A 1,153,433-nucleotide genomic window follows, 5' to 3' on the forward strand; every position below is an offset into this window, starting at 1 on the left:
ATCAGTTATTTGCATACATTCTTAATTTCCTTGCCCTTTTTTCACTTCCTCTTACTCACCTGGGAAAATTCCAACCCTGCTTTATCTTAGATTCTGAGCTTTGACTTGTGCAGCTGAATGTGGGTGGCGAAAACCCCACAACCGTGCTGCTGTGTCTCAAACGTGCCGCTGAGGCATCTGGTGGGCTCTGACTGCTGCTTGATAATCAGAGTACATGTTCTTGGTCCTTTCACCCTCCTGCTCTTCTAAATGACTTCATGTTTTCACTTTTACCTTTGCACTCCAACGACTCTACATATTGTCCTCAAGCCCCCCAAAATTTACTGTCAGTTGATGAACTTGCTTCCTATATATAGAAAAAAAGAATATATCATCAAATGGAAGAATGAGTTGTCAGTCTCGTATCCCGTGACCTGCCTTCTCTTACTCTTTGGCAGCCATGGAGGTGCTCTGCTTAAGAGAATTTGCCATGAGGTGTGTAGTTGGCTGACAGCCTCCCGCTGATGAACTTGTGGTTTCACACTCAAAGCTCTTTTCAGGGTTTATAGTCAAAGCTCTTTCTTCCTCTTCCCATATGACTCTCAGGCCCCTCCCAGCCAGGATACTAGAGCTGGGTCATTTTTGCCTCACATGTGATTCTCCTAACAGGCAACCTCTGTTTTGCTATCTTTTATTGATCTGATAAAGACTTTCTCATAGTGGCACTATGGTCTAAGTCTCCTCCTACCCAATCTTCCTCCTCCTTTTTCATTCTTTAAGCCTTTTTGAGATTTAATTCACATATCACACAATTCACCTATTTACAGTGTACAATACTAGTTTTTACTATAATCAGAGTTATGCAACCATCGCCACAATCAATCTCAGAAAATTTTTATCATCCAAAAAAGAAACCCATACTCTTTAGTGGTCACTACCCAATACCCGCCTCTCCATGCTCCAAACCCTTATGGCCCCAGACATCCACTAATCTACTTTATGTCTTTATAAATTGGTTCCTTCTGGATAATTCATATAAAGGAATCATACAATACGTGGTCTTTTGTGAGTGGCTTCTTTCAGTTAGCATGATGTTTTCAAGGTTCATCCATGTTGCAGCATATATCTGTACTTTGTTCCTTTTATTGATGAATAATATTCCATTGCATGGCTTTATCACATTTTATTTATGCATTTGTCAGTTGATGGACATTTGGATTGTTTCTACTTTGGGGCTATTATGAATAATACTGCAGTGAACATTTGTGTACCGGTTTTTGTGTGGATATTTGTTTTCATTTCTTTGGGTGTATACCTAGGGGTGGAATTGTTGGTTCATATGACAACTGTGTGTTTAACATTTGGAAGTGCTACCCAGTCCTCTTCATTCCCTTTCTTCATTTACAGCCCTCAGACCTGCATCATAGTCTGAAGGATCTCCCCAACCTACACCTGCTCTCTTTTCCATTTATTCTTCACAGGTGTTTCTCCCAAAATCTCTTGCACATGTAATTCCATCCTGACATCTGCTTCTCATAGTACCCACACTTACACATCCTGGTGAATACTCTGTGCTCCCATCTAAGGCCTAGATCCTGTCACCTTTTCCTACTCAGGGACATTGCTCCAGCAATTCCTCTTCTCCTTGCCTCATCATTAATTGTTACTTTTCCAGTGGACCATTATATAACTTACATGTTATTTCTCAGAATCAATTGTTTAATTCATCGAACAATTTTTCTCTTGGCTCCACTTCTTTTTCCAGCACTTTTCACATTTCTCTCTTCTCCTTTAATAAAAACTTCTCCCTAATAGTTGTCTACACTCTATATTTACTCAATATCTTGACCCACTAGTTTATAATTGCTTTTGTCAATGGTTCAACACAATAGACAATTCTAAGCTCTTATCTTAGTTGACATAGCAATATTTCATGCAGTCAATTCCCCCTCCTCTTTAAAATATTTGGCCTTCTGCGTGTTGGCTAAAAACAAAATAAAATAAAAAACTTGGCCTTCAGATGATAATATTATTGATTTTTTTCCCTAGCATACTGGCTCCTCATCAGTCTCATTTGCTGGTTCCTTCTACTGCCTCCAAACTCTGAACATTGGATGGACTATCCCAGGTTTTTGTCATTGGATCTCTTCTCTTTTCTATCTATATCTACACTCAGTCTCTTGGTGACTTCACCCCATACCATGGTTTTAAATACCTATTTTTATGCTGATGACTGCCAGTTTTATTTCTCTAGCTCAGACATCTCTCCTGAACTCCAGTCTCATATATTTGACTGCTTATCTGATTTCTCCTCTTGCATACCTAATAAGCTTCTCATACTTATTTTGTCCAAACTGAGCTCTTAAACTTCTTCTTACCCAGTCTTCTTTATCTCAGTAAAAGACAACTTTATCTTTACAGTAGCTTGGGTCAAAACCTCAGAGTCGAGTCATCTTTGACTATTTTAGTTCTCTCACACCCTAGATCTAATCCATTAGCAAATCCTGCTGACTATCTTTGGAATGTATTCTGAATCCTGTAACTTCTCACTGCATCCAAGGACATCACCCAGGTCCAATCCAAAGTATTTTCCAACTAGCTATTGCAACAGGCCCCATATTGGTCTTGTTGCTACTCTTGGTCCCTATAGTCTTGGTCCCTATAGATATTAAGAAATTATTGTTAATTTTGGGGGCTGTGATAATTTGTGGTAATTATATTTTTAAAAAGTGCTTATTGGTTAGAAATGCGTATAGTTAGACATACATACTAAAACATCTATAGGAAAAAATCACGATATCTGGGGTCTGCAAACATTTTGGGGGAAGCAGAATAAACAAGATTGGCAAAATGTTGACAGCTATGAAGGTGAATTATGGGTTAAGGAAGGCTTAATACTATTATTGATAACAGAAGAGATTAGAGAAATACAGTAGTCCCCCCTTATCTGCAGTTTCACTTTCTATGATTTCAGTTACCTTGGTCTGAAAATATTAAATGAAAAATTCCAGAAATAAACAATTATTAAGTTTTAAATTGTGTGCTGTTTTGAGTAGCATGATGAAATCTCTACTGTCCTGCCTTGACCTGTGCAGGAAGTGAATTATCCCTTTGTCCAGCATATCCATGCTGTACATGCTAACTGCCTGTAAGTCTCTTAATAGCTGTTTTGGTTATCAGATCGTTGCAATATCACAGTGTGTGTGTTCAAGTAACCTTTGTTTTACTTAGTATTAGCCCCAAAGCTCAAGAGTAGTGATGCTGGCATATTGTTATAATTGTTCTCTTTTATTTTTAGTTATTGCTAATCTCTTACTGTGCCTAATTTATAAATTAAACTTTATCATAAGTACATATGTATAGGAAAAACATAGTATATATGGGATTCAGTACTATCCAAGGTTTCAGGTATCCACTGTGGTTCTTGGAATATATGCCCTGTGGATAAGGTGGGGACTACTGTACCTTGAAAGTTCTTAAGGAGAAGAAGCACAATCAAGAAATTTACAGCCAGGCACGGTGGCTCACGCCTGTAATCCCAGCACTTTGGGAGGCTGAGGTGGGCGGATCACGAGGTCAGGAGATCGAGACCATCCTGGCTAACATGGTGAAACCCCGTCTCTACTAAAAAATAGAAAAAATTAGTGGGGCATGGTGGCAGATGCCTGTAGTCCCAGCTACTCGGGAGGCTGAGGCAGGAGAATGGCGTGAACCCAGGAGGCGATGCTTGCAGTGAGCCGAGATTGCGCCACTGCACTCCAGTCTGGGCAACAGAGCAAGACTCCATCTCAAAAAAAAAAAAAAAAAAGAAAAGAAATTTACATGTAGCTAAACTTAAGTAGAAAGGAAACAGGAAAACATTTCTGAACATGCACCAATTAGAGATTAGTTCTCCTGAACTCTTCTTGAATAAACTAATAAAAGATGAACTGAGAGATGAACAGAGAAACTATAGCAAAATGACTTGTGAATGTTGAATGTCTTATATTGTAGGACTAAGAATAAAATAAATGTGGAGATTATAGCTACAGAACAGAATGCCAGTTTTTAGAAATGATGTAAGTTACAAAAGTAGTCTCAATATTATTCTGTTTATTTATTTATATTTTTTTGAGGCAGAGTCTTACTCTGTTGCCCAGGCTGGAGTGCGGTGACACATGATCTCTGCTCACTGCAATCTCCACCTCCTGGGTTCACAGAATTCTCCTGCCTCAGCCTCCCAAGTAGCTGGGACTACAAGCACGCACCACACCTGACTAATTTTTTGTATTTTAGTAGAGACAGGGTTTCACCATGTTGGCCAGGCTGGTCTCTAACTCCTGGCCTCAAGTGATCCGCCCACCTTGGCCTCCCAAAGTGCTAGGATTACAGGTGTGAGCCACCATGCCTGGCACTATTCATTTTTCAAACTCAAATGACATCTACTTTAAGAGAACATACTTTGTGGGGAGACAGATCTAGATTCAAATAGCAACTTTAATACTAGAAGTTATGTCAGTTTGGGTTTGAAATGAAATTCAGGCAATTTCTGTACTTTATTTTCTGTAAAATAGAGATAATAATACTTACCTAATAGGGTATAAAACCAAATAATAAAAATTTCAGTCATTTCAATATTTATTGTACCAGGCACTGTCCTACGTATTAGGTATATATGGTAATGAATAAAATAGACCTGGAACTCACCTCTCCTTGAAAGAAACAGACAAATAAATAAATGAAATATATTGTATGTGAAGTGGTAATAAGTGCAATGGAAATAAACTAATTAAGTGTTTGGTGTAGGTTGAGGATGGAGAGGCATTGAAATTTCAATTGTAATTGCATCTCACCTAAGGAGGTGATGAAGTGAGCCACGGGGATGTGAGAACGTGGGAGAGGGGCCAGGGAGAGTCACTGTTCTGATTCCTGGCTGCAGCTGTGATTACTGCCATATCTCTTGTAATTATGCATGTCGGCTTCCCTGAAACACCAACTCTGGCCTTCTACAACTTCAGACCAAGGTCTCCCAGTCGAGTGCCTTCCTGTTTGCATTCTATAACTGAGCCACAAACAGCCCTGTCTTGAGCTCTTATTTTCTTATAAAGTTTCTGGATATATCTGTATTTTATTTGGTATGCTCTTAATTATAGCCCTCTCTCCCCATTCCTCTTCTCGCTGCTGGAAGGTGGTGGATGGCTAGGCTGGAAGGCTATCCTGAGCAATACCGTCTTATGTTGGTATTTATTATTTGGTTTTATACCCTATTAGGTAAGTATTATTATCTCTATTTTACAGAAAATAAAGTACAGAAATAGCCTGAATTTCATTTCAAACCCAAACTGACATAACCTCTGGTATTAAATACCAATTATCAGTCATCACACCTCCTAATACCCAGTCATTTTATCCAGGCTAAGCTTCTGCACCTCAAGTTCTTCCCTTAAGGTGAATTTTTTCTATAGCGAGACCTCTGCCCAGGGAGTTAAGTGCTAACCTGTTTCCTGATAGCTTAGGGGTATTATTAATACGGAGGATTTGGCCACTGATCCTCATTTTGTCCTGCTATTGTTCTTATTCATTAATTCATTTATACAATGGCACTTATTTAACATATACTATGTGTCAAACTTGCATTGATACTGGATATACAATAGGGAATAAAACAAATATAGTTCTGCCCTCATGGTCTACAAGGGTTTCTTTGGATTCTTATAGAATACACTCTTCCTCTGCCTACCCTACCAGGTAACAAATAGGTATATTTCTTGGGCTGCCTCATCTCTGCACACTCCATAACTTGTTGTACATGTATTTATATCTGATGATTGTATCTAATCAATTATCTCTATGATTTGTAAGGTCTTTCAGCAGCAACATTTGTGATTTTAGAATTTGATTGATTTGTAATAAGTGTACTCAGTGCTATTTGACTTAAATTTGTTGCACTGCAACTTAGTGTAGCCCTGATAAAACTGGGGCTCCCATGTGGTCTGGCATATACAGTAAATGCCTTAAAAACACAAGCGTTATAATCAAGAATACTTGAAGAAAAAATTTAAGGTTTTATATAAAGGGAATGAAAGTAGGTCCACTTTATAAGTTAAAGCAAAATGTTTTAAAATTCTCTATTGCCATCCACTTCTTATTCCCATCTACATACTGAAGCAACTTGAAAGAAAGATCTCTTCTTTTTGTTCATTCTTCAAGTCAAGGTACTGCATCTGTGCCTCACTTATATTTTATTCCCTAACCCCTCCCCACCATATCACCTGTTATGAAAGGCAACCTAAGTTCTTTGGCTTATTTATTTTCTTTTACTTTACCCATTACAAGGATTCTCTACAACAGTGGTTCTTGAACTTTAGTGTGCCTCAGAATTGTCTGGAAGGCCTGTTAAAACACAAATGGCTGGACCCTACTTCCAGAGTTTCTGATACAGAAAGTCTGGGTTGGGGCTCAAAAATGTACATTTCTAACGTGTTCCCAGGTAATGCTGATGCTGCCTGTCCATGGACCACATTTTGAGAGCCACTCCTCTACAGTATAGCATCTGGGAGCCATTCCAGCAAATAAGAAATCTATCCATGGATAGAAGCCTTTGCTATATATTATACATAAATATTGTTACCTGATTGCCTATATATTAATATGAAGCTTATGAATTTAATGAATCATCTTCCATCACCACGTTTAAAATTCTGTGGGTTGGGGTGTATACTTGGGATAGGCTCAGCTATAAGCAAGAAGAGTAAAGGAAATAATATTTATTACTTGCTTGTCTATTCAGGAGATAGTAGAGTGTGATTGTTAGAGGAGTTAGCTGTGCAGCCAGGCCCTTTGGGGTTCAGTCTTAGCCCAGCAGGATTTCTGAGAGACACTTGAAAGACATTTAACCTTTTGTTCCTCACTTTCTTTTGAGATGAGGATAATGCAAGTAACCACCTCATAGCCTTGTGGTGAGGCTCAAATGATTTGATACATATAAAACTCTTGAAGATGCCTGATATGTTGTATGAACTGTGATGTTACCTATTATTGTTATCAGGAATTTGTTGAGTGTTTTCTACATGTTATCTCATTATAACCTCAAATCAATCCTAAATGCAAGTGCCCCTATTATTCTCATTGTAGAGACTAGAAAACAGAAGTTTAGAAAAATTGAGTAACAGATTAAAATCTCCCAGCTAGTAACAATCTCTGGTCTTTGTATTTTTCCAGCATTTTCCCAAAGGAATCATTTCCTCCTGTAAGAAAAATGGTTCAGGAAATCTGTACGATTCAAAAGCATATTTGAAGATAATTGGATAATTACTTGATCAGTATGGTTGATGAATTTTATAGTCAATATTATTGTGTCTACTTTAAAATGTAATCAAGGCAAAAATGGAGGCAACGATGGGTAAAAGAGTGGTTGTGTAACACACTAGTGAGTTTCTAACATTTACAGAGTACCGTTACATAACAGGCGTTTAATAAATACTGGTCAAACGACTGGGATGAGTGTGTTTTGGAACTAAAATTACCTAAAATTAAAGATTCATAATATTGAGTTAGTGAGATTATAGAGAAATGAGCATTGATATACTACTGTGGAACTTCTGGAAGTTGATTTGACAGTAGTCAACAAATTTTAAATTTGTATTTCCTTTGGTACAGAGAGTCTAAGTGTCTATCCCAGGAAATACATTTTTGCCCATGAAATGCATGTTCAATGCCTTCAAATTTAACACTGTGTAACTGGAGAAATTAGAAACCTAAATGTTCATAAATAAATTATTTAATAAATTATTAGCACCTGTTTTACTGACACAGTATAAGAGTTAAAATGAATGAGAAAAGCAATACATATTGACATGAAGTATCTCCAAGGTATTCTAAGTGAAAAAAATGTTAACAGAAAAACATGTGTAGAATAACCCATTTTATTTATTTACCAAGCTCAAAACTATATCTATAGGAGATATGTAAGAAAATGCATTGGAAAAAGTTTGAAAGAGTAAATCTCAGATAGTTATTAATGGTGGCCTCTGGAAATTGAAGAGGGCTGGGAGAAGAGGGTCAAGAGAAATTTCCACTTTGTACATTTTTTCTTCTATGTTGTTTGGATTTTCCACAATTGCTATGTATTTATGTTTACTTGTGAAATTAAAAATGAAAAAAAGTAGTTTGCTCAACAAATATACTTAAAAGCCCTTTAATAAATATAATAGACATTAATATGTACAACAGTAAGTTTTCATGAGCCTTAAAACATATCTATTCTGGTAATACGCATTTGTTTTCAAAAACCTCCAAAGTCATCACTGTTACTAAAATTTTATTACTTGTAATGCTATTGAGTCCCAGAATATTTCCTGTGAGTAGTAAAAGAGCTGAATTAGCATCTGAGTGGAAAGCACATGATACTAAAATTCTTGTAGGATTAGACTGCTCAGCCAAAAGAGCTTGCCTTAGCACTGTGACATCATTTTATGCTTGATCTATAACAGGTGGAGATGACAGTAAACATAACAAAGCACCATTACACAAAAGGAGAAAGCAAAGAACTGTTTTTCCCCTCCAAATGGACAGCTATATCATGTTCAGTGGGGGACACTGTTAGATGTGGATGGGAAACCTAAGTATGTGGATAAAGTAAGACCACCCTAATAAGGGCGCTCCCTTAATACCAGCTGCCTTTTCTAGAAGGAAAACACCTGCTTTCCCTCTGATCAACTCTCATGACATAGAGATAAAGAGGTACAGCCTCAAACCTCAGAAGGATAAGGCATTCAGGGAAAAAAAGGGGGAAGGAGAAGAGAAAAGTCTAGTTAAGGACAAATTATGGACATTTGGAGGTATATGGCCAAGCAGGAGTAGAAGTTAAAATGGAGAACTGTTTCATGCAGCATTTTCTGGTCCAGTTGTGTATTTTGTAGTTGAAATGGAAATACACAGTATTCCACCACATCAGTATGATACTTTAATATCAAATCAGATTTTCCTTTGGTCAATAGCATAGCTAGAGTGGAATGACCACAGCAATTCCTATAGCTACAGCCCAGAAAATTCACAAAATTATTAAGTTACAGAGAAATTAGAGTGAAGCAAGTGAGAAAAGAAAACAGAACAGGGGTGAAGGGTGTGGTGGTTGGGAGAAGGAGGCGTGGGTGAGAAAAATTTCACTGTAGTAAACGTCCATCATAATCAAAGAGGGCTTATCTTCTGCTAACCTATGGGTTATATGTAATATCTCAGATTATGACTAATACTTGCATAGTTCTGCTTGGCTTTATGATTGAAGATAGACTTCCACACTTTGTGGGTGAATCATACATTTTTTTTAAATATACATTTTCCCTGTTGTAATTTGACAGAGTATTTTTCTCTCTCATCAGCTTACTATGATGTCTCCCTTACTCCTGGTTATTTCAGTTGTGAGTACGCTGACACTACTAGATCTAACTTAAGTCAAAAGGAGAAATTTGTCATAAGGAAGTATTTTCAAGATAGAAAATGCATGAAGTTTTGGTGGACCTTATAAGAAAGAGGGAACTGAAAAGCTATGGGGACACATACTGCGCACATTCTCTCTCTCTTCTCTTCTGTGGCATTCTTCTCTCCTATAGCAAATCAGCTTTCTGTGCAAGAATGAAGATGGTAACCTCATAGTGGCAGCCTTAACTTTAGAGCATGGGTAACCTCATTTCAAGTGAACAGAAAAGTCTGATTTGCTGTTTTTGAATCCCAACTCCAAATTCCCCAGGAGTGAGACTCTGATGGCTCAGCTTGGTCCAATCAAGGGGTTGTGGGAAGCAGGGTGTCACAAACTAGAACGTAGGTGCCAGAGGCTGGCTACTCTGGGTGAAGAGGACAGTTCTCAGCAAAGAGGACAGAATCCTTAGTCTAAATTAGGACTCAGGAATTAAGTCTCTGAGTCTCTGTAAACTAACAATTATGCTAGGGATTTATTTTTATTTTTTATTTTATTTTATTTTATTTTTTGAGATGGGAGTCTTGCTCTGTTGCCCAGGCTGGAGTGCAGTAGCATGATCTCGGCTCACTGCAACCTCCACCTCCCAGGTTCAAGTGAATCTCCTGCCGCAGCCTCCTGAGTAGCTGGGACTATAGGCACATGCCACCATGCCTGGCTAATTTTTTGTATTTTTAGTAGAGACAGGGTTTCACCATGTTAGCCAGGAGATCTTGATCTCCTGACCTTGTGATCCACCCACGCTGGACTCCCAAAGTGCTGGGATTACAGGTGTGAGCCACTGCGCCTGGCCGAAATTTTGTTTTTAAGAGTGAATGCTGGCATGAATCCTTTCACACACACAAAAAATGTTTTTCGTGAATAGGCAACTATATGTCTAACAGTTTTAAGTTAAATTTTTTAAAAGTAGCACATAGTTATAATGGTCATTTTACATATTTTGCCAAATAATTATCCTCACTTGAAAGAGGTTATTAATTCTTGGCTTACAAAGGGAAAACTGTTTTGGTTTTCAAGCACCAAAGTTTAATACATCCAGTTATCTCAAGGGAATGAGGGATCTGTTCACTGGCAATATCTTTTTTGTTTTCCTTTTCTTTTTGTGATTGAAAGTAAGGATAAGGGAACTGATGTAGAGACAAGGACATGCTGAAGTACCGAGGAGGTATTGGAAAATTTCTTTGCCATAGCCAACCAAATTTTGGAATAAATGGTACTAAAATATCTGGATGATTTGTAGTAAAAAAAACATTGCTTGCTTGTCTGTCTACTTGATTAATACCCCTTGCCTTTGTCTTTTGGCTTATAATCCTACATTTGGAATAAATAAGCCTCTTTCCATATTTTATTCCTTTCTGCCTTCAGGAAAGTACATCTTCCCTGTTTTGGAAAGAAACAAACTAACTCCTGGACTTCTCCCCAGCCCTTCGTTTGAGCCTGTTTCCCTTTCCAAGGACTTTCCTGCATCTTTTTTTGTGCTCACATTTATGTCCCTCCTTAAGAATGATGTTTTCAGTCTCATCATTTAATGATATAGTTCTGTTTTTTAAAATTCAAATGGAGATCTTCACATTTATCTCTATTACAACTCAGCCCTTATCCTACCAGCCCACACAGTCCTGTGTAGTGCAATAAACTGTGACAAATACTTCAATCTTCCTAATAAAATTCAACAAATTTCTTATACCTCCCAGCTTGGTTATATCTGTAAATTGGTCCTGCCACAGATATAATAGACATTTGATAACTGTGCTAAGGGTTTTAAAATACTTTTTCACCTAATCTTCAAAATCTCTCTACAGGGGAGATTATTATCCTCATTATACTGATGAGGAAACAGAGGCTTAGAAAATCTAAATAAACTTTCCTGGCAAAAGCTGTGATTGAAAGAAACCTGGGTGGTCTGGACTCTTAAAGCGTAAGTTCTTAAACCCTTGGCCATGGATTTTCAACCGTGGCTTTATGTCAAACCACCTAAAAATGTTAAAAAGTTATAGAAGCCAATGCGCCATCTCACACTTACTGAGGCAGTCTTGTTGGGGTGGGGGGAAGGTTTGGGCATAGCAGTCAAGAATCACTGCTGCCATGCTGGCCAACACTGGAAGGACAAAACCTCAAGACACTACACACAGCCCCACAGTCAACAACTAGCTGTTAAGTTTTCCCATTAGATCTTGCCACAAAGTTTTGAATCTAAATGTGTTACCTTACAGCTCATATTTCTTGTTTCTTCATATTGTATGAATGTTTTGAAAGACTTGGTCAAATTCCTTGGAATTCTTTTCATCATTATCAAAGAATAAGGGAAATTTCCTGAAATGTTTGCCTTGAGTAGCAAATTTCTAGTGATGCCACTACCAGGAATCACATAAAGAGCTCAAAAGTTCTGTTAATACAGAGTGAAAAAAGCTCAACATTCCAGGTTAGCATTGACTTAAAATCATGTCTTAGTGATGAGGGAGGCTTTCACTTTCTGAATGACAGGAGGCAAGTTGCTTCATCTTTCTATGTGGGGAGACAGAAGATTTCTCAATTCTATAGGCTTATGAATAATATACCCCTTGTCCACCTTGTCTTCCATACCCACATCTCTAATATTAAGAAAATAACCTGCTCCCCCACAAAAATATCCTCAATATTCACCACTTCCAAATGGCTTCTCCCTGCAATTCACCAATTTCAAATGGCTTCTCCCTGCAAACAGGCTGTGGACAGTAAGAGATACCATGCCTAGTTACATAAGTATATCACTGCAAAATATAGAAACATCACTTATAATGAAAGTAATACTGTTTCAGAGTTCTAAAACAAGCATTTTCTTCCCCTCACAAAATATCACATTTCCATTTCCACAGTTGTGATGCTTTTCATTTACCCATGACGTTAAGCTCATCTTTAGCTCTTCTTCATTATGTGGGTCTGTGTTCTAGCTTTTACCTCAGTAGCAGTTTTTGTTTGCAGGAAAAAAGGAACTCTTTTGGTAGTCACTGTTTGTAATTGCGGCCTTGATATTCTAAGCCATTGAGTCACAATTAATAATTAGAAATTCTTACTAACTTTGCCCATATATTACCTATGAAGCAGTAGCCGTAGGAATGCAATTTTCCTGTAAATCCCTCCCTCTTATACAGCTCTAGTTCATTATTTAAAAGATTCAGGGTGAATTCAAGTAATTTCCTATGCTGCTATCATTTGCTTAAAGACCTTTTGCAATGGGTCTTATGTAAGAAGAAATGCAGGAGTTGCTTTGGTGAGGTTTATTTAAAGAAACCATTAAGTGCAAGACAGACCTGAAGAGCAGCATCAGTTGTGTATGGGGAAACAGGAGCTATGAATGCGTCACTTCATTTAGGTTGACAGAAAGAGGGCTAATACTTGAAAAAAATCCCTACACGATCTGGTGCCAGGCTACTTCTTTGGCCTCACCTCTTACCACTGCCCCCTCCTTCCGTGTCCTCCAGCCACAGTGACCTCTTTCCTGATCCTTGAACTTGCCAAACACTTTCCCTTCTCAAGGTCTTTGCCTTCAGGAGTCCCTCTGCCTGAAATTCTTTTCCCAGATAGTCATGGGACTGGTTCATTCTCATCCTTCAGATCTCTGCTCAAATGTCACTTATTCTAGGAAATCGTTCCTGGCCACCGTAAAATAGCACACCCCCTCCTCACTTTCTACTCCTTTTCTTTGTTATTATGTATATGGCAGCAGAAAACTATGCATTTTCTTAGTGGCAATTACACACCCCGCACATTATGCATTTAAAGCGTTGTTTGTTGTTTTGTCGCTTCCATCAGAATACAATCCAGTAGGGCAAGGAGTGTGTGGGGTCGTGTTCACCTGGTATCTCTGGGGACCTACAGCCCGGCACCTAGTAGACACTCAGTAAATATTTGAATGAATGAATGAGGCCCTTTGGCAGCCGGGAAGCCCGTCACAGCCGTTGTCTCCACCCTCTCCCGGGCTACACCAGGCCACGCCGGTAAAGTTGTTTCTCCTCTAGGAGAAACATTCGCTAGGCCTTGTTGCCAACCCGCAGGCGGCTGGGCGCTTCATCCCACCCTCACCCCTTTCCAGCCAAGGTGGCTGATGGGAGTCAGGCTCTCGAGGGCGCATTGCCACGAAACAGCGTGTGTGAGCGCGTTGTCCCCGGCCCCCGGCGCCACTTCCCCTCGGCCTAGCAGCCTGGACTGGGGAAGGACGGGTCTGCTGTACCCGGGAGGTGGAAGGAAAAGCCGAAAGCGGAGAAGTGTGCGGGAGGGGAGTCTCCGCGCGGAGGCAGCCCGGCCTCCTCCAGTGCAGGCTGCGCGCTGGGGAGCCAGCCAGGGTGAGTCACTCCCGGCCGCTTCCCTGGAGGGCGGCGGCCACACACACACCCGCCCATCTAGTGAGGGCCGGGCCCAGCGCTGGCGCCTAGCTCCAGCCGGGCACCAGCGTTTCGCGAGGCGCCGCCGCCTTAACTTCCTTGCGCGCTCACGCCCAGGGGCCGTCCCAGGAATCTCCACGCGCGCTCGCCGGCTTCCCGAGAGGCAGCTGCCCTGCGTGGCCCGCGCCTGCCGGTCCCGCGACCAGCACCGAGCGGCGCACGCGCACTGCAGGACGCGCGTCCGGCTCTCCCCCAGCCTCTATCCGGCCCGGTCTCCTGCCATTCGGGGAGACTGCAGGCCAACCGGGAGGCTGAGTTCGAAGCTAGCAGGGCGGCGAAGCCAGTGTCGCCCGCGGCGTTGAGAAGACGGTGTGGCCCCGGAGAGGGTGGAGACAACTGTGACGGGCTTCCCGGCTGCCCGAAGTGGGAGTGGTGTGGGGCTGCAGGAAGGAGAGAGGAAGAGGAGCAGAAGGGGGCAGCAGCGGACGCCGCTAACGGCCTCCCTCGGCGCTGACAGGCTGGGCCGGCGCCCGGCTCGCTTGGGTGTTCGCGTCGCCACTTCGGCTTCTCGGCCGGTCGGGCCCCTCGGCCCGGGCTTGCGGCGCGCGTCGGGGCTGAGGGCTGCTGCGGCGCAGGGAGAGGCCTGGTCCTCGCTGCCGAGGGATGTGAGTGGGAGCTGAGCCCACACTGGAGGGCCCCCGAGGGCCCAGCCTGGAGGTCGTTCAGAGCCGTGCCCGTCCCGGGGCTTCGCAGACCTTGACCCGCCGGGTAGGAGCCGCCCCTGCGGGCTCGAGGGCGCGCTCTGGTCGCCCGATCTGTGTAGCCGGTGGGTGTTATCTCTGCCTGGCTTCTGGGTGGGGGGCAGCAGCTGTCTCTCCACCCCCTTCCTACCTTTTGGTCCCGCCTGCCCCCTGCTAGTGGCAGCAAACTTCTGAGCCAGAAAAATCTTCCTCTTTAAGACGACACCTAGAACGAGTCTTGCTGGTGATATTTGCTTCCATTTGTGTCTTATAATTCCCTCGCTCCCGCCTCCTTATTCCTTTTTAAAATTTTCTAGACACTTAAACAGCCTAGAAAAAGCATTTGTTTCCCCTGGATTTATGTGGTAGTAGTTAACTGCTGCTTCTGTTTTTAGGTTTCAGAAGCAGGCAACAGGAACAAGATGTGAACTGTTTCTCTTCTGCAGAAAAAGAGGCTCTTCCTCCTCCTCCCGCGACGGTGGGTGTGCTGTCCTTTATCGCTGCAGTAAAGGCGAAGGTGTCTGGAGCTGGGAGTGCGTGCGTAGGGAAGGTTGGAAGCGTGTGAAGAGAGGCAGGGCTCATTGTTGCTTACTCTTCTGAAAATGTCAGTGCTAAACTTTTAATGTTGATCTGGGAGAGTAATTTTGGGGTGTTTTGTTGTTCGTCTTGGATCCTTTAAGAAACATTTTTTTGTTGGCTTTACACATAACGTGACTTTGCAGAGAAACGAAAAACGTTGTCCATTACCCTTTCTTCTTAAGCAGCCAGAGATTCTTAATCCTTTAAAGAGGAGTATTTCCAAGCAATAAGAGATAGCTTTTGGGAGAACACGTTAGCTATTCTTGCTGGGGTTTCTGCTACCACATTGAATGTTTCCTCATGGTTTTATCTGCCTAAGCTTGCTGTGTCGGTTGAATTTACCCAGTTTGTTTTCCAGTAATTACTAATCTGTTAGGAGAAACTCCATTTCTCTGAATGAAAGGGTAGGAGCGGCTGAGTATGGAGAAGGAAACTGGAAGTGGGAATAAGGGAAATGATTGCTTTTGGTTTCATAATAAGTTTGTACAGTGAGTTGTTGGGCTACTGCAAATAAAGATTTTGTATCCCTTCTCCAGAATGCTTGGGACCAAAAGTGTTTTGGATTTTTTTTAAAAATTTTGGAATGTTTGCATATACAAAATCAGACATCTTGAGGATGGGACCCAAGTGTAAATACGAAATTCGTTTGTTTCATATAGACCTTATTCACACAGCCACTAAGTCATTTGCAATATTTTTAATACGTCTGTGCATGAAACAAAGTTTGTATTAAGTACCTATGCGGGGAATTTTCCCCTTGTAGCATCATGTTGGTGCTCAAAATGTTTCAGATTTTGCAGCTTTTCAGATAAGGGATGATCAGCTTGTATTTTGATATAACACCCAGAACATTTGAAGATGAATAATCAATTTTTGGCCTCCCTTCCCCCATCCGCCTCACCTTATACCACTTTAAGTGTGAGAATTATTTGCTTGTACATGCATTTGTCTGTTGGTGTGTAACGTATGTACAGACTGGATGTATCCAGCACTTGCCTTAATAGTACATGTATTTACCTGAATAGGAAAGCTGCAGTACTTGCTGGCCAGAAGAGCACACCATGCTTGTTTTTGCTCTAACTGAATATCCTGTATTTGCAATTTATAGCAGTTTTAGGGACTCATTAGGGAATTTTGTGTGTGTGTGCCTTTGGTGATTTGAGACAGGTGTCTCAGATATGGGAAGGGAATATGACATTGTTTCTCTTTCACCTGGCTATTACTGAAAGGTGGGATGCTTTTGAGGCAGAATAGGAAAGTGCATTGGCTTTGGAGTGAGATCTGGATTTGAATCCTGGTGTTCTTGCCACTTAAGAGTTGCATTATTTACGGCTGGTCATGGTGGCTCACGCCTGTAATCCCAGCACTTTGGGAGGCTGAGGAAGGAGGATCACTTGAGGTGAGGAGCTTGAGACCAGCCTGGCCAACATGGTGAAACCCCATCTCTACTAAAAATACAAAAATTAGCCGGGCGTGGTGGTGCACACCTGTAATCCCAGCTACTCGGGAGGGTGAGGCAGGAGAATTGCTTGAACCTGGGAAGTGGTGGTTGCAGTGAGCCGAGATCTCACCACTGCACTCCAGGCTGGGCAACACAGCAAGACTCTGTCTAAAAAAAAAAAAAAAAAGAAAGAAAAAAAGAGTTATATTATTTACGACTCTTTTAGCTTCACTTTCTTATAAGATTGTTGTGAGAAGTGAGTAAGACACATGCAAAGTGGTAAACTGCCTGGCTGTCATAAAAGTCTTGGCTACTATCACGGCTGGGAGGCAAAGGAGATTCAGAGAAGGGCAGAATGACTGCATAAGGTGATCTGCCTGTAACTCGTGTTTCCTCCTTTCTAGTATAAAGAGATAAAGGACTTCAAGGTCTTAAACTGGTGAGGGAGTATTACAGCCTTTGTATGGAAAGGTTTGACTTTGTGTCTCTGCTTAAACCCCCATTGTGTTGCCCCTACCAATTATTGTGCTGCCCCCTTGTGGTTAACTGTGCTAAGACCTTTCTTTTGCTCTTCTCCCATTACATTTCCCACCCTTCCCCACTCCCTTTTAGACCCCTCCTCTTAGCTCCCAGTTTCCCAAACTGTGTGCCAAGGTGCCCAGAGCACCTCAGGCTTGAACTTGTGTTTTGAGTTGGTTCATGGTTTCAATATTAGATACCTACACCCGTTTCTACAATGTCATGTCTTTGTAAAGATGTATTTTCAGAGGTTGCTCCGATAAAAAGCAACTACTACATGAAAATGAATGTAGAACAGGAAATGACAGTGTGGTATTGTCCAATTTGATTCTAAGGTTTGATAAGTTCTACAGTGCTCTACACTAAGTTGTAAGGACATAACTACTAAGTAAGTTGTTCAAACCTATTTCTTTTGGCCTGGGGGTGTCGTGAAAAATTTGCTAAGACTCAGAGCTCCCTGAATGGGTTTGGAAACCTCTGCCTTAGCTTTTAGTTTGCTTTTCTGATAAAATTATTGATATAAAGCTAGTACCAGCTGATCATGGCTTAATATATTTCCTCTCCTATGTAATATGTTTATAACTTCTGCCCAGTTCTTTCATTTTAAAACTAATCCTATTGCTAACTTGTTGTACTAGTCACTTCCTGGTTTTTCCTGTACTGGTCTTCTGCTTCTACTTCTGTTCATCTCCTTAAACTCCGAATGCCCCAAGTGAAAGTTACCATTTTCTACCCCTTAATTTTCTTCTAATCATGTAGGCTTTAAATTAGGCATCATCTTTAAACTACTTCTTTCATTTACCTCTTATTCCCATTCAAAATGTCCATATTTCCTTTCTTTCTCATATCTCTGCTTTCCCTCCTTTACTGTGTGAATCCCAGGACACATTTCCTGAGCCTAGAATATTGAAAGTCATTTGAACTTCTGAGAATTCAGTGTCCCTTCCTTCTGTTTATCCTCAATAGAGATTCCACTCTAATACTCCTTATTATAGCATTCCCTTGCCCCAAAACCTTCAGTGGCTTACCATTTTCTACTTATTAAATTTTCCTGACTTTTAAGATAGTCTATTATCAATCCCTGCCCTATTTATTTAGTCTTTTGTCTAAGGATCTCTAGTCCTTAAGCTTGTAAGCTGATTTCCACACTTTCTAATAATAAGCTATGCTTCTTCTATCCTTTAATTTTTGCCCATGTTCTCCATCCCTCTTTTTTTTCCTCTATTTCTGTAGCTCTTTAGTCTTAGAACATTTTCACATGGTTTAATTATATGCCATGCTTTAGTTGTTTGATAGTTATTTCCCTAGTGTTAGCCATATCTTTTCAAGTTGATTGTGTATTCTTTGAGGAGCAGTACCTTAGATTAAAAAAAAACCACAACACACAGTGGAGAGCACATGGGCAGCATTCAAGAAATACATGTTGATTGTGTGATAAGGAACTGTAGTCACCAAACAAATATTTGTTAATACTTGCAATGTAAAAGGTACTTGGCTGTATTCAAAAGAGAAATAAAGAAATATAAAATAGGCTCCTTTCCCTAAGGACTTACAGTATAATTGGGCAGATAAGCTAAATAATAAAAGTTACAGATATTTAAGACCACTTGAGTTGAGCAGAGATTTTGCATAATAGGAAGGAACTGGTAGAGGGGGTAAGCAAAGGCAAAATATGTATATATGTATGATATGTTCAGAGAGCAGTACATAAATAACTTGACTGAAATGAAGATTTGTGTGAAAGAGTAGTAAGAAATTGTGTTAAAAATGTAGTTGGAATTTGATTATGGATGTCTTTAAATGCTAGGATGAGAAGAATGTACTTTGACCTGTAGATATGGAGAAGCTTTAAAAGTTTTGAATTGAGAAAGAGTTTGCTGAAATAAGTATTTTAGGAAAATCAAAGCAGCACCAGTGCTAGGTCTCATATGAATTGGAAAGAGAATGGTAGAAAGAGGTAGGAAAATAATTGAGCCCTGAAGTAATGAGGACTTAGAAATAAGTCAGATTGCAGAGATGTCACAAGACATTATTATGGATTGGATAAGAAGGGAGAATGGAGGGGAGAAGAGTGATTAAAGATTACCTTACCTTGAAGGTTTGCTTTTCAGTGACGGAGGAAATCAAAGAGTGTTGACTCTCCAAGACATCTTAGAACATCTAAGTCTATATGTTTTGTATATTAGGACTCAGACCAGAGAGATTTAAAAATGTGTCCAAAGTTACTCAGCTAGTTAATGACAAAGAAACTGCCGTTTGATTAATGGCAGTTACTAACAAAAATAGTTATGGCAGTGTTAGTAGCTGGTAGAGGGGATGTAGACAGTTGAGCGTATATTGTGGATATGTTGAGTTTGCGGTGGCCGTGGGATGGGCAAGTGAAAATTGATAGCATACAGTGGGACATATGACTAGAATTTGTTAGCGAAGTTAAGGCTGGTGCTGTGGTACTTAAGAGAAAAGAGTGGGATTGCCCATAATTAGCGGGTGGGTGAAAGGAGAGGAATGGGTAAAGGAGACAAAGAAAAAAACAGTATGAGAGGCAAATTAGTGGATAGGTTAGGAGGCGGAATGATCAACATGTTGATCATTGGCAAGAAATGAGAAGAATCAGATCCAAAAAAAGGTCTTAAAAAGATGTATTCGTGTTTTTCCTAATAAGAAATCTATAAAAACAGAAGAAAATTGCTTATACTTTCCCTACGTGGAAATAACCACTGTTAATATTTTGTTCTCTCCGGTTTAACAAAAGACCTTTGGATTTGACAGTTGGGTGATCAGTGGAGACTTTTCCAAAGCTCTCCATCACTAGGACTAAGGATGAGAATTTTAGGCATAATAAAACCTAGGAGATATTTTTCAACAGATTGTCATTCGTCTGTATCGTCTTATATATCACACTGTCCAGGTACTATTCTTCCTGTGTGCATTGGTTCTGTGTTTTTTTCTGAATGATAGAAGGTTAGACAAGCCATCTCTGGGTGCTTTTGTGCTGGTAAAATTTGAATAAAGTGATAAAATATTTGTTTCTAAAAGGAAGGAGAAATTCTTGGTCGATAACTTATAAATCTGAGGGTTGAATGATTGATGAAATTAGGGGTACTGGAAAGAACAAAGAGAAGCATTATTTATTTTGAAGCTTTTCTGTATAGTTACAAAGGGTTAACTAGGTTAGAATGGTCCATGGGCTGTTTACTTTGCTTGCATGTTTATTTTGATCTTCCCAAGAACATTCTTCTGTTCATCTTTTTAGTATGTTATTGGAAACAGAGTACTCATTAGTTCTTACTAAGTGGTTTTAGTTTAATAAATTATGATTATGAAATAAAATGCTATTAGGTAATATTTTTATAATATAAAGGGCCATGTGATGTGAGTAAGTGCACTGTTTTGGAAATCAGGGGATAAGGGACTGACCCTGCTCTCAGCATGGTATATGATTTCAGGCAACTCACGTAATCAGTGAGTCTTGTCTATTGAGGGAATGGACTAAATCTTTTCTAGAAAATTTAAAAAGGTGGGATCACATGGTAAAATGTGTATAAAGTTTAAAAAGGAAATGGTTTACCAATGTTTATGACAAAAACCAGCAAACTCTTTCCCACCCCCCCACCCCACATCTCCTTTTCTAGTCTCTAATTCCTGTACACCAGGCAACCACCTGTCCTCTGTACTTTGCCGTTTTCACCTTTATAATGAATGAATTGTTTAGCATCCCCTCTAAAGCCTCTCCATTCAGTTGTGTAGAAGAGCTCATCCCCTTTGCCTTCAAGGGCTTTACCATTATATTTCTCTCCTCTTTTTCTTGCCTTCTCAATTCTTCCCTCTACTGGATTATTTCCATCAGCATTACTCTGATTGCTATTGCTGTGTAACAGAAACTACCCAAAACTTAGTGATTTAAAACAACTACTTTATTAGGCTCACAGATACCATGGGTCAGTAATTGAGACAGGGCACACCAGGGATGACTTTGTTTTTGCTCCACAATGGCTACTAGGACATGAGTTGGGAAGAATTGCCAGCCAGGGGTGACTTGAAGGCAAAGGACTGGAATCATCTGGAGGTGTCTTCACTCACATGATGGGTAGTTGATGCTGGCTCTTGACTGGGATGTTAGCTGGGCTGTTAACTGGAGCATGTACATGTGGCCTGGATTTCCTCACAATATGGTGGCTTCAGGGTGGTCACCTTTCATAGTGGTGAGTAGAGAATTAAAAGTGAGTGTGTCTCAGCATAAATCTTTTATGATTTAGCCTTGGTAGCTGCACAGTATAACTTCTGCCATGTCCTACTGGTTGTAAGGGTCAGAAGCCTGTCCAGATTTGATGGGGGAGTGGCAAGTTCACACTGCAGAAGAAAAACATGTGAGATGGGAAATAGTGTTATGGCCATCTTTGGACAATTATTAATACTATTGCCATAGTTTGCCATTTTGCCAAACTTCACATCCCTCCTGTATCTGAAATACACGCAAAATACACTGAGCTTCTCCTCAAAGGTCCCTAATTCACATCCCATCATGACAGTAACTCAGAGTCCAGTATCTCATCATATAAATCAGGTCCAGGTACAGAATAGTTTTCTTGGGTATGGTTAATTGGATATGGTTCTTCTTGAACTGAGGACCCATGAAGAGACAGTTTATATGTCCCCTGCATACTTTACAAAATGGAAAAGGCACAGGTTATCTGCAGTAGACATTCCTCCTCAAGAAGCATGCAAGGTAGGCACAGTCTGTAGCAATTCTGCAACCTCACTGGGCACATGTTGCCAGTTCCTTGATTAGGTCTCAGTCCTGCTTCCTGGAAGTCATTCTTAATAGGACATAGGCTTCTTCTGTTTTTGGGTTTACCTTCTGAATTATTTATCTCCCCCACCCCTGCACCCAACCCATATAAATTGCTTTGTATTTGTAAGAGTAGCTTTCTGAGCTTGCTTCCTGCCTGTAGTGCTCCAGAGTCCAAAGGCCCCCTTTTATATAGCAACTGTCCCTTTCATTCCAAGCTAATACAACTCCTTTAAAAACTTTGTGGACTTCCTGTGTGTAAGTTTATAATCTGTACTGCCATACCCACAAATCTCTTTTGAGAGGAACTCTTTCCTCCCCTAAGCTCTGTGTGAGTCTGCTGTGGGACAACACCCTTAAGATCCTTAGATAATATTTCGTCTGAAAGGATCTATGAGGTACTGATTTAGATCTTAAGAAAGGATCTTATAATCACACTCTAGATTGGATCTTTGCTCTGAGGCCCTTTTTATTTGACACTTTGCTGGCTGAAAAGATTGTTCTGAGTCCATTACATCTCCTTGAAATTCTACTCAAAAAATGAATAGCTTATTCTTTAGTTCATCTCTCTGTTCTCTCAATTATAAGGGCAGCTAGAAGAAGCCAAATTGCTTTAACTTCCTGCTGAGAATCTCCTTAATTCATTAGGTCAGGTATGTATTTTATTTTCCATGTTAATGTAGGTGACAGTTTTGCTAAACTTTGCCCTAGTATGTAACAAGGGTGTCCTCTTATTCAGCTTTCACTATCATTTCTCTCACTTTGCTTGAAGTCCTCACTGACAGTCTCCTTGAGGGCTCTTAGGCTCCCATGAAGTTTCCTCAAGACCCTTTACATGTGTGAACACAAAGGGTCCTTATCTGTTCCTGGCTATATAGCAGGTCCTTGAATAACTGTCATTTCTTCATAACGTTGATAAGAAAAAAATGGATTCCTGGCTGGGGCCACTGTTTGTGTGGAGTTTGGACATTCTCCCCACGTCTGTGTGGGTTTTTCCGGGTGCTCCAATTTCCTCCCACATTCCAAAGATGCATATGTTAGTGGATCGGTGTGTCTAAATGGTCTCAGACTGAGTGATCATGTATGGATGAGTGTGCCTTGCAGTGGGTGATGTCCTGTCTAGGGTTGGTTCCCACCTTGTGCCTTGAGTTGCTAGGATAGGCTCTAGCCACTCGTGACTGAACTGAATTGGGTTAATAATTATCCTACTTGTTTTTATTAGTCTTTCTTAAATGTGTGTATAGCTCACATTTATTTCAGTGTTTAATAATCAGAGTGTTTGGAATCTTTACTTAGAAGTTTGATGATGTTTTTGTGGCCATAAATATGCCATAGGAACTTCCTTATCTCAATTAGCCTATGGAAAAATGGATTTTGTTACACATTGTTTCACTTAAAGTCACAGTTTCCAAGAACCTATTGAAGACAGTGAGGATTAACTGTACTAGAACTGTTTCCTAACCCACTGGTTCTTATCAGAATTACCTAAAGGACTTATTGAAACACAAATTGCCGCTGGGCCCCACCCCCAGAGTTTGTTTCATTAGCTCTGGAGTGGGACTTGAGGATTTGCATCTGTGAGTTCCCAGGTGATCTGATAATGTTGATCTGGGGCCTAGATTGTGAGAATTACTGATTTAAACCAGGGATTGGCAAGATTTTTCTATTAAGGATCATAAATAAAATATTTTAGACTTTGTGGGCAAGATTGTTTCTCTTGCACCTACTCAATTCCGCCTTTGTGGTGCAAAAGCAGTTATAGACAATACGTAAATGAACAGACGTGGCTCATGGCTGTGTTCTCATAAAGCTTTATTTACATAACAGGCAGCTGGCTAAATTTGGTATGTGTGAACTGTGCTCTGCCAATTCCCAATTTAAATCATTACTTGACTCCACATCTCTTCAAGCTATGGCCCCATTTTTCACTCCCCTTTGGAACAAAACTCTCTGAGAGTTGTCTGTATTTGTCTCTTTTTATTCTTTCATAAAAAAATTATCTATTTTTTGAACACATTTAAATGTCTTAGAATTCAAAAAGTAGTAAATATCTTTGTACATTTGTCAGGGCGTGTGTGTGTGTGTGACTATAACTAAAGATTAAGTAGAAGAGGAGTTGCTGATTCAAAAGTGGTATATGTTACTAAGTTCAACAAATATTGCCAAATTGACATAGAAATACCAAGTTATGCTTTTCTACACCTTTACTAACATTGTGTTTTCAGATGACTTGATTGTTGCCAACTTGAGACGTGAAAAATAGAATCTCATTATAATTTTAATTTGCTTTTTATTCTCCTTTTTTAGGGAACTCTTCACTCATATCTTGGCCCACTTTCTATTGGATTTGTGGTCCTTTTACTTTGCTTTGTGGGAGCTCTTATACTAAGGAAGATAGCTTTGAGTTTGCGAAATGAGTTGTTTTCCCTAGGTTGTCTCTTTATCTTTTTGATTCTGTAGATAGTGTGATTTTGTTGTTGTGCATCTAGGTAGGTTCCTTCTAACCCTGAAATTATATTTTGAGATTCTCCCTTGTTTTCTTGTTCCATCTGGAATTTATACTGATGCAAGATATAAGATGGGACGCAACTTTTTTCCCCTAGATGGTTGTCCAGTTTCAATACTATTTGTCAGATAATCCTTCTTTTCTCTGCTGCTGTGAAATGCTGGTGTTTTAAATTGTGTATGTAGTTGGATCTATTTCTGGACTTTGTTTCATTCTAAAAATGGCTCCTCTGAAACCATATTGTGAGTTCTTGGGTAGTGAACATTTCTATTTATTTGTTTCCAAGTCCTGTATAATATTTATTAGCATATGGGAGGCATTCAAGTACTTGAAAATAAAATGAATAAATCAAGCATTTAGGAATAGAAGCAGATCTTTTTGCCAATTATTCATTTTAGTTATTCTATTTAATTCTCTATTTCTGATTTTAAACTTGAATTTAACCTTGGTTTTCCATTTTAGTTTTACCTTTTTTTTAAACTTTATTGTGAAGTATTAAGTTATTTTTTGTACTTACTGAATGGGCATTTGCTAACTTATGTGTCTGCTCTTATTAGTCTATTTTTGGCCTCAAATTGTTAAAAATTCACAGTATAGTTTTATTTGTATCAAATTTGCTACTGAGGGAAGCTTGTCATTTCATAATGGCAATCCATAGGATAGGTCAAGTCATTTGAGATTGGAACCATTAAGGATAAGTTCATTTAACATTGAATTATTAGATCTGTGGTTAATTGGCCAGGTTAGAGAAGACAGAATTACAGGGAAGTCTGGATTTTACAACTTATTATTTTAGAGGGTCAAATTTAGAATAATATTTTTAAGCTTTTTAAGTAGAAGTATATGGATCACCTGAGGTCAGGAGTTCACCACCAGCCTGACTAACATGGTGAAACCCTGTCTCTACTAAATACAAAAAAATAGCCAGGTGTGGTGGTGCATGCCTGTAATCTGAGCTACTTGGGAGGCTGAGACAGGAGAATCGCTTGTACCTGGGAGGCAGAGGTTGCAGTGAGCTGAGATCGTGCCATTGCACTCTAGCCTGGGCAACAAGAGTGAAACTCTGTCTCAAAAAATAAATAAATAAATAAATAAAAATAAATACATAAATAGAAGTATACTATTCTGATTCTCTTATTTATATGTATAATTTATTTTTTTAAATACATGAGGTATTGTAGATTTTTTGGTTTTTTTGAGGAGGGGCGGGGGTGATGTGAAATATAGTTTTCATTGCATCAGATCTTCAGTTGTAATGATATTGCTGGAATCCACCATTTAGGACCCTGTCTTGTTAAAAAAAAATTATCCTTGCCTTCACCCCTACCCCTCCCTGCCACAGACTTTTAAAGGTAAGTATTCTGCGATAATTGGATTATATTTACTATTATGAAAATTTAAAATTATTAGAAGTAAAATGAAATATACCTCCATTGTAGTAAGTTTGATTCACAGTGCCTCTGGTTATGGTGGTCAGTAAAAGTAACACTGTATTAGGAACAGTCTTCATGGTGGGAGTTCTCTCCTTTTACTCTTCTGTTAGTTTGTTCTTTTTTTTTTTTTTTTTTTTTGAGATGGTTTCACTGTCACTCAGGCTGGAGGACAGTGGCTCGATCACGGCTCACTGCAGCCTTGCCTTCCCTGGGGTCCAGTGATCCTCCTACCTCAGCCTCCTGAGTAGCTGGCACTGCAGGCGAGTGCCACTAGGCCTGGCTAATTTTTATATTTTTTTTTGTAGAGATGGGGTTTCACCGTGTCACTCAGTCTGGTCTTGAACTCCTGGGCTCCAGCAATCTTTCTGCATCAGCCTCCCAAAGTGCTGGGATTATGGTTCTGGAGCCACCGCGCATGGCCTGTTAGTCTGTTCTTGCATTGCTATAAAGAAATACCTGAGGCTGAGTAATTTATAAAGAAAAGAGATTTAATTGGCTCATGGTTCTGCAGGCTTACAAGCATGGGGCTGACATTTGCTCAGCTTCTGGGGAGTCCTCCGGGAGCTTTTACTCATGGTCAAAAGCTAAGAGGGAGCAGGAATATCACATTTCAAGAGCTGGAGCAAAAGAGAATGTGGGGAAGGTGCACACACTTTTAAACAGCCAAATCTTGCAAGAACTCAGTATCTTCAGGACAGCACCAAGGGGGATGTTGCTAAACCATTCATGAGAAATCCACCCCCATGATCAAGTCACCTCCCACCAGGCCTCACCTCCAACATTGGGGATTACAGTGCAACACATGAAATTTAAAGGGGACAACATCCAAACTGTATCAACCTTGCTGTACCCCTCAGCCTCATTTTATAGGCAACAATTGAATATATTGGTTTTATAAAGGTTTGATATGGAAAGATTCATTAGGAGTGGATTTTAGGACTTGGGGAATGACTCAGAGAAGAAAATAGTGCATGATAGTATAAGTCTATCTGATTGATGAGTAACTGGAAATCCTTCCAAAACATAATGCTTCAGTGTCTGCAGAATTGTTTCATTTCCATGTTTATGTATTTCTTATTGTTTCCTTGTTTATCCATAGGTGCTTAATTTTTTTTTAATCTGAATGCATTATGATAATCTTTAAATAATTATTTCAGAGGAATATCTGAAATATTCAGTGTTCTTCTAGCATGGCAGTATTTTAAAAATCATTATGAGCTTAAATTCATACTGATTTAAACAACTTCTAGATTTTTTTGAATATCAATAGCAGAGGGTAGTTTTAAATATTTCACGAGCAGAATTAATTAAATTTCCTGTGCAATTTTATTTTTTATAGACAAACTCGTCACTTCTTAAAATCTTTTAAAAATGTCTTGGTAATACAGGCTTGGAATATGATGGTATTGAAATGAGATCTTAAGGGAAAAAAAACTCCAACGGGTTTTTTTGTTGTTGTTGTTGAGATGGAGTCTTGCTCTGTCACCCAGGCTGGAGTGCAGTGGCATTATCTCAGCTCACTGCAACTTCTGCCTCCCAGATTCAAGCAATTCTCCTACCTCAGCCTCCCGAGTAACTGGGATTATAGGCGCGCACCACCACGCCCAGCTAATTTTTGTATTTTTAGTAGAGACGGGGTTTCACCATGTTGGTCAGGCTGGTCTCGAACTCCTGACCTCGTGATCCGCCCGCCTTGGCCTCCCAAAGTGCTGGGATTACAGGCATGAGCCACCATGCCCGGCCAAAAACTCCAACTTTTAGAGGCCTATTTACAGCACTTGTCCCATATTTGTTCACACTTTTTCTGTATGTGTGTTGTGAATTATAAATCTGGCTTTTCCTACAAATGTGGCTTTTCCTGTGTAGTCATCATTAAGCATGATTCTAAGAAGTAGCTCAAAATCTCCTAAGACCAAAAACCACAAAAAACAAAAAAAAAAACAACAAAAAACCAAAACCAGAAAAGGGATACATTTTGCAGAATAATTTATATTTTCTTCTCTTCATGGCATCAGTTTTCTCAGGAGTTCTTTTTTTGAGATGGAGTCTCCCTCTGTCACCCAGGCTGTAGTGCAGTGGTGCGATCTGCAAGCTCCGCCTCCCGGGTTCACGCCATTCTCCTGCCTCAGCCTCCGGAGTAGCTGGGACTACAGGTGCCCGCCACCACGCCCGGCTATTTTTTTTTTTGTATTTTCAGTAGAGACGGGGTTTCACCGTGTTAGCCAGGATGGTCTCGATCTCCTGACCTTGTGATCCACCTGCCTCGGCCTCCCAAAGTGCTGGGATTACAGGCGTGAGCCACCGCACCCGGGCTCAGGAGGTCTTTTAAGCTTTTGCCTGTCATGTGTGTACTTCTGACGCTGGCCCAAGGTAAAATGATTACATTTGACTTCGGTAGCCCTTAAATGTATGGCTGTTCTTAATCTTTTCTAAAGCCTAAAAGTTGAATTAGTATTCATCTTAGATTTCTTGTTTCTTAAGTGAAAGAATCATGACATTGTATTAAAATATCTTATTTGCATGTATTTTATATACTGTTTTAATAGGCAGTAGTAGTATACAAGCTTTGACCAAATGTCTCTTCATATAAAAAATTCAAGTGAATAAAAACAGTCATTTAAAAATGACATTAGTCAAAGGGGCAAAAAAGATTACAAATGCTTATTGTGATTGACAGAACTTGCTTAACATATTAGGGTTCTCTAGAAGGACAGAACTAATAGGATATATATATGAGTTTATTAAATATTAACTTAAATGATCACAAGGTCCCACAATAGGCTGTCTGCAAGCTTGAGGAGCAAGGAGAGCCAGTTCAAGTCTCAAAACTGAAGAACTTGGAGTCTGATGTTCAAGGGCAGGAAGCGTCTTGGCTAATCCACCCATCTTGGCCTCCCAAAGTGCTAGGATTACAGGCGTGAGCCCCCGTGCCTGGTGTACATCATTTTTAATATCTTTATAGTATTCTGTTGGCTAAGTTGCCACAATTTATCAGACCCCTTTAATGTCATTAATTTTTTCCCAATATTTAGACTTGTTTCATAGAATTATTAGATATGCATGCTACTACTCCTGTCCTTTTTCAAAGGACAATTATTAGATATTCTTGTTTTCCTCATATCTTTGCCAACACTGGGTATTGGCATTCTTCTTGTTTACCAGTCAGCTAAGGAAGCTAAGGAAGAAACAATATCTCATTTTTATGTACTTTTCTCTGATTCTTAATTATGTTGACCATGTTTTCATTTCTTTTGTGAAATGCCTATTTATGTTCATTTTCATATTAAATTGTAAGAGTTACTTGTATAAATATATTAAACCTTTGTAGTATATATTTTTTCTGTTTTTTTTTAAAGTTTTGATTATAGTGTTTATAATATGCAGTCAAATTTACCCATCTTTTATTTCCTCTATCATTTTTCACTTAGATGTGGGGTTTAGAAAGGAGGTACATAATGTGACAGAGTTTTTGGTATAGAAATAACTGACATAGTTAGATATAAAACATACCAAGGAAATAGTCGGAAATGTCCAATTTCGAATGTGTAAGGAGACCAGTAAGAAAATCATGAAGAACAGCTAACAGCAGTAATTTTTAAAAGGGTATTTACAAACACTTGAAAATGTTTATGTAGTTTAAAGGAATGATTCAAATATAAAGAGAAGCGTAACATAAAAATGAAATAAAGGCATATATATAGTCATTGTGTAGATGGTTTTCTAGTAACAGTTATACCAAGTTTGAAATGATTTTTAGGCTTTGTTATGCCAACTTTTAGGAGTTTTCTTTTTAAACTTTTTGAGCTTATGTTTCATCATGGCCAATTTTTATAAATTTTCCCTATATGCTCAAAACATTTTTTTAGTGGAAGGTTTTAATACGTCTGTAATTTCTCCGGTGTCTTAAAAATAATTAGTTTGTGGAGCTCTTTGTGTATTGGAGATACCATCTTCTTGTTTGATATATTTGTATATGTATTAAGTAAGAACTGGATAAAGAAGGTGGTTGGGATATGTATAAATATCAGGTAAGAACTTGATAACGTATTGGTTGGTTTGCATATGAAAAGTTGCCCTCACTGTCAGGTTCTTTCCTGTTTCTAGGAATTGGCTAGCCCTGGAAGGACTGCCCCTTCCAGGGTCAGCAAATTCCCAAGATAGCAAAGCATCAAAAATACAGAATAAAAAGACATGCTTAGTAGAGTATATAGAAATACAATTGGTTTTGTTTATTTTGTGATGTATCCTGTGATACTGGTAAATTCATTTATAAGTTCTAGTAATTTTTTGGTAGAATCCTCAGCATTTTTGATAAATACAATCATGTCTGCAAATAAAAAGTTTTATTTCTTTCATTTCAATCTCTATGTCTTTTATTTCATTTTCTTACCAGATTGCATTAGGTAGAACCTCCAGTGTTGAATAGAAATGGTGGTGGTGAGCATCCTTTCCTTGTTCCTGATTTTATGGAGAAAGCATTCAATATGTAATCATTAAGTAATAGAAGGTTGTTTGTAGATGATCTTTATTTTATTGAGGAAATTCCCTTCTTTTTCTAATTTATTTCCAGAAATTTTATCATGAATTGGTGTTGACTTTTGTCAAATGCTTTTCCTGCAACAATTGGGACGATCTTATGGTTTTGCTCCATTATTCTGTTAATGAGGTAAATTGCATTGATTCATTTTCAAATGTCAAAGCAACCAGTATGACTGGAATAAAACCCACTTGGTGATGGTGTTCTGACCTTTTTATATGCTCCTGGTTCTATGTTCTATTATTTTGTTATGTTCATGAGAAACATTTGCCTGTAATTTTTTTTTTTTTTTATGATGTGTTTTTGCCAGGTTTTGGTATTAGGATAATTCTGGCCACATAAAATGATTTGGAAATTATTTCTGCCCCTCTGTTTTCTGTAAGAGTTTATACAGAATTGGTACTATTTTTTCCTTAAATAGTTGACAGACTTTCCCAGGGAAGTCACTTTGGCCAAGAGTTTTCTTTGTGGGTATGTTTTTAATGAAGAATTCAATTTATTGAAGAGATATGATACTATTCAAGGTTTCTGTTTCTTCCTATGTCAGTTTTGGTAATTTTTGTCTTTCAAGGAATTTGTTCATCAAATCTAACTTGTTAAAGTCATTGGCATGAAGTTGCTCCTATCTTTTTATATCCACTTACTGTTTATAAAATCTGTAGCGATATCCTGCTTTTTTTACATCATATGGGGCACATATTGGTAATATGTGTTCTTTTCTGTTTGTAAATTGATCATCTTAGAGGTTTATCAACTTTTTAAATCTTTTCTAAAAACAAAGTTTTGGTTTGATTGATTTTCTTTATTGTTTTATATATTATTAATTTTTGTTCTTTATTCTTTCTTCACTCTCTGGTTTTGTTTTCTAGCTACCTAGGAAGCTTACATAATTAATTTCATATCTTTCTTCTTTTCCATCATAAGCATTTATAGCTATACATTCTCTCTAACCACTATTTTAGCTGTATTCCCCCAAATTTTATTGTTTATTATCATTCAGGTGAAAATAATTTCTGATTTCCCTTTTAATTTCTTCTTCGAACCTGGGATTATTTAGAACTATGTTAATTTTGCAATACTGGGAGATTTTCTAGATAGTTTTTTGATATTTATTTCTAATTCAATTTTGCTATGGCCAAGAATATAATTCATATTAATTCAGTCTTTTCAAATGTTTGAGAATTGGTTTATGGACCAACCTATGGTATAACTTAGTGAATGTTCTGTGAGCACTTGAAAAGGATGTATGTTCTGCAGTTGTTGGGCATTGTGTTCTGTAAATGTCAGTTATATTTAGTTGGTTGATGTTTAGGTCTTCATTATTTTTACTGATTAAAAAAATTTTTTTTGTTAATTCCTGAGAAATGAGTATTGAAATTTTTAGTGTAATAGTTGTTTTATTTCCCTCTTTACATTTTTGCTTCATGTAATTGGAAACTATTATTGTGTGCATATATATTTAAGAAGAGTAATTTATAAATCTTCTATGATTAGTGTTTTTATGTTCTGCTTACAAGAGGTCACATTGGTCTGTTTTCCATCTTAAATTAATATTTGTGTACCGTATGAAGTAGATAGAAGTTAAGGTTATTTTTTGCCCCATATGAATAACCAGTTGACTAAGCCACATGTTTTGAAATGACCAATATTTCTTCACTGAAATGCAATGGCACATCTGTTCCAAATTAGGTAACTGTATGTGAGTATGTTTTTTTGGACTCTATTCTGTTCCATTTGTCTATTTGTTCATTTTTGTGCTAATACCAATCTGCTTGTTCTATCTTTATGATAAATCTTGATGTCTGATAATATAAATCTTTAGTTTGCTCTTCAAGATTGTTTTGGCTATTGTAAATCCTTTGTTTTTCACAGACTTTAGGATCAACTTGTAAATTTCCACAAAAACTGCTAGGATTTTAATTGGAAGTGGGTTGAATCTATAGATTAATTTGGAAAAGAACCGACATCTGAACCATACTGAGTTTTTCTGTATTCTTATATCAGCATGGTCTATCCCTCTCTTATTTAGCTAGCATTTATTTTTTGTAGAAATGTTTTACAGTTTTTATTGCACAGTTTTTACAGATATTTCCATAGATGTATTCCTAGGTATTTGATTTTTTGTTACTATTGTAAATGATACTATTTTTAAATGTTCATTTAAAAAATTGTTTGCTTCTGACATACAGAAATGCAGTTGATTTTTATATATTGGTCTTGCATCTTGTGACTTTGCTAAATTCACTCAGTGATTGGTAGATTCTTTTAAATTTCCTACATATACAGACATGTCCTCTATGAATACTGACAATTTTACTTATCCTTTCTAATCATCATAACTTTTATTTAGTTTTCTTGCCTTATTGCACTAGCCACAATGTCCACTATGGTATTGAATAGAAATCATGATTTTAGACATGATTGTTACGTTTTTGAACTCTAGAAGAACAAGATCAATATTTTACCATTAGGTATATTGTTTTTTTACTGTTACCCTTTATCAGAGTGAGGAAGTTTGCTTTTATTCCTAGTTTGAGATTTTAAAATCATGAACATTGGTTAAATTTTATTAGGAGTAGTTTCTGCATCTATTGAAATGATCATATGGTGTGTTTTCTCATTGTGCTAATAATGTAAAATATATTGACTATTTAAAAAATTTTTTTCTAAATTACATAAAAATTGTATATATGGTGTACAACATGACATTTTGTTATATGTATACATTGCAGAATGGCAAAATCAGTCTAATTAACATATGTATCACCTCACATACTTATCTTTTGTGGTGAGAACACTTAAAATCTACTCTTAGCAATTTTCAAGTATACGATATATTGTTATTGGTAATCACCATGATGTACAATAGATCTCTTCAGTTTACTCCTCCTATCTAACAGAAATTTCGTATCCTTTGACCAACGTCTCCCATTCCTCCTAATGGGACCCTCAGCCTCTGGTAACTGCTGTTCTACTTACTCTCTGCTTCTATGATTTCTACTTTTTTAGATTCTATGGATCAGTGAGATCATACAGTTTTGTCTTTCTGTGCCTAGCTTTATTTCACTTAATATAATGTCTTCCAGGTTCATCCATGTTGTTGTAAATGACAAGATTTTCTTCTTTTTTTAAGGCTGAATTATATTCTATTGTGTACATATGCTGTATTTTCTTTATCAGTTCATCTGTTGATGGACACTTAGGTTGATTCTTTATCTTGGCTATTAAGAATAATGCTGCAATGAGCATGGGAGTGTAGATATTGCTTTGACATATTATTTTTAGTTCCAATACCCAGAAGTGGGATTGCTAAATCATATGGTAGTTCCATTTTAATTTTTTGAGGAACCTCCATTCATTTTCCATAGTGACTGTAAAAATTTACATTTTCCCACCAAGAGTATACAAGAGTTTCTTTTTCTCCACACACTCACCAATGCTTGTTATCCTTATATCTTTTTGATAAGGCTCATTGTAACAGGCATGAGGTGAGATCTCACTATGGTTTTAATTTGCATTTAGTGATGTTGAACGTTTTTTCATGAACATGTTGGCCATTTACATATTGTCTTTTTTTTTTTTTTTTGAGACAGAGTCTTGCTCTGTTGCCTAGGCTGAAGTGCAGTGGTGTGATCATAGCTCACTGCAGCCTTGACCTCCCAAGCGCAAGTGATCCTCCTCCTTCAGCCTCTTGAGTAGTTGGGACTGCAGGCATGTGCCAGCATGCCTGGCTAATTTTTTTTTTTTTTTTTTTTTTTTTTTTTTTTTTTTTTTTTTTTTTTTTAGGTACAGGGTCTCACTGTGTTGCCCAGGCTGGTCTTGAACTCCTGGTCTCAAGTAATCCTCCCACCTTGGCCTCCCAAAGTTTTGGGATTACAGGGTTGAGCCACTGCACCCAGTCTGTATTGTCCTTTGAGGAATATCTGTTCCGGTCCTTTGCCCATTTTTAAATCAGGTTATTTGTTTTCTTGCTTTTGAGTTGTTTGCATTTCTTATCTATTTTGGATATTAACTCCTTATCATATGGATGGCTTGAAAATATTTTCTCCTGTTTTATAGGTTGTCCCTTCACTCTGTTAATTGTTTCCCTTGCTGTGTACAAGTTTTTAAATCTGGTATAATGATTGATTTCTAAATGTTAACTTTGCACTCCTGGGGGTAAATTCATTTGGTCAAGATGTATTCTTTTAAAGTGTTATTGGATTTAATTTGCTAGTATTTTGTTTAGCATTTTTTTCCAAATATGTTTATGAGAGAGATTCCAGTGTAATTTTTTTCCTTTTCATGTCCTTACATATTTTGGTATCATGTTTATACTCTCATTTTAAGAATGTGGGTAAGTGTTTTTTATTTTCTATTTCCTGAGAGAGTTTGTATAAGCTCAATGTTTCTTCCTCAGACATTTGGAAAAATTTACCAGCAAAGTCACTGGGCATTACATTTTCTATGTGGAAAAGTTTTAAATGGTATATTCTGAGGGCTCTGTTCTGTTCCATTGATCTATATCTCTGTTTTGCTACCAGTACCATGCTGTTTTGGTTACTGTAGCCTTGTAGTATAGTTTGAAGTCAGGTAGCGTGATGCCTCCAGCTTTGTTCTTTTGGCTTAGGATTGACCTGGCGATGCAGGCTCTTTTTTGGTTCCATATGAACTTTAAAGTAGTTTTTTCCAATTCTGTGAAGAAAGTCATTGGTAGCTTGATGGGGATGGCATTGAATCTATAAATGACCTTGGGCAGTATGGCCATTTTCACGATATTGATTCTTCCTACCCATGAGCATGGAATGTTCTTCCATTTGTTTGTATCCTCTTTTATTTCATTGAGCAGTGGTTTGTAGTTCTCCTTGAAGAGGTCCTTCACATCCCTTGTAAGTTGGATTCCTAGGTATTTTATTCTCTTTGAAGCAATTGTGAACGGGAGTTCACTCATGATTTGGCTCTCTGTGTGTTATTGGTGTATAAGAATGCTTGTGATTTTTGTACATTGATTTTGTATGCTGAGACTTTGCTGAAGTTGCTTATCAGCTTAAGGAGATTTTGGGCTGAGACAATGGGGTTTTCTAGATATACAATCATGGTATATTCAATTTTTAAATTACTGTATTTGTTTGTTCTCATATTGCTATAAAGAGCTATCTGAGACTGGGTAGTTTTTAAAGAAAAGTTGTTTAATTGACTCATGGTTCCATAGGCTGTACACAAGGCATGGCTGGGAAGGCCTCAGGAAATTTACAATCATGGTAGAAGGTGAAGGGGAAAAAAGTACATCTTCATACAGCAACAGGAAAGAGACAGCAAAGGACGACATGCTGCAAAAATTTAAATAACCAGATCTCATGCAAACTCACTCACTATCATGAGACTAGCAAAGCGTAAATCCATCCCATGACCCAGTCACCTCTCACCAGGCCACTCCTCTAACACTGAAGATCATAATTCAACATGAGATTTGGGTGGGGACACAGAACCAAACCATATCAATTATATATAGAATTATTCAAATTTTATATTTCTTCTTGTGCTAGTTTAGGTAAATTGTTTTAAAAGGAACTTCATTTGTTTTTAAATTGGAGAATATTCCTGTTGTCTTTTACATGTTTCAATATTGTAAGCTCTGGTAATAATGTCTACTTTTTAATTCCCGATATTGATAATTTATGTTTTATCTTCTTTTTTTCTTGATCAGTCTTTCTAGTGTTTTATCAATTTTAATGCTTTTAAAAAGCCAACGTTTTACTTTGCTTTTCTTTATTTTATTTTTATTTTTCTCTGATTTCTGCTCTTAAGTACTTTCATTTTTATGGTTTTTGGCTTAATTTGTTGCAACTTCTTGAAATGAAAATTTATTTAATAACATTGTTCAGCCTTTCTTCTCGTCTTGTGTATGAATTTAAGATTATGAATATCTTAGTATACACTTTTACTGCGTTTTACTCATTTTCATTATTGATTCAAAGTATTTTTAAAGTTATTCTTTGTACCATGGGTTCTATGAAAATATATTGATTAATTTACAAATATATGCGGGTTTCTAGTTATTTTTCTGTATATGCTGTGGTACTTTTGTCAGTGGTTATATTTTCCATAAGAGATTTTTAATTTAGGTGCCATTGGCAAATTTCCATTAATTCAAATGCAGAACTTCACATTTTTCAATGCATACGTGAGTTTTTTTTGTTGAGGTATTAAGAATAGCATAAATTTATAAAATATTAAGTAATCATTGAATGCAAAATATGTCCTATTTTGCAACTTAATATACTTTTATTAGGTTGACGCTAAAGTAATTGCGTTTTTTACTCATACTTTAATGGCAAAAACCACAATTACTTTTGCACCAGTCTAATAATGAGAATTATTATTATTATTATATTGTCTTTTTTTTTTTTGGAGTGGAGTCTCACTCTGTCACCCAGGCTGAACTGCAGTGGTGTGATATCTGAGCCTTGGCTCACTGCAATCTCTGCCTCCCAGGTTCAAGCAATTCTCCTATCTCAGCCTCCCAAGTAGCTGGGATTACAGGCACGTGCCACCACGCCTGGCTAATTTTTGTGTTTTCACTGGAGAACAGGGTCTCACTACATTGGCCTGGCTGGCCTGGAATTCCTGACCTCAAATGATCCCCCCGCCTCGGCCTCCCAAAGTGCTGGGATTACAGGCATGAGCCACCGCGCCTGGCCCTAATAATGAGAATTCTTATCAAACTGTTTACACAGAATAACATGAGTGGGTAATGGTGAAGCTGAGTTTCACATTTTTATGCGATATTCTTCAGTGTTGCTATTTGTTCAGTACTTTTAAGAATTATATAAATTTTTTATAGTCTATACATAAAGTCAATATTATGGGTCCCAAATATATAAAATGTTTGCTTGTTCCATTGTTTATGTTTTGAATACAAATTATATTTTGTATGATTTCATTAATAATTTGTTGAGAATTTTATGGCCTAACATGTGGTCTACTTTCTAAAATATTCCAGCTTCATTTGAAAAGGATATGCATTCTTCAGTTGTTAGGTGTTTGCTTTTGATTGCTTGTATTTCTCAGTCAAATGTAGGAAGTGGAGATTAAGAAAAGGGCTGGCACTTTTGGTGATTGAGGAGGAGAAAGTATGAGATAGTTGTCTTGGATAGTGGAAGAGTAAATGTTCTAAAGAAATATAAAATGATAGTTGAGCAGCACTAAGGGCCCATTTGAGTATGAATCTAAAGAGGGACCAATCTGAATGCATGTGTTTTCATCAGTGATTTTTATATGTGTGGGTAAAAGCTCTGAGTAGACAGAGATAAACTGAACTCTTTTAGAGTTTCTTTGTTATCTTTGGTGTTTGGATCCTTTGCTTTGATTTGTATCGGTACAGTTTTTAAAAAATTAAATGTTATCTCCTCTCAGCAGATCTTTTTAACATGAACCCAGCATCTTTAACACCAATAAAATTTCTTCTATTATTTTTCTTCCCTGTGTTTTCATTCGTCCTCCATCTAGAGCTTCTCTTTAGAATTGTACTCCCTGGATTGATCCTCTTATTTCTTACTTTTATGCTCATAATATTTTTTTCTTTCTGTCTGTCTCTTTCTCTTTCTGAGTCTAGGACCTGGGAGTTTGTCTTGACTGTCTTCCAAATTATGAGTTTGATCCTTTGAGTCGTATTATTCAACTCTTTCACTGAATTGTCATCTATCTCTTTTTCTTTAATGTATAGAGAATTTATTATGCACAGCCACTTGCAAACTTTAACAAGTATGATTAGAGCAGCATTTTCTATAACAGCAACACATAAGTTGGAACAACACAAATCTTAAAATAACTGGAATGGATGAGCAAATTGGGTGGTCCGAGGCTCAGACATCAGCAGGTGTTAAACACCTGTGGGAAAGGAGAGAACGATCCATTTATTTATTTCTATAGGAAATGCAAAAGAGGCAAAATTAAGAAAAATACTGCTTCATGATAAAGAATAAAGCCGTGAAGAATATCCACAAAATTGTGTATAGTGGCTACATCTGATACAGAATGGAAACAGCCAGGATAGAGCAGCACAGGAACACTATGAAATGCCCAGGCTGTCTTCATTACTAGTCAGGATTTTTTTTTTTAATTTTGTAAACTTTATTTATTCTCTGCTCCTTTTTCATAATCTAGTGATGCTTTATGTTTTCAAAATATTCTTAAATCTCTCTGAGAATACCGAGAAAGATTTTAAACCAAGTTATCTTCCCTGCATTATCTGTTTCTTCTGGGGTCAGTTGTTTTCTGGTCCATTTTGGTCTTACTCTTTTATTCCTACAACCCCTGCCCCATCCCCATCCTAACTGTAATAATCCTTGATAATCATTGCATATTTATGCTTTTTATGTGTGTGCAGACAACTGTTTTTATGCTTATAGATGCCTTCCTCTGTGTATTTTTTTTCTTCAGTTAAAATTTTTTTTTTTTGCAGTCACAGTCTTGCTCTGTTGCCCAGGCTGGAGTGAAGTGGTGCCAACCTAGCTCACTGCAGGCTCAAACTCATAAGCTTAAGCCGTCCTCCCATTTCAGCCTCCCAAGTAGCTAGTACTACAGGTGCACACTACATGCTGGCTAATTTTTAGATTTCTTTTTTGTAGAGACAGGGTCTCGCAATGTTGCCGGGGCTAGTCTTGAGCTCCAGGCTCAAACGATCCTCTCGCCTTGGACTTCCAAATTGCTGGGATTGGAGGCATGAGCCATCGCACCTAGCCTATGTATGTTTTAAATAGAGTCTATTTCCTCTACTCTGTCATTCTAGTCCTATCTACTTTTGATCTTCCTGGAATTACTGTAAATTTCTGATTTGCTGATAGCACCTTTTCTTATTTGTCGGAGCCGCCATGAATTCGTTTATATAAACTTTTAATTTTACTCCTTTTAGCTACTGTTGTTACCTGTTTTACTTTTATATCTATTTTAAGCCCTACCATACACCGTTATTATTCATGCTTTAAACAATTGTCAGTTGTCTTTTTTTTTTTTAGACGGAGTCTCGCTCTGTCGCCCAGGCTGGAGTGCAGTAAACATGACCTCCGTTGCAACCTCTGCCTTCGGGGTTCAAGCAATTCTCCTGCCTCAGCCTCCCGTGTAGCTGGGATTACAGGCGTGTACCACTATGCCCGGCTAATTTTTATATTTTTAGTACAGACAGGGTTTCACCATGTTGGCCAGGTTGGTCTCGAACTCCTGACCTCAGGTGATTCACCCGCCTCGGCCTCCCAAATGCTGGGATTACAGGCGTGGGCCACCACGCCTGGCTGTCAGTTGCCTTTTAATACATTTAATAAATGGAAGAAGAATAATATTATAATTAATCACATATTTACTATTTTTGAGCTCTTCATTCCTTTCTGTAAACCTGAGTTTACATGTAATATTTCCTTTAATCCACATGATTTTCTTTATCAGTTCTTGAGTGTGAGTTTGTTGGTGATGTACTCTCTCAGCATCCATTTATCTGAAAACATATTTGTTTTGCCTTGAATTTTGAAAATTCTTATTTTTTATAATACAACAGATCCAGTAGTATGAGAATTATTTTTCAGGATTGTAGAATTCTGGGTTGACAGCTTTCCCCCTCTCCCTACCAGTACTTTGTCTTCTGGCCTCCATTACTTCTGAAGCGATGTCAGTTCTATTTCTTGTCTTGGTTCTCCTGTATGTATGTGACTGCTTTTAAGATTATCTTTTTGTCTTTGGTTTTTAGCAGTTTGGCTATAATGTGACTTAAGTATGGATTTGTATAGATTGGATTCAGATGAACTTTTTGGATCGGTGGTTTGATTTTTTTAAACAAACTTGGAAAACATTTAGCCAGTATTTTTTCAAGTATTTCCTCTGTTCCACTTATATGTATCAGACTTTGTTACTCTTGTTGTTCAGTGGTGTGATCACGGCTTTCTGCAGCCTCAAACTCCTGAGCGCAAGTAATCCTCCTACCTCAGCCTCCCAAGTAGCTGGGACTACGGGCACAGAGCACCATGCCCAGCAAATTAAAAAAAAATTTTTTTGTAGAGATGGGGTCTTGCTATGTTGCCAGGGCTAGTCTTGAACTCCTGGACTCAAGCAATCCTCCTGCCTTGGCCTCCCAAAATGTTGGGATTAAAGGCATGAGCCATGACTCCTGGCCTAGATTTCTTGATATTGTAGAGTTTACATATGGCTTCTTTATCTTCATGCATTATATTAATTTTTTACTGTAAATTCTATTACATATGTATCATAGTAAACAAAGTCTTTAAAATAAATTCTAATATTTGGGTCTGCTTTGGGTCCATTTCTATTATATATATTCTTCTTTTCATGTTTAATAAGTTTCAGCTGACTATTGTACATTGTGGGTGATACAGTGTAGAAACTCCGGATGATGTGGATTTCAATCTTTCTCTGAAGTAATGAGTTTTGTTCTAGCAGGCAGTTAAATTTACTAGCAGACCAACTTGATCCTGCGGAGGCTTGGTTTTAGGCTTTGTTGGGACAGGTCTATTTCAGTTTTGCCATTACTTCTGGTAAGTGGCTCTTATTCTTCAAGTGTGGCTTTTCTGGCGTTTCAGTGGAAAGCCTGAGATATTTACCAGTTCCCTCTAACACTAAATCCTGACTCTCCAGGACCAGATAGCTGTTGAAATCTCTTCCCAGTTCTTTCAGATTTCTAGCTATTGCCTGTCCCTGGGCTTCGATTTTCATCCTATGGATGGGAATTCAGGAGTCAGGCCCCACTGACTCCCATTTTCCTGAGATTTCTGCCCTCAATTTTTGGCTTTTCTAGCAGCTCCAAACTTCATTCTCTGATACTTTCACCCAGTAAGACTGCAGCTTTTTACAAGAGCTCTGTCCCCTCCTCTGGCCCCTGCCTGTACACAACAGACTGTGTATGTAGTTGTCTCAGGATGGAAGAAGAGTAAGTATGGGCCTCATTCAGTGTATTCCCCTTCTTTCAAGGGTCATATCCCCCCGATTTGTATCTGCTTTTGTTTCTTTGACAATGCCTTCAAATGGTGTTTTTATAAATATATATTTTTAAAAAGTTTATAATTGTCGTCATCAGGAACATTAGTGTAGTATAAACTACTCTCTCATTATCAAAAATCTGTATGTTAAAAATTACTTAAAATTGTTGTTATTTATCATTTCCTTGGTGTTTGGGGCAGAAGGGAATGCACATGATTTTTCTGAACTTCTCATTAAGGGAGGCAACCCAGCCTTGGTCTGGAGATCCCGAAATTATACCGTATGTATAATAAAATAATTATTTTGTTATTTTTATGAGCATAGCATTAATAAATTAAATATTTAGTAAGATTTGTATCTCAGGATTTTTCTACCTGCTAAGAATAGATCGTTTGACAAGGCAGATGAGGTTCTTTGTTGAATTATAAGGTATTGAAGCCTATAATTTAGTAGTGGAAAGAGCACATAGCAAGAGTTGTATGATGAGGTTGGAGAGGTAAGCAGCAAACAGATAATGGAATTTTAGTCTAAACATTCGTAAAATATGAGGGTGGCTCCTGTGGGAGATTAGGTTATTGGGAGGCAAAGTAGACTTAGGGAAAATAGTTAGGAGGACATTGCAATAGTTCAGGAGAGAAATAATAGCTGTTTAGTGTATGATGGTAGTTGTGGAAAAAAAAGCCAATGGATGGATTTGAAATATAGTTTGGAAGTAAAACTATCAGTACATATTGATGGACTGGATATAGGGGTGAAAAAAGAGAAGAATAAAGGTTGACCAAATTCTTTATTATCTCAAAGTATGAAAGCTTGTTAAGACCTCTTTTCTGTTTGTATTTTCTTTCTTGCTCAATAAGAAAACAACCCAAAGCACTTTTTTTCTAATAACTTATATCTTCTTCTTTTGTGATAAAAAAAAATAGGAGTGGTCTTTAGAGTACAATACAAAATTCTTTTACATTTCACCTCACCATATTTAGGTTTACCAAAGTAGTATAGGAATAATTGTAGGAAAAACATAGTATATCTACTTGGACTATAAAATTTTGGTATACTAAAGAAAGTAAATCAAAATGGTTATATCTTGCAATAGAATGCAAAATCACATGGATATTAAAGGTAAACATTTAAATGTATTTTATATTCTTGGCTTCTTCTTCAGACCACTCCATTGCCTTTTGGGACATTTCTGTGGAAAAGTTGAGAAGCACTGACCTATCTGAACCTTCCAATCCAGCCAAACTTGTCTCTACTTTGTTCCAGGAACATGCTGTGTACATTCCTCTTTCCATGTTTTGCATGCTTTTCTCCCTGCCAATAATGCCCTGTTTTTCATTACTTGTCAAAATTCTATTTTCCTTTTAAGGTCCAGCCTATGTTTTAATTGTTGTGTGAAACTTCTAAAACCTTTCTTTGTTTTAAATAATTATGATCATTTTCTTCTTGTCATTTTGTAGCACTTAATTTTTAAAATTTATTTTGTACTTAGATGATGTGTAATTTACTATAAATCATAGATTTTTAAGAATTGGGAGGAACAGCGGAAATTTAATTAAGTAATTTTATTATACAAGTGAGGAAGCTGAGATTCATTTGTCATGTAAGTAGTTTGCAATAAGAAAGGATGAAACTTATTTTTAGGTCTCTTGGCTCCCAGGTTAGTAATTTTTCTAATCTACTGCATTACTTCTTCATGTATATTTATTGATCTGAAAAGTTGTGTCTCTTAGAATTATGTAGTATATGAGTAAAGTTTGAAAATATGAACTTTTAAAATGTGATATTTGAGGTACTGGTTTTTGAGTGTATGTGTACAGTTGATTAAAATTTATTATAACTTTTATTTACTCTTTCTTTTTTTTTTTTTTTTTTTCGTAGAGACAGGTTCTCACTATGTTGCCCAGGCTGGACTTGAACTCCTGAGCTAAAGTGATCCTCTCACCTTGGCTTCCCAGAGTGCAGGGATTACAGGTGTGAGCCACTGTACCCAGCCTCTTATTTACTCTTTATTCAACAGATTTGTTAATCAACACATGTTGACCAGACTTAATTACAGCTTTTATATACTCTTCATTTATTCAACAACTTTCATGTGTCAGAGAGTATCCTAGGCACTGAGTGCAGTAGTAAATAATACATTAAGGTTCTTACCTTCAAGAAACTTTCATTCTAGTGGTACAAGACAATGAGCAAAATCATAATCTAATCTATGGTGGGAAAATATCAGAACAGCTGTGGCCACTTGAGTGGTTGGAGCAGGGACTGATGGAGAAGGAGCATGGAAGAACTTTCTGGGATGCTGATAATTTCTTAGGGCTTTGGGTTACATAGGTATATGCAGTGTCCAAACTTATTGACTGGTACACTTAAGATTTGTGCATTTGATTGTATTTAGGAGGGAAAATCCTGTAAAACTAGAATAGATGTAACTTATATGAGAGTTATAAATGACAATATGTTAAACACCCATGAAACTACCACCCACCCCAGGAACTAGAATGTTGCCAGCAATTTGCACCTACATATGTGTTTCTCCCTAGCTATTCTCCTGTCTATCTTGCAGAAGTAACCATTGTGTATTGTATTTTGGGATTAACATTTCCTTGATTTTTTATTTTTTTTTTGCGGGGGCGGGGGGAGATTTGTTTAACACATGTATATGCCTAAACAATGTACTATTCAGTTTTGCTTGTTTTTGAAATTTAGAAAAACGGTATTTTACAGCTTACAGTTTTCTATAATTTACTGCTTTTGCAACATTGTATTTTTAAGATTTATCCATGTTGCATAAAGCTATAGTTCATTTATTTTAACAACTGAGGAACAGATTCTGTAGTATAAATGCACAAAAGTATTTACCTATTTTCCTGATAGTTTGGGTTGTTTGCAGTTTTTGCCATTGGAAGCTGAGGCGCAATGAATATTCTTGTAATGTGTCTCTTGGTGTAAATATGCATGAAGTTTGTAACTAGACGTAGAATTGTAGCAGTTCTCAGAACGTGGTCTCTAGAGGATGCCTGGGTATCCTAAAAACCTATTCAAGGGTTTAATGAAATTAAAATGATTTTCATAATAATGCCAAGATGTTAAATGTCTTTTTCATTGAGTTGACATATGCACAAATGGTACAGAAGTAATAGTGAGTTAAACGGCTGGCACCTTAGCACAAATCAAAGCAGTAATGCTGGTTGTAGTTGTGATCATTGTATTCTTTTTCTTTTTCTTTTCTTTTTTTTTTTTTTGAGACAAGGTCTCACTTTGTTACTCAGGTTGGAGTGCAGTGGCATGAGCACAATCACTGCTCACTGCGGCCTCGGTCTCCTGGGCTCAAGTGATCCTATTGTTTTCTTTCTCGTCATGTACTTCCAGGAAAAGAAAAAAGCCAATTCGAGTCACTTATTCTTTTGATTCTTTTTCGTAGCAAAGCATCAATGCATTTTCTAAATGATTGAATTCATTTAAATTCGGGAAACATTTACTGAGTGCCTATGGAATTCTGGGATATGAGTGTATGTTTAAGGCAGTGTGATTTCCAGTTACCATCCTTTCTGTTCTAAACACGATTGTGTCATATTAAAATATAAAAAGAGTAAAAAATATCCTGAATAAAAATAGATCAAGCTGTACATATATATAGATTATAAGTGCAAAATACTGAGTGTGGTTAAAGCCTATGCTATGCTTGCTGGGTTTCCTGTACAGAAGTAGGCATTGGAGACAGTTTTGCTCTTGTGGTACAACATGGATGACTAGAGGCAGGTCCAGGATGTTACTTTTACTGCCAGCCGTCGCTTCCCTCCAAATAGACTATTGGAAGGGGAACCTCCCGCCAAACGCTGCCTACTGCTATAGTGTTGGATAAGTTGCAAGCTTAGGAAGATGAGATGACATGATTTAGGAACTTCAGGATGAAGTGAAGTATCTCCTGCCTTGTGACTGACTGGATCTGCATCGTATCAGATACCTCCTCAAGGCAGGAATTTTAACCTGCTGTTATAAGACCTGGTTCTATATATGGATAGCCCAGGTAGGCTAAGTTGTGGCAGCCACAGATTGTTAGATGAGGAGGGACACCACAGACTGTGTATGTGTGTGTGTTGAGGGCAAGGTGAGGTGAGGAATGGTGCAATGAGCCTGCAAACCAAATTGCAAAATATATGAAGAAATGTAGTGCTAAGAAAAATAGTCAACAAAATTAAAAATTGAAAAATGAATTTTTTCCTGATAAAATTTAAAAATGTAAGTAAACCTCTAATTGAAGTGTAACACACAAACAGGAAAGTATGCTACTCATAAATGCACAGCTTAACAAATTTTCATAAAGTGAACACACCTTTGTTAACCACTACTTAGATCAAGAAATAGAGTATCACCTGAATTACTGGCAGGAGGCACCCCAGAGGTCTCCCTGTACCTCCTGCCAGTTATTCTCCATGCCCTCCCACTATCCCAACCCTGCCAAGCTAACCATTATCCTAACTTTTTTTCACCATGAGAAAGAAATGGAAGGATATGGAAGTGAGCTTGAGAGGCCTCCATGGTCAGTGAACAGTTCTGCTAAAATAATTTAGAGGGAATAACAAAGAAGTAGCATTTGACGGCATAGTAGCTGAGAATTTCCTAGAATAGAAAAAAGACATGAATCTTTAGATTAAAAGTATGTAGTCATTTTTGATCAAGATAAAGAAGAATCTACATCAAAACCTTTCCAAAAATATTGCAGAACATTGCTGCTAATGCAAACAAGTTTTAAACTACTTGAGGGAAAGCCATGACATGTAGGAGTGATAGCAGACTTCATATTTATGTTAATAGATACCACAAAACAATGCAGTAATATCTTTAAAGTTCTGGGGAAAGAAAATTATAAATAGGATTTTGAGAGTGAGGGCAACATATTTTTTTCAAAGACTACAACTTAAAAACCCACAGAGCCCCACTGAAAGGTCTACTAAAAGATACATTTCAGCAGGAAAAAGTGAGTCCTGAAGGAAGACCCAAAACAATGATGAGCACAAAACAATCCAAAGTCAGTGGTGGGCACAAACTGATAAAATTCTAGCAAATTTACTCCTTAATGCTAAGAACTTCGTTTAAATTAACTTTCTATCTTTTCAGAAAACCAACTCTTAGATTTGTTAATCTTTTCCATCATTTTTATAGTTTCTATGTCATTTATTTCTGCTGTGAACTTCATTTTTTCCTTCCTTCTGTTAGCTTTGGGCTTTGTTCTTCTTTTTCTAGTTCCTTGAGGTGTAATGTAATGTTGTTTGACATCTTTCTTCCTTTTTGATGTAGGTATTTATTGCTATAAACTTCCCTCTTATAACTGCTTTTGCTGCATTTAATACTGACTATAATAAGATACGATGTAATAGATTTCAAGGAATTATGTATTTTTGAATAAATTAATTCTTTAAAGTTGCATATCCAGTTGCAGATGAACTTCAAAAATCTTGCAGTTTTATATCTGTTACAGTAATTGCCAGGTTTTGTTGTTGTTGTTTTGATACATTAGAAGTTCTAGAATTGTTATATCCTCTTGATGAATTAATCCCTTTATCATTCTAGAATTACCTTGTCTCTTTACTGTTTGTGACTTAAAGTCTGTTGTATCTGATATACCTTTGCATGGAATATCTTTTTCTATCCCTTTACTTTCAGTCTATGTGTATCTTTAAAGGTGAGATGAGGTTTTGTAAGTGGCATGTAGTTGGGTCATGTTTTTTAGTCCATTTAGCCATTCTCTATCTTTTAAGTGGAAAGTTTAATCTATTTACATTCAAGTTTATTCTTGATATGTGAAGGCTTATTCCTGTCATTTTATTAATTGATTTCTGGTTGTTCTGTAGGTCCTTTGTTCTTTTCTTTCTCTCATATTGTTTAGCATTGTGGTTTGTTGGTTTTCTATAGTGATAACATTTGAATCCTTTCTTGTCTGTGTGTGTTTGCTTTACCAGTGGGTTTGATACTTTCGTCATCTGTTTTTCATAATGGTAGTAATTGTCCTTTTTGTTTGTTTGTTTGTTTCTTTTTTGAGACAGGGTTTTGCTCTTGTTCTGTCCTCCAGGCTGGAGTGCAGTGGTGTGATCATGGCTCACTGCAGCCTCGACCTCCATGGTCTCAGGTGATCCTTCTGCCTCAGCCTCTCAGGTAGCTGGGACTACAGAAACCTGCCACCATGCCTGGCTAATTCTTTTGTATTTTTCGTAGACATGGGGTTTTGCCATGTTGTCCAGGCTGCTCTTGAACTCCTGGGCTCAAGCAGTCTGCCTGCCTCAGCCACCCAAAGTGCTAGGATTACAGGCTTGAGCCACTGTGCCTGGCCTGACATTGTTCTTTGACTTCCATATGTAGAACTCCCTCAAGCATTTCTTGTAGGTCTGGTCTAGTAGTGTTGAATTCCTCAGCTTTTGCTTGCCTCAGAAAAACTATTTTTCCTTTGCTTAATGAAGGATAATTTTGCTGGGTATAGTATCCTTGACTTGCAGGTTTTTTTCTTTCAGCACTTTTCATATATCGTTCCATTCTCTTCCTGGCCTGTAATGATTCTGCTGAGAAATCTGCTGTTAGTCTGATGGAGCTTCCCTTAGAAGTGACTAGACTCTTTTTTCTTGCTGTTTTTAGAATTCTCTCTTTGTCTTTGACAAGCTGTTGTCTCTGACAACAGTTCTCTCTTTGTCTTTGACAAACTGTTGACAGTTTGACTCTAATGTGTTGTGGAGAACCTGTTGGAATTTTGTCTTTTTGGGGATCTCTGAGCTTCTGTATCTGAATGTCTAAATCTCTTGATATACTTGGGTAGTTTTCAGCTATTATTTCATTAACCAGGTTTTCTATTCCTTTTGTATTTTCATTGTCTTCTAGAATACTGAAAATTCTAATATTAGTTTGCTTTATGGTATCCCATATGTCATGCAGGCTTTGTTCATTCTTTTTTCTTTATTTTTGTCTAATGGGGTTATTTCAGAAGACCTGTCTTCAAGTTCAGAAATTCTTTCTTCGTAGATGCTCTAGAATGTATTTTTTATTTCATTAAATGAATTCTTCAGTTTCAGGGTTTCTTGTTTTCTTTTTAAATGATATCTCTCTCTTTGGTAAATTTCTCATTGATATCCTGAGTTGTTTTTCTGGTTTCTTTGTATTGTTTATCTGTATGCGTTTGTATCTCCCTGAGCTTCTTTAATATCATTATTTTTAATTCTTTTTCTGGCATTTCATGAATTTCTTTTGCATTGGAATCTTTTGGTAGAAAATTATTTTGATCCTTTGGAGATGTCATATTTCCCTATGTTCCCATGTTTCTTGTGACCTTACTTCTTTGATATCCACACATCTGGTGTAATCATCACTTCCATTTTTTTGAATTTGCTTTCATAGGGTAGGACTTTTTCCTGAAGATTTGACTGGGGTGTTTGTTGGCCAGGGCACTTTGGGTTTGAATCTGGGTGCATGCAGTAGTGTAGTCTCTGTAAGATTTTTTTTCCTTTGTAAACAGCATCAGTGGTGTCTGTGATTTCCTCAGTGGCATAGTGTGTGGTTGTGGAGGCTGTGGTGAACTTTTGCTGGGGATGGTGACACCAGCTGGACTGATCCTCAGTCCTCAGTTGTGGCAGCAGTTGGACAACCATGCCTGTACATTAGCCCCAGGGTGGCTTACATTAGTAATGGTGTTAGTGGGTCCAGGCAGTCCAATTTTTGGGTCTCCAGGTGACTTGTTTGGGTACCAGGAGTGGCAGTGATGGGCTGGGCAGCTGAGTGGGTCCACAGGCCCCTGGGCAGTGAGCATGGCATGGGTTATGTCAGTAGCAGTGGTAGGAGAACCTCTGGCTGTCCAGTTGTCTGTGCTTATGTCGGCAGTGACGGCGATTGGCTGGGTAGGCAAGTCCTAAAACCTGCAGGTGGCAAGTGTGAGTGGGAACCAGCTGTGGTGGTAGTGGCAGGTTGGGTGGGCCACATCCTCAGACCCCCAGGTGGAATGCTCAGTTGACACTGGACGTGGACAAACTGGTGCGATCCCAAGGCCCCCAGATAACATGCTTGGATACGTGGGAGTGGGGTGCTGAGCTGGGCAGGGTGAGAGTATCCTCAGGCCCTCCAGTGGTGTTAGCAGGTGCTGTTTGTGGTGGGCAGGAGCAGGATGATTTCCAATTTCCTGGTGGAATGTTCAGGTGGGGGCAGCAGTGGCTGTGCTGTGCCCTGATGCTGGGGAGGGTGCAGTTGCTGTCAGTGGGAGCAGTTGTAGGGAGTTGGCTAAGGAGTGTGCACTGCAGCTGCAGGTGGAGGCTGTAGATGTGATGAAGCTGTACTCAGGGTGCATGCAAATTTGCATTTTGACACCTAGCGGCAGCAGCCTGCAATGGTGGCAGCTGTAGGTGGTAGAGCTTGTCCTCAGGGCACATACCAATATATGGCAGCCCTTCTGCTGGGAGCAGTGGGGTTATTGCCAATGGCTTGTGCTTTGGTCCCAGAGGCGGCAGCCAGCAATGGAGGTGACTGTCGGTGGAGGATGTCAGTGGGGCTCTAGGGGTGTGGATATGCAGGGGCTGTTGGGCTCCAGGGTAGGAGGCATTCTGGTGTGGGTTGGGCTTTAAAAATGGCACCGTGCTGTAGCTGCTTAGGACTCAGGGGTGTGTTGGACCAGCATAAGCTCCCTCTCTAAAGCAATGTCATTGTGCAGTCTCCAGGCAGCTCCCTATGTTACTCCCAGGGCCCATGAAAGTTGACGGGCTCTCTTGTGTCTGGGATTGCAGGAGTTTGCAGTGAAAATGTGGGCCACTGGGAGTCTCTCACTTACTCTTTCCCCACATTGTGCAGGCTCTCTAGGCTTCTGGCTGATCCTGGCTGAGCAGGCTGCCCCACTTCCCTCTCCTTCCTTGCATTAGGTGTTTTCTATCACTTCTCTGTTGAATTTCCGTGTTCTCTCTTAGATGACCTATTCAAAGTGTGATTATCTACTCGCTATTTTGGTTCTTCTTTGTGGAGCAGGTGAGTACCAGATAACTCTAGTCAACCTTCTGGACCCCTCTTCCCCCAATTTGAGATCTCTTCTTCTGTTGTCTGTAACTGAGTTTAATGCTTGTTTGTTCATGTTAGGATTTTATATCATCGTCCTCAATTAGGTTGTTAACTGGAATTTTATAATCTTTGTCCACAGGAAGTTTAAAATGTATGATTTCTTGCATTGTGCTTTGTATGTAGTAATACACGATATTTATCCAGTTAATGGATTTGACAGCCATTGCTGTCAAGGAGCAGTCCTTCTTTGTGTATGAAGGGTGCCTTATCAATATTATTTCCATTTGTAACTTTATTTATTTATGTATTCATTTTTGAGACAGGGTCTTGCTGTGTCACCCAGACTGGAGTGCGGTGGAGTGCGGAGGTTTGCTGCAGCCTCATCCTCCCAGGTTCAAGCAATTCTTCCGCTCCACTCCCAGAGTAGCTAGGACTACAAGTGCGTGCTGCCACGCCCAGCTAATTTTTTTCTTTTGTATGTTTTTGTAGAGATGAGGTTTCACCATGTTGCTGAGGCTTGTCTCCAACTTCTGGGCTCAAGCTATCTGCCCGCCTCGGCCCCGCAAAGTGCTAGGATTACAGGTGTGAGACACTGCGCCCAGCCCATTTGTAACTTTATTGTTTTCTCTTACAGGCAAATGTTCTGAAAAAGACTCTGCATGGGAATGGCCTGCCTTACGATGACAGAAATGGAGGGAACATCCACCTCTTCTATATATCAGAATGGTGATATTTCTGGAAATGCCAATTCTATGAAGCAAATAGATCCAGTTCTTCAGGTGTATCTTTACCATTCCCTTGGGAAATCTGAGGCAGATTATCTGACCTTTCCATCTGGGGAGTATGTTGCAGAAGAAATCTGTATTGCTGCTTCTAAAGCTTGTGGTAAGTATTAAAAAACAGCATTTTCCTTTTTATGCATGGATTGTTTTAATTATGCTATGCTAATACTAGGTACATGCATAATATATATTTTTATTTTTTTAATGCTTGTATGGCTGGCGTGTGTGTTTTCACATGCATAGAAAATGAAAGTGTTACTGGAGTACAATTTATGGTGAATCTGCCTTGGGCTAGGTATCAAAACAAATTGATGCCCATAAATGTTTGCTGACTATTCTTTATAATTACATATAAGGTGGTTAAAAAATCCTGTCATGGGCTATCTCATGACATAAGGTAATATTAAAGCTAGATCCTGAGAGCAACATGAAAGCAAAAAATTAATGTTTTGAAATATGTATTTGATTTAAAATCTTGATTAAATGGCTGACAAACCATCATTTTCTTCTAGTTAGCTTCTGAAGACCTCTGCCAATCTTTCCTCATATATATTTCTTATGTCTTTGGTGTATCTTGAAATCATTTTTACTCTTGAGACCTGATTATATTATCTATGGACCAAAACTGTGAACCAGAGAACTCTTTCTATAGAGCTAACACATTTTACTAGACCACTGAGGTTACTATAGAGCCTACTATCATGGTATCTCATTTTTAAATGTTCTTTTAATAGAAAGACTAGTTGACACTATTTTGAAGAATAGTCGTATGATTTTATTTGTAGAGGCAAATTAAATGTCTAATATAGTATTTATAAGAATGTATGATTACATCAATTTATTCTCTTATTTAAGATCAGTATAGGTCAGAATAACCATTAACTGTAAGTTGGAGGAAGCTAGGTACATTTCAAGTTCCTTCTAGCTATTTTGAAAAATACAATACATTGTTGTTAACTATAGTCACCCTACTCTTCTATCAAACATTTGAACTTGTTCCTTCTGTCTGTATTTTTGTGCCCATTAACCAACATCTCTTCATTTCCCTCTTCCCACCCATATAACCTTGCCAGTCTCTGCTACCAATCCACTCTACCTTCATGTGATCAACTTTTTAGCTCCCACATATGAATGAGAACTTGTTATATTTGTCTTTCAGTTCCTGGCTTATTTCACTCGACATAATGACCTTCAGTTCCATCCATGTTGCTGTGAATGACATGATTACATTCTTTTTTACGATGCCACTGGGCCCCAGGGGAGTACGCATTCTGTTGTGAGCTGGGCTTCAAAATATCACCTTGCTGTAGCTGCTTAGGACTCGGGGGGAGCGTGGGACCCAGTGTGAACTTCCTCACTGGAATAGGAAATGCTTTTGTGCTGTCTCTGGGCAGCCCTCTATGTGAATTTTTTGTCCTGCAAGGGGCTAGGGTCTCTCCTGTGACTAAAATTCCAGGGGTTCACAGTAGGAATGTGGACCATTGGGCATCTCTAACTTAACCTTTCCCTGTGTGGAGTCTCTCCTAGCTTCTTGCCAATCCCGGCTGGGCAGGCTGTCTTGTTTCGTCTCCTTCCTTGCTTTTCTGTTGAATACCAGTGTTCCTCTTGGATAATCTACTCAAAGTGTGATTATATACTCATGGTTTTAGTTTTTAGTGGGGAAGTGGATATGAGAGACCTCTGGTCAGTTATCTTGACTATATTGTAAAGTCTGTATTTTTTGTTGTGTGTAGTCTCTGAAATCTCTGATCCTTTAGCTTATAGTAAGATTTTAGCTTGTAAGATTTTTTTAGCTTTTAAGATTTTTTAGCTTGTAAGATATTTTTTAGCTAGTAAGATTTTAGCTTGTAAGATTTTTAGCTTGGGCCGGGCACGGTGGCTTACACCTGTAATCCCAGCACTTTGGGAGGCTGAGGCAGGCAGATCACAAGATCAGGAGATCGAGATCATCCTGGCTAATATGGTGAAACCTCATCTCTGCTAAAAATACAAAAAATTAGCCAGGTGTGGTGGTGGGCACCTGTAGTCCCAGCTACTTGGGAGGCTGAGGTGGGAGAATGGCATGAACCCAGGAGGCGGAGCTTGCAGTGAGCCGAGATTGCGCCACTGCACTCCAGCCTGGGCGACAGAGCGAGACTCCATCTCAAAAAAAAATTTTTTTTTGGCTTGTAAGATTCATTTTTAGCATGTAAGATTTTGCTTTAGCTTGTAAGATTTTTTTTTGACAGATTTTATTGAATTCCTAGGGCCAAAAGAAAATAATAGAAAAGAACAAAAAACTCTTTCAGTCTTTGCAGATTGGCTCTGTGTTGGGGCTCTCATTCAGTGTTTACCCAGTCCATTTACAACTCTGCCTTAGCCTTCCCTTCCTGCTTGTGCTGACTCTAAAGAACAGCTTGAGGTGAAAGCTTAGGGTCTTTTCTTCTAAGTTCTGTTCCTTGGGCATGCATATGGCTTTTCTACTCTCCAATACATAGAAATGCTTTTCAGTGCTGTCATTTCCCAAATAAACTCTCCTCTGTCATCTCTGTTTTGGTTTTCAGTGTGTTTATTGTTTGCCTCAACTTTAGACCTCTGCCCCAGATAGCAACAGCTTGTTCATTTGCAATGTTTTCAATGAATATCTTCTGTGAAGCTGCTTTTCTGCCCTGAGAAAGTCCTGAATTAAGTGGAACATAGGTGTGCTCTTTGCATCATTTCTTCAGTCAGTCCCCAGTCAGGGCAAAAGAGAGAAAAACAGTTTTTTGAGATTAAGGTTGGCTCTGTTCACTCCAGAGCCAGGGACCAGAGTTTCACACTGGGAGCACCAATTGCCATCTTCAAGACTTTGCTTAACTAGGGGGAGTGGAGCCGGGGCTGGTGGGCAGGACATGGGCGTAGTGGGTGGTTAAGGGAAAGTAAAAATGCTGCACAACTTTCCTGCCATTTTTAAGTGGCTGTTTTCTTGATTCAGCATTTATCTGATTGCTGCATATCTTTGCCTATTTTCTGTAGTTTATATGAAGTTCATTCTGACAGTTTTTACTCATTTTTTTTTTCCTGTTTCTGGGAGAAGGATAGGTCCTTGGAACTACCTACTCCACCATTTTCACTGATGTTACTCTTTTACTTTTCTAATCATGGAAGTAAAGTTTAAGATTTTTCTATCTATATTGGTGAGATTACCCTTGGTATCGTAGTCAAACTAAATTCACAAAATGTGTCAATTTCTCTGTTCGCTCTTGGTCTATTCTCTGTGATAGTATACTTAAGATGGAATTGTCTTTCATGTTTGGTTGAACTCAAATATAAATCTTGTCTGGGCCTGATGGTGGTTTTTTCTTTCTTCATTGTTATTTTGTTATTCTTCTTCCTTCCCTTCTTCTGTCTCTTTCTTGCTCCTTCTTTCTTTTCTTCTTCTTTTGTTTAAGTGGATAGAGTTTGTTTCCTTTTTTTTTTTTTGAGACTGAGTCTTGCTCTGTTGCCCAGGCTGGAGTGCAGCAGCATGATTATGGCACACTGCCACCTCCGCCTTCCAAGTTCAAGTGATTCATTTCCCTCAGCCTCCTGACTAGCTGGACTACAGGCACCCACCACCACACCCAGCTAATTTTTGTATTTTTGGTAGAGACGGGGTTTGCCATGTTGGCCAAGCTTATCTCAAACTCCTGACTTCAGGTGATCCACCTGCCTCGGCCTCTCAAAGTGTGTGAGCCACTGCACCCAGCCAGAATCTATTTCTTTAATGGTTATAGTTCTGTTGAAGTTTTAAATTAATGAATCTTTTTAAAGTTACATTTTCACAAAAATTGTCCATCTGTCTATATTTTCAAGTTTATTGGCATAATGTTGTTCTAGCACTCTTTGTCTTCATAACTTATAATTATGCTTTTTAAAAGTTCTTAGTGTTTATCTGTGCCTCTTTTTTTCTTATTATCCTTGACAAAGATCTATTTTGCAAAGAATCATCTTTTATTTTGTTACTTCTCCCTATTGGATTTTTATCATGTCCATCTCTAACCTTTCTTTGGGATTACTCTATTGTCTTCTACTATATTGAGTTAGATACTTAGATCATTTGCTCTTATTTTCTAATATAAGCAGATAAAGCTACAATTTTTCCTCTTGAGTTTCACCTTAGTTGTATTCCACAATTTTTAGTACATGATATTGGTAATCATTATTCATTATAAATGCCTCCCAATGTATTTTTCCTTTGACTTCTGAGTTATTTGGAAGTTATTTGTAAATAAAAGAATGAATGCAAGTATACTGTTTAAAAGTTGCTGCTAAATAATGTTATTATAAATAACTTACCGAAATTATTACACATCTGTAAGTAGACGGTCGTGTTAATAATTTAAATTAAGAATTTAAGTCTTTCTTGTCAGTTTGTCATTTGTGCCGTTTCTATCTACAGTGGAAAATAGTGAAAACATAACTAGAATAAAATACTTTTGTGTTCTGTGAGCCTTATGTTTTAAATATATAGGATTAAAAAAATTTTACATATTCATTTCTGATTTAATTGAAGTGTGGTTAGAGAACATGGTATGAATGGTTATTCTGTGGAACTTCTAAAGACTTGTTTTGAGTTCACGTGATTGTTGTGTTTGTGCTTGTGTGTGTACGTGTATGCGTATGTGTGAATGTTCTATATATGCTTGAAAATAGCTTGTATTATTTACTTGTGTGGTTTAGGTATTCTCTTGGTTTTTTAGTTCAGTGGCTTTCAACCATTTGTTGATGTACCTTCTAAAATATCTTTTAAGAAATTACATATGCACTCACATTTTAAGTTGATATTTAAAATTTTTCATTGTAAATTAAAATAGCCCAAAGGACATAATTATTAATGTATTGTGTAAAACTTGACACATTGTTCTTTTAAGAGTATTCATGACTTCTAAATATTTTTGTGATTTGATACCTATTAATTAAAACAACTCCTTCTGTGCAACCACATGCAAGCATGGATTTTTATTATACCTCCAGTTCAGGGAAACTTGAAAATTTGAACCAACCTTTCTATAGAGGACAACTGAAGAAACCAGATGAAATGTTTTAAAAATATCTGCTTGAAAGAGTCTCAGCAGTTATATTTTAAAATACTGACACACCTCGGAGATATTGTGGGTTTGGTTCCAGACTATCGCAGTGAAGCAAATATTGCAATAAAGCAAATCACATGAAGTTTTAGGTTTCCCAGTGCATATAAAAGTTATGTTTAAATTATTCTGTAGTCTGTTAAGTATGCAATAATATTATGTCCAAAAAAGTACATACCTTAATTTAAAAATACTTTATTGTCAAAAAGCACTCATAATCATCTGAGCCTTCAGTGAGTCATAATCTTTTTGTTAGTGGAGAGTCTTGCCTTGATGTTGATGGCTACTGACTGACCAGGGTGGTGGCTGCTGAAGGTTGGGTGGCTATGGCAATATCTTAAAATAAGACAATGAAGGTTGCTGCATCAGTGGACTCTTCCTTTCGTGAAAGATGTCTCTGTAGTATGCAATGCTATTTGATAGCATTTTACCCGCAGTAGAACTTCTTTGAAAATAGGAAGTTGATTCACTCAAACCCTGCCACTGCTTTGATTAAGTTGATGTAGTATTATAAATCCTTTGTTGTCATTTCAACAATATTCACAGCATCTTCACCAGGAATAGATTCCATCTCAAGAAACCACTTTCTTTGCTCATCCATAAAAAGCAATTCCTTATATGTCCAAGTTTTATCGTGAGATTACAGCAATTCAGTCACGTCTTCAAGCTCCACTTCTAATTTTAGTTCTCTTGTTACTTCTACCACATCTGCAGTGACTTCCTTCACTGAAGATTAAATCCCTCAAAGATACCCATGAGAGCCAGAATCAGCTTCTTCCAAACTCCTGTTAATGTTGACATTTTGACCTCCTCTCATGAACTACAAATGTTTTTCATGACGTCTAGAATGGTGAACTCTTTCCATAAGTTTTTTTATTTACTTTGCTTAGATCTGTGAGAGGAAACACTGTGACAGCCATAACCTTACTAAATGTGTTTCCCAAATAATAAGATTTGAAAGTCAAATTGCTCCTTATCCATGGGCTGCAGAATGGATGTTGTGTTAGCAGGCATGAAAACAACATGAAATTCAATGTACATCTTCATCAGAGCTCTTGGGTGACCAGGTGCATTGTCAATGAGTAATAATACTTGGACAGGAATCTTTTTTTCTGAGCTTTAGGTCTCAACGGTGGCTTAAAATATTCAGTAAACCACGCTATATACAGATGTGCTATCTTCTAGGCTTTGTTGTCCCATTTATAGAGCACAGGCAGGGTAATTGAGCATAGTTCTTAATGGCCATAGATTTTCAGAATGGTCAATAAGCATTGGCTTCAACTAAAAGTCACTTGTTGCATTAGCTCCTCAGAAGAGAGTCATTCAGTTCTTTGAAACTTTGAAGGCAAGCACTGACTTCTTTCTAGCTATGAAACTACTCCTAGATGGTATCTTCTTCCAATAGAAGGCTGTTTTGTCTACACTGAAAATCTATTGTTTATCAGTGATCTTTGTTAGATCTTTGGATAACTTGCTGCATCCTCTCCATCAACACTTGCTGCTTCACCTTGCACTTTTATGTTAGGGACATGGTTTCTTTTCTTAAACCTCATGAACCAGCCTCTACTAGCTTCTTGCTTTTCTTCTGCAGCTTCCTCACCTCTCTCAGCCTTCACAGGTTTGAAGACAATTAGGGCCTTGCTCTGGTTTAGGGTTTGGCTTGAGGGAATATTGTGGCTGGTTTGATCTTCTATCTAGACCACTCAAACTTTTGTCACATCATCAATAAGGCTGTTTTGCTCTCTTATCATTTATGTATTTACTGCAGTCGCATTTTTAATTTCATTCAAAAACTTTTTCTTTGCATTCAGAACTTGATTGACTGGTGCAGGAGGCCTGGCTTTTAGCCTCTCTTGGCTTTTAATAATACCTTCCTCACTTAGTTTAATTATTTCTAGCTTTTGATTTAAAGTGAGAGATATGAAACTCTTTAATATATGAAACTCTTCCTTTCCCTTGAATGCCTAGAGGCCATTGTAGGATTATTAATTGGCCTAATTTCCATATTGTTGTGTCTCAGGGAATAGAGAGGCCTAAGGAGAGGGAGAGACACAGGAATGGCTGTTGCTGGAGCGGTCAGAACACACACAGCATTTGTTGCTTATGTTTGTCATCTTATATGGGCACGGTTCATAGCGGCCCCAAATGATTACAATTGTAATGTCAAAGATCACTGATCACAGATCATCATAACTGATATAATAATAAAAAAGTTTGAAGTATTGCAAGAATTACCAAAATGTGACATAGGGACACAAAGTGAGCACGTGCTGTTGGAAAAATGGTGCTGACAGACTTACTAGATTCACACTTGCTCTAAATCCTTATTTTGTAAAGAAAAAAACCCCACAATATCTGCAAAGTACAATAATGCAGGGTGCACTAAAATGAAGTATGTTTGTATAAAAAAAGATTGTGATTAATAATTCAGTTGTAGGGGTTGGTATATCAAAAGATTTCGACTGCTATTACATTTTGTTCCGATTTTAAGAGTTGTTACTTTAGCTTCATTTCAAATTATAGGTGCTATGTAAAAATATTCTGTTGTGTACCTTTAATAATTCCTTTCTCTGCTTCTTTTCTAGGTATCACACCTGTGTATCATAATATGTTTGCTTTAATGAGTGAAACAGAAAGGATCTGGTATCCACCCAACCATGTCTTCCATATAGATGAGTCAACCAGGCATAATGTACTCTACAGAATAAGGTACTTTCTTCAGTAAAGTAACTCACTTAATGCTAAAAGGCAAAATGGGAGAAATTATCAAATATTTTTTAATTGCAAGGTACTTAATACCAGATACCTGAACCAATTAGTTAGCACTCATTTAAGATTTCATTTAAGATTCTATTCTGTTTCTCCATCAGAGAAACTGTTTATACATGTTGTGTAAGTAGAATACTCTGAGAATAAAGCTGTTTTGGTGGGATGCCACTTAACTCCTTATGATTATAATTAAATAAGTAAACAAAATCACAGTGGCCTTTATTAACAAAATCCTAAATGTTTGGGATATTGCTGGTTTGTGCAGCGTTTTGTGCAATAGAATGCAATTTCACATCTTATCTTTATAAAGAACTTTTTAAAAAGTTGACGTGAAGAAAAGAGACTTTTCCCAGTGTGTATTTGCAGCCTCAAATTGTAAGTTAATTTATATAATTTATGGTAATGTGTAATGCCTATTTAGAGAAATCTAGAAGTATTTTTTTGCTCGAAAGGATGAAACAAAGATACGTTTGATTTGTGTCTCACAAATACCTGTGATTTTTCTAAGCATTTATATACATATATATATAATTCATCATAACTTCATGAGGTGTTAAGATTTCCACATTAAAGATAAAGAATTTGGAGCACTGAGAAGTAATATTACTCAAATTTATTCATGGTCACACAGGTAGGAATTGGGAGTCAGGTTCAAATCCAAGCCTGGTTTGCTTCATAAGCTTGCCTCTTAATCACCTCATGTGTACTTCATTAAAGAGATAATGTATATATAATATTTATTATTGTGCCTATCACTTGGTGCTCTCTCAATAAATTTTAGTATTGTTTTGCTTCTTTCTCTTCCCCTATTCTATATAAAAATATGCAGTTGGATGTGTTTGCATTTACTGATGTCTAATGTATAATTTGCACTGAGTTCAAAAAAATATTTTTTATATAATTATTGAAAAGACAATTGGTGAAAAAAATAAATGTTCAAAGAAATAATAGATGTACAAAAATCAACAGCATTCTTATATGCAAGCAACCAGTTATATAATAGATAAAGAAGATCCTATGCAGTGTAGCTACAAAAACCCTTAACTAACCAGGAATGGTCTTAATAAGAAAAAACAGAAGACAGTATAGGAAAATTAGAAAGTTATTTGAAGAATATGAAGAATTAGGACATAACATTGGAATGGGGAGATGGAATATTACAAAGATCAATTTCTCTTATGCTATATCCTTAGCTCTAAGCCAATCAAAATCCTAACAAAGGCATTTTACGGAATTTGACACATTACTATGTAAATTGAGAATTATTAAATAAGATAGCCATGAGAAAGAAGACTTACCTGGCAATTGTAAAATATTTTGTCCCAGGAGATATTTTCACATTATATGAAACTACAAAATGGTATCTATTATTAAAGCCACATAATTAAATTCAGAATCATAAACTAAATAATGAGAATGATGGGGCCAGTATATCTTGAAAGTACTCCTTCATACATATAGAAACATAATAATATGAAGAAATCTTTTCATATTAACGTGGAAGGGAGAGATTAGTCAACAAATGGTGGTAGAATAGTTGATTAGCTGTTTGAATAAAATTTTAGCTTCTTACTTTATAATGTATATCAGATAAATTATAGATTGATTAAAGATCAGATTGATATGTAAATAGAAATGTAAAGAAAATCAAACTATAAAAGTCTGAATTGGAACTGAATTCAAGTCCTTGGGAAAATACCATTTAAGTTGCAAAACAATAGAAAAAATCATATGGGAATGACTGCAATTGTCAACTATAAAAATTTTCAAATGTCTGAAGGTTTCCTCTTAAAATGAAAAGGCAGGAGGGTGGAGCCAAGATGACTGAATAGGAACAGGTCCAGTCTACAGCTCCCAGCATGGGCGATGCAGAAGACGGGTGATTTCTGCATTTCCAACTGAGGTGTACCGGGTTCGTCTCACTGGGGAGTGTAGGAAAGTGAGTGTAGGACAGTGGGTGCAGCACACTGAGCATGAGCCGAAGCAGGGCGAGGCATCGCCACACCCGGGAAGCGCAAAGGGTCAGGGAATTCCCTTTCCTAGTCAAAGAAAGGGGTGACAGACGGCACCTGGAAAATCGGGTCACTCCCACTCTAATACTGCGCTATTCTAACGGTATTAGCAAATGGCACATATCCCGCGCCTGGCTCAGAGGGTCCTACGCCCACGGAGCCTCGCTCATTGCTAGCACAGCAGTCTGAGATCAAACTGCAAGGTGGCAGCGAGGCTGGGGGAGGGGCGCCCGCCATTGCCGAGGGTTGAGTAGGTAAACAAAGCAGCCAGGAAGCTCAAACTGGGTGGAGCCCACCACAGCTCAAGGAGGCCTGCCGGCCTCTGTAGACTCCACCTCTGGGGGCAGGGCATAGCCAAACAAAAGGCAGCAGAATCCTTTGCAGACTTAAATGTCCCTGTCTGACAGCTTTGAAGAGTAGTGGTTCTCCCAGAATGCAGCTGGAGATCTGAGAACGGACAGACTGCCTCATCAAGTGGGTCCCTGAACCCCGAGTAGCCTAACTGGGAGGCACCCCCAAGTAGGGGGAGACTGACACCTCACATGGCCGGGTACTCCTCTGAGACAAAACTTCCAGAGGAACAGTCAGGCAGCAACATTTGCTGCTCACCAATATCCGCTGTTCTGCAGCCACTGCTGCTGGTACCCAGGCAAACAGGGTCTGGAGTGGACCTCCAGCAAACTCCAACAGACCTGCAGCAGAGGGTCCTGACTGTCAGAAGGAAAACTAACAAACAGAAATGACATCCACACCAAAACCCCATCTGTATGTCACCATCATCAAAGACAAAAGGTAGATAAAACCACAAAGATGGGGAAAAAACAGAGCAGAAAAACTGGAAACTCTAAAAATGAGAGCACCTCTCCTCCTCCAAAGGAACGCAGCTCCTTACCAGCAACGGAACAAAGCCGGATGGAGAATGACTTTGACAAGTTGAGAGAAGAAGGCTTCAGACGATCAAACTACTCCAAGCTAAAGGAGGAAGTTTGAACTCATGGCAAAGAAGTTAAAAACCTTGAAAAAAAATTAGACAAATGGCTAACTAGAATAACCAATGCAGAGAAGTCCTTAAAGGACCTGATGGAGCTGAAAACCAAGGCACGAGAACTACGTGATGAATGCACAAGCCTCAGTAGCCGATTCAATCAATAGGAAGAAAGGGTATCAGAGATGGAAGATGAAATGAATGAAATGAAGTGAGAAGAGAAGTTTAGAGAAAAAGGAATAAAAGGAAACAAACAAAGCCTTCAAGAAATATGGGACTATGTGAAAAGACCAAATCTACGTCTCATTGGTGTACCTGATGGGGAGAATGGAACCAAGTTGGAAAACACTCTGCAGGATATTATCCAGGAGAACTTCCCTAATCTAGCGAGGCAGGCAAACATTCAAATTCAGGAAATAGAGAGAACGCCACAAAGATACTCCTTGAGAAGAGCAACTCCAACACACATAATTGTCAGATTCACCAAAGTTGAAATGAAGGAAAAAATGTTAAGGGCAGCCAGAGAGAAAGGTTGGGTAACCCACAAAGGGAAGCCCATCAGACTAACAGCAGATCTCTTGGCAGAAACTCTACAAGCCAGAAGAGAGTGGGGGCCAATATTCAACATTCTTAAAGAAAAGAATTTTCAACCCAGAATGTCATATCCAGCCAAACTAAGCTTCATATGTGAAGGAGAAATAAAATCCTTTACAGACAAGCAAATGCTGAGAGATTTTGTCACCACCAGGCCTGCCCTAAAAGAGCTCCTGAAGGAAGCACTAAACATAGAAAGGAACAACTGGTACCAGCCACTGCAAAAACACGCCAAATTGTAAAGACCATCGAGGCTAGGAAGAAACTGCATCAACTAATGAGCAAAATAACCAGGTAACGTCATAAAGACCGGATCAAATTCACCCATAACAATATTAACCTTAAACGTAAATGGGCTAAATGCTCCAATTAAAAGACACAGACTGGTAAACTGGATAAAGAGTCAAGACCCATCAGTGTGCTGTATTCAGGAAACCCATCTCACGTGCAGAGACACACATAGGCTCAAAATAAAGGGATGGAGGAACATCTACCAAGCAAACGGAAAACAAAAAAAGGCAGGGATTGCAATCCTAGTCTCGGATAAAACAGACTTTAAACCAACAAAGATCAAAAGAAACAAAGAAGGCCATTACATAATGGTAAAGGGATCAACTCAACAAAAAGAGCTAACTGTCCTAAATATATATGCACCCAATACAGGAGCACCCAGATTCATAAAGCAAGTCCTTAGAGACCTACAAAGAGACTTAGACTTCCACACAATAATAATGGGAGACTTTAACACCCCACTGTCAACATTAGACAGATCAACAAGACAGAAAGTTAACAAGGATATCCAGGAATTGAATTCAGCTCTGGACCAAGCAGACCTAATAGACATCTACAGAACTCTCCACCCCAAATCAACAGAATATATATTTTCAGCACCACACCACACCTATTCCAAAATTGACCACATAGTTGGAAGTAAAGCACTCCTCAGCAAGTGTAAAAGAACAGAAATTATAACAAACTGTCTCTCAGACCACAGTGCAATCAAACTAGAACTCAGGATTAAGAAACTCACTCAAAACCACTCAACTACATGGAAACTGAACAACCTGCTCCTGAATGACTACTGGGTACATAACGAAATGACGGCAGAAATAAAGATGTTCTTTGAAACCAACGAGAACAAAGACACAACATACCAGAATCTCTGGGACACATTCAAAGCAGTGTGTAGAGGGAAATTTATAGCACTAAAGGCCCACAAGAGAAAGCAGGAAAGATCCAATTGACACCCTAACATCACAATTAAAAGAACTAGAAAACCAAGAGCAAACACATTCAAAAGCTAGCAGAAGGCAAGAAATAACTGAGATCAGAGCAGAACTGAAGGACATAGAGAGACAAAAAACCCTTCAAAAAAATCAATGAATGCTGGAGCTGGTGTTTTGAAAAGATCAACAAAATTGATAGACTGCTAGCAAGAATAATAAGAAAAGAGAGAAGAATCAAATACATGCAATAAAAAATGATAAAGGGGATATCAACCCGATCCCACAGAAATACAAACTACCATCAGAGAATACTATAAACACCTCTACATGAATAAACTAGAAAATCTAGAATAAATGGATAAATTCCTGGACACATACACCCTCCCAAGACTAAACCAGAAAGAAGTTGAATCTCTGCATAGACCAATAACAGGCTCTGAAATTGAGGCAATAATTAATAGTTTACCAACCAAAAAAAGTCCAGGACCAGATGGATTCACAGCTGAATTCTACCAGAGGTGCAAAGAGGAGCTGGTACCATTCCTTCTGAAACTATTCCAATCAATAGAATAAGAGGGAATCCTCCCTAACTCATTTTATGAGGCCAGCATCATCCTGATACCAAAGCCTGGCAGAGACACAACCAAAAAGGAGAATTTTATACCAATATCCTTGATGAACATTGATGCAAAAATCCTCAACAAAATACTGGCAAACCGAATCCAGCAGCACATCAAAAAGCTTATCCACCATGATCAAGTGGGCTTCATGCCTGGGATGCAAGGCTGGTTCAACATATGCAAATCAATAAACGTAATCCAGCATATAAACAGAACTAACGGCAAAAACCATATGATTATCTCAGAGGCAGAAAAGGTCTTTGGCAAAATTCAACAACCCTTCATGCTAAAAACTCTCAATAAATTAGGTATTGATGGGACGTGTCTCAAAATAATAAGAGCTATCTATGACATACCGACAGCCAATATCATACTGAATGGACAGAAACTGGAAGCATTCCCTTTGAAAACTGGCACAAGACAGGGATGCCCTCTCTCACCACTCCTATTCAACATAGTGTTGGAAGTTCTGGCCAGGGCAGTCAGGCTGGAGAAGGAAATAAAGGTTATTTGATTAGGAAAAGAGGAAGTCAAATTGTCCCTGTTTGCAGATGACATGATTGTATATCTGGAAAACCCCATCGTCTCAGCCCAAAATCTCCTTAAGCTGATAAGCAACTTCAGCAAAGTCTCAGCATACAAAATCAATGTGCAAAAATCACAAGCGTTCTTACCCACCAATAACAGACAAACAGAGAGCCAAATCATGAGTGAACTCCCATTCACAATTGCTTCAAAGAGAATACCTAGGAATCCAACTTACAAGGGATGTGAAGGACCTCTTCAAGGAGAACTACAAACCACTGCTCAATGAAGTAAAAGAGGATACAAACAAATGGAAGAACATTCCATGCTCATGGGTAGGAAGAATCAATATTGTGAAAATGGCCATACTGCCCAAAGTCCTTTATGGATTCAATGCCATCCCCATCAAGCTACAGATGACTTTCTTCACAGAATTGGAAAAAACTACTTTAAAGTTCATATGGAACCAAAAAAGAGCCCACATTGCCAAGTCAATCCTAAGCCAAAAGAACAAAGCTGGAGGCATCACGCTACCTGACTTCAAACTATACTACAAGGCTACAGTAACCAAAACAGCATGGTACTGGTATCAAAACAGAGATATAGACCAATGGAAAGAAATAATGCTACCTATCTACAACCATCTGATCTTTGACAAACCTGACAAAAACAAGAAATGGGGAAAGGATTCCCTATTTAATAAATGGTGCTGGGAAAACTGGCTAGCCATGTGTAGAAAGCTGAAACTGGATCCCTTCCTTACACCTTATACAAAAATTAATTCAAGATGGATTAAAGACTTAAATGTTAGACCTAAAACCATAAAAACCCTAGAAGAAAACCTAGGCAATACCATTCAGGACATAAGCATGGGCAAGGACTTCATGTCTAAAACACCAAAAGCAATGGCAACAAAAGCCAGAATTGACAAATGGGATCTCATTAAACCAAAGAGCTTCTGCACAGCAAAAGAAACTACCATCAGAGTGAACAGGCAACCTACAGAATGGGAGAACATTTTTGTAATCTACTCATCTGATAAAGGGCTAATATCCAGAATATACAATGAACTCTAACAAATTTACAAGAAAACAACAACCCCATCAAAAAGTGGGCGAAGGATACGAACAGACACTTCTTGAAAGAAGACATTTATGCAGCCAAAAGACATGAAAAAATGCTCATCACCACTGGCCATCAGAGAAATGCAAATCAAAACCACAAAGAGATACCATCTCACACCAGTTAGAATGGCGATCATTAAAAAGTCAGGAAACAACAGGTGCTGGAGAGGATGTGGAGAAATAGGAACATTTTTACACTGTTGGTGGGACTGTAAACTAGTTCAACCATTGTGGAAGTCAGTGTGGCGATTCCTCAGGGATCTAGAACTAGAAATACCATTTGACCCAGCCATCCCATTACTGGGTATATACCCAAAGGATTATAAATCATGCTGCTATAAAGACACATGCACACGTATGTTTATTGCGGCACTATTCACAATAACAAAGACTTGGAACCAAGCTAGATGTCCAACAATGATAGACTGGATTAAGAAAATGTGGCACATATACACCATGGAATACTGTGCAGCCATGAAAAATGATGAGTTCATGTCCTTTGTAGGGACATGGATGAAGCTGGAAACCATCATTCTCAGCAAACTATCGCAAGGACAAAAAACCAAACACTGCATGTTCTCACTCTTAGGTGGGAATTGAACAATGAGAACACATGGACACAGGAATGGAACATCACATACCGGGGCCTGTTCTGGGGTGGGGGGATGGAGGAGGGATAGCATTAGGAAATATACCTAATGTTAAATGACGAGTTACTGGGTGCAGCACACCAACATGGCACATGTATACATATGTAACTAACCTGCATGTTGTGCACATGTACCCTAAAACTTAAAGTATAATAGAAAAAAATGAAAAGGCAAATTGTAAAGATAGTTTCAACAAATCAAATAAACATAAGGTTAGTATTCTTGTAAGTATGAAATTTAAAACAGTGTATCCATTTAACAATTACTTAATGTACATGAATATATAGCGTCACTAGTTATGAGAATAATGAACGAGATTGCTTGCTTTAGCACATAGTTACAACTATTCATTATTCTTATAACTAGTGATGCTGAGAATTTTTTGAAAAGGCCATTAATGATTTGTTCTTCTTTTGTTAAATATTTCTTCATGTACATTAAATAATTGTTTAATGGATACAGTGTTTTTAATGCCAACAAATTAGAGGATCAAGATGAAATGGACAAATTCCTAGAAAGACACAAGTTATAGGAACTGCTAAAAGAAAGAACAGAAAGTTTGAATAGGTCTATGACAAATAAAGAAATCAAATTAGCAATTTTTATAAAAGCCCAGGCCCAAGTGGCTTCACTTGTGAATTCTATCACACATTAAAAAAATTATTACTAGTTATTCACAAAAAATAGAAAAGGAAGGAGGATTTCTGAGCTCTTTCTGTGAGTTCAGTATTACCCTGATAACAAATTCAGACAAAGATGTCTAGAAGAAAAGAAAACTACAGACCAATGTTGTAGGTAGAAAATCAACAAAATACTTGCAAACCGAATCCAGCAATACAGCTTGAATATGTCTTATCTGAAATGCTTGGGACCAGAAGTGTTTTGGATTTTAGATTTTTTTTTTTTTTTTTGGATTTTAGAATATTTGCAGAGTATACGCTGGTTGAACATACCTAATATAAAAATCTAAAGTCTGAAATGCTCTGATGAATATTTCTTTTGCACATCAGGTTAGCGCTCTAAAGGTTTTGAATTTTGGAGCATTTCGGATTTCAGATTTTCAGGTTAGGAATGCTCAGTTTGTTTATAAAAAGATGAAATACTATGACCAGGTGGGATTTATCCCAGGAAATACAAGGCTAGTGTAACTTCCAAAAATCAATCAATGTAATACACCACATTAATAGAATAAATGACCAAAACCACATGATCATCCCAAGAGACACAGAAAAAGTATTTGATAAAATCCAGCATCCCATCATTATAAAAAAACTCAACACAATAGGAATGGCAAGGAACTTCCTCAATTTGTTAAAGGGCATCTGTAAAAAATTCAAAAGTAATGTCATACTTATTAGTGAAAGACTGAATGCCTTTTCCCTATGATCAGGAATGAGATGAGGATAGCTACTTTTACCACTTTGATTTAACACTATACTGTAGATTCAGGGTAGGGAAATTAGGCAAGAAAAAGAAATAAAAGGCATTTATATTGGAAAATAAGAAGTAAAATTGTAGTCATCCCGCTGTATCCATGGGTTTCACATCCATGGATTAAACCAACTGCAGATTGAAAATACTTGGAAAAAAAGTTGTGCTTACACTGAACATGTACAGACTTTTTCTTGTCATTACTCCCTAAAGAATACGGTATAACAACTATTTACATAACATTTACATTGTATTAGGTATTATAAATAGTCTAGAGATTTTAAAGTATACTGAAGGATGTGCACAGGTTATATGCAAATACTATGCCTTTGTATATCAGGAACATGAGTATTTGCAGATTTTGGTATGTGTGGGAGGTTCTGGAACTAGTACTGCATAGATACCAAAGGATGATTGTGTATTCACAGATTACATGATCTTGCATATTAAAAATCCTAAGGAATTAATAAAAAAACTATTAGAACTAATAAATGAGCTCAGGTCAGTTGCAGAATAGAAGATCAATATATAAAAATCAGTTGTATTTCTATACAGAGACAAAGAACAATCCAAAAATGAAATTAAAAAAATTTCATTAACAATAGCATAACAAATTTTTAGGAATAAACTTAAAGAAGTGTAAAATGTATACACTGAGAAATATAAAACATCATTGAAAGAAATTAAGGAAACACCTAAATAAATGGAAAGATATCTCATAGAGGACTTCATATTTTTAAGATGGCAATACTCCTTAATTGATCTGTATGTTCAATGCAATTCCTACTGAATTCCTAAATGTCTTTATTGCAGAAATTGACAGGTTAATCATAAATTTATATAAAAAGCAAAGGGACTTAGCATAGCTAAAACAATCTTGAAACAATACAAAGTTTGAAGACTTATACTTCCTAATTACAAAATTTATTACAAAAGGACTGTAATCAAGACAATGTGATACTAAAGGATGAATATACAGATTAATGGAAAGGAATTGACAGTCTCAATATAATTTCTCACATTGATGGTGATTGATTTTTGATCAGGGTGCCAAGACAATTCATGGGCATAGAATAGTCTTTTAAACTAACAGTGCGGGGACAACTGGATATCCACATGTAAACTAATGAAGTAAGACAATCTACTTCACACTATATACAAAAAAAAAAAGCTTAAAGTGGATCATAGGCCTATATATGAGAGCTAAACTTATTAAAACTCCAAGAAGAAACACAGAAGTCTTTGTGTACTTAGATTAGGCAGTGGTTTCTTAGATATGACACCAAAAGCTCAAGTGACAAAAGAAAAATAGTTAAGTTAGGCTTTATCAAAGTTAAAAACATCTGTGTGTCAAAGCACACTATCAAAAATGCGAAAAGACCACCCACAAATGGGTTCCACAAAATGGAAGCAAATGTTTGGGAATCATATATCTGATAATTGTCTTATCTCCAGAATATAAAAGAATTCTTACAGCTCAACAAGACAATGACAACTTAATTTAAAAAGTAGGCAAGGGACTTGGATAGACATTTTTCCAAATAAGATATACAAATGGCCAAAAAGCATGTAAAAAGATGCCCAACAGGTGGGCCCCTGAGCGGGCGTCCGGGACCGTGGTGTGCCAGGCGCCTTCCGCCCTTAACATGCGGTGGCTGGCCCAGGCGGTGCAGGAGCTGGAGCGGGGCCCGAGTGGGGCGCCAGAGCCCCAGCGCGAGCAGGAGAGGGGCCGGAGCGCGGATCCGCGCCGCGCTGCTGAAGCCTGGCCGGCCACCCAGACGCTGCCGGCAGCCTGGCCATGGCGGAGCCAAGGAAAGAATCTCTATACAAACAAATATGTGGCTATCAAATTGGAGCTGATCAAGTTCCGGACCCCGCAGCTGCACCTGGGTACCGGTTCTACAAGCAGCTCAGCGCCATAGAGGGCGTCCCTCAGGTCTACTACCTACTACAGCCTGGAGGACCTGTTCGACCTTCACGCCCAAGACGGTGCTCCTGATCGCCATCCGGCTGATCACGCGCATGGATTATGTGCACACCAAGAACCTCATTTACCAGGACGTGAAGCCCGAGAACTTCCTGGTGGGGCGCCCGGGGACCAAGCGGCAGCACGCCATCCACATCATCGACCTCGGGCTGGCCAAGGGGTACACTGGTCTCAGGACCAAGAAGCACATCCCGTGCAGCCAGCACAAGAGCTTGACAGGTACGGCGTGCTACATGAGCATCAACATGCACCTGGGCAAGGAGCAGAGCCACTGCAACAACCTGGAGGTGCTGGGCCACATGTTCATGTACTTCCTGTGCAGCAGCCTCCCCTGGCAGGGGCTCAAGGCTGACACGATCATGAGCGGTACAGAAGATCGGGGACACATAGCGCGCCACGCCCATCGAAGTGCTCTGCGAGAACTTCCCAGAGGAGATGGCTACGTACCTGCACTACGTGCGGCGCCTGGACTTTGAGAAGCCCGACTGTGACTACATGCGGCGCCTGGACTTTGAGAAGCTCGACTACGACTACCTGCGGAAGCTCTCCAGCTACCTCTTCGACCGAAGCGGCTTCGTGTTCGACTCTGAGTACGAGGGGCTCGGGAAGCCCTTGGCGACCCCCATCAGCAGTGTCCACACCGACCTGCCCTCCCAGCCTCAGCTTCGGGACAAAGATCAGCCGCACAGCAAAAACCAGGCGCTGAACTCCACCAATGGGGAGCTGAACGCGGACGACCCCATGGCCGGCCACTCCAGCGCCCATCAGGGCGCCTGCAGAGATGGAGGTGGGCGATGAAACGAAATGCTGCTGTTTCTTCCCCCTGAATCTTCTCCGTGCGGCCCCTTGGGGAGCGAGCTTGTGTGAGGGCCTTGGGGCCCACCCACAGCGGCCCAGGGCCAGACGCTGGCTGGAAGCCAGGACACAGACTGCAGGGTCTTGGCCGGCGGCCCCATCCCCGGGACGAGGGGTCACTTCCTTCACGTAAGACTGGCCAAAATTTCTTTTTTTTTTTTTTTTTTTTTTTTGAGACGGAGTCTCGCTTTGTCGCCCAGGCCGGACTGCGGACTGCAGTGGCGCAATCTCGGCTCACTGCAAGCTCCGCCTCCCGGGTTCCCGCCATTCTCCTGCCTCAGCCTCCCAAGTAGCTGGGACTACAGGCGCCCGCCACCGCGCCCGGCTAATTTTTTGTATTTTTAGTAGAGACGGGGTTTCACCTTGTTAGCCAGGATGGTCTCGATCTCCTGACCTCATGATCCACCCGCCTCGGCCTCCCAAAGTGCTGGGATTACAGGCGTGAGCCACCGCGCCCGGCCAAGACTGGCCAAAATTTCTACACCTGTGTCTAGTCCTCCCCTCCAAGAGCATTAACTATTTAAAACAAGGAATAAAGGAAAAAAAAGAAAGGCCCCCTCCACCCCCACCCCTCCATTACTTTGCTGAAGTGAGTAGTGGGATCCTGGAGGCCCCCAGGGCTGAGGCCCAGCCAGCTGCCCCCGTTAGCGTCATAAAGTCCAGCTTGTCTCCCTCATCCAAAGGCCGTTTTCTCAGTGGGAGGGCAGGCCTGGCCTGGAGGGGTGCTGTGGGGCCATCTTGCCCAGGCCCACCTGGGAGGGACACAGGCATTGCTGCCAGGGGTGAGGCTGTGCCCCAGGCCTCCCCAAAACTAAAGGGGAACGGAGGGGTGGGGCCGCGGCTGAAGCCAGCCCCGCAACCAAAATGCTGCACCAAAGCTCGGTCGCCACAGGCACGGCCACCGCAGCCTTTCACAGCCTGGCCCCGGCGAGGGGCAGGTGGGCCCTGCTAGGAGGGTGCTTCTCGAGGCACCTGTTCCCCGAGGCTGTGCTCCGACCCTCAGAAGCTGAGGGGGGTGGGCCGGCTGGCGTCGCGCGGCTCGGCCCCTGGGCCCTGCTGTGTGGAGGCGCGCGGGCTCGTGGCTTCCTGTCTCTGTGCTCCGCCCCCTGGCAAGCAGCCGCAGACAAAATGCCTTAAAGCCCCCGACCCAGCCCCGCAGGTGTATGTGCAGGGGGGTCTGCGGGCGGCCCTGGACTGGCTGGCGGACTCCCAGCGGGTCAGCTTGAGGCAGTGCCCAGGGCGGTGGCCGTGAGTCTGGTTTTTGCTTTACCAAGTGTACGGAAATGGCGTTTACGTTTCTCTGATGCTCTTTTGAAGCCATACAACTTAGGGGCTTTAAAAAAAAAAAGGAAAAATGAAACCCTCCGAAAAAAAGATGCCCAACATCATTGGTCATTAGAGAAATACAAATCAAAACCACGATGGGATAATAATAGGTCTACAAGGATGGCAAAAATCAGAAAGACAAACAATAACAAGTGTTAGAGAATTTGGACTAATTTGGATGCAGTATATTGCTGTTGGGAATGTAAAGTGGTGCTGCTACTTTGGAAAACAGTTTGGCCATTCCTTAAAAGGGTAAACAAAGAGTTACCATATGACTCAGCAATTCTACTTCTAGATATATATGCAATAGAAATGAAAACATATCCACAAAAACTTGTACATGACTCTTCATACTAGCGTTATTCACAATAGAAAAATAATAGAAACAAACCCAAATGTCTGTCAGGCGATGAATGGATACAGAAAAAGTGGTATATTCATACAATGAAATATTAATTTGGCAATAAAAGGAAATGAAGTAATGATACATGCTCTAATGTGGATGAACCTTGAAAACATTATGCTGAGTGAAAGAAGGCAGACAGAAAGGCCACATGTTCTAAAATTAGATTGTGATATTTGTACAATGCTATGAATAAACTAAAAACATTGAATTTTACACTTTAAGTGGGTGGACTTTATGGTATGTGAATTATATCTCAATAAAGGTGTTACTAAAAGACAATATAGAGTGTTCTTTGTTTCTCTGAAGGACAAGTTTTTAACTTCCATTTCTCCAAATAAGCAATTATTTGTTTTTATACCAAATTAGCATTTTCAGATTCCCTACTGATGTTACTGGATTAAGCTATGTTTTTAACTTTTTGTTAATTTCTACATTTTTTGTTTCCTACTATTGCTTCTACATTTTGTGCACTGAAGGAGGTAGTATATTGATTTTACACTTACATTTCTTGTACTTTCTGCCTATATTAGTGTTATCCACATATCCTTTTGTCTCACATTTATATTTAATACTGTTAGCTGTGTTTTCTAAGTATGGGATAATACCTTTCAGTATGCTGTAGGTGACTATATATAGATAGTACGTTTGTATTTGAACTATTTGGAAGCTGACCAAATGTTTTTATTATCTTGTAGATTTTACTTTCCTCGTTGGTATTGCAGTGGCAGCAACAGAGCCTATCGGCATGGAATATCTCGAGGTGCTGAAGCTCCTCTTCTTGATGACTTTGTCATGTCTTACCTCTTTGCTCAGGTATGATTATATTATCTTACTTGTACATGAGTTAAATGATAAATATCTTGCTGTTTAATAAGTCACTTAATCAGGAAAAACTTTACATATGGGAAAATTGCAGTTCTGTCTTGCACAGCAGGTGCAGAGAAGTAACAAAATTGAGTCTTTTAGCACTAGTTTTTAATCCCATGGTTTATGGATAATAGAATCTATTTTATAAAGTTTTTTTGGACTGATCCTTTTGAATTTCTTTCTTTTTTAGGACTTTAGATCATTTTAAGGATTTCGCAAAGTATAGACTGAGGTTTACAACATGATTCATGTAGACATACGTGGCTAAAATATTAGTAACATTTCTTTATGGTTTTTAAAAAAATTTTTGGACAATTTCAGGCTTACACAATGGACAATGAACTGTAGAGAAAGTAGGTTACATAAAAAAATGAGCTCTGATAGTTTGTTTAGCTGTTTATAGGAAGGTGACTGGATGTTGATACTTAGTCTAAGAGCTATATTCAAGTTATTTGTTCACTAATACAGTTATGTCAAATTTTTGTATTGTGTTGGTATTTCATAATGCTTTCTTCTCTATTACCTTGATTTAAACAGTAATTGAAATATTTTGTCATTAAATAACTTGTTTTTATGTGCTGCTAGACTAGTAGGAATAGAAATTAAAGGAAGAAAATATATTAGTGCTCTTGGGTAAAAATAGGCACTTGGTATCCCCAAGGTATCAGGAGTTCTAAATCAGATTTGCTAATATTGTAGGAAACAAGCCCACAGATCCTCATGGCTCGCATTTCTGAGAGGAAGCCTAGTAAGCCTAGTTCAGTTTATGAACAACAAAAGGAAAAACATTTCTCTATTGGGGTATGAGACCAACAAACTTTATTTTTATTGTGGTAAGAGATATATAATAAAAATGACCATTTTAACCATTTTAAGTGTACAGTTCAGTTGTATTAAGTACAAATACATTGCTGTACAACCATCACCACCATCCATCTCCAGAACATTTTTCATCTTCCCAAATGGAAACTTCATACCCATTAAATAATAACTCTGTATTTCCCACTCCCAATGGCCTTTTGCAATCACCATTCTACTTTCTGAATATAAATCTGCCTTTTCTATGTACCTCATACAAATGGAGTTATATAGCATTTGTCCTTTTTTGACTGGCTTATTTCACTTAGCATAATGTCTGTCAGGTTCATCCATGTTGTAGCATGTGCCAGAATTTCTTTCCTTTTTAAGGCTGAATAATATTCCATTGCATATGTATACTGCATTTTATTTGTTCATTCATCTGTTGATGGATACTTGGGTTGCTGCTGTGAACATGGGTAAACAAATATTTCCTTGAGTCCCTGTTTTCAGTTCTTTTCAATATATACCCAGAAATGGAATCGCTGGATCATATGGTAAATTTATAATTTTTTTTGAGGAACTGCTACATTGTTTTCTGTAGTGGCTGCACTATTTTTCAGTCCTACCAGCAGTGCACAAGTGTTCCAATTTCTCAACATCCTCAACAATGCTTTGCTTTGTTTGATAATAGCCATCTCTATGGGTTTGAGGTGGTATCATTGTGATTTTGATGCATACTTCTCTAACAACCAGTGATCATGAGCATCTTTTCATATGCTTGTTGGCCATCTGTTTATCTTCTTTGCAGAGATGTTGCTTGTTGGCTATTTGTTTATCTTCTTTGCAGAGATGTCTACTGAAGTCCTTTGCCCATTTTTAAATCAGGTTGTTTGTTTGTTGTTATATTATAGAAATTATTATTCTGGATCTTAACTCCTTATAAGATACATGATTTGTAGATAGTTTTTCCCATTCTCTAGGTTGCCTTTTCATTCTGTTGCTTGTCTTTTGATGGACAAAAGTTTTAAATTTGGCTGTATTCTAATTTATCTATTTTTTGTTTCCTATGTTTTTGGTGTCATATCCAAGAAATCATTGCCAAATCCAATGTTATGAACCTTTCTTTCTGTTTTCTTGTAAGAGTTTTATCATTTTAGCTCTTACATTTAGGCATTGGGTCCATTTTGAGTTAATTTTTGTCTATCGTGAAGGTAAGGGCCCAACTTCTTTTGCTTGTGAATATCCAGTTTTCCTAGCACCATTTGTTGAAAGACTGTCTTTTCTCCATTGAATGGTCTTGGCACCTTTGTTGAAAATCATTTGACCACCAACCTACTTTTTTATACAGCTCCTTTATCTGTATAGCCATTATGAAAAGAGAGGGGAATGGAGAGAGGCTTCTAAGAATAGCCTTTTGAAAACAGGATATTATGAGGTTACAACTTTCTGTTGCTTTTACGGGTATATTATTTCACCTGTGCTGCAGAGCTAGTATATTTTGGGGGTAGGCTAGTTAAGTCCCATTTATAAGCCAAGTTTTCCCAAACTATTCATTCAGCTACTTTAGCCTAATATTAATACTGCAATGTCTAGTATTTTTGATCTAGAAAAATTTTGGGTGATTTCAGAATACTCAATTTTATCCTTCTAGGAAGGATTGTCTTATCTAGCATGGCAAGGTAATTCCACCATATAATTCTAAATTATGTCTAGATAGTACCACAAGCAATTTTCTATTTTTTAATGTTTTTACTTCTCTAAATTTGTGCCCAGAAAATATGATAGTATTTAGATTACTCTAAGATTGTACTGTTATCATTTTATATTATATGCATGTTGTAGACTATATATAGCAAATGTGACCAGTGGCATTACCAGAGTGTAAGAATATCTTGACATCTTTAAATAACCAAAAAATAGATAAGCCACTGAACTGTCTTTAAAGTTCTTAAGACAGTACCTGTAGGAAGACAGATTTGGAAAAGGTAAGCAAATAAAAATCAAAAGTAAGATGGCCCTTTTAAATTCAGTTTCCTCTGGGAATTAATTGCCTTTATATCATCAAATATGGCTGCTAAGCAAATAAACTGCTGACATGTGAACAACTTTTAATTAATTCATATCTATTCAACAACAATTGGATGTTTACCTCATGTTCTTGGCATCATTTCTGATTTTGTGACTGTGACTGTTTTTTATTTCCCTGGCTAATGAAGATGTAAATTTCTTAAGTTCAAATTTTGTCAGCTACTCAAATGAGAAAAGGTTTTCTTTCTTATTTTATTTTTTTATAGAGATTGAACTCCTGGGCTCCAGTGATTGTCTTGCTTCAGCCTGTCAGCCTCCTGAGTAGCTAGGTACAGGTGTGTGCCACTATGCCTGGCTAATTTTTTTAGTTTTGGTTTTGTGGAGATGGGGTCTCGCTCTATTGTCCAGGCTGGTTTCAAACACCTGGCTTCAAATGATCCTCCTACCTCAGCCTCCCAAAGTGCTGGGAGTACGAGTGTGAGCCACCACACCTGGCCTGAAATTTTTCAGTAGTTCTAATTAAATGAAATTTCTGAGGGTACATACTATAATATTTAAGGAATAGTATTTATTATGTTTTGGCATTTGAGACTCTTCCATTTGTAACTTTTCTCTAGTGAATAGTTTATTATGTTTTTAGTATTGCCATCACTCATTTTTCATATATTTATTGTCTTCTGATCATGACTTCCATAGAATTTCCACATGAGCAGAATTTGTTATCTACCAGTTCTTTTCTTTTCTTTCTTTTTTTTTGAGATGGAGTCTCCCACTGTTGCCTGGGCTGGAGTGCAATGGCGTGATCTCGGCTCACTGCAACCTCTGCCTCCCAGGTTCAAGTGATTCTCCTGACTCAGCCTCCCTAGTAGCTGGGATTACAGGTGCCTGCCACTACGCCCGGCTAATTTTTTGTATTTTTAGTAGAGATGGGGTTTCACTATGTTGGCCAGGCTGGTCTCGAACTCCTGACCTTGTCATCTGCCTGCCTTGGCCTTCTAAAGTGCTGGGATTACAGGTGTGAGCCACTGCACCCAGCCCATCTACTAGTTCTATAGGGAACCAAGGCAGGCTATTAAAAAGAATCTACCAAGTCATTGATCATCTTCTACTTAAACAGTATAACTTACTTGCCTGTTCTCAAAAGTGTGGTGAAATAAGTGTTTAAAATTGAGCAAAAATCTGTCTCCTACCCTGAATTAATTTTGTATTAGCAACGTTTAGGCCTTTGTTTTGGGTGATACTGATTATTTGATGGTGTGGTTCTTAATAGTTTATTTTCTTATATGAAAATATCTTCTATATTTTATTAATAGAAAAGCAAATATACTTTTAAATATGTTTCTTTTAATAAAATTAGTTTAAAAAGGTTCCAGTAAAGCTTTAATTTCATGAGACAAGTTATTACATCAAGAGAAGAGAAATACAGATGTAGAGTATAGAGGGCCCTTGTCCGGTTTAAAACCTTGATTCGCATTGTTATTTTAGGTAATATGGCTCTTACCTTTTTTTCTACAAAGAAAATTGGTATTATGTTTAGAATATTTGTACTTCTGCTTTCTTTTTCTTTCTCCCATTACATGTTCAGTCAGATTTATCTGTATTCCTAAATCCTCCAGGTCAAAATCGTAGAACCTCTGTGTTTCTCTCTTCTTCATTCTTTAGACAATATATAGTTAATAAAGTTATCAGCCTTTTTTCAGAATCTTTTAGTATCTTCTGTTTCCTGGATCAGATCCTTATTATTTCGTATCTGAGCCATACACCAGCCTCTTAAAGAGCCTCCGTAAATACACTTTATTTTCTTCAAGCACTTCTATCATTGCTACTACTCTGCCAATGGAAGAGACATGATGAAAACAGATCTCCATAGTTTCTAGGATCAGGTCATTCAAGGGTACCTGCAGTCGGACCCCAACTTACTTTTCTAAGTTTTAATCCACATTATTTCTTCACATAAACTTCAGGCCCTAATCAAATTAGTTTATGCATCTGAACATATCTGGTGCTTTTGTGTGTGTGTCATTCCTTCTATTTCTTTACCCTGTTTTGTGTCCATCATACATTTCTTTATTTTTAAACACACTGTGAAGTTTCAAATCTTCCATGAAACCCTCCTTGATTACTCCAGCTGAATATAATCTTAACTTTCTCCAAGTTCCTGAAGGAGCTTTTGTGTGGTGCTTCCTATATCATGTCTGGTGTTATAATTATTTGCTTCTGTTTCGCTTCTAAGCTAAATTTTGGTCCCCTTGATGACTGAGACCACATCTTATACAGTCATGTGTCACTTACTTATGGGGATATATTCTGAGAAATATGTCGTTAGGCAATTTTATTGTTCTGTGAATATCATGTATTGTACTTATACAAACCTATATGTTATAGCCTAGTATATGCCTAGTCTGTATGGTATAGCCTATTATTGCTCTAGGCTACAAACTTATATAGCATGTTGCTGTACTGAATATTGTAGGCACTTGTAACACAACGGTAAGTATTTGTGTAGTTAAACATATCTAAACATAAAAAAGATACAGTAAAAATGCAGTATTACAATCTTATGGAACCATCGTTATATATGTGGTCTGCCATTGACCAAAACATTGTTATGGGGCACATGGCTATTTCTTTGTATCCAACACCACTTGTAGTATGATACTTCCAACATAATTGGAGTTCAGTATATATTTAACTCAGTAATATCTACTTTAATTTAGGTAATTTTTATGTAGAAGATATAATTTGAAGATATATTTAATGAAATAGGTTGATGTTATATGTACTCTGTAATTGGGAACCCAGTGTAAATCAGTTTCCATTTGCAAATGAACTTTTATTAAAATTGTATCGCAAAATGAATGAAAATTAAAGGAGGAATTTATGCCATTTATTTATTTATTAATCATTTTAGAGACTGGGTCTTGGTCTGTTACCCAGACTAGGGTGCAGTGGTGTGATCATAGCTGAAGAGATCCTCCTACCTCAGCCCCCCAAGTAGCTGGGACTGCAGGTATGTGCCACCATGCCTGGATAATTTTTAAATTTTTTGTGGAGATGAGATCTTGCCATGTTGCCCAGGCTGGTCTCAAACTCCTGGGCTCAAGTGATCTTCATGCCTTGGCCTCCCAAAGTTCTGGGATTACAGGCATGAGCCACTGAGCCTGGCCAATTTGTATCTTGTAAATGCATATGTTCTGAAAATTATGATTAAAATATAATCATAGATTAAAACATGATAATGAAACTTACGATGAGATATTTCCTTCAAATTTTTGGTTTTAGTGGCGGCATGATTTTGTGCACGGATGGATAAAAGTACCTGTGACTCATGAAACACAGGAAGAATGTCTTGGGATGGCAGTGTTAGATATGATGAGAATAGCCAAAGAAAACGATCAAACCCCACTGGCCATCTATAACTCTATCAGGTAATTTTCTTTTGCAAATCCTTACACATAAGTGTGAGTAGAGATTTTATATAATTCGTATATATTTTCTGTGTTTACCCATGCCTTTTGATTTTGTAATACTAGTTAAGTACTCCTTATCTAAAATGCTTGGAATCAGAAATGCTTCAGATTTTGGATATTTCCAGATTTTGGAATATTGGCATTGAACTTACCAGTTGAGCACCCCTAATCCAAAATGCTCTAATGAGCATTTCCTTTGAACATCATGTTGACGTTCAAAAAGTTCTGGATTTTGGAACATTTCGTATTTCAGATATTTGCAAGAGGGATAGTCAACCTATAATAAAAAATCATATGGGTAAGTTTTATATCTTGGGAGTAAAACACACTTTGTAAGGTGAAATTATTTAAAGAGTTGTACTACAGGAAATATCATAGGTATTAAATATCTATTATTTGATTTCATTTATTCTGAGAAGGCTAGGGAAGTTCAGAGGAACAGAAGAAACACCTGGAGGCATACTTTTTGATAGAAGATCCTCCAGTTGGCTATATAAATGACCTGAATAAGTATTTCCCAAATGGTGGTGTATATTTTATTTGCATTAGACTCACGTGGGGGAGCCTGTTAAAATCAAAGATTTCTGGGTCCTAATCCAAGAGATTTGGATTCAGTAAATCTGAGTTGAAGCCCACAAATATGAATTTTTACAGATGCTCTAGGGTATTCTTATACAAATGGTCCAAACTCTGCATTCTTCAAATTATTCTTCTGCATATTGAACTTGACAATCATGGCTAATATAAAACTGCTTTTTAAAAAGGTATATATAAGAATGGTTTAAGTTTGAAGGCAAATATGTATTTTATATATTACATACTTCCCAGATTAAAAATTTGAGTACATCATGAGTGTGGTTAAAGCTTCCTTTTTTGAAATTGTTCTCCCAATAACTGGCTTCAGTCATTTCTTTGCCATGTCATCAAAACAGTTACATACCCAATTTGCAGAGTATCAATTTCTGTATTTCTCTCTTTGGTTTTAAATATTCTTGTTTTACTTTCAGATGTCTGTTAGGTCTTAACCTAAGGGTGTAGGCCATAGGGTATAATTTTAGGAACTCAGAAATCTAGAAGATTCCAAAGCCCAAAGGAAAAAAAAAACACATTCATTCATTCAACAGCTACTTATTGAATACTTGCTGTATGCCAGGCTATAGTAGAACATAGTTGGAGGAAGAGTATCTTAGATGTCGTTACATAGAAACTGAAGGAATTCAGGGGAACACAGTTGAAGAACAGAAGCTTTGACCCATTGAAGATGAATGTTATAAATATGAAGCCATCTCTAGACTTAAGCTATCGTGGAATATTTCTGCTTTGGAAACCATGCTGTCATCCAAAGTCTTGGCACAATCTTTCTATGTAGATTGTAGTTTCTTCCAGTTTGAGAATCATGTCATCTATTGCTCTTATCCCTACATTATTTAGTCTAGTGTCCTAAACCTAATGACTATTTAGTAACTATTTATCTGATTCTTTTAACTCATGCTCTTAGCCAGGATATAAACACAGATGCAAAATGCTGCATCATTTTTTTTTACTGCTTTACTTTAAAAATAGTGTAGATATTAAACATTCATATAAGATTCCATGATATTTTAAAAGAGTTTATTGAGATAATTTACAAATCATAAATCTCACCCATTTAAAATATACAATTTAATATTTTGTATTATATTCACAGGGTTGTATAAAGATGACCAGAATCTAATTTTAGAACATTTGCATCCTTTCTGAAAGAAACCCCATGCCCATTAGCATTCAGTCCTCATCCCACTTTCCCCCAGCCTCTGGAAACCACTTATCTTTTTGTTTGCGTGGATTTTCCTGTCTCAAACATTTCATATAAATAGAATCATGCAAAATGTGGTGTGGCATTTTTTTTGTCTGGCTTCTTTCACTTAATATGATGTTTCCAAGGTTCATTCATGTTGTAGAATGTATCAGTACTTCATTTCTTTTTATTGCTGAATCATTTCATTATATAGATATACCACATTTTGCTTATTTGTTCTTCACTTGATGAAAATGTGGGCTGCTTCCATGTTTTGGCTATTGTGACTAATGTGGCTATGAACAGTTGTATATGAGTAATTTTGTGGATGTATTTTTTTCATTTTTTCTTGTGCATATATTTAGGAGTGGAATTCCTGGAACATATGGTAACTGTTTAACTTTTTGAGGAACTGCTTAACTTTTCAAAAGCAGCTGTGCCACATTACATTCACACTAGCAGTACATGAAGAGTTCCAACTCTTTCCGCACTTGTTTCTGTCTGTATTTTATCCATCCTAGTGGGTGGAAGTGCTGTCTCATTCTAGTTTTGATGTTCATTTCTCTAATGACTACTGATGTTTGGCATCTTTTCATGTACTTTTTGGCCATTTGTATGCCTTCTGTAGAGAAGTGTCTATTTGAATTCATTGCTCATTTTTTAATTGGGTTATTTGTCTTTTAATTATTGAGTTTAGAAAATTCTTTTTATATTCTGGATACAAGTCTCCACATATAATCATATTTATGATTTGCCATTATTTCCTCCCATTCTGTGTATTGTTATTTTACTTTCCTGAAGGTATCATTTGTAGCACAAAAGTTTTAATTTTGAAGTAGTCTAATTTGCCCCATTTTTCTTTGTGTCTTGTGCCATGTGGAAATGTGGTTTTAGCAACATGGATGTCTTTCTTGGTTTTAGCAAGAGCAGTTTCTCTTGAAATAATGGAACAGAAGCCAAACTGGAATGAGTTGAGGGATAAATGGAAGGCAAGAAAATGGAAATGGCTATGTACATGCTTTCAAAAAGAGGCCAGATAGGCTGTGGCCAGAAGGAAATGTGGGATTAAGAGATTTTACATTTTATACGGGACGGACATTAATTTAGCAAGTCCTTTGTGCCTGTGGATTCTACATCTAATATGCCACAGAATGAGGTCCAGAAAGGCTTCCTGGATTAGATGGTACTTGAGCCTTGTCGAATGAGTAACTAGATAGGAGATGGATGATTGGAAGAAAGATTAGCATATATTACGGCATGGAAAATTATTTAATGGTACTTCAGAAATAAAATGTTCCTTAGAAGCACAGAAATAAATTACCTTCTTTAGAATATTGTACATAGAGATGAATGTACAGAAAAGTCAGAATATTTCTAAATGGAATTGTTTTGATCACAAAGGAATTATTAGGAGTTGAAGCTGGCCTAACAAAATAATATACAGAAGTATGTTTGCATAATGAAAATGGCTTCCAACAAAATGTAACAATTTCCAAAATTCAGGTAAATGTTGGAGCACAGCATCATAGGAAATATTTGTAGCACAGTTCAATATATGCCAAAATATTATCTTATAAACCATTAACTCTGGTATGTGAAATAGAGAAAAGGAATTTTTAGAGATTCTTATTAACTAGACTGAGGATTCATTTCATTAGGGGAAGAAGATTAACATCTTCTTTTGTAAACATTGATGATAACTTAGAGTGTGTGGATATATTTATATCATCAAACAAAATCTTAAAGTTTTATACTGTATGGATGGGGGTTATGTCAACTTACGCCACTTGGCCACTGTGTTGTAAGGCCTACTTAATCATGGAAAAAGGTGGTAACTTCTTTTTCAATTTTTAGATTTATCTTCCAATTTTTGTTTTGTTTTGTTTTTCTGTATGTGCTTTTTTATCCCTAGCTACAAGACATTCTTACCAAAATGTATTCGAGCAAAGATCCAAGACTATCATATTTTGACAAGGAAGCGAATAAGGTACAGATTTCGCAGATTTATTCAGCAATTCAGCCAATGCAAAGCCACTGCCAGAAACTTGAAACTTAAGTATCTTATAAATCTGGAAACTCTGCAGTCTGCCTTCTACACAGAGAAATTTGAAGTAAAAGAACCTGGAAGTGGTCCTTCAGGTGAGGAGATTTTTGCAACCATTATAATAACTGGAAACGGTGGAATTCAGTGGTCAAGAGGGAAACATAAAGAAAGTGAGACACTGACAGAACAGGTAATCCTTAATGATATGTTCTTGTTCTTTGTTATTTTAAGTACAATGGAAATAAAAACAAAGTAATTTTAATCATTTGCAACATGGTATTGCACTTCTCCCATTTGATAGAAGTGGAAGTTTTTAATAGCGTGAACCTATCAAGGTCATATAATTCTTTGCCTACTATTCTTAAATGGTTTTTTCATTTAATTTTTTATGACAAAATAATTACCAATGACTATATTATAGTTTCAGAAAGATGTCAAATTCTAAAAGTGATTTTAAAGGAGTTTTGCCTTTCACTACTAGTGATAACAGAAGGCATAATTATAAAACTTGTTAACTAGAAAAGATTGATATTAATTGATTTTATGATAATATATACCTGCTAAATAATGAATTTATTTTAGGTTTGCATTGCAAGTTTTGAATTTGTTAATATCCGTGTTGTTCATAGATTGTTACTAGAGATTTAGAGGGATCATTTTTTAATTTTTCATCTTTGGTAGTCACATTTCCAGTTTTCTGGCAGTGGTTTCTACTAATGTTAATTGAATTGAAGAGTGCCATAGCACATTTTAGATTCCTGGCATCATTTAATGCCCTCATTTTTAAGTCAAGCAAGATACAGCATAGTCTTAGGGTTAGATTGATAGAGTAAATCACGTTTAATGCTTATCTATTGTTATCAATACCTTTTTTATTTTAAAGAATTTGGAAAGAATGTTGTCTTCTTAAGTCTTGTTTTAAAATGGCTCTGTAAATTCTACCCGTTTTTAATTTTACATGCTTTTAATTATAGGATTTACAGTTATATTGCGATTTTCCTAATATTATTGATGTCAGTATTAAGCAAGCAAACCAAGAGGGTTCAAATGAAAGCCGAGTTGTAACTATCCATAAGCAAGATGGTAAAAATCTGGTAAGTTTGCTTTATGATTGAATAATGGTTTCATTTTATAGTTCTCAGAAATGTGTATTTTAGAATCTTAGTACCAAAATTATTTTCTGGTAGGAATTTTGATTGTAGTTTTAAATATAACTCTAAACATCAGTTCAGTAAACTTTTTGATAACATCTAGCTTTTTGTATTACTATCAACACCATCTTCCTACAGAGTTTCTTGTACATTACTGTACTTTTTTTACTCATTTTTATGATTAGCAAAGCACCAGTTACTTTCTCCCCCATCCCTACTCTAGATTATACTAGTTCTCTGATGTAATGCTCACCCCTGACTAAAATATTTTATCAACAGGGATGTATATGTGCCAGTTATACTGCCTAATTAAAGGAGAAAAAATAAATCAATGATGTCTGGAATTTATATAACAAAATGTAAATCAATCCCAGGTCAGCCCCACCCAAGCTGTAGGACATGGTTGATTCTAAAAGATTAACGCTTTCTCTTTTTTTAAATAGCTTCAGAAATCTAATTTATTTTAATGTAAATAGGAGAAATGAATTATTTTATACTTTGCTCTTAAGTTTCTCATTTATCTTCTCTGTCTTCTTTTTAACTCAGATGCTTCTTGACCCTTCCTGGCTTAAACTAGTCCTATTAATGTTATTTGTCTATTTATCTTAAGTATTTATATGGCTTACCTGTCTGGCTGTTCCAGGGTTATATTACCAAAATTGTAACTAACTTGCAACTCACTTAATTCAGCATAGTTTTCTGTTCTTAGATAAAAATATGATAGTACACCTACTGCCTAGTAGACTGTGAGCCTTTTGAAGGTAAGGATCATATTTTTATGTGTGTTTGTACCCCCTACACCTTGCACAGTACTCAGGGCCTAGTTTAGAAAAAGCTTGATAAATATTTTATGGATGCATAAAAGGATGATTAACAATTATCAACCTCAATGTGGATATATAATAAATGTTTCTGGGAGAGTTTATTGATCTTAATGTGAACAAACTGTAGTAACCCAAAGAACTTCTCCATGGGACTGTATTTGGACTTGGCTTAATTTTAAGTCTGCAATACAGAGAAGTTAAGTAACTTTCCAAGGGCACAGTGTTAGTTAAGTGGTAGGGCTATTTAAACTCAAATGCATGCTTTGAAAACCTAAGCTCTTAAGTGTGACACTAACTTCTTTGCTAAGTATCCGTAAAGCTCCTTAAAAATATTATACTGACATTTTGTTGGAATTGTGCAACAAACTGGGAAGAGTTGACATTTCTTTCTCATATTAAATTTTTTATTTTAGGGATACATTGTATTTCTCCTTGTATACAAGTATTATTTTATGTTTTTCAGTAATTCTTGATCATTTTATTCATATTGATACATCATGTTTCTTGCTGAATTTTATTCATGATATGTTATGCTTTTTCTGTTGTTTATTAAAATTAATACTTCTTCTCTGTGTATTTTCCTACCAAATTATTTATGGATATAGGAAAGTAATTTTTGCTTATTATTGCATTTTCCCAGTGTATTATGTGTTAGTAACATTTTGTTTTTACTGTCATTTTCCTCTTCATTCTGGCATTTATTTCTCTTTATAATTTTGGTAAAATATATATAAAATAAAATTTAGCATCTTAACCATTTTTAAGTGTACAGTTTAGTAGTGTTAAGTATATTCACTTTTGCATCCAATTTCCAGAACTCTTTTATCTTGCAAAATTGAAGTCTACACCCATTAAATAAAAACTCACCATTTCCCCCTCTTCCCAATCCTTGCAACCAGCATTCTACTTTCTTTTTTTTTTTTTTTTTTTTTGAGATGAGTCTTGCCCTGTCATCCAGGCTGGAGCACAATGGCGCGATCTTGGCTCACTGTAACCTGTGCCTCCTGGGTTCAAGCAATTTTCCTGCCTCAGCCTCCCGATAGCTGGGATTACAGGTGCACGCCACCATGCTTGGCTAATTTTTTGTATCTTTAGTAGAGACGGGGTTTCACCATGTTGGCCAGGTTGGTCTTGAAGTCCTGACCTCATGATCCGCCTGCCTCATCCTCCCAAAGTGCTGGGATTACAGGTGTGAGCCACTGTGCCCAGCCCCTCTACTTTCTTATTCTATGAATTTGACTACTCTAGATACCTCATAAAAGCAGGCTGAAACAATACTGTCTTTTTGTGACAGGCTTATTTCAGTTAGTATAATATACTCAAGGTTCATTTGTATTACAGCATGTATCAATTTCCTTCATTTTTAATATATGTATGTATTCTGTGTCATGTATATACCACATTTGTTCATTCATCCATCAATGAATATTCAGGTCACTTTTTTACTTTTTGACAATTGTGAGTAATGCTGCTGTGAACATGGGTGTACAAATATCTCTTGAAAACTCTGCTTTCAATTCCTTTGGATATATACCTTCTATTAGTCCGTTCTCACACTGCTATAAAGATACTACCTGGGACTGGATAATTTATTTAAAAAGAGGGTTTAATTGACTCGCAGTTCGGCATGGCTGGCCCAGGAAACTTAAAATCATGGCAGAAGGTGAAGGGCAAGGAAGCCATGTCTTACATGGCAGCAGAAGAGAGACAGTGTCCAGGGGAAAGTGCCACTTTTAAACCATCAGATCTCATGAGAACTCCCTCACTATCATGAGAACAGCATGGGGGAAACAACCCCCATGATTCAGTCACCTCCCACCATGTCCCTCCCTCGACACATGGGGATTACAATTAAAGATGAGAGTTGGGTGGGGACGCAGAGCCAAACCATGTCATACCTAGAAGTAGAATTGCTGGATCATATGGTAATTCTACTTGTAATTTTTTAGGGAGCCACCATGCTGTTTTCCATAGCAGCGGCACCATTTTACATTCCTACCAGGAGTACATTCTCCACATGCTCATCAAAACTTGTTATTTTCTGTTTTCTGATAGTAGCCATCTGATGGGTGTGAAGTAGTATCTCATTGTGATTTTGATTCACATTTCCCTAATGATTAGTGTTGCTGAGCGTCTTTTCATATATGTATTGCCATTTGTATATCTTCTTTGAAGAAATATATATTCAAGTCCTTTGCTCATTTTTTAATCAGGTTTTTTTTGCTGAATTATAGAAATTATTTATGTATTCTGGATATTAATCCCTTTTCAAATATATGATTTGCAAATATTTTCTCCCATTCCATAGATTGCTTTTCACTATGTTGCTTGTGTCCTTTGATGCGCAGATGTTTTAAAGTTTTAGCTAGTTCAACTTTTGTTGCCTATTTTTCTTTTTACTTTGTTGAGATATAACATGAACCCAGTAAAGCACACTAATCTTACGTGTATAGCTCAATGAATTTTTACATATTTGTACATCTTTGTAGCCACACCCACCTCAAAAAACAGAATAGTTCTCTTACTCCTAGAAGGTTTCCACATGCATCTTCCCACATATTCACCTCCACCCCTAACTTAAGATACCTATCATCTACCATCACTTAGTTTTATCTATTAATAAAGGTTGTATAAATGGAATGATACTGTATGTATTCTTTTAAAATCTAGATTCTTTTAGTTAGTATAATGTTTGGAGATTCATTTATGTTGTTACATGTGTCAGTTCATTCCTTTTTATTGCTGGGTAGTATTGAATTGTTTGACTGTACCTCAAATTTTAAATGTATTCTGTTGATGGACATTTGGGTTGCTTTCACTTTGGGGATTTTAGGGATAAATTTACCATGAACATTCTTATACATATTTTTTGGTGGACTTATGCACTCTTTTTTTGTATATATATATCCTAGAGATAGGATTATTGAGTCATAGTGATAGCTTTAGTATACTGCCAAACAATTTTTTGTAGTTCTATCAGTTCACTCTTCTTTCAGTAATGCATGAAAATTACAGTTGTCTCATATCCCCATCAACTCTTAATTTTGTCAGTCTAAAAATGTCTTAGTTTGTCTGGTGGATGTGTACTGGTAGCTATTGTAGTTTTTATTTTCATTGCCCTGGTGAGTAATGATGTTCAATACTTTTTCACTTACTTATTGTTCATCTGAATATCCTTCTTATGAAGTGCCTGTGACAGTCTTTTGCACATTTTTCATTGACTTGTCCCTTTCTGATCAATCTGTAGAGTCTCTATAGATTCTAAGTCTTTTGTAGGATGTTTGTAAAACGTATATAGACATACGTCAGAGATATTTCTAGTTCAGTTCTGGACCACTGCAATAAAGCAAATTTTGCAATGAAGTGAGTCACATAAATTTTTTGGTTTCTCAGTACATATAAAAGTTATGTTTACACTATAATCAAGTCTACTAAGTGTGCAACAGCATTATGTCTTAAAAATTAATTTAAAACACTTTATTGCTAAAAAATCCTAATGATAATCTGAGCCTCCAGAGAGTTATAATCTTTCTGCTTATGAGGGTATTATTTTGATGTTGATGGCTGCTGACCGATCAGTGTGGTGGCTGCTTAAGGTTGGGTTGGCCAAAGCAATTTCTTAAGATAACAATGACATTTACTGCATCAGTAGACTCTTCATTTCGTTAAAGTTGTCTCTGTAGCATGTGACATTGTTTGGTAACATTTTACCCACAGTAGAATTTCTTTAGAAATGAGTCAGTCCTCTCAAACCCTGCCACTGCTTTATGTACTAAACTTTATTCTAAATCCTTTGCTGTCTTTTCAACAACATTCACAGCATCTTCACCCAGGACTAGATTCCATCTCAAGAAACCATTTTTTTATGCATAAGAAGCAACTTATCTGTCCAAATTTTATCATGAGATTGTAGCAATTCAGTCACATCTTCAGCTCTACTTCTAATTCTAGTTCTCTTGCTATTTCTACCACATCCTAGTGACTTCCTCCATTGAAGTCGTGAACCCCTCAAAGTCATCCATGAGGGTTGGAATCAACTTCTTCCAAATTCCTGATAATGTTAACACTTTGACCTTCTTCCATGAATCACTGATGTTCTTCCTGGCATCAAGAATGGTGAATCCTTTCCATAAGTTTTTCTATTTACCCAGCTCCATCAGATGAATCACTATCTATGGCAGCTTAGCCTTACAAAATGTATTTCTTAGATAATAAGACTTGAAAGTTGAAATTACTCCTTGACCCATGGGCTACAGAATGGATGTTGTGTCACCAGGTCTGAAAATAACATGAATATCCTTGTACATCTCTGTCAGAGCGCTTGGGTGACCAGGTGCGTTGTCAATGAGAGTAATACTTTGAAAGCAATCTTTTTTTCTGAGCAGATCTTAACAATGGGCTTAAAATAGTCAGTAAACCATGCTATAAACAATAGATGTGCTGTCATCCAAGCCTTGTTGTTCCATTTATAGAGCACAGGCAGAGTAGACTTAGCATAATTCGCAGAGCCCTGGGATTTTTGGAATGGTAAATGAGCGCTGGTTTGAATTTCAAGTCACCAATGGCATAGGCCCTTAGCAAGAGGGTCAGCCTATCCTTTGAAGTTTGAAGGCAAGCACTGACTTCTCCTCTCTAGCTGTGGAAGTCCTAGATGGCATATTCTTCCAACAGAAGGCTGTTTTGTTTACATTTGAAAATCTGTTTGTTAGTGTCACCATCTTCATCAATGGTCCTTACTAGATCTTCTGGATAACTTGCTGTAGCTTCCACATCAGCATTTGCTGCTTCACCTTGCACTTATGCTGTGCACATGGCTTCTTTTCTTAAACCTCATGAACCAACCTCTGCTAGCTTCCAACTTTTCTTCTGCAGCTTCCTCACCTCTCTCAGCCTTCATAGAATTTAAGAGCATTAGGGTCTTGCTCTAGATTAGGCTTTGGCTTAAGGGAATGTTATGGCTGGTTTGATCTTCTATCTAGAACTTTCTCTGTATCATCAATAAGGCTGTTCACTTTCTTATAATTTATGTGCTCACAGGAGTAGCACTTTCAGTTTCCCTCAAGGACTTTTCCTTTGGATTCATAACTTGCCTTTTTAGTGCAAGAGGCCTAGCTTTCAGCGTGTGTTGGCTTTCAGCATGCCTTCCTCACTAAGCTTAATCATTTCTAGCTTTTGATTTAAAGTGAGAGATGGGTGAATCTTCCTTTCACTTGAATACTCAGTGGTCATTGTAGGATTATTAATTGGCCTAATTTCATTATTGTTGTGTCTGAGGGAATAGGGAGGCCTGAGGAGAGGGAAAAAGAAAGGGAAATAGCTATTCGGTGGAGCAGTCAGAACATATACAAATTTATCACTTAAGTTCACCATCTTATATAGGCCCAGTGTGTGGTGCCCCAAAACAATTACAGTTGACCCTTGGACATCACAGGTTTGAATTGTGTGGGTCCACTTATATGCAATTTTTTTTCAGCCAAACATGGATGGAAAATATAGTATTCACAGGATGCAAAACCTGCATATGTGTAGGGCTGACATTTTGCATATATGGGTTCTGCAGGGCTGATTTCAGAACTTGAATATGTTCAGATTTTGGTATATGCAGGGGTCCTGTAACTAATCCCCCTTGTATTCTGAGGGACAACTGTACAATAGTTACATCAAAGGTCATTGATCACAAATCACCGTAACAGGTATAATAGTAATAAAGTTTAAATTTTGTGAAAATTACCAAAACATGACACATAGGAAGTAAGCATATGCTATTGGAAAAATTGCACTGATAGACTTGTACTTGCTCCACTTAAGTTTGTCAGAAACCTTCCATTTGTAAAAAAAAAAAAAAAAAAAAAAAAAAAAAAAGGTCATATCTGCAAGGAGCAATAAAGGGAAGTGCAGTAAAACAAAATGTGTCTGTATATCAATAAGAGGGATACTAGTTAGTGAACTGCTAGTTCAAAGGGTATGAATATTTACAACTTTGATAGATTATTAAAATACTTCTCAAAAGGTGTTTCCAATGTATCTGTACACCTGTTTTCTTGTATCCTTTGCCAACACTGGATGTTATCAATCTTTTAATTTTTCTGCCAAATCAATGGGCAAAATAATGCTGTCCTGTTATATTTCATTTCCTTAATTAGAACCTGAGATTGAGCAATACCTCATGTGTTTATAGGTCAGCTTTAATATTTATACTTCTGTGGATTGCCTTTTCATGTCCTTTGACTAGTTTTCTTTTTTTATTTTTAATTGTTTTATACGTTTTATTCCCACAATGTATGTTAGGTATATTCCTTTGTTATACATGTTTGTAATCTCCAAGTCTTTTAATTTTGTTTAGGATACCTTTTATAGTACTTGTTTTTTTGGCTATTTGTGTTAGCTAAATACCTTTTATAGTTCAAACATGTCACATGCTTGTCTCTTTATTATAATTTTTGGTTGAGGACTCTATTCTGTGTTCTCTTTATGATTATGTAAATATTGTTCATTGCTGGGCCAAGAAATATGCTGTAATCACATTTTCGTTCTTATATAACTTTTTCCAGGAGTTAATTATTGCTTTATGATTTTTCCTTTGTATCTAGCTTTATTTTCATTTTCTACAAGAACTCTGTAAAGTAGTGGACTTCTCAATACAAAATTTCACATAATCAAACCTGTCATATATGATAGCATTTTTACTTCTTTTCTGGAGAAGTACCTCTTCGATCACAGCATCTTACTTTGTAGTGTGGACTGGAAGTTTTCTGGGTACAGCTATTATTTTGTCAGCTGTAATTTTTGGTCATTCCTTTCTTATCCTGGTAACTATGTTTTCATCTCTCTTATATTGGATCTGATTTTCTAAATCTCATGTTTGCCCTGTTTTTCTAGGTACAGCCTCTGGTATTTGTTGGTATCTTTAATGTGATTGAGACAAATTAGAAAATTAATTTAGAGAGGATTTTTACATTTTTATGATATTGAATTTTCCTACCATGGTTAATCTTCTATATATTTAAATAAAAAGTTGCATAAGAGTGTTTTGAAGTTTTTGTTAATTATTGATATTGCATCCTCTTTGTTACAAATGGGGCTTTTTTCATTATATAACTGACTTTTTGTATGTAAAAATATAATACGTCTATATATTTTCCCATGTAAGTAACATGCTGCATTTTTGGCTGACTACATGTTCACATATGTATTAAGATACAATCAGGCCGGGCATGGTGACTCACGCGTGTAATCCCAGCACTTTGGGAGGCCAAGGCGGGCGGATCATTAGGTCAGGAATTTGAGACCAGCCTGGCCAACATGTTGAAACTCTGTCTCTACTAAAAATACAAAAATTAGCCGGGCGTCTTGGCGTGTGCCTGTAATCCCAGCTTTTTGGGAGACTGAGACAGGAGAATCGCTTGAACCCAGGAGGCAGAAGTTGCAGTGAGCCAAGATCGCGCCATTGCACTCCAGCCTGGGCGACAGAGCAAGACTCTGACTGGGCGGGGGCCACAAAAAAATCATAGCATAGCTACATATCCTAACATTTTAGTTTGTAGCATGAATACTTTAGCAGTATGTAATTGGTATGTAGGGCTGATGCCGTGGCTCACGCCTGTAACCCCAACACTTTGGGAGACTGAGGTGGGTGGATCACTTGAGGTCAGGAGTTGGAGACCAGCCTGGCCAACATGGCGAGAACCTGTCTTTACTAAAAATACAAAAATTAGCTGGGCATGGCGGCATATGCCTGTAATCCCAGCTACTCATGAGGGTGAGGTGGGTGGATCGCTTGAGCCTGGGAGGTGGAGGTTGCAGTGAGCCAAGATTGTGCCAGTGCACTTCAGCCTGGGCGATGGAGCAAGACTCTCAAAAAAAAAAAAAAAGAAAAAAGGAAATGCTCATGATTTCTAATGTCAACTTTTATATCATATTAAATAGATTTCTAGCTGAGATAACTGGTATATTAGTCTAAGAAGGACATTGGAAAATAAAGTAAAATGATGGCTATAGAGTGAACTATAACTGGGAAGGTATGATAATCTGTATTTAGGAGGATCTTAAATATCAGACATGAGAATTTGTAATTCATATTGAGTACTGAGCCATAAAAGATATGAGCAATTTAGAAGAAAATTGTATTTAACATGGAATGAAGAAAATTTTCAATATTTAACATGGAGTTGACTTTCTAAAAGGTGCTATTTCTTTTTCTTTTCTCTGCTTAGGAAATTGAACTTAGCTCATTAAGGGAAGCTTTGTCTTTCGTGTCATTAATTGATGGATATTATAGATTAACTGCAGATGCACATCATTACCTCTGTAAAGAAGTAGCACCTCCAGCCGTGCTTGAAAATATACAAAGCAACTGTCATGGCCCAATTTCGTGAGTAATACAGACTTAAAAGTAAATTTTTAGAAAAGTAAATGCTGTATTTACAAAGAAGATTTAACAGAGTGATACATGTATGTTTAGAAAAAAATAATTTGACAAGTTTTTTTTAAACAAAAGGCTATTTGCAATCAGATTACATAATAATTAGAATTATTTAGTGTATAATTTACCATCTGTATCCCAATCTATAATATTTATAAGTTGTACAAGTTTAACATTTGTTAATCATGCCTATGTGTGATTCACTCCTGCATGTTACTAAAAAAGAAAGATCTCCAATTTATGTTTTATTAATTTTAAAATACTGCAAGGAAGCCACAGTGCAAAATTTGAAAATTCTTTATGTTTGGATAGTCCATCTCCTTCTACTGAAAGGTTCAAACACAAGATATATATGATGTCCACATTTCTAGACTAGTGCTATGTAGAACTTCCTGCAGCGATGAAAATATTCTATATCTGTGCTGTGTAACACAGCAGCCACTAGCTACATGTGGCTGTTTAGCATTTGAGATGTGGCTAATGCAACCGAGGAACTGAATTTTAATTTAATTTTAATTTCTTTACATTTAAATAGCTACATGTGGCTAGTAACTATCACATTGGCTCACACAGTTGTAGATCCTTACTTTAATACTGGGTAAAGCTAGCTATCATGCATAACATCTATTTAGCTTAAGTCCTAATGATCTCTTAGCTAGGATGTGGTTTATGTTGACAACAGATTTGAATAACTCGAGCAAAGGGAAAATCTGGGATCATGAGCATATTATGTTCTTTGCATTTAACCTACCCCTAAATATTTGAGAAAATACATCTTGGGTAATATAAAGAGTTGATTTAGTCTATGCTTAATATTTATTTAGTAATGAATATTGTTGCTATGAAAAAGTTGTACTACTTGAACTTTATGTCTGTAATTTACATGTTTAATATTTTTAAAACTCCTTGCCTTTATTCATGTATCCATAAATTCATTCAAACATTCTTTTATTTATATTTACTGAGTAACTACTATGTGCAAGCATTGGTTTGTATATTAGAAATATGGTGATAAGTGAAACAGAATGATTCTTTCTTTTGTATAGATTATATTTTGCTTTTCTTTCAGGGTGTGCAGCTTCAGAAAACATAAAAAATTTTAAAAACCAGTAGTCTTTGTCAGTTGCCATGGTTCTTCTCTTAGACTTTGTTATCGTACTGAATAATAAAATCATGCATTCAGATTTTTATGTCAGTAACTGCTATGGTAGTAGAGATATAAGTATTTTCTGATATATAATCTTTATAGTTAAATGAAGGTTTCTGAGAGTATGGTTTTAAAAATATTAACTTTGTAATCAGCAGGCAGAAAAATCAAATGAACAAATTGTTCTTTGTGATTTTGTCTTATAAATACCTTTTATTGGTTTTTAAAGCTATATAATTGTCCCTTGAAGTGGTTTGAACTTACTGCAAAATAGCTTGGTACTTTGATTTTTTCCTTTGAAAGATTATTGCTAAACATATAAAGTAGAGGAGACAATTCTGACAGTTTTAGATTTGACTTTTGATTGTTTTAGATGACACTTGGTCATAATATTATGGTGCTTGATATATTATTCAAATTGCTTCTTCTTTACCTTTAGGATGGATTTTGCCATTAGTAAACTGAAGAAAGCAGGTAATCAGACTGGACTGTATGTACTTCGATGCAGTCCTAAGGACTTTAATAAATATTTTTTGACTTTTGCTGTCGAGGTTAGTATGTCACACTTATTAGTGGTAACACTTTATTTAGTTCATTTAATTTCCTCTCCATATTTATTTACCATATTTCCTTTTTAATACTGAGAATTATAGCTTTGGATATGATAACTAGTATAATGCTTAATTTCCTCAGAGATTCTGTACAAATAAACAAGTTATAATTCCCAGGGTTTATATAAAAATATAAAATAATTTATAATGTCTATCTTTTTATTTTGCATTTATTTTATTTTCTGATGTTTTGGTGTTACCAGTGTGTTAAAAGGTATTTCATCAAGTGTCTTGATGTTTCTTTGTTTGCAAAACTGGAAATCTTTGCCACATCATGTAGAACAAAATAAATCGGAAGCAAATTTTCTGTTTATTAACAGTGGTTGCAGAATTAGAGGAAACAGAATTAGAGAAAACTAGGTCAATAACAAACAAATAGAAACATTAAAGCACTTTTAACTGATGATTTTCTAATATTTTTAAGAATAGTGGTCTACAATGCATGTTTCAACGGTAAAACTGCAATGAAACCCCACTGTTAATACAGATCATTTTGGATCTCATCTATGATTATATACTATCACTTATGAGGCAATTTCATGGTATAAATCCTAAGAAACTATAGAAGCTTGCAAATTTATCTTGCTTTTTTAAAACAGAGAAAAATAAGAACTTTGTTATTCAATTATTTTAATTTTTATAAAATGCAACTTATATTTGGCATATGTAGAGGGTAGATTACTTACAGAAGGGAGGTTATGCCATCACTTTACCTTTGTGTAAAACTGGTAATCTATCCTAATTTCAAAGTATCCTGTTACTATAACAGATAATAGTACATTATATTCAAGTATGAATTCAAAAAAATATATATATATATTTTATGTTCACTGTATGTGCCAAGCCTAATATGAGAGCTATGTATTATAGAGTTTATGCTACAGCCCTACCTTCAGGAAACTTATCTACTGGACAAACAAAAATTTTCAAATATACAAAAAATTCTAAATCGAACATTGTAATTATCTAGCATAGGCAAATATAGACAGTAACAGACAGGTTTACAATTATTAAGAAAGGGCAGCCAGGTGTGGTGGCTCACACCTGTAATACCAGCACTTTAGGAGGCCAAGGCGGGTGGATCACGAGGTCAAGAGATTGAGACCATCCTGGCCAATGTGGTGAAATGGTGAAACCCTGTCTCTACCAAAATTACAAAAATTAGCTGGGCATGGTGGTGCGCACCTGTAGTCCCAGCTACTCGGGAGGCTGAGGTAGGAGAAGCGCTTGAACCCGGGAGGTGGAGGTTGCAGTGAGTCAAGATTGTGCCACTGCACTCCAGCCTGGCGACAGAGCGAGACACGGTCTCAAAAAAAAACAACAACAAAAAAAAAAAAAAACAAGAAAGGTTATTTGGCATAGGAAGAACCTGATTGACCTTGAGGTATTGGTAGATTTTATATAAATGTTTCTGAGTAGAATGAATATGTTTATAAAATGCACCTTAAAAATAGGTGAACAAGTTCATAATATAGTGCATAAGACAAATATTTAAAAACTGCAAAATATTAAAAATGTAATATTAAAGATAATTATACAAATACAATGGTGGTGCAGTGGAATGGCTGTATGTTCACCTTTGCTTGTGCAAAGAGGTGAGCATTAGAGAGGACCTCTTAGAAACAGTGGTACTTGAACTGAGTTTTGATGAATGAATAAAGGTTCATTGCTCAGAAGAAGTGGGTATACATTCTTAGGTAGAAAGATAGCATGAAGAATTATCAAGGCATGAAGCAGCATGGCATTTGCTTGAAATGATTTAAGTCATTTAATATGGCTGGAACGTAGGTTGTATGTTGGCAGTGGCAGGAGCTGAGATTGGAGATGGAGGCAGAAACCAGCTCATGGAAGGCTCTATATGCTACATTTGTTTTAGGCTTTATCTTATAAATGATGGAAAACTATTAAGGATGGTATTGTTGCTATTAATTATCATTGCCTTCTTACATGCTTTTTCATAAAATCAACTTTTAAACCACTTTTGTAGGCTGAGAAATTGTAAATTGCCCTTTTGAGGAACTAAGTACTTCTATCACTATACTGGCACTACATCGGATTCATGGTTCAAATGTTTATTCTGTTGCTTGTTCTTGTGATATCATTTTGTCAGAATAATCACTGTGATGTCCATTGTGACTATCCCTCCCTTTCTTTATAATTAAACTTATACAGCGAGAAAATGTCATTGAATATAAACACTGTTTGATTACAAAAAATGAGAATGAAGAGTACAACCTCAGTGGGACAAAGAAGAACTTCAGCAGTCTTAAAGATCTTTTGAATTGTTACCAGATGGAAACTGTTCGCTCAGACAATATAATTTTCCAGTTTACTAAATGCTGTCCCCCAAAGCCAAAAGGTAAGATAATTTTCTAGTTATTTTTAAATTACTGGTCATGGATTGTTTATGTGGCGTGAAGTATCTTCAGTACATTGATTTCAAAGGATATATGAAAGAAGCAGCTCTAAAAGTTAATTTTATCTTATTCTATTGTACAAGCATCATCAAATAAGATTGTTTACTTTGGTTTTGGTGGTCTAGAAGTGACTTGAAGTTCAATTATTCTAAAATGAGATTTTAAACATAATGTGTGGTATGATGTCATTTATTGAACTGGAAGATCTCACTACTAAATTCTTATGTTGTTTTAAGTAAAAATTTTCATATACTTCGAGGATTTTAATTTCTGTATTTTAAAAATAAAGACAGTAAAGTTGGAAATTCCTTGAAATAATGAGCCTTACTATTAAAAATTATTAAAATTCCTGAAAAATTGTATGAGTTAAGGAAGTTACTATAATTTTGAATTAATGAAATAACTGGCAGGAATACATCAAAATCCAAATTACATTAGTTAAGGAAGTGATTATAATTTTGAATGTATGAAGTAACTAAGAAGAAATATCAAAGTTCAATGAGTTGACCCCTAAAATAATTTTCTATTATAAAAAAAGAACAATTAGGAGTTATTAAGCATTTCTTATACGTAGAACACATTTCATTTTACTCCTCTTTGGAGCAATTCATACTTTCAGTGTATTTTGAAGTGATATATATGTATTTTATTTTTTCAGATAAATCAAACCTTCTAGTCTTCAGAACGAATGGTGTTTCTGATGTACCAACCTCACCAACATTACAGAGGCCTACTCATATGAACCAAATGGTGTTTCACAAAATCAGAAATGAAGATTTGATATTTGTAAGTCATTAGATACTCATTACTGTCTTTTTTGTCCTTTTAAAACAACATCTGTTTTCTTGATTTACATTCATGTGACATTGGAATTATTTTGTTATATACAAATTTAGTTGTGATTTAAATATTTTTCTTATGAAAAATATGCCAACCTTGTGTTAGATGTTAGCAAAATTAATTATCTTAATTATCCTAAGAATGGAATCTTAATTTTCTTTTTGGAAATTTAAAAATGATTCTTCACAAATCTCAAATTAAAAATTAAAAATCTACAAAGACCTATATCGCAACTCCCAAGTTCTCAAGAAAGTAAGGGAAATTCAAGGGGTTAAAAATAAAGAAGAAACTGAGAAAAAAATCCAGCCATCTCTCAGTGTCCATGAGGGATTGGTTCCAGGACTACCCATGGATACCAAAATCTGAGGATACTTAAGTGGAACCTGTGGATATGAAAAGTTGGCCCTCTATATACATGGGTTTTGCATCCTATGAACACTGTATTTCTTTTTTTAAATAACTAATTATTTTTTAAAATTATTTATTTATTTATTAGAGCAGGACTTGCTGTGTCACCCAGGCTGGAATGCAGAAATACTATATTTTCCAACTGAGTTTCCTTGCAGATGCAGAACCCGCCCTGCCAGTACAGAGGGCCCACTGGATTTATTGAAAAAAACCCACATATAAATGGACCTGTGCAGTCCAAACCCATGCTGTTCAAGGGTCAACTGTAGTACATAAGATCTGATAATCTGGCAGTCAGGTGGTGAGGGTTGATGATCAGCCACATTTATCAAGGGGGTTAAGATTTAAGAGCAATTTAAAAGGGCCAGGTCTCAGACCTGTGCAAGGCCACGAGTTAAAAGTGAGACTATCCCTGAGTAAAACCAGGACACTTAAGTAAATACATCCTCAGTAAAACAATATATAGAATGTGAAAAATTCACCCACTAGCAAGCAGAGAAGAAAAGGAATATTGTCATTTTTAACTGCGCTTCTGGTGAGGAAAAGGAGTCTCTCCTAAGAATTTGTCATCATAAGCTTTGGAATTTGGGCTTCATTATACTACCTACATAGACTGAGAAATCCTAAATTAAAAGTGGTACTCTCCTAATATTGTGTGGTGCTTGGAAGAAACAAAAAAATCTTTTCGGAACCACATACTCTTAACCTAGGCAACCCATAATTCCCACAGATAAAAGCATTGCAAACACAAGCTTTTAATAGAAAATTTAGAAACATACAAGGAAATAATGCAGGATTAATTAAGAGTCAGTAGACCAACAAACATCAAAATTAGAACTCCAGGAACTTCCTATCACAGAATTTTCAGATACAGACTATAAAATACATATACATGTTTAAAGATAGAAAAGGAATTGAAACCACGGAGAAATAACAAGACATTGTTTTAACAAACAAAAAAGATGTCAGGAAAAAGGCATAGAAATGATAAATATCCTCATTGACATTAAAACAGAATATACAGGATGAAAAGTAAATTACTTATAGCTGAAGAGAGATGTAGTGAACCTCAAGACAGATCTGAAGAAATTAAGAATGCAGCAGTTAGGGAGAAAGAAATGGATTATATGAAAGAGGGATTAAGTGGCATGGAAGGCAAAATGAGAAAGACCCAACTCATATCTGAGCTCTATAAGGAGACAATAGATAGAATTAGCCAGAATGGTAAAGACAAGCATCTTCATGTGAGTAACAGGAAACAGAGTGGCCAGGTAACTTGACTAACATTACAAATCTAATAAATAGTAGACCTTGGATTTGAACACAAGCAGCCTTACTGCAGAGTGCAGGCTTTCAACAATTACTTTGTAAAGATATGCAAGAAATACTAGTATTAGTAGTAATAGCTGATACTTAATGCACATTTACTATGTGTCATGGACTGTGCTAAGTGCTTTTATGTATTTATTCACTTATTGATCATAACAATCCTATGGGAAAATAGTTATTATTCTCATTTTTCAGATGAAGAAACCACGACAGCTGCAGCACAGAGATTAAATAGCCTGTACAAGGTCATACAAGTGGTAATAAGAGAAAGTCAGATATTCTGCCTCTGCAGACCACATTCTCTAGTGTGCTAGTAGGAAAGGCAAAGAAAATGATTCCCATGTAAGCAAATGTAGGTAAACACTGACTCTATTTTTAAAAAGTGACAATTATAGCCCATTCAGGAGATTTCAAAACCGAGTAGAGCCAAAATACACTTAATTCATTAATCCTTGTTTTCTGTCTCTTATTACTATTTAAGGAAGCAGAATAAAAGCATTAATTTGGAGTCTTAAATCTGGATTTAGATTCTAAGGAAAATACTTGCTTATGGATTTAAAAAAATTCTTCCTCATTGAATGTATTTTCTTGTTCCTACTTCGTTCTCCATCTTTACTCATTCTTTTCTTTTACCTTTTTCTCTTGAAGAATGAAAGCCTTGGCCAAGGCACTTTTACAAAGATTTTTAAAGGCGTACGAAGAGAAGTAGGAGACTACGGTCAACTGCATGAAACAGAAGTTCTTTTAAAAGTTCTGGATAAAGCACACAGAAACTATTCAGAGGTGTGTATGTTCTTTATATTGTTCATGTAGTTTATGCTGTTTAAAGATGTGCTCTCATATGCATACAACGTACTCATGTGTGCAGCTTTTCAAAATTGTAATTTTTAAATGTGTCAAGGACTTTTCTGAGGATACATTCTTGTGGGGCTATAGAATTACAGGGTTTGAAAATTACCGGATTAAAAAAATTAATTCCAAACTAATTATGTTTAGCATTATGTTAGGAGTGTTATTACATTTCTGCATATACTGTGGCCTTGATTTTCAAACTTGGCTCCCCAGAGCTTTATGGGTTACACAGAGGCTCCTCTACAATTACATTTATTTGAAAAAAAAACAAAAAACCAAGTTTCAAAGGCACTGTACTAAGGAACATGCTTAGTGAAATCTAGATGCCTCTGGGCATCATCCAGAGATGCTAGCTGGCAGACCCCGTGGCCAGTTGCCAGAGCTCTGAACATAGCAAGATATGATACTTACAATATCTTAAAGGGTGTTGGTGTTAGAAGATGATGTGAAAAGTTCAAGCCAAAGAGTTGTTCTAATCCAGAATACCACAGTATTGGTGATTGTGATTCACTAATCATACCCAGGGGTTCTAGTCACAGTTTAGTTGAATTAGAGTGATGTTAAAACTATGCTAGTATCCTGACACAGATGTCGTGATATTTTATCTGCACATTCTTAATTCTTTAGCAAGTGTTATTTAAAGGCTACATCCATCTACCTCAGTTTCCTATATCTATCTCTGACATCTACCTCTAGTTGTACTTCTGTCCTCTATTTCAGGTGTTATGGGTCAAGCCTGTTTGACTGGCATTATTCATGATTCCTGTACCACTCTTGCTCTCTCTCACTTTGATCTCCATATTCCAGGCTTACACAGGGGTTTCCTCAGAACGTTGATGGCAGTTGCAGGTCCATATAAAGGGACCAAAGCACATTGTATCCTCATCTATAGTCATGCTGAAAGTAGGAGAAAGTGCATCTTTATTATGGCAGAGAGAATTTTCTGAACTATTTATGGACAACAGTCAAACAACAATTCTTTGTACTTTTTTTTTTCCTTAGTCTTTCTTTGAAGCAGCAAGTATGATGAGCAAGCTTTCTCACAAGCATTTGGTTTTAAATTATGGAGTATGTGTCTGTGGAGACGAGAGTAAGTAAAACTACAGGCTTTCTAATGCCTTTCTCAGAGCATCTGTTTTTGTTTATATAGAAAATTCAGTTTCAGGATCACAGCTAGGTGTCAGTGTAAACTATAATTTAACAGGAGTTAAGTATTTTTGAAACTGAAAACACTGTAGGACTATTCAGTTATATCTTGTGAAAAAGGAAAGCAATGAAGTTAAAAGTAGAAGGTTACAATGCCCAAACAATAGAGTATTATAGTAAACAAATGTCTATAAAACATTTTGTGTTCATGATAGCAAAAGAGATTATGGCAGGTTCAACATAACATTGGAATAACTGGCCTTTTCAGTACAAACTTATCTGGAATTATGAAGACAAAGCATATAAATGATACACTTAATTTTTAATGGAACTGACAGAAATGATTATGTTGATATGATACTAGATATATTTTTTGGCTAAATTTAGGTGTTCACAGAAACTACTAAAAGTATAAATCGTACCCCATGCTTTAATACTATACAGGCATGCCTCATTTTATTGCACCTTGCTTTATTGTGCTTCTTAGATATTGTATTTTTTACATATTGAAGGTTTACGGCAACCCAGTGTCTAGCAACTCTGTCAGCAACATTTTCCCAACAGCATGTGCTCATTTCATGTCTCTGTGTCATATTTTGGTAATTCTAGCAACATTTCAAACTTTAAAAAAATCATATGGTGATCTGTGATCAGTAATCTTTAATGCTAGTATTGTAATTATTCTGGGGTGTCCCAAACAGAGAGAATATAAGAAGGCAAACTTCATAGATGAATGCAGTGTGTGCTCTGACTGCTCCATCAATGAGCCATTCCTCTGTCTCTCTCCCTCTCCTGGGGCCTCCCTATTCCCTGAGACAACAATATTAAAATTAGGCCATTTAATAATCACACAATGGTCTTTAAATGTTCAAGTGAAAGGAAGATTCACCCGTCTCTCACTTTAAATGGAAAGCTAGAAATGAAGCAGCAAACGCTGATGTGGAAGCTGCAGCAGTTATCCAGAAGATCTAGCAAAGACCATTGATGAAGATGGCTTAGAGAGGAAGGCATGCTGAAAGCCAAGACAAGCTGAAAGCTAGGCCTCTTGCACTAAAAAGGCAAGTTATGAATCCAAAGGAAAAGTCCTTGAAGGAAACTGAAAGTGCTACTCCTGTGAGCACATAAATTACAAGAAAGTGAAACAGTCTTATTGATGATACAGAGAAAGTTCTAGATAGAAGATCAAACCAGTCACAACATTCCCTTGAGCCAAAGCCCAATCTAGAGCAAGATCTTAATGCTCTTAAATTCTATGAAGGCTGAGAGAGGTGAGGAAGCTGCAGAAGAAAAGTTGGAAGCTAGCAGAGGTTGGTTCATGAGGTTTAAGAAAAGAAGCCATGTGCACAGCATAAGTGCAAGGTGAAGCAGCAAATGCTGATGTGGAAGCTACAGCAAGTTATCCAGAAGATCTAGCAAGGACCATTGATGAAGATGGTGACACTAACAAACAGATTTTCAAATGTAAACAAAACAGCCTTCTGTTGGAAGAATATGCCATCTAGGACTTCCACAGCTAGAGAGGAGAAGTCAGTGCTTGCCTTCAAAGCTTCGAAGGACAGGCTGACCCTCTTGCTAAGGGCCAATGCCATTGGTGATTTGAAATTCAAACCAGCGCTCATTTACCATTCCAAAAATCCCAGGGCTCTGCGAATTATGCTAAGTCTACTCTGCCTGTGCTCTATACATGGAACAAGAAAGCCTAGATGACAGCACATCTGTTTATAGCATGGTTTATTGACTATTTTAAGCCCATTGTTGAGACCTGCTCAGAAAAAAAGATTGCTTTCAAAGTATTACTGATCATTGACAATGCACCTGGTCACCCAAGAGCTCTGATGGAGATGTACAAGGATATTCATGTTATTTTCAGGCCTGGTGACACAACATCCATTCTGTAGCCCATGGATCAAGGAGTTATTTCAACTTTCAAGTCTTATTATCTAAGAAATACATTTTGTAAGGCTAAGCTGCCATAGATAGTGATTCCTCTGGTGGATCTGGGTAAAGTAAGTAGAAAAACTTATGGAAAGGATTCACCATTCTAGATGCCAGGAATAGCATTCATGGTTCATGGAAGGAGATCAAAATGGCAGCATTAATAGGAATTTGGAAAAAGTTCATTCTAACCCTCCTGGATGACTTTGAGGGATATGGTACTTTAATGAAGGAAGTCACTGCAGAGATGGTGGAAACAGAGAACTAAGAAGTGGAGCTTGAAGATGTGACTCAATTGCTACAATCTCACGATAAGCCCTGAAAGAAGGAGGAGTTGCTTCTTATGGATAAGCAGAGAAAGTGGTTTCTTAAGATGGAATCTACTCCTAGTGATGATGCTGTGAACATTGTGAAATGACAACAAAGGGTTTGGAATTTTACATAAACTTGATTGATCAAGCAGTTGCAGGGTTTGAGAGGACTGACCCTGTAAAGTTCTACTGTGGGTAGAAGGCTATCAAACAGCATTGCATGCTACAGAGAAATCTTTCATGAAAGGAAGAGTCTGCAGTGAATTTCATTGTTGTCTTATTTTAAGAAACTGCCACAGCTACCTGAACTTTAAGCAGCCACCACCATGATCAGTCAGCAGCGATTAACATCAAGCAAAAAGATTACAACTTTCTGAAGGCTCAGATTATCATTAGCACCTTTTTTGGCAATAAAGTATTTTTAAAAAGATATATTCTTTGTTTTTTTTAAGATATAACGCTGTTGCACACTAAATAGACTCCATTATAGTGTATATACAAGTTTTATATGCATTGGGATACCAAGAAATTCATGACTTGCTTTATTATGGTAGTCTAAAACCAAACTGGTAATATCTTCGAGGTATGCCTTTATTTTAGTGCCTCACAAAGTTTACATTCAAGAAAATTGTTTATATAATTCCCTATTTTCCACTAGTAATGCAGATTAAATACACATCTACACTTGTATGACATTTTTTCATATCTTTGAAAATTGATAATCTTCTCAAAAGCAGTGGTTTGGAACCTGTTATATGGAGGTATCTGAGAGGCTCCTGTGGACCATGAAGGAATCCAGGATTGTTTTTGGAAGCCAACACTTGTTTTTCTGGCAAAATATGTTTTATATATTTTTTTAAAAAAGTTTTAAAGATAAAGCAGCGCAAAACATTTCTGTATTTTTTGCAGAATTAAAAGATTAAATGGAGCTAGAACTCAAATTCTCCTTTATGTCTATAGTACTATAGACAATTGTTAGTAATTTTTGTGTGTAGAAGAACTTCAGGAAGGTTTGAATGTCTAAAAAGTTATGTGGAAGAGAAATTGAGAAATTTTCATTTATTTTTAAAAACCAGCCATAATTCAGTACTAATATATAAAGGTGTGCTGGTATATTATATATTATACATTTATGTTATATATAATAATATATAATTGTTTAGACTCCTACTCTTGCTGTTGTAAGTAAACTAAAAACCAAAAATATAATGCTGTGTATCCATTAAGTTTTCTTTAAAGTTGTGAGTTTTGCCAATTTAATTTCTTTACCTATAATGGTCACATGTAAGTATAAAGATTTAAATTACATATATTTAATTATATTTATACTTAAGCCTTATTATTATTACTTATATTTTAATGCAGATATTCTGGTTCAGGAGTTTGTAAAATTTGGATCACTAGATACATATCTGAAAAAGAATAAAAATTGTATAAATATATTATGGAAACTTGAAGTTGCTAAACAGTTGGCATGGGCCATGCATTTTCTAGTAAGTAGTACAACCTTTTTATCAAAAGATACTATTTTATTTTATAAAACAATATACAAATTATCTTTACCTGGAAACAAAAAATAAATCTGTAATTGGATGCCAATTCATGTAAAATAGTCTGTGTTAGGTGATAAAAAGAGATTACTTTAGGCATATGTTTATGTATGTAAAATCACTTTTGAAAAAAAAGTTTTGTCATCCCATCAATATCTTAGAACTACTAATAGACAATCTGTATGTTGTGTCTTTTGGATTTAGAAAATTCAACCAAAAATTATGCAGAAGTATGTGCTTCTGTATTTTTGGGCCATTGTACATTATGGTCCATGAGAAAGCGGTGTTGACAGAGAAGAATACCAGGGGGACTGCCAGTCATCAGACCCCTCAGGGTGCACCTATGTCCTGCTGCAGAACTGAAGTAGTATTTCTTAATGTCAGCTCCCATCCAGAAACACAAACCATGTCAGCCTTAGAACTCATGTGAAATGGCATTGGTAGTTTTAATTTATTCATTTCATCACAAGCATAGATTATTGTGTTATTTAAAATGTAAAACAGGAAGCATAGGAGTCATAAATTTCCTTTTTTCTCAATGCATGCCTCCAAATTATTATACTATCATGTATTTTTCTTCTTTAAATCTGTTTTGGGGGCTTGAACATACTAAATGCTCCAGTACTTGTGGACTGATATTTGAATATATGTGCGTTTAACTCTAATAGGAAGAAAACACCCTTATTCATGGGAATGTATGTGCCAAAAATATTCTGCTTATCAGAGAAGAAGACAGGAAGACAGGAAATCCTCCTTTCATCAAACTTAGTGATCCTGGCATTAGTATTACAGTTTTGCCAAAGGACAGTAAGTTCTAGAAGGATTATATATAATGTTACTAAGCTTTACTTGGGCAGTGGTGTAAAGGGCATGTTGTTAATTTTCCTTGAATTCCATTTAATTTGTATGTTCCTGATTAATAATAAAATTATCACTTTTAGCAATTTAAATTGTTAGTTAAATCTTAGTCTCTATTTTTCTTTCTTATAAGCATATAACCATGGACTGTGAGGTGATTTTTTAAAAACAGTTTTAATCTCTAATTATGTATGAAGGATAGGATTTTATCCATTTTTAGTATGAAGTTTTGTAATATTCCTTGAGCCACAAGTAAATTTTCTAAATATTCTTTTCTTCTCGTCACTAAATAAAAATTTAGCCTGAGATTTTAGGATTTTTTTCTATCCTCTGTGAAGAAATTAGTTTAATTATCCAGCTAATTCTGACTTTTTAAAACCTTAAAAAAACTTTGATTTGTGTTTGTTCATCTTTACTACTTAACACAGTGGGTTAAAAATACAAATTTCAGTCAGATAGTTGAGAGGGGTTTTTTGGGTCTAGATAATTATAACTGAATTTTGTTATCTTAGATAATTTCTCTAATTGGATGTTCTAAATTTAGATTCTAAATTGATCAATTTTTGTGCACTGATGTGTCCTATTTAAGCTAATAGTACTTAAACTTAATGACTTATCTGACAGTGAAGACAGTGATAACTGGGCAGTAGTACAGGAGTAGGGAGTATGGCAGAAAATTCTTACAGGGTCTTACATCTGGTATCCTGGAAAATTTTATCCTTTGGAATCGGAAGTGAAGATGGAAAAAAATGTATTCATATGGTGAAGGTATTTGTCAATCAATCTATTTGTCTGTCTGTCTATGTCAGAATACCAGAAAGTAGGGTTATATTGCTTCTTCCTTTCTTGAATACAGTCCTTCTGGTGGAATCAAAGACCACAGAAACTTTACTTGAGAAATTCCGTGATTTGAGCAGAGCCCACCTATATCAATTCCATATATCTAGAATATTTTGGTGCAATTTAGCCTTCCATCTGCCATAAATGCTTGTTGGTCCTTGGGTTTTTTTTTTTATCTGCAAGTGGGAATTGCCATGGCTATTAAATCATTAGAACATCTCTGAATGATGTAACATTACCTTTACTACTTACGCATTATGAAGAAATACCAAAAAGTATCATGGGGCAATTTTAGGATAAACTATATAAAAAAAAAAGATTTGGCCAGGTGCAGTGGCTCATGCCTGTAATTCCAATGCTTTGGGAGGCTGATTGCTTCCTAAAGCGCTTGGGTGGATCACTTAAGCCCAAGAGGTCAAAGCATAGTGAGCTGCAATCGTGCCATTGCACTCTAGCCTGAGTGACACAGTGACACCCTGTCTCAAAAAAAAAATTTTTTTTTTTTGAAGGTAAAACTAATGGAAAGAGGTTGAGAAAATGGTATGCCAGTTGAGACACTATGGTTTAATGGAAAGATTAGTTGATTCAGAACTCACTGTACAGGATTCTAATTCTGTCTCTGCTGCTAACAAATTGTGTGGCTTTGGGCAGATTACTCAATCATATGTCTCCATGTTGTCATTGTTAAAGATGAAATATTGAATTAGATGATCTTGAAGGTCCCTTCTGGTTCTTAAGCTTATGCAGTCATGTGCATGTGCACATCCAACCCCTCCAAAATAAAGAAAATAGGCCTGATTATTCAAATGATTTGAACTTTAAAGCTATTTACATATAAAAGATTGGTTTACTTGTGAATTATTTAACCCTACTCTGTTCGTATCATTTAAAAGTTCTTCAGGAGAGAATACCATGGGTACCACCTGAATGCATTGAAAATCCTAAAAATTTAAATTTGGCAACAGACAAATGGAGTTTTGGTACCACTTTGTGGGAAATCTGCAGTGGAGGAGATAAACCTCTAAGTGCTCTGGATTCTCAAAGAGTAAGTTTATATAGACTAAGTTAGAATTACTCTATCTCTGAACTTTCATATTTCTTTCACATGATTTGTATTTTTTAGCCCATCTAATTTTAAAAAGAAGGTTGGTGTGGCATTACACAATTTATTCTCAGTTTGTGGTTCTTTAATTATAGAAGCTACAATTTTATGAAGATAGGCATCAGCTTCCTGCACCAAAGTGGGCAGAATTAGCAAACCTTATAAATAATTGTATGGATTATGAACCAGATTTCAGGCCTTCTTTCAGAGCCATCATACGAGATCTTAACAGTTTGTTTACTCCAGGTATGTATTTGAATGATCTTATTGATTTTCCAGCTTTCTATCTTTATTGTATTTAATGAATCATTACTAATTTTTAATTCCTTTAAAACATTTTCTTGATGTCATTTGGGCCCTCTTAATTTCTTATGTTCATATGGCTTTTCATGCTTTATACATATTCTAATCTCCTTGACTGAGAATTATTTTCATTTTTATAAAAAGACCTTTTCTTTTTTTTTTTTTTTTTTTTTGAGATGGAGTCTTACTCTGTCGCCCAGGCTGGAGTGCAGTGGCGCGATCTCGGCTCACTGCAAGCTCCACCTCCAAGGTTCACGCCATTCTCCTGCCTCAGCCTCCTGAGTAGCTGGGACTACAGGCGCCCGCCACCACACCCGGCTAATTTTTTGTATTTTTAGTAGAGACGGGGTTTCACCGTGTTAGCCAGGATGGTCTCGATCTCCTGATCTTGTGATCCGCCCGCCTCGGCCTCCCAAAGTGCTGGGATTACAGGCTTGAGCCACCGCTCCCAGCCAAAAAGACCTTTTCTTTCAGTAACCTAATTTTAGTTTTCCATTTAGTGAGTTGTAAATTATAGTATTTTTTTTTTGCTTAAATTGACTTTTAAAAAACAATTCTCTTTAACATTTCTCATATTTTATAATTGATTGATTCTCTAAACATGAGCTGTATTTGTTTTGCTTTGTTCTCTCCTTTTTCAAAATACTGAGCTGAAATGCATGTGTTTGACCTATAGGTGCTTTCTACCCCAGTACTACTCACCTTTCTCACAATAAGTATCAGTATATTACCTTACTTTATGAATACTAAAACTTCTTATTTTGGAAAACAAAATTTTATCCTTTGCAAAGTCTCTCTTGAAGGCCTGTCAGATTATGGGTAATGATTAAAGGCTCCCATTAATATAATTGAAACTATTTGAGTTTCCCTGTATCATTTAGTATTTTTAACTCACGATTATTTTGGTCAACTTGAATGTATATCAGTTTAGTCCAGAGAATGTTATTTGCTAATTTAAGGTGATAATATTCTTTATTTCTCCAGATTATGAACTATTAACAGAAAATGACATGTTACCAAATATGAGGATAGGTGCCCTGGGGTTTTCTGGTGCCTTTGAAGACCGGGATCCTACACAGTTTGAAGAGAGACATTTGAAATTTCTACAGCAACTTGGCAAGGTAAATTGTCAGAATTTTTTCAAATAGAGTATAATCATTTCATTTAGGAAAAACTTAAGAGCGTTTCTAAAGTTCACTTTCTACAACATTTTAAGGAGTGCTTGTAGAAAAAAAAGGTTTGGTTGTCAGATGTTGGAGAAATGCTGTGTTAAATAAACAGCTATCTTTACTGAATGAAGGGGGCCAGCCCCTCCACACCTGTGGGTAATTCTCGTCAGGTGGGACCAGAGACTGAGAAAAGAAAGAAGACACAGAGACAAAAGTATAGAGAAAGAAAAGTGGGCCCAGGGGACCAGTGCTCAGCATATGGAGGACCCGCACCAACACTGGTCTCTGAGTTTCCTCAGTATTTATTACTGTTTTCACTATCTCAGCAAGAGGAATGCGGCAGGAGAGCAGGGTGATAGTGGGGAGAAGGTCAGCAAGAAAACATGTGAGGAAAGGAATCTGTGTCACAAATAAGTTCAAGGGAAGGTACTATGCCTGGATGTGCACATAGGCCAGATTTATGCTTCTCTCCACCCAAACATCTCAGTGGAGTAAAGAATAATAAAGCAGCATTGCTGCCAACATGTCTCGCCTCCCGCCACAGGGCAGTTTTTCTCCTATCTCAGAAATGAACAAATGTATAATTGGGTTTTATACCGAGGCATTCAGTTCCCAGGGGCAGGCAGGAGACAGTGGCCTTCCTCTTTTACTAATCCTCCCCAGCACAGACCCTTCACGGATGTTGGGCTGGGGGACGGTCAGGTCTTTCCCATCCCACGAGGCCATATTTCAGACTATCACATGGGGAGAAACCTTGGACATTACCCGGCTTTCCAGGGCAGAGGTCCCTGCGGCTTTCCGCAGTGCATTGTGTCCCTGGTTTATTGAGACTGGAGAATGGCGATGACTTTTACCAAGCATACTGCCTGTACACATTTTGTTAACAAGGCACATCCTACACAGCCCTAGCCTTAAACCTTGATTCCATACAACACATATTTTTGTGAGCTTCAGGTTGGGGCAAAGTTACAGATTAACAGCATCTCAGGGCAAAGCAATTGTTCAGGGTACAGATCAAAATGGAATTTCTTATGTCTTCCTTTTCTACATAGACACAGTAACACACTGATCTCTCTTTCTTTTCCCTATAACTGAAGAACTTTTCAGAGGCTTTAACATGTAATGTGCATGAACATCTTCAAGAGGAAGATGAATTAGGCAGTATTATTCAAATTGACTTGACCAAGAGACTGTTCCTTGGTAGCAGGAGTTCATTGTTAAGTGATTCAGTGAAATACAGAAAGGAATACATAAGCTTTTCTGCCTGCCTTTCTGCCTTTAGTTATCTCAGGGAGAATTAATCTTATTGCTTAGGGTCTAGGATTTTGACTGTGCCATATTCACTAGCAGAGACTCTGTCTATTAAAACGTCACACAGTCATGTATAACCTACATATTATAAGTAAGACCAGGGAATGCTCAGTTCTTAGTAGGTCCAACCATAGTGGTAAGCTCTTTCTCGCATAAGCTTGCTAGGATAAGGTTCTCACTAGTAAGTACCATGTTAGTGTTGTCTGTTATTATCAGCTATTCCTAAATTCATATTTTCCTGAAATATCTCCAGATGTCATTGATTTTCCTCTTTTCTGGGAACTTATAGCATTTATTGTTTCTTTTATACAACTTAATCACAGTCTTCTGTTGTTTATTAGATCTTGGTTTTTGTTTGCTTGCCCTTTTTTTCCTTGACTTAAAAAAAGTTCCTTTAGATCCCAATAGATTACTAGGCACACAATTTTGTCATATATTGTCAAAACAATGGAATATATACTGGTATTTAAGAAGTAGACATAACAAAGAATACATCAAAAGATCACTAATTTAGATTAACAAAAGGGAAACAGCAGACTAAATTATAAAGTTATCTTTTCAAGTAATTTTTCTAGTTATGAAAGTGATATACTGCTTATAGAGAAATTGGAAAATATTACAATGAAGATACGTTCCATTTGTTGTAGTCTCTGCACAACTACACAATTTCTTTCAATAGTGAAACCATTCTATATATACAATTCTATATCTTGCTATTTTTCATATATCAAGATTTTCCCATTATTAATATTCTTTTGAGACATAATTTTAAGTGAATATACCATAATTTATTTACAACATTCCCCTTTATTGTAATTTTGAGTTAATGTTCTTTTGCTTTTTAACATTTTTAGTGTTTTCCATAGTTCCGTGAGCTTAAAATTCTTTTAAACATAAGTAAATTGAAGAGACTCTAAGGAAGGCGTTTTCAAAATACATGTACAATGAAATATATTTCTTAGTAATTTAGTTTGTAGGAAATGAAAGGTAAATGGTGTAATCATTAGTCAGTCATAGATATTTTAATGTGGATATTTCCTATCTGTATTTAACACCATAATTTTACTTTCATCTTTGTTTGTTTGAAGTAATTGATGTGTTCAGTGGTTTGTCTAGATATTTGTACTGCCTTACTGAAACAATCAAAATGCCATTCCTACAAAAATGATTGCATGTCACCTTTCCATTTTATAAAAATTAGCTACTGTATCCCTTTGTTATCCTTTTCAATTAGTGGTATGGTGAAAATATTCCAAAGAGGGATATATATTTAAAATTATTTTCATATGTTTTAAGCCAAGAGAAATAATGGTATATTTTTTTATTTTTTAAAAAATATTTTCATACTGTTGTAAAAGGAGCCAAGAAACTATTGTGAAATCTTTTCTTTTGCTATTTGAAATCTAGAGTGTTTTTTGCTTTCTTCCTTTATCCTCATGCCCACATATACTTATATTCTTTTTTAAATTAATTTTAACATGGATTATTTGTGTAATAGCCTTACATGTGGATATTAACAGTGTAAACAGTACCACATATAACCATCAAGACACCTCAATTAGAATTTATAGGACTAGAATGACAGATTCAGATGGTTTAATTACATTTAAAAAGTTTTCTGAAAAAACTTTTGCAATAAAACAAATTGCCCATCAATAAGTTTGATATCTTTTAAAATGATTTTTGGTTATCTGCACATGAAGCAAACAAAGTGTATTCCACAAAATTCTTAGGCACAGTCTGAGATAGCTGCCAGAAAGAACAGAAAGAGTTGTCATTTATGTCTTGTGAGTACAATTTCTGAAAGTTGAATGAGGGCGTCTCTTTCTGGGGATGAGAAGTTTACTGCTCTCTCTTATTGCTTCATGGCAGTACTGCTGGGCAAGGTAGGTTGTTTGTTTTACACCATCACTCTGTAATACATACTGTGGAGCTCTGTCTACATCTCCCGGCAAACTGAACCATCTCATGATCATAGCATTCATTTCTGGGAACTGCTGACAGGCAAATAGGACAGGACCAGTGGCTAACCTGAGATTCACATCAGCTGATGTTGGTTTGCCTATGTTAGAACATGAGGTGAAGTCGAATACATCATCTATTAGCTGAAAAGCTATTCCTACATTTTTTCCGTACTGATAGGTGATCTCATGCACCACTGGGTCGGGGCATCCTAGAACAGAGACTGCTTTACAACTGTTGGCTATCAGGCTCGCAGTATTCTTGAAGGTCTTTTCAAGGTATTGTGCAAATCTCTCATGCTCATTTTCTTTTGACCCGAGCTGAAGAAATTCACCACACACCAAATCTTCAATAACTCGGGTTAAAATAGATATAACAGCTGTATTTCCAGTTTGTGCCCCACCTATAGATACTACAGAAAGAATTAAATCTCCAGCAAGGACAGCCTTCTTTTCACCCCAGATCTTGTGTGTTTTCCTTTTCGAGAACGTGCATTATCAATAACGTCATCGTGAACAAGACTAGCAGTGTGGATCATTTCTGCAATTAAGGCTGTGGCGCGCTGGCTAGCTTGCACATGTCGGGAGTTATTATGATGAATATTACATGCTCGGGCCATTAGTACCACAATAATTGATCGAAAGGCTTTTCCTTTTACATCAAAGTAGTACTCAGAGATTTCCTTAAGTTCTGTTGTTGATATGAGCGGTTCCTTTCTAATACCCTCATACAGACCTTTCAAGTCTCTCCAACCGAGTTTGAAAGGATCGGTGTATTTCTCACCACTGTGTGTTTTGCTGTACGGGGTTGTGTGATGAAACTGTGATATACTATATACATTTGGACAGGCAGGTGTTAAATGCTTCACAAGATTAAAATAGGGTATCTGAGACAAGTCAAGTCCCTTCTGCCTATGAGCCTGCGCGGGCATCGGCAGCGGCGCGCGGCCCCGGCGGCCCCGCAAGGCTCGGGGAGCGGTCTCCACGCCGCCGGTCTCCAGCAACAGCCGCGCCGCCCCCGCCACCAGCGCGAGGCCACGGTCGGAGTCTGAAAGTCGCGGTAGGATGGTGGCTCCGCCTCTGGCCCGCGATCCTCCTGCCAGGACCTGGAGCCTGAAACCTCTTATATTCTTTATATCCTTTACCTTCTCGCTTCACTCCTAGCGGTTTTGAAATCCTCTTTATTCCTTTTTCCTCCATGGTGCAGATATGGGATTCAGAGATCAGGATCTTAGTGCGACTACTTTGAAATTATCAGCATCATTCTCAATCTTCTCTGAATATGATTCTTATTTTCCTCTCTTCCCATCATTAGCTAACATCTTGGTCCACATTCCTTGAATACTTTTAGTACTCATTGTTTTCTCATCACCTTACCTCCTGCCATTATTTTGGATGCCCTTCCAATACTTAAAAAAAAAATTCCTTGGCTTCTCTACCCCAAAGTTATGATTATGTTAAATGAGTTCCTTTGAACTCTATAATCCCATGTAATAACCTTACTTAGAAAATTTCCTACCCTGAAATCTCCCTGTCTGACTATAACTTTATAGCCTTTGGCTTTTTTCAACATAAATGCCTTCTTTTTGATATCTTTGGTATTGCTAGTGTCTTTCACACTTTCTTCTTATTGGAACGTAAATTGGTGACCCTTTCTAGAGAGCTTCTCATAGAGCAGTTTGTATCAAGCGCGTTTAAATGTTCATATCTTTTAAACTACTTTCGCTGGTATCCACAATTATATCACCCCCCCTTCCCTTGATTATCTGCTTCACTTTCCCTATTATTTCCTAGTACGGGAACAATACAACTTAGCATTTTTAAATTGTGCTTCCATCCCTCAAACACTAAAAGAAAAAAATCAGATATAAATCTTTATTGTTTTCATTGAAAATTGGTTTCCAACATTGGTTAGGCACTTATGACTCTTACTGGTTGTATTAGTCTGTTCTCACGCTGCAAATAAAGACATACCCGAGACTGGGTAATTTATAAAGGAAAGAGGTTTAATTGACTGACAGTTACCCATGGCTGGGGAGGCCTCAGGAAACTTACAGTCATGGCAGAAGGCACCTCTTCACAGGGCAGCAGGAGAGAGAATGAGTGCCAGCAGGAGAAATGCCAGATGCTTACAAAACCATCAGATCTCATGAGAACTATCACGAGAACAGCATGGAGGAAACCACCCGCATGATTCAGTTGCCTCCCACCAGGTCCTTCCAATGACATGTGGGGATTATGGGGTTTACAATTCAAGATGAGATTTGGGTGAGGACAATGCCAAACCATATCACTCCCTTACTTGATTTCTTTCCTGGTCCTATCTCAAACCCTTCTGGTTTTCTATCTTAAATCTTTCTTTTCGCTGTATTTTTCTTCATCTCCTTCTTCCATAAGAAAAATAGAGGCATTCCGAATTAAAAGTGAGACTGATTTTTGCCTATCAAAGTGACAAGGATTTAGAAAAAGTATAATGATCATTGTTGGCAGGGATGTGATAAAATATACATTTTCCCACTGCTTATTGGAACATCAAATGGTAACCACTGCCAGACAGCTTCTAATGCAGTGTGTATCAAGTCCCTTTGAAATGTTCTTATCTTTTGAACAGCTAATTAAGTATCCTTAATAGAGATGTACACAAATATTTATTTATAAGAATATTATTGCAATGACATGACTGTATTTAAAAATTTTTCTTAGTGTACATTTATGTTTCCAATGTTAAAATTAGTGCATTCGTGTGACAATATACAATAATTAAAAATTATTAATTTCAAGGAATATATAGTGGCACTAGAAAATAAATTTTATGAACACATTGTTAAGTAGAGGGGAAGAAGATAAAACTTATTTCCTACTTTTGTTTTCTAAAATGTGTTTTGGAATAATTTCTCACAACAGCCTCATGAGATAGACATTTTATTATTCTCCACTTTAAGGATGAAAAACCTCATTTTAGGGAGTTCTGAATTGTCCGCGGTCACAGAGAGAGCAAGTTGTGGATCAATATTCTAGTTCCAATCTGACTTGAGAGTCCTGGGTCTTGAGAGTCCTGGGTCTATCCACCTTATTGTGTGGCCTTCTAAACTGTGTAATTAAGAGATTTAACTTTGAGCCTACATGGTCTAGGTTTTTTAAAAAACTGACTTCAAGTATATAACTGAAAATATAGTCACTTAGAATCTTGTAACTCAAGAACTACATTGTTTTATCCTGTAAGAATGCAATAATATCCAAAATACACTAATTTGATTAATATCAAAAACCTATACTTTATTTAAATGTTATAGCAACTTACCAATTCTATGTACTTAATGAGTTTTAGGTAAAAAGAGTGGATTTCTTTAAAGACATCTTCAAAAAAAAAAATGTAGAGTCATCCCATAGGCTAAAAGTTTCTTACTTCTTAATTTGCTTTGGCTGCTATAACAAAATACCATAGACTGGGTAGCTTAAACATCAGACATTTATTTCTTTGAATTCCAGGGCCTGGAAAGTCTGAGATCAAAGTTCTGGCAGGGATTGGTTTCTAGTGAGGTTTCTTCTTGGCTTGCAGATGGCCATCTTCTTGCTGTGTCCTCACATGGGAGAGAGAGATTGCTCTAATGTCTCTTCCTCTTATAAGGGCACTAGCCTTGTCACATTAGAGTTCCACCCTTATAACCTAATTTAACTTTTATCACCTCCTCACAAGGCCCTATCTCCAAATACAGTCATATTGGGGGTTAAGGCTTCATTATATAAATTTTGGGTAAGGGGTCACTGACATTTAGCCCATAACAGACACATTCCATCCAGATCACTGACAGTGATAGCAAAAGGTATTTTGTAAAAAAGGAAAATTCTTCCTGGAAGTTAGTGACAAAAGTTTAGGAATCCTCAGCATGTCCCTTGGCTTATCTTGACAATTAATGCTCATCATTTATTTAAATGCTTTTTTGAAGTAATTTATATTTCAGCCTATAATTCCTTTTGAAGAAATTAAATTTACAGATTTACTACCCACCTGTTGAGATAGTATTTCCTTTTCTTGTTCTAAGAGTTCCTTAATATAAGCTTAAAGATAGTCTGCTGCTGGGCATGGTGGCTCATGCCTGTAATCCCAGCACTTTGGGAGGCCGAGTTGGGTGGATCACCAGGTCAGGAGATCAAGACAATCCTGGCTAACACAGCGAAACCCTGTCTCTACTAAATATACAAAAAATTAGCTGGGCGTATTGGCGGGCGCCTGTATTCCCAGCTACTGGGGAGGCTGAGGCAGGAGAATGGTGTGAACCCAGGGGGCGGAGCTTGCAGTGAGCCGAGATCGTGCCACTGCACTCCAACCTGGGTGACAGAGCGAGACTTCGTCTCAAAAAAAAAAAAAAAAAAAAAAAAAAAAGACAGTCTGCTAATTCCAGCTACTAGAATTTTCTATATAATTATAAAATTTATTTGTAATTTGCCTTGAAAACTTGGTATTTCCATCCTAATGTGATGTGTCATTTAGGGTAATTTTGGGAGTGTGGAGATGTGCCGGTATGACCCTCTACAGGACAACACTGGGGAGGTGGTCGCTGTAAAAAAGCTTCAGCATAGTACTGAAGAGCACCTAAGAGACTTTGAAAGGGAAATTGAAATCCTGAAATCCCTACAGCATGACAACATTGTAAAGTACAAGGGAGTGTGCTACAGTGCTGGTAAGCTGCCCATTGAAACCTATTTTAAATTCAAGGTATGTGTTTGGCATCCTGTGTAATATAAATGTACAATGTCTTAACGATCTGGACTTATGCCAATGCCCAGAGGGAGAGGCATTCTATAATGACTAGAGATTGTGTTTGGTGATCATAGACTATAACTATAGGAAGTATTTGGCTAGTTGGTTAAACATTCTTTTCACCTCTTGCTTAAGCTTACCAAGAAAGTATCATTTTTAAAGGAATTGTTTTTGTTTACATTTTCTATAAAAATATTTTTGAATTCAATGTTTTTTGTTCGATATCAATGAGGAGAAAGGAAGTTTTCTCATCAGTTTATTTTGGTTTGCCTGAAGAGTTATAGAAAACTGAAACGCAAATAGTTTCAAAGCTTTTATTCATTCAAAAGTTTTTGATTCAAAAAGACTATGTTCTTAACAACTATATCACCTTTAATGTATAATAAAGTTTTGTCATCTTAGATTTCATATATGTTTAAGTCATTTATGTATGATAGTTTTCTAATATTTAATCAGTATAATATGGCAGAGTAAAACATTATTTCCACCTTTATGTTAAAAGGTCGGCGTAATCTAAAATTAATTATGGAATATTTACCATATGGAAGTTTACGAGACTATCTTCAAAAACATAAAGAACGGATAGATCACATAAAACTTCTGCAGTACACATCTCAGATATGCAAGGTAACTAATATCCTGATTATTTGCTGTAGATGAAGCAACCGTGTTGAAGTAGACATTAGGAAATCATCTAGACGTTTTCATAGATAATAAAGGGAATATATAGGGTTAAGACCATTTAAATTGTTTATATTTATAAAACTAGCTGAAAGAAAAATGTTTTATCCATAGGGTATGGAGTATCTTGGTACAAAAAGGTATATCCACAGGGATCTGGCAACGAGAAATATATTGGTGGAGAACGAGAACAGAGTTAAAATTGGAGATTTTGGGTTAACCAAAGTCTTGCCACAAGACAAAGAATACTATAAAGTAAAAGAACCTGGTGAAAGTCCCATATTCTGGTGAGTATATTTCAGTATGATAAATGAAATTTTAGAGCACAGACTTCAAACTTTATTGTTGTTATTTAATAGTTTGCCATTTCTATATTTACAGTAACAGTGAACATTTAAGTCTTTTAAGTCTTACATTTAACTTTTTTTTTTTAGGTCTTATAGTCATGGTTATAGTCCACGTGGGAAAATGGCATATGCTTTATTTCTATTAAGTGTTGTCTTATTTATAGGGATTGTAGGTTTTTCTTCAAAACTGTCTCCTATTTATTGAGGCTTAGGGGTAATTATTAGTGGTGCTGTGGGTTGTGGTATTGTGTTGAATTTTGGTGGGGCTTTCATGGGGTTAATAGTCTTTTTTATTTACTTGGGTGGTATAATGGTTATTTTTGGTTATACTCCAGTGATAGCTATTGAGGAGTATCCTGAAACATGAGGGCCAAGTACTGATATTTGAGGGGCCTTATTATTAGGATTATTAATAGAGTTGATACTGGTTTGGTGAATAGTTGAATATGATGGGGTGGTGATCACGGTTGATTTTAATAGCATAGGGAGTTGATTTAATTTTTGAGGGGGAGGGGTTGATTCATGAGGATTTTGTAGGTGCAGCTGCCTTGTATAATTATGGGTGTTGGTTGGTGGTTGCTGGTTGATCATTGTTAGTATTTTTGTCGCAATTGAAATTACTCAGGGTAATAGATTAGATAATTAATAGTAGAGTTTAGGCCTTTTTGGTCAGATACAGTAATGGAGGCTGAAGTTTGGGTTCGTGAAATGGTTTTTGGTATAGACTTTTCTAGTCAAACTGGGTCTAGTAGAAGTGAAGCTAGATTTTGGCTTATGAATAGGCTTAAGTCGGGGGGCTGAATGGTGAATTGTAGCTGAATAAAAACCTAGTATACTGGAGAAGTTAAATGTCTATAATGGGTACTTTAAGGTTGTTAGTTATGAAATTAAGCTCTATTGCTAGTAAGAGACCTAGGGTGGTTACACCTAGGGCTGTGAGCTTTAGGTGGAGTGGTATAGTTGTTTGGGGGGATGAAGTAGGGATAATACTGTTAGTGATGAGGAATCCGGCGAAGATACTGCCGATTGCTAGGTGCTGAACTGAGTTAATTCGGAGAGGATTATCATTAATAACAATCAGAATTGTAAAACAAGGTTGTCCTATTACAGCACCTAAGGTTATAAAGTAAGCACAAGTAAATACATAAAAACGTTAGGTCAACGTGTAGCTCATGAGGTGGCAAGAAATGGGCCACATTTTCTACCCCAGAAAATCTCACGACAACCTTTATGAAATCTAAGGGCTCAAGGAGGATTTAGCAGTAAACCAAGAGTAGAGTGCTTGGTTGAGGTTGAATAAGGCCACGAAGCACGCACACACTGCCTGTCACCCTCCGCAAATATCATTCTAGAAATATTATTTAAATTCTCTATACATGAATAGAGGAGATAAGTCGTAATATGGTAAGTGTACTGGAAAGTGCTCTTGGACAAACAAAGTGTCGCTTAACCCAAAGCATCCAGCTTACACCCGGAAGATTTCATCACAACCTGGTCACTTTGAGCCAACCCTAGCCCCAAACCTCACTAAAAATACTATTAAACCATCGTAATCAAACCATTTACCTTAGACAAAAGAATAGGCAATAGAAATTCTTATCTTGGCACAATAGATACAGTACCGTAAGGGAAAGATGAAAGAACTGAGCAAAGACAAGCCCTTATACCTTCTGCATAAAGTATTAAGTAGAAATAACTTTACACAGAGATAGCCAAGTCCCCCGAAACCAAATGAGCTATGCAAGAATGGCTGAAAGAGCGTACTCACCTACGTGGCAAAATAGTGGGAAGATTCATGAGTAGTGGTGATAAGCCTATCAAGCCTGCTGATAGCTGGTTGTCCAAGATAGAATCTTAGTTCAGCTTTAAACTTACCCACAGAATTACTTAATGTCCCTGTAAGTTTAACTGTTAATCTAAAGAGGGACAGCTCTTTAGACCCTAGGAACCAACCTTCCTACAGAGAGTACAAAATAACATCGCCATAGTTGGCCCAAAAGCAGCCAACAATTAAGAAAGTGTTCAAGCTCAACATCCAAGTATCTTAAATTCTAATCACTCTACGGAACTCCTAACATTACACTGGTCTAATCTATTATTTAATAGAAGCAATAATGTTAATATAAATAACATGAAAATATTCTCCACCGCATAAGCTTACATAAGACTGGAATAACCCACTGACTGACAGTTAACAGCTAGATATTTTACAATAAGCATCCTATTATTTATACTGTTAATCCAACACAGGCATGCTCTAAGGAAATATTACAAAAAGTAAAAGGAACTCGGCAAATCTTACCCCACCTGTTTACCAAAAACATCACCTCTAGCATTACCAGTATTAGAGGCACTGCCTGCCCAGTGACATATGTTCAACGACCACCATATCCTGACCTTGCAAAGGTAACATAATCACTTGTTCCCTAAATAGGGACTTAGAAGAATGGCCACATGAGGGTTCAGCTGTCATGAGGGTTCAGCTGTCTCTTACGTTTAATCAGTAGAATCTGACCTATTGGTGAAGAGGAGCTTATAAGCAAATAAGATGAGAAGACCCCATGGCACTTTAATTCATTAATGCAAATAAAAACTCAAAAAGCCTATAGGCCTTAACCTACTATCTCTGCATTAAAAATTTTGGTTGGGGTGACCTCATAGCATATTCAACCTCCGAACAACCTAAACTAAGACCACAGTAGTCTAAGCGAGTTAATACACATTGACCCAATAATTTGATCAACAGAACAAGTTACCCTAGGGATAACAGTGCAATCCTATTCTATCATATCAATAATAGGGTTTACGACCTCGATGTTGGATCAGGACATCCTAATGGTGTAGCCGCTATTAAGGGTTCATTTATTCAATGATTAAAGTCCTATGTGATCTGATTTCAGACCAGAGTAATCCAGGTTGGTTTCTATCTGTTTAACATTTCTCCTAGTATGAAAGGACAAGAGAAATACGGCCCACTTCATAAAGTGCCCTCCCCCCATAAATGATGCTATCTCAATCTAGGAAATCACCACACACCCAAGAACAGGGTTTCTTAAGATGGCGGAGCCTGGCAATAGCATAAAACGTAAAACTTTACAATCAAAGGTTCAACTCCCCTTCTTAACAATATGCCTATAATTAACCTTTTCCTACTTATATTCCCACTCTAATTGCTATAGCATTCCTTACACTTAACAGTTACGCAAAGGACCTGATACCGTAGGCCCCTGTGGACTGCTTCAACCATTTGCTGACCCAATAAAACTTTTCACCAGAGAACCCTTACGACCCTCAACGTCTACTGTTACCCTTTATATCATTGCCTCCAACCCTGGCCCTTTCTATCACCCTCCTCTTCTGGACTCCCCTTCCTATACCCCATCCCCTAATTAATTTTAATATAGGCCTCTTATTTATTCTAGCCACATCAAGCCTAGCAGTCTATTCCATTCTATGATCAGGATAAGCATCCAATTCAAATTATGTACTGATCGGCACACTACGAGCTGTGGCCCAGACAATTTCATATGAAGTCACCCTAGCCATTATCCTGCTATCACTACTACTGCTAAGTGGCTCAACTTATATGCATGCATCACAATGCCAGAATTACTCTGACCGCTCCTACCATCATGACCCTTAGCCATATTATGATTTATTTCCACACTAGCAAAAACTAACCGAGCCCCTTTTGACTTAACAGAAAGAGAATCAGAACTAGTTTCAGGCTTCAATGTCGAATATGCTGCAAGTTCATTTGCCCTCTTCTTTATAGCAGAATATATGAATATTATTGTATAAATGCCCTGACTACTACTATTTTTCTAGGAGTACTACACACTATGTATTCACCAGAACTCTGTACCATAAATTTCATTACCAAGACCCTCCTTTTAACCACCGTTTTTATGAATCCGAACAGCATACCTCCAATTCCACTACAACCAACTCATATACCTTTTATGAAAAAATTTCCTACCACTTACATTAGCATTCTGCATATATCTCAATGCCTTTCCTAATTTCCAGCATTCCACCCCAAACATAGGAAATATGTCTGACAAAAGAATTACTTTGATAGAGTAAACAAGAGAGGTTAAAATCCTCTTATTTCTGGAACTATAGGAATTGAACCTATCCCTGAGACTCCAAAATTCTCCATGCTACCTATTAAACCATATCCTAAAGTAAGTTCAGCTAAATAAGCTATTGGGCCCATTCTCCTGAAAATGTTGGTTATACCCTTCCCATACTAATTAATCCATTAGCTCAACTTATTATCTCTCTTACTATTTTCACAGGAACCCTCATCACAATGCTACGCTCACACTGATTTCTTATCTGAACAGGCCTAGGAATAAATATAGTAGTTCTTACCCCCATCTTGATTAAAAAAACAAATCTCCACTCTACAGAAGCAGCCACCAAATATTTTCTTACACAAGCAACTGCATCTATAATTCTCATGATGGGTATCCTTTTCAACAACCCGTCCTCCGGGCAATGGACAATAATAAACACTACTAATCAATTTTCATCCTTAATAATAACAGCCCTAGTAATAAAGCTAGAAATAGCCCCCTTTCACTTCCGAGTCCCAGAAGTAACCCAGGGAACTTCTCTAATGTCTGGCATACTTCTCCTCACATGACAAAAACTAGCCCCTATCTCAATTATATTTCAAATTTTCCCATCAATAAACACGACCAGTCTCCTATCTATCACAATCCTATCCATTAACGTAAGCGGTTGAGGAGGACTTAATCAAACACAATTCTGCAAAATCTTAACCTACTCCTCAATTACTCATATAGGTTGAATGATCCCAGTACTAACTTATAATCCAAACGTTACCATTATAAATCTGATTGTTTACCTTATTTTAACAACTACCACATTTCTAGCACTTAGCCTAAGTATAAGCACTACAACCCTGTCACTGTCTCACACTTGAAACAAATTAACATGATTAACACCTATAGTTTCACTAATTCTACTATCCCTAGGAGCTTTACCTCCATTAACAGGATTTCTGCCTGAATGAGTCATCATTCAAGAATTTTCAAAAAACAATAGTCTTATTACCCCAACCATTATAGCTATCATAACACTACTCAACCTGTAGTTTTATATATGCCTAATTTACTCCATCTCAATGACAATATTCCCCACATCCAATAATACGAAAATAAAATGACAATTCAAAAACACAAAACCCATATTACTCCTCCCTCCACTTATTTCTTCTACCTTCCTCTTACCCATCTCTCCACTGATTCTAGTTATAACTTAGAAATTTAGGTTAAATAAGACCAGGGACCTTCAAAACCCTTAGTAAATGAATTATACTTAATTTCTGTAACAAACCCAAGGACTGCAAAACTCTATTCTGCATCAGTTGAACGCAAATCAACCACTTTAATTAAGCTAAGTCCTTGCTAGATCGGTGGAATTCAAACCCACAAAAATTTAGTTAACAGCTAAATACCCTAATCAACTGGCTTCAATCTACTTCTCCCTCCATGTGGGGGGAGGGTGGTAGGCCGGAGAAGCCCTGGCAGCATTGAAGCTGCTCCTTTGAATTTGCAATTCAACATAAAAAATTACCTCAGGGCTGGTAAAAAGAGGTCTTGACCTCTGTCTTTAGATTTACAGTCCAATGCTTACTCAGCCATTTTACCCTTTTTTCCACTTATGTTCATCAATTGTTGATTGTTTTCAACCAATCACAAAGCTATCGGAACACTATACCTGCTGTTCGGCGCATGAGTGGGGATAGTGGGTACCTCCTTAAGCCTTCTAATTTGAGCAGAATTAGGTCAACCAGGAACTCTGCTAGGAGATGACCAGATCTATAATGTTATTGTTACCGCCCACGAATTTGTCATAATCTTCTTTATGGTCATATCAATTATAATTGGGGGTTTCGGCAACTAACTAGTCCCTCTGATAATTGCTGCCCCTGATATGGCATTTCCACGGATAAATAATAATGAGCTTTTTACTTCTCCCCCACTCTTTCCTACTCCTACTTGCATCCTCAATAGAAGCCGGTGCTGGAACTGGCTGAACAGTTTATCCCCCTTTAGCTGAAAACCTAACACATGCAGGATCCTTTGTGGGTCTTACCATCTTCTCACTTCACTTGGCAGGTATTCTATTTTAGGAGCCATTAACTTTATTACTACAATTATTAACAAAAAGCCCCCAGCCATATCCCAATATCAAACACCCCTTTTCGTCCAACCATTCCTCATTACAGCAATCCTACTCCTTTCTCTCTCAGTCCTAGCCGCTGGCATTACCACAATATTAACTGACCGTAACCTCAACACTACTTTTTGACCCTGCTGGTGGGGGTGATCCTATCTTATATCAACATTTATTCTGATTCTTTGGTCACCCTGAAGTTTATATCCTTATTCTATCAGGCTTTGGGATGATCTCCCATGTCGTGACGTATTACTCTGGAAAAAAGGAGCCATTTGGGTATATGGGCATAGTATGAGCCATAATATCTATTGGCTTCTTAGGGTTTATTGTATGAGCACACCATATATTTACAGTAGGAACAGACATAGACACAGACACATGAGCATACTTCACCTCCGCTACCATAATTACTGCTATGCCTACTGGCATCAAGGTCTTTAGCTGATTAGCTACACTGCGTGGTGGTAACATCAAATGATCTCCCGCAATGTTCTGAGCCCTAGGATTCATCTTTCTTTTCACAGTAGGAGGTCTAATTGGCATTGTACTAGCTAATTCATCACTAGATATTATTTTACATGATACATACTATGTTGTAGCTCATTTCCACTACGTCCTATCACCAGGAGCGGTGTTCGCCATCATAGGAGGCTTTACCACTGGTTCCCCCATTCTCAGGTTATATGCTTAATCAGACCTACGCTAAAATTCACTTCACCATTATATTCATAGGTGTTAATTTAACCTTTTTCCCACAGCACTTCCTTGGCCTATCCGGTATGCCGCAACGTTATTCCGATTATCCTGATGCATACACCGCATGAAATATTATCTCATCCTTAGGCTCATTTATCTCATTAGCAGCAGTTATGCTAACAATTTTTATAATCTGAGAAGCCTTTGTTTCGAAAAGAAAAACTATAACAATTGAACAACCATCTAGTAATTTAGAGTGACTTTATGGCTGTCCACCACCTTACCACACATTTGAAGAGCCAACCTACATTAAACCCTTAAATGAAAAAGAAAGGAATTAACTTCCAGAAACTGGTTTCAAGCCAATCAAAAACCTCTGTGACTTTCTCGATAAGATATTAGCAAATTCATTACGTAACTTTGTCAAAGTTAAGTTATAGGCTAAATCCTATATGTCTTAATGGCTCATCCAGTTCAATTAGGCCTTCAAGACGCTACATCCCCTATCATAGAAGAACCGCTCACTTTCCGTGACCACGTTCTTATAATTATTTTCCTAATTAGTTCCTGGTTCTATACATTATTTCCGTAATACTCACAACAAAATTAACTCATATTAGCACCACAGATGCCCAAGAAATTGAGACTGTTTGAACTATCTTACCTGCCATTATCTTAATTTTAAGGCCTCTCATCCCTACGTATTCTGTATAAAACAGATGAAGTTAATAATCCTTCCCTTACTGTCAAAGCAATTGGTCATCAATGATATTGAAGCTATGAATATATAGACTATGAAGAATTAAGCTTCAATTCCTTTTTTTTTTTTTTGAGACAGAGTCTCGCTCTGTCGCCCAGGCTGCAGTGCAGTGGTGTGATCTCAGCTCACTGCAAGCTCTGCCTCCCGGGTTCACGCCATTCTCCTGCCTCAGCCTCCCGAGTAGCTGGGACTACAGGCGACCGCCACCATGCCTGGGTAATTTTTTTGTATTTTTAGTAGAGACGGGGTTTCACCATGTTAGCCAGGATGGTCTTCATCTCCTGACGTTGTGTTCCACCCACTTCAGCCTCCCAAAGTGCTGGGATTACAGGCGTGTGAGCCACTGCGCCCGGCTTAAGCTTCAATTCTTATATAACCCCAACACCAGACTTAAAACCAGGAGAACTTCGACTCCTTGAAGTTGATAACCGAACAATTCTCCCAACAGAAATACCCATCCATATATTAATCTCATCTGAAGACATCCTGCACTCATGAACTATCCCCTTATTAGGCCTCAAAACAGATGCAATCCCCAGATGCTTAAATCAAACTACCTTAACCACTGGGCGACCAGGTCTTTACTATGGACAGTGCTCAGAAATTTGTGAATCTAACCAGTTTTATACCTATTGTCCTAGAACTAATCCTCTTAAAATATTTCAAAACCTGATCCACATCTACACTAAAATATCACTGTAAAGCTATTCAGCATTTACCTTTTAAGTTAAAGATTGACGGAGTCTACACCTCTCTGCAGTGAATGCCTCAACTAGATACTTCCACATGATCCATTATTATCCTGTCAATAATCATAACTTTATTCTCCATTATTCAGTTAAAATTATTAAATTTCATTTATATTATCCCTACACCAAAAATAATCAAAACACAAAAACACAAGGCTTCCTGAGAATTAAAATGAACGAAATCTATTCATCTCTTTTGCTACCCCTACAATTCTAGGCCTACCAGCAGTAGTATTAATCATTCTGTTTCCCACTGTTTCCAACCTCTAGTCATCAAATTAGTAACCGATTATTTTCTATTCAACGATGATTAATCCAACCTGCACTAAAACAGATAATAATTACCCATAACATTAAAGGACAAACCTGATCCCTTATAATAATATCCCTAATTATCTTCACTGCCTCAACCAACCTCCTTGGGCTTCTACCCCATTCATTTACACCAACTATCCAATTATCAATAAACCTGGGTATAGCAATCCCCCTGTGAGCAGGCGCAGTAATTACAGTCTTCTGCTTTAAAACGAAAAACTCCTTGGCTGGCTTTTTACCACAAGGCACACCTATGCCACTTATCCCTATACTAGTAATCATTGAAACCATTAGCCTATTTATTCAACCAATAGCATTAGCTGTGCAATTAACAGCCAACATTATAGTCAGTCATCTACTAATACATTTAATTGCAGGAGACACACTAGTACTATTAGCTATTAGTTTTCCCACAGCTTCAGTTGCTTTTATTATTCTAATCCTACTGACTATTCTCAAATTCGCCATAGACCTTATTCAGGCTTATGTCTTCACACTACTAGTAAGCCTTTATCTATATGACAACACATAATGACCCACCAAACACATGCTTGCCATATAGTCAAACCCAGCCCCTGACCACTAACAGAAGCTCTCTCAGCTCTACTAATAACATCTGGCCTGGCCATGTGATTTCACTTTAATTCTACTACTCTTTTAACCCTAGGCCTATTAATCAACACACTAACTGTATACCAATGATGATGTGATATTATCTGAGAAAGTAAATTTCAAGGCCACCATACAACAGTTGTCCAAAAAGGCCTCCAATATGGAATAATTCTATTTATTATCTGAGAAGTATTCTTCTTTGCTGGTTTCTTCTGGGCATTCTATCACTCTAGTCTAGCCCCAATGCCAGAATTAGGAGGACACTGACCCCCCAACAGGCATTTTTCCCCTCAAACGCTTAGAAGTACCTTTCTGAATACATCTGTATTATTTGCATCAGGAGTTTCAGTTACTTCGGCTCATCACAGCCTGATAGAAGGAAATCGAAAGCAAATAATTCTAGCACTATCCATCACGATTACCTTAGGTATTTACTTCACCCTCCTACAAATCTCAGTACTTTGAGGCCCCTTTTACTATCTCTGATGGGATCTATGGCTCAACATTCTTTACAGCCACAGGCTTTCATGGATTTCATGTTATTACTGGATCAACATTTCTCACTATCTGCTTCCTCCGCCAATTAAAATATCACTTTACAAGATGTCTGAATAGGAATAGCTCCAGTCTGCAGCTCCCAGCATGATCGACGCAGAAGATGGTGATTTCCGCATTTCCAACTGAGGTACCTGGTTCATCTCATCGGGACTGGTTGGACAGGGGGTGCAGCCCACAGAGGGCAAGTTGAAGCAGGGCGGGGCATCACCTCACCCAGGAAGCACAAGGGGTCAGGGGATTTCCCTTTCCCAGCCAAGGGAAGCCATGACAGACTGTACCTGGAAAATCAGGACACTTTTGCCCAAATACTGTGCTTTTCCAACAGTCTTACCAAATGGCACACCAGGAGATTATATCCCATGTCTGGCTTGGCAGGTCCCACACCCACGGAGCCCTGCTCACTGCTAGCACAGCAGCCTAAGATCCACCCGTGAGGCAGCAGCCTGGCAGGCGGAGGGGCGTCCGCCATTGCTGAGGCTTGAGTAGGTAAACAAAGTGGCCAGGGAAGCTCGAACTGGGTGGAGCCCACCACAGCTCTGCAAGGCCTGCTGCCTTTGTAGACCACACCTCTGGGGGCAGGGCATAGCTGAAAAGGCAGCAGAAACTTCTGCAGACTTAAACGTCCCTGTCTGACAGCTCTGAAGAGAGCAGTGTTTCTACCAGCATGGTGTTTGAGCTCTGACAATGGACAGACTGCCTCAGGTGGATCCCTGATGCTTCTGTAGCCTAAGTGGGAGACACCTCCCAGTAGAGGCCAACTGACACCTCATACAGGTGGGTGCCTGTCTGGGACGAAGCTTCCAGAGGAAGGATCAGGCAGCAACATTGGCTGTTCTGCAATATTTGCTGTTCTGCAGCCTCCACTGCAGATACCGAGGCAAACAGAGTCTGGAGTGGACCTCCAGCAAACTCCAAGAGACCTGCAGCTGAGGGACCTGACTGTTAGAAAGAAAACTAACAAACAGAAAGGAATAGCATCAACATCAACAAAAAGGGCATCCACACCAAAACCCCATCTGTAGGTTACCAGCACCAAAGACCAAAAGTAGATAAAACCACAAAGATGGGGAGAAACCAGAGCAGAAAAGCTGAAAATTCTAAAAACCAGAGGGCCTCTTCTCCTCCAAAGGATTGCAGCTCCTTGCCAGCTGGATGGAGAATGACTTTGACGAGCTGACAGAAGTAGGCTTCAGAAGGTTGGTAATAACAAACTTCTCCAAGCTAAAGGAGGATGTTCAAACCCATCGCAAGGAAGCTAAAAACCTTGAAAAAAGATTAGACCAATGGCTAACTACAATAAACAGTGTAGAGAAGACCTTAAATGACCTGATGGAGCTGAAAACCATGGCATGAGAACTACAGGACGCATGCACAAGCTTCACTAGCCGACTTGATCAAGTGGAAGAAAGGGTATCAGTGATTGAAGATCAAATTAATGAAATAAAGCGAGAGGAGAAGTTTAGAGAAAAAAGAGTAAAAAGCAACAAGATAAAGCCTACAAGAAATACAGGACTATGTGAAAAGACCAAATCTACATTTGATTGTTGTACCTGAAAGTGACGGGGAGAATGGAACCAAGCTGGAAAACACTCTTCAGGATATTATCCAGGAGAACTTCCCCGACCTACCAAGGCAGGCCAACATTCAAATTCAGGAAATACAGAGAACTCCACAAAGATACTCCTCGAGAAGAGCAACCCCAAGACACGTAATTGTCATATTCACCAAGGTTGAAATGAAGGAAAAAAATGTTAAGGGCAGCCAGAGAGAAATGTCGGGTTGCCCACAAAGGGAAGCCCATCAGACTAACAGCGGATCTCTCAGCAGAAACTCTACAAGCCAGAAGAGAGTGGAGGCCAATATTCAACATTCTTAGAGAAAAAGACTTTTCAACCCAGAATTTCATATCCAGCCACACTAAGCTTCATAAGTGAAGGAGAAATAAAATCCTTTACAGACAAGCAAATGCTGAGAGATTTTGTCATTACCAGGCCTGCCTTACAAGATCTCCTGAAGGAAGCACTAAACATGGAAAGGAACAACCAGTAGCAGCCACTGCAAAAACATACCAAATTGTAAAGACCATCGATGATAGGAAGAAACAGCATCAACTAACGGGCAAAATAACCAGCTAACATCATAATAACAGGTTCAAATTCACACATAACAATATTAACCTTAAATGTAAATGGGATGAATGCCCCAATTAAAAAACACAAACTGGCAAATTGGATAAAGATTGAAGACCCATCACTGTGCTGTATTCAGGAGACCAATCTCATGTGCAGAGAAACACATGGGCTCAAAATAAAGGGATGGAGGAAGATCTACCAAGCAAAGGGAAAGCAAAAAAAAAAAAAAAAAAAAAAAAAAAAAAAAAAGCAGGAGTTGCAATCCCGGTCTCTGAAAAAAAAGACTTTAAGCCAACAAAGATCAAAAGAGACAAAAAAGGCCATTACATAATGGTAAAAGGATCAACTGGGCAAGAAGAGCTAACTATACTAAATATATAGGTACCCAATACAGCAGCACCAAGATTCATAAAGCAAGTCCTTAGAGACCTATAAAGAGACTTAGACTCCCACACAATAATAATGGGAGACTTTAACACCTCTCTGTCAATAATAGACAGATCAATGAGACAGAAGGTTAACAAGGATATCCAGGACATGAACTCAGCTCTGCACCATGTGAACCTAATAGACATCTACAGAACCCTCCACCCCAAATCAACAGAATATACATTCTTCTCAGCACGACATCACACTTATTCCAAAATAGACCACATAGAAGTAAAGCACTTCTCACCAAACGTAAAAGAACAGATATCACAACAAACTGGCTCTCAGAGCACAGTGCAATCAAATTAGAACTCAGGACTAAGAAACTCACTCAAAACCGCACAACTTCATGGAAATTGAACAACCTGCTCCTGAATGACTACTGGGTAAATAATGAAATGAAGACAGATATAAAGATGTTCTTTGAAACCAACGAGAACAAAGACACAGCATACCAGAATCTCTGGGACATATTTAAGGCAGTGTGTAGAGGGAAATTTATAGCACTAAATGCCCACAAGAGAAAGCAGGAAAGAGCTAAAATCGACACCTTAACATCACAATTAAAAGAACTACAGAAGCAAGAGCAAACAAATTCAAAAGCTAGCAGAAGGCAAGAAATAACTAAGATCAGAGCAGAACTGAAGGAGATAGAGACACAACTCTTCAAAAAATCAATGAATCCAGGAGCTGGTTTTTCAAAAAGATCAACAAAATAGATACACTGCTAGCAAGACTAATAAAGAAGAAAAGAGAGAAGAATCAAATAGAGGGAATAAAAAATGGTAAAGGGGATATCACCACCGATCCCACAGAAATACAAACTACCATCAGAGAATACTATTAACACCTCTACACAAATAAACTAGAAAATCTAGAAGAAATGGATAAATTCCTGGACACATACACCCTCCCAAGACTAAACCAGGAAGAAGTTGAATCTCTGAATAGACCAATAACAGGCTCTGAAATTGAGGCAATAATAGCCTACCAACCAAAAAAAGTCCAGGACCAGATGGACTCACAGCCGAATTCTCCTAGAGGTACAAAGAGGAGCTGATACCATTCCTTCTGAAACTATTCCAATCAATGGAAAAAGAGGGAATCCTCCCTAACTCATTTTATGAGGCCAGCATCAGCCCGATACCAAAGCCTAGCAGAGACACCACAAAAAAATAATTTTAGACCAATATCCCTGATGAACGTCGATGTGAAAATCCTCAATAAAATACTGGCAAACCCAATCCAGCAGCACATCCAAAAGCTTATCAACCACGATCAAGTCGGCTTCATCCCTAGGATGCAAGGCTGGTTCAACATTTGCAAATCAATAAACGTAATCCATAACATAAACAGAACCAATGACAAAAACCACATGATTATTTCAATAGATGCACAAAAGGTCTTTGACAAAATTCTACAGCCCTTCATGCCAAAAACTCTCAATAAACTAGGTATTGATGGAATGTATCTCAAAATAATAAGAGCTGTTTATGACAAACTCACAGCCAATATCATACTGAATGGGCAAAAACTGGAAGCATTCCCTTTGAAAACTGGCAAAAGACAAGGATGCCCTCTGTCACCATTCCTATTCAACACTGTGTTAGAAGTTCTGGCCAGGGCAATCAGGCAAGAGAAAGAAATAAAGGGTATTCAATTAGGAAAAGAGGAAGTCAAATTGTCCCTGTTTGCAGATGACACGACTGTATATTTAGAAAACTTGGTCATCTCAGCCCCAAATCTCCTTAGGCTGGTAAGCAACTTCAGCAAAGTCTCAGGATACAAAATCAATGTGCAAAAATCACAAGCATTCCTATACACCCATAACAGACAAACATACAGCCAAATCATGAGTGAACTATTCACAATTGCTACAAAGAGAATAAAATACCTGGGAATCCAACTTACAAGAGATGCGAAGGACCTCTGGACCTCTTCAAGGAAAACTACAAACCACTGCTCAATGAAATACAAGAGGACACAAACAAATGGAAGAACATTCCATGCTCATGGATAGGAAGAATCAATATCGTGAAAATGGCGATACTGCCCAAAGTAATTTATAGATTCAATGCCATCCCCATCAAGCTACCAATGACTTTTTTCATAGAACTGGAAACAACTACTTTCAAGTTCATATGGAACCAAAAAAGAGCCTGCATTGCCAAGACCATCCTAAGCCAAAAGAACAAAGCTGGAGGCATCACACTACGTAACTTCAAACTATACTACAAGGCTACCGTAACCAAAACAACATGGTACTGCTACCCAAACAGAGATAGACCAATGGAACAGAACAGAGGCCTCAGAAATAACACCACACATCTACAACCATCTGATCTTTGACAAACCTGACAAAAACAAGAAATGGGAAAAGGATTCCTTATTTAATAAATGGTGCTGGGAAAACTGGCTAGCCATATGTAGAAAGCTGAAACTGGATCCCTTCCTTACACCTTATAGAAAAATTAATTCAAGATGGATTAAAGACTTAAATGTTAGACTTAAAACCATAAAAGCCCTAGAAGAAAGCCTAGGCAATACCATTCAGGACATAGGTGTGGGCAAGGACTTCATGATGAAAACGCCAGAAACAAAGGCAACCAAAGCCAAAACAGACAGATGGGATCTAATTCAACTAAACAGCTGCACAGCAAAACAAACTACCATTAGAGTGGACAGGCAACCTACAGAATGGGAGAAAATTTTTGCAATCTACCCATCAGACAAAGGGCTAATATCCAAAATCTACAAAGAAATTTACAAGAAAAAAACAACCCCATCAAAAAGTGGGCAAAGGATATGAACAGACACTTCTCAAAAGAAGGCATTTATGCAGCCAACAGACATATAAAAAATGCTTATCATCACTGGTCATCAGAGAAATGGAAATCAAAACCACAATGAGATACCATCTCATGCCAGTTAGAATGGTGATCATTAAAAAGACAGGAAACAACAGATGCTGGAGAAGATGTGGCGAAATAGGAACACTTTCACACTGTTGGTGGGAGTAGTGTAAACTAGTTCAACCACTGCAGAAGACAGTGTGGCGACTCCTCAAGGATCTAGAACTAGAAATACCATTTGACCCAGCCATCCCATTACTGGGTATACACCCAAAGGATTATAAATCATGCTGCTATAAAGACACATGCCCATGTATGTTTACTGTGGCACTATTCACAATAGCAAAGACTTGGAACCAACCCAAATGCCCATCAATGATAGACTGGATAAGAAAATATGCCACAAATATCCCAAGGAATACTATGCAGCCATAAACAAGGGTGAGTTCATGTCCTTTGCAGGGACATGGATGAAGCTGGAAACCATCATTCTCAGCAAACTAGCGCAAGGACAGAAAAGCAAACACTGCATGTTCTCACTCATAGGTGGGAGTTGAACAATGAGAACACTTGGACACATGGCAGGGAACATCACACAAAGGGGCCCGGGGGAGGGATAGCATTAGGAGAAATACCTAATGTAAATGACGAGTTAATGGGTGCTGCAAATCAACATGGCACATGTATATCTATGTAACAAACCTGCACATTGTGCACATGTACCCTAGAACTTAAAGTATAATAAAAATATATATACATCACTTTACATCCAACCAGCACTTTGGCTTTGAAGCCACTGCCTGATGTTGACACTTTGTAGATGTAGTATGACTATTCTTATATGTCTCTATCTACTGATGAGGATCCTACTCTTTTAGTATAAAGAGTACCATTGACTTCCAATCAACTAGTTTCGATAATATCTGAAAGATATTAAATAACCTGACACTAGCCTTAGTAACCGACACCTTACTGGCCCTACTACTACTACTAATTACATTTTTACTTCCACAAATTAATATTTATATAGATAAATCCAGCCCCTATGAAGGCAGATTTGACCCAATAACCTCCAACTGCCTCCCCTTTTCCATAAAATTCTTCCTAGTAGCCAACACATTTCTCCTCTTAGACTTAGAAATCGCTCTAATACTACCCCTGCCATGAGCTATTCAAACAAATTACCTAACAACAATAATCACCACAGCCCTTATACTAGTTATCATTTTAATCCTAGGCTTAATTTACAAAAGAACTCAAAAAGGGTTAGATTGAATTGAATTGGTAAATAGTTTAAGTCAAAAGAAATGATTTCGATTCATTAGATTATAATAAACCATATTTACCAAATGCCCTCTATTTACATCAACATTATATTACCATATACCATATCACTACTGGTAAAATTAATCTATCAAACCCACCTAATATCATCCCTATGTGCCTAGAAGGCATAATACTGTCAATATTTATCATAATTACCCTTATAACTTTAAATATACATTTTACTCTAGCATCTATAATACCCATTATCCTCCTAGTATTTGCTGCCTGTGAAGCCGCAGTGGGCCTTGCCTTATTAGTTTCAATCTCCAACACATACGGCCTAGATTACACACAAAATCTAAATTTACTTCAGTGCTAAAAATTATTCCGACAATTATGCTGTTACCAATAATATGATTCTCTAAAAATTCTATAATCTGAATTAACATGACCATCCACAGCCTACTTATCAGCCTCATCACCCTATTGTTTTTTAACCAATTCAACAGTAACTCATCCAACTTCTCACTAGTTTTCTCTTCTGATCTGCTGATGTCACCCCTCCTAATTTTAACAGCCTATTACCTTTTATAATCCTAGCAAGCCAATATTAACTGTTCAATGAATCACCCCCACAAAAAAGCTCTATATTTCTATATTGATTTCCCTGCAGATTTTTTAAAATTATAGCATTCACAGCCACAGAACTAATTATATTTTATATTTTCTTTGAAGCCACACTAATTCCTACCCTAATTATTATTATCACCCGCTGAGGGAACCAACCAGAACGCCTCAATGCAAGCTCATATTTCCTATTGTACACACTAGTAGGGTCCCTTCCTCTACTTGTTACACTTGTCTACACTTTAAATACTTCAGATTCTCTAAATATGCTAGTAATGATATTTACTGACCAAGAACTGTTAGCCTCCTTATCCAATAATCTTATATGACTAGCATGTATTATGGCCTTTATAGTAAAAATAACTCTATTCGGACTTCACCTGTGACTCCCAAAAGCCCATGTAGAAGCCCCTATTGCCGGCTCAACAGTACTTGCAGCGGTACTCCTAAAACTAGGCGGCTGCGGTATAATACGGCTTACCCTTATCCTCAGCCCCCTAACAGAATATATAGCCTACCCCTTCCTCACACTATCCCTATGAGGGATAGTTATGACAAGCTCCATTTGTCTACAAACCGATGTAAAATCAGTTATTGCCTACTCCTCTGTAAGCCATATACCACTTGTCATCATAGCTCTCCTAATCCAAACCCCTTGAAGCTTTACAGGTGCCGTCACCCTTATAATTACCCATGGAGTCACTTCATCCCTGTTATTCTGCCTAGCAAATTCCAACTACGAGTGAGTCCAAAACGGAATCATATACTTACCTGAGGCCTTCAAATACTCCTCCCACTGATATAGCCTCATGATGACTTCTAGCAAATCTCACTAATCTTGCCTTACCCCTACCATTAATCTAGTAAGGGAACTCTCTGTGATCATGGCTTCATTCTCCTGATCAAACATCACTATTATGCTTACAGGACTTAATATACTAATTACAACCCTCTACTCCCTACATGTACCAATCACAACACAATGAGGGACACTTACATATTACATTAACAGTTAAACCTTCCTTTACACGAGAAAATACATTAATATTTATACATGTTACACCTATTCTTCTATTATCCTAAATCCTAAAATTATTATGGGCTTTACATGCTGTAGCTATAGTTTAACCAAAACATTAAATTGTGGATCTAATAATAGAAGCCTGCAACTTCTTATCTACCAAGAAAGTATGCAAGAACTGCTAACTCATGCCCCCATGCCTAACAATATGGCTTTCTCAACTTTTAAAGGATTGGAGTCATCCGTTGGCCTTAGGAACCAAAAACATTGGTGCAACTCCAAAGAAAAGTAACAAATATGTATTTTTCCACTACTATAATAGCCCTAATCGCCTTAATCACACCAATTATTACGTTAGTCAACCCCTGCAAAAGAAGATTCATACCCAAATTACATAAAAATAGCCATCACATGCGCCTTCACCATTAGCCTCATCCCAACGTTTATATATACAGACCAAGAAGTCATTATCTCAAACTGACATTGAATGACAATCCCAACTCTTAAACTCTCACTAAGCTTTAGACTACTTCTCCATAATATTTATTCTAGTAGCACTATTTGTTACCTGTAGAATTCTCAATATGATATATAAACTCAGACCCTAACATTAATCAATTTTTCAAATATTTTCCTCATCACAGTATTCTTCCAATATTCCACCAACAAACTCTTTCAACTCTTTATCGGATGAGAAGGTATAGGAATCATGTCTTTCTTACTAACTGGCTGACAATATGGCCGAGCAGATGCTAATACAGCAGCCCTCCAAGCAGTCCTGCACAATCGCATCGGCGACATTGGTTTTATTTTAGTTATAGCATGGTTCCTCTTTTCCTCCAACACATGAGAGATTCAACAAGCATTCATTCTAAACCCTACCTCTAATCCCCTTCCATTAATTCGCCTTCTCTTAGCAGCAGCAGGAAAGTCAGCTAAATTCGGCCTCCATCCCTGACTTCCATCCGCCATAGAAGGCCCAACCCCAGCCTCAGCCCTGCTCCACTCCAGCACTATAGTTGTAGCAGGAGTTTTCCTGCTCATCCGCTTCTACCCTTTAATAGAAAATAACCTCTGAACCCAAACCTTTACATTATCTCCAGGGGCTGTTACCACCTTATTTACAGCAATCTGCGCTCTAACACAAAATGATATTTAAAAAATCATAGCATTCTCCACCTCAAGTCAGCTGGGCCTTACGATAGTCACAATTGGCATTAATCAGCCACATCTAGCATTCCTTCACATGTGCACCCACACCTTTTTTAAAGCTATATTATTTATATGCTCAGGCTCCATCATCCACAATCTCAATGATGAACAAGATATTTGAAAAATAGGACTATTCAAGACTTTACCCTTCACTTCCTCTTCCCTTATTATTGGTAGCCTTGCACTTACAGATATGCCTTTCTTCACAGGCTTTTACTCTAAAGACCTTATTATCGAAACCACAAATACTGTCATATACCAACGCCTGAGCCCTTTCTATTACTCTTACTGCCACCTCCTTAACTGCTGGCTATAGTACCCGTGTTATTTTCTTTGCTCTGCGGACTGGCCATGCAGGAGTGGTAAGGGCCCGGGCCACGCGCGACGCCTGGGGGCCCTGCTGCATCGCCCGTTTGTTCGGGGAAGGTGGGGGGGACGCTTCATGCCGCCGCGCCCAGCAGGGTTTCCATGTCTGAGATGCCCGCTCTGGCCCCAAGAGAATGAACCAGCCGCAGAGGATGGCATCCGTGGACACGGACAAGGAGCTCAGTAACCTGGACTTCAGCATGATGTTCCCGCTGCCCGTTGCCAACGGGAAGGGCCGGCCCGCCTCCCTGGCCGGGGCGCAATTCAGAGGTTCAGGTCTTGAGAACTGGCCCAGCTCAGGCTCCTGGGGCAGCGGCGACCAGAACAGCTCCTCCTTTGACCCCAGCTGGACGTTCAGCGAAGGCGCTCAACTTGCTGAGTCGCACGGCAGCCACTCTCCATTCACATTCCTGGGACCGGGACTCGGAGGCAAGAGCAGCTAGCGCGGGCCTATTCCTCCTTTGGTAGAGACGCAGGCGTGCGCAGCCTGACTCAGGCTGGCTTCCTGCCGGGCAAGCTGGCCCTCAGCAGCCCCGGACCCCTGTCCCCCTCAGGCATGAAGGGGACCTCCCGGTACTACCCCTCCTACGCCAGCAGCTCTGGCGGACAGAGGCGGACAGCGGCCTGGACACGCAGCCCACGAAGGTCGGGAAGGTCCCGCCTGGTCTTCCATCCTCGGCGTACCTGCCCAGCTCAGGTGAGGAGTACGGTAGGGATGCCGCCGCCTATCCATCCGCCAAGACGCCCAGCAGCGCCTGTCCCGCCCCCTTCTACATGGCAGATGGCAGCCTGCACCCCTAAGCCGAGCTCTGGAGTTCCCTGGGCCAGGTGGGCTTTGGCCCCATGCTGGGCGGGGGCTCATGCCCCTCGTCCCTCCCGCCCAGCAGCGGCCCTGTGGGCAGTGGCGGAGGCAGCAGCACGTTTGGCGGCCTGCACCAGCACGAGCGCGTGGGCTACCGGCTGCACGGAGGAGAAGTGAACGGTGGGCTTCCGGCTGCATCCACCTTCTCCTTGGCCCCCGGAGCCACGTAGGCGGCGTCTCCAGCCACACGCCTGTCGGCGGGGCCGACAACCTCCTGGGCTCCCGAGGGACCACAGCCAGCAGCTCTGGGGACGCCCTCGGGAAGGCCTGGCCTCAATCTACTCTCCGGATCACTCAAGCAATAACTTGTGGTCCAGCCCCTCCACCGCCGTGGGCTCCCCCCAGGGCCTGGGAGGGACGTCGCACTAGCCTGGAGCAGGAGTCCCTGGTGCCTTATCACCCAGCTACGACGGGGGTCTCCACGGCCTGGAGAGTAAGATAGAAGACCACCTACCTGAACGAGGGCATCCACGTGCTCTGCAGCCACGCCATGGGCACGGCTAGCAACGTGCACACGCTGCTACCCGGCCACCGGGCGCTGGCCTTGGGCTTCGCCGGCCCCATGCTGCTGGTGGGGGCAGCACGCAGGCCTGGTTGGAGGCGAACACCCTGAGGACGGCCCTGCGGGCAGCGCCAGCCTCATGCACATCCATGTTGCCCTCTCCAGCTAGCCAGGCGCCCTCCCCGACCTCTCTTGGCCTTCCGACTCCTGCAGTGGGCTAGGGCGAGCAGGCCACTGGGGAAATCAAGCGGGAGGAGGAGGATGAGGAGAACACGTCGGCGGCTGACCACTCAAGAGGAGAAGAAGGAGCTGAAGGACCCCCGGGACCGGACCAGCCCAGACAAGGACGAGGAGGAAGATGACCTTTTCCCCCCAGAGCAGAAGGCCGAGTGGGAGAAGCAGGTGGCCAATAACGCCAGGGAGCGGCTGCGGGTCCCTTAAGAGGGCTCTTAAGGAGCTGGGGCGCATGTGGCAACTGCACCTCAACAGCGAGAAGCCCCAGACCAAACTCCTTATCCTGCACCAGGCCGTCTCGGTCATCCTGAATTTGGAGCAGCAAGTGCGAGAGCGGAACCTGAATCCCAAAACAGCCTGTTTGAAACGGCGAGAAGAGAAGGTGTCGCGCGTGTTCGGAGGCCCCCAGATGGTGCTTTCAGCTGCCCACCTGGGCTTGAGTGAAGCCCACAACCCCGCTGGGCACGTGTGAAAGGTACGCCTCCGTGGGACGAGCCACCCGCCCTCAGCCCCGTGGGCTGGGCCCAGAACGCCCACTTGAGGCCCTGGGCTTCATCCACATCCACACCTCACACAACTGTTGTCAGCATTGAGCCAACACCGACCTGATGAGGCTCAGAGTGATGGGGGCAAGGAAGGTGAGTGATGGGGGTGAGGAAGGTGACGCTGGGTCCAGGAGCTCCCTGGGACCCCGGCTCACCCCTCACTGCCCTCGCTCCCCCTGCCCCCGTATCTCAGCCACCATGTCACCCTGTGACCTGCCCCATGGACCCTGAAACTGCATCTTGGCCCTGTTGTCTGGGCTGGCAGGAGCTTTTTTTTTTTTTTTTTTTTTTTTTTTTCCAGTAAACAAAACCTGAATGCAAGCAACAAAACATACACTTTGTCAGAAAAGAAAAAAATGCCTTAACTATAAAATGTGGAGAAATCGTAACATATCACTTGAGGGAGATGCTGTGGAAACTTGGCTTATTCTTCAAAAGCCAGCAGCAAATTGTGCCTAAGCGTAATTTTTTTTAAGGAAAATAAAAAGAACATTAGTTATTTAAAAAAAAAAAAAAAAAAAAAAAAACCCGGACTGACCTTGGCCAGGCTGGATCAGACTGGCCTAGAGTAGACTTCAGAGGGTGACTCCCCTGGTGGGCTGGTCTCAGCTGATCTTGACTGTCCCGCCTCCACACAGGGCCCATCCATCTTCCCCTTGATCCCCTGCTGCAAAGACATTGCCTCTGATGCCACCTCCATGAACCTGGGCTGCCTGGCCACAGGCTACTTCCTGAAGTCAGTGACTGTGACCTGGGACACAGGCTCCCTCAACAGGAGCGCTGGGACCTTCCCAGCCACCACCCTCACGCCCTCTGGCCATTACGCCATCACCAGCCAGCTGACTGCCTCGGGTGCGTGGGCCAAACGCTCACCTGCAGCGTGGCACACACTCTGTGGTCCGCAGACCAGGTCAGTACCTTCAGCATCTACTCCAGGGACTTCACCCTCCCCACCGTGAAGATCTTACAGTCCTCCTGTGATGGCAGTGGACACTTACCCCCGACCATCCAGTTCCTGTGCCTCATCTCTGGGTACACCCAGGTGCCATCAGCATCACCTGGCTGGAGGATGGGCAGGTCGTGGATGTGAACTGGTCCATCGCCTCTCCCATACTGGAGGATGAGCTGGCCTCCACACAAAGCAAGCTCACCCTCACCCAGAAGCGCTGGCTGCCCGACCACACCTACACCTGCCAGGTCACCTATCAAGGTAACACCTTTGAGGACAGTGCCAAGAAGTGTGCAGATTCTAACCCGCAAGGGGTGAGCACCTACCTGAGCCGGTCCAGCCCCTTCTACCTGTTCATCCGCAAGTTGCCCACAATCACCTGTCTGGTGGTGGACCTGGCACCCAGCAAGGAGAACGTGAAGCTGACTTGGTCCCAGGCCAGTGGGAAGTCTGTGGCTCAGGTCATCCTAAGGCAAGAGAAGCAGTGCAATGGCACGTTCACCATCACGTCCACCCTGCTGGTGGGCACCAGAGACTGGATCAAGGGGGAGACCTACCAGTGCAGGGTGACCCACACCCACCTGCAGTCCACGACCAAGATCAGCGGCCCATGTGCTCCCCCACAGGTCTACGTGTTTGCAACGCTAGAAGAGCCGAGGAACCAGGACAAGCGCACCCTCACCTGCCTGATCCAGAACTTCTGGCCCAAGGACATCTTGGTGCAGTGGCTGTACAACGAGGTGCAGCTCCCGGACACTTGGCACAGCATGACGCAGCCCCGCAAAACCAAGGGCTCTGGCGTCTTAGTCTTCAGCTGCCTGGAGGTTACCAGGGCTGAATGGGAACAGAAAAACGAGTTCATCTGCTCTGTGGTCCATGAGACAGCGACTGGCTCACAGACCGTCAAGTAACTGTTGTCTGTAAATCCCATTAAATGTCCTCCTGCCTTCCTCCCCACTAGGGCTCTGTCCAGCTGTGTGGTGGGAAGGGCTGGCCAGACCTTCTGTCCACTGTTGCAATGACCCCAGGAAGCCACCCCCAATAAACAGTGCCTGCTCAGAAAACAAACAAACAAACAAACAAACATAAAAACCCTAGAGGAAAACCTAGGCAATACCATTCAGGACATAGGCATGGGCAAGGACTTCATGACTAAAACACCAAAAGCAATGGCAACAAAAGCCAAAATAGACAGATGGGATCTAATTAAACTAAACAGCTGCATAGCAAAAGAAACTGATCAGAGTGAACAGGCTACCTACAGAATGGGAAAAATTTTTTGCAATCTAGCCACCTGACAAAAGGCTAATATCAAGAATCTACAAAGAACTTAAACAAGTTCACAAGAAAAAAACAACCCCATCAAAAAGTGGGTAAAGGATATGAACAGACACTTCTCAAAAGAAGACATTTATGTGGCCAACAAACATATGAAAAAAAGCTCATCATCACTGGTCATCAGAGAAATGCAAATCAAAACCAGAGTGAGGTACCATCTCATGCCAGTTAGAATGGCGATCATTAAAAAGTCAGGCAACAACAGATGCTGAAGAGGATGTGGAAAAACAGGAATGCTTTTACATTGTTGATGGGAGTGTAAATTAGTTCAACCATTGTGGAAGACAGTGTGGCAATTCCTCCAGGATCCAGAGTTAGAAATACCATTTCACTGAGCAATTCCATTACTGGGTATATACCCAAAGGATTATAAATCATTCTACTATAAAGACACATGCACATGTATGTTTATTGTGGCACTTTTCACAATAGCAAAGACTTGGAACCAACCCAAATGCCCATCAATGATAGACTGGATAAAGAAAATGTGACACATATACACCATGGAATACTATGCAGCCATAAACAAGGATGAGTTCATGTCCTTTGCAGGGACAAAGATGAAGCTAGAAACCATAATTCTCAGCAAACACAGGAACAGAAAACCATACACCACTTGTTCTCGCTGATAAGTGGGAGTTGAACAATGACAACATATGGACACAGGGAGGGGAACATCACACACCAGGGCCTGTTGTTGGGTGGAGGGCTAGGGGAGGGATAGCTTTAAGAGAAATACCTAATGTAGTTGATGGGTTGATGGGTGCAGCAAACCACCATGACACGTGTATACCTACGTTAACAAACCTGCACCTTCTGCACATGTATCCCAAAACTTAAAGTATAATAAAATTTAAAAAAAAAACAGTGAACATTTATTGTAGGCTTACATTGGGCTAAATGCATTTTATGGATAATCTCATTTAATCCTCATAACAACCCTTGGAGAACATGTATGATTATTATCTCTATTTTAAGCATGGAGAACTGAATAGCTTACCCAAGGTGGCATGACTAGTAAATCACTGGACCAGGATTTAAACCCAAAAAGTCTGATCCCAGAGTTCATGCTTATAAGCCTTCCTAACCATGATAATGCTTTAATCTGGCATTAATTGTTCTCTAATTTGGGTAGGTTTGAAATTTTTCATAATAAATATTAAAAATACTTTTTGAGGAAATGTCGTCATGATAAACATTAGAACTGCGTTCATCTAATTACTTTTAGGGTATGAGTGAAACTAAAAAGTAAGACTCATCTAAAAATAATCATCTGTTTTGGCCATATCCCCAGTGATACATGAATTTAATTGTTTTTATTGTTTTCAGAATGAAAAATTAAAGAGGTTAAATAAAATTAGCTGGCAATCAAAAAATATTAGTTATATGAAGATTCAGAGATTTGGTTATACTTAATGAATACAAGCTAATAAATATTTATTAAGACTCTACTGTGCTCCAAATACTATACAGGGAGGTAGGGATATGAAGATAGGCTTAGCATCAGAAAAGGACTGTCCCTTAGTAGAAAGGCTGAACTAAAAGGAAAAGTTTGACGTGATAGGCAAATTCAACTGACAGGTCCACTACCCATAGTCCCTTCAAGAGCTCATAATTAGGAAAAGTCATATGTATAATATGGCACTTTCAATAATTAAGTGCAATAAGTGTAAGTGCAATAATTAAGGTACTGGGAAAACATAACAGTACAAATAATTCAGCTGAAGATTTATGTAAGATAACTAAGATGACATTTCAACGATTGGTTGAATTGACCTCTCCCTCATGAATGGGATTAAGGCCCTTATAAGAGGCTTCATGCAGCATTTGGCTCCTCTTGCCTTTCCACTTTCATCCATGTGAGGACACGGCATTCCTCTCCTCTAAAAGATGTGGCAACAAGGCTCCCCTTGGAAGCAGAGAGCAGCCCTCACCACACACCTGAACCTGCCAGCACCTTTATCATGGACTCCCAACCTCCAGAAGTATGAGAAATAAATTTCTGTTCTTTATAAATTATCCATTGTCAGGTACTCTGTTATAGCAGCATACATGGACGCCCAGTACATCATGTTAATGAGTTCAGACCTTCTTTAGTAGACAGTGCGTAAGGTGGGAAATTAGAGGCTTTATCCAGGGGAATAACATGGTGAGATTCATATTTTAGAAAGATAGCTCTACTTTTGTTATAGAACAGCAGTTCTGAAAGTGTGGGGACTTTAGGGTGTCTGTGAAGTAAAAAATATTTTCATAATAATGGATGTTATTTGCTCTTTTCACTCATTTTTTCATAAGTATAGTTTTCCAGAGGCAATAAGATATGTTTTCTATTTAACCAAACATTGAAGAGACTTGCAAAAATGTAAAACAATGTGACTCTTATCAAAGTTTATTTTGGAAATAGTTGTTTTCCATAAAATACATTACTTATGTTAACAGGTAATGGTTTTATCTTAAATAAATTAATAAATATTTTTATATTTTATTAGCTTTAATATTTAATATGGTAAATACTGGTAGATATAACTCACAGAAACAAAAGTTTTTTGGCAACCTCAGTAATTTTTAAGAGTATACGAGGAAGCCTGAGATCAAAAGCTTTGAGAACTACTGACAGAGGGGACGTTGTATTAATGAGAGGCTAATAGTAGAGAGGCAGCTAATTAGATTTTATGAGGATCTAGGCCACTGGTTTTCAAACCTTTTAAGTATATATGCTCACTAAAAGAATTTAGAAAAACCACATCCTCTTACACATTTTTAAATTGATAGCTAATTTTTTTCTTTGTAAGTAGTTATAATGTATTTTCTAAAGTACTGTAAATATTGACATTTAAATAACAGCTATGTCAATCCTTTAAATGTGTCCAACTGAATCTAAATAGTGCTTGCAGTGAGCGGAGACCTCGCCACTGCACTCCAGCCTGGGCGACAGAGCGAGACTCCATCTCAAACAAACAAATAAATAGTGCAGCAATTTGATACCCACTTATCACCCACTTAAAAAGATTATATGAATAGACTTTTATTTTTTTGTACAAACTTTGTATCATTCCTTTTTCTCTTTAAAATAGTATTCCCACTTCCCTTCTCATTCCAAATTTTGCATAATATGTTACACTTTGTATTTGGATAATCTTATGATCACCTATTTTCTTTGTAACCAAGATATGTATATAAGTAAGTTGAAATTAATTAAAAATTTTCCTGTGACCAACAAACTTGTAACTATTCACATTTTTCTTCTGGGTTATCATTGAAGTTACTAGGATACAGTTTTCCAAAGCAATGTAAATAACAAATTTGGATAATTGCTTTAAAAATTTTATTGGTGAATGGAACAATCCCTCCCCTCCAATTGGTTTGTATATCCTCGGATGAATATTATTTATTTCTATAATGGGACAAGATTAAGCATAAATTCTGTGTTCATTTTGCACTTTACAGATGTAAACGCTGAGAAAACTTGTTTGTGTAAGTGAGTGGACAGGAATGGAAGGAGTTTTGTTATAATAGTATCATTCATTTCTATGACGCCTTCTGAGATATGCAGGAAAAAAGTACAGTAATATACCATTAAAAATTATCTGTTATTGGGCAGTTTCATTTGATCAGATCCATTATGTTTCAATTTTATTAAAAGCAGAGAATTAAAACCACTTGACTTTCAAAAATGAGTTTACTAACCAGTCATCAGGTTCATCTGTTTTCTCAATTTCTGAAAAGTATACCAAAAAGCTTTTAAAATTAATTCCAACTATATGTTACACTTTCACGTGGATGTACCTTGTTTAAACTAATACATTCAGAAAAGTTTGAAAAAACAGACTATTATTAATACATTATTATTAACATATTTTATCATGTTTTAAATATATGATTTAAACACAGCAAACCTCTCAGCTACCTCAAAGGTTGAGTAGATTTTGTGAAGAATGTCCTTCATACAACCCATTTGGTAATGCCAGGCATCAAACAAATCACTTAATTTCTGGCAGAAAAACTCAGACTTCATTTTTCAAGTCACTAAATATATTAATAATATGTGATTTTTTTAAAACCTGAGAAACAAATGACAGAACAAATGCATGGAGGTATGTTTATTATGAAGCTAATGAAGCATATCCAGAGGTCCTCCTTCCAAGGTTCCTTTCTAATTTTAAATAGAAAATTATGCACTTTCATGTATAATTTTGTATTCTTTGTCATAATGAAAGCCTAAAAAAAAAAGGCTTCAAATTATATAAGCTTTGGGACCTGTATCTCTGCCTATACATGTGAAAAAATCATGAGGGCAGTCAGGATAAGCTGAAGATGATATATATATCTGGCATAATTAATTTCATATTATGAAAATAAGATAATTTCTCATTACTTAATTTGCAATAAATAATACAGAGTAAAATATGGCTAAGATTATAACTTATGAAGTAAGGTATATGGTACATGGCATGGTCATTCCTTCAGTAAATGTGTTAGGGGGAGGTATGAAGTGAATTCTGACTTTGGGGAATAATTAGAAGCAACTTGTATGAAAATCAGAAATAACTTATTTTTCCTCATGATCAAAATTTTCATATGTACTTAATGAACACAAAAAATATATACTGCTAAAAGCAAATCAGGCAGTTAGCATATAGTTTTATTTTTATATTTGCAAGTAGAAAATAAATATTTTATACAATGAAATGAAGTTCATTAAATTTTATGTAAATATTTTAGAATATGAATTGATAAAATAAGTTTGAGCTAACTTATTGAATAATAAACACTGTCTTAGTCCCTTTATGCTGCTATAACAGAATACCTGAAAATGGATAATTTATAAAGAACAGAAATTTATTTCTCACACTTCTAGAGGTTAGGAGTCCATGAAAAAAGTGCTGGCAGGTTCAGGCGTCTGGTGAGAGCTGCTCTCTTCTTTCCAAGATGGAGCCTTGCTGCTTCCTCCTTCAGAGAGGAGGAACACCATGTCCTCACATGGACAAAAGTGGAAGGGCGAGAGGGGCCAAATGCTGCATGAAGCCTCTCATAAGGGCCTTAATCCTATTCATGAGGGAGAAGCCCTCATGGCGTAATCATCTCTTAAAGGCCCCACCTGTTAATACCATCACATTAACAACACCTGAATTTTGGAGGAGACACATAGCAAACACTAAATCTGAAGTCTGAAAGAACTCAATTTTTATTCACAGGATTTTGCCCATGATATCATTTTTTTAAAAACTCAATTTCATTTAAAAGAAACTTTGTTATCTATATTGTTTTTCTTGTTCGAAAAGGCTCTTTTGTTTTAAGCTAACAATATGGTTGACGGTAATAACTGGGGGAAAAAGTGCCTCTGCTTAAATGTTGTAAAAAATCGGTGAAACAGGATTTTGGACTCCTGGAGGATCCTTTACTCTTTTTACTACAGAAGTACCCATTGGATGATCTTTGTACATTATTCTTCACCTTGTGTGAAGACCTCTGTGCTAGTCATGAGATAAGGATGTGATGTAAACTGTAACAATGGGTTAGGAGACTGATTGGAGATATTTCTAAGCTATACTCTAAAGGGACTTAGTGGGTCATTAGACACTGGAGTGAAAGATGCGTCAAAAATAATTAAGATTTTCAAATTGAGCAGCTAAATAGATTGTGATGCTATTTATTGCATAAGAAACAAAATAATCAGCAAGTTTTGGAAAGAGGATGGAATTCTGTTTGCCTATAGATCTTTAATGTGGAAATGTTCTAAAAGTCTGGAGCACTAAACAAAGGTCAAAGATATGGTTATAAATTTGGGAGACTTTAGTATATAGGTGGATGATACTATCTAAGGGAAAGTTTTTAACCAAGAGAGGAATAAATCTGATGAAGAGACCCTGGGAAACCTTCAATTTAGAAGAGGCAGAATAGTAGTAGTAGTGTTGGGAAAGTATAATTGAAAACAAAATCTTCCAACCCAGAAAACCTTTCCACAAAGATAGAAGGAAAACAATTTTATGATTGAGTAAGCATTAGAGCAGGATGTGATGTGTATCACAAGCAGTCCCCTAAGAGATTTGCAAAGACAGAAGGAAATCTCACCCTTTTATATAGCCAACCTGATATAACCCCTTTCATTCAAGTTCTTAGGATAAACATTAACTAGTCCTCAAGTAAGAAGACTTGACAGCACTATTTGCCACATACGTAGTTTATTCTAAATTCACTTGGTAATTGGAGTGACTTTGCTAATTGGCTTTATACAAAGGAAAATACACTTTTCATATCTTCATGACAGGAGGTAGTTTTGCAGCTTGGAAGGAGGCTCCTGCTGAAGTTAGGCTTCTACTCCCACAGAAACTGGGAGTAAGGGTGCTATCTTCCTTGATGACTGAATTCCCAAGAGATAGTTACACGTTCTTGAGAAAGACATTCATGGGTCACAAAACTGGCAAGAGGCTTTGAAGCAAGAGATTTTTAAAAGATTTACATACACTTCAAAAAGACAAAGAATTTACAAGTTTTCTGAATGCTCTAAGAACAAAGAAGGAGGAGTCTTTCTTCTTATTTTCAACAAGGGGAATTAATTTTGTTCTTTTTAAATTTGTATTTACCCTTACATAAGTGATAGAACAGACAGAAAAAAACAGCTGTGGAAATGTGCGGGAAATTACAATGAGTGCTATATGAAAACCAGAGGAAGAGCATATTTTGCAAGGAGTGAGGGAATAGTGCTGTCTTCAAGAACTTTGCATTCCCCTTGTGGAATAAAACTAACATACATTTGATAATAACATAACTAGATATGTAAAATTTGTAAAGACTAAATGTAAAAAGAATATAGCATTAGGATGTTTAATTACGTAGTATGGACTGCCAGTACTATAGGAATTCAGTGGCCTGAGGGCAATAAGACCTGGAGTAGGCAGGGAAGGATTTGTGGAGATTAGGAAACTTAAATGGGATTTTGAAGGAGAGATTAAATCTATGTAATTCACATTTTTAATATCAGTCTAAAACACATCTCTGTAGCTGTCTCTATAATAAAGATAAACTTAGCAATGGAACCATGATACTCACAGTCCACTAGGCCAAAACGTTCCCTTGGATAGTGTTAATGCTTGAGTGAACAATGACACCATTGCTGTGACTTTTTCCTTTCTGTATTCCTTAGTCACCCCTCTTCTGGTTAACAGGTTCTTTCTTTTATAGCTTTAAGTCTTGCCTTGGAACCAATTTTTTTCTCCAGCATATTTATATGGATTCATTTAAAGCTTAACTTGCAAAGAGCAGCTTATTTTCACTTCTTAGAAGGTACTCTGCAGTTAACCTTGGTGCTGTCTACAGAGACAAAAATAAATTTCTTTGGATTTTAGTTATCTTTCTATGTCAGAGATTCCCAAGACCATCCCCAGGTTGACGATTTGCTAGGAAGACTCACAGGACTCAGCATATATCCATATTCATGGTTATGATTCATTATAGGGAAATAACATAAAGCAAAATTAGGCACTCTCCGCCTGGCACATACTAAAGTTACATACTCCCAGAAGAAAAGTAGATGTCAGCATAAACCGTATTGTTTGTACAAACAATCTAGGCATAGTGAGTCACTCTTATTTAGGGAATTGTGGAATCCCTCCTGAAATCTAAGTTCACAGGTGCCAGGCAAAAAGGCCCTTTTAATCATAGAAGCCTCAGGCCTGCTGTGATAACTCTTTTCTCTACATGTTTTTTTTTTTAATTTATACAATGATTTGCAGGTAAAATCAAGAGTCCACATATCAAGTAACTGTCTTTTAAATGTTATTCATATATTTACAGGTATGCTCCAGAATCACTGACAGAGAGCAAGTTTTCTGTGGCCTCAGATGTTTGGAGCTTTGGAGTGGTTCTGTATGAACTTTTCACATACATTGAGAAGAGTAAAAGTCCACCAGCGGTCAGTGTGCTTTTTATTTACTTTCAGTTTTTTGTTTGTTCGTTTGATTTTTATAAATTTATGGGGTACAAGTACAATTTTGCTACATGCATACATTGCATAGTGGTGAAGTCAGAGCTTTTAGGGTATCCACCACCTTAATAACATACATTGTATCCCTTAAATAATTTCTCAGCATCTACTCCACCAATGGCTCACCCTTCCAAGTCTCTATTGTCTATCATTCCACATTCTACGTTCATGTGTATACATTATATAGCTCCCGCTTATAAGTGAAAACGTGGTATTTGTCTTTCTATGGCTGATTTGTTTCACTTAAGATAATTACCTCCATCCATGTTGCTACAAAAGACATAATTTCATTCGTTGTTATGGCTGAATAGTATTCCATTTTGTATGTATACCACATTTTCTTTATCCAGTCATCCACTGATGGACACTTAGGTTGATTCCATGTCTTTGCTTTTGTGAAGAATGCTGCAATAAACATACAGGTGGAGGTATCTTTTTGATACAGTGATTTCTTGTCCTTTAGGTAGATACCCCATAGTGGGAATGCTGGATCGAATGGTAGTTCTATATTTAGGTCTCTGAGAAATCTTTATAATGTTTTCCATAGAGGTTGTACAAATGCACATTCTCACCAACAGTGTATAAGAGTTCCCTTTTCTCCACACCCTTGCCAACATCTGTTATTTTTTCTCTCTCTCATTTTTTTTTCCATTCTGACTGGAGTCAGACATATCTCACTGGGGTAATTTTTTCTCTTTTTTTTTTTTGTCATTCTGACTGGAATAAGGCATATCTCATTGTGATTTTAATTTGCATTTCTCTGGTGATTAGTGATTAGCATTTTTTCATATGCCTCTTGTCAGTTTGGGTGTCTTCTTTTGAAAATGTCTATTGATCTCCTTTGTCCACTTTTTAACACGATTATTAGGGGGTTTTGGTTGAATTGCTTGAGTTCCTTATAAATTCTGGATGGTAGTTCCTTGTCAGATACAAAGTTTGCAAATATTTTCTCCGATTATGCAGGTTTTCTGTTCATTCTGTTGATTATTGATTTTGCTATGCTGAAATTTTTTAGCTTAATAAAGTCTCATTTGTCTATTTTTGGTTTTGTTGCCTATGCTTTTGAGGTCTTTGCCATGAATTCTTTGTTTACACTCATTTCCATTAAAGTTTTCTCTAGGTTTTTTTTCTAGTATTTTTCTAGTTTCAGATCTTACATTTAAGTCTGTAATCGATCGAGTTAATTTTTCTATATGGTGATAAATATGGGTCCAGTTTCATTCTTCTGCATATGGCAATCCAATTTACCAGCACCATTTATTGAAAAGGGTGTCCTTTCCCATACTGCGCAAAGCAATCTGCAGATTCAATGCAGTTCCTATCAAAATACCAATGTCATTTGTTCACAGAATTAGAAAAAACAATCCTAAAATTCATAGGGAACCAAAAAGAGCCCTAATAGCAAAAGCGATTCTAAGCAAAAAGAACAAAGCTGGAAGCATCACATTACTTGACCTCAAATTATATTATAAGGCTACAGTAACCAAAGCAGCATGGTACTCATATAAAAAACAAACACATAGATCAATGGAACAGAATAGAAAACCCAGAAATAAAGCCACAAATTTATAGCCAACTGATCTTTGACAAAATCAACAAGAACATACATTCAAGTTTTTTTTTAACATGAGAAAGGATTTATCCAAAGAATAGTAAGCCTAGGACTCACTTTAGAGCTTTTATTGCTTATTTTTAAGGCAATATCAAACAAAATAATCCCAAACCTATTCCTAAACTAGCTTGAATTTTTAAAAAGGGGATATTGGGAAGCTAGTTAGTACAGTCTCTTAATATTACTTTTATTAAATCCAGTAAGCTAATTCATTCTAGGAATTATTGCATAAGTTAAAATAAACCTTCCAAAGTAATTTTTCTCTTGGTCATCATAGAATTTTTTTTAATATGGAAAAGTATGAAAAAATAAAAATCATCTCTAATGCAATTACTCAGAGAAGACCACCTCAATATTGTGGTATGTTACCTTTCAGGCTTCATTTTGTGTATAAAAGTATATACAAAGAAGTATATAAAACTTTTATAACTTTTATAAAAGTTCACTTATATAAATATATATTATTTTATAAAATTAAGGTCATACTGTGCAGTTTGCTCTCCTTCTGTTTCATGAAGTATTACAGCATGGGTAATTTACTGTATTAGAAAAATGTACTGCAAATATGTTTTCTAATTGCTGAGTAGCATTCCATCATAAGGCTATATATGTCTGAACAATCATTTTCCATTCTTCAGTCTTTTAAGTAACACTTCAGTGAACATAGTGAACATCCTCATGCATAAATATTTATATTTATCTCTGATAATTATCTTAGAATAAAAGTATAAGTAAAAGTTATGAACTATTTTAAAATTTTTTTAATTTCAAAATGCTTTCTAGAAAAGCTGTGCCAAATTATATCTCAACAGCAATGCATAGGGATGTACATTTCATCATTTGCCACTATTGGTTATTATATTTTTATGTACTTTTGCCAAGTTGATAGGGGAGAAGTTATATATATTTTAATTTCCATTTCTTTTCTTAATGTGGTTGACTATATATTTGTTGGGTGTTTAGGGTGGGTATGTATATATGTGAATTATCTCTTCTGTGCTTTGCCTATCTTTATATTTGTAATTTTTTTTCCCAATTTATAAGAGCTGTCTATATTGAAAATAAGTAAATGATGTTTAAGTATTTTCCTAGCTTATAATTCAGATTTTAATTTTATAAACTTTGACATATGAAAGTTTTCTTTGTTGTATTTATGCTTATTCATTCATTTTTTCTTATATTCTCTTTTATATTCAACTTTTTATTTCAATTGAAATGTAATATGATAAAAATATGAGTTTTTTAACAACAAAAAACTCAAAGGAAATATGTTTTTAGTTCATGTGTTTTGAGCCCTCCTCAGGGGATTTGTGTTGAGTTTATTACAGCTATGGAAATGGAAATTATAGAAGTTCCATATTTAACAGCCTTATGTTTTTGATCCTAAAAGTAGTTTGTTTTGAAAAGGTTTGAAAACATACAAAAGCACACATATACTAAATTTTTTCCCATTGACTGGAGGAAATTGAGAAAGAATTTTGCTACAAATTAAATGTACAAAAAATATTGAAAGTGGGTTTGTTTTAGGAATTTATGCGTATGATTGGCAATGACAAACAAGGACAGATGATCGTGTTCCATTTGATAGAACTTTTGAAGAATAATGGAAGATTACCAAGACCAGATGGATGCCCAGATGAGGTAACAATTTTTTTTTAATCCAGGGTAGTCATGCATTTTCTTTTACTTTTTACTCAAGGACTTCAGTTCACTTCCTGAAATTTAATGTGCGGAGCTTCCAGATAAACAGCATAATCAGATGACTGTGGAACAAGGCATGGTTATGACATGTGCCCTGTATTGAAAATTAATGTCTTCCACCAATTAAAAGATGGCCCTTAGTGTTCATTTAATTTTGGTTTATTTTCTCCTTTACAGATCTATATGATCATGACAGAATGCTGGAACAATAATGTAAATCAACGCCCCTCCTTTAGGGATCTAGCTCTTCGAGTGGATCAAATAAGGGATAACATGGCTGGATGAAAGAAATGACCTTCATTCTGAGACCAAAGTAGATTTACAGAACAAAGTTTTATATTTCACATTGCTGTGGACTATTATTACATATATCATTATTATATAAATCATGATGCTAGCCAGCAAAGATGTGAAAATATCTGCTCAAAACTTTCAAAGTTTAGTAAGTTTTTCTTCATGAGGCCACCAGTAAAAGACATTAATGAGAATTCCTTAGCAAGGATTTTGTAAGAAGTTTCTTAAACATTGTCAGTTAACATCACTCTTGTCTGGCAAAAGAAAAAAAATAGACTTTTTCAACTCAGCTTTTTGAGACCTGAAAAAATTATTATGTAAATTTTGCAATGTTAAAGATGCACAGAATATGTATGTATAGTTTTTACCACAGTGGATGTATAATACCTTGGCATCTTGTGTGATGTTTTACACACATGAGGGCTGGTGTTCATTAATACTGTTTTCTAATTTTTCCATAGTTAATCTATAATTAATTACTTCACTATACAAACAAATTAAGATGTTCAGATAATTGAATAAGTACCTTTGTGTCCTTGTTCATTTATATCGCTGGCCAGCATTATAAGCAGGTGTATACTTTTAGCTTGTAGTTCCATGTACTGTAAATATTTTTCACATAAAGGGAACAAATGTCTAGTTTTATTTGTATAGGAAATTTCCCTGACCCTAAATAATACATTTTGAAATGAAACAAGCTTACAAAGATATAATCTATTTTATTATGGTTTCCCTTGTATCTATTTGTGGTGAATGTGTTTTTTAAATGGAACTATCTCCAAATTTTTCTAAGACTACTATGAACAGTTTTCTTTTAAAATTTTGAGATTAAGAATGCCAGGAATATTGTCATCCTTTGAGCTGCTGACTGCCAATAACATTCTTCGATCTCTGGGATTTATGCTCATGAACTAAATTTAAGCTTAAGCCATAAAATAGATTAGATTGTTTTTTAAAAATGGATAGCTCATTAAGAAGTGCAGCAGGTTAAGAATTTTTTCCTAAAGACTGTATATTTGAGGGGTTTCAGAATTTTGCATTGCAGTCATAGAAGAGATTTATTTCCTTTTTAGAGGGGAAATGAGGTAAATAAGTAAAAAAGTATGCTTGTTAATTTTATTCAAGAATGCCAGTAGAAAATTCATAACGTGTATCTTTAAGAAAAATGAGCATACATCTTAAATCTTTTCAATTAAGTATAAGGGGTTGTTCGTTGTTGTCATTTGTTATAGTGCTACTCCACTTTAGACACCATAGCTAAAATAAAATATGGTGGGTTTTGTGTGTGTGTGTGTGTGTGTGTGTGTGTGTGTGTGTGTGTTATTTATACAAAACTTAAAATACTTGCTGTTTTGATTAAAAAGAAAATAGTTTCTTACTTTATTTTTACTGGTATGTTCTACTTTTTTGAAAGTTGTACTGAAGACTTCTGATTTTGGGTTGAAGGGAAGGAAAAGGAAGAAATGTTTTTTACATTCATTATTATACTTAAAGCATTTTTAAAGCATTTTAATAGTTCTGGATGCAGAAATCATCTAAAATGACAGTGAATTAGGTTTTAAAAAGATTTTAGATTTTTTTGAAAGTTTAATTTTTATTTGTAAAGACTCCTCAAGGATTTGTATATGCAACACAGTAAGGAGATCTTCCATTTTACTACCTTTCAAGTGAAAAATAGCCTATCATACAATATGCTTGATTTCAGATTTTCATACTAAAACTTAACTACATACTTAAAAGTAGGTTCTTATCAAGGGTCTCTAACATTGCTTTTTAAAACAAGATGTGAACTAACTTTTCTTAAACATTTTTTTAAATGCTTCATCTTTTAGTTTTATATAAAGAATCCCACATGTACATTCTTGTTTTTAGAATGGGGTGACTACCTTATTATAAAATTCCAAGTTTCCAAGAGACTTCTTTTCATTGAGGCTTCGTAAAGTTTTCCATTTTGATTCTGACTACACATAAAAATAAGATAACCCTGTAGTTATTAAGTTGGTTCTGTACAAGAAACAGGTAAGTAATTATTGTACCAGTTAATGCCAAAATATTTTTCACGTTAATATTCTTCAGAAACAAGGGTAAAGGTATTCTTAGAATTATGTAATTCTGTAACTATTCCAGTATATTAAGTTATACAATCTTTATATAAATGACTTTTTCCATGGGTACTTGTTTGGAAAATAGTCACTTTTTCACGCTATTTATATATGCTGCCAGTAACACTATAATTTGCTATGGAAGAGTGTTCTTTTAACCTAAGGCTTCTAGTTTACAGTCAAGTGTAATTTTCATCACAACTATAACTTCTGGTATTTAAATTTTATTTAAACAGCTACAAAAGAGTTAGCAAATACCTACAGTTCTGTATCTATAGAGCCAATCTTGATGGTGGGTGTGGCATTATGTGCTCACTTTATTGAGCCTATGTTAATTTCTTTAGCATGCTCCCCCTAAATTGAAATAGTGATGTAGTAAATATTCAGAAGCGATTTTCTTTTGCATTTTTACCTAACCAAGGAAACGGGCCACACACCTTGGTTTAGGGATGTTGTGATAGCTTACCTTCCAGTTTTTAAGAAATGCTTCCTACAACTGCTGTCAACCACTGTATTGTCTTTAATGAACACTGTTGTATCCCATCCTAATTCTTGTACTGAAATTATTTCTCATGAAAGTTTCTCTAATATTTCTAATGAAAGTTTCTCTAATTTGGGGGCATAATGTACTAAGAATCAGTTTGCTGTATATTAGAATAAATAGTAACAGTAAGTCAGCAGGATTATCCAAACAAAAGACTAGGTTTTATGAGATAAGCTTGATTTAAGAAAAAAACAATTAAAGTATGAATATCAGAAATACTGTGTGTTTACTCTCAGATTTTAGTTGGTTGGATTTAATATCAAGATAACTAGCTGCTAAGCGTTTCATAATTCTCACAGTGATATTAGATTTCAAAATGACACTGAGAGAACTGAAAAACTACATCAGTCAAATTCATGTATGTATATCATATAGCCTTTAACTTTTTACATTAATCAGATTCTTAGTAAAATGCAGACTGTATACCTAAATATTAAAATATTTACTTTTATAATCTTACCTTTTATTTCAATATAAATAAAATTCTTCTTAGGTTAAAAAATTAATTTCAGTTGTGTTTATGCCAGATGGCATTGCTTAGTTGGTGCAAGCTCTCAATATGTTTCATTCTTTTTTATAGTCTTTCACATTTATAAGGAAAAGCCTTATCTCCAACTGAAACACCAGTCTTACTACTACGGTTTTAAAAGTTGTTAATGATCATTATCTATTATAAGGCCTTTATTTACATAGCAAATTGCTTAACATTTTATTTTGAATATAACAGATTTTTAAAACGAGACCTTTAAAGGAGCTCTAAGAGTCCCTGTTCTAGTTATTTGTATTATAAGCTTCTGTGAATGTTTTAATTTTAATAGCAGTAGTAGGAAGATATATGGCAGTAGAAGCACTCATATACATGCTATTTATTGAGGTAAAGTAAATCATCTTTGAGCAGTGTGAACAGACAGAAGCATAGCTTTTAGATCTGAATTATTGGTAAATAACAGATAGATCAAGGTGGTATGGAAAAATGGTAGAGCAGGCATATTACAGAGACAACAGGCAGCTAAGAAGGCAAATTATCAGTTGCAGATGATAAGACTTGTCACAATAAGCACTAAAAACACAAAGTGTGAAATGGAAAAATCTGTTACCAGTTATTTATTTTCAAACACAGTTGTATACATAGATGAAAATGTTTAGGTGCTTTTCATACACAGATAATTAAGTACATGGTATTTAATAATAAAAAAGTTTAAGGTCCTCCAAATACTTGAGGTATATATTATGGAAACTCAGAGTATGAATTTTCTTTTTTTTATTTTTTTTATTTTTTATTTTTTTTTTTATTTTTTTTGAGACGGAGTCTCGCTCTGTCGCCCAGCCTGGAGTGCAGTGGCGCGATCTCGGCTCACTGCAAGCTCCGCCTCCCGGGTTCATGCCATTCTCCTGCCTCAGCCTCCCGCGTAGCTGGGACTACAGGCGCCTGCCACTACACCCGGCTAATTTTTTGTATTTTTTAGTAGAGACGGGGTTTCACTGTGTTAGCCAGGATGGTCTCGATCTCCTGACCTCATGATCCGCCCGCCTCGGCCTCCCAAAGTGTCGGGATTACAGGCGTGAGCCACCGCGCCCAGCCCGAGTATGAATTTTCTAAGAGCATGTAGTATAAGATTGTGAGTTGGAATTTATTTACTGAAATGAAAAACAATGAAGTTAAAGAAATCAAAGATACTAAAGCAAATGGAAAGATAAACCTAACAAGGCACTCAATAATGAAAATACTTAGTGGAATACTACTTGAAGTATACATATCATACTTTCTTCCTCTGCTTAATAATTTTGTTGAAGGCTGTTATTACAGTGAGCTTTTATTGGCTATCCTAAATTTTAAGTATATTAGAACAAAATTTATTATTATGTCCTTAGTAACATTTAAGACCCCTCAATTTTTTATTAGAGAAAAAAAGTTGTTTACAGAATCAAAGACTTCATCTTGATTTTTAAGAACAAATAGCTGAATTCTTTAACACCACCAGTTAACAATTTTTTTTTTTTTTTTTTTGAGACAGAGTTTTGCTCTTGTCGTCCAGGCTGGAGTGCAATGGCGTGATCTCGGCTCACTGCAACCTCCACCTCCTGGGTTCAAGTGATTCTCCTGCCTCAGTCTCCCGAGTAGCTGGGATTACAGGTGCCCGCCACCACGCCCGGCTAATTTTTTGTATTTACTAGTAGAGACAGGGTTTCACCGTGTTGGTCAGTCTGGTCTTGAACTCCTGACCTCAGGTGATCCAACCGCCTCAACCTCCCAAAGTGCTGGGATTACAGGCATGAGGCACTGCGCCCGGCCCAGTTAACAATTTTAATCTGCATAACCAAGGTATATAAGCCGTCATGTGCAGGCTGTAGGGAGCCCACAGCTAAACGACAATAATTGGATTGTATTGATTGATAGCACTTACTGACTACAGTTAAGAGGCATTTAAAAATTAAAATAATAGTATTTCCCACAAATTCTGCCAGAATTGTTTTTTTAAAGGCTGTTATAAATCCTTGTTTCTATCAATAATTTTGAAGACAGTGTGAATCTCATGGTACCACTTTTTTTTACCTTTATTACTTTTATAACTGCTTTGCAGTTTGTTGAATAGAAATTCTTGGTAATAGGAGTAAAGGTTGTTGTTGACAAAGAAACTTGAAACTGAGTTTTACCTTCTTATTGAAGGACTTTGAAAAATGTTGAAGTTGAATCCTAGAACAGTGAGCATACCATTATTCCTTAAGAAGGCACCATTCATTTTTAAAATTATTTCAGAGGAAGAAAATTCTAAAAATTGAGACTTTACTGTACAGAACAATCCTTTTCTAAAACATAGTTTGGAAATCTGAGATCTAAAGAATGATGAACATGGTGCTAGGAAAAAAGAATTTCAGTTTCTATCATCTAAGATCATTCACATTTAATGGGAATTTTTTTCAACATCTTTAATTTCTCTTATTTTAAAACTACTGTCCTAAATGTGGAAGGTGAGAGTATGGACAATACAATCAAATGCCAAAAATACCTTGGTTCTAGTAATTGCCTAGGCCATTCTCTCACAGTTGCTCCAACAACTTAGCTGTTTAACAATCAGATTCTTAGTAAAACATTTTTTCTTTTTCTTAAAAAAAAAAAAGACTATCCATATTGCATACCACTTCAGACTTTTCTACATAGACATTCACCCATCAATACTGACAGTGCAAGCTACGTACAACTTCAAGTTGCATCAGATAACTCATATTAATGGTTGTAGTAGTGAAACTGATCTCCTAAGTATGTTGATAAAGTCCTAAATCTTGTTCAACATATTAAGAATAAAGAAGAGTAGATAAACCAATTATGGATGTAGCAAAGGAATCCTGGATAATCTTACTTGAGGGTGAATCCTGATGGTGTATCAATTTAAAATTCCCTGTTAAACATTCAGACAAAATTAGAAGATTACAACTTTCAGTTCTGCTACCGCTCTGGGAATATGAGCCCTAATCATAGTTTTCAGGGAGCCTAATTTGGTGTGGCCTCAAATAATCTCATCATCCATAAAGATCCCAGAGGAAGGGTATGTTGGACCTGGGGTAGTGAGAGTTGGAATTTCATATATTCTTTCTAGGGCATGATTTTTTCAGCAGAGGTGTTATGCCTCCAAGAGTGTGAAAACTGATGTTGGAGGATGAAAAAATCATATAAAGCACAGAAATACAGTACATAAACAGATATGCAGTGATATTAGAGTGTCATGGTAGAGGAAATTAGGGAAAGATGTCTAAAATGTTCCTGGTGGGAAAGTTGGGGGAGGATAATGCAAAAAAAAAGTTGAGAAACACTACTTTAGAGTGTGCTCATATAGACATAGGTCAAACCAGCACTACCTCAGAAATAACCTCAATATGATAAGCAGATACGACAGTGTCAGAAAAGCTAAGAGTACTAGATCTTTAAATAAATACTGAGCCAAAAAAAATAGTTTACACATAATCTTTTTAAAAAGTTACCTTATGTCACTCATACAGGAAAGCTCTGGCTGGCATCTAGTGGGTGCCCCTCTGGGATGAAGCTTCCAGAGGAAGGAACAGGCAGCAATCTTTGCTGTTCTGCAGCCTCTGCTGGTGATACCCAGGCAAACAGCATCTGGAGTGGGCCTCCAGCAAACTCCAGCAGACCTGCAGCACAGGGGCCCGACTGTTAGAAGGAAAACTAACAAACAGAAAGGAACAGTATCAACATCAACAAAATGTCCACTCAGAGACCCCACCCAAAGGTCACCAACATGAAGACCAAAGGTAGATAAATCCACTAAGATGGGGAGAAACCAGCAAGAAAAGGGTGAAAATTCCAAATGCCAGAATGCCTCTTTTCCTCCAAAGGATCACAACTCCTCGCTAGCAAGGGAACAAAACTGGACTGAGAATGAGGTTGATGAATTGACAGAAGTAGGCTTCAGAAGGTTGGTAATTACAAACTCCTCTGAGCTAAAGGAACATGTTCTAACCCAATGCAAGGAAGCTAAGAACACTGAAAAAAGGTTAGACAAATTGCTAACTACAATAACCAGTTTAGAGAAGAACATAAATGACATAATGGAGCTAAAAAACAGCACGAGAACTTCATGAAGCATACACGAGTATCAACAGCTGAATCGGTCAGGCAGAAGAAAGGATACCAGAGATTGCAGATCAACTTAACGAAATAAAGCAAGAAGACAAGATTAGAGAAAAAAGAGTGAAAAGAAACTAACAAAGCCTCCAAGAAATATGGGACTATGTGAAAAGACCAAATCTACGTTTGGTGTACCTGAAAGTTGACAGGGAGAATGGAACCAAGTTGGAAAACACTCTTCAGGATATTATCCACGAGAACTTCCCCAACCTAGCAAGGCAGGCCAACATTCAAATTCAGGAAATATAGAGAACACCACAAAGATACTCCTCGAGAAGAGCAACCCCAAGACACATAATTGTCAGATTCACCAAGGTTGAAATGAAGGAATAAACGTTAAGGGCATCCAGAGAGAAAGGTCGGGTTACCCACAAAGGGAAGCCCATCAGACTAACAGCGGATCTCTCTGCAGAAACCCTACAAGCCAGAAGAGAGTGGGGGCCAACATTCAACATTCTTAAAAGAATTTTCAACCCAGTATCTCATATCCATCTAAACTAAGCTTCGTAATTGAAGGAGAAATAAAATCCCTCACGAAGAAGCAAATGCTGAGAGATTTTGTCACCATCAGGCCTGCCTAACAAGAGCTCCTGAAGGAAGCACTAAACATGGAAGGAACAACCGGTACCAGCCACTGCAAAAACATGCCAAATTGTAAAGACCATCGACACTATGAAGAAACTGCATCAACTAAAGGGCAAAATAATCAGCTAGCATCATAATGACAGGATCAAAGTCACACATAACAATATTAACCTTAAATGTAAATGAGCTAAACACCTCAATTAAAAGACACACACTGGCAAATTGGATAGAGTCAAGACCCATCAGTGTGCTGTGTTCAGGAGACCCAGCTCACATGCAAAGACACACATAGGCTCAAAATAAAGGAATGGAGGAACATTTACCAAGCAAATGGAAAGCAAGAAAAAGCAGGGGTTGCAATCCTAGTCTCTGATAAAACAGACTTTAAACCAACGAAGATCAAGAGACAAAGAAGGGCATTATATAATGGTAAAGGGAATCAATGCAACAAGAAGAGCTAACTATCCTAAATATATATGCACCCAATACAGGAGCACCCAGATCCATAAAACAAGTTCTTAGAGACGTACAAAGAGACTTACACTCCCACATAATAACAGTGGGAGACTTTAACACCCCACTGTCAATATTAAACAGATCAACGAGACAGAAAATTAACAAGGATATCCAGGACTTGAACTCAGCTCTGGACCAAGCAGACCTAACAGACATCTACAGAACTCTGCACCACATAATTGGAAGTAAAACACTCATCAGCAAATGCAAAAGAACAGAAATCATAACAGTCTCTCATATCAGAGTGCAATCAAATTAGAACTCAGGATTAAGAAACTCACTCAAAACCACACAACTACATGGAAACTGAACAACCTGCTCCTGAATGACTACTGGGGTAAATAACAAAATGAAGGCAGATATAAAGATGTTCTTTGAAACCAATAAGAACAAAGAAACAATGTACCAGAATCTCTAGGACACATTTAAAGCAGTGTGTAGAGGGAAATTTATAGCACTAAGTGCCCACAAGAGAAAGCAGGAAAGAGCTAACATTGACACCCTAACATCACAATTAAAAGAACTAGAGAAACAAGAGCAAACAAATTTAAAAGCTAGCAGAAGATGAGAAATAACTAAGATCAGAGCAGAACTGAGCAAGACAGAGACACAAAAACCCTTCAAAAAAAATCAATGAATCCAGGAGCTGGTTTTTTGAAAAAAATCAACAAAATAGATACACGGCTAGCCAGATTAATAAACAAGAAAAGAGAGAAGAATCAAATAGACTTAATAAAAAATGATAAAGGGGATATCACCATCAATCCCACAGAAATACAAACTACCATCGGGAATACTATAAACACCTCTATGCAAATAAACTAGAAAATCTAGAAGAAATAGATAAATTCCTGGACACATACACCCTCCCAAGACTAAACCAGAAAGAAGTCAAATCCCTGAATAGACCAATAACAACTTCTGAAAGTAATGAATTAATAGCCTACCAGCTAAAAAAAAGTCCAGGACCAGATGGATTCACAGCCAAATTCTACCAGAGATGCAAAGAGGACCAGTACCATTCCTTCTGAAAGTATTCCAAACAATTGAAAAAGAGGGAATCCTCCCTAACTCATTTTATGAGGCCAGCATCATCCTGATACCAAAACCTGGCAGAGACACAACAAAAAAAGAGAATTTTAGGCCGATATCCCTGATAAACACTGATGCGAAAATCCTCAATAAAATACTGGCAAACTGAATCCAGCAGCACATCAAAAAGCTTATCCACCATGATCAAGTCGGCTTCATTCCTAGGATGCAAAGCTAGTTCAACATACTCAAATCAATAAACGTAATCCATCACATAAACAGAAACAATGAGAAAAACAACATGATTATCTCAATAGATGCAGAAAAGGCCTTTGACAAAATTCTACAGCCCTTCATGCTAAAAAGTCTCAATAAACTAGGTACTGATGGAACATATCTCAAAATCATAAGAGCTATTTATGACAAACTCACAGCAAATATAATACTGAACGGGCAAAAACTGGAAGCATTCCCTTTGAAAACTGGCACAAGACAAGGATGCCTTCTCTCACCAGTCCTATTCAACATACTATTGGAAGTTCTGGCCAGGGCAATCAGGCAAGAGAAAGAAATAAAGGGTATTCAATTAGGAAAAGAGGAAGTCAAATTGTCTCTGTTTGCAGATGACATGATTGTATATTTGGAAAACCCCATCGTCTCAGCCCAAAATCTCCTTAAGCTGATAAGCAACTTGAGCGAAGTCTCAGGATACAAAATCAATGTGCAAAAATCACAAGCATTCTTATACACCAATAACAGACAAACAGCCAAATCATGAGTGAACTCCCATTCACAATTGCTACAAAGAGAATAAAATACCCAGGAATCCAACTTACAAGGGATGTGAAGGACCTCTTCAAGGAGAACTACAAACCACTGCTCAAGGAAATAAGAGAGGACACAAACAAATGGAAAAACATTCCATGCTCATGGATAGAAAGAATCAATATCATCAAAATGGCCATACTGCCCAAAGTAATTTATAGATTCAATGCTACCACCATCAAGCTACCTTTGACTTTCTTCACAGAACTGGAAAAAAACTACTTTAAATTTCATATGGAACCAAAAAAAAGAGCCTGCATAGCCAAGACAATCCTAAGCAAAAAGAACAAAGCTGGAGGCATCACACTACCTGACTTCAAACTACATTACAAGGCTATAGTAACAAAACAGCATGGTATTGGTATCAAAACAGATGTATAGACTAATGGAACAGAACAGAGGCCTCACAAATAACACCACACATCTACAACCACCTGATCTTTGACAAACCCTATTTAATATATGGTGGTGGGAAAATTGGCTAGCCATATGCAGAAAGCTGAAACTGGATCCCTTCCTTACACCTTATACAAAAATTAACTCAAGATGGATTAAAGACTTAAATATAAGACCTAAATCCATAAAAAACCTGGAAGAAAACCTAGGCAATACCATTCAGCACTTAGGCATGGCAAAGACTTCATGACTAAAACACCAAAAGCAATGGCAACAAAAGCCAAAATTGACATATGGGATCTAATTAAACTAAAGAGCTTCTGTACAGCAAAAGAAACTATCATCAGAGTGAACAGGTTACCTACATAATGGGAAAAAATTTTTGCAATCTACCCATCTGACAAAGGGCTAATATCCAGAATCTACAAAGAACTTACACAAATTTACAAGAAAAAAAACCCATAAAAAAGTAGGTGAAGGATATGAACAGACATTTCTCAAAAGAAGACATTTATGTGGCCAAAAAACATATGAAACAAAGCTCATCATCACTGGTCATTAGAGAAATGCAAATCAAAACCACAATGAGATATCATCTCATGCCAGTTAGAATGGTGATCATTAAAAAGTCAGGAAACAACAGATGCTGGAGAGGATGTGGAGAAATAGGAATGCTTTTACACTGTTGGTGGGAGTGTAAATTAGTTCAACCATTGTGGAAGATAGTGTGGCTATTCCTCAAGGATCTAGAGTTAGAAATACCATTTGACCCTGCAATTCCGTTACTGGGTATATACCCAAAGGATTATAAATCACGCTACTATAAAGATACATGCACACATATGTTTACTGCAGCACTGTTCACAATAGCAAAGACTTGGAACCAACCCAAATGCCCATCAGTGATAGACTGGATAAAGAAAATGTGGCACATATACACCATGGAATACTGTGCAGCCATCAACAAGGATGAGTTCACGCCCTTTGCAGGGACACAGATGAAGCTAGAAACCATCATTCTCAGCAAACTAACACAAGAACAGAAAACCAAACACCACATGTTCTCACTCATAAGTGGGAGTTGAACAATAAGAACATATGGGCACAGGGAGGGGAACATCACACACCTGGCCTGTTGGGCAGTGGGGGGCTAGGGAGCTATTGCATTAGGAGAAATGCCTAATGTAGATGACAGGTTGATGGGTGCAGCAAACCACCATGACACATGTATACCTATGTTAACAAACCTGCACTTTCGGTACATGTACCCCAGAACTTAAACTATAATAAAAAAAAATAATAAAAGTACTGAATCCCACTGATTTAATATCTAAAAAAATAGTTACCTAATTACAATCTCTAGAATTTAAAGATCTCCTTCCTAGATGCAAAAAGTGCCTCTTTTTTCAATTGAAATACATCCCCAAGTACTCTTCTGTCGGGTTGTTTTTATATAGTCACAAAAAAAATAAATATAATAATCCTCTCAAGAAAAGCAGGAGATTTTAACAATATGCACCATGTTAAAAAACATTTCTTGGTTGTTCAAGGAGATAATAAAGTATCTTTCACTATTAAAACCATATGTTATATTACTGTGTATTAAAATAAAAATAAAATTTCCTCAAACAGAACATTTTTGAGAAATAGGAAAGAAACTAATAATGCCAAATAAAGGTCATATCTTTGCTATGAAATTTACCCAGAAGACAATGTGCTCTTCTTCTTTGACTTAAAAATGCTGCCTTTTAAAAGAATTGGAGGCATTCTAATGGGTGTGTAGTATAGCATTGTGGCTTTGAAGTATATTTTTTTAATGATAAGCAATTTTTTCACGTGCAGTTTAGTGGCCATTTGTTCATAGTTGGATTACTACATCCTATCCATCAAACAAATTAATTGCACAACAATTTGATAAAATGTTGACAGTCTTTGTAGAAGGAGCAATGTAGGGGATAATACTGCCTTTTGCTAGATGACAAAGAAAGTTGAAAGTAAATGAATTTTTAAAAAGCTTGAACTGGATGACTTTTGCCTCAGAGTATTGGGTGAAAATAAAAAGAAGTGTTATTTAAATTAGACACTCTCAAGTCTAGACACATCCCTGGTTGCTTGAGGAAAGGAACCATATTTTCTAAAAGGTATCATATCTGCTACATGAAATATAACTAGAAGAGTGCTACTGGAGTGGTAGAAGAGAATCAGAGATTTAGTTGAAACCATTTATGAGCTATCTGAAGAAGCTAAGTCCAAAGAGGTTAGCTTGACTTGCTCACATCAAAGATCTGCTCAGGAACACAGCCAGGCTAGAGCCCAGCTCTTCTGATTCTGATTAGTGCTCATTATACAACAACATGCTAAATTATTTTATTTTTAAAGAAATGAGCCTAGGTTGTAAACAAACCACAAATTTTAATCATTTAACAAATCTTTTTTGAAAGCTTGTAGTGAACATGGCACTGCTAAATACTTTTGGTGAACAAAAATGTGTCAGATGTCTTTTCAAGGGATTGTTAGTTGAAAATAGACTGAAATGTATCTTTAGAAAGCATTACAAAGATGACTTGCAAATAACTGGGAAAAAACCCACAACATTAAATAGTACATTTCTAAAAAGAAGTTTATTCTGATGAATTTACAGAAGCAAATGACAGGTAAAATTGAAGCAGCATTAGTTATGCATTTAGGAAATATATTTAATCTATTTAAGTCAAATCAATAACCTGGGAAATATTAACCTAGAATCAATACTGCAAAACCATTTTGTATAAAAGTGAATGACACCAACTAAAGCCATATATAAGAACATTCACAGCTATCAGATCAGAACTCTCAGGCAGAACTCATCATATTTTCTCCAAAAAGCAGCCACCATCCCTAATGTACCTAATCATAATAATGACACCACACTTATATTAGTCATCAGAGCTCCGAAACCCTAAGTAAAAACTTTTGACTCATTTTTATTACTTGCACTTTCTTTCCATTCTCTTTCAATGCTTCATCAGTCTCTTCTTTTACACTCCCCCATAATTTTGTGTTGTGATTATTATGATAACCTTCTAATTAGTCTTCCTACCTTCTCTCATTAGTCTTGCACATCACTATTAGGTCATTCTTCCCAAAGCACTATTATAACCATGTCATTCTTTTGCTCAAAAGCTTTCCAACTTTCTCCATTTCCTACAGGATAAAGTCCAACATCCCAGACTGTCACCAGTGGCAGAGCCAGATATTAACTTCAAAAGTAAGGAAACCTGGGGTGGGGATTCATTTTTTTTTCCCCTTAATTTTAAGTTCAGGGTACATATGCAGGTTTGTTACACAGGTAAACTTGTGCCATGGGGGTTTGCTGTACAGATTATTTTGTCACCTAGGTATTAAGCCTAGTTATTTTTTCTGGTCTTCTCCCTCATCCCACCCTCCACCCTCTAATAGGCCCCTGTATGTGTTGTTCCCCTCTTTGTGTCCCTGTATTCTCATCATTTAGCTCCCACTTATAACTGAGAACATGCGGTATATGGTTTTCTGCTTCTACATTAGTTTGCTAAGGATAATGGCCTCTAGCTCCATCCATGTCCCTGCAAAGGACATGATCTCATTCCTTTTTATGCTGCATAGTACTCCATGGTGTATATGTACCACATTTTTTTAATCCAGTCTATCACTGACGGACATTTAGGTTGATTCCATGACTTTGCTATTGTGAATATGTTGCAATGAACATATGCATGCGTCTTTATAATAGAATGATTTATATTTCTTTGTGTATATACCCAGTAATGGAATTGCTGGATCAAATGGTATTTCTGCCTCTAGGTCTTTGAGGAATAGCCACCCTGACTTCCACAATGGTTGAACTAATTTACACTCCTACCAGCAGTGTAAAAGTGTTCCTTTTTCTCCACAACCTCACCAGCATATGTGTTTTGACTTTTTAATCATAGCCACTCTTATTGGCATGAGATGGTATCTCATCGTAGTTATGATTTACGTTTCTCTAATGATCAGTGATGTTGAGCTTTTTTTCATACGATTGTTGGCCACATGTATGTCTTCTTTGAAAAGTGTCTGTTCATGTCCTTTGCTCACTTTTTAATGTTTTTTCCCTTGTAAATTTAATGGGTTTTTTCTTTTAAATTTGTTTCTAAGTTCCTTATAGATGCTGGATATTAGACCTTTGTCAGATGCATAGTTTGCAGAAATTCTCCCCCATTCTGTAGGTTGTGTGTTCACTGTGATGATAGTTTCTTTTGCTGGGCAGAAGCTCTTTAGTTTAATTAGATCCCATTTATCAATTTTTGCTTTTGTTGCAATTGGTTTTGTCATCTTCACCATTAAATCTTTGCCCATGCCTATGTCCTGAACGGTATTGCCTAGGTTGTCTCCCAGAGTATTTACAGTTTTGGGATTTATATTTAAGTATTTAATCCATTTTGTGTTAATTTTTGTATATGGTGTAAGGAAGGGGTCCAGTTTTAATCTGCATATGGCTAGCAAGTTATCCCAGGAGGATTTATTGAATAGGTAATCCTTTAGCCATTGCTTGTTTTTGTCAGGTTTGTCGAAAATCAGATAGTTGTAGGTGTGAAATCTTATTTCTGTGTTCTCTATTCTGTTCCATTGGTTTATGTGTCTGTATTTATACCAGTACCATATTATTTTGGTTACTATGGCCCTTTAGTGCAGTTTGAAATAGGGTAGCATGATGCCTCCAGCTTTGTTCTTTTTGCTGAGGAATGCCTTGGCTATTTGGCTCTTTTTTGGTTCCATGTGAATTGTAAAAGTTTTTGCTAATTCTGTGAAAAATGTCAATGGTAGCTTAACAGGTATAACACTGAATCTGTAGATTGCTTTGGGCAGTAGGGCCATTTTAACTATATTGATTCTTCCTATCCATGAGCCTGGAATGTTTTTCCATTTGTTCATGTCATCTCTGATTTCTTTGAGCAGTTGTTTGTAGTTCTCCTTACAGAGATCTTTCATTTTCTTAGTTAACTGTATTTCTAGCTATTCTAACTGTGAATGGGAGTTTGTTCCCGATTTGGCTCTCAACTTGAGGTGTTGTTAAGTGTACTGAAATGCTAGTGATGTTCTGCAAATTGATCTTGTATCCTGAGGCTTTGCTGAAGCTGTTTATCAGCTTAAGAAGCTTTTGGGCTGAGACTATGGGGTTTTCCAGATATAGGATCGTGTCATCTACAAACAAAGATAATCTGACTTCCTCTCTTCCTATTTGAATACTCTTTCTTTTTCTTGCCTGATCACCCTGGCCAGAACTTCCAGTACTATGTTGAATAGGAGTGGGGAGAGAGGGCATCCTTGTTTTGTGCCAGTTTTCAAGGAGAATGCTTCAAACTTTTACCCATTCAGTATGATATTGGCTGTGGGCTTGTCATATACGGCTCTTGTTATTTTGAGGTATATTCCTTTCAATACCTAGTTTATTGACAGTTTAACATGAATGGATGTTAAATTTTCTTGAAAGCCTTTTCTGCATCTATTGAGATAATCATGTGGTTTTTATCTTTAGCTCTGTTTATGTGGTCAATCACATTTACTGATATGCTTGAACCAACCTTTCATCCCAGGGATAAAGCCTACTCGATTGTGATTGATTAGCTTTTTGATGTGCTGCTGGATTCCGTTTGCCAGTATTTTGAGGATTTTTGTACTGATGTTCATCAAGGATATAGGCTTGAAGTTTTCTTTTTTTTGTATTTCTGCCAGGTTTTGGTATCAGGATGATGCTGACCTCATAGAATGAGTTACAGAGGAGTTCCTTCTCCTCAATTTTTTTTTTTTAATAGTTTCAGTAGGAATGGTACCAGCTCTTCTTTATACATCTCGTATAATTCAGCTGTGAATCCGTCTGGTCCTGGGCCTTTTTTGGTTGCAGGCTCTTAATGCTTCAACTTCAGAGCTTGTTAGTGGTCTATTCAGGGATTCAATTTCTTCCTTGTTCAGTCTAGGGAGGGGGTATGTATCCAGGAATTTATCCATTTCTTCTATGTTTTCCAGTTGATTTCCATAGAGGTGTTCATAATATTATCTGATGGTTGTCTGTATTTCTGTGGGGTCAGTGGTAATAACCCCCCTGTCATTTCTGATAGTGCATATTTGAATTTTCTCTCTTTGCTTCTTTTTTAGTCTAGCTACTGGTCTATCTATTTTATTAGTTTTTTCAAATAAACAGCTCCTGGATCCTGGATTTGTTAATCTTTTTTTTTTTTTTCAGATGAAGTCTCACTCTGTTGCCCAGGCTGGAGTGCAGTGGCATGATCTCAGCTCACTACAACCTCCACCTGCTGGGTTCAAGCGATTCTCCTGCCTTAGCCTTCCAAGTAGCTGGGATTACAGGCACCCACCCCCACACCCTGCTAATTTTTGTATTTGTAGTAGAGACAGGGTTTCACCATGTTGGCCATGCTGGTCTCGAACTCCTGACCTCAGGTAATACACCCGCCTCAGCCTCCCAAAGTGCTGGGATTACAGGCGTAAGCCACTGCACTGGCCAATTGGTTGATCTTTCGAATCATTTTTCCTGTCTGTATCTCCTTCAGTTTAGCTCTGATTTTGGTTATTTCTTGTCTTCTGCTAGCTTTGGAATTTGTTTGCTCTTGGTTCTCCAGTTATTTTAGTTGTGATGTTAGGTTGTTAACTTGAGATCTTTCTAACTTTTTGATGTGGGCATTTAGTGCTACAAACTTCCCTTTTAATACTGCCTTAGCTGTGTCCCAGAGATTCTGATATGTTGTTATCTTTCTTCTCATTAGTTGCAAAGAATGTCCTGATTTCTCCTTCATTTCATTATTTACCCAAAAGCCATTCAGGAGCAGGTTATTCAATTTCCATGTAATTGTATGGCTTTGAGTGAATTTCTTAGTAGTGATTTCGAATTTTATGGCACTGTGGTACGAGAGACCGTTTGTATGATTTCAGTTCTTTTGTATTTGCTCAAGAGTGTTTTACTTCTGATTACGTAATTGCTTTTAGAGTATGCCAAGTGGTGATGAGATGAATGTATATTCTGTTGTTTCGGGGTATCTATGAGGATCCATTTGATCCGGTGCTGAGTTCAGGTCCTGTATATCTTTGTTAATTTTCTGTCTTGATGATCTAATATTGTCAGTGGGGTGTTAAAGTCTCCTATTATTGTGTGGCGGTCTAAGTCTCTTTGAAAGTCTCCAAGAATTTGCTTTATGAGGGTGTTCCTGTGTTGGGTGCAAACATATTTAGGATAGTTCCATTTTCTTGTTGAATTGAACCCTTTACCATTATGTAATACCCCTGTCTTTTTAAATCTTTGTTGGTTTAAAGTCTGTTTTGTCAGTAACTAAGATTGCAACCACTAATTTTTGTTTTCCATTTCCTTGGTAGATTTTTCTCCATACCTTTATTTTCAGCCTATTTGTGTCTTTGCATGTGAGATGGGTCTCTTGAAGATAGCATACCAATGGGTCTTGGTTCTTTATCCAGCTTGCCACTCTGTGTCTTTGGGGGCATTTAGCCCATTTATATTTAAAGTTAGTATTGTTATGTGTGGATTTGATCCTGTCATTATAATGCTGGCTGGTTATTTTGCAGACTTGTTTATGTGATTGCTTCATAGTATTACTGGTCTGTATACTTCAATGTGTTTTTGTAGTGGTTGGTACTGGTCTTTCCTTTCCATATTTAGTCCCTCCTTCAAGAGCTTTTGTAAGGCAGGTCTAGTGGTAACAAATTCCCTCAGCATTTACTTGTCTGAAAAGGGTCTTATTTCTCGTTCACTTATGAAGCTTAGCTTGGCCAGATATGAAATTCTGGGTTGGAATTTCTTAAGAATGTTTAATACTGACCCCCTATCTCTTCTGGCTTGGAGGGTTTCCACTGAGAGGTCCACTGATAGTAAGACAGACTTCCCTTTATAGGTGACCTGGCCTTTCTCTCTAGCTGCCTTTAATATTTTTCCTTCATTTTGACCTTGGAGATTCTGATGATTAAGCATCCTGGGGTTGATCTTCTTGTGGAGTATCTTACTGGGGTTGTCTGCATTTCCTGAATTTGAACGTTTGCCTGTCTTGCTAGGTTGGGAAAGTTCTCATGGATGATATCCTGAAATATGTTTTCCAAGTTGGTTCCACTCTTCCCAGCTCTTTCAGATATACCAATCAGTTGCAGGCTGGGTCTCTTTACACAATCCCATATTTCTTGGAAGGTTTGTTTATTCCTTTTCACTCTTTTTTCTCTATTCTTGTCTACCTGCCTTATTTAAGAAAGGCAGTCTTCAGGCTCTGAGGTTCTTTCCTCTGTTTGGTCTATTAATACTTGGGATTGCATTATGAAATTATTGTAGTGTAGTTTTCAGCTCTATCAGGCCGGTTACATTCTTTTCTAGACTGGCTATTTTGTCTTTCAGCTCTTTTTATTATGATTTTTAGCTTCCTTGCATTGGGTTACAATATACTCCTGTGGCTCAGTGAACTTCATTCCTATCCATATTCTGAATTCTACTTCTGTCATTTCAGCCATCTCAGCCTCAATCAAGTCCTTAACTCTTGCTGGAGAAGTGATGTGGTCATTTGGAGGAAAGAAGGTACTCTGGCTTTTTGAGTGTTCGCATTCTTGTGCTGATTCTTTCTCATCTTTGTGGGCTTATCTACTTTCAATCTTTGAGGTTGTTAACCTTTGGGTTTTTTTTTTCTTTTATCCTTTTTGATGACCTTGAGTGTTTGATTGTGGTATAAAGTGAACTCAGCGAATTGGCCTTGTTTCTTGAAGATTTTAGGGGGCCAGTATTCAGCTCCCAAATCCTGGACTGTGTGCTCTGAGAGACTTGAATTGGGCCCCAACATTGTTCTCTGGCTCCTCAATGTTTGGAGTCTACTGTGCTGGGTAGACCAAGGTGTGGCAGCTGCATCGGAGTGCTAGTGGATTCAGGGGTGCCTGCCTCCCTGCAGGCATTCACCACAGCAGTGGGAGCAAGGCATTGGTGAGGAGCAGGGGGCCCCTCCTGGAGACTGTGTGCACTGCTGCACTGGAAGTAGTGTTGGTTTGGGGTGGGGTGCTGGATAGCACAGGTGTGGGTGGCCTTCTCTGTGCCCCATAAGCAGGAGTGATCACTCAGGGTGTGGGAGGATACCCTGTTCTCTGTGCAGCATTAACACAAGGGTGGAGCACTGGTGGGGGTGAGGCTTGCTGACTCTGTGCCCACCAAGGCTCCATCTGCAACGGCAGTCAACAGGGGTTGAGAGGAATACTGTACTCCTGTGTGCTGGTGGGGCAAGTAAAGCAAAACCTGCCTATGCAGACATGTGCCAGCAAAGCAATGTAGGCAGTTGTGTGGGTTTGGGGGAAGCTTCAGTATGGGGATGAAATGTGTGGGCTGGTACACAGCCATAGGGGCTGCCTCATTGGAGCTTTCCACCAGTCAGGCATGGTCCACTGGTGCAAAAGCTATGGTGTGGGCCTCAGGGCACCTGAGACTTCCCTGTTAGCAAGCATGACCAGGATGGGGCCCCAGGAAAGGCCAACAGCAAGGAGCGTTCAGGTAGGACCAGCCCTATCTGATGTGCAAGATTACCCTTCAGAGACCAGGTCCAACAGTTTCCCTAGAACTAAAGTCTCTTATGGGAGCAAGCCAAGCCTAGAGGGGTGGTCATCTCTGGCCACATTCTGCTACAGATGCTCCTGCAGCACATCAGTTAGTTGCTGCTCTACCACTCTGCTTGTCTCCTGGGGGCTCTACCCCAGAGTGATGTGGGTCAACAATTTCTCAGTGCAATCAGCCCAGGATGGAGGGTCTGTGCTGTGGAACTAAACCAGGGGGTTCCCTGTTTGATGACAAGCAGTGGGGGATATGTGGGGCCCACAGGAGACAGTCTGGACTCCTCTCCTTGGGTCGACTGCAGCTTGCTGGAGGTGTGGATAAGGTGCTTAGGGTTTTTGCTCCTTTGTTATTCCAAGGGTAGCAAGGAAGGTTCTGCTGCAGAGGCAATGGCAGAGAACTTTCAGTTGCCCCTGGAGGCTCTGTCCAGGGAGTTGCCAAGTTGCTACTGGCTTGATAGCTCTGGCAGGGAGTAGCTAGAGGCCCAGGCCTGGAAGACTGCCTGGTAAGGAGATTTCGGAATGGGGTTTCTTGCTGGAGTTCTCTGTATTTCTTGGATTTATATGTCAATCTCTCTAATGAGACTGGGGAAATTTGAATAGACCATCTTCAAATATATTTTCCAAGTTTCTTATTCTCTTTCTCTCTCAGGAATGCTGATGAGTTGTAAATTTAGTTTCTTTACATAATCCCATATTTCTTGGATGTTTTGTTCATTTTTAATTCTTTATTTTTGACTGCGTTGATTTGAAAAACTGGTCTCTGAGCTCTGAGATTCTTTCCTCGGGTTGGTGTGTTCTTCCATTAATACTTCTGATTGTATTATGAAATTCCTGTAGTGAACTTTTCTCCTCAATAAGTTCAGTTTGAGTCTTTCTTAAAATGGGTGTTTTGCCTTTCAGCTCTTAAATTGTTTTACTGGATGCCTTGGCTTCCTTGGATTTTCAATTTTCTCAATCTTGATGAGCTTCCTTGCCATCCAGATTCTGAATTCCATATCTGCCATTTCAGACAATTCAGACTGGTTAAGAACTCACTGCTAGTGAGCTAACAGGCTCCTTTGGAGGTTAAGGGGATACTATTTTTTAATTGTCAGAGTTTTTATGCTGATTCTTTCTCATCTGGGAGAGCTGGTATTCCTTCAATTGTGGTATAAACTGAGTATAGTCCACTGACTTCATTTCTGGAAGTTTTCACAGGACTAAGGGTCAGTACAGGGTCTTTGTTGAATTTTTGCACATGGTTACGTAGAGAGGAGAATTAATGATTTTTGGTGTTATAGTTTCGGCTGTGATCCAGGAGATGGTGCTTGAGAGCAGTAGGTTCTTAGTTACCAAGTTCCTGGCTTTTGCAGCTGTATTCTGCCATGTGAGGGAGAGAGAGGTGACCCCCCTCACCCGGTCGGCTCATGGACTTTGGGGGAGCCATCTCTGATCACTGGCACTGTGCTCACAATTTTGCTGTCAATATTATTAGGTATTTCGGGGCCACAGGGCTCCCTTGGGGAGAGGCCAGTTAGGGAAATAGGCCATACCCTTACAGGACCAGCCCTGTGGAAGGAGGTACACCTAGGCCCCATACCAGCCTGCAAGCCTGTGCAACTCATCTGTTTCCTGAGAGTGTGGGCTCCTTCCCAATTCAAGTGTCCAGCAGTTCCTGGCTTGGCACTCCTGAGCTGCAGACTGCAGCCCTGGGGCACCAGGACCTGCTCGTGGCTCCCTTTTCCAGACATTTGGGGTTGGGTTCCTGGTGTGGTGGGAGATCCAAAGGTTTCCCAGGCTGTCAGAATGTACTCAGGTAGAGCAAGGCACCAGGCTGTGCATCAGAGGCTTCACTGATTACACTACATACTCCTACAGGGCAGCCTGGCAGGGACCCTGGGAGGTGCTGGTGGGCAAGCTGGCCTGCAAAACAGACATGCTGCAGGCCCTGTTCTCTCCCCAGCAGTTAGCTGGGGCCAGAGTCTCTCAGAGGGAGACAGGCAGCCTTGAGGAGTAGGCACTTATGGCCAGTCTCTGCCAGAGCTGCCCCAAAGTCAAAGGTCCCTAGCTCTGAGCTTGCTTTAACTCCATCTCTGTCGAATCTCTGGGGAGATCCCCCTGCCACTTCACACATCTGTGGGAGTGTGGGGTCCCCTGTAGCAGCTAAGATCCTAGAGGTACATGGCGAGAGTGCCTTTTGGGGCCAGGAACCAGCCATAGCATTTAGGCACCCCAAACGGGATTCCCAGCTCCCTCCCTTTTCAGCCTCAGCAACTGTATCTTTTTTCTATTCACCTTCAGTGTTTTCTTTCTGAAGATCTGTTCAAATTTTGTTGGTGTAGTCTCTGTGTAAATGACTTTTCACAGCTGCATCTACTCAGCCATCTTGCTTACCTTCCTACCCACCATGATCTCAGCAGCATTTCTATACACCAATAATGATCAAGCTGAAAACCAAATCAAGAAGGCAATCCTATTTGCAATAGCTACAAAGAAAAATACCTACAAATACAGTTAACTAAGGATATGAAAGATCTCTATAAGGAAATCTACAATGCAGTGATGAAAGAAATTATAGATGACACAAACAAATGGAAAAACGGCTGATGCTCATGGACTGAAATATCTTTAAAATGACCATATTGCCCAAAGCAATATACAGATTAAATACAATTCCTATCAAAATAGCAATGTCATTTTTTCACAGAATTAGAAAAAAAAATCCTAAAATTCACAAGGAACCAAAAAGAGCCCATGTGGCCAAAGCAATCTTAAGCAAACAATAAAATAAAAATTTAAAAGCTGGAGGTATCACATTATGTGACTTCAAATTATATTACAAGGCTATAATAACCAAAGCAACAGGCTACTCATATAAAAACAGACACATAGATCAGCAGAACATAATAGAGAACCCTGAAATAAAGCCACATACCTACAGCCAACTGATCTCTAACAACGTTGACAAAAGCATACAATGGGGAAAGATCAGTCTAGTTTAAAAATGGTGCTAGGAAAATTGGATAGCCCTGTGCAGAAGAATCAATCTGGACTCATCTCTCTCACCAAATACAAAAATTAACTCAAGATAAATTAAAGATTTAAATGTCAGAACTGAAACTATAAACATTCTAGAAGAAAATCTCAGAAAAACTTTTCTGGACATAGGTTTAATCAAAGAATTCATGACTAAGTCCTTGAAAGCAAATGCAGCAGAAACAACAAAATACAAATAAGACATAGTTATAAACTAGAAAGCCTCTGCACAGCAAAAGAAATAATCAACAAACATACAACCTACAGAATGGGAAAAATATTTGCAAGCTATGAATCTGATAAAAGACTAATATCCAGAATCTACAAGGAACTCAAACAATTCAACAAGGATAAAACAAATAATCCCATTAAAAATTGTGCAAAGGACATGAACATTTTTAATGGTCAATACGCATATGAAAAAATGCTCAACATCACTGATGTTCAGAGAAAAACAAGTTGAAACTACAATAAGATGACATCTTACACTAGTCAGAATGGCCATTATTAAATCGTCAACAAATAACAGATATTGACGAGGATGTGGAGAAAAGAGAACACTTATTATTTTGGAATGTAAGTTAGTACAACCTCTATGTAAAATAGTATGAAGACTTCCCAGAAAACTAAAAATACAACTACTATTTAATCCAGCAAACTCACTACTGCATGTCTACCTAAAGGAAATCATTATAGCAAAAAGATACCTGTATTTGCATGTTTAAAGGACCACTCTTCACAAAGGCAAAGATAGGAAATCAACCTAAGTATCCATCAACAGATGACTGGATAAAGGAGACACACACACACACACACACACACACACACACACATCATGGAATACTACCCAGCCATAAAAAGAATAAAATGTATTTTGCAGCAACATGGGTGGAACTGGAGGCTATTATCTTATATAAAATAACTAAGAAACAGAAAGTTAGATGCTGCCTGTTCTCACCTAAAAGTGGGACCTAAATAATGTACACACATGGTTGTAAAGTATGGAATGACAGACAATGGAAATGCAGAACTGTGAAAGAGGAGGGGGTGGAGGTGGATGATGAGAAATTAACTAATGGGTACAGTGTACACTATTCATGTGATGGTGATACCAAAGGCCCAGACTTCACCACTATGCAATATATCCATGTAACAAATCTGCACTTATACCCCCAAATCAATATTAACAATTACATAGATTCAACATTCAAAGCAAAAATGACTGTATAAGTAGAAAAGCATGAAAAAGACACTGCAGGAAAAATCTGATATTAGAATAAATATTTTCCTTTGGAAGAATGAAAAATAAGAAAATAATGCGTGTACATGGCAATAATCTCATTAAAAGTATATAAATAAAAAGACAATTGATTAAAACAAAGTAATAAAAATGTTTGTGTGGTTTATAATGCATGCAGCAGTAAAATGTATGGCACAAACACCAGAAAAAAATGGACGGGGGGTGGGGATGGAAAGAAAATTGAAGTATACTATTGTAAAGGTCTTAAACTGCCTGTGAAGTGAGATCTCATTATTTGAAGTTAGTCCGTGATATAAAGATGTATATTGTAAATGCTGAAGCAATCACCAAAAACGAAAGTTTAAAGATAAATAAATAACCAATAGGAGAAACAAAATGTAATTATAAAAAAATTCAACCCAATAGAATGCAAAAAAGGACAAAATGCAACAGATCAGATGGAACACATAAAAAAGCAAGATTGTATATTTAAACACAAATCATATTGATAATTACATCAATAAAATATTAAACACTCCAAATGAAAAGCATACACTGTGAACTTGATGAAAAAGCAAGAACCAATGACACGTTGTTTACAAGAAACTAATTTTACACATGAAGATACAGATAGGTTAAAAATAAAAGATTGGGAAAATGATATATGATGGAAACACTAATTATAAGAAAGCTGGAATATTAGCAGTGATAAAAGGAAATATAATGACACAAGAATCAATTTACCAAAAAAATGATATGCAGCTAGCAAAATAATTTTGAAATACATTAAGAACGAATGCATGAAAAAAATATAAATGACCTGAGAAGGCAAATAGGCAAATCCATTATTACAGAGATTTCAACACTTTTATCTCACTAACTGAGAGAACAAGAAAGCAAGATCAGTAAAGACATAGAACAATGAATAACACTGTCAACTAACTTTACCTAACATCTACAGAATATTCCATCAAAAAATAGCAGAATACACGTTTGTTTCATGCACACATGGAATAATTACCACAAATTATTATTTATGGAACATAAAACAATTCTCAAGAAATTTTAAAATATTGTCAACAACATATTAAATTAGAAATTAATATAAGAAAGATATCTAGTAAATACTGAAACATTAGCAATTTTAAAACAAACCTATATAACCCATGGGTCAAGAAAAATCACAAGAAAAAATGGAAAATATTCTCTAATGAATGAAAATGAAAATGACATGTAAACTTAAAGCTGTGAGTACAGTGAAATTTATAGCTTTAGATGCTTCTATTTAAAAAGAAGCGTCTAAAACCAGTAATTTCAGAAACTAGAAAACAGCCTTAATAAGACTATTAACTTGATAATCAGGAGGAAATAATAAAGCTAGAAGCATAAAACAACAAACGAGAAAAAGGAAATGGAGAATATCAGTAAAGGCAAAAGGTGATGATCTGAAAAGACCAAGAGTTGCTGGTGAGATGGCCAAACAGGAACAGCTCCAGTCGGCAGCTACCAGCAAGATCGACGCAGAAGGCAGGTGATTTCTGCATTTCCAACTAAGGTACCACATTCATCTCATTGGGACTGGTTAGAGAGTGGGTGCAGCCCAAGGAGGGCGAGCTGAAGCACAGTGGAGCGTCGCCTCACCCGGGAAGCACAAGGGGTCAGGGAACTCCCTCTCCAAGTCAAGCGAAGCCATTAGGGACTGTACCCTGCACTCCAGCCCAGATACTGCACTTTTCCCATGGTCCTCGCAATCCGCAGACCAGGAGATTCCTTCCAGTGCCTACACCACCAGGGCCCAGGGTTTCCAGCACAAAACTGGCCAGCTGTTTGGGCAGACACTGAGCTAGCTGCAGTTTTTTTTTTTTTCATACCCCAGTGGCGCCTGGAATGTCAGTGAGACAGAACCGTTCACTCCCCTGAAAAGGGGGCTGAAGCCAGGGAGCCAAGTAGTCTGGCTCTGTGGGTCCCACCCCCACGGAGCCCAACAAGCTAAAATCCACTGGCTTGAAATTCTCGTGCCAGCACAGCAGTCTAAGCCCCACTTGGGACACTCGAACTTGGTGCACGGAGGAGCATCCGCCATTGCTGAGGCTTGAGTAGGTGGTTTCACCCTCACGGTGTAAACAAAGCCACTGGGAAGTTTGAACAGGGTGGAGCCCACGCCAGCTCAGCAAGGCCACCGTGGAAAGACTGCCTCAGGCAAGAGAAAGAAATAAAAGGTATTCAATTAGGAAAAGAGGAAGTCAAATTGTCTGTTTGCAGATGACATGATTGTATATTTAGAAAACCCCATCGTCTCAGCCCAAAATCTCCTTAAGCTGTAAGCAACTTCAGCAAAGTCTCAGGATACAAAATCAATGTGCAAAAGTCACAAGCATTCTTATACACCAATAACAGACAGAGAGCCAAATCATGAGTGAAGTCCCATTCACAACTGCTACTAAGAGAATGTAATACCTAGGAATACAACTTACGAGGGATGTGGAGGACCTCTTCAAGGAGAACTACAAACCACTGCTCAAGGAAATAAGAGAGGACACAAACAAATGGAAAAACATTCCATGCTCATGGATAGAAAGAATCAATATCGTCAAAATGGCCATACTGCCCAAAGTAATTTATAGATTCAATGCTATCACCATCAAGCTACCTTTGACTTTCTTCAGAGAATTGGAAAAAACTACTTTAAATCTCATGTGGAACCAAAAAAGAGCCTGCATAGCCAAGACAATCCTATGCACAAAGAACAAAGCTGGAGGCATCACACTACCTAACTTCAAACTATACTACAAAGCTACAGTAACAGAAACAGCATGGTAGTGGTACCAAAACAGAGATACAGACCAATGGAACAGAACAGAAGCCTCAGAAATAATACCACACATCTACAACCATCTGATCTTTGACAAACCTGACAAAAACAAGAAATGGGGAAAGGATTCCTTATTTAATAAATGGTGTTGGGAAAACAGGCTAGTCATTTGCAGAAAGCTGAAGCTGTATCCCTTCCTTACACCTTATACAAAAATTAATTCAAGATGGATTAAAGACTTAAATGTTAGACCTAAAACCATAAAAACTGTAGAAGAAAACCTAGGCAATACCATTCAGGACATAGGCATGGGCAAGGACTTCATGTCTAAAACACCAAAAGCAATGGCAACAAAAGCCAAAATTGACAAATGGGATCTCATTAAACTAAAGAGCTTCTGCACAGCAAAAGAAACTACCATCAGAGTGAACAGGCAACCTATAGAATGGGAGAAAATTTTTGCAATCTACTCATCTGACAAAGGGCTAATATCCAGAATCTACGATGAACTCAAACAAATTTACAAGAAAAAAAGCAAAGAACCCCATCAACAACTGGACGAAGGATATGAACAGACACTTCTCAAAAGAAGACATTTATGCAGCCAAAAGACACATGAAAAAATGCTCATCACCACTGGCCATCAGAGAAATGCAAATCAAAACCACAATGAGATACCATCACACACCAGTTAGAATGGCAATCATTCAAAAGTCAGGAAACAACAGGTGCTGGAGAGGATGTGGAGAAACAGGAACACTTTTACACTGTTGGTGGGACTGTAAACTAGTTCAACCATTGTGGAAGTCAGTGTGGCGATTCCTCAGGGATCCAGAACTAGAAATACCATTTGACCCAGCCATCCCATTACTGGGTATATACCCAAAGGACTATAAATCATGCTGCTATAAAGACACATGCACACGTATGTTTATTGCGGCACTATTCACAATAGCAAAGACTTGGAACCAAGCCAAATGTCCAACAATGATAGACTGGATTAAGAAAATGTGGCACATATACACCATGGACTACTATGCAGCCATAAAAAATGATGAGTTCATGTCCTTTGTAGGGACATGGATGAAGCTGGAAACCATCATTCTCAGCAAAGTATCCCAAGGACAAAAAACCAAACACTGCATGTTCTCACTCCTAGGCGGGAATTGAACAATGAGAACACATGGACATTGGAAGGGGAACATCACACACTGGGGCCTGTTGCAGGGTTGGGGGAGGGGGGAGGGATAGCATTAGGAGATATACCTAATGTTAAATGATGAGTTAATGGGTGCAGCACACCAACATGGCACATGTATACATATGTAACAAACCTGCACGTTATGCACATGTACCCTAAAACTTAAAGTATAATTTAAAAAAAAAACCTGGAGGTACCTAGCAGAATAAATACATAGAACTACTAAATAAAAAAAAAAAAGAAAAAAGAAAATGTGGCAGATATACACCATGGAATACTATGCAGCCATAAAAAAGGGTGAGTTCAAGTCCTTTGCAGGGACATGAATGACACTGGAAACCATCATTCTCAGCAAACTAACACAAGAACAGAAAACCAAACACCGCATGTTCTCACTCATAAGTGGGAGTTGAACAATGAGAACACATGGACACAGGGAGGGGAACATCACACACCGGGGCCTGTTTGGGGGTGGGGGGATAGGGGAGGGATTGCATTAGGAGAAATACCTAATATAGATGATGGGTTTATGGGTGCAGCAAACCACCATGGCACGTGTATACCAATGTAACAAACCTGCATGTTCTGCACATGTACCCTAGAACTTAAAGTATAATTTAAAAAAAGAAAAAAAAAGACCAATACATTTGTAAACCTCAGCTAGAATAATCAAGAGTAAAAAAGAAAAACCACACATTATCAAAATCAGTAATAAAAAAAGGATTAGCATTTATACAGATCCTATAGACATTTAAAGGATGGTCAGGGAATATGATGAAAAACTTTATGCCAATAAATATGACTAAGAACTTTCATGCAATTGACAAATTTCTTAAAAGGAAAAAAAGGCCAAATGAACTTAAGATACAGAAAATCTAAGTAGATCTATAACTTTTCAAAAATTTAATTTGTAATTAAAACCTGCAAGCCAAAATAACTTTATTGGTGAATTTCAGCAAGCAAGAAATAAATCATATAATCCTAAACAGATTCTTTATGAAAATAAAGGAGGCAACACTTCACAGCTCACTTTAGCAGGCCCCCATTACTCTGATATCAGAACCAGATAAAGACATAAAACTGTAAATGAATATCTCTATGGCTATTGATGCAAAACCCCATTCCTATTAGCAAACATATCTGGATTCCTCAAATGATCAGAATAAAGAAGAAAGCCCCCTACAGGGATTTCCATATATGCAGAAAAAGCATTGGACAACATTCAACACCTACTCATGATTAAAAAAAAATTCTCAGCAAACAGAATATAAAAGGAAACTTTTTCAGCTAGATAAAATGTATCTACAAAAATCCTAAAACTTTGCCTAGTTAATATTGCATTCTCTAGTTAATGTTGCACTGGAAGTCCTAGGCAATGCAATGAGTCAATAAAAAGAAATTAAAGACATTATATTGGAAAAGAAAAAATAAAAGTCTCTATCCACAATAACAGGACTGTTTATAAAGAAAATCCCAAGCAATCTAATGAAATATTAACAAGTTACAAGAATAAGTGAATTTACAATGTTACAGGATACAAACACATACTAGCAACAATGAAAACATTAAATTTTTAAAATACCATTTACAATAGCATTAAAAAAATAAAATACTTAAAGGCAGGAGAATTTCTTGAACCTGAGAGGCAGAGGTTGCAGTGAGCTGAGACTGCGACACTGCACTCCAGCCTGGGTGACAGAACAAGACTGTTTCAAAAAATAAAATAAAATAATAAAATGCTTAGAGGTACATTTAACAACATATGTATTATAACTGTACATTAAAACTACAAAATATTGCTGAAATTAAAGAAGACCTGCAAAAATGGAAAATATATAATACCATGTTCATGGATCTGAAGGCTCAATTCTCCTCAAATTGATCTGTAGATTCAATGCCATCCTTATCAAAATCCCCAAAAAGTGTTGTAAAAAATAGTAAACTGTTTCTAAAATTTATATGAAAATACAAAGGCTCAACAATAGCCAATACAACTTTGGAAAAGAACAAAATGGTTGGAGAACTTACACTATTTAATTTAAAGATGTAATATACATCTATAGTAATCAAGAAAGTATGGTATTGGCATAATGATTAATGGAAAGATTAATGGAAAAAAAGAGACTGTCAGAAATAAACCCACTCATATATATAGTCAACTGATTTTTGTAAGGCATAGCCTTTACAATCAATTTGCTGGAACTACCAGTTAGGAATTTGCAGGAAAAAAAAAGACCCTGACTTCCATTTTCACCACACAGAAAAATGAACTCAAATGTATCACAGACCTAATATAAATGCTAAAATTACAGAACTTCCAGAAGAAAATGTAGGGGAAAATCTTAAGAAATTTGTAATAAGCTAAAATTTAAGTGAAACACCCAAGTTCCTTCAAATAACTGGAAAGACTTCCCAAGACGGACTGGTACAAATAAACCCAGACTGGGAAGACTACAATAAATACCTCACTCTTGAATGCTCAGATACTAATGAACATCCACAAGCATCAAGACTACCCAGGAACACATGAGCTCACCAAAGGAACTAAATAAGGTACCAGGGGCCAATCCCACAGGGATAGAGTTATGTGACCTTTCAGATAGAGAATTCAAAAGAGCTGTTTTAAGGAAACCCAAATAAATTAAAAATAAAACAGAAAAGAAATTCAGAATTCTAACAAATAAATTTAACAAAGAAATTGAAATAAAAAGAATAAAGCAGAAATTCTGGAGTAGAAAAATGCAGTTGACATACTGAAGATTGCATCAGTCTCTTAATAGCAGACTTGATCAAGCAGAAGAAACAATTAGTGAAACTGAAGACAGGCTATTTGAAAATACAGAGTCAGAGAAGACAAAAGAAAAATGAATTAAAAAAATAAACCATGCCTACGGCCTCTAGAAAATAGCCCAAAAAGGGCAAATCTAAAAGTTCTTCGCCTTGAAAGGGTGGGGGGAGTGGTCTAGAATGTTTTTCAAAGAGATAATAACAGAGAACTTCCCAAACCTATAGAAAGGTATCAGTGTTCAAGTACAAGAAGGTTAGAGAACACCCAAGTGAATTTAAGAAGGTTAGAGAACACCCAAGTGAATTTAAGCCAAAGAAGACTGCCTCATGGTAATTAATAATCAAACTCCCAAAGGTCAAGGATAAAGAAAGGGTCCTAAAAGCAGCAAGAGAAAAGAAACAAACAAGATATTAATACAATGGAACTTCAACATGTCTGGTAACAGACTTTTCAGTGAAAACCTTACAGGCCAGGAGAGAGTGGCATGACATATTTAAAGTGTTAAAGGAAAAAAAATCTTTTGCCCTACAAGAGTATATCCAGCAAAAATATTCTAGAAACATGAAGGAGAAATACTTTCCCAGCCAAAAAAAGGAAGAAAGAAAAAAAGAAAAAATGCTGAGGAGCTGCATCAACACCAGATCTGTCCCACAAAAAATGTTAATTCTTCAACCTAAAAGAAAAGGATGTTAATGACCAGGAAGAAATCATCTGAACATACAACACTAACTGGTAATAGTAGGTACACAGAAAAAAAATAAAATATTATAACTGTTACTATGGTGTACAAACTACTCATATGTAGAAAGATGAAAGATAAAATCATCAAAATAATGACTACAAGAACTTTTCAAGACAGACAGTATAATGATATAAATAGACACAACAAAAAGTTAATGAGGAGACAAAGTTAAAGTGTAGAATTGTTATTAGTTTTCTTTTTGCTTGTTTGTTTATGCATCAGTATTACATTGTCATTACTTTAAAGTAATGGATTATAAGATATTATTTGCAAGCCTCATGGTAACCTAAAATCTAAAAACATACAACAGATACACAAAAAATCAAAAAGCAAGAAATAAAAATATACCAACCAAGAAAATCACCTTCCCTAAAAGGAAGACAGGAAGAAAGAAAAGGCAGAGAAGATCACAAAATAACCAGAAAATATATAACAAAATGGCAGGAATAAGTCCTTACTTGTCAATAACAAAATTGAATGTGAGGGGACTAAACTCCCCAATTAAAAGACACAGAGTGTCAGAATGGATTTTTTTTTTTTAAAAAAAGGATCGAACAACCTCTTGCCTACAAGAAACACGCTTCATGTATACAGACATACATAGACTCAAAATAAAGGGATAGAAAAAGATTTTCCATGCCAATGGAAACCAAAAACAAGCAGGAGTGACTCTACTTATATTAGACAAATTAGGTTTCAAGACAAAAACTATAAAAAGAGAGAAGATCATTATATAATATTAAAGGGGTCAATTCAGTAAAAAGATGTAACAATTGTAAATATATACGCATTCAACGCTGGAGCACCCAGACGTATAAAGCAAACATTGTTGGAGCTAATGAGAGAGACCCCAATACATTAAAACCTCAAGACTTCAACACCCTGCTTTCAGCACTGAACAGATCATCCAGACAGAAAATCAACAAAGAAACATTGGACTTAATCTGCACTATAGAACAAACAGACCTAATAGGTATTTACAGAACACTTCATCCAACAGCTACAGAATACATTTCTCTCCTCAGCATGCGGCTCATCCTCGAGAATAGACCACATGTGGCCAGGTGTGGTGGCTCACGCCGCCTGTAATCCCAGCAGGTTGGGAGGCCAGGGCGGGTGGATCACCTGAGGTCAGGAGTTTGAGACCAACCTGGCCAACATGGTGAAACCCCATCTCTATAAAAAAATACAAAAATTAGCCAGGTGTGGTTGTGGGTGCCTGTAATTCCAGCTACTCAGGAGGCTGAGGCAGGAGAATCACTTGAACCCGGGGGATGGAGGTTGCAGTGAGCTGAGATAGCGCCATAGCACTCCAGCCTGGGCAACAAGAGTAAAACTCGGTCTCAAAAAAAAAAAAAAAAAAAAGTTAGGCCACAAAACAAATCTTAAAACATTCCAAAAAATTGAAATAATATCATGTATCTTTTCTGACCACAATAAAACTAGAAAGCAAAAACAAAAGGAATTTTGGAAACTATACAAACACATGGAAATTAAACAACATGCTCCTGAATGACCAGTGGTCAACGAAGAGATTAAGAAGAAAACTTTAAAATTTCCAGAAACAAAAATAACGGAAACACAACATACCAAAACCTATGCGATACAGGGAAAGCAGTACTGAGAGAGAAGAATGTAGCTAAAAGTGAAGTGCCTACATCAGAAAGGCAAAACTTTAAATACACAACCTAATGATACACCTTAAAGAACTAGAAAAGCAAGAGCAAGCCAAACCCAAAGTTAATAGAAGAAAATAAATAATAAACATCATAGCATAAATAAATGGAATTGAAATGAATACAAAAGATCAACGAAACACAAAGTTGGTTTTTAGAAGTCAAACAAAACTGACAAAATGTTAGCCAGACTAACTTAGATAAAAAGTGACAAGACACAAATAAATAAAATTAGAGATAAAAAGGAGAAATTACAACTGATACGCAGAAATTAAAAGGATCATTAGAGGCTACAATGAGCAACTATATGCCAAAAAACTGGAAGACCTACAAGAAAAGGATAAATTCCTATACACATACAACTTACCAAGATTAAAACATGAAGAAATCCAAAACCTGTGAATAGACCAGTAACATGTAATAAGATTGAAGCTATAATAAAAACTCTCCAAGCAAAGAAAAGCTCAGGACCGATAGTTTCACTGCTGATTTTAACATTTAAAGAAAAACTAATACCAACTCTACTCAAACTAATCCAAAAAGTAGACGTGGAGGGAATACTTCCAAACTCATTCTATGAGACCAATATTACTCTGATACCAAAACTAAACAAAGGCACATCAAAAAAGGAAAACTACAGGCCATTATCTTTGATGAACACTGATGCAAAAATCCTCAACAAAATACTAGTAAACCAAACGCAACAACACATTAAAAAATCATTCATCATGACCAAGGAGTATTTATTCCAGGAATGCAAGAACGGTTCAACATTTGCAAGTCAATCATTGTGATCTATCAAGAGAATGAAGGACAAAAACCATATGACCATTTAAACTGATGCTCAAAAAGCATTTGATAAAAATAAAAACCTCTCATGCTAAAACCCCTCAAAAAATTGAGTATAGAAGGAACATACCTCAACATAATGAAAGCCATATATGATAGACCCACAGCTAGTATCATACTGAAATAGGAAATAGGGAAAAACTGAAAAACTTTCCTTTAATATCTGGAACCTGACAAGGTTGTCCCCTTTCACTACTGTTATTCAACATAGTACTGGAGGTCCAAGCTAGAGCAATCAGACAAGAGAAAGAAACAAAGGACAACCGAATTGGAAAGAAATGAGTAAAACCATCCTTATTTACAGGTGCTATGATCTTATATTTGGAAAAATTTAAGGACTCCACCAAAAAATGATTAGAACTCATAAACAAATTCGGTAAAGTTGCAGGATACAAAATCAATAGACAAAATTCAGTAGCACTTCTATGTGCCAAGAGCAAACAATCTGAAAAAGAAATTATGAAGGTAAACCCAGCACTTTGGGAGGCCAAGGTGGGAGGATCACTTGAGGCCAGGAGCCCGGAGACCAGCCTGGGCAACACAGCAAGACTCTGTCTCTACAAAAAAAATATAAAAAATTAGCCAGGTGGTATGAACCTGTAGTCCTGGCTACTCAGGAGGCTGAGGTGGGAGGATCACTTGAGCCCAGGAGGTTGAGGGTGTAGTGAGCTGTGATCACACTACTGCATTCTAGCCTAGGCAACAGACCCTGCCTCAAAAAAAAAAAAGGATAATTTCTACTTAAGATTTTATTGACATCAGTAGTACTGAGCAAGATGTTAGGATTAAAATCTTGATCCAGTTCTACCACTAACAAGTAACTTAACATGGAGCCTCAATATGTTGCTTAATATCAAGGTATCTCAGATTTTTTTTTTCAATTTGGGATTGCTCTAAGGAGTCTATAAATGTGACTATTCTATCAAAATGTACCACATCATTAGTGCAATTTTAAATATTAAAAGGCTGACATTAAACCAAAAAGCAAATTAAATACAATCTAACATACAAATTATTAAAAAATGTGTAGGGAAGTATATAGCTATGCAAATAACACACTTGGTTAATATCATAATTTTCTAATTGGGACTTTTGTTGTGTGTATATAAGTAAGCTAACAAGCTGCACTTTATTCTTCAACTACAAGTACAGACCTATACCCTTTTAAACTGGATCGTGTACATGGCTGTATTTTAGCCAAAGCATAGACAACATGGAGCATTTTCATCTAATGCTTAGCAGACCTACTCTACCACTGAACCGTAATATAATCTGTCATTTTGTATCTACATGGGTAGCTCCCTATATCTACAGATAACTGAATGCAGACTGTACCCTGAAACTGATTAAAAACATTCAAAAATATTTATTAATGCAAAGTATGTATGACACAGATATAAGTGGAAAAGAACCTTTGTTCTAAGAATTAACAAAGCCAAATAGAAATAAAACATTTAAGAACATTATAGTATACATTTCAGAAAGAAACTAGAGAACGATCTCAAATGTTGCTTATCAACTAATTAATGGGTACGAAGTAGGAATTCCATTTTGGGTTCACTGGGTTCTGTTTTGCTCTAATTTGTAGTACTAAAATTATGTCATGTGTGGACAGGAAAAAAAACACCAAAAATTTAGTATTGTAACATCTATATTGAGTTGAGATATGCAAGCACTTCAACAGTAGGACTTCAACAATAGTCATACATTAACTCCATTACTAGTGGTTCTTGATCTTTAACCTACTTCAGAATAGCCTAGAAGCCTTATTAAACACAGATTGCTGACCCCCATACCTACAGTTTCTGATTCAGTAGGTTTGAGGTGAGACTTTAGAACTGCATTTCTAACAAGTTCCCACGTGATGCTGATGCTGCCGATTTGGTAAGGGACCACGCTTTAAGAATCTTTTCTACAGGTTTCTCAAACATTGAGATTTATGTTGATTCAGATTATATCAGTACCTTCAAAGCAAAGACAGGGTATCTTGGAGAGATTTTAGTTTAGATTCACTAAACTCTCTTTTAAGTTCTCAGTAGAAATTGTGAAGAGAAACTGACTACTATAATAAAACTCAAGGAATTAGAAGTGTAACTACTATTACAGCACAAGGGCTTCTACCAGGAATGGTAGTTGATTCGTTATTTTTAAGTTGGTGGGACAGATGGGTCGACATCTTGGAGTAAGTATAAGCCTAACAGTCATGGGCATCAGTTTGTGTGTCATACAGATGGAAAGCAGAAGGTTCCATAATCCATCTTAAAACACAGCTTAAGAGAGTTTCAACCGTAATGACAAGTGAACAGGTAACTCTTAGATGTCTGCATGGATCAAACCATCTCCAGATCTTCAAAAAGCGTATGAAAACTAAGGAAAACAACAGGGTCACCAAAGAAAATACTAAGATACCTATTACCACTATAAGGTATGGTCAAGTGCTTGCAAGTACATTCAGACATTTTTCACATCATATCACTTATATGCACAATTACAAAAAAAAATAGAGTTAAATAAATGTATTAAGCTTTTATTAGGTTAGAAAAAATTCTAAGATGGTTAGTATATCTTAGTTACAAGTGATGATCTTTTTTCCTTTAGCCTTTTAAAATCAATATATGGAAGACATGCAATGCTAAGTTCTTCTTTTGTACATCCTGTAAGACAACACTTTTCTGAATATCCTCTGCGTTTTCTTTGGGGATGATGCCCCCAAAACAAATTGCTTAAGGTTTTAATTTTGTTTCTACGTTTCTTCTGAAATTTTGCATTCTCATGAATATATACATTGATATTATGTGATGAAGAAAATTCTCTTGTCTTACCAAGGGGTGAATATCCCTTTTTATCCTTATACTCAGGTAGTGACTGCATTTCCCAACTGTTTACTGCTTCTTCCCAAGAAGTAGACACTGTTGAGAGAGAAGAAAATAAATGCTCCTTTATTAAAATCTTCCTTTAGATGAAAATTTAATATTGGAACAGTAAAATCAGCTAATTATTAAAAAACAAGTAATCACATTTTAAATAAAGAATGGAAAGTATGGTTATTCAAAAGCAATATTTAACTAAAGTAGGTGTAGTGTTTTCCTATTAAAAGGCTGTACGCCTTTGTACATTTTTGTATTAACAATTTGAGATATCATTCACATGCTATAAAATTAGTCATTTTAAAGAATACAATTCAGTGGGTCTTAGTATATTCGCAGGGTTGTGAAACTATAAATCTAACTCCAGAACATCTGTATCCAAAAAGAAACCTATGCCCATTAGCAGTCATTTCCATTTCCCTCTCCCACTATCCCCTAGCAATCACCAATCTACTTTCTGTTTCTATGGATTTGCCTATTCCGTATATTTCATATAAATGAAAGCATACAATACATGACCTTTTGTGTCTGGTTTCTTTCACTTAGCATGATGTTTTCAAGGTTCACCTACATTGTAGCATGTATCTTTTTATGGCTGAATAGTTTTCCAATGTGTGGATATTCCACATTTTGTTTATCCATTTATCAATTGATGGACATTTGAGTGGTTTCCACTTTTTGGTCATTATGAATAGTGCTGATGGCCCAGCATAGTGGCTCACGCCTGTAATCCCAGCACTCTGGGAGGCCGAGGCGGGCGGATCACTTGAGGTCAGGAGTTCAATACCAGCTTCGCCAACATGGCGAAACCCTGTCTCTACTAAAAACACACAAAAAATTAGCCAGGCATGGTGGTGCACGCCTGTAATACCAGCTACTTGGGATGCTGAGGCATGAGAATCACTTGAACACGGGAGGAAGAAGTTGCAGTGAGCCGAGATAGTGCCACTGCACTCCGGTCTAGGTGACAGAGCAAGACTCCATCTCAAAAAACAAAAAAAAAGAATAGTGCTGCTATGAGCATTCACACACAAGTTTTTGTGTGAACATATGTTTTGAATTCTTTGGGATGTAACCTAGGGATGGAACACTGCATGATATAAATTTGTTTGATGTTTTGAGGAACTGCCAAACTTTTCCACAGTGGCTGTACAATTTTTCAATCCCAGCATCGGTACAGTAGAGTTCCAATTTTCCCACATCCCCATCAAAACTTGACATTTTCCATTTTTTGATTATCACCATGGATGCACAGTGGTAGCTCACTATATTTTTGATTCGCATTTACCTCATGGCTAATGATGTTAAGCATTTTTTCATATGCTTATTATATATCCTCTTTGAAGAAATGTCTCTTCAAATCCTTTGCCCATTTTCAAATTTGATAATTTGTCTTCTTATGCACATCTTACAACTGAGCAGTAGAAACCATTTTGTTCTTTATTAAAATATAAAGAAATAGAGAAGTGGTAATATGCTCTAGGTACAATGAACTGATTGTCACTGTTATGCTGCTCTTAACTCACTTAGCAATACTGGATACTGGAAACCAAAATAACTCCAGAAGGTAATTATTTGAAGACTTATTGTACTTCCATTATGGCCCTTGCTCATCTACAGTACCTTCTAGGAGGATATATTTGCCAATAGTCTCTACTGTAGAGCCAGCTCTTAGGCAGCCATGTTCTGAACCATGTGACTCCACCCTCTAGCCACAGTGGAACAAACTGGAAGTTGGCACCTGACCCAAAAGAAACCAATCTGTCACAATGGCTAGCAATCCACGTCATGTGAAAAACATGAATCGACCCAATCAGATTTCCTCAGTTTGAAACTAGAACTAAGAAGTAACGAGAAAAAGATGAGTTAGTGAGAACCAAAGCTAGAAGGATTCTATGAGGTTTGTCATGACAAGCTAAAGTCATAAAGGAACATAAACACACGGAAAAGATTCACAGAGAGAGAGGAAGGCAGAAGATTTTTGTTTTTGTTTTTGTTTTGTTTTTTTAAGAGGTAATATGATTTCTTAGGCTTTACAAAGTCTTTCTAGGTCCACTTCTATACCTTGTTTGTTTTTATAATAACTACTATCCCCTTTTATCTTGAGGTTATTTAGGTGAATCTATATTCTTTGCAGTTAGAGGCCTATTAGAGCACTCTTTAATAACTTTTTATTTAATTAAAAAGTTGCTTGTTTAAAAGAATAAGATAGAACTCTATCCAGACTAATCAGGAACAAAAAAGATGGAAATGAACAAAATACAGCAGAAAAAAAGAAATAAGTAAATACAGCCAAGTTTTAAAATAAATATTATGAATGCTTACACATTTAAAAATAAAGATTAAATGGATGAATTCCTAGAAAAATACAAGATGCCTTAACTGGTACACAATGACACAGAAAACCTAAGTGTACCAACAATATTCAAAGAAATGAAAAGGGTAGTCAGAGTTATCACCTTCAAAAAAACACAGATATGGGTGGTTCCACTTATTTTTAAAAAACAGTAAATTCTAATAATATACAAGTTGTTCCAGAAAACGAGCAAAAGCTGCCCAGCTCATTTTATGAAGCTGGCATAATCTTTATTCCAAAACTAGGTAAGAACAATATGAGATTTTAAAATATTTAAAAACTCATTTGACTTTCAAATGTTGATTTCAAACTCCTAAATATTAGTTAACTGAATCCATAAACACGTTTTACAAATACATTAAGAAACGGTTCGGGGAAGCAGCCAAGATGGCTGAATAGAAACACCTTTGCTCTGCAGCTCCCACCGAAAAGGACAAAAATGGCAAGTGGATTCTGCATCTTCAATTGAGTTACCAATGTTCTCTCATTGGGACTGACTAGGAGGTTGGCGTGACTCAGAGAGAGCAAGGAAAAGCACAGTGGAGCTAGGGCCCACCTGGGAGCCAGCCACACAGGGCAAAGGGAGCTCCCTTCCCCAGCCAAGGGAGGCAGTGAGGGATTGTGCTACCCCTCCCTGAAAACCATGCTTTTACCATGAATCCTTGCAACCTGGGGATCAGGAGGTCCCCTCATGAGCCCATGCCACCAGGGCCTTGGGTTCCAAGCATTAAGCTATGCAGACTGATGGTGGCTGCTGAGGTGGGTGGCACTTGAGCAGGCACTGAGACCACGAGTTCCTGGGGGGAAGAGGCAGCTGCCATTACTGTGTCTTCAGTCCACCGTTTTCCCCTACCATGATGCCAGTGCAGTTTGGATGGGGAGCAATTCCCCCACAGCACAGCACAGCGGCTGGGACAGTTTGTGGCCAGACTGCTTCTTTAGGTGGGACTCCAATCCATTCCCCCTCACGGAGCAGGGCCTCCCTGTGGGAATTTTCACATCCCCAGTGGAGGGTTTATGGATAGAACTCTGATATCCCTGAGAAGAGGCTCTAGGAGGAGGGTTGGCCACGCTATCGTGGATCAGCCATTTTAGTCTTTCCTGCCTACTGGCTCTGGAGAGGGAGATTTCTGCCAGCACAACACACCTGCTCTACCAAGGGGCAGCCAGACTGCTTATTTAAGTGGGTCCCTGATCCTATTCCTCCAAACTGGGTGAGACCTCCCAACAGGAGTGTTCTGCTGGCATCAGGTTAGCACCCCTCTGGGACAAAGTTCTCAGAGGAAGGAGCAGCCTGCCATCTTTGCTGGTCTGCAGCCTCCACGGTGATACCTCCTGGGGTGGAAGAAACCAAGGTGAATAAAGTCTGGAATGGACTCCCAGCAAACTGCAGCAACCCTATGGAAGAGTGGCCCTACTGCTAAAATAAAAACAAACAGGGAGCAACAACAACAACATAAACAAGAAAGACTTCACAAAAACCCCATCCAAAGGTCATTGGCCTCAAAGATCAAAGGTTGATAAACCCATGAAGATGAGAAATAATCAGTGCAAAAACGTTGGGAACTCAAAAAGCAAGAGTGCCTCTTCTCCAAATGATCGTAACATGACTCCATGAAGGGCACAGAACCGGGCTGAGTCAGAGATAGATAAATTGACAGAAGTAAGCTTCAAAAGATGGATAATAACAAACATCCCTGAGCTAAAGGAGTATGTTCAAACTTGTTGCAAAGAAGCTAAGAACCATAATAAAACATTACAGGAGCTGTTAACAAGAATAACCAGTTTAGAGAGGAAGACAAGTAACCTGATGGAGCTGAAAAACACAACACGTGAACTTCACGATGCAAACACAAGTTTGAAGTTTGTAGCTGAATAGACCAAGTGGAAGAAAAAATATCAGAGCTTGAAGACTATCTTGCTGAAATAAGGCAGGCAGACAAGATTAGAGAAAAAAGAATGAAAAGGAATGAATAAAACCTCCGAGAACTATGGGATTATCTTACAAGACTGAACCTATGACTAATAGGGGCACCTGAACAAGACGGGGAGAACAGAAACAAGTTGGAAAACACACTACAGTATATCATCCAGGAGAATTTCCCCAAATTAGCAAGACAGGCCAAAATTCAAATTCAGGAAATCCAGAGAACCCCAATAAGATACTTCATGAGAAGATCAGCCCAATGACATATAATCATCAGTTCTCCAAGGTCAAAATGAAGGAATGTTAAGTGCAGCCAGAGAAAGGTCGAGTCACCTATAAAGGGAAGCCCATCACACTAACAGCAGGCCTCTCAGTGGAAACCCTACAAGCCAGAAGAGACGGGCGGCCAATATTTATTTGATTTTTTTTTTTTTTTGAGATGGAGTTTCACTCTTGTCACCCAGGCTGGAGTACAATGGCATCATCTCGGCTCACTGCAACCTCGGCCTCCAGGGTTCAAGTGGTTCTCCTTCCTCACCCTTCCCAAGTCCCTGGGATTAGAGGCATGCGCCACCATGCCCGGCTAATTTTGTATTTTTAGTAAAGACAGGGTTTTGCCATGTTGGCCAGGCTGATCTCAAACTCCTGACCTCAGGTGATCCACCTGCCTTGGCCTCCCAAAGTGCTGGGATTACAGGCATGAGCCACTGCACCCAGCAGATATTCTTAAATAATTTCTAACCTATAATACTGTATCTGGCCAAACTAAGCTTTATAAGCAAAGAAGAAATAAAGGATTTTCCAAACAAGCAAATTCTGAGGGAATTCATCACCACCAGACCTGCCTTGCAAGAGCTCCTGAAGGAAGCAGTAAATATGGAAAGGAAAAACCATTATCAGCCACTACAAAAACACACCAAAGTACACAGACCAGTGACACTATGAAGCAACTACATAAACAAGTCTGCAAAATAACCAGCCAGCATCATGATGACAGGATCAAATTCACACATAACAATATTAACCTTAAATGTAAATGGGCTAATCCCCAATTAAAAGACACAAAGGGCAAGCTGGATAAACAGTCATGATCCATTGGTGTGCTGAATTCAAGAGACTCATCTCACATGCAAAGACACACATAGACTCAAAATAAAGTATGGAGGAAAATTTACCAAGCAAATGGAAAACAGAAAACAGCAAGGGTTGCAATCCTAGTTTCTGACAAAACAGACTTTAAACCAACGAAGATAAAAAAGACAAGAGCGTTACATAATGGTAAACAGGTCAATTCAATAAGAAGAGCTTACTATCCTAAATATATATGCACCCAATACAGGAGCACCCAGATTCATAAAACAAGTTCTTAGAGACCTACGAAGAGACTTAAGACTCCCACACAATAATAGTGGGAGACTTTAACACTCCACTGTCAACATGAGACTGATTGTTGAGACAGAAAATTAACAAAGATATTTAGGACTTGAATTCAACTCTGGATCAAATGGACCTGATAGATATCTACAGAACTCTCCAACCCCAAACAACAGATATAGATTCTTCTTGGCACCACGTGGCACATCACATAATTGGAAGTAAAACACTCCTCAGCAAATGCAAAAGAACTGAAATCATAACAAACAGTCTCTAAGACCACAGCACAATCAAACTAGAACTCAAGATTAAGAAACTCACTCAAAACCACATAAGTACATGGAAATTCAACAACCTGTTCCTGAGTGACTCCTGGGTAAATGATAAAATTAAGGCAGAAATCAAGAAGTTCTTTGAAATCAATGAGAACAAAGAAACAACGTATCAGAATCTCTGGGACATAGCTAAAGCAGTCTTAACAGGAAACTTTATAGCGCTAAATGCCCATATCAAAAAGGTAGATCTCAAATCAACACCCTAACGTCACAACCAAAAGAAGTAGAGAACCAAGAGCAAACAAACCCCAAAACTAGAGAAGAAATAACCAAGCTTAGAGCAGAACTGAAGGAGACCAGAGACACGAAAAACCCTTCAAACAATCAATGAATCCAGGGGCTTTTTTTTTTTTTGGAAAAACTAATAAAATAGACCACTAGGTAGGCTAATAAAGAAATGAAAGAAGAATCAAATAGACACAATAAAAAGGATAAAGGGGATATCACCACTGACCCCACAGAAATACAAACAACCATCAGATAATACTATAAACACCTCTATACCAATAAACCGGAAAATCTAGACACAATGGATAAATTCCTGAACACATACACCCCCACAAGACTAAACCAGGAAGAAGTTGAATCCCTGAATAGACTAATAACAAGTTCTGAAATTGAGGCAGTAATAAATAGTCTACCAACCAAAAAAAGCCCAGGACCAGATGGATTCACAGCTGAATTCTACCAAAAGTACAAAGAGGAGCTGATATTCTTTCTTCTGAAACTATTCCAAACAATCAAAAAGGAGGAACTCCTCCCTAACTCATTCTATGAGGCCAGCATCATCCTGATACCAAAACCTGACAGATACAACAACAAAAAAACTTCAGGCCAATATTCCTGAAGTACACCAATGTAAAAATCCTCAATAAAATACTGGCAAACCAAATACAGCAGCACATCAAAAAGCTTATCTGCCACGATCAAGTTGGCTTCATGTCCAGGGTGCAAGGGTGGTTCAAAATATACAAAATCAATAAATGTAATTAATCACATAAACATATCTAAAGACAAAAACCACAAGATTATTTCAATAGATGCAGAAAAGATCTTCCATAAAATTCAACATCCCTTCATGTTAAAAACTCTCAATAAATCAGGTGTTGATGGAGCATACCTCAAAATAATAGCCATTTATGACAAACCCACGGCCAAATATCATACTGAATGGGTAAAGCTGGATTCATTCCCTTGAAAACTGGCCCAAGTTAAGGATGCCCTCTCATCACTCCTATTCAACATAGTATCTGAAGTCCTGGCCAAGGCAATCGGGCAAGAGAAAGAAATAAAGGGTATTCAAATAGGAAGAGAGGAAGCCAAATTGTCTTTGTTTGCAGATGACATGCAAACATAGACACCCCATCTAGAACACACCATCATCTCTGCTCAAAAGCTTCTTAAGCTGATAAGCAAATTCAGCAAAGTCTCAAGATACAAAATCAACGTGCAAAGGTCACACACATTCCTGTATACCAAGAACAAGAAAGCAGAGAGCTGAATTATGAATGAACTCCTATTCACAATTGCTACAAAGAGAATATACCTATGAATACAGTTAGCGAGGAACATGAAGGACCTCTTCAAGGAGAACTACAAACCACTGCTCAAGGAAATAAGGGAGAACACAAACAAAAAAAAATTCCATGTTCATGGATAGGAAGAATCAATATCGTGAAAATGGCCATCCTGCCCAAAGTAATTTATAGTTTCAATGCTATTCCCATCTAACTACCATCGACATTCTTCACAGAACTAGAAGAAACTATTTAAAAAGTCGTATGGAACCAAAAGAGCTCAAACAGCCAAGACAATCCTAAGCAAAAAGAACAAAGCTGAAGGGAGGCATCACACTACTGGACTTCAAACTATACTACAAGGGTACAGTAACCAAAACAGCATGGTACTGTTACAAAAACAGACACCTAAACCAATAGAATTTCTGTTCCAGAACTCAGAAATAAGACCGCACATCTATGACCATCTGATCTTGGACAAACGTGACAAAAAATAGCAATGGGCAAAGGATCCGCTATTTAATAAATGGTGCTGGGAGAACTGGACCACTTCCCTACACCTTATAGAAAAATTAACTCAAGCTGAATTAAAGACTTAACTGTAAAACCAAAACTATAAAAACCCTAGAAGAAGATCTAGGCAATGCTATTCACAACATAGGTATGGGCAAAGATTTCAGGACAAAATCACCAAAAGCAATTGCAACAAAAGCCCAAATTGACAAATAAGATCTAATTAAACTAAAGAACTTCTGCACAGCAAAAGAAACTACCATCAGAGTGAACAGACAACCTACAGAGTGGGAGGAAATTTTTGCAATCTATCCATTTAACGAAGGTCTAATATCCAGAATCTACAAGGAACTTAAACAAATTTACAAGAAAAAACAAACAATCCGCTTAAAGAGTGGCCAGGCCAGGTGCAGTGGCTCACGCCTGTAATCCCAGCACTTTGGGAGGCCGAGGTGGGCAGATACCTGAGGTCAGGAATTCGAGACCAGTCTGGCCAATGTAGTGAAACCCTGCCTCTTCTAAAAGTACAAAAATTAGCTGGGCGTGGTGGTGTGTGCCTGTAGTCCCAGGTACTCGAGAGGCTGAGGCAGGAGAATTGCTTGAACCCAGGAGGCAGAGGCTGCAGTGAGCCGAGATCATGCCATTGCACTCTAGCCTGGGTGACAAAGCAAGACTCCACCTCAAAAGAAAAAAAAAAAGAGTGGGCAAAGGACATGAAAAGACATTTCTTAAAAGAAGGCATTCATGCAGCCAACAGACATTTGAAAAAAAAGCTCAACATCAATGATCATTAGAGAAATGCAAATCAAAATTACAATGAGATACTATCTCACGACAGTCAGAATAGCAATTATTACAAAGTCAAGAAACAACAGATGCTTTTGAGGTTGCAGAGAAATAGGAACTAATTCCTACTGTTGGTGGGAATGTAAATTAGTTCAACCATTGTGGAAGACAGTGTGGTGATTCCTCAAAGATCTAGAACCAGAAATACCATTTGACCCAGCAATACCATTATTGGGTATATACCCAAAGGAATATAAATCATTCTATTACAAAGATGCATATGTTCATTGCAGCACTATTCACAATAGCAAAGACATGAATTCAACCCAAATGCCCATCAATAAGAGACTGGATATAGAAAATGTGGCACATATACACCATGGAATACTATGTAGCCATAAAAAGGAATGAGATCATGTCCTTTGCAGGGAAATGGATGGAGCTGGAAGCCATTATCCTCAGCAAACTAAGGCAGGAAGAGAAAACCAAACACAGCAAGTTCTCCCTTATAAGTGGGAGCTGAACAATGAGATCACGTGAACATGGGGAAGCAAAAAACACACAATGGGGCCTGTCAGAGGGTGGGGTTGGGGGAGGGCCAGCATCAGGAAAAATAGCTAATGCATGCTGAGCTTAATGCCTAGGTGATGGGTTGACAGGCACAGCAAACCACCATGGCACACGTTTACCTATGTAATGAACTTGCACATCTCGCTCATGTACTGCTGAATTTAAAAATAAAATTAAAAAAAAAAAAAGAATGAAAGGGTTCATCCCAGAAACACGAGGACAGGTCAAGATCACAAAACCTATCAACTTAGTTTACCATGTTAATAGACACCCATCCTCAATCACAGCTGGATTTGCTTTCTACTTCAGGAGAAAATTGATGCAATCTGAAAAAGAACTTGCATCGACTCCCTTTGCCAAATTTTTAAATTCATCTCTTAACAGGTACACCCATATACTCTCCCTTTCTACCTATTTCTACAGATGAACTATACACTCTAAAGCCAATTTCTGCACTTACGTATTACATCTCTCCTCTTGCCTACCCTAGGACACTACTCCAGCAATCCTTCTCCGCATTCTTCATCAGTTTTTAACTTCTATTGAATCACTCTTACCAGAAAACTTATTTCTCCCACTTATAAAAACACACACACAAACCCAAACACATTTCTCTTGGCCCCACTTACCATGCCAGCTACCATCGTATCTATTTTCTCTTTTCTGTAACAAAACTCCTTGATAGAGTTTTCTATATTTACTAATTTGTTCCTCTTCTCTCACTGTCTTAAACCCACTCTAATCAGACTTTCATTTCATCACTCTACCAAAACTTCTCTTATGAAGGTCACAAACATATTGCTAAATTCAACAGCCATTCACATCTTAATTGATTTATGAAATACACCTCTTCCTGACATACTTTCATCATTTGGTTTCCACGATATCACACTCTCTTTTCTTCCAACCTAAGTAGTTGTCCCTTTTCTGTTTCCTTTACAAGTTCTCACTCCCCAACTTATTATTGTTGGTGTTTCTGAGGACTCAGTTCTTAGTACTATTTTCTATGTACACTTACTCTTCTGGTGATCTCCTCTAGTCTTACAGCTCAAAAAATTATTTATCTACCTACGACTTCTGAACTTCTATCTGCAAACAAGATGACTCTTTCAAACTCCAGATTTATATACCTTACTTCCTACTCAACAAGTCCACATTAATGTTTCAAACTCAACATTGTCTAAAACTCCACAAAATTCAACATGTCCAAAACTGAACTACTGATACCGTCTTCCAAACCTGTTCCACTTCGAGGCCTTTCCTATCTCATTTATGACAATCCCATCCTTCTAGGTGTTCCACATACAAAACTTCAGAATTAACAATGTTTTGGAGTCATTCTTTTTTTTTTTTTTTGAGACAGAGTCTCGCTCTGGCGCCCAGGCTGGAGTGCCGTGGCGTTATCTCGGCTCACTGCAAGCTCTGCCTCCCGGGTTCACACCATTCTCCTGCCTCAGTCTCCCGAGTAGCTGGGACTACAGGTGCCCACCACCACGCCCAGCAAATTTTTTGTGTTTTTTAGTAGAGATGGGGTTTCAACGTGTTAGCCAGGATGGTCTCGATCTCCTGACCTCATGATCCACCTGCCTCGGCCTCCCAAAGTGCTGGGATTACAGGCATGAGCCACCGCGTCTGGCCATGGAGTCATTCTTGATTTCTCTTCCTCATATCTCACATCAAATATGGCCCGTGTATAACTAGAATTTAACAGTTTTCACTATCTTCACTTCTATCATCCTCATCTAAGACCCTCCCTAACAGGTCTCTCTGTTTCTACTCTTGCCTTTCTACAGTCTATTCTCAACACAGTAGCCAGAGTGATCCATTTAAAATGTCAATTATGTCACTTCTCTGCTCAAAAATCTTAATGACTCCTTGCATCACCCCAAAACAAAGTCTTTAAAATGATCTAAAACAGGGGGTCCCCAACCACTGGGGACTTAACTGGTCTATGGCCTGTTAGGAACCAGGCCACATGGCAGGAGGTAAGCAGTGGGCAGGCGAGCGAGCAAAGCTTCATCTATATTTACAGCTGCTCCCCATTGCTCGCATTATCACCTGAGCTCTACCTCCTGTCAGATCAGGGACAGCATTAGATTCTTATAGGAGTGTGAACCCTATTGTGAACTGCGCATGCCAGGGATCTAGGTTGCACGCTCCTTATGAGAATCTAATGCCTGATTATCTATCACTGTCTCCCATCACCCCCAGATGGGACCATCTGGTTTCAGGAAAACAAGCTCAGGGCTCCCACTGATTCTACATTATGGTAAATTGTATAATTATTTCATTAAACATTACCATGTAATAGTAATAGAAATAAAGTTCACAATAAACGTAATGCGCTTGGATCATCTGAAAATCATTCCCCTCCCTGGTCCAAGGAAAAATTGTCTTCCATGAAACTGGTCCCTGGTACCAAAAAGGTTGGGGATTACTGGCCTAAAATACCCTATTTTATCATGTCTGCCTATTACCTCTCCTACCTTATCTTCTACTACTTTCCTCATTTTCTCTGCTCCAACCACATTTGGACTCTTTGCTACTCCCTGTATACATCAGGCAGAAGGGCCTCTGCTCCACTATTTCCTCTGCATAAATGCCCTTTCTCCACATATCCACTTGGATAATTCCCTTACCACTTCTTTTTAAATCTCACCTTTTCAATAATTGGTCTACCCTTACCACACTGTTTAATACTATACCCCACCTTTCAACTCCTTGCTCTGTTTATCTCCCTTATCCTGTTTCATTTTTCATTTTTCTGTAGCTCTTACTACTTTCAAATATTTACTTAATAAAGCTCCATAAAGCCTTTGATCTTTGTCTGTTTTGTCCACTGACATATTCCCAAGATTCTAAAATTGTGCCTGGATGCTTAGTAGGTACCCAATGAGTATTTGCTTAATAAAAGAAAAAATCATAAGACTAAGCAAAAGTATGCGAAAAGAAGACCTTAATAAAGTTCAGCCCTATTTACGATGATTAAAAAAAAATCTCTTAGCAAGCTTCCTTACCTTAATGAAGATTATATAGCATAAACCTACAAACATCATACCTAATGGAGATATTTAAATGCGTGCCCTTTAAGCCTGGGAACAAAACAAGAAATCAAAGCAAAAAAAAAAAAAATGGTATAAGTTTAGCAAGAAAGTGATATAACTATCATTTTCAAGTGATAAAAAACCTATAGAATCAACAAACTATTAGAACTATGAAGATAGTTCAGCATGGTTGCTGGATAAAGATCAACCTATAAAAATAAGTTGCATTTCTCTAGCCAAGTCACTAACTAGTAAATATAATTCACAGGTATTTACAATAGCTAAAGAAAAAAAAGTATTAAGCATGAAATTAACCAATGATACTGTAAAAGTTTCCATAAAGAAAACTTTAAAATCATAAGAATAGAATATAAGTAATTTCATGACTTTGATTAGGATGACTTTATGTAATAAAGAGGTCAATGGGGTCGGGGGGAGTTGGGTGCACAAGATGGCCAATTAGATGCAGCTGTGATCCATGGCGCTCAGGGAGAGGAATAAAAGAGTGAATTCAGCACCTTCAACTGAAATATCCAGGTTCTCACATTGGGACTGACTAGGCAAACAACTTGATCCAGAGAGAAAGAAGAAATGCAGGGTGGAGCAATGAATGGCCTACCAAGGAACAGCAGGGAGCCAAAGGAAACTCACCCTCAGCCAAGGAAAGTGGTGAGTGATTGTGCCACCCCGCCCGGGAAATCACATTTCTCCCAGAGATCTCTGAAACCCAGATCAGGAAATCCCATCTTTGATCCCAGATCTTTGCAGATCAGGAGATCCCATTGTGAGCCCATGCCACTAGGGCCTTGGGTTCGACACACAGAGCTGTGTGGAGTCTCAGCAGAGCAAACGCTCAGGCACACAATGAGGCCCAGGAGTTTTACAGATTCTGGCCCTGGGATCCTGGCAAGGCAGAAGATATGACAGTGCATATCCCAAGGAAGGGGGCTGAATCCAGGGAGCCAAGCAGTTGTTCTGCACGTCCCACTTCCACAGCACCTCACAAATTAAGACCTGATTTGGAATTCCAGCCACCCAAAGCAAAAGCTGGAGTCCACCTGAAACGGGACAGAGTTCCTGGGAGGAGGGGCAGCCGCCATCTCTGGGAAAGGTCAACTCAGCTGTTCCAGCCTCCCAGCTTTGGAGAATCCAAACAGTCCAGAGGAGGAAGGTACCCCACAACACAGCACAGCTGCTGTGCCAGACTGTGGCCAGACTGCTTCTTTCTTTTTCTTCTTTTTCTTTTTTGAGTTGGAGTCTCGCTCTGTCACCCAGGCTGGAGTACAGTGGCGTGATCTTGGCTCACTGTAACCTCCACCTCCCAGGTTCAAGCGATTCTCCCGCCTCAGCCTCCCAAGTAGCTGGGATTACAGGCACATGCCACCATGCCTAGCTAATTTTTGTATTTTTAGTAGAGACAGGGTTTGCCATGTTGCCCAAGCTGGTCTTGAACTCCTGATGTCAAGTGATCCACCCGCCTTGGCCTCCCAAAGTGCCAGGATTCCAGGCATGAGCCACCACGCTCAGACTGCTGCTTTAAGTGGGACCCCAATCCATTCCTCCTCCCTGGGTGAGACCTCCTTGTAGGGGCTTCAGCCACTCCAGCCAGGGTTACAGGGACAGAGCTGTGATCTCTCCCTAGGACTGAGCTCCTAGGGAGGAGGGGCTGCCGCCATCTCCACGGTTCCCTTTACTCAGCTGTTCCAGCTTGCTGGTTGGCATGAGAAAGGGTTCCCCAGAAGGCAGTACAGCTGCTTTGGCAGATTGTGGCCAGACTGCTTCTTTAAGCAGGACACTGATCCATTACTCTTCACTGGGCAGGACCTCCATGTGGAGGCTTCAGCCACTCCAGCCAGAGTTATACAGACAGAGCTCTGATCTCACTCTGGAACAAAGTTCCTGTGGGGAGGGGCAGCCACCATCTCTGTGGTTTCCTACATCACACTACCCAACTTCAAACTATACTACAAGGCTACAGTAACCACAACAGCTTGGTACTGGTACAAGAACAGATACATAGACCAATGGAACAGAATAGAGAACTCAAATAAAACCACACACCACACACCTACAACCATACGATCTTGGACAAACCTGACAAAAACAAGCAATGAGGGAAGAATTCTCTATTTATTAAATGGTGCTGGAAGAATTGGCTAGCTGTAGGCTCAAAATTGAAACTGGACCCCTTCCTTACACTCTACACAAAAATTAACTCAAGATGGATTAAAGACTTATGTAAAACCCAAAACCATAAAAACCTTAGAAGAAAATCTAGGCAATAGCATTCAAGACACAGGCACAGGCAAATATTTCAAAACAAAAACACCAAAAGCAATTGCAACAAAATCAAAAACTGACAAACGGGATTTAATTAAACTAAAGGGCTTCTGCACAGCAAAAAAAAAAAAAAATCATGAGAGTGAACAGACAACCTACAGAATGGGAGAAAATTTCTGCAATCTATCCATCTGACAAAGCTCTAATATCCAGCATCTATAAGTAACTTAAACAAATTTACAAGAAAAAAACAACCCCATTAAAAAGTGGGCAAAAGACATGAACAGAGAGTTCTCAAAAGAAGACATATATGTGGCCAACAAACAAAAAATAGCTCAACATCACTGATCATTAGAGAAATGCAAATCAAGATTACAATGAGATACCATCTCATGCCAGTCAGAATGGCTATTATTAAAGCTAAAAAACAACAGATGCTGGCAAGGTTGTGGAGAAAAAGGAACACTTTTACACTGTTGGTAGGGTTCAACCATTGTGGAAGACAGTGTGGTGATTTCTCAAAGACCTAGAGGCAGAAATACCATTTGACCCAGCAATCCATTACTGGGTGTATACCCAAAGGAATGTAAATCATTCTGTTATAAAGATACATGCAAGCATATGTTCATTGCAGCACTATTCACAATAGCAAAGACATGGAATCAACCTAAATGCCCACCAATGATAAACTGGATATAGAAAACTTGCTACACATACACCATGGAATACTATGCAGCTATAAAAAAGAATGAGATCATGTCCTTTGCAGGGACATGGATGGAGTTGGAAACCATCATTCTCAGCAAACTAATGCAGGAACAGAAACCAAACACCACATGTTCTCACTTGTAAGTGTGAACTGAACGATGAGAACACATGGACACATGCAGGGGAAAACACACACTGGGGCCTGCCTGACAGGGGCCCTGGGGGAAGGGAAAGTATCAGGAGGAATAGCTAATGGATGCTGGGATTAATACATAGGTGATAGGATGATCTGTGCAGCAAACCACCATGACACACATTTATCTATGTAACAAACCTGCACATCCTGCACATGTACTCCTGAACTTAGAAGGTGAAGCAAAAAAAAGAAGTCAATCCTCTTCAAATTAGTGTATATATTCTGTTGTGGGAAGTCAGGGACCCTGAACGGAGGGACCGGCTGGAGCCATGGCAGAGGAACATAAATTGTGAAGATTTCATTTTAATATGGACATTTATCAGTTCCCAAATAATACTTTTATAATTTCTTATGCCTGTCTTTACTCTCTTAATCCTGTTATCTTCGTAAGCTGAGGATGTATGTCACCTCAGGACCACTGTGATAATTGTGTTAACTGTACAAATTGATTGTAAAACGTGTGTTTGAACAATATGAAATCAGTGCACCTTGAAAAAGAACAGAATAACAGCAATTTTTAGGGAACAAGGGAAGACAACTGTAAGGTCTGACTGCCTGCGGGGTTGGGCAAAAAGAGCCATATTTTTCTTCTTGCAGAGAGGCTATAAACGGATGTGCAAGTAGGGAAGATATCACTAAATTCTTTTTCCTAGCAAGGAATATTAGTATTAATACCCTGGGAAAGGAATGTACTACTGGAGGGAGGTCTATAAACAGCCGCTTCGGGAATGTCTGTCTTATGTCGTTGACATAAGGACTGATATACGCCCTGGTCTCCTGCAGTACCCTCAGGCTTACTAGGGTGGGGAAAAACTCCACCCTGGTAAATTTGTGGTCAGACTGGTTCTCTGCTCTCAAACCCTGTTTTCTGTTATTTAAGATGTTTATCAAGACAATACATGCACCACTGAACATAAACCTTTATCAGTAGTTCTGCTTTTGCCCTTTCCCTTGTGATCTTTATTGGACCCTTATCAGTAGTTCTGCTTTTGCCATTTGTCCTGTTCCCTCAGAAGCATGTCATCTTTGTTAGACCCTTATTAGTAGTTCTGCTCTTTGCACTTTGAAGCATGTGATCTACTCCCTGTTCTTACACCCCCTCCCCTTTTGAAACTCTTAACAAAAAACTTGATGGTTTGAGGCTCAGGCCAGCATTAGAGTCCTACTGATATGTGCTGTCACCCCCGGCGGCCCAGCTGTAAAATTCCTTTCTTTGTACTCTTTATTTCTCAGCCAGCGGACACTTATGGAAAATAGAACCTACATTGAAATATTGGGGGCGGGTTCCCCTGATAATATTCCACGCATCCCAAATAAAATTCCATGTGGACTTTTAAAAAAGAAATTCAATAAGCATACTTTTAAATATATATGAAAGAATAAAGGTTGAAGATTTAGGTTAGTCAATCCTAAGGGAAAAAATAAACATTGAAGACTTGTCCTGCCAGATAAATGACATCCTATAGAGTCACAGTATCAAAAATAGTAACGATAAAAGGCCAAATAAATGACCAATTAAATAAAATAGAAAGCTCAAACTTATCAGTAATGGTTATCCCACAAATTAGTGAGAAAAATAATTGATTAGTAGAAAGTGTTCAGAAAACTAGCTCCCTATGTAGAGAAAAAAAGACTTACTGAGAAAGTGAGGTAATATTCCTACCGAGACCAGAACTAAAAATTAGCCTAATAATTAAGGACTTAATGTGAAAAGTAAAACTGAAAAGTTAACAGAAGGACAGAAAAGGACCTCTAATACATAAGGCAAAACACTTACTGCTTAATTATATAAAAGTTAAGGCTTTCTGTCAAGCAACAGCAATAGACAGATGTCAAAATGGGAGAACATATTTGTGACATCTAAAACCAACAACTAGTTGTTACTGTATCTAGATTTGATTAACTCCTATAAACCAACTGGAAAATGATAACAATTCCAACAAGAATTGGGCAAAATATATAAACAGGAAATTTTAAGAGAAAATCCAAAAGGTTAACATGTATATGAAAAGATGTTCAGACCCAGAGCAAGTTAAAATAGAAATATAGTGTCATTTTACATCTATTACACTGGTAAAAGTTAATAACTGTATAATGCTAATTGTTGACATAGATATGAGGACACAGGATTGGTGGTGCAACTATACATTGGTGTAGTCACTCTGAAGAGCAATCTGATACTCCTCAGGCAAATTAAACATACACATACTTCATGACACAGCAATTCCACTCTAGATGTGTATCCCAGAAACACTTCTAGGTTCATAAGGGGACACATACAATGATGTTCATGGCAGTGTTATCTGTAGTGGTAGGGAGTTCAAGGCTACATAGGTTAGGTGTTCAAAACTGAATAAATCAGTAAAATGTGAGGAATGCACATGAGTATTATGCAGTAGTTAGAAGCAATGGACTAAATGTTCACATAGCAACAATAAGATATAGATCTTAAATGCCTTTTAGATATATCTTAAAACATATGAACAGGAAAGAATGCATAATTTGCAAAAACTTATAAAAACAAAAAATATATAATAAACACATTACAACAATTGCCAAGGAGAGGAGGAGAATGGGAGTGGAGAAAGGGGCTAAGTGAGGATAATCACCTTCTGTAAATTATAATTTACTTATGTTAATTGTCTATCTTTACTATTCTGTAGGCTTCATGAGGGTAGGAGCCTTCACCGTTTACTCTAACATCCCAATCACCAAGAAGAGTGCCTAACACATGATAGGTACTCAAATTTTGTTGAACTAATATATAAAGAGAAGGGCCCTTTACAGACTAGTTGTGATGATATCTGAAACATAAAGAAACAAAAAAAACAAGAATATGTGACATGAAGACTAAGAATATGGGAATATGATTAATCTAACTGGAATAGGGGTTACAGATTATGAAAAGCTGATTTTGAAACATTAATGATTTCACCTGGCACTAATATCTCGGAAGCACAATACTCAGTCGTAATTTAGAAATATGATGTCAACTTCATGGTGCCACATTACGGGGTAGGTCTTGGAGATACTGCCTCCACCTTCAGGGTCCATTAACAAGAAGCACACAATTACAGATTCAAGATATGTATAAGTAGCTTTGAAAAAAAGCATTTTTTAATAGCAGCGTAGCAAATTATATTTTTCTGTGTCAGACTCAAGTAGATCATCAGGATATTAAAATTTCAGACAACTGACTTGATCTAACACAACAACTTGTCCTGCTGGTAAAAGTGAAATAAAAAGTAATCAACTTTCCAGCCATATTCATATATAAAAATGATGTCATAATTATGTATTCTATATTAGAAACATATACATCTCTGCAACTTCTAAATTATTTCCTAGAAATTAACAGGACAGAATAAATGTCATCTTCCCTTATAGATTAATAATTTTTAAAATTATAATACAATTCATGTTGATAACCTAACCCATTTTTCCTTCCTCTACATATTTCAATACAACTGTGGTTTTACTGTTACATAGTATTTCCACTTCAGCAAACTGTCTTTTACATAGTTTCCATAGTAGCAGGTTTTGTGGGTATAACAATTTTCAAATATTTTCAGATACATTTTTATTTTCTACAAGTCTTGTTTCATTGCAGCTTCCTGCTCATTATTAATGACATTTATTCTTCCAGGGGAGTGTGAATAATACTTAAAACAAAAGGATCATTAACAAGCTGAGTTTTAAGGTTGAACATTTTTATTAAGAAAACTGTCTTTAGAGCACTTTGTTGAGAAAAGGCATTCCAACCTCTCTTTAAATAACAGCCTCAAGCTTGGAGGTCTAAAAATAAAATTTTGACTACAGTATTATAGCATAGGTAGTGAAAGCACAGTATTTGATGTGAGAGAAATGCCCACCCAACATAAAGCAGAAAGGGAAGGCTCTCCTTGCACTCCTGGGAGAAAAGAACAAGAAAGAGGAGTTTAAAAGAAAAAAAAAAGAGAGAGACAGACAGTAAACTGGACCTTGTTACTCAAAAGTGTGGGCCACGAACTAGCAGCACCTGGGAGCTAGTTAAAAACGAAAAATATCAGGCCCCACCCCAGGTCTACTAACTCAGAGTCGGTAAATTAACAGGATTCCCAAATGATTCATATGCACATTAAAGCGTGAGAGTCACTGAACTAAAGTAAAAGTAGAAGACTGGGGAGAGACACTTCCTTCATTATAACAGAAGGACAAGGTGAGGTTTGTATGTGGGTTAGTTTGATGGGTCGGTTTGAAAATGATCATGAATCAGTCTCATGGTTTCTGTCTTTAAAAGTTTTTATTCTTTCAGCAACAGTGACTTTATAAATTCTATTCATTCATTCCAAAAAAGCTAATGAGTGCCTACAATGTGCATTGTTTGACTTTTTTCAGTCCTCTACATTAGGGTCTCTTTTTGGCATGATAGTTTACTCATTTCCTTAATTTCAGAAATCTTCACTTTTACAAGATTTGTCCAAATCAAATCAACTGAATTACTGTAAAAGGCAGTAATCTTCTTCCTATGGATACACTATAAACAAAGTGCAATTTCTTTTAAAATGACAAATCATACTGGGACTAAAATGTCTTAGTCACAAAATGTAAAAACATAGTAAGATATACCAATGAATCTGGAACAAGAATATCCTTCCTGCAGACTGCTTGAAAGCATCAAGTATAAATTCAGCGCATATTAAACACATGCGATGTGCTAGGCCATCTGCTAAGCATTTCAGACAAAAATATGCATGAAATAGTCCCTATAATACAGTATGGTATATAGGGCTGACTTTATGGGACTGAAACCTATGTAGTCACACAGGCCTTGCATTTGGTTTAAATGTTCCTTTGTTGTTCTGAATAAATTTACCTTTGAAACTTTAAGTGAATGAAATACAAGTACGTAAACTCTTAAATGAAGCCTGATAGGAGAACGGACCAGGCCTATCTCCTGGTACGTGACCAGGGGATATGGACAAGTAAGGAAAACAGTTTTATATTTTACTACCTTTATTTTCATGGCCCTTTCCTGCTTTTTTGAACAAGGTACTCTGCATTTTTATCTTCTACAAGGTTGGGCTGATTCTGTAGCCAATGACGACAGTCAAATACAACTATGTGCTAGATACTGTGGTAGAAAGGACAATGGAGCCATTGGCCATGAAAAGGTCAATGATGACTTCACAGGGAAAATGATACTTAAGTTGGGCTTTGAAGGACAAAAAGGAGTTTGCCAGATGACTGGCACTCCAGAAAAGAACAACATTCTTACATAAATATGTAGACTTACAAGTGTACATTTATTTCCTCCAAGTTAAAAAAAAAAGCGCTTCATTGAAGTTTTGTATATTTTCAATACACTGTTTTTTACAATTTTTTAAAGAGCTGTGTACTAGGCACAAATTCCACTTCCTGGGGAAGCTCACCTTCTGGCAGAGCAAATGCAGGAATAAGAAATATACAGAGGTGAACAAACATGCCTTCGGTTTCGATTTTTACCTGGGTTTGTGCCTCTTCCCCGGGCCGGGGAAGCGGTTTGCGGGCTTTCGAACTGGTATGGGCTGTAGGCTTCGACCTTCTCCGAGGCCTGTGCAATCAACCGTGAGAAAGGGGTTTCCTCCTCGAAACGGAACTGGCTCCAGTTGGCATGGCCGCAGAGTTTTTCTATTTCTTTCACCAAGTACCTGCCGCACAGCTTCCTGGCACTGCTGATGTCGCTCAGTTCACGAGAAAACCGAACCAGCAGGAGTCCAAGCCACAGCAGGGACAAGCGGAGGAGCCGCGGCATCCCTGTGACCCCAGGCTAGTCCTCCGCGTTGTGCAATGGCGGTCGGCCGGACCCTGCTCCCTGTCTGCGCCTGCGCCAGGCCGAGCGGCGCGCACAAACACTGCGGAATTCCGAGCGCGTGGGGGCGTCGCCAGAACTTCAAGGGAAGGCGCGCGCCGGCTGCGTCAAGGCTTTCCCGCCAGCTCAGGGGTCTCAGGTGGTCGAAGGTAGCAGGCCCTGGCTCCTAAAATGAAAGCCAAAAATCCCCTCACTACCCCGCCACCCCCTAGTTTGATTCATTTTTCTTTCCTTCCTCAATGGGAGATTCCTCACCAAGCGTGAGAACATAGGATCCCTGTTACCTGATAACGTAGGTTAAAAAGTGTTGCTCCCTCCACCTGGAATGCGTTTCTCGTTCTTGTTTGCCAGGTTGTTAATAAAGCTTCGTCTCCCTCACAGAAACCCCCTGTCATCTCTTTCACGGTGTTAATCGACCTGTTTCCATTTGTGGGCGTGTAACCTCTTTCCTGAGACCCCCGCTTCATGAAGGCAAGGGCCTGCGTCTGTTCTTGCTTTCCATCGTACCCCGGGATCTGGCATTTAGCTGGCAATCAAATATGTGGTGAAACGTTTAAGTGTTGCATATGGCCATGTGCGTTTAGTCAGGTTCAAAGCTTCTTCAGAAAAATCCTACTGGTTCACAGGGAGGCATGGGCCTTAGCCTCAATCTCCAGAAAAAAGAAGTAGGGACGCTGTCTTGAGGTACCTGGGATGGAAATCTGGTTCTTTCGGTTAGATAATGTAGAGGATTGTGTATTACCAAATTAACTTGTGACAGGGACCCCTAGAGGATTTGCCTTGTAAGAATAACAGCATGCAGCATGAAATGCTCATTTAGGTGAGATAATTTTGCTCAGTTAGGAGGGAAGGGGCAGGGAAGCGAAGCGCAATCGGCATAGGTAGCTTTATCATTTTAAATGAAGTTCTGTGTTACTAGTGTGTTGGCGTGGAAGGATGTACTATCGGCCACAAGAGGGCATTCGGTGGCTGTCTCAGGAATAAGGTTCAGGATGCTGAAGCCACAGGTGCAAGCTTATCAGTGATCTCACCATTTCCCTATACAATTTTATTTTTTTCTCCCTTTCTTTTCTGTCTTCTGACTCTATGTCTTTTTCTTAATTTTCCGTTTCCCTATCTTTTCCCTGCTTCCCAGTGGCATCCATGAATGCTGTTAAATTAACTGCCAATTGGATTTTTTAAATGGTTGATATAATATAGATTAGTAAAATTTAATCACCTTCCTTAAAAAATAACTTATGTCCAAACTATAGTGGGCCATGAGTCCTAGTCAGAACTTTATCAGGTAAGGTTTTTGAGAACGGAAAATATTAATCATACTGAGATGAATGTAAGCCTTGTGGTAACCACAAGGCAAAACCTATAGTAGATATATAAAAGATAAAAAAGAAGAAATCAAGCATACCACTACAGGATATCATCTAATCACAAAGAGAACAAGAGAAAAAGAAAAGAACAAAGGATCTACAAAATAACCACTAAACAATTAACAAAATGCAGTAGTAAATTCTAACCCATCAATAACTACTTTGAATGTAAATGGATTATGTTCTTTGATCAAAAAACAGGGCTGAATGGATAAAAAAAAAAAGACTCAACTATATACTGCCCACAAGAGACTCATCAAAAGACTTGAACTATACTTTGGAACAAGTGGAGCTAACAGATATTTATGGGACATTCCATCCAACAGCAACAGAATACGCATTCTTCTAAAATGCACAGAGAACATTCACCAGAATAGATCATATGTTATGCTACAAAGCAAGTCCTAATAAATTTAGAAGAATAAAATAATATCAAATATCTTTTCTGGCCACAATGGAATGAAAGTAGAAATCAATAAAAGGAGGAACTTTTGAAAACTCACAAATATGTGGAAATTAAAGAACATGTTCCTAACTACCAGTGGGTCAAAGAAGAAATATAAAGGGAGTTTAAAAAATATCTTGAGACAGGCTGGGCTCAGTGGCTCATGCCTGTAATCCCAGCACTTTGGGAGGCTGAGGTGAGTGGATCACTTGAGGCCAAGAGCTCAAGACCAGCCTGGCCAACATGGTGAAACCCTGTCTCTACTAAAAATACGAAAAATTAGTCAGGTGTGGTGGCAGGCACCTGTAATCCCTGCTGCTCAGGAGGCTGAGGCAGGAGAATGGCTTGAACCTGGGAAGCGGAGGTTGCAGTGAGCTGAGAGGGCATCACTGCACTCCAGCCTGTGTGACAGAGTGAGACTCCATCTCAAAAACTCCAAAATGGAAACACAACATACCAAAATTTATGGTATGCAGCAAACACAGTGCTGAGAGAGAAGTTTATAGTAATAAGCACCTATGTCAAAAAAGATCTCAAATAAACAACTTAACATTGTATTTCAAGGAACTAGAAGAACAAAGTAAGCCCAAGCTTAGCAGAAAGAAGAAAATAACGAAAGTCCAACAAAAAAATTTTAAAAATAGAGGCTAGCAAAACAATAGAAAAGTTTAACAAAACTAAAGTTGGTTCTTTCAAAAGATGACCAGGATTAGGGACCCACTTAAATAAGCAATCTAGCTGCCCCTTGGCAGGGTGGATGTGCTGCACTGGTGGGAATCCCCCTTGTCTGGGCTGCCCTTACTCTTCAGAGCCAGCAGGCAGAAAAGACTAAGATGGCTGATCCACAATACCACAGCCACTTCTCCTCCCAGGGGCTCCTCTCAGGGATATCAGAGTTCTGTCCATGAACCCCTGGCTGGGGATGCTGAGATTCCCATAGCGGGGGCCCCTGCCTGGTGAGGAGGAGTGGATCAGGATCCTGCTTAAAGAAGCAGTCTGGCTACAAACTGACCCAGCAGCTGTGCTGCACTCTGGGGAATTGCTCCCAATTCAGACTGCTGAGTCTCGTTGGCACCAGTGGCATGGGAAAACTGTGGACTGCAGCCATAGTGATGGCAGCACCCCCTCACTCCCACGAACTCAGTCTTTTTAGGCAGTCTGTAGCCTGCCGTGCTGGCCAGAGAGGATTCTAAGCCAGTAGGTTTTAGCTTGTGGGGTTCCGTGGGAGCAAGACCTCGTGGATCCCTGGCTTCAGCTCCCTTCCCATGGGAGTGGGTGGATCTCCTGCATCGCGGGAGTTTCCAAAGCTGAAGTATGCAAATATTCCTGTGTCTCAGTGCCTGCTCTAGTGGCCACCCACCCCAGCCACCATCATGAGTCTGTACAGCTTTGTGCTTGTGATCCAAGTCCCTCGTGGCATGGACTCACAAGGGGACCTCCTGATCTGCAGGTTGCATTGATCCATGGCAAAAGTGTGGTTTTCAGGGTAGGGTAGCACAATCCATCACTGCCCCAGATGGCTGGGGGAGGGAGTTCCCTTTGCCCCATGCAGCTCCCAGGTGGGCCCTCTCTCTACCTTGCTTTTTCTCACTCTCCGTGGGTCGCACCAACTACCTAGCCAGTCCCAGTGAGAGAATCTTGGTACCTCAATTGACAATGCAGAATTCACTCTCCATTTTCATCCTCCTAGGTAAGAGCTGCAGAGTGAAGCTGTTTCTGTTCCGCCATCTTGGCTGCTCCTGGGTTCAAGGAATTTGCCTATCTTCTGTTTTATTTAGCTCCATTGTAATCTTCATTTTTTATTCTTCCTTCTTCTGGCTTGTTCTTTTTCTACCTACTTAAGGTGTACCTACTTATTAGTGCTGATATGGTTTGGCTCTGTGTCCCCACCCAAATATCATCTTGAATTATAACTTTGCAGAGGAAGGGATGAGGGACATGGGCCAGGGACAGGCTCGATCTGGGAAGCTGCCTTTTACTTCTGGGGCAGCATGTTTGTCTTGTTCTAGCATTAACTTTACTGGGCATTGTCCTCATCCTTTTGGATTGCAATCAGTATTTCAGACAGCACTCTTGCTGGCTTTATCCCAGGTAGCTGATGGTCTCTGAGGTTCTGAAGCTCTTTTCTGAATTCCCTTCCTCATAGCCTTCTATCTGTACCATCTTCCAGTCTCCACTTCATCCAGTCAGAGGTTCTTAGAGAAACTCATTTTGATTTATGATCATATCTGCCACTTTTTAAATTTCATGATCAATTTCTTACTAACAACTTCATATTTTCTGTGAATTCCTCACTGTTTTTCCTGACTTGACAACAGGAAACAATTTACATCGAATCCCTAACAACTTCTAAAACTGAAGTTTCTGGTTTTTAACAAATTAAATTTTAAATTTTGTGATAATTACAGATTCACACATGCCAATGTAATAAATAATTACTAGACCCTTTCCAGTTTTGCCAAAAGGTAACAGCTATGAAACTACAGCATGTATCAAAATGAGGATATTGACAGTTGAACAGTCATGATATAAATCTGTTCCACCACCATAAGGATTCCTTAAAGTCATACCAACTTCCAACCTGCGCCCTAACCCACTCCTTAAATTTTGAAAAAAAAGATTTTCCATTTTTAAATTTTATCATTTTGTGAATGTTTTAGAAATGAAATCATAAGCATGTAACTTTCTGGAGTTAGTGAAAAAACTCAGCCTGATCTCTGGATAGTCATGTGGCTTGATGCACTTGTCACTAGTTGGCTGTTTTTATTGTTGAATCTTATTCAATGGTGTGGATATACCACAGTTTGTGTAACTAACATGCATAAAGAACATTTTGTGTAGTTGCAGTGTTTGGCGATTACAAATCAGCCTATATAAACATTCATGTGCAGAATTTATGTAAATATTAATTTTAAATTTCTGGGAAAATGTTCAAGAATATAATCTCTGGTTTGTAAGATGGTTGCATGGTTACATGTTTAGTTTTTCTTAAAAAGTCACCAAAATATTTTCTGGGGTGGCTGTACCATTTTGTAGTCCCAGGAGAAAATTTTGCCTCTGTGTCTTCTCAGAAGAGTGGTTTATTTTTATTTCTGTGTATCAAGGGAGGGAAGAGAGGTAAATGAGCGTATTCTTCACCACCCTGACTGTCCTGTCTGGATTTCTCCAGGCTCTGTTATGCATTGAATTGTGTCCCCGAAGTGATCCACTGAAACCATAAATACCTGTATTTCAGAATGGGACCTTTATAGACCCTAGCGTGGCTGTAGATGTAGTTAGTTAGAATGAGGTCCCTCTGGAGCTGGGCCCTATATTCAGCAGGATGGATATCCTTACACAAAGATAATGTGAAGACAAAGGAACAGAGAGCACCATGTGTCAAGAGGGACAACATTGAAGAGCTGCAGCTACAACCAAGGAATGCCAAAAAGCAGCAGCAATCCATGTGAAGTTAGGAAGAAGAAAAGAGGATGCTCCCCAAAGGTTTCAGAACAACATTGGCACTGCCAACACCTGGATTTTAGCTTGCAGCATTCAGAACCATGAGAAAAAAAAATTCTTTTGTTTTAAACCAGTTTAGGTTCTTCGTTACATCCACCCTGGGAATCTCACAGTAGGGCCTTAGAGCTATTCTAGGAGTCTGTCCTTTTACTTCAATTGTCACACTGATTTATAAAGAATATTAAAACTAAGAATAAAGGGAAATTTATATCTTCCAAATGTCCTCCAGGAAGCAAAGCTTTGAACATTTCTTGGTTAAGAGATTTAAAATTATATATACTAGTAAAATTATGAAACTTCATCTATTATCATTTTTCCCTCACATCTGGACTAATGCCAGGGAGAAGGAAAGGCTGAAAAGGTTAGTGATCAGTGTGTGTGTTAGGATAATTTCTTGAGATGTTATCCTGGCTTGGCATGATACTGTATTATTCCGTCTCACATTTCCATTCCCCAGCCCAGTTCAAGCAGGCTGCCTGGGCCTTGGTTTTTGCCCGTCTAGCTTACTTTTGAAGGGCTATGCTAGAAAGGAGATGCCTAAAGCTGCACTTCCAATTGTTTATAAATGCCCAAAGACATATAAAAAGTTATACAAGTAACCCTGATAGGACTTGAGCCAGAGAGAGAGTGAAATACAGAGACAGACACAGAAAAAGAAACAGAAGGGAGATAATATGATTATTTCCTTAAATTACCCTGAGGTTGAAACTTCCCTATCCAAGGGAAGAGATATGATCCTTGTCAGCATTCTTTCTGTCCCCAGTGAGGGACACAAGTACAGAGGTGAGAGGACCATGTGGGATTGCACTGAGTGTTGCAGCGGTAGCCATTGAGGACAGTGCAGCCCAAGGATCTTAGTGCTTTGGCGCTAAGACCCTGGGTTCAGTGCACACCTTCATGGGTGTCCCCATTAGAACAATGTCTGATGTTGAATTCTCTACTAAGTAACAGAATTGGGATTGCTATTGATTTAGTAAAGAAGAAAGGTGGATATTTTCTGCACGTGAGAGACTGTGCCTTAAAATTGATACCTGTTGCGCAAAAACAGTCTTTGGGAATAAGAAAGGTAGGGGTCATGACACATCTGGGAAACTAGAGGGAAAAATGGAGAGAAAGATAGGCTAGTAGTAGGAGTATGTACTGGTGCAGACTGAGGCAACTACTTCAGTAGATAGTAGATAATAGTGACAGCCCTCAGTGTTATCAGTTAAGGACGAACTTGGAGAAAATGTGTTCTGGAATGGACAGTGAGCTGTGTACTGCAGATAAGTAAGTCTGAATGCAAGAGTTACAATGAGCAACAAAGGTTCCACCATGAAAGCACAACTCTTAAAACATGTTGGCTTTCTCCCCAAACAGTTACATTCTGTCGTTCTCTGCTCTCTCAATGAGAAGAAGCTCTCCAGGAGGGACTAAGAGAGGACATGATAAACCTTAGAGCCTTGGTTATGATTGACCATGTATGGAACTTTGGAATATAGGAACTTCTATGTTAGTCTCCTATAATTCTGTTTACAGACATTTGATTGAAGCAATTTACTTTTTCTAAAGTAAATTTTTTCTAAAGTGCATTTTCTCTGTAAAGGCTAGCTAATATGTATGGATACAGAGGTTGAAGAAACTGACTAAATTTAAAAATGATACCATGATGTTTTACCAACTCTAAGAAATGCTCATATTATTTCATGGTTTGTTTTACTTACGTAAATGTTCTGTAAATTCTAAAATGGTAGACTTGAATCCATTTCCTCGCTAGTTCTTTCTGAGACAAAAAATGAGTTATTTATTCAGTTATCTCTATGATTATATATTTATTTAAAAGCATAAAAAACCTTACTAGAGAAACAGTTGAGTTCATTTGGGCACAAAAATCTGAATATATTTATTGTCAGTTCAGCTTGCTTTCAAATAATATTTCACTAAGCCCCAAACCCTCCCACTTCCAATGAAGTAAAATATTGCAGTGTTTGTGGTTTTGTGTTCATGTAGTATACGTTGACAAAATTGATTAAATAAATGTATAACTGTTACATGTGGTTGGTGTCAGTTATGTATAAAAAGTTATTATGTTGGTTAAAGTAATAAAGCTTTTATAATCATTATATAGTCAATGAGATTCAAAAGCAATTGATTTACATATACTCTCAATAAAAAAGAGAAAGAGACTTTTTCAGCAGAAAAAAGATCAATTTCATAGAAGTACAATAGTGAAAAGACTATGGTGTTACAGAGCAAGTGAAACATGTAAGCATTAATAATGATTTCTCACATTCTAACAATCAGTGGTCACTGAATTGGACATCACTGAATGTTTCATGGAGAATACATAGGAGGTTAGGTGAGAAGTTCACAATTACTTTACTTTGTGCATACTTTCAGAAAAGTCCCTTTGTCACAACATTCTTCACAGCATAGTTTACTGGCATCATCAGCTTCACTTCTCTTTTGTCAGGAAAGTAGTACCTTTCTCAGTGACAGCTACCCCTCAGACAGAATTGCCTTCAGCTCCTGTGACAAATTAGGAATGAATCCCAACGTCATATCTAAGGTCCCTGCATCTTTATTAGTGGTGGATGACATCATCTCTGTGAAGTCAAAAAGGAGGGGTGAAAGGTGAGGAAAAACATTCATTTCAAAGAGGATTAGAAAAATTACAGAATTTTGCCTGGATCGCATTGTAACCATTGCCTCAATGTAATTAAACACCAAAGAGAATCAGCAAGTATCCTAACATCTAAACAACTTAGCTTACTTAGAGTTGGGCACCTTGAAGTACTACAGTATTATTAAGGATCTGCTAACTTCACTCTCCTGTCTGTGGACTCTTTCCGTGACAATCAAGATGCTTGCACCATGGCACTTTTGACTTTCTCTAACGCTATTTTGATTGATAACTTCCAACTGCGTTATGGACTAGATAACACTAAGGAAATTTCTTTCATAATCACAAATTTTCCAATAGAAAGACTCACATATTTAAGTCTCTATTCACATATAACTGTACGTCTATATCTACATCCACCCCAATGCCAGACATTTAACATTGATTTTCTATGTGTGCTTTCCATTTTTCTTGTTAAATTCATCTACAGTTTTCAAAGATTTTTAATGACCATTTTCACTAATTTATTCAGAAAAAGTGAAAATTAAACACAAATTATACTACAATCTACTCTTCCTTGGCTTGCATTAGTAATTTTCCTAAACTCAGTTTTATTTTTCCCTATTTTATAATAAAATAAACAAACTCTGACCAACAATGTAGGAAAAGTAAATAACTCTGAAATCATGCTGTGAATCCTATAAAAAGGAAGCAAGTGTTTGCTGTACATGATGACTTTAAATGGGGTCATTTAGTGATTTAATATGGGTTATGCATATAGTCTACAAGATGTAATTTTGGAAGGCAGCCGTGTGCACCACGATACCACCAATGCACTTACAAGATGTAATTTTGGATTCACACATTGCCTATTCAAAACCTGTTTCCTCTACATTAAATGTAAAACAATAATTAGTAATTTACCTTGGCTTTTCAGAATTTAATGCGACCTATTAGACTGACTAGAGTGGCCTCTATAGCTTTTGAAAGCTGCCCTTGCTAATTCTAACTTAACTTGCAATTTATCTTTATGACTACCCTGTGACTTGGTAAAGTTTAAATACCATTCTGGTATTGAACTACCATTCTGGTATTGAACTATGCTCAACTCTGAAATTTCACTTTTAAAATCCATTGCAGCTTCAAATGTTGAAAACATTAATCAGATCTTCAGCTATAGTGGTCTGAAGGGGTAGCTTCCCTTGTCTCTGGTCCTCTCCAATTTCTCCTCTAATGATCCAGGCATCTTTCTCTTACAACTCTTGTCCCTCAACACCCTATAAGACCCAATTAAAAAATATGCGAGGCAAGGCTCTCTTGGAGTGCATTTAAAACCATTAAAACAAAGAGAGAGATTGGACGCTTTTAATTGCTTAGGCCACAGTCTAGCTTTTGGACAAAAGAAGAGTCATTAAATCTAAGGTCCTTCCTGTCTCCCATTCGAGGACCCTAACAGGTCTCAGAGTCCCTGTGCCTGTCCGGCATGTAAAGCAGCTTGATAACCAGTGCACCACCTCTCTGTTTGCCCACTTTTCTCTCAATTCGAAATTTGCTATCCAGGTGCCTGTCCTCCTCACCCCCGGCACCTTCCTACACCCCCCACCCAGGTTCTACCTCCTCCCAGCTGTCCCACTGAGACTCTTTCAATAAAAGTACATTACAAAGGAAAAGCCCAAACTTCAGGTATCAACCTCTGTGGAGTAAGGACTGGGCAAGAGCAGCTACAGAGCTGTGGAGCCAGGCCTTGCAGGCTGCTGTTCCAATTGATCGGTTGCCCTAATGCAACCAATAGGAAGTGTGGGATGGCCAGGGATTGGGGGGCCATTTGCCTGTGAGTGGTCCAGATACCTGCAGAAGCTCCTCCTGGATGCTGGAGATTCTGTCCTGGGGATCCTTGTACATTGTGGTCTCTTGGAATTCAGTGCCACTTAACTTCACCTTTTCATCACTCACCCATTTCGTGGGGTTCTCTTTGAAGCTGACTTTGCAGTAACCAGAATACTGGCAGACAGGACCAGAACAGTTGAGTATGCTGGAGCTGGTCTGTCCTGTTCTGGGCATTTCAGTCTTTCTTTAGGGAGTGTCCCTGCTGTTGCCTAACAGCTTGTGCTTATGTGCCAACCTGGGCTTCAGACTACTTTCTATATCTCTTCCTAGAGCTATTACTGACCTTTTGAGTCAATGGTCCAAGTTCTACCACTTTTCCACCTACCCACAAAGAACTTTCTCCCTCAGCTCTTATTCACCCACCCTACCTCCACTCCTCATATCCCTTGTCATCTCCCTGCTCCCAAGTTCTACTCTTTGCTCAATTTTAATTTAAATTTTCTACTTCTTTTTTCTTTCCTCCTCCATGAGTATTGTTATGTTTACTAAAATATTTGTAATTTTAAATGTCATTGCTTATTTAAAGGCATGTCCTGGTCATTATGGAAAATTCAGGCAAAATAAAAATGAAATGTAAGCTCATCAGATAGAGACCGTCTCCATTAACACTTGCTGTATAACATTTACTATTCTTCCTAACTTCCCCCACATTTGTTTTTATTTCTTCTTCAAAGCAGTTAGAGATTATAATTAGATTGATTTCTATAGTGCCTTGTTTATTCATCCTCAGTATTGTGATAAGTGGATGGAGCAATTGCTCACAAAAGAAAGAAAACTGATGATATTTAAACAAAGTCCTGCGAACATTATTAAAATTTCAATAACATAACTTTAAGCTTGTATATAATAATATTTAAGGTTTACAAGGCAATTTCCCATTCACAATTGTATAAACCTGAAATCTTTTTCTTCCACTTTTATTTTGGATTCAGAGGGTACATGTGCATGTTTGTTACACAGGCATATTGTGTGATGCTGAGGTTTGGGGTATGGATGATCCCATCACTGAGGTAGTGAGCATAGTACCCAAAAGGTAGTTTTTCAGCCCATGCCTCCCTACTTCTCCACCTCCTCTTGTAGTCCCCAGAGTCTATTGTTCCCATCGTTATGTCCATGTATACTTAATGTTTAGCTCCCACTTATAAGTGAGAATGTGTGGTATTTGGTTTTCTGTTCCTGCGTTAACTCACTTTGGATAATGGCCTCCAGCTGCATCCAAGTTGCTGCCAAGGATATTTTTGTTCCTTTTTGTGGCTGTATAGCATTCCGTAGTGTATATTTGCCACAGTTTCTTTATCCAATTGATTACAGAGGGGCATCTAGGTTGATTCCATGTCTTTGCTATTATAAATAATGCTGCAATGAACATAAAAGTGCATGTGTCTCTTTGGCAGAAGGATTTCTTTTCCTTTGGGTATATACCCAGTAATGGGATTGCTGGGTTGAATGGTAGGTCTGTTTTAATTTTGTTGAGAAATCTCTGAACTGCTTTCACAGTGGCTGAACTAATTAACATTCCTACCAACAATGAATAAGCATTCCCTTTTCCCTGCAGCCTCACCAGCTTGTGTTGTATTTTGACTTTTTAATAATCATCATTTTGACTGGTTGAGATGGCATCTCACTGTGGATAAACTTTAAGATTTCAACTTACAGGGAATTTCAAAGATCCATACTTTTATCTGTCCTCTAGAAATCCTGTCAAGGCTGAGAAAACACAGAGATCATAGATGCTTGACTGTTAAGTCTTGGGAGAGCACCTATGGAGGTCTTCTTAAAGTGGGGGAAAATTGGACTGTTTCTACCAATTTATTTCTTTGAACTCTCTTGGGTGATTGGTGAATTGTTTTGGTTATCTAAATATTTTAATTTGATACTCTAATTATTAGTGATACACATTTTCATGCACAAAAATCTATCTCTTTATGATTGATTTACTACATACTGTGTGTGTGGTAATTCATGAACAGAAATTTTATTTTTTAAACTTAAAAACAAGTCAACACAGTTTTGGGGCAATGGGCTTATTAGATAACTCTCAAAGTATTAGTAAATCTTAAATGCAAATAGTACCACTTGTTTATATGCATTGTTTGGAAAGAAAACCTAGTCAGACCAGATCTGTTCTATTCAAGTAAGCCTGAGGGATTGATGGACATTATGGTATTTTGGAAATAAATTAATAAATCCTCTTTCTTCTCAATAAAAAACATGATCTATGTTCCTCATATTGGAGGAAGTCCCAGTCATCATGCATCAAATGCTGATATTGTATAACTCTTCAAACAATACCTGCTAGGACTACACAATGATCAGAATAAGTGATTTTAGCTGTGTTTTCACTAAGACAAGGTGCTTGGGAGAGGCTTCTCAAAACTGGTGTTTCACATTTCTTTATACAGATTGATGAACTTTGGAGAATACTCTATGTGCAATGCTGTTCTACAACATAATTGATTACATAAAAATGAATTTCTAGGTGTCTCCTCATATTATTCCTTTCTAAAAATTATTTTCTATTTTGTATGTTCAGGATATTCAACCTTTCTGCAGGAAATAATTTATGATTATTTTCCACCATTTTCTAAATTTTCATTTTACTCTTTGGTAGTATCCTTTGACACAAAAGTTTTAAATTTTGACACTGTCAAATATGTATGTTTTCTTTTATTTCCTGCTCTTTTGGTGTCATATTCATGAAATCATTGACAAATCCAATGTCGAGAAGATTTTCCTTTATGGATTCTTCTAAGAAGTTTATGTTTAGCTCTTACATTTTGTCTTTGATACAGTTTAAGTTAAACGTTATATATGGTGTGAGGTAAGGATCAAGTCCTTCTTTTGTGTGTATATATCCAGTTTTCCCAGCACCATTTGTTGAAAAACTGTTCTTTCCCCATGGAATGGTCTTGACATCCTTCTCAAAAATCATTTTACTAAATAGCAGTGACTAATTTCTATTCTCTCTGTTCTATTCCATGGGTCTATATAATTGTCCTCATGACAATAGCTCATTCTTTTGACTACTGGATCTTTGTAGAAAGTTTTGAAAACAGAAAGGGTGAGTACTCCAACGTTGTCCTTTTTTTATCAAGACGGTTTTGATTCTTTAGGAGTCTCTTGAGATTGCATATTAATATTAGGAAGGGTTTTCCTATTTTTACTGAAAAACATCCCTGGGATGGGATTTTGATGTGGATAACATTGATTTTGTAAATTGCTTTGGGTAGTATTGACATCTTAACAATATTAAGTCATTTAATTCAGGAAAATCTGTGAATATATGTGTTTTCTGCTATTTATGTCTTCTTTAGTATGTGCCAGCAATACCTTGTAGGTTCTCCTTAAGTATATTCCTAAGTATTTTATTGTTTTTAATGCTATTAAAAATAAAATTGTTTTCTTAATTTTGTTTCTGGATGTTCATTGGCCATCAATTTTTGCATGCTGAGTTTTAATCTTGCTTCTTTACAGAAATTATTTATTAGTTCTAATACTTGTTTTCAAAGCCTTTGTTCTTTTTACATATAAGTTTATGTCATCTGAAGGCAGACAATATTTTACTTTTTCTCTCTAATTTTCTTGCATTCTCCATGTTTTTCTTATCTGATTAATTGGTTAATCAGTTTGTCTGGCTAAGACTTCCAATACTATGTGAATAGAAGTGGTTAAAGTGAACACTTTTGCCCTGTTTCTGATCTGAAAGGATAAGCTTTCAGTTCTTCATCATTGAGAGTTATGGTAACTGTGGGGTTTTATATGTTAAATAAATTAAGCTTACATGTATAAGTTTCTTGTGACAGTCTTAGGCATGGTTTAGTAGCACTTGAATTATATATTCTAAAGAGTGAATATGCTTCTCTTTTTTATGTCACAATTAATATCTCTCCAACTACCTCATATATCCTATGAATTCCTACTATATTGTGTGGCTGCCAACAACAATTAACCAACACCTAATCCCAATGCCTCTTAGGACTTTGAGGAAGTTTTGAAGTTAATTTTTGAATTTTAAGATAAGGTAGAATCACACATGTGAAGGTCTGAAATAATGCAAAATAATCATATCTATGCTTTACTTGGTTTTTGATAATGATAACTTACTACAATATAACAACTGGGATATTGACATTGATACAACCAAGATATAAAACCATCCTAATACCACAAGAATCTTCATAGTCACACTCACTTCATTCCCATGCTCCACCCTCTAGCCTTAACCCATGGAAAAATTGTTCTCTAATTCTAAAATGTTTTATTTGAATACTAGTTTGTAAAGCAGTCACAAAATATGTAACCTTTGAGGACTGGCTTTTTTCACTCAGCCAAATTCTGTGTTGGTTCTCCCAAGTTGTGTGTATTAGTTGGTTAATTAATTGGTTACTTTTTTTTATCACTGACTACTATTCCATGATATGGATATAACACAGTTTGTTGAATGACTCACCGGATTTTTGATCCACAATTATGTATTAGAAACAAAATAGTAAAGGCCATCCTGTGTATCTGGACACTCTTCCTCAGTGGTCCATTTTCCACCCTCCCACACTAAGCACTAATCCTGCCCAGGGGATTCTCCAGTGTTACAGCACATTAGGTTCCCCTGGAAGCTTTTAATGAAATCCCAATGCCTTTGTTGTATGCTGAAATAATCACTTCATTGTGTCCTGGTGTAAGAGTCAAACATCATTATTTTGAAAGATCCCCAGTTGTCTCCAGTACGCTGAAAGGCAAAAAACCAATGCATAGCCACATCCCAGTGACCCTGTTGCAATATATTAAGAGTATTTCAACTGCTTTTGTTGCCTATACATCTCTCAAGAATTGATAAAGTTACAACCTTTATACATATACCAGTCATTAGCACAAACGGGCAAACTAACAGAGAGCAGTCAGAGGGAATCTTCTTAAAGCTACTCTTCCCATCATTTGCAAATACTTGATCAGCCAAAATGTTATGCAAGTATCTCTAACAAGATATAAGATAAAGAGAAGAAGAGAGAGATACAGATAAAGGGATAGATTTTTCTATCTATATCGAGATTTTTCTATCTATATCGTCTATATCTATCTATCTATCTATCTATCTATCTATCTATCTATATCTAGTTCAGGTCTTGGTTTCTGCTGTATACTGCTCAGTGGTGGTGCCATCGAGAGTTGAAGACTCCAGGGTAGGAGATGTATAGTACCCTAGAGAATAGATGGCAACTTTTGGCAAAATTCCCCTGCAACCAGGAGGAGAGACAAGCCGCAAATGAGAGGACCGTGCAGACCAGCCCTCAGTGTGTTGCAGTAGGAACCGTTGAGCACTATGGGCCCTGAGAGCTTTGATGCTTTGGTGCTAAGACCCCAGGATTCAAGATAAAGCTCAAACGGAATAATTGTAATAAAATAATCTCTGTGAAAAGATAGAGGTTATTCTACTCAGTTTAATGGGTCCTATAAAATTCTGAAAAGCCAAGGTGGATTCCCAACTATTGTTTTACATTTGATATAAATGGTACAAGTTTCACATAGGAAGTAAGTGAATCCAGAACTGCTTCTTGTAAGCCATATGCACGTCCTACATTAAGTCACTGAACGACCCCATCTACAGTTATTGTGCTCAATAAACAAACTTTCATTTTATATGGTACATAATGATTTCAAAGTTATTTCCTTTTCCTACATTGTTGGTCAGAGTTTGTTTTATTTTATTATAAAAATAAGTGAGGAATACAACAGAGTCAAAACACTTTTCTAATGCAAACGAAGGTTAAGCAACTGTACTATAATTTGTATTTAAACTTCACTCTTTCTTAGTAAATAAGTAAAGTGCTCATTTAAAGACTGAAAAATACAGATAAATTTAATAAGAAAAAAAGAAGGTACACATGAATAATCAATGCTAATGTTTGGTATACACCTATAGATAGAGATGTACAGATTTCTGTAGACATAGATTTAAATATCTGAATCTTTCTATTGTTGTTAAAAATCATGATAATAAAAGAAATTTCCCTACTGCTACCCAGAGCATAATGCAACCGGAAGTTATAATATCAATAAACAGTGTCAGAGAAAAGTTAAAAGTGTCACAGTGCAAGCATTTAGAGGGTCACGAGAGGAGTTCACAGAGGGACCACTAGAGATAGCACAAATTCAGTGATGTTCAACTCAATCACCACTGATTATTAGAACATGAGAGATCATCATTAGTGCTTACATATTTCACTTGCTCTGTATTAACATAGTCTCTCCACAATGGTATGTTCTTTCAAAAATGAACCATTTTTCCCTGCTAAAAGAAAGTCTCTTTCTCTTTTTAATTGATGGCATAATTATATGAATTGCTTTGAATCTTATTAACTTTATAATTATTATAAAAGATTTTCACTTTAACCAATATAATAATAATTTGTTTTATACACAAATGACACCAGGCACATATAACAGTGATAAATTTCTTTAATTTACCTTGTCAACATATACTATATGAACACAAAACCACAAACATTGTAATTTTTTACTTCAGTGGAAATGAGAGTTTTTTTGGTCTCAGATAAATATTATTTGAACACTGTCTGAATTGATAAATATATTGGGATTTTTGTGCCCAAATAACTGAATTGTTTATCTAGTAAGGCTTTCTTTTAAAGGTTCTAAGAGATTCAATAAATATTTTTTAAATGACATAAGTATGTGATTGTACGGATAACTGAACGGATAACTCAGTTTTTTTCTCTTAGAACTAGTTGAGTAAGGAAGTGTATTCAAGTTTACCATTTAAAAATTTACAGAACATTTATGTAAGCGAAATAAATCATGAAATGATATGAGCATTTCTTAGAGTGGTAAAGCTTCATGAGATCTTCTTTAAATTTAGTCAGTTTCTTTAACCTCTATACACATAGTTTTTAGCCAGCCTTTACAGAGAAAATACAATTAGAAGTTAATCTCTTTGATTGAATGAATGTCTGTGAAGATAATTATGGAAGATGAGCACAAAAGTTCCTATATCTCAAAATTTCCATACATGGTTAATCATAACCAAGCCTCTGAGGTTTATCGTGTCTACCCCTCGGTCCTCCTGCACAGCTTCTTCCCATTGAGAGGGCAGAGATCAACAGAATGTAACTCTTCAGGAAGAAATCCAATGTGTTTCAAGAGTTATGCTTTCACTGAGGGATCTTTGTTGCTGATTGAAACTCTTGCATTTAGACTTAGTTATCTGCCACACATTGCTCACTGGCAATTCCAGAATTCCATTCACTCCAAGGTCCCCCTCTTCCTTCTAGTCTTCATCTCATACTTAACTGATAATACTGAGGGCTGTCACTACCATCCACTGACTCAGTTACCTCCATCTTCATCAGTACATACACCTACTCTTAGCATATCTTTTCCTGTTTTTTATATGAGAATTACCACCAGAAGGCCACTCCTCTACCTGCCCAGGTATGTTATGGCCCATGCATTTCTTATTCCTGAAAGACTGTTTGTCTGTTAACAGGTATGAATTTGCAAGCACAGGTTCTGGTGTGCAGAAAATATCAACTTCTTCTGCTTTAACCAATCAATAGAAATCCAATTTCTGTCACTTGCTATGGAATTCAGCATCAGAAATTGTTCTAATGGAGATACCCATGAAAGTGTGCACTAAACCCAGGATCTTAGCACCAAAGCACAAAGCTCCTCAGGCTGCACTGCTCTCAGCTGCTACCACTGCAACACTCAATGCAATCCTGCATGGTCCTCTCAGCTCTGTGCCTGCTTCTATCTCTGGGGACAGAAAGAATGTCAACAAAGATGATATCTCTTCCCTTGGGCACAACATTGTCATTTATTCTAAGGTCTTTGCCTCTTTAGGCCATGGGTACTGAACACTGCACAGCAAAACCAGGCTTTCTACCTCAGCAAAGTATAAAGAAATTATCATATTCTCTCCCTTCAGTCTCATTTTCTGTCTCTCCCTGCCTCTATTTCTTTCTCTTTGACTCAGGTCTTGTCAGGGACACTTGCATAACCTTCCGCTTGTCATCAGGCATTTACAAACAATTCCAAGTGCTGCTTTAAGTACCTCCTGTGTACAGCCCTTCAAAGATGGACTAGACAGGCAAAAACCACCAAGACCCAGAGAGTCTGCTCAAAATGAGCTAGGCAAATGCAGATGTGACAGAATTGTAAGATACAATGAGACCAAGCTAGGATAACTCAAGAAATTATACTAACACACATGCCAATCACTAACCTTTTCGGCCTTTCCTTTTCTCTGGTTTTCCAATATTATTTTCATAAACAAACACCAATCATTTTCCTACGACACTTCAAAGTATCTCTCTGAAGTTCTCCACATCTCATTACCTGTGGATCCCACTGTAGATAAGCTTCCCTCTGACACTCTGGTCCTGTCAGATGCCACAATGGTCCCCAGTGCCCAAATCCAGTGGTGACTCTTGGCTCTTGTTCTCCTTTACTCCTCTTTCATATTTCATCCTGTGTTACTATGATTGGTGTATTAGTCAATTCTCACATTACTATAAGGAAGTATCTGAGACTGGGTAATTTATAAAGAAAAGAGTTTTAATTGACTCATGGTTCTGCAGGCTGTACAGGAAGCATGATGCTGGCATCTGCTCAACTACTGGGAAGTCCTCAAGAAACTTCCACTCATGGCAGAAGGTGAAGCAGGAGCAGAACTTCACATGGCTAGAGAAGAAGCAAGAAAGAGAGGGAGGGGGGACTACACACATTTAAAACACCAGATCTCATGAAAACTCACTCACTATCACAAGGACAGTACCAAGAGGGGATAGTACTAAACCATTCATGAGAAATTCACCCCCATGATCAAGTCACCTCCCACCAGGCCCCACCTCCAACACTGGGGATTACAATTCGACTTGAGATTTGGTGGGGGACATAGATCCAAACCATAACAATTGGAGTATACAGTACAAAAAGTTATAATATTATGTAATATGCAGGGATAAATAAGCAACAGATGCAATTGAATTACTCCTAAAAATCTCCCTGTAGGGTCTTTGGGGAATAGCTAGGTGATGTTTCCTGTATTTTTTTTTAGCACACTAGAAGCCATTGGGAATCTTTACAAATGCAGAGGGCTGGTTCAACCGCCAGTCATAATGACTTCATTGCCTCAGCGTGCGGCATAGCAGGTGGAGTTCTTAGAGATCGCCAGGAGATTCCAATGTGCTGCTATGTTGGAGAACCACTGGGCTGGGGTAAGGATGCAGGTTGCAGTGGGGGCCAGGAAAAACTGGCTGATCTGAGAATGATCAGGTGTCATTTTAAGGAAGAGATTCCAGGGTATAGGTGATTGGACTTTACTATAAAGTTAGTTTTCTCTAAGCAGGAGAAGTACAAGCTGTGTCATTCCTAAATCATGTGGAAACACAGCAGTCTTATTGTGAATGCACGGAAGATATGCAGGGAAGACGGTTAACAAACTACTGGAAAAGGCATTTGAAGTCCTACATATATTTACATACAGGCAGATCTGAATATTTCCCCCTTTCTCTTGGGTAGAAAGCATGCAAGAACTGGAATAGGTACCTTCTTTGGTTTAATACTGGAACTAAAGAGTATGAAAAAGAACTAAAAAAGTGATTTGGTGGTGAGAAAGAAATAGGAATGATTACCTCAGGTTACACCACAAGCAACTTTAAAGCCCTATTGCCCTGGACTTTTGCCTAATACAGACCCTCCACTTTCCTCTTGATCACCTTTTCTCCAACTCACAATTCTCTGTGACTTCCTCTTTTACCCACAGCAACTACTTCAGTTCCTCTCTTCAAAGAGGTGAATCATCCTAGGATGGGTCCTCCTGTGGCATACCTAACCTCATCCCTATGTATCACAGAATTATTAATCATACAGGCTTTGCCTTTTTTTAGTTCTACTAATAAGAGCACTTAGTACACTTTTCACTCTGTAGCCAGGTTCTATGGTTCCACCATCTTCCTACCCATCAGCCCCAGAAGCTGCAAATATCTCATGATCAAGTGCAATTTCTTTTAATTAACATGTGTTGAGCAGCTATCCCACAGTCAGCTCACAGGAGCTCACTGTCTAGTGTAAGAAGCTGATAAGTAACAGGGGAATAAGTGCTATGAGATCAGAAGAGCATAATTGAGAACATAATGAACCCATAGGGAATGGGGTCCTCTTCATTGCCATCATGGGAAGAAGGAAACCTAGAGGAAGCAACATAAGGGAAGAAAGTTTGCATAACCAAAGACAACAGGAAATCTTTTAAAATACTGATGCCTGGTTCCCACACTTGGACACACTGATTAATTTTTGCAGCATTCCAGTTGATTCCATAGCAGTTGATTCCAATATGCTACAAATTTGTAATACCAGTGGGATGGGTAAGGGCCCAGGTTTGAAATGGGAGCCATGGATGACTGGCTGATCTAAGAGGTCAGTCATATTACTGAGAAAGAGATTACAGATAATAGGTTATGTGAGTATAATCGAACATTAATTTTATGAAAATGTAAATTGTGACATCAAAAAATAAAAATGTTGGAGAAGGGAGTTAATTTATACAGAATTGAGGTTTTAATTTTTTTATCTATTTCTTTTCTTTTATTGCAATCAAAGCTAACTTGGTATCAGTTTTAAATATTTGGTATAACTATAGGATGATTTTGAAAGTCATATGGTAACCCAAAGCAAAAACTGATATAGATACACTAAAAATAAACAGCAACAAATTAAAACATACTGCTAGAGAAAAATCACTTAATCACAAACAAGTCTCAACAAATTAAAAAATGTCACTGCTATATCAAGTATCTTTTCTGTCCATAAGGGAATAAAACTAGAAATCAAGAAGAGGAAATTTGGAAATTTTACAAATACATAATAATTAAACAATATTTTCCTGAATGACCAATTGTTAATGAAGAAATTAAAAACAGAACAAAAAAAATTTCTTGAAACAAATGAAAATGACAACAAAACATACCAAAACCTCTGGGATACAGCAAAAATGGTACTAAGAGAGATGTTTATAGCAACAAATGCCTACATTAAAGAATAAAAAGACTCCAAATAAACAACCTAACAACACACTTCAAGGAACTAGAAAAGCGAGAACAAATCAAATGCGAAATGAGTAGAAGGAAAGAAATAATAAAGATCAGAGTAGAATCAAACAAAAAAGAGACTAAAAAACACAAAAGATCAACAAAATGGTTGGTTTTTTGAAATGATAAACAAAATTGACAAACCTTTAACTAGACAAACTAAGGAAAAAAGAGATGACCTAAATAAATAAAATCAGATATAAAAAAAGAAAATATTGACCGGGCACGGTGGCTTATGCCTGTAATCCCAGCACTTTGGGAGGCCGAGGAGAGCAGACCACTTGTGGTCAGGAGTTTGAGACCAGCCTGGCCAACATGGTGAAACTCCGCCTCTACTAAAAAAATACAAAAATTAGCTGGGTGTGGAGGCATACACCTGTAATCATCGCTATTCAGGAGGTTGAGGCAGGAGAATCACTTGAACCCGGGAGGCAGAGGTTGCAGTGGGCCGAGATGGAGCTACTGCACTCCAGCCTGGGTGACAGAGCGAGACTCCATCTCAAAAAAAAAAAAAAAAAAAAGGAAACATTACGGCTCACACCACAGAAATACAAAGGATACTTACAGATTATTACAAATAACTATACACCATCAAGTTGGAATACCTAGAAGAAATGAATACTTTTCAGGACACATACAACCTACCAAGAATGAACCATGAGGAAATAGAAAACCTGAACAGACCATTAATGACTAACAAGCAGTAATAAAAACTCTGTTGTTAAAGAAAAGTGCTGGACCTGGTGGATAGTGCTGGACCTGGTGGATTCACTGCTGAATTCTACCAAACATTTAATGAACAAATAATACCAATTCTACTCAAACTATTTCAAAAAATTGAATGAGGGTAAATACTTCCAAACTCATTCTACAAGTCTGGCACAGCCCTGTGACAAAAACCAGGCAAAGACACATAACAGGAGGAAACTAAAGGCCAATATCCCTGATATGTTGCAAAAAATCCTCAACAAAATTCTAGTAAACAGAATTCAACAACACATTAAAAAGATCATTCACCATGGACAAGTGGGGATTCATCCCAGGGATGCAAGGATTTCAACATATGCATATCCATAAATGTGATACATCACATCAACAGAAACAGGACAAAAACCACATGATCATTTTAATAGATGCTGAAAAAATATTCAATAAAATTTAACATTCCTTCATGATTAAAAAAACACACATGACAAACTGGGTATAGAAGTTACATATCTCAAGATGGTAAAGGCCATATGTAACAAACCCATAGCTAATATCATACTGAATGTGGAAAAATTAAAATCTTTTCCACTAAGATCTGAAACAACACAAAGAGGGCCACTTTCCCTGCCTTTATACAGCATAATACTGGAAGTCCTGAGCAGAGCAATTGGGCAAGAGAAATAAATAAAGGGCATCCATACTGGAAAGGAAAAAGTCAAATTATCCTTCTTTGCAGACAACATTACCTTTGAAAAAAACTGAAGACCCCACTAAAAGCCTCTTAGAACTGAAAAATAAATTTAGTAAAGTTGCAGAATGCAAAATCAACATAAAAAATTAGTAGCATTTCTATACACTAACAGTAATCAATCTGAATAAGAAATCAAGGAAGCAATCCCATTTACAATGGCTACAGAAATAAATACATAAAATACCTAGGATTCAATTTAACCAAAGAAATGAAAAGTCTCTCCAAGGAGAATTATAAACCTTTGATGAAAGAAATTGAAGAGGACACAAAACAATGGAAGGCTATCCCATGCTCATGGATTGAAAAAATTAATATTGTTAGAATGCCTGTATTACCCAAAGTAATTTACATGTTCAATGCAAAGCCTATCAAAATACCATGACATTTTTTACAGAAATAGTAAAACAATCCTAAGATTCACATGGAACCACAAAAGGCCCCAAAGCTAAACCAATCCTGATAATGAAGAAAAAAGCTGGAGGCATCACATACCAAATTTCAAAATACAGTGTAAACCTATGGTAAACAAAACTGTGTGATATTGGCATAAAAACAAAAACATAGACCAATGGAACAGAATATAGAACCTAGAAATACATTCATGTACTCATTTTAAATGAAGGTGTTAAGAACATATACTAGGGAAAGGACAGTCTAATGAATGATGCTGGGAAAACTGGATATCTATATGCAGAAGAATGAAATTATTTCCTCATATTTCACCATATACAAATATTAAGTTTTATTTGGTTAAATTGATTCCTAGGTATTTAATTTATTTATCTATTGTAGCCATTGTAAATGGGATTGCTTTCTTGATTTCTTTTTCAAATTGATCACTGTTTGTGTATAGAAATGCTACTGATTAAGGACTTAAATGTAAGACATGAAACTATGAAAATATTAATAGAAAACATTGAGGAAATACTAGAGGACATTGGTCTGGGTAAAGATTTTTTGGTAAGACCTAGAAAGCACAGGCAACCAAAGCAAAAATAGACAAGCAGGATTACATGAAACTAAAAAGGTTTTGCACAGCAAAGGAAACAATTTAAAAAGTGAAGAGATAGTTTACAGAGTAGGAGAAAATATGTGCAAACTATCCCTTCCACAAGAGATTTATAACTAGAATATATAATGAAATCAAACAACTCAATAGCAAAAAGCCAAATAATTCTATTAAAAAATGAGCAAAAGATCCAAATAGACATTCTTAAAAGAAGACATACAAATGACCAACAGGTATATGAAAAAATGCTCAGCATCACTAATCACTTAGGAAATGCAAGTCAAAACCACAATGAGATATCACGTCATCTCAATTAGAATGACCATTATAAAAAAGACAAAAAAGTAAAAAATGTGGACAAGGATCCAGAGAAACGGAAATGCTTGCACACTGTTGGTGGGTATATAAGTTAGTACAGCAGTTATGGAAAACAGTATGGAGGTTCCTCAAAAATCTAAAAAGAGAACTACCATATGATCCAACAATCCCACTGGTAGGTTTATACCTAAAAATATAGGTATATCAAAGAGATATCTCTACTCCCGTATTTATTGCAGCAGTATTCACAATAGCCAAGGTATGGGACCAACCTATGTGCCCAGCAACAGAATGGATGGAAAAAAAGTGGCATTATATGCCACGGAATGTCACTCAGCCATAAAAAAGAAAAAAATACTCTCATTCGCAGCAACATGGATAGAATAGGAGGTCATTATGTTAAGTGAAATAAGCCAAGCACAGAAAGAACAATATTGCATGTTCTCAGTCGTACATGGGAACTAAAAGAGTAGATCTCATGTGGACAGAGAGTAGAGTGGTGATTACTAGAGGATGGGAAGAAAAGGGAGGGAAATGAACAGATGTTGGTTAATGGGTACAAAAACACAGTTAGATAGAAGTAATAAAATATAGTATTTAATAGTATAGTAGGGAAATTATACTTAACAGTAATTTATTGTGGATTTCAAAATAGCTAGAAGAGAAGAACTGTAATGACCCCAGTACAAAGAAAAGATGAATATTTGAGGTGATGGATATCTCACTTACCCTGATTTGATTATTCCACATTGTATACGTGTATCAAAATATCACATGTACAACAAAAATATTACAACTATGATATACCAATAAAAGATTTACTAGAAATAAATTTTAAAACTTTTACACATAGAAGCACATACGTTCACATACACACACTCAGGTCTGCATTTTCCTCTTTTCACACTGGAAAGGATGCAATTGATAAAACATCTAACTGTCTTTACTTTAACATGAGCACATAGCAGGGAGAAAAAGCAGTGAAGGAAATAATTTGTGGGAGAGGCATTAGGCATGTTTGGCCCAAGGTAACCCCAGAAACTTCCCTAAAACTTTACCCAATGCATACTGTCCACCTGCCTCTCAGTGTGCTGTCTTAAGACCTTCAATAATTCTGTAAATTCCTCTTTTATCCCCAGGATTACTCCATGTTCCCTCATCAAAGTGGTGAATCTGCAAAAATATCGGCCTCCTCCCTGTGTGTCTCTAAATCCTAAATCAAAGAGTACTTTTTTACTCCATCAGTGAGGCCCTACTAGTTGTGTTTGTTTGTTTGCAGGCCAACTGACACTGCTACTATCTCATTATCAGGTCCTATTAACTTACTTCAATTAACATGATTTGAGTAGCCCTCTGTGTCTGCCCACAAAGTGCTCTGAGTCTAGTTTGGGACATGGACAAGTAAAGGAGGATAAGTGCAATGATACTTGTAGGTCATCATAGAGACTGTAATGATCCACAGGAATCAGGGTTGTGTTTAATGCCAATGTGGGAAGGAATAAATGTACAGGGAACAGTGTGGGTCAGAGGAAAGAGCAAAATTTCCCTAAGGAAACTGATGGCTGATCTGCATCTTGAAAGACATCTAAGCAGAAGACAGTGCAAAAAGGGACAGGGAGAAGCCCAGGAAAAAGCACAAAGGCCTGGAAGCACAGCATGTGTGGAAACAGCCAGAGTCAGCAGGGCAGGAGGTGGTGTGGAGAAAAGGAATTGTCAAGATCTGGTTGGAATGGAGACGGGAGAGAGGGTCTCAAATGATCCTACACAATACAGCTAAGGGGTATAGGCTGCATCCTGGGGCAAGGAAGAACTGCTCATGATCGTGATGCATCTCTCATAAAGAACTTTTTCCTACCACTACTGTGTTGACGATGAAGAGGGATCATGGGAGTCACAGGGCAGAACTCATAGATTATACTGTACAGTCTGAACTCTACCACCTGGTTTGCCTAGGATCCTCTAGGATATTCTTTGAGAACAAAGGGGAGGAGCACATAGTTGTATTTCTTGACACTAGTGATGATCAATCAATATTTTGGGTATCTACATTATTCATAATCAATGATTAAGTTTCTTCTATGTGCCATTCATTGTTCTGGGACCTTAGGATTAATGAGAGAGAAAATAATAATAATGCTTACATTGAATTTCTACATAGGCACTTGACTACATCTAAACTTTCCCTTGACACCTGCATTCTATACATAATTCTGTTCTTTTAGTAAAAATAGGGGTGTGAGAAGGGGATAATAGAGAAAGCTCCATAATCTTATCTGGTGTCTATTATTGTCAGTCTCTTAACTAAGAAATATCCAAAGACTGCCTCCATGTGGATTTTTAGAAGATGCAAATGTTCCCTCATTCTTTGTGCTATTGTTTATAAAGCTGTATGACAGCCTAATTAATTTATGAATCCATGAATGTATTAATCCATTTATGAGGGCAGAGCCCTCATAATCCATTCACCTCTTAAAAGCTCCACCTTTCAAAACTGTCACATTGGGGATTCAGTTTCCAGTACATGAAATTTGGGAAAACATTCAAGCCACAGCTGTTGACTGGGACTGTAGAATGTCTTTTACAGGAGTTAACTGAACCAATAAGACATCCAAAGGAGAATCTGAGACAGGACAAAAAAGGTGCTAAAAATAAGACACTCATTTACCTCTCCACCCTCCCTCTACAAGTTACTTAGAAATAAAAATAAACCATTCTGCAGAGGACATGGAATACATAAACATTTCTCCCAGGAATATAAAATGGTACATGGAATCTATTTTCTTAAAAAAGAAACCCCAAAACTAATATAAAATACTTTACAACACAGAAACTGCAGTAGATATTTACCAAATGTTTTAAAGCACATGTTCACACAAAATCCTATACATGACTGTTCATAATATTTCATTTGCAGTAATAAAACCCTTGAAACACCTCAAATGCCCTTCATATAGGAAGATTAAATAAAATATGTACATTCATATCATAGAATACTACTCATCAATTAAAATGAGCCAAGTATTAATACATGTGACAACCTGAATAAATTTCCAAGGAACTAGGCTAAGTGAAAAAAACTAATCCCTAACGATTACATACTGTTGATTCCTTTTTATGAAATGTTCTTGAAGGAACAGAATTACAGAAAGAAAGAATAATTATTTCCAAGAATGAGGACAAGGAGTGGGAATTGAGTGGTGAGTGAGTATAATTATAAAAATTGCCTGTGGTGCTGGAATGGAGTCATATCTTTCTTGCATCAAGATCAATATTTTGGTTGTCATATGGTACTGTTGTTTGGCAAGATATTACCATTGAGAACAACTGAGTAGTGTGTACTCAGGATCTCTTTGAATTATTTCTTACAGGCACATATGACCCTACAATTATCACAAAATTAAAGCTTTAGAAACAACAAGAAAACAAACAACCTAGATCAAAAATGAGGAAAGTACTTAAATATATATTTATATATATTAATTATACATACAAAATGAATGTGCTTAATACCCCTGAACTGTACACTTAACAGTGATTAAGATGATAAATTTTATTTATGTGCATTTATTCAGAATTTTAAAATCATCAACATGGATGAAATTGGAGAACATTATTTGAAGGGAAATAATCCAGTCAGTCACAGTAGGACAAATACTGCTTGAACTCACTTATATGTGGAATCTAAAAAACTCAGAATTGTAGCAGAAGAAAGTGGAATACTGGTTAGCATATTATTCAGTGGAGAGAGGGATCTGGAAGATGTTGGCCAAAGAATACAAAATTTCAGACAGGAAAAAGATGTTCAAGAGACCTACTGTATAATATAGTAACTCAAGTTAATAAGGTGTTGCATACTTGAAATTTGCTAAGAGAGTAGATTTTAAATGTTTTCACCATGAAAAATGGTAACTATGTGAGATAAACCATATGGAAATTAGCTCTAGTCATTCTACAAATTTTAAAACATCATGTTGTACACCATGAAATATACAGTTTTTATTTGGAAAATGATGTCAGCAAGATAGTGGAATAGGAAGCTCCAACTCTTGATCTCCTACAGAAACTTAAGAAAACACCCAGAAACTACTGAACTAACTTTATAGGAGCTCCAGAAAAGTCAAAGACTTGCAGCAACCACATGAATGGCCAGTCAAGAAAAAACCAGTTTCAAAATGGTAAAACAGCTTTGCAACAATTTCCTGCCCTTCCCACTCCACCTCACTGGTGCAGCAATAATCTTGGTCTGGAAGTGGTGGCAGCCCAGTTGTTAGTTTCTTCTCCCAAAGTGAAGGGAGCAGAGCAAACCTCATTTTCAAATTCTTGTGTACAGCTGAAGGTTAACTGAATGACAGGACTGTGTTTCCCTAGTTTGAATGTTAGGCAGGAAAAGCAGTGAGCACTGCTCATAAAACCTGTGGGTAGAGAACAGGAATACACACACACAGCTGCCTGGGCAAGAACTACAGATGAATACATGCAAAAGACTATGGAGAAATGGTACAAAACTCGGTGGGAAATTAGAGCATTCAAAAGCAGCTGCTCATACTGGGAAATGGAGAAAATAATACAAACTGCCCAGGCATCACACATGCTCAGACAAGACTCCGAAGACTTTAAATTTTCACTTGGCTTGGCCACTAGGTTCAGTGTAAGTAAGCTCCATGTTGAAGAACTGCAGCAGTATGGAGTCAATCTGCAAAGACTAGAATAGGTGGCTGTTGATTCAAATGTCCTTTTTTTTTTTTTTTTTTTTTTGAGACTGGGTCTCACTCTGTCACCCACACTGGAGTGTACTGGCACGATCTTGGCTCACCGCAACCTCCACCTCCCAGCCTCAAGTGATTCTCCTGCCTCAGCTTTTCTAGTAGCTGGGATTACAGGTGCATGCCACCATCACCTGGCTAGTTTTTGAATTTTTAGTAGAGATGGGGATTCACCATATTGGCCAGGCTGGTCTCGAACTCCTGACCTGAAATGATCCACCCACCTCTAGATCCACCACTCCAGAACAGCGCCGCTGAGGCCCCAGGCATTAGGCTTGTCCCATGCTGCAGAGCAGCAACTACAGATTCCAGATCTAGGCCAACACCCATCATCCAAGGCACCAGTCTTTCCTCAGGTCCAGGCCCACCCCAGGTTCCAGACTGGTCCCCATGGACACAAACTCCAGAGAAACCAGGATCCAGGCCAACTCCAGTAGATTCCCATGCTGGGCCAAACACCATGGACTCAGGCTACAGGACCAACCATATAGACCCAACCTTCAGGCAGATCCCCATGTTCTCATTACTCAGGCATGTCCACAGACTCAGGTTTTATGCTTGCCCACTCACTGACCCAAGTATCAAGTCAGCCCACATGCAGACTCCTGCTAGAAGCATGCCCATGGACTTCATCAGGTGGCCTGCCCAGAATCTCTGGATGGACGGACAGGTGAAGGGTTTTTCCTGCCAAATATAATCTGTAAAGACTGGAGAAGGTGACTACTTCTTCAAATGCACATGTACCAACTCAAATCAGAAGGATCATGACTGATTAAGAAAACATGACACTACCCTAAAACCATAAAAACTCTAGAAGAAAACCTAGGCAATACCATTCAGGACATAGGTGTGGGCAAAGACTTCATGACTAAAACACCAAAAGCAATGGCAACAAAAGCCAAAATTGACAAATGGGATCTCATTAAACTAAAGAGCTTCTGCACAGCAAAATAAACTATCATCAGAGTGAACAGGCAACCTACAGAATGGTAGAAAACTTTTGCAATCTATCCATCTGACAAAGGACTAATATCCAGAATCTACAAATAACTTAAATTTACAAGAAAAAAAACAAACAACCCCATCAAAAAGTGGGCAAAAGATATGAACAGACACTTCTTAAAAGAAGACATTTATGTGGCCAACGAACATGAAAAAATGCTCATCATCACTGGTCATTAGAGAAATGCAAATCAAAACCACAATGAGATACCATCTCATGCCAGTCAGAATGGTGATCATTATAAAGTCAGGAAACAACAGATGCTGGAGAGGATGTGGAGAAATAGGAATGCTTTTACACTGTTGGTGGGAGTGTAAATTAGTTCAACCATTGTGGAAGACAGTGTGGCGACTCCTCAAGGATCTAGAACCAGAAATACCAGTTGACCCAGCAATCCCATTACTAGGTATATACCCAAAAGATTATAAATCATTCTACTATAAAGACACATGCACACATATGTTTATTGTGGCACTCTTCACAATAGCAAAGACTTGGAACCAATCCAAATGCCCATCAGTGATAGACCGGATAAAGAAAATGTGGCACATATACACCATGGAATACTATGCAGCCATAAAAAAGGATGAGTTCATGCCTTTGCAGGGATATGGATGAAGCTGGAAACCATCATTCTCAGCAAACTAACACAAGAACAGAAAACCAAACACCACATGTTCTGACTCATAAGTGGGAACTGATATCCCACTGATAAAAGCATCAGATCTCATGAGACTTATTCAATATCATGAGAACAGTATGGGGGAAACTGCCCCAATAATTCAAATTATCTCCCACTGAATCCCTCCCATAATATGTGGGAATTGTGGGAGTACAAGTCAAGATGAGATTTGAGTGGGGACACAGAGCCAAACCATATCAAGCTGGTACTGTGACCTGGAGGACTGTCAGGTGAGAGTTCCTACTCATGACTAGTTCTGTACTTTCTATTGGTTGCCCTCAAGCTACTGACCAATTGGAATCACTGCTCACAGGGCCCTACTTGATATCTCATTGGCTGCCCACACTTAATCCTCACTCTGCTATTGCTGGTACCCAAAAGTTTGGACTTTTCCCTGTGACTTGCTGTTATTGAAAGGATGTCACCTGGAATCTGATCAGAGGGAGGGAAAATTGCAGAAACAGCAAACAGCCTTACCTGAGAGGCTCTTGGTGCCCTTTTCACCTGGCAGCCAGGGTGATCGGGTAGGGAGAATGGAGAAACTCAGAGGAGGTGATACTATCCTAAGACCCCACAGGAGGAAAGGTGTTCTGCACTGTTTTGATATTTCATTATATTAAGGAAATGCTGTCCTTTTCAACTATAAAACCCGTTATAATTTTCTGACTCTACTTGGCATTAGTATTTTTTTTTCACAAATACCTCTCCCAACTTTTTACTTTTGAGTCAGGGTCTCACTCTCTCACCTAGACTTGAGTGCAGTGGCATGATCATTCCTCACTACAGCCCCAAACTCTGGGCTCAAGCAATCCTCCTGCCTCAGCTTCCCAAGTAGCTGGGACTACAAGCATGTGCCACCACACCCAGCTAGTTTAAAAATTTTTTTTTGTTGAGATGGGGTCTTGCTATGTTGCCCAGGCTGGGCTGGTCTCAAGCTCCTGGCCTCAAATGATCCTTCCACCTAGGACTCCCAAAGTGTTGGGATTACAGGAATGAGCCACTGTGCGTGGCTACCACTTTTTTGACCTTACAGAATTCCTGTGAGCCTCCATCCACAAAAATATGGAAGCCTTAAATATTTTGGTTGAATTCATTCCTAATTTGCTACAAGGTATGAATGCAACATTTTCTGACAGAGAGTCATTACTGAAGGACCTACAACATTCAAGGGACTTGCTATCATTTCTTCTTCCTTTTGGTTTAGTTTCCTGTACAGTAAATTATGTATGAAAAATTAAGAATAAATTATATGATAGATAATAGTAATTATTTATTTGTTATGTAATCATTCTTTGCAATCTCTATTATACCTTTGCTGATGTCCAAGTCAGTCACCATGGGATATTAGAACCATGCAAAATCAGACTTAGTGTTTGCATTTTCATATGTCCGTAAGAAACAGTCTTCCCAAAACTTTGTGTCAACAGTTAATCCTTTTTGCTAAAGAAGTTGTTCTGTCTTTTTATTAATGATATGAAGATATCAATAGTTTTTAAATCATATTTACTTTAAATTAATCATAAAGTTTTTTTAATTACATTAACAAATATAATAACTTTATCCTGCCTAACTCCAGGTGCATAAAGACAACAAAACTGTTTTATGTACTTTGTCAATTTAAATCATGTGAAAATAAAACCTCAAACCTTGCAATTTTCTGCTTGTGTCAGAGTGGACATACTTTGTATTATGGACATATTATTCGGAAACAACCAGAATATTTCCCAAATCTATTTTATTTGGAGTCTCATACCCAAATAAATTTGATTGTTGTTTAAAATAGTGGCCTTTTATGCTTCTAAGAGATCCAAGTCTGTATTGTTATATCAGAAAATCATTAGTCTTAAATGATTGCTTCTGTGTGTAACAGTCATAAATTAATAAGTGTATTCTCTGATGTGTAAGAAATAGCCTACTTCTTTTTAATAAATGAAAGAAATTGAACTCTTCCACTGGGTGAAAAATTAATCTACAGACTTTTTTTTTAATGTTTTCCCTATTGAGTTGTGTCATGAACCCTGGGTCTTAGTACCAACGCATCCAATATCTCAGGGCCCACCATGTTCAATGGCTCCTGCCTCAACACTCTCAGTGCTAATCTGAATGGACCCCTCTCTCAGTGATTTTCTCTCTGCATGGGTGCAAGAAAACTTTGTCCAAAGTTGCTGTCTCTATCCTGGGGTCCTACACATCTCCAACTCAAAGGTCTTCAACTCTCCATGGCTCTACCACTGAGCAGTGTACAGCAGAAACCAGGACTTGAACTAGATATAGATAAGAAATATTAATCTGTTTATATAATCTCTCACCTCCTTTCTTTGTCTTATATCTTGTGAGAGACCATTGCACAACATTTGGCTGAACAAGAATTTACAAATCATGGTAACTGTACCTTTAAGACTCCTTTTGACTTCCCTGTGATAGTTCACTCATTTGTCCTACTGGTTGGTGCATATGTCAAGGTTGCAACTTTTCCATTTCTTGATGGATGTATAGGCAACAAAAGCAATTAAAATACTCTCAATATATTGCAACAGGGTCTTTGGGCTGTGGATTGGATTGGTTTCTCAACTTTTCAGCACACTAGATAAAACAGGGGGTCTTTCAAAATATTGGTGACCAGCTCTGATACCAAGATATACTGATTTGATTGTTTCAAACAGGCAACATAGGCACTGGGAGTTTTACTTAAAACTTCCCCAGGGAATGAAATGTGCAGTAGGAACGGAAAATGACTGAGCAAGATTAGTGACTAGTTTGAGTAGGAGAAGATAGACCATTGGCTGAGCTAAAGTCATGCTATTGAGGAAGGAGAGTTCAGATTAAAGAGGATAGTGTTATTATTCTTTCTGTGAACAAATGTGAACCTGAAAGAGCCAATCTTTCAAGATGTATCCCAAGTGGCTAATTGAGCCTAAATTTTAAAAGAGCTAAGCAGTCATTTTCTGAATAGAGGTCCCACACATATGGCTACTTCTTTAAAAAACTGCACTTTTTCAACTTCGAAAGACTATCAGACCTCACCTCAACCAACAAATCAGAGTTCAGCTACCCCAACCAATAGGGGCTCAGCTGTGTCAACCAATCAGAACTCAACTATTTTGACTAATTAGAAGTAAGCACATTTGAATCCTTCATTTGCATAAACACACTTGATTGGAAATCTCAATGGGAACTTTTGCTATAAAACCCCAACCCTCTCTTTGTTCTCTGGAATCACCTTTCATTTTACACGGGAGGCTGAGTCTTCCCAGTATGCAATTTATTTATTAGAATAAAGTATCTTTTCTCCAAATTCCTTTGCCAGACAACTTTTGTTTACATTTCTTATAATTCTGAACTCAAAACCCAGAGAGTTATTTAACAAATGGTGTTACATCCATATTATGAATAGTTGTCAGCAAGAAGAAGCAACTAAGTATTAATGCACCAGTCAACTAAGGAGAATCACCACAGTTGTAGGCTGAGTGAAAATAGCCAGTCCTAAAAGGTTACATTCTGTATGACTGCATGATAAAATATCTTGAAAAGACATAATTATAGAACGGGAGAACCATTTTACTATGGGTTAAGGCCAGTGGGGTAAAAAGTGGGAGGGAGGAGTGTGCGATTATGAGAACTTTTGTGGTATTGGAATCGTTTTATGTTTTGATAATATCATGTCAATATTCTGGTTCTGATATTGTAATATAGTTTTTCAAGATGTTGCCATTGAAGAAAAGTGGATACAATGTAGACAGAATATCTCTCCACTATTTCAGATCTTCACATGTGTGATGCTACATTATCTCAAAATTTAAAAATTAATTTCAAAAATTTATCAAAGTCCTATGTGTAATAGGTATTGGGTGTGGGATGGTTGATGTTGGAAACACATAAAAAAGTAGCTATTCTAGAAAATATGAGGAAGTAGGAATGAATTTGATTAAGATATGTAAAAGATAAGGAGATTCACCCAAGAATATATAATAGAAGTGCTACTAAAGTATGCCTAAAACTACCATGAGAAACTGATACATCAGCTTAATTTATTTTGCATATATAAATGCACAGTGACTATGACTCTAAATGAGGACAAAAACAAAGAACAAGGCAATAATGTTTGCTTCAACCACTTGTATTTTGCATAGTAGTGGAAGACTTAGCCAGACAAATCAGGTGAGGAAAAAAGGCATGAAAATTGAAAAGGAAGAAATACGTATTCTCTCTTTGCAGATGATATAATTACATATGTTGAAAAACTGAAAGATCTAAAAACAGCTAATAGAACTAATGAACAATTTCCATTAAATGACAGGATACAAATTCAACATGCAAACATTGGTTTCCAATGAACATAAAAAATGAAATTATGGAAAAAACTCCATCTTCAATAGCATCAAAAACAATAAAGTATTTTGTCATATATTTAGAAAAATATTGCTGAATGATATTAAAGAAAACATAAATGTTGGGAATAGGCCTCCCAAAATCTGGCCATAAGCTGGCCCCAAAACTGGCCATAAACAAAATATTTGCAGCACTGTGACATGTTCATGATGGCCATAATGCCCACACTGGAAGTTTGTGGGTTTACTGGAATGAGGGCAAGGAATACCTTGCCCATCCAGGGCGGAAAACCGCTTAAAGGTGTTCTTAAACCACAAACAATAGCATGAACAATCTGTGCCTTAAGGACATGTTCCTGCTGCAGATAACTAGCCCAACCCATCCCTTTATTTCGGCCCATCCCTTTGTTTCCCATAAGGGATACTTTTAGTTAATCTAAAATCTATAGAAACAATGCTAATGACTGGCTTGCGGTAAATCTCTGTTCAGGGCTCTCAGCTCTGAAGGCTGTGAGACCCCTGATTTCCCACTTCACACTTCTGTATTTCTGTGTGTGTGTCTTTAATTCCTCTAGCGTCACTGGGTTAGGGTCTCCCCGACCGAACTGGTCTTGGCACATAAATAAATGGAAACACCTGTCTTATTCATAGGTTTCCTGGATTAGTAGACTTAACATTGTTAAGATGTCAATACTACCCAAAAGGGGTCCACAGGCTTGCTATTATCTCTATCTAAATCCCAAAGGTAGTTTTTCTTTTCTTTTTTTCTTTTCTTTTCCTTTGCAGAAATAGAAAAAAACCTTCCTAATATTCATATGGAATCTCAAGAATTCCCAAATAACCAAAACTGTCTTTTAAAAAGAACAAAATTGGAGACTCACACTTTCTGATTTTAAAACTTTCTACAAAGCTACAGTCATCAAAAGATTATGGTGTTGATATAGAAGACTCATATGGACCAATGGAATTGAATAGAGAGAACAGAAACAAATCTGATATTTTGTTAAGTGACATTTGACAAAAGTACCAAGGCAATTTCCATGGGGAAAGAACAGTCTTTTCAACAAGTGATGCTGGAAAAACTGGATAGCCACATGAAAAAGAAGAACTTGAATCATCACCTCACACCATATAGAATATTTAACCCAAAATATATGAAACACAAAATATAAGAAATAAGCATAATGTTTTAGAAAAATCCATAGGGGAAATTTTCTTGACATTGGAAATTGTCAAGAAAAAATTTGTCAAGAAAAAATTGGAAATTGTCAAGAAAAAAATTTTCTTGATGTTGGATTTTGTAAAGATTTTGCAGATATCATGCCAAAATAACCCCATAAATATTCAACTTCATTGAAAACTTTTGTGCATAAAAGAACACTAACAGAGTGAAATAAAAACACAAAATTAGAAGAAATGATAGCAAATCATGTGCCAGATAAGGATTAAATATCCAGAACACATAAAATAGAAAACAATTTTTAGAAAACATTTTTGCATGTTATGTAGAGACACCTAGGAATTCATTTTTAAATAATCAATTACATTGTAGAACAGAATTACATATGGACTATTCTCCAAATTTTGTCAACCCATAAAAATGCCTTCAAAACATCACTTTTGAGAAGCCTCTCCCAGATACTATGTCTTGGTGAAAACTCATCTAAATCACTGACTCTGACATTCCTGTAGCCCTAGACAGTTATTATTAGAAGAGTTACACATGCTCAATGTTTGATAAATGATGAGCGGGCCATCCTCAAATTTATGAGGACCATAGATAATTTTTTATTGGGAACAAAAATAATTTATTAATTTATTTCAAGTAAGCCCTCCAGCTTATATGAGTAAAGCAGATCTGGTCTGAATAAACTCCCTTCTTAAAGAAAACAGACTTATAAACAAGAAGTCCTATTTGGATATAAAATTTTTCTATACTTTGAGAGTCATCTGATGAGCCCATTGCCCCACAACTTTGCTGACTTGTTTAAAACTTTAAAATGTGATGAGGTAGCTACCATCTCTGTGGTTCCATATCAACTGTTCCAGCCTGCTGGCTGTGAAGAGTGCAGATGGCCCAGAAGAGTAGCTGTCCCCACCCCTACCACCCCATGGTGCAGTGCAACTAACTTTCCAGATCATGGCCAGACTACTTCTCTAACTGGGTCCTGACCCACTCCTCCTCTCTAGGCAGGTCTTTGGTTCTGTGGACAGAGACTTGATCTCTCCCTAGAAGGGAGCTCCTGGAGTGAGAGGCAGCCCCCATTTCTATGGTTCCATAAACTCAGTCATTCCAGCCTGAGCTGTTCAACCCTGCCAGCTGTGAAGAATACAGGTGGTCCAGATGAAGAAGCCACCCCAACCCCACAATACACCTGCTCTACCAAGAAACAGCCAGACAGCTTCATTAGAAGGGTTCCTGATTCTGTCCCACATGTCTGGGTGAGATCTCCCATTGAGGGTCGCCAGCCATCTCCTGCAGGTGCATATATGCCAACAGCAGGTCAGTGCCCCCTAGAATGGAGGTGCCAGAGGGTAGAGTTGGTTCCCATCTTTGCTGTTTCACGGCCTTCACTGGTGATACCTCCAGAGGTGGGAGAGGCAGGAGACTGGGGTCTGAAGTGGACCCCTAGAAAACCAAAGCAGTCCTACAGTAGAATGGCTTGACTGTTAAAAGAAAAACAAAGAACAACAAGAACAACATTAACAGAAATGACCCCACAAAAACCCCTTTCAAAGCTCAGCAACCTTAATGATCTAAGGTAGTTAAGCCCACAAAGATGAGAAAGAATAAATGCAAAAATACCGAAAAGTCAAAAAGGCAGAGTGCCTCTTCTCCTTCAAATGACTGCAACACTTCTGCAGCAAGGGCACAGAACTGGGTTGAGGCTGAGATGGCTGAATTGACAGAAATAGGCATCAGAAGGTGGGTAATAATGAACCTCACTGAATTAAAGAAGCATGTTGTAACCCAATGCAAAGAAGCTAAGAATCAGGATAAAACAATACAGGAGCCGATAGCCAGAAAAGCAAATTTAGAGAGGAACATAACTGACCTGATGAAGCTGAAAAATGCAACATGAGAAACTCACAATTCAATCATAAGTATCAATAGCAGAACAAACCAAGCAGAGGAAAGACTCTCAGAGCTGGAAGACTATCTTTCTGAAATAAAACAGGCAGACAAGAATAGAGGAAAAAAGAATTTTTTTAAAAATAACAAAATATCCAAGAATTATGGGATTATGTAAAGAGACCAAATCTATGAATGACGGGGGTACATGAAAGAGACAAGAAGAATGGAACCAAGTTGGAAAACATACTTCAGGATATCATTCAAGAGAACTTCCCCAACCTAGCAAGACAGGCCAACATTCAAATTCAGGAAATGCAGACAACCCCAGTAAAATATCCCATGGGAAGATCAACCTTAAGACACATAATCCTCAGATTCTCCAAGGTCGAAATGAGAGAAAAAATGTTAAGGGCAGCTAGACATAAAGGCCAGGTCACCTGCAAAGGAAAACCCATCAGAGTAACAGTGAACCACTCAGCAGAAACCCTACAAACCAGAAGAGATTGGGAGCCAGTATTCAACATACTTAAAGAAAAGAAATTCCAACCCAGAATTTTATATGGAGGAAACAACAATAACAACATTACCAGCCACTACAAAACACATTGAAGTACACAGACCAGTGACACTATGAAGCCCACACAAATAAGTCTGCAAAATAACCAGCCAGCATCAGGACAAGATCAAATTCACACATAACAATACTAACCTTAAATGTAGATAGGCTAAATGCCCTAATTAAAAGATACAGAATGGCATACTGGATAAAGAGCAAAACACCCATTGCTATGCTGTCTTCAAAAGACTCATCTCCATGCAAAGACACAATAAGCTCAAAATAAAGGGATGGAGGAAAATTTACCAAGCAAATCTATAACAGAAAAAAGCAAGGATTTCAATCCTAGTTTCTGACCAAACAGACTTTAAACCAACAAAGATCAAAATAGAAAAACAAGGGCATTACATAATGGTAAAGGGTTCAATTCAAAAAGAAGAGCTAACTATCCTGAATACATATGCACCCAACACAGAGCACCCAGATTCATAAAGCAAGTTCTTAGAGATGTACAATGAGACTTAGACTCCCACACAATAATAGTAGGAGACTTTAACACCCGTCTGTCAGTATTAGACAGATCATCGAGACAAAGTTAACAGATATTCAGGACCTGAACTCAGCTCTGGATCAAGTGGACCTGATAGATATGTACAGAACCCTCCACCCCAAAACATTCTCATTGACACACAACACTTACTCTAAAGTTGATCACATAATTGAAAGTAAAATATTCCTCAGCAAATGGAATAGAAATAAAGTCATAAGTCTCTTAGACCACAACACAATCAAATTAAAACTCAAGATTAAGAAACTCACTCAAAAGCACACAACCACATGGAAATTGAACCACCTGCTCCTGAATGACTCTTGAGTAAATAATAAAATTGAGGCAGAAATCAAGTTGTTTGAAACTAATGAGAACAGAGACAACATACAAGAATCCCTGGGATGCAGCCAAAGCAGTCTTAAGAGAGAAATTTATAGCAATAAATGCACACATCAAAAAACTAGAAAGATCTCAAGTTAACAACCTTACATCTCAACTAAAAGAACGAGAGAACCAAGAACAAACAAATCCCAAAGCTAGCAGAGGAACAGAACAACCAAGATCAGAGTCAAACTGAAGGAGATAGAGACATGAAAAACCCTTAAAAAAATCAAAAAATTCAGGAGCTGGTTTCCTGAAAAAAAAATTAACAAAATAGATATATTGCTAGCTAGACTAATAAGAAAAGAGAGAAGAATCAAATAAACACAATCAGAAATGATAAGGGATATCACTACTGACCTCAAAGAAATACAATCAACTATCAGAGAATACTATAAACACCTCTATGCACATAAACTAGAACATCTAGAAGAAATGGATAATTTCCTGGACACATACACCCTCCCAAAAGTAAACCAGGAAGACACTGAATCCCTGAATAGTCCAAAAATGTGTTCAGTAATAAATACTCTACCAACCGAATAAAGCCCAGGACCAGAAGAATTCAGAGCTGAAGTCTACCAGAGGTACAAAGAAGAGCTGGTACCATTTCTACTGAAACTATTCCAAAAAAATTGAGGAGGAGGGACTCCTCCATAACTCATTCTATGTGGCCAGAATCATCCTGATACCAAAACCTGGCAAAGATACAACAACAACAACAAAAAGAAAACTTCGAGCCATATCCTTGATGCACAATGATGCAAAAATCCTCAATAAAATACTGGTAAACCAAATCTAGCAGCCCATCAACAAGCTTATCCACCATGATCAAGTTGGCTTCATCCCTGGGATGCAAGGTTGGTTCAACATACACAAATCAATAGATGTGATTTATCACATAAACATAACTAAAGACAAAAACTACATGATTATCTCAAGACATGCAGAAAAGGCCTTTGATAAAATTCAACATCCCTTCATGTTAAAAACTCTCAATAAACTAGGTATTGAAGGAAAATACCTCAAAATAATAAGAGCCATTTATGACAAACCCACAGCCAATATCATACAGAATGGGCAAAAGCTGGAAGCATTCCCCTTGAAAACCAGCACAAGACAAGGATACCCTCTCTCACCACTCCTATTCAACATAGTATTTGAAGCCCTGGCCAGGGCAATTAAGCAAGAGGAAGAAATGAAGGGTATTCAAATAGGAAGAAAGGAAGTCAAATTATCTTTGTTTGCAGATGACATGATTCTATATCTAGAAAACCCCATAGTCTCAACCCCAAAGCTTCTTAAGCTGATAAGCAATTTTAGCAAAGTCTTAGGATATAAAATTAATGTGCAAAAATTGCTAGCATTCCTGTACACAACAGACAAGGAGAGAGCCAAATCACGAATGAACTCCCACTCATGATTGCCACGAAAATAATAAAATACCTAGGAACACAGTTAACAAGGGAAGTTGAAGACTTCTTCAAGGAGAACTACAGACCACTGCTCAAAGGAATCACAGAAGATACAAACCAGTGGAGAAACATTCCTCGCTCACGGATAGGAAGAATCAATAACACAAAAATGGCCACACTGCCCAAAGCAATTTATAGATTCAATGCTATTCCCATTAAACTACCTTTGACATTCTCCACAGAATTAGAAAATACTATTTTAAAATTCATATGGAACCAAAAAAGAGCCCAAATAGCCAAGACAACCCTAAGCAAAAAGAATAAAGCTGAAGGCATCATGCTACCCAATTTAAACTATACTACATAGCTACAGTAACCAAGACAGCATGGTATTGGAACAAGAACAGACACATAGACCAATGGAACAGAATAGAGAAGTCAGAAATAAGACCATACACCTAGAGCCATCTGATCTTTGACAAACCTAACAAAAACAAGCAATGGGGAAAGGATTCCCTATTTAATAAATGGTGCTGGGAGAACTGGCTAGCCATATACAGAAAATTAAAACTGGACAGACCCCTTCCTTACACAATATAAAAAAATTAACTTAAGGTGGATTAAAGACTTAAATGTAAAATCCAAAACTATAAAAACCCTAGAAGAAAATCTAGGCAATATTATTCAGGACATAGGCATGGGCAAAGATTTCATGAGAAATATACCATTGGCAATTGCAACAAAAGTAGAAGTTGACAAATGGGATATAATTAAACTAAAGAGCCTCTGCACAGCAAAAGAAACTATCATCAGAGTGAACAGACAACCTACTAAATGGGAGAAAACTTTTGCAATCTGTCCATCTGACAAAGGTCTAGTATCCAGAATCTACAAGGAACTTAAACAAATGTACTAGAAAAAAACAAACAACCCCATTAAAGAGTGAGCAAAGGACATGAACAGACACTTCTCAAAAGAAGACATTCATGGGGCCACAAAACAATTGGAAAAAAGCTCTACATCACTAATCATTAGATAAATGCAAATCAAAATTACAATGAGATACAATCTCATGCCAGTCAGAATGGCAATTTACTACAAAGTCAAGAAACAACAGATGCTGGCAAGGTTGCAGATAAATAGGAATGCTTTTACACTTTGGTGGGAATGTAAATTAGTTGAACCATTAAGGAAGGTGGTGTGGCAATTCCTCAAAGATCTAGAACCAGAAACACTATTTTACCCAGAAATTCCATTAGTGGATATACACCCAAAGGAATATAAATCATTCTATTACAAAGATACATGCACGCTTATGTTCACTGCAGTACTATTCACAATAGCAGAGGCATGGAATCAACTGAAATGCCCATCAATGATAGACTGGATATAGAAAATGTGGTACATATACCATGGAATACTATGCATAAAAGGGAATGAGATCATGTCCTTTGCAGGGACATGGATGGAGTTGGAAACCGTTCTCCTCAGCAAACTAACACAGGAACAGAAAACCAAACACTGCATTTTCTCACTTATAAGTGGGAGCTGAATGATGAGAACACATGGACACATGGTGGGGAACAACACACTCTGGGCAACTGTGGGGGTGGTGGGGCAAGGGAGAGCATCTGGAAGAATGACTAATGGATGCTGGGCTTAACACCTGGGTGATGAGATGATCTGCGCAGTAAACCACCATGGCACACATTTACCTATGTAATGAACCTGCACATCCTGCACATGTACCCCTGAACTTAAAGTTGAAAAAAAAAGGAATAGGAAATAAATAATAAAATGTGATTTAAAAACCCTTTTCACAAACTACAACACACATAGTATACAAAAGTTGATCATAAAGGTATACAATTTTGTGCATGAACATGTGTTACCAATATGTTCTCCCTGAAACTGTTGAATTCTTCTGCTCTTTTCTTGCCTTTTTTGGTGTGTGTGTGTGTGTGTGTGTGTGTGTGTGTGTGTGTGTGTGTGTGTGGCCTCCAGCTCCAGACTCTAGAGACAGTAATTGTAGTTTCAAATTAAGTATTCAGATAACTGGTAACAATTAATCAATCACCCATGGGAGTTCAAAGAAAGAAATTCATGGAAAGATACAATGTGATTTCTCCCAAGTATAAAAAAAACCTCCATGGGTGCTCTCCCAAGACTTAACAGTCAACCCTATAGGATGCCTGTGTTTCTCATCCTTCTCAGGATCAATGGAGGGCAGATGTAAGTACATACCTTTGAAGAAAGTTCCTTGTAAACTTCAAACATTGTTATACAAGCCTAAAGTGATGTTATTGGAATTTTAATAGTGTTCACAGGACCTGGTTTAAACATCACTAGTCGTCTTTCTCTAATGAACAACTGATCCATCCACTCATCAAAATACTATGGATAGATACACAAGACAATATAGAAATCAATACAATATATTTTAATGTTTGGAAGAAAAAATACAAATAAATACGGAGTAAGTTAGGAGAAATATTAAATGTGGGAGTTGAGTCAGGCTGGTGGGAAAAATTTAAAGATAGTTATAAGAAAAAGATGCAAACCTTCTTGGAAGGCTGGAGGTGTTGCATAAGCTCCAGTAATAGATCAGGCTGGAGGCAGCCTAATCCTTACCTTGAGTTAATAGCTTAGGGCACAGATACAAAGGAATGTATAGTAGTTTATCTAAATAGCTTGTTTACACATGTGGTCTTAAGACCAACCTTTGATCAACCGCAGGTGCATAATTGCTCTCTACTCGGGAGGGTGGCAATGTCTACACTCTATTGGGCTCATATCTTAGATCCACTTTTCTTTTGCCCTGTCACTTGGGTATACAACCCCTTCCCAGCCTTTAATAACGTGACTGCTTAGCTAGGAGGGATAGATTTACCCCCAGTGGGGTTCCTCAATAATGGCACACATTGGACTAAGGTGCCAGATAACACTACAGATCACTCTACTATCCTCCCATTGTGTGTAAATTATAAATGTTCTAACCCTTAGTGTGCACCTACTGAAACACAATTATGGCTACATCATGGCAAAAGAAGTGCCTTAACAGTCTTAGCTGCAGGTAGCCTCAAAACGGAAATCAAGTCTGCTTTCCCAAACATTCCTTCCTGTGCTAAAGAACAAAGCCGGAAAAATAACGGATTCCACTTTAGCTGGGAGATCTGTCATGGGGAATAAGCTCATAGCCTCCAGTTAGGCAATTATAACATCCTAGACTGGAGCCCCTGTGGCCATTTGTAGGGCAGCCTTACTGATATCCTCATCCATCATGGCATCGATCACAGTTTCATAGCCTCGTCCCATTCCCTTATGATTTGGGCCGATGGGAGGATAGGATATCCCAGACCCCGAGTAAAGTTGATGCCTCCCCAAGACACTTTATGTTGCCTGGGACATCTTAGCACCTCCCTTGACACCTGGCATGGGACATATCATAATTACAGTAACAACTATACTATAACCTTTATTCATAATCACACTGATCAGTCCCTAATTTGCAACTCCATCCATATGTTTTCCTTATGGGAACTAATATTTCTATTACAACCCAAAATTCCATGTTTGTGACCCGGGTGCAAGGACAGGCTTTGTTTGCCTCATGTACCACTAATTACAATATATCTAATTTAAATACTACTAGTGTCATGGTATTAAGGAGACAATCTGAGGCATTCCTACCCGTCAATTTGACACACTATTGGCAAGGTTCCTCTTCCTTTGCCACCTTAGAATGTGCCCTATCCCAGGTCAGACCCAAAAGATTTATAGGCACACTTATAACCTTTATAGTCTCAGCCATAGTCATCCTAGCAACTGCTAGTGTGGCTATAGCATCTACTACCGAATCAGTGCAAACAGCTGCTTTTGTAGACAATTTGGCCAGAAATGTGTCTAATGAACTTCTCTTACAGCAGGGTATAGATCAAGAGATTCTTGCACGTCTGCAAGCCCTCGAGGCTGCCTTGGAATTTGTGGGGGAGCGACAAGATGCCCTAGCATTCTGATAGCAATTAAACTGTGACTGGGAGCATAAACATATCTGTGTCACATTTTTACCTTGGAATCAATCAATACATAGTTGGGATGAGGTGAAACAACACCTCTGGGGAAACTTTCATGACAATTTAACAGCAGACGTAAAGCAACTTAAAACTAAAATTTTAGAATCCCTTCACATGATAGATCTACATACTCAACAAACAGCCATATGGAAAGGTGTGCAAGATCATTTCTCCTGGTTATACCCCCGATCCTGGGGGTCACACTTTGACTGGAAAGGAATGTTACTAATTATACTCATGATTGTCTTACGTTATTTGCTAATTCTATGATGCAAAGCCGGAATAAAAGCAAAACCTAACAAACCTGTTGCTGCACACATCTGTACTCTTAAGTCAACAGAACCCGATGCAAAGAACAGAAAGGGGGGAGATGTGAGAGTTCAGTCAGGCTGGTGGGAAAATTTTTTCAGATAGTTATAAGAAAAAGACGCAAACCTTTTTGAAACGCCGGAGGGGTTTGTATAAGCTCCAGTAATAGATCAGGCTGAAGGCAGCCTAATCCTTACCTTGAGTTAATAGCTTAAGGCACAGATACAAATGAATGTAGTTTATCTAGTTTGTTTACTCATGTGGTCCTAAGACTAATCTTTGATCAACCGCGGGTGCATAATTGCTCTCTACTCGGGAGGTTGGCAATGTCAATTACCTTCTAGTGGTGTTTACTCAAGACCTTCGTCATTTAATCTATGCTGAATAAATGTGAGCTTTGCTGGCTGATCGGGGCCACGGCTGCAACTCTTTACAGCACCCTCCTTGGTGTCTGTAGGTGGCCCGGACCCTCAGCTGGACTGACAGGCAAACTATCTGTGTCAGTGTATGTTATTCATCCGTCGTTGGGTCAGGGTCTGTGGGACAGACCCCCGCAATTAAAAGCTTATATGCCAAATGTTAACTAAGATAATTTCTAGCCAATGAGCTTACAGGTCAGTTCTATTTTTATTTCATCTAAGCAAAGGACATTAAAAATTACCATTATTTTAGTAAGCATAAAAATAGTATTACAGGAGGAAAGTTAAGAAAAAGAAGTAGAACAACCAAATTCAAAACAAGCAAAGTGCAGCAGCACATTGGGAGCAAAGAGGGATATGAGAGTGTGGGTAGGGCAAGTAGGGAGACTAAATAAGAACTGAGGGAGAAAGTTCCTTGTAGGTGGGTGGGAAAGGGGTGGAACTGACACCATTGACGCAAAAGCTGAGTAATAGCCCTAAGCAAATAAATGCCTGATGAAGGCATGCAGAAAGCAGTCTGGAGCCCAGAAGGGACACACCAGCACAGTCTGGTAGGCTACAGCAGCAAGTCTCTAAAGAAAGGCTGAGAACACCCAGAACAGGAGAGTTCAGGTCCAGGATGGCCAGCCTGTTCCGGTCCTATCTGCCAGCAATCTGGCTGCTGCTGAGCCAACTCCTTAGAGAAAGCCTAGCAGCAGAGCTGAGGGGATGTGGTCCCCGATTTGGAAAACACTTGCTGTCATATTGCCCCATGCCTGAGAAGACATTCACCACCACCCCAGGAGGGTGGCTGCTGGAATCTGGACGTCCCAAAGGTGAGAGCCCTGGACTACCAAACAATCAGAATGAGGCCTGAAAAAACAGGCTCCAGATCTCATTGACTGCCTGTAGTCAACTCAGACTCTACTGTGGCTAGTGCCTACAAGTTTGTGGTTTTTCATTGTAATGTGCTTTTATTAAAAGGGTCTCACCAGAAATCTCATGGGAAGTTGGGGGTAGAGGAGAAGCTGCAGGAAAAACAGAAGAACAGCCTCACCTTGGAGGCTCTTGGTGCCTTTCCCACCTGGCAGCCAGAGATACAGGGTGGAGAAAACAGGGAATCCTCAGAGAAGGTGACTATTCTCAAACACCAGCAGGAGGTGAGGTGTACTCCCAGACCCCCAGGAAAGCTGGGCAGGCCAGAAAACAGGTGTGATTGCAATGAGATGCCTGGGCCAGGCATCTTCAATTAAGAAGAAAGGGGACAAACAGTGAGGTGATGAGCTGATTATCATTTCTGTTTATGCACCTATTGGCCTAGGGGCAGCACACTGAGACCTCTGTTAGGTTCCTGGAATGTGAGATAAAGGGGGCTTAGATTTAATAACTCTCATCCTTTGTCATTAAGCTGGGCAGTGGTCTATGTCACCAAAAACGTCCTCTTACAAAAAAGTTTTTTTTAATGCACACCAACAGAGCACCTTGCCTCCCATTTCTTTGAATCTACTCTTGTAGTGTGTTGAGAGAGATGAGATGAAGAGAAAGAAAGTGGCCTGGATGACTAGAGGGGAAATTGAAGGGGACCAGAGACAAGGGAATTTCACTGTTCAGACCATCATAGCTGATTTGATTAGTGTTTTCAACATTTGAGACTGCAAAGCATTTTCTTTAAAAGCAAGATTTCAGAATTGAGGAAAGTTCAATACCAGGATAGTTTTCAAACTTTACCAAGTAACAAGGTATTCATAAAGATAAATTGCCAGCTAAGTTAAAACTAGCAGGGGCAGTTTCGAAAAGAGATAGAGGCTACTATATTCTGTCTAATAGGTCGTATTAAGTTCTGAAAAGCTAAGTTAAATTACTAAACATTGTTTTACATTTAATACAAATGACACAGGTTTTGAACCAGCAATGTGTGACTCCAGAACTGCTTCTTGTAACCCATATGCATACACTTCATTAAATCATTAAATGACTCTGTTTAAAGTTATCGTGCACAGTGAATGCACTTGGATTTTGTGTGATTTATATAACGATTTCAAAGTTATTTCCTTTTTTTACATTATTAGTCAGAGCTTGTTTCATTTTACTATAAAATAAGGGAAGAATACCACAAAGTCCAAACAATTTCTAATGCAAACTAAGGAAGAGCATGCTGTACTATAATTTCTATTTAAATTTCACTTTTTTTCAGTAAATAAGTGAAAATCCTCATTTAAATACTTTGACAAATATAGATAAATTTAACAAGAAAAATGGAAAGTATTCATGGATAACAAATGTTAACATTTGGTGTCGACACATATAGATGTATGTTGCTTCTCAGCCTTTTAGCTAAGATCCACTGATATAGATGTATAGATTTATGTGGATCAGATTTGAATATCTGAATCTTTCTATTAGAATAACTTGTGATTATAAAAAAAATTCCCTATTGCTATCCAGTACATAATGCATTGAGGTTATCAATCAAAACAGTGTCAGGGAGAGTCAAAAGTGGTATGGTATAGGCATTTAGAGGGTCATTAGAAGAGTGCATAGAGGGGACAGGATGAGGAGTTAGCATATCCTTAATATTGTAGTATCTTAAAGTGCCCTACTCTAAGTAAGCTAAGTTGTTGAAATGTTAGGATACTTGCTGATTCTCTCTGGTGTTTAATTACATGGAGGCAATGGGTACATTGTGGTCTAGGCAAATTGTATAATTTTTCTGATCCTCTTTCACATGAATGTTTTTCCTCACCTTTCATTCCTCTCTTTTACTTCACAGAAATGGTGTCAACCTCCAACAACAAAGATGGACAAGCCTTAGGTACGACATCAGAATTCATTCCTAATTTGTCACCAGAGCTGAAGAAACCACTGTCTGAAGGGCAGCCATCATTGAAGAAAATAATACTTTCCCGCAAAAAGAGAAGTGGACGTCACAGATTTGATCCATTCTGTTGTGAAGTAATTTGTGACGATGGAACTTCAGTTAAATTATGTACATAGTAGAGTAATCATGGACTGGACATCTCATCCATTCTCATATGTATTCTCAATGACAAATTCACTGATGCCCAATTAAATGATTGCTGTTTATTAGAACATGAGAATCATTATTAGTATTCACATGTTTCACTTGCTCTGTACTAATATAGTCTCTCCAAATGGAGGAAGTTAGATAGATGGAATAAGTTCTAGTAGTTGATAGTACAATGGGGAAATTATACTTAACAATAATTCACTGTATATTCCAAAATAGCTAGAAGAGAATTGTAATGATTCCAACACAAAAAAGATGAATGTTAGTTTGGATGCATATCCCAATTACCCTGATTTGATCATTACACATTATATACACGTATCAAAATATCACATGTACTACAAAAATGTGTATAACTGTAATATGTGAACTACAAACTTACTGGAAATAAATTTTTAAAGTTTTACACACATAAACACATACGTTCACACACACTCACTCAAGTCTCTTCATTTTTCCTCTTTTCACACTAGAAGAAATGTAAGAGATAAAGGATCTAACCATCTCTAACATCAGCTCATAGTACGGAGGAAAAGCAGTGAAGGAATGAACTGGTGGGAGAGGTATTAGGCATGTTCACCCTAGGGTAAACCCAGAGACCTCCCTAGAACTTTGCCCAATGCATATCCTCCACCTGCCTCTCAGCACGCTGCCTTTAGACCTTCAATCATTCTATAAACTCCTCTTTTGTCCCTGGCATTACTCCACATCCCCTCATCAAAGTGGTGAATTGGCACAAATACTGGCATTCCTCTGGCTACACATACCTCCTCCCTATGTGTCTCTAAATCCTAAATCAAAGAGTACATTTTATACTCTGTCAGTGAGGTTCTACTAGTTGTGTTTGTTTGTTTGCAGGCTAACTGAAGCTGCTACTACCTCATTATCAGGTCCTATAAACTTAATTCAAGTGGCATGATTTGAGTAGCCCCCTGTGCCTGCCCATAAAGTGCTCTGAATCTAGTGTGGGACATGGAGAAGCAAAGGATAATAAGTGCAATGATACTTGTAGGTCATCATAGAGACTGTAATGATCCACAGGAATCAGGGTCGTGTTTAATGCCAACATGTGAAAGAATAAATATACAGGGAACAGTGTAGGTAAGAGGAGAGAGCAAAATTTCCCTAAGGAAACTGATGGCTGATCTGCATCTTGAAAGACATCTAAGCAGAAGAGAGTGCAAAAAGGGACAAGTAGAAGCCCAGGAAAATGCACAAAGGCCTGGAAGCATAGCATGTGTGGAAACAGCCAGAGTCAGCAGGGCAGGAGGTGGTGTGGAGAAAAGGAATTGTCAAGATCTGGTTGGAATGGAGACAGGAGAGAGGATCTCAAACGATTCCACACAATGCAGCTATGGGGTTTAGGCTGCATCCTGGAGTAAGGAAGAACTGCTCATGATCTTGATACATCTCTCATAAAGAACTTTTTCCTACCAATACTCTATTGAAGATGAAGAGGGATCATGGGAGTCATAGGGCAGAACTCATAGATTATACTGTACAGTCTGAACTGTACCACCTGGTTTGCCTAGACTCCTCTAGATTGTTCTTTGAGAACAAAGGGGAGAAGCGCATAAGGTGTATTTCTTGACAGTAGTGTCGATCAATAAAATATCAATATTTTGGGTCTCTACGTTATTCATGATCAATGATTGAGTTTACTCTATGTGTCTATCAGTTTTCTAGGACTTTAGGATTCAGGAGAGAAAAAATAATAATTATGCTTTCATGGAGCTTCTACCTGGTTACTTGACTGACTCTGAACCTTCTCTTGGCACATGCATTCTATACATAATTCTATTCTTTTAGTAAAAATAGAGGTATGAAAAGAGGATAATAGAGAAAGCTCCATAATTTTATCTGGTGTCTATCATTTCAATCTCTTAACCAGGAAATACCCAAAGACTGCTTCCAGGAGGATTTTTAGGAGATGGAAATATCTCTCACTCTTTGTCCCACTGCTTATAAACCTGCATGACACCCTAAAGTGACAGCAGGACAGGCACCTAGAGTGGTTCCAAGGATGTATGAAGTCCTTCAGCTGCTTTAAGAAAGTACACAAACTGGTGGCTTAAGGCAATTGAAATACATTTTCTCCCAGTTCTGGAGGTTAGACATAGAAAGATGATGCACTTTCCGTAACAGGTACAGTATAATCCTCACTGGCTTCTGGTGGTTTGCTGTCAATCTTTGGCATTCCTTGGCTTGCAGGTGCCAATCTTCAGCCTCCACACTGTCCATACATGGTGTGCTCTCCGTTTCTGTGTGCACATTGTTTTCTTATGAGTACACTAGACATTTTGATTTAAAGGTCCACTCAGGCTATGATGACTTCATCTTAACTAATTATATCTGCAACAATTATTTTTATAAGCATATTCTGAAGGATTATTATCTTAGTCCATTTTCTGTTGCTAATAACAGAACACCTGAAATTGGGTAATTTATAAAGAAAATAAATTTATTTCTTACAATTAAGGAGTGTAGGAAGTGCCAGAGCCTGTCCTGGCATCTCATGAAGACTTTCTTTCTGATGGGAAATCTCTACTGGGTCTTGATGTGTTGCAGAGTATCACACAGCAAAAGTCCAGAGCATGCTAACATACTTGCTTAGGTCCCCCTTCCTCTTTTTATATAAGCTACCATTTCACTCCTCTGATAATCCACCAATCCTTTAATTCATGAAAGGGTTAATCCCCTCATGAGAGCAGAGCTTTCATGACCCAATCACTACTTAAAGGCTCCAACTTTAATTCTGCCAAAATGGAGAGTAAGCTTCCAACACATGAAATTGTGGGACACATTCAAACCATGGCAAATGTTGGTTATGACTACAGTATGTCTTTTATGGGTCCTAGCTGAACCAAAGATACCTGAGGGAACACAGCAATTTACCTCTCCATTCTCTCTCTACAAGTTATTTAGAAATAAACCATTCCTCAGAGGACACAGAACACAAATATTTCTTCTAGTAAATATAAAATGGTACAGTGAAAATGGAAAAGCATTTGATAGTTTTTTTAAAAAAAACTAAATATGAAAATACTTTATAACCCAAAACTTTCACTACTAGATCTTTACCAAATATTCACACAAAATTATTTATATGAATGTCCATAACAATGTTGGATTTTTTGTTAACACTTGGGCATTATGGAATGTCCATCATTATGTCTATAACATAACTATGAATGCTTCTTTATAGTAATGAAACACTGGAAACACCCCAATGCCCTTCATATATGAAGATTTAACAAAGTCTGGTATATCCATATCATAGAACACTACTCATCTATTAAAATGAGCCAATTATTAATACACAAAACAACCTGGACAAATTTCAAGAAAACTAGGCTAAGTATAAATCATCGGTCACAAAAAGTAACATTTTGTGATTCCTTTTTATAAAATGTTCTTGAACAAAATTATAGAAAATAGGAATAATTTTTCAAGGTGAAGGCCAGGGAGTGGGGCACGAGTGGGTAGTAGGTGTGACTATAAGGATTGCTTGAGGTGCTGAAATAGATTTATATCATGCTTCTATCATGGCCAATATTCTGGTTTTGACATGGTACCATTGTTTGAAAAGATATAGTCATTGAGGACAACTGGGTAAAATGCATTCAGAATCTCTGTAAATTATTCCTTACAGGACATATATGACCCTACAATAATCACAAAATTAAAACTCTGGAAACAACAAGAAAACAAACAAGCTAGTTCAAAAATGGGAAAATAACTTGAATATATATCTTGCATAAGAAGATACACAAATGACTTACAAGCACCTGAAAAGATGCTCAATATTATTAATCATTAAGGAAATGCACACAAAAACCACAATTAGGTATCATTTCACATTCATTAGGATGGTCACTATAAAAAGAACACAAAAACATAATAGAAAACAACAAGTGTTTGCACATACATGTAGAAATTGGAAATCTTGTGCACTGTTGTTGGGAATGTAAAATGGTACAGCCATTGTGAAAACAGTATGGTAGTTCTTCAAAATAGAAAATGGAATTATGATATAAGCAGTAATTCCATTTTCAGCTATATATCCCAAAGTATTGAAAGCAGGGCCTCAACTAGATGTTTATAGACTCACGTTCAGAGCAGCATTATTCATATTACCTAAAAGGTGAAAGAAATACATGTATCCATTAATGCGTGAATGCATACACACAATTTGACATATACATACAATGAAATGCTTTTGGTCTTGGAAAGAAATTCAGATACATGCTACAACATGGATGAACCATGAGGTTTTTATGCATACTTAAATATGCTAGTCACAGAAGAATGAATATTATATTATTTCACATATATAAGATACGTAGAATACTAATATTTACAGAGACAGAGCATGGAATGGTGTTTTCCAAAACAAGGAGGGAAAAGTGAATAGGGATTCATTGTTCAATGGGTATATAGTTTCAGTTTTGCTAAAAGAAAAACAATATGAATGTAGTTAATACCCCTGAACTGGACATTTAACAGTGGTTTAGATGGTAAATTTTATGTTACATGTTTCCAATGTATTCACAACTTAAAAACTCATCAACATAGATGAAATTGGAGGACATTATTTGAAATGAAATAATCCAGTCACAGAAAGAAAAATACCGCTTAAACTCACTTATAAGTGAGATCTAAAAAACTCAAACTTACAGAAGGAGAAAGTAGAATACTGGTTAGCACATTATTCAGTGGAAAGAGGAATTTGGAAGATGTTGGTCAAAGAATACAAAATTTCAGATAGAAGAATGATGTTCAAGAGACTTACTGTACAACAAGGTAACTAAAGTTAATAAAGTATTGCATATTTGAAATTTGCTAAGAGAGTAGATTTTAAGTGTTCTCACGACAAAAAAACTATGTAAGATAAACCATATGGTAATTAGCTCAATTCAGTCATTCCACAATGTATACCTCTTTTAAAATATCATCTTACAATTTTTATTTTTCAATTTAAAAATTTAGAGAATGATGTCAGCAAGATGGTAGACTAGGAAGCTCCAACTCTTGTTCTCCTACAGAAACATAAGAAAACACCCAGAAACTCTGGAAATAACCTTATAGAAGTTCCAGAAAATAGTCAAAGACTTACAGCAACCAAATAAATTGTCACTCAAGAAGAAACCAGTTTCAAGATGGTAGAACAATTTTGCAATAATTTCCTGCCCTTCCCACACCACTGGTGCAGCAATAATCTTGGTCTGGAAGTGATGGCAGCCCAGTTGTTAGTTTCCTCTCCCAAAGCGAAGGGAGCAGAGTAAACCTCATTTTCAAATTCTTGTGTAGAGTTGAAGGCTATCTGAATGACAGGACTGTGTTTCCCCTAGCTTGGATTTTAGGCAGAAAAATCAGTGAGCACTGGTCATAAAACATGTGGGGAGAGCACAGGAACACACACACACACACACACACACACACACACACACACACACACACAGCTGTCTGGGCAAGAATTACAGATGGATACATGCAATAGGCCATTTAAAGACCAAGGAGAAGAGGTACAAAACTCTGTGGGTAATTAAGGCATTCAAATGCAGCTGTGTAAACTGGGGAATGGAGAAAATAACACAAATGCCCAGGCATCACACATGCTCAGACAAGATCTCAGAAGGCTTTAAATTTTCACTTGGCCTGGTCACTAGGGTATGTATAAGTAAGCTCCATATCAAATCAATCTACAAAGACTAGGATAGGTGGCTGTTTATTCAAATGTCCCATTTTTAATAAAAAATCAAAAGTTATACAAAGACACTGGAAATATGACACATCCAAATGTACAAAGGAATTGGACGAATACCACCCCTGAAGAAGCTTAGTCATCAGATTCACTACTAAAAGTCTTTTTTTTTTTTTTTAATGTTTTTTTTTTTTTTATTATACTCTAAGTTTTAGGGTACATGTGCACATTGTGCAGGTTAGTTACATATGTATACATGTGCCATGCTGGTGCGCTGCACCCACTAACGTGTCATCTAGCATTAGGTATATCTCCCAATGCTATCCCTCCCCCCTCCCCCGACCCCACCACAGTCCCCAGAGTGTGATATTCCCCTTCCTGTGTCCATGTGATCTCATTGTTCAATTCCCACCTATGAGTGAGAATATGCGGTGTTTGGTTTTTTGTTCTTGCGATAGTTTACTGAGAATGATGGTTTCCAATTTCATCCATGTCCCTACAAAGGACATGAACTCATCATTTTTTATGGCTGCATAGTATTCCATGGTGTATATGTGCCACATTTTCTTAATCCAGTCTATCATTGTTGGACATTTGGCTTGGTTCCAAGTCTTTGCTATTGTGAATAGTGCCGCAATAAACATACGTGTGCATGTGTCTTTATAGCAGCATGATTTATAGTCCTTTGGGTATATACCCAGTAATGGGATGGCTGGGTCAAATGGTATTTCTAGTTCTAGATCCCTGAGGAATCGCCACACTGACTTCCACAATGGTTGAACTAGTTTACAGTCCCACCAACAGTGTAAAAGTGTTCCTATTTCTCCACATCCTCTTCAGCACCTGTTGTTTCCTGACTTTTTAATGATTGCCATTCTAACTGGTGTGAGATGATATCTCATAGTGGTTTTGATTTGCATTTCTCTGATGGCCAGTGATGATGAGCATTTCTTCATGTGTTTTTTGGCTGCATAAATGTCTTCTTTTGAGAAGTGTCTGTTCATGTCCTTCGCCCACTTTTTGATGGGGTTGTTTGTTTCTTTCTTGTAAATTTGTTTGAGTTCATTGTAGATTCTGGATATTAGCCCTTTGTCAGATGAGTAGGTTGCGAAAATTTTCTCCCATGTTGTAGGTTGCCTGTTCACTCTGATGGTAGTTTCTTTTGCTGTGCAGAAGCTCTTTAGTTTAATTAGATCCCATTTGTCAATTTTGGCTTTTGTTGCCATTGCTTTTGGTGTTTTGGACATGAAGTCCTTGCCCACGCCTATGTCCTGAATGGTAATGCCTAGGTTTTCTTCTAGGGTTTTTATGGTTTTAGGTCTAACGTTTAAATCTTTAATCCATCTTGAATTGATTTTTGTATAAGGTGTAAGGAAGGGATCCAGTTTCAGCTTTCTACATATGGCTAGCCAGTTTTCCCACCACCATTTATTAAATAGAATATACATTTTTTTCAGCACCACACCACACCTATTCCAAAATTGACCACATACTTGGAAGTAAAGCTCTCCTCAGCAAATGTAAAAGAACAGAAATTATAACAAACTATCTCTCAGACCACAGTGCAATCAAACTAGAACTCAGGATTAAGAATCTCACTCAAAGCCGCTCAACTACATGGAAACTGAACAACCTGCTCCTGAATGACTACTGGGTACATAACGAAATGAAGGCAGAAATAAAGATGTTCTTTGAAACCAACGAGAACAAAGACACCACATACCAGAATCTCTGGGACGCATTCAAAGCAGTGTGTAGAGGGAAATTTATAGCACTAAATGCCCACAAGAGAAAGCAGGAAAGATCCAAAATTGACACCCTAACATCACAATTAAAAGAACTAGAAAAGCAAGAGCAAACACATTCAAAAGCTAGCAGAAGGCAAGAAATAACTAAGATCAGAGCAGAACTGAAGGAAATAGAGACACAAAAAACCCTTCAAAAAATCAATGAATCCAGGAGCTGGTTTTTTGAAAGGATCAACAAAATTGATAGACCGCTAGCAAGACTAATAAAGAAAAAAAGAGAGAAGAATCAAATAGACACAATAAAAAATGATAAAGGGGATATCACCACCGATCCCACAGAAATACAAACTACCATCAGAGAATACTACAAACACCTCTACGCAAATAAACTAGAAAATCTAGAAGAAATGGATACATTCCTCGACACATACACTCTCCCAAGACTAAACCAGGAAGAAGTTGAATCTCTGAATAGACCAATAACAGGATCTGAAATTGTGGCAATAATCAATAGTTTACCAACCAAAAAGAGTCCAGGACCAGATGGATTCACAGCCGAATTCTACCAGAGGTACAAGGAGGAACTGGTACCATTCCTTCTGAAACTATTCCAATCAATAGAAAAACAGGGAATCCTCCCTAACTCATTTTATGAGGCCAGCATCATTCTGATACCAAAGCCTGGCAGAGACACAACCAAAAAAGAGAATTTTAGACCAATATCCTTGATGAACATTGATGCAAAAATCCTCAATAAAATACTGGCAAACCGAATCCAGCAGCACATCAAAAAGCTTATCCACCATGATCAAGTGGGCTTCATCCCTGGGATGCAAGGCTGGTTCAATATACGCAAATCAATAAATGTAATCCAGCATATAAACAGAGCCAAAGACAAAAACCACATGATTATCTCAATAGATGCAGAAAAAGCCTTTGACAAAATTCAACAACCCTTCATGCTAAAAACTCTCAAGAAATTAGGTATTGATGGGACGTATTTCAAAATAATAAGAGCTATCTATGACAAACCCACAGCCAATATCATACTGAATGGGCAAAAACTGGAAGCATTCCCTTTGAAAACTGGCACAAGACAGGGATGCCCTCTCTCACCGCTCCTATTCAACATAGTGTTGGAAGTTCTGGCCAGGGCAATCAGGCAGGAGAAGGAAATAAAGGGTATTCAATTAGGAAAAGAGGAAGTCAAATTGTCCCTGTTTGCAGACGACATGATTGTTTATCTAGAAAACCCCATCGTCTCAGCCCAAAATCTCCTTAAGCTGATAAGCAACTTCAGCAAAGTCTCAGGATACAAAATCAATGTACAAAAATCACAAGCATTCTTATACACCAACAACAGACAAACAGAGAGCCAAATCATGAGTGAACTCCCATTCACAATTGCTTCAAAGAGACTAAAATACCTAGGAATCCAACTTACAAGGGATGTGAAGGACTTCTTCAAGGAGAACTACAAACCACTGCTCAAGGAAATAAAAGAGGACACAAACAAATGGAAGAACATTCCATGCTCATGGGTAGGAAGAATCAATATCGTGAAAATGGCCATACTGCCCAAGGTAATTTACAGATTCAATGCCATCCCCATCAAGCTACCAATGACTTTCTTCACAGAATTGGAAAAAACTACTTTAAAGTTCATATGGAACCAAAAAAGAGCCCGCATCGCCAAGTCAATCCTAAGCCAAGAGAACAAAGCTGGAGGCATCACACTACCTGACTTCAAACTATACTACAAGGCTACAGTAACCAAAACAGCATGGTACTGGTACCAAAACAGAGATATAGATCAATGGAACAGAACAGAGCCCTCAGAAATAATGCCGCATATCTACAACTATCTGATCTTTGACAAACCTGAGAAAAACAAGCAATGGGGAAAGGATTCACTACTAAAAGTCTTTAAAACAACTGTCTTATATATACTAAAAAAGCCTAAGGAAAATGTGGACAAACAACTAAAAGAAATTAGAAAACTGATACATGAACAAAACAAGTATATCAACAAAGATAAAAATCATAGAAAGGAAACAAACAGAAATGCAAGAACTGAACATTATAGTAACGCATACAAAAAATTCACAAGAGTGGTTTCACAAAATATTCATAGAAGAATTAACAGAGACATTCTCAAACTCTTCCACAATTTTGAAGACATGGGATCACTATCTAACTAAATTCTATGAAGTCATCATTAATGTCACACCAACCTCAGACAAAAACTGTTAAGAAAAACAAACTACAGATCAATATCTGTTATTAATACTGACATAAAAACTAATATTCAAACAAGAGCACATTGAATTTAGTAGCATTTTAAGGCTATTATATATCAGGTTATGTAGAATTTATTCCTGAAAGCATGAAGGTTCAACATGAAAAAAAAATCAATATAAGATACCACATGTGTAAAATTAAGGGAAATAACTACCTGATTGACTTCATTTACAAAAAAATGGCAAAACCAACAGCCTTTCATAAAAAAATTCAATAATGTACAAACCAAATAAAATTTCTTCAACATGACAAAAGCATGAAAAACACACAGCCAACATCAAACTCAATAGTAAAATACTGAAATCTTTTCCTGTACATTAAAGGAGACCGGAATATTCATTTTTCCCTTCTATTCAATAGTTTTGGAAGTCTTAGACAGAGTAATAAGTTTGAAGAAATTATAAAAATGATAAATATTAAAAAAGGAAAAGTAAAATATTTTGGTTGCAGAAGACATGATCTTACATGCAGAAAATCTTAAATATTCAATGCAAAAAAAGTTAGTGTAATAAATGAACTCAGCAAAGATGCATAATACAAAAATCAACATGAAAAAATTAGTTACAGGTCATAGGCTGCTGGTCAGCCCCTCCAATCTCAAACTACAGGTCTGCTCCAGAACATGGCCAGCCCTACAGCTCCGGCTGGAAGGCCAGTCCACAAAGATTTGGAATCCAGTTATGTCTAGACTCTAGAACAGCCCCAGTGCTGCTAAGGCCCCAGGTGTTAGGCTTGCCCCAGGCTGCAGACCAGCAACTACAGATTTCAGATCTAGGCCAGCACCCATCATCCAAGGCACCAGTCTTTGCTCAGTTCCAGGCCCATTCCAGGTTCCAGACTGGTCTCCACAGACACAAGCTCCAGAGAAACCAAGATCCAAGTCAACCTCAGTGGATTCTAGTGCTGGGTCAACCATCACAGACTCAGCTACAGAACCAACCCTGCAGACACAATCTCCAGGCAGATACCCATGTTCTCATTATTCAGGCTTGTCCACAGACTCAAGTTCTAGGCCTGCCCATTCACTGACTCAAGCATCAAGTCAGCCCACATGCAGACTCCTGCTACAAGTATGCCCATGGACCTCCTCAGATGGCCTGCCCAGAAACTCTGGATGGGCTGATTGATGAAGGGTTTTTCCTGCCAAATCCAATCTGTAAAGATGGGAGGAGGTGCTTACTTCTTCACATGTACACGCACCAACTAAAGGTCAGAAGGATCATGACTGATTAGGAAAATATGATACTACCAAAGGAACAAAATAAACCACCAGTAACCTACCCTATAGAAAGGGCTACCTATGAACTGCCTGAAAAAGTTTTCAAAACAGTCATCTTAAAGAAGCTCAATGAGATAAAAGAGAATACAGATAGATGACTGATCAAAATCAGGAAAACAATACATTAACTAAATGAGAAATTCCACAAAGATATAGGAACCATAGAAAGGTGCCAAACAGAATGCTGCTGCTGAAGAACACAAGACTAATGTGAAAAACTTCATAGAGAACTTTAACAGCAGACTTGATAAAGTAGAAGAAATAATGAGTGAGCTCAAAGATAGGTCATTTGAAATTACACAATAAGAGCAAAAAGAAAAAAGAAAGGAAAAAGGTGATGAAAATCTATGAGACATATGGAACACCATCAAATAAAAAAACAAAATATAAATTATGAGAGTCCTAGAAGGAGCAGAGAAAGAGAAAGGAGCACAAAACCTACTTAGAGATTTGAGGACAGAAAACTTCCCTAATCTGGAAAGAGCCATTAACATTCAGATCCACTTAGTCCAGAGAACCCAAGATAGATCAAATATAAATAGATGTCCACTGAGATACACAAAAAAGAAAATTCTCAAAAGTCAAGAAGAAAGAGAGGATTTTCAAAGTGGCAAGAGAAAAACAATTGATCATATACAAGGTAACCCCCATTAGTTTAGCAGATTTCTTGGCAGAAAGCTTGCAGGCCAAGAGAGAGTGGGATGATATATTCAAAGTGGTGAAAGAAAGAACAGTCAACCAAGGATACTATATCAGGCAAGCCAGTCCTTGAGAAACAAAGGCAAGATAAAGATTGTGCCAGACAAACAATGCTGTGAGAATTCATCACCACTAGATATGCTTTACAAAAAATGCTAAAGGGATTTCTACAACTTGTAGCAAAAGTACTCTAACTATGGACATGAAAACATATTGTAAAGGAAAGAATGTAGTCAAATTCAAAATACTCTAATACTATAATAGTATTGCATAAGTTTTTAGACTCTAATATAAAAGTTAAAAGTCAAGACTGTTAAAAATTTCAGTAGTTACAATAATAGTTAATGCATACAAGATATATAAAAGATGTAAATTGTGGCATTAATAGCATAAAATAGGTAGCAGGGGAAGAGAAAGTAAAGAGTAGAATTTTTGCATGCAGTTGAAGTTAAGTTGTATTCAGCTTAAAATAGATTACTGCAACTATAAGATAGTGTATACAAGCTATAAGCCTCATGGTGAAAAAAAAAACGTGTAGTAGGAACACAAGAGACAAAGAGAAAGGAATAAAAGCATACAACTACAAAAATTTCATCAAATCACACAGGAAGACAGCAGGAGAAGAACTGAAAAACAGAACGGCAAAACTTTCAGAAAGCAATGAACAAATTGGTAATAGTAAGTTCTTACCTATCAATAATTACTTTTAATGTAAACACATTAAATTCTTCAATAAAAAGTTACAGAGTGGCCGAATGAAATTTTTAAAGTTATACTTTAAGTTCTGTGATACATGTGAAGAACGTGTAGGTTTGTTACATAGGTATACACGTGCCATGGTGGTTTGCTGCACCCATCAACCCGTCATCTACATTAGGTGTTTCTCCTAATGCTATCCCTCCCCTAGCCCCCGAACCCCCGACAGCCCCTGGTGTGTGATGTTCCCCTCCTCGTGTCCAGGTATTCTCATTGTTCAGCTACCACTTATGAGTGAGAACATGCGGTGTTTGGTTTTCTTTTCCTGTGTTAGTTTGCTGAGAATGATGGTTTCCAGCTTCATCCATGTCCCTGCAAGGACATGAACTCATCCTTTTTTATGGCTGCATAGTATTCCATGGTGTCTATGTGCCACAGTTTCTTAATCCAGTCTATCATTGATGGGCATTTGGACTGGTTCCAAGTCTTTGCTATTGTGAAGAGTACTGCAATAAACATACATGTGCATGTGTCTTTATAGTAGCATGATTTATAATCCTTTGGGTATATACCCCGTAATGGGATTGCTGGGTCAAATGGTATTTCTGGTTCTAGATCCTTGAGGAATAGCCACACTGTCTTCCACAATGGTTGAACTTATTTACACTCCCACCAACAGTGTAAAAGCATTCCTATTTCTCCACATCCTCTCCAGCATCTGTTGTTTCCTGTCTTTTTAATGACCGCCATTCTAACTGGCGTGAGATGGTATCTCATTGCAGTTTTGATTTGCATTTCTCTAACGACCAGTGATGATGAGGTTTTTTTCATATGTTTGTTGGCCGCATAAATGTCTTCTTTTGAAAACTATCTGTTCATATGCTTCACCCACTTTTTGATGAGGTTGTTTGCTTTTTTCTTGTAAATTTGTTTAAGTTCTTTGTAGATTCTGGATATTAGACCTTTGTCAGATGGATAGATTGCAAAAGTTTTCTCCCATTCTGTAGGTTGCCTGTTCACTCTGATGATAGTTTCGTTTGCTCTGTAGAAGCTCTTTAGTTTAATTAGATCCCATAAAAATTAGGACCCAACTCTACGCTGCCTACAAGAGACTCCCTTTATCTTTAGTGACACACATTGGCTGAAAATGAAGAGATAGTAAATGATATTTCATGGAAATGGTAACCAAAAAAGAACAGGGGTGGCTACACTTACATCAGACAAAACGTACCCTAAGTCAACAACGGTCATAATTTAAAAATCATGAGATGTGAGGACAGAAGATGGCATATAGGAGGCAGGACTAGCTTGCTCCTCCTACTTGGATTGACAGAATAGTGTGTGGAGACTCACATTATAAACTTTTGATTTAAAAACTACTGCAGGAACACACCAGAAAGCCAAGAGAATCCACAGATGCTTTGAAGGAACTGGATCACACCTGCAGGATCACACCAAAAAACTGTGAGTCTGCTTGCTTTCTCAGTGGGGAGGCTGGTGGTCTGGGTCAAGTTCTCAGCCCTGGTCACCGGCTGCCTGGAAACAGACTAGGTGCTGTTGTGCAGGTGGGGTGGGGGGTGGCACAGTGGGAGTGAGACTGGCCTTTAGGACTGTGGGTTGCATGGGAGCAAGGTGAGACCTGTGACTGCCAGCTTTCTCCCATCTTCCTAGTGATACATATGGCTCAGCAGAGGCAGCCATAATTCCAATTCCCCTGGGAATAGAACTCCATTGCACTGGAAACCATAACTCCATCTCCTACAGCAGCCGCAGCATGCCCCACCCAATGAGAGACTGAGCTCAGACACATCCATCCTTGCTCCCACCTGGTGGTCTTTCTTTATCCACCCTGGTAGCCAAAGACAAAGGTCATAATCTCTTGGGAGCTCTATGGCCCTGCCCACTACCTGAGAAACCTAAATACTTAACTAGGTGTCCCTAGGGCAAGTTTGCATCCTCCCTGTAGGATTGCAGCTGATGTGCTCTTGAAAGCACCACCTCTCGGCTGGAGGCAACCAACACAAACCAGCCCACTAAACAAAAACACAACCAACGACCAACACAGATTCCACTTCACTCCCCTGCTACCTCTACCAGAGTAGGTGATGGTATCCACAGCTGCAAAGACCTGAAAATGGATCACATCACAGGACTCTTTGCAGACATTCCCCAGTACCAGCCCAGGCCCAGTAGCTCCACTGGGTGGCTATAGACCCAGAAGAACAAAAACAATCACCACAGTTCAGCTCTCAAGAAACCCCATTCCTAGGGGAAGGGGGAGAACACCACATCAAGGGAGAAGCCTGTGGGATAAAAGAATCTGAACAGCAGCCTTCGAATCTCAGATCTTCCCTCTGACATAATCTGTCCAAATGAGAGGAACCAGATAAACATTTCTGGTAACATGGCAAAACGAGGTTCTTTAAAACCCCCAAAGGATTATCCCAGCTAACCAACCCAAGACAAAATCTCTGACTTGCCAGAAAAAGAATTCAGAAGGTCGATTATTAAGCTAATCAAGGAGCCACCAGAGAAAGGTGAAGCCCACCTTAAAGAAATCAAAAACATAATACAGGATATGAAAGGAAATTTCTTCACTGAAATAGAGGGCATAAATAATAAATAATCACAACTTCTGGAAATCAAAGACACACTTAAAGAAATGCAAAATGCACTGGAAAGTCTCAGCAATAGAACCAAATGAACAGAAGAAAGAACCTCAGAGCCTGAAGACAAGGCCTTTGAATGATCCCAATCTGTCAAAGACAAAGAAAACAATTTAAAAAATGAATAAAGTCTCCAAGAAGTCTGGGATTATGTTAAACACCCAAACCTAAGAATAATTGGTGTTCCTGAGGAAGAAGAGAAATCTAAAAGTTTGGGAAACATATTTGAGGGAATAATCAAGGAAAACTTTCCTGGCCTTGCTAGAGATCTAGACATCCAAATACAAGAAGCTCGAAGAATACCTGAAAAATTCTTCCCCAAAAGATCATTGCCTAGGCACATAGTCATCAGGTTATCTAAAGTCCAGATGAAGGAAAGAATCTTAAGAGCTGTGAGGAAAAGCATCAGGTAACCTGTAAAGGAAAACTTATCAGATTAACAGCAGGTTTCTCAGCAGAAACCGTACAAGTTAATGGGATTGGGGTCCTAAACTTTAGCCTCCTTAAAACAATTATCAGTCAAGAATTTTGTACCCAGCATAACTAAGCTTCATACATGAAGGAAAGATACAGTCTTTTCCAGACAAGCATATGCTGACATAATTGACCACTATCAAGCCAGCACTACAAGAATTGCTAAAAGGAGATCTAAATCTTGAAACAAATCCTTGAAATACACCAAAATGAACATCTTTAAAGCAAAAGACCTCTACAAGGAAAACTACAACACACTGCTGAAAGAAATCATAGATGACACAACAAATGGAAACACATCCCATGCTCATGGGTGGGTAGAATCAGTATTGTGAAAATGACCATACTGCCAAAAGCAATCTACAAATTTAATGCAATCCCAATCAAAATACCACCATCATTCTTCACAGAACTAGAAAATACAAATCTAAAATTCATATAGAACCAAAAAAGAGCCTGCATAGCCAAAGCAAAACTAAGCAAAAAGAACAAATCTGGAGGCATCACATTACCTGACTTTAAAGTATACTATAAGGCCATAGTCACAAAAACAGGATGGTACTGGTATAAAAATAGGCACATAGACCAATGGAACTGGATAGAGAACCCAGAAATAAAGCCAAATACTTACAGGCAACTGATCTTCAACAAAGCAAACAAAAACATAAAGAGGGGAAAAGACACCTTATTCAATCAATGGTGCTGGGATAATTGACAAGCCACATGTAGATGAATGAAACTGGATTCTCATCTCTCACCTTATACAAAAATCAACTCAAGATGGATCAAAGACTGAAATCTATGACCTGAAACCATAAAGATTCTAGAAGATAACATTGGAAAAACTCTTCTATTCATTGGCTTAGGCAAAGATTTCGTAACCAAGAACCTGAAAGCTAATGCAACAAAGACAATAATAAATAAATAGGACTTAATTAAACTAAAAAGCTTCTGCACAGCAAAAGAAATATTCAGTACAATTAACAGACAACTCACAGAGTGGGAGAAAATCTTCACAATCTATACAAAGGACTAATATCCAGAATCTACAAGGAACTCAAACAAATCAACAAGAAAAAACAAAAAACAAAAAACAATCCCATCAAAAGTGGGCTAAGGGTATGAATAGACAGTTCTCAAAAGAAGATATCCAAATGGCCAACAAGCATATGGAAAAATGCTCAACATCACTATCAGGGAAATGCATATCGAGACCACAATGCAAACCATCTCACTTCTGCAAGAATGGCCATAATAAAAAACATCAAAAAATAATAGAGTTGGCATGGACGCAGTGAAAAGGTAATACTTTTACACTGTTGGAGGGAATGTAAACTAGTACAGCGACTATGGAAAACAGCGTGGAGATTCCTTAAAGAACTTAAAGTAGATCTACCCCTTGATCCAGCAATCCCTCTACTAAATATCTACCCAGAGGAAAAGAAGTCATTACATGAAAAAATACTTGCACGCACATGTTTATAGTGCATAGGTATAGTGCATAGGTAAAAATATGGAACCAGCCCTAATGCCCCAAAGAAAATGTGATACACACACACACACACACACACACACACACACACACGCACTATAGAATACTATTCAGCCATAAAAAGAATAAAATAATGGCATTCACAGCAACCTGAATAGAAATGGAGACTATTATTCTAAGTGAAGTAACTCAGGAATGGAAAACCAAGCCATAGTTCTCACTTATATGTGGGAGCTAAGCTATGAGGACGCAAAGGCATAAGAATGACATATTGGGCTTTGGAGACAGGGAAAAAAGTGGGGGTGGCAAGATATAAGACTACACGTTGGGTACAGTGTATGCTGCTCGGGTGATGGGTGCACCAAAATTTCAGAAATCACCACTAAAGAACTTATTCATGTAACCAAACACCACCTGTTCCCCAAAACCCTATTGAAATAAAAAATTTAAAAATTAAAAAGTCATTATATAATGATTAAAGGGTCATTTCATCAAGAGGACATAACAATTGTAAAAATAAATGCACTCAACATCAGAGCAACTAAATATATAAAATAAATACTAACAGACCTTAAGAGAGAAATAGACAGCAATACAATAACAATAAGTGACTTTAATAGTCCATTTTAAACAATGGATAGATTACCCAGACACAAAATCCATAAGGAAACAGTACACTTGAATAATATAGACCAAATGGACCTACAGATATATACAGATCTTCCCATCCAACAACAGAAGAATACACATTTTTTTCAACACACACAGAATTCTCCAAGACAGATTGTATGTGAGGTAAAAAACCCAAGTGTTATCTAATTCAATAAGATCAAAATTCATACTAATTATTTTTTTCCAACCACATTGGTATGAAATTAGAAATCATAGGATGAATTTCAGAATATTCACAAATATGTAGAAATTAAACAACATGCTCCTGAAGAAAAATGGACCACAGGAGAAATTAAAAGAAAAATTTTAAAATATCCTGAAACAAATGATTATGGACATACAACCTAACAAAATTATGGAATGCAGCTAAAGCAATCTTAAGAGGGAATTTTATAGCAATAAACACCATAAGAAGAATATGGATCACAAATAAACAACCTAGTCTTTACATTTCAAGTAACCAGAACTCAATAATATGAGGAAAACTGAAAAATTCACAAATATGTGGAAATTAAACAACATCTTCCCAAACAACCATTAGGTCATGCAAGAAATCAAAAGAGAAACAGAAAGTTAACTTGTGACAATTAAAAATAGAAACACAACATACCAAAACTTATGGGATGTAGCAAACACATATCTAAAGAAAAGTTTTTGGCATAGGCCTAAGTCAAAAAAGAATGATACTAAAAAACAATGAAACTTTACTTCTGAAGAAACTAGAAAAAGAGGAACATAGAGAGTAGAAAGAAAAAGTGTGAAAGATCATAACAGAAATAAATAAAATAAAGCTAGGACAATAGAAAAGATCAATAAAATAAATATTTTTTGTGGTATAAACTGAAGGGGTATATATGCAGTTTTGTTACATGGCTATATTGCATACTGGTGAAGTCAGGGCTTTTAGTGTAACCATCATCTGAATAGTATGCATTATATCCACCAAGTAATTTCTCATCTTTCACCGCATCCCCCTCCAGCCTCCTACCCTTTCATCTCCAGTGTCTGTTATTCCACACTTTATGTCCATGTGTACCCATTGTGTAGCTTCCACTTATAAGTGATAACATGCAGTATTTGACTTTCAGTTTCTTAGTTGTTTCACTTAAGATAATGGCCTCCAGTTCCATCCAAGTTGCTGCAAAACGCATGATTTCAATCTTTTTATGGCTGAGTAGTATTCTATTGTGTATATATGCCACTTTTTCTTTATCCAATCATTTGCTGACAGACACCAAGGTAGATTCCATATTTTTGATATTGTAAGTAGTGCTACAATAAACATACAAGTGCAGGTATTTTTTGATATAATAATTTATTTTCCTTTGGGTAGATATGCAATAGAGGGATTGCTGGATTGAATGGTAGTTCTATCTTCTGTTCTTCGAGAAATCTCCATACTGTTTTCCACAGAAGTTGTGCTAATTTACAATCCTACCAAAAGTGTATTAGCATTCTCTTTCCTCCACATCCTTGTTAACATGTTATTTTTAAATTTAATTTTTAATAAGAGCCATTCTGACTCATAAGATGATATCTCATTGTAGTTTTAAAATGCATTTCTCAGGTGATTAGTGATGTTGAGCATTTTTTCATATGCTTGTTAGCCATTTATATGCCTTCTTTAGAAAAATATCTATTGATTTCCTTCACTCACTTTTTAATGAGATTATTTGTTTTTGTTGTTGTTGAGTTATTTGAATTTCTTATAAGTTATAGGTATTAGTCTCCTGTGGGTTGCGTGGTTTCCAAGTATTTTCTCCCATTATGAAGTTGTATGTTAATTTTGTTGATTATTTATTTTGCTATGCAGATGTTTTTTATTTTAGTTAAGTGTTATTTATTTTCATTTTTGTTGCCTGTGCTTTTGAAGTTGTAGTCATGAATTCTTTGCCAAGACCAATATCCAGTGGAGTTTTCCCTAGATTTCATCTAGTATTTTTATAGTTTCAGGCCTTACATTTATGTCTTTAATCCATCTTGAATTTATTTTTATATATAGTAAGAGATACGGTTTCAGTTTCTTTCTTTTGTATGTAGTAATCCAATACTCCCAGCAACATTTATTGAATAGATTGTCTTTTACCTAGTGTGTTTTTGTCACCTGTGTCAAACTCAGTTGACTGTAGATATGTGTCTTTGTTTCAGGGTTTTCTGCTCTGTTCCTTTGGTCTATGTGTCTATTTTTATACCAGTACTATGCTGTTTTGGTTACTATAGCCTCGTAGTATAATTTGAAATCAGGGAATGTGATACCTCTAGCTTTGTTCTTTTTGCTTAGGATTGCTTTGGCTGTTTGAACTCTTTTTTACTTCCATATGAATTTTAGCATTGTTTTTTCTAAGTCTGTGAAAAATGTCATGTGTATCTTGATAGAGATTGCAATGAATCTGTAGATTTCTTTGGGCAGTATGATCATTTTCATGATATTAATTCTTCTGATTTGTGTACTCTACAATTTCTTTCATCAGTGTTTTGTAGTTTTCCTTGTAAGATTTTTTCAGAAGAATCTTTAGAGGTTTCTAGGTATAAAATCATATCAGTGAACTGAGATAATTTGACTTCCTTTTTTTCTTTTTTTTAAATTGTACTTTAAGTTCTAGGGTACATGTGCACAATGTGCAGTTTTGTTACATAGGTACACATGTGCCATGTGGGTTTGCTGCACCCATTAACTTGTCATTTACATTAGGTATTTCTCCTAATGCTATCCCTCCTGCTGCCCCCAACCCCACGACAGGCCTTGGGGTGTGATGTTCCCCGCCCTGTGTCCAAGTTCTCATTGTTCAATTCCCACCTATGAGTGAGAACATGAGGTGTTTGGTTTTCTGTCCTTGTGACAGATTGCTCAGAATGATGGTTTCCAGCAGCATCCATGTCCCTACAAAGGACATGAACTCATCCTATTTATGGCTGCATAGAATTTCATGGTGTATATGTGCCACAGTTTCTTAATCCAGTTTATCATTGATGGACATTTGGATTGGTTCCAAGTCTTTGCTATTGTGAATAGTGCCACAATAAACACACGTGTGCATGTGTCTTTATAGTAGCATGATTTGTAATCCTTTGGGTATATACCCAGTAATGGGATTGCTGGGTCAAATGGTATTTCTAGTTCTAGATCCTTGAGGAATCACCACACTGTCTTCCACAATGGATGAACTAGTTTACACTCCCACCAACAGTGTAAAAGCATTCCTATTTCTCCACATCCTCTCCAGCATCTGTTGTTTACTGTCTTTTTAATGATCGCCATTCAAACTGGTGTGAGATGATATCTCGTTGTAGTTTTGATTTGCATTTCTCTGATGACCAGTGATGATGAGCATTTTTTCGTGTATCTGTTGGCTGCATAAATGTCTTCTTTTGAGAAGTGTCTGTTCATATCCTTTGCCCACTTTTTGATGGGGTTGTTTGTTTTTTTTTCTTGTAAATTTGTTTAAGTTATTTGTAGATTCTGGATATTAGCTGTTTGTCTGATGGGTAGATTGCGACAATTTTCTCCCATTCTGTAGGTTGCCTGTTCACTCTGATGATAGTTTCTTTTGCTGTGCAGAAGCTCTTTAGTTTAATGAGACCCCATTTGTCAATTTTGGCTTTTGTTGCCATTGCTTTTGGTGTTTTAGTCATGAAGTCCTTGCCCATGCCTATGTCCTGAATGGTATTGCCTAGGTTTTCTTCTAGGGTTTTTATGGTTTTAGGTCTAACATTTAAGTCTTCAATCCATCTTGAATTAATTTTTGTATAAGGTGTAAGGAAGGGATCTAGTTTCAGCTTTCTACATATGGCTAGCCAATTTTCCCAGCACCATTTATTAAATAGGGAATCCTTTCCCCATTTCTTGTTTTTGTCAGGTTTGTCAAAGATCAGATGGTTGTAGATGTGTGGCATTATTTCTGAGAATTCTGTTCTGTTCCATTGGTCTATATCTCTGTTTTGGTACCAGTACCATGCTGTTTTGGTTACTGCAGCCTTGTAGTATAGCTTGAGGTCAGATAGCGTGATGCCTCCAGCTTTGTTCTTTTGGCTTAGGATGGTCTTGGCAATGCAGACTCTTTTTTGGTTCCATATAAACTTTAAAGTAATTTTTTCCAATTCTGTGAAGAAAGTCATTGGTAGCTTGATGGGGGTGGCATTGAATCTATAAATTACCTTGGGCAGTATGGCCATTTTCATGATATTGATTCTTCCCATCCATGAGCATGGAATGTTCTTCCATTTGTTTGTGTCCTCTTTTATTTCATTGAGCAGTGGTTTGTAGTTCTCCTTGAAGAGGTCCTTCACATCCCTTGTAAGTTGGATTCCTAGGTATTTTATTTTCTTTGTAGCAATTGTGAATGGGAGTTCACTCATGATTTGGCTCTCTGTTATTGGCGTATAGGAATGCTTGTGATTTTTGCACATTGATTTTGTATCCTGAGACTTTGCTGAAGTTGCTTATCAGCTTAAGGAGATTTTGGGCTGAGATGATGGGGTTTTCTAAATATACAATCATGTCATCTGCAAACAGGGACAATTTGACTTCACCTTTTCCTAATTGAATATACTTTATTTCTTTCTCTTGACTTCCTTTTTTTCTAATTTAGATGTCTTTTATTTCTGTCTCTCGCCTGATTGCTCCGGCTAGGACTTCCACTACTATGCTGAATAGAAGTGGTGAAAGTGGGCATCCTTTTCTTGTTCCAGTTCTTGGGGAGATTGCTTTCAATTTTTCCCTGTTCAGTATGATGTTGGCTGTGGGTTTGTCATAAATGGCCTTTATTAATTTGAGGTATGCTCCTTCTGAGCCTGGTTTGTTGAGATTTTATCATAGCTGTGAAATTTTATGAAACACTTTTTCTACATCTCTTGATATGATAATTTTTTTGTCTTTAAATCTGTTTATGTCATGAATCACATTTATTAATTTGCCTATGTGGAGCCATCCTTTCATGCCTGGAATAAAACTCACTTAATTATGGTGTATTTATCTTGTTGGTGTGCTATTAGACTTCATTTGCTAATATTTTGCCGAGGACTTCTGCATCTGTGTGAATCACAGATATTGGTCTTTAGTTTTCTTTTTTATTGTACTTTTGTCTGGCTTTTGTAACAGGGTAACACTGGCTTTATAGAGTGAGTTAGGAAGGATACCTTCCTGTCCGATTTTTAAAAAACAGTTTCAGGATGATTGATACCAGTTCTTTTTTGTATGTTTGATAGTTTGGCTGTGAATTCATCTGGTCCTGGGCTTTTTTGTTGCTGAAATTTTTTTTTTTATTGCTGATCCAATCTCACTACTTGTTTTGTTTTTTATTTCAGGATTTCTATTTCTCCCTGGTGCCATCTTGGAGAGGCTGTGTATTTTGAGGAATTGATTCATTTCCTCTAGGTTTTCCAGTTTGTGAGTATAAAGATGTTTACAGTAGTCTCTGCTGATCTTTTTTATTTTTCTGGTACCAGTTTTAATGTCTCCTTTTCATTTCTGGTTGTGTTTTTAGGGTATTTTCTCTTCTTTTCTTGGTTAATCTAGCCAAGACTAGTTTATCTTCCAAATAACAAACTCGTCATTTTGTTGAACATTTGTCCCAATTATATTTAGTTCTGTTCTGATCTTTGTTATTTCTTTTCTTCTGCTAGCTTTGGGTTTTTTTTTTTCCTTGCTTTTCTAGTTCCTTGAGGTGTAATGTTTAGGTTGCTAATTTATGACTTTTCTGTTTTTTAAATGTAAGCATGAAATGCTGTAAAATTCCCTCTTAACACCACTTATGCTGTGGCCCAGAGTTTTTTGTATGCTGTATTTCCATTTTCATTTATTTCAAAAATTTTGTAAAATTTCAATTTTAATTGCACTATTGACTCAAAGATTATTCAAGAGAGTGTTGTTTAATTTCCATGTATTTGTGTAATTTTGAGAATTCCACTCAGCATTGGTTTCTAGTTTTATTCCATTTCATTCCATTGTGGCCTGAGAAGATACTTGACACTTGATATGATTCAAAATTTTAAATACTTATTGAGTCTTGTTTTGTGACCTAACATATGGTCTGTCTTGGAGAATGTTCTATGTGAATGAGCTAGATAAGATAAACTTAACTGCTTAACTAAGCAGACTCTTCATTAATCCCCTACAGCTGAACTTCTATAATACCCAATATTTTTGCCATAGGCTGTAAGTGCAGCAGCTGCATGTATACTTTTCCGCTTAGCCATTTCTATCATTTAGCATAACTTTCACAAGAGAATTTAAAGTCTGCTGTGTAACTATTGCCTTTGCAGTAGAATCCGTTATAGAACCTATTATGAGGGATACGTCTCTAATCATTGCCTCTTTTATTCGAAACCACAGAAAAAAGACCTAACAAATGATGCCCTTCTATTATAGAAGAGTGAAGGCCTCCTGGCAATGTTCTCTTTAACTCATGATGCGGGTTAAGAAAAGTGAATCAATGTTCTGTTTCTGACTAATTATGAGGCAACATATATACCATTACAATTTCTCACCTATACTGGGCCTTCATATTTTACATATACATGGTTATCCATGTGTAAGGCTAGCTGAAAAATCCTTCACAAATAAAAGTATACCTTGTGAGTGTATACAACAGATCCCCTTTTCATTTCTATTGTTCATAGAGGCATAAAGAAGAAAAATATTCAAAGACATGAGTCTCCTGATAGTAGAAGTCTTGACCTGTGATCTTGGGAAAAGCTGTTCACATCAAGGATGCCATCTTCTTCTGGGGAGAGACTTCCCTGTTTAGCTTTACCTTAAGTGTTCCAATGAGTGTATAGTTCCAAGAGTGTGGAGGAACCCTTCTCAGTTGTGAGATTATGAACCCAAAGTTCAAGTTTCCAAAGTTTTGCTGTAGTGTGGATGGCAAGGACACTCTTTCTCTGATGTTTTCAGAAGATCCAGTCTTTGGGTTGTGAAGATTGTGAAAGGGTTGATTGTCCTCAGGGAACCATAAAAAGCTTTCTTTACAGGGTGAAAATACACTGTGTCATAATAACTTAGTATTATAATATCAGCCCTCTTGCATAGGAGAGCAATTATACATCCAGAAAGCTTGCATTGAAAATAACAATTAAATGAAATCCCTTTATAAAATGTGTAAGCGGCCCATCAGGTGACCAAATGTACCCAAAGCTTTGATTGTTTTCCCAGGAATATGGGACCAAACATTGGTTATAAACTATTTTAGCGATTTATAAGTCACCACACCAATATATTCAATTTGGATCACTTTATCTTTTCCATGATGCGTCATGGTGTTGTGGGAAGTCAGGGACCCTGAATGGAGAGGGACCGGCTGAAGCCATGGCAGAAGAACATAAATTGTGAAGATTTCATGGACATTTATTAGTTCCCCAAATTAATAGTTTTATAATTTCTTATGCCTGCCTTTACTGCAATCTCTGAACATAAATTGTGAAGATTTCATGGACATTTATCACTTCCCCAATCAATATTCTTGTGATTTCCTATGCCTGTCTTTACTTTAATCTCTTAATCCTGTCATCTTCGTAAGCTGAGGATGTATGTCACCTCAGGACCCTGTGATGATTGCACTAACTGCACAAATTGTTTAAACAATATGAAATCTGGGCACCTTGAAAAAAGAACAGGATAACAGCGATGTTCAGGGAACAAGGGAGATAACCATTAGGTCTGGCTGCCTGAGATCCGGGCAGAACAGAGCCATATTTCTCTTCTTTCAAAAGCAAATAGGAGAAATATCACTGAATTCTTTTTCTCAGCAAGGAACAGCCCTGAGAAAGAGAATGCTGTCCTAGGCAGAGGTCTCTGAAATGGCCGCTCTGGGAACATCTGTCTTTCACAGTTGCAGATAAGGGATGAAATAAGCACTGGTCTCCCGTAGCGCTCCCAGGCCTATTAGGAAGAAGAAATTCCCACCTAATAAATTTTGGTCAGACCAGTTGTCTGCTCTCAAACACTGTCTCCTGATAAGATGTTATCAATGACAACGCATGCCTGAAACTTCATTAGCAATTTTAATTTCACCCTGGTCCTGTGATCTCGCCCTGCCTCCATTTGCCTTGTAATATTTTATTACCTTGTGAAGCATGTGATCTCGTGACCCACACCGTGTTCGTACACTCCCTCCCCTTTTGAAAACCACTAATAAAAACTTGCTGGTTTTGCGGCTTGGGGGGCATCACAGACCTGCTGACATGTGATGTCTCCCCCGGCCACCCAGGTTTAAAATTTCTCTCTTTTGTACTCTTTCCCTTTATTTCTCAGACTGGCTGACACTTAGGGAAAATAGAAAAGGATCCACGTTGAATTATCAGGGGTGGGTTCCCCTGATATCATGGAATACAGAACTATTAATAACAAAAGCTTTAAGGACTCAAGAAGTACAGGGTGGCTATCCTGGTTCTCCATGAGAGCATGCTGAATTAACATTAGACTTATATCCTCTTGAATACCAGTTGTTTCTTTAAATTAGGTACATAGCATTCATAACAGTTGGGTTATCATAGGTAATTTGACTTAGACCATGGAGTTCATTCAAATTGTATATCTAAACAATTTCAGTATCAGCTGATTTAGCACATAAATATGGCAACGTATTTTCTAGATATTTAATTAATTTTTGTTCCTACTTGGGTTAGCAGTTTTATAACACAGTCAGTCTTTTCATTAAAATTCCAGGAATTCTTACCCATTTCAAATGATATGATTCTGAAGTTATTAGAAACCTGTATTCAAGAGTGCTTTTTAGGGTACTTTCCATCCTTTCATAAACCTCCTAAAAGACATCATATTCTAGGATTTTGGATGTTCGTGAAGTTTTTAGAAACTGCATCAGCAGTAAGCAAATAACAGTGGAAATGACTTTAAGTAGTTATAGTTAAAAACACAAGGAAATTTGGTTATTTCTGTGGTCTACAATAACTCAATAACCATAATTATGATTGACAGCATATACTCAGACATATTGGAATTTTACAAATCCCATACAATTTTGGAACATCCATTAACATCATTCACTAAAATATATCAGGAAGAAGATTAAAATATTTTTACGATGCTTCCCATGTAACTAAACATGTCAAATAATTCTGTTTACGTCTCTTTTGGATGCTTCAGGGGCCCTCTGTAGCATGTCCAAGTTAGAGGTCAGAAAAGATAATTTTGAAGCTGAAATTTGATTTTGGGAAGCCTATCAAATATGTTAAAGGTTTAAAACACTTGACATTATGAAACAGAATTCCAAGTTACCATAGTCATTCATTTAGCAAAAATGATGACTCAAAAATTTTTTAAAGGGCAAAAACCTTTACTCAGTGATAGAGGGAAGACTTAGATTTCCAAACAATCTGTCTCTTGTCTTTCCCTTCTTTTTTTCAGTAGTTTATTCAAAAGGCAAACAAAAATATTTCATTATCTTTTAATATTACATGAATATCTTGTTCCAGAGAAAAAGCCAAATTTCACCCTTGTATTAGTGTACTATTAATGTCAATCCCAATTTTTAATAAACCTTATTGACAAATCTTTCTGATCTTAATCCGTTTGACCATAAGGTGAGATTCTCATAAACCTTTTATAACCTTTTACAAATCTTTGTTAAAGAGCAAATCAATGCTTTAAGAAACTGGTTTGTGCTTTTATTTCAATGTTCACCTTACGGAAAACCCAGAAAATACTCCTTTAAATTTAGTCAATATATTCACACACATAATTATTTTTTTAAAGATTAGTTTTTCACAGACCTTCCACAACTTACTTAAACCTTCAGCTTTACCCTAGCTTAAAACAATCCTTTAACTTTCTAAACTTAGGCGAGAAATCCACAGTCCCATGCCTTCTTATAAACTTTTACCAAAAACACATTTCACATTCTTTACTTTGCATGTAAAACTGTTTCTATTTCCCAAAGATTACTTTAGTCACGTGAACTAAAAGGCATTACACTTTTAACTTTTCTGACAAAGTATTTGATTTAAGCTCTTATTATTATTAAACTAATTAATAAAAGCTCTTTTGTATAAAAGCATTACACACACAACACATGTATAACTACACAGAGAGAAGATCCAGTAGTTGTAAGATTTTTCATTTGCCAGTTTTTAAGTTCTTTTAAATTGGATTACTGGGTTTAGTCTAGAGGCCTTGGAAGAACAGGGCCAGGAAAGCATGCATTTTCTAGGGCCTAACAGAATAAGCAGGCACAGCTGGAAGGCAAAACAGATCCCCAAAATTAAGGGTCCCATTTTTATATCAGATGTTGCTTCCCCCACCTCCAAAAAGAAAAACAGAGCCTTAGATTTTGAGGGGGTCTATCCGTTTCCAATTCCTGGGGTTCGTGAGGAAAACAGGATTTTTTTCCAAAATGGGGTCTCTGGCACCTCCTCTTTTCCCCAAGGAGTTCCAGGCTGCTAGAGCTTGAGTATCCACTTTTAATTAAGCTGACTTTTAACTATAGTGTTCTTTTTAAAAAGTCCTTTTAAATCTTTTGTTATCCAACCTTGGCTAGGCCAAATGGCCAATATTTGCTCAGAGAAAGGAAAATTGAAGATGGCTCATGGAGGGGAGGAGAATCAACAAATGGTGTAAAGGTCACACAGGTATCAAATCAGAAAGTACTCATTCCCTAAGCTGGGACTTGAACCCTGAACCCAGGAAACCATTGTGAAAAGAGAAAGCATGGCCACATGGTTACGAGGTTGAACTCCCAAGGACATGACTGACCAGTTTGCTGGGCTGTCTTGAAGAGCAGGCTTATGGGGTCCTAGGCATGCATTTTACCTCATGGTACCCCTCTTTACGACAGAACAATACAGAAAGACATACAAAGCACACCAGATTCACTACAGCTTAAGACCAGCCTCAGAATTCTTTTCTATATTAATCAAAATTTAGAGGAGATAAACAGTGACTTCTACCATTCAATTAACCAGTTTGCACAGACAGAGACAGAGGCCAGAGTCTGACTGGTAAGAAATTATTACCCTTTTGCTGTCATGCCAGGCTTCTGGGTTCCCTTTCCCTGAGTGGCTCTTGTGACCCTGCTTGCCACACTATAGCCCTGGGGGCCAAGTTGCATCATAAAGAAAAATCATCTTTTTCGTTTTGTTTTGTTTTGTTTTGAGGAATCACAGGCAAAGCCCTGTCAGTTTTGCAAGTTACCACCCAAGGGGTTGCAAGGGGTAACCCAATGAACATTTTTCATTCTGGCCAGAGCAAAATACACGTGACAAAACATAGACCTTAGCCACTCTGCTTAGCACTCAGTATTGAACTTGCAAGGCTCAAACTTGCCCCGGGTTGGGCCCCGTCATCTTTAATCCATTTTTAGCCATGAGGGACCTTACTCACGGGAGGGCCTCTAACCCAATCCCATCCTTTACTCTGGTAAAATATACCTCATTACGTATCCAAAGTCAGCCAATTGGTGCTGCGGTCTATTTCCTTTGGATTAGGACAGTAATTAAGCTGAAAGATTAGCAGACTTAATTTTGGGGATCCCTCATTTTCAAATGCACTTCAGTGTGTTGTGTTTTATTTAGAACATTCTGCTATAAGTTACCTTTAGTAAGATTTTGCTGTTTCTGTAAGATTTCGCTGCTGCTGTGCCAAACACGTAAGCCGAAGGAACTCAGTTTTTCAGAAATTAAGGATCCCATTTTTACCTAAAATATTGGCTTTGTTCTCAGGTTTCCTTGATTAACTTAGCCAACAATTTTTTTTCCCTACCTAAGCATGCAAGAAAAATGAAACAAAGGGGGTAGAACACAAAAATTCCTGTGAATTTTTAAAAGCCAAATTTTACACCTCTACTATATTATCATTTGCTACCAGTTTCTTTCTGACCCAGTCAGATGTTAAGAGGCCTCTAACTGGATCCAAGGCAATTAATTCCCATATCAAATCCATTCCTGGACCCAGTCCAGTTTCTGTTGTGACTTCCAAACCCAGTTTGGAGCAGAAATTTGCTCAGAGAAACTCAGAGGGCTCAAAACACAAATCTGTGAAGCTCTGAAATCCAAGAGAGAACTTACTCATGATCCCCAGCTGCTCTGAGATCAGTGGACACAAGTGGGTCCTGAAGGTACCTTCCTCGTTCACTCAGCACTCCTGAGGGTTGTTAGAAGCTCTACTCCGGACCTCACTTCTGACACCTTCTGGTAAAAGAAAAACTTCAGCTGAATTAAATTTAAAGGAGTAACTGAGCAATGAATAACTCACAAATTGGGCAGCTCTCAGAGTCGCAGCAGATTTAGAGAGACTCCAGGGGTGCCTTATGGTGAAAAAAATTTATACACAAAAATAGTAAAGTGACATACAGAAATCAAAAGTGAGGTACAGAAACAGCTGGATGGGTTACAGCTTGGCATTTGCCTTATTTGAACACAGTTGGAACACTCAGCAGTGTATGACTGGTTGAAGTATGGCTGCTGGGACTGGCCAAGACTCAGCGATTGTTACAGGCACACACTCCTAAGTTAGGTTTTCAATCTTGCCTGCGTATTAAGTTAGGTAATAACTTACTCAAATACAGAAGTACAGAGTCCTTCTCAGACCATCAAACTAAATATAGTTTGCTTTTACAATGCTCTGGTGTTGGGTGCATACATATTTAGGTTGGTTACATCCCCTTGTTGAATTGACTCCTCTATCATTATATAATTACTTTCTTTGTCTTCTTTTTTATTTTTTTTACCATTTTGATATAAAATCTGCTTTATCTAATGTAAGTATAACTACTCCTGCTTGCTTTTGGTTTCTGTTTGTGTGAAGTATCTTTTACCACTCCTTTACCTTTCACCTGTAAGTGTCTTTACCACTAAGGTCAGTTTCTTGTAAGGAGAATATAGTTGTTTCATGTCTTTAAATCCATTTAGCCAATCTGTATCTTTTAATTTATTTATATTAATTTATTTACAAATATTATTTACATTTAATTTATTTACATTCAAGGTTAATATTGGTATTTGAGGTTTTATTCCTTCATAATGTTAATTGTTATCTAATTGTTTTGTAGATTTTTTTTCCTTTTCCCCTTCCTATCTGTTTGTAGTTTAGTGGAGTTCTTTCATGTTACCATTTGATTTCTTTCTCTTCCTCCTTTGTGTAATTGTTTTGTAAGACCTATGAGTTTTTACTTTTATGTGTTTTATGATGGTGAATAATGAACTTTCATTTCTATGTTTAGAACTCCTTTGAGCATTTCTGGTCTGGTGGTGAATTCCATCAGTGTTTGCTTATCTGGAAAATACTTTATTTCTTCTTCATTTATGAAGCTTATTTAGGCAGGACATAAAATTCATAATTGACATGTTTTTCTTTAAGCACTAGGAAAATCCTGATCTCTTCTGGCTTGTAAGGTTTCTGCTAAGAAGTCCACTGTTAGTTTCATGGGGTTTTCTTTTTAGGTGACTAGATGTTTTTTTCTCACTGATTTTAGAATTTTTTTCTTCATATTGACTTTAGACAGTCTGATGAATATATGTCATAAAGTCTATCTTGCAATGTGTATTTTTCTGGTGTTCTTTTGGCCTCTTGTACCTGGATGTCTAAATCTTTTGCTAGACTAGGCAAGTGTTTGTCAATTATTTTCCTAAACAGGTTTTCTAAACATTTTGCTTTATCTTCTCCTTCAGGCATACCAACGATTGGTAGGTTTGGTCACTTCATGTAGTCTCATTGATTGATTTTCTCATTTCTTTTTATTGGTTTTCAGATTTCTTTTGGATCTCACTGAGATTCTTTAAAAATAAGTTTTGCATTATTTACCTGGCATTTTGAATATTCCATTTTGGTTAGGATTCATTGCTAGATAATTATTCATTGCTAGATAATTCATTGCTAGATAATTTGGTTAGGATTCATTGCTAGATAATTCCTTTGAGGGTGTCAAGATACTCTGCTTTTTCATATTTCCAGTATTATTACACTGATTTCTTCACATCTAGAGAAACCGTTGCTTCTTCTTATATTTGAACTTACTTTCATTAAAGTAGGGCTTTTTTTTCACTTGAGTATGTGACTATGATGTTCATTAAGTAGTGTCATTTGGCTTTGCTTCTGGGCCTGTCTAGTGGTAAAGACTGTATGATTTACTTGCTTATAGACAGCTTTAGTGTGGTGACCTTCTCAAATGCTGGTTGTAATAGTGATGTACTGAGCAGGTGAGCAGGTGAGCAGCCTCCTGGGTAGCCAGGGTAGCATGAGTGATGGTATTAGCAGAGGTTGCAAGACGCTCATCTCCTTCCCAAGCACTATGCATTTATGTCAGCAGATGTTGTAATGAGCCCTTTGGGTCAACCTCTGGGCCAATAGATGGCACTTGCTGGTGAAAGCCAGCTGCTGTGGCAGCAGTAGGGTTTACACTTGACCTTTGTTAACTAGGAGAAGCATGTGGGTGTCCTGGGGGATGGAATGGGCTGTGGAACTCTCAGTGGTCTGCACTCTGCTTCTGAGGTAGGGAGGGCAAAGCTTGTTGAGGTGGGCCAGGTAAGTCCACACTCAGGCCCCCTAGAGGCAGGCATAAGCACTGGTCCCAAAGGGGTTTGTGGGGCAGTCCTCAGGCCTCCAGAGAAGCGCCCAGCAAGGAATGGAGCAATCACTGCTGTGCCAAAGACATAGGAAGGAGGTGCAGCTCCACCTGAACAGCCTAGAAAGTGGCAGTGTTCTCAAGCTTCAGGCCCAGCAGGTCTCATTTGCTCATGGCTTGACCTCAGCAGTAAGTCTGGACAGTTAACCAAGTTAGATGCAGTTTGCTTTCAGTCAGCAAAACTACTGTCCCAGGCCATAAAACTCACTGCCTGGGCTAATACTATATCCCCTAGGCAAATCTCACTCTGCTCTGGTCCCATTAAGGGGTGGGGAGTTTGCCCAACTGGAGTCCGTGCAGCTGGGGCCCATGCCACACCTGTTCTCAGTTCTGGCTATAGGGGACCCTCCCCTGCTCTAGACCAAATTGCCAAATCCCCTCCTGAGACTCTCCAAACCAGTGACTGTTGACCCTGCCAGCTGGAAGGTTCTTGTGAATCCCTGTATGAGCTATGTTCAGGAATGGCCTCCTATTGGTGTGCATATCTGTGGGAGAACCTGAAGAGCACACCACAGGGCAATTCCTTCTCACAGTCTCCCAACTGCTCCCAAAGTCATATCCAGGGCCTGGTAGGGTCAAGGACCTCTCTCATGGCCTGGATTTCCTGGCTTCTCAGTGAAAATGGGTATCAAGGACATACTGTCTCCCCATAGCATGCACTGGGGATTCACTCATAGTTTTCTACTGGACCCCACCATGTAGGCTTCTGCTTGCCTTATTTTTCCCAGTATCTGAAGTTTTCTTTCATTTTCTGTTGAACTGACAAGCTCCTTCTTGTACAAAAGTTCACAGTGTGAACCCCTACAAACTATTTTGCTATTTCCAAGTGGGTATAGCAAGCTGGCAAAGCCTGTCTTCTGCCATCTTGGAAAAAAACCTGAAGAATTTCTTGTAATATTTAATTCAAGAAAGGTCTAATAGCAACAAATTCTCTCAGTTTTTGTTATCTGAGAAAGTCTTTATTTCTCCTTCACTTTTGAAAGATAATTCCACAGGTTCCAGAATTCTAGATGCATGGTTTTTTCCTCTCAACACTTTTTATATTTCATTCCACTCTTCTTGCTAGCATGGCTTCTATGGATAAGTTAGATGTAATTCTTTTCTTTCCTCTTCTAGAAGGTAAAGTTTTATCCCCCCACTGGACATTTTCAAAAGTTGTTCTTTATCATTGTTTCTATAATTTAAATATAATGCACCCAGGTGTAGCATTTTTTTCATTTATTTTGCATGTTGCTCTCTGAGTTCCTTGGATCAATGGTTTGGTGTCTAACATTAATTTCGGGGAATTTTTAGTCATTCTTGCTTCAAATATTTCTTCTGCTCCTTTTCTTTTAATTTGTCTTCTAATATTCTTATTAAGCAAAAGTTACACCTTTTACAGTTGTCACATAGTTCCTGGATATTCTGTTCCATTTTTTCAACTTTTTTCTTCTTGCTCTTCAGTCTTTAAAGTTTCTGTAAAGACATACTCAAGCTCACTTTCTTCAGCCATCTTCAGTCTACTGTGAGCCCACCAAAAACAATCTTCATTTCTTTTATAGTGTTTTTAATGCCTGGCATTTCACTCTGGTTTTTTTTCTTAGAACTGCTATCTCTCTGCTTTCATTACCTATCTGTTATGCATGCTGTCTACTTTATTTATTAGCACCTGTAGAATATTAATCAGAGGTACTTCACATTCCCAGTTGTTCACATTCTGAGAAAATGGAGGTGAAATTTTTAAAAATTCCCCATTGTTAATTCCAATTTCTTGTCACACCAGGTTCAATTCTAATGGGTGCTATGTCTCTTCAACTAAGTATTTGCCTTTTAGTATGTCTTATAATTTTCTCTTGATAGGCATAATAAACTTGGTAAAAAGAACTATGGTAATTATTAAGAATTGTTGTAGTAAGATGTGGGGGAATTTGAGACTGGAGTTGGGAAGGTGAACAAGAGCTGAGTAAAAAATTCTAAGAAGGCAAGTGGTGAAAGAACTGGAGCTGGAACCACTGACTCAAGTTGAGTGACAGACTGAAGGTTATAAAAGCCCAGTTGAGCCAGGAAGAGAGAGCAGCATTAGGCCCAGGATAGGCACACACACACAGGTTGGTAGGTGACAACAGCAGTTCCCAGAAAAAGGCTGAAGGTTCAGAGCAAAAGAGTCTAGGCCCAGGAAGCTCAGTCTGTTCTTGTCCAACCTGCTAAGAGTCTGGGTGCTACTGAGCCAGTTAACCATTTAGATCAAAGCCAGCTCAATTAAATGTCTGCCTAAATGGTCATGTAACAACACAATTGTGAGTGGCCTTGAGGTCTTCCGCAGGAAAACTTAATGGAGGATCTTCAATATCCAGGAGAAGCTGGTACTGGGACCTGGAGGACTGTCAGGTGAGAGTTCCTACTCCTGACTAGTTCTGTACTTTCCATTGGTTGCCCTCAAGCTGCTGACCAATCACTGCTCCCAAGGCCCTACTTGAAATCTCATTGACTGCCCACACTCAGTCCTCACTCTGCCATTGCTGGTGCCCAAATGTTTAAACTTTTCCTTTGTAACTTGCTGTTATTGAAAGGATTTCACCTGTATTGAAAGGATTTCACAGTAACTACTTTTAGTAGCTATTAATAGGTCCTTGATCATGAGTAGTTTCAGTAGTCTAAGAAGTTGTGAAAAGCCAGATTAAATTTAAAGTACACAAGTCTTTAAAGTCTTTAATATGTAAACAGCCATTGTTAACATCTAAGAGGATAATATCGCCATTTTCTATTATTATTATTATATTGGTTCACCAAACTAGCATATGTAACACAGCTTTGGACATATTGCATTTAAATATTGCTTCACTTGTTCTATCTGTTTTTAAACTATTTTGAAGCAATTTTTAATATTTGCATTACCAAACCAAACTTGGGTCAGCTTGACTGCCACAGCAAAGGCAAACACACACTCCTAGGCTTATAGAGAGATTAAAAAAAAAAAAAAAACAAACAAAAAGGCATTTATTGCAGAGCAGAAAACGAGGAGAACTGGCAGGTAACATTTAAGACCAAAACTCCCTGATAGCTTACAAGCAAAAGATTGTTAAAGGCTGAGGTAAGGGGGCTCTCTAAAGTGAGTTAGGGCTGAGGAATTTCTGGAATTTCCTCATCTACTTTCGGGTTCCGGTCTGTCTGAGGTTCCATTCTGTTTGAGGTCTATGTGACAGCAATCAGCATTTTTCGTGCAGTGGTAGTCCTTGATTCTGAAAAAAATTCGAGGATATATGTCAAGATGTTACCACTAGGTTATACAGGAAACCAAACATCTTGTGACTCTAATTTACACAAGGTTGATTGTCTAAGTTATTATTACCTTCTTGCTGAGCAGGTTATTTATTCACGTCACCAGTTGCTGGTTGCAAAGGAAGCTAGATGAATGGAATTTCCCTTGAAGGGACCCAAATCTTTCTGTATTCCCATGCTTTGAAGAGGCGATAGGGACCTGGCAGGCCCTTAAGAGGCATTCCTACTCCATCCAATATGCAATCTCCCTCTCACTGTAAGAAAATCTGCCAAATCTCCTTCAGCAATCCACATTTTGATTCACCAACAGTAGGTAAACTAATGGTTTGCAAATGTGCTCTAATGAAAGAAATTCAGTAAGATTGATAATAATAATAAAAGCTAACATTTGATACTTTTTTGCTAAATGTCAAGCATTATGCTAAATGCTTAACATGATTTATCTAACAATTCTTACAACAATGCCACAGAGTACATATTATTGTCCCCATTTTACCAATGAGAGGACTGAGGCACAGTGAGGTGAAGCTAATTTCTTACGGTAACACAGCTAAGTGGTTGAGTAGGAATATAAACCAAGCAGTCTGATTTCACAATTGCCACTCTTCAAAAATTTTATACGCCTTCCTAATCAAATTTATCTATGGAACTCCTTTCCAGCTCACATATTCCTTAAGATGTCATCATTTTATAAAATAGCTTGCTCCTTTCTTTCCATGGACCCTCCAGTAATCCATAGTTGTCTGAATGGTATCTCTGTATAGATGAGTATAGGTCTCTTTAAGAGGTCACCACGAAGTAGAATGACATTATATACATCTGCCTCATGAAAGTGGCAGCCAGGGAGGATTTATTTTAAAGTACTTACTCGTACTAAGAGATACAGTAGCTAGTTGATAACTCATTTGAGTTTACCTATTTTGAACATACTCTGTCTTCACTTTTATCAGAAATAACTGGCTTTTCTTGAGATCCAGTTTTCTATCTATGAATAAAGATTACATGTTTCCTAGCTAATAATTTTCTGTCGCAATTCTGGGTATCTTTCTATCTATCTATATAGTCACACATCTCTTAACTATGGGGAAAATGTCTCCAGGGAACTTCAGAGATATTCAGGGCAGCACCCCCACACCTCCATCACAGGTCTAGAGGCCTAGGATGGAAAAATGGTTTCGTGGGCCAGGCCCAGGGCCCCACTGCTCTGTGCAGCCTTGGGACATGATGCCCTGCATCCCAGCTGCTCCAGCTCCAGCTGTGGCTAAAAGGAGCCAAGGTATAGCTCAGGTCACTTCTTCCGAGGGTGCAAGCCCCAAGCCTTGAGAGCTTCCACAGGTGTTGGGCCTGCAGGTGTGCAGAGTGTGATAGATGAGGTTTGGGAACCTCCACCTAGATTTCAGAGAATGTATGAAAACACCTGGATTTTCAGGCAGAAGTAGGTTGTAGGGACAGAGCCCTCATGGAGAACCTCTACTAGGAACTGCAGAGGGGAAACGTAGGGTTGAAGCCTCCACACAGAATCCCCACTAGGACACTGTCTAGTGCAGCTGTGAGAAGAGGACCACCTTTCTCCAGATGCCAGAATGGTAGATCCATCAACAGTTTGCACCATAGGCCTGGAAAAGCTGCAGGCACCCAACACCAGCCCATGAAAGCAGCCTCAGGGGCTGTATTCTGCAGAGCCATGGGGGCAGAGCCGCCCAGAGCCTTGGGAGCCCACCTCTTGCATTAGCGTGACCTGGATGTGAGATACGGAGTCAAAGGAGATTATATTGGAGCTTTAAGATTTAATGACTGCCCTACTGGGGTTCATACTTGCTTGGGGCCTGTAGCCCCTTTGTTTCGGCCCATTTCTCTTATTTGGAATGGGAGCATTTACCCAAGGCCTGTACCTGCCTTATATCTTGAAAGCAATTAACTTGTTTTTTTATGTTTACAGGTTCATAGGCAGAAGGGACTTGCCTTGTCTCAGATGAGACTTTGGACTTGGACTTTCGAGTTAGCGCTGGAATGAGTTAAGACTTTGGGGAACTGTTAAGATGGGATAATTGTATTTTGCAATGTGAGAAGGACATGAGATTTGGGAGGGGCCGGGGCAGAATGATGTGGTTTGGCTCTGTGTCCCCCCCTAAATTTCATGTCAAATTGTAATCCCCACACATAAGAGGAGAGATGTCATGGGAGGTGATTGGATCATAGGGTGGATTTCCCTATGCTGTTCTTGTGATAGTGAGTGAGTTCTCATAAGATCTGATGGTTTAAAAGTGTGGCACTTTCCTCCTTGCTCTCTCCTGCTGCCATGTAAGACATGCTTTGCTTTCCTTTCACCCTCTGCCATAATTGTAAGTTTTCTGGGGCCTCCCCAGCCATGTAGAACTGTGAATCAATTAAACCTCTTTTCTTTGTAAATTACCCAGTCTCAGGTATTTCTTTATAGCAGTGTGAAAATAAACTAATACATTGATGTAACATGAAGACAGTACTGTAATGCACCCTACCTCCTTCAGGTCTCTAGGCAGCACTTCCTCCCCAAAGCTTCACCCTCCTTGGTGAGAAGAGCACCGAGAGCCTCTCAGTCAGGCAGCTTGCTGTTTCCACAACTTTCCTTCCCTTGGTGAGATTCTCAGTGAGACCCTTTCAATAGAAACACATTACAAAATAAAAATCCGATCTTTACCACCACAGTAGAGTGGGGACTGAGTGTGAGCAGCCAATGGGATCTCCAACAGAGTGTTTGGACTGTGGTTATGACTGGTGGATGGGGCGTCTGCCCTCCAAAGATCCTGACAAGGTTGAGAAAATACAGGGGCCTCTAGAGTTGATCTTAAGTCTTAGTGAAGTATTGACTTGGGGTCTTTTTACTTTTTACAGTGGTGGGAAATCAGATTCTATCAGTTTCTAGTAATTTCATACTTTCCTCTGACTCCTCTGGGCAATTGGTTGATTGATAACAGTTGTGATTATTTAAATTGGAAATTGTATTTACCCTTAGAGATTGGAAAACACACACCCCTAGCAAACACACACACACCATAAAATTACAGGGGAGGATGATCATAATTCTGAAAGACAATCCCAAACACCATCATCCCAGTTGTTGAAATCCTGAGAGATCAAAATCTATAAAGCCAAAAATCTCAAAAATTCTAATCCTGTAAGATCAAAATCCCAAAAATATAATTCTAGGAAAAATAATATACAATTATTTAAAAGACACTTATTTACATTTTAAAGAGGGATATATCTGAAAATATAAAAATACAAGAGAACATTTTATAGGCCACACTGCACAATAAAATAGACAATAATAGCATACATACTTTTGCAAGCATGAACACTCAGATATACCTATGGTAGTTGCATGAGTATGGGCAGATGAACTGTATTCATTTTTTTTAAAGGCCATAAAGTGAATTGTACAATGTATTTCACTATGATTGGTGATTGTATGCACCCAGCTTTATAACTGCAATCCTCTGAAATGACATGATGTACACCTAAGTGTTTGGAGGAGAACAAGCAAAAACCATGAAGGGCCATCACATATTCAATCACTCAAAGAGCTGAAATCTTGAGAAATTTCATCTTTCACAAATGCAGATTTACAAAAAGGACATCTTTTCATTTATTGAGGAAGTTTCAGTGTTTTCACATACATGCAGAATGTTAACACACAAAGTCAGTGGTGTGATAATGGACTTTAGTGGAACCAAATTTCTGATACCCAAAGAGCAGAAGAAATGTCTATCCCAGCTCTCAGAGACCAATTTGCCTTCTGTGTTTGTTGTCTCCTAGCCCTGGGCTGATAGATTGTTGCCCACCAACACTGAGGCCAGATCTTCTGTACATAGTCCATTGAGATTCACACACTAATCTCTTCTGGAAAAACCCTCACAGACACACCCAAAATAATACTTTGCCAGATTTCTGGATATTCCTTAATCTGGTCAAGTTGACACCTAAAATTAAGTCCACAAGACTTAATTGTCAACTTGGCAGCCACACACATCTCCTTAAACCATTCTTAAATTCCAAATAAAAAGAATAACAAGGTAATAGTTTCATTTAATATAATGCAACTGTCCTGTGAGAGTGATTGTGGGCATTTCAGATGTTAGGGATTTTAGACATTAAGGATTTCAACTTTAGAGATTTGTATTTTTAGGGATTCAGAATTATGGCATCCAGGATTATGTCTTTTAGGATTATGATCCAAACCAAAAAAACAGTAGAATTCCACAATCCAGAGAGAACACGTTGGCAACACATATTCTTGCAAAATAGTTAATACACATGATCACTTCCTGTATTCTCTGTGTGTTTTGTATGAGAAAGAGTAAATTTTTATCATTTTTAAATGTTAAACAAATCAACATAATTTTCTAGGCAATGGATGCTGTAGAAGACTATCAAATTATACATTGATCTTTTAAATGCAAAGAGGTTCAATGTTTTTACACCTGATGTGTTTGAGTTCAAAATCTACTTAGTTTAGCTCTGTTCCCACAGAAGAGTCTAATAATTTGATATAAGTTAGGATATTTCTGAAGCAAACTAGTAAATATATTAGTTCCCACTAAAAAGTATGATCTAATTTTCTGCAAATTGGAGGAAGGTTTTGTCATCATTCCTCAAATGGTGAGCATCAGGTAACTGGTCAAATAATAACTGTTTAAAGCTAAGGGATAGTTGGAGTCATGGCTTTTAGATGTGTTTTCCCTATGGCAAGCAGTTTGGAAGAGGCTTCTCGGAACTGAGGTTTGGGAGGCACTTTTACAGTGTGAGTATCTAAGGAGAACAAGTCATTGCTTACTTAAAAATAAATTTCCCACTCTCCATTTAATGTTGAATTTTCTTTTTAAAAAATTATTTTGGGAGACTCAGCATCCAGGCTGGCATGTAAGAAGTCACTATTTCATTCTGACAATAAGGAAAAAGCTTGACAAACTGAAAAATTAACAACTCTTAGACTCATGACAGAAGTGGAAATTTAAGGCACATTTTGCCTCCAAAATTGGAGAGAGTGACAGGCAAATACAGAGAATCACAAGTTACTAGAGAAGAAACCCATGGGAAGAAACCTCTATGGGAACCAGCACTGGGGTAGGAAACCTCAACCGTAATGAATGAATTGCTGTGGGGGGGCCCTGTGGATAATTCTAAGAATTAACGCTTCCATGGGGTCTGAGTTATAGGAGGCCTGGACAATTTTTTAACTTTAGGAGTTCTGCCAGGTTCCACAGTGAATATTTTGAAGAATATTCTAATGCTTCTGACAGAGGAGAGGAAACATAACCTTTTTGAAATATGCCAGAGTATTCTGGTCTTCTTAATAAGACCTGACCTCAAGAGAAACTACTTTACCACAAGCTAAACTATTGGGTTGCTATTTTTTTCTAGAGCCTAACCAATGAAGAGGAAAAGATATATCCAATTCAAATGCACTCTAGCAATCCTGTCACACCTAAACAGAAAAGGTGGTCACCTGAGGAGAAGTTGTGAAGTTCTCAGTCTAGAGGGACAAACTTACTAACCACTAAGAGCTAATAATAAGACTATGAATGCTTCCCCTTCCCCTACACCTACGCCATTACGATTCTTACTATTTGTCACAATTCCTTTTATCCATTACATTTTGTTTGATTATCACAAAGACTAAAGTAACATCAGCCCACACAGATGATAAAGGGTCAGCAAAAGAACCTTGGCAACTCAAAAAGCCACAGTGTCTTCTTACCTCCAAATGACCACACTAGCTACCCAGCAGTTGTTCTTAACCAGGATAAAATGATTGAAATTATAGACATAGAATTAAAAGTCTGGATAGCAGTGAAGATAATCAAGATTCAGGACAAAGTGAAACCCGAATCCAAGAAATACCAAGAATCCAATAAAATGAAACAAAAGCTGAAAAATAAAATAGCCATTTTAAGAAACAACCAAACTAATCTAATAGAGCTGAAAAACTCACTATAAGAAGAACTTCATAATATAATTGGAAGTATTAACAGAAGAATTGACCAAGCTGAGGAAATAAATCTCAGAGCTCAAAGACTGGTTCTTCAAATAGACTTAGTCAGAAAAAGAAAATTAAAAATTAAAAAGAATAAACAGAAGCTCTGAGAAATATGAGATTACATAGAAAGACCAAATCTACAACTCTTTGGTTTCTCTGAAAGAGAGGGAAAGAGAGCAACCAAGATGGAAAACACATCTGAGGATATTGTCCATGAAAATTTCCCCAACCTCACTAGAGAGAAAGACATTCAAATTCAAGAAATTCAGAGAATGCCTATAAAATACTATACAAAACAACTATCCCTAAGAAAGAGTCATCACATTCTCCAAAGTCAATGCAAAAAAAAATATATTAAAGGCAGCTAAAGAGGAGGGACTGGTCACCTACAAATGGAACCTCATCAGGCTAAATATGCATTTTAACGGCACCCCACTGAGAGTAGCCCTGATCCAGATACTTTAAAGATTTTTTTCAGCTTGCTATAGTTTGGATGTTTGTCCTTCTAAACCTCATGTTGAAATGTGATCCCATATGTTGGAGGTAGGGCCTAATGAGAGGTGTTTGGGTCATGGGGACAGATCCCTCATAAGTAGATAAATGCCCTCCCTGAGGAGGGGTAGTGAGTGAGTTCTTGCTCTGTTAGGTCCCATGAGAGCTGGTTATTAGAAAGAGCCTGACACTTCCCCTCTCTCTCTTGCTTCTTCTTGTCATTTGATCTCTGCACAGACCAGCTCTCTTTTACCTTCTGCCATGAGTGGAAGCAGCCTGAGGCCCTCACCAGAAGCCAAGCAGATGCCAGCACCATGCTTCTTGTATAGCCTGCAGAACCATGAGCCAAATAAACCTCTTTTCCTTATAAATTACAAGCAATGGAGAAAGGACTCCCTATTCAATAAATGGTGCTGAGGTAACTAGCTAGCCATATGCAGAAGGTTGAAACTGGACCCCTTCCTTTCACCATATACAAAAATCAACTCAAGATGGATTAAGTACTTAATGTACTTAAATGGAAAACCAAAAACTATAAAAACCGTAAAAGAAAAGCTAGGAAATGTTACTCTAGACATGAACCCTGGCAAAGATTTCTTGATGAAGACTCTTAAAGCAATTGCAACAAAAACAAAAATTGATAAATGGGACCTAATTAAACTAAAGAGCTTCTGCACAGCAAAAGAAACTATCCACAGAGTAAACAGACTACCTATAGAATGGGAGAAAATACTTGCAAACTGTGCATCCAACAAAGGTCTAATATCCAGAATCTATAAGAAACTTAAACAAATTAACAAATGAAAGACAAAAAACCCATTCAAAAATAGACAAAGGACATGAACAGACACTTTTCAAAAGAAGACCTACATGTGGCCCACAAACAAATGAAAAAAATGCTCAACTTCACTAATCGTTAGAGAAATGCAAATCAAAACCACAATGAGTTACCATCTCATACCAATCAGAATTGCAATTACTAAAAAGTCAAAAAATAACAGATGCTGACAAGGTTGCAGAGAAAAGGGAACTCTTATACACTGCTGTTGGGAATGCAAGTTAGTTCAGTCACTGTGAAAAGCAGTTTGGAGATTTTTCAAAGAACTTGAAACAGAACAGCCATTTGACCCAGCAATCTCATTACTGGGTATGTACCCAGAGGAGTATAAATGGTTCTACCATAAAGACACATGCACACTTATGTTCATTGCAGCACTCTCACAATAGCAAAGACATGGAATCAACCTAAATGCCCATCAATGGTGAGTTGGATAAAGAAAATGTGGTATGTATACACCATGAAGTACTATGTAACCATTAAAAAAAATGAGATCATGTACTTTTAGCAATACAGATGGACCTGAAGGCCATTATCCTAAGTGAATTAACACAGGAACAGAAAACCAAGCACTGCATGTTCTTACTTATAAGTGTGTGCGAATTATTGAATACACATGGATGGACACAAAGAAGGAAAGAAGAGACACCATGGTCTAATTTAGGATGAATAGTGGGTAAAGGATGAGGATTGAAAAACTACATATCAGGTACTATGCTTATTACCTAGGTAACAAAATAATCTACAGCAAACCCCCATGACATACATTTTACCCATGTAACAAACCTGCACATGCATCCCCTGAACCTAAAACTTGGAAAGAAAATAAATAAATATGACACATATATAGAAAAGTAAATGGATTGAGATAGAGATACCATGCTAATACGAATCAAAAGAAAACAGCAATAGCTATAATAATTTCAGACAGAGTAGACTTCAGAGCAAGAAATGTAACCAGTGGCCACTCAGGGATACTACATCATGATTAAGAGTTCAATTCTCCAAGAAGTCTTAACAATTCTGAACACATATGTGGCTAACAACAGAGCATCATATATGACAGGCAATGCTGATAGAACTGGAAAGAGAAATAGATTAACCCACTGTTGGAGACTTCAACATCCCTATATCAGAAATACACATATCCAATAGGCAGAAAATCATTAATAACTCAAAAACATGATAAATCACCTGGATATAATAGACTTTTAAGACTATTTCATCTAAGCAGAGTACACATTCTTCTCAAGCTCACACAGAACATTCATCACGACAGAGCACATTCTGGGTCATAGAGTATATCTTCAATTTAGAAGAAGGGAAATCAGAGAATGTGTGCTCTCAGAACACATTGGAATTAAGATACCTGGAAAATCCTACAATACTTGGAGATTAAACAATATACTTCTAAGTAATACATGGGTCAAAGAAGAACTTTCGAGAGAAACAAAAAAAATTTTTGTTTATATTTAATGAATACATTAAAATGAAACTAAATGAAAGCTAAATGAAAATGAAAATACCATTTATAAAAATTAGTGGGAGGCAGCAAACATATTCTTAGAGGGAAATTTATGGTATTGAATCCATGCATTAGGAAAAAAGTGTTAAATTGAATTCAGTTTGGCCTAAACCTGCCTCCATACATAGTTTAAGTTTCACCTAAACGTCTCTCTGTACATAGTAAAGTGTAACCTAACTTGATGTGTAAACAGACTGTGATCTACTCTTGTAACAAGTAGCCAAGTCTCAGCAAATCATAGCAGCTGAGTTTTGGTCATTCACAGGCAGCCAACTTGTACAATTGTGTTCAGATAAGGCAAACACCTACTTGCAACCAATCCACCTGTTTCTGTACTTCACTTCTGTTTTCTGTACATCACTTCCTTTTTTTATGTCTATGAATGTTACTGACCATGTGGCAGCCCTGGAGTCACTCTGAATGTATTCTGGTTCTGGGTTCTGCCTTGTTTGATAATTGTTCTTTTCCCAAATAAATTCTGTTAAACTTAATTTGTATAAAGTTTTTTCTTTTAACAGAAGAAAGATCTAAAACCAATCATCGAAGCATTCACTTTAGGAAACCAAAAAAGAAAAGAAAAGAGCAAATTAAATCCAAGGTAAGCAGAGGATAAGAAATAATAAAAATTAGACCAATTATTAATAATATTAAAAACAGTAATGAATAAAGAAAATCTACTAAATCAGAAACTGGTTCTTTGGTAAGATCAGTAAACTTGATAAGCCTCTAACCAGGCTAACGAAGAAAAAAAAAAGAAGACACAAATTGCCATTTAGTAATATCAGAAATAAGAGAGGGCCGTGCACAGTGGCTCATGCCTGTAATCTCAGGACTTTGAGAGGCTGAGGCGGGTGGATCACTTGAGGTCAGGACTTTGAGATCAGCCTGGCCATCATGGCCAAACCCTGTCTGTACTAAAAATACAAAAATTAACTGGGCATGGGGGTGCGTGCTTGCAATCCCAGCTACTCGGGAGGCTGAGGCACAAGAGTTGCTTGAACCTGGGGGGAGGAGGTTGCAGTGAGCTGAGATCGTGCCACTGCACTCCAGCCTGGGAGACACAGCAAGAGTCCATCTGAAAAAAAAAAAATCAATTCAATACTTAATAATCTTCCAAAGCAGAAAGTACCAGTGCTAGAAGGGTATAATGATAATGTATGCCAAACTATTTGGAAGAAATTATATCAATTTTCTATAATCTCTTGCAAAAACTAGAGGTAAAGTGAATGCTTTTTAACTCATTCTATGATGCCAGCATTATCCTATACCAAAACCAGACAAAGACGCTACAAGAAAAGAACACTGAAAACCAATATATCTCATAAACATATTTATGAGATAAATATGAGATAATTATCAACAAAATATTAGCGCATCGAATCCAATAATGTTTAAAAAGAATTATACAGCCAGGTGCGGTGGCTCACGCCTGTAATCCTAGCACTGTGGGAGGCTGAGGTGGGTAAATCACAAGGTCAAGAGATCGAGACCATCCTGGCCAACATGATGAAACCACGTCTCTACTAAAAATATAAAAATTAGCTGGGCATGGTTGTGCGCACCTGTAGTCCCAGCTACTTGGGAGGCTGAGGTAGGAAAATCACTTGAACGTGGGAGGCAGAGGTTGCAGTGAGCCGAGATCATACCACTGCACTCCAGCCTGGTGACAGAGACTCCATCTCAAAAAAAAGAATTACACACCATGTCCAAGGTACACAGGTCCGATTCACCAAAAGAAAATCAACTCATGCCAACATGACTGAACTAGAAAGAAGTCAAATCCCTGAATAGACCAATAACAAGTTCTGAAATTGAGGGAGTAATTAATAGCCTACCAACCAAAAAAAGCCCAGGACCAGATGGATTCACAGCCGAATTCTACCAGAGGTACAAGGAGGAGCTGGTACCATTTCTTCTGAAACTATTCCAAACAATATAAAAAGAGGGATTCCTCAATAACTCATTTTATAAGGCCAGCATCATCCTGATACAAAATCCTGGTAGAGACACAACAAAAAAAGACAATTTCAGGCCAATATCCCTGATGAACATCGATGTGGAAATACTCAATACAAATACTGGCAGCACATCAAAAAGCTTATCCCCAATTATCAAGTCGGCTTCATCCCTGAGATGTAAGGCTGGTTCAACATACACAAATCAATAAACGTAATCCAGCACATAAACAGAACCAATGACAAAAACCACATGATTATCTCAGTAGATGCAGAAAAGGCCTTCGACAAAATCCAACACCCCTTTATGCTAACAACACTCAATAAACTAGGTATAGATGGAACATGTAACTATTTATGACAAACCCACAGCCAATATCATACCGAATGGGCAAAAGCTGGAAGCATTCCCTTTGAAAACTGGCACAAGACAAGGATGCCCTCTCTCACCACTCTTATTCAAAATAGTATTGGAAGTTCTGGCCAGGGCAATCAGGCAAGAGAAAGAAAGAAATAGTATTCAAATAGAAAGAGAGGAAGACAAATGGTCTCTGTTGGCAGATGACATGTTTGTATATTTAGAAAACCCCATCATCTCAGCCCAAAATCTCCTTAAGCTGACAAGCAACTTCAGCAAAGTCTCAGGATACAAAATCAATGTGCAAAAATCACAAGCATTCCTATAAACCAATTATAGACAAACAGAGAGCCAAGTCATGAGTGAACTCCCATTCACAATTGCTACAAAGACAATAAAATACCTAGGAATAAAACTTACAAGGGATGTGAAGGACCTCTTCAAGGAGAACTACAAACTACTGATCAAGGAAATAAGAGAGGACACAAACAAATGGAAAAACATTCCATGCTCATGGATATGAAGAATCCATATCATGAAAATGGCCATACTGCCCAAAGAAATTTATACATTCAATGCTATTCCTATCAAGCTACCATTGACTTTCTTCACAGAATTAGAAAAAACTACTTTAAATTTCATATGGAATCAAAAAAAGAGCCCGCATATCCAAGGCAATCCTAAGCAAAAAGAACAAAACTGGAGGCATCACGCTACCTGTCTTCAAGCTATACTACAAGGCTACAGTAACCAAAACAGCATGGTACTGGTACCAAAACAGATATATAGACCAATGGAACAGATTAGAGGCCTCAGAAATAAACCACACATCTAGAACCATCTGATTTTCAACAAACCTGACAAAAACAAGCAATGGGGAAAGAATTCCCTATTTAATAAACAGTGTTGGGAAAACTGGCTAGGCATATGCAGAAAACTGAAACTGGACCCCTTCCTTACATCTTACACAAAAACTAACTCAAGATGGATTAAAGGCTTAAACGTAAGACCTAAAGCCATAAAAACCCTAGAAGGAAACCTAGGCAATACCATTCAGGACATAGGCATGGGCAAGGACTTCATGACTAAAACACCAAAAGCAATGGCAACGAAAGCCAAAATTGACAAATCGGATCTCATTAAACTAAAGAGCTTCTGCACAGCAAATGAAACTATCATCAGAGTGAACAGGCAACCTACAGAATGGGAGAAAATTTTTGCAATCTACCCATCTGACAAAGGGCTAATATCCAGAATCTACAAAGTACTTAAATTTACCAGAAAAAAAAACAACCCCATCAAAAAGTGGGCAAAGGATATGTACAGGCAATTCTTAAAAGAAGACATTTCTGTGGCCGATAAACATATGAAAAAAAGCTCATCGTCACTGGTCATTAGAGAAATGCAAATCAAAACCACAATGAGATACCATCTCATGCCAGTTAGAATGGCAATCATTAAAAAGTCAGGAAACAACAGGTGCTAGAGAGGATGTAGAGAAATAGGAATGCTTTTACACTGTTGGTGGGAGTGTAAATTAGTTCAACCATTGTGGAAGCAGAGTGGAGATTCCTCAAGGATCTAGAACTAGAAATACCATTTGACCCAGCAATCCCATTACTGGGCATATACCCAAAGGATTATAAATCATTCTACTATAAAGACACATGCACACATATGTTTATTGTAGCAGTATTTACAATAGCAAGGACTTGGAACCAACCCAGATGTCCATCAATGATCGACTGGATAAAGAAAACGTGGCACATATACACCATGGAATACTATGCAGCCATAAAAAACGATGAGTTCGTGTCCTTCGCAGGGACATGGATGAAGCTGGGAACCATCATCCTCAGCAAACTCATACAGGAAAAGAAAACCAAACACCACATGTTCTCACTCATAAATGGGGGTTGAACAATGAGAATACGTGGACACAGGGAGGGGAACATCACATACTGGAGCCTGTTGGGGGTTGGGGGCAAGGGGAGGGATAGCATTAGGAGAAATATCTAATGCATGCAGGGCTTGAAACCTAGATGACGGGTTGATGGGTGCAGCAAACCACCATGGCACATGTATACCTATGTAACAAATCTGCATGTTCTGCACATGTAACCCAGAACTTAAAGTATACTAAAAGAATAAATAAATCAATAAATACATAAAAATAAATGGTGAAAAAAAAAGAAAATCAACTTATGCAATACATCATACTAACAGGCTAAAGAGAAAACATCGCATGATTATATCAACAAATTCTGAGGAAACATTTGATAAATCCAACACTCGTGCATAATAAAAGCTTTCAGCCAACTAGGAATAGAGGAGAACATCCTCACTTGATAAAGAATATCTACAGAAAACCCATAGTTCATATTGTACTAAATGGTTGGATACTAGAAAATTTCCTGCTAAGGTGAAGAAGAAGAAAAAACGTTTCCTTTTGTCCTTCATTACACACTGTTCGTGGGAATGTAAATTAGTACAGCCATTATGGAAAACAGTATAGAGGTTCCTCAAAAATTTTAAAATATAACACTATATAATCTAGCAAGTCCACCACTGGGCATATATCCAAAAGAAATTCAATCAGACTATCAAAGAAGTATCTGCATTCCCGTGTTTTCTCTAGCAGTATTCATAATAACCAATATATGAGATCAACTTAAGTGTCCATCAACTAGAGATAATGCACTTTATATGTGCAATGGAATACTATCAGCCATAAAAAAGGAGAAATTCCCGTCATTGTGACAATATGGGTAAACCTCAATGACTGTATATTAAGAGAAATAAGTCAGACACAGAAAAATATTGCATGATCTCACTCATAAGTGGCATCTTGAAGAGTATTTCTACATCTCATAGAAGTAGAAAGCAGAATGGGCTCACTAAAAATAAGAGACCTAATTCTAGGACTATAAAACCCATATCTCCTCCCCCCACACACCTACCTTGCAATCACATCAATTGCACCCTAAATAATAACAGTGGCTTACAAGCAAAAGAACTGTAAGCCTCAGACCTTATTTAAGAAGTCTTTGGGAATATTCAAAGATAACAGGGGAGACAAAAGCAAAGACATCAGAGAATTTTAGCCTCTGAGACTTACAGCTACAACATAAGTTAAATATACCAAAGACCTATTTACATCAGGTCCTTTACCCATCATGTTTGGCTTTTAACAAACATTACAAAGTATACTAAAAGGCAAAAAATACAATTTGAAAATACAAAAAGCATCAGACCAGACCCAGATATGGCAGAAATTTTGGAAATATCAGACTGGGAATTTAAAATAACTGTGATTACTGTACTAAGGTCTCTAATGGAGTCGACTACATGCATGCACAGAAGCATAATGTAAGTAAAGTGATAGATGCTCTAAGAAAGATTTTTTAAATGACAGAAATTTAAAACACTAACAGAAATTTAAAAATGCTTTTGATACACTTATCATAGATTGAATGCAGTCAAGGAAAGTACCAGGGCCTTAAGGATATGTCATAGAAACCTCTCAAATGATAAGGCAAAAATAAAAAAGAAACTTTAAAGAATGGAATACAATATACAAGAACTGTAGAACGAGCACAAAAGGTATAACATATGAATTGTAGGAATGCCACAAAGAGAAGGAAAGGAGAAAAGAACTGAGAAACATTTAAGAAATAATGACTAATAATTTGCCCAAATAAATGTCAGACACCAAACCACAAATCCAGGAAGTGCAGAGAATGTCAAAGAGGATAAATACTAATCTACAGCTAGATACAACATATTCAAACTGTAGAAAATCAAAGACAGAAAATTTTGAAAGAAACCAAAAGAAGAAGAAAAAAAAACATGTACAACACACCCACAGCTAATATAATATTGACTGTGGAAAAACTGAAGGCCTTTGCTCTAAGATCTGGAACATGACAAGGATGCCCACTTTCACCCCTGTTATTTAACACAGTACTGGAAGTCCCAGCTAGGGCAATCAGACAAGAGGAAAAACTAAAGGCCTGGGAAAGTGTGAAGAGGCTCCGCTGCTGTGGGGTGGGGTGTCACCAGTTGGTGCAGACCCCAAGTGGTCTGATCCTTGGACTCCCAGTGGGTCCAAATAAGTGCACGGTGGCTCTCCTGCTCGAGAGGGTCAGCTCTCAGGCTCTGGGGAGCATGTGCATCAGCTCCTTCTGTATTGGGGTTAGCCTGCCCCTTGTGCTGGTTAACTTGTTACCTGGGATGCCGGGTGATGATGTGTGGGCTCGGGTGCATGGGTTCATGGCTGCACTGCTGGGCCCAGCTGGAGTCATGGTACTGCAGCCTTTTGCGTGGATGTGATGGGATAATGGCAAAGCACTAGGGATGTACAGATGTATGGGGTCATTGGCCCCTGGGCAGAATGTGCTCTGACAGTGGTTTCATTCTCAAAATGGCACATGCTGCAGCAGTCTGAGTCCTGGAAATTCTGGGAGCATCAGTGTGATTTCCTCCCTGGAGTAATGCAGTCACGTGGATTCCAGGCAGCTCTCTACCCTGAACTCAAGGCCTGTGAGGATTATAGGGCTCTCCTGCAGTTAGGATTACAGGTGTCTGTGGTAGGAATATGAACTTCCCGGGATCTTCCACTTATCTTTTCCCTGCAATAAAGAGTCCTTCTTGGCTCTGAGTAGATCCCAACCAGATGCTTTGCCTACCTCCCTATGCTGCCATCCCAAGTTTCCATGCCTTAAAGAGTCTTGCTGAATTCTGTTATTCTCCCCTAGAACCTCTATTTGATGTATGGTTATATACTTGTTATTTTTGCCCTTCTTTGTGAAGAAGGTGAATGCTGGGCACCTCTAGCCAGCCATCTTGATGACATCTCCTCTCTAATAGGGAGTTATTGATCAAAGGGTGCAAAGGTTCAGATGACAAGAGGAATAGATTTCAAGAGCTGTTGCACAGCAGGGGGTCTATAGTCAATAATAATGTATAATATATTTCAAAATAGCTAAGAGAGTACATTTCAAGTGTCTCATAAAAAATGATAGGTCAGCAAGGTGATGAATGTGTTAATTAGCTTGATTTAATAATTCCACATTGTATACATATATCAAAACATCACATTATACCCCATGAATGTATATAATTATGATCTGTCAATTGAAAATAATACAATAAAAGAAAAAGAAAAGAGCCCAATGATATACTACATCACGTCCATTAGGATGGCTCTAATGCAAAAAGGAAAATAACAAATGTCAGAGATGTAGAAAAATTGAAACATTCATGCACTATTGGTGGAAATGTAAAGTGGTGTAGCTTCTGTGGAAGACAGTAGGGTAGAGAAGACAGTAGGGTGGTTCCTCAAAAAGTTAAAAGTAGAAAGACCACATGATCCAGCAATTCCATTCCTAGGTATGTACTCCAAATAATTAAAAATAGGCAGTTGCACAGATAGTTATATACTAATGTTCACAGCAGCATTATTCACAAAAACTAAAAAGATAAAAATAAACTAAATGTCCATCAATGGACAAATGAATAAACAAAATGTAGTGTGTGTGTGTGTGTGTGTGTGTGTGTGTATGTGTGTGTATATATATCTATATAATACATGTATTTATATATATAATGAAACATTATTCCTCCATGAAAAGGAATGATCTTCTGACACATGCTGGAACATGGCTGAATCTGAAAAATGGTAAGTGAAATAAGCCAAACACAAAAAGACAAATATTCTATGATTCTATCTACATGAAGTAGCTAGAGTAGTCAATTTCACAAACACAGAAAGTAGAATAGTGGTTACCAGGGGCTTGAAGTGACAGAATGGGGATGTCATGTTTAATGAATACAGAGTTTCAGTTTGAGATGATGAAAAAGTTCTGGAGATAGATAGTGGTGATGGTGTACAACAATGTGAACATACTTAATGCCACTAAACTTACACTAAAATATAATTAAAATGGCACATTTTTGGTATGGGTATTTCATCATAATAAAAAAATGCAAAATTATAAAACTCTTAGAAGATGACATAGGAAAAAACTCTTAAGTGACATTGGGCTTGTCAATGACTCTTTAGATACAATACTAAACACAGTCTGAGAATACAAAAATTGATAAATTGGACTACATTAAAATTATAACTTTCTACTCTTCAAAAGATATGCTTCAAGAGAATAAAATGACAAGCCATAGACTGGGGCAAAATATTTGCAAAATATATCTGATAAAGGACAATTACTCAAAATACACAGAGAACTCTTAAAACTTAACAATAGGAAAAAAATCCCAATTTTTTTCCGACTTTTATTTTAAGTTCAGGGGTACATGTGCAGAATGTGCAGATTTGTTACATATGTAAACATGTGCCATGGTGATTTGCTACACAGATCATCCCATCACCTAGGTATTAAGTCCAGCATCCATTAGCTATTCTTTCCGATGCTCTCCCTCCTCCCGTCCCCCATTTTCTGACAGGCCCCAGTGTGTGTTGCTCCCTGCAACCCCCATGTGTCCATGTGTTCTCATCATTTAGCTTCTGCTTATAAGTGAGAACATGTGGTATTTGGTTTTCTGTTCCTTTATTAGTTTGCTGAGGATAATGGCTTCCAACTCCATCCCTGTCCCTGCAAAGGACATAATCTCATTCGTTTTTATGGCTGTATAGTATTCTATGGTGTATATGTACCACATTTTCTTTATCTAGTCTATCATTGATGGTCATTTAAGTTGACTCCATCTCTTTGTTATTGTGAATAGTGCTGCAATGAATGTACACGCGCATGTATCTTTATACTAGAATGATTTATATTCCTTTGGGTATTCATCCAGTAATGGATTGCTGGGTCAAATGGTATTTCTGCCTCTAGGTCTTTGAAGAACTGCCACACTGTCTTCCACAATGGTTGAACTAATTTACACTCCCACCACAGTGTAAAAGTGTTCCTTTTTCTCTGCAACCTCACCAGCATCTGTTGTTTTTTGACTTTTTAATAATAGCCATTCTGGCTGGTGTGAGATGGTATCTCATTGTGGTTTTGATTTGCATTTTCTCTAATGATTAGCAATGTTGAGTATTTTTTTTTTCATGTTTGCTGGCCGCATGTACATCTTCTTTTGAGAAGTGTCTGTCCATGTCCTTTGCCCACTTTTTACTGGGGTTGTTTGTTTGTTTCTTGTAAATTTGTTTAAATTCCTCACAAATGCTGAATATTAGTTCTCTGTCAGATGGATAGATTGCAAACATTTTCTTCCATTCTGTAGGTTTTCTGTTCATGCTGATGATAGCTTCTTTTGGTGTACAGAAGTTCCTCAGTTTAATTAGATCCCATTGGTTGCTTTTGCTTTTGGCAATCATTAAATCTTTGCCCGTGCCTATGTCCTAAATGGTATTGCCTAGATTTTCTTCTAGGATTTTTATAGTTTTGGATTTTACATTTAAGTCTTTCATCCATCTTGAGTTGATTTTTGTACATGGTGTAAAGAAAGGTTGCAGTTTCAATTTTCTGCATATGGCTAGCCAGTTCTTATAGCACCATTTATTGAATAGGGAGTCCTTTCCCCATTGCTTGTATTTGTCAGTTTTGTCAAAGATCAGATGGTTGTAGGTGTGTGGTCTTACTTCTGGGTTCTCTATTCTTTTCCATTGGCCTATGTGTCTGTTTTTGTAGCAGTACCATGCTGTTTTGGTTACTGTAGTCCTGTAGTGCAGTTTGAAGTCAGGTAGCATGATACCTGCAACTTTGTTTTTTGTTTCTTTGTTTGTTTGTTTTTTAGGATTTTCTTGGCTATTTGGGCTCTTTTTTGGTTCCACGTGAACTTTAAAATACCTTTTTCTAATTCTGTGAAGAATGTCAGTGGTAGTTTAATGGGAATTGCATTGAATCTGTAAATTGCTTTGGGCAGTATGGCCATTTTCACAATATTAATTCTTCCTATCCATGAGCATGGAATATTTTTCCATGTTTATGTCATCTGTGATTTCTTTGAGCAGTGGTTTATAGTTCTCCTTGAAAAGGTCTTTCACTTTGCTTCTTAGCTATATTCCTAGGTATTTTATTCCTTCTGTAGCAATCCATTCATTGAATGAATAAGACTTCACTCATTCATGAGATTTCATTCATGATTTGGCTCTAAGCTTGCCTGTTGGTGTACAGGAATGCTAGCAATGTTTGCACATTGATTTTGTATTATGAAACTTTGCTGAAGTTGCTTATCAGTTTAAAAAGCTTTTGGGCTGAGACACTGAGGTTTTCTAGATATAGGATCGTAACATCTACAAACAAAGATAGTTTGACTTCCTCTATTCCTATTTGAATATCCTTTATTTCTTTCTCTTGCCTGATTGCCCTGGTTAGGACCTCCAATACTACGTTGAATAGGAGTGGTGAGTGAGGGCATCCTTGTCTTGTAAGGTTTTCAAGGGGAATCCTTCCAGCTTTTGCCTATTCAGTATGATATTGGCTGTGGCTTTGTCATAAATGGCTGTTATTATTCTGAAGTATGTTCCTTCGATACCTAGTTTATTGAGAGTTTTTAACATGAAGGGATGTTGAATTTTATTGAAGGTCTTTTCTGCATGTATTGAGGTAATCAGTTGGTTTTTGTCTTTAGTTCTGTTTATGCGACGAACTACGTTTATTGATTTGTGTATGTTGAACCAACTTTGAATCCTTGGGTTGAAGCCTACTTGATCATGGTAGATAAGCTTTTTAATGTGTTGCTGGATTCCGTTTACCAGTATTTTACTGAGGATTTTTGCAATGATGCTCATCAAGGATAGTGTCCTGAAGTTTGCTTTTTTTATTGTATCTCTGCCAGGTTTTGGTATCAGGATGATTCGGACCTCATAGAATGAGTTAGGGAGGAGTCCCTTCTCTTCAATTTTTTGGAATAGTTTCAGTAGAAATGGTACCAGCTTTTCTTTGTACCTCTGGTACACTTCAACTGTGAATCCATCTGGTCCTGGGCTTTTTTTTGTTGGTAGGCTATTTATTACTGCCTCAATTTCAGAACTGTTTGTCTATTTATGGATTCAATTTCTTCCTGGTTCAGTCTTGGAAGGGCGTATGGTGTCAAGAAATTTATCCATTTCTTCTAGACTTTCTAGTTTATGTCCACAGAGGTGTTTGTAGTAATCTCTGATGGTTGTTTGTATTTCGGTGGGGTCAGTGGTGATATCCCCCTTATCATTTCTGATTGTGTTTATTTGAATTCTCTCCCTTTTCTTCTTTATTTGTCTTGCTAGTGGTCTATCTATTTTATTAATTTTTTCAAGAAACCAGCTTCTGGATTTGTTGTTTTGAAGGGTTTTTCTTATAGAGACAAATCCCCCTCAGTTAAGCTCTGATCTTGCTTATTTCTTGTGTTCTGCTACCTTTGGGGTTTGTTTGCTCTTGGTTCTCTAGTTTTCTTAGTTGTGATGTTCGATTGTTGACTTGAGATCTTTTTAGCTTTTTGATGTGAAAAATCCCAATTTTAAAATGGGCAAAAAATTGAAGAAATACTTTACCAAAGAAGATATGCTGATGGCTAATAAGCAAGTGAAAAAAAATTTCAACATCTTATATCATTTGCAAATTGTAAGTTAAAACAACAATGAGATATCTTTACAGAACTATTAGAATGGCTAAAATCCAAAATGCTGACAACACCAAATGCTGATGAGGACATGGAGCAACAGGAATTCTCATTCATTGTTGGTAGAAATGCAAAATGATACAGCTATTTTAGAAGACAGTTTAGCAGGATTTTTTCAACTAAACATATTCTTACCATGTGGTTTAGCAATCACATTTCTTGGTATCTACCCAAGTGAGCTGAAAATTTATTTCAGCATAAAAACCTGCACATGAGTGAGTATGGCAGCTTTATTCATAATTTCCCAGACCTGGAAGCAACCAAAATGACTTTAAGTAGGTGAATGAATAAATAGACTGTGGTGCATTTAGACAAGGAATACTATTCAGTGCTAAAAGGAAAGAGTGAACAAGCCATGAAAATACACTGAGGAACTTTAAAAGCATATTACTAAGTGAAAGAAGCCAATCTGAAAAGGCTGTATCACGTATAATTACACCTGTATGAGGTTCTGGAAAGGCAAAACCATGGAGACAGGAAAAAGATCAGTGATTGTCAGGGATTTGGGGAGAGAGAGGCATGAACAGGGGGAGCATAAGGAATTTTTAGGGCAGTAAAATCTATTTTGAATAATTCTATAAGGAGGATACATATCATTAGACATTTGTCAAAACCCATAGAATGTAAAATACAAAGAGTAAACCGTAATGTAAATTATGGGCTTTGATTAATAATAATGTCAAGGTTCCTTCATCAGCTGTAACAAAGGTACCACATGTAACAAACTTACAGATGATGTGGACTGCGGTAAGGGGATATGGTTGGGGGAGTATGCAGTAACATTCTGTATTTTCTACTTAAATTTCCTGTGAACTTAAAACTACTTTCAAAAGTCAATTAATTTTTAAAAATCCATAGAGTGTACTCTAAACAGTAAAATCCAAAGAGTGAACTCTAATGTAAACTATGGGCTTTAATTAATAATAATAATATATCAATATTGGTTCAGTTGCTGCACAAGTACCACACTAATGCAAGGTGTTATTTATAGTTAAAACTGTTTTTGTGGTGAGGTGAGGAGCCATATGGGAAGTGACTCTACTTTCTACTATATTTTTCTGTAAACCTAAAATTACTTTTAAAAATGATTTTATTAATTTAAAAACAAATATAAGTATTTTCTGTCAAAAGAAACAAACACCTTTTTAAAGAGAAAAAAAATATGTCTACACATACACCTGGTAAGTGCCGAGGCTACAATTCTACCCATGTCCACCGGATTCCAAAAAGGTCTTTCTTTTTTCCACAATATCCCATGGATTTACCTGCAGTTGAAGTCAATCTAATGGTGAAGGGTAATAGACAAACATGAAAGTCTTTCAGACAGTAATTACGGATACAAGAACAGAGAGCGTGAGTGCATCTATAAGTTAACTATGCCAACCTCTTTTTCTAGAAACTTCTCCCTAGACTATCTAAACTCTTGAGGCTATAAGTGCTAGATACGATTTCTCAATGTTTCTTGCAGGTAGCAGTGTCCATATGACACAGCTCTTGCCAACATACCATGAGCACAAGTGAGGTTTCTGGAAAAGCCTTTGCTTTTCTCTTCTAGGCATTAAGCCCTCTTGTTTCCCCCTTTCTTTCCTGCCTGAAATGCAGACCGAGAAAGGAAGAGGAAGCAGCCATCTTGGGACCCACCATGTGGTAGGGAGCATAAGGAGGAAGGCCTCTATGCTAGGCACAGGTGACTGGAAAGTTGGGAGGAGCCTGCTGGTAGCATTCAGAGGCTAAACAGGGGCAGATACTTACTTACTCCATGGGCCTCTTAGAAGCTACTTTTGTAGGGTATTCTGTTATTTACAGAGAACACAGTCTTAACTGATACATAGTATCAATAGAGTAAATGTTTTATTTGAGACATAAGTTAAACTTACAAGTTTTTCATGACAGTTTTAGGTGGACTTTAGTAGCACTTGAAATATACATTTTAAAGGTTGAAGTAATTATTTACATTTTTGTAGTAGACAGTTAACCATAAATTATCTTTGAACCACTCAAAAAGCGGACATACCATCAGAAGCAGTAAATATGGCTTCTAATTCAGTGACTCTGCCTCCATGGAATTTGTGAAGGAGCAGATGTGAAACATGGGCTCAGACAGGGTCTGGGTAACAGCCTTCTGTGTCTGGAGGTGCCTCTCTGTCCTGTAAGAGCTGTAAGTTTCCTGGGCATTGTCCTCATTCTTCTAGGTTGGAATCTCCATATCAGACAGCACTCTTCCTTGCTTCATCTGAGGTGGATTATGATCTGTGAGGTTTTGCAGTCATTTATGAAGCTTTGCAAGGTACCCTTGGTGAGGAATTAATAAATCCTAGAGACTTGGTTATTATTAGTTATGTATGGGAATTTGAAAAGCAGGAATTACTATCTTCATTTCTTAAAATTGTTTACAGACATTTGATGGAGGAGATAAATGCAGTTGTCATTGAACTGCATTTCTTCTATAAATGCTGGCTAAAATGCATGTGTATATAAATAGACAGAACCAAGGAGGAGGATTCAAGATGGCCAAATAGGAACAGCATTGGTCTGCAGCTCCCAGTGACATTGTCACAGAAGATGGGTGATTTCTGCATTTCTAACTGAGGTACCTGGTTCATCTCACTGGGACTGGTTGGACAGTGGGTGCAGCCCACGGAAGACAAGCCGAAGCAGGGCAGGGCATCACCTCAACTGGGAAGCACAAGGGGTGAGGGAATTTTCTCCCCTACCCAAGGGAAGCCATGAGGGTCTGAGCCTGAGGAACTCCGGCACAGATACTGTGCTTGTCCCATGGTCTTTGCAACCTGCAAGCCAGGAGATCCCCTCTGGTGCCTACCCAACCAGGGCCCTGGGTTTCAAGCACAAAACTGGGCGGCCAATTGGGCAGACATCAAACTAGCTGCAGGAGATCTTTTTTTTTTTTCCCCATACCCCAGTGGTGCCTGGAATGCCAGCGAGACAGAACTGTTCACTCCCCTGGAAAGGGGTGCTGAAGCCGGGAGCCAAGTGATCTGGCTTGGCGGGTCCCACCTACACAGAGCCCAGGAAACTAAGATCCACTGGCTTGAAATTCTCGCTGCCAACACAGCAGCAATCTGAGATCCACCTGGGACATTCGAGCTTGGTTGGGGGAGGGGGATCCACCATTGTTGAGGCTTGAGTAGGCAGCTTTATGGTCACAGTGTAAACAAAGCCACTGGGAAGTTCAAATTGGGCAGACCCCACTGCAGCTCAGCAAGGCTGCTATGGCCAGACTGCCAGATTCCTCCTCTCTGGACAGGGCATCTCTGTAAAACAGGCAGCAGCCCCAGTCAGGGGCTTATAGCATACTTAAACATCCCTGCCTGATGGCTCTGAAGAGAGCAGTGGACTTCCCAGCACAGCGTTCAAGCTCTGCTAAGGGTCAGACTGCCTCCTCAAGTGGGTCCCTGACCCCTATGTATACTGACTGGGACACACCTCCCAATAGGGGCCAACAGACATCTCATACAGGAGACCTCTGGCTGGCATCTGGGAGGTGCCCCTCTGGGTCGAAACTTCCAGAGGAAAGAACAGGCAGTAATCTTTGCTGCTCTGCAGTCTCTGCTGGTGATACCCAGGCAAACAGGACTGGGAGTGGACCTCCAGCAAACTCCAGCAGACTGGCAGCAGAGGGGGCCTGACTGTTAGAAGGAAAAGAAATAAACAGAAAGGATTAGCACACCCACTCAAAGACCCCATCTGAAGGTCGCTAATATCAAAGACCAAAGGTAGATAAATCCACAAAGATGGGGAAAAACCAGTGCAAAAGGCTGAAAATTCCAAAAACCAGAATGCCTCTCCTCATCCAAAGGATCACAACTCCTTGCCAGCAAGGAACAAAACTGGATGGAGAATGAGTTTGACAAACTGATAGAAGTAGGCTTCAGAAGGTGGGTAATAACAAACTCCTCCAAGCTAAAGGAGCATGTTCTAACTCAATACAAGGAAGCTAAGAGCCTTGAATAAAGGTTAGTTGAATTGCTAACTGGAATAATCAATGTAGAGAAGAACATAAATGACCTGATGAAGCTGAAAAACACAGCACGAGAACTTTGTGAAGAATACACAAGTACCAATAGCTGAATTGATCAAATGGAAGAAAGGATATCAGTAATTGAAGATTAACTCATTGAAATAAAGAGAGAAGACAAGATTAGAGAAAAAAGAATAAAAAGGAATGAACAAAGTCTTCAAGAAATATGGGACTATGTGAAAAGACAAAATCTACGTCTGATTGGTGTACCTAAAAGTGAAGGGGAGAATGGAACCAAGTTGGAAAACACATCTCAGGATATTATCCAGAACTTCCCCAACCTAGCAAGACAGGCCAACATTCAAATTCAGGAAATACAGAGACCACCACAAAATACTCCTTGAGAAGAGCAACCCCAAGACACATAACTGTCAGATTCACCTAGGTTGAAATGAAGGAAAAAATGTTAAGGGCAGCCAGAGAGAAATATTGGGGCAGCCAGAGAGAAAGGTCAGGTTACCCACAAAGGGAGACCCATCAGACTAACAGTGGATCTCTCTGCAGAAACCCTACAAGCCAGTAAAGAGTAGGGACCAATATTCGACGTTCTCAAAGAAAAGAATTTTCAAACCATAATTTCATATCCAGCCAAACTAAGCTTCATAAAGGAGGGAGAAATAAAATCCTTTACAGACAAGCAGATGCTGAGGGATTTTGTCACCACCAGACCTGCCTTACAAGAATTCCTGAAGGCAGCACTAAACATGGAAAGGAACAACTGGTACCAGCCACTGCAAAAACATGACAAATTATAAAGAACATCGATGCTATGAAGAAACTGCATCAACTAACAGGCAAAACAACCAGCTAGCATCATAATGACAGGATCAAATTCACACATAACAATATTAATCTTAAATGTAAATGGGCTAAATGCCCCAATTAAAAGACACAGACTGGCAAATTGGATAAAGAGTCAAGACCCATCAGTGTGCTGTCTTCAGGAGACCCATCTGACGTGCAAAGACACACATAGGCTCAAAATAAAGGGATGGAGGAATATTTACCAAGCAAATGGAAAGCAAAAAAAAAAAAAAAGCAGGAGTTGCAATCCTAATCTCTGATAAAACAGACTTTAAACCAACAAAGATCAAAAGAGACAAAGAAGGGCATTGCATAATGGTAAAGGGATCAATTCACCAAGAAGAGCTAACTATCCTAAATATATATGTATCCAATACAGAAGAACCCAGATTCATAAAGCAAGTTTTTAGAGACCCGCAAAGAGACTTAGACTCCCACACAATAATAGTGGGAGACTTTAACACCCCACTGTCAATATTAGACAGACCAACAAGACAGAAAATTAACAAGGATATTCAGGACTTGAACTCAGCTCTGGACCAAGCGGACCTAATAGACATCTACAGAACTCTGCACCCCAAATCAAAAGAATACACATTCTTCTCAGCACCTCATCGCAGTTATTCTAAAATTGACCACATAATTGGAAGTAAAACACTCCTCAGCCAATAGAAAAGAATGGAAATCATAACAAACAGTCTCTCAGACCACAGTGCAATCAAATTAGAACTCAGGATTAAGAAACTCACTCAAAACCACACAATTACAAAAAAACTGAACAATCTGCTCCTGAATGACTACTGAGTAAATAATGAAATGAAGGCAGAAATAAAAATGTTCTTTGAAACCAATGAGAATGAAGACACAAAGTAACAGACTCTCTGGGACACATTTAAAGCAGTGTGTAGAGGGAAATTTATAGCACTAAATGCCCACAAGAGAAAGCAGGAAAGATCTAAAATTGATATCCTAATATTAAAAATAAAAGAACTAGAGAAGCAACAGCAAACAAATTCAAAAGCTAGCAGAAGACATGAAATAACTAACATCAGAGCAGAACTGAAGGAGATAGAGACATGAAACACCCTTCAAAAAATCAATGAATCCAGGAGCTGGTTTTTTGAAAAAACTCAACAAAATAGATAGACCGCTAGCCAGACTAATAAAGAAGAAATAGAGAAGAATCAAATAGACACAATAAAAAATGACATAGGGGATATCACCACTGATCTCACAGAAATACAAACTACCATCAGAGAATACTATAAACACTTCCACACAAATAAACTAGAAAATCTAGAAGAAATGGATAAATAACTGGACACAAACACCCTCCCAAGTCTAAGCCAGAAAGAAGTTGAACCCCTGAATAAACCAATAACAAGGTCAGAAATTGAGGCAGTAATTAATAGCTTACCAACCAAAAGAAGTCCAGGACCAGATGGATTCACAGCCAAATTCTAGCAGAGGTACAAAGAGGAGCTGGTACCATTCCTTCTGAAACTATTCCAAACAATAGAAAAAGAAAGAATCCTCCCTAACTCATTTTATGAAGACAGCATCATCCTGATACCAAAACCTGGCAGAGATACAACAAAAAAAGGAAATTGCAGGCCAATATCCCTAATGAACATCAATGAGAAAATCCTCAATAAAATACTGGCAAACTGAATCCAGCAGCACATCAAAAAGCTTATCCACCATGACCAAGTTGGCTTCATACCTGGGATGCAAGGCTGGTTCAACATACACAAATCAATAAACATAATCCATCACATAAACAGAACCAATGACAAAAACCACACGATTATCTCAATAGATGCAGAAAAGGCCTTCAATAGAATTCAACACCACTTCATGCTAAAAACTCAATAAACAGGTATTGATAGAACATATCTCAAAATAATAGGAGCTATTTATGACAAACCCACAGCCAATATCATACTGAATTGGCAAGAGCTGGAAGCATTCCCTTTGAAAACTGGCACAAGACAAGGATGCCTTCACTCATCACTCCTATTTAACACAGTACTGGAAGTTCTGGCCAGGGCAATCAGGCAAGAGAAAGCAGTACAGGTATTCGAACAGGAAGAGAGGAAGTCAAATTGTCTCTGTTGGCAGATGACGTGACTGTATATTTAGAAAACCCCATTGTTTCAGCCCAAAAACCCCTTAAGCTGATAAGCAACTTCAGCAACGTCTCAGGATACAAAATCAATGTGCAAAAATCACAAGCATTCGTATACACCAATAACAGACAAACAGAGAGCCAAATCATGAGTAAACTCCCATTCACAATTGCTACTAAGAAAATAAAATACCTAGGAATACAACTTACAAGGGAGGTGAAGTACCTGTTCAAAGAGAACTACAAACCACTGCTCAAGGATATAAGAGAGGATACAAACAAATGGAAAAGCATTCCATGCTCGTGGATACAAAGAATCAATATCATGACAATGGCCATATTGCCCAAAGAAATTTATACATTCAATGCTATCCCCATCAAGCTACCATTGACTTTCTTCACAGAATTGGAAAAAACTACTTTAAACTTCATATGGAACCAAAAAAGAGCCCGCATAGCCAAGACAATCCTGGGCAACAAGGACAAAACTGGAGGCATCGCACTATCTGACTTCAAACTATACTACAAGGCTACAATAACCAAAACAACATGGTACTGGTACCAAAACAGATATATAGATGAATGGAACAGAATGGAGGCCTCAGAAATAAACCACACATCTAGAACCATCTGATCTTCAACAAACCTGACAAAAACAAGCAATGGGGAAAGAATTCCCTATTTAATAAATGGTGTTTGGAAAACTGGCTAGCCATATGGAGAAAACTGAAACTGGACCCCTTCCTTACCTTATACAAAAATCAACTCAAGACGGATTAAAGACTTAAACGTAAGACCTAGGGCCATAAAAATCCTAGAAGAAAACCTGGGCAATTCCATTCAGGACATATGCATGGGCAAAGACTTCATGACTGAAACACCAAAAGCAATGGCAACAAAAGCTAAAATTGACAAAAGGGATCACATTAAACTAAAGAGCTTCTGGACAGCAAATGAAACTATCATCAGAGTGAACAGGCAACATACAGAATGGGAGAAAATTTTTGCAATCTGTCCATCTGACAAAGGCCTAATATCCAGAATCTACCAAGAACTTAAACAACTTCACAAAAAAAAAAACCCCATCAAAAAGTGGGCAAAGGATATGAACAGATACTTCTCAAAAGAAGACATTTATGCAGCCAACAGACATGAAAAAATACTCATCATCACAGGTCATTAGAGAAATGCAAATCAAAACCACAATGAGATACCATCTCATGCCAGTTAGAATGGCGATCATTAAAATGTCAGGAAACAACTGATGCTGGAGAGGCTGTGGATAAGTAGGAATGCTTTTACACTGTTGGTGGGAGTGTAAATTAGTTCAACCACTGTGGAAGACAGTGTGGTGATTCCTCCAGGATCTAGAACTAGAAATACCATTTGACCCAGCAATCCCATTACTGGGCATATGCCCAAAGGATTATAAATCATTCTACAATAAAGACATTTGCACATGTGTTTATTGCGTCACTATTCACAATAGCAAAGACTTGGAACCAACCCAAATGTCCATCAATGATAGACTGGATTAAGAAAACGTGGCACATATACACCATGGAATACTATGCAGCCATAAAAAAGGATGAGTTTATGTCCTTTGCAGGGTCATGGATGAAGCTGGAAACCATCATTCTCAGCAAACTATCACAAGATCAGAAAACCAAACACCACATGTTCTCACTCATAAATGGGAGTTGAACAATGAGAACACATGGACACAGGGAGGGGAATATCACACACCGTGGCCTGTTTGGGGGTGGGGGGCTAGGGGAGGGATAGCATTGGAGAAATACCTACTGTAGGTGATGGGTTGATGGGTGAAGCAAACCACCATGGAACATGTATATCTATGTAACAAACCTGCACGTTCTGCACATGTAACCAAGAACTTAAAGTATAATTTTTAAAAAAGAAAAAAAATAGACAGAACCAGTAAAATACTAAGTTGATAACTACGTCAGTTTACTTTTCTAACAAGTGTTCATACTATTTCAGTAATTTTGCTTACAGAAATAGTTTGCAAATTCTAAAGAAGTGAACATAAATTATGTTCCTTCATTATACTATTTCTTCTGTAATATATGATATGGACTTGTTTGTTCTGTTCTATATTATGTCTATTCCTTTTTATCCTTAAAAAATAATTTACTTTTAAGTTTCTTAGACACTGGAACTGAGAACAGAACCCTAGCTTGAAAAGTACTTGAGTTCCCTTCAGACTATACTAGAAAAAAAGGAAATTAAAAAGGAAAAAAAAGCGTTTGAGTTTATATGGTCTTAACTAAATTACATTGGTTTAGTGTCCAATCCGATTGTTTGCAATGAGTATTTCAATATGACACAAAAACCTTTTGTAATCTATTAGGAAAGGTCAAGTTTTATGGCTTTATCTATATCCAATCTAAGAGTTAATATCAATAAAACATTTTGGTCCATTTCATGTAACTGGTGTTAGGTATTGTTACTACTATATGGTGTTAGGTATTGTAACAACTGTATTGTTACTACGTATGGTTAAAGCGGTAGAGGTTTTATTGTAATTTTAAGTTAACAGCATTAAAAAGAATAACACAACATAATCATGCTGTTAATAAAAAGACAAAAAGGCTTTTCAGCAAAAAAATGTGTCATTTAATCACACAAAGAACATTTTCTTACACATCAAATAAAAAAATCTAAACATCAACAAAGATGTTTAGATATTCTAAGAATTGATGGGACCTAATATCTAACAAAGATTCTTAGATATTCTAAGAATTGATGGGACCTGATAGAAGCATCAGTGAAATGTCATTAAGAATATGTGTGAATATTATACGAGATGTGCACAATTAGCTTCATCTCAGCAAAATCTAGCAAGAGATCTTTTGGTACAACCAACATGGCAACATTTATTAGCCAATGCACTGTAGAGTTGTCTCTTTTTTCGAGAATGAGTATCCAAGCCTAAGTATTTTAATTCTGAAGGACTGCTGTCTGCGGCTTCACTTTGTCTATTGCGAATAAGTTTCTTAAATTCTTCAAAGAGAAGACTGGAATCTTTTAATACAGGTACATGTTGTTGTAGCTGTGGTAATGCTGGCTGCATCTCAGACAGGGTTAACTTCAGCTCCTGTGGCAAATTAGCAACAAATTCTGACATCATATTTATGGTTTCTGTATCTTTGTTGATGAAGGATGGCACAATTTCTGTTAAATTTAAAAAAAAAGGTGTATGTGAGGGTATATTCATGTCAAAGAGCACTCAGAAAAACTATGAATGTTTGCATAGACAAAAAAGCATTGCCTCAGTATAAATTAAACATTGAAACAAAATAAGCAAGCATCCTAATATCTAAACACTTAGCTTACTTACAGTTGGACACCTTAAAGTACCATAATTTTACCAAGGCTCTGCTTTACCCCATTGGTCCTCTCTCGTCTCTCTTCATGATCCCCTCAGTGCTTTTATCATAGTACTTTTGACTCTCCCTGACATTAATCTGTCATCTTTCTGAAGTCATGTAAGTCACTGAAAACAGTTTGACCACAGCTAGTGGTCATTTTCTTGGATTCTTCTTAGTTAAGTCATTTTCTTCCATTGCTATGATTTATGATATTATGAGTTGTAATAGTAACCCTTGAAAAAGATATTACTTTAAGCTATTGAATATTTCATGGTGGGAAGTTACTCCTGGAGGATAAAGTTAAAGAGGCAGAATTTCCAACACCTCTGATCTAATCAGCAGGAGAAAGAAGTCTCTGATGTTCCTTAACCATCTATTTAACAATTTGTCTTCCCCAGAGTATTTACTCCAAAACAATAGTATTTTATATGAAAGAGAGAAGTGGGTTAAAAGAACACTAACCAAAAATCACTGATTTAAGAAGAGATTTGTATCTGCTGTGGAGTATGTGTACTGACTAATGTTTTCTGTTTGATATTTGTTCCAAAGCTGCAGATCATGCACTATGCAAGATCTGTGTGTCTCCTAGGAAGGGAGCCTGTTCTTACACAGCATCCCAGGCTGGCCAAATGTGAAGGCTGGGACTTGGGCTGGGAACCTGCTGGACACCCAGCTGACATCTTCCTCCATCTTTGCACCCATTCAGCTCAGTTGAACATTCATTACCTGTTTCCATGTCTCTGGCACTGCCAGTTAAAAGATATAAATTTATTTAAATGTTTCTTGCTCTCAAAAAGCTTACAGTGAGTTAAACCCTCTCCTAACCTTAACTGTCCTAATTATACAACTTAATAGTTTTATTTCACAAAGAAATTAGAAACACGATGATGTTTAAATTACAGTGAAAACCCATATCAGGTCTTGCTGCTCTTCTTCCTGGACAGGAAAACTCTCCATTAACAAGGCATTACTCTTGAAATAATGAAAATAAAGAGAAGAGGGGAGTAAATCTAAGTGCGGGAGGCAGACACCTGGTTAACCACTGATGCCTGCTGATCAGAGGAAACCACGACCCTTCACCTAGACAGCGGTGGTTCTGGGGCTGATCATTTCCTGAGTTTTCTGGCAAGAGATTCAGTTGTTCCCCTTCTAGCCAACAAAAAAATTCAACAATTGGAGTTTGACAGAGGAATAAAAAAAAACAAACTGTAGTATTTCATCCTTCCTCCCAACACTCTCCCTCATTCATGTTCTAAACTGGAAATGACAGATGAGAATTTATATCGTTTTTGGTTAAATGAGAGGTTTTGGCATTTCCCCTCAGTAAGACATCCTAAGTTTAATTCAATTTCATCATAAAAACCTCTCTTTGATCCAACCTAAACTTTCTGTAGTTGGGGCCTTATTAAATACTGAAAGAAGCTGATGGTAATTTTCTATATACTTAAAGCCAGTTAAATGAGTCAGCCAAAACAGTTATAGTTTGTATTAGGTTTGTTCATAGGCTGTGTATTTTATACTTTTATTAAAATTATATTTTTAAACCTGTTTTGAAATATTTCATAATCCATAACACCTTTAGCTATGGAACCTAGGCTCAAAGAAAATATTCTGTCTGAATTCATACAAATACCCTTATTCACTTATTATTTTGGATGTAAATCTCACTAAAATAGGCCTCTTCTGGTTTAAAGGGTATCTTATTTTTAAAAGGGATGCAGTGAATATGATTTTAGCACATATTGTAGGATGAAATGGATGGCTAACAATGTAATAATGTGGAAGCAAATAGCAACTACCTAACAGTAGAAGTCTGAAAACTCAAATTAATCACAAATTACTGACATGTACTTCCAAAACGATTCCTACCTAGTAATGGTAAACATTTGTCTTAATCTCCACCTGCAGGCAATATTTTCTGAGGTTACTTTCAGTTAAATTATACTGCACATCAATAAAGAAAATTCTTTAAAAATACTTTGTAATCTCATGTCTCTTCAAAGGAAATAAAAATGTAGCCATATCTATATACAAATGTGCTTAATGAAGTATTTTCAGCAACAATTTAGAAATAAACTAAATATCCACCAAAGAATCCTTAAGTGTATGTGGCAGATTTATGACAAAAAATACTACACAGGAATTTCAAATTGTGTTTTGGGATAATAACAATGTGAGAAACTGCTCAAAGTATAATGGTGAGTGAAAATGCAAAAGATATATACATATACCTATCCAAATGTTAACATTTCTTTCCACTTACTTGTTTAATATAATTTCATTTTCTCATAAAATTCACATATACTTTTCAAAGTCCTTAATATCTACGAGTGCTTCTCATTTTTCACGCTGCATTAATGTACATTTGTCTTTAATATGAGCATTACTACTTTTATAGTCAGAAAATGTGGAATAATAAAGCAAATGCAATGCAATCCGGTCTTCTCTACTTTTTATCACTAAATTCCTAGACGTTGTGGTATTTTTGTACTAATGTTATACAAAAGTCATGTAAAAACTGCCATTAAATAAATCAAACTCTAACAATGTAGAAAAGTAAATAACTTTAGAAGCATACTTTAAATCTCATAAAAGAGAAGTAAATGTATTTCTGTTAGAGTCATTTATATATAGTATATGCATATAGCCTATAAAATTTAGTTGCGGTTTATCATAAATTACATGTCATACTAATACAAAACACTTAGTATTTGCAACTGCGGTTACTTTCTCTGAATTTAATATGACCCGTTACACTTCTTAGACTAGTATATACCTCCATGAGTTTCCACTGCTACTTTATAAATACTAAAATATTTTTAAAAGCCATTTCAGATTGAGCTGTACTCAACTCTAAGAGCTTGCCTTTAAAGCAAACCCACTGCAGCTTCCAAATGCTTGAAAGCATCAGTAGGGTCTTCAGCTATGATGGTCTGAACGGCCTGCTTTCCTTGTCTCTGGTCCTCTTGAGTTTCTCCTAAAGGCATTCAAGCCTTTCCTTTCTCTTCCATCCCCTGCCTCACAAATGAACTTCAATACCCAGATCAAAGAAGCGGGAGGTCAGACTCTTTCCTTTGGGATTTTCTGTTTGTTTATTTTAAAGAACGTTTCCAATGGCAAAGGCCACAGCCCAACTTCTGGACTAGGAGAGTCATTAAGTGTAAGGCCCTTCCTGTCTTCCCATCACGGGACCCTCACAGAGACCTCAGAGTGTTGCCCCGTCCTACAGGCGCGCAAACAGGCTTGATAACTAGCGCGCCGCCTCAGTGTTTGTCCCCTCTCCTCTCTATCCGAGAAGCCCTGTTCAGGTGCCCCCACCAGCACGCCCGCTGTCTGGCCGCCTGGCTTTCCTGTGGGGTGCAGGAGTGCGCCCGGCCTCCTGCGGGTCTCCGGGCGGCGTCACCTCCTCTGAGGCTTCCCCTCCCTTTCCACCCCGTCGCTCTGACTGCCTTACGGAAAGGGCACCAAGGAACTCTCGGGTGAAGCAGCTTCCTGTTCTCAGTGCTTTCCCTCCGTCCGGTGAGATTCCCAGTGAGACTGTTTGAATAAAATCACCTGGCAAAGGAAAAGCCCAAACTTTAGGGACCAGCCACGGCTGAGTAGGGGCTGAGCGGTGGCAGCCAATGAGATCTCGAGTCGGACGTGCAGGCCGCCGTTCCAATTGGGCGGCCGCCCCAGAGTAACCAATGGGAAGCGCGGGAAGGCCGGGAGGGGGCGGGAGCTCTCACCTGCCACTGGTCTAGGTGTCTGAGGAGCATCTTCCTGGCTCAGAGACCTTTTGCTCCAGGTGCTCATGCCGCAAATGGCAATCTGCGCGCGAACTAATTCGCGGCCGCATAATTTAATAACTTCCTCCATCCATGAGTCCGCGACTGCTCTGGAAAATTGGTTCAGTAGTAAACAGACTCCTAGCAGGTGGAAAAAAAACAGGCGAGGCATCCTGGGCCTGGTCTCTCCTGGAGGTCGGGACGTTGCAGCCTTTCAGGACTGCAGCTGCTGTGGCCTACACACCTGGGCCTGTGTGCCTGTCCCGGGCTTTAGGCTGCTTTCCCTACCCGGCTCAAGCGGTCTTTTGTATCCCTTGGGCTATCACTCAGCTTTTAAGGCAAGGGTGCCAGCTCCACCCCTTTCCCACACCCCTCCACAGAATTTTCCCCCTCAGCTCTTGGTCTCCCTCTCTGCCTTTCCTTCATTTGCCCATCCCTCTGTCCTTGGCCCTTTTACAGTTGTGTTCTTCTCATTCATTACCCTCAAACAATTTAGTATACTGAGGTAAAGTCATTTTAGATATGAAGCCTTTCCTTTTACACACACAGAAACAAATTTGAGATCACCCATATTCTTACAACTCAGTTTTCTAGAGTGAACATTTGCCAAAAAACCCTTCTAACCTAAATAAGATTATAGATTATCTTGTAAATTGGGTTAATTAGTATAGTGTTGGGTATATCAATCCATAAAAATATAAAAATAGAATGGATGAATAAATAAATTGTTGATGACAGGGAAAACTGATGACTTTTAATCTGAATGCAGGTAAAAACATTAAAATCCCCAGTAACATCATGTTAGGCTTGTGCAGTAATGTCTTTAATTTACAAAACAATTTCTCCATTGCACTTTCCTTCCACTCTTGGGGATAAATTTGATTGTAACTAGTTATCTGAACATTTTAATTTAAAATTCTAATCTACATCTCTGGAGACTGGAGAACATACCACACACACACACACACACACACACACACACACACACACACACAGAGAGAGAGAGAGAGAGAGAGAGAAGAAAAAAAAGCAGTGGAAATCCCACAATCCCACAAAGAATATTTTGGTAACAAATTACAGCACAAAGATATGTTTGTTTGTTTACTGTATTTTGTGTTTGCTGCACCTGGTAAGAGGTGATTTTTTACCATCATTTAATTTAACTTTCTAAAGATCCACACTGTTCTAGGTAATATGGTTAGTAGACAACCCTTCTACCTGTAAATTTTTAGTACAAGTAGGTTCATTTTTTAAAATAACTTACTTGCTTGTGTTCATAATATACTCAGATTAGTTCAGCTCCATCAGATAAACTGGAGACATGCAGGACATTAGGGTAGCTTTGAAATAAAAGAATAACAATCTCTTAGTTACAAACATAACTATGGAATCAAATAATTCTAATTTCTAGATTGCTGGTGATGTCAGTAGGCCCACTTAGCATTGGTCAAATGCCAAGCAATGTGTAATTCTTCAAAAAATACCTGACCAAGACTATGAGATGGTCAGATGCAATCAATGCTTTTAAATGAGTTTTCATTAAAACACGCAGTTTGAGAGAGGCCTCTCAAAACTGAGGTTTGAAAACATTTTTGTGGGTTGACAGTCCTTGTAAAAACAATCCATGTGCAAGGCTGTACTCCAAAGTAATTGGTCGTTAAAAATGTAAATTTCCAGGGATTTCTTTGTTTTTGTTTTTTGTTTTTTTTTTTTTTTTTTAACAGAATTTGGCTCTTGTCGCCAGGCTGGAGTGCAATGGTGTGATCTCAGCTCACTGCAACCTCCACCTCCCAGGTTCAAGCAATTCTCCTGCCTCAGCCTCTGAAGTAGCTGGGATTACAGGTGTGCACCACCACACCTGGCTAATTTTTGTATTTTTATTAGAGACTGGGTTTCACCATGTTGGACAGGCTGGTCTGAAACTCCTGACCTCAGGTGATGCACCCACCTTGGCCTCCCAAAGTGTCCAGGGATATTTTGATTTTTTATGTTGCCTACATGGTTTTATAGAGTCCTTAAAACTGTCCAGTACAATGCCCGCTTTCCCATTTTACAGAAAGAAGAAACAGATTGAGAGTTGTCATGCACTTATTCAGGGTAATTTTGGCCAGCACATATGCCAGATGTGGGCTTACCCTACTGCTAAGGATCACAGGCAAATGCAAGATTCACAGTCTTTACAGGCACAACTAAAAGGCATTTCAAGTCCTTTAAATAAAAAGGAAATCTTTTTAAGGAGAAACAATAAATATGTCCATGCATACAGCTGTCAATTGCTGGAGTTTGGGTTCCAACCCATGTCTACTGGATTCCAACGCCCCCTTTCCTTCATTTCCCTATATCCTAGATCCAGTTCCAGTTGTAGTTCATCTGAATAGTGAAGGTTAATATGTACAGAGTAATGTCTTTGAATGTAGGACAGCAGGAACATTCGAGGCTGTAAGTGCTAGACATGGTTTCCCAGTGTCTCTTACAAGTAGCAGTGTCTATGTGACACAGTTCTGTCTAATACAACCTAAGCACAAGTGTGGAGGTTTCTGGGAAAGCCTTTATTTCCTGATTCTAGCCCTAAGCCTTATTTCTCCTTTCTTTCCTTCCTGAAGCAGACATAGAAAGGGAGGTGAAGTAGCCCTCTTGGGACCATGAGGTGTGGAGCATAAAGAGGAAGGTCTATATGCTTAGACACAGCTGCCTGGGAGGGTGGGAATAGCCTGCTGGCAACATTGAGGGGCTAAATGGGGTTGGATGCTTTTTCTCACAGGCTCTTATAAGTAACTTTTTAAGGTTTTTCTGTTATTTACTCTATCCTGAGATAGATAGATGATAGATAGGTGATAGATAGATGATAGATAGATAGATAGAGGATAGATAGATAGATAGATAGATAGATAGATAGATAGATGATAGATAGATAGTGTGTGTATATATATATATGTGCAAAATACATTTTTATTAAGAAATAAACTTACAGTCATCAGTTTCCTATGAGAGTTTTAGGCATACTTTAGTGGCACTTGAATTAGATAGTCTAAGGATTGAAGTGATTATTTGAGTGTTTATACTAGATGGTTTACCACAGGAAATCTTTGTACCACTGAAAGAGGAGTCATATATTGAAAAGCAGTGAATACAGATTCTGGGTCCAGAAGCCCTGCCTCCACGGATTTTGTGGAGGACAGGATGAGGGATGTGGGTCAGGATGGGCTCTGCCGAGCTGCTTTCTGCATCTGGGGGTGCATCTTTGTCTTGTCCAAGTTGTAAGTTTCCTGGGCATTGCCCTCGTCCTTCTGTGTTGGAATCTCCATTTCATAGAGCACTCCTTTCAGCTTTGTCCCAGATGACAGGTGGCCTCTGAGCTTCTACAGCCCCATATTGAATTCCTTTGCTTGTGGCCTTCTACCTGCACCATCTTCCAGCGCCAACTTTGTCTATAGGGCTTTGCCAACAGTTGTAAGAGAAACTTATTTTTAAAATATATAAAACCCTGCTCTTTTATATTTTACCACTAATCTCTTTTCCTAGTTTTGTATTTTCTACAAAATTCTTATTGTTTCCCATGATCTGTCAACAACAGGCAACTCATACCTGATCCCAATGACAGTCGGTGCTACATTGGATCTGTTTTTTTTCTAGTTTTTTTTTTAAATTATTATTTCATTGAGATTTGGAGAATAAGAAGAAGTAAACACTTTTATTCAAGCCTCCAGTGCTGACTCTCCCCAGATGCCTTTGGAACTGCTCCAGATGTTTATGCTTTCCTTTCAGGTTATCATGCTGCTTTATCCAGAAGAATCAAACAAGAAATGAAGGGCCATCGTGATCTTCAAAAAGTCTTCTTCTCAGCAAACTGCTGGAAATACCTTGGTTAAGAGATTAGGAAAGATAAATAACTTCATTAGTTTTTTCCTCACTTCTTACTTCTACTCAAGTAATAGCGTATGTATGGAAAGAAAGTTCAGAAAGAATCACCCCTGGCCAGGTCTGGTGGTCCCAGTAATCATCACCCAGGCCTCAGAGAAATTCAAAAACAAAAACAAAACAATAAGATGTCACTGTTTGCTTTTATTGGGGTTTGTGGTTTTACTGTTATGCTGGGCATTGGCTCTCACGTGTGTTCTCCAGTCTCTGACCATACAATCCAGCCATTGCCACAATCACATATGGAACATCACAAGGGACCCCAGAGCCCGGCTCTTCCATCTAAATTTAGGTTAAAATTAATGTCAAAGCATCAAGGGTTGATCTGTTCTATAAGGCCTAAAATTAATCCCAACATTATGTGCTGCCCTGACATCTGGTAAAACTGGGATGGCCTCACATGGCCTGACCACAAGTTTCCTCCCTCACTCTGCTCCTGCAAAAAACCCTCCACTCAAGAGAGCCAGACACAGTTCCTGCTTATTCCTGAATAGCAAGTTTCAGCTCTCTGCCAGCCCTGGAATTATTCAAAGAAGGCAGTCACATCCTTTCGTGGTAACCAGGGGTCACCTTACCCTTTTGATACTGCAAAGCCTGCCTCACACGGCCCCTCTTATTCAGTCTGTTCCCAACTGCAACACCCACGTGGCCCTGCATGGCATTTAGTGTCCTTATCCTCCATCCTGTAATTCTATGTAATTAATAAATTTCTGTCAGTCTCATTAGGCCAGTATCACTTGTCATATGTTTGGCCATGTGCGTAATCCTAAGGCAGGAATCCCTCCCACTCCAACAGGGTGAATAGGAGGTGATTAAAACAACCAACTACTACAACATATCTCCTCCTCTTCTTTGTTCCTAGAGGGACAGAGGAGCCAGTTCAGACTGTATATAATGTGTTCTATGGTTCTCAGGATCTCTTTGCTACCTCTTCCCACATCCCTTCTCACTCTCTGCTCAGCGTTGATAGAAAATTAGTCTCTCTAATACAGAAATCATGATCCTTTTGTAACCCCTTCAGCTATTTCCCATTACCCCTAGCATGTAGTCTAAACTTCACAGCTGGCTTCTACAAGGTTCTTTAAGATCCCCTCTTCCTGTCTTCTCTCCAGGAGCATTTTCCTTTCCCTCTTCCACAACCCAGTCCTCAGTCCTACTCACTCCCTGACAGTTCCCCTACATTCCATGCCCTGGACCATCGGCCTTGCCACTCCCTTTGCCTTTCCCTGTCCCTCCTCCGCCTCTCTTTCTTTGCTTATTTTCTTTTCAAAAGCAGATCAAGCATCAACTACATGATGGATCTTTTGCTAACCATCTCTTACACACTCAGCACCGCCCATCCCAGTTCCTCTACAGTCTGTTCCTTTTATCACAGCACTCACAACTCCTTACTTGTAGGTCTTTCCTGCTAGACTGTGAGCTCTTTGGGGGCAGTGGCAAGCACACAGTGGCTGCTCAACACATCTGGGTTGAAGGAAATTTATAGATCTCATAATGAGGTGTGCGCAGCTTCCCTGGGGGTTGTGGGTGGAAGCATGGGAGCACCTAGAAGGCCCTGGCTACAGAGTATAAAATGAACTGAGTCCCCAGATTACTAGAACTAGGGAAAGGCAGAGCCCCTGTAATTAAAGACCCTGTGACACACAGTGAGGAGATCCAGGCTGCCACAGGAGCACCAATCTTAAGGTGAGTCACATCTTTGAGGAGGGGGAGTGGAGTAGTTGTGTTGGGTAAAAGAGGAATCCACAGGATTGTGGATGGGAGAGCAGGGTGCAGGAAGCAGGAGGAATATCTGTATTGGACTAAGGTCTAAGGAAGCAGGGTTTTAGAGAGGGCTTGGGGTTATCCCAGGGCAATCATGCCTAATTCCTCCCTCCACCAATTTTTTGCACCCTATTTAGTTCTGGTCTTTAGGTAGAGCAGGTTAGCTGCTTTAGCTCTTGCATTCTTTCCACTCTAGAAAGAGAACAAAACCACGAGATTCTTGTGTGTGAAGCTGTGTTTGTGTGTAGGACTTTTTGTTTTCAGTAATTTCATACCCTTCCTCCCTGTACCTCTCCCCTACACCCCTGCCCAAACTGCCAAGTTTCAAAGGACTTAGGATCTATACTTATTTCCTAGGAAAAAACTAACATTCCATTGAAGTTCCATTCCTATCATTTAGAGTCTCTTCCTCGCTAGGGTGACAGATCTTTCAGATCCCCCAATCGTGCATGGCTCCCATTCCCCATAGTGCATAGCTTCAATCGAACCTTTAATATTATTACCTTTTCTCTCCTTTCTGAACATATCAGTTATAACTCTTTTTGAACTATTTTTAGAGGTTGCCCAAGAATTTGCAATATACATTTACAATTAATCCAAGCCCACTTTCAAATAACACTAACTTACTTCACTGGAGTACAAGTGTTTTATAATAAAAAGTAATTCTAATTCCTCCCTTCCATTTCTTGTATCATTGCTGTCATTTATGTCACTTAAACAGAAACATACACTAAGATATATATAAGCATACATAATCTAATACATTGTTTCAACTATTATTTTGAACAAAGTGTTCTGTTTTATCAATTAAGAATAAGAAAAATAAAAATTTTTGTTTTACCTTCACTTATTCCTTCTCTGATAGGCTTCCTTTCTTGATTTAGATCTGAGTGTTTGCTCTGGAAAGCCCTACTTGCAGAAACAAATGTGGTTCTAGCAAGAGCTAGATCTCAGTCCAAGAATTCACCATGAGCTCATCTGGCTGGAGAAAAAAATGCACTCTAAGATGATAGGCCATCACCTGACTCAAATAATTGCTTCTTGACATACCATAACTTGCAACAAAGTGAAATCTCTAAGATTAGGAAAAACTGAAGATTGGACCAACAACAGGAGTAACTGAAGGTCAAAACCAAGATATTTTGAAGAATTTATTTCACATGTACAAGATGAGAGTGGGGGGCGGGGTATGTGTATGTGTGCATGTATATGAGTGCATGAGCAGACATGTGATGGGAGGAAGGACATAAACCTCACTGGAACTAATGTAGCTGATAGGGAAAACAGCCGGGGCTCTCATTGGACACATTCTTAATACAAGAATACAATTTTTAAGTACATCACCACTGCCAGCATGCCCAAGAGAAAGGCTGAAGGGGATGTTAAAGGAGATAAAGTCACGATGAAGGATGAACCACAGAGAAGATCATGAGGTTGTCTACTAAACCTGCTCCTCCAAAGCCAGAGCTCAAGCCTAAAAACGCCCATGCAAAGACAGGAGAGAAGATACCCATAGGGAAAAAGGGAAAAGCTGATGCTGGCAAGGAGGGGAATAACCCTGCAGAAAATGGAGACGCCAAAACAGACCAGGCACAGAAAGCCGAAGGTGCTGGAGATGCCAAGTGAAGTGTGTGCATTTTTGATAACTGTATACTTCTGGTGACTGTAGAGTTTGAAATATGATTTTTTTATCAAGTTTTATAAAAATGCAGAATTTTTTTTTTTAGTATTTTTTTTCTTTTTTTTTTATTATACCTTAAGTTTTAGGGTACATGTGCACATTGTGCAGGTTAGTTACATATGTATACATGTGCCATGCTGGTGCGCTGCACCCACTAACTCGTTCAAACAAATTTACAAGAAAAAAACAAACAACCCCATCAAAAAGTGGGCGAAGGACATGAACAGAATTTTATTTTACTTTTTTTTTAAGCTATGTTGTTAGCACACAGAACACTTCATTGTTTTTGGGGGAAGGGGCATATGTCACTAATAGAATGTCTCTGAAGCTGGATTGATGTGGGGAAAACACCTTTCCCTTCTAGTTTTGAGAGACTTCCTCTTGGCTCCCAAGAGGAGGGATCCCCTGATTTTGACACACATGGCCACCTTGGCACAAAGCCTTGTGGTATGGAAAAACAAATTCGTTTTATGTCTTCTTCTCCCTTTCCATCTTTCAGCGTAGACTTAACTCCCTTAAGCCTAGACATCTATTGGGACCTGACCCCCAATCATTGGTTACAAGTGTGTCAGGCAATCTGGACTTTCCAGTGATGCCACTGAGATGGCAGCTGTCAAAAGAGAAGTGGTTCCGTTTCTAGATTGTGGATCTTCAGATAAATTCTGCCATTTTCTTTTCACTTCCAGAAAGTCAGGGTCGGCTTGTGAAAAGTTGTTAAACAACATGCTAAATGTGAAATGTCAACCCTCACTTTAAACTTTCCCTGTTCAGAGCATAAGATGAATACTTCATTGGGTTTTATAGTGGCTTTCTAATTTTTGGTAGTCCGTTGAAGAAGGGAGTATAAAAGTTGTTGTATACTGTTAATGATTTTCTGCCCATGTCCTGCCTGAAATACCATGATTGTTTATGGAGAGTATCTTTAATAAAGCTGGATACAGTTTGCTTGGAAAAAAAAAAAGAATTGCTTGTGCTGCATCCCGTAAGTTTTGGTATGCTGTTTCTATTTTCATTTGTCTAAAAATATTTTTAATTTCCTTTTTATTTCCTTCTTTGACCCATTGTTTAGGAGGAGGGGGTCTAATTTCTACGTATTTTTGAATGTTCTGCAATTCCTTCTCCAAATTAACAATTTGATTTCTAGTTTCATGACATTGTGGTATCAAAAAATACTTGATATGATTTCAATTTTCTTAAATTTGTTAAGACTTGTTTTGTGACCTAACACATGATCTAGCATGAAAAATGTTTTGTGTGTGCATGAAAAGAATGTGTATTCTGCTGCTGTTGAATAGAATGGTCTGTATATGTCTGTTAGGTTCATTTGACCCAAAGTGTAGTTCAAGTCCAAGTTTCCTTATTTTCTATCTAGATGATTTTTGTGTTGCTGAAAGTGAGATACTGAAGTCTTCTGCTATTATTATATTGCACTCTATCTCTTCTGATCTATTAATATTTGTGTTATGAATATATAGATTCTCTGATGTTGAATGCATATGTATTTACTTTATATCTTCTTCATGAATTGACCTTTTTATCTCATTATATAATGACCTTCTTTATCTCATTTTAGTTTTTGACAATGTCTATTTTTCCTGATTTAAGCATAGCTACCACTGATTTCTTTCGGTTTCCCTTTGCATGAAGTATCTTTTTACAACCTTTCTATTTCAATCTATGTGTATTCTTAAAGGAGAAGCAAGTCTCTTGCAGAGAGCATAGAGTTGGGTCTTGTTTTTTAATCCATTCAGTGACTCTATGTCTTAAAAACTTTTTATTTTATTTAATTGACAAATAATAATTACATATATATTTATTGGGTACATTGTGACAATTTGATACATGCATACATTGTGAAATGATCAAATCAGGTTCATTAATATATTCATCACCTAATATATTTGTCATTTATTTTTGGTGAGAGCATTTGAAATCCACTTTTTATGACATCAGTAAGATAACCTAACTAGAAGCTCCCAATACTCACCACCACCCTCCCAAAGATAGCCAAAACAATAAGTAAGCAACTACATTTAGAAGAAAATAACTAAGGGAGGATGTTAGAATACATTAAAGGTGTATTAGAAACTCTGTAGTGTGCAGAAACCCAAGATGGCCACATAGACAACAGAAGGAAACACCTCACCTCCACCACCCTATCCCTACATCAGGATCAGTTGGAACCAGGGGGAAATTCTCCTTGCAGGGAAAAGGTAAGGAAGAGGACCACAGCAGCCCCCATCACCACCTTAGGCACCTACAGTCCTCACCTCTGGTGACCCCTGCAGTTCTCACAGGCACTAAGCCCAGCTGAGGGAACTCCCTGGAATCCACACAGCTACACTCCCCACAGAGGAGGAGAAAATACTCACCACTGTGACCCACGTGGCTACTGCATTTGAAATCAGAAACATTGTTGGAATGTGTCCTGTTCTGGGGATAGGTAGCCACAGTACACTTCCATCCCACCAGCTTTGTTGCTGTTGAACCGCCCCCAAATTGTTGCGCACCATCCACAAGCTGAGCTGCTGCTACATCCTATTTCTTGGGGCCAAGCTGCAGTGGAGATGCTCCACCCACCCCTCCAAGTTGCTTTTGGCCCTGCCCCGTGAAGGCTTGAGCTGAAATGGCACTCAGCCTCCTAAAGAATTGGCTCCTTGGCTGCTCAGGGCAGTCATGCACCCCCATTCCTGAATGGAAGCAGCACCTTGCCTCCAGGAAATCAGTGTCATGGCCAAACCCAATCAGTTGCACATCTCAGGGATGAGATGACATGGTATTTTACATCTTAGCTAAACAGAGCACTGACTGAGCTGGGTCACCTCACCCTACAGGTTGAATAATTGTAGTACCCTGCTTTCCTGGAACTGGACTAGCCCATTAGAGTATGAGCTGCTGAGATACTCCCATCCCCAAGGAATGGAATCATTGCAGCACTGCTCCCTTCCTTCCAGGGCCCAAGTGACATCTGCCCTCTGCTATTCCAGGGTCCTTGCTGCTGTCACACCTGGCTTCACAGAATCTGGGATACTTCTATGTCCCACTATCCCCAGGTCCAGAATCCCCACCATGCAGTCCCTCGTGTCCTGGGGCCTAAGTTGCAATGGTGCCCTATTGGCTCCGTTTCCCAAATTGCAGCTGTACCTTCTTTCTGGGTCCTAACCTTTAGCTGGGCCAATGCTATGCCATGCCTTCCAGAGTCAAAGTCTTTCCCTACTAAAGGCACTCTCTAAAGTTTGGAAGAAGTGCTGTTCCACCAGATGCACAGACATCAATGCAAGGACATAAGAACTATTAAAAAGCAAGAAACATGACACCAATAAAAGACAAGGTGCCAGTAACTGACCCCAAAGAAAAGGAAGTTTATGAGTTGCCTGAAAAGGAATTAAAAATAATAATCTTAAGGAAACTCAGATAGATCTGAGAGAATACAGATAGACAATTCAGCAAAATCAGGAAAGCAATTCGTCATCTTAATGAGAAATTCAATAAAGAAGAAAACAGAAATCTTAGAGCTCAAGAACTGAGTGAAGAAAATAAAAAATACAATAGAAAGCTTCAACAGCAGACTAGATCAAGCACAAGGAAGAAACTCTGCATTTGAAGATAGGTCTTATGAAATTACCCAATGAGAAGGAAAAAAAAAAACGAAAAGTGTGAAGACAGCCAATGGGACATACGGGACATCATTAAGCAAACAAACTTTTGCATTATGGGAGCTCTACAGGGAGAAGAGACAAATGTGCAGAAAGCTTATATAATGAAATAATTGCTGAAAACTTCCCAAGTTTTGAAAGAGATTTGAACATCCAGATTCAAGAAGCTCCAAAGTTCCTAAACAGATTGATCTCAAATAGGTCCTCTCCAAGTTGCATTACAACTAAACTGTCAAAAGCCGAAGACAAAGAGAATTTCAAAAGCAGCAAGAGAACAGCATCAAATCATATATGAGAGGATTCCCATTAGACTATCAGCAAATTTCTCAGCAGAAAACTTGCAGGTCAGGACAGATGAGATGATACATTCAAAGTGCTGAAAGAAAAAAATTTTCAGGTGAGAATACTATACTCAACAAAGCTATCCTTTAGAGATGAAGGAGAAATAAAGTCTTCCCCAGACAAACAAAAGAAGTTGAAGAAATTCATTACCACTATACCTGCCTTACAAGAAATGCTTAAGGGAGTCTTCAAGTGGAAATAAAAGGACACTAGTTACTAATATGAAGATATAAGAGAGTATCAAATTCACTGGTAAAGGTAAATACATAGTCAAATCCAAAATACTCTAATATTATTATGGTTCTCTGTTAAGTCATGTATATCTTTAGCATGAAGGTTAAAAACCAAAAGAGTCAAAAATAATAACTACAATAAGTTGTTAAGAAGCACATAATTTTTGAGTATATATTTGTACATCTGTACTTATTAAGTATATACTTATCATTGACATATATATGTATATATGTGCAAATAACATCTTTAGGACTTTCTTCTGCTTTTTTGTTATTACTTTTTTATTGTTTTCCTTTCACTGATTTCTCTTTTTTTTATTACACTTTAAGTTCTGAATGTACAGGTTTGTTACATAGGTATACACATGCCATGGTGGTTTGCTGCACCATCAACCCGATATCTACATTAGGTATTTCTTCAAATGCTATCCTCCCACTAGCCCCTCACCCCCTGAAAGGCCCTGTTGTGTGATGTTCCCCTCCTTGTGTCCATGTGTTCTCATTGTTCAATTCCCACTTTTATGAGTGAGAACATGCAGTGTTTGGTTTTCTGTTCCTGTGTTAGTTTGCTGAGAATGATGGTTTCCAACTTCATCCATATCCCTGCAAAGGACATGAGCTTATCCTTTTTTATGGCTGCATAGTATTCCATGGTGTATATGTGCCACATTTTCTTTATCCAGTCTATCATGGGTGGGCATTTGGGTTGGTTCCAAGTCTTTACTATTGTGAATAGTGCTGCGGTAAACATACATGTGCATGTGTCTTTATAGCAGAATGATTTATAATCCTTTGGGTATATACCCAGTAATAGGATTGCTGGGTCAAATGGTATTTCTGGTTCTAGATCCTTGAGGAGTCACCACACTGTCTTCCACAATGGCTGAACTAATTTAGAAATACATAATGTAAAAATATGTAAATTGTGAAATCAAAAATATAAATGAGGAAGTTTAAAGTCTAGAGTTGTTGTATGGGATTGAAATTAAGTTGCTATCAACACAAAAGAGTCTTATAACTGTAAGATGTTTTATGTAAGCCTCACAGTAACCAGAAAACAAAAGATAATAGCAGATACACAACTGATAAAGAGAAAGGAATCAAAACAGTACCACAGGAAAACATAAAATCACAAAGATAAACAACAAACAAAGGATCTATAAAATAACCAGAAAACAATTAACCAAATGGCAATAGTAACTCCTTACCTATCAATAATTACTTTGAATGTAAATGGATTAAATTCTCCAATCAAAATACATAAAGTGGCTGAATGGATAAAAAACCAAGATTCAACTACGTGCAGCTTACACAAAATACACTTTAAGAACACACATACCCTGGGAGGCTGAAACAGGAGAATTGCTTGAACCCAGGAGGCAGAGGTTGCAATGAGCTGAGACTGCATCATTGCACTCCAGCCTGGGCAACAGAGTGAGACTCTGTCTTAAAAAAAAAAAAATAGCTGGGCTACACTGAGAACGAAGAGCTCTGAGGGAGAACTGGCCCTACTAGATATTACACCCTATTTCAAAGCCTATATAGGTAAAGCAGTTGGTATTAGTACGAGAAAAAAACCGCACACACATTGTAATCAGTCAAAAGATGGTATTAAATTGAAAGAAAATATTTGCCACATCTATTACAAATACAAACAATGGTTCTAACATACAAAGACCTTTTTAAAATTGAGAGGGAAAAGACCAAAATTCTAGAGAAAAATGGGTAAAAGACACAAATTAGGCAACTTGCAAAAGATGTAAATTGGTCTGTGAACATGTCAAAAATGCTCAGTTGTATTTATAATAAGAGAAATGCAAACTAAAACCACACTAAGATACCATTTCTTACTCATTAGAATAGCAAAAATTTTCAACTTAATACACTGTTGACGAAGTGTGGGAGAGACACTCATCTATGCCAATGGGGTGGTGGGAATGCAAAATCGTACGACCCTTTTGGAAGAGAATTTCACAGTATTTAACAAAACTATGTGTGTGTGTGCGTGTGTGTGTGTGTGTGTGTGTCTGTATACACACAGTTAGAAATAGTAGAGACAGGGTTTCGCCACATTGGCCAGGCTGGTCTCAAACTTGTGACCTCAGGTGATCCGCCTGCCTTGGCCTCCCAAAGTACTGGGATTTACAGGCATGAGCTACTGCACCCAGTCAAAATTTCTGGATTTTAAAAATTATTTGCAACATTATAATAAGATGACTTCACCCTGCCACTTTTATTTTCTCCCTCAGTGAGTGAAGTCAGGATAAACAACATCCCTTTTTTGTTCCTCCTACCATGAACAAAGTAACAAGAAATAGCTGGTTGGAAAAATGAACATCTCGTAATAATATGAAATACATTTAAAAGCCTTCTATTTCCTACACCTCTTGGTGGTTTTTTTCTATGGTTACTGTGAAATATGTGGATTTTTAAAAATAGCTCTAGCAGTTAAATGATGCTGTAAAACCCCAATATGGTAAGTGTAAATAATTCTAACAGTAATTTCTTGTTACTATACCTTTCAAAGAAGTTTATTCTATAATTTAGTAAGGTCTCTTAACATTAATGTTTTTACTCAGCAACAGATATGGACCTTCTCAAAAAGAATCACAGAACAAGAGAATTAACAATCTTAATTTTCTTCTTACCTATTGATTGGTAAGAAAATGAGCTGTGCTGCTCATTTTCAACCTTTTGGATTCAGAAATTCTGTTACTTGTTTGTAGTTTTTGCTGAGGATTCTATTTTTTTTTAAATAAGCTGGGAACAGGATCAGCTAACTCAAGGAATTAAGTAATTTATTTCTAACAATGTTTAACCATTTGCTGATTTAAAGTTGAGCTACTATTTTTTCTGGGTTGATTCCAAAGAGAATAGATTTCCGTTTTAAAGATTTTTAAGATTGGCAATAAGAAAAGGGCCAATCAAATACAAATCTGTGCCCTCATGGAAATGAACACTGAAAACTATACCCAGATGTTTGATGATCTGGGAAGAAAAGCCTCTTAACCTTATAGTGAGATACATTCTCCTTCAGTTGGTGAATCTCTAGAAATGACCATCTCCCTAGCCCAGCATTCTATCTAGTGTTGCTCTTTTTATCATTAACACCAAGTTTCATACACATCCCTTTCCTAAGGAACTATAAACACGTTCACTGCAAGTAACCTTTGGGAAGTGAAAGTTTCAAAGGCAAAATGATCTAGATTTTTTGATGTGGTGACTAAGATTTCTTTAATTCCTGGGAAGCAATACAGGAAGCCTACATGACTTCCTGATGAACTGAGGGTGAGCAGGGAAGGCAGAGGAGGCAGACATATTTACCACTTTCTAACATAGCCATTGAGAAAAGAACAAGACGAATGGCTCAGGTGCAGGGAAATGAAGAACGAGGGAGAAAACATGAACTGAATGGAACGTCCCATGAGGATTTTTTATGAGAAGTTTTTTTTAATGTAACTTTTCATTTAGGAAAAAGTTCAAATATCAGATGCTATAAACAAAATTCACCATCCTCCAGTGGTAGTTAAATTCATGCACAAATACATTAAGCTGACAAACTTTTACTAGGGTTTGGGTAAAGTTACCGATATATGCTATAAATATATGAAACTATAAAATGAATCTCCTCTATGGGATCATTAGTCAAAGGCATGATGTTAGTTTATTTACAATAATTGGCAAGCAAGCAACTCAGTGAATTACTGGTATTTCAATTCTAGACTTCAATTCAGAAGCCACTGAAATCCTGGACAGTAGTTCTGACCATCTCTCTGTGTAAATAACTTTGCAGAATTATGGAGCAGGACTCATTAAGAAATAAGAATAACATTCTTTATGAAGTCAGAAAATATGGATTCATGTAGTAGAAAATAATAGAAGAGCAGGTGAAAGAAGCACCTTTAAAGATGTTCTTAAACTTAATTTTTTTATTTGATCAGATACCATTAAGAAATGCACTAAGGTTCATCCTCTAAGCTAACACTTTTTTTTTTTTTTTTAAGACGGAGTATCACTCTGTCACCCAGACCAGAGTGAGGTGGCACAATCTCGGTTCACTGCAACCTCTGCCTCCCGGATTCAAGCCATTCTCCTGCCTCAGCCTCCCAAGTAGTAAGGATTACAGGCACCTGCCACCACATCTGGCTAATTTTTGTAGTTTTAGTAGAGATGGGGTTTCACCGTGTGGGCCAGGCTGGTCTCAAACTCCTGATCTCAGGTGATCCGCCCTCCTCGGCCTCCCAATGTGCTGGGATTACAGGTGTGAGCCACCACACCCGGCAAACCTAACACTTTTAATTAAACTTTACAATTCTGAAAGAATCTCTCCAGTGAATTTTGGACACTAACAAGGACACAACAAAATTATTTATTTTTTAATTTTTTGACACAGGGTGCCACTCTGTCGCCTAGGCTGGAGTGCAGTGTCATGATCTCGGCTCACTGCAACCTCCACCTCTCAGGTTCAAGTGATTCTCCTGCCTCAGCCTCCTAAGTAGCTGGAACGACAGGTGTGTACCACCACACGCGGCTACGTTTTGTGTTTTTAGTAGAGATGGAGTTTCACCATGTGGGCCAGGCTGCTCTCAAACTTCTGACCTCAGGGGATCCGCCCACCTCAGCCTCCCAAAGTGCTGGGATTATAGGCATGAGCCACCATGCCCAGCCACACAAAAATAATTTAAATGAAACATTTTCACATATGAAAAGTTATTTTTAGTATTGCATTTAAAGACTCTTTATATTCAGAGGGCATTTAAAAATACTAAATAAAGACTTTTTGAAGAAGCACACAAACCTGGAAGAAAGATAGTTCTGTCTTCTAGCTACTCTGTGCTGGAAGACTGGGTAGAAATGATGAATTTTATCATTATCATCTGAATGTAACAGATGGAAGCCAGCTATGGATAAATCTACAACTGCAACAAAGACTGGAACAATTTATCTCATCAAAATTAGGCAGCACTTCATTTTCAGTGAGTTGAAGAATCACAACATGATTCTCATCTTAAAATTATACAGTTCAATGTGATTCATACTTCACAGTAACAATAAAGGCAAACATAAGACTATTCTTCTACTAAAGCAGAATTTTTGAAAATCACAGTTTTAACCAAAAGTTTAAATTCCAATCTTACTTTCTCATATGAGTAAATTTTGATGCTGGAAGCAAATATTTTAGTGGTAAGTATGAATGTGAAGGCCACAAAACAAAATTGTAGGCTTCCTCCTAGTGGCAACAGATTGAACCAACCCATTAGAAAATGAGCTCATGGACTTTCTTCCAGGTAAGATCAAAGAAGTGAGTGTGCTTATTACCTCATCTTGCACATGGCTTTCCCCTCATTTTATTCACGTTTTTATTCAAATACTTCTTTCCCAAAGACAGCTCTTCCCTGACTCTCCATCCAGCCTTAATGTTCATCATAGCACTTAGCTTGATTTACACTTTGTATTTCTTTAGATACTGTCTGTCATTTTTACTAAATGTAGGCTGTATATGAGCAGTGACTGAGCACAATTCTGTGTCCCAATCACCTTAGATAAGTGTTAATCAAATATTTGTTGAAAAAAGGAAGGAAATAAGGCAGGAAGGAAGGAGGGATGGAGGGAAGGGATGCAGGGTGGGGGGAAGCAATGGAGAAAAAGAGGAAGAAAAAGGAGGGAAGAGGGAGGGAGGGAAGAAGGAAGCAAGCAATGGTCTGTGGCTTGGAGGCATCTGCCTAAACACATGCACTGTGGCTAAGGAAAAAGGAGAAAGCAAGAACACTGCAAGCAGCTGTCCCAGGTGCTGCCCTCAGGTCACTGAACTTACAGAGCATAAAGATACAGGGAGCATTGGCTGCCCTTGGTGTCAGCTGTGCTCAGTACACTGGAGTTTGTGAGCTTGCTCCTCTTCTCTATCTCTAGCTTTGAGGCAGCCCTGAGAACGATGGTCACTTTCTTCTCCTCCTTATTTCCTTTTATTTCAAAACTAGAACAGGAAGGTATAGAATTTGAAGGAGGACATAGCTGAGATCTGTGCAAATAGGAACTCTGTAGCTTGGTGCCCAAATCCGAATGGATGGGTACAGCAAAGCCTGAACCACACTGAGGAGTAGAGCAGGTAGATTAGGATATCAGTGGATGGACAGCAAAACGGGAGCAGACAATGAATAAGATCCCTTCCAAGTGGGAGCTTCTCTTTGTGACTCTGGGAAAGCTGATAGGGCAGCAGCTGCACCCTTACCACTCAGCAACCCCCAAAGGAGAAACATCAGGGGTGAGTTACCCTCCAGCAGGGCTTTACTGCTCAGATTTAGGAAGGTGAGAAACCTGCTGCCCAGTCATAGGACTGCAGCATGCCAGGGACCCTCCAGAAGCAATATGCTTTTAATCACAGATGAAAAGTATTTAATAGTTACTGAACTACATAAAAACAACGACAAGCAATCCAAGGAGAGAAGTTAATTCTGTTAAGCCAACCAAGTGACACAAGGTTTTGCCTGTAGGAAGGAAAACAGAGAAGCAAGCTGTGATCTTCCTTTTTTTTGTAGCAAGTGCTTTGAATCTCCTTGGAGAAGGAAGTCCACAGAGAACAATTTGATTTCTAAGTGAGTAATAATTAGATGCTCTAAGTTTTCAATTTGATAAAGCTACAAACATCCTGGCATTTCTTCTCCACTGCATCCCAACCCACAATAGAATATGGGGGTATAAAGCCTTTGGGATCCTCTCACTGGAGATGTCCATATCTGAGATACCTCATTTTACATCATAAAGCTTTGAGGAAATTATATCATGTTTAAAGACTTTTTAAAAGAAGGCGCCACATGATGTTATAATATTGGGTAGCATTTTACCACCAAGTAGTGATGGGATCAGAACAAGTCATCCCAAAATATGCCACTTTGATGTATTATTTTGAGCTAAAAGAAACTGAGAACCAGTCAATGCAGAAAAAGCACTTCGCCTCCCCATCTGCTTAAAGTATAATTTCCCATTTGTAAAGGACATTTTTATTAGTAAATGTATCTATCTTTGCCAGAAAGAGAGTTACTCATAGATAACTTTTTCTCACTGGAGAGACTTTTATCTGCATAGCAAGGTAACCTTTATTCACCACACATTTCCTCCTCTCGCCTTCCCACAATTCATCTCTACCACTCCCCAGTACCCCCAAATCCTTATTCCTATTCCTTACTCTAGCTTAAGATAGTATCTGTCTCAGTCATCTGGCTGCTTCCTGGAGTCTCATATTTTGGTGGGACTCCTGTGCATATGTGAGTAATTAAATGTTTTTTTCTCCTTTTAATCTGTCTAATATCAATTTAATTCATAGACCAGCCAAAAAACCTCAAAGGGTACACAGAAGCAATTTTCCCTCTCCTACAGTAGTTTTTCTCCTAATAAAATATATAAAGAAAACAAATTCCTTGTCATCATCATTATTTCATCTTATATAACTTCTGTTATATAAGGTTACTTGTTCTTCCCTTTTATATGGCTCAATAGGCAGATTTTTTCCCTTTTCTTTAGAGTTGTGCATTTTTAGGGTGTCCAGTCCTTGCAACTGACTGTTCTTGAATATGAAAGCTCTAATTGCTGTACTTATTAAAGGTACACAGCAACAAACTATTACTTAGAAATGAATTGATTTTCAGAGGTTTTAAAATATCTAACCTAATAGAATTTCCCTTACTTGTAAGTGTACTAATGTCTTTAAATATGCAAATGTTTAAATACTAAAAATATATGCAAAATATGGAATTAAAATACACAGGCCAGGCACGGTGGCTCATGCCTGTAATCCCAGCAATTTGGGAGGCCGAGGTGGATGGATTCACTTGAGGTCAGGAGTTCAAGACCAACCTGGCCAACATGGCTAAACTGCGTGTCTACTAAAAATACCTAAGGTTAGCCAGGTGTGTTGATATGTGCCTGTAGTCCCAGCTACCCAGGAGGCTGAGGAAGGAGAATCACTTGAACCCAAAGGCAGAGGTTGCAGTGAGCCAAGATCACACCACTGCACTCCAGTCTGGGCAACAGAGTAAGACTCTGTCTCAAAATAAATAAATAAATAAATAAAAGATGTAATTCCAATCAGCTCTTAAGGTGGTGGTAGTCATTTTTATTGTTATATGTGCAAAAAAAATCACCAATATTTGTGGGTAGATTAGCAGTTACTAATGTTAAAGTGCAGGGTCTACAGCTGAAGTTCTCCTTGTGTTTTTTACTTGTTTATGTACATTAAAAAGAAAATATATAATCACAGATAGATTTTCCAAGAGAGGAAAATTACGCATAATCCCCACTCAATATAACTTCTAATACTCAGAGGTCTTCATATTCAAAATTCCCTCAAAACAAATGTGGCTTCAAATTGTGGGGTGCATAACTGAAAATAATCATTTTACATTATAATTTGACATTTAAGTCATGTAAAATGATTTAAAAATCAGACCAAGTGTAAAATAAATTCCAATTCCAATGACATAATCCTATTACCATAATGAAATAAATCCCTAACCTGATGGTCCCTGTATTTCTAATTTGTCTTTGGTAAATATACTTGAACTGAACCTAACCAGGAATTTAACATCATAAACCTACCAAACAGATTCAAAGATAACACAAAATTTGTGTTTACTGAACATCATCCAAATATTTCTTCTTCTAAGAAAAGCACTGAGTAAAATAATTTGAACCACCAGAACATATAAATATTATAAAAGTACGCAACCTTGCCTTTTCACCTTTATATCCTCATTGAATAGTACAGAGGCTGGCGTATTATTATTGTGTAATAAGCATGGAATAAGTAAACCAGTATTATTCTCTTTGGGGTTCTATCCTTAACATAAACAAAGGTGAAGACACAAATAAAAAACTCAACATATTCAATTGCACTGCTATTCAGCCATATGATGTAATTCCAACGTAATTTTTCCAGAAATATTCTGAGGCGTTGCTTTGCAAATTCATGCCTAAGTATAAGGATAAGTGTAGGAGAAGTGGGGTGTTGGGAAACTTTACCCTCAAAAACCCCAGAAACCAAGTTAGATAAGATCTTAAGACAGTTGGCTTAAAAATAATAATATAACATTTTTACTTTAAAATTTTATTTTTTAAGGAAAAATAACTGCTATTGCTGGCCTTAATTATTACTATTATTTTGTGGGGACAGGTGGCCGATAGGGGAATTTAAGGCTGTCATTTGCAAGTATACAAGCTTAGTGTTCCATTACCCAGTCTACACAAGACACAGGACTATAAGCTCAAGTCACAGAAACTACTGGAAGTCCATCAAAGACATAAAGAAATAAGAAAGGCAACAAGAATTTTAAAAATAGGAAAGGCTAGAAAAAAAAACTAGATTATGCTTTTCTAGAAAACTGCATTAATTTGTTCACATTAAAACTTTGTCTAACACTATTTTGTTTTGCATGGCACTCAGAATGAGGTAAATACACAATAGAACAAACAAGAGAGCTTAATAAAGCAATAGAGAGAACTCGTAATTAAGATTGTTAACCTCTAGCACAGTTCTATGGCCTGTATCACAAAGAAAGATTAGAAATGACTACAATATACCAAATAAGCTTCACAGATGAACAGGAAGACTTGGTCTCAAAAAAATATCTTTTAAGCAGAGCCTTTCATCTAAAAACAAGATATACTACTTATAAATAAAATAAGCCAGCATTATTCACTTCGGTTTGATGTAAATTTGTTAATTGTTATATGAGGAAAATGGGTATTCACAAGCCAATATCATCTTAATTTATGTTCTAGGTGAAGACAAGGGTTGTAGTTCTATAAATTCTTTAAGGTTGCAATATCTATATCTGAAAGGTGACATCAATTTTTTTTTAATTTTTCCTTCCCAAAGGCGATGTCAAGGGAACATCAATTCTATTGTGGAAGCAGCTTCTCTGTTGTAAAATCCATGTAACACACTGGAAAGTTCTTTTCTCTTTAGTCAACAGACACTTGTCTCATTTCAAGTGTGGATTTTTTTAAATTACCACAGTTATAATGAAGTCTGACCCAAAAATTTAATTTGTAATTATGGCATGTATTAAAGCAGTTTAGGAGCATCACATTCAATCTAAAATTGCTAGAAACCTTGTTACAGTTTAATAAACAATTATTTTAAAATGGACCTTTTTAGTGTTCCTTATAAATGCAGGTTTCTGTTAAATTTTTTAAAATTGTTTATAACAAAAACACAAACATACCATTATTTTGTTTGAGTAGTGTCAATGGTAACCTCAAGGGATGAAAAGGCACCCAGGGGCTGACAGTAGCAGGAAACCATTAACTCTTTTAGGCTAGAAGGGGAAGAAGGAAACAGTATTAAGCAGATCCAGTGACAGGTGGAGCCACTGAAGTGGTACTGCCTAAAAGGATCTGTGGCTTAGGAACCCACTGCCATAGGCAGACCACATACCTAAACTCACTGTCTCCCCACCCTAAAGACTCCTGCTGGTACCCAGACTGGCTGATCTCCATCAGAAGCCAGAGTGTGGGAGCCTGGGAAATGCAGTGTGGAGGGTCAGACTCAGAGCATAGGGCAGTGATGGACAAGGAAGAGCAGGGTATGGAGGAGCCAGGTGGGGACAAGGGGGGAGGGCATCAAACAGAGAATGCCCAGGTCTCCACCTGATTTATGTCAAATAGTGATCTGAATCAGCATGACAGACTATTTTTAGCGTTCTTGTTTAAATCAGCTTCAAAATTTTTATAAAGTGTAAAAGGAGGACAGGAAAATTAAGTCCTTAATGTTTTTTAAATTTAGGAAGAAATGATGGTTAGCACAAATCAGAATTAGTTGTAAAGTAAATACTAAGTATTGAAATAGAAGGCAAATGTCTTGACAAGAAAAAATTGATAACAGAAATGAGGAAGGGGCATTAAAAATATAAAATAAAAAACTGGTCACTTCCAAATGGCCCAATAGGAACAGCTCCAGTCTGCAACTCCCAGTGAGATTGATGCAGAAGACAGGTGATTTCTGCACTTCCAACTGAGGTGCCTGGTTCATTTCACTGGAACTGGTTGAACAGTGGGGGCAGCCCACAGAGGGTGAGCTGAAGCAGGGCGAGGTGTCACCTCACCCGGGAAATGCAAGGTTGGGGAGGATTTCCCTTTCCTAGCCAAGGGAAGCCATAACAGACTGTAGCTGGAGAAAGGGTACACTCATGACCAAATAGTGCCCTTTTCCAACAGTCTTAGCAACCGCAGACCAGGAGATACCCTCCTTTGCCTGGCTAGGCAGGTCCCATGCCCAAGGAGCCTTGCTCACTACTAGCGCAGCAGTCTGAGATCGACCGGCTACGCAGCAGCTTGATGGGGGGAGGGGCATCCACCATTGCTGAGGCTTGAGTAGCTCACAGTGTAAACAAAGAGGCTAGGAAGCACAAACTGGGTGGAGTCCACCGCAGCTCAACAAGGCCCACCAGCCTTTGTAGACTCCACCTCTAGCGGCAGGGCATAGTAGAACAAAAGGCAGCAGACAACTTCTGCAGACTTAAACGTCCCTGTCTGACAACTCTAAAGAGAGCAGTGGTTCTCTCAGCACGGCATTCGAGCTTTGGGAATGGACAGACTGCCTCCTCAAGCAGGTCCCTGACCCCTGTGTAGCCTGACTGGGAAACACCTCCCAGTAGGGGCTGACAGACACTTCAAACAGGCAGGTGCCCCTCTGGGATGAAGCTTCCAGAGGAAAGATCAGGCAGTAATATTTGCTGTTCTGTAGCCTCCACTGGTGATACCCAGGCAAATAGGTTCTAGAGTGGACTTCTGGCAAACTCCAACACACCTGCAGCTGAGGGGTCTGACTGTTAGAAGGAAAACTAATAAACGGAAATGAATAGCATCAACATCAACAAAAAGGACATCCACAACAAAACCCCATTTGTAGGTCACCAACATCAAAGACCAAAAGTAGATAAAACCGCAAAGATAGGGAGAAACCAGAGCAGAAAAGCTGAAAATTCCAAAAAACAGAGCACCACTTCTCCAAAGGATCACACCTTCTCAGCAGCAAGGGAACAAAACTGGACAGAGAATGAGTTCGACAAGTTGACAGAAGTAGGCTTCAGAAGGTTGGTAATAACAAACTTCTCCTAGCTAAAGGAGCATGTTCTAACCCATCCCAAGTAAGTTAAAAACCTTGAAAAAAAGTTAGACGAATGGCTAACTAGAATAAACAGTGTAGAGAAGATCTTAAATGACCTGATGGAGCTGAAAACCATGCCATGAGAACTTCGTGACGCATGCACAAGCTTCAATTGCTGATTCGATCAAGTGGAAGAAAGGATATCAGTGATTGAAGATCAAATTAATGAAATAAAGTGAGAAGACAAGATTAGAGAAAAAAGAGTGAAAAGAAATGAACAAAGCCTCCAAGAAATATGGGACTATGTGAAAAGAACAAATATACGTTAGTTTGGTGTACTGGAAGTGACGGGGAGAATGGAACCAAGTTAGAAAACACTCTTCAGGATATTATCCACGAGAACTTCCCTAATCTAGCAAGGCAGGCCAACATTCAAATTCAGGAAATACAGAGACCACCACAAAGATACTCCTCGAGAAGAGCAACCCCAAGACACATAATTGTCAGATTCACCAAGGTTGAAATGAAGGAAAAAATGTTAAGGGCAGCCAGAGAGAAAGGTCAGGTTACCAACAAAGGGAAGCCCATCAGACTAACAGCGGATCTCTCGGCAGAAACTCTACAAGCCAGAGGAGAGCGGGGGCCAATATTCAACATTCTTAAAGAAAGAATTTTCAACCATCAGCTAGAATTTTCAACAATCAGAATCTCATATCCAGCCAAACTAAGCTTCATAAGTGAAGGAGAAATAAAATCCTTTACAGACAAGAAAATGCTGAGAGATTTTGTCACCATCAGGGCTGCCTTACGAGATTTCCTGAAGGAAGCACTAAACATGGAAAGGAACAACCAGTACCAGCCACTGCAAAAACGTGCCAAATGGTAAAGACCATCAATGCTATGAAGAAACTGCATCGGCCGGGTGCGGTGGCTCACGCCTGTAATCCCAACACTTTGGGAGGCCGAGGCGGGTGGATCATGAGGTCAGGAGATCGAGACCATCCTGGCTAACAAGGTGAAACCCCGTCTCTACTAAAAATACAAAAAATTAGCCGGGCGCGGTGGCGGGCGCCTGTAGTCCCAGCTACTCGGGAGGCTGAGGCAGGAGAATGGCGTGAACCCGGGAAGCGGAGCTTGCAGTGAGCCGAGATTGCACCACTGCAGTCCGCAGTCCGGCCTGGGCGACAGAGCGAGACTCCATCTCAAAAAAAAAAAAAAAAAAAAGAAAAGAAACTGCATCAATTAACAGGCAAAATAACCAGCTAACATCATAATGATGGGATCAAATTTAAACATAACAATATTAACCTTAAATGTAAATGAGCTAAATACCCCAACTAAAAGAGACAGACTGGCAAACTGGATAAAGAGTCAAGACCCCTTGGTGTGCTGTATTCAGGAGACCCATCTCATGTGCAAAGACACACATAGGCTCAAAACAAAGGGATGGAGGAAGATCTACCAAGGAAACGGAGAGAAAAAAAAAAATGCAGGAGTTGCAATCCTAGTCTCTGATAAAACAGACTTTAAATCAACAAAGATCAAAAGAGACAAAGAAGGCCACTACATAATGGTAAAGGGATCAATTCACCAAGAAGAGCTCACTATCCTAAATATATATGGACCCAATACAGGAGCACCCAGATTCATAAAACAAGTCCTTAGAGACATATAAAGAGACTTAGACTCCCACACAATAATAATGGGAGACTTTAACACCCCACTGTCAATAATAGACAGATCAATGAGACAGAAGGTTAACAAGGATATCCAGGACTTGAACTCAGCTCTGCACCAAGCAGACCTAATAGACATCTACAAAATTCTACACCCCAAATCAACAGAATATACATTCTTCTCAGCACCTCATCGCATTTATTATAAAATTGACCACATAATTTGTAGTAAAACACTCCTCAGCAAATGCAAAAGAACAGATATCACAACAAACTGTCTCTCAGACCACAGTGCAATCAAATTAGAACTCAGGATTAAGAAACTCACTCAAAACTGCACAACTACATGGAAACTGAACAACCTGCTCCTGAATGACTACTGGGTAAGTAACGAAATGAAGGCATAAATAAAGAAGTTCTTTGAAACCAATGAGAACAAAGACACAATGTACCAGAATCTCTGGGACATTTTAAAGCAGTGTGTAGAAGAAAATTTATAGCACTAAATGCCCATAAAAGAAAGCAGGAGAGATCTAAAATTGACACTCTAACATCACAATTAAAAGAATTAGAGAGGCCGGGTGTGGTGGCTCACGCCTGTCATCCCAGCACTTTGGGAGGCAGAGGAGGGCAGATCACGAGGTCAGGAGATCGAGACCATCCTGCCTCACACAGTGAAACCCCATCTCTACTAAAAATACAAAAAATTAGCCAGGCATGGTGGCGGGGGCCTGTAGTCCCAGCTACTCTGGAGGCTGAGGCAGGAGAACGGCATGAACTGGGGAGGCAGAGCTTGCAGTGAGCCAAGATCACACCACTGCACTCCAGCCTGGGCGACAGAGCAAGACTCCATCTCAAAAAAAAAAAAAAAAAAGAAAAAAGAAGAAGAAGAATTAGAGAGGCAAGAGCAAACAAATTCAAAAGCTAGCTAGCAGAAGGCAAGAAATAACTAAGATCAGAGCAGAACTGAAGGAGATAGAGAGACAAAAAAAAAAAAAAAACCTTCAAAACATCAATGAATCCAGGAGCTGGTTTTTTGAAAAGATCAACAAAATAGATAGACCACTAGCAACACTAATTAAGAAGAAAAGAGAGAAGAATCAAAGAGATGCAATGAAAAATGATAAAGGGGGTATCACCACTGATCCCACAGAAATACAAACTACCATCAGAGAATACTATGAACACCTCTACGCAAATAAACTAGAAAATCTAGAAGAAATGGATAAATTCCTGGACATGTATACCCTCCCAAGACTAAACCAGGAAGAAGTTGAATCTCTGAATACACCAATAACAGGTTCTGAAATTGAGGCAATAATTAATAGCCTACCGACCAAAAAATGTCCAGGACCAGATGGATTCACAGCCAAATTCTACCAGAGGTATAAAAAGGAGCTGGTACCATTCCTTCTGAAACTATTTCCATCAACAGAAAAAGAGGGAATCCTCCCTAACTCATTTTATGGGGCTAGCATCATCCTGAAAGCCTGGTAGAGACACAATAAAAAAAGAGATTTTAGGCCAATACCCTGATGAACATCGATGAGAAAATCCTCAATAAATCACGCTACTATAAAGACACATGCACACATATGTTTATTGTGGCACTATTCACAATAGCAAAGACCAACCCAAATGTCCATCAATGATAGACTGGATTAAGAAAACGTGGCACATATACACCATGGAATACTATGCAGCCATAAAAAAGGATGAGTTCATGTCCTTTGCAGGGACATGGATGAAGTTGGAAACCATCATTCTAAGCAAACTCTCACAAGAACAGAAAACCAAACACTGCATGTTCTCACCCATAGGTGGGAATTGAACAATGAGAACACATGGACACAGGGTGGGGAACATCACACACAGGGGCATCTAGGGGGGTGGGGGGCTGTGGGAGGGATAGCATTAGGAGAAATACCTAATACAAATGATGAGTTGATGGGTGCGGCAAACCAACATGGCACATATATACCTGTGTAACAAACCTGCACGTTGTGCACATGTACCCTAGAACTTAAAGTATAATAAACAAACAAAGAAAAATAAATAAATAAACTGGTGCAACCTCTTTGGAGGGCACAATTTTGCAGTATCTATTAATATGAAAAATGTATTTATCCTTGACTAAGTAATTCCCATTCTAGAAATGTATATTATGAAAATACATGCACAGTATGCAAATGTATACAAGTATAAGGGTGTCCATTGTAGTATTATTTGTGTTAATGAAAAAAATGGGATGAAGGCAAATGTCTATTATAAGAGATAGGATAAAAAATTTAGTGTATACTCATATATTGAAATAATATTAAGTCAATTAAAAAAACAAAACTGATCTACGTGTGTGGAAATGAAATTATTTCCCAATTTAATTTGTTGAAATTTTAAAAAGTAAGACTCACAGTGGTGTGCAGGTGTACTCCCTTTTTTATAAGGAAAGATGCATATATGTACATATGTTTGTATGTGCAGAAGTAGACTGGCTTTCATTTTTATACGCTTTTGTACTCTGAAGCTTTCTATATGAAGTGCATGTATTACTTTTTCAATAAAAAATCTAATCAATAAAAGATTTTTAAAAATTGAATAAAGAAATTTATAGGACAAACCAAACCCTAGCAGAAAAAATAGTATTGTCCCCTGGATAACTGGTGCTGGAAGCCTGGCTAGAAATAAGGTTTATTTTGTTGAATTTACATCATTATTGGTCTCAATGTAACACATGGAAGGTGGCATTGGATAATTTTAAACAGACAGCAGATTGGAACAATTTATTTCACCAATACTTGATGCTTTGTTATGGAGCAAGTTGAGGGGTCACTGAATGTGCTTTTTTTTTTTTTTAATGTGATACAGTGTTTCACTCTTGATGCCTAAGCTGCAGTGCAATGGCGCAATCTCAGCTTACTGCAACTCCCGGGTTCAAGCGATTCTCCTGCCTCAGCCTCCCGAGTAGCTGGGATTACAGGCGCACACCACCACTCCTGGCTAATTTTCTGTATTTTTAGTAGAAACGGGGTTTCACCATGTTAGCCAGGATGGTCTCGAACTCCTGACCTCAGGTGATCCACCTGCCTCGGCCTCCCAAAGTACTGGGATTTCAGGCATGAGCCACCGCGCCCGGCCATGATTCTCATTCTTAATGTTGTACACTTTCAAGTGATTCATACATCACAGTAAGGATAAAGGCAATGATAATATTCTTCTACTAAAACACAAGAAAACAAGATCACAGTATTAACCAGAAGCTTAAAATTTAATCTCATTCTATGTTCTCTATTGAGTAAACTTCTATCCTGGAAGCAAATATTTTAGTGATGCGTATGAAGGGGAGGACTACAAAACAAAATGGTGGACTTCTTATTAATGGTCACAGATAAATCAACCCATGAGAAAATGCGCTCATGCACTTTTCTTCACATAAGATGACAGAAGGAAATACCATTTCTCTGGCCTCTGCCTGTTCATAGGTTCCGCCTCATCCTACAACACTGATAAAGAAGAAAAAGGAGAAGATTCAAATAAACACAATCCAAATGATAAGGGGGATACTACCACTGAACCCACAGAAATACAAACAACCATCAGAGAACACTACAAACACCTCTATGCAAATAAACTGGAAAATCTAGAAGAAATGGGTACATTCCTGGACACATACACCCTCTCAAGACTGAACCAGGAAGAAGCTGAATCCCTGAATAGACAATGAGTTCTGAAATTGAGGCAGTAATGAACAGCCTACTAACCAAAAACAGCCCAGGTCCTGATGGATTTACAGCTGAATTCTACCAGAAGTACAAAGAAGAGCTGGTACCATTTCTTCTGAAATGATTCGAAACAACTGAAAAGGAGGGACCTCTCCCTAACTCATTCTATGAGGACAGCATCATCCTGATACCAAAACCTGGCAGACATACAACAAAAAAAAGAAAACTTCAGGCCAATATCCCTGATGAACATCGATGCAAAAATCCTCAATAAACACTGGCAAGCAAAATCCAGCAGCACATCAAAAAGCTTATCCACCCCAATCAAGACGGCTTTATCCCCAGGATGCAAGGTTGGTACAACATACACAAATCAATAAATGTGATTCATCGCATAAACAGAACTAAAGACAAAAACCATATGATTATCTTAACAGATGCACAAAACACCTTTGATAAAATTCAACATCGCTTCATGTTAAAAACTCTCAATAAACTAAGTATTGAAGGAACACACTTCAAAATAATAAGAGCCATTTATGACAAACCCACAGCCAATAGCATACTGAATGGGCAAAAGCTGGAAGCATTCCCCTTGAAAACCAGCACAAGACAAGGATGCCCTCTCTCACCAGTCCTGTTCAACATAGTGTTGGAAGTTCTAGCCAGGTCAGTCAGGCAAGAGAAAGAAATAAAGGGTATTCGAATAGGAAGAAAGGTCAAATTGTGTTTGTTTGCAGATGACATGGTCCTATTTCTAGAAAACCCAATTGACTCAGCCCAAAAGCTTCTTAAGTTGAGAAGCAACTTCAGCAAAATCTCAGAATACAAAATCAAATTTACAGACATTTGATGGAGGAGATTAACTTGTCATTCAACTGTATTTCTTCTATAAATGCTGGGTAAAATGCATGTGTATATACATAGATGGAACCAGTAAAATAGCAAGTTGATAGCTATGTCAATTTACTTTTCTAACAAGTGTTCATACTATTTCAGTAATTTTGCTTACAGAAATAGTAAATTCTAAAGAAGTGAACATAAGGTATGTTCCCTCATTATACTATTTCTTCTGTAATATATGATATGGATGTTTGTTCTCTCCTCCATTATGTCTATACGTTTTTCTCCTTAAAAAGTAACTTAAGTTTTATGGACACTAGAACTGAGATCAGAACCAGAGCCTGAAAAGTACTTGAGTTCCCTTCAGACTCTGCTAGGAAAAAAAGAAATTAAAAAGGAAAAAAAATACTTGAGTTTACTTCAACTAAATTAAATTGGTTTAGTGTCCAAACTGATGGTTTGCAATGAGTAGTTCAATATGCAACAAAAACCTTTTGAAATCTATTAGGAAAGTTCAAGTTGTATGGCTTTATGTATATCCAATCTAAGAGTTAATATCAATAAAAACATTTTGGTCCACCTCATGTAACTGTTGTTAGGTACTGTATTGTTATTATGTATGGTTAAAGTGGCAAAGGTTTTATTGTAATTTTAAGTTAACAGCATTAAAAAGAATCAACACAATTATACTGTTAATAAAAAGACAAAAAGACTTCAGCATAGAAAGTGTCATTTACAGAAACTACAATCATACAAAGAATATTTTCTTACACACCAAATGAAAAATCTAAACATTAATAAAGATTTCTTATATTCTAATAATTAGTGGGACCTGACAGAAGCATCAGTGAAATGTCATCAAGACTATGTGTGAAAATTAGACAAGATGTGCACAATTAGCTTCATCTCAGCAATATTTAGCAAGAGACCTTTTGGTACAACCAATTAGGCAACATTTCTCAAACAGTGCCACGTAGGGTCGTCTCTTTTTTTGAGAATGAGTATCCAAGCCTAAGTATTTTAATTCTGAAGGATTGCTGTCTGCGGCTTCACTTTGCCTATTGCGAATAAGTTTCTTAAATTCTTCAAAGCTAAGATTGGAATCCTTTAATGCAGGTACATACTGCTGTAGCTCTGGTAATGATGGTTGCCTCTCAGATAGGGCTGCCTTCAGCTCCGGTGGCAAATTAGCAATGAATTCCAACATGATAATTATAGTTTCTGTATCTTTGTTGATGAAGGATGGTACAATTTCTGTTAAGTTTAAAAAAAAAGTGTATGTGAAGGCGTATTCACGTCAAAGAGCATTCAGAAAAACTGTGAATGTTTGCATACACAAAGAAAAGAAAGCATTGCCTCAATATAAATTAAACATTGAAACACAAAAGCATCCTAATATCTAAACACTTAGCTTTCTTACAGTTGGACACCTTAAAGTACCATAATTTTACCAAGGCTCTGCTTTACCCCATTGGTCCTCTCTCGTCTCTCTTCATTATCCCCTCAGTGCTTTTATCATAGTACTTTTGACTCTCCCTGACATTACTCTGTCATCTTTCTGAAGTCATGTAAGTCATTGGAAACAGTTTGGCCACACATAGTGGTCATTTTCTTGGATTCTTCTTACTTAACTCGTTTTCTTCCATTGCTAAGCTATGATTTCTGATATTACGAGTTGTAGTAACAACGCTTGAAAAAGATATTATTTTAAGCTACTCAATGTTTCGTGGTGGGAATTTACTCCTGGAGGATAAAGTTAAAGAGGCAGCATTTCCAACACCTGTAATCTAATCAGCAGGAGAAGGAAATCTCTGATGTTCCTCAATCATCTATTTAACAATTTGTCTTCCCCAGACTAATTACTCCAAATCAATAGTATTTTATATGAAAGAGAGAAGTGGGTTAAAAGATCACTAACCAAAAATCACTGATTTAAGAAGAGATTCATATGTGCTGTGGTGTAAGTGTACTGACTAATGTTTTCTGTCTGATGTTTGTTCCAAGGCTGCAGATCATGCACTATGCAAGATCTGTGTGATTCCTAGGAAGGGCCTGTTCTTACACAGCATCCCAGGCTGGCCAAATGTGAAGGCTGGGACTTGGGCTGGGAACCTGCTGGACACCCAGCTGACATCTTACTCCATCTTTGTACCCATTCAGCTCCGTTGAACATTCATTACCTGTTTTTGTGTCTCTGGCACTGCCAGTTAAAAGATATAAATTTTTAAAAATGTTTCTTGCTGTCAAAAAACTTACAGTGAGCTAAACTCTCTCCTAACCTTAATTATCCTAATTATACAATTTAAGAGTTTTATTTCACAAAGAAATAAACACTGACAATGTTTAAATTATAGTGTAAACTCAGATCAGGTCTTGCTGCTCTTCTTCTTGGACAGGAAAACTATCCAATACCAAGGCATTACTCTTGAAATAATGAAAAGAAAGAGAAGAGAGGAGTAAATCTAAGTGCGGGAGGCAGACACCTGGTTAACCACTGATGCCTGCTGATCAGAGGAAACCACGACCCTTCACCTAGACAGCGGTAGTTCTGGGGCTGATCATTTCCTGAGTTTTGTGGCAAAAGAATCAGTTGTTCTCCTTTTACCAACAACAAACTTCAACAGTTGGAGTTTGACAGAGCAATAAAAAACAAAACAAAACAAAACAAAACAAAAAACCTGTAGTATTTTGTCTTTGCCCCTAACACTCTCGCTCATCCACATTCTAAACTGGAAATGACAGATGAGAATTTATATCATTTTTGGTTAAATGACAGGTTTTGGCATTTTCCCTCATTAAGACATCCTAAGTTTAATTCAATTTCCTCATAAAAACGTCTCTGTGCTCCAACCTAAACTGTCTGTAGTTGCAGTCTTATTAAATGCTGAAAAAAGCTGATGGTAATTTTCTGTATACTTAAAGCCAGTTAAATGAATCAGCCAAAACAGTTATAGATTGTATTCAGTTTATTCATAGGCTGTGTGTTTTGAACTTTTATTAAAATTATATTTTTAAACCTGTTTTGAAATATTTCATAATCCATAACACTTTTAGCTATGGAACCTAGGCTCAGAGAAAATATTCTGTCTGAATTCATGCAAATACCCTTAATTCACTGTATTTTGGATGCAAATCTTACTGAAATAGATCTCTGGTTTAAAGCGGATCTTATTTTTAAAAGGGATGCAGTGAATATTACTTTGGCACACATTGTAAGATAAAATGGTTATCTAACAGTGTAATAACGTGAAAGCAAGTAGCAATTACCTAACAGTATAAGTCTGAAAACTCATATTAATCACAAATTACTGACATGTACTTCCAAAGCGATTCCTACCTAGTAACGGTAAACATTTATCTTAATCCCACGTGCAGGCAATATTTTCTGAGGTTACTTTCAGTTAAATTATACTGCATAGCAATAAAGAAAATTCTTTAAAAATACTTTGAAATCTCATGTCTCTTCTAAAGAAATAAAAGTGTAGCTAAATATCTATATACAAATGTGATTAATGATTTTCAGCAACAATTTAGAAATAAACTAAATATCCACCAAAGAATCTTTAAGTTTATGTGGCAGATTTATGACAAAAATACTACACAGGAATTTCAAATTATGTTTTGGGATAATAACAATGTGAGAAACTGCTCAAAGTATAATGGTGAGTGAAAATGCAAAAGATATATACATATACCTATCCAAATGTTAACATTTCTTTCCACTTACTTGTTTAATATAATTTCATTTTCTCATAAAATTCACATATACTTTTCAAAGTCCTTAATATCTACGAGTGCTTCTCATTTTTCACGCTGCATTAATGTACATTTGTCTTTAATATGAGCATTACTACTTTTATAGTCAGAAAATGTGGAATAATAAAGCAAATGCAATGCAATCCGGTCTTCTCTACTTTTTATCACTAAATTCCTAGACGTTGTGGTATTTTTGTACTAATGTTATACAAAAGTCATGTAAAAACTGCCATTAAATAAATCAAACTCTAACAATGTAGAAAAGTAAATAACTTTAGAAGCATACTTTAAATCTCATAAAAGAGAAGTAAATGTATTTCTGTTAGAGTCATTTATATATAGTATATGCATATAGCCTATAAAATTTAGTTGCGGTTTATCATAAATTACATGTCATACTAATACAAAACACTTAGTATTTGCAACTGCGGTTACTTTCTCTGAATTTAATATGACCCGTTACACTTCTTAGACTAGTATATACCTCCATGAGTTTCCACTGCTACTTTATAAATACTAAAATATTTTTAAAAGCCATTTCAGATTGAGCTGTACTCAACTCTAAGAGCTTGCCTTTAAAGCAAACCCACTGCAGCTTCCAAATGCTTGAAAGCATCAGTAGGGTCTTCAGCTATGATGGTCTGAACGGCCTGCTTTCCTTGTCTCTGGTCCTCTTGAGTTTCTCCTAAAGGCATTCAAGCCTTTCCTTTCTCTTCCATCCCCTGCCTCACAAATGAACTTCAATACCCAGATCAAAGAAGCGGGAGGTCAGACTCTTTCCTTTGGGATTTTCTGTTTGTTTATTTTAAAGAACGTTTCCAATGGCAAAGGCCACAGCCCAACTTCTGGACTAGGAGAGTCATTAAGTGTAAGGCCCTTCCTGTCTTCCCATCACGGGACCCTCACAGAGACCTCAGAGTGTTGCCCCGTCCTACAGGCGCGCAAACAGGCTTGATAACTAGCGCGCCGCCTCAGTGTTTGTCCCCTCTCCTCTCTATCCGAGAAGCCCTGTTCAGGTGCCCCCACCAGCACGCCCGCTGTCTGGCCGCCTGGCTTTCCTGTGGGGTGCAGGAGTGCGCCCGGCCTCCTGCGGGTCTCCGGGCGGCGTCACCTCCTCTGAGGCTTCCCCTCCCTTTCCACCCCGTCGCTCTGACTGCCTTACGGAAAGGGCACCAAGGAACTCTCGGGTGAAGCAGCTTCCTGTTCTCAGTGCTTTCCCTCCGTCCGGTGAGATTCCCAGTGAGACTGTTTGAATAAAATCACCTGGCAAAGGAAAAGCCCAAACTTTAGGGACCAGCCACGGCTGAGTAGGGGCTGAGCGGTGGCAGCCAATGAGATCTCGAGTCGGACGTGCAGGCCGCCGTTCCAATTGGGCGGCCGCCCCAGAGTAACCAATGGGAAGCGCGGGAAGGCCGGGAGGGGGCGGGAGCTCTCACCTGCCACTGGTCTAGGTGTCTGAGGAGCATCTTCCTGGCTCAGAGACCTTTTGCTCCAGGTGCTCATGCCGCAAATGGCAATCTGCGCGCGAACTAATTCGCGGCCGCATAATTTAATAACATCGTCCTTCCATTTGGCCGCGACTGCTCTGGAAAATTGGTTCAGTAGTAAACAGAATTCTAGCAGGTGGAACAAGAACAGGCGAGGCATCCTGGGCCTGGTCTCTCCTGGAGGTCTGGGTGTTGCAGCCTTTCAGGACTGCGGCTGCTGTGGCCTACACACCTGGGCCTGTGTGCCTGTCCCGGGCTTTAGGCTGCTTTCCCTACCCGGCTCAACCAGTCTTTAGTATGGGCTATCACTCAGCTTTTAAGGCAAGGTTGCCAGCTCCACCCCTTTCCCACACCCCTCCACAGAATTTTCTCCTTCAGCTCTTGTTCTGCCTCTCCGCCCTTCCTTCATTTGCCCATTCCTCTGTCCTTGGCCCTTTTACAGTTTTGTTTTTCGCTCTTTTGTTACCCTGAAACAACTTTGTATACTTAGGTAAAGTTATTTTAGATATGAAGCCTTTCTTTTTACATACACAGAAATAAAATTGAGATCGCCAATATTCTTACAACCCAGTTTTCCAGAGTGAACATTTGCCAAAAACCCTTCTAACCTAAATAGGATTATAGATTACCTTATAAATTGGATTAATTAGTATAATGTTGGGCATATCAATCCATAAAAATATAATGGATGAATGAATAAATTGTTGATGAGAGGGAAAACTGATGACTTTTAATCTGAATCCAGGTAAAAAGATTAAAATCCCCAGTAACATCATTTTAGGCTTGTGCAGTAATGTCTTTAATTTACAAAACAATTTCTCCATTGGACTTTCCTTCCACTCCTGTGGGAGAAGTTTGATTGTAACTAGTTGTCTAAATATTTTAATTTAAAATTCTAGTCTATGTCTCTGGAGACTGGAGAACACACCACACACACAGAGAGAGAGAAAGAGAGAGAGAAAAGAAGAAGAGAAAGAAGAAGGGGAAAAAAAGCAGTGGACATCCCACATTCCCAGAAATAATATTTTGATAACAAATTACAGCACAAGGATATGTTCATTTGTTTACTGTATTTTGTGTTTGCTGCACCTGGTTAGAGGTGATTCTTTTTTTATTACCACCACCTAATTTAGCATTTTAAAGATCCACACAGTTCTAGATAATATGGTTAGTAGACGACCCTTCTACCTGTAAATTTTTAGTACAAATAGGTTCATTTTTAAAAATAACTTACTTGCTTGTGTTCATAATATACTCAGATTAGTTCAGCTCCATCAGATAAACTGGAGACATGCAGGACGTTATGGTAGCTTTGAAATAAAATAATAACAATCTCTTAGTTACAAACATAACTATGGAATCAAGTAATTCTAATTTCTAGATTGCTGGTGATTTCAGTAGGCCCACTTAACATTGGTCAAATGCCAAGCAATGTGTAATTCTTCAAAAAATACCTGACCAAAGCTATGAGATGGTTAGAGGCAATTAATGATTTTAAATGGATTTTCACTAAAACACACAGTTTGAGAAAGGCCTCTCAAAACTGAGGTTTGAAAATATTTTCGTGGGTTAACAGTCCTTGTAAAAACAATCCACGTGCTAGGCTGTACTCCAAATTAATTGCTCATTAAAAATGTAAATTTCCAGAGTTTTTTGTTTGTTTTTGGGTGATTTTTTTGAGACAGAATTTGGCTCTTGTCACCCAGGCTGGAGTGCAATGGTGCAATTTCGGCTCACTGCAACCTCCACCTCCCAGATTCAAGCGATTCTCTTGCCTCAGCCTCCCAAGTAGCTGGGATTACAGGCATGTACCACCACACCCGGCTAATTTTTGTATTTTTGGTGGAGACTGGGTTTCACCATGTTGGATAGGCTGGTCTCGAACTCCTGACCTCAGGTGATCCACCTGCCTCGGCCTCCCAAAGTGTCCAGGGATGTTTTGAAATTTTATGTTGCCTACATGGTTTTACAGAGTCCTTAAAACTGTCCAGTACAGTGGCCACTTTTCCATTTTACAGAAAGAAGAAACAGATTGAGAGTTGTTCAGGGTAATTTTGGCCAGCACATATGCCAGATGTGGGCTTACCCTACTGCTAAGGATCACAGGCAAATGCAAGATTCACAGTCTTTACAGGCACAACTAAAAGGCATTTCATGTCCTTTAAACAAAAAGGAAACCTTTTTAAGGAGAAACAACAAATATGTCCATGCATACAGCTGTCACATGCTGGAGGTGGGGTTCCAACCCATGTCTACTGGATTCTTCTACAGTAATGAGAGAGGACTTTAATACTCCACTCTCAACAACATACAGATCAAAGACACAGAAAATTAATACGGAAATATTGAAACTGAATTGCACTGTAGACAAAATGGCCGTAACAGATACATGCAGAACATTTTATCCAACAGCAGAATCCGCATTTTTCTCTAGTGCACATTCTCCCGGATAGACCATTTGGTAGGGCACAAAACAAGTCATAATAAATTTAAGATCAAAATCACATCAAATATTGTTCCTGACCAAGATGGTATGAAACTTAAATCAATAACAGGAAAAATATACGGACATTAAACAAAATGCTCTTGAACAACAAATGTGTCAAAACAGAAACAAAAAAAAGGAAATTACAGAATATCTTGAGACAAATAACATTGGAAACACAATATACCAAGACCTATGGGATGCAGCAAAAGCAGTTTTAAAAGGGAAGTTTATGTAATAACAATAAATGCCTACATTAAAAAAGAAGAAAAGATCCCAAATAAGTAGCCTAACATTACAGCTCAAGGAACTAGAAAAAGATGAAACTAAACCCAACTTTAGAAGAAGGAAAGAAATAATGAAAATCAAAAAAAGAAACAGAAAAATCAATACAACTAAGAGTTTTTTTGTTGTTTTTTGTTTTTATTTTTTGAGACAGAGTCTCACTCCATCATCGAGGCTGGAGTGCAGTGGCACAAGCTCAGCTCACTGCAACCTCCACCTCATGAGTTCAAGCGATTCTTGTGCCTCAGCCTCCGAGTAATTGGAATTACAGGCACGAGACACCATGTCTGGCTAATTTTTGTATTTTTAGTAGAGATGAGGCTTTGCCATGTTGGACAGGCTGGTCTCAAACTCCTGACCTCATGTAATCCACCCTCCTCGGCCTCCCAAAGTGCTGGGATTACAGGCATGAGCCACTGCACCCAGCCTAAGAGCGTTTTAAGTAAGCAAAACTGACAAACCCTTAACTAGGCTAAGAAAACAAAAGAGAGTACTCAAATATATAAAATCAAAAATAAAATTGGAGACAGTAGAACAGACACCTCAGAAATAAAAAAGATCATAACGAACACTAGTTCGTTATGAATAATTATATGCAAAAAATTTGGTAATCTAGAGGAGATATAGACATTCCTAGAAAAATACGAACTACCAACATTGAATCAGGAAGCTGTAGAAAGCCTGAACAGATAATTAACAAAGAAATGGAAGTAGTGATTTAAAATCTCTCAACAAATAAAAGCTCAGGACAAGATGGCCTTACAGCTGAATTATACCAAACTTTCAAAGAAGAATTAATGCCAATATTTCTCAAACCCTTCCAAAAAATAGAGCCAGAGGGAATACATTTTAACACATTTTATAAGGCCAATATTACCTTGATACCTAAGTCAGACAAAGACGCAGCAAGAAAAGAGACCTACAGGCCAATATTTCTGAGGAACATTGATGGAAACATTCCCAATAAAATATTAGCAAACCGAATTCAACAACACATTGAAAGATTATATGTCATTATCAGGTGGGAATGTATCCCTGGCATGAACAGCTGGTTTAACATACACAAATCAGTCAATGTGCTATATCACATGAACAGACTAAAAGATTAACCACATATGGAACTAGCCCCAATGCCCATCAGTCAACAAGTGGATAAAGAAAATGTGATATATATATACCATGGAATAAAACGCAGCCATAAAAATGAACAAAATAATGGTATTCACAGCAACCTGGTGGGAATTGGAGACAATTATCTAAGTAAAGTAACTCAGGAATGAAAACTCAAACATCATATGTTCATACTCATAAGTGGGAGCTAAGCTATGAGGGTGCAAAGGCCTAAGAATAATACAGTGGACTTTGGGGACTCGGGGGGGAAAGGGTGAGAAGGGGGTGAGGGATAAAAGACTACACACTGGGTATGGGTACACCGCTCAGGTGACCGGTGCTCCAAAATCTCACAAATCACCACTAAAGAACTTATTCATGTAACCAAACATCACCTCTTCCCCAAACCTACTGAAATAAAGAAAAATAGAGTAGTATCAAATTTTTAAAAAAAGAAAAAGATAAAAATTATCAAGGTCATCAAAAACAAGGAAAACTGCCACAGCCAAGAGGAGCCTAAGGAGACGTGAGCGCCAAATATAGTGTGGTATCCTATGGGATCCTGAACAGAAAAAGGACTTTAGGGAAAAACTAAGGAAATATGAATAAAGTACAGATTTTAGTTAATAGTAATGTATCAACATTGGTTCATAGGTGTAATAAATGTACTATACTAAGTATAATGTTACTAATTAATGTTAACAGTAGAGAGAACTGTGTGTGAGATATGTAAGAATTCTCTGTACTGTCTTCATAATTTTTCTGTAAATCTAAAACTGTCCTAAAATTAAAAGCCTATTAACATAAAAAAACACATGATTATGTCATTTGACACAAGAATAAAAACACTGGACAGAGTTCAACAGCTTTGTTTTCTTTTTTTCAAGTAGGTATATGACCTTAGGTAATTTATTTAATCTCTCTGAACCTCAGTTTTTCACCTATAAAATATATATCTTAACTGGATCAAATTCTGTAAAATTGTGTTGAAGGTTAGTTGAAATACTTTATCTAAAGCACTTAGCACAATTCTTAGCACTTAATAAAAGTTGCTACTCAATGAAAGGTCGTTATAATCTACAAAATAATTTTATAACAGTTCTTCAAAAACAAAGCTTCCAAGTTTTCACTCAGTAAAATATTTTTTGATGAATAAGAAAAAGAAATTAATAAATAAAAAGAATAAGAAAAAGACATTAATAGACATTTCTCAAAAAAGATATTCAAATGACCAACAGGTACATAAAAAAAATCCAACATCACTCGTCATTGGGGAAATGCAAATCAAAACCACAATGAGATATCACCTCACTCCAGTTAGAATGGCTAAAATAAAAAAGATAAAAGAAAACAAATGTTTGTGAGGATGCAGAGCAAAGTGAATGCTTACATACTGTTGGTAGGAGTATAAATAAGTACATCCAGCATGAAAAACTCTATGGAAGTCCCTTAAAAATTAAAAATAGAACTACCATATGGTTCAGTAATCTTACTATTGGTTACATATCCAAAGGAGGGCAAATCAGTATGTCAAAGAGACATCTTCACTCCCATGTTTATTGATGCACTATTCACAATAGCCAAGATAAAGAATCAATCCAACCCAAAAAGGGGTGGTTTAAAAAGTGTGATATAATACATATTCATATATATACATATTCATATATATATGAATACTATTTAGCCCTAAAAAAGAATTGAGTCCTATCATTTGCAACAACATGGACAGACATAGAGGACATCATGTTAAGTGAAATAAACTATACACAGAAAAACAAATACTACATAATCTCAATCATGTGGAATCAAAAAAAAGTTGATATCATAGAAGCAGAGAATAGAACAGTGGTTACTGGAGACTGGGGACAGGAGAAGGACAGGAGTATGAGGAGAAGCTGGTCAATGAGCACAAAATTATAATTAGATAGAAGGAATAAGTTCTGGTATTCTGTTGCACAGTAAGGTGATGATGGTTAATAGTAAAATATAATATATTTCAAAAGACCTAGAAGAGAGACTTTTGAATGTCTTCACCATAAAGAAATGATAAATATATGAAGTGACAGTCATGCTATTTGATCATTATACATCATATATGTATCAAAATATCAAGTTTTACCCTATAAATATATATAATCACAATGTCAATTTTAAATATAATAAAAATCTCAACATCCTTTCTTGATAAAAATTCAACAGTTTAGGAGTAGAAGGAAATTCAACATAACAAAAGCCATTTATGAAAAACTCATAGTTAATGTCATGATTATTGGAGTGAAACTGAAAGCTTTTTTTTTAAGATCTGGTACAAAGCAAGGAGGTTCCCTCTCAACACTTCTATTCAACATTGTACTGTAAGTACTATCAAGAGCAATTAGAAAAGACAAAGAAATAAGAGAATCCCGATTGAAAAGGAATAAGTAAAATTATTTCTATTTGCAGATGACATGATCCTATGTGTAGAAAACCCCCAGTTCACCAAAAAACTGTTAGACTTAACAAATGAATTCAGTAAAGTTGTAAGATACAAAAACAACATGTGAAAGTCTGTGGCATTTCTATGCACAAATAACAGCCTAGCTGAAAAAGAAATCATGAAAACAATCCTATTTATGATAGTATTAAAAAATAAAATACTTAGAAAAAATTTAACTAAAAGGAGAAATACCTGTACACTGAAAACTGCAATAACATTGATAAGAGAAATTGAAGGAGTCACAAGTAAATAGAAAGGTATTCCATGCTCATGGACTGAAATAATTAATATTGTTTAAATGTCTATACTACCTAAAGCAATATATAGACTCAATGCAATCCCTACCAAAATCCCAATAGCCTTCTTATAGAAATAGACAAAAAGTTTTAAAATTTGCATGAAACCACAAAAGCTTCTAAATAGCCAAGCAATTCTGAGGGAAAAAAGTTGGAAGCATCACACATCCTGATTTAAAATTATATTACAAAGCTAAAATAATTGAAACAGTATGGTACTGGCATAAAAACAGACTAATAGACCAGTGGAACAGCATAAAGAGCCCAGAAATAAATCCAAACACATATGATAAACTAATTTTTGACAAGGGCCACAACAAGACACAATGAGAAAAGAATAGTTCCTTCAATAAATGGTGCTGGGAAAACTGGATCTCCACATGCTAAAGAATGAAATTGGATTCTTATCTTATACCATATACAAAAATCAGCTCAAGGTGGATAAAAGACCTAAACATAGACCTGAAACCATAAAACGCCTAAAAGGGGAAAACACAGGGGAAAAGCTCCTTGATATTGGCCTTGGCAATGATTTATTGGGCATCACACCAAAAGCTCAAGCTATTAAAGCAAAAATAAATAAATGGGACTATATCAGACTAAAAAGCTTCTGCACAGTATAGGAAACATTCAACAAAATGAAGAGGCAACCTACAGATTGTGAAAAAATATTTGCAAACCATATCCAAGGGATTAATATTCAAGGTTTATAAGGAACTCATACAACTCAGATAAGGAGTTAATATCCATGATTCATAAAGAACTCATACAACTCAATATAGCAATAAAACATATAACCTGATTGAAAAAATGGGCAGAGGACTTGAATAGTCATATTATAAAAGTTGACATAAAAATACCCAACATACGGCCGGGCGCGGTGGCTCACGCCTGTAATCCCAGCACTTTGGGAGGCCGAGGCGGGCGGATCACGAGGTCAGGAGATCGAGACCATCCTGGCTAACATGGTGAAACCCCGTCTCTACTAAAAATACAAAAAATTAGCCGGGCGCTGTGGCGGGCGCCTGTAGTCCCAGCTACTCGGGAGGCTGAGGCAGGAGAATGGCGTGAACCCGGGAGGCGGAGCTTGCAGTGAGCCGAGATTGCGCCACTACACTCCAGCCTGGGCGACAGAGCCAGACTCCGTCTCAAAAAAAAAAAAAAAAAAAAAAAATACCCAACATACATGAAAAGGTGCTCAGCATCACTAATCATCAAAGAAATGCAAATCAAAACCATTGTGAGAACTACCTCACACCTGTTAGGATAGCTATTACCAAAAAGATAAGAGATAAGTGTTGGCAAGGGTGTACAGAAAAGAGAACCTTGTACACTGTTGATAGAAATGTAGATTAGTGCAGCCATTATGGAAAACAGTATGGTGATTCCCAAGAAAATTAAAATAGAACTGCCATATGACCCAGCAACCCATCTTCTGGATATACATCCAAAGGAAATGAAATGACCACCTTGTTAAGATATCTGCCCTTCAATATTTATTGTAGTAGTTTTCATAATACCCAAAACATGGAAACCACCTAGGTGTCCACCGATGAGCAAGTGGATAAAGAAACTGTGTGTGTGTGTGTGTATGTGTGAAAGAGAGAGAGAGAGAATATTATTCACCCTTCAAAAAGGAGGAGCTCTTGCCATTTGCTACAACATGGACGGATCTGGGGAAACTTAACGCTAGGTAAAATGAGCCACACACAGAAAGAAAAATATTGCATGGTCTCATTTACATGTGAAATCTTTTAAAAAGAAGAAGAAGAAAGTCAGATACAAAGAAATAAAAACAAAACAGTGGCCACCAGCATTGGGGTGAGGGGAGGAAATAAGAAGATGCAGGTCAGAGAATACAAAGTGGCAAATATGTAGGGTGGACAAGCCAAAAGATCTAATGTACAGTGTGAGGACTATCACTAATAATAGTATATTGTATTCAGGATTTTTGCTAAATGAGTACATTATAGTTGCTCTTGCCATGAGGGAAAAATGGGTAACTATGCAAGGTCATGTATATATTGATTTTTTCCACTATAGTAACCATTTTACTATATACAGTTGGCCCTCCATATCCATAAGTTCCGTATCCATGGGTTCTGCATCCATGGGTTCAACCAACTGCAGATCAAGCATATAGTATTTGCTGGACGTGGGACCAGTAGAAATGGAGGGCTGATTTTTTTGCATTGATGATTCCACAGGACCTACAGTGAGACTTGAGCATCCATGAATTTTGGTATCCTCAGAGTCCTGGAGCCAAGCCCCAGTGGATACCAAGGGATGACAATACATGTATCTTATAACATGTTATATACCTTAAATGTACAAAGAAAATTTTATCTCTAAAAAATACACTCTTTTAGCAGTTTTGAAACATATAAGATATTATTATGTCTTTTAGTTAGGAAATTTAATCCATTTAAATTTGGGTGTAATTGGGTTACATAAAACATCTTATAACACTATTAAACTGATAAAAATTTAACTTCACATACAAAAACCACACTTTTACTCCATCTTCCATCTTCCATTTTTATTTTTTGATGTCACATATTACATCTTTTTATATTGGGTATCCTTTAACAAATTATTGAGCTATTCTTATTTTTAATAGGTCTGCCTTTTAACCTTTATACTAAAGATATAAGTGATTTACACATCACTTTTACAGTATCATAGTATTCCAAATTTGACTATGCACTTACTTTTACCAATGAGTATTATACTTTCATGTTTTCATGTTACTATTTAGCTCTCTTTCAGCTTGAAATTTTTCCTCTAATATTTCTTATAAGACAGGTCTTGGCTGGGTCTGGAGGTTCACACCTGTAATCCCAGCTACTTAGGAGGTTGAGGCACGAGAATTGCTGGAACCCTGTAGGTGGCGGCTTCAGTGAGCCAAGATCATGCCATTGCACTCTAGCCTGGGCAACAGAGGGAAACTCTGTTTCAAAAAAAAAAAAAAAAAAAAAAGGTCTGGTAGTGATGAACTTCCTCGGCTTCTGTTTGGCTGGGAAAGTCTTTAATTTTCTTCATTTCAGAAGGACAGCTTTGCCAGGTACATTGTTCTTGGTAGGCAGATTTTTCTTTAGTGCTTGGAAAATATCATCCCACCCTCTCCTGGCCTGAAAGAGCTCTTCTGAGAAATTCTCTGCTAGCCTTTGGGACTCTCTTATAAGTGCTTTATTCTTTCCTTTTGCTGCTTTCAGAATTCTCTCTTTGTCTTTGTTGCTTGATAGTTTGATTATAATTGTCTTGATGTCATTTTATTTGAATTGTATCTGATTAGAGACCTTTCACCTTGCTCCTGGGAATTTATATCTTTACTCAATTGGTAAGTTTTCAGCTTTTTTTTTTTTTTTTTTTTTGAGAGAGAGTCTCGCTCTTTCACCCGGGCTGGACTGCAGTGGCACTATCTCAGCTCACTGCAAGCTCCACCTGCCGGGTTCATGCCATTCTCCTGCCTCAGCCTCCCTAGTAGCTGGGACTCAGGAGCCTGCCACCACACCCGGCTAATTTTTTGTATTTTTAGTAGAGATGGGGTTTCAGGGTGTTAGCCAGGATGGTCTCGATCTCCTGAATTCGTGATCCGCCCGCCTCGGCCTCCCAAAGTGCTGAGATTACAGGTGTGAGCCACTGCACCCAGTCGTTTTCAGCTATTATTTTAAAAATAATCTTTCTGTCCCTTTGTCTCTCTTTCTTAAATTCCTATAATTTGAATATTTGCTTTTACGAGGCTGTCCCATAAATCCTGTATGCTTTCTCTATTCCTCTTCATTCTTTTTACTCCTCTGACTGTATATTTTCAAATACCTGTCTTCAAGTTCACAGATTCTTTCTTCTGATTAACCAACTCCCTGTTGATGCTTTCTATTGACTTTTTCATTTTTTATTGTATTTTTCAGGTCCAGATTTCTATGTGTGTTTTTAAATAATTTCAATTGCTCTATTAAAGTTCTCATTTTGTTTATTATTTTTCTGATTTCATTGAATTGTTTGTATTTTATTGAAGTTCACTGAGCTTTCCTAAAACAAATATTTTGATTTTTTTGTTAGAAAATTCATATATTCCCATTTATCTAGGGTCAGAAACTGAAAAACTATTGTGTTCTCTTGGTAGTGATATGTCTTTTTGTTTTTTCATGTTTCTTGTTGCATTGCATTGATGTCTACACATTTGTTGAAACAGTTATCTCTTTCAGACATTTGGGCTAGTTTCACTGTGAAAAGGCCTTCCTCAACAGGGAGGAGTAAAGGCTCTGGATGGTTGGAGTGTGGCTCCTTGGTAGTAGCCACATAGTTCCGTCAGCTAAGATCAGTGTTGTTGAAGATTACAGAATCCTCAGCAGCGAATGCTGTGAATGTCCACAGTAGCAGTGAGGGTTGTTAGGGTTTTCATGACAATGGCTTCTACAGTCCTCCCAATCTTTTTCCTCCTGCCAGGGAAGTTGTAGATTGGGGCAGGTCCCTCTTGGCACTGGGACCAGCTTTCAGGCCCTTTTGCAGTAATGGTGGCTCTGGTATCTGATGAGTGGCACCCATGGAGCAGCCACAGAGGTTAGTCCTAAGGCATAGGCACACATCCTGGCACTATAGCTCTGGGCTGTAGGCAGTAGTGGCACTGGTGCCCAGGGAGCAGGTACCCCCACTGCTGTATTGGTAATGGTATGTGTTGCACATATGCTTGTGAAACAGCTGGGGAGCTGAGAATGGCAGCACAGGTGTACATAGAGTTATAGTACTTGGGAGCTGGGGTAAGATCTAGCTCTCTATGGCAGTTGAGCCTGGGGCATAGGCATGCTCAGAGTGACCTTGGCACTCTAAAGCCCAGAATGTGAACTAGCTTGCTATAGCAATGGATCCAGTGTCTAAGATGTGTTCAGGGCGGTTAAGCCACAGAACACAGCTCTAGAGTGTGGGCGCTCATAAGGCAGCTGCTGCTTGGGAGTTGGGGCACACAGGGTTAAAAGAGGTGGCAGAGGGAAGTGCAGCTATGTCTTCCTCTCTGAGAGTGGTAAGAATGGCTGTTGGGTACCTTAGTATCAAAAGACGCTGGTGTCCTTTGCAGAGAATGCTGCTGGGGACCACAACAGTTAATTTGGCTAATACCAAAAGCATCTGTCTTCCTTCTTTGTTCCTGTCTTCTGGAATCTCAGGTATACAAATCTCACCAGTGATCCTTTCTAAGTGGATAGTTTCCATTTTATTTTGCTCTACTGTGCTGCTGCAGATTCTTTAATGGCCCTTGAGCTGTCTCAGGGCTATAGTGGTTTGTGGAAATAGCTGTCCATGTTTGTGTGTGCGTGTGCATGTGTGTGTGTATGTGTGTGTGTGTGTAGGGGAGGATTGAAGGCTTATATCTCCTACTCCACTATCTCGATGATATCAATCTCTCAACTTCTACCATGTTTTTAAACCTACTAAATATATTCTTCTGCATATTGTAATATTTCAATCAAGATTAAAGTTTTGATATCTATCTTTTTAAAATGCATGTAGTTTCAAAAGTCTAGCAAAATCAGGTTTGCTGATTGAACAATTTAGAAAGTACTTTGGCTTTTAAAAGCTCTTTATTATGAAAAACTGTTTATTATGAAAATTTCAAATATGTACAAAGTAAACAAAACAGTATAAAGAATCCTCATGTCCTACATTATACAACTGCAATGGCTATCATTATTTTTGTCATTCTTTTTTCACCTGTATCTCTCATTTATCACTATATACCTATATCTATCACTACATATATAACATACCTTGAAATGCCTACATATTAGCTTTACAATTTTGACAAATGAGTACACCAGAGTAAGCCACATCTTTATTATGATATAAAACAATTCTCTCTTCCCAGATAACTTCCCAGATAACTTCCTCATATCTCTTTCTGATCAACCCTCAACCCTTAGGGTAGGCACTATTCTGATACAATTAGATTTGTTTTGCTTTAAACTTCATATAAATGAAATCATAATGCATTCGCTTTTAATTTAAAGGAGAGTTTGCCAGAACTGGTCTTTCATCATGAAATCAGATTAAAAAGTGACAAGTGAGAATAAAAGTTGGACATTGAATAGTATTGAAGCAACTCAAGTGTGTAATGAGTGTGTTTAGAAAAAGCTAGTCTAATTAAAATCATCACTGATGTATACTTGAGAACAGTAGGTAAGAGTGTAAATATGTAATATGCAAAGCTCTGAATTTATAGTTAGATTTCTGGCAGCATATGATGTTTAATTTAACAAAATAATTCAGCAGGAACATTATAATAGAATTTTATGAAGTTCTTCTTTGCTCTTAGATAATATCCACACTGATGGGAGGGATAAGAAACATTAAGATAAAGAAACACAATTCAACCTGCTAAAGTGGGCTTTATGCTTAGAAATGCAACAAAGTCACAGCAGTGAAAAATACATCTACTTCTTGGTCAAAAGACATTGTACTTTTTATTTAATGTATTGCAACTTAGAACTGTTTCTAACAGGTTTCCATGATGCTGTGCAAATAAGCAGCTAGAGTCAGGTTAAAAGAGATCGAGCATTTCCTGTGAGAGGTCCTTAGAAGGAGAGATTAAGGTGGGACCAGAGATGAGCTTGAAGGCAAGTTGTGTTTCCTGTGGGTCTGGTTTCCTGTCCCACTCCACCACACCTTTCCTCCAGCTATGACCAATGAGCTACTTGAAATGTTTCCTTTTCCTAAAACACTCCTACTCTAATAGGAAATTGATAATCTGTTTGAGAGACCATGTCCAAGTCTGAAACTGAGCAGAACCCCTTTGCTTACCTAGATTTTTAGGATGCTTCAGAGGTGTCAGGCTTTGCAAAAATTCACCTGTGACCTGTCCTAAGCTGTCAGTTCAGAGAAGAAAACTGGCTGCAAGGTCAATCCAGTGCCCTGTGTCTTCCACAGCTACTGAATTTGAGAGAAGCAACTATTCATCAGCACAAACTTTATTCCAACCCCAAGTGTCTTTTTATTATCACTAGTTTGAAATAGATAGCATCAGTTGGTCTGCTTCCAAAATTCTTATTTCTTTGAAGATGAAAAGAAAAACATTCCAGAGACCAAGTTTTCTCTGAAGTATTTTAAGGAAGTATGAAACTGTTAAGTGCCTCAGAACCCATCTTGGGTTCTTAGCTTATCTTTCTTCAAAATCACCTTAGTGGATAAAGTTGGTGCTACCTTCAAGTCAAGTCAAATGTTTATCAGCAGTAAATTAATGGTGTGGGAATGGTGGGAAGAGAAGGAAAAAGTCACTCGTATTTCTCAAAGTCTGATCAAATTATTTTAACATTATCCTGACAGCCTTTCACAGGTCTCCCTTATCACACTTCAATATCTACCACTATCTCTAACCCATTGACTTTCACATACATTCAATGGCCATTTACTTCCTTACTATTTTTTGAAACCTTCACCAAGCTACAGTCCTAGATTTCTGATCCTTCCTACAACATGGACTCTGTTCTCCCAACACCAAATGGCATGCTTAAACTAACTCCAGGTCAGGGTCTACCTCCACCTCAAGTGCAGAGAAGAAAACACCCATGGAATGCTGCTGACCACAGATGGAGTCCTTCGAGAAAAAAAATAAACTAACTAAGGCTAACACTCCATCACTGAATCCTTGACACTTGTGGACCGAGAAATTTTGAGGCAGAAATGTTATCCAAACCTCAGACTTAGTGATGCCACTGAGTTCTTATCAGTGGGATACAGTTTCCAGTTGCTTTTATTCAGTGGTAATGATGAATTTGTGCTGCCCCAGCCACACTTCGGTCATTTGAGTAACCAGAGGAACAAGTTAACACAGCAAAATAAACTGGCCTGTGAGGGATCCCATTGGTGGCTTTGGTCTTTGGATTGGGTTGGTGGGTTCAGCTCCCCCAACCAAGCCAGGAGCTGAACCCTAACAGGCATTCTTGGGCTGTCTACTGTCGGAGGCAGTTGAGTCAGCTCCATCCCATTCTTCCTTGGCCCCCTTCTTATTTTCCAGACTTTTCTCACTTCGCCTCCTTCCATTCTGCCTGTGTCTCTTAGTACATCTGCAGCCCAGATACTGCTCCAGACAGACTCAGAGTTATCATTAGAAAAATCAGTGGAGATGCTAAACAGCCAGACAGTGATGATAAGCAGGGTACTTCCTGAAATCTCCTGTGGGCATCCACAAGGCCAAATCTAAGGGAGCATTTCCAATCCTCTCACAAAACAGACACACTCCAAGGTCAAGAGACACCACAATGCCTGACCAATGTGCTTTATTTAATTATATTTTCTCAGTAACAATTTATTCCTTTCCAAGAATGGTGGGGCAGAAAAAGTATCAAGGTTCTGGCTTGTGTTTCTAGAATATCACACTTGAACATTCATATATTAAAATTGTGGAAGTCTATAAAATATATTATCAATTTCAGATGGCTTATATTTAGGTTACATTGGTCATAGATTATTTTTGCAATCTGTGTCTATTCCTTCTCACTTCTCTTCTAACCAATGCCCTTCTAACCCCACCCTAGGACACTTCATATGGCTCTGAGACTGAATGTGTGTGATAATTTTTTTAATTATATTTGATTTTGACTTTGACACTATTTTTTCTTGATCAGGCAGCATGTTGTATTGAAAAGAATCCTGCCAGGGATACCAAATACAAAGGTTTTAGTGTAACTACCATTACTAGATATAAAACTTTAGGTCAATCACAAAGGGCCTCAATTTTTTCAAGTGTAAGGTGAGGGCTTAGACTAGACTATTTCTAAGTGTCTTCCCTTCTTTAAAATCCTTGATCATAACTTCACTATTTGTCATTAAAACAACTTCGGCTTATGGGAACTTTCTCACAGCCTTTCCAAAGTGCAATGAGTACCACACCATAAAGGAACCTTCAACATTACCCATAAACACAAATTCAGATTGGTTGAACACCATATAAACTTGATTTATTTGTAAATTTCAGACCCTGATATGTTATTTTTGTTTAACTGGGAGAACAATTCTCTCATGTAAATGTGAATAAGAAACATTCAAAACACTTAGGTAACGCAATGTTATAAACTGCATTTTTACTATTATACAGTGATTGTCAAGAACAGTCTTTCTGTTGCAGAGAATCTCTGGATCCATATTTATATCCCTTAACTATGACAGACTCCACATATACTTAGCAGTCTCTGCATTGCTTTGGCTGAGCCAAGAATGTCTTGGGAAGAACAGAACCACATGGAGTGTAGATAAGTTTTCCTCCAACTTTATTCCTAATAATTGACAAAGAGATTGAGTGAGGTTATCATTATTTTAATCTCTAAATCTTTGTTCATAATGAAACCTGTTTCTTATCCTTCTCCTAATATACTTTCTCATATTTATTTCCTCATTCTTCTTGCAATATCACAAAAGTTTGTGATGATTATAAGCTAGTTTCTTATAGAAGACCATATAAGTTTCAGTATTTGGAAACATCAGATGTCTAGTTGGTAATTAGGGATTAATCATAAGCATAAATAAATATTTAATTAATATAAATGAAGAAATAGCTCAGAAGCATCACAGCAGAAATGTTTTTCCTTTCAACAAAAGGACAATGTAATAATGAGAGGAAAAGCTTTGGATAATCAGCAGTTATAACACTGAAAAATGTTACAACATACTTGTGCTGCATGGTCATTTTTAATAGCTCCACTTTGATTTTTGCCTCACTATACAATTGGGAGCAAACAACAGTATGAGTGTAAGTGTGTGCGTATGTTTTTCAGCAGGGCCTCTACTGAGGTAGAATTATTAATAAACTCAGTGTCAGTGCCAGAGGAAGAAGCCAAGAAGCCAATACAATTGAACAGCCTGGTGTTCTTAAGGGGGCCCAGGGCCTGGCTATGTTGCCAGCAATGAAAATCCCAGATAAGGTCTTGAGCCGATCAGCCTTTGCAGAGGCATCAAACCTACTCTTGGTGAGCTCTGGCTAGACTATATCAGGAACATTTGAATAGCATGATTGAATTGTGGGGAAAGAAATACAATTCCAGATTCTGGTGTGACCTACAACCAGCACTAGGTCTTGGGCATTCATGAGTCCACCAGTGTTCCTCCCAGTACTTCTTCTTTCCCATGTTCTCTAGGGGCCTTAGATAATCCACACAGATTAAAAATGCAGGGAAAACAACTCCCACTCTGTGACCTCAAACTGGTTTCCTGGTACTGCTATTCTCTATTTTCATAATCTTGAGTCCATTCCCAAGGCTGTAGCCTTAATTCAGGCCACTGGTCAGCACTCAGATGGATCATTGCAGCTCCTCATTACTTGGGATCTGGGATCTTTCCCCTCTAATCTACAAATTTGGGTAAAAATCCCGTTTTGCATTCTTTCACTGCTATCACCCTCAGGAAAGAGTCCAAACTGCTTGCTGTTACATCCAAGGCTCTTCAGGAATTGAATTGTACTTCCACCAGGATCATTTCTGAAAAAGTCTCCCACATGAGGAACCCCTTGCTGCAGCCAAATTGAATGACCTGCAGCAATTCCTTGGATTTGGCTTGCACGGTCCTGCCTTTGTTCAAGCTGCTTCTCCTGCTTGGGGCACCCTTCCTCTTCAATGTTTACCTTCATGGAGAACTTCTATGCATCCTTCAAGACTTGGCTCAAGTTTCTCTAAAGCTAAAATTGTAACAAAACACATGTTGATACGTTGTCAGCTCCTTGAAGGTAGGGACCACATCATATTCATGCTTGTTCCTACCTTAATATTTAATCTCCTATTATTCTTCCTGGGCTTCTTTCTATTATTTGGCCATGCCATGTCTCAGTTCAAATGTCACCTCTGCAAAGAGGCAGTGTCTGCAGTACCGATCTAAAGTAGCACCACCTCATTAACCCAATCATTCTCTTATCACTCTGTTTCATTTCCACTGAAGCATTTGCCAGGATTAGAAATGATCTTATTTATCTTGATGTTAATTTGTTGCCCGCCCCAATTATCCCACCCCTCACTAGAATATATTCCTCTGCCCAGGATATAGGACATTGTCTACTTATTCACCGATGTAGCTCTAGTGTCTACAACAGTGCCTGGCACAAAGTAGTATCAATAAATCTCTTTGGAATGAGCATATTATATGTAGGGTTCGCATCTGAAGAAATACTTATATATAGGAGTATTTTATGAGGAGTTTTCCCAGTGAGTCTAAATAAAAAGGCAGTCATCCAAATCTACCTCTCTCTTGTTTCCACCTCTCTAGCAACTATGCCCTGAGTCATTATTTGAATGTTGTTACCTTTTCCCTTTTATAGCTTTTCTTTGCAGGTTAAGCATCAGTTAAGGCCTTGTCAAGGCCTTTTAGAGCACAGCCACTGGAGCCACACTTGTTCAAATCCAAGCCCTGGCCAAGTATGGCTTTGGCCCAGCCAAATTGGATGACCTGCAGCAACTTCTTGGATTTGGCTTGCGTGCTTCTGCCTTTGTTCAAGCTGCTTATCTGTGCTTCAGTTTCCACATTTATAAAATGATTCCTGCTTCATAAAATTATTGGGATGATTACAAGAATTTGTACAAAACACTCAGAACAGTGCCAGTCATAGAAAATGCAGTATATATGTTAGTCAAACAATACTGTTTTCTGTCATGTAGGGGCAGGACACAATTGACAAATCCAAAATACAGAAGCATCTGTGGAAATGGAATGTGGTATGGAAAGTATGTGTGACAGAGAAATGAGAGCAGCTGGGCATTTGCTTCCAGGAATTCAAAACAATTTATTAATTTTACACTTAGATATTGGTAATGCACACAGAGAGAGGAAATCTAAAAGTTATTTAGAGCACCTCCATGATTTTGTGTTGAATGTTATAAATTTTATTTTAAAATAGCTCAAAACTATCTTGCATTTTAATATTTTAAAATAAAATCTATAATATCAAAATCTTGAGCATTTAAAAAACTGTAAAAACCATGATTCAAGTCAATAATTCTGTGCTTTGAGATTTGATTGGTAAGCATGATTTCATTTGTCTATGAAGAATCTACTCTGTTCCTTTCTGGCTTTTTCAATGCTTTCAAAAGTGATCATTCCTCTTGGCAGCTGCAATTTACTCTTTTCTGTTTCCAGTATGTCCTCAGCTTCACCTTAAATAAAGTACAGAAATACACAAGGTGACAAAGGGGTCATCAGCAATTTGTGACAAAGCCTGATTGCTATATTCCTTGACAGGCTCTAACACCGTATGAGCCATGTCCCCAATCTCACACTTAAACATTTTCCTCAGGAGAAGTAATATACTTCCCAGAGGAAACACAGTGATGAATTCTGAACACCCATAAATAAATCAGGAGCTACAGATGGTATTTTTGACATGTAGAAGAGAAAGAACATCAAGATAAGTAATTTTTTCCCTTGAACCAAAGTCAGGATTCGTATTAATTCTGTTTGGAGGGATTTGGGTAGAGAAACCACACATAGTCTTTCCCATTGTCCTTTAATATAAGTGACAAGAGAGAAAGTAAAGTTTACTACAAATTCTAATTTTTCAGAAAAGCTAATCTTCAACCTGACATTACTTGTAAACACTTAAAATAATATTAAATGTTCTTCAGTCTGTATACATACAAATATACATATATACACATCTTTATAAACAATTCCTCTTTCAAAGAGCTACACAACGCAGTAATTTCTTGGGCCCAGTGACATTTGCCAGGTTTTATTGTCGAAGACTACTTAGCACATTGTAAAAAATTGTATTACAGTACATGTTTACATTTTATAAGCCTCCCTTGGGATTAAAAGGTAACACTTTCTGTGAGTACTCCTCTTTTAACACACTATTTTATTTTTTTTTTTTTTTTGAGACAGTGTCTAGCTCTGTCGCCTAGGCTGGAGTGCAGTGGTGCAATCTCAGCTCACTGCAGCCTCTGTCTCCTGGGTTCAAGTGATTCTTGTACCTCAGCCTCCTGAGTAGCTGGGACTACAGGTGGTGTACACCGGCTAATTTTTTGTATTTTTCATAGAGACAGGATTTCATCATGTTGGACAGGCTGGTCTCAAACTCAAGTGATCTGCCTGCTTTGGCCTCCCAAAGTGCTGGGATTACAGGTGTGAGCCACTGCACCTGGCCTTCCTTTAACACACTATTAATTGTACTCCAAACCCAACAGAACAGACCATAGTTTTCAAATTATAAGAGCATTTCAATCATCTGCAAATGTCTTATTTTTTTTACCTCTGTCTCAAATAGCAAGTAAAATTCATTATAAAATTATATGTAATTAGGTTGGCCATTGATGACAGACTAGATGTTTTCCACGTGAGAGAGCCTTTCTTCCAGTTGGTAAATTCTCATCATGTGTTAAAAGAATGGCTGATGATAAACTCAGTCGAATAGGGATTGTATATTTTAGGGTCATCACTATTAACATGGAAAAAAACTATAATCTACATTTTCTAATGTGATAAGTTTTCTGATGAATTTGACTTTTTTTTAAACAGGAAATTCCCACAAAAATTTCCTATTAAATTTCTGTGCCAGCTGGGTCAAATTCCAGGGCAATAAAAATCAGGATTCTGTGACAGCAGCAGTATGCTGGTGAATATTTACCAACCAGTTCTCTGAAAATAAAATGTATATAAATGTATAATATATATGTTTATTACACGTGTTATACATGTTCACTATACATAAAAATATGTATCATAATAAAATGTACATAAAATTCCACATACTAAATTGATTCTCACAGAATGCTTTCATTGATTTTTATGGAATGCTTGAATCTGTAGCCAGCCTATGTTGCAGCTGATGAGAGAGTATAATGGATGATGGTTGGTGTTTTCATTTACACTAATGAGTAGGACAAAAGTGAAACAATTGTTTCCTTCAAGACAAATGTTGGAACTTCATTTATTTGAGAATGATGTAAACAACTTATTTGCTGAACTGGATAATAGTTTTTCAATATTAGAAGAATATTTCACCAACTTTTATGCTACTTACAATGTAATAGTTACAGACAAAGCACACTTTTAAGCTTAATCTGCATTATTAGCATTTTCTTCATCAAGTTTTAAAATCTAGACCATAGGTTGGCAAACTGTCTTAAAGGGCCAGACAGTAAATATTATAGGCTTGTGGACTCATGTTTCTGTTTCAAGGATGGCTCTGTCATGGTAATGGGAAGGCAGCCACAGACAATACATAAATGAATGAGCATGGATGTGTCCCAATAAAACTTTATTTTGGAAAACAGGTGGCCAGCCTCAGGCCATCATTTTTCAACCCCTGGTCCAGACAATCAACAAAATAAGAAGTCAAGCCTTGATTTGGCAACAACAGATTTCCATTGTGTAAATATTCCCACCAAGACCAACTTCAGGCTACCAATGGGATGTCACTGAAACTGGACTGTAGCTGTATTTTGTTTTGTCTGTGTATTATATCTGCATTTCTATCACATAGATACAATAGCTATAAATAACCAGAGTATGGATAATAGTAAATATTTAGAAACAGATGAGTTCTGTTTATTACCTTTGTTTTAAACACAATTTAATATTATTTATTTGCTGTAATTTATTTATTGCAAGTTTATAAAAGTTTTAATACATTAAGTGACTATGTTTAACAACCAGCTTACACAATCCCTGAAAATGTAGCGATTGGTTCTTGTGAGCTGGTATGAGCTGGCTCTAGGACACCACTGTGTGAAAGGGAGCAGAAATGTTGCTCATTGGAGGTTCAAAGAGAGAGTCTTGTCAGAATCTTTATAAGTCAAAGGTTCCTAAGGCAGGGATCCTTGAAATGGAAAATAAATCAGCAAATAGAAACTCTAGTTTACCAAAGACTTACCTTTCATTCTTTCTAAAAGGGTTCCATAGCCCAAGTCATACTGGTAGGTGAGGATAAAGCTTAATGGAACAATCGGGACCAGGAAGGCTGGCTTCTTTTTTTTAATCGCTCTGTTTCAAGAATTAAAAGAAGAACCAATATCAAAAAATAACCTGTAAATACATATCTGTATACTTAAAGAAAAAAAAATACCTGCTTTTTGGAAGAATGCCTTTTCCTTCAGAAGTTACTTAACACATTTGATAATTCTATGGAAATAGGATTTCCTTACCCAATACCCCTAACCAGATTCTGCAGTTCTCAAGGGCAAGGTCTGTGACTTGCTCATCTTTATTTGACTCTGAAGCTCAGGTTCCTTGTTTTTAAAATGAGTAAGGATTGGTATCTACCACTAAGGGATTGTGGAGATAAACACATAGAGCCCTTCTTGGTGTCAAGTTGGTGCTCTCTCTCTCTAACTAATAAAGTAGAGAAAAAGACAGAAGCAACCTAGGAAACTAAATTAACTGTTACTGCCTTGCTTTCACAGAGTTACCCCCAAGGACTAAGGTTAATAGGTTACTTTGGTTACATACACTATTTGGACCAAAGTCTTATTCTGGCCAACTTCATAATAAAATGGTAATGGAAAACACAAAAAGAAGTAAATGACTGAAGAAAATGTTAAATAGCAAACATACCCAGCTGTTAAAGAGATGGCTGCAAGGCCAAAAAAAGTTCCAAAATATTTGAGGAATTCCCGAGACCACGCAATCTGCATGGCCATTTGTCTTTCCCTCATTTCACTCTGCATGATGAGCTGCCTTTCCAGCTAAGGACAAAACAAAAGACAAAGTAAAGTTACTCATCTTTGGAATCTGAACAAATAGTTAATAATCTGTTTTTCCAGCGGATTCATTCTTCAATTGCTTTAATTCATGTTTTTTCAAAAAAATCTCAACAGACTTTGACTAAAGTTCCTTTGGACAGCTCTCACCAACTGTCACCTTGGCAGTGAAATCTTCCTGGAATAAATACAGAATAAATATCAATATTCCATTTTTACACCCTGAGGTCTTGACTGCCTGTGGTCTGGAGCTTTAGCCAAGTCTCAAATAAATGTCCAGCTTTTCCTATTGGATGTGTGGAAAGATCTATGGGTCTTTAAATGTAGATACATCTTATTGGCCTTTATTTCTACTTGCATGGAAATCTGCCTTCCAAATCCATTCCAAATTGAAATTTATTTGGAGTATTTATTTGCTCCATATCATACCACAATATCATAGTAGATGGGTGTTGTTTTGAGACATCTATAGAGATTTTTCTTTGCCACATTTTTCTCGCCTCAAGTTCTTCACCACTTTGTTCAGTGCCTTTCACTGCTTTGAACAGAAGGCAGATGGCTCAGAACAGAGAAGGAAACTGAATTTCTAAATTGATTTTTAGAAAATACTCAGGAGAAGCAACTGTCTGTAAACCCAAGCCCATTATTTGAAGAGAGTTATATTCTTGACAGAGAAAAGTGTTGTTGGCATTGTTGTTGATGTTTTAATTCTAAAATCTTGGCACTACATGTCATTAGCCAAGCTAGAGGGCAATACACAGGGAGTTCATGATGCAAGGAAGAGGAGAGGAAGGACTAATAATGTGATTTAGTTTTCCCTCCATGCCCTCTTTCTACTGAGGGGAGTAGCTGGGAGGGGCGAATGATAGTTTAGATGTAAAGATGGGGCTTGGCTCCTTGGCCTATTTGGGAGGTTAAATCACCAGAAGATATGACGGAAGCCTCAGATGGGTTTGGGAATCCCTAAACAGAGAAGACTTGTGGCCTTGCTTCCTGCGGAGAATTCTGGGAGGGAGCAGCTACAGCACAGCAGAAATGGTTTCAGGGCAGACCTTGCAGAGAGCACACCTAAGAGAGGCCGCTTCCATCTCCCTCAACAGCCAAGGGGTGTGGAGGAAGTCTGCAAGGTTCTCACATCAGCTGGAGAGGGGCACAGAAGGTAACTGCGGATTGAGAGCAGGGGGACTACCAATGAGTCCAAAACCTAGAGCCAGCGGACCCCATAACAGACACTTGGGGAGTGAACATAAGCCAGTGGCTGGGTGGGGAAGGCCACTCACTGGATCCCAGAGGATCAGCAGCACCCGAGAGTGCTTTTCTGCTTTGTTTTCTGTTCAATCAACCTGGACAGCGCCACATGATGTTCCCTAAGGGCATGTGGCCATGTTCCAGGCTGGCGTAACCATCATCGCCATACTCTCAGGTGCTACTGATCCTCTGGGATCCAGTGGCCTTCCCCACTCAGCCACTGGCTTATATTCACTCCCAAGTGTGTGTTATGGGGTCCCCTGGCCCAAGGTTTTGGACTCTGGTAGGCCACCTGCTCTCAATCTTCAGCTACCTTCTCTGGCCCTCTCCAGCTGATGTGAGAACCTTGCAGACTTTCTTCACACCCCTTGGCCGCTGAGGGAGACGGAAGTGGCCTCTCTTAGGCATGCTCTCTGTGAGGTCTGCTCTGAAACCATTTATGCTCTGCAGTACCTGCTCCCTCCCAACATTCTCCACAGGAAGCAGGGCCATAATTCTCTGTCTGGGGATCCCCAGATGCATCTGGCTAGATGTGCCTTCCCTGATGCTGGTGCCACCTGAGATCACCTGGACCCAAGCCTAGGTCATACCAGGGAAAAGATGAACGGAGAAGGGGAGGAGGAAAGCTGAATTCAACTATTTTCTCCCAAAGAACCGAGTTTTAAACTAGAAGTAATTGAGTAACTTTGACTTGTCAAAATTAAATTTGCTGTCACCAAGAGAAACTGAGGTTCATTTTGAGTTCAATTAGAGTTTAAAAATAGATGTGTTTTTGCACAAGATTAGTGTGTGAAATTCATCCTTGCCACATTACTTATTTACAAAACTTACATACTGATTCATCATATCCCCCAAAGTGATGTAAATACAGCAATTAATTATTTGTGTTTTTATCAAAAGGCAGCAAACAAGAAATAGAGGAGTCCAGACTGGTTCTAAACCTTTGCTGCACATCATGAGCATCTGGGGAGATTTTCAAAGGTCTAGTAACCAGATATACCTCCCAGACCAACTAAACCAAGTGGGATCAATTAAGTCAGGATCTGGAGGTAAAATCAGGCATCCATAATTTCTAAAGGCTTCCAGATAGTTCCCGTGTGCAGCCGGGACTGAGAACCGTCACCTGAAATGAAAGACTCATAGCTCATATTTTTTTTCCCACAAAAGATCAACCTGAGATATCAACCTGAAAGAGATTACCTGGGAACTCTCAAAAGATTGTGAGCAGAGGGGCTTTCAGGGTGATGGAGTTAATCTGTATGGTACTATCGTGGTGGATACATGACATTCTGCATTTGTCAAAACTCATAAAACTTTACAGCACAGAGTGAACCTTAGTGCATACAAATTTTACAAATCAGCCAAAAGGGCAAGGGATGCACAAGATGGAATGGGGACTGTGACAAAATAATCTGACTGTGCTACAAATGTGTGGCACAACCTCAATGAAGGGTTGGGGGAAAAGAACTGATCTATCTTTGGAAAATGGTATTTTGACTAAAAACTGTAAAACTAAAGACAAAGGACTATACATAAACACTGTACTCTAGTGAGTAAAACTGTCTCTCACGAGTTACAGATTAACAATTCTGAAACTGCTTTACATGTCTACTGGAGATGAGCAACAAGTAAATTGACAGAAGATGGTGGAAGCCAGGTTTCTTATTATTAAACAGGGAGATTACAAACAAGCAAGAGGAAAAGACTAGAATGAACCATGTGGTACTGGATTAGAGCCAATGACATCCGTATGAACTCATGCTTAGTGCTTGATACAGACATAGACAAGGATGAAATTATAGATATGCATATCTATATGCATGCATAGATTAGGCATTCATGGCTTAGTGTAAGTACATACATTTTCTCAGCTCTGTCCACTGACAGGGCATAGAGGCAATAACAACCCCTTGCAAACAAGCATACCTAACACCCAGAAACACCCAGACATGATTTCTACTCTCCAAAAAAAAATAAATAAATAAACCAGGGCTCCTTAGAGAAATAGCTGGCCTAGGACTGGGGCAAGAAATGTATAAGAGGAGCCTACAGAATCTTATAGTGCCAGAAAGTCAAGAGATACTAAAATAATAATAATGATGATGGAGTATGTCAAAGGGACACAGGGGTCAATCTGAAAGAGCTCCTAATGTCCAAAGCTGGAACAATTTTATCAGCAAAATAAATAACATAGTGTTGGATTATAACCTAAAGTACAAAATAAATATCCATAAGCCTATACTAACATAAATGGAGAAGAGACAAATATCCTGTACAGAAGAATTCCAACTCATTTATATACATACTCCTCCTCCCTCTTCAAAGAAGTGGAGCTTAACTCCCACCCCTTGATCTTGGGCTTTGCTTAGTTACTTGCTCCCAATGAAAACAGTATGAAAGGGCAGCGTGAGGGATGAAGAAGCTAAAGAGACAAGAAGACTAAATGTCATGTGGCATCCTGGGTGAGATTCTGGGACAGAAAAAGAACATTAGAGACAAACAAATGAAATCTGAACGTGGGATGTATTGAATAGTAATGGATCAATGTTAGTTTCTTATTTGTGGCAAATGTGCCATGGTAATGGTAAGATGTTAACAGCAGGGCACAAAGAATGTAGGGTATTCAGGAATTCTATATGCCTTTTCTAAAAACCTAAAACTACTCTCAAATTTAAGTATATTTAAAAAACTAGTCATGAACAAATATTATATTCTGAGTCGGTTCCCTTACTGTTAAGAATAAAGGCAATCTTGTCCATCTTTCATAGATAAATTATGAAAATCAGCAAGGTTGTGTATCTGTGATAAACTATGGGCCTAGAGTGAGAAAAAATTCCATGCAGACTCTCTCCATGAGCAAAACATTCTAATGAAAGATATTTTGATCTATAATGTTAATTATCAATTAAAATGTTATTAACTATTCTAAATTTCATAAGATTATGTTTAAATTCATAGGTCTATATCTGCACACATCTTAAAAATCAAATTAATAAACTTGACTGTCAAATTTTTCAATAACCATAAAGGGATAAATGAATTAATGCAATTGTTAACTTACCAATAATTGGCATCCTTTAACTATGTGTACATTCATTTTCAACCTTCCTTCCCAATTACTGACATTAAAAACAACAAATAAAAGCAAAACAGAACATGTGCAGCAAGTTCTCTTAATGGTTGTTAACACAAATCCTAAATACAAAATTCTTTATCGTATTTTAAAAGAAATGTAGACCTTTTATAATAATAATTTTCTTATCTCTGGACCTTTTGATACTGCTCTACAGAATAATTTGAAATCAAAATGTTCCTGATTATAACTTCACACTCTGAGGATTTTACAGGCTTATCTGATGCTAGTTTAACAATTAGAGAACCACAATTAATTTCAAAGAGAGCACATAAGACGCTCCACAAACTAGGCATCGAAGGAACATATCTCAAAATAATAAGAGCCATCTATGACAAACTCACAGCCTATGACAACATCACTGAATGTGAAAAAGCTAGAAGCATTCCCCTTGAAAACTAGAACAAAACAAGGATGCCCCCTCTCACCACTGCTATTCAATGTAGTACTGGAAGTCCTAGCCAGAGCAATCAGGCAAGAGAAAGAAATAAAAGGCATCCAAATGGAAAAACAAGTCAAATAATCCCTCCTCACTGAATATGATTCTATATTAGGAAAACCTAAAGATGCTGCCAAGAGGCTCCTACCCCTAATAAATAGACCTAATAAACAACTTCAGTAAAGTTTCAAGATACAAAATCAACAAACAAAAATTAGTAGCATTTCTACACACCAATAATGGTCATGCTGAGAGCCAAATCAAGAATGCAATCCCATTTACAACAGACAGACAGATACACACACATACACACACACACACACACACACACACACACACACACACCCCTAGGAATGAAAGAAATCAGAGACAGCACAAACAAATGAAAGAACATTCCACGCTCATGAATTGGAAGAATCAATATCATTAAAATGGCCATACTGCCCAAAGTAAAATACAGATTAAGTGCTATTCCTATCAAACTACCAACATCATTCTTCACAGAACTAGAAAAAAAACTTTTCTAAAATTCATATGAAACCAAAAAAAGTCCAAATAGATAAAGCAATCCTAAGCAAAAAGAACAAAGCCAGAGGCATCACACTACCTGACTTTACACTATAGGGCTATAATAACCAAAACAGCATGGTACTAGTACAAAAGCAGAAACGTATGCCAATGGAAAAGAATAGAGAATTCATAAATAAAGCCACATACCTACAACCATCTGATCTTTAACAAAGCTGACAAAAATAAGCAACAGGGAAAGGATTCCCTATTTAATAAATGGTGCTGGGATAACTTCCTAGCTATATGCAGAAGAATGAAAATGGACCCCTACCTATCACCATATACAAAACTTAACTCAAAATGGATTAAAGACTTAAGTGGAAAACCTTAAACTATGAAAATCCTAGAATAAAACCTGAAATAAACCATTCGGGACATTGATCTTGGCAAAGAATTTATGACTAGGTCCTCAAAAGCAATGACAACAAAAACAAAAATTGACAAATGTTACCTAATTAAACTAAAGAGCTTCTGCCCAACAACAACAAAACTATCAACAGAGTAAACAATTTACAGAATGGGAGAAAATATTTGCAAATTATATATCTGACAAAGGTCTAGTATCCAGAATCTATAAGGAACTTAAACAACTCAATAAGCAAAAACCAAATAATCCCATTAAAAAGTGGGCAAAGGACATGAACAGACACTTCTCAAAAGAAGACATATGCTTGGCCAACAAGCATATGAAAAAATGTTCAACAACAATAATCAGGAAAATGTGAATCAAAACTACAATGAGATACCATCTCACACCAGTCAGAATGGCTATTAAAAAGATAAGAAATAACAGATGCTGGCAAGGCTGCAGAGAAGAGGGAATGCTTACACTGTTGGTGGGAATGTAAATTAATTCAGTCACTGTGGAAAGCAGTTTAGAGATTTCTCAAAGAACTTAAAACAGAATGACCATTTGACCCAGCAATCCCATTACTGGGTATATATCCAAAAGAAAATAAATAATTTGACAAAAAAGACGTATCTACTCATATTTTCATCGCAGCACTATTCACAATAGCAAAGACATGGAATCAACCTAGGTGCCCATCAATGGTGGATTGGCGAAAGAAAACGTGGTACATATACATCATGGAATACTATGCAGCCATAAAAAGGAATTAAATCATATCCTTTGCAGCCATATGGATGCAGCTGGAGGCCATTATCCTAAGTGAATTAACAAAGGAACAGGAAGCCAAATAACTCATGTTCTCACTTGTAAGTGGCAGCTAAGCACTGGGTAACTATAGACATAAAGATGGCAACAATAGACACCAAGGACTACTAGAAGGGGTAGAGGGGGAGGGAAGCAAGTGATGAAAAACTACCTGTTGGGTTCTATGCTCACCATTTGGGTGATGGAATCATTCGTACCCCAAACTTCAGCGCCACACATAATAAACCTGCACCCCCTGAATCTAAAACAAAAGTTGAAATTATAAAAAATAAAGATACCAAAACGGATATATAGACCAATGGAACAGAGCAGAGCCCTCAGAAATACCACCACACATCTACAACCATCTGATCTTTGACAAACCTGACAAAAACAAGCAATGGGGAAAGGATTCCCTATTCAATAAATGGTGTTGGGAAAACTGGCTAGCCATATGCAGAAAACTGAAACTGGACCCCTTCCTTATGCCTTACACAAAAATTCACTCAAGATGGATTAAAGAGTTATACGTAAGACCTAAAGCCATAAAAACCCTAGAAGAAAACCTAGGCAATACCATTCAGGACATAGGCATGGGCAAGGACTTCATGACTAAAACACCAAAAGCAATAGCAACAAAAGCCAAAATTGACAAATTGGATCTCATCAAACTAAAGAGCTTCTGCACAGCAAAAGAAACTATCATCAGAGTGAACAGACCAACTACAGAATGGGAGAAAATTTTTGCAATCTACTCCTCTCACGAAGGCTAATATCCAGAATTTACAGAGAACTTAAATTTACAAGAAAAAAAGAACTCCATCAAAAAGTGGGCGAATAGACACTTCTCAAAAGAAGACATTTATGCAGCCAACAAACATATGAAAAAATGCTCATCATCACTGGTCATTAGAGAAATGCAAATCAAAACCACAATGAGATACCATCTCATGCCAGTTAGAACGGTGATCATTAAAAAGTCAGGAAACAACAGATGGTGGAGAGGATGTGGAGAAATAGGAACGCGTTTACACTGTTGTGGGAGTGTAGATTATTAGTTCAACCATTGTGGAAGACAGTGTGGTGATTCCTCAAGGATTTAGAACCAGAAATACCATTTGACCCAGCAATCCCATTACTGGTTATATACCCAAAGGATTATAAATTACTATAAAGACACATGCACACATATGTTTATTACAGCGATGTTCACAATAGCAAAGATTTGGAACCAACCCAAATGCCCATCAATGATAGACTGGCTAAAGAAAATGTGGCACATATACACAATGGAATACTGTGTAGCCATAAAAAAAGGATGAGTTCATGTCCTTTGCAGGGACATGGATGAAGCTGGAAACCATCATTCTCAGCAAACTAACACAGGAACAGAAAACCAAACACCACATGTTCTCACTCATATGTGGGAGTTGAACAATGAGAACAAATGGACACAGGGAGGGGAACATCACACACCAGGGCCTGTCATGGGGTAGGGGGACTAGGGGAGGGATAGCGTTAGGAGAAATACCTAATGTAGATAACGTGTTGATGGGTGCAGCAAACCACCATGGCACTATGTAACAAACCTGCACATTCTGCACATGTATCCCGGAATTTAAAGTATAATAAAAAATAAAAATAAAAGTAAAAATAAAAATAAAAAACATAAAAGGAAGCTAGCATATCATAGCAGGAGGAACCACATTCTAAACACATTCATAAAATTGTTACATCAGCTCTTTCCTGTGTATTTTCATTCTTCAATTTCTTTGTTTAAAAAATATTAAGAACAGCCACAAAATTACTGACCTCAGTAATTTGTCAATCTGTTGAGTTTCCAAAGAGGCAATTATGTAAAGGTCCACAGACTATTTAATACAATTTTCCCCTTAATAAAATAGTAAAGTTATTAAATTTCATTTGGACACACAAAACATTGTATAACACAAAGGCAATGACATTATCCAAAATCATTCTTATTGCAGTTTTAATTTCATATTTACTGGAGCCTTCCCTATTTTTGAGAAATAATTAGGCCAACTCTGAGAAACAAATCAGTTTACTACTATGTTTTAGTTTCCAATGACATTTTAATTTATGCACAGTATATTCACATGACAGAAAAGTTTGGTTTTTATTTGCAAAACTTTTATTTGCCAAAAAGTTATTCTACATGTTCTACCACAAAAGGTCATGTAGACCTGTTTTTGTTTTGTTTTTATCCGAAATGAGAGTATTTTATATTTATCTATGCCTTTGTTAACTTAATAGAAACATTATTAATACCTTCTAAACCAAAAGAAAATCGATGTTTCAGGTAAAAACAAAACATAAACTAACATTGTTAAAACAAAGCAGCCATAATGAAAGCTGTGGCAAGTGGCATTTAACCTTAACTTGCTTGACGGATATGTTAAATGTTCAATGTCCAGTCTAGGAAGAATCTCAATGAGGAAATCAGTAGTAATTTGAAGTTCTTTTTGCCTTAAGAAAAAAAGTCCCCCTTTATCAATAACTTATAAAAATAATTGAATACTAACCAAGTTGTAGTATTATTCAAAGGCTTAAAAGCTGTGGTAACAGCATCTTATTATATATCTTCCAATAAAGATTACAACATAATTACATCCATTCTTACGCGTACATGTAACATCTTATTATAAACAATAAGGTTGCCATATGTAAAAATGAGAATTTCAGTTTGGCAAAAACCTGTGTTTTATGCCAAATGCCGTATTAAGAGGTAGATTCCAAAATAAATATTTAGACTTTTTCTAAAAAGATCAGAAGATGCCAGTAAGTTGAGCAGCTGACAGAACCTAGGAAAGAAACAACAAAAGACCATCCACTTCTGATATGATTTGGCTGTGTCCCCACCCAAACCTCAACTTGAATTGTATCTCCCACAATCCTCACATGTTGTGGGAGGGAACCAGGTGGAAGTAATTGAATCATGGGGGCCAGTTTTTCCCATGCTATTCTCATGACAGCGAATAACTCTCACGAGATCTGATGGGTTTATCAGGGGTTTCCGCTTTCGCTTCTTCCTCATTTTCTCTTGCCACCGCCAGGAAAGAAGTGCCTTTTGTCTCCTGCCAGGATTCTGAGACCTTCCCAGCCATGCGGAACTGTAAACCCAATTAAACCTCTTTTTCTCCCCAGTCTCAGGTGAAATCAGCAGCGTGAAAATGGACTAATACAACTTCTCAACCATTATCTAAAATTCTTGAAAGTCACAGCTCCTAACAGTGTCTGGTAAGTTATTAGCACTGTCAACTGAAGTTGAAGACAATTCCAGATTGTCTATTGAGTAAAAACAATAAGGGTGTTTTCATTTATCCTGTATTTCCTCATTTTAAAGAGTACATATTTCATAGTATGATAGCTAATATTCCACTATGTCATTCCCAACAGTGCACAAAAGACCTCTATTCTACAATACTTAGGATACCTAAGTATTATACTCTATAATAATTAGGATACCTAAGAATCTTGGAACCAAGACGTGCTGCAAAAAACAATATCAGAAAATCCTTTTTTTTTTTTTGATATGGAGTCTCGCTCTGTCTCCCAGGCTGGAGTGCAGTGGCGCGATATTGGCTCACTGCAACTTCCGCCTCTTGGGTTCGAGCAATTCTCCTGCCTCAGCCTCCCAAGTAGCTGGGACTACAGGCACACACCACCACGCCCAGCTAATTTTTGTATTTTTATAGAGATGGGGTTTCACCATGTTGGCCAGGATAGTCTCGATCTCTTGACCTCGTGATCTGCTCACCTCAGTCTCTCAAAGAAAATTCTTAAGAAATTGCAGCATGCTTGATTTTATTACAACAGGTGATGCACTAATAAAAATAATAATGTGGCTCACCATGTGCACAGTATATGCAAGTTACATATATTCATATTCTAATATGCCTAATCTTCCCCCAAACCCTATGAGGTTAGTCTATGAGTTGCAGACAATGGAATCCATCCTAAACAGTAGTTTGAACAGAACAAGATTGATTTCAGGGTATCTGGCAATTACAGAATTTCTGGGGGAGCATGGAAGTAAGTTTGCACTCTACATTATCAGGAATGATGCAGCCATTCTGGAGAAATGTTCAGCCAGAACGTGGGATTCTCCTAGGGGAACTCCACAGCTACTGCCTCCTGCCACAGGTGCTCAGGACTAAATATTGAAATGTCACCTCTGCTACTGTGCTTACAAGAGCTAATGTCGTCTCGAAGCTTTTCACTGCCCACTTCCACCTCCCAAGTCTCCTTCAGGGGTGCCTACTTGGCAGAACCAGGTCAGATGTAAAACCCAGGTGCGAGGGAGTCTGGAAATGTTCTCTGTGGCTTTCTAGCCTCTGTTGTATAGGCAGGCATGCTATTAGGGAGTTGGAATGGAATCCAACTAGTATTACCTGCCACTGAAGGTATTATCTCAGTTTACAGCTGAGGAAACTAGGGATCAGAATTTGAGTGATTTTCCCCGTGGTCACAGTTATTAAGTGACAGATCTGGAATTCAAACCCAGGCCTGCCTGCTCCAAAGCCAAAGTTTGCCGTCTACTTGCAATAATCACGTTAATATGGAAAATTGGGGTGGAATGGACAGTGTATCTGATTGCCATCTCAAAATCCTTCACCTTTCTATATAATTAGTGCAAGAATTTAAAAAAGGCACATATAATGAGCTCTAAGTTGATCTGGGGTATAGACTGACCCAAATTATTCCGTTTAAATCTCTTTGAAAGAGCCTGTATACTCATTGCCTCCAATTTCTCACCAGCATTTTATGCCCCTATCCACTGTAGTGTGTAATTTTAGCGACTACCACTCTCTGAAATTAAGCCTTCCATGGACCTTGTGACTTCCTCTTCCTTGCTTATCTAATTCCTCAGAGAACTAACTGGGAGAAACCATGACGTCCAAATAATGACCACATTCTGTAAACTCAACTTTCTCAACATTTCTTGAGGGATGGCCTTCTCTACTCTGCTGCACAAATGTGGGTCTGGGGCTCTGAACCAAGACCCTGGGAAAGACCAGGTCAAGCTTTTGGCTCTATGAGAAAATTAGGCTGAGCACAGTGGTTCATGCCTGTAATTCCAGCACTTTGGCTGGCTGAGGCAGGAGGATCGCTTGAGCCCGTAAGTTCAAGACCAGCCTGGGCAACATAGTGTGACTCTGTCTCTAGGAAAAATAAAAATTAGCTGGGCATGGTGGCACACACCTGTAGTCTTGGCTACTTGGCAGGCTGAGGTGGGAAGACCACTTGAGCCTGGCATGTCGAGGCTGCAGTGACAGAGTCTGGGTGACTAGAGCAAGGCCCTGTTTCAAAAAAGAAAAAGAAGAAAAAAAAAAGAATTGTCTATGCTTAAGGTGGGGACAGAACAGGAAGCTAAGGAAGTTCTTCTAAAAGGGCAAGTCTTGCTCCCCTCCCATAACTAAAATACAAAGGGAAAAGGCACCTCCTAAGAACAGCCAGGCATTGGAGCCTTTTCCAGAGAGGGTCCCTCTTCAAATCCCATATTTGTTCACTTTCCCCCAGAATGTCCTTCTCAGACACCTCCTTTTGGTCTTCTCAGTTCCTGATAATAGCATCACCTTCTGGGCTCTAACCACTACTTCTTGCTGATGACGTCTACATTCAAATCTCTACCTTAGAACTGTTCTTGGCTGTAGGCTTATATTTCTAACTGTCCTTTGGGATCTCCACTGGGAAATGGAGAGCAAAATCTAATTATAATATCTCTGAGTAACTCTTGAACCAAGTCTCCTATCTGCAGCCCCTACTCCAGTTCAGACCATCATTACCCATCAATAGAACCACTGAGGTGATCACTAAACTGTGTTTTCTGTTCTTGGTTTCTTCCCCCTCTAATCTACTTTTTATGCTACTGCCAGATTCCTCTCTCAAAAATGATCTGGTGTTGCTTTCCTGCTTAAAAATGTTCAGTGGTTCTTTAGCTCCTAGACAAGACATGGTCTTTAAAAATCCCATCCCAACTTAACAGTCTAGCTTCATGTCCTGCCAGGCTTTTCCTTGACCCCAGGCTTCAAGCCTCACTGAGGCCACACATGCTCACTTCTCCACACCTTTTTGCTTATGGAAAGAACACACACTTTAGAGTCACATGAAATTGGGTTCAAATTCTAGTTCTATTATGTGATTGTGGGCAAGGTCCCCAAACTTCCTGAGCTTCAGGACTCATGGTGCAGGTTATTTCCAATGCTAAATAATTTTAGGCAAGTCTTTAAGCTAGAAATTTCTCATTTAAGCCTGATTTTAATATAAAAACAAAAGTAGATTATGGAAAGTATTCATTTTTAGTTATCCATTTCTGGAAAATAATACTTCCAACATTCATATTCCTATATGATCACAAAAATAACATAGCATCTCATTATTTTAGAAAATACCATTAATTCCTCAAACTGAAAAAAAGTCATTATTTTTACATGCTATTATGTTCTGATTTGTATAAATCTAAGATTTCTACAGAAAGGTCAGCTTGACCCAGTTACAACCAGCAAATCTTAGATTTGTTACTATTTAATCCCTGTAGACACTCACCACGCCCCAACTTCAAAGTAATGCTAAATAAAAACCCAAACTGAATAGCCACAGATAAGGAATGAGAGGTCAACTTCAGAAGCATAAATATAAATGTAATTAAAATTCTATACTATAAAACTTTTCTGGTCCTTTGAATGTTTTTCCTTAATAAGAAAAGATGTACATTTTACATTATGAGTTGTTTAGTCACACTGACTTCCTTTGCTGAAACTGAAAGCCTAATTTGATAGTATTGACATGCGAGCTAAGATATGAAGTGTTGAAAACAATAGTGGTTCATTATGGGCCCCAGGTATGTGTGGGGGAGGTGGGGAGGAGCCACAGAAATGACAGGATGGTGGAAAGGAAAATGCATGAGCTTCCAGGAACAATGCAGGCATCACTGGTTTTCAGTTTGGGGGAAGACAATTAGTGTGCCCAGTATCAAATAAAACAGAAAATGAATTCCAGATAAATCAAAGCCCTAAATGTACCAAATGAAATAATAAATACATGTAAAATTTTGAAACTGCTTGTATAATCTTAGAGAGGCAAAGATGTTTTCAAGGAAGGCAGGGAAAATAAAGGAAAATATGGACATACTTCATACATTAAAAATAAAAAAATTGCCACTTTCTACCCAAGAGGATGACTATTATCCAAAATAAAGCAAACAAACACACAACAAAAACAGAAAATAACCACTGTTGGTGAGGATGTGAAGAAACCAGAACCCTTTTGCATTGCTGGCAGGAATGTAAAATGATGCAGTTGCTGTGGAAAATGGTAAGGTGATTCCTAAAACAATTAAACATAGAACTAACATATAATCCAGCAATTCCACTTCTGGGTCTATACCCAAAAGCAATGAAAGCAGGGACTTGGACAGATGCTTGTACACCTCCATTCATAGCAGCATTATTCACAACAGCCAAAAGGTAGAAGCAACCCAAGTGCATATCAACGGATGACTCGGTAAACAAAATGTACATATACACACAACAGGATATTATTCAGCCATAAAAAGGAAGGAAATTCTGACACATACAACCACATGGATGAACTTTGGAGACGTTTTGCTAAGTGAAACAAACAATCACAAAAGAACAAATTATATAATTCCACTTATACCTAGAGTAGTCAAATTAATAGAGAGAGACAGAAAGGAGAATGGTGGTTGCCAGGGACTGGAGGGAGTGGAGAGTGGGGAGTTTGTGTTTAATGGGTACAAGGTTTCATTTGGTTACGATGGAAATGTTCTGGAGATGGAGGGTGGTGATGTTTGCACAAGGCAGCACAAGGGAGAGGCGCAGTGAAGGGGCCACGTCTGGGCCTTGCAACCAGACTGTCTGCATTTGCATCCTGCCACCACCACTTATTAGCTTTGTGTCCATGGGTAGGTCCCTTAATCTCTCTGTTTCCTTATCTGTAAAATATGGGTAATAATACTAACTACCTCTGAGGTTGTTTTGAGACTTCATTATTAATGAGAATGGCATATAAAAGTAGTACAACCCTATGGCTGAATTTGGAAACAACAACATTAAAATTTAAAATGCACCTACTCTTTGATCTAGTAATTCTACTTTCCAGCAGCATCAGCACTCAGTAGAAACTGTTTTTCTCCTTTTCCTCCTTATCAACATCATCATCATCATCATCCCTATGCAGCTACATGTCCTGATGTGGAAAATTCTGTAAGGTATTGTTAAATGGAAAAAGCAAGGTACAGAAAGGGTATAGTAAGCTACCTTTTGTCATTTCTGTATATACATACACACATACATACATATAATCATATTCCAATATGCCTAACTATGTATAGACTATCTTTGAAAGACTATTCAAGAAACTAGGAATGGATGTATCTGAGGAGGTGAACCAGGTGGCTGGGGACAGGGGTAAGAGGAAGTTTTCAATATATACCTTGTTGTTCTTTTAGAATTTTGATTCATGTACACATATTAACTATTCAAAAATTTATAATTTTTATAAAGAAATAAAATCCCTTAAGCCTTCATTTCAGAATGAATCTGTACTCAGGCTGCCTGGGAAGTTAGAGATCTGTTTCCCTGTCCAATTGCAGGGCAGTGGATAAGGAGGTAATGAAATACAACAAAATATCCTGCAACCGTTACAATGACTTTCCTACATTGTGAAGGCTAGCCACAGTGCTGGAAAGTGCTTAGACACACTGTCAAGTGCAAAAAGCATAATATAAAATTCTTTTAGAGAGGATAACAAGTAAACTAAAAAAAAAAAGATAGCACAGAGAAAAAAACTGAAATATTAAACAAGGCTGTTTTGAAATAATAGTACTATGGTAATCTTTTCTTCTTTCCATATAAATGTATTATATAATCTTTTATTTATTAGTTCACTCATTATACTAAAAAATACATTAAAAAGGAAAAATGTAAGCAGGGATTACTGGGTAGTGACATAAGAGACTATTCATTTTTTTCTCCTTTGTATTTATCTATATAAAAATAAGCTAACAATATTTTTTAAAAGAATATCTCCATAATGGTGCTGGAAAGCAAGAACATTTTCAGAAATGTTGAGAAATTTCTGAAAGAGAGAAAGCAGATGGGATCAAAATGATGGTAAAACCTGTAGGAGTTTCTGTAGAAGAAACTACAACCTAAAGCAGACTCTAGGGAGGACTATTCTGCCTATAAGAATGCCGGAGAAGCTCCAAGCTTGGAAATAATTTAATACCTACCCACGTAACAACAAATGGTGCCCCTCCATTCCAATACACACAGAGGTGGCAGTGTTTGTCCCCAGCCAAATTTTCTCCAAAGTGGCAAATCTCTTGGGGGAAGCTTTTATTCTAGGGGATGGGGTCTGAAAGAGAAGAGCTGATATCGAGGCAATTCTGCACTTCGACAGCAGACAAGAAAGAAAGAAAAAATAGAAGGCAGTACCACTGAGACCTGAAGTATGACACCATGCTTCGTCCCAGAGTAAACCTTTGTTCTCTGGCAATTGTGGGGTTCTTCAGCCTGCTTCTTGCTCATCCACCCTAAAGGGAAGCTCTTGTGTTGGCACATGTTGCACATTCCAAAAGGCCCACAGACTGCACAGAAAATCCATGCCAGCTCCTCAAGATAGTCAACCTGGTTCTTCATCATACATTTGAACAGGCAACCAAGGGCTACCAGACATTTGAGGGAAACCAACAGCGTAATAGATAAGGATAAAGGTGCATAAAGAGAACATCTGGAACGGGAGATAATAAAGGTAATGCAGAACAGAAGAAAAGAATGCAGCCCAAGCGATGAGAACCTTCCTTCCCTATTCCCAGATGTATCTCTGAAGGGAGACACATGCCCCTCATGTGCCAGCATGTTTTCTCTATCTGGCTTGCAGTTTTAGCTCCTGCTGAGGGAGTCCAACAGAAACTGTGATAACACCGCACACAATATGAATGAATCTCATAATCCTAATGTTGAACAAAAGAACCCAGACACAGAAAAGGATAAACCAGAAGTAAAAAGATCAAAATTAGACAAAAAACTAGCCCATGCTCTTGGAAGTCAGGATAGTGGCTATCCTTAAGTGGGGTTAGTGACTGCAAGGGGTTGGGATGCAGCTTAAGGAATATGTTCAGTCTGTGTAAATTAATTGAGTTGTACACTTTAACATTGATAAAAGGCATATATAATTAATGAAGAAGATAGAAGAGTTAAGAATTTTTTATAAATCAGACAAAACATTAAATGACATGAAGCAAAACTGTTGGGAATACAAAAAAAAATTACAAATTATAAATAATAATGGTAGGATTTAACCATCTCTTTCAGAAATATACAGGTTAAATTGGAAAAATGTAGTGATATTAAGGATTAAGCAATTAAATCAACAAGCTTAATATGTGTGTATCTGTATAGCCAATAAATATTTTTAAATTCTTTATAAATATTTAGGGAACATTGTATTATGCCACAATAAAACATCCCAATAAATTCATGAAAGTTGAAATCACATAGGCCATATTTTTTTAACCATAGTACAGTAAAAGTATAAATAAATACAACTAGATAATGATTGCCTAGCTTTAAAACTCAAGAAAATAAACTGAACAAACTATTAGAATCAACAAGATTCTAATCAGAATCAGCAGAATGGTTGAATATATAATCAACACACAAACATTACAGATTTTCTATATGCCAAAATCCATTAATAGTTATTCACAATATTGTAAATATAATACCCAGGAAGAAATACTAATCAAAATCTGATCAGAAATTACTTTAGTGAACTTTACAAGCTCATTGTAAGATTTCCTTGGAGAGGAAAATATACAAAAAAAGAAAACTTTGAAAATTGTCTTACCTGCCAGACATATAAAGTTACTACAGAGATGTGCTGTTCAACATGGTAGCCACTAGCCATACTGAATATTTACATTAAGATTAATTAAAATTAACAATTTAGTTTCTCAGAGGCACTAGTCACATTTCCAGTGTTCAACAGCCACATGTGAGTGGATATGTGTGTGTGTGTGTGTACACAAATACATAAATATAAACTGATACTTTCAGCCTATCATATTTATATATATGATTTAACAAATAATAGTAAAGAAAATCTACAAGCCAATAAAGTTAACCCAATAGAAAAAGGGCATTTCACTGAAGAATAAATACAAATAAAAAATACATTATGAAAAATGTTGAACTTCATTTGTAGTAGAAAAATAAAATTTAAACAACAAACATCTCATTTTTGAGTCTCATATAGATAAAAATTGATACTATCCTTTGTTGGTGAGAGTGCACTCATGCACTATTTTTGGGAAAGCAGAAGAGTACAGTAGTTTTAAGGACAATTTGACAGTATCTGTGTGATAGAAAATCTTCATGCTTTTCTCCCCAATAATTTCATGTCCGGGAAGTTACCTACTAAAATATTTATGTATTTGATCAAAGAAATGCATACAAGACTATTCAATATAAACAGTATTTGTAATTGAACGAAACTGGGGACCAATTAAATGTCTACCAGTAAGAGAATGATTAAATAAATTCTGATATATTCTTGCTGTGGATGAACAATTTAAAACAAAAAGAATAGGCTGGGCGCAGTGGCTCATGCCTGTAATCCCCGCACTTTGGGAGGCCGAGGCAGGCAGATCACGAGGTCAGGAGATTGAGATCATCCTGGCTAACACGGTGAAACCCCGTCTCTACTAAAAATACAAAAAAATTAGCCAGGCGTGGTGGTGGGCACCTGTAGTCCCAGCTACTCGGGAGGCTGAGGCAGCAGAATGGTGTGAACCCAGGATGTGGAGCTTGCACAGTGAGCCGAGATTGCGCCACTGCACTCCAGCCTCGGCCAAACAGCGAGACTCTGTCTCAATTAAAAAAAAAAAAAAAAAAAGAATAAAAATAATAGCTAATATTTATCCTGTATTGTACTTATGATGTGCCAGATACTATTCTATTAACTCATTTACTCCTCATTTAATCATAAATCACAATCCTACGATTTGGATGTTACTATCATCAAATATCATTTTCTCAGTGAGGGCTTCACTGATTCCACTTTTTAAAACTCCAAGTGCTTCACCCCCTAAACACCCTTTTCCTTCCCTGTTTTACTGAACTTTTACCTTCAGATATACTATATAATTCACTTTTAAATTTTATTTTATCTTTTTCCCACTTCTAAAATGTAAGCTCCATGAGGGCAAAGTATCTTTTTCTCTTTTGTTCTCTTGCCATAACCTTGGTGCCTAGAAGAGTGCCTTGCACATAATAGATACAAAATAAATATTTTGGATTGAATGACTCATCCCCTAATATGGTTTGGCTCTGTGTCCCCACCCAAATCTCATCTCAAATTGTAATCCCTATGTATAGAGGGAGGGAGCTGGTAGGAGGTGATTGGATCATGGTGGGTGGTTCCCCCCATGCTGTTCTCATGATAGTGAGCGAGTTCTCAGAAGACCTGATGGTTTAAAAGTGTGGCACTTCCCCCTTTCTCTCTGTCTTTCCTGCCACCATGAAAGATGTGCGTTGTTTCTCCTTCACCTTCTGCCATGATTGTAAGTTTCCTGAGGCCTCCCCAGCCATGCAGAACTGTGAGTTAATTAAACCTCTTTCCTTTTTAAATTACCTAGTAACAGTATGAAAACAGACTAATACAGAAAATTGGTAGTGGGAGTTTGGAGCCAAATGTTAATAGCCAAGACAATGGGGAAAATGTCTCCAGGGCATTTCAGAGCTGTTCGTGGCAGCCCCTCCCATTACAAACCCAGGAGCCTAGGAGGGAGAAATGGTTTCACGGGCCAGGCCCAGTGCCCCACTGCTCTGTGCAGCCTTGGGACATGGTGCCCTGCATCCCAGCTGCTCCAGCTCCAGCTGTGGCTAAAAAGGGCCAAGGTACAGCTCAGGTCATTGCTTCACAGGGTGCAAGCCCCAAACCTTGACAGCTTCCACGTGGTGTTGAGCCTGTGGGTGCACAGAAGTCAAGAACTGAGCTTTGGGAACCTCCACCTCAGTTTCAGAGGATGTACAGACATGCCTGGATGTCCAGGCAAAGTTTGCATTTACAAACGTGCAGATGTGTGGCCATGAGAAAGTTACATAAAATGGGGATGTATTATTCCTTTTTCACACGGCTATAAATAACTACCTGAGACTGTAAATGCAGAGATCTAAAACACGCTTTAAAAGGGGTCACCTCTTGGGAGGAGATGAGACTGTGCTAAGAGGGTGAGCAGGTTCTTCACTTGTTGCCTCTGTGTAGTAGGATTTTATTGTTTGGAAGTTGGTCTAGAAACATGGCCAACAATTGTAGTTTTAAAAAATACATAAAGCAAAAACAACAGACTAAATTTAACTAACATACCTTCCTCACAGATCCTTAAGTTGTACCAAATCACAGAGGGACCACATCATGAGAGGAAGAGTCTGCTCCGAGACAGGGCCTCCATGCCTGAGCCAGCTCTCAAGCACAAGGCACTCCTCCCCTGGCTTGTTTACCCAGTCACAAGACTTAGCAGTTGAAAATGTGCACCCTGAAAAAAAAGTCATATTAGCCTCACAACTTTCCTGTTTTATTCTTAGAGAAATTCAGAATTATTCCTATAATAAATCGTTGGAAAATAAACTATTCATGATGACTCTCTATTCATTCCCTCACTTGCCATCCATTCATGGAGAGTTCAGGCAGTCTCCGGATGCTAAGGATGGAAGACAGCACCTGCCCTCATCGAGTCTAGTCTAGCAGAGGCAGAGAAGTATTAAAGAAGAAATTTCAATGTTGGTCATCACAGTTATGACAGGCACAATTCAGGGCATTATGAAAGTGCATGGCAGGGCTGCCAGAGCTAGTTAACCAGTCCTGAGAGGCCTCTGTGAGGAAATGACGTTGAAGCTGAAGATCTATAGGAGTTAGCCAGGTGAGGGGAGATAGGAATGAGGGGCGAGAAATGGGGAGCACTTCAGGCAGAGGGAACAGCATGGGCCAAAGCCTGGAAAGAAGAATGAGCATGGTGAATTTGAGGAAATGAAATAAATCCTACAAGGGCTACTGAAGAAAACAGGAAAGAGTCGACTGAGGTAATGGAGGAAGGAGGGCAGGCCTGGAGGAATTTGCAAGCCATGCTAAAGATGTTAGACTTCGTGGGGAGCCACAAAGTCACTGAAACAGAACAGTGACATGATCAGATTTGCATTTTAAATGCCCTCTGGCCGCCCTGTGAGGAATAGAGGGGAACAGGACTGAACACAGGTAGACCCACTAGGGAAGTGTCCACTTCAGACAGGCAGGTGCTGATGTTGCCTTGAAGTAGGATGGCACAGACAGAAAGAAGTAGATGGGCACCAAAGGACATAGAATCAGTAAGAACTGTGGGAACCTGAATGTGGGTGGAGAAGGAAGGGAAGAGTAGGGGTTGACTCCCTATAGTGGGTTAAATGGTGGCCCCTAAAAGGTAGGTCCACATCCTAACTCCAGAAACCTAAGAATGTGACCTTATTTGGAAGTCTTTGGGGGATATAATTAAGGATATTAAGATGAGATCACTTTAGATCACCCAAGTGGGCTCTAAATCCAATGACAAATGTCCTTATAAAAGACACACAGAGTAGAGAGGCCAGGTGGAGAAGGCTGTGTAAAGATGCAGGCAGAGATTGGAGCAATGCAGCCACAAGCCAAGGAACGCCTGGAGCCACTGGAAGCTGCAAAAGGCAAAGAAGGATTCTCCCCTAGAGCCTTCAGAGAGACGGTGGGCTTGCTGACACACCTCGATTCAGACTTCTGGCCTCCAGAACTGTGAAATAATCATCTTCAGTTGTTTAAAACTAGCACACTTGTTGAGGCAGCTCTAGGAAACCAATACACTCCTCAGCTGCTAGCTGGATCAGCAAGCACAGTGGTCCCCAACCTTTTTGGCACCAGGGACCAGTTTCATGGAAAACAATTTTTCCATGGACCAGGTTGACGGATGGTTTCAGGATGATTCAAGTGCATTATATTTATGGTGTACTTTATTTCTATTATTATTACATTGTAATATATAATGAAATAATTATACAACTCACCATAATGTACAATCAGTAAGAGCTCTGAGCTTGTTTTCCTTCAACTAGACGGTCCCATCTAGGGGTGATGGGAGATAGTGACAGGTCATCAGGCATTAGATTCTCATAAGGAGCATGCAACCTACATCCCTCACATGCACGGTTCACAACAGGGTTCACACTCCTATGAGAATCTAATACTGCCCTTGATCTGGCAGGAGGTGGAGCTCAGGTGGTAATGCTCACTCACTGCCGCTCATCTCCTGCTGGGCAGTCCGGTTCCTAATGGGCCAATGACCAGTACCAGTCCGTGGCCCAGGGGTTGGGGATCCTAGAGTTAGTGGATACAGGTGTGCCATTTATTGAGCCAGGGAATGGAGGAGAAGCAATTTGAAGGCCAGATGACTTCAGCTTCAGATGTGCTGAATTTGCGGGGCCTGGGAAACAGTCAGGTGTAGGCATCCATTTACATGGAGCCACTCCACTGTCACAGCGCCTGACCATTTGTGGCAGCCCTGGCTCCAAAAGGCAGTGAGATAGATGGATCTGAGACTCAGGCAGGAGGTCCACATTGGAGTTCTAGGTTTGAGAACTTCCAGCATATATCCCTAGGTTAAAGTGATGGAAGTAAAAGCCATTGTTGGGGGAGATCCCCTAGAAGTGGAAGGCCTGGGACTCTACCCTGAAGAGTGGCAAGTATGTGAGCCACTGGGAAAGGAAACTGAGAAGGAAATGAAAAACGGTCAGGGGATCAGAACAGAACAAGACAGGGGAATCTTTTAATTATTCCAGAGTTAAAAAATTATCTTTATGAAATTTCAGATAAAGTTGATAAAAATAATTCACAGTTTTTTTAGAGCTTCCATTAGTAAAGAAGAAAAAGTCAGTAGTGCATGCTATATATCATAGTTCATGCTAGACATGGAGAGGAATAAAATCTCACCATGACATTGCTATACTTTGACTGTGACTGTGTACTCAGAAGGTAAAGTCAAAATTTCATTTAAAATCTTCTTTTCATATCAATACTTAGCTACTCTGGAGATACTGCTCTTGATTAGACTGAATCATCTGTGGAAGAGAAGTCAAACTACACAGAGGTAAGATAAAGGAAGAATGACCATGTAAACATGACATGAAAAAGATCTAAGGTCATGATAGGTTAAATTGGGTCATAAGTTAGAAATTCAGAGCTACCTCTTAACTAACCAAGCAGAAGAAAAATCATCACTCCCCACACAAAAACCAGCATGAAAAGATGCACAAGAACCCAGCATAGCCCCTCACACACAGCAAGTGCCTAAATAATGTGAATTTCCTTCTTGTTTCCTAAGGTCTTTCACTGAAACTTATAAATTAAAATATAATAATTTTGATATGTGAATTCATTTTCCTCTGATATTTGGTATTGCTTACACCTTTATTTAACAAGAGCAACAGCCAAAGTGAGGGAAGATGAAGTAGAAATGAAGTCACCAAGGTGAGATGAGGTCAGATGGAGGTGGGTGGGGCCAGGGGAGGGCAGATCATGTGGGACCTTCCAGGCCATTGTAAGTGTTTTAGATTTTATTCCCAGTGATACTGAAAGCCTGTGGAAGGTTTTGAAACAGTGTGATTAATATTATTTCAACAACAGTACACATTTATGAATGAATAAATGTTCTAAATCCATCAGTATTAAAACAGTAAATAAGTATTATAAGAACTTTTTGGATTGCTTAAGCCTTCATAACTTTCCCAATGTTTGTTATTCTTGTGGCCTCTCATCTGCTTGAGTTGAAAAGGACATCTTGGTATATGTCTTTTATCCACCACACCTGGCTAATTTTTTGCATTTTTAGTAGAGACATGGTTTCACTGTGTTAGCCAGGATGGTCTCGATCTCCTGACCTCATGATCCTCCTGCCTCGTGATCCTCCTGCCTCAGCTACCGCGCCTGGCCAAGATCATTTTTTAACTCTGGAATAATTAAAAGATTCCCCTGTCTTGTTCTGTTTTGATCCCCTGACCATTTTTCATTTCCTTCTCACTTTCCTTTCCCAGTGGCTCACATACTTGCCACTCTTCAGTACCTGTGTGTTTTGGAGAAAGTAAGGAAGAACAGGGTCTGCTGTGTGAAGTCTCATGAGTAAGGAGGAACCCCCAAGACAGAGAGGATGGTGGAAAGGAAAGGAAAGCAGCCAAAATTTGTGGTCTATTTTTGAGAGGCAATTCTCCACGGATCTCCCACATCTCTGTATGCCTTTCGAGCAAAGACACTGACAGTGTTTCCTCCAGAATATATTTCCTAGGATGTTTATACAGCAAAACCCTTGGAAGACAGAGATGGTGTCTCTCTCAAGAGAAAAGGAAAGGCATGCTTATTGCCCATTAGCATTATTTTAGTAAAAGCACAGTTATGGGTCAATAAATGTTGGTTCTTTATATTTGGATTTGGATTCCTTATGTCAGACTTCATCTCATGTAATGCAATCCACTGCCATATCTAGTATCTCCTGGCCCTGATCACATAGCTTCTGTGGGACCTGAGGACAAGGAGAACAGATGCAAGAAAATGCGAATGCACTGGATGTTACCATTGATGTCAGTAAGAAGTCCTTTTTCTCTGACCCAGGAGTCATGTGTCTTCCACCAGCATCTGTGAAACTATGGCAGGCTGACTTGCTGGCCTGCATGCAGGATAAAAATCTCAGACCTTCTACAGTTGTTGACACAAATGAGAGTAAAACCAAAGCCCAGCAGTGGTCAAGAACTTAAGTACAGGTAATTCCCTGATACCTTTAGGATATTTTAGCCTCAAAGTAGTGGTTCTCAACCAGGCATGATTTTGCCTCCCAGGGGATATTTGGCAGTGTCTGGGGACACTTATGATTGTCACAATTGAAGTATGCTACTGGCATCTAGTGGGTAGAGGTCAAGGATGCTGCTGAACATCATATGATATGCAGTGGACCCCCACACACACACAACAAAACAATTTTCACTTCCAAATGTCAATAGTGTTGTGGTTGAGAAATTCTGGCCTCAATTAAAGAGGCCATATAATCAACACAGGCACTATAGAGGCCAAAGAGAAATGTGACTCTGCTCCTGCCCCAGGGGAGCTCTCAACCTCACTCCAGCCTTCATCTTTTCCTTCTGACATCTGTTTCTGTTCATCCCACCTGCTCTCTTTCCCCCACCTCCCATCACTGCTACCTGCTGTTAGTCATCCTATGTCCATCACCCATAATTATCCTCTGAGTTCATTCATTATGGGCATAAAAAGTTAGAAACCATACCACAAAATTAAGGTCACACAGGAACCCTATGACTGGGTCAGGAAAGGAAACTGCTCACCAGGTCTTGCCCAGACAACCCCTCAACTATGAAATGCCTGGGGTGTTTAAGAAACAGCAAAGTGACCCATGTGGACAGCATGGAGTGAGCAAGGGAGAAAGTGGCAGAAGACAAGGTTGGATGGGTGATGGCAAACGGACAGACTGCCAAGGGCAGAGCTCCTCAAACTTTAATGTGTGTGTGAATCACCTGGGGGATTTGCTCAAAGCAGGTTCTGATTATGTAGACCTAGGAGGGACAGGTGATTTTCTACTTCTAAGGAGCTCCAATGTCAATGCTTTTAGAAAATGGACCATATTAGAGTACAGGAGTATAGGGTCTCGTAGGCCTTTGCCAGAACTCTAGCTTTTACTCCGAAAAAGATGGAATGCTGCTGGAGGGTTTGGATCAGGAAATGTAATTTGACATTTCAACAGGACCATCTGACCTCTGTTTTAAGAATATTGAGTACCCAAGAGGAATGAACACATTTTCATTCATAGCAACAATTGCCATAATAGACTCAAACTGGAATTAATCCACATGACCATCAACAGCAGAATGGATAATTATGGTGTATTCATATAATGGGATACTATAAAACATGGAAAAAATAATGTATTACTTCTACAAGCAACAATGTAGATGAATTTCACAGATGTAATGTTGAATTAAGAAAACAGACATAATAAAGTATATACCATATAGTCCCATATATAAGGAGCGTTAAAATAGGCAAAATTAATTTATGGGGATAGAAGTCTAGAGAGTGGTGACTTTTAGCACTGAGAGAGGCGGGAGGAAGCCTCCTGCGGGGGGGCTGGGAATGATCTATCTTTTGATCTGGGTGTTAAGTACACAGGAATAAACATCTGTAGAAATCAAGCTGTACTCTTAAGATTTGTGCACATCACTATATCTATGTTATACTTTAACATAAGAAGAAAGGAAGGAGTATTGCAGATGGGCAAGGGTAACAATAGGGAGAGCAGTTAGGAGGCTATAGCACTAATCCAGGCAACAAACAGGGGTCTGGGGTAGAGTGACACCAGTGAAAATGGTGAGAAGTGGTTGGATTCTAGATATATTTGGAATTGGGAGCTGAAATGATTTTCTGATGGACTGGATATAGGTGACATGATGTGTCAAGCAGGCAGTTTGGTATAGCAGTCTGTAGTTATGGCCAAATTCTGGGTTAGAAATATTAATTTGAAGGCATCAGTTATGCGGGAGTTATTTGAAATTATGAGACTGGATGAAATGCCCCAGGAAGCGAGTATAGATGGTGAAAAGAAGACAATGGCAATCTGAGCCACAGCCACTCCAGGAATGTGTAACAGTCAGGAAGAAGAGGAGGCAAAGGAGACTGAGACAGCACAGTCAGAGAGACAGGGAGACAGGCTGCAAGTGTGGTTTCCCAGGAACAACTGAGGAATGTTTTTCAAGGAGGGAGAGATCAACTGTGTCAAAAGTTGCTGAGAAATTGGGTGAGATGAGCACTGAGATATCGCAAGCTTGTCATTCATTAGTAAACATCTAAAATTCTGCCTGTTACAGAGAAAGCACTCAATAAATATCATAGGATATATGCAGATGATACATAAAAATCTATATAAACTCACTATTCTTGCCAAGAGATCATATTTCTGCATTGAAGAAAATAATAAGTCTTCACAAACTGGCCTACTCTTTCACTCTTTCCCCAGCCCTTGAGGTTTTGACTTAAAATGAGGAAGTAGAGAGGATCTTCTCCCCATTTGGAATAGCCCAAGGGCATGAGCCTAGCCCTCAGTCGCCCTGGTCCTAAAGGTCATGGAGAAATGAAGTGTTCTCTTGGCCTGTTCTGTAATTTCTGCTAGAACTTGTGATGAAATGTCCCTCTTTAGAGAAACAGGACTTCCACTTAACCTCTCTGTGCTTCAGTTTCCTCGTCTACAAAGTGGGAATAATAAAAGTGTCAATCTCATAATTTGTTACAAAGATTAAAGGCGTTCATATATGCAAAGAACCTACAACAGCATCTGGCACATAGCAAGTGCTAAATAAGTATTAGGTATTTATGATATTGTCATGATATTGACAACGTCCTCCAGCTGAAGGTACCAGGAAAATACCTACAGTTGATAAAGTTGGCTTATTGACTTGTGCAATGAAGAAGACATGTACCATGGGGAACTGTGGGGTGTCTCAGTAAGAGGGTATTAGAGAGGACTTAACATAGGACATGGACTTGTGTTAGATATTTGGAGGAGGGCCCAAAGATTACCTGGATTGGATGCTGTCAGGAAGTGGCCATAGTTATATGATGGGATATCTTAAGATTTACTTAGAAGCAGGAAGAAAAAAGCAGGCAACAGTGAAAAATAGTAAGGCTGCAGGAGCACTGCTATTAGTCAGCAGGGGGGATGCTTGGTCATTTCTGTGGTTTTGACAACGTTCATGTGGTTGTCAGTGCCTGGCATGATTACAGAATGGTCTTGTTTTATGTCTTTGTTCATCACAAGTCACAGCATGGTCTTGTCTGATGGTGCTGATCTATGAAATTGTTTATGTTCTGCAGGAGAACATGACGGTCTAGCTGATAGTGCCAGGTCAGCCCCCACCTGTCAGGGTATGTAAAAAATGCCATGTGCTTTGAGGGGATCATTAAAATACTTTGGAAAGACTTTCCATTTCCTCCAGTACCATCTGGATAATGAGTCATCAGAGAAAACCTGGAGAGGTGGGCAGAGAGGAGTAACTGATCTAGGAAGACCCCAATTGCTTAGTCCTAGACATGCTCATCTTCTCTGCTTCGCAAATGATTCACTGAAAGCTCTCAGAAGGGGCTGGGAATTTTCTAGGTGACCCAAAATAAGTTCATGAAGAAAACAGGAAGAGATAGGAGTTTGTTAGCCTGCACTCCAGGATAAAATGGCATTCTCCCTAATGACCGAAGGCCATTATAAGGACAAAGTAGAGAAACCAGCTTCATAGTATGTGAAACGGACCTTCATTGAAGGACAACACCTGTGGGAACTCCCAGCCAGAAAGCACATCAGGAAACCTGAACTGCCAGGAGAAATATCAAGGAGGAGTGAGGAACAAGGGTGTGATTTCCAGGGTCCTGAAATGAAGAATACCCAGGAAGGTTGGTACATCATGTCCAGAAGCACCAGGAAGGTGCCACTGGGGTCAGACAGTCATTGAGGAAATCTAGTGGAGTCAAAGGAACCAATGCAGGCCATCTAGAAGATTCTAAAATCCAGATACCAACCCTCGTCTGCTTCAGGATGGGAGGGTATTTTTGCTTAAAATACCAGCAATTCTCAACTCTGTGACTAATTCAGTTCTTCTGTGTGAATGTGTATATGTGTGTGCGTGTGTGTGTGTGTGTGTGTATGTGTATATATATATATATATTTGCCTTTCTCCATGTAAAATTAGGCCTGAAAAACCACAAAACTGCCAGACGAAGACCTAGACATGTGACACTTTTATCAGAATTTATCAAGGTAGCCTCATGCTGGACCAGTTTCAAAATTTGAAAGATCACAGGAGAGGCCAAACAGAGTGGTCTCAGGCAGAGAGAGTCAAAGAGGCAGGCTGAGGGGGCTGAAGACCCTTCCCGCCTTGGCTGTCCCCACAGGGTCCAAGGGCAGAATGCAAACACTATCACATCATTCTCACCTTTCCTCTACAAATGATGTTTATTCTCCTTGGCATTTGATAATTCAGCAAATCAAGTTGGGGTTAGTGGCTTTGGAGCCAGAGAGACCCAGATCTTTAACTCAGGCTCCTTCAGGTAATCATTGCCTGATCTCAACCATGGCATTCCTCCAAACTGCAGCTTCCCCAATGTACCCAGTCACTCCTACCTTGCAAGGCTGTTGTGTGACTTAGAGATAATATAGGTAAAAAGGCAAACCCAGGTGTAGCCAACAAAGAAAAATAATATCAAGTCAAGTTTATAGCTATGCTGCTTTTTGTATCTCCACTGGAGATTTTTTAAATGTCTTCAAAACACAAAATGACTAAATCTTCAAAAAGAAAAAAGTTCTATTTACTAACATAATTCTCAATTGTCAGAAAATTATAATAAGGGGGACATTAGTGGTTGGTTTTGGGTTTTCTTGTTTTTTGTTTGTTTTTGCACTATTCGGTCTCTCCACCCTAAATATCAAAGCAGCAGGATTTTCTAAGAACAATTAAAAGATACCTAGCACATCCCAATAGCCAGAAAAGTACTTTGCGGAATTGATGTTGGTCACAAGACTTTAAAAACTTGACTTAAATGGTTAAATGCATGTGTGTGCATAAAGCATCATTAACTTTATCTAAAAATCACTGATTTGAGGCAACTTTATATGATGCGATATGGTTTTGATTTGTGCTAAGTCAAAATAAGATTATTTATCTTTGAACCAATTGCAGTTTATGGCACTTGGTTTCTTGGAGTGGAAAAGAAAACAGCCAACATGTCTTGAAAACATTGCCGGGGAAATAAAAGCTAAGATAAGAAAAGAAAGTCATCCTGCTGCAATACTAATTTCACCTAGATTATCGCAATATTTCTCTTGAGGATAGCATACTTTGATTTCATATCAGAAAATTCCATAAAATTAGTTTGTTACATGTAATGAGCTGTGCTTCTGGGTACAAAGATGACATCACACTGGCCACATCTTTGGCCTTTGGTCAGAAGCAGTGATAAACTGGTGTAGACCGAACTCTGCTTTCTCCATGTCACCCTGTAATCAGTGACACACATTTTGGAGACTGTCCTCCAGAGTAAAAGGCAGAGTTTGTGGCATTGAGGCAAGAGTAAGGCTAGCTCTTCTCCATGGATGAACCAATAAACAAAGCAAGCAGCCCCACAGGTATCCTGAAAGGTTCAGTCGTATTCATGCTTTGTCTAATTTAGCTGTCCTTAAACTTTTAGCAAGCCAAGACACCTCAAAGCTAGTGACTTATTAGGTTCTCTGTAGGAATTAGGGGAAGGAATGTTGGCTGGGAAAGCCCTGCAGGTAATTTAGACGCACCTCCCCTCCCTCATCCTTCCATGCAGAAGTAGGGATGGGCATGTTCCTCTCAGTTGAACAATTCAAGGCTGATCTCCTTAGCTGCAAGGATGCACAGAGAGGAGAAGTTGGTCTGGCCTGGGCAACACTAAACTCATCTCTTAGAGCTCTGACATATGTACCATGAGACCTAGAGGGGGAAAGTGTGTGAGGCAGCAACAAGGCTAAGCATGCTGAACACACTGGGACAAATTGAGTTTTCTGTGCCTTTGGGTTTTTTTCCACTTAAATCTCAGACGCTGTAATAGCAGTTATATTATCTGGTCTCCTCAGGACTACTCCGGAGAGGTACTTTTAGGACAAATGGGTATTTGTCAAGTTGTTATGGATGTTCACAATAAAGATATGATCATAGTTCTGATTAATTGCTTAGGGTTAATATATTGATATAAATGAACTGCCATTGACAATCAGTCCCAGAGGAATGTATTCTTTATTTCTACAACTTATCTTTAATTGTGTCTTAAAACTTCTACTAACACTTCCTATTCACTGTATCATTATTGTGCAATTATAATACAGTTATTCATAAAGCAAATTGCTTAAGGCTAACTCACATTCTCACATTAGCATGTCTCGGCTTTTGCATATGTCTCATGAATATGTGAAGCAGGAGGAGATAAGCATTCCAATTCTGTAGTCAGGCTCCCTGATTTGAATCTGAGCTCCCCTACATACTAGCTGTGTGACCTCAGGCAAGCTGCTTTTCATCTTTGGGCTTCAGTTATCTCATCTATTAAAAAGAAATAAATAATTAGATCTCCTTACTGGGTGATCATAAAATAAGAGAATACATAAAATGTTCAGACTAGTAACTGGCATTTAATAAGCATTCAGTAAAAATTAACTACTATGAGTATTTTTGGCATGCCCCTTTATTTAAATTTCCGGATTGATTTTTATTTATTTACTTTATTTCATTTTATTATTATTATTTATTTTTGAGACAGAGTCTCACTCTGTTGCCCAGGCTGGAGTGCAGTGGTGCAGTCTCGGCTCACTGCAACCTCCACCTCCCAGGTTCAAGTGATTCTCCTGCCTCAGCCTCCCGAGTAGCTGTGATTACAGGTGTGTGCCACCACACCCGGCTAATTTTTGTATTTTTATTAGAGACAGGATTTCACCATGTTGGCCAGGCTGGTCTCAAACTTCTGACCTCAGGTGATCCACCCGCCTCAGCCTCCCAAAGTACTGGGATTACAGGTATGAGCCACCGCACCCAGCCAAAATTTCTGGATTTTAAAAACTATTTGCGACATTATAATAAGATGACTTCACCCTGCCATTTTTATTTTCTCCCTCAGTGAGTGAAGTCAGGATAAACATCCTTTTTTGTTCCTCCTACCATGTACACAATAACAAGAAATAGCTAGTTGGAAAAATGAACATCTTGTAATAATATGAAATATATTTAAAAGCCTTCTACTTCCTACACCTCTTGGTGGTTTTTTTCTATGGTTACTGTGAAATATGTGGATTTTTAAAAATAGCTCTAGCAGTTAAATGATGCTGTAAAACCCCAATATGGTAAGTGTAAATAATTCTAACAGTAATTTCTTGTTACTATACCTTTCAAAGAGGTTTATTCTATAATTTAGTAAGGTCTCTCAACATTAGTCATTTTACTCAGCAACAAATATGGACCTTCTCAAAGAGAATCACAGAACAAGAGAATTAACAATCTTATTTTTTTTCTTAACCATTGGTAAGAAAATGAGCTGTGCTGCTCATTTTCAATCTTTTGGAATCAGAAATTCTCTTACTAGTTTGTAGTTTTTGCTGAGGTTTCTATTTTTTTAATAAGCTGGGAATAAGGACGAGCTACCTCAAAGAATTAAGTAATTTCTTTCTAACAATATTTAACCATTTGCTGATTTAAAGTTGAGCTACTATTTTTTCTGGGTTGATTCCAAAGAGAATAGATTTCCGTTTTAAAGATTTTTAAGATTGGCAATAAGAAAAAGGCCTATCAAATACAAATATATGCCCTCATGGAAATGAACACTAAAAACTATACCCAGATTTTTGACCATCTGGGAAGAAAAGCCTCTTACCTTATAGTGAGATACATTCTCCTTCAGTTGGTGAATCTCTAGAAATGACCATCTCCCTAGCCCAGCATTCTATCTAGTGTTGCTATTTTTATCATTAACACCAAGTTTCATACACATCCCTTTCCTAAGGAACTGTAAACATGTTCACTACAAGTAACCTTTCGGAAGTGAAAGTTTCAAAGGCAAAATGATCTAGACTTTTTGATGTTGTGACTAAGATTTATTTAATTCCTGGGAAACAAAAGCAGGAAGCCTACATGACTTCCTGATGAACTGAGGGTGAGCAGGGAAGGCAGAGGAGGCAGACATATTTACTAGTTTCTAACATAGCCATAGAGAAAAGAACAAGGTAAATGGCTCAGGTGCAGGGAAATGAAGAACGAGGGAGAAAACATGAACTGAATGGAACTTTCCATGAGGATTTTTTAATGAGAAGTTTTTTGTTTGTTTGTTTGTTTTTGAGAAGGAGTCTCGCTGTGTTGCCCAGGCTGGAGTGCAATGGCGCAATCTCAGCTCACTGCAACTTCCGCCTCCCGGGTTCAAGCAATTCTCCTGCCTCAGCCTCCCGAGTAGCTGGGATTACAGGCGCCCACCACCATGCCCGGCTAATTTTTGTATTTTCAGTAGAGGCAGAGTCTCACCATGTTGGTCAGGCTGGTCTCAACCTCCTGACCTCAGGTGATCCACCTGCCTCAGCCTCCCAAAGTGCTGGGATTACAGGCGTAAGCCACTGCGTGACAGGGAAGTTTTTTTTTAAATATAACTTTTCATTTAGGAAAACGTTCAAATATTGGATGCTATAACAAAATTCACCATAGTTTCCTGTATCAGTGATTTAAACATGTCTGTTTTTTAATGAACTCTCTTCTTGCTGCTGGAGATAGACTACAGTGAACTATTTCCAAACAGCCAGCCATGGTGAAGCTGACTGCAACGGAGCCTCAGGGAAGGCAATGAGGGTGAGGGAAGTGGGCAGAGGGGCCCCCATTCTGCAAGGCTTTGCAGCAAGGCTACCCAAGCTATCTTGAAAGATTCCGACTTTTTTGTTTTACATTTTATTAGAAGGCATTATGACAATGAAACATTACACTCAAAATATTACACTTAGATTTTCCTAGTGGTGAAAAGGCTTTGCAAAAAAAAAAAAACTTAATGAAAGATTATCTTCAAACAGATTATCTTCAAATAGGTGTAATATATTATTGGGGTTTTACAATTTTCAAGAGAAGTATTCGACAACTAGTGGTAGTTAAGTTCATGCACAAATACATTAAGCTGACAAACTTTTATTAGGATTTGAGTAAAGTTACTGATATATGCTGTAGATATATGAAACTATAAAATGAATCTTCTCTACAGAATCATTAGTGTGAGGCATGATATTAGTTTATTTATAATAATTGTCAAGCAAGCAACTCAGTGAATTACTGGTACTTCAATTCTGGACTTCAATTCTGAAGTCACTGAAATCCTGGACAGTAGTTCTGACCATTGATGTAAATAACTTTGCAGAATTATGGAGCAGGACTCATTAAGAAATAAGAGTAACATTCATTATGAAATAAGAAAGTATTGACTCATGTAGCAGAAAGTAATATAAGAGCAGGTGAAACAAGCATTAAACTTAAGAACATGTTTAAACAGTGCAAATTCCTTTGTATAATGATCTCTATTCACTACTTGATCTGGCATTTTCTTTTATCCTCTGAGCTATAGGACAGCATAATAACTTGTAAGCCTATCTCTTGAAATAGGCAAAAAGAACCAAACCAAGATGTAGTTTCTTAATCCTAATTTGCATAGTTTTCATTTTTCCAAGGCATTTTCATGGAAACATTGACAAAAAAAAAGGTGGATTTTTTTTATTTGATTGGATACCATTAAGAAATGCATTAGGGTTCATCCTCTAACCTAACAGTTTTTTTTTTTTTTTTTTTTCCTGAGACAGAGTCTCACTCTGTTGCCCAGACTGGCGTGAGGTGGCACAATCTTGGTTCACTGCAACCTCCACCTCCCGAGTTCAAGCGATTCTCCTGCCTTAGCCTCCCAAGTAGCTGGGATTACAGGTGCCCGCCAACATGCCCGGCTAATTTTTGTAGTTTTAGTAGAGACGGGGTTTCACCATGTGGGCCAGGCTGGTCTCGAACTCCTGACCTGAGGTGATCAGTCCGCCTCAGCCTCACAAAGTGCTGGGATTACAGGCATGAATCACCACACCCAGCAAACCTAACACTTTTAATTATACTTTACAATTCTGAAAGACTCTCTCAAGTGGATTTTGGACACTAACAAGAACACAACAAAATGATTTATTTTTTATTTTTTTATTTTTTGAGACAGGGTGTCACTCTGTAGCCCAGGCTGGAGTACAATGGTGTGATCTCGGCTCACTGCAACCTCAACCTCCCAGGTTCAAGTGATTCTCCTGCCTCAGCCTCCCGAGTAGCTGGCACTACAGGCATGTACCACCACACATGGCTAATTTTTGTATTTTTAGTATTTTTAATAGAGACAGGGTTTCACCATGTTGGCCAGGCTGGTCTCGATCTCCTAACCTCAGGTGATCTGCCCACCTCAGCCTCGCAAAGTGCTGGAATTAAAGGCGTGAGCCACTGCATCCGGCCACAACAAAATAATTTCAATAAAACATTTTCACATATGAAAAGTTAGTTTTAGAATTGCATTTAATGACTCTTTATATCCAGAAGGCATTTAAAAATAATAAATAAAGACATTTTAAGAAGGGCAAAAACCTAGCAGAAAACAGTTTTCTCTTCTAGCTAGTCTGTGCTGGAAGACTGGGTAGAAATGATGCATTTTATCATTATCATCTGAATGTAACAGATGGAAGCCAGCTATGGATAAATCTACAACTCCAACAAAGACTGGAACAATTTATCTCATCAAAATTAAGCACTTCATTTTCAGTGAGTTGAAGAATCACAACATGATTCTCATCTTAAAATTATACAGTTCAATGTGATTCATACTTCACAGTGACAATAAAGGCAAACATAAGACTATTCTACTAAAGCAGAATTTTTGAAAATCAGAGTTTTAACCAAAAGTTTAAATTAACTTCCAAACTTATTTGCTCTTATGAGTAAATTTTGATGCTGGAAGCAAATATTTTAGTGGTAAGTATGAATGCGAAGGCTACAAAACGAAATTGTAGGCTTCCTACTAGTGGCAACAGATTGTAGGCTACTCGTGCCTACTAGTGGCAACCCATTAGGAAATGAGCTCATGGACTTTCTTCCAGGTAAGATCAAAGAAGTCAGTGTGCTTACTACCCTCATCTTGCACATGACTTTCCCCTCACTTTATTCACGCTTCTATTCAAATACTTCTTTCCAAAGGCAGCTCTTCCCTGACCTCTACATCCAGCTTTAGTGTTCATCATAGCACTTAGCTCGATTTACACTTTGTATTTCTTTAAATACTGTATGTCATTTCTATTAAACGTAGGCTGTATATGAGCAGTGACTGAGTTCAATTCTGTATCCCAATCACCTTAGATAGGTGTTCATCAAATATTTGTTGAAAGAAGGAAGAAAAGAGGGCAGGAAGGAAGGAAGGAGGGAGGGAAGGAAAGAAAGAAGGGATGGAGGGTGGGGGAAAGAAACAGGGAAAAGGAGGAAGAAAAGGGAGGGAAGAGGGGAGAGAGGGAAGAAGGAAGCAAGCAATGGTCAGTGGCTTGGAGGCATCTGCCTAAACACATGCACTGTGGCTAAGGAAAAAGGAGAAAGCAAGAACACTACAAGCAGCTGTCCCAGGTGCTGCCCTCAGGTCACTGAACTTACAGAGCATAAAGATACAGGGAGCATTGGCTGCCCTTGGTGTCAGCTGCGCTCAGCACACTTTAGTTTGTGAGCTTGCTCCTCTTCTCTATCTCTAGCTTTGAGGCAGCCCTGAGAACGATGGTCACTTTCTTCTCCTCCTTATTTCCTTTTATTTCAAAACTAGAACGGGGAGGCATAGAACTTGAAGGAGGACATAGCTGAGATCTGTGCAAATAGGAACTCTGTAGCTTGGTGCCCACATCCGAATGGATGCATAGAGCAAAGCCTGAACCACACTGAGGACTAGAGCAGGTAGATTAGGATATCAGTGGATGGACAGCAAAACGGGAGCAGACAATGAATAAGATCCCTTCCAAGTGGGAGCTTCTCTTTGTGACTCTGGGAAAGCTGATAGGGCAGCAGCTGCACCCTTACCACTCAGCAACCCCCAAAGGAGAAACATCAGGGGTGGGTTACCCTCCAGCAGTGCTTTACTGCTCAGATTTAGGAAGGTGAGAAACCTGCTGCCCAGTCATAGGACTGCAGCATGCCAGGGACCCTCCAGAAGCAATATGCTTTTAATCACAGATGAAAAGTACTTAATAGTTACTGAACTACATAAAAACAATGACAACCGATCCAAGGAGAGAAGTTAACTCTGTTAAGCCAACCAAGTGACACAAGGTTTTGCCTGGAGGAAAGAAAACAGAGAAACAAGCTGTGATCTTCCTTTTTTGTAGCAAGTGCTTTGAATCTCCTTGGAGAAGGAAGTCCACAGAGAACAATTTGATTTCTAAGTGAGTAATAATTAGATGCTCTAAGTTTTCAATTTGATAAAGCTACAAACATCCTGGCATTTCTTCTCCACTGCACCCCAACCCACAATATGGGGGTATAAAGCCTTTGGGATCCTCTCACTGGAGAAGTCCATATCTGAGATACCTCATTTTACATCATAAAGCTTTGAGGAAATTATATCATGTTTAAAAACTTTTTAAAAGAAGGCGCCACATGATGTTATAATATTGGGTAGCATTTTACCACCAAGTAGTGATGGGGTCAGAACAAGTCATCCCAAAATATGCCACTTTGATGTATTATTTTGAGCTAAAAGAAACTGAGAACCAGTCAATGCAGAAAAAGCACTTCGCCTCCCCATCTGCTTAAAGTATAATTTCCCATTTGTAAAGGACATTTTTATTAGTAAATGTATCTATCTTTGCCAGAAAGAGAGTTACTCATAGATAACTTTTTCTCACTGGAGAGACTTTTATCTGCATAGCAAGGTAACCTTTATTCACCACACATTTCCTCCTCTCGCCTTCCCACAATTCATCTCTACCACTCCCCAGTACCCCCAAATCCTTATTCCTATTCCTTACTCTAGCTTAAGATAGTATCTGTCTCAATCATCTGGCTGCTTCCTGGAGTCTCATATTTTGGTGGGACTCCTGTGCATATGTGAGTAATTAAATATTTTTTCTCCTTTTAATCTGTCTAATGTCAATTTAATTCATAGACCAGCCAAAAAACCTCAAAGGGTACACAGAAGCAATTTTCCCTCTCCTACAGTAGTTTCCCCCCTGATAAAATATATGAAGAAAACAAAATCCTTGCCATTATTATTTCACCTTATATCACTTCTGTCTGAAGATTACTTGTTCTTCCCTTTTATATGCTCAATAGGCAGATTTTTTTTCCCTTTTCTTTAGAGTTGTGCATTTTTAGATTGTCCGGTCCTTGCAAGTGACAGTTAGTGAATATGAAAGCTCTAATGTTATATTTATTAAAGGTACATAGCACCAAACTATTACTTAGAAATGAATTAATTTTCAAAGGTTTTAAAATATCTAACCTAATAAAATTTCCCTTACTTGTAAGTATACTAATGTCTTTGAATATGCAAATGTTTAAATACTAAAAATATAAGCAAAATATGGAATTAAAATACGCAGGCCAGGCACGGTGGCTCATGCCTGTAATACCAGCAATTTGGGAGGCCGAGGTGGGTGGATTCACTGGAAGTCAGGAGTTTGAGACCAGCCTGGCCAACATGGCTAAACTACGTCGCTACTAAAAATACCAAAAATTAGCCAGGCCTGGTGGTGCACGCCTGTCATCCCAGCTACTCAGGAAGCTGAGGAAGGAGAATCACTTGAACCTGAAAGCAGAGGTTGCAGTGAGCCAAGATCGCACCACTGCACTCCAGTCTGGGCGACAGAGTGAGACTCTGTCTCAAAAAAAATAAATGAAATAAATAAATAAATAAAGTGTTATTCTAATCAGCTCTTAAGGTGGTGGTAGTAATTTTTATTGTTATATGTGCAAAAAAAATTCACCAAAATTTGTGGGTAGATTAGCAGTTACTAATGTTAAAGTGCAGGGTCTACAGCTGAAGTTCTCCTTGTGTTTTTTACTTGTTTATGTACATTAAAAAGAAAACATATGATCACAGATAGATTTTCCAAGAGAGGAAAATTACGCATAATCCCCACTCAATATAACTTCTAATACTCAAAGGTCTTCATATTCAAAATTCCCTCAAAACATATGTGGCTTCAAATTGTGGGGTGCATAACTGAAAATAATCATTTTACATTATAATTTGACATTTAAGTCATGTAAAATGATTTAAAAATCAGACCAAGTGTAAAATAAATTCCAATTCCAAATGACATAATCCTATTACCGTAATGAAATAAATCCCTAACCTGATGGTCCCTGTATTTCTAATTTGTCTTTGGTAAATATACTTGAACTGAACCTAACCAGGAATTTAACATCATAAACCTACCAAACAGATTCAAAGATAACACAAAATTTGTGTTTACTGAACATCATCCAAATATTTCTTCTTCTAAGAAAAGCACTGTGTAAAATAATTTGAACCACCAGAACATATAAATATTATAAAAGTACTCAACCTTGTCTTTTCATCTTTATATCCTCCTTGAATAGTACAGAGGCTGGCATATTGTTATTGTTTAATAAGCATTGAATAAGTAAACCAGTATTATTCTCTTTGGGGTTCTATCCTTAACATAAACAAATGTGAAGACGCAAATTAGAAAACCAACATATTCAACTACGCTGCTATTCAGCCATATGATGTAATTCTAACATATTTTTTCCAGAAACATTCTGAGGCACTGCTTTGTAAATTCATGCCTAAGTGTAAGGGTAAGTGTAGGAGAAGTGGGGTGTTGGGAAACTTTATCCTCAAAAACCCCAGAAACCAAGTTAGATAAGATCTTAAGATAGTTGGCTTAAAAATAAAAACATAATATTTTTACTTTAAAATTTTACTTTTTAAGGAAAAATAACTGCTACTGCTGGCCTTAATTATTACTATTATTTTGCCGGGACAGGTGGCCAATAGGGGAATTTAAGTCTTTCATTTTCAAGTATACAAGCTTAGTGTTCCATTACCCAGTCTACACAAGACACAGGACTATAAGCTCAAGTCACAGAAACTACTGGAAGTCTATCAAAGACATAAAGAAATAAGAAAGGCAACAAGAATTTTAAATATAGGACGGGCTAGAAAAAAATATGTAGATTAGGTTATGCTTTTCTAGAAAACTGCATTAATTTGTTCACATTAAAACTTTGTCTAACACTATTTTGTTTTGCATGGCATTTAGAATGAGGTAAATATACAATAGAACAAACAAGAAAGTTAATAAAGCAATAGAGAGAATTTGTAATTAAGACTGTTAACCTCTAGCAAACTTCTATGGCCTGTAACCCAGAGAAAGATTAGAAATGACTACAATATACCAAATAAGCTTCACAGATGAACAGGAAGACTTTGTGTCAAAAAAAACATTTTTTAAGCAGAGCCTTCCATCTAAAAACAATATATACTACTTATAAATAAAATAAACCAGCATTTTTTACTTTCGTTTGATGTAAATTTGTTAATTGTTATATGAGGAAAACAGGTATTCAAAAGCCAATATCACCTTAATTTATGTTCCAGGTGAAGATAAGAGTTGTAGTTCTAAAATTTCTTTAAGGTTGTAATATCTATATCTGAAAGGTGACATCAATTTTTTTATTTTATTTTTTCCTTCCCAAAGGCGGTGTCAAGGGGACATCAATTCTATTGTGGAAGCAACTTCTCTGTTGTAAAATCCATGTAACGCACTGGAAAGTTCTTTTCTCTTTGGTCAACAGACACTTGTCTCATGTTTAGTGTGGATTTTTTTTTTCTAATTACCACAGTTACAGCAAAGTCTTACCCAAAAATTTAATTTGTAATTATCGCAGGTATGTAAAGCAGTTTGAGAGCATCAAATTCAATCTAAAATTGCTAGAAAACTTGTTACAGTTTAATAAACAATTACTTTAAATGTACATTTTTAGTGTTCCTGAATAATGCAGGTTTCTGTTAAATTTTAGAAAATCATTTGTAACAAAACCACGAACATACTATTATTTTGTTTGATTAGTGTCAACAGAAGGTAGAGATAGTATTCCCTCAAAAGAGTTTAACAGAGAAGAATGTAATGAAAGAACTCTGCACTCTCTGTGGACAGGGTTTAAGGTAACCTCAAGGGATGAAAAGGCACCCAGGGGCTGACAATAGCAGGAAACCATGAACTCTTTTAGGCTAGAAGGGGAAGGGGAAGGAAACAGTATTAACCAGATCCAGCAACAGATGGAGCTATTGAAGTGGTACTGCCTAAAAGGATCTGTGGCTTAGGAACCCACTGCCATAGCCAGACCACATACCTAAACTCACTGTCTCCCTACCCTCCAGACTCCTGCTGGGAACCACACTGGCTGATCCCCATCAGAAGCCAGAGGGCAAGGGAATCTGGGAAATGCAGTGTGGAGGGTCAGACTCAGAGCACAGGGCAGTGACGGACGAGGAAGAGCAGGGTATGGAGGAGCCAGGTGGGCAGGTTGTGGTAGGACATCAAACAGAGAATGTTCAGGTCTCCACCCAACTTATGTCAAATAGTGATCTGAATCAGCATGACAGACTATTTTTAGAGTTCTTGTTTAAATCAGTTTCAAAATTTTTATAAAGTGTAAAAGTAGGACAGCAAAATTAAGTCCTTAACGTTTTTGAAATTTAGGAAGAAATGATGGTTAGCACAAATCAGAATTAGTTGTAAAGTAAATACTAAGTATTGAAACAGAAGGCAAATGTCTTGACAAGAAAAAATTGAAAACAGAAATGAGCAAGGGGCATTAAAAACGTAAAATAAAGAAACTTATAGAACAGACCAAACCCTAGCAGGAAAAATAGTATTCTCCCCTGGATAATAGGTAGTGGAAGGCTGGGTAGAAATAAGGTTTATTTTGCTGCATTTAATCATTATTGGTCTCAATGTAACAGATGGAAGGTGGCATTAGATAATTTTAAACAGACAGCAGATTGGAACAATTTATTTCACCAATACTAGGTGCTTTGTTATACAGCGAGTTGAGAGGTTGAGGTTGCTAAATGATTCTTTTTTCTTTTTTTTTTTTTTTTGAGATGGAGTTTTGCTCTTGTTGCCCAAGCTGGAGTACAATGGTGCGATCTCCGCTCACTGCAACCTCTGCCTCCCGGGTTCAAGTGATTCTCCTACCTCAGCCTCCTGAGTAGCTGGGATTACAGGCGCACGCCACCACTCCTGGCTAATTTTCTGTATTTTTAGTAGAAACGGGGTTTCACCAAGTTAGCCAGGCTGGTCTCGAACTCCTGACCTCAGGTGATCCGCCTGCCTCGGCCTCCCAAAGTGCTGGGATTACAGGCGTGAGCCACCACGCCCAGCCATGATTCTCATTCTTAATGGTGTACATTTTGAAGTGATTCATACTTCACAGTAAGGATAAAGGCAACGATAAGATTGTTCTACTAAAGCACAAGAAAACAATATCACCGTATTAACCAGAAGTTTAAAATTTAATCTCATTCTATGTTCTCTATTGAGTAAACTTCTATCCTGGAAGCAAATATTTTAGTGATGAGTATGAAGGGGAGGACTACAAAACAAAATGGTGTGCTTATTAATGGTTACAGATAAATCAACCCATGAGAAAATGGGCTCATGCACTTTTCTTCACATAAGATGACAGAAGGAAATACCATTTCTATGGCCTCTGCCTGTTCATAGGTTCCCCCTTATCCTACAAGACTAATAAAGAGAAAAAGCAGAAGATTCAAATAAACACAATCAGAAATGTTAAGGGGGATACCACCACTGACACCACAGAAATACAAACAACCATCAGAGAATACTATAAACACCTCTATGCAAATAAACTAGAAAATCTAGAAGAAATGGGTACATTCCTGGACACATACACCCTTCTCAAGACTGAACCAGGAAGAAGTTGAACCCCTGAATAGACAATGAGTTCTGAAATTGAGGCAGTAATGAACAGCCTACCAACCAAAAACAGCCCAGATCCTGATGGATTTACAGCTGAATTCTACCAGAAGTACAAAGAAGAGCTGGTACCATTTCTTCTGAAATGATTCCAAACAATTGAAAAGGAGGGACCCCTCCCTAACTCATTCTATGAGGACAGCATCATCCCGATACCAAAACCTGGCAGAGATGCAACAAAAAAAAGAAAACTTCAGGCCAATATCCCTGATGAACATCGATACAAAAATCCTCAATAAAATACTGGCAAGCCAAAACCAGCAGCACATCAAAAAGCTTATCCATCCCAATCAAGATGGCTTTATCCCCAGGATGCAAGGGTTGGTTCAACATACACAAATCAATAAATGTGATTCATCGCATAAACAGAACTAAAGACAAAAACCATATAATTATCTCAATAGATGCAAAAAACACCTTTGATAAAATTCAACATCGCTTCATGTTAAAAACTCTTAATAAACTAAATATTGAAGGAACACACTTCAAAATAATAAGAGCCATTTATGACAAACCCACAGCCAATAGCATACTGAATGGGCAAAAGCTGGAAGCATTCCCCTTGAAAACCAGCACAAGACAAGGATGCCCTCTCTCACCACTCCTATTCAACATAGTGTTGGAAGTCCTAGCCAGGTCAATCAGGCAAGAGAAAGAAATAAAGTGTATTCAAATAGGAAGAGAGGAGATCAAATTGTCTTTGTTTGCAGATGACATGACCCTTTACCTAGAAAACCCCATTGACTCAGCCCAAAAGCTTCTTAAGTTGATAAGCAACTTCAGCAAAGTCTGAGGATGCAAAATCAATGTGCAGAAATCACAAGCATTCCTATATACCAACAATAGACAAGCAGAGAGCCAAATCATGAATGAACTCCCATTCACAACTGCCACAAAGAAAATAAAATGCCTAGGAATACAGCTAACAAGGGAAGTGAAGGACCTCTTCAATGAGAACTACAAACCTCTGCTCAAGGAAATCAGAGAGGACACAAGCAGATGGATAGGAAGAATCAATATCGTAAAAATGGCCATACTGCCCAAAACAATTTATAGATTCAGTGCTACTCCCATTAAATTACCATTGACATTCTTCACAGAATTAGAAAAAAGTATTTTAAAATTCATATGGAACCAAAAAAGAGCTCGCATAGCCAAGACAATCCTAAGCAAAAAGAACAAAGCTGGAGGAATCATGCTACCTGACTTCAAACTATACTACAAGGTTACAGTAATCAAAACAGCATGGTACTGGTATTTTTAAAATAGACACATAAACCAATGGAACAGAATACATAACTCGGAAATGAAACTCATATCTACAACTGTCTGATCTTTGACAAACCTGACAAAAACAAGCAATGGGGAAAGGACTCCCTATTTAATAAATGGTGCTGAGAGAAATGGTTAGCCATATGTAGAAAATTGAAACTGGATCCCTTCCTTACACCCTATAAAAGTTAACTCAAGATGGATTAAAGACTTAAATGTAAAACCCAGAACTATAAAAACCCTAGAAGAAAATCTAGGCAATACTATTTAGGACACAGGCATAGGCAAAGATTTTATGATGAAATTGCCAAAGGCAACTGCAACAAAAGCAAAAATTGACAAATGGGATCTAATTAAACTAAAGAGCTTCTGCACAGCAAATGAAACTATCATCAGAGGAAACAGACAACCTACAGAATAGAAGAAAATTTTTGCAATCTATCCATCTGACAAAGGTCTAATATCCAGAATCTACAAGGAACTTAAGAAAATTTACAAGAAAAAAACAAACAATCCCATCAAAAAGTGGGCAAAGGATATGAACAGACACTTCTCAAAAAAAGACATACATGCCGCCAACAAACATATGAAAAAAAGCTCAACATCACTGATCACTAGAGAAATGCAAATCAAAACCACAATGAGATACCATCTCACACCAGTCAGAATGGAAATTATTAAAAAATCAAGAAACAACAGATGCTGGCAGTATTGAGGCGAAATAGGAAAGCTTTTATACTGTTGGTGGGAATTTAAATTAGTTCAACCTTTGTGGAAGACAGTATGGCAATTTCTCAAAGATTTAGAACCGAAAATACCATTTGACCCAGCAATCCCATTACTGGGTATATACCCAAAGGATTATAAATCATTCTGTTATAAAGACATATACATACGTATGTTCACTGCAGCACTATTCACAATAGCAAAGACATGGAATCAACCCAAATGCCCATCAATAACAGACTGGATAAAGAAAGTGTGGTACATATACACCATGGAATACTATGCAGCCATAAAAAGGAACAAGATCATGTCCTTTGCAGGGCAATGGATGAAGCTGGAAGCCATTATCCTCAACAAACTAACGCAGGAACAGAAAACCAAACACTGCATGTTCTCTTATAAGTGGGAGGTGAACAATGAGAACACATGGAGACAGGGAGGGGAACAACATTCACTGGGGCCTGTTGGGGGAGGGTGGGCCAGGGGGAGAACATTAGGGAAAAGAGCTAATGCGTGCTGGGCTTAATACCTAGGTGATGGGTTGACAGGTACAGCAAACCACCATGGTACACGTTTGCCTATGTAACAAAATGCACATCCTACACATATACTCTGGAACTAATAAAAACCTACATATTGGCTACGACACACTACTCAGGTTATGGGTGCATTAAAATCTCAGAATTCACCACTATAGAATTCATCCATGTAACCAAAAACCACTTGTACCCAAAAGCTATTGAAATTTTTAAAAATATTAAAAATAAAAATGAAGTTAAGGTATAAGGTCTACAGTTGCAGCTCTCACTGTGCTTTTTGTTTGTGTACATTATAGAATAAAATGTAATTGCAGAGTGTTTCAGGAAAGAAAAATCACCCATAGTCCCTCACTTTTATATTGCTTTTAAAACTTTGAGGTCTTCATGTATAAAATTTTCTCAAAGTAAATATTTCTTCAAATTAATATTTTTACTTTGGAGTACATAATTTTATTCTATAATTTGGCATCTAAAACATGTACAATGATTGACAATCAAATGAATGTTCTCATATATAACAAAAATTCAGATGCTAAATGACAAAATTATCTTACCATAATAAATAAAATCCTAACCCAATGGCCCCATATTGCTAATTTGTCTTCAGTAAATATACTTGAACTGAACCTACCCATGAACTTAAACTGACATCACTAATTTTTCATACACACAAAGAAAACACCAAATTTGTGTTTATTGAACATAATCTAAATTGTTCTTCTTCCAAGGAAAGCACTATGTGATATAATTTGAAACACTTCAGAACATTTAATTATTATAGAACTTCTGAACCTTGTGTTTTTATCTTTATAACCTTATTGACTAGCACAGGGCCTGGCATATTGTCAGGGCTTTAAAAAGTGTTGAGTAAATAAATTAGTATTACAATATTCTATTTGGGGTTCTATCCATAACATAAACATGTCTGATTACACCTCTAGACAGCATTCTAATGTTGTTCTTACAAATTTTTCAAAAAAAAAAAAATTCTGAAGCATTGCTTTGCAAATCCACACCTAAAGTGATAACTCAAGAACAGGAGAAGTGGAGAATTTGGAGACTTTACCCTAAAAACCCTAGGAACCAAGTTAGATAGGATCTTGAAATAATTGGCTTAAAAATAGTAACATTTGACCTTAAAACCATAATTTTAAAAGAAAAGCAAAATGCTATTGCCACTCTTAATTGCATCTGTAACTATGTGTGTGTGTGTCTGTGTGTGTATGACTGATATTAGCATTTAATGCTGCCATTTTCAAGTACTACTACAAAGGTTTAGTGTTTCATTGCCTAATCTGTATATAGACAACTCTATTGTAAGTCCAGGACATGGAATTTAACAGAAGCCCACCAAAGACATGTAGAAATTTTCTCTGAGGGAATAACTGGTCTAAATTTGGAGGGGCAAGAAAAAAAGTTTTATTTTAGATTATATTTTGCTATAAAATCATATTATCTTGTTCACACTGAAAGTGGCTTTCGAACTGTGAAATGGGCAGAGGTTGGAAGAGTGTGGAGGGCTCAGAGGAAGACAGAAGGATGACGGAAAGTTGGATCTTCCTAGAGACTTGCTGAATGGTTGTGACCCAAATGCTGATAGTGATATGGACAGAGATGGCCAGGTGGATGAGGTCTCAGATGGAAATGAAAAACCTATGGGAAGCGGAGCAGTCACTTCTCTTAAGCTTTAGCAAAGAGCCTGGCTGCACTGTGCCCCTGCCAAGGGATATGCGCAACTTCGAGCTTGAGAGTGATGATTTACGGTATCTGGTGGAAGAAATTTCTAACCAGCAAAACATTTGAGATGTAGACTGGCTGCTTCTAGCAGCCTAGGCTCATATGCACAAGCAAAGAAATGACCTAAAACTGGAACTTATATTTAAAAGGGAGCATAAAAGTTTACAAAATTTGTAGCATAGCCATGTGGTAGAAAAGAAAAGCCCATTTCTGGGTGAAGAATTCAAGCAGGCTGCATCAATTTGCATAAGTAAAGAGGAGCCAAGTCTAATAGTCAAGACAATAAAGAAAAGGCCTTGAAGACATTTCAGAGACCTTTGCAGCAGCCCCTCCCATCACAGGCCCAGAGGCCTAAGAGGACAGAATGGTTTCCTGGGCCAGGCCCAGAGCCCCACTTCCCTGCACAGCCTTGGGACACTGTTCCCCCACATCACAGTCACTCCAGCTCCAGCTTCAGGTCAGATACAGCTCAGATACAGATACAGCTCTGGTCACTGCTTCAGAGGGTGCAAGCTGTAAGTCTTGGCAGCTTCCATGTGATGCTAAGCCTGTGAGTATGCAGCGGATAAGAGTTGAGGCTTGGGAGCCTCTTCCTAGATTTTGGAGGATGTATGGAAAAGTCTGGATGTCCAGGCAGAAGCCTGCTGCAGGGGGAGATTCCTCATGGAGAACCTCTATTAGAGCAGTACAGAGGGGAAATATGGGGTTGAAGCCCCCACAAAGATTCCACTGGGGCACTGTGATGGTTAATACTGAGTGTCAACTTGATTGGATTGAAGGATGCAAAGTATTAATCCTGGGTATATCTGTGAGGGTGTTGCCAAAGGAGATTAACATTTAAGTCAGTGGGTTGGGGAAGGCAGATCTACCCTTAATCTGGATGGGCACCATCTAATCAGCTGCCAGTGAATATAAAGCAGGCAGAAAGACGTGAAAAGGTTAGACTGGCGTAGCCTCCTGGCCTACATCTTTCTCCCGTGCTGGATGCTTCCTGACCTTGAACATCGGACTCCGAGTTCTTCAATTTTGGAACTCGGACTGGCTATCCTTGCTCCTTAGCCTGCAGATGGCCTATTGTGGGATCTTGTGATCGTGTGAGTTAATACTTAATAAACTCCCCTTTATATATATACCCAGAGTGGTAGATCCACTGACAGCTCAGACCCTGCTCCTGGAAAAGCCACAGACACTCAACACCAGCCCATGAGAGCAGTTGTGGGGGCTGAACCTTGCAAAGCCACAGGGATGGAGCTGCCCAAAGCCTTGGGAGCCCATCCCTCACACCAGTGTGCGCTGGATGTGGGACATGAAGTCCAAGAAGATCAGTTTGGAGCTTTAAGGTTTAATGACTGCCCTGCTGGGTTTTAGATGCATGGGGCCTGTAGCCCCTTTATTTTGGCCAAATTCTCCTATTTGGAATGAGAGTGTTTACCCAGTGTATCTTGGAATACCTCCAATGTATCTTGGAATAATGAAATTCTAACTTTTTTTTCCAGAAACATTCTAAGGCATGGCTTTTCAAATTCTTATCTAAGAACAAGCATAGGAGAAGTGGGACCTGGAGAAATTTTTACCTTTAAAAACCCTAGAAACCAAGCATATAAGATGATAAAATGATTGCTTTTAAAATAATAAAATAATATTTTGACTTTAAAACTTTATTTTTAAAAGCAAGAAAAATTGCTATTACTGGCCTTAATTGTACCTATTCATTTTTCTATTTGTGACTGAAATAAGCATTTAAGGTGATCATTTTCAAGTATAAAAGTTTACACTACATTATACAATCTGTGCAATCAACCTCACTATAAACTCAAGACATAGAAATTAACAGAAGTGGGTGGGCACAGTGGCTCATGCCTGTAATCCCGGCACTTTGGGAGGCTGAGTCAAGTGGATCACTTGAGGTCAGGAGTTTAAGACCAGCCTAGGCAACATGGTGAAACCCCCATCTATACTAAAAAAAAGTTCAAAAATTAGCTGACATGCTCACTTGAACCCAGGAGGCAGAGGTTGCAGTGAGCAGTGGGCCAAGATCGTGCCACTGCACATCAGCCTGGGTAACAGAGCAAGACTCTGTCTCAAAAAAAAAAAAAAAGGAAAAAGAAAGAAAAAAGAAAAAGAAATTAACAGAAGTCACCAAAATCATGTTGAAATCATAATTAAGGCAATAAGCAGTTTAAGCAGGCAGGGTTGGGAAAATTATGTTTTAGATTATGCTTCTCTATAAAAAATGAATTAATTTGTTCATACTGAAACTTTGTCTAACACTATTGTCTGTTGCATAGCTCTTGGAATAAGGCAGATCCACAGTAGAAAATTAAAACGTTTCACTTCTAGTACAGGTTTATGGCCTGTACCACAGAGAAAGATTAGAAATGGCATCAGTATATCAAATAAGCGTTTACAAATGAACAATAAAATTTTGTCTCCATTTTTTAAAGCACAGCCTTTTACCTTGAGACCAATACACAACACTCTAGATGAAATAAATCAGCATTATTTACTTCAGCTTGATATAATATTAATTGTTATATGGCTAAACAAAATGGGTATTTGTATGATAATATTTAGCTTAACTTACTCTCTGGTTATGTATATAATGAAACTAGAGATGAAAGAAAAAATGGAGTAGTCATCATGAGCAAATAAGAGAAAAGAAAGCAGACAAGAAAAGATGGAAACAGGCCAGTTGCGGTGACTCACGCCTGTAATCCCAACACTTTGGGAGGCCGAGGCAGGTGGACCACCTGAGGTCGGGAGTTTGAGATCAGCCTGGCCAATATGGTGAAACCCCGTCTCTACTAAAAATACAAAAATTAGCCGGGCCACAGTGGCATGCGTCTATAATTCCAGCTACTCAGGAGGCTGAGGCAGGAGAATCACTTGAACCTGGGAGGCAGAGGTTGCAGCGAGCCAAGGTTATGCCACTGCACTCCAGCCTGGGAGACAGAGCAAGACCCTGTTTCAAAAAAAAAAAAAAAGAAAAGAAAAGAAAAGAGGGAAACACTATTGAGCATCTACTCTGCTACATGAACCAATTCTTGGGTATCCTTCTCCCCATCTTAGAGATGAAGAAGCCAGACTCAGAGAGCCTGTGTCACTTATCCATGGTTACTGAACCAGTAAGTGATAGAGTCAGGTTCGGACACAGGTATATGTGACTCCAAAGCCTGTGAACCTGCAAGTGCACACAAAGAAGAATGAATCCACAGCCCTCAGTAGCCATACCATGACGTTAAGCCACTGCTAACACATCCTCTTGCTGGCTAGGTAAGAAATCCAACTATAAGAATATATTTCCAATTACTGACAAGATATTACAGTTTTAAATTTAACTTAAAATTTCATTTTTTCTTTAGTTTAGCCTACAGTTTATTTATAAGCTTCTGGAAGACATTAAAATAGACTTAAACAAATGGAAAAACATTTCCTATTCTTGAATAAAATGACTCAATAGTTCTTCACAAATAAACTTATAAGTTAATACAATCCCAATGAAAAATATCAACAGACTATTTTATACTTGGGCATGTTGATACCAAAATTTCTGTGGAAAATCAAACATGAAAGATTATCCAAGAAAACATTGAAAAAGAAAAACTACAATGGTATAGTAGCCTCAACAAGCATTAAACCATACTAAAAAGTGTCTATAATTAAAACATTACAATACTAGTACATGACTAGACAAACTGACCAGTGAATTAGAGTGTCCAGAAACAAATGCAAGTACATACAGAGACTTAGTATGTGATACAGGTAGTATCTCAACTCACTGGGGGTAAAGATAGACTTCTTAATAAGTGGTATAGGTACCACAAGGTAGCCGTCTGAAAAAGATAAAACTAGATCCCTATCTCATATCATATATGAGAATAAACCCCAAATGGATTTGGAATCTAAATGTCAATAAATGAAGCTATACAAGTTGCTATGGTTTGAATGTGTCCCCCCAAAGTTCATGTGTGGGAAACTTAATCCTTTATCCTCATGAATGAATAAATGCTGGCTCTGCCCTCATGAATAAATTAATGTCCCTATCATGAGAGTAGGTTTGTTATCATGGCTTTGTTATAAAACCAAGCTTTCTTGGGCTTGCTTGCTCTGTCTTATCATATGATGCTTCCCGCCATGTCCTGATGCAGAAGGAAGGAGACTTCCCAGCCTCTAGAACCATGAGCTAAATCAATCTCTATTCTTTATAAATCACCCAGTCTGTATATTGGATTATAGCAACAGAAAATGAACGAAGACAAAAGTACCACAGGAAACAAGGATAACTGTGGTATAGGGAAAAGCTTTCTACATCAAGAATCAAAATGTAGAGTAAATAAAATATTGGTAACTTGACCACATAAAACTAAACTTTTTTTCATGGTGTAAAAATTTTTAAACCACCGTAAACAAGTGACAATCTGAGATAAAATATTAGGAAGATATATCCATAGACAAGAGGCCAATACTCCTAATATTCAAAGAACACTTGAGGGACAGTAGACAAGAGACCAATAAACAGAAAATTCACAAAAAAAACAAGATATATAAATGGCCCTCAAATGTGAGAAAATGTTCAAACTCACTCATAATTAAAGAAAAGCAAATTAAAGCAAGACTGAGATACCACTTCTTGCTTGTCAGGCTAGCAAAAACTAAAAAGCAAGACAACATACTTTGTTGGTGAGACTTTGGGAAAATAGCCACTTTCAAATTGATAAACCCTTCTGAAGAGAAACGTAGCAATATCTAACAAGTACTTGCCTTTAACTCAGCAATCTCAACTCTAAAAATCTACCCTGAAGATACACCTCTAACAATATAAAAATATGAAAGAACAAAGTTATTCATTGAAGCACTGTTTGTAATAGCAAAATATTGGAAATAACCTAAGTACCTGGGGTGGGCAGAATAATGGGACCTCAGAGAAGCCCATGTCTAATCCTCAGAACCTGTGAATGTATCTCCTTACGTGGCAAAAAAGGACTTTGTAGATCTGACTCAGCTCAGGATTTTAAGATAGGAAAAGAAGAGTATCCTGTATTATCCAGGCCCAGTGTAATCACAAGGGTCCTAAAAGTGAAAGATGGAGGCAAGAGAGTCAGAATTAGAGAGAAATGAAGATGCCATGCTGCTAGCTTAAATGTGGAGGAAGGGCCCATGAGCCAAGGAATGCAGGCAGCCTCTAGAAACTAAAAAAGGCAAGGAAAGAGGTTTTCTCCTAGACCCTCCAGAAGAAATGCAGCCCCCCTCACATCTTGATTTTTATCCATTGAGAACCATTTCAAACTTCTGGCCTTCAGAAATATAAGATAAACAATTTTATGTTGTTTTAAATCACTAAGTTTGTGATAATTTGTTATAGCAATAGAAAACTAATACAGTGTACATACATCATTTGAATAAATTTTGATATAGCTACACAATAAAATTCTATGCAACCATTTTTTTAAATGATAAAGATCTCTATGAATTGATTTGGAGTGGTTTCCAGGATATACTGCTAAATGAAAAATGCAAAGTAAACAATGTATCAATGATATGCTACCCTTCACACATGAGAGAAGGGGGCATAAGAAAATACTCATATAGCTATTAACTGTACCAAATCAATGTAGGAAGGACAAACCAAAGATTTATCTTGGTTAAGAGATTAAACACCTATAGAGGAAGGGTGGGAACAGGGTATTATAAAGAGGAGGGGGAATGGGAATGAGTTAATAGGGAGAAAGAGGAAGAACATTTCTTGGAGTGTATCTTTTTTGTTTGTTTAAGACGGAGTCTCACTCTGTCACCCAGGCTGGAGTGCAATGGTGCAATCTCGCCTCACTGCAACTTCCGCTTCCCAGATCCAAGCGATTCTGCTGCCTCAGCCTCCCAAGTAGCTGGTATTACAGGCACCTGCCACCACACCCAGCTAATTTTTGTATTTTTAGTAGAGACGGAGGTTTCACCATGTTGGGCAGGCTGGTCTCAAATTCCTGACTCCAGGTGATCTGCCTACCTCGGCCTCCCAAAGTGGTGGGATTACAGGCATGAGCTACCGTGAATGTATCTTTTTTATATAGCTTTGACTATTAGAACCATAGCAATGTTTCATATACTCCTCAGCACTATAATTAATTAAAACCAACCAGATGTGGAGAGAATATAAATTATAACAAATAAATCCAACTGCATTACAAGTCAATAAACTAACACTGAAGGAGCCGGGAGAAACTAACCTTACTAACTTAGGAAAACAATATTTTGACTGGATACTGTGAAGACAAAAGGAACATGCAAATAACGTCCTCTGGTTATCGAATCTGTTTCTCACAGGGGTACGTACTGGCAATTCTAAAACTATTTTACATGTCTACTGGGATTGAAGTGAATATAGTGTAAGTGTCCCAGTACCTGAGGAAAAAAAACTTATGAATGAAGAAAGGGGAAGAGCTAGAATGAAATGTGTCACACTGGATTGGAAATAGAAGTGTCAATATGAACTTCTGGTTTAGAAAATATACACAGATAGGTAGATATAGAAATAAATACAGATGTGTGTCTATGCATGGGTTCATATACATACATGTCTTTGCTAAGAGGACAATCATCATAACAGTAAGCATACCCAGAGCCCAGGTCTTGATTTCCAAATATCATTCTCTGACAAAAGGGACCAGGACTCCATGAAGAAGTCATTAATTCCAGGCCTGGAGCAGGAACAATATAAGATAAGCCTGGCATATATTGTGATCACAGAAAAGAAGCAGGTACTCAAAAAAGGATGGGTTCTATTAAAAAGATATAGAAAGCAAATGGAAGTTGGTCAAAGTCAAGGCTGAAACAATCTGGGCCGCAAAATAAATAATGATGGTACTAGTTTATAACCCATAGAGTAAAATGTCCACGAAAACATATTCATATAAATAATTGGATAAATAAACACACAAAGAAGGGACAGCTCTTCCAATTAACAAATACAGATGAAATGAAGTAAATAAAAAAATCACTATTAGGCAAACCTCAGAGTAATAACTGTTGCATGTAAGATCTCACCAATGAAAGATGAAATCAGTGGGCAAAAGTTCAAGAAGAAGCAGAATATTAACAAAGTCTCAAAGTATCTCCTCAAAGATATTTATCAATTAGAAAGAAAAAATAGTAACTTTACAGTGTATATAAACTTGATGGATACAACCTTAACCAAGTGATCAAGGTTAACACCACTAGCAATAAGACATATCAACTTCATGTATCCTCTGATACAATGCAACAAGGAAGACACAAAAGCATTTTGTGGTTTAAGAAAAATAAGCAAAAACATTCACAATCTCAATCTAATCATGAGAAAATATTGAACAAACCCAAAGTAAGAAATTCTACTAAATAAATGACCAGTATTTCTCAAAAGTACTTATCATAAAAGGCAAGGAAAGAAAGAATAACTGTCACAGATGGGAGGAGATTAAGAAGACATCAATTAAATGTGATGGGAGATCTTGGGTTTGATCCTGGAACAGAAAAGGGACTTTAGGAAAAAACTGGTGAAATATCAAAAAAAAAAAAAAAATCAGTGGTTAATAGTATTATACCAATATTAATCTCCTGGTTTTGATCATTGTACAATGACTTTGTAAATTGTTAATATTAGAGAAAGCTGGATAAAGGATATACTTGAACTCTCCATGTTTTGCACCTTTTCTGCAAATCTAAAATTATTTCAAAATTAAACATTTTTTTTAAAAATATGGATTCACTTTTATTCTGAATGTCATGAGTTTATTCAAGTCTAATAATACTTCAGATTGTTTTCCTTAATACTCAACATTAAAGACATCTATGGGGGCTTTTTTCTCTCTCTCTAGAAATCCTCCTCCTCCTGCTGCCCTAAATTCTTCATTATCTTAAGGAACCAGGTAAAGTAGAAACAAGACATGTAGAAGTCTAAAGATTTTAATAGCAAGGTTACCTGAAATTCTGTTTGAAATATGGTAGGGTGACTATGTGTCTGTCTGTGTACATATTATCAAAATGTATAAAGAAGGCAAAAACAATTATTAAAGCTATAGGATCATTTTTAATCATTTTGCACCTGAAACCCTACATATAGTAGGCATTCTGAAAATGCCTCACAGAATTAATAAATAATAAAGCAATCCACCCCCTTGCCCAAGCAATGAAGAACAAAAATTAATGAAAATTTGCTCTCTTCAGATTTATGAAAATAAAATTATAGCTTGAAGGAGGAAAACAAAAAAAAAAGCTTTCTGATGGTTACTGGATTCATTGGTCTCACTTAAGTTTGTGAACAAATCTAAAAACTGTGTGTCTGCCCTGGAGAAGTGTCTGTCCTGGACCCATTGTTTGCATGGAAGGGCTAGGCAGCCAAGGATCAGCTTGGTGGCTTGACCTTTCTTTGCCATTTATCTACCTTTGTAGAAAAGTGCCTGTGGCACTAATGACCTTTATTAACTGTTCTACTTTCACTTCCTACCATTTCTGGACATCAGAATATAGGAAATATTAAAAGTATTTTCATTAGCTCCCCAAGTGACTGCAGACATATTAATATCTGCCCTACATTTTAAGAGACTTGGTGGACATTTTTAGTAGGCTCTTTAAACGTTAAATAATGCATAATAGTATTTGCATTTAGATACAGTCCTTCTTACTGTAACTAAGCTAACTTATTTCCATTCATTCCAGCTTTGAAAGAGAAAGACACAGCAGGTTGCCACTCAAACTTTGAAGACCAGTAAAGGTCAAGATGCACTTTTCAAAGGGGCTGTGTGGGCAGAACCTGGTAAGCAGTTTCTTTATCTGAGCCAGTTAAAGACTTAGTATGTGACCCCTAATATTTACTGTACAGTGTCTAGCTTCGGTATGCTTATAAAGAATGGACCTCATACCAAGACAGCTGGATATCCACACGCAAAAGAGTAAAGTTGGACCCTTACTTCATACCATACATAAAAATTAACTCAAAATGGACCCAAGACCTAAATTTAAGAGCTACAACTAGAAAACTTTTAGAAAAAAAACACAGGAGTAAATCCATATGAAGTTGGATTTGGCAATGGTTTCTCTGATATGACACCAAAAACAACAAAAGAAAAATAAACTGGACTTCATAAAAATTGAAAATGTGTGTGTCAAGGGACACTGTCAAGAGAAAAAAAAAAACACCTGCGAATGGGAGAATATATTTACAAATCTTATAGCCAATAAAAATCTAGTATCCATAATATGTAAAGTACTCTTTTTTTTTTTCTCATGATGTCTCGGTTTATTGCTCCCCTATTGGGCTTTCAGTTTAATAAACACGTAGGATCTCTAATTACAAGTGAAGAAAATGAAGGTTCACAACAAAACACAACACATTGGAGACAGTTGTTAAAATATTTTCTCAAAAAAAAACGACTGTCCATTTTGACTTGTTTTGCTGCCATTCAAAATGTATAAAAAGCCTCAGCAACTAAATGAAGACTGAGTTTCAAGGAAAACAAAAAAAGTAGAGAAGCCAGCACTGCATGTCTTAACTGAATTTTTACAAGGATTTGCAGGTTTAATTCTACTTGCATACAGAGCATCTTTGTTTTAATCTAACGGATTTCGAGAAGATCACATTGTACGCACTTGTGGAGTTTAACGTCTAAGTAGAATATGTCTATCTCGTAACGTGATTTTGAAAAATCAGAAATTACAGTCCATTGAATACATGATTATGAGGATGCATGCAATCATCTTCAAAGCTGTTGCCATCAGTACTCAGAGCAAGTTGCCTGGTATCTTGTTGAGACCTCACCTTCTGCCCTTCATGTCTGTCTTGCGGTAAATCAAGAGGCAAACCAGAGGCCAGCTCTCAGCACCAAATGGTCAGTGTCGCCCCCTCATCTTCTCACTGGGATCTCATCACCAATGTGCTCAACCCCTAAGTTGGCACCCACAAGAGACTTCCCTGCAGCCCTCTCCAGCCACAAGATGTCACAGTCAAGCGCTTAGAAATGCAGGACATGTTATGGAGCACGATGCTGAGGAGGAAGACCAAGACGCAAGCCACCAAGATGACAGTGCACACCCTCAACCACATGGAGCTTTTCACCATGCCCCGCCTGTCCTGCTCCTCCTCCGCCACCCCCTGGGGAGCCCTGCCTTGCAGAGGCTGCTGTCCAGCAGGGATGGTCACCACAGTGACGGACTTCTGCCGGTTCCTGGGCAGCAGGTGGCGGCTCATATCTCCGGGCAGCAGCGCGTGCTCCTTGGAGATGGGCAGGGGCAGCATGTAGCACCCACTGCCGGGAAGTCTGATGAAGACCGGCATGTGCTCCGAAGCGTGTGGAATGGTGATGACAGCCAGGACCTCGGGGTCGTCGAGGAGCTGCGACACGGAGAAGTCAGGGGGCAGCTTGGTGACACCGCTGCACCAGGGGCATCGCACATCCTTCTGGCTGGTCCTCGTCTGCTGGAGGCAAACTGAACAGCAGGTGTGCTTGCAATCCAGCAACTTGGCCTTCACTAGGGGCTGCAGTAATTAAAACAGATCTGACATTCTAGCAGAGTCCTGGGACAGCGTCTCCATGGTGGACCCTGAGCAGGAAGGGCAAGGCCAAGGGGAAGGGGAGGGAGCTGGTCTTCAGAGGCCGCCGCTCTGCGTCTTTCCAGTGCAGGTCATGGGGAGCTCAGACATCCAGCACTCACAGGTGTGTTCATTTTGTCAAAGGCCAGGGCGACCTCAGCGACAGGCAGCTCAGAGCCAGCAGCGGGGCACATCTTCTTTCAAAACACCCAGGAATACAAGGCCAGCAGCAATGGCAATTTTCAAAGACCATGGCTTCTGGAAACAGTGGTTCCCAAGGAAAACATTGCAATATGATTATTTATCCTCCAAACTGAATCTGTCACTGAATCCCTTTCACTCCATTCTGAGCATGATGACATCAAGTGGAAATGGTACGTGTTTGGGAGGCAAGAGCCAGGAAGCACAATTGAGACTGAGCTTTCTTCAGCGGACCTTTCTCCGTGGCGTGTTCAGGTGCTGGCTACAGAGGCCACGGACGCTACAGCTTCGCGGGGTGGTCCTGGGTGCCTGCCCAGCTGAGCCAGACATGCCCTATGGCCAGCGGCCGCCGCGAGCCACAAAAAAAGACACAAAAAAGACTAGAACTGACATTTCGCCAAAGCAGATATACAAATGGCCATTAAGCCCACGAAAACATATTCAATGTTATTAGCCATTATGGAAATTCAACTCAAAACCAGAATGAGATATATTTCAAAACTACCAGATGACTAGAATTTGGGGGGAAAAAAAAAGAGAGAGAGAAAATAAGATTTGGTGACGACATAAAAAATGGTAACCCTTACACTTTACAGCGGGAATGTAAAAAACTGTGGCCATGGTGGAAAAGAGTTTGGTGGTTCCTCAATAAGTTAAGCATAAAATTACCATATGACTCCGCAACTCCATTACTAGGTATATACCCAAAAGAATGGAAAACAACTGTTCAAACAAAAACTGGTATAAGAATGTTCACAGCAGCACTATACACAATATCCAAAAGGTAGAAACAACCCAAATATCCACCAACATATGACTAGGTAAACAAAATGTGGTATATCCATACAATGGATGATATTCAGCCATAAAAAGGAATGAGGTACTGATACATGTTACAACATGGATGAATCTTAGAAAGGTTATGTTAATTGGAGGAAGCCAGACACAAAAGACTGCATATTCTATGATTTCATTTACAGAAAATGCCCAAAATAGGCAAACCCATTGAGGCAGAAAGCAGATGAGTGGTTGCAGAAAGCATATTAGTGGTTGCAAAGGGCTGAGGAAGGAGAGGAGGAGTTGGAAGTGACTGGTTAACAATTACAGGGTTTCCTTTTGGAGTGATGAAGTGTTACAGAATTAAATAGTGGTGACAGTTGCACAACACTGTACATGTACTAAATGTCACTGAATTGTGGTAGACTTTAAAATGGTGACGTTTATATGATGTGTATTTTTTTCACAAGTGAAAAAAATTAACTTCAGAAGAATGACTTCAGATGAGGAACATGGGGAGACTACGGCAGGTAGTGGGGACAGGAGGTATGGGCAGAAATGAGCCCCAGAACGAAAAGCTAAATACGGTGTGGATCCAGGAGTTAAGTCATGCATGTACACCCACTCCCTCGGTGAACTTGTGTTGGCCATGCTGCCCCTTTAAGAAAGACACTTCCAGGTTAAGTCCGCTCATACTTCTAGTCTCTGGGCCAACTCCCACTCACTACCTGGTCTTTCTCCCTACAAAGATTGTGCTGCTTTCTTCTCCTCCACCTACTCTACATTCTGGTTCCTTGTCACCAAAAGCCTCTCTAAAAGCACACACTGCACTTTCTTGCTTTCCTCAGAACATAGGACCCTTCCTATTTCAAGATGTTGGTACAGCCTTCTCCTCAAAAAACAAGCAAGTAAAGAAAAAAACAGATGGGGGGCACAAGTGTGACAGATACTGGGAGTTATAAGGATTTAAGCAACTTTTAAATGTGCTCATAATAGTTATTTGCTGCTTTAACTTTTATGTATTTCAGAAAGCATTTATTGAGCACACACTATATTTTATGTTGCAAAAACCATCAGGTCACATCACTACTCCTCTCAAAACCCTTTAATGGCTTCCCACGTCACTCAGAATACATTTCAAAACAGTTGTCCTGGGTACAAGGCTTGAGCGACCTCTGACCTCATCTCTATCCACTCTCCCCCATCCTTTCAGAGTTCTGGCCATACCAGCCTCTTTGCTGTTCTTCCAACTCACCACGAGTTCTCCCAGCTCAGTGTCTCTGCATTCACTTTCCTTTTGCCTGAAACTCGTTCCCTGGCTATCTGCATGGCTCACTTTGTCATTTCCCTCAAGGCTCTGCTCAAAGGTCACCTTCTGAGGCTTTCACTAACTACTCTACCAAAAATGGGGTTTCCCATTCACCCACCCATGGTCTCCCATCATCATCCCTTACCCTGCTTTTTCCCCTCACAGAACTCATCACCACTAACACTCTGTGTTTGTTGGTTTGTTGCATGTGTTCCCACTGGAGTGTAAGTTCCACAAGGGAAGGATTTTGTTCACTATTATGTCTCCCCATCTAAATATTACCCAGTATAGAGCAGGGGCTCCTCAATAAACATTTGGTGAATGAATAAATGGCACATCTAATAAGAAAACTTTTGCTTTAATTACTGACTTTGCTGAGTGCTTACATGGGGCAGATGCTGTGTGCTAAATTCTTGTATGTGGGACATCTCACTTAATCCTCAGAGTAACCCTACAAAGTATCATACTCCTTATTATTAAGCTATATACTCACATGTGGGAAATGAGACACAGGCAGGCTAAAGCAACCTCCCTACAATCAAGAATTAAGTGGGTCTTATCTAAGGGACATAGGAATCAACTTGAAAGAGCTTCCATTAGCCAAAGATGGGATAACTTGAGCAAAAAGAATAATGACTACAACTGATTAAAGAGTTTATAGTCACAATATACAAATAAACAAAAGTTATTTGGTAAATTGTGGAGACTTCTAGGGTATCAATTCACTATTCTGAAATTGCTAAATAAAAGGACAGAATCAAGCATTTATTTTGTTTCCTGTACAAACTATATTCCAGGATAACCAGGTAGTAAAAGTTCTTAATAAATTTCCACACAACGAATGTCAAAGGAATGAGAGAATATTTTTAAACTGCCATTTTATTCAAGCCCTAATGAAGTCACAGATGTAGGCAATGATCATGAGTGGATGGTAAGGCCGGCCGATCACAGGTTGATGGGGAAACTTATAATGGGTAGATCAGGTCGATATGACTAAAGGTAAGACAACCAGACCTCATGAGCCTTGTGATGTGATGTATTAGGAATTACACACTGCCACCTAGAAAAGATTCTTGCTAAAAGAACTGAACTGGAGTCTCATCAAACCTCTAGATTTACCACTTCATAGGAAGAATGAAATAGAAGAATATGCTCAGAAATACCATGAGGAGGCAATCAGCCAAATACAAACTGTAGCACATTCCATAGAACAGATGAGCTGGTTTCTTCAACAAATAAATAGTACGACAAGTAGAAAGGGAGGGATATTCTCACAAACTGAGAAAGACTTAGGAGTCATAATAATCAACTATAGTAGGAAAACTTTGCTTGGATCCCTATTTCAAACACAACTGTAAAAGACACTTGTGAAGCAACTGAAATTAGGTTGCATATGATAGGAAGAAATTATTGCTAATTTAGCTAAATATGGTTATATCTATATCTGTTAGAGAATCATATGGAAATATTACAGGTAAATAGAAATTTGCCTTAAAGTATATTCCAACAAAAAGGGGCAAAAAGGCAAAGGAAGATGGAATAGAAGAAAAAAGACTACCAAAATATTGGTTTTAAAGTTTTTTTTTAAAGTTTTCCTCTCCTCTACATGCACTTTAGCAAGTTAGATTTGCTGGTGGGTCTTAGTATTTCTTTCTAAATTGACAAGATTATATCTTCAGTTAATTGCTTTCGAAACACCTGGCTGACTTATTTTCTTAATATTTGCACGTTTAAAATTTTCTTTTTATCATCATGCATATATAATTTACCTAAATATAAAGTTTTGGGGTTTTTCTCTCAAAATTCTGAAGATATGGCTCCATAGTCTGCTGGCACTTAGAAAACATTTGAAGCCAGACCAATTTTGGCTCACAAAACACTCTAGAATTCTCAGTTCCTAACACAATATTGAAAGTGTTTGTTGTCACTATCACACCACTACCCTGTTCAAGAGCCTGAGTTCCTTGAAAGAGGGGATTGTGCTGTTTACCAAAGTATCTCTAGCTCCTAATTCAACTGGCACGTGATAGACACTCCATAAAGTGTACTAAATGTGTAAATGAATGTTGTAATGCCAAAGGAATACCTCCCAGTATGTGTCTGGAAGTATGTTTCTTTTTATAATTATATTTGGAACATACTGTATCTTTTACCTGCATGGTAAGATTTCACAGAAAACTAAGGGAGTCTATATACATTCTTCCTTCATTTTATCCTTACGTACACTCAGGCCTTTACAGACTTGTTTCTTCCCTCATATTCTACTGACATGGTTCCTCCCAGGCACTGACCTTTTTTAAAGGCCTTTGACTTCTCTGCAGCATTTGACACCGTTGAAAACACCTTCTTTCTTCTTGAAACACTCTATGAACAGATTGCCAGGCCCCAGGTACCTCAACTACAGCTCATTAAGAAATTCAGATGGGAAATTTCTTTTTTATTATTTTTCTTTTTTTTTTGAGACAAGGTCTCACTCTGTCACCCAGGTTGTAGTGTAGTGGCATAATCACAGCTCACTGCAACCCTGACCCCCCCAGGCTCAAGCAATCCTCCCACCTCAGACTCCTGAATAGCTGGAACTATAGGCACACATCACATTGCCCAGCTAATATATATGTAATATAGTCTATAATATATATTACATATATTAGATATTATATTACCTGTTATATATTATATATAGTAATATATGTAATATGTATGTGTAATACACAATATATGTAATATGTAATATATATGTATTTATTTCATCTATTATATATGACATATATTGTATATACCATATGCACACATCACATTGCCCAGCTAATATATATGTATAATATATAATATATATTATATATGTAATATAGTCTATATTATAATATATATTACATATATTATATATTACATGTAATAATATATATTATATATAGTAATAGATGTAATATGTATAATACATAATATATGTAATATGTAATATATATGTATTTATATGTGTCATATAGTATATATACACTATATGTCATATATTATATATAATATATATTAGATATTAGCTGGGCAATGTGATGTGTACCTATAGTATTATATATAATATATTATCATTAATAACATATAATACATAATGTAATAATATATAACATATTATAAAACATAATATATTATATATTAACATATAATATATAACATATTATAAAATATATTATATATTATAACATAATATATAACATATTATAAAATATAATATATATTATTAACATATAATATATAACATATAAATATATATTATTAACATATATGTTAATATGTTTATATAATACAATATAATATATATTACTTATTATATTATACAGTAATATAATATATTATTTATTATATTATATTATATTAATATATTTACATTATATATAATATAATTATATATTTTATATATATATATATATATATATACACACAGGGGGGGGAGAGAGGGAGAGACAGAGAGAGAGAGAGAGAAAGAGACAGAGTTTTGTCACGTTGCCCGGGCTGGTCCCAAACTCCTGGGCTTAAGTGATCCTCCTCCCAAGTAGCACGAGCCACCACGCCTGACTCATCTTTCGTGTTGTTTTGTAGAGATGGGGTTTCACCGTATTGACCAGGATTATAGGCGTGAGCTACCCCACCCAGCCTATACATATTAATATTAAATAACTGTATTTTTTGGTTTATAGCTATGCCTCATTTTCTTAACACCAAAGTCTAACAACAGATATAAAGGTCAAAGTCTAGATCTCATGCATTTTTAAAAAACCTTTAGTTTGTTGCTTGAACACAATAAACAACAAATAAACATCTATTTACTGCCCAGCTAATCTTTACATTGACCAAAAGTGCTTTGCCTACATAGCACTGCAGCACAGCATGGACCTATAGAATATGTTCTTCCCTCATTCTCAAAATGCTTTTCCAGCCACTCAGGTGACATAAAATTAGTTTAGGTGTGCCTCCTAGTGGCATTTTAAGGAAGTATTCATTTTTAGAGGAGTTTTTAGATGAGTTTACCACTCATCCACCATCCTAACACAGGCTAGAAAGAAACTGAAGTTTGTTGATAATCTGAAAATATCATTATAACTAGTAGCATGAATCCTCTCCATCACAATTTGAACCAAAGTCGTAAGTTAAAAAAAGAAAACCTTTTGATTTGAGGCCTTTCATAAATTTGGTTAACCAGACTCCAGTGATTGATTTAATTTCGTTTCCTGATTGGCTTACTATTAATTGAAAACTTGCTTGGTTTCTATCTCCATTATAGATTATATTAAATCACTGACAATCACCAATTATAATTATGTAGCATCACAGAAAAAGAAGGGAAAAAATGTTTCTCACCCCAGGCCATTACATTGCATTACAGTCCCCTAGAGAGATTAAAATAACAACTCTGTGAAGGTCTGAGGTGGGACCCAAACATTCAAAAGGCCCTAGATGAATCAAATGTGCAGCCAGGATTGGGAGCCTGACCAGTGGTATAAGAGATGGGGTTGAATCATGAGTGGTCTTTTCCCCCAAAAGAAAAAAACAATAACACAAAATTACTGAGCTGTGATTTATCTTTGTTTTTAATCAAAAAATAAAGAACTAAAAAAACTCCAGTAGGATAAGATTTTATTTATTAGGCTTTACTCTAATAAACGTTTTGCTTTATTTCTTCTATTTATCCTTCTCATGAGGTGCCATTAAATTTAAAAATAGCCAAAAGACTAAATCACAGGCTAAAGATGTTATTTAGACATGGTATTTCAATCAGAATCTTTTTTAAAACTTCATCTTTGAAGACCCTAAAAAGACAACATCTTCTAGCCCAGTAGTCAAGTCCATGCCATTTTCAGGGTCCTTTTCAACCCTAGGGACTTCTGGGACATGAGGTCAATTCCAGCCCAGCCTTAGCTATTTGGGTTCACTCAATACATAGGGAGGAGAACCCCCAGGGAGCTTCAGGAATATTGTCATAACAGAATTCTTAAGCTTAGTGGGAGATTCGCTGGTGTTCATCTTATTATACTCCATAACTTACATTTGATATAAATATACTCTGTGGTATATATCAAATACTTCATACTCTTAAAAAAGGAAAGAACAGCTCAAAACCCTAGAATGATGCTGGAAGTTTAATTCCTTCAAGTGGGACACATTCAAGGAACAAACCAATCTTCCGAAACTATTGTAGATGAGGATGTTTCTCTCTAGGCTGCCCCAGGGAGGATCAGAACTCAAGTATCTCTAGAGTTAGAACACTGGTTCAACCATGTGGGTCTATATTCCCCTGTTCATCCTTTCTTGAAATTAAGAAATAAATAATAAAGTGTATCTTGATCAACAAGAAAAACCTAGTCACCTTAAGCAACATATGTTAGGAGAATCAATCCACCATGGGACAAGTCTTCCTGCACGATCTTGCTGGGTAGGATGAGGTCACAGGCCCTGACTGCTCTTTAGCTGGGCCATTTCCCAGAGTTGTGTTTGCAGTAAGCAACCCTGAGGGATGAGGTACCATCTCCTTCCAGTCAAAGAGCAGACTTGCTCATCACTCATGATGAAAATGATAGAGTCCACAAGCTCAATGTACCTCAGCTATGTCACAAACCCAAAGCATCCATCCCAGCATCCAACGAGGCTCTCCTTCATCTCCTTTATGGGACTTGGAGTGCGTGCCGCTTTCTGTGCTACGAGTAATAAAGTCTTCTGCCAGCATCCATGAAATAATAACAGGCTAATTTATTACAGCAGTCCCCTCTTATCCACAGTTTTATTTTTCACAGTTTGAGTTACCCATGGTCAACCTCAGTCTGAAAATATTAAATGGAAAATTTCAGAAATAAACAATTCATAATTTTTAAATTACCCATCATTCTGAGTAATGTGATAAAATCTCCCACCATTCCTGCTGGGACATGAATCATCCCCTTGTCTAGTGTAGCCAAGCTGTCCACACTACCTGCCTGTTAGTTACCTAATAGCCATCACAGTTATCAGATCAGCTGCCACAATATCACAGTGGCTGGTGTGCAGGTAACCCTTGTTTTACTTAACCATAGCCCCAAAGTAGAAGAGTAGTGATGCTGGCAATTTGGATATACCAAAGAGAAGCAATAAAGTGCTTCCTTTAAGTGAAAGAGTGGAAGTTCTCAATATGAAAAAAAAAATCATATGCCAAGGTTATTAAGATCTACAGTACGATATTTTAAGAAGGAGAGAACATACACAAAACTTTTATTATAGTATACTGTTACAATTACTCTATTTTTATTAGTAATTATTGTTAATCTGTTACTGTGGCTAATTTATAAATTAAACTTTATCATAGGTATGTATGTACTGGGAAAACCATAGTATACATAGGCTTCAGTACAATCCATGGTTTCAGGTATCCACTGGGGATCTTGGACCATATCCCCCACAGATAAGGAAGACTACCGTTGTTTGCAAGTAGCATAAAATCCCAGACACTTTACATGCCCTGATAGTTTTGGTGGCAAATGTGAGATGCTCATAGAAATATTTGACTTTCTGGAAAAGGAGGGACAAGGGCCCTGGTTGGCTGGGTTACAGGACGTGAGAAGATTCCCAGAGATCTGGTAGTAAATGCTCTTGCCTAGATGGTGGTGAGGATGGGAAAGTGGAATAAGGGTTCCTCACTGTCCTATGTGTTAAATGTGGTTGAACAACAAAAGGTAGGGTTGAAACAAGGTGTCCTAATGGTGCTTTGGCTGTGTCATACTCCCTTCTGGGGTGGGAGAAGGGAGGATGTTATCAATGACAATGGGGCAGCAAGCTCCACGATCCAGCCAAAAAACAAGGCGACGTGGCGATGGCTGCTGAATCTAGGGGTCCCCAGAGCTGAAATAAATGGTGTTAACAATGAGGGTAGAGAACTGTGGGTAGACTAAAAGCGTCAGAAACTTGTCTGTTGAGCCCAGTGGCAGAGGTCACTTGAAATAAAGTAAATACAAAGCCTTGCTTACTGGCACTGAGTGGCTCTCTCCCTCCAGTCCCCAATCCTCCCCTGCCTCTCCTCCAACTCCCTCTGCTTTAGGGAAGTATGCTGGGGAACTTCAGGGCAGGGAAGGACTCAAAATTTTATGGCTCTGTTGGACTGGACACGAGTGCCAAAGTCTACTTGGTCTCAGGGAAGGCAAGTATGCTAAGCACTGGGGTGGCCCAGAGCTCCAAAGACTGCAAGGCCATGCAGTGGCTCCAGCAAAGGCTGAAATAATGATGGCTCTGAGTGGCCATTCTCTCCAGAGGCCAGAGAACACAGGACAGGAAGCAGCACCCATTCTGGGACGAGGAGCCAAAGGACAAAAAGCCCTCCCTGCCCCTCTCCCCTAGCTGGAGACAGCATAATCTCTTGAAACTATTACGACCACCCTTGAAGTACCTATGTTAAACTCTTTTGTCTCTGTTCTTTTATTGTTATTGTTTTGGTTTTTTGAGATAGGGTCTCGCTCTGTCAACCAGGCTGGAGTACAGTGGTATGATCACAGCTCACTGCAGCCTTGACCTTCCTGGGCTCAAGCAATCCTCCCACCTCAGCGTCCTGTGTAGCTGGGACTATAGTTGTGTAACACCATGCCTGGCTAATTTTTTAAATTTTTTAAATGGAGATGAAGTCTCACTATGTTGCCCAGGGTGGTCTTGAATTCTTGGGCTCAAGCAATCATCCTGCCATGGTCTCCCAGTGTGCTGGGATTACAGGTGTGAGTCATCATGCTTGATCACATGTATATTGTGACTAGGTGGGGGAAAGTAACTGAATTCAACTGATAGAGTGTAAGCAAACTTCACAATGAGTAAAAAAAAATTAAAGGGACCTTTATAGCCAATTCAAGATACTGTGATGTGTGTCAACACTCTCCCTACCCACTACATACAAATGTACAATGACATTGATGTATTACATGCTTGTATTATAAAACTCACAGTGACCAAAACAGACTCCCCAGTCAGGGATTCCCAGACCCCTTCTAGGTGGTCTAATAGAAACATAGAAGCCCAGGGAGGAAAAGAAAATCACTATGAAGCTCCAGTGAGGCCACTGCCCAGTGCAGCAGCACCACCTGCTTGGCACAGGCACCAAATACATCCTGTATTAGTTTGCTGGGGCTGCCATAACAAAGGACCACAAACTGGACGGCTTAAGCAACAGAAATTTATTGTCTCTGTTCTGAAGGGGAGAAATCTAAAATCAAGGTGTCTGCAAGGTTTGTTCCTTACTAAGGCTGTGAGAGAAGCATCTGTTCCAGGCCCCTTCCTTGGCTTGTAAACAGCTGTCTTCATATTCACATTGTATGGTCCCGGTATGCATAGTCCAGTATGAATTGTATGGTCTTGTATCCAAATTTCTTCTTCTCATAAAGCCATCAGTCACACTGAATTGGGGCCCATTCTAACGACCTCATTTTAACTTGATTACCTCTGTAAAGACCCTATCTCCAAACAAGATCACATTCTGAAGTACTATAGGTTAAGGCTTCAACATATGAATTTGGAGACAGGAGACACATTTCAACCCATAACACACCCCTTTCAAAAAGGGGACGCAATCGTTGGTCTGCTGCTGAGCTCTTGTTAAAAATGAACCCATGGAGGCTTGTAACTCCCAGGTCTGACATCTCCATTTTGGGGTGGGTCAACCAGGACACAACAACTACGAGGAGAGTAGCTCCCACCCTCTCCCCCTGCCACAACCCACCCCTTGCTCATGGCCCACTGTAAAAGCAGTAGGCTCCCTAAGCTCAACGCTGCTCAACTGTGACACAAATCCACTGAGTGCATAGCACTCATTTCGCCCGTGCCCATCTTTGTCACCTCGGTGAGTTTTGGAGGACATGGGGAATTAACACCACCACGCTCATGCTGTTTGCTGTGCTGTGAGTAATAAAGTCCTCTGACTCTGATGTAGTTGTCTCCAGTCTTCTGTAATAGGCTAACACGTTAGCTTGCAAGTAGGGTAAAATCCCAGACCCTTCACAGACCCTGACTTCATGGGGACCAACATAAGAGTAAAAACCCTGTAGTTTCCAAAGGTCTTTGACAAGGACGTGCTAAGCATCGGATAGCTGGCTGATTTGTAAACCTAATACTTGGTCTCGCCTAGGTCACTGCTCTGTTACAATAATTCAGTTGTCCATTCTTTCAATTGTTTCATTGTCCCCAAAGAGATATTTATTCTGCATAAGACACTCTTGTCAGTCATTAAAAACAATAATAGTAACAACAGCAACAAATATTTATGAGGTGAGAAGCATTTTTCTAAAAACTTGAGGCATTGTTCTATATATTTCATCTTTAATCTTTAAAACATCCCTTTGAAGGGGATATTATTACCTCCAGTGTACAGATCAGGAGACTGAGGCACAAGTCACACAGTTAGTCAAGGGTGGGACTGGGATTCAAACTCAGGCAGTCTGGCTTTAGTCTTCATTTTTAACCACTAGCTACATGCCTTACCAGAGGACTTTCTACTCCCAGAGCCATAATGGGCCACAGAGGCCTAGACATCTTTGTCTGAAATCTTAGGAAAATAATTCGGGTCAAACTTTTAAGACTTGATTTTTTGACTTGCAACATTTTAAAATGTTTTTTACAACCTGTATTAGGCAATTAGATAATCTTCTGCAGTGCTTTGATCTTTTCTATCCAGCCACGTCTAAATCCAATGTTAAGGTTTCACACTCCATGTTAGTTTCCTATTGCTGCAGTAACAAATTATACGAAGTCTGTGGCTTAAAACAACACCAATCTATTATCTTACAGTTCTAAGTTCAGAAGTCCAAAATGGGCTGGCAGGACTGCATCCCTGTAGAGGCTCTAAAGAATAATCTGTTTCCGTGCCTTTTCCAGCCTCTAGGGGCTTCCTGAATTCCTTGACTCATGATCCTTAAACAATCTTCAAAGCCAGCAGTGTAGCATCTTCAAATCTCTCTTATACTGACTCTCATGCTTCCTTCTTTCTCTTATAAAGACCCTTGTGGGCCAGGCACACATACCTGTAATTCCAGCAATTTGGGAGGCTGAGGCCAGTAGATCATTTGAGGCCAGGAGTTCGAGACCAGCCTGGCCAACATGGTGAAACCTTGTCTCTATTAAAAATACAAAAATTAGCCGGGAGTGGTGGTGCATGCCTGCAATCCCAGCTACTAGGGAGGCTGAGGCACAAGAATCGCTTGAACCCAGGAGGCAGAGGTTGCAGTGAGCCCAGATCATACCACTGCACTCCAGGCTGGGCAACACAGTGAGACTCTCTCAAAAAAAAAAAAAAAAAAAAAAAGACAGACCCTTGTGATGACAATGAGTCCATCTGCATAATCCAGGATAATCTCCCCATCTCAAACATTATCTTTGGGGGTGGGGGGCATTATTCTATGTACCACATACTCTAAGCAGTTATCTCTTCCTACAGAATGGAAATTTTTACACAAATTTATCTGGATTGGAGATTTAAATTAGCCCATTCACCAGATAATTAGTAAGCCATTTTATCTTGGTTTTAAGGATGCAGCCCAAAGAACATTTTATTGTTGGGAGTCAAAGAGAATGTACGGCTGGAGTACATGTGGTAGAAACTTTAAGCATTGTAACAACATAATAGCTTAATTATTTTAAAACATACCTGAAGTCGAGCATTCATAAGCATGAACTCCTTTTGATTTTTCATGCTTTCATTCATAGATTTTGAAAATATAAACCCCATTTTGACCTAAAATGTAAAAAAAGCAAGGAGACTTATAATAATACACTACATGCATTCTTGTATGCTCCACTTTGAGCTACCTTGGGCTTATGACAAAGTAAAAAAAAAAAGTAAAATTTCTGATCTAGGAACACAGTGTGGATTCTAGTTCTTGCTCCTAACTAGCTGCCTGACCTCAGGCATACTTAACGAGTCTGGCCATCATTTTACTCACCTAACACCAACTGATTGAACTAGATAATTTCCAAAATCCTTCCCTGCTCTATAAGTATATGGCTGTTTCCTGATTTTTCTTCCCACCATAAATCTTGAAGAACTGAATTCTTGAAGAAAAAAACAACTCTCTTTTTTTGTGAGGGGAAGGGTGGATACCATCCATCTTCTTACCTCTGTACAATTAGGCAACAGAACCTTTGCATCTGAGGAGGGATGATTAAGAAGATGCCTTGTGCGTCTTAAGAACATATTTCTTTGTGCTCTTTGCATTTGCGTTTTAAGAAGATTGAGCTCTCCCTCTCCCTCCCCCTCCCCCTCCCTCTTTCTACGGTCTCCCTCTCTTGCGGAGCCTGGACTGTACCGCCATGATCTCGGCTCGCTGCAACCTCCCTGCCTCTGGCTCCGGTGATTCTCCTGTCTCGGCCTGCCGAGTGCCAGGGATTCCAGGCACGCGCCACCACTCCTGACTGGTTTTTGTATTTTTGGTGGAGACGGGGTTTTGCCGTGTTGACTGGGCTGGTCTCGAGCTCCTGGCCTCGGGTGATCTGCCCGCCTCGGCCTCCCGAGGTGCTGGGATTGCAGACGGAGTCTCGCTCATTCAGTGCTCAATGTTGCCCAGGCTGGAGTGCAGTGGCGTGATCTCGGCTGGCTACAACCTCCACCTCCCAGCCGCCTGCCTTGGCCTCCCAAAGTGCTAAGATTACAGCCTCTGCCCGCCCGCCACTCCGTCTAGGAAGTGAGCAGCGTCTCTGCCTGGCCGCCCTGTCTGGGAGGTGAGGAGCATCTCTGCCCGGCCGCCACCCCGTCTAGGAAGTGAGGAGCGTCTCTGCCTGGCCGCCCATCGTCTGGGATGTGAGGAGGGCCTCTGCCCGGCCGCCCCGTCTGGGAGGAAGTGAGGAGCGCCTCTGCCCAGCCACCCCGTCTGGGAAGAAGTGAGGAGCGCTTCTGCCTGGCCGCCCCCTCTGGGAAGTGAGGAGTGCCTCTGCCCGGCCGCCACCCCGTCTAGGAAGTGAGGAGCATCTCTGCCTGGCCGCCCATCGTCTGGGATGTGAGGAGCCCCTCTGCCTGGCCACCCCGTCTAGGAAGTAAGGAGTGTCTCTGCCTGACCGCCCGTTGTCTGGGATGTGAGGAGCATCTCTTCCTGACCGCCCATCGTCTGGGGTGTGAGGAGCATCTCTGCCTGACCGTCCACCGTCTGGGATGTGAGGAGCGCCTCTGCCTGGCTGCCCCATCTGGGAAGTGAGGAGTGCCTCTGCCCGGCCGCCACCCCGTCTAGGAAGCAAGGAGCGACTCTGCCTGACCACCCATCGTCTGGGATGTGAGGAGCGCCTTTGCCCGGCCGCCCCGTCTGGGATGTGAGGAGTGCCTCTGCCCGGCTGCCCCGTCTGGGAAGTGAGGAGCGTCTCTGCCTGAGCGCCCATCGTCTGGGATGTGAGGAGCGCCTTGGCCCGGCCGCCCCGTCTGGGATGTGAGGAGTGCCTCTGCCCGGCTGCCCCGTCTGGGAAGTGAGGAGCGTCTCTGCCTGAGCACCCATCGTCTGGGATGTGAGGAGCGCCTTTGCCCGGCTGCCCCGTCTGGGATGTGAGGAGTGCCTCTGCCTGGCTGCCCCGTCTGGGAAGTGAGGAGCGTCTCTGCCTGAGCGCCCATCATCTGGGATGTGAGGAGCGCCTTTGCCCGGCCGCCCCGTCTGGGATGTGAGGAGCGCCTCTGCCCGGCTGCCCCATCTGGGAATTGAGGAGCACCTCTGCCCGGCCGCCCCGTCTGGGAGGAAGTGAGGAGCGCCTCTGCCCGGCTGCCCCGTCTGGGAGGAAGTGAGGAGCGCCTCTGCCCCGTTGCCCCAAATGGGAAGTGAGGAGCGCCTCTGCCCGGCCGCCCCATCTGGGAAGTGAGGAGTGCCTCTGCCCGGCTGCCACCCTGTCTGGGAGGTCAGGGGCGTCTCTGCCCCGCCGCCACCCCGTCTGGGAAGTGAGGAGCGCCTCTGCCCGGCCGCCACCCCGTCTGGGAGGTGAGGGGTGTCTCTGCCCAGCCATCCCGCCTGGGAAGTGAGGGGCGCCTCTGCCCGGCCGCCCTTCGTCTGGGAGGTGGGGAGCGCCTCTGCCCGGCCGCCCCGTCTGGGAAGTGGGCGCCTCTGCCTGGCCACCCCGTCTGGGAGGTGAGGAGCACCTCTGCCCGGCCGCCCCATTTGGGAGGTGAGGGGCGTCTCTGCCTGGCCGCCACCCCGTCTGGGAAGTGAGGAGCACCTCTGCCCGGCCGCCGCCCCGTCTGGGAGGTGAGGGGTGTCTCTGCCCGGCTGCCCCGCCTGGGAAGTGAGGGGCACCTCTGCCCGGCTGCTCTTTGTCTGGGAGGTGGGGAGCGCCTCTGCCCAGCCGCCCCGTCTGGGAAGTGGGCGCCTCTGCCTGGCCGCCCCCTCTGGGAGGTGGGGAGCGCCTCTGCCTGGCCACCCATCATCTGGGATGTGAGGAGCACCGCTGCCCGGCCGCCACCCCGTCTGGGAAGTGAGGTGTGCCTCTGCCTGGCCGCTCCGTCTGGGAAGTGAGGAGCGCCTCTGCCCGGCCGCCCTGTCTGGGAAGTGAGGTGTGCCTCTGCCTGGCCGCCCCATCTGGGAAGTGTACCCAACAGCTCCGAAGAGACAGCGACCATCGAGAACGGGCCATGATGACGATGGCGGTTTTGTCGAAAAGAAAAGGGGGAAATGTGGGGAAAAGAAAGAGAGATCAGATTGTTACTGTGTCTGTGTAGAAAGAAGTAGACATAGGAGACTCCATTTTGTTCTGTACTAAGAAAAATTCTTCTGCCTTGGGATGCTGTTAATCTATAACCTTACCCCCAACCCCCTGCTCTCTGAAACATGTGCTGTGTCAACTCAGGGTTAAATGGATTAAGGGTGGTGCAAGATGTGCTTTGTTAAACAGATGCTTGAAGACAGCATGCTCGTTAAGAGTCACCACCACTCCCTAATCTCAAGTACCCAGGGACACAAACAGGGCCAAAGGCCGCAGGGACCTCTGCCTAGGAAAACCAGAGACCTTTGTTCTTGTGTTTATCTGCTGACCTTCTCTCCACTATTATCCTATGACCCTGCCACATCCCCCTCTCTAAGAAACACCCAAGAATGATCAATAAATACTAAAAAAAAAAAAAAAAAGAAGAAGATTGAGCTGTCTCAAGGTCAGTAGACCAGTTATTCTTCCTGTCATCCCACCACAATCCCTGTCCCTCTCCTACATGCCCCTTATTTCCATCCACCCACTGCTAACTGCCTTAGCCATCCTCCTCCAGCTTCACTCTCATTCTCTCCAAGATAGCATGTACTAAAGTTCTCAAAAATGGAAAAACATACAGATACTTGAATGTCCTGGAAAATGTACTTTTTAGATGAATGCACAGTAGTGTCTATCTTATGTAAGTTTTTAAGTGGGCTGTCAACTCTACAAGGGACAGAACTCCAATTTTTATTCTTAATCCAACTGGGTGGGTACAGAAGACCTTGAGTTAGTTGGTTGCATTTCAGAATACTGCAAAACTCAGGGGAAAGTTACAACTGCTCTACCCTTCTCAACAATGTTGCTGATACCTTTTCTCTTTAATAGGCTGTTGAGTAGGGTTGTGAACCTCAGGTAAGAATGGCCAGTCTTAATTCATTACAGCCAGGATTCCCAAGTATTCTGTGGGAAGCCCAGCTAATGGGGTTCCAGGTGAGTGGGAGCTGCAAGCAAGACTTCAGTGACTTCCTTGTATTCTGATCAAGGATACACCTGGAGTTTCAGGGCTCTGTGCCAGAGTCAGCTTCAAAGCTGAGCACAGGATACCAAACCACTTACCAGGATGAAGAGGCACAATGCTGAAAAGGCCTGAGGTGGTGAGATTTCCCTCCCCTTCTGCCACTGTGCCACTCGAGCACCCTGTGACCAGAGTTAGAGGCCACTCACTGACAGCAGGGTGATTTGGCAGTTCTTTCCTTTCTCCAAACCCTAACAGTCCCATGCGACTCATCTCTAACAGCAGACCAGAACCTGCCTGAGGTTAGGAGCGAGATATTATCCATCTTGATAGTCTCCATGGTGTCTACTTCCCCTAAATATTTGCACAAAGCATGAGAGATACAAGAAAAACTGTGGCTCAGGCCACTTGCCATTACTTATTTTTCTTCTGAACATAGGAGTGGATGACTAAATTTTTACACCTGCTGCAAACATTTATAAAGAAAACAACTGTACTCTAGTACTATTCCTCCACATACCCTGTATATCACAGAGCTGTGTGCTTTCAAGTGCTCCTGTTTGTAAGGGGTTAGGATCTCCCCTGAAAAGAGAGAGTCCTCATGTCAATCATCTGGGAAAGAAACACTGTCTGGGAAGTTAGTATTTAGATTTACCTCTTTCTGGGCCTTGCTCTCCTGGGTCTGGACTTGTAGTCTGAATGTGTTAGAGGACGCTCCCAGGTGGAAGGGTTAAAGGTGGAAGCCAAGCAGGAAGAAGAGCTTCCTTATGGGAAACCACACCTGAGAATAAATAAATGCATCACACCTTGTAAATTTCACCCTGGAGTTCAGTATTTTCAACATTCTTTCCTTTCCCAACTTCCCCATTCCTGGCAAAGTCATTTCCCAAAGTCTGGGAATATTCCGTAGGGTGTCCAGAACACTTTCAGCTATCTCCTCTTGCTCACAAAATATGTATCAGAAAATAAGCAAAATTGACCTTGCAATAGGGATAACTTTGATTTCACTCACTTGTATAAGTTAAGTCTTTTAAAAATTCTAACACTTTTCACCAGGGGTAAAAAAAAATGTCTTGCTACTTATACAATTTTAAACATCACTGTGTCTCAGAGTGATGTTTTGCAGAGAATGCTGATTTCAATCCCTCTGTCTTCATTTTCCCTTTGATTCCTTCTGAGATCTTGGAAGGGGTCTTTAATGCTTCAGCCCTGCCTCAGGTGAGCTATAGATTACTATGGGAAGGTGTATTTCTGGGGAGGAGAAGTGGTGCCTGCAAGTTCCAGACAACCTTTCTTCCGGTCACCCGTGAGTACCTAGATTTGATTTTACTTGGGGGGACATAAAAAATTAATTGCATGAATTCTGTCATCGGGATTACCACGCTGACTTATTTCCCGATCAGATGACACATTGCCTGAATGTATGACTGATCGTCTCACCACAGTCATTTTCAATATTTGCATCCCATTGAAATTAAGCCACATCCCCTTGCAAATTCCAGCCCAGAGCCCACAGCTTCCGGAGGTTTTCTGTAATTAACACCGCCCTTGCTCCCTGAGGCCAGTTACTGTAATTTAGGTATTCCCCGCAATAGTGTGCTGATTTCTGTTGAGAGCACTGTGCCTGTTTTTCTCAACTCTATTTTAAAGCTACGGAGAGATCCGGAGTCCACGCCAGGCGACAAGAACGCGCTCTAATGGAACGAAGTTGGCAATACCTATCAGCACCAGGGGCAGTGCGAGAGCCAAGAGCCGGCGCTCACGAGGAGCGGGCGCCCAGCGCTGCCTGGCAAGCCCGGAGCCCAGGAGATCGCGCTGACTGACATGGCCGGGCTGACCCTTCTCCCCACCCGCCTGCGGCCGGTGTTCACTCACTGGGCGGCGCTGGTGCCGGGACCAGGCGACCGGTACGCAAACCTCCAGGCCCGGGCTCCTTTCGCCCGCTGCAGGGACCGGGCCTCGCTCCGCCCAGCGTCGGGATTGGCGCCCAGACACAGTAGATGACGCACCTCAGCCAATTCGCGCAGCCCTCAGCTTCTTTAAAGAGCCGGCACTTCCGCCAGAAGCCGGGTGTGTCCTTCCGGGCCAGGCTCAGTGTTACCAGAGGTGGGAGGGGAAGGTCAAAAGAGGCAAATTCAAAGCCGCGGCGACTCAGCTGCCAGATTTTTGAGATGAGGCAGAGGAAGCGGAGTGGAATTCTCAATTAAAGGCCTCTGTCCCCTCATCTGTTAAATTGGCACTATTAAAAAGTCATAAAGATAAGACAGAAACGAGAAAGAAGAGAATTGACTGAAATTACCCATTCTTTTTTGAACAGAGCCGTCTTTCTCCCCTGCTGCTCAGAGAGATGTCGGTCTCGCCTCAACCTCACCAGCAATTTCTATCTTGAATAAGCCACGTCTCTCTCCCAGCCTGAGAGAATGCTTGAATTGTTGGCACTCTGTTCTTTGCTACCAAATGGCTTGGAAAAATAGCATGAACGTCACCAGTCTCTGGCCTTCAGGAAAGTCCCTGCTAACCACCACAGCGGTGGAGAAGGCGTCTAACTTTCTCCAGGCTCAGCGTGTGAGTGCACACCGCCCTGACCTCCTGGGCGCGTCTTGATGCTCTCAACAGCAGCCCTCAGGATTCTGGACTGTGGGTCCCACATTCCAGATACCATTTGTGGAATGGCTGGATGAGAAAATTGCAACAGCACCCTCATTTCCAGTTAAGGGAATGGGCGGGTTACCAGGAGGTTTGACACTCTTGAAGGGAGGTTAACAACTGATGCAAGAAGTAAGGAATCGTGTTTGAGTGCACAGACTCTAGCATAAACACACCTACCTTCAATTTCTAGCTCTGTCACTGTCACTCTGAATTTATCACCTCTGCAACAGGACTAAAGCCATCTAATTTATTGGATTGTGAGGACTAAAAGATAATATATGTGGGCATTTAGCACAGTGTCGGGCACATAGTTCGCCTTCCGTAACCAGTAGTAACCAGTAACAGCGGGGAGCTGTTAGTAACTATAGGGCTGAGGGGTGGGGGAAGGAAGCAGTTACTAAAACCAGGCGAGAGCGAGAGCGGTAGCTGTGGCTGTACGAGAGAGTAACCAACTGGAACCGTGTCGTTCAGTAGAGGAAAGCAAGCAATGCCAACTTTTCACCAAGTAAGGTGAGATTCTATAGTTGTAGCCAGTGCTGAGACGTCAGCCCAAAGCAGGGACAGAGTGGAGAAGACCCACCTCTCTGTTCTCCCAGCTCTGATATCCAGCTGGGGTCTTCCGCTGGCTGGATCCACCAGGAAGCCAGAAGACAGTGGAGCTAGGTCTGTGTAGTCTGTAGAGGTCAGCCTACTAGGCACAATGCCTGGAGGGAGAAATAGAAAATATCCAGCACACCATTTCTTTTTTTTGTTTGTTTTTACACTTTAAGCTCTAGGGTACATGTGCACAACGTGCAGGTTTGTTACCTATGTATACATGTGCCGTGTTGGTGTGTTGCACCCATTAAGTTGTCATTTACATTAGGTGTATCTCCTAATGCTATCCCTCCCCCCTCCCCCCACCCCACAACAGGCCCCGGTGTGTGATGTCCCCCTTCCTGTGTCCAAGTGTTCTCATTGTTCAATTCCCACCTATGAGTGAGAACATGCGGTGTTTGGTTTTTTGTCCTTGCGATAGTTTGCTGAGAATGATGGTTTCCAGCTTCATCCACGTCCCTACAAAGGACATGAACTCATCATTTTTTATGGCTGCATAGTATTCCAGCACACCATTTCTACAACCTTGGGTTTATTGTGTTTGGAAGCCTAGATCCAAAGGAAGGAATGCTGCCACTAGAAGACCCCGTCACTGAATTGAATTGAATTTCAATTCATTGATTCGAAAGCTGAAACTGCCCTCTGGTCACTTTGATTCCTCACAGTGACAGAATGGTATGATTCATCCCAAATACCAAAAGGAAATTGGGTTACATCTATATATTGAGGGCAAGAAGAACTATGCATGACACCTGGAGATTCACTGGGCACTTCTTAATACTGCCGTGTGCCATAATAATGATTATCAGATAACTGAAGTAATGCAGAAATTTCAGATCATGAAGAAATTAAAGTGTTGAAGCATACCAGATAAAAAAATCCTGATCTACCTAGGTGTTGGCATAGGGCAGGGGAAACATACATAAGTAAATGAGTAGGAAGCTATGATTATTAATTTTAGCCTTGCAACAAGCTCTAGAGGCAGGAATTATAGTAGCTCTCCATTTAAAATGTTAATTACTTCTTCCCTGACTCTCTTTTCCTATTACCCTGCATAAAGAGTAGTGGTGGAGATAAATATTACAATTTAGTTTCTGGGTGAGAATGTGCCTGAACTGACATCCCCTCAAGGCAATATGGCAGCTGATGAGGCTTGTTAAGGAAAATCAAAGCTGGACAATAGCTGTAGCAGTAAAAATAGATTTTTATTCAGCAACTTTTGAAATAGGGGGAAAGAGACCTTGGTAAAGAACTGGGCTCAATTCTGAATACAGTAAGGATAAGTGGGGATTTATAGCCGAGGAGCAGGTTGTGTGGATGGGGGTGGGGTCCGTGGATGGAAAATTACTAAGAAGAGACAGCAAGGGTAGGGGAAATCCTTGCTAAACTGACCTAACAGGATTCTTGCTAAAGGTAGGCCAGGGTAAGCAGACATCACCTGGGGGCTGGTGGGGGTAAGGAATTTGATCAGATATTGAGAGTGGTCAAACATTCAGGGTGGGAAGATCCTCTCTAAACTGACTTAGCAGGATTCTTGCCAACACTGATTCTGCAAGGATGAACACTGCAGCCCAAGGTCAATATCTAATCAAGGAGATGGCTTAGAGGAGCCTGACTAAAGTTTGGTCGAGGAGAAATCTTGTCAGACTCTGTCATTCTCATATGTAAGGGATGAGCTGCTCTTCATCTGAGCAAAGGAAAAGAATAAATTCTGGGTGACAAAACAATTAGACTGTCTAGGTTTTCTGTTTGCCTTCCATCATATTCATTCTCCTCACTTCCCTGCCCTGTTCTATACCCCAAAGCTGACCTCTTTGGACGGCACCACCTGGGCTCTCCTCAGCTGGTTTCCATTTGAGTTTGGACAGCGGGAGGCATTCAGGGAGATGGGAGGCAGGAGGAAAAAGACATCAGGGTATATTTTCTCTGTTCTTTCTCTGTTTGGGGCTGAGTATCTGGTGGTGGTTGTGTTTCTCCACAATTGCAGCTCTTGGCAAGCAGTCCCTTCTCCATGGCTCCAGCTCCATGGGCTCTGGAAACACTTTTCTCCTTTGCTATGTAGCCTAGAGAGAGCGCAGTCTTCCTGCTGTTGCTAGACTCTGGATGACTCAACTGGATGGTTCTCTTAGTCATACTCCTTTAAGTAGTGTCTTCACTAATATCTCTTTAATCAAACCAACTGAGTAAAATTCTGATTCCTGATGGATACATGTTAAACCGAAAACACACATTATAAATTTTCTTGTATGTATGATGTTTTTCATAATTTTAAAACATAAGTGAAAAAAGTGACCATAGAAAAATATGCCCAGGAAATTGAAAAAAAAAGTCTTGGTATAGATATTGGACACATTTTATAAAATGTGGAGTAAGAGGGTTAAAGGAAATTTATTTCAGAATCAAATGGCATATAACTTTAACTGGTATGTGAATTATTTTCAGTTGTATGAATTTGTGAATATATATGTGTACATTTTTATGCATATATATAAATATGTGTTTTATATCATCTTGCATTATAACATAAGGATTTTTATGTTGCTACATTGCATTTATATTTACCATTTTTAACAGCTAAAGGATTTTCAATAAGTGTGTATGTAACAACTTCCATTGCTGGATATTTCTCAGTATATATATGTATATATACATATGTGTGTATACATATATATATACATATGTGTATATATACATATGTATGTATATGTATATGTACGTATGTATGTGTATATATACATACATGTGTGTATACGCATATATACATATGTGTATATATACACGTATATACATGTGTGTATATATACACGTATATACGTGTGTATATACACACGTATATACATGTGTGTATATACATGTGTGTATATACACACGTATATACGTGTGTATATACACACGTATATACATGTGTGTATATACACACGTATATACATGTGTGTATATATACGTGTGTATATATATAAACACATATATATATGCACATGCATATGTATACACTGAGTTAAGTAGTATAAATATTTTAGAGAAAATTGATGTAAAATCCTCAACTCATTTGATGCTCCCTATCCCAGGACAGTAAAAATTGCCCAATATTTCCTTGGACCTCCATAAAGAAGCAGTTTTTCAAAAAATAAAGTGTTTGGAAGTTTAAGATGTGCCTAGCAGTGTCTCCTTTTAACAGAGATGCTTTCACAAGGATTTGAATTTCCCCATTGAGCTGGGAACCAGGTTTAGCCAAGAACTTCGGTCTGTGAAGGACTGCAAATAGTTGCACAGTGTGGGGCTGAGGCTAGAACCTCCTTAATATTAAACCATTCTGGGATGGTGCTCCCCAAATTCTGGATTTTAACCTTCACTCCAATCCTGGGGCACCTCTGTAGCTTGGGCATGACCTGGACACAAGCTTTGTGTAAGCCTTCTTTGGACTTCATCCATTCCTCAACGGTGACACCATGTGGCAGTGTAATATAATGGCATCAGTGGACTCAGATCCTGTTCTCTCCCTACCTAGAGATTTTTAAGATTAAGATATGTAATTCACAACCATAAAATGTACCACCTTAAATTGTACAATTTATTGGTTTTTCATACATTCAAAAAGTTGTACAACCACCACCATTATCTAATTCCATAACATTTTCTTCACCCTAGAAAGAAACCTCATACCTATTAGCAGCCACTCCCCAAACTCCCCATTCTCCCCATTCCCCCAGTTTCTGGGGACCCCTAACCTACTTTTTGTTTTTATAGATTTGCCTATTCTGGACATTTTATATAAATGGAAGCCTACAATCTATGGCCTTTTGTGTCTGGCTCCTTTTACTTAGTATGATCAAGGTTCATCCAAGTTGTAGCATGTACCAGTACTTCATTTCTTTTTATGTCTGATTAATGTTCCAATGTATGGATATACCACATTTTGTTTATCCATTCAAAATTGTGGGGCATTTGGATTGTTCCCATTTTTTTTGCTGTCATAAATAATGCTGCTAAGTTTTTGTATGAACGTATGTTTTCAATTCTCTTGGGTATATATGTAAAAGCAGAATTGCTGGGTCATATGGTAACTCTGCATTTAACTTTTTGGAGTTGAACAAATACACCATGCCAGCAGTGAATAAGGATGCTGATTTCACTATACCTTTGCACAATAGTTAAGAGCATAAACACTGGAACCAGATGTCTGGGTTCGAATCCCAGCTGTGCTATCTCCTAGCTGTGTCGTTTAGACAAGTTACTAAAGCTCTGTGCCTCAGTGTCCACATCTCTAAAATAGAGGCAATAATAGTACCTTCCTTACAGGATTGTTGTAAGATTTAAATGAGCTAATATGTGTAAATCACAAAAATAGGGTCTGACATTTTTTAAATGGTATATGTTTTACCATTGCTGCTATTTTAATCTTTATTATAATTATTGTGTTTTGTTTTGTTAATTTGATAGCTTTAAAAGGTAATGATACAGTTTATTGATGTTTGTTATGAAAAGGAGTAATTGGAGAAGATAAAAATGTAAGGGGTAATAAAGTCAAGGAAGGTTTTTTGAGCTGAAAATGATTATATTTCAGAGTGTAACCTGAATAAAACTGAGGCTTCACATGGCTCAGTCCATGCATGTAATAGCATTCTAAGAAAACATAAACTGAATGAAAACGTAAACTGTGAAGCATGAAGAATAATGAGGGTCTTCACCTTATGCTTTCTGAAGGAGTCCCCGCAAATGCTTCACACAGCATATTGAACAAGAAACTCCTAAAATCTTCTCTAGATATTTCTCTCTTTCCTATTTTTTCCCACTGACAGTAGCACCTTATATCTATCCTCCTCAACTGCGAGGTCACTACAGCACTATACTAAGCCCCTGTTAACTTCCTTCTCTTGAAACCCATGCAACTCACATGATCCTATTCTCAGCCTGTGAATCTCAGCCTCCTGCAATCCTGTGAAATTCAACTTGGTCTCCTACTCTGAATGTGTATAAAAATAACAGAGAACAGTTCCTGAACTCTGATGAGTAAAATGATCTACCTTATTACATGTGGTATTATAATAAATAAATATACATTAATTTCTTTCCCCATTTTCCAGCACACAGCTCCTAAAAGACTTGTAACTTCCTGAGTGATAGGTATGCTAGGTAAATTTTTTGTTCTATGTGACCTTCGACTCCAGTTCTTGACACAGAGCTCCTGATCCCTTGGAATTTCCATAGTGATAGGAGCATCTTTCATTCTCCTGAAGTAACTTGGTGGGCTTCTGGATGGGAGCTGGTCACAAGAATGACCAAGCCATGATTAGAAGCTTGGAACTTTCACCTCCTACCTCATCCTGTGAAAAGGGGAGAGGGGCTGAAGATTGAGGTAACAATTGCTGATGTGTACATGATGAAGTCCCCATAAAAATCCCTAAATGAGGGGATTTGGAGAGGTTCTGGAGGTGCTGAACGTGGAGGTGCTTGGAGGGTGGCCTATCCAGTTCATCTCCAGAGTTCACACACTCACCTAAGTGCTGATGCCCACCTGATGGCATTTCTCAGCCTCCGAGGCTTTCCTTCTTTGTACTTAGTCAAAAGAATGCTCTAATCCAGTCTATCATTGATGGGCATTTGGGTTGGTTCCAAGTCTTTGCTATTGTGAATAGTGCCGCAACAAACATACGTGTGCATGTGTCTTTATAGTAGCATGATTTATAATCCTTTGGGTATATACCCAGTAATGAGATCGCTGGGTCAAATGGTATTTCTAGTTCTAGATCCTTGAGGAATTACCACACTGTCTTCCACAATGCTTGAACTAGTTTACAGTCCCACCAACAGTGTAAAAGTGTTCCTATTTCTCCACATCCTCTCCAGCACCTGTTGTTTCCTGACTTTTTAATGATCGCCATTCTAACTGGTGTGAGATGGTATCTCATTGTGGTTTTGATTTGCATTTGTCTGATGGCCAGTGATGATGAGCATTTTTTCATGTGTCTGTTGGCTACATAAATGTCCTCTTTTGAGAAATGTCTGTTCATATCCTTCGCCCACTTTGTGATGGGATTGTTTTTCTCTTGTAAATTTGTTTGAGTTCTTTGTAGATTCTGGATATTAGCCCTTTGTCAGATGAGTAGATAGATTAAGGAAATATGGCACATATACACCATGGAATACTATGCAGCCATAAAAAAGGATGAGTTCATGTTCTTTGTAAGGACATGGATGAAGCTGGAAACCATCATTCTCAGCAAACTATTGCAAAAACAAAAAACCAAACACCGCGTGTTCTCACTCATAGGTGGGAATTGAATAATGAGAACACTTGGACACATGGTGGGGAACATCACACACTGGAACCTGTCGTGGGGTTGGGGGAGGGGGGAGGGAAAGCATTAGGAGATATACCTAATGTAAATGACGAGTTAATGGGTGCAGCACACCAACATGGCACATGTATACATATGTAACAAACCTGTACGTTGTGCACATGCACCCTAGAACTTAAAGTATAATAAAAAAAAAGAATTCTCTAATCCATGGAATAAGTGTTGAATAATGAAATTCTGATATTGTGTTTAATGATATACTGCACTATTCAGAATATTTGTACTTACCTTCGAGTCTCTCTTCTAAAAGATGCCAAACCCCCTTACACGAAGTAGAAAACGTCAAATATCTAAATATTGTATCTTAATAATGTTCAAACATTAAATGTTTCAAATATTCCAATGTTTAGAATCATAAAAAAAAAACATAAGAATTGTTTTAAAAAAATGCTCTAAACTTAACCCACAGCCCTTCTTGTGAATTTCTCCAAAATAACTGGAGCCTGGTTAATAGCAAGCCTCAGGAGCATGGCTTTGAAATACTGTCAACATACTGCCACCAATTTCTCCATTTCCAGAAAAGACTGTAATTTTTTCTTTAGAAATCATGATTTTCTTGATTGGTTTAGACTGGTTTCCAGTAGTTCACTTACCAGGAAAGTTTCTGTTTTGTTTTTAGACTTCCTTAATTTAGAGAATGCACATAATATTGAAACTGGCTATAGTATCCTACTCTGGAAAAGCATATTAAATACATACAAATATATATTTAATGTATATAAATACAAATATATATGTAATGTATATAAATATATACAAATATATGTGTGTGTGAGTATGTATCTTCCTTGATTTCCTTTTATCCATTACCACTAATATCCCTCAATAAGTCCTACTGGTTCTACTTCCAAATTATATTTTGAACATGCTCTACAGAAACAGCTCCTAAAGATTTTCCAGCCTCCATGAATGTAAGTCCCCTCCATATTCCATTCTTCGTACCACAGCTAGAGTGGTATTTTTAGAACATTCATCAGGCAACTACCCTGCTCTAAGCCATCTGGTGGCTTTTCATTGCAAGTAGAATGCAACCTCTCCCCTAGTCCTCAAGGCTCTTCATGATATGATTTGACCCTCCCATCCCTCTTCCTCACTCTCTACCCACAATTCTCTTCTTTTCATCCTTGGAACTTGCCAAGCTTGTTCCACCCGTATAGTCTTTGTACCTGTCTCTTCCCATGGCCAAATATGCTCTTTTGGCAGATCTTTCCATGGTTATCTTCATGATTCATTTCTCAGATATCACCTCTTACACATTTCCTGACCACCATAACTAAAGGAACCTCACACCTGTGCACTATACCATATTGCTCTGACTTGTCTTCTTTTTTCTTGTATAGGACTTTTCGGTATCTGAAATTTTTATTTATTAATTTCTGTTTGGAACATATCTCTCTCAGAGCAGAAAGGTCTTGCTGTCCTTTCAAGGAAATGGTGGGGAAAAGAAAAATTCTCATTCTTTTATGATGAGCCTACAAAAATAAATGGGTTAAATGGGTTCTTGATCCAGTTCACCTTAAGTGTGGTTACCAAAGGAAATGATTCACAAGGTGACTATTTCATTTGTGTGACACTCACTTATGTTATTAGTTCTAGGATATTAAATCAAGAAATATTTTCTAGGATCCCCTGAAAGAGTATCTCTCAATTGTAAACTTTATCTTTAGTGGCATTTTGTTGATTTATTGAGATTCCCTAGATTTAAAATATTTACCACAGAGTGTTCCCCAACTCCCACAGCATTTATCCAGGCCATAACTACTTATGTCTGGATTTATGAACTTATTGTGGGTGGGGGAAATTGTTGGAGGTCTCATCTTTGTTTTAAAGTACCTGTGGCATGGGGTCTGCCCTTTGAAGGCAAGAGCTCTTCACCTGCCCAGCTCTTCCCCAGCTTAGGACAGGAAGGAGAGAGACACAGTGTGAGCGAGAGAAGCATCTGATTGTGAGTGTCAGATGAGGACAGCTGCTACTCTCTGGTCACCCATACATGTTAATTACCCCTGTCATTTAAACCATTGTTTTGTGTAACTAGAACAAAGTATTCTTTCCACGAAGTCTGTTTGACACGAGACACATATAGGATGTGAGTCTATGACAAGGGTAGGGGCAACAAATGTGAGGGGTTGGATGGAAACAGAGGAAGAGAAATGAGCATTGCATAGGGCAGTGGTTTAAAACCCTACATGATCAAAAATAGAACCTGGAGACAAATCTTGATATTGTCTTTATACATAATAAAATGCATTTTAAAATATTCGATGCAAACAAAGCAGTTTGTCATGTCTTTTGTTTTGAGTCTCTTTAGTATATGCTGCTTTTGAAGATCAAGAACATTTACTGGAAATTGCTCCTTCACCAGGAATTTGCTCACATCTCTTCAGGTCCACTTATAAGATCTTGAAATCAGTCCTCCTGAGATCAGTACAAACGAGGATCATCTCTCCTGCTTTAGAAGCAAAAGTGGCAAGCAGGGTAGACAGAGGCAGAAGGAAGGATGGTACTGATAAATCAGCCAAATTAGATGGAAGAAAGCGAATTACAGCTGTACTTGCAAAGAACTCTTGGCTCATTTTTTCCCTTAAATATTAAATCACTAGTTTTCAAAACTTCAAATGTGAACATGACTCACCTGAGGACAATGTTAAAATGTTGACCTCCAAGACCCTGCCCCCAAGTTTGGATCCCAGGCAGAACCCTGGAATCTGTATTTTAAACATTAACCCCAAGTCGAGTGTAATGCAAGTAACCATCAGAGACACTCTGAGAAACAGCACATTGGCAATGATGAATTTATATGTCTAAAAATGAATAGAGTAGATGTTACATGAATAGGAAGTGGTGGTATTCAAGATGACCATAGTATCTAGCTCTTCAGCCCTGGCTCCCCACTGCTCTTCTCCCATCTCAGCACTTCTCCATCTATTTCGTCCAAATAAAAAAATTCACACAGAGTTTCAGGACTTAACCCCCCACTCATTAACCATCTGTTTTGCTTTACATATTTTTCTGAGGTAATAAAATTTCTCTTTTTCTAAACACAGCCTGTTTTTCAATCTCCGGGTAGTTGATCAATTGTATGGGAAAATGAATGGCTGAAGGGTAGAAACAGGTGGGAAAGATGAACAAAAACACGAATCCTCACATTACTAATACGCAAATCACTGAGCAGCAAGCTGAGCAAATACCCTCAATTCCCATCAGCAACTTTAGAGAAAGGCAAATTCCGTTTGCCTCATTGATCATTTAGGTAGACCCTGAACACTGCTTTCATAAAACAAAAACAAAATACCCATCCCCAGTTTAAAAAATTATTCATAGATCATCCAGGCCATCTAGGAGGATATGATTTAATCCTGGCTACTTGGTAAATTATTTGCCCAAGTTAACTCAGCTAGTTAGTGGTAGATGGCTCTGAAGCCAGTTGTTTTTTTTTGTTTTGTTTTTTGCAGACCTCAAGAGTCATGATGAACTAGCAGATCATAAAGTTTATGCCCTGGGTCTTGACCATTTTTAGAAAAATAAAACATTAAATGAAAATATCAGAGGGCATTGCAGATAGTAGATCTAAGTATTTTTTCATGAAACTTGTTGTACATGTGTGTGTCATACACAGACTATATATATGCAGTACCTGTAAACTGTATTGCCACATAATGTCTATATTTTCCTAGAGGTCACAGTCACCAAAGTTGGGAAGTCACCCAACTTCGGGAACTTTGGGAAGTCACCCAAACTTACAGTCACCAAAATTGCTCTATTCTACTATGTGACCTCAAAAGTGATTTGAAAGAAGGAACATCTGAGCTGGGCCCAAACCCTATTGCAATTTTATTGGGGCCAAAGAGAACTCCATGCTCCTGCCAAATCAAGGCAGTGTCAGCCTCAATAATTTCCCAGATAAAAATAAAAATCTGTGATACAATCAGAATGTGAAAATTCTTATTTTGGAAGCAAATGTCATAACCAATGCAAGGGCTATCTCAATATTCATTCATTATGCAGTATTTTGAACTGCAGTTGAAATGAATAAGAAGGAAAGGCAAACAACGAAGAGTCCAATTTCTCAATTTAGAAAAAGAGAAAAAAAAGAAAAGGGAGCACACAGGCACGGTGGCTCAAGCCTGTAATATCAGCACTTTGGCGGATCACTTGAGGTCAAGGAGTTCGAGAAAAGAGAGCACCTAGAAGTTCAGCGCGGGATAATACTTAAGTAAATTATGACACCATCGTCTGTCATCTTGGGCCCATTCACTAACCCAAAGCTTTCAAAAGGGCTTTCTTAACCCTCACCTAGAATAGGCTTCCGCAGCCTTAATCCTTAGGGTGGCAGAATATCAGGGACCCTGAGCATTCTTAAAAGATGTAGCTCGGGATGGGAAGTTCTTTTAATGACAAAGCAAATGAAGTTTCATTATGTCGAGGAACTTTGAGGAAGTCACAGAATCCACGATTTAAAAATATATTTCCTATTATACACCCATACACACACACACACACCTACTTTCTAGAATAAAAACCAAAGCCATATGGGTCTGCTGCTGACTTTTTATATGTTGTAGAGTTATATCAAGTTATGTCAAGATGTTCAGTCACCTTGAAGAGGCTTTTATCAGAAAGGGGGACGCCTTTCTGATAAAGGTTAAGGGGTAACCTTAAGCTCTTACCCCTCTGAAGGTAAAATCAAGGTGCGTTCAGATGTTGGCTTGTTGTAAATTTCTTTTTTTATTAATAACATACTAAATGTGGATTTGCTTTAATCTTCGAAACTCTTCCCGGTGAAAATCTCATTTACAAGAAAACTGGACTGACATGTTTCACTTTCTGTTTCATTTCTATACACAGCTTTATTCCTAGGACACCAACACTAGATACCTAAACTGAAAGCTTCCGCCGATTTCACCGAAGGTCAGGAAAGTCCAACGCCCGGCAAACTGGATTTGCTGCCTTGGGCAGAGGTGGGCGGGACCCCGCCTCCGGGCCTGGCGCAACGCTGAGCAGCTGGCGCGTCCCGCGCGGCCCCAGTTCTGCGCAGCTTCCCGAGGCTCCGCACCAGCCGCGCTTCTGTCCGCCTGCAGGTAGGGAGCGTTGTTCCTCCGCGGGTGCCCACGGCCCAGTATCTCTGGCTAGCTCGCTGGGCACTTTAGGACGGAGGGTCTCTACACCCTTTCTTTGGGATGGAGAGAGGAGAAGGGAAAGGGAACGCGATGGTCTAGGGGGCAGTAGAGCCAATTACCTGTTGGGGTTAATAAGAACAGGCAATGCATCTGGCCTTCCTCCAGGCGCGATTCAGTTTTGCTCTAAAAATAATTTATACCTCTAAAAATAAATAAGATAGGTAGTATAGGATAGGTAGTCATTCTTATGCGACTGTGTGTTCAGAATATAGCTCTGATGCTAGGCTGGAGGTCTGGACACGGGTCCAAGTCCACCGCCAGCTGCTTGCTAGTAACATGACTTGTGTAAGTTATCCCAGCTGCAGCATCTAAGTAAGTCTCTTCCTGCGCTAAGCAGGTCCAGGATCCCTGAACGGAATTTATTTGCTCTGTCCATTCTGAGAACCCAAAGGAGTCCTAAAAGAGGAATGGAGGAGCCTAAGAATAAAAATAGTATAATAAAACATTTCTTAGACACATTGACCTTGGCCTATGTCAAAGTTCAGTCTGGGTTTGTCTTATAACACAAGGAGTAAAAGTACCATTGTTCTACCTCTTTTTTTAATACTTGAAAAAAATTTACTGTGGATGCTTTTCTATGAATTAAATAACCTTCTAAAAAATGTTTTCATTGCTGCATTCGATTAGATTGGGTAACTAAATGAAATTAATTCCTCACTGTTGGGTATAAAGGTTATTTACAGTGGTTCTGTCTTAGCCATTCACTGAACTCATTGCATATATATCTCTGGAATATTGCTGATTGTTTCCTTCAAGTAAACTTAGAAGTGTAACTACTTAGTCAAAGAGCCTGAATATTTTAAAGGCCTTTTGAAGAAAACTGAAAATGCTTTCCAGAAAGGATGTATCAGTTGACAATGACAGTCGTCAACAGTATTTAAGGAGAACTATGATACTCTGAAGAAAAACTTAGCCTTTCTCAGTAAAAGTAGGTAGGCAGAGGCCACATGACAGCAGTTAGAGTGTGGTCTTCAAGGAAGTCACAGAAATACTGTGGGGAATTGAAACCCCATGTGGAAAATGTACAAGAGTGTCTCAGTGTGACTGAGAAGGAGGTTGGGCATGGGGTTTCATGGAGTTTAATAAAGTTTGGTCACTTAGTAGAGGTTTAATAAATCAACTGTCTTAATCTTTGATCCTACTTAAGAATTTTTTTTTTGTTTTTGTAGAGATGGGGCTCTTGTTATGTTGCCCAGGCTGTTCTCGAACTCCTAGCCTCAGGCGATCCTCCCTCCTCAGGCTCCAGAAGTCCTGGGATTACTGGCGGGAGCCACCATGCAGGCCTCTTGCTCCTACTTTTGAGAAAGGAAGTTTAACCGGTTTTTTTTGTCTTTTTTTTTTTTTTTTTGAGACAGAGTCTCACTCTGTTGCCCATGCTGGAGTGCAGTGGTGCAATCTCAGCTCACTGCCTCCCGGGTTCAAGTGATTCTCCTGCCTCAGCCTCCCGAGTAGCTGGGACTACAGGCACCTGCCACCACGCCCAGCTAATTTTTGTATTTTTAGTAGAAATGGGGTTTCACCATATTGGCCAGGCTGATCTCGAACTCCTGACCTCAGGTGATCCGCCTGCCTCGGCCTCCCAAAGTGCTGGGATTACAGGCATGAGCCACTGCTCCTGGCTGCTTAACTTTTTCTCTATCTCATCCTCCTACCCATCCTACCCTTGGAAGATAGAGAAGTAGTATTAGTTCCATAGTGTTATACTGGGCTTCCCCCAGGGACAAACCCACTTCCCCAACCTGAATGAGCCATCACTTCTTCCCCAGTTTACATTTCATTGCTCTTTAAATGTCTCCATTCGGATATGGGAATTCACATATGGTCATAATTCTTACCTGAAGAAGATGTCAGTCTTCTTCTCTTAGACCAACTGCCCTGATATGAGGTTTAGAGGTTAAAGAACATGTGTGTATTTACATGATCTTTGTATTCTGCCTTTTCGTCCCTCACTAATGACAGCTGCACCCCAAGGAAATGGAGCTGTGGAAGAGAGGGTTTGATAAGAAATTAAGTAAATATTGGATCTAATCCATCACCCTCCAGGAAGCCTTTATTACTCCTAAAAATTTCAACCAAATTCATTAAAGGACAAGAACTCCACCAGAGTAGGCCATAAACATTGGCAAAATTAGTTGTAATCCATGACTAGATTTAATGTCCCTTTGTTTTATTCCCATATGGTTATAATGCTTTGCTTGGCATTAGGGGTATTTTAAGTTTTCTTCTGCCTAGTAAGTGAATTTGTGTTTATAATACAATAATCATAAAATATCACATTAATATTTTATAACTGTACAGTTATAAAATATTTTATAAGTAATATTTATATTTTATAAGTAATATTTTATAACTGTACAGTTAACTCTGGCCCAAGGAAAAGATAGTCTGATAGATGCTGCAGCCCCATTTTAGCAAATGTGACCTCACAGGCCTGAATGCCATCGCTATTCCACATCTACAGGATAGACGGAAAGGAAAGAAATAAAAAAATAGGTACCTAACACTGGCAAGAGGATGATGACTCATGTTATTTCACTTAACCTTTTTATCTTTTAACATGAAGGACTCATACAGGTTGATAAGAAACCAGTGACATAAACAGACCAAAAAATGATCAGATCTTTCAAATTAGCAAAAAAATAATATTTTTTAAACAATGGGTGAAAATACAGTGTAACAGTACCAATTATCAACATGTGTTGAGAACCAGAAAAATGTTCTTTTTCTTTGATCAGCAACACTATTTGGGAAAATCTATCCTCAGGGCCTAGCCTGGGGCCCTGGCACACAGTAGGCACTCAACGAATATTTGCTGAACACACAAATACTTATGATATTTTAAAAAATTGGCAACAATCTGATACCTAACAATAGAGGGATTAAATATTATGGAACTGTTAAATAAGATGCTTATGAATACCATGCAGTAAGATGGGCAATATTTATGCCATAAGCTTTAATGAAACAAATGGGTATTAAATGTATGATAAGGTTATAAATTACTTTTTAAAAGATTACAGGGAAAAAAATTGAAAGATATACACTGAAATGTTTTTTGCTCACAGTGGTGACAAGGTTTCTCAGCACTGGCACTGTTGACGTTTTAGGCTGTATGTCTTTGCTGTGGGAGGCTGGCCTGTGCACTGCAGGGTGTTTGGCAGCACTCTTGGCCTCTGCCCCTAGATAGCAATAGCAGTCCTCCCTCAACCAGCCCAATTTTGACAACCAAAAATGTTTCCAGGCATCACCAGATGCTCCCTGGGTGAGAGTGATGAAATAGTAGGGGATTTTCCCCTTCTTTTCTTATTTTCTGTAATTCCATTATATTACTTTAATAATAAAGAAAAAAACATAAAAAATAAACGAATGTTATTATTCTACGTCAGTTTGGATGTTTGGACTCCATTTTGGGGTTCTTTCCATTATATCACTTGGTCTGCTAAACATTCTACGGTTTGGTAAGGTGAAGTGATTCATGAAATTTTGGTTTTATTTTTTTCCTGATACTAAAAATAAAACATTCTTTCACTTGGAAATTTGGACACAGAACACCAAAAAAAATCCATAATCTCATCTCTCTTTTTCTGTCTTTTCCTTCCTTTTTTCCCTTTAAAAACAATAAAGAGTGAAACCTACCTGTTCTCCCTCTAATTTAATTCCTAAATATAATCACTGTCAATATCTTGGACATTTCCTGTGTCTAAACACACACACACACTTTTTTTTTTCAGCAAAAGTGGATTTCTGCTACATGTAGTGTTCTGCAACTTACTTTCTATGTGTTTACAAAATCAGTACATGTACATATGCTGAATTCAGTCCTTAATGGTATTATATTTTGTGAATATACCAAAATTTGTTTAACCACTTAGACAATCTAGGATATTCTCAGTTTGCTGTTATGAGCAATGCTCTTCCTTTACATATACAGACATATATATATATATGTGTGTGTGTGTGTTTTTGTTTTAGTAGGATAGATTTCTAGGAGAGGGTGAAAGGTCTTATGACATCCGCATTTACGATTGTAATAGGAAGTATCAAAGTGCCCCCTAAAGAAAAAAATCCTCCCATTAGTGGGTAAGAAAGCCTATTTGTTCATATCTTCACAAACACTAAATATTAGAAATATTTACAATTGTGGTCAAGCTCATAAGTGAAAATGGTATTTCATATCTTATATTTTTTATTGTGAGATTGAACATCTTTCATATGTTTACATGTCACCTGTATTTCTTATTCTCTGAACTATATGTTATGACCTTTCACTTTTTTTCCTCATGGGTTATGTGTAGTTTGTATAGTTGTCTTATTGATTGTTAGGAGCTATTTATATATTAGGAACATTAATCTCCTGTCTTATATATACGTGGCATCGATTAGTTGATCATTTGTGAGTTCATGTCTGTATACAAAGATTGGAGAGGCACTAAGAGGGAAAACTTACCTCTTTCTTATCAAAGTTTGTAAATATATGTATAACAGAAGAGGGAGAAAATATTAATAAATGCACAGATTGGCTGAAATAGAGTATAAATCTTTTACTCCCCTACTTCAACATAAACTGCAAAAGGAGAGTGACTTTTCTTTCACTCTGACTTCCGTATTCCTCATGCTTAAAATAGTGCCTAGCACAGAAGAGGTGCTCAATCAGTGTTTGCTAAACGAAATAATTAGTCACATTTCAAGCAGGATGACTAAATGAAGAATAGAATCTAGGCAGATACTCTGGAAGAGTGGCTGTGAGTCATTCATATCTTAGTATGAATTAGTCAAATCCAACTCTCTCCCCTTCCCACTCCCCACTGTTAGTAGAAGAATCTGTTTATTGAGAGAATAGATTTATAATTTAGAATAAGTGAGAGGGGCAGAAGAGGAGATTTTGAAGGATGGCACCTGAAGGAGGACTAGCATGGCTGAGACAGTGAAGTGGAAGCCTTGAATAGCTAAAGGGTAAGATGAAAGTATTTAGCTGTAGGGGGAAAAAGCATTGACAGGTTGGAAAAGTAAAAGTCAGATTCTCCTTGCTCTGAAATTTTGTACAGGGCAGGTTCTACTAGGTATGTTACAATGCAGAAAAAACATGAAATAATTGAGAGGAATTTGGTGCAATATTATCTTCTTGGCTTCTTTTGAGTGGGCAGATTTTTTTCACGGCCTGTAACTATAATAAATTTGAAACTTCTCATCTTTTAGTAACTTTTTTCACTTAAGTTTATGTGGCTGTGGGCAATGGAATGAAGATATTGAACTTCCAATTCCCTGTTGGGTTTCCACAATTACAAGTCAATCATGACTGGTTATTAGAAGACTATTTCAGTTAGAACCACCAAGTCCCATATTGTCATATTGTATGTTTAATTATTAAGTGAAGCAGTCTTCTTTTCGTGTTTTCCATAATTAGGGCATTCCAGAAAGATGAGGATATTTGCTGTCTTTATATTCATGACCTACTGGCATTTGCTGAACGGTAAGACACCAAATCCTTCCATTAGGTTCTATATTTTAAATATTTTAACCATGAGTTTAAAACTAAAATGATCATTTAAAATGCATGCAATTTTCTTATAGAGAGAACATTCTATTCTTTCTTCTACTTTACACAATGGCAAAGTCTTCTTTCTACTTTACGCAATGATAAAGTTACCTGTGTCATTTTGTAAAAATATAGAGAATATAGACAAATTGAAAGACACAAAATAATCTATTACCCATTTCCCAGGGTTAACTACTGAAAATATCTGGGGAAATGGCCTGTATGTATACATTTATTTGTTTGCTTTCAACAAGGCCAAGATCCTTTGATCTTTCAGTCTTGGTTGCTCTGTGACATGCCTTTCCTGATGAGGATACTTTAAGGAAGAATTGTAAGATACATGGAAAATGTCAGGCTAACACAGTACTGGCATCACCCTGTGCTCTTTCCTGAACTCCATACCAATGTACTTCTTGCCAGAAAACTGATCAAAAGTTTAGGGAAGTAAAAAGAGATGACTGTTAGAATCTACCATTCCCTCTATGTAGGAAGCAAATAGGTGTCCTGTCAAAGGACATTCTGGGGATGTCTACATGAAACCAAGTCTCCCTGGTTGTAAGGACTCCATCTCCATATAATATTTATACAGTAATATATGTTTATAAATTGTGGGGGCAACTTGTTTAGCTAATTTTATTATTCTGCTATTGGGACACTGTGTCTCAGCATGAGATATAGTGTCCCAAAACATATTTCAAGCCCATTGGATAAAATATGTGTTTAGCAAGTTCTTAAATATAATGATAACATAACCGACCAGATAAAGTGATTTATAAACGCTGTGCCAATTTTGTAAATGTTTCGAGGAATTTTCCCTTTTCTGAAGATTGTCCTTCTTTCTTTTTAGCATTTACTGTCACGGTTCCCAAGGACCTATATGTGGTAGAGTATGGTAGCAATATGACAATTGAATGCAAATTCCCAGTAGAAAAACAATTAGACCTGGCTGCACTAATTGTCTATTGGGAAATGGAGGATAAGAACATTATTCAATTTGTGCATGGAGAGGAAGACCTGAAGGTTCAGCATAGTAGCTACAGACAGAGGGCCCGGCTGTTGAAGGACCAGCTCTCCCTGGGAAATGCTGCACTTCAGATCACAGATGTGAAATTGCAGGATGCAGGGGTGTACCGCTGCATGATCAGCTATGGTGGTGCCGACTACAAGCGAATTACTGTGAAAGTCAATGGTAAGAATTATTATAGATGAGAGGCCTGATCTTTATTGAAAACATATTCCAAGTGTTGAAGACTTTTCATTCTTGTAAGTCCATACTTATTTTCAAACAGAACAGCATAGTCTGTTCATTCATTCATTCAATTCATGAATTCATTCACATAATTATCCAATTTCTTGAGCACCTATTTGATAGTCACTGGAAATCCAGAGACAAACAACACAGAGCCATGTTCTACAGTATGTACAGTTTTCCAAAAAGAATTTCTAGTCTTTACTTTTTTATTACAAATGGAATACGTATACTTGCAAATAATTCAGATACTGTGGAAGAGATCAAATGAATTGCAAAAGTGTCCCTCCTCCCTTCACCACTATCTCCCATGGCATGCAGAGAGAGTAACCATTATTTGTGTGTCCCTCCAGAAATTTTTTTATTCAACTACTATTTTTTTATTTTATTAGGTCCGTCAGTTTTCCTTTTTTGAGCCTCTCTATATCAAATGCAAATAAATATATTCAGAACAAACCCCACTGTAAGGTTCACATTAAAAAAGACTTGAAGTCACCCTATGAAGACAAAAAATAATCACATTAAGTGTGAAAGAACCTATTCTTCCAGTACAGGATAAGCCATACTTACTGGGCATATATTCATCTTGAAAATCTATACTGATGTTGTCTTGGGGAATTGAAAAGGAACTAGGAGTGTTAGTTCCTCGGTATTGACCCACAGTTATGTTATCAGGTCACTTGAGTTCAAAGTTTTGTGTTGGCACTAGCTAAGTAAAGGAAAACACCTCTGCTTTCATTGTTGAGTTTCACAGAATTGAGAGCTGAAAGGATCCCAGGCAGGAGCAGCTAATCCAAACTCCCACAAAGAACAAAAATCCCCCAGAGGATCTTCTGTTCTTATATTTCCTGCAATGGCGTCCCTGTCATATCCCACAATGGCCTCCCTGCCATTTGGATATCCCTTCCATATCCTGTTGAAATTACTCCCTAATAGTAAGCTGAAATCTGCCCCTCTAGTTGTAGTCTTGGGATTATTTCATTTACATGATGACCTTTTAATATTTGACTAGAATTAAATCATCTCCCCTTGGTCTTTCCATTCCTGGGCTAACTACCATCAATCTGAGGGCTAACAATACAAGTAGAAAAAGTATACATTTGTCACTGATCACTGATCAATTATTAATCAATGATCACTGATAACTATAAACTCAAAAACAAAATCATGTGGGGATTAAGAGAAATGTATCAGTTTTATGTTGTATTTCTGGTCCCTGATACTGGCTCAGGTAATGCCACTATTGTCAAGAAGATACCACTTGTAAAGTAGATTTAATTTTCATTATATTTTACCATATGCTTCTCCATTCATGACATCTCTTGAGATGTTGTGGTTTATACTTTCAGTTTTTCTCCAGTCCATCCGCAAATATCAGGCATCTACTGTGTTCCAAGATATTAAAGAAATCATCATGACTTAGCCTCATCAACAGCATTGCTAGATCTGGGATGGAAAGGAAGAGTATAATCCTGGCAGTCAGGAAGAAGGCAGCATAAAGTATAAGTTTCTGCTTCCAAAAAAGGTCTCTCATCAGCCTGTAGGGAGTGTGTAGGGAAGGGACAGCTGTCCTTGTAGTAGGGAAGGGTTTTATTCAGGTCGTCTGGGCTCCATAATATCCCTTGTGTATCTGCAGTCTCCTTTGCCATGGATCAACACAATAGGAAATCTTCCGGCACTGATGGTTTTTCCAAGGGGGAGTTCTTCCTGGAGCAAAGCAAATGACCAACCAGGTTTGAGGACCTGATTTGTTTGACAATTCCATTTTGTATTGTAAATTACTTAATTGGCATTCTACTCCCAATCCATCTTGTCATTTGCATACAGTGGTTTTGGGATTGAGTTCAGCTATACCAAAAGTCTGAACCTTCTGCACTTAGAACAAGGCAACCACCAAGCTTCACTTGCACTGAGGCCGTGTCTCCAATGGAAATGAGGCAGCTGGCTTGCAGGAGCTTCCCAACTCAGGGAAGTAGAACTCCTGAGTCACCTCCATATGCAAATGATTTCACAGTAATGCTGTTGAACTTCACTTCCCATCACAGCAAATGTGTGGTAACATAGCTTCCCCACAGGAGTTTACTCACCATGGTATTTTAAAGGTGAAACATTTCAAAACTGAAATTTGAAAGAATTTAGTTTTGGATTCACTCAATTATCACTATCACTTCGGGTGTTATTGCACCTTTCTTGTTTGTGAGTTTAAATGCCAGACTCTCAGGCCACTAACTTTCAATTAAAAGTGTTTTTCTTTAATCGCTGAACCTAACAGCAGGGAAAACGAAATGTTCATTCAGACTTTCAGAACCTTCAATGAGATTAGGCAGCTGAAAGATCAAAGTGTTGCATAGTTGTCCCGATAAAGCTATTTGGATCATATGGACCAAATCGACTGCTGTCATTCCCCACCAACCCCATCTCTCCCCAAAATTCCCAGCCCTGTTTAAGTGTTCTCTGTAGCATTTATCTCTATCTAGTATATTGTGTAGCATATCATATCATACTTTTCTGTTTTGTTTATTGTCTCTCTCCTCCTAGAATATAAACTCCACAAGCACAAAGATTTGGGCCTGTTTTATAATATTGTTGCATCCCCAGGGCCTGATATACAGCAGAGTGGTGGTACGAAAAGAGCACACAAAAAAATATTTGTTGAGTCAATGAATGAATGATTTCCTCAAATAGGATTAGCCTAAAATTTTGGAAACATGAACAGATTTGGATATGTGAAAATTTATTTCCAGACTGTTCATCAGGAACTGTTAGCAGCTTCTAAAGGGTACACTGGAGCAGCAGTAGTAAAAGGAGGAAGAGGAGCAGCTCTGCTACTGCTACTATCGAGTACTACTACAATTAGCACTTGCTTATTCTGTGTGTTAGGCCCTGTACTGAACACTCTGTCTAAATTAGTTCATTTCCTCCTGGAAATGACTCTAGGGGGTAAGTGCTTCATCATGTAAGATGAGTATTTTTCACATTTTGTTGTGTCTGAAATCTGAGTGTGTCTTTCAATGATGGAATCTTTGATTCCATGATAAGTGGTATTATTCCCATTTTAAGGATGAGGAAACTGAGGTCCAAAGAAATTAAGTAATTTGCCCAAATTCACCCAGCCTAGAAAATGATAAAGCTAGTTCTAAACCCAAGCAGATTAGCTCTGAAGTCTGGGCCCTTAATAACCACTTTTTATTGCCTATATTTGTACCTCTGGTGTACGTATCAAGTTATATGTTGACTTCAAAACTATCATGACCTTTTCTTGGTTTTGATTGTCCAACATTAGTATAGTGTTCTGGGTCTGCAAAAATTTTGATTACTCATCTCATCTGTAAAACATTTTGAACTCGTGTGTTTGTGCATGCACATTTGTGTGTAATTATAAAAATTTTACTTTCTGTTAATATATAAGTTGTATCATAAGAAACTGCCGTTTTTGAAGAGCAAAAAAAGGTTGAATGTTACCAGTTACATCTGGTTCAACCTAATAGACATTTGTACAAAAACAGACATTTTAAGAGGTTGAAATAAAAATTTAATAAACAATATTTTCAGTTTTTACTAATTGTGATGCTTCACTATCATTAGCTAATATGTCAAGGCATAATATACCTTAGGGTGAACTTTATCATTAACAAAGGTGGATGGTGTCAATAATCTTGAGGTTTGTGTTTTTTTATATAACACTGCGAGGTCTAATTAAGTACTTACTGTTTACCACCTCATACAGTGGCCGATAAAAAGTGTCACTTCTGCTGTTTCCTCTGGGTTGTGCTTGAATTATTAGTATTATCTTCAGTCCTCAGTTTCTTTGTGGGAAACTTTTTAATTAGTTGTTTAATTTTGTAAGATGGTTAGTTTAGTCAAAATTAGATAAGAGAATTTGAAAATCCGTAGCTACCCCAAAGCAACCTACACATAAGAACTATTATTTTTGTGTTTTGAAATCATAATTTTATTGATTTCCAGTGTTTCCACTGGTAGTGGTTTCATTGATATAGGAGTATCAAAACATCACTCATTATTTATTTCAGTTTCATTTGATCCTAGCCGTTTTGTATTAACTCTCTGTGAAGAAATTACCTCACAAATCTATTGCTGTCCTTGGTAAAGGAATGGAGAATTAAGGCTCTAGATCATTAGTGGTTACACTATAGTATTAGAAGTAAAAAAAAGATTATACCAACAAAATAAGAACATGTTAATGTACTTGTAATGAATAAACATGAATAAAGCTCTTATGCTATATAGGTGCACTAAACAATCTACTAGAATTGTCAGCAAACTACGTATCTTAATCCTGAAAGGGTCCCAAACCAATGATCTAAAATTGAATCAAACTTTCTTCCTTGAGCATAATTACTTAAATGATTTATTAAAATAGCCAGCATTTAAAAGCTTAAAATGTAAATATCATAATGTGGTATCCTAGATAGCATCCCAGAACAGAAAAAGGATATTAGGGAAAAACTGGAGGAATGGAATAAATTATGCAGTTTAGTTATTAATAATGTACTAACGTCCTTAGTTATGACGATTGTACCATGGTAATGTAAGATACTAACAATAGAGGAAACCGGGTAAGGAGTATACAGTAACTCTATACTATCTTTGCAACTTTTTTGTAAATTTAAAACTTCTAAAATAAAGAACAAATTTAAACATTAAAAAGTATCACCAGGAACATATATCACTGTTTACAGATGAAATACTATGTATTTTCATATCTAATTTCTGATCATTGACTTCAAATCAGAAAAGTGAATGACACCTCAAAATCAGGTTTTCTGTTTACTGAAGTCTAAGAAAAGAAAGCATACCAGCTGGAGAGATTCATGTTTATAAAGACAGATTTATAACAACAAAAATAAAATATCCAAGAATAAATTTAAGAAGAAGCACTTTACTGAGAAACATATGAAAACCTGAACAAATGGAGAGGGATATTTTGTATTTGAATAGAAAGACTTCTGGTTTAAAGATAATTCTCTTTAAATTATTTTTTGTAGAAATTTAAGGGGTACAAGAGCAGTGTTGTCACATGGATATATTACATAGTGGTGAAGTCTGGGGTTTTAGTGTAAATTAATCTTTACATTTTGTTTGAGCCCAATAAATGTACCAACATGATTTTTATAGAAAGATAGTCATTCCTATTAATCCAAACTTGTCCCAACTTTGAATTGAATTGAGGCAGAGCTAGCAGGTGTTCCCCACGGCTGAGGCATCTGAACATTAAGCATATCCCTCTGAGAACCAGCCTGCATTGATACTCTTTCTAATGTGGACAGCATCAAGCTATGTACGTAGTTCTGTGCTCAGCAAAAGCCCTGACTTCTTTTTGTTTATGTCCTAGCCCCATACAACAAAATCAACCAAAGAATTTTGGTTGTGGATCCAGTCACCTCTGAACATGAACTGACATGTCAGGCTGAGGGCTACCCCAAGGCCGAAGTCATCTGGACAAGCAGTGACCATCAAGTCCTGAGTGGTAAGACCACCACCACCAATTCCAAGAGAGAGGAGAAGCTTTTCAATGTGACCAGCACACTGAGAATCAACACAACAACTAATGAGATTTTCTACTGCACTTTTAGGAGATTAGATCCTGAGGAAAACCATACAGCTGAATTGGTCATCCCAGGTAATATTCTGAATGTGTCCATTAAAATATGTCTAACACTGTCCCCTAGCACCTAGCATGATGTCTGCCTATCATAGTCATTCAGTGATTGTTGAATAAATGAATGAATGAATAACACTATGTTTACAAAATATATCCTAATTCCTCACCTCCATTCATCCAAACCATATTGTTACTTAATAAACATTCAGCAGATATTTATGGAATATACCTTTTGTTCCATGCATTGTAGTACTCATTGGATACACATAGAATAATAAGACTCAGTTCACACTCTTCAGGAAACAGATAAAAAACTAAGAAACAAACAAAAAACAGGCAATCCAACACCATGTGGGAAATGCTTTCATAGCCGGGAAACCTGGGGAATACCTGAGAGGAATACTCAATTCAGGCCTTGTTTCAGGAATCCAAATCCTGGCACATCAGAGCTGCTTCCCTCTTTCCAGGGTGGCAGGAAATAAATGGAACATATTTTTCTATCTTATGCCAAACATGAGGGACCCTTTCTCCCCGGTGCCTCTCCCAAGGTAGTCTACAATATTTCAACTCTAGCAGTCTGCTTAGTGCATAGAACATGAGGCTGTGTGTCCCTGGGCAAATTACTAGACTTCTGTGTGCTTCACTTTCCCTGTAGGATTATAATCTACTGAGCAAGCTTATTGTAAGGGTCAGATTAGCAACAGTGTATGAAAATGATTTGAGACCATTGCCTGCACAAATTCAACTATTTTTTTTTATCTCACTACTCTACAGAAGTAGGTAGGGTGGGAGACAGAGTCTGATGAGAGGCTCAGAATGTGAAAGAAAGTGAGGCGAGTGAGCATGATATTTAATATAAACACAAAGATATTCTGAGAAGAGCTGCTCACTGCCCCCTCCCCCAATACATGTTGATAGGAAAATGCCACGTACTTCAGCAAAAACAACTGAAAAATTAGATAGAAAAGTCAATCAATAGGAAAAGATAATCCAGGACGGTGTTGTGAACAGAAAGAGGGGGAAAAAACTTTAGAAAATGATGGGGATGCTCTTACTGGGGTACGAGTCCTCAGGTATTGAACTGGCTTTCAGTAAAAGCTAGATTAGTGGGTTCCTGCCATTTACAAGCTGTTTTATGACAACTTACTTGTTGGGTGGCCTACAGTAACTCACCTAACTGCACTGAGTCTGTTTCCTCATCTGTAAATTGGGGATTTTTTTTTAAATACCTGGCATGCCTAACTCATAAAGTTGTTCTGAAACTGAAATAAAACATACGTGAACAGGCATTGTAAACTGTAAGTTACGGAAAAAGCTGGCTGTTGTTGTGTCTTTAAAGTTTCACCTGGGTAGTCAAAGATGGATCATGGGTCTCAGTGGAGAGCTGAGCCAGGCAGGAGCTGACTAAGGGTGAGAGGTGGGAGTTAGCAGCCTCTGAACATCTGTGTACCATGGGACCCCCTTTCCTCCTGCATGGTACCCCAGACAAGGAGCCTAGTAAGAGATACTAATGGCTTGTTGTCCAGAGATGTTCAAACTGCAGAGAAAGATAAGACAACAAGCATTGGCCTCCAATCATGATGACAGATAGGAGGAGGTGGGAGCTCCTTAGCAGTGCTGGTTGGCCTTCCATGTTCTACTGTGGGCCATCTCTGCCATGTACTGTAGGCTACTAGCTTCTATATTAAAGAATGCAAGAGGGGCCAGGAGCGGAGGCTCATGCCTGTAATCTCAGCACTTTGGGAGGCCAAGGTGGGCAGATCACTTGAGGTCAGGAGTTTGTGACCAGCCTGGCCAACATGGTGAAACTCTGCCTTTACTAAAAATATAAAAATTAGCTGGGTGTGGTGGTGTGCACCTGTAATCCCAGCTACTCGGGAGACTGAGGCACAAGAATTGCTTGAACCTGGGAGGCGGAAGTTGCAGTGAGCCCAGATTGCGCCACTGCACTCCACCCTGGGCAACAGAGAAAGACTCTGCCTCAAAAAAAAAAAAAAAAAGCAAGAGGAAGTGAAATAATCAAGGCCGCCATTTAATAGTGAGCAGCCACTCCATGTGGTACTGTGCAAGCACATTATAAATATTAGCCTCACAAGAAATGTATTAGCATTTGTATTTTGTACACTGGTTAAGTATCTTGCCCAAGACCTCAAAACTGGTTAAGGGCAGCAGAATTTAGCCCCAGCACCACCTTTTCAAAGCCTGGGCTTCTCACACTTCTCCATGCTGTTCCCATTTTAACACAGGTATCTCGCCATTCCAGCCACTCAAACTTTGGCATTTAAGAAAATTATCCTAAAGCTAAACTAAACTTCAAGGATGACCATTCTCCTGACCCCTTCCCATCAAAATTTTATCTTTAGTCAGTTTGTTTTCGTTTTGTTTTGTTTTTCAGAACTACCTCTGGCACATCCTCCAAATGAAAGGACTCACTTGGTAATTCTGGGAGCCATCTTATTATGCCTTGGTGTAGCACTGACATTCATCTTCCGTTTAAGAAAAGGTAGTATTTCCTTAATTGCAGTGGTCTCCACTGGGGGTGAGGAAGGGGTGAGAATTGGATCATGGCTGCAAGGAAACCCGACTTAACCTCTGCAAGGTGGTGCAAAGGCATTCCACTGTTCAACAGCAATTATATTGAAGCTGAGTGGGATCACTGGGTGAAGATGAAGCGTAAGGGGTGAGGGGCAGGAGAATGGGTATGGATGGAGGTAGAAGATGCAGTGTCATACAGTTTTTTTCTATCATGAAAATAACCACAGACTTACAGAAGAGAAAGAGCTAAAATGCCCGTCATTTTCAGTTGCATTTTAGTCTTGCATTAGTTGCAACCAGCTGGTTTCTGGGTACCCTAAGTAATAAAAATAGTTCCTCTGTAGAACTGTAGTATGTTTACCATAGAGTATTTTGCAAAATTTTTGGTAGAGGATGTTACATAATTTGCATGTGTTCATTTCTCCATTTACCTGTGGGAACAATTAAAATCCAGGAAAATGAGTATATTCAAATAATTTCCTCCCATTTAAGATGAGTCAGAGTAAATAATTCCTCCAATACTTAGAGAAGTATACCAAGAGATCCAGTGATGGTATAGAGTTGTCTGATGTTAAATAGGGAAGTAGAATATGGAAGGGGATTCCAATAGTCGTTGAAAAATTCCCCATAACCCCTTACATGGGGGAAAGTAGTGTTAACTGAGAGAGTAGAGATAAGCTGTTTCCAAAAATTATATTCTTAACAGGACTGAGATAGCCAGAATATAAGGATCAAGTTTCAATGACAGTAAGATCCTGAGATGGAGTTGATTTGCACAAAGAAATAATTGTTGCCAGCATGCATTTTGAATATTTCTCTGGAAAAAAAGATTAGTTGGCAGTAGAAATGGATAGAAATCAATAGATATTAAAATACCTCAGAATTTGGTTCATCTCTGGGAAAAGATGAAAAATAAAAGTGTATACTCCTCAAGAACATCTAGGATCAAAAGCATGTGCCCTACACTATTGAATTAATTAACCTCATAAGTTGGGACCTGTGGAATAAGGATGTCCACCAGACTTCCTAGGGATTACAAATGTTTCACAGAACTTGAAATTTAAACTTGGGTCACTGTATGGGATGTAGAGCTGTGCTATATGGAAATAAAAATGATTTCTTTTTCTCAAGGGAGAATGATGGATGTGAAAAAATGTGGCATCCAAGATACAAACTCAAAGAAGCAAAGTGGTAAGAATATCAGAAGGAATTGGGAAGTAAAAGTCAAAGGAAACAAAAAGCTAAAGCAATAACAAAGAGAAATCCATCAGTCATAATCTCCTCTCCTTTTAAAGAATGCTGGTTCCCCTTTGCCTCACAGCTAACACAAGAACTCCTCCACCGTCTGAGGAGGTTTAGGAGCAGGGAAGGGGAAGGAGTCAGCTTCATTTGCTAATCTTCTGTTGCCCTGCACCCTAGCAGCTCCTTGCAGCAGGGGACAAGGATGACTTAGGTGGATGGATAATTAATTGATTCTAAAATATTGTGTGTCAGTATTGTAATACTATGTTAATTGCACCATGCACGGTATCTCATTTAATCCCCCACCCCTTGCCATTACCAAAGAGAGAGAGAGAGAGAGAGAGAGAAATACTAGAATTTATCCTCATTTTACAGTAGAGAAAACAGAGGGTCAAGAAGATAATGTAAAGTGCCCAAGAACACACAGCTGATCACAAAAATCAAGCTTGGGGGCCATTAGCCTAACCACAGACCCTTACTCTTAACCCATCTGCTTCAATCCATTTTGCTACAAATGTTTACATTTATAAGCAGGGCAGAAAAACCTCATCCAGGTTATTGAACTAAGAAGAAAGTTATATTAAGGTTTCTAATTTTTTTAATGTAGTTAGAAACCAAACTTAACAATGAGCCCAAGTTTAAAGCAGTCTAATTAACCTGGACAAGCTCAGGCAAGTTTCATTCTGTGGCCCATAGCATCATCTGTGTTGTAAAGCTAAGTAGCAAATGTTGTTTGGGTCATGCTGGGGGACAAGCCATCCCAATTTGCTCAGGACTGAGGGGTTTTCCAGGATATCATGTAAGGATAATTGGGTACAAATATAACCTGCTGCTTTCTCTCATTTCAAATTTATCATTTATCATATCAGCAACTATGAGTTATGTTTTTTATTAGATTTCTTGTTACTTTTTCCCCAGACCACTTCCCATGAAATTAATATACTATTATCACTCTCCAGATACACATTTGGAGGAGACGTAATCCAGCATTGGAACTTCTGATCTTCAAGCAGGGATTCTCAACCTGTGGTTTAGGGGTTCATCGGGGCTGAGCGTGACAAGAGGAAGGAATGGGCCCGTGGGATGCAGGCAATGTGGGACTTAAAAGGCCCAAGCACTGAAAATGGAACCTGGCGAAAGCAGAGGAGGAGAATGAAGAAAGATGGAGTCAAACAGGGAGCCTGGAGGGAGACCTTGATACTTTCAAATGCCTGAGGGGCTCATCGACGCCTGTGACAGGGAGAAAGGATACTTCTGAACAAGGAGCCTCCAAGCAAATCATCCATTGCTCATCCTAGGAAGACGGGTTGAGAATCCCTAATTTGAGGGTCAGTTCCTGCAGAAGTGCCCTTTGCCTCCACTCAATGCCTCAATTTGTTTTCTGCATGACTGAGAGTCTCAGTGTTGGAACGGGACAGTATTTATGTATGAGTTTTTCCTATTTATTTTGAGTCTGTGAGGTCTTCTTGTCATGTGAGTGTGGTTGTGAATGATTTCTTTTGAAGATATATTGTAGTAGATGTTACAATTTTGTCGCCAAACTAAACTTGCTGCTTAATGATTTGCTCACATCTAGTAAAACATGGAGTATTTGTAAGGTGCTTGGTCTCCTCTATAACTACAAGTATACATTGGAAGCATAAAGATCAAACCGTTGGTTGCATAGGATGTCACCTTTATTTAACCCATTAATACTCTGGTTGACCTAATCTTATTCTCAGACCTCAAGTGTCTGTGCAGTATCTGTTCCATTTAAATATCAGCTTTACAATTATGTGGTAGCCTACACACATAATCTCATTTCATCGCTGTAACCACCCTGTTGTGATAACCACTATTATTTTACCCATCGTACAGCTGAGGAAGCAAACAGATTAAGTAACTTGCCCAAACCAGTAAATAGCAGACCTCAGACTGCCACCCACTGTCCTTTTATAATACAATTTACAGCTATATTTTACTTTAAGCAATTCTTTTATTCAAAAACCATTTATTAAGTGCCCTTGCAATATCAATCGCTGTGCCAGGCATTGAATCTACAGATGTGAGCAAGACAAAGTACCTGTCCTCAAGGAGCTCATAGTATAATGAGGAGATTAACAAGAAAATGTATTATTACAATTTAGTCCAGTGTCATAGCATAAGGATGATGCGAGGGGAAAACCCGAGCAGTGTTGCCAAGAGGAGGAAATAGGCCAATGTGGTCTGGGACGGTTGGATATACTTAAACATCTTAATAATCAGAGTAATTTTCATTTACAAAGAGAGGTCGGTACTTAAAATAACCCTGAAAAATAACACTGGAATTCCTTTTCTAGCATTATATTTATTCCTGATTTGCCTTTGCCATATAATCTAATGCTTGTTTATATAGTGTCTGGTATTGTTTAACAGTTCTGTCTTTTCTATTTAAATGCCACTAAATTTTAAATTCATACCTTTCCATGATTCAAAATTCAAAAGATCCCATGGGAGATGGTTGGAAAATCTCCACTTCATCCTCCAAGCCATTCAAGTTTCCTTTCCAGAAGCAACTGCTACTGCCTTTCATTCATATGTTCTTCTAAAGATAGTCTACATTTGGAAATGTATGTTAAAAGCACGTATTTTTAAAATTTTTTTCCTAAATAGTAACACATTGTATGTCTGCTGTGTACTTTGCTATTTTTATTTATTTTAGTGTTTCTTATATAGCAGATGGAATGAATTTGAAGTTCCCAGGGCTGAGGATCCATGCCTTCTTTGTTTCTAAGTTATCTTTCCCATAGCTTTTCATTATCTTTCATATGATCCAGTATATGTTAAATATGTCCTACATATACATTTAGACAACCACCATTTGTTAAGTATTTGCTCTAGGACAGAGTTTGGATTTGTTTATGTTTGCTCAAAAGGAGACCCATGGGCTCTCCAGGGTGCACTGAGTCAATCTAGTCCTAAAAAGCAATCTTATTATTAACTCTGTATGACAGAATCATGTCTGGAACTTTTGTTTTCTGCTTTCTGTCAAGTATAAACTTCACTTTGATGCTGTACTTGCAAAATCACATTTTCTTTCTGGAAATTCCGGCAGTGTACCTTGACTGCTAGCTACCCTGTGCCAGAAAAGCCTCATTCGTTGTGCTTGAACCCTTGAATGCCACCAGCTGTCATCACTACACAGCCCTCCTAAGAGGCTTCCTGGAGGTTTCGAGATTCAGATGCCCTGGGAGATCCCAGAGTTTCCTTTCCCTCTTGGCCATATTCTGGTGTCAATGACAAGGAGTACCTTGGCTTTGCCACATGTCAAGGCTGAAGAAACAGTGTCTCCAACAGAGCTCCTTGTGTTATCTGTTTGTACATGTGCATTTGTACAGTAATTGGTGTGACAGTGTTCTTTGTGTGAATTACAGGCAAGAATTGTGGCTGAGCAAGGCACATAGTCTACTCAGTCTATTCCTAAGTCCTAACTCCTCCTTGTGGTGTTGGATTTGTAAGGCACTTTATCCCTTTTGTCTCATGTTTCATCGTAAATGGCATAGGCAGAGATGATACCTAATTCTGCATTTGATTGTCACTTTTTGTACCTGCATTAATTTAATAAAATATTCTTATTTATTTTGTTACTTGGTACACCAGCATGTCCATTTTCTTGTTTATTTTGTGTTTAATAAAATGTTCAGTTTAACATCCCAGTGGAGAAAGTTACTTGGAATATTTGCAGCCTTGTTCCTAGTTCTTTTTTCATTGCTTATACAGCATGTTTTTATACAGCATGCTTTTGAATCCTGCACAATGAAAAAAGTATCAAAAGATTTTATTTTAAAAAAGAATGTATTGAAAATTTTCATTCTCTCTCATTCGGCAGCTTCCTTTAGGACCATACCAAGAAGAGTCAAAATCCTGTCATCTACATTGAAGATCTAAGGGAGAGAGGGTGGGAGAGAAGGAGTGGAACCCAATAGAACTATAGGGAAACAAAGGGACTTACCTCTAAGAAAGTACTTTTCCCAGATCTGTAAACGGGTATGCAATCCAGTGTGTAGGAAGATAGATGTATTGCAGTCTTCAAGTTTTGAAAATAAAGCGAGGAAACTAGAACTAAGCCAAGTTGAGGATTAAGGGCTAGCAATGGTTAGGACCATAGATCTGTGGTTTTAAACAAGCATGACAAAACTTATCATTCAAGGAAGTATAGACCTTTTAATGTGTCATCCGGTGAGATTTTAGTCATGAAATTCCATTTTAAAAGACTATCACTTATTTGAATCAGATACTCTTAAAGGATTATAATGGCTATTTCTAAGAATATGTGTTTGACTCTAGATGCTTTTGTTTGTTTGTTTTTGAGACAGAGTTTTGCTCTTGTCACCCAGGCTGGAGTGCAATGGCACTATCTCAGCTCACTGCAACCTCCGCCTCCAGGTTCAACTGATTCTCCTGCCTCAGCCCCTCGAGTAGCTGGGATTACAGGCACCTGCCACCACTCCTGGCTAATTTTTGTACTTTTAGTAGAGACAGGGTTTCACAATGTTGGCCAGGCTGATCTCGAACTCCTGACCTCAGGTGATCCACCCATCTCAGCCTCCCAAAGGGCTGGGATTACAGGTGTGAGCCACGGTGCCTGGCCTCTGGATGTTTTCAGTAGTAATGATGATGCACTATTTATGCTAGCCCTTGGGCAGTCAAAGCAATAAAAATGTGTGCTAGACATCAAGATATCTGGCCTTCCTAATCAGGAAAGGATATGGAGAACTAGTCTTCCTGGCTTGCCTTGGTGGTATGGAAATTTTGTGACACTTGAGGGGTCTGTATTATAGAAAAGTTAATATGAAAATGGTTCATAAGCTTTCATTAAACTTTTGTTCTAGTCCCTTTTACAAGTGTGTGCCTGTCTGCCACAAGTAGGCCTAATATATTTTTTAAGTTTTATTTTTAATTGACATATAATTGACTTTTTTTTATTATTATACTTTAAGTTCTAGGGTACATGTGCACAAAATGTAGGTTTGTTACATATGTATACATGTGCCATGTTGGTGTGCTGCACCCATTAACTCGTCATTTACATTAGGTACATCTCCTAATACTATCCCTCCCTCCTCCCCGTACCCCACGACAGGCCCCGGTGTGTGATGTTCCCCATCCTGTGTCCAAGTGTTCTCATTGTTCATTTCCCACCTATGAGTGAGAACATGCGGTGTTTGGTTTTTTGTCCTTGCAATAGTTTGCTGAGAATGGTTTCCAGCTTCATCCACGTCCCTACAAAGGACATGAACTCATCCTTTTCTATGGCTGCATAGTATTCCATGGGGTATATGTGCCACATTTTCTTACTCCAGTCTATCATTGGTGGACATTTGGGTTGGTTCCAAGTCTTTGCTATTGTGAATAGTGCTGCAATAAACATACATGTGCATGTGTCTTTATAGCAGCATGATTTATAATCCTTTGGGTATATACCCAGTAATGGGATGGCTGGGTCAAATGGTATTTCTAGTTCTAGATCCCTGAGGAATTGCCACACTGTCTTCCACAATGGTTGAACTAGTTTACACTCCCACCAACAGTGTAAAAGCGTTCCTATTTCTCCACATCCTCTCCAGCACCTGTTGTTTCCTGACTTTTTAATGATCGCCATTCTAACTGGTGTGAGATGGTATCTCATTGTGGTTTTGATTTGTATTTCTCTGATGGCCAGTGATGGTGAGCTTTTTTTCATGTGTCTGTTGGCTGCATAAATGTCTTCTTTTGAGAAGTGTCTGTTCATATCCTTCACCCACTTTTTGATGGGGTTGTTTGATTTTTTCTTGTAGATTTGTTTAAGTTCTTTGTAGATTCTGGATATTAGCCCTTTGTCAGATGGGTAGATTGTAAAAATGTTCTCCCATTCTGTAGGTTGCCTGTTCACTCTGATGGTAGTTTCTTTTGCTGTGCAGAAGCTCTTTAGTTTAATTAGATCCCATTTGTCAATTTTGGCTTTTGTTGCCATTGCTTCCAGTGTTTTAGTCATGAAGTCCTTGCCCATGCCTATGTCCTGAATGGTATTGCTTAGGTTTTCTTCTAGGGTATTTATGGTTTTAGGTCTAACATTTAAGTCTTTAATCCATCTTGAATTAATTTTTGTATAAGGTGTAAGGAAGGGATCCAGTTTCAGCTTTCTACATATGGCTAGCCAGTTTTCCCAGCACCATTTATTAAATAGGGAATCCTTTCCCCATTTCTTGTTTTTGTCAGGTTTGTCAAAGATCAGATGGTTGTGGATGTGTGGTATTATTTCTGAGGGCTCTGTTCTGTTCCATTGGTCTAGATCTCTGTTTCAGTACCAGTACCATGCTGTTGTGGTTACTGTAGCCCTATAGTATAGTTTGAAGTCAGGTAGCGTGATGCCTCCAGCTTTTTTCTTTTGGCTTAGGATTGTCTTGGCAATGCAGGCTCTTTTTTGATTCCATATGAACTTTAAAGTAGTTTTTTCCAATTCTGTGAAGAAAGTCATTGGTAACTTGATGGGGATGGCATTGAATCTATAAATTACCTTGGGCAGTAGGGCCATTTCACGATATTGATTCTTCCTATCCATGAGCATGGAATGTTCTTCCTTCGGTTTGTGTCCTCTTTTATTTCATTGAGCAGTGGTTTGTAGTTCTCCTTGAAGAGGTCCTTCACATCCCTTATAAGATGGATTCCTAGGTATTTTATTCTCTTTGAAGCAATTGTGAATGGGAGTTCACTCATGATTTGGCTCTGTGTTTGTCTGTTGTTGGTGTATAGGAACGCTTGTGATTTTTGCACATTGATTTTGTATCCTGAGACTTTGCTGAAGTTGCTTATCAGCTTAAGGAGATTTTGCGCTGAGACGATGGGGATTTCTAAATACACAATCATGTCATCTGCAAACAGGGACAATTTGACTTCCTCTTTTCCTAACTGAATACCCTTTATTTCTTTCTCTTGTCTGACTGCCCTGGCCAGAACTTCCAACACTGTGTTGAATAGGAGTGGTGAGAGAGGACATCCCTGTCTTGTGCCAGTTTTCCAAGGGAATTCTTCCAGTTTTTGCCCATTCAGTATGATATTGGCTGTGGATTTGTCATAACTAGCTCTTATTATTTTGAGATACGTCCCATCAATACCTAGTTTATTGAGAGTTTTTAGCATGAAGCGCTGTTGAATTTTGTCGAAGGCCTTTTCTGCATCTATTGAGATAAACATATAGTTTTTGTCTTTGGTTCTGTTTATATGATGGATTACGTTTATTGATTTGCGTTACGTTGAACCAGCCTTGCATCCCAGGGATGAAGCCAACTTCATGGTGGTGGATAAGCTTTTTGATGTGCTGCTGGATTCAGTTTGCCAGTATTTTACTGAGGATTTTTGCATCGACGTTCATCAGGGATATTGGTCTAAAATTCTCTTTTTTTGTTGTGTCTCTGCCAGGCTTTGGTATCAGGATGATGCTGGCCTTATAAAATGAGTCAGGGAGGATTCCCTCTTTTTCTATTGATTAGCATAGTTTCAGAAGGAATGGTACCAGCTCCTCTTTGTACCTCTGGTAGAATTCAGCTGTGAATCCATCTTGTCCTGGACTTTTTTTGGTTGGTAGGCTATTAATTATTGCCTCAATTTCAGAGCATGTTATTGGTCTATTCAGAGATTCAAATTCTTCCTGGTTTAGTCTTGGGAGGGTGTATGTGTCCAGGAATTTATCCATTTCTTCTAGATTTTCTAGTTTATTTACGTAGAGGTATTTATATTATTCTCTGATAGTAGTTTGTATTTCTGTGGGATCAGTAGTGATATCCCCTTTATCATTTTTTATTGCATCTATTTGATTTTTCTCTCTTTTCTTCTTTATTAGTCTTGCTAGCGGTCTATCAATTTTGTTGATCTTTTCAAAAAACCAGCTCCTGGATTCATTGATTTTTTGAAGGGTTTTTCATGGCTCTATCTCCTCCAGTTCTGCTCTGATCTTAGTTATTTCTTGCCTTCTGCTAGCTTTTGAATGTGTTTGCTCTTGCTTCTCTAGTTCTTTTAATTGTGAGGTTAAGGTGTCAATTTTAGATCTTTCCTGGTTTCTCTTGTGGGCATTTAGTGCTCTAAATTTCCCTCTCCACACTGCTTTAAATGTGTCCCAGAGATTCTGGTATGTTGTGTCTTTGTTCTCGTTGGTTTCAAAGAACATCTTTATTTCTGCCTTCATTTTGTTATGTACCCAGTAGTCATTCAGGAGCAGGTTGTTCAGTGTTTAGTTTCCATGTAGTTGAGCAGTTTTGAGTGAGTTTCTTAATCCTGAGTTCTAGTTTGATTGCACTGTGGTCTGAGAGACAGTTTGTTATAATTTCTGTTCTTTTACATTTGCTGAGGAGTGCTTTACTTCCAACAATGTGGTCAGTTTTGGAGTAAGTGTGATGTGGTGCTGAGAAGAATGTATATTCTGTTGATTTGTGGGGAGAGTTCTGTAGATGTCTATTACATCCACTTGGTGCAGAGCTGAGTTCAAGTCCTGGATATTCTTGTTAACTTTCTGTCTCATTGATCTGTTAATGTTGACAGTGGGGTGTTAAAGTCTCCCATTATTATTGTGTGGGAGTCTAAGTCTCTTTGTAGGTCTCTAAGGACTTGCTTTATGAATCTGGGTGCTCCTGTACTAGGTGCATATATATTTAGGATAGTTAGCTCTTCTTGTTGAATTGATCCCTTTACCATTACATAATGGCCTTCTTTGTCTCTTTTGATCTTTGTTGGTTTAAAGTCTGTTTTATCAGAGACTAGGATTGCAACCCCTGCTTTTCTTTGTTTTCCATTTGCTTGGTAGATCTTCCTCCATCCCTTTATTTTGAGCCTATGTGTGTCTCTGCACGTGAGATGGGTCTCCTGAATACAGCACACTGATGGGTCATGACCCTTTATCCAATTTGCTAGTCTGTGTCTTTTAATTGGATCATTTAGCCCATTTACATTTAAGGTTACTATTGTTATGTGTGAATTTGATCCTGTCATTATGATGTTAGCTGGTTATTTTGCGCATTAGTTGATGCAGTTTCTTCCTAGCATTGATGGTCTTTACAATTTGGCATGTTTTTGCAGTGGCTGGTACTGGTTGTTCCTTTCCATGTTTAGTGCTTCCTTCAGGAGCTCTTGTAATGCAGGCCTGGTGGTGACAAAATCTCTCAGCATTTGCTTGTCTATAAAGGATTTTATTTCTCTTTCACTTATGAAGCTTAGTTTGGCTGGATATGAAATTCTGGGTTGAAAATTCTTTTCTTTAGGAATGTTGAATATTGGCCCCCACTCTCTTCTGGCTTGTAGAGTTTCTGCTGAGAGATCCGCTGTTAGTCTGATGGGCTTCCCTTTGTGGGTAACTCGACCTTTCTCTCTGGCTGCCCTTAACATTTTTTCCTTCATTTCAATTTTGGTGAATTTGAAAATTATGTGTCTTGGAGTTGCTCTTCTCAAGAAGTATCTTTGTGGTGTTCTCTGTATTTCCTGAATTTGAATGTTGGCCTGCCTTGCTAGGTTGGGGAAGTTCTCCTGGATAATATCCTGAAGAGTGTTTTCCAACTTGGTTCCATTCTCACCATCACTTTCAGGTACACCAGTAAGACGTAGATTTGGTCTTTTCACATAGTCCCATATTTCTGGGAGGTTTTGTTCATTTCATTTTACTCTTTTTTCTCTAAACTTCTCTTCTTGCTTCATTTCATTCATTTGATCTTCAATCACTGATACCCTTTCTTCCAGTTGATCGAATTGGCTATTGAAGCTTGTGCATGTGTCACATAGTTCTCATGCCATGTGTTTTCAGCTTCATCCAGTCATTTAAGGTCTTCTCTATGCTGTTTATTATAGTTAGCCATTTGTCTAATCTTTTTTCAAGGTTTTTAGCTTGTTTGCGATGGGTTCAAACATCCTCCTTTAGCTCAGAGAAGTTTGTTATTACCAGTAGTCTGAAGCCTTCTTCTGTCAACTCGTCAAAGTCATTCTCCGTCCAGCTTTGTTCCATTTCTGGTGAGGAGCTGCGTTCCTTTGGAGAAGAAAAGGTGCTCTGATTTTTAGAATTTTCAGCTTTTCTGCTATAGTTTCTCCCCATCTTTGTGGTTTTATCTACCTTTGGTCTTTGATGATGGTGATGTACAGATGGGGTTTTGGTGTGGATGTCCTTTCTGTTTGTTAGTTTTCCTTCTGACAGTCAGCACCCTCAGCTGCAGGTCTGATGGAGTTTGCTGGAGGTCCACTCCAGATCCTATTTGCCTGTGTTTCACCAGTGGAGGCTTCAGAACAGCAAATATTGTAGAACAGCAGATGCTGCTGCCTGATCCTTCCTCTGGAAGCTTCATCTCAGAGGGGCACCCGGCTGTATGAGGTGTCAGTCGGCCCCTACTGGGAGGTGCCTCCCAGTTAGGCTACTCAGGGGACAGGAACCCACTTGAGGAGGCAGTCTGTCCGTTCTCAGATCTCAAACTCCGTGCTGGGAGAAACACTACTCTCTTCAAAGCTGTCAGTCAGACAGAGACATTTAAGTCTGCAGAAGTTTCTGCTGCCTTTTGTTCAGCTATGCCCTGTCCCAAGAAGTGGAGTCTAAAGAGGCAGGCAGGCCTCGTTGAGCTGCAGTGGGCTCCACGCAGTTCGAGCTTCCGTGTCGCTTTGTTTACCTACTCAAGCCTCAGCAATGACGGGCACCCCTCCCCCAGCCTCCCTACCACCTTGCAGTTGGATCTCAGACTGCTGTGCTAGCAGTGAGTGAGGCTCCATGGGCATGGGACCCTCCGAGCCAGGCGCGGGATACAATCTCCTGGTGTGCTGTTTGCTAAAAACCATTGGAAAAGTGCAGTATTAGGGCGGGAGTGTCCCGGTTTTCCAGGTACTGTCTGTAATGGCTTCCCTTGGCTAGGAAAGGGAATTCCCCGACCCCTTGCACTTCCTGGGTGAGGCAATGCCCTGCCATGCTTCGGCGCACCCTCCATGGGCTGCACCCACTGTCTGTCAAGCCCCAGTGAAATGAACCCAGTACCTCAGTTGGAAATGCAGAAATCACCCATCTTCTGCGTCACTCACACTGGGAGCTATAGACTGGAGCTGTTCCTATTTGGCCATCTTGGAATCTCCCTACCCATTTTCCATAATTGACATATTTATAGGGTACAGTGTAATGTTTTGATAGAAGTATACATTGTGTAATTATCAAATCAGGGTAATTAGCATATTCTTTTCCTCAAATATTTATCATTTATTTGTGATAAGAACATTCAAAATATTCTCTCCTAGTTATTTTGAGTTATACAGTATAATACTGTTAACCACAGTCACCCTATGTATTAGTCCATTTTCACAGTGTTATAAAAATACTACCTGAGACTAGGTAATTTATAAAGGAAAGAAGTTTAATTGACTCAAAGTTCTGTATGGTTGGGGAGGCCTCAGGAAACTCACAATCATGGTGGAAGGGGAAGCAGTCACCTTCCTCACAAGGCAGTAAGAGGAGAGAGAGCAAAGAGGGAAGAGCCCTTTATGAAACTATCAGCTCTTATGAGAATTAACTCACTATCATGAGAACAGGATGGGGGAAACCACCCCCATGATACAATCACCTCCCTCCCTCAACACGTGGGGATTACAAGTTTCTCCCATGACATGTGGGGATCACAATTCGAGATGAGATTTGTGTGAGGACAGAGCCAAACTGTATCACCCTACTATGCAATAGAACACCAGAACTTATTCCTTCTATCTAACTATAAGTTTGTACCTGTTGACCGATCTCTACTAATCTCCCCTCCTCATGCCCCCAACCCTCTCCAGCCTCTGGTAACCACTACCCTACTTTCTACTTCTGTGATATCAACCTTTTAACATTCCACATATGAGTGAGATCATTTAGTATTTGTGTTTCTTTGCCTGGCTATTTCACTTAACATAATTATCCTCTAGTTTTATCCATGTTGCCACAAATGACAGGATTTCATTTGTTATGGCTGAATACTATTCTATTTTGTGTGTGTGTGTGTGTGTGTGTGTGTGTGTGTGTGTGTGTGTGTACACCACATTTTTTCTTTCTTTTTTTTTTTTAAAGAGATGGAGTCTTGCTATGTTGCCTAGGCTGGCCTTGAACTCCTATCGTCCCACCCACAGCCTCCAGAGTAGCTGGGAATATAGGCACATGCCACTGCACCTGGCTTATATACCACCTTTTCCTCATCCATTCATCTGTTGATGGACACTTAAGTTGATTCCATAGCTTCACTATTGTGAATAGTGCTGCAATAAACCTAGCAGTGTAGATGTCTATTTATGTCTTTATTTATTTAACTATTTTATTTATTTATTCTTTATTTAACTATTTTAAAGCTGAGAAATTCAAAATTAACTTTTGTTCTATTGATATATTTGGCCAAATTTGTTAAGACAGATACACCTGTTTTTAGAATTTTTCCTATCCCAGGCTTCCAAAGTTTCAAGAAAATTGATATAATAAACCAACTTATTCCCATTATAATTTAAACATTTCCGAAATTATTTCCATTTTAAAAGAAGTTAATGTTTGACCAATGAAGCAATTGTCAATGATGGGGTTTTATTATGAGTTTAATAATGATATTTACCATTTATTGAGCATGTACCTTATGCAAGGTCTTCATCTGTCAATCATCTCTTCTTTCTGCAAATACAAGACTTAGCAAGCTTGGAGTAAGTTATGAATGCTAACATATGTGAGATCAAATAGTCTCTTTCTAGGGCACTGAAGGTCTTTGGGGACTTAAAAACTCGATTACAATGATTCAGTCATATAAGAGAAAATTGCAACACACACACACACATAAAACAGAAAAGAACTATTTGTACATGCCAGGAAACACTGCTCTAAGAGTTGCTTTATTCTAGGTGACTATGAAAGGAAAAAAAAAATCTAACTATAGAGAAGTTAAAAAATGTACATATATTTGGGAAGAATAGGAAATTTCACCAAAGGCCTGGAGTCACTCAAACCCGAGTTCCAATCTTCTTAGATGTAAATTAACTTCATTGAACCAGTTTACTTTAAAAATTCTTGTTTTTATTAAAAATTTCAATTACTATTAAAATTATATTTTTAATTAAAAATACTTTAAAAATTAAAGTGTATAGTTTTTCTATTTATCTTAAATATTCAAATAATTGTGAATTAAAGTTGTGCCAGCTTGAAGATTTAAAGTGATAGGCTTAATAATTTTGGAACTTTTCTTAATGTCAAAGTTAACTAGAGCTTCTTTTCTTTTTCAAATTACACATTTAAAATTCCGGCATCAGTTCCTTTTTGAGTCATCTAGGTCTCTCACGTCAGTAAATATTGAGCTACTGTAAAGCTGAAGTTACTTACGTAGTAACATAACTTACTTAGGGGAGATTTGTAAATGTTTATTTTGGATAAGCTATGTCTTATTTTTGTTTTGCTTTTGAGAAAGATACTTCTCATTCTTTGCTAATTTCAAACAAACAGCTTTATAGTAGAAAGCAATTATTTCTATAACTCAAGTTAAATAATTCTGTCTATTCTTTAGTCAAATTGAAAATAAGACATAACAAAACAATGACCCCCTTGCCTTGGTTTCTAACTTTTCAGAGGTGAACACAACCATAAATGGTAACTAACTTACAGTAGTGCCTACTGTATCCACTAAGCATTATGTAGAATACAGAGGTGACCCAGACATGCACCCTGCCCTTAAAAAACATGAAGATTGAAACATATTATCATGATTTACAGGCATAGCTCCTCCTCCTCCAAAAACAAAACAATACAAAACACACAAATAACTGTGTTTGTCAGAAATACAGACACCAAGTGTTAAAATGTCAGAAAATAGGGCAGCTTGAACTCAACCTTTGCACTCTCTAGCACTTGAATTATATTTTATCAAACCTTTGTTAAGTTAGTTCATGTATTTTGGTGCCTCAGTGGTTCTAATCCAAGTATAGTATTTTTGTAGATCCATCTGTCCCAGTGCTGCATAACAGCACTAGAACATGTGGAAGAGATTTAACAAATAGTATTAGCTATGATATGTATATATTAGTATATATTACATGTCAGGAAGTGTTCTGAGTTCTTTACGTGTACTAATTCATTTAGCCTTCCCAATAACCCTATGCGGAAAGTTATTACCATCTTCTCTTGACAGATAAAGAAACCAAGCCACAGAAAGTTTAGGTAACTTGGCCGAAGTCATGCTACTAATAAGTTATGGCCCCAGGATGTGAGCACAGTTTGACTTCACAGTTTGCTCTTATACCCTACACTATGCTACCCCTAAATAATTATTCGAGTCATGTTAATGAGGGGATTTTAAAAACTTGACAGTATTGGAACAGTATATATAGTAAGCTGATACTTCCCTGGGTTGGACAACTCCAGAAGCAATCTGATGTTTGTTTGCCTGTATATTTTTGTTTTTCTAGGCAATGGGGGCTAATCTCACTAGTACTTCTGTAGACTGTCTAGCATATGTCTTTCGGTGAATCTTTGAACTCGTTTTCCATTTGGTATATATCTGATGGTACAATTGCTGAATTCTTGGTATATACATAAGAATAGAATTTCTAGGTCATGGTATAGGATTGCTGGAAACTGTACCAATTTGCATTCCCACCAGCAGGGCATAGGAGTTCCAGTTGCCTTGCATTTTTCCCAATATTTTCTGCCTCTTTCATTTTAGGTGACTATGCAGAGACATCACATTTTGGTTTTAATTTGCATGACTCTGATGACTAATGGAGTCAAACTCATTTTCATATATTTATTGGCCATTTGTCAATAAAGTTTTATGAGGTGTCTTTTCAAGTGATTTGCCCATTTTTTAAATTAGGTTTTCTGCCTAATTCCTAATTGTGTAGGAATTCTTAGCGTATTCTAGATACAAGCCCTTCGTCAGAGACATAAACTGAAAATCTCTTCTCCCATTCTGCAGGATGTCTGTTCTCTCTTCACGGAGTCTTTTGAGGAAGTGAAGTTCTTACTTTACATAGTTCAATTTACCAATTTTTTTCCTCATGGCTAGCACTTTTTTGTGTCCTGTGTAAGCAAACTTTGCCTACTCCAAGGTCATGAAGATTTCTTCCATGTTTTCTTCTAAATCTCTATCATTTTATTTTTCACATTTAGATCTGTAATCCTTCTGGAATTATTTTTTTGCATATGGTGTGAGATAGGAGTTAAAATACATTTTCATGTGGACATTCAATTGTCCCTACACCATTTACTGAAAATACCATCCTTTCCCCCACTATACTGCAGTGTCACCTTTCTCATAAACTAGTTGACTATATCTATACCTATGTCTCTATCTATGTCTATCTACCTACCTGTATATATCTGTTTATGGAGTCTGTTCTATTACATTGATCAGCTCATTTGTTTTTTTTTTTTGTCTAGAAAATTTTGCTAAAGCAGTATTAATGAGTTTGAATCTTGCCTCTTGGGGCTGTGACAACACTTCAGGTTGTGATTCCTCACCTGCAGCCCTATCCATGCCATGGCAACCACCGAGGCATCCATCCTGTGGTTATCTATACAATGCATAATAAAGACCTCAGCTGGCCTCGGCGGCTCACGCCTGTAATCCCAGCACTTTGGGAGGCCAAGGCAGGCAGATCACGTGAGCACAGGAGTTCGAGACTAGCCTGAGTAACACGGCAAAACCCCATCTCTCCAAAAAATAAAAAAATTAGCTGAGCATGGTGGCATGCGCCTGTAATCCCAGCCACTCAGGAAGCAGAGGTGGGAGGATTTCTTGAGCCTGGGCTATCGAGGTTGCAGTGAGCCGAGATCGCGCCACTGCACTCCAGCCTCGATGACAGAGTGAGACTCTGTCGGAAAAAAAAAAAAAAAAGATAACCTCTATCTCCCACTGCTTTCCCTTCCCACCGTCACCCCAAGTTTCTGTCATTTCTTTGAATTTGTTATTTGACTTTCCACAAGTATAAAAGTACACTTGTATCATTTATTTTAGGTATTGGATATCTTCCCTTCCTTATGTATTATTTTAAAAGCAGCTAAATAAAAAATTTAGCTTGGTTTTTGTTGTTGTTGTTGTTGTTTTGTTTTTTTGGTTTTTTGAGACGGAGTCTCGCTCCATTGCCCAGGCTGGAGTTCAGTGACATGATCTCAGCTCACTGCAACCTCTGCCTCACAGGTTCAAGAGATTCTCCTGCCTCAGCCTTCTGAGTAGCTGGGACTACAGGTGCATGCCACCACGCTTGGCTAATTTTTTTTTTTTTGTATTTTTAGTAGAGACGGGGTTTAATGTAGCCTTCAAATAATTTTTTTAACTATAAATTCAGTGGCTTTTGATTTTTCAAAAAGAGTCTCCACTCTTACCTAAAACTACAATGGGTATTTGAATTCTAGAAGGAGGTGATTTTATTCCAAACTGATAATCACTATAAAACATTATGTCTTTTCTACTGGAAATAGAAATACAGTGTATATAGATGTTTGTTAGACATCTCTAATAAAAAAATGAGTATTGTATATAACTGAGCCTTCCTAGAATGTTTGCCCACAGCCACAGTGTTATAGCAGTTCATATTATCTCTCTCATGGTCACATGTTAGAAGTAGAGTCATGTAGCAGTATGCAAGCAAATCCCCTGTTGGGATGCCTGTTGGCTTCAGATTAGCTCACTTACTGGGCAAAACAGAGACTATGGGCAATGCCCAACATTTCCTCATTTCTCATAATGGCTTATCAAATTCCCAGTCACAAGAGCTAAAACCTTAGAACAATCTTTTACTCTTCCCTCTTCCCCATGGCACAGCTTTAACATCGACTGAAGCTTCTTTTATAGAATTGTTTCTCCGGTTCCTTTTTTGTGAATTTATTGTTACTATTCTCTCTCAAACTTCATATAGGATGTTGACAGTGACTTAAGCAATAAGAAAGATTATCACATAAAACAAAACAAAACAAACAAACAACAGCAACAACAACAAAAAATATATATATACACACACACAGGTAGGATGGCCCTGTCCCTGCTTCTCTGCGATCCTCTTTGTTCTACCCTACTGGTGGATCTATACCCAAACTGGCAGCAAGATAGCTTGGCAGTTCCAGGTTACACCTAGCAGACCACATCTCATGTCTCACTGGCCAGAGTCAGGTCACATACCCATCTTTAAGACAGTTGTTGGCAAGGATTTACCCTGGAGCCAGGGATGAAACCATCTTCCCCTGAGTCACATGGGAAAGGACACCTGAACAAAATTAGCGTCTTGTCACCATAGGGAATGGGCTCTGAATGCTGGTGGATAATCAACAGTGTCAGCTCCAGACTCTAACCACTTCACTTAGATAACTGCAGCCACCTCTTAACTGTGGTCCCTGCCTCCAGTTTTTGGCTCCATCTTCTCAACATGTATAATGAAGCCAGTACAATTCTCCTTAAACACACTGCTGTCATGACAGCACTTTCTTGGTCAGGGGGCCTAGGTGGCTTCACTGTGACTGATGGACAAAATTCGAACACCTTGGCCTCCCCATTCAAGATGTCCACAACCAGACTCCAACCTATCCCTTATCCTTCCTTCTCCCTAGTTCCTTACAACAGGGGTGGTAGTAAATATATCAGGCTTTGTGGACCATGTGGTCTCTGTCACAATTACAGTAATATTCCCCTCATCTGTACAGTAGAATAAGTTGTTCTGAGAAGAAGAAGGAGAAAGAGAGAGAGACCACATTCATACCACCTTTATTACAGTACGTTGTTATAATTGTCCTTTTTTTTTTTTTTTTTTTAACTCTTGTCTTGCTATGTTGCCCAAGCTGGTCTTGAACTCCTGGGCTCAAGTAATCCACACACCTCGGCCTCCCAAAGGGCTGGAATTACAGGCACGAGCCACTGCACCTGGCCCGAATTGTTCTATTTTATTAGTAGTAATTGTTGTTAATCTCTTACTGTGCCTAATGTATAAACTTTATCTTTTCTTTGCTTATCTGTCTTTCCACAAGTATAAAAGTATACTTTTACCATTTATTTTATGTATTGGATATCTCTCTAAACAAATCACAGGTATGTATGCATAGGAAAAAACACAGTATGTGTAGGGTTTGGTACTATGCACAGTTTCAGGCATTCACTTGGGGATCTTGGAACATAACCCCTGCAGATAAGGAGGGGACTACTGTAGTCAATTCTTCCCTTGTAGTGCAAAAGCAGCCATGCACAATACAATACAAATGAATGTGACTGTATTCCAATAAAACTTTATTTACGAAACAGGCAGTAAACTAAATTTGGCCCACAGGACACACTTTAACAATCCCTGCCTTACATGAAATCCCTTACTCCACTAGGCCCTAAGTTGGTAAAATCAACACTCCATTGGAGCCACAAAGATGACAACATAATGGTATGGGGAAGTCCTACCTACACAGGACATCTGGCAGGGTCCGGGCTTCATGTCTGACATATCGTCAAGAGTTACATTGGCAATGAGACTAGTTTTCGTAAATTTATTCAGTTTGATCATTCAGCTGATTCAAAGATCAAAAGATCCTTTAGGGCTGTGTTTTCTGACCTTTTTAAGGCTGTGGTACATGGATTTGTTAGGCTAACTGAGACAAATAAATGAGTTTGTCTCTTCACTATGCTGATAATACCTTGGCAAGTCATCAGTCAAGCTCTTTTTCTCACCCTTACCCCCAGATCTACACCCTGCTCCTACAATCTTATCTCTGTCTCCTTCTCCCTTCTAAAAGAAACCTGATGAAACAAAAAGAAGAAACCCAGAGATAATAATACACCCAAGATCATACTGATAGACCTACATGTGCCAAACATTGGTTGAGAAATAATGTCTTGTGATCCACAATAATCAGTACCAAAAATCCAAGTACTTCACGCGGTCTTAGGAAACAAATATGTGGGAAAGGCTGAGGCTTGGCTTATTTAGTTAGCTTTTGTTTTAGAACTACATAAACAGAGAGTGTAAATAGTAACCTGATTAAAAATACGGACTTTAGGGTTAGTTTATCTGGGTTTGAATTCTGGTTCTGCTGCTTCCTGTTTATCTGACCTTTGGTAAGTGACTTAACTTCTTTGTGTCTCTATTTCTTCATCTACGTATCTGACCCAGAGAGTTGTTAGGATAATTATGTGAATTAATATGTGCAAAAATTTAAAAATAGGGCCTATCACATTGTTAACAGCATATATGAGTTGGTAAAAGGATATATATATATGTTGCGTCTTAGGCATGGAGTAAAATTCATGTAAACAAAAAAACAGAGTGAATATTCACTTAGGCAGGCAGTCTGCTCCATGTAATCATTCAAGGATTCAGATAGACAACGGCTCTGCCATCTTCAACATGTGGTCTTCAAATTTTCCCTGGAGGTCTCCATACAGTTAAATAGACTAGAAGGGCATACAGAATCTCAGTGGGAGATTTTTATGCGCTAGATTTAGGAATGATGCGCATAATTTCCTTTCACATTCCATTAGTTAGAATTTAGTCACATGACCATAACCTAATCCCAAGGGAGACTGGAAAATGTAGGGTAGCTTCCCAGGAGGAAGAGGAGTATATAGATTTGATGGAAGACCTATCAGAATTGGTTATAACTGAGTATCTGGACAACACCATATTGGTACTGGTATCCTAGCAAGAAAAGTGTACATTGAATTGTAGTATCTATAGTGCCATTAGCCTTTCATGAAGTTATTTTAATAAAACAACTTTTTTGAAACTAGTTATTAAATACGGTCTAAAAATAATGATGAGGAACTCTTTATTTCATTACCTAGTGTGCTTTCTAAAGAACACTAGGAAAAATTTCCCTTTGACCTTAATACAAACACACAAACACAAAATAGTTGTGTTTCCCCGAGTGAAAAGTTGCTTAGCTTTGCCCCTGCTCCCCAAATCTTGGAAATATTATTAATTGTTTAACTGTCCAAGCTTGGCTTAGAAAGCTTAGAATCAATTTTATTCTTTCACTCAACTAATTTACTGAGCATTTACTACATGTCAAACTTCAAGCTAGACACTGAGGATTCAAGAGGGAACAAGACAGACATGGTTCTTGCCCTCATGGAATTCACATTCTAATAAGGGGTCAAGGAAGTGGATGTGTGGAAACATATAACGAATAAACAAATGACTATATAAATGCAGCAATACCAATCAATAAGGGACCAAGCTAAATAATTGCCAAATTGGGAACCAATTTTAAATGGGATGGCTGGGACAGGGGCTTCTTCAAAAAGGTTGAATTTAAACCGAGCCAGCCATACAAAAGGGCGTACCCCCAGCAGGAGGCACAATGTGCACAGGAGCTTTGATGAGAGATTGAGTTAAGGAGTTCAAGGGCTAGAAAGGAGGCCAGGGTGACTAGAGAGTGGAGAGCAGAGCAGGGAGGGGCACAAGATGAGACTGTGCATCACGCAGGCCCGTGACAGCCATGGTGAAGAGTCCAAATTCTGTTCTAAATGCGGTGGGAAGTGGTTGCAAGTTTTTGTTTGTTTGTTTTTGTTTTTGTTTTGAGACAGAGTCTCGCTCTGTCACCAGGCTGGAGTGTAGTGGTGCAATCTCGGCTCACTGCAACATCTGCCCCTCGAGTTCAAGCGATTCTCCTGCCTCAGCCTCCCAAGTGGCTGGCACTCCAGGTGCACTCCACCACGCCCAGCTAATTTTTGTATTTTTAGTAGAGATGGGGTTTCACCATGCTGGCCAGGATGGTTTCGATCTCTTGACCTTGTGATCCACCCGCCTCGGCCTCCCAAAGTGCTGGGATTACAGGCGTGAGCCACCGTGCCCGGTCAGTTGCAAGTTTTAAGTAGGGGGAAATGATTGATCCAGCTTGTGTTATGAGATCATTTGGGCTGCAGTGTGGAGGAAGAACTAAAAGGACATGGAAGCAGGAGGACAGCCAGGTGATGGGTGTCGTAAGCCTGGGAAATGTGATGGTAATACAAGCATGTCAAGCCCGCAGATCCTGACAGTAAGCATGCCTTCCTGACTTGTGCCCGGGGAGAGGAGGCGACAGTGATTCTGACCTCTTCTTATTTCCCTCCCTTTCTAGCGCCACTTTCCTGAGCTTTTTTACTGTATGTTATGTATACCGTATGCTGTATGCTGTATGCTGTATGCTGTATCTAACAGCCCTTGTAAACAGCCTTAAATCCTTTCTAAACATCCTGGATAGTCCTAGAATCCTAGAATATGGATTCTTTCTTGGTTTCAAAACTGATTTCATTATATTGCATGGAAAGAAGAAATGTCTTTATTGTAGAGTGTTGGTATTTCTGGGTAGGTTGATTCAAAGATTAAGTTGTGAGGGCAGTTGGGACTTTTAGAGAAAGTGGATCTAGAAAATCTAAATTGTTACTAAGAAATATTGATGAATGTAGGTCATGGAGCTCAGAAAGAAGTATCTCTTTGATATTTTTCCTAAACTATGTGAAAGGGAAGCAATGGGAAATTTCGTGAACGGAGTCAGGAAAGCCTCAAGTTGGGTGGCTAGGAAGGGTAGAGGAGTTGCTATTAGGGAACCGAGGAGTGAATGTGGAGATGGTGAAGTGAGACAGGAGGCTGCTTCCTCAAAAGTCAGGACAGTTATGAGAATGCTCTGGTTTGAATGTCAAGATGTTACTGGAAATGAATAACTACAAATACACGCATGTTCATGCACACACACATACACAAACACATGAAGCTATTGAAAAGAATATGCAGCAAATGTGTTTTGTAAGTGAGCTAGTATCTAGTTGAAGTACCATGATCATCTTTAAAATCTCTTGCTAGAAGAGGAATGTTGACTGCCCAGTGTGGGTGTGGATAGGGAATGAATATCCTCGCTGTGGTATCCATAATTGAAATGCACTGTGCCTCATCTCCAGACCAGCCCTTACAGCAGTGCCAATCTCCTTCTTGTCCACTGCACAATAGCTCGCTGACTCTGCCTACTCTTTGGTCAGTTTCCCGGATATCCTTGTCTCTTCATTCTTAGTACATCACATCATTACTCAGGCCTCTTGCCTGGGCCCCTGGCAGCTTTAGGTACCTCATTCAGCGCAACTGTTTTCCTGTTTTCTTGAGCAGTGAGGTCATAATTTCATGACCTTGGATACACATTGCGTGAAGTAAAATGTTTATTAAGTCAGATGAATTAATAACATTTTCAGGAAGTTCATAATTGATGGAGACAAATTACATATGTACCATACATCAACACACACACACACAGAATGTGCACACTCAGGAGAGATTAATAGTGTGTATGTTTATTAGATATAAAGCAGCTGTAGCCTATGAAGAAAGGACAGAAGAAACAGCGAGGTACAGGAACTAGAGTCGACAAAGAAGAAAAGCAAAGATGCCCACATACATCCTACTTTTAATGCAAAGCTTGTCTCTGCTGGATAACATCACAAATCCCCCAACTAAAATCACCAATTGTTCTGTCCCTAAAGATATCTTTCTAGTTCTCAATCCCAGGCCAGGTGGGGCTCTATTTAACTCTCTTTTATTTAATCCACTTTTGATCACTCTTAGGAAGTTTCACTTTACTCAACAAGCTCAAGATTGATCACCCTTGACTTTATCTGTTTATCTTAGGAGTGTTTGGTTGAAGACAGAACCACAGATGCCCATTATTACTAGTATTATCATAACAATAAAGAGGAGCAATAGTAAATAAAGGAAACCCAGAGCCAGATTATCGGGACTTAAATCTGTTTTCCCACTTTTGTGATGTTTGACCTTCAGCAAATTATCTACCTTCTCTATGCCTCCGTTTCCCTATTCATAAAATGGAAACAATGAAAGTACCTACCTCGTAGGGTTTTTGTGAGAGTTAAATGGGTTCATACACATAAAGTACTTGGATCTGCCCTGGCAATATTTAGACCTCTGTGAATAGTAACCTGTATTACTGCGTTTCAGTTAGGAATGACTAAATGTTGCGGCAAACTGCACATTCTGTTGACCCTTCCTGGTCACTGCTCACCCATCCGAAGCCTGTGTAATACAATATTCAACTCTGAAACTGCATCTAAGGTGGCCAGGAAGGAAAGCTGGAGGGAAATGTGTAGACCAGCTGACCTCTATTTTAGGTTGAAGGTCCAGGCATTTCCTCCCCTTTCTCTACCTGTGAGAGGAGCCAACCAGAGCTGGCCAAGCCATGATGCAGCCCCTCGTGTGGCCATTTCCTTCCCAGCCTCTATTCATCTTTTACCACTCTCTAGCAGCAGAAGCTGGTGGGTTGTGGTTACCACTCTTGTTTGTTGCCCCACATCCCAGCTTCATTTTCTCAGGATCACTGCCAGGCAATAAGGAAAGTTTGGGGCCTGAAAAAATCTGCCCCAGGCCTGTGTAGAGCAAAATACCCTTGGACATTATACCCGCAGAAGGTTCCTCAAAATTATGTGACATTTTTCAGCTGATCGAACTTCCCTAACCTGACTTCCTGGAAAAGCCAAGAATTCAGAGAAAATGTAGGGCACTGACGAACCAATGAAGAGGTCAGTAAATTCTCCCGGAGTCCCCACTCAGGTCTGAAAAATGTTGTGTGAAACCTGTGGGTAGGGATAGCCTCCAAATATTTGCCCTCCCACAACTGTCCATAGGCCTAGTTGCCCTGCCATAGCTAGGTCCCAAATTGTTGCAAAAGCCATAAAGCCATATCCATGTAGATTCTGCCAAACCAGCTAACTGGCCAATCTGTTTTCCCACAACATGAGTTACCTTACTGGGATGTGCGTCTTCAGGTATATGCACTTGGATCCAGTTACAGCAAGTTACCCCAAGGAAATAATCAGACAAGGGCATAGAGCTGATTGTGAAGGGTCATTCATGGTGCCCATGGTTTTGTAATATCAACACTTACAAATTAGAAGCAACCTAAATTGCCATCACTAGGGGATGGCTTAAACAAACTATGGCATACCCATACAATAAAATATTTATCAGTCTTTATAAATAATCATGGGGTCTGTAATTACCAACATGGAAAAATGCCCATGATACCCTTGAAAAGTGATAAAACAGTTCACGGAATTACATTCTGATATAATGGTACTTATTAAAATTGCATTCTCCAGCCTGGGCGACAGAGCGAGACTCCGTCTCAAAAAAAAAAAAAAAAATTGCATTCATCAATGAGAACACTTGGACACAGGAAGGGGGACATCACACACTGGGGCCTGTCGTGGGGTGGGGGGAGGGGGGAGGGGTAGCATTAGGAGATATACCTAATGTAAATGACGAGTTAATGGGTGCAGCACACCTACATGGCACATGTATACATACGTAACAAACCTGCACGTTGTGCACATGCACCCTGGAACTTAAAGTATAATAATAATAATTAATTAATTAATTAAATTGCATTCATATGAATGGTACCTATTAAAATTGCATTGATATGCAATTTTAATAAGTACCATTATATCAGAATGTGTCCAGGGATCTACAGAAAATTATGTTCACAAAAATACTGACAGCAATTATCTCTGTGGTTGAGTATTTGGGTAATATTTACTGTTATTTTTTACTTTTTTTTGGTATTTAGAAAACACTTAGCAATGATACAATGTGCTATCTGAAAAAAACTAAACTTTTTAAAATATAAGTTTGAGGGGAAAATGAACTAAGTTAGTAATGTTTTGGGAATAAGATCATGGGTTGGCCACACCAAGCAGGTAATGGCACAAGGATAAGATAATTAACATTTATTAAGCACTTATTACATGCCAGCAGGCCCTGTTCTAAGCACTTTCCGTGTATCAACTCATTTCATTTGCACAACTCCACAAAGCAAGTCTTTTATGGTGCCCATTTTACAGATAATGAAATGAAACAGGCACCAAGAGAGGAAGCCGTTTGTTTGAAGTCTTACGGCTGGCAGGAGGTGAAACAGAGATTTAGACAGAGGTCTGCTTCCAAAATCTCTGAGCGTGACCCCTGTGCTCCCCTGCATAGGGCTGGCTTTCCTGCAGGGGAGGAGGGAAGGTGCTGAGGTCAGAGGAGGAGAGAGGAATGATGGAGGGAGTGGAGAGGGCAGAGGTGGCTGCTGACGATGGGGAACAAGACACTGTCCTCTTCCCCCTGCAGTTCCTGAAGGATCTTCATTCTCCCACTGGCCACCTGTTTACCTAACCCCTCTAAAGCCTCAGTTTCCTCTTTTGTAAAGTGAGGGAGCCTTCTCAGGCCATTCACCTTAATTAGTTCCTCTCTATGCCATATAAAGTCCTAGAAGCCAGTTCTGCTGTGGCACATATGCAGCCACCACCATCATCACCAGCATCCCACTTCCGGCTGAGAGACGCAGGCCCCGGTGTCTCCCAGTGTGCAAGTTGTCAGAGCAGGCTGGAAGAGAATTGGGCATTCTCTGTCTCTGCTGTAGAATGACCACCCTGAAGGATAATTCTGCTCACTTGTTATTCTCCTCACTGGACAGGAGACCCTGGAAGCAGAGACAATATCTGATGCACCTCTGCATTCCCACTACCTGGAACATAAAGTCGTTCAATAAATAAACATCCTCTGTTGAATGAATAACTGGAAAGTACAGCCATGTGGCCTTATGATTCCAGAGTAACAAGTAGGAAAAGCAACACTTGCATATTAATTTCTTTATTTTTTGTTTCTGTTTTCTACCTTATCTGGCACAGAGTTCAGAGTAGGTACAGTCATTAAAGAAGTCACTGATTTTTAACATGCCACTTAAGCAAAAGGAGCAAGAAGGCCCTATTTATGTTGATCAACTAATTCAAGAAATTCTGGGCTTTTGTTTTTTCTTTTCTTTTTTCTTTTTCTTTTTCTTTTTTTTTTTTTTTTTTTTTGAGACAGGGTTTCACTCCTGTTGCCCAGGCTGGAGTGCAATGGTGCGATCTTGGCTCACTGCAGCCTACCAGGCTCAAGAAATTCTCCTGCCTCAGCCTGCCGAGTAGCTGGGGCTACAGGCACATGCCACTGCACCCAGCTAATTTTTGTATTTTTTGTAGAGATAGGGTTTCACCATGCTGCCCAGGCTGGTCTTGAATTCCTGAGCTCAAATGATCTACCCACCTTGGCCATCCAAAGTGCTGGGATTACAGGTGTGAGCCACCACACCCAGCCAAATTCTAGGCTTTCTATGTAAATTATAAAATGTAATTTACAAAACTCTGTTCAGACATTTTATCACCAAGGCAGAGAGTGGTCAAATCACAGAGCTAGTAAGGAGTAGAACCAAATCCAGCTTCTCTGCCCTTGGTGTCAACTGCTTTTTCTACTTTCCACATAGCTCCACCCCTCCAGCCAGTCACAATGGTTTCTAAAAGTGGACCTGCCTTTGCAGTTATTCATTCAACAGAGGATGTTTATTTATTGAGCAACTTTATGTTTCAGGTAGTGGGAATGCAGAGGTGCACCAGATATTGTCTCTGCTTCCAGGGTCTCCTGTCCAGTGAGGAGAACAACAAGTGAGCAGAATTATCCCTCAAGGTGGTCTTTCTAAGCAGAGACCTGCCTTAATTCTGTTGCCTTAGGTGAGATCAACTTACTTCTGCATGCTTCCATTTCTCCTCCCCCTTGGTAGATTGAGAATCATGGTATCAGCTCTTCTTAGTGAAAGAAAATCTAAGAAACATAGACAGGTGTCCACATCTTGAAGTAGCTGAAGTTTGTCTTTGGGTTCTCAGCTTCCTTTTCTCCCTCTTGCTTACTTCCCTTCAAGGATTGCTGCCATCAGTGTCATCAAACCCAGGGATTCCCTAATGCTAATCCACCAATTAGAGCACGGCTGGTTACTACAGAACCACTGATGAGTTTCAAAAAATGCAGACTTCTGGACCCCACCCTTGGAGATTTTGAATCAGGAGGTCTTAGGTAGTGCCCAGGCACCTCTATGTTTCAGGTTCCCCAGGGGATTCTAACCTGCAGCCATATTGGGGAACCACTGACCTAACACGAAAACATGAGTCAGCTGTCTCAACTGTATTGAAAGTGATGAATCATCATTTCACTTTAAAAAGAAAAAAATATGAGCTGAAACCAAAGTCATTGTGAGAACCTTTCATTTCCTTTACCTGAGTTTGAATTCAGGTTTCCTTTACTTGAGTTTGAGTTTAGAAGTCTTCTATACTTGGTCCAAGCATTTTTACGGAGATTCCCAAGGTCTTAAGGCAAACAGACTTAAGACCTGTCCTCAGTTTAGTCCTGGGAACATGCTGTAACCCTGATCAGCCCTGGCTAGGGGGACCCTGGGAAACTGGCTGGCTCTGGAGATCCTTCAGGCCAGAGTTGCTGGGAACCACACCGGGTTCATCTTACACCATGCCTAGGTGCTGGGGTCCAATAGTCTTGTCTCCTCTGGCTTCCCAGAGCCAGAACTAGGAAGACGAGAAGGCTTTGGGATATGGCTGGCTTCCAGAGACTGAATCAGCAACTCATATTCTCAAGACCGAGGTGGGTAGGCCTGACACAGAAGGGTCAGGAGGCTGCTAGAATCTATGACAGGGCAGGAACAGCGCTGAGGCAGCAGAAACTGAGAAAGCAGAAGTCACCAGAAAGAGAAAAGAAGTTCAAAGTAGAGGGAAAGACTGAGGAAATAAGCAGGGTGAGTCGAACAGATGAGATGTGCAGAGAGAAGCAGATATGAGCTGAGGGAGAGAGACTCAATGAACCACGAGAGGTGGGCAAAGAAAGCAGCCAGTCCTGAGGTTACCTTGTTTCTGACAGTTTGGGTCCTGCCCATCCTTTCTTTTTTTTTTTTTTTTTTAAGTGATTGATTGTTGGTTGTTTTTTTTTATTATTATTATACTTTAAGCTCTAGGGTACATGTGCACAACGTGCAGGTTTGTTACATATGTATACATGTGCCATATTGGTGTGCTGCACCCATTAACTCATCATTAAACATTAGGTATATCTCCTCATGCTATCCCTCCCCCCTGTCCCCACCCCACAACAGGCCCCAGTGTGTGATGTTCCCCTTCATGTGTCCATGTGTTCTCATTGTTCAGTTCCCACCTATGAGCGAGAACATGCAGTGTTTGGTTTTTTGTCCTTGCAATAGTTTGCTGAGAATTATGGTTTCCAGCTTCATCCATGTCCCTACAAAGGACATGCACTCATCCTTTTTTATGGCTGCATAGTAGTCCATGGTGTATATGTGCCACATTTTCTTAATCTAGTCTATCATTGTTGGACATTTGGGTTGGTTCCAAGTCTTTGCTATTGTAAATAGTGCCATGATAAACGTACGTGTGCATGTGTCTTTATAGTAGCAAGATTTATAATCCTTTGGGTATATACCCAGTAATGGGATGGCTGGGTCAAATGGTATTTCTAGTTCTAGATCCTTAAGGAATAACCACACTGCCTTCCACAATGCTTGAACTAGTTTACAGTCCCAACAAAAGTGTAAAAGTGTTCCTATTTCTCCACATCCTCTCCAGCACCTGTTGTTTCCTGACTTTTTAATGATCGCCATTCTAACTGGTGTGAGATGATATCTCATTATGGTTTTGATTTGAATTTCTCTGATGGCCAGTGATGATGAGCATTTTTTCATGTGTCTTTTGGCTGCATAAATGTCTTCTTTTAAGAAGTGTCTGTTCATATCCTTCACCCACTTTTTGATGGGGTTGTTTTTTTCTTGTAAATTTGTTTGAGTTCATTGTAGATTCTGGATATTAGCCATTTGTCAGATGGGTAGATTGCAAAAATGTTCTCCCATTCTGTAGCTTGCCTGTTCACTCTGATGGTAGTTTCTTTTGCTGTGCAGAAGCTCTTTAGTTTTATTAGATCCCATTTGTCAATTTTGGCTTCTGTTGCCATTGCGTTTGGTGTTTTAGACATGAAGTCCTTGCCCATGCCTATGTCCTGAATGGTATTGCCTAGGTTTTCTTCTAGGGTTTTTATGGTTTTAGGTCTAACATTTAAGTCTTTCATCCATCTTGAATTAATTTTTGTAAAAGGTGTAAGGAAGGGATCCAGTTTCAGCCTTCTACATATGGCTAGCCAGTTTTCCCAGCACCATTTATTAAATAGGGAATCCTTTCCCCATTTCTTGTTCTTGTCAGGTTTGTCAAAGATCAGATAGTTGTAGATAGGCTGCATTATTTCTGAGGGCTGCCCATCCTTATATCACCAATTCAATTGAGGAGACTCGACCAAATGTTTTATTTTTCTAATAACTGTTGCCAGTAGTATTCTGGGAAATCCTTCTAGCCTGTTGGGCAGTGAGTGACCCTCATCATATATCAGTGCAATTTCATGATTTGTAGATCACTTATTATGACTCAGTCTAGTCCCATGTTTTCTAATAGCTTTTGAGATCTAATTCATATACCATGCAATTCACTCATTTAGAGCAGGGGTTCCCAAACCCTGGACTGTGAACCAGTACCCATCCATGGCCTGTTAGGAACTGGGCTGCACAGCAGGAGGTGAGCACCCAGCAAATGAGCATTACCACCTGAGCTCTACCTCCTGTCAGATCAGTGGCAGCATTAGATTCTCATAGCAGTGCAAATCCTGTTGTAAACTGAGCATGCAATGGATCTACGTTGCTTTTCTTATGAGAATCTAACTAATGCCTGATGATGTGAGGTGGAACAGTTTCATCCCAAAACCATTTCCACCACCCTTCCCACAATGCACGGAAAAATTGTCTACGACGAAACTGGTCCCTGGTGCCAAAAAGGTTGGGGATTGCTGATTTAGAGCATACCTTTCAGTGGTTTTTAGTATATGCACAGAGTTCTGCAACCAACAATATAATTAATTTTGAAATATTTTCATCATCCCAAAATGAAATCCCATCCCTCTAGCAGTCACCCCCTAGTTCCCCTCATTCCTCCCAGTCTTAAGTAATTATTTCCTGTCTCTATGGATTTGCCTATTCTGGACATTTCGTCTAAATGGAATCATACAATATATACAATCTTTTGTGACAGGCTTCTTTCACATAGCATAATGTTTTCAAGGTTCACACACACTGTATCACGTATCAGGACTGCATTCATTTCTAAAGCTGAGATATATTCCATTGTATGGACATACTGTTTTTTATTGTCTCATTCATCAGTCTCTGGACATCTGGTTTGTTTCCAATTTTTTGATACTAAGAATAATGCTTCTATGAACATTCATGCAGACATTTTTGTGTGTACATTTCATTTCTTTTGAAATATACCTAGGAGTAGAACACTGGGTCGCTATGTTTAACATTTTGAGGAAGTGACAGAGTTCATCTCATTTAAAATTCCAATCCCATATTTTACAAATATGAGATATTTTACAAATATCTCTCCTCCCAGAATAGGTGAAACTTATGACCCTGCAATCTTCAAGTTGGGCAGAGAAATGGCTCAGGTCTCAGGCGGTTGCAGTCTAAGGGTAGTGGCCTGTGATAATGGCTGGGGCCTCCCATGCCTTTGGCTTCCTTCTCTTCTGCATCACACGAAGCCATAGTAACTGTTGGGGTTTTTGGTCATCCTTGAGGACTCAGGAGCCTGGGATGTGAATGATATCCCCATTTTCTTCATTCCTGAAAATAAGTCTACAGCCCTTTTCACTCCCCGGGTGTGGGACACCCAGTGAACCTCCCATTTTCAGAAACTTCAGGCAAGAAGCAGGTATTAATCTCTATACAAGGCACTCTCAAACTTTGGAGATATGCGTTTAGCACCCCTTTTCTCTCCCCAAGAATGAGAGGAGACTCAGATAATATACATCCACTCTAGGCTCTCGGAACCTTCTCCCTGTCTCTTAGTCTCCTTCTTACTTGTCTTTGTTCAAGGCCAGTGGGCCAGTTTAATTTCTCTCCTCCTCCTCTCTTCTCTCCTCTCATTTCCTGCCCCCAACCCTGCACTTGAAAGACTCATTGAAGGAATTAGGCCTGACTTTATTTTTTTTACCATATTAACAAAACGATATTTCTTTTTGAAAAATTTATTTTTATTATTTTTAAAGACAGAGTCTTGCTCTGTCACCCTGGCTGGAGTGCAGTGGTGGAATCATAGTTCACTGCAACCTCAAACTCCTGGACTAAAATGATCCTCCCTCCTCAGCCTTTCAAGTAGCTGGGACTATAGGTGTGTGCCACCACTCCTGGCTTTTTAATTATTTTTTTAATTGACACATAAATAATTATATAGATTTATGGAGTAGAGTGTGCTATTTCGACACATGTCTAAGATGTATTATAATTAAATCATAGTAATTAGCATATCCATCATCTGAAACTTTTATTTCTTTGTGTTGGAAACACTCAAAATCCTCTCTTCTAGCTATTTGAAAATATAGAATACATTGTTGTTAACTGTAGTCACCCTACAGTGCTATAGAGGCCTTACTTAAATTTGACCTTTGTGAGTTCAGTAACTTTTCCTCAACAAGAAGCCATCTACCCAGTTATTTCTTCACTATTCAGTAACATGGGGCAGAAAAAAATACTTAATCAGTGCCCCACATCAATCTGTTACACTTATAATAAATCTCTTTTTATTTTGAAAAGTTCTTTTCTGTGAATGAGCCAAACCTAGACCTCTCTCCTTCTAAGAACAAACAAGTATTTCAGTTGCTCCGGCCAGAACTTCAATTCACACCTTTCCTTCTCTTACTTTGAGACCAGGCCTTTCTTAGCACATAGAGACCAGGTGGGACTGCAAGCCAAGTGTGGACTTTGAGGATGATGACCAGTGACTCACCTCCAGCCCCTGGCTGACCATGACACAAGGGAGGCCAATTTTCGGGCTGGCCCCCATGTGGTCTCCCTCCTCCTCCTCTCTTCCCCCAGCTGCTCATGACCTGCCTGCCCCACCCCAGAAATTCCTTGTCCCCATTTTCTTTTTCATTTGAGACAGAGTCTTGCTCTGTTGCCCAGGCTGGAGTGCAGTGGCACGATCTCAGCTCACTGCAACCTCCGCCTCCTGGGTTCAAGCAATTCTCCTGCCTCAGCCTCCCAAGTAGCTGGGATTACAGGTACCTGCCACCATGCCTGGCTAAGTTTTGTATTTTTTAGTAGGGATGGGGTTTCATCATGTTGGCCAGGCTGATCTCGAACTCCTGACCTCAGGTGATCTGCCTGCCTCGGCCTCCCAAATTGCTGGGATTTCAGGCGTGAGCCACCGTGCCCGGCCCCCTCTCCCCATTTTCAAGAGATTAAGCTGGTCTTCACCTGCTTCCTTCACATTCCAGATAAACTCACAGCAGATCCCTGCTTCCTGACTTTGGAAACGTTGCTAAAGCAGGTTCTAGATAAACTGCTGCCTCCTCATTTCTCACACCTTCCTTAGCTCTTGCTCTTTGCCTGTTTTCCCAAAATTCAAGTGCATTTCTTTCTCATCCTCAAGCTGTATTTTTTTCCCTTATAAAACCAAGCAGAGTGGGAAATACTGGACTTATTTTTTTGGACCTGAAAGCATTAACATTGATTTAGCACCTGCTGTATGACAAGCACTGTTCTAGGTGATTTACATGAATATTTACATCATGTCATATTACAATATATTACATTACATCGCATCACATCACATACATTGTATTGCATCATATTATATTACATTGAACTACATTTGCATTACACTGCATTTGGAGGAAAATATCTTGGGAGGAAAGGACAGAAATGGTTGTAGCATTTCTTACCTACTCTGCCCTACATTCACAGGGTGATCTTGGTTAAGCTCTGTAATCTCTCTTTGTATTAACTTTCCCTTCTATAAGATAGGAGGGGCCTCATAGATTGGCTGGTGACATAATTATTAAACTCATTATATTCTTATTATAGTCTAATAGTTTATGACCAAAATTCTAATTTTCTATTTCCAAGTGACAATGCAATGTTGAAGGGGGTGCCTAATTCTACACACAGACACACACACACAATTTAGCTATGCCTCTCAGGAATCTTCTATTAAAAAGAGAACAAAGCTAAATTAAATAAATTGCCAGCCAGGCATGGTGGCTGACACCCGTAATCCCAACAATTTGGGAGGCTGAGGTGGATGGATCACTTGAGCTCAGGAGTACAAGACTGTTAGGTTTTGAAGGGAAGGCGAGACTTAAAGAAAGACACACACACATAAGAGGGAAGTTCAACAACAAATGCAGACTTTATATCCAGCATAAAACCTACAGAAGTCAGAGACCAGTCTAATGCCAGTACCTGCTGCTGCTTATAGGCTGGGGCAATTTATAGGTATGGGCAGGAGGGGTCTGGGCAGTATGGCTTGCTGCCTGGCAGGAAATTGATAAGATGGTCCCATGATGAGGCAGTTCTGGTCCTTGTTCAGGCAGGATGTCATCATGGTGTTCCTTGGACCTTTGCCCAGAAGGTCTTTGCCTTCTAGTTTAGCATAAAAAGGAAGAGGGGCATTGTTAATTATCTGGCTGTTTCCTGCTAAATAGGAGCACTGCACTCAGGCTTTGGGTTTTCAGCAGTGGGTGTCCGACTTTAGAGTTGTTTTCCTGGAAGTGCTGATACCAAACTTGGCAGAGAAGAATGGTATCGTGTTTCTATATAGCTGCCTGGACAAGGGAGTTCGGCCTTTGGGAGATAAAGCGGGATATGAAGGTGCGCACACATGGGCCAATTGTCAGTATTATGAGGGAGAAAATTAGGGACCCTAAGACAGGGGTTACCCAAGGTATCCACTTTAGGAAGGATGACCCCTGCCAACAGTGAATGACTTGATGTTGGATTTCTGCAGCCGTGTAATGGAGCCTGTGGGCTGCGTTGCGAACAATGCCGGCTTCATTAACATAAAAACAGCATTCTTCTTGGACATATACACATGTGCCCCAAGACAAGAATGTTAATCCAAACTGCACCATTTTGTAAGCGCCCTGCTATTTTGCAGACCTTGGTAAAAGTGACACATTTCATGGGTTTTTGGGCCATGAGAAACACCCTGCCTAACCACTTGACCACAAGGCCCACAAAGGCCCAACTAAAGAAATATCTCTATCATATCCTTCTGGGCAAAGGTCCAAGGAACACCACGATGACATCCCGCCTGAACAAGGACCAGAACTGCCTCATGACGGGAACATCTTATCAATATCCTACCGGGCAGCAAGCCATACTGCCCAGACCCCTCCCGCCCATACCTATAAATTACCCCAGCCTGTAAGCAGCGGTAGGCACTGGCGTTAGGCTGGTCCCCGACTTCTACAGTGTGCATATTTCTTTAACCCTCGCCTTCCCTTCAAAACCTAACAGGGATCAGCCTGGGCAATATGGCAAAATGCCATCTCTGCAAAAAAATACGAAAATTAGCTGGGTGTGGTGGCGCATGGCTGTGGTTCCAGCTACTTGAGAGGCTGAAGTGGTAGGATCGCTTGAGCCCCGCAGGTTGAAGTTGCAGGCAGCCCTGATTATGCCACTGCACTCCAGCCTGAGTGACAGAGTCAGACCCTGTCTCAAATAAATAAATAAATAAAAATAAATTAGAAACACATACAGCCCTTTGTTGATTTCTTTAAATGTTTTCTTCTTGTTATTTTTCAGTAATCTAACTATACTCTCCATTATTGCTTTTAAAAAATTATTTCTGTCTTTACAAAAGTAATTTGTGCTCATGGCAGACTATTTAAAAAACAAAATGAAGCCAAAGAAAGAAAATAAAAATTAACTGCAGGAGAAGGAGGCAAGAGAGCTAACTAGATGCAGCCAGGAGAAACACCTCTCACAGAGATCTTCCCAGATTTTCAGAGGGAAGGCATCAAGAGTGGACAGAGGGAAGACACAGAGGCTGGGCTGAAGCAGGAGGAAGCTGAAAACCCTGCATGAGGCTACCACACACTGGGACTTGTTCCTGGCCCCCAACAACTCCTGCAGAAGGGATGAGTTGAACAGGCAAGGAGAAACATGCTCTTGCAATGGGTCTCTGGAATCACGACAGGAAGAGACCCCTCAACCACTGTGGACACTTGAGTTGGCAAGGAGAGCTGCTTAGAGAAGTGGTAGGGGCAGAGCTCCAGGTGATGTGGAGCCCAGTAGGTTTCGTGCGGGAGTGTTTGTGGTGGAGTACAGCCAGCGATGTCCATCTCCCTAGGCTCAACTTGCTTCCATAGGAGACTTTAGCACCAGGGGAGCTGTCGGTCCTAAATTCTGCAGGGCGGTGTTGCCCATGAGATAGGGCCAGTCTGACTTCAGCACCCTTTGGTCTGCTAGCCTTTCCCAGGGCCCCAGCCTGTCCATGCCTGCTTGCAGTGCAGCCACCAGGTACCTCCTGGGAGCCCACATCATAGCACCTGTGCTGGCAGACCATGCCAGACTGTCAGAGTGCTGCAGCAGAGTAGCCCCCATGGACACACACCAGCCCACCCAGCTCATCCCCTAACTACAGCCTCCCCCTTGTTGCTTTGCTTGCACACACTTGCCCACAGCCACCCTTCATATCACTTTGCCAGTACCTGCGTGTACAGGCAGACCTCACCTTCCCTTCCCCACCAGCATACGTGTGAGCGTGTGCCCTGCCATGCCACTGCTGCTGGTGTGAGTATATCCTGCCCCTCCTTTCCCTGCAGCACTGTCCACTGTGATGGCAATGGCATTGTCATCAGAGTGTTGTTGGGCATGGAGCTGCCAGCTCCGCCCCAGCCAGTCCCCAGCCCTGCCCCTATGCGAACACTGCCTATGGCACAAAACTAGGCACAAAAACCAGCAGGCCCACCCCTGCCCTGAGCGGCCAATGCCTCCCATGTGAATGTGCACAGGGGGCACACACAGCCCTGCATCTAGCAGCATCCTGCTCCCATGCTAATCCCAACACTGGCACAAACATGTGTACAGTTGCTGGTGAGGGCCCCCCAACCTGCCTGAGCCATGCTGCCACTGCTGCTTCTATGAACACCTGCACGAAGGCTGGCACTCCGGCATCCACTAGCACCTTGCTGCAGCCAACAAGTGTGCACCCCACTGCACCGCTGCTGCCACTGCGACTGGCACATGCGACTGAGGATGGATCATGTTTCCACAGCCCTACAAAGCACTTTGGCTGGCACCATGCCTCAGAGAGTTGTGATCAGAGGTCCAGGAGCACCTCAGGCCCCTCCAACATAGCAGGTTCCTAACCTTAAGGAGCCAGAGAACAAGACCGGGGCCTGATACCAGTGCCCCAGAGTTATAACACACAGTTTGGGAGTCCTGAGCTGAGACTTGGGCCCCTAAAATCTTCCAGAAATGAAGCCAGTCTACTGAACCCACCTTATACCACAATCAAACCCCGAAGGTCATTAAATATGATATAAAAAGGGGGAAAAAAAAACAAAAACAGCAACATCAAAGATTGAAGGAACATCATTCTACAAAGATGAGAAAGAACCAAGATAAGAACTCTAACAACTAAAAAGCCAGATGGTCTTCTTTCCTCCAAACAATCACACTAGTTCTCCAATAATGGTTCTTAACCAGGCTGAGATAGCTGAAATGACAGAAGTAGAATTCAGAATATTGATAAGAACAAAGATCATCGCAATTCAGGAGAACACTGAAACCCAATTTAAGGAAGCTAAGAATCACAATAAAACAATACAGGAGGTGACAGACAAAATAGCCAGTATAGAAAAGAATGTAACTAAACTGATAGAGCTGAAAAATATACTACAAGAATTTCATAATGCAATTGCAAGTATTAATAGCAGAATAGAACAAGCTGAGGAAAGAATCTCAGAGCTTGAAGACTGACTTTCTGAATTAAGACAGACAAGGAGACAGTCAGACAAGAACAGAGAAAAAAGAATAAAAAGGAACAAACAAAACCTTTAAGAAAAATGAGATTATGTAAACAGACCAAATCTATGACTTATTGGTGTCCTTGAAAGAGATGGGGAGAATGGGAGCAACCTGGAAAACATATTCCAGCATATCATTCATGAGAACTTCCCAACCTAGCTAGAGAGGCCAACATTCAAATTCAGGAAATGCAGAGAACCCCCACAAGATACTTCACAAGACTGTCCCCAAGACACATAATTATCAGATTCTCCAAGATGGAAATGAAAGAAAAAAATGCTAAAGGCAGCTACATAGAAAGGAAAGGCCATCTACAAAGGGAAGCCCATCAGACTAATAGTAGACCTCTCAGCAGAAATCCTACGAGCCAGAAGAGATTGGAGGCCTATATTCAACATTATTAAAGAAAAGAAATTCCAACCAAGAATTTCATATCCAGCCAAACTAAGATTCATAAGTGAAGAAATAAGATATTTTTCAGACAACTCAACGCTGAGGTAATACATTACCACCAGGCCTGCCTAACAAGAGTTCCTGAAAGAAGCACTAAATATAATAAGGAAAGACAGTTACCAGCCTCTACAAAAATGCAGTTAAGTATATAGACCAGTGACAGTATAAAGAAACCACACAAACAATGCACAGAATGGCAAGCTGGATAAAGAAGCAAGACCCAATGGCATACTGTCTTCAAGGGACTCATATCACATGCAGTAACACACATAGGCTCAAAATAAAGGGATGGGAAAAAATTTACCAAGAAAATAGAAAACAGAAAAAAGCAGGGGTTGCAATCCTAATTTCAGACAAAACAGACTTTAAACCAACAAAGACCAAAAAAGAAGAAGAAGGGCATTACATAATGATAAAGAGTTCAACAAGAAGATATAACTATCCTAAATATATATGCACCCAACACAGGAGCACTCAGATTCATAAAGCAAGTTCTTAGAGACCTTCAAAGAGACTCAGACTCCCATACAACAATAGGGGGAGACTTCAACACCCCACTGACAATATTAGACAGATCATCAAGTCAGAAAATTAAAAAAGATATTCAGGACCTGAACTTAACACTGGACCAAATGGACCTCATAGACGTCTACAGAACTCTCCACCCAAAAACAACAGAATATACATTCTTCTCACTGCCTGCCACATGGCACATACTCCCAAATCAACGACACCATCAGACATAAAACAATCATCAGCAAATGCAAAAGACCAAAATCATACCAACCACTCTGTAGAACCACAGTGAAATAAAAATAGAAATCAAGACTAAAAAAAAAATTGCTCAGAACCATTCAATTACATGGAAATTAAACAATCTGCTCCTGCATGACATTTGGGTAAATAATGAAATAAAGGCAGAAATCATTAAGTTTTTTTAAACCAATGAAAACAAAGACACAACATACCAGAATCTCCAGGACACAGCTAAGGCAGCGTTACAAGGGAAATTTATAGCACTAGGTGCCCACATCAAAAAGTTAGAAAGGTCTCAAATTAACAACCTAACACCACAACAAAAAGAACTAGAGAAGTAAGAGCAAACCAACCCCAAAGCTAGCAGAAGACGAGAAATAACCAAAATCAGAGCTGAAATGCAGGAGAATGAGACATGAAAAACCATTCACAAGATCAATGAATCCAGGAGCTGGTTTTCTGAAAAAATAAATAAGATAGATAGACTGCTAGCTAGACTAATAAAGAAGAAAAGAGAGAAAATCCAAATAAACACAATCAGAAACAACAAAGGGAATATTACCACTCACCCCGTAGAAATACAAATAACCATCGGAGACTACTATGAACACCTCTATGCACACAAACTAGAAAATCTAGAAGAAATTTATAAATGCTTGGACACATACACCCCCAAGACTAAACCAGGAAGAAACTGAATCCCTGCACAGATGAATAATGAGCTCCATTACTGAATCAGTAATAAATAGCCTACCAACCCCCACCCCCAAAAAAATGCCCAGGACCTGATGGATTCACAGTCAAATTCTACCAGATGTACAAAGAAGAGCTGACACCATTCCTAGATAAATTATTCCAAAAAAATTGAGGAGAAGGGGCTCCTCCCCAGGTCATTCTATGAGGCCAGCATAATCCTGATACTAAAACCTGGAAGAGACACAATAACATCAACAAAAAACTTCAGGCCAATATCCTTGATGGACATTGATGCAAGAATCCTTAACAAAATACTAACACACTGAATGCAGCAGCACATCAAAAAGCAAATCCACCATGATCTAGTAGGCTTTATACCCAGGAGGCAAGGTTGGTTCAACATACTCAAATCAATAAATGTGATTAATTACATAGACAGGACTAAAGACAAAAACCACATGATTATCTCAATAGATGTAGAAAGGTTTTTTATAAAATTCAACATTTCTTTATGTTAAAAATGCTCAACAAACTAGGTATTGAAAGAACATGCCTCAAAATAAGAGCCAACTATGACGAACTCACAGCCAACATCATACTGAATAGGCAAAGGCTGGAAGCATTCCCCTTGAAAACCAGCACAAGACAAAAATGCCCTCTCTCACCACTCCTATTCAACATAGTATTGGAAGTCCTGGCCAGAGCACTCAGGCAAGAGAAAGAAAGAAAAGGCATCCAAATAGGAAGAAGGGAAGTTAAACAATCCCTGTTTGCAGATGACATGATTCTATATCTAGAAAACCCCTAGTCTCAGCCCAAATGCTCCTTAAGCTGATAAACAACTTCAGCAAAGTTTCAGGATACAAAATAAATGTACAAAAATCACTAGCATTCCTATACACCAGCAACAGCGAAGCCGAGAGCCAAATCAGGAACACAATTGCACTTGCAATTTCCACAAAAAAAAAAAAAATACCTACGAATACAGCTAAACAGGGAGGTGAAAGAGCTCTACAATGAGAATTACAAAATACTGCTAGAAGAAATTAGAGATTACACAAACAAATGGGAAAACATTCCATGCTCATGGATAGGAAGAATCAATATCATTAAAACGACCAAAGCGGTTTATAGATTCAATGCTGTTTCCACCAAACTACCAGTGATATTCTTCACTGAACTAGAAAAAAATATTTTAAAATTTATATGGAACCAACAAAGAGCCCAAATAGCCAAGGCAATCAAAGCAAAAAGAACAAAGCCAGAGGCATCATCCTACCAGACTTCAAACTATACTACAAGGGTACAGTAACCAAAACACCATGGTTCTGGTACAAAAACAGACACATAGACCAATGGAACAGAATAGAGAACCCAGAAATAAGGCTGCACACCTACAATTATCTGATCTTTGACAAAGCTGACAAAAACAAGCAATGGAGAAAGGACTTCCTACTCAATAAATGGGGCTGGGATAACTGGCTAGCCATATACAGAAGATGGAAACTAGACTCCTTCCTTACACCAGATACAGAAATCAACTTAAGATGGATTAACAACTTAAATGTAAAACCTAAAACTATAAAAAACCCTGGAAGACAATATAGGCAATACCATTCTGGACATAGAAGTGAGTGAAGATTTCATGACAAAGACACCAAAAGCAATTGCAACAAAAGCAAAAATTGACAAATGGGATCTAATTAAACTAAAGAGCTTCTACACAGCAACAGAAACTATCAACAAAGTAAACACACAACCTACAGAATGGGAGAAAAGTTTTGCAAACTATGCATCTGACAAAGGTCTAATATCCAGTATCTATAAGGAACTTAAACAAATTTACAAGAAGAAAACAAACAACCCAATTAAAAAGTGGGCAAAGGACATGAACAGGCGTTTTTCAAAAGAAGACATACACATGGCCAACAAGCATATAAAAAAGCTCAATATTACTTATCATTAAAGAAATGCAAATCCAAATCACAATGAGAGATCCTCTCACACCAGTCAGAATGGCTATTATTAAAAAGTTAATAAGTTGGCCGGGTGCGGTGGCTCACACCTGTAATCCCAGCACTTTGGAAGGCTGAGGCAGGTAGATCACAAGGTCAGGAGATCCAGACCATCCAGGCTAACATGGTGAAACCCCGTCTCTGCTAAAAATACAAAAAAATTAGCCGGGCGTGGTGGCGGGCGCCTGTAGTCCCAGCTACTCAGGAGGCTGAGGCAGGAGAATGGCATGAACCCAGGAGGTGGAGCTTGCAGTGAGCTGAGATCTCACCACTGTACTCCAGCCTGGAAGACAGAGTGAGACTCCATCTCAAAAAAAAAAAGTTAATAAACAACATGCTGACAAGGTTATGGAGAAAAGGGAATGCTTATACACTATTGGTGGAGTGTAAATTAGTTCAACCATTATGGAAAGCAGTGTGGCAATTCCTCAAAGAGCTAAAAACAGAACTACCATTCAATCCAGCAATCCCATTACTGGGTATATACCCAAAGAAATGTAAATCATTCTATCACAAAGACACATGCACACACATGTTCATCATAGCACTATTCACAATAGCAAAGACATGGAATCAACCTAAATGCCCATCAACGACAGACTGGATAAAGAAAATGTGGTACATATACACCAAGGAATACTATAGAGCCGTAAAAAAGAGCATGTCCTTTGCGGGAACATGGATGGAGCTGGAAGTCATTATGCTTAGCAAATTAATGCAGGAACAGAAAACCAAATACCACATGTGTTCACATATAAGTGGGAGCTAAGTGATAAGAACACATGGACACAAAGAGGGGAACAACACAAACTGGAGCCTAGCTGAGGGTGGAGGCCCCAGGGAGGAGGGAGATGAGCAAAAAAAAAAAAAAAAAAAAAAAAAAAAAAAAAAAAAATGACTGGGTTCTAGGCTTAGTATCTAGGGGACAAAATAATCTGTATGACAAACCTCCATGACACGAGTTTACCTATGTAAAATAAAAGTTTAACAAAAAACTAAAAAAGTTACCTATGTAAAACAAAAGTTTAACAAAAAACTAAAAAAAGTTACCTCCACCCAGAAATGCCTTTATTAACACTTTGGTTTGTAACCCTCCATTATTTTCTCTAGACATATAGATTTATGAGGCAGGCTAATGTGCTGAGACACTAGCTTGAGTTTCATTTGGCCTTGCTGTGAATATACCTGGGCCTTCCTTTGCTTCAGGATGCCCTAAACTGTGGCAAAGCAGAGCTGAACTGCCCAAAGGAAAGTGTGAAGAGGAGAGGCAGGCCAAGCCTGGAGAAAGGCTACCCAAGAGAGAGGAAAGGAAACTGTGGTGAGTGCACCTCACTCCTAAAGAAGGACAGGAACTCTGGTAGGTGAGGTGTGTTTTCCATAGATACTAAAACTCAAAGCCACACAGGGGACATATGTCCATTCCTCAGCCAGTCACTGTGGCCAGGAACAGAGGGTCAGGTAAGAGAATGGCAACTCCTAAGGAAACCACATGCCTGGAGCCGTGGGTGTAGAAGCAGATCCCCAGAGGAAGCACGGGTCCCACAGACACAGTCCCAACTCTTGCCGTCTAGGCAGCCACTCCCATCTGTAGGTACTACACAGCTTCGTAGTACTTCTTAAAGTACTTCTTGTTCAAGCGATGGGACGAAAAGAGGATGCAGGACAAGGAGGAGGAAAGGAGATCCTTGCTTTTGTAGAAGAAACAAGGAGGCAGGGAAGGCTTAGAGGACAGGCAAGGAGAGATGTTTTCTTAAAAACATCCTCTGTCTGAGTGTTCAGCCCCACATCTCTGCTGGTCCTACCCCTATAAGCACAAGGAAAAGGGCGGGAGGCAGCAGGAGAAGGATTGATCATTCAGGCCTATATTCAAGTTTGCCTTTTCTTGCCATGTGGTTTTAATCTCACCAATCACAAGCCTGAAGGTATAGTGGGGCCACTGAGGTCCGAGTTCAAATTCAGCCATGCAACTAAGGAAACATTGTTTGATCTTGGTCCTGTTTTCTCATGTGTAAAATGGGTCTAACTCTAAACCACACATTGCACTGAGAATGAAATGAGGCACTATGAAATGAAGTGAGGTTAGTTGAATAATGTTCCCCCCAAATTCATGTCTACTGAGGACCTCAGAATGTGACTATATTTGGAAGTAGGGTCTACGCAGATGTAGTCTAAATGAGGTCATACTGCATTAGGGTGGGCACTAATCAAACGGATGGTATCCTCATAAGAGGAGAGGAATGTAGAGATACACACAGAAAAGAATGTCATTTGAAGATGGAGGCAGAGATTGGAGTGATACAACTATAAGTCAGGGAATGCCAAGGACTTGAGGTCATGTGTTACAGAAGCCCTAGGAAATGAGTCAATTTCCTGGCACAGCACTAAGACATGCTGGTATTCTTCATTCCATCCCTTTCCCCTATTCCTAAATGTGCTCCAGGGACAATGGGGAAGCTGGAGCACATATAAGAATAGGGGAAAGAGAGGGAATAAAAGGGTATTAAAAACTCTCAAGGTATGTTAAAAAAAAGACTCTCAACAAACCAGGTATTGAAGGAACATACCTCAAAATAATAAGAGCCATCTATGATGAACCCACAGCCAACATCACACTGAATAGGCAAAAGCTGGAAGGATGCCCCTTGAAAACCGGCACAAGACAAGGCTGCCTTCTCTCACCACTCCTATTCACCATACTATTGGAAGTCCTGGCCAGAGCAATCAGGCAAGAGAAAGAAAGAAAAGGCATCCAAGAAGGAAGAGAGGAAGTCAAACTACCCATGTTTGCAGATGACATAATTTTATATCTAGAAAATCCCACAGTCTCAGCCCAAAAGCTCCTTAAGCTGATAAACTTCAGAAAGTTTCAGGATCCCACATGAACATACAAAAATCACTAGTATTCCTAAACACCAACCATAGCTAAGCCAAGAGCCAAATCAGGAATGCAATCCCATTCACAGACAAACTGCTAAAAGCAAAACCAAAACTTTCCAAATAAGCCAGGCTTTCGTCAGTTCCTCAGAACTAGTTCTGGTTTGACTCACTCTCATGTTACGGCAAACCTTAAGCTGAATGAACAACTTTTCTTCTCTTGAATATATCTTAACGCCAAATTTTGAGTGCTTTTTTGTTACCCATCCTCATATGTCCCAGCTAGAAAGAATCCTGGGTTGGAGCTACTGCATGTTGATTGTTTTGTTTTTCCTTTTGGCTGTTCATTTTGGTGGCTACTATAAGGAAATCTAACACAAACAGCAACTGTTTTTTGTTGTTTACTTTTGCATCTTTACTTGTGGAGCTGTGGCAAGTCCTCATGTGAGTAACGAGTGGGTTGAGATACTCTCATACTATTATGTTGTGGACCATGATGAGGCTGCCAGGGTGGGGGAAGGGTGGCCTACCTTCTCTCCACACCATTTGAGGCAAGAGACATTCTGCCTCAGAAATTGTGCTGAGGGGCACAAATAAGCTAATGTCCTCCTGCCCCAGATTTCTCTCACTTGTTCCTATGCATATTGTTCTTGTTGCTCAGTTTTATAAGGTGAGATATTTTCTGCACCAAATATGTGCACTGTAAAATAATATAACTATTCTTAAGATTGTCTCTCAGCTTAGAGTTTTCGGAGGCTTAATGGTGAAGAACTTAAAAATCTGTTTTCCTATGACTGACATCTGTTTGTGATTATCCATTTAGCAGACGGTGATCCCTCCAGGCTGGCCTTTGTTTACAAGCTATGCCTAAGAGGCAGCTGTTGGTGGAGGGGGAACAAAAACAAAAAACCCAAAACTATTATCTTAATAACTTATAGAGGTAATCATTATTGAACAAAAGCATGATTTGGGGACTATGGAAAGGCTTATTCTTTCCATATAAAATGATCAGCGAAAAGGTAGAAAAATTAAACAGAACTGAAATAATTGCTATTGATTGCTCACCGCCTGGATGCACTGAGTAGAAGAGCAAAGGCAATGGGTTCATGTGGAGGGGATGGAGGTGGAGAGGCTAAGCCTGAGTGAGATTACCAACTAATCAGGACTTTTAACCCAAAAATACTATGGCTCTGAGGGGCAGGGAATGAGAGACCTAAATTGACAAAATGCAGAGTAAAAATATTCAGTGTGAGCAGTAATGAGACAGTTGTATCAGGGTCAAATACGGAGTTGGCCTGGATGTCCTCCAAGCTCCTTTCCAAGCCTAAGATTCTGTGAGTGGATGAACAATCCTGGTCCTGCTGCTCTTGCCACTGGAACCTGATCTATTTGCCTTCATTATTTGAGGTCTCCCCATCATCAGGCTCTTTGTTGTCTGCTGCTTCAGGGTGTCTTCTCCCCAGATTTCTCCTGTTGGTGAGCTTTTCCATTGAACTGGAGCTCCTCACAGGCAAGAAGCACACCTTTAAGGTTCTCTGAGTCCCAAGTTCCTAGTGCAGTACCTGGCAATACACATAGGTGCTTAGTGGGTGCTTGCCGAATTGTTGAATGGATTTATTTGATGAAATGTCAGGAGAATCACCAGAAATGAAATGTTCGTGTAATGGACAGGGGGAAGTTTGAGGTTGATTTGAAAAAGGAGATGGTAGAGACAGTATTATGGGTCATGCTTCAGAGTTTATTTGCTTTACAATACATTGGACAGCAACCAGTAGATTGTTGTGTGTCATTTTAATTCCACATGCTAATGTCCAAATATGTCATATGTCTTAATTGTTGCATACGTGGGTTACTCTGTAAAGGGGCAACTGTAGTATCACCTCCTCATGCCACACCCTGCTCCACTGTAGCTGGGCTCGATAACCTTCAAATCAACTCACAGAATTCCAGGACAGACAAGAGCATCTGAAAGGTTATCTAGCCCCAGTCACCTCTGATGCCTTCCAGCTGTCTCTAACACACCTGTGGGCTGACTTCCAGTTCTTAGTCTTCACGGCTCCCTATGATGAACTGCCCCTGCTTTGAGGGATTTTCCTCCATTGCCTCAGAAGTACTGCCCTGGGGGAGCTTCTGATGCTCTTCTGACCACCTTGTCTCTGCCTTTTTCACTAGTCCTCTGTTCCTGCTCTCCAAATTTTGGGACGTTCCTGAGTTCAGATCTTTTCTTTATAATCTTTCTTTTATATTCTCCCCATCAGATGGTTCATTCATTCCTCAATATTAACTAACATTTCCATATTAGAAATAACTTCCTTATCTTTAGCCCTAAATTTTGTCCCAAACTCTGGACCTACAATTTTTTGGAATGCTTATGCCTTGCCCAGACTAAAACCAAACTTACTGTCTTCCCTCTAAAATCAGCTCCCCATCTTCTATTTCTCCCTGCCACCCTTCCTCCCCCATGGCTCCAATATTGTCTTGCCAGTCTGGTCTTAAAACCACAGTCAATCTTGTTGCTTTTCTCTTTGTCTCTTGTGCATGGCTGATCAGCAGTCAATTGTTTTGTCAATTGTCTTATATGTTTCTTCTTCCTCTTCCTTGCTTCCTTTTTCTGACCTGAAGTTAGGGCCTTGTTACCAAACATCTAGATGAATACAGTGACCCCCTAATTGAGAGGCTGTCTACCAATTCCACCCACCCTCAATTCTATACTCAAAAAAAAAATTAGATGTAATCTTTTTCAGATACTCCTTTGGTATTGTCACTTAGTTTTTGAGTGACTGCCACTATTTCCCGATTGGCAGCTCTGCCTGGCATTAAGCTCTTGACATTCTCAACCTAAGTGTCCAGCCAAGTTACTCTGTTCATTGTCCCCTCAACACGCCTGTGCATTTGCACCTCTGAGACTGCTTCTGAGTCAGCTATGCACTGCCCTTTAGAATAGCTTCAACCCCAAATCCTACCAGTGCTTCAAAGGCCCAGTTCAAATCCTACCCCTCTGGGAAGTCTCCCTTCCTTTAGTCAACTTCTAGGGCTTTTGCAATTTTATCACTTGTTTTACATCAGTTTTACTATTTTTCATGTGTGAGAGTTTTAACCTTCCAATTATGGTACAATGTCTTTAAGGGCAAGGGCCCTTTCTTAGAGGAAACCCTCTATGAATTCTCCAATGATAAATTATTCTATGAATTCTCACAACTTTCTAATATAAAGGCTTATAAAAAGTGGGAACTCACTGTTTATTGCTTAAAAAATTGAGATTTAATTTGAACTTAAATGCTCTATTAAATTGAGTAGAATAGCATCTTAAGGCTACTGGTAGTCTATCTATGCCACAGATGGTTTAGAGATCAAATAATTACTCATATACCTATGACAGCAGAGTACTGGCTGTAAGATCCCCCCAAAACTCAAATACCTATTGGGTTTGTCAGGCAACAAAAATAAGTGAATCCAGCTAGGTCTAATACAATGGAAAATGGTAGGACCTGGGGCAAACTCTGCATAACTTGCCCAAAGGCATTCAAATTCAGATTATGTTCAGACATTGCTAATTACAATTAGTGTCTTAGACACTTGGCTTCAAAACAGTGGTTAGTTCAGGTATTTCAGATCAATTGGGTATGCATTTATCTAGGTCTTCATGGATAGCCGGGCTCTACTAGACACTGGGAGAGGGAAGAGGCAAATGGGATAAGACTGGCAGTATTTAACAAAGAATGAAGTATTTTACAAACATGATCCTTTAGGCTGGTTATTGTTACACAAAGGAATGATTTGCTAGGATTCTTGAGATACTTCCATAGAATGTCTATGCCTCACTTATTGCACAGACCAGAGAATTCCATAAAAGCACTGGCTGTGTCTTATTTACCCTTGTATACTAGAGCTTGGCACATAGTAAATACCAAGTAAATGTTTTGAATAAAAGAAAGAGATAATTAAAGCTTCAGCACCACAATTATTTGTATTTCATCTATCAGTTTGGAAATAGATCTCCACAGACAGTAGAAATGGCAAGAAACTAGGCCTATAGCAACCAAGAAGTGAAACTGCTAGAACCTACCATCATTTCTGATCCTCTTGCAAATTTTGCTTGAAAAAAATTTCCTCATTTTCTGTTTACGAACTTATCCTCAGAATTTACAGATGTTTCCTTGATTTCTCTGGAAAGATACAACTTCCTAATGCAATTGAGTAAATTGATACTTCTTATGTAGAAATAAGCAGAATAAGCTGGGCAAGGTAGCCCACAACTATAGTCCCAGCTACTTGGGAGGCTGGGGCAGGAGGATCACTTGAAGCCAGAGTTTGCTTGAGGCCAGGAATTCGAGGCTGCAGTGCTCTATGATCACACCTGTGAATAGCCACTACACTCCAGGCTAGGCAATGAGTGAGACCTAGTCTCTAAAGAAAAAAAAAAAAAAAAAAAAAAGACAAAATAAGATCAAAATTGAGTATGAACTGATAAATACAAGGTAGACAAGAAATATCCTGAGAGGCGCAATCGTTCTGCAGACATTTGCTTGGGAAGCTCAGGGGAGGATTTATGAAGGAGGTAGCCCTGAGTGAGTCTTAAAAAATGGGTAGACTTTTACCAGGCAAGATCTTAGTGAAGTTAGTGAGAGGAGTGGTCATATAGGAATTCATGGGATTTTTAGACCAAAGATTACCACCCTCATAAGTGATAATGACGATGAATGTGAAGAATGTTTACCACTTGCAAAGTATTTTTCACATACCTTGTCCAAGTTCCCACAAGCATTTCTGTTCACTACCTGTGGTTTGGTCAAGAGACCCAGATATTAGAGAACGTGTTGATTTCTAGTTTCTAACTCCGCCCAATAACATTAAGATGAAAATGGATAGCCACATAGGAACAGACATCAATAAACATATTTAGAAAACACAAGTGAATTTTAAAAGGGGAGACTTAAGAGGTGGCATGGTTGTTTGAACATGTTCGTTTTTGTCTCCTGGAGAAAAGTCAGCACAATGCTCATTCAGCTACATAAGTGTTTCTGTTACAGCTCTTTCAGTCCACCATTCGGCAGGTCCTGAATTCTTGTCCCTTGTCCAGAAAAAATGAGGTATGTGGACAACTGGAGGGTGAGCAAGGCGGAGAGGAGCTTCGTTGAGTGACAGAACAGCTTTCAGGAGACCCAAAGTGGGTAGCACTTTTCCATAGGCAGGAAATGAGTGTTCAACTCTCAGCAGAGAGGAGACCCACAATGGATAGCTCCTTACCACAGGCAGGTCATCCCAGAGAGGTGAGGAGACACAAGCCAGGCACAGTGGCTCACGCCTGTAATCCCAGCACTTTGGGAGGCCGAGGCGGGTGGATCACGAGGTCAGAGTTCGAGACCAGCTTGGCCAAGATGGTGAAACTCCATCTCTACTAAAAATATGAAAAATTAGCCAGGTGCAGTTGTGCACGCCTGTTGTCCCAGTTACTCAGGAGGCTGAGGCAGGAGAATCACTTGAACCCGGGAGGCGGAGGATGCAGTGAGCCAAGATCACACCACTGCACTCCAGCCTGGGTGAGAGAGCAAGACTCCATCTCAAAAAAAAAAAAAAAAAAAAAAAAAAAGAAAAGAAAGAAAGAAAGAGGAGATCTGAAGTGAGCAACTGCTTCCCCTAGCTGGTAGTCCCAATGTCTGTTCAAGTCTGGCTGAGTCCAGGGTTTTGTGTTTGTTTGTTTTGTTTTTTTGAGACGGAGTCTCACTCTGTCACCAGGGCTGGAGTGCAGTGGCGCAATCTCGGCTCACTGCAACCTCTGCCTCCCGGGTTCAAGCGATTCTCCTGCTTCAGCCTCCCGAGTAGCTGGTATTACAGACACCCACCACTACATCCAGCTAATTTTTTGTATTTTTAGTAGAGACGGGGTTTCGCCATGTTGGCCAGGCTGGTCTCAAACTCCTGACCTCGTGATTTTCCTGCCTCGGCCTCCCAAGTGCTGGGATTACAGGCATGAGCCACTGAGCCCGGTCGAGTCCAGGGTTTTTACAGGCTCAGAAGGGAGGAAGAGTGTGCTGATTGGCCCATGGGCAGCCATGGAAGGGCCCAGAAAAAGCACTGTAAGTTCTTACCCCAGGCTGTGGACTCCACCCACAATTGGCAACCTGGCTCCCAGGCTTTGGGCCATCCCTGGCTTGAAGGTTGGGTTTCACCAGGGACCTAACCCCTTTCCGCCAAGGAACCTGTCTCCCTCTTGCCATCAACATGCTGTCCATGATGCCCAGGCTGTTCGTGCCGAGGGGTGCCTGCAGGCCTGCCCTGAGCCACCCTCAGCCCCTGCTCAGCCTCCCTCTGTGCTTGTCAGCACCCAACATCTGGAAGAGGTCGAGGCAGCAGGGGGCTAGTGTGTCAGTACCATCCTGAGCACCCACATGCCTGGCCGGGTTGTGACAGCACCTAGGCTTGGCCACAACTTTGCTTCACCCAGTAGCAGGTGCCAGGAGTGGGAAGAGGCCAGGGAGTGGGAGCAGGCACTTTCAACCTTGTGGGAGCAGGGGACTTCCTGGGCCCCTGAGAGTACAGAGATGCCTGGGTCCAGAGCCACTGCTGGGCAGCTACAGGGGTGCCTGGGAGCATGCGGTTCCCACCCCGCCAACTCAGTACGGGGCGGGACTCCCACCTGTTCTTGGCCTCCCTGGCCACACCTCCACTGCTGCAGCTGCTCTAAACGGGCAGCTGCTGCCATCACTGTGAGCTATGATTGTGCCACTGACTCCAGCCTGGGCAACAGAAAGAGACCTATATGGTATGTTAAATGGTAATGACTGCTTTGGGGGAGAAAAGATGACTAAGGATTGTTGGGAATGCTGGGGTAGGGTTGGAGTGCTCTTGCAATTTTACATAAGACAGTCTCAGGAGAAAAAACAATGAAAGTGTCCGGGTAGAGGGACATGTACACTGGCAGCAAGGTCTTCCCTTAGGGATTGGATCTGCGGAAGAGGCCACACAGGCCTGGAAGCAGGCTTAAGGCCATTCAGGCTAGGAATTCCAGTGTTTCAAAGACAGACTGCAATGGATGGCGGTTGGTAGGTCAAAAGCTCCAGATAACATCTCTCAGCCCTGCGAACACCTTACTCTCGGGGAGAAGGATGGGCACAGTGGGTCCTTTAAAGCATGGGGTCCAGGACAGGGGCCTCTTGTCTTGGCTGTTGAAAAAACTGGGTTTTACACTGAGTGAAATGCTGAGCCATCGGAAGGTTTTAAGAAAATATGGTTTGACTTTTATTTTTTAAAAACCACTCTGGCTGCAGAATCAACTGCAGGAAGGCAAAACTGGAATCATAGCATCCAGTTGTCAGACTAATGCAGAAATCACCATGAGAAATGACAATGACTCTGACCGATATGGAAGCAGTGGAGGTGGTGAGAAATGGTCAGATTCTGGATATATTTGAAGGAAGGGCCAATAGGGTTGGTTAATGAATCAGATGTAGAGTGAGAAAAGAAAGGACTCAAGATGACTCCAAGGTTCTTGTCCTTCACCTCAATAAGTGGAGGATGGAGCAGAGGAAGGCAAGACTAGAAGGTAAAAATAGCAGTGAGAAGGCTCTGCTATGGTATAAGAAGAAATGATAAGAAGCTGAATTAAGGTGATGGCAGTGGGGTGGAAGAAAGGAGAGCCACCATGCAAAAAGTATCCAGGAGGGAGAATTAACAGGACTAGGGGATGGGCCATATTTGCAAGATGAGAAATGCAGAGGTCTAAGATTCTAGCTTAAGGTGGGTGTTGCTACTATTAGCATAATAGGAAAACAAGGCACAAAGACTTTTCAAAATTTGTCCAAGGTGTTAGAGGCTTACAATTTGTAAAACCAGGATTAAACCCAGATGTGTCTGATTTTAGAGCCTGAGCTCTTACTCATTGCATAAACCATATTTTCCCCAGAGGAGGATTAGTAGGAAAGGAAGCTGCTGGTTGGAAAGTATCTTTATAGCAGTGTCTGTTCCTCGGTTTGCTCAAGGGGACAGTGTGCCAGGAAAGTCCCCGTGGAAGGGCAAGGAAGAAGGGGAAGTTAAAGCCAGTGGCAGGTGATCCAAGAATCTTTTCTGTTGCTAGAGCTATGTTACATGCTGTCCTTTCATGCTCTAAAAATAAGAGTGCTGGCAAGTGCCAGGCCTGTTGGTGCAGCTTAAGATGATACCTTTCTTGGATATATATGCATCTGAATAAGGAAGGCTATCTTCTGGTCAAGCTAAGGTATGCCATGAGCATTTCCCTGTGGAAAGCACTTAATTCTGTTCCCAGTTGTTACCTGCTGTAAGATCTCCCTTTCTAAAATAAAAACAAGAATACAGCTCACTGAGGACCTTACATTTCCCTCTAGCTACTGACTCATTTCTCTTCTCCTTTTTATAGCACTCTTCTTGAGAGAGTTGCCTATATTTGTTGCCACATCTTTACCCATTCTCTTTTGAACCTATTCAAGCTTTCATCTGTACAAAACTCACTGATACTGTGCTTGTCAGGATCATCCATGACCTCCATACTGCTAAATGCAACTCTCAAGAGTATTTGGCTCTACTGATCACTCCTTTGTAGCACTGTGTTTTAAAATATAGGTTTTATTATTATTTAGGTATGGTGAGGCCAATATATCAGGAAATGACTGTCGTTGAAAAAAGTATGTTGTACTCACAGATCCCAAGAGAAGGGGGGCACACCATGCCACAAAGGGCCACATGGGGAAGCACCAGGGTCAGCCAGGAGGTGGGTGGGGGGTGCGCAAGATCTTTATTGTGGTTTCAACAGGAAGAAATGGGTGAAGCAGGGTGAGTGGATTTAGGATTAGCTGATATAAATAATTTCAGCAGGCTCTGGGGCATAGGGGCTGTCCCTAGTCTTCTGGTACTTGGCCCTGGGGTGATTAAGGCAGTTGCATAGTGTTGGGAATGTGAAAGCCCCCAATAAATGAGGCAGTTGTGGGTATGGGCTCTGAAATGGGTTGGTTTGCATTTGAAAGGTGTGCTCATGGGCAAGTGGTTTACTCTCTCTTAGAGGTTAGAATTGGCTAACCCTGGGAGCGGCAGTCCCTTCAGGGTCAGCAAGGCCCCAGGTGTCAAAGCATCAGAATACAGAAAATAAAATGCATGGATAATACACACTGCCATTTGCCTTTGTACCCTTCCTTTCAATCTTCTCTGCTGGTGACCGCTCTTCACAAAGATCTATAAATGTTGGAATACCCCATGTCTCAGTCCTTGGGCACTCTCTTTCCTATCTCTCTGTAGGTGATGTAATGCAGATATCCATGACTTTAAATCTTTAACACTTCTGCATTGATGACTCCTAAATTTACATCTCTACCCCAACTGCCTACTAAACACCTCCACTTGGCTATCTAATAGGCATTTCAAACCAAATCTACAACAAACGTAACTCTTTTTCCCCTTCCTTAATTTGCTTCTCCCCCAGCCTTCTCCATTTTAATAAACAGCATCTCCATTGCCTTAGTGACTCAAGCCCCAAACTTAGGAATTTTCCCAGATTTCCCTCTTTTTCTCAAACTATATATCTAGCCTGTCAGCAGTTCCCTTCAGGTCTTTTTTCAAACTATAGAAGGCCTAAACAAAGGAAAGACATGCTGTATTCATGAATTGGAAGACTAAATATTATTCAGCTGGCTGTATTCCCCAAATTGATCTATGGATTCAATGCAATCCCTACCAAAATTCCAGCTTCCTTTGTCTGCAGAAATGAGCAAGTTGACCCTAAAATTCATTTGAAAATGTAAGGAAGCCCGAATAGCCCCCTAAAAAAAAATCTTGAAAAAGACTAACAAAGTTGGAGGACTCACACTTTCCAGTTTCAAAACTTACTACAAAGCTACAGTAATCAACGCTGTGTGGTACTGACATAGGATAGACATATAGTTCAATAAAACAGAATCGAGAGTCCAGAAATACATCCTTATATATATGATCAATTGATGTTTTGCAAGGGTGCCAAGACAGTTCAATAGGGAAAGAATAATTTCCTCAACAAATTGTACAGGCACAACTGAATGCCCACAATCAGTAGAACAAATTTGGAACTAAAGTTCTTATATTTAGGTTCTTGATCCATTTTGTTTAATTTTTGTATATGGTATGAGGTAAGGCTCCAAATTTGTTCTTTTGCATGTGGACATCCAGTTGTCCCTGTACAATTGCTCCATTTATATTTATCTTAGCAGAAAATACAGATGTAAATCTTTGTGACCTTGACTAGGCAATGGTTTCTTAGGTATTACACCTAAAGCACAAACAATAAAAGAAAAAAGTAGATAAATTGGATTTTTTTACTTAAAATCAATTTGTGTTTCAAAATTAAATAAAATCAAAATTAAATTAAAACATTTATCCTTCACAGGATTCTATAAAGAAACTGAAAAGACAATGTGCAGAATGGGAAAAAATATTTCCAAATCATATATTTGATAAATAGTTTGGCAATTCCTCAAAAAGTTAAATATAGAGTTACCATTTAATTCAGCAATTCTACTCCTACATATGTACCCAAGATAATTAAAAGTATACATAGACAAAGACTTGTATATGAGTTTTCATAGGAACTTTATTCATAATAGCCAACAAGCAGAAACAATCCAAATGACCATCAACTGATGAATGGGTAAGCAAAATGTGGTATATCATACAATGGAATATTATTTAGTCACAAAAAGGAACGCAGTGCTGATATATGCTACAATACAGATGAACCTTGACAACATTATGTTCGGTGAAAAAAGCCAGCCACAAAAGTCCACATATTGCTTGATTCCATTTTTATGAAATATCCAGAATAAGCAATTGATAGAGACAGAAACTAGATTAGTGGTTGCCAAGGGCCATAGGGAAAGGGAAGGGGAAATAGGAAGTTTCTGCTAATGGGTAAGGGGTTCCTTTTCAGGGTAATGAAAATGTTCTAAAATTGGATAATAGTGTTTGTTGCACAACTCCGTGAACATACTAAAAACCACAGAGTCGTGCACTTAAAAAAAGTTTGTGTTTTAAATATATATACACACTTAGACACATATAACCCTCTTTCGTATATCAATTATACTTTAATAAAGCTGTTGAAATTTTTAAAATAAAATTTTAAAACAAAGAAAAAATATATAAACTCGCCAACAGACCACTTCTCACCCCTACTAGCCCCTCTACTCTAAGCTATCAGCATTTCTGCAAACACATTCCTAACCGATCTCACTGCTTGTAATCTTGCCAGCAACCTCTCCCTCTCAGCAATAGTCTATTGCCTACACCAAAGCTTAGTTGTCTCTTAATGATGTAAATGAGGTTCTATCATTCTCCTGACCCAAACCCTCCACTGCTTTTCATCACACTCAGAGCAGCTCTGCTGTTGCCTGATTTAGATGTATGGCTCCAACAGATTTCCCCTGAAGAAATGATTCCATGGCTGATAAAAGTTGGAAAGCCTCCTCAGTTTCAGACCATTATCAGATTAGCTGTGTGCTCTGTCCCTTTCCTCAACCATAAGAAGTCCATGGATAAAGAAAGCTTCAGAGTAAAGGAGAAAGCATGGGAGGTACAGCAGGACCAAGGTGGGGCATTCGCAGCCCCCACCCTCATCAGAGCCAGTTCCCTACTCTCCCTGTCTAAACCTCTTAGTAAGAGGTAGTTCAAGAGAGGGGCAAACTCAATTCCAGCACTCAAAAGCACTTGACTACTTTGCTCAGTCAACTAGCAAGTATTTATTGAGAATGTAGCTCTGTTCTATGGAGTCTTATTTTCAAGTGTCAGACTCCCAGACATCCAGTCCAGGTAAAGAAGATGGTGTCCATTATTCATTTGACAAACAAAGTTGGGGTTCAAGGGCCAGCTATTGAAAAAAGCTATGGAAAGCTTCATGAGACGTGCAGGTAACTGCCAATATGTGTGGTTCACAAGGACTGGTTCATATTCAGAAACGGCCATTAGAAAAGGAAGAAGAACTTCTCATTTGGATTTATAAAGAGTGTCTTGTTTACTCTTAATTTATATCTTCTCTTCTCCAGGAAATCAACCTATAACTTCTCCTCCCAGCTCCACTCTACCATGGTCTGTCACCTTCCCCAAATGATTTGTTATTCCCCTGTTTTCAAAAGTGAACAAAGAACCAAAGACCCAGCAAAGTTTCACAAGGCCCTGAGACTTTCAATTGTCTATTTCAGATCAAATACAGAACATGATCTTCCTCCTGCTAATGTTGAGCCTGGAATTGCAGCTTCACCAGATAGCAGGTAAGAAAGGACAAAGGGAGAGGCTTAAGAAAGAAGAGCAGGTGGTGGTTCCTAGCCAAAGCCAAAAATGAGAATGTGGCCCTCAGGCTGAGGGCTTTCTTTGAGAGGACGTATGATTTCTGGGCTATTCCAAGCACCACAAAAAAAAAAAGAGTCCCCATGGTGGCTTATACATGCCAATGTCCCTATCTGACAGAAACGGTGACTGAGAATATTGCTCCATCTATTCCCACTATCCAGTGAGGGTAATGACAAGAAGACAGGATCACTCAGACCATGTAAATCTAAACTGATACAAGAGGGCAGGGGTTGAGTTCCCTTAAAGGTGAGATGCCAAGCAGCTGTCCCCTTCCTTTCTGGCAGGGAGAGTAAGGAGACAATGGCCAGGGAACACCGTTACTCTAAAGATAATGTCTTGAAGACATTCTGCATATTATTAGTTGTTTCTGTGAGTTTCTTTTTTGAAAAGCAACAATAGCAGCCGTTGGTCATTCATACCTTAATGTGGTTTACTGAGTCTTCCTAAAACCCAAATGAACAATGAACCTTAAGGCTATCCCTTTGGACTTGAAGAAAGGACTTCTATTGGAGGATGAGGGTGAGCAGAAAGAAAAGCAGTTTCACAGTTGGTTGTTCTCCTGGGGAAGGTAGTTCAGACCATTCGAGGGTGTAGTTAGAACCATGAGTGCACTATTTTGGATGAACACCAGGAGCTAAGAGAGTAACATAGAGGTGTGGACAGAGGATTAAGTCCTCAAGACAATAGCCCCAGCCCCATGGGAAATCATCTTTCTGCTCATGATTGAGAAATAATGGCTCCCTTGGCACTTGATAACCTTTCGAAGAGCTTTCTCCTCCCTACTAGCTGGTTCCAGATCACTCTTCACCCAGTCACATTCCTCTCACTCACTTGAGCTGCCCAGCCTGGTCTGGCACTAGAGACATGCACTTGGGGCCCTCCTCAAAGGAAGACCCTGAGATATTCTGCTTACTTCTACTCTGCTCCTGCCTGCAGGGCCAGCTAAAGGAACTTTTCATGTTTTCTTTGCAAGGAACCCTGCCTGGCTGGCATTTTAGAGACAAGCAAAAGGGGCAATAACTTCCTTGCTACAAAACAGCTTCAAGTTTCCATAGAGTGATAAGGGAAATGAGGGCCAAAAGACACTGTTCCCCATCCTGTGGCAGGACTGGGGGCTTCAGGAGAAAACTTGGGGAATGTGTAACCTCTGTGGGTTTGTAGCTTAAAAACACTGAGATCCTGGGTTTTCTGTCTTTGTTTTTTGCCTTTTCTCTTAGGAAAGGAGTGAGCTAGGGTGACAAGGGGCAACATTTTTTATCCCTCATTGGCTCTTTCTACAGAGGAAGGATCTTTTCTTCTAAGATAATCAGCACAAGACAATGAAGATAGGCACTAGCTCCCAGTTAGGTATACTAATGGGGCAAAAGGAAGAGCATTTACATTTATTGAAGATTCACTAAATGCCAGATACTGTGCTAGGCAATTTACATATGGTATAGTTCATTTAATCTTCACAATGATCATTTTGCAGGTGAGGGAACTAGAACTCAGAAAAGGTACTTAATTTCCCCAAGATTACATAGTTATTAGGTGACACCGGCAAGATTTCAACAAAGCTAATGTCCTTTCTACTTTACTGTGCTACCATGATGATGGTAATCAAAAATGGCAGACAACCCATAAATCTTCCAACTTTGGAATAGGTTTTTGCACTGAAGTCTGAATATGGATACGTATTGAATGTTTATTCTGGATATTCACAGAATCAAAAAATATGTGTAATGAATTATGTTGCTGAATTAACTGAAAGGAAAGTAAAAATGTAGCGCTTTCTCATTTTCTTCACGAATTTGGAATTCTTTTCTGCTTTCCACTATGCAGATAACATCAGTTCAGACAAATATTAAATACCTACCTAAATTAGAATGCCTTCTCCTCATGGGATTTTTTTAAAATCTTGTCATTTCATGTCTCTTTAATTAAAGAGTTTTGATTTCAGAGGAGGGTACCTGCAAAAGAAAACAACAAAAAAACTAAAGGATCTGAGAAATAATTAGTGTTTACTTCTGGGGAGGGGAGGAGGTCTGGGATGGGGGTAAAAAGGATAGTCTTATCTATTATGTATATTCAGGTTTTTGTTTTTTACAAGAAGCATGTATTAGGTATTATTTGTATAATAAAATATAATTTTAAAAATACAAGAAATTTCTCATATAAAAATATGAAAGTAATCAGACTGCAACACTCAGTGCCTGAGACAGAGCTACAGCTATCAGGGTGTCCAGACAGACAGAAGATTACATTTTCTTCCTTGCTCCTTGTACAGCCCCAGACCTGCATGCTTCATTGAAAAGAAAAGAAGATACCTGAATTAAATCAATGTGATGCTTAGTACCCTATCAGTGCACATTTCTTTTCTATTTTTAAATTTTAAAAATAACACTTGGCCAGGCGCAGTGGCTCACGCCTATAATCCCAGCCCTATGGGAGGCCGAGGCGGGTGGATCACCTCAGGTCAGGAGTTCGAGACCAGCCTGGCCAACATGGTGAAACCCCTCTGTACTAAAAATAGAAAAATATTAGCCGGGCATGGTGGTGGCCACCTATAATCCAAGCTACTCAGCTGAGGCAGAAAAATTGCTTGAACCCAGGAGGCAGAGGTTGCAGTGAGCTAAGATCATGTCACTGTATTCCAGCCTGGGTGACAGAGTGAGATTCCATTTAAAAAAAAAAAAAAAGAAAAAAAAACACTTATGGCGGTATTCTCAGTCATTACAAATAAATAAAAACAATCCATATGCCCTGGAGAATTTGATTCCAGGAGTAGGTCTAGAAGAACTTCAACTGGAGAATGGATAGAGAAATCATGGTATATTTGCAGAATATATATTATATATATAATAGATAGCATGTGAATAAATTAATTACAAAAACATATGACTACATCTATTATTATATAGCATGTAGATAAATTACAAAAACATGTAACTACATCTATGAATCTTAGAGCATAATATTGAGTAAAAAATAAATAAATAAAAATTAAGGCCAGAAGATAACACATAGCACAATGTCCTTTTCATAAATAAATATATTGCTTAAGCATACCTTATATATAGAAGATAAAGCTTAAAAAGTAAAGAAGAGGCCGGGCATGGTGGCTCACGCCTGTAATCCCAGCACTTTGGGAGGCCAAGGTGGGCAGATCACGAGGTCAGGAGACCGAGACCAGCCTGGCCCGCATGGTGAAACCTCGTCTCTACAAAAAATACAAAAATTAGCTGGGCATGGTGGCACAAGCCTGTAATCCCAGCTACTCGGGAGTCTGAGGCAGGAGAATCGCTTGAACCAGGGAGTCGGAGGTGGCGGTGAGCCAAGATCACGCCACTGCACTCTAGCCTGGGCGACAGAGTGAGACTCCGTCTCAAAAAAAAAAAAAAAAAGTAAGGAAGAGACTGATAAGCCCGATATTCAGGACGCCAGTTACCTCTGGTGCAGGCAGACATACATCATTAGTAATGTGCTAGTTCTTAGGGTAGGTGGTAGGTTCACAGATGTTCATTTTACTTAATTAAATATATTTTGAAAATTTATTTAAAGCTTTCTGTTGTAAAATATATCACAGAGAAAACCACATGAAACAACTATAAAGCTTAACATTACTATAAGGTGATTACTTTTGTAACCACCACCCAGGTTAAGAAGAACTTTGTCAGCTCCCCAGAAATGCTTCACATACCCTAGCCCAATAAAACCTCCTTTGCAAATACTCTTCATAGCACTATCTGATATGCCCTTTATTTTTACCTTTTTTAAATTAAAACAAAACTTTTTAGAGACAGGGTCTTCCTCTGTCATCCATGCTGGAGTGCAGTGGCCCAACCACAGCTCACTGCAGCCTCCAACTCCCAGGCTCAAGTGAGTCTCCTGCCTCAATCTCCTGAGTAGCTAGGACTACAGGCATGTACCACCCGGTCTGGCTAATTTTTTAAACATTTTTAGTGATGGGGTCTTGCTATGTTACACAGGCTGGCCTCAAACGCCTCGTCTCAAGCAATCCTCCTGCCCCAGCCTCCCAAAGCACTGAGATCACAGGTGTGAGCCATCACTCTCAGCCTGCCCTTTATTTTTTCATGAAAGAAATTGCTGAAGAGGACTAAAAGAAGTTTTAGTAAGCATTCAATAAATGTATGTTCTTTATAGTTTCCAAATCAGCAAATATAGACATCCTGCATTTTTAAGGAGATTTATATATTTTATTGGACATGCTGTAATTTATTTAACCACTTCCCTGTTGGTAGACATTATTTCCATTTTCTTCTGCTAGATTAATGCTTGAAAAAAATGTGTGCCTCCTAAAGACTGTGATGAAAGTTGCCTCTGAATAAAACTCAAACAAATCATTAATCATTAACTCTTTCCTTACTTGTATGCTCTTTGGATGCTCTACTGTGTTATCTATAAAATAAAGTTTGAAGTGAAAAATTAGGGTAAAACATTTTATATCATTTTTAAAGGATATATACATGGATGTACTTACATATGCATGTTTAAATTTATATACCATAACATTTATTCTTTTTTTAAAAAAGTCTTATGAATTTTAACAAATGCATAGTCCTATAACTACCACCACCACAGTGAACATCCAGGACAGTTCCATCCCTTGCCAAACAAACAAACAAACAAAAAGCTTCACCCAAGTCTTAAGTCCAGGCACTTACTGATCTATTTTCTGTCCTTATAGTAATGACTTTTCCAGAATGTCATATAAATGGGATCATTCATTAGATATCCTTTTGTATCTGGCTTCTTTCACTTAACATAAAGCATTTGAAATTCATTCATATTGTTGTGTGAATCAATAATTTATACCTGTTTGCTGTTGAGTATATTCTAGTGTATGTATACTATATTTTGTTTATAAATTCCCCAATTGGGGCACATTTGGGTATTTCCCATTTTGGGTGATTACAAATAAAGTTATTATAAATATTTGCATATAGGTTTTTTTGGGCAAACCTAGGTTTTCATTTCACTTGGATAAATACCTAGAAGTGGGATTGCTAGGTCACATGGTAAGTGTATGGTTTATTGTGAGAAACTGCCAAACCTTTCCATAGTGGCTGTACCATTTTTTCATTCCCACCAGCAAGTATATGAGAGTTCTAATTGTTCCTCATCCTTCCCAGCACTGGTATTCTTTTCTATTTTTTCTTTTTTTTTGAGACAGAGTTTCGCTCTGTCACCCAGGCTAAAGTGCAATGCCGTGATCTTGGCTTACTGCAACCTCCGCCTCCCGGGTTCAGGCTATTCTCCTGCCTCAGCCTCCCAAGTAGCTGGGATTACAGGCACCCACCACCATGCCCTTCTTTTGTTTTGTATTTTTAATAGAGACGGGGTTTTGCCATATTGACCAGGCTGGTCTTGAACTCCTGACCTCAGGTGATCCACCCACCTTGGCCTCCCAAAATGCTGGGATTACAGGCATGAGCCACCACGCCCTGCTCTTTTCTTAAGTCATTCTAATAGGTGTGTAGAAGTGGTTCTAACTTGCATTTTCCTAATGACTAATGATATTAAGTATACATATATTTATATATTATTTTATAATCTTATATATAATATACATATTTTATATATTATATATATATTTTATATATATATACACACACACACACATATTTTTTTCTTTTTTTGAGACAGGGTATCACTCTGTTGCCCAGATTGGAATACAGTGGTATAATCATAGCTCACTGCAGCCTCGATCTCTCAGGCTCAAGCGATTCTCCCACCTCAGACTCTGTAGTAACTGGGACTACAGGCCATGCCACCATGCCTGGCTAATTTTTTTTTTTTAATTTTGTAGACATGGGGTCTCCTTGTGTTTCCCAGGCCAGTCTCAAACTCCTGGACTCAAGCCATCTTCTCGCCTCAGCCTCCCAAAATGCTGGGATTACAGGCATAAGCCACTGCACCTGGCCTTAGTTAAGTTTTTATGTACTTATTGTATATCTTCATTGGTGACATTCAAATCATTTCATCCTTTGTAATTGTATACTAAGGAATTAAACGATTGTTTAATTATTGTTTATTTTCTTATTGTAAGGTTTTAAAAATTCTCTATTTTTTTGAGACGCAGTCTCCATCAGTCGCCCAGGCTGGAGTTCACTGTCGTGGCTCACTACAGCCTCTGCCTCCCAAGTTTAAGCGATTCTCCAGCCTCAGCCTCTTGACTGGCTGGAATTACAGGCATGTACCACCATGCTTGGCTTATGTTTGTATTTTCAGTAGAGTCGGGGTTTCACTATGTTGGCCAGGCTGTCTCAAGCTTCTGACCTCAAGTGGCCCACCCACCTTGGCCTCCCAAAGTGCTGGGATTACAGGTGTGAGCCACTGCCACGACCTTAAGAGTTCTTTATTCTAGATACAAGTTCTTTATCAGATATTGATTTTCAAATATTCTTTTGAAGTCTGTAGCTTGTCTTTTCATTTTCTTAACTGTGTCTTTTGCAGAGCAAAGATTTTAATTTTGATGAAGTTTGATTTATCAATGTTTTCTTTTATGGATCATGCTTTTGGTATCATATCCAAAAACTCTTTACATAACCCAAGATGTAAAAGATTGTCTTCTATATTTTCTTCTACACATTTTGTAGTTGTATATTCTATATGTAAGGTTTATAATCCATTTTAATTTTTATATAAGGTGTGATGTATAGGTTAAGCTCATTTTAGTTTTACATGTAGATGTTCAGTTGTTCCAGCCCCATTTGTTAAAAAACACCCATCCTTTCCCCATTCAATAGCCTTTGAATCTTCATCAAAATCAATTAGTCATATTTATGTGGGTCTATTTCTGGACTTTTTGTTCCATTAACTTATGTGTATATCCTTTTGCAAATATCACACTTATATTTGTTTTTTTTCTTACATTTTTATTTCAAAATCTAAGGACATCTTATAACCCAGAAATATTTTTTATACCTTGTCATGTCTTAGAGGAAAGAGCCACCCCAGTCTTTTTTCATTGATGTTTTTCTTCTCTCTTCGTACTCCAGAGGTAGATGAAAACCAGAGGGCCACAATGACCATGGTGATGCCTGAGGTCATTCTGGGGCACAGACCTCAGCCTAGGTTACTCCACTTCGCCTATCTTTAGATCCAAAACTACCCTGCTGACTGCTGAGATAAACAAAGGAGAATAATCAGGTTGGGGAAAGGATTTCTATGCGAAGACATGTCTCCATGCAGTCCTCCTACACTGAGCAGAGCATGAGTCAGGTGCTTAGAGCAGGATTTTGTCCTAAACCAGGAACTTCAGAGTTTTCTGAAGAATGTGGCTATGTAAAGCACCCCCCCACCCCACCCTTACTTCTCAAGTACATTACGTGGCAAGTCTGAAAAAACTTACACTTCTGTTGTTAAATGTGGGGGATAAAATATAAACTTAGTTTCAAGAGGAAGCTATCTTGGGAGGTAATGCAAATAATTCGTTGTGTGTTTCCTGAATAAGTGACAGGTGCTGACTACCATTGATGCTTCATTGCAATAAAATGCAAAGCTCCCCCAAGAATTTTTGAAATGCATCAAGCTAGGTGTTCTAATCTAGCAAAAGGACCTGCATACATGAATTTTTCATGCTTTTGCCAAGTCTTTTGCCCTTTAGTTTAGTTAAGGGCCCCACATGAATGGAAAGCCTGTGTTGTCAGCTTAATTTTGTAGTTGTGGAAACCTTCCAGTTTTCTCCTTTGTCTAATACCTTCAGGAGTTCAATCCTAGGTTGAAGCTTAATTTAATAACCATGTGGCATGTAAAGTAGAAAACAAAACATCTTTTCCTTAGCATACAGCAAAAAAAAAAAAAAAACTCACTCATGGATGTAGTGTACACATGCCAGTGGATATATAGTCATAACTGCAGTCATTGGTAGCACAGAAATAAATGTGCATTGAAGACACAGAGATGAATTTGAATTCCGGTTCCATGAGCTACCATTCTTTGACCTTGGGCAAGTTGCATCACTTCTTTGAGCCTCAGTTTCCCCATCTGTAAAATGTGGATAGCAACATCTACCTCGCAGAGTTGCTGGGAGGATCAGATGAAATGATGGGCTAGCCCAGTGTCTGACTTACTGTGTTTAAGAAATATCAACTATTACGCTACTTCCCAGTGACAGTCCAAATGCAGACCAGTGTTATAACTCTACTTCTCAAACATTAATGTGCATGCAAATCACCGTGACCTTCTTAAAATGCAGATCCTGATTCCCTAGGTCTGGGGAAGGCTTGAAATTCTACATTTCTACCTAGCTTCCAGGTGAAGTTGAGGACAACACTTTGAAGGCAAGGTGGTAAAAGACGCTTGCACGTGCAAATGTTACTTTGTGTAACTAATGGTTCGCAATACTGTCTGCACTTTAGAAGCTCCCAGGAAAAGAAAATCTTTAATGATGCTGACCTCATCTCCAAAATAATGTAATTTTAACAGATCCAAAGTAGTGCCTGGGCATTAGTGTGTTTTAAAAGCCTCCCAGGTGATTCCAATGTTAGCCAAGATTGAGGCCCTCTGCTTAGTGAATCTAATTTGCAGCTGGGCTTGAGAAAAAACCTCTTCATAGAATTGTTTGCATCAGTGTCTTGATTGCCTCTGTAACTTACAATAAGCAAGAATGTTTCAGGATTTCAAAAATCTATTGCATTGCCTAAACCTCTTATTTTGTATGGAGTAATCAAGCTCAAAGTTTGCATGTCTTAGAAACTTTACTTGGGGCAAAATTAGACCAAGTAACAATTAATCTTCTAGGTATTCTGAGCTATTCAGACATATGATTCATGTTTGCTAATTGCTCTTTTCTCTTGTAAATATTAGCTGAAAAATGTCACCTGTCTGACAAGTAGCATATTTTATGCCTATCACTCCTGGCACGCATTCTTACAAGGCAGACAGGAAAAATAGGAAGAAAATGGACTTTTATCAAAGGCCCAGGCAGTAAAGAGGGGAGTTCTGCTGTAAGCTAAGGGGAGTTCCAGAGGAAGTTATAGGCGTTCCCTTTCTTATGACAAGAAAGCATAGTGCAGTAAATAAATTTGCTAAATAGATTCAACAGTCTCTACCCAAAGTCATCTATTTAATTCTTGTTGTTATGCAGACTCAGCAACTAACCTTCCTTGTAAGCCCCATTTTCTTCCCTGTTTCCTGTTTATCAAATGTAATTAAACAAGAGAAGTATTATAGAAGAGTAAAAGTAGTAGGTAATTCTTGAACTTGGCATATGATTACTACATATTTGATGAATAGTTGAATATTATTCTTCAAGGACAGATTGGATTTGGTATCAGGTGGCTCTGCATTAAGTTATAAGGGACTTAATAACTCAAGTATTTAAGGACGGCTTCCATCATAAAGGGATCTGCCCTTAAGAGGGTCCCATTATGGAGATTCTGAGGTGAGAGCTATTCCAAGTGTGCAGTGGATTAAAATAAAAGAATCATACAGGAAATCTCTTTTTACATGCCTTATTCCAGGGTCTTTGCAACCTGGCACAGCAAGTGCAGATATGATTAGCATTGTTTTACACATGTACACTCACCTTATAGCCCTGCCCCTGTGCCCCTCCTGCACAAAAGAATGCTGGGCACACGTGAACTCCTCTCTGTAGAAAGGCACATTAATGTTCTAGCCATGGTTAAAACAGGGATAGAGGCAAGCCAAAAATGTCGGTCATTTGAAATAAATCTCAAGTTTGTGCATATCACTATCAAGTGTGCTGTGTGGCAATTAAGAATGCCAATTTGTGTGATCACAGGCAAGTTGCAGTTTGATGAAAGGAAAGCAGAGGTGAATATATAACCAGGGTCATCCTTTCTTTCTCCCTCTCTCTCTTTCTGTCATTTATTTGCCAAGCTCTTAACTAGAACTTGCTATGTGCTAGGTACTGGATATATCAAAGCAAACTCAGCCTGGTCTTTGCCTTCAAAGATTTGCAGGATAGTGGGAAGAAAAACTTGAATCAGAGGACATCTGCAGTGGGAATCATTCAAGCAGCAGAAAACCCAAAAGTTACTTATACTGTGAAATCTGATCAGAGAATGGACTGTCCTGGTTAGTAAAATATCCTGGAGGATAAAGATTGGCCATGCATTCCACATATGAATTACCACTTTCCCAAGAATTAAAACATGGTACGAAAGAAAGGAACGAACATTTGCTGAGTGCCTACTGCCTGCCAGATCTAGGCACTTCACATGTAACACCTCGTCCAGCCTCCACCACAATACTGAGAGGTAGAGTTCAACCTCATTTTATAGATAAAGAGGCTGAAGCTCATAAAGATTAAAGGACGGACTCACAGTCAAAGGACTCCTAATCCTGAGTCAGCATTTGAACCCAGGCTCACCTGTCACTATATCCTATGCTCTTCCGTATCACATTTTATACTGAAACAACTTCTGGAATAGCTAATGCTTAGAAGCAGCTCCCAAATATTTGTTGAATGAATGATTTGATTGAATGAATGAATAAATGAATGAAGCAAGCTCTACTGAACATAATTTGATCTAATCTTCTGTGATTATTCAGAAACTACTTCAAGATTTTCCTATACCTCCATCATAATGAATACCCATTCATTAATGATGGAAGCAGCCTAATTTTGTCATTTTTCACACTTTATTGATGTAACACTACCTTTACTAGTTTGGCCACTCCTTATGCTTTTTTTATAGAACTATTTAGATCAATTCAACTTTTAAAAAATAAAGCCACATACCCCTGTGGTAGATGAAAAACAAGTATCATTTGCACTGGTAAATAGAGAATAGGAAGAAAAATAAATGCAGTGAAAATAAAGCAGTGTTATCAAATCCTACCCAGATACTGTTATCTACCCGGAAGCTTCCTGTTTGATTAAAAGGAAAAATAGCCAGTGTTAGAGGTGTGGAAGTCTAGTTGAAATTATATGCAATTGAAGGATTAAAATAGAATTGAAAAGGGAATAAATTCCTCTCTGAATAATTTAACTCCCTTTAGGCTTTGATTCTGCCTCATCTAAAATCATCTTACATACTTCTAGTGGCGTGTCCCTCACATTTTGGTAAACTCTGAGTGGAAACTACGGATTTTGTAGTCAAACATCTGACTGGCTCTGGATTTTAACTTTACTAACATATGTCCTGAAGTGAACTGCTTGGAGCCAGTTTCCTCAACTATATAACCATAATGACAAAACAGGTTTCACGGTCATGTTTTCAGTATTAAACAATATAGTTAAAAGTACCTAGCACAGTGCCTGGCATAGAACATACTAGATATACATTAAGTATCAGTTCCATTTTTCCTTTCCCTTTATTGTCAGAAAATAGAAAGCATCTACAGTGGGCTTGTATGATGTGGTGGTTAGAAATACCTGATCTGATTCTGGCTGTGCAATCTTGGGCAAGTTACTTAACCTTTTTGTGCCTCATTTTTGTTTTCTGAAAAAAAGGATAGAATATTATTACCTACCTTGCTGGCTTCTGGGAAGAAGCTCAGTGAGACGATGTGTTAGCAGAGTGTCTGACAATTGTAAGAATTCAACAAGTAATAGTTATTATTACCATCACTGGTGAGAGGAAGTGATACCTGGCACAAAAATATATGGATTAATCAATATGGATTGAGGGAAACAAACCTGGAGAATAGGATGTGAAGGTATTTAAGTAACATGAGCTCAGACCTTGATGGTAGGGAAGTCGAAAGGAAGCATTTTGTTCTTATATGACAGATGACCTGGAATGACTGCAGGGCTTGGGGGGTCAGGGACTGGAGGTGGGAGAGGCCTCTGAGAGCAAGCAGTGCTGTCCACCAGAAGCTCTTGCTGGGGTGCCCAGAGAGGAGCAAAGGGCAGTCAGCTGCACAGGAGGGAATGTTTGGAGGAGAGAGCCACCTCAGATCAGCGGGTCAAGAATCCCACTCTTGCCCAGATGGATGGGGCAAAGGAGAAAAAGGATTCGCCACGGGAATGTCCAGATAAGACAGGTGCCTTTTGGAAAATGGGGGTGAGATGGGTCTCAGGTTACACTTCGTAAGAACTGGAATGTAAAGTAAAGGCAGACAATGACAAAATATCTTGTTTTCTTTTCAGCTTTATTCACAGTGACAGTCCCTAAGGAACTGTACATAATAGAGCATGGCAGCAATGTGACCCTGGAATGCAACTTTGACACTGGAAGTCATGTGAACCTTGGAGCAATAACAGCCAGTTTGCAAAAGGTGGAAAATGATACATCCCCACACCGTGAAAGAGCCACTTTGCTGGAGGAGCAGCTGCCCCTAGGGAAGGCCTCGTTCCACATACCTCAAGTCCAAGTGAGGGACGAAGGACAGTACCAATGCATAATCATCTATGGGGTCGCCTGGGACTACAAGTACCTGACTCTGAAAGTCAAAGGTGAGTGGTGTCAAGGACTAGAATCCATGGAAGCATCTCTCCAACAGAGGATCTGCAAGTCACAGAAACCCATTAAAGGTAGCTCAAGCAAAAACAAGCAGGCTGCTTTTAAGGAGACAGCTATTTCAGAGAAAATGAAAGCATCTGCTCGGAAATAATTTTTGACATCTGAGTACAAAGCAGCCGAAGTACAAGTGAAAGGGGGTAGGACCTATAGGAATAAAATGGGACTGGAGGAAGCCAGGAAAATTAGTCCCTGAAATGTGGGAGGGTATGAAAAATAAGCTTTGCCTAATTCACAATTCTCCCATGGAACATCCCTGACTTGATTATTAAGATACTCTTTTTCAATAGTTTATACCCTGAATCCAGAGTTTTTAAAACCATGGTTTGCCGCCCATTCATGGATTAAAATATCAATTTAGTGAGTAGCAACCAGATGCACGTTTCCCGCCCTTTAAAAAATAATGTATAGAAGAGAATAGACAGAGTAGATCAGACGACATCACAGAGTAGGACTGAGTACTGTAAAACTAATTTCTGAGGGACGTGTGTGTGTGTGTGCGTGTTGGGTCATGGTATAAATTTTTTTTTTCTTACTTTGGATCATAAAAAGTTACAAGTTTGGAAAACACTGCTCAAATGCAAGCCCTATTTATTGCAGATGAAGTAGCTGAGATCCAGAGAAGGGAAGTGGGTAGCCCAAGAGAGTCCCATGAAGTCTATAGCTGTCCCTATTCCTCTGGATTCAGGGATCTCTCCACTCCAGCACAATTGAAAATCTAAATATAAAGAGAATCTTCACACTCTTGTTTGTTCTAGAAAAGGTGATTTGAGGAAAGACATATAACAACTATAAAAAATAGATTTTGCTTGTTCATTGGCTTATGGTCTCCAGGCTTGAATGCTCTGAGATAAATGATGCCAATATTTCTCTGGCCTCTTCCCCTCCCACGCATTGGACCTCAGATGGTCTGTACTGTCTTCTAGAGGGTTTGTGGGTTTTGGCCCCAAAAAACCATTAACCTTGGCAGAAAGTGTGTGACTTTATGATCTGGTACAAAGAAGGACAAACTAGAGGGACTGGACATGAGGATGAATATTGTGTTCGCCCTTATCCTTGGGCAGGTTATTTTGCCTTTCATAACCTCACATTTTGCTTATTTGTAGAAGACGAACAATAGTAGTACCAAACACACAGGATTGTTGTCAACATTGAGAGAGATAATGAACATAAAGAACTGAGCATGGTACCCGGCATATAATAAGTGTCCAGAGACTTGGTTAAAAGACCCTCAGTTGTTACAGGGGCAGTGACCTCCTCACACCTCAACCATCAATGAGTCACCAGGAAAGCCATTAGCCTAGATGTAACTGTTTTCTATCTTTATTGCATTTCCTACATCCAGGCAGCAGCTGGGAGGAACTCTAGAACACTGAAGTTTGTCTGAGTTCCCTTAATGTAAGGCTGTACATTCTCAGGATGCCTTGATGTACTCGAATATCTGCAACCCTAAATCACCACCTCTGTTTTTATTGATCTCTATCTGAATGCTGTATTAATGGGCCAGGCCTTCTGCCCATTCTCTCAAACTGAGAACTGTCTCTCATTCCTGGGGAGGCACCCTGCCTACTCCTTACCTAGATCAGGGATTTCTCAGTTGTGGAGAGATTTGTTCCTTATAGTGTTGGTCATCAAACTGGGATATTTGGGGATTACAAAGACTTTTCAAGGGATGTATGGGCACAGGCAGTTTTAGGAAGTGAGTTCCTAGATCCTCATCTTCCCCAAATACTCGTTCCCAAAATTGACGAGCCTGACAATGTGCATGCCAGGCAAGGCTCTTGGGGTTCCCCTAAAACACTTCCTCTTTTAAGCCTACCACTCACTCATCATGAATATAGTCCATTGTCCCAGGGTGTAAAACCCTCTATAGTGTTAAATAAAAGAATGATTGGGAACATTGACACCTGATGGAACTGTTATGACTAAAAACCCTTTTGCAAATAATGTGGTATCTAATTTTCTGCTTTCAACAAAATTGAAGGAGGCCCTTATAAAGTTAATAACTGATAATCAAAAATGAGTAATTTTTGCCATGTAAATCAGGTCAAAGAATGAAATGGCATTGCTGTAACGAAACTGCTTCCATTCCCATTGATTTACTCATACGAACAAGATTCCTTAGCCTTTATAAGCTACAAAAAAATGAAAAATAGAAATAGAATTGAGGCTGAATTCTATTATATAAAATCATTCCAACCATGTCATATGGTTCTTCGGATTCATGAATAATTTGGAAAAGAGAGCCATATCCATCTTATTAAGGGACACATTCCCAATAAATTTTCATCTTTCATGTTTAATAATTATCAATATTCATAACATTTTACATTTTGATCAAATATGTGTTAATAATAATAGAAATAAATGTCCAACAACGATAGACTGGATTAAGAAAATGTGGCACGTATACACCATAGAATACTATGCAGCCATAAAAAATGATGAGTTCATGTCCTTCGTAGGGACATGGATGAAGCTGGAAACCATCATTCTCAGCAAACTATCCCAAGGACAAAAAACCAAACACCGCATGTTCTCACTCATAGGTGGGAATTGAACAATGAGAACACATGGACACAGGGAGGGGAACATCACACACTGGGGACTGTTGTGTGGTCGGGGGAGGGGAGAGGGATAGCATTAGGAGATATACCTAATGTTTAATGACAAGTTAATGGGTGCAGCACACCAATATGGCACATGTATACATATGTAACAAACCTGCACGTTGTGCACATGTACCCTAAAACTTACTGTTAAAAAAAAAAATTAGATCTTAATGCAGAACACCCTGAACATTTAAAGCTTCATAGTCACAAGAGAAAAGTTTTCATTTCAATAGCTATAAATATTTTGTTGTTGTAAAGACATATAACGATAATCAATACAAAATCTGTCAAACAAAAATATGTTACATTAAGATAAAATTCTGTAGGGAAGGTGAAATTGGAAGTGAGTTTCAATGAATGAAAAGAAACAATTTAGACAGAGAAGAATTTTTTCATTTAATAATTTATTTATTTTTACTTAGAAGGAATTGAATAGATTAGGTTCCTTACCCAAAAAGCCTCTGTTATTTGTCTTATTTATTTATTCTCTTTTTTCCACATTCTCCAGTCTCATTCCCCTTTTTTAACACAGGAAATTATTCCAGCATGTTTCATACATATTCTTTTGTTTGTAAGAGCTTATTTAAAATATGTAATATTGTTTTAGATGCATATATTTTTTTTCTTGTGGAAACTATATTGTACTATATATATATATTTTAGAAATGGACACATTAGGCCGGGCGCGGTGGCTCACGACCGTAATCCCAGCACTTTGGGAGGCCAAGGCGGGTGGATCATGAGGTCAGGAGATCGAGACCATCCTGGCTAACATGGTGAAACCCTGTCTCTACTAAAAAATACAACAAAAATTAGCCGGGCGCGGTGGCGGGCGCCTGTAGTCCCAGCTACTGGGGAGGCTGAGGCAGGAGAATGGCGTTAAGCCGGGAGGCGGAGCTTGTAGTGAGCCGAGATCGCTCCACTGCACTCCAGCCTGGGCGACAGAGCGAGACTCTGTCTCAAAAAAAGAAAAAAAAAAAAAAGAAATTGACACATTAAGTTTATTGTGAAAACATGATTACAAGCAATAACAGATATAACAGCAGAAAAAATTGTGAAGTTATGTGCACCTTCTTTTGAGATCATTTTTTTGGGTATATGTGAATGTATTTTATCTTTTTTTAATTGACAATAATTGTACTTATTTATGGGATACATAGTGATGTTTCAATATATACAATGTATAGTGATCAGATCGGGGTAATTAGCATATTTATCATCTCAAATATTTATTATTTCTTTGTGTTGAGAACATTCAATGTACCCCTTCTGGCTATTTGAAGCTATATACTGTTGTTAAATATTTATATGTATTTTTCAAGGATAATGTTGTATATAAAAGATAACTTCTTTTATATTTAGTCACCTTTGGATACATATGTAAGAGTAAAATAATTGTTTTACTAAAAAAATTCATAAGATGCTGAACATTATATGTTTTTCCAGTATAGAAACTTATGAAAAATTATAAGAATCAACTTAATAGGTGAGAAGAGCATACTGCATCATACTTATTTTAGGAGGAATACAAGCAAAAAAAAAGTTGGACCATCACCTAAGAGTAGGCTACCCTGATCCAGGGTCTCTAAAAGAAGCAAGATAGATCTGAGGCCCCAATGAGGGTTCCCATGAATGAAGTAGGACTAGAAGAAGGACATGTTTTTATCTTAAAGTGCCTGATCCATGGCATAAAGCTTGAAAATGGGTTTGTTTATAGCACCTTCGTTGATGTCTGGGCAGAAATTCTTATCAAATATAATGAAAAGAGTTAATTTCAAAAGGACAGAACAAATTATGAGGTGGAATGACCGGAGATTCTGGAAGAGACAGTGATAAAGGACTGTGGTTTCTGAAAAGCCAGGTGGCACCTACATTTCTGGGGGCAATCCATCTGAGGAAGGGGCGGGAGCATGGCCAAAGAACAGAGAGGCCCCAGGAGCCCAGGGGTCTCTCAGAGGAGCTGGGGTTGAGAACTGGTCTGTGCAAAGGTTTCCAGACAGGGTTGCAGAGGAGGCACTAAAAACAAGAACACCAAGAGCCAAACCATCCTGAAGGCCTGGGCAGGGCAGGGGGATGGGAAGAGCCAACACCAGGAATGGGCTGAAGCTGACAGAAGTACTTCAAACCAGAAACAATGAATTTAAACTATGCCCTACCACAAATAGACTTAACAGATATTTACAGAACATTCTACCCAACAATCGCAGAATATACATTCTATTCATCAGCATATGGAACATTCTCCAAGATAGACTATATAGTAGGCCACAAAACAAGTCTCCATAAATTTAAGAAAATCAAAATTATATCAAGTACTCTCTTAGATCACAGTGGAGTAAAACTGGAAATAAACTCCAAAAGGAACCTTCAAAACCATGCAATTACATGGAAGTTAAATAATGAGTGATCATTGGGTGAACAATGAAATCAAGATAGAAATTTAAAAACTCTTTGAACTGAACGATAATAGTGACACAACCTATCAAAACTCTGGGATACAGCAAAAGCAGTGCTAAGAGAAACATTCATAGCATTAAATGCCTACATCAAAAAGTCTGAAAGAGCACAAATAGGCAATCTAAGGTCACACCTCCTGGAGCTGGAGAAACAAGAACAATCCAAACCCAAACCCAGCAGAAGAAAAGAAATTACAAAGATCAGGGCAGAACTAAATGAAATTGAAACAAAAAAAATACAAAAGAGAAATGAAACAAAAATCTGGTTATTTGAAAAGATAAATAAAATTGATAACCAAGAAAAGAAGAGAGAAGATCCAAATAATCTCAATTAGAAATGAAATGGAGATATTACTACTCATATCACAGAAATACAAAAGATTATTCAAGGCCACTATGAACACCTTTACACGTACAAACTAGAAAAGCTAGAGGAGATGGATACATTCCTGGAAATATACAACCCTTCGATTAAACCAGAAAGATATAGGAACTATAAACAGATCAATAACAAGCAGCAAGATTGAATGGTAACTTTTAAAATTGTCAACAAAAAAAAATCCAGGACCAGACAGATTCATAGCTGAATTCTATCAGACATTCAAAGAAGAATTGGTACCAATTCTATTGACACTATTCCATGGGATAGAGAAAGAGGGAATCCTCCCTAAATCATTCTATGAAGCCAGTAGCACCCTAATACAAAAACCAGGGAAGGACATAACAAAAAAAGAAAACTACAGGCCAGTATCCCTGATGAACATAGATGTAAAAATCCTCAACAAAATACTAGCTAACCAAATCCAACAGCATATCAAAAAGATAATCCACCATGATCAAGTGGGTTTTACACCAGGGATGCAGGGATGGTTTAACATCCACAAGTTAATAAATGTGATACACCACACAAACAGAATTAAAAACAAAAATCACATGATCATCTCAATAGATTCAGAAAAAGCATTTGACAAAATCTAACATCCTTTATGATTAAAACCCTCAGCAAAATTAGCACAGAAGGAACATATCTTAAGGTAATAAAAGCTAACTACGACAAACCCACAGCCAACATTATGCTGAATGGGGAAAAGTTGAAAGCATTTTCCCTGAGAATTGGAACAAGACAAGACACTTTCACCACTTTTATTCAGCATAGTACTGGAAGTCCTGGCCAGAGCACTCAAAGAGAAAGAAATAAAGGGCATCCAAATTGGTAAAGAGGAAGTCAAACTGTTGCTGTTTGCTGATGATATGATCATATACCTAGAAAACCCTAAGGATTCATCTTGAAAGCTCCTAGAACTGGTAAACAAATTCAGCAAAGTTTCAGGATACAAAATTAATGTACACAAATCAGTAGCTCTGCTATACACCAACATCAACCAATAGCTGCAAAAATAAAATAAAATACTTAGGAATATACCTAACGAAGGACATGAAAGACCTCTACAAGGAAAACTACAAATCACTACTGAAAGAAATCACAGATGACACAAACAAATGGAAACACATCCCATGTTCATGAATAGGTACAATCAATATTGTGAAAATGACCATACTTTGTAGATTGCAAAAGCAATCTACAAAGTCAATGCAATCCCCATCAAAATACTACCATCATTCTTCACAAAAGTAGAAAAAGAAATCCTAAAATTCATATGGAACCAAAAAAGAGCCCACATAGCCAAAGCAAGGAAGACTAAGCAAAAAGAACAAACCTGGAGGCATCACATTGCCTAACTTCAAACCATACTATAACACCATAGTCACCAAAACAGCATAATACTAGTATAAAAATAGGCACATAGACCAATGGAACAAAACGGAGAACCTAGGAATAAAGCCAAATACTTATAGCCAACTGATCTTTGACAAAGCAAACAAAAACATAAAGTGGGGAAAGTACATCCTATTCAACAAACGGTGCTGGGATAATTGGCTAGCCACATGGAGAAGAATAAACTGGATCCTCATATCTTACCTTATAAAAAATCAACTCAAGATGGATCAAAGACTTAAATCTAAGACCTGAAACCATAACGATTCTAGAAGATAACATCGAAAAAGCCCTTCTAGACATTAGCTTAGGCAAAGACTTCGTGACCAAGAACCCAAAAGCAAATGCAACAAAGACAAAGGTAAATAGATAAATAGGGACTTAATTAAACTAAAAAGCTTCTGCACAGCAAAAGAAATAATCAGCAGAGTTAACAGACAACCCACAGAGTGGGAGAAAATCTTCACAATCTATACATCTGACAAAGGACTAATATCCAGAATCTACAAGGTATGCAAATAAATCAGCAAGAAAAAAACAAACGATCCCATCAAAAAATGGGCTAAGGACATGAATAGACAATTCTCACAAGGAGATACACAAATGACCAACGAGCATATGGAAAAATGCTCAACATCACTAATTCTCAGGGAAATGCAAATCAAAACCACACTGCGATACCACCTTACTCCTGCAAGAATGGCCATAACAAAAAAATAATAGATGTTGGCATGGATGTGGTGAAAAGAAACACTCTTACACTGTTGGTGGGAATGTAAACTAGTACAACCACTATGGAAAACAGTGTGGAGATTCCTTTAAAAACTAAAAGTAGATCTACCATTTGATCCAGCAATCCCACTACTAGGTATTTACCCAAAGGAAAAGAAGTCATTATACAAAAAAAAGATACTTGCACACGCATTTTTATAGCAGCACAATTTGCAATTGCAAATATATGGAACCAGCCCAAATGCCCATCAATCAGTGAGTGGATAAAGAAAATGTGGTATATATATTATACATACATATATATATGCATATTATATATATACACCATGGAATACTACTTAGCTATGAAAAGGAATGAAATCATAGCATTTGCAGCATCCTGGATGGAATTAGAGACTATTATTCTAAGTGAAGTAACTCAGGAATGTAAAACCAAACATTGTATGCTCTCACTCATAAGTGCGAGCTAAGCTATGAGGATGGAAAGGCATAAGAATGATACAATGGACTTTCAGGACTTAGGGGAAAGGATGGTTGGGGGTGAGAGATAAAAAACTCCACATTTGGGCCAGGCGTGGTTGCTCACACCTGTAATCCCAGCACTTTGGGAGGCCGAGGTGGGCAGATCACGAGGTCAGGAGATCAAGATCATCCTGGCTAACACGGTGAAACCCCGTCTCTACTAAAAATACAAAAAATTAGCCGGGCGTGGTGGCAGGCACCTGCAGTCGCAGCTACTCGGGAGGCTGAGGCAGGAGAATGGCAGGAACCTGGGAGGCGGATTTTGCAATGAGCAGAGGTCGCACCACTGCACTCCAGCCTGGGCGACAGAGCGAGACTCCGTCTCAAAAAAAAAAAAAAAAAAAAAATGGCCTTCACCCTAAGAAGGAAGAAACCAAGGGCAGAGGAAGGAAACAATCAAAGAGAAGCAAGGCAGCAGTGAAAAGACAACTGTACGTTTAAGCCTCTAAGGCCCAAGGAAAGCATTTGCTAAAAGAGCCAAGTCTCAGTGTCTTTTTTTCCCTTGGGGAAACAGAAGGGTGTAAGAAAATCGGAGTCAAGAAAATGTCCTGAGCTCCGCCTGCAGTAGCGGGAAGCCTAGGAGTAAAATAACACGTTTTTTAAAAATAAAGAAAGAAATTATTTTAAAAAAGAAAACAATGTCCTGAATTTCAATGGGGTGGGGGGGAGGGGAAGCTCCTGGGGATTACAAACTCGTTAACCTGCTATTCCTTTTCAGGCAATTTAACAGATGAATTGAAAGCAGTCCTAAAAGATTTAACTGATTACTAGAAACTTGCATAGATCCTCTAAGACCAAGGCATGTAAAACTACATTTTTCCATTTATTTACTGTCATTATGACTATAAAACAGATACTACCATGTATACATTTCATCTTTATTTCAGAAATTACAGCATTGCTTGTAACATATCTGTCAGACAGCCAGAACAAACCAGGGAAACAGAAACCATTTAAACCTGTGGAAATCTAAAGCTGAAACTAGTAATTCTTTTAATGAGGGAGACTGAGAAGCCAAACAGAGAACAGGGAAGCAATTCAGAAATTAGCAATAGCAGAAAGCTGCTCCTACCACTAGGCTATAGTGAAAAGGGGGAAGGCAGGGTTAATGGAGCCCAGGGATTAAAGTCACTTGACAGACACTGGAACCCAGTGGGCCTGTCCATTGGTATCTGGAGCCAGGGAAGAGATACATCTTCTGCTGGAGAGGCCACAAAAGTATAGAGCATAGGGGAGAAATACCTTCCCTTCTCCCTCCAGTCCACCCTCTAGTGTTCCTGTCTTGCTTCCTATTGGCTGTCACGTTCCTAGGCTATACAGGCCACAGGAGTCTGCCTTCCTGCAACACAGAGCAGAGAAGAAAAAGTGAGAGATGGATCTGAAGGCAAACAGACCCAGGACACACAAAGCACACACACCTTGTGTATTGGGTGGTAAAAGGTGGGATAATAATACAGTTGACTAGATCTATAACAGACTGAAAAGCTAGTAGTTGTTGAGTCAGGGACAACGAAGGCTGGCTGATGGCCTCAGTCAACTTGGAGACAATCTCCAAGTGCTAAGGGGTCTGTTATTCAGGTTGTAAGGATATAGCCAACCTAACTGAGCAGCAGATCATATATTTAGCAAAACTGATCTTATGACCTTAGGTTACATTAAAACCCTGGATATTTGTGCTGCTTAGATAATATCTAGAATATAGATTGTGTTACATATCCTTTTTAAAGAACGTGGCAAAACTAAACTATAACCAAAGACTACTATCTGGAAATGGGTCTGAAGACTGTATCTTGTGAGATATAGTTAAAGGAGGTAGGCATGTTTTACTTAGGGTTGAAAAGACTAGATGGAGTCTTCCCAGTTATATTCAAATATCAGAAGGGTTACCTGCAATAATTGCTAACACTAATTGAGTGTTTACTACGTTCTAGACATCTAACTAATTATTTAACACCCTTGTTAAGGATAAGTATTGCTGTATCCATTTCCTAAACAAGAAAACTGAGGGTTTAAGAGGTCATATAACTAGCCCTTGGCTAAAGCCTACTCAAACTGCTCAGATTCTGAACTCATGTTTTTAACTACGGTGCTTACCATATGTTGTGTTACTAAACTAGACAAATACCAATGGGTAGAAGCTACAAAGAGGCACAATTTTGCTTGGCATGAAGAAAATCTTTCCAATGGAAGTTTAACTTGCTTATTGTATAATCATGGCAAAGACTGCTTCTAGAGGAAGTAGGAGTTTCCATTCATAGATGTTTTCAGGCAAAAGTTATTTAGCAGTTTACTAATATCAGAAGAAAAATATTACTAAAGATAACAAGGGACACTTCATAATGATAAAAGAGTGAGTTCTAAAGGAACACATAACAATCCTAAATGTGTGTCCATTTAACAGTATAGCTTCAAAATATTAAACAACAATTGGCAGACTTAGGAGAACCAGTCAAATCCACAATTACATTTGAGATTTCAACTCATCTCTATTACAACTGATAGAACAAACAATTAAGAAAATAGAAAATCTGAACAACACAATTAGCCATCTTGACCTAATAGACATATGATATATAGAACATACACCCAGCAACTACAGAACACACATTGTTTTCAAGCGTATGTGGAACAATCATCAAAGCAATTATCTAGGAGAATTGCTGTAGAAGGTGTTTTTCATTGAGCAATAAGTCAGATGACTTGAATTTTTGGAGTACTTCCGCCTCTTAAATTCTAAAATTTACTCATCTTTTCCTAAGAATATCACCCTCAGTCCAGCTTCCCCACTGTGGGAAGCGATTCCTTTTCCACCACCTTCCAAATAAGAAAGAGGCTGTGGAGACATTTCTGATACTGCAAAAATGTAGGATGTGGGCTCCTGTCCCTTCCCCAAACCTTGCTGATTCTTGTAGTGGAAGAGCTCTCTCTCTGTCTCCCTATCTGCTCCCTCATGTATCCCAAGTCAAAGCCTCAGCCAAGCTCCCAATTCCTGGCATCCCTACTTCTGAAATCACTTCTCAACCAGGACACCAAGATCAGTTTCTTGGTCCAAGCCACCTGCAATAGTGGGCTGGACCCTCACCCACAGTACTCTGCTCCTGTTCTTGTTCTACTTCATTCCCCAAAAGACTTGAGAGCTTACAGAAATAATCTACAGTATGATCATATAAAATGATTACAAAAGACATTGAACCAAGGGAAAATAAGTGTAGATAAATAATACAAAATGAGAGATAAAGTGAGTACTCGAAATACACACTTCGGGTACTGTTTGATTATGAAAGATAGGCCAAAGTTTTGGCTTCAAGGAGATTGGTGAGTCTAACAGGTCAAGTCCTTCAGTAGGCTGCTTCAGTGTCTGAATTGCCTTATCTTCTACTACTGCTGGGTGCTCCTAAGAACCTCAGAGCATATTCCTCTATCTGCTTATGTTGCACCATCCCTAGACATCTGCAATTACACAGAGACACATCCTCTTATGGTGATTCCAATTAAGAATGCATTACAAAATAGTAATATGAATTTTACCCACCTCATAGGGTCTGCATATCATTTAAATGACATAATGTATTATATGTATTATGTATATTTATACATTAGGGGGAAAGATGTCAGAGCTTTTTGGGACATACCAGGAGGCCCAGCTGGGTGTGCTGACCACATGGAGACGAGAACTTCAAGGGAGAGCCAAAGTGCACGCAGGTTCTGGTGGATGTTTCATTGTGCAGTGACCCTGCTCTCTAGTGAACCCAGATCTAGTGGGTGTTGTTTGCTATAATGAATCAAATTGTCAACTCTTAACATTGAGACCCACAACACAGGAGGGGAACAGAGGGGCAAAAATTGTGAAGAACGGCATGAACATTCCTTCTCTTCCATAGGATGTAAAAGGACGTGGCACAAAGCTCAACACATAGAAAACAATAAGTAAATCATACACATCAGATGGTTTTCACATGGTTGTTACCATTATTTTAATGTGAAATTGTTTTTCACAAAGTTTGTACCTATTTATACTTCCAACAATTTAGGAGAAAAAAGTTGTATCACACCTCTGCCTTTACTTCAAGACTACACTTACTTCAAAAATTGTATTGAAATTTAATTTCTTAAAAGAATATTTCCTACCGAATGGAAGCCAGTGCTCATCCCCTCTTCCTCTCACCAAATATCAACAGGTGACTTTCCACACTGCCTGGTAACTGCATATGGTATTGATATTTGTTTATTTTTAGCTATTATCTAAGACCACTGGAAGGTTTGTTCTTGTGTCTTCTAGTCTCTTGGAATATCATGCCTATTTTACTTATTTTTAAAGTTTTTATAAGGTTGTAATGTTTTATTTTAATTTTAAAATTTATTTTTAACTGGCAATAATGTATATTTATGGGGTACAATATGATGTTTTGATCTATGTATAGATTATAGAAAGAGTCAATCAAGCCGGGCACAGTGGCTCATGCCTGTAATCCCAGCACTTTGGGAGGCCAAGGCAGGTGGATCACCTGAGGTCAGGAGTTCAAAACCAGGCTGACCAACATGGTGAAACCCCATCTCTACTGAAAATAGAAAAAATTAGCCAGGCATGGTGGCAGGTGCCTGCAATCCCAGCTACTCAGGAAGCTGAGGCAGGAGAATTGCTTGAACCTGGGAGGTGGAGGTTGCAGTGAGCCGAGATCACGCTGTTGCACTCCAGCCTGGGTGACGAGCGAAACTCTGTCTCAAAAAAAAAAAAAAAAAAAAAGAATAAATCAAACTAGTTAACATATCACATCACCAAGTTGTTTTTTTGTGGTCTTTATTTTTTTCTCTTCTTAATCTCAAAACAGAGAATGTAAAAAATTCATGCTTTTAGCAAATTTGAATACAGAATGCATTAACTGTGGTCATCACACATGGCAATAGATCACTAAAACATTTCCTCTACTCTGAGACTGAGCAACATCTTCCACATCCCCAGCCTCTGATAACCACCTTTCTACTCTGTTTCTATGGGATCTACTTTTTTAGATTTCACAAATAAATGAGATCATACATTATCTGTCTTTTTGTGCCTGGCTTACTTAACTTAGCATAATACCCTTCAGTTCCATCCATGTTGTCATGAATGACAGATTTTACTTCTTTCTAAGGGCTGTAAGTATTCCATTGTGTATATATACCACATTTTCTTTATTCATTCTCTGTTGATGGACATTTAGTTTGGTTCCACATCTTGGTTATTGTGAATCATGCTGAAATGAATAAAGGAATACAGATATCTCTTCAACATACTAAATTCAATTCCTTTGGATATATACCCAGAAGTAGGACTGCTGGATCATGTGGTCATTCTATTTTTAGTTTTTTGAGGACCTCTATACTATTTTCCAAAATGACTATACTTAGATCTCAGCTTTCTTGAGGCAGGGAGCCATATCTGTTTAATTCACTCAGCATATACTGCAAAGAAGCAGGTGTGTGTATGAACTGTGTGTGTTTGTGTGTATGTATCTGCATGTGTTAGGGAGAAGTGCAGAATAAATATACCCAACTCTTTACTATGTATAGACATTATCTAGGTCTTTATTTTTTTTCTCTTCTTAATCTCAAAGAAAACAGAGGAAAGGAGGAAGTAAAAAGTAAATTTTTGCCTGAAGATGTTTGGAAAAAATACCAAATAAAGTGAGATAGTGGGTAATCTAGTGATTTTTATTTTTCCGTCCTCTTTCTGGCCTCCAATTGTGAAATAATTTATAGCACTGTAAGAAAGAAGCCACAAATTGTGGTAGCTTGGACCACTGTTGAGGTCTGGAATCAGAATTCCAATGTTCAAATATTGGTCCTACCAGTTATAAGCTCTATGACTATGAACAAAACACTCAACTTCTCTATCTTCAGTAACCGTCCACAAGAATTGGGAATATCAACAATGCCATCTTTATTGCATTGTAAGAATTAAATAATTCAATATATGTGGAAAATAGCATGATATCAGGGATATACAATGTGTTTACAAATGATAACCATTATTACTTAATATTGATAGTGATAATTTTATTCATTTCACATGGCATGAAGTACCAAGCTCTATAGGAATCAGAAAATAAAGTCTTATTTCTTTTTCTTCTCTATTGTCCAGCTTCCTACAGGAAAATAAACACTCACATCCTAAAGGTTCCAGAAACAGATGAGGTAGAGCTCACCTGCCAGGCTACAGGTTATCCTCTGGCAGAAGTATCCTGGCCAAACGTCAGCGTTCCTGCCAACACCAGCCACTCCAGGACCCCTGAAGGCCTCTACCAGGTCACCAGTGTTCTGCGCCTAAAGCCACCCCCTGGCAGAAACTTCAGCTGTGTGTTCTGGAATACTCACGTGAGGGAACTTACTTTGGCCAGCATTGACCTTCAAAGTAAGAGCTGCCCCCACTTCCTAGGTCTATCAGTTAGGGTTCAGACAAGAAACAGATGGCATACTCGAGTGATTTGAGGAGAGTGTAATAAAGGGACTGTTTACAAAGGTGTGATCACCATTTGGAGAAACTACAAAGGATAGTGCAGAACACTGGGGCTTCAATGTTGGGAGGGCAATTACCACTGTTGGAGAAGTTACTGGAATCAGAAGGGAGCTGTAGGGAAAGCCCCACTTCCCAGGAGCTGTAGCCACAGAATAGGGAAGCTGCCACATGCAGCGACTCCAAAGGGTGGAAACTGGATGAATGAATACCCCAACTCATTCTCCTCCCACCCTCCAATCTCCTGCTAGCACCTCCCATTGGCTGAACCCAGCTAGAAGTCAGAGAATACAAGGGTCCACTGTTGTATTCCATAAAAGTCAACTTCTCAGGGCTCAGAGCAATATTGACATGTACAGAATAGATCTGGAGAGGAAACAGAAAATATCTAGTACAATAGCTAATCACTGTGATTCATGCACAGTGTCATGAGCCAGCAGGATGAATATTCCTTTGCTGTACTTGCTGCCAGTCAGCTGGTTATGGGTTTTTCCAAGAAATTTGGTCTCTAACAAAATTCTTCAGAGCCTTTACTGACTATGCTGGATATTTTTGGAAGGGATCCCATACTTTTGAACTTCATACAGCAGAATTTCAAACAATCTTGGGAAAATAACAACTTTTATCTGCCCAGTAAGGACAACTAACACCTAGTATCATAATCATTTCGTAAGAGACAGGTAATTTCATCACCGAGTGCATATGTTTTCTAATGCTCTTATATCAAATTACCACAAGCTTCACAGTTTAAGACAACACAGATTTATTATCTGATACTTATGGAGGTCAGAAAGCCAGACTTGAGTTTCACTGGGCTCAAATCAAGGTGTCAGCAGGATTGCAGAGGCCCTAAGGGAAGATTCCACTTTCCTGTCTTTTCCAGCTGCTAGAGGCCACCTGCATTAATTGCCTCATGGCCCCTCCCTCTATCTTCAGAGGCAGCAACCCTATCATTCAGCCTTCTGCTTCTGTCACCACATCTCTCTCTCTCTCTTTTTTTTTTTTGAGATGAAGTCTTATTCTGCCCCCCAGGCTGGAATGCAGTGGCACGATCCCGGCTCACTGCAACCCCTGCCTCCCGGGTTCAAGCTATTCTCCTGTCTCAGCCTCCTGAGTAGCTGGGATTACAGGCACATGCCAACATGCCTGGCTAATTTTTGTATTTTTAGTAGAGATGGGTTTCACCATGTTGGCCAGGCTGGTCTCAAACTCCTGACCTCAGGTGATCCGCCCGCCTCAGCCTCCCAAATTGCTAGGATTACAGGCGTGAGCCATCATGATCAGCCACATCTCTTTCCCTAACTAGCTTGCTTCTCTTTGCCACCTCTTAAGGACCCTTGTGATTGCATTAGGTACTCCATCCCCCTGGTTATTTGGGGTGATCTTCCCATCTCAAGGTCCATCTTCAAAATTCCTTTTGCCATGTAAGGTGACATATTCACATGTTCCAGGGATTAGAATATGGACATCTTTGGGGAGAGCCATAATTTTATTTATCCTACTGAGAAGGGATATACTCTCAGACTAAAGGACAGTCCCTAGTACTGATTCAATCTGGCTTTATAGAAAATTCACTATATTGTCATTGTATTTCACAGTTTGCCCTTTGTCTTAGCTGGTAAGACAGAGCCTATGATAAGGACTTGTGTGGCATGCAGGTATTTAATTGGCAACCCCAGAGGGCAGAAGCAAGAGATTTAGGAGTTTAAGAGAGGGTAATATAAGAGTATATTATCAAAGTTGTAGTGTGGACAACAGAAACTCAAATATTCAAGGACCAGCATGTAGACAGCCTCCTAAGATGTCTACTCAGACAAAGAATTTCAGGTGGAAGGACTTGTTCATCTGCTTCACGCCCATTGGTTGACAGGAATATGAACTCCATTCTGCTGCTGGGCTAGACATGCATGTGGGCTGAGTGAGCTTTCCCCAGTATCCGTAGCATCAGAAAAGTCGCAGGGCAGAAAGAAAAGTATCCAATTTGAGGTGAATTACTGACCTTGAAGTGAGTGTAAGCCTAACTAGAATTCTACCCCAGCTGGCTGAAGTGAAAGGTGAGGCTGAGAGGAAATAAGGCAGGACTGCACAGTCCCCAATTGTACTGTTCAAATCCACTCATGCCCTTCATTAAGTCAGCTCTGCCACTGAGCCTTCCAGCTGGGAGGCAGCCACAATCTCTGCAGAAGATTTAATATACACCAGTTTGTGGAACAAGCTGTAGTTCCTGCTGCTGCTGTGGATCCCAAGCCACAGTTGATATTTGTTGTCTCACTCATCCACCATACATTCCAGATTTCCCTCACCTAACACCCCAGATGGAATGGTTTCTTTGCCTGATAGGGTGACCCAGACTTAACGACCCTAAGAGATCTGAGCTTTTGATCAGCATGCCCTTAACAGACTGGGGTTGTTGCAAATATCTTTTCATTATCACTGGATATGGAAGTAAAAAGAACCAGTGAATCAGCGGACCCCTGAGTTCCAGACATACTCTTCCTTGTCTCCATTATGTAGCAGTGTTCAAGATTTTCATGATAATCAAGATTGATTTCTCCACCAGTATGGTAATTTTTTTCTTTGCTCACTGGTCTGCCAATATTAAGAGCTCAAGGTGGCCAGGCCAGTAGCAGAGCTTTAGATGCAGTAGAACAAGCAGAGTATCCCCTGCTAGAATTCCCCGTAGGAAGCCAGACCTTTGATTCAGCAGAGCCTAAATGTGTGGGGTTGAGTGAACTTCTATACGTGAGTCATTAGAAGTAATGGTGAGAGGGGCCAACCTGCAGCACTGGGATAGCCCTGGTACAGACGTAGAACATGCTTGAGGAGGTTGTCAGGAGGAAATGAGTTAGACCTTGCACAGAACTACCACCATCAAGTACAGTTGGGGTGAGGCAGACATGGTATGAGTTGAGGCATCAGAGATATCTGATGCTTTATGCCAAATTAAAATTAATTTTTTCATGGAGTGACACTGATCCACAGACCAGACTCCAAGAACTTTGCAGTGACTAAATACCCATCTCATCATAACTTTCCTGGTATTTTCTTCTGGAAAAAATTCTTCCCTGATACAGTTTTCAGAGGCAGCTAGATGCACTGTCATCTCTCCCCTTTTCCCACTTCCCTACCTATCCACAATTTACTACCCAATGCCAACACTAAAGTTAGCCCAACTTCCTTCTAACTAAATTATTAGTTTAGAAGGAAAGAGAGGAGTCATGCTAAGGATCTTAACTGAAATCAAAACATTAGAGGCTGGGCATGGTGGTTCTTGTCTGTAATCCCAGCACTTTGGGAGGCCAAGGCAGGAGGATCACTTGAGCCCAGTAGATTGAGGTTACAGTGAGCTACAATTGTGCCATTGTACTCCACTCCAGCCTGGGCAACCGAGTGAGACTCTGTCTCCAAAAAAGAAAAGGAAAGGGGAGAGGAGGGGAGAGGAGGTAGGGAGGGGAAAGAAAGAAACTAGAAATCCATCAATTTTAGGACCAACTTCAGGTAAAAAAATGAATTAGGCAAGTTGGTCTTTCAACATTCTCTACCTCTCTTTATATCATGGTTGAGACCACAGACTTCTCACCTCATGAAAGATGAACTCTAACTAATTCATACTAAAGCTAAAGCCTCTAAAGAGGATTAAATATGAGCAATCCCACGAGAACTTTTTTCCCCTGGAATTGTTTATTCAACTGTCGTTCGTTATATGGAATTTCCTGCCTGGTTAAGTGTAGGCCAGTACTTTGGATGAATTGTAGTTTTCTAGAAAGACGCTTCTTATATAAGAACCTCTCCAGGGAAACAGGGGCCTGTATGAGATGAATTGAGAAATAACTTTACACCACTGATTATGTCAGTGTTCTATTCTGCATGGTAGAGATGTGAAAGGGCAGACTGACCATTGCTCTGGAAGCCTTTACGCTGTGAGAAGTTAACAGTGGAGTAAAATGGCCACTCCACTCTCTTCATGGAAGCCAACATGGCTTACTAAATAGTCAACAACCATGGGAGAGACCTGTGGGGTCTTCATCAGAGCTCAGGATCTCCTAGGGTATCACTCATAAATACAGCCATCAGGGAGATGGAGAAATCTTTGTGCAGCCAGAAATTCTCAACCTGGTTTTACCCATCCTTCCCAACTTTGTATTCGTCCTACTGTTTACTGACATGGATCCTCTGCTTCATTAACCATCCCTTCCTCACCACATGCTCTCTGAACTTGGCTGCACCTTTTCTACCTCCATGCCTTCTTTGCTCAGGTTTTTCCACATAAATATCATTATTTCCCTCTCTACTAGCTCCAAGCCCACCCTCTCTCTGGGGCAGCTCAGTCACTCCAGGGCACAAGGGGGTCTTTCCCTCATCCCACATTTTGAGACCTACTACCTGGACCATTTGTTTGCCTTGTAACTATGCTTGCCTTTTTAATTGCTATTTTATTTTCCATGTATTTTCATTGTTCACACAAGTCTTCTTTATTCCACACTAAGGCAAAAGCAGAGTCCTGTGTTCATAATAAGTGCTCAACAAATGTTGGGTTGATTGGGTTGGAGATTCCATCTTAGATAATCGCAGTCCCATCATGCCAGCTACCAGACTGTGTGGACAGCCAGGTCAGAGCAGCCAAATGATATTCTAGCTTGTGGCACAAATACCAGCAACAAAATAACCAAAGTCACACATCTGCCTCTGAGTTCCTGGCTTCTATTTCTCAAGGGCATTTTTAAGTTGTCTTATGACTGTTCCCTTTCTACTCATTCTCATAAATTGAGCTGTGGACTGCTGTGACCCACAAGCTTCTCCGGAAGTCAATGTATAAAACAAACACGGAAACGAAGAGTATGGTGGGTGGAGGGTACTCCACTGACTCTAGAATGGATGACTGAACATTCCAAATTTCAAGCACAAGTTAGGGAGCAACAGATCATTTTCCTTTTGAAATAGGGTTTCTTCTGCTCAGCCAGTTGTTGTATTTTCATTAGGAAATGGAATGGGACTACAGCACAAAAAATAAATATAAAAGGACCCTTGTAGGGCTGGCAGAAAAGAGAATCCTTCCTAGGAGACCTGGAGGTGATTCCAGGCAGTGGTTGAGAGCATGGGCTCTGATGTCAGACAGGCTTAAATTTCAAACTCTCTCTCTATTAGCTTTGAGAACCTAAATATCCTACTTAGCCACTCTAGCACTCAGTCTCTCATGTGTAGCATGAGGGTGAGTAGTGGTAGACAGTTTATAGGGTTATAGTGAGGATTAAATGAAATGTGCTTATAAAGTGCTTAGTACTCAGAAAGTGTGCAAACAGTAAAAAAAAATGGTATATCTAGCAAGTTGCATGCCTTACTTGTGAGTTCATGAAGTTGTGGCAAGGATAAGACAAATATTTTTTGCCATTGCATCATTATATCATTGCTAAGAGTATGCCATTATTGGCCAGGTGCGGTGGCTCATGCCTGTAATCCTAGCACTTTGGGAGGCTGAGATGGGTGGATTGCTTGAGGCCAGGAGTTCAAAAATCAGCCTGGCTAACATGGTGAAACCCCGTCTCTACTAAAAATACAAAAAATTAGCCAGGCATGGTGGCAGGTGCCTGTAATCCCAGCTACTCAAGAGGCCGAGGCAGGAGAATCACTTGAACCCAGGAGGCGGAGGTTGCAGTGAGCCAAGATCATGCCACTGCACTCCAGCCTGGGCAACAAGAGGGAAACTCCTTCTCAAATAAATAAATTAATTAATTAAATTAAAGAAACGACAAAAGAGTATGCAAGAATTTTAAAACAACTTAGAGGAATATGTATGAGGATACAGGCTAAGCTACCATAATGAAGAGACCTCGAAATACAGTGAGAAGCGAGACAGAAGTATCTTTCGTTCCATGTAACACTCAGGTGGTTCAGAGCAGCTAAGCAGCTATGTTCCATAGAGTCATTCAGTGATCCAGATTATTTTCATCTGTTGCTCTGCCATTCTCCAGGATGTTGTCCCTATAAAATTGTCAAAGCTCAGTCAGTGCCAAACCCATGTTTCAACCTTCAGAAAGTAAACGAGTGGTGGAAAACACATTCAATGTTTTAAGGCCAAGACCTTGAAAACTCACTCTCTTAGCCTGAACTTAGATTACATGGCTGGGCCCACTTAACTATAGGGGAGGCTTGGAAACATAGTCTCTGAGAAGCCATGTGTCCAGCTAATTCCCTAATACTAAAGTTGAAAGAAAGAATGGATTAACCAGCAGTATACCACAAGGTAACAAATGACTAGGAGGATCAGGCTAGGTGGACTAGAAAAGAGACAGTCAATTCAGTGCAACAATTCCATATTGGCACTTTTCATGTAGCTGTTGCTTGGCTCTATCTAGAGAGGACTCAGAGGTAGTTTAGATAAGGCCTTTGCCCTCCAAATACAGTCTAAGCAGACTGATTTCCTACTGGATGTTCAACTTTGGAGTCTTCAGGGATGAGTAGGGCTTCTGTACGTGGAAGAGACTATGAGGGAACCTGCACAGGACAAGGGTTTGCATAAAGACACTGAGGTAGGGACCTCTCCTGTTGTGGGGACAGTGAGAGGCCCAGGTCTCCTTGACTCACAAAGTGCTTACTAAGCACTTACTAGAAATTAAGAAGCAGATTATAATCAATATGGGTTATCCAATGTTTGGATGAGCAAGGCTCCTTATCTTTTCTTCGTTAATGTTAATCACACTCTTTTGGATGGAGACAAATATCTGTGGGGGCTGAGCTTTGGGTCAGATAGATCTGGGTTTGCAATCCTGGCATTGACTTTTACTTAGCAGTGATGACCTCACATAGATTATTTAGCAACTCTGAGACTTACTTCCTCAACTCTAAAATGAGGGGCTCAGACTAAATAATGTCTAATCTCTTCTCCAGTAAAACAATCCGTGGTTCTCAGATAGCACTGTGCTGGAGGTAGTGGGGTTTGAGGGCTGGGAAGTTGGGAGGACTGAGCCCTTCCCGCTGAGCAGTTTCGTCCAGTTTTTCCTGTACCAGCCTGTCATGTTTATTCCATGTGAATGACTCCAGAGGCAAAATTCAAGCTTTTGAATAGGGCACAAATTAACTTGAGTACCCTTTCATTTCCCTGTAGGTGAACACTCCTCTAGCCCTGCCTTTTGTCAGTCTGGAGCCCTTGTTCTAATCTGTACACACCAGAGGACTTTACAAGGCTTTCCCCAGCCTCCAGAATTATTCTTCTGATCCACCCTCTACTAAACTCACCCTTTCCTCAGTGCTAGGACGTTGAAAAACCGAAACAAGGCAAAGGGCCAATTGTAATAATTCACACTAAGGCATGAGTGACTAGGTTTAGTATATTAACACTACCTAGGATATTCTATTTCTTCCAAAAGGATCCTGTTAATCCTTGAAATTTAACAACTAATGGTATAGATTCTAAGCACTGTGAGTACTTGTCAGTGGGGGAAAGACATTTTTGGGCTGAGAGACTTTGCCACTGGGAAGAGAGAGAGGATGAGGAGGAGAAGGGGGATAGGGAGGAAAAAGAGAAAAAAGAAAGAAAGATGATTAGATGATAGATGGATGGATTGATGGATGGATGGAAAAAAATAACATGAGAGAGTGGTAAAAAGCACAGAATCTGGAACCAGACTGTATCTTAGCTGGGTCACTTACTATGTAACTTAGGGAAAGCTTCCTAGTCTCTCTGTGCCTCCCTTTCTTCACCAGTGAAATGGGGATCATAGCAGAGCCAACTTCACAGAGTGGTTGCGAGGAGTGGATGAGCTGATAGGTGCAGAGCACTTAGAATAGGGCCTGGTGTGGAGTAAATGCTCCACAGAGCTAGCCGTGTTGGCTGTCACCCACTCATGTGGCCAGCCTGTTGGTCTACCTCTTAGTTGCCATGTAACAGGATTCTGGTGCTTTTCCTTTGCCCAGGTCAGATGGAACCCAGGACCCATCCAACTTGGCTGCTTCACATTTTCATCCCCTTCTGCATCATTGCTTTCATTTTCATAGCCACAGTGATAGCCCTAAGAAAACAACTCTGTCAAAAGCTGTATTCTTCAAAAGGTAAGTGAGTTTTATTCATGGTAACCCAATGCACTGGGTGTCTGCAGCATGAGCCACTGCTTTGCACTGCAGGCCTATGGCTTGCTGCTTTCATGCTAAACCCACTCAGAGCTTATGAACCACTTTGAGCTTGTCTTGATGATTATTTTTCCCCAGAAGAAAATGGCTCTCATCGTCAGTGAGCTGAACTTCTTACACTGAGTTTTTTAAAGGGAATGTTTTGTTCTTATGTCTGAAAGAGTTTGTCTTATTCTTTGAGCCAAGAGCTTTCATCAGCCTCATGAGAGTGATGTTATTTTGGCAATGCAGAGAGCTACGTGCTCCGATTTTGCTGGTGGGAGGTTGCCAGGATCCTTTCTGAGGATTCCTTCCATTTTCACCCCTCTTTTCCCCAGTCTGGATATGACCTGGGTTAAACCCACCCCCTCTCCCAGGAATCTCAACCTCACGGTTGGGTAAGGAAAGGAGAAAGGTTTGTGAGGCCATTTGGGGATAAGGAAACAGCTGGTTGGTGGTGCATTAACGTCTTTCAGCAGCTCCCTTCGAGTTTCTCCTTAGCCTGTTGTATTCTTACCAACACACTCCTGTTCTGTTGTACCAGCTGGGACAGAGCATGCTGAAGCCTTTCAGCCCTGATTTCATTGCTTCATTGTTCATGTGTCTGTCTTTGGTTTCCTGGGTGGAGCCTGCCCACAAAACCCCCAGAATGTATGCAGGCCTAGCTGGTGCTTTCCTAAACGGCTCCCTTGTCTGCACTCAATGAACTTCTCCAAAGATCTATACATGGCCTCATCTATAGAAAGAGAAATGACATGTGGAAATAATTCAGTAGGAGTTTGCAGCAGCACTATCTGAGGACTAGGGGAATTTTAAGTGGTTGTTATCTTACATTTATACTCATAACTTCTATATTTTCATCTGCCATAAAATATTGTCATGTTCTATTTGTCCATTGCCCTATGTGTGTATGTATTCACTTGGGTGCTGACCACAATATTTCTAACTGTAGAATGCAAGGAATTGTTGCCAAAAGAAAAAGACAGAGGGAGGGAAGAAGATGGCCAGGGGAGTGAGGGAGAAAGAGAAAACAGGAGATGGAGAAGAAGAAAGATAGAAAGAAAAATAAATGTGGGAGGGAAGGGAGCTTCATGGTAAAGGAGGAGGTATGTCCAACAGAACTTCGACTTTTAAATAGAACCACTTCAGAGAGTTGTGTCAGGTGCACCTCAGTTGTCTTATCTTCTGCCATTCTTCTTTTACCTCTCACACCCATACCTCAGGGTTCAAGGCCTGGGGCCTGAGGACTCCTTAATAACTTCAGAAATGAGCAGCTGAGTGTTCCGTTCCAGCTGTCTTTGGGAGAATGGAATGGAGTCACACTCAAAGATAGAGTGGAAATAAATCCTCTCCTCATCCTTCACCCCAATCTTAAGAGTGAGTGAGGATATCAGTAGCTCCGAGCTGGGAGGTAAAGCTCAAGTTCTAACTGTGATTAGGAGACCTTTCTTACAAATAAGAATTAAGTGAATAAATGTGCAAACAATTTCTTTTATATTTTTAATGAACCAGAGAGAAATCATGGTTGCCTATATAACCCTTGTCTCCAACTCACTTGCATTCAGATCTGCTTTCTTACATGTGTCTGCCATGCACACAAACTTGTGTGCCATGGAAAAGGGTTGAGAACTGCTGGTGATGCAGACAGAGCTTTAAACCAGGGTCAGAGGGCTAGGCTGGGACCTTGTGCTGCCATTTGTTGGCTTTCTGACCTTGTACAAATTGCCTATCTTCTTTGAGATGGTCTTTCTATCTGTAAAAGGGGAAGCAGCAAGAGAAGGAACATTTTACAGCTTATTGGCCGAACTTCACTGCCGCTAGTGTGGTTCAACTTGGACTACAGAGAAATCTTCCTAACTGGTTTCCCTGTATTCACTCCTGCTACCTCCAACTTGGTCTGTTCTCACTTTTTGCTATAATAGGCTTTTAAAAATCATAAATCTACCATGTGTCCTCTGTCCAGACCTTCTCCATGGCTTCTTATTGCTCACTGGATGAAGTTCCAACGAGCCCAGGATGGTTTGACTCATGTCTCCAGCTTTAACTGCATCACCATCACCTTCATTGTCTAAAGCTCTAACCACACAGGATTTTCTAGTCCTCAGAGGCATGGCAGTCTTTCAATTCCGAGTTTTCTCATACAATATTGTCTCTTCTTAAAATATTTTTTCTTGTTGTCCACCTGAGTTGGAGTCATCTTTTAAATCTCAGCTAAGCTTATACTTCATCAAGTCTTTCCTAATTCTACCTCCACGCACCACACCCATTACATTAAATCCCCTTATTATATGTTTCCATAGCACCTACTTCTTCTTTCAGTATACTCAGCACACAATCACATGTCTAGGATCTGTTTTAATAGCTTGGACTACCAATTAAATTGCATCCCTTTTAATTTTCCAATTGATTCCTCAAGTACCCACATGCCCATCTTAGCAAGAAGTTCAGTGTCTCCCTCTTATAGCATGTACTTCTCCACCTCCCACAAACTGCCAGAAAGCTTACTTAGCCCACAGGGCCAGTGCTAGGCAGCTAGGTTAGTCCTCCAGAGGGCCCTGGTTTTGAGCAGTTGCTGTCTACTCCGGCCATGCAGAATCTCTGGTCCTTCCAGATGTCTCCATCCACTGTGCAAAGGTAACCTTGCTGGTTCCGATCCCCACACAGACCACAGTGCTACAAGATTACAGTTCTTATGGTTCCCCAACACATGCTCTGTCATTGGTCCCAAAGCAGGACCCCTATGGGTTGATGAGGTAGGAGGAGGTCCCTGCCTTAGCCACAGCTGCACACAGCCAGCCTCTTCCCTTCTAGGCCCTCATGTTGAGCCTGGGACGCCAGTCCTAACTTCCTTCTCTTCAGTTCCTCTTAGGGCCATTGGTATCCTGAATTTCTTAGTCCATTGCAAAGTTAAGTAAAGAAGCAGCAGGCTTGGTCCCTTTCCTTCCAGATGGCTTCTTAGCTCCTGAACAGATTTACCCACCTATACCTCAGTGACTAGCTCTGTGTACTAAAGTGTATTGGGAGGGCAGCCATTATTGGTCCATAAAAGGTCCTGCTTACCATTTTCCCCTAAGAGGAACCATTCAACAGTTTGGGGCTCGAGGGTGACCTGCTGGGCTCTAGAGAAGAAGCTGGCAACTTCTGTTGCAAAATAATGTTAAATTCTGCTTCATCTGCTTGTCTTTACGTTTCAAGAATACAGTAACTGTGTTTCTCTGATTCACCAATATATGCCCAGTGTCTAAAAAATTACCTGGCATATAATAAATGTTCAATGAAATTTTAAACATTGAACCTACTATATGCAGGTGAGTATGCTAGATCTGCTCTGTCCAATATAATAGCCATCTGTGGCTCTTTTTAAGTTAAATAAAAATTCATCAGTCACATCTTAAGTATTCACACACTGTAAGTGCTCAATAGCCATGTACAGATAATTGCTCCTGTATTGGACAGTACAGATATACAACATTTCCATCATTGCAGAAAGTTCTACTGAAAACCACTGTGCTAGACCCTTTACAAACTTCTCATTTAATTTCACAAAAATTGCTTGTGGCAAGGAGAAGTGTCTTTATGCTGGAGTTAAGAAAGTGAGGCTCAGAAAAGTTATATGACTTCCCAAAGTCATACAGCTGGGATTTGAATACAGGTCTGTTTGACTCCAAAACTTGTGGCCTATTTGTTGCAAAAGTGCTTAATACAAATTGGTTCAGTCAATATTATTATCTTTGAACAATGGAAGGAGAAAGTAAGTTTCAATCCAAAATAATTGAGTGACTTATACATTGACTTGCTGAGCCAATGGCAAAGTCAAGTTAGAATCCAGCAGAAGTCACCAGCTACAGAATCTAGATCTTTAGAACATGTCTTCAGATCTTCAGAACAGTGTTTCTTAAACTCTCTTGTGAAGGAACAGTTATCATCATAGGCTGGTAACAGTTCACCTACCAGCACCAGCCCATGAACCAGACTCTAAGTGGCACAGCCCTAGAAGATTGAGCCAGAATTTTACAGAGGTTTAAAGACCAAATATGCTGGTTTATGGTTACCTGTGGCCCACAGAGAATGGCAGCACTAACCTCAGGCATAAATGAGGTACCCACTGAAGCCAACATTCAAGAGCAATTCCTATGGGTTAACCATTGGGCTCCTTTCAAATGCAAACCCTCATGAAAGAGACTACAGTGCTGAATAGAGACCTCCAAATTCCAGGCCAAGCTCAGGATAGTCATGAGGGAATTACTAAAAACCTGGTATATAGGGCAAAAGCAGAATTAGGAATGGACTGATTTCAGGAACCCAGGCAATGGCAGGAGTTGGGCATTAAATCCTAAAAGAGAATCAGAGTGGGAGGGAATATGTGAAATCAGAGGTTAAGAAAAAAGTGAAAACCTATTCATGATTGCAAAGATATGAAACCAACCTAAGATCCCATTGACGAATAAGTGGATAAAGAAAATGTGGTATATATACACCATGGAATACTACTCAGCCATGAAAAAGAATGAGATAATGTGTTTTGCAACAACTTGGATGGAACTGGAGGTCATTATTCCAAGTGAAGTAACTCAGGAATGGAAAACCAAATACCATATATTCTCACTTGTAAGTGGGAGCTAAGCTATGGATATGCAAAGGCATACAGAGTGGTATAATGGGCATGGGAGACTCAGAAGGAGAGAGTAGGGAGTGGCAGTGAGGAATAAAAAAGCTGCATATTGAGTTCAATGTACACTATTTGGGTGACGGGTGCACTAAAATTCAGACTTCACCAGTATACAATTCATCCATGTAACCAAAAACCACCTGTACCCCTAAACCTATTGATATAAAAAAAAAATTAAAAGAAAGATGTGAAATCAAGGAAACTTACTGGTGAGCAGCATCCCATTATGTGAACTTGTGCTTCTGAACCAGTAACTTGAGTTACTTTGAGCCAGTATCAGTCACTTATACCTTAGTGCAAAATTAATTGATCAGACATTCTGACCTGGACCAGGGAAGGCAGGCAGAAGTAGCAGTCAAGACTAAAGCAGAAAAGGGAGAGCTAATTCTGCAGCCAGACATTTCCTGGATTGAATACCCAAATTAGTCCCTCAGCCTTTAAGTGCCTGAGGGCCAGGAGTAGACAGAGGAATGGAAAGTGTGAGACTTCTTTGTTCACACTCTTTGCCTAGGGGCCAGATTTTGCTTTATGCATTACCATCCGAAGTCCCAGGCCACAGTGAACATTTGGGCTTCGCTATGTGGATTTATTTAGATTTACTTTTTGTCCTGCCATATTTTAATCTATAAGCCAAACAGTTTTCTCATTAATCTTATTCCATTTCTGGAATTTTTCCTTTTCAGACACAACAAAAAGACCTGTCACCACAACAAAGAGGGAAGTGAACAGTGCTGTGAGTAAGCATGATTTTTACTTTTCTTTCTTACTTTCTTTTCTCTCTCAGCTTGAATTTTAAAGTAACCACTGTTCTATTAATTCATGGAAGGCAACTGAATAGTTCCAGCTTATAGAATCTTCCTGTTTGGTAGCATTTCAGCGAAGCCTCGTTCTTAGCCCCAGAACAATCATGCCATCTTTTGCTCGGTCTATATTCCTAAGCACTCCTAGATGATACTGCACTGGACCTCTGGTCTCACATAGTTAGAAACAGAGTTAAAATCGAACAGCAAAGAGAAGATATTCAACTGCGATGCAATTGACAATGGATGTTTTTGCAACAAACAATGATTAAGAAGTACATTGTTGTGGGCTCTGAGTCAAGAGTAATATGGGAAAAACACAAGTCTCTTCATGAGGTTGACAGGTTTGGAGCTGGAATCTGTGGAGGAGGAAGGATATGATCTAGGGGTCAGAAGAAGTGGGTTACTAAAATCATTAAGCCTGGTTGGATGAAAAGCTTAGACTCAGGGGAAGCAGCACATGATTGTGGGGGCTGGCAAGTTTGAAATGTGTAGGGCAGGCCAGCAGTCTGGAAACCCAGGCAGGATTTCTACCTTACAGTCTTGAGGCAGAATTCCATCTTTTCTGGGAAACCTCAGTTTTTTGCTCTTAAGGCCCTCAACTGATTGAATGAAGCCAACCTACATCATGGGAGATAATCAGCTTTACTTCAAGTTAACTGATAGCAAATGATAATTACATCTACAAAATACTTTCACAGCAACATATAGACTAGCATTTGACTAAGCAACTGAGCACCATAGCCAAGATGACACATAAAATTAATCATCACAGGCACCAAGAGATGAGGGGGGCAGTCTTGGCCATATATTTGGCTGAAGTAAGTCAATTTGTCATTCCTGCATGAGCCTTTATAAACAGAAGTAAGTAACCAACTACTATTTGGTCATTGGAGTTGTCCAAGAGGCCAGGGTTCTGTCTAATACCTGTTCATGCATGAACATGCCAACCTAGATTGCATGCAGACTACCAGTTTTGGGTTTTTGTTTAGTTCAGCAGGATTTTTCTCAGCTCACTGCCTCTCAAACTTTCAGCAACAAAAGGACATCTGTGATATCAGAATCTACCACTCTAAGTATTTGGATGCAATAGCAATGAATATCTGAGTAAATCTAGGTGGGGAGTGGGGGCACCCTGTAGCCAAAATGATTTAACAAAATCAAACCAAAATTTTGGAAATGATGCCTTGGTACAATGAAGAGACTACTTGAGGTAGGTTTGACTTATCTAATATCTTATTTTCTTTACCAATACCTAATGAGGAATTTAAATATTTCTAGATAGCTTTGGAAAGGTCCCTTAAAGAGGCACCAGCATACCACTGCCAGATCTAATCCCCCCAAACACTGTTTTCATCATCATCATGTCATCTCTTGTCTCTATAGATCATATCAAATCCTTCCCAGAGTTTTTCAGGCCTTTTGACAACTAGCCACATTTCACTAAGCCAACTCATCTACCACTCTTCAACAAAACTTTTCCTCAAGTTGAGCTGCTCCACCAACACCACTGCCATGAGCTCATTCCCACTTCTGTGGCTTTGCTCATGTTGGTTATTTTTTTGGAGTGTCCTCCCTATTCCTTCTTACTTGTCCCAATCCCAACTTTTGGCATGGTCTACTTTAAGATACAGTAATGAGTAACTTTATTATTATAACACCAGGCTTCTGTTCTAAGACATTAGAAGTGTGTTTAGACTAGCTCATTTAATCCTCACAGTAGCCCTCTGAAGTACTTACTCCCTGCTTCCCATTTTATAGGTGAGGAAGAAAAACATGAAGAGGTTAACTAACTTGCCCAAGGTATATAGCTAATAATATAAGGGCCAATAAATTGATTCAGCAATCCAGGTGTCCAAGTCCAGAATCCACACCCATACACTACACTCTGCTTTTTTAAAATTTAATTCAATTTTTTTTTAGAGACAGAGTCTTGCTCTATCACCCAGGTTGGAGTGCAGTGGTATGACCGTGGCTCACTGCAGCCTCAACTTTTGGACTCAAGCTATCTTCCCACCTCAGCCTCCTGAGTAGCTGGGACTACAGGTGCATGCCACCGTACCTGGATTTTTTATTTTTATTTTTTGTAGAACTGGGGTCTCACTATGTTGCCCAGGATGGTCTCAAACTCCTCGGCTCAAGCAATCCTCCTGCCTTGGCCTCCCAAAGTGCTGGGATTCCAGGCGTAAGCCACTGTGCCCAGCCTACATACACAACACTCTCTTGCTTAATCTGTAAGACTCTCTCCCCCACTCATACCTTTTTATTTTTCCTCTGCATTGTACACACAATCTATACCACTCTTAAGCACATGATTACAGCGTTATTTTCTGGCTGCTTCTATGTGTCTATATTTTAGGTCCACCTGGTCAATATAATAAAGTGGGATATTAGTGTTAATGCAACTATATGGTATTTGATATTTGTCTTTCTGTCCGTTTATCAATGTTTCTTATAGTTTATTATATAATAAATTTAAAAGGTGTCTGATTTTGACCAAATTTGACTAAATACTAAAAAACAATATTAAAATAAATTTTGTTTAATTTTAGTTGAGTCTATCAACTCAAAAAAGAATAACGTACAACAATAACAAGTTTCAGAACATTTTTTAAATTACTGATTTTATGAGTATAAAAATAAAAAATAAAAAAGTATAAAGAAAACAAAAATAATTTAGAATCCATTGCCTAGAAATTGCCATGGTTAAGATTTTAATATTGCTCAGGCCCAGACAGCTCAGGGCTTTGACATTCCCACACCCATTCTCTGCCATCCCAGTTCTATCTCATCCCAAAACCATCCATTATGAGGAGAGTGTACAGCTCTAGGCTGCCCGGGAGCCATCCCGCACTCTCATTTTGTGACTCGGCATCTTGGGAGATGGAGTCTTGGGACTTAGCCTGGACATGTCCCTTGCATGTACTTCTTACAAGACTTTTATTCAGATGAATATTTTCCCTTCCAACTTAAGAAGCACAGGGCTTGCTGGTTTTGCTTCACTAACCAGCAACTGAAGCAAGACCTGACTTGTGAAAATGCCTAATAGAGTTCAGTATTAGCGCTGTTTCACCATTTCCTGGATCTCTTGCCTTTGTGCACATGATAGAATTGCACTTCTCTGTGATTAATTTGTAGTTAAGTGTGGTCATGTAACTCGCTTTGGTCAATTAAATGTAAGCATAAGTGATGCGTGTTATTTCTGGGTAGAAGATGTAAGAGTTGGCATATGCTTTGCCATATTTTCTTTATCCATCTGGCATGGTAACCAGTAACATTCTAGGTAGTAATTGCTCCATCAGTCTCAGTCTCTGAGTGACTAAAATTGACAGAGTCCCCTGCTGACCCTCAATGTACATGGAACATGAACAAGAATAAGCTTTTGTTTTTTATATTGAGATTTTGGAGTTGTTTGTTCCTACAGCATTACCTAGTTTACTCTAATACAACATGGAAAAAACTGGAACCTATAATAAATAGACCCTACGTTGCCATTTAAACTTCTAGTTCTGAGGAATAATAATGTGGGGAAATACTTTCTATATAATAAAAAAATAGAAAATTGCAAAATAAAAATATACTTATGTATCATTCATGTCCTATTAAAAATGTTATTTATAGACTCACCATATTCCCTTCCTCCAGAAAAACAGAAGTAAAAATATGAAAATGCCTGTAATCATGTTTTTGGATTATGGAATCAAGTATTGCTTTTTACTTTTATGTTTTCTGAATTTTTGTTGTACTTCACTACATTTTTGAGTGCCCTGATGTATTACTTTCAAAAAGAAGAAGAATACTTTCTGAAGCCATTTCAACCATCCCCACTCACCTCTCTAGATCCCAGTAACCAAATACATTATATAGGACTCTTCATCAGTCCTTATCAAGTTTAGGAAGGGCGATGCTATACCTTCTTTAAAGGACACCTACCAATGTCTTAGTTGCCTTTCAAAGACTCCTAGCACAGCTAAATGTGATGGATATGCTCTAAGGATATAAGAGCTGAAGTGACTTGCATAAGGTCATATCATAACTTACTGTTAGAAATGGAGCTAGAACTCAGACCCACTGAGTCCTTGTCTGTGACACACTGCCCTTTCCATTTGTGGAAGTTGTTCTTGTATCTAACTTTATCTGTGCTACTATTTGGGCCTAGCCATTCTCCCTCTTATGCAGACAAGCAGATAAACAGTAAAACTTTAGGAGTGGATTATGATACCATAGATATATATCATCTATCCTTTACAAAATAGTTATTACAGTCATCAAGCCTTGGTTAGAGTTTACAGACCATGTATCCTAGCTACCTCATTTCACAGATTATGACATTGGGGGCTAAGAGATATTAAGTGACTTCCTTAAGTGAAACAGTAGCAGACCAAAAGAAGTCATGATTCCCAGCATAGTGCTACTCACTCATTTATTCATTCATTCACCCACTCACAAACCTGTATTAAGTTTCTGTTATTTGCAAGACCCTGTCAGTTAGGCCATGTGGGAACTAGAAGGATGAATTTATCAGTCATCCAAGATTCTTACAATTAAGTATTACCGATAAGGTACTCAAGAAACAGTTCTCATTCACATAATTTGGGTTAAAACAAAAAGAAGCCAGCTTTCTATATACTTTTGGTCCAGTCTTTACGTTTTTTGTTTTGTTTTGTTTGTTTTCATGAGTATCCCGACTTCCTTCTAAGAACTTCCACCTGAGAACTGACCACAGCGTCAGCATTCCACATGGGTGTGTTTCCTTTCCCCTTTCCCATTTCAGTGGTTTCCAATTTCTTTTTCTTTTGGCACTATAAACCTTTCGCAAAGGAAATATTAGACAGAACTCCTACATGTCAAGCAAATTAAAATAGTGGTGAAATTAGAGTGGAGGACATAATCACCCTATCATATAGGCTATTTGTCCATATCATATTTGTCCCTACAAAGGCCTCTAAGGCAGGGGTCCCCAACCTCTGGGCCGCAGACCGGTACCAGTGGCCTGTTAGGAACTGAGCCACACAGCAGGAGGTGAGCGGGAGACAAGCGGGCACTACTACCTGAGCTCTACCTCCTGTGAGATCAGCAGCAGCATTAGATTCTCATAGAAGCGTGAATCCTATTGTGAACTGCACATATGAGGGATCTAGGTTGTGTGCTCCTTATGAAAATCTAATGTCTGACGATCTGAGGTGGAACAGGTTCATCCTGAAACTATAGCCTACCCCCACTCCCACACCCAATCCATGGAAAAATTGTCTTCCCTGAAACCAGTCCCTGGTGCCAAAAATGTTGGGGACCACTGCTCTAAGATACCTTGTGCTTCTTGGAACATATTTGGAAAATCATGTAGCTCTCAAATTATCCCTATGTCCTGAAGCCCACCTTACCATCAATCCTCAGAAATACCCAACCCATGTCAGGCAACTTCACACTTTCTTTCTTCAGGCAGCACAGTTGTCTCAGGGAGGGAGGAGAGTGCTATTAGCAAGAGGAGTCACTAACAGCTTCACTCACCTGTGCCCATGAATTTTTAATGGTGTGAAAAGTCTGTGTATTTTTTATGGTTCTCTATGGCTCATATAAGAGGGACAAACAATACATGAAAGTTCAGAGATGGGGACAAATATCACTTTAAGCTGGGGATAATCAGGGAAGAAGAAAGTTTTCATGGAGAAGGTGACTTTTGAATCAGGAAGAAATGGAAACAGCAAACTCTTCTAGATAGAGGAGACACTAACAGGAAAGGCAGAGAGGCAGGAAGGTGTGGGAAAGTGCACGTGACCCCGTTCAGAGAGAAAGCCAGGTGTGAGATAAGGGGGAAAGACTGTTAGGGCATGTATTGTAAACCACTAATTCCAGGCAAAAGTTAGATTTTACTTACTAAGCAAGAGTGCTTCAGTTAGATCCTAGCAGGAAATGGAGGGTATGCTTAGAAGAGGTAACTGAGGCAAGTTTAATTTATAAAGGTGTGTGCAGCATTAAGGGAAACCAGCAAGGGATACTGAGCATGCCAGGATGCAAGAGCAGGCAGGGAAGGTGACTATTCCTAGGTCTGAAGGAGAAAGGGGAGGGAGCAGTTCCCAGAACCCTAGTAAAAATGGCAATGAGAAAGGTCCATCTGGCAGGACCTATGGTCTTTAACAGAGGGACAAAGTCAACCCACAACTTGTCTGGGAGGTTGCTGAGGAATAGATACCCCAACCTCTCTCTCAACCCACTGCAACACTCTTTTTCCCCTAGACTGAGCCCAGTCAAAGACAGAGGGAGGAGCCCAGTGATGCAGTCTGCAATGTCATCATCCTGGAGCATGAATAGAGTGCAGCAGGGTGAATAATGAGTCTGCAGGAATTAATAGAAATATCTGACACAATAGGGAACTATAAGAGGTTTTGAATAGGAGAGGCCCCTGAAATGTGCTCCAATATTACTGAACTATGTGTGGCCCAAAGAATGGAAGAGGAACAGCTCTTGCAATAGGTCTGAGGAGAGAAGCTGAAGACTTGGACTAGGGCAATGGTAAAAACTGTGGAAAGAAGTTTTAAATGAAAAGTTTTAAACCATGCGGCTTCCAGCTAGATGAACTTTTTTAAAAAAATTAGTTCCTCACTCAAATTTTGGGGAGGTTATATATTTTCTAATCATAAAAAATGATTTTTCTTATTTGTGGGCTTTTCTCCCCAGATCTGAACCTGTGGTCTTGGGAGCCAGGGTGACCTGATATGACATCTAAAGAAGCTTCTGGACTCTGAACAAGAATTCGGTGGCCTGCAGAGCTTGCCATTTGCACTTTTCAAATGCCTTTGGATGACCCAGCACTTTAATCTGAAACCTGCAACAAGACTAGCCAACACCTGGCCATGAAACTTGCCCCTTCACTGATCTGGACTCACCTCTGGAGCCTATGGCTTTAAGCAAGCACTACTGCACTTTACAGAATTACCCCACTGGATCCTGGACCCACAGAATTCCTTCAGGATCCTTCTTGCTGCCAGACTGAAAGCAAAAGGAATTATTTCCCCTCAAGTTTTCTAAGTGATTTCCAAAAGCAGAGGTGTGTGGAAATTTCCAGTAACAGAAACAGATGGGTTGCCAATAGAGTTATTTTTTATCTATAGCTTCCTCTGGGTACTAGAAGAGGCTATTGAGACTATGAGCTCACAGACAGGGCTTCGCACAAACTCAAATCATAATTGACATGTTTTATGGATTACTGGAATCTTGATAGCATAATGAAGTTGTTCTAATTAACAGAGAGCATTTAAATATACACTAAGTGCACAAATTGTGGAGTAAAGTCATCAAGCTCTGTTTTTGAGGTCTAAGTCACAAAGCATTTGTTTTAACCTGTAATGGCACCATGTTTAATGGTGGTTTTTTTTTTGAACTACATCTTTCCTTTAAAAATTATTGGTTTCTTTTTATTTGTTTTTACCTTAGAAATCAATTATATACAGTCAAAAATATTTGATATGCTCATACGTTGTATCTGCAGCAATTTCAGATAAGTAGCTAAAATGGCCAAAGCCCCAAACTAAGCCTCCTTTTCTGGCCCTCAATATGACTTTAAATTTGACTTTTCAGTGCCTCAGTTTGCACATCTGTAATACAGCAATGCTAAGTAGTCAAGGCCTTTGATAATTGGCACTATGGAAATCCTGCAAGATCCCACTACATATGTGTGGAGCAGAAGGGTAACTCGGCTACAGTAACAGCTTAATTTTGTTAAATTTGTTCTTTATACTGGAGCCATGAAGCTCAGAGCATTAGCTGACCCTTGAACTATTCAAATGGGCACATTAGCTAGTATAACAGACTTACATAGGTGGGCCTAAAGCAAGCTCCTTAACTGAGCAAAATTTGGGGCTTATGAGAATGAAAGGGTGTGAAATTGACTAACAGACAAATCATACATCTCAGTTTCTCAATTCTCATGTAAATCAGAGAATGCCTTTAAAGAATAAAACTCAATTGTTATTCTTCAACGTTCTTTATATATTCTACTTTTGGGTAAGAGGTTTGCTCAGGGTCTTGCAAGTCAGTAAGTTTAATATCCTATTACGCCATTTGGCTCCCAAAGATTTGAAGGCCTTTGAGGCAAACTTGGATGTACTTTTCAGCAGGGTTGGGTCCTAGGGATGCTTGATCTGGGGCTCCTGCTGGAGGAGGAGCACTTCCTAACACCACAGAGAGCAGGGCAGGAGACAAGGCCTTCTTCCCTGGAAGAAGCCCACCTATGCTGCCCCTACCCCCACCCATGCCCCAGATATGTGATTGGCATGTTGAATGCTTGGGGAGTTTTGTTTAACTCTGTTAGGAACCCAGTGGCATAATGGCTTCTGTCAAAATATTCCCATCTTTGTTCCTAGATTGGGGCTATCTTTTAGATTACCAAATAGGGAGAGAGCAATCTAGCTGTAGTATCCTGAAATCTGGGTTCTGTCAGGGGAGAAAATCATAAGGCAATGTGTCTTAGCTTCAGAAATTTTCTATACTACAGCATGCTATCTTAACACCTAACATTTATCAAGTACTTGCTATTGCCCAATATTGTTAAGCATTTTACACATACTATTGGAACAAATCATCCCCAAACTCTCTGAAAAAGACACTATTAATTACTCCATTTTACAGATAAGGAAAGGCACAGAGAGGTTAAGTAATTTGGTTAAGGCTGCTTGTTCAGTTTGAAAGGGATGGAATTAGAGCAACAAACCTATATTTTTTGTTACACACCATAATGTGCCCTGATTTCCTACCACATGGGGTTTAAAGTGGTATTTTTATACTGTGTGGTCTCTTTGCTGGTCAATAATTAATTTCAGAAACAACAGATGCTGGCGAGGGTGCAGAGAAATAGGAACACTTTTACACTGTTGGTGGGAGTGTAAATTAGTTCAACCCTTGTGGAAGACAGTGTGGTGATTTCTCAAGGGTCTAGAACCAGAAATACCATTTGACCCAGCAATCACATTACTGAGTATATACCCAAAGGATTATAAATCATTCTACTATAAAGACACATGCACACGTATGTTTATTGCAGCACTATTCACAATAGCAAAAACTTGGAACCAACCCAAATGCCCATCAATGATAGACTGGATAAAGAAAAGGTGGCACATATACAGCATGGAATACTATGCAGCCATAAAAAAAGAATGAGTTCATGTCCTTTGCAGGGACACGGATGAAGCTGGAAACCATAATCCTCAGCAAACTAACACAGGAACAGAAAACCAAACACCACATGTTCTCACTCATATGTAGGAGTTGAACAATGAGAACACATGGACACAAGGAGGGGAACATCACCCACCAGGGCCTGTTGAGGGGGTTGGGGGAAAGCAGAGAAGAGCATTAGGACAAATACCTAGATGACATGTTGATAGATTCAGCAAACCACCATGGCACATGTATACCTATGTAACAAACCTGCAGGTTCAGCACATGTATCCCAGAATTTAATAATAATAATTAATTTCACTCTTTTCCAGGGAAGTGCTATAGGAGTGTAGGTGGCGTGTGGGTTCTGGCATCAGAGATTCAAACCCCAGCTCAACTAGGTATGAGTTATACAACTCTGAATATATTGGTTGACCTCTACGCATCAGTTTACTTCAATATAGTGAGACCTGGCCAGGCGTGGTGGCTCATGCCTGTAATCCTAGAACTTTGGGAGGTCAAGGTGGGTGAATCACTTAAAGCCAGAAGTTCGAGACCACCCTGGCCAACATGGTGAAATCCCATCTTTACTAAAAATACAAAAATTAGCTGGGGATGGTGGCACGCACCTGTAATCACAGCTACTCAGGAGACTGAGGCAGGAGAATCGCTTGAATCTAGGAGGTGGTGGTTGCAGTGAGCCGAGATCACACCACTGCACTCCAGCCTGGGCGACACAGCCAGACTTTGTCTCAAAAAAAAAACAAAAACAAAAACAACAACAAAAAATGCATATATATATATATATATATATAAATAGATATAGTGATATAGTGATACCCCATCTCTGCAAAAAATTTAAAAAATAAAAATAAAAAAAATTTAAAGGGGCCGGGTGCAGTGGCTCACACCTGTAATCCTAACACTTTGGGAGGCCAAGGCGGGTGGATCATGAGGTCAGGAGTTCAAGACCAGTCTGGCGAAGATGGTGAAACCCTGTCTCTACTAAAAATACAAAAATTAGCCAAGAGTGGCGGCGGGTGCCTGTAATTCCAGCTACTCAGGAGGCTGAGGCAGGAGAATCATGTGGACCCGGGAGGCAGAGGTTGCAGTTGCAGTGAGCTGAGGTCATGCTACTGCACTCTAGCCTGGGCAACAGGGCAAGACTCTGTCTCAAAAAAAAAAAAAAGAAAAAAAAGAAAAGAAAAGATAAAGAAAGCAGTTATCTTTCTCAGTTTATCATGAGGATTTTGAGCACAGGTTTTGTCATCCCCTTAGACTCCTAGAGAGCAGGGAAGGAGTGAGATTTTTGCCATGTACCTGGTACGTGATAGGTACCTCATGCATGGTCACCTCTGAGACTCATTATGTATTGGGAGAATGGCTACTATTAAGACTTCTACTTTTTTTTTTTTTTTTTGAGATGGACTTTTGCTCTTGTTGCCCAGGCTGGAGTGCAATGGCACAATCTTGGCCCACAGCAACCTCCGCCCCCCACCAGGTTCAAGTGATTCTCCTGCCTCAGACTCCTGAGTAGCTGGGATTACAGGCATGCACCACCACGCCCAGCTAATTTTGTATTTTTAGTAGAGGTGGGGTTTCTCCATGTTGGTCAGGGTGGTCTCAAACTCCCGACCTCAGGTGATCCGCCCGCCTCAGCCTCCCAAAGTGCTAGGATTACAGGCGTGAACCACCGCACCCAGCCAACACCTTTACTTTTTATGGCCTGGATATAATGGGCTAAAACATATATAATGACAATGCTTAAAAGACTTAGATGAATTCTAAGTCTGGAAAAAAAAGTACTTTTTACAAAAGGAGCAAAAATAGCATTCAGGAGAGTTTGAGGAATTGAGAAAGACCAAACAAACAAAAATCACCTATGATCTCATCATCCAAGCACAAACACTTTCATGTTTGCTGTTTGTTTCTGCTCTTTGTCCATTTATGTATTTAAGTTTGGCTATGGTTGCAACATGTAATTTTCTATACTTTAAAAAATTTGGGGCTGGGCACAGTCGCTCACGCCTGTAATCCCAGCACCTTGGGAGGCCGAGGCGGGCGGATCACCTGAGGTGGGGAGTTCAAGACCAGCTTGACCAACATGGAGAAACCCCGTCTCTACTAAAAATACAAAATTAGCTGGGCATGGTGGTGCATGCCTATAATCCCAGCTACTCAGGAGGCTGAAGCAGGATAATGGCTTGAACCCAGGAGGCGGAGGTTGCAGTGAGCCGAGACAGCACCATTGCACTCCAGCCTGGGTGACAAGAGCGAAACTCCATCTCAAAAAAAAAAAAAAAAATTGTCATCTACCATAAGCTCACACTTATGTTGCTGACAAGTGTTCCTAATTATCACTTTTACTGGCTGCATAATATTCTACTGAGTGGCTGTGACAAAATTTAATTAACTGTTCCCCTATTAATGTAAGATTACCGTTGTTTCTGGTTTTTTTGCCACTTTAGTTACAAGCTTTTGTGCTGGATATCCTCCATTTGACCCTCCAGATCCACTCTCCAGCCTTGTCCTCCCTGCTTTGGGTCCTATGAAGCTGACTTGTATGGACTGTATCAATGGGCTCCATTGCTCTCTGGCTTTTGATTGGGTTCAGCCAATGGGGACCCTGGCAGGAGATCAGAGGATGGGAGAAGAGTATTGCTGGGGTATTTATTCCCCAGGCTCTCCGTCTCCAGGGTCACTGCTGGCTGGATAATTCTCTCAACTAAAGGTCACAGCTCTTGTTGAATGACCCTTTCCACATGGCTCCATCTGCCTGTGGGTTCCAGTAACTGCTCTCTCCAGTCCCCTTTTCATGTCTGGGTGCCTACGTGTCCCCTCACCCCCTGCAACACACACACACATGTGCAAACACACACACACACACACACACACCTGTTCCTGCTAGCCTTTGGGTACTGCACTATTCCTTAGAGTTCCCTACACCTGGCCCACATCTCTACAAAGAGTCTCTTTAATTAGTCCTCAAATTATACAGTTCAGTGTCCTAACTGATATATCATGCTATTTCAGATAATGCATGTCTTTTTACATCTAATTTCATTAGGATGGATACCTGAAAAGGGAATTATGGAGTCAAAGAATGTGAACACTTCAGGCTCTTGAGTCATACTGTCAATTTGCTTTTGAAAAGGATCTGTTGGCATTGGTACCAGTGCATCCTTCCAGCACTGGATATTTTAAAATATAATTTTGCTAAGTCAATAGGTTAAAAAATGGTACTTTATGGTAATTTAAGTTTTCATATCTTGGATTACCCTCAAGTTTGCTTATAAAACCTGGTTATTGCTGTGTACGTTGTTATTTTGGAGTTTGTTTAAATGTTTCTCCCTTCCCCACTCATTCTCTAGTTGTATAATCTTTCCTTAATAATTCAATTTTTTAAAAGATCAACTTTTTAAAGCCTCAATGTCTTCATCTATTTACAGATATCCTAACAATAACACCTCTCTCACAGAATTATTGTGAGAATTAAATGAAAATAAGCATGTAGCATATAAGAAACATCCAAGAAACATGAATGCTTTCCTCCTTAATAATTATGCATGGAGTTTAATTAACAAATTATGTCTATTTTTTAAAAAAATTGTGTCAGTTTTCTTTCAAGTTTATATTGAAACTTACTTCATAAAATAATATTATAGATGAGCAGAACAATTCAGTATTATCCAGATTTGTTTTTATATATTATGTGACTTTAGAAAATTTGTAACCCTTTTAAGCCAAAATCTTTAAAAACTATTTATTTTATTTTATTTTATTTTATTATTTTATTTTATTTTGAGACAGGGTCTCACTCTGTCTCCCAGGCTGGAGTGCAGTGGTACAATCATGGCTCACTGTAGCCTTGACCTCCCAGGCTCAAGTGATTCTCCCACCTCAGCTTCCTGAGTAGCTGGGACTATAGGCACATATCACCATGCATGTGTTACCTCAGGTCTGGTTTCTATTATACAGATCAAGTAATGCTTTGGCAGGCTACACATCTATTATCTATTTAATTCTTTTTTTGTGTGTGTGTGTGACGGAGTTTCACTCTTGTTGCCCAGGCTGGAGTGCAATGGCACAATCTCAGCTCACTGCAACCTCCGCCTCCCGGGTTCAAGCGATTCTCCTGCCTCAGCCTCCTGAGTAGCTAGGATTACAGGCATGTGCCACCATACAAAAATAATTTTGTATTTTTAGTAGAGGCGGGGTTTCTCCATGTTGGTCAGGCTGGTCTTGAACTCCCAACCTTGGGTGATCCACCCACCTCAGCCTCCCAAAGTGCTGGGATTTCAAGCATGAGCCACCACGCCCGGCCCACATCTATTTAATTCTTAGAGCCAACCACCACCAAAGATTATTCCTGCTGGTAAAAAATGCTGATCGCTACTCTGGGATCTCATCATCTACATTGAGATCAGGCAGATTTTCCCACCACATCCTTGGCCTATAGAAAGCAGCTGCCTGAACATGTTCAAGGGTGCTGGGGCTTCTCCCATTAAAGCATTTTTCAATGCTTTAGAGAAGAAACTATTCCTTAGGCTCTTTCAGGACCAAGTGTGGTGAGGGAAGAGGCACAGTTACATATAATAAATCACTCCTTTATTTCTATCTCCTTAGAGATTCTAATGGCTTAGGCCATTAGAATCCTTCCTATACATTATTCCAGAGAAATTCTGGCAACTCAACACCATTAAATGTAACCTACCAGTGAGTCCAAATTTCAGCCAATCAACTAAGCAAATAGTGCCATTCACAGCTGCTCTAGCTAATACATTTGTTTCAGCTAGCTTTTGTTGTATAACAAACTATCCAAAACTTAGTGACTTAAAACAACTGTTTATGTTTTTATGATTTTATAGGATAACAATTTGGGCTGGGCTCAGTGGAGGCAACTCATTTGTGCTCTACGTGGTGTCAGTGGGATCATTCATGCATTTGCAGTCAGTTGGCAGTTTGGCTGCCAGATGGCTGGTCTCAGATGGCTTCATTCATATCTTCCTATTGGTGCTGGCTGTTGGTAAAACCACGTATCTTCAGTAGGTTAGTCCAGGCATCTTCAACATAGAGTCTAATCCAAAAACAGCAAAAAAGAAAGAAAACCCCAATGTGCAAGTGCTTTCCAAGTCTCTGTTTGTATCACATTTGCTAATAATGTTCCATTATCCAAAGCAAGCACATAACCATGCCAAAAATCAATGTGTAAAGGAATTACATGAAGGCGTGATACCACTACTGTAATCATCTACAACATTAAGTCCAAAACTATCTGGAAAGTGTAGTATATCAGGACTACCTTAATTTGGCCCCAGTTCAATGTTATCTTCTGTGCTCCTGGGTCTAATACCTTTAGAATTCATCCCCATACATACTAGCCTGGTTTCCTCTAATGTTAAGTTAACAAAATCTTATGATTCTTTTGAAGTATAAGACTTTTCCTGCTGAGCTAGACTCTGCTCTTCCCACCTCCGTATATTCCGGGAACTGACTCTAAATAAAGGCCATGAGAGTTGGGAGCACTGGGGCTGAGAAAGAATAGGGATCTCCCTTGCAAGGCAAGTGCCTCATATGGGCTTATTACAGGCTTTCAAACAAGGAAAGGCTAATATCATTAGACAAGAAATGAGAGGCTTCTTCCACTATCAAGGGAAACTCAGGGATGCTTGGGGGTTTCAACATTCTCAGTTTCATCCAAATCCACCAAAATGTCCCCATTCCTAGTCTCAGAGTCCTACTCCTTTCAAATTACTGAGAAAACTTTCACATATGAGACTTAGCCAGTCTGTGAATGATTGATTTGGGTTGAATTTTTCAGTCATGTCTTTCATGTCTAGTGATTCCTGTAATTAGAAGGAATAAGAGGTACTTTCAGGGCAGTCTTAGAAGCCCTCTGGTGCTCTGAATATGATTTGAGGTGAAAGCCCTAAACTTGTTAGTTTCTTCCTGTAAGCACCCTGGTGCAATCAGAAGCAGCCATCCCACATTACATTCCTTATAATCATCTTTACTACCATAATGGTTAAATGCAACAGCTACTTGGCCTCCAGAAACTTGCCTTTCATTGGTATTCAACCCTAGCAAGAACAGATGATAATTTAATCAACCATGATGTCAATGCATGCCATAGATTACTAGTGGCAAAGAGTTCAGCTCTCAATTCAAACCAATCCAACACTAACAACAAATCAAATCAATCCCAGAATGTCAGAATTTGAGAATCTGTTTCCTATGACCACACCTAGTATCAAGTGCTAGTATCAGCCAGAGTCCAGTCATAAAAATAGAGTGTATTTAATATTAGGAACTTGTAATAAAGATATAAGAAGACTGAAAGAGCAAAAAAGTGGATGCCAAATATTAGAACTACAGACAGCAGCTACCTTTCTACTACCTATTGCTACAGGCATGACACATTCAGGAACTAGAAACAGGAAATAATTCCCCCTCCCACCTTCCAGTCCCCAAGGCCTTCCCATTTACTGAACTTAACAGGAAGCTAGCTGGCAAGGGAGGCTGGCAAATGAAGTTTGTCAAAATTCCAGCCCTGGCACATCAGAGCAGAGGAGAGGAGGATGGACTTAGAGTTGAGAACAGGAGGTACATAACCAACTCACTCCTCAATCAAAATCTATCTGGATGAAGTGGAGACATATCCATTAAGAGATAAAAAATAAAGAGACTATAAATTCCAATTAGATTGTAGCACAAGGAATTGTCTTAAACTCTGTGGCATCTGACCCTGTAACAAGGGCCCAATGTATATTTGTTGATTGGTTTTATGAGAAAAATAAAAATTGGGCATCTGCTTTGACCATGAGCATAGGACAAAATAAACTTATTTATTTATTTATTTATTTATTTATTTATTTATTTATTTATTTATTTTTGAGACGGAGTCTCACTCTGTCGCCCAGGCTGGAGTGCAGTGGCAAGATCTCGGCTCACTACTAGCTCCGCCTCCCAGGTTCATGCCATTCTCCCGCCTCAGCCTCCCAAGTAGCTAGGACTACAGGTGTGCGCCGCCATGCCCGGCTAATTTTTTGTATTTTTAGTAGAGACGGGGTTTCACCGTGTTAGCCAGGATGGTCTCAATCTCCTGACCTCGTGATCTGCCCACCTCAGCCTCCCAAAGTGCTGGGATTACAGGCGTGAGCCACCGCACCCGGGCCTTTAAGTACATTTTGTAGAAGTTGTATCAAAATTCATTGGCTGCAAATGAGAGAAAACCTGATGCAAACTGGCTTAAATTTTTAAAAGATAATGTGTTGGCTTATGTAACTGAGCAGCCAAATGTGCAACTGGGTATAGGGGGTCTAACAAATGTCTTCAGGATTCAAATTGTCTCTATCATTTCTTCACTCTGTTTCCTTTTTGTTGATGCCATTCTCAGACAAGATATCTCCTCATAATTACAAGATGGATGCCAATGATTATTAAACCTTTCAGATTCAAATATTTTACAAGAAAAAAAAGCCAGAGTATTTTTCTCAGCATTCTCAGCAAAATCCTGAGATTTACAGTGGAAAACTTATGTGCTGTGCCCTCTCCAGAACCAGTCACTGAAAGAAAGAGTATGTAAGTGATATCTTACATCTGGAGCTCCACCCAGACCACATGAACTGAAAGTGGAGAGTGAATCAAAGTGACATCTTTTGTGCTAAGATGTTGCAATTGCCCAAATGCATCTGTGGACTTCTACTAGAAGGTATAGCAGAAGGTGTTAGGTGTCTATTATAAGAAAAATATCACTATCATATAACACCCCTGGGGGACATATTTCTAAATTTCAGACAAAATATATTTTCAGTGCGTTGTCTTTCCTGATAATGTATTTACAGCCTGTCATGGGATATGTCTGTTTTAAAGTGCTGGGCAGGGTTTGGACTACATGTTCCTCCTTGTGCTGGGTTTGAAACATTAGATTGCCAATGTCTCATTGCTGGTATCCAAAATGAGGTTTAATTAAGTTTGCCATTATAGCTAATCTCCATACCATGCACCAGACATTGCTCTAATAGCTTCACATGTATGATCTCATTTAAACTTCATAACTTAGTGTATTGTCTTGTCTATTTTACACGTGTATTAGTCCGTTCTTGCATTGCTATAAAGAACTACCTAAGACTGGGTAATTTATAAAGAAAAGAGATTTTATTGACTCACAGTTCCACAGGCTATACAGGAAGCAAGGCTGGGGAAGCCTCAGGAAACTTACAATCATGGCAGAAGGTGCAGGAGAAGCAGGCAGGTCTTACATGGCCTGAGAAAGGAAGAGGGAGAGCAGGGGGAGGTGCTACACACTTTTAAACAACCAGATCTCATAAGAACTCACTCATTATCATGAGAACAGAAAAGGGAAATTCCACTCCCATGATCCAATCACCTCCCACCAGGCCCCTCCTCCAACACTGGGCATCACAATTCGACATGAGATTTGGGCGGGGACACAAATCCAAACCGTATCAACATGTAAGCAAACTAAGGCCCAGTGAAGTTAGATAAATTGCTCACATCACACAGCTAGTAAGTGGCAAAGCTAGATCTTAAGATTTTGCAAGCCAGACATGACATCAGGCCAAATATCCTACACCTGTACCAGTCAAGCCTTCATTATATAGTATTTTATAATTACATATGTGTTCAGTTTTCTCCAACAGCCTTTGAGGTATTAGGAGGAGGACCTGGTATTTTATTCATTTTTATAGTCCCAGAACCCAGTACAAGGATTCGCACATAGAAGATACTTAACAATTATCATGGAATTGAATTGAAAGCAGTGTGCATGGAGTCGAGGCAAGAGAGGCCAATATGGAAAAATATTTAGTGAATCTCCAGCATGTCCAATGGAGAAGGGTCTCTGTCCATCCAGCCCACATGTTCCTACCACCTGTCAGATCTATTCCTCCTATGTGAGTGCATCAGTCATGTAGCTTGTTGACACTAGTCATTAAAATCATTCTAGCCACCACCACCATCCTTCACCCCATCTATGGTCTATGCTTACTGAGAAACCTGAGTATAATTTGACTTCTTATATAGGGTTTTCTATAGGAATAGACTTTTTAAAGCAACTTCTGATATGCATGTCAATGGCATTTCTTATAATAGAAAAGTCCCTTAGGAGTTTGGTTAGTATGATCCAGTTTTTTAGTCTAATTCTGAGTTTACTCACAGAATCAATTTTCTAGACCTTTGAGATAAGACCTGGTGGTGTCAACAAGAACACCATTTGACCCAGCAGAAATACCATTTGACTCAGCAACCCCATTACTGGGTATATACCCAAAGGAATACAAATCCTTCTATTATAAAGATACATGCACACGTATGTTCACTGCAGTACTATTCACAATAGTAAAGACATAAAATCAACCTAAATGCCCATCAGTGATAGACTGGATAAAGAAAATGTAGTGTATATATACCATGGAATACTATGCAGCCATAAAAAGGAACAAGATCATGTCCTTTGCAGAGACATGGATGGAGTTGAAAGCCATTCTCCTCAGCAAACTAACACAGGAACAGAAAACCAAACACTGCATGTTCTCACTTACAAGTGGGAACTGAATGATGGAACACATGAGCACATGGGGGGAACAAAACACACTGGGGCCTGTCAGAAGCGGGGGTAGGAGGAGGGAGACCATCAGGAAAAATAGCCAATGGACGCTGGGCATTAGGTAATGGGATGATCTGTGCAGCAAACCACTATGGCACACGTTTACCTATGTAACAAACCTGCACATCCTGCACATGTACCCCTGAACTTAAAATAAAAGTTAAAAAAAATTTAGAATGGGAAAAAAGGACAGAAGGAAGTATGCTAAAATATGAATAAGATTTTGTTAAAGTGTTGGGGTTGTATGTAATTTCCTTCTTTTCTCTGTTTTACAAGATGTTTTGTAACGTAGTATAGTAACTTTCATAAAATGTTATTTTAAGTAGTTTTCCTCTGTGACATGGAAATGAGATCTCTGTAGAGCTTACTGAAGAAACATCATGGTGTTCAGAAACAGCAATGGTACTCCTGGCAATATGTGTTATTAGGAATATGAATATCTGTCAATTGTTTACAAAATTTTGGGGGATCCCTCTAAGGAGTTTTTTTCTTAAAGTTGAGAAAAAAAACCCTAAAAGCTCATTTTCTTTCCTTTCTTCCTCTCCTTTGTTTTCTCAACTATAAAATTAGAATGGCAATAACAGTGGCTATCTTTGTCAATGTCATGAGATTATGGGTAATTTTTTTCTTTATATTCTTCTTGTATTTGAAAAGCTTAAAAAATAAACATTTTAAATTCAAAAAAAATCTTTAAGCAATTCTTTAAAAATATTTTGAAATTTTAGAATTTCAGCATCTGCTTATTATAAATCAAAAGGTCACATAAATGGCAGATATAATGTTTCTGGGGCAGAATTTTTAGATGCACAACTTGTGTTTTTTCCCTATGTCAAGTACAAACTTTCACCTGTGTTTTTATGAGAATCTAAAGAGAAACTACAAGAAAAGTGTACTAAGTTAAAGTTTGAAAAGGCACTGGGTTTGCCAGCATCCTGCCTGCCTAATCAAACATCATGCAGCTCCAGCACAGAATGCATGACTGAGCTGCGTCAGAACATGTGAGGTTCATGTGATTGGAGGAGCTGCCAGCATCTTTCCACTAGTGCTCTGGGGAGTTGTCTTCAAGAACTAACGTCCTGAAGGCAGAAAACTCAAGGGTGGGGAATGAAAGGGGTCTTTCCAAAATATAAAAACTTTTCTGAGTGTTCTCAAAATGAAGACAAAGAAAGAACAGCTTCTGTGTGTGAGTATGTTATAGTGGAATGTGACATTTGAAAGCTGTTAGGGAAAATGCCAGTCTGGCAGGCTACAGCTGTATCCCCTGAGAAGCACAATGGAAAGTTTAAGTCCAGGTTGACCAGAGCCTCTACTTTCTTACACTCATCAATGAGACAGGGTGATTCACTGGACTACCCTGACACAGTCCCCTCCCTTTCAAGGCTGTGTGGCATAAAGGCAGCTCATCTAGTCCCCAGGGTGTTTCAGACTCTGTCTTAGGACTCTGAAACCCCCAGTCAGCACTGTGTACTTGTGAGAAATACAAAGTATGTATTAGATATGCTCTACCTTGAGTTTGAGGAATGTATAGTGAGCTGGAGAAATACACCACAAAAACCAAAGCTACATGCAATCAAGTGACTGATAAGTGGGACCAGACCATAAGACCCAAAGGAATTCAGGGTGGGTGGGAGCTCCCCATGGACAGGAGTAGCCCAAGAGAGCAGGGAGGGAAAGAAAAATGCAATTTGGGAGGCCGAGGCTGGCAGATCACTTGAGGTCAGGAGTTAGAGACCAGCCTGGCCAACATGGTGAAACCCCGTCTCTACTAAAAATACAAAAATTAGCCGGGCGTGGTGATGAGTGCCCACCAGTTACTTGGGAGGCTGACGCAGGGGAATTGCTTGAGCCTGGGAGGAGGAACTTCCAGTGAGCTGAGATCACGCCACTGCACTCCAGCCTGGGCGACAGAGCAAGACTCCATCTCAAAAAAAAATTTTTTTAAGTTTACAAAGCATTTTCAAATGTCTTGTTATACTAGTTGAGCCTCACTACCACCTGGTAAAGGGAGTAGAACAAATATTCACATTTTATGGATGAGGAAACTTGGGCTTATAGAAGTTAAGTAACTTGCCTAATTTATCCCATTTCTTTTTCAGTAAAGTTACCAGTTTGGGCTGGGCATGGTGGCTTACACTTGTAATCCTAGCACTTTGGGAGGCTGAGGCAGGCAGATGGCTTGAGCTCAGGAGTTCAAGACCAGCCTGGGCAACATGGCAAAACCCTATCTCTACAAAAAATACAAAAATTACCCAGGTGTGATGGTGCACGCCTGCAGTCCCAGCTACTGGGGAGGCTGAGGTGGGAGGATCGACTGAGCCCAGGAGGTTGAGGCTGCAGTAAGTTGTGAATACACCACCACACTCTAGCCTAGGAAACAGAATGAGACCCTGTCTCAAAAAGAAAAAAAAAAAGTTACCAGTTTGGTAGCTTAGGGAGTTACAAGTTTGGTAGCTCATGGAGTTGCCATAGACATAGAATATATTGATTTTTAATCACAGCACACAACAAGATGTACATTTATATCCTTGTGAGTAAGTGAATATGGTTGAGAGAAGAGGTTAGGTTGACAAAGCAACTACTAAAAAATTGTCTTTTTCCCTCTGTCTTATGGGTAACTTGGATGAAAACATAGAAGATGAGCTTATAATATATGATGATTAATAAAGTAGGGAGAGAGAGTCAGTTGGATAGAAGAGTTTCTATTTCAAAATCCCAGGTTGCCACAGTGGCTCACACCTGTAATCTCAGCATTTTAGGAGGCCGAGGCGGGCAGATCACTTGAGGTCAGGAGTTCAATACCAGCCTGGGCAACATAGCAAAACTCCATCTCTACAAAAAATACAAAGATTAGCCAGGTGTGGTAGTGTGTGCCTGTGATCCCTGCTAATTGGGAGGCTGAGGTGGGAGGATCGCTTGAGCCCGGGAGGTTGAGGCTGCAGTGAGCCAAGATTGTACCACTGCACTCCAGCCTGTACAACAGCATGACGCCCTGCCTCAAAAAATAAAAATAAAAAATAAAAAAATTAAGTCCCAGGTTGAATCACGAGGTCAAAACCAAAGAGGTAGAATGAAAGGTCCTGCTTTTGATCCACACACCTAAGATGGAAGAGCAGTTTATTAGCAGTTAATATGAAAAAGTTCTGGGGATTTAATAGAAAAGAATTTAAACAGTATCATACTCATAAACTACAAATGTGCCCTAAGTACAAATGCAGGTTGAATTGAAATCCAATTGCTTAAAAACTAAGGAGGTTGGGCATGGTGGTTCATGCCTATAATCCCAGCCCATTAAGAGGCCAAGGCAGGTGGATCACTTGAGCCCAGGAGTTTGAGACCAGCCTGGGCAACATGGCGAAACTGCGTCTCTATAAAAAATACAAAAATTAGCTGGGCGTGATGGCGCACACTTGTAGTCCCGATACTAGGGAGGCTTAGGTAGGAGGATCACCTGAGCCCAAGGAGATCAAAGCTGCAATGGGCCATGACCTCACCACTGCACTCCAGCCTAGGCAACAAAGTGAGACCCTGTCTCAAAACAAAACAAAAACACTAAGGAGAACTTCAGCAGTGTTGACAGGACACTGTTCAGAACTGGGAACAAATAGTCCTATGGAACCTACTATGTCTAGGCCAGCCTACCTCTAGAATATTTTGTTCTATTCTGGGCCCGACTTGTTAATTGGGACATGAATAAATGAGAGTAGATCTAGAGGGAAGCACCCAAGATGGCAATCGGGCTTGAAGCCACCCCTAGACTAGGAATATTGGAAGAAGCTGGGCGCATTTCTCCTGGAGAAGAATTATCAAGGGAAGACATGAGAGCCAAGATCAATGGGTGCAAGTTACATTGAAGAAGAATTTGGCCCAGAAATGGAAAGAATTCACTAACAACTAGAGCTGTTCATCAAAGGTTAACCTCCTGGTTCCTGGATATATCTACATAGCCTGGAGCTACCATTTTTCAGGATACTCTGGAAAGTATTCTTCCCTTAGGTGATGAATTACAAATCTTCTTACTCTAAGATCCCATAATTCTTCAAACTAGACACTTAACTCCTATGAGCCTCAGTTTCCTGAGAAGACTAAAATGAAATGGCTTGTAAATCCCCTTCCAGCTCTAACTTTCTATGAAGTACTTGGTCCTAAAGGGTACCCTCGTTTATGTTTCACAGAGATACCAGAAACAGGAGTCTTTTATCTTCAACTTGACTCTCAAGATGTTATCCTCAAGTGAACTTTTTTCTACCAGCTGAAATATGTCCTTAAAATCTTTGAGTCAATGAATCATGAAATGAGCCAGGTTTTCAAATCTCATTTGTAGGGTTCCTTAAGAACTATGTCCACTTGCCACATTCTTTTCTGAATATTATTCTTTTTTTCTTCAACCCTGTTTTTTAACCCAAACATCCTGTTTTCAAACATCCTGTTTTCAACCCTCTTTGTATCTAAGGATGGAACAAGGCTGATGACACAGACAAGAAACTTGTAAAACATAGCAAGTATCTGCCTTTTATTTGGTGAATAATGTCAGGACTAGAGAAGGGCTGATGTGAAATTCTGGGCTGGGCTTTAAGGCTTTAAGGCATAGTTTTGCCTCAAAGAATTGCCTCCACACAGGACAAGTCACTGTAAGCAAAGTATGTGGCTGCATCTGGACATGACAGGAGGTGAGCTGGGAAGTCCCTGCCCTTTCCCTGCACATGCACTTACCCCATTTCTCCATCTTTCTACCTCAACACTTCACCTTCAGAGATAATTTCTTTCAGGCCTCAAAGCATTTTTAGACTTTAAGTTCTTTTGTTGCTGTTTATTAGCTCAACCAGGGCCATGTACCAGAACCTGGGGGAAAGGGCCATTTCTATGGAAATGGAGATAGGGTCCAGGCCTATCCTGAGAAAGTGCAATCATGAGGAGACCATCCTGTTCTTTCTCATGTATTTTATCATTCATTTGGTACTAAGCACTGTACTAGGCACCAAGATAGATAGTAAAACATCAGCCTTGTCTTCAAAGGGTTTGCAGATCACAGAAGCCCTCTCTCTCTCTCATCTTTTACATAGATGATATCCTATATAACAAGAAGAGATGTCACAGGATGACTAAAACAGGCAAAGCAGCTGGAATATGTGTGTGGCTGGGGCAGCCCATGACAGGGCCTTAACCCTAGTAATGACGCTGACAGCTTTAGTCACTGAGGGGAGTGGCCAGAACCTGCTGGTTTGGTCAATGGGGGACAACAATCAAGTAAGGGAAAAGTGATCTTATAAGGACTGGAGGGAAGTCAACAGAAAATCTCAGCCAAGTGCCATACATTTTTTTCTATAGAGTTCTATATTTTCTGGAACTCATATACAGAATTAAGTAAGAGTCACCCTGGGCTATATTGGTAAGGGCAAAGAGCTGGAATTTCTTACAACTTTATTTTGAAGCCTCAAGCAGCGGAAGGCAGATGGAAGAAGTAACATGTGGTGGTGGTTCTCAGAATTTTTACCACCCCCAAAACATGGAAGATAATTCCTCACTCTCCGGTCAGTAACAACCACTGACTTCTGCAAAGATTCACAGCCATTTGGGGTACATATCAGAATATCATGGAGAAGCAGGAAGTGGGGAGCAATTTCATAAAGCTTCCTACTTGAGTCTAATATAACCCTTTCCTACCTGCCCTGAGATCTATAGGTAGCTTGCCTGAGTTGAATCCAGCTCTGCCATTAACCAGCTGCATGACTACAGACAAGTCGTTCTCTTTGAACCTTAGTTTCCTCATACATAAAATAACGAACCTTACCTGGCAGTGTTATTGAGAGGAACTACAGAACCTATCACAGTTAGTATATAGCAATATAGCCAGATCTTTTTTTTTTTGTTTTTGAGACAGAGTCTCACTGTGTTGCCCAGGCTGGAGTGTAGTGGCACGCTCTTGGCTCACTGCAACCTCTACCTTGCAGGCTCAAGCGATTTTCTTGCCTCAGCCTCCCAAGTAGCTGGGATAAAGACACCCACCACCAAGCCCAGCTAATTTTTGTATTTTTAGTAGATATGGGGTTTCACAGTGTTGGCCAGGCTGGTCTCAAACTCTTGACCTCAAGTGATCCGCCTGTCTCGTCCTCCCAAAGTGCTCGGATTATAGGCATGAGCCACTGCGCCTAGCCCATAAAGCTAGATCTTAATGAGCAATTAGCTACTAGTACAATAATTTGTTTTAAAAGCTATATTATAGGATAACAGAGTCTACTCAGTCAGCCTTTATGCAAAAGTGAAAATCTTGGGATTCTCAGAAATATGCTCTCAACAGTAAATGCCCTATGTAACAAGGTGCACCAGCTTAGGCTGGGGCCATTGGGCCCATAAAATCTTCATTGTTAAAGTTAAGAAGTTGGGTACAAGGACAGAGAAAAGCTACTATTCCCAAGTTGCCAAATTAAAAAAATTACCTATCTGGAAGGTAAATTTTTTTTACCCCTTAACAGATCTTTAAGTGTATAATAGAAGGGAGATTCAAAATTTACATTTGAAACTGATTGTTTGAGGGGAAAAAATCTAAATAAAAATTTTAACAATCATATAAATATAAAGCCAAGATCTTAATCTGGAATGGGAAGGTTAAGACCATTCATTAATTCAACAAATATTTACTGAGCAGCCCTGAGACTGTTTTCCTTGGGGTCTGGGAAGGGGAGCCATGGTCAATGGACTCTTGTTATCTGTAGGAATATTGATCCCTACCACAAGGTAGAGGGACAGGGAATAAAGGGGAGATAGTCCTCCTATGAGATAAAGGTAGGGGATGTTCTACAGGGCCCAGTTTTATATTTTTCTTTTCTGCCTTGTTATTTCTTCTCATGATTTTCTTTCAGTAAAATCTCTTTCCCACATCTCTTTCAGTAAAATTTTGTTAAATGATAGTCTTGTTCTCTGTTTTGGGGAATTACAAGATGGACTCTTAATGGGGCTCTATTAGTAGATGGTAAGAATTCCTGGGAATTTCCAGAAATTCTTTGGGAAAAGTCAGAGACTAATCTTCTCACAGTTACATAAGGGGATGAAGCTGAAAGTTATTTGGGCATTAATTAGAAGTGTGGCCCACTGAAGGCTGGTGAAATCTGGACACCTCTGCTATACATGGTCCTTGTGGATGGTTTGAATGATATTCCCAAATTGGCTGGGCACATTCCCATGATATCAGGCCGATGGGCATTAAAAATGCAAATTAGTTCACATGCTGGGGTACAATGCCCTGAACCAGCTGACTTTAATGGACTGCAGATTGCCAATCCAAGGCTATGTTCTTTCATTCCTTTCCTTGCCTTACTTACTTATCATTCATCCTTCCCCTAAGTTCTCTTGGGCCTATTGCCCAAATAAAAGTGAAGAAGAAATTAACACATATGAAAGCGTGCTATGCTAAGTACCATGTGGGGTGTGTTTTGCATGAATTATTTTACTTAACCCCTTACAACACCTTGGCAAGATAGGCAGGATTATCCCCATTTTATTGATGAGAAATGAAAGCTGAGAGTCCTATCTCCCAAGTAACACAGCCAGGTATTATAACAGTCCTGGGGTCCACATACAGGCTTACATAACTCCAAAGTTCTTTACATCATACCACCAAGAAAAATGTATTTTAAGATTCACCTAATTAAAACATAATTAAGAAGAACAATGTATTGGGAGAGATGCTTACTGTTTCTAAGCAAACATACGTGATTGCCTATCAATGAACAATGACCTCAAGCTGTAACTCAAACCGGAGCTGCAGGGGGCTCAGATTCAAACACTTCCTCTCCACTTACAAAACTGCCACAAAGGAAAATGAAATGGTAAAAGGCAGTTTCTGCCAAATCTTGGCAAAACCAGCTAAACTTTCTTGGTCAGTGGGAGTAGAAGGGGTGATATCTCTCTGTCCTGAGGAATCAAAAAGTTGCCTACCAGGTTAATACATAATACAAATCTGACATTTCAAACACAAGTTGTTTTACATATCTGGGCTCAACAGTTTAAGTTTACAAAATATCCCCACCCATCCAAAATCATGTGTCCATATAAAGGCACATCTGTGGTCTACAGTTGGATAATTCACAGCCCTCTTATCTAGCACTGGTCATTAGAAATTAGGGCGGCTGTGTTACACAACCATGCAGATGGTGCCCCCTAGTGTTGCACAATGACAAAGCCCTGAAAGCAACCACCTGAAAGCACAATCTAGACGGGTGCTTCTCAAACGGACTGTGGTAAAAAATTGTTGTTACTTTGTTTTTTTCAACCTCCAATCCTTCACAGACCAATACTTTTAAAAGCTATAATAAAAATAATTTAGCAGAAAAATTAAATAAGTAAAGGTATTACAAATAGAAGACTTAATCTTTTTAACCATTAGATTCAATAGACTTAAAATTATTCTGTGAAATTGCTCTAAAGTTTCTACACTCAGTTCCTTTGCAGACCAGGAACAACAGTTTGTGGATGGGCACGAATGCACAGATCACGCTTTGACAAACACTATACTGCTTCACTTTTTTTCTTTCTTTTTTTTTTTTTTGAGACAAAGTCTCACTCTGTCGCCCAGGCTGGAGTGCAGTGGCGCGATCTTGGCTCATTGCAACCTCCGCCTCCCGGGTTCAAGCCATTCTCCTGCCTCAGCCTCCCAAGTAGCTGGAATTACAGGTTTGTGCCACCACTCCCAGCTAAATTTGTATATTTAGTAGAGACGGGGTTTCACCATGTTAGTCAGGCTGATCTCAAACTCCTGACTTCAGGTGATCCGCCCGCCTCGGCCTCCCAAAGTGCTGGGATTACAAGCATGAGCCACCACACCTGGCCCATTGCTTCACTTTCAGTTACAAAGACTTACCATGGGTTCCTTCTAAGGTACATTGAACCACTTGACCCTCAATGTGGTGTCCACCTATCAATTAACTACAAATTCTTTCTTTCCTCTTTTTTTTTTTTTTTTTTTAACTCAAGCAACCCACAGGCCGGTTTAAAGTGGTCTTTAATTACTGAAGACTTTCCCTTATTTAAAGAAATAGGGGAAACTTGGAGGTCTAGATTAGATTTCTTTCCAACGGTTGCTATGTAACTTTGTGACATTTGAAAGATTAAAGTTGCTTCTGACGGCACTACAGTAGAACCTCAATATTTGCATGTTTCTTCCTTAAATTTCCCCTTTCCCTGACACTGTACATACACTTTCTAAAATTTGTTTTTTAATTTTTACTTTTCACTTTTCAATTTTTAAGGAAATAGAGATGGGGTTTCACCATGTTGCCCAGGCTGGTCTCAAACTCCTGGGCTCAAGCGATCCACTCGCCCCAGCCTCCCAAAGTGCCTGGCCCCTGTAGGTACACTGTTAACAGAATCAGATACCAGTAGGAAAATGGTAAAAAGAGAATATGTAAGCAGAGATACCAATTTGTGGTAAGCATTCAAATTGGTTCTTATGTAGTCCTATTGTGGAATTTGATTTAAAAGCCAAAACAGACATCACTATATGTCCCCTTTATATCTTTCCTTCATCATCCTTGTTTTGTGGTAATATGCTTCTCTATCATCCATTGATAATAGAATTACAACATTATGGATTTTCTATGCTGATTTATCAGAAATAGATTGGGGTAATGGTGTTATTTCTCTTCTGTTTTCCCTCCCACAAAGTTTCCCTCTGTGCACCTCAAACTTACTCTTTAACCTAATCTTCTTTTGAGGGAAATTACTCAATGGTTTTTAGGGAATCAACTGAGCTCTGACCTCAGGGATCCACCAAAATCAGCCAGCCCTTCACTCAGTCAAGTTCAATAATTATTTTCCACAGGTGCTAAAACCCCAGTTGAACCTGGATATTTTCCCCCTTAATATCCCCTTTAGAGAAAAAGAATCAGAGAATCCCACATGTAGAGGAGTGAGCAGATAACAGAAACCCTGAAGCCTTCCAGATTTAACTGTTCCTGCTGTTCCAATGAGCCACCTGAGGCCACAGCGGGAGAAGATTTAACACAGGAAAGACAGTGGCTTTTACGGGCTTTGGAGAAGGGCCAGGGTCTCAAGGGAGATCAGAAAGTGTGTAGAAAGCCCTGTCGTTACTAGGAAAATGCAGGTATCAGTGCCTGACAGACAGTAGGTGCTCAATATATACATTATATAACCGAATGGTACAGTGAATTGGCAAAAGAAAAAAAGCAGAAAAGATGAAAGTGAAGCTAGGACAGGTAGAGATGGGATTACCTTTCTTTCCTCCTAGCATCTTTTTTAAGGGTTATTTCTTTTTATTTTCCAGCTGCCCCAGGGTGATTTTCAGTCACTATCTCCAGGCTGAAGCCTTCTTGATCATTCCTTTTTCCAACCTTAGTGATAGCTAGCCTAGGAATGCTACAACTCCCAGGTGGAGATTCAGGTTAAGCGAGACTGGGTCGTAAGAAAAAAAGATGGAGAGAAAAGGAAAGGGAAGCAGAGGAGTCTGCATTCTGCATTCTCTTCCTTCCGTTTTAATTTTGCCAGTTGTTATGGGCAAGTTAAATTCTTCTCATGTCTCTGTTTTTCATAACTGGGAATTATAGTTAATATAACTGAGGCACAACTGATAGTAGATCTGTGAAAGCATAAAGGGAAATATAGTGTTCAGCAATATCTAAGGAATATGCTTCAAAGCAAACCTTTGCTTCTTACCAGGTGTCACCTAAACCAGCGCTACTCACACTTTGATGTGCAACATAATACACCTAGAGATCTCATTAACATGCAGGTACTGATTCAGTAGGTCTTGGATGGGGCCCAATATTCTGCAATTCTAACAGTTGCCTGGTGATATGGTTTGGATGTTTGTCCCCTCCAAATCTCGTTGAGATGTAATCCCCCGTGTTTGAGGTGGGGCCTGGGTGGGAGGTGTTTGGATCATAGGAGTAGAACCCTCATGAATGTCTTAGTGCCATCCTCTCGGTGGTGAGTTCTTACTCTGAGTTCTTGCTCACCCATAAAAATCCCTAAACTATGTACGAGGCTTGGAGAACTTCTGGGTTGGTGAACACATTCACATGCCAGGAGGGTGATGCACCCCAACTCTAAGGGGAGTGGCGGCCCTTCCGGACCTTGCTCTGTGTACTTGTTCATCTGGTTGTTCATCTGTATCCTTTACAATAAACCAGTAAATGTTAAGTTAAAGCATCTGAGTTCTATGAGCCATTATAGCAAATTATTGAATGTAAGGAAGGGGTCTTGGGAATGCCCAACTTGTAGCCAAGTTTGACAGAAGCGTGAGTAACCTGGGACTCACCATTTGTGACTGACATCTGAAGTGGGAGAAGTCTTGTGGAACAGAGCCCTTAACCTGTGGGGTCTGATGCTGATCCCAGGTAGACAGGGTCAGAAGTGAGTGAATTGAATTGAAGGACATCCAGCTGGTGTCTGGAGAGCTGGAGAACTGGTTGTTGGTGTGGAAAAACAAAATACGTTTGGTATCAGCAGTATTGTGGGTAGAGTGATACAGTTTTTGTTTTAGGCTGAATTTGGAAACCCAAATGGATAGGCAATCTTGATACAATCTTTTCAATGGGGCTGATTTGATTGCTTTTCTTTTTTTCTTTTTTTGAGACAAGGTCTCACTATATTGCCCAGGCTGGCCTCGAACTCCTGGACTCAAGCAATCCTTCTGCCTCAGCCTTCCAAAGTGCTGGGACTATAGGCATGAGCCACAGTGCCCAGCCCTGATCTGCTTTTCAAGAATTCCTCAGTTGTTGCCATGTAACTGTCTCTCTGACAAGACTGTAAGCTTCCAGGAGTTGGGATCAAGACTTAGCCACTTGCACCTCTCTGGGACTGTGGGATGCTGTGTGAAATGTAGTAGGTACTGGATTTGCAGGGAGTTTTCAGCTGTCAAGGGCCTTGGTAAAATAAGGAAGTGCAAGGGGCCAATAATTCTTGGCTAAAATATCCAGAATTTCACTCTGGGACTGTAAAAGAGATTCCTCTGAGAAACTTGCTAATATCTTGCAAAACCTCAATCCAGGTTTTGTCTTCTTACATCACCTTGTTCTCATTTAGGTCAGTTTCTGAAGATGCAACTGTGGTTTTGCAGTAAGGGGAACTGAGAATCTTGAATACTGCATGTTATCACGTGACTTCAGGATGAAATATCATTCAAAACAAAACATAAATTAAACGTATTCACACAGAGAGAAAAAGCAAAGCCTAAATTAAATACATTCACACATAGAGAAAACAGAGTATGGTAAGATATCCAAATTTCCAAATTTCCATTTTTCTCTTTGAAGAATTTAATCCTAGATCTCCATAGCCTCAGGTCCAGTATAGCAAACAGCTGGGAAGCTGTTTGACAGCACTTTGGGCCTAGTATCTTGGATCTTTTCATCTAAGAGATTGTCTACTTATCTAGGACCAGACTTGCTCAGAGTGATGTGGAATCATTTTCGAAAAGAATAGAGATAAGGTCTTTCTGACACATCATGAAATTTAACACTGATGACCACCCAAGGACCTATGCTAGAGTCAAGATTTGGGGCCAGGCATGGTGACTCACGCTTGTAATCCCAGAACTTTGGGAGGCCGAGGCAGGAGGATCACTTGAGCCCAAGGGTTCAAGACTACCCTGGACAACACAAACCCTCATCTCTGAAAAGATAAAAATTAGCCGGCATGGTGGTCACACCTATAGTCCCTGCTACTCAGGAGGCTGAGGCGGGAAGATTGCTTGAGCCTGGGTGGTTGAGGCTGCAGTGAGCCATGATCACACTACTATACTCCAGCCTGGGGAACAGAGTGAAACCCTGTGTTGGGGGGACAAAAAAACTGAATTGGGTAATTGCAAAATTTTTCTTTTTAAGGCAATAAAAAAATACTGACTTCATGTATTTATTCCCTGGGTTATTTCTGGAAGGCAGTCAAGCTAGTTAATTTATTTTCCTTTTTAAAGAAAATAAGCCAAAATAAACCAAAAGAAAAAGAAAAAGAATATAAGCCAAATAGCAAACATTAATTTTTTTCAGATTTCAATTGTTTAAAATGCATGTTCATTTTTGAAAAATTTAGAAAGCATAAAAGAGTTCAAAAAAGAAGGATCCCTCCAAATGTCACCAACTAGGCACAATCTTACAGATAATCTTGCTATAGTTTTTCAAATCTTAGAGAAAATCAACACATGAAAAACTGTGTTCATATATTCACCAGGTGAACCAAATGCAAGCTATACTCTTATACTCTGTGGACCAGGGGAACAAGACAAGTAAAAAAATCCAGAAATCTTACATGTCAAAATAAAAATTAAGGATATATGTAAAAATTGGTAATTACTTTAAATGAATGAGAGTTCACACTTCATAATCTCACATGACTAGATTTTTAAAAATAGATTGAAAAGTTTTGATGCACTTGTTTGATGTTTCTACATCTTGGAGGAAAGCTGAAAGCACTTGATACTGGTGGTGTATAGACACACACCTACTCCAATCCACCTGGAGAAGTTAGAGAAACCCCAGAACATGATTTATCAAGTAATTCAGTATCATTTTTTTGAAAAAGTTTGGCTGGAAAATTTCTTACTTACAATACCAGTTATAAGACATTTCTTCTGGCTGTCCACAACATTTTCCTTCTTACATAGCTCCTCTTTCTTAACCTCTTTACCTGGTTCTCAGAAGAAATCTGCAGTGATCTAACTAACTCTGATAACCACATAACGGGCAGATGAATTTATTACCATATGGTATGGAACTGCTTTAAAGCTGAGTTCTGAAGTTTGATTTAAATATCTAAGTTTGAGTCAATATGTGTGCCTTGGCATGTAAAAATAACAGCAACAACAACAAACACTTTTTGTAAAGTTCTTACCATGTGTCAGGCACTATTCTATGTGCTTTATAAATACTAACTTATTTAATCTTTATAACATAATCCTCCTATGAGCTAGATACCATTATTGTCCCCAGTTTACATATAAGGCACAGAGAGTAATTTGCCCGAAGTCACAGAGCTTGTAAGTAGCAAAGCCAGGCTAAGAGCACAGCAGTCTGTCTCCAGAGTCCATACCTCTAATACACATGACTGTCTCATCCAGCAATCTATTTCTCCAGTTGAAAAATTACATTGATTCCTCCTACTCACCCTCCTCCCTCAAAATACCTACTTCTGTAATTAAATGCCACATCAATAAAGCATATTCTCTAACAACCCCCTTAGGTCCATGGAAGAAGCTGGCTATTTGCCAATGAAGCCTTGTTCACTCCCCATCTGGAAAGGCCTGGTGGCAAGTAAGATTCATGTTACTCAAGGGAGGAAGGGGAGTTTTCCTGTTCATTTAGCATAAAGAGTCTCTTAAGTCAAAAAATTTCCTTCCTCCTCTTTCCAGTGTCACCAGTCACACGTGAGAAAGTCATCTCGGTATCAACTTCACATGATCTGCCTCAAACAAAGACAGTTCATGTGCTCTTGATATAGCATTTCTTGCTTCAACTTCACTGCTAACTGCATGTTTCATCTACAGGGAGAGTTTACAGAAATTAGCATGAATTATATAAACTCTGATACTTGGTGATGTAGATAGATCTCATCAGCTTTCATTTTCTTTGCTGGGAGTGTAATCAACATGATTAAAGCAAAGAAAGAAACTCTCAAGTCATTGTATTAACTATTCTGTTCTCTGGATGAGACAACATAAAACCTTGGGATAGTAGAGCTGGAACAGAAATCCAACATCATCCCCCACATTTCACAGATAAGGAAACAGAGTCCCAGAGGGAATTTGTGATGTACATGATAACACAACTAATTTGTGACTTTAAAAAAACTCCTTTTTGGTTTATTTTTAAGAAAAAGAATAGAAATTAACTAACCATATAGAAATAGCTTATGGAATAAGGTTCATGTGGAGCCACCATTTTTTATTGTCTTACACAGAGGTAACTGCAATTATTACACCCCACCACACTCACCCAGTGGCAGGCCAACTAGGGCCCTAGGGCTTACACAGCCCCATGAAAAGGGAGGAGGGCCTGGTCTTTGGTCCCTCAGGTCATTGGGCTGGTCCTTTGGAATTTGGTAGGCCCTACTGCCCTTGGCAGACTGCAGAGATGCTCCCACAAAGTTCTCTCTTTTGACCACAGGTCCTCCACAAGGAATTCTTGCCACTGCTTTGGGGGCCAGAGCACTCAGGCCAGGCCACCACAGACATCTACCTATGCCTCTCCCACTGCAAGTGTCATAGTCTTTGGAAAACTATGCAAAAGTGTGATAACATCCCAAAGCCTTATAGAACCTACTGCAAACCTGTTCCCCCAAGTCCCTATCCAGGACAGTCTCAGGCATTCTCCTTTCCGTTAGGGTCAGGCCACTTCCTTTCGTCTTCTCCTCCAAACTCCAGTTCTTACCATCACAGAGACTTTCTAAAGCAAAGGTTGTAATGCATTTCTGAGACTAGGAAGCCCTCACCACCCAGACATAAAGCCTGAGCTAATAATCTCTCTGTTTCAGGGAGAGACTATAGCAGAAAACAGAGATTCCTGTTATCCTGAACCAATTATTTGTATAACTGTATGTTTAATACCTGATTCTCTTTGGAGTAAAAATTTCATGAATTGAGTATTAGGATTACGTTAAGGTTGCAGTTGGCTTTAGGATCCCTCTGTCTTATTCACTTTTGCATCCCTGTGCCAGTTCAAGGCCTGATAAATAACAGCCACTCAATACATATTTGCAGAGCAAAGAGAGAAAGAGAGGGAGGGGAGGGAGAGAGAGTGGGAAAGACTAACCAAAGTTCTGCAATGGCCCACAGAAATATGAGTATGAGTTAAGGCAATCTCAAAGGAGATAGAGAAAAAGGGATGGGAATGAAGATGAAAACTATTAAGAATTAATAATCTACAGGGCTTGATAAGAAATTTGATGTGGATGATGTGGAAGAGACCAGTCAAGGATAATTCTGAGATGTGTTAATTGATCCACCTGAATGTGATGTGGGCTTGTGAGAGGAAGATGGGGTTTGGTTTTGTTGGTAAAGGATGGTGAATGGTGGAGGGGTTATGGACAATGAATCCAGTTCAGGAAATATTTGTGGGTCTCACTGTTTTAAGTATATGTGAACAGGAATATCAGAATGAAACTGTGAAGTGGGTGAAGTTATCTTCAGAAACTCCCTTTCATTTAGGCCCCATTTCACATATCAAGGGATATCACATATCCCTAATTATCTGCCCTAATTTCCTATCAAGAAGTGATCTGATGATCTCACTTACATAAAAGGTAAACTACTGATGAAATAGGAGATAGCTCTCAGGCTGTGTTTTAATGTTAATAATGGAGCACAGCCACAAGCCAAAAGAATGATAAGAGCACTACTAATAAGAGTCAGTGCTTATATGGCCCTTAACATGTGGCAGGCACTTAATGCCCTTAGCAACACCATGAGGAACTATTTTATATATGAGGAAAGTGAGGCACTGAAAGGTTGTGACTTGTCCAATGTCAACAGCTAATAAGTAATGGAGTGGAAAATACAACCTAGCATTGTGGCTATACAATCCATGCTTTTAACCATGATGCTAGGAAATAAATGTGTAAGGGTGAAAATTTTAAGAAGAGTGGAAATGTGCAGTAAATTTTGTGGGGGTCCCTCAGCAAGATTCAGATCACTCCAGTCTCATAATGAAGACTATACAGGTCACTCAAGTCTCACTCTACTAACTGAGTGTTAGTAGTGTTACTAATGACATAGACTCTGCCAATGACTGACTTTAGACAACTTAATCTCTTTCTGTTTCATTTTCCTCATACATAAAATAAGGAGAAATAACCTACATACAAGGTTATTCCTTAAAGCAACATTTGTAAAAGTAAGTGACTGGAAACAACCTAAATGTCTGTTGATAGAAGGCTGGCTAAAAATTGTGCACCTATAAAATGGAATATAATGCAGCCATAAAAAGTAATAAGATTAAATTATTTCAAACAAAAGAACAGCCTGAAAAAATCAAGTTGCAGGCATAGATAAGGGAAGTTGCTCAAGAGATAAGGGGGCTTGACTAAGACATCCCCTCAGCTGCATAGATAAGAAAGACTATACAGGAGACTTGCCCAGACATACCTGCAATGGAAAATTCTGTCCCCTGACACATGTGCAGTAAGGGAAACGAAGCAACATGGAGTAATTCAAGCTAAGAGCCCACATCCACACTAGGAAGATGGGGTGGAATTACCAGAAATGCACACCTTATGCAAATGATATGACCAGCCCCCTATCCGTTTCTTATAAAAGCCTCCGTATCCAAACTGTGAATTGGCAACCTATCTTTCCAGGATCCCTCTCTGTAGCAGAGAGCTATTCTCATTCTTTCACCTATTAAATTTCTGCTCTAAACCCGAAAAAAAAAAGGTAATAAGAAAGACCCCTACATACTGCTATAGAATGATCTCTAGGATATACTATTATGTGGGATAAAAAACAACTACAGTGCAGAACAGGACATATAATATACTACAATTTGCACAAGAAAGGATAAATGGACTAGATATATTCCTTTATGCTCATATTGCATAAATACAGGAAACTTCTAAAATTGGTTGCTTCAAGAGGAGAACTGAATTGGCGTGGGACAGAGAAGTGAGGAAGGAGAACGTACCAGTTAGGATCTCAGCAGGAAATATATGGCATATTCAAAAGGCGTCATCGAGGAGTTGAGTGACAGAATTATTTACAAAGTTGTGGACAGGGCTAAGGCACCCAACAAAGGATGCTGACACTTTCCAATGGGCAACCTACAGAGGGGAATCATTATCATACCTAAGTCCTAAGGATGAAGAAGGGGAGTAAGTGGTTACTTGAATCCAGAGAGAGAGAGCTATAGGTATAAAAGGGGCTACGGGACAGAAGCCATAGCTCTTTCCTAGATGAAGTCAGCCACTGTTCATCCATAGCCCAGCAGGGAAGGCACTGGGGGAATAAATAGCCTCACCACATTCTCCTTCTGCACTTGGATCTCTGGACATCCTTAGGGATGAGCCTCTTGGGGCTCAAGGCAGAGTGGAGAGTAGATCTGAAGGCATACAGAGAGAATATCCACTGCACAGACTGTACAGCATTTTTACTTTGTAAACTTAGAACTATATAAATATGTAACTTATTTGAAAAGTAGAAAATGGCGGGGCCCAGTGGCTCAAAGTGCTAGCTTGTAATCCTAGCACATTGGGAAGCCGAGGCGGGCTGATCATCTGAGGTCAGGAGTACAAGACAAACACGGTGAAACCTCATCTCTACTAAAGATACAAAATAGCCAGGGCGGGTGGCAGGCGCCTGTAATTCCAGTTACTCGGGAGGCTGAGGCAGAAGAATCGCGTGAACCTGGGAGGCGGAGGTTGCAGGGAGCCGAGATGGCGCCATTGCACTCCAGCCCGAGCAACAAAAGCTAAACTCCGGAAAAAAAAAAAAGAAAGAAAGGAAAAGAAAAGACAAGAAAAGAGAAGAGAAGAAGAAAATTTTGCACACACAAAAGATAAATTAAAAAGTAAAACGGAAATGAGGGACCAGAGCGTATGCTTTCCAAGTCTCCTCCCTCTTCAAATTCTACCTCTGTTTCGTTGGAGCTGCAGTTTTTCACCTAATCACAGTCCATGGCTCCCCCTAGTGTCAAGGCGACGCTTCACCAAGCTCTAAGAACCATCTAATTCTAGGGGAATTCTGGGGCAGTCGGGCGGCCTCTGCCTCAAATCACTGATGTGTAAGCAGTTTTCACTGTGAATTACACCCACCTGGTAAATGATCGTATCCCCTGAAAGAAAAAAATACATTATTATGATTATTATTATTATTATTATTATTATTTGAGATGGCGTCTCGCTCTGTCGCCCAGGCTGAAGTGGTGCAATCTCAGCTCACTGCAACCTCCACCTCCCTGGTTCAAGCGATTCTCCTGCCTCAGCCTTCCGCGTAGCTGGGATTACAGGTGCCTGCCACCATGCGCAGGTAATTTTTGTATTTTTAGTAGAGACGGGGTTTCACCATGTTGGGCAGGCTGGTCTCGAACTCCTGACCTCAAGTGATCCACCCACCTTGGCCTCCCAGGGTGCTGGGATTTACAGGAGTGAGCCACCACGCCCAGCCAAAATTAATTATTCTGAGACATAGACTAGTTATCATTTTAAGCTATAGCGGAAATTTATCTAAATTAAATTTGGAACTAAGTAATTATCTTTTTCCCATATTTCAAATTATTAAATAAATTTAGAGGTAAACAGCATGTGATCTACAACTCTAAATCTGCAAGCCCACTTTTGAGCTTTTTACTCCCTAGTCCATTTGTCCTTAATGCAGTGATTCTCAGCCCTGGCTACAAAATAATGTCCCCTGGGGAGAAAGCTCCTACTGGAGACTCTAATATAATCTGTCTGGGGAGGGACTTAATATCAATATATATTTTCTAACCTCCCAGTTGTTGTAATGGGCAATCAAGGCTAGAAGCCCCTACTTAAGTGATTCCTTGCTGCCTACTAGGTAGATTTTGATTCCTAGTACATTTCTTGTCACTACTCAGGATGTGCTCACTCTGCTTTAGACAAACTGGGTTACTTGTAAAACAATTTCCCACCCTCTGTGCCCTTACATACCACACTCTCCGCCTTGAACACTCTGTCACCTGCCTCCATCTCAACTGTCATAGTTCTACATATTATTACAGGGCCTGCTTGAAGGCTACCTCCTCTGAGAATTTCCCTGCCCCTCATTCCCAAACAGATGTTTCTACCTCCTTTGAACCCCTGAAGATTTTTAAAATAACTTTTATGATCAATCTTCTTTTCTTAATAGAAAATAAACACAGTGATTGACTATTCTTTTTAACTTATCAAATGAACAATAACAACAAAGTATGATATTTCTGTGAGAGAAATGAGCACTCCCTGTATTAACAAGGGAATAAATTGGTGTTATGGCTTTTAAAAACTTAATCTGGCACTAAATGTCAAAATATATTCTGTTTGGCCCAGCGTTTTCACTCCTAGGAATTTATCCTATGGATATAATCACATGAGTGGGCAAAAATACCCATAATGGAATGCTCATTGCAGCATTGTTCATAAAAGCAAAAGATGGGAAACAACTGAAATGTCTCATTAATAGAAGACAAGTTAAATAAATTATGGCACATAATATAGATGGAATGCTGCATAGTCATTTTAGAAATGAGGTATATCTGTATTTGTGACCATAGAACAATTCTAAGACATAGCATTAAGTAGAAAAAAAAAGATCCAATACAATGTCATAGAATGCTTCTACTGTGTTTTGTATAAAAGCACAAATATACATTTGTCTGTGCTTCCAAAGCACTAGGTATCTTTGGATGGATATACAAGCAACTGTCAACAACAACTGACTCTAGGGAAGCAAACTAGTAGGTTTGAGGTAACAACATTACAGAATAAAAACCATGACCCCATCACCAAATATAAGAATTAGAATATTACCAATACCTTTACATATACCCAGAGTCATAGGTAGCCCATCCAGAGCCTCTGTGCAAATTAGAAAAAAAGCTCCTCTTCTTTGGGTTGGACACAACTCTAAACCAAGGTGCCTTGCTTGCCAAACAGAACACAGGCTATATTAATTACATGACCCACTTCTGCCCTGGTGTGCTTTCAGACTTATGTAAATGGAATTCTACTGTATATATTATCCTACAAATTATCTTTTTTACTTAACATTATGTTTGTAAGATATATCAATATTGTTACATGTAGTACTCCATTTTCACTGCTGTGTAATATTTCTTTGCATGTTTACGTGCTAAAAGAATTAACTCTATATCCCACTATTTCAGTTACAGGGTATCTATTGAAGGGTGAATGTGACTAAACTAAAAGAGAAATGTAGATCACATAAAGATGGATAAAGGAACTCTGGATCTTATTTTGGGTCAGGGAAAGCCAGTGTGCTTTCATTTGATGAGAAATAATTGCATTATATTAGGCAAGAGTGAGCTGGTAAAGGAGTGAGCACAACAGTAAATGTCTGGTGTCCATGCAGTGAATATTTTACATTCACTTATTTTCTCTATGGCATTTTCTGTCCTTTAATAAGCTTTTTCACTTTAATAATGTGGAAAATACAGTAATAGTGACAATCCATGCCTATTTAAGTAATGGGAGCACAATATGTGAGCTTACTAGAGAACGGCTATGACTGAAATGGACTCTACATCTTTTCATTTGGACTTACATGCAATTTCAATGTCTTTTGCTAGCAGATGAATGTGAATTCATTGCAGTGGATTTTTTATTCAGATACAGAATATTCGGTGCAATTTTTCTAAGTCACTATAGTCAATTTTCAGATAACAAAAAGTCCAATAACTTCTAAAATAGAAGAGAGAAAAATGGAAAAAGAAAACAAACTTACAAACAAAAGCCCAACCCCAATCAACTGAGTAGAGAGCAATAAAGGAAAAGGGGGAAAGCCAAATAAAAGTTGGACAAATAAAAATTAAAAGTGTGGTGGTAGAAAATGTCTAGATATATTAATAATTATAATAAATATAAATCTAAACTTTATAGTAAAAGACAGATTGGGGAACAAACAAACAAAAAACCTCTAACTACATGCTCTTTCAAAAGAAAAACCTAAAACTTAAGACACAAAATGGTTGAAAGATGTAGCAGGAAAACAGTAACCAAAAAAACAGAAGTGTATATTAAAAATCACACAAAATAGACTGATGAAAATAGGTATCGTTAGAGTTAGAGAGGGACCACTACTTGATTTTTATAAACGTTCCAATTGTCAGTGATATAATAACTTCAAAGTTTTACACCTAGAAAAATTGTTTCAAATATATAAAGCAAATATTTACTGAACTACAAAGAGAAATTGCCAATGAGAGCTTTCAATATATCTCTCTCAATTACCAACAGACCACCCAAAGCAAAGATATTAAAAATATGGAAGATCTGAACAACACAATTAATAACAATCAAATAGATAAAAATTCTGCATCCAACAGTTGGCAAATGCACTTATTTTTCTTAAATATCATAGTGCAATTACAAAAATTGTCCATTTATTAGACCATATGGCAAGTCTCACAAAATTATAACACAGTCCTCATTCTCTGTGCGCAAAGTAATTAAGTTAGAGGCAATAACAAAAGATAAATCTATAAAAGTTCTTATATATTGAAAAATGTGGAAACACACTTGTAGGTAATTCATGTGTCAAAGAAAAAATTATGGAAGAAATGTAAAAATCCTAAAAGCCGAATGATAATGAAAATATCACCTACCATGTTCTGTAAAACAGTCAAAGTCATTCTCTAAGGACAATTTATTAATTTGAAAGCTTGTTTCAGACAAGAAGAAAGGTTAAAAATTAATGAGCTTTGTGTTCAACTCAAGAAATTAGGAGGAAAAATAGAAAAACAATCAAAGTAGGAGGAAATAGATAACAGAGATAAAAACAGAGGTTCAGAAAAAAGTAAACAAAGCTACAAAAAAAGAATCCACAAAATTAAAAGTTTTATTTTATAAACAGAACAATCTCTGCTGAGATTGAGCGAGGAAAAAAAAAGAAGGCACAAATAAGCAATATTAGAATAAAAAGGGACCTAATCACAGACAAGGCAAAGATTTTTTTAGATGAGCTACTCTGAATCAATTTAGGCCACATATTCAAAAACTTAGGTGAAATGGGCAAATTCCTAGAAAACTATAATTTACCAAAACTTACTCAAAAACAGAGAACCTGAATTGTTTTGTATCTACCAAAGAAATGCAATCAATATTTTTAAATCTTCCCACAAAGAAAATATTTAGTTCAGATATGTTTACAAATTACTTACACCTAGGTTTCAAGAACGAGATCATTCCAATCTTTAAAAATGTCCTATAAAACAGAAAAAGAGGGACTATGACACAATTCACTCAATGATATTAACGTAACCTTGATAGCAAAACCAAAGAAGGACAGGACAATAAAGAAACCTTTTGAACCAATCTCACTCATAAACATAGCTACAAATTCAAATTAAATACTAATGAAACAAGCTTAGGAGTTTATTTCAAATAGATAATACATCATAAACAAGTTGAGTTTAACCAGAAATGCAAGCGCAGTTAAACATTAGGAAATAAAAAATATGGCTAGGCATGGTGGCTCACACCTGTAGCCCCAGTGCCTTGAGAGGCCAAGGTGGGTGAATTACTTGAGCCCAAGAGTTAGAGACCAACCGGGGCAACATGGTAAAACCCCGTCTCTACCAAAAAAAATACAAAAATTAGCCAGGCTTGGTAGCACATGCCTGTAGTCCCAGCTACTTGGGAGGCTGAGGTGAGAGAATCACTTGAGCCTGGAAGTGAAGGTTACAGTGAGCCAAGATGGCACCACTGCCCTCCAGCCTGGGCAACAGAGCAAGACCCTGTCTCAAAATAATAATAATAATAATAATAAAGAAAAGAAAATATAAAAATATAATTCATTGGCCAGGCACAGTGGCTCATGCCTGAAATCCCAGCACTTTGGGAGGCCAAGGCAGGTAAATCACCTGAGGTCAGGAGTTTGAGACCAGCCTGACCAACATGGTGAAACCCTTTCTCTGCTAAAAATACAAAAATTAGCCAGGTGTGGTGGCACACACCTGTAATCCCAGCTACTCGGGAGGCTGAGGCACGAGAATCGCTTGAATCCAGGAGGCAGAGTTTGCAGCGAGCTGAGATCGCACCATTGCACTCCAGCCTAGGCAGCAAGAGTGAAACACCATCTCAAAAACCAAACAAACAAACAAACAAACAAAAATATATATATATATGTAAAATTTACCGCATTAACAGACTACAGGGGAAAAATATGATAATCTCAAAAGATGCAGCAGATAATGAGCAGACTTATTAAAATCAGGAACAAGACTTAGAAGTCCTATTTACTTCTACTCAACATTATAGTGGATTTTCTAAGTGCATTAAGACAAGAAAAAGCAGCAACAAGTACAAAGATTGGGAACAGCAATAAAAGGTAGGAGTATTGGAATATACTTCATTCATAAGGATATAATTCTCTAAACAGAAAGTCCCACAAAATCTACAGGCAAATTCTTGGTAATAATAACAGAGCTGGCCAGGTGTGTGGCTCACGCCTGTAATCCCAGCACTTTGGGAGGTCGAGGAGGGCAGATCACCTGAAGTCAGGAGTTCCAGACCAACCTGATCAACATGGAGAAACCCCATCTCTACTAAAAATACAAAATTAGCCAGGCGTGGCAGCACTCGCCTGTAATTCTAGCTACTCAGGAGGCTGAGACAGAAGAATCGCTTGAACCCGGGAGGCAGGGGTTGCGGTGAGCCAAGATCATGCCATTGCACTTCCAGCCTGAGCAACAAGAGCAAAACTCTGTCTCAAAAATAAATAATAATTTAACAATAACAGAGCTAACCAACATGGCTGAATAGAAGACCAATACGCACAACCAAATATATTTCTAAGCATTGGCAACAAACAGAAAATTTAAAAAGTATAAAAGCAGTTTACCATATGATATGGTTTGGCTATGTCCCCACCCAAATCTCATCTTGAACTGTAACTCCCATCATTTCCACATGTCTTGGGAGGGACTCGGTGGGAGGTAATTGAATCACGGGGTTGGGTCTTTTCTGTGCTGTTCTTATGAGAGTAAATATCACGAGATCTGATGGTTTTATAAGGGGGAATTCCTCTACACAAGCTTTCCTTACCTGCTGCCATGTAAGACATGACTTTGCTCCTCCTTTGCCTTCTGCCATGATTGTGAGGCCTCCCGAGCCACGTGGAACTGTGAGTCTATGAAACCTCTTGTTCTTTATCAATTACCCAGTCTCTGGTATGTCTTTATTAGCAGCATAAAAGACTAATACACCATAACAACAAAAAAGTATAAATTACATCTAATGAAGTTATAGGAGACCTATATGGAATAAATTCTAAAACTCTATTTGATAAACATCAGAGAAGATCTACTATAGAAATAAATAAAAGACGACATTCAAAACGAAGACTTTCTATTGTGAAGTTACCAGTTTTTCCCAATTTGACCTACAGATTCAGTGTAATTTGATGCCAAATCACACTTTTTTTCCCAAGAAACTAAGAAGCTGATTCTAAAATTCCTATGGATGAACAAAGGTCAAAAATATAACAAAGACTCTTTTGGAGAAGAACAAGGTAGGAGGTATGCTTTATCCTGTTTGAGGACTTTGATTACAAAGTTAATTAAGAGAGTGGTATTAACGCTGCAATACACAAATGGGTTAATGGTATAGTAGAGACTTGGGAAACAGAGCCACACATATTTGGACATCATATATAACAGAGGTGGTATTGTATATAATCAAGAAAGGGAGAATTAGTCAATAAGTGGTGCTGGGAGAATATGGGGAAAAATGAAACTGGATTCCTACCCAACATGATACGTAAGTCAATTCTAGATGCATGCAAGACTTGGATGTGAAAGCTGATATTTTAAACATCTATAGGATAATATCTTTAGTTTCCTGGGGTAAAGAAAACACATACAAAACAAAAACAGGCTTGTCTGAAACTGAGAACACAAAACACCCCAAAAAACTTATCTAAAACTGAAGAGATTAACAAATTTGACTTTCTATTTTTCAAAATACTCCAAACAAGAATTTGTAGACAAGCGACAAGCCAGTAGTAGATATTTGCTATATATAACTAGTGGTACGCCCATACATGTTTTAAAAACCTAGCTTTGCAGAGATGAAAAAAGCCATGATTTGTTGGGTTTGATTCTTTTCAAGGTGGAAAAGTTTATTTCAAGCCACCAACATGATGTTGCTAAACATGAAGTTAGGAAGACATACACAAAATCTCTCAGACGAGTCTACACAAGCCAGCTCCAGTACACCACTGCATATAACACTAAAGGATTTGTTTCCAGAATGCATGAAGAACTCTTTCTATTTATCAATAATTAAATGACAAACAATGCCACAAAAAAGGGAGGCATGAATAGTCATTTTGCAAAAGAGGAAATATGAATGAAGAAAAAATACATGAAAAGATTCTCTACTTCACAGTGATCATATAAATGTAAATTAAGATTATAATGAGTAAACATATTATACTCTCCTGATGAACTAAAGTTAAGTATTACTGCTGGGTGCAGTGGTGGATGTCTGTAGTCCCAGTTACTTAGGAGGCTGAAGTAGGAGAATCACTTGAGCCCAGGAGTTTGACTCTAACCTGAGCAACATAGTGAGACCCTGTCTCTAAAAAACATTTAAAAAGAAATATTACTATATTAATTTTTCCCAAAGACAGATCAACGGGAACTCTTAAACAATGCTGGTGTGAACATAAATTGGCACAACCACCCTGGAATAGGATTTGGCATTATCTTACAAAGTTAAGTACTGTACATTCTACAATCCAGCAATATGTAAGCTCAGGTATATATTGTAGAGGAATGCTTGCACAAGTGCACCAGAAAATATGAACATGAATATGCACAGTAGCACTTTTTGTTAAAAACATAACAACCCAAATGTAATCAGTCAAGGTTTGTTCATAGAAGTAGAACTACTAAGATAAATTGACAAAACGGATTTAGAGACTTGACTGTATGCAATTGTGGAAGCTGGTTATACTCTCTAGGGGAGGCTGTTGTTTCTGTGTCTAGTGCTGGAGCTGAAGTTCACAGGACCAGTGGTCAGGAGGTAGAGAGCAGGAAGCGAGGACAAACTGGAATCCATGAGGATGGACTGGAATCTGCATTGGTCTCTCACCACCTCCAAACCTCTGGTGGAGGAGGAGTTAAACACACCTCTGACCCAAGAGTTAGAGAAGCTGAAGCATAAGATCCACAGGAGCTGGAGGAGCTATGGACCCTGCACCTACCTCCTGAGTGTTAGGAAATACAGCTAATTTCTTCACTTTCACTTTCCACATCAGGCAGAAAATGTCTCTCCAGGTTCATCTAGTCTATTTTCATATGAGAAGTTTAAGAGGCCCAGAGAAGTGAAGTGACTTGTTACCTAGAAGCCTGTTTTTAAAAAAAAAAAAAGTCTTATGCATCTGAAACTCTTCGTAAGAGAGTGCACGTCAGTATTTTTGATCTAGGTACAGGCTGTCCGAGGGATATTCTTGACTCATGTTCTTTTGCCAGTTGCCTCTGATTATATCACATAAGAGGGCTTAGGCAGCTTTGCAATAATAGTTCTACTAATTATTCTCCAAAGGAAATTCCTCATTCCACTGCAAATAGATGTGATCTTAAGACTGATTTCCCCCAGAATCACTACAATATACTCTTATCTAAATTTGAGCACAGCATCTAAATATTCATTTTATTTAAATGTGAATTGCTGCATTCGAGCTAAGGCCGAGTTCTCCATACGAGATCCAAATTTGGTACCAATTTGGTAACCATAATCCATGGTTACTCTGTGACTACTAATCTGGGGGAAAAAGAAAACACTCTTTGGCAGAAGAGGATAAGTACATTCCTAATTTTCATTTCCAGATTCTTAGCCACTCATCCAGGATGAATGTTAAAACCATTATCAAAACATAGCCTTAGAAATAAAATTGTTAGGGAGATAATAATAACTCTTTGTCAATGAATTTATTTTGAGCAATAATAATACAACAAAGTTCCAGTACTGCGAAAAAGTTTGGCTAATCTCAAGAACATTATAGCATATGCAACTTGAAGTAATTTCTTTATCTAAAAATATTGGGCCAAAAGAAACTAATTAGAGTTTAATGTAATTTTATATTAAGTGTCTTGCTGTGGTTTTAAGATTTTCAGTAATATACTTTATTTTAAATCATCTCAGTGATTTAAAAGAGTAACACTTTTAAATGATAAAAAAATTTTAATCATTTATCATTTTAAATGATAAAAATAAATTTTGAGTGGGAAACCCTTTTCATAAAGAAAAAAGAAAAAAAGAAATTTTTATCATTTTTAGTTTCACAAAATAACAAATTGGAAGGTAATAATGTAAATTTGTAAGCTTTTCGCTGCAAAAAACTGTCATAAAAATCTTTAGATGGTGTGTTTCATTACTGACTTTAAAATAAAATTTAATATAAAAATATAATTCATAGCTAACTTTTTCTGAAATGTGTTTCTTTTTTTACAAAGTGAGATGTATCAGTACTTCTTTCGTTTCTATGCAATAATATTGTCACTCTCCCTTTTCTTTTTTATTAACTGATTTGGACTCTATTTCTAAGATAGCGTATAACAAAATGCCCCCAAAACCCACAACTCACAATTTTATGGATACTCTACCTATTGGGATATATTCCAATATGGTTATCATGTAGAAACCTCAAAAGAGAAAGGCTAACTTCCTCCTGTAAAGGAGTGATCATTACCACCACCAATCAATTGAACAAAGCCACTTCCACACAGTCAATAAGCTGCTTTGACTTTTTCTTGTTCTCACTTTTCTGGGTCTAGACTTGGGGAGTTAAAGTGTTAAGGTCTATGTACTTTGGCCATGGGTAACTGCCACAAATTGGGTTCTCAGTGAAGCACAGTCTGGACAGAGATTGGGGTGAAGGAATTTTATTAGGGAGTGTTCTTGGGATCAAACCAGTCCACTGCCTGGTCTTAGGACAATAGTAAAGAGGGGAATAGCGCCCTCCCCCACAGGCCAAGGGAAGACAAAATTAGCAGGATGTAAGATCTAGCTATTCTTCCCCATGTGGAGATTCTCCTTCCAGTGAACTTTGGAGAACCGTTTATTTTTATTAAGAAAGGCAACATTTTTTGACATGTACAAAGCACTTTCCTATATTTTTATTTTTTAATTTTTGATTTCCATAGGTTTTTGGGGAACAGGTGGTGTCTGGTTACATGAGTAAGTTCTTTAGTGGTGATTTGTGAGACTTTGGTGCATCCATCTCCTGAGCAGTATACGCTGAACCCAATTTGTAGTCTTTTATCTCTCACCCCCTTCCCACTCTTCCTCTGAGTCCCCAAAGTCCATTGTGTCATTCTTACGCCTTTGCATCCCCATAGCTTATCTCCCACTTATGAGTGAGAACATATGATGTTTGGTTTTCCAAGGGAAGGCAATATTTTTATTAGGGGTCTATAAATATTAGTGGCTGTTTTTTAAAATTTGGTATTTCAACTGTAGTCTTCATGATCAGTGATTTAGAAAAATACCATATTGTACTGAAATAAATTTGCTATATATTTATTTCAGATTCTATATTAAAAATTGAAAAATTAGTGTTTTCTGCTGTTTGGAAAATACAGTAAATTTTCTTCTCTAAGTTTTCTTTTGCTAGAGTTTTTATGTGATGTCACGGGCCTCTCCATGCCCTTTGCATTCTCTTCCAAAAATCTGTTCTTGCTGTCAGTTAAGTGGAAATGGTTAGCAACGAAGCAAAATCAAAGTGGACCCACCCAGCTTTTATATCCTGCATGGCTGAGCTTTAATGAAAGTTTGAGTTTTTCCAAAAGTCTGGTCTCTACTGACTGGGAATGAAAAACATTTGGAAAAAAATGCCTTGAGCATGTGAACCATGTAATTTCATTTGAACTAAGGAATTCCAAAAATACTTTGCTTATTGGAAGGGCAGTTATATTGCTGCATTAGAACTTGATATTGAGAAGGATAAGTACTAGTTCTTTTCTCCCTTTTTCTCATAAACATTAAAAAACTTAGACTGAGTGGCTGGGTAGGAAAATAGTGTAAAGAGGCTAAGTTGGACCACCAGGTGGGCTTGCTCTAGAACCTATTCCTTCCTTAGGAGATCCATCTACTCTTCCGGGTTCCATAGAGCCCCACGCAGCTTGAAGCAACCCACTCTGCACTGATGACAATGCAGGGCTTCATCTGGCCATATCTTGATGACTACTTGAACTGAGGCCCAGTCCTTTAGTCAGTTCTGCTCACCGACACCAGTGTAAATGCTATGCCAGTAGCAAAACTGGAATTGCTGGGTCCCTGCTGGGCAATCTGGCCAGAGAACAAAGTAGGTCCTGTTCAGTTTTATGTCTCCATGAGGGGATCAGGTGTTAATATTATTAACTAGCATTTTTGGGAATATGTACTATGTGCTAGTCACAATACTGGATACTTTTACATGGATTACATTATTCAATCTCCGTAACAATCCTCTATGGAATTTTGAAGCTTAGAAAGGTTAAGAAATCAGGTTTTGAAACCAATCAGTCTGACTCCAAAGCCTTTGATCTTCTTTCCTATTTTGTAATCCCTGGCTTTTAATCATGGGTCTTAGTGTACTAGATTGGGATCACAGATAGCAGTGTGGCAGATACAGTTGGTGCCCTGCCCATGTCTCCTGAGCCTTACCAAGTGCCAGCAGCTGGACCATCTTGCTTAATGGCCTTCTCTGGTGGCTGGAGCTCCATATGTGAGCATAGGTTTGAGGAGATGTAATGCCTTAAGTGCAGCCTTTAACTAATGATTGATAGGAGTTGGGGTATGAATACTTCAGCTCCTTTGCTACTCTGGTAGAGTAACTCAGAGGCATGAATTTTACACTGGTACCCAAAATTCTCCAGAGGGATTAAGTCCATTACCCACAGTACTAACCCACTTGAAAACATGCCCTTTTTATTGATTGCCTTCCCTCTTTGTCTCACTTCCCTTGCCCATATTTCCTGAGATCACTACCCAAGTAAGCTACTTGTGTACATATTAATGCCTTAGGATCTGGCTTCTGGGGGAACCAAAACTAAGACAAAGAGCAAAGAAACGGTGGACCTATGAAGAAGGAGGACCCAGTTGGAGTGGATGGGGCAATGCTGGAAGGAAAGCATGGGGTTGCAGTCTCTAGGAAGAAGCCTCTGATGATGGTTTCCTGTTCTTGAAGCTGACAGTGTCATTGTGAGACAGGAGACAAAGGTTTTGGGGGATTATTGAATATTGACACACTGGATGGTTCTTTGATTGCTTGATTGAATGGAATTTCTTTCAGAAGTTCTCTCTTGGTCTGTTCTTTTCAAATGTATTCTATATTTACCCAAGTTTAATAAGAAGAGATTCCAGAAAATGCAACCATTAATAACTGGAATAATGAAAGAAAATGCTAACACGTTAAAAACAGAACATTGAGTAAATGGTCATAAGTAAATGAAAGACAAATGTATATATATAATTTTGGAGGATGTATAATTTACTCATATGGCCTGAATGTGGTAATACTATGTATCATATTTCATGCAAACATAAACTGAATGAGGCTTTTTTTTTTTTTAAGACAAAGTCTCCCTCTGTCACTTAGGCTGGAGTGCAGTGGGGTGATCTCGGCTCACTGCAACCTCCGTCTCCCAGGTTCAAGCAATTCTCCTGCCTCAGCCTCCCAGGTAGCTGGGACTACAGGCGCGCACCACCATGCCTGGCTATTTTTTGTATTTTTAGTAGAGACGGGGTTTCACCATATTGGCCAGGCTGGTCTCAAACTCTTGACCTCGTGATCCACCCACCTCGACCTCCCAAAATGCTGAGATTACAGGCATGAGCCACTGCGCCCGGTCAATGAGGCTCTTTTATACCACTTTTACTACACTTATAGGATCATTTCTCAACTTGTGACTCTATCATCTTTACTGATTAACTGGACATCCAGTGGTGCCCAAATTTTCAGGGAATAACATGGGCATGGGCAAAATCTTGCCTTGTTAAGGTTAATGGTATTGTAAATTGTTAACTATTGCATTTAGGTCGGGCATGGTGGCTCACCCCTGTAATCCCAGCACTTTTGAGTGGCCGAGGCAGGCAGATCACTTGAGGCCAGGAGCTTGAGACCAGCCTGGTCAATATGGTGAAACCCATCTCTACTAAAAGTACAAAAATTAGCCAGGCATGGTGGCAGGCACCTGTAATCCCAGCTACTGCAGAGGCTGAGGCACAAGAATCACTTGAACCCAGGAGGCGGAGGTTGCAGATTGTGCCACTGCACTCCAGCCTGGGCGACAGTGAGACTGGAAAAAAAAAATCAATTGCATTTACACATTTTAATATCTGTCATTAATTTTATATATTCAACTTCATGTCCGCATTAACCAAGTTTTGCCTGAGACATCATACTTAAATTTACATGGCTGTTATAATAATCTGAAACAAATTGGTTTTTGAAGCAGTCGCTTGGGGTATTGTTAACACATTCATGAAGAGCAAACTTAGAAATGCCCATTATTTTTTATAAAATCTGTAGATTCAGAGAGGAAAATAAAGTTGTAAGTAGACATTTCTTCTTCTGAATACTCCAACCACAAGAAGGAACTGTATGAGCAATAACAGAATATTTTGAGATAATCTTTAGAGTATCTAAGCACTCAATCCCCATTCATTGAGTCTTGAAGACGCCCAATATGCTCACCACATTCCAGTCAAACAGCACTTTCACCAGAGATTTGAGTTACAGAGCTGGATAACCCCTCAATGCTTTTTTTTTTTTTTCTTTAGATGGGGAGTCTCGCTCTGTGACCTAGGCTGTGGTGCGATCTCGGCTTACTGTAACCTCTGCCTCCTGGGTTCAAGCAATTCTCCTGGCTCAGCCTCCCAAATAGCTGGGATTACAGGCGTGCACCACCACACCCAGTTAATTTTTGTACTTTTAGTAGAGACGGGGTTTCACCATGTTGGCCAGGCTGGTCTTAACTCATGACCTCAAGTGATCCACCCACGTCAGCCTCCCAGAATGCTGGGATTACAGGCATTAGCCACCACGCCCAGCCACCCCTCACTGCTTTTTAACAAATACTAACAGGTAAACTGTTTATCTGCTTGATCATAGAAGAACATGGACTCAATGATGAAGTATATATAGGCAATGGTCAACTTTGTTTTCTAATCCACACATACAGCTGATTTAAACCCATGTTTTCATTTACTGGTCAAGATAAAAATATGGAGGGAGTCTTGCTATTCATGCAAACATTTTTGTCTTTACCACACAGGAATCCTCAGAAAACCTCTGAGAACAATATGTTTGCTTGGAGTTAGAGAGGTGTCCAGTTAGGGGAGATGTTGGGACACTTTGCTCCCTTCCTACAGAAGGGATTCCCAAGTCCTACAGAAGAAGATTCCCCTCTAATGGAAAGCAGCACGTAGTGGCAGCATAAGCTAAGAAAACAATCAACTCCTAGGAAACTGTGGAGGACAGTAAGAGCCTGTAGCGCATTACAATGGGCATCCTGAGAAAGTGACCAGGGTACAGGGAGATTCTGCCTTTGGTGTATTATATATTAAATGATGTGGATGGATTAATGTTGTTAAAATATGGAGACTTCTTCCCCCGCCCTTACTCTTCAGCCCCAGTCCCTCCCCTCCTCACCCCCTTCAAAAAAGAAAGAAAAAAGAAAAAGAAAGAAAGAAAATGGTGTTAAAATATGATCCTATTGTTAAATGTTAACTCTTTGATTCATTTATAGCCTTCAACATCATACCTGGGTGATGTGATTCCTTCTTCCCTCTCTTACTTTTACATCCATGGATGTATGCCACAGAAAGATCTACAGCACTGTTTATTTTCAAGAATTCACATGACCCTTTAGATAAATTATTGTTTTCATTTTTGCCTAAGATACACAAGATATTATTCTCCAAGTAAATGTGAAAATACTGATTTCCTTCATTTCTTTAGCAAAGTAATTTTATACATGAAGGATTGAGTAAAAACAAATACCTTAGGAGTTAAAAAAAATGTAGTTAATAAGACAGCCTGACATAAATTATTATATACATTTAGTTGGTGAGAAAATAAGTTTGTGGAAAGAGATGGTATAGTGAAGTTGATAAACTTGGGGATTCTGGGTTCAAGTTTTGACTCCATCACTTTCCAGCTCTGTGAGCCTTGAGCTTCTCTAAGCCCCAATTTCCTCATCTGTAAAATGGGGATAATATGTATCTCATGTGATTGTTGAGAGGATAAAAATTAAATAATGTAAAATGCTTAGAGCAGTATCTAGTACATAAGTGCAGAATAAATGCTAGTTACTGTTATAATTTATGTAACAGTACCAATCATTAGACACAAAGTTCTTTGTGACTAATCCACAATATACCACTAAAGGCACAGATTAATGCCAGTGCCTGGTTTCTAGCACTTAAAAAAATAACAACCTGGTATGACAGATATTAACATTTCCACCTGCAGGTAAAAAAACGGTTAAAGGTAACTTAGGGCTAGCAGGGCAATATGAAGGTGATCAGCAGGGGCCAGGTGGTCAGGTTTAACTTGCCCATAATTGCTATTGAATGACCCAAGGTCACTTCCACTACTTGGTCTTATCTGGTTTTCACAGCACAATTTTTACATCCTTAGACAGCTCTCTCATTAGGAAATCAAGAAAATTCAGATCTGCTGGAGAAGGGATCATGGCCATATCTCCCAGGAATCCAGTGCACTTTTTGACTTGTTTACAAACTAACAGAAGGTTGAGTACAGAGATTCCAGACCATATTCAAAGTACACACCGGACACTTTTTTTTCCTCCTAAAGAAATGTCAACCTTATTAATATGCATGAGACTCATAGTGGATATTTGTTAAAAATGCTAATTCTTGGGCCATACCATCAACATCAAGGACTCCGGATTCAGAAAGCCTGGGACTTGGCCAAGGAATCTGTATTTTAAATATATCTCTAGACAATTCTGATCCAGATGACTGGACCACACTTTGGGAAAACTGATCTCCTTGATAACAAATTAACAATTTTAAAAATAGTACTTATTATTTTTTGATGATAAAAGAAAAATTAGAAAGTGCTCAGAACAGAAAAAATTAATAATTATATTTTCAGGAGATGATGACTGCAAATATAGCTGTCCTAATTTTTTTAAATAAAAGACAATAAAGGAAATAATGTATTTTGGGGGGCATTTGGTAGCCATTTTTCCATATCTCTTTTCAAGTTCTTACATTCAAGTGTATTGGTTGTTCAGTTTCACAGGTATATTCCTTTTATACCAACTCTTAATGGCTTTTATAAATGATTTCTATGTTTGAAATATATATAAATTTACTCTATGAAATCCACTTATATTCTTGTTGGGTCAGGAGATTGGACTGGATGTGTTTAAGGCCCATTCTGACTAAGATGTCATACTTGTAAGATTGTTATAACTCTTTTAAGTATAAGGAATAACCCCATTCAAACTTGACAGATAATTTAAAATTATATCCCCCAAAAGTTAAAGATTTCCTCTTGGGGTTTGACCTTTTATGCAGATCTCCTGATGTGACAGTATATCAAAGGTAGTAACATTTCTCCAAAGGTGATACACAAATGGCCAACAAGTATATGAAAAAATGCTCAACATCACTAATCATCAGAGAAATGCAAACCAAAACCACACCCATTAGGATAGCTATCATTTAAAAGCAAAAACAAAAACAAAGCCTGAATATAACAAGTGTTAGCAAGGATATGGAAAAATTGGAACCCATGTGCACTGTTGGTGGGATTGTAAAATGGTGCAACCACTATGGAAAAGAGTATGGAGGTCCCTAAAAAATTTGAAAAGTAGAAGTACCATATGATTCAGCAATCCCACTTCTGCGTATATATCCAAAAGAATTGAAAGTAGGGTCTCTAAAAGATATTTGCACACCCATGTTCGTAACATCACTATTTACAATAGCCAAGATTTACAACAGCCAAGTTGTGGAAGCAACTCAAATGTCCATGGACGGATGAATGGATTAACAAAATGTGCTATATACATGCAATGAAATGTTATTCAGTCTTAACAAGGAAAGATATCCTGTCACATGCTACAACACTGATAGACCTTCAGGGCATTATGCTAAGTGAAACAGGCCAAGCACAAAAAGACAAATACTGTATGATTCTACTCATATGTGATATCTGAAGTAGTCAAATTCACAGAAACAGAAAGCAGAATGATGGTTATTAGGGTCTGGGGAAAAGGAGGAAAGGGAAGTTGATGTTTCATGGGTATAGAGTTTCAGTTCTGCTAGATGAAAAAAGTCTGTCATGATTGGGTAATGAATTTGACTCTAAGTTCACTGATACATACAGGAGATAATGGACTGACACAATGAATATGAAATTTTGGCTAAATTATTGAAGGCATATTTGTCTGAATAGAGAGTAGGGTGGGAATCTCAGAATTATAGGGTTAAAAATGTCTTGTTCCAACTCCTCTTGCCATTTTAGTAAAGAATACACACTGAAAATGCAGGTATGACTTTTTTTTTTTATACTAGAGAACTGATAGGGACATGGTCAAACACAATTGTTACTGTTGGCTAATTTATGTAGAATCAATTCTGTTTCCAATCAGTTTTCATTTCTAAAAAGACTAAAGTGAAGAGCAAACATAACGACCCTTCCCATTTTGCTTGGTTAGCAATAGTAGGCTGTTTGGCTTTATTTTCCAGTTTGTGCTAATGCTCCAGCCCAGAAAGTCTCACTCAGATCCATTAAGGCTTAACAATAAGCCATCCTGCCTTTAAGGTTAATTAAATGATTTGAACTAATATTTAACACTATGAACTGTGAGGAGAATTGTGGACAAAGTAGACTGGTTAGTCACATATGACCAGTTACTGACATGTTCTTTTCAATTTAAATGTTTACATTTTTTATTAATATTATTTAAAATGTCAACCACATACCAAAGTGGAGCAGATAACACAGTGAACTCCCAAGTACAGTCACACACTGCCTAATGACAAGGATATGTTCTGAGAAATGCATTGTTAGACAATTTTGTCACCCTGTGAACAAAGAGTCTACACCAAACTAGATGTTGTAGTCTGCTACATACCTAGACAATATAACATATTGCTGCTAGGTTACATACCTGTACAGCATGTTACTGTACTGAATACTATAGGCAATTATAACACAATAAGTATTTGCATATCTAAACACAGAAAAGTTACAGTAAAAATACGGTATAAAAGATTTAAAAAAAAATGATACACCCATACAAGGCACTTACTATGAATGGAGCTTGCAGGACTGGAAGTTGCTCTGGGTGTCACTGGATGAGTGGTGAGTGAATATGAAGGCCCAGAACATTCCTATACACCACTGTAGACTTTATAAACACTGTACACTTAGGCAATAAATTTATTTACAAATTTTTCTTTCTTCAATAATAAATTAACCTTTGCTTACTGTAATTTTTTACTTTATAAACTTTAGTTTTTTAAACTTTTAAACTCTTGTAATAACAGCTTAAAACACAAATATGTTGTGCAACTGTATAAAAACTATTTTCTTTCTTTATATTCTTATTCTATAAGCTCTTATCCATTTTTATTTTATTATTTATTTGAGTTGGAGTCTCGCTGTGTTGCCCAGGCTGGAGTGCAATGGCGCTATCTCGGCTCACCACAACCTCCGCCTCCTGGGTTCAAGCAATTCTCCTGCCTCAGCCTCCCAAGTAGCTGGGATTACAGGCGCCCACCACCACGCCTGGCTAATTTTTGTATTTTTAGTAGAGACAGGGTTTCACCATGTTGGCCAGGCTGGTCTCAAACTCCTGACCTCGTGATCCACCTGCCTCAGCCTCCCAAAGTGCTGGGATTACAGGCGTGAGCCACCAAGCGTGGCCCATTTTTATTTTTATTTTTTCTCAGACACAGTCTCACTCTGTCGCCTAGGCTGTAGTGTAGTGGTGGGATCCAGCTCATTACAACCTCTACCTCCCAGGTTCAAGAGATTCTCGTGCCTCAGCCTCCTGAGTAGCTGGGATTACAGGTGCACACCACCACACCCGGCTAATTTTTGTATTTTTTAAATTTTTTGTAGAGATAGGGTTTCGCTATGTTGGCCAGGCTGGTCTCGAACTCCTGGCCTCAAGTGATCCGCCCACCTTGGCCTCCCAAAATGCTGGGATTACAGCCATGAGCTACCACGCCCGGCCTATTGTTAAAAAATTTAATTTTTAAAAACTTTTAAAACATTTTTGTTAAAAACTAAGACACAACTACGTAAGCCTAGGATTACACGGGGTCAGGTCATTAATATTAGTGTCTTACACCTCCACATCTTGTTCCACTGTTAAGTTTTTTTTTTTTTTTTGACAGGGTCTCACTCTGTCACACACACTGGAGTGCAGTGGCGTGACTAAAGCTCACTGCAACCTGGAACTCCTGGGATCAAGTGATACTCCTGCCTCAATCTTCCAAGTAGCTAGGACTACAGGCATGTGTCACCATGCCTGACTAGTTTTTTAAAAAATTGATTCGTAGAGACAGGGTCTTGCTACCTTGCCCAGGCTGGTCTTGAACTCCTGCCTCAAGGGATCCTCCCACCTTGGCCTCCGAAAGGGCAGGGATTACAGGTATGAGCCACCACATGGGCCTCCCACTGAAAGTTGCTGAGAGGCAATAACACACATAGAGGTGTCATATCCTGTAACAATGCCTTCTTTTGGAATACCTCCCTGAAGGACCTGCCTAAAGTTGTTTTACGGTTAAGTTTATTTTTTAAGTAGAAAGCGTACCCTTTAAAATAAAGAAAAATAGCATAGTAAATACATAAACTAGTGACATAGTCATTTGTTATTAAGTATCATATACTATATATAATTGTGTTATACTCGTATTTAACTGGCAGTGCAATAGGTTTGTTTACATAGGCATCAACACAAACACATGAGTAATACATTGTGTTATGGCAGTATGACAGTATCATGTCACCAGGTGATAGGAATTTTTCAGCTGCATTATAACCTCATGGGACCACCATTCTAAATGCAGGCTGTCACTGACTGAAACATCATTATATGGTACAGGACTATACTCATCACTCAGCTTCAAAGAAAAACAACTCATGGCCAATTTTGTTTCATATATATTTCACTCACCCCCAGATTATTTTGAAGCAAAACCCAGACATCATATCAATTCAGCTGAGATATTACTTACTTTCAGAAGGGACAAATGAAATCAAGAGGCTATCCCAGTCCAGGCAAGGTGGCTCACGCCTGTAATCCTAGCACTTTGGGAGGCCTAGGTGGGTTGATCACCTGAGGTCAGGAGTTCAAGACCAGCCTGGCCAACATGGTGAAACCCCCATTTCTACTAAAAACACAAAAATTAGCTGGGCGTGGTAGCATATGCCTGTAATCCCAGCTACGCAGGAGGCTGAGGCAGGAGAATCGCTGGAACCCAAGAGGCGGAGGCTGCAGTGAGCCGAGATCTTACCAATGAAGTCCAAGCAGGGGAACAGAACAAGACTCATCTCAGAAAAAAAAGCCACCCAGGAAGCAAATACAACAGTTTATACGATAAAAGTGTAATCAGGTTGAATATTAAAAATATATTAAAGTCATAAATGAAAGCAGTACCATTTTCAATGGATATTATCATAGGTTCTTACGGAGGTCTCCAAATACCGAGAGTAGTATGCTCAGACCCAAAATCCAGCCACAGCTCCATCATCACAAGCCTGTGAATACGTGCGAAAGTACACAGGGCCTACTTTTAATCTGGTGACTCAGGGTACCCTTCCTCCTCATCTTCTTCTCACTAGGCTTGGGACTGAGCCAGAAGCTACACATTACACTACTCCCTTTGACTTGCCAGTTCTGCAAGGTCCTACTTAAAGCAGAACAAACAAACAGGACATTACTAATCATAAGCAATTTAACTTTTTAAAATAACTTTATTCTTATCACAAAAGTAACATGAACTCATTACAGACAATTTGGCAAATCCAAAATCCCAAGGAAGAACATAAAAAGTACCTATAATTGCATTTTCCCCATTTTTTATTAGGCACATATGTAATTTTTTTATAAACATGAGATTATATTTTACATACTGTATTTAATCTGTTTTCATTACTTTCTAATATATACTGAATATACTTCCAAGTGATTAAATATTCTTCCTCAACATAAGCTTTTATTTTTGCAAAATACTCAGGTGTAAGGAAGGACAGTAATTAATGTCTTTTTGGAGACATTTAGATTATTCCCACTTAGATACACCTTTAGATTTAAAGCTAAAATTCTGTAAATATCAGTGTTTATTTCCTTAGAAAATAATCATAGGAAAGAAATCCAGGCATACTTCAGAGATATTGCAGGCTGGGTTCCAGACCAACCCAATAAAGTGAATATTGCAATAAGATGAGTCACACACATTTTTTGGTTTGCAAGTAGTTATAAAAGTTATGTTTAGACTGTTCTGTCATCTATTAAGTGTGTAATAGTATTTTGTCTAAAAAATGTGTATACTTTAATTTAGAAAATACTTTATTGCAGCCGAGCATGGTGACTCATGCCTATAATCCCAGTACTTTGGGAGGCCGAGGCGGGCAGATCACCTGAGGTCAGGAGTTCAAGACTAGCCTGGCCAACATGGGGAAACTCCATCTCTACTAAAAATACAAAAATTAGCCAGGCATGGTGGCACACGCCTGTAATCCCAGCTACTCGGGAGGCTGAGGCAGGAGAATCGCTTGAACCTGGGAGGCGGAGGTTGCAGTCAGCCGAGATTGTACCACTGTACTCCAGCCTGGGTGACAGAGCGAGACTCCATCTCAAAATATATATATTATTGCTAACAAAATGCTAATGATCTTCAGAGCTTCCAGCAAATAGTAATCTCTTTGCTGCTGGAGGGTCTTGTCCCATGTTGATGGCTGCTGACTGATCAGGGTGGTGGTTGCTGAAGGCTGTAGTGACTGTTCCAAGTTTTTTTTTTTTTTTTGACATGGAGTCTTCCTCGGTCGCCAGGCTGGAGTGCAGTAGCGCGATCTCGGCTCACTGCAACCTCCGCCTCGCAGGTTCAAGCAATTCTCCTGCCTCAGCCTCCCGAGTAGCTGGGACTACAGGCGGGTGCCACCATGCCCAGCTAATTATTATTTTTTTAGTAGATACGGGGTTTCACCATGTTGGCTAGGATGGTCTCGATCTCTTGACCTTGTGATCTGCCTGCCTTGGCCTCCCAAAGTGCTGGGATTACAGGTGTGAGCCACCGCACCTGGCCCCTTTCCAGAAGGTTTTAGATTCACTTTGCTCAGATCCATCAGAGGAATCACTGTGTATAGCAGATCCACTATGTATAGCTGCATTTCATAGCAGCTCTAGCCTTATGAAATGTATTTCTTAAATAATAAGACTTAAAAGTCAAAATTATTCCTTGGTCCACAGCTACAGAATGGATATTGCATTAGCAGGCAAGGAAACAGCATTAATCTCCTTGTATGTCTCCATCAGAATTCTAGGATGGCTAGATGCACTGTCCGTGAACAGTGAAAGTTTGAACTATGTATAGCAGATTCACTATGTATAGCTGCATTTCATAGCAGCTGTAGCCTTATGAAATATATTCCTTAAATAATAAGACTTAAAAGCCAAAATTACTCCTTGGTCCATGGGCTACAGAATGGATACTGCATTAGCAGGCAAGGAAACAGCATTAATCTCCTTGTATGTCTCCATAAATACTCTAAGATGGCTAGATGTGCTATCCATGAACAGTGAAAGTTTGAAATGACTCTTTCATTCCAAGTAGTAGTTCTCAACAAGAGCTTAAAATATTCAATAAATCATACTGGAAACGGATGTGCTATCATCCATGCTTTGCTGTTCCATTTATAGAGCACAGGCAGAGTAGACTTGACATAATTCTTAAGGGCCTTAGGATTCTAGGAGTGGTAAATGAGCACTGGCTTCCACCAAAAAAGCCACCAGCATTATTAGCCGCTAACAAGGGAGTCAGCCTGTCCTTTGAAGCTTGGAAGCCAAGCACTGACTTTTCCTAACTATGGAAGTCCTAGATGGCATCTTATTCCAACAGATGGCTGTTTTGTCTACACTGAAGATCTGTTGTTTAATGTAGCCACCTTTATCAAAGATCTTAGCTAGATCTTCTGGATAACTTGCTGTAGCTTCTACGTCAGTACTTGCTACTTCACCTTGCAGTTTCATGTTATGGACACAGCTTCTTTTGGTAAACCTCATGAACCAACCTCTGCTAGCTTCAAATGTTTCTTCTGCAGTTTCCTTGCCTCCCTTAGGCTTCACAGAATTGAAGAGAGCTAGGGCACTGCTCTGGCCTAGGCTTTGGCTTAAGGGAATGCTTTTTAAAAACTGGTTTTTGCTTCATTTTAGAGACAGGGTCTCACTCTATCACCCAGGCTAGAGTGCAGTGGCGCAGATAGCTCATTGTAATCTGGAACTCCCAGGCTCAAGTGATCCCCGTCTCAGCCTCCCAAGTAGCTAGGACTACAGGTGCACACCATCATACCCAGCTAATTAAAACATTTTTTTTTAAAGAAATGGGGTCTTGCTATATTGCTCAGGCTGGTCTCGAAGTCTTAGGCTCAAGTAATCCTCCTGTCTCAGCCTCCCACAGTGCTGGGATTAAGGCATGAGGCACTGCGTCTGGTTTAAGGGAATGTTGTAGCTTGCTTGATCTCCTACCCAGACCATTAAAACTTTCTCCAGGTCAGCAACAAGGCTGTTTTGTTTTATCATTCCTATGTTCTCCAAAGTGGTACTTTTACTTTCCTTTAAGAACTTTTTTTCCTTTGCATTCATAACTTGGCTAACTGGTACAAGAGGCCTAGCTTTTGGCCTATCTTTGCTTTCAATATGCCTTCCTCACTTAGTTTAATCATTTCTAGCTTTTTACTTAAAGTGAGAGACGGGGATTCTTTCTTTCACTTGAACACTTAGAGGCTACTGTTGGGTTACTAACAGGCCTAATTTCAATATTGTTGCATCTCAGGGGATAGGGAGGCCCAAAGAAAGGGAGAGAGACAGAGGAACTGCCAGTTGATGGAACAGTCAGAACACACATAACATTTATCGCTTAAGTTCTCCATCTTACATGGATGTGGTACATGACACCCCAAAACAATTACAATAGTTACAACAAAGACCACTGACCACAAATCATCATAACAGATATACTAATAATGAAAAAGTTTCAAATATTGAAAGAATTACCAAAATGTGATAAGAGCCATGAAGTGAGCATATGCTATTAGAAAAAATGGTGCCAATAGACTCACTCAACACAGGGTTACCACAAACCTTATATTAAAAAAAAAAATTGCACCAAATCATACTTCCATCAAGAGAGTATAAATGTATCCCCATTTCTTATGTGTACTCTTACCAACATTATTTCTAGTAATTTAAAAAGTTTATAAGTTTCATAGATGAAAACATGCACCTAGTAACTTTTTTTTTTTTTTTTGAGACAGGATTTCATTCCTTTCACTCAGGTGGGAGTGCAATAGCATGATCTTGGCTCACTATTACCTCTGCCTCCCAGGCTCAAGCAATTCTCCTGCCTTAGCCGCCTAAGGGGCTGGGACCACAGGTGTATGCCACAGTGCCGACTGATTTTTTGTAGAGACAGGGTTTCACCATGTTGCCCAGGCTGGTCTCAAACTCCCGGGCTCAAGTGATCCGCCCACCTCTGCCTCCGAAAGTGCTGGGATTACAGGCGTGATTACCCTGCCCGGCCCCCTACTAACTTTTATCATAAGCTTAATCTTAGAACAGAGTCCAAAAATTTTGACAGGAGTGGTGGTGGAAACTAGTAGAAAAAGGAGGAGAAGACCTAAGGCATGAGAACTGTCAGTATATTTTACAAAATAAAGTTAAAATATGATATTTGAAAGTTGAAGCCAGGCACGGCGGTTCACACCTGTTATCCCAGCACTTTGGGAGGCCGAGGCTGGTGGATCATTTGAGGCTAGGAGTTGGAGACTAGCCTGGCACATGATGAAACCCCATCTCTACTAAAAATACAAAAACTAGACAGGCGTGGTGGTGCATGCCTGTAGTCCCAGCTACTCAGGAGGCTGAGGCACAAGAATCACTTGAACCCGGGAGGCGGAGGTTGCAGTGAGCCAAGATTGCACCACTGCACTCCAGCCTGGGTGACAAAGCAATGCTCTGTCTCAAAAAAAAAAAAAAAAAGAAAGAAAGAAAAAGAAATGATGTTGAAAAATCCAGCCAATAACATTTTTGTCACAATAGGGGAACTCTCAAGTATAGGGTTTTGGAGAGTCAGATATTTCCTTTTCTCCCCGCCAGGGAGAAAGACCTAGAGGTTTCCCCCACTCCCTCTCACTGTCCAGAGCAATTACCACAATTTAGTTCAGCCTAAAGAGCATATGCTGTTGGAAAAACAGCAACAATAGACTTACTTGATGCAGGGATGCCATAAGCCTTAATTTTTTTTTTTTTTTTTGAGACAAAGTCTCACTCTGTTACCCAGCCTGGAGTGCAGTGGAGCGATCTCGGCTCACCGCAACCTCTGCCTCCCAGGTTCAAGCAATTCTCCTGCCTTATCCTCCAGAGTAGCTGGGATGACAGGTGCATATCACCATGCCTGGCTAATTTTTGTATTTTTTTTTTTTTAGCAGAAAGACAGGGTTTCACCATATTGGCCAGGCTGGTCTCAAACTCCCGACCTCATGATCCGCCTGCCTTGGCTTCCCAAAGTTTTGGGATTACAGGCATGAGCCACCGCGCCCAGCCAAACCTTAAATTTTTAAAAAAATCACACAGGAGGCTGGGTGCGGTGGCTCACGCCTGTAATCCCAGCACTTTGGGAGGCCGAGGTGAGCGGATCACCTGAGGTCGGGAGTTCCAGATCAGCCTGACCAACATGGAGAAACCTCGTCTCTACTAAAAATACAAAATTAGCCAGGCATGTTGGTGCATGCCTGTAATCCCAACTACTCCAGAGGCTGAGGCAGGAGAATTGCTTGAACCCAGGAGGTGGAGGCTGCAGTGAGCTGAGATGGCACCATTGCACGCCAGCCTGGGCAACAAGAGCGAAACTCCACCTCAAAAAAAAAAAAAAAGAAAGAAATCACACTGGATCTGTAGAAAGAACATCAGTTCTTTTCAGGCCATGTGAATTCAGGCACATCTACCACACCTGTCCTGTTTCCTCACTTGAGAAAGTGAGAATAACAACATCACACCAATGTCACTCACCTTGAATGTTTACTATGAATTAAATCAAGACAAGCATTTGGAATTATTTTGTGAATCTTAAGTGCTACACAGGAGTGTGGCAGAGGAATAAGCTTCTAAAGTCAGCAAGTAAGGTTAAAATTGAGTGCAATAAAAATTGCTTAGAAGTTCCTTAAATTGCCCATGAGCACAGTATGACAAACTTGAGACACATGAGAACAAAGACTCTCTGAGAGACAGCTGGGACAAACATTCAGTAACACTGCCAGCAAAATTGCTGCACTAGAACATTTTCATTTCCTCTTTCTGCCAAGTGCATAACTGAATCTAAGATGAAAGTATGATGCAACTTTGTTATTCTACAATTTGAAATTGGCAAGTTAAGAAACCTCTCTGGGCCTCTTTGTCTAATGGTGTAGCTCAGCTGGATCAGGGTTTCCTCCACGGTTTGTCTGACAAATACTGCCAGCTTACTATGCTTACTATGTTCCAGGCTGCTGTGTTGGACTGGGGGAGGGTAGACGCCAAGGAGACAATCTGATCGCAACAGGCTGGTGAGTGGTGAGGCAGTTTCAACCTCCATTTGAGGAATACAGGATTCTATCATCACCTTCCAGGGAATGCAGTGAATGTTTAGAAAAATTACAGAAAGTTACATATTTGGTTATGAATACCAGCTACAATGCTATATCTAATATGAATTAAGTTTCTTTGTTTCCTTTTTTCTGTTTATGTTGCTACTTTTTTTTTTTTTTTTGAGACAGTCTCACTCTGTTGCCCAGGCTGGAGTGCAGTGGAGGGATCTTGGTTTGCTGCAACTTCCGCCTCCCAGGTTCAAGCGATTCTCCTGCCTTAGCCTCCTGAGGAACTGGGATTACAGGCACCTGCCACCACGCCCAGCTAATTTTTGTATTTTCAGTAAGACGGGGGTTTCACGATGTTGGCCAGGCTGGTCTCGAACTGCTTACCTAAAGTGATCTGCCCGCCTCGGCCTCCCAAAATGCTGGGATTACAGGCGTGAGCCCCAGCACCCCGCCTACGTTGCTACTTTTTAATGTGGGGTCATTTTTTAAACCTGGCTTTTTAATTGAAAAAGTAATACAAACATATGGAAAAATTCAAACTGTACTAAAAAAGGTAGACAATGAGAAGCAAATCTTTCTTCTATTTCAGACTCCTCCTTCCCCCATTCCACACCATATCCCCTCAACCCTCCTTCTATTCAGACGTTACCACTGGGTCAATCCGTTGAAAGTTACAGCTAAGGTGATACCTGGGGTCCAAAAGCTAAATATGGACCTACGCTATCACCAGTCCCTTCCAGTTCTAAAACTAAGTCCAAGCCTTTTGCAGCACGAAAGAGATAGCCTCCTCTCATCTAAAGTTATGGCTGGTAAGGCTGAGACGAATGGAAATGGATTTCAAAGACATAGATTTAGAACTCCTGAAAGGCAGGAGACAGAACTCAATACTTTCATGGTGAGTGGTTTATTTACTGATTAAATAAACGCTCCCTTAGGGATGTAAGCTCCACACCGGCAGGAGCTTCATCACCAGCTCTCACTGCAGACCCCGGCATTAAAGGAGCTCACACGGTAAAAGCCCCTACCGCCCACCACAGCCACAGCGGCCGGCAGCCCAAAGTGGGAAACCGCGCCGGCCGTCACGTGACTCCAGCTCCCCCCGGCAACCGGCCCGCCCCCACCGAGACCCCGCCAATCCGGAAGGGAGGTCCAATTTGGCCAGGCCAGGGCGTGTTCCACCGGCCCAGTAGCCTTGCTGCTGCGTTATCCCTAGACTCGCCCCACTTGCCTCGGAGTCTCAGGCCGTTGCCTAGGTCCTCCCGGTAAAACCCTGGAGACTGCTAGGGAGAGGAGCAAGGGAGGGGCCAGCGCGCAGAAGTGCGGACGCAACCCGGCGGCCGCGGGCGAGGCTTATGCAGAGCTTCAAGAAACAGCTAGGGAGACCGCAGGAGTCTCCAGAGCGCGCGCGCGGGCCCTCCCCGGCCCGACCCACGCGGCGCGGCGTGGTGACGCCCGCGCGGCCTGAGGAAGGGGCGGGGTCGGGGCGGGCCTCCGCGCTCCTCCCGCCCTCTCTGTGTCCCTACTCTCCCTCCCCTTCCCTCCCCCACACTCGGCCCCGTCAGCTTGGGGGTGCCTTCGTCGCGCAGCCTTGCGTCGGCCCGGCCCGGCCAGGCCAGCGGGCAGATGCCCCGAGCTGCCGCCGCCGCCGCCGCCGACTCGGCCGGTGGCGGTGTGGGAGGTGGGCGACCAGCCCGGGGCCGCTGAGTGTGACGGACGCAACTGGGGGCGCCGGGGGCTCCGCACGGACCATGTATTTTCTGAGCGGCTGGCCCAAGAGGCTGCTGTGCCCTCTGGGGAGCCCGGCCGAGGCGCCTTTCCACGTTCAGTCCGACCCGCAGAGGGCTTTCTTCGCCGTGCTGGCCGCGGCCCGCCTCAGCATCTGGTACAGCCGAGTAAGTAGAGCCGCCCGCCGCCTTTCGCCGCTGCCTCCCCGGCCTCCCGGCGCCGTCCCACCCCCAACTTCCACCCAGAGCCTAGGACTCCTGCCCCTTCGTGCCAGACCCACCTGCCTTCGCAGTCCGCGTCCTCGTTCCACCGAATTGGCCGCAGGTACCCGCCGGCTGCAGGCACGTCCTCCAGCCGGCGGTCCGGGGTGGATGAAGTCGCTGCTGCCGAAAATCCCTGAGCCTCCCCGCGTTGGACCGACGGCCGCGGCGTGCAGACTCCGCACGCTCCCCGGCCGAGCCCAGACTTGTTCTTCTCTCCCTTCCCCCATTCCCCGAGGGACAAATTTGTTTAAACTTTCCACAATTAGAAATCCGGCCGCTGTGGTGCCCCAACCCTCCCTTACTTTAAAGGTCGCCGTTTTGGAGTTAGGGAAAGCCTCTTGGGCTTTACCCAGCGCCAGACTTTACAGGCCTGTAATAACTTATTTCTACAAACTACAGCCTGAATTCTTTATTCTTCACTAAAGGTCTGGTTATTTAACTCCCCTCTTTAACCCCAACATCCCTTCCCCACTTTCGAGTTGGTCTTTTTCTTTGCTGCTGCTCTTGGACTCTTCGGAATAGGGGGTTAAAGGAGCGGAAGTAGAACTCAAATCTGTCCGCGGAACTCCCAGTTATAACACCTGGAAATAATAAGGCTTGGGAGGAGCATGGAACTGAATTCTGTTTTTGCTTTAAGTCCTGGTTATCTTTTTCTTTCTTGTATTGAATTACTGAGTAGATATGAGAAAGAAATAAGTGGTGGATGGGATACTCCCTACTCTCTGCAAACACTGCTATAACTTTGTCTATGAGAACGACAGAGTTCAGAGTATAAAAATGCTTTTTTTCCTCCCCAAAGAAGGCAGTACCAATCGATGTCAGAGTGAAGTTTTTCTCCTTTCCAAGTTAATTTGACCATGTGGGGATAGGTTGTGATCTTGTCCTTATTAGGTGTTCGTGAAATACTGGTTTTAGTTTGTTAAAATCCCCAAATCTTTGTGTGTTGCTGTTCCATTACCTGTAATGCCCTTGACAGTCCTCACCCACTTCCCTGGTAATACTGGTGATGGGATTTAGTGACGGGTAATTCTGGTGTCTCCTTTGACTGTCATAGTTGGGCTGTAAATCAGACTATTTGCCATCAAGTTTTGGCTGATCTAATTTTCAAATGCAAATCAGAACAAAACAAACTTATAAAATCGTAATACCAACAATATGACTATTTTGTCTAGTGCCTGATTGTATTTTGAATATATATGTATGTATGTGTGTGTGTATATATATAAACATATGTGTAAATATATATAAAGTATCATCTGGTTCCTAAATGAGATATTCGTTTACAATGTATATGCCAGTTGAATAATTTTTAATTTGTTTAGGTGTATATAACTCAACTTTAAAGCACATGCAGAAAAAAATAGAACTTGAATTTAAATTGTCTTTTGAATTTAATACATAATTCCTTTTGAATGTAACAAATTTAGACTTTCGTCTAAAATTTAACTTTTCTTACCTTTAAAAAGGCAGACCTAACTTAATTTTAAATAAAAGTAAACAATATGACCTATGAATTGACCAGAAGCCTGTAAACCACTTTATTCCCCCATAAGAGAAGCATAAACATATGCTTTAATTTAGGGACATTGTGAATATTCTTAAGCATGTCTATTGTTTGGTTTTGGAGTTACATACGACATCTAGAAATCCAAGGCAGTTCTGGAATTTAAACTATTCATACTCTTCTTTCAAATTCCCACCTCACATGCAACTTCCTTTTTCCACAGAAGTCCAGGGACCCCTACTATTAAGTTCTGTTGTGCAAAAGTTAGGCTGTAGGGAACCCATGGGTTTAGAGGTCTGGAGTGAAATGAAATGCAGGAATACCTTAGAGGAGGCTGTATAGTACTGTAGTATGAGTGGTTAACCTTGGTCTCTGGGCACCAGCTTTGTTGTCACTGAAAAAAATCAGATATTCACGAGGTCAAGAGATCGAGACCATCCTGGCCAACATGGTGAAATCCCGTCTCTACTAAAAATACAAAAAAATAGCTGGGCGTGGTGGTGCACGCCTATAGCCCCAGCTACTCGGGAGGCTGAGGCAGGAGAATCGCTTGAACCCAAGAGGCAGAGGTTGCAGTGAGCCAAGATCCCACCACTGCACTCCAGCCTGGCGACAGAGCAAGACTCTGTCTCAAAAAAAAAAAAAAAAAAAAATCAAATATTGAACCAAGTGATTATAAGGTGTATGATTACATGCCTAGGTGAGTGGGATACATATGCTAGACTCCAGCTTCCAATCTTCTCTTCCTGGGATATGCCCTTTCTTACTCTGTATGAAAGTTTTCATTTTGATTTTCTAATTTGTAAACTTCCTGAAAGTATGTAAGTTAATTAGGTTAACAAACTTCATTTAAAAGTGAAAATGCCTTTAGGTAAATTAAAGGGCTATCAGTTATACTTCCATAATTTAGAGTGAATTGGTTTAAAAAGTTCTCATGGAGCTGCTAAAAGCTTTGATTTTTGAGAGGCTGTAGATACAAGTAGTTTTATAATAATATGTGAAGATCTACAGGATTTTACAGAGTTGAAGTCTTACAGCTGCTTGAGGGCATTTGAAGGCAGGGAGACATGCTCGTAGAGATGATAAAACAAGATTTGCTTACCTGAAATTTTGTTAGGGCTCACTTAGTAAATCAGGCTCTCTTAGGAGTGATATATTTTAAAAAGAGACAACTAGCCTTGTGGAAGGGACAGTCGTTTAGTAGTCTAAGCTGGTTGTTTCAATGTTCAAAAGAATTGTGGAAATTGTATGTGTACAGTGATAATTCATAAGACTGAATCTCTATTAAAATCTCTAACTGTACATTATATGGGTCTTCTAATGAACTTTTATGTACTACTTATACCTACTGTCCTCTATTCTAAGTAGGTATTCGGAATTCCACTGTTTAGACTCATATCTCTTCAGAATTATTTCCTACCCCAAATTTGAGAAATACAGTATAGTGTTGTTTATGAACAAAAGAGCCTCTAGATAGTTACTTAGCTTTTTTATATTGGAGCCCCAATATTATATTTTGGAGCCCCCCAAATGGTGTTAAAAAAAGGCTCAGTATGTGTAGGCTAGATTGGGGTGGTAGAGGTAGAACTTGACTGGGGGCAGTTGGTACATTTCTGCTAAGGTTATTGTAAAAGGACTAGTTTCAGCTTTGAGGATGAAACTGTTGCATAAGGTAGGTTATGATTTATGATTGACGTAGGTGTAGTGTGAGATGAATTACATTTTGTACTGTACTGAGGGCCCAGAATTATTCCTTTAATATACTAACTGTGACTATGAAAGTCTATATATGTGAACATCAGAATGGTATCTTTGAATTTAGCCATTCTAAATTAGATGTATAGACATTCTCGTTTTTCAGGTCACCGACTTTAAACATTTAAATTAGCTTCAGAAGTATTTTTGAACATCAACTGTAAAAGACAGATGTGTATAAAAGGGATGAAGAGACATGTTATATGTTAGTGTGTTAGATGTTAGTGTGTTAATATAAATCTTGTGAGATATCACTGTTGTAGGTAGCTAATAAAAAGCTGAAATGGGCAAATAATTACTAGGCTTATAAAATAAATTATATGTCGTTTAGTAATCCTGAGCAAAAACTTAGTTCCCATTGGTATGTGCTAATCATGGAAAAAAACAATGATATGTCAAAAGAACCAAGCTTTGGATCAGGTATGTGATTAACTGTGTTGACCTCAGGAAGACCATTTTATTTGTATTTTCCCAGCATTCCCATTTCTCACCCTTTTAACTCTATTACTTTCTCCAGAGAGCCTTCTTTATAAATTCACTGCTCTGAAGTCTTCTAGGGTTCACTGTTGATGAAAGAATGGAGTTCAAACTCCTTAGTTTGATATCACAGACACTCCCTTCTTGGAATGCTCTCTTGCCTCATTTCTGCCTGTCAGAGTATTATCTATCCTTTAACTGCTGTTGAAATCCTTTCTTTATGAGTCATTCTTTACCTACCGTAACCATAAGTGTTCATTTTTCTGATGAACTACTGCTTCCCCACTACTGCCAGCTTTGTTGAGGTATAATTGACAAATAAAAATTGTATATATTTAAGGTGTGCTGTGCGATACTTAGATCTACCCTGTGAGTTGATAATCACAATCAGTCTAATTAACAGATCCACCATCTCACACAGCTCCCTCTTTTTTTGTATGTGGGATGAGAACACTTAAGACCTACTCTCTTAGCAAATTTCAAGTATACAATATATGTTAATTATGGAAATAAATGTCATTATTAACGATAGTTACTGGGCCATGCATTAGGTCCCCAGAACGTATTCATCTTATACCTGAAAATTTGTACCTTTGACTGAAATACTCCCATTTCACCCACCTCCCAGCCCCTGGTAATCATCGTTCTATTCTCTGTTCCTATGAATTTGACGTCTTTATATTCCATATATGAGATCATGAAGTTGTTTTTTGTCTTGCTTACTTAGTATACTGTCCTTAAGTTTTGTCCATGTTGTTGCAGATGGCAGGATTTCCTTGTTTTTTAAAGGCTGAATAATATTTTATGTGTGTATGTGTGTGTGTTACATTTTCTTTATCCATTCATCTATTGACAGACACTTAGGTTGTTTCTGTATCTTGGCTACTTTGAATAATGCTGCAATGAATATGAAAGTGCAGATATCTCTTTGAGATACTGATTTCAATTCCTTTGGATATATACCTAGAAGTAGGATTGTTGGATCATGTGGTAGTCCTGTTTTTAGTTTGAGGAACTTCTGTTTTCCATCATGACTGTACCATTTTGCAGTCCCGTCAATAGTGTACAGGGAGGGGATCCCTTTTCTCCACGTCTTTGCCGACCTTGTTATGATTTAACTTCTTGATAATAGATATCCTAACAGGTGTGAGGTATCTTATGGTTTTGATTTGCATCTCCCTGATGATTAGTGTATTGAGCACCTATTGGCCATTGGCTGTTTTTTGGTAAAACATCTGTTCAGATCTCTTGTCCATTTTTAAATTAGGTTATCTGTTTTGTTTTTTTCTCGGTACTGAGTTGTATGAGTTCCTTACATATCTTGAATATTAGCCCCCTTTTAGATGTATGGTTTGCAGATATTTTCTCCTATTCCATAGGTTGCTTTTTTATCTTGTTGATTGTTTTCTTTACTGTACAATAACTTAATTTCATGTAATCCTACTTGTTTATTTTTGCTTTTGTCACCTGTGCTTTCCATGTCATCCAAAATACCATCGTGAAAACAGATGTCAGGGTGTTTTTCCCCTGTTTTCTTCTAGGATTTGCATGGTTTCAGGTTTTACATTTAAGTCTTTGATCCTTCTTCTTATTTTAATTTTTGTGGGTACATAGTAGATCTGTGTATTTGTGGGGTATATGGGATATTTTGATACAGGACTATAGTCACCCTGTTGTACTATCAAATACTAGATTTTATTCATCATCATCACCATTATTATTTTGAGACAGGGTCTCACTCTGTCACTCTGGAGTACAGAGTCATGATCATGGCTTACTGCAGCCTCGACCTCTTGGGCTCAAGCAATTCTCCCACCTTAGCATCCTGAGTAGCTGGGAGTACAGATGCATGCCACCATGCCTAGTTAATTTTTTGAAGAGATGTGGTCTTGCTGTGTTGCCCAGGCCGGTCTCAGACTCCTGGACACAAGTGATCTGCCCATCTCAGCCTCCTAAAGTGCTAGGATTACAAGCATGGGCCACCACACCCAGTCCTTATTCATTTTTTCTATTTTTTGTACCCATTAACCATCCTTCCTTCCCCCTCCGTCTTTAATCCTTCTTGAGTTGATAGTGTAAGATAAGGGTCCAGTTTCCTTCCTTAGCATGTGGATATCCAGTTTTTCTAACACTATGGTGTTGAAAAGTCAGTGTTGCAAGATGTGTTTTCTCCATTCTTAGCACTTTGTGAAAGATTGACTATATATGCATGCGTGGTTTTATTTCTGGACTCCATTCTGTTGCATTGGTCTATGTATCTCTTTTTATGTCAGTACCATACTATTTTGATTACTATAGCTTTGTAATATACTTTGAAATCAGGTTGATATGGTTTGGCTCTATTTCCCCACCCAAATTTCATCTCTAATCGTAATCCTCATAATCCCCATGTATGGAGGGCAGGACCTGGTAGGGGGTCATTAGATCATAGCGGGAGTTTTCCTCATGCTGTTCTTGTGATAGTAAGTTCTCACGAGATCTGATGGTTTTATAAGTGTTTGACTGTTCCTTCTACACGCTCTGTCTCTCTCTTGCCTGCCAGCATGTAACAAGTGCCTGCTTCCCCTTCTGCCATGATTGTAAGTTTCCTGAGGCCTCACCAGCCATTATGGAACTGAATCTATTCAACCTTTCTTTATAAATTACCAAATCTCAGGGAAGTTTGTTATAGCAGTGTGAAAATGGACTAACACACAGGTAATGTGACACTTCCAGCTTTGTTGTTCTTTCTCAAGATGGCCTTGGCTATTCATGGGCTATTGTGGTTTTGTATAAATTTTAGGATTGTTTTTCTGTTTATGTGAAAATATCATTGAAATTCTGATAGAGATTGCATTGAATCCATAGATTGGTTTGGATAGTAGGGACATTTTAACAATATTAATTCTTCCAATCCATGAACATAAGATATCCAGCCATTTATTTGTACCTTCTTCAGTTTATTTCATCAGCATTTTATGGTGTTTAGTGGCGGTTAAATGTATTCTAAGTATTTAGTTTTTTGGAGCTACCATAAATGGTATTGTTTTCTTTTTCTTTTTCTGTTTTTTTTAGACAAAGTCTCGCTCTTGTCACCGAGGCTGGAGTGCAATGGAGCGATCTCAACTCACTGCAGCCTCTGCCTCCTGGGTTCAAGCAATTCTCCTGCCCCAGCCTCCTGAGTAGCTGGGATTACAGGTGCCTGCCACCATACCCGGCTAATTTTTGTATTTTTAGTAGAGACAGGGTTTCACCATGTTGGCCAGGCTGGTATCGATTCCTGACCTCAGTTGATCTGCCTGCCTCAGCCTCCCAAAGTGCTGGGATTATAGGTGTGAGCCACCACTCCCAGCCATGTTTTCTTAATTTATTTTTTAGATACTCATTGTTCTTGTGTAGAAACACAACTTATTCTTGTATATTGATTTTATATCTTGCAACTTTACTAAATTCATTTCTTAGTTCTAAATTTTTTGGTGGTTTTTAGGTTTTTCTAAATATAAGATTATGTCATCTTCAGAGACAATTTTGCTTTTTCCTTTGAACTACTGCTTTATATCGTAAGTTTTGCACTTATGCTTTATTTCTCCAGCTAGATTATAAGTTTCTGGAGCACAGAAACTATCTTAATTTGTATTATCTATAGTGCCTTGTACAAGGAAGATGTTTAATAAACATTTTTAATATTAATGAATTTAAGGTATTTGTCATACGTGTGGCACAGCAATTTTTTTTTAAGTTTTAGTGTTTTGATTTTTGTGAGAACACAGTAGGTATATATTTATGATTTTTTTGTTTGTTTGTTTGTTTTTGAGACAGGGTTTCACTTCAGTTGCCCAGGTTGGAGTGCAGTGGCACAATCTCAGCTCACTGCAATCTCTGCCTACTGGGCTCAAGCAGCTGTCCTGCTTCAGCCTCCCAAGTAGCTGGGACTACAGGTGTGCCCCACTGCACTTGGCTAATTTTTTTTTTTCTGTAATTTTTTATAGAGATGGGATTTCACCATGTTGCCCACGCTGGTCTTGAACTCCTGAGCTCAAGTGATCCATCCACCTCGGGCTCCCAAAGTGCTGGGATTACAGGCATGAGCCACTATACCCAGCCATGAGATATTTTGATACTAGCGTGCAATTTGTAACAATCAGTTCATGAAAAATAGGGTATTCATCCCCTCAAGCATTTAACCTTCATGTTCCAAACAATCCATATGTACTCATAGTTATTTTAAAATATACAATTAAATTATTTTGACTGTAGTCACCCTGTTGTGCTATCAAATACTAGGTCATACTCATTCTCTTTTTTTGTACCCATTAGCCGTTCCCACCTCCCTTCCTATCCCCCCAGTTACCTTTCTCAGCCTCTGGTAATCATCTTTCCACTCTTTATCACCATTAGTTCAATTGTTTTGATTTGTAGATCCCACAAATAAGTGAGAACATGCGATGTTTGTCTCTCTATGCCTTGCTTATTGCACTTAACATAATGACCTCTAGTTCCATCCATGTTGTTGTAAATGACCGGATCTCATTTTTTTTGTAACTGAATAGTACTCCATTATGTGCAAGTACCATGTTTTCTTTATCCATCCATCTGTTGATGGACACTTCCAGTACTGTGTTGAATAACAATAGTGAAGGTGGGCATCTTTGTCGTGTTCCAGATCTTAGAGGAAAGGCTTTCGGTTTTTACATACTCAGTATGATACTAGCTATGGGTCTGTTATATATGGCTTTTATTATGTTGAGGTATGTTCCTTCTATACCCAGTTTTTTTAGGGTTTTTATGAAGGGATGTTGAATTTTTATGAAATGCTTTTTCAGCATCAGTTGAAATGATCATATAGTTTTGGTCCTTCATTCTGTTGATATGATGTATCACATTGATTGATTTGCATATGTTGAACCATCCTTGCATCCCTGGAATAAATACCACTTGTTCATGATGAATGATCTTTTTAATATATTGTTGAATCTCATTAGCTTGTATTTTGTTGAGGGTTTTCACATCAGTGTTCATCAGAAATATTGACCTGTAGTTTTCTTTATTGATGTGTCTTTGTCTGGGTTTGGTATGAGGGTAATCCTGGCCTCATAGAATGAGTTTAGAAGTACTCCCTCCTCCTGTATTTTTCAGAACAGTTTCAGTAGTATTGGTGTTCTTCTTTAAATGTTTGTTGGAATTGAGCAGTGAAACCACTAGGTCTTGGGCTTTTCTTTACTGGGAGACTTTTTATTACAGGTTCAATCTCACTGTTGTTAGTCTGTTCAGGTTTTGAATTTCTTCATGATTCAATCTTGGTAGGTTGTATGTGCTAGGGATTTATCCATTTCCTCTAGATTTTCCAGTTTATTGGCATATAGTTGCTCATAGTAGTTTGTGATGATCGTTTGAATTTTTGCGGTATCAATTGTAATATCTCCTTTCTTATCTCTGATTTTATTTATTTTGGTTTTCTCTTTTAAGGTTTGTCAATTTTGTTTATCTTTTCTAAAAAGCAACTTTATGTTTCTTTGGTCTTTTGCATTATTTTCTTCATTTCAAGTTAATTTATTTCTGCTCCATCTTTATTATTTCTGTTACTAATTTTGGGTTGTTTGCTCTTGCTTTTCTTGTTGTTTAAGAGGCATCATTAGGTTATTTATTTGAAGTTTTTCTTCTTGTTTTCTGAGACAGGGTCTCTCTTTATTCTCCAGGCTAGAGTGCAGTGGTGCAATCTCGTCTCACTGTAGCCTCAACCTCCCAAGTTCATGTGATCCTCCCACCTCAGCCCCCTAAATAGTTGGGACTACAGTTGCATGCCACCGTGCCCAGCTAATTTTTGTAGAGACAGGATTTCACCATGTTTCCCAGGCTGTTCTCAAATTCCTGAGCTCAAGCAATCTGCCCACCTCGGCTCCCAAAGTGCTAGGATTCAGGCATGAGCCACTATACCCGGCCATTTTTCTTCTTTTATGGTGTAATACTTATAGCTATAAATTTCTCTGTTAATACTGCTTTTGCTGTCTCCCATAACTTTTGATATGTTGTGTTTCCATTATCATTTGTTTCAATAAAGTTTTCAGTTTGCTTCTTAATTTCTGCACTGACCCATTGGTCATTCAGGAACATATTGTTTAATTTCCAAGTGTTTATATGATTTCCAGAATTGTTCTTATTGATTTCTAGTTTAACTCTATTATGAGAGAAGATGCTTGATATTATTTCAGTTTTTTTGAATATTTTAAGATTTGTGACCTATCATATGAGCAATCCTTAAGTGATCCATGTACTGAGGGAAAGAATGTGTGTTCTGCACCCTTTGGATGAAATGTTCTATAAATATCTGTTAGGTCCATTTGTTGTATAGTGCAGATTAAGTCCGATGTTTCTTTGTTGAGTTTCTGTCTGGGAGTTGGGTTCAGTGCTGAAAGTGAGGTGTTGAAGTCTCCAGCTATCATATTGAGGTCTAGCTCTCTCTTTAGCCCTAATAATGTTTGCTTTGTATATCTGGGTGTGTTGGGTGCATATGTACATATGATTGTTATATTCTATTGCTGGATTGACTCTTTTCTCAGTATATAATGACATTCTTTGTCTCACAATTTTTGTCTTGAAATCTATTTTGTCAGTATTTATATAATTACTCCTGCTCTTTTGGTTTCCATTGGCATGTAATATCTTTTTCATCCCCTTATTTTCAGTCTATGCATACCTTTGTATGTGAAGTGTGTTTCTTGTGGGCAACAGATCAGTGGATCTTGTTTTTTCATCCATTCACCCACTCTCTGTCTTTTGATTGGAGAGTTTGGTCCATTTGTATTCAATGCTATTATTGATAAGTAGGGACTTCTGCCATTTTGATATATATTTTCTGGTTGTTTTGTGGTCTTCGTTCTTTCTTTACTTGCTGTGTTCCTTTTAGTGAAGGTGGTTTTCTCTGGTGCTATGATTTAATTTCTTGCTTTTTATGTTTTGTGTATCTGTTGTGTTTTTTGATTTGAGTTTACTGTGAGACTTGCAAGTACTGTCTTATAACCCATTATTTTAAACTCACGACAACTTAACACTGATTGTATAAGCAGTCAAACACACACAAAGTGTTTAAAGTGTAATTAAAAGTGTAATTAAAACTCTACACTTTAACTTCATCCCTCTACACTTTAACTTCATCCCTCTGCTTTTTAACTTTTTTGTTTGTTGTTTCTCCTTATGTCTTACTGTACTATGTCTTGAAAAGTTGTCGTTATTCTTTATTGGTTCGTTTCATCAGTCTTTCTACTTAAGAGTAGTTTACACACTACAATAACACTTATAAAATAAGAATCATTGTTAGGTTATTTATTTGAAGTTACAGAATAAGAGTGTAATTGTGCTGTGTAAACTACTCAAGTAGAAGGAGTTATACTCTTCTGTGTTTTTCTGTGTGCTTACTATTACCAGCGAGTTGTACCTTCTGATGGTTTCTTCTTGGTCATTAAATACTCTTTTCTTTCAGATTGAACAACTCCCTTTAGCATTTCTTGAGGGCAGATCCAGTGTTGATGAACTCTCTCAGCATTTTTTGTCTGTGAAGGTCTTTGTTTCTCCTTCATGCTTGAAGGATATTTTCACTGGATATACTGTTCTAAGGTAAATGCTTTTGTTTGTTTTTTTTGTCAGCACTTTCAACATATTGTGCCACTCTCTCCTGGCCTGTAAGATTTTTACTGAAGAGTCTGCTGTCAGAGATATTGGAGCTCTATTGTATGTTATTTGTTTCTTTTCTCTTGCCGTTTTTAGGATCTTTCTTTATCCTTGATAAAGAAACTATCCTTTGAGAGTTTGTTTATAGATGCCATAAGGTAGTCTTCTTTTTTTTTTTTTTGGACGGGGTCTTGCTCTGTCACCCAGGCTGGAGTGCAGTGGTGCCATCTCAGCTCACTGCAAGCTCTGCCTCCTGGGTTCACGCCATTCTCCAGCCTCAGCCTCCTGAGTACCTGGGACTACAGGCGCCCACCACCACACCCGGCTAATTTTTTGTATTTTTAGTAGAGATGGGGTTTCACTGTGTTAGCCAGGATGGTCTCGATCTCCTGACCTCATGATCTGCCCGCCTCGGCCTCCCAAAGTGCTGGGATTACAGGCATGAGCCACCGCGCCCGGCCGCCATGAGGTACTCTTCTTTAGGTTAAATCTGCTTGGCGTTCTGTAACCTTCTCATACTTGAATGCAGATATCTTTCTCTAGGTTTGGGAAGTTCTCTCTTATCCCTTTGAATGAACTTTCTACTCCGGTCTCTTTCTCTACTTCCTCTTTAAGGCCAATACCTCTTATATTTGCCCTTTTCATGCTATTTTTTAGGCATGCTTCACTGTTTTCTATTCTTTTTTCTTTTGTGGTCTCCTCTGACTATATTGTCAAGTAGCCTGTCTCCAAGCCCACTAATTCTTTCTTCTGCTTGATCAATTCTGCTTTTCAGAGACTCTGATGCATTCTTCAGTTTGTTGGTTGCATTTTTCAACTTTAGAATTGCTGCTTGATTTTTAAAAATTTAAATTTCTTTGTTTAAAATGTGATAGAATTCTGAGGTCCTTCTCTGTGTTATCTTCAATTTCTTTGACTTTCCTCAACATAGCTATTTTGAATTCCTGCCTGAAAGGTCACATATCTATCTCTGTTTTTCCAGGATTGGTCCCTGCCTTACTTAGTTCATTTGGTGGGGTCATGTTTTCCTGGATGATCTTGATTTGATGCTTGTAGATGTTCATTGGTGTGTAGGCATCAAAGAGGTAGGTATTTATTGTAGTCTTTGCAGTCTGGGCTTGTTTGTATCTGTCCTTTTTGAGAAGTCTTTCCAGTTATTCGAAGGGACTTGGGCCCCAAGCCCAATAATGCTGAGGTTTTTGCAGACTCAGAGGTACTGCCTTGGTGGTCTTGGATAAAATCTGGAAGAATTATTTGGATTACCACGTAGAGACTCTTGTTCTTTTCTGTTACTTTCTTCCAAACAAATGGAGTCTCTCTCTGTGCTGAGTCTCCTGGAACTAGGGATGTGTTCATGCGTTGATGCAAGCACCCCTGTTGCCACCACCACTGAAACTAAGCTGGGTTAGACCTGAAGCCAGCAGAGCACTGGGTCTCATCCAAGGCCTGCTGTCACCACCACCTGGCTACCACCTATGTTCACTCAAGGCCCTAAGGCTCTACCATCAGCAGGTGGTGAAGCCAGCCAGGTTTATGTCCTTCCCTTCAGAGTGTCTCATTCCCCAAACCCCAGGCCAGTCCAGAAATGCTGTCTGGAAGCCAGGGATTAGAGTCAAAATTCTTAGCAATTTGTTTGATATTCTGTTCTGTTGTGGCTAAGCAGGCACTCAAACCGTAACACAAAATTCTTCCCACTTTTTCCCCTGTCCACAGGCAGAGGAGAATCTGCCTCTGTGGCCACCACTACCACAGGGCCATAGTGGGTTCTGCCTGGCCACTGCCGGGCAGTCATCTTCAGGTGTTTATGAATCATTAACATAATCCATATTATAGTTAAATATTTATTTGGAGTTTACTGTGGACTAGGTATTTTACATCATAGTAAGCAAAGTTTCCCAAATTTAAGTTCTTTTTATTTCTCATTCATGACTTTTGGCCTGTTCTCATACTACCTATTCATTGTAACTTTTAAACTTGAAAGTCTCTTTCAAAATAAATGAATTTATACTTTTACCATAAATGGAAATCTAGTACCATTTTTATGAATAGAAGATATTATGAAGGAATACAATAAAAACAATTTTATAAGTCTGGGCATGGTGGCTCACACCTGTAACCTCAGCACTTTTGGGGGCCTAGGTGGGAGGATCACTTGAGCCCAGGAGTTCAAGACCAGTCTGGACAGTATAGGGAGACCCCCATCTCTATAAAAAATAAAAATAAAAAAATCAGCTGGCCATGGTGGTGCATGCCTGTGGTCTCAGCTAATCTGGTGGCTGAGGTGGGAGGATTGTTTGAGCCTGGGATGTCTTGATTCATAAACACATGAAGATGACTAAAATCTCCTTTTAAATTTGTTTATACTGCTTTTTCTTCTATGGCTTTCTTTTTTTCATAGATCATGTCAATATAAACACATACTGAGAACCAGGAGTTTGAGTGATTCTATATGAATGACTGTATACTATTTAAATTTTGATGAACTACAGAGTAGTTTGAGCCTAGGAGGTTGAGGCTGCAGTGAGCCATGATTGCACTATGGCAACCCAGCCAGGATGACAGGGTGAAACCCTTTCTCAAAAAAAAAGTTATGAAAAATATGGTTTCCTGCCAAACTCATAATTACTCCTTTATTAAAAAGGGCAATTAGCCCTTTTTATGCAAGGTGCTTAAAAATAAACTAGCACCTCATTTAGATACTCTCCTTACGTAAATAAAAAAGATTGAAGAGGAGTTGAAAAAAGATTTTTTTCCTATGTGATTGTTTACTTCAGTATTTGTATGTCATCTAAAATGGTGATATAGGACCTGCATTAAAGTGTTCCACCTGTATTAGTTTGTTAGGCAATTTATTTAATCAGAAAAAATAAAATAAATTTACAATTTAAAAATATTTTGGAATTTACACCTGCCACAAAATGAGACAGTTTCTTCGTTCAGATTTCTTACTCATGAGCAGGCATCAATTGGTTGGAATCAGAGAGGTTTCTTACCTTTAAGTTACAATTGCTTTCCTTTGAGTTGCTGTCACAAATCTACTGTCCCCCAAGTAGTTTACCTTATTTCAACCATAAATCATACAAAAATTTACCTATGAAAATTTGGATATTATTGTAGATAATACTGTAGAATTTGCTATGGTTTAAATTTTTAAGAGCTTTGAGGTGCATAAAAATACATCTAAGTGTACATTGATTTTTAGTAAATTTATAGTGTTGTGCATCCATAATCACAGTCTAGTTTTAGAACATTTATATCAGCCTTAAAAAGTACTATGCCCATTTGTCATCAACCTCTTCTCCCATTCCAGCCTTAGAAAACCTTGGCCTACTTTTTGTCCATTTGATTTAGCTTTCCTAGAATTTTCATATCATTGGAATCATATGGTATATGGTCATTTGTGTTTGGTTTTTATTTAGCATAATGTTTTTGAGGTGCATCCAGGTCATAATATTTCTTTTTTCAAAATGTGTGTAAACTAAGGGATACAAGTGCAGTTTTTTTACAGGGACATATTGCACAGTGGTAAAGTCTGGGCTTTTAGTGTAATCATCAGCTAAAGAATGTGCATTGTACACATAAGTAACTTCTTATCCTTTATCCCCTTCTCATCCTTCTGAGTCTGGTATCTGTTATTCCACACTCTATGTCCATGTGGTAGTATTCCTTTTTGTTGCTGAATATTTTTCCATTATTTGCATATGCCGCATTTCTATCTCCATTCACCAGTTGACAGGTATTTGAGTCATTGTGAATAATACTCTCATTTTGAATGATTGTGAGTAATACTGCTGTAAACATTTGTATACATGTCTGTGTGTGGATAAATGTTACTCTTCTAGAGAGATACCTAGGAGTGCAACTACTAAGTCATATGGCAAGTTTAACTTATTGGTAAAGTGCAAAACTTTGTTCCAAAGTGACTGTAGCATTTTACAACCCCACCAATAATGTATGGAAGTTTCTGTTTCTCCACACCCGTTCTAGAGGGTTTGTAGTGGTGTCTTATTTGTGGCTTTAATTTGGTGTTTTTCTAATGACTAAAAAATGTTTGGCATGATTTCATTTGCTTATTAGCTATTTATATATCTTATTCCATTTATATATCTTATTAGCCATTTCGCTATACCTATGTAGTTAATTATCTATTCAAATCCTTTGTCCATTTAAAAAAAAAACAGTGATCTGATCTTGGGTCACTGCAGCCTTGAACTCTTGGGCTCAAGTGATCCTTCCACCCCAGCCTCCCTAGTAGCTGGGACTACAGATGCCCAACAGCATGCCTCACTTATTTAAAAATTTTGTAGAGACAGGGTCTCCATAAGTTGCCCAGGCTGGTCTTAAACTCCCATCGTCAGGCTATCCTCCGAAAGTGTTGGAATTACAAGTATTAGCCATGATGCCCAGACCATTTTTGTTTAAGTGGAATATTTCTCTTATTATTCAGTTGTAAGAGTTCTTTATATGTCTTGATACAAATTATTTAGCAGATATATACTTCGCAAAGTTCTGCAGCATTAAGTACATTCACATTATCATGTAACCATTACCACCATCAGTATCCAGAACTTTCATTTTCATTTTCCCAAACTGAAGCTTCGTACCCTGTAAATGGTAATTCCTGGTTTTCTCATCCCATCAGTCCCTGGAAACTACTATTGTATTTTCTGTCTTTATGAATTTGATTTGTGTGGGTACCTCAGACAAGTGGAACCACACACTATTTGTCTTTTTGTGATTGACTTATTGCACTCAGCATGTCTTAAGTTTTATCCATGCTGTAGCATGTACCAAAATTTCCTTCCTTCTTAAGGCTGAATGATACTCCATTGTATATGTACATACTGCATTTTGTTTTATTCATTCATCTGTTGATGGACACATGGGCTGCTTTTACCTCTTGGATATTGTGAATAATGCTGCTGTGAACATGGGTAGACAAATATCCAGATCCCTGCTTTACTTCTTTTGGGTACATACCCAGAAGTGGACCTGCTGTTTCATTTGGTTATTCTATAGGTTTTTTTTTTTTTTGAGAAATTTTGCTTTTTTTTTTAATGTTAAGAAATTGCCACATACTGTGTTTCCACAGTGTACATCATTTTACATTCTTACCAGCAATACAGTGGTTCCAGTTTCTTCACATCCTTGCTAGTACTTGTTTTCTGTTGTTTTGATGATTGCCATTCCATTGGGTCCAATGTGGTATGTCATGGTTTTGGTTTGCATTTTCCTAATGGTTATTAATGTCGAGCATCTTTTATGTACTTGTAAGTCATGTGTATGCCTTCTTTGAAAGTGTCCGTTGAAGTTCTTTGCCCATTGTTTTTCTTGGGTTATTTTTTGTTGAGTTGTAACGCTTCATGTATTCTGGGTATAATCCTTTATCAGATATGTGGTTTCTAATACAGTTATGCTCCATGTAATGGCAGTTTGAGATGTTCCTGTCAACAGACTGCATTATATGATGGTGGCCCTATAAAATTCTAATGGAGCTGAAAAATTCTTCTTGCCTAGTGACAATAGAAATTTTATATAGTGTAATGCATTACTTTTTCTATGTTTAGAAGTATTTAGATATAGAAATATTTACCATTATGGCACAATTGCTTATGTATTCAGTATAGTAATATGCTATATAGGCTTGTATCCTAGGAGCAATAGGGTATACCTTATAGCCAAGGTGTGTAGTAGGCCATAACGTCTAGGTTTGTGTTAAGTACCCACTGTGATGTTCACATGATGACAAAATTGCCTAGTGATGCATTTCTTGGAACTTATCCCCTCTTGTTAAAGTGACACGTGACTGTATTTTCTTCTGTTTCAAGGGTTACATTTTTACTCTCTTTGTAGTAGCCATTGATGCACAGCATTTTCAATTTTGATGAAGTCTGTCTTACCTATTTTTTTTTGTTGCCTGTGCTTTCAGTATCATATCCAAGAAATTGTTTTCAAATCCAAAGTCATGAAGTTTTTGGCTTGTGTTTTCTTCTAAGAGTTTTATAGGGTGAGGTCTTCTGTTTAGAGTTTTGATCACTTTGAGACAATTTTTGTATATAGTATAAGATAAGGGTCCAGCTTTATTTTTTTACATGTGGATATCCAGTTTTCCCAGCACTGTTTGTTGAAAAGACTTTCTTTCCTTTTCCCCTTTGAATGGTCTAGGTAGCCTTGTGGAAAATAATTTGACTATTTATGCAAGAGTGTATTTCTGGACTCTGTGTTTTATTCTGTTGGTCTATATGTGTATCCTTGTGCCAGTACGACAGTATTTTGATTGCTGTAGTCTTCTAGTAAGTTTTGATGTCAGGAAATGTGAGACGTCCAACTTTGTTATTTTCAAGTTTGTTTTGTCTATTCGAGGTCTCTTGGGAATCCATATGAATTTTAGGATGGATTTTTCTGTTTCTGCTAAAAATGCTGTTAGGATTTTGAAAGGACTTACATTGACTATGTAGATTGCTTTGGGTAGTATTGACATCTTAACAATATTAAATTTTCTAATCCATGAACAGAGGATATCTTTTCATTTATTTGTGTCTAATTTCTTTCAGTGATATTTTGCAGTTTTCACTGTAGAAGTCTTTTGCCTGCTTGGTTAGGTTTAGTCCTAAGTACTTTATTCTTTTTGATGTTACGGTTTGCTGATTTTTCTGTGTTGATTTTGTATTCTGCAGTTTTCCTGAATTCATTCATTCTAACAGGTTTGTTGTTGTTGTGGAATCTTTAGAGTCTTTACATATAAGATCATGTCATCTTCAAACATATAATTTTACTTATTCATTTCCAAGTTAGATTTATTTTATTTCATTTCCTTGCTGATTGCTCTGGCTAGGGCTTTAGGTATTACGTTGAATGGAAGTGGTAAGAATGGGCATCTTTGTCTTAATTCTGACCTTTGAGGAAAAGCTTTCCATCTTTTCACCATTGAGTTTGATGCTGGTTACAAGTTGTTGTTTTGTTTTTTGTTTTTGTTTGTTTGTTTTTTGTTTGTGTGTGTGGGGGTGGGTGGTGGTGGTGGTGGTGGTGGTGGTGGTGGTGGTGATGGTGGTGGTGGTGGTGGTAGTGGTAGTGGTTTTTTCTTGCTCTGTTGCCCAGGCCGGAGTGCAATGGTGTGATCTCGGCTTACTGCAACCGCCACCTCCCGAGTTCAAGCAATTCTTCTGCCTCAGCCTCCCAAGTAGCTGGGATTACAGGCGCCCGCCACCATACCCGACTAATTTCTTGTATTTTTAGTAGAGACAGGGTTTTGCCATGTTGTTCAGACTGGTCTCGAGCTCCTGACCTCAGGTGATCCACCTGTCTCGGCCTCCTGAAGTGCTGAGATTACAGCTGTGAGCCATCATGCCTAGCCAGGTATAGGTTTTTTATATATGGCCTTTTTATTATCTTGAGATAGTTTGCTTCTATTCATAGTTTTTTGAGTATTTTTAGCATGAAAGGATATTGAGTTTTATCAGATGTTTTTTCTGACTCAATTGAAATGATTATCTGTTGGTGGACACTTAGGTTGATTCCATATCTTTGCTAATGTTAACAGTGTGGCTATGAACTTGGGGGTGCAAATATCCCTTTGATGTATTTATTTTGTTTCTTTTGGATAAATACCTAACAGTGGGATTGCTGGATCATATGGTAGTTCTATTTTTACTTTTCGAGAAATCTTCATACTGTTTTTGGTAATGGCTGTACTAATTTATATTTCCACCACAGGAGTTCCCTTTTCTCTGCATTCTCATCAACATCTGTTATGTTTTCTTTTTAATAATTGCTATTCTAACTGGGTTAAGATGATATCTTGTGGTTTTGATTTTCATTTTCCTGATGATTAGTGATGTTGAGCCTCTTTTGATGTACCTGTTGGCCATCCATATGTCTTTTGAAAAAATGTTTATGTCTTTTGCCCACTTTTTAATGGGAATGTTTTGTTTTAACTGTTGAGTTGTTTGAGTTCCTTGTATATTCTGGTTTTTAGTTTCTTGTCAGATGCATAGTTTGCAACTATTGTCTACCATTCAAAAGGAAGGTTATTTCTTTACTCTGTTGGATTGTTTCCTTTGCTATGCACAAAACAAGTCTCAAAACATTTTAAAACTCTGGGAGGCTGAAGTGGGAGAATCATTTGAGCCAGGGAGGTAAAGGCTGCAATGAGCTATGATTGTGCCACTTCACTCCAGCCTGGCAACAGAGATAGACCCTATCTTAAAAAAGAAAAAAAAAATTAAACTCAAAACTATATCAAGTGTCTTCTTAGACCACAGTAGAATCCTCAAACTAGAAATTAATACCAAGAGGAACTTAGAAAACTGTCTAAATAAATGGTAATTACATAGAATACTCCTGAATGTCCATTGGTTCTTTTTCTGCTCCTTTGATCTTGTCTTTGCCTTCTGTAACACCAAAAATTCAAATAGATCACTTTATGGTGTCCCATATGTCATGTAGGCTTTGTTCATTCTTATTTATTCTTGTTTTGTTTTCTGAGTTATTTCAAAAATCTGAAATTCATTCTTCTGCTTGATATCATCCATTGCTGAAGCACTTGAATGTATTTTTTATTCCACTTAGTGAATTCTTCGGTTTGAGGATTTCTGTTTGGTTCCTTTTTTATGATATCTATCTTTTTGGTGAATTTTTCATTCATATCTTGAATTGTTTTTCTGATTTCTTTGTATTTTTGTGTTCTCTATCTCACTGAGTGTCTTTAGTATTATTTTGAATCCTGTTGCTGGCATTTCATAAATTTCTTTTTTATTAGAATCTGTTGCTGGGGAATTATTGTGTTCCTTTGGAGATGTCATAATTTCTTGTTTTTTTTTTTTCACATTACTTGTATACTTACAAGTTGATGTCTGTACCTCTGGTGTAACAGTTGCTTCTTCCAGTTTTTTAGATTGGCTTTCAGAGAGGTAGACTTTTTCCTGAAGATCTATCCGTGGTGTTGGTTGGGTAGGGCACCTTGTCTTTGATTCTGGGTGTGTGCAGTAGTGTATTTTTCATATGACCTTTTTAGCCATATATAGCATTAGTGGTGTCTGTGATTTCCTCAGTGGTTTAGGGTGCAATTGTTAGCAGAGGCTGAGGTGAAGTTCTCCTGGGCAGTGGGATGCTAGGTAGGCCAGTCCTTGGGCACCAGTGGTGGCAGCAGCAGACTGTGTGCCTGTCCTTCGGCCCCAGGGTACACAGGCATGGTGTTAGCAGGTTTAATTGGGTTGATTCTTAGGCCTCCATATGGCTTGCTTAGGTGCTGGTGGTTGCAGTGGATGACCAGGTGAGTGGGTAGGTCCTTGGATCCCTGGGCAGTGCATGTGGTATGGGCTATGGCAGTAGTTGTGATGGTAGCATCAGGCTGGGTGGGCTGACTCTCAGGCTTCCCTGTAGGAGTGCGTATGTGTGAGTGGCAGACAGGGTGAGGCAATCTCTATGCTCCAATCTCTATGCTTGGGCCCTTGGGGGTATGTGGTGCCAGGCCAGGTGGGCCTGTCTTCAGGCCCCCTGGTAGAGTGCTCAGGTAGCAACAGTGGATAGAGAGAGCCTTGCCTCAGGGCATGTGCATGTCCACTGTGGCCCTGCTACTAGAGGGGATAGGGTTGGTGTCGGTGTCAGTAGCCTCACACCAGAGGCTGGGGTGGGGCAGGTATGGTATGCTTTGCTCCAAGCAGTGTCAGGAACATTGACACTGGCATGCTGGGAGATTCTGTCCTCAGGACATGTTCAAGTGTGCTGCAGTCTTGCTGTTAGTGGAGATGGGGTTACTGTCAGTGGCAGCAACCCCAGGCTAGCAGGGTTTAGGCTCTCAGAAGTGTACGCTTTGGCTCTTTTTGTCCTTGTGATAGCCTCCCCAGTATACCCTCCCCAGTGCATTGCACTTGCCTGTTCTCCACAGTGTAGGATTTTATATATGCTTTAATACCAGGGACTCTGCCACTCTGCTGGGTCCAAGTGGCATTGCATCACTGTAGGCCCCCAGGTGGATGCAGGGAATGTTAGTAGGGCTTTACTAATGTGGAAATGCAGGGACTCTTGTGCTCAAGGGCAGGATGCAGCCTGTTAAGAGCTGGACTGAAAATGACACCATGCTGTAACTGTTTAGGTCTCATGCAGGTGGTACAGGACCCAGTGTGAGCTCTCTCTCTGGAGCAGTGTCATCACATGGTCTCTAAGAAGTTCTCTATGCTAGTCTCTGGACCCCCTCTCTGTAAGCTAGGGTTGCAGGAGTCCGTGGTGGGAGTGTGAGCTGCTGGGTATCTCTCATTTACCTTTCCCCCACACTGGAGATCTGCTCTGTGCTCCAGGTCGATAAAGGCCAAGCAAACAACCTTGCTTCCCTCTTCTTCCTTGCTTTAGGTGTTTCCTGTCACTTCTCTGCTAAATTCCAGTGTTGTGTCTTAGATGTTCTGTTGAAAGTGTGACTCCTCCCTGTTTGGGTTTTTTTTTTGTGAAGGAGGCAAGGGCTGATGTCTCTAGTCAGCTATCTTGAAGCCCCTCCTCTATTTTTGCTGTTGTTGCCTGTGCTTTTCAGGTCTTATCCAAAAAATTCCTTGCTCAGACCAATATAATGAATCATTTCCTTTATGTTTTTCTTCCAGTAGTTTCATAGTTTTGGGTCTTACATTTAAGTCTTTAATCTTTTTTTTTTTTTTTTTTTTTTATTGAGACAGTCTCACCCTGTCCTTCATTCTTGAGTGCAGTGGTGTGATCTCAGCTCACTTCAACCTCCACCTCCTGGGTTCAAGTGATTCTCCTGCCTCAGCCTCCCGAGTAGCTGAGATTACAGGTGCATGCCACCATGCCCAGCTAATTTTTGTATTTTTTTTTATTAGAGATGGGGTTTTGCCATGTTGGCCAGGTTGGTCTCGAACTCCTGATCTCAAGTGATCTGCCCACCTCGGCCTCCCAAAGTGCTGGGATTACAGGCATGAGCCACCGCACCTAGCCTCTTTAATCTATTTTGAAATGAGTTTTGTGTATAGTAAGATAAGGGTCTAATTTCATTCTTTTGCATGTGGCTATCCAGGTTTCCCAGCACCATTTATTAGATTATCCTTTCTCCAATGTGTGCTCTTGGCACCTGTTTTTTGAAAATCAGTTGGCTGTAAAAGCATGGATTTATTTCTGGGCTATTTTGTTCCATTGTTTTATTTGCTTTTATTGCCAGTACCATGGTGTTTTGGTTAATACAGCTTTGTAGTATATTTTGAAGTCAGGTAGTGTAATTCCACTAACTTTGTTATTTTTGTTCAAGATTGCTTTGGCTATTTGAGGTCCTCTGTGGTTCAGTATGAATTTTAGGCTTGTGTTTTCCACTGCTGTGAGGCATATCATTGGTATTTTGGTAGGGATTACATTGGATCTGTAGATCACTTTGGGTCATATGGACAATTTAACAGTATTAATTTTTCCAATCTATAAACATGGGATATCTTTCCATGTATTTGTGTTTTCTTCATTTTATTACTGTTTCATAGTTTTCATTGTAGTGATCTTTTACTTCTTCAATTAAATTTTTTGTTCTTTGGGTTTTTTTATAGCTATTAATAAGTGGGATTGTTTTGTTGATTTCTTTTTTCAGCTAATTCACTATTAGTGTATAGAGGCATTACTGGTTTTTGTATATTGATTTTGTATTCTACAACTTTACTGAATTATTTTGTTCTACCACTTTTTTGGTGGCATCTTTAGGGTTTCTATATGTAAGATTGTGTTACCTGCAAATAGTGTTAATTTGACTTCTCCTTTCCAATTAATTTGGATACTTTTTATTCTTTTTTTTTTCTTGCCTAATTGCTCTGGCTAGGATTTCCAGTACTGCGTTGAATAAAAGTGGTGAAAGATAGTATCCTTGTCTTATTCCAGATTAGAGGAAAAGATTTCAACTTTTCCTTATTCAGTAGTGTTAGCTATGGGTTTGTCATATATGGCTTTTATTGTGTTGAGTTACATTCTTTCTATTCTTAATTTGTTAAGAGTTGTTGTCAAGAATAGATGTTGAGTTTTGTCAAATGCTTTTTCTGCCTCTCCTGAAATGATCATGGGGTTTTTGCCTTTTATTCTGTTAATGTAATATATCACATTTATTGATTTGTCTGTGCTGAACCATCCTTGCATTCCTGGGATCAGTCCTACTTGATCATGATGAATTGTTGAATTTGGTTTGCTACCATTTTGTTGAGGACTTTTGCATCTGTGTTCATCAGGTATTTATTTTTGTGAATGTTGACGTCTAGTTGTTTGAATACTATTCATTGCAAAGACTGTCTTTTCTCTGTTGTACTTCCTTTCCTTGTTTGTTAAAGATCAGTTGGCATATATTTGTGTGTGTCTATTTCTGGGCTCTCTATTCTGTTCCATTGATTGATTTGTTTATTATTTTGTTAATACCACACTTTCTTGACTACTTTAGCTTTATAGTAAGTCTTGAAGTCAGGTAATGCCGGTCTTCCAACATTGTCTTCTCCAGTATTAAGTTGCTAGTCTTGGTCTTTTGCCTCTCTGTATCAACTTTAGAGTGACTTTGTTGATAGCCAGAAAATAAATTGCTGGGAATTTGATTGAGATTGTATTAAATCTGTATATCAAGTTGGGAAGAACTGACATATTGTGACAGTATTGAGTCTTTGTATTCATTAACATGGTATATGTCTCCATTTATTTTTTTCTTTCTTTCTTTCTTTCTTTCTTTTTTTGAGACGGAGTTTCACTCTGTCACCCAAGCTGGAGTGCAATGGCGCAGTCTTGGCTCACTGCAGCCTCCGTCTCCTGGGTTCAAGTGATTCTCCTGCCTCAGCCTCCCGAGTAGCTGTGACTACAGGTGCACACCACTACGCCCGGCTAATTTTTGTATTTTTAGTAGAGATGGGGTTTCACTGTGTTGGCCAGGTTGGTCTCAAACTTTTGACCTGGTGATCTGCCTGCCTCAGCCTCCCAAAGTGCTGGGATTACAGGCATGCACAACCACACCCAGCCTGTCTCCATTTATTTAGCTCTTCTTTGGTATCTTTCATTAGTGTTTTGTAACTTTTTTCTATAGATAAACGTATTGTGTTACATAGTTTTTTAAAAATGCTTTTTACATTTTTTATGTTTTTGAGACAGCATCTTACTCTATCACTTAGGCTGGAGTGCAGTGACATGATCTCAGCTCACTGCAACCTCTGCCTCCCAGGCTCGAGCAATCTCCCACTTCAGCCTCCTGAGTAGCTGGGACTACAGGTGTGTGCCACCATGCCCAGCTAATTTTTGTATTGTTTTGTTTGTAGAGACAAGGTTTCACCATGTTGCCCAGGCTGCAAGTGTGTATTTTTTGTTTTTGTTTGTTTGGTTTCTTTTTTTTGGAGGTAGAGTCTCACTCTTGCTACCCAGGCTGGAGTGCAATGGTGTGGTCTTGACTCACTGCAGCCTCTGCCTCCCGGGTTCAAGCGATTCTCCTGCCACATTCTCCCGAGTAGCTGGGATTACAGGTGACTGCCACCATGTCCAGCTAATTTTTGTAATTTTTTAGTAGAGACGGGGTTTCACCATGTTGGCGGGCTGGTCTCGAACTCCTGACCTCAGGTGATTTGTCTATCTTGGCCTCCCAAAGTGTTGGGATTACAGGCGTGAGCCACTGTGCCCAGCTTTGTTTTTGTTTTTGAGATTCAGTTTCTGTTGCCTAGGGTGGAGTGCAGTAGCGCAGTCTCAGCTCACTGCAACCTGTACCTCCCAGGTTTAAGCAGTTCTTCTGCCTCAGCCTCCTGAGTAGCTGGGATTAATTTTTGTATTTTTAGTAGAGATGTAACCACACCTGGCTAATTTTTGTATTTTTAGTAGAGATGGGTTTCACCATGTTGGCCAGGCTGGTCTTGAACTCCTGACCTTAAGTGATCTGCCTGCCTTGGCCTTTCAAAGTGTAGGGATTACAGGCATGAGCTACTGCGCCTGGCCTGCAAATGTGTTTATAATGACAAATTCCACTTTTTTATTGCTGGTATATAGAAAATTTATTGACTTTTGTATATTAATCTTGGATCCTGTAACCTTGCTATAGTTACTTATTCTAGGAGGATTTTTGGGTCAATTCTGTCAAATTTTCTACATAGATGATCACATTATCTATGAGTAAAGACAGTTTTATTTATTCCTTCCCAATCTCTTTACCTTTTATTCCTTTTTGTGGTCTTATTGAATTAGCTGGGACTTCCACTATTCTGTTGAAAAGCTGCTGTGAGTGGAGACATCCTTCCCTTGTTCCTGATCTTAGCAGGAAAGCGTTGAGCTGTAGGTTTCTCATAGATCTTCTTTATCACGTTGAAAAAATTTCTTTCTATTCCCGAGAGGTTTTTTTAAAATCATGAATGAGTGTTGTTCTGTAGTTTGCTCAGTGTTTTTTGTTTATTTGTTTTGTTTTATGGAGACAGAGTCTCGCTCTTTTGCCCAGGCTGGAGTGCAGTCTCACAATCTCAGCTCACTGCAACCTCCACCTCTCAGGTTCAAGTGATTCTCCTGCCTCAGCCTCCCAAATAGCTGGCATTATAGGCGCCTGCCACCACACCGGGCTAATTTTTGTATTTTTAGTAGAGATGGGGTTTCACCATATTGGCCAGGCTGGTCGCAAACTCCTGACCTCAGGTGATCTGCCAACCTCAGCCTCCCAAAGTGCTGGGATTACAGGCATGAGCCGTGGCGCCCGGCCTTGCTCAGCGTTTTTATCTTGGTTGTTAGATTTGTTAAGTGCTTTTTCTGTGTTTATTGAAATAATCATGTGATTTTTCTGTAGCCTGTTGATGTGATGGATTATATTAATTGAGTTTTGAATGCCGAACCAGGCTTGTATTTCTGGGGTATATCGTATTTGGTTATGGTGTTTAATTTTTTTTAATACCTTGTTGGATTTGATTTGCTAATATTTTGTTGAGAGGTTTTATATCTATGTTCATAAGAGATGTTGATCTGTAGTGTTTTTTTGTTTTTGTTTTTGAGACAGAGTCTCGCTTTGTCACCTAGGCTGGAGTGCAGTGTTGTTGTGATCTCGGCTCACTGCAAGCTCTGCCTCCCAGGTTCACGCTATTCTCCTGCCTCAGCCTCCTGAGTAGCTGGGACTACAGGCGCCTGCCACCACGCCCAGCTAATTTTTTTGTATTTTTAGTAGAAACGGGGTTTCACTGTGTTAGCCAGGATGGTCTCCATCTCCTAACCTTGTGATCCGCCCACCATGGCCTCCCAAAGTGCTGGGATTACAGGCATGAGCCACCGCGCCTGGCCTGTAGTTTTCTTTTCATGTAATATCCTTTTCTGATTTTGGTATTAAGGGAATGCTGGACTCAAAATTAGGAAGTACTCCTGCTTCTATCTTGTGGAAGGCTTTGTAAAGAATTGGTGTAATTTCTCCCTTAAACGTTTGGTAGACTTCACCTATGAACACATTTAGTCCTGGTTCTTTCTGTTTTGGATGATTATTAATTATTAATTCAGTTTCTTTAATAATACAGGCGTAGGTTTAGGTCTTTGTTTTGGTTGATATGCTTGCAATGTTGAAAGCCGATAGTTTAATATCAATATTGTCTTTTATTTTACTGTAAAAATACTTTGAATACTCTGTTATCTTAAATTTTATTTGTGTATTTTTATGAGATATTGATAAAAAATACAACTTTTTTTTTTTTTTAATCACACAGCCTAGTGTGTTAATTGTAACCTACAAGGAGCCTGCAAAATCATCTACTCAGTTTGGATCCTACAAGCAAGCTGAATGGAGGCCAGATAGTACCATGATAGCTGTATCAGTAAGTAGATTTTACCGCTAAATAGTGTTTTCTTATGAAATCATTACATCGCATTTAAATTTGATTCTCTTAGATGACTTTCTTTCAGTCTTTTGCACTCATAAGTATTTATTTTATTCTGATAGGAATTGCTTTACTGATTATTCTATGTGGATTACTCCTACTATAGCTTTTCTTCTGACTCTGCTACTTCCTTAACAAAGCACCTATATCCCTAAACATAGCACCTGTATCCTTTTCTGTTTGTTGTTCTCACTTTACTGTTTTGCCCTTGAAGTCTAACTGCTTTACTAATTATTCTGTGCGTGTTACTCCTACTATAGCTTCTGTTTTGACTCTGCTGCTTCCTTCCATCCCTAAACATAGCACCTATATCCTTTTCTGTTTGTTGTTCTCACTTTACTGTTTTGTCCTTGAAGTCTTATCTAGTTTTTTAAAACATATTCACATGATATTCTTGAATTTATATTTAAATTCCTCCCTTCCATTCCAAAAGATATTCCAGAAAATAATAAGCTTTATGTGCATATGTTATACTAAAATTTCCATATCCATTTGGATCTGTTTCTCCTTTTTTTCTTCTGTTCTATTAAACGTGCCTAGATATGTTTAATTTTACCTTTTCAGTTCATGTTTCATCACTGTCTAAGGCTGTCATTATGACTTAATATGCATTAGCAGTAATATATGTGGTTAATTAACATTATTGAGCACCTCCTATCCGATGAGTACAATTGTAATCAGTTTACATGGATCATCCCATTTAATCTTTAGATAAGTGCTTTGAAGTAGATATTATTATCCTTCATAATGGATGTGTAAATTGAGGATCTGAAAAATTGTCTTATCCAAGGTTACATGCGTAGTGTATATTAGAGAGATAAGGTATAAACTTAGCTACTCAGCTTCCATTTACTATATCCTTATATCTAATTTATCTCTTTGCGTTGGTCCCTTTCTAGTCCATACTGTATATAACACTGACTAGGTTAATAGTCTGAAATGTTCATATGATGAAAAATACTGAGTAGTTCTACGCTTCCTATAGCAGGAGTTTGCAGATGACTGACCATGTACCAAATATGCCCTGGTGCCTGTTTGTACACAGACCATAATGTAAGAATAGTTTTTACATATTTAAATAATCAAAACAAGTCAAAGAAGAATATTTGCTACAGTTGAAAATTATGTGATACTTAAATTTCAGTGTCCATAACTAAAATTTTACTGGGGCACGAAAATCCTCACTGATTTATGTATTGTCTGTAACTTCTTTCAAGCTACAATAGCAGATTGAATTGAAGTTCTTACAGCAAGTGTATGTGGTGCTCTCATTGCTTTGCTCTTCTGTTCAATGCACTGTGTAGTAACACAGTTGTAACTTCATAACATTTCAAGTGTACACATATTGCCATTCTGTGACATTTTATATTATTTTTATTCTAGTACATACTCATGTCAAAAGAACCAAAGAAGACAAAAAGACTTTGTTTTGTTTTTAAAGCACACTGTAGTGTGGTTTCTTTTATTATTGAATTAGATGGCAAAATATTGTATTTATTATTCAATGGCACTATAGCTATGCCAAAAGAATATAAGCTGACATCACTAGACTAAGCACTTATCAGAATGTACTGAAGGTTAAGTTAGAAGAATTAAAAAATTTAGCACAGAACAGCTCACCACAAAATTCCTTCACAAAAATAAAATATGAAAATGAAAGTGCAGTAAAAGTAAGTTTGCTTAGTTTTTGATAAATTGACAGATGTTATAATACTGCTCAGTTGTAAATTTCAGTGGTCCATGTGAAGTATGAATTGACTAAGAATTACTGTGAATGACCTGCAGAACAATTCCAGATGAAAAAAATTCTCAAAGGAGTTGAGAAAATACTAATTCAGTACAACCCGAAGTAGAATCTAAGAAGTTGTATTAATTGATAGTAGTAAAAATCCACATGGAGCAGCAAAAGACTTAGTTGGACAGATTTACAAAGTTTGTGAAAATATAAGACTTTTAAAACCTATGGTTAGTGTAAGTTTTTTCAGAGATGGAAGCAGGAATATCTTGAATTGCCCTCCTCCACAGCTGTTATGGCTTGGGTAGTGATAAAAGTTTATTGGAAAGTTTTTTTGTTTTTTTTTTTACCGAGACTGACTTTTTTTTTTTTCTTTACTTGAAGGACCACCATCTACCACTTAACAGACACTAAATAACTTTGGAAAATAGCTTTTGCTGTATTAGAAAATGTTTTCAAATATGAATTATGTAAAATGTCATTAAGGACCAGCATTAATAGATGAAAATTTGCACTCAATTTTGATGATAGGGAAAAGTACTTTAAACCCCAATTTACCAAAAAGGTTATTTCCACAAAAAGAATCTAATTCTCATTAGTGGATGTATATTACCAAAAAAAGTTGTACTTTATGTTAAATGTTACAGTACAATATGTTAAAGAACTATTCTTTTCCCATTGAACGGTCTTGGTAGTCTTGTTGAAAATCAATTGGCCATTGGTATTTGGGGTTATTTCTGGATGCTCCATTCTGTTTCATTGTTATATATGTCTGTCCTTATTCCAGTACCACAGTTTTTAAATTACTGTGGCTTTGTAGTAACTTTTGAAATCAGGAAGTGGAATCCTCCAATTTTATTGTTGTATTTCAGGATATAAGTCATGTCAACCCATTGTCAACCCATTGTAAGTTGAAAATACCATAAGTAAAAAATTTAACAGCCCCAAACATCCATCATAATGTCGTAAGTTGAACCATCATAAGTTCAGTATCATCTATAGTTTTGACTATTCTGAGCCAGTCCCTAAGATGCTATATGACTGTTTGAACTGGTTTTCTATTTCTGTAAAAAATACCATTGGGAATTTGGTAGAGACTGCATTGAATCTGTAGTTCTCTTTGGGAAGCATTAATTTAAGTCTTCCAGCCTATGAACATGCAATGTCTTATCAATTATTTAGACCTTCAATTTCTGTAAGGAGTGTTTTCTGGTGTTCAGTATGCAAGTCTTTTTCCTGCTTCATTAAATTTATTTTTAAGTTTTAAATTTCTTTTTGATGCTATTGTAAATGGAATTGTTTTTAAGTTTCCTTTTCAGTTGTTCATTCCAAGTGTGTAGACATATATCTGATTTTTTCCAACTTAACTTCAGGGTACATGTGTAGGATGTGTGGGTTTGTTGCATAGGTAAACATGTGCTATGGTGGTTTCCTTGCACAGATTATGCCATCACCTAGGTATTAAGCCCAGCATCCATTAGCTATTCTTCCAGATGCTCTCCCTCATCCTGCGCCCTGCCCCTCCATCCTCTAACAGACCCCAGTGTATGTTGTTTCCCCCATGTGTCCATATGTTCTCATCATTCAGCTCCCACTTATAAGTGAAAACATGTGGTATTTGATTTTCTGTTCCTGTGTTAGTTTGCTGAGGATAATGGTTTCCAGCTCCAACCATGTCCCTGCAAAGGATATGATCTTGTTCCTTTTTGTGGCTGCATAGTATTCCATCGTGTATATGTACCACATTTCTTTTATTCAGTCTATCATCGGGGGACATTCAGGTTGATTCCATGTCTTTGCTATTGTGAATAGTGCTGCAGTGAATATATGCATGCATGAATGTTTGTAATAGAATGATTTATATTTTGGGGGGTATACCCAGTAATGAGATTATTGGGTCAAACGGTATTTCTGCCTCTAGGTCTTTGAGGAATTGCCTACTGTCTTCCATAATGGTTGAACTAATTTCCACTCCTACCAACAGTGTAAAAGCATTCCTTTTTCTCCACAACCTAACCAGCACCTGTTGTTTTTTGACTTTTTAGTAATAGCCATTCTGGCTTGTGTGAGACGGTATCTCATTGTGGTTTTGACTTGAATTTCTCTAATAATCAGTGATGTTGAGCTTTTTAAAATGTATTTGTTGGCCACATTTATGTCTTCTTTTGAGAAGTGTCTGTTCATGTCCTTTGCCCACTTCTTAATGGGATTTTTTTTTTCTTGTAAGTTATTAAGTTCATTGTAGATGCTGGATATTAGACCTTTCTTTGTCAGATTAATAGATTCCAAAAATTTGCTACCATTCTGTTGTTTATCTGCTCACTCCAATGATAGTTTCTGTTGCTGTGCAGAAGCTCTTCAGTTCGATTAGATCCCATTTGTCAATTTTTGCTTTTGTTGCAATTGCTTTTGTCATCCTTGTCGTGAAATCTCTGCCTGTGCCTGTGTCCCAAATGGTATTGTCTAGATTTTCTTCCTGGGTTTTACATTTAAATCTTTAATCAATCTTGAGTTCATTTTCCTTTAGGGTGTAAGGAAGGGGTCCAGTTTCAATTTTCTGCATACAGCTAGCCAGTACTCCCAGCACCATATATTACATGGGGAATCCTTTCCCCATTGCTTGTGTTTGTCAGGTTTGCTAAGATCAGATGGTGTAGGTGGGTGTTCTTGTTTCTGGGTTCTCTATTCTGTTACGTTGGTCTATGTGTTTATTCTTGTGCCAGTACCATGCTGTTTTGGTTACTGTAGCCCTGTGTTACAGTTTTAAGTCAGGTAGCATGATGCCTCTGGCCTTGTTCTTTTTGCTTTGATTGCCTTGGCTATTCGGACTCTTTGTTGGTTCCATATGAATTTTAAAATAGCTTTTTTCTAATTCCGTGAAGAATGTCAGTGGTAGTTTAATGGGGATAGCATTGAATCTATAAATTACTTTGGGTAGTATAACCATTTTCACAATATTGACTCTTCCTAGCCATGAACATGGAATGTTTTTCCATTTGTTCGTGTCATCTGTCATTTGTTTGAAAGTTGGTTTGTAGTTCCCCTTGAAGAGGTTCTTCACCTCCCTTGTTAGCTGTATTGCTAGGTATTTTATTCATTTGTGACCAACTGTGAATGGGAGTTCATTCATGATTTGGCTGTCTGCTTGCCTGTTGATGTATAAGAATGCTAATGATTTTTGCACATTAATTTTCTATCCTTAGACTTTGCTGAAGTTGCTTATCAGCTTACAAAGCTTTTGGGCTGAGGCAATGGGGTTTTCTAATATAGGATCATGTCATCTGCAAACAAAGATAGTTTAATTTTCTCTCTTCCTATTTGAATACCCTTTATTTCTTTCTCTTGCCTGATTGCCCCAGCCAGAACTGCCAATACTATGTTGAATAGGACTGGTGAGAGAGGGCATCCTTGTCTTGTGCCTTTTTTCAAGGGGAATGCTTCCAGCTTTTGTCCATTCATTATGATATTGGCTGTGGGTTTGTCATATATGACTCTTATTATTTTGAAGTATGTTCCTTCAATATCTGGTTTATTGAGAGTTTTTAACCTAAAGCGATGTTGAATTTTATTAAAGACCTTTTCCGCATCTATTGAGATAATCATGTGGTTTTTGTGTTCAGTTCTGTTTATGTGATGAATCACATTTATTGAATTGTGTATGTTGAACCAGTCTTGCATTCCGGGGATGAAGTCTACTTGGACATGATGGATAAACTTTTTGATGGGCTACTGGATATTTGCCAGTATTTTGTTGAGAATTTTTGCATTGATGTTCATCAAGCATATTGGCCTGAGGTTTTCTTTTTTTTTGTTTTGTCTCTGCCAGGTTTTGGTATCAAGATGATGCTGGCCTCATAGAATGAATTAAGGAGGAATCCCTAATTTTCAATTGTTTTGGAATAGTTTCAGTAGAAATAATACCAGCTCTTCTTTGTACCTCTGGTAGAATTCAGCTGTGAATCTGTCTGTCCTGGGCTGGTTTTTTTTTTTGGGTTGCTAGGCTCTTTATTACTTCTCAATTTCAGGACTCATTATTGGTCTATTCAGAGATTCAGTTTCTTCCTGGTTCAGTCTTAGGGAGGGTGTATGTGTCCAGAAAAGTATCCATTTCTTCTAGATTTTCTATTTAATGTGCATTGATGCATTTATAGTATTCTCTGATGATTGTTTGTATTTCTTTGGGGTCAGGATGATATCCCCTTTATCATTTCTGATTGTGTTTATTTAAATCTTCTCTTTTCTTCTTTATTAATCTAGCTAGCAGTCTATGTATTCTATTAATTTTTTTAAATAACCAGCTCTTGGATTCATTGATCGTTTGAATGGTCTTTCATGTCTCTATCTCCTTCAGTTCTGCTCTGATCTTGGTTATATCTTGTCTTCTGCTAGCTTTTGGGTTTGTTCTTGTTTCTCTAGTTCTCTTAGTTGTGGTGTTAGGTTGTTAACTTGAGATCTTTGTAGCTTTTTGATGTGGGCATGTAGTGCTATAAATTTCCCTCAACACTGCTTTAGCTGCATCCCAGAGATTCTGGTACATTGTCTCTTTGTTCTCATTAGTTTCAAAGGACTTCTTGATTTCTGCCTTAATTTCATTATTTACTCAAGTCACTCAGGAGCAGGCTGTTCAATTTCCATGTAGTTGTGTGGTTTTGAGTGAATTTCTTAATTCTTCTGAGTGAATTTTTTTGAGTGTTGTGGTCTGAGAGACTGTTATCATTTCAGTTCTTTTGCATTTGCTGAAGAGTGTTTTACTTCCGATTATGTGATCAAATTTAGAGTAAGTGCCTTGTGATGATGAGAACAATTAGTTTCTGTTGTTTTAGGATGGAGAGTTCTGTAGATATCTGTCAGGTCCACTTGATCTAGAGCTAAGTTCAGATCATGAATATCTGTTAATTTTCTGTCTTGGTGATCTGCCTAATATTGTCAATGGTGTGTTAAGTCTGCTACTATTATTGTGTGGGAGTCTAAGTCTTTTTGAAGGTCTCTAAGAACTTGCTTTAGGAATCTGGGTGTTCCTATACTGTGTGTGCATATATGGAGGATATTTGGCGCTTATTAAATTGAACCCTTTATGTAACGCCCTTTGCCTTTTTTATCTTTTTTCATTTAAAGTCTGTTTTGTGAGAAACTAGGATCGCAGTCCGTGGTTCTTTCTGTTTTCCATTTGCTTGGTAAATTTTCCTCCATCCCTTTATTTTGGGATGTGTGTCTTTGCACATGATATGGGTCTTTTGAAGACAGCATACCGCTGGGTCTTGGTTCTTTATTTAGCTTGCCATTCTGTGTCTTTTAATTGGAGCATTTAGCCCATTTACATTTAAGGTTAGTATTGTTATGTGTGGATTTGATCCTGTCATCAAGATACTAGTTGGTTATTTTGCAGACTTATGTGGTTCCTTCATAGTGTCACTGATCTGTTTACTTCAGTGTGTTTTTGTAGTGGCTGGTAATGGTTTTTCCTTTCCATATTTAGTGCTTCCTTCAGGAGCTCTTGCAAAGCAGGTCTGATGGTTACGAATTCCCTCAGCGTTTGCTTGTCTGAACAGGATCTTGTTTCTCCTTTGCTTATAAAGCTTAGTTTCGCCAGATATGAAATTCTGGGTTGGAAATTCTTTACTTTAAGAATGTTTAATATTGGCCAGGTGTGGTGGCTCACACCTGTAATCCCAGCACTTTGGGAGGCCAAGGCGGGCGGATAACGAGGTCAAGAGATCGACACCATCCTGGCCAACATTGTGAAAAACCCCATCTCTACTAAAAATACAAAAATAATTAGCTGAGTGTCGTGGCGCATACCTGTAGTCCCAGCTACTCAGGAGGCTGAGGCAGGAGAATTGCTTGAACCCAGAAGGCAGAGGTTGCAGTGAGCTGAGATTGCACCACTGCACTCCAGCCTGGCAACGGAGCGAGACTCTGTCAAAAAAAAAAAAGAATGTTTAATATTGGCCCCAATCTCTTCTGGCTTTTAGGGTTTTCACTGAGAGGTCTATTGTTAGTCTCATGGGCCTCCCCTTCGTAGGTGACCTGGTCTTTCTGTCTGACTGCCCTTAACATTTTTCTTTCATTTTGACCTTGCAGAATCTGATGATTATATGTCTTGGGGTTGATCTTCTCAGGGAATATCTTACTGAGGTTTTCTGCATTTCCTGAATTTGAATGTTGGCCTGTCTTCCTAGGTTGGGGAAGTTCTCCTGGATGATATCCTGAAATATGTTTTCCAACTTCGTTCCATTCTCCCCATCTCTTTCAGGTACCCCAGTCAGTCTTAGGTTCAGTTTATTTACATAATCCCACATTTCTCAGAGGTTTTATTCATTTTCATTCTTTTTTCTCTATTCTTGTCCGCTTATCTTATTTCAGCAAGATAGTCTTCAAGCTCTGAGATTCTTTTCTCCACTTGGTCTATTCTGCTATTAATAGTTGTGATTGCATTGTGAAGTTCTTGTAGTATGTTTCTGAGCTCTAACAGGTCGGTTATGTTGCTCTCTAAACTGGCTCCTCCTAGTATTGTCAGTGGTGTGTTCCAGTCTCCCACTATTATTGTGTGGGAGTTTAAGTCTCTTTCAAGGTCCCTAAGAACTTGCTTTGTGAATCTGGGTGTTCCTACATTGGGAGCGTATATATTGAGGACATTTAGCTCTTCTTGTTGAATTGAACCCTTTATTGTTATGTAATGCCCTTTGTCTTTTTTGATCTTGTAGTGTGTTTCTCAGCTCTAATAGGTCAGTTAACTTCCTCTCTAAACTGGCTGCTTATCTCTCACATTGTCAGTGGTGTGTTAAAGTCTCCCACTATTATTGTGTGGGAGTCTAAGTCTCTTTGAAGGTCTCTAAGAACTTGGCACGTCCTGTATTGTTTTGTCATGTTTCTTACTTTGCATTGGGTTAAAACTTGCTCCTTTAGCTCAGTGAAGTTCGTTGTTACCCACCTTCCAAAGCCTACTTCTGTCATTCAGCTTTCTCAGCCTCAGCCCAGTTGTGAGCCCTTGCTGGAGAGGTGTTGTGGTCATTTGGAGGAGAATAGGCACTCTGGTTTTTTGAGTTTTTAGCATTTTTGCATTGATTAATTTCTTATCTTTGTGGGCTTATCTGCCTTTGATCTTTGAGGTTGCTGACCTTTGAATGGGGTTTTTTGTAGGGTCTTTTTTGTTGATATTGTTGTTTTCTGTTTGTTTTTCTTTTAACAGGCCACTCTTCCATAGAACTGCTGCCATTTGTGGGGGTCTACTCCAGACCCTAGTTGCCTCGATTTTTCCTGTACCTGGAGGTATCACCAGGGAGGGCTGCAAAACAGCAAAGATGGCAGCCTCCTTCTTCTTTGGAAGCTCCTTCACAGGGGGGTACTGACCTGTTGTTAGCTCAGATGTGCCTGGAGGAGGTGGCTGGAGACCTCTGTTGGGAGATGTCACCCAGTCAGGAGGAACGGGATCAGGGACCCACTTAAAGAAGCAGTCTGGCTGCAGCAGGTGTGCTGTGTTGGGGATTCCTTCAGCCCCCCAATTGGTATGGGCTCTCCAGGACCCACAGGCTGGACTGATTGAGAAGCCTGAATGCCAGTGTGGCAGCCTACCCCACCACTCAGGTATACTCCGTCCTGGGGGGAAATTAGAGCTCTGTCTAATTGGGGGTGGCTCAAGACCCCAGCTGGGAAGACCCACTACCCCATGAGGAGGAGTGGATTGAGGTCTCACGTAAAGAAGCAGTCTGGCCATGATCTGGCAGTGTGGCTGTGCTACACTGCAGGAAACCTTTCTCTTCCATGCTGTATGGATATATGTGATTTTTGTGTATTGATTTTATATCCTACGACTTTGCTAACTTTATTAGCTCTAATAATTTTTGTGTGCATTATTTATACATCTCTGTGGTCTGATTTGGATGCCTTTATCTCGTTTTCTTGTTTAATTGCTCTTGGTGGAACTTTCAATACTATGTTGAATTAAGTGGTAAAAGTGGGTATCCTTATCTTGTTCTTGTTCTAGCGGGAAGGCTTTCAGTCTGTCACCATTGAGTATAATGTTGGCTTTAGGTTTTTCATATATGGTCTTTATTATGTTGAGGTTATTTACTTCTGTTCTTAGTTTCTGGCATGCTTTTATTGTTAAAGGTGTTAAATTTTGTCAAATGCTCTCTTTGCGTCAATTGAGAAACGTGGATTTTTTCTTCATCCTGTTAATGTAGTGTATTTCATTGATTGATTTTCCTACATTGAATCATCCTTGCATTCAGTGAATGAATCCCACTTTGTCACGATGTATGAAGTATTTGCTGAGGACTTTTGCATCTGTATTCACACAATATATTGATTTATATTGATTACCAAAACTCAAGTCAGTTTTGGTAGATTGTATGTTTTTAGAACTTTGTCAGTTTCATCTGGCTTGTCTGATTTGTTGGAATACAACTCTTTATTGTATTCTCATAATCTCTGTTATTTATGCAAAATTACTGGTAATGTTCTTTCTGATTTTTGTGATTTGAATCATCTCCCTTTTTTCTTAACTTACCTAGAGGTTTATCAGTTTTGTTGATTTTTCAAAGAGTCAACTTTTGGCTGGATGTGATGGCTCATGTCTGTAATCCCAGCACTTTGGGAAGCTGAGGCGGGAGGATTGCTTGAGGCAGGGAGTTACAGGGGAGCCTGGGGGACATAGCATAATGCCATCGCTACAAAAAATAAACTTAGCCAGGTGAGTTGGCACATGATTGTAGTCCTAGCTGCTCAGGAGGGTGAGTCAGGAGGATCACCTGTGCCCAGGAGTTCAAGGTTACCATGAGTTTTGATCTTGTCACAGCACTCCAGCCTGGGCAATAGAGCAAGACTCCGTATCAGGAAAAAAACAATTTTTGTTAAAGTGTATTTTCTTTATTGTTTTTCCATTCTCTTTTTATTTTGCTCTAACTTTTATTATTTCCTTTCTTCTGCTAGCTTCGGGATTACTTTGCTCTTTGTTATTTAGTTATTTTATGTGCACATTTAGGTTATTTATTTGAAATGTCCCTCCACCGCCACCTTTTTTTTTTTTTTTTTTGAGACAGCTTCCTGTTTTGTTGCCCAGGCTGAAATGCAGTGGCATGATCATAGCTCACTGCAGTCTTGATTTCCTGGGCTTAAGTAATCCTCTCCCTCAGCCTCCCTAGTAGCTGGGACCATAGGCACGCACCACCACGCCTGGCTGATTTTGTTTAATTTTTGTAGAGATGTGATCTCACTACGTTGGCCAGGCTGGTCTCAAACTCCTAGGCTCAAGCGATCATCCTGCCTTGGCCTGTCAAGTGCTGGGATTACAGGCATGAGCCACCGCACTGGGCCTGAGATGTGCCTTTTTAAGTGTGGATGTCTACTGTTCCAACCTCTGCCAGTTACCCAGCTCCAAAGTTGCTTCCACATTTTTGGGTATCTTTATAGCAGCACCCCACTCTCTGCAGTACCAATTTACTGTATTAGTTCTTTCTCATGCTGCTATAAAGAACTGCCCAAGACTGGGTAATTTATAAAGGAAAGAGGTTTAATTGACTTACAGTTCTACATGGCTGGGGAGGCCTCAGGAAAATTACAATCATGGCAGCAGGGGAAACAAACATGTCCCTCTTCACGTGGTGGCAGGAGAGAAGTGCTGAGCAGAGGGAGAAAAGCCACCTATTAAAGTACCATCAGATCTCGTAAGAACTCACTCATTATCACGAGAACACCGTGAGGGTACCACCTCTGTGATTCAATTACCTCCCGCCAGGTCCCTCCCATGACACAGGGGATTATGGGAACTACAATTCAAGATGAAATTTGGTTGGGGACACAGCCAAACCATATCACTGAGGAACCCTTATATTTGATAAGCTGCTTCTCTGTTAATGTTTTCAAAATTCTGTCTTTTGGTTTCAGCAGTTTGATTCTAGTGTGTCTCAGTGTGGGTCTCTGAGTTTATCCTTTTTGGAATTTCTTGGATTTGTATATTCACGGATTTCATTAAGGCTCCTGACATTTTCAACCATTTCTCTTTCCTCCATACTTCTATTCCTATATTATGTATGTTGTTGTGATTAATGGTGCCCCACAGGTCCCCCAGACTCTGCTTATTTTTCTTTATTCTTCTTTTTGCTCCTTAGATTGCATAATTTCAAATGTCTTATTTTCAAGTACATTTATCTTTTCCGTCTGCTCAAATTTGCTATTGAATTTCTGTAGTGAATTTTTCATTTTAGTTACTGTACTTTTTATCTTCAGAATTTTTTCAGTTCCTTTAAAAAAAATTTTCCCTTTTATCGATATTCTCATTTTGTTTAGACATTGTTTTCTTGATTTTCTTTAGTTTTTTGCCCATGGTCTCCTTTAGCTCATTGAACATATTTAAGAGTGTTGATTTAATGTCTCAGATTAATAATTCAAATGTCTGGGCTTCCTTAGGGATGGTTTCTGCCATATTCTTTATTTTCTATGACTGGGCCATACTTTTCTGTTTCTTTTTATGTGTTGTAATTTTTCATTGAGAACTGGACTGAGTATTATGTTGTGGTGACTTTGGAAATCTAATTCTCCTAGCCCTCAGAGATTGCTGGGGTTCTGCTCCTTGATTACTGAAGAGTTCCTTTTATGATTTTTTGAAACTCTTTTTGCATAGTATGTATTTCTTCTGATGGGTGGTCTCTGAAGTTTCTCTTTTGTTTTCTCTGTTGCCAGCCAGTCATGTAAGATTTCCTTATCCTACTCCCAAGAGAGGGGAGATTTTGGTGCACCCATCACCCAAGCAGTGTACACTGTGTACCCAATTTGTAGTCTTTTATCCCTCACCCGCCTCCCACCCTTTTCCCTGAGTCCCCAAAGTCCATTGTATCATTATTATGTCTTTGTGTTCTCACAGCTTAGCTCCCAATTATGAGTGAGAACGTAGGATGTTTGGTTTTCCATTCCTGAATTACTTCACTTAGAATAATAGTCTTCAATTCCATCCAGGTTGCTGCAAATGCCATTATTTTGCTCCTTTTTGTGACTGAGTAGTATTCGATGGTGTATATATATACCACATTTTCTTTATCCACTTGTTGATTGATGGGCATTTGATTGTCATCTTGCCCATATGACATCAAAATTCAGCAGATGTCTTGAGGGTAAAATTGGTGTTAAAGAAAAAATTATCGAATAATACTTGTTGAAACACAGTAAGGAAAACTTTTTTGGGGACTATCGCAGTATATATAGGGAACACTGCAGTGGGTTCTTGCAGTGGCAAAGAGAGATTGGGCTCACTTCTTCAGCATGGGCAAGTGGGAATTTATAGCCAAGGAGCAGTGTGGGAGTCAATGGATAGAAAATTAATAAGAGGAAACATCAGGGGTAATGGGGATTCTGGCTAAAACAACAGGATTCTTGCTGAAGACAGACCAGGGTGATCAGACATCACTTAGGGGAGATTGGAGGATGAGCCACCTAATCAGATATCAAGTGTGGGGGTCTTGCTAAACTGGATTTTATAAGGAAATGCACAGATGGACCTAAGAGAAGAAGGTTCAGGAGCCTGACTAAAGTTTGACTAAGCACAGAATCTTTGTCACTGGTTATGTGTTTGAGGCACATCAGGTCTCCAGTTAGTATGGATACCTGTGCATCTCACAAATACAGGAAATTTTACTTTGCCTGTATGAAGTTTGCTTTCGAGCCCTTGAGCCCCTTCTGCAGCTTCTAAGTTCAGCAGATGTCTTGTGGGAAAAATTGGCTGTGGAGTTGAGGCATTTCAAGTCTGATTATTTCTTCAACCCTATGTAACTGCCAAGAGCTTTGCTGATTTTTCTTTGCTCCAGCAGGCGTCTGCCTGAACTAAGTCTGCTGCTTTCTTAGCCTGTGCCCAGAATTGGTGAATGCTCTTAGGGGAAAAAAAATCAGCTTACTTCTGAACAGCCCTCCTACTATGAATTTTAATCAGTCTAGGCCTTATTGATTCCATAGCTTGCCTGATGCCTTTAAAAATATAATTTTTTATGTTTTCTGCCTTTTTCTAGCTGTTGGGAGAGTTGGTCTGCCATGACCTACTTATTGTATATTACTGTGCAGTAGAATTCTTAACCATGTAATATAAAATTGCCTTAATACTCCTTTTATGATTTTTTGAGTCATTTCATTTTTATATATAAAATCCAAAGCATTATATAAAGATGGAATGAGCCCAGATATATCCATTAAAACTATTGTAACTGCCCAACAGTTTCGTTTTGCCTGCTGCCTGAATACAATTGATTTATCAAGACAGAGGAATTGCAATAGAGAAAGTTTAATTCATGAAGAGCTGGCTGAACAGAAGCGCCATAGTTTTATTATTCAAATAAGTCTTCCCCAATATTTGGAGGCTAGGGTTTTTCAAGGATAGTTTGGTGGGGCAGGGAATGGGTGCTGCTGATTGGTTAGGGAGGCAGTCAGAGGTGTGGAAAATGGTCTTCATGTCGAGTCCACTTCTGAGTAGGACCACAGGACCAGGACCAGTTGGTGGGTCCACGTGGAGCCCTCCGCCGTCAGAAATGCAAAAACCTGAGAAGGTATCTGAAAAGGCCAATCTTAGGTTCTACAGTAGTGATGTTACCTGCAGGAGTAATTGGGGAAGTTGCAAATCTTGTGACCTCTGGAATAATGACTGGTAATTGTTTACATTTACACTTTAGCAGAATTCAGGCTCCTCTCCTCCTCCTAATGTCTTGCTAAACAGATGATACAAAAATATCAGTGACCTTTCTAAACTATTACCAAATAATACAGAGATGGCTCTCTGTATTATTTATTTTATTATTATTATTATTATTTTTTTTTTTTTGAGACGGCATCTTGCTCTGTCACCCAGACTGGAGTGGAGTGGCGCAGCGCAATCTCTGCTCACTGCAACCTCCGCCTCCCAGGTTCAAGCAGTTCTCCCTGCCTTACCCTCCCAAGTAGTTGGGATTACAGGTGCTCGCCACCAGGCCCAACTAATTTTTGTATTCTTAGTAGCGACAGGGTTTTGCCATGTTGGCCAGGCTGGTCTCTAACTCCTGACCTCAGGTGACCCGCCTGCCCCGGCCTCCCGAAGTGTTGGGATTATGGGCATGAGTCACTGCACCCAGCCTGTATTATTTTATATCATAATGAAAGAAATGAAAATAAAAAAGAACCTGTTTTGCAGGCAGAGGCTACAAAAACTTTGAACAACTAGTAGAAATGGTTTAAGTTAATTTCTAAATTCTGAGAAGATAGAAGGACTAAGCCCCCATTCCTAACTCCTCTCCTCTTCTCAGGAGTATAAACATGAGCCTAAAGTCAGAATCATCAAGATATCAAGTTCTTTAGGGAAAGAATAGGTGCTGAAGGACCAGGCAGAGGGAAAGGTTTGCTTTGCCACTCCTTAAGGCACTGAGACAGGATCTGAGATTTCACAGTTCTCTAAGTGAGCTTAAAAAAGTGGAATCCTGTGGTTTCCCTTCAGAAAAGGGAGGACTGTGTCTGCTCCTGGAAGTGGACATTAGCAGGGCTTCCCATAAAACTCTGTTAACTGCTGCGGACTTAGAGTAGAGGTTGCACAGGTGAACTCAGTTGCTGCCACACCTCATGGTCTGAGGAAGCCGGCCCTTCTACTCAGAGACAGTGCCTGAGAGGAGACTGCTGAAGCCTCAGCTCAGCAGTATGTGAGCTTGTCTGCCTCTGCAAACTGTCACTTTATCCAGCATCTGTAGGTTTGCATTGCCAGATACCCACATCAAAGCCTAACCTCTACAGGTGGCTAATGGAACACAGCAAAGAAAAAAACCACTAAGGGAGCTCATTAACTTTACGATGTAAGACCAAACTAAACAAGTAAAATATGTGGCTCCTATTGATGAGCCACAGGGATGAGACAGAAGAATGTAGTAAATTAAGAAAAAAATTACTAAGAACTTTCAGAAAATGTAATTAGAACATAATCAGGATTTTTCAGAGCTAAAAATTTCCTAAGAGAAAAATTCAACAGATGAACTGATAAATAACCCCTTGTGAGAGCTGAATCTTTTGTTCCAGAAGATCAAATAGAAACAATTTCATGATGTAAGGCATATAGAAATAAAATTATTTTTGAAAAGATAAGAGACCTGCAGGAGCAAATTCAAGAGGTTTGGGAATGAGTGTTATAGAAAGAAAACAAGACAGAACAAGTATTAGTTTAGGAAATAATAGAAGAAACTTACCTAGTTTAGAAACATTGAAGGTTGTCAGATTGAAAAGGCTGAGACTTAGATACATTTGATTGCGGGTGGGGCTATGTGGAAAAAGTTTAATGAAAAAACGTACATATCTAGAGATAATGTGCAGAAATAACTGAATTTCAGTCATGAGAAAAATCATTCAGAGAAAAGGGAAAGAGAATCACATTGACAATAGACTTCTCACTACTAACCCTGGAAACTTAAGGGAACATTAGAACAACATCTCATAGCCATGAAAAAAGAATCTCTAACAATCCTGTACCTAGACAGGATGTCCTTTATCTCGGTTAAGTAACGGTATGTTCGGATAATTTATTTCGTTTAATAAGGGAATGCCTTGGTATTGGAGCTACAGTGAACAGGACAAGCAAGTGGACATGTAACTAATTCCTAGGTTAGTGAGAGATAGGTGATAAACAAGTTTAGACAAGAAAATGAAACGTGATGACCATACCATCCATGTTAGGTATATGCAATGCTTAGGGACAATTATTATCTGTATTAATATTCATATTAATAAAAACTTCCTATGGAAGACCATCCTATTGAAAAATGGACGAACAAGGCAACTTGCAGAAGGAGAAGTATGAAGAGCCAATAAAAATGAAAAGATAAGCATCACTAGCAAGGAAACAAATGGAAATTAAAATAAGACCATTTTTCACCAATCTAATGCAGGCATAAACAGGAATTCTAGGAACAAGTAGAGTGTTACTGGGAATTAATGTAATTTTTTGGATAAATTTGGCAATACATATTAAAATGAATGTACATACATACACTTTGACTTGGCAATCCTACTTAAGGGAAGGTACCCCACAAAATATATATGCACCAAAACATAAGGAGATATATATATATATATATATATAAATAAATGTTGATTGCAGCATTGTCTGTAGTTGCCAAAGGTCCATCAAGAAAAGAATAGCAAAGTAAATAAGAAACTTCCATACTTTGGAATATCACACAAATACTAAAAATAGTAGTAAGTGTATCTATGAATGTGGAAGAACAGTCAGAAAACACTAAGTGAAAAAAATCAAATTGCATGGTAATGTGTAAATTAAGATTCCAATTTTGTGTGAAAATGATAAAAGTTCCTGTATATATTTATCAGTTTAAAAATTTACTCATTTCTGAGTTAGAATCCAATGCAGACATTTAAAATCAAGTTACAGAAGAATGTTAAGTTTATACAACATTTGTGATAAAATAATGTCATAAAAGCAGATTATAAAACTGTATGATAGCTTTATATAAAGAAAAAAATTGTATTTTAGATAACCCTCTACTTAAGAAACTAACAGATTTATCAACTGTGCTCGTCATAACCAGTTACATTAGCAGGCATTTACAGTATCATCAGTTTGGATTTAAAAACAGACTTCAGCAGAAGTCTAATATGCTGTAAAATATAAGAGTTTGTGCAAATGTCCCTGGAAAAGACATAAGGACTACATAAAAATTGATAATGATTATCTGTGAATGGTGAAACTATTGGCAGTTTATTTTTGTTACTTTCTGTGTTTCTTGGGTTTTCTTCATTGAACATGGAGAAATTTGTCATTCATAAAAAAAAAATTTAACAAAAATTCATTTATGATCCTGTATGAATTTTAAAATTCATATAAGCTAAAATGTTAATTCATGTTTTAAATAGCCCAAGTAAGGATGAATTAAATTACTAGAAGCAGGTCAGCATTTACTCAATATATTTAATATAAGCCAGATTACTATGACTAATATTATATTTATCTTAACATCTCCACAAAGTTCTAGAAATAAGACGGTGGTGAAAGGATAATAAAAACTCAGGACCCCAATTCACCACTCCAAAAGGGAAAAAATAAGCTGAAAGCCCAGTCATGCAAGAAACTGCCTTTCCTTTTGTTCCTGAGCTGATAACTACAGATAAAAGGTTAGGTTACCTACTCCACAAGTAGCTACTTATGTTCACCATATCTTATGTAAAGTGCCTGTTTAATGATGCCAGACGAATACATAATTGACTATTCCCCTACCTGCTCTTTTCTCTTGGAACTTGTGGATTACCATACCCTCCTTCTCTCCCCTCCAGCCCACTTTTCCCCTTTAAAGATTGAAGCCCTCAAATTCATCTTTGGAGAAAGGCACAGATCACAGACTGTCACTGTGATTCTGTTTTTTTGTTCCGGGCATATGCTTAACCTTGGCAAAATAAACTTCTAAATTGATTGAGACCTGTCTCAGATACTTCTTGGTTTACAACTATGTTCTAAATAAAGTGTTGGTGCCACAAAAGAAATAGCACTCAAATATAAAATTTTCTTTTTAATTCTCAGCAAGGCAGTGTACTTCTATAGAGGGGTGCGCCCTTACAGATGGAGCAATGGTGAGCGCACACTTGGACAAGGGAGGGGAAGGGGTTCTTATCCCTGACGCACGTGGCCCCTGCTGCTGTGTCGTTCCCCTCTTGGCTAGGGTTAGACCGCACAGGCTAAACTAATTCCGATTGGCTAATTTAAAGAGAGTGACTGGGCGAGTGGTTTGGCGGGAAAAATGGTTATGGCAGAGCAGGAAATTGGAATGAGTCAGGGTGGAGAATGAGCAGGTAATGGGAACGAGTCAGGGTGGAGTAGGTAATCGGAATGAGTCAGGGTGGAGGAGGTAATCTAAAAAGATTGCTTTATGAGGAAGTTAAGTTTAAAAGTAGAAGGCAAAGAATTGAACTTACTGACATATCGATTCTTTGAAGAGAAACTTAGAACTCCTATCTAACAACTATAAGTAATAAATAAGTGAAATAAAAATTAGATTTTCAGTGGCCAAAAATATTAAATTATTTTGTTACTCTTTATGTACTTTATTTCTTCAACTTACGACAAGTATAATTTCTTCTAACTTCTTTGTTGTCTTAATATTTAGCGTAATATAAAAGGTAGTCACTTAATAAATTAATGTGAAATTATTTCTGATATAAAAATAAAGCTATCAGACTGTTCCCTCTGTACTGTCTAGTGGGAATTTTAGGGGGGAAAAATGTACATACAAAATGGCCTACAAATAACATGGAGGAATCATATGTAAAAACTAATGTACCAGTTGCTTAAACTTTCACTAAACTCTTCTTCCTTTGAAAGATGAGGAAGAGTTTTAATTATATACTGAATATAAAAATTATGCTATTCATAATATGCATACAGCACATTTGCAGTCAGTGGTAAATTATTGATCTTGAAACCACCTTTGCAAAAATAACAATGAGAAAATTATGACAGTAAAAGAAATCTAATCTAACCCCCATCTTGCCTTTAACCTCCCAACTGCCCTTGGTCATTCCTGGGCCTAGGCCATGCTAACTTTAGGAGAAATTTATAGTTTAAATGATAATGGCCCTTCCCCAAAACTAAACCACCTTTGTAAAGCTAACGAAAGACGAGGTCTTGCTGTGTTGCCCAGGCTGGTCTCAATCTCCTGGACTTAAGTGATACGCCCACCTCAGACTCCCAAAGTGCTGGGATTACAGATGTGAGCCACTGCACCTGGCCTGGATAAGCAAACTTTCTAGGTAACCAAAGCTTTATCAGATTCTGAAACGTTACTAATTTAATGATTCTTTTCCTCAAATGTATTCTATAGTTTTTTATCCTTGTATGAAATATATTGAATATGAATTAACGGTGTACTTGAAGATTAAATTGTATAATTATAATAGTAAATTTTGGGAGGTGTCTATGTTCTAGGCACTGTTGTAGTGCTTTATGTGTATTAAAATTAATTTGTTATTCATAACAATCCTCTCAAGGTAGATACTTTTATATTCCCATCATACAGTTGAGCAAACTAGGGTACAGAGAGGTTAAGTAACCTGCTCAAGAATACATGGCTAATAATGAAATGTTAGTAATATTTTGAAAGCTCTATTTCTGCATCATTATTAGAGCCATAGGCATCTCCTTATCAATTTGTATCTTAAAAAGAAATCTCACTGGCACTTTTTTAATGGGGTTTAAAGAAAAAAATTGCTCTACTGTTTTAAGAATCCCCACCTCTCTCAAAACCAACGACTGATCTGCTTTTTGTCACTGCCAATTACTTTGTGTTTTCTGGTTTTATATAAATTAAGTCATACACTGTATACTTATTTTTTCTAGTTTCTCTCAGCATATTTTGAGATTCATCCATTTTGTCGTGAATCAGTAATTCATTATGAGTATTAGTTTACGGATTTCTCACAGTTGGTTTATCCATTCATCTGTTGATGGACAGTTTGACTTGTTTCCCGTTTGGGGCTGTAACAAACAAAACTACATGAACATTGATGTACAAGTCTTTGTATGGATGCGTATTTCCTTTTCTGTTGGGTAAATATCCATGAGTGGAACAGCTACATTATATGGTAGAAGTATATTTGACTTTTAAAGGAAATGTGAAACTTTTCTGAAGTAGTTATACCATTTTACATTCCCGCTAGCAGTGTATGAGAATTTCTATTTTCCTCTATCTTTGCCAACATGTGGTAGGGTATGCCTTTTTAATTTTAGTCATTCTGGTAGTGGTGTAGTGATATCTCATTATAATTTTAACTTGCATTTTTCTAATAACTAATGATGTTGAACATTTTTCTCATTTGTTTATTTGTTATGTGTGTGTCTTATTTGGTAAAATGTGTGTTCAAATCTTTTGCCCATTTTTTTAGATGGGATCCTTGATTTCTTGTTGTTAAGTTCATATTTTGCATCTTGATATCTGTTCCAGTACAATTGGTTGAAAAGATTATCCCTTCTACACAGCATATCTTTTGCACCTTTGTCAAAAATCAGTTGTCTACATATGTGTGGGTTTACTTCTATATACTTCATTCTGTTCCATGATCTATTTGTATATATTTAACATCATTTTGATTACTCTAGATATATAATAATTTTTGAAATCACACAGTGTTAGGTCTCCAACTTTGTTCATTTTCAAAGTTGCTTTTGCTATTGTAGGCCTTTGTATTTCCATATTTTATGTTCATCTCAATTTTTTTTTGTAAACATTAAAACACAGGAAAAGAATTAGAGCATAGATATAAGGGTTATTTTTACTTATAGCATTATATGTAAATTAAAACTACATTGTTTTGAAAAAACTTCCACTGAACAAACATTTTTCTCACCATGTTTACTCTTTTTTTTTAAATTTTATTATTATTATACTTTAAGTTTTAGGGTACATGTGCACAATGTGTAGGTTTGTTACATATGTATACATGTGCCATGTTAGTGTGATGCACCCATTAACTCATTTAGCATTAGGTATATCTCCTAATGCTATCCCTCCCCCCTGCCCCCACCCCACAACAGTCCCCAGTGTGTGATGTTCCCCTTCCTGTGTCCATGTGTTCTCATTGTTCAATTCCCACCTATGAGTGAGAACATGCGGTGTTTGTTTTTTTGTCCTTGGGATAGTTTGCTGAGAATGATGGTTTCCAGCTTCATCCATGTCCCTACAAAGGACATGAACTCATCCTTTTTTATGGCTGCATAGTATTCCATGGTATATATGTGCCACATTTTCTTAATCCAGTCTATCATTGTTGGACATTTGGCTTGGTTTCAAGTGTTTGCTATTGTGAATAGTGCCGCAGTAAACATACGTGTGCATGTGTCTTTATAGCAGCATGATTTATAGTCATTTGGGTATATACCCAGTAATGGGATGGCTGGGTCAAATGGTATTTCTAGTTCTAGATCCCTGAGGAATCGCCACACTGACTTCCACAATGGTTGAACTAGTTTACAGTCCCACCAACAGTGTAAAACTGTTCCTATTTCTCCACATCCTCTCCAGCACCTGTTGTTTCCTGACTTTTTAATGATTGCCATTCTAACTGGTGTGAGATGATATCTCATAGTGGCTTTGATTTGCATTTCTCTGATGGCCAGTGATGATGAGCATTTTTTCATGTGTTTTTTGGCTGCATAAATGTCTTCTTTTGAGAAGTGTCTGTTTGTATCTTTCGCCCACTTTTTGATGGGGTTGTTTTTTTCTTGTAAATTTGTTTGAGTTCATTGTAGATTCTGGATATTAGCCCTTTGTCAGATGAGTAGGTTGCAAAAATTTTTTCCCATTCTGTAGGTTGCCTGTTCACTCTGATGGTAGTTTCTTTTGCTGTGCAGAAGCTCTTTAGTTGAATTAGATCCCATTTGTCAATTTTGGCTTTTGTTGCCATTGCTTTTGGTGTTTTAGACATGAAGTCCTTGCCCATGCCTATGTCCTGAATGGTATTGCCTAGGTTTTCTTCTAGGGTTTTTATGGTTTTAGGTCTAACATTTAAGTCTTTAATCCATCTTGAATTAATTTTTGTATAAGGTATAAGGAAGGGATCCAGTTTCAGCTTTCTACATATGGCTAGCCAGTTTTCCCAGCACCATTTATTAAATAGGGAATCCTTTCCCCATTTCTTGTTTTTGTCAGGTTTGTCCAAGATCAGATAGTTGTAGATATGTGGCATTATTTCTGAGGGCTCTGTTCTGTTCCATTGGTCTATATCTCTGTTTTGGTACCAGTACTGTTTTGGTTACTATAGCCTTATAGTATAGTTTGAAGTCAGGTAGTGTGATGCCTCCAGCTTTGTTCTTTTGACTTAGGATTGTCTTGGCAATGCAGGCTCTTTTTTGGTTCCATATGAACTTTAAAGTAGTTTTTTCCAATTCTGTGAAGAAAGTCATTGGTAGCTTGATGGGGATGGCATTGAATCTATAAATTACCTTGAGCAGTATGGCTATTTTCACGATATTGATTCTTCCTATCCATGAGCATGGAAAGTTCTTCCATTTGTTTGTATCCTCTTTTATTTCATTGGGCAGTGCTTTGTAGTTCTCCTTGAAGAGGTCCTTCACATCCCTTGTAAGTTGGATTCCTAGGTATTTTATTCTCTTTGAAGCAATTGTGAATGGGAGTTCACTCATGATTTGGCTCTGTGTTTGTCTGTTATTGGTGTATAAGAATGCTTGTGATTTTTGCACATTGATTTTGTATCCTGAGACTTTGCTGAAGTTGCTTATCAGCTTAAGGAGATTTTGGGCTGATACGATGGGGTTTTCTAGATATACAATCATGTCATCTGCAGACAGGGACAATTTGACTTCCTCTTTTCCTAATTGAATGCCCTTTATTTCCTTCTCCTGCCTGATTGCCCTGGCCAGAACTTCCAACACTATGTTGAATAGGAGTGGTGAGAGAGGGCATCCCTGTCTTGTGCCAGTTTTCAAAGGGAATGCTTCCAGTTTTTGTCCATCCAGTATAATATTGGCTGTGGGTTTGTCATAGATAGCTCTTACTATTTTGAGATACATCCCATCAATACCTAATTTATTGAGAGTTTTTAGCATGAAGGGTTGTTGAATTTTGTCAAAGGCCTTTTCTGCATCTATTGAGATAATCATGTGGTTTTTGTCTTTGGCTCTGTTTATATGCTGGATTACATTTATTGATTTTCGTATGTTGAACCAGCCTTGCATCCCAGGGATGAAGCCCACTTGATCATGGTGGATAAGCTTTTTGATGTGCTGCTGGATTCAGTTTGCCAGTATTTTATTGAGGATTTTTGCTTCAATGTTCATCAAGGATATTGGTCTAAAATTTTCTTTTTTTGTTGTGTCTCTGCCAGGCTTTGATATCAGGGTGATGCTGGCGTCATCAAATGAGTTAGGGAGGATTCCCTCTTTTTCTATTGATTGGAATAGTTTCAGAAGGAATGGTACCATCTCTTCCTTGTACCTCTGGTAGAATTCAGCTGTGAATCCATCTGGTTCTGGACTTTTTTTGGTTGGTAAGCTATTAATTATTGCCTCAATTTCAGAGCCTGTTATTGGTCTATTCAGAGATTCTGCTTCTTCCTGGTTTAGTCTTGGGAAGGTGTAGGGTGTATGTGTCCAGGAACTTATCCATTTCTTCTAGATTTTCTAGTTTATTTGTGTAGAGGTGTTTATGGTATTCTCTGATGGTAGTTTGTATTTCTGTGGGATTGGTGGTGATATCCCCTTTGTCATTTTTTATTGCGTCTGTTTGATTCTTCTCCGTTTTCTTCTTTATTAGTCTTGCTAGCGGTCTATCAATTTTGTTGATCTTTCCAGAACACCAGCTCCTGCAGTCATTGATTTTTTTTTTTTTTTTTTTTTTTTTTTTTGAGACGGAGTCTCGCTCTGTCGCCCAGGCTGGAGTGCAGTGGCGCGATCTCGGCTCACTGCAAGCTCCGCCTCCCGGGTTCACGCCATTCTCCTGCCTCAGCCTCCCGAGTAGCTGGGACTACAGGCGCCCGCTACCACGCCCGGCTAATTTTTTGTATTTTTAGTAGAGACGGGGTTTCACCTTGTTAGCCAGGATGGTCTCGATCTCCTGACCTCGTGATCCGCCCGCCTCGGCCTCCCAAAGTGCTGGGATTACAGGCGTGAGCCACCGCGCCCGGCCGATTTTTTTTAAGGTTTTTTTGTGTCTCTATTTCCTTCAGTTCTGCTCTGATCTTAGTTATTTCTTACCTTCTGCTAGCTTTTGAATGTGTTTGCTCTTGCTTCTCTAGTTATTTTAATTGTGATGTTAGGGTGTCAATTTTAGATCTTTCCTGCTTTCTCTTGTGGGCATTTAGTGCTATAAAATTCCCTCTACGCACTGCTTTGAATGTGTCCCAGAGATTCTGGTTATGTTGTGTCTTTGTTCTCGTTGGTTTCAAAGAACATCTTTATTTCTGCCTTCATTTCGCAGGAGCAGGTTGTTCAGTGTCCATGTAGTTGAGTGGTTTTGAGTGAGTTTCTTAATCCTGAGTTCTAGTTTGATTGCACTATGGTCTGACAGACAGTTTGTTATAATTTCTGTTCTTTTACATTTGCTGAGGAGTGCCTTACTTCAAACTATGTGGTCAATTTTGGAATAGGTGTGGTGTGTTGCTGAAAAGAATGTATATTCTGTTGATTTGGGGTGGAGAGTTCTGTAGATGTCTATTAGGTCTGCTTGGTGCAGTGCTGAGTTCAATTCCTGGATATCCTTGTTAACTTTCTGTCTCTTTGATCTGTCTAATGGTGACAGTGGGGTGTTAAAGTCTCCCATTATTATTGTGTGGGAGTCTAAGTCTCTTTGTAGGTCAGCAAGGACTTGCTTTATGAATCTAGGTGCTCCTGTATTGCGTGCTCCTGTATTGGGTGCATATATATTTAGGATAGTTAGCTCTTCTTGTTGAATTGATCCCTTTACCATTATGTAATGGCCTTCTTTGTCTCTTTTGATCTTTGTTGGTTTAAAGTCTGTTTTATCCGAGAGTAGGATTGCAACCCCTGCCTTTTTTTGTTTTCCATTTGTTTGGTAGATCTTCCTCCATCCCTTTATTTTGAGCCTATGTGTGTCTCTGCACCTGAGATGAGTTTCCTGAATACAGCACACTGATGGGTCTTGAGTCTTTATCCAATTTGCCAGTCTGTGTCTTTTAATTGGAGCATTTAGCCCATTTACATTTAAGGTTAATATTGTTATGTGTGAATTTGATCCTGTCATTATGATGTTAGCTGGTTATTTTGCTTGTTAGTTGATGCAGTTTCTTCCTAGCCTTGATGGTCTTTACAATTTGGCATGTTTTTGCAGTGGCTGGTACCAGTTTTTCCTTTCCACGTTTAGTGCTTCTTTCAGGAGCTCTTTTAAGGCAGGCCTGGTGGGGACAAAATCTCTCAGCATTTGCCTGTCTGTAAAGGATTTTATTTCTCTTTCACTTATGAAGCTTAGTTTGGCTGGATATGAAATTCTGGGTTGAAAATTCTTTTCTTTAAGAATGTTGAATATTGGCCCTCACTCTCTTCTGGCTTGTCGAGTTTCTGCCAAGAGATCGGCTGTTAGTCTGATGGGCTTCTCTTTGTGGGTAACCCGACCTTTCTCTGTGGCTGCCCTTAACATTTTTTCCTTCATTTCAACTTTGCTGAATCTGACAATTATGTGTCTTGGAGTTGCTCTTCTCAAGGAGTATCTTTGTGGCGTTCTCTGTATTTCCTGAATTTGAATGTTGGCCTGCCTTGCTAGATTGGGGAAGTTCTCCTGGATAATATCCTGCAGAGTGTTTTCCAACTTGGTTCCATTCTCCCCGTCACTTTCAGGTCAGGTACACCAATCAGACATAGATTTTGTCTTTTCACATAGTCCTATATTTCTTGGAGGCTTTGTTCGTTTCTTTTTATTCTTTTTTCTCTACACTTCTCTTCTCGCTTCATTTCATTCATTTCATCTTCCATCGCTGATACCCTTTCTTCCAGTTGATCGCATCGGCTACTGAGGCTTGCGCATTCGTCACGTAGTTCTCGTGCCATGGGTTTCAGCTCCATCAGGTCCTTTAAGGACTTCTCTCCATTGGTTATTCTAGTTAGCCATTCGTCTAATTTTTTTTCAAGGTTTTTAACTTCTTTGCCATTGGTTCGCACAGAGTAATTTGATTTTCTGAAGCCTTCTTTCAACTCGTCAAAGTCATTTTCCATCAAGCTTTGTTACATTGTTTGTGAGGAGCTGCGTTCCTTTGGAGGAGAAGAGGCACTCTGATTTTTAGAGTTTCCGGTTTTTCTGCTCTGTTTTTTCCCCGTCTTTGTGGTTTTATCTACCTTTGGTCTTTGATGATGGTGACGTACAGGTGGGTTTTTGGTGTGGATGTCCTTTCTGATTGTTAGTTTTCCCTCTAACAGTCAGGACCCTCAGCTGCAGGTCTGTTGGAGTTTGCTGGAGGTCCACTCCAGACGCTGTTTGCCTGGGTATCAGCAGCAGTGGCTGCAGAACAGTGGATATTGGTGAACCTCAAATGCTGCTGCCTGATCGTTGCTCTGGAAGTTTTGTCTCAGAGGAGTACCCGGCCGTGTGAAGTGTCAGTCTGTCCCTACTGGGGGGTGCCCCTCAGTTATGCTACTCAGGGGTCAGGGACCCACTTGAGGAGGCAGTCTGCCGGTTCTCAGATCTCAAGCTGTGTGCTGGGAGAGCCACTACCCTCTTCAAAGCTGTCAGACAGGGACATTTAAGTCTGCAGAGGTTACTGCTGCCTTTTGTTTGTCTGTGCCCTGCCCCCAGAGGTGGAGACTGCTGAGGAAGGCGGGCCTCCTTGAGCTGTGGTGGGCTCCACCCAGTTCAACTTCCCGGCTGCTTTGTTTACCTACTCAAGCCTCGGGAATGGCGGGCGCCCCTCCCCCAGCCTCGCTGCCACCTTGCAGTTTGATCTCAGACTGCTGTGCTAGCAATGAGCGAGGCTCCGTGGGCATAGGACCCTCCGAGCCAGGTGCGGGATATAATCTCCTGGTATGCCATTTGTTAACCCTGTTGGAAGAGCACAGTATTAGGGTGGGAGTGACTCGATTTTCCTGGTGCCGTCTGTCACCCCTTTCTTTGACTAGGAAAGGGAATTCCCTGACCCCTTGCGCTTCCCAGGTGAGGTGATGCCTTGCCCTGCTTCAGCTCACGCACAGTGCGCTGCACCCACTGTCCGGCACACCCCGGTGAGATGAACCCGGCATCTCAGTTGTAAATGCAGAAATCACCCGTCTTCTGTGTTGCTCATGCTGGGAGCTGTAGACTGGAGCTGTTCCTATTTGGCCATCTTGGCTCCACCCCCCCCCCCCCCCCCCCCCCCCCCCGCCATCTCATCAATTTATACAGAAATGTCTGCTGGGAGTTTGATTGGGATTACATTGAATCTTTGGATCCATTTGGGGAGAGTTGCTATCTTAGCAATATAAACAAGATGTATTTCTCCATTGAAGTATTTTTACTTTCAGCACTGTTTTCTAGTTATCAGTGTACAAGTATTTCATCTCTTTTGCCAGATTTATCCATATCTCACAACTTTAATGTTACTGATTTTTTTCATTTTCTAATTGTTCTTATTAGTATGTAAAAATGCAGTTGATTTTTCTATATTTGTCTTGTGTCCAGCAGTCATACTAAACTCACTTATTATAGTTAATTCCATTAGGAGTCCTATGCAAATGACCATATCAAAAACAGTTTTACTTTTTCTCCCCAATTTATATACCTTTTCTTTTTCTTGTCTGAATTTACTGCCTAGAGTCTAGACAGTGTTGAATATGATGAAGGCATTCAGTCTTTTACCATTAAGAATGATGTTATAAATATTTTATAAATCTCTTTCATCCAGATATGGAAGTTTCCCATTTCTTCCTAATTTACTGAGAATTTTTAATCAGGAATGGATGTTGAATTTTGTCTAATGCTTTTAATGCAATGTATTCAGACTGTCATGGTTTTCCTTTTTTAGTTTGTTAATAAGGTAAATTACATGTATTTAATTTTGTTAAACCCCAACCCTGCATTCTTGGATAAACCTCATTTGGTTGTGATGTTTTTTTTTTATAAGGTTGAATTTAATTTGCTATAATTTTGTTTAGAATATGTTAATGAGGGAAGGAGAACTACAAACCACTGCTCAAGGAAATAAAAGAGGATACAAACAAATGGAAGAACATTCCATGCTCATGGGTAGGAAGAATCAATATCGTGAAAATGGCCATACTGCCCAAGGTGATTTACAGATTCAATGCCATCCCCATCAAGCTACCAATGAGTTTCTTCACAGAATTGGAAAAAACTACTTTAAAGTTCATATGGAACCAAAAAAGAGCCCGCATCGCCAAGTCAATCCTAAGCCAAAAGAACAAAGCTGGAGGCATCACACTACCTGACTTCAACTATACTACAAGGCTACAGTAACCAAAACAGCATGGTACTGGTACCAAAACAGAGATATAGATCAATGGAACAGAACAGAGCCCTCAGAAATAACGCCACATACCTACAACTATCTGATCTTTGACAAACCTGAGAAAAACAAGCAATGGGGAAAGGATTCCCTATTTAATAAATGGTGCTGGGAAAACTGGCTAGCCATATGTAGAAAGCTGAAACTGGATGCCTTCCTTACACCTTATACAAAAATCAATTCAAGATGGATTAAAGATTTAAATGTTAGACCTAAAACCATAAAAACCCTAGAAGAAAACCTAGGCATTACCATTCAGGACATAGGCATGGGCAAGGACTTCATGTCTAAAACACCAAAAGCAATGGCAACAAAAGCCAAAATTGACAAATGGGATGTAATTCAACTAAAGAGCTTCTGCACAGCAAAAGAAACTACCATCAGAGTGAACAGGCAACCTACAACATGGGAGAAAATTTTTGCAACCTACTCATCTGACAAAGGGCTAATATCCAGAATCTACAATGAACTCAAACAAATTTACAAGAAAAAAACAAACAAACCCATCAAAAAGTGGGCGAAGGACATGAACAGACACTTCTGAAAAGAAGACATTTATGCAGCCAAAAAACACATGAAAAAATGCTCATCATCACTGGCCATCAGAGAAATGCAAATCAAAGCCACTATGAGATATCATCTCACACCAGTTAGAATGGCAATCATTAAAAAGTCAGGAAACAACAGGTGCTGGAGAGGATGTGGAGAAATAGGAACAGTTTTACACTGTTGGTGGGACTGTAAACTAGTTCAACCATTGTGGAAGTCAGTGTGGCGATTCCTCAGGGATCTAGAACTAGAAATACCATTTGACCCAGCCATCCCATTACTGGGTATATACCCAAATGACTATAAATCATGCCGCTATAAAGACACATGCACACGTATGTTTATTGTGGCACTATTCACAATAGCAAAGACTTGAAACCAACCCAAATGTCCAACAATGATAGACTGGATTAAGAAAATGTGGCACATATACACCATGGAATAGTATGCAGCCATAAAAAATGATGAGTTCATGTCCTTTGTAGAGACATGGATGAAATTGGAAATCATCATTCTCAGTAAACTATCACAAGAACAAAAAACCAAACACCGCATATTCTCACTCATAGGTGGGAATTGAACAATGAGATCACAGGGAGACATGAAGGGGAATATCACACTCTGGGGACTGTGGTGGGGTGGGGGGAGGGGGGAGGGATAGCACTGGGAGATATACCTAAGGCTAGATGACGAGTTAGTGGGTGCAGCGCACCAGTATGGCACATGTATACATATGTAACTAACCTGCACAATGTGCACATGTACCCTAAAACTTAAAGTATAATAATAAAAAAAAAGAATATGTTAATGAGGGATCTTGGCCTGTAGTTATAATGTCTTTGTCTGGTTTTGTTATGAGGCCTCATAAAATGAGATAGGAAGTGGTTCCTTCTCTTTGGTGTTCTGGAAGAGTCTGTATTCAACTGATATTATTTATTTCTTAAAGAGTTGGTAGAATTTACCAGTGATGCTGTCTCAGCCTAGAATTTTCTTTGTGGAAAGGATTTGAATTGGAATTATAATTTCTTTAACAGACATTGGCTTTTCAGGGTACAGATTTCTTTTCAGTGAACTTTGGTGGTTTGTGTTTATCAAGGAATTTGTCCATCTCATCCAAGTTGTTAAAATTATTGTCATATTAATAATGTGACCTCATTATTCTTTTAATACCTCTAGAATTTGTAGTGATATCACCTCTTTGATTTCTGTTAGTGGCTCTTTTTTGCCTGATCAGTGTGACCAGAAATATGTCAGTTTTAGTGATCTTCTAAAACAATAACAAAAGAACCCCAGATTTTTATTCATTGATTTTATTTTTCTGTTTTCTATTTCATTGATTACCACTCTGATCTCTGTTATTTGCATGCTTCCCCACCCTCCACCACTTGCTTTGGATTTCGTTTGCTCTAGTTTAATTTGTTTCTAGTTTAAGGTAGAAGCTTGTCATTGATTTGAGATTTTCCTTTTTTTCTAATATAAGTATTTTAAGGCTGTAAATTTCCTCTTTAGTACTGCTTTAGCAGCATCCCACAAATTTTGGGATGATGTATTTTTAAAATTTCCCTTTTTCTCCTTTGATTCATGGGTTATTTAGAAGTATGCAGTTAAGCTTCAAAATATTTGTGGGCTTTCCAGAATTTTTTTTATTTGTTTCTAGTTTTGTTCTATTGGGATCAGGAAACATATATTATACACATTTTATTTTTACACACGGTATAAACCCCAGCATACACTGCTATTATTCTTGTTTTAAAGCCTGTTATCTTTTAAAGAAATTTAAGTGAAGCAAATGAAATTTGAATTTAATTAAATATTTTTTTTCTGACTCTTACCCCTGTCATGCGGAGACTCTGTTTATATGTATATTGGGCTACATGAAGTTGTTCCTCAATTCACTGATTTTGTTTCTGTTTTATTTTGGGTTTTTTTGTGTGTGTGTGTGTTTCATTATGGATAATTTTTATTGCTGTGCTTTTCTGATCATTGTCTAACCTGTCATTCATCCAGCCAATGTCTTTTTCATCTCAGATATTTTAGTATTTCTGTTTCTAGAGTTTTGTTTGAGTTTTCTATATTGCCTAACCTTTGGAACATACAGAATATAGTTCACATTTGGAACATTATGAAATATAGCAAAAGGTTTTAATGTCCTTTTGTGCTAATTTTAACATCTGATTGAGTTATGCATTGTTTTGATTGGTTGATTTTTCATTATGTCTCATGTTTGTCTTACTCTTCCTGGACTCTTCAGCTTCTTCTCAACTCTGGAAGTCTGCCAGGCTTTGTCTTAGTGCGCCTTCTAAGTGTGCTGACCCAGAAATTCTCACAAGGCAGTAAGCTGGGTAAGAGTAGGAGGGTCACTTCAGTTGTTTCTTATCTCTCAAGGATGACTGGCCTTCATTGCTTGATGCCAGTGTTTTGAAAAGTATTTCATAGATTTTGTCTGTTTTTGTTGTTGTTGTTGTTCTTGTTTTTTTATGTGTGAAACCTTTGTTATGATTTGATTTGAAGCCATTTTCCTTTTGCTTCCATACTCTCCATATTGCAAGAACATAAAATTGCACATAAAGAATTAGAAAGATGATCTTATCTGAAGAATTTTCACCCTTTTGTTTTTGTATCTTACAGTGTTGAAACTCTAGTTTCAAATACATTATAAAATAGTAAAGTTAATGGTCAAAAAGAAAGCAAACCACCTGGTTTTGCTGAAGAAACTAAGTATTTTCTTGGTCATTCCTTTGAAAAACAGGAAGCCAGAATTAGAAAGTAATTTGAAACCTTGGATAATTTCTTGGTTTTCTTTGGTTCTACTTTGAGTACATGCCCACCTCCCTCTAAAATGATAGGAATTCAGTATTACTGTAAAGTAGTTTGGGCAAAACACTGCCACTTCACTCTGTTAGGCGTAAAAATGTTTGGCTGGAAACAGCTAAATATAATATTTTGTACTTACAGAAATGTAAAATGGTTGTTTGAACTTCACAAATGTATGTATGTCATGACGCAGATGTATGTCATGATCATGTAATAGCACTGTTTTTAATACAATTTCTTTTTTTTTTTTTTTTTTTTTTGAGACGGAGTCTCGCTCTGTCGCCCAGCGGGGAGTGCAGTGGCGCGATCTTAGCTCACTGCAAGCTCCGCCTTCTGGGTTCACGCCATTCTCCTGCCTCAGCCTCCTGAGTAGCTGGGATTACAGGCGCCTGCCACCACGCCCGGCTAATTTTTTTGTATTTTTTTAGTAGAGACAGGGTTTCACCACGTTAGCCAGAATGGTCTTGATCTCCTGACCTCGTGATCTGCCCGCCTTGGCCTCCCAAAATACTGGGATTACAGGTGTGAGCCACCGCGCCCGGCCTACAATTTGTTGTTAAAAAATATTTTGTTAACTTAGAAAAATGAACTAGCTGATACTCAAATTTTGGAAATTAAAGGTTTGCTCTGTTTTATGTCTGTATCTGGGGCTATATTTTGTAGTAAATCAGAGACCAAAAGATTGTTTTTGAAATATATAAATATGCTGTTCTGAAGTTAATACTGTGTAAATTTTGAGTAGAGTAAGCGTTTTGTCTTAAAGGTGTAATAAAGCCATAAAGTGGCATTGTTGCTTTATAAACTTAGAATAATAATTTGCCATATTAGTGCAGAGTTCAAAAAGTACTATATATTTTGCAAAATAGTCACTTACTCATTATTGAATAATGCAGTTACTTGAGAGTATGCATGTCTAGAATACTTTATGAAGTACTGATTTCACTGAAAGATTTTGAAATCTGTAAAAACCCTTTTTTTCAACATGGGTTATATTAAAAAGTCGCTTCTATTTGCATAATTAGGCTATAATTCTCCAAGGGAGGGTATTGGAGAATAAATTTTTTTTCGAAGTAAGAATTTATAAAATTAAAATTCAGGGTTACAGTTATAGCCTTACTCTTTAATTCATGATTAATAAAATTTCTCTTTCAGACGGCAAATGGATACATCTTGTTTTTTCATATTACATCTACAAGAGGGGACAAGTACCTTTATGAACCAGTGTATCCCAAGTAAGTTTGTTGCCTTTCATTCTTTTAATATGTGATTTGCATACTTTATATTCAGAAAAACATTACAGTTTTGAGTTGTCTGTAGTGATTAGAATAAAACTAAACCAGCATTTCCCAAATAGTATTTAAAAAATTACCAGGTCTTTGAACTGTCATTTCTTGAATAAAGAATTCTTTAAGTCTGGGAATCTTGATGATAAACTATATCAAGACTATTTTCTTGGGTATTCAGAATGACTGTTAATATATTCCAGGTCTAGCATTTCTCATTCCTTATTAGGGAAGAGCTAAGAGATCATGAGAGGAAGAGTTGAAATGTTGGTAAGTTACAGGTACTTTTGCATGTGCTTTTGTATATGCATAGAAAAAAAAGAACCTCAGACAGTTATTACCTCTTGGTTTAAATTTGGGAAAAACGTGGACTTTTGCCCTTTACACTGTGTAGTTATGTATATTTTGCATTCTTTTCCTTATAGCAGGCCTTAACTTTTGAAATAAAAGAACATACAATTGTAAAGCATTCCATCTTTTTTTTTTTTTAATCAAGCCATAAAGCCAGATAAAAATATAAGAGCATTTATCACATTTCTAGATGGTGGAAGATATCCAAAGTTTAATAGGTATATAAGAAATTAGAAAGACAGATTTTACTGTGTGAAAAGTTTAAATTTTTGAATATTAACAGAAAAAAAGAAAAACATTAACAGCAAATAACTTGGGAAAAATATTTGTGGTAAATAGGGCCAAGTCTTACTACTTTTATATAAAAGAGATATATAAATTGCCAATAAGCACACAGAGATTCCAGTAGATAAATAGGGAAAGTAGTCTCATTAAAGGAAATACTGTAACTAACAAACTCAAGAGAAAGTATTTAGACCCAGTAGTAACCCAAATAAAATAAACGTTAAATAAAATAAACCCAAATAAAATAAACATTAAATATAACCATTTTTATTTTTTAATAATTAAAGAATTATTACTGCTCGCAGAGGTATAATAAAAGTTGTGTTGCACACTTCTGATACACAAAGGTGTGATAATAGGGAGCTGGTTAACAAGTTAACTGTGGTACATCCTTCTCTTATAGTGATATGTAGTCATTATGTCTCAGAAAAATGTATAAACTTAAGAACTTGACCATATTATAATGCCAAGTGAAGAAACAAGTCACACAAAATTATATATGTAATATGACCATGACTGTATAAAACAAAACAACGCAAGTCATCTAAAGACAAAATCTAGAGCAATACAGTACAAATATTTATAGTAATTGTTCCTGAATGGTAGAACTGTAGTGATTCTTCTGCTTTTCAACTCTTAAATTTTCAACTAGTTAGATTTTCTTGATGCTATAGCCACTTGTTTTTGTAACAAGTATAGTGCTAACTGAGGTATTCGGTTTTGGAAATCTTTAAAGTACAGACTTTTTTGATGATGGGATTCAATTTAACTTGTTTATTTTTCAATAAAAATATTTAGTGCAAAAATTTTTGACACATAAATATAGTGCAAAATGATAGGAACATCATGATGTATTTAGAAATTTTAAATTCAGTTTTATGGGTAAAACTGAAAAAAGAATTTTTTTGCATTCTAAGTGATAATTTTGTGATTCTTTTGAAGAACTGTTGTAATCAATGACTAAAATTAGATTTACTGGTGCATTTTAAACTACTATGTTTGTTTTATTGCTTAATTTAGACATGTTCCTATAAATAAAAAGCAGTAATCAGAAACAACAATTTAACTCCATTAATTTATGTTCCTGTGGGCATGGTAGAGAAATAACTTCTCTTGAAACAGTGAAAATTCTATTTTCTTTATTTCAGTTCACTAATACCATTACATGTTTATAGTGTTTTGGAATAGTATTTTGAGACCCACTTTTTGTGTTCCAGAAAAGTTTTAAGAAACAGTTTCTTTCTTTTCTGATTCTAAAACTGCAAGAGACACCAGTTAACTAAGTAGTCCTGACAATGCGTGAACTTTGCTGTGTTTGACTCTATGTGTTAAGGCAGAGAACTAAATAAAAAACATACTCTCTTTCTTAATTTGGGCATTCTTTTACTATATTGAAAGTTTTAGGTTTCAGTGGCTGGCCTCAATAAAATGTGCATTGCTTTAGAGCAGTTCGAATAATAGTTAAAGATACAGGCTTTGGTGTCAGATAGACCTGAAATTAAATGTTGGCTGTGCCACTTTTCAGCTATATGACTTCTTTCAAGTTATTTAATACCACCAAAAACTTTCCTCATCTGTAGAGTAGGATAACAGTAGTAATCATCTCATAAGATTAAATGAGATCATTCATATTTAATGCTTAGGTAAGCACCTAGCTTATGGGATAATTAATAAAGGACAACTGTTATTATCAGTAATTTTTTTCACCAAGTGTTTACTTCATTTCTAAGCTTTTAAGTAATTTTTAAATATATACATATATATCTACTTGATATTTTACTTCTTTGCCAGAGTCTAACTTCTAGTAACTGCTACCTAAAATCTCTTATATGAAAATAGTTCTGCAGATTAAAGTCAGCCTGTTGTGTATTTGTGTGCTTGACTGTTCTAGTTATGTTACTTAGTCTAGTGAGTTTCTTGGTTTTTCTGCAGAACCCATTTGTACAATGGGAATAAAAATAACTTCTTTCATTGTTAAGAGGATTATGTGAATTCATATTCTTAAAACCTGAAAAATAGTGGTTATATAAGGTTTTGAGGAAAGTAAAGTTTGGTTTTGACAGTGGTATCTTCATTGTCATCTGTGCCATTATAAACCCTTCTGTAGTTTGAGACACTGTTCTAAGCATTTTTTAATACGTATTTAATCCCTTTAGCAACCCTATGAGGTAGTTAGGTATAACTGTTTTACAAACTGCTGCACAGAGAGGCAGAGTAACTCACCCATAGTCACACGCGAATAAGTTGTACAGCTAGGATTCAGACATAAGTGTTGTAGCTCTAAAGTCTGTGCTATTAATCAGTAATATACTGTCTCAACCCTGTTTATGCTCCATCCAGCTACTACTTTGGGGTTTATCTGGGAGTAGAGAATGGAAAAAGGAGAAATGATCTGGAGTGGTTTCTAATAGTCCTGAAGAATAGAGGCAGTATAATTACTGAGGCCAGTGGTTAATCATCCTCTTCTCACTTAGTTATAGAAATACTATTGTCTCTCGTTTCTCTTCTGTAAATCTTACAAGTTCATCACAGGAGTTTTTCTAGAGTATCTTAACTTCCCTGTATTATGTGACAGCATCTTAACCTCAGACTGCATATCCTTTTCCACTATGCTCCATCTGAGAACACAGTTCAGATGCCTCATGATCTTTCCTAGTTTCCACCTAGTGTTGTTTCTAGCATCCTTCTATAGATGTTGGGAGTCAGTCTATAACAATGGTGGCAGTCTTATTAAGTGACTCTGTACCTCAAAGATCATTTATTCTTTGGTGAATGAATTTTCCATTTTAGAAATCTTAGATTCCATTGTATATTACATTATCTCTTCATATTAGTTACACAGACCAGTGGACCAGACTAGTTGAAGGTTGTCTGGACATTTTATTTTATGGCTTGGAAATTTTAGTGAAATTAATGAAGGAAACTTCCAGGGATAAGTCAGAAATAATTTGTGTTTAGCTTTAAAATGTGTTCATATGCTTATGTTTAAATAGAAGTTTAGTAGATTTCTAAATTGCACATCATGTTTAATTTCAGCATAATGAAAAAAATTTAAACAAATATGTCATCATCATGTATACTTTGTTGAGAGCAGAGATTTTTTTCCCCCTTCTTCCTGTCTTTTCACTGCTACTATTACCCTCTTTTTTGTTAGAGACTAGCATTTTTGAGGCTGAGTTTCTTTAAAAAAAAAAAAAGTTTCTGTACTGAAATTCAGTACATTTAATTATTATATAGTAAAGATACTGGTCTTTTTCACTGAAGAAAAAAAGTCACTCCAAAATATAATCAAATCTCCTTCTCCTCTTCCCCCTCCACCCTCCCCATATAATTTCATCAGATGGCAATACTTCTTACCAGCTCACTGCTAATGAATTAGTGCCAGCTGGAAAGGAAGAAGAGCATAGCTACCTGAGGTTAGCAATTTTTAACTTCAACACAACTTGCCCCTTCTAAAATCCAGCTTCTTTGCAGAAGAAACCTACAGTAAGGGACAGAAGCATCTAAATCGTATCAAATTTAAAGGTGACAAGAGATCTGAATTAGTTACAGACTCATGAAAGTTTCCCTCAATATATGTTTCTTTTTGCTAATATGTTGTGAGTGTTCTTTTTCTAGAGAGGAACTTTAGCCACTTTTTCCCCGTATTTCTAATAATAAACCTTGTTCTACATTCAGTTTATAAACTTGACAAAGTATGTTAGTGATCTTGATGTTTTTTGTTCTGCTTGAGCCTCTGAAAACATCCCGTGTCTAATTTGATTTCAGTGTGTTTATATTCTGTAAATGTACATGGGTGACCTTTTACTACTGAACTTTGCATATTACATGCATCCATTACTTCACATTATAGTTGCATGAGCACTTATTAATAGGATTGGCAACAGTGTTATTATATAAGTTCTGGATAGTGAAAACTCCCTTATTGGCCACACTTCCAAGGATGGCACCTGAATCCAAAGAATGGTAGGACTGCCCAAATCAGAGAGCCCTGCACATTGTTTCTGTCAGACTGGAGGCTGTCTCAATGTGTGATAATATAAACGATAAGCAGTTTTGGTTTTTGGTGGCTTTTTTTTTTTTGGTTCTATGAAAAGTCTGGTGAAAGGGTACTACGTCTTTCAAAAAACTCTTCTGAAAATTATTTTCATCCATCTGTCTATCCATTTAAAAAGTATTGAATTTTGTCCAGCTCTAGGCACTGTTGTAGATACTAGAGATCTAACAGTGGAAAAAAACAACAAAACAAAAAGCCCTGCTGATAGATCTTGTTATTCTTCTAGTAGAGGGTGATAAGTAAAATACATTATGAGTTAGGTGATCCACTCTATGGAGAAAAATTAAGCAGGGTAAGGGAATAGAGAGTGGAATATGACTTAAAATAGTGGTCAGTGTCTTCACTGAGAAGATGACATATAAAAGGATCTCAAAGATGATGAGGTAACAAAACATATATCCAGGGGAAGACAATTCTGGATTGGTGAGATTTAGCAGGTATGAAAATTCATAAGAAGATACCGTGAATAAATTTTAGGTCCTATAATAATTTATAGTTAGTAAGAAATGATGAACTTTTTTTATTAGCTGTAAAAATGAAAATACAGTCTGATTTTTAGGTAACTGAATCCTGGGAAAGTCAAGAGCGCACCCGCTTTTTTCTTCCAGTAAATGGCACCACCGTGTATTTGAGTTTATTCACTCTTCCTGCCCACTAACATCAATAGCCAGTCTATATCCAGTCTAGTATATTCTACCTTGTATGTCATTTCTTTTCCCTCCTCGTAATTCCCAATGACACTAGTTCAGTTTAGGTCTTGTCACTTTTCTCCTGGATTATTATTATATCTTTTTTTTTTTTTTTTTTTGAGACAGAGTCTCGCTCTGTCGCCTGTGCTGGAGTGCAGTGGCGTGATCTTGGCTCCCTGCAATCTCCGCCTTCTGGGTTCAAGCGATTCTCATGTCTCAATCCTGAGTAGCTGGGACTACAGGCATGCACCACCACACCTAGCTAATTTTTGTATTTTTAGTAGAGACGGGGTTTCACTATGTTGGCCAGGATGGTCTTGAACTCCTGACCTCAAGTGATCTGCCTGCCTCGGCCTCCCAAAGTGCTGGGATTTCAGGCGTGAGCCACTGCACCCGGCCTATTATGTCTTCTTAATGTCAGATTCATGTCTAAACCTCACTCACTTACCCCCTGCCAAGCCAAACATGCTATTGCTTTGCTAAACTTTTTTGCAGTTACCATCATCTTTTGTACGTTGTATGAGGTAGAAAACCTTTAATTCTTTGTTTCTTCCTCTGGATTGTTTCTTCACTTTACATATTTGTTCAGTCATCAAATTTTACTGATTGATTAGAGTTTTCCAGTGCCTCTGGAATTCATTTAACTCTATTTTACTCTCATTGGTCTTTTTAGGGGCCCTCATGTCCTCCTCCTTGTCTATTAAAAAAGCTTATTCACTAACTCATTTCTCTTCCCCTAGTCTCTTTCACCTACATAATGAAGTTTATCATTTGCATTGATAACAATTTTTTTTTTTTTCCAAAACGAAGTCCAAGCTCTCTGGCCTGGCATTTAGAACCTACTTTCTCCATATCTTGAACACATCGAACCCACAATTCCTATTTAATGCCTCTATTCCTTTGTTATTTGCTCTATTCAGTATGACTCCCCTGCTATCTTTTTTTATGTAAGAAATTTATCTGAGTTGGTTTTCAAGCTCAGGTCAGACATCTGTTGTACTCTATAAACCTTCTGCCCTCAACTCTCCTATATCCGCCCCTGTACCCAATAAATAACTGATCTGGCATGTGCATTCCCATAGTATGTTTTAAAAATTTACACTACTAATTCATCAATACCTTCTTACTTAAAAAAAAATCCAACAATGAGAGATCTATAAAGATAAAAAGTAAAAAAATGTGAACTTTGCTTTTTTAGATTCTAATCTCATTTCACTCTCCAGTTGTCCTGTATCTCTTGAGTAAATAAATACCTAGGAATAGAATTGCTGGGTCATATCACATGTCTAGTAATTTCAGATTGGATGTTAGATACTGTATTACATTATCCATTGTCTGATTTTTGTCCTTTTCCTTTAAAGAGTATTGAAGGTTGTTTTGGGTGGCAGGTAAGCTGCTTGGAGATCTTACTGATCTTTTGAGGCTTTTTGTATGTCTTTTAGGATGGATTTAACTGTTAAGCTAGCTTAGCCCTTCTGAAGTCCACTGAATGTCCTAGGTCTTTAAGAAGGTCTCTCCATTCTGGCTAGTCAGAACCGAAATGTCTCCCAGTCCTATATGAACTGGGTAGCCAAAAACCCTAGTAGTCATTCTTTGCCTGTATTTGTGGAGTGTCACTATGTATTTGGATAGTATTCAGTAAGACTCGGGAAACCCCTGCAGGTTTCTAGAGCTTTTCTCTGTGTGGCTCCCACATCACTGGTGCTCTGCTTCACAAATAGCTGCTTCTGCTTCTCTGAACTTTAATCTTTTTCTCCTCAACTTAACAAGGCTGCCATACTATGCTTGGTTTCTCTCACTCTACATGATGGACAAAACCTTAAGAGGTTAGATGGTGACTTCTGCCAGAAAACCTGTTTGTTTTCCTTCCCTCATGATATCAGTCCTGTGCTGCCTGCTGTCTCATGTCTGAATATGGTTGGTTGATCTATTTTGTCCAGTTCTCTTGTTTCTGGGCACTAGTTTGGTACCAGGTACTCTATTAGTAGAATAATAAAATGACCATCTGTGTGTCCATCAGTCAGTTTGAACAATTTTCAGTCTTTTTCCACTGGAGTATATTTAAGCACATCCAAGATATCATTATTTCATTTCATCCAAAAATACTTTTTATTATTGTAAGCATTCCAGTAAACAATGATGAATGCAAATGATGAAATATGAGGCCTGGAGTTTTAGGAAAAGAAATCGTTCTGAGCCTTTCCAGAATTATGGTTGGAGAACTAAAGCCTCTTAGTCCCAGAATTTACATAGGACTGCCAGAACTTTCTAGATCAAGCCTTGCACATTTCAGAATCATCTCAAATGGATTCATCCTCATTTATTGTATGCCTGCTATCTGTAAAACACTTGCTATACACTGCTACTGAAGATGCTAATGAATAATTGTTTAAAGTTAATGGCAATATAAAATAACAGATTGCCAGGTAAATATCTTGAAAAGTCATAATAGCATTTCAGGGTAAAGTGATTAGTTGTCAAGGGAAGTTTTGTAGATAAGGAGACTTGAGTTCTATACTTGGGAGAGAAGTCAGGACTTAGGTAAGTTATGTTGCAAGGAAAAACACTATAATTAATTGCATTCTTGAAGTTTCTGTTCCCCCACACCCCAAATCTATTAGGTTATTTGCCACATTATTCTTTTCTTTAGCTGGCACTTAAAGCATTTGGTATCTCCTGCACAGAAGAATTTGCTCAAAGAAATGGCTGTTGAATTTGTGAATCAGTTTTCTGTATCACCTGATCTAGCCCTCAAAGCATACTTGACATGCTTTAAAAGCAGTCTTCTTTTCTTTTAAGACTTCTGTGTAGTTTTTATGCTACACTTGGTATTGTGGTTTGATTTTTGGTTTTTACCAATTTGATGAGAAATTACTCCCCGCTCAGTGTCCTGGGAAGTTTGACTAGTGGTTGACCCATCCCATAGAAACATTTTATTTTTTTCATGGCCCTTTAAGGGCCACTCATTAACATGAATGCCTTATCATTCATTGGAATAGAAAACTGGGAGGCTTTACTTTTAGTTACAAAAGTTAATGTATGGAAAATACATTAATAAAACCGGCTTAGCTTCATTTTTCCTACTTTCTTGTGATATTTTTCTTAGACTTGCTATTGATACCTCAGATAAATATCCAGCAGTTTAGAGATGTGGAAAAAAATATGGCAGTTGGAATCAGAGAGGCCCAGGTTCCAGTTCAGATTCTGCTTTTTCCCAAGACTTTGGAAAAGCCATTTTCTAAAGTTGCTTTCTGTGCTGTGTGTCTATAAAATGAGAAAAATGAGTGATTAGATTCTTAATAAGTTGCAACTGGTATTGTTGTCTAGGTTGCCTTCTGAATTATGTAAATATAATGTGCCTCCATTGCATATTTATGACAATTTATAAGTGTTTAAAAAAGAAGGGGATTCTAGTTCATTAACTGCGAGGTTTTAGAGTGAACTAGAATTTGAAGAATGACAAAACTTTAAGAGGTTGCCAAAAAATACAGGTGTACTTGTTCAAAAGCAAGTCTCAGATTGAGTCATGTATCAAATGTAAGCAATAACAGACTTGACTCCTCTGGGGAACTTAGGCAGAGTATTCATTTATACAATACTTGAAAATTCCAAGTATTAACAAAGATAGCTTCTTTAATATAGCGAGAAACTCCTTACATCATATCCTTGAATAATGTCATAACATCGATGAGGGAAAAAAATTGATCCCTGGCCAGGGCCACTGTCAATATGGAATTTTCATATTCTCCCTATGTCTGTGTAGTACTGTAGTTTCCTCCCACATCCCAAAGATGTACGCTTTGGGTGAATCAGCATCTGCATGGCCCCAGTCTGAGCGAGTGTGGGGTATGTGTGTGAGTGCGCCCTCCAATGGAATGACATCTGGTCCAAGGTGGGCTTCAGCTTTGGCCCCAAGCTGCTGGGATGGGCCGTGGCCACCTGCAATTCTGAACTGGAATTAGTGGGTAAATGTTTTTATTCATCTTTCTTAAATGTATGTATAGCTTACATTTATTTCAATGTCTTTTTTTTTTTTTCAAAAAACTGTTTGTATATTGCATATATAACTAAAATATAAAAGCAACATTTTATAAAACTTTCTAGAGAGACAAATTCCACACAAGTGGTAAGGGCAACCTAGTGTCTCTAGATTTGTTCTGTTTCATAAATTGGATTTTAACAAATCCTATGTAAATCAATTTTTGTAAATAAAATGTAATTGTTGGATTTTTCACATGTTAGATTTTTGCAATAATCTGAGATTTACAACACTTTCTGATGTATGTTCACTCTGATTCTGAAACTAAATTATATTATTGGATTTCATATACAGTATTAAAATTAGTGGTGGTTTACCAAGATTAAACTTTAAAGCATATCTGAAAGTTATCTATCTGTAAATAAGACAAATTGTCTACAGAATTAGTTTTATATAGTCAGTGATGTGTAAACCTCTTGGCTTTAAGAACCACAACAACTTTGAATGCATTAAGAAAACTGTCACACAATTGATCCGAAACTGCATTAAGAAAAAAATTCCTACTTTTTTTTTTTTTTTTCCTTTCACTGGTTTCTTGTCTCTCAGGGTCATCGTTCCATGGGCTGTCCCCACCCAACCCCACCAAGTTTCCTTCATTGACATTTCTGTTCTTTCCTTCACAAATTCTGCCATGGCTTGTAGGGAGAGCACCTGATTAACCAATACTGAGCTGGGAATGACCGACACTTCTTAGCTAGTTCTATAAATTTTGTTAGTTTGTTTTTGTTAGCCCCAGTTAATCTCAAATAGATAGAAATTTAGAACATTATTGAGGGGATTATAATGGGATTAATCCCTTTTGCCTATCCCATAATGTATTCAGCTGTTTCATTTCTTTTTGTTCATTTGTGATTTTGTGTTTTCAAAGTAAAAAATCTGAATATTTATTTAGAGTTTACTTTGGATTAAAAATATTCAATTTATTAGAGCTTCAAAATAATAACTGTAGCTCAAACTTTTAAGTTCCATCTACAAATCTTAAAAATCTATTCGTAAATCTAGCAAATTTCAACACTTTTAGAGGGGAATCTTACAAATTAAATTCTCTTACGTATATTAATGTATATTTATAAATATGCCTTATAAATATATAATAAATTATATATTTTGTTTCTTCTTAAAATACTTGAATTGTCTAACAAGCTTTGTACCATTTCATGAGCAGGTATTTTTGCCAAAGCATGATATATGCATTGTGTAAACACCTTCATTCTGCACAAGTGCACACTAAAAACAAAGCTTGTGGGAAAATCGTTGGAACAGATCACTTAAAACTTCCTATAACTTTGAACTAGAGGAGTCACAAATAATAATCTTAATAAAAGTTAGAAAATAATTAAATTTTTTCTTTTCCATGTAGTTTCACAAAGACAACTGCAAGTTATAAATATTTTTTTTCAAATAAGTATAATTTCCTACTGCTTCCCTACTCTTCACATTCTTTTCCCCAGTTAGCTTACCTAGCTTTTAGTTCAGATTCTTCTCAGAATCGTATGGTCAAAGTCTGGTGTTTAATTTCCCTTCATGTTTCTTCTCAAAATTTATCAAAACTATCACTATGACTTAAGTTGGCTGGGTTCTATTTCATTAGTGCAAGTAAACAATAACTTGTTATCACCCATTTGTGGTAAAACTGTGGTATAGCTGGCTCTTCTGTTTGAGACCTATAGAAAAGCTCTGAATGTTTTTTTTCTTTCATGAGTGGATGTGTACATAGCACTCCTGATGGAGATATTTATCTTTTTTATGGGCATCTATATTGAATCCTTTGGAGTATATCGATTTAAATGCAAAGTGTAGCTTAGAAATAAATGTTTGGGCTGGGTGAGGTGGCTCACGCCTGCAATCTCAGCACTTTGGGAGGCCCAAGGCGGGTGGATCACTTGAGGTCGGGAGTTCAAGACCAGCCTGACCAACATAGCAGAACCCCCGTCTCTACTAACAATACAAAAATTAGCTGGTGTGGTAATCCCGGCTACTCAGGAGGCTGAAGCAAATTGCTTGAACTGGGAGGTGGACATTGCAGTTTGCCGAGATTGCACCACTGCACTCCAGCCTGGGTGACAGAGCAAGACTCCATTTAAAAAAAAAAAAAAAGAAAAGTTCAGTTACATTTTCTCTTGAAAATTCAGGTTTTTGTTTTCTATCCATCTTCCTTACCTTGTATAGTTTAACTTAACTTTTGCTCTGTATAATTCGTACTATAACATTAGTATGAATATGGTAGGTAGTGCATGTCAAATCTATTATCTGTTCTTCCAAACAATTTTGCTTTTAGTGAGAAAACCATCATAATTAAAATATTGAAGCTGGTTAGTTTCTCAAGCACATGACTGGGATCAAAAGCAAAGGAGTAACTGTTAACATTTAATACACTCAAAATGTCAAAAAACATACGTGCATACATCCCACTTATGCAGGGATCCACGTATTAAACATCATCAATTGCCTGGAATAGCTAAGACTCAGGAAATAAGGCCTCCAAGGGGACACTCATCTTTACTCATTTAAGACATTTGTTGGTTTTGGGCTATATACAAGGCAATGGTGTGAATTAGAGTTGATTTTTTCCCAGTCTGAAGCTCATAGTTTATTAAGGGGACAAAAGCTAAATTCAGATAATATCAAATATACTGTAAAAGTGATGTGTACTCTAAAGGAGCTACAGATAAATAGCTTTGGGAGGCAGTTTAGAAAGGGAATATACTTTCAGTGTATTATTGAGGAATTCTTTGTAAAGAGAGTAGCATCTGAGCTGAGTCATGAGGTATATTAGTCTATTCTCACACTGCCATAAATAAACACCTAAGACTGGGTAATTTATAAAGAAAAGAGGTTTAATTGGTTCACAGTTCCGCAGGCTATACAGGAAGAATGGCTGGGGAGGCCTCAGGAAACTTACAGTCATGACAGAAGGAGAAGGGGAAGCAGGCACCTCTTACACGGCCAGAGCAGGAAGCCGGGGAGAGGTGCTACACACTTACACACTTTTTTTTTGTTTTGTTTTGTTTTTGTTTTTGTTTTTGTTTTTGTTTGTTTGTTTGTTTGAGACAGAGTCTCACTCTGTTGCCAGGCTGGAGTGCAGTGGCACCATCTCGGCTCACTGCAACCTCCGCCTCCCGGGTTGAAGCAATTCTCCTGCTTCAGCCTCCTGAGTAGCTGGGACTACAGGCACACGCCGCCATGCCCGGCTAATTTTTTTTGTGTGTGTATTTTAGTGGAGACAGGCTTTCACCCTGTTGCCCAGGCTGGTCTCGAACTCCTGAGCTCAGGCATTCTGCCCGACTTGGCCTCCCAAAGTGCTAGGATTACAGGCGTGAGCCACTGCATGCAACTGAGCTACACACTTTTAAACAACCAGATCTCACGATAACTTACTATCACAAGAACAGCACCAAAGGGGAAATTGCCCTCATGATCCAGTCACCTCCCACCAGGCCCCACCTCCAACGTTGGGGATTACAATTTGACATAAGATTTGTGTAGGGACAGAGACCCAAACCATGTAATTCCACCCTTGTCCCCTGCCAAATCTCATGTCTTTCTCACATTTAAAATACAATCATGCCTTCACAAGAGTCCCCCAAAGTCTGAACCCATTCCAGCATTAACTCAAAAGTCCGAAGTCTCATCTGAGACAAAACTAGTCTCTTCTGCCTATGAGCCTGTAAAATCAAAAACAAGTTAATAACTTCCAAGATACAATGGGAATACAGACATTGGTTAATACTCCCGTTCCGAAAGGGAAGAATCAGCCAAAAGAAAGGGACTATAAGCCCCGTGCAGATCTGAAACACAGTAGGGCAGTCATTAATTCTTAAAGCTCCAAAATAACCTCCTTTGACTCCATGTCTCACATAGCATTAAGTACATTTACAGTGTTTTGTACAACTATCACAATTACCTAGTTCCAGAACTTTTACATCACTCCAGGCAGAAACCATGGATTCATTAAGCAGTCATTCCCTGTTCTCTTCTGCTCTCAGCCCCTAGAACCATACATTTGTTTCTTGTCTGTGTCTCTCTGGATTTGCCTATTCTGGATACACTATATAAATATAATACAGCATGTACCTTTTGTGTCTTATTTAATTGCTGGATACTTTGTATAAATGGAATCACACACTATGTACCTTTTGTGTCTTCTTAATGTAATGTTTTCAAGGTTAATTCGTGTTTTAGCATGTATCAGTACTTCGTTTCTTTTATGGCTGAATAATATTTTGTTATATGGATTTACCACAGGGTGTTTATCCATGAATCAGGTGATGGCCATTGAGGTTGTTTTCACTTTTTGGCTATTGGAACAGTCCTGCTATGACTAGGAGTGTTCATAGCAGTTGTTCATGTACAATTTGTATTTGAACACCTGTTTTCAATTATTTTTGGGTATATACCTGGAAGTAGAATTGCTAGGTTACATGGTAATTCTATGTTTAACTTTTTGAGAAACTGCCAGACTGTTTTCCCACAAGCCATATGTGAAGGTTCTGGTTTCTCCATATCCTCATCAACATTTGTTATTTTCTGGGTTTTTTTTTTTATTATATTAGGGTCATCCCAATGAATGTGAAATAGTATCTCATTATGGTTTTGATGTGTATTTCCCTAATGATTAATGACATTGAACATACTTTCATTTGCTCTTTGGCCATTTGTGTATCTTCTCTAGATAAATATCTATTCAAGTCTTCTTCCCACTGTCTTTTTTTTTTTTATTTTTTTAAAGAAAGCTTCTTGCTCTGTCTTCCAGGCAGTGTCACAATCATAGCTCACTGCATCCTTGATTTCTTGGGCTCAAGCAATCCTCTCACCTCAGTCACCAGAGTAGCTGGGACTACAGGCATGCACCACCACACCTGGCTAATTTTTTGATTTTTTTGTGAAGTTGGGATCTCACTACATTGTTCAAGCTAGTCTCAAACTCCTGGGCTCAAGCAATCCTCCTGTCTTGGCCCCCCAAAGTGCTGGAATTACAAGCATGAGCCACCATGCCCTGCCTCTCCCTTCTTTTTAATTGGTTTGTTTATCTTTGAGTTATAAGAATTATTTATATATTCTGGATACTACATCCTTTTAAGATACATGATTTTCATATTTTTTTTCTCATTGTCTGGGCTTTTCACTTTCTTGGTAGTGTATTTTGCACAAAAAAGTTTAATTTTGATGAAGTCCAATTTATATATATATTTTGTTCCTTACAGTTTTTTTATATCTAGAAAACAATTGCCAAATGCAAGGCCATGACAATTTACGCCTATATTTTCTTCTATTTTTTTAAGAATAGTTTTAGCTCTTATATTTAGAGTTTTTATTCATTTTGAATTATTTTTTACTTATGATGTGAGATAAGGATCCAACTTAATTCTTTCGTAAATGGTTATTCAGTTGTCTTAGTACAGAGAATGTTGTTTCCCCTGTTGAGTGCACTTGGCACCTTTGCCAATAATCAATTGACCATAGGTATACAGGTTTATTATTAGGCTCTTAATTCCATTCCATTGATCTGTATGTCTGCCCTTGTATCATTACCACACTGTGTTGGTTACTGTAGCTTTGCAGTAGGTTTTGTGATCAGGAAATGTGAATTCTCCAACTTTGTTCTTCTTTTCAAGATTATTTTGGCTCTTCGGGGTTCCTTGCCTTTCTGTATGAATTTTAGGATCAGCTTTCCCATTTCTGTTTTTTTTTTTTTTTTTTTTAAAAGAACATTGGGATTTTGGTAGAAATTGCATTTAATCTATAGCTGTTTGGGAAGTATTATCGTAACAATATTAAATATTCCATTCATGAACATAATATACCTTTCCAATTTCTTAGTTCTCCCTTAATTTATTTACGCATACAACTCTTACTCATCCTTGGGTCAGTTTATTCCCAAGTATTTTATTCCTTTTTGATGCTATTGTAAATGGAGTTGTTTTCTGAAATTTTTATTGCTAGCGTAGAGAAATATATACGATTTCTGTGTTGATCATGTACTACAGCTTTGATGAATTTATTAGCTCTAATAACTCTTCTGTGGATTCTTTAGAATTTTCTATATATACTATACTATTATGACATCTTTGAATAAAGAGAGTCCCATTTTTTCCGTTTCTGTTGGATGACTTTTCTTTTTCTTACTTGATTGCTGTCTAGAATGTCCAGTATTATGCTGAACGGAAGTAGTGAGAGCAGCATTCTTGTCTCATGCATGATCGTAGCGGGAAAACTTTCAGTCAGTAAACAGTCATTTACTGTTGAGTAAGATGTTAGCTGTGCGCTTTATCATATATGTCCTTTATCATTTTGAAGAAGTTCCCTTCCTTTCCTCATTTGTTGAGTGTTTTTATCTTAAAAGATTATTACTATTTTTTCAGATGCTTTTTCTGCATGAATTGAAATCATTCTGGGATTTTTCCCCTTCATTCTATTAATATGATTACATTGTATTACATTGATTTTCATGTGTTGAACCACCATTGTATTCTTAGGCTAAAGCCCACTTGGTAGTGGTGGATAATCCTTTTAATATGCTACTGGATCCAGTTTGCTAATATTTTGTTCAGGATTTTTTTTACATCTATATTCATAAGGTATATTGAGCCATGGTTTCCTTTTCTTGCAGTGTCTTTGTCTGACTTTGGTATCAGGGTAATTCTGGCCTCATAGAATGAATTAGAAGTCCGGGGATGGTGGCTTAACGCCTGTAATCCCAGCATTTTGGGAGGCCAAGGTGGGCAGATCACGAGGTCAGGAGATCTAGACCATCCTGACCAACATGGTGAAACTGCATCTAAAATAAAAAAATTAGCTGGGCATGGTGGCACATGCCTGTAATCCCAGGTACTCGGGAGGCTAAGGCAGGAGAATTGCTTGAACCAGGGAGTCGGAGGTTGCGGTGAGCTGAGATCGCACCACTGCACTCCAGCCTAGCGACAGAGCAAGACTCTGTCTCAAAAAAAAGGAATGAATTAGAAAGTGTTCCCTCCTCTTACCTATTTTTTTTTAATAACATCTTGAGAAGGATGAATGTTCATTCTTATTTAAATATTGTATAGGTCACTAATTAAGCCATCTTGTTTTGGGTTCTTCTTTATTGGGAGGTTTTTTGATTAGTGACTCAATTTCATTACTTATTATAGGTCTATTCATATGTTTTATTTCCTCGAGTCAGTTGGGAAATTTGTGTGTTTCTAGGAATTTGTCCATTTAACATAGGTTATCTAACTTGTTAGCATTCAGTTGTTTACAATATTCTCTTATAACCCATACTATTTTTTTGTATGATCAGTAATAATATTCCCACTTTCATTTCAGACTTATAAAGTCTTCTTTTTCCTTAGGTTTTTCAATTGTATTGATGTTTTCAAACAACCAACTTGCTTTAATTGATTTTTCTCTGTTTTTCTATTCTCGATTTCATGTATAGCCACTCTAATTTTTATCACATCCATCCTTCTGCCAGCTCTTTTACTAGTTCCATAAGGTATAAAGTTAGGTTACTGATTTGAAATCTTTTTCTTAATATAGGCATTTTACCTATAAATTTCTCTCTGAGGACTTCATTCACTGTATCCCATAACGTTGCATGTTTGTTTTCATTAGTTTCAGAGCATTTCCTGATTTCCCTTTTGGTTCTTCTTTGAGTCATTGATTGTTTTACAGTGTATTTTGAATTTCCACATATTTGAATTTTCTAGTTTTTCTTTTACTGATTTTTAGTTATATTCCATTTGGTTAGAGAAGATACTTTATGTGCTTTCAGTCTTTTAAAATTTATTAAGACTTTTTTGTGGTTTAATATCCATTCTGTCTTGGAGAATGTTCCATGTGCATTTGAGAATAATATGTATTCTGCTGTTGGGTGGCATATTCAGTATGTGTCTTAGGTCTAAGTGGTTTATATAGTGTTATTTAACTTCTCTATTTCCTTATTTTCTGTCCAGTTCTATCCATTATTGAAAGTGGGGTATTGAAGTCTCCAACATTATTACACATCTATTTTTCCCTTCAGTTTTGTGTTCTTTCTTCATATATTAATATTTTGTGGCTCTGATGCTATATTTGAATCTCTTTATAGGTGTGGTATCTTCTTGCTAGATTGACTGTTTGATCATTATAAAAATCCTTCTTTGTCTCTTGTGATAGTTCCTAAAGTCTTTTGTTTTTTTGTTTGTTTGTTTGTTTGTTTCTGATTTTACCACAGCCACCCTACTATTTGCATGGAATATATTTTTCCTTCCTTCCACCTTCAACTTGTTTCCTTGGATCTAAAGTAATTTTCTTGTAGACAGCTTATAAATGGACTCATTTGGTTTATTCGAATCCATTCTGATAATGCTTGCCTTTTAATGAATGCATTTAATCCATTTACATTAAAGTACTTACTGATAAAGAAGGATTTCTGCCATTTTGCTATTTGTTTTCTATTATGTCTGTATCTTTTTTGTCCTGGGTTCCTCCACTGCTGCCTTTTTGTTGTTGTTGTTGTTGTTTTTATTGTTGTTGTTGGTTTGATTTTTTTGCATTGTACCATTTCAACTCCTTTCTCATTTCCTTTTTTGTACATGTTTTAGTTATTAATGGTTACCTTGGGGATTAAATTAACATCTTGCATGTACAACAGCCTAGTTTGAAGTAATACCAACTTAGCTTCAATAATATCTCAAAACTATGTTCCCGTACATCTCCCTCTCTCCCTTTTTATGTTGTTGTTATGACAAATTACATCTTTATACATTGTGTAACTGTTAACATAGATATATAATTACTGTTTTATGCACTTGTCTTTTGAGTCATATAGGGAAAAAAAGGCAGATTTCTGAACCAAAAATACTGCTGGCTTTTATATTTACCTATGTAATTACTTTTATCAGTGTTCTTTATTTTCTTACATGGGTTTGAGTTATTGCCTCTTGTTTTTTCAGGCTGAAGAACTTCCTTTAGCATTTCTGGTAGTTCAGGTCTACTTGTGACAAATTCCCTCAACTTTTTGTTTATCTGGAAATTCATTAATTTCTTTTTTGTTTTTGAAGGATAATTTTTCTAGATATTTCAGCACTTGAAATATGTCATCCCACTGTTCTCTGGCCTCCATGGTTTCCTATGAAAAGTTGGCTGTCAGTCTTACTTGGGATCTCTTGTATGTGAGGAGTCACATACATCTCTTGCTGCTTTCAAGATTCTCTTCGTTTTTTTGACAGTTTGAACATGATGTGTCTCTGTGTGCATCTTTTAAAATTTATCCTACTTGGAGTTTCTTGGAAGAAAGACTCTTGGCTTTCTCAGATTTGGAAAGTTTGTAACCATGATTTCTTCATATATTCTCTTTTCTCTCTCCTTGCCTTTGGACTTCCATCATACAGACAGGCGTTGGTATTTATGATGTTGTTCCCATAAGTCTTTAAACTGGGTCTATTTTTTTTTCATTCTTTTTTCCTATTTCTTGGATTCCATAGTTAATGAAATCACTCATGTCGAATAGTCACAAACTGTTAATTTGTTGAGTTTTACAGGACAAAAATCTAACAATTGTTAGTTACTTGATTTTGTACACTATATTAGTCAGCATAGCTTAAATCATCACAGTAGAGGATTAAAAACAAAACATGTACCAAGTGTTGGCTCTTAAATCTTCTGTTCAGAAATGACACAAATCACTTCCCCTCATATTTTATAGGCCAAAGTAAATCATGTGGCCACACCTAATTTTAAGAAGGCAGGAAACTGCAGTTCTGCCGTCTGTCCAGATACGAAAAACATTAACATTTACAGTGTGTGTTCCCTTCCCTACTCCATCCCCAATCCATTCCTTAGCATTCATTCCATTATTTCTACGTGCAGACAGAGGTTACTGTGTTAGTCTCTTTAACTCTAATTTTCAGTTGCTTAGAGCCTTAAATATTAGAGTTTGATTATCAGCTCCCTTACTTTCTTAGCTTTGTGATCAAGAGCAAAGTTCTCAATATTTGTACGTTTCAGTTTTCTCTCTGAAAAAGTGGAGATAATTCCTGTCTCAAAAGATTACAAATGATTGGTTGAGAGGATGTGTATAGAACGTTTTGTACACTGTTTCATACATAGTAAATGCTCTATTCCTATTCTCCTGGCATTCAGTGCTTTCATAATCTGGCTTCAACTTATTCTTCTAGCCTCATCTTCTGTGACTCTCTTCCAGTCATCTGATGCTGTACCTTATCAAATTATAGTTGAATTCTAAGTAATAATATTTTTTATGAGAAAGTCAGAATTTTTTTGTTACTGTAATTTTTTAAAGTTTGCTCTATTTTAGTATGTTTGGAAGACAGGATGGAAACTTTCCTGCGAGATGTATCTCTAATTTTATAATGGAAGTCATGAAGAAATTAGAATTTACTTAAATTTGCTTTAAAGTTCTTGTAATACTTTAGTTGTAATAAATGAGAATATTCATATAAAGAAAAACACGGTTTCCAGTTTTAAGATAGGTAATGTGGTTTCAATTCTTTCTCTTGATAATCACCAACAGAAAAAAAGCTGAAATAAAATTCCCATCTTTAATTTAAACTAGAGGTATCTCCAACCCTTGAGCTAAAAATCCAAAGAGAAAGATAAATAACTAAGGAAGAGCATCAAACTTGAGCGCTTAAGAACCTACAGGATACTGATAAAAAGCACCTTGTTTTACCTGCAAACTCAGAAAGGCTTAGAGCTTAGAAGGACTGGTACTACAGAATATAGGAGTGAGGCAGGGGCCATCAACATAGAGATTGCTTGAAAACACTGAATAAGGATTCCTATGTTCCCACCTCACAGGAAATATACTGTCTGGTTTAACAATATGTATTATATTTAACAGAAGAGTGAGATGCTAAAGTTGTCATAGTGCCTCTTTACCCTGCTTGGCTCCAGACTTCTGTCTTTCACGCTTTGATATCCCAGGCAGGTTTGAGGGATCCTTCCTGGAGAAATGGAACCACTGAAGAAAAACTGCTCAACAGGTACTAGTATTTGAAGACCTCAAAAAAGTGCTGGCTGGCCACTACCCTGCTGAAGTCCACCAGTTGACAGCCTGCAGACACGTAGTCACCTTTTTATTGTTAACCTCTAAAATAAGAACAAAGGACTAAACATTGTTAGCCATTTTAGGAAAGTTTCCAGTGTAACTTAGAAACACATACCAGAAAAAAGGAACTTAAAGTAAACAGATACTTGAAGGAATGAAAACAGTTTGAGGAAATAATTAACAACCTTAGACAGATTTTGGCTAATCAAACAAGGTAGGATGGTTTAAGAAAACGGGGGGAGTGGATGAGAAAATTCTCAGAATGAAAAGTACAATAGTAGAAATATATTCAGTAAAAGCATTGAAAGAAACAGTTGAGGAACTTTCCCTGGATATAGAATAAAAGACAAGAATAAGAGAGAAAAGAGAAAATTAGAGTTTAATATGAGGTTTAATATCTAACTGACTAGGAGTTGTAGAAAGAGAGAACAGGGAATGGAGAAGCTTATTATTATATTAAGGAAACAAAACATGTAAATTTCCTAGAGTTTAAACTAAATACATCAGTAGATTGAACAGGTCTACCAGGTGCTCAGTGCAATGATAAACATTCACATACTTGTAGAAAAATTAATTATTTTGAAATTTCAGAACCCATCGGATATATAAAAAGAAGATCCTAGGTACTTCAGAGGAAAAAGAGCTAGTCTGTGAATAGGAATGTCATTGAACTCCACAGCCACACTTGAGAATCTAAAAGGACATGTCCCCAGTGTACTTATCTCCCAGATTCAAAAGTTGTCAACATCCCCCTCTCCCCATGCATGCATACTTTTTAATTATTAAAGCAACTTTCATATACTATATCATTCAACCCTAAATGCTTCTGTTTTGTCTGTAACAGGTAGACATTTTAAGGAAACCAAACCACAATATTATTACCCAACAGAATTAATAGTTTATTAGTGTCATCAAATACTCAGTCTGTGTTCAGTTTTCCCATTTTAACTCAGAGCTGTTATTTTAGGAGTTGGTCTGTTCAAATCAGGACATACGTCTTTTTTGTTTGTTTTCCTTTTTATCTTTATTTTATATATATATATATTTTTATTATACTTTAAGTTCTAGGGTACATGTGCACAATGTGCAGGTTTGTTACATATGTATACATGTGCTGTGTTGGTGTTCTGCACCCATTAACTCGTCATTTACATTAGGTATATCTCCTAATGCTATCCCTCCCTGCTGCCCCCACCCCACAACAGGACCTGATGTGTGATGGTCCCTTTCCTGTGTCCAAGTGTTCTCATTGTTCAATTCCCACCTATGAGTGAGAACATGCGGTGTTTGGTTTTTTGTCCTTGCGACAGTTTGCTGAGAATGATGGTTTCCAGCTTCATCTATGTCCCTACAAAGGACATGAACTCATCCTTTTATATGGCTGCATAGTATTCCATGGTGTATATGTGCCACATTTTCTTAATCCAGTCTATCATTGTTGAACATTTGGGTTGGTTCCAAGTCTTTGCTATTGTGAGTAGTGCCGCAATAAACATACATGCGCATGTGTCTTTATAGCAGCATGATTTATATTCCTTTGGGTATATACCTAGTAATGGGATTGCTGGGTCAAATGGTATTTCTAGTTCTAGATCCCTAAGGAATCGCCACACTGTCTTCCACAATAGTTGAACTAGTTTGCAGTCCCACCAACAATGTAAAAGTGTTCCTATTTCTTCACATCCTCTCCAGCACCTGTTGTTTCCTGACTTTTTAATGATCACCATTCTAACTGGTGTGAGATGGTATCTCATTGTGGTTTTGATTTGCATTTCTCTGATGGCCAGTGATGATGAGCATTTTTTCATGTGTCTGTTAAAGAGCTTCTGCGCAGCAAAAGAAACTACCATCAGAGTGAAGAGGCAACCTACAGAATGGGAGAACATTTTTGCAATCTACTCATCTGACAAAGGGCTAATATCCAGCATCTACAAAGGACTCAAACAAATTTACAAGAAAAAAACAACCCCATCAAAAAGTGGGCAAAGGATATGAACAGACACTTCTCAAAAGAAGACATATGTCTTTTTAAGTTTCCACTGAAAGGAGTCTACCTCTGTGTTGTTTTCTGTCTTAAGCTTTCTAGCCCTATTTGAATTTTAACTTCTGTATATATATTACTTTGGAAAATAAAATTTAACTTTAAAACCAGATATATTAATACATCGAAGACATCTCAGTAAATCATCACAGACTGTGTGTTCAGCAGTTTAAATGTGACTCCTATAAACTAATTACTTTCATGTCCTTTTTACAGGCTGTCACATCAGTCAGACATGTTAGTTGAACACGAACCTGTATGGTTAAACATTAGCTAGTTTAGTCATTTAGACTTAGAAGGAATTAAGTAAGTACTCCAGTTCATAGTAGTAGCAGGATAGAATGGTAATAAATCACCACAAAACTTTATAAGAAAAATAGTCTGTAACAAAAAAATAAGCAAAAATAAGTAAGAAAGAAAACTAAAAAAATGAGCATCAAAATATATTTCCCAAAGCCAGGAACTTTGAAAGCTATTGGACTTGTTTGCCTCTTTGTGCATATTTTAATAGTATCGACAAATTATAGGAATGTACTTGACTGGAAAGGGAGAGATGACATCAGCAGGCTAATTGTTGCCACAAGTGATAGCTGATGGTGAGAGACAGATAACTGTTAAATTCCAGCACAGGCACTGAAGAAGATACTGGTCTACCATGCCATGTGGAGATAAAGAATACAAAACAACCTGTAGTCCTTTGAAGGGTCGTGTGTGACAGTTCAGTTAAGTTGGCATTGACCCAGCACTCTACTGCAGCTATTTGATGCCAGGGATTTAAAATTTTAGGTATTTAGCTACTTATTACTAAGTAACTTGTGAAACATCTCCTAATTGCACCCTTGAATTTCACCTTAATTCTGATTCACACCCAAAGAATAGGAATGAAGGATAAGGTGTGGAGTAAGTAAAGATGAAGCCACACGATTTGGATCACTGGGACAGATACTGTATAGAATGATACTTTTTTCCATAGTTGTCCACCTTAGAAAGGGCCCTCAGGAATTTTAAACAAAATGCCTGTTGGTTCTCTTTAGAGTTAGTTCACTTTTATTTCAAGTGGGTTTTTTTCTCAGATTCTCTGCTCTTCTTCCCACCCTCCTAACACAAATTACATTGGTCAAACATTTATTTCCAATTGATAAGTAGATAATGTCTGCTATAATAGAATTTAAGTCTGTTTTTCATTTGAGAATCTGAAGGATGAATACCTGATTTGTAAGTTTTATTTCATTTACTTTATTTGATTGTATGTGTATTAGCCACAGAATGGAGGCAAATTCAGCATCTTTCTTTAACTCTATGCTGTTTGTTTTAGAGGAAGTCCACAAATGAAGGGGACACCCCATTTTAAGGAAGAACAGTGTGCTCCAGCATTAAATTTGGAGATGAGGAAAATACTGGATTTACAAGCACCCATCATGAGGTACAGTACTTTGGTTAAATTTGACATTGTGTGATGACAGTAGACAATGTAGTTCGTAAATCCCATGACCAACAGGAAAGTTAGTTTAATTTCTTTTAATTCAAGATAACTTCTTAGTTCTGGAAATGCTTGATTAACCCTTATAAGACAATGGAAGTTTTACAGATGGCACTTAATACTTAAATTATTATAATAAAATTGAATATACCAACTATAATCTTATTTTGAAATTTATATTTTATAAGGTCTAGAATTGTTTGATTGAGTGATAACAGTCCATATTTCCCAAAACAATACTGATGAAAGCACACAAGTTGAGGAAAAGAGAAAGTGCCTTTGTTTCCAAAGTTGCCATAAGCTTCTGGGAAGTTTATATACACTTGGAAGAAAGTTACACTTTTTCATCCAAGTATGAATAAAGGTTTTATGACAAAGTGGCCAGAAATACCAGAATACCAAAAATCTATTTTATACCCATTGGTAGAAAAAATCTTACCTACAATTTGGCTTTATTTCTTTAATTGTTGTTCCACTATTGATGTTTTAGTTGTCACTTAGTTTAGCTGCATATCTTTTCCATTGTGTAGATATAAGAAAATTTATTTAAACGATACGCAGCTGTAAAAACATTGAGGACATTCTTTATGGAAAAAAATCTTTCCAAATATGTTGTTGGGTGAAAAAAGCAAAATGCTTATGTTGCTAATGTTTGTTTTTAAAAGGGAGATGAGGTATCTCCATCTTGTTTAAAAGAGAGAGCATGTATTTTTCTGGAAGAATACATAAGAAACTGGGGATGAGAACTGAGTAGCTATGGGACAGGTTTGGGGGAAAAGCTTTTTATTGTGTACTCTTTTTTAATATTGAACTATGTAAATGTATTGAATTATATGAATGTCATGCTACTTTTAAAAAAATCCCTCTGACTCACAGTTCTAAGTAAAGGTTTATTTCACCATTTCTCTTGTTAGAGTACTGTACAGAATGATACTGAAACATTAAAACTATGCAAGTGGCTGGGTATTGTCTTGCCTTGTTTGGTCCATCCCCTTCATATCTTATTCTCATAGAAAAGAACACAATTATTATTTGCTTAAATGTAATCAGTGTTACAGAAGATTGAGTTCAAAGTTACTCATCGCCTTGGTCACAAGGTTATTCATCACTTCACATTTTATTTATTTCAGCATGGGAATCGTTTTCAAGAAAGTAACTTGATACATAAGGAATTCTGAGTGTCTGTAGGTACCAAGAAAAGGTGGAATTGTACAGGCTTGGCTTTCTACCTCCACCTGGTGGGAAACCTTGTATGGTGCATGGAAATAGAATAGAAAAAGAGCCAAAAAGAAAAAAAAACAATTCTGCCATCTTGTCCAAGTTTAACCTGTCAGGTGCTAGGTTTTAATCTATGAATTTAGGTGGTTGGAAATCTGTAAGGTTTCTCTCAAAACTCCAGTGAAATAACTGCATTTCAGAACAAAGTTATCAGCACCTGAAACACATAACTGCTGGAAATTTGAAATTTGCTATAGATTTTAAATCGAGTGAGAAGACATGAAACTTAGATTTTTATAACCAATTATTTTCCCTCCTGTCACCACAAATATAAGTCAGATAAGGCTAGGATATTGGTTATGCTGTTGCTTATAGGGGTAAGAGTACTATCTCATCTTTTATTTTTGATTTGAAGAAAAAATATTAATGTTAAGCATCTAACTTTTGTTATTAATTGAGGATAGAGAATGTTTAGAAGGTAAAAACATAATTTTAATGAGAGTTTCCCCTCCCCTCCCTTCCCCTCCCCTCCCATCCCCTTCCCTACCTCTCTCCCCACTCCTCCGACAGGGTCTCACCTTGTCACCCAGGCTGAAGTGCAGTGGCACAATCACAGCTAATTGCAGCGGCATGATCACAGCTCACTGCAGCCTCAGCCTCCTGGGCTCCAGTGATCTCACCTCAGCCTATCAAGTAGCTGGGACTACAGGCACACGTCACAGCACGCTAATTTTTTGTACTTTATTGTAGAGACAAGGTTTCACCATGTTGTTGAGGCTGGTCTCAAACTCCTAAGCTCAAGCGATCTCCCCTCCTTGGCCTCTCAAAGTGCTGGGATTGCAGGTGTTGAGCCACCACACCCAGCCAAGATCCTAAATTTAAACATACATTTAACACACACGCACACCTGGGATACCACATAGCTCTCATAAAATTAATGAAGTCAATGATTGAAGAGGCTCTCTAAGGATATAACTTAGAGTGTATTTACCTAAATTTTTAAATGTACTCATTAACAGTTGTGATATTAAAAATATTTCAGAACCAGGCTGGGCACGGTGGCTCATGCCTATAATCCCAGCACTTTGGGAGGCCAAGGGGACAGAAGGGCAGATCATGAGGTCAGGAGTTTGAGACCAGCCTAGCCAACATAGTGAAACCCTGTCTCTACTAAAAATATAAAAATTAGCTGGGTGTGGTGGCACACGCCTGTACTCCCAGCTACTCAGGAGGCTGAGGCACAATAATTGCTTGAACCCGGGAGGCAGAGGTTGCAGTGAGCTGAGATTGTGCCACTGCACTCCAGCCAGGGCAACAGAGACTGTGTCTCAAAAGAAACAAAAATTTAAGAACCAATACAGCATGAAAAGACATGGGTTATTAGTTATCGAACAGGGTTCTGACATCGCCCTACTACGCCAATAATGAATCCTTCAGTTGGCCAGATTTTTCTGAGGGAGGGGAGTCAGTTGTAGCAAACACTTAGGTGACTTGGGGCAAGGTCTATTTACCAACATTTATAGAATTATTAGTATTTTAACAACTGACACCAGCTTTTTTATTTCTAAATTTTTTTAGAGGTGGTAGTCTCACTGTGCTGCTCAGTTGGTCTCGAGCTCCTGGGCTCAAGCATTCCTCCTGCCTCAGCCTCCTAGTAGCTGGGATTATAGGCACAAGCCACCACGCCTGGCTCAGCCTTTGTTTTAACAAGTTTGTCCACTTTCAATTAAATGAGAAGGATATATCTATCTCTTCCTGTAGATTATTTATTATGTCTGTCACAGTTTTTAAAAAGCCTATCTGCTAATTCCAATATCAAGATTATCTATAAGTCTATTTATATTGATGGATTTTTCTCTTGACTCTAGGTTACATTTTCCTGTTTATTCACACATCTGGCCAGTCATTTGTTTGTTGCAGCATCACTGATTATCATGTTATAGAGATTATGAACTCTTAATTTTGTCAGACGATTGTTGAGTTTTGTCTAGCAGGTAGTCAGATTACTGGAGGATAACTCTGTTGTATACAGTGATTTTCTAGGGAGATAGGGTTAGGGGAGAGGGAGAATGTAGTTTGGAATAAACGATGCTGACTCCTTCCAAGGAAAATCACTGGTAAACCAGTGACTACTCTGCTAAATTGCCTCTCTTGACATTGTCAACTTGAAGTAATCAAAAGGATCAGATTCTGGAATTAATGCAAGCAGAAAGCTGACCAATCCGGGAGAACAGACTTCAGAAAATGGGGTCAGTGTTCCAAAGTTAAAAGTTCAGTTCTTGCAGGCCAGGCACAGTAGCTCACACCTATAATCCCAGCACACTGGGAGGCCGAGGCGGGTGGATCACCTGAGGTCAGGAGTTCAAAACCAGCCTGGCCAACATGGTGAAACCTTGTCTCTACCACAAACAGAAAAATTAGCTGGGCGTGGTGGCGCATGCCTGTCATCGCAGCTACTCAGGAGGCTGAGGCAGGAGAATCCCGGGAGGCGGAGGTTTCAGTGAGCTGAGATCGCGCCACTGCACTCTAGCCTGGGCAGCAGAGTAAGAGACTGTTTAAAAATAAAAAAAAAAAAAGTTCAGCCAGGCGCAGTGGCTCACGCCTGTAATCCCAGCACTTTGGAGGCCAAGGTGGGTCGATCACCTGAGGTCAGGAGTTCAAGACGAGCCTGGCCAACACGGCGAAACCTTGTCTCTACTAAAAATACAAAAATTAGCTGGGCATGGTGGCGTGCGCCTGTAATCCCAGCTACTAGGGAGGCTGAGGCAGGAGAATCACTTGAACCTGGGAGGCAGAGGTTGCAGTGAGCTGAGATGGTACCACTGCACTCCAGCTTGGGCAACAGAGCAAGACTCCGTCTCAAAAAAAAAAAAAAAAAAAAAAAAAAAGTTCAGTTCTTGCTTATATAGGTGGAAAATAAAGTTTAGTAGGATTATAATGTTTTCTATACAAGGCTGGTTTATGAGTTACAATTTAGTTACAGTTTGTTTTCTTTATGGCTTGTCTTTACAGCTAGTTTTCATTTCCAATTTAAAAAGAGTGTATTTAACATTCCATTTTAAGACAATGTGATAGCCATGAAGTCTTTGTGTAAGAAAGATAAGAGGGAAGTTAATCTACCATGAAGATCAACAGTGAAGAGGGAAGGGGTCTTCCCTGGAGCCCTTTAGTCATTTACAGCATTTATAAAACAATACAGTAAGGAAGAAAGCTAATCTATAATCAGAGAAAGAAAGATGACAGCTGCCTAGATTATAGCTGCCTATTGTGTGACTCAGGCCCCATAATTACATTTCTTTAAGGCTCAAAAGTAATTCAGATTTCCAACAGCTTAGATTTTGAATTACATATTTTCATAGCATATAGTAGTGCATCTAAAACATAAACTTTTTATACTCTACCCACCAAATGATACACATAGATTTTATCACTGAAATATAAATTTGAAATTAATATATAATGCTTTAAAAAGTGAAATGTCTAAAAACTGGGAATTTTAATTGATTACAAATGGCTGTGAAGTTCAAGAAATAGAGCTGGGTAAAGAAACATCTGTTTCTGATCTTTTTCAGTATTTTTATAGTTGGGGAAAAAACAGCAAATTCTACATTAGCTGAAATCTTTGGAGTATGAGTAATTGAAGTCAACTTTCCAAAGAATTAAAGGTTTAGTTTAAGAATTAAAATACTAAAAGACATTTTTTTCATCATTATGGATTAAAATATTTCAGAAATATGCTCTTAAGTATGAAAAGGAATTTAATAGTATTTAATAGGGTATATATAATATACACATAACATTTTTTGTTTTTCCTTATATAGTATTTGATACTTTGAACACTCTTTCTTAAATTCATCTTACTTCCTTGGCTTTCTTGATATCAGTTTCTACTGGTTTCCCTGGTTGTCTTTTTCTTTGTGCCAGTACCTTTGCGGTCTCATTTATGGGTTCCTCTTTCCTCTAACCCTTTCCCTCTTCTTGCCTCCTTTGCACAAATATTTAGTGACAGATTTAACTAACACTGCCCTTGGGGCTGTGCATACAGAGGTGAGCAAAACAGGCTATTTCCCCATTAAAGAAGTAAATGCTGAATATCTTCATAAATATTGATAAGTGATGAGATCATGCTATGTAACTATTTTTGATTTCTTGCCTGAGAAGTCCTCTGAAGACGGAGAATATTTTATTCATCCTCGAATATCCAGCACACAGTATAGCACCTGTCACAGAGGATAGGCTCAGTAAATGTTTGTAGAAGGAATGAACAATGTGAGACTTGCTAATACCTAAGAAATATATTGGCCTGGAACTATACTCCAATACAGTAGCCACTAGTCACACATGAATTTATTTAAATTTACATTAATGAAAAGTAAATAAAATTTCAGTTATTTTATTGCACTAGCCATATTTCAAGTGTATAGTCACCACATACAGCTCATAGCTACTGTTTACAGATAGCACAGATATAGAACATTTCCATCATTATTCAAAGTTTTATTGGACAAGTGCCAGAGCATTGTTACCTCTACACTTAATGGCTCTAGATTGTCATACTGTTATTAGTTGGGTTTATTCATTTTATGGTTTCTCTACCTCTTTTTCTTTCTTTCTGCTATCACTTCTGTTTCCATCTTCTAATTTGCTGTTTCAATATTTGTAGTTTTTAACTAGTTTTATCAGTTATCAAGTTTGTGACTGTGAGTGCCCATAGTCTTTCATTTCTTTCAGGATTTCTGATTCTAGATTGAAATATACATAGATAAAGTTGCAGATAAATGGAGATGTTTTGTAAATGGTTTCATGATCATTTTTGCATGAGTATTCTCTAAAGCAGTTTTAATATTCATACACATTGCTTTCCCAGTATGCTCTCTTAAAAATTAATTGATTCTACCTACAGTTTGCAGTCTGTGTTGGAAGATCTCCTGGTTGCTACTTCTGATGGACTTCTTCATCTTATTCACTGGGAAGGAATGACAAATGGAAGGAAAGCCATTAATCTTTGCACAGTACCCTTTTCAGTAGACCTGCAGTCATCTAGAGGTAGCTATACTTTCTACATGAGGTTGAACCAGTTGTTTAATGTTTGATGTCTAGTTAGGTATCTTCTATGGATGAACACTTCTTTGGAATTACTTATGCAAGGGGAGAGGTGGGCAGAGTATGAGAGGCGGGGTGAGAGAGGCATTTAATAGGAAAGGACAGTTTAATTATTTAGGGTTGTTAGGTCATTATTTTTACCCTTTTAAACTTACAGGTTTTTCTGGCAAAAAGTGAGAGAGTAATTTATTATATTCTTAATCCTATTTCATGTGCTTATTTTTTTCATCAGTAGGTTCATTCCTGGGCTTCACAGACGTACACATCAGAGACATGGAATACTGTGCCACACTTGATGGGTTTGCTGTTGTATTTAATGATGGTAAAGTTGGATTTATTACACCAGTGTCAAGTAGATTTACTGCAGAGGTATGACTTATTTACTTTGAAGGGTTTTTTGTTATTGTGTACTTATTTTATTCTTTGTTATCAAATTCTTCTCTATTTTCATCATTCATGTAAGATTTTAAGGGTTGTTAATTTTTTAATCAAACCAAACATATAAATAGTATAAGTAGACAAAATTCTCTTGGACATGTTAAAGAAAAATAATGATTCCTGTTCTCCTCCCTGCTCTCCTCATGCCTAATTTTCCACTTTTGGAGGCAACTACTTGTTATTCCTTTACTGGTTATTTTGATTTTTAATCTCCACTACTCTGAATATTTCCTTTAATTTTTAGTTCTTAGGCTGTGTTTATTGACTTCTTACTGTTGAAAGTGACCATTTACTTCCCTCTTCCCTGCTTCCACCATACTTATATTCTTCTCATGTTCCCATTATAGTTATTGTGATTTTGATTAGGTTACTATTAATTGTTTATATTTTTATCAATATGTAAGCCCCATTAGTACCGAAACCATGTGGTACTGACGCAGAAGTTTTTGCTCCTTAGTTTAGCTAAAAGCAGGTTCTTGTCACACAGCCAGGAAAGATTAGGCATGCAGACATACTGAAAGGTGAGGAGAGCAGAATTTATTAAAAGCAAGCTCTCAGCAAATAAAGATGATGTCCTGCTAACAGGCTCCCACTTCACAGATTGATTACCAAACCCCAGCACACACGCGCGTGCACACACACACGCTGAAGAGCCCCAGGGTCCTACCCGCTGAACAAGGCGTGAACTTAACCCCATTCTCCTAGTGCGCTTGTGGGCATTATTCAGAAAGAATCACTCAGGAAACGGCAAACGGGCAGTTATTTATCCCTCTGGATCACCAGTTTCATCTGGGACAAGGAGTCCCATCTTTCAGCCTTCAGGCACTTTTTGGGCTTGAAAGTGGGTTTTCACTGGGGACCCTTGGCCAACTCCTGTCTCTGTCAGTATAATTATTTTTCCTTTACTGCAGATTTTTCCTCCTGCTAGGAATTAATGATTGCCTTGTTCTTTACATTTGCTTAATTTTTGTGTACTTATCTCTTACTCAACCCAAACTGTCAGTTGTGTAAATATCCTCCCAGCTTTTTCAAACATATTAGCTGTTCTGTTCATTTCATCTTTTTTGTTTTCTTTTTTTTTTTTTTGAGATGGAATTTTGCTCTTGTTGTCCAGACTGGAGTGCAGTGGCACGATCTCGGCTCACCACAACCTCCGCCTCTCGGGTTCAAGCGATTCTCCTGCTTCAGCCTCCCGAGTTGCTGGGATTACAGGCATGCACCACCACGCCCGCCTAATTTTGTGTCTTTAGTAGAGACGGGGTTTCTCCCTGTTGGTCAGGCTGGTCTTGACCTACCAACCTCAGGTGATCCACCCACCTCAGCCTCCCAATGTGCTGGGATTACAGGCGTCAGCCATGGTGCCCAGCCCATTTCATCTTCTTCTTCTTTTTTTTTTTTTTTCCACAGTACCACAAAACAATTTAATGGAGGAAGAGATTTTTTTTTTTTTTTTTTTACCCCGAGGAACTATATCACTTAAGGATGGCTTACAGAAGGAATGAGCTTGCAAAAACTATAAGAGAGAGAGAGTGTGTGTGTGTGTGTGTGTGTGTGTGTGTGTGTACCTATGCAGTGTATGTGTGGGTCTATAGGTATGTATCACACGTCCACATGCATGTTCATAGCCTCCATGCACATGTAAATATTTCTTCACATAAACTTTTCTGACTTTAATACTAGAAAGAACTTACACTGGTTTTCTGAAGCCCACTGTGATATCAGAGATCCCTTTCTAAATCTATCTTTTTATTTACTTTTTTAAGTTCTAGGGTACATGTGCACAGCGTGCAGGTTTGTTACATATGTACACATGTGCCATGTTGGTGTTCTGCACCCATTAACTCGTCATTTACATTAGGTATATCTCCTAATGCTATCCCTCCCCCCCTCGCCCCACCCCACGACAGGCCCTGGTGTGTGATGTTCCCCACCTTGTGTCCAAGTGTTCTCATTGTTCAATTCCCACCTATGAATCAGAACATACGGTGTTTGGTTTTTTGTCCTTGCAATAGTTTGCTCAGAATGATGGTTTCCAACTTCACCCATGTGCCTACAAAGGACATGAACTCATCCTTTTTTATGGCTGCATAGTATTCCATGGTGTATATGTGCCACATTTTCTTAATCCAGTCTGTCATTGATGGACACTGGGCTTGGTACCAAGTCTTTGCTATTTGAATAGTGCCACAATAAACATACATGTGCGTGTGTCTTTATAGCAGCATGATTTATAATCCTTTGGGTATATACCCAGTAATGGGATGGCTGGATCAAATGATATTTCTAGTTTTAGATCCTTGAAGAATCGCCACACTGTCTTCCACAATGGTTGAACTAGTTTACAGTCCCACCAACAGTGTAAAAGTATTCCTATTTCTCCACATCCTCTCCAGGACCTATTGTTTCCTAAGTTTTTAATGATCACCATTTTAACTGGTGTGAGATGGTATCTCATTGTGGTTTTGATTTGCATTTCTTTGATGGCCAGTGATAATGAGCATTTTTTCATGTGTCTGTTGGCTGCATAAATGTCTTCTTTTGAGAAGTGTCTGTTCATAGCCTTCGCCCACTTTTTGATGGGGTGGTTTGATTTTTTTCTTGTAAATTTGTTTAAGTTCTTTGTAGTTTCTGGATATTAGCCCTTTGTCAGATGGGTAGATGGTAAAAATTTTTTCCCATTCTGTAGGTTGCCTGTTCACTCTGATGGTAGTTTCTTTTGCTGTGCAGAAGCTCTTTAGTTGAATTAGATCCCATTTGTCAATTTTGGCTTTTGTTGCCATTGCTTTTGGTGTTTTAGTCATGAAGTCCTTGCCCATGCCTATGGCCTGAATGGTATTGTCTAGGTTTTCTTCTAGGGTTTTTATGGTTTTAGGTCCAACATTTAAGTCTTTAATCCATCTTGAATTAATTTTTGTATAAGGTGTAAGGAAAGGATCCAGTTTCAGCTTTCTACATATGGCTAGCCCGTTTTACCAGCACCATTTATTAAATAGAGAATCCTTTCCCCGTTTCTTGTTTTTGTCAGGTTTGTCAAAGATCAGATGGTTGTAGATGTGTGGTATTATTTCTGAGGGCTCTGTTCTGTTCCATTGGTCTAGATCTCTGTTTTGGTACCAGTACCATGCTGTTTTGGTTACTGTAGCCTTGTAGTATAGTTTGAAGTCAGGTAGCGTGATGCCTCCAGCTTTGTTCTTTTGGCTTAGGATTGTCTTCGCAATGCAGGCTGTTTTTTGGTTCCATATGAACTTTAAAGTAGTTTTTTCCAACTCTGTGAAGAAAGTCATTGGTAACTTGATGGGGATGGCATTGAATCTATAAATGACCTTGGGCAGTATGGCCATTTTCACAATATTGATTCTTCCTATCCATGAGCATGGAAAGTTCTTTCATTTGTTTGTGTCCTCTTTTATTTCGTTGAGCAGTGGTTTGTAGTTCTCCTTGAAGAGGTCCTTCACATCCCTTGTAAGTTGGATTCCTAGGTATTTTATTCTCTTTGAAGCAATTGTGAATGGGAGTTCACTCATGATTTGGTTCTGTGTTTGTCTGTTATTGGTGTATAGGAATGCTTGTGATTTTTGCACATTCATTTTGTATCCTGAGACTTTGCTGAAGTTGCCTATCAGCTTAAGGAGATTTTGCGCTGAGACTATGGAGTTTTCTAGATATACAATCATGTCATCTGCAAACAGGGACAATTTGACTTCCTCTTTTCCTAATTGAATACCCTTTATTTCTTTCTTCTGCCTGATTGCTCTGGCCAGAACTTCCAACACTGTGTTGAATAGGAGTGGTGAGAGAGGACATCCCTGTCTTGTGCCAGTTTTCAAAGGGAATGCTTCCAGTTTTTGCCCATTCAGTATGATATTTGTGGGTTTGTCATAAGTAGCTCTTATTATTTTGAGATACGTCCCATCAATACCTAGTTTATTGAGACTTTTTAGCAGGAAGGACTGTTGAATTTTGTCAAAGGCCTTTTCTGCATCTATTGAGATAATCATGTGGTTTTTGTCTTTGGTTCTGTTTATATGCTGTATTACCGTTATTGATTTTCGTATCTTGAACCAGCCTTGCATCCCAGGGATGAAGCCAACTTGATAGTGGTGGATAAGCTTTTTGATGTGCTGCTGGATTCGGTTTGCCAGTATTTTATTGAGGATTTTTGCATCATTGTTCATAAGGGATATTGGTCTAATATTCTCTTTTTTTGTTGTGTCTCTGCCAGGCTTTGATATCAGGATGATGCAGGCCTCATAAAATGAGTTAGGGAGGGTTCCCTCTTTTTCTATTGATTGGAATAGTTTCAGAAGGAATGGTACCAGTTCCTCTTTGTACCTCTGATAGAATTTGGCTGTGAATCTGTCTCGTCCTGGACTTTTTTTGGTTAGTAGGCTATTAATTATTGCCTCAATTTCAGAGCCTGTTATTGGTCTATTCAGGGATTCAGCTTCTTCCTGGTTTAGTCTTGGGAGGGTGTATTTGTCCAGGAATTTATCCATTTCTTCTAGAGTTTCTAGTTTATTTGCTTAGAGGTGTTTATAGTATTCTCTGATGGTAGTTTGTATTTCTGTGGGATCGGTGGTGATATCCCCTTTATCATTTTTTATTGCGTCTACTTGATTCTTCTCTCTTTACTTCTTCATTAGTCTTGCTAGTGGTCTATCAATTTCGTCAGTCTTTTCAAAAAACCAGCTCCTGCATTCATTGATTTTTTTGATGGTTTTTTTATGTCTCTATCTCCTTCAGTTCTGCTCTGATCTTAGTTATTTCTTACCTTCTGCTAGCTTTTGAATGTGTCTGCTCCTGCTTCTCTAGTTCTTTTAATTGTGATGTTAGGGTGTCAATTTTAGATCTTTCGTGCTTTCTGTTGTGGGCATTTAATCCTATAAATTTCCCTCTACACACTGCTTTAAATATGTCCCAGAGATTCTGGTATGTTGTGTCTTTGTTCTCGTTGGTTTCAAAGAACATCTTTATTTCTGCCTTCATTTCGTTATGTACCCAGTAGTCATTCAGGAGCAGGTTGTTCAGTTTCATGTAGTTGAGTGGTTTTGAGTGAGTTTCTTAATCCTGAGTTCTAGTTTGATTGCACTGTGGTCTGAGAGACAGTTGGTTATAATTTCTGGTTTTTTACATTTGCTGAGGGGTACTTCCAACTATGTGGTCAATTTTGGAATAAGTGTGATGTGGTGCTGAGAAGAATGTATATTCTGTTGATTTGGGGTGGAGAGTTCTGTAGATGTCTATTAGGACCACTTGGTGCAGAGCTGAGTTCAATTCCTGGATACCCTTGTTAACTTTCTGTCTCTTTGATCTGTCTAATGTTTACGGTGGGGTGTTAAAGTCTCCCATTATTATTGTGTGGGAGTCTAAGTCTCTTTGTAGGTCTCTAAGGACTTGCTTTATGAATCTGGGTGCTCCTGTATTGGGTGCATATATATTTAGGATAGTTAGCTCTTCTTGTTGAATTGATCCCTTTAGCATTATGCAATGGCCTTCTTTGTCTCTATTGATCTTTGTTGGTTTAAAGTCTGTTTTATCAGATACTAGGATTGCAACCCCTGCTTTTTTTTGTTTTCCATTTGCTTGGTTGATCTTCCTCCATCCCTTTATTTTGAGCCTATGTGTGTCTCTGCACGTAAGGTAGGTCTCCAGAATACAGCACAATGATGGGTCTTGACACTTTATCCAATTTGCCAGTCTGTGTCTTTTAATCGGAGCATTTAGTCCATTTACATTTAAGGTTACTATTGTTATGTGTGAATTTGATCCTGTCATTATGATGTTAGCTGGTTATTTTGCACATTAGTTGATGCAGTTTCTTCCTAGCATCGATGGTCTTTACAATTTGGCATGTTTTTGCAGTGGCTGGTACCAGTTGTTCCTTTCCATATTTAGTGCTTCCTTCAGGAGCTCTTGTAAGGCAGGCTTGGTGGTGACAAAATCTCTCAGCATTTGCTTGTCTGTAAAGGATTTTATTTCTCCTTCACTTACGAAGCTTAGTTTGGCTGGATATGAAATTCTGGGTTGAAAATTCTTTTCTATAAGAATGTTGAATATTGGCCCCCACTATCTTCTGGCTTGTAGAGTTTCTGCTTAGAGATCTGCTGTTAGTCTGATAGGCTTCCCTTTGTGGGTAACCCGACCTTTCTCTCTGGCTGCCCTTAACATTTTTTCCTTCATTTCAACTTTGGTGAGTCTGACAATTATGTGTCTTGGAGTTGCTCTTCTCGAGGAGTATCTTTGTGGCGTTCCCTGTATTTCCTGAATTTGAATGTTGGTCTGCCTTGCTAGGTTGGGGAAGTTCTCCTGGATAACATCCTGCAGAGTGTTTTCCAACTTGGTTCCATTCTCCCCGTCACTTTCAGGTACAGCAGTCAGACGTAGATTTCATCTTTTCACACAGTCCCATTTTTCTGGGAGGCTTTGTTCATTTCTTTTTACTCTTTTTTTCTCTAAACTTCTCTTCTCACTTCATTTCATTCATTTGATCTTCAATCATTCGATCAAATCGGCTACTGAAGCTTGTGCAGGCATCACATAGTTCTCGTGCGATGGTTTTCAGCTCCATCACGTCATTTTAGGTCCTTGCTACGCTGTTTATTCTAGTTAGCCATTTGTCTAATCTTTTTTCAAGATTTTTTGCTTCTTTGCAATGGGTTCGAGCATCCTTCTTTAGCTTGGAGAAGTTTGTTATTACTGATCGTCTGAAGCCTTCTTCTCTCAACTCATCAAAGTCATTCTCCATCGAGCTTTGTTCCATTGCTGGCAAGGAGCTGCGTTCCTTTGGAGGTGAAGAGGTGCTCTGATTTTTAGAATTTTAGCTTTTCTGCTCTGGTTTCTCCCCATCTTTGGTTTTATCTGCCTTTAGTCTTTGATGATGCTGACATACATATGGGGTTTTGGTGTGGATGTCCTTTCTGTTTGTTAGTTTTCCTTCTAACAGTCAGGACCCTCAGCTGTAGGTCTGTTGGAGTTTGCTGGAGGTCCACTCCAGACCCTGTTTGCCTGGGTATCACTAGCGGAGGCTGCAGAACAGCACATATTGCAGAACGGCAAATGTTGCTGCCTGATCCTTCTTCTGGAAGGTTCATCTTAGAGGGGCACCCAGCTGGATTGAGGTGTCAGTTGGCCCCTAATGGGAGGTGTCTCCCAGTTAGGCTACTTATGGGTCAGGGACCCACTTGAGGAGGCAGTCTGTCTGTTCTCAGACCTCAGACTCCGTGCTGGGCAAACCACTACTCTCTTCAAAGCTGTTAGACAGGGACATTTACGTCTGCAGAACTGTCTGCTGCCTTTTGTTCAGCTATACCCTGCCCCCAGAGGTGGAGTCTACAGAGGCAGGCAGGCCTCCTTGAGCTGCGGTGGGCTCCACCCACTTGGAGCTTCCCTGCCACTTTGTTTACCTATTCAAGCCTTAGCAATGGTAGACACCCCTCCCCCAGCTTCGCTGCCATCTTGCAGTTCAATCTGAGTTGCTGTGCTAGCAGTGAGCAAGGCTCCATGGGCATGGGACCCTCCAAGCCAGGCGCAGGATATAATCTCCTGGTGTGCTGTTTGCTAAGACCATTGGAAAAGCGCAGTATTAGGGTGGGAGTGTCCCGATTTTCCATGTACCATCTGTCATGGCTTCCTTTGGCTATGAAAAGGAATTCCCCGACCCCTTGCACTTCCCGGGTGAGGTGATGCCCTGTCCTCCTTGGGCTCACACTCCATGGGCTGCACCCACTGTCTGACAAGCCCTAGTGAGATGAACCTGGTACTTCAGTTGGAAATGCAGAAATCACCCATCCTCTGCATCACTCATGCTGGGAGCTGTACACTGGAGCTGTTCCTATTTGGCCATCTTGGAACCTCCCATTTCATCTTCTTAAAGAAATTTCTCTGGGAGCCTTCTGGCCTGCTCCAAATTAGACTGCTTGCTTACTATAATCTTTAACACAGCTGTTTTTTGGCCTTCTGTCATAATTATCCTGAGATTCCCTTTACTCTTATTTGTGTCGGATCTTTTAATAGCTAATAGCTAATTAATATATGGATTTGGCTGCTGTGACAGAGACCTAAAATTAAAATAATTTATTGAAAACTGTGAATTTTGGTTCGTTTGGTTTACTATGTCCTTTACCATAGGATGAGCTGACTGAGTTATTTACTTGGGGGTCCTCCTACCTTTAGAGCCATACCCTTCCCTCTGTCCCTCCCTTCTGCTCCCCTCTCCCCTCTCTGTCTCCAGTGTTCCTTGGAAAAGAGTCCTGCAGTCCTTTCTAGAGGATATATACTTGGCTACCCCAGTATTCTGGGATTTGAGTTACAGAAGAGTTAAGCTAGCGGGTCCAAATTCAAGATGTGAACCTTTATTTTCTATCCCTGTTTTCAGTGTGGTCCATAGGCCTCTGGTGGAGGTGGTAGGGGTGGGGGTGTTTTGTTTTGTTTTTCTCCAAAGAAAAATATCCAGTTTTCCGTAGGAGTGGAGGTAGGGTATTTATTGGCTGCTCAGCTTTGGGGAAGTGCTCTGGGAGGACCTGGTTGCTTCTTTAAGTAGGTTTTGAACCACTTCTACTACATTTAATTTAGCCTTTCAAAGACCCCTGAATTCCCAAGCCTTTCGTGTACCCTACAACTTAAATTTAGACGTTTCTCAGCATTCTTCCCTGTCAGTTAAGGATTCTACTCATTGATATGCTTTCCAGCTTCTAAAATTTTCTAATGCCGCCTCCTATTATTTTTGTCTTTGCTGCTTTATGTTTTTTTAAACAAAAACTCTTTTCTCTTCTAGAAGTTACAGTTTTAGGAGTCCAAGAAGCTAAATATTTATATTCAGTCATCTCTCTTTAACTGGAAAGGAATTTAAGTTTTTAATGGCCTTTTTTAATTGTTGTCATTCTGTTTGGTATCAACTTTAATATTCCTATCTACTATCTTCCGTTATCAACTTTATTCAGATAGTAAGGTACTAAATAATGTATTTGTGATCACCTGTGTCAGAACATAAATAAGAATAAAAATAAACTTTTGATGAATTAGAAAAAACTCTTTTTTTTTTCCTATAAGGTGCATATATATTTGTAATTATCTTTGGGACTTAAATGTTTAGACTGGAAATAAAAATATTAGAGCTGAAAAAGTGATTGACTCTTTTCCAAGTACTTTAGAGTTAGTACAAAATATATTCTCAGTGTTTATTAGTATGTAATTAAATAATTTTTTCTAATAAGTTAAGGATTTAAAAACTAATGAAAAGCAGATGGGCATTACTAAATAAGGTATAGATAGAAAATACAAATTACAAGAAAACAGTACCTATGTATTAATGGTAATAGGGAAATAACTAAATGACATTTAACAGATGTGTTAAAATGTGATTATGTCAGTCCTCTGTGGAGACTCATTCAGTAGGACTAGATTATTAGGACAGAACCTCCTGAGGACTAAAAGAGCTGGAGAAAAAATATATTTTTTAATATGCTTGAAGCCCTTAGAGAGCAAACAAGACAGTAAAGAGTTGCCAGACTAAGGGAGGCCAGCAATCCAGTGAGCTAAGCCCAATATTTAAGCCTACAATGAACATGAACAAATTAGGCTATATGCAACAACACAGATAGATCTTACAGACATGGTAAGCAAAAAACAGCTAGACACAAAGGAATACATGCTATGATTCCATTTTAGGTAAAAATTAAAGGGCAAATAATGTAGGCATTTCTAAATTAGAGTATATATGGGTGCATGTTTAAGTGGTAATGATTTAAAAGAAAGAAGGAGGTGATTACCATGTAAATCTGGATATTTTTTGTTGTAGGGGTGTGAGGATACAGTGATTGGGAAGGGCACTATTGGGAGACTTTTGGGTACTCATGATTCTTGGCCTGAGTAGCAATTCCACAAGTGTTTGCTTTGTGATATTGAGATGTACATTTCATTTTCATGTATTCTTTATTATAATTCATGACAGAAAAGTTTAAAAAATTTGAATATTCTTCTTCTATATAACTTGAAGAAAAAGCCAAAATTCTTATGGTGGCCTTCAAAGCCCTAATTATCTGACCTCCTGTTACATCTCTTACCACATATACTACTTTCCTTTCACAACCCATCCACTTCACTCTATCCACACAGGCTTCTTTGCTGGTCTTTGAGCATGCCAGAAATGCTCCTACATTAGGGCTTTTACACTTGTTTTATTTCTTTGAGGACTTTCCTCAAAAGGCATCCTTATAGGGAAACCTGTTTAATATTACATCCTTCCCCTGTACTCCCTCTTCACCAGCATTGCTTAATTTTTTTTGTATAGTATTTTTTAACCTCCAGTATTCAATATACTTTTTTAACTTGTCTGTCTCTTGACTCAAATGTAAAGCAAGCATACAAGTAGAGATTTTGGTGTGCTAGTATAGCCTCAGCACCTAGAGCAGTGCCTGGTGAATGGTAACCACCTAGAAAATACTTATTGTAGGACTGAATTTCAGTCTAAGCAGCAGTTCAGAGAAATAATGCTCACTGCTGTCTTTACCATTTGTGACATAAAATGTCCAGTTTTATTATTAAAATTAAAAGATACAATTCCTACTAAAGCAAAGATTCCGTGTTTAGATAGTAGATTATATAGCTGATTGTGGAATTAAATGAAATCTGTAGGATTCTAGTTCATATAGTTGTGATTATATTGTATCTTTAATGTTTACTATTAGGATCATCCAAAAATAAAGTGCTATATTATAGTGTGCCACTTTTTCTGCTAACTGAACTAATGATTATGACCTTTGCCTTGGAATTTATCATCTAAAATGTCTGTGATTTGACAGATAGGAGCAAACAACTGAGCTGAATCTATTCTCTATATATGGAGATGGCATATGGAAATAGCATATATGCTTACTAATAATGTCATTTATTTATTGAATGCTTGTTGAATGGTAGGCATTGTCCTAAATAGTTTACATGTGTATCTTCATTTAATCTTTGAAACACCCTGAGAGGTAAATACGATAAGAAAACTGAAGCTTAAAAAAGATCAAATACTTATTTTGAGGAGTGAAAGCAGTCCTGAGCTGTCAGGCTTCCAGATACCATGCTATTAACCATTACACTATAAAGAAGGGAATTGTAGAGAATAGTAAGCAATTTTGCTTCTAAAGAATAAACCAAACAGAATGTACTACTTTTCACTGACTGAGAAGTTAAATACTATGTGCTAGGTGATGAGAATAATTACAGTGAGCAAGTTAGATGCTGTTTCCGCTGTCAAAATGTTTACATTCTAACAAGAAAGTCATCTTTATTTGAATTTGGAGATGAATTTCCATATTTTAGTGTTTTTTAAATAAATTAACTAGCACTGGACTGAGCTGAGTATTTATCAGACCAATTCATGAGAAGTTTGAGGTTTTAAGGGAGACTATTTGGTAGTATTTTAAGGGAGACTATTGTGGTAGTCCTGGTGGGATATTTTCCTCTGCAGATGAAACCAAATAAAGCATTATGAAATTGTATGTTTATTGAAGGAGAATTATATTGACTACGGTAAATTTGGAGAAACACTTTTTAAGCCTTAACTATTTTTCTTTATTATAGCAGCTTCATGGAGTTTGGCCACAAGATGTTGTTGACGGAACGTGTGTAGCAGTAAATAACAAGTATCGACTAATGGCATTTGGCTGTGTGAGGTATAATTGATGTAGGCTTTTGCATTTTTAAGAGTTGTTGCAAAAAATACTGGTTTTTTTTTTTGTAAACATAAGATGTTCCTAACATACTTATAAACTGCATCATGCTATCATAATTTATCAGTCAACCTTAATATGAAATGTAAAAGTATTTTATTAGATTGAAACAAACAAAAGTAAAGGGCAGATTTTGGAGGTTGAGCATGTTAATTTGTAAAAGTTAGCGTTTTCTTCAGTGGTGGAAAATTGAGTTACAAGTTAAACAGAATAAATCAGTTAAAGTTTAGGTTCTTTATTGTTTAAAAGAGGATTTGGAAGATTTTTTTAAATCTTAATTTTTAAGACATCAGCATTCATGACGCCTTCAAATTAGTGAGTGTGCTTTAGTTAACAAGCAAATTTAAAGTGCACATATAAAACCAGTTTCTTGCCTTAGTTTATTAAATAGAGATTTTAGAAAAAAATTGAATAAAATTATTTATTCAACAAGTATCTGTATGCCTATCACATACCAGCCATAGTTCTAAGCACTTGATACATTAGAAAACAAAGATACTGAACTTGGTTGAGCTTAAATTTTAGCTCATAAATTTTAGCTAAAATAAAACGATTATATTAGTTGTTATAATGCCTTGCAATGTATATAGTGCTTTTTAGTTTTCTAAACTCTTTCTTAAATAAAAAATCCTATGTTGCCCTCAAAATGAGACTTGGTTGTTCTATAGAACATATATCTAGTATAGTCTCCAGCCATATCATCACCACCCAATTTAAGTATCAAAGATTTTTTTTTTTTTTTTTTGAGATGGAGTCTCGCTCTGTTGCCCAGGCTGGAGTGCAGTGGAGCGATCTCAGCTCACTGCAAGCTCCGTCTCCTGGGTTCACGCCATTCTCCTGCCTCAGCCTCCCGAGTAGCTGGGACTGCAGGCGCCCACCACCATGCCCAGCTAATTTTTTTTGTATTTTTTTAGTAGAGCAGGCATTTCACCGTGTTTGGCCAGGATGGTCTTGATCTCCTGACCTTGTGATCCGCCTTGGCCTCCCACAGTGCTGGATTACAGGCGTGAGCCACCGTGCCCGGCCAGATTTTTTTATTAGTATAAATAATTCACATAAATCACTTTCATTACACTCTTAATAAACTCTTTGTAAAGTAGGGAATCCTCATCCTCAACTTTTTCTCAATACATTGATCCTCATTGAGCAGTTAAATGTAGAAATACGAGTAAGTTTAACTTAGTACAAGAGAGAAGGAAAAGCTTTTTTTTAATGTTTGTGGATTGGATTCAGTCATATTTTGTTTAGAATTTTAAAATGTATGTTCATGAATACATTTCACCTATAATTTTCCTCTTTACTCTTCTGAGTAAGGTTATGGCTGTCTCATAAAGCAAGTTATGAGAATCCCTCCCTTCTTTGTCTTCTCTATTCATCTTTGAATGTTTGGTAGAATTTGCCAATGAGAAGCCATCTAGACCTAGAATTTTCTTATTGTGGATTTTTTTGGACTACTGATTCAATTCAGTTTTTAAAAATATACATATATATAATGTATATATTTTAGATATATATATTTAAATATTATAAATATATATAATATATATTTTAAATATATATATATATTTATTTTATTTTATTTTATTTTTTGAGACAGTCTCGCTCTGTCGCCCTGGCTAGAGTGCAAGAGCGTGATCTTGGCTCACCGCAACCTCTGCCTCCTGGGTTCAAGTGATTCTCCTGTCTTAGCATCCTGAGTAGCTCGGATTGCAGGCATGCACCACCATGCCCGGCTAATTTTTGTATTTTTAGTAGAACGGAGTTTCACTGTGTTGGTCAGTCTGGTCTCAAACTCCTGACCTCGTGATCCATCCACCTCGGCCTCCCAAAGTGCTGTGATTACAGGTGTGAGCCACTGGGCCCGGCCCAGTTTTAAAAATAGATTTAAGAAGATTCAGATTTTGTATCTCTTCCTATGTCATTTTGGCAAGTTGCATTTTTTCCAGGAATTGGTTTCTTTCTTATACACCTTCAAACTTACTGGCATAAAGTTTATAATACCCTTTTTATTTCACATTGTGAAACAAAAATATGCATACAAAGTAGTACATAATCCAGATATTCATAGTTTTAACGTTGTAGTAGAAACACCCATCTCTTCACAACTGGATCAGTAAATAGAACATTACTGGTCTCCAGTCACAAACTGCCTCTGCTACTTCCTAGTCACAACTCTTATTCCCTCCTTGACTCACTTAGTAACTGGTCAACATTGTGAGATTCATCCATGTCATTTACCAGTAGTTGTAATCATTTTTTAAATTGGTTTATAAATAACGTTCCATTGTCTGAATATAGCATAATTTATCCACTTTGCTGTTGACATACTTTTGCCTTATTTCTTGGTTTCTAAAAAAGGAGACATTCTCTTGTATAATTGGAATATCTTTATCACATGAGATAATTAATGATAAATCCCTAATAGGATCTAATACCCAATTTATATGCAAATTAACCCAGTTGCCACCAGCTAAATTTCTTCTATAGCTCCTTTGTTCCAAACAGAATCGATCAAGATTCATTAATAATATTTGGTTATTATTTCTCTTTAGTTACCTTTTAACTACAATAGTCCTTATGCCACTTATTTTCATGACATTGACTTTTTTTGAGTCTGAGTCGATTCTTTATAGAATATCCTGCATCCTAGATTTGCCTTATTGTTTCCTCATGATGGCATTTACCTTGTTTATCTGACACCTGTCGTGACTAACCTGGAAGCTAGTTCTTGTTGAGCAATACAGTCAAGTGACTAGAAAGCCCACACATCAGGCATGGAAAAGTATTTAGAGAAAATACACAGAGACAGAAGCAGTGGCAAGTGTGCAGTTCCATTTACTGCATTTGGGGCCAGCACAAGGGTGGGTGTTAGAATCCAGAAGAAGTACTCCTCCCTAGGCTATGGGCTTATAAGCTACATGATTGGGAAGTACTAGCCCTTCCCAGGATAATGTAGGTAGACTCTTGGCCTATAGCTTTTCAGTCACCTCAGTTTTCATCAGCTACGAGACTACAAGTTCTCTTCTAGCATGCCCATGGGTTAGGGTTAAAGTTTTGTGATTCTAGCTGTTGACATAACAAACCAGTGTCTGCTAGTCCAGATCTGCCAACACTTATCAGGACTAATTACCTTGAACACTAGGTGATAGCTGGTGTCCTTAGAGTTGTGTAAGAAGCCAGCTTCCTTTTAGGATGCCAGTTTGCAGCAGATCAGTATTTTAACAACCTTCCTGTTAACCTAAATATTTAAAGGTATTACTAGATTCTGGTTACACATTTTGTCATGGGTGATGATATATATTTCCTATGGTATCATTTAGTAATAATGTCAAGTTGTTTCAGTATTAATGACACTAAATTTGATCACTTATGGTGATAATAGTCATATCTCTCTTATAGAGATTTGCTTTGGAGTTAGTAAGTCCTGTCTTTTTAATGAAAATATATTTTTCTGTTACATTGGGCTGGTGAGAAATGGAAGGAAAAGTAGTTTAAAGAATACAAGCACTATAGAATACCTAAAAGATTGTCAGACTTTTATAAGTAGTAACTTAGCACCTACTTCTTATATTTAAAACATGGACTCCTCACTAACATTTTAGAGCTCAGCAACCCAGGGTTAGCAGTTGACAGTTGTCAGATGCAAAGCAAAAACAAACACCTGCTACCCACTTAGTGCTGTCTCTCAGCAAGAGTTGATCTATTTGGGCAGGTAGTCTGGAAAGAAATCTTTTTCAGATATTTGGCTTCTGGGTATGATTGAATGACAGATGACATTTTCCCTCCCACCTGATACAGCCAAGAAAACGGACAAAAATATGAAAGAGCTGTTTTGAATTCAGAACACAAACATAAGGTAACAAGGGACAGTGATTTCTGAAAGATGAGAAACAAAATTATCTCTCTGTAACTGCCCTTAGTTTTTATTATTTTGAGTGTTTGTAGGCTGCAGCACAGGATTGGGGAGATACATCCTGAGCTGAGATAAGCACATGGAAATCAGAGAATCTGGGAAAACCAAGGCAGCTAGAGTTCATAATATAGACACCAAAGAGGTGGCACAAAGAGAGAACTTCAGAGAGCTGTAGAGGGTCTCTCTTGAATATTAAACTGAGACATGGAAGATATTAGAAAAAGACTGAAATTAAACTTCTAGAGGTGAAAACTATGATGTCTGAGATGAAAAACATACTGTATGGAACTAACAACAGATTAGACATTGCAGAAGAGAAGATTAATGAACTTGAAAAACAGAAATTATCCAAAATGGAACACAGAAAAAAAAGAAAACAAAAACAGAGTATCAGTAAGCTGTGGGACAACTTTAAGGAGGCTACTATTGCAGGTCTTTTAGTTAGTCCCAGTTCTAATCCTTGAGAAGAGGTAGGACCTGGATGGGAATGGATCAAAGCTGCTGTGAAGAAACCATCTGATTTCTCCTACCACCAAAAAAAAAAAAAACAATCTGGTAGTCATAAACCAGTGTCATCCTATTATGTGCAAAAGCATTCTTATATTAAAAAGTGTCTTTAAGAACATTTGTTTCTCTTTCTCACTATAAATGTTGCATAAGTAATCTAAAACAGGAGCCTCATTTTCAAATGCTGAATGTGCATTAAATTTTTGAACTGAGAATATACCATGAGCAGAAATGAGACTTTTCTGTTATCCTCGTAGTTCAATTTTGAAATGTGGCTTAGACGTATTATAGAGATTTTACTTCTGGCTTCAGGCCCTTCAGAAATTTGACCCTTGTAAAGATGTTTTAAATTAAGTAATTATATATACCATATACACAAAAAAGCATATAGATTTTAAAAATAAAATGTTTATAAATTACCATCCAACATAAGAAATAATACATCACCAGTGCTGATGAAGCCTCCTGTTTACCCCTCTTCTTTGATACTCCCTTCTCCACCAGAGTATCACTAATCTGAAATTTGTATACATTAACTCTTTGTTGTATTTTTACCACAAATATATTTACTATTAATACTGTATATCTACTATATATATATCAAATATGTATGTTTATATTTACTATGCTTTTACACACACACATGTTTTATATCTTAAACGTATATACTGTTGACCGTTGAACAGCCCAGGGGTTAGAGGTACCAACCCCCCAACACAGTTGAAAAATTTACATATAACTTTTGACTCGCCCAAGACTTTTAACTACTAATAGCATACTGTTGACTGGAAACCTTACTGACAATATAGTCAATTAACACATACTTTTTATTTTATATATATTAATATTATATATTGTATTCTTACAATAAAGTAAGAGAAAAGATTATTAAGAAAATTATAAGGAAGAAATAATGTACTTACTATTGATTAAGTGGAAGTGGATCATCTTAAAGGTCTTCATTGTCACCGTGTTCATGTTGAGTAGGCTTGAGGAAGAGGCAAAGGAGGTATGTCAGGTGTGGCAGAGGCAGAAGAAAATACATGTATAAGTGGGCCCATGCAGTTCAGATCCATGTTGTTCAAGGGTTAACTGTATTCGCTATCCATGTGGCTAAAGTTCATTCATTTTCAGTGCTGTAAGGTATAGTATTATATTGCTATACCATATGTACTATAGCCAAATAAAAGTTCATTTTTTTCCTCATGTTGCTAGATAGGCTATTTCCTTTTTTAAAAATTATCACAATAGTACAATGGACATTGTACATATCTCTAGTAAACATTAGACAATAATTTCTGGGATATATCTGGAAGTGAAATTGCTAGATTAGAATATGCCTTTGTTCAAATTTATGAGATGACTGCAACTTATTGACAAAGTGGTTTTGTTCTAGTTTACACTCCCACCAGCAAAACATAAGAGTTCTATAATGCTTTTTCTATTTGTATTTGTCTTTTTTCACTAAAAGTTTTTCGTTGTTGTTTTCACAGTGGTTCTGTGCAGGTCTATACAATAGATAACAGCACTGGAGCCATGCTGCTATCTCATAAATTAGAGCTAACAGCAAAACAGTATCCTGGTGAGTCTTTTTTTTTTTTTTTTTTTTTAACATTTTTAATGTACTGGTATTGCCATTTGTAGCAGATGCTGATTTTAAGTTAAACAATACATGTCATGCTATAGGTCAAATATTGGGGCTCTGGGTGTGTAAACTGGCTCAAGTCTGGAAATTGATTGAGGGGCCGTGATTCTGTTTTAATAATTCAAATTAGTATTTTGTCCATTTGACCTAGAAGTTTTCTGCTTGTATAAATTAAGTGGGAATGCAGTAGGCTTCCTATCAGTTTCACTTCCAGGAACACCATAATTAATTAGCCAATGCCCAAGTTCTACACAAGTCAGACTATTCTGATTGCTGCTTTGCTTCTGCTGTCCATTACAGTAGCTACGCCCACCTTACCTTTGATAGTTGAGTGCCGTCACTTGGCCCCTGCTACCTCCGGATCCAGTTATTCCCATTTTGTATTTAAATTTTGTAGTTGAGTGACTGAGGTTCCCACTGTTAGATCTGACATACAGAGAAGTGCAATTATAGGGTTCTTCAAAGATGTAGCTGCTGCCCTTGTAAATCTGTTTTGCAAGGCATCAGTCAAGGGTATATCTTCTGGACCCTCCCAGCTGGGATGAGTAGGTCTAAAGTGACTAATCCACTCCACCTTCTGAATCTCCCTAAGCCTTTGGATCCCTTCCTCTACATTAAACCAAGGGAGATCAGGCATTTCCAGCTCACTCACAGTGGGCCATCTTTTAATCCATATTTCAGCTAACCACGCAAATCAACTATTAGAACCTTTTTTAACTCCCCGAGCTGCAGCTTTAAATGCAGAATCCCTACTTAGTGGGCCCAAATCAATAAATTCAGCCTGATCCAACTCTGTGTACCTTCCATCATTATCCCACACCCTTAATATCCATTCCCATGCCTACTCTCCAGATTTCTATTTATGTAAATTAGAAAACTCAAGCAGTTCCCATAGTGCACCTCCTCATGGGTCATACTCTCAACCTCACCTCTAGAGGCCTGCCAGGACTTTATTGATAGGTCTAGAAGCAAACAGAGGTGTTGGGAGTGGCTCCTGAGGAGAATCAACATTATCTTGCCTGGCGACTGCCTCAGGGGAGGGCATCACTGTTGCCTCAGGCAGCACAGGGTTTATAATCCTCAGACAAAGGTGGAAGGGCTAATGGCAGCATGGGTCCAGGAGGGGATGTTGCCACTATTGGGGATGGGGAAAGCTGTTTCTTCTGGCAAAAAAAAAGGTTCACCAGAGTTTACAAACTCAGTGAATCTAGCTTCATCAGGGTCCTCCCACACATCCCCTTTCCAAGTTGCAGGGTCCCATTTTTTTCCAATCAGTGCCTTCACTTTAACAGTAGACACCTGGTGAGGCTGTGCATGCACCTTTTGTTGCAGATCAGCCACTCAAATGATAAGAGTTTGTCTCTGTGTTTCCACAATTTTAGCTCTTTCTCTATAGGAGATAAGACCCTCACTCAGGGCAATCTTAGCAGTTTTGAGGCTCAGTATCTGCTTCTGGGAGATGGAATCCCTGAGTTCATCATTTTCTTTCATCACCTTGTTCACTGAACTTAGGAGCAACCAACTAGCTTCATTATGTTCCTTGATTCTCCACATATGGTCAAAGGTGTTATGTATAGAGTCACTAAACTCCTTGCGTCTCACAAGCAATGAATCAGGAGTGCCAAATGCATTTATTTTGCATAACTCTATATAAACAGTTCACGTCAAGGACTGTCAGTGCGTACTATTAGAAATAGAGTCCTTAGCATTTTGGGGTCTAATGATATTAGGCAGCCAACTCTAGAAACCCCAAAACCAATGAAGGAACTCCATCCTTAATATTCTGTACCTCTAGAATCACTCCTGGTACCAATATCTGTATTAGTAAGGTTCTCTAGGGGACAGAACTAATAGAATAGATACATACATATTTATAAAGGGGAGTTTATTAAGTATTAATAAATGATCACATGATCACAAGGTCCCACAATAGGCCATCTGCAGGCTGAGGAGGAAGGAGAGCCAGTCCGAGTTCCAAAACTGAAGAACTTGGAGTCTGATGTTTGAGGGCAGGAAGCATCCAGCACACGAGATGTAGGCTGGGGGGCTAGGCCCGTCTCTATTTTCACATTTTTCTGCCTGCTTATATTCTAGCCGCACTGGCAGCTGATTAGATTGTGCCCACCCAGATTAAGGGTGGGTCTGCCTTTCCCAGCCCACTGACTCAAATGTTAATCTCCTTTGGCAGCACCCTCACAGACACACCCGGGATTAATACTTTGTATCCTTCAATTCAGTCAAGTTGACACTCAGTGTTAACCATCACAATTAGGATATTTAACTATTCATGTTGACTTAGTGTTACCCACATTTATACCAGTATTTTTGCCCACCATATCTTTGACCAACTCATACCTTCTTCTTGAGACCATTTTCTGCCTGAAAAACCTCCCATACATCCCTTGGAATTTCTTTTAATGAAGTTTTTTGAAGGTAAACTCTACTTTGGGAGAGTCTGAAATGTACTTATTTTGCTGCTGTGATTTAATTATAGTTTAACTTGGTGTGCTGTTTTGGATTGGCAGTTATTTTCTTTTTATACATTGAAGAATTTGTTCCAGTGCCATTGGATTTCCATTGCAGCTATTGAGAGGTCCTCTGTCAAGTTGTCTTCTCTTTTCAATAGATTGGTCTTTATAGCTACCTTTCAGATCTTGTCTTTGTTTTTGGCTTTCTGCAGTTCAACTGTGATGTGGAAGGGAAGAATTTTGTTTGTTTTTCAAATCCTGCTTGAGACTTAGGCTTGCTGGATGAAGATTTACATCTTTGAACTATTTCTGGAAAATTCTCAACCAGTATTTCTAAATATTCCTCTCCCCTAATCTATTTTCTGGAACTCAGATATACATTACACTTTTTTCCATGTTTCTTAACCTAACTTTAAATTTTTTAAAATTTTGTTTCTCTAGACTGCATTCTAGAAATTTTTTCTCCATCTAGGTTTGCTGATCCTCTCCAGTTATGCCTAATAATGTTGTTTGATCTGTCCATCAAGTTCTTAATTTCAGTTATTGTATTTTTTATTATTTAAAGGCTTATTTAGCTCTTTTTCCAATCTGTATGCATCCTGCTCCTTGTTTGAGTCTTCTCCTTTATTTTCATTGGCTATAAAAAGCAGTTATTTTATATTCTGTGTCTGTTAATCCCAAAATCTGAAGCCTTTCTGAGTCTGTTTCTGCCATGTCTTGATTCTTTGTGTTCTTGCTCGTTTGTGTGTGTATTTTAGGATTTTTGACTGAGAGCCGATTGTTTTCCTTGAAGCATATTTTTTGTGTGTGTAGCGCTTTGAGAACTGGATAACATTTGAGTTTTTCCAGAGAGGATTTAAATTTCTTTGCTTCCGCTGGTCACTTGGGAGCACTACATCAGTCTGTGACCCTTTGCATTGTATTCTCTGTTTGAACCACATTAAATTGCACAAATTACAAATCAGAGTGAGGGTTTGTGGCTTCAGATTATCAAGGGAGTATTATTTTCCATTCACTTCCACTGATGAAACATGAAAGTGTTCCTTGCTAATTCTTTTCCTACATGGCAGAGGCTTTTTTCTCATTCTCTCTTATACCATGGATATAGTCCATTGTAGTCCCAGCTTTACATGGGTATCTTTTGTTAGATTACCTGTCTTGGGCAAGCTCTGAGCTTTATCTCCTGTTCCTAACATGCTGTGAGTCATCAGAGGTAGAAGTAAAGGTCTCCAGGGTTTGGCAGAAAAATTCAGGGAACAAGCACTTTGTCTCAGTATTTTTTATTGTTTTGAGGATTTAAGTATTCTATTCACCATCTTAGTTTTTTCAGTGTGGAAGTCATTCAGGGTGTCATTTGCTGTACTTCCAGAAATAGAAATTTGCTCCTTACGTTTTTTTAATCATTCTTACTGTGTAGCTTTTTTTAAGGCCTGCATATGTTTTTTTCTAAAGACAGCTTTTACTGTAACCTTATCCTTGTTTTACAGAAACTGATTTATACAAAGCCAAAGACTTTTAAGATTACGCAGTTATAAGTTAATCAAGCTAATAGTGACTAGAAACAGCTTTCACTTCTTACAAATCACCTGTGCACTGAGTTTGTTCTGCTTAGATCAGGACAAAACTAATGGCCTTACTAACTTTAAGTAGTCCTAAATGACCAGGATTTATTTTTGGAAGCAGTCATACCTTTCTACTCATTTAGATTTGAAAATACAGATTGTATTTGAAAAAAAAAAAAAAACAAGTATTTCTGAAGCAACTATTTATTTTTAACTCTTCTCACTATTTCCTAACAGACATTTGGAATAAAACAGGAGCTGTTAAATTGATGAGATGGTCTCCTGACAATAGTGTTGTAATAGTGACCTGGGAATACGGAGGCCTTTCTTTATGGAGTGTTTTTGGAGCACAGCTGATTTGTACACTTGGAGGAGATTTTGCGTAAGTCAAAAAAGACAATTTTTAGATAAAATAACTCCATTATTTCTCACAATGCATGCATACAAAAACCTTGTGTCAGAACTTCCCTTTTTGCCTTGACTCTTACCTTAAAACAATTTGCAAAGTTCATAATCTGTTCGAATATACTGATTCTCTGAACATTCATTTTTTAAAAAATGTACATCTCATTCCACAAAAATGTATTTATTTATTGAACCCCTGCTGTATATATGACAGCATGTTAGACACAAAGCAGAATCAGGCATGGTTCTGCTTTTAGGTAGTTTATAATCTAATGAGGGTGGTAAGGCATGTACATAAATAGTAGAAAGTTACGTTATCTCATTAGGTTAATGTAGGTTAGCCCAGTGATTGATAGGAGTAGGTTGGTATCTCTGCCCACTTCATATACTACCCTGAACCTCAGTTCTGATGAAATGAGCACACCTTTAAAAGCTGCATATCTCTGGCAAGAAGTCACTTGGACCTCGGAAAATGTGGCTGAGAGATATATACACCTAGGTGTATTAACCCACAGTTTTGTATTTCATGCATTATTATGTATTTCTATTTTAAAGGAGCAAAATCCGTTTGATTTTTTAAAAAACACTAAATTTTATGTGTATTATATGTAATTGGAAGGCTGTATTATATTTAGTTTCTGTTCTGTTTCAGTTATAGGTCTGATGGCACCAAAAAAGATCCCCTTAAGATCAACTCTATGGTAAGTACTTTCTATAAAAAATTGGCATGGTATTAAAAAAACTTGGATTTTTCTTCCCTTTTTTCACTCATTTTTATTTATTTAATTTTTTGAGACAGGGTCTTACACTGTCACCCAGGTTGGAGAGCAGTGGCAGATCATAGCTCACTGCAGCCTCTCTAAGCGATCCTCCTGCCTCAAGCTTCCAAGTAGCTGAGACTCTAGGCACACCACTATCCACACACGGTTAATTTTTTTGATTTTTAGTAGAGACGTGGTCTTGCCATGTTGCCCAGGCTGGCCCCCTTTTTTCACTCATGTTGATCTGATAAAATCACAAAACTATTTTAGTCTCAGCAGACTCTTCATTATACAGTTCTTGCTTGATGAAAGTCTTTTGTTTTTTTTTAATTGGAAGGCTGCCTGGTTTTCAGTATTTGCATTTTGTTTAGATGTGGCCAGCAAACCCCTGTCATCTTTATGATGATAATGACTGTTCAGATGAGGCCTTTTTTGTATGTGTCTTCTCATGGCCTGCTTGCTTTTAACATGAGGTGAAATGCTCATTGGGCATTTTTCCTGGAGGACATGCACTTGTGCATTACTTGAGGATATCTGTATCTATATATCTATATATATGTATACAGTACCTTGAGCATATTTTTTAAAATTTACATAGATGTATGTCAAAGAGAATTATGGTCACTGTTGTAAACAATACAGGTTGAGTACCCCTTAACCAAAGTGCTTGGAACCAGAAGTATTTCAGATTTTGGAACTTTTTGGATTTTGGAATATTTGCAAATACATTCTTGGGGATGGGACTCAAGTCTAAACACAGAATTCCCTTATGTTTTATATATACCTTATGCACATAGACTGAAGCTAATGTAATGAATTTGTAATAATTTTGTACATAAAACAAAATTTTGACTGCAGCTCATCACATGAAGTCAGGTGTGGGATTTTTTTACTGTGGTGTCATATCAGCCCTCAAAAAGTTGCAGCTATTGGAGCATTTCAGATTTTTGGATTAGGGAGGCTTAACCTGTATTTTTATTTTTTACCTATTTTCAAGAGTTTCTGTAGAAAACAGAGATATAAAACCCCTGTCTTTACATAACAAGTTTTTCTTGCTATAGCCCCTCTGCATACCATCCTTTTTAAATTAGTGACTATGAGGCTTGTCGCTTCTCTTCTCTCTTGCTCCACAGAGGAAGACATTCTTCTGATCTTGAGTTTCTTGTAGAATTAAAACCGCCATGGTTGCCTAAAATAGTGGTTCCCAAACTTTCACCACCAAGGACCCCTTCTGATGTCTTTGCCCACCTCCATAGTTTAAAATAAGTTTTCACCACACATTTCTATAAATACCAATCAGTGCTTCTGAATGGCATGCAAGAACCAGTGTTGTCCGTCTCACTAAGTTGATATTTTAACCACAAACTAAGAATCTAAGCATTATTAGTTAAAACTTAGGCAGCTTTATCATAGGAAAACATAAAAGTTCTATTAAACTTTTGAAATTTTGCAACAATTCATGGGCTACCCCTGCCCCTTCACCATTTTCTTGGCTTGAAGATTGAGAATCACTAATCTTTAAAAATACTATCATGGAGTCTAGTTACAGAATATTAAAACTGAATGGTTCTGGAGGAATTTATTTGAACCTTCTCATTTTACAGAGGAAGAAACTTATATCCCGAGAAACGAGACAGCTTGGCCAAGGTAATATATACAAAAAGCCAAGCTATAATGAAGACTCTAGTCTCACAGCTTCCAATCCAATGTTTTTTGCTCCATACAAAACTGCATCTGTTGTAGGGGCTTCTTTGCCAGGCTTCTACTGGGTAACCTGGGGTGTCTTCTGTAAGGAATTTCTTTGTATTTGAGAGGCAGCTAAATTAAAGCAATAGAGAAGTTACAGAGCACAGTAGGTATTTTTAGGATTAAGACCCTGAAATTGGCATTAAGAATGGTAGGTAATGTTTTCACTTTTGCAGATAGAGAGCAGTGATGGTGATTTCCTCTGGAGTTAGTTAAGAGGTAACTGAAGGTGTGATTCTTGTCTGTGTTATCACGGTTTCTCCAACCTTCACAAATCATTAATAATGCTATCATTGGCTATTTCAGAATTTGAATAATTGAAGCTAGAAAGGGATACAAAAGCCTTTTATTGCTCTGACTTTTTTTCTCCCTCCTCTTCTCTCTAAGAGCTGGGGTGCAGAAGGCTATCACCTATGGGTAATCAGCGGATTTGGTTCTCAAAACACTGAAATTGAGTCTGACCTCAGGAGTGTAGTTAAACAGCCCAGCATCCTGTTATTTCAGTTTATTAAGAGTGTACTCACTGTAAACCCTTGTATGGTAAGTATATTTAAAGCTCTGATTTTTTAGTGTCTTTTGTGTTAGAAGCTCAGACCCTTCTTTATGACATATGTATGGCGTATACTTCTAAAATTGGCATATTATCTTCTTTTCTATGATTCTTGTGTTTCTTTTTAATTTATATTAAATTTATACCAAAATTTTATTTCTCAACGGGTTGTGTTTCTTTGGTCTTATTTTTTTAAAAGGGTCATAAGCAATTTGACGGAAAGCAATGTTTATATATTTATTTAAATAATTTGAGTAATTTAGTCTTTATCTGAATAGCATTTCCCAAAGTGTGTTCCTCCAGGCACTACTTATGAGAGATATTAGTAGCAGTTCCACAGGATTTTTTAAAAGTTTTGTTTCCATATAAGTGTCAAATAAAGGTAAAACAAAATTGTAGAGATTGATTGTAGGGCTCCAGAGGCTTAAATATGCCATTGTGCATCATGAAAATCCAGGAGGTGGTATATTAAAAACAGTGTTCCCCATGCTTATTTAACTGTGAATTTTTAAGAAATAGCTTAAAGAAAGTATGTCTGAGGACTTGCTTTTAGAAACACCGCCCCAAACACTGCCTCTTGTATTTCTATCTGAAATAGTGTATACTAATATTATTATATATCGCTAATATACAGTAATGGTATATGTTACATGTTAGAAATGTGTATCTTAATACCTACCATCAATGGCTTTTTAATGGATATTTGGTACAACAAATTTCTAATTAAAATTTACGAACATCCATAAAAAATGTGAAAATAGCCTGAATTTCAGATCCATTATTCCACTTGAAGACTAAGGATCCCCAGAAAAGAAGAGAGCATTTCTCCCTCCCCTTCCCCATCCCAAATAATAATTTAAAAGCACCCTTGAGTTTTATGTCAAGCCAGCATTTGGACTAAAATGGAAAAATGACAAGGGTAGGGTGCTACTTTGTCTGATTTCAATAGTTAATGAGTCTACTCACCTTTGAGAACACTGGCTTTCTAGCTGAAATCTCATAGTCACTAAGAGCACTATTCTTTCTAATTATAACAGTGCATGAGATTATTGTGTAGTCTTTGTCCTCTGTGAAGAAAATCAACATCGAGATACATGTACATTTCCTATAATAAAACTAAATCGATGTGTTATTTTTGCCTGCGTAATATTGAGTTGTTTTTATTTGTTTTCCTCCTTTGCCCTTTTGTTCCTCTTTCCCTCATTTAGAGTAACCAAGAGCAGGTGTTGCTTCAGGGTGAGGATCGCTTGTACTTGAACTGTGGAGAGGCTTCACAAACCCAGAATCCCAGGAGTTCTTCAACACACTCTGAGCATAAGCCCAGTCGAGAAAAGAGCCCATTTGCAGATGGAGGTTTAGAGTCTCAGGGATTAAGCACTTTACTTGGACATCGGCATTGGCATGTTGTACAGGTAAATCTTTAGTTACTGATTACTAGAGACTTATTCTTTGATAGGATATCACCTGGAACAGATTATTAAATATTTCATCTGTTAACTTCAGGCAACTGAGAATCCTTTTAACCATTTTGTCATGTCCCTCTTCTGCTTTTCTGTGTTCTTGTCCTCTAGTCTTCTCCCTCCTTTCTTTCCACTTGGCGTAGAGTGTATCCCCACCTGTTTCAAGTCTATTAATAATGTCAAGAACTAGAAGTTTATGTTTTGCCTTCTCATTGAGAACTATTTATTTTACTTTCAGCCTCTTTTTTTGTATAAATTTAGCTCTACGGATTTGCACAGGCAAAACAAAGTGTAATAATCTCATGGAAAGTGGCAACATCAGCTAGTACTCTGTACAGCTGACCTTACAGTCTTAAGGGGCCACGTTGAGGTTAATCATGTGACTTTGGACCCAAATTGCAGACTTGTGATCAGTAGAGAGCTTTATTGTTAATACTTTTATTAGCTAATCTTATTCCAAATTATTTATTCATTCTGATATCACTTTTAAATTAACAGTGTCTCACAGTAATTCTGATAAACTGACATTTAACATGGAAATTAATTCTCAATTTTGATACCAAGTAAAATTATTTTGGGGAAACCAGTAAGTTGAAGTTTCTTAAAAGAAACTTGCATACATAATTTCAGTCTTCCGACTGTTTTCTTTCCCTTTTTGATAGCAAAATATTTTAGGTACATCAAAGCCCACTCTTAGTTTCTTTTAGTCAGTTTCTGTTTCCATAATTCTTTGCCTTACTTTGACTCTCTATATGTTTACCCTACTAGCCTACTTCAGCTCCCATGTTATTTTCAGTTGACTTTGAGTGAAGATAATGAGAGACAAAAAAATGGTCATGTGAAAGGTTGAAGGATTATCTCCTACATTGACATCTGGTATACACTAAAAGAAAATGAACTTAACTTACATTAATAAATTCATAGAATCAAACAATGTACATACCATTTTATAATTAGTAACAATTTTTAAATAAAACTGCACTAGCTACTTCCTTGACTAAAATTTTCCACTGCTCCCTTCTCTCCTATAGCCATTTCTCTGCTATTTTCATTTCCCCATACTTTGAACTATTCATTCTACACTGACCTAGCATCAATGCCAGTTCTGCCTAGCCAGGTCTGTGTTACCAGAGAGCCAAGTAGAGCAGAGGATCAAAGAAGGTAGGTCTGGAACTAAAAAATCGATCAGGCAATAACAAAAATTGAATTTCCTTCCAGCTCAAAAACTCAGTGATTCTGTGATTCTTAAGCATCTATGAAGTACCCCATATAAGAGAAACATTTTAACACTGATTTTAGGACTTTGGGTACTAGCAAGATTCCACTGTTATTCTGTTCTTTAGATAGCTAAAGATATTTAGACAGATGAACTTTTAAAACTTGAGTTTACCTAGTTTATCAGTTTCCTTAAAAATAACATAAATAATGCCACATTGATTGTTTTGTACTGCTGAAACAATGAAAATGGGCTCATAGAATTTTTCAAGCTGGAAGGACCTAAGAGATCATAAAGTCCAACTGGATTTGATACATGAGGAAACTGAGGATCAGAGAAGTTATATGACTTGTCCAGTTCACCCAGCAGAGTAGTGGCAGACTTATCTTTATCATCACTCTACGTTAAAGTAAAAATCTAATGTATTTTAAAACCGAGGTACTGAGCATTAAATCACATAATACACCACTGACCTTGAGCTAAAACTTAGAATTCGCCTATTTGGCAGTTTGTACTTGGAGTTGCCCTGTATTTCGCTGGCACTCCAGCTACATGATTCAGTGCAGTTATGGTGGCGGTGTATAGGGCAGTATACAGTGTCTATATAATGCTAAACTTTTACGTTCTAGGCTTTTTAGCCATTTATGATGACTCCCTGAAGAAACATAGTTGCCTGGTTTAATTTGCCCCACAATAGTATCCTTTTTTCTAAGATAAGTGACCACATCCTCTGTCAAAGTTGATTTTGTTTGCGTGATTTATTCGTTGTATGTATGCTTCTTGTATAGCTTAGATGAACTCCAACTAATTCTGCTGCTTGTTCTGTTTCTCATTTAGAGTACTAGCTTTTTGTTTGTTTGCTTAAACCTGCTACCTTATACTCCTTAGCTTCCAGATTGGAAGATTCTATGTTACTTATGATTTTTCTTTAACTAAAACAAAACAAATACATACTTGTCAGAAGCAGGATTGGTAACTGGCAGTAAAGGCGGTGCTTTTTTTTTTTTTTTTTTTTTTTTTTTTTTGAGATTGAATTTTGTTCTTTGTTGCCCAGGCTGGAGTGCAGTGGCGTGATCTCAGCTCACTGCAACCTCCACCTCCAGGGTTCAAGCGATTCTGCTGTCTCAGCCTCCCAAGTAGCTGGGATTACAGGCACCTGCCACCATGCCCGGCTAATTTTTGTATTTTTAGTAGAGACGGGGTTTCACCATGTTGGCCAGGCTGGTCTCAAACTCCTGACCTTGTGATCCACCTGCCTCAGCCTCCCAAAGTACTGGGATTACAGGCGTGAGCCACCGCACCCAGCCAAAGCAAGCACCAGCAAGCACCAGCCAAGGTGCTTTTTAAAAAGTTTTTTCTTACCTATAAGTTTTAAAACTTTTGAAGTCATTTGTTGACATATGGGGCACAAACTATTGAAATTTTACAGAACACAAAGTTTCTAGTTTTAGGCCATGTTCCTTCTAAGACTGCCATTTATTTTAATGCTCAGTATTTTGTATGATGTAAGCATTTACTTCTGAAAGGTACATAAATCTATTATCCATTGTTCTGAGGGTGTTGGTTTGATGGTTAGCTTGGCTATTTAGAAAGAATAAGCTTCACAAAATGTGGAAGATAAGCACCTACAGGGTATCAGGCACTATGTTAGGGATTTCAACAGAGAGTATTTAAAGGCTCTTTCATTCATAAATTATTTACTGTCTTCCTACAGTATGTATCAAGTGTACCAGGTATTTGGCACAGAACAAATCTGCTAGGAGGATGGCTCCCACAGTCTCACTAGTTATAGACAAAACTAATCTAGGCAGGAGACAGAGTTTTAGCAGAGTTACTTTAAAATTTAAAAATCATAATAACAAATGAGGGCGGATTCAGTTTCTTTAAGAGAAACTGAAACATTCTAAGATAAGGGTAGAGTTTCTGTACCTTAGCACTCAGTTTTCCAGTGATGTGGCATGACTTCAGTGCCCTGAGTGTGCTTTCATGACCTGTTTTTTTTGTCACTGATCAGCTGCCTCTTCCTTACTTCTGCCATTCCCTTTTATCAAGTATTAGAGGTAGAGCTCAGAGTTCAGATGACACATAGATCAATAAAGTTGACCTACTGGAGAAAATACATAGTATCTTTAGACACAAACTGCATGAAAAATAAAGCTTCATTCTAAACTTAACACCTTAAGTTTTTAAAATACATCATTTGTGGCACTTCATAGATTTTTGTAGAATAAAGAATAAATTGTTTTATAGATATTGATCATAGTGTGATCATTTGATAAGATTTAACTTTGGTTCCCATTATTAGAAACTCTTTGTGTTAGAATCCACTTTTGCAGTAAGATCCCAGCTCCTCCATTACCCACCCACACGTTTCATAAGTACTCATGAAACACCAAGGTTTGAGGGAGGTAAGGATTCCTTTTAGTGCAATGGATGATTGACACAGTTATACTCAGGTACATCCTCCTGCTGTGAGTGACTGCTGAAAAAAGTTGAAAATGCTTTCAAGTTTTATTTCACCACCCAATCATTACCTTAAGTGTACCATTATTCTGAACTAATTTTACCCATCATAGTGATCTTTTTGGGGGTCTGGGGGGCAGGGAGACAGAGTCTCACTCTGTTGCCCAGGCTGGAGTGCAGTGGTGCAATCTCGGCTCACTGCAACCTCCGCCTCCAGGGTTCAGGTGATTCTCCTGCGTCAGCTTCCCGAGTAGCTGGGATTGCCGGCACCTGCCATCACGCCTGGCTAATTTTTGTATTTTTAGTAGAGACGGGTTTCACCATGCTGGCCGGGCTGGTCTCAAACTCCTGACCTCAGGCAATCTGCCTGCCTCAGCCTCCCAAAGTGCTGGGATTACAGGCATGAGCCACGGTGCCTGGCCCATAGTGAATTTTATTAATTTATTAAGCTATTGATTTAGTTGGATTTTAAGTTGACTTAAGTCAACTTAATAAGTATAACAAATAATTAGTAAGTAAAGCACTTGATAATAAGTGAAGTATAACAAACAGTTTTATCAAATTTTATCAAGGTTAATACAGATGTTTAGAGCATATTGCTTTTACTTAATTTTCTGTCTTCACATTACATACACAATCTTACTGGGTTTGATTGCTGTTGACTTAGCTTTTTAATTTGGCATTTAGTTTTTCAATATGTGACAACTTTTCTTAGAGTAAAATGAAAAATAAATTTGAACAGATCGAAGCTTTTCTTATTCCAAGAACAGAAGACTCTTTGTTCAGTTCTGTTAATTCTCGCCCCACTCCAACATGTGCTCATGAAAACTAATCAGCAGGCTAGAGAGATCAATCTCATTAAAACGAAAATTTACTTTATCTACATTGATATCCCATGTCAATTATTTAAATTGAAAGGTGTTGTTAGGGTGATACAAAGACACCATGTTCAAAGATGTAAGACAGACAACGTGGAAAAATGAACGCCTTTTCTTGCAGATAGAGTTAATATTTGTAATATATTAAAAGTTCTTGTAGATAAGTAAGTCAAATACCCCAATAGAAAAATAATAGCTTACATACACTCTTTCATGTACATATATATATGTTTGTTTAGAGATAGAATAAAAGCTAACCAGTGGTTGTACCTAAGTAACAGAGAATTTCATTTTGTCAATTTTTATATTGCATAATTTCATAAGTTTTTTTTTGTTTTTTTTTTTTGGAGACGGAGTTTCGCTCTTATTCCCCAGGCTGGAGTGCAGTGGCGCGATCCTGGCTCACTGCAACCTCTGCCTCCCGGGTTCAAGCGATTGTCCTGCCTCAGTCTCCCATGTAGTTGGGACTACAGGCATGCACCATCATGCACGGTTTCGTATTTTTAATAGAGACGAGATTTCGCCATGTTGGTCAGGCTGGTCACAAACTCCTGACCTCAGGTGATCCACCTGCCTCGGCCTCCCAAAGTGCTGGGATTACAGGCGTGAGCAACCACACCTGGCCTAAGCATTGCTGTTTTAATCAGAAAAGTGTAAAAGTAATAAAAATATTTCCATTAAAAACCAGAACTTTTTCTGAGGCTGTAATTGTATTAGATTAGGTTGTTTTGGAATGGTTTATATCAGCAAACCCAAACTGTTCATCTGCACAATTCATAGCTGCCCTCACAGGTGCCTTCTCTGAAAATCTCTTGTCAGTCTGTATTTATTGAATTCAATATTTAAAACAAACAGAAACATAAGGGGCAAGGGGCAGGGAGAGGAAAGCCTGGTGCCTAGAAACATGAAATAACGTAAGATGTAAAACATTGATTCATATACAAATGGTAAATTCCAAGTGCTCTGCTACTAACTAGGGGGCACCTTAAACATTGTTCGGCAAGATGAATCTCATAGTGTGATAACTTAATGCTTTAAGTTTAAATATATTTCATAAGTTTTACCAATCTGATGTGTTATTTTCTATAGATTTCCAGCACCTATCTAGAGAGCAATTGGCCTATACGGGTGAGTTGTTATTTTGTTGGTGTTAACTTTTGTTGACTAGCATTTGCTGCAAGAGGCATTCTGGGAAGAGCCCTTCAGTGGGTGTACTGAGAAAAATAAAACTCTTGATCTATTGTAACATTGCTAGTATATTAACATCTATAATTTTGTCAGATATAACTGAATATTTGGACTTTAAAATATTTAATTAGCAAACATTTATTAATTGTCTGTTTGCCTGACACAATACTAAGCTCTTTATGCCTAATAAAGTATATAGGTTTGCAAGGAAAAGTTCTTATTTTTTTTTTTAAACAGTTTTCAGCTATTGATAAGCTTGGACAGAATATTGCTGTGGTTGGCAAGTTTGGTTTTGCACATTACTCTTTACTCACCAAAAAATGGAAACTTTTTGGAAACATTACCCAGGTTAGTCTTTTTTGAGATTAAAAACCTATTTCTCAAAGTATAAGAGAACTACAATATGAAATAGCTATAAAGTTTATCACTAAGTAATTTTGGTTACTTATTAAAAATAAGGAAAATCAGATATAAAAAAGTGATATTGAATAATATGTAAGATTTGATTCTGATAAAATACTTGATATTTGATAAAGGATCTTGTGTTGAAATAGTTGGTTTATTTTTAATTCTTTTTAAGATCGGTAACTATAATTCCTTAGCCTGAGGATTTATTCTTACATTCCAGCTTGAGTTTATCTGATGTGATCAGAATAGATTTCCACAGAATTTGAGATCATTCCATGCCTATTCTGTGTGTGATGTATATGGGATAGTGAGTGTGCGTGTGTGTATGTGTATGTGTGTGTACATATACGCATGCAGTTGGAAGAGAAGGAAATCAGTACTTATTAGGTGCCTATTGTGTGTTAGGCATTTTAAGGCACTTTCATATATGTTATCTTACTCATCTGCACAGCAACCCAGTGAAGGCACTACTGTTACTGATCTTTTGATGTAAACACACACACACACACAAACTAGGATTCAGTTACTCATCTGATAAGTGATTAAGCCAGAATTTACACTAAGCCCTAATGGGTGTTAGAATGATGATGCTATATAGCACCCAGTTATTTTTAATGGTATACTTGCCTTCTTAAAGAAATATTTATTTTTATAAATAGGATATGGATCATTATTAATAAAGGCTCTAGAGTTATCATTGGAGAGAGGGGGAGTAAGAGCAGAAATAATTTGATCTTTGGCTGGGCGTGTGGTGGCTCACGCCTGTAATCCCAGCACTTTGGGAGGCCGAAGCAGGCGGATCACTTGAGGCTGGGAGTCCAAGACCAGCCTGGCCAACATGACGAAACCCCGTCCCTACAAAATATACAAAATTAGCTAGGTGTGTTGGAGCATGCTTGTAATCCCAGCTACTTGGGAGGCGGCTGAGACATGAGAATTCCTTGAACCCAGGAGGCGGAGGTTGCAGGGAGCTGAGATCGAGCCACTGCACTCCAGCATGGGTGACAGAGTGAGACTGTCTCAAAAAATAATAATAATTTGAGCTTTGTCTGGGTAAGAATTTTTATAAATATATTACTTTGTTATAATTTCTGGTAGCATAAGGTAAATTTTTTAAAAAATTTTTATTTTAAGGAGCAAAATATGATCGTGACAGGTGGCTTAGCCTGGTGGAATGATTTTATGGTCCTTGCGTGTTATAACATAAATGACCGTCAAGAAGAGGTAAGTTTTTTCTCTCAGAAATAACAGATTTTTATATTTTAAAGCTATTAAGCATGAATTAATTTTATATAGAAAATAGTCGATTGAAAACTGAACAAAACATTTTATTTTTTAATCAAGAATGTAGCTTCTTTTAGGTAGTGGGATTTTCTTTTCAGGTTATTACTTTAAAAAATTATTAAGTGACAATTGAGACTTTTAAGATAACCTTTTCTAAGGATTTTAGCTGTCGGACATTCCCTATGGAGTTTGAAAATAAAGAGTTAAAAGCAAAAAATTTCATGATATAAGAATGGCTGTCCTCAGAGATAGATTTATTTAGTTACTGATTTACAGTAACCCCTCCTTAATTATGGGGGATACATTCCAAGACCATCAGTGGATGCCTGAAACTGTTAATAGTACTGAACCCTATATAGCACTATCTTTTTTCCTATACATACATACCTATGATAAAGTTTAATTTGTAAGAGATTAATAATGACTAATAATAAAACAATTATGACAGTATATTGTAATAAAAGTTGTATGAATGTGGTCTCTCAGAATATCTTAGTATACTGTACTCACCTATTTTCAGACCATGGTTGACTGTAGATAACTGAAACTGTGAAGAGCAAAGCCATGGATAAGAGAGACTACTGTATCTGGTTTTTTGTTTTGAGAAACAGCTGGTCTTATTATGTATCAGGTCTAAATCTGCAGGTCTAGGCCAGGTGCAGTGGCTCATGCCTGTAATCCAAGCACTTTGGGAGGCTAAGGCGGGTGGATCACCTGAGGTCAGGAGTTCAAGACCAGCCAGGCCAACATGGTGAAACCCCATCTCTATTAAAAATGCAAAAATTATCCAGGTATGGTGGCACACCCCTGTAATCCCAGCTACTTGGGAAGCTGAGGTGGCAGAATTGCTTGAACCCGGAAGGCGGAGGGTGCAGTGAGCCGAGATCATGCCACTGCACTCCAGCCTGGGCAACAGAGTGAGACCCCGTCTTTAAATAAATAAATAAATAAATAAATAAATAAAGCAGGTCTAAAAGGAATATTTTATAATAGTACATTCAGTTTTGATCACTTCATTTTTTGCTTACTCATAGAATGAGCCTAGTCTGCAAAAATATGTAAACATAATCCATTTACTGTTAAAGCTTAGATAGTTCTTTTAACTCCTGTTACTAAAAAAAAAAAAAAAAGTCGGAAGTTAAAAACAGCATGTTTAAAGTATTTGGTCATCCCTAGTAGTTATCTTGTTTTTATAATTTTCTTCATTTTTGTTTTCTTCAGCTTAGAGTATACTTGCGAACATCAAATCTGGACAATGCCTTTGCTCATGTCACCAAAGCACAAGCAGAAACATTACTGCTTAGTGTCTTCCAGGACATGGTAATAGTATTTAGAGCAGACTGTTCAATATGCCTTTACAGTATTGAAAGAAAATCTGATGGGTAAGTATCTGGCATATGAGAAGTCACTTTTTGCTCCTATTTACCACGTTTCTCTTTTGTAGTTTTTGTTTTCTCAAAACAGTTATTCCACTTTTATATTCAATCTTGTTTTTGTTAGAGGTAAAAAAAGCAAGGAGTTTTAATTAGTGATATTGATATAATAGCTAAAAAAAAAAGAAATATCGTACACTAACTTCTTTAGCTTATCTTCCTGGAGTCATTTGAAAAAAATCTAGTTTGGGATGAGGTAAACCCTTAGATACTAAATTTTTTTTCACAACCTTGAAAATAAATGGTTACTGACTCTCCTGGTGCTCTCGATACTTGGTGGGAATTTGAAGGAGTTCTACAACTTTAAGACTGTAGGAAGCATGTCCTTAGCAAACTGACTTATATTTCCACTGAGCTAGATGGCTGTAGTCTGGGGCAGTAAAAAATCAGCAGTGTTGTTGCTGCTGCACGTTGCCTTATATTTGTCTTGGCATCTGGTCTACTTGCAACGTATTTAGACCACACCTCTTGAGTTTTATTTTTGTTCTCAGAGGTTAATTGAAGTATGTATTTACTGAAACAGCACAGTGATTGAGAAGTAATGCAAGATAAAAATTAAGACATCTCACTAGCCTCAATGATTGAACCATCATTCTTTCTCAACCCACTAGTTTTTTCCACTTAAATATTTGTATTCTTATAGCTTCTTCCCTAGTTTTCGTCTTCCCTCCTATTTGTTACTCCCTTTCTTTCTCTCTCATCCCCATATACTCTGGTTCCCCTCAACCTTGCCAACTTCCTGATCGAAGGATATATGGGGAGAAGATGATAGGTAGTAAGACATCTGAGTCTTCCATAAGCATGAAATCTAATACTATTACTAGTGGAAAAGAAAGAAAATCTTATTAGCATTGTTGTTGAGGTATGTGGGTTTCTTTTGTTTTTACAGTCCAAATACTACTGCTGGTATTCAAGTTCTTCAGGAGGTTTCCATGTCACGCTACATTCCTCACCCTTTCCTGGTGGTATCTGTCACTCTGACATCAGTGAGTACAGAGAATGGAATCACCTTGAAAATGCCACAGCAGGTACCACTCCATTATCAAAGGTCTTTGGAGTTTACATTTCTGTTTTTAGTATTTGAGTCCATATTAGGAAGTATTTGTTTGGCAAATAAATACTAAGTGTCTAAAATGTACCTTATATGAGAATGCTGGGTTGCAGTGGCAAATTAAAAAGACATGGTTTCTGCTCAGGCATTAAATAAATAATTACATACATAATGAATTGTTCCTGTTACGTGTACCAAAAAGTAGTACACATTACTGTGAGAGCATTTAACAAAAACCTGTTATAGTCTGAACAGTCAGAGATTTCTGTATCATTTAAATTAAAACTAGGAGAATAAGTAGAAATTATCCAAGTTAAGAGGGGATGGATTTTCAGGTGGAAGGAACAGTAGTGCAAAGGCCCATAGACAAGGCAGAACATGACACACTCAGGGAATTGGAAGAATTTTAGAGTGACTGGGACATGGAAAGTGAAAGAGGATATGAGTCTTGTAGATAATATTGATAATTTTAGACTTTAAGTCTAAAGTGTTTTAAGGTAGGTATTATTAGATCTAAGCTTTATAATGTTTACTGTAAGGAGGAAAATGAACTGAAGTAAGACAAAACTACTGTAGGGAGAGCAACTGGGAGGTCATTGTAATGATCTAGGTCAGTGGTGTTCACAGTCTGAACTTGGGCAGTGAAAAAGGATATGGAAAGAAGTAGAATGAGTATAGAATAGCAAGGGCTTTATAATTAGTTAATTATGAGGAAAGAGAAAGTATAATCCCGTAGTTTCTGGGTAAAGTAACAGGGTAAGAAGTAGGGCGACCAGGACCCACGTTGCATAACTTTCTATTTCAGTGGTTTCTAAACTTCATGTCAACTGGGAACCTACTGTCAGAGGAAAATTCTATGTGGATTTATTTGTCATCCCTGTCTGGGCAGTCTGTCTTTTACTTCCTATCGAGGCACTTCGATCAAACCTCAACACTCCATAAAATAATTAGAAAACAGACTAGACTAGACTATCCAGTTATGGGGAATTTAATATTACTTATATGAATCTAAAATCAATTTTGTTACCTTCTATCCCAGTTCTCTATTCTTTGTAGAAGACATTGTAAAAGCTAGTCCCTCTTCCACATGATGACCCGTAAAATATCTGCAGACAGTTAACATTCCTTGGCTTCTCCTTCTCTCCTCAAACCTCTCTGTCATCTTATCTGCATGCTAAATACTTCCATATGTCCAACTATTTCATTGGATGTTTATTCTAGACCCCTTAAGCATCTTGGTCTCCCTTCTTTTTTTTTTTTTTTTTTTGTCCTTTTTTCTTTTTTTTTTTGAGATGGAGTCTCACTCTATCGCCAGGCTGGAGTGCAGTGGTGCAATCTTGGCTCAGTGCAACCTCTGCCTCCCAGGCTCAAGCAATTCTCCCGCCTCAGCCTCCCAACTAGCTGGGACTGCAGGTGCACGCCACCACGCCCAGCTAATTTTTGTATATTTAGTAGAGACAGGGTTTCACCATGTTGGCCAGGATGGTCTCAATCTCTTGACCTCATGATCTGCCCACCTCGGCCTCCCAAAGTGCTGGGATTAAGGGCGTGAGCCATCGTGCTCGGCCTTGGTCTCCCTTCTATAGGTAAAATTGGTTTTCTCCTTTAAAATATAGTTCCCATTTCCTCTGCAAACCTTATTTAATGGTAACCAGTTAGTCCTAATTGATAAGGGAATATACTGTTTTACAGAAGTTTAGATAAAAGGTGTGAAAAAAAGTGACAATTTAAAAATCATTTTGCAGTCCTGAGGAACTAATCAGTCTTATCACTAAAAATGGGAAAACCAGATATGGTATGCTTCTTGAGGTGATATAACATGAAGTTCACAAGAATTATTGCCAAAAATCTTGAACCCAAATCAAATCAAGTATAGAGAGTCATCTTCCCTACCACAAGGGAGCAGAATACAAGACATTCTGTTGGACAGCTACAAGTCACTAACATGGGGGAAGAAGGAGTGAATCTTCTAGATTAAATAAGACTTTGAAGCCATAAAAACCAAATGCAGTGGTTAAAAGTCATTTGTGAGGCAAATGTGATAATCACTACCCTGCAGAACCAAGTCAGTAAGCTCATTTGTATCTTCATTCAAATCAGCTATGAAAAGACACTGTTGAAACAATTAGGGATATTTAAATACTAATGGAGAGAGAAAGTAGGGAATAATTGTAAATTTTATTGGATGTGATACTAGCATTGTAGCTATGTTAGCAGATGCCCATATATTTTAGGAATGCATATTAAACATGTAGAAGTAAAATGGGTAGCATGTCTTAATTGAAAATATTCTGACAAAACTGAAAAAAAAATAAGGGATGGATGGAGCACATAAGGCAAAATCTTGATAATTGTGAATCTGGATAATGGCAGTGTGAAAGTTCATTATACTATTCTCCATACTTTTAATCATGTTTAAAGTTTTCATATTTAAAAAAGGACTCTTATATATCCCAGATAGAGTAGGCAACCAGTGGCATCAGTAGTCCTGGATACCATATTTTGAGAGGGCCTTTCACAAAGAGAAGGTGCTTAATTTGGCTAGAGCAGATTAAGAAGTTAAAATTGACTGATTACCATAGAGGGAAGACAAAGAATGCTGGAGCAAAGTAAGTTTTCATTTAATACTAAAGTTTTCAAAAAAAATAGTAGTAACAGTGAAAACTCTTCAACAGCAAGATAGTCTCTCCATGAGAGTGAGCTCCTTGTTACTGAAACTCTCATAGAGAATCATCTGCCAGGGGTTTTTTTAGGGTAAGAGATTGAGTTTGGGGTTCCTTCAAATTTAGGATTTTGGGCATACATGTAGCCCTTGCTTTTTCTGAAAGCTTTATTAAAGTTGCTTGAGAGTGCTGTTGCAGTCATCTTTAACGTTATCAGAAAGTGTTGAATACTAAGATAGGATACTGATAATACCCACTCACTGAAGAAAAGAGAAGTGTACTTTTTTAATGAATTAGTATGAAATGTGGTGAAATCTACCATCTTAAAACTTAAGGTAGTCATTATAAACATTACTCATATTGTGGTGAATTACAGTAAATGCCTTTAAGGTCTTTTGAAGTGTTTTAGTGTATGCAGTTCCCAGTCATGCTGTTTTGCTGCAGGTGTTTGTCTTTTTCTTTTTCCTCTGCCATCTAGCTACATTTTACTGTTATCCAGGTGTCTGACTCTTCTAGTTGCCACACACCTAAATTCCATGTTCACTTCTCATACCTCCAAATTACTTTCTGGATAGATAACCAATTTTTTTATTTAGTCATTTCTTTATACATAATCCCCTGTAGAATCTGAAAGCAGTAAGCAAGAGTAGTTTGTATAGCCAAGTATTTTGCAACTAGAATATATAGGGTGGCTGCTGTTTTCTTGATGAACCCTAAATGATCATTGGTAGCTTAAATTCAGCCAGCCAGCATGCAGCAAAGCCTGGGACACAATCCCACAAGTTTTGAATACTCACTCTTTCCTCCCTGAAATTCTTTCCTTCTGTTTATATAGCATGTATAGCATTGTGCTTCCCTATTTCTCTTTTGTCTTCCAAAAGCTCAGGTGATGGCCCGCTGCTCTTTTTACCCTGGCTAGTGTGCCTGAGAAACATCTGTCTGTCTCCTTCAGTTTACCAGCCTCACCTTTTTTTTTTTTTTTTTTTTTTTTTTTGAGACGGAGTCTTGCTCTGTCACCCAGGCTAGAGTGCAATGGTGCAATCTTGGCTCACTGCAGCCTCCGTCTCCCGGGTTCAAGTGATTCTCCTGCCTCAGCCTCCCAAGTAGCTGGGATTACAGGCACCTGCCACCACGCCCGGCTTATTTTTGTGTTTTTAGTAGAGACGGGGTTTCACCATTTTGGCCAGGTTGGTCTTGAACTCCTGACCTCGTGATCCACCCACCTCAGCCTCCCACCAAATGCTGGGATTACAGGTGTGAGCCACTGCGCCCAGCCTGGCCCAGCCTCACCTTTAAGCTTCTGATGCTGGTACAGTCGTCTCTGATTTAGTGATTGCTCACATTTTTACTTGGAATTCTTAAGAATTTTTTTTTATTTTTTCAAATTAAATGAGCCAAAAAGAAAAAGGGAAACTCTTTGGTTTTCCCTTCCCTAATTTCTCTTCCTGTCTTCTATCAGTGATAATAACTTCAACTTCTCTAGCACCTCAGCTAACCTGGAAATCATCTTTGGTTCATCTCTTTTTCTACCTTTCATGTCTAGGATAGCAGTAAGTTCTGTTTTTTAACCAAAATGTTCCTTCCTCTTTACAGATAGAAATGACTTGATATCTGAGGTTCCTTTTAAAACAGGGCTGCTCAAAGTTTAATGTGCATAATGGTTTAAGTTGCGTGATAGGGCTCAATTGGAAATCATTATACTAGGCTCTCTGAGGTTTGATTGAAATTTTTCATTATAAAAAGGCAGACTATTTCCTCATTTCTGAAGTCAACACCCATGAAATCTGCCTCTCCTCAGTAACCTATCCTGATTAACTCTGATTTTTTAAATAACTGTCTTATTCAAGAACCATAAGTAGTGGCTTCTTTCCTGCTGCTCTTTTACCTGGCTTTCTGAATCCTCCTTGAAGGTCTGTTACCATCCAGCTTTGTTCTCATAATGTCCCTAGTCTAGCCAGACTGTTCTCACTTTCCCAATAGTTCCATGTCTTCGTTTTCCATTAGATTACCAACCCTTACTCTCCCACACGTGTATGTCTTCCTCATCTGTCAGGTTCACTGCATCCTTTTAAACTTTCTGTTGTTATGACAGCTAGATCACTGAAGTGATCTCTCATTTTTATAAACTTCTAAAGTTGTCTTAGCTTTTTCAGGATAATTCAACTCTGCCCTCAATCTTATGTCACTGGTGGTGTTCATTAATTGCATTATGTGTTAGGCTTTGTACCATCCTAGCCAGAAAGCTCCTTATATTCCCACAGAGCCTAGCAGAATGGCTGTACATAGTACAACCTCAATAAATAATGTAGATTGTTTGACCTATAAACCTTATGGATTGGGGGGAGATGCGGAAAGCATACCGATACAGAAGTATGAATTTAGCTGCTTTTTCTTAAATTTCAGGCTCGTGGTGCAGAGAGCATTATGTTAAACCTGGCAGGACAGCTCATCATGATGCAGAGGGACAGGTCAGGCCCACAGATCCGGGAGAAGGACAGTAACCCTAATAACCAAAGGAAACTTGTGAGTAAAGTACTAGTCATTTCTTTTCAAACATTAAGAAGGTATGGGATGAGGATGAAGGAATGAAACAATTTAAGAGAAGAGTATTTTATGATTTGGAAAGGAGAAATTAAGTCCATAAAATCAGTCTTAAGCCTCTGGGTGTAAGACTGACTGACTGGAGGATAAGGTCCCAAAATGATCATGAAATGTTCCATACTCCATATGTTAACTGCTTAGGCATCATTCATTGCAAATTCTAATGGAAAAAATAGGGATAGACTGGTGAAGTTCATGGGGTGTTTTGTTTTCAGATTTAAGTGTATATACTTTAAAAGGCCAGGATACTTTTATTAACTCTAATTCTAATTAGATCCCTTTGCTTTTCCCAAAAAAATATTATACTATCATTTGAAAGACTTAGTAAACTAGTACCTAGGAACTTAAGAACCTGCAGATTTAATAGGAAAACAACTTGATTCTTGTCTCTCCTTCTCCAGCTGCCATTCTGTCCTCCTGTTGTACTAGCCCAGTCTGTTGAAAATGTCTGGACAACGTGTCGAGCAAATAAACAGAAACGTCACCTTCTGGAGGCCCTCTGGCTGAGCTGTGGTGGTGCAGGGATGAAAGTTTGGCTCCCTCTCTTCCCTAGGGATCACCGCAAGCCCCATTCCTTCTTGTCCCAGCGGATCATGCTGCCTTTCCACATCAACATTTACCCGCTAGCTGTTCTGTTTGAAGATGCTTTAGTCCTTGGTGCTGTCAATGACACTTTGCTCTATGATTCTTTATATACTCGGAACAATGCTAGAGAACAGCTGGAGGTGCTCTTCCCTTTCTGTGTTGTGGAGAGAACCTCTCAGATCTACCTCCACCACATTCTACGTCAACTTCTGGTCAGAAACCTTGGGGAGCAAGCCTTGCTCTTGGCCCAGTCCTGTGCCACATTACCTTACTTCCCTCATGTGCTGGAGCTCATGCTCCATGAAGTACTGGAAGAAGAAGCTACCTCACGGGAGCCCATTCCCGACCCTCTGCTTCCCACTGTGGCAAAATTTATCACTGAGTTCCCCCTCTTCCTGCAGACAGTTGTCCATTGTGCCAGGAAGACCGAATATGCCCTGTGGAATTACCTTTTTGCAGCTGTTGGAAACCCTAAGGACTTGTTTGAGGAGTGTTTGATGGCTCAGGATTTGGACACAGCTGCCTCTTACCTTATTATCTTACAGGTAACAATTCTCTTCTTATAAAGGGGCAAGAATTAATGAGCTTAAACTTAGAAAAATAGAAATGTCCTGTTTTGACACCATGATTGTGTTTAAGGAATTCATAGTCAAATTTTCTGTTTATATCTTTAATTTGGAAGAATTCAGACAGATTCCTTTGAATATCATAAAGTAACATTGCAGAGATATTTTTTCCATTGTCCATAAATAGGCCTAAAACAGATTAATGAGTTCAGAGTAGTGTTTTGAAATTTTAATATATTGAAGAAATTTAATATGTATATTAGAATACATGTAATAGGAACATGGAAGAAATATTACATAAGATTATTGAAATATTACATAAGAAACATAGCAAAGAAAGTATTATTTGAGATATTAGTGAGTTTGAGCTTCTCACAACAGTAGATTTGTTTCCTTTCAGTGTGGGTTACTGAGGGGACACTTATTAGAGCATGGTCATAACAGAGCACCTTGAGCTAGTCTTCCCCAAAGCAAGCTGAGAAGGCTCAGGCCTGCCACAGCAAAGACCCTCATAGCACACAGTTTTTCTCAAAATAATGGCTTCTTTGCAACTCCTGAAAATTTATTTCATTAGCTATTTGACAAAAGGGCTTGACAGTTGGTTATTTGATAGGCTACACTTAAAGATTCTTTCCAGTTACTGCAAAGTTGTTTCCATTGATGTAAGAAGCTAACCATAAACCTGGTTTCAATCTCTGCCTGAAGCAGATTTCCTGTCAGCTTCTTTGCTTCATGACAATGAACTGAAACCAGAGGAGACACTCAAGCAGAGGCCAGGTGGCCTTGAAGTATGATTCCATGGCTAACCCTAAAGAAAAAGACATAGGGTTTTAAAAATAGAATCAAAATAAATGCAGCTGTTTTTTGGTTCCGGGTCACTCCCTGCAACTTCACTGTATCTCCCTGACAATGTAATTTTTTTCTGCAACAGAATTCCTAAGTTGCTATGGATTGGCAGATAATAATTACAATTACAGTTGTCTATTAGGCACCTTTCCATAAAGACCAAGATAGGCAGGTTAAATTTGTGAAAGAAAAATGGAGGATTCTGAATGTGCAGCAGAACTTTACTACTTGCTATTGCCCAAAGCAAAGATTCTAGTCACATCCTCAGAAAACTCTGCAACAGGAGACAGACCTGACCTATTTTGGAGTCAGGCAAACCTCCCTTTTTTTTCTTCCTTTTCTGCTGATCTTCAACAATTTACTTAACTCAGTTTCCTCACTTGTAAAATACAAATGATATGCCTATCTGCAGAGTCACTGGGAGAAATAAATGAAATGACTTAAAGTATATGTATGCTATCTGGCATGTAGTAGGAGTTTAATAAATTATAGTTTACATACACCAGAAGAGTACTTGCCTCGCTTTTCCTTGTATGGTACTTTTTAATCTTATTATTAAACTAACCCCTGTGGTGGTGTGGCTACATTCTTTGAGTTTAGAAAACGAGATAAAGAATTGCTCATATCTTCCCAAATTGTGTAGTATAAAAAGAATGCTGTCCTGGTTGTTTTTTGTAGAATATGGAAGTCCCTGCAGTAAGTAGGCAACATGCTACCCTTCTATTCAACACAGCACTAGAACAAGGCAAGTGGGACCTTTGTCGACACATGATTCGATTTCTTAAAGCCATTGGCTCTGGAGAATCTGAGACACCTCCATCCACACCCACAGCTCAGGTTAGTTGCAAAAGTTACACATCTTCTCTAGGCCATACACCCACGTAGCATCTTTCTCTAATGGTACTGCATATGGTGTGTAATCCTAGGAACCCAGTTCAAGTGGTGGATTTGAGTTCTTCAGGAATCGAAGCATCAGTTTATCCCAGTCAGCTGAAAATGTTCCTGCCAGTAAATTCAGTTTACAGAAAACACTAAGTATGCCATCTGGTCCCTCTGGAAAAAGGTAAAATAATAAAGAGCCATTACTGCTTTTTGGGCATTCATGACACATTGCATTTCAAGACATTTACAAAATTAGGTCTTAATGGAAACAACTATTTAATCCAATTGCAGTTTCTTTTTCCATTCCCAAAAAGCAGAGGCCACACAGAAGGCTTCCCTTTTTCCTTCCTCCCAAGTTCACTTCAGCACCCTCTGAATAGTTTCTGCCCCTTTTTCTGGAATAGATCTTCATGTACCTGTTCTGAATGTAACAAACTTGTTTAAGACAGAGTCTCACTCTGTCACCCAGGCTGGAATGCAGTGGCACCATCTCAGCTCACTGCAACCTCCGCCTTACAGGTTCAAGCGATTATCCTGCCTCAGCCACCCAAGTAGCTGGGATTACAGGCATATGCCACCACACTCGGCTAATTTTCATATTTTTAGTAGAGACGGGGTTTCAACATGTTGCCCAGGCTAGTCTCGAACTCCTGGCCTCAAGGATCCACCTGCCTCTGCTTCCCAAAGGGCCGGGATTACAAGCGTGAGCCACCCTACCTGGCCAAATGCTACAAACTTTTTTTTCCCATAAGTTACTGGGGTCCAGGTGGTATTTGGTTACATTAATAAGTTATTTAGTGGTGATTTGTGAGATTTTGGTGCACCCATCACCCAAGCAGTATACACTGCACCATATTTGTTGTCTTTTATCCCTCACCCCCTCCCAGCCTTTCCCCCAAGTCCCCAAAGTCCATTGTATCATTCTTATGCCTTTGCGTCCTCATGGTTTAGCTCCCACATATCAGTGAGAACATACTACATTTGGTTTTCCATTCCTGAGTTACTTCACTTAGAATAATACTCTCCAATCTCATCAGGTCACTGCAAATGCTGTTAATTCATTCCTTTTTATGGCTGAGTAGTATTCCATCATATATACGTATATACAAGTTTCTTTATCCACTCGTTGACTGATGGGCATTTGGGTTGGTTCCACGATTTTGCAGTTGTGAACTGTGCTGCTATAAACGTGTGTGCAAGTATCTTTTTTGAATGACTTCTTTTCCTCTGGGTAGAACCCCAGTAGTGAGATTGCTGGATCAAATGGTAGTTCTACTTTTGGTTATTGAGGGAATCTCCACCCTGTTTTCCATAGCAGCTGTACTAGTTTACATTCCCACCGGCAGTGTAGAAGTGTTCCCTGATGGCCACATCCATGCCAACATCTACTGTTTTTTGATTATGGTCATTCTTGCAGGAGTAAGGTGGCATTGCGTTGTGGTTTTGATTTGAAAATGCAACAAACTTTTAAATTACCTCTGATGATAGAGGACCAAAAGGAAGATAGATAAATCTGTAGGTAATCCAAAAGCCTTCTTAAAGTCGTAATTTTACCTTTCCTTCTAATTATACTTTTTGATATAAATTTAGTGCTAATGCATTTGACACTCTTGTGACCTATTGATTAGAGAAGTTATTACACAGTCGGGGAGCCAAATGAATTGTATGCTGGAGACTGAAACTGCTATCACCCATAGATGGGATATTGTCTTCTGAGAGATGACTATGAATTCACACTAACATTATAAAATCATGAGAATTTCCTCTGGTTTGTGAGGCCTGTGTATTCCTTCCTATGTTCTTCTGTTGTTGTCTCATTTTTTTCCTTACCTAATCCTTTGTTTTATATTGTTCATATTCTCTTTTTTTTTTTTTCCCCAGGACAACATGAACATATGTTTATATTCTTACTACCGTGCTTGGGCACATAGTGAGAGCTTATTGAACGTTTGTTATTGTCATGTTTTACTGGGTTTTTTTGTTTTTTGAGATGGAGTTTCGCTCTTGTTGCCCAGGCTGGAGTGCAATGGCTTGATCTCGGCTCATCGCAATCTCCGCCTCCCAGGTTCAAGTGATTCTTCTGCCTCAGCCTCCCAAGTAGCTGGGATTACAGGCATGCACCACCACGCCTGGCTCATTTTGTATTTTTAGTAGAGACGGGGTTTCTCCGTATTGGTCAGGCTAGTCTCAAACTCCCGACCTCAGGTGATCCGCCTGCCTCTGCCTCCCAAAGTGCTGGGATTACAGGCATGAGCCACCATGCCCAGCCTGTTTTACTGTTTTTTAACAAGTGCTTACTACATGCCAGGCCTTATTCTAAGCATTTACATACATAGGTCCTATTTTAAACAACTCTATGAGGGTTATCCACATTGTATAGGTGAAGAAACAGAGGCCTAGGAAAATAAACTTAGTTATGTTCACACAACAAATGAGTGGCAGAGCCAAGATCCGAATCCAGGCAGTACTGCACCAGAGACTAGGCTCTTTACCCCACCACTAAACTGCCTCTCACTTAAAGCACCACATTATCCAGTTACCAAACCAGTTCCCCCACATTAGCTCATGTAAGTCAGGAATGAGAGACTATACTTAGGCAAGTTGTAATTTTTAAAAATTGGTTTCAGGACTGGCAAGGTGGCTAACACCTGTAATTCCAGCACTTTGGGAGGCCAAGGTGGGAGGATTGCTTGAGGCCAGGAGTTCAAGATGAGTCTGGGCAACACAGCAAGATCCCATCCTTGCAAAAATAAAAATACATTGGCTAGGCATGGTGGCAAGTACCTGTAGTCCCAGCTACTTGGGAGGCTGAGGTGGGGAAGATAGCTTGAGCCCAGGAGTTTGAGGTTGCAGTGAGCTATGATCACACCACTGCACTCCAGACTGGGTGACATTGTGAAACCTTGTCATTTAAGAAAAAAAAAGTTGGTATTCTTTTCATATGTCTGCATGACTCACACTGAGAAATTTAATTTCACTTTGCCTCTCTATCCTTAGTTTCTTTGATGTGCTCTCCTTCCCTCTTTTCATTGGGCTTTTCAAATATAGCATAGAGGTTTGCTGCCTTTCTTTCTGTCAGCCACCCATCACCTGCTTCCTGGTCTGACTTCTTCTGTCCCCCTTTTCCTGTTCCCTGTATTCATTCTACAAATGTGTCTTAAGAGCCTTCTGTGTTCCGAGGGTTGTGGTGTAACACGGAGGAGAAGCGTTGATACTTTATCTTCATTGTCAATCAGAATTAGATCTTGGATCTCTTATCTCCTTGTCAGCTTTATCAGTACCTCTGCGTAATAAGGATGTGAAATCCTCCAGTAAAGATTATTCTGTAGCTTTCTTGTGTTTCCACTTACAGATGGAGCAAAGACAGTGACTGTGCTGAGAACATGTATATTGACATGATGCTCTGGAGACATGCTCGGCGCCTCTTAGAAGATGTGAGGTTAAAGGACCTTGGCTGCTTTGCAGCCCAGCTGGGCTTTGAACTAATTAGTTGGCTATGCAAGGAACGTACCCGAGCCGCCCGGGTAGACAACTTTGTAATAGCCCTGAAGAGACTCCACAAAGATTTCCTGTGGCCACTTCCAATCATCCCAGCCTCTTCTATCAGTTCTCCTTTCAAAAATGGAAAATACCGAACTGGTAATGTAGACTTCATGTCACTTGTACAAGGAGAATTGTATTTTACTCCGTGTATTTACACATTTTGCTATTAGTTGATATTCAAGGAATTATTTTCATTCCAAACTTAGGAATGGATAAAAGCCAACTTTTTGTACATGAGTTGGAATGCCCACTGTTTGACCAAAGATGTAAATAAAGTAGAACCTATGTCTCTAAGTCTTGTGACCTTGAAGTCTAATTCAAAAATCTAATCATACTTGGATTATAAAGAAGTTGAGAACTGCCTGAATATAAAAGCTACCATGCTTATGTTATTGTGGGAAGGAGTTCTGGAATCAGATAGACATGGACCTCAAAGTAAGCTGACAGAACTCATTCCAGGGGAACAGTAAGGCCACCTTCTAAACTAGGAGAGGACAAACTGAAAGTGTATATTTTGGTGAAATAAAAATTTAAAGTTTTTTAATTCAGGACTTTTTATGAAGACTGTTCTAATTATTATTATTTGTGAATATTGAAACCAAAACTTTTAACTTTGGCATTTGGAAACTTCATGTTATCTTAAGAGCCAAAGCAAATCACTTAGAAGATCAACATAATAAAGTTTTGCCTAGCTCCAGTAAGAAATAGGATGATATAACTTTTAGGTGGTATTGTGGTCAGTCCATTGTTACACAATCCCATGTCTCTAGTTTTGGGGTGGCTGATACAGTACAGGACAGTAATTGCCTTTGAACTGTTCTTATTGGGTAGGCAGGTAGGGGAAGCTAAAAGAGCTGAATTGAAAATGTCAGTGTGTGCATCTTCAATTTCTTCCTCCATTTTTTGTTTTCGGACCCACTCTGCAGTGGGAGAGCAGCTGTTAAAGTCTCAATCAGCTGACCCATTTTTGAACCTTGAGATGGATGCTGGCATCTCCAACATCCAGCGAAGTCAGAGCTGGCTCAGCAACATTGGCCCCACCCATCATGAGATAGACACAGCTTCATCCCATGGACCACAAATGCAAGATGCCTTCTTGTCACCTTTATCTAATAAAGGTAAATGTAATTTTAAATCCTAGCTCTTCAGTTCCTTTGAAGAAAATTTATGTGCTATAGCACTTCAGAGATAGACCTTCATTCTTTTTCTATCGTGATGGAGGATTAACCATTTGTATCCACTGGAGAGGTAGAAAGTTTGTAGAACAAGGCCAAACTGGCCTTGACTGTACTTTGCCATATTTATTTTATGTGAACAAAATAAATAGTACAGATCAACATTAATAGATGAATCTTTGTAAATCAATTTTGATGATAAGGAAACACTAACTTTGAGCCCCAAGTAAGCAAAATGTTATCCTCATATAAAGAATTCCATTTTTATCATAATTAGATGTGGATCATAACAAATTTTACTGCATTATCATTTTTATGTTTTTTATTTATTTTTCTTTTGGAATATGTGAGGAGGTAATGTTTTTTATTTCATCAATAAAAATTGTGGACATTTGCTTTTTCTCTTGCTATATAAGTTCCTACATAATATCCTTGATTTTGCCTCTTGGCCTTAAAAGCTTGTAGTATTTACTATCTGGTGCTTTTACAAAAAAATGTACACCAACCTCTGCTCTGTAGTAATGGGTAAATCACAAACTGAAGAGGTTTTGAAGCAATTTGTGTTGGCATAGGGTTATATAGTATAGGAGCTTAAACAACAATTTGTCTGAGTTTGCAGTTTTTTTAGTGGCCAGGCATTTGTCTAATGTTTGATTATCAGTCTGTCATCACTATTACCTGAGCTTCTGCTATGTGAGGAGGCTTACAGATCTCATTAGTTTTGTTTTAAATTGTGGTAGAATACACAATTTAACAGCTTAACCGTTTTTAAGCAGAGTTTGTAGTGTTAATTATGCCCACATTGTTCTGCAATCAGCCTCCAGAATGCTCTTCATCTTCAAAACGAAAACTCTGTATATGTTACTTAATAACAGCAGCTCCTCATACCTTCTTCCCCCAGCCAGTGGCAACCACCATTTTATTTTTTCTCTCTGAATTTGACTATTCTAGGTACTTCATATAAGGAAATCATATAGTGTTTGTCTTTTTCTGACCAGCTTATTTCACTTAGCATAATGTCCTCATGTTCATCCTTTTTGGAGCATGTTTTATTCCTTTGTATGCAGATACCACGTTTTGTGTATTCTTCTGATGATGGACACTTGGGTTGCTTTTACTTTTGGCTATTGTGAATTATGCTGCTGTGAATGTGGGTATATAATATTTCTGTGAGACTCTGTTTTCAGTTATTTTGGGTATATATATCCAGAAATGGGACTGCTGGGTCATAATTCTACTTGCATTTTTTTTGAGGAATCGCCATGTTTCCCATAGCAACTGCACCATTTTAAATTATCAGCAGTGGACAAGGGTTCTATTTTCTCCACATCTCACCAACACTCACTTTCAGTTTTTTGATAGTAGTCATCCTAATGGGTGTGAGATGGTGCCATCACTTTAGAAAACTTTTTTCAAGAGATAATTTCAAATATATTAAAAAGTACAGTTAATAATATAGTGGGTTCTCCTCCCTCCCCCATGTGGCCGTCACTCAGCTTACATCACTAATGGCCACATATGTTTGTTGTACCTCCCCACTCTTGTATTAACTGAAGAAAATCCATGACATATTATCTATAAATATTTCAGTTTTTTTCCTACAAGGACTCTTTAAGAATTATGACCAAAATACCATTATCATCCCTATAAAAATTTGATAATTCCTTGGTACCATCAAATATCCATTAAGTATTCAGATTTCTAATTGTTTCATAGACATCATAATTTTGTATAGGTTAAGATTTAAATAAGGTTCACATATTGTGATTGTGTTCTTAATTCTCTTTTTAAGTGGATGTTCCCCCACCCTCTCCTTTTCCCTTCCTTGCAGTTTATTCATGGAAGAAATTTGGTTTTGTGGATTTTCTCACAATAATGATTTTGCTTATTACATCTCCATGGTTTAGTTTAACAGTTTCCTCTATTTCCTGTAGTAGCTGAATGTAAAGACTTGGTCAAACTCTAGCTAGATTTTATTGAGGGAGTTGGGGAAGACTGCTTCATAGGTGGTGGTAGTATATTTTTCCATCTAAAGGTACATAATGTCGGTTATCTAATTCTTTCTTTAAATGTTTTCTATGTTCACATGGTAATTTTAGCCATGGATTTCATGTTTTAGTTTCAAGATCCTGAGAAATCAACATCTGAGGAACAGCTAATATTTAAAATTAAAGGAAAATATATTTTCTCCACGAAGTTGGTTGTAACTTTTGGCAATTCTTCATCAGGTGATGAATGCAGTATTGGTTCAGCCACAGACTTGACTGAAAGTAGCTCCATGGTGGATGGCGACTGGACAATGGTGGATGAAAATTTCTCTACACTCAGTTTAACTCAGTCAGAGCTGGAGCACATTTCCATGGAGTTGGCCAGTAAAGGGCCTCATAAATCCCAGGTCCAGCTTCGGTGAGTTTCTTGGCTATTTGAAATCACAGAATGCCTACTCAGAGTATTTGGGCAAATAGGTATGGGGCTACTCTCCTAATAATCATTGCACTTCTGTACATCTTATAGATCTTTCTTAGCATAAATCATTTTGTTTCTGCTTATATTTAGGTATTTGCTACACATTTTCATGGAGGCAGGGTGCCTAGACTGGTGCATCGTTATAGGCCTGATTCTTAGAGAATCCTCAATAATCAATCAGATTTTGGTTATTACACAGTCTTCAGAGGTAGATGGAGAGATGTTACAGAACATAAAGACAGGGCTCCATGCAGTGGACCGATGGGCCTCTACAGACTGGTAAGTGCTGCTTTCCTTAGGCTTGGTGTCCTTCCATGTCTTTTGGTGAATCCTGTCCTTTCACATTAAGGCCTAGTTATGGTTCATGTGTTACATTTTATTTATTTATTATATATTATTTATTATATGTTCATTTTTAAGCTACTTTCTTTAGTAATCATTCTATACCCAGCTATTTAAATGGATAATTCCATCGAGTAAGGTTACACTGTTGGTCAGTGTATAATTTATAGTGTGAATGTATATCACTGACTTAAGATTGATGCAGTGCAAATGAGCTTAGAATTAGACTGGAACTTCAGATTTGCATCCCTGTGAAATTGAAAGCAATGGTCTACAAATATCTACTTGAAAAGATTCAAACTTAAGGTCCATGTGAATTTAACATTCCATGGCAGTTACAAGCAAATCCAAATTAGAGTTGTGGTTGCAGTTAAGAGCCTTGGACTCTAGCCCTGTCTTTATTACCAGTTAATGTGTGTATTTGGAGCTAGTTACTTCCCTTACTTGGATCTGGTTTTCCTTAATTGGCAAATGCATTTAGGTTAAATGTTGTCTGAAGGTCCTTTTTCAAGTCTAAGCTCCTGTTGGCCTTTCAATTGTAAAATATAATTTTTAGTTGTAATACTGGTTCTAAAACATCAGCCTTTGCCCCTAATGCTTAGAAACTTAAGCCTCAGGCTTATGCAATGTGCAGCCCCCTCTGCTGGGCAGGACAGCCAAGAAGCCTTTCCTCCCTACCTTCTTTGCCTCCTCTCTCCCCTCCTAATCTATCGTCGTCTTTACCATATCAATGTTCAGTAGAAGTTCACCCGTAATGTTCTACCAAACCTTTTGAATTATGGCAGATGAGCTAATGTTTTTTTTCTCTACATAGTCCTGGATATAAGCCATTTTTAAACATCATTAAGCCACAACTGCAGAAGCTCAGTGAGATAACAGAAGAGCAGGTCCAGCCAGATGCCTTCCAACCAATAACTATGGGTAAGACTCCAGAACAGACTAGCCCCCGGGCAGAGGAGAGCAGGGGCTCCTCCAGCCATGGAAGCATCCCCCAGGGTGAAGTTGGAAGCAGCAATATGGTCAGCCGGAAAGAGGAGGACACAGCCCAAGCAGAGGAGGAAGAACCTTTTCAGGATGGGACTTACGACTGTTCTGTGTCCTAACAGTGAGGTTCCATCACAAAGGGGCAGTATTAATTAGCAGCAGCGTGCAGCTCAGTACGTTGTAACATAGTTGGATGATTTAACAGGAGAACTCAGTTCAGAGACTCTTCGGTAAGTATTAGTAGATTTTAACTAATTCTTTCTTGTCTAAGAAATCTTTTTGACTCCATAAAAATGTGATATAAAGCATCTTTCATAAAAAAATTTTAAGCTGCAGTGAAAAGTAAATATTGTACAGATGTACATGAGAATATTTTGGTTTTACTCAAAGGTTGGTAGCTCTTAAACCACAGGAATTGTTTTGCCCCAGGTGAGCTTACTTTTTCACTACTTACATCTTCTCACATTTCCCGGTTCTGCATTATGTCCAGATTGCTTTTTAAAAAATAAATGCTAAGGTGCTTGCTATAGTCTGTCAGGTACTTGAGCTACCTGTTTGCTCCCTTGGATACAGCTGGACTCTTTAATCAGTCCTCCTGAATAGATTGCTACCCTGGGGCACAATATGTGCCAGTGTGATGGAAACATTCTCCTTGGCTTTACTAGCCAGTCAAATCCCAGTCCAGAATTGATGGAAGCTATTTACCTGTGAGTTAATGTGCTTGTTTTAGCAAGCTTGATTCCCATTAGACCAATGTGGGCAGAGGTCTGAGGGGGTTCTTCTCAATTTTGCTGTTAGATACCACTAAACTATTTTGTATTAAAGAACAGTATCTTTTTGTGAATACTCTTGTGTAAATATATTCAAAGGCACTGTTCATATTTTAGGGCTTGTATTATAATTTGCAAGGTTTTAATGCTGGATTCTGCATGTCTACACATACAAAGACAGGGCTTGCTCCTCTGCAAAACTGAGGAAGACAGGTTTATTGGCTTGGTCATGAAGTAACAGAAATGGTCACACTGATCATGAAATGCAGCAAGTTTTGTGCAAATTAACATAGTCTCTTATTTATTGCTTTTGTAAATTGAATAAAGATGGACTTCTATGTAAATAGACTGCTGAATCCTGTATTACCACGGCTACTAAAAATTAGTGTGTAAAGAATGCATTCTTCATTGTAAACTTAAAGTATTTTATGTACTTCTAGAAATGACTTAAATTTGTTTTCATACATTATGAAAACAACTGCATACTCCTTAATTGCTTTAAACACCCATCCACTGTATGTAATTCTAATTACCTTATAACAGTATTAAGACAGCTTGTTTGTACTGTGCAATTTGAACAAGGAATGCAATGTTATTTTTTACAAAAAACAAACTTGTTTATTTTTATAATAACGATGTATTTGATGTGGACCAAATTCGTACCACTATCTAAAATAGCCTCTTTTCTCATAGTGCAGTTGTAGTTTAGAAACAAAACTTGGTCCTCTCTCCTTGCTTTTTAAAGTAAATGGCTAGATTTAGTTGTCTTAGCCAGGTTTCCTTTGAAGAGAAACTCAAAACCATTTTGAAACTGCTTAGTTCAGAATACATCGAAGTATTTAAAATTACTGAGTTGGGTAATTTACTATCATTTACTTTTTACATTACAAGTGCAATAATATTTCACAAAATGAAACTCCCGAATGGGTGGAGTATGTGATTATTGGTACCTGGTCCTTCTGGTGCTATTTTTATTTAAGTCTTTGTTTCAAACCACCTTTCCCTGAATCTTAAAGATAATGTTTTGCATGTGAGTACATGCAGCCCAGCAAGAAACTAAACTGAACTCTCTTCTCCTATCCTAGTCCATTAAGGAGAAGAACCAGCATTGCTTTTGTGTTTGGTGTGAATATTCAGTCAATAAAAATGATTTACCATTATAAAGAGCTGTGATCTTTTCAAGTATCTGAAATAAAACACTGTGCTGCTGAGTTCATCTCAAACATTCTTGAAAGCAGGGCACCAGTATAAGTTAACTGTATTCCTGTGGGTTAGGCCGTGAATGAATCATTTCTTTTATACAATATTCTTTTACAACTAATAGAGATAGGAGGCCCCCAGGCAAGAAGTTTGGCAGGTTTACAGAAAATTTGGTAATTTATTTGTTATATACCTTAATTTTTAAAAACCCATTTTTATTGTGGTGTTTGGTTCACATATCAACTGTTTAAGCCATAATTTTAGCCAATGAATTTAAATATTCAGTATAACTATTTGAGGTTTACTAGATGCATTTATTAATAAATTATTTGCTGAAACCAAAACAAGTCATTGGGGGTGTGGGAATAAAATCAACCTTTGCTTGTAATTAAAGTTGCTGCTATTTCTGTAATGTGTATTTTTCTCCCCTTGGTAAAGGGCAATAAAACCATTACACAAACTTTGGTTTATTCATCATCTCAGGTTAACAGCCACGAAAATCATCTTTTCATTATATAATTCTGCTTCTTAGAATTTTCCTTATGAAATGAAATTCAGACAGATTTATTTAAAATATTTATTTATATGTAGATTTAGAATGACAGCATCAAGAGTTCGCAACATCCTAGATGCCTGACAGTAAAATACTGGAGGAAACAGCCCATGTCGATGACATGGAAAATGTTCAAAATATAATGAAGGAATGACAGAAAATTATGTATACCTTAAGATACCTACCAAGCAAACAAAATTTTACATGTAAGTATAGAGGAACCTAGGCGTCATTTCTAATAAGCGGGATTAAAAAGTACTTTGACTTTTTCCCATTTTCCTAATTTCAGTCTCCATGGATTTGCCTATTCTGGACATTTCATATAAATGGAAACATATAGTATGTGAACTTTTCTATCTCACTTCTTGGCACCAAAGCATGTTGTTATTTTGGCTGTAGCCATCCAAGTTGTATATGAAGTAGTGTCTCATCATAGTTTAGATTTTCATTTACCTAATGGTTAATGTAAATCTTCTCGTAGGATTATTAGCCATTTGTCTATTTTTGAAGAAAAATGTCTGTTTAATTAGGTCGTTTCATTGTTGACTTGCTGGAGTTCTTTATATATTCTGGATACTACTCTTTTATGTACATATAAATTGCAACTATTTCTTCATTCTGTGGGCTTTTCACTTTTTTAGGTTTCAATATTCAAGTTTTTTTTTTTAAGTAATGTTAATTACAGCATTTGAAGGGGAGGATCTAATTCCACACAAAATGGAAGACTCTAAAATGTACCCATTAAATACTGCTAAAAAAAAAAAACAAATTGAGTGGTGAGAATACAACAGAAGTCTGACTTAGACTGAGTGTTGTCAGCATGTGATTACAATCACACGGACTCTGAATCATTTCACTTTCTCCATAATGTCCTTTGAAACACTGTTTTTAAGTCCAACTTATTTTTTCTTTGGTTGCTTGTGCCTAATCCAGGGTTATGAATATTTACGACTAAGTTTTAAGAATTTTATAGTTATATCTCCTACATTTAGGTCTTTGATCCATTTTGAGTTAATTTTCATATATGATATGAAAGAGAGATCTGACTTCGTTCTTCTAACGTGGCTATTCAATTGTCAGAGCACCATTTATGGAAAGGATTTTTTTCCCATTGTCAAAAATCAACTATAGAGGTATGGGTTTATTTATAGATTCTTAATTGTATTCTAATGATCTATAATATCTTCTTATGCCAATACCACATTGCCTTGATTTCTGTTGCTTTGTAGGAAATTTTGAAAGCGAGAGTCCTAAGTTTGTTTTTTCTAGGTTGTTTTGGCTATTCTAGGTCCCTTGTATTTCCATATGAATTGCAGGATCAGCTTGTCAATTTCTATACTAAAATAAAGGCAGTTGGGATTTTCATAAGCGTTGTATTCATGACATAAAGCAAATGTGGAGAATATTGCCATATTAAGCCTTCCAGTCCATGAACATGAGATGTCTTTCCATTTATTGGGTTTTTAATGTCTTTTAACAGTGGATTATAATTTTTGCTAAGTCTCATACTTTTGTTAGATTTATTTCTAAGTATTGCTACTGTAAAAAAAATGGAATTTCCTGTTTTTGGATTGTGTATATAAATACAATTGCTTCTGTATATTGACATTGCATCATGCAACATCAAACTTTTTCTTTTTTGTGGATTCCTTAGGATTTTCTACATTGAAGGTCATGTTGTTTGCAACCAGAGATAGTTTGAACTCTTCCTTTTCAATCTGGATGCCTTTTCTTTCTTTCTCCTGCCAAACGGTCCTGGCTAGAGCCACTAGTACAATGCTTATTAGGTGGCAATAGTGGATATCCTTGTCTTCTGATCTTAGGGAGAAGCTTTCTCTCATCACTAATTATGATGCTAGCTGTGGGTTTTTTATTGATAAGCTTTATCTGGTTGAGGATGTTGCCTTCTGTATAGTTTGTCTTTTACAAAAATCCAAATCCCTTCCATGATAAAAACACTCAACAAACATACATTGCATCTACTGAAGTAGTCATGTGGTTTTTATCCTTTATTCTATTAATATGGTACATTACACTGATTTTCAAATGTTTTTGTTTTAAGACAGAGTTTTGCTCTGTCACCCATGCTGGAAGGAAGTGGCGCAGTCATGGCTTGCTGCAGCCTCAACCTCCTGAGCTCAAGCCATCCTCCTACCTCAGTTTCTATAGTAGCTGGGCCCACAGGCACACACCACCATGCCCTGCTAAATGTTGTGTTTTTAGTAGAGTCAGGGTTTTGCCATGTTGTCCAGGCCAGTCTCAAACTCCTGGGCTTAAGCAATCCACCCACCTTGGCCTCCCAAAGTGCTGAAATTAAGCATGTGCCACTGCACCTGGCCAACTTTCTGTTAAACCAACCTTGCATTCCTGGCATAAATTCCATTTGGTCATGCTGTAGAGCCAAACTGGAGGAAAAAAAAAATTATTACCAACATGTTATGTTTTTACAAGTCAAATATGGAAGTAGAAGTGTCAAAAAATACACTGATACACTCCAAAAATCCCTACGTATTTAAACTAAAAACAGACATTAAGAGCCATAACTGGGATTGCTGGCAAGATGGCTGAATAGGAACAGCTCTGGTCTGCAGCTCCCAGCGAGATCGACACAGAAGGCGGGTGATTTCTGCATTTCCAGCTGAGGTACCTGGTTCATCTCACTGGGACTGGTTGGACAGTGGGTGCAGCCCTGTGAGGGTAAGCCAAAGCCAGGGTAGTTCGTTGCCTCACCTGGGAAGCGCAAGGGGTCGGGGAACTCCTTCTCCCAGCCAAGGGAAGCCATTAGGGACTGTTAGGGACTGTATCTTGCAATCCAGCCCAGATACTGTGCTTTTCCCACAGTCTTTGCAACCCGCAGACCAGGAGATTCCCTCCAGTGCCCACGCCACCAGGGCCCTGGGTTTCCAGTACAAAACTGGATGGCTGTTTTGGGCAGACACAAAGCTAGCCGCAGTTTTTTTTTTTCATACCCCAGTGGCACCTGAAACACCAGTCAGAACCATTCACTCCCCTGGAAAGGGGGCTGAAGCCAGGGAGCCAAGTGGTCTGGTTCGGTGGGTCCCACCCCCACAGAGCCCAGCAAGCTAAGATCCACTGGCTTGAAATTCTTGCTGCTGGCACAGCAGTCTGAGCTTGACCTGGGATGCTCCAACATGGGGGGAGGGGCGTCCACCATTGCTGAGGCTTGAGTAGGCAGTTTTACCCTCACAGTGTAAACAAAGCCACTGGGAAGTTCAAAATGGGCGGAGCCCACTGCAGTTCAGCAAGGCAACTGCAGCCAGACTGCCTCTCTAGATTCCCTCCTCTCTGGGCAGGGCAACTCTGAAAAAAAGGCAGCAGCCCCAGTCAGGGACTAACAGATAAAACCCCCACCTCCCTGGGACAGAGCACTTTGGACAAAGGGCAGTTGTGGGCGCAGCTTCAGCAGACTTACTTAAACGTCCCTGCCTGGCAGCTCTGAAGAGAGCAGCAGATCTCCCAGCACAGCATTGGAGCTCTGATAAAGGACAGATTAACTCCTCAAGTGGGTCCTCCCAGTAGGTGCCAACAGACACCTCATACAGGAGAGCTCTAGCTGGCATCTGGCGGGTACCCCTGTAGGACGAAGCTTCCAGAGGAAGGAACAGGCAGCAATCTTTGCTGTTCTGCAGCCTTCACCAGTGATACCCAGGCAAACAGGGTCTGGACTGGACCTCAAGTCAACTCCAGCCAACCTGCAGCAGAGGGCCTGAATGTTAAGAAGGAAAACCACCAAACAGAAAGGAATACTATCAACATCAACAAAAAGGACGTCCACTCAAGAGAACCCAGCTGAAGGTCACCAACTTCAAAGGTAGATAAATCCACGAAGATGAGGAAAAAACAGCAAAAAAAGGCTGAAAATTCCAAAAAGCAGATCACCTCTTCTCCTCCAAAGGATCACAACTCCTTGCCAGCAAGGGAACAGAACTGGACAGAGAATGAGTTTGACAAATTGACAGAAGTAAGCTTCAGAAGGTGGGTAATAACAAACTCCTCCAAGCTAAAGGAGTGTATGTTCTAACCCAATGGAAGGAAGCTAAGAACCTTGAAAAAAGGTTAGATGAATTGCTAACTAGAATAACTAGTTTACAGAAGAATATAAATGACCTGATAGAGCTGAAAACAACAGCACGAGAACTTCATAAAGCATACACAGGTATCAGTAGCCGAATTGATCAAGTGGAAGAAAGGGTATCAGAGACTGAAGATCAACTCAATGAAATAAAGCAAGAAGACAAGATTAGAGAAAAAAGAGTGAAAAGAAACAAACAAAGCCTCCAAGAAATATGGGACTACGTGAAAAGGCCAAATCTACATTTGACTGGTGTACCTGAAAGCCACAGGGAGAATGGAACCAAGTTGGAAAACACTCTTCAGGATATTATTTAGGAGAACTTCCCCAACCTAGCAAGGCAGGCCAACATTCAATTCAGGAAATACAGAGAACGCCACCAAGATACTCCTTGAGAAGAGCAACTCCAAGACACATAATTGTCGGATCCACCAAAGTTGAAATGAAGGAAAAAATGTTAAGGGCGGCCAGAGAGAAAGGTCGGGTTACCCACAAAGGGGAGCCCATCAGAGTAACAGTGGATCTCTCAGCAGAAACTCTACAAGCCAGAAGAGAGTGGGGGCCCATATTCAACATTCTTAAAGAATTTTCAACCCAGAATTTCATATCCAGCCAAACCAAGCTTCATAAGCAAAGGAGAAATAAAGTCCTTTACAGACAAGCAAATGCTGAGATGTTTGTCACCACCAGGCCTGCCTTACAAGAGTTCCTGAAGGAAGCACTAAACATGGAAATGAACAACCAGTACCAGCCATTGCAAAAACATACCAAATTGTAAAGGCCATTGACGGTATGAAGAAACTGCATCAACTAACGGGCAAAATAACCAGCCAGCATCATAATGGCAGGATCAAATTCACACATAACAACATTAACCTTAAATATAAATGCGCTAAATGCCCCAATTAAAAGACATAGACTGGCAAACTGGACAAAGAGTCAAGACCCATCAGTGTGGTGTATTCAGGAGATGCATCTCACATGCAAAGACACACACATGCTCAAAATAAAGGGATGGAGGAATATTTACCAAGCAAATGAAAAGCAAAAATAAAAGCAGGGGTTGCAATCCTAGTTTCTGATAAAACAGACTTCTTTAAACCAACAAAGATCAAGAGGGACAAAGAAGGCCATTACATAATGGTAAAGGGATCAATGCAACAAGAAGAGCTAACTATCCTAAATATATATGTACCCAATACAGGAGCACCCAGATTTATAAAGTTCTTAGAGACCTACAAAGAGACTTAGATTCCCACGCAATAATGGTGGGAGACTTTAACACCCCACTGTCAATATTAGATCAACATGATTGTATATTTAGAAAACCCCATAGTCTCAGCCCAAAGTCTCCTTAAGCTGATAAGCAACTTCAGCAAAGTCTCAGGATACAAAGTCAGTGTGCAAAAATCACAAGCATACCTCTACACCAATAACAGACAAACAGAGAGCCAAATCATGAGTGAACTCCCATTCACAACTGCTGCAAAGACAATAAAATACCTAGGAATACAACTTACAGAGGATGTGAAGGACCTCTTCAAGGAGAACTACAAACCACTGTTCAATGAAATAAGAAAGGACACACACAAATGGAAGAACATTCTATGCTCATGGATAGGAAGAATCAATATTGTGAAAATGGCCATACTGCCCAAAGTAATTTACAAATTCAGTGCTATCCCCAACAAGCTACCATTGACTTTCTTCACAGAATTGAATAACTACTTTAAAGTTCATATGGAACCAAAAAAGAGCCCACATAGCCAAGACAATCCTAAGCAAAAAGAACAGTGCTGGAGACATCACGCTACTGACTTCAAACTATACTACAAGGCCACAGTAACAAAAACAGCATGGTACTGGTACCAAAACAAGATATATAGACCAGTGAAACAGAACAGAGACCTCAGAAATAATACCACACATCTACAACCATCTGATCTTTGACAAACCTGACAAAAACAAAGAATGGGGAAGGGATTCCCTATTTAATAAATGGTGTTGGGAAAACTAGCTAGCCATGTGCAGAAAGCTGACACTGGATCCCTTCCTTACACCTTATACAAAAATTAACTCAAGATGGATTAAAGACTTAAACGTAAGACATAAAAACCCTAGAAGAAAACCTAGGCAATACCATTCAGGACACAGGCATGGGCAAAGACTTCATGACTAAAACACCAAAAGCAATGGCAACAGAAGCCAAAATAGACAAATGGGATCTAATTAAAGAGCTTCCGCACAGCAAAAGAAACTAACATCAGAGTGAACGGGCAACCTACAGAATGGGAGAAAATTTTTGCAATCTATCCATCTGACAAAGGGCTAATACCAGAATCTACAAAGAACTTAAACTTACAAGAAAAAAAAAAAACATCAAAAAGTGGGCAAAGGGTATGAACAGACACTTCTCAAAAGAAGACATTTATGCAGCCAACAAACATATGAAAAATAAGCTCATCACCACTGGTCAGAGAAATGCAAATCAAAACTACAATGAGATACCATGTCACGCCAGTTAGAACGGCGATCATTAAAAAGTCAGGAAACAACAGATGCTAAAGAGGATGTGGAGAAATAGGAACTCTTTTACATTGTTGGTGGGAGTGTAAATTAGTCCAACCATTGTGGAAGACAGTGTGACGATTCCTCAAGGATCTAGAACTAGAAATATCATTTGACCCAGCCATCCCATTACTGGATATATACCCAAAGGACTATAAATCATTCCACTATAAAGACACATGCACATGTATGTTTACTGCAGCACTGTTCACGATAGCAAAGACTCAGAACCAACCCAAATGCCCATCATCAATGATAGACTGGATAAAGAAAATGTGGCACGTATGCACCATGGAATACTATGCAGCCCTAAAAATGGTTGAGTTCCTGTCCTTTGCAGGGACATGGATGAAGCTGGAAGCCATCATTCTCAGCAAACTAACACAAGAACAGAAAGCCAAACACCGCATGTTCTCACTCATAAGTGGGAGTTGAACAATGAGAACACATGGACACAGGGAGGGGAACATCACACACCAGAGCCTGTCAGAGGGTGGGGGGCTAGGGGAGGGACAGCATTAGGAGAAATACCTAATGTAGATGACAGGTTGATGGGTGCAGCAAACTGCCATGGCACATGTATACATATGTAACAAACCTGTACATTCCACACATGTACCCCAGAACTTAAAGTATAATTTTAAAAAATTTAAAAAGAGTCGTAACTGCATCTTGGCTAAAAACAAATGTAAATAGCCATAACTGCATCTTGACTTTATTGGCCCTAAAAGAAGAAGAGGAGTATTAGGTTAGAAGTTGTTCAGCTGCTTCACCTTGCATTGAACTGTTCTGAGAGAATTCACTCAAAGTTTAAATAACTTGCACAGAGATCTCTGAACTCAAAGTTCATGCTCTATTTTGGTGAGTGGTGGTGCCCTTTCCTTCTGTGGAGATTAGAATAAGCAATGAGTCACTCTGGCTGAAAGGCAACTTCTTCCCTCCCTCCTACCCTTACTCCCAAATAAAAGAACGCCCTTTACCCTTTGCTATTTTTTTGCTAATGGGGATGATTTAAAACTCCTACATAGGTGAAGCTCAACATTTACCTAATAATTTCTGTGAAATTCAGAAGTACCATTTCATTCTAAGATAAAGGATTCTAACTGAAGTAAACATTTCCATGTTGAGTTCTTTGCTCACATGAGCCATCTAGGTCTTTTAACAGCAATTAAAAGGCTCTGTGGACATGGAATAACCCTTGAAAATATGGGGATACAGAAGAACACAGATCTGTTTTTCAGTTAAAAAGATACCAACCAGTATATTAAACAGTTTATTTCAGTAACATTGTAAGGCAACAATTAATCCTCAGTAAGTCAGCAAACCAGTGACAAGAAATTGACAAACACTCCTTCTACAGCTTCCTGAGACAGCAGGCTGGCTTGTGGCCCCCTGGGTGGTAACATCTTAAGGAATCCTATCATGTTTGTTTATATATGCTAAACTGTAAAAACAAACACTTCATGCGACAATCATTCTTAGGTCAAACACAAGAACGAACTATTTTGAAATCAATTCCTCACACTTTTTCCCTGAATATGCAGTACTGTACTACTAACATCTAATTCTGTAGAAAATAATGCATTTGTTAGTGACTTTGTTAGAGCTTGAAAAGACCCTTTTAGAAATTATTTAAATGATCACTCTTTAAAAATTTTTTTTAATCTCAGAATCTACTAATGTGACAGACAAACGGTATGCTTAACAGAGTCATAAATACTGTGTATAATTGCTTGACCATTTCTGGCATTTAAATGACCTCCCAGAATATTACACAAGCCCTGAGACTAGTGAGCATCTTACTACTGACCTTGTACAATACCAAAGCTTCATAATGCTAAAGAAAACCAAAACAAAAGACAATGGTTTACACAGGGAAATAACCCTAAGGCAATATGAAAACAGTCATAATTTATTACTGATAAAGAGTAAAGGCATCCTTCCCATAGAGGGGGGGAATTCACAGGGAACACTAATTATATCAGATGAACCACGGGGATAGAAAATAGGCCCATTTTTAAAATTCATTGAGAAATTATTACTTTTTCTCCACAACTGTGATTCTATACAAAATATAAACCCTGCAAACCTTATGTGCTACCTGACAGATAAAAGTAGCAGGAGCCAGACTCTTGAAGCACTTGAGACTGATTTCTACAAAGTCCAGGAAGAGCAATGATTCCAGTGTGCAGTGCTGATGCATGTGTGAGCCTAACATGTTATTCAGCTCTGGTTGCAGCCCCATCTACATGGGCCCAGTTAGTTTTTAGGGAGTCACAGATTAGGCAGGCAACGAGGGGCATGATTTAAAAAGCACATCATACACATGAGACAAGCAGCTTCAAGGACGTTTTCTCCGGCAATGCATACTTACTGTGCTCTTTCTATTCAGACAGATCCACAGACCACCTTTCAAGAGCATTCCTCTCTCATTTCCTCCATCACCCAAGATAAATCTAGCCACCCTTTTTTGTTAACTGTGCCTTTTCTTTCAACTTTTTGTCCTTGTTAAAACTCAAAATTTGTCCAACGTTTCACATTTCCTAATGATAAAAAGAAAGCTTGCACAGTTTACCATTGATCTCACCAATGCCCTCACTGCTGGAACCAAAAAGCCATGAGAGGTACTGCTGTGATACACCTTACAAGCTACATAGCCATCTTCAAAATGAAAACCACCTTTTAAGTCCTCATGCTGCCATTACGCAGGATCTGAACCACCTACACGTACAGTGGTCTCATTCCAGTATAAGCCACAACCTCAAGTCTCAGGAAAGCCAGTCTGCTGGATAGTAAGTTACTGAGAAAAACTAATCTATTCAACTGGCTGGAAAACAAAAAGATAGGCCCAGTGCATCAGTAAGATTATACCATGAAGGACTAACCTTGTATAACACAAGACTCCTATGAAACAAAGAAAAGAGAATAAATATTTATAAAATTCCCACCACTCCCAGCCTTCCTTCTACCCCAGAATAGCCCAGATGGCAGCTCAGTGCTCTGAGGAAGGAAGTTAAGGTCATGTACTGGCACAAACAATATTCTGAACCAAAAGAACCTACGAAAACCAGAGGGGTATGTGGCCAAATATTCCCCTTTTCAACTTGGTAAGATGGAGAGGGGTAACAGACATGTTTCAGAGGAAAACAGGCATAGAAAACCACCTCAGGAAAGCAGCACAGCAGTGCATCTGTGTGTCCACTTGTCAGGACAGTGAGTCACCAGCTCAGCACAGGGTCCAGGCCTCAGCACAGAGAGACAAAGCACATTTGAGAGGCTGCCTGAAGAAACAGCTTGACACAGGCTACAGCCTCAAGAGTGCAATGCTTCTCTCCCAGCCCTATGGCAATCACTTTCCAGTGACCTACACAGAGTTATATTCTCAAGGGGAATCATTACCTCAGTGAATGATATTTTACCCACCATCCACTAATACAACAAATGGTTTTGGGGCTTAAATTGGAAACAACTTTTGTCTCATTAACAATGCTCTGACAGTGTACATCTTTCTTGATCCTAAAGGGGCAGCTATTGAAGTGGATTGTTGGCTTTGTCCTTAAGGTCATATAAAATGACGTGTGTGTAGTGGCAGTACCCACATGTGCTGAAGTGCCAAAAGACTGGCATTTTCAAGTGTCAACAGGCCATGCATCACTGCGCCACAGCTAAACCCTTATAGTGCTTGGCCCTGAAAAGCGTTAACCCAGAAAGCTCTTTGAACATATGATCATTAAAATTCATTGACTTACGTTACAAACATCCACGTAACATAGGGAGAAACCATGTCACATGGAGTATCCACTGGGCATGTACTTAGAGCTCATCCACAAGATTAAAATACAAAGAGATCGTAGGTGCACACCCAGGCAGAGGGAAATGTCCAATCTGGGAACTTTTCCTTCAGAGCATCCAGTTGAGGGGATCTCTTGTCTTCCCCAGACAGATAGTGGGCAGCAATGGCCACGGTGACCATTCCTTCAGGATGTTCTTCTGAAACCTGCCAGAGAAAATCAATTAGTTCTCCAGTTCTCAGAAGCCAGAATACTGAACCCAAGGTTCTTGCTAAATACCACCTGGGAACCTAATCAATGAAACAAACAATGCTGGGAAATTGGCACCTGCACTTCTATCCAGAACTGCCATGCAGAGGCCTGGAGTCCATGGGAGTAAAAGACAAAGTAGTCTCCTCCTTTACTTGTGACTGGGGTGCCATTGCCAAGAGACCACTGAGAAAGTGTTGACCCTTTGTGGGCTCGAACATAGAAGGACATATGGCTTGGTCCTGTAAGGTAAAAGGAAGAAAGAACAGTTAATCTTTTTAAAAGGATCAAAAAAATAACCCACAATCCAAACCAGACTTCATAAAGGTTCATGCCTGCATGACTTTAAATATACTTACTATAAACCTAATGGAGGTTTACCAGTTTGGACACTTAGTGTGAATCAACAAGGTTAAATAATGAGGTACAGGAGAAAAGGCACAGACTGTAAATGAGAAAGCCTGTGTTAAGTTGGTCCTATCACTTAACTGCTGCATGACATCAGGAATTTAATCTATGTCACAATTTCTTCATTGAGGGGATTATATTAGAAAAAGCATATGAAAGTGTTGGCAAAACTGCGAAGTGCTGTAACAGTACTGAATAGGACTGCCATTATGAATGGAGTTGTAATTTTCAGAGTTGATCATGTAACACCTTAAAATATGTTTTACTAGTTTTTCCCTTCAAGCTGGAAAATATTAGCTCAGTTCTGAAAATTTAGTCATCACTGGGAACTTCCAAGGAAACTGATGACAGTGGAAGTCAAACTAAAACTAAAATAGATAAAACTAAACAAAAACACACCCTCAGCCTAACTTAAAGACAGAGAATACCCACATTTGAAATAACCGTAAATTTTTAAATCTCAGGGAGCAATCTCACACACTTGTGCCCACCCTGCTTCTGCTGCAAGGCTTTGTGGCAAATGCAGACCAAGTCAGTCCACCCTAAATCTGAAAATACTACTATAGTGTCCAGTCAAAGAAAGGTTTACAGGGCAGGGACTTAAAAGTATATTATTGAAGTAACAGTCTTCAAAACCAAAGCTTCTCAGGGAAAAATAAAAAAGAAGGAAGAGGAATCCTTTGGCATTTGGGTGGTGAAGATGAAAAGAAGCAAAAGAAAATTCAGGGTCCTGCAAGAAAAATCCAGTCAAAAAAGTTGAAAGAGATAAATATTATTCATCCACACCAACACAAACTTCCTAAAGAATCTGGACTTTCTTACACTGACAGAAAAGGAAGCCATTGCTAGAAATCTTACAAAACAGCACAAAAATGAGGAAGAAAAGGATAAACAGATCCATACAGTTATTACCAAAAAAAAGTATCAGAAAATTCCTCTTGGAAAAAAAAAGAAATAACCATGAAGCAGGAGAAAATGTTATAATCACACTCCAACTACAAATATATCCATACAAACATTTGGGGATATTTAAAACCCCACCATGAATCAGAAATTCTTACTAGAAGGAAGAATTAAAAGGACCGACTAGACTCAGAAAAGAAATGGAGGAAAAAGGCAAAATTACCTTAGAAATGAAGACAATTACAAGATGCCCAACAGAATAGATTCAAAGGAAAATTTAATAACAGTCATAAAGACAGGAGAAATACTAAGAAAATTAAAATGGGAAAAAGCAAAGTAAAAAAGGTTAGCGATAGTGGTAAAAATGGAAGGCAGGTCAGAAAAAATATTCATTTGGTACCCCAGAAGAAAACCAAACAACGAAACAGAACTAATATTTAAAACTGTAATCCAAGAAAGCATTCCAGAAACAAAAAGAGAGCTGAATCTACACATTGAAAGAGACTACCAGGCACCTTAGAATATTAACACAGAACAAACAACTTCAAGACATAACCTAGTAAAACTATTAGATTTCAAAGAAAAAAAAAATCTTCAAGGTCTTCAATAAAAAGTTTGATCAAATAACTTACAAAAAAAATTACATTGGTATCAGACCCCAAAAACAATATATAAAACAAGGCAACAATGGAACAACAATTTTTAAAAACTCAATATTGGAAAACGTGAACCAAAGATTTTATGTCCACCAACTTGTCCTTCAACTATCAGGATTACAGAAAACCAATTTTAACCATACAGAAACAGCACTCATGAGCCCTTCTTCAGAAACAGTCTAGAGAATAAGCTTCATCCAACCAACAGATAACTGTACAAACTTCAGCAAAAGAACTTTTTCCTGAGACAGGGTCTTGCTCTATCACCTAGGTTCGAGTGCAGTGGTGTGAACACAGCCCACTGCTCTACCACCTAGGCTGGAATGCAGTGGCATGAACAGCCCACTGCTCTGTCACCTAGGGTCGAGTGCAGTGGCGTGAACACAGCAGCCCACTGCTCTATCGCCTAGGCTGGAGTCCAGTGGCATGAACACAGCCCACTGCAGCCTTGACTTCCTTGGCTTGAGCAATCCTATTGCCTCAGCCTCCCAAGTAGCTGGGACTACAGATGCATGCTACAAACCTGGCCTTTTTTTTTTTTTTTTGGTAGAGATGGGGTCTCCCCGTGTTGCCCAGGCTGGTCTCGAGCTCCTGGGCTCAAGCCATCCTCCTGCCTCAACCTCCCAAAGTACCCCCAAAGTGAGCCACCACACCTGGCCAAAAGAACTTATTATACTGAGGATTTTAATATATCCAAATGTATTACAAAAACACTAAGGTGAAGTTATAAGACAAATATACAAATGTTACATGTTGTAATAAAAATTGGATGGAAAATGGGAGAGAGAAAGAGGAAAGTAGAATAAGCATGGCTGTTGTATGGGTTAATTGGTGGGAGTTAAAACAATACCTTTTTTTTTTTTTTTTTTTTTTTCCCCTGAGACGGAGTCTCGTTCTGTGGCCCAGGCTGGAGCGCAGTGGCGCAATTTCAGCTCACTGCAACCTCTGCCTCCCGGGTTCAAGTAAAATAATAGAGAATTAAAACAAATATAAACATTCATAAATGCCAGAAAATAAATGTTTTAAAGAGCATAGAAGACACCTCATAGAAAAAAGGAATATAACAAATAAAGCAACACATGTAATTATAAAATACTGTGACAACTGAGGCCAAATGTATGAGTAATAAAAATTAATGTAAATAAACCTAACTTACCCACTAAAAGAAAAACAATTTCAACTTGGCTTACAAAGCCAAACCCAATCACATACTGTATGTTTCCTGAATACAGAGAGATACAGAAAGGGTAAATAAAGGTATGAACAAAGGTATTTCAGGCAAGTGGAAATTGTTTAAAAGTCCTATCTTATTTCTCAAAACACAGAATTCAAGGCAAAGGCATTAAATATAAAAGGGGCACTTTTTAATACTGAAAGTCACAATTCACAATGAAGACATAAAATTGTGAATATCTATGCATCAGATAACATAGCAACCACTTTATAAAGAAAACTACAGGAGGCGTATAGAAGATATATACATATAAACACACAAATAAGAGACTCCAATATTCCACTCAGTACAAGACACATCAATTGAGCTTTGTGGGGTGATGGAAATGTTTTATATCTTCATAGAGATGAGGGTTACATGGGTATATATCTGCTTTTACCAAAACTAACTGAACTGTGTAAGATCTTTACATTTCATTGTATGTAAATTAGGCCTTGAAAAAAATAAAGTAGGCAAGGGGAAAAGTGATATTTAAAAATACTTTTCACTCATGAAAGTCCCAGACAACTTTCTATCAGGGGAAGAGTACTCAGAAAAAGTATAGCGTGAACAGCTGCAGGAACAGTTGAAGTGAACTTCCTATATTAGCATTCTCCAGGGAAACCAACAGGATGTGTACAGAGAGAAAGAGAGAGAGAGACAGAGAGAGTGATTGAGATTTATTTTAAGGAACTGGCTTACATGATTGTTGAGGCTGGCAAGTCCAAAATCTGAAGGATAGGCAGGCAGGCTGAAGAAAAAAGTCACAGTATGAGACTGAAGGCAGTCTGCTAGCAGAATTCCCCATTCCCTCTCCTTGGGGAAGGTCAGTCTTTTTCTCAAGGCCTTCACTGACGGGATGAGGCTCACTTGCATTATGGAGGGCAATCTGCTTTACTCGAAGTCCAGTGATTTGCATGTTAATCTTACCCAGAAAATATTTTCACAGAAACATCTAGGATAGCATTTGACCAGATACCTGGGTGCTGTGGTCTACCCAAGTTGACACATAAAATAACCATCATACTTCCCAAAAAGACATTAGAAAGGGAGAGACCATCCTGGTTTGCTCACTTTTTAAAACACCTCACAAGCAAACAAACTCTTTACAGCTTTTGAAGATGAGAAAATGTCATATGTCTTGACATTTCTCCTCCTCCTTTCTCAAGCATCTGTCTCCGTACTAAGCCCAAGTAGAATGCTTTAAAAGAAAAACAGTTGCTAAATTTAACAATTCAACACATGTCTTGAGTACCCATCAAGTGCCAGTGATTATACTGGATGCCAAGAATACAGAGATAAATGAAAACCCATTCATGTCTGCCTCCCTTTAATTCTAAAGGAAAACAAAGACATAAACTACATAATCGTGATACAAGATGGTCAGTGTTACAACAGATATACACAAAGGGAGGAAGAAGTGGGAGGATGGCAGTTGCTCACTTAATTGGAAATGATGGGAGAGGAGGGCAGAGAAATCTTCATATTTTGCCAAGAAGAGAAGGGTAGAGTCTGGGTAGGAGGTAGTACCAAGAAGAGTATCACTCATACCAGAAGTAACAGTGTGTGTTGGGTGCAAATAAGGGTTGGATGTGGCTATGCAGTGCAAAGGGAGTGCTGAAAAGAATCCCGAAATATACACAAAGTCCAGACTACCGAAGACCTAACATGCTTTGCCAAGGAATTTGAACTTACTCTCCAGGCAACAGGAAATCCATCAAAAGTTTTTTAATAGGGAAGTAGACATAATGAAATCGATATTTGAAAGATAAACTGGCAGCACCATAAAGAATATCCTAGAAAGAAGTTTTACAGGCCAAAACATAAGTTAAGAAGCTGGAAGACCTAACTGCTAGTTTTAAAGATGGAAAAGGGAATAAAATGTACCAAAAAAGATAAAGTCATAATGCCAGGCCAAATGCTCCTGGATCTGACAATGAACCAATATCTGACACTAAAAGTTTTTCAGTAAATCTTCTTAAAAATCATAACCAGTCTCAACTTCTTTGAGAAACAATGTAAGGCTCCTAAATTGCTGGTCAATTTAAGACTTAAACTTTAGGGCAAGAAAAACCACATGCAACTTATTAAAAGGTTTAAGAAGTGAAGGAGCAGGAAAAAAAGATGGTCATGTGACTTACCTATTGTTTAAAAGGTCAACTTGATAGAATCCCAGGGAGGGATGAATTGAGAATATTATGTTATAAGGTATCTGCACTACCATGAAGCAGTACAGTGTTAACTGAAGACAGACATACTGCAAGCTCCATAGCAACCACTAAAATAAGTATAATTGATATGGTAAGAATATAAAAGAATAGAACAATATACAATGCTCAATTAAAACCTGAGAAGGCAAGTATAATACAGGTCAGAAACTCAAGATTTTCATATAACAAAAGAAAGCACACTAGAGAGGGAATGAGGTAAAATAAAAACTCATTTTTCCTATTCTTAATTGATCTAACAGATAACAGTTTTTCAAAATAATAGCAACAATGTATGTGGTTATGTATACTTATATGTGTGCATTGTGTGTACATACTGCATATGTGCACACACGCTTCTGTATAAGAGAGATAAATGCTAGCAATGTTACAAGAGACTGGAAGGAGAAATTAGGATTATTTTGTTATTAAGTTATTCATAATCCCTGTGATGCAGAATAGTATTATTTAAAAGTGGGCTTGCATAGCTGTAAATGTGTACTGCAAACGACAGGGCAGCCATTAAAAAAGGTTAAAAAAAAAATAGTAGTGTAACTGACATGCTAAGAAAGGAGAGAAAACCACATCATATAAAATGTCCAATTAAAACTACTAAAGGCAGAAAAAGAGTGGAAGACAAAAACAGGAAGAAAAAACAAGGGCAACAAATAGAAAATAGTTAACTAATATGGTAGCTATTAATTCAACTATATTAATAATCACTTTGAATGTCAATGTCTAAACATACAAATTAAAAGACAGAGCGTCAGGGTGGATCAAAAAACAAGACCCCACTATGTGTTGTCTACAGAAAACCCATTTTAACTATGAAGGCACATAAATTAAGAGTCAGTGGATGGAGAACATTATACCATGCTAACACTAATCAAAAGAAAGTAGGAGAGCAATATTAATTTTAGACAAAGCTGACTTTTAAAGCAAGGAAAATTAGCAGCGATAAAGAGGGGCAATGCATAATGATAAAGGGTCAGTTCTCTAAGAAGACATAACAATCTTTAATTTGTATGTAGCTAACAATAAAGTGTCAAAATAGTTGGCAAACTCATACAACTAAAGGAGAAAGACAAATTCACAATTACAGTCAGAGACTTCAACACCCCTCCATCACTGAAAAATTCAATAGGCAGAAAATCAGTAAAAATATAATTGAACTGAACATCATCATCAATCGATTAGATCTAAGTGACATTCATAAAGCCTTCTTCCAACAGCAACAGTATGCACATTATTTTCAAGCATACTGCTTGAAATGGAACATTCATCAAGAGAGACCACATCCTGTATCATAAAGCACACCTTAACAGATTTAGAATAGAATTCATACAAAGTATGCTCTCAGACCACAATGAAATTAAACTAGAAATCAATTATCAGAAAAATAGCTGAAAAATCAAATCATTTGGAGATTAAAGAACACACTTCTACATAACAAATGGGTCAAAAAAGAAGTCTCAAGAAAAAATTTTTAAATACTTGAAACTAAATTAAAATGAAAATTCAACTTAAAATTTGTGGCATGGAACATAAGCAGTGCTTAGAAGGAAACTTATAGCAATGAATGCATATATTAGAAAAGATGATTTAAAATCAATAATCTAAGCTTCCACCTTAATAAACTAAAAAAGGAAGAACAAATTAAATCCAAAGTAAACAGAAGAAATAACTAGAACAGAACTCAATAGAGAAAACCAACTATAATCAAAAGCTAGTTCTTAGAAAAGATCAATAAAATTGATAACCCTTCAGCCAGGCAGAGAAAAAAAGAAAAGATGTAAATTACTAATATGAGAAATGAAAGAGGGGACATCATTATAGATCCCATGAACATTAAAAGGATAATTAAGGAATATTATAGACAAATTATATTTCCATAAATCTGATAACCTAGATAAAATGAACCAATTCTTTAAAAGACACAATCTGCCAAAGTTCACACCATGAGAAACTGACAACCTGAACAGGCCTGTATCTATTAAAGAGTGAATCAATAATTAATAACCTTCCAACACAGAAAAAGAACCTACCAAGCCTACGGGGGTTCATAGGTGAATTCTACCAAACATTTAAGGAAGGAATTATACTAATTCTCTACAAAGCTTTTCAGAAGACAGAAGCAGAGGGAATACTTCTTAACCCATCCTATGAGTCCAGCATTATCCTAATACCAAAGCTAGACAACAACAATACAAGAAAACTATAAACCAGTATCTCTCATGAACATAGATGCAAAAATCCTTAACAAAATATTAGTAAATCAAATCAACGATGCATAAAAGGTTTTATACACCATAACCAAGTAGGATTTACCTCAGGTATGCAAAGCAGTCCAATACTTGAAAATCAATTAATGTCATCTATTACATCAAAAGGCTAAGAAAGAAAAATCACATGCCCATATCAATATATGCAGGAAAAGCAACTGACAAAATCCAAGACCTATTCATGATAAAAACTCTCAGTAAGCTAGGAATAGAGGGAACTTCCTCAGTCTCATAAAAAACATCTACCAAAAAACGTATAGCTAACAACATACTCAGTGGTAAGAAACCAGAAGCTTGCCTAGATCAGGAACAAGGCAAAGATGTCCCCTCTCACAACGCCTTGTCAAAATCAAACTAGAAGTCCCAGATAATGTAACAAGTCAAGAAGTGGAAATAAAAATTATAGATATTAGGAAGGAGGAAATAAAACTGTCTGCAGATGATAAGATTGTCTATTCATAGAATCTTAAAAGAATAGGCTGGGCGCGGTGGCTCACGCCTGTAATCCCAGCACTTTGAGAGGCTGAGGCAGGCGGATCACAAGGTCAGGAGTTTGAGACCAGCCTGGCCAACGTGGTGAAACCCTGTCTCTACTAAAATTACAAAAATTAGCCAGGTGTGGTGGCGGGTGCCTGTATTCCCAGCTACTTGGGAGGCTGAGGCGGGAGAATCACTTGAACCCAGGAGGCAGAGGTTGCCGTGAGCCGAGATCGTACCACTGCACTCCAGCCTAGGTGACAGAGTGAGACTGTCTCAAAAAAGAAAAAGAAAAAGAAAAGAAAATCTTCTTAAAGAATAAACCAAACAAAAACAAAAACAAAAACAAAAACAAATCTCCTAGATCTAATAAGTGATTATAGCAAGGCTGCAGGATATGAGGGTAATAATCTGAAACTCAGTTGCTTTCCTGTAGACCATCAATGAACAATACCATTTATTAATACATTAGCACCCCCAAAAATAACTACTTAAAAATAAATCTAACAAAATATATATAAGGATTCTATAAGGAAAACTACAGAACTGATGAAAGAAATCAAACAAGATAAAAATAAATGGAGGGATATTCCAACACGGATAGGAAAAGCCATTATTGTTAAAATATCATTTCTTCCCACCTTGATCTACAGACTCAATACAATCCCAATCAGAACTCCAACAAGTTATTTTGTGAATATTGACAAACTGATTCTAAAGTTTACATGGAAAGGCAAAAGACAAAACACAATTCTGGAGAAGAAGAGTTGGAAGACTGATACTACCCAACTTCAAAACTTAACTATATAATTACAGTGATCATGACAGTTGTGGTATGGGCAAAAGAACAGAGAAATCAGTCAATGGAAAGAACAGTTTGGCAGTTTCTTACAAAGCTAAACATAGGCTTACCATATATAATATCCAGCAATCACACTCCTAAGCATTTACCCAAATGAGTTCAAAAACCTGCCCAGGAATCTTTATAGCAGCCTTATTCAAATATGGATAACTGCTGTACATCTACACAACGGACTATTCAGCAATAAAAAGAAATGGCCTATCAAGTCACAAAAAGATATGGAGGATCCCTTAAATGCATACTTCTAAGTGAAAGAAGTCAGTCGAAAAAGGCTACATACTCTGTGCTTCCAGCTATATGATACCTGGAAAAGGCAAAGCTACAGAGATAATAAAAAGACCAATGGTTGCTAAGGAGAGTGGGAAGAAAAGAGAGATAAATAGGTGAAGCACAGGGCATTTCTAGATGGTAAATCTATTCTGTATGATACTGTAATGGTAGATACATGGCATCACACATTTTTCAATACCCATAGAACTACACAACACGAAGAATGAACCCGAGTGGGAACAACAGGCTTCGATTAATAATAATATATCAGTGTTAAAACTGGTGCATCAGTTTTAACAAATGCACCATACTAATGCAAGACATTAATAGAGGAAAATCGGGGGGCAGGATATGAGAACTCTATAATTTCTACTTAATTTTTCTGTAAACTTAACATTGCTCCAAAAAATAAAAATAATTTTTATTTTTGAGACAGGGTCTTGCTCTGTCACCCAGGTTGGAATGCAGTGGTGCTATCAGCCTTGACCTCCTGGGCTCAAGTGATTCTCCCAGCTCAGCCTCTCAAGTTCTCAAGTAGCTAAGACTACAGGCATGCACCAACATGCCCAGCTAATTTTTTTTTTTTTAATTTTGTAGAGACGGGATGTCACTATGTTGCCCTGGCTGGTCTTGAACTCCTGGGCTCAAGCAATCCTCCTACCTCAGCCTCCTGAGTAGCAAGCATAAGCCACCATGCCTGGCCTATTAAATTTTTGTTAAGAAGTCATAACCAGCTTTGGCCGGGCGTGGTGGCTCATACCTGTAATCCCAGCACTTTGGGAGGCCGAGGCAGGCAGACCATGAGGTCAGGAGTTCAAGACCAGCCTGACCAACATGGTGAAACCCTGTCTCTACTAAAAATACAAAAATTAGCCAGGCATGGTGGCACACACCTGTAATCCCAAATACTCAGGAGGCTGAGGCAGGAGAATCACTTGAACCCAGGAGGCGGAGGTTGCAGTGAGCCGAGATCGTACCACTGCACTCTAGCCTGGGCGACAGAGCGAGACTCCATCTCAAAAAAAAAAAAAAAAGAAGTCATAACCAGCTTCAATTGATTTTAGAAACATCACAGGCTCTTCCTAAGTTGCTGGTTCCTGTGATATATCTGAGGGAAAAACATACATGCCACTTATTAACAAGTTTAAGAAATAAAGGAGGGGAGAAAAAACTATTATATGACTTACCTGTTGCTTCAAAAGTCAATTTTATAGAATCCCAAGGTGTCTGTTCTTTGGATATGAGTCGGAAATGAGGAGGATTTCTTGGAGAAACTTCTGGGGCAGGAAGATACCAGTTTTTCCTATTTAGAAAGGAAGCTTCAGTTTTAGGGTGCTTTATTATTTGATGGCTATCTGTAACTCACAGAACTGTTCAGCATATATGAACACATTTTTGGGTATGAAAATAAACTGACAGACATGATAAGCAATGCCAACTCCAACAAATTTAGGTTATTTTGTAATAAAACCTTCCCAATGTTAAGAACAAAGGAGTAACCTAGGTGATCTTGATTCCACCACCCATCCTATTTCTTCTCATCCAGTCCTTCACTGCCAAGCTATAAAATCTTCCCAGAGAAAACAATTTTTTTTTTTCTTTGAGAGACAGAGTTTTGCTGTTGTTGCCCAGGCTGGAGTGAAATGGCGCGATATCGGCTCACCGCAACCTCCACCTCCCGGGTTCAAGCAATTCCCCTGCCTCAGCCTCCCGAGTACCTGGGATTACAGGCATGCACCACCATGCCCGGCTAATTTTATATTTTTAGTAGAGACACGGTTTCTCCAGGTTTGTCAGGCTGGTCTCGAACTCCCGACCTCAGGTGATCCACCCGCCTCGGCCTCCCAAAGTGCTGGGATTACAGGCATGAGCCACCGTGCCCGGCCACAATTTTTGAGATAGATGCTTATTGGCTATTATATTAGTTAGAAGGGCCACCTTTTCTAACCACTCAGGTTTCTAGAGAAAAGATTTTTAAAATTTGAAAAAACAAAACTACTCTTCTGAGTGCTTTATTCCACTAAAAAAAAAAAAAAAGTTTCATAATGATAGAAAAAATAGTACAAACACCACTGAACTTGTATATTAAAGGATGGCAGTTTAAATGATAAGAGTACTGATATGGTGACAAGACTTGAGAACAAACTAACCTTAAGCAGAAAAATAATGAACCAACCTGATCAGAAAGTGCACTGGAAGATACCAAGGAAAACCACAAAGAGGTGCATTCTCCTCACAGTGAGCTCGGATACTATCATTGATCTCAGGAATGTGAGGGGTTATGTGAGAAATTCCAGTATAATCAAACCCATTGATCCATATTCCAGAGTCCCGTTTAACTGCATTTCCTTCCAAGTCATGGAATGTTCTAGTCATATGCTGAAAAAAAAAGACTAGTGAAAAAACTGTTTCAACTAGTACACCCACATTCCCACCCCAGATTACAAAAATGGAGTATGACAATACCAAGAAATGATGTGGATATGGAGCAAGTGAATAAGACACTGAGAGTTTCTAAGGTACTGCTAGCGTTCTTTATTTTAAACTGGAAAATAGATATATAGATTATTGTTTTATTGTATCTTCCAAATATATTTAGGATTCCTATAAAATGTTTTTGAAACTTACTATTTCAGACTTAAAAGACGTTAATGTTAGAGCTGCTTTTAGATAAGGATTTAAAACAAATACATCCTAAGCACATATATACATACACACTCATTTCCCTATTAGTGTTTTATGAAGCTAATTCATGTGCAGAGAAAAGTGGGAATTGCAGCTCACCACTAGATGACAGCCTTGTGCCTAACAGAATTCTATGAAAAGGCACCGTGCTCCATTTGAAATAACTTTATTCACGGCAGAAACCAGCCTGAAGAATACCAATCAGGAAAAAAACAAACAAAAAAAAACACTGCATAGGGCAGGAGCCGGCAAACTGCAGCCAACAGGGCAAACTGTCCACTGACTGTTTTTATATACGAACCATTATTTGAACATGGCCACACTCATTTGTTTGGGTATACTCTGTTGCTGCTTTCGCTCTGTTTCACTGCAACAGACTGTATTGCTGACAAAGCCCAAAATATTATCTTGTCCTTTACAGGAAAAGTTTGCCAACTTCTGGCACAGTGGAAGAGAACCCCCAAACAAATCAGAAAATGACTTTTTAAAAATAAAAATCCTGCTTTTCCTAAGTATTACTGACATAATTATAAAACTTAATACATCATGAAAAACACACTGAACCTCCTAAAAAAAAATCCGTTCTTCACTAAAGGTTTTACAAATTGTAAAATCTCACATAAAATTTATCACAGTGTCCTTCAGGACTATAACAAGGAATTGTTATTTGGCCCCTTTTCAAAACCTCCTAAGTGTTTTTAATTTTTTAAGTCCTTGAATAATTATCTAGGTATAATTCCTCTGGCATTTCTGTTTGGCTAGATTAGGTTAGATGTGACTCTTGCCCTTAAGGGTATATGTTATCTTGAAGCAGGATCTTTCACTTACAGAGTATAAAATACAAATAAGAATTATGCAAAATATACAATATGTTAGTATGTGTTCACAAACATGAGAAAGGGATGGGTATAAGGCATAAGATAATTTGTGTAGTATGAGAACTTTTAAAAACAATTTAGAAAAACTAACAATTTAGCCATCTCTAACAGAGATGACTAGAATTGAGGCTTACTGCTTTATAGTACCAGGTCTAAAAAATTTGAAGAAAAAGTTGAGATCTAAAATAAGTCCTCAAACTGGCCAGGTGTGGTGGCTCACACCTGTAATCCCAAGCACTTTGGGAGGCCGAGGTGGGTGGATCACCTGAGGTCAGGAATTCAAGAACAGCCTGGCCAACGTAGTGAAACCCTGTCTCCACTAAAAATACAAAAATTAGCCAGGCGTGGTGGCGAGCGCCTGTAATACCAGCTACTTGGGAGTCTGAGGCAGGAGAATCACTTGAACCGAGGGGGCAGAGGTTGCAGTGAGCCAAGATCGTTCCACTGCACTCCAGCCTGGGCAACAGACCAAGACTCCATTTTAAAAAAAGAGAAAAGAAAGTAAGTCCTAAAACTCACTTTATTAAACCCTTTCTAAGTTATAGTTTCACTATCACATATCACTTTGAATGTTACTTAAGATTAATTTTACTAGCACTTCTAAACATCAATTTTATTTTGCCAGTTGACAGTTTAGATTTTACTCAGCCTGTATACATTTTTACAATCTATATTTCTAAAAACTCATTATTCCATAATAAATATTTGCTCCTGTTTTTCCAAATAGATGCAGTTTTATAATTTGAATAGTAATAAAAACAAGCAAACATTTCCAATTCAGTCTCCTGGGAGATATATGTCTAGCTGATAAGAATGCCTCTTGACAGTCAGTCTTCTCCTCACTGCCTTACACACAAAAAAGGTGAGTATGACTAAATAGGTCAACAGCAGAAAAGTCAGCTGCGCTTGCTATTCACTACTGAAGCTCAAAACACACAGGGCTTCCTTTCCAGATCTCAAATACCTCATGCAAAACTGCTCACCTGAAGAAACACTCTCTTTGGCTTCGGATTAGCAGGATTGGAGCTATATGGAAAAAATGTTCCACTGCAAACAAGGAGGAATGTAATTGCACATACCAAAGTTAAAGTTAGCATGGTTTTTTTTGTGCTCTTGGCAAGGTAGATGAAGTTAATCTGAAACACAAACCACAAACACAGAAATATTACAAATTCATTCTAGTGGTGGAAAGGTGTTTTTAACTAACTTTATTTTTAACAGTATTACCTAACAGCCCCTGAAGAAAATTTATCAGCAGGTGCTAGCATACTCTAACATCTAGTAAACAAAGCACTAACTCTAGGAGATTTCCATTGCAGGTGAGAACCTAGAAAATGACAGATGCCTCCAATCTGCCATGATGGTGCCACCTTTTTGGCATGCAGCCAAAAACCAAGAGGGAAAAAGGAAACTCAGGACTGTCGCTGTCCTTAATGTGCGAAAAGAACAGAAATGTAGATGTAATGGATTATTCATTAAATAACCAGAGATAAGCTTTAAGCTTAGGCAGATCTGTTTGGACAAAACTCAAATTCCACTCATAATGCTTTAAAATATGTCAAAATACTAAATTCATCTCAACTGGCATAGAGATGTACCTTCAAGACTCTGCCAGTGGACCTGCATAAGAGGAAAAACTGCATTACAAAGTAATATTATCCCTCTAAGTGACAAATTAACCAATGCCAACACAATCAAAACAATAAATCTAGGCAGTAAATGTAAATGACTCAGTCTCAAGGTTGGCATCTAGAAAATCCTAAATATTTTCAATCGTAATGAAATCGCTGAACTAAAAACTGTAAAGGACACACACGACTCACAGAGTATGTCCACAGATCCCTTACAGGGTCTGAAGAAGCCATTTGGGGAAACTTTTATGTGAAATCTGAAATTGTTCTAAGAAGCCACATTTTAAATATTGTGAATACTGAGAGAAAGATGGACAGCGAGGGTGACACATTTTGTTTTGCTAGCTCAGCCTCAAGTCCTCAGGTACTCTGTCATATTTTTGTACTCAGTATACAAATGTGAGATGTGTGACCTAAGGCTAGTACTGTTTTGCTGCAGATGCCTCTGGATGGAATATTGGTATACTATAGACATGAAATCTAAACCCACCTCCCCTTTATGCCTTCTTCATTTTATTTCTCTACTTATTTCCATAAGTAGAAAAATAACATGAATGTGAAATTTTATTTATTTTTCTGGAGACAGAGTCTCGCTCTGTCACCCAGGCTGGAGTGCAGAGGCACGATCTCAGCTCACTGCAATCTCCAACACTCAGGTTCAAGCGATTCTTGTGCCTCAGCCTCCTGAGTAGCTGAAATTACAAGTGTGCACCACCGTGCTCAGCTAATTTCTTGTGTTTTTAGTACAGACAGGGTTTCACCATGTTGGCCAGGCTGGTCTTGAACTGCTGACCTTAAGTCATCCACCCGCCTCAGCCTCCCAAAGTGCTGGGATTACAGGCGTGAGCCACCATGCCCAGCAAGCAATCAGTTAATAGGTGTCCTTAAGTTATTCTCTGCTGGACCTTCATGGTTATACGTATACTGATTGAATGACAGGGGAAATGGGGACTGCTGATACAAGTGGGGTCAGGAGGAGAAGACTCAGAAACAGCTCAGTTATCAGCACACAATGGACATTTCAGAGTCCCTTTTCATGCTTCTCTTCATTTTATTTTGCACCCATCTCAGAACCTAGAGTGACACAGGATGCAATATTTCAGGAAGGCCGAGGCACGAGAATTGCTTGAACCCAGGAGGCGGTGGTTGCAGGGAGCCGAGATTACACCACTGCACTCCAGCCTGAGTGACAGAGCGAGACTCTGTCTCAAAAACAAACAAACAAACAAACAAACAAAAAACCGTGATTGCTTGACAAGACTTTAATTGCTTTCTAGCAGATGTATTTAATAAATCCCCAAGGACTGAAGGGAAAGCTGTCTGAAATATGCATTGTGGTTCAATTCTCCATTACCCAAAGAAAACAGTCTTACTCTATTAATAAGCCACTATCATTAACACTGCTACACATAAGTAAGAAAATAATTAAAAGAGTGATAACTCATGGCATCAAAGTGCGGCAGGGCTATTTCACATTATAATGAAAAATAAGTGAGCTTTCTAAAGTATTCCAAGAGGCAGTCTTCTCTCCAAAAGCTTTCCCAATAAAATATAATTTAGATGATAAGACACTTTAATCCTCTTTCTTCTGGTTTCCAAGATTTCCATGCTTTGGGGACATTTTCCATTTCCACAATGAACATCTCCAGGGTTCATTTTGCCCCCTTTCATATTATCAGTGGAACAGAATTTAAATGTCCCCTATCTGAGTCATCTTTTATGGACATCCATAGCTCCCATTCATGACTATAATTTAACAAATAAACGGGGGTGTGGGGGCATTCAGTTCATAACTAGTTGACTTCAGATTAGATTAGAACCTAATCTATAGATAACAAAAGTCCACTGTCTCCTTCAATCCTTACAACAGCAAACCTATCAAAAATACAGATGATATAAGGGTTACTATTAAACTCAAAAGCAGCAAACCCTACAGGCAGCAAAGAACATTTTAGAACTTTTCATACAGCCCTATGAATACCAATAAGGATTATCCTTATCCTTATATTATCCTTAATAATTATCCTATAAGTAAAATGGTTGGAAGGCTCAGATCTCTTTTAAGACTAGTACAACCAACCTCAAACAATAATATGCATAAGAATTACTCTACAGGACTATATACACAAAGTCACATATATAGAGCTTTACTGGCTATAAGGGACTTCCACGGATGATGCTGACCATGTGTGTAGTGTTTTCCTTACCTGCTGTCTTTAGAACCTAACTTCCACAAAGTAAAGGGGTAACGAATGCCCTTTACTATATCAGTATGAAAAGGCTCACTATCATCTCCATGAAGAAAAGAACTATAATAAAATCATAGCTCCTTTTCCTGTTTGGTTCCCTATCCTCAAATTTCAAGGTGCACCTCTGAGTGTTCAATAATTACTTTTTATTCTTAGGAATTCCCACCAAAAGAGACCTGCATTCTCTGGAGGGGCCCATCTTGGATCGTGGAGGTGGACATCAAACCAAAGCAAAACCTTGCTTGGGGCTTACTCTGCTCAAGGGGGGTCTGGTCTTAAACTCTGCATCACTGTCTTTTCTTCCCTCTGGGAATCCCAAGGGAAGAAAAAAAGGGATGGCAAACACAGGACTCTCCTTACTAGGGCAGGACACTGATACGGCAAAATGAGGACTGACAAGGCCTGTGATCATTTCATTATTTGGTAAATGAAGGCACGTTTGGGTGTCATAACAGACTCAATTAACAAGCTTTCATGTGGTAGCAACAAGGTAGTGGAATGATAATGAAAAAAGCCTCATCAGATTTAGTCTTCCTTCACTAGCTCTAAAAGCACTAATAAAACCACCCATGTATCTATTAACATGTGCCTCTAATTAGTAATTTCAAAATATACTATTAGGATCATTCACCACCAGGCAATCTCTAACAATTAATACTTGGTAAACGCTCTACAAATTCACACTCAGGTATCTGACAGGCTATTTGAAAAGAGGTAAATCAGAGAATTTGGAAGGATAGGGAGGCAAAAAACTTTTAAACAGCAACAACAAACTCTATACTACAGTTTCTTACGATACCAAATTTACAAGATGCATGGCCATTCATTCACCATTTCTTCTGCTTCAGATTTTCTCAATAAAGTACACGTAACACTATTTCACAGAATCTAGTATGGCTAAATTCATATTCATATAAAAAATGAAGAAAAAGAAAAAAACTTATTTTCTCTTACAAAATAGGACGAGAGAATCATTGTACAGCCAGCCAAAATGGATGCCAGCACAACATCAGGTGGGATTTCAGAACCACTTCTCCCGAGGATAGGGGTAAACATCTCAAATACTGCCCAGATGAGGTACAATGCATAAAGATAAGGAATAAACATCCCCAAAAGGTAAAAAGCAATAAATTTTCCTTGGGCACCTAGGGAAAAAGAGAAAAAAAGCACACATCTATGAAATCCTCCAGTGAGATATAAATTTTTATAGTACTGGTGTGCCTTGGTACCCTAACAGAAATTAGGTTAGATGTGACTCTTGCCCTTAAGGGTGTATGTTATCTTGGAGTAGGATCTTTCACTCAGGATAAAATACAAATAAGAATAAAGCAAAATACACAAGTAATATATTAGTATGTGTTCACAAACATGAGAAAGGGATGGAGTATAAGGCATAAGATAATTTGTGTGGTATGAAAACTTTTAAAAACTAACAATTTAGAAAGCCTACCCAATAAAACCAAAAAAGAAAGAGTCCCTGAAAGCCTTAAGTATTTTAAGGTATTCTCCCATGTATATCAAAATCAAAAATACCCTACCATGCTGCTTGAAGTCCTTATGCACACAGAGCTTTGTGAGCAATGGGAATGCTACCCAGACAGCACTAATAAACGCCGAGCAAAGTCCTTGGTAAGTGAGGGTAACAAGAAAACAGCAATGGACAAACAGCGAAATGTCAAAAAATACTTCTCCCAGATACTGGGCACTGGCATTCTGAAAGAAAGAAAAATATACAAGTAGTCTCATTCAGGGGTCATGCATAAAGAGCTTTTATTATAGTAACACACTTTCCATCACTCAGGAAAGCTACATTTTGTTTTAAACACAGTCTGCTCTTTAAACTGATTTAAAGTAAACACTAACAAAGCTACCTCCCCCATCATGAAGTAGTAAATTCAAATGTAGCACAAGAAAGGGCATTTTAACAATATAGAGTATAAATGCTCCATGTACTCTATGCTTTTCTTCTACTAGGCTAAAAGTAGAAATTTTCCAAAATAGAAGAAAGGACTCTCCTAAAAAACAATCATCTCTGTAAGCTTTTCAGTTCATGCCAATTCCAAACACTGTTTCAAGCAAACTAGAGAAATGACCTGTGAAGGAACGTTAGGAACTGCTGCAGCACCACCAATAACCCACATCTGGAAAACTGCAGCACCTTTAAAGCAATCTGGAGTTTGGCTTATTTTCATGAGTTTTTTCTATCTCCAGTTGGTCTTGTACTGCACCTTTGCCCCCTTCTTGTATTCCTCATGATTTCCTATTATAAAATTTGATCTTACAGTTTTTGAGATTTAAAGTCCAAGGGTTCCTATGTAGCACCTTGCACTCTTCAAAATAAAGTTGCCATATAAACTTTTTTTTTTTTTTTTTGAGACAGGTTCTCGCTCTGTCGCCTAGGCCGGAGTCCAGTGGTGCGATCTCGGCCCACTGCAGTCTCAGCCTCCTGGGCTCAAGTGATTCTTCTGCCTCAGCCTCCTGAAGTAACTGGGACTATAGGCACACACCACTACACCCAGCAAAGTTTAAAAAAAACATTTTTTTTTTGGCAGAGACAGGGTCTTGCCATGTTGCTCAGCCTGGTCTCAAACACCTGGCCTCAAGCAGTCTTCCCACCTCAGCCTCCCAAAGCACTGGGATTACAGGTGTGAGCCACTGTGCCTGGCCTAATATGAACTTAATACATTTTAACATCTGCATGAGTAATTCTATTCACACAAACATGAAAGTTTTAATTACGGTGCATAAATACAAAGATGGAAATGGAGAAATAGATATATTAAAGTTTCTCCTTCTTCAAGGGCTCAAGAGTTTCTGTGACGTGTTTTCAAAACAAGTTACAGTTCATGTAACAACCCCTCCCCGCTCCCAACAATGAAAGATAGGCTACAGCTGCTAAATACTTAAGTTATTAACACTGCGTTGATCAAGAGGCTTGGTCTTTAAAAATAAGAAAATTATTATTATAGTTCAATTTGAAGCTGAATGCCACTCAGATATTCAAAAACAAAGATCTCATTTTAAGTGCCCAAACTGCACCAAAGATAAAACATCGCTCGAATCTATTTTCCTCCTCACCTCTATTCATCCCCTGCCCACTCCTGCTCCATTCCAGTCCACTTTATACATTGTTATCAGTTTTCTCACAAAATCACAAATTCTCTCACTGACCTGCCCAAAACATTTTAATAGTGGCCCCATTGATTTTTAGAATCATGCTCCCACTTCACCCTGGCCTCCTTTTCCAGTTATTGGACTACCTCCTTGTCTTCACCACACTGGACTGTCCACTAACTGACACAGATGCATTTTATACATTCCCACCTTAAACCGCTCATCAATCTGTTCCCTACCTGGTATATTTTAACACATGCTTCAAAAACCCCATTCAGGCCAGGTGCAGTGGCTCATGCCTATAATCCCAACACTTTGGGAGGCCGAGGTGGGAGGATCACTTGAGGTCAGGAGTTGGAGACCAGCCTGGCCAACATGGTAAAACCCTGTCTCTACTAAAAACACAAAAATTAGCTGGGCATGGTGGCACACATCTGTAGTCCCAGGTACTTGGGAGGCTGAGGCACAAGAACAGCTAGAACCCAGGAGGCAGAGGTTGCAGTGAGCCAAGATCACACCACTGCACTCCAACCTGGGCGACAGAGTGAGACTCTGTCTCAACAACAACAACAAAAAAAAAACGGAAACAATTCAAATGTTGCCATCTCAGCCACCCTGACTTCCACAAGCAAAATTCATCTCGCCTCCCCTATATTCTTACAGCATAGTTATATGTCAGTCTCACTTCATCCCACAATATATTGCAATTATTATCATTCCCACACCTTCCCAAACGAAACTGAGAGCTCCTCAAAGAAAGAGATCACATTCTTATGGCTCTCTTATGGCATCATTCTTGTTTTTTTTAAAAAAAAATAATAGAGATGTGGTCTCACTTATATTGCCCAGGCTGGTCTCAAACTCCTGGCCTCAAGCAGTCTTCCTGCCTTGGCCTCCCAATGTTGGGATTACAGGTGTAAGCCACCATGCCCAGTCTCTTATGGTATCATTCTTCTGCTACCATGTTCACTGGGCACTTAAAGAATATTTGTGAAAAGAAAATGAAACACATCACTCTTTCTATTGTGCTTTTACCCTAAAGTGTTACGATCAGACAACTGAAATTAGTAAAAGTACATGAAATTTTATTACACATTTCTATCCTACTTCTGCCCCAATCAACAATAGTTAGCCACACTCTGATTACATACAATTACAATAAAAATAAGCATGTGAAATTGAGCCCCACGGTATAATTCTTTTGGGAACTGAAGCCACTAAGATAAAAATATGAGCTCAACCATAAGCAGACGGCTAACCTCAAAGAACCTTCCTTCAGCAGGAGCTGCTAACATGGAAGGTTCCACAGAACACATCCCAACATTAACTGAAACTCAGACCAAAGTTCAGATACCAAAGACATACTTGTGGAAGGATGTTGGGTTAAAATCATCCATGTCTCATTCTAATCTTTATCAGGATAAATTGAAAACAGTAGGCTTACATGGAGCTAAGAAAGATCTTCCTCTTTAATTCACATAAACAATCTGAAACCATGACTCTTCACTGTAATTCATTTTTAGACCTATTATTTTACAGCTTTTTAAATTTTTGTTTGTTTGTTTGTTTGAGATAGGGTCTCACTCTGTCCCCTAGGCTGGAGTGCAGTGGTACAATCACAGCTCACTGCAGCCTTGATCTCATGGGCTCAGGTAATCCTCCTACCTCAGCCACCCAGGTAGCTGGGACTACAGGCACACACCACCATGCCTGGCTAATTTTTTGTATTTTTTGTGGAGACAGGGTTTCACCATGTTGCCCAGGCTAAAGCGATCCGCCTGCCCAGCCTCCCAAAGTGTTGGGATTACAGGCATGAGCCACAGCACCCAGCCCATAGCCCTAATTTCTTTTTTTTGAGACAGAATCTCGCTGTCGCCCCAGCTGGAGTGCAGTGGCTCAATCTCAGCTCACTGCAGGCTCCGCCTCCCGGGTTCACGCCATTCTCCTGCCTCAGCCTCCCGAGCAGCTGGGACTACAGGCGCCGCCACCTCGCCCGGCTAATTTTTTGTATTTTTAGTAGAGACGGGGTTTCACCGTGTTAGCCAGGATGGTCTCGATCTCCTGACCTTGTGATCCGCCCACCTCAGCCTCCCAAAGTGCTGGGATTACAGGCGTGAGCCACCGCGCCCGGCCAGCCCTAATTTCTAATTTTATTTTTGCCAAACAAATTTATGCATTTGAAACCATAATAATATAACAATATTCTCAGTATAAATCATTTGGAACCCTATTTCCCTTCCCTCTGTTTTCCTTAGCAATGTGTCTTTTAACTCCAATGACATACATGCATGCAGAATCTGAATCAACAATATACAGTTAAAAAGAAAAAACAGTGAGGGAAAAACTGAAAAAACTTTAAGTACAACATTCTTTTAGGCAACAAATACTTGCTGTGTGTTAATGCTGTGTGTCAGACACTACCTAAGCACAGAGGATACAGAAATAAATAAAACAATCCCTATCCTCAAGGAGCTTACACTCCAATGGAGAACAGATATTCAAATAACATAAATAAGTGGGTGAGCCCAGGACATATTTACAAACACTGCAGCAAATTCAGTAGAAGGCTGTGCTAACAAGCCTTCCAGTCACCACCACCCTAACACTGTTAACAGCCCGGCTTTATAACCTCATTTGAATTTTGTGACATTACCCTCAGAATAAGAAATCTTTCAGAAAATTAACACAGTGTAGGTGCGTTTTCCATAACCATGCTGAACAATTTTTTAGCACTCAAAAGGCCAAATACAATGAATCACACTTAAGTTCATCTTCAGTCCCTGGAGGCAACAGAAAGAAATCAACAAATATACCAAACACTTACCATGTAATAAAATCTTTTCGCAAGAGTATGTATAAGTATTATTTTGGCTACAGTTGCAGTTCCATACAGACAAACGGAGACATAGAAGTGGTTATACCATGAGAGAGACTGTCCAATAAGAGAGATGAACACTGCTATAATGAGAACGGTAACAAGGCTAGTGAACCAGCTGATCAAAGTGATGCCAAGTCCACACAAGAAGTCCTTCTTGTAGTTACCAGCTAATGAAGAGAAAACAAAAAGTTGAAATCACCATCTTCATCAAATCAGTTATATAACCAGTCAGTAGAGCTAAATGGGCAAACATTAAAACAAAAAACTCCCCACTGTACTTGAAAAGTATGAAAATGTCCTAGTGTTGAGATTGGCCAAACACAAGAACAAGGGAGGTATCAAATAATAATATTCAGGTAACATTTATTAAGAGTCTCTAGATACTAAACACTCAAAAAGATAAATCTTCTAGGAATAGTTCAGGTACATTCCTTATGAAGGAAGAGGATAGTCTTAATCTTCTTCACTTTTGGTATGCTTTGTGTATCAAAATATTAGCAAGAATGGAAGGCAAAGTTCCATATAAAATGTTGTTAAAATAAGGTAACATAAGAAGATAAGGAGTGTGGGGAAAATAAGCGTTGATAAAGAATTATTTAAACTGCTGCTAAATATTTTATCTCGTAACAGCACACAACAACTTAGACTCTGAAACATTTCAAGCAGAAATATTTCAAATAAAAGAAACAGTTTAACCACAAGCAGTTCATTCATACTTCGTGACACTGGTCCATACTAGCTATTGGTCTGTAGTGTGGACTTTTTAATGGGACTTTTCATTAGAAGTCAATCTGTACAAACCATTTTTCAATAGTTTCTATGTGGTACTTTTATGGAGTGCCTAAATATATAAAAATTGACTGCTTCACCAAGACTAAAAGTAAAATAAGCATATTAATTTAATATTTAAAAATTTCTTACAATATAAAGCAAACATTGTCTTAAGATTTTTAGCTTTCTGGGAAGATATAAACAAACTGACTGAAAAACTTCAAGCACATTCTACAGCAATGCCAGTATTTGTAGTTTTAGAGGAAAATACTTACTCTTATGTTTGGGCTGCAAAAATTTTTTGCCCAGGTACAAAACAACACCCATTACCACCATGTAGTTTATGATTGAGCCAATACGAGAGGGGTAGGCAATGACAAACAGGCCCAGCACATCAAAGAAGACCATGTTTCCATGTCGATACTTAGAAGCAGCAGCCAGCATATCAGATGTAGCTAGATGCTTAAGAACTGCTAAAATGTTGTCACCTATTAGTAAAAACAAAAAAAAAAAGAAAGAAAAGGAAAAAGATAAAAAGGCTGAATAAACTATTTGTGATTTACACATACCACTATTTAAAGCAGAAATAAACCATATACTGTTTGAATGAAGAAATGGTTAGAAAGAATGTGAACAGAAATCGCTTTCTACCATCCTACTGCTCTCCCTCACTTTTTTTACTAAATTTCTCAAATAAGGTCCATCCCCTGCCTTTCTCCATTTCCTCTCCACTCAGACGCTCAGCCAACTGGCCTGTATCTTTTCCCTTCTATTAGAACTATTCTCTGTGATCAATTGTACCTTCATTGTTGACAAATCCAATGGCTGTTTCTTGGTACCCATTCATTTAATAATATATATTAACTGTACTAGACACTCTTCTAGATATCAGAAATTTAGTGGTGAACCAAGAGACAAAGGCCTTTCACGAAGCTCAGAGATGCTGAACAAGCTGTCACACATGTGTTAAAAATTGAGGAGAGCTAGCAGAGTTCCACAGGAAAACATCATGGGAGACTAACAGAGCTACATTCTTACCACTCAGCAATCCTCCCAACCCTGGGCCAACTCCTTTTTCATTTCCTCACAATGAATATTCCTGACCTTAATTGCTACACTAGACTACAAGACTAAAATTCAAGATCTCATCTCTCCAACTCCAAAGCCCTAGCTCATTCACATTGCATACTGCCTCTCTAATGCACAGGCCACAGAATATTTACAAGTTTATGTATCATCCCTAACATTCCATCTTAGTGTATATCAAAAGTCTAAATTGGAATACCAACCTGCTCTCTGAATGGAATCTGTTAGAATTCTGTCCGCTGTGTCATACTTGGTGTGATAAATGTATCCATTCTCAATAAAAGCTAAGTCTATTCCTAAAACATATATATAGAAAAAAAAAAGTCATTTTGCTTTAAAGATCAACCTTGCTTTCGACCTATTTCTTTAATAAATTCCTAAAAGACAAAATGTCAAAGCAGTGGCACGATTGCTTTGTCACATTTACAAACGACTGATATAAATTCTCTTCCAAATTCTTACACAGTCTATAGCTTTGGTACATAATTCGATACATAATGATTGAAGAAGTATATTACTCCACAGGTAGGCATTACAAGTCACACAGCAAGGATAGGAATATTGAGTTTGGGAGGTCATGAAAATTTTGCCACCTACATTCTTGCCAGGCCAGAGCCAAATTTTAACTTCAAATAAGTTGTACATACAAGTTGCCAAGGGAGTTGGCAAACCAAGACAACAACGAAAGACCCCTGAAGGATCTATTACCATCTTTTGGGAATGAGGTGCTAAACAGTTCACCCCTGTTCTTCTATGGGGAAAGATGACATATTTTAGAGGAGGCCAGCATTTAAATTAGTATGGAGTTTAAAAAAGGAAACAAACTCTGTTTTAGTGAGTCAATGTATATTTCTCACATAAAGAATTTGATCTCAGAAAATGCTGTTTACTCACATACTTTCAAGATTTAAAATTTGCTTTTGATAAATAAATGCTGCACAGTAGGCCGTAACCATTGACAATATACCTGGAATGTTCCCAAAATCCCTGTAGATACGAAAGTCAGTATCTGAAGGAATGATTCCACTCTGAAAAACCTCCTGAGCCACCACAGAAGCAAAAGGGTGTTTAGCTGCTGAAACATAAGCTTGAACCAACCAAGGATTTTCAGGACCTAAAATGAAAGATGACAACACAATAGAAGGTATTCCGGCAATTTTTTTTAACATACTAATGTTTTTCAACACATAGAAAACAGTAAAAGTGGTGGTTTTGGGAGACGGGTCCAATATGTACCTTTTCATCCCTTTTTCTGTAGTTTCCAATGTTTCTCTGATATATGTGTTTGACTTTTAGAATAAAAACCTTTTGTGAAAATAAAGTATAAAATAACAGCAATACAAAAGTCTGTCTGAAAATGAAAGATCATTCATAAATCTATCATCCTAAAATGCCTATTATCAATTGTATATCTTTAATTTTCTTACTAATGTAGAATTGTGTGTATATAGCTGTACTCAAGATATATATACTTTGTACATTTGTTTTCACTTAACATTATATTAAATGCATTTTCCTATGTTGCTAGATACAAATTGGGTATACCTTATCTGAAATGCTTGGGATCAGAAGTATTTTGGATTTTTTACTTTTTCGGATTTTGGAATATCTGCATTATACTAGTAAGCATCCCTAATCCTAAAATCCAAAATCAGAAATGCTCCAATGAACATTTTTGAGCATCATGTCAGTGCTCAAAAAGTTGTGAATTGTGGAGCATTATGGATTTCAAATTTTCAGATTAGGGATGCTCAATCTGTATTATAATAATCATTTTGATAACTGCTTAACATTTCACTGAATATGCCATAAAGTTCCTTGTTACTTTTTATAATTTATCATTATTAATAATTTTCCATCTGTATCTCATACATCTACAGCTTTTTCAAATGGGAGTTTTTCCTGTAGGATAGTGGGATACATTGTTTTATAATTTATATAATTATATAATTATACGTATATTTATATAATTATAATTATATAATTATATGTATAATTGTATAATTATTCACTCTTCCCTCGCTGAAAAAGGATTATACATTCCTACTCTTGCCACATACCTTGTAATGCCTGCCTGGGGAATGAGTACATACTCTTCTGTACCTATTAACTGCAGGCGTGGCTACATGACTTGCTCTAGCCAACAGACTGTGAGGAGGAATGACATGACCCTCAACTGGGCAGAGTTTTCAAAGGCATTAACATCATTCATACTTATCCTTAACTTTGATTTGTGAGATCAATACATCCCTTATAGGGGCTTCTCCTTCAGCCTGGATCCCAGAATGAATAAGACACATGGAACATAATAACCGTGGACCATAACTGCAGTTATTCAGAAACCAAAATGCAACACGAGCAAGAAATAAGCCTTTGCTGTTGTAAACCACCAAGATTTTGGGGTTGTTACCACAAAACTTAGCAACATATTGACTGATGTAAACAGACCAAGTAACTGAATGTCAGGGAATCTAAGAATATTGTTTTTTTAACTTCACAGATTATAAAATTGCTTTCCTACATTTTAAAAAATGACCAAGGCTGGGTGCAGTGGCTCACGCATATAATCCCAGCACTTTAGGAGGCCGAGGTGGGCAGAGCACCTGAGGTCAGGCATTTAAGACCAGCCTGGCCAACATGGCAAAACCCCACCTCTACTAAAAATACAAAAATAAGCAGGGCATGGTAATCCCAGCTGCTCAGGAGGCTGAGGCAGGAGAATTGCTTAGACCTGTGAGGTGAAGGCTGCACTGAGCCAAGATTGTGCCACTGCACTCCAGCCTGGGTGACAGAGTGAGACTCCATCTGAAAAAATAAAAATTAAAAATTAAAAATGACCCAAAAAAGCAGAGGGACCCTATAGAAACAGACATACAAGTAATCCAGATACTGGAGTTACCAGACACAGATTCTAAAATAATTATGATTAATATGTTTTAAAAAACACAGATATCAGTAATTTCACCAGACAAGTATAATCTATTTAAAAGAGTCCTACAAATGGAAATCCTAGAATGAAAAAACATAACTGATGTTGCGAATTTTAATAAATGGGCTTAACACAAAGTTTAATACAGCAGAAGAAAGGATTAAAATTAAAGCATAAAAAGAAAAAAAGGTTGGAAAATACACAAATGTGAGTAATTGGAGTCCCAAAAGAACAGAAGATAGAATGGAGAAGATAAATGTTTAAAGACTTAATGGCCAAGAATCTTCCAAAACTCATAGAATTCAAGCCACGAATTCAAAAAGGTCTACAAACCCCAAACAAGATAAATATAAAGAAAAACTGTATCTGGCACCATTTACTTTTGAATACTATTCCCCACCAAAAGAAACCAAGCCTCCTTAGAGAAATGGCTGATTCCAGGTCTGGGACTAGCAAAGTACAAGGTAAGTTGAAACATCTGTGCCAGAAAGTAAGAAAGTGATCAAAAAGACATGTCAAAGGGGCTCAGGCACTGATTTGAAATAGACACCACTGGCCTAAACTGGGACAATTCATGCAACAAAATAAACAATAGTAACAGAATATATAGAGTAAAATTAAAATACATAAAGTACTGAAATAACAAAAAAAAAAAAAAAAAAAGGAAAATGGAAAGCCTTCCTTCTTGCAGAATTCCAACTATGACCTACAGGCAGAATGATGGAACCAGAAACTCAGCAGTAGCATTTGGTAAACATTGTAATAAAAATGCTTGGGGACAAGAGTCATCAATGATTGCTAAAACTAGGATCAAAGTTTTATGACAAACAGGATATTTACCTAAAGTATCTATCACTAAGGGGAAATCAGTAACTTGTACAAAGAAAGAAATAGTAGAAAAACCTGGCAAATAAATACCTTAATCAAACGATGAAAATGTAGTATCATTAATAATGAGACAAACAGATACCACATGCATCCTGATGTGATGCACTGAGGACACAAATACAAAAGGAAAAAGAACTATGATGATGGGGAAATACGTACATTACGAGATCTTATCATATTAAAATACTATTATTAAAATATTACTATTTGATATTAAGAAATTTATGCTAAAAAATACAATGAAAACCATACTGAAAAACAGGTAAAGCCAAACTATCATTAATTATCTTAAAACTTAGGATAATAGTTCCTCTTAGATGGGAGGGAGTTGTATTTGAGAAGAGAGGTTAAAAAAAATGCCTAGGCAGGCAAGGCAATCCACCCTCTTCCATGAGACAGAGTTAAAAAGATTTTCACCTTACAATAATTAAGTTTTCAACTTTATAATTAAATGCTATATTTGATCCTGGGTAGGAACCCAGATTTTTTTTTAAATGGTTAGGACATTAATGGAACAACTGGAAAAATCTGAATATGCATTATTATAGTTTAATATTAATATTTCTTGAGTGTGATCAATGTTCTGTTACAGAAGAGCATGTCCCTGTTTATCTGAGATGATCATCCTGAGATTATCAATTGACATGATTTTTCTCTTTATTCTGATAATGTAGTGAATTACACAGATTGATTTTCAAATATTATACCATCCTGTTGATCAACTTGGTTGGAAAGTATTATCTTTTGTATATATAAATATTCCTGGATTCAGTTTGCTAATACTTAATTTAGGACTTTTGCATCTAAAGTTGGTATTACCTACCCAAAATATCTACCAAAGCTGAACATATACACATCTTATGACCCAGCGATTCCACTCAGAAATGTGCATACACATACATGTGTACCAAAAGACATTTACGAGAATGTTCACAGCAGCACCATTCATAGCAAAAACCTGGAAACAACATAACAGCACCAACGGAATGGATCAATTGTTGTAGAATTGACTAGTGTTCGGCAAGAAAAAAGAATGAACTACAGATGAGGAAGTGAAGCTCGGAGTGGTCACATGACCTGTCCAAGGTTCCACGTGTAGAATGTGCTATAGCTAAAGTTTTGAGGTTTGACCTTAGATCATCTAACTACAGAGCCTATGCTTTTTTTTTTTTTTTTTGGTGACAGAGTCTCGCTCTGTCTCCCAGGCTGGAGTACAGCACCTCAATCTTGGCTCACTGCAAGCTCTGCCTCCCGGGTTCACACCATTCTCCTGCCTCAGCCTCCCAAGTAGCTGGGACTACAGGCGCCTGCCAATATGCCCGGGTAATTTTTTGTATTTTTAGTAGAGATGGGGTTTCACCATGTTATCCAGGAAGGTCTCGATCTCCTGACCTCGTGATCCGCCTGCCTCGGCCTCCCAAAGTGCTGGGATTACAGGCATGAGCCACCGTGCCCAGCCTTTTTTTTGAGACAGAGTCTCTCGCTCTGTCGTCCAGGCTGGAATGCAATGGCATGATCTCGGCTCACTGTGACCTCTGCCTCCCGGGTTCAAGCGATTCTCCTGCCTCAGCCTCCCAAGTAGCTGGGATTACAAGCGCCCGCCACCATGCCTGGCTAATTTTTGTACTTTTAGTAGAGACAGGGTTTCACAATGTTGGCCAGGCTGGTCTCGAACTCCTGACCTCAGGTGATCCGCCCGCCTTGGCCTCCCAAAGTGCTGGGATTACAGGCGTAAGCCACCACACCCGGCCAGAGCCTATGCTCTTAATCAGTACCCTATCCTACCTCCACGCAAAACCTTTTAGTTATCTTACAGAGTAAGGTGGCAGGCAGATACAGAAACATTTTCAATTGACATTCTTTCTCCTGCCATCATCTAAATCCTATGATGCTTCCAGCTTCTTGTGTGTTCATTTCTCAAGAATGAGCCTCATCTTTCTTAATGCAAAGAGTATGGGCATGCGTAACGTTCAGAGGAGGTAGGCCTCAGTGCCAAGAATAGTAAGTCAAAGTTCTCTAGAAGTCCAGGGAAAACAGACCCAGCTCAGCAGACCCACAGCATCCTTCCACTGCTTTACTTCCTTCAATCTCTAGTTACGGCATCAATACACAAAAGGAAAAAAAAAAAGGAGGAACTAATAAAAGAGACTAAGAGTGGTAAATATTATGATGGAAGCCAAGTAACATGAGGCCTGAAAACTGACTGAATTTGCCAATGTGACCTTTACAAGAATAGTCGTGGTGAAGTGGGGAGGCTAAAGCTGACTAGAATTGTTCAAGAATAGATCACATGGTGGATCTATCGATTTTGGTGGATCTCGGTATATCAAGGTGGATCACTTGAGCCCAGGAGCTGGAGAACTGTGAGCCATGATTGCATCACTGCATTCCAGCCTAGATGACAAAGCAAGATCCTATCTCAAAAAAAAAAAAAAGCAGTTATTCAAGACTATGACTACAGACCATTCTTTTGAGGAATTCTGCAGTAGAGGGTCAGAGGAATAAGACTAGCTAGCAGGTTGTGATAAAAGTGGTTTTCTTTAAAATGGAGGAAAAGGTATGTCTGCATGCAAATGGAAATGATCCTATAGAGAGAGAAAAATTAATGATGGAAGAAAGAAAAAAATTATCATGACCAGTCTCCTACTCATACACTAAAGGTATTTCCAATTTTCTACTCTTAAGAGAAAACCAAGACTGGACATGATGCCTCATGCCTTTAATCCCAGCACTTTGGGAGGCCAAGGAAGGAAGACTGCTTAAGTCCAGAAGTTTGAGACCAGCCTGGGCAACACAGTGAGACCCTGTCTCTACAAAAAGTAAAAAACTGGCTGGGCATGGTGGCACGTGCCTGTCATCCCAGCTACTCAGGAGGCTGAAGCAGGCAGATCACTTGAGCCCAGGAGCTGGAAACCAGTGAGCCATGACTGCTCCACCACATTCCAGCCTGGGCAACAAAGCAAGATCCTATCTCAAAAAAAAAAAAAGAAAAGAAAAGAAAACCCAAGATGACTTAGATTTATGTCAACTATTTCTGCAGGTTAAATTCCCAGAAATGGGTCTGCTGAACTGAAGAGCCTGCACATTTAAAAAAGTAATACATGTTGCCAAAATGCACATCTACATTCTCACTAACAGTGTATGAAAATGACTGCTTATACTCATCAGCACTGGGCATTATCATTTTACTAACTTTTTGCTGATCAAGTATTTTAAAAATCCTTACTGTTATATGTATTTGCATTTATTCTCAAATAAAACTGTTTAATTTGGCAGTTTCTTAAAAAGCTATGCATAAATTTACTATACATCCCAGGAATTCCATTCCTAGGTATCTAAAAGAAATGAAAATATACGTTTACACAAAGACTTACACATGAATGTTTACTCCAGCATTATCATAAAAGTCTAAAAGTGGAAACAATCCAAATATCCATCGATGGATGAATGGATAAACGAAACATAATACATCCATACAATGGGTTAGTCAGCCATTAAAAAAAAATGAAGTACTAATACATGCGACAATGTGGATGAACCTTGTGAAAGCTGTCAGAATCAAAACAGACTCACTTGCGTTAAAAACTCCGATAACGGAGCCAGGGAAGGCCATGAAGGGAGGGTTCTCATGCACAAATGCCTGATAACAAGAATTATCACAAAAGACTCTTCAAAAACCACAACCTTGCATAAAGGCCATTGCAACCTCATATCAAACAAAAAACTTCAGCAAGGACATCAGCCCAGCAACTGCCTGTCCAATCTCAGACTGGTGCCACCCTTGTTATTGATCCTTGTAGCCAAGGATAATTATCCCTAAAAAATTATGTAATCCTCTTCATTTTTCCTATAAAAACTTTTGTCTTCCTTTACTGCCCTGGTTTACTATGGCACATAGTTTCACAGTTTACTATGGCACATGTATTCCTACTGCAACACCCATTACTAAATACCATCTTCTTTGAGAGTCTCCCTCTGTTATTTAGATTAACAATCTGAAATACATTACACTAAGTAAAAAAACCCAAACGCAAACAATCACGTGTTGTATGATTACATTTATATGAAATGTCTACAGCAGGAAAATCTATAGAGACACAAAGTAGACAGGCAGTTGCCTAGGGATGGGGGAAAATGGGAGTGACTGCTAATGAGTTTCCTATTTGGGATGATAAAAACATTCTAAAATTGATTATGATGATGATTGCACAACTAAGAATTATATATCTCAATAAAGCTGTAACTTTAAAAAAAAGAATTCATTCTAAAGAAGGCTACAGGCCGGGCGTGGTGGGTCACACCTGTAATCCCAGCACTTTGGGAAACTGAGTGGGCCGATCACCTGAGCTCAGGAGTTCGAGACCAGCCTGGCCAACATGGTGAAACCCCGTCTCCACTAAAAATACAAAAATTAGCCAGGCATGGTGTCACACACCTGTAATCCCAGCTACATGGCAGGCTGAGGCAAGAGAATCGCTTGAACCCAGGAGGCAGAGGGTGCAGTGAGCTGAGATCGCGTCACTGCACTCCACTCTAAGCGACAGAGCGAGACTCCACCTCAAAAAGAAAAGGTGGCTATAAAGTAGCAGACAGAATATGATTCTATTTTTGCCAAGAAATATATATACACATATATAAATGTATATTAATGTTTGCATTTAGAAAAAAATTCTAGAAGAGTATAGACTAAACTATTACACTAGTTTGCTCTGGATGGTAGAATTACAGGGGCATGAATATTTTCCCAAGAGGAAAAAAGATTCTGTGACCCTTTTGCTATCAAGCCTCTCTCACTCATGAAATGAGGTCACTGGTCTGATAAAATCAAGTCATTCTTTCTGGCCCTTCTTAAAAATTAGGTAGTAATGATTATTCTAGTCACTAAAAACTCCCCAAATGAATGTCGCTCTCAGAAGTGACAAGGGAGTTCCAGAGCACAAACTGTTTAACCAAAAAGTTTCCAGGGCAGGACAAATATTATCACACAGAAAAAGGAGTATGGTTTAAAAAGCTGAGGACAGCACAATCTGGCATATACTCTCAAGCACAACTCCAAACCCAGGAGGGCCTTTATCCTCTTTTAGTCAAACATGAAAATAACACTAACTAGCTTTTTGAAAGCCATGCCCACAAGAAGCGCAGTCTTTTGTAGGCAGTGGCATTAAAAGTGACAGAGATGCTGGGAAAGGTATCAGAATGTCAGAAAGCACCCAGAAAGCTTTCAGGTATGGAGTTTAGCCAAAATAATGAGCTCCAAAACCTAGAGGGAGAAAAAATCATGTAAAATTTCAGAGTAAGGAGGGAAATAATCTCTTCAAATCTTTTGTATGACACCCCTCCAAAAAAATTAATTTTGAAACATGGGGATTTCAGAACAAGTAAAACATTTAAATTTTATGTTTATACTAACCAGTCATAAATCTGTTTTTTGCTTTATTATTAAAGTGATCATATACATTGCAAAAATTTAAATACATAAAATTATAGAAAGTAGTGCATTAATGACAATCAATTCTGGTCTTAAATTCATGAAGCAACAGAGAATTTAAACTGTTGTTTTACCTTTAACCTAGTCCTCCATTCCAGTCACACACAGCCCAGTTCTACCAGCAACTGCTCACCATCCAGCTAGGAGCATTATTAACAGTTTGTTTACACCCTTTCAGATAATGTAATTATTTTTAGAATTTATGCAGCTGCAGAATTTTTGTCTAAAACCATATGCATTTAATAAAAAGAGTAAGGACTCTGGGCTGCCCAGGCCTACCAAAAATGAGTACTTAATAAATGTAAATAAGTAATGTTAGTCAGTCTGGACCTGACTAGCCCTTGGTAAGTGTTTTAACCTCTCCGGACTACACATATGTAAAATATGTTAACATACGTACATAAAATACTTATGCATTAATATATATGTACATAGAAAAAAATCTAGAAAGGGTGCAGATTAAACCATAAGGCTGGTTTTTCTCTGGATAGGAGCAGTATAGGGGCAAGGTGCTGTGCTAATAAATTAAAAGCATGGAGATGAAGGCACTTAACACATAGTATACTTCAACATGGAAAATACACAGACACACTCCTGCTTACATGGAGCCCTGACATTTTTCACAATAGGAAAGAAGACTGAGTGTCCTCTCTCCTTCAGAATTTTCTTTTGCTGCTTTTTGATCTGGTGGTTGTTACATGTATGTGTTCCTCCTATCCTAACTGACATCCAAGAAATAGAAAGAGGCCGGGCGTGGTGGCTCGTGCCTGTAATCCCAGCTCTTTGGGAGGCTGAAGCAGGAGGACTGCTTGAGCTCAGGAGTTTGAGACCAGCCTGGGCAACATGGCCAAACCCCATCTCTACAAAAAAAGGAAATTAGCCGGGCATGGTGGTATATGCCTGTAGTCCCAGCTACTTGGGAAGCTGAGCTGGGAGGATGTCTTGAGCTCTCAAGGCAGAGGTTGCAGTGAGCCGAGATCATACCACTACACTCCAGCCTGGGCAACGGAGTGAGACCCTGCTTCAAAATAAATAAATAAATATATAGATATAGATATATCTCTATAATAATGTATCTACTCACTCTTGTAGATATTAGATCCCAGCTTCTTCTCATTAGTTAGAGTAAGAATAAAGCAGAAAGGTTTGAGAATTGAAAACAGAACCTTGCTGCTTCTGACATCATGACCTTGAGAATCTCAAACGCTTAGCTAAAGTAAAATATACATACATTTTGAAAGATAAAAGATTAAAATAAGTTTGATGGAGACTATTAAAATATAGTATTGTTTAGGTTATGAAGACATACTTAGCATAGTTTCATAATTTAAATAAAATCAGGTCTTAAGAGGGTGCTACAAAACAAGTTCCCACATCATCTTACTTCACCTAGCCCATCTCAGCACACAACACACTCTTGAATATTAAAACATCTAGCAAATGCTACATCTCTGGATAAAATGCATTACCCAAATTTCTAACAGGGCAGGGAAATGGAATGGAACTTCCAATGTCAAATTTTAGTATGCCCCCACTAAAAAAATCTATGAGCTCTGAATTTTGTTAATAAAGACAATTAAAACCCATTTATGCCTGAGGTTGCAATTTTTTTAATTTTTGCATGTGTGAAAAATCAGACCTTGGCGATGAGGCTTGAGCAGTAGGATATAAATAACTCCCACATGCTTAGCGTTCCAATAATGGAACACTAGGCATAAATAGGCTAAGTTGATATCCTTAGAAAAGTTTAATCATAAAACTAAAACTATTTCTCTGGGCCAGGCATGGTGGTTCATGCTTGTAATCCCAGCACTTTGGGAGGCCAAGGCAGGAGGACCACTTGAGCCCAGGAGTTTGAGACCAGCCTGGGAAACATAATGGGAGCCTGTCTCTACAAAAAAATTTTTAAATAGCCAGGCGTGATAGCAAGCACCTGCAGTCCCAGCAACTCAGGAAACTGAGACAGGAGAACCACTTGAACCCAGGAGGTCAAGGCTGCATGATGGCACCAGTGCACTCGAGCCTGGGTGACAGAGCATGGCTCTGTCTCTAAAAAAACAATAAAATAAAAATTATTCTGGCTGATTAAATATTACTAAATTTTTTTAACATTCCACTAAATCAATGATAAATTTAAACCTGTTACATACACTACAGGTAAATTTTCTCATTTTAACTCATGAAATGATTGACATTTAACAATATTTATATCATAACCACCCACAGTGGCTAAAAGTTCACTACCTATATAACAATCCAATTAGAGGTTAAGAACAAAGTTTCTGGACCCGGACTGTCTAGGTTCAAATCACACTCTGCCATTAAACAACTGTGAAACCTTAGGCAAGTTATAATCTCTCTGGACTCAGTTTCATCTCTAAAATGGAAGTAACAGTACTTATCTTACATGTTGTTTGGAGGATTCAATGACTTAATATATATGAAATGGTTTGAACAACACTTGGCATATAATAAGCACTATACAAGTGTTAGATGCTGCATTATTTGGTTCAAAATTTTTAACAAAGACAAGCTAACACCACCTCATGCTTTAAAAAGAATGCTCATTCAAGAGACTGTTTATTGAAGATATTATTTATAATCAAAAACTTTCTACTTTTACAAAAACTAGAATTGCATTAAAATATACAACGCACAATCTCACATACCTGTTTGGAATACAAGTTCTTTCCCTCCTACACCTGCTGCCTCTAGGTTAATGAATGCACGAATCAAGCTAGCCCAGGGGTGCTGAGTAATGAAACCATGACTGGCCTTAAAGAGAAGGAAAGAAAACAAATATTTGTTAAACAATCTTAAATTATCAGTCTTGATTTTGCTTAAACACAGAGAGACTACTTTGATGAGGTAAGGAATATGAAAACAAAATAATCGCTCTTCAAAGGCAGTATCCAAAGACATCTTCTGCTTCTTTTCCTATGCATAATGGCCATGCACATCAGGTTCGGAAAGTCACCTATCACAGAAGGCAGCCTGGTGACCATCAGCGGTGCCAAACAACATCCCTGGTAAGTACAAGGCTGTGCAAAAGAAAAGGCAAAGAGGGCCAGGCACGGTGGCTCACACCTGTAATCCCAAAACTTTGGGAGGCCATGGTGGGAAGATCACCCGAGCTCAGGAGTTCGAGACCAGCCTGGGCAACATAGCGAGACTCCCTCTTTTTTTGTTTGCTCATTTTTGAAACAGAGCCTGTGGCCCAGGCTGGAGTGCAATGGCTCGATCTCGGATCACCGCAATCTCCACGTTCCAGGTTCAAACGATTCTCCTGCCTCAACCTCCCGAATAGCTGGGATTACAGGCACCCACCACCACGCCTGGCTAATTTTTGTAATTTTAGTAGAGACGGGGTTTCACCATGTTGGCCAGGCTGGTCTCAAACTCCTGACCTCGTGATCTGCCTGCCTCGGCCTCCCAAAGTGCTGGGATTATAGGCATGAGCCAGCGTGCCTGGCCCCCTTCTCTTTTTAAAAAGAAAGAAAAAAAAGAGAACAGGAGAAGAGACGATCCATATGGCTGGGCATTTATTTGTGCCTGTCTCAAAACATCTCTGAAACTTCAATGTCAAAGAAAACCTGAGGAGAGTAATTATGCCAGCGAGAGCCCTTCTCTCAATCAAATCCTGCCACAATAATCTGCTAAGTGGAGTTTTCCAAATATTAAACATCTCTACATAAGTGGTTGTGAATTTGTTAAAGTACTGCTCATAAAGTATTTTTCTGCATATTATTTTATACTACCCACAGGAGTCATAAAAAATGCATTTACTATTTAGTAAATAATATTTAGCTATTATTATTAATCTCATCCTTATTCAAGCCTGATATTTAAAACAGTAAAATCTCACTTGCAAGACATTTTCCTCAGCACCATTAAAGAGAAATATGACAGCATGATGCAAGGCTTCTGAAGATGTTGACAAGACGCGAAGGACTTCCAGCATCACTGAGCAGCTAACTGCATCATCACTGGCACCTTCAAATCAGAAAAACAAATTTGCTGCTCAGATTTTAAAATGTTTACAATATGACCCATTAGGACTAGGAATGGAGCTTTCTCCTCAGAGAAGCATCACAATAGCTGCATGACCAGAAGCATAGCTCTGTCATCATCAGGTGACAATCACACCCACCAGCAGTAAGTTCCATGAAGGGATCTTTGTCTGGTTTGCTCACTGACTTACTCTCAATGCCTACTACCATGCCTGACCCACCAGAGTCACTCAATTAGTGTCTGCTAAATGAAGTAACCTGAGGGGACCTAAAGTCATACTGGAAACTGGTATTCTCAGCAAACCAAGGCAATCTGTTCTATTCTTTACCCGTATTCCACATCCTCTGTAATAGTCTCACTTCTGGTGCTCACAGCTTCCTGCATCATCTCCCACTGCACCCACTCCTTTCTTGCTTGTTTTCCTGCCAAAATCATAAAAGCTGCACAGAGAGGTCACTTTGGATGGTGTAACATTCCTTTAAGGCTTCTCCAAGGGGATTATGTGATGGAAAACTAAAAAGAAGATACCTAATCTAGTAAGTCACAGGAAAGGAGACTAATGACCTAAGTAGTATCCTAGGTCCCAGAACACACACTCAGTTGAATCTCTGAACCTCTTCTTGATTCAGAAATTTTGTATGTTAATTAAAAGTAACTATAAAGATGACTTAACTGTCTTGCTTTTTTAAAGCATTGTAAGAGACAATTAAAGGAATTGATTGGATATTTGATGATACCAAGGAATTACTGTTAGGTTTTTTTAGGTGAGGCAATTGGTGGTATCAAAAAGGGCCCTTATCTGCCAGCAACACAGAGTGAAATACTTTTAGAGAGGAACTGATATAGCTAAGATCTGCTTCAAAATAATCAAGAAGTTGGGAGGGTAGTGGTAGGAAAGAAACAAGATCAGACTGCTGAAGCTGGGAGATAAGTACACTGGGGTTCATTAAACAATTCTGCTTTTGAATATATTTGAAACTTTCCATATCAGAAAACTTAAAGAGTAATCAAAGTAAATAAGCACTAACGTAACTCAGGCAGTAACATTTCTGGGTTTACACATTTGAAGCAGGGTGCCAAAGAGTTTGGCGTGGATTTGAGAGCAAGAAAGATTTGGAAGTAAATTTGAGCTCTGTCACTTTACTCCACTATTTCCTGGTTGAAAGAGCAAGCTAATGATACCTACCTCACAGGTTTAAGAGTCACACAAGATAATGCCCAGTGCCTAGCACCTGGTAGGTATTCAATGTTCATTTTTCCCTCTCTTTGCAAATCTGAGGAAGGCTCTGTAGCTAGCTAAAATTAAAATGCTTGTTTGGGCTCTGTTAAATTCCAGACCCCATTCCTACTTAAGAAGAAATTACCTATTAACCATACTTGTCTTGGTGGTGATTACTGGTTTGTATTTCAATCGAAGTGAAACAAAGTAATAATCATTTAATTACTATCAAATAGAAAATGCTGCTATTAGCAAAATGTGTCACCTTCCAAAAACCTAATGAAATAAACTCTCTTTTTAATTTGACACTGTGAGTTACTTTAAAATAGAGAGCAAACAATAAAATGTTTCTTTATTCAAAAAGAGAGAAAGGGAAATTGAAAGGTATCTATACAGGGTTGATTAAAAAGTTAAACTGTCCATTCAGCTTCCCTTATTTTAATGGTTCTGGTGCGTTAAAAGAGAACTACAGAAGAGTCAAATATCTTTAAGAAAGGGAAGGAAAGTTAAGAGGACAGTATCTATAAGGGCTAGGTGGTTAGCTGACATCCCTTTCCATTTAGAATTAACCTTGAAATTGAAGCCACCCCCAAAATAACTCAATGCCTCTTCTACCAACGACCTGGAACCACACAGCAAACTCAAGAAGATAATTAAGGCTTTTCTGTGGATAACATTACTCCTAATTGGTATCAATTCCTGAGTCCTAGATACACAGATGAGAACTTAAAAAGAAAAAAAGAAAAAAGAAGTGCTTCAATTAGGCCATCCACTAAAAGGATTTAGGTGATAGTCTATTTCAGGGGTGTCCAATCTTTTGGCTTCCATGGGCCACATTAAGAGAAGAACTGTCTTGGGCCACATATAAAAGACACTAACACTAACAATCACTGATGAGCTAAAAAATAAAATAAAAATTGAAAAAAAAATCTCACGTTTTGAGAAAGTTTATGAATTTGTATTGGGCCACATTCAAAGCTACCCAGGACTGCAGGTTGGACAAGCTTAATCTATTTGATGAATGTGTGAAACACTATTTTTAACAATTTATTATTGACAGAAATTGCCTTGAGATTGTTGCTAAGGGTATTCCTATAAAATTTTAGTTAAAAGTAGGTTCTAGGGCCAGGCGCAGTGGCTCACACCTGTAATCCCAGCACTTTGGGAGGCCAAGGCAGGCAGATCACGAGGTCAGGAGATTGAGACCATCCTGGCTAACACAGTGAAACCCCATCTCTACTAACAAAAAAATAGCGAGGCTGAGGCAGGAGAATGGCATGAACCCGGGAGGCGGAGGTTGCAGTGAGCAGAGATAGCGCCACTGCAGTCTGGCGTGGGCGAGAGCGAGACTCCGTCTCAAAAAAAAAAAAAATTCGCAAGGCATGGTGGTGGGCGCCTATAGTCCCAGCTACTCGGGAGGCTGAGGCAAGAGAATGGCGTGAACCCGGGAGGCAGAGCTTGCAGTGAGCCGAGATCGCGCCACTGCACTCTAGCCTGGGCGACAGAGTGAGACTCCGCCTCATAAATAAATGAATAAGTGAATGAATGAATGAATGTACGTTCTAGGCCAGGCACAGTGGTTCCCACCTGTAATCCCAGCACTTTGGGAGGATGAGGTAGAATAATCACTTAAGGAGTTCAAGACCAGCCTGGGCAACAAAGTGAGAACCTGTCTCTATTATTTAAAACATAATAATAAAAAGTGGGTTCTAATGGCTCACAAAAATGCTGGCCTTTAATTATTAGACTCCACATATACAATCTGTAACATTTGGCACTATGTTTGTAAAGAGTAACTGAATATGCACTCCAAAATATGTCACTTTGACATACGGATTATTTTGAGCTGAAGGCAACTGAGAAGCAGGTACTATACAAAAAAGCTCTCTGCCCTCCCCTTGTTTGCCTAAAAGCAGGGTATACATTTACCAAGGTGTCCCCACTTCCCCTTTCCACCAGGAAGTACAAAGGTTGATCAAGAAAGACAACTTTAAACTTTTGGTGGCCTGGCAACAGCACAAAAGGAATCTATATAACACTTTACTAACTAACCTTTCTCTACCATTTATTTGCCTTCCTTCAATTTGCCACCCCTCGAGACTCAAGGTCCTTTTCCTTTGTCACTTCTCTAAAAATGTATTGTTTGGTTGAAGATGCTACATAAGCCAGATTTCTAAGCCACCTCTTTGAGATGTACTCATTTTCCTTGAGTATCTCCCATGTACATGAAGTGCATGTGTTAATAAACTTCTATTTGGTTTTTCTCTTTTTAACCTGTCTTTTGTTACAGGGGTCCACTCAGCTAAGAACTATGAAGGGTAGAGGGGAAACTTTTTTCTTTTGTCCCTACATTTGCTGCTAATTCTTGTATATACAGCCTTCTTATATAATGTTCTTAAGCAACCATGGTGTTTATTTGCCGCTTCCCAGAATTTAAGCATCATAATAGTGGGCAAAGAGTGACATTTATTACTGCTTTGAAATGGACATAAAAAAACCACTGGTGGCCGGGCACAGTGGCTCACACCTATAATCTCAGAAATTTGGGAGACTGAGGTAGGCGGATCACTTGAGGTCAGGAGTTCAAGACCAGCCTGGCCAACATGGTGAAACCCTGTCGCTGCCAAAAATACAAAAAAAATCAGCCGAGTGTGGTGGCACAGTAGGAGAATCGCTTAAACCCGGGAGGCAGAGGATGCAGTGAGCCAAGATTGTGCCACTGCATGCCAGCCTGGTGACAGAGTGAGACTTGGCCCCCCAGCCAAAAAAAAAAAAAAAAAAACACTAAACCACTGGTTACCCCAGCAGCACACGAAGGTACTTCTGGCTTATTTAACAAACGTGTGTATACTGATTTTTGAAAATGCAAGTTACATTCTAAACGCAATTGTCAAGCTTTCTAAATGAAGATATTCTAATATGAATCATTTTATCAAGCAAATAAATTTTACTTACATTTTGTATAACTCTAGACGTTCAAATTTGGCCTGCTATAAGTTCGAGTAATCCAGAAGTGTTAATATTACATAAGAGTTAATAAAAACTTTTAAAAATCACTTTCCATGCCAGGTACTATTTTAGCGTTTTACTTATTTTTAATCCTCCAAGCAACACTATTAGGAAAGTACTATTATTTTCTCCATTACACAGATGAGAAACTAAGAAGTTAAGCAATTTGCAAAAGGGAGTATTAATTACACCCTAATATTCTTTTTCCTTTCAAATGTAGCTGAAAGAACTGACTGGCCAGGAAATCCAGCATCTTATCCTAGTTTTGTCTCTGATCAGCGATGACCAGCTAGCTAAATGTACTCCTGTATCAAATGAGGGGTTCAGCCAGATGCCATCTCAGGTCTTGTCTACCACTAAAATGCTATGCCATTGTAAATGCTATTTTCCATCCCTATTTACAATCCCTTTAACCACTGAATACAATTTTCTGAAAAATAAATATTTTAATAAATGGAAGTTCAATTTAGGGGATTCCCATTCATTTGACAAATATATACTGCATCAGGCACTGTCCTAAATGCAAGTATTCTATTTTGCCAAATGATTTTCAGAGAAAGATTTACACATTAATTAGGTACTTTAACAGTATGGCACCCTCAGTGGAGCAAAATTCTCACTTTATAGGTCAACAGAATCTGCTAGAAGAGATATCCGCCAACCCGCAGCCCAGGACAGCTTTGAATGCAGCCCAATACAAATTTGTAAACTTTCTTAAAACATGAGTTTTTTTTTTTAAGCTCATCAGCCATCATTAGTGTATATTATGTGTGGCCCATGACAATTCTTCTTCTTCCAATGTGGCCCAGGGCAGCCAAAAGATTGGACACCCCTGCTCTAAAACCATGCAGTAACCCTTGAAGGCAGGGACTGTCCTTATGTGGTATCCCCAAAGCCTAGTATAACACCCAGCTGAGTAAAACACTTTCTAAGTGTCAGAACCTAACTCCAGGACACTAGGACACACACACTGTCTGGTAACATTGAGAAAGCTGCTTCAGTCTACCAGAAACATTCCAAGTCTTATCACTGGGCTGCTGGCATTAACACCAAAAAATAATATTAATAAAGCACTTAAGAGAAGACAGAATGGTTAGATCCTAAACTAAATGATACTATCCTAATTATCCTGCTTTCCATCACAAAGAAAAAAGGTTTGCCCAAGAAAATGGTCCCCACAATTGCCCAAGTAGCTTGGGGTTATGTTAATAAACTTTCTGGGCTGTGACAAGTTCCAAATGACTAAAAAACAGGTACATACCTGGTGAGTTTGCTACTGAGTCAAAATGACAATTAGCCAAGACAGCATGCTGGGCTCCATCTCTGGGTTCCAGCTTTACCACAACATTGGTGATGTTGTCATAATAGCTTGTAAAACCTCCCAAGAAATCAATGCTAAAAGAGCCTGTGGGCCGTTGTACATCTACTGAAATCTTATGAAGGCTGTTGCTTTGCACTTCAATCAGTTTAATCTGTTCCAAAAGGTAGTGCACGGTCAGAATTTCATTTTCTGGACTTCCTGTAGTCCTGGGGCCAATGGAGGTTATGTGTTCAAGATAATCCCTGGAAGTAACCAAAAGAATAACAAAGGTTTGTAGTTAAAATTGACACTTAGCGTGGGTAACTTTTCCACTACACACCCCTTCCTCCCCAAAAAAGCTTAGTTCTTTGCCTTATATAAAAGGGACCGCCTTTCATTATTTCAGACACCAAGTGAACATCACTTATAAAGTTCCATATTTTTATTGTTGCCTCCCACGAGTTGACCCCTTCAGTTTTCTCCACCATCCCACTCCCAACTTCTCCCCATATCAAACCAATACAAGGACTAGGGATGTATTCAAAACGTGTGACCACTGGCCAGGCACGGTGGCTCACGCCTGTAATCCCAGGACTTTCGGAGGCTGAGGTGGGTGGATTGCTTGAGCTCAGGAGTTTGAGACCAGCCTGGGCAACATGGTGAAACCCCATCTCTTCTAAAACTACAAAAACTAGCCAGATGTAGACTACTATCCGCCTGTAGTCCCAGCTACTCAAGAGGCTGAGGTGGGAGGACTGCTTGAACCTGGGAGGTGGAGGCTACAGACCCGAGATGGAGCCACTGCACTCCAGCCTGGGCGACAGAGCCAGGCCCTGTCTCAGAAAACAAACAAAAAAAGCTAAAGACTAAGCAGGATAGAATATAACTTCACTGTGCATACTCCTGAACGTTACAGATTCTGGGTTAATGACTTTAAGTAGCAGAAACCAATGAGCAAAAATAATCAAGTCAAGAGGTTAAATAAGGCGGGCGGGGGAAACTTTTGATGGACCTAGCCCTCCTAGCATACACCCAAGGTCTAATAACTTCAATTCAGGCCAAAACCAACTGTACCCCTAATGAAAACAAAACTGTTTTTGTCTTTTCACTGCATTCCAAGTGGGGAAAGCTGGAAGTGGGGGTGGGAGACGTTTCAGAAAGTCCTTAATAAGCTTGCAACACTTTGCATTCTAGCAAAAACTTTTTAGAACACAGTAGCTGTTGAAAACTTGACGCCAGCTTAACACTTCATGAGCTTTGACACACCTGGGTTACAATATCTTTGACTTAATCACCTTTCCTAGCATTCTTAAAGGTCTTAAAAAAAAAAAAAAAAGTCAAACCTTACACAGTCACTAATCCAAGGGGCCTAAAGATAAACTGCAGGGATCTGAGAATTTATCAGACTGCATACCAAATTTTGACTGGGCGGTGTTCCAGAAAGAGTTTCTATAGCCTTCAGATGTGGGGGCTGTAACCCTCAGAAAGTTAGAACAGTGCACTAGCGCCTTCCAAAACTCCCCGCCCCCAAAGCGAATTTATACAACAGTCTAGGTACACAAATTTCCATCTGGAAAGCAGAAGGGCTAAGCAAGGTAAAAAGGGGAAGCTGTTCCAGAATATGGGGAGACGACTCACAACCAACCATCTGCACGAAGGGCAGACAGTGGAAAGCAGGTTCAATCTACCTGGCAACCCCAATCTGCACCACGAGCTTAACCGGGGACAGGCAAGCCCCAAGTCCCGGCAATTCAGACCCCAGAAGAAGGACAAGCAAGGTCACCCCACCCCACGTGCAGCCTGGGAGGGGTCAGCGAGTCCCAGCGGTCCGGCAGGGGCGGGTGCACACAGGTGCGGTGCCCCGGAGCCTGCGCAGGAGCCGCAAACGGACGCGCGGGCCGTGCCAGGAGGGAGCGGCCGGTACCTGGCTTGGAGCGCGTCGAACTCCCCGCGGTGTCCAGCGGCCCCGCGTAGCACGAGCTGCTGCAGCGAGAGCTGCACCAGCGTCCGCAGCGCGATCAGGTAGAGCGCGAGCCCCAGCGCGGCGCGCACCTCAGACAGCCCGGTCCCCGCGCCCCTGCTCGCGCCGCCGCTACCCCCGGGGCTCCTCTTCCGCGTCCTCCCGCCGCCGCTGCACCCATCCACCAGAGGCTCCTGCGCTCGGGCCTCCCTCTCCGGCGGTGGCGCGGCCGCCGCTCCCTCTCGACGCTCTACTCCGACGCGGTGCCGCCTCACAGCAGCCGACTCAGAACCCCACTCCATGGCCACGAGCCTCAGCTGCCAGCCCAACCGCCCCAACCCGCGACAGCCCCGGCCGCCGCCGACGCCGCCGTCGCTGCCGCAGCGCCTCCTAGTGAGCGGACGGAAACTGCAGAGGGCCAAACTTCTTCTGATTGGCCCGTCCCGCCGCGCCAAGACCCAGCTTCTTTGGCAGTTCTCGGGTGCACACAGCTGCAGGGCCGACCCAGCAGCGGGTGGTGGATATGCCGTCTCCCGCAGGGCTTTTCCAGCCCTCTGTAGGACGGAGATTGCCAAATGTAAAGACACCTAAAAACCCAAAACGAGAAAAATGAGAGATCGCTTTTGAAAGAACACACAAGGCTCTTACAGTGCATCAGGCAGATGAAAAAAGCAATGACCTGGCTTTCGTAAGGAAGGAATATTAGAACATCAGGCTCCAAAAAAGTGGGTTCCTGGCTCTTAAAATTAGAAATAAGATTACGCAGAGGAGGCCCGGCCTATTGCTTTCACATGCATAATCTAATCAGATCTTCATAACTCAGCAACTTAATCTGTGCTATTACTGTCTCCATTTAACAGATAAAGAAAAATAATGGCTATTATTTATTGAATACCTGCTATGAGCTAAGCGCTAGGTCAAGTCCTTTAATACATCATCTTATTTAATTATCTTTAACAATACTTAAAAGGAAATATCTTTGTTCCCATTTTATAACCTGAGAAACGTAGAGATAACAGATGAAGAATGTAAATCTAATTTCATGGGCTCCCAAAACAGCATTCTGTTCCACTACTACATTAGCACTCTGCAAGTGAAGGTTCAGAAAGGCCATTCTTCACTTGACGACTCTCTGGGGCGGTTAAGCAGCAGAGCCTTGGTTTCAGTGCAGATCCTAGTGATTATCTAGTCTTCTTCCAGCTTGCCGGTACCCATGAGCCTCTCTGCTCCAAGGTTTTTTGTCCCTAGCTTGGAGTTGCTACATTAGCATGAGCATTAACCTAGAGACCAACTGGGAGAGCACACTGCCGGATTTTGACTTAGCACATATGTCAGATTTCATACAATGCCCTATAGTCCTGCTCTTGCCCACCTCTCAGGCTCCTCTGACACCAGGATGCTTCTTATTTCCAGCTCTCCAGCCACACTGGCCTCTTTCAAAGACTTCCTGCACGCATCTTTCCTTCTACAATAGGATCTTCTCACATGCTGTTTGAATTACCTGGAGTGTTCTTCTCTCTCCTCATTGTCTTTTTAACTCCTAGTTATCCTTTAAATCTCAGATTAAGTGGTACTTCCTCAAGCAAGAATCTCCTAATTTAATTAAGCTTGCTTCCCCTATTTGTAGGATCTCACAGCACCATGTTTGCATGTGACTATTTCATAACTTCCTCATTAGACTGTAAGCCCCACGAAGGCAGGAATCAGGTCTGGTTTTACTCACCATTTTATTCCTTGCTCTTAACACAAAGCATGACACATAGTATGTAGTCAATAGATATTTCTTGAGTGAATGAAAAAATGAAAACATACCACTTTTGTGGCAGCAAGCATAATTTTAGCTCTACAAGATCCCTTTCAGTCTGTAAGCACTATGAGACTAAAGACAGTGTCTATCTTATTTAATCATCACTGTATCCATAGTGCTTAGCTCTGGATAAGAGCCTAGCCCATGGTCATAACTATATGTATGTATATATGTGTGTGTGTGTGTGTGTGTGTGTGTGTGTGTGTGTGTGTGTATGTCTGACAATATCCCATGGTACCATAATAGGGAAATGCCTGGCTGCCTGGCTGTTGGGGACGGGTAGATCTGAGTTCCTGGATCTGGTACCTTTAGTACACATGGCATTATTCAAGTTACAATCTCACAGAGTCCACGTGTATTTATCTGTGGTAATGCAGATGATACCTGCCTTAAGGGGCTTCAGTGAGGATTAGATAGATAGACAGATGATAGATGGATAGATAGATGTGTGTGTGTGTGTGTGTGTGTGTGTGTGTGTGTGTGTGTGTGTGTGAAAGATCCTCACATAAGATTCTCATTAAAAACTATTTTTCAGAATTTTCCTTCTCATGAAATCCTTTGTAGATTAGATTAAAAGCTACTTTCCTATCATGATAATCATAGAACTCTAGGTGGTAGGAGTTAAGTTACAGCTGAGTTCCTGAAAGGCAGTTTTTCTCTATACTTGTATAGTCTACGGTATTCACGTTTGAATATTTTTAGCTACTAGTTGTTGGATATCTACTTGTGTCAGATACTGATTAAGGTGGAGAAACAGAGAAGAACAAATCAATGTTTCTACCTTCAGAGAGCTTACATTCTAACAAAGAGACAATGAACGCGCGCGCGCATGTGTGTGTGTGTATAAAATGTCAGAGAGTTAAGTGCCATAAAGAAAAATAAAGCAGGGAAATTGAGACTGACAAAAGCTGCTGTTTTATTAGGGTGATCAGAGATGGTCTCACAGTCTCTCTGAGAAGATGACATTTGAGGTGACCTGAATGAAGTGAGGAACAGGGCCACATAAGCCTGGGGAGAGAATGTTCCAGCAGAGGAAAGTGAGCTGGGATGTTCAGAGGCAACGTCGAATAAGGCATGCACTAAAGCAGACTGAGCCAGGAGCCCTGGTAGATGTGAGGTGACAGAGGTGGGTAGGAGCCAGTGCAAGGAAGGCCTCCTGGCCCTGGTGAGGACTCTGGGGTGGTTTTGAGCAGTGAAAGGTCATGCTTTAGGTGATGTTATATAAGATCACTCAGTCTCCATCCCAGGCAGAGCAGCACAGTGACCACATCTAGAACATATAGGCTTATAAAACACTTTGATAATGTCTGGTCTTTGAAGTGTTCAAAGCCAGTTTGATCTATAATTTTATTTGTGTTAAAAGTAGACCACAGTGAATTGGAACACATGCTCTAGTTCTCACATATCAAATCCCTGATAAGGATGAGGAACAGATAAATGTGAAAGGTTGTGGCTGCCCCGTCTGGTGAGCTATTGATCATGGGGTTGAGTCAACTCATCTGACTTGGCAGGCAGTTATGCTTGTGTCTCCCTTTATGACAAAGTAAGAGCTAAACTGACTGACAGACATAGAGATGTCCCATGTCCCTTCTGTCTTGCCATCTTTTCAGTATTTCCTAGTAGTTTGGCCAAGGTAAGTGGAAGGACATATGAGCTGTCAGGATTCAGGTGAACTGCCAGTTTCTGTCTTCCCCACAGGTCATTCCATAGCCAATTTGCCGTAGAAGAAAACCATAGCCTGTGTACTTTCTTCCTTGGAAGAGAGGCTACCAGTGTATCTGGTGAAGTTCTCTGAGGCTCAGGCTAGCAGAAGGATGCCTTTTACATGATGTTACAGTGACATTCAAATCAGGTGAGGTACCAAGCCAAGAGATGAGAAGTGAGCCCAAACCAGTTGCAGAAAAAAGAAGCAGTTGTCAAAAGCTGACAGGCAGAGCAAGTCAAAACCAAGTGCAAGGATTCCAAACGTGGAAGAGTTTATGGGTAAATGTAGCTAGGTGCTGTTGCGGATAGCTTGGTTTTCTGTGCTCACTGAGGTGGTATGAGAGTGAACCAGCTTTGTTTAAAGGTTCAGGGTACACCATCAGTTTTTTTAGGTTTTTGTTTGTTTGTTTGTTTAGATCCCTTAAGGCTAAAGCTTGGGCGTCAGGGTGCTGTTGGACAATTGATCTTTCCAACTCTGAAGCTCTGAAATGGAACATTCAGGAACTGGTGACAATGGTCAGCTCCACGGATCACCTCCAACAAGCCAGGAAACCTGGGGGCTGACAGTGCTGGCAAGAAAGGGCATTCTAAAAGGCACATGAGCCAGATCTGTAAATCTTCAGAGCTTTTCTACCCCCATGAGCTTAACGGGCCTTGGAGCCTAGGGAGAGGGTAATTGCACTCTACTTTTAACCCCCCCTCAAATTCTGGGCTGGTCCCCTGTGTTTTCTACGTCCCTGTATCTAGGTAGGCACAGAGAAGTTAGAGAACAAGCCTGGCTGCATTGCTAGCTGAAGCCACTATGTCAGTTTACCTTTTTTCCATGGCCTAGTAGAAAAGAGATTCTCTGATTCTGGAATACTCTATATTCATCTTAAAAGCCTTTCTGAAACAAATGGGGTTGAGACGATTGGTTATTTTCTCTTTTTTTAGAGACAGGTTCTAACTATGTTGCCTAGGCTGGACTTGAACTCCTGACCTCAAGCAATACTGCTGCCTTAGCCTCCCAAGTAACTGGTACTATAGGTGTGCCACTGCACCTGGCCAATTGGTTCTTTAGGGGAAAAAAATCAAATTAGAACCTCATACCATATTACACACACATCCACACACACCCACAATATTCAAGTACAATTCAGAATCAAATATCAACAACTTTTTAACTAGTACAAAAATAAGATGAATATAATTAAATATTTATAATAATCAAGACTCAAAAGTACAAGGACTCTTTAATCAAAAGACAAGTGGAAGATATCATAAAGGGAAAAATCACATATTGGCTACACAAAATTAAAAACTTCTATACATCAAAAACAGTCACCAAAAAGATGAAAAGTCAAATGACAAATGGAGGACATGATTTTCAAAAAACGTTTTTCAAAAAGGGGATAATATGTGTTATATACATTATTCTTTCTCACTCTTTCTGTTCGTGTGTGTGTGTATATGCATGCGTGCACAAAAATCGGTAAGAAAAATATCAACGCCTCAATAGAAAAACATGTAAACCATTCACTTTTTGTAGCAAAGGAATGCATGTGAAAATGTGGACCATTTTTATCACATTGAAAAAGCATTTTTTCACTGGGCACAGTAGCTCAGCCTATAATCCCAGCACTTTGGGAGGCTGAGGCAGGCAGATAACTTGAGGCCAGGAATTCGAGAGCAGCCTGGGAAACATGGTAAAACCCCATCTCTACTAAAAATATTAGCTGAGTGTGGTGGCATGCACCTGTACTCAGGAGGCTGAGGTGGGAGGCAAGAAAGGGCATTCCAAAAGGCACATGGGCCAGGACTTGCAGTGAGCCAACATCACGCACTGCCCTCCAGCCTGGATTATAGAACGAGACTGTGTCTCCAAAAAAAAAGAAAAAAGCTATTTTTTAAAATTATAATATGCACATTTGGCAAACATTTTATTTCTAGGCACTTTTGTGTGATGCTGGAGGACTACATATTGAAAAGACCTTTCTGGAAAGCAATTATGGAAGATGTACCAGGAGCCTTAAAAGAATTCACAGGCAGGGTGCAGTAGCTCATGCCTATAACTCCAGCACTTCGGAAGGTCGAGGGGGGTGAATCACTTGAGTCCAGGAGTTTGAGACCAGCCTGGGCAACATAGCAAGACCCCATCTCTACAAAAAATACCAAAAAAATTAGCTGGGTGTGGTGGTGCATGTCTATACTCCCGTCTACTAGGGAGACTGAGGTGAGAGGATCGCTTCCAGGAGGTCAAGGCTGCCATAGCGCCACTGCACTCCAGCCTGGGCGACAGGGCAAAACCCTGTATCAAAAAAAAAAAAGAAGAAGAAGAAGAATTCATGGTTTTTGATGTAGTAATTTCATATGTAGACATCTATCAAAGGTGTGATTTCAAAAAATGCAAAAGGATACTCATCTGTAAAAATCAAATATATGGAAATGACTTAAGCATATAAAAATAAGAGTTAAATAAATTATAGTACATTCAGAGTTTGGAACGTCATATATTATTAAACACAACTTTACCAAAGTCTGTTTAATAACGTGAGGGAAATGCTCACATTATAAATATTAAGAGAAACAAAAAAAAAAGACACAAAATGGAAATAGATAAGAATATACTAGTGAATAGTAAATAAAAGAAAGGAAAGAACACTAAAGCAATAACAGTGGTTATCTCTGGGTGATTTTCCCCCTCTATTCATTTCTCTACTTTCCACCATTTCTGCCATGAGTTCAGTGTTCCCTTTAAGAGCCATGGGCCTGGCATCAGTCTCCAGCAACCCTGTGCCTAGGAAGGCACTTGTCTGTAGATCACCATCATTTTAAGCCTTAGGAAGGCAGTTTATAAATTGATTCCAACATGGATGTGATCCAGGAGGGGAATGCAATGTCAAAAAGCTGATCTCCAGCCTGTATTCCTCAAGCACATTTCTAGACTAAAAAGTTTAGGGTCAAGATTCAGTAATTAATCAATTGCTGAACCAATTAAAAAAAACTGAGAGAATTTTCACTTAATCATTGTTCTTTAAATTCAGTCTGTGACCTGGGAGAAGAATTGGTGCATATACTTTTTAATGGCTTTGGATTTTGAATTTACTTTTCCCTCCTTCATAGCACATTCCTCATACAATAGGAGAAGAACCCATGAACCCGGAAGTCTCTAGGGATTTATTTGAGGGTCACACACCCAGGGCTCTGTTTGACTTTCTCCACTGGGCTGCAGTGGCAGGTGAGTTAGGACACAGGAGGTGACTCAGCAGTTTGGGAATGAGAGTCACTGACTCATGTGAATTTGCTCCATGCTGAAACTCGATTGTTTTAGTGAACTAAAACATTAATGAGAGTTTACATTGCCAGAGCTCAGCACATCTAGGTGTGCGCACCTGGAGACCCCCAGCACTTCCTGAGCCCCCCTCTACGTAGCTATCTCCTCCTGCAGCCCCCTGAAGCCCTCTTGCAGGCTGTGTCCTGGAACGGTTTCACTTGGCTTTCGGGCTGCATGACCTTCTTCAGGTCTTTACTGGCCTAAAATAGCCTCTGCAGCTGCTGCTTTCCAAGATGCCCAAAGGAGAAAAGAGACAACAATGGATCTTGTAGGAAAATGGCAAATATCTCTCAAAGTGTGGTCTGAGGACCATGTAATATGAGAATCACATGAGGACTTGCTAAAAAAATCATCCTCCTGTGTCCTACCCACCTACTTGGTACATTAGCAATCCATAAGCAGAAAGTCTAGGCCGGGCACGGTGGCTCACGCCTGTAATCTCAGCACTTTGGGAGGCTGAGGTGGGCGAATCACTTGAGGTCAGGAGTTTGTGACCAACCTGGCCAACATGGTGAAACCCCGTCTCTACTAAAAATACAGAAATTAACCAGGCGTGGTGGCGCAGGCCTGTAATTCCAGCTACTCAAGAGGCTGAGGCAGGAGAATCACTCGAACCTGGGAAGCTGAGATTGCAGCGAGCTGTGATGACACCACTGCATTCCAGCCTGGGTGACAGAGTGAGACTTCGTCAAAAAAGAAAGAAAGAGAGAGAGAGAAGAGAGAACGGAAGGAAGGGAGGAAGGGAGGAAGGTTGGGAGGGAGGGAGAGTCTACTGCATCCAACTCTAGAGGTAGGATCCTGTAATCTGTGATTCCTACATAAGCTAAAATGGTAAATCATGCCATAGCCAAGGGTTCACATGTCCAAGAAGGATGTAGGCCAACTGTGATGATCCTGGGCCAGATCACCCCTCCTGCAGCTTTATGAATGTCAGGTCTGCACTGCCATCTTCTCCCTCCCTACCCATGCCCACTGCCCCTCCCCGGCCCCCAGGGCCAGAAAGACTGCATAGCACCTTGCCACACCACATTGGAAAATAGGGATGCAAGAGGCAGTACGATGCCGCAGTTCAGAGCATGGGTGCTGCGCTGAAAGCACTCCAGTATGTTCTTCTGTAACCTGCGGTGTATCCTCCAACGAATGACTTAATTTTGTTATGCCCGTTTCTTCATCTGAGAAGTGGGGTTAATAGGGTTGTCCTGAGGCCCTAGATCAGGAGACCTGTGCCAGCTGTTGCTATTATTCTGTGGTTGGAACCTTCATTTGCATGGCATTAAAACCTTCATTTGCATGGCATTACAGAGGCCAATCACTCCTCTGCTCTGTAGTTGGCTAGGTGGATGAAAGGCAATAGAAAATGCTTAGCCAAGTTCTTTCATAGCAACCTAATTTAAAGTTGATGAAAGGCAACTTGTCACATGAGCCTGAGGCGAACTTGATTTATATTTTACTTAAAGGGCAACTTTTTAATTGTTAAGTGTTACTGTTCTGCTCTCCCTACCCGTAGGAATGTAACATTCATACCCTTGCAGGTATGTACCTCTTTATTAGTTCCTTCTTGTGAAAGGCGGTGTAAAAAAACCTGTTATCCTTTCTCATCTCAAGTCTTTAGTTCCCCTTGGTACATTAGCAATCCATAAGCAGAAAGCCAGAAGTACCAAGAATAGGTTCTCTATTTTTAAAAAATTATAAAAACTTGTTCACAATATGATTCAGCTACAAAAAGGAATGAAGTACTGATACGTACTATAATGGGATGAGCCTTGAAAACATTGTGCTAAGTGGAAGACACCAGACACAGCAGGTCACATATTATCTGATTCCACTCATTTAAAATATCCAGAATAGGTAACTGCATAGAGGCAGAACACAGGTTGGTGGTTAGAACGGACAGGGCAGAGGCGAGAATGGAATCAACTGCTTAAAAGGTATGGGGTTTCCTTTCTGGGTGAAGAAAATGTTTTGGGGCCAGGTGTGGTGGCTCATACCTGTAATCCCAACACTTTGGGAGGCTGAGGCCAGTGGATCACTTGAGGTCAGGAGATCAAGACCAGCCTCGCCAACATAGTGAAACCTGTCTCCACTAAAACATGCAGCTGGGCATGGTGGCACGTGCCTGTAATCCCAGCTACTCAGGAGGCTGAGGCACAAGAATCACTTGAACCCGGGAGGCAGAGGCTGCAGTGAGCCAAGATTGCGCCAATGTGTGTCCGGAACTGGTTCCTTCAGGTGAGTTCTTGGTCTCGCTGACTTCAAGAATGAAGCTGTGGACCCTCGCGGTGAGTGTGACAGTTCTTAAAGATGGTGTGTCTGGAGTTTCTTCCTTGTGGTGGGTTTGTGGTCTCACTTGACTTCAGGAGTGAAACCACATATCTTCGCAGTGAGTGTTACAGCTCTTAAAGGTGGCGCATCCGGAGTTGTTTTTTCCTCCTGGTGGGTTCATGGTCTTGCTGACTTCAGGAGTAAAGCTGCAGACACAGACCTTCACAGTGAGCGTTACAGCATATAAAGGTAGTGCGGACCCAAAGAGTGAGCAGCAGCAAGATTTATTGTGAAAACAGAAAGAACAAAGCCTCCACACAGTGCAAGGGGACTGGAGCAGGTTGCAGCTGCTGGCTGGGGTGGCCAGCTTTTATTCCCTTACTTGGCCCCGCCCACATCCTGCTGATTGGTCCATTTTACAGAGTGCTGATTGGTCCGTTTTTACAGAGTGATGATTGGTGCATTTACAAATCTTTAGCTAGACACAGAGCACTGGTTGGTGTGTTTACAATCCTTTAGCTAGACAGAGAAGTTCTCCAAGTCCCCACCAGACCCAGAAGCCCAACCGGCTTCACCTCTCAACTGCACTCCAGCCTGGGTGACAGGCAGAACGAGACTGTCTCAAAAAAAAAAAAAAAAGAAAGAAAAGAAAAAAGAAAAAAAGAAAATGTTTTGGAACTAGATAGCTGTGGTTTGCACAACATTATAAAGTACTAAATGCCACAAAGTTGTTCACTTTTAAAACAATTTTATATTATGTAAATTTCACCTCAATCAGAAACAAACTTATTAATTGTATATTATTCACAGCTGACTGTAGCAAGTAGACTATAAAAAGAAGTCTTAATTCCAGAGACAAATGCCTCCCCAAGTTCACTTTCAGTAAGCCATTTGCTACTCTGTTGCTGTTATAAATTGTGATGATAATAAGTGCCTTGGATTTCAGTAGCCTCTTACTTCCAAGCAATTCAAAGTACTAAATCAGGATTTCTGATCTCCGTTTTTTAAAGAAAATCAATAAACAGATCTGTAGCAGAGATGCTGATTCTTTAGAAAAGGCTAAGGAAATCGCTTAATTCATAGCCTAAAGTTTTAAAAGCCTTTTCCCTCTCAGATTCCTTCATGATTCTAATATCCTAGCCAGAGATAAGGCTAATCTTTAAGAAGCTCCACAAAGTTGTGAGCCCAAATTAAGAGATTCAGATACAAAAAGCCAAGTGACAAACAGACTTGTTATTCAAAAGTGCTATTATGTCAGCAAGGTAATTGGGACTTATTTAGGGAACAGAAAAGAGCATTTACCAACCATTTCCTGACATGGGCAGATAAGGTGATAGAATAAAACAGGTCAGGTTAAGGTTAGAAGGAGTGGTAAGGACTGGCGTGAACTAGAACCCTGGCTCCACCTAAATCAGTAACAGTAACCATAGCTCTGCGGAATTTGGGGCTCAGCACAGCCAAATCTGCTATTTTTTCAAGAAATGACAGAAACTCAGATATTTATGTGAAACCTTCTGCTCTGTTAATGTTGGAAACAAATTTAAAAAGAGAAGAACATTTTGTGTGCCAAAGAAAATAGGTGTGTAAACTGGATTCCACCCACCTGCTGCCAGTTTGAAGCCTCTGAGCCCTCACCTTTAAGCCCTCAAGGACATACTTGATTAAAGATAAAATATTTCCCTGAGTGGGGATCAGGTTATTCATGAGATTCTTATCTCCAGATTTGGGGGAAAGTTTATAGTGCTAGAATGTATCAGATGTAGCTAGCCAGTCAAGTCTCTTTCTTCTCTCCTTCTTAGTTGAGAGGTCAGTCTTGTCAAATGCCCCCCTCCCCGCTTCTAGCCACTGCTTTGTTTATTTTGCAGGAACAGTGAATAAGTAGCAGAACGCTTTCTGAAGTTTTTGCTGATGCAGAGCCGAAGATCTCTGCTACAACAAATGTTCTGAAATGGAGTCTTCTCTCTCATCCCCATCCCCTACCACGGACAGTGTTGCACACACCGGGGTTGTAAAACTCAAAGGCAGAGTTACAGCCCTCCTGGATTTTAGACCAAGCCTGGGGATATGCAGCTGTATTTACTCTTCTTGTGTGTCCTGGGGGGAGGAAGGATGGGAAGAGCAGTGCATCCTGGAACCGTGGCTATGGAAAATAACGAGCACTCCTCCACCCCCTGGCCAATACCGGCACAGACTTAATTTGAGGGGTAATGTTCTGTGAAGTATGATGGCATTTCCGGGAGAAGAATCTCAGTCAGACCTACAATCAAACATACATTTCCTTACCAGGGGTAAGGAAAAAAATCTTTCCTCTTAAAATTAGACACCCTGTCCTGGAAAACACTAACATCCTACATCCTGAGACTTCCTTCCTGCAGCCTTCCAGCTCTTTCTGCCCAGACTCAGATGTAAGTGGCCAAGTAGCCACAGGCTGCCTAGCAGAGAAGATTTTGTGTTTTTTTGTTTGTTTGTTCGTTTGTTTCAAGACAGAGTCTTGCTCTGTCACCCCAGACTATAGTGCAGTGATGCGATTTCAGTTCACTGCAACCTCTGTCTCCCAGGTTCAAGTGATTCTTGTGCCTCAGCCTTCTGAGTAGCTCTTATTATAGGCATGTACCACCATGCCTGGCTAATTTTTGTATTTTTAGTAGAGATGGTGTTTTGCCATGTTTCCAGGCTGGTCTCAAACCCCTAGGCTCAAGTGACCCACCCTCCTTGGCCTCCCAAAGTGCTGGGATTACAGGCGTGAGCCACCACGCCTGGCCCTAGCAGAGAAGATTACAGTCAATCTTTGTGAGAACTAAAGAGAAACTTCTGCCGTCACCTTTGCGGAGAACTGTCAAGGAGCCGCTTGGTCAGAAGAGCAGGAACTCCTCTGGAAGAAGCCTGGGCATACCTCCTGCACCCCTCCTCATCCCCTTTTTGTTTATATATGGGTGGATTTTTCAACTTTATCAGCCTTGCAGGAAACCATAAATATATTTCCAGTTGACAGTCAAGTTTTCTGGTTGTGAACCTCAGGTCTTCTAAAGTCACCATCTGCTACAGAAACAAAAGTCAACAAATACCACATTCTTCCCAACTGGTCTACCAAAAATTATGGCTGCTTTGAGCATGTCAGCCTTGTGGTTTTCTTCAGAGGGCAGGATGTGTCCTGGCCCCTCTGGTAGTTTAGCTTGGTTTCCTGCCAAAGCGAACAGGGGAAAATGTCCCCCCACCCCCGCCAGCTCTTCCTTGGGGCAGTATAGGGCCTTTGAAACTTAAACTTGCATTTGTCGAGCCTAAAACTTGAATCATCGTGTTTTGTTTTTGTTTCCATTGGGAAACTTTCAGTGTTTTTTTTTTTTGTTGTTGTGGTGGTGGTGGTTTAATTTTTTTATAAATCATTGTTTCTTCTTAAAGTTTTAATGCCCCTGACCTGTGACTCTGAGAGGATTTGACAAATTATCTGTGCTCTTAAAAGGAAGTTTCTTGTCAGGTGTTTTTGCTTGTGCCTATAATCCCAGCTACTTGGGAGGCCAAGGCGGGAGGATCACTTGAAACCAGGAGTTCAAGACCAGCCTGGGCAACATAGCAAGACCCCATTTCAAAATAATAATAATATTAAAAGTAACTTTCTTAAAGTTTGAGGGAGTGGGGAGGAGGATGAAGAGAGAGAGAGAATAACTTATTCAAGTTATCTTCTCTTTTTCTTTCACAAAACTAACTCCTGATTGATTGATTGATTGATCGATCGATAGATTATCTGGAGTTCTTCCAGCCTGTGGATTAACTGCACTCCACCTCATCACTCCCTTCCATTTGCTACCAGTGTCTTTTGTTATTTCTGCCACAGATTCTCTAGTGAAGAAAAGAAACCACTCAAATTGGTTCTCCTTGATCACACCAAAGAGAGGTTGTAGGGTGCCCTCTTAGAGCAGACAGTGGAGTCAACTCTTGCCTCAGGAGAGCACGCCTTGCTAAGGGCTCTTTGGGTATTTTTGTGAGGAGACTGAGGAGAACTCAGTAGGCCTGAGGAGTATTTTTGAGGCCACAGAACCATGGACAGGTGTAAGGGGAAGTTCCAGGAGGGAGGCAATTAGTGTAACTGTTGTTCAGGCCCTCGGAGTGTTTGGGTCAGGGAGAAGGGCAGAGAAGAAGCCACTTTGGAGTGTCAGGCAGGCCTGGATGGGCAAATGTGGCCAGTCAGTGCTTCTTGAACTTGTTTGTGCTTAGGTGCTACCTGGGGATCTGGGTCTGGAGAGGTTGGGTGGGGTGGATTCTGCACCCCTAACACAGCCCCTGCTCATGTTCATGCTGTGCTTTACCTCACTAGGTAACCACACTTTGTGAAGCAAGATGGTAAATATTCTGGGAGCTAGGGACAGCTTAAAGGTAAGGCCAGAGGCAAGGCCAGGGACAGCAAGCAAAAGCAGCCTGCATCCATGTCACTATTAAGGCACCAGATGGACAGTCTTACTGGAAGCCTGCCAAAAGTAGAGCAAGACCCCTCCCCCGCCACCCACCCAGTGGCCCACAGATCTGGGCTCAAATCCTAGCTCTGCTACTAATTTGCTGTGTGACCTTAAGGAAGTCATTTCATCCCTCTGAGGCTGTTTCCTCATCTGTAAAAACAGAGATATTAAAACCTCCCTTGGCCATTTCACAGGGTTACCCTGAAAATTAAATGATATAAGTATGGGGAAGCTGTTTGTAGCTGCCAAAGTACTTTGCAATGTAACCTGTGATTATGTCAGATAGATTCCTCTTGGGAACCTTGCATGGTTTCACTCATGTATGTGTGATTATCACATCTAACTACATTTCCCAAAGGATTGGGCAAGCACTTACTCCCGTGGGTGTGAAGGGGAAGAGTTCATATTTATTTCATCATGCTTCAAAGCCTTTGCAACTGGTCCATAGCTCAGGTACTTTGCTATCCCTGTGGTTCAACATTAATCACCTGTTTTATGGGGTGGTTATTCCTTTCTGAAAGGATGGAGGACTTGTTTGTGTTTATGGACATTTCCCCGTTCTATTTGAGTTATATCACATTCCGCTTTGACCCAAGCAGAATAGTTGATTTTCCTGTTCAGCATGGAACTGGACGCCCTTTAATTAGGAAACTCTGAATGGGTATGCTGCAGAGATTTATGGCAGACAGAGACCATTTCCTTCAGGTTTCCCACAGGGGTGCGATGGCCTCCCCCAACCAGATTCAGCATATTCTCTCCTGCATCCTCTCAGCACCAATGCTCAGCAGCCCATAGGCAGCCCTCAGCTACAAAGAATGCCCAGGGGATGGAGGGAAGAGACGCCAGTAAATTGAATTTGCTGTTTAACTCACTGTTAGATCTAGAAAATATGGGCTTTGTTTTTTTCAATTCTTACAATTACTCAATGTGTTTTGAAGATTAGAATTTTGCATCTATGTTATCAACCCAAATATCATCACTGATTGTGATGCTCGATGTGGATGACTATAAACAGGCCCAGCCTCATTCTGTTGTCCAGGCTGTAGTGCAGTCTGCTCCTCTGCCTCCTGGGCTCAAACGATCCTCCCGCCTCAGCCCTCCAAGTAGCTAGGACCACAGGGGCATGTCACCACACCCAGCTAATTTTTGTATTTTTAGTAGAGAAGGAGTTTCACCATGTTGCCCAGGCTGGTCTTCACCTCCTGAGCTCAAGTGATCACCTGCCTCGGCCTCCCAAAGTGCTGGGATTACAGGTGTGAGCTACTGCACCTGACCCCCAGATGGCTTTTTCACTAAAACCCCAATTTTGTTCCTTCTCTTAGGAATAACATGTACAAAACAAAACAAAATCGGCCAGGCGCAGTGGCTCACACCTGTAATCCCGGCACTTTGGGAGGCCAAGGCGGGCGGATCATGAGGTCAAGAGATCGAGACCATCCTGGCTAACACGGTAAAACCCTGTGTCTACTACAAATACAAAAAATTAGCCGGGCGTGGTGGCAGGCGCCTGTAGTCCCAGCTACTCGGGAGGCTGAGGCAGGAGAATGGCGTGAACCCAGGAGGCGGAGCTTGCAGTGAGTCGAGATGGCACCGCTGTACTCCAGCCCGGGCGACAGAGCGAGACTCCGTCTAAAAAAATAAAAAAGACAGGAAAAAAAAAAAAACCCAAATCAAAAAAATCAGAACAAAACAAACCCCGTAAGATGGGTTTATTATTATCCTGGTTTTATCAATGGAAAACTGAGGCTTAGAGAAAGGATATCATTTACTGAAGGTCATACAGACACTAAATGGCTGAGGTGGGATCTGAAGATGAGTCTGTGTGGTAGGCAGAAAAACAGCCCCCTCAAGATGTCCACATCCTAATCCACAAGACCTTTGAACGTATTCCTTTACTTGGCAAAGGGACTTTCAAATGTGATTAACTTAAGGACCTTGAGATGGGGAGATTATCCCAGTTATCTGGGTGGGCCTGATGTAAACACATGGATCTTTATGAAGGAAAGCGGGAAGTAGGAGAGTAAGAGAAGGAGACAAGATAATGGAGGAGGTCGGAGTGGCCACGAGATGCAGACAGCCTCCTGCAGCTGGAAAAAGCAGGGACGTGGATCTGCGCCTAGAACCCTCAGAACAAACACAGCTCTGCCGAGCCATTTCAGACTTCCAAACTCCAGAACTGTCAGATAATACATTCGTATTGTTCTAGGTCCCTAAGTTTGCAACAATTTCTTAGAGCAGCCATAGGAAGCTAATACACATCCAGATACAAGGAGTGGCAGAAAGAAAAGAAGTCTCAGTGGTTTTGTCAATAATTCATTTACAGGTCATGGCTAGCCATTTCTGGTTTTCTACAAGGATTTAGGGAACTAATTATTTTTTAATGTTCAGAGCTTGAATGCTTACCACTGAGTTAAATGACCTCTCTCTACCTCCACCCTGAAAAATGCCTCTTGTTTGAAGGTTGTTTGTAGCTAGAATTTGGGTTTCATAGGGACTGCAACATAGAGACTGCAAAGTTTATTTGTGCTGGAAATTATTAGTGAGGCTAGTTGAATATCACCTTTCTAAAAGAGTGAGTGGGTGAGGACTGGTTCACAGGGGTGTTGGTTTGAGTGCAGGTGGCTACTTGAAAGAGGAGGGACCTATGTGGCTTACTATGGTTAGATGGGGGTTCTGACCTAGCTGAGGAAACCAAGTGGAGAAGCCACTTTGTACTTTAGTTTTACAGTTAGTTTGATTATTTTTATTTTTATTTATATTTATATTTTTATTTTTATTTTAGATGGAGTCTTGCTCTGTCGCCAGGCTGGAGTGCAGTGGCACGATCTTGGCTCACTGCAACCTCTGCCTCCTGAGTTCAACCAAGCCTCCTGACTGGGCTTCCCGAGTAGCTGGGACTATAGGCATGTGCCACCACACCCAGCTAATTTTTGTATTTTTAGTAGAGACAGGGTTTCACCATGTTGGCCAGGAGGGTCTCAATCTCTTGACCTCGTGATCTGCCCAACTTGGCCTCCCAAAATGCTGGGATTACAGGCATGAGCCACTGCGTCTGGCCCAGTTAGTTTGATTTTTACAGCCTGTAGGGGAGAGAAGGGATCCTACAGATACTAATCTAGCACCTTCATTTTACAGATGAGCAACCTGGTCCGGGGGAGGAGAACTGACTTAGCCAAAGCAGACAGGGGGTCCTGGCCAGGATTAGAGCCCGAACCCAACCCCAGCTCCTTGCTATGCCCACTTCCTTCATCTCTCTTCCCACACCACTTGGTGTGGTTCTGTGTACACTAATTGGACATTTCCCATAAACAAAGTCATGGTTTGGTCACTGTTCAGAAGGTGGTATTTGTAGACTCAGATCACCAAGTGATATCCTCACTTCAATAAGTTGTCCTGTGATTCTTGGTTAATAAAACCCATGCTGTTATAACAAGTTTATTTCAGAGCCACATGTGTTATTAAAATAAATTACTCTGTTCTAGCACACTTTTGGCATGTTTGGTTCTTATAGAAGAGCCTGTGCTAGCAGTGGTAAGTTTAGCTACCTACCAGTTGGATCACATATAAATCTACCCAAATCTTGACACAAGACAGTAAAATCTAGGCCAAAGGGCACTCTTCCACCCATGCCCCAAACTCACACATGCCTTATTGCTCTTAGCAAGCAGACTCGAAATTAATGAACACAGAATCATATCCATGGTGGGATTGTGGATTTCAATCGTGGCCTTGCAGTGTAGGCACCACAGGTTATTTCTTACCAATCAGGAAACAAACCCAGAGTGTTTAAGGAATAGGCCCAAAAGGTCACACAGCCTGCTGTTATCAGAGCAGGCCAGGGCCCAGGTCTCCCCCCCTTTACACTCTGTGGACTAGTGTGACTCTGTGGATCATCGGCATCAGAATTACCCTGAGTGCTTGCTAGAAATAGAGAATTCCTCGAGACCAGCCTGGCCAACATGGTGAAACCCATCTCTACGAAAAATACAAAAATTAGTTGGGCATGGTGGCAGGCACCTATAATCCCAGCTACTTTGGAGGCTGAGGCAGGAGAACTGCTTGAACCTGGGAGGTGAAAGTTGCAGTGAGCCAAGATCGCACCATTGCACTCCAGCCTGGGCGACGAGAATGAAACTCCGTCTCAAAAAAAAAAAAAAAAAAAAAAAAGAAGAAGAAGAAAAAAAGAAATAGAAAATTCCCTGGCCTTCTGGGGTGGTTGGGGGAATTGGGAGGGAGCATGTGGCTGAGGAAACTGAATGTTTAACAAGTTCCTCCTGTGACTCTGAGATACCGTGAAGTTCGTAAACCTCTGAAAATGCTCACTGTCAGTGGTTCTCTACTCTCACTCTACATAAGAACTAGATGAAGCATCAGAAAAACCCAAAAACAACAACAACAAAAAATCCTGGGCCCAATCCCAGTATTCAGTTAATTTGGATGGTGCCAGGCAATTGTATAATTTTGGAAAATGGCTCAAATGATTCTAATGTGCAGTCAGAGTTGGAAACCCATGGCCATTGTGAACAGTGGTACCAAATGCTATACCTGAAAGGGCAGCCACCCTGTAATTCTACCCTAGCCTTCTGGCCATGTCCTAGCTTGCAAGCTCTGAGGAGGTAGGGCAGGACTCTGAAGAATAGAGAATGAATGAGGAACAAGGTTGCATCCTTTGAAAACTCCAGAGCTTTGATCAGTTACCTCACCCTCAATTCAATCCCCCATCCAGGAACTGCCCATGCCCTGACATCCTCCCTTGACTTATTCCCAAAGATCTCACACTGTGTTCCCTCTTTTAGACCCTTCAGAACAAAATCTGAAGATGTTAGCCCTTTTAGGCCCAACATCTCTATGCTGTGCTGGTATCAAGCAAAGCCTCCAAGATGTTTCCAATTTGTGAACATAGTGCATCTTGTAATTGATTTGTTCTTCTCTTTTCTCTATCTACTAGGAAGCTCAGAGCCAAATCTGAGGCACACCTTTAGCAGTCATACAGCACCTTATGGCATACATTTGCTATACCTTATTTTCCTGTCATAGCTTTTCTTTCATTTGTTTCTGTTTACCTATTTTTTACAGAGAAATGTCCTTTTTTGATTTATTCTGACATGCTATAAATGAATTAATTACACTATTTAAAGACTTTTCATCAATACATTTCTCTTTCTCTTGGGTCAGACAGAGAAAAAGAAAAGAGCATGCAAGAAAGATGGAGAGAAGAAACACATGCACACAGATAATATATAGAAGTGGGAGGAGGCGAGGGAGGGTTCGTGATCATATCAGCCTTACACAGGGTGGTGCTCTCCAAGGGGCAAGAGTCAACCTGCTTATTATAACCATTTCACAAGGATCTTAAAGGAACTTCCTTCTATGGTCAAACCCTTTTGTTCTTACTCAGAATCAGTCTAGCTGTTAAGTCTGTGGCAGCTGGAGCTACAAAACCAAGGCCTGAAAGTTGCAAAACTAGGTACTGTGACTGTGAGTCACCTTTCCCCTTCACACACATACACCCCACAAAATTGATTTTAACACACATAAAAATTGAGAAAACACTATAATACTAAATCTAAGATGATTTACAAAGGAATATTACTTAACGAATGGCTTGAAGTAGTTTTTTAAAAGCTTGGAGAGATTTTGATTTCATAATGAGTCAACAAGTCATTTTTTCTGCCATTAAAAAATCTCATTTCTTAATAAAAACACTTAGTTTTTCATGACCTTATAAATAAAAAAGCTCCCATTTCAAAGTAAAAATGAAATCTAAGATTATATAGACGTTTATGTCATTACTTTTATCTAAGCAACATACATACATGCTCAAGTAAAGCAAAAGGTTAAGTAAATTTCTGCAATAAATAGGCTGCTTTTGAAATGCAAAGAACATTATAAAGAATGCAGAATCTTAAGGGTAATCAAGCAGTCATTAAGTTTTTCTTAAGTATTCACTTTAGATGTTGTTATTTCTGGCACAGGTAAGCAGCAGAGTGTTTTTTTTTGTTTTTTTGTTTTTTTTTTCCAGACAGCGTCTCATTCTGTCATGTAGCTGGAGTGAAATGGCATGATCAAGGCTCACTGCAGCCTTGACCTTCCCACGCTCAGGTGACCTCCCTCCTCAGCCTCCCTCATAGCTGGGACTACAGGCATTGCCACCAGCTAATTTTTGTATATTTTGTAGAGATGGTCTTTTGCCATGTTGCCCAGGCTGGTCTCGAACTCCTGGGCTCAAGTAATCCAGCTGCCTCAGCCTTTGAAAGTGCTGGGATTACAGGTGTGAACCACTGTACCCCACCATAGCAGCAGAATTTTTTATGTGCTCAAATACTGGAATCTTTGGTTACTGCCATATCAGCAAAGAAGCCAACCATTTTAAGAATGTTTTATGAGAATGTTCATTAAAAAAAAAAAAAAAGAATGTTTTAAGTGAACACCTTGCAAATCCTAAGGATAGCTATCTATTTTTTTAACCTTGTATGTATTTTAATAAGCTGCCTCAAACATGCTTTTTGAAATCAGGGAAGATATAGAAAAATTAATAACAGCAACTGATAGGATTCAATTCATCACACTGAAACATGTTTTTGTAAATGAGATAAAAATCCTTTCCTGACTACAGGGTCATCTCACCTGTTAGTTCTTTTCACTACAGGGGAGAAAACAAACAAACCAGCAAAAACCTTTTCCTCTGCCCTCTTAGGTTCAGTGTCTGGGGCCTGAGAATTAAACTGGCAAAAGACAGATTAACAGGGGAAAAAGCATCTATTTTATGGACAAAGGAAACGGGTTTGGGCTTCTGGGGGTGAAAAATTGTAGGAAAGTGACTAGGAAGTATACAGGGAAAGTAATGGAAAGCAAGGGTTGCTTTAGTAAGGTGTCTTTATGCCAACTCATCTCAGTGCCAGTTTTCTGTCTCTAGTGATAGGTTACTTTCTTCATTCTGATACAGGAGAAGGGTGGAAATTTATGCCACCTTCACAAAGGGAAATTTATGTCCTGCTTCTAGGCAGAAAAGGAAAGGGCAGAGAGCTCTTCTTACAACTGCTATTTCTCCATTGCTTTCAGCCCAAAATAATCATATGCCAAGGTGGCATACTTTGGGGTGGTATAACCTGATCCCCTTCACCATGTCACTTAAATTCTCTCTTGTCCTGTTGCTGTGCTCAGAGATGCCCTGGGGTTTCAGTGTTGATCTCCCAGAAGAGCCATACATATCCTGTAAGAAACTATGCTCTGTTGGTTAAGAAACAGCCACCTAGATAAAGTTCAAAGAATTCTGCACTCCAGATTGTGTATGTTCCTAAATGTGGTTTGGCCTGGAGAAACAAGGACCAGGAAATCATGGAAAGCCAGGCAGATGGGAGTTAGAGAGCCTGGCAAGGGTCCTAAACAAGTGCTCCGTGCCTACCCTCCCACTACCCCCTGCCCATCTCTCCAGGAAGTGGTACTCAAACTCGAGCATGTGTTAGAATCACCCAGAAGGCTTATGAAAACAGATCCCAGGTCTTTGCCCACAGAATTTCAGATTTAGTAGATCTAGAATGCCCAGTAATTTGCAATTCTAACACGCTCTCTAGATGTAGCCTTGCTTCTGGTCAGAGACACCCTGAGTAGCACTGCTCTAGGGTGGTGAGACTCTCTGTCTTCCAGACAGGCTTTAAACTGACAAAAGACAGATGAACAGAGGAAAAGGCATTCATTTTATGGATGTTAATATTTTTACATAAATGGGGGCTTCACAGAAAAGAAGTGAAGAGCCAAAGAAGCAGTTAGACCTGGAGCTTATATATCATTTTAACAAAGGGGGATAAATTGTGGCCAGGTGATTAGATAAAAGAAAGGGGTTTGGGCTCCCCACTCTTTCTCCAGTGGGGAGAAAGAAGCTGCTGTGGGTGAAGTTTTACTGGGGATCTGGAGGAGGAGAAGGGGCCATGCTCATATCTGTATCTAGGTGCTAGAAAGAGAACAGCTGAGATTTTCCATAAACTGTCAGTACTAGTCAGGCTGAATCAGAGTGAATCTTTGGAATAGAAAAAAAATAAAGATTTTGCTTTCTCATCATCATAACACTCTTCTATTCAGTCTAGGCATAGCTAGTGCAACCTTTTGCTCCACCCAACCAGCTCCATTCCCTTTATCAATTATTTATAATATGCTTGGGTCACTCACGGGAGAAAAACACTGTCAGCATCAAGAGGTAGCAGAATTTTCAAAATACATTTTGCTGTCTTGAACAAAAAGTTTAACTATTTATTAGTCAGTAGTTCCATATGGTCTTATACTTTTTTCTGAGTCACAGTTTCACTGTGTCGCCCAGGCTGGAGTGCAGTGGTGTGATCTCCACTCACTATAACCTTCACCTCCTGGTTTAAGTAATTCTTGTGCCTCAGCCTGTAGCTGGGACTACAGGCGTGCGTCACCATGCCTGGCTAATCTTTCATATTTTTGGTAGATATGGGGTTTTGCCATGTTGCCCAGGCTGGTCTAGAACTCCTGACCTCAGGTAATCCACTCTCCTCAGCCTCCCAAAGTGCTGGGATTACAGGTGTGAGCCACCACACCCGGCCTGGTCTTATTACTTCTATACATAAGACAGGATCTTTCAACATTTATGTAGGTTAATATTTCCCATGTTTTTTGAGGATTCCCAAAAGACTTTGGGGGTTGCCAAAAAACTTTTAGGGGTTGAATCTTTTCGCAGTAACAGAAAGGGGAAACATCAATCCATGAGAGTTCAGACCAGCAGTTTAATAACACCCTCTTTCATAGCTCAGTTCCCAGTGCATGAAGAGATTCAAAGCAATCTTCTTGTTCTCAGTTCTTAGAAAGAAAAATTTGAGAGAGATAAAAGCAGTAATTATCTGTATTATTTAATAACTTAAATGTAATAGCCTAAGAAAAAACAGATGTCAAAAATATATAGTCTAAAAAAATAGAAGCTAAATCCTTTCCTCCTAGGATGTCTGAAAAGGAGAGACTCTATGGAGTATGGATGAAGCAAAAAAGGAGTGATTCCTACTGTGAAAGATGAACTGTGGACATAGTCACTCCAGACCACTGAGAGCAATTAGCCAATTTCATTGTCACCAGGAGGGCACATACCAGAGAATCTGGGAGAAAGCCTGGGCTAGAGCCCTTAGCATTCTCAGGCTTACTGGTGCTGTGATTCAACAGCCTTTGAGGGGATGAGGAGAACCAAAGACCACCACCATCACTTGTAAAAAGGATACTATAGCAACAACACAACTGTCAAAAATCACCTAGAGCTTAGACTGTATGCTGTTTGAAATCCAGCCTGAGTTGCTTTCTTGTGGAGGTATTGAGACATGTGCAGAGATACCTTAAATATGTGCAGGGGGCCCTTCTTTTTAAAGGACACTTCATGAGCTCTTTCTGCTCATTAGTTTTCCTAAGAGTTCACCATTTAAGCTAGAAAGATGCTGCAAGCTATCTCAGCTAGCTTCTAATTTGGACATAGCCCCAATACTACACACACAATTGAACAAGTGAAGAATCTTCCTGATTCTTCTTTGGACTGAATAGGTGTGATCTTGTTAAGAAAAATATGTAGACTTAGGGCCAGATTTTATCAGTCTCCATCCCAGAAAAATGGTGGAGCAAGCCTGGGCTCTTGCATAATTAAATGACTGGCTTTGCCACAACCTTGTACTGTCTTATCCTGGCAGCAACTGCTTCGATTTATCATCTTCCTGCTGGACTAATGGTTCTCCAGAGATGTCATCAATCCCATGTACACCAGGTGGATTGAAGCCCAGGTTATATACCCTGCTGCAAGGAGGGTGAATCCAACGTCGGCTGAGACAATCTTTAAGTGTTTCGAATGGAATCTTCAAACAGATCACTAAATCCACTTCATATATTTTGTCTTCAAATCAGGGCATTGGTTTGTCCTAAAGTCCTCAGAAAACCATCTGGGAGCCAGTGCTGGGCATACCTGTTCTCCAACTCTGACACCATTAGGTGTGTGATCACATGGTCTGGAACCGAAAGACTGTTCTCTGTTTATTGTTTTGCCATGTCAGTAACTTCGGTGTTGGCCTTGGTGTTCTCCCGCAAGAAATGGCCATTGGAGAGATGCTGGAGGCCAAACTTCTGGGCCAAGAGGAGCGGCCGGAGGATGACCATGTGCAGGAGTTTGGAAGCCATTGCCTTTGGGAGGAGTGGGGTGGCCAAAGGCGCAGCCAAGACGACCAGAGGGAGCACCAAGAACTTTGTTTCTTGGCCCCAACCTCTGGCACCCTCTCTGCTGGCTCTGGTACTCTGGTTACTCTCCTACTCAGGGAAGGAGAGACTTTTAAGACAACCCCTCCCCTTAGCCCTGTGCGGGGACTAACTCAGCCCTGTGCCAGTAGTCACATTCCATAAAGTCACAGCAAACACTGAATTAGCAAATACTGAACCATTGCTCCTAAAGGAAATACAGGGTCAGGTCTGGCGAGTCTCTGGTCACATTTTCACCAATCAATACATAACCTTGTTTTATGTGTGTTTCTGATTTGGGGACACTTTATTTAATATATATTGTTGATTCACTAATTTTGAACTCACGCCCAACAGCACTGTAACTCATGCCTGAACAAAACGTATACATGGAATTTTCTTTGCAAGGCACATTACAGCCTTCTTGGGCTTAAGGACACTTCAGTAACTTTATGACCAGTCTTGGGGGCCATTTTAAACATTGAAATCATCAATGAAAACCATGTGGAAAACATGACATTAAATGGACCATGACTTTTTTTTCTTTTTTTTCATTTGGAGACAGGGTCTTACTCTGTCACCCAAGCTGGAGTGCAGTGGCACAATTATAGCTCATTGCAGCCTTGATTTCCCTGGGCTCAAGCCATCCTCCCACCTCAGACTCCCAAGTAGCCGGGACTACAGACCTGTGCAATCATGCCTGGCTAATTTTTGTATTTTTTGTAGAGATGGGGTTTTGCTGTGTTGCCCAGGCTGGTCTCAAACCCCTGAGCTCAAGGGATCCTCCTGCCTTGGCCTCCCAAAGTGCTGGGATTACAGGCATGAGCCACTGTGCATGGCCGAAATTTTTTTCAATATGAGAGCTGAAATAAGAAGGCAGAGTCTGTGTCACTTTGTTTGCCTCGGCTGGGCACGTGCACATCCAGCAACTCAAAATTTTTACAACTCTGCGTGTGTCTCAATGACCACAAAAGTGCCATGAAAATTGATTTGGGGATTACAAATAGATTTTAGTGAGTAGACGAATTTGCAAATATAGAATCTGCAAATGATGAGCATCTACTATACCTAGACTTCACTCTTCTCCCTACTTATAATCTATTGGTACATCCCATTGACTGAACCCAACCAGAGGTCAGAATAACCTGTCAATACCATCTTATAAAGGTCAACTTCCTGAGTACCAAACAGGGTAAGCAAGGGTGGACAGTGGATCTGCAGGGGATCTAGAAAATATTCAGCATATCATCCCACGTTATCTGTAGCCTTGACTGGGATCCCTAGGGATCTGCCTATTTTATAAGACATTCATTCACTCATTCTTTTGTTCATCAAGTGTTTACTAAGCACCTAGCAATAAGCTATGTTCTGTGAGGTGTCTAGTAGAGGCTTAAAAATATTAGAAGATGTCGACCCCATTCTCTAAGGGCTCACAGTCCAGAAAGAAGAGCTGATAGTCAACTGACACATATTTGAGCACCTCCTATATTCCAGACTCTTTTTCAGGTGCCCAGGATGTGGCAGGTCCCAAGACAAATCTTTGTCCTGGCATAACTTACAGACCAGAGCAGAAGAAAGGGAAGTGGTTGAAAGACCTCATTGAAGGAAGGTTAGTGCTCTCATAGGAGCATTCACTCATCAGGGGAACAAGTAGGGCAGTGAGCATGGCCACAGAATAGTCAGCAAGAGCTTTCTGGAGGCAAGAAAGAGTATGGTTTGAAGGGCTCTGAGTCAGTGCCTGGAACCCAGATTGGGGAAGTAAAAATGATGAGAGATGAAGGCAAGTATTTGCAAAAATATGATTATATTACTAGTCCCAGTGCTGAGAAGTTCCAAAGAGAGGGACAGGTTAAAGCACTGCATGAGCTCACAGGAGGGTAAGACCATGTTGAACAGACCCTACGAGGACAAGCAAGACTTGGGCATGCAAACAAGAGCCAGACAAAATATTCCAGAGCTCCTGGCTCACTGTAATAACTTTCTCAAAGACAGGGGTTCCTATCATCCCTCCCCAGCCTCTGTGCTGCACACAGTGTCCTGCACACCTCCACTCAGTGGCATGCATTCTGCTAGCCTATAGCTGCCCTTAAGTGCCCAGGGAGGCCCACCTCCTCCTCCGGAGCACAAGAGTCAGAGTGGTAAAGAGAAGTTCTCCAAAGAGAGACTCAAAAGCTTAAGGTAAAAGTGTGGGGCAAGTGGGATCCTGGGGTACTACTCAAATCACATCATGCATGGCCCCCTTTTCCTTCATGGTGGTTCTGAGGTCAGAGAAATGTTCAACAACAATGCACACACTCTCCCAGTTCAACGTCAAGTAGTCATGCTCCATAGAAGCTGGAAGGATGGATGGATGATGGATGGATGGGAACATAGCATAACCTAATTCTCTATACTGTGTGGGACCAGGCAGGCTTCAAGCAGTGGTTCCTTCCCCTCACTGAGGCTGGGAGTTCACCAAGTCCCTATATGCCTGGCTCTGCCCTAGTCCCTCTCGCAGACATGAACTAATTTCATACTTGCAAGAACCTTGAGAGGTGACTATTGTTTGCTCCATGTAATGCATGGTAGCTTAGTAACCTATTCCAAACATCACGGCTAGCAAGAGGTGAATTTAGACTTGACTCTAATGCCTCTGACTCCAAGTCATGTCCTCTCTCTGTGTTCCTTTTCCATTTGCTTCCTCTTTTCTTTTCCTTTTCCTAATTATTTAGCAGGAAGTCCTTCTGAAACGGGATCTTCTCTGTTCTAAACAGGACTTAATGGAATACTCTCCTTGGCAAAGACACTTTGGCAAAGGGAGCTCTTGCTACTCTCTTGGGAGTGACTTGTTCTTTTAACCTTTCAAAGCACTTCCCCAACCCTCATAACATTTAAACCTTACAAGAACCATATAGGATAATTAGGTAAAGTTATGATCCATAGTTTCAGATAAGTAAACACAGGCTCTGAGGAATTTAATAACTAATCTGAAAATCATGCAGCCTTACCCTGAGACAAAACAAGAAAGACTCTCCAGAGTTCCAATCTCTTCCTCCTGGCCTAGAAATGGCAAGTGGGCAACATCTTTTACGGAGAGAAGTTCCGAGGCGAAGTTCAGGGAATGAGAAAGACCTGTGATCAGTTGACAATGCCTGTCATGGGTGAGAAAAAGGAAAATAGAGGCACATGTGCTTGGTATTTGCTATCCCAACTTACCCATAACTATTTCAAAGCCTTAAGTTGTTTCTCACCTTAATGAGGAATTATGTTAATTCCCTTACAAGTAAGGCCTGGCACATAGTTGATGCTTACTACAGAGACGTACTATAATTTACTGAGTGACTGCTATTCCTCAGGCACTGTGCCAGGCTACATAGCTACATTCAAGTGTATCATTACTAAGTATTTAGATTTACTAAATTTAAACACAGCCTTAGATATACTTTGAAAAAACCACACCCCTGTATTACACAGGTCTTAGTACCAGAATTTTTAATATCTTAATAAAGAATTCTTACATGCTAAATAAGCTCAACTTAAGTTTATTAAGAAAGCATTGGTCAGGCACAGTGGCTTATGTCTATAATTTCAGCACTTTGAGAGGCTAAGACTGGAGGATTGCTTGAGCCCAGTTTGAGACCAGCCGGGGCAGTATAGTGAGACCTTGTCTCTACCAAAAAAAAAAAAAAGTTTTAATTAGCCAGGTGTGGTAGTGCATACCTGTAGTCCCAGCTACTTGGGAGGCTGAGTCAGGAGGATTGCTTGAGCCCAGGAAATAGAGGTTGCAGTAAGCTGTAATTGTGCCACTGTCTGCAGCCAGACCCTGTTTCCAAAAAAAAAAAAAAGAAGGAAGGAAGCATTTATATTTATAACTGGGATAAATGCACTGTCAGTATTTTAGGGATGAAGTTTACTGCCAGCAAGCACAGTGAGGGCAGGAGCTCTGTTCCATTCATCTTTATGTCTCCAGTGTCTGGCCAGCTGTACATTAATATAAATATGGATGGATAAGTGAGTAAATGAATGAAGCTCAGAGCCATAACGTATGGGCTCAATTGCTCATAACGTAACCAATGGCAAGTGACATACTACATGTTCTCTCTCTAGTGGCCATGAAAGTTGCAAGGACAATTTTATCAACTTCAGTCCACAATTTTTTTTTTTTTTGTAGAGATCGGGGGGTCTCACTCTGTTGCCCAGGCTGGCCTCGAACTCCTGGCCTCAAGCAATCCTCCTGCCTCAGCATCCCAAAGTGCTGGGATTACAGGCATAAGCAACCATATCTGGCCTCATTAAAAAAAAACTGTAGAGACAGTCTCCCTGTGTTGCCCAGGCTGGTCTCAAACTCCTGGTCTCAAGTGATCTTCCTGCCTCAGTCTCCCAGTAATCATGATAATGGATTACTATGGTGGCTGGTTCCCTATAAAAGGGTCATTTCACTGTCCCACCTCCACCCTCTCTCACTCTCTCTCCTTCTGTCATGTGATAATGTAGCAAGAAGGCCCTCACCAGATGCCAGCACCTTGATATTGGAGTTCCAGCCTCCAGTACTATGAGCCCATACATTTCTGTTCATTGTAATTTCCCAGTCTGTGGTATTCTGTTATAGCCACACAAAATGGACTGAGACAGGGATCTAGTAAGAAGCTATGCTCTCTGTCAAAATGTTTCTGCATTTCTGAGAGGCAGTGAACCCACAATGGCTTAGGGGGTGTGTGTGTGTGTGTGTGTGTGTGTGTGTGTGTGTGTGTGTGTGTGTGTAAAAGCTAAGAAAAAGTAAAGTACTGGAGAGGGAAAAAAAATCAGTTAATAACTCAAAGTATTATCCCAGGATGTCATCATTGGCCTTAGCTGTGCTGAATTTGGGTGAAAAAAAAGTAAGATTTAAGGAAATATATTCTACACTCTTTCTACTCAAGGTACAGGGTTGAGTTTTCAAAATCATACTTGCTGGGTTTTTTTTTACTATTTTATTGAGGTATTCAGTACCACCTTTAACAAGGAGAAAGCAGGAGCCATGTGTGTCAATCTTGATTAAAGACCTATTTGTCTTCTTTTACAGATGGCACTAAAAGCAGATTCCTTTCTCACTAAGAAGTGGACAGTTAACTGTAGACTTAGATGCACAAGACAGGGCCTCTGGAAACCTGGCAAGAGACGGAGATGGAAAGTACTAAGCCAGTAAGGGGCCCTAGGGCTCCACTCTCTTCCCAGTGCAGGCAGAGCTCTAGTGTTGACCCCAGAGAAGAGAGGAAGGGTTTTTTTTTTTTTTTTTTTTTTTTGGTCTGCCCAGAAAAAGAATAGTCCAAGGTCAAAGGATCTCAGCAGGTGCAACAGCAACATCAGGGGAGGGGGACTGCTCATTCTGTTTCTCCAGGCCACCCTGGGGAGATGGCTCCTGGCCCTTCTCTTTTCATGGGGCCAGTTGAGTGTAGTCCCTCCTGTTACCAAAAGTGGTCAGATAATCAGGGGCTGTCCCTCTAGACACAATCCAACCACTAGTCCTTTAAAAGTTAAAGTTTTTTAAAAAATCACATTTTAATTTTTTTTTTAAAAAAAGTATGTATGTATGTATGTATTTATTTATTGAGACAGGGTCTCCTTCTGTCACCCCAGCTGGAGCGCAGTGACACAATCATGGCTCACTGCGGCCTCTACCTCCTGGGCCCAAGTGATCCTCCCACCTCAGCCTCCCAAGTAGCTGGGACCACAGGTGTGTGCCACCATGCCTGGTTAATTTTTAAATTATTTTTGTAGAGATGGGATCCCCCTATGTTGTCCAGGCTGGTCTTGAACTCCTGGCCTCAGGTGATCCTCCTGCCTCAGCCTCTCAAAGTGCTGGGATTACAGACATGAGCCACCATGCCTGACCTACTTATTTATTTATTTTAGAGACAGAGTCTCACTCTGTCATCCACACTGGAGTGCAGTGGTGCAATCATAGCTTATTGCAGCCTCGAACTCCTGGATTCAAGAGATCCTCTCACCTCAGCCTCCCAAGTAGCTAGGACTACAAGTGTGTGCCACCATGCCCAGCTAATTTTTTAATTTTTTGTACTTTTTATTTTTTGTAGAGATGGAGTCTCTGTGTTGCCAAGGCTGGTCTTAAAGTCCTGGCCTCAGGCTGTCCTTTTGCCTAAGCCTCTTAACATGCTGGGATTACAGGCATGAGCCACTGTGTCAGGCTAAAAATCACATTTCTTCATTTTATACATAACATTGGTGCCTAAACCAAAACCCTTGTATTATCATCAAGGGTCATCCTTGATTAACCGGCTTAATCCTTAAGGCCCACAACTGATCACCAAGGTGAGTTCTCATTCCAAAGGAGTGTCTACTTGTTGGGGCCATGGGTTGGTTCTCAGGTCCTATAAATGGACTTGTCCCAGGAGCCCCAACCAAGACTGTGTGACAATCCAATAAAATGCAATAAGAAAGCCAGAATCCAATGGTCTCCCTTAAATGAGGCAGTGTTAATGGAGCAGACAGAGATTTATGTGCAAGAGGAAGAGACTAAAACATCTGTTTGTGGTAGTGCAAAAATTCAGAGAAAGTTTCTTTTGAGCCCATTTTTGCTTTGAGTTTGGAAACCCAGCTCCTGGGGCAATGGAAATACCCCTAGTATCCAATAATTACAGCAGCAAGAAACCCTGTCTTCATAGGGAAAGGACAAAGACCCTGCTATCTTAGGCTAGTACTGCCAGTTTAAAGGCCTCATTAGACATGTAATGTTAGAAATGTTACATTTCCAATGATGGGCAGCTTCAGTGCCTTTGTACTTTGCAACAGAGTTTAAAGGCAATACTTTCAAAGCAGGAGTTTCTGCAATGTTGCCAATGACTTTAAAGTAGACGATGCCAGAACCTGGGATTTGGCATATCCCAAGGACTCCCTTTCCATCACCACAACATTCTTATGTCTAAACCATAGGAAAGACAGTTTCCCATTACTCCTTGCATCAAGGCTACTGTTGTTTTACTGAGGTAAGAAAATGAAAATGATAAGAACCAGAGGGCAAAGCCTGCCCTACCCAGTGGTGACAATAATGAGGGTGTGTCCAGCTGGGGAGAGGGCAGAGTCCTCAGATGACCTTGTTTGGGGCTGGCACAGGTCCTCCTTCCCTGTCTGGGTGCAGTTACATATCAACAAGCGTTACTGTTGATATACTATGTAAGGATCAGAGGGAAGGTCAAAAGCTTGCCTGCCCTTGGGAAGCTGGGTGGAGCTTCTTGGAGCCTTCAAAAAATAATTTTAAAAGACAATTTCCTATTACAGAAGCTACATGTATTCATCATCAAAACTTAGCAGACATATGTGTATCTTTTATTATTATAATTAACAAAAATGGGAACATTCTATTTTATAACTGGCTTCTTTCACATAATAATACAGTATGGGCATTTTCTGGTGTCAATAAATATTTACCTATATCATTTTTAGTGACTGAATAATAGTTCAGTAGTATAGATCTACTGTACTTTATTTGAAATCTTTTATTAGGTATTTAGATCATTTCCAATTTTTTACTTCTATAAACATCACCATACTGGACATCCTTGTAAAATACATTTCTGTTGTCTATGCCCATTTTAAAAAAGCTTATGATAGATATGGCCAAACTGCCCTCCAGAATTGCACATTTTCACTAGTCATGAAGTAGCATGTCAATTTGACTGTTGGAAATTGGTAGCTGAATGTGGTTTTAATTTACATTTCATTGATCAATGAAGTTGAACATTTTCCTCATAGACTTGTTGCTTGAGGCCATTTTCAAAAGGAAATAGGATCTCTGGGTGAGGAGTGTTCTGTTCCTCTAGTCTCCCTATCAGTGCAAGCCACTGTTTACTCAGTAAGGGAAAGGGCCAACCTGGAGAAACATCATTAAGCAGGCAAGACTCCTCACCAAGAACCCATCCTCCCAGATGAGATTCCAGTACCCCCACTCACCCTGCAAAACCCACTGTCAAGGAAGAACTGAAAGCTCATTTATACTAGAGTAGAAGTAATTAATAGCACTTTTGTTGAGCTATCCTTCCCAGGCTATTTAACCTCACCCCCGTGGGGAGGGGGGCGAGCGGGTATTTGACCCTTCTAAAAGCCTCAAGTGAAGGGAACAAAGCTGTCAAAATGACAGGCTTTCCTCAGGGGGTGGTAGAGATGTTTGGGGCAGGTGGAAGAAGCCAGCTTTTCCAGATCCGCAAGAATTCTGGCACCTTCCTTACCAGGATGTAGGCAGGCCTGGAGAAGAAGAGGCTGATCACTGGACAGGAGGCTTGTATTTCAGCATTAACCCCTGTATTCCCTGAGGCTCCATTCTGAACTTTAGTTAGGAGGTGTCTTGCAGAGTTCTTTGCAACTATTGGTGCCTAATGTGTGTGGATGGTGAGTTCCAGTGTGGTGGCATGATATTAAAATAAATGAACTAACACCTTTTCTGCAAGATAACAGGCTGCTTCAGATATAACATGAGATCCTAACTTGTGACTCAACAATATTTCTTTGGAGAGTTGTTTCATGGAAAAAAAAATCACTGAAGGAAAAATCCTGTATTTATGAAGATGTTTTTTGCAACACAATTGGCCAAACATTTAGAAATGCGGTAGTAAATTATGGTACAATTGCTAGATTAAAAATTACACAATCATTAAAAATGATCATCAGGACATAGGAAAATGTTCCTTTATATAAAATAAATGAAAAATTTATACATATACATATGTATATATAAAAAATTATGCCCAATCATACTTTAAAATTTATATGTAGGCTGGGCGCAGTGGCTTACGCCTGTAATCCCAGCACTTTGGGAGGCCAAGGCGGGTGGATCACGAGGTCAGGAGATAGAGACCATCCTGGATTAACACGGTGAAACCCCGTCTCTACTAACAATACAAAAAAATTAGCTGAGCGCGGTGGCAGGCGCCTGTAGTCCCAGCTACTTGGGAGGCTGAGGCAGGAGAATGGCGTGAGCCCGGGAGGCGGAGCTTGCAGTGAGCCGAGATCGCGCCACTGTGCTCCAGCCTGGGCGACAGAGCAAGACTCCATCTCAAAAAATAATAATAATAATAATAATAATAATAATTTATATGCAGGCCGGGCGCAGTGGCTCACGCCTGTAATCCCAACACTTTCGCAGGCCGAGGCAAGCGGATCACCTGAGGTCAGGAGTTTGAGACCAGCCTGGCCAACAGGTCTCTACTAAAACCTGGTCTCTACTAAAATACAAAAATTAGCTGGGCGTGGTGGTGCACGCCTGTAATCCCAGCTACTCGGGAGGCTGAGGCATGAGAATCGCTGGAAACTGGGAGGAGGAGGTTGCAGTGAGCCAAGATCGTGCCACTGTACTCCAGCCCGGGCAACAGAGTGAGGCTCTGTCTCAAAAAAAAAAAAAAAAAAAATGATAATATAAGTAAATAAATAAATAAAAAATATATAAAATGAGTTCAGAAGAAAATACAGCTAAAAGTTAGCAGGGTTTATATCTGGGTTCTGACATTAATAGTAATTTAAATTTTCTTCCTCATTCTTTTTGCATTTTCCAAGTTTTTGGCAGTAAGTGTGTTACTTTTAATAATAATTTTTTAATCAAATAATTGTGAACACTTTATCATTATGTGATTGTTGTACGGTAGAATATAAATGAATAAAAGCAGATTTTAAACACGTAGGTGTGCTATTACACATAATACACTTCCATTTTGGGGGGTAAATTGCAGATGAGCCCCTCTCTTACACCAGTTTCCATTGGTGTTGGGACTATATTGTTTGTAGAACTATTACTAGTTACCTCTTTGATTTCTAGATCGAACAGGATATATTGTTTGGATAATATTTCTTCTGTTTCGGGGAACAGAACCAATATTATCCAAACAACATACCCAAACCATAGGATCCAACAATAGTGGGGAGAGGATAAGTAGGCAGAGGATTGTTGGATCCTACTGTTTGGATATATACAAACAGAGCTGCTCCTCCACACAGCCTGGGGGCTGTGCGAGAATGCTATTAATATGCAGACTATGACAAACAGCCCAGAATTGGTAGCTCACTTGATGCTTTTGAAATCACTTGTACACAGATTATCTCACCTCCCTCTCAACCACTCCAAAAGACTGATTTAGGTCAAGAACAGATGAACTTGTAATTTCATAGAACTGGAGGCATGGGAAACTAAGGAAACCTGTAATCAAATTTGAACAGAAGGTCTTCAAACCCAAAGTACTTGATTTGAATTAATAGTATTATAAAAGTTTTTTCAAAAATCTGAGTGGCGATGAGAGGGTCAGATGATGACCCAGCTGTGGGAAGAGAGGGTGGGGATGGGCAAAGAGCAAGGTATGTATATTAGTGCTGTGCTTCCTGTTCCTTTTCTATTCGTGAGCCCTCAGGCAAGTTACACAAGCTCCCTGAGCCTCATTGGCCTCATCTGTAAAATGGGACTGGTAATAAGAATGGGTTGTTTGAGGCCAGGCACAGTGGCTCATGCCTATAATCCCAGCACTTTGGGAGGCTGAGGCAGAAGGATTGCTTGAACCCAGGAGTTTGAGCAACATGGTGAGACCCCATCTCTACAAGAAAATTTAAAAATTACCTGAGCATGCTGGCGCACACCTATAGTCCTGGCTACTTGGCAGGCTGACACAGGAGGATCACTTGAGCCGAGGAGGTCAAGGCTGCAGTAGGCCATGATTACACCACTACGCTCCAGCCTGGGCAACAGAGCAAGACTCTGTCTTGGAAAAACGGGGGAGTGGGGGGGTCTTGTTTGAAAACCAAATGAGTTAATTTGTATGTATAACATGTGCAGAGTATGCTCATTAAATGAGTATTATATTTCTTATTTTCTGAAAAACCAGGAAAACAGTACTTTCTTATTTCTTCTTCAGAAGATGGGGCCAAGAGGGTGGGGAAGCCCACAGCCATTGCCTTGTCTTAGTAGGTCTAGGAGGCAGGGGGAGGCCTCTGCCATCCTTGCATGGTTGGGAAGAAGTAGAATTATACAGCAGTGACCCCAAAGGCCGACCTTGAGCAGCTAGAGGATAGGGGAGGTGGGCATCACTCACTTTGCAGTTTTGCCAGCGTGTCACTGTGGCTGACTGACCACCTCTGGCCAAGTTTGAAATAAAGACAGGGTGAGCTGAAATTCACATGACTGAGAGGCAGTGGAGCAGAGTGGTTCATGGTCTAGATTTCAGAGCCAGTTCAGCTGGGTTGGAATCCCTGTCTCTCCACATCCCGGCTGTGGCACCTGGCCGTGTTACTGAGTCCCCCTTTGCCTAAGTTTCCTCATCTGATGAAAAAGGAATGATGATGATGATGATGATGATGATAACAGTACCAACCTCTCAGTCTTGTTTTGAAGATTAAAGGAGTCCATTTGTATGAAGTGTTTAGAACTGCATCTGGCATGTGGCAGGGGTTTGCTCTTATTATTAGGCACACACTATGGAATGAATAGGAGAGACAATTTAGGTCAGAAAAGGTATCTGAGATATTGTTTCCCTGGATCACAGTTTACACTTGTAGACAGGTGGCAGAGAGCTTCAGAAAGGCTTGTTCAAGCTCAGATAGTCAGATGGCAGGAGGGAGGCCAAGAACCTTGGCTCCTCAACCCTTGGTCTCTGTGCTCCCTATGTAGCCACACTTGTGAATCCAGGCAAAGTTGTGTCATGAATATGAGACATCACCAGCTCTCTCATTGCTATGTCACCTCTGTGGGACCCCAGGAATCTATAGGCTCCCCACCTTAGCTGGAACAAAAGCTGGAATAAAGCAGGTAACAGGGTCAGCAGAGTTACCCTAAGTCGTTTGGGACTGCAGACAAGTTCACGGGAAAGGAAAGTTACTTGTTTGGTACCAAAAGCCACCAGCCAGCTAAAGAAACAACCCTGCCCTGGGGGTTAGAACGGCAGCCCCCGCTGAGGCAACTGGCCCAGCATTCCAGGGATTCAGACAACCCGAGAGCACGTACTCTGGAGGGAATATCGTGGCAGAAAACCGGGCCTCACAGTTACTGCTGGTCACATGACCCTCTGGTAAAGGCTAAGCGCAAACAGCAGAGAAGGAAATCTGATTTTTCCATAGGAAGACATGCTCTAATAAGGTTCTGATCTTTTCAATATCATTCATTACTTAATATAAAATATTATGCCAAAACATAATACCAAATAAATACCGCAGTAAACCATGCTAATCATAAACAATTAGAAAACATAGAAAACGTAATGAAGAAAGTAGAATTATCATTTTTATGTGGTTCTTTTTGGCTGTTTATGTGTATATAATATATAACTTGACACAATTTAGGTTATAAAGTACATTAAATTGTATATTCTGAATTTGGTATATTATTTCTTTTATTTATTATTTATTTATTCTTGAGACAGGGTCTCACTCTGACAGCAAGCCTGGAGTGCAGCGGTACGATCATGATTCACTGCCTTGACCTCCTGGGCTTCAGCAATCCTCCCACCTCAGCCTCCTGAGTAGCAGAGATAACAGGTGTGTGCCATCATGCTTAGCTAATTTTTGAAATTTTTTGTAGAGCTAGGATCTCACTATCTTACCCAGGCTGATCTTGAACTCCTGGGCGCAAGCACTCCTCCTGCCTTGGCCTCCCAAAGTGCTGGAATTACAAGGGTGAGCCACTGTTCCTGGCCTGCTTTTGGTATATTATAAGCATTTTTCCATGTCATTAAATATTCCTTAAAAATATTTTTAACAGCTGCAAAGCATTCTGTTGGATGGATGGACCATAATTCTTTGAAATATTATTAGGTTATTTTCAATTGTTTTTACAGCTACAGGAATGCAGCCCTAGATCACTTGTACTTCAATATGTGTGCACACCTCTGATTATGTCCTGAGGTTGAAATCCTGACATGGACTGGCTACTGAGGTTTTGCTTCTGCCCTTAGGAAGGACTTAAAGCTCCCCTTTCAGGGCCCCTTGGGAATGAGGAGGAGAAGGAGTGAAGTTAATGGAACAGATGCAAAATCATTCTCAGGACATGGTGGTAAAAGGTGAGGGTGTCAGTGATGGTAGGTTGGAAATGCTAGTGTCCACATGGGGGCCTCTCTCTCTAGCTTCCCACTTTTGGGGATTCTGTTCTCTAGCCTCCTGACCTGCCATCTTAGAAACCTGTCTCAAATGACTGTAGCAAAAGGGAGAGTCAATTGGAAGAATCCTGAAATATCTTCTGTAATCAAAAGAAGGGCATTTGACCAAACCATGGGAAGGGCAGGATACAGCTGGCCCTGGACCAACCAAATAACCCCATGGGAGGGCAGGTTCTCAAAGAATATGAAACTTCCACTTTGACCTCAAGGAGTTGGGGCAGGACAGTGCTCTCAGAAAAAGGAGATACTAGTTCCTGGAGAAAGGGAAGGCTCATGGCCTTTTGGATGTTGTTTTCTAAGAAGATGAGGTGGCAAGATGGACTTGGGGCTGCTGCCTCCCACTAGGGGCGCTACCTGCCCATGCTGTGGAAAAGTCTGGGCGTGGGAGCCTTTGTTCTGGTTTTGCTCGAGGCCTGAGGGAGGAACATTCTTTTAGATTGTCTCTCCGTTTCTTCCTGCTTTCAGGTTGGTGAGTCCTCTAGGACAAAGAGATTCAAGTATGGACCTTGGGGACAAGGGTGAAGGCAGCCAGTAGAGGGTTGCTCAGAGGTATACAATTAGCACTGTGGGCTTCCATAAGGTGCAGCCCAGCTCAACAACCTGAAGCTTTCACACAGAGATGTGGGGCCAAAACGAGTCAATAACAAATGCTGTGCTGATGCCTAGAGTGTCCCTAGTGCACATCTTTCTCCTGTACCTGTGGTAGAAGAAGGCTGGGAGTCCTAGCCAAATATCTGTCCAACTCTTCATCACTATCCAGAACAGAAGAACATGTTTAGGGCTTTTGAGACACATTGCCAAATTGCTCTGTTAAAAATGGAATATTTTGGGATCAAGCGAGAAGTCCAAACCAGGGGGCTCTTGCCAGTCCTGGGCATGTCATCCTCTCAATCAGCTTTAAGTAGCATGCCAGCATTCTGCACAGGATAGAGTTCTCCTTAGAATCAGTTGATCAGACATGACAGTCACAATCATACCACTGCTATTTGACAAAATATCGTATTGCTTTCTTCGATATAATGTTCTTATATCATTTTAAAAAACAGCTCCTGCTTTTTTTTAAGTAAAAAAAGTTGCTAGGGGAATGGAGTACTTTCAAACGTTGTTGAATTCAGAAGAGCTTCACTGGGACCCTGTTTTGCTGTGCTTTTTGTTGCCACTGAAGTTTCCTTCTTGAGCACAGGCATTAGCGTTCAGGTTGTAGGCTTTCTGCTTTCTCAGGGGTTGGTATTTCTTTGAAGACTGGCCAAACATGGATGAACACTTCATTGCAAGGACTGCCTACCATGACCTCTCTAAGCAACAACATGCTGTGATTGGCAGTGGGCCAGGAGGGCATGTGACAGGCTCACACCAGTAGCCACAGACTGGTATTAGCTGAAACGTCAAACCCTGTGTGGTTGTTGTATAGTTGCATGATTGAATCAAAGAATATTAGAGCTGGACGGACCCTTGGAGACCATAGATTTCAACCCTTTCCACCAGATCTACCCACCTTACAAATAAAGGAATTGAGACCCAGGGAGAAGAAAAGGCTTATCCATGGTTACACATAAAGAATAATCAGAATCAAGAATAAGGTGAGGCCAGGCGTGGTGGCTCACACCTGTAATCCCAGCACTTTGGGAGGCTGAGGCGAGTGGACCATCTGAGGTCAGGAGTTTGAGACAAGCCGGTCAACAAGGTGAAACCCCATCTCTACTAAAAATACAAAAATCAGCCGGGCATGATGGTGGGTGCCTATAATCCCAGCTACTTGGGAGGCTGAGGCAGGAGAATTGCTTGAACTTGGGAGGCAGAGGTTGCAGTGAGCCCAAGATCATGCCATTGCGCTCCAGCCTGGGCAATAGAGCAAGACTGTGTCTCAAAAAAAAAAAAAGAATAGGCTGGGTGTAGTGGCTCACGCCTGTAATCCCAGCACTTTGGGAGGCCAAGGCAGGCGGATCACCTGAGGTCAGGTGTTCGAGACCAGCCTGGCCAACATGGCAAAATCTCATCTCTACTAAAAGTACAAAAATTAGCTGGGCGTGGTGCCGGGTGCCTGTAGTCCCAGCTACTCAAGAGGCTGAGGCAGGAGAATTGTGCCACTGCACTCCAACCTAGGTGACAACAGCGAGACTCCGTCTCAAAAAAAGAAGAAGAAGAAGGTGAAATTTTTACAGTGTTAAAAAATAAGAACCATCAGCCTAGGATCCTGTACCGAGAAATTATCCTTCCAAAGAGCAGAAGAGGCTTCCAGTTTTCAGTCTGGCATGTAAAGGGCATGGAAGTCATCACTTCATCCTGGCAACAAGGAAAAAGCTAAACAAACTGAAAAAATAACTCGTCCTAGATCTGTCAAGGAAGTGAGGTCACAGGACAAACTGCTGCCCCCCAAATTAGAGACAGACAGGCAGATAATGAGAATCCAAACTTGCTGGAGCAGAAACTCACAAGCAGAAACCTCTGAGAGCCAGTGTCACTGCAGGAAAAACCTGCTCTATGATTAACAAACGAATGGCTGGAGGCTTGGCAATGACAAGTCTGAGAGTTAAGAGCCCCATGGACCCAGTTATAGGTAAAACACTTTTGTGAGTTTACCTTCTGGAGCTCTACCAGGTTCTCAGAGTGAAGACTGAGGGAAAAATCCCTTTATGTTCCTGGAAGAGAAAGGGAAAAGGAACCATTTTGAAATATACCAGAGCATTCTGGTCCCGTTAAGGCCTGCCCCAAGAGAAACTATTTTACCAGGATCTACCCTATTGGGGCTTAATTAGAGCTGACCTAGGGAAGGGAAATATCCAACTCTAGCCTCTTTTCCCATTCTGTCTCATGTAAGGGGTGGAGGGGAAACTGAGGAGCCCTTATAAAGTTCTCAGCCCTGATGCACAGGCTCCCTAAAAGACTGTGACCCAATCACAGGACTATAGAATGCTACCCCCACACCTCACACCACACCACTAAAGGCCTGTCTACCTAGTGCGTCATGCCTGCCTTTCAAAAAAAAATTACAAGGCATAAATTACAAGGCAAAAAGTTACAAGGCAAAAAACACTGTTCAAAGGGACAGAGCAAGCATTAAAACCAGACTCAGATGTGGCAAAAATGTTGAAATTATCAGACAACATTATTACACCAGGAACATTATCAGGCCAGGAATTTAGAACATTGTGAGGCCAGGAATTTAAAACAACTATGAAGAATATGCTAAGAGCTCGCATAAAAGTAAGTAAACAACGTGCAAGAGCAGATGGGTGCTGTAAGAAGAGAGACGGAAAATCTAAGAAAGAATAAAAAAAAAAGGCTAGGCTCAAAAACACTGCAACAGAAATGAAGAATGCCTTTGATAGGCTGGGCATGGCTGAAGAAAAATCTCTGAGTTTGAGGATTACATCCATAAAGCGCCTAAAACTGAAAAGCAAAGAGAAAAAGGATGGAAGAAGCAAAACAAAAACAAAAACCCAGGACAGAATAGTGGGACAACTACAAAACATACAATATTCATTTAATGGGAATACCAGAAGAAAAGGAAAGGAAGAAAGGAATAGAAGAAATATTTAAAACAATAATAACTGAGGCCAGGCATGGTGGCTCACGCCTGTAATCCCAGCACTTTAGGAGGTTGAGGTGGGTGGATCACTTGAGGTCAGGAGTTCAAGACCAGCCTGGCCAGCATGGCGAAACCCCATCTCTACTAAAAATACAAAAACAATTAGCTGGGCATGGTGACACACGCCTGCAATCCCAGCCACTTCGGTGGCTGAGGCACGAAAGAAAATTGCTTGAACCCGGGAGGCAGAGGTTGCAGCGAGCCGAGATCGCCACTACACTCCAGCCTGGGCAACAGAGAAAGACCCTGTTTAGAAAAACAAAACAAAAACAAAAACAAACAAACAAAAGATAATAACTGATAATTTCCCTCAAATTAATATCAGACACCAAACCACAGATCCAGGAAGCTCAGAGAACATCAAGCAAGATAAATGCCAAGAAACTCCCACATTTAGCGTATTATATTCAAACTGTAGAAATAAAAGATAAGGAAAAAATCTTGAAAGAAGCCAGAGGAGAAAACAACTTAGTACATGGAGGAGCAAAGATAAGAATTACATCTGACTTCTCTTTAGACAGCATGCAATCGGCCGGGTGTGGTGGCTCATGCCTGTATTCCCAGCACTTTGGGAGGCTGAGATGGGAGGATCACTTGAGCCAAGGAGCTTGAGACCAGCCTAGCCAACATAGTGAGACCGCGTCCCTACAAAAAATTTAAAAATTAGCTGGGCTTGGTGGTGCATACCTGTAGTCACAGCTAATCTGGAAGCTGAGGTGGGAGGATTGCTTAAACCCAAGAGTTCAAGGCTGCAGTGAGCTACGATGGTGCCACTGCACTCCAGCTTGGGTGACACAGTGAGACCCTGTCTCTAAAAAAGTTAGGAAAAAAAGAAAAGAAACCATTCAATTAAGAATAGAATGGCTTGAAACAGTGTTGAGTTGAGAGGAGGAAGAAAAAAACCCAACACCAACCTAGAAGTCTATAACCTGTGAAATTATCCTTTGAAAGTAAAAGAGAAAAAAAGACTTTTTTAGACAAACAAAAATTCAGGGAGTTTGTCACCAGCAGACCTGCCTTGCAAGAAATGTTAAAAGAAGTTCTTCTGAGAGAGGAAATGACATGGGTAAGTGTGATATTATGATAGCTATATATTGGTCTTCGTCTTGTTACAGTCTTTTGTTATAATGTTGGGACACTTTAGGTCTCCGAAGCAGGCCTCAGGAAACAGAATCTCTCTCTCTGACCTTTTCCTGCCCCTCCTTCATCCACCAGAGAGGGTCCTGTCCCCTACCCTGGAGGAAGGAATGCTACACAGACAGACCAAAAAGAATCTGGACAGGCCTTGCTGAGTTTCCCCACTCAGTCTATTCCTATGAGATCCTACCCTTTTGGTCCAATCACATTTCTACATGGTGGTCAATCATGCCTTTCCAGTGACGTCTCCATAAAAGGCCCAAGAGAAGCTGTGTGCTTAGCATGCACCTGTAATCCCAGCTACGTGGGAGCTTGGGTGGCTGAGGCAGCAGTTCAAAGCCAGCCTGGGTAACATAGCAAGACCCCCCCTCTCTAAAAAAAGCAAAAGCAAAACCAAAACAAAATGCTCAAGAGGACAAGGTTTGGGGAGCTTCCTAGTAGCTGAAGACCTGGAGATTCCTGGAGGGCAGTGCGCCCAGGGAGGGCATGGAGGGTCCATGCTCCTTTTTCCATACCTCACCCTATGCATCTCTTCATCTGTAATATACTTTATAATCAGCTGGTGTCCAGCAGCGGTGGGGGCCAGCCTTGGGGACAGAGCCCTCAACCTGTGGGATCTGATGCTATCTCCAGGTAGATAGTGTTGGAGTTGAATTGGAGGCCACCCAGTGGGTATCCACCGCAGACTTGATTGCTTGCTTGGCAGTGGAAAGAAACACTTCTCACATGTGGTCACAGAAGTCTTCTGTGTTGATGACTGCTGTTTTGAGTGAGAGAATAGAAAAAAGCAAGTTGAGGGTTAAACATAAACACACACATACACACACACACTCACAGTAAGGTATGCAGATCCACATGAAGAAAAGAAGAGCATAAAATGAAAAATTTCCCATCTCTACAGTAAAACACCCAAACAAAACAAATAAATTCCCAAAACATCTGCTTCTGGCCTCAGTGTACGTAGTTGGAAGAGGGAAAGGAAAGATGACCCAGAGTTGATGGGGGAAAGATGTTGCCCTGAAGGAAAAGGGAAGGAAGGAGCCCCCAGGGCTAAAGGAAGGGGCTCAGTGACTTGGTCGAGCCTGGACTGGCGGGGGTTACTTCTGCTTGAGAGTGGGGCCTGGAACACCCCTACCCTGGGTGGAGAGAGGAGTTAGAGGAGGGCAAAACCTGCTCAGGGAGGTCTGTGATGAGAAAAGGCCCATGAAATGGCGTCTCATCTAGCCACAAGCCAAGTATGGATCTCAGGAAAGGGCTGGGCATGTGGCTCATGCCTGTGATTCCAACACTTTGAGAGACCAAGACAAGAGGGTTGGTTGAGGCAAAGGAGTTTGAGACCAGCCTGGACAATATAGCGAGATCCCCTCTCTGCAAAATCTTTGAAAACCAATAGGCCTAGCATGGTGGTGCATACCTGTAGTCACAGAGACTCAGCAGGCTGAGGCCGGAGGATTGCTTGAGGCCACAAGTTTGAGGTTGCAGTGAGCTATGATCACACCACTGCACTCCAGCCTGGGTGACAGAGTGAGACCTTATCTCTAAAAAATTTTAAATTAAAAAACAGATCTCAGGGAGGGAGGCTTACTCTCAACTGGAGTAAAGGAAACAGCAAGAGAGGCCATGAGCAAGGGAGCAGCGAGTCTGTGGCAGCAAGCAGTGGCTGCTCAGAGGGGCCATGGGGCAGGGGGAGCAGAAGCCCTGGGTGTGGGATCTTTCTCATGGCTTTGCTGGGAAGCTGTGGGTGGGCTCCCCAGTTGGGATTCACTTTTCAGGGACTTTTCTCTATCAGCTTGTACTTCTGTCCAGGTCAGAGACTGCATGGTTTTCAATCTTTAGCTTGTGTTGGAATTACCTGCAGAGCTTGTGAAAATACTGAAGGTTGAGTTTCTGATTTAGTAAGTCTGGGGTGGGGCCTGAGGGTGTGTTTTTCTAACCAGTCCCTAGGGGCTGTTGCTGCTGCCTGTCGAGGACTACATTTTGAGACCCATTGAACAGGAAGACAATTTTATTTTATGTGACACCATGGTAGGCATGTGTAGCCTCTCATGTAACACTCACCACAGCTCTGCTGGAGAGGTGCTGGACAGTTTGTGAACCTCTGTTATGGGTTGAATTGTGTCCACCAAAATATGTTGATGTCCTAACCCCCTGGACCTCAGAATGTGACTTTATTTGGAACTAGGGTAGTTGTAGGTGTAATTAAGATGGGGTCCTATTGGGGTAAGGTAATCTGATATGACTGGTGTCGTTATAACAAGATACAGAAACACAGAGAGTGAAGAATGCCACATGAGGACAGAGACAGGGAGAAGACAGCCATGTGACAATGGAGGTGCAAATTCGAGTGATGCACCCACAAGCCATAGAATGCTCAGCACTGCCAGGCACCAGCAGAGGCCAGGAGAGAAGGAAGGATTCTCCCCTATAGATTTCAGAGACAGCATGGCCCTGCTGACACCACGCTGTGGCCTTCTAGCCTCCAGAACTGTGACACAGTAAATGTGTGTTGTTTTAAGCCACCCAATTTGTGTTACTTTGTTACGGCAGCCAGAGGAAACTAATACACTCTCAAAGCCAAACTAGCCTTAGGCTGTTCTCTCCAGGTGACTCAGCTGTTCTGTGAGTGCTGTGACTGCAACTGGCGGGACCTGGGATCCCTTCCTGAGTCAAAGAGAGCTATGGACATGAGGTGACCTGGTGCAGAAACATTGCCCAGTGGGGGCACTCTTTCCCGGATAGTGACGATTGGCCTAGCCAGCTCCTTTGACTGTGTGCGAGTGATAAAGAGGTAACAAGACGCATCAGAAGGAGCAAGCAGGGGGCATCCTGCAAAGCCATTCCAGCCACAGTCATCTCCTTAATGAAGAGGGGGCTTGTCCCAGGTCTCCAGGAAGCAGTTATGAAATTGTCCTGTTCTTCCTAATAATTAACTTATCTACCTCATCTGAGCAACCATTTGTGTGCCTCTCTTCTTTGCAATCTGGAAGGACCTAAAAAAATAAGAAGAATTCTAAATTAAAAATTACGATCTTCATTTCTCAGTTGAGCAAACTGAGGCTCAGAATGGTTAGGTAACTTATCCAGGGGCTAATAAACTGCAGAGATTGGTCTTAAACCCCTGGCTTCTATTTTACCATCGCATTCAAGTTATCTCTCAGGGGAAAGGCCCACGCAGAGTCTCTTGGTGTGAGGTGGCTTCTACTGTGAGCACCCCACATATCAGACTATGTGCCCTGCAGAATGCACAATGGCCACACCATGGGCTTGGGCAGGGGCCAGCAAGCAGTTTCCTCAACAAGCTACTAAGAAAAAGGTGGCTGCTCCCTCTCTGTCTTTGGCGCCCAGAGCTTGCCTCATTCTTGCCTCATGCATGTCTGCATCATTCATTCAACAAGCACTTATTAAATACCTTCTATGCTTCCCAGCCTTTGAGTGTTAAGGGTTCGTGCAGTTCTTTAATTTGAGGAGTTATCCTTCACACCCTTAACCACTAACTCAGTATCCCCCTCCCTAAGCAATCAATATGATTTTTACTATAGAGGAATTCATACAGGAAAGGGATTTATGCCTAAGGCTGTCCATGTATTGTCTGAAGAAGGTCTGCCTTCGAAAACATGTGTTCATGTGATGTAGACTATTAGAGGTTCAGAAAGGGAAACAGCAACTCAACAAGCTTTGGTGACTACTGAATCCAGTCCTTGGCATATCATAGGAGCTCAAGAAATGTTATGGACTAGTTGAAAGGATCTGGGCAATGCCTCTGTTAGAAATTATTTATCACCAGGACCAGTTAAAAATCAGTGTCTTCATTTATTTATTTACTTTTATTCATTCAAGAAATATCTATTGAGTCCCTACTGATAATGGAAAGGTGAATGAGTCAGTCCCTGCTCCTGAGAACATTAAGGAATAATCAACATGGAGGGTCCCTGGAACCAATGTTACTAAATAAATAACCGACCCTGGGGAAGAGCAACCATACTTAAAAGGCATCTTATGCTGGACTGTGTTTAGTTCCTGAGAAGTGTCCCCCTTGGGGAGGCACCATGTATAAGAATGGGAGTTGGGCCATTTGCCAGTTACTACTTATGTAATCCTAAATTATCTAAACTCATGAGCCTCATTCTCCTCTGTAAAAGGGGTGTAATAATCACACCTACCTGACAGCGCTGCTGTGAGGATTTGAGAAGAATATGAAATAATCCATGTAATAATCAGTTTGCTCAGTTTCTGGCACTCAGTAAGAAGACATACATTTAGTAGATATTTATGGGCTGAGCTCCTTGTGGAAAGGGATTACATTTTAGTCTCTTTGTTAACTACTTCGAGGAATAGGCCCATCAATCACACAAGAGGTGGGATCTATAATGACTCTTCATAATGATGTGGCCCAAAGAGTGTTTCTTGGAGCACCAAAGCCAACAAACACTTTCTTCATAATTAAATAGTTCGAGAAACTCTGCTGGCAATGCAACTGTCTTCTCTTGAAGATTCATAAGGTATATCAGTAGATTAAGGATGTTAGAAGAGTTTGTAATGAAGAAACCTGTTTAACTTTATTTAGTTCAGTGTTTTCCAATCTTATCGGACCAATAATGTACCCTGGAAGAACCCAAACTCCTGAAGCTTCAACTTGGAAGGAGATTCTGGGCAGAGAGATGGTTGATGCCAGAGCTCCTGCCTCTCCTGAGGGTTTCTTCTCCCCCATGGAGTTCTCACTTTACTCTCTGCTGTTGCCATCTATTGACTTCCAGGGTTGTTCTGACGCCTCATTAAAACTCACAGTAGAGCTGATGCTGGCTGAAATATTACAAAGACTTTGCTAAACATCAGAGGGACTTCCAGAAGAATACAAAGAAACATCAAGAAACACATCAGGCTGGGTGCGGTGGCTCACACCTGTAATTCCAGCACTTTAGGAGGCTGAGGTGGGCAGATCACTTTAGGTCAGGAGTTCGAGACCAGCCTGGCCAACATGGTGAAACCCCATCTCTACTAAAAATAAAAAAATTATCCGGGTGTGATGGTGCACTCCAGCCTGGGAAGGGCAACAGAGCAAGACTCTGTCTCAAAAAAAAAAGAGAGAAAGAAAAAGAGAAAAAAGAAACACATCAAAGCCTGATGGGAGTTGCAGCCCCCACACAGCCGGCTGCTGGCAGGCATTGTCCCCTTGAGACCCTGCCTCCTTTTCATCCCTAAAGGGCTGGTTGACCCATGATCAACCCAATCCCAATCCCCAATGCCAGCGGCCCCAAAGGAACCTGACCCTTGATGACCGCCCACACTGGTCTGGTGGCCACCGCTGGCTCTTTAAGATATGCTTGGGCCCTTGAAGCTTCTCTTAATTAACTGACAAGCAGACACTGGGCTGGACCAATTAAATGAGCTCAGGGATGACTCACTGGAAGGAAATGCAGAGATACAGAACCAGATAATCTGACTCACATGGTCAGCCTCTCTAGGTTCTAGCTTATTTACCTGCAGAATGTCAGAGATAATGGATTTATCCGACCTCTGACTATAATTCTAAAAAATCCCATAGCTCGGATCTCCCTGTCAGATAATAAGTCAGTTCTACTGAATTATTTTTTAATGTAACAAGACAAAAATGCTACGTAGAACTTACTTCTTTCTGAGACAGAATCTCGCTCTGTCTCCCAAGCTGGAGTGCAGTGGTATGATCTCAGCTCACTGCAACCTCCGCCTCCCGGGTTCCAGAGATTCTCCAACTTCAACCTCCCAAGTAGCTGGGATTACAGGCACACAGCACCATGCCCAGCTAACTTTTTTTATTTTTAGTAGAGACAGGGTTTCACCATGTTGGCCAGGCTGGTCTCACTCCTGACCTCAAGAGTTCTGTCCACCTCAGCCTCCCAAAGTGCTGGGATTACAGGTGTGAGCCATCACACCCCACCAGAAGTTTCTTTAAAAATAAAAAATAAAAAAACAAGCCAAATCCCAGCACTTTGGGAGGCTGAGGTGGGCGAATCACAAGGTGAAGAGTTAGAGACCAGCCGGACCAACATGGTGAAACCCTGTCTCTACTAAAAACACAAAAATTAGCCGGGCGTCATGGCACGCGCCTGTAATCCCAGCTACTCAGGAGGCTGATGCAGGAGAGAACTGCTTCAACCTGGGAGACGGAGGTTGCAGTGAGCTGAGATCCCGCCACTGCACTCCAGCCTCGGCAACAGAGTGAGACTCTGTCTCAAACAAACAAACAAAAACAAAAAACAAACAAACAAAAAAACACTGAAGTTCTTTAGCTCTTAAAAAGTCTGAATTAGTTTTCCCCACACAGACATGGTCAGGAAGAAATTAGAAAACATGACTCTGACCTTGGGCAATTTCAGTTTCTACCTGATCCCTTTCCCTCCCCTTCCCTTTCCTCCAACATTACTTTTTTTTTTTTTTTCCCTGAGATGAAGTCTCGCTCTGTCGCCCAGGCTGGAGTGCAGTGGTGCCATCTCAGCTCACTGCAACCTCCGCTTCCCAGGCTCAAGCAATTCTCCTGCGTCAGCCTCCTGAGTAGCTAGGATTACAGGCGTGCGCCACCACGCCCAGCTAATTTTTATATTTTTAGTAGACATGGGGTTTCATCATGTTGACCAGGCTGGTCTCGAACCCCTGACCTCATGATCCACCCGCCTCGGCCTCCCAAAGTGCTGGGATTACAGGCATGAGCCACCACGCTCGGCCCATTACTCTTAAAATTATAAGATCTCACCCAAGGTGGAGGAAATCACCTAACTCATCCAGGGATAAGAAGTTCTGTCAAAGGGTTGGTTTATTCCTTTACACACTTCACACACACACAATCCTTCCCCCACCCCTGACACCCTTTTCAACTATTTAAGGTCTGGGGGCTACTTCCGGGTATTTTTGGGTATCAGCAGGGAGACAGAAATGAGCAGGATTTATGGGAGAGTCAAATGCCCCTCTCAAAACAGTTAAAGGCCTTCCTTATAAATGGCCTCTCTCTGTAAATATAAAAACTAACTATAAGAATCTCAAACGGTCAGCCCTAAAAGACCAGGTCTTGTGGGATTGTAGAGTTGGCCGCTATGAAGGGAAGACTGGAAAAAGTGCCTCCAGAGACACGGGGTGGTCCACAGCCTAACAGTTAAAATGCTCATCACTTTTAAGAACTTTCCTAACCCCTTTAGTTCTTTGATGCTAAGCAGGGAAGAGGGAGGCTTGGAGACCAGGGATGTCCTCCCAGGTGGTGCTGGGGCCTGGGTAACCCTCAGGGTTGCCCTCAGGAGCCCTCTGCCTCTGGAACACCGTGCTTGGTAGGAGTTATTGAAGGGCTGTGTACAGTGAGTAAGCCCTTTCTTGTCAGCAAACCTTCATCAAGTCTTCAGAGCGATACCTGTCAAGAAGGATATGATATTTAGGGTGATGGTGACTGGGTAGGGAAAGGCTGATTTCTTTCAAAATTGGAAATAGAAAAATACACTGAAACAGACAATTGTTCTTAGTGTTGAAATATCATCCTGATTTCTCTGATGGTGCTACTTCCTAGGAAGTCACTAGAGATGAGATCTGAGTGACGGTTTAGTTCACTGAGGCTCTACCATGTGGCAGGCTCTGCGCCAAGCAATGGAGATACAGAAAGACGTAATCCCCACTCTCACAGAGCCCAGGAACCAGTGGTTGTGTCAGACATGAACAGGTGATGTCACTGTCATGCAGTAAGTGGTAGGATGAGAATATGAACGGGGAGCTCCCGGCAACCTTCCATAGTCTCCTGCAGGATTTTTAGATGTGCGACCCCATTCTTCTCACAGTGCTTAATAGGAAACAGCAAAGACTAGGAAGACTTCTCAGGGACAAATCCTAGCTCAACGAACCCAGTACTGTGTAACTGTGATGGTCACCATTTGCCAAATGTTGTAGAGGGCATCTCTGTCTTTGTCTCTGTGGGATCCCTTACTTCTTAATTTGGTGACAGCAATCTAGATTCTTCCTGAAGAATTACTCCTTCCCTGTTGCCTTAGCCTTGATGGGGTGTTAAATACCACCCCTTACACCCCACCTCTAGACACTTTATGCCTGAGCAAGGATTTCGCATGAGACCCAAGCTAGCCAAACAAGTGTGAAAGTAGTCAGAATCAAAATGGAGTCACTAATGTTAAGAAAACCCTGACAAATTGAACCCTGACAAATGAAAGAGGCTTCTCATACTTGTATGCCTGATAACAAAAGACTGCAAAACCACAGCCTTGCACAAAGGCCATCACAACCTTACACAAAAAATACTGCAAGGACAACTGCCTAATTACTGCCTGTCCAGTCTCACACTGAAGTCACCCATGTTATTGATCTTTGTAGCCCAAAATAATTATTTCAGGACAAGTATGTAATCCTCTTCACTTTTCCTTTAAAAACCCTTGTCTTCCTCAGTGTGGCGATTCCTCAAGGATCTAGAACTAGAAATACCATTTGACCCAGCCATCCCATTACTGGGTATATACCCAAAGGTGTATATGTGGCACATATACACCATGGAATACTATGCAGCCATAAAAAAGGATGAGTTCATGTCCTTTGTAGGGACATGGATGAAGCTGGAAACCATCATTCTCAGTAAACTATCACAAGGACAAAAAACCAAACACCGCGTGTTCTCACTCACAGGTGGGAATTGAACAATGAGAACACTTGGACACAGGAAGGGGAACATCACACACCGGGGCCTGTTGTGGAGTGGGGGGCTGGGGGAGGGATAGCATTAGGAGATATACCTAATGTAAATGACGAGTTAATGGGTGCAGCACACCAACATGGCACATGTATACATATGTAACAAAGCTGCACGCTGTGCACATGTACCCTAGAACTTAAAGTATAAAAAAAAACAAAAACAAAGACAAAACCCTTGTCTTCCTTTACTTCCCTAAATATGCACATAGTTTGCTGTGGCACATTACCATTGCAATGCTTTATTCCTAAATAAACATCTTTTGTTTTGGAGAACCTCTCTCTGTGTATTATTTAGTTTGATGCAAGATTCTCCAAGGAACCTGAACTTGTACACAGACAAAGATGAACATGAACAAAGCTAATTTCATTCTGGTGGCAGCAACCTGGAAGGTCATCCATGAATTCTTGCTACCTGTATCCCACAAAACAACTTCATCCTATTCCTTCTTCTTCTTTTTTTTTTTTTTTTTTTTTGAGACAGGGTCTTGCTCTTTCACACAGGCTGGAGTGTAGTGGTGCAATCATAGCTCACTACAACCTCATTCTTGTGGGCTCAGGTGATCCTCTCACCTCAGCCTCCTGAGTACCTGTGACCACAGGTGCGCACCAACATGCCTGGCTAATTTTATTTTTTTGTACAGACAGGTTCTCACTATCTCTCTATGCAGCCCAGGCTGGTCTTGAACTCCTGGACTCAAGCAACCCTCTCACTTCAGCCTCTCAAACTGCTGGGATTACAGGCATGAGCCACTGCACCCACCCCCTATTCCTTCTTAGGGACAGGCTTGCTCATATTTTTCTATAGTTTTGGGGACACCTTCATAACCTCCCATTAATTTTCTTAAGTAGCCAGAGTTCCTGTTGCTCACAACCAAAGAACCTGGACTGACACAAGGGTTTGCTCCATGCCAGACACACTAGGCCTCACCCTCCCTGAGAGAAAGAATTATTAGGTTTCCATTTTGCAGATAAAGAGACTGATGTTGACAGTCTTACACACCAAAAACACACGGCCAGTCAATGCTGGAGCAAGCATTTAAATAAAAATCAGAACCCAGAGCGCAGTCTCTCTCCTTTTTGTCCCTTCATATCACCAATCCAGAGCCCTGCCATTCAGGTATAAGCTGCTGCTTCTAGATCTCACATTGGTATGATTTACAGTTTACACAATGTTTTCACACACAACAATACAGGTAATCCTCATGGCCACCTGGGAGGTAGATATCTTCATGACACGGGAAAATAGATTTACTGCAAGTCTGGTCAACCCATTTTTTTCCCTGCTTAAAACCGTTCTGTGACTCAACACAGCCTACAAGATCAGTCCAAAGGCTCAGCGTGGTATTCCAGGCCCTGTGGCGCCCAGGACCGGGGCCTCAGGCCTGCCACTCCCTTTCTTGCACTTGGAGCTCCAGCCATATGGAACGACTCACAATTCCCTGAAGCTCACCAGACCGGTCTGGGGCCCTGAGCCCTAAACCACTGGGATGTCACCTTCCCGTCCTCACCCGAAGTTATGGTTGGTGAATGCCTACTTAACTTCCACTGGACTGGCCTTCATCTCATGCCTATGAAGGTGATCCCTACTTACCTTCCAGACACAAACACAGCCCATCTTCCTCTCAAGCCTCTTCTGTACCAATACCCCCACTGTACCCTAGACAAGAATCTGGGGTGGCTCTAGCATTATTAGATATTGTAGTGAACCCTGGTGTTGACTCTTCAATATTTTTCCACTCCAAAGGTCATTTTAATCCGTTCCTGTAATCTCAACCTTCCTGTGACTAGTCACAAATGGCCATGGGATTTACCACGTTTCTGATTTATTAGTGCTCTTCTCTGCTCACCTGCGAGACTTGGGCCATGTTCTCAAGACTTCAGCCAGCTCTGTGCCCGTGTTCACCTGGAACCCCTTTCCTAATAGAGCCCGGGAACTGATGAAGCCTCCTTTGCTGCTTCCTGAGAGGGAGCCACACTCAAGGCCAGCCCGAGGCCAGCAGGCCACAGCTCTTGCTCTCGGGTGTCTGAGGGAGGAGGGAGTCCCTGTGGTCCTCCATTTCCTCCACCCTCCTGGCTGCTGGGGCTTCCCCTTTCGACCCCTGCCTAGCCATGCCTCGATTCTATTCCCTTCTCTACCTCGCCACTATCCCCTCACCATCAGAACCTCTCTGTCCTGGGTCTCTTTACGTCACAGCAAGCGCTTGTTAGCTGATTAACAATTAGCCATGGCCATGAGTTCATAGGCTCACCCCAAGGACTGGGCACCCCCTCCGAACTGTTTGTACATTCACAGGGAATTCGCAGAAGCACTAGCCTTTCTCAATGAACAACTTGCCAGGCACTGTGCTAGATGAGTTGACGTATGTTATCTCTTTTTTTTTTTTCAGTTTCACTCTCGTTGCCCAGGCTGCAGTGCAATGGCTCGATCTCAGCTCACTGCAACCTCCACTTCCCAGGTTGAAGTGATTCTCCTACCTCAGCCTCCTGAGTAGCTGGGATTACAGGCATGCACCACCACGCCCGGCTAATTTTTTTGTATTTTTAGTAGAGACGGGTTTTCTCCATGTTGGTCAGGCTAGTCTTGAACTCCTGACCTCAGGTGATCTGCCCACCTCGGCCTCCCAAAGTGCTGAGATTACAGGCATGAGCCACCGCACCCGGCCCATATGTTATCTCATTTAATTCTCACAGCAATTCTGTAATTATTCCCTATTCCTATGTTGCAGATGAAGACGGAATAGCTCAGAAAGGTTAATTAACTTGCTCAAGGTCTCACAGATAATAATGAGAGCTGGGATTCAAGGCACCTGTGAGGCTTACGGGGTGAGGACTCAGTAGTGACTGGGATGTGGCCTTGCCTTCTCTGCCTTCTGAAGAGCCAGTTCTGTTTGTTCAGCTCCTCCTATGAAAGGGCAACAGGACTTTCTGGGATTTTCAGGCATAACCCTGAAGTTCAGGTAGAAGTTGTTTTCCCCAAATCTTTTGAGCCAGGGGCTTGTAGCCTTCCCAAAAGGGAACACAGTGGACGCATGGCTAGCGGGGACCGAAAGCGGAAGCCCGAGCAGCCGGCTATCAACCCTCGTTTGTAGCAATACCTCTGCGGGGTGTGTGAGAGATCAAAAGCTCACAATATTGTGGGGAGCACTGAAGAGGGCCTAAGCCCCAAGCAGGATGAGTCAAGAGGATTCTGGCTCCTGAGCACTGTAAGCAGATGCCAAAGAGGCATCTCTGGCCCCTTCATGAGGTGGGCCTGTGATGCCAGGTGGCCAAGCCCACTAGGTGGCAGCAGAGAACCAGTCAGTGGCCAGCAAGGTCTAGCAGGTACAAATCCTAACCCTGGGGCTGGTGTGGGGGCTGAGCTGCCTCACAGTAACAGTTCACACTATTGTTGCTAGGCGTATTCTGTGCCACGTGCTGTACCAAGCACTTCCAACAGGATCTCGTTTAACTCTCACCATGAACCTATGAAGCAGATGCTGCTATTATCCCTTTCATTTCAGATGCGTGCACTGGGGCTTTCAGAGGTTTGAGATTTGCCCAAGGTCACACACACTGAAGAGATGAAGTGCAAGTGGTTTGGACTCTAGAGCTCCTGCTGTTAGTTTGGGACTAGATTGCCAGGGGAGAAAAGGAAGCCACTTGGAAGTGTTGAAAATGAAGGCAGGTAGGGCCTGACTTGGGCTGGCTTTGGTGTGGACTCTGAGGCCCAAGGCCGGCTCAAAAACAGAGACTAAGAGCCTAGTTAGAGGGAACTTCTAGGGGGCTTCCGGGAAACAGGATGTGGTAGGTTTTTCAAGTTGAGGTGCCCAGGGAACCCCTATTTGAAGAAGCGATCGCCAGCTTATCCTGTTCACATAGCCCTGAAAGGGCCAGGCACCTCAGAAGCTGCAAACCACTCAAAGACCCAAAGGGATGCCTGTGAAAGAGCTGGTCAGGTCTCCCTCGTTGAGCTCAAAGAACAAACAAGGGCCAGGTGCAGTGGGTCGCGTCTGTAATCCCAGCACTTTGGGAGGCAGAGGTGGGCGGACCACTAGAGGTCAGGAGTTCGAGACCAGCCTGGCCAAAATAGCAAAATCCTGTCTCTACTAAAAATACAAAAACTAGCTGGGCATGGTGGTGCATACCTGTGGTCCCAGCTACTCAGGAGGCTGAGGCAGGAGAATCGCTTGAACCCAGGAGGTGGAGGTTGCAGTGACCCGAGATCACACCACTGCATTCCTGCCTGGGCAACAGAACAAGACTGTCCCCCAACCCACCCACCAAAAAATATCTCAAACAAGCTGGAGAGCATGTTCCCAGACTGGCCATTGTGTGCCCAGCATGCTGAGTCTGGTCCTGTAGCATCCTCTGGGGGAGGGGATGATGCCAGCTGCCTGTTGTCTCCACCCTGGAAGAATGCCAGGGCACACTCAATCCCCAAGTCAGCTCACATCACCAGAGAACTTGAATGAGACCTGGGAACTTCACCTTGCCCTGAGATCCAGGTCAGTACTCCCTCCTCTGTGGTCTTGCCACCAGTCATATATGGGCCAGGCTATTATAGAACCCAGCTCAGTGCAATGGACTTTTCAGCTCAGAACTGCATCCCTCTTTGTAGACTAGTACTCACCACCAGGACTTTCTGGGATTTTCAGGCATAACCCTGAAATTCAGGTTGGAGTTGCTCTCTCCAAATCTATTGACACAAGGGGCTTATATCCTTCCCAATTTTTGCACAAAATTCCCTGAGATAGCCTCCACTCTGGGAACTCAGTCTAAGTCATGGTCTATTGTTCTGCCTCAAGGTCTCCAACTGGTTGTTCTTTCTGAAATGCTCTCTCTCCATCTTTTCATGGCTGACTGCTTCTTACCATTTAGGTCTCAGTTTAAATTTTCCCTCCTTTACAGATAGGCTCTCCCTGGCTTGCCTAATAAAGATCAACCCTTCTTTGTTTTCTTTCTCCCTTACCATTTTCAGTGGTGACTATCCAGTATCTGGTGGGTTGGTACTGCCCTTACACAGGACAGCCTTTGTCCATAGCTCACGATGGAAACCAGAAAAATCACAGGATCTGAAAGGAATGGGTCCTCAGGTATTATGGGAAAGGGGACCTTAGAGGTCATTTAATCTAAGTCTTGAGCTGCTAGGACTGTCATATTCCGGTGGGGTTTTTTTTCTTTGTTTTGTTTGTTCACAATGGCTATGGAGAGCTGGTGAGCAAAGGTGACTGTTGTGTCCCACTGAAATGCTTCTGGGCTGTCCAAGATAGATCATGATGTTAAGTAGAATCAGCTCTGGGGTCAATTATTAGGTGAGTGCAAAAGTAACTGTGATTTTTGCACTGTCGGACTTTGCTGTTTGATATTAAATACATTCTTAAATAAATGTGGTTATGTTATACATCATTTTAATGGGCATTTCTCACTTTATGTATTTTTGCTAAAGACATCACTTGTTCTTTGTTGTATGTTTATTTTAGACTATGGAAATGTTGGACAAAAAGCAAATTCAAGTGATTTTCTTATTCGAGTTCAAAATGAGTTATAAAGCAGCAGAGACAATTTGCAACATCGACAATGCATTTGGCCCTGGAACTGCTAACGAATGTACAGGGCAGTGGTGGTTCAAGAAGTTTTGCAAAGGAGATGAGAGCCTGGAAGATGAGGAGCTGGCCACTGGAAGTTGACAACGACCAGTTGAGAACAATCATCGAAGCTGATCCTCTTTCAACTACACTAGAAATTGCCGAAGAACTCAACGTCGATCATTCTACAGTTGTTCAGCATTTGAAGCAAATTGGAAATGTGAAAAAGCTCATTTAGTGGTTGCTTCATGAGCTGAGTGAAAATTTAAAAAACGGTCTTTTTGAAATGTTGTCTTATCTTATTCTACACAACAACAAGGAAGAATTTCTCAATTGAGTTGTGATGTACAATGAAAAGTGGATTTTATATGATAACTGGCAATGACCAGCTCAGTGGCTGGTCTGAGAAGAAGCTCCAAAGCACTTCCCAAAGCCAAACTTGCACCGAAAAAAGGTCATGGTCACTGTTTGGTGGTCTCTGCTGGTCTGATCCACTACATCTTTCTGAATCCCGGTGAAACCATTATATCTGAGAAGTATGCTCAGCAAATCAATGAGTTGCACCGAATAGTACAACACCTGCAGCTGGCATTAATCAACAGAAAAAGCCCAATTGTCCATGACAGCACCTAACCACATGTCACACAACCAATGCTTCAAAAGTTGGAATAAATTGGGCTACGAACTTTTGCCTCATCTGCCATATTCACCTGACCTCTCATCAACCGACTACCACTTCTTCAATCATCTTAACAACTTTTTGCAGGGAAAATCCTTCCACAACCAGCAGGATGCAGAAAATGCTTTCCAAGAGTTCATCGAATCTTGAAGCATGAATGTGTATGCTACAGGAATAAACAAACTTATTTTTCATTGGCAAAAATGTCTTCATTGCAATGGTTCCTATTTTGATTAATAAAGATGTGTTTGAGGCTGGGCGCGGTGGCTCATGCCTGTAATCCCAGCACTTTGGGAGGCTGAGGCAGGTGGATCATGAGGTCAGGAGATCGAGACCATCCTGGCCAACATGGTGAAACCCTGTCTCTACTAAAAATACAAAAATTTGCCAGGTGTGGTGGCGTGCACCTGTAGTCCCAGCTACTCAGGAGGCTGAGGCAGGAGAATTGCTTGAACCTGGGAGGCAGAGGTTGTAGTGAGCTGAGATCCTGCCACTGCACTCCAGCCTGGGCGACAGAGTGAGTCTCCATCTCAGAAAAAAAAAATGTGTTTGAGCCTAGTTATAATGATTTAAAATTCATGGTCCGACACCGCAATTACTTTTGCACCAACCTAATTGATGTCTAAGTAGGTCATATTCTACCTGCAAAAAGAAAATTTCATCTATCCCTTTCACATAGATGGAAACCCACTATCTCCAGTGGACAGTTAACACCAAAGGCATCACAGAGAACTCATGGAGCTCAGCTGAGGAGGTTTCAGGGATTTTTCTATTTCCTTTTCTTGATTATGAGAGTCTGGGACTAGATGCTCTCCAGACCTGTGCCTAAAGACTCTTCAACCCTTTGAGATGGAGATGAGGGAGGGAATAGGGAACCCAGTTTAGTTTGGATTTCAGATCCTTTTGTGGGTCATAAGCGTGATGATTGGGTTTCCATGTTCACGTGTGAGATATGCCTCCCTCAAACCTTGTTACAATGACATGGGCACCTTACCTATCTGACATGAGAAAAACAAATGTGGATTTCAGATAAACAAAAAATAACTCTTTTAGTGTATATGTCCCATAGAATATGTGGACATATTTATCCTAAAAATATTGTATGGGACATAGTTGTATTAAGAAACTGTTCATTGTTTATCTGAAGTTCAAATTTAACTGGGCATCCTCCTCAGCTGAGCTCCATGAGTTCTCTGTGATGCCTTTGGTGTTAACTGTCCACTGGAGATAGTGGGTTTCCATCTATGTGAAAGGGATAGATGAAATTTTCTTTTTGCAGGTAGAATATGACCTACTTAGACATCAATTAGGTTGGTGCAAAAGTAATTGTGGTGTCGGACCATGAATTTTAAATCATTATAACTAGGCTCATGTCATATTTTATGTGACATGGCAATCCTATGGAGGAGGGACCAACATTTAAAATAAATGGCTTCCCTAGGATAGAGCACTGGGACTGGGGAAAACAGAGGCCACAGTCAGCTGTGACTTTTTGAAGGAAGGAATAAAGTTGGTTTCTTTCATGCCAATTTAGCAATTACAGACGACCCCGTCAGAAATCTAAACCCGTGACTATCATGGGACTCAAAACCAGGAAAAAAAATAAGTCAAAACGATTAAGAGCCAGAGAAGCAGTCTTCATACACGCGGCCAGCCAGCAGACAGAGGACTCTCATTAAGGAAGGTAAGAGCGTTGCCTTCTCGCCATAATCATAGTCCTCTTCTCCCAGAATAGGATTTGGGAAATTCTGGCTAAGTCCTCTGCCTACCCTCATTGCCCCGCTGATGTGTGACATCAACAGAATTTCTCCGCAACGTTTGTCAGTCTCCAACCTCAGAGGGCTCACAAAGCCTCCTCCTGAATCCTCTCTCAGTCCTCCAACACTACCAAGAAGAAAAGCAATTATTCAGGATGGCATCTTGCTGGGGAGAAGCAGCCTCCCTGAGGTAGATGTGTTCTCCTGTCACTTAAAGAACCACTTCTCCTGGTCTGAGTAGTAAGAGGCGCATTTGCTGTTGCTGCACCATTTGCCAAGGCTCTGAGTTTGAGGTATGGGATGTATTAAAACAATTTAATGAAGAATTAAGATTCCATTCTGTCATTTTGAACACAGGGTTCAGTCCTATATTATTCACTTGAGAGGACTGGTGAGTTTGACTTTCATTTCTTTTTTACAACTGGGAAGGGCAAATTACACATAAAATGTCCCAGTGGAAAGGGGTCATGTGTCGAAATCCCCACTCTTCTGTCTCACCTCTCCCTGTTGTTTTAAACTGGGGCTCATTAATATAATTCTATGGGGATCACACCTTTGAAATTCATGAGGACAGTAAGAGAGCAGAAAAATACACAATAATAAGGAAAGGAGCTTCCATTATTGGTTTTTAATGAGCGTACTTGAATTACGGCCACTGCAGTTTATGGATATTTTTTGTTGTTCATTTGTATGTGTTATAGTTAGAAAAAAAAAGAATCCTAGCCAAGGGACTTGAACCAGAGAGAAGCAGAAATTGACTTAAGTAGGAAGGGAAACACATTGTTAGATAAAGTCAGGTCCTGGGCTTCCTCGGCTTGTTTTGGGTGGAGTGCCTGGGGACAGGCTGAAGCCCCTGTGTGGGGTGGTTTCCTTTGCTGAAAAGCTGGGCTGGAAGATGTTGTGCTCAGTGCTCAACCTCATGCACCCTCGCGAGGCACAGGCAACGGGTGCTCTGGGAAACACACGTTATGTATCATAGCCTCTGTTTGTCTGTGGGATTGATATCCAACAATAACTTTGGAGAAAAATAACTCCTCTAATTTTGTTAGCCACAGCCCTGGGCCAGGGAAGGTGGAGAATCAGTGAAAATGCATTTTGTTTGTTTCTCTAGAAGTTTATGGTGCAGAGTCAAATTGAAGGCAAATGAGGAATATTTTTTCACCAAATAATAACTCAACTTGCAAGTCTTTTTTGCTTTTGTTTGTAGTTTCTTCTTTGAACTTAATTTTCAGTTAGTAGGAGGGGTTAGAAACCTGAGCTATTGCTAAAGCCCTTGATATGAATGAAAGAAGCAGGTGCAAATCCCCTCACAGAGAGAAACCAAAGGGTCCTGGCTATGGATATTGGTCACCTAGTGAGGATGCTGTTGTGGGTCTTTATGAGATGATGAATAGGGTGGCTTTGGATGCATTAATGATGCCCACATGCTCCTTCTGTTAGGTGTCCTGTGCCCTGACCCTACAAGATGCCAAGAGAAGATGCTCACTTCATCTATGGTTACCCCAAGAAGGGGCACGGCCACTCTTACACCACGGCTGAAGAGTAAGTTCAAAACCAGACCCAGCAGGGCTTCCAGTTTGCCGTTTGCTGACACAGCCTGCTGACTTCCACCAGTACATGCCTGCTCGTAAATCTCCCTAGTGTTTATCTCCCCAGACAGTAACATCCCTGGCAACAAGGGGAGGAGATTCTGTGCTTCTATAAGGGGCTCAGTCAAGCTTCTCTGAGGCCAAACAGGCAGGAAGATGGGAATGGTATAAGGTTGGATCTTGCCATTTTTGGGTGCACTTTTGACTATTGGGTCTTATCTGTAGGTTCCCAAGTGGAAAAACATCTGTTCAGGATCACAATGCCTCTCTCCTCAATCCTTGTTCTGTCTCCTCCACTCAAATTCCTGAAGGTGGTTTGCAGACAGAATAAAAGTGAGTTGCCAAGGAGCCAGTAAGGATGACGGGCAGGTGTGTGTGACTCAGCCCACAGCCAGACTCGAGAGGAAGATGGAGGTCACAGCCTTTGCAGTATAACTTTATCCTAAGGAAAGACATTGGGTTTTATGAGTGAATTAAAAATAAGTATTTATATGATTAAGCATTTCTAAATGCTAAGCATTGTATACTGGCGTGAGACACTGTTTTTATCTTTGAAAAAACTCACAACTTAGTGGGAGAGTTAGGCATGAGATTAATTTCAGCAAATGTAAGTGCGGTAATGAAAACCCAGAGGCTGCAGGGACATACTCTGTATGTGCTGGGAGTGGGAAAGGGACATACTCTGTACGTGCTGGGTGGCAGGGGCAGGGGAGGCCCCACCCTCTGCGTGGGACTCTAACAGGACAACACCCTCTTATGTGGTCTGTCCAGAACTCCCTGTGAACCTGCTCTTTCTTTGGAAAGAGCTGTTGAACAATCTTTGTTAACAGTCAACCGCAGGGACCAGCAAGATGTAAAGCCCAACAAAGGCACTGAGGAAGAGTTCAGGCAGACAGCATTTCCTCAGAAGACCCTGGTATAGGATCCTCTAATATCCCTGGCCAATTGGAGATGAGGGCGGCGGTATCTTCTCAGAAAATGTCCTGACAGCAAAAACATACTCTTTGAGGGAGGGGAGCCCATTGCCCGTGCTATTAGTTAGGGTATCGTTTCAGCTTGTGTATAATCACTCAACAGACTCTTTAAAATATACTTTTATGTCTCGTGTAAAAATTCAAGAGTAAAGAGTTCAAGGCCTGTTCGTTTTCTTCTTGCTGGTTACTCCCTTGGGATGTCACTTTTGTCCCCATGGCTGAAGATGTTGTGCCATCACCTCCACATCTTGCCAACAGAAAGCAGGAGGTGAAGGAGAGGCTAGGACCGTTCCTTTCAAGGGGCACACGTCACTTCTGCTTATTGCTCCACCCCCGCCCCCCGCCCCGTGGCACCCACCCTGGTGGGTATCATTCTTGCTGTGTTGTAAATGAAGAAAGGTTTAGAGAAATTAGGAAATGTGTGGCCAGACATGGTGGCGCTGGGATTTAAATCCAGGTCTGTTTGCCTCCAGAGTCCATGCTCTTAAGTGTTATGCTGCAGGCCAGCAGAGGCAAATATTTGCACAATCCCATCCGACGAGAGGCTAGGGCAGAGGTCAGTATCTCTCAGTGTGAAGCTGGAGGCTGATGCTAGTCAGCTCAGTAGGCCGAAAGTGGAGTTGTCCTTTGCCATGTAGGGCCATCATGCCCAGCTGGGGAACCTCATAGCCAGGTGTACCCACAACCTGAACAAGGTAACTTTCAGGGTCTAGTCAGGAAGAAACCAACTAGATGGTTCAACATAGAGACTTTAATATAAGAAGCTGGTTAAACAGGCATGGGACTGAGACTGAGGAGGCAAAGAAGGCATCGGGGCAACCAAGGCTGTACCCACAGAATGCTGCTTCTACCCCCGTGTCTGGGGTAACAAACGGAAGGGTGAGGCCATCAGGACCTAGAGTTGGGAGGAGGGACGCCACAGAAATGGGACCCAGATCTCTAAGGAGAGATTTTTGTTTGGCTGGTTCTGGTGTCTCAAGAGCTTAGAAGTGAGGGGCATGAATCAAATACTCAGGCCTCTGAGGTCAGCCAGTGCTCTGCTGGGGAGGGGCATAATGAAGCTGGCTCTGACAATGCCGGAAAACGAGCTGGTGCTTGGCATATACAGACAATGTGAGCATTGCTGGGGTGATCCTGACAGGAGCCAGAAGCACACTGGAAGGAGCTGCTCCTTCTTGATGCCCCAGGTTTGTAGGCACCCTCTAGAGTACTCTAATGGGAGCCAGTGGGCAAAGGAGAAGTGGCATTTGCAGAGTCCAGTCCCAGCATCACAGAGCAGAGCATAGAAAGGTAGGTTTGGAGTTGAGGGACAATGGCTTAATAAAGGGCAAAGGGGGTTATGACCACTATCATGTGAAGGAACCCCTTGACTGAAGGCACAAGCTTTCTGTGTCTTGCAACCTGAATGACGTGCATAAGCAGGGTCAGGTGGGTTATCTGACATTTTCCTTGAGAACAAGAGGGAGCCTCTGGATTCCAGCACAAAAGAAAAATACCCACTCAACCCGTATGCGTGGGAGCTATCCTTTAAAGAGAAAGTAATTCCTTTTGACATTTTGCTGTCTGTAGAAGGGTCAGATGGCCAAAGCTTCCAGCACAATGAAACACTTAACTTCAGTCTGTGAGTGTAGGAACCCCTGAATACATGGAACATCATCATCTTGTGCAGGTACTGAAGGAGATCGGTCCAGAAAATAAGTAACTGCACATGGCCACCAATGTCAAAAGTCATTCCTCTCATGAAAAGTCCCTGCCCCCATTGCTGTTTGTTTAAATAGGTGGGATGGAGGTAGGGGAATGGGGCCATCTTCTTTTTTTTTTTTTAATTTTTTTGCATAAAATCCAGATCCTGCACAATGGGGCAATCTTCATTAAAACAATGCATCCCTAAGATCTGAGAATATTTATCCTTCTCACAATTGTGCCAGCAGGTGGAATGAAGAAGAATGATGCAAAATAAGTTCCCACATCCAGCCAAGAAGGACTACATACCTGCTTTGGGTATTATGTATCTCTTTGAAACCTCAGTGGAGAGCAGTTCTCACAGTTGGGTGGACACAAGTCATCCATGGAACTTGTTAAAATGCAGATTTCTAGGTGCTGCCACCTAAGAGGCTGATTGGGTAGGCCAGGGGTGGAGTCCTATGATCTGCACCTTAACGTGCATCTCAGGTGATTCTGCTGCAGGTGGTATTTGGAAGACACTCTGAGGCGCCCTGCCAAGCTGGGCAGTGGGTTCTTCCAATGTGTCAGGCATACCCTGGTGCTTTTCGCTCTCAGTTACTTGGGCATGTTGTGAGTACCACGTGACCATGCATAAAGTGCTGTAACAGAGCTCTGACTGTGTCAAGATATTCAAGTGGACGCCACAGGGTAAAATGAGAGCACAGGCATGTTGGGAGTTGAATCAGCTGCCTTCAGTCACGAGAACACACTGAACACTCCTTGTGACAGCTTCAGTTCAGGAAAGAGTGACTCTGCAGGAAAAGCACTGGCCTGGGAGACCTGGATCTGGCCCAAATTCTGGTGCTCACTTGCTTGGTCTCCCGTTCCAGTTGCTGTGAATGTTGGTTCTGCCACTTGCTGGTTGTGCAGCCCTGGGCACTTGACCAGCATAATGTCAGCTGTAAAATGAACATCATTCCTAACTCCGAGGACTGTGGTTAGGATGAAATAAAAGCATATATGTGGGGGTGCCTAGCCCAGTGCCTGGCACAAATTGGTGCTCAATGAATGGTAGTCACTATGGTTATGGTAATGTTGATGAATCTTCATAGGTCTCAGCTTCCTGATCTATAAAGCGGGTGGACTGACCTACATAAGTCAGAGTTTCCATCTAGCACTGTCATCCCATGGTTCGCTCTATCCTGTTTGGAGACGGACAGGATAAGCTTGATGTCTCCTCAGCCTTGAGACAGAAGTTGTCCAGTAGATGGTACTGAGCAAAAGTCTCTCCAGCAGAAGCCTTAGTTAAACCTTGCTTCTCCTGTAGCTGCTCAGTCTCTTGTAAGTCACTCAGCTCTGCAGAAACTTTCTTAGCGAGTTGACAACCACAGATAACAGAGTCAGTTCTGTCGATTTTGATCATGCTGTGATCAGGCAGATGTTAGCTAATTGATGATGCTTGCCCGGAGTGAACAGCTCCAGGCCCTGTTTCCAGGGTCTTTGTGGTAACTTTGTGGTAACTGTAATGCTTCCCAGGGGTCACTGAACACAGGGCCCAAGAGGCTGGTGTAGACCCCCAGATTGGCACCCTGCTGCTTAGACAAGATCCTTCTCAATAAGTAATGCCACAGCTTTGCTGTAGGTTCAGCCCAGACACTTCTCCCTAGGGCTGCAAGGAGCAAAGCGGGGAGTTTAGGGAAGGGAGGGCACGAACATAATTGAGACGGATTCAGGTTCAAATCCAGCCTCTGTTTTGTGCTAGCTCTGTATGATCACCAGCGAGTCATGTATCCTCTGCCTTTTATTTCCTCTTCTGTGAAAATAGGGGATGATAAATTGTGTCTACCCTCCAGTGTTGATGTGAGAATTGAATAAGCTAATGAATGTTTAGCACAGCACCTGGCTTTTAGTAGATGAGTCAGTGTTAATTTCTATTTTCTCTTTGTGGGCTGAGTTGGAGAAAATGTTTTAAAACAGCCTGATGAGAAGAAAAGATAATTTAGCCCCAATAAATACATTGTCCACATAAAGACCAGTTACTATGGCACTTCTCATACCTGGAACTTGGGTGCCTGGGCCATGCCAATTAGCAGAGTTCCTGTGGGCACACACTTGAGAGGCTCCTAAAGACCTGGGTTAGATCCAGGTGCTGGAGGCCTGGTGGGGTGCCCAGTGTGGGAGGTGGGAAACTACTTGGACACTGGGAGATGCTGCTCTGGGTCGTCAAAGTCCATATGAAGAGGAAGACTGATTTATGCTTCATCATAATGTAGAACAATGTTTCAATGACAAAGTGGATTTGTCTATCTCTTGGGCCAGGGCCGCTGGGATCGGCATCCTGACAGTGATCCTGGGAGTCTTACTGCTCATCGGCTGTTGGTATTGTAGAAGACGAAATGGATACAGAGCCTTGATGGTTGGTAAAGTTCCCACTGCTGAAATCCCTCCAAGTCCAGGGCCCTCTTTCCAGTTCTTTCCTCTGAATCTCTGGAGAGTCAGATAATTGCCTCATTATAACCTTCAGCTCTGATTCCGGCTTCTGATGCCTCTTTTGCTACATTGTACTTTGGCAACTCTACCTTTGCCTCTGCTCAGGCATGAACCTCAACCAGGAACTTGCCCTGTGTCTTAGTCTGTGATTATAACATAATACGAGAGACTGTAATTTATAAATAAATGAAATTCATTTGGTTTACAGTTGGGAGGCTGGGAACTCCAAGATCTAGGGGCCACACCTGGTGAGGACTTCTTGCTGTGTCATATCATAGTGGAAGGCATCACATGGGCAAGGGAGTGAGAGAGCAAGAGGGAGCTGAACTCATTTTTTTTTTTTCTTGAAACAGGAAATCCTGGGATGGAGCGCAGTGGTGAACATGAGTCACTGTAGCCTTGACCTCCTGGGCTCAAGCCATCCTCCTGTCTCAGCCTCCAGAGTAGCTGGGACCACAGGCACGTGCCACCACACCGGCTAATTAAAAAAAAACTTTTTTTTGTAGAGACGAGGTCCCACTATGTTGCCCAGGCTGGTCTCAAACTCCTGGGCTAAAGTGATCCTGCCTCGGCCTCCCAAAGTGTTGGGACTACAAGTGTGAAACACTCCACATATGGCCCAAACTCACTTTTATAACCAACCTACTTTTGCAATAACAAACACACTCCTGCAATAACAACATTAATCCATTCATGAGGACAGAGCCCTTGTAACTTAATCACCTCTTAAAAGTCCTACCTCTTACCATTGTTGCATTGGGGATTAAGTTTCCAATACACGAATTTTGGGGGACACATTCAAACTATAGCACCTGTCTCTTTGGTTCTACTCATAGCAGACTTGGGTACCTGGATGTTGTGTGTAGCTAAGCACTGACGGTTTATAGGGCACAGGGGAAGGGGTTTGAGGTTCCCTTATAGCAAACAGGAGTATATTAGACACCTCAGGTTTTACCACTTCTGGGAATTCTTGCTGGTTCTGTTACTCCACTTTGTGACCTGCTCTTCCTACTTTTCTTCTTCACCCCTTTCCTCACTGGTTACCTGTGAATTCCAAGTTCTTCTGACTCTACACTAAGCATCCCAGGATATCATCAGTGCGATGAGGAAACCATCCTTCCTGCATCAGCACAAAGGGTCACTTGTGTGTTTTTTAACAGGCTGCATCCTTCTTAGATGGCCAAAGGTTTTAATAGTATTTTTTTCTTCTTTACCCAAATATGCAGGAAGCTAACACAATTACACAATCCAATCTTCTGGTACCAGTATCCTCCATGAATGGGAAACATCAACTGAGTTTATAAGCTATAAAAATTACAGGTTTCAGCAATCTTGCTTAAAGCCAGGTAGCACTTCAGCACTTCAGCACCCGAAGGCATTCTCCATAGATCTCGCTGTCTCTCTTTCTTGTTATTACAGATCTGAAAGCTTTTCAGGTTGATGCATAATGGAAAAAAAGTATCTTTCCAAAAGATGTTGGAAAGTCCCATTCCTCATTCAGCAAGCACTTCATTTAGAGGAAAAGGTCCTGTGAAAGAGAGGAGGGTTGGTGTGGGGTGGGGATTGAAGCTTGGCAAGCTGATAAGGAGAAGGTGAGAGATACAACTCTGGATTCTTTCCCTCTTTGCCAAGAAACTTGGGCAGTCTCATGTCTCATGTCTCCTGTTCCCCAATGTCTTTCCAGAGCATAAATACAAATACAAACCATCAAAGGCAAGTCAAGTCTGGGGGCTGACACACCCACCGAGCATAGCCCTCTAGTGTGCTGACATCTAGTGGGAAGGAGGAGGAGTTGATGAATCTGAACAAGACTCCAATATTGGAGGAAATACTTGAGGAAAGCCTTGGGTTAGAAAGTTAGGGATAGAATTCCTGCTCATACGGCTGTCCACAACAGGTTAGTAGGGGAGGACTTTAATCTCTGCCATAGAACTCCATTTGTAACTCTAGCATGGGGTTATGACATTGCCTTGTAATTGGCTATTTACTTTTTGCCTCTTCGACCCCTCCGCTTTCCCCTATGTATGAACCACAACAGAGAATATTTCTAACTCATCTTCATATCTCCAGTGCCTAGCACAGTGCCTGGCACATGGTAGTCACTCAATTGTGTTGCATTAGGACTTGGTCCCATTGTCTGCCATTGAGTTGCTTGGAGACTAGAATTCAACTTCTCCAAGATTCACTAGCTCTATTTTACACCCAGACATGTTGGAAATCTGTGATGTAACACAATGTATATCCATTTTTATTTAATACATATTTTCTTCTATATTTTGATTTCATTATATATTTGTATATCAAAAACAAAATGTTTAGTCTTTCAAGAAGTAAAGCTATACAAACTCAATATGTTGGTACTCATTTCCTAACTATAATTATTAGTTTGATCCTATTGAACACAAATGCAGTAATTTTTCTTTTCTGCTTCAATGCTCTCATCTTAAATTCATTTAATTGAAAAATAACAGAGAGTCTTAATGTCATGTGCTCAGACACTGTGAACATTTTGCTTGGTAAGTTTCAAATTCAAACTCTATGCCTCCATTCCTCTAGGATTAGATCAGTGGTTTGTAGTTTCTGAGACTTTTTATTGAGAGGGAATCGTGTTTAAATTTCCTGGTTTATTTAATTTCCATATTTATTTTTTAAATTAATATTAAAATCTTATTTTGAGATTTTCATATATCTAGAAAAGTCAGTTTGGAGATCAGCAGTCTAATAAGTTTAGGCAAAATTATGTAAAATAGTGCATTAAGTATTGCATTTAATTACATAATTACCTCCCTTTCTGTCTTCAGTGATTCTATTTTCATTTTAAAGCAAAGGGATGTAAATGACATTAAATATGAGCTTTGGGCATGTGAATTACTCCACCTTTAACAATCTTCATTAAGCTTGAAATGTCTACTTTTCAACTTCCATTTGTCCACAGAGAGGCTGGTTGGAATTTAGATCTCTTAAAATTTCTCCCTTGGTTAACAATTCCCCTGAGCCCTGGAAAACATCTTTTGAAAGGAAAGGCTGCTTTTTGTAGCAACAGGAAGTGGGAAATGATTTGTAATAAACTGAACAGTGGTTTTTATATTAACCAGTTTTACATCTTCACTTGGAAGTTCAAGGACAAAATACTTTTGATTCTTGGAGAATTTCATGGCCCTTGCTCTCAGCTCAGTTTACACTCATGTGTCAGGGCACTGTGTTTTTCAATGCATGGTCAGTGGTCACCTGCACTGGAATACTTTGGGGTTCTTGCTAAAAGGCAGATTCTGGGATCATCTCTGGTGGTGGGATTCAGGAATCTATATTTTAAAATGTACACCCAGTTTTAATGTAAATACAGAGAACTGGCAGTGAACCGGTAGAGTGGATCATACTCTTAACCTATGGTGAGTGAGAGGCTTAAAAAAAAAAGAAAAAGAAAAAAATGGTAATTGACAAGGGCAGTTTTATTTTTTTTTCCCAATCAGTACACCTTTTATATCCTTTTCCAGTTTATTGCATTAGTTATTTGCAACTTCCAGTATGATGCTGAAAAGGAGTGGTGAGACAGGACATCCTTGCCTTGTTCCTGATCTTAGCAGAAAAGCTTCAAGTATGATGTTAACTGTTGATTTTTTGTACCTAGATATTCTTCAGCAAACTTGAGTAAGTTTCCCTTTATCCCTCGTTTATTGAGAGTTTTAAATTATGAATGGGTGTTTGATTTTGTCAAATGCTTTTTCTACATCTATTGATACAATCTTGCAAATTTCTTCTTTAGTCTATTGATGTATCAGAATAATTCATTTCTCTTTTTCTTTTTTTTTGAGATGGGGTCTCATTCTGTCACCCAGGCTGGAGTGCAGTGGCTCAATCTCAGCTTACTGTAACCTTCACCTCCCAGGCTCAGGTGATCCTCCCACCCCAGCCTTCCAAGTAGCTGGGACCACAGGTGTAAGCCACCACGCCTGGCTAAATTTTTTTGTATTTTCGGTAGAGATGGGGTTTCACCATGTTGCCCAGGCTGGTCTCAAACTCCTGAGCACAAGCAATCCACCTGCCTCAGCCTCCCAAAGTGCTGGGATTACAGGCGTGAGCCACCACGCCTGGCCTGATTTCTCAATATTGAACCAGGTTTGCATACCTGGCATAAATCCTATTTTGTCATGGTATGTAATTCCTTTTATACATTGTTAGTTTGACTTGCTAATATTTTGTTGAGATTTTTTGCATCTGTATTCATGAGTGATATTGAGCTGTAGTTTTCTCTTTTTGCAATATCTGTCTGGTATTAGGGTAATGCTGGCCTCATAGCAATGAGTTACAAAGTATTCCCTTTGCTTCTATCTTCTGAAAGAGGTTATAGAGAATTGGTATAATATCTTTCTTAAATGTTTGGTAGAACTCACCACTGAACTCATCTGGGTCTGGTGCTTTCTGTTTTGGAAAGTTATTATTGATTCAATTTTTATAATAGATATAAATCTCTTCAGATGGTCTAGTTCTTCTTGCGTGGATTTTGACAGATTGTGTCTTTCAAAGAATTGTTACATTCACCTAGGTTTTCAAATTTGTGAGCATAGTTCATAGTATTCCTTGCTTATCCTTTTCATGTCCATTATTATTTCTGATAATAGTAGTTTGTGCCTTTTTATTTCTTAGCCTAGCTAAAGGCTTATCAATTTTATTGATCTTTTCCCAGAATCAGCATTTGGTTTCATTGATTTACTCTACTGACTTTTTTTTCTTTCTTTCTTTCCTTTTTTTTTTCTAGAGACAGGGTCTCATTCTGTCATCCAGACTGGAGTGCAGTGGCACAATCATAGCTCACTGTTACCTTGAACTCCTGGGCTCAAGCACTCCAATCCTCCTGGCTCAGCCTCCTGAGTAGCTAGGACTACAGCTAGCTACCATAGTAGCTAGGATTATAGCATGTGCCTCCAGGTCTGATTAATTTTCTTTTTTTTTTTTTTAATTTGTAGAGACAGAGTCTCACTATGTTGCTCTGGTTGGTCTCAAACTCCTGGCTTCAAGCAGTCCTCCTGCCTTGCCCTCCCAAAGTACTGGCATTATAGGCATGAGCCATTGTGCTCTGCTGATTTCTTGTTTTCAATTTCATTGATTTCTGCTCTAATTTTTATTTTTCCGCTTACTTTGGATTTAATTTGCTGTTCTCTTTATTTTCCTAAGGTGAAAGCTTAGATGACTGATTTTAGATCTTTCTTCTTCTCTAATATACACATTCAATGTCATACATTTCCCTCTAAATACTGCTTGCACTGCTAAGCAGTATCCCACAAATTCTGATATCATATTTTAATTTCATTTAATTCAAAATATATTTAAATTTCTCCTGAGATTTCTCCTTTGACTCATGTGTTATGTAGAAGTGTGTTGTTTAATCTCCAAGTGTTGGGAATTTTTCAGTTATCTTTCTGTATTGATTTCTGCTTTAATTCTATTATAGTCTAAGTGCAAACATGGTATAATTTCTATTCTTTTAAATTTGTTAAGATGTGTTTTGTGGCCCAGAATGTGGTTTATCCTGGTTAATGTTCTGAGCTTGAGAAGAAAGTGTATTCTGTTGTCGTTGGATGAAGTAGCCTACAGATGTCTATTATATCTAGTTAATCGAAGATTTTGTTGAGTTCCACTCTGTCACAGTATATAATTCCTTTTATATATTGTTAGGTTTGATTTGCTAATATGTTGTTGAGTTTTTTTGCATCTATATTTATGAGAGATAACGAATTGTCATTTTCTTTTCTTGTAATATCTTTGTTTTTGATATTAGGGTAATGTTGGCCTCATACAATGAGTTAGTCCTTACTGATTTTTTACCTGCTGGCTTTGTGTTATTTCTGATAGAGAGATGTTGAAGCCTCCAACTGTAACTCCAACTTCATAGTGGATGCAACTATTTTTCCTTGCAGTTCTATCAGTTTTTATCTCATGTATTTTGATGCTGTGTTCTTAGGTACATGCAATGTTAGGTGTTCTTATGTCTTCTTGGAGAATGAACACCTTTATCGTTATGTAATATCCCTCTTTATCCCTGATAACTTTCCTTGAAATCTCCTTCTGAAACTAATATAGGAACTCCTACTTTCTTTTCATTAGTGTTAGCATGGTATATCTTTTTCTATGCACTTACTTTTTTTTTTTTGAGACAGAGTCTCGCTGTGTCACCTAGACTGGAGTGCAGTGGTGTGATCTCAGCTCACTGCAACCTCCACTTCCTGGGTTCAAGTGATTCTCCTGCCTCAGCCTCCCAAGTAGCTGGTATTACAGGTGTGCGCCACCAAGCCTGGCTAAGTTTTGTATTTTTAGCAGAGATGGGGTTTCACCATGTTGCCCAGGCTGGTCTTGAACTCCTGAGCTCAGGCAATCCGCCTGCCTTGGTCTCCCAAAGTGCTTGGGATTACAGGTGTGAGCCACCATGCCTGGCCTCTATCCACTTACTTTTAATGTACATGTATGTGTCTTTATATTTAAAGAGGGTTTCTTGTAGAGAACACATAGTTGGGTCTTGTTTGTTGATCCACTCTGACAATCTGTCTTTTAATTGGTGCATTTAGACCATTGATATTCAAAGTAGTTATTGATATAGTTGGATTGATATCTACCATATTGTTACTGTTTTCTACCTGTTGCCTCTGTTCTTTGTTTCTATTTTTGTCTTTACTCTTTTTCTGCCTTTTGTGATTTTCACTGGACATTTTATATGATTCCATTTTCTCTCCTTTCTTGGCATATCAGTTATACTTTTTTCTTTTTGAGACAGAATCTCACTCACTCTGTCGCCCAGGCTGGAGTGCAGTGGCACGATCTCAGCTCACTGCCACCTCTGCCTCCCAGGTTCAAGTGATTCTCCTGTCTCAGCCTCCTGAGTAGCTGAGATTAAAGGTGCATACTACTATGCTCATCTAATTTTTGTATTTTTAGTAGAGACGGGGTTTCATCATGTTGGCCAGGCTGGAACTCGACCTCAAGTGATCCACCCACTTGGCCTCCCAAAGTGCTAGGATTACAGGCGTGAGCCACCGCGCCCAGTCCAGTTACACTTCTTTTTTTTTTTTTTTGAGACGGAGTCTCACTCCGTTGCCCAGGCTGGAGTGCAGTGGTATGATCTGGGCTCACTGCAAGCTCTGCCTCCTGGGTTCATGCCATTCTCCTGACTCAGCCTCCCAAGTAGCTGGGACTACAGGTGCCCGCTACCATGCCTGGCTAATTTTTTGTATTTATAGTAGAGATGTCATTTCACTGTGTTAGCCAGGATGGTCTCAATCTCCTGACCTCGTGATCCACACGCCTTGACCTCCCAAAGTGCTGCGATTACAGGTGTGAGCCACCGTGCCCGGCCTTATACTTCTTTTTTACTTTTTTTCAGTGGTTTCCCTAGAGTTTGCAACATACATTTACAACTAATTCAAATCCACTTTCAAATAACACTATACCATTTCATAGGCATTATGAGTATCTTAAAATAATCCTAATTCCTTCCTCCTGTAAACTAAAAACAAAATCCTAAATCCTCCAAACAACTGAATGGACCCCCTCTTCACCAAGGGGACCCCAGGGAAACCTGAAAAACTGAGTGTTGGCCATGACGGGAAGGGAGGTGAGAGATGCCTCATTATACTCCCTCCCTTTTAGAGTTTTAGGTACAACTGACCAGCATTAATTTTAAAATAGAGATTACAGGACTGACAGAATGAACTCTTTGTGGCAATATCAAATTAGGAACAAGACAATGCAAGGAAAGGGTTAAATCATGCCCTTCAAACCATAAAAAAATTTTTTTTTAATTAACCCCATATAATGTGGTATACTTTCCAAACTGACTCTGGTATAGCATCACATGACAGATTGCAGACTCCCTTACCTTAAGCATTCCTTTATACTGACTTCAAGTCTTAAGACAGAGCTGAACTCTTTCAACCAGCTGCTAACTAAAGAATACCTAAAACCCACCTGTGACTTGTAAGTCTCTGCTTTGCCATGTCCTGCCTTTTCAGGCTGACCCAATGTATACCTTCCGTGTATTGATTTATGATTTTTACCTACAATTCCTGTCTTCCTGAAACATATAAAACCAAATCATAACCCAACCACCTCAGGCACACTTTCTCAGGACCTCTTGAGACTATTCTCCCGGCCATGGTCATTCATATCGGCACAGAATAAACCTCTTTAAAATATTTTGCAGTTTTTTTCTTTCTGTTAACATTCCTTTCCCTTGTATCATTGCTGTTATTAATTTCAAGTATATATAAGCATACCTAATTAAATACATTGTTGCTATTATTCATTTTTGAACAAACTATTATCTGTTAAATCAACTAAGAATAAGACAAATATGTTGGGTGCAGTGGTGCATGCCTATAGTCTCAGCTACTCAGAGGCTGAGGCAGGAGGATTGCTTGAGCTCAGGAGTTTAAGACCAGCCTAGGCAACTTAGCAAGATCATGTCTCTTAAAAAAAAAAAAAGAAAGAAAGAAAAACAAAGTTTTAGGAGGCTGAGGCAGGAGTATCACTTGAACCCAGGACGCAGAGGTTGCAGTGAGCCGAGATCGTGCCATTATACTCCAGCCTGGGCAACAGAGTGAGACTCTGTCTCAAAAAAAAAAAAAGAAAAGAAAAGAAAAGAAAAAAAAAGTTTTTATTTTACCTTCACTTATTCCTTCTTGGATGTTCTTCCTTTATGTAGGTACAAGGTTCTGACCTATGTTATTTTCTTTTTCTCTAAAGAACTTCAAAAGTTTCCTGCAAGGCAGGTCTACTGGCAATGAATTCCCTCAATTTTTGCTTGACAAAGTCTTTATTTCTGCTTCACTATTGATGGATAATTTCACAAGAGTGTTCCTTTTGTAGATTCACTCTTCTTATCCTTCCCTTCAGAAATATTCTTTGACCAACTATTGGGTCCCAGGTACTGCACTAGAGCTTTACTTCTAGTTAATTCCCACAGCAATTCTGAGAGGTAGGTAGGTATTATATTCCTAGATGCAAACTCAGAATTCAGAAGGTAAAGTGATGAGACTGAAGGCACACAGCAAGTAAGTGGCAGAACCTAGATTAAAACTCATTCTTAAAACTTTGGCTTCCTTCTCTTTTCTTTAATGGATTCAGTTACTTCTTCTCACCCACTCACCTTTATCAATTTACATTTCAGGATAAAAGTCTTCATGTTGGCACTCAATGTGCCTTAACAAGAAGATGCCCACAAGAAGGGTTTGATCATCGGGACAGCAAAGTGTCTCTTCAAGAGAAAAACTGTGAACCTGTGGTAGGTTAAGATCCTTCATAAGGGTATTTTCATGAATGGCTGTTTTTAACTCAAGTGAATACAATTATTTCCATTTAAAAAGCAAGGACAATGTGAATGTACTCATTGCCACTGAACTATATACACCTAAAAATGGTTAAAATGGCAACTTTTATGTGTATTTTATGAGAATAAAAAATAAATAATAATAAAAAACAAGGGAAGTACAGATATTTTCTTAATTGTGTTGTCACATACCCAGTGTTTCCAGGGTCAATAATGAGAGCCCTACATGTAAGATTCAAAGGAAGAATTTAGTCCTGGATACAATATTCTTTTATGTTTTTAGTTATATTTGCCTTTTTAATGGATGCAGATATATACAGAGGGAAGGGATAAAGTACCTATTATTTATTGTATAGAGCTGTGCTGTCTGATGGCTTAGCCACTAGTCACATGGTGCTATTGAACACTTAAAACACAGGAGTTTGAAATAAGATGTATTATAATACATATCATATTTCAAAAATATTAGTATGTAGAAAAGAAGATAAATGGTTCATTAATGATTTTTATATTGATTCACCTTGAAATAAATATTCTGAAAATATTAGGTTAAACAAAATATTTTAAGATTAATTTTACATGTTTCTTCTTTTAAATGTAGCTACTAGAAATTTTAAAATTACATATGGCTGGGCATGGTGGCTCACACCTGTAATCCCAGCACTTCGGGAGGCCGAGGTGGGTGGATCACCTGATCTCAGGAGCTCGAGACCAGCCTGGCAAACATGGTGAAATCCTATCTTTACTAAAAATACAAAAATTAGCCAAGCGTGGTGGTGCATGCCTGTAATCCCAGCTACTTGGGACGCTGAGGCAGGAGAATCACTTGAACCCGGGAGGTGGAGGTTGCAGTGAGCCGAGATAGTGCCACTGCACTCCAGCCTGGGAGACAAGAGCAAAACTCCATCTCAAAAATAAATAAATAAAATAAAATTACATAAGTGGCTTGTACCATATTTCTATTGGACAGCACTAGTACATATACAACACAGCATAATGGTTGAGAGCACTGACTCTGGAGCCAAATTACTGTGTTTGATTCTTAGCTCCACAACTTACTAGTTGTGTGACCATGGGCAAGCGAGTTAACCTCTCTGTGCCCCAGTTTCCCATTCTGTAACATGAAAATAATAAAAACACTCCCAGAATTGTTGTGAGCATTAAATGAAGCCCTGACACATTTGTTCTGGATACAATATCCTCTTGTTTTATATTTGGTAGTATCAATGTGCCTTTAGACACAATTACAACGATCTCTGTGGTAAAGATGCAATGTATATGGTGTCTATAAATAGCATTCAATGATTCGTTAGTTAGGGCTTGAGACTTTTACTGTCATGGAAAATCTAGGTATAGCTAAGCTTTTGAGATTTTGGGAACTCCTTAACCCTATTTTTCTCTACTCTTGCCCCCAACAATCAGCCTATATACTTGTGAAATTTAACAATTACTTCACTGGGCAGAAATTATATGGGAACACTTAGAAATTTCAGTCCACAGGGAAAGTATAAATATGTTAACTATTTTAACTTAATCCCTTCCTAGAAACACATACACTGTTGCCAAGCCCATATTCTCCCTTTCTTGTTCTCACAGGTTCCCAATGCTCCACCTGCTTATGAGAAACTCTCTGCAGAACAGTCACCACCACCTTATTCACCTTAAGAGCCAGCGAGACACCTGAGACATGCTGAAATTATTTCTCTCACACTTTTGCTTGAATTTAATACAGACATCTAATGTTCTCCTTTGGAATGGTGTAGGAAAAATGCAAGCCATCTCTAATAATAAGTCAGTGTTAAAATTTTAGTAGGTCCGCTAGCAGTACTAATCATGTGAGGAAATGATGAGAAATATTAAATTGGGAAAACTCCATCAATAAATGTTGCAATGCATGATACTATCTGTGCCAGAGGTAATGTTAGTAAATCCATGGTGTTATTTTCTGAGAGACAGAATTCAAGTGGGTATTCTGGGGCCATCCAATTTCTCTTTACTTGAAATTTGGCTAATAACAAACTAGTCAGGTTTTCGAACCTTGACCGACATGAACTGTACACAGAATTGTTCCAGTACTATGGAGTGCTCACAAAGGATACTTTTACAGGTTAAGACAAAGGGTTGACTGGCCTATTTATCTGATCAAGAACATGTCAGCAATGTCTCTTTGTGCTCTAAAATTCTATTATACTACAATAATATATTGTAAAGATCCTATAGCTCTTTTTTTTTGAGATGGAGTTTCGCTTTTGTTGCCCAGGCTGGAGTGCAATGGCGCGATCTTGGCTCACCATAACCTCCGCCTCCCAGGTTCAAGCAATTCTCCTGCCTTAGCCTCCTGAGTAGCTGGGATTACAGGCGTGCGCCACTATGCCTGACTAATTTTGTAGTTTTAGTAGAGACGGGGTTTCTCCATGTTGGTCAGGCTGGTCTCAAACTCCTGACCTCAGGTGATCTGCCCGCCTCAGCCTCCCAAAGTGCTGGAATTACAGGCGTGAGCCACCACGCCTGGCTGGATCCTATATCTTAGGTAAGACATATAACGCAGTCTAATTACATTTCACTTCAAGGCTCAATGCTATTCTAACTAATGACAAGTATTTTCTACTAAACCAGAAATTGGTAGAAGGATTTAAATAAGTAAAAGCTACTATGTACTGCCTTAGTGCTGATGCCTGTGTACTGCCTTAAATGTACCTATGGCAATTTAGCTCTCTTGGGTTCCCAAATCCCTCTCACAAGAATGTGCAGAAGAAATCATAAAGGATCAGAGATTCTGGAATGGTGTCATTATTTGCATAGCAACATTGCAATTTGTTTTCCTTTGGCTACATCAACGTATCACCTACACTATTATTTATCTAATATTTCTCTTTCAGGCAGCTCATTTAAACTTTTTTTGGCTTTAATTCCTATTGCCATCCTGAGTGGAAAACCAGTATCATTTTCCATAGTAGAGGATAACTATAACAACGAAGATAATGAAAGTAATTTTTTTAACCTAAGAAAATACTAATGGTCACAGAAGGCTATGAACCTGAGACCTGCTCTCTTTGTCAAACAGAGATTAACAAGGATCAGAGAAAAGTTAAAGGCTGTCTTTGACATAACTGGAAGGCTTACAAGAGTTTTAAAGAAATTACTTTCTCACTATATGATTCATTGCTATTTAACGGTGAGTCAGTAAACCACCTAAAAATCATCTTGTCTCATCAGAAACACTAGTGTAACATAACTGCATCATTTTCTACTAAAGACAAAATTTCACCAAAGGGGAAAAAGAAAACACAGGATAAAGAGATGTATTACACACATCGAAAAAAACAACATTTAACAAAATATTAAAATATTTCCCCACTCTTCTGATACTGTCAAGTCTTACTACTTAAAATAAGGCTTCCACCTCTCCCACTTCAAACAAATAAATGAATTCTAAACCAAAGAAACTTCATCAGGCATTTGGGTACCTCCTCCCCTCACCACGAGGTCTCTGCTGAACCTCAATCCTGTACACTGAGGAACCTGTGGCTTGAACCCTACATCCCTCCAGAACCCCCAGACTGTCACTCACTGAGGGTGCTCTCATTTCTCTGTGGAAAAGGCTCTCCTCACAGAGTTCCTCAGACAGTGTCCCAGGTGATGGACATGGAGACTTGGGCTGAGTCTGCCAGAAAGAAATTAGAAAAGTGAGATATTTTTGAAAGGAATAGAAAGTGCCAGATTCAGAAGACTTACTCCCCACTTCACAGAGGCACCCACACCTCTGAAGATGACTCCTTGGATTGGAAACCAATTGCAGGGCAACCCTGGGAGCCATGTGTTAAGGATGGAAGGTCACATGATGCAAGGAGCCTGGGTCATTACATCACCACTGAGAGCTCCTTATATATTCTGGTTATTAATCCCTTGTCAGATGGGTAGTTTGCTATTTTCTCCCATTCATGGGTTGTCTCTTTACTTTGTTGATTGTTTCCTTTGCTGTGCAGAAGCTTCTTAACTTGATGTGATCCTATTTGTCCATTTTGGCTTTGGATGCCTGTGCTATGTAGGGTATTACTCAAGAAATCTTTGCTCACTCCAATGTCCTGGAGAGTTTCTCCAACGCTTTCTTTTAGCAGTTTCATAATTTGAGGTCTTAGATTTAAGTCTTTAATCCATTTTTACTTGATTTTTGTATATGGCAAAAGATACGGGTCTTGTTTCATTCTTCTGCATACAGGTATCTAGTTTTTCCAGCACCATTTTTTGAAGAGACTGTCCTTTTCCCAATGTATGTTCTTGGCACCTTTGTTGAAAATGAGCTCACTGTAATATATGGATTTGTTTCTGAGTTCTCTATTGTGTTTCATTGGTCTATGTGTGTTTTTTTTTTTTTTTTTAATGCCAGTACCATGATGTTTTGGTTACTATAGGCTTTGTAGTGTAATTTGAAGTCACATAATGTGATCCTTCCAGTTTTGTTCTTTTTGCTTAGGTCCTTTTTCTTTTCTTTTCTTTTCTTTTTTTTTTTTTGAGACGGTCTCTCTCTGTTGCCCAGGCGGAGTGCAGTGGCACATTCTCAGCTCACTGCAACCTCCACCTCCCAGGTTCAAGCTATTCTTGTGCCTCAGCCTCCCGAGTAACTGGGATTACAGGTGTGTGCCCCCATGCCCAGCTAATTTTTGTATTTTTAGTAGAGACGGGGTTTCACTATGTCGGCCAGGCTGGTCTTGAACTCCTGACCTCAAGTGATCTGCCTACCTCAGCCTCCCAAAGTGCTGGGATTACAGGCACGAGCCACCACGCCCAGCCTGTAGGTCTTTTGTGGGCTATCCTCTTTGGCTATTCTGGGACTTTGTGATTCTATATAAATTTTAGGATTATTTTTCTATTTCTATGAAGAATGTTATTGTTACTTTGATAGGGATTGCATTGAATCTGCAGATTGCTTTGGGTAGCATGGATGTTTTAACAATAATTGAGTCTTTCAATCTGTAAACATTGAATATCTTTCTGTTTTTCTGTGTTCTCTTTGATTTCTTTCTTCAATGTTTTAGTTTTAATTGTAGAGATCTTTCACTTCTTAATTCTTAGATATTTTATTTTATTTGCAGCTATTGTAAATGGGATTACTTTCTTGATTTTTCAGGTTGTTCCCTGTTGGCATACAGAAATGATACTGATTTTTTAATGTTGATTTTGTACCCTGCAACTTTACTGAATTTATCAGTTTGAATAGTTTTTTGGTGGAGTCTTTAGGTTTTTCCAAATATAACATCATATTATCAGCAAACAAGAATAATTTGGTCTTCTTTCTTCCTAATTTGAATGTCCCGTCTCTTGTCTGATTGGTTTAGCTAGGACTTCTACTATGTCACCACTGAAGGTGACCCTAACCCATCTAAGAACACTTGGATTATGTGGGTTGGGGTGGGGGGTTGGGGAACGGGCCTTGAAGAAAATTCATGAAATATTAAGACATTGCCATTCTGATACTGAAATCCAGGGCTGTTACTTTACATATTTGTTGAGACCCTTCAGTGTTCTGTAACAGCCTGGACTGACTTAACACAAATGAGGAGAGGAGCCTTCAGGAAAGGGAGATCCTTGTGACCTTTGTAGATAGATAGGATGAGGCTTCCCTGCTGCTGAAGGAAACCTGAACTCAGGAAAATGAGCCTCACCCATAAGCATGGGCACAGGAGTCCTCTACTGCAGCGTGCCCTTCCTTTTTGCCCTGACATACCTGTGGGCTGGGAATGGGTAATGGCATGGCACTGCTTTGATCCCCTAAGCTTCCTGCAGGCCAGGGTAGGGACTAGAGTGACCAGAGCTCATGGCTGGTCTCCTCTGGCTGCAATAAGCATTTTCCACTTGCCCATATTCACTGTACAAATAATAGTACTTTTATTTGCATGGTGAGCAAAGTTAGAGAGTATTGTTTTATAGAACCTGGGGTTCCCCTTCCTGTCCAGCCCTCAGTGGTGGTGACTGATGCTTAAGACAAGGCTCAAGTCTCTATGCATTTCCCTGCAAGATTCTGATATGGTCTCTCTGATTGTTTTTATAGTAAAGAGCAGGCATACTTTAAGGAGGGAACAAGAGCTAGCCAAAAGATTTTCTGCCCAGGTTAAAGTCAGTGAAAATTTAGACTGATTATACAAATCAATGAAGCCTTCAAGTTATCTCTGGTGGAGACCAGTCCTCTGAAGTCACAAATGTTAAATTTAGCATTTAGTAAATATCTGGACAGGTTCACTTGTCACTTGAGAATATTGCAGACCTTCTCAAAAAAAGAACAGAAGGGAGTCTCTAAACTTTCATTTCACAGTTCAACAGTTACATGATGATGCATCAAAATCTGTCAATCTCAAGTAACCGGCGCCAAAAACATCTTTAAAGTGTCTCAAAAGAACTTTCAGAAGGAAATAATGGGTTGTTTGGATGAAAACACTCATTTTTAGGAAAATCTAAAAGCGCTATCCCAAGAAGCTGTGAAATGGAATAAAAAGTGTGAGAAACGGAGGAAAAAAATGCTTGACAACTTGAAAACATAAAGAGGTTGTAAAAGAGAGCCCTTTAAAATCTCTTAAATCATATGGAAGGTGATACACTTGCCTGTCTTCTTTAGCAAAAATTACATGGATGATGGCAACTTGAAATCAGACAAACACAAATCAGAAAATTGAGAACTTCTAGGTAAATCAAAAAGCAATTTGAAAAAATACATTGATGCTGTTAAATGTTTCCTTAAAAAGGCTTGAAGGAGAAAAACAAGGACTATTAAAAAGAAAATCAAATAAATCACTTACAGTTCAAAGAAATGGTCTCCCACCTGAGTAAGCATCTTTGTAGTCTAAAAATGCAGCTCATATGAAAATATCAGCTGTGTAACATCAGAAGCATGACGCCTACAGGAAGATGGCCTCGAGAAAGTCTTGGAAAGAAGCACTTTCTGCTATCAAAACTTGATCATTTCCCATGAGAAAAAATGCTCAAGAAAGTTGGATGGCAGCTTGGCACACTTAAGAGAAAGCTCACTGAAATAAGAAAAGAAAATGATCACAATAGACAAAGTTGACTAAAGCAGTTTAAATTTCAGGTTTTCCCAAGTGGTTCCTGCTGTTCCACGTGCAGGGGATCCCATGCATCATCATGTCTGCGAGGAAGGTTAAAATTGTAAGGGCTTACACATTTGGGTCACTAGGTTTGGTTCAGGTTTACAGCAACCAACTCCTAAATATATACTGGAGGACACCTGACCGTGTTTTCCTTACTTAATAATTTAATCTCTTTTTATTGTTTTTTCTTAGTTGATGGTACATTTGCTTAAATTCAAGCCTGAAAGAATTACAATTCCTAAGATGGTGTTTTACAAATCCAGATGGTTTTTTTTTTTTTTTTTTTTTTTTTTTTTTTGAGACGGAGTCTCACTCTGTCACCCAGGCTGGAGAGCAGTGACGCAATCTTGGCTCACTGCAAGCTCCGCCTCCCGGGTTCACGCCATTCTCCTGCCTCAGCCTCCCGAGTAGCTGGGACTATAGGCACCCACCACCACGCTCGGCTAATTTTTTGTATTTTTAGTAGAGACGGGGTTTCACCGCATTAGCCAGGATGGTCTCGATCTCCTGACCTCGTGATCTGCCCGCCTCGGCCTCCCAAAGTGCTGGGATTACAGGTGTGAGCCACTGTGCCTGGCCAAATCTAGATGGTTTTAATAAAATTCTTGACTATTTTTTAGATCATTCCATGAGACTCCCAGAATTAGATCCATTTAAGTACTGTATTTAGGCTGAATTAAATGGTTCACTATTATGTAAACCATAATTGAATTTTGTACGATCATGGAGAGACACAAATCAATAAAGGCCATTTATATATGCTATGAACTGTTACAAAAAATGTGAATAACAATATGTACCTCAATAAATTTAGGTTTAATAAAGAGAACCCCGCCAAGCCCAACAAACAAAAGAACAAAACAACAATAACCCCCAACTAAATTTATTAGTATTTTTATTAGTTTAGCACTAAATTAATAGATTTAGGGGAGGTAACACTTTGTTCATGATATTATTTGCTATTTAAATGTTTCTAAATTTTATACAGTCAAAAATAAAAGTTTTCCCTTAAAAAATACCTTTCTTTATCCTTCTCAATCTCAACAGTTTCTGTCTCATCTCTAGCATTACTAGATACCTGATTATGCCAAATATCAGGTCTTCACACCACTTTTCTGGCCCACCTAATATCCTGACTGGTCTCCCTGTCTTTAGTCAGGTGAATGATGGCAGCTACTATTTAAGTATTTACTATGTGGTAGGCACCGGGCTAAGTACTTTAGGTAAATTATCTCATCTAACTTCACAGCAATCCTGCAAGGTAATTGTCCCCATCTTAAGTTTGACTATTACTACCTTTGCTTCAAAAGCTTCAGTAGTTCCCCCATATACTTTCGAATATTCTTCAGTCCTCTATCAGCTAGCTCAACCTATTTTTATAATCATTCCCTATGGGTCCTCTTAACCTATAGCATTTCATTCAAATTCAACTGCTGTGTTCCCTACATGCTCCTTGGGCTTTTCTGAGACTCAGTCTTTGTGGGCCCAGTTATAAACGTACTTGCAGTCATAGCACAAATGCCACCTCTTACATGAAACCTTCTCTGGAAACTCCCTGCTAAATTCTTATAGTTCTTTATTCCTCTAACTTATTATTATTTTACTATTTTTTGTATTGAGGACAGAATGGAATCCTACTCATCTATATCGTTCCTGCAACATCTTCTACATTATATGGTTCTCAAGAAGTGCGTAGAATACATTTACAACTCTGGTAGATGCCTTGAATTTGTTTGATAATTACTTTAAGAATGTTTTACATGCATCATTCTTAAAGTAATTAAGATGATTACATACATCATTTGATTCTCTAATACTTCTTCATACATTTTTAACTATATGTTTCTCACATTCACATTTTCTCTCCAGGTTGTAAGAACCTTCTAAACTATGCTATACCCTTCAACTTTTCTAAGCCTCAAGCACCATGCTGTGGATAGTAAATGCTTGCTGAATAAATGTGTAAGAATAACTGGGGCAGATGACAACATTATAGTAACAATAAGCCAATAAGCTCAGATGATGGCAAAACTACTTCTGGAATGACTTCAGGTAAACTGTTTATCATTTCTAAGTTTTAGTAACTTTGGCTAACTAAAATCCCTATCAAATTTCTTAGATCTCTTTCAGAATTTGCCACTTTCTCAAGCTTTTAATGTTAAAAAATTCTAAATTTAGGTTGATCTACTGGATCAAGCAAACATTTCCACTGATTTTAGTGTACATATTCTAGCTATCACTACTTTAATCATAAAACTATTTCAATTAATTATTAAATACACCAATAAAATTGGAGACTTGGGACTTGAGCAGGACTTCAGCTATTTAGTATTACACATGTATGTGTGTATATATATGTATGTGTATATATACATATGTGTGTATATATATGTATATATAAAACTAATCACTATATATAAAACATATATAAAACATATATAACATATATATAAAACTAATCACAAAGGAAAAACTTTTTGTGAGGGCAGGAAAAACCATAGGAAATGAGAGGAAAGGGAAGTGCTAACACACCAGAAGGAGGCAGGCTATTTCAGCATCTTTTAACTTAGTATTTTAGGTGATACAGAACACAGATATCCAAATGGCTTAATTCTATACTAAGTATAAAAACATGACTCTCCAGTATCATGAATCTTTTCAGGTGGCATTGTGGTGACGTTTCTTCCTTTTCATGTATGCCTTTATAGACGCCCTTTACAGAACCCTTAATAACACTAAACACAATGAATTCAGGAATTTAACTTTGTGCTCTAGCCACGATCTCAGAAATCCACATGACCTACAAAACTGGAGGCAAAGGAATTTGGGTTTTTGAAGATATAAATCCATTAATCGAATTTCTAGTTTAAAAAATGGAGCATTAGTTTTAAAAAGTAAACTAGACCTTAAATAAGAGGTTATCTAGATTTGTCACCCACCTACTCAACAAATATACATTGAATACAGTGTGCCAGGTGCTGGCACAATAATGATGATGATTGATAAGGTTCCTGAAATTAAATAATTTCAAACAAGTAATTATAGTTTTGAAGAAGTGCTATGTTGTTCTCAGTCTGAGTGACTGCACAATATAATAATGCTGGCTGAGGTATGACAAGGACAGGGAGTTACATAACACGTAATAAGAACCTGTAATGGAACATTAGGTCAAAGAAGACATCTGGGAAGACCTTCAAGTGTCTTGAATTTTCTAGAAACTAAAAGAAAATTAGAGTACAGTGAACAAGAGGGAGAACAGGTTGAAATGAAGCTGGAGAGGTAGGCAGGAACAGACTGAAGAGCTTTTAAAACTTTAAGTGGGGACTTCAGTACGAAGGTTCACCAGATCACACAGAGCTATGAAGGTCATATTAGAATTTTGGATTTAGGAGTTAGAAGAGATTTAGTGGCTGGGTGCAGTGGCTCACACCTATAATCCCAGCACTTTGGGAGGCCAAGGTGGGCAGATCACCTGAGGTGGGCGGATCACCTGAGGTCAGGAGTTCGAGACCAGCCTGACCAATATGGTGAAACCCCATCTCTACTAAAAATACAAAAATTATCTGGGCTATGGTGGTGCACACCTGTAATCCCAGCTACTCAGGAGGCTGAGGTGGGAGAATTGCTTGAATCCAGGAGGCAGAGGTTGCAGTGAGCTGAGATAGCACCATGGCACTCCAGCCTGGACAACAGAGAAGACCCCGTCTCAAAAAAAAGAGAGAGATTTAGTGGTTAGTTTAGGTCCTTCACTGGGATTAAAGTTGGGCCATAGGTAATTCAGTAAATTAGTTTCTTAAAATGGCTTAAGAGAATTCTTCTGAGACAAAAGGCAAACAGTTTTGGGTCATTTTGTTTTAAAAGCTGAGTAGGTAAATACAGCCATTTGTTGAGCACCATCAATGCGCAATGCAATGCACTTGAAATATCACCCACTTCCCCAGGGCTTTCTTAACTGACAGAAAAACGGGGAGAGTGACTTGAGTAGAGCATAAACATGACTAGGAAAAGTACTTAGAGCATAAATAGCGGTTTCTGAGAGCCTTTAGTGACTTTCTAGGAATATTTTCACTACCCTCTCCACTTTGATAACAAATACACTTTGATGTAGTCTCAAAGGAAATCTTTAGGCCTATGCTTCCATATCATTTCCAACCCCCAACAATAACTTCATGTGATGAAGTTTAACAACATTATAAATGGAAGGATGAGTATACAGTTCAGTAGCTCAAGATAATGGATATAAAGATCCAATAAATATAAAAGCTACCTTTTATTTAAAACGAGGCATATTCTTGGGTGCGGTGGCTCATGCCTGTAATACCAGCACTTTGGGAGGCCAAGGTAGGTGGATCTCTTGAGACCAGGAGTTCAAGACCAGCCTAGCAACATGGTGAAACCATCTCTACAAAAAATTAAAAAATTAGGCATGGTGGCCCATGCCCGTAGTCCCAGCTATTAGGTTAGTGAGAAAGTAATTGTGGTTTTTTGCCGTTAGTGGCTTTTTTTTTTTTTTTTGCCATTAGTGGCATTAGTGGCAAAAAAACCACAATTACTTACACACCAACCTAATACTTGGGGGGCTGAGGTGGGAGGATGGCTTGAGCTCAGGAGGTGGAGGTTGCAGTGAGCTGAGACTGCACCACTACACTCGAGCCTGGGCAACAGGTGAGTCAAAAAAAAAAAAAAAAAAGGCATTTTCTGAAACACAAGATTTAAGTGAAAGTAGTATTTGTAAGCTGGAAAGCCATGTACAAGTGCTAGCTCTAATTCAAATTTCCCACCCTTAATTCTTTCTTGTAAAGGACTGTCTTCAATTACATCCTGTATTCTTTCAATGGAACAAGAACACACGTTAAAAATGGTATTCAAACAAAGAAATACAGCAACTCAGTTTATTACATGCAGATTCTTCTGCATTGTTGCTAACAGTTCACTGGTCCAAAATTACTAAAATACTTAAAAAACTATACATTATGTAAACAAAACATAAATAAGACAGCATAGTTCTTTGTACATATATTTAGTACAGGTTGTTAGGGATTCTGGAATATGTACAATTTTACATCATGGACTGCATTTTTCACAATGCATAAATATATATATGTATTTTTTTTTTTACAGAAACAAAAATAAGATTTCACTAATGACACTGAATACCATATCATAGATATGCTGCAACAGTCCAAATTCAAGAAGAAACATGTCAATGTAAATGTGCAAAAGGCTAGCTTACTCTAAACTATTCAAACTTTGTTCACTTTATGTTCTACAGACAGGTAAATCCTGACTTTAAACACAGAACCTTGAAACCCTCCTCAGAACAGTAAGTGAAATGGAACAGATCTTTCCCTCCCCAAGAAAACAAAGCCTTGTTGCAAGCTAATGAAAAGATACATTAAAACACACACACACACACACACACACACACACACACACACACAATGTATAGTATGCTTTCAACAGTATAATAAACATTGAAAATTTTTATGGGAGTCAAAACAATGCCCCATTATTTAAAAACTGGCTCTTTTAGTCTAAATTCAAGATGCAGCTCTGTCAGGCTTCTCTAAGCCCGACGACTGAAAAGCAGGGAAGACAGACGCAGGACTTCGACTGGCAGATACAACAATCTGAGAGAGAGATGGAGAGAGTGAAGAAACCTTAGATGCTGGAGTATTTATGGTATTCAAAATGGCTCCTTCTGGGCTAACCAACAATTTTTTGACAGGTGGGTCCAAATGAAACACTGAAGTGCTACTTGGCAGTGGAGGATTACTGGGGCAAATGGCAGAAACCAAAGATGTCTTAGCCAAAAGAGTAGCTGGAGACTTAATTACTGAAGTCAGTGATACTGTTGGTACAGGAGGTGGAACAGGAACCTTAGCAGTTGTGTTTATGAGTTGTGGTGATGTATGTACTGTGGGTATAGAACTTGCATTCCCAAAAGAGTTTATAAATTTTGTAGGGCTTCTTAGAGGATGTTGTAGAGGTTGGCCACTTAAGGAATTATTTGATGCTAGTGTGATCTTCTGGGCAGAGTTATCTATTGGTGTAGATTGAATGCCTTGGCCACTGTTAAGAACTAAGGGGGCTCCATATTTTGGATTAGTAGATATAAGGAGAACATGGCTGCCAGCTCCAAGACCTTGTGGTGGAACAATAAACCGGGTTCCGTTAATCATAATCTGAGTACCAGGTGCCAAAGGTGTACTGGTATTGATGACTATTTTTTGCTGAATACAAGGTTCACTGAACTGACTCCCGACTAGACTAGTTACATTGGATGGTGCCGAAGCCGTGTGAATGGTAGTGCCACCTGGAGCAGAACTGTAACTGGGGGTTTTTACTAAAGCTTGCTGATTTGGCAGAGAAGCAAAATTGGACGTATTAGTTATTTTACCTGGACTTGTTGAAAGGGACGACAATTCAGTTTGAGGTTTATTTGTGTTTACATTTGTTGGCACTGTAGTTGAAATCCCTGGTGAATGGAACTGGAGTGAAGTCCGAGATTGTCTTTTAGAAATAGATACAGAACGTGTGGCTCCTGGTACTGCTGCCGAATGTGGAACTGTGTTTATTATTTTAGGGGATGTAGTCGCAGGTGTAGGTAAGGCAACCGTAACAGGAATTTGCAAAGCTGATGTTAAACATTTAGGAGACACTACTGGTTGTGTAGTTGAAATCAGAACAGATGATGCAAGGTGTCCTGTTTTCACAGTTGATATAGCCACAGTGTTTCCGAGACTTGATGAGCAAAGTCTATTTGACAAAATAGGCATAATTCTTGAAGAGGTATCATTTCCACTGACTAAAACAGGAGGTTGTGCCCCAGCTGAAGCAGAGGCTGAGGTCACTGGAAAGGAACCCAAAGATAAATTTGCTCCGGTAACTGAAAGCACATTTACTGCTCTTGCTGAAGAAACCACTGATTCATTAACAGGGGTAATATTCTGACTCACAAAATTTGAGCTTACTGGAACTGAATTACCACTTGTTGACAATGGCAAAATATAGCCCTTGCTACTTTTGTCTTCTCCTTTTGGGGTTACATTTTGTAATATGTTAATTGATGGTATAGCTGGCACAGTGCCTGAAGTATTTACAATTGCTTGACCTATGTTTAGTCCAATTTTCACATCCTTTATCTGAGACACAGCTGGTGATGAATTTATTTTTATTGGTGTGCCCACTGTAGACGGAATCAGTACTATTTGGGGTTGCTCTGGAGTCTTAACATATGCTTTATGCAATGGAGGAGGAAGAGTTTGTTTTAATGATTCTGCAACAAGAGTTGGGGTTGATGTACCACTAGGAACTGGGGCATTAATAAAAACTAATTTCTGGGCAGAAACACCTGTAGATGTCAGCGCAGGTGTCATATTAATTGCAGTTCCATTGCCAGAAGAAAGAATAGATGGAGCTGATACCAGCATAAGTTTCTGAACTGGAGTCCCACTGATTACATCTCCATTTGTTGCTGCTGTTGCTTCTGACCTTGTAACAGGGTAACTTTTTGTGATATAATCTACTTGTTGCTGTTTAGTTGGAGTATGAATAATATTTGCATTGTTTTGTCCAAAATTTGCTGCTGATATGCTAATTACACTTACCGAACTACTTGTTGTTGATGGTAGTAGAGTACTAGAACAAATAGAGGACTTCAAGGGAGAAGAGGGCATGTGTGAAGTTTTATCTATCACGTGGCCCAAATCACCACTGCCAGTGGTGTGGCCTAATGTAAGTTTGAGATTTTTCCCCATGGATGGGGCAAAGCTAGCTGGAATGGAAACAGAAGTTGGTGTTTGGCTAAAAGGTGAAAGACTAGATGTAGTAGTTGTTCCAGCTACAGGTGAAAAAGCAGAGGAAGAAGTTGTTGATTTTGGCACCAGAAATGCCTGCAGCTGAGGAGCAAAAGTGAAAACTGAACTTGAAGATACAGTATTGGGTGAATTTTGATCTGGGTTGGTCTGTACTTTTACAACTCCAGTGTTCCCACCTCGTGTCCTAACAAGAATTGACTGTGAATCTCTTATGCACACAGTTTTCAGCTCTTGCTTTGCTTCAGAAGAATCAGCAGTCTGTTGTGCAAAACAGTTGAAGGAACTACCAGGATTTGTAGACCCATTTAGTGTTGTTGTTGATGACAGAGGCTGACCTGTGGAGGAAATGGTCGGTGAAGCACTGGGCAAGGAGAATGTGGCTGCTGAAACTGCATTCTTGGCTTTTCCTGCCTCACTCTGGCTAGTCTTAACTGATGGTGTTAATAAGTTACTTACAGAGGTTACAGGCGACAAAGGCTGTGGTCTAGCACTACTTATATTTGATAAAGGTGTAATTGTTTTGTTGAAAGCTGTATTTGGTAGTTGGGTAGAAACAGTTCCTGGTGAGTTGACAAAAACTGATGCTAAAGAAGAATTTATATTTGTTGTCTGTGGGAAAGATGAACAATGTTGTTCTGTACCTTTCTGTTGAAGTGGTGGCACTTCTTTTGCAACTGCTTTTCCTTCTTTATGCTGAATCACAAAATTCTTAGGCAGAATAAGAACTTGCTGCATGATTTTTTCTCCTGTTTTAGGATCCACCATAGGCTGCACCTGAATCTTTACAGAGCTATTTTGAAGATCTATTGGCAACCACTGGCCACAGGGCATTTTGTATACCATTTGTAAAGGACCTTTTGTATTGGTGTGGCAGGTCAATGCTGGCTTTATCGGGCTTGCTTCCGGAGGAGATAAAACTGGTTTTTCCACAGCAAGAGCATTTCTACCTGTGGAAGGAGGCAGTTGATTTGTTAAGGTCACTTTATTCCCAATATTCTTTGCAAGCAAAGCCTGAATGGGTTTGGTCCCTTTCTGGAGAGTAGACACTGGTACTGAATCCAATGAGGCAAATGACTCTGGAAATGATGGCTCTGTATGCTTTGATTCACTGAAACAGTCAATCTGCACATCACTTTCTAGATTCTCAACTGTTGTCTCATTTGTGCTTAACTTTGCCTTCTTCCTTGGAGAAAGCTCTTTTGTGCTGTCATCCACATAATCAGTTTGTTTGGACTGTCGTTTAAGTGTTTTAAGCAGTGTCTTCGGTAAGTCTTTTGAAGGCAATTCCTTTTTCAACAGCTTGCTTCTAGCCATAGGAAAATCTATTTCTGACAACTTCATATCATCTGAAAATTATAAAAACGGGCATTTTGTTTATATAAAACAGCAACTAAATAGTAATAACATCAACTGTAAAAAAGAAAGTCAATCTTTGAGCTGGCAGTGTATTAAGAAATCTACTGCAGGGTGATTCAAAAGCCTTAGCACCACTGATGAAGACAAAGGTAAGGTCATCTTTGACATGATAATCTAGATATCATAACCATGCCCAAGAAAAACCTATTATTGAGAAAATTTTTTTGGTCAAAATTTTTGGTCAAGAATTCTGCTAATTCTTCTGCCAGTGTAAGTGCAAAAAACTGTTTCATTAGAAATACCCAAATAAACAATCAGGGCTCAGAATTTAATTTGCAAAGGAATCTAGTTCTCTTTTTCTAGCTAGGAACATTTTGATACCATAGAGAGATGGTTCTCCAATCTATTCTATTTCTAGAGACTCTAAAGGACAAAAAATATCCAGCTTTTACTGATGTTCATCCTTATAGTGAAAAAATTTATGTTCATATTCGGTCAAACTAGGTTTATAAGACATTACTCTTAATTTGCCAAAGATGGAAAACAATAAGTTAATGCATTTCTAACCACTCTGTTGCCCATATTAACCTCTACATAACCAAAGAAAGTCATTAAACTAGATTTACATAACGTAATCTGATAAACTGAAATGAATTACAGGTAATCTAATCCAGCCCTTTATCCTTATTAAAATGATGTGTTCATTCTGGTCTCATTAGGCCATCAACCATGGTAATTCCTGAAAAAATAATCTTCACAATATTAAGAACTTGTCAAATTCTATTTCTAAAGTAAATTTCAGATACAGTGCTTCAAAAATACTAATAATAAAAAGAAGAGCATGAACCAATTTCAAAGGGATTACAGATCAAGGGTGTGTGGTTTGTAATGGGCAATGACAGGCCTACAGTTTGCAGTCAATTACTGGCTCCTGAAACTCCTAGAAATGTAATAATGACTCCAAGAAACTTTTTTTTTTTTTTGAGACAGCATTTTGCTCTGTTGCCCAGTCTAGAAAGCAGTGGACAGCTCACTGTAACCTTAAATTCCTGGCCTCAAGTGATACTCCTATCTCGACCTCTTGAATAGCTGGGACTACAGGGATGCAACCACCATGCCTGGCTAATTTTTATTTATTTTTTTGTTGAGATGGGGTCTCGCTATGTTGCCTAGGCTAGTAGAAACTTCTTATAAGGATGTGGACACTACTTCTTCAAAACATAACAGATTTCCCTAATCAATATATTTCATTGACCATATTATCTTTTGCCTTCACAGCAAACAAAAACTTCTCTTTGTGCCTTCAGTGTTGACTTAAAAAAAAAGTTTAATGCTTACCTGAATCAAAGTGATCTTTCTCCAGGATATCCAGAGGTTCTGTTGAGTCTATAGACTTACTGATTTCTCCCTTAGGAGAGTCTTTTCCAAGATCTCCTTCACCTTCATCAGTGGTCCATAGTTCTCTATTAAATGTATCATGATCAGGTTGTCTTCTGAAATCATCATAGTCTTTCTTCAGGCGGCTCCTGAAATAAAATGCCCAACATAATAAATAATACATATGATTTAAATTCTTGGAATCTAAACTAACTTTTAACATTTTAAACTACATATGGAAATATTTTTTATTAAGTCACTAGAAATGCTTTAATCTTAAGTGTGTCTAAGATGCTTAGTTCAGTCTTGCCAATGCTCAGGAAGACAGAACCTATGGTATAGGCATAAGAAACTTGAAACTTAAAAAATTATATGTATCTGGCCAGGCATGGTGGCTCATGCCTATAATCCCAGCACTTTGGGAGGCCGAGGTAGGCAGACCTCTTGAGCCCAGGAGTTTGAGACCAGCCTGGCCAACACGGTGAAGCCCTGTCTCTACTAAAAATACAAAAATTAGCCAGGCGTGGTGGTGGGCACCTGTAATCCCAGCTATTCGGGAGGCTGAGGGACGAGAACTGCTTGAACCCAGGAGGTGGAGGTTGCAGTGAGCCAAGATCATGCCACTGCAGTCCAGCCTGGGCGACAGAGCGAGACTCCATCTCAAAAAAAAAAAAAAAGAAAGAAAAGAAAAAAAATTATATATATCTGCAAATTTCAGAATAAAGATTTGAACATACCATCTGATCATCTTTATAAAGGTTGCTGTTAGACCAATTAAATGAGACAACTAATTTTTTTTCTAGCTGCACTGACAGATTAGAGTCTTAAAATTACTGACTATAACACATCTTAAAAGGTCATTTAAAAAAAGTTTAAGCCAGAAATTCTAAGCACCAGTATCTATTTTTGTGACTATCATACAGAGAGTAACAAATCTATCACTTAATCCTGGGAGTAATTGTATCTAAACCTTTCAATCTTAATAGAAATATTTTAAAAAATTATGCCTAGGAAAACAAAGCTGAAAAGTAATCTTTCACAGAGATCTTTTTCATATAAAAACATAATAGCTTTATTTCTGAGAAACTAGAGATGGAAACATGGTATTTTAGAGATCCTTCATTATTCCTTTTGTTTTCAACTAAGTGTTCTACCTTATCCTCAACTTTTACCCTTAGTGTCGTTTATTCAAAAAATAAACATGAACATATGTTCTCCATTTCCTTCTTCCTTTCCTTTCCTCCTTCGTCTTGCTCTGTCACCCAGATTGGAGTGGAGTGGCACAATCTCGGCTCACTGCAACCTCTGCCTCCCAGGTTCAAGCAGTTCTCCTGCCTCAGCCTCCTGAGTAGCTGGGATTACAGACACGCGCCACCACAACTGGCTAATTTCTGTATTTTTAGTAGAGACGGGGTTTCACCATGTTGGCCAAGCTGGTCTCAAATTCCTGACCTCGTGATCTGCCCACCTTGGCCTCCTAAAGTGCTGGGATTACAGGCGTGAATCACTGCGCCTGGCCATGTTCTCCAATTTATTTTTGCTATACATTCTTATTTGTGCACATTAGATTTTAAGTCCTACCTCTGTCACTTACCAGTTGTAAGACTTTCAATTTTAACTTAGTTTTTTGAGACAGGGTCTCGCTTTGTCGCCAGGCTGGAGTACAAGTGGCACAATCTTGGCTCACTGTAACCTCCACCTCCCAGGATCAAGCAATGCACCCACCTCAGCCTCCTGAGTAGCTGGGACCACAGGCATGCACCACCATACCTGGCTAATGTTTGTATTTTTTGTACAGACACAGTTGCACCATATTGCCCAGGCTTTAAATTTTTTATTTATTTATTTTTTTTGAGACGGAGTCTCACTCTGTTGCCCAGGCCAGAGTGCAGTGGCGCGATCACAGCTCACTGCAAGCTCCGCCTCCTGGGTTCATGCCATTCTCCTGCTTCAGCCTCCTGAGTAGCTGGGACTACAGGTGCCCGCCACCACACCCGGCTAATTTTTTGTGTTTTTAGTAGAGACGGGGTTTCATCATGTTAGCCAGGATGGTCTTGATCTCCTGACCTCGTGATCTGCCTGCCTCGGCCTCCCAAAGTGGCTTTTAATTTTTAAAACATTAAAATTCCTTAATTTCCAAAACATTAAAATTCCTTAATTTTCTAAGCATCAGTTTACTTATTACAAATGAGAATAATAATAGTACTTACCTCTCAGTACGTGTGGCACATAAATATTCAACAAATGTTAGTTAATAATTGCTTTCAGTTTATGTAGGTTTTCAATTATTGTTAAGGGTTTTATGGAAGCACATGAGGGCTGTGAAAGGTATTAGAATGGGTTACCAAATGATAATCATAAAATGAATTTCCCTTTCAATCTATAAGATTGGAATGAAAAAATATCTATGTGGGGATAGTATAAAGTTCTCCTCCCTTCTCACTCTCAGTAACCTTCTCGGTCTCAGTTAATGGCTTTACTTCTTATTTCAAGAAAAATGGAGGCAATCAGAAGAGAACTTTCACATGCTCACACCTCATCTGCAACTCACCTTAATGTATATTCCTATTCTCCATCTCCCTACCTAAGCTAACACCTCCATTTAAATGCATCCTCTTACCTAATCAAGGATAACACTCTACCAAATGTCCCTTCCTTTACCTGAATCCATTTTTTGTCTACTAAATCATTTCCATCAGTACACAAACATGTTATTCTATCACACAAACGACAACAACAAAACACACTCTCTTAACCTCTTTTCCTTCCAGATACTGCTCCATTTCTCTATTCCACCTTATAGCAAAACTCCATGAAAGAGGACTCTTCCATTTCTCTCCCCTAATTCTCCTGAATAGACTTCTAAGACTTTTATCCACTCTTCTACTACCACAGCTCACCAAGGTCATTAATATGATCCTCATGTTGCCAAATTAAATAATAAATTCTTATTTCTCATTTCCTCAACCCATCATGAGCAGCCCTCCTTTATGAAACATTTTCTTTACCTGGTTTCCAAAACACTTCTCTTCCTTGACTATCTTCCTGTTTTACTGAGCACTCCTTCAAAGTCTCTTCTACTGAGTCCTACTCATCTTGGCCACTTCTACATGCTGGAAGGTCTAATGCTCGCTTTTCTTTTCTTCTCTATCTATGCTCATATACTAAGTGATTTCTACCAGCCTTATGTCTTTAAATACAATCAAGATGCTGACAGCTCCCAAATTTGTACCTCCAGACTCCCTTGAACTCAGACTCCTATACTGAACTGCTTATTCAATAACACCAATTATATGTCTAAAGAGCATATCAAAGTTAACATGTTCAAATCCAACTCTTCAATCCCCTCTACCTCTCAAATTTGCTACTCCTTGAGTTTCCCCTATCTCAGTTAATGGCAATTCCATTATTCCAGTTGTTTAGACCAAAAATAGTGGGTATCATCTTTTTCATTCCTCACTTTCTCTCATACTCCACATATCCAATCCTTAAGCAAATTCTACCAATCCTACTTTCAAGGTATATCCAGAATCCAGCCACTCCTTGGTATCTGCACTGCTACTATCCTAGTCCAAGCCTCTACCATTTTTCTCCTGGATTACTGCTATAGTATACTGGTTTCCCTGCTTTCATCTTTGTCCTATTACATTTATCTCCACCCAACAGAGTGATTGCTTTAAAACATAAATCAAATCATGTCCCTTCCCTGCTTAAAACCCTTCAATGGCTTCTCACCTAACTCAGTGTAAAAACTCCAATTCTTAAAGATCTACATGATCTGGCTTCCTTCCTCCTTACCTCTCTGACTCTTGCCTGTTACCACATTTCTCTTCACTCGCTCTGCTCTGGTTACACTTGCCTCTTTGCATCTCCACTAAACGCCAAACATGCTATCAACTCTAGGGCTTTAGTACCTTCTATTCCCTCTGCTTTCCCCTCAGAAATCCACAGAGCTCCCTTCCTCATTTCTTTAAGGTCTCTGTTCAAACACCAACTCATCAGGGAAGCTTTCCCTGACACCTGATCAAAGAGTAACCTTCACCCTGCCCAAATCAGCCATTTCTTAACCCCCTTACCTTGCTTTATTTTTCTTCACAGCACTTTTTTTTGCCATCTGACATTTGAGTGTGTTTTTTTCCATGAGAATGTAAGTCACAGAGTGGAGACTTTGTTTAGTCAACAATATTTTCTCAGGGCTTAGAAAGAGCCTTGCACACAGTGGGCAGTCAAAAATATCTGCCGAATTACAAATGACTGGAAAACTACTAAATGATTCCAGGACATCATCCAAAAATCGTAAATTAAGGACCATAAAATAAGTAAAACAGATTATAACATTAAAATTACCTGTTTCTTTGGAAAGCCTTCATTAACTTTGGTTCCCATGGCAGCAATTCATTTAAAAGACGTATCAATGTACTATGTAATTCTTTTACAGCTTGCCTCCGATGATACCATTTTCCCTAAAAATAATGTTTAAAGTAAATCCCTTAGATTTATTCTAAAAGTAAATGTCAAAACTTATTTTCTGAGTAAAATACAAAAACACCAATACTCCATAAAAACGTATTTCTTCTTCAGAAGCTTGCAGAAAGGGGGAAAATATCCTGTAATAAATTTTATTCAATATATGTAACAATTCTCAATTCTACCAGAGAAATCTGAAACCTGTTTCATCCAACTGGAAGATAAAAATTTTAAAAATGTTTTAAAATTGCATCAATTGTAAATGTTTTAATAAATCATTTGTTAAATATATGTAAAAACACAAACATTTATATAAATTCATTAAGTAAGTATGACATGGGTCATTTCAGTAAAGTTACTGTAACTTTCCCAAAGACTGGGGAAAAGGGAGAAAAGGTAGGTTTGTTATCATGTCTAAAAGCAGTCTTTTTAACAAACTTCCTAGGAAATTTTACAATTATTTTATTTTACAATGTTTCTAGCCCAGAAAAGCAACCAAGCAGTTACTGTTTTCAATACCCTAATGCTATACTAAGAGTTAATAATTACTGATGTCCTCTCAATTTGCTAAGTTTTAACCTAGGTATTTCACATATATATATATCTAGAGAGAGCTCTAGCATTTACAAAAAGCCTTCTGAGATGTGTGCATTGTTATGTTCACTTTACAAATGATGAAAATAAGGCTCATAGAGATTAAATGACTTGCTTAAGGTCCTATAACTTAAACCCGTATCTGCCTGATTCTGAAGTCCAAGCTCTTAGAACCACATCACTACCTCTTAAAAAGTACATCACATGAATTCAATCTGACACAGGCTATAGAAACCTCTAGAAGATACACCTCACCTGTATATATAAAATTATTTGAATAACATAGGAACAATAAATTTATAGCTGCTAAGCCACAGTATATACTTATTATTACCATCACCTACTGTTACATAATCATGTTGGGTTTTTTTTTTGTAATGGCTTTGAGATATAATTCACACATCACACAATCCACATGTTTTCTTTCTAACAAAAGATACATAATTATATACGTTATGGGTCACATTTAACATGCATAAACAGATTTTGTCCTACAGCAACTGTTGAGTCCATTTGCATATAAGTAGAACACTAAGGTGGAAAAATTACCACTATCTAGAGCAAAAACTATTACAAACATGTGCATAAATTTCCCAATATATATAAGGAGATTATATATATATATATATATATATATGACCTTCAAATTTGTCATGAAAATTTTAGTCACATATAAACCTGTGTGACGAACAGTACAGTTTTACAAAAAATATTCTGTGCTTTAAACCAGCAGAATGTTTATGCACATTAACAGGTAAATTTCTACCTCTGAGGTTTTTATATCTTAGAAGAGGAATTGCTTACTAGAAGAGTAGGAAGATATGAGATTATATATGTGCATGTGCACGTAATGAATATGGAACCGAGGCTCATGACTAATTCTTGTTTCTTAATGGTATGATGAATCAAAGAATTAAGAAAAAAAATTCAAGAAAAGTAATTTTTATTTCATATATTAATCTAGATAGGCCTCTTTCTTGTTAAATGTGTTCTAAAGTACACAAAGGACGCAAGTTAAAAATGAGCTACACCTTACAAGTTTATTTTTCTCAAAGAAATGTTATAAAAGTGCTTATTTTAAGCCATGAACACAAAACTATTAAATGATACATTATAAAATTGAACAGGAAGTAACTTTCATCTAGAAAAAGTGAACTTAAAATAGAAATTAGGTAGACTTGTAACCAACATTCTTCCACTTCTCAACTATTTGGCTTCAAGAAGTCAAATGGTCAGAGTGGAAGTAAATCTTTCCTAAGTTAAAGAGAGAAGAAAGAGGAAAGATATGATAGTAGGGAGACTATACTCTTTGTGGCAGAATTAACTGGAAAACTGTTCAAAGGCTAGGGAACACCAGGCATGCTGAATTCCTCACCGGGAGTTACAGGAGAAAAATGGCAGCTGTAGAGTTACTCTGGGCAGTATGACTGCTGCCTGGATTAGCAAGTGGTAGTGTGGCGGGGGATGCAGAAGGACTAGCAGTATTGTGGCACAGAAGACCTTACTTAGGCCTAGGTAGATGAGGCACAGGATGGGGAGACTGGGTAGCTGGGATGTTGTTATTTCAAGATATTTGTCAACTGTATTTCTGCCTCTGTTGAATTACAATATTAATTTTTGTAGAAAAGTTTTTAAAAGATTAGAAAGTTTTTACCTTTTATGTTTATTACTAATCTTAGAAATTTAATCCCACATGGAGAAATATACTACTGAACTAGAAGACTGTATATAAGGAAGGAAGCTTAAATATTATGATCAGAGAACAGACTTCTTTCATACAACTTACCCACTAATCTGTTTTGAAATGTCTGTTATCTTTTAACATTATATGTTTTGTGGCCTTCTTCTCTTTCTTTATGTATTTTCAGTCTGGGGTAGTGGTGGTATAGTACTTCATTCATAATTTGAAAATGCTTATTAAATCATTCTATATTTCGAAAACAAACCCAAAAGTTTATTATTTTCACAACACAAATTATAGAAAAGACTGATAAAATGCTTTGTCTAGCAGATACATATGAATATAATGACCACAACAAAGGGCACCCCTATACCCTGCCATGGAGAATGTGAGTCAAGTTTTTATGTTGCTCAAAAGCATGCAGAGGTTTAAAAAAGTTGAAAATTAACTGTTCTGGGATTGCTATTTGAGGTAAGGTGCTTTAATTACTTAGAGTAAAAGGGAAACTCACACTGCCTGTTTTATGTATCATCTGCTTTGGTCAAAACATGGTGCTTATAACCCCAATCAAATTAAAATAATGACACTGTCCCTTTCTACTTAGTAGTGTTCTCAGAGTTGCATGGTATACAATGAAATTAATGTAAAGAGAAGAAAAGTTATATAAAAGAAATGAGATGATAATCTGCCTTATCTTGGGTCTAATATAAAAATCTACATAAAAATCAAGCAAATATTTATTGAACTTTAAATTAGGTCATTAACTAAAAGCTACTAATAGCTTTTCTGATTGATCAACTTTATTCATATACACGGACAAGGGAAAAACAAAGAACAATGATCATGTTTCATCTCGGATGAAATTATTAAAGTTGAAAGGAAACTAAAAGGGCATTTATTTTCTAGAAGAAAATGGTCTAAAGTTATACAGGGAAGTACAGTTGACCCTAGGTATCCAACCACAGATATAAAATAATTTGGAAGAAAAAAAATGAATGGTTGTGTCTACACTAAACACATACAGACTTTTCTTTCTTGTCATTATTCCCTAGACAATATAGTATAACCAGTATTTAAATCACATTTACATTGTAGTAGATATTATAAGTAATACAGAGATGATTTAAAGTCTACAGGAGGATGTGTGTAGGTTATACATAAAGACTACACCATTTTATATAAGGCACTCGAACATACATGGATTTTGGTATGAAGGTGGGGTCCTGGAACCAATCTCCCAAGGATACTGAGACACAACTGTATTTGCCGACAGAAGCAGCCATTAGACTAGAATTCTACACTCTAAATACTAACGTCTAATCTCCTTCCACTATACAATGCTGTATTTCTTGGACCCCACAAAGACAATTCCTAAAGAAGACATAGATTATCTTGTGTAAGTACCTATATTTACATGTAGGTATCTCTGTATTATAAGAATTAAAATCTCTAAGACTTATTTTAACTTTTAAAATTACAATAATAATTAAAATAATAATGACCTAAAGTTAAGAGTGAATTAAAAGCAAAACAGCAAGTTCTTCTGTCTTCAAACACAAAGACAGAATGTGGATGTAATAAAAATCAGAAAGGTTCTTAAGACTCTTTCTCTATACTGATTAATACACAAACAAAGATAAAAATGGCAGATAGATAATTTAGTAAAAGATCATTTGTGGAGCAGTGCTATGACTTTCTCTAATAAAAATATATTTAATAAGCTTTATGCATCTAATTTTAGTTCTGACTCTCCTTTATAAACAAGTATGTGAACACAGGGATAAATTAACTGTTTCCATGTTAGAATTTTCACTATTTTCATAGGCAAACAATACTGAGAGAATCTCAATGCATTACATGAATTTCATAATTCAAATATTTACTGAAGGTCACTTTATAAAGGGACAAGCAGTATTTTTCTTTTATGAATCAACAAAAGTATGAATTTCAAGTGTACATTATGGAACCAAAGACATACAATATAATTTAAATTTGAAGCTTACCTTTCATGCTTTCTCATCCAATGTCCACGGCAGCTGCAGATTGCCAGCTCCCTTTCCATAAGATGGCCCAACTACCAAACACTGGAGGTTTTATAACCCCATAGGGATTGCTACAACAAGGAACTGGTCTATGGTCACAAGATTAAGTCCTTCATTATATCATGCAGTTTTATAAGTCTTTGAATGTAACAGATTAATAACTTAAGGAATCATAAAGGAAAATAAAAAATAACTTACAAAACTACACAATATTGTAAAAAGAAAAGCTGCATCTCTATGTATGTGAAATGAGTCGGGAGGGAAACTTACCTCACAACTAAAGAACAACTGCATTCTGCTACAGTAATCTGGGATGGGTATGACAGCACCAGCATAACACTGGCTGGAGTGTGGCAAGGAGAGGGAGTTGGCAATCTACTGATGCTGGGGACATTGGATACCTAAAAAGGAAAAAAAGAGGGACATAAATAAATTCTATATTAAATGTCTCATAACAACAAATATATTTTGCACACTTTAATTTAGATACTTTGTACATTAAACTTAGGTGAAAGTCACTTGTTTATACAAGCCATACAGTTACTTACATAGATTTTTCTTGTAATATTATATCTAAACAAAACAGGTATCGGCAGTCATATGAAGAAAAAATTAAAATCATATAAAAATATACAAAGAATGCTTTTTAAAATGGAGATGGTATTATTGTGGAGATAACATTTTTATTTAAAAGAACAGTACAAAACATATACAACAAAAGTATGAATGCTTTTTTCCTATATGCTTTTATTTACAAATATGTTGTTAGATCACAGACACATGAAGCACAGAACATTTTTTGTTACAAGTTTAATTCTTGTCACAGACATAAATTCTGTGGTAGAGAAGGTATTAAATATCAATATATTACGCTTTTCTTTTTTTTTTTTTTTTTGGAGACAGGGTCTTGCTCTGTTGCCCAGGCTGGAGTGCAGAGGTACGATGTCGGCTCATGGCAACCTCCACCTCCTGGGTTCAAGCAATTCTCCTGCCTCAGTCTCCCTAGTAGCTAGAATTACAGATGCCTGCCACCACGCCCAACTAATTTTAAATTTTTGTTTTTTCAGTAGAGATGAGGCTTCACCATATTGACCAGGCTGGTCTTGAACTTCTGACCTCAAGTGATCCACCTGCCTTGGCCTCCTGAAGTAGTGGGATTACAGACACGAGCCACTGCGCCCGGCCATATTATGTTTTTTAATTAAAACACAAATACCTTTTAGAAAAGCTAAATGGATCCCTACAAAAAGAAGTCTTATTTAAGGGTCTCGTGCTCTACTGACTGAGTTAGCTGGGCACTAAAAGATGTCTCATTTAAAATCACTAACTATATCCAAAGGTATAATCTAAACTCACATGTATAAAAACAGTATATAATAAACTGTAACTAAGTATTTTAATAAACTAATTATTTGACATTCTCCTTAGTCTAAGTACTATTACATGAAAAGGTAATACTATATTCAATAAGTATTCACCTATTTTTCTTACTGCTTACCTACAGAAACTACCACCATACTAACATATTCCTGCATATTCACAGTTTTGGGGGTAAAACATCATGTTAATCATGTTGGTACACAGTCCCTGAAAAAGTGCTATTTTGACAGTATAATACATATAAATATGAAAAAAGTTAAAAAGTACTTTAACACTGACAGAAGCTCTAACATGAACTATTATATATGCTATTATTTTCTCTTGATACTCTTACCAATTTTTACTTAAGACTAGGAGAAAAGGAACGCGTTTGTACTTTAAAGGCATCCCACACTGAATACATTGAATAGTATATCCAACATTTCCATTATATTTCTAAATTAGCATTTAAATAGAAAGCATGAAGGCAAACTACAACAATAACAATAATGATAACATTTCAAGTTTCTCTGTCTTCCAGCTTTGTAGCGGGGGAAAAACTGGGTGACAGGTCACATTCCTGGTAAGGTAGTTCACTATCACCGGGGAAGAAAATCTAACAATATACATTTAAGAGACAATGTGCTACCATTTTCATTTACAAAGAATGAACCGTGGACTAGAAATTAACCACTGGTTGAGTATCTGAATTTGACTGTTTTCAATAAATTGATATTAAGCCAACAAACTGATGATATTTTAACAGATCCATATATGCTATCAGAAAGATGGGTTCTCAAACAATTCACAGCACAATCTAAACCACAAAGTAATGGCATGTTTATTTGGCATAAGAGGGGCATAAAAAGTTCCAAGTAAGTGAAATTAAGACGGGAAATATTTGAAAAGCAGGGACAGTATCCTACTTACTTTTATTTTTTCATATTCTCTCACAACGCCTAACTCTGACAGAAAAGGCCCACTTTAAGTGTTCCACTACATAAGCACATTTCTCATGTAACTGAGGTTTCTTCCTTAGATACAAAAGGTTATTTAAAAACTGATTAAAATGTTCCTAAAGTATAAGTCTTTCAGATTTTCTGACAATATAATGAATATAATCTAACTTGATGACTTGGGTCATCATTATGAACGAGTTATTTTGTTAGTTTTAAACTCCTAAGACCTGCTTTTACTTATTTTTTTCAATTGCTTTTTAAAAAAATTATTCATTAGCCGGGCATGGGGGCTTATGCTTATAGTCGCAGCATTTTGGGAGGCAGAGGAAGGTAAATCACTTAAGCCAAAGAGTTCGAGACTAGTCTGGGAAACATGGCAAAACCCTGTCTCTACAAAATATCCAAAGATTAGCCGGCCATGGTAGTGTGCACCTGTAGTCCCAGCTACTGGGGAGGCTGAGGTGGGAGGACTGCTTGAGCCTGGAGGTGGAGTTTGCAGTGAGCCAAAATCACACTACTGCACTCTTGCCTGGGTGACAGAGTGAGACCCTGTCTCAAAAACAAATAAATGAATAATTTATCAGTGTTTCATGCTGTCAGTAAATCTGCCTTAAACATCTCCTGTCCTAATTAAAAGCAGCTGCTACTACTTATTAGAATTACATCTTAAAGAACTGGTTTCCCATAAGGTCTTTCTATTTTAAAGTAGTGGAACATCCACATGTGTACTTTGTGCTCTCTATTTAGGCTCCTTTGTGCTCTCTGCTGGATTCTGGGTTAATTTTCCTTCAATATATGATGTATAATTTTTTTCTTTTTCTACAGAGTCTAGTAAGATGCTAAGAAAGTTTTATTAATATTCAGTCCACTGAGTTTTGACATAATTTCCCAACTCACAAAAGGCACTGAATTAAAGTCTTTCCAAAGATTTTTATATCTTCTATAATACAAAAACTAAGAATGATGTAAAGCTCATTTTTTTACCTTAACCTTCATAGATTTAAATTCAATTTTCCAGAACCATGGAAGGTAGTAATCAAACTGTTAAACAGAAGACAATACAAATTTATTGGGACTTTGAAAAATGTTTGACATTTAAATTACTTATATTTGAATAAGGGTATGTGATACGTGATTGAAAAAGGTTTAGGCCAGGTGCGGTGGCAATCATGCCTGTAATCCCAGCACTTTGGGAGGCTGAGGTGGGTGGATCACAAGGTCAGGAGTTCGACACCAGCCTGGCAAATATAGTGAACCCCTGTCTCTATTAAAAATACAAAAATATGCTGGGTGTGGTGGCACGTGCCTGTAGTTCCAACTGCTCAGGAGGCTGAGGCAGGAGAATCACTTCAACCCGGAGGCGCAGGTTGCAGTGAGCCGAGATCATGCCACTACACTCTAGCCTGGGCGATAGAGCAAGACTCTGCCTCAAAAAAAAAAAAAAAGGGTTTAAAGCAAATTATAAAAGACACACTAGCCTGTAATCCCAGCACTCTGGGAGGCCGAGGCGGGTGGATCACCTGAGGTCAGGGGTTCGAGACCAGCCTGGCCAATATGGTGAAACCATCTCTACTAAAAGTACAAAAATTAGCTGGGCGTGGTGGCACATGCCTGTAATCCCAGCTACTAGGGAGGCTGAGGCAGGAGAATCGCTTGAACCTGGGAGGCAGAGGTTGCAGTGAGCCGAGATCATGCCACTGCACTCCAGCCTAGGCAAATGAACAAGACTCCGTTTACAAAAAAAAGAAAATAAAAAGAAAAAGAAACACTAGAAAGCTCTTGACTACAGAAGGATCTGTACTTAGGTCAACTCCTCTGAAACTCAACTCTGTGCTGGGATAAATGGAATATACAGCATTAACTCCCTGCCTGATGTAAAACCAATGTACAATCTTTCTTTGGAAGAGAGAGGTTTTCAAACATTGTTTTCATGCAACTTTCCCTGATGGGATTCAAACCATCAAGCCAAACTGCAGTAAGTAGAAACAGTGAGCACTGTAAACCAAAGTTAAAATCTAGTTCTTAGTTGTGCAGAGTAGAATATGAATGAAGATAATGCATTCTCAAATAATTCAGTGACTACAGTCAACTGAAGCTTTGTTTGCCTTACCAGTCATATATATCTGGTTCACATTTCCTATCATCTAGGTCCCCTTTTTCATTATTATTCTGAACATGTCAGTTAACATTTGATTCTCCATAAAATTCATGTTATTTGCCCTTCTACCCTACTCCCAAACAACATATTAATATAAACATGTAATTAAGGGAAGTGAGCAAATGTCTATGGTGTCTGGTGACTTATGAATAAACAGCTTGAAAATAAAAGATTAAATATTTTATAAAAGGACAGGGGCTAGCCCAACCAACCCTAATTAAAAATAAAAATTTTAGCACTTTGGGAGGCTAAGGCAGGAGGATCAATTGAGCCCAGGAGTTTGAGACCAGCCTGGGTAACACAGCAAGACCTTATCTCTTCCAAAAGATACAAAAATTAGCCAGGTGTGGTGGTTTGAGCCTTTAGTCCCAGCTTCTCTCAAGGCTGAGGTGGGAGAATCACTTAAGCCCAGAAGGTCAAGGCTGCAGTGAGCTAGCTATGATCGTGCCATTGCACTCCAGCCTGGGTGACAGAGCAAGGAGCCCCTATCTTAAAAATAATAAAAATAAATTAAAATAAATAAATATTTTAACCCACAGGTTGAGGATAAAATCTTACTCTGTAAGTGAATTCCTTGACTATAGGAACTTAGTTTTAATCTCTGGATTCCTACCAAGTTCCTGGTACTATACACAGCACATAGAAGACATTCAGAAAATAGTTACCTAATAAATAAGGCTAGAATCTGTAACTAAGCAGGTAAAAAGCACATTTTATCTGTTGTGCAACATTTCCAAAAGGTCATTTTAATTTTTAAAAGACAGTGTAACTATTTAAAGGTAGATTGATTTTCTCCCACAGCTGAGATAGTTTTCAGTTTTGTTAACCATTAACGAGTTTACCAGAAGATCTAGAATAAAAAATATATCGTACACATGATGTGACTGTTAAAACCCTAAATAAAACTAATTTTAAGAATAATTTAGAGATTATTACAACCAAAGCCATGAAGTAAAGTAATTAGGGCTTACTGAGAACTCTGAATATACTTAAATCTCCTTATACTGTAGTACAACAGATTTTGTATTCTAAACAGCTGGCTATAAAATAATATTAAAAATATTGACTTGATACCTTACTGAGAAAATGGGACATGAAATGGAGAGAAGAGGGAAAATTCCATTATCCTTCAATAGAATAGAATAAAATTTATTTTTTACAGGTGTTAGAAAATAAGATTAATGCACAATAATTTCTTTGCCTCATATCAGTATTCATATAGTGAAAGCCGTTATTAATGTTATAAAACCACTTATTACACGTAGTTTTATAACATAATTAAAACACTACTATTACATGTGTAATAAGTGGTTTTATAACATTATATGTAGTTTTATAACATTATTTTATAACATTACTTGTCAATATTTTTCCATTTACTTATGTTATCATTCCTTACAATATCTTCAGTTAAGAACATATCACATCATATTTCTAAAACTGAATAAAGAAAATACATATATAACCATATTGTTTGTAACTTATTTCCTATACTAAGGGAAGCTAAGGTCAAGAATCTTTCTTAATCATCGATGGAATCACGAAAGGTAAAGGTTAACACAGACATTCACAAGTTCCATCAAGTACAAGTCTTAATTAGAAGTATATTATGTAATAGAATTCTCTCTATGATGGGATCTGGTATTATGATTTCAGTGATTTCTACCTAACTTTCAAAACATCAACTTGTTTTCTCTCCAAGTAAGTTGGCAGCAGTGGACAGAATGAAAGAATAAGGCCCTTAGCAAATACAGGCTTTTACCAGGGTTTTACAACCTCAGCACAACTGACATTTGGGACAAGACAGTTCTTTGTTGTGGAGAAATGTCTGTGCACTGTAGGATCATTACAGTGTAGGATGTTCAGCAGCAACATTGGTTTCAATCCATTAAATGCCAGTGCCACTTCTTCAACTATGACAATCAATGTGTCCTAGGGAAGGGGAGCAAAATCATTCCTGATTGATAACCACTGGCTTATACAGAACTCTGTGACCAAAAAACTGGGGGAGTTAGCATCTCTGATCTAAGCTTCTGACTTCTCTAATATTCAGTCTAGCTAATGTACACCCTTTGGTTAGGTAAGAGAAGTATTATTATTGTATTCTGAATTTACCTTATTTTAAGAACATAATAAAGATTAATTTTATCCATTACTTGAAATTTCTTTCTTTTTAACATATCTTTTTACATACTGTAATCATTATGTACATATTATTTTGTATGTCTTTTTGTTTTGAGATAGTCTTGCTCTGTCGCCCAGGCTGGAGTGCACTGGTACAATCTTGAGCACAGTGGTGCGATCTTGGCTCACTGCAGCCTCTGCCTCCCTAGTTCAAGCAATTCTCCTGCCTCAGCCTCCCGAGTAGCTGGGATTACAGGCACGCGCCACTACAGCCTGGCTAATTTTTGTATTTTTTGTAGAGACAGGGTTTCACCATGTTAGCCAGGCTGGTCTCGAACTCCCAACCTTGTGATCCGCCCACCTTGGCCTCCCAAAGTGCTGGGATTACAGGCGTGAGCCACCGCGCCTGGCCTATTGTGTATGTTCTTAAAACTTAACATTTCACAAATATTTCCGTATTGTAAAAATGATCTACCAATTTTGCTAGCTATATAACAGTGTGTTAATATTGTTTAGTTAGTCACCTCGCTACTGCTGGACATATGGATTTTTTCCAAATTTCCACTACGAGGGGTGGTCTGCTAAATACACCATTGTGTACATTACTTTTGGGGGTAGGGAGGACAAATGGGGAGAAAAGTTAAATTCCAAATATCATCACAGGATCAAAGCAAACAGGCGGTTGTGCTCAATATGTATAGCTTTCCTTACATATTGATTATAAAATTTAGAAATAAATAAAATCTTAGATCTTACTCAATGTTGAGGGGCTTATCTGATAAAAGATGTATTAGAAAAGATGTGGTCTTACATTTAAAATTTAATTATCAATATTTATAAGACTTTCATTTATCATCACATAACCCAGAAGAGGTTTTTTTCCTTATAAATAACATAGTTATTGCAAAATTTTCACTTTTCCTCATACCCAATCTCTACAAGGGTCTTTCCTTAATTGAAAAAGACTGAAACTTCTTTGAAAATCAGAACTATGATACAGAACATAAAGGGCATTAAACAAATATGAGGGAAAAGGGGATTATATGAAAAACTTAGAAATATAAGTTTGGCGAAATCTTCCAATTTTTATTATTTAGAAAGCAATACTATCTAACAAATTTCAAGTACAATAAGATCAGGTAAAGTTATCAATATCTTAGCTCTATCTTTCAGGAAAACTAATAAATTTTCTACATTAAAACAGGTATTTTTTAAATAAGCAAAATGCAAATTTTATCTGCTAACTAAAACCACAAAAATAAAAACAAAATGTTCTGATTTCTTCTTTAGATCATGAAAGAATGCTATCATGTAAATAATGATGAGAAAGCAAAAACTAAAGGGCTTTGTCAAACTACATATTTATCTCAACCAGAGGTCTCACTTTTAACAAATACCTGGTAGATAAAAATTAAGTTCAGTACCACAGGATCTAAACGATGATGAGGACTTTTTTGACTAAACCCCTAAATGGAGTGATGGGATCAAGTGAACTGCGTATAAATTTCAGAAAATTAAAAGCATTTTTCTCTTCACATTAACCATAAACAAAATTAGTTGCTTTGCAAGAATGAGTAAACAATCTAAATTTTAAAACACTAAGTCTTCCAGTACAATGAGTAGTTCAATGACACAACCTCTAAAAGGTTAAAAAGACTTTGTTATGTAAACATAAAGCTGCTCTAAAAAATAAAGTTTACTAATTAAAAACAAAAAAACTTTTAAAATGGAATGTTTACCTGAGTGAAAAAATGGGACCATTCTTCCCTGCTGCTTTTCTACTTTGGTAGGAAATACTATCTGGAAAGTCCCTGCAGAGAAGCCTCCTGATGCAGCTAGGTGTTTGTATTATATGAATCCATGTTAAATCCTCTATCACACGTGTAATTTCTATCTTTAGTAATGACACTTATAATTTATAAAAAGAAATATTTTATAAATATATTTCCAAAATATTATAATGGAATATATCTTGTTACTGGAGCCATTATCATAGATAATGAATGTTGATAATAAAAGAATTGTTTTGACTCCAGATACTTAGTTTTGACAGTGAAATACTCTTATGAAGATCAGTATTAATACTTCATTTGTCTGACAATAGTGAAGGAAGGCTTCCTATATATAACAATATAACAATATTGTTATTCATAACGATGACCCTCAAGTCATAAAGAAAAGGTTAAATTGTGTTTAGTACAAGGAGTCAGGGAAGTTTTTCCATTAAAGTTGTTTTAGTATCAAAGGTTTACATTTCAGTTATCTAGAAATTCAGTTAAGTGGAACACCTTACTCCCAAATGATGCTAAACTGGCAGTAAACATACATAACATATAACATAACGTAACATAACATAACGTAACATACATTTCATAACATAAACATTCAATAAAGTTAATTCCTAGAATATCTATCACAATCAATATTAGCTTTTGTAAAAAATAAGGAACAATAGATGCAAACTTTTATTGTCTATTTGCTTTTTGCTATGTGGCTGTTTCATTGGTTAAGATAGTCTGTTCATGTAAACAATCTTTTAAACAGTTTAAATTAAGGAGAAAGAGCTCTTATGTTTAGTAATCTCAGTAAGATTATCCCTGCTAAGTACAGTTCCAAGAATTTCTACTTTTTGAAGGGTGGAAAACATATTTTAAAACTAATATGCAAACATCAGGGGGCATGGACAAGTTAAAAGTTTAGAGATACAAATCAAATCAACTAAACCCTAGGGTAATCTAAAATTTTCTGATTAACATGCCCTCAAGGAATACAATGTCAAATATTTGTAGTTTATGCTTTCTTCTTCTGTTTTTTTGAGTCAGGCTCTGGTTCTGTTGCCCAGGATGGAACGCAGTGGCATGATCACAGCTCACTGCAGCCTCGACCTCCTGGGCACAAGTGATCCTCCTGCCTCAGCCTCCTTAGAAGCTGGGACTACAGGCATGCACCACCACGCTGAGCTAATTTTTTATTTTTTGTAGAGACGGGGTCTAGCTATGTTGTCCAAGTTGGTCTCGAGCTCCTGGGCTCAAGAAATCCTCCCACCTCAGCCTCCCAAAGTGCTAAATTTATAGGCCTGAGCCACTACGCCTGGCTGTGGTTTATGTTTTCTTTTATTCTTCTTCTACACAGTACCAATGGAAATGAGGTGAATGGCTTTACAGAAGCCTCTAGAATGCTTGCAGAAGTCTTTTTCTCCTATAATATATACCATAAGTACATAATTCAACTATGTTTAAAACTATGCATTAAAAAATGCTCTAATTTATAATATGGGAATAAATAAAAGTTATGTTTAACTGTAGCATAAAAAATTGGCAACTTTATTTAACAGAATTGTTTAGAACGAAATATGGACACCTCCCTAAAAACAACCTCTGCAAAAAACAGTAACACTCTGATATTTTAAAAAGACTATTCCTTCCCATTAAGGAACAGAATTAGTCCTTTCTGAGCATAAAACATAAAAAAAAAAAAAAACCCTCTGGCTACAGAGTAAATGACATTTACATAACATAAATATTTGAGGAATATATCACAGCAGTAAATTTTAATGAAACAGATGGTCTTCCACATCAAGAGACTGCCTATACACCTAAAGTGTATACGTATAAAAATATAAGAATCTAAACCATTTTTAATGAAAATATTTCCAAAATATGCACTTTTCCACATTCTCAAGTTAATTATTGAACATAATGTTTTCTTGCTAATTGATGACTATCATCATGAGCATTTATTCTCTTAAATTACCATGATACTCTCAGGGTTATCTGTCACACATGAGACTTCTGAAATGCTTAAGGCTGTTTCACCCTAGTACTAAGTAACTTCAGAAGGCTGTACTTTTATGGTACTGCAATCTCCTCCTTTCAGAGTGCTACCAACATGTCTTTCCTAACAACATATAAAATGACTAACACAAATCTGCCGATATCAAACTTGCTGAATCACTAACCATATTTTATACATATTTATATTAACAGGTTCTGAGCATAGATCTAAAAGTGGCTTCATGATATTCCTAAGGCGCAAAACGAAAGGTTTAAAAAAAACGATTTTCTTCAGGTTTAAAGCCTTTCCCATTTATTTACTGGTATGTAATTGTGTTTAAAATCTGTGCATAGCCCAACTATAAATGCTAGTTAAATAGGTGTTATTGATTTAATAAATAGCACAATTGAGTGTTTTACCAAGTATCAGGTGAATAAATATATGCCCTTAAACTCTAGTCTCTCAAGAACAATAAAAATATTAGAAAATGAAAGTAAAGATTAATTATAATTTAGACGATATAGTGAAAGTTAAAAAAAAACTTTCAGCAGATAAAGGTTCTTTAAAAAGTCATATTGTTAAGTATGTGTCAAAATTATCCGGGGCAGTATTAAACAATTTACATCTGTTTTTATGTTACACTGAATTAAAATTTTATGTTACTAAGCAATAAACTTCCATTAAAAGCATATAATTATTAAGAATATTTGCAAGGCAAACATTACCCAAAAAACTACCAGTCAGAAAACAACCAGCCAGTATACTGGGAAATATCTAAAACTATACCTGATACAAACCAGGCAAACAAAATTAATTTAACAGCCCCTGGCACGATTTCTGTCTATTAAAAATGAAAACTAGACCACACAGGAGAAATAAAAGAAACAATGTTTCTATCTTTCATGGTAAATTTTCATGTAATCCAGGAAAACAAGATTTCAAAAAGGCTTTAGGAAAAAGCAGGAATAAATTTTAATGCTGACAATAATAGATAGAACTTTTGGATCAACACCTACCGATTTTTTTCTACTGTTTTCCAGATCTTTGAGTTCATTCTCGATTTTTGTGATTAATTCCCTGAGTTCATCAAGATTAGTGCAAATAAGCTAAAATAAAACACAAAAACACAGCTTGATAACACATAATATAAAACACCCAAAATGTGGTAACAGAAGTTGTTTTAACACACACTGAATTCACAATTATTTTTCTCTGTAATAGTAAAAAGCAAGAAAAGCTCTGCAGTTTATATTTTAAAATATATTTACTTGCTATGATGTATGAACTTCAGGCTTAGTATAAAAGAAGCTGAAATTTCAACATTGGTGGTTTCATCCCACATCCCCACCTTTCAGTTTGCTTTATAATTCGGGTACTTTCTTAACATCATTAACTTTCAGCCCAGAATGACAAAGATCTGGAAACTCACCCTAGATTTCACAGGTTGTCAAATCACCTTTAAGAAATGCTTCATCAGGCAGTCTCCCAGTAGGTGAATAAACACACTCTTGGAGAACTGTTATACCTTTGCCTTGGTTTGCTAACTATACAATTTAACAAACCTTAGTTATTGCTGTTGGGGTTGCTAAAAGGACTGCAACTATATGTAACACATTCAAAGACCTAAACAAAATGAAGTACACATTCTTAATATCAGTTTAGTAGTCTTTAATAAAACCATCTCCACAGATAGCATCTATTTCCTTTCATAATTGTGTGGCTCATTTCATTTCACCTGGTAACATTGGCAAATGGCCAAAATAATTATTAATTACTAACAACTAAACTAGCTTGGTTTAATTACTAAAGTTTTAGTGAACTGTCAACAACAGTAACAAAAATATTAGTAACTACATCTTAGTTTTTGTAAAATTATACTGAATTTCTCCAATTCATTCAATATACTTTTTTCCTAAAATAATTTAAGCTATTTAAAAAAAATTACTGCGAAAAAGAACTAGATTTCTGAAACAAAACTACAACCGAATAGAGAGGAAAAATCTCAGATTAATGAAAAGTCTTATTGTAATGTTTATACCATGTGATAATTAAAAAAAAACTGTACTTATAAATTACTAATTCACCATTAGCTTTTATCAGCCCCAAGTTCGATACATTCATTAATTTCAGTGTCAGGGGACTGTTTTCCTAAAGGGCACTTTCTTCTGTTAGAAGAGCAAACAAAAACAATAAAAGCAAAAGTGGGTCACAACAAGATAATTCCTTGTGGCTACTGAGTGACAAAAATAAGACAGAGCCCCTTAAATTTCTTCTATTAGGTTAAACCATATGAAATTGCTGATATGCTTTTTATCCACAAAAATGGCAAGACAGTTCAACCTAAGAGATTAAGAAAAAATGATCACAGATAATTTTTATTAACAATTACATATTAGGAATATCTATATAATTTCAAATTCATAGAATTGACCAAGTAGGGAAAATATGTATTTAAATAACCCAGATTAAACAATTTGAGAGTAGAAATAATACAATGATGTAGTGGGACAGTGTAGCTGGTATTTATTAGAAACTACACATTCCAATTTGCCAAATTTACTTATGAAAGAAATGCTGATGGTCAAGCAGTGGACTGGCCAACCAGGTAAGTGGGTCTAGAACTAGAGAGCGTCTTCAACTTCTATTGTAACTATGAAGACTTGGAACAATGTTGTCCCTACCGTGGATTTTTATTAAGTATTCAGTGAGGACTAAACTTTTCATAGTATAATCTACTATTATGATGACGGTGTCAAATTTGCCCCAGAGCTTGCAGGTGGATGGCTATACCTCTTTCACCGAACTTGGTGTACTTGTTAATATCAAATCATAGATTTCTTATTTGCACATATGGCAAACCACAGAGGAATTTTTACTTGCATCTCAGTTGTCTCACTACACAAGGAATAGGGTATATTTTGCATGCAGTTTGTAGAAATTTACAGGAACCATGAAGACATATACCCCTAGAACTAAATGAAAACATATACTCCTACAACTAAACATGCCCTAAAACATTTTGAGATCTTTTAATTACCAATTAGTTATGAAGTCAACAGATATTTATGTTCCATTTAAAGGAAGAGATAACACAGTTATCTCTTCATAGAAACTTACAGGAACAATGAAGACATATACCTCTACAACTAAACATGCCCTAAAACATTTTGAGATCTCTTAATTATCAATTAGTTATGAAGTCAACAGATATTTATGTTCCATTTAAAGCAAGAGATAACACAGTTCTGAAGCCAAACCACGAATGAAATCACACAGCTTAAGAGCTACATAAAATAACACTTTCAAGTGGCTGTATCTAGTTAGTAAACTGTACTAAATTAGTACTTTTCAAACTTTAATGTGCATAAGAATTGCATGGGGATCTTAATAAAACAGTTTTTTGTTTAGTAGGTCTGAGGTGAGACCTTGGATTCTGCATTTCTAACAAGTTTCCAGGTATTGCCTGCAAATAACATTTTTGAGTAGTAAGGTACTAAATGACTATGAATTATAAATCAACATGGCTACTGGAACATTCTGGTACCATGGAGCTAATGAGTATGAAAATACAAGATTAATTTCCAAATAGGGAATGGCATATTGAATTAAATGTACGATAAGACAATTGTTTCTTAAAATATTTTTAGCTATAATATTTATTCTGAGGTTATATTAAAATGACGTTAATAGCTACATAACAATTTATACTTTATATATTAAAACTAATATATATTCCCTCTATATGTATATTTAATGTATACCTAATATATATACCCAATATATAGAGTCAAATTAACCTTTTATAAAACTGAATAGGAACACAATTAGTTTGACTTATGCCAACTCGATGTCATATACAACTCTACTACCTCTCTTCTGCCTCCAAAATAAGGCATATATGTGGCCATTACATTCAACTCAACTTCATATGATGTTTTTAAAAACAGAATCAACCCAATAAATAAAGTTCAACTTAAAAAAGGAGAACAAAGATTTTTTTTTAAAAAAGCAAAACACCTTATTAAAACCTCCTTCTCATTATCTTGCATTTGAAAAACGTATCTGAGGCACAGGGCCTGCAGGGGTGAACACGAAACTCCATAGCAGCTCAGATTACAGTCAGGTCACATTGCTAACACTTATGAGAGGAGGTTTTCAGTCAAGCCACAGAGGTTACAAGAAGAGTTTTATCTCCCAGCAAGAACCTCTCCAAGGCTGTCACACTCCCTCAAGTTAACCTTTCATTTAATATAATCCATGGCAGAGCTACAAAATCACAGATCTCAGAGCTGAAAGGGACTAAAAATGTGTAATTTGTCCAAGCCTTAGCCTAGGCTAAAGAGACCTATCTCCAATTCATATAAAAGGTAATTAAACTAACAGAGGTAAAGTGACCTAAGATGACACACTGCTAGAGGAAACCACAGAACCCAGGACTTCTCCTACTATATTATATTCTTTTTAAAAGGGTCTTTATAACAACACAAAAATAAAGAAATCTAACAACTGAACTTGTATTATAGTTTTAGGATTCAGTTTATATCTAAGCTTTCATTTTTATTAAATGGTAATATTAAAAGGTCCTCTCTTCAACTCAACAAGCAGCAATGTATGTATGTGGTGGGAGTGGGGAGGCCCTGTAGAGATAAAAAAAAAAACTCCATGACCGTATCTCAGAACTACATAATAAATCATTCCTTACTTTACTGATACTTCAAACTAGAAATTATGTCCTTTGGATAGAAATTCAATAGGTCTAAAAGATATTTACTTGCTCCAAAAAAGGACATAAGGTAACATTAAAAAATACAAACAATATGGTAGATTATATTAAAAAGCAAAGCAAAAGGAAAACAATGTAGAAAAGTAAAAATGAATAGGTCCAGACAAAAGGGATCACACATTCACTCCCGTTCTAATAAAAAGATCCTGTAATTTATTATAAAAATAATAAGTGAAATACTAAATGCATGGTATAAATTCAAAATTTATATTGTATTTAAACTAAAATTATAATGGCATCTGCTAAAACTATGCAGATGGGAAAATTTCTTTTTATTTCTTATCATCACCATACCAGCAACAAGGACTACTTAAAAACTTGCAAATAAGGATATCACTTGTGACATGAAAGCCAAATTAGTCTGATAAACAACCATGTGATTAAACACAGATGTTTCTCTCAATGAACTATATATATTTTTAAGGGAGAACTATATTAATTTTAAGGGGGAAGAACTCCTGCTGTTAAAAGTGAAACAAAAAGCGGAGGTTAAAAATATTCATTTTAAGAGGGAGCAATTCAAAATAATGATATAATCAAAACATCTTAATACAGTAAGCAGTTAAAAAGCTGATTAAACTAACAGAGGTAAAATGACCTAAGATGACACACTGATAGAGGAAACCACAGAGAATCGCTTGAACCAGGAAGTCAGAGATTGCAGTAAGCCAGGATTGTGCCACTGCACTCCAGTCTGGCGGCAGAGCGAGACTCCGTCTCAAAACAAACAAACAAACAACAACAACAACAACAACAACAAAACCCTAATTTTAATTTTGGTTTCAATTTGTTATGTTGCAGTACTTTATTTCTTATCCCTTAGTTTCTCCATTGGTTAGATGGAGAAGTATAGTTTTTTCAGAGGTATGTTAAGGATCAGTGAGTTTTTTCTTATGTTTGAAAACAATGTAATATAAGTCTTAGCAGCTGGATTCTGGAGTTCTTCTGCAAAGCAGCCTTTAAAATCAATCATGCATATGAAATGGGAGCAAGGGCACACTGCATGGAAGATTTTTTTTTGGTTATTGTTGAAAAGCAGACTTAGGGTAACTAAGGCTGTTAAATTATTTTTAAAACTTATGTTATTGAGACTCAACACATTAGTTTTTAAAAATACTTCCTGTAACTTTCTGTCATAATTATGTACAAAAGATAAGTCATATAACATTAGATTTCTCTCTTAAATGTTAAATGAAAAGACTTTTTAGGAAAAAGTAACTATTAGGAAAACTGATATTCACTTTTCAGTCTAATAGTCTTTCTTTGATTACAAAACAGATAAAGGAAAAAGAATTTTACCAATTTAACAAAGTCGTAAGTAAATGTTAAAGTTGATATAAAAGCTTAAATCACCAATATTCTATAATTATCACTAAAAAATCCAACAATTTCCCCTACATGACAAATATATAATGCATCATAACAATACAACAGGGATAAACGTAAGTTTTCACTCTCATCAAACATAATGATGCAAATACTATTACTTGGTTTTCCACTTTTCAAATTCTTGTAGGCTTAATCATGTGCCACTTTCATTAAGACCAAATCCAAGATTTATTTCAAGGTTTTAAGTAAATGGAAAGAGTGCTAAGGGTCAATAATAGATGTTTTTATGCCATTTTTAATTGATTTTCCTATTCATAATTCAGTGTTTTTCACCAGAAGCGACTGACCTGCTTATTTGAAAACAATAAAAATGGCTAAAACAGTAAGCTGTATCATTCAATCCTCACAACTCTACAAGGAAGGTACTATTATTACCCCACTGTACAAATGAGAAACTGGAATCATGGAGAAGTTAAATACCTTACCCCACAGAGTTAATCAGTGGTAGAGCTGGCATTCAAACCCAAGTAGGTAGCCTGGTTGCAGAACCCTTGTGTTTAACCACTATGCAGATTACTGGTACCCACTGAATCAAGGTCTTTTGGAGGATGAAACCAACAATCTTCATTTTAAATAAAGGTATCACATTATTTTTATACTATCTAAAGTTTGAGAACCACTGACATAACTCTTAGGAAAAAGTGGCACACATTTGGTTAGACCCTTTACAATATACAGTCGTCCCTCGGTATCCGTGGGGTACTGGTTCCAGGACTCACCTCTGAACCCTGCGGATACCAAAATCCAAGGATGCTTAAGACCTTGATATAAAGTGGTATAGTATCTGCATATAACACATCCTCCCATATACTTTAGGTCATCTCTACATTACTTATAATACCTAATACAATATAGTTGTGATATAAATTGTTGTTATATCATATTGTTTAGGGAATAATGACAAGAAAAAAAATCAGTACATGTTTAGTACGGACACATTTAAGAAAATATTTTCAATCCAAGGTTGAATGCACAGATGCAGAACCTACAGATACAGAGGGCTGACTGTACACACACACACACACACACACACACACACACACACACACACCCCCACCCCACCCTGCCACACATACAAATCCAATCCACCATTTGAATGCTCACAGTGTATACTCTAAATAGGAGTAGGATGATTATTTTCTAAACCTGGGTGCAGATATTAGGTGTGTATATAAACATGGATTCTTTCTGAAGCAAATAGGGGGGCAAGTTCAAGTTCTAGCTTTAAAAAAAGTCAACAAAAACATTGTCAAACTAAAAAGCAGCTGAGGTCAAAACATTTTTAAAAACTCATTAGGACTTAAAAAAAAAAAACTTCACAATTTAACCCTTTCATTTATCTCTATCTAAGCATGCTTTCTGTCAATTTAAAGAAGACTGGTCCTTTGGCAAACTGGTCAGGTTTTACAAAAGGGATCTATTATCTATCCAAAAACAGGTTCATTATTTTCAGAAGCAAGATATTTCAGAATGAATAATATGAAGATCTTCTGACTAAATATTTCTATATTTTTATGTTTAATGCTAGAAATGTGATATTTAAAACACCTTGAACAAAACAAATAATTTACAGAATCTGAGGTGCTAAATACCATATCGCTAGAACTTTTGGGCAGGGAATGAATTCACTTTATTATATAATAGTCTTCTTACATGTGGAAGACTCAAATAAAGTAACACACTACATAAAATTATTTTGAGAGACAAAACTAAGTTTTGCATTTAACAGCAAAGTTTACTAGTGACTAGCACTATCTCCTATTTTATTAATGTGTGTATTTGAAGCAAATGATCTATTTCCCTGTGAGACAGTTGCCAAGTTTCTTTATGAGTAATGCCGTGGTATTCATATTGTAAACTAGGCATAAGAACCACTGTTTTCATGAGACTATTACTCCTCTCTATCCTCTCTCTCTCTCTTCTTCCCTCTCTGTTTTCTCTCCCTCTAGGACACCTTGAGAACCAGGAAGAGACTTATTTATTTATTTATTTATTTATTTATTTATTTATTTAGAGACAGAGTTTCCCTCATTGCCCAGCCTGGAGTGCAATGGCGTGATGTTGGCTCACTGCAACCTCTGCCTCCCAGATTCAAGTGATTCTCCTCTCTCAGCCTCCCGGGTAGATGGGATTACAGGCACATGCCACCACACCCGGCTAATTTTTTTTGTATTTTTAGTAGAGATGGGGTTTCATATAGGTCAGGCTGGTCTCGAACTCCTGACCTCAGGTGATCCGCCTGCCTCGGCCTCCCTAAGTGCTGGGATTACAGGTGTGAGCCACTGGGCCCGGCCAAGACCATTTTAAACAGCTCAATCTGGCAAAATATTTTGACCATGACCCATGGTCAGCAACACATTTTACAATGCATATCCTTGTGTACACACATACAATTGAAACCAAAGTTTCACGAAACAATATATGTGAGTGTACATATTCACACTGCTATGTGTAGCACACTTACTATATGTAATTGTGCTGATTTCTTTTCTAGTTTAATTTTGTTAGCTTAAAAAAGAAACACTGGTCATGCAATCTGCTAAAATGATTTCATGCCTCACTAATGAATACCACTGCAATTTTAAAAAACACTGGCTATGCAGCCTGTGCTACTTAATATATGGAAAAGTCTATTCACTAAGATGGGTATAGAGGAAATATTAACAATGGGCCAGATTTGCTCTAACATCTACATTCCCAGGGCTGATGCTTTGAGGACTGAGAAAAACAAAAGTCGGAGAAATAGTAAACACAGGTGTGACAGCAGTGGACGCGTGATGATGTAATACTAAAGCATTAAAATATGTTACAAGAAGTGGTATAAAGGCCTCTAAGTAAACAGTAAAATTGTTATTTTTTTATTAACTACTCTGCAACCAAGGTTATATAATATATAAAAGGATTTTGTAGAAATGTTTGTAATTCATCCTAAGAATATCATTAAAAATATTCTATTCTACAGTACTAAGAGAAAAACATGTCTATTTTCTTTAACTGTTGATTTAAAAATGTTAAATTTTTACCAGTTAGTAACTTCCATAAAAACACTCTCCAAAATAGAATTTTTACTGAAAATGAATGTGTCCACATTTTTAGATATATCTAACTATTAAACTCACATTATATATTATCAATATTTTCATAGCTATTGTCCCTTTATTTTCATCTCTACTTGACTTGAGACTCACAAATTCATCTGAACACCACTTTTATCTTTTGGTCATTAGGTATGAGTTTATAAAACTTTTGAAAATTGACTAGACACATGAATACAAAGACGTTTTTAAAGAAAGTGTTTATTGAAGAAAATACATCTTTTATAAAATAGAAAATAAAAGCATTAATTAGGGTGAGATTCTCTGCTTAGTATTAGCTACAAATAAAAAACTCTTCACTTAATCATATGGCAGTACAGATAATTACTTTTTCTTTCCACAGAAATGTTTAAAGACCATTTCAATTAACCTTTACTTAATATTCTCTCTGAAGATCATATACAGCTAAGAGTTGAAAGATTTGTTTTCCAAGTTAATAAATCTACCATTTATTTCTACAGTGCCCAAATAAATGAAAACGAACTATCTAGGCACTATTACCATCTCCAAATTATGATTTGTTCTTGGAAGAGTTTCATTCACACATTTGCTTTTATGTATTATATATATATACATACACACACACACACATATACTATATAGTATATATATATTATTTCTATTAAACTGCTTCTAGGAAATGTACTAGTAGAGATTAAGATATAAAAAAGGGTTTTTATTATTAAAAGACAAAAATAGAGGTAAAAATTACGAAATACTAGCAGATTAAATCTTGGTTACATCTGCACTTGCAGGGAGAAAAGTCACTGTCAGAAACATTTCATTACAAGTAAGTGTGCTACAGTTTCTTGGAATTCAGCCAAACTCTCGAGGAATGATATGAACACTGAAACAAAAAATTGAAAAATTTCGAGACAAAGTTGAAACATTTACCTGAAACTCTGGTACAGTAGGTGACTTTATGACAGTTTTCCTCTTCTTTGTGATTGCTTTTTTAGAGACGGATTTTTTTCCTTTCAAGATTAAAAGAGAAAACCTTCATAATGCTGTTTATAGCACTTCATTAACAAAAAACAAATTACGCAGATCCTTGAAAGTTAAATTGTAACTAACAGATGGCTGCTAGTGAGTCAAATAAAAATGATGAATCAAAACAAGCCCCAGTAAAAGCAAACATTAAACTATTAACTACCTGTTAACAGACATATTAACAAATGCTGTTTTATGTTTATATGAACTGAACGATTACCATCTCCAATGTGTTATACGGTAGAATCTACTGCAAGATTAGGCAAAAAAGTCACATTACTACTGCTTAATTAAAATCTACATTTGCAACTTAAGATGAGACTACATAGGGAAAAAAACCTTACCTTTAACATTGACTTCGCAGTCAGGAACTTGCATAAGAACTACAGCTGAAGACTATGGTCTCTAGCCAGCCTAATGTGAAAATCCCCTTAAGTAGCTTAGGTAACAAAGTTTTTCTACTCCTTTAGCTCTGCACTCACCTAATAGGCTGCCCTTGGCGGTATCAATACCCAAAGTTTTAAAAGAAGATAAACATCTCCCTTTAAAGTGCACCTAGTTATTTGTGGAATCAGAAACCACTGGAAAAAAATAAACCTCATACTTAGAGCCAATTCACAGTATACACTGAAATATATCTACTTTTTGTATTTAACGTGACAAAAAAATACATACATGCATAAAAATTCTATTTTTAGACCAGGCGCGGTGGCTCACACCTGTAATCCCAGCACTTTGGGAGGCCAAGGCAGGCGGATCACCAGAGGTCAGTTCGAGACCAGCCTAGTTAACAGGGCGAAACCCCGTCTCTACTAAAAATACAAAAATTAGCCGGGTGTGGTGGTGCGTGCCTGTAATCTCAGCTACCTGGGAGCCTGAGACAGGAGAATCATGTGAACCTGGGAGGTGGAGGTTGTAGTGAGCCAAGATCGCACCATTGTTCTCCAGCCTGGGCAACAATAGTGAAACTCTGTCTCAAAAAAAAATAATAATAAAATAAAATTCTATTTTTAGTTAGAAACACATTAAAAGTTTTCCCCCAATTTGTAATTAGCAAAATCAATTAACAAACTGCTAATTACTCAACAAATACTAGATACAGGACACTGTACAAGCTACGGGGACAACAAGGAAGTAAAAAATTATAAAAAAGAAAAATCCTATCCTCTAGGAGCTTACAATCTACACAAGGGCACAAAAAATATTCAGCAATACTTTTCTGTCATTTTTAGTTCACAATCATTTGCAGACTAAAATCCACTTAAATGTCAATATTTTTTTCAAAAGGGAAAATGAATGCGTACATAAAGTAACTTTGCTGTACATAATCCTAATGCTCCTTTCCAAACATTTTCCTATATAAATATAATCATCTTGCAAGAAATATGTCAACTCAATTGACACAATTCCAGTTTATAATTTGTTTTTTGTATTACTTTTTAATCATATCGCAGAACTGTAATTTATAAAATTTCTAACTTTTGGCTCAATGAAATCCATGTATACTATGACTGAACTGCAAATTTTGAGTTGCTGAGGTTCACAGGGGTTTAACTGTCTTATTTTAATAAGTATTGACGGGTATCATTTGACATCTGCTTTCAATTAAATTAAAATAACCCAACATATATTTCTTTATTCACCATTGTTATTTACTTCTGTGCTTACACAGTACCTTATAACAGAAGTATACTCCTACAAAGATAGGTAAGTGGGTGGGCTGCTTAAATAAGCAATACTCAGGGAGAAGTGATTAAATTCTTGATATCTCTATAATACAGCTAGTAATTGATTCCTAAACTGAGTGCCATAAGTATTGCTGAAGGGGGCTCATGAATTTGAATGCCAAGATGCCTTTCCTCTATACACTGCCTTTACCATTTTTTAAAGTTCACAAGAAAAAACTGAATGATCTTGCTGACTTATGTATGGGAAGGTTTTATAAAAACAGTAATTTGGAGGAAATAAAATTCTTCCTCAACCTCTCCCCACCAGCCCTACTCTGATTAGCTTAAAAAAAAAGCGCCATTTGATTTTGTATTCATTTATAAGCACAACAGAGGTCACCCTTGATAGTCCCATGAATTTCATCTTATTGTTACACAGGCACTAAACACAGGTACTAAATTCTCAGTTAACTCTAGCAGCTACTCTATTTGAATGGACTGAGAAGCTAAGGTGGTTACTTGGTATTTCAGTTCACCACGTCATTAGGATGCTTAAATGTTATTAGGAAATTGGAGGTAATGTTACATATTGGTTATAAGCTTGAGTTTTAGAACTAAACTACCTGGGTTTGAGTGCCTGCTACAACCACCTACTATTATAGAGGTCATGTATAACAGCTATCACATACAAGACCTTGAGCAAACTGCTTTATTTCTTTGTGCAGTTTCTTCATCTGTAAAACAAGGGATAATAGTATTACCTACTCTGTGAGAATTAAATGGGTTATAACACCCCAAAAGCTTATACTACTGCTAGGCACATGGTAGGTGATCAATAAATGTTAGCTATTGCTTTAGCTTTAGCTAAGCTATGGTGAGAAAAGCCTAAACAGAAAATCTTTTAATTTTCTTTAAATTCTTTTTACTTACTCCATCTCAGTTCTTCTTATGCATGTCCTCTAAACTACCACTCTACTTTGTACACAAATCAATGAATGTAATACTTAACTTAGAGTACTGTAATTGTCTGTTCTTATGTTTGTCATCCTTACTATACTGTAAATTATTGGTGACAGAAATCACATTATTCACTCTGTATTTACAGCATTTAGCACACATAAGTTCTAAGAAGTGATCCCTAAATACAAGAATCCTACTTTTTTCAGAAATGTCACCAACAGTCTAGGGGGTAGGAAAAGGGATGCAGGTAACTGTTTACAATTCTGAGGGTCCATTTAAGTCTACTTTATAGTGAAGAAAACACTGACAACGATTTTAAATAATTTAAACAATTCACCAAAGAGTTTCAACATGACCTAGTAGTGGTAGTAAGAAGATTAACATTTATTGAGAACCTGCTGTGTGTCAGATACTTAGTAAAGTGGTCTGTATAAATTAACTTATTTATTTCTCAATATAACCCTCCCAGGTAGGTAATAACTCTACTGTAATACTGGATAACTGAAGATCAAAAAGATTAATTAACTCACTCATGTGTCACACAGTAAGTAAGCACCACAGTCAGGGATTCTAACTACAAAGTCTAAGCTCCTTCCATTATGTAATTCTACTGCACAAATATCTTAAGTTACCATTTATTGATTCCTACCATGTGCCAAGCTCCAAGTGACATACTGCGCATTTGTTATTCTAATTAATCTTAACAATACAGCCAAGTAGGTATTACCTCACTTATCACAGATAAAGAAACAGGCTATAAACAGGTAAAGAAACTGATGGAGGAGCTGTAGCTAATATGCACTAGGAGCATACATGTGAAATTAGGTCTGTCTCACTTCAAAGCTGTACTCTTTTTATGGTAAAATACTGCATTCTTTCAAATTTTTGAAAGGGATGTAATCTGCTTCTGTTTGGTTCAGAGCATTCCTTTTTATTAGGGTTGGATGATTTGTACATTTACTATTTTTTAATACCTTCAGTATATATCCTGAAAAAAACAATTTCAGTATAAATTTTCCTGTATTCTTCAGTAAAAACATCAGCACTTCAAAAAAATTAAATATTATTTTAAAAATCGAGCATGAGATACTACAAAATCATGCCTTTATTTGGTAACCTGTTTTTGCTTCAGGACAAAATATATACAGGGCAAGTTACATACTACCAGTGGGCTTCCCTTCCCTTATCACTCAACTTGATCATATCCCAGGCCTTTTACTTCCACTGCCCTAAGTTACTTGGTCATATAAAATAGAATAAAATTCTCAAACCTATAATTATGCTGAAATCAGAAGTCAAATTAAAACATACACAGAATTTCAATACCACTCTTGAGCCTAAAACAGAAAGTGTCAGCCTGTACCTGGAAAATGCATAAGGAAACATTAATAAACCTTAATAATAAACCTTAGTAATTAATGTTACAAAAGTATACCCTAATGAAGCTTTCTAAAACACTATGCTTAGAACAACTTAAGAAAAGAATGCCCAACCTGAGAGGGAAAATTATAACTAAAGATATATTTTATACTGTAACTGAGGAATAAAACTCTAGTTTTCTAGAATCTGGAAATATGCCTTTTATAAAAGAAATGGCATATTTCTTTACATAAGAAGGTGATTATCATCCCCCTTTCAGTTCCCCTTTCTCAGTTTCTTATTCCTCATTCTTTACCCTTCTCCTTCACCTGGTTTTCCTGTCTTCACTCCTCAGACCTCTGGGCTACTCATACTCAGACTTCCACTTTAAGCCAAGTGTGGTGGTGCATGCCTGTGATCCCAGCTCGCCTGTGGTCCCAGCTACTTGGGAGGCGGAGGTGAGAGGATGGCTTGCGCCCCGGAGTTCGAGGCCAGGTGGGCAACATAGCGAGATCCTGTCTCTCAGGGAGGGATAGGAGGAAGAAAAAGAACAGAAAAAAAAAGGTACTTCAATGCTTTCCTAGATTTAGCCTTTCCATGTTTTAAAATTATCCCAACACATTCACTCCTCCCTCTGTACTTTCGCCTTAGGAACCTTAATAAATAAATGAATACTAAGATATTAATCATTGTTGCAAGTAAAAACTCAAGGGTATTTGTATTATTAAACAGTGAATTTGCAAAGTGCCTGGGATGTAAAGTCACAGAACTAGAGCCTAAACTTGTCTTTTATTTACTAAATGTGCATGTCTTGAGCTAACTATATTCTAGGAGTTTCTGGAGTGTTCTATCTCAAGTAAGCAATTTGACCTTAACAAAACAGTTTATTTTCCTTTTATTCTTCTTACCTATAAGCAAATTTCTTATCATACTGGTAATTCTTTAACGCTATCACATAATTCAGTAACTCCTGAACACCCATTTCTTTTTACCCTTTAACTTAGAATATTGAATCAGTTGCCAAATTCTGCTACTTATTGCAGCATCTCTCTCAAAATAGAATTTTCTTCTATCATTGTGATAGAAAAGTCACATAATCAATCCTTACCTGGATTTAGAATTGTCTCGTTATAGTTATCATCTACCCCTTCATCTTACCCCTGCCAGCTTCTTTTCATAGCTCTTTAATGGTATCCTAATTATCTTGCAAGATCCTTTCTCCTAATCCTGTCACTTACTAGCTCTAGCTGTGTGACTTTGGACAAATAAATCTCCATCTCAATTTTTAAAAACCTCTAAAATCTGTAATAATGGGGAATAATAGTAATATTTATTTTTTGAAGTCTTCATGAAGATTAAATGAGATAGCATGTATAAAGGCTTAGAACAGTGCCTGGCATACAATAAGCACTCAATGAGTACTCGGTTTTTTAGACAAAAAGTAGAAGGATTGAAAAAATAAAAGGACATGGAGTATAGTAAATCCTTTCACTCTCTTTATATTTTGAAATCTTCAGCTGGTATGCTAAAAGTTTTCTCCGTAAGACACATGTAGTTAGGGTCTCTAGTGCTATCACTACAGAACTATATAATAACCTTTTCACAGATACGGGCCTGGAAATAATCAAACACTGTAGATTACATTACCTTCTCAGTCATTTCCTATAAAGCAGCTCATTACTTTTTACACATCTGATATATCTTATTTCAAGCTCAATTCCTTGCAATGGAATCTTGATTCAATTATTTAACATAGTACCACATGCTTAGAAAGATCACCCAAAAATGACACCCTTCTATCATTCGAACAGCTTCTAAAACCTCAACTTTTCCACAAAAGTTTTCTTTAATTGTGCTTCTTCCAGTGACACCTCACTTAATTATACCTCTATGCTTTTGCTCGTGTTATTCAACATTTTCCACCTATCCAATTCCCATTATTCTTCAAAGTCCTTCATCCCTTGTAAAACCTTCCCAGACTAGCACAGCACATTGATTTTTTCTCTACTTGACCTTTTATTGTGTTGTCTTTATCTGTACTTAACTATTATTCACTTGAGGTCACTGACCACTTTTTAACTTAGTTTTTTCACCTATAAGAGAATAAGACCACTTGTCTTATTCATTTTAGTCAGTTTAGAGGTGCTACCATAAAGTGATTTGGGTGAAAATAATAACTACTGGCCGGGCGTGCTGCCTCACGCCTGTAATCCCAGCACTTTGGGAGGCCGAGGTGGGCCGATCACCTGAGGTCAGGAGTTCGAGACCAGCCTGGCCAACATGGTGAAATCTCATCTCTACTAAAAATACAAAAATTAGCCGGACATGGTGGCACATGCCTGTAGTCCCAGCTACTTGGGAGGCTGAGGCAGGAGAATTGCTTGAACCCAGGAGGTGGAGGTTGCAGTGAGCAGAGAATGCGCCAATGCACTCCAGCCTGGGCAACAAGAGTGAGACTCTGTCTCAAAAAAAAAAAAAAAGAAAAGAAAAGACAATAATGACTATTTGAGGGGGGAAAACTTTCCAAACAGAACTGGTTGAAAGTATCTTAAAACACCATAAGCTTTTTGTAACTGTTAATGCGTCTGTAATCTTTTTTGTGTTTTTTCAGATTTTATAAAAAGTCCCCTAATTTTTAGAATTTCTAATTCATTTTCGCCAACTCTACTTGCTCTACACAATCTATAATAGTATATTATTGAAAACAACCAAAATGTCCAATAAGGAGACTGGTTAAATTAACTGCAAAATACAACAGGATCCTACACAGCCATTTAAAATGATGCTACAGGGACCTATTTATTGCCCAAAGATGTTCATGGTATACTGATACGCAGGGGAAAAAAAGCAGATTGTTAAAATGGTATGTATAGTATAATCCTATTCAAAAATACATAGTCTTTGAAAAAGTGTTGAAAGATACATATTAAGGAGTTAGTTTTAGTTACATCTAGGTGAACCATATTAAATGTGTTCATTTATTTGTTCAGTATATTCCCACACAATGCATCAATCAATCTGCTAAAGTGCCAGGGATGCAAAACCAGAAATAATCCTTCTGTCCCTAAGAATGTTATAGAATAGAGAGGAGACAATCCTCAAAATAACCTAGAAGTAAACGCAACTATAATAAGTATTACGAAGGAGAAGTGTCTGGTGCTATAAGCATGAACAGCAAGGAAAATTTTAACAAGTCACAAGATAATGGGAGGCTTCCTTAAGCAAGTGATAAAAGAATAAACATTTACTAGGTAATGAGGAAAGGGCTATTCTTTTTGCTTGTCTCTATATTCTTTAAAGAAAATGTACTGCTTTTATAATAAGAAAAAACAATGAAAGAAAACCAAATGATCTGAATTTTTTTTGCTCTGAGTTTTTTTTTACTCTTAAATAATTATTTTTAATTTATGCACAGCTAATCTTGCCTGTCTTGCTTAAATGACAAAGTTTTCAGAAACATTTAAATTTTGAAAACAGGTCATCAAGGAAAAATTTCTAATCGCCAGGACATATTTTTCTTTTCTATGATTGAATAAAAACATAGGATCAAGCATGAGATAATGGACATTATATTGTTTCCACTGTCTTCTATTTATTCTATAATGTTTCCAATAGTAAGGAACAGGCCTAAATGAGTAAAAATGAATTCAAAACTTAAAAAGGAGGAAAGAAACCCCAATTCTGAAAAGCAGATTAAAATGCTTAAATATTACCCAAACTGCCTCAAACTGTGCTAAAATTATCAAATCATTTTCAACCAAATTGTCTTTGTGCCTTCTACTAAAAATCACCTGCCGGTCTATCAATTTTGTTGATCCTTTCAAAAAACCAGCTCCTGGATTCATTGATTTTTTGAAGGGTTTTTTGTGTCTCTATTTCCTTCAGTTCTGTTCTGATTTTAGTTATTTCTTGCCTTCTGCTAGCTTTTGAATATGTTTGCTCTTGCTTTTCTAGTTCTTTTAATTGTGATGTTAGGGTGTCAATTTTGGATCTTTCCTGCTTTCTCTTGTGGGCATTTAGTGCTATAAATTTCCCTCTACACACTGCTTTGATAGACCGCTAGCAAGACTAATAAAGAAAAAACGAGAGAAGAATCAAATAGACACAATAAAAAATGATAAAGGGGATATCACCACCGATCCCACAGAAATACAAACTACCATCAGAGAATACTACAAACACCTCTACGCAAATAAACTAGAAAATCTAGAAGAAATGGATAAATTCCTCGACACATACACTCTCCCAAGACTAAACCAGGAAGAAGTTGAATCTCTGAATAGACCAATAACAGGAGCTGAAATTGTGGCAATAATCAATAGTTTACCAACCAAAAAGAGTCCAGGACCAGATGGATTCACAGCCGAATTCTACCAGAGGTACAAGGAAGAACTGGTACCATTCCTTCTGAAACTATTCCAATCAATAGAAAAAGAGGGAATCCTCCCTAACTCATTTTATGAGGCCATCATCATTCTGATACCAAAGCTGGGCAGAGACACAACCAAAAAAGAGAATTTTAGACCAATATCCTTGATGAACATTGATGCAAAAATCCTGAATAAAATACTGGCAAAACGAATCCAGCAGCACATCAAAAAGCTTATCCACCATGATCAAGTGGGCTTCATCCCTGGGATGCAAGGCTGGTTCAATATACGCAAATCAATAAATGTAATCCAGCATATAAACAGAGCCAAAGACAAAAACCACATGATTATCTCAATAGATGCAGAAAAAGCCTTTGACAAAATTCAACAACCCTTCATGCTAAAAACTCTCAAGAAATTAGGTATTGATGGGACGTATTTCAAAATAATAAGAGCTATCTATGACAAACCCACAGCCAATATCATACTGAATGGGCAACAACTGGAAGCATTCCCTTTGAAAACTGGCACAAGACAGGGATGCCCTCTCTCACCACTCCTATTCAACATAGTGTTGGAAGTTCTGGCCAGGGCAATTAGGCAAGAGAAGGAAATAAAGGGTATCCAATTAGGAAAAGAGGAAGTCAAATTGTCCCTGTTTGCAGATGACATGATTCTATATCTAGAAAACCCCATTGTCTCAGCCCAAAATCTCCTTAAGCTGATAAGCAACTTCAGCAAAGTCTCAGGATACAAAATCAATGTACAAAAATCACAAGCATTCTTATACACCAACAACAAACAGAGAGCCAAATCATGAGTGAACTCCCATTCACAATTGCTTCAAAGAGAATAAAATACCTAGGAATCCAACTTACAAGGGATGTGAAGGACCTCTTCAAGGAGAACTACAAACCACTGCTCAAGGAAATAAAAGAGGATACAAACAAATGGAAGAACATTTCATGCTCATGGGTAGGAAGAATCAATATCGTGAAAATGGCCATACTGCCCAAGGTAATTTACAGATTCAATGCCATCCCCATCAAGCTACCAATGACTTTCTTCACAGAATTGGAAAAAACTACTTTAAAGTTCATATGGAACCAAAAAAGAGCCTGCATCACCAAGTCAATCCTAAGCCAAAAGAACAAAGCTGGAGGCATCACGCTACCTGACTTCAAACTGTATACAAGGCTACAGTAACCAAAACAGCATGGTACTGGTACCAAAACAGAGATATAGATCCATGGAACAGAACAGAGCCCTCAGAAATAATGCCGCATACCTACAACTATATGATCTTTGACAAACCTGAGAAAAACAAGCAATGGGGAAAGGATTCCCCATTTAATAAATGGTGCTGGGAAAACTGGCTAGCCATATGTAGGAAGCTGAAACTGGATCCCTTCCTTACACCTTATACAAAAATCAATTCAAGATGGATTAAAGATTTAAACGTTAGACCTAAAACCATAAAAACCCTAGAAGAAAACCTAGGCATGACCATTCAGGACATAGGCATGGGCAAGGACTTCATGTCCAAAACACCAAAAGCAATGGCAACAAAAGCCACAATTGACAAATGGGATCTAATTCAACTAAAGAGCTTCTGCACAGCAAAAGAAACTACCATCAGAGTGAACAGGCAACCCACAAAATGGGAGAAAATTTTCGCAACCTACTCATCTGACAAAGGGCTAATATCCAGAATCTACAATGAACTCAAACAAATTTACAAGAAAAAAACAAACAACCCCATCAAAAAGTGGGCGAAGGACATGAACAGACACTTCTCAAAAGAAGACATTTATGCAGCCAAAAAACACATGAAAAAATGCTCACCATCACTGGCCATCAGAGAAATGCAAATCAAAACCACAATGAGATACCATCTCACACCATTTAGAATGGCAATCATTCAAAAGTCAGGAAACAACAGGTGCTGGAGAGGATGTGGAGAAATAGGAACACTTTTACACTGTTGGTGGGACTGTAAACTAGTTCATCCATTGTGGAAGTCAGTGTGGCGATTCCTCAGGGATCTAGAACTAGAAATACCATTTGACCCAGCCATCCCATTACTGGGTATATACCCAAATGACTATAAATCATGCTGCTATAAAGACACATGCACACGTATGTTTATTGCGGCATTATTCACAATAGCAAAGACTTGGAACCAACCCAAATGTCCAACAATGATAGACTGGATTAAGGAAATGTGGCACATATACACCATGGAATACTATGCAGCCATAAAAAATGATGAGTTCATGTCCTTTGTAGGGACATGGATGAAATTGGAAATCATCATTCTCAGTAAACTATCGCAAGAACAAAAAACCAAACACCGCATATTCTCACTCATAGGTGGGAATTGAACAATGAGATCACATGGACACAGGAAGGGGAATATCACACTCTGGGGACTGTGGTGGGGTGGGGGGAGGGGGGAGGGAGAGCATTGGGAGATATACCTAATGCTAGATGACAAGTTCGTGGGTGCAGCGCACCAGCATGGCACATGTATACATATGTAACTAACCTGCACAATGTGCACATGTACCCTAAAACTTAAAGTATAATAAAAAAAAAAAAAAAAAGAAAAAAAAATCACCTGCCAACACAATAAGAAGGCTTACTAAATTTGGAGATACTACCAAAAATTAAAGCCTGTATTACACAACATAAAACAGACCAGATTAACCACATGTAGAACTTAGTCCACCCTAAGTGAAGGTTCATACATCAGTCATGAATGACACAGCTCATCCCAAAGCGTATTCTACAGAATACACAGGTTATCGGTAATCATTACTCGAAAAAAAGCTGTGTTAAAATAAATTCAAAAAAAAAACACTACGTTAAACAAAATTAAGCAGTTTTCTTTTCTTCAAGACTTTCCAGAGTCTTTAATAAACAGGCCCAGAATAACTTAACAATTTAGAAGTTCAGAAGATTTTGAAAACTCAAAGTCTCAAATATAATTTATATGGTAAGAAAACCTGACTTCAACTTAAGGTTTTCTAGTCTTTGTTTTATTTAGTCTAATTCATACATTTTTCAGTAGAGATTATATGTTTGATTACAGGAGTAATTCCCACTGGGGATATTACTTAACCTAAGCCCCACTGGGGATGACTTAAACATTATATACACCATAATGCCCTTCTGAAATCTGAAGATTTCTGAATTTCAAAACAAATCTATTATCAGTTTTGCAAAATGAATTGTGAACCTCTACTAAAGGACAATGTGAATCTTTAAGAGGAGTATTTTCCAAACCTATGATGATGGAGCTCACTTTTAAAAAGAGTGAGAAAGTAAAGACTGGATTAAGGTATGCCCCGAACTGACTATGAAAGGCCACAACGTCTCACACCTAATAAAGAAGAACAGGGTAAAGCCTCAGATAGACAAGTGGACTGAAAATTACATAAAACAAATGTTTAGCTGTTATTATAACAGTTTATGTAACATTGTTATATCAATAAGGAATTCAGTAACTGATGAAAAAAGGGAATTGGCCAATGTTTACCCAGTATTAACTAGGTAAGCAGACAAAACTGCATCTACCAGATCCAAACATTTTTGTCACTTAAGATCTGACTTCCTAAAATTTGCTCTGAGAATAAAATAAGTATACAAACAAGTGTATTCTTTTCTTCTATTTCATGCATGTAAGTCTTCTCTCCTCAACTAAGGCTTAGAGTACTTGCTGAATACAATTTATAAATTTGCCTTCCAAGTGTTTCTATTCATTTTTCTAGAACTGGATACAAAACTCCTCCTCCCAATTTTCTCTCTGATCTACAGCAGTGTCTATTTTATAAACCACTTTATTGCCTTTGAGCATATGAACAGAAGTGTAATAAACAATAAAGGGTTCTGGGTTACAATTATATTAATAATATACTATATAATTGAGTTGGGAAGTAGTTCTAATTTTAAAATATTATTTAATATTTTAGAGACTAACATTTCCTTTTTTTTTTTTTTTTTTTTTTGAGACAGAGTCTTGCTCTGTTGACCAGGCTGGGGTGCAGTGGCATGATCTCTGCTCACTGTAACCTCTGCCTCCCGGGTTGAAGCAATTCTCCTGCCTTAGCCTCCCGAGTAGCTGGGACTATAGGCGCATGCCACCATGCCCAGCTAATTTTTGTATTTCTATTAGAGACAGGGTTTCACCATATTGGCCAGGCTGGTCTCCAACTCCCGACCTCATGATCTGCCCCCCTCGGCCTCCCAAAATGCTGGGATTACAGGTGTAAGCCACCGTGCCCAGCCTAGAGACTAACATTTCAAAGTGAATTTGCCAAATTCATCAAACTGAATTTATAAAAAACAAATGGATCGCTTATAAAATTTACAAGGCTTATTTCTAAAAGTAACTTTTAAACATTGTGGTTTTTCACCACCTGGATCAATGTGGAGCATTTTGAAATTTTCAGTCCATTAAATTAAGCCTGTTTTTGGTAATATATTTTATACTACTTTATCAATGATACATTATATACATGTTTTAAAACACATTCAATTGTATTTAATGATTTAAATAACTAAAACATAACACCAATTAGCTAAAAGATTCATTCCCTTATTTTCCAATTCATTACCAAATTTTTGCCAAATCTTACTTTTGCTACTGAAGAAAGAAATAAAAAGCTGAAATCCACAAACAATGATGATGAAGAGCCACCAGATTTTAATGTTAATTCCACCTTTTTTTTTTCCAATCAAGCAACTTCTTATTAGGGTTAATAAAGCTGATCATCTGCTTTTATCTCACTTATGTGCTTGATAAATGAGACATAAACTGATTTAAAAGACAGACAACAAGAAAAGCAAAAGCACCTAAGAAATTCAAAAGCAGAGCAATCGGCCACTGAAGACTTCATAGAATTTTCTGTTGTTTAAATAGGCTGTTGACAAATATATAGGGCATTTAAATTTGGTGAAAGACAAATTTACAAATCCTTTTACAGAAATATGCTTCATGTCTTATTAATTGATGTAATTTTCTTATATTCCACATATTTTCTTGATATAAAAATATATACTGAAAACATAGTTCTGAAAAATACATGATGTGGGAAAAAACAGACCCAGGAAGATAATCTGACTACCCTTGGTTTAAGCAGCTAGTTGCTATGAACTTTAGTCCTGGGAATGTTACTTCCTGAAATCAGTGCTTTTCCTACTACACTGTACTGCCCTTAGCCTGAAAAAAAAAAAAAAAAACACACATTTCATAAGCGATGGGAAAGAAATTGGTCCAGAGAAAGGTAAAAACATAATGTCCAAACATGTTCAACTGAAAATTAAATTCAAACATACTGCATCAGTACTTTTTTTGTTGTAAGTATATAAAATGTCATCTGCTCTGGCTTTTTAACACATTGAATATAAAATAAAATTTGACCCTCAAATATACACGCATGCATACATGTGCATTTTACTCTCTCAATCAAAGCATCCATGATGCATAATGGAAAAAACAATTTGAATTATACTTAAATATAACTCCCATCCATTTGTGTTAGCTTACCAGATTTGTGCTTCTTGTGTTTTGCTTTTTTTTTGATGATCAATAACTTATTCTGGATCTCAGGTTTGTAAGACTTGAATGCAAGAGAATGAAGACCTTCACGCTTTCTCTGTAAGTTTTCATTCAAAACATCTTTCAATTTCTTTTTTTTCTTTTTCTTCTTTTTTGCCCTCATTTTAGTTAGTTTGAGTTTCTTGTGGCTCTGTAGTGACTGCTCTAATAGAATATCCCTTACAACTTTGTGGCAGTTAATTTCTGGATGATCACTGTGACTTCCATTTACATGTATTTGGCAAGATTTTAGAGTATTTTCTTTTAATGGACTGGGTTCAATCTTTATTCTGGAAGCTTCACCGTATTTTTCCTGATTTTCTATAAACCTTATTTCACCTGGACTAAGAGGCTCTCCAAAGCCAGTAACTTCCCCTGGACTCCTTGGTTTCTCTAAATTTTCTTTACAACAATCAGTTTTTTTAATTTCACAAGGCCTGCGAATTCTAATTTCATAGTTGGATTTTACTCCCATTTCAACAGAGATGTCATGATTATCCAAGATCATTTTAGCAGGACAGCAAGCTGGATCAAAATTATTTTCCTGCTCTTTCTTGAAGGAAGAGGGCAGGCTATCTCTGCTACATCTATGTTCTCCATTACTTGTACTAACATAGTCACACTTCAATTTCTCCAATTTAATCCGAGGTACTCTTTGTATTTTAATGGGTGGAATTGGAAATTCTGGGGCCTGAAAGGGTCTCTGTTTATAAATCCGTACATCTGCACCACAGAACTGTGGAAAATGTACATAAGCATTCTCCAAATAATCATAACCAAGAATAACTTCCCTGCATTCATGGATAGGCTGTCCAAGTACAGCATCTTGAACTTCCTTTTGTGTTTCATACACAAAGTCACAAAGACCCTTAAGTAGCCACACTTTTTGGTAAAAAGGTAGTTCGTGAAAAGGTTTTTCTTCCAATGGATTAACTTCTCCAAGAACTTTAAAAAACTGAGGACACAACCCCAGTTTTTCAGCACAGTTATCAGGATTTTCAGTTTGCCCTACAGCAGTGTACCACTGTTGTACTTTCTGCCTCAGCGCTGCTTCCCAGGTCCTATAAGGCAAAGTAGGTCTTCGATGTAAGGTAGGTCTGCGATGGGGAGGACTTAATAGAGAAGTCATTATTTTCGATAGAAAAGCATTACACTGAGGCATCAGAAGACAACGTTCCAATTCGTAAAAGACTATTTCTGGCAAATTTAGAATTTGCTGAGCTAAACAAAGGAAATGCCCAATAGCTGGAATTTCCCACATGGTCTCCATACAAGTTGGAGCTGCTTGAGCTAGAAGTTTTCTTTCCCATTCTTCTATTTCCTTTTGACTAGCTTCTTCTGCTTCTTTTCTTTCCTGCTCCCGAAGCCTAAAGAAATTTAACAAATTATACTATTATTATTCAGAGGGTACCATAAAATGATAAATTTTAAGTATATTTATCTTTAGCCAAAAAGGCAATCAACTGTCCTAGTTTTATTTATTTATTTATTTGAGACAGAGTCTCGCTCTGTCCCCCAGGCTGTAGTGCAGTGATGCAATCTCAGCTCACTGCAACCTCTGCCTCGCGGGTTCAAGCAATTCTCCTGCCTCAGCCTCCCAAGTAGCAGGGATTACAGGTGCCTGCCACCACACCCAGCTAACATTTTGTATTTTTTAGTAGAGACGGGGTTTCACCATGTTGGCCAGGCTGGTCTCAAACTCCTGACCTCAGGTGATCCGCCTGCCTCGGCCTCCCAAAGTGTTGAGATTACAGGCATGAGCTACTGTGCCCAGCCTGCCCTAGTTTTAAATATCAGTACAAAGTGTCTCATAACAGTACCATTTTGCTTTTTTCAGATGAAGAAATACACATATCACTTCAGTCTGAATTTGATGGAGGATTGCTGACATAATTATCCTCAAGGTAAATTCTTCAATTTATAATGTATATCAACTTCATTTACTAAATGAAAGCACAGTAGAATTTGATTACAGTAATTTCTAGAAGTAATATGACTTCACATAAAAGCTGTAAGATATTTATATCCTCTGACCCCATAATTCCATTCCTAGAAAGTTATACTAAGAAAATAATTCAACAGAAGCAAAAAGTTATGTACTTACCAATGTTAACTCGAGTTTTATATAAGAAAAACAAAACTATGAAAAAATTGTTTTAAAATTGGGAAATAAACTGGAAATATTGTGCAGCCTTAAAAATTAAAATTATTAATATCATGCATAAATACAGAAAATGTCAGAATACAACACAGTACTTAATAGTCATAATGAAAATAAGTATATATTAAGCAGGGAGGTGACAGTGTTGCAAAAGTAAATAATTTCTAGGTTAATAGGAATATGAGTGCTTTTTTCCCCCTTAAGATTTTATTAGCACTACTATAAAAACTTAATTAAAAAAATGAAATTAGATGCAAAGATAGGCATTTAAGTCTTTGTGACCTTAGATTAGGCAATGGTTTCTTAGATCTGACACCCAAAAAATAAGCAACAAGAGAAAAATAGATAAACTGGGTATCATCAAAACTAGAAAAATTTCTGCTTTTAAAAGACATCATCAAGAAAGTAAAGACAACTCACAGGATGGGAGGATGTTTTTGTAAATTATGTACTTAATAGGAGACTTGTATATAGAATATATAATAGATACTTACAACTCAATAATGAAAGGACAAATAGCCCAGTTAAAAAATGGACAGGCTGGGTACAGTGGCTCACGCCTGTAATCCCAGCATTTTGGGAGGCTGAGGCGAGTGGATCATCTGAGGTCAGGAATTTTGAGACCAGCCAGGCCAACGTGGTAAAACCCCTTCTCTTTTAAAAACACAAAAATTAGCTGGGCATGGTGGCACATGCCTATAATCCCAGCTACTAGGGAGGCTGAGGCAGGAGAATCGCTTGAATCTGGGAGGCAGCGGTTACAGTGAGCCGAGATTGCACCATTGTACTCCAGCCTGGGCAACAAGAGCTAAGCAACGTCTCAAAAAAAAAAAAAAAAAAAAAAAAAAAGGAGAAAGAAACTTGAACTTGAATAGATATTTCTTTAAAGATGTGAACAACAAAATGAACAACAAAAGCACATGAAAAGATGCTCAGCCTCATTATCAATTAGATAAATGCAAATCAAAACCAGAATGAGATACTACTCCAAAACTACTTGGATGGTTATTACACAAAAGACAGATAGTAGTAACAAGTATTGGTGAAAACGTGAAGAAACTAGAAACCTCATACACTGTAGGCAGTATAATTGCTTTTGAAAACGTTACTATGTGATCTAGCAATTCTACTCCTAGGTATATGCCCAAGAGAAATAAAAACACTTGTCCACACGACAGCTTGTATATAAATGTTCTTAGCAGTATTATTTACAAGAGCCAAAAATGGGAACAAATCAATGTCTGACACTGGCTATTTTTCTATAAATCAGATTGCAATCCAGTAAGATAAATACATAAATAGTAAGAACACTACTTTGGCAAATATCACAACTTGCTCTTTTATAGAACAGCCTACTTTTATATTTTTGGTTGAAATGTCATACTATAACTGTCATTAGTGATTTGGTATTTATATATTACATTTGAGTACCTAAAAAATATTAAATATTCTTAATAAAATTCAACTTCTTTCAAATGTGCTTAGAGTTTTATGGAGTTTTATTTTTTACTGAATGAGGATGGTAGTGGGCAGGTAGAATTTGGCTTCCTCTGTACAGAGCTAGGACTCCAAAAGCACACACACTCAGTAGAGGGGCATACTAGAAAAAAGTCCCTTCCCTTCCCCTCATCCTCAACTAGAGGACTGCAAGAAAATTTTTTTGTCTTCACAATAGGAGTGGTGAGAGGAAAAAAAAATCTTAAGAATTTGTAACTATAAGCTGACTCATATGGATTTATTGCCCAAATTCACATTTCCTGAGTGCCCAGAAAAACATCACACTAAGAAATGAGTTTAATGTGGTTTCATGCCAATATTGCTGTCAGGTACATGAACAACAACAACAAAATCAAATCTCTAAGGGAATGCACCTTAAGTCTAGACTTTAAGGAACTCCTACTACTACAGTGATAAGAAATGAGTCCACAGTCAAAGATAAAACATAAAAGGAATTAAGATATTAGGAGGGATAGGAAGAAAGAATCTGGCCCCAAGATAATAGATGTAAGAATTATAGGACACAAGGAATACAATGTTAAGTGAAAAGAAACTGAAAACATGAGCAAAGAGAAGGAGATTATAAAAAATGACAAAGCAGTTTTGAATACGAATTAAAAAGAACTTCTAGAAATGAAAAATACAGAAAATAAAATAAAAACAGACTTACAGCTAACTCCTTGATATAGTTTGGATATCTGCACCCTCCAATTCTCATGGTGAAATTTGATTTCCAATGCTGAAAGCGCAGCCCAGTTACAGGTGTTTGAGTTATGGGGGTAGATCTCTCATGAATAGCTTGGTCCCATTCTCACTGCAGTGAGTGAGTTCTCACTCTACTGGTTGTCACAAGAACTAATTGTTAAAATGGGCCTGGCACCTTCCTCCTCTCTCTTGTTACCTTTCTCACCACGTGATATGTTGGCTCCCCTTCACCTTTTGCTAGGAGTAGAAGCAGTCTGAGGCATTCTCCTGATGCAGATGCTGGCCCCATGCTTCCTGTACAACCTACAGAACCATGAGCCAAATAACCCTCTTTTCTTTATAAATTACTCAGCCTCAGGTATTCCTTCACAGCAATGCAAAATGGACTAAGACACTCTTCAACAGCAATAACAGAAGCCAGCACACAATGGAGTATCTTTAATATACTCAGAAAATAAGTGCCAACAGAAATTTCCATTCAGAGTAAAAATCTCTCTCAAAAATATAGACAAAAAGATATTTTCAGACCAAAAAAATGTGGTATTTGTGACTGAAAAACACAATCTAAAGGAAAATTCTAAAGAATGTGCTTCCAGTGGAAGAACAGTGATCCCTAACTAAAGCACAAAGATAGGGGAAAAAAAAGTAGTAATACATAGGTTAATTTACATAGATATGGCATAAATAATTATTAAAATGCTCTACGGAGTTTAAAAAGAAGACAAGATAGAATTCAAATACATGACAACAACAGTTGGGCCCTGTGGCTCGTGCCTGTAATCTCAGCACTTTGGGAGGCCAAGGCAGGCAGATCATTTGAAGTCAGAAGTTTGAGACCAGCCTGGCCAACAAGGTGAAACCCTGTCTCTACTAGAAATACAAAAATCAGCTGGGCGTAGTGGTACACGCCTGCAATCTCAGCTATTTAGGAGGCTGAGGCAGGAGAATCGCTTGAACCTGGGAGGCAGAGGCTGCAGTGAGCTGAGATCACACCACTGCACTCCAGCCTGGGTGACAGAGTGAGACTCCATCTCAAAAAATAATACTAATACTAACATAAAATAAAATACATAACAGTAATAGCAAATAAGCTGGGAGAAAAATGATTAAACTGAAAAGGAAGAGACAGACCAAAGAAACACAAATCAATATCTAACATACAACAAATTGATTGGGCTGGGTGTGGTGGCTCACACCTGTAATCCCAGCATTTTGGGAGGCCGAGGTGGGAGGATAGCTTAAGCCCAGGACTTCAAGATCAGACTAGGCAACATGGCGAGATTTCATCTCTTAAAAAAAACGGGCCTGGTGTGGTGGCACAGGCCTGTGGTCCCAGCTATTCAGGAGGGCGAGGTGGGAAGATCACTTGAGCCCAGGAGGTCAAGGTTGCAGTGAGCTGTGTTCATGCCATGGCACTCTAGCCTGGGCAACAGAGCAAGACCCTGTCTCAAAAAAACCAAAACAAAACAAAAGCAAGAGACAAAAAACAAATTGTAGCTTCAGAAAGTAAGAATAGAGAGGTAGGAAGGTAATGGTGATGGTGATAGTTGAAGACATAATGGCTGAGAATTTTCCAGAACTAATGGGCACAAATCTTCATTTCAGGAAGCCCCCAAAAATAAATGAAGAACGTAAGCCACATTTGGGCACATGATAAAACAATAATAAAACATCAAAGACATACACAAAAAAAATCTTAAAAGATGCAGAAAAAAGGACAGATTACGTATACAGGAATGACAGACTGAGAGATCTATTAATAGCAACAAAATAAACCAGAAACAACAGAACAGTATCTTTAAAGTGCTGAATTAATATAACTGTCAAACTAGAACTGCATAACCAGCTAAACTATCATTCATAGATGAGAGTAAGTTAAAGTCATTTTCAATTAGACTAAAATGAAAACTTCCATGTAGTGTCTTCTGCTTCCAACCAAAATGAAGTAACAAAGAATCAAATTTATACTTTCATTTGAACCAACAACAAAAAAATCCTAATACATGAAATAATGGTTTTCAAGCAAAAGACAGCGATCCATGACACATTAGAAAGAGATGAGGTGAGCCCAAACATTGTTTCAGTTTATTGCCTTGAAAGAGTATCCAGATCATGATGCAGACAGACAGAGAGTACCCAGCTAAGGCCCAGCAGACTCCCTTATTGAGAAGGAGCCAAGAGTCCAGAGAGACCAAGGCAACTAGAGTCTGCAGGACATAGTACCTGCACAGTACCAATGAGTAGAGAGCTGCATAAAGAGAGAACTCTACAGATGTGCAGAGGATCTCCCTGGAGTATTAAGAGTACTGATTAGTACAGGGACAAACTTACAAGATATTAGAGAACATAGTGCCTGTTCCCACTAACCATGCTAGAAAACTAGACTCATAATTCACGGAATATTGGGTAGAATACTCAGGAAGGTCTTACCTTGGTAGTAGAGAATAATTAGACCTGGACTAGCGCTCAGGATCCAAGTAAAAAATCATAAAAGAGTCAGAATAATAAAGCTGTTTCCAACTAACTTAACTGCATTCCAGGAAAAAGCTCAAGATTTATAGAGATCCAAAAATATCCAGCGCTCACCAAGGTAAAATTTACAATGTTTGGCATTCAAACCAAGGCTACTAGGCATGCAACAATGCAGAAAAATGACCCATGATGAGAAAAATCAATCAAAACTGACCCAGAAATGATACACATATTAGAACTAGCAATAAGGGCTGGGCGTGGTGGCTCGTGCCTGTAATCCCAGCACTTTGGGAGGCTGAGGTGGGTGGATCACTTGACGTCAGGAGTTCAAAACCAACCTGACCAACATGGTGAAACTCTGTCTCTACTAAAAAAAAATACAAAATTAGCTGGGCGTGGTGGTGCATGCCTGTAATCCCAACTACTTGGGAGGCTGAAGCAGAAGAATCGCTTGAACCTGGGAAGTGGAGGTTGCAGTGAGCCAGGATCGCACCACTGCACTCCAGCATGGGCAACAAGAGTGAAACTCCATCTCAAAAAAAAAAAAAAAAAAAAAAAAAAGATTTAGCAATAAGGTCATTAAAGTAGTTATTGAAACTATATTATTCCATTTGGTCAAAAACTTAAGTAGAGACATGAGAGATATAAAGAAGACCCAAACTACACTTTTGGAGATAAAAACTACAATGTCTGAGATGAAAATACACAGAATGCGATTTATGACAGATTAGACACGGCAGAAGAAAAGATTAGTGAACTTGAAGACAGAGAGAGAAACTGTCCAAACTGAAATATACAGAAAACATACTTCTATAGTATATACTTAGAAGAGAAGAGATGATTACCAAAAGAAGTTCTAAAATGTGAGAAGAACTGGGAAAAAATACACTTAATCATGGGTAAATATGAATAAAAAATACATTATAAAAACAGTAATAATGGTTAGTTTGGGGGTTAAAAATGAGACAGAGCTAAATTATTAATCAACAATAATATATGAGATGGACGAGGCAGAAAAGAACAAAATTAAGAAGAGGAACAGAGCTTCCCTATCAGTGGAAGTAGGTGTAAAAGAATTCCACAGATAAATAGCAACAGATAATGCCAAATGGAAAAATCAAGAAATAGCAACATAGCATTTATTTAGAAATGTGAACATGATTACCAGAAGAAATAGCTAAAAGTTAAAGGTAGCTGATTCTGAGTCATGGGCTTGAAGTTCAGCTGGGTAAGACTGCTGCCTTTTAGTAGCCTTAAAGATACTCTGTGACTTTTAAACTAGAGAGTGTGTAAAATAAAATAAGTCTGAAATCAATTTTTCAAAGCTAAAAAAAAATCAAATGATTTAATCACGTTTATGTTAAATTTATAGATACTGTGTACTTTACCATGAAACTGAATTTCTCTACACTTTATGTACTGAGAAGGGTAGAATATTTTTCTTCAATGTACTGTTATTAACAACAGGCAAAGTTTTCAAGTTATTTCCCATAAAATTTAATTCAGAGTTTGTTTAAAAGTTTGTAATAGGATACTGTATCTTAGAATCAACCGTCAGAAACTGGGTTTGTTTATTACTATTCTTGGCAGAGAAAACTGATTTTGGTTAATCTTGTCATAATTAATCCTGACTATGAGCTCACTATAAAATCACTTATTAGTTATAAAACATCTCAGACTGTAAGTCTAGAAATTCTCCCTTTTTGGTTATACATATAAGTAAAATATAATGTTGTTTATGGCAGATTTCTATTTTCAAAATTAAATGTGACACTTTGTTTTTTTCCAAAGGAAATAAGATAAAGGAACTAGGAAGCGCCAAATAGTAGAATAGATGTGAAGAGTCAACACTAAGTAGGGAAAGGACAGCAAAAAAAAAAAAAAAATCTGGGAATCCTGAAGGCAGTGCATACATGACTAACATCAATGAAATACATTTTGTTCTGACAGAGAAGAGTGTTACATGTTCTGCAGAAGTGAAAGAGTGACAGCTAGTGCTTGGGGAAGAAAATGAAAGGGAAAGTTGGAGTAGATGAAAAAACTTTTATGGACTTGCTTTGCCTAAAGCAGTGAAAAGCAACTTTTGGCCAATATAAAGATTGGTGATAAGGTAATTTCACAAATTATTTACCTGCTGCGAATATTAAGGACATACAGAAAGGTGAAATAACTTCCCCCAGGTTTTCCTAGCAGGTCAGTATAAGAGACAGAAACACAGTTTGCCTGGTAGGCCAAAGTTAGCACCAACTGACTTGCTCCTAGAAGAGGAAGAAAATTCATGACACAGTTGAAGTGTGATAATGCCATCTGTGTGCACTATCTGAAGCTAATCAAGGGCTGCTACTCACACTGCTGCTGTTCCTCATACACTGTACCTTTCAGGGGAGGATTATGGAATCTAGCCTCAGACTATGAATACTAAAGAGATGTGAGGAAGGACAAAAAAGTACATGGCTGGTATAGGCCAGCATAAGGCAGAACAGCCCTTTACCTTTAGAAATACAACTATGGAGTCTCTTTCCTGATCCTCAGTAGTGTAGTAAATAGGGAATGGGAGCCTGCTGAAGATCTCTAGAGTTAATATATATAATCAGCCATTTTTAAAAAAACTTTAACACTTATAGTTAAAAATTAAAAACAGTATCTTAAAAATGCTGAAGTGGCTGGGCGCAGTGGCTCACGCCTGTAATCCCAGCACTTTGAGAGGCTGAGGTGGGCAGATCACGAGGTCAGGAGATCGAGACCACGGTGAAATCCCGTCTCTACTAAAAATACAAAAAATTAGCTGGGCGTGGTGGCAAGCGCCTGTAGTCCCAGCTACTCGGGAGGCTGAGGCACGAGAATGGTGTGAACCCAGGAGGCAGAGCTTGCAGTGAACCAAGATCACGTCACTGCACTCCAGCCTGGGCAACAGAGCGAGACTCCGTCTCAAAAAAGAAAAAAAAATGCTGAAGTACATCACATTTTGCTGGTAAGGCAGACAAAGCCATCTTCCAGAATTATTCTCATTTAAAAAATTTATCCAAAAGTACAGTACTAAAGGCAGATAAAGCAGTGCATGTTTCTAAAATACTAGCTCAAAAAATTAAGCCTTCAATGTTGGGAAAATACCAAAAGGCTGCCTAAGGATATTTGCAAAAATAACATTTGCTATTTTTAAAAACAGGGTACATAAACAATACTGAATAAACAAGAAAATTGGTTCAATTTTTTTTTCTGGATCAGCTCTCATTTTTGATGTTGCTCCTTACTGGGCTGTGGCATGTTTGCCTGTTACTCTGTGAAATACTAATAGAAGCTGTGCCTAAGGTTATTTTAGCCATGCACGATTTGGCAAAAACACTAGATTTCCAAAAGAAAATTAAGTTTTAAAGTATCCTAACTTTACTATTATAGTTTTATAAACTTTTATTGAATGCTTACCATGTGTGACAACACAAAGAGGTGAGAAAACATGGACCTCACTCTCAAAGACATTGCAATTTAGTAAAAAAAAAAAAAAAAAAGGAGTTTTAAGAAATAATAAAATGTACACAAATTGATGGCATGAAAAAGGGAAGCAAGATATTTATTTATATTTTCTAAGATGAATAACACATAATATTATATTTTAGAAAAATTAACCATTCATATCAAGTCCATCAGTCAACCTTCTTATTTATCTGACAACAACAGAATCTCCTCTGGCTAGCTGAAGCAGAAAAGGAATTTATTTAAGGATTAGTAGGGAGCTTATAGAAGCTCTGTCAAGAGTCAGAGAGCCAAACTTAGATGACAAAAAGCCAGAAAACAAGCCCAACCACACTTAGAAGGTTCTCCAAGAAAAACTACACGGTCAGCACTAGTTGGCACCTTTGATACCAAGAACCTGGAACAACCAGAAACTCCTACTACCACCTTTATCAAAAAATAAACCCTCTCACTCAAGATTGCTACCTGATGTTGTTCATGCAATATCAAGTAAGAAGTATATACCTGCTCATATACCTCTACCTTACCTGTGAGGGGGTTTGAGAATATAAATTTTCTGGCATCTATCCTGGGAAGTTAAAACTTGTACTATAGGAAATTACCAAAATGTAAGAAAGCTATTTAAAAATGCTGGGTGGCCACAAATGATGAATACATATTTAATTAAGTCACTGCTACTTTGTGTTATAGAGAATATGAAAATAAATCACTTAATTATAAAGTCATAGTATTTATTTTACAAAAATAATCACTGGAGTTTAAAAATCTGTTTCAATTCCAGTGATTTCCAGATCAGTAAAATACCAGCAAGTTTGTAAAAGTACATGAAATAAAGAGTACTAACAAAATACACACTGGCTGGGCATGGTGGCTCATGCCTGTAATCCCAACAATTTGGAAGGCCAAGGTGGGAGGATGGCTTGAGCCCAGGAGTTCGAGACCAGCCTGGGAAATATAGTGAGACCTCGTCTTTACGAAAAATGTAAAAATTTGCCAAGTGTGGTGGTCATGCCTGTAATCCCAGCTACTTGGGAGGCTGAGGTGGGAGGATAACTTGAGCCTGGGAGGTGGAGTCTGCAGTGAGTCGTGATCACATCATGCCAGCCTGGGAGACAGAGTGAGAACCTGTCTCAAAAAAAACCCACAAACAAAAAAAAAATCCACTATTTCTGAAAATCCAAATGGTTTTGCAAAAAAGGAACAATGAACAGATCTAGTATTTTTAAGACAACTAAAGTAGACTTAAGTTATCAAAACTGCTATCTAATAATGTCATATTCCAGATTAATAGAAATTTACTTGAGGAGAACCAATTGCCAATTTTCATTGATTTTATTTTATCTTTTAAGTATCTAAAATAGCCGGTATGGTGGCTCACACCTATAATTCCAGCACTTTGGGAGGCTGAGGAGGGCAGATCACCTGAGGTCAGGAGTTCCACACCAGCCTGGGCAACATGGTGAAATCCCATCTCTACTAAAAATACAAACATTAGCTGGGCATAGTGGCAGCACCTGTAGCCCTAGCTACTCAGGAGGCTGAGGTGGGAGAATCACTTGAACCTGGGAGGTGGAGGTTGCAGTGAGCCAGGACTGCACCACTGCACTACAGCCTGGGCAACAAAGCAAGACTCCATCTCAAAAAAAAAAAAAAGAAAAAAAAAAAAGAAGTATCTTAAATGTGTTATCTACTTTCCTGTTTAATAAACAAGGTATACAAAATATTATTCAATGATTCCTTAATGGTTTTAGGTCATCATTATAAACAGAATGTGGTGGTGGTTGTGATTAGCTTAAAGACTATTTCAGCAATAAATTAATCAGCTCTTTCACTCAATTTTCTCAGACTTTCACTTAGAGGGCTGCTGTCTCCTAAATCAACAGGGTCTCTCTACACCAGTTCCCCCAAGACTGCCTGTTGTCCTATCAGCATTTTCTTGAAGATGGCCAGACTACCAAGCCTTTCTCAGTATTTATTCCTCTCTGTTCAACAGGCCATCACTCGCCATCTCCTTTATACTGGTATCCAAAGCTGTCCAAACTAATAAAGACAGCAATAGAGGAATGCCAGGATTTTAAATCTGGCAATCTAAGAAGCCATTATTTTGATAGCATATACTGCACAAGGAAGGTAATCAGCCTACTGTATAAAAATTAAAATATAGAGTGGGGAGCTTCCTTCCTTTAAATGGAATAGGTAACAAATTAGAAACCAAATTAGGTACATTTAAAGATTGTAAAAAATTTCTGTAGACCAGGGTTGGTTTAAAAAAAACTTCACACACACACACACAATGTATATGTATATAGAGAGAGAGAGAGTAAAAATTTTAAAAAATCTACTTTTTAGTTTGTGTCTGCCCAGATGATCAGCTGTAAATTATCAGATGTCCATCAGATACCAGATAAAGTATTACCATATTAAAATATATACTAAATTTTCAGGCTGCTGCTATCTTGATCTCAAACTTCTGATATAACAGGTGTTTTAACCTACGTAACAAAATGAAAACTGTTTTCCCCACTTCTTATGCCAAAGGTTTTAATTAAAACAACAACAGTAACAACAACAACAACAAAACACCTTCCTCTTCTAACATGACCTTCCTATGATTTCAAAGTCCCTTCCCTATCTAAATTTATAAAATCTATACTCTTAGCTAGTCTCTGACTAACTCTTGACAGGGTATTAGATTGACAGATTAGATTGTTTGCCTCTAGATCCATTCTCCATCCTTCACTGTAAGGTTTATCTGTATCAATAGGCAACCTCACTCTCAGTCTTCCCTTGGGTTCATCAATGGAGAGACCTGGGAGGTAATCAGAAAGATAAAATAAAGTGGGATGAAGCATTTATTTCCCTGGCTCTCTCCTCATGAGGTTGCCTTGGGCTTTGTCCTTCAATAGAAGTATCTTCTCAAAACAGTCTCTCCTCTATAACCGTTTCCTGGGTACCAGTTACTCTCTCTGCTTACCCTGGTTACAGCCTTATTTCTTAAGATTCTGCTACATTGTAACCCCTTTGAAAATAAACCCTCTTTGAAATATCCTAATTTGAATGTGCCACATGTTTCCTGGCAGAGGAGAGACACTGATACCAACACTGACAGATACGACATCCAGAGAAGACATTAAGCAGGCAATTAGGTCTGAAACTTAAAGGAGAGACCTGGACTATCTATCTATCTATCTATCCATCCATCCAATCTATTTATCATCAATTAATCTATCTATCCATGTATCTATCTTCTATCTATCTATCTATCTATCTATTTTAATCTATCCATCTCTGTGTCCATCCTCAAGGGAGACACAAGAATGTTTACTATAGCATTCTATAATAATGAAACAACAGAAATACTTCAAAACGTCCATCTCTTCTGGAAAATGGATACACTGAAATACAGTCACATGATGTAATACTATTACATAGTTATTATATAAGGCTTGAAATAAACTAGAACAAAACAGTTCAACATGAATAAAGCTCAGATACGTAAATAAATGGAAACAGAAAGTTGTTAAGAGATAAAAGACCATACTTTGGGTAAAGTGTACACTGCTCGGGTGATGGGTGCACCAGAATCTCAGAAATCACCACTAAAGAACTTATTTATGTAACCAAACACCACCTGTTCCCCAAAAACCTATTGAAATTTTATGTATGTATGTATGTGTGTGTATATATATATATTATTTTTAAGTTGCCAATTATATGAAGGTTAAAGACATGCAAAAGAATGTTATATATTATCTACAAATATATACCTATGTAATTAAAACATTAAAAATGCATGGAAATGACCACTTTTTGTGGTCATGATGAAGTAATTGAACCAAACTTACCCTCCTACTGCAAGCAGCTACAAACTGAACACAATATATAAAACATACATTTTCAGACACTGGACAAACAGTGCAGGACTGTGATCACCAAGAGAAGTGAAACAAATGAGATGATCCCTACAATTGCCCAGTGCTAGGACAGCTGGTTTGAATAGTTGTCCCCTCCAAAACTCGTGTTGAAATTTAATCCACAATGTGGCAGTATTGAGAGGTGGGGCCTTCAAGAGGTTATTGGGTCATGAGGGTTCTGCCCAAATGAGTGGATTAATGAGGTATCATGGGAATGGGGCTGATGGCTTTATAAAAAGAAGTGAGACTTGAGCTAGCACACTCAGCCCCTCACCATGTGATGCCCTGTGCAGTTTCGGGACTCTGCAGAGAGTTGCCATCAGCAAGATGACTACCAGATGTACTCCCTGACCTTGGACTTCACATCCTCTGTAACTGTAAAAAAACAAATTCCTTCTCTTCATAAATTACCCAGTTTCCAGTATCCTGTTATAAGCAACAGAAAATAAACTAAGACATCCAGCTTTCTGACTGAAGGCAGTTTTTAGACTATGAGAACAGAAAGTCGGGATCAGGGAGTCCAGTGGAGTGGAGTTGAGGGGATAGAGATTGGCATCTGGGGAGGATGAAGCACCTGGAAGTTGTGAGATAATTCCAAAAAGAAGGAAGTTATACAGAACAGAAATCTATATTGTATTTTAAATTTTGAATTTTTAAAATTGTGGTATTGTTATTTTTATTGTTTTTTTCCCCAAACATGGGAAATATTTGGGAAATAAGCAGTTGGTTGAATCAGTGCATGTGGAACCTGCTGACACGGAGAGCCAACTGTCCTGGCTGTGACTTCCTAGAGTTAAACTCCACAAAGTTAAATCTGACCAGAATATTAATAAGGTAGCAATTCGGACAGCCACACAAACTGGGGAGGTAACTGAGTTCTGACCAGCTGAAGCAGAAAGTCTTCAGCCACCACTTAGGGGCATTTAGCAGAGGCCTGAGAGGCATTATGCTATTGTAGGGCTGAACTGGAGTGAAGGCTATCTCAGACACACCCTAAAACAGCTTAAAACCTGGACTTTTCAAACTGTTCTACAAGAAATTTAACTGCTTGCCAGAACAAAGCCTAATCCTCCTCAAAGGAAGTAAATAAAACTCCAGACTCAACAAAGCAATGTTCACAATGTCTAATTTCCAATAAAAATTACTGGACATGCCAAGAAGCAAAAGAATATAACTAGGAGAAAAACAACAGAAAGACTTAGAAATTACAAAGATGATTAAGTTAGAGATTAGAAATTAAAACATGAAGATAATGAGAGAAATGAAGATATATAAAAAACAGAACTAAATGTAACTTTTAGAGATAAAAAATTATATTCAGTAAACAGTTCACTGGATTAGACACTGCAGAAGAAAATATGAGCAGCCTTGAAAAGAGCACAGAGAAGACTGAAAGTCTATGGATCAAAGAAGCGAAATGAACCTCAAGCAAGATAAACACAAACACACACACATAAGCTCACACCAAATGCACATGACAAATTGATGAAAGCTAATTATAAAGAGAAAATCTTAAAGGCAGTTAAGAGAAATAAGATAGACCACCCCTATAGGAACAAAGATAAGGAAGTCAGCAGGCTTCTTTTAAAAAACTATGCATAGTAAAACACGTCATACTTAAAGTGCTGATAGGAAAAAACCTGTCAATACAGAGTCATATATGTATATGCATTACACACACACACACACACACACACACACACACACACACACACACCCCTCTCCATCCTTCAAGATGTAAGGAAAAATAAAAACTTTTTCAGTCAAAAAAAAACCTCAGAATTCATTGTTGGCAGACCTATATTACAAGAAATGCTAAAAGAGCTCTTTAGACAGTAGAAAAATGATATCAGATGGTATCATGGATCAATATAAAGGCAGGCAGAATGTTGGGAAGGGTAAAGGTGTGGATTAAATATAAAATACTTCTTTTCATTCTTTGATTTCTTTAAAACACAACTATTTAAAGCACATACAATAACAGTGTATTGGGGGTTTAAAACACATGTAGAAGGAAGGCATACGACAACAGCACAAAGAATGAAAAATGGTATACAGAGGCATACTGTCAAGTGGTACAGCATTATTTGAAACTGACCATGATAAATTAAAGCACATCCTGTAAATCCTACAGAAACTACTTTGAAAAAATAAAACAACGAGGCAGAGCATTATAATAGGCCAACACTGGAGATAAAATGGAATATTAAAGAATGTAAGCAATATTACCAGGGATAAAAAGGGACATAATAAGAAAGAAGTCAATACATCAGAAAACATAAAAGCCATAAATATCTATGCATCTAATAGCACAGTTTCAAATTACATGAAGAAAAACCTGACAAAACTCAGAGAAGACAAAAGGTTACTGTACTAAAGTTTGTATTTCTAGATATATTAGCAATAAATAATTGTAAATTAAATTTTAAAATGACTTACAATTGTATAAAAACCATGAAATATGTAGGGAAAAAGGTAACCAAATATGTAAAAAATGTGCACACTGAAAACTACAAAATACAGCTAAGAAAAAAAGAAAACAAAACAATTATCCAGAAACTGATAATTTCCATGTAATCTCAATCAACCTTCCCAGGATTTTTCTGCAGAAATTAACAATATGATTTCAAAATTACACAAAAAGTGAAGGTCCTAGTATAGACAAACGAATTTGAAAAAAAAAACCCCATAAAGTTGGAAGACATGCTATTTAATTTCAAGACTTACTGTAAAGTTAATCAAATCAATATAGTGCTAACATAAAGATACACCTATAGCTAAATGAAACAGAACACAGTTCAGAAAGACTCACAAATAATACGTTCAATTGCTTTTCAACAAAGATGCAAAGGTAATTCAGTGGTGAAAGAATAGTTTTTGTTCAACAAATGATACTGAAGGAACTGGCTATCCATATGGAAAAAAGTAAAGTTTTTCCTTACTTCATACCACACACAAAAATTAACTTCAAAAGAATAAACATAACCAGAAAAACCAAAACTTAAAAAATTCTAGAACAAAAATTTCCATAACCTTGGGTACGCTAAGATTCCTTAGGTAGGTCCACAAAAACATTTAAAAAATGGATGATTTGAACTTCCAAGACAAAAAACTTCTCCAAAAACACTGAAAATGAAGGCCATGGACTGAGAAAACACTTGTGAACACATATATCTGACAAAGGGCTTATATCCAGAATACATAAAGAATTCTTGGCTGGGCACGGTGGCTCACACCTGTAATCCCAACACTGTGGGAGGCCGAGGTGGGCAGATCACCTGAGGTTGGGAGTTCAAGACCATCCTGACCAACATGGAGAAACCCCATCTCTACTGAAAATACAGAATTAGCCGGGTGTGGTGGTGCTTGCCTGTGATCCCAGCTACTCAGGAGGCTGAGACAGGGGAATCGCTTGAACCTGGGAGGCGGAGGTTGTGGTGAGCCAAGGTTGCGCCACTGCACTCCAGCCTGGGCAACAACAGCAAAACTCCGTCTCAAAAAAAATAAATAAATAAATAAAGAATTCTTACAGTTCAATAATAAAATGCATGGGAATGAGAAACAAAAAAATTAAGATGGGGTATCTTCTATAACAGAAGTACAAGGAAACTAGATGGCATTTATGGCTAATTCTTTAAAAAAAAATTGTTGGGTTGTGGGCACATAGGCTTTTTAAAAATTATTATTATTATTTTAAGGTCCAGGATACAAGTGCAGGACATGCAGGTTTGTTACACAGGTAAACATGTGCCATGGTGGTTTGCTGCACCTATCAACCCATCACCTAGGTATTACGTTCAGCATGCATTAGCTATTTATCCTGATGCTCTCCCTCCCTCTACCCACCTTACAGGCTCCGGTGTGTGTTGTTCCCCTCCCTGTGTCCATGTGTTCTCACTGTTCAGCTCCCACTTATGAGTGAGAACATGTGGTGTTTAGTTTTCTGTTCCTGTGTTAGTTTGCTGAGGATAATGGCTTCCAGCTTCATCCATGTCCCTGCAAATGACATGATCTAATTCCTTTTTATGGCTGCAGAGTATTCCATGGTCTGTATGTACCACATTTTCTTTATCCAGTCTATCATTGCTGAGCATTTGGGTTGATTCCATGTCTTTGCTATTGTGAATAGTGCTGCAATGAACATAGGCATGCACGTACCTTTATAACAGAATGATTTATATTCCTTTGGGTTATATACCCAGTAATGGAATTGCTGGGTCAAATGGTTCTAGATCTTTCAGGAATCATCATACTGTCTTCCACAACGGCTGAACTAATTTACATTCCCACCAACAGTGTAAAAGCCTTCCTACTTCTCCACAGCACAGGCTTTAATTTTATTTATTCTTTGTTCTATGCTTAAAATATTTTATAATTTAAAACGTTAACACTAAAAGAGATAGCTTAATTCATATAACTCCATTAAATTATCATAGTTACTATGATATTTAACAGAGGGTTTTCCTCCCATGGCTTATTCTCCCATGTTTATTTGATGTCAGGGCACACATAGATTGATTCATATTCATAGTTTCCTGCTATGCATTCCTGCTTGGATATGTAAATGTTTTCATTATCATATTAAACAATTTATTCAAAATGAATTCACTGCTTTTTCCCCTACCTGGACTCACCTTTTCAAGCTCTTCTATTTTCTTTGCTAGTTTTACCATTTTACAAATCAAAAAATGGTATACTGCTTAGGAGCACTAGCTCTAGAGCCAGGCTGATTGGGTTCCAATCTTGAGTTCACTACTCAAAAACTGTATGACCTTGGGCAAGTTACTTCATCACTCTGTGCCTCAGGATAAATGCTGAATACAAGGAAGGTGCTTAGAGCTAAACCTGGCAAATACTCACGCTCAATAAACATTAGCCATTCTTTTTTTTTATCTTATTGTTTATATCACTACTATTATTACAACTACTTTTTGACTTATCTTTGTCTCTTCCTTTGTTCTCCCTATACCAAGGAAGATACTAAGTTCTATTAATTGTTCTCAGGACAATCTGATTTCTTCCAATTTCTGGTGACCAGTATTGGAGGTGGTGACCAGTAGTGGAGATGTAGACTACTACAGCCTTCTTCGTACAAGCCTTCCTTTTCTTCAATTCTCCCCATTCCAATCTACTGTACGCTACTGTCAAGTTAATCTTTACCCCTTTCCATAAGCCCTCCTTTCCTATAGTAGGAGTAGTTCTGTGAAGCTCTGCACAAGGAAAAAAAAAATACTTTACAGCAGGTTTCCAAATTAATTACTGCTGGAAAAAGTATGATGGTAGAAAGTCTCAAGGCTGAGTTTCAATCCTACAAATTTCAAAGCAAGTTACATTTATTATTACAAGAAGAGCAACAAAATATTATAAATTGCCTCTGACCAGCATTAACAAGTCCTTATAACATTAGTAATCACTCCTAACATAGTTCGCAATTTGATTTAGTACTATAAAAATAACTAGTCTTTTTGTTTGTTTGTTTGTCAGTATAGAAACATCAGTGTCACTTACCTCTCTGGGCCCTGGTTGTCTTTTTATAAATTGAAAAGTTATATAAATGCCATCACTCTTATGCTCCCAGACCCTAGAAGCTACCATTAATTGAGCACACTTTTTCCTGATCAGCCCAGAGTAAGCACAGTTATCCAGGATATTAATTCCAATGGAGGAACAGGCAGAGGTGAATTTATGTCATGCTTGAACTACATAATCTCTGGAGATTCTCCTGATTTTAAAGGTCTGTGATTCTGTTCTAAAACTACAAACCTATAGAAAATTCCTCTAATTTAAAACTTATAATTCACTTGAGAATGAATACTACTAGAAATCTAGAAAGCACTCTGAAATATTCTGTAGAAATTATTTTTGTATAGCTTCAAGATAAGTGGTTTTAAATTTTAAAATTACATTTTAAACAAATTTTATTGCGATATTTCATTATGAATTCATACTTTTGTAACAATGCATTTTAGAACACTACTAAAATGGGCCCAGAAATCTGATATGGGCACATAAAAATTATGCAGCTGAAATTATGAATTTTTTTCTTAACATTTACCTTTTTTCTTCTTTTGCTCTCAGCTGTTCTTCCTGTCTCAAAACTTGAACCATTATAGATTCAAAAACTCCACTTGTCAAGCCTGCCAAACTTCGCGGTGTTGACCGACGCCTTGTTGAGGTACATGCAGTTCCCTTCTCATCCTCCAATCCATAATAGCCTCTAGATGTAACTGCTATCGTTGTCTTTTCTCTCAAGTGCCTTGGAGAAGAATAAGTCAATTCACAAGGTCAAATCTTCTGGATAAGCAATAAACCCCCTTAGCCAGCAACTTAAGAATCCCTTTTGCTAAATACATAAAAGTATTTAAACCTTACTTACTTAGCTTTGTTCTAACTTTTTATCCTCCCTACACAATTTCTCATACTCCTTATGTCATAAAATCAGAGTGACAGTCTCTTCCCTGCATTAAAAAAAAAAATCTGAGACTGAAGCATTTAAAATATTGACTAAAGCACTATCTCTTTAATAGAAAACAAAGTTTATTGTTTGCAATGTATTTCATACTATCTATTATTGGTACGAGAAAATGTACAATAATACAGAAACATTTGGAAAAAGAAAATGTAAAATGATACATAAACACTTTGAAAAAATTATAAACAGCCGGGTGCAGTGGCTCATGCCTGCAATCTCAGCAATTTGGGAGGCCGAGGCAGGCGAATCATCTGAGGTCAGGAGTTTGAGACCAGCCTGACCAACACGGAGAAGCCCTGCCTCTACTAAAAATACAAAATTAGCCGGGCGCGGTGGCGCATGCCTGTAATTCCAGCTACTCGGCAGGCTGAGGCAGGAGAATCACTTGAACCAGGAGGAGGCAGAGGTTGTGGTGAGCCGAGATCACATCACTGCACTCCAGCCTGGGCAACAAGAGAGAAACTCTGTCTCATTAAAAAAAAAAAAAAAAAAAAAAAAAAATCCAAAAATTAGTCAGGCATGGTGGTGAGCACCTGTAGATCCAATTATTAATATATTAATACTTGGGAGGCTAAGGTGGGAGGACCGATGCTTGGGAGGTTGAGGCTGCAATGAGCTGAGATCGTACCACTCCACTCCAGCCTGGGTGACAGAGTTCCTACCTCAAAAAAAAAAAAAAAGAAAATTTATATAAATTAAAAGTTGACCCTATAGTTATATTTCCCTGCTTTCCTACAGGCTTTAACATAAAATAGGCTAAAGGTTCATTAAAATGTAAATTTTTTTTTTTTTTTTTTGAGACAGAGACTCTGTCACCCAGGCTGGGGTGCAGTGGTATGATCCTGCAGCTTCAACCTCCCTGGGCTCAGGTGATCCTCCCACCTCAGCCTCCTCAGTAGCTGGGACCACAGGCATGTGCCACCACGCCTGGCTAACTTTTGTAATTTTGTAGAGACAGGGTTTCACCATGTTGCCCAGGCTGGTCTTGAATGCCTGGGCTCAAGCGATCAGCCCACCTTGGCCTCCCAAAGTGCTGGGATTACAGACATGAGCCACCCCACCCAGCCAAACATAAATCTTTATGACATAAAATATAATAATTGAAGTCCTGTCCTCCTTGGACTATGTCCAGAGTGATTTATTACACTAAATTAGAATAACTTTGTAACAACCTTACCCTCAGTGCCATCTAGGTCCCATGAACAGTATGAGTGTAGGATTCTACCAAACTGTAGCACCATTATGTGTTTTCTCTGTTATACGGTGATAACACTATAACTAATTCAGCTTTAATAAGGGCATGAATGTTAAATTGGTTTTCCAAAAATACTGAAGAATTTGGGCTAATCTAGCATACCATTTTAGGCTGTGATCCTTCAGTATACAATGGCATACATCTGTATGATAGCTAATTGGGCCGGAAGTAAGGAATTGCGGACCCAGGGAAGATAGCCAACTGGCAACAACAGATACTGAATGGGTGTACTTTAATTTATTTTAGTATAATATTTTTAGTAGGTTAATTAATTAGCTATATAATTTTAACTACTTCTTCAATACTGATGAAAGAGAACATTAATGGACAATATTGCATTGAAAAATAATGACATCTCAGAGGTCACAGCAGGTATGTAGAGCATTGAGGATAAAAATTCAGTAAGTACACAGAACACTGGGGATAAGGAAAACTGAGAAAAATGGCAAGTTATATGGCTAAATTGTTACATAAGGTCAGAAACTGTATTTTACTCTTTAATTTCAGTTTTATAAGTAGATAAGATAAAGGTATAAACTTTCTAAATCAGTATTTTCTCAGAACAAAGACCAAAGAGAAAGTAATATCCTTTATTACTCATCAGAAATTAAAATTTATGAGCTTTGATATTTATTACTCATAATTAAAAGAAAATCCAACCAACCATGGTGCTGCTTCTCTCTCACCAACATGTAAAGATAAAAAAGACTGATATTACTCAGGGTTGGAAAGGATGTAAGGAAGGAAAAATTCTTAAACAACATTAGTAGAAGTGTAAACTGGCAGTCTTTCTAGCAGTCAATTTAGTAATAATCATTAAAGTTTAACATGAACATATCCTTTGACCCACCATGCTTCTCGGAATTTATCCAACAGATGTAATTCAACAACTACAACCAAGAACACTCAGAATATTGCCTGTTATTTTTTAAAACACTGGAAACATAAATGTTTTTCAATATGAGACAGATTAAATAATGTACTGAACATTACAACATGGAAGAGCATCCATCCATTAAAACGAATCAAGTATATGTATATGTATTCACTGTTAAAGATGTCCATATTACACTGCTAAATGTAAAAAAGAAGTTTCTGAACAAAATATATTTTTTAACCCAAAAATAATTATATATGTGCATGTGTGTTTTGTGTGTGTGTGTGTATATATATATATATATATATCATGCATGTACAGACACACTACTAGATGCCATATGTGTATTAGTTTTCATATGATATGTACGCATACATCTAGTAGTGTATCTGTACATGCATCTAGTAGTGTGTCTGTACACGCATGAGTTCAAACTCTCATCTAGACTACTGCAGTTGCTTTGTGACAGGCCTCCTGGCTTCTGCTCTGATATTCCTAGAGTCTACTCATATAGTAACCCAGGTAATCCTTTTAAAAAGCAAACCAGGGCCGCGTGCAGTCACTCACGCCTGTAATCCCAACACACTGGGAGGCCAAGGCAGGTGGATCACCTGACGTCAGGAGTTCCAGACCAGCTTGGCCAATATGGTAAAACCCTATCTCTACTAAAAATACAAAAATTAGCTGGGCCTGATGGCACGTGCACCTGTAGTCCAAGCTACGCGGGAGGCTGAGGCAGGAGAATCATTTGAACCTAGGAGGCGGAGGTTGCAGTGAGCCAAGATCGTGCCATTGCATTCCAGCCTGGGCGACAGAGAAAGACTCTGTCTTAAAAAAAAAAAAAAAAAAAAAGGCAAATCAGATGCCACTACCTTGCTCTGTCTCCTCCAAAGTCTTTCAGTTAGAATAACCTAAAGTTCTTATGATCTCCAAGACCTAGCATGATATGGCCTTCGCCTACCTCTCCAGGCCTAATTTTCTGCCATTCTGACCTTAGCTCTTTGTATTCCAGCTACAAAACTCTCCATTTTATTCTCAGTCATACCAACACAACTGTTTCCATGCATCTTTGCACTTGATCACTCTCCTTTAAGACACTCTTCCTCCAGATACTCATATGGCTACACTCTATCACTTCATTCAAGTCTCTGTTCAAATGCCACAACATCTGAAAGACCTTCCCTAACTTATTTAATAAACGATACCCTATCACTCTCTATTCTTACACTAGTTTCTTTTTCATGTCACTTATCACTACACTGCATTATATAATTACTATTTTTTTGGTAATTATCTAACAAAATGAAAGCTCCAGGAGGATAGGAACTTTGTTTTGTTAATGACTGTCATCATGCCCTCAAACTGTGCCCTATATATCTATATGCGCATAGAAAGTATTTGGAAGAACACAAGCCAAGTTATTTATTTTCCATTTTAAATTCACACACATAATTAAGGTTTAAAAATTCCAGTCATCTATATTGTCCATAGTAAAAGAATCCCGATTAAACATGTTACTATCTACTTGAGTTCCATTAATCAGTGAATAAAATAAGATAAAAAAATAAATTTACCTTTCAAATAGGGTTGTCAAATAATCAATGGCCAAATAAATACACTAAAATAGCTCTCCCATTGCAAAAAAACACACTAAAATAGCTCTCCCGTTGCAAAAATTCAAGCTTTTTTTCTGTCTATTAGGGAAATCATTTCATGAAATCTGACAGTAGTTTGAAAATAATAATATGCTGCCATCCATAAGCAAACACTAACCAATAATTATGGTTACTTATTGAGTTTTACGTTTACTTTCTTTCTCCCCCTTTTTTTTTTTTTAACACAAAGCATGTAAAGTCTTTTCTGTGTTAATACATTCCAAATTTCAGAATTCAGAGGCTTGATTCTGTTTAAAATTATTACAATAAGTCTTAACAAGAAAGTGAATTGATATTAAGCTTTACTTATAGTTAACATACAAACTGACACCTACTCCCCTACTAAAAATAGATGTTTGAACACTTTTGCATTATGTGATTTTTCTTTTGCTATCAAAAACAATGTACATGTGTCACCTATAAAAATTCTATCAGCACACTCAAAACTCATGGTTATCTAATCTGTTTAAAAATATTCTAAATGAAGCCAGGCGCAGTGGCTCATGCCTGTAATCCCAGCACTTTGGGAGGCCAAGGCGGGTGGATCAAATGAGGTCAGGAGTTTGAGACCAGCCTGGCCAACATGGTGAAACCCCATCTCTACTAATAATAAAAAATTAGCTGGGCACGGTGGCATGCGTCTGTAGTCCCAGCTACTCAGGAGGCTGAGGCAGGAGACTCACTGGAACCTGGGAGACGGAGGCTGCAGTGAGCCGAGATCTCACCACTGTACTCCAGCCTGGGTGACAGAGTGAGACTCCATTAAAAAAAAAAAAAAAAAAAAAAAACAACTAAATGAAGAGTTTCAATCACTTAGTTCACCTATCCATTTAAAAATATTAAAATGCAACTTTAGCCCTAAGGGTCCTGGAAAGAAATAGATAATATGTAAAAAGATGTGATGTTTATTTAATGAAGGGACTATTTACAAATGTGCAGGCAAGGTTGAGAGAAAATAGGAAGGGATAGTGAAGCACTCCAGTGCTAGCCACAGCAGAGAACTATTTTACCACTCTAAGCCCAATATGGGTAGGAGAGTGAATAGTTACTGGAACCCAGAGAGCGGTGACTGTAGGAGAAGGCCATAACGATGGAGCACAGTTTCTGACAACTTGCAACCCAGCAAAAAGGAAGCTGTAGGAATAAATATGTCTGTCCTCTCTGTCCTCCTGTCAGTCCCTCCTATTGGCTGAACCCAATCAGAAGTCAGAGGTCAAGGCATACCAGTTTGATCCTTATAAATCAGCCTTCTGGGGCACAGAGCACAGTGCACAAGGGTAGAAAATGCATTTACAGGGGCAAATGGAGATTAACAGCACAGCACACCTTAGAAATACTTTCCAAGAACAACTAATTAAATTAGGAAAGACAGAAAATTTTACTGGGGAATTCTGACAAAAAAATTTGCATATTTGATAGATAAGCATCATTCATCTAAGCTTCTGTCTACATTTATGTATCTTTACAAGCTCTGTGCTACAACAGCCATTAAAACCAAGTATCAAAATAAACCTAACTTAAAACAAGCCTTTCAAATAGCTCTACAGCCAAGTACGAAACCAAGATTCTCAAAACTAATGAAGTATCACAATGCCCTCACCAAAAACTTTTTATACCATCAATAATGTTAAAAAATTTTTTAAATATGCTTATTTACTCTCTCATTTTAAGTATCTAGCTTAGCTTATGTTTTATAATATATAAAACATAATAGTAAAGTATCCATATATGATTTATAAATAAATATGCATAATCGAAGGTATATATTCAAAATGTTTGCTGCTTGAGAAGCCAGATCATGAAAGTCTGGAGACCACTGCTCTTATCTGCAGCTATAAGCTACCTCACACACAAAAAGGTTTTCAGGAAAAGAAGTAGTCTTCATACCCACAAAAAAGCACTTATTAAAGACCATTAAACTTACTTTCTACTTGATTTTTACCTTCTATTTTCCCAGTCATTACCTTATTCCCCCTGAATTTCTTTTTCGTCTTCCTTCAGACCTCCAGTCCCTTGTCTGACTCTCATTTGCTGTAACATAATTCAACTTCTTTTAGCTATTCACATAGATAACCAGTTGAGACCCATAATACATGACTAACCTCTTCTCTTATCTCCCTGGACCAATTATATTTCTGTCTCAGGCATGTAGCCTCTCTCTTAAATCTCAGCCAAAGGCCCCTTCACTCCTATACTTCTCCTACTGAGCAGGGTAGAAAAAATAATCCCCTTATAATCTGTTGTCTAACTATAACCTCAGCTGGGCTCAACTGTACCTAATATGACTTCTTTGAAGGTGGTCAACTCCCTCTTTCATTCTCCATAACAGCAACTTCAAATGCTATCATTTTTCTTTTTTTTTTTTTTTGAGACAGAGTTTCGCTCTTGTTGCCCAGGCTGGAGTGCAATGGCACCATCTCGGCTCACTGCAACCTCCGCCTCCCTGGTTCAAGCAATTCTCCTGCCTCAGCCTCCTGAGTAGCTGGGATTACAGGCATATGCCACCACGCCCGGCTAATTTTCAGCATTTTCAATAGAGACGGGGTTTCTCCATGTTGGTCAGGCTGGTCTCGAACTCCTGACCTCAGTTGATCCACCCGCCTTGGCATCCCAAATTGCTGGGATTAGAGGCGTGAGCCACCATGCCGGCCCAAATGCTACCACTATTCAAAAGCTTCATTCCATCACTTTCTCGCAGGTGACTGCCCATAACTTATTTCAGAGAAAACGGCAGTTTTTAAGTAAGAGCTCCATTAACTTCCTGCTTCTCAAAAACCAAAATTATCTAAATCCAGGCCCATCCTTACTTTATGTTTCAGTGAAAAATGTGCCTCCAATCCTCTAATGAAAAATGAATCACTACACAGGTCTTCAGAATTTGTATTTCATTAATTATCTTCTGAGCCTTCAAACTCTCTTTCTCTGTCTGTTAGCTGCTTTAGCATATAAACAAGTCCAAGTTTCCCTGAGGAACATCTAAACTGCTGATCCAATTCATCTTTCATTCACATCTCAATCTATAATGTGGCATCTGCTTGGAGCTACTCCACTGAAATCCCTCTTCCCAGAGATCTCCCAGTTAGGAAATGCAAAGGGTATTTTTCAGTTCTTATTTTAGTCAACCTTTCTATACCCTATCTGGTCACCCTTTGTTAAGAACTTGAATTGGACTTTGCAGAAAGAACAGTTTTAGATAGATAGGAAAGAGTGGAGAGAGAATACTAAATAAAGACAAAAATATTCATTCATATTATTCAAATATATTCATCAAAATATTTACTGAGCCACAGGGATTTAGCAAAGAACACGCTAACAATTTGTACATATGGAATTAAAAGTATAAACATCAAAGATGACTGATACATTCAGGCTGAAACAATGATAACACCACTGACAAAAATGTGAAAAGTCAAAAAGAAAAACAGGAAAACTGGGAAGGAGATTTGGGCTAGAAATATACTCAGTTTTTAACATTTTGAGATAACAATTACACAACCAACTGGAAAAGTTCTATGGACAAAAATATGAAACTAAAACTAAAGGCGGGGGGTTCAAGATACTGATTTAGGAGCCCTTAGTGGTAAGTAAAGCCATTAAACAACAACAGTAAATAAATACATATATAAAAATAAATGTATTTATTCCTCTCCAGAGGAGAAGAATACAAACAAAACCTTCCAAAGCCATTATTCATTTCTGCAACAGCAACAGGTAAATGACATAACGCCCCAAAGAACAACTGAAGACCATGTAACTTGGTTTTTTTTTTTGTTGTTGTTGTTGTTTTTGAGACAACGTCTTACTCTGTCACCCAGGCTGGAGTGCAATGGCACAATCTCAGCTCACTGCAACCTTTGCCTCCTGGGTTCAAGCAATTCTTGTGCCTCAGTCTCCCAAGTAGCTAAGATTACAAGCATATGCCACTATGCCTGGCTAATTTTTGTATGTTTAGTAGAGTTGGGATTTCACAGGGTCTCTCACCACATTGGCCAGGCTGGTCTCAAACTCCCGACCTCAGGTGATCTGCCCACCTCTGCCTCCCAAAGTGCTGGGATTATAGGCATGAGCTACCATGCCCGAGCCATGTAACTAATTTTTAAAAAATCGTTTTGCTTAGAATATATTTATTCTGTTTTTCTGAATTTAGGAAAGGCACAAAGGCAAATGCAAAGTTTTTATTTACAGACAAACAGTATTTGAAAAGTGCCTTATCAACCTTGACAAGTGTGATAAGCATTTTTAGTAAGTTAGGGCTGCTCTGCTGAACATACTACTACTGCTACAGCTATTCCTACTTCTCAGGAGTTCTCAATGCAGGCAGAACAGAAGCTCTCTAGGTCACTAACTCTCATACTGTCTCAATATGCTAATGTTCCCTAGAAGATGCTAAAAATGTAATGAGTCTGCAAAGTACGCAGGTAAATACCTTGGCTTCCTGTCCCTGGCCAACTCTTCTATTTATCTCCTAAGCATTGATGAGGCTTTAAAGTAGCTGATTGTAAATTTAGGACACTTTCAGATTCAGACAATGGCACAAGGAAGAAAGGCAGGAAAGCTAGAGCAAGTCTTAGCGCCTGCCTACCTGAAATAACAGGTCTTAACAAAGAGATATAGGGACTTGGCAAGAGCTAAGGACATAATTAAAATGAGAAGAATGTAGCAAGTGGCTATTACAGTGTCTACAGAAAATAAGTAATGCTATCAACTTTTCATCTTTCACTTCATGAATGAGAAGAATACCACTCTTATTCCCCACAAACTAGTGATTTTTATTGTTTTCTTGCATATTTCTTATGCGAAGTGAACAAAACATGGGTGATGCAAATGTTGCTTCTGCTATACTTATTTAAAAGCCACATATCTAATGGAAAAATAAATACATGAAAAAATGGGTTTTTTTTTTGACAGAGGACTCACTCTACCAAATATATTAAAATAAATTCTAAAGTCACAGTAATAAAGTTTAATATCAGAAGATGAATAGTTAGATCAACAGCACACCAGAGAAAGTTAGATCCAAGTACACCAGAGACATATGATAAAGAAAAATAGATCCAAATACACCAATAATATATCATAAACATGGTAATTCAAAATAATGGAGAAAGTTGATGTTGCGACAACTGGCTGGGTATTTGAGAAAAAAATTAAGCTGGATTTCAACCTCACTTCTTCACCAAAACAAATTTCAGGCAGATCCATCCATCCATTCATTCATTCCTTCATTCAATATTAACTAAGCACTTATAGGTAGTGGGGTAGGTTTGGCAACAACACAGACAACATTCCTGTCTGCTCTGAGCTTACATGGATAGCAAAGAAGATACACAAAAAGTAAGCACACACAATACATAATAAATAAGTTCAAACTATAAGTTACATACTGTACGTTTTGTAAAGGACAGTCAAGAACACTTACTTAAGTGGTAACAATAGAAAGAAATAGGCAAGATTTAAAATATACTTTAGAAGTAGGAAGAATCAATGAAAAATGCTATTTTTTTGGCTAGAGCAATTTGGTGGATGGTCAAATCTCTAAGACTAAACTTAGTAAAAATAAACAAAAAAAAGAAAAGTTCTGTTTTGAACATGTTAAAGTTTGAGATGGCTACTGGACACTCAATTGGATAAAAGAAACTATTAACAGTAGGATTGGCCTCTTAACAGTAGGAGACCTGGAGACTGGTGAAAGAGGGAGATTTTCTCTTGTACTGTTCTATTATTGCCCCAGGATGTACACATTTTAATTAATAAACTATTACGAATATAAACACTAATCACTGGATTGCTAAAAAGTCTACATATATTAGTTACAATTCAACTATTTCCTTTAGATTTCCATAATATGTATACACATAACATTTTAATAATCTATATTGCAAATACTGTCAATCCTACCACCACAGGTATCTAAATGCTCCCTACTCCTTCAAATCTTTTATGATCCTTTTCTCTCCAGTCTGTCTCTCAGGAGAAAAGACTCCTTTCTCTCAATCCTTACAGCTTTTGTTCATAAGCAACCAAGCATGATGATTAAGTGCTATATAGCAAACTCAAACTTTGCATTTAATTTTTTTGGGTGTAAGTAAATAATACATGTGTACATATGAGATAAAAAAGGGTTTAAATTGTTAGTAAAAAATTAAGAGATTTCAGTTATCCTATAATTTATATACTCTTCTCATGAAACTTTTAAAATAAGTCTTGGATATGATTAAGAGCTTTGACTTAAATATTACTATCAATCAAATTTCCTAGCCTGGAATTAATAAGTAGTAGAAATCACTAGCGTACTAGAATTGTACGAAGGATTTAGATAAACTTAAGAATATAAATGGTTCTCATACTTGTCAGTAGTCTGTGGAATACCTTGAAATACTATCATATTTAATAGTTTTTAAATACCTTCTACTAGCAACGTTGTATTTTTTAAGGATTATGTTCTTATAAGTATTAAACTGTTACAAATATAAATTTGTGTCTATAAAAACTAAGCTGTCAAATTAAGCATATTGATATTGTCAATATGTTTATAATTTATTAATTATATTTGCCATAATTCTTTTTTTGGTTATTGGCAAAGTTGCTAAAAACAACTTGGTAGTAGACTAACTTAAACTGATAAAATTATGTATTTAACATATTTTTTTCCCTGAGAACAGAGAGAAGATTGAAATTATTCAAAGAAACAAAACAACTAAGTCTGACAAATTATTTGGAGATGTAAATCTAGCATATTATCTCAATTTGGCAAAATTTCTCTTATATCTAGCATTGCTCTAGGATTTCTGCTATATATAAAACTAATTTTTCCTGATACATTTATATATATATAATCACCAGACCTAAAAGAAACATAGTCAAACGCAATACTTTTAACTCGGAAGTCAAGAATAAGCAAAGCTGAAAATTAAAGGATGGGAAAAGATCAAATTGAGTCTAGTTTTCTCCTTCTCTAATTCATTTCATCTATGCATCCCTTGTAATTCCCTAGCTTAAAATCCTTCATACAACTCCCGAATATTAGCACAGCATATTAGGCCCTCTGTGATCTGGCTACATAATCTGGCCCTCACCGTCACACCTGTCACTACTTTTCTACATATAATTACACTCTAGCCAAACTAAACTACTGGCCATTCCCTAGCTACACACAGTAGCTCTTTTTGCCTTTGCACTTTTAGATATGGTGTTCTTATTGCCTGAATAACCTCTACACCAATTTAGTTTATCCACTTGTGTCTTTCTATATCCATCTTTGAATCTCCCTATAGTGCCTATCAAATAATAAGCATTGTAAATATATGCTAAAAATAATGAACTGAACTTGTCTTACCACATTAACCACATACTACCTTCTTGCATGCTTTTGAACACTGTGTCCATCCCTTAAGGGAGGGTATGTTGTCTGTGTTCAATTTTTAACTTGTATGGTTTATTCAGAATTGTAAATATTAACTTCCTTTCAATAAAATACATTTTTAATATAAAAGTAATATGCTTATTGTAGAATATCTAGGACATATAGAAAAGTTAAAAGAAGAAAATGAAAACTACCTAGGATCTTTCTAGTTAACAATAACAACTACTAACATTTTCTTGGTTTTCCTGAATCTTTTTTCAAAGTGTACATACTTAATATTCTGACTGTAATGCATGCTTATTTCTGGAACATTCATAGGTCTCAGGTGGAAGACGATATAACAAAGGGTTTGGTGACAGATACTACCACTGGGGCTTATTAGCCTTTCCCAATTAAAAAGAAAAAACTTCTGGTAACTTAACATGAATTTTAAGATTCATATTATTATACAAGTTCCTGGAAAATGAAAATGGCTATTATTTGTTCTGGGCAACTCTCATCTTACAGAGACAGCCTAAAGATCATCTGAAAGCTAAAATAAAACTATGAAAGGGATGACATTTTCTCTCCAAGATATGATTTTTCTTCCCTGCTCTAGTGTTCTTCTGGGAAATAAAAATAAATACAAGGGCACAAATATAAGGAGAAACAAACTATAAGGCAAAATACATTAGAATCTGTTAGGACATTTTTATTGTCTTAATTCTAAATCATTCTCAAATTAATATTTTCAAATGGAAGAACAATCTTTTTAAATAATAGTCTGTAAGTTCAGCATATTTCAAATAATACCTTTTTACTTATTCCAGAATAAATTCTTTTCAGCTTCATTAACTCCCTTTTCTAAATTAAGCATTTCAGCTTTTAATATACATTATACATATTTTAATCATAACCCTAATCTTTTTTCTTTTCAGTTTGAAGACATTCAATCCTCACACAAAGTTCTGCCATTGGCTCCCTTGTATTTTTACTAGACTCTGTCCTGGGCAATTTCATTTACTCTATTTCTTTATCATCCTTCAGCAAGTTACCCTCTAATTAAACTTCTCTAGCCCTTGTCACTATGCTGGACTCCACATGCACTCTTATAATTCTCAGCTGGGTATCTTCAAATGAATGCCTCCTCTCAGGTCCCCTAAGCATCACCACCAGCTGGGCTCAAATGCTTCTATTCATTTTGGACATCATCTGCTCCTTCATACTCCACATTCAACAGTTTGCCATTTACCACTGATACCTGTTGAATTTACCTCTTTTGTATCCCCATCCACCTTTCTATTCCTACTGTTTATTATCTCTTGATGGAATTAACTCAATAATCTTTTAATTGGTTTTCTTCCCTCATTGTCCTTTCACTTCTGCCTTCAAACCTCAAAATACTACTAGTAAAATCTTCACGTTACTCCCTTAGTCGCAACCTGTGATGGATCTACACTGCCTAGATTCTAAATTCCCTAGCAAGCATTCACGGTACTTTATGATTGGCCCCAGACTATCTTTCTAGACTTAGCTGCCACTACATATCCTCATCATCCTATACTCTAACCACTGGGTATAAACTGTTCCCCTAGACTACTCTGTACTCTCCTGCCTCCGTACTTTAACTTTTAATTATGCCTCCAAATACCTAACTTTTAATTATGTGTTTCTGTTTACCTATCACCTTGAAGGGACAAGGTAATGTTTGTCATTGTATCTACAGGGCTTTACATATTATCTAGCACATAATAGTTCAAATAATTGTTCAATGAACTACACATCTTCACCTATCATTATTCTACCCACTCTTCAAAACCTAGCTCAAAAACTACAATCTCTTGAATAAAATCTAATAAAATATTTTTAATCCCAGCTATCCACTCCCAATAGTTATCCCTCCTCTGCACACTATAATATAGCTCATCACGGTAGTATACATCCTCAAAGTATGCTCCTTGGAACATGGTCATTCATGAGCTGAACCAAGATTTATCACCTAAAATCTGAAAGTGATTATGTTTTCCCAATTTGTAGGGGGAAAAAACTAAGACACTACATAGAATTTCTTCAATTAAGGGTTCCCTCCCATTATTTGTTTTAAACCTTTTAGATGTCCTAGCAAAAAAATCATGATATAATTAAAAACATATTTCAGGATGTTGTGAAAATAGTACCATGACTTCTAAGTGTTCTGACAATGGAACACGTTTGAGACTCATGGTTTAAACATACTTTACCTTTTACTATGCCTGTATATGTGTTTCTTTCTACCATCTTTTAAACCTGTTGGGGGTGGGGACTGCCCCCCAAACCCTAGAACAAAACAGGTGCTCAATAAATGTCTTGTTAATTGAACTCTTTCATACTTCTGTTACTGCACTTAAAACATTTTCTGAACCTTCTTGAAATAACACTATTTTTTAAAGAATGGCTACTATAATAAATAGAACTACATGGAATATCAAGCTGTAACATTCCATAGGTTCTGAACATGAGGCAAATCCAGATTCTATTACCAAAGATCCCCAATTTGTAAAGATTTATATAAAAAAAAAAGCATTACAGAATCCAGTGGTAGGTAGGATGGGTGAGATTTACTGAGGAGAAATAAACATTTTGTTAAAATTTCCAATTACTTTATAGGTTTTGATCTTGACTGAGGATAAGCAAGCCAGTAAGAATTCAAATTTAACTTAGGAAAAGATTAAAATAAAAATTCATTTTTAATTTGATTACTACTTGTACTTGGAAACATCTATTTTCAAATTTTTGAGCCTTCATGAGGATGCTGTACTTTTTTTTTTTTTTTTTCCACTCTTATCACCCAGGCTGGAGTGCAGCAGCACCATCTCGGCTCACCGCAATCTCCATCTTCCAGGTTTGAGTGATTCTCATGCCTCAGCCTCCCAAGTAGCTGGGATTACAGGTGTGTGCCACTACACCTGGCTAATTTTTTTTGTTTGTTTGTTTAAGTAAAGATGGGGTTTCATCATGTTGGCCAAGCTAGTCTCAAACTCTGGGCCTCAAGTGAACCACCCGCCTCGGCCTCCCTAAGTGCCGGGATTACAGGCGTGAGCTGCCACACTTGGCAAAGTATGCTGTACTCTTACCCCAATCCAAAAAATATTCTGCCAACTAAAAAGCAATCACAAAACCAAATAATCTTCAGCTATATTTTAAGAAAGCCTTTTTATCCCATACATGTACCATTTTTTAACAGTAACAATATGGAAATCAAGAATAATTTTAACAAAGCTATACACAAGCTTATTTTCACCAAGATATTATCATAAATGGCAAAATTAAAAATTTAAATTTAGCTTTATTAGTGTCACTGGTGATGCATCTTTTCTAATGACAGCCTTTCAAAACTAGAAAAAGCCATCTTCAGCCTACATGGCAATATTCTTAAAGTTTTCAAAAATATCATCATTTAAAAATCAGTTTTGGAAGAGGTAAAAATTCATACTAATATTTGACGTTCTCTAAAGTTCTTTTCATAATTTCCTATTATTTTCTATTCCTTTCCACTTAGATGATCTTCTCCCTGTTTCTAATGTTAATTGCTATTTCTCACAGTTGCCTCAAATGGATGAATGAGATCCCTTCTAAAATATAACTTTCTTGAGAATAGATATGTTATCTAACAGAGAAAATTGTATCTATAGCAATGCGTGGTCAAAACTGTATTTTTGATACTAAAAATTTAAAAATCTGTGTTGGGACTTTCAAAATATGTTACCGCCTTTGAAAAAGGCAATATACACACCAGTAGCCCAATTTGGAATTCATTCTGAGAATTAATCAGCTTTTGGAAACTGAAAGAGCAGACCTGAATTTTAGTCCTACTTCTCTTGAAAATATATATAGATAATATAAAAATCATAAATATTTATAAATTATTTATAGATTACATGCATTGCTGCTTTAAGCATCACAAAAAGCAAACAAAAAGATATTTCAAAAGGTAAAATAATAACAGAACATACTTAAGTCCTAATATTTTCTTCTCTCACCCCAGTGGGTCATCCTGTCTACTTCCTGAGATGCTGAGACTACTCTGGAAACCACAGTGAAGCATACAGAAGTATTTGTAGTTTCCAGAAATACTATGCTGTTTCATGCCTTGCACTCACTGTAGTTCAGCATTCGGAATGCCCCAGTTAAACCTTCCTAAAAAGTTCAGTAGTAATATTCAACTCCTTCAAGAATCAATTCAAATATAAACACCTCTATGATAGACTAGTCTCTTTCTCTTCCTTACCTCGTCTCACTTGTCATCCCCACATTCACCCCTTCCGCTTCAGATTTATGTCATCTTCCTTTAAATTCCTCTTGTACTTTGTTCATATATCCATTACAGAATTATTCTATTTTTAAGTAACTGTTTCCCTACTCAACTACAAACCACTTAAGGGCAGGGAACTTATCTTTTGATCTCAGGGACATGAATGCCTAATTCTAGAAGATACTTAAATACTTGCACAATTATTCTACCCTAACACCCTCATTATACAGATAAGGAAACTGAGATTCAAGTTATATGCTGTGTCCAGGGTACTAATGCTATTGGGCTGCTCTCTAATGAGAATGTGGTATCCTCTTTACCTAATATACCTCATTTATTGCTCACTAGAAAGCTCAGCAGTATAGGGAACGGCTTTAAAGTCTCTTTACACTTTGAAAATAAGTTCCTTTAGTGTCTTACAAATATATTCCAGAAGTCAACGGAAAATTCAAATAATATCTAAGTGATTCATTGGTTTCATTTCTAAAATACCATATACCACTTTGAGATATTTACAAATAAGCTATGAGTCATCTATATGCTGAAAATCACACTCCCATGAACACTCTATAGAATATTGTTTTGAAACATCTATATACCTTAGTTGCATTTCAAACAGTTGTGACCTATGCTTTTCTCAAAGTTGTGCCCATTGGAAGCAGTTAGTAATGACTCAGATTTTAGGCTAGAAGAACTGATGTCCTAGTATCCACAAGTGTGGTCTCGCAAACCTGATGTGTTTGCATACATCAAATACAAAAAAGCGAGGGACTCCAACTTTAATTAACTATTTGAGGTCATACTACTTTTTGCTACTAAAATAGCAAGAATTTTACCTCTACTGGCCTAAGAATGTCAGAAATACATTATTTTTATAAACTACAATGTTGTAAGTTTAATTTCTAAATATGGATACTATTAGATCACATGGGAATATAAGTATTCTGAGCATTAACGACTGAGAATGATGATTCTAAGCATTTAGAAATTTACCTTTATGTAGTTTCTTAGTCTGCTCTTTTTTAAGACTAAGAAATGTTTATTATAGGCCGGGCGCGGTGGCTAGGGCCTGTAATCCCAGCACTTTGGGAGGCCGAGGCGGGCGGATCACCTGAGGTCAGGAGCTTGAGACCAGCCTGGCCAACATGGCGAAACCCCATCTCTACCAAAAATACGAAGATTAGCCGGGCGCGGTGACAACTAACCCCAGCTACTCGGGACGCTGAGGCACGAGTATCGCTTGAACCCGGGAGGCGGAGGTTGCAGTGAGCTGAGATCACGCCACTGGACTCCAGCCTGGGCTACAGAGGGAGACTCAGAGAAAATAAAATAAATAAATAAATGTTTATTACACACAGAGCTTTTGAAAACACCAGTAATTCAAACCCATATGCTATCTCTTAGCACTTTCATTCAGTCATTCTCTTGCCTCATTCTAAATCATTATTCCCACATCTGATAGATTAGATGAACTCTAAGGTTCTTCCAGGTCTAAAATCTTGTGACATCAATCAGGAGGATACTTCATAACTTCAAAATAATAACGTGAATGGATTGTTTTTTATGTGAGTCACAGCAATAATGCACTGTGGAGACAAGGGTAACAAACACACTACAGAAATACAAAATTACTAAAGTATTAAAAGTAATTTACAAAGCAAATATGTGAATAATTATTCTATTACTAAATAATCCTACTCTATGAAAGGATTCAAGAAGAGGTTCCTTAAAGAGAGCTCACTTAACGAAGACAGGCACTATGTTAACTGTTTTTGGTGAAAAAAATCACCGTTAGTCTTGAAAATGGCATATGGGAAGCCAATGACAAAGGTTACTTTTAAATTACAGTGACAAATCAAGAACCAAAAAATTAACACAATTTCTAGGAGCTATTCTGTAAGAGCACAAGTATAATGCCGTTTCAGATATGAAGTATACACTCATATTATTCAACGACTGCTACTACTTACATTAAAATGGCTAACACTTATACTTGGCTAACTATGGGAGCAGCACTGTTGATTTCACATTTATTAACTCATTAAATCCTCAAAGCAACTCTATGAGAGAAGTACTATTATTATCCCCGCTTGATAGATGAGGAAACTGAGGCCAAAAAGGTTAAGTGACTTGCTCAACTTAAATTCACTCTAATAGTAAACAGTCAAACTACTATTCCACTTCAACTACCAATACCAAAAACATTGAATTTTTCCACTCCCGAAAAATTTAAACTTTAGAAATTAACTTGGCTGACACAGACTATACAATTATTATAAAACAATACATTCATTTTAGTATCCTCCTCTTGTGTTAAATAATTGGATATATGGGTGGCGGATACCAAGAGCACAGTATCATCTGACTTGCCTATGATTTCTGGTAGAATAAACATAAATGTATAAACTTTAAAAAATGTGTGTTGATGCATTCCCTATTATTGCAAAAATTGGGTGTCCTCAGATGAAACGGAGAGAAAAGATCAGTAGTATGCAAAAGTAACCATTAACCATTTAGTAACACTCCATAAATCTTCGATGACCGACATGGGTAGTAAATGATAAAATTATTTTTTAATGGTTTAAGACACCTTTTTACATAAGCCAAAATTATTTTTCTAGAGATATTTCATCCTAAACGCTGTTTTAAATGTCATGCTAAAACTGTCTAAAAGTTGCAGGTCCAACTTCCATCCCACAAAAACTGTTCCTCTGCCTACACGTGCAATTCTTCCTACGGGACCCATTCCATTTTACATCTGCAAACTATACCCAGCTCTTCAGCGCTGCAGACTCGGGTTTCCTTCTCAGTCTACGCGCAAGCCGGGTTCGGCCCACACCCACCACACCCCTCCGGTCCCCGCCCAGCGCCGCTCCTCCTCCCGGGCTTCTCCAGCACCGACTCAGCACCTATCAGCGCCGCCCCCAGGCCCCTGGCCCAGCCCATCCTCGGGCACGTGTGAGTGTGTGTTTGTGTCAGTCTGTCAGTCCCACCGGGGACCGGGCTCGCTTACCGAGAGAGAAGCGCTAACTTCTGCTCCAGCATCATCTCCAGCTTCTGGCCCTGTTTGGAGATCCAGTGGTCCACTCCGTGCAGGCGGTAGCACGTCTCCAGCATCAACCTGAAGTCCGCCACGAACTCGGTGATGCCCCCGTACTGGCCGCTGGCGAACTTCTCTTCCATCTGCAGCAGACACATGCCCTGTCCGGGCTGCTGCGGGAAGGCGCGACCGCCCCGGCCCCCGCTGCGCGGCCCTTCCGCCACCTCCTCCTCCGCGGTGGCAACGCCCCCCAAGGGCTGCAGAAAGGGGGCGGTGAGGCCCCGGTGCTTCTCCTGCAGGAACTCGCCCAGGATGCGGTAGCCCTGCTGTAGCTCGTAGGTCAGCTCCTGCTCCTTGCAGCAACCGCCTCCGATCACCATCGCCTCCATCTCTTCCTCCTGATCGTCCGCGTCCTCCAGCGAGGAGGCACTCCTTCCGTGGGCCGGCCCTGAGGTCTGGGCCGCCGCTGCCACCTCCTCCTCGTCGTCCTCTCCTTCGGCCGCCGGTGGCGGCCGCTCTTCCTCCCCAGCCGGCTCCATCGCTCCCGGCGTCCCGGGCACACTCATGCCCCGGCAGGCCTAGGCTGGGCGGTGTGGAACAGCCGCTCGAGGTGCTGGGGGACGCGTGAGCGCGAGCCGCTTCCTCACGGCTCGGCCGCGGCGCGTAGCCCCCGCCACATCGGGCCTGGCTCTCCTCAGCCGCCGGCTCGGCTCGGTGCGCGCGGGGGTCTTGAGCTCACCGCCGGCGGGGCGGGGTTACATGGCGCGCGAGGAGGGGGGAGAGAAGAGGAGAGCCTAGGTGCCCTCCTCTCCCCTCCCCCCCGGCGGCGGCGCGCGCACGGCCCTCGCCGGCCTCACCCCTCCGCACCCCGCCCGCCTGCTCTTCACCGGCCAGGCCCTGCCGGGTCGCCGCGGCCTCGGCGCCCCACCCCCTCCCGGGCCAGCGGGGGGCTGGGAGGGGGCGAGGAGGAAGGGGGTTCTCCTCTCCCCTCCCCGGAGGGGGCCGCAGCGGCGGCTCCGGCTCCTCCTCTCCCTCACACCCCCTCCCGCCCCCCTCTACCTGCGGGGGACACGGGCAGAAGGAGGCGGTGCACGGACGGGGCCCGGCGACAACTGTCAGTTAGAAGCCCCGCTGGGCGGTGAGGGGGGAGAAAGGGGAGGGGCAGGGAGAGAAGGGGGAGGGCACTCAGCCCCCCGGCTGGGAAGAGCTGTGGAGAGAAGCAAAGAAAGAGGCCCTGTCGCCATCCCCGGTGCGCATGCGTAGTAGAACAATTCCCCCCTCCCCCCCCGCCACCATCGTGCCCCGCCCCGCTACGCAAAAGGAAGAGCTTCGGCTCAGCTACAGGCCCAGAAGCCTGCTAGGGTTGCGCGGACCAATGATGTAATCAATCGTAGGCCAATCGAACATGTTGATGGAGGGGGAAGCAAGGCGCCTGCGCAGCTTAATTCGCTACCGCCTGGGAAGGTGGCCAAAAGGCTTTTTTTAAAGCAAGTGCTTCAAGAGGAAACTTCTTTTGCAAGACCCGTGTTAGCCCCCCAAACTAAAATTAAAGTTGCTAGATAACCTTTGTTAATGGCAAATGAATAGTGAGAAAGCGCAAAATGTAAATCTTCTCTACTATAAAATTTACATTCTGTTCCCACCCTTTCTCCCTTGTGACTGCGGGTCTTCTATATATAACCAGAATTTTGAGAAGTTTAGAAAGAAAGTTTAAGGACTCGACCATACGTTCACATGCAGAAGAAAAGGAAGTGATTTTTAGAACCCCAGCTCTTAACATCAATTCATATTTTGGAACTAATTCCATGTTTTCAGTTACAAATTTCCACCCTCCCGATTCTTGAGATCTGTTAAGAATAAAGAGAATGGAACCTCATTTAAACAAATTCTTGGGACTGAAAACAGTCAAAATAGTTCATGTCTGAGTTGTACAGCATTAAACAGTTGTTTGCATGGGCTGATAATCTCACTACATTTTACAATTACTGTTTAATGACTAAAAAGTGGACTCATCATTCACATTGGTTTACATGTTACTTAAAATTAGTTGGGAGGTAGGAATTCATGGTTCCATAAAGCAAATACTACTATTTCCTCATGTTCTATTTGAAAGACGCACATATTATTTTTTCTAGGTACACAGAACCCTCGTTAAAACCTAGAATTACCTAAACACAAAAACAAAATTACAGAAATCATGCATTTTAAAAGTAAAATGTGTATAACTAAATGATTAGGATACTCTGACTCTTGCAATTGTTTACTTCTCATTAATGTGAACTTTAAAGCAGTGATAAAATTTTTTTTTAACCTCAAAGCTGTTTTTGTCCAGTAAGTTAAGTATCACTCTTAAGTAAAATAGTGAAGCGGGAACGCTCTGTTAGGGTATTCACACTGTCCTCCACACATACCTTTTATCTAGTATTCGAGGTCTCCTCTCATCAGACATTTGTAATATATAACGCATTTACAGGGTTCTCTCCCCTCAGAGAAGAGTCTGTGGACTCTGAAGAGTCCACAGAACCTCAGCTCACAGAAAGAAAAATGCAGGGATCAGTCTTACTTCAGCACCTGGCAACCAAAACGTGTGTCTGACTAGACATTCCTCCTTTCTTTCGACAAAGCCCAGGAATCTGAAGCCCAACGTACCCAAGCAAACATCCTCTACTCCTCTTTAGTCATCAGCTCTATTTCATGACTCTTGGACAATATTAGCTTACATTATTGAACCCTGTGCCACTAAGCACTTTATATTCATTGTCTCCTTTAATCTCACAACAAGCCTATCAGCTAGGTATTAACCTTATTTTTCAGATGAGGAAACTGCCTCTTAGTTTAAGAAAGTTGTTAAACAAAGTTAAAATCTAGGTCTGTCATACTTCAAAAACTCCAGGTGCCTAATTCCAAGTCATCTGGCAGAATTTCTAATTCCTCATACATAAAAGTGTAGGGAATTGCTAGAAATGTTGATAAAGGGTTTCTTAATTAAGATTATATAAAAGAGAAAGGTGTGGGTGAGTAGAAGGAACCTCAACTCTAGGTTATGAAGAGGTCAAGATGATAGCAACTTAACTATAATGAAAGTAGGATCGGGTCCTTGATCTTAAAAAAGAAACTCTATTACACAAGAAATATGGGCTGGGCACGGTGGCTGACACCTGTAATCCCTGCACTTTGGGAGGCTGAGGTGGACAGATCACCTGAGGTCAGGAGTTCTAGACCAGCCTGGCTAACATGGTGAAACCCCGTTTCTACTAAGAATACAAAAAATTAGCTGGGAGTGGTGGTGCGCACCTGTAATCCCAGCTACTCGGGAAGCTGAGGCAGAATTGCTTGAACCTGGGAGGCGGAGGTTGCAGTGAGCCGAGATCGTGCCATTGCACTCCAGCTTGGGCAACAAGAGCAAAACTACATCTCAAAACAAACAAACAAAACAAGAAATATGTTGGTTGTAGGTATGTAGGTAAATTAGAAAATATAGGTAAGTGAGGAGAAAATTTGCCACTTAATCCTACCACCTAGAGAAAACCTCTATTAATACTTTGAGGTGGGATTTTTCTATTCATTCTTCTATACTTTATTTATCTTAAATATACTAAAAATTGTGATCATACTATACATAATGTCCTTAATTTTCCTTTTTCCCCCATTAGTAATAATTACATGGAATGGACAGAATTGCATATCTAAAATCTCAACTTTATATTCTTGTCAACAATAGCCTAAATAGCCTGCCAATATGAATGAGTAGGGAATGGATTGGGAAAATTCTAAAGTAAAAGAAGTTCCAGACACAATAGAGGTACAAACAACAACAGCAATAACAGCTACAATTTATTGAGCACTTACTAGGTCTTAAATATTTGCTAAATACATACACAGTACTCACAATAGCCCCAGGAAATTATAGATGTATTTAAGTTTTGGATCAATGAGTAATCGTTAGCTGAGTAGAAAGCTCTTTTCTACCCTACAATAAGCTCGACATTAAAGACTGACATTCCAATTAATATAATTAACCCTGGACTTATAGAACTGTTTTCTCATAATAATGCACATCTACTGCTAAATGACTACTCTCAAAGTTGTTTTCTTTTTCATGTTCAAAGAAAATTACATTTCTTTCCTTTCACTTTTCCAATAGAATACTCTTCAGTTCTACTCTAGAATCTCTTAGGAAATTATTTGAAATAGAAATCAATTTAAGCCCTATAACTAGAGCTTTTTCTCTTGTTGAGCTGCTTTGCAGGGAGAAAATGGCATACATATACAAAATAATACTCTGCTGAAACACATAACACTGACTCCCAAGAATACTGCTTACTTACTCTTTGTCAAACACTGTTACATGCTACCAATATTAGATGTATCAGGACTCCCTTTTCAGTAACTATGGTTCTTGGAGTCCTGGATAACTTAAAAAAATAGAGACCTGTCTGGCTAAAGAAATTTAAAAGTTCTCTAACTCTCAACCAGACACCTTGGGAACTACAATATGGATATGTCCTACCCAGTTCCCAGGAGTACATTATGAAGAAGTTCATATACATCCCACATCCACTGCAGTATCTCAAAACTCTCCTAGTAACAGCATCCTCCCATCACCACAAATACCAAGAGTATTAATTAAAGAGGGACAAGCCTGCCACTATATCCTTCACTCACAATTCCAAAGATGTTTGTCCTGGAAATTCTATCTTATTTTTGTGAGCTCTTAGCATATTGTGATAGCATGACATCTTCACATCAAGTATACTGCTTGGCTAGCATCAATAATAGTTCAAACAAATAGCAACAATTTATATACTTTACATCAACTAGGGGAAAGGTGACAAACATTGTTTAAGACAGTTTGAAGCACAGGTTATCACCAAGGTCTGTGTTTGGAAGATAAAACATGCGAGATAAACAGAGGACTAACACTGATTAATTCTGGAGAAACATGGAGAAGAACTATAAACTGCTTAGCAGGGAGAAAACAGTTCTCTGATTTATAATAAAATCTATTCACAACACTTATTTGTAGTTACTTTTATAATAGATAATATTCAAGTTATATTAAAGTGCTTCAAGCAAAATTTAGCAACTCCTGTAAGGCTTCCTGCTGTTCATCATCAAGTTGTGATACACATTCCAACCATAAATCTTCAGAAGTCTGTACCTGACGCACGACATTAGCTAGGCGTTTGGCACAAGGATCCTCATAGTTAATAGTCTCATTAATTTTTCCTTCTGCAATTATACTGATTATTTTGGGAAGATTGGAATTATTTGGACCAATTACAACTGGGTGGTTACTTTCAATTAGGTCACAGAGAAAACTCAAAGTCTGAATAGCTTCCTCTTTATCTTCATGCAGTGGAAGCCATGATAACCAGTGTGGAAGAACTTCATCTACATTTACACAGTTAGGCTTAAACTTCAAAATCTTCCCTATTGCTGAGATACAGTTCTCTGTAGCAATGACATTTTTTTTGGTTTTGGAATTTGCACACTTAATAACTTTTACCAGAAGTGGAACAGCTTCTGAACATAAAGAACGATAATCATCTCCACCAAACTGTGCCATGACACCCAGGCCATAAGCAGCAGCTTGCCTGACTTCAGGGTTGTTATCTCGCATATTTAGTAGCATTGGCCACCGAAAATATTCTACATATTTAAATGAAGTTGGACTGCAGTGCTCTATGATGTCATCAAATATGCACAATCCCCACTGTCTGTCTGGCCATGGCCTACTTGAACAAATTAGATTTACAATTAATGGAAGTAGTTGTTCAAACCATGGTAAAATCTTTTCCTTATAAGTACTAAATAATGAGTGCAAAATATCTGATACTTTGGTCAGAATATAAACATCACATTCATCCTCATCTTGCAGAGACATCTCAACCTGTTGATCATAGTTTTCTTCCTGTCTTTTCACCTGTCTCAATTCTTGGTTTTTAAAGTGCCCTTCAAGTTTTGCTTTCAGTATTCCTCCCAGTTCTTCCAAGTGTTCATCATTAAGGCAACCATCTCCCATAACTTCAATGGACTTTGCAAAAGAATTCATTATTTCTGAGAGCACATCTGTATCTGGTTCAGTACCAATAGCCTTGATTAAGGGGTCACATATGAATTGCCACATCTGTGCAAGATACTCTGGGCCACGAATTCTTGCACATTCCAGGAGAAAAGGCATGGACTCTGCTGCTGCCACTCGAACATTGTCATGGAAATAAAATTTCAGTAAAGGAACCATCAGCTTCACAACTTGTTCTGTATATTCCACAAACCCTTCCCTTAACTCCTTAGCATAGTAAACCAACATTTGGCAAGCAGTTGCTTTTGCTTCAAGTCCTGAAGTTTTAATTCCAAAACTCTGCTGGTCTCCAAGATTTACAAATTGCCAGCCATCATCGTCACTCATATTTTCCACATCCTGTGTGTCTAAGAGAGCAACATCAGGTTTAGCTGAAGCAGTCTTAATAAGAGGCTCGATAACCAGTGGAAGGTACTGTTGAAAATCTTTTCCAAGAATTTTACACATTCTAGCCCATGCTGAAACCATGTAAGAGGTCTGAGGGTCATCATCTTCCATATTATTTAAGTCTGATTGTGTCTTCAACAACAGCTGCATCACATTTGATGCATCTTGCATAAATTTTTCCTTCCCAACAGCAAGACCAATATGGCTAATGCACTCGATAGTTTTTCCTCTCAGAAGCTTGAGTTCCTTCTGAACAGCAAGCTCAACAATGTGCTTTAGTGAGGGCATGAATATATCATAATATGGGACAAATTTTTCTTCTATTGTATCTGCAACTGATGCAATGGTTGTCACAAGTTGTTCCAAAGCCAACTTAGTTCCATTCCGAATCAACTCTTGAAGTTTAATCACCAAGACGGAATGTAGATTTTTCACCATACTATCCACATATAGAACTAGCAATGATTTAGGGCAGTCTTCAATAAAAATAATAAGAGCAGAAGCTGCATGTGATTGCACACGCTGATTACCTTGATTTTCCATGGTACGTAACAGAGCTGCAATCACTGTTTCATGAAATTTCTTTTGGAAATTAGGTGCAAAATCTGTAGCCATCTGTCCAAGTGTAGTACAGGCTGCAGCCCTCACCCTTGGATGAGGATCCTGAAGAAAAAGCAAAACGGAGTTAACTGTTTCATCTAGAATTGATTCCATTTGTTGATGGCATCCTTCTCCAATGGCAGATAAGGCCATTAATCCAGCATGTCGATACTTCCAGTCAGGGCTCTGAAGCATCTGCATGATATGCTCCTTGGTCATTGGTAAAACAACTTTTCCACCAAGCCCACAAGCCAGTCTGTCTAGTGCACTCTCCGCAGCAACTGCATTGCTGTCAAAATCATCTTCTTCCATTTCATCAGCATTTACCCAGTCCTCATCATCTTGTAGATCAACCATCATTGCTAATATATGAGGAACTGCCTGTGCAATAATATTTGTATGTTTTTTCAACATCGGAGTGGCAGTTTCAGACAAGGTCACTATAACTTCGAGGGCCAGCTGGCGCTGCAGATTACTAAGCCTAGAGTCTCCACATAACTTCAAACTCAACTGTAGAGTATCTTCTAAATAAGGACCCAAGTACTTAGGTACGGTATCTGCAATCTCAACAAGGGATTCTAGCACTGAATCATCATCCTGGTAGCATGAGTCATTCACAGCCTGTAAGATTCCAGGAAGCAAGTCTGCAAAGTCTTTGAAAAGAGCAATATTATTCTCATTAGCAAGTACAAATGCAGCTGCAGCTCTAGCGGATAATGTCCTGATTGCTGGATGTTCTTGATCTTGAATACACTGGTCCAACAACCGTTTGATGATATCCAAATCATGCCGCTCTTGGGTCCCAAAAATCCCAGGAAAGTGCCAGAAAACGTGAAGTGCAACTTCCCATAGAACCACATTTTTGGAGTAGATTGAATCAATAAGAAACTTCAGACCTTCCGGCCAGTGGTTAGTGCCATCCTCATCTATCAAATTCCTGGCCAGCACTGCAAAAATATCACAAAGTTTTTTCCTCATGCTAGCATGTGTTTCTAACTTAACAGCCAGAATCAGTTCAATCTTGACATCTCTCTGAACATCAGCAGGCAGATTTGGATAAACCTCCTCAAACCCAGAGGACAAAAGCCGTCGTAGCAGTGCGGCAGCCATTTGTCTCACCTCATAACCTGCTCTTCTATTTCTGACGGCATCTAAGAGGAAGGTAGTCTTACACAGACCTGGGATATTTTCATAGATTTCCTCTGCTTGCCTCCGCACCATACAGCTTGGATTGATCAGGTTCTTCAGAAGCTGGTAAAACTCTTGCTTTTCTGACACGGTCGCCGGCACCCCTGCAGACGCGGTTGCCGCCATTGCGCTCTGTCAAAGCTACCGCGACCGGGAAGGAGGGAGGGGGTCTGCGGCTCGAAGCAGTGACGTAGGCGAGGCGCCGGCGGGGATGGGCGGGGTGCTTCTCCCTCCTCTGCCCAGAAACTCTAGCTGCGCTCTGGCAGGCTGCGAGCTAGGTTTTGGAGAGAGGTGAGAGCCGTGTGGAGGCCAATGGCATCCTCCATTTGTTTTTCAATAAGATAAACGTGCACTTGCAGGCGAGAGAAGAAAAGCATTGATTAGAATGGGATCATGACTTTTTTTTTTTTTGGATACAAGGTCTGGCTGTGTCACCTAGGCTGGAGTATAGCGGCGCGATCCCTGCTCACTGCAGCCTCAACCTCCTGGGCTCAAGCGATCCTCCCCGCCTCAGTTCCCCCAGTAGCTGGGACCACAGGCGCGCGCCACCACGCCCGGCTAATTGTGTTTTTTATAGAGACAGGGTTTCGCCATGTTGCCCAGGCTGGTCTCGAACTCCTGGGCTCAGGTGATCTGCCCGCCTCGGCCTCCCGAAGTACTGGGAATACAGGTGTGAGCCACTGCTTCTGGTCAGATTATGAGTGATTTTTTTCTTTTATTTCTAAACTATATTGTTACTTTGATAATTTTAAAACAATAAGTCTATCTTGAAAACATGCCAAGTGAAAGAAACCAGTCACAACCACATATTGTATGATTCCATTTGTATGAAAGGTACCAAACAGGCAAATTGTATAACAGAAATTAGTGGTTGCCAGAGGTTGGGGGGAGGGGAGGATAGAGAATGACTGCTATCAAATAGGGTGTTTCTTTCTGAGTGATGAAATGTTCTAAAATTAATTGTGATGGTTGCACAATTCTGTGATTATACTAAAAACCATTGAGTTGTTAAATTTAAATTGGTGAATTGTATGGCATATAAATAATACTACAATAAAGCTTTATAAAATAATAAGTGTGATAATAAAATAATAATTACTTCCCCACTACCACATCTAATGCAGTAGAGTGGTAGCTCAAAATCTGGTGTGTGTCAGAATCACCTGGCCTGTTGGTTATAATAAAGAATGGGAAAGACAACTGAGTAAAGTATGGTAGAAAGTGATCTGAACTAATAATCAGAAGACAGACTTGCATCCTGGCCTTGTCACTAAATTAATTTTGTATCCTAGGACAAGTTACTCAAGATTTTCCTTGCATCTTGTCTAAACTGAAATATGAAGGGATGCGGTTAACTAGAATCCTAACTAACCATTAGTGGGAAGCTGCTGAGGTTATTCCAAGAAACAAATGTTGATGAAACTAAATTTGTTTCTTTTTTTTTTTTTTTTTTTTGTGAGATGGAGTCTCGCTCTGTCGCCAGGCTGGAGTGCAGTGGTGCGATCTCAACTCACTGCAACCTCTGCCTCCTGGGTTCAAGCAATTCTCCTGCTTCAGCCTCCTGAGTAGCTGGGACTATGGGCGCATGCCACCACGCCCAGCTAATTTTTGTATTTTAGTAGAGACGGGGTTTCACTATGTTTGGTCAGGATGGTCTCGATCTGTTGACCTCGTGAGAGATCACCCGCCTCGGCCTCCCACAGTACTAGGATTACAGGTGTAAGCAACCGCGCCTGGCCAGTTTGTTTCTTTAATTCAGGCAGGTGTGTCAATCAAAAACAAGTTTCATTCCTATAACAATGATTAGGTCTTACTTTTGTATTAGCACTTGCCACACTCATTTTGACCCTTATACAGAATTGAGAGATTGCTAGGATAGATATAATACTAAATTTAGGTGAGAAGTGGAAACTAAGGGAAGTTACAGGATTTGCCTAGGATGACACACCTGAGTCTCAATTCTACCTCTTCTGAAAGTGACACTGATGCTCTTTTCACCATATTGCTTCCCCATTAACTACTCTTGGTTTTGCAGCATGATCAGAGGCTTCACTTACTGCAAATTCTGTCTTAAACTTTTCCAAGCAGCCTTAATTTTGTTTTTGTAAAGTGCTGCCGCATATACCCACAAAAATTAGAAAGTCGTAGCTTTTACATTAACCAGATGATAGACAAAGTAGGTAGTCTCATAAATTACATTGTAGCCGAGCATGGTGGCTCACACCTGTAATCCCAGCACTTTGGGAGGCTGAGGCAGGCAGATCACGAGATCAAGAGATCAAAACCATTCTGGCCAACACGGTGAAACCCCGTCTCTACTAAAAGTACCAAAATTAGCTGGGCGTGGTGGCACATGCTTGTAGTCCCAGCTACTCGGGAGGCTGAGGCAGGAGAATCGCTTGAACCTGGGAGGCAGAGGTTGCAGTGAGCCGAGATTGCATCACTGCACTCCAGCCTGGCGACACAGCAAGACTCTGTCTCATAAAAAAGACACTGTAATATGAAACAGAGCTATTTTCTAAAATAGAATTTCTCATTCTGTAGACTGAAAACCAACTGCATTAGAATTGCTTGGGATACCTATTTTAAAATATAGATGTTAGGGCCCAAGTTCCTATTAACCCAGAATTCTGGGGGGACTGAGGACTAAGAATGTACAATTTCAACCAGCACATTGGGTTTTTATATAAATACCAACATTTGAGAATCGCTGATAAGATCAATTCTGGTTCTAAGATTATGACTACAGTTGTGCATTCATTGGTTTTCTTTCTTTCTTTGTTTTTTTTTTTTTTTTAGATGGAGTCTCGCTCTGTCACCTAGGCTGGAGGGCAATGGCACGATCTCAGCTCACTGCAACCTCTGCCTCCTGGGTTCAAGCAATTCTCCTGCCTCAGCCTCCTGAGTAGCTGGGATTACAGGCATGCACCACCACACCCAGCTAATTTTTATATTTTTAGTAGACACAGGGTTTCATCATGTTGGCCAGGCCGGTCTCAAACTTCTGACCTCAAGTGATCCACCTGCCTCAGCCTCCTAAAGTACTAGGATTACAGGCATGAGCCACCACACCTGGCCCATTCATTGGTTTTCTTACTGTTCCTTCAAAAAGTCTAACTGGAGGGACTTTGCATTTGCCGTTTCAGGAAATGTTAATAATAATTAATTAATTACTTAATACTATATCCACTAGCATATGAAAGACATTGAAAAAAACCACAGTGATACACCACCACAGACCTACCACAATGCTTTAAAAGTCTGACAAAGCCAAGGGTTGCTGAGGATGTGGAACAACAGGAAACTCAGTTATATTTTTGTTGAGAGTATAGGTAAATTGGTACAACCTCTTTGAAAAAAATGAGCTGGGCGCAGTGGCTCATGCCTGTAATTCCAGCACTTTGGGAGGCTATTGGGAGGCTAAGTTGGGCAGATCACCTGAGGTCAGGAGTTCGAGACCAGCCTGGCCAACATGGTGAAACCTCGTCTCTACTAAAAATACAAAAAATTTAGCTGGACTTGGTGGTGTGCGCATGTAGTCCCAGCTACTCAGGGAGGCTGAGGCAGGAAAATTGCTTGAACCCAGGAGGCGGAGGTTGCAGTAAGCCAAGATCACACCACTGCACTCCAGCCTGGGTGACAGAGGGAGACTCCATCTCAAAAAAAAAAAAAAAAGAAAAAAGAAAAAGAAAAAAATGTTTGAAAAATTCTGGGTTAAGATTATGCAATTATTTGGCCGGGTGCAGTGGCTCATGCCTGTAATCCCAGCACTTTGGGAGGCCGAGTTGGGCGGATCACAAGGTCAGGAGATTGAGACCATCCTGGCCAACATGGTGAAACCCCATCTCTACTAAAAATACAAAAATTAGCTGGGCGTGGTGGCGCGTGCCTATAGTCCCAGCTACTTGGGAGGCTGAGGCAGGAGAATTGCTTGAACCCGGGAGGCGCAGGTTGCAGTGAGCCAAGATTGTACCACTGCACTCCAGCCTGGTGACAGAGCGAGACTGCGTCTCAAAACAAAAAGAAAGAAAAAGAGTATGCAATTATTCAATTAGTCTCTCAGCAAGCATTCTTTGAGGGTACACTCAAGCATGGTGCTGAGTTGCTGGTATTAAAGACTAAATTCATGAAGATATGTGAATCTCATAGTAAACAGAGATAGTAAATGTCACATAGCGTAGTGATCACTGTAGTAATGATAAGCCTGCCATGGAGCCATATGGGGTTATGGAGGCAGCTAATTTACTCTGGGTATGGGGTTGATCAAGTAAGGCTTCCCAGAGGAGGTATCAGAGTTGACTTTTGAAGAATGAGTCCTCATTAACCATTTGAAAAGAGAGAAAGTTGTTCTAAGTAAAGGGTACAGCTTTTTCAGACACAGAGAGGCCTTCAGGTGTACTGTGATGAGAGTTCTGCCAGTGTTTCAGTAATGCTGGGGCGGTGAGCATGGGATTTGAGGGGGTCTGGGGATGATACAGGAAGCTGGAAGGAGGAAGACAGAAAGTTAAATAAAGGCCAGATCATGAAGGGTATCATATCTGTCAGGCCTCTAGCCCAAGCTAAGCCATCATATCCCCTGTGACCTGTACGTATACATCCAGATAGTCTGAAGTAACTGAAGAATCACAAAAGAAGTGAAAATGGCCTGTTCCTGCCTTAACTGATGACATTCCAACACAAAAGAAGTGAAAATGGCCTGTTCCTGCCTTAACTGATGACATTACCTTGTGAAATTCCTTCTCCTGGCTCATCCTGGCTCAAAAGCTCCCCCACTGAGCACCTTGTGACCCCCACCCCTGTCAGCCAGAGAACAAACCCCCTTTGACTGTAATTTTCCTGTACCTACCCAAATCCTATAAAACGGCCCCACCCCATCTCCCTTCACTAACTCTTTTCGGACTCAGCCCGCCTGTGCCCAGGTGAAATAAACAGCCTTGTTGCTCACACAAAGCCTGTTTGGTGGCCTCTTCACACAGACGCAAGTGAAATTTGGTGCCATAACTCGGATCGGGGAACCTCCCTTGGGAGATCAATCCCCTGTCCTCCTGCTCTTTGCTCCATGAGAAAGATCCACTTATGACCTCTGGTCCTCAGACCAACCAGCCCAAGGAACATCTCACCAATTTTAAATCTGGTAAGCGGCCTCTTTTTACTGTCTTCTCCAACCTCTCTGACTATCCCTCAACCTCTTTCTCCTTTCAATCTTGGCGCCATCTTTCAATCTCTCCCTTCTCTTAATTTCAGTTCCTTCCCTTTTCTGGTGGAGACAGGAGACGTGCTTTATCCATGAGCCCAAAACTCCCACGCCGGTCACGGACTTGGGAAGACAGTCTTCCCTTGGTGTTTAATCACATGGGGACACCTGCTTGATTATTCACCCATGTTTCAGAGGTGTCTGACCACGCAGGGATGCCTGCCTTGGTCCTTCACCTTTAGCGGCAAGCACTGCTTTTCTGGGGGGCAAGCACCCCCCCACCCCTTCCCTCCATGTCCCTACCCCTTTTCCACTTTCCTGGGGGGCAAGCACCCCCCACTCCTTCTTTCCATGTCCCTACCCCTTCTCCACTTTCCTGGGGGGCAAGCACCCCCTACCCCTTCTCCCCTTCTCTCTGTGTCTCTACCCTCTCTTTTCTCTTCACTTTCCTTGGGGGTAAGCACCCCCCAACCCCTTCTCTCTGTGTCTCTACCCTCTCTTTTCTCTGGACTTGCCTCCTTCACTATAGGCAACCTTCCACCCTCCATTCCTCCTTCTTCTCCCTTAGCCTGTGCTCTCAAGAACTTAAAACCTCTTCAACTCTCACCTGACGTAAAATCTAGCATCTTATTTTCTTCTGCAACACTGCTTGACCCCAATACAAGCTCGATAGTGGTTCCAAATAGCCAGAAAATGGCACTTTCGATTTTTCCATCCTACAAGAGCTAGATAATTCTTGTTGTAAAATGGGCAAACGGTCTGAGGTGCCTAACGTCCAGGCATTCTTTTACACATCGGTCCCTCCCTAGTCTCTCTTCCCAATGCAACTAATCCCAAATCTTCCTTCTTTCCCTCCCACCTGTTCCCTCAGTCCCAACCCCAAGCTTCGCTGAGTCTTTCCAATCTTCCTTTTCTACGGACCCATCTGACCTCTCTCCTCCTCCCCAGGCTGCTCCTAGCCAGGCCAAGCCAGGTCCCAATTCTTCCTCAGCCTCCGCTCCCCCACCCTATAATCCTTTTATCACCTGCCCTCCTCACACCTGGTCCAGCTTACAGTTTCGTTCCGCAACTAGCCCTCCCCCACCTGCCCAGCAATTTCCTCTTAAAAAGCTGGCTGGAGCTAAAGGCTCCTTTTAACCTGCTTTCAAGGTTAATGCTCCTTTTTCTTTATCTGACCTCTCCCACATTTATATTTGATGAAAAAGAGCATATATTTTCATCAAAAATCCAGCCCAGTTTATGGCCCGTTTGGCAGCAACCCTGAGACACTGTACAGCCCTAGACCCTGAAAGGTCAGAAGGCCGTCTTATTCTCAGTATGCATTTTATTTTATTACCCAATCTCCTCCCGACATTAAATAAAGCTCTGAAAATTAAATTCTGGCCCTCAAACCCCACAAGAGGACTTAACCTCGCCATCAAGGTGTACAATAATAGAGTAGAGGCAGCCAAGTAGCAACGTATTTCTGACTTGCAATTCCTTGCCTCCACTGTGAGACAAACCCTAGCCACATCTCCAGCACACAAATATAACTTTCATAGGAGTGTAAAAATAAAAACTCAAGTGTGAAGACTGGAGGCATTTATGAGGCCGATAACCTACTTCAGTTAAGCTGGAAGTCTAAACCATACTAGTGGTGCAGCAAAAGAAAAGAGGGCATGGATTGGAAAGGTTTTAAGGAGTAGAATTGATAGCACTCAATGGACCAGGAGAAGCCTAGGAAATCTCCCCAAGTTCTGGCCTGGGTATCTGGTTGGAGGTGCTGCTATTTACCTATTTATGTACCTATATATAAAGAAAGAGCAATGTTAACGCAAATCAAAAGACTACTAACTCTTCTGGAGGAAAAAGAGACCTCAGTGAGTCCCAGGGTCCATATTTTGTTCTCTAGTTGCTCTCAAGTGCTATAGTGATGGTTATCATCTCAGCAGTAGGAGTTAAACTGCATGCACTTTAGGAAAATTACTTACGATCTTGTACTTTAGAAAAGCATAAACTGATTCAAAATCTTAAGTTGCTTCCTTTTTAGACTACATAATTCTTTTTGCATTGTCATTTTTCCCCTCCTAAGGAACACACATAATACCCAAGATTCAAGACTGGACTTGGAGATTTGGTTAGAGTTGAACAACTATATTAAAGTTTGTAATTAAAATTGGCTTTGTTTGCACTGGTGAGAGGCCATCTCAAGAATGTTCCCACAAAGTGGCTCAACACCAGACAATTCAGGTGTTTATTAGCAGCTTACCAGGTAGACAAAGTTCATTGTAAGTTGCAAATATCTTCCAGGATCTGAGAGATTTAGAGTCAAATGAGAGGGATAGTATTAAGTTGGACATAGTTGACATTTTTTAAAAGAATAATTCAGAACCAAAAAACAAAACCAGAAAACAAAAAACACCATGAAAGCTCCCACTGACCAAAGATGGGACAATGTGAATATAAAAAAGAATAATGCCTGCAATGGATTAAAAAACATCAAATATATAAACAAAAGTGATGAGTATCTAATATGAAAAAAGGTTGCTAACTCATTGATCATCTCTGGAGATTGCTAGGTCATTGACTCTGATTTTTTTATTTTTTATTTTTATTTTTTAGAGATGGGGTCTCACTCTGTCACCCAGGCTGGAGTGCAGTGGCATGGTTCACTGCAGCCTTGACTTCCTGGGCTCAAGGGATCCTACTGCCTCAGCTTCTCCAGTAGCTGGAACTACAGGCACATACCACTATACCCAGCTAATTTATTTTTAAATTTTTTTTATTTTTAGTAGAGATGAGGTCTCACTACGTTGAACACACTGTCTTGAACTCCTGGGCTCAAGCCATTCTCCCACCTCAACCTCCCAAGGTGCTAGGATTACAGGTATGAGCCACTGTACCCAACCCAACTCTGAAATGATAAAGAGAAATAATCAAGATCTTTCCTGCCTTTCCTGTACAAACTGTATTTCAAAATAACCAAATAGTTGATGAGGGAATGTTCTTCTTTATAGAATTCCAGCTAATAAATGCATAAAGGATATTAAAATCAGGAAATTTCTGTGTTGTGGCCACTAATAAAATAATAAATTATCTAGGTAACAGTAACCAATGGATGTTAAAACCATTAGATTAAACACTGAGAATTTAATAATGGACGGATTAGGCTAAAGTCACCTAAAATCACTGATTAATCTTTATACGATTAAAGGTAGGATTAAACCAGAGATGTCATTTACCTGTTGTCTTTTAGCTCCACTTCCATACTTTCTATAATTTATTCTCTGATGCTGAGGTTAGGCCCTGGAAACAAAATTTCTCCTTTCATAGCTGGGTCACTGTTAGGTTCTATCAACAGAAGCCACTAGTGATTGAAGGATAAAAAGGGGACAGAAAAGGGATTAATCCTTCCTGTTTTTCCTGTTCTTGACTGGATTGCTCCAATAGTGGCCCTTCCTCCTGGTGGCAGCAGTTTCTTGCTTCTTGCAGGACTCTTAGAAACAAAAACAGCAAAACCCAGTCATATCCCATGTCTGCAGAGGTACCAGCAGTAGCCTGGGGTCAAGCCTTCCTCAATGGTTTTACCCACAGCTCTGGCAAGCCCCTCCACGGAGTTCAAAAGTGCCACTTCCACTTTGTTCCCTCAGCTTTAGTGGTGGCAACAGGTACTGCAAGTTGTCATCTTTCAGTTACATTTTGTATTAGTGCTCTTTGATCGTTGAGCTTCTTACACCTGTATAACCAATCCCCTAAATTAAATCTTCTCCGGAAGTACATAATGTGGTTTCTGTTTTTCTGATTGGACCTTGACTTATATGTCATTTAACGATGCATAGGCAGTACACAGAACCACCTTAAAAGAATTTTTCTTTTATTCAGGTTTGTTGAGGTATAATTTATATGCAATAAAATTCACCAATTGCAAGTGTATAATTGATAAGATGGATTTTGATGGTGAAGTTATCATTACCATAATCATATATAGACCATTTTCATGACCTTGAAAGTTCCTTTGGGTCCCTTTCCTGCCCCTGGCCCCAGGCAACCACTGATCTGATTTCTGTTGCTATAACTTTGTTTTTTCTAGAATTTCATATAAATAGAATTATTCAGCATGTGGCTTTTTGTATCTGGCTGCTTTCATTTAGCACAATGCACTGAAATTCATCCAGGTTAGTGCATGTTTGTTCCTTTATATTCATATGTCATATGAATATAGTGTTATTTCATCATATGAATATACTACAATTTGTTTATGTATTCATCAATCAATAGACGTTTGAGTTGTTCCCACTTTTAAGATATGAATAAAGCTCCTATGAACGTGTGAGTACAAGTTTTTGTGTGAAAATATATTTTCATTTCTCTTGATAAATACCTAGGAGTGGAATGCCTTGGTCATATGTTAAAGGTAGTTTTATAAGAAACTGCCAAATGCTTCCCAAAGTGGTTGCACCATTTTTCATTCCTAACAGCAGTTATGGGAGTGCCAGTTGCTCCACATTCTTGACAATATTTGGTATTGCCTTTTAAATTTTAGTCACTCCAGTGAGTATTTTGCAGTATCTGATTCTGATTTTAGTTTGCCTTTCCCTAAGGAATGATGGTGTTGCACATCTTTTCATATGCTTATTTGCCATTTGTATATCTTTGGTGGAGTGTTTATTCAAATCTTTTGTGTATTTAAAAAAATCTAGCTTTTTGTCCTCTTAGTATTGCATTTTAAGGGTTCTTTATATATTCTGAACACAAGTTTTTATCAGATATATGTTTTCAAATATTGTTGTCCTTTTTTCCATAACTGTGTCTTTTGAAAATCAATAAATTTTAATTTTCAGGAAGTTCAGGTTATCAATTAAAAATTTTTAGGGTTTGTGCTTTTTATGGCCTATTTAAGAAATTGTTACTCAATTGCAGGTCGCATATATTTTCTCCAATGCTTTCTTCTGTAAATTTTGAAGTTTTGCTGGGCGTGGTGGCTCACACCTGTAATCCTAGCACTTTGGGAGGCCGAGGCAGGCAGATCGCTTGAGGTCAGGAGTTTGAAACCAGCCTGGCCAACATGGTAAAACCCTGTCTCCACTAAAAATACAAAAAAATTAACCAGGCGTGGTGGCACATGCCTGTAATCCCAGCTACTTGGGAGGCTGAAGCAGGAGAATTGCTTGAACCCGGGAGGCAGAGGTTGCAGTGAGCTGAAATCACGCCACTGTGCTCCAGCCTGGGCAACAGAGTGAGACTCCGTCTTCCGTCTGTTTTAGGTTTTACATTTAGATCTATGATCTATATCAAGCTGGTTTTTGTATATGGTATGAGGTATGGATTGTGGTTCGTTTCTTTTTGCATATGCATTTTACACTTCTTCCACTTTTCCTCCATTGAATTACTTTGGCATCTTTGTTGACTATCAGTTGAACTACCAATTCTGAACCTTCTATTCTGTTCCAGTAATCTATTAATCTATGTCTGTCCTTTATCTAATACCATACTGTCTTGATTTCTATTCCTTTACAGTAAATCTTTAACCCATGTATAGTTTCCATCATTTCACTTCTTTGAAAATGATTTAGTTTCTCATCCAAAAAGGGAAGGAGAATTGTTGTAGAATAAAAGAGATAGATATAAGACACAAAATATGCACCTCTCCACTCCCCCATTGAAAATATAAATTTGGGAAAATGTCTAGCAAAAATATTCATTGTTTGTTCATTTATTCATTCATTCTAATAATGTCTCCTTTTGTTATGATCACATGTCTTTTAAAGTTTCTAATTCTGGCTTTAGCGTAAATAGGAAATATCCATAACTCAATACGTTAACTTAGATCTTTTTTTCCAGCTTTATTGTGAAGAATAATTATTAAATAAAATTCTAAAAATCATTGAACACTGTAATTTTTAGAAAGTACTTTCTAGGCTACAATAAATTGAACATACTTTTAAGCTACCTAAAGTCCACACAATTTGTAAAATTTGTATATAATTAGGAACTTTTTGCAATCTATACTCACTGCATCTTGAAAGATTAAATATTAAGCTAGATAAAACTAAAAACAAATTCCTTAATTCTTTTCATTGTGAACTTATTGATTTAGAATAATATCTCAACTTCTTCACCCCACCCAGATCTTCTGCAAAAAATAGCTGAGGACAAAGATATTCCTGACATCTGGGACTACAACCTTAAGCAGCTTGTGTTTTAACTTAAAATAGTTACGTAAATATGATGTTATAATTGCTGATATTTTCAAGTTTTTAAATATAAAACTGCTATCTCTCTAAGCCTTTCACTTCATTGATTTATTCAGCAAATATTCATTGAGTACCTACCATATGTCAGGCACTGAGCTGGAGCATTGGGGATGCAATGCTGAATAAAACAGAATGTCTATCTTCATAAAGTTTACAATCTAGTCCAGAACTCCTTAGCTCATGCCAGGAAGAACAGCCATGTTGAGCCTGTGGTTACCTCTTACCTCTAGGTGTATGAGAAACACAGTAGTAAAACACCATTATCACCTGTAAGAATTGTGTGGCAATTCGGAATATGCAAAGTTGAATAAAAATGCAAAACTCTACATGAATACTCAATTGGATTATTCTCCAGCTGGTTGAGAATACTTACGTAGTACTTGCAGGTATTAATTGATTTAATTCTTATAACAAATTTTTTAAAGGGTAGAAACAGGCATTGGAAAAAATTTTAAATACAGATTTAATAACTGACTCAGAGGAAAGTTATAAGAGTGATGGAGGATATCTGCCATCCAGACATTTGATGCTCATTTTGTTCTCCTAAAATAAGAATGTTTGAGCTGGGCGTGGTGGCTCATGCCTGTAATCCCAGCACTTTGGGAGGCCAAGGCAGGCGGATCACCTGAGGTCAGGAGTTCAAGACCAGCCTGACCAACATGGTGAAACCCCGTCTCTACTAAAAATACAAAAATTAGCTGGGTGTGGTGGCACACGCCTGTAGTCCCAGCTACTCAGGAGGCTGAGGATGGAGAATCTCTTGAACCCGGGAGGTAGAGACTGCAGTGAGCCGAGACTGCGCCACTGCATGACAGAGCGAGACACCATCTCAAAAAAAAAAAAAAAAAAAGGAATGTTTGGCTCCTCCCAAGGCTACAGAATGCCCAGTAGAAGCAATGCTTAGGGGGAGGGATGGTGGAGAATGAGGAAAGAACCAAAGTAGAAATCAGATTGACATTTATTAGACATTTTATTAGCTACAAATTTAAGGAAAAAAGACACTCAGAAAAAAAATCTCACACTACAGACATAATAAACTGTATTGTAAAAATAAAGCACTCAGAAAAATATCTTTATAATATTACTAGTAGGGTTACAAAAGTGAAAATGTATCTGATTGATTAGACCTACTGTTTTGGACAGTTTCTTGTGTAACAGAAAAAATAAAAATTATATAAAGGACCTGCCCAGTTGGGTAGTGTACTTGGTAGAAAGATCTTAAGATGCCAAAACATTTTTATTTGCATCTTCAGCTGGCATGAGAAATAATGCCAGGTGTGGTGGCTCTCGCTTGTAATCCCAGCACTTTGGGAGGCCAAGGTGGGCGGATCTCCTGAGGTCAGGAGTTCTAGACCAGCCTGGCCAACATCGTGAAAACCCATCTCTACTAAAAATACAAAAATTAGCTGGGTGTGGTGGCATGCACCTGAAATCCCAGCTACTTGGGAGGCTAAGGCAGGAGAATTGCTCGAACCCAAGAGGTGGAGGTTGCAGTGAGCCAAGATTGCGCTACTGCACTCCAGCCTGGCAACAGAGCAAGACTCCGTCTCAAAAAAAAAAAAAAAAAAAAAAAAAAATCCTGGCTAAAACAGTGGAACCCTGTCTCTACTAAAAATACAAAAAATTAGCTGGGCGTGGTGGCAGGTGCCTGTAGTCCCAGCTACTCAGGAGGCTGAGGCAGGAGAATGGCATGAACCCAGGAGACAGAGCTTGCAGTGAGCCGAGATTGCGCCACTGCACTCCAGCCTGGGCAACAGAGTGAGACTCCATCTCCCAAAAAAAAAAAAAAAAAAGAAAAGAAAAGAAAAAGAAATTGTTTAGCCATTGAATTAGAAGTCCTGTTAGTATAATACTGCCATTAGTGTACTGATCTGTTTGCAGCCATTGTATCGTGATATGTCTAATGTATTATTGTATGTATACTTTTCAAGAGCTTGTGAAAATCTGATATATTAGAACTGTGACAAGTGTAATTGGTTAGAAGTGTAATCGGTTAAACTTGGCCACCATGTTGGCCAAACGAATTACTTTGCAAATAAAGGGTACCCAGCACCAGGGTTTCTTGATGGAGGACTTTTAGTCCTGGGAGAGTCCTAAGCAAAGGGGGACCCTAACTTTTCCCTTTCATCAACTTTTAAGTGTCAGAAAAATATTTGTTGTAAAAAGATTTTAACTATAAAGGTTAAACCAAATTCAAGTTAAACATTTTTAACAAGAATACTTTATAAGTGATGCTTTGTAATTCATATGCATTACATCATGATGAACATAATATTTGGTTGTCTTTTGATTATTGTTGCTAAGCTTTAAGTGGTGACTGCCTGATCTTTCTATTTTGTTTTTCTCCTTGAGATCAATAGCTTATTTTAGGGCGTTGATACTTTGACAAACTTCAGATTGTCCTTGTCTGAATCAGTTATTTCATCAGGAGTGGGGACAAAGGTGATTGTTTTTCTAATTCCGTATTTTTTCCTATATTTATAAGCTGCTGTTATTCTCTAAAGAGGAGCTCTCCCTCATTTTCTAAGGCTAATTGGCCACTGTGAAGGAGTGCTTAATTCTTACTCTTTAATTACAATTTGCAGAGTAAGGAGTTAGTGTAATAGCCACCTCCAGTGGTGACAAATACGGTTGTTTTGTTATGTTTTGTTTGATTTTCTTTTTTGTTGATTCATCAGGAACTGTGAACGGTCAGATTTTACCCTACTTCAAAGTGAACAAGCTGGTCTTCCAGTCATGTTTTTTATCTCTGACGCAGGAGTCTTGTATCTTTTACCAGCGCTGGTAAAAGATACAAGACTCCTGCATCAGAGATAAAAAAAATAATAATTTATTACTCACAGCAAGAACAGTAGTCAGAGTACCAGCATTTTTTTCCTCCAGTTCCCAACCCCCAATTCATACAGAATGATGCAAAGAGAATGACAGCTGCACGCACTGTGGGTTGTGTACAGGAGAGAAATGCAGAGCTCAGAGTACTGGAGTCTTTTATAATGAGAAAGCCTGACTTTTCCAAAAGCTTGACTGCTTTTGCTCCAAAGGAGGACATTGTCTTTTCATTCTAGACAGTAACCATGCCTACCCTTTGCTCCAGAGGGAGACATTATTTCCATCTTCCAAGGCTGTTCACTATTCAAACATCCTCAAAAAGATAGTTCAGAATGTCTTCACTCACAAGACATGCGTAAGTGTGAGAGACCATGAGTATCATTATGTGCTAGTTGTTCTCCATCCTGGCATAAACCAGTGGCAGTCAGGCTTCTTTGATGTCTGGCTTCTGGTTGGATTAGCCAGAGAGGCATCAGCAAGGGACTGGAAAGGGGGCTAGGGTATTTATTCCTATCTCTCCACCCCATTCTCTCCCACCGTGCTGCAGTGCTGGTTCTGGCTGCAGTCTGTAGTTACCTTTCTTATAAGAGGACCCTCTTTCAGGCTACACGCTCTTTCCAGGCTCATTCTCTCCCATAGCTCCTTTAGGCCTATAGGTGGTAAAAGTATATTATTGTTGCCAGATTCTGTCCCTTATTGTGTTCTCATAACCCTGCCTATATCTCTGTAAATAATCCCTTCAGTACACTTTCTTCAGTAACGCTCTCTAAATATACTTTCTGTTTCTTGCTAGGATCCTGACAGGAACTTACAGATTTAGTTAAGTTTCAAAAGAGAAAAACTAGAAATTAATAGAGCCAAGGGTTAGAAAGATAGTAGTTTAGCAAAAAATGATTTTAGAATATAGAAATATTATCCCAGTATGCTAATTTGTGCTAATATATTTTCTAATCAAGGTTTATAATTTATAATCTAAGGTCAGTAAAATATAAAGAAAGGCAATAATGTAATTTATTACATTAGCAGGAAAAATAGTAAGAATCATGTGAACATAGCAATAGATACCAAAAAGCATTTAATCAAATTAAAAGTCAATGAAAATGAAATATAAAGGGTGTTTTATAAATGAAGAGTCTTAGAATGAATTGTAAAATTCATTTAAAATAATTTCTTTAAAAATGAATTTTTAAAAGTCCTGTATTTAAAAACAAACCATCATAAATAATAGAAAAACACTGCAGCACTGCTGTTCGAAGTCTGATCCCCTGACCACCTGAAACAGGATCACCTAGAACATTTGTTGAAAATGCAAATCTCTAGCTTCCACCCTGAGCTACTGAAAAAATTTTTGAATCTGAATTTTTAACTAGCATCTCAGGTTCTCAGTTGATTCTTAGAACCACTGTAGTATAGTCATTCTTTTTTTTTTTTTTTAAGAGATGGGGTTGCCTAGGCTGGTCTTGAAGTCTTGGGCTCAAGCAATCCACCCTCCTTGGCCTCCCAAAGTGCTGGGATTACAGGCGTGAGCCACCATGCCCGGCCATTCTTTTATAATACTTTTACATTTTGAAAATTAAAGTAACAGTGAGCATGTTAAAAATCAAATAGTACAGCACAGAATGTAATGAAAAGCAGAGGTTCCTGGTTCCATATCTTCCAACCCTGAGTCCTCTCCTCAAAATCAGCTGCTTTTAAACTTTTCTGTTTTTACATTTTCTGGTGGTTATTTCCATAACTCTGATTAATAGTCATTGTCTTTTAAAACAGTAACAAAATGAGACACACTCCTGTTACCATTCGAGGAAAGACTGTGCTAGAAGTGCTGTCAAAAGTTCTTTAGATAGAACAGAGAAGGAGACAGTCTAATCATAGGAAAATAAAAATCACTGTCACTTTTTTTTAAATTTTTTTTTGTTTTTTGAGATGGAGTTTTACTTTTGTTGCCCAGGCTGAAGTGCAATGGCATGATCTTGGCTCACTGCAGCCTCCGCCTCCCAGGTTCAAGGATTCTCCTGCCTCAGCCTCCCGAGTAGCTGGGATTACAGGTGCCCGAGACAGAGTTGCACCATGTTGGCCAGGCTGGTATCTAACTCCTGACCTCGTGATCTGCCCATCTCGGCCTCCCAAAGTGCTGGGATTACAGGCGTGAGCCACCACACCTGGCCTTGTTGTCACTTTTTAATGTGACATGTATGTTTAGCTAAAAGCACTAGAGATAACAGTTAGATAAAAATATAGAGGATAAGGGCCAGGCATGGTGGCTTACGCTTGTAATCCTAGCACTTTGGGAGGCTGAAGTGGGCAGATCATGAGGTCAGGAGATGGAGACCATCCTGGCTAACACGGTGAAATCCTGTCTCTACTAAAAATACAAAAAAAAAAAAAAAATTAGCCAGGCGTGGGTGGTGGGCACCTGTAGTCCCAGCTACTTGGGAGGCTGAGGCAGGAGAATGGTGTGAACCCGGGAGGTGGAGCTTGCAGTGAGCCAAGATCGCGCCACTGCACTCCAGCCTGGGCAACAGAGCGAGACTCCGTCTCAAAAAAAAGAAAAAAAATATATAGATAGATAGAGAGAGAGAGGATAAGGTAAATACTCAAAAATCGATAGCATTTCCTATTTTCTATTGACCCAGGCTTAGGGAATACAATAATTTTTTTTGTTGTTGTTCCACTCTGTCGCCAGGCTGGAGTGCAGTGGCGTGATCTCGCCTCACTGCAACCTCCGCATCCCAGGTTCAAGCTATTCTCTTGCCTCAGCCTCCCAAGTAGCTGGAACTACAGGTGAGCACCACCATGCCCAGCTAATTTTTGTATTTTTGGTACAGGTGGGGTTTCATTATGTTGGCCAGGGTGGTCTCGATCTCTTGTCCTCCTGATCCACCTGCCTTGGCCTCCCAAAGTAAAATAATTTTATGAAGTACAATGAAACAAATACTTGGATAACTGAATTTGGGGGAAAGAAAAGGTTATTTTGAAATTTTAGGAAGAAAATAAATGAGTAAAAGAGTCATAATTTGCTTCTAATGTTAAAGGCTAAATGCAATAGAAATAACACTTTTCATATTAATGTACCAGTTAAAGCACTATTCTTTAATAAAAAGAGCCTTTTATTAAAGGCTCTTTAGGATTTTATAGAAGTTGATGACACACTGATAAAGAAATTACTTTGAAAAATAAAAGGTCAGACACCAAAAATATTAATGTGTTTATTTTACTTATTTATTTTTAAAGACAGTCTTACTCTATTGCCCAGGCTGGAGTGCAATGGCACAATCAGAGCTCACTGTAGCTTCCAACTCTGGGCTCAAATGATCCTCCCACTTCAGCCTCCTGAGTAGCTGAGACTGTAGGCATGCACCACCACACTTGGCTAAATTATGTTTAATTTTTATGCTAGAGTACCAATATCAGACACTGTTTTACAAAATGGAAACAATCCAAATCAGTAGTTATTAAATCAAATCCATGGAGAATGTAATAAAATAGATTTCAAAAGTAAATCCCAACTATCATAAGAATTTAGTATGTGACAAGTCAAAAGCAAAACAATTGCTAGTCCTGGCATGAAGGATTTGGATGAGGTGGAAGTCTGAGATATCTCTCTTGCTGTCAGCTGGATTCCATCAGGTGACAGGTTTCCTATGTAATCTGGGAGATGTGTCACAAGTGGCAATTAGAGATATATATTTTGGCAATTGGAGATATCTAGTGTTTTGTGGTTACTAGTAAAAAATAATTAAAGTAGTAATATTAAAATATTTTTAAAACGTGAAGTTCACTGATAAATGCCAAGTCAAACATTGGGGAGAACAAAAGTAAATCAGAGACAAAGTAGCAAGTGAGACACAGGAGGACTCAGACTATCCAGTCAGTTTTTACCAATCTTCCTTGCAAGTTACTTTGGATACATTTTATTCACATGTTCGTATATGAGTGAATTTCATCTGAGGATGTTTTAAAAACACCGATTGGCCTGGCCTGGGCACAGCGGCTCATGTCTGTAATTCCAGCACTTTGGGAGGCCAAGGCGGGTGGATCACCTGAGATCAGGAGTTCGAGACCAGCCTGGCCAACATGGTGAAACCCCTGTCTCAACTAAAAATTCAAATATTAGCCAGGTGTAGTGTGATTACAGGTGTGTGCCTGTAATCACAGCTACTTGGGAGGCTGAGGCAGGAGAATCACTTGAACCTGGGAGGCAGAGGTTGCAGTGAGCCAAGATCGTGCCACTGCATTCCAGCCTGGGCAATACAGTGAGACTCTGTCTCAAAAAAAAAAACAGAAAAAACAAAAAACTGATTGACTTCTGACAAAAAACAATTAACATTTAAGAAATATTTATGGGTCAATTCGTTTAATAATATGAAGGGATGGTACATCTCACACCATGTACATAAAAATAAGCTCTAGGATTCCTGCAGCAAGATAGCTGACTAGACACAGCCAGGAAGAACATCTCCCACCAAGGAAGCAGATCTTCAGAGGGAAGGCATTGAGAGGGGTTGGAGGGAAGACACAGAGGCTGGGCTGAATGGAGAAGAAGTTGGGAACCCTGTGTGAGGCTACCACTACTTCTTGCCTGTGAGTTCAACAGGCAAGAAGCAACTCTCTCATGCTATGGACCTCTGGAATCCCAGCAAGAGGAGACCCCTCTACCATTAGGGATACTGGAATTGGCAGGGAAAGCTGCTTAAGGAAGTGGTAGGGCCAGAACTCCAGCTGGAGAGCTGCTCAGAGGATTTGGTGAGGGAGTGTCTGGAGACGCCAGGGACACCCATCCCCCTAAGCTCAACTTACTCCCATAGGACACTTTAGCCCTAGGTGAACTGTTAGACCTGAACTCTGAATGGTGGTCTTACCCATGAGATGAGGTCAGTTGGACCTGGGCAGCTCTTGCTCTGCTGGCCTCTCCTGGGGCTCCAGCCTGGCTGTGCCTGCTTGCAGGGCAGACCCCAGGTACCTCTTGAGGTCTGGATTGTAGCTTCTGCACTGGCAGACCAGTCCTGACTAGCAGAGTGCTCCAGCAAAGCTGCCCATAAACACACAGCAGCCCACTTGGGCCCTCCCCTCACTGCAGCCTCCGCCATCTGCCTTGCCCGCAGGTACTTGCCCACAACCATTCCCTCTCCCCCCATCACTTTGCCAGTGTATGTGTGTACTAGAGGTCCTAGCCTTCCCTTCTCCACCAGCACACACATGCACATGCCTCCTACCATGCCAGTGCTGCCAGAGTGAGTGCACCCCGCTTCCCCCTCTCCCCACTGCACAGCCATTGTCATGAGAGTATTGGCAGCACAGGGCCCACTAGCGTTAACATGCACAGAGCATGCACACAGTCCTGTACCCGCCAGTGCCCTGCCCCTGTGCTAACACCACCACCAATGAGAACACATGCACAGTCACTGGCAGGAGCCCCACCCCCCTTAGTCATACTGCCACCACTGCTGCTGTAAACACTCACATGAAGGCCAGTACCCCAGCACCCACTAGCATCCTGCTGCAGCTGACCAGGATGTACTCTGTTGTGCTGCTGCTGACACTGCTGCCGACACGTGCAAAGAGGACTGATCTGACTGCCACTGCTCTACAAAGTGCTTTGGCTGGCACCATCCATCACAGTGTTGTGACCAGCAGTCTGGGAGCATTTTGGTCCCTCCAGTGCAACAGGTTCCCAACCTTGAGGAGCCAGAGAACAAAGCTAGGGTCTGATACCAGTCCCCTAGAGTTAGAGCATGCAGTCAGGAGTCCTGAGCTGAGCTTTGGCCCCCTAAAGCCTTCCAGTAATGAAAACAGTCCACTGAACCCTCCTTATACCACAATCAAACCCCCAAATAAGCCCAGAAATAAGGTTGCACACCTAAAACCATCTGATCTTCGACAATGCTGACAAAAACAGGCAATTAGGAAAGGACTCCGTATTCAATAAATTGTGCTGAGATAACTGGCTAGCCATATGCACAAGATTGAAACTGGACCCCTTCCTTATACCATATACAAAAATCAACTCAAGATGAATCAAAGACTTAAATATAAAACCCCAAACTATAAAAACCCTGGGAGACAACCTAGGCAATACCACTGTGGACACAGGAACGGGCAAAGATTTCATGATGAAGATGCCAAAAGCAATCACAACAAAAGCAAAAATTGACAAATGGGACCTAATTAAACTAAAGAGCTTTTGCACAACAAAAGAAACTACCAACGGAGTAGACAACCTGCAGAATGGGAGAAAATACTTGCAAACTATGCATCTGACAAAGTTCTAATATCCAGAATCTGTAAAGAAAAACAAACTTACAAGAAAAACAACCCCATTAAAAAGTGGGCAAAGGATATGAACAGACAGTTTTCAAAAGAAGACATACATGCAGCCAATACATGTATGAAAAAAAGCTCAATTTTACTGATCATTAGGGAAATGCAAATCAAACCACAATGAGATACCATCTTACATCAGTCAGAATGGCTATTTAAAAGTCAAAAAATAACAGATGCTGGCAAGGTTGCAGAGAAAAGGGAATGCTAACACACTGTTGGTGGGAGTGTAAATTAGTTTAATCATTGTTGAAGGTAGTGTGTTGATTCCTCAAAGAACTAAAAATAGAATTACCATTTGACTCAGCAATCCCATTACTGCGTATATATCCAAAGGAATATAAAATCATTCTATCATAAAGACACATGCACACATATGTTCATTGCAGCACTATTCACAATGGCAGAGACATAGAATCAATCTAAATGCCCATCAATGGGAGAATGGGTAAAGAAAATGTGTTACATATACACTGTGAAAAGGAATGAGATCATCTCCTTTGCAGGAACATGGATAGAGCTAGAGGCCATGACCCTTAGCAAACTAATGCAGGAACAGAAAACCAAATACCACAGGTTCTCACTTATAAGTTGGAACGAAATGATGAGAACGCATGGACAAAAGGAGGGGAATGACACACATGAGGGCCTACCAGAAGGGTAGAGGTTGGGAGGAGGAAGAAGAGCAGAAAAATAACTCTAGTACCTGCGTGATGAAATAATCTGTTCATCAAACCCCTGTGACACAAGATTACATATATAACAAACCTGCACATGTACCCCTGAACCTAAAATAAAAGTTAAAAAACAAAATAAAAAACCTAAATAGATGAAGACAAAATATTTTCAAAAGTCCATAAAGCAAATAAATTGTGTATCTATTCAACTTTGTTGGGGAAAAATAAGTTCTTCATCTTCAATGACATGTTGAATATTGGAAATCTTATAAGTATGCTTAAATAAATATAAGAAACTCAATTAGGTATAGCAAAATACATATCAGTTAGAAAGCAACAAAATATAAAACCATATGGCAAATCTTATAAGAATGTACCCTTTAAAGAAATGATACAAATATGCAAGACCAATAAATACCAATAAAACTCTTTTAGGATAATTTATAGAATGTGACTACACAGTAACCATGAAATTACTTAAAAAGTCAAAGGGTCAAAGGTAAAAAAAATTTACATCCTATAGGCTAAATGACCAGAGAAGATAATTTATTGACAAAGAAATATATAATCTAAGTCACAACATGAAAAATTTCCAATTTGGTAGCGATTAAAGCAAAGCAAAATAAAGATACAACCACATTTCTACATAATTATCCAAGATAAATCAAACCAACAACACAGCATTGGTGAATCGTTGGAAAATAAATATATTGCTGGTAGTCTTTGAGGACTTTGCTGAGAATCTACAGCAGCGGTTACAAAAGTGTTTGATGTAGCAATTTTGTTTTGAGCAATAGATCCTAAGTGGATGATATAAATGAAAACAAAAATCAGACGTATGTTTCTCTACAGTAGATATATGTTAGAGTACTGAAAATTGAAAATAACTCAACGATGGGTGGAATAATTGTTGAATAAACCATGATACTTTTTTCAAAATATATGTATTTTTTATTTCAATAACTCTTCCAGTACAAGTGGTTTTTGGTTACATGGATGAATTGTACAGTGGTGAAGTCCAAGATTTTAGTGCACCTGTCACCCCAATAGTTTACATTGTACCAAATATGTAGTTTTTTTATTCCCCACCTCCTACATTCTTCTGAGTCTCCAATGTTTCTTTGTTTTTTTTTTACTCAAATGGTTTTTATTTTCCTATCTGACATTTCTAACAAAACGCCAGGTAGACGGAGTTAAAAAGAATCCACCGCACGAAAGGTAAACAAAACAGACCCTCAGAAACTCCCTGGCAAGGATGTTCCCCTCCCCAGATTGGCCCAGTTTCACCAGCAACTGGTCTCAGCTCAGCCTTATGCCTTTCCACTGACAACCCCCACCCCTCCACATTCTCGTGATTCAGACCAGCTAAGTCTCCAATGTTTGTTATACCACTCTGTATGCCTTTATGTACTCATAACTTAGCTTCCACTTACAAGTGAGAATACGGTATTTGGTTTTTCATTCCTGAGTTACTTCACTTAGAATAATGGCCTCCAGCTCCAACCAAGCTGCTTCATAAGACATTATTTTGTTTTTTTAACGGCTGAGTAGTATTCCACAAGTGTATATATACAACATTTTCTTTACTCACTCATCAGTTTATGGGCACGTAGGTTGGTCCCATATCTTTGCAATTGTGAATTGAACTGTGATAAACACATGCATACAAATGTCTTTTGATATAATGACTGACTTATTTTCCTTTGGGTAGATACCCAGTAGTGGCATTGCTGGGTTAAATGGTAGATCTACTTTTAGTTCTTTGAGAAATCTCCATTCTGTTTTCAATAGAGGTTGTAATAATTTACATTTTCACCAGCCACTGCTGATGAGTGTTTACTTTTCACCACATCCACGCCAACATCTATTTTTTTTTTTTGACTTTTCAATAATGGCCATTCTGGCTCTGGCAAGGTGGTATCTCATTATGGTTTTTATTTGCATTTCCCTGATGATTAGTGATGTTGAGCATTTTTTCATATCTTTGTTGGCCATCTGTATATCTTCTTTTGAGAAGTATCTATTCATGGCATTTGCCAACTTTTTTGATGGGATTATTTGTTTTTTTCTTGCTGATTTGTTTGAGTTCCTTGTAGATTCTGGATATTAGTCCTCTGTCAGATGCATAGTTTGCAAATATTTTATCCCATTCTGGGTTGTCTGCTTACACTGATAATTATTTCCTTTGCTGTGCAGAAGCTTTTTAAGTTTAATTTGGTTCTATTTACGTGTTTTTGTCTTTGTTGCATTCACATTGGGGGTCTTGGTCATAAATTCTTTTCTTAGGCCAATGTCCAGAAGAATTTTTCCTAGATTTTCTTTTAGAATTTCTTTGGTTTCAGGTCTTAAAGTCTTTAATTCATCTTTAGTTGATTTTTGTGTATGGTAAGAAACAGGGGTCCAGTGTCATTCTTCTACATGTGGCTTGCCAGTTATCCCAGCACCATTTATTGAATAGGGTGTGCTTTCCTCAATTCTTATTTTTGTACATTTTGTCAAAGATCAGTTGGTTGTAAGTATTTGGCTTTATTTCTGGGTTCTCTATTCTGTTCAATTGGTCCATGTATCCACTTTTATACCAGTACCATGCTGTTTTGGTTACCATAGCCTCGTAGTATAATTATAATTTGAAATTAGGTAATGTGATGCCTCCAGATTTGTTCTTTTTGCTTAGGGTTGCTTTGGTTACTCAAGCTTTTTTTTTTTTATTCCATATGAATTTTAGGATTTTTTTCTAATTTTATGAAAAATGATGTGAGTATTTTCTTTCTTACTTTTTTTTTTTTTTTCTATTTTTTGAGATGGAGTTTCACTCTTGTCGCCCAGGCTGGAGTGCAATGGCGTGATCTCAGCTCACTGTGACCTCTTCCTCCTGGGTTCAAGGAATTCTTCTGTCTCAGCCTCCTGAGTAGCTGGGATTACAGGTGCCTGCCACCACGCCGGCTAGTTTTTGTATTTTTTAGTAGAGACGGGGTTTCACCATGTTGTCCAGGCTCATTCTGAACTCCTGACCCAAGGTAATCCACCCGCCTTGGCTTCCCAAAATAATGGGATTATAGGCATGAGCCACCTAGGCCAGCCTGATGTGGGTATTTTCATAGGAATTGTATTGAATCTGTAGATTCCTTTGGGCGGTATGGTCATTTTCACAGTATTCATTCTTCCAATCCAGAGCATGGGATGTATTTCAATTTGTTTGTGTCATCTATGATTTCCTTCAGTAGTGTTTTGTCATTCTCCTTGTAGAGCTCTTTCACCTTCTAGGTTAAGTACACTCCTAAGTATTTTATTTTATTATTTTCAGCTAATTGTAAAAGGGATTGAGTTCTTGATTTAATCCTCAACTTGGTCATTGTTGCTGTATAACAGTGCTACTGATTTGTGTACACTGATTTTTGTAACCTGAGATTTCACTGAATTAATTTATCAAATCTAGGAGTCTTCTGGAGGAGTCTTTAGGGTTCTCTAGGTATACAATCATGTAATCGGCAAACAGATAGTTTGACTTCCTCTTTTCCAGCTGGTGTGCCCTTTGTTTCTTTCTCTTGCCTGATTAGTCTGACTACCACTTTCAGTACCATGTTGAATAGAAGTGGTGAAAGTGGGTATTCTTGTCCTGTTCTAATTCTTAGCGGGAATGTTTTCAACTTGTCCCCATTCATATGTTGTTGGCTGTGGGTTTGTCATAATGGCTTTTACTGTTTTGAGATATGTTCCTTCTATGCCTAGTTTGTTGCGGGTTTTTAATCATAAAGGATGCTGGGTTTTATCAAATGCTTTCTCTGCATTTATTGAGAGAATAATATCATTCTTGTTTTAAATTCTGTTTATGTGGTGAATCACATTTATTGACTTGCATATGTTGAATCATCCCTGCATCCTTGGTATGAAACCCACTAGAACATGGTGAATTTTCTTTTTGATGTGCTGTTGTATTTGGTTTGCTAGTATTTTATTGTGTTGACAATGTTTGCATCTGTTTATCAGGCATATTGGTCTTTAGTTTTCTTTTTTCATTATGTCCTTACCTGGCTTTGGTATCAGGTGATATTGGCATCATAGAATGAATTAGGGAGGATTCCTTCTTCCATAATCATTTGGAATAGTTTCAGTAGGGTTGGTACCAATTCTTCTTCCTCTTCTCCTCCTCCTCCTCCTCCTCCTCCTCTTCCTCCTCCTTCCTCCTCCTCCTCCTTACTTCTTCATCTTCTCCTTCCTCCTTCTTTTCCTTCCTCCTTCTTCTTTCTTCTTCTTCTCCTTCCTTCTTCCTCTTTTCCTTCCTCCTCATTCCTCTTTCTCCTTCCTCCTCCTTCCTCTTTCTCCTTCCTTCTTTTTCCTTCTTCTTCCCCTTCCTCATCCTCCTTCTTCTCCTCCCCCTCCTCCTCCTTCTCCTCCTCCTCCTTCTTCTTTTTTTTCTTTTTTGAGAGAGAGTTTCACTCTGTCACCCAGGCTGGAGTGCAATGGCATGATCTCAGCTCACCGCAACCTCCGCCTCCTGGGTTCAAGTGCCTTGAACCCAGGCACTCAAGTGCCTCAGCCTCCCAAGTAGCTGGGATTACAGGGGTGCACCACAGCACCTGGCTAATTTTTGTATTTTTAGTGGAGACAGGGCTTCACCCTGTTGGCCAGGCTGGTCTTGAACCCCTGACCTCAGGTGATCCATCTACCTCGGCCTCCCAAAATGCTGGGATTACAGGCATGAGCCACCATACCCAGCCCGAATTCTTCTTTGAATGTCTGCTTGAATTTGGCTGTGAATCCATCTGGCCCTGGAGTTTTTGTTGTTGTTGGCATTTTTTTTCTATTGCTGATTCAATCTTACTGCTTGTTATTGCTCTGTTAGGGATTTTTATTTCTTCCTAATTCAAGATAGAAGAGTTGTATGATTCCAGGAATTTAACCATTTCCTCTAGATTTTCTGCTTTGTGTGCATAGAGGTGTGCATGGTCTTCTTGAATGATCATTTGGATTTCTGTGGTGTCAGTTGTAATGTCTCCATTTTCATTTCTAGTTGACCTTATTTGAGTTTTCTCTCTTCTTGGTTAACTAGTGATCTATCAATTTTGTTTATCTTTTCAAATAATAACTTTTTGTTTCATTGATCTTTCGTATTTTTTGTTTCCACTTCATTTAGTTCTGCTTTGATCTTTATTTTTTTTATTTTCTTCTGCTAGCTTTGGGTTTGTTTTTTTCTTGTTGCTCTAGCTCCTTGAGGTGTGATGTGAGGTTGTCAATTTGTGATCTTTCGGGCTTTTTGATGTAGGCATTTGGCACCATAAACTTTCCTCTCAGCACTGCTTCTGCTCTATCCCAGAGGTTTTGATAACTCATGTCACTACTGTCATTCATTTGAAGAATTTTAAAATTCCCATCTTGATTTAATTGTTCACCCAGAAATCATTCAGGAGAAGGTTGTTTAATTTCCATGTATTTGTATAGTTTTGAGGGTTCCTTTTGGAGTTGATCTCTAGTTTTATTCCACTGTGGTCTGAGAAGATACCTGATATAATTTCAATTTTTAAAAGTTTATTGTTTTGTGGCCTATCATATGACCTATCTTGGAGAATGTTCCATGTGCTGATGAAAAGAATGTATATTCTGCAGTTCCTGTGTAGAATGTTCCATAAATATCTGTTAGGCCCATTTGTTTTAGACTGAACTTTAATTCCAGTGTTTATTTTTGATTTTCTGCCTCAATGATCTATCCAGTGCTGTCAGTGGAGTGTTGAAGTCCCCTGCTATTATTGTATTGCTGTTGCACTCTTTTCTTAGGTCTAATAGTAATTGTTTTATGAATCTGGGAGCTCAAGAGTTAGGTGCATATATATTTAGGACTGTAACACATTTTTGTTGGATTGATTATATTATTATTGTATAATAACCTTCTGCAGTCATTATACACTAATAGCTACTCCTGCTTGCTTTTGGTTTCCATTTGCAAGGAATATCTTTTTTCACCCCTTTACCTCGAATCTGTATGAATCCTATGCATTAGGTGAGTCTCTTGAAGACAGCAGATATTTGGTTTGTGATTTTTTAAAATCCATTCTGCCAATCTGTATCTTTTAAGTGGAGCATTTAGAACATTTGAATTCAATGTTAATAATGACATGTGAGGTACTGTTCCAGTCATCATGTTGATTGTTACCTAGATACTTTGGTTTCTAGTATTTCTGGTATAGTTCATTGTGTTATTATTTTATAGGCCCTGTGACTTTTATGCTTTGAAAAGGTTCTATTCTGGTGCACATCAACTTTTTGTTTCAAGATTTAGAACTCATCTTAGCATTTCTTGTAGGGCTAGTCTGGTAGTGACAAACTCCCTCAGCATTTGCTTGTCTGAAAAAGACAACTTCTTTTTCTTTTATGACACTTAGTTTTGCTGGATTGAAAATTCTTGACTAACAGCTATTCTGTTTAAAAAGGCTAAAGATAGGACCCCAATCCCTTCTGGCCAGTAAGGTTTCTGCTGAGAAGTCTGCTGTTAGTCTGAAAGGTTATCTTTTGTAGGTTACCTGATGCTTTTGTATCACTGCTCTTAGAATTTTTCATTCATGTTGACTTTAGACAGCCTGATGACTGTATGCATTGGTGATGTCCTTTTTGCAATGAATCTCCAAGGAATTCTTTGAGCTTCTTGTATTTGGAGGTCTAAATCTTTAGCAAGGCCAGGGAAGTTTTCCTCAACTATTCCCTCAGATAAGTTTTCCAAACTTTTGGCTTTTTCTTTTCCCTCAGGAATACCAAGGAGTCTTAGGTTTGGCCATTGTACATATTCCCGTATTTCTTGGAGACTTTGTTCATTTCTTTTAATTCTTTTTTTCTTTATTTTTGTCTGTTGGGTTAATTCAAAAGTCTTGTCTTTGACCTCTGAAATTCTTTCTTCTACTTGGTCTAGCCTATTGTTAAAACTTTCCTCTGCATTTTGTAATCCCCTAAATGTGTCTTTCATTTCCAGAAGTTCTGGTTGGTTTTTCTTTAAAATATATATCTGTTCAGAAAATTTTTCATTCATATCCTGAATTGTTTAAAAAATTTCTTTAAGTTGGTTTTCACTTTTCTCTTGTATCTTCTTGAGTAACTTAATAATCAAGCTTTTGAAATCTTTGTCTGGTATTTCAGATTTCTTTCTTTTTTTTTTTTTTTTTCTTGAGATGGAGTCTCACTCTGTCGCCTAGGCTGGAGTGCAGTAGCACGATTTTGGCTCACTGCAACCTCTGCCTCCCAAGCAATTCTTCTGCCTCAGCCTTCCAGGTAGCTGGGATTACAGGTGTCCACCACCACGCCCAGCTAATTTTTGTATTTTTAGTACAGACGGGGTTTCCCCATGTTGTTCAGGCTGGTCTTGAAATACTGACCTCAGGTAATCTGCTCGCCTTGGCCTCCCAAAGTGTTAGGATTACAGGCGTGAGCCATCGTGCCCAGCCTAGATTTCATCTTGGTTTGGATCCATTACTGGATAGCTAGGGTGATCTTCTGGGGATATTACAGAACCCTGTTTTGTCATATTGCCAGATTTATTTTTCTAGTTCCTTCTCATTTGAGTATACTATTTCTTCTAATTATTTTTTATTTCTTATTCAACTGTGTTTATTTTTTAATTTCTTTTTTTCTCCCTTGAGGATGTGACTTTAATGATTACAGTTTTTTTGCTTTTGTTTTTTTTTAAATAACCGAATTCAGCTCTGAATGCTTTCAGGGTTAAACATTCTTTATGAGTTTCTTAGTTATAGAGAGTCTTTTTATGATGGCTTTCTCAGATGCTGGGTGTAGTAGCAATATGCATGGTGTGTGAGCAGATTCACTGTCTCCTGTGGGAATGGCAGAGGCCTCTTGAAGCTTATCTCACTCCCCAGTGGTGTGCACTTTTTATTTATTTATTTTTCCCCCAGTATTTCATTTACTGGGTTGAACAGTTCAGGCTTCAGGCCAGTAGAGCAGGTGTCCATGGTTAAACATTGGCTGTGGCTAAAGCAGTTGGGTAAACGCAATACCCAATGGTGGGCAGAGGTCCCAGCCTTGACAGAAATGGCTGGGGGAGTTCTCAGTGAAACACACTGAGGTCTTATCAGGAGGAAAAGTGGGAGCCACCTCAGCTTCCCTGCCAGTCCAGCAGGAAAGCTATCCACTTTCCAGTCAAACTCCTGACCCAGTGTTCTGGCTATTCAGATCAGACAGGCACCTCTTTTCATTTGCAGGAATGTTGATATTCCATGTAGAGAGGGATGGTGATCTCTATTCCTCATGCAAGTCTGAACCTGGAGGGTACTCCTTCTGTGGGGATGCAGTCACCCTAAAGTGTTCCCAAAAGGCTGTCTACTGTTTGCACCCATGCTGAGCTCCTATGGGAGAAGCCCCAGCTGTGTCTGCAGTGGTGGGTGAGGGGAAGAAGAAATCCCCTTCTCCAAGACCCTTCATGAGCACCAGGGCTGCCTGTTGGGTAGAGTCATAGACTTTCCCCCACTGGGCTCAGCACTGCATCTGTACCTCTGCTGAAATAAACTTCCCACAAGAAGAAAGTCCTGGGACTCAAGGTTTGCCACCTGGATTCTTTTGTCCCATGGGGGTACTCCCTTGATAAGGTATACCCCCCTTTCCCCAGGAGTAGGAGTCCCTGAAGGCCAGACTACTGTGAATGCTGCTGCTCCTCTGTGTCTAGCTGTCCAGTTGGGCTGCCATCCTCCAGGCCGGTGCTAAGGAATGTCTGCAAGGGATCCAATGATGTGACCTGTCCTCAAGTCTCCCAGCAGTGGGTACCAGCACCAGATCAGATAGAGGTGGCTGGGGAGTGATGTAGACTCTGTGAGATTCTTTGGTTATAAATAGCCTTGGTGTGTTGGCTTTCTCAAATGCCAGCTGTAGTAGTAATGAACTGGTCACACGGACAGACTTAGGACCTCCTGGTTAGTAGGGTAATGAAAGCAATTGTGATAGCTGAGGTCATGCACAAGTTTTCGCCTTCCTGAGCACTGTGTTCTTCTGCCTGAAGATGCTGTAGTGGCTGTATCAGCTGGCCTCCATCTTTGATCGTTTCATCACATCACTTCCTAAAAAATGTGCTCATGTGCCAAGCTACCTCTCTTCCTTCATTCACGTATTTCCTGAAATGTGACCTTCGTTTGTGCTTGCCTTCTGTTACCCAGGGGAAGTACTCTGGTATCTCAGGCAATGAGCAGGGCCATAGGGCTCCCCAAAGTTTCTGTCCTTTGTGTTAGGTGATTAGCTCTGGTGGAGGGGCAAAGCCAGGTAGAGGCTGGTTCTTGGTGTGCAGACGCAAGCAGTGGCCCCAGTGGGGATCAGAGCAGTTCTCTGGCTGCTGGAGCACTGTTCCATGAGGGAGTACAGCTGCTTCTGCTGAATAGAAGAGTCTACAAGGGGAGTGGGGAGCAGCAGGTGGCAGTAAGCCGCACCTAGTTTCCATGCACTTGGCAAGGCAGGTCTCGCACCTGGAATGTTCCACTAGCAGCAGCTCACTGGGTTTAAGGCCTATGATCAGAACTCAAAACTGCCGCAGACCATAAGCCTTCTCCATGGAGGCAGATATTGAGGCTTTCAGGCCACACTCCTCCTGGTCTGCCCAAGAAGCAGGGGCACGCAGCTCCTGCTTAATCTCCATTGGGAGCTTCTCTCGTCCTGTGACTGCTGCCTGAATTAGCTGGCTGACTTCTAAAGTGAAGTACCCTGTGAGGCAGGATCAAGAATGGCTTCCCTCTGTCCCCACTGGAGACTGGGAGTGCACACACAGCATGTCCCAATGCTACTCCTTCTCATATGCTCCCCACCGTTCACTGCATTAGCTCTAGCACTGGGTAGGGTTAAAACCTTCCCTTGTGGCCTGGATTGCCAGGTTCTCCGGTGGAAATGTATATCCCAGAGGCAGCTTCTCCCTGCTCACACTCTGGGGATTTTCAGGTTTACGCCTGGCTCATGGTGTAGGCTGCAGCCTGCCGCTTCTTTCAAAGGGTCTGGTTTCCATCAGTTTTCCTGTTAAGTTCCTGTGTTGCTTCTTGAAATAAAGTTCACAGTGTGAATCTCTACACACAATTTTGTCTTTCCAACTGGGAGAGGCATGCTAATGATGCCTCCAATCCGCCATCTTGGAAAAAACACCCACGATACTTTAAGACATGTTGAAATGTTTATATGGAAAAAAGAGGATACACAATATGTACACACTATATATACTTTGTATAAAAATATGGCTTTATGTTCATTGGTTTTTTTTTTGTTTTCATATAAAGTTTCTTAAGAGCTCTGATTTGTTTTAAAGATGTTGCTTTGATTTACATAACAATTCAGTGCAATATTCTAAGCTTGTGGCATTTACTCGATCTTTACCCCTGTTTTTTTTTAATGGAGAAAATGATGTATCATTAAAAATAAAGAAAATGTGATAGAGATGTCATAATGGCTGGACCAATGAATATGCTCCTACTCATATACTCCCCACCACTCATTAAATTAGTTCTAGCACTGGATAGGGTTAACACCTACTTAACTCTTTGAGAATAATAAAAGACCTTTTCGATTAGCATCATCACAAGTGATTCATTGACTGTGGGTCAGAACATTTCCTACTCTCAAAGAAGTTAACTTGTCTGAAGTCATACAATTAGAAAGCAGCAGAAGAAGACCGGAACTTAGCCTTTCTGGCTCTCAAGCTGTCCCTGGTGTGGGAACGGGATGCAAAGTACAAATGGAAAGGATAGATCATGAAGGAAAAAATGGACACGCTTTTACTGAGAAGGAAGAGATCCTGGATGAGATGCACGTGAGGTAAGTTTGCAGTTGAAGTGGTAGGTAGGCAGTAATTGAAGGAATTTTTTAAAACTAATGATCAGGCTGAGGTGGGCAGATCACCTGAGGTCAGGAGTTCGAGACCAGCCTGGCCAATGTGGTGAAACCCCGTCTCTATTAAAAATACAAAAATTAGCCAGGCGTGGTGGCAGGCGCCTGTAATCCCCCCTACTCGGGAGGCTGAGGCAGGAGAATTGCTTGAACCTGGGAGGCAGAGGTTGCGGTGAGCCGAGATCGTGCCATTCACTCCAGCCTGGGGGACAAGAGTGAGACTTCATCTAAAAAAAAAAAAAAAAAAAAAAGAATGATCTCTATGTCTTTATTATTTATTTATTTAGAGATAGGGTCTCACTCTGTCACCCAGGCTGGAGTGCAGTGGTGTGATCTCAGCTCACTTGCAGCCTCGACTTCCTGGGCTCAAGTGATTCTCCTGCCTCAGTGTCCTGAGGAGCTGTCACCACAGGTGTGCACCACCATGTCTGGCTAATTTATTTATTTATTTTTATTTTTTGTAGAATCGGGTCTTGCCATGTTGCCTAGGCTGCTCTTAAACTCCTGTGTTCAAGCAACCCTCCTGCCTTGGCCTCCCAAAGTGCTGAGATTTATAGTCAGGAGCCACTACACCTGGCCATGGTTGCTATTTCTTAGGGAGGCTATTGTCTATAAGTGAAAGGGTAAGAGTTTGAGGAAAGAGTCAAAGGTTTAGAAGAAGCCATGGGAGTGGTGGGGTGAGAGGTGAGGGAAATGAACAAAGATAAATATAAGAACAGAAAAGAAAAGAATTGTCAACCTTTGTCCAGTTGAGATTAGAAACCAGGTAATTACAGTGGTGACAATCCACCAATTCATACTCTAAAGTGAAAAAGCCATACCATTGGTTTGATTCCATTTTATAAAAAAACAAAGCCTGTAGTGTGTGTAACACATGTGTAGGAAAATGTGTCCCTCCTAGGGAAGAGAGCGCTTTGTTTCTAGAAGGAGAGTGTTTTTGAGATTAGGAGAAAGGACTGTCACTTTTACTCTCTATTCTTCTGTATGGTTTGAATTTTTTATGACAGAAATGTATTTTTTCCAGTACTTGTGTAAAACATGCAGACTGTGAAATGATGGTCTAGTAAGGGTTCCTGAGCTGGGGCATGTCTCTGTCTCCACAGAGATCATTTAGGACCTATTCTACAGTAATTTGAAGCTTCAGAGCGAGCAAAAGTCCCACCTGGCTCCTTCTAGCACAGCTTGCATCTCAGCCTCCCAAATAGCTGGGACTACAGGCCCCCACCATCACGCCTGGCTAATTTTGTTTTTGTATTTTTAGTAGAGACGGGGTTTCACCATGTTAGGATGGTCTATGATCTCCTGACCTCATGATCCACCAGCCTCAGCCTCCCAAAGTGCTGGGATTACAGGTGTGAGCCACCGTGCCCGGCCTGGAACAGCTTTTAATAAACAGATGCAAGCACTATGGCTAGCTGATACCTCCCACCCCAGCAGCAGTGGGATCAGGTATCACTAATCTTCCAGAGCGGGCTCTGTTTTAGGCCACAGGTGCAAGCTGTGCTAGGAGCCAGGTGGGACTTTTGCTGGCTCTGAAGCTTCAAGCTACTGTAGAATAGGTTCTAAATGATCTCTGTGGAGACAGAGACATGCACCCAGCTCAGGGACCCTTTTTGTGGTATTAATTCGTATGGGTTTTTTTCTTTTTCTTTTTTTCTCTTTCCCATTTCCAAGAAGATCCATTATGTACCTTTTCCTTGGGGATTACCTAGTAGGAGAAAAGCAGTTGTTCAAAGACAAACATTTCTCTTGTGTTTTGTGAAAGCTCCAATTCATCAAGGAGATTGTATTAGGTAGGGAGAGTGGCAAGGAGGAGGAGAAGGTGGGAGTCCTTGCATGGAAAGATATAGAAACAGAAAGTGTATATTTCTGCCAACTTTATGGAAGAGATGAAAGATGTTCCATGAGAATTGGGAGCTACTGTTCTGGTGTCTAGATTTCCACAGGTGTGGGGTATATAGGTGAGAATGAATGGTAATACCAAGGCTCCCAGCCCTGGAAAATATTACTGTGCCCAAAAGGAAGTGATTTGTTAACTACATACTTCCAGGGGACTAGTGGGCTTGGGTAACGAACATCTCAGTGGTGGCTTACGTGGATCAAAGCCTGGAGAGGGTTTTCTATTTATTTTTGTCTTGCTAAGACCCATGGGAACTTTTGTATTACTCAGTTGGATATTCCCTTGAAGTCACAGTTTGAGGTAAAGCCTTGAATGCAGGTAATTTACTTAGGAATTAATCCAATGGAACAATAGTATGAGACAGAAAGTAAGGGAAAGTTAACACGAGGTTGCATTATTTAGTTGGTTACTGCTATGGGCTCAAAAATTGTTCACTTGAAGGGCCAGGAACAAGCAAGAGAAGCATTCATTCATCTGCTCCTGCCCCCTACTGGTTGGGGCAACAACCTCTCTGGTTTGTGTGTATGGTAACTGCTGAGTAGGCACCTATGGGCACACATAACAAGGACTCAGAGAAGCCCTGAAGCAGGAAGTGAGAAAAACAAAGGTTAAGTCTGAGGTGAGATACTGTCAGTGCAAAGAGGTGGAAGCCTTCAGAGACCTTTTTGTCACAGCTGGAATCTGAGCTGAGGCTTAGAGGATGTGAAGTGGGGCTGATACATGTTCCCTGTGGAGTCTGATACAGGGAAAGGGGCTCAATAATGACTAAGCAATATGGGGCATAGAGACTTAAACATTTTTTTTTCTCCTGATTAAAAAAGTAATACAGGCTGGGTGTGGTGGCTCACACCTGTAATCCCAGCACTTTGGGAGGCTGAGGTGGGAGGATCACTTGAAGCCAGGAGTTTGAGACCAGCCTGAACAACATACTAAGACTCTGTCTCTACAAAAAAGTTTCTTAAAAAATAACTGGGCATGGGCATGGTGGCACATGCCTGTAATTCTAGCTACATGGGAGGTTGATGCAGAAGGATCACTTGAGCCCAGGAATTTGAGGTTGCAGTGAGCTGTGATTGCACCGCTGCACTCCAGCCTGGGCAACAGAATGAGAGCCCCCAATTCTAACAAATGTAATATATATATCTTTGGAGTCAAAATGAATTTAATTTGATTAAATGCAAATGTAATCCTTCTGATTTATCCTTGTTTTTGGTCTAAGGTTTATTCCTGTTATAGTAACACAATGCCTCATATAACAGGCATGTCTTAGTCTGTTTTTGGTTGCTGTAACAGAATACCTGAGACTGGATAATCTATAAAGAAAAGAGGTTTGCAGTCAGAATGGCTATAATTAAAAAGTCAAAAAATACCGGGTGCTGCAAAGGGGAAAAAGGAATGCTTATACACTGTTGGTGGGAGGGTAAATTAGTTCAACCATTGTGGAAAGCAGTGTGGTGATTCCTCAAATTGCTAAAAACAGAACTACTGTTCAACCCAGCAATCCCATAACTGGGCATATACCCAAAGGAATATAAATCATTCTATCATAAAGGCACATGCACGTATATGTTCACTGCACCACTATTCACAATAGTGAATACATGGAATCAACCTAAATGTCCATCAATAATAGACTGGATAAAGAAAATGTGATATATATATGTATATATATACCATGGAATACTAGGCAGCCATAAAAAAGAATGAGATCATATCCTTTGCAGGATCATGGATGGAGCTGGAGGCCATTATCCTTAGCAAACTAATACAGGAACAGAAAACCAAATATCGCATATTCTCACTTATAAGTGGGAGCTAAATATTGAGAACACATGCACACATAGAGGGAAACAACATATGCTGGGGCCTACTGGAGGGTGGAGTGTGGGAGAAGGGAGAGGATCAGAAAAAATAACTAGTGGGTACTAGGCTTAATACCTGGGTGACAAAATAATCTGTACAACAAACCCCCATGACATGAGGTTACCTATATGACAAACCTGCACCTGTACCCCTTAACTTAATAAAAAGGAAGAATAATAAGAAGAAAGAGGAAGAAAGAGGAGGAAGAAGAAGAGGAGGAGGAGAGGAAGAAGAAGAGGAGGAGGAAGAGGAAAAGGAGGAGGAGGAAGAGGAGGAGGAGGAGAAAAGAGATGTGTTTTGGCTCATGTTTCTGGAAGCTGGGAAGTCTGAGATTGAAGAGCTGTGTCTGTTGAGGGCCTCATGGTGCTTCTTAACATGGTGGAAAAACAAGAGACCACATGACAAGAAAAGAAGCAAGAGTGAAACAAGAAAGCGGAACTCACCTTTATAATAACCCACTCTTGTGATAATAACGCTCCCTCCCATGAGAACTAACTCACTCTTGTGAGAATGGCATTAATCCCTTCATGAGAGTGGAACCCCTATGACTTAAACACCTCTTATGGACCCTACCACCTTTTAACACCATTACTTTAGGAATCAAATTTCAACATGTGCTTTGGAGGGAACAAACCACATCTAAACCATAGCAAAGCACTAAACAACAACAACAACAACAATGTTAGTTCCTTTTTTTCTAATCATACATCAGTTAAGCACACACATGTATATACATACTTGTCTAAAAAATATGAGGAAAAATTCTTAGGAAGTTCTGTGATTCCATTGTGAGTTTATACTGGTGTCATGTCAGCATTTGGCTCTGAATTTTCAAGAAACTGACCCGGGATCTCTTTGCTTCCTAAAATAGTTGTTTTGGGATCTGGCATGTATCTCCATTCATTATTCTGCAAAGAATCCCTGTAAAGATGGCTCCATTTAGAGCACAGCTCCTCAAACTTTAATGTGCACACAAACCACTCAAACTGATGCTCATCTACCATCTCTGCTTTGTGTTTCCCCTTGGCACTTATCTTCTAACATACTACGTATATAACCTACTCATCCTGTTTATTGTTTGCCTCCTCCACTAGAATGTAGACTTAATGAAGGCTGACATTTTGTCTGTGTCTCTGGTGACTCGCTCAAAGTAAGCACTCAGTGTCAGCACTCCAATACATATTTGTGGAATAAATGAATAAATACATAAATTCATCAAAGTAAGTTGCATTTGAAAGTATAATGAGTATTTGCTAGATATTAAGCATTGTGGGAGGTAGTTTGTGGAATCCCAAGACAAAATAACACTGGAAATACTTGGAGTCTGAAAACATGCTCAGACTAGATGCCTCTGCTATGTGACCTCTCCTGGCTCTCAGTGAATTTAAACAGGCTTGGTGCTATCAGTCATGCTCTTACATCATGAGAGCAGCTTACCTAGAAGCTTTGTACTCTTATACCTGAAATAAGGTCAGCTGAGGAGGGTAAGGTTTTACTAGTACTGTTTTAAATTTTAGGAAAAAAAAGTAAGCTCTCAATTCAGCCTTTCTTATTATAAATAAATCCAATCCCTGCCCCCCGCCCCCCCCCCCCCACAAAAAAAACACTGGGCAAAAACCAAAAACAAAACACTGGGCCCCTCCCTTCAGGAGTTGACAGGTTAGTGGGGAAGACAGACATGTATAAATAAATGTAATAAAGACAGAATTATCAAAACTCTGGTACAGATAGAAGCCGAATACTGTAAGAGCCCAAGGAATCAAGTCTGAATTGTGACTTGGGACAGCAAGGGGGTACTACATGAAGGTGGAAACATTTGAGCGATGGTAGAATTTTTACCGATGGGGATGAGGAAGAAATTTCACGGAAAGGGAACAACTGGAGCAGAGGCCTGGGGACATAAATATATTCTTAATGTTTTATTCAAGGGATAATAATCTCTATTGTAAATGACCTGTGGAGCACTGTGTGGACAATAAGTGAGAAAAGGTTAACTGGGACCTGATAGTATAGAAACATGAAAATCAGTCTTTCATATTAGGGTCTTCTACTGTAGCCACATATGAAAAAAAATACTTGCTCAGGCCCTGCATGAATTATGCATGTGTATTTGAAAAGCTCCCTAGGTGGTCCTGGTGGGAGCTAAGATGATGACTTAAAAGATGATGTGGAAGGCAGTGTGAGAAGTGAGATGACTGGAGGAGGGAGGAACTGGAGGCAAGGGATCTGGGTGGAAGATTTGCAAAACCAGGGGAGAGTTTGTGGAGAAAGAAGACAAATCCAGTTCAAGTTATTGGAGAGATTGGCAGCACTCTTATCTGCTAAATATTGAGGGTAACTCAAGATCCATAGGCTAGAAGCTAGGTTCAGTGATCCTTCCTCTTGCATTTCTGGCTCCATGAATTTCTCCTTTCTTTATTGGGAACATGTAACACAGATTCTAACTGGTCTTGGTATGTAGTATAACATAGTAATTAAGAAGCATGATATAAGGTCAAAGGACTTACCTTGCTCCATGACCTTGGGTAAGTCCTTACAGTTTCTAAGCCTCAATTTTCTCATCTGAAAAAAGGAAAAAATAAATATATTGAGAGGATTGAACATGCAAATACTTGGTTGAGTACCTAGCTGTGATAATCAAAGTTATGTATGCTCTGCTGCAGTAAGCATTAATCCCCAAATGCCTGTGGTTTTAGATGAGATTTATTTTTGAATCATGTTACTTGTCCACTGTGGATCAGCAGGGGGACTCTGCCCATTGTAGTTACTCAGGGACCCAGGCTGACAGAGTAGCTACCATCTTGAATATTGTTAGTACTTATGTCAAGGGGAAAGAGAACTCTGGAGGGTCTGGCACCAACAATTCAATGCTTGGTGCAGAACAGATACATGTCTGTAATCCCAGTATTCCGGAAGGCCTAAGCGGGAGGATTGCTTGAGGCCAGGAGTTCAAGATTAGCCTTGGAAACATAGTGAGACCCTGTCTCTACAAAGTTTAAAAAAGAAGAAGGAGGAGAAGAAGAGGGAGGAGAAGGAGGAGAAAAGAGATACATACCATCCCTGCTGACAACTTATTGGATATTGGCCAGGGCCAATCATATGGTCCTACCCACTACAGGAGGATTAAGAAGTGCAGTCCTACCATGTACTCAGTAGATGGGGGAGCCTGAAATATCTGGTAAGGCTTTATTACTACTATTTACTTATAAACTAAGATCTGCAATGTTAACTATCTTCCTTCCTGCACCTTGAGTCCTCTCCTTCCTGCCTCTTCCTTGAGTTCCCATTCCAGGGGGCCGCCGTCCAATAGCTCCTCTCACCTAACTGGCAACAGAGTCCTCACAGTGCCCTCTAGTGGCACCTAGAGCTACTTCATTAGCCCTTGGAGGGAACTTAATTCTGAGGCATCTGGAGCAAATTTACCCAGCAGGGCTGAATAACATTAATTGTCGAGTTTGCTTTACTTTGTAAGCCTCATAAAAGCATTCAGGATAAGCCCTTATGCCTTGAGACTACCCTTTCAGGAGCACTCTGTGGAATCTATCCTTCCTTTTTGGCAAGAATATCTAAACTTCAATAATTTAAAGGACCTAGATACAAAACCCAACATGTTTTCACTGTGTAGATGCTTTCTATTTTATAAACTCCCCTACTGTCTCCAACAACCTTTCCTTTCTCATAAACCATATAAATACTTATAGAGATAGAGCCAAAACCATTATGTAATTCCTGAAAGCCTATCTGCAAACTCAACTAGAATAATGATCCTTAATTATGAGAACAGAGAGGAGTTGCTTCTGAAGGAACCAAAATGTCATGTTCCCAGTCTTGTATTATGGCTTCCTAACTAGATTCCATGGACACCTGACCACAACAGTATTTTCATATAATTGATTTCCTTTGTAATTCCATGTATTGTATTTTATACATTTAAAAACTTTAATATGAGAAGAGGCCCAAAACTTCACCAGTCCGCTAGAGTCACTTGGCATCTTAAAGTTGTAAGATGGAAGTTGTATTTGCCAGTGTGAGGAAACATTTTAAATCTTGCCACAGGGTGGTGCTATTGCTTTAAGGGTAAGAAAGAGTAAGTCAGCAGGTTGAACAAGAATCTGTTACCTCCAAGAAGATTGAGAAACAGAGTGGTGATGTGGTCACAGAAACTTCGCAATAGTCTTAGTCTTAAGTGGTAGTTCCAAATTCCTAGCAGATAAAATGCAAATCCATTAACTAAGAAATTTTGGTCTAGTATATAAGATGTGGTTGGTAATGGGTTTTCCTATTTTAAAGTAGTATATAATACAAAAATTATATACCCCTCAATGTTCTGAGGAGCTATTAGCCAACCAATTACCTAAACATTCATTCTACACAAGATTAAAGATTTTCTTCAACACACAGGTGGGTGACTGTGGTATTGTTTCTCTCAACCGTGTTGTCAGAGTTTTATTTTTCCTGTTGGCTCCATTCTGGGTTTTTGTACGTAGACATCATACTTCACATATACTGAATTCCAGCAAGGTGTAATCATGATGAGATGCACACGGCAAGTTCAAAAGTAGAAGACACAACTCCTGAATAGGAACTGATAAATCAAATGATGAAAATTGCACAAAGAACCCAAGGAACAAACATAAAACAGAGTTGGTTATACTGGCAAAAGCAACATATACTTACAGATAAGACAACTTACTTCAAAACAATCTGGGGGAGAAGGTATAGTCAAAATAAGATGATTATGTGATAATTGTTAAAGCAGGGAGATAGGTAATTTGGAGTTCCTTATATAATCTTTTTTTATACATTTGAAGTTTTTCATTACAATAATTAACATATCCATAAAATAATATAATGTTAAAGGGTTGAATTTTTGGTGATCAATGAGTATATACCAAGCCCTTATTGGAAGGGAAGGAAGGATGAACACTGATGCAGAAGAGGTTGTAAGTCACAGAAAATGGATAAACTTCAGGAAGGTGTGATACTGAGTTGTGGTACTCAATCCCTATTTAGATTAAATTTTTTTTTTTTTGAGAAAAAGGTTTTGTAACTTTTTTCTTTTTTCTTTTTTAAATTATACTTAAAGTTCTAGGGCACATGTGCACAATGTGCAGGTTGTTACATATGTATACATGTGCCATGTTGGTGTGCTGCACCCATTAACTCGTCATTTACATTAGGTATATATCTCCTAATGCTATCCCTCCCCCCTCCCCCCACCCCACGACAGGTCCCAGTGTGTGATGTTCCCCACCCTGTGAACAAGTGTTCTCACTGTTCAATTCCCACTTATGAGTGGGAACATGTGGTGTTTGGTTTTCTGTCCTTGCAATAGTTTGCTCAGAATGGTGATTTCCAGCTTCATCCATGTCCCTGCAAAGGACACGAACTCATCCTTTTTTATGGCTGCATAGTATTCCATGGTGTATATGTGCCACATTTTCTTAATCCAGTCTATCATTGATGGGCATTTGGGTTGGTTCCAAGTCTTTGCTATTGTGACTAGTGCCACAATAAACATATGTGTGCATGTGTCTTTATAGCAGCATGATTTATAATCCTTTGGGTATATATCCAGTAACGGGATGGCTGGGTCAAATGGTATTTCTAGTTCTAGATCCTTATGGAATCGCCACACTGTCTTCCACAATGGTCGAATTAGTTTACAGTCCCACCAACAGTGTAAAAGTGTTCCTATTTCTCCACATCCTCTCCAGCACCTGTTGTTTCCTGACTTTTTAATGATCGCCATTCTAACTGAGATGGTATCTCATTGTGGTTTTGATTTGCATTTTTCTGATGGCCAGTGATGATGAGCATTTTTTCTTTTTTTCTTTATACCAATGAAAAGAAAAGTCTTATTTTTTTAGGTAAATTAGGTACAATAAAGGATCAGTATTACAAGCTTCTACAATGCTTGAAACACATCAAAATGTCCTTTATACATTTACATCTTTGTCTTTTTCCTCATTTTCCTAATTAAGCCATTAATTTTCTCAGTATTGCACGCAAACAGGATAAATAAATCAGTATCCAATTTTTTTCCTAAATTGCTGGTTTTCCTTTAGCATTATTTTCTATTCATTTTCCCTGTATTTGTCTTACCCTTCAGGAATATTACTTATTTAAAAGAACATTGAAGGCTAGTTTATGATGCTTACCATAATGTGTAACAATATTTATTTATTTATTATTTATTTATTTTTTATTTATTTTATTTTATTTTATTATTATTATACTTTAAGTTTTAGGGTACATGTGCACAATGTGCAGGTTAGTTACATATGTATACATGTGCCATGCTGGTGTGCTGCACCCATTAACTCATCATTTAGCATTAGGTATATCTCCTAATGCTATCCCTCCCCCCTCCCCCCACCCCGCAACAGTCCCCAGAGTGTGATGTTCCCCTTCCTGTGTCCATGTGTTCTCATTGTTCAATTCCCACCTATGAGTGAGAATATGCGGTGTTTGGTTTTTTGTTCTTGCGATAGTTTACTGAGAATGATGATTTCCAGTTTCATCCATGTCCCTACAAAGGACATGAACTCATCGTTTTTTATGGCTGCATAGTATTCCATGGTGTATATGTGCCACATTTTCTTAATCCAGTCTATCATTGTTGCACATTTGGGTTGGTTCCAAGTCTTTGCTATTGTGAATAGTGCCGCAATAAACATAAGTGTGCATGTGTCTTTATAGCAGCATGATTTATAGTCCTTTGGGTATATACCCAGAAATGGGATGACTGGGTCAAATGGTATTTCTAGTTCTAGATCCCTGAGGAATTGCCACACTGACTTCCACAATGGTTGAACTAGTTTACAGTCCCACCAACAGTATAAAAGTGTTCCTATTTCTCCACATCCTCTCCAGCACCTGTTGTTTCCTGACTTTTTAATGATTGCCATTCTAACAGGTGTGAGATGGTATCTCATTGTGGTTTTGATTTGCATTTCTCTGATGGCCAGTGATGGTGAGCATTTTTTCATGTGTTTTTTGGCTGCATAAATGTCTTCTTTTGAGAAGTGTCTGTTCATGTCCTTTACCCATTTTTTGATGGGGTTGTTTGTTTTTCATGTGTCTCTTGGCTGCATAAAAGTCTTCTTTTGAGAAGTGTCTGTTCATATCCTTTGCCCACTTTTTGATGGGGTTGTTTGATTTTTTCTTGTAAATTTGTTTAAGTTCTTTGTAGATTCTGGATATTAGCCGTTTGTCAGATGAGTAGATTGCAAAAACTTTCTCCCATTCTGTAGGTTGCCTGTTCACTCTGATGGTAGTTTCTTTTGTTGTGCAGAAGCTCTTCAGTTGAATTAGATCCCATTTGTCAATTTTGGCTTTTGTTGCCATTGCTTTTGGTGTTTTAGTCATGAAGTCCTCGCCCATGCCTATGTCCTGAATGGTATTGCCTAGGTTTTCTTCTAGGGTTTTTATGGTTTTAGGTCTAACATTTAAGTCTTTAATCCATCTTGAATTAATTTTTGTATAAGATGTAAGGAAGGGGTCCCATTTCAGTTTTCTACATATGGCTATCCAGTTTTCCCAGCACCATTTGTTAAATAGGGAATCATATCCCCATTTCTTGTTTTTGTCAGGTTTGTCAAAGATCAGATGGTTGTAGATGTGTGGTATTATTTCTGAGGGCTCTGTTCTGTTCCATTGGTCTATATGTCTGTTTTGGTACCAGTACCATGCTGTTTTGGTTACTGTAGCCTTGTAGTATAGTTTGAAGTCAGGTAGCGTGATGCCTCCAGCTTTGTTCTTTTGGCTTAGGATTGTCTTCGAAATGCAGGCTGTTTTTTGGTTCCATATGAAATTGAAAGTAGTTTTTTCCAATTTTGTGAAGAAAGTCATTGGTAGTTTGATGGGGATGGCATTGAATCTATAAATTACTTTTGGCAGTATGGCCATTTTCAGGATATTGATTCTTCCTATCCATGAACATGGAATGTTCTTCCATTTGTTTGTGTCCTCTTTTATTTCGTTGAGCAGTGTTTTCTAGTTCTTGAAGAGGTCCTTCACATCCCTTGTAAGTTGGATTCCTAGGTATTTTATTCTCTTTGAAGCAATTGTGAATGAGAGTTCACTCATGATTTGGCTCTCTGTTTGTCTGTTATTGGTGTAGAGGAATGCTTGTGATTTTTGCACATTGATTTTATATCCTGAGACTTTGCTGAAGTTGCTTATCAGCTTAAGGAGATTTTGGGCTGAGATGATGGGGTTTTCTAAATATACAATCATGTCATCTGCAAACAGGGACAATTTGACTTCCTCTTTTCCTAATTGAATACCCTTTATTTCTTTCTCCTGCCTGATTGCCCTGGCCAGAACTTCCAACACTATGTTGAATAGGAGTGGTGAGAGAGGGCATTCCTGTCTTGTGCCAGTTTTCAAAGGGAATGCTTCCAGTTTTTGTCCATTCAGTATGATATTGGCTGTGGGTTTGTCATAACTAGCTCTTATTATTTTGAGATACGTCCCATCAATATCTAGTTTATTGAGAGTTTTTAGCATGAAGGGCTGTTGAATTTTGTCAAAGGTCTTTTCTGCATCTATTGAGATAATCTTGTGGTTTTTGTCTTTGGTTCTGTTTATATGATGGATTACGTTTATTGATTTGTGTATGTTGAACGAGCCTTGCATCCCAGGGATGAAGCCGACTTGATCATGGTGGATAAGCTTTTTGATGTGCTGCTGTATTCGGTTTGCCAGTATTTTATTGAGGATTTTTGCATTGATGTTCATCAGGGATATTGGTCTAAAATTCTCTTTTTTTGTTGTGTCCCTACCAGGCTTTGGTATCAGGATGATGCTGGCCTCATAAAATGAGTTAGGGAGGATTCCCTCTTTTTCTATTGATTGGAATAGTTTCAGAAAGAATGTTACCAGCTCTTCTTTGTACCTCTGGTAGAATTCTGCTGTGAATCCATCTGGTCCTGGACTTTTTTTGGTTGGTAGGCTATTAATTATTGCCTCAATTTCAGAACCTGTTATTGGTCTATTCAGGGATTCAACTTCTTCCTGCTTTAGTCTTGGGAGGGTGTATGTGTCCAGGAATTTATCCATTTCCTCTAGATTTTCTGGTTTATTTGTGTAGAGGTGTTTATAGTATTTTCTGATGGTAGTTTGTATTTCTGTGGGATCAGTGGTGATATCCCCTTTAACATTTTTTATTGTGTCTATTTGATTCTTCTCTCTTTTCTTCTTTATTAGTCTTGCTACCAGTCTATCAATTTTGTTTATCTTTTCAAAAAACCAGCTCCTGGATTCATTGATTTTTTGAAGGGTTTTTTGTGTCTCTATCTCCTTCAGTTCTGCTCTGATCTTAGTTATTTCTTGCCTTCTGCTAGCTTTTGAATGTGTTTGCTCTTGTTTCTCTAGTTCTTTTAATTGTGATGTGAGGATGTCAATTTTAGATCTTTCTTGCTTTCTCTTGTGGGCATTTAGTGCTATAAATTTCCCTCTACACACTGCTTTAAATGTGTCCTAGAGATTCTGGTATGTTGTGTCTTTGTTCTCATTGGTTTAAAGAACATCTTTATTTCTGCCTTCATCTCGTTATGTAGCCAGTAGTCATTTAGGAGCAGGTTGTTCAGTTTCCATGTAGTTGAGTGGTTTTGAGTGAGTTTCTTAATCTTGAGTTCTAGCTTGATTGCACTGTGGTCTGAGAGACAGTTTGTTATAATTTCTGTTGTTTTGCATTTGCTGAGGAGTGCTTTACTTCCAACTATGTGGTCAATTTTGGAATAAGTGTGATGTGATACTGAGAAGAATGTATATTCTGTTGATATGGGGTGGCGAGTTCTGTAGATGTCTATTAGGTCCACTTGGTGCAGAGCTGAGTTCAATTCCTGGATACCCTTGTTAACTTTCTGTCTCGTTGATCTGTCTAATGTTGACAGTGGGGTGTTAAAGTCTCCCATTATTATTGTGTGGGAGTCTAAGTCTCTTTGTAGGTCTCTAAGGACTTGCTTTATGAATCTGGGTGCTCCTGTATTGGGTGCATATATATTCAGGATAGTTAGCTCTTCTTGTTGAATTGATCCCTTTACCATTATGTAATGGCCTTCTTTGTCTCTTTTGATCTTTGTTGGTTTAAAGTCTGTTTCATCAGAGACTAGGATTGCAACCCTTGCTTTTTTCTGTTTTCCATTTGCTTGGTAGATCTTCCTCCATCCCTTTATTTTGAGCCTATATGTGTCTCTGCATGTGAGATGGGTTTCCTGAATACAGCACACTGATGGGTCTTGACTCTTTATCCAATTTGCCAGTCTGTGTCTTTTAATTGGAGCATTTAGCCCATTTACATTTAAGGTTAATATTGATATGTGTGAATTTGATCCTGTCATGATGTTAGCTGGTTATTCTGCTCATTAGTTGATGCAGTTTCTTCCTAGCATCAATGGTCTTTACAATTTGGCATGTTTTTGCAGTGCCTGGTACTGGTTGTTCCTTTCCATGTTTAGTGCTTCCTTCAGGAGCTCTTGTAAGGCAGGCCTGGCGGTGACAAAATCTCTCAGCATTTACTTGTCTGTAAAGGATTTTATTTCTCCTTCACTTATGAATGTTATTTTGGCTGGATATGAAATTCTGGGTTGAAAATTCTTTTCTTTAAGAATGTTGAATACTGGCCCCCACTCTCTCCTGGCTTGTGGAGTTTACGCCGGGAGAGCCATTGTTAGTCTGATGGGCTTCCCTTTGTGGGTAACCCGACCTTTCTCTCTGGCTGCCCTTAACATTTTTTCCTTCATTTCAACTTTGGTGAATCTGACAATTATGTGTCTTGGAGTTGCTCTTCTTGAGGAGTATCTTTGTGGCATTCTCTGTATTTCCTGAATTTGAATGTTGGCCTGCCTTGCTAGGTTGGGGAAGTTCTCTTGGATAATATCCTGAAGAGTGTTTTCCAACGTGGTTCCATTCTCCCCATCACTTTCAGGTACACCAATCAGACGTAGATTTGGTCTTTTCACATAGTCCTGCATTTCTTGGAGGCTTTGTTCATTTCTTTTTACTCTTTTTTCTCTAAATTCCTCACTTCATTTCATTCATTTGATCTTCAATCACTGATACCCTTTCCTCCACTTGATTGAATCAGCTACTGAAGCTTGTGTATCCATCACGTAGTTCTCGTGCCATGGTTTTCAGCTCCATCACGTCATTTCAGGTCTAATCTACGCTGTTTATTCTAGTTAGCCATTTGTCTAATCTTTTTTCAAGGTTTTTAGCTTCTTTGTGATGGGTTCAAACATCCTCCTTTAGCTCAGAGAAGTTTGTTATTACCGATCATCTGAAGCCTTCTTCTCTCAACTTGTCAAAGTCATTCTCCATCCAGCTTTGTTCCATTGCTGCTGGCTAGGAGCTGCATTCCTTTGGAGGAGAAGAGACGCTCTGATTTTTATAATTTTCAGCTTTTCTGCTCTATTTTCTCCCCATCTTTGTGGTTTTATCTACCTTTGGTCTTTAATGATGGTGACGTACAGATGGGGTTTTGGTGTGGATGTCCTTTCTGTTGGTTAGTTTTCCTTCTAACAGTCAGGACTCTCAGCTGCAGGTCTTGGAGTTTGCTGGAGGTCCACTCCAGACCCTGATTGCCTGGGTATCACCAGCGGAGGCTGCAGAACAGCAAATATTGCAGAACGGCAAATGTTGTTGCCTGATCCTTCCTCTGGGAGCTTCGTCTCAGAGGGGCCCCTGGCTGTATGAGGTGTTAGTTGGCCCCTACTGGGAAGTGCCTCCCAGTTAGGCTGCTCGGGGGTCAGGGACCCACTTGTGAAGGCAGTCTGTCAGTTGTCAGATCTCAAACTCAGTGCTGGGAGAACCACTACTCTCTTCAAAGCTCTCAGACAGGGACGTTTAAGTCTGCAGAAGTTTCTGCTGCCTTTTGTTCAGCTATGCCCTGCCCCCAGAGGTGGAGTCTACAGAGGCAGGCAGGCCTCCTTGAGCTGTGGTAGGCTCCACCCAGTTAGAGCTTCCTGGCTGCTTTGTTTACCTACTCAAGCCACAGCAATGGCAGACGCCCCTCCCCCAGCCTTGCATCTTCCTTGTAGTTTGATCTCAGACTGCTGCACTAGCAGTGAGCAAGCCTCTTTGGGCGTGGGACCCTCCGAGCCACACACGGGATATAATCTCCTGGTGTGCCGTTTGCTAAGACCGTTGGAAAAGCACAGTATTAGGGTGGGAGTGTCCTGATTTTCCAGGTACCGTCTGTCATGGCTTCCCTTGGCTAGGAAAGGGATTCCCCAACCCCTTGCACTTCTTGGGTGAGGCGATGCCCCGCCCTTCTTTGGCTCACACTCCGTGGGCTGCATCCACTGTCCGACAAGCCCCAGTGAGATGAACCTGGTACCTCAGTTGGAAATGCAGAAATCACCCATCTTCTGTATCACCCACGCTGGGAGCTGTAGACTGGAGCTGTTCCTATTCGGCCATTATGGAACCTCTTTTTTCTATCAGATCTAAAAATTAGTTTTTATGAAACTTTAAGTCTCTTGGACCTCTGTTTGGGAATAGGTGAGTTTGGAGTAAGGGAATTGGCGAGAGTCAGCCAAAACCAGGTGTTAGGAAAGACAGGAGACTCTCTCTTCAGCATTTTTAGGCAAAAGGGTCAGGAAGAAAGCTGGTCTTTCCTATTATCCTTGTAAACTCTTCATGGTTTTAAAAACAGAAGACTTAATTAGTTTATTTTTAGTAACTATGACCCACTTGAAGATATTTGTTTTGAGAAATCCATTATATGTTCATTGACAAAAGAACTTTTCGGTTGTTATAAATGCATGTCCATGGAATTTAGTATTTTTGAAAAGGTCAGATAGAAAGGCTTTTTAATCCATGAATGCCTCCATATCTGCTCTAACCATGAGAGAAAAAAAAACGCCTTTAAATTGACCCTTCTTAGCATTCAGAAAACCCCTCATTTTTTACTTTTAGCAGAATAACTAAGGAAGACCTATTTTTACTTTTACAAGGACAAGTAGGAATTGCAACTTACTCTCTATCAATACAAGAGTAGTACTTTATCCTGTTGTATAAAATAAACAATTTATTAATGGTAATGCAATACAGTTTTATTTAAACCAAAAATACCTATAAGCCAATTAGTAATGCAGTCATTTAAAAATCATCTAATTAGTAAGCCGATTTTTTTTCTCCCATATCTTGTCTACCATTAAGATTCCACCATGAGGCTGGAGTCTGCAAGGGAGGATGTGACTTAAAGGAAGTGGAAAGCATGAATGTTGCCCTTTTGGGTTCCACGGGATTGTGGGGAAGAAGGGAAACAGATTGAAGAGAGATGAAGGGTGAGGATCAAGTGGCCTAGTGTCCACTCTCTGAGCTTTGACCAGAATGAGAGCATTCATGTTGAGGGGCATTGCCTTGTTCCACATTTGGGGCTCCAGAGGGAGCTTCTATACCAACTGGGAGCAGCCACAGCAGAGATCTCTGTGGCACAGCGTGATTGCATAGCGTTTGGGCCTGAGTTAAGTTTTCCTGAGTTGTCCTTGGTTTCTAGATGGCAAAGATGAAAATCCCTGTATATTGCTGAAGGGGCATGAGGAAGGTGGGCCTGCTATGGGGTCTGCTATGGTAAAAATGGCACAGCTTAGGTAGGCATCATAGCTCAGGGCTGGATAGGGAAAGGCAGTGTCTTAGAGGAGTCTTCAGCATCAGTTGAAAGCCAAGTCAAGGCTGAGCCATCTGGAAGAGCATAACCTGGTTCTGAAGAAGCTGAGGTACCACACTGCACTTCAGCAGCACTGGCCAGGAGAAGGCACAGGGATGGGGCCAGTCACCCTTGAGCACTCACCAGGGAGCACTGGGGAATAGCCACTCAATGGCAAAGACAAGCAGTGGCCCAGATGCCATCACAAGGATTTGAGGACTTCATGTCACCTCTGCTGTCATTGAACACTCAGCTATTGCCCTTGTTCTATGAACCCAGATGACAAAAAAGAGAGGCTCTGGAAGAAGGTGGTGAAAATTTGAGAGACTAAACTACTAAAAGAGATTTAGTGCTTATCTAAAGGGTTATTTAAATTATTTCAGTAGATTAAGTTTATTGGAGTGGCATAACAGTTAGTGGTTCCTCTTCCCCACAATACCTGACAAGTGGGAGCACATGAAGGGAATCTGATTCATTATTCACCGAAAAAGATATTACTGTACATGTTCTCTACACATCTGAGTGTAGTATAAGTATTTTTGAATCCTTGTTTATACAACTGCTGTAAATAAATACAAGTATTTTATGTATAGAAACTAAAGACCTTTAAAAAATCAGAACCCTGTATAATGAAAAGATTAATGAAAACTCCTTTAATGGCCTCTTCATAGTTTAAGTTTATGACTGATACTGCCTTTACTTCAGAAAAGAGATACAGATAGTTAACAACAAAATAAGAATAGCTAATGCTGACTGAGTGGTTTTTCTTTCTGCTAGGTAGAAAGATGTTTTAGATGTTCTAAAGTATATTGTTGAATCTACAAGGTAGCAGCATTGTATTATACCTATTGGACAAATGAGAGAAATGAGGCTTAGAAGGGTGGAGCAACTGGCCCAAGTTTTCATAGCTAGGAACTGGGAGAGATGGGCTACAAACCTACTTAGCTTTCATAGCCTGTGTTTTTAACCACTATGCTATCAGAATAAAAACTTAAATATCTTAGGGAAAGAGGCAACAATTATATCCAAAGAAGGCTAGCATAGTCTTCATAACCAAACCTTAAATTTAGCTTACCAAACATCCAGAGCAACTAAAACTTATCTTTGTTTATCAGATGACCAGGAACTGAACTCAAAAGGGAATTATGAAAAGTAACATTGGACATTCTGCTCGATAAAGTTTACAAAAATTTTGCCAAAGAGCTCAAGAAAATAAGCATATCTGCTAACTAAGAAAATAAAGGTAGCTTGGACTTTTTGCAATGTGTCAGATATTATGCCAGATCCTTCACATGAATTATCTTCTCTAATGCTCACAATAAATTCTCTGAAGGTAGGACTTTATTGTTCTTATTTTACAGATGGTCACTGCCAGGACCAAGATGCTGCTAATGTATACTGGAATAGCCCCATGGTTTACCTGTGATTGGCATCCATCCTGACTGGTCTGTGCCTATGCTCTCACTTGTTATACATTTTAAATATCATCTCTGTCAACTTCCAGTGAAAACGTTAGGGAGTCAAGATATGTCCTCAACCAGTGAGAGCAATCCCTGCTTTGAAAGCACTTTTGCACCAATGAAATATAAATATATAAACAAATAAATTCCAAAAATGTAAAGCCATTATTTCAAATGATTTTAAATGGCCAAACTGAATGTTTTGGCAGCTTGGTGACTTTATGGAAAAAAATAAATTGCTGATGAATTGGCAACTTGGTTAAAGTCCTTTTTTTGGGGAGTGGGAAGCAATAAAATGGGAGGATCGGAAAAGAGCAATTTATAATCATTAGGTTTGCTGTAGGTCACATTTTGTTTCTGATGTACGGTATCAAGGGATGTTTGTGGTGAATTTAAGTGCTAGGCATAACCCTGGGGCCAAGCAAATGGTGGGCAGGTATAGGAAACAGGAATTTGGCTCAGGCAGAATGAGTGGGAACTGAGGGGAGCCACTCTAGTAAGCATAAGTTCAATGAGGATGTCAAAGCAGGTCCAAGTATGGCCTGATTATCATAAGGCAAAGAAAACGAAAACAATTGAAGACATAATAAATGCCTGCTGAAGTTTTAACAGAAACGCAAGTTTTTCTCTTGGCCCTTCAACTCATGGGAGAGTCTTTTAGAAACAGCACAAGTGCGCTCTTTGCTTCTTCTTGTTTCTTCCTCCATCTTGTTGTTCAGAATGTGGATACTGAACGTGGTCCATCTTGGACCATGAAGTCAAATGTCTACAAAAGGAGCAAGAAGATAGAGAGAACTTGATCTCTGCACCAAACCATGATGCACCATACTACCTCTAGATCTCTGATATGGACTTTGATTTGGGGGGAATAAATGTCTGTGCTACCTGAACCATTATTGTGTTGGTTGTTGATCACCTGCATCTGAACTTAATCCTAACTAATAAATACCACTTACCATAGGTAAAGTTTACCAGGACGCAGACTGCAGTGAAGATTGGCATGAGGAAGTATATTAGGGGGTGCCCTTGGAATCCACAATTGTGGAAGGGAAGGAGGCAGGATTGGACAGATGGGGAAGATGAGCTGTGATGTAATCACAACAAAAGCCCCAGCTGACTACATGAGAAGCTCTCATGCTGGCATGGTCATTGAGGGTTATCCTGAGTAGGGGATAGGTAGCCCAGCCTTTATGTGCTCATGCTGACCAGCCATTCTGTGTGGGCTGCATCCAGGGAAGGGAGTGTGACTTTGGTTGAGGCAGATCTTCATAGTCAAAGAACTTCCCAAAGAGGGATGACAGCTGAGGTCTTACAGCAGGTTGGGGAACCTGTTCCTGGTAGTTGAACAGGATGGCACGGCACAGCCCCCAGTCTTAAAATAAGAACCACTTGTTCTTATTTTAAGATGATGTATTTTTGAGTTACTGATGGCTTGAAAGTGGTACTCAATCAGTTTTAATGCTTTCAGTTGCAAGTAACAGAACATCCAACTTAAAGGAAAGGGGCAAGCTTGCAGGAAAGGATCTTTAAGTCATCTACATTTGGGTATAAATGACAGCCACAGAGTATTTACCCTTTTTGGGACGTAATTTTATCAGGAGACCAAAGCTTTTAGCTAAAAACATAAATTTCAAACATTAGGACAGTCATTTTACAGAAACAAAATAAATAATTTCAAAGAAACTATTACCTTCTTAAAGACTAGACTGCGATTGTGAACCCCTGAAGTATCCACAGATCCTGAAGAGTGCCCAGCTGTCTTGACAAGGAAACGGAGAGTCAAGAAGTTTAGTGAGGTCAACAAGAATCCTGCAGCATCTCATCTTCCAGATCTGCAGCAGCCTGTGTTGCAGTCCTACTAAGCTGAAGGCTTAACCATGTCTGCCAGTTCAGGGTACGGAACCCTGGTTACTATTTACTTTCCTTCTTTCTTCCTATAGTGGATATTCTCCTTCAGTGGCCACACAACATCAAAGATTCGCCTTCATTTTTGTATTTTCTACATTGTGTGTACTACCTTCTCAATGTAGAAGCCAGAAAACTTACACATGCTCAGATTCCTGTGTAGTTATAGTGCAATCATGTGACCTATTTTCTATGAATCATATGTATCCACATGAGACCAGGATTTCTTCAAGGGCAGTGTGACGAGATAGTCACAGACAGCGGGAGTGATCTTCTGGTACTTTATCCTGAGCATTATAGATGTTTAATGACAATGACAGTGACATTCCCCCAAAAGCACCCGCACCCCCGCCTTACCCAAAGTGTGGTCTGGGCACTGGGTTTGGCTATGTGGCCTCAGAGTCTGGCCTCTGATCCTCCCAGAGAATCTGTGAGCTATCAGTTATTGTTTAATGAATCTCTCCACCTTATTTTTTTCTTAGACTAGCTAGAAAGGATTCTGTTGTTTGCAGGCTAACAATATACTCCTGAAAGGCAAATACAGTCAGTAAAGGCCCATATCAGCCAAATCCCACCTTACATGTATTAGTATATTCTGAATTTTTCACTCATTAATATCCTGACTTCTGCTTTAAATCTATAGCCTTAACCTTGCACCACATGTCTTACATTCACTTTCTCTTTCCTATAAGGAAGTGGTGCTAACTGAATGACATGGGTGTCAGCAGAACATGCTGTGGCTTCACAACAATGGTTTGTAATATTATGAGATAGCTTTGTTCCTTTTCCTTTTTGTTTCTGATCTGTTTTTGTTTTTCAGGGAGATGAAATTGCTAAGGTAATCTTCAAAGGCAAGGCATCAAAATGGTCCTTTTTTTTTTTTTTTTTTTTTTTTTGAGACAAGTTCTTGCTCTGTTACCCAGGTTGGAGTGCAGTGATGTGATCATAGCATAATAATGCAGCCTCAGCCTGCTGGGCTCAAGTGATCCTCCCACCTCAGCCTCCCAAGAGCTAGGACTACATGTGTGCGCTAATTTTTTAATTTTTATTTTTGTAGAGTTGGGGGGGTCTTGTTATGTTGTCCAGGCTCATATAAAATCTTAGCCACTAGAAATACCATTTATGGCCAAAACCACATATCAAGGACTTGACCGCCCTTTCCCTACATGGGTGTTTCCCTGAACTGTTTTTTTTTGCTGTTGTTGTTTTGGAGACAGAGTCTCTGTTGCCCAGGCTGGAGTGCAGTGGCACAATCACGGCTCACTGCAACTTCCACCTCCTGGGCTGAAGCCGTTCTCCTGCCTCAGCCTCCCGAGTAACTGGGATTACAGGCCCGTGCCACCACACCCAGCTAAATTTTGTGTTTTTTTTGTAGGGATGGGGTTTCACCATGCTGCCCAGGCTGCTCTCGAACTCCTGAGCTCAAGTGATCCACCTGCCTCAGCCTCCCAAAGTGCTAGGATCATAGGTATGAGCAACCATGCCCGGCCCTGAACTGTTCTTAACCTTCAAAATAGCGAACAACGACCACTTCTAGCCTGACACCCAGTCCACAGGGAGACTCATGACTGTCTGCTCTCTTATTACTTAACAGCGATTGATTTTGAGATTGGGCAATGTTATGGGGATTGACTTATTGAGAATATTTTCTGACGTTTTCTTTTTTTGGAACTGCTTTAGAAGTGATAATGTGAACATTCTCCAATGACACATGCTTTTGCTGCTGCAATTATACAAGCGCAAACAACTGTTGCACTTGGATGTGCCCAGGACCTACAGTCTTCCTCTTTGTGCATGATATGTGGGAGCTCAGGCATGGAGAAAAATATCAGAAAATCAAAGTTCTGATGGGCTTTGAGAGGGCCAGGTTAATATACTTTTAGTTTTACTTCTGTTAAGATTAGGTTAAAAGTTCCATATTATCATCATCTTTAAGTGCTAATTATTTACAAGATTTCAATGAAGAATTCTAACAGAAGAATCCATATTTAAGATCTGCAGTAGACTGAATTAAAGGCCTAAATTCTTCATCTTTTCCTGTATCCATGCCATTTGCCACCTAACTTTTCAGTTTCTCCCTCTAAAGCAGGGTTTCTTAGTCTCAGCACTATTGACATTGGGGCTGGATAATTCTTTAATGTGGAGAGCTGTACTGGGCATTGTAGGATGTTTAACTGCATCCATGGCTTCTGCCTAATGGATATCAGTATATTACTCACCACCTGCGATTGTGACAACCAAAAATGCCTCTAGACATTGCCAATATCCTCCCGTGGGGGACAGAATCTCCTCTAGCTGGGAACTACCACTCTAAAGATGGGTAGTTCTCACACTGACTTCGGACTCAAGCAATGTAACTTTCTGTGTCAAAGAAAAACTTGAAATATGTTTGTGTAGTGAAGCTTGCTCTCTTGTGCCTCTTATATCACCATGAGCAGAATGTCTCCAGGGAAGCTGCTCTGTCTTCATTCTGAGCCCTAGAATGAAGCATCTGGGGCACAGCCACCTTGGCTGATTCAAGAAGTGTGTATCTGAAGAAGTATGATCCAAAGAAGTAGGACCACCCCAGCTACCAAGTCCTGAAGTAGAGTTGTTTCATCCAACTTCAGACATGTGAGAAATAGATGGACATTGTATGCCACTGAGATTTTGTGGTTGTTTGTTATGCGGCAAAAGCTGACTGATACAGACCACTTAGCCAAAGTAAAGTATATTCAACTCTTAGTTATATTTATTGGATTTTTTAGTTGCTTACTATGTCTTGAGACTCTCCCTCACTCCTGTTTCCTTCCCTGATTGTAGCTAATCCTCTCTGTCAAGGATGCTTCTGCTTCAAACTAATCCTTCCAGCTCTCTTTTGAGAGATACCTGCAACCACTTGACCACCTACTTGATGTGAATTTAGGCAATGAACTTGGATTGTTTGTCCTTTTAGTATTGAATTTTATAGGGATTCTTTATACGTTCTGGATACAAATCCTTTGTCAGATATATAAATTGCAAATATTTTCCCCAATCTGTTGCATTTTTTCAGTTTAATAGCATCTTCTGATGAGCAAAAAGTAAAAGTAATTTTGATGAACCTAATCTATCTTTTTTTGTCTTTTCTGGTTAGAGCATTTTTTGTTCTAAAAAAGCTTTGCCTAGATTGCAAAGATATTCTCCTCTCTTTTCTTGTTTATAGTTGTAGCTTTAGTGTTTAGCTTCTATAGATTAACTTCATAGTCTTAGCTTTTGTATTAGGGCTATGAGCTACCTTGAATTAATTTTTGTGAATGGTGTGTGTTGTGGGTCAAGATTAATTTTCATTCATGTAAATACCCAGTTTTAGTAAATTTTAATATAATATCTTATGTTATTGAAAAAAGCAGGATGTAAAATATATACTGTAGGGTCAGAACCATTTTTAATCTTATTTAAAGAAATAGGAAATAAATGCAATCAGATTAATAGACGTTGTCATTGGTAGGACTTCGGGTGAGTTTTTTCTTCTTCCTACTTTTCTGTATTTTCCAGTTTTCTATTCTAAAGTTATATTAATGTAATAATTTGGAGAAAAGCTCTAGTTTTCTTTTCTTTTCTTTTTTTTGAGACAGAGTTTTGCTCTTGTCACCCAGGCTGCAGTGCAATGGCACAATCTCGGCTCACTGCAACTTCTGCCTCCCAAATTCAAGGAATTCTCCTGCCTCAGCCTCCTGAGTAACTAGAATTACAGGTGTGCACCACCACGTCTGGCTAATTTTTGTATTTGTAGTAGAGATGGGGTTTCACCATATTGGTCAGGCTGGCCTTGAACTCCTGACCTCAGGTGATCCACTCACCTCAGCCTCCCAAAGTGCTGGGATTACAGGCGTGAGCCACCATGCCTGGCCGAAATTGCAAGAACCTTTAAGGTGATCCCCCACAAACTGGAGCTAGGATTAAGGTGGTTCCTCAGGCCTTTGTTCTGCCTACAATGTTCATGAGAGTTGCTTTCTAGGTTTGATTGCTGCTCAAACATTCAAAATCTGAAATAGCAAAGAAAGAAAAAAGAGGAAATCTATTCCAAAGCAGCTACTGTAACTGAAAGTTGAATGCATGCTGAGAAACAGTATTATAATTTGATATAATTTGATATTTCAGCCTTATTTATTCTGAATTCCTAAAGCTTTGTAGGTATCCAATGCATTATGAAAAAATATTATTTACCTAGAAGCCTAGGGTGCCAAAGGGTATACCTTCTGTGTTTTATTTGGCCTGTGGACAGGGGAAATATTACATAATTCTGTAACTAAGGCCATCTCTCTGCAACTTCTCCATAGCATTCTGTGTCCTTGACCTTTACATAGTGGGCTGTACTGTCCCTGTCACAATGCTTGTGCATTATTCTTCTCTCAACCAGACCTCCTTATTTACTCCTAAGTAGCTAACTCTTATATTAATATACTGTCTCTAAACCCCATTCACTCCACCCAGACCTTTGCCCCTTCCTTTCCTCCTAGACCACATGGTTAGTTATTTCTAGTAGATTTGTTCTATTACCACAACTACCTTTCCTCCTATAGTTTCCTCCTTGACAGTGCTAGCTTCCAGAAAACATTTTGCTACACAGCCTTGTAACATTGTCACCTGTCATATTACAACTGATATGGGAGTGCTGAGAAGCGAAGAGCATCGTCCCTTTAAATGACACGGAAGCGGAAGCGGGGAAGGGAAGTGCTGGGTAGAGTAGGGCGTGGTCCCTGGCTAGGGATCCACCCCCAAGGACCTAGCGAAGGACAGGCACTCCTGCCTTGGAGCCTAAATGTTGCATTTCCCAAGACCACCCTGGCCTGCCATGCCCCATTCTGTGCCTATAAAAACTTGAGACCCTAGCAGGCACACACACACAAGTGGCTGGACAGAAGAAGACACAAATAGCTGGTCATGGAGAGCACGCCGCAGAAGAGCATGCTGACAGGCACCAGCAGGCCATCAACCAGCAGAAGACGAAGTTTGGCCAGAGCGGTTGGAAAAGGGTCCAGCGGCAGGACTCCAGGGAAAAACCGTCTCCCTTCTGACTCCCCGATCTGCTGAGAGCTACTTTCACTCAATAAAACCTTGCACTCATTCTCCAAGCCCACATGTGATCTGATTCTTCCGGTACACCAAGGCAAAAACCCCAGTGATACAGAAATCCCTCTGTCCTTGTGATAAGGAAAGGGGTGTAATTGAGAAGGTTAACACAATCCGCCTATAGACAGCAAACTAAGAGAGCGCCCTGTAACACACGCCCACTGGGGCTTCAGCTGTAAACATTCACCCCTAGACACTGCCATGGGGTCAGAGCCCCACAGCCTGCCAGTCTGTGTGCTCCCCTAGAGGTTTGAGCAATGGGGCGCTGAAGAAGTAAGCCGCACCCCCATTGCATGCCCTGCGAGGGGGACAAGGGAAACTTTCCTGTTTCACAACCAGAAAACAAATGGCATTGTAGGTAACATGGGAAGAATTAGTAAATAAAAATCAACAGAACTGCAGTTCTATAGAGAATCTGACTAACCAGGATAGATTGTTTCCAGAAAGCATCAAATTTCAGAAATATGTAATCTGGGCAATGAGAACAAAGACAGCTTTAAAAATATAAGGCAGGAAAAGTAGGATATCATATAAAGGTGGGTCATGTAGGGAAAATTTGGGAAAGACTCCAATGTCTGAGTGTCTTCAGTGGAAAATTAGGCCTCATTTAGCACATAACCTCCAGGTTATCTGATTCTATGAGGTTTGTGCCTTTTTATTATCTTTGAGCCATTTTATAACTGTAAATTTAGACAATGACTAGCGATGCAAATTATTCTTGTTCCTGTTGTGCAAACGAGTTCTGTCTAGTGGAGTGACAATTGTTTTCCCTACCCCTGTCCCATGTGGAATAAGCCAGTTTTACTTTATTTGTTAATTCATTTCAGTATTCTTAAGTGTCTGTATATATGTGTGTGTGTATGGCTCTTAGAATTCTCCTTTGAACTGGTTGTCATGACTTACTGGTCCCTTGGATAAGAGTAAAATAAGGCTGGGCACAGTGGCTCATACCTCTAATCCCAGCACTTTGGGAGGCCAGGATCACTTGAGGCTAGGAGTTCAAGACCAGCCTGGGCAACACAGCAAGACCCTGTCCCTACAAAAAAAAAATTTGGCTGGGTGCAGCAGCACCTACCTGTAGTCCTAGCTACTTGGAAGGCTGAGGCAGGAGGATTGCTTGAGCACAGGAGGTCGCGGCTGCAGTGAGCCTTGATTATGCCACTGCACTCCAGGCTCAGCAACAGAGTCAGATCTTGTCTCAAAAAAAAAATAAGAAAGTAAGTAAAATTTTGACAACGTTTATTTTATATTTGTATGAGTCATTATTCTGCCTTTAAAAAATATCTTTTAACAATAATTTAAAGACATTAGTTAAAAAATAAATTTAGGAACTGTGACAATAGGGTCTTCCTTGCACAAATGGGCCTAGCAGAAATCATGGCAAAATGCAAGTCCCAGTTTGAATCTGGGAACTTCGTTTCCACTCCAATTAGGTGCCAGAACCCTGAGTTAGTGGAGAAATGCCATGTACTCAAGAACTCAGATTTGGGGGCATTATGTGGGATACCTGGCCACTCCACTTTGCATTTCAGAGGTTTACCACCTGGTGGCATTCCCCAAAACTTGGGGCTTCTGTCATCATACAAGGAGCAGCTATGGTTATTTATAAACCTTGTCATTTTGTAAGTGAGTATTATGGCTGTTAGGTTTGGCTAGCTGCTTCTTGTTTCAGTACAAAGTGGTGCAGCCCCAGAGAACTGCACCTGGAATGGAGTTGTGTCAGTATAGGGATTCACTCATTTTTTTCTAAGGTCCAATCCTGGATTGTAGTGCTATTCTCTTCCTCTGTTCCTGTTCCTGTGTTTCAGAGTTCAGAATGTTCCTAAAAGAAATTTCAGAATGAAGCAGACTGAAATAAGAAAATTCATTATTTTTTCCAGTCTACCATGCTACTCTAATCTAATTGACTTCCTGGTTATACTTTCCTTTCCTCTCTACCTCCCTCCTCCAGGCTCTCTTTGCTTCCCTTTCAGCTAACAGGCTTATTAGGCACAACCTCTTTACATACACTTTCCTGCCTCCATTCTTTTACTTTTCTTCTCCTTACTCTTGATCAGCCTGAATAATTCCATCAAGCCACCAAACACCTCAACCATTACACTGGCATGGCGTAAAAGAGGAGTGTTCACCTCACCCAAATTCAAAGACATAGTCCTGAACTACTCTCTTCCATCTTTTCTTTCAGAGGCATCTTTTACTCTGTCGCCCAGGCTGGTCTCAAGCCATTCCCCCACTCACCTCAGCCCCAAAGAGTTGGGATTCCAGGCGTGAGCCACTGTGCCCGGCCTCCTCAATCTATTTTTTACTCTTATTGCTTTCTGCTTTCTGATTCTTCTGGCTAATGATTTGACTGCCATGTTGACCTGTACTTTGGACTGATGCTAGATATGATTTATTTTTAGCTTTATTAGTTTTTCTTAGCAATTATGATTTTCTGCTTTGCATGTATTGCATTCAAACTGTCTTGAATAAACACTTTCTCAATTTATCTTAGTCCTAAAATCCTTCCCCTCTTATTCTGCATCCAATGGCAAAGCTTCCTGCCAGCTCACTCAGGGCTTCATTAGAAAGTGGTCATTTCCAGCCGGGCTTGGTGGCTCACACCTGTAATCCTAGCACTTTGGGAGGCCAAGGCAGGCGGATCATGAGGTCAGGAGTTTGAGACCAGCCTGGGCGACATGGTGAAACCCCGTCTGTACTAAAATACAAAAAAAAAAAAAAAAAAAATTAACTTGGCGTGGTGGCATGCACCTGTAGTCCCAGCTACTTGGGAGGCTGAGGCAAGAGAACTGCTTGAACCTAGGAGGCGGAGCTTGCAGTGAACTGAGATTGTGCCACTGCGCTCCAGCCTGGTGACAGAGCGAGACTCTGTCTCAAAAAAACAAAACAAAACAAAACAAACAAACAAAAAAAAGTAGTCATTTCCTTTCCATCTCAGAAGAGTCATCTAATCCAGTGTAGTCTATATAGTAGTTACTCAATAATGTGAATGTCAATGATGGCTGCTAGGAGTTTCCAAGTAGAAGAAGAGTGGCTCAAATTTTCTGTTATTTGCCTCACTTTCTACAGCCACATTCTGTTAATTTCACCCTAATGGCCCTCATCCTGGAACCATAATCTACCCTTAGAAATATACACTCACCAGGCCGGGCGCGGTGGCTCACACCTATAATCCCAGCACTTTGGGAGGATGAGGCGGGCTGATCACAAGGTCAGGAGACTGAAACCATTCTGGCTAACACGGTGAAACCCTGTCTCCACTAAAAATACAAAAAATTATCTGGGCATGGTGGCAGGCACCTGTAGTCCCAGCTTGTCCAGAGGCTGAGGCAGGAGAATGGCGTGAACCCAGAGGCAGAGTTTGCAGTGAGCCGAGATCACACCACTGCACTCCAGCCTGGGTGACAGCGCAAGACTCCATCTCAAAAAAAAAAAAAAAAAAGAAATATACACTCATCAAACAGGACAATGGTTTCCCAGCAATCCTAGTTATGGTTAAATTATTCTCAACGTTTCCTTTTCCAAAAAATGCTGCATTTCCTCTCGATTCCACCCACATAATATGACTCCTCAACTTACACAAAGCCATGCATTATTTCTATTTTTTTCTTCTCAGAAACATTAGTCATCTTCAAGACTTTCTCTTCCAAGCTTCCCGTCATATGCATAGTTGCCCAAACCTGAAGCCTTTGTTGTCATCTTCCAATCTTCTTTCTCTCCCAGCTTCACTTCTTCTCTCAACCGAATCAATCCCATTTCGTCCCCTCCTTTGTACTAAGACTCAGACTGTTTGAGTTCAGACACTCATTACTCCTTCCTGGCGTTAACACAATGTCTTCATATCACTCACTAGAGGTGAAGATACCATCCTAAAGATTACCTCTGTCCCTTCTTTGCTCTTGCTTTTTCAGTGATGCCTTCAGAGACATATTTCTTCTTTCCTTTTTTTTTTTGGCAGGGGGTGTTATAGCAGCAATAGGACAGAAACATTTTTCAAAGGATGTGCCAAGGAACAGTTACATCCGGGCTTGTTAATTATTATTTGTAAAAACAATTTATAGGCTTAAATAACTGGGGAATATTGAGTTAAACAAAGATGATATGGTTTCTTCGCTTAAGACTTTCGGGCCGGGTGTGGTGGCTCACGCTTGTAATCTCAGCACTTTGGGAAGCTGAGGAGGGAGGATCACCTGAGGTCAGGAGTTTGAGACCAGCCTGGCCAACAAAGTGAAACCCCGTCTCCACTACAAATATAAAATTTAGCCGGGCATGTTGGCAGAAGCCTGTAATCCAAGCTACTCAGGTGGCTGAGGCAGGAGAATCGCTTGAACCTGGGAGGCAGAGTTTGCAGTGAGCCAAGATTGTGCCACTGCACTCCAGCTCGGGTGACAGAACGAGACTCCATCTCAAAAAATAAAAAAAAAAAAAAATACTTTCAAAGCCTGAAACATGATACTTATTATGAATTGCTAAGGGAATATGGGCTCCAATCTATTATTCAAGTATTATCTCATTGTATATTCTGAACAAAATATAAATTCTATTATACTTTTAGCCTCAGTGAGGAAAATCAAAAAAGCAGTTTGGAAGGTTAGTTTCCAGAATTTAAGATACAAGTATTCAATTGCAAAGGCTTTATATTCTAAAATTTCTTTAGAACAGGAAATTAATAAATGAGATATGCGGATGGGATTTCTTTGCAGCCCAGAAGAAATTCAGAAGGGGCCATTGGGCAAAAACACCTTTAAATGTCTGAGCCTCCAGGCTCTGACAGAGAGAAGAAGATTAATTTCAAACCTACTTATTATATCACAATTGTGCAATCCAATGGATACTTTTCAGTGCTTGCCTTACTTGTGTCCCTGTGGTCTTTTTGTCTTGGAATTCTTTCCTCTGTCAACTTCCATTACCCCATCCTACTATTTTTCCTTCTACTTTTGAGACTGCTCTTTCTCAGCTTCCTTTCTGTATTTTTTTACATAGTAATATCCCTAAAGAGTCCTTCTTACTCTGGTTCCTCTTATCATTCTCTGTACTCTCCTTCAACTGTACTACTTGTCCTGATAACTCAACTGCCCACCAAATATCTCTGCAAAAGCCGCACATTCACTGTGAACTCAATGTGTACAAACCTAAACTCACCACTCACCCCAAACCACTAAATTCTCTAGATTCCAAATCAGAAGAGTCTCTTGTCTCCTCCATTTTAGTAAATGACACCACCAGCCCTCTATAGCTTTTTAGGTGTGGGAATATGATGAGGTTTCTTTTCAAATAGCCTGATCAATCCTTTATTCTTTAATTCATGGTACCCCCCACCCATTTTTTCTTTTTCTTTTTTCTTCCTTTCTGCCTTTGTTACATACCCAGAAACACCACAGTACCGGGCGTTATCAGTACCAGCTCACATTCCTTTCCTTATTTGGAAAGAAGACTAGCTCTCTAGCTCACTGCAGACACCCCTACTCCTTTCCCCTGTCTCCCTTATATGCCCACCTTATCTAAAAAAGGTTCAAATGTTTAGCCAATTGGGACTAGTTTAGATTGTAGGGCCCGACCCCGGCCAATGGGGAAAGGGTACAGGGTCAGGACTTGCATTAGGAATAAAGGCTCTCATGCCCCTTTGTTCAGGTGTGCTCTCATGGTGACCGGCCAAGGAGAAGCACCCCTCTGCGCAAAAGTAAAATTGCTTGGTTAAGAATCCTTTGTTTGAGTGTTCAATTTCCTTAGGATTTTGGGCATTATTCTCAACAATTCTGGTGCCCAAATTCTGGGGCTCAAATACTCTCCTTTGGGAAGGGGGTCTTTGGTCACCTCACCCAGGGGTCCCACTGTCTTGTTATGGTGGCCAGAGGGTGAGGGGGGTCAGGGCCCACCCATTGTGATGAATAAATCTGGGTTCTCAGCAAAGCAGGGAGGAGAGGCTTGCAAGACCGTGGCAATAAGAGGACCAGGTAATTCTTGTGCATGGAAAAAGGTAGGAGACTTCACAAAGGTGACAAAGTATTTCCTTGGTGGTCAGGATAATTTGGAGTTTGACAGTGTGTGAATGGGGCTAAGCATTATGGTTGTGTGGAGTGAGTGAGTCTTCTCTGCGGTTTCGTGTTGCCATCTATCGACTAGGGGCAGGAAGAGTCACAGTAGACAAAGAGAAAGAAGGGTACAAGGAGCCTCCAGAGGGGTGAGCTATAGGATATGCAGGAAACCCTTAACGGGAGAGGCTAAGCCTCCAGAAAGGGGGAGGTAAGACACCTCCAACACAACAGGTTGAACCCCCTCTTAAAGCCTCATTGAGCCTCTAGAAAGAGGGGGGTAGACACCTCTAACAGGAGAGGTTAGAGCCCCCCATAACCCCTAAGATGGGGAATGTTTCATGTAAGACAGGAAAACTAAAGAGTCAAGAGAGCAATGAAATTCCTTCTGATAGCCCCTTGGGGCTTATGCTAAAGTATTGGAAAGATAATGAGAGGACCAAGTATAAACGAAAACAGCAGATGATAAAATATTTTTGTTTTATTTGGGCTCGAGAACCCATCCTGAAACCCTCACTTTTCTGGCCAAAATTTGGGTCAAATGAGGAGCGGATTTGTCAGCTCTTAATTGAGCATGTTAATGATAAGAGCCCTGTTTCCCAGGAAGAAATTGATTACACCCTCTATTGGTGGCAGGGACCTATCCTCCTTTACCCTTTAGACTCCGGAGGGAGAAAGCCAGAAGCCAACCCCTCTGGCAGGGAAAGAGTTCCCATGTCTAGACAACCCACACCCACTAACACGTGGGACCCTCTAGATCACCTTCCTCCATTCAGTGCCCCCATCCCACTCCTCCAGTTCCTGTTTCAGGTCCCTCCCCTGCTTGTGTCACTCTTCCAGCTGCCCCCAATCCCGCCCCTCCGGTTCCCGTTTCAGGTCCCTCCCCTGCTTGCGTCACTCTTCTGGCCGCCCCGATCCCGCCCCTCTGGTTCCCATTTCCGTTTCAGGTCCCTCCCCTGTTTGCATCATTCTTCTGGTTGCCCCCCAGTCCCGCCCCTCCAGCTCCCGTTTCCATTTCAGGTCCCTCCCCTGCTTGTGTCACTCTTCCAGTTGTTCCCGATTCCGTCCCTCTGGCTGCGGTTTCGGGTTACTGCCCAGCTGTTTCAGGCCACTCCCTCACCTGTGTCACTTGCCCGTGTTCCATTCCCCCAGCTGCTGCTGCAGATCCCTCCCCGACCTGTGGTTTCTATACTCATATACTCATATTGCTCCTCCTGCCTATAATCCTCACTTTGCAGAATTACCATCTTGTGAGCCTGCCCCCCTCCTCAACAAAACTATTAAGTATCCCTCTTTAAAGGGGCTTCAATGTGAAATAGAGCAATGTAAAAAAGATATTCGAAACTTTCCATTTCCCTCCACACCTAAAGAGCCAGATCCAACTTTCTTTCCTCTAAGGGTGGTACCACAAGGACAGGGGGTGGCTATTGGCTTTGTAAACTCTCCCTTGACCAGTTCAGAAGTCCAGAATTTAAAAAAGGAGCTTAAGCCATTATTGGATGACCCTTATGGAGTAGCAGATCAAATTGATCAATTTCTAGGGCCTCAGATATACACTGGGCTGAGTTGATGTCCATTTTGGGTGTCCTCTTTTCAGGGGAAGAACGAAGTACGATTCGGAGGGCTGCTATGGTGGTTTGGGAATGTGAGCACCCTTCTGGTCAAAATGTTCCTCCTGCAGACCATAAATTTCCCACCCGAGACCCCCAGTGGGACAATAACAATGCAAATCACTGGGAAAACGTGAAGGACCTAAGGAAGATGATAATAAAAGGAATTCGAGAATCAGTACCCCGAACTCAAAATCTTTCTAAAGCATTTGATATTCAACAGGAAAAAGATGAGGGACCTGCTAGATTCTTAAACAGATTGAGGGAGCAAATGAGACAATATGCAGGCCTTGATTTGGAAAACCCCCTTGGACGAGGAATGTTAAAACCTCACTTTGTTACTAAAAGTTGGCCAAACATTTCAAGAAAATTACGAAAGATAGAAAGTTGGGAGGACCAGCCTCTGAGTGAACTGCTCAGGGAGGCTCAAAAAGTATATGTGAGAAGAGATGAGGAAAACAAAAACAAAAACAAAAGACAAAACTCATGTTTTCTGCCTTCCAACAGATGGCTCCAAATCCATATATCTCTAAGCAGGGCTTTCAAGGGGCCAGAGATTATAAGGGGCCTAAACCCTCCTTTAGAGGACTGAAGCCTCCATCTGGAGGGTCAAGGTCCTCATTTAATAAGCCCCCTAAGTGGTATAGGGGAGCAAGGGCTGAGAATGCTAAGACTGAGACGGAAGAAGGACAAGATAGAGGCTACAGATGTGGAAGAACAGGCCACTTCAAGAGGGAATGTCCTGAAATAAAGAGAGAGAGAGAAATTTTTACACTCATGACTTCCGAAGAACAATAGGGGAGTCAGGGGCTCTGCCTCTTTTATTTTGAGTCCCACCAGGAGCCCTTGATAAATTTGGAGGTAGGACCTAAACATGAATTTATCACCTTTTTAGTTGATTCAGGAGCTTCACACTCCTCTGTTTGTTTCCCTCCACCTGGTCTTACCTGCTCTTCGGAAGAAGTTTTAGTCAGCGGGGTAAAAGGAGAAGGATTTAAGGCAAAAATTTTTAGAAAGCACAGAAGTCAGATATCAAGATTGATTTACTCATATTCAATTTTTATTAATTCCTGAAGTGGGAACTAATCTATTAGGAAGGGACTTAATGGTAAGGCTAGGTACAGGCCTTCGAGTGGGCCCTAAAGGATTCCTCACTTCACTACATTTACTCACTGCTGTAAATGAGAAATATATTCATCCTGATGTCTGGTCAAAGGAAGGAAATAGAGGGAAACTCCAAATCTCTCCAATACATATCAAACTAAAAAATCCTGGGGAAATAGTAAGGAGAAAGCAGTACCCCATTCCTTTAGAGGGCAGAGTAGGGCTAAAGCCTGTAATTAAGGGTCTCATTAAAGATGGGCTTCTTGAACCCTGTATGTCTCCTTACAATACCCCAATCATGCCTGTCAAGAAATCAGATGGGTCCTATTGATTAGTGCAAGACCTTAGAGCTATTAATCAAGTAGTCCAGACCACTCACCCCATTGTTCCTAACCCTTACACCATTCTTAGCAAAATTCTATACAATCATCAGTTGTTTACATTGACGGATTTAATCTGGCATGCCCTTGGCTAAGGATAGCTGAGATATATTTGTTTTTGAGTGGGAAGACCCCCACTCAGGGCTGAGACAACAATATTGATGGACAGTCTTGCCCCAGGGGTTCACAGACTCCCCCAACCTCCCTCTTTGGTCAGATCCCAGAACAAGTACTAGAGAAAGTCACAGTCCCTAAGCAAATATGCCTGCTTCAGTACGTAGATGATCTTCTTATATCTGGTAAAGATATAAAGGAAGTAAGTGACTTCTCTACACATATTCTCAATCACTTGCAATGTGAGGGGTTGTGGGTCTCAAAAGGGAAACTTCAGTATGTAGAACCTGAAGTTAAATACTTAGGTCACCTAATCAGTGCTGGTAAATGAAGAATAGGCCTTGAAAGAGTGGAGGGAATTGTTTCTCTACCCCTGCCTCAAAATAAACAAGAACTCAGGAAATTTTTAGGACTAATTAGATATTGCTGTTTATGGATTGACACATTTGCATTAAAAAGTAAACTTCTATATGAGAAACTTGCCCAGTGCAAACCTGATTGTCTCTTGTGGACTTCTGAGGAAATCCAGCAAATTGAGGAATTAAAAGAGATGCTCATAACTGCCCCTATTCTAGCTCTACACTCCCTAGAGTTTTTGTTAACGTAAATAATGAGGTAGCTCTAGGAGTTCTTACCTAAGGGCATGGAGGCAATTGACAGCCCGTGGCCTTCTTGTTAAAGGTCTTAGACCCAGTCACTTTTGAGTGGCCCCAATGTATCCAATCCATCACGGCTACAGCAGTATTAGTTGAAGAAAGTAGGAATTTAACCTTTGGAGGAAAGTTAACAGTAAGCACACCCCACCAAGTTAGAACTATTTTAAGTCAGAAAGCAGGAAGGTGGATCACTGACTCAAGGATTTTAAAATATGAGGCTATCCTACTGGAAAAAGATGATTTAATATTAACTACTGAAAATTCACTTAATCCAGAAGCCTTTCTGATAGGGGATCCAAACTTAAAAAGAGAGCACGCATGTTTAGATCTGATTGATTACCATACAAAAGTTCGACCAGACTTAGGAGAAACTCCCTTCAAGAGAGGGGGGCACTTATTCATAGATGGCTCCTCCTGCGTAATTGAAGGGAAAAGACATCATGGGTATTCAGTGATTGATGGAGAAACGCTTGAAGAAGTAGAATCAGGAAGACTGCCTAATAATTGGTCTGCCCAGACATGTGAACTGTTTGCACTCAGCCAAGCTTTAGAACATTTACAAAACCAAGAAAGAACTATCTATACTGACTCTAAGTATGCCTTTGGGGTGGCACACACATTTGGAAAAATTTGGATGGAGAGGAGTCTTACCAATAGTAGAGGCCAAGATTTAGTTCATAGAGAACTAATTGCTTGTGTCCTCTATAATCTCCAATTGCCAGAAGAGATAGCTATTGTACATGTCCCAGGGCATCAGAGGGACTTGTCTTTCACAAGTCGGGGAAATAATCTCGCAGATCAGATAGCAAAGCAAGCTGCCGTTTCTTCTGAAATGCCTGTTTTTCATTTAACTCCATGCCTTCCTTCTCCTACTGCAACCCCCATTTTCGCTTCCATTGAAAAAGAGAAGTTAATAAGAATAGGAGCTAAAGAGAACACAGAAGGGAAATGGATATTATCAGATCAAAGGGAGATGTTGTCAATACCTCTCACGAGGGAGATCTCGTCTCAATTACATCAGGGGACCCAATGGGGACCCCAAGCAATGTATGATGCAGTTCTCCAGGTTTATGGGTATATAGGAATTTACACCCTGGCCAAACAAGTTATAGATAGTTGTTTAATACGTAAAAAAGACTAATAAGCAGATTCTAAGGAAATTGCCCCTTGGAGGAAGGAATCCAGGGCTGAGACCATTTCAAAGTGTTCAGATTGATTATACCGAAATGCCCCCAGCTGGTTGCTTAAAATACTTAGTAGTAGTAATAGACCACTTTACCCACTGGGTAGAGGCTATCCCATTCTCAAGTGCAACCACCAATAATGTAGTCTAAGCATTAATTGAAAACATCGTACCCAGATTTGGACTAGTGGAAAATATTGATTCAGATAATGGAACCCATTTCACTGCACATGTCATTAAGAAGTTAGCCCAGGTACTAGATATAAATTGGGAATATCATACCCCCTGGCATCCATCCTCCTCAGGAAGGGTAAAGCAGATGAATCAGACTCTAAAAAACCACTTAAGTTAGTTTTAGAACCCGATTGCCATGGACTAAATGTCTTCCTATTGCTTTGTTAAGAATCCAGACTGCCCCTTGGAGAGATATTGGCCTTTCCCCTTATGAAATGCTCTACGGATTGCCCTACTTACACTCTGCTGCTGACATCCCTACATTTGAAACTAAAGATCATTTCCTCAAAATCTATACACTTTGTCTATCCTCTATCTTCTCCTGCCTTAAGACTAAAGGTCTCCTAGCACAGGCGCCACCCCTGGAGTTTCCAGCACATCAACATCAGCCTGGAGACTATGTCCTCATCAAAGGGTGGAAGGAAGGGAAACTCGAACCAGCTTGGGAAGGACCCTACCTAGTGCTCCTAATTACTGAGACTACAGTCCGGACAGCGGAAAGAGGATGGACTTATCACACCCAAGTCAAAAAGACGCTGCCACCTTCAGAATCATGCACTGTCACTCCTGGGCTCACCCCCACCAAACTAACTCTAAAAAGAGATTACTAATCACTTACTTATTTTCTTTTCAACAGAAGGTCATCTTGTCATCAATGGTAACTCAGGCTAGCCAACCTTTAACCCTTCTGTTTGACGTCTGTTCAGTCATCCCGTGCGGAGATGAGCAAGCTCAAAGGAAGGTATCCCATGGTGATAAGTATCTATGTCCATACTGCAAAGAGTCAACCAAGTATAAGTATGGAACTTCAAAACGTCCCTGTAGTGACTGGGCAGATGTTTGGTGGACCACTAAGTACAAAGGGTGGACAGCCAGGCCGCCTGCTTCAAATAGGTTACGGGGACTAAGACAAAAACTCCAACTAGTCCGTGGCCACACCCCACCAAATTGTAAGCTGTTGCACTGTTACCCCTTGTTGCTGATTATAAATCATCCCTGGACAATAGCCCAAGAACCCTCTGTATTTGAACGGTATGGGTTAGAAGCAGATGTTTCAGGATAAGGCCCTATAGGAATCTTCTCCCTAAGGTTATTTAAACCACTGGTTAACAACAATAAAGGAATTCAGGCCCAGAGTCCAGGAGACATGTGGAACCCAACGCTCTCCCCAGGTATAGCGAGTCCAACGTCCTCCTCACATCTCCAAAATGACCCAACCAAGGTAACAGTTGTGGAGGTAGAAAACTTAAGGCAAACTATAGCTCTAGAAACAGGATATCAAGATGCAAATGCTTGGCTGGAAACAATTAAATATTCCGTCCGCACTTCAAACAAAAGTGAATGTTACGCTTGTGTGCACAGTAAGACCAGAAGCCCAGATTGTCCCCGTTCCGCTTAGATGGTCTTCCAGCTGACCGGGCATGAGCTGTATGGTAGCTCTCTTCCAAAACCCCTCAGCCTGGGGCAATAAATCATGCCAAGCTCTTTCTCTGCTGTTCCCTGAAGTTCGACACCCTGTGGGTCTGCCCCCGAGGGCCATTCAGCATCCATCTCCCAATGCCAATTTTACTTCATGTCTCTCATGACAGGGAGAAAACTTGGCATTCCTGGAAGCCTTAACAGGATGCAGTAAGCTTAAGTCCTTCCAAGAGCTTACCCATCAGTCTGCCCTTAGCCATCCTCGAGAGGATGTGTGGTGGTATTGTGGTAGACCAATACTGGACACTCTGCCAAGTAACTGGAGCAGAATTTGTGCTCTAATTCAATTGGCCATCCCTTTCACCCTGATATTTCATCAACCAGAAAGGACAGGAACCAAATATCATCAAACAAAAGAGGCCCCCACCATGGGTCCTTCAATTCTCATGTTTATATAGATGCCATTGGGGTCCCAAGAGGATTGCCAAATGAATTTAAGGACCAAAATCAAATAACTGCCGGATTTGAATCTATGCTCTTCTGGTGGTTAACTGTAAATAAAAATGTGAATTGGATAAATTACATTTATTACAATCAACAATGATTTATTAATTATACTAGAGATGCTATTAAAGGGATGGCTGAACAACTAGGACCCACCAGTCAAATGGCCTGGGGAAATAGGATAGCATTAGACATGATATTAGCAAAGGAGGGTGGAGTTTGTGTCATGATCGGGACCCAATGCTGTGCTTATATCCCTAATAATACTGCTCCTAGTGGGACCATAACTAAAGCATTACAAGGTCTTACTGCCTTATCAAATGAACTAGCCAAAAACTCTGGACTAAACGATCCCTTCACAAATTTAATGGGAAATTTGTTCGGTAGATGGAAGGGACTTATGTCCTCAATCCTCATGTCTCTGGCCATTGGAATAGGGTTGCTTATTCTTGTAGGATGTTGTATTATACCCTGTGCCCAAGGACTAATATAAAGACTTACTGAAACAGCTCTCACTAAAACCTCTTATGATCCTCCTCCCCCTTATTCAAATTAGCTTTTCCTTCTAGAAGACCAAGTAGAACAACAGAGCCAAATTATGCTAAAAAGATTTGAAGAGAAAAAGTTATAAAAAGAAGAAGGGGAAATCTGTGGGATATGATGAGGTTTCTCTTCAAATAGCCTGATCAATCCTTTATTATTTAATTCATAGTATCCCCCCACCCCTTTTTCCTTTTTCTCCTTTTTTCTTCCTTTCTGCCTTTGTTACATGCCCAGACATGCCACAGTACCAGGCGTTATCAGTACCAGCTCACATTCTTTCCCTTACTTGGAAAGAAGACTAGCTCTCTAGCTCATTGCAGACACCACTTCACCTTTTCCCTCTCTCCCTTACATGCCCACCTAATCTAAAAAAGTGTCAAATGTTTAGTTAACCGGGAATAGTTTAGACTGTACGGCCCAACCCCGACCAATGGGGAAAGGGTACTGCGGCAGGACTTGCGCCAGGAATAAAAGCTCTCGTGACCCTTTGTTCAGGTGTGCTCTCATGGTGACTGGCCAAGGAGAAGCACCCCTCTGTGCAAAAGTAAAATTGCTTTGCTAAGAATCCTTTGTTTTGAGTGTTCAATTTCCTTAGGATTTTGAGCGTTATTCCCAACACATGACTTCTAAAACTGTTATTTTTTTTCTGTAGTAATAATTCTTTATTTTCATTTGCCTAGTGTGCTGTGCCTTTATTAATTAGTCCCAATTTTTCATGGAGCAGCATAGCTACTGTCAGCAGGAAAAAATGTCTCGAATAATTGGTTCCATTTTGCTCCTAGAGTCTTTAATATTCCTGACTCAATCTGTATCTGTTTCTCTCTAGGCTTTCTGTATAACCCTCATTCTTCACTGTCAATCTGGAAAATCTCTACTTTTCTCCTGTAATGGATTCTACATTTCCTATATCCCATGTCTTCTACTTTTTGGGTTTATTTTTGTGAAGAGACTGATGGTTATATACTTAATATTCAATTTTTTCTATTTCTAAGGGGAATCACAATTTATTTGTGGGTGGTAGTGTGTCCAGCCAAAACCTATATTTCTCAGTTCACCTTGCAGATAAATATGGCCCTGTAACATGGTTCTGGTTGCTGTAACATAAGCAGAAGTTTTTGGGTGAGGCTTCCTAAAAAAGCTCTTAAGAAGATGGGAGTGGACAGTCTCAGCTGGCATGCACATTGTGTCCTTTACCCTTCCTTTTCTTCTTGCAGGGAATAAAGATGTGAGTCTTCCCATTGAGAGAGAATGTATAAGTCACATGGACTTAATAATTTAGTTCTTTATAATTTAAAATTTCTCACCATAAATTGATAAATTGACATTCTAGTGCATACGTCACTCTACGGACCTATTTAATTAGAGTTTACCTTGAGAGATAAACCCGGTCTTGATATTTTTCAAATTAGTTTTCTTAGACTACAAGATTGAAGAAAAGACTATGAGAAATTCTTCACAGCTTGTGAGGCTTTTTAGGAGTTAGACACTACCAGCCTCACCTGGCAACAACCTAAATACAAAAATAAAAATATAAATGAAATACATAATATAAAAATAAAGCTTTTCTTTTGAAATTCAGGGGATTGCATATTTGTATTAATACATAAAAGCTCCACTGAAGAAAAAACAAAATGTGACTTAGAGGCAACCCATGAGGAGGCGTAAAAGCTTTCTTCTTCACAAGGCTACCCCACGCTGGCTAACGATTTCTTCAACCAATTATACTGTCTCTTGCGGAATTTGAATGTGAGACATACAGAGAAGTACACAAATGGTAGAGAAACACAGAAACAGACAGCAATGCAGAAAACACTATAAAAGTCAAAGCCATCAGGTAGCAAAGTCATGAATAAGCAGAAAATCATGAATAAGTTGAAACAATATCAGGTGGTATGAGTTGTGTGATACCTTGATGATGATCCATATCTCTTTGAAACCTGCTGAAAATATGTAGATAGTTTCACATTTCTCATTTTCTCATTCATCTTTATAATGTACCACTTAAGATGATCTTAGTGGGCCTATGTACCTTACAACTTTTAATAGTTATTAGCACAAATATTTCCCAAATCTATTACCTCATATTCGTGCCCATTTCCCTGCCCAGATTAAGCCTTCATTGTTATTCATATAGATGACTAGAAAAATAATTCATAGCTTCCCAGCTTTCACTTTTCCATCACATAACACAGATCTTATCATGTCACTCTCTCTGTGTTCATGAATAATGCATATGTGAGAACTGGATGTCATAAAACAGTGAATCATGGGGTTGGCTGTAGAACCATTCCATCTGTGTATGTGCATAGGCCTGGGAGATTGAGAGTTGGAGGAGCCTTATCATACACTTTGAGTAGGGAGGTGAGAACCAGAAAATTAGAGGTAGTTTCATTCACTCCTCTGGTTTCCATCACCTTGTATATGCTGATGACCTCTACTTCAATTTCTCCACCCTCTTCTGACCTTAGATGCATATAGCCAACTGTTTACCCCACATCTCCGCTGGGAGGACTTATAGGCACCTGAATCTCAACATGTCTAAAACAAAGCTCATCAGCTTTCCCTTCCTGTGAGGGTGATTTCATTTCTCTCTTTAGAGACTGGCATCACTATTTGTTCAAGCCAAAAAACCAAGAGTCCTCTCCCTCTTCTTCTCCCTCATTCTTCATTTATAAGAAATCACCAAGTTCTCTTGATTTTACTTCTTTAATGTTTTTTTCAATCTGAGCTCTTCTCTCTATTTCACTGAATTACTTTAATCTGATCCATCTCTCTCATGTAGGTAATTCACAGGTCTTTCTCACCTAATCTAGGATCTTCCCAAATGCATTCACTACGCTGCATCCATCCACAGGTGGCTATTTAAGTAAATTATGATACACCTATACAATGTAACACTGAGTAGCCTTTAGAAAGAAGGAGGCAGATTTGCATGTGCTGAATATTTGATAAAAATGCAAATAACTGAATAGCATGTATTGTATTATCTTCCTAGGCAAATTTACAAAGTATATGAAATGTTGTTGCTATAGTTTCATTTGTTTGCCCCCCTCCAAATCTCATATTGAATGTTGAAGCCCAGTGTTGGGAGTGGGGTCTAGTGGGAGATGTTTGGGTCATGGGAGCAGATCCCTCATAAATGTCTTGGTGCCATCCTCTTTGTAATGAGTGAGTTCACACTGTGCTAGTTCCTGCAAGTGCTGGTTGTTAAAAATAGCCTGGCACCTCCCAGCTCTCTCTCTTGCATCTTCTTCACCATGTGACCTCTGCATACACCAGCTTCACTCTGCCTTCTGCCACAAATGAAGGGGGCCTGAGGCTCTCATCAGAAGCAGATGCTGGTGCCATGGTTCTTGTATAGCCTGCAGAACCATGAGCCAAATAAACCTCTTTTCTTTATAAATTACCAGCTTCAGGGTAATTTATAAAGTCTGTTGTGTTGTTATCACAATACAAACAGACAAAGACAGCTGTCATATGCACATGTAGATGATTTTAATTATTTTTCTAAGGATTCCAAAGAAAATGCCTACAGGGAGAAATACTCAGAGCCTAGAGTGGTTGAGGCAGAGGATGTGGATACTTTCCTTAAAAGGCAGAGGGTGTGGTGACCTTCTGTTATGAAAAATTCTAAACATACACATAAGTAGGGAGAATAGATAATTCCTTTCTTCATGATCACCCAGCTTCAATAATGATTAACTTGTAGTCAATCTTGTTTTGTTTATGTCCTCACTCACTCTACTTCTAGTTCTACTGTTATTATTTTAAAGCAATTTTCAGGTGTTACAGAATTTCATTAGTGGAATACTTCAGTATATATCTCTAAGATAATGTTGTCCAACAGGATTCTCTGCAATGATGAAAATATCCTATATATGTACTTTCCAATACTATCTACGAGCCATACATGGCTAATCAAGCACTGGAAATGTGACTGATGTGGCTGAGGAACTAAACTTTTTAAGTTTTTCCTATTTTAATTGACTTAAATCTAAATGTAAACAGTCACGTGTGGCTAGGGGCTACACAACTGGACAGTATAGCTCTTAGATATAAGGATTCTTTTAAAAATTTATAACTAAAATAGACCAGGCCAGGGTGGCTCATACCTGTAATCCTAGAACTTCGGGAGACCCAGGTGGGAGGATCGCTTGAGGTCAGGAGTTCAAGTTTACAGTGAGCTATGATTGCAATGCTGCACTCCAGCCTGGGGAACAGAAAGAGACTCTGTCTAAACAAACAAACAAACAAACAAAACAAAACACAACTGAAATATGTCACATCTAAAAATGAGTACCATTTCCTGAATATTATCAATTTCCAATTGCAGTGCTCAAAATTTTTCAGATATATCATAAATATTTTTTGTTTGCTTTTTTTGTTTTTGAAATGGGTCTTGCTCTGTTGCCTGGGCTATAGTGCAGTGGTATGAGCATGGCTCATTGCAGCCTCAGTGTCCTGAGTAGCTGGGACTGCAGGTGCACATCACCATGCCTGGCTTTGTTTTGTTTTATTTTGTAGAGATGAGGTCACTATGTTGCCCAGGCTGGTCTTGAACTCCTGAGCTCAAGTGATCCTCCTGCCTTGGCCTCTCAAAGTGCTGGGGTTACAGGCATGACTCATTGGTCATAATTTTAATAGTTGCTTTGCTTGAAACTAAATCCATACACTTTATTGTTTGTTGATATGTTTCTTAAGTTCTTTTAATCTAAAGTTTTGATAAGGATGCATTAATTTTCATTTTATGCCAACCTACATAGTTTGAATTTTTAAACAATTTTAAACCATGAATATATCATTTTTAATCACTAGTGTACCATCAGAGATTGTCTAGGTGGTAGGACTATATGCCAATACTTGTTATTATTAAAGAATGCTTGCCTTTTTTTAAGTACAAATCTTTTAATATGATTTCTGTGCCCTAAAGGGCTCTTCTTTTAAGCTTCTAAAATTTAATATCCAAATTCTTTTTTTCTACTTTTTTTCAACTTTTATTTTGGACTCAGAGAGTACATACGCAGGTTTGTTATATGGGCATATTGTGCGATACTGAGATTTGGGGTATGGATTATCCTGTCACTTGGGTAGTGAGCATAGTACCCAATAGTTAGCTTTGCAGCCCATGCCCCTCCCTTCCCTCCCATTTCTAGTAGTTCCCAGTGTCTGTTGTTCCATCTTTATGTCTATGTGTACCCGATGTTTAGCTCCCACTTGTGAGAACATGCAGTATTTGGTTTCCTGATCCTTTATTAGTTCACTTAGGATAATGGCCTCCAGCTGCATCCACGTTGCTGCAAAGGACATGATTTCATTCTTTTTTTGTGGCTGTGTAGTATTTTATGGTGTACATGTACCACATTTTGTTTATTCAATCCAGAATTGATGGGCATCTAGGTTGATTCCATGACTTTGCTATGGTGAATAGCACGTTGATGAACATGTGAGTGCATGTGTCTTTCGGTATAATGATCTATATTCCTCTAGAATATACCCAGTAATGGAATTGCTGGGTGGAATGGTAGTTCTAAGTTTTTGAGAAATCTCCAAACTAATTTACATTCCTACAAAAAGTATATAAACACTTCCTTTTCTCTTCAGCCTCACCAGCATCTGTTTTTTTTTGTTGTTGTTGTGTTTGTTTTTTCTTTAAACAATAGAATAGCTATTTGGACTAGTGTGAGATGGTGTCTCATTGTTGTTTTGATTTGTATTTCTCTGATAGTTAGCGATGTGGAGCATTTTTTTTATATGTTTGTTGGCCACCTGTATCTCTTTTCTTGAAAAGTGTCTGAGATAATTTCTCTTGCTGTGCAGAAGCTCTTTAGTTTAATTAGGTCCCGCTTAATCAATTTTTGGTTTTGTTACAATTGCTTTTGGAGACTTAGCCGTAAATTATTTACCAAAGCTGATGTTGAGAAGGGTATTTCCTAGGTTTTCTTCTAGAGTTTTTATAGTTTGAAGTCTTACACTTAGATATTGAGTTAATTTTTATACATGGTAAAAGGTAAGGGTCCAGCTTTATTCTTCTGTGTATAGCTGGGCAATTATCTTAGCACCATTTATTGAATAGGGAGTTCTTTCCCCATTGCTTATTTTTGTCGACTTTGTTGAAGACCACATGGTTGTAGGTGTGCAGCTTTATTTCTGGGTTCTCTATTCTGTTTCATTGGCCTATGTGTCTATTTTTGTGCCAGTATCATGCTGTTTTGGTTACTGTAAACTTATGGTATAGTTTGAAGTTGGGTAAGGTGATGCCTCCAACTTTGTTCCTTTTACTTATGATTGCTTTTGCTATTCAGGCTCTCTTTTGGTTTGATATACATTTTAGAATGGTTTTTTTTCTATTCTGATAGGAATAATATTGAATCTGTAAATTGCTTTGGGCAGCATGGCCATTTTAATGATATTGATTCTTCTAATCCATGAGCATGGAATATTTTTCTATTTATCTGTGCTGTCTCTGATTTCTTTTAGCAGTGTTTTGTAGTTCTCCTTGTATTGCTCTTTCACCTCCTGGGTTAGATGCATACCTAGATATTTCATTATTTTTGTGTGGTTATGGTGAACGGGATTGTGTTCTTGATTTGGCTCTCGGCTAGAATTTTATTGGTGTACAGAAATACTACTGATTTTTGTACATTGATTTTATATCCTAAAACTTTACTGAAGTCATTTATCAGTTCTAGTACTCTTTTGGCAGAGTCTTTAGTGTTTTCTAAGTATAGAATCAAATAATCAGCAAACACAGATCGTTTTACTTCTTTTCCAATTTGGATGCCTTTTATTTCTTTCTCTTGGTTGATTGCTCTGGCTAGGACTTCTAGCACTATGTTGAATAGGAGTGGGCATCCTTGTCTTGTACCAGTTCACAAGTGGAATGGTTCCAGCTATTGCCTGTTCAGTATGATGTGGGTTTGTTATAGATGGCTCTTATTATTTTGAGGTAAATTCCTTCAATACCTAGCCTACTGAGGGTTTTTATCATGAAAAGATGTTGGATTTTGATATGGTTTGTCTGTGTTTCTACACAAATCTCATTTTGAATTGTAGCTCCCATAATCCCTTATGTTGTGAGAGGGACCCAGTGCGAGATAATTGAATCATGGGGGCAGTTTCCCTATACTGTTCTGGTGGTACTGAATAAGTCTCATGAGATCTGATGATTTTATAAGGGGAAACCCCTTTTACTTGGCTCTCATTCTTTCATGTGTGCTGCCATGTAAGACGTGCCTTTCACCTTCTGCCATAATTGTGAGGCCTCCCCAGCCAGGTGGAACCGTGAGTCCATTAAACCTCTTTTTCTTTATAAATTACCCAGTCTTGGGTATGTTTATATCAGCAACGTGAAAACTGACTAATACAGATTGCATGAAAACTTTTTCTCCATCTATTGAGATGATCATATGGTTTCTACGGTTTTTATTTTTTTTTCTGTTTATGTGGTGAGTCACATTTATTGATTTCTGTTTGTTTAACCAACCTTGCATTGCAGGAAGAAAGCCTAGTTGATCGTGGTCAATTAACTTTTTGATGTGCTGTTGGATTCCATTTGCCAGTATTTTGTTGAGGACTTTTGTGTCTACATTCATCACAGATATTGGCCTGAAGTTTTTTTTCCACTGTGTCTCTGCCAGATTTTGGTATCAGGATCATGCTTGTTTTGTAACACAAGCAAGGGAGAAGCCCCTTCTTGATTTTTTAGAATAGTTTCAGTAGGATTGGTACCAATTCTCCTTTGTATGTGTGGTAGAATTCAGCTGTGACTCCATCTGGTCCAGGGCTTTTTTTGGTTGGTAGATTTTTGTTGTTGTTGTTGTTTTGTTTTGTTTTGAGATGGAGTCTCACTCTGTCGCCCAGGCTGGAGTCCAGTGGCGCGATCTCGGCTCACTGCAAGCTCTGCCTCCCAGGTTCACGCCATTCTTCTGCCTCAGCCTCCCGAGTGGCTGGGACTACAGGTGCCCGCCACCACACCCAGCTAGTTTTTTTTGTATTTTTAGTAGAGACGGGGTTTCACCATGTTAGCCAGGATGGTCTCGATCTCCTGACCTTGTGATCCACCCGCCTCAGCCTCCCAAAGTGCTGGGATTACAGGCGTGAGCCACCGCGCCCAGCCGGTAGGTTTTTTAAATTACTAATTCAATTTAAGAATTTGTTGGCCGGGCACGGTGGCTCACGCCTGTAATCCCAGCACTTTGGGAGGCTGAGGCGGGAGGATCACGAGGTCAGGAGATCAAGACCATCCTGGCTAACATGGTGAAACCCTGTCTCTACTAAAAACACACACAAAAAAATTAGCCGGGTGTGGTGGTGGGCGCCTGTAGTCCCAGCTACTCAGGAGGCTGAGGCAGGAGAATGGCATGAAGTCAGAGGTTGTAGTGAGCTGAGATCACGCCACTGCACTCCACCCTGGGTGACAGAGTGAGACTCCATCTCAATAAAAAAAAAAAAAAAGAATTTGTTATTGGTCTCTTCAGGTTTCACTTCCTTCCTGGTTCAACTGTGGGAGATTGTATGTTTCGAGGAATGTATCAATTTCTTCAGATTTTCTAATTTGTGTGCATAGGGATGTTCATAAATCTCTAAGGATATTTTGTATTTCTGTGGGATAAGTTGTAATGTCATCTTTGTCATTTCTGATTGTGCTTATCTGGATTTTTTTTTTTGTTTCCTTGTTCTCCCAGCCCTAGTGATGATAGCTTCTTTCTTCAATATCCATATCCAGGATGCCTTTAGTGTTGTCTGTTTGTCTTGCCAGTTCTCCAGTGCCTGTTAACAACTTTTTTTATATTAAATAGGTAATAAGATATCATGTAAGTAATCATCAGTAAACTTTCAGGTCATCTGTCCATTTATCAATTAGCTATCTTTTCCTCTGTTTACCTATTTTTCTTTCTATTGATCTAGCCAATGCATTTTTATCAGAAAATTTCCATGTTTTTTGTCTGTTTGTTTGTTTTTTTGAGACAGAGGCTTGCTCTGTCACCAGGCTGGAGTGCAGTGGTGCGATCTCAGTTCACTACAACCTCTGCATCCCAGGTTCAAGTGATTCCCCTGCCTCAGCCTCCCAAATAGCTGGGACTACAGGCGTATGCCACCACGCCCAGATAATTTTTGTATTTTAGTAGAGATGGGGTTTCACCATGTTGGCCAGGATGGTCTCAATCTCTTGACCTCATGATCTGCCCACCTCGGCCTCCGAAAGTGCTGGGATTACAGGCATGAGCCACCATGCCCTGCCAAAATTTCTATGTTTTGTGGAGACCACTTGACAGTCTGACTTGATGTAAATAATTATCTTCAGAGTATAGTTTGAAGTATACCTCTGGTCCCAGCACATCTCCCTCACTGCCTGTTGCCTACCAAAACTTCCACCATTAGCGGAATCATCCTCTTGGGATAAATTTTCTATCTCTGAAGATTCTCTTAAAATGCAGATGTAATCACCTGATGAGTTCTTCCTGCCTGCATCACAGACAAAACCAGCTCACTGAGACCATGGTATTGCAGTAAAGAAAGAATTTGATTAATGCAAAGCCAGCCACATGGAAGATGGAGCTATTACTCAAATCTGTCTCCTCGAAGCCTTGAAGGTTGGGGTTTTTCAAGGATTGCTTGGGGGCAGGAGGTAGAGAATGGGGCAATCAACCAATGTTGACTGGTTGGGGATGCAATCATTTGGGTGTGGAAAAGAGTCCTCCTGAACTGAGTCAGCCTCTGAGCAGGGGCCACAGACTGGTTGAATCATGGGTTGTGTGTTCTGACCTGGATCCATGACCCATATTTCAACCAGTCTGTGGCCCCCACTTGGAGGCAGCCAGTCAGCCAGTTATCAGAAATACAAAAGTATGAAACAAAACCTCAAAAGGCCAATCTTAGTTTCTACAATAGTGATGTTATTCACATGAGTAACCAGGGAAGTTACAAATCTTGTGACCTCTGGAACAACGGCTGGTAATCGTTTAACTATGCTTACATCTTAGCAGAATTCAGGACCCTCTGGATGGCAGCAGGAGGCAGCCAAATGCCTAGGCAGATAGGGGTGGGTCCCCAGTGAAACCCCACCTCCAAGCCAAAAACAGCCTGAAGGCTGAAAACCCAGACTGCTGGTCCTGGATGAAACCCGCAACCCAGAGGGAGAACTTCTGCTCCTGTTTGCCTGCACTTTCCTGATTGATTCTTTCTGAATAATGCCTTTTAACCAATCAATGTTGCCTTTTCCAATACTACCTAGGCCTGCCCCTTCCCCATTCTGAGCCTCAGATGCAGCCATATTGAGGGGGCTTACCACCCCCACATCCTCTCTCTGCTGAAAGCTGTTTCATCACTCAATAAAACTCCCTGTCTTGCTCACTCCTTGAATGTCAGTGCATCCTCATTCTTCTTGGGTGCAGGACAATAACTTGGGAACCAGTGTATAAGCCAGACTTGGCCTGGGTGGGCTGAGTAGGCAGGCCATCTCCTGCAGCAGGTAAAGGCCATCTCCAGCAGCAGGTAGTGGGGCTGAGTGAGGCCCAGGTGGTGCATCACCAGCCAGAGGTTCCTGGCTTGCAAAGTGACCAAGAAGAAAATTTTGTGTTACTCTCATAATCCTAACCTTGGCCTTTTGTTAGTTTTACAAAGGGGGTTTAGTTTTGGGAAGGGCTATTATTATTCTTGCTTTAAGGTTCAACTATAAATTAAACTCCTCCCAGAGTTAGCTTAGCCTACGTCCAGGTATGACCAAGGACAGCTTGGAGGTTAGAAGCAAGATGATGTCAACTATGTCAGATTTCTCTTACTGACATAATTTTGCATTGGTGGTTTCAGAGATATTCCTCAGCATGTAGAGTATGGTGTCATTCATATCATAACATAGATTAGCAGATCATATTGTTTATTCACCTGTCAGAGCAATGGCAAAAAGGAGCACAGAGCATTGTAAGTTTTCATAACTTGAACATGAGCCCTTGTTTTCCTATATCCTTGGGATTTTCTTGGTGACTTGTATGCATTATGCTCTGAATGAGTATGTGTCAATAGCATGAGGCAGTTGAGGTGGGAGAAAATGAAACAGAAGATGGAGTGTGGCACAGGAGGCAATGTTAGAGTGTGGCAACTTCTCAGCCAGGAGGTGGTCTCAGAGCCATGGCCACCTGAAAAAGGGAAAGGAGCAGAGAAATGGCAGGAAGGAGTGCTGAGGGTAAACTTTGCTTATTTCAAAAGTCCTGTCTCAGACTGGTCCCCTGATGCAGAGATTCTGCTTAAGGGAAATTAAATTGGCAACAAATAATCTTTTCCGAAAACTGTGATAAGAAATTATTGCTTGCACCATAGCACTGGCCTTCCTTTCCTGTACTGTCATTCTGTATCAGTGTAAAGTTAGTCATAAGATCATGTTTATTGAGAGTCCTTGACCCAGGCAAACTCAGGATGTGGAATAATCCATGGATGGAGAAATTGTATTTCTTCTCTTATTAGGAAAGACTAGTTTCCCTTAAGCAGCTGTGGGATGGGAAACTGACAAAGACTTACTCATTTAGGCTCTGTTATTTACAACTCTTTTTCATTCCTGCTTACAAGGTTTTCAGCACTGACACTTTTTATCAGCCTTGCACTTTTCTCTTCCTCTCCAAAATTTGTCAGAGAAATGTTTATCTATGTCAATATCTATGTCCAAATCTATATTTCTTTATTTTTTTCTCAGCACAGCTTCCCTTACAGAGGCCTTCTTCATATGCTAAGCAGCATTACAGAAGTACTAAAAAACTACAAAAAGATGGATCACTCTCACTATACAGGTATTTGATTGCTCTTAGGTATTCAGAGGGACTTTATGGTCTGGAGCCTGATGTCCTGATTGCAGGCTGTGAGCGGAAAAGAGGAGAAAGGAAACTAATGTGATAAATAGAACAATTGGACTTTCACTCATGTAGGCAGAGTGATGGGTTAATACTGAGTGTCAACTTGATTGGATTGAAGACTACAAAGTATTGATCCTGGGTGTGTCTGTGAGGGTGTTGCCAAAGGAGATTAACATTTGAGTCAGTGGGCTGGGAAAGGCAGACCCACCTTTAATTTGGGTGGGCACAATCTAATCAGCTTCCAGCGTGGCTAGAATATAAGCAGGCAGGAAAATATTGAATATTAGGAATGGAGTTCTTTCATGGTTTTGGGGTTTTCTGGAGTTGGCTGCTTAATATGATTAGACCCCAAAATGCTAAGGACTCTACTTCTAATAGTATAGAGAACACTGATAGTCCTTGATGTGAACTGTAGAGAGTTATGCAAAATAAATGCATTTGGCACTTCTGATTCATTACTCATGAGAGGCAAGGAGTTTAGTGACTCTATAAGTAATACCTTTGACCATATGTGGAGAACCAAGGAACATAATGAAGCTGGTTGGTTGCTCCCAAGTTCAGTGGACAAAGTGATGAAAGAAAATTATGAACTCAGGGATTCTGTCTTCTGGCTTCAGAAGCTGATACTGAGACTCAAATCTGCTAAGATTGCCCTGAGTGAGAGTCTTATCTCCTGTAGAGAAAGAGTTGAAATTGTGGAAAAACAGAGACAAGCTCTTATCATGCAAGTGGCTGACCTGCAATGAAAGGTGCATGCACAGCCTCACCATGTGTCTATTGTTAAAATGAGGGCATTGATTGGAAAAGAATGGGAGCCTGCAACTTGGAATGGGGATGTTGGGAGGACTCTGATGAAGCTGGGGACACTGAGTTAGTAAACTCTGATGAACCTTTTTTGCCAGAAGAAACAGCTTCCCCATCCCCAGTAGTGGCAACATCCCCTCCCCATCCTATGCTGCCATAAGCCTTTACACCTTTGTCTGAGGAGATAAACCCTGCCTTGCCTGAGGCAACAGTGATGGCCTCCCCTGATGGGCAGTTGCCTGGCAAGATAATGTTGATTCTCCTCAGTAGTCACTACTAACGCCCCTGTTTTGCTTCTAGACCTATAACTAGACTAAAGTCCTGGGGGGCCCCTAAAGGTGAGGTTGAGATTGTGACCCATGAGGAGGTGCCCTACACTCAAAAAGAACTGCTTGAGTTTTCTAATTTACATAAACAGAAATCTGGAGAACAGGCATAGGAATGGATATTAAGGGTGTGAAATAATGGTGGAAAGAACATAGTGTTGGATCAGGATGAATTTATTGATTTGGGCCCACTAAGTAGGGACTCTGCATTTAATGTTGCAGCTCAGGGAGTTAAAAAAGGTTCTAATAATTTCTTTGCTTGGTTAGCTGAAATATGGATAAAAAGATGGCCCACTGTGAATAAGCTGGAAAAGCCTGATCTCCCTGGGTTTAATGTAGAGGAAGGGATCCAAAGGCTTAGGGAGATTGGGATGGTAGAGTGGATTAGTCACTTTAGACCTACTCATCCCAGCTGGGAGGGTCCAGAAGATATACCCCTGACAAATGCCTTGTGAAATAGATTTGTGAGGGCAGCACCTACATCTTTAAAGAACCCTGTAATTGCTCTTCTCTGTATGTCAGATCTAACAGTGGGAACCATAGTCGCTCAACTACAAAATTTAAATACAATGGGAATAATTGGATCCCAAGGTGGCAGGGGCCAAGTGGCAGCACCCAACCGTCAAAGGCAAGTTGGGTGTAGCTACCATAATGGACAGCAGAAACAAAGGGGCAATCAGAATAGTCTGACTGGTGTAGAGCTCTGGCGTTGGCTAATAAATCACGGTGTTCCTGGAAGTGAAATTGATAGGAAGCCTACTGCATTCATACTTAATTTATATAAGCAGAAAACTTCGAGGTCAAATGGACAAAAGACTTATTTGAATTTGAATTATAAAAACAGAGAATCATGGCCCCTCAATCAATTTCCAGACTTAAGTCAGTTTATAGACCCATAACCCCTTGAATGAAGGGGAGGCCATGTCCCCTTGAGGAAGGACCCCACTACATTACTGACAATTTATGCAGTAAATCTTTCTCCCATCCTTCCCCAAGGAGACCTCTGGCCTTTTTCCAGGGTAACTGTGCACTGGGGAAAGGGAAATAATCAGATATTTCATGGACTACTGGACACTGGCTCTGAGCTGACGTTGATTCCAGGGGACCCAAAACGTCATTGTGATCCTCCAGTTAAAGTAGGGGCTAATAGAGGTCAGGTAATTAATGAAGTTTTAGCTCAGGTCTGACTTGTAGTGGGTCCAGTGGGCTCCTGGACTCATCCTGTGGTCATTTCCCTAGTGCCAGAATGCATAATTGGCATAGACATACTTAGCAGCTGGCAGAACCCCCACATTGGCTCCCTGACTAGTAGGGTGAGAGCTATTATAGGGCAAAAGGTCAAATGGAAGCCATTAGACCTGCCTCTACCTAGAAAAATAGTAAATCAAAAACAATATCACATCCCTGGAGGGATTGTGGAGATTAGTGCCACCATCACGGACTTGAAAGATGCAGAGGTGGTGATTCCCACCACATCCCTGGTCAACTCTCCCATTTGGCCTGTACAGAAGACAGATAGATCTTGGAGAATGACAGTGGATTATCTTAAGCTTAACCAAGTGGTGACTCCAATTGCAGCTGTTGTACCAGATGTGGTTTCATTGCTTAAGCAAATTAACACATCTCCTGGTACCTGGTATGCAGCCATTGATGTGGCAAATGCCTTTTTCTCCATTCCTGTTCATAAGGCCAGTTTGCCTTCCACTGGCAAGGTCAGCAATATACCTTTACTGTCCTACCTCAGGGGTGTATCAACTCTCTGGCTTTGTGTCATAATCTTACCTGGAGACATCTTGATCGCTTTTTGCTTCCACAAGATATCACACTGGTCCATTACATTGATGACATGCTGACTAGATCCAGTGAGTAAGAAGTAGCAAACACACTGGAATCATTGGTGAGACATTTGCGTGCCAGAGGATGGGAAATAAATCTGACTTTCAGGGACCTTCTACCTCGGCAAAATTTCTAGGGGTCCAGTGGTGTGGAGCCTGTTGAGATATTCCTTCTAAGGTGAAGGATAAGTTGCTGCATTTGGCCCCTCCTACAACCAAGAAAGAGGTACAAAGCCTAGTGGGTCTCATTGGATTTTGGAGGCAACACATTCCTCCTTTGGGTGTGTTACTCCAGGCCATTTGTCAAGTGACCTGAAAGGCTGCCAGTTTTGAGTGGGGTCCAGGAGAAGGCTCTGCAACAGGTCCTGTCTGCTGTGCAAGCTGCTCTGCCACTTGGGCCATATGACCCAGCAGATCAGATGGTACTTGAGGTGTCACTCGCAGATAGGGATGTTGTTTGGAGCCTTTGGCAGGCTCCCATAGGTGAGTCACAGTGGAGGCCTCTAGGATTTTGGAGCAAGGCCCTGCCATCTTCTGCAGATAACTACTCTCCTTTTGAGAGACAGCTCTTGGCCTATTACTGGGCTTTGGTGGAAACCGAACGTTAGACTATGGGTCATCAAGTTACCATGCATCCTAAACTGCCTCATGAACTGGGTGCTTTCTGACTCATCTAGTCATAAAGTGGGTCATGCACAGCAGCATTCCATCATCAAATGAAAGTGGTAAATACATGATCAGGCTTGAGCATGTCCTAAAGGCACAAATAAGTTACATGAGGAAGTGACTCAAATGCCCACGGTCTCCTTTCCTGCCACCCTACCTTCTCTCCCTGAGCCTGTGCCAATAGCCTCAGGGGGAGTTGCCTATGATCAGTTGACAGAGGAAGAGAAGACTAGGGCCTGGTTCACACATGGTTCTGCACAATATGCAGGCACCACCCAAAAGTGGACAGCTGCAGCATTACAGCCCCTTTCTAGGACATCTCTGAAGGACAGCAGTGAAGGGAAATCTTCCCAGTGGGCAGAATTTCCAGCAGTGCACCTGGTTTTGCACTTTGCATGGAAGAAGAAATGGCCAGGTATGTGATTATATACTGATTCATGGACCATAGCCAATGGTTTGGCTGGATGGTCAGGGACTTGGAAGCAGCATGATTGGAAAATTGGTGACGAAGACATCTGGGGAAGAGGTATGTGGATGGACCTCTTTGAGTGGTCAAAAACTGTGAAGATATTTGTATCCCATCTGAGTGCTTACCAACAGGTGACCTCAGCAAAGGAGGATTTTAATAATCAAGAGGATAAGATGACCCATTCTGTGGACACCACTCAGCCTCTTTCCCCAGCCACTCCACCATCGCCCAATGGGCCCATGAAAAAAGTGGCCGTGGTGGCAGGGAAGGAGATTATGCATGGGCTCAGCAACATTCCACTCCCTAAGGCTGCCCTGGCTATGGCCACTATTGAGTGCCCAATTTGCCAGCAGCAGAGACCAACACCGAGCCCTCGATATGGCACCATTCCTTGGGGTGATCAGCCAGCTACCTGGTGGCAGGTTGATTATATTGGACCTCTTACATCATGGAAAGGACAAAGGTTTGTCCTCACTGACATAGACACTTACTCTGGATATAGGATTTCCTATCTTGCATGCAATGCTTCTGCTGAGACTACCATCCGTGGACTCATGGAATGCCTTATCCACCATCATGGTATTCCACATAGCATTGCCTCTGACCAAGGCACTCACTTTTTGGCTAAAGAAGTGCAGCAGTGGTCTCATGCTCATGGAAGTCACTAATCCTACCATGTTCCCCATCATCCTGAAGCAGCTGGATTGATAGAATGGTGGGAAAGCCTTTTGAAGTCACAATTACAAGGCCAACTAGGTGACAATACTTTGCAGGGCTAGGGCAAAGTTCTCCAAAAGGCTGTGTATCCTCTGAATCAATGCCCAATATATGGTACTGTTTCTCCCATAGCCAGGATTCACGGGTCCAGGAATCAAGGTGTGGAAGTGTGACACCACTCACGATCACCCTTAGTGAGTCACTAGCAACATTTTAGCTTTCTGTTCCCACAACATTACGTTCTGCTGGCCTAGAGGTCTTAGTTCCAGAGGGAGAAACTCTGCCACCAGGAGACAAAACAATGATTCCATTAAACTGGAAGTTAAGATTGCCACCTGGACACTTTGGACTCCTCCTACCTTTAAGTCAACAGGCTAAGAAGGGAGTTATAGTGTTGGCTGGGATGATTGACCCAGGCTATCAAGATGAAATCAGTCTCCTACTTCACAATGGAGGTAAGGAAGAGTATGCATGAAATACAGGAGATCATTAGGGCATCTCTTAGTATTACCATTCCCTGTGATTAAGGTCTTCCATCATGGAAAGGGCAGAGGTTTGTCATCACTGGAATAGACACTTACTCTAGATATGGGTTTGCCTATTCTGCATGCAATGCTTCTGCCAAGACTATCATCTGTGAACTCACGGAATGCCTTATCCACTGTCATGGTATTCCACACAGCATGGGAAATTACAACAGCCTAACCCAGGCAGGACTACAAATGATCCAGACCCTTCAGGAATGAAGGTTTGAGTCACTCCACCAGGTAAAAAAAAACACAACCTGTTGAGGTGCTTGCTGAAGGCAAAGGGAATACAGAATGGGTAGTAGAAGAAGGTAGTCATCAATATCAGCTATGACCACGTGACCAGCTGCAGAAACGAGGACTGTAATTGTCATGAGTATTTCCTCCTTCTTTTGTTAAAAACATGTTTGTGCAAGTATACATTTGTACTAAAAAAAAATTCATTTTATTTCCTTTCTCCTTCATCATGTGACATAGATTTATTGACTTCACATCAGCATTTAAGTATTAACTTTATGTAATAGTATTTGGTTTGGGGATTGGGGTGTTTCTGGTTGTATGAAGGATAGTTGTATTATGTTAGGCATAATTATGACTTTATTATTGTCTTTATTTGAAGATTATGTATGATCTCAGGAGATGTGTAAGGGTTCAAGTTGACAAGGTGTGGGCCTGTTGTAGTTAATACTGAGTGTCAACTTGAATGGATTGAAGGATACAAAGTATTGATCCTGAGTGTGTCTGTGAGGGTTTTGCCAAAGGAGATTAACGTTTGTGTCGGTGGGCTGGGAAAGGCAGACCCACCCTTAATCTGGGTGGGCACCATCTAATCAGCTGCCAGCGTGGCTAGAATATAAGCAGGCAGAAAAATATGGAAAGAGAAACTGACCTAGCTCCCCCAAGGCTATATCTTTCTCCCATGCTGGATGCTTCCTGCCCTCAAACATCAGACTCCAAGTTCTTCAGATTTGGAACTGGGACTGGCTCTCCTTTCTCCTCAGCCTACAGATGGCCTATTGTTGGACCTTGTGACTGCATGAGTTAATACTTAATAAACTCCCCTTTATATATATATATATATATATATATTCCATTAGTTCTGTCCCTCTAGAGAACCCTGACTAATACAGGCAGCAAATATGTAACTGTTCACAGCATTTCACTTCATTCCCAGAATTGACAGGCAAGCAGTCATATGTCCTTCCTTTATGCTCATGGGTCCTATGGATGCAAGGTAGTGTTTTCTAAAAAAAAATAAAATAAATAAAAAATCAAAAAGATAAGAAAATTTGAAGGTATCAGGGCTGGTTTTGAATCCTGGCTCTGCTCTGACGCTTATTCCACACCCCAGAACAAGTTATTTAATCCCTGTAAGTCCCACTGTGCTCATCTGTGAGATGGGAATATCAATCCCTACAATGTTGGGTTGCTAGAAAAGATACATGAGATAGCACCTGGAACAGAGCAAGTACTTCATAAAAGTTGGTTTTTAGCCCTAGCCCTTTATGCCTCCATTTCCTGCCTTTGATCATCATTGGTGTGAACTTTTCTGCCTACTGAATAATAGAGAAATGCTTTGTGATGATAAGAACATAGCAGAGAATGAAGTGTGTAAATTCTGGGGCAGAGAAAATTCTCTGGACTAAACACACTTTAGTGTACATGAACATCCCTCCAAATTTTATCAGGCTGGTGCCTATATGTTTCAGCTTAAAATATACTTCCTGATAAGCAGAAAGAAAATTTTAAGTAATAGATAAATAACGTGTACACATGGACATACAGTGTGGAATGATAGACATTGGAGATTCCGAACGTGGGAAGAAAGCATAGGGTAAGAAATTACTTAGTGAGTAAAATGTATATTATTCTAGCAGTGAATACACTAAAAATTCAGGCTTTACCACCACTCAATATATCCATGTAACAAAATTGTACTTGTACTCCCTAAATTTATACAAATAAAAATTAACTTCTCTCTCTCTCTCTCTTCCTGGAGGAAAATAACTAGTAGGTTTCTTTTGGGTTGGATAGGACTTATTTGCTTTTCAACACCCAAAGAATAACTTTGAAAATGTTATTTTCAAAATAAATTGAGTGTTCCCTGGAAGTTGCTGTATTTTTTTAATTGGTTATTTTGGAGTAGTCTAGAAGACTTCCCTACAATTATTGTTTAAGCCTTAAAATAAACCCTTTAGTATACAAATTTGAAAAAATTAAAGCTTTCTTGAAAATAGATTTATATATACTCTATCAGAGTGCAAGCAGGAAACAGAAGCTACACCAGTTACTTGAACATAGAGACTTTAAGGAATGGTTGGTAACTAGGTAACTGAAAGGATTAAATTAACAAACAAACAAACAAAAAAACAACAATGAAAGTAACATGGAGATAGCAACTGCAGGAAGCAGCTACCACTCCTGGGGCTGGGGATAGCAGAGGGAAGTGCTTGGATTTATTAGAAGTTAGAAACTTTGAGAAAGGGCCCCACAACTTGTGCTGGCTGTGAGCTGGGATAAGCAGCCCTGTGGGCCTGCCACTGAAACCTTTGAGGACAGGGCACTATTTATAGCTCACTTGTGTCTATGAGGTGGGGGCATGATGAAGCTGTTTTTGCGAAAGTTGCAAAAACTGCAAATTGGAATCAGCTGCTGCTATGGAACGGCATGGGTGAAGAAGCACTCCTGGAGTGATCTTACAGAAACCACAAGCTGACAAGCCTATAGGGAACAAACTGAAAGGAACCTGTCCTTTCTCTCTCCTCCAGCCTGGCTGTCTCCCTCTGTAACACCCTCTAGTGACAGAGCCTAACTGGAGCAGCTGGCAAAGCTAAAAATGATGTTTTGAGTCCCAGGCCTGAATTGCATAAGTGTATAGAGAAGGGTAGCTGAGAGACAATAACTTAATGTAAAACTTGTTTGAAAATAGACCTCTAATGCAAAGGAAAGACACGTTGAGGAATTGATATCCTCTCATTCCTTTTTCTTCCCAACTCCTAATTCAAGGCTAAGAGAATGTTCCAAATTGTAATGGTATTTGGAGGATGATACAAGATGAAATGTGACCCAACATTTCTTTTCCACCTTGCCATGACTCCAGTGGCTCCAAGACATTTGTATTCCACAGACTGGTAAAATTTTCTATTTGTGGCAACTGACTTAGAGTTGATTGCTTTTTATTTTGTCTAGTGATAGCATTAAGTACCCAGTAGCATTTCATTAAAGAAAGAATATTTCAACCACCAAAACTCAGGAAGAACATAATCTCAGAGTAACGAGTAGTTCTTACATGGATGATTTTGCTTTTTTGAAAAACCCATTGTTAAAATGCAAATACTGAGGGACAGAAATAAATTAATATTTCTTATTTTTGTTTTTAAAAAAACTTTCTTTTGTTTTTATTTATTTATTTTTGAGACAGAGTGTCGCTCTGTCACCCAGGCTGGAGTGCAGTGGCGTGATCTCGGTTTACTGCAAGCTTTGCCTCCCGGGTTCACGCCATTTTCCTTCCTCAGCCTCCCAAGTAGCTGGGACTACAGGAGCCTGCCACCATGCCCAGCTAATTTTTTTTGTACTTTTAGTAGAGACGGGATTTCACCATGTTAGCCAGGATGGTCTCGATCTCCTGACCTCGTGATCTGCCCACCTCGGCCTCCCAAAGTGCTGGGATTACAGGCGTGAGCCACCATGCTCGGCCTCTTTTGAGACACGGTCTTGCTCTGGCACCCAGGCTGGAGTGCAGTGGTGTAAATACAGCTCACGGCAGACTCAAATCACCTGGGCTTAATTGATCCTCCCACCTCAGCCTCTTGAGTAGCTGGGACTACAGCCACCACACCTGGCTAATTTTTAAAAATGTTTTGTAGAGATGGGGTCTTGCCAAGTTCCCTAGGCTGGTCTTGAAATCCTGGGCTCAAGCAATCCTCCTGCCAAAGTGCTAGGATTGCAGGCATGGGCCTCCAAGCCCAGGTGAACAATCTTGATATTCATAAATTTGCATGGGTTTTACAGTTACAGTAATTGTAATAATCTGTAATTATTAAGAGCTTACTATGAACTAGGATTATGATGAGCACTATATATATGATTTAATCTTCCTCGTAAGTCTCCCAAGTGGGTCCCATTATCATCCCCATTACACATTAAGGAAAATGAGAATTGGTGAAGATGTGAGCCTAAGGTTACACAGCTAAGTGGCAGAGCTATGCCTAGAAGCCAGATCTTCTGACAACAAAGTCTGGCTGGGCTGCCTGGCTACCCATACCTCTCTGTCTGGAATCCCTTTTACATATTCCCTATATGGATTCCTACTGAAGGTATGGGCCATGGGCCCAGGCACCACTGACTTTATCATATGGCCCTGCCCTCCTGGACAAAGCTTGTTCTAACTTTCAAGATAAAGATTATATAACTTTCAGCTACAGCCTGGCTACATGTTGTTCCCTGACCTTGTATTATTTGAGTTCTTTTCTTAAAATGAACAAACTTCTCTTGGCTTGAGATATTTATGTTACCATTCCTTGCATTCTTTCTGTTTTTATATTCTTTGCAAATAATCCTTGCTTGAAGTGTTCAAAATCTCCCCCAAGATGGGCACCCCTGGTAGACTCAGAAAGCCTGAGCTGCTGCTGTGCAGTCCAATATCTACTCACGCTGTTGAGGCTGGAGAAGGGGAGATGGAAATGGTGCTCATAGCCTTCCAGCTTTGTCTGCTTCAGTGGCTCAGTGGCTGTTTGCAGATGGAGTTTTCGGCTGGGGCTCAAGCCCTAAGGTTGGAATACTAGCTTCCCTGACTCCTTGTTTCCTGCTCCTTCTCTCACTGTTCTGAGTAGTGGTTCTGTACCATCTGCTTAATGCAAATAATGCAGTATTTTATTCCTCTTTAATGAACGTAGACACTTGTGATGGAAAGACACATAACACACAGCATGCACAGGGAGGGGATTTATGAGTTCTGACCCAAAGTCGGGGCAGTGAATGCGACCTCGTACACAGAGATTCATTAGAAAGTCTCCAATGTCAACATATGGCATTTTTTTACTCAGTACTGTCAGGTAGCTTTTATTTTATCCCTTTACTCGTGAAAAAACAGATTCAGATGCATTTGCCACAGGTATCGTAACTAGCTAGCCACTGTCAGAATCATGATTACAATGGAAGGATTTTGATTCCTGTTCCAAGACTACACTACCTCTTGGCAAAAATAAAAGCATTCATTCATTCTTCATTTATTCAGCACATATTTTTCTAATACTTTTTCTGTGCTAGGTTTTGGGGAATTCCAAAGGGAGCAGAATATGATCACTGATGTCATGGTGAATATAGTTCTGTGTCAGATCAGACATGAGTCAGATAATCATATAAATAAAAACATTAACTTTGTTTAGAAGTAAGGGAGTGATAGGTAGCCCCAAGAGAACAGATGACAAAAATGAGGTTAGTAAGAATTCATGTAAGATGGGTTAATCATATTTAAAAAGCAAGAATTTAAATAAACACCAAGCAAAAAAAAAAGTTTCTTTTCTGAAATCATCAATGATCAAGAAATCACCACTACACGATATATCCATGTAACAAAACTGCATTTGTACTCCTTAAATTCATACAAATTTAAAAAGAAACCTTAGATGTGTCAGTGTTTGAAGAAAATCATATCTTTTTCATCTGTGATGCCACCAATCAGATCACAGCTGATCTGATTAGAGGCTAGATTGCTAACAGCTGCTAGCTCCTTCGGGCTGCAGAACTTGTGGTTAAATTTGATACTTAGGAACACAAATTTTTAAAAATAAATTGCTTATTCTGGTTTCTTTTAGCAGAGAAATTTTCCTCTCTTGTCACCAGGCAAGTCTACTTGGATTACTCCCCATGGTTAGAGTAAGAAAACCTTCTCTTTTCCTTGCCCTTTAGCTGGGCCTAGACTCAGTGGAAGTTAAAAGACATGAAGACACAGGCCTATGAGCCCTCAAACCATCTCTTCCACATAGGACACAGCCCCTCTGGCCTTTTCACTTCTGGAAAGTTGCTTTGCTGTCTCCCCCACAAGTCCTAGAAGTCTACATATTCATCTAGCAGCCTGTTTCCTTTGTGGGCTTCATGCAGATGAAGTGCTAGGTAACATTTTATGTTTCTCTCTTTACAAAAGTAATACAGGTTTCCTATAAAAAACATAGAAATGTGAGATGTCACCACTCATTGTTATCAAGTTCCTATTGTTTCTCTTTGTTTTTCAAAATTGAGAAAGAATGGAATTATAGACTCCTACATTTCCTTTTGCTTTAAAAAGATATTTCATAAAATAATTGCCCCCAACCTAACCTTTCTGGTTCTTTTACGCTTTTAGACAAAGCAGATCAACTGAAAACCCCAGTTACAGTGGATTGTGGGGTGCAGGGGTGAGGAGAGAGGGGAGGCAGTGGGTTTTAATCTTGCTTTTACTCTATATTATACTTTGTGGTCTCTGTCAATGTGAAAAAGACTTGAGCATTCCATCACTGTTGGTATAATTGTCTTAGACCTCCAGAGCCACTACTTTTACATGTGGTAGTCTTGAGTTGTGCAGTGTACAATGTGCACAGCGGTACCCTTACTCACTCTTTCTGCTCTGTTCCAGGTCTATTCAACTTCTTTAGCCTTTCTCTTGGTCTCTGATTTACTGTTCAGCACCCCTTAGCCTGAAACTTCATGAGTAAATTTGGGCTTCCAAGTTTGGCCCTTTTATACACAATTTGTCTTTATCAGTGTGGCTAGATTTAGCAAATAAAAATACAGGACACCTGGTTACATTTTGGGGACATATTTATACTAAAAATTATTCACTGCTTGACTGCAATTAAGATTTATTATAGTTGGGCATCTTATATTTTATCTGGCAACTCTTATCCTGACCCTAGCTGTTTTAGGACTTGGATGTGTTTGCTGATCCCTCTGCCTGCTCAGGTCTCTTTAACCCTACCCTGGGTAATGTTCATGTCCTCTAGGGGACAATCGATTTTCTCACAGGAGGTGTAAGAAGCAAAGTTCTTCTGATTGAGGAGCATGGAGGAACACGATCTAGCTAAAATAAACGAATCTTGCCTCACAATTGTCTATCACTAGCAATTTCCTATGTGTTTATATTATATCTGTTACATTGCAAGTTCCTGGAAGACAGGGACTTGATTTTTTTCTTTAGCGTCACAGTAGGTTTTATTAAGATCAGAGAGATGCAATTGCAATCAAATCAATCAAGCTCTAATATACTGGCTAATAGACTTCTAAGAAAACCAAGCTTCACTGAAAAAAAAAGAACAACTAAATATTTTTTAAATTCAATTTATCATGCAAGTGTGAGTAATTTACTTTCGTTTGTTCAATTCTCACATAGCTCAATTTATAAGTATTGGAGGCTATAGGTTTAAGAAACATATTTGTGTAAAGTTGCTGACCCACATAGCATTTACCACCATACTATGTTGTTTATCTTGAGAGGCTGAATATACAAATAAACACTGGCCAGACCATATATGACAAAACAACTCTGACCATAGTCTCTGCAGCAACCAGCCCAGGAAGTCCAACCACAACCTTTGTAGCCATTGGCCCAAATTGGTCAGAACCTGGTCAGTGACTCCCAGCTTTCCTAATGTTTGCCCTCACTTCTAACCCAGAACCAACCAGAGCAAGAAAATATGCTCCCCAAACCAATCATAGAGGATGCCAGCTTCTACATAGCCCACATCCAGCTTCCCCAGGCCAACATCTTTTGATCAGGGCACACTTGAAGCTTTTCCTTTTTTTTCTCCTATAAAGCTTTCCCACTCCTCTGTGAGTCTCTGTCAAACAAAAGTGATGGTACCTGACTTCCTCGCAAGCTCTGGATGAATAACCTCTACCTGTTCTAATTCAGATTGTCTTTGTCTATTTCCACAGTGTTTACTAGGATCTCTATACAGAATTTCTTCAATGGCAAGATTAACCCCGCCCATGTTTAGGAAATCATTTAGGGCCACTGAATATCAAATATGGTCCCAGAAAAAGTGTTGACACTGGTTCAGACTTGGGTGAAGAGTCCTTTGATCTAGCTCAAATCTGTGATAATTTGATATTACTCAATCCTCTTTCCAGCTCATCTCAGCAAAAGTCTCACTGCTTGTGAGTGTCCTGCATACAGTCTGATTTGGGTGGTTGTTTTCTTTGTGGAACTAATCAGAGGTCATATGACATTTACCTCTGGATAGTTCAAATTGACTATTTCCTTAGGTCTATTTTGCCCTATTCACTGAGAAATGTATGGTCTCTGATATTAGATTGTTTCAATTCGAATTCCACCAATATCTTGTATTCATCTTGTGAGTCTGGAAAAGTATATGGGCTTATTTAAGTCTTAAATTGCTTATTTAAAAATTGTGATAGTGACATTAGCACCTACCTTATAGGGTTGTTTGAGAATTAAAGCATAATTTCTGTAAGACAATTACCAAAGTCCTAACATGTAATAGTTATTCAACAAGTAATAGCTATCATTATTACTATTATTAATCGAAATAGGTGCTTATATTTCCAAATTAACAATCTTTTGTACTTTTGATGTGACAATATGTGCATTAAGTGGTACAAAGAATTAAGGCATTGTCTTCATAATTACGTGATAGCAACTTTCTTCTTTATTAGAAATCAAGCATCTCAGAACCTTCATGATTGGCTATTAGGCTTTTTGACCTCAGCATTGTCAATGGCTTTTACTGGTAGGGCAAGTTACAGCTAGTAACTTGGTCAAGGTTTTTGGATATGAACTTTACTTTTTAGAGTTTAAACCAATGTACGTTTAAAATGTGATACTCCAGAGGCACAGGAAAGTACATGACACAGCCAACTGAAGAGGTAGCATGTCCTAAAATATTTTCTCTATTCTCTTTTGAACTCTGTTATAATCAAAGAAATCTTTATGGTGAAATGCTCATTTTGCAGACATGCCATGTGTTTTAATTTCAAAATTGAACAAAGGAAAAATCCCGGGGCATTTTATGTGCATTTTTGTTAATGTGATCACAGATACAAAGTTAGTCATTCAATCCCAAATGAGACATGATCTCACTGGGAGGGAAAGGACACGTCAATCGCACTGCCCGTGCACTCCTGTCTCCTCACTGATGTAAGGGATTTGTTCTGGGAAGTCTCTAGCAAACATTTTTGGAACAGGTATTTTGTGAGAATCTCCGTTTTTGTCACAAAAGTCACTCAGTGGTCTAACTGGAACCAAGAATGGAATGAGTTACCTTATTAAAAATTTTAAATCAAACAGTGTTTATTTTGTTTGGTGGGTTTTAGAAGAAATTAGAGGAGCAGCAGGTCATGATGGAGAAGCAGGGGATCTATCAGGAGCACCAGGAATGCTTTTTCAAAATATATATATTCTATTAGATTAAATGTTACTAAGAACAGGCCCTCAACACAGCCCCATATAGCATATTTTCCCACTTTTCTACAGTGGCTATTTTAAATATTTTCCATTCTCTTCAAATCTCTACTCTTGTCTCCTTTATCAACTACCCATAATGATGGCAGCAGCGGGCCATCTGGAGTGGCCACCACCATCATGCTGGCTGCAGTAGGGAGGCGTGGCCAGGCCTGCACACTCCATGGAGCCAGTGGGAGCTGGGGACAACCGGGAGCCCCACCTCTTTCGAGTTGGGGCGGGAGCTCCCTGGGTGCCACTGCAGCTGCCCAAACTTCAGCTGCAGACCTGGGCCTCCTGCTCCACAGAGCAGGCAGAAGCCCCGTCCCCCCACCCCCCAGTCACAGTTGCAGCCACCCAAACTGCAGAGGCTGTGGACCCAGGCATCCCTGCACTTTTGGGGGCCTGGGAAGGCCCCCTCTACCATCGCAGGCTCAGAAATGCCTGCTCCCACTGACTGGCTTCTCCCTGCTGTTGGCACCCACTCTGATCTTAGAGCAAAGTCAGGGCCAAGCCTGGCCACTGTCACAGCCCAGCTGGGTGTGCACACGCTTGGGCAAGTGCTGACATGCCAGCCCCCTGCCACCTTGGCCCCCTCTGGACTTTGGGCACTGACAAGCATAGGAGAGAAGCTGATGGAGGGCTGAAGGCAGCTCAGTGCTTGTCTGCAGGCGCCCCTTGGCACCTACAGCCTGGACGCCATGAATGGCAGCAGGAGCCAGACACGTTCCTTGGAGGAAGGGGGTGGCCTGAAGGCTGGGGGCCAGGCTGCCAGTCCCATGAACTGGCGTGAGAACTTGCGATGCCTTTTCTGGGCCCACCCATGGCTGTCCATGGACCAACTAGTGTGTGCACTTCCTCCCCTCTGAGGTGCACAGCTCCGGGCTCAGCCAGAACTGAGCAGATGTCAGGATGACTGGTTGCAGAGAGGAGCTACCCACTCCAGGGCCTCTTCTCTGCTGAGAGCTGCAGAGACAACAGGACAACCTACCTGCAGAGAGGAACTACTCACTCCAGGGCATCCTCTGAGCTACTATTGCTCAATAAAGCTCCTCTTCATCTTGCTTGCCCTCCATTTGTCTGTGTACCTCATTCTTCCTGGGTGCAGGACAAGAACTTGGGACCCACTGAATGAGGCTAAAAGAGCTATAACACAATCAGGGCTAAGACATGTCCCTTGCTTGCCACATTGTGGGTGAAGAGAAGAAAAGAAGAGCTGAAGCTCTTTGGGGAGCTTAGACTTGGGAGCTCCCTGAGCCAGGGCTGTGACTCCCTCTTTGGGGCCCTGTGGTTTCTGGCATCTCCAAGCTTCTGGGTGCCACTGTGCTCCCAGTGCTAGCTGTGGAAGCTGTTTGCAGTATGCCTGGTCCAGCTGCAGCCTCACAGAGAGCTGGCACCTGGGCTGGCACCTGGAGCTGCCTGCCCCACTGCAGCAGTAGCATGTCTGGCTGTGCAGTGGCTGGACCCCATGCTTGCCCACACACACCTTACTGCTCCATGCAATCTCCCTTGGCAGGTGTGGGATCCAGACCAGTAGTGTGAGCTGAGCGCAGTCTGTCAGGCAAAGTGGGCAGAATGAGCCCCACGGGCCCAAGCAAAACTCAGGCAAAGGTGCCACCAGCCACAGGTTTCTGACCAGAAAAGCGACACTCTAAAGATCCTGTAACACTATTCAACAGGAAAAATACAATCACAAACTTCTTGTCTCCCAACCTATATACCTAATTGCATCTGTACCAATTCTTTCCTTGGAAAAAGACTTGACTCTTGCCCATCCCTCTACTCTGCTTCACCTCCTTTACTTTCCCTTTCCTCCATTATGAATTTCTAATTTAAAAAATTTTTTATTTCAATAGGTTTTTGGGGAACAGGTGGTATGTGGATACATGAATAAGTTCTTTAGAGGTTATTTCTGAGATTTTGGTGCACTCATCACCTGAGCACTGTACTCCATACCCAAGGTGTAGTCTTTTATCCCTCACCACCCCTCACCCTTTCCTCTGAGTTCCCAGAGTGTCATTCTTATGCCTTTGCATCCTTATAGCTTAGCTCCCACATATCAGTGAGAACATATGATGTTTGGTTTTCCATTCCTGAGTTACTTCACTTAGAATAATAGTCTCCAGGTGGGGCATGGTGGCTCACGCCTGTAATCCCAGCACCTTGGGAGGCTGAGGCAGGAGGATCACCTGAGGTCAGGAGTTCAAGACCAGCCTGGCCAACATGGTGAAACCCTGTCTCTACTAAAAATACAAAAAACTAGCTGGGTGTGGTGGTAGGTGCCTGTAATCCCAGTTACTTGAGAGGCTGAGGCAGGAGAATCCCTTGAACCCAGGAGACAGAGATTGCAGTGAGCTGAGATCACATCACTACACTCCAGCCTGGGCAACAAGAGCAAAACTCCATCTCAAATAATAATAATAATAATAATAATAATAATAATAATAATAATAATAGTCTTTAATCCCATCCAGGTTACCATGAATGCCATTGTTTCATTCCTTTTTTTTTTTTTTTTTTTTTTTTTTTTGAGACAGAGTCTCGCTCTGTCACCCAGGCTGGAGTGCAGTGGTGCCATCTCGGCTCGCTGCAAGCTCTGCTTCCTGGGTTCACGCCATTCCCCTGCCTCAGCCTCCTGAGTAGCTGGGACTACAGGTGCCTGCCACTGCACCCAGCTAATTTTTTGTATTTTTAGTAGAGATGGGGTTTCACCCATGTTAGCCAGGATGGTCTTGATCTCCTGACCTCGTGATCCGCCCACCTCGGCCTCCCGAAGTGTTGGGATTACAGGCATGAGCCACCGTGCTCAGCCAGAAGTTTTTAATTTTAATAAAGTGGGTATTAGTCTGTACTCATGGTGCTAATAAAGACATATCCAAGATGAGGTAATTAATTTTAGAAAAGAGATTTAATTGACTCACAGTTCTACATGTTGCGAAGGCCTCACAATCATGGGGGAAAACAAGGAGGAGCAAGTCACATCTTACATGAAGGCAGGGAAGAGAGAGCTTGTGTAGGGGAACACCCCTTTATAAAACCATCAGATCTTGTGAGACTTATTCACTATAATGAGAACAGCATGGAAAATACCTGTCCTCCATAATTCAATTACCTCCTACCAGGTCCCTCCCACAACATGTGGGAATTATGGAAACTACAATTCAAGATGAGATTTGGGCAGGGACAAAGCCAAACCAGTGTGCATATTAAAATATTTCCACTTTCTTTCATGGTTTATGCTTTTGTTGTTGTGTCTAAAAACTCATCAGCAAGCCAAAGGCCACATAAAATTTTTTCCTACACTTTCCTCCAGAAGTCTTGTAGTCTTGCATTTAGGTCTTAGATCCATTTTAAGTTAATATTTGTGAAAGGTATAAGATCCGTGCCTGTGTTGATTTTTCAGCATATGAACGTCAAGTTGGTCCAGCACCATTTATTGAAGACTATTCTTTCTTTGTTGAATGCCTTTACTCTGTCAAAAATCATTTAACTATATATTTGACTATTTCTGAACTCAGCTTGTCCCATTGATCTGTGTGTCTATTCCTTCATCACTACCATCCTGTCTTGATCACTGAAGCTTTACAGTAAATCTTGATATTAGGTAATGTGAGTCTTCCAATATGTTTTTTCTTCACCAGTATTGTACTAGCTATTCTAGGACTTTTACATTTCTAGACAAATTCACGAATTGGCTGGTCAATATCTATAAAACCTCTTGCTAATTTTTTTTTTTTTAGATGGAGTCTTGCTTTGTCACCCAGGCTGGAGGGCAGTGGCGCAATCTCAGATCTCTGCAACCTCCACCTCCTGGGTTCAAGTGATTCTCCTGCCTCAGCCTCCCAAGTAGCTGGGACTACAGGTGTGCACCGCCATGCCCGGCTAATTTTTGTATTTTTAGTAGAGATAGGGTTTCACCATATTGGTCAGGCTGGTTTTGAACTACTGACCTCGTGATCTGCCCGCGTTGCCTTTCCAAGGTGCTGGGATTACAGGCATGAGCCACCGCGTCCGGCCTTATTTGTAGTTCTTATAGGTGGGGATTGAAGTTCTTCAATTGTTTTGTTCTATTTTATAAATAAGATTATAAAAGGCCAATGAGTGCCTGGCTAGAGATAAGTATAATGTGCTATCTCTTTAAAAAGCTTTTCCTTCTATTACGGAACTTTGGAAAAATGTTAAAAACCTTTTGAAGACTTTCTCATTACAGAATCTTCAATGGTAGTGTCCAAGCTAGTTAGCTGGTTGTTGTGCTCCCTAAAACATGGGATTATTTAACACTATATACAAAAATGTTTGTCAATATTATTACTATTAGCTCCTAAACAGAAAAAAATGACTGCTCCCACTACCACCTGCAATTTGTTGAGTCCTATCATATGCCAGATATTAGTCTAATCTTGGAAGACAGCTAGTATTATACTCAAATCAAAGAAAAGGAAACAGAGGCACAGAGGAGTTATATAATGTGCTCAATGCCATAGAGCTAGATTAGCAGGAAGCTAGAATTCTGTTCCAAATCTTTCTGGGCTTCTTCTCAGTATATCTTTTCTATTTCTAGAGCTGTGGCCATTTTTAGGGGTCTGTTAACATTGTGAATAATTCTGTGTAATTTTCTGTTTATTATTTTTTTTCATTCAGCTAAGAAATTTATATTTCAAGATCTCTTCATTTGAAGTCTTCAGAATTAGTGTTTTTTATATCTGTATAAAACCTCTCTCATTGCTCCATTTAAATAGATTTTCATGTGTAAGACTTCATAGGGGTAAAGAAGGCAGTCACAAATGCAAGGATCAGGAAAGTGTCACCTATAGGATCCTCCATCAGTTTTTCTACCTATCAAGGCTTCTGTGAGACTGGAGGTATAGGCTATCTTTGAAATAGAGGAAGAGTTTGGGAACCACTGTAACAAGTCAATCACTGTGAATGCACTGGGAACATGAGTTAGAACTATTAAAGATGGCTGAGTTTACCCAAACAGTGGACTTGGAAAAAAAAACCACACCAAACTATTATCTCATAAGAAATAACTACTTCCTTTCAGACGATGTAGTTACCATTCCTCTGAAACACTAGAGGAAGATGGATTTAAAAACTTTCTAAGAGATAAGAAAATATAACTAGTCATTGGTCCACTGTGAAATAAGATGAAAATCAGATAATTAATCTAGTGCCCAGAAGAACCTGCCTTATCTTGGGAAGACAGAAATGTATCCAAAAATGTATCCTCAGGGAGGGCCAACCTTCCTCTTAAAAAAACAAAGAAGTGGCAATTCCACAAGAACCTAAAACTCCAAAGAACTATAGAAACTTCACGTCCTCATGCATAAAATCTAAATAAGTTGACATATTTTTCTAGAGTCAATGAATATTTAAATGGATATATGGTATTAGTTATAATCATATTTTTATGTCAGACATTATTCTTTACATTTGAACTAGCTTCTTTATATCTCATTATTTCAGCTCCAGAGAAATAGAAATCTGTGTCCACCTAATTGAGACAAGCTGGTTCTCTACAGGAAGGTGCAAATTAGCTCAGAAGTCACAGATTGTGGGGCATGGTGGCTCATGCCTGTAATCCCAGCACTTTGGGAGGCCAAGGTGGGCAGATCACTTGAGGTCAGGAGTCCGAGACCAGCCTGGCTAACAAGGTGAAACTGTCTCTACTAAAAATACAAAAATTAGGTGGGCATAGTGGCCTGTAACCCTATTAGGGAGGCCAAGGCAGGAAAATTGCTTGAACCTGGGAGGCAGAGCTTGCAATGAGCTGAGATCTCGCCACTGCACTCCAGCCTGGGTGACAGAGAGAGATTTCGTCTCAAAATAAATAAATAAATACATAAAATAAAATAAGAAAAAAAAAGTCAGATTATCGATTAACTGTGACATGGTGGGGAAAAGGTCTTGGACATTGGGAAGACAGCAGTATGTCTAAAATTTTAAAACCAAGAGAGTCCTTTTTGGATGCTGCCTCAATTTAAAAGGGATTTATTATCCAAACTTAGTATCAGAATAACCATTTTCCCTCTGTTGTTTTTAGTAACAGTTGTATTAGGGTATAATTCATATAACATAAAATTATCCTTTTAAAGAGTACAATTCAGTGGTTTTTAGTGTTCAGTTGTGCATCCATCACCACTGTCTAATTCCTGAAAATTTTCCTCATCTCAAAAGAAACCTATACTCATGAGCAGTCATTCCCCATTCTCACCTCCCCTCAGACACTGGTAACCACTAACATACTTTCTGTTTGTCCCGATTTCCCTCTTCTAGACATTTTTTAATAAGTCAAATAATACAATGTGTGGCTTTTTGTATCTGGTTTGGAACTATTTCTCTTTTGCATTCATCTTCTAGACAAAGCTTTACAAGATGTTACTGTTGTGCCCAGGAACTTTTGAACTCTCTGTTTTTTTATAAATTTCTACACCCTGTGCTTGAATCATCCATGTCAACTCTGAGTCCTCCCAGCATTTCTCTGTGGGCTGTACTGCTGATATTTCCAGTCTGGGCCCAACATGACTGATGTGACCCTACAGAGAAAAATCCCAATCAGATCGCAGTTCCACCAACTGTGCTCAGAAAGGTCATGAGAAGGCTTCTATGTGCTACTTCCTGTGGTTTTCCAATTAATATTAATATATTAATATTAATTATATATAATTAATATAATTGTATATAATTATATTAATTATAATTAATATAGTAATAAATGGTACATAAAAATTATTTGGAATTACAGTTGCTAAAGAAAGCTCTCTGTGGCAGATTACATTATTTTGAGGCCAGTTTTCGAAACAGATCCTTATAGTTTGGTTGATGGGTTTAACACTATTATATACACATTCCTGCTTTGCCAAATGAGTAAAACATTCCACAAAGGTTATTAATAATATCAGATAACTAATAAACTGACAAAACTAAAAAGTAAAAGAAATTATAAAAATAAATTGAAAATCACCCATCCAATTACTTAGAAATGACTTTTTAATTTTCTGCTATTTATATTATCATTTTCTTCAGCTACAACAAGTATTATTTAAGGATCATGCTTATTCCTTTTTAATCCAACACACTAGTTTTTATTTTGTTTCTGTTTTAAAATTATGATGGTATAAAAGCAAATTTTTAAAGAAAAAATTCATCTATAATCCTCATAATGCTAGGAAAATTGTTGCTATTTCCCTATTCATTTTTTTCTTTGATTTCCAGAAAACTTTTATAATTAATTGCCTTAAATGCCTCGATAATACATTTTCTTCTATATTTTTGTAGAAAAATGTGGGGAACCCCCACACATCAAGTTTCTTTCATATACCAGCTAGAAAAGATGCATTTGCTGTTTCTAAGTTTCTTATAAGTTTGTGCCTGCAAACACTGGAATCAGATAAATCCTATGTTACATGATTACTATAATTTTAAAAGTTTATTTCCATGTGGACCTTTCCATAGAATTTCTCCAAGCATGCCAGCTGGCTTCATTAGAGCATGCAAGCAAGAGGGCAAGAGAGCACGAGCCAAAGAGAATACGCTCCCTTTCTGCTTTTCTACATACGCCATTTTTTTATAACTATAACACAGCTTGCATTCATTTGTGTGTTGTTCTTGTTCCATTTAACCCAATTAATTTATCCCAGATACTACAGAATGACTTTTAAAATTTCACAACAGATTATTCTATATTTTACATAATATTTTACTTACAAATTCTCCAACTGTTGTGTAATATGGTGGTTTCAAATTTTTCTGAAACATAATTTGGGTAAGGGGCATGCTGAGTCTACCTCGGGGAAGAAATGAAGGAGACCTTGGGCATGGGCAGGGCCCCAGAGACTGTTTTTAAAACTCTATCAAATAAAGGAAGATTAAGGCTAAGTTTAGAGCCTGGAGGTAGTAGGACAGAAGGTCCTGGCCAGAACCTCTTGCTGATGTTAGAGGGAAGAGATTTGAGGTCCTCCTCAGCTCCTGGCACTGCATTAGAGGAGAGTGCACACAAGATCACTCCTCTTCCGTCATCCACTTCCCAAAGAATTTCCTGTTGACTCCTCCCTAGGAGCAGCCACAAACTTAGGTTGACCAGATGGCTGCTTGATGGTTACATCAGGTACAGGTCATTCTTCCTGAGGGTTGGTGGAAGAGCTGGCCCATCTGCAGGGAGCAAGCTCTCTCCACTGGGAAAGGAGTACCATGGCCCTCAGGGCAGTCATTGGATTCAGTAGCACTGGCAGGAGCAGAGCTGGTGACTGTCATTTTCTGAAGCCAATGTATCTCTTCTCTAAATCTGCTTGAGTTCAGCTCTTCCACCTGGTTCCCTGATTTAGTGCAGGGCCCACTGTCTACCCCATCAGCCAAATCCCATGCCTGGATGTCCGTGTGACACTGTCAGCTTCCTCAGCTCCTCAAATCCATTACAATGAAAAAAAGGTCTTGATGCTTCTGACCAAGTATTTCGTACTTACTTTACAGAGGAACACTTCTGTAAACAGACAATCTACTCCATGACCAAATATTGTCAAATGGTCAAAGGAATTAGTGAATAAGTGGATGACTAAATAAAGGCTTTTCTGTGTGTAGAAAATGGAAAGCTGTAGTAGTAGACTATTTAGTACTAGACTCTTCCATTTAGATTAAGCATCTATTAAAACAATTCTGACCAATCACAGTTTACTGTGGATTGTTTGCATCTGGCACATAGGAAGAGTTTAATAGAACTGGTCTGGTTTTCACACTATGTTCACAATCACCAGCAACTTTCTTTTTCCTTTTTTTTTTTTGTTCTGGCCAAAGACAATTATTCAAATTGGCAGAGCTGCTTTTTTGCCATGTTTAAAATAATAATATTTAAAAAATATCCCGATCTGGTTTCTTTAACAAATAAATAACAAACAGAAAAGGCGAGGAAGGTCAATCTTTAGAGAACGAAAGAGGCTTAAAAGACAACCAAATGCAGAAGAGGCTTTTGTTTGGATCCTGATGTAAACAAATAGAAGGTTAAAAAATATGTGAGAGAGACAAGAAAATCTGAACTCTGGAAGGAAATTTTATAACATTAAAGAATTAATGAGGCCAGGCACAGTGGCTCATGCTTGTAATCTCAACACTTTGCACAAAGCTGAGGCAGAAGGATCGCTTAAGCCCAGGAGTTTGAGACCAGCCTGGGCAACATAGCAAGACCCTATCTCTACAAAAATTAAAACAATTAGCCAGGCATGGTGGTATGCACCTGTAGTCCCAGCCACTCTGGAGGATGAGGTGGGAGGATCTCTTGAGCCCAGGATTTGACACTGAGCTATGATCACACCACCACACTCCAGCCTGGGTGACAGGGCAAGACCCTATCTCTAAAAAAATTTTTAAAAATTTAAAATAAAGAATTAGTGTAATTTTTAAGGTGTGATAATGGAGTTTTTCTCTTTCAAAAAAGAGAGTCCTTATCTTTTATGGAAACATAATAAATTATTGACAGATAATTTGAGACAATGTCTGGGATTTGCTTCAAATGATCCGGAGAGGTGGTGGGAGTGGGTGGGTAGAAAGTGGACTAAACAAGACTGGCTCATGTGGCTGTTAGGCTGGCCATGACCTCTCATGTCCCACTTCGCCTCGAGGCCCTGACTCTCCCCACCTCCTGGCTACACCTTGCATCCTTTCAACTTCAGCTCCTGCTGGTAACTACCTCAGTTACTAATTCAGAAGTAGCAGGAACTTGGAGCCAGATGTCCCATCTCTTCTATAATTACATCTGACAGCTCAGGTTACTCTCTGCAGCACAGAAATAATACTCTCCATGCATCTGACAGGCTTAATTTAGCTAGATGTCATTCAAACTTTTCTCATGGGCAGAAACCTGTTCTCAAAATAAAATCATACATAAAATGTCTGTATATGAACATATGAAAGTTGAGCCACTTTCACGGACACTGCTCAGCCCTCTCCAGACCTGTGCCTCTGCCTCAGTACTCAAGGGTTCTGCAAAAGAGAATGTGAAAACCACACATCTGTGTGCTAGTTCATGTCCAAGAAAGTGCATGTTCTAAGACCAGCTGGGAGGGATGATAGATGTGGGGCTATACCAAAGAAGCGCTCCTCCTTGGAGCGTGGCTGGACTGAGCATGATGAGAAATGAGGCAGGAGAAGATACAGTCAAGGGTCTGTAATCTGACTTTGGGCACAGCTTCTGCGCCAGTCTATGGTCATGTTTTTCCTCCAGATCTGCTATTGTGGAGCCAGCCTTGGGCAACTTCATCCTCACTGTGAGACCTGCCCTACTCTTGCCCACTATGGTAGTTTGCCCATCCTACCTTGATATGCAAAGGCATTTTGCATTCAGGCTGCCCCTACTCACAGTCACTTTCATTTTTCCCTGTACATGAGGATTTATTTTGTCACTGATTTACCAATGAGTCCAACCCCAGCATATGTCATGCTTTACAGAAAGTCTATGAGTTTTCTTATTTCTAAGAACTGGATAAATATTGGTCAGGTTCAGGATAGCTTACCATGTATAGGAGAATCATTTATTTGGGAACTTCTGATTTAGTAAGTGCTAAGCTACCTGGAACGATTCATGATTTCC

The 1,153,433-nt window shown here is 39.0% G+C and overlaps 13 protein-coding genes, 3 long non-coding RNA genes, 2 other non-coding genes and 19 pseudogenes across 88 annotated transcripts, besides 76 other annotated features; 24 read left to right on the forward strand and 13 right to left on the reverse strand.

Moving 5' to 3' along the window:
• Positions 12,215 to 12,344: a silencer, noted in NCBI's record as "silent region_19749". NCBI's record gives its function as "represses an Ori minimal core promoter by ATAC-STARR-seq in GM12878 lymphoblastoid cells {active_cell/tissue: GM12878}" and the evidence as "EXISTENCE:reporter gene assay evidence [ECO:0000049][PMID:35858748]".
• Positions 13,313 to 14,146: an enhancer, noted in NCBI's record as "H3K27ac hESC enhancer chr9:4984323-4985156 (GRCh37/hg19 assembly coordinates)". NCBI's record gives its function as "activates a minimal SCP1, AML or CMV promoter by ChIP-STARR-seq in naive H9 embryonic stem cells {active_cell/tissue: H9 hESC(naive)}" and the evidence as "EXISTENCE:reporter gene assay evidence [ECO:0000049][PMID:30033119]".
• Positions 13,313 to 14,214: a biological region, named in NCBI's record as "H3K27ac hESC enhancer GRCh37_chr9:4984323-4985156".
• On the forward strand, positions 13,380 to 158,938 carry JAK2 (Janus kinase 2). Of its 9 annotated transcripts, none has more exons than NR_169763.1 (25): positions 13,380 to 13,755; positions 14,930 to 15,012; positions 50,953 to 51,203; positions 58,773 to 58,896; positions 73,393 to 73,510; positions 79,676 to 79,821; positions 83,553 to 83,874; positions 84,659 to 84,778; positions 93,873 to 94,030; positions 95,668 to 95,779; positions 98,012 to 98,198; positions 98,915 to 99,042; positions 101,482 to 101,616; positions 102,688 to 102,775; positions 106,443 to 106,570; positions 107,296 to 107,434; positions 109,219 to 109,370; positions 109,523 to 109,673; positions 110,715 to 110,851; positions 118,664 to 118,853; positions 119,436 to 119,560; positions 119,729 to 119,901; positions 151,994 to 152,111; positions 155,323 to 155,436; positions 155,674 to 158,938. NR_169763.1 is itself a non-coding variant. In NM_001322194.2 (25 exons), the coding sequence occupies exons 3-25, from the start codon at positions 50,978 to 50,980 to the stop codon at positions 155,779 to 155,781; spliced, it is 3,399 nt and encodes a 1,132-aa protein (NP_001309123.1). In that variant the 5' UTR covers positions 14,076 to 14,562; positions 14,930 to 15,012; positions 50,953 to 50,977; the 3' UTR covers positions 155,782 to 158,938. The 9 variants fall into 9 exon arrangements, 7 of the variants coding, with proteins under 7 accessions (NP_001309123.1, NP_001309124.1, NP_004963.1 ...); NM_001322194.2 differs by lacking the exon at positions 13,380 to 13,755 and adding an exon at positions 14,076 to 14,562; NM_004972.4 differs by lacking the exon at positions 13,380 to 13,755 and adding an exon at positions 14,262 to 14,620.
• Positions 13,795 to 13,844: a silencer, noted in NCBI's record as "silent region_19750". NCBI's record gives its function as "represses an Ori minimal core promoter by ATAC-STARR-seq in GM12878 lymphoblastoid cells {active_cell/tissue: GM12878}" and the evidence as "EXISTENCE:reporter gene assay evidence [ECO:0000049][PMID:35858748]".
• Positions 13,885 to 13,964: a silencer, noted in NCBI's record as "silent region_19751". NCBI's record gives its function as "represses an Ori minimal core promoter by ATAC-STARR-seq in GM12878 lymphoblastoid cells {active_cell/tissue: GM12878}" and the evidence as "EXISTENCE:reporter gene assay evidence [ECO:0000049][PMID:35858748]".
• Positions 14,075 to 14,214: an enhancer, noted in NCBI's record as "active region_28155". NCBI's record gives its function as "activates an Ori minimal core promoter by ATAC-STARR-seq in GM12878 lymphoblastoid cells {active_cell/tissue: GM12878}" and the evidence as "EXISTENCE:reporter gene assay evidence [ECO:0000049][PMID:35858748]".
• Positions 14,355 to 14,684: a silencer, noted in NCBI's record as "silent region_19752". NCBI's record gives its function as "represses an Ori minimal core promoter by ATAC-STARR-seq in GM12878 lymphoblastoid cells {active_cell/tissue: GM12878}" and the evidence as "EXISTENCE:reporter gene assay evidence [ECO:0000049][PMID:35858748]".
• Positions 15,015 to 15,064: an enhancer, noted in NCBI's record as "active region_28156". NCBI's record gives its function as "activates an Ori minimal core promoter by ATAC-STARR-seq in GM12878 lymphoblastoid cells {active_cell/tissue: GM12878}" and the evidence as "EXISTENCE:reporter gene assay evidence [ECO:0000049][PMID:35858748]".
• Positions 20,966 to 214,629, reverse strand: INSL6 (insulin like 6). Of its 2 annotated transcripts, XM_011517702.4 has the most exons (3): positions 214,304 to 214,629; positions 193,169 to 193,255; positions 20,966 to 21,423 (listed from the first exon to the last, which is right to left on the reverse strand). In XM_011517702.4, the coding sequence occupies exons 1-3, from the start codon at positions 214,590 to 214,592 to the stop codon at positions 21,419 to 21,421; spliced, it is 381 nt and encodes a 126-aa protein (XP_011516004.1). In that variant the 5' UTR covers positions 214,593 to 214,629; the 3' UTR covers positions 20,966 to 21,418. The 2 variants fall into 2 exon arrangements, with proteins under 2 accessions (XP_011516004.1, NP_009110.2); NM_007179.3 differs by lacking the exon at positions 20,966 to 21,423 and having other exon boundaries at positions 192,858 to 193,255.
• Positions 54,439 to 54,733: a silencer, noted in NCBI's record as "tiled region #14989; HepG2 Repressive non-DNase unmatched - State 24:Quies, and K562 Repressive non-DNase unmatched - State 15:Elon". NCBI's record gives its function as "represses a minimal TATA promoter and a strong SV40 promoter by Sharpr-MPRA in HepG2 and K562 cells {active_cell/tissue: HepG2 | K562}" and the evidence as "EXISTENCE:reporter gene assay evidence [ECO:0000049][PMID:27701403]".
• Positions 69,898 to 71,115, forward strand: CSNK1G2P1 (casein kinase 1 gamma 2 pseudogene 1; annotated as a pseudogene).
• On the reverse strand, positions 113,680 to 115,221 carry PDSS1P1 (decaprenyl diphosphate synthase subunit 1 pseudogene 1; annotated as a pseudogene).
• Positions 120,083 to 120,594, forward strand: MTND6P5 (MT-ND6 pseudogene 5; annotated as a pseudogene).
• On the forward strand, positions 120,599 to 121,069 carry MTND5P36 (MT-ND5 pseudogene 36; annotated as a pseudogene).
• On the forward strand, positions 123,090 to 124,006 carry MTND1P11 (MT-ND1 pseudogene 11; annotated as a pseudogene).
• Positions 124,218 to 125,248, forward strand: MTND2P36 (MT-ND2 pseudogene 36; annotated as a pseudogene).
• Positions 125,656 to 127,183, forward strand: MTCO1P11 (MT-CO1 pseudogene 11; annotated as a pseudogene).
• MTCO2P11 (MT-CO2 pseudogene 11) lies at positions 127,331 to 128,315 on the forward strand (annotated as a pseudogene).
• MTATP6P11 (MT-ATP6 pseudogene 11) lies at positions 128,550 to 129,219 on the forward strand (annotated as a pseudogene).
• Positions 129,226 to 129,999, forward strand: MTCO3P11 (MT-CO3 pseudogene 11; annotated as a pseudogene).
• Positions 136,224 to 136,558, forward strand: MTND3P14 (MT-ND3 pseudogene 14; annotated as a pseudogene).
• MTND4LP6 (MT-ND4L pseudogene 6) lies at positions 136,628 to 136,919 on the forward strand (annotated as a pseudogene).
• On the forward strand, positions 136,927 to 138,280 carry MTND4P14 (MT-ND4 pseudogene 14; annotated as a pseudogene).
• Positions 138,513 to 139,744, forward strand: MTND5P14 (MT-ND5 pseudogene 14; annotated as a pseudogene).
• On the forward strand, positions 139,851 to 142,411 carry TCF3P1 (transcription factor 3 pseudogene 1; annotated as a pseudogene).
• Positions 142,442 to 143,899, forward strand: IGHEP2 (immunoglobulin heavy constant epsilon P2 (pseudogene); annotated as a pseudogene).
• Positions 259,686 to 260,031: a mobile genetic element.
• Positions 259,686 to 260,503: a promoter, noted in NCBI's record as "-719/AflII to +95 fragment". NCBI's record gives its function as "promoter in JEG-3 placental cells" and the evidence as "EXISTENCE:reporter gene assay evidence [ECO:0000049][PMID:12606452]".
• Positions 260,409 to 264,294, forward strand: INSL4 (insulin like 4). Its single transcript, NM_002195.2, has 2 exons — positions 260,409 to 260,709; positions 262,644 to 264,294. The coding sequence occupies exons 1-2, from the start codon at positions 260,514 to 260,516 to the stop codon at positions 262,865 to 262,867; spliced, it is 420 nt and encodes a 139-aa protein (NP_002186.1). The 5' UTR covers positions 260,409 to 260,513; the 3' UTR covers positions 262,868 to 264,294.
• Positions 298,073 to 298,608: an enhancer, noted in NCBI's record as "NANOG-H3K27ac hESC enhancer chr9:5269083-5269618 (GRCh37/hg19 assembly coordinates)". NCBI's record gives its function as "activates a minimal SCP1, AML or CMV promoter by ChIP-STARR-seq in primed H9 embryonic stem cells {active_cell/tissue: H9 hESC(primed)}" and the evidence as "EXISTENCE:reporter gene assay evidence [ECO:0000049][PMID:30033119]".
• Positions 322,244 to 322,786: an enhancer, noted in NCBI's record as "H3K27ac-H3K4me1 hESC enhancer chr9:5293254-5293796 (GRCh37/hg19 assembly coordinates)". NCBI's record gives its function as "activates a minimal SCP1, AML or CMV promoter by ChIP-STARR-seq in naive H9 embryonic stem cells {active_cell/tissue: H9 hESC(naive)}" and the evidence as "EXISTENCE:reporter gene assay evidence [ECO:0000049][PMID:30033119]".
• Positions 328,854 to 368,316, reverse strand: RLN2 (relaxin 2). Of its 6 annotated transcripts, XM_047423707.1 has the most exons (5): positions 368,252 to 368,316; positions 336,984 to 337,258; positions 334,663 to 334,738; positions 333,360 to 333,508; positions 328,854 to 329,434 (listed from the first exon to the last, which is right to left on the reverse strand). In XM_047423707.1, exons 3-5 carry the CDS (start codon positions 334,674 to 334,676, stop codon positions 329,088 to 329,090), a joined length of 510 nt encoding a protein of 169 aa, XP_047279663.1. In that variant the 5' UTR covers positions 334,677 to 334,738; positions 336,984 to 337,258; positions 368,252 to 368,316; the 3' UTR covers positions 328,854 to 329,087. The 6 variants fall into 6 exon arrangements, with proteins under 6 accessions (XP_047279663.1, XP_047279665.1, NP_005050.2 ...); XM_047423709.1 differs by lacking the exon at positions 333,360 to 333,508 and having other exon boundaries at positions 334,663 to 337,258; NM_005059.4 differs by lacking the exons at positions 334,663 to 334,738; positions 336,984 to 337,258; positions 368,252 to 368,316 and adding an exon at positions 333,086 to 333,186 and having other exon boundaries at positions 333,360 to 333,706.
• Positions 333,582 to 333,631: an enhancer, noted in NCBI's record as "active region_28157". NCBI's record gives its function as "activates an Ori minimal core promoter by ATAC-STARR-seq in GM12878 lymphoblastoid cells {active_cell/tissue: GM12878}" and the evidence as "EXISTENCE:reporter gene assay evidence [ECO:0000049][PMID:35858748]".
• On the forward strand, positions 340,421 to 341,713 carry HMGN2P31 (high mobility group nucleosomal binding domain 2 pseudogene 31; annotated as a pseudogene).
• Positions 356,241 to 356,741: an enhancer, noted in NCBI's record as "NANOG-H3K27ac hESC enhancer chr9:5327251-5327751 (GRCh37/hg19 assembly coordinates)". NCBI's record gives its function as "activates a minimal SCP1, AML or CMV promoter by ChIP-STARR-seq in naive H9 embryonic stem cells {active_cell/tissue: H9 hESC(naive)}" and the evidence as "EXISTENCE:reporter gene assay evidence [ECO:0000049][PMID:30033119]".
• Positions 363,920 to 369,906, reverse strand: RLN1 (relaxin 1). Of its 5 annotated transcripts, XM_047423703.1 has the most exons (3): positions 368,526 to 368,866; positions 368,252 to 368,352; positions 363,920 to 364,587 (listed from the first exon to the last, which is right to left on the reverse strand). In XM_047423703.1, the coding sequence occupies exons 1-3, from the start codon at positions 368,734 to 368,736 to the stop codon at positions 364,546 to 364,548; spliced, it is 354 nt and encodes a 117-aa protein (XP_047279659.1). In that variant the 5' UTR covers positions 368,737 to 368,866; the 3' UTR covers positions 363,920 to 364,545. The 5 variants fall into 5 exon arrangements, with proteins under 5 accessions (XP_047279659.1, XP_047279662.1, NP_008842.1 ...); XM_047423706.1 differs by lacking the exons at positions 368,252 to 368,352; positions 368,526 to 368,866 and adding an exon at positions 369,811 to 369,906; NM_006911.4 differs by lacking the exon at positions 368,252 to 368,352.
• Positions 369,907 to 386,960: 17,054 nt separating this feature from the next.
• On the reverse strand, positions 386,961 to 467,367 carry PLGRKT (plasminogen receptor with a C-terminal lysine). 4 transcript variants are annotated; one of them, XM_005251510.6, is made up of 6 exons: positions 467,203 to 467,367; positions 465,559 to 465,684; positions 460,887 to 460,973; positions 390,748 to 390,878; positions 390,068 to 390,177; positions 386,961 to 387,350 (listed from the first exon to the last, which is right to left on the reverse strand). In XM_005251510.6, the coding sequence occupies exons 3-6, from the start codon at positions 460,965 to 460,967 to the stop codon at positions 387,229 to 387,231; spliced, it is 444 nt and encodes a 147-aa protein (XP_005251567.1). In that variant the 5' UTR covers positions 460,968 to 460,973; positions 465,559 to 465,684; positions 467,203 to 467,367; the 3' UTR covers positions 386,961 to 387,228. The 4 variants fall into 4 exon arrangements, with proteins under 4 accessions (XP_005251567.1, NP_060935.2, XP_011516262.1 ...); NM_018465.4 differs by lacking the exon at positions 467,203 to 467,367 and adding an exon at positions 466,779 to 466,915; XM_011517960.3 differs by lacking the exon at positions 467,203 to 467,367 and adding an exon at positions 466,622 to 466,915.
• RNF152P1 (ring finger protein 152 pseudogene 1) lies at positions 447,162 to 448,099 on the reverse strand (annotated as a pseudogene).
• Positions 447,506 to 447,918: a silencer, noted in NCBI's record as "fragment chr9:5418516-5418928 (GRCh37/hg19 assembly coordinates)". NCBI's record gives its function as "represses an EF-1alpha promoter that drives an FKBP-Casp9 reporter gene in an ReSE screen in HepG2 liver carcinoma cells {active_cell/tissue: HepG2}" and the evidence as "EXISTENCE:reporter gene assay evidence [ECO:0000049][PMID:32094911]".
• Positions 466,217 to 467,416: an enhancer, noted in NCBI's record as "P300/CBP strongly-dependent group 1 enhancer chr9:5437227-5438426 (GRCh37/hg19 assembly coordinates)". NCBI's record gives its function as "activates an origin of replication core promoter dependent on BRD2, BRD4, P300/CBP, MED14 and CDK7 cofactors, with strong dependence on P300/CBP, by STARR-seq in HCT116 cells {active_cell/tissue: HCT116}" and the evidence as "EXISTENCE:reporter gene assay evidence [ECO:0000049][PMID:35650434]".
• Positions 466,472 to 466,561: an enhancer, noted in NCBI's record as "active region_28158". NCBI's record gives its function as "activates an Ori minimal core promoter by ATAC-STARR-seq in GM12878 lymphoblastoid cells {active_cell/tissue: GM12878}" and the evidence as "EXISTENCE:reporter gene assay evidence [ECO:0000049][PMID:35858748]".
• Positions 468,122 to 468,281: an enhancer, noted in NCBI's record as "active region_28159". NCBI's record gives its function as "activates an Ori minimal core promoter by ATAC-STARR-seq in GM12878 lymphoblastoid cells {active_cell/tissue: GM12878}" and the evidence as "EXISTENCE:reporter gene assay evidence [ECO:0000049][PMID:35858748]".
• Positions 479,309 to 479,358: an enhancer, noted in NCBI's record as "active region_28160". NCBI's record gives its function as "activates an Ori minimal core promoter by ATAC-STARR-seq in GM12878 lymphoblastoid cells {active_cell/tissue: GM12878}" and the evidence as "EXISTENCE:reporter gene assay evidence [ECO:0000049][PMID:35858748]".
• On the forward strand, positions 479,532 to 499,544 carry CD274 (CD274 molecule). Of its 5 annotated transcripts, NR_052005.2 has the most exons (8): positions 479,532 to 479,586; positions 485,090 to 485,155; positions 486,069 to 486,410; positions 491,824 to 491,958; positions 492,065 to 492,111; positions 494,489 to 494,529; positions 495,760 to 495,819; positions 496,830 to 499,544. NR_052005.2 is itself a non-coding variant. In NM_014143.4 (7 exons), exons 2-7 carry the CDS (start codon positions 485,104 to 485,106, stop codon positions 496,850 to 496,852), a joined length of 873 nt encoding a protein of 290 aa, NP_054862.1. In that variant the 5' UTR covers positions 479,532 to 479,586; positions 485,090 to 485,103; the 3' UTR covers positions 496,853 to 499,544. The 5 variants fall into 5 exon arrangements, 4 of the variants coding, with proteins under 4 accessions (NP_054862.1, NP_001254635.1, XP_047279218.1 ...); NM_014143.4 differs by having other exon boundaries at positions 491,824 to 492,111; positions 494,489 to 494,596; NM_001267706.2 differs by lacking the exon at positions 486,069 to 486,410 and having other exon boundaries at positions 491,824 to 492,111; positions 494,489 to 494,596.
• Positions 479,649 to 479,808: an enhancer, noted in NCBI's record as "active region_28161". NCBI's record gives its function as "activates an Ori minimal core promoter by ATAC-STARR-seq in GM12878 lymphoblastoid cells {active_cell/tissue: GM12878}" and the evidence as "EXISTENCE:reporter gene assay evidence [ECO:0000049][PMID:35858748]".
• Positions 486,421 to 658,717, reverse strand: INCR1 (interferon stimulated noncoding RNA 1). 6 transcript variants are annotated; one of them, XR_007061404.1, is made up of 4 exons: positions 658,557 to 658,717; positions 633,882 to 633,925; positions 629,800 to 629,819; positions 606,250 to 606,501 (listed from the first exon to the last, which is right to left on the reverse strand). It is a non-coding gene; the product is annotated as an interferon stimulated noncoding RNA 1 (long non-coding RNA). The 6 variants fall into 6 exon arrangements; XR_007061407.1 differs by lacking the exons at positions 629,800 to 629,819; positions 658,557 to 658,717 and adding exons at positions 635,767 to 635,918; positions 637,931 to 650,471; XR_007061408.1 differs by lacking the exon at positions 658,557 to 658,717 and adding an exon at positions 635,767 to 635,803.
• Positions 488,239 to 488,533: a silencer, noted in NCBI's record as "tiled region #9164; HepG2 Repressive non-DNase unmatched - State 24:Quies". NCBI's record gives its function as "represses a minimal TATA promoter and a strong SV40 promoter by Sharpr-MPRA in HepG2 cells {active_cell/tissue: HepG2}" and the evidence as "EXISTENCE:reporter gene assay evidence [ECO:0000049][PMID:27701403]".
• Positions 488,239 to 488,533: an enhancer, noted in NCBI's record as "tiled region #9164; K562 Activating non-DNase unmatched - State 7:EnhWF". NCBI's record gives its function as "activates a minimal TATA promoter and a strong SV40 promoter by Sharpr-MPRA in K562 cells {active_cell/tissue: K562}" and the evidence as "EXISTENCE:reporter gene assay evidence [ECO:0000049][PMID:27701403]".
• Positions 488,450 to 488,509: an enhancer, noted in NCBI's record as "active region_28162". NCBI's record gives its function as "activates an Ori minimal core promoter by ATAC-STARR-seq in GM12878 lymphoblastoid cells {active_cell/tissue: GM12878}" and the evidence as "EXISTENCE:reporter gene assay evidence [ECO:0000049][PMID:35858748]".
• Positions 511,128 to 511,629: an enhancer, noted in NCBI's record as "OCT4 hESC enhancer chr9:5482138-5482639 (GRCh37/hg19 assembly coordinates)". NCBI's record gives its function as "activates a minimal SCP1, AML or CMV promoter by ChIP-STARR-seq in primed H9 embryonic stem cells {active_cell/tissue: H9 hESC(primed)}" and the evidence as "EXISTENCE:reporter gene assay evidence [ECO:0000049][PMID:30033119]".
• Positions 522,451 to 522,540: an enhancer, noted in NCBI's record as "active region_28163". NCBI's record gives its function as "activates an Ori minimal core promoter by ATAC-STARR-seq in GM12878 lymphoblastoid cells {active_cell/tissue: GM12878}" and the evidence as "EXISTENCE:reporter gene assay evidence [ECO:0000049][PMID:35858748]".
• Positions 522,751 to 523,000: an enhancer, noted in NCBI's record as "active region_28164". NCBI's record gives its function as "activates an Ori minimal core promoter by ATAC-STARR-seq in GM12878 lymphoblastoid cells {active_cell/tissue: GM12878}" and the evidence as "EXISTENCE:reporter gene assay evidence [ECO:0000049][PMID:35858748]".
• Positions 523,031 to 523,090: an enhancer, noted in NCBI's record as "active region_28165". NCBI's record gives its function as "activates an Ori minimal core promoter by ATAC-STARR-seq in GM12878 lymphoblastoid cells {active_cell/tissue: GM12878}" and the evidence as "EXISTENCE:reporter gene assay evidence [ECO:0000049][PMID:35858748]".
• Positions 528,099 to 528,393: a silencer, noted in NCBI's record as "tiled region #6415; HepG2 Repressive non-DNase unmatched - State 22:ReprW". NCBI's record gives its function as "represses a minimal TATA promoter and a strong SV40 promoter by Sharpr-MPRA in HepG2 cells {active_cell/tissue: HepG2}" and the evidence as "EXISTENCE:reporter gene assay evidence [ECO:0000049][PMID:27701403]".
• Positions 530,877 to 531,378: an enhancer, noted in NCBI's record as "H3K4me1 hESC enhancer chr9:5501887-5502388 (GRCh37/hg19 assembly coordinates)". NCBI's record gives its function as "activates a minimal SCP1, AML or CMV promoter by ChIP-STARR-seq in primed H9 embryonic stem cells {active_cell/tissue: H9 hESC(primed)}" and the evidence as "EXISTENCE:reporter gene assay evidence [ECO:0000049][PMID:30033119]".
• Positions 538,069 to 539,268: an enhancer, noted in NCBI's record as "CDK7 strongly-dependent group 2 enhancer chr9:5509079-5510278 (GRCh37/hg19 assembly coordinates)". NCBI's record gives its function as "activates an origin of replication core promoter dependent on BRD2, BRD4, P300/CBP, MED14 and CDK7 cofactors, with strong dependence on CDK7, by STARR-seq in HCT116 cells {active_cell/tissue: HCT116}" and the evidence as "EXISTENCE:reporter gene assay evidence [ECO:0000049][PMID:35650434]".
• Positions 538,069 to 539,289: a biological region, named in NCBI's record as "CDK7 strongly-dependent group 2 enhancer GRCh37_chr9:5509079-5510278".
• Positions 539,210 to 539,289: an enhancer, noted in NCBI's record as "active region_28166". NCBI's record gives its function as "activates an Ori minimal core promoter by ATAC-STARR-seq in GM12878 lymphoblastoid cells {active_cell/tissue: GM12878}" and the evidence as "EXISTENCE:reporter gene assay evidence [ECO:0000049][PMID:35858748]".
• Positions 539,350 to 539,409: an enhancer, noted in NCBI's record as "active region_28167". NCBI's record gives its function as "activates an Ori minimal core promoter by ATAC-STARR-seq in GM12878 lymphoblastoid cells {active_cell/tissue: GM12878}" and the evidence as "EXISTENCE:reporter gene assay evidence [ECO:0000049][PMID:35858748]".
• PDCD1LG2 (programmed cell death 1 ligand 2) lies at positions 539,521 to 600,272 on the forward strand. 2 transcript variants are annotated; one of them, XM_005251600.4, is made up of 7 exons: positions 539,521 to 539,793; positions 551,523 to 551,591; positions 563,735 to 564,040; positions 578,325 to 578,594; positions 586,608 to 586,742; positions 592,152 to 592,205; positions 598,944 to 600,272. In XM_005251600.4, exons 2-7 carry the CDS (start codon positions 551,537 to 551,539, stop codon positions 598,973 to 598,975), a joined length of 852 nt encoding a protein of 283 aa, XP_005251657.1. In that variant the 5' UTR covers positions 539,521 to 539,793; positions 551,523 to 551,536; the 3' UTR covers positions 598,976 to 600,272. The 2 variants fall into 2 exon arrangements, with proteins under 2 accessions (XP_005251657.1, NP_079515.2); NM_025239.4 differs by having other exon boundaries at positions 592,152 to 592,201.
• Positions 539,570 to 539,619: an enhancer, noted in NCBI's record as "active region_28168". NCBI's record gives its function as "activates an Ori minimal core promoter by ATAC-STARR-seq in GM12878 lymphoblastoid cells {active_cell/tissue: GM12878}" and the evidence as "EXISTENCE:reporter gene assay evidence [ECO:0000049][PMID:35858748]".
• Positions 545,662 to 545,801: an enhancer, noted in NCBI's record as "active region_28169". NCBI's record gives its function as "activates an Ori minimal core promoter by ATAC-STARR-seq in GM12878 lymphoblastoid cells {active_cell/tissue: GM12878}" and the evidence as "EXISTENCE:reporter gene assay evidence [ECO:0000049][PMID:35858748]".
• Positions 560,559 to 560,608: an enhancer, noted in NCBI's record as "active region_28170". NCBI's record gives its function as "activates an Ori minimal core promoter by ATAC-STARR-seq in GM12878 lymphoblastoid cells {active_cell/tissue: GM12878}" and the evidence as "EXISTENCE:reporter gene assay evidence [ECO:0000049][PMID:35858748]".
• Positions 592,154 to 592,253: a silencer, noted in NCBI's record as "silent region_19753". NCBI's record gives its function as "represses an Ori minimal core promoter by ATAC-STARR-seq in GM12878 lymphoblastoid cells {active_cell/tissue: GM12878}" and the evidence as "EXISTENCE:reporter gene assay evidence [ECO:0000049][PMID:35858748]".
• Positions 598,536 to 598,625: an enhancer, noted in NCBI's record as "active region_28171". NCBI's record gives its function as "activates an Ori minimal core promoter by ATAC-STARR-seq in GM12878 lymphoblastoid cells {active_cell/tissue: GM12878}" and the evidence as "EXISTENCE:reporter gene assay evidence [ECO:0000049][PMID:35858748]".
• Positions 618,893 to 619,082: an enhancer, noted in NCBI's record as "active region_28172". NCBI's record gives its function as "activates an Ori minimal core promoter by ATAC-STARR-seq in GM12878 lymphoblastoid cells {active_cell/tissue: GM12878}" and the evidence as "EXISTENCE:reporter gene assay evidence [ECO:0000049][PMID:35858748]".
• Positions 623,142 to 623,261: an enhancer, noted in NCBI's record as "active region_28173". NCBI's record gives its function as "activates an Ori minimal core promoter by ATAC-STARR-seq in GM12878 lymphoblastoid cells {active_cell/tissue: GM12878}" and the evidence as "EXISTENCE:reporter gene assay evidence [ECO:0000049][PMID:35858748]".
• Positions 638,014 to 638,063: an enhancer, noted in NCBI's record as "active region_28174". NCBI's record gives its function as "activates an Ori minimal core promoter by ATAC-STARR-seq in GM12878 lymphoblastoid cells {active_cell/tissue: GM12878}" and the evidence as "EXISTENCE:reporter gene assay evidence [ECO:0000049][PMID:35858748]".
• Positions 656,287 to 656,506: an enhancer, noted in NCBI's record as "active region_28175". NCBI's record gives its function as "activates an Ori minimal core promoter by ATAC-STARR-seq in GM12878 lymphoblastoid cells {active_cell/tissue: GM12878}" and the evidence as "EXISTENCE:reporter gene assay evidence [ECO:0000049][PMID:35858748]".
• Positions 657,857 to 658,396: a silencer, noted in NCBI's record as "silent region_19754". NCBI's record gives its function as "represses an Ori minimal core promoter by ATAC-STARR-seq in GM12878 lymphoblastoid cells {active_cell/tissue: GM12878}" and the evidence as "EXISTENCE:reporter gene assay evidence [ECO:0000049][PMID:35858748]".
• RIC1 (RIC1 partner of RAB6A GEF complex) lies at positions 658,097 to 807,623 on the forward strand. Of its 16 annotated transcripts, none has more exons than XR_428426.4 (27): positions 658,097 to 658,443; positions 685,573 to 685,680; positions 718,949 to 719,028; positions 742,886 to 742,993; positions 749,172 to 749,314; positions 749,604 to 749,740; positions 761,378 to 761,469; positions 767,440 to 767,528; positions 771,859 to 772,003; positions 772,679 to 772,727; positions 774,921 to 775,073; positions 776,292 to 776,495; positions 782,190 to 782,228; positions 782,526 to 782,636; positions 783,831 to 783,920; positions 785,202 to 785,362; positions 786,303 to 786,441; positions 791,531 to 791,650; positions 792,130 to 792,858; positions 794,404 to 794,562; positions 794,652 to 794,788; positions 797,960 to 798,246; positions 799,077 to 799,268; positions 801,554 to 801,731; positions 801,882 to 802,070; positions 802,948 to 803,347; positions 805,679 to 807,623. XR_428426.4 is itself a non-coding variant. In NM_020829.4 (26 exons), exons 1-26 carry the CDS (start codon positions 658,300 to 658,302, stop codon positions 803,234 to 803,236), a joined length of 4,272 nt encoding a protein of 1,423 aa, NP_065880.2. In that variant the 5' UTR covers positions 658,097 to 658,299; the 3' UTR covers positions 803,237 to 805,547. The 16 variants fall into 16 exon arrangements, 12 of the variants coding, with proteins under 12 accessions (NP_065880.2, XP_005251580.1, NP_001193486.1 ...); XR_007061330.1 differs by having other exon boundaries at positions 749,607 to 749,740; XR_007061331.1 differs by lacking the exon at positions 782,526 to 782,636.
• Positions 658,417 to 658,917: an enhancer, noted in NCBI's record as "H3K27ac hESC enhancer chr9:5629427-5629927 (GRCh37/hg19 assembly coordinates)". NCBI's record gives its function as "activates a minimal SCP1, AML or CMV promoter by ChIP-STARR-seq in primed H9 embryonic stem cells {active_cell/tissue: H9 hESC(primed)}" and the evidence as "EXISTENCE:reporter gene assay evidence [ECO:0000049][PMID:30033119]".
• Positions 726,172 to 726,291: an enhancer, noted in NCBI's record as "active region_28176". NCBI's record gives its function as "activates an Ori minimal core promoter by ATAC-STARR-seq in GM12878 lymphoblastoid cells {active_cell/tissue: GM12878}" and the evidence as "EXISTENCE:reporter gene assay evidence [ECO:0000049][PMID:35858748]".
• LOC124902115 (uncharacterized) lies at positions 748,009 to 749,176 on the reverse strand. Its single transcript, XR_007061409.1, has 2 exons — positions 748,865 to 749,176; positions 748,009 to 748,488 (listed from the first exon to the last, which is right to left on the reverse strand). It is a non-coding gene; the product is annotated as an uncharacterized LOC124902115 (long non-coding RNA).
• Positions 791,398 to 792,597: an enhancer, noted in NCBI's record as "CDK7 strongly-dependent group 2 enhancer chr9:5762408-5763607 (GRCh37/hg19 assembly coordinates)". NCBI's record gives its function as "activates an origin of replication core promoter dependent on BRD2, BRD4, P300/CBP, MED14 and CDK7 cofactors, with strong dependence on CDK7, by STARR-seq in HCT116 cells {active_cell/tissue: HCT116}" and the evidence as "EXISTENCE:reporter gene assay evidence [ECO:0000049][PMID:35650434]".
• A 5,938-nt stretch (positions 807,624 to 813,561) lies between the features above and the next one.
• On the reverse strand, positions 813,562 to 896,081 carry ERMP1 (endoplasmic reticulum metallopeptidase 1). 6 transcript variants are annotated; one of them, XM_017015139.3, is made up of 16 exons: positions 896,041 to 896,081; positions 888,458 to 888,601; positions 859,717 to 860,018; positions 854,082 to 854,209; positions 852,886 to 852,991; positions 841,879 to 842,025; positions 841,115 to 841,207; positions 840,101 to 840,313; positions 839,001 to 839,221; positions 834,601 to 834,775; positions 834,017 to 834,207; positions 830,166 to 830,318; positions 827,796 to 827,998; positions 826,807 to 826,922; positions 816,420 to 816,583; positions 813,562 to 816,298 (listed from the first exon to the last, which is right to left on the reverse strand). In XM_017015139.3, exons 1-16 carry the CDS (start codon positions 896,046 to 896,048, stop codon positions 816,134 to 816,136), a joined length of 2,529 nt encoding a protein of 842 aa, XP_016870628.1. In that variant the 5' UTR covers positions 896,049 to 896,081; the 3' UTR covers positions 813,562 to 816,133. The 6 variants fall into 6 exon arrangements, with proteins under 6 accessions (XP_016870628.1, XP_047279854.1, NP_079172.2 ...); XM_047423898.1 differs by lacking the exons at positions 888,458 to 888,601; positions 896,041 to 896,081 and adding an exon at positions 861,808 to 862,107; NM_024896.3 differs by lacking the exons at positions 888,458 to 888,601; positions 896,041 to 896,081 and adding an exon at positions 861,680 to 862,107.
• Positions 861,674 to 861,893: a silencer, noted in NCBI's record as "silent region_19755". NCBI's record gives its function as "represses an Ori minimal core promoter by ATAC-STARR-seq in GM12878 lymphoblastoid cells {active_cell/tissue: GM12878}" and the evidence as "EXISTENCE:reporter gene assay evidence [ECO:0000049][PMID:35858748]".
• Positions 861,974 to 862,193: a silencer, noted in NCBI's record as "silent region_19756". NCBI's record gives its function as "represses an Ori minimal core promoter by ATAC-STARR-seq in GM12878 lymphoblastoid cells {active_cell/tissue: GM12878}" and the evidence as "EXISTENCE:reporter gene assay evidence [ECO:0000049][PMID:35858748]".
• Positions 868,183 to 868,772: a transcriptional cis regulatory region, noted in NCBI's record as "candidate enhancer chr9.120 targeted for multiplex CRISPR interference". NCBI's record gives its function as "positively regulates ERMP1 gene expression with high confidence in K562 cells {active_cell/tissue: K562}" and the evidence as "EXISTENCE:mutant phenotype evidence [ECO:0000015][PMID:30612741]".
• Positions 868,279 to 868,573: an enhancer, noted in NCBI's record as "tiled region #2314; HepG2 Activating DNase matched - State 5:Enh, and K562 Activating DNase unmatched - State 5:Enh". NCBI's record gives its function as "activates a minimal TATA promoter and a strong SV40 promoter by Sharpr-MPRA in HepG2 and K562 cells {active_cell/tissue: HepG2 | K562}" and the evidence as "EXISTENCE:reporter gene assay evidence [ECO:0000049][PMID:27701403]".
• Positions 868,396 to 868,540: an enhancer, noted in NCBI's record as "145 bp enhancer 261/262 fragment used in the MPRA reporter construct; PK_construct_3116". NCBI's record gives its function as "activates an SV40 promoter by MPRA in HepG2 cells {active_cell/tissue: HepG2}" and the evidence as "EXISTENCE:reporter gene assay evidence [ECO:0000049][PMID:23512712]".
• Positions 868,453 to 868,463: a transcriptional cis regulatory region, noted in NCBI's record as "NFE2L2 motif; MPRA enhancer 261/262 activity is reduced when this motif is scrambled". NCBI's record gives its function as "necessary for full MPRA enhancer 261/262 activity {active_cell/tissue: HepG2}" and the evidence as "EXISTENCE:site-directed mutagenesis evidence [ECO:0005528][PMID:23512712]".
• Positions 870,745 to 870,894: an enhancer, noted in NCBI's record as "active region_28177". NCBI's record gives its function as "activates an Ori minimal core promoter by ATAC-STARR-seq in GM12878 lymphoblastoid cells {active_cell/tissue: GM12878}" and the evidence as "EXISTENCE:reporter gene assay evidence [ECO:0000049][PMID:35858748]".
• Positions 873,503 to 873,622: an enhancer, noted in NCBI's record as "active region_28178". NCBI's record gives its function as "activates an Ori minimal core promoter by ATAC-STARR-seq in GM12878 lymphoblastoid cells {active_cell/tissue: GM12878}" and the evidence as "EXISTENCE:reporter gene assay evidence [ECO:0000049][PMID:35858748]".
• Positions 873,753 to 873,872: an enhancer, noted in NCBI's record as "active region_28179". NCBI's record gives its function as "activates an Ori minimal core promoter by ATAC-STARR-seq in GM12878 lymphoblastoid cells {active_cell/tissue: GM12878}" and the evidence as "EXISTENCE:reporter gene assay evidence [ECO:0000049][PMID:35858748]".
• Positions 882,822 to 882,871: a silencer, noted in NCBI's record as "silent region_19757". NCBI's record gives its function as "represses an Ori minimal core promoter by ATAC-STARR-seq in GM12878 lymphoblastoid cells {active_cell/tissue: GM12878}" and the evidence as "EXISTENCE:reporter gene assay evidence [ECO:0000049][PMID:35858748]".
• Positions 884,579 to 885,600, reverse strand: AK4P4 (adenylate kinase 4 pseudogene 4; annotated as a pseudogene).
• Positions 896,082 to 907,823: 11,742 nt separating the features above from the next.
• Positions 907,824 to 1,037,472, reverse strand: BRD10 (bromodomain containing 10). Of its 17 annotated transcripts, none has more exons than XR_007061251.1 (11): positions 1,036,185 to 1,037,472; positions 1,017,335 to 1,017,535; positions 997,009 to 998,426; positions 983,006 to 983,085; positions 973,861 to 973,950; positions 958,034 to 958,149; positions 953,648 to 953,835; positions 949,534 to 952,299; positions 939,605 to 939,697; positions 910,452 to 910,665; positions 907,824 to 908,093 (listed from the first exon to the last, which is right to left on the reverse strand). XR_007061251.1 is itself a non-coding variant. In XM_011517760.4 (10 exons), exons 1-9 carry the CDS (start codon positions 1,036,775 to 1,036,777, stop codon positions 939,654 to 939,656), a joined length of 5,496 nt encoding a protein of 1,831 aa, XP_011516062.1. In that variant the 5' UTR covers positions 1,036,778 to 1,037,472; the 3' UTR covers positions 920,613 to 922,030; positions 939,605 to 939,653. The 17 variants fall into 17 exon arrangements, 10 of the variants coding, with proteins under 10 accessions (XP_011516062.1, XP_011516061.1, XP_016869820.1 ...); XR_007061249.1 differs by lacking the exon at positions 939,605 to 939,697 and adding an exon at positions 942,848 to 943,052; XR_007061252.1 differs by lacking the exons at positions 907,824 to 908,093; positions 910,452 to 910,665 and adding exons at positions 920,613 to 922,030; positions 924,555 to 928,245.
• Positions 908,611 to 909,112: an enhancer, noted in NCBI's record as "H3K27ac hESC enhancer chr9:5879621-5880122 (GRCh37/hg19 assembly coordinates)". NCBI's record gives its function as "activates a minimal SCP1, AML or CMV promoter by ChIP-STARR-seq in primed H9 embryonic stem cells {active_cell/tissue: H9 hESC(primed)}" and the evidence as "EXISTENCE:reporter gene assay evidence [ECO:0000049][PMID:30033119]".
• LOC124902341 (small nucleolar RNA U13) lies at positions 919,140 to 919,246 on the forward strand. The gene has a single exon (XR_007061917.1). It is a non-coding gene; the product is annotated as a small nucleolar RNA U13 (small nucleolar RNA).
• Positions 919,879 to 939,596, forward strand: MLANA (melan-A). Its single transcript, NM_005511.2, has 5 exons — positions 919,879 to 919,926; positions 921,440 to 921,541; positions 926,547 to 926,643; positions 935,875 to 935,988; positions 937,630 to 939,596. The coding sequence occupies exons 2-5, from the start codon at positions 921,465 to 921,467 to the stop codon at positions 937,696 to 937,698; spliced, it is 357 nt and encodes a 118-aa protein (NP_005502.1). The 5' UTR covers positions 919,879 to 919,926; positions 921,440 to 921,464; the 3' UTR covers positions 937,699 to 939,596.
• Positions 938,816 to 940,015: an enhancer, noted in NCBI's record as "MED14-independent group 3 enhancer chr9:5909826-5911025 (GRCh37/hg19 assembly coordinates)". NCBI's record gives its function as "activates an origin of replication core promoter dependent on BRD2, BRD4, P300/CBP and CDK7 cofactors, and independent of MED14, by STARR-seq in HCT116 cells {active_cell/tissue: HCT116}" and the evidence as "EXISTENCE:reporter gene assay evidence [ECO:0000049][PMID:35650434]".
• Positions 1,035,940 to 1,035,999: a silencer, noted in NCBI's record as "silent region_19758". NCBI's record gives its function as "represses an Ori minimal core promoter by ATAC-STARR-seq in GM12878 lymphoblastoid cells {active_cell/tissue: GM12878}" and the evidence as "EXISTENCE:reporter gene assay evidence [ECO:0000049][PMID:35858748]".
• Positions 1,036,140 to 1,036,369: an enhancer, noted in NCBI's record as "active region_28180". NCBI's record gives its function as "activates an Ori minimal core promoter by ATAC-STARR-seq in GM12878 lymphoblastoid cells {active_cell/tissue: GM12878}" and the evidence as "EXISTENCE:reporter gene assay evidence [ECO:0000049][PMID:35858748]".
• Positions 1,036,390 to 1,036,549: a silencer, noted in NCBI's record as "silent region_19759". NCBI's record gives its function as "represses an Ori minimal core promoter by ATAC-STARR-seq in GM12878 lymphoblastoid cells {active_cell/tissue: GM12878}" and the evidence as "EXISTENCE:reporter gene assay evidence [ECO:0000049][PMID:35858748]".
• Positions 1,036,501 to 1,037,002: an enhancer, noted in NCBI's record as "H3K27ac hESC enhancer chr9:6007511-6008012 (GRCh37/hg19 assembly coordinates)". NCBI's record gives its function as "activates a minimal SCP1, AML or CMV promoter by ChIP-STARR-seq in naive and primed H9 embryonic stem cells {active_cell/tissue: H9 hESC(naive and primed)}" and the evidence as "EXISTENCE:reporter gene assay evidence [ECO:0000049][PMID:30033119]".
• Positions 1,036,740 to 1,036,969: a silencer, noted in NCBI's record as "silent region_19760". NCBI's record gives its function as "represses an Ori minimal core promoter by ATAC-STARR-seq in GM12878 lymphoblastoid cells {active_cell/tissue: GM12878}" and the evidence as "EXISTENCE:reporter gene assay evidence [ECO:0000049][PMID:35858748]".
• Positions 1,036,816 to 1,036,894, forward strand: MIR4665 (microRNA 4665). The gene has a single exon (NR_039811.1). It is a non-coding gene; the product is annotated as a microRNA 4665 (primary transcript).
• Positions 1,037,003 to 1,037,502: an enhancer, noted in NCBI's record as "H3K27ac hESC enhancer chr9:6008013-6008512 (GRCh37/hg19 assembly coordinates)". NCBI's record gives its function as "activates a minimal SCP1, AML or CMV promoter by ChIP-STARR-seq in naive and primed H9 embryonic stem cells {active_cell/tissue: H9 hESC(naive and primed)}" and the evidence as "EXISTENCE:reporter gene assay evidence [ECO:0000049][PMID:30033119]".
• Positions 1,037,003 to 1,037,539: a biological region, named in NCBI's record as "H3K27ac hESC enhancer GRCh37_chr9:6008013-6008512".
• Positions 1,037,020 to 1,037,539: a silencer, noted in NCBI's record as "silent region_19761". NCBI's record gives its function as "represses an Ori minimal core promoter by ATAC-STARR-seq in GM12878 lymphoblastoid cells {active_cell/tissue: GM12878}" and the evidence as "EXISTENCE:reporter gene assay evidence [ECO:0000049][PMID:35858748]".
• RANBP6 (RAN binding protein 6) lies at positions 1,040,015 to 1,044,614 on the reverse strand. Of its 4 annotated transcripts, none has more exons than NM_001243203.2 (2): positions 1,044,462 to 1,044,614; positions 1,040,015 to 1,043,346 (listed from the first exon to the last, which is right to left on the reverse strand). In NM_001243203.2, exons 1-2 carry the CDS (start codon positions 1,044,595 to 1,044,597, stop codon positions 1,043,276 to 1,043,278), a joined length of 207 nt encoding a protein of 68 aa, NP_001230132.1. In that variant the 5' UTR covers positions 1,044,598 to 1,044,614; the 3' UTR covers positions 1,040,015 to 1,043,275. The 4 variants fall into 3 exon arrangements, with proteins under 4 accessions (NP_001230132.1, XP_047279189.1, NP_001230131.1 ...); NM_001243202.2 differs by having other exon boundaries at positions 1,044,403 to 1,044,614; NM_012416.4 differs by having other exon boundaries at positions 1,040,015 to 1,044,614.
• Positions 1,044,433 to 1,044,492: an enhancer, noted in NCBI's record as "active region_28181". NCBI's record gives its function as "activates an Ori minimal core promoter by ATAC-STARR-seq in GM12878 lymphoblastoid cells {active_cell/tissue: GM12878}" and the evidence as "EXISTENCE:reporter gene assay evidence [ECO:0000049][PMID:35858748]".
• Positions 1,053,168 to 1,053,227: a silencer, noted in NCBI's record as "silent region_19762". NCBI's record gives its function as "represses an Ori minimal core promoter by ATAC-STARR-seq in GM12878 lymphoblastoid cells {active_cell/tissue: GM12878}" and the evidence as "EXISTENCE:reporter gene assay evidence [ECO:0000049][PMID:35858748]".
• On the reverse strand, positions 1,093,376 to 1,097,282 carry LOC124902116 (uncharacterized). Its single transcript, XR_007061410.1, has 2 exons — positions 1,097,144 to 1,097,282; positions 1,093,376 to 1,096,219 (listed from the first exon to the last, which is right to left on the reverse strand). It is a non-coding gene; the product is annotated as an uncharacterized LOC124902116 (long non-coding RNA).
• Positions 1,098,130 to 1,098,179: an enhancer, noted in NCBI's record as "active region_28182". NCBI's record gives its function as "activates an Ori minimal core promoter by ATAC-STARR-seq in GM12878 lymphoblastoid cells {active_cell/tissue: GM12878}" and the evidence as "EXISTENCE:reporter gene assay evidence [ECO:0000049][PMID:35858748]".
• Positions 1,098,190 to 1,098,249: an enhancer, noted in NCBI's record as "active region_28183". NCBI's record gives its function as "activates an Ori minimal core promoter by ATAC-STARR-seq in GM12878 lymphoblastoid cells {active_cell/tissue: GM12878}" and the evidence as "EXISTENCE:reporter gene assay evidence [ECO:0000049][PMID:35858748]".
• Positions 1,113,850 to 1,115,049: an enhancer, noted in NCBI's record as "CDK7 strongly-dependent group 2 enhancer chr9:6084860-6086059 (GRCh37/hg19 assembly coordinates)". NCBI's record gives its function as "activates an origin of replication core promoter dependent on BRD2, BRD4, P300/CBP, MED14 and CDK7 cofactors, with strong dependence on CDK7, by STARR-seq in HCT116 cells {active_cell/tissue: HCT116}" and the evidence as "EXISTENCE:reporter gene assay evidence [ECO:0000049][PMID:35650434]".
• Positions 1,115,900 to 1,117,099: an enhancer, noted in NCBI's record as "MED14-independent group 3 enhancer chr9:6086910-6088109 (GRCh37/hg19 assembly coordinates)". NCBI's record gives its function as "activates an origin of replication core promoter dependent on BRD2, BRD4, P300/CBP and CDK7 cofactors, and independent of MED14, by STARR-seq in HCT116 cells {active_cell/tissue: HCT116}" and the evidence as "EXISTENCE:reporter gene assay evidence [ECO:0000049][PMID:35650434]".
• Positions 1,135,500 to 1,136,000: an enhancer, noted in NCBI's record as "H3K27ac hESC enhancer chr9:6106510-6107010 (GRCh37/hg19 assembly coordinates)". NCBI's record gives its function as "activates a minimal SCP1, AML or CMV promoter by ChIP-STARR-seq in naive and primed H9 embryonic stem cells {active_cell/tissue: H9 hESC(naive and primed)}" and the evidence as "EXISTENCE:reporter gene assay evidence [ECO:0000049][PMID:30033119]".
• Positions 1,135,749 to 1,135,798: an enhancer, noted in NCBI's record as "active region_28184". NCBI's record gives its function as "activates an Ori minimal core promoter by ATAC-STARR-seq in GM12878 lymphoblastoid cells {active_cell/tissue: GM12878}" and the evidence as "EXISTENCE:reporter gene assay evidence [ECO:0000049][PMID:35858748]".
• Positions 1,136,001 to 1,136,501: an enhancer, noted in NCBI's record as "H3K27ac hESC enhancer chr9:6107011-6107511 (GRCh37/hg19 assembly coordinates)". NCBI's record gives its function as "activates a minimal SCP1, AML or CMV promoter by ChIP-STARR-seq in naive H9 embryonic stem cells {active_cell/tissue: H9 hESC(naive)}" and the evidence as "EXISTENCE:reporter gene assay evidence [ECO:0000049][PMID:30033119]".

This window comes from Homo sapiens, chromosome 9, assembly GCF_000001405.40.
Source record: "Homo sapiens chromosome 9, GRCh38.p14 Primary Assembly".
Lineage (NCBI taxonomy): Eukaryota > Metazoa > Chordata > Mammalia > Primates > Hominidae > Homo > Homo sapiens.

Bases quoted from the DNA above. Each gene is read 5' to 3' on its own strand.
- JAK2 (NM_001322194.2), top strand. From the start codon at position 50,978: ATGGGAATGGCCTGCCTTACGATGACAGAAATGGAGGGAACATCCACC. The intron at 95,780-98,011 runs GTTAGTATGTCA...AAACTTATACAG, and splicing joins TTTTGACTTTTGCTGTCGAG to CGAGAAAATGTCATTGAATA. The intron at 119,561-119,728 runs GTAACTAATATC...TTTTATCCATAG, and splicing joins ACACATCTCAGATATGCAAG to GGTATGGAGTATCTTGGTAC.
- INSL6 (NM_007179.3), bottom strand. From the start codon at position 214,592: ATGCCGCGGCTCCTCCGCTTGTCCCTGCTGTGGCTTGGACTCCTGCTG. The intron at 193,256-214,303 runs GTAAAAATCGAA...CTCTCTCAACAG, and splicing joins GGGAAGAGGCACAAACCCAG to TGTCTACTTCTTGGGAAGAA.
- INSL4 (NM_002195.2), top strand. From the start codon at position 260,514: ATGGCCAGCCTGTTCCGGTCCTATCTGCCAGCAATCTGGCTGCTGCTG. The intron at 260,710-262,643 runs GTGAGAGCCCTG...TTTACTTCACAG, and splicing joins GGAATCTGGACGTCCCAAAG to AAATGGTGTCAACCTCCAAC.
- RLN2 (NM_134441.3), bottom strand. From the start codon at position 333,570: ATGCCTCGCCTGTTTTTTTTCCACCTGCTAGGAGTCTGTTTACTACTG. The intron at 329,435-333,359 runs GTGAGAGCTCCC...TAAATTTAACAG, and splicing joins GACACCTAGACCAGTGGCAG to AAATTGTGCCATCCTTCATC.
- RLN1 (NM_006911.4), bottom strand. From the start codon at position 368,736: ATGCCTCGCCTGTTCTTGTTCCACCTGCTAGAATTCTGTTTACTACTG. The intron at 364,588-368,525 runs GTGAGAGCTCCC...TAAACTTAACAG, and splicing joins GACACCTAGACCAGTGGCAG to AAATTGTACCATCCTTCATC.
- PLGRKT (XM_005251510.6), bottom strand. From the start codon at position 460,967: ATGGGGTTTATATTTTCAAAATCTATGAATGAAAGCATGAAAAATCAA. The intron at 390,879-460,886 runs GTATGTTTTAAA...TTTTGTCCTTAG, and splicing joins TTATGAATGCTCGACTTCAG to CTGGAAAGGCAGCTCATCAT. The intron at 390,178-390,747 runs GTATGTTTGCTA...TTCTTGAAACAG, and splicing joins GCCATCTCTTTAACAGCTGG to AGCGATTAAAAAAAAGAAGC.
- CD274 (NM_014143.4), top strand. From the start codon at position 485,104: ATGAGGATATTTGCTGTCTTTATATTCATGACCTACTGGCATTTGCTG. The intron at 485,156-486,068 runs GTAAGACACCAA...CTTTCTTTTTAG, and splicing joins CTACTGGCATTTGCTGAACG to CATTTACTGTCACGGTTCCC. The intron at 494,597-495,759 runs GTAGTATTTCCT...CTTTTTCTCAAG, and splicing joins CATCTTCCGTTTAAGAAAAG to GGAGAATGATGGATGTGAAA.
- PDCD1LG2 (XM_005251600.4), top strand. From the start codon at position 551,537: ATGATCTTCCTCCTGCTAATGTTGAGCCTGGAATTGCAGCTTCACCAG. The intron at 564,041-578,324 runs GTGAGTGGTGTC...TCTATTGTCCAG, and splicing joins CCTGACTCTGAAAGTCAAAG to CTTCCTACAGGAAAATAAAC. The intron at 578,595-586,607 runs GTAAGAGCTGCC...TCCTTTGCCCAG, and splicing joins GGCCAGCATTGACCTTCAAA to GTCAGATGGAACCCAGGACC.
- RIC1 (NM_020829.4), top strand. From the start codon at position 658,300: ATGTATTTTCTGAGCGGCTGGCCCAAGAGGCTGCTGTGCCCTCTGGGG. The intron at 685,681-718,948 runs GTAAGTAGATTT...TTTCTCTTTCAG, and splicing joins GTACCATGATAGCTGTATCA to ACGGCAAATGGATACATCTT. The intron at 749,315-749,603 runs GTAGCTATACTT...TTTTTTCATCAG, and splicing joins AGACCTGCAGTCATCTAGAG to TAGGTTCATTCCTGGGCTTC.
- ERMP1 (NM_024896.3), bottom strand. From the start codon at position 862,017: ATGGAGTGGGGTTCTGAGTCGGCTGCTGTGAGGCGGCACCGCGTCGGA. The intron at 841,208-841,878 runs GTATATTGTCAA...TATATGTTTTAG, and splicing joins GGATTTTGGGAACATTCCAG to GAATAGACTTAGCTTTTATT. The intron at 826,923-827,795 runs GTTGGTTCATTA...CTTTCTAAATAG, and splicing joins CCAGTGCACTTTCTGATCAG to GAAAAACTGGTATCTTCCTG.
- MLANA (NM_005511.2), top strand. From the start codon at position 921,465: ATGCCAAGAGAAGATGCTCACTTCATCTATGGTTACCCCAAGAAGGGG. The intron at 926,644-935,874 runs GTTGGTAAAGTT...TTTACATTTCAG, and splicing joins ATGGATACAGAGCCTTGATG to GATAAAAGTCTTCATGTTGG. The intron at 935,989-937,629 runs GTAGGTTAAGAT...TTGTTCTCACAG, and splicing joins AGAAAAACTGTGAACCTGTG to GTTCCCAATGCTCCACCTGC.
- BRD10 (NM_001017969.3), bottom strand. From the start codon at position 1,036,777: ATGAGTGTGCCCGGGACGCCGGGAGCGATGGAGCCGGCTGGGGAGGAA. The intron at 973,951-983,005 runs GTAAATGTTTCA...GTTTTATTTTAG, and splicing joins CTACTGTACCAGAGTTTCAG to CTTATTTGCACTAATCTTGA. The intron at 952,300-953,647 runs GTAAGCATTAAA...TATAATTTTCAG, and splicing joins GAAAGATCACTTTGATTCAG to ATGATATGAAGTTGTCAGAA.
- RANBP6 (NM_012416.4), bottom strand. From the start codon at position 1,044,597: ATGGCGGCAACCGCGTCTGCAGGGGTGCCGGCGACCGTGTCAGAAAAG.